The 1153433-nt window shown below is 46.4% G+C and overlaps 1 protein-coding gene across 2 annotated transcripts; it reads left to right on the top strand.

Moving 5' to 3' along the window:
* Positions 1 to 285408: 285408 nt before the first annotated feature.
* Positions 285409 to 1082373, top strand: LOC138246243 (uncharacterized). Of its 2 annotated transcripts, XM_069200654.1 has the most exons (9): positions 285409 to 285468; positions 484512 to 484538; positions 500002 to 500028; positions 591288 to 591602; positions 626220 to 626534; positions 844147 to 844440; positions 971087 to 971392; positions 1048954 to 1049088; positions 1077147 to 1082373. In XM_069200654.1, exons 1-9 carry the CDS (start codon positions 285438 to 285440, stop codon positions 1077461 to 1077463), a joined length of 1767 nt encoding a protein of 588 aa, XP_069056755.1. In that variant the 5' UTR covers positions 285409 to 285437; the 3' UTR covers positions 1077464 to 1082373. The 2 variants fall into 2 exon arrangements, with proteins under 2 accessions (XP_069056755.1, XP_069056756.1); XM_069200655.1 differs by lacking the exon at positions 591288 to 591602 and having other exon boundaries at positions 285431 to 285468; positions 1077147 to 1082295.
* The last annotated feature ends 71060 nt before the right edge of the window (positions 1082374 to 1153433 follow it).

The following is a 1153433-nucleotide window of genomic DNA, read 5'->3' as shown; positions in this document are numbered from 1 at the left end:
CCCCCTGTGAGATCGGTGTTAATGTGGGGAGTATTAAATGTTTCTTCCGTGTTTACAGGGTATAACTCTGTCTAGTGGTTCTGCAGGGGTTACTAAGAAGCCGGTAGCCATTGGTTTGGTTCTATTGTGGGTTCTTCCCATTTTTTTAGCAGGTTAACATGGTAAATCTGTGTTCTTTTAGGGTGTTGGGACAGTTCTATCAGGTAAGTAACTGGTGATACGATTTTTAAGATGGTGTACGGCCCCTGCCATCTAGCTAAGAGTTTATTATCGGAGCAGGGTCTTAATATCAGGACCTTGTCATTCGGTTGGAAAGACCGGGTTTTTGTTCCTTGATCATAATACCTCTTTTGGTTACTTTGGGACTTTTCTAGGTGTTTACTTACATCTTCCCATATGGACTGCAGGTGAGTTTGTATGTATTCTAACAGGGGTTTCTCCTCCTCCCCCTCCTCTTCCCATAAGTCCGCTGCCATGTCTAATAGACTACAGGGTTGTCTCCCGAAGATCAGCTCAAAGGGGCTGTGTCCTGTTGAAGCCTGTTCGTGTGTTCTTATGGCATATACGACTAAAGGGAGCTTTTGATCCCAATCCCGTCCAGTTTCAGAGACTGTTTTTCGTAGCAGTGTTTTTATAGTGTGGTTATAGCGTTACACCAACCCATCCGTCTGGGGGTGATAAACCGAGGTCTTTAGTTGCTTGATCCCAAGGATCTTACAGATGTTATTCATCAGTGAGGACATAAAGGGTGTTCCCTGATCAGTCAGGATTTCCTGGGGAAATCTGACTCTAGAAAAGAAAGTAATCATAGCTTGTGCCACTGTTTTAGATGTCATACTAGAAAGGGGTATAGCCTCTGGGTACCTCGTAGCATAGTCTACTAGCACTAAAATATATGTGTGTCCCTTTGTGGAGGGTAAAAGGGGACCTACCAAGTCCATACCAATCCGGGAGAAGGGTACCTCAATGATAGGAAGGGGTTGTAGTGGCGCTTTTCTTTGGGGTCCCGGATCTATTAGTTGACACCGTGGACACCGGGCACAATATTGTCTGAGTTGGGCATACACTCCGGGCCAATAAAATCTCCTCAATAGATATTCTTCGGTCTTTTCCCTACCATAGTGTCCTCCTCCTGGTTGGTTGTGTGCCAAAAAGAGTACCTGTAAGCGATAAGGTTCTGGTACTACTAGCTGTCTCTTTTCTATGTTGTTATGTTTTACAACCCTATAAAGGAGATTTTTTTGGACAATAAAGTAGGGACCCACCTCATTAGTAGACTCAGATTTCGCTGTTCTCCAGGCATGACATAAGGTCAGGTCTTCTCGATGACTGACTCAGAACGACGGAGGAGGGACTGTAATGTTGGCCACTACTTTCTCTACGTTTCTTTCCCTCCCCGGGTTTGATGGTTTTGTTTTATTTGTCTCTTTTCCCGTCTAGTGAGTCTTATACGACATGGTTTGTTCTCGATATGACTATCATGAAATGGCGCTTCTGCCCACCATGCTTCGGATATAGTCTGTGATTTTACCCTATTTAATAGCTCAGGGAACCTTATATAGTCCGTTCCCAGTATACATTCCTCCACTACGCGATCCATAACCCCTACTGGCAGTAAGTCCTGGTTCTCTTCCCATTCTATGTGTACAAGCGATAGGGGGTAGTTGTTTTTGTCCCCGTGTATACAACAGATTGATACCCATTGGTTGGTATTTTGTTCTGAAGGGTTCAGCACATCTGCTCGTACCACAGATTGGCTAAATCCCGAATCTATAAGAGCCAGGAGGACCTTTCCGTTTACTTTAATGGCTTGTGTGTATTTGGGACTTCCCCCACCGGTACACAAGACCCTCCCTCTGGTAACCCCGATTTCCATGGGTTCCGGTCTTTCCCCTTTCCTAGGGCACAATCTCGCTATATGGCCCCATTCACCACAGCTGTAACACTGTGGTTGCTGCTTAGGTGGGTTTTCCCCGACTGTGGAAGGTCCGGCTTCTTCTGGGGTTTTCCGAGAGAAGTTCCTGAAAGGTATAACGTTTGGCCTCGGGGATATCTTAGGAGTTAGGTTCTTGAAGTCTACCGAACAATGGTAGGCACAAGCTAAGTCCACGCCCATATTGGTGTTGACGTTCGGGTGCTGCCTTATCCAACTCCGAGTGGCTAAGGGGAGAGATTCCAAATACTGTTCCAAGATTACTGCCTTTATAATATCCTCCCTCTCTGTCCCTAGGGGTACCGGCCATTTCAACCCCAGGTCTTTGACTTTAAAATAAAAGGTCTGAGGATCCTCTGCCTGCTCCCATTTGATCTTCTGGAATGGTAGACGGTAATATTCAGAATCATGGCCTACTCACTCCAATATGCTTCTTTTAATGTCTTTGTAGGATGTGGTACCACCCGGGTTAGCGACCTGGTAGGCCGTTTGGAGGATACTGGTTAATAGGGACGCGATATAATGTCCCCAACGGTCTTCCAGCCATTGGGCAGAGGAGGCCACTCTTTCGAAGTTAATAAAGAAGGCGTCGGGGTCCTCACCATCCTGGTACTTCTGAAGCACGGAGCTAGGTATATTGGGGTGGACCTTACTAGCTGCTATGGTATCTGTGAGCTTTTGGAGGGTCCTCTCATGCACTAATTGATTATTGGCCATGATGGTGGCTTGGCTCTTTAGTGCACTCTGTAGTGCCTCACGGTCCTCCTTCGCCTCCCTTTGATGTGCCTCCCGTACCAGTTGAAGGTGTTGTTGTCATTCAGCCAGTTGCTGTATCATCTCCTATAGTGTAGGTTTGTCCCCCATATTCTCCAGTTTAAGGGTATCCTTTTATCACCTTTCAATATCTCACTTCTGACACCATTGAAGCAGTGGGCCAGGTGATAATAAGGACACGGATACTAGAGTGTGTGAGCAATAGTGAATTTATTTACAATTCTTTAAAGTCCTTTGCTTTTGTCAACAATATAGGGGTGGTGTACTCTTCTCCTAGACTGTCTCTTCTCTCTCTTTTCCCAGGTTTCCTCTTGACCGACGAAGATGTCCTTGTCGTACTCCCAGCCGAACCGGAAAGAGGAAACAAAAATGAAGGTAAGTCGGGGTGTATAGAGGTAGCAGTTCTTATTAGGGGGTAGAGAAGAGGGGGAGAGAGAGAGAGAGAGAGAGGGAGGAAGAGAGAGAGAGAGATAGCTCCTGGGTGTGTGTAGAGTTATATAATAAGCGGGTGTGTGAACAGTCACCCCATGGTGTCTTCCCCAGAAATAGGGATTTATCTCCAGTGCTCTTAGGTTTTCAAAGTGGAAGGAGTCTTTAGTTTTACTTCCCTTTTCTACTCCTGCTCGTCTTCTCTCTGCCCCTTAACAGTCCTCCCTCCCCTCTCCCTGTACTGTCCCTCCCCTCTCCCCTCCTGCCGTCACTCGCCCCTTTTGACAATAGCCTGTCCTTTAAAAAGGACCATACCTTCATTAGCCACGTCCCTCCTGGGTCGTGGCGGAGTGCGCATGTGTCACCGTTCTTCCTCTCCCACTGTTCGCCGGTTCTGTTCGGGGAAGCCTCATTGTTCCGCTTCTTTCTGCTGTCTTCCGACTCCTGCCTCTCTTCGTTGTCGGCGTTCTGTTCTCCTTCTACCCCCGCGACGCCGAGTCGGTCCTCTTTTTTAATCTTTTCGGGGACCCGGATATCCGGGTTCCCGAGGGTGTTTCCGGAGTCTCCGTTACCCTGGGAACAGGGCGAGTCGTCGTTCCTGCTGCGGCCGCAGTGCGTCATACGCCACTCTGGGGCGTCAGAAGCCATGTTATCCGATAACCGGCTACACCTGCACTATCTGACATTTGGATGCCTTGATAGAGAGGCCTGCTGCTTGTAGGGCATGCAAAACCTTCTTCAGGTGGACCAGGTGATCCTGCCAGCTGGAGCTAAAGACAGCAATATCATCAAGATAAGCTGCACTAAAGGACTCCAAGCCAGCAAGGACTTGATTCATAAGCCTTTGGAAGGTGGCAGGGGCATTCTTTAAGACAAAGGGCATCACAGTAAAGTGATAGTGCCCATCAGGTGTGGAGAATGCTGTCTTTTCTTTTTCTCCTGGTGCCATTTTTATTTGCCAGTACCCTGCTGTCAAGTCAAAGGTACTCAAGTATTTGGCAGCACTTAATTTATCAATTAACTCATCTGCCCTTGGAATGGGATGGGCATCTGTCTTGGTGACAGAATTAAGTCCTCTGTAGTCCACACAAAACCTCATCTCTCTCTTGCCATCCTTGGTGTGAGGTTTGGGGACTAGGACCACTGGGCTGGCCCAGGGGCTGTCAGAGTGCTCAATGACTCCAATTCCAGCATCTTGTGGACTTCCACTTTGATGCTTTCCTTAACTTGGTCAGACTGTCTAAAATTTTTGTTTTTGACAGGCATGCTGTCTCGTGTGTCCACATCATGGGTACACAGGTGTGTCTGACCAGGGGTTAGGGAAAAGAGCTCAGCAAACTGTTGTAAGACTTTCCTACAGTCAGCTTGCTGTTGGCCAGAGAGGGTGTCTGAATAGATCACTCCATCTACTGAGCCATCTTTAGGGTCAGTGGAGAGGAGATCAGGGAGAGGTTCACTCTCAGCTTCCTGGTCCTCATCTGTAACCATTAACATGTTTACATCTGCCCTGTCATGAAAGAGTTTGAGGCGGTTCACATGGATCACCCTTTTGGGGGTCCTGCTTTCTCTCTAGCACTGGGTAAGGGCCACTCCATCTGTCCTCAAGTGCCCTGGGAGCCACAGGCTCCAGAACCCAGACTTTCTGCCCTGGCTGAACCTCAACCGTGTCAGCCTTTTGGTCATACCACATCCTCTGGAGTTGTTGGCTGGCCTCAAGGTTTTTACTTGCCTTTTTCATGTACTCTGCCATCCTGGAACGTAGGCCTAGTACATAGTCCACTTTATCTTGCTTAGGCTCATGGAGAGGTCTCTCCCAGCCTTCTTTAACAAGAGCCAGTGGTCCCCTTACAGGATGGCCAAACAGAAGTTCAAAGGGGGAAAACCCTACTCCCTTCTGAGGCACCTCTCTGTAGGCACAAAGCAGACATGGCAAGAGGCCATCCCATCTTCTTTTGCGCATTTCAGGGAGCCCTATGATCATGCCCTTCAATGTCTTGTTGAATCTTTCCACAAGACCATTGGTTTGTGGATGGTATGGTGTGGTGAATTTGTAAGTCACCCCACACTCATTCCACATGTGTTTCAGGTATGCTGACATGAAGTTGGTACCTCTGTCAGACACCACCTCCTTAGGAAATCCAACTCTGGTAAAGATACCAATGAGTGCTTTGGCTACTGCAGGGGCAATAGTGGACCTAAGGGGAATTGCTTCAGGGTACCTAGTAGCATGTTCCACTACTACTAGGATATACTGATTCCCTGAGGCTGTGGGAGGTTCAAGTGGACCCACTATGTCCACTCCCACTCTTTCAAAGGGGGCCCCCACCACTGGAAGTTGAATGAGGGGAGCCTTTGGATGGCCACCTGTCTTACCACTGGCTTGAAAGCTGGCACAGGTGGCACAAAACTCCTTGACTTTCTGGGACATGTTGGGCCAAAAGAAATGGTTGACTAACCTCTCCCATGTATTGGTTTGTCCCAAATGCCCAGCAAGTGGAATATCATGGGATAAGGTCAGGATGAACTCTCTAAACTTCTGAGGCACTACCACTCTCCGAGTGGCACCAGTTTTGGGATCTCTTGCCTCAGTGTAAAGGAGCCCATCTTCCCAATGGGCCCTATGTGTTCCACTGATTTTTCCTTTGGTCTCTTCAGCAGCTTGCTGCCTAAGGCCTTCAAGAGAGGGACAGGTTTCTTTCCCCTTACACAGCTGTTCCCTTGTGGGTCCCCCTGGGCCTAAGAATTCAACCTGAGAAGGTTCCAACTCCATGGCCTCAGTTCCCTCAGAGGGCAGAACTTCTTCCTGGGAAGAGAGGTTCTTTTTCTTTTGCTGTATTGAAGCTGGTTCCCCAGTCTTCTTTCCTTTTCTCTTGGAGGGTTGGGCCATTATTCCAGGTACCAACACCTCTTTTTCACCCTGAGCCTTGCACTGTGTGCTTGTCTTGACACACACCAGTTCAGGGATACCCAGCATGGCTGCATGGGTCTTGAGTTCTACCTCAGCCCATGCTGAGGACTCCAGGTCGTTTCCAAGCAAACAGTCTACTGGGATAGCTGAGGAGATTACCACCTGTTTCAGGCCAGTGACCCCTCCCCATTCTAAAGTTACCATCGCCATGAGATGTACTTTAGTCTGATTGTCAGCGTTGGTGACTGAATAAGTTTGTCCAGTCAGGTATTGTCCTGGGGAAACCAGTTTGTCTGTCACCATTGTGACACTGGCACCTGTATCCCTCAGGGATTCTACACTAGTCCCATTAATTAAGAGTTGCTGCCTGTATTTTTGCGTATTAGGGGGCCAGGCAGCCAGTGTGACTAAGTCCACCCCACCCTCAGAAACTAATGTAGCTTCAGTGTGAACCCTGATTTGCTCTGGGCACACTGTTGATCCCACCTGGAGACTGGCTATTCCAGTGCTAACTGGACTAGTAGTAGAAGTGGAACCTTTCTTGGGACAGGCCTTGTCTCCAGTTTGGTGTTCCTGCTGATTACAGCTACGACACCAGGCCTTTTTGGGATCAAAGTTTTTACCCTTGTACCCAAACTTGGATTGTGAAGAGGCTTTGGACCCTCCCTCCTGAGCAAGTTTTTGGGGCCCTGTAGAAAACTCTTTACTTTTACCTTTGGATGTCTCAACACTCTTCCCCTGGAGAGTCTTTGTGACCCCTTTCTTTTGGTCACCCCCTGTGGAAGTCTTGATCACCCTAGTCTTGACTCAATGGTCTGCCTTCTTTCCCAATTCTTGGGGAGAAATTGGACCTAGGTCTACCAGATGCTGATGCAGTTTATCATCGAAACAATTACTTAACCCCTTCGCTGCCAGGCCTTTTCCCCCTCCTGTGCCGAGCCTTTTTTTGGCTATTTGGGGCAGTTCGCGCTTAGGCCCTCATAACTTTTTGTCCACATAAACTAGCCAAGCCAAATTTGAGTCCTTTTTTTTCAACATCCTAGGGATTGTAGAGGTACCCAGACTTTGTGGGTTCCCTTGAAGGAGGCCAAGAAATTAGCCAAAATACAGTGAAATCTTCGTTTTCTAAAAAAGAAATGGGAAAAAGTGGCTGCAGAAGAAGGCTTGTGTTTTTTTCCCTGAAAATTGCATCAACAAAGAGTTTGCTGTGCGAAAATCACCAGCTTTCAGGAACAGGCAGACTTGAATCAGAAAACCCAATTTTTCAACACAAATTTGGCATTTTACTGGGACATACCCCATTTTTACAATTTTTTGTGCATTCAGCCTCCTTCCAGTCAGTGACAGAAATGGGCGTGAAACCAATGCTGGATCCCATAAACCTAAACATTTCTGAAACGTAGACAAAATTCTGAATGCAGCAAGGGGTCATTTGTGTAGATCCTACAAGGGTTTCCTACAGAAAATAACAACTGAAAAAGAAAAATATTGAAATTGAGGTGAAAAAAACATAAATTTTTCTCTACGCTTTACTCTGTAACTTTTTCCTGCAATGTCAGATTTTCGGAAGCAATATACTGTTACGTCTACTGGACTCCTCTGGTTGCGGGGATATATAGGGCTTGTAGGTTCATCAAGAACCCTAGGTACCCAGAGCCAATAAATGAGCTGCACCCTGCAGTGCGTTTTCACTCTATACCGGGTATACAGCAATTCATTTGCTGAAATATAAAGAGTGAAAAATAGCTATCAAGAAAACCTTTGTATTTCCAAAAAGGGCACCAGATAAGGTGTTGAGGAGCAGTGGTTATTTGCACATCTCTGAATTCCGGGGTGACCATACTAGCATGTGAATTACAGGGCATTTCTCAAATGGGTGTCTTTTTTTACACACTCTCTTATATTTGGAAGGAAAACATGTAGAGAAAGACAAGGGGCAATAACACTTGTTTTGCTAATCTATGTTCCCCCAAGTCTCCCGATAAAAATGATACCTCACTTGTGTGGGTAGGCCTAGCGCCCCAACAGGAAACTCCCAAAACGCAACGTGGACACATCACATCTTTTTAAAGAAAACAGAGGTGTTTTTTGCAAAGTGCCTACCTGTAGATTTTGGCCTCTAGCTCAGCCGGCACCTTGGGAAACATACCAAACCTGTGCATTTTTGAAAACTAGAGACCTAGGGGAATCCAAGATTTGGTGACTTGTGGGGCTCTGACCAGGTTCCGTTACCCAGAATCCTTTGCAAACCTCAACATTTGACTAAAAACACACGTTTTCCTCACATTTTGGTGACAGAAAGTTCTGGAATCAGACAGGAGCCACAAATTTCCTTCCACCCAGCGTTCCCCCAAGTCTCCCGATAAAAATGATACCTCACTTATGTTGGTAAGTAGCGCCCGCGACAGGAAATGCCTCAAAACGCAACGTGGACAAATCACATTTTTTTAAAGAAAACAGAGGTGTTTTTTGCAAAGTGCCTACCTGTAGATTTTGGCCTCTAGCTCAGCCGGCACCTAGGGAAATCTACCAAACCTGTGCATTTTTTAAACCTAGAGACCTAGGGGAATCCAAGATGGGGTGACTTGTGGGGCTCTGACCAGGTTCTGTTACCCAGAATCCTTTACAAACCTCAAAATTTGGCAAAAAAAAACACGTTTTCCTCACCTTTTGGTGACAGAAAGTTTTGGAATCAGAGAGGAGCCACAAATTTCTTTCCACCCAGCGTTCCCCCAAGTCTCCCGATGAAAATGATACCTCACTTGTGTGGGTAGGACTAGCGCCCGCGACAAGAAATGCCCCAAAACGCAACGTGGACACATCACATTTTTTTAAAGAAAACAGAGGTGTTTTTTGCAAAGTGCCTACCTGTAGATTTTGGCCTCTAGCTCAGCCGGCACCTAGGGAAACCTACCAAACCTGTGCATTTTTGAAAACTAGAGAACTAGGGGAATCCAAGATGGGGTGACTTGTGGGGCTCTGACCAGGTTCTGTTACCCAGAATCCTTTGCAAACCTCAAAATTTGGCTAAAAAAACACGTTTTCCTCACATTTTGGTGACAGAAAGTTCTGGAATCAGAGAGGAGCCACAAATTTCCTTCCACCCAGCGTTCCCACAGGTCTCCCGATAAAAATGATACCTCACTGTTGTGGGTAGGCCTAGCGCCCGCGACAGGAAATGCCCCAAAACGCAACGTGGACACATCACATTTTTATAAAGAAAACGGAGGTGTTTTTTGCAAAGTGCCTACCTGTAGATTTTGGCCTCTAGCTCAGCCCGCACCTAGGGAAACCAACCAAACCTGTGCATTTTTTAAAACTAGATAACTAGGGGAATCCAAGATGGGGTGACTTGTGGGGCTCTGACCAGGTTCTGTTACCCAAAATCCTTTGCAAACCTCAAAATTTGGCTAAACAAACACGTTTTCCTCACATTTTGGTGACAGAAAGTTCTGGAATCAGAGAGGAGCCACAAATTTCCTTCCACTCAGCGTTCCCACAGGTCTCCCGATAAAAATGATACCTCACTTGTGTGGGTAGGCCTAGCGCCCGCGACAGGAAATGCCCCAAAACGCAACGTGGACACATCACATTTTTTTAAAGAAAACTGAGGTGTTTTTTGCAAAGTGCCTACCTGTAGATTTTGGCCTCTAGCTCAGCCCGCACCTAGGGAAACCAACCAAACCTGTGCATTTTTGAAAACTAGAGAACTAGGGGAATCCAAGATGGGGTGACTTGTGGGGCTCTGACCAGGTTCTGTTACCCAGAATCCTTTGCAAACCTCAAAATTTGGCTAAACAAACACGTTTTCCTCACATTTTGGGGCCCTGTAGAAAACTCTTTACTTTTACCTTTGGATGTCTCAACACTCTTCCCCTGGAGAGTCTTTGTGACCCCTTTCTTTTGGTCACCCCCTGTGGAAGTCTTGATCACCCTAGTCTTGACTCAATGGTCTGCCTTCTTTCCCAATTCTTGGGGAGAAATTGGACCTAGGTCTACCAGATGCTGATGCAGTTTATCATCGAAACAATTACTTAACCCCTTCGCTGCCAGGCCTTTTCCCCCTCCTGTGCCGAGCCTTTTTTTGGCTATTTGGGGCAGTTCGCGCTTAGGCCCTCATAACTTTTTGTCCACATAAACTAGCCAAGCCAAATTTGAGTCCTTTTTTTTCAACATCCTAGGGATTGTAGAGGTACCCAGACTTTGTGGGTTCCCTTGAAGGAGGCCAAGAAATTAGCCAAAATACAGTGAAATCTTCGTTTTCTAAAAAAGAAATGGGAAAAAGTGGCTGCAGAAGAAGGCTTGTGTTTTTTTCCCTGAAAATTGCATCAACAAAGAGTTTGCTGTGCGAAAATCACCAGCTTTCAGGAACAGGCAGACTTGAATCAGAAAACCCAATTTTTCAACACAAATTTGGCATTTTACTGGGACATACCCCATTTTTACAATTTTTTGTGCATTCAGCCTCCTTCCAGTCAGTGACAGAAATGGGCGTGAAACCAATGCTGGATCCCATAAACCTAAACATTTCTGAAACGTAGACAAAATTCTGAATGCAGCAAGGGGTCATTTGTGTAGATCCTACAAGGGTTTCCTACAGAAAATAACAACTGAAAAAGAAAAATATTGAAATTGAGGTGAAAAAAACATAAATTTTTCTCTACGCTTTACTCTGTAACTTTTTCCTGCAATGTCAGATTTTCGGAAGCAATATACTGTTACGTCTACTGGACTCCTCTGGTTGCGGGGATATATAGGGCTTGTAGGTTCATCAAGAACCCTAGGTACCCAGAGCCAATAAATGAGCTGCACCCTGCAGTGCGTTTTCACTCTATACCGGGTATACAGCAATTCATTTGCTGAAATATAAAGAGTGAAAAATAGCTATCAAGAAAACCTTTGTATTTCCAAAAAGGGCACTAGATAAGGTGTTGAGGAGCAGTGGTTATTTGCACATCTCTGAATTCCGGGGTGACCATACTAGCATGTGAATTACAGGGCATTTCTCAAATGGGTGTCTTTTTTTACACACTCTCTTATATTTGGAAGGAAAAAATGTTGAGAAAGACAAGGGGCAATAACACTTGTTTTGCTAATCTATGTTCCCCCAAGTCTCCCGATAAAAATGATACCTCACTTGTGTGGGTAGGCCTAGCGCCCCAACAGGAAACTCCCCAAAACGCAACGTGGACACATCACATCTTTTTAAAGAAAACAGAGGTGTTTTTTGCAAAGTGCCTACCTGTAGATTTTGGCCTCTAGCTCAGCCGGCACCTTGGGAAACATACCAAACCTGTGCATTTTTGAAAACTAGAGACCTAGGGGAATCCAAGATTTGGTGACTTGTGGGGCTCTGACCAGGTTCCGTTACCCAGAATCCTTTGCAAACCTCAACATTTGACTAAAAACACACGTTTTCCTCACATTTTGGTGACAGAAAGTTCTGGAATCAGACAGGAGCCACAAATTTCCTTCCACCCAGCGTTCCCCCAAGTCTCCCGATAAAAATGATACCTCACTTATGTTGGTAAGTAGCGCCCGCGACAGGAAATGCCTCAAAACGCAACGTGGACAAATCACATTTTTTTAAAGAAAACAGAGGTGTTTTTTGCAAAGTGCCTACCTGTAGATTTTGGCCTCTAGCTCAGCCGGCACCTAGGGAAACCTACCAAACCTGTGCATTTTTTAAACCTAGAGACCTAGGGGAATCCAAGATGGGGTGACTTGTGGGGCTCTGACCAGGTTCTGTTACCCAGAATCCTTTACAAACCTCAAAATTTGGCAAAAAAAAACACGTTTTCCTCACCTTTTGGTGACAGAAAGTTTTGGAATCAGAGAGGAGCCACAAATTTCTTTCCACCCAGCGTTCCCCCAAGTCTCCCGATGAAAATGATACCTCACTTGTGTGGGTAGGACTAGCGCCCGCGACAAGAAATGCCCCAAAACGCAACGTGGACACATCACATTTTTTTAAAGAAAACAGAGGTGTTTTTTGCAAAGTGCCTACCTGTAGATTTTGGCCTCTAGCTCAGCCGGCACCTAGGGAAACCTACCAAACCTGTGCATTTTTGAAAACTAGAGAACTAGGGGAATCCAAGATGGGGTGACTTGTGGGGCTCTGACCAGGTTCTGTTACCCAGAATCCTTTGCAAACCTCAAAATTTGGCTAAAAAAACACGTTTTCCTCACATTTTGGTGACAGAAAGTTCTGGAATCAGAGAGGAGCCACAAATTTCCTTCCACCCAGCGTTCCCACAGGTCTCCCGATAAAAATGATACCTCACTGTTGTGGGTAGGCCTAGCGCCCGCGACAGGAAATGCCCCAAAACGCAACGTGGACACATCACATTTTTATAAAGAAAACGGAGGTGTTTTTTGCAAAGTGCCTACCTGTAGATTTTGGCCTCTAGCTCAGCCCGCACCTAGGGAAACCAACCAAACCTGTGCATTTTTTAAAACTAGATAACTAGGGGAATCCAAGATGGGGTGACTTGTGGGGCTCTGACCAGGTTCTGTTACCCAAAATCCTTTGCAAACCTCAAAATTTGGCTAAACAAACACGTTTTCCTCACATTTTGGTGACAGAAAGTTCTGGAATCAGAGAGGAGCCACAAATTTCCTTCCACTCAGCGTTCCCACAGGTCTCCCGATAAAAATGATACCTCACTTGTGTGGGTAGGCCTAGCGCCCGCGACAGGAAATGCCCCAAAACGCAACGTGGACACATCACATTTTTTTAAAGAAAACTGAGGTGTTTTTTGCAAAGTGCCTACCTGTAGATTTTGGCCTCTAGCTCAGCCCGCACCTAGGGAAACCAACCAAACCTGTGCATTTTTGAAAACTAGAGAACTAGGGGAATCCAAGATGGGGTGACTTGTGGGGCTCTGACCAGGTTCTGTTACCCAGAATCCTTTGCAAACCTCAAAATTTGGCTAAACAAACACGTTTTCCTCACATTTTGGTGACAGAAAGTTCTGGAATCAGAGAGGAGCCACAAATTTCCTTCCACTCAGCGTTCCCACAGGTCTCCCGATAAAAATGATACCTCACTTGTGTGGGTAGGCCTAGCGCCCGCGACAGGAAATGCCCCAAAACGCAACGTGGACACATCACATTTTTTTAAAGAAAACTGAGGTGTTTTTTGCAAAGTGCCTACCTGTAGATTTTGGCCTCTAGCTCAGCCCGCACCTAGGGAAACCAACCAAACCTGTGCATTTTTGAAAACTAGAGAACTAGGGGAATCCAAGATGGGGTGACTTGTGGGGCTCTGACCAGGTTCTGTTACCCAGAATCCTTTGCAAACCTCACAATTTGGCTAAAAAAACAAGTTTTCCTCACATTTCGGTGACAGAAAGTTCTGGAAGCTGAGAGGAGCCACAAATTTCCTTCCACCCAGCGTTCCCCCAAGTCTCCTGATAAAAATGATACCTCACTTGTGTGGGTAGGCCTAGCGCCTGCGACAGGAAATGCCCCAAAACGCAACGTGGACACATCACATTTTTTTAAAGAAAAAAGAGGTGTTTTTTGCAAGGTGCCTACCTGTAGATTTTGGCCTCTAGCTCAGCCGGCACCTAGGGAAACCTACCAAACCTGTGCATTTTTTTAAACAAGAGACCCAGGGGAATCCAAGATGGGGCGACTTGTGGGGCTCTGACCAGGTTCTGTTACCCAGAATCCTTTGCAAACCTCAAACTTTGGCTAAAAAAACACGTTTTCCTCACATTTTGGTGACAGAAAGTTCTGGAATCAGAGAGGAGCCACGAATTTCCTTCCACCCAGCGTTCCCCCAAGTCTCCCGATAAAAATGATACCTCACTTGTGTGGGTAGGACTAGCGCCCGCGACAAGAAATGCCCCAAAACGCAACGTGGACACATCACATTTTTTGAAAGAAAACAGAGGTGTTTTTTGCAAAGTGCCTACCTGTAGATTTTGGCCTTTAGCTCAGCCGGCACCTAGGGAAACCTTCCAAACCTGTGCATTTTTGAAAACTAGAGACCTAGGGGAATCCAAGATGGGGTGACTTATGGGGTTCTGACCAGGTTGTTTTACCTAGAATCCTTTGCAAACCTCACACTTTGGCTAAAAAAACACATTTTCCTCAAATTTTGGTGACAGAAAGTTCTGGAATCAGAGAGGAGCCACAAAATTCCTTCTACCCAGCGTTCCCCCAAGTCTCCTGATAAAAATGATACCTCACTTATGTGGGTAGGCCTAGCGCCCGCGACAGGAGATGCCCCAAAACGCAACATGGACACATCACATTTTTTCATAGAAAACAGTGCCTACCTGTGGATTTTGTCCTCTAGCTCAGCCGGCACCTGGGGAAACCTAGCAAACCAGCGCATTTTTGTAAACTAAAACACAGGGGAATCCAAGATGGGGTGACTTGTGGAGCTCTGACCAGGTTCTGTTACCCAGAATCCTTTGCAAACCTCACAATTTGGCTAAAAAAACACGTTTTCCTCACATTTCGGTGACAGAAAGTTCTGGAAGCTGAGAGGAGCCACAAATTTCCTTCCACCCAGCGTTCCCCCAAGTCTCCTGATAAAAATGATACCTCACTTGTGTGGGTAGGCCTAGCGCCTGCGACAGGAAATGCCCCAAAACGCAACGTGGACACATCACATTTTTTTAAAGAAAAAAGAGGTGTTTTTTGCAAGGTGCCTACCTGTAGATTTTGGCCTCTAGCTCAGCCGGCACCTAGGGAAACCTACCAAACCTGTGCATTTTTTTAAACTAGAGACCCAGGGGAATCCAAGATGGGGCGACTTGTGGGGCTCTGGCCAGGTTCTGTTACCCAGAATCCTTTGCAAACCTCAAACTTTGGCTAAAAAAACACGTTTTCCTCACATTTTGGTGACAGAAAGTTCTGGAATCAGAGAGGAGCCACAAATTTCCTTCCACCCAGCGTTCCCCCAAGTCTCCCGATAAAAATGATACCTCACTTGTGTGGGTAGGACTAGCGCCCGCGACAAGAAATGCCCCAAAACGCAACGTGGACACATCACATTTTTTTAAAGAAAACAGAGGTGTTTTTTGCAAAGTGCCTACCTGTAGATTTTGGCCTCTAGCTCAGCCGGCACCTGGGGAAACCTAGCAAACCAGCGCATTTTTGTAAACTAAAACCCAGGGGAATCCAAGATGGGGTGACTTGTGGAGCTCTGACCAGGTTCTGTTACCCAGAATCCTTTGCAAACCTCACAATTTGGCTAAAAAAACACATTTTCCTCAAATTTTGGTGACAGAAAGTTCTGGAATCAGAGAGGAGCCACAAAATTCCTTCTACCCAGCGTTCCCCCAAGTCTCCTGATAAAAATGATACCTCACTTATGTGGGTAGGCCTAGCGCCCGCGACAGGAGATGCCCCAAAACGCAACATGGACACATCACATTTTTTCATAGAAAACAGTGCCTACCTGTGGATTTTGTCCTCTAGCTCAGCCGGCACCTGGGGAAACCTAGCAAACCAGCGCATTTTTGTAAACTAAAACCCAGGGGAATCCAAGATGGGGTGACTTGTGGAGCTCTGACCAGGTTCTGTTACCCAGAATCCTTTGCAAACCTCACAATTTGGCTAAAAAAACACGTTTTCCTCACATTTCGGTGACAGAAAGTTCTGGAAGCTGAGAGGAGCCACAAATTTCCTTCCACCCAGCGTTCCCCCAAGTCTCCTGATAAAAATGATACCTCACTTGTGTGGGTAGGCCTAGCGCCTGCGACAGGAAATGCCCCAAAACGCAACGTGGACACATCACATTTTTTTAAAGAAAAAAGAGGTGTTTTTTGCAAGGTGCCTACCTGTAGATTTTGGCCTCTAGCTCAGCCGGCACCTAGGGAAACCTACCAAACCTGTGCATTTTTTTAAACTAGAGACCCAGGGGAATCCAAGATGGGGCGACTTGTGGGGCTCTGGCCAGGTTCTGTTACCCAGAATCCTTTGCAAACCTCAAACTTTGGCTAAAAAAACACGTTTTCCTCACATTTTGGTGACAGAAAGTTCTGGAATCAGAGAGGAGCCACAAATTTCCTTCCACCCAGCGTTCCCCCAAGTCTCCCGATAAAAATGATACCTCACTTGTGTGGGTAGGACTAGCGCCCGTGACAAGAAATGCCCCAAAACGCAACGTGGACACATCACATTTTTTTAAAGAAAACAGAGGTGTTTTTTGCAAAGTGCCTACCTGTAGATTTTGGCCTCTAGCTCAGCCGGCACCTAGGGAAACCTACCAAACCTGTGCATTTTTGAAAACTAGAGACCTAGGGGAATCCAAGATGGGGTGACTTGTGGGGCTCTGACCAGGTTGTGTTACCTAGAATCCTTTGCAAACCTCACACTTTGGCTAAAAAAACACATTTTCCTCAAATTTTGGTGACAGAAAGTTCTGGAATCAGAGAGGAGCCACAAATTTCCTTCCACCCAGCGTTCCCCCAAGTCTCCTGATAAAAATGATACCTCACTTGTGTGGGTAGACCTAGCGCCCGCGACAGGAGATGCCCCAAAACGCAACATGGACACATCACATTTTTTCATAGAAAACAGTGCCTACCTGTGGATTTTGTCCTCTAGCTCAGCCGGCACCTGGGGAAACCTAGCAAACCAGCGCATTTTTGTAAACTAAAACCCAGGGGAATCCAAGATGGGGTGACTTGTGGAGCTCTGACCAGGTTCTGTTACCCAGAATTCTTTGCAAACCTCACAATTTGGCTAAAAAAACACGTTTTCCTCACATTTCGGTGACAGAAAGTTCTGGAAGCTGAGAGGAGCCACAAATTTCCTTCCACCCAGCGTTCCCCCAAGTCTCCTGATGAAAATGATACCTCACTTGTGTGGGTAGGCCTAGCGCCTGCGACAGGAAATGCCCCAAAACGCAACGTGGACACATCACATTTTTTTAAAGAAAAAAGAGGTGTTTTTTGCAAGGTGCCTACCTGTAGATTTTGGCCTCTAGCTCAGCCGGCACCTAGGGAAACCTACCAAACCTGTGCATTTTTGAAAACTAGAGACCTAGGGGAATCCAAGATTTGGTGACTTGTGGGCCTCTGACCAGGTTCCGTTACCCAGAATCCTTTGCAAACCTCAACATTTGACTAAAAACACACGTTTTCCTCACATTTTGGTGACAGAAAGTTCTGGAATCAGACAGGAGCCACAAATTTCCTTCCACCCAGCGTTCCCCCAAGTCTCCCGATAAAAATGATACCTCACTTATGTTGGTAAGTAGCGCCCGCGACAGGAAATGCCTCAAAACGCAACGTGGACAAATCACATTTTTTTAAAGAAAACAGAGGTGTTTTTTGCAAAGTGCCTACCTGTAGATTTTGGCCTCTAGCTCAGCCGGAACCTAGGGAAACCTACCAAACCTGCGCATTTTTTAAACCTAGAGACCTAGGGGAATCCAAGATGGGGTGACTTGTGGGGCTCTGACCAGGTTCTGTTACCCAGAATCCTTTACAAACCTCAAAATTTGGCAAAAAAAACCACGTTTTCCTCACCTTTTGGTGACAGAAAGTTTTGGAATCAGAGAGGAGCCACAAATTTCTTTCCACCCAGCGTTCCCCCAAGTCTCCCGATGAAAATGATACCTCACTTGTGTGGGTAGGACTAGCGCCCGCGACAAGAAATGCCCCAAAACACAACGTGGACACATCACATTTTTTTAAAGAAAACTGAGGTGTTTTTTGCAAAGTGCCTACCTGTAGATTTTGGCCTCTAGCTCAGCCGGCACCTAGGGAAACCTACCAAACCTGTGCATTTTTGAAAACTAGAGTACTAGGGGAATCCAAGATGGGGTGACTTGTGGGGCTCTGACCAGGTTCTGTTACCCAGAATCCTTTCCAAACCTCAAAATTTGGCTAAAAAAACACGTTTTCCTCACATTTTGGTGACAGAAAGTTCTGGAATCAGAGAGGAGCCACCAATTTCCTTCCACCCAGCGTTCCCACAGGTCTCCCGATAAAAATGATACCTCACTTGTGTGGGTAGGCCTAGCGCCCGCGACAGGAAATGCCCCAAAACGCAACGTGGACACATCACATTTTTTCATAGAAAACAGTGCCTACCTGTGGATTTTGTCCTCTAGCTCAGCCGGCACCTGGGGAAACCTAGCAAACCAGCGCATTTTTGTAAACTAAAACCTAGGGGAATCCAAGATGGGGTGACTTGTGGAGCTCTGACCAGGTTCTGTTACCCAGAATCCTTTGCAAACCTCACAATTTGGCTAAAAAAACACGTTTTCCTCACATTTCGGTGACAGAAAGTTCTGGAAGCTGAGAGGAGCCACAAATTTCCTTCCACCCAGCGTTCCCCCAAGTCTCCTGATAAAAATGATACCTCACTTGTGTGGGTAGGCCTAGCGCCTGCGACAGGAAATGCCCCAAAACGCAACGTGGACACATCACATTTTTTTAAAGAAAAAAGAGGTGTTTTTTGCAAGGTGCCTACCTGTAGATTTTGGCCTCTAGCTCAGCCGGCACCTAGGGAAACCTATCAAACCTGTGCATTTTTTAAAACTAGAGACCTAGGGGAATCCAAGATTTGGTGACTTGTGGGGCTCTGACCAGGTTCCATTACCTAGAATCCTTTGCAAACCTCAACATTTGACTAAAAACACACGTTTTCCTCACATTTTGGTGACAGAAAGTTCTGGAATCAGACAGGAGCCACAAATTTCCTTCCACCCAGCGTTCCCCCAAGTCTCCCGATAAAAATGATACCTCACTTATGTTGGTAAGTAGCGCCCGCGACAGGAAATGCCTCAAAACGCAACGTGGACAAATCACATTTTTTTAAAGAAAACAGAGGTGTTTTTTGCAAAGTGCCTACCTGTAGATTTTGGCCTCTAGCTCAGCCGGCACCTAGGGAAACCTACCAAACCTGTGCATTTTTTAAACCTAGAGACCTAGGGGAATCCAAGATGGGGTGACTTGTGGGGCTCTGACCAGGTTCTGTTACCCAGAATCCTTTACAAACCTCAAAATTTGGCAAAAAAAACACATTTTCCTCAAATTTTGGTGACAGAAAGTTCTGGAATCAGAGAGGAGCCACAAATTTCCTTCCACCCAGCGTTCCCCCAAGTCTCCCGATAAAAATGATACCTCACTTGTGTGGGTAGGACTAGCGCCCGCGACAAGAAATGCCCCAAAACGCAACGTGGACACATCACATTTTTTGAAAGAAAACAGAGGTGTTTTTTGCAAAGTGCCTACCTGTAGATTTTGGCCTCTAGCTCAGCCGGCACCTAGGGAAACCTACCAAACCTGTGCATTTTTTAAAACTAGAGACCTAGGGGAATCCAAGATGGGGTGACTTGTGGGGCTCTGACCAGGTTGTGTTACCTAGAATCCTTTGCAAACCTCACACTTTGGCTAAAAAAACACATTTTCCTCAAATTTTGGTGACAGAAAGTTCTGGAATCAGAGAGGAGCCACACATTTCCTTCCACCCAGCGTTCCCCCAAGTCTCCTGATAAAAATGATACCTCACTTGTGTGGGTAGGCCTAGCGCCCGCGACAGGAGATGCCCCAAAACGCAACATGGACACATCACATTTTTTCATAGAAAACAGTGCCTACCTGTGGATTTTGTCCTCTAGCTCAGCCGGCACCTGGGGAAACCTAGCAAACCAGCGCATTTTTGTAAACTAAAACCCAGGGGAATCCAAGATGGGGTGACTTGTGGAGCTCTGACCAGGTTCTGTTACCCAGAATCCTTTACAAACCTCAAAATTTGGCAAAAAAAACCACGTTTTCCTCACCTTTTGGTGACAGAAAGTTTTGGAATCAGAGAGGAGCCACAAATTTCTTTCCACCCAGCGTTCCCCCAAGTCTCCCGATGAAAATGATACCTCACTTGTGTGGGTAGGACTAGCGCCCGCGACAAGAAATGCCCCAAAACGCAACGTGGACACATCACATTTTTTTAAAGAAAACTGAGGTGTTTTTTGCAAAGTGCCTACCTGTAGATTTTGGCCTCTAGCTCAGCCGGCACCTAGGGAAACCTACCAAACCTGTGCATTTTTGAAAACTAGAGTACTAGGGGAATCCAAGATGGGGTGACTTGTGGGGCTCTGACCAGGTTCTGTTACCCAGAATCCTTTCCAAACCTCAAAATTTGGCTAAAAAAACACGTTTTCCTCACATTTTGGTGACAGAAAGTTCTGGAATCAGAGAGGAGCCACCAATTTCCTTCCACCCAGCGTTCCCACAGGTCTCCCGATAAAAATGATACCTCACTTCTGTGGGTAGGCCTAGCGCCCGCGACAGGAAATGCCCCAAAACGCAACGTGGACACATCACATTTTTTCATAGAAAACAGTGCCTACCTGTGGATTTTGTCCTCTAGCTCAGCCGGCACCTGGGGAAACCTAGCAAACCAGCGCATTTTTGTAAACTAAAACCCAGGGGAATCCAAGATGGGGTGACTTGTGGAGCTCTGACCAGGTTCTGTTACCCAGAATCCTTTGCAAACCTCACAATTTGGCTAAAAAAACACGTTTTCCTCACATTTCGGTGACAGAAAGTTCTGGAAGCTGAGAGGAGCCACAAATTTCCTTCCACCCAGCGTTCCCCCAAGTCTCCTGATAAAAATGATACCTCACTTGTGTGGGTAGGCCTAGCGCCTGCGACAGGAAATGCCCCAAAACGCAACGTGGACACATCACATTTTTTTAAAGAAAAAAGAGGTGTTTTTTGCAAGGTGCCTACCTGTAGATTTTGGCCTCTAGCTCAGCCGGCACCTAGGGAAACCTATCAAACCTGTGCATTTTTGAAAACTAGAGACCTAGGGGAATCCAAGATTTGGTGACTTGTGGGGCTCTGACCAGGTTCCGTTACCTAGAATCCTTTGCAAACCTCAACATTTGACTAAAAACACACGTTTTCCTCACATTTTGGTGACAGAAAGTTCTGGAATCAGACAGGAGCCACAAATTTCCTTCCACCCAGCGTTCCCCCAAGTCTCCCGATAAAAATGATACCTCACTTATGTTGGTAAGTAGCGCCCGCGACAGGAAATGCCTCAAAACGCAACGTGGACAAATCACATTTTTTTAAAGAAAACAGAGGTGTTTTTTGCAAAGTGCCTACCTGTAGATTTTGGCCTCTAGCTCAGCCGGCACCTAGGGAAACCTACCAAACCTGTGCATTTTTTAAACCTAGAGACCTAGGGGAATCCAAGATGGGGTGACTTGTGGGGCTCTGACCAGGTTCTGTTACCCAGAATCCTTTACAAACCTCAAAATTTGGCAAAAAAAAAACATTTTCCTCAAATTTTGGTGACAGAAAGTTCTGGAATCAGAGAGGAGCCACAAATTTCCTTCCACCCAGCGTTCCCCCAAGTCTCCCGATAAAAATGATACCTCACTTGTGTGGGTAGGACTAGCGCCCGCGACAAGAAATGCCCCAAAACGCAACGTGGACACATCACATTTTTTGAAAGAAAACAGAGGTGTTTTTTGCAAAGTGCCTACCTGTAGATTTTGGCCTCTAGCTCAGCCGGCACCTAGGGAAACCTACCAAACCTGTGCATTTTTTAAAACTAGAGACCTAGGGGAATCCAAGATGGGGTGACTTGTGGGGCTCTGACCAGGTTGTGTTACCTAGAATCCTTTGCAAACCTCACACTTTGGCTAAAAAAACACATTTTCCTCAAATTTTGGTGACAGAAAGTTCTGGAATCAGAGAGGAGCCACACATTTCCTTCCACCCAGCGTTCTCCCAAGTCTCCTGATAAAAATGATACCTCACTTGAGTGGGTAGGCCTAGCGCCCGCGACAGGAGATGCCCCAAAACGCAACATGGACACATCACATTTTTTCATAGAAAATAGTGCCTACCTGTGGATTTTGTCCTCTAGCTCAGCCGGCACCTGGGGAAACCTAGCAAACCAGCGCATTTTTGTAAACTAAAACCCAGGGGAATCCAAGATGGGGTGACTTGTGGAGCTCTGACCAGGTTCTGTTACCCAGAATCCTTTGCAAACCTCACAATTTGGCTAAAAAAACACGTTTTCCTCACATTTCGGTGACAGAAAGTTCTGGAAGCTGAGAGGAGCCACAAATTTCCTTCCACCCAGCGTTCCCCCAAGTCTCCTGATAAAAATGATACCTCACTTGTGTGGGTAGGCCTAGCGCCTGCGACAGGAAATGCCCCAAAACGCAACGTGGACACATCACATTTTTTTAAAGAAAAAAGAGGTGTTTTTTGCAAGGTGCCTACCTGTAGATTTTGGCCTCTAACTCAGCCGGCACCTAGGGAAACCTACCAAACCTGTGCATTTTTGAAAACTAGAGACCTAGGGGAATCCAAGATTTGGTGACTTGTGGGGCTCTGACCAGGTTCCGTTACCCAGAATCCTTTGCAAACCTCAACATTTGACTAAAAACACACGTTTTCCTCACATTTTGGTGACAGAAAGTTCTGGAATCAGACAGGAGCCACAAATTTCCTTCCACCCAGCGTTCCCCCAAGTCTCCCGATAAAAATGATACCTCACTTATGTTGGTAAGTAGCGCCCGCGACAGGAAATGCCTCAAAACGCAACGTGGACAAATCACATTTTTTTAAAGAAAACAGAGGTGTTTTTTGCAAAGTGCCTACCTGTAGATTTTGGCCTCTAGCTCAGCCGGCACCTAGGGAAACCTACCAAACCTGTGCATTTTTTAAACCTAGAGACCTAGGGGAATCCAAGATGGGGTGACTTGTGGGGCTCTGACCAGGTTCTGTTACCCAGAATCCTTTACAAACCTCAAAATTTGGCAAAAAAAAACACGTTTTCCTCACCTTTTGGTGACAGAAAGTTCTGGAATCAGAGAGGAGCCACAAATTTCTTTCCACCCAGCGTTCCCCCAAGTCTCCCGATGAAAATGATACCTCACTTGTGTGGGTAGGCCTAGCGCCCGCGACAGGAAATGCCCCAAAACGCAACGTGGACACATCACATTTTTTTAAAGAAAACTGAGGTGTTTTTGCAAAGTGCCTACCTGTAGATTTTGGCCTCTAGCTCAGCCGGCACCTAGGGAAACCTACCAAACCTGTGCATTTTTGAAAACTAGAGAACTAGGGGAATCCAAGATGGGGTGACTTGTGGGGCTCTGACCAGGTTTTGTTACCCAGAATCCTTTGCAAACCTCAAAATTTGGCTAAAAAAACACGTTTTCCTCACATTTTGGTGACAGAAAGTTCTGGAATGAGAGAGGAGCCACAAATTTCCTTACACCCAGCGTTCCCACAGGTCTCCCGATAAAAATGATACCCCACTTGTGTGGGTAGGCCTAGCGCCCGCGACAGGAAATGCCCCAAAACGCAACGTGGACACATCAAATTTTTTTAAAGAAAACTGAGGTGTTTTTTGCAAAGTGCCTACCTGTAGATTTTGGCCTCTAGCTCAGCCCGCACCTAGGGAAACCAACCAAACCTGTGCATTTTTTAAAACTAGAGAACTAGGGGAATCCAAGATGGGGTGACTTGTGGGGCTCTGACCAGGTTCTGTTACCCAGAATCCTTTGCAAACCTCAAAATTTGGCTAAACAAACACGTTTTCCTCACATTTTGGTGACAGAAAGTTCTGGAATCAGAGAGGAGCCACAAATTTCCTTCCACTCAGCGTTCCCACAGGTCTCCCGATAAAAATGATACCTCACTTGTGTGGGTAGGCCTAGCGCCCGCGACAGGAAATGCCCCAAAACGCAACGTGGACACATCACATTTTTTTAAAGAAAACTGAGTTGTTTTTTGCAAAGTGCCTACCTGTAGATTTTGGCCTCTAGCTCAGCCCGCACCTAGGGAAACCAACCAAACCTGTGCATTTTTGAAAACTAGAGAACTAGGGGAATCCAAGATGGGGTGACTTGTGGAGCTATGACCAGGTTCTGTTACCCAGAATCCTTTGCAAACCTCACAATTTGGCTAAAAAAACACGTTTTCCTCACATTTCGGTGACAGAAAGTTCTGGAAGCTGAGAGGAGCCACAAATTTCCTTCCACCCAGCGTTCCCCCAAGTCTCCTGATAAAAATGATACCTCACTTGTGTGGGTAGGCCTAGCGCCTGCGACAGGAAATGCCCCAAAACGCAACGTGGACACATCACATTTTTTTAAAGAAAAAAGAGGTGTTTTTTGCAAGGTGCCTACCTGTAGATTTTGGCTTCTAGCTCAGCCGGCACCTAGGGAAACCTACCAAACCTGTGCATTTTTTTAAACTAGAGACCCAGGGGAATCCACGATGGGGCGACTTGTGGGGCTCTGACCAGGTTCTGTTACCCAGAATCCTTTGCAAACCTCAAACTTTGGCTAAAAAAACACGTTTTCCTCACATTTTTGTGACAGAAAGTTCTGGAATCAGAGAGGAGCCACGAATTTCCTTCCACCCAGCGTTCCCCCAAGTCTCCCGATAAAAATGATACCTCACTTGTGTGGGTAGGACTAGCGCCCGCGACAAGAAATGCCCCAAACCGCAACGTGGACACATCACATTTTTTGAAAGAAAACAGAGGTGTTTTTTGCAAAGTGCCTACCTGTAGATTTTGGCCTTTAGCTCAGCCGGCACTTAGGGAAACCTTCCAAACCTGTGCATTTTTGAAAACTAGAGACCTAGGGGAATCCAAGATGGGGTGACTTGTGGGGCTTTGACCAGGTTGTGTTACCTAGAATCCTTTGCAAACCTCACACTTTGGCTAAAAAAACACATTTTCCTCAAATTTTGGTGACAGAAAGTTCTGGAATCAGAGAGGAGCCACAAATTTCCTTCTACCCAGCGTTCCCCCAAGTCTCCTGATAAAAATGATACCTCACTTGTGTGGGTAGGCCTAGCGCCCGCGACAGGAGATGCCCCAAAACGCAACATGGACACATCACATTTTTTCATAGAAAACAGTGCCTACCTGTGGATTTTGTCCTCTAGCTCAGCCGGCACCTGGGGAAACCTAGCAAACCAGCGCATTTTTGTAAACTAAAACCCAGGGGAATCCAAGATGGGGTGACTTGTGGAGCTCTGACCAGGTTCTGTTACCCAGAATCCTTTGCAAACCTCACAATTTGGCTAAAAAAACACGTTTTCCTCACATTTCGGTGACAGAAAGTTCTGGAAGCTGAGAGGAGCCACAAATTTCCTTCCACCCAGCGTTCCCCCAAGTCTCCTGATAAAAATGATACCTAACTTGTGTGGGTAGGCCTAGCGCCTGCGACAGGAAATGCCCCAAAACGCAACGTGGACACATCACATTTTTTTAAAGAAAAAAGAGGTGTTTTTTGCAAGGTGCCTACCTGTAGATTTTGGCCTCTAGCTCAGCCGGCACCTAGGGAAACCTACCAAACCTTTGCATTTTTTTAAACTAGAGACCCAGGGGAATCCAAGATGGGGCGACTTGTGGGGCTCTGACCAGGTTCTGTTACCCAGAATCCTTTGCAAACCTCAAACTTTGGCTAAAAAAACACGTTTTCCTCACATTTTGGTGACAGAAAGTTCTGGAATCAGAGAGGAGCCACAAATTTCCTTCCACCCAGAGTTCCCCCAAGTCTCCCGATAAAAATTATACCTCACTTGTGTGGGTAGGACTAGCGCCCGCGACAAGAAATGCCCCAAAACGCAACGTGGACACATCACATTTTTTGAAAGAAAACAGAGGTGTTTTTTGCAAAGTGCCTACCTGTAGATTTTGGCCTCTAGCTCAGCCGGCACCTAGGGAAACCTACCAAACCTGTGCATTTTTGAAAACTAGAGACCTAAGGGAATCCAAGATGGGGTGACTTGTGGGGCTCTGACCAGGTTGTGTTACCTAGAATCCTTTGCAAACCTCACACTTTGGCTAAAAAAACACATTTTCCTCAAATTTTGGTGACAGAAAGTTCTGGAATCAGAGAGGAGCCACAAATTTCCTTCCACCCAGCGTTCCCCCAAGTCTCCTGATAAAAATGATACCTCACTTGTGTGGGTAGGCCTGGCGCCCGCGACAGGAGATGCCCCAAAACGCAACATGGACACATCACATTTTTTCATAGAAAACAGTGCCTACCTGTGGATTTTGTCCTCTAGCTCAGCCGGCACCTGGGGAAACCTAGCAAACCAGCGCATTTTTGTAAACTAAAACCCAGGGGAATCCAAGATGGGGTGACTTGTGGAGCTCTGACCAGGTTCTGTTACCCAGAATCCTTTGCAAACCTCACAATTTGGCTAAAAAAACACATTTTCCTCACATTTCGGTGACAGAAAGTTCTGGAAGCTGAGAGGAGCCACAAATTTCCTTCCACCCAGCGTTCCCCCAAGTCTCCTGATAAAAATGATACCTCACTTGTGTGGGTAGGCCTAGCGCCTGCGACAGGAAATGCCCCAAAACGCAACGTGGACACATCACATTTTTTTAAAGAAAAAAGAGGTGTTTTTTGCAAGGTGCCTACCTGTAGATTTTGGCCTCTAGCTCAGCCGGCACCTAGGGAAACCTACCAAACCTGTGCATTTTTTTAAACTAGAGACCCAGGGGAATCCAAGATGGGGCGACTTGTGGGGCTCTGACCAGGTTCTGTTACCCAGAATCCTTTGCAAACCTCAAACTTTGGCTAAAAAAACACGTTTTCCTCACATTTTGGTGACAGAAAGTTCTGGAATCAGAGAGGAGCCACAAATTTCCTTCCACCCAGCGTTCCCCCAAGTCTCCCGATAAAAATGATACCTCACTTGTGTGGGTAGGACTAGCGCCCGCGACAAGAAATGCCCCAAAACGCAACGTGGACACATCACATTTTTTGAAAGAAAACAGAGGTGTTTTTTGCAAAGTGCCTACCTGTAGATTTTGGCCTCTAGCTCAGCCGGCACCTAGGGAAACCTACTAAACCTGTGCATTTTTGAAAACTAGAGACCTAGGGGAATCCAAGATGGGGTGACTTGTGGGGCTCTGACCAGGTTGTGTTACCTAGAATCCTTTGCAAACCTCACACTTTGGCTAAAAAAACACATTTTCCTTAAATTTTGGTGACAGAAAGTTCTGGAATCAGAGAGGAGCCACAAATTTCCTTCCACCCAGCGTTCCCCCAAGTCTCCTGATAAAAATGATACCTCACTTGTGTAGGTAGGCCTAGCGCCCGCGACAGGAAATGCCCCAAAACGCAACATGGACACATCACATTTTTTCATAGAAAACAGTGCCTACCTGTGGATTTTGTCCTCTAGCTCAGCCGGCACCTGGGGAAACCTAGCAAACCAGCGCATTTTTGTAAACTAAAACCCAGGGGAATCCAAGATGGGGTGACTTGTGGAGCTCTGACCAGGTTCTGTTACCCAGAATCCTTTGCAAACCTCACAATTTGGCTAAAAAAACACGTTTTCCTCACATTTCGGTGACAGAAACTTCTGGAAGCTGAGAGGAGCCACAAATTTCCTTCCACCCAGCGTTCCCCCAAGTCTCCTGATAAAAATGATACCTCACTTGTGTGGGTAGGCCTAGCGCCCGCGACAGGAAATGCCGCAAAACGCAACGTGGACACATCACATTTTTTCATAGAAAACAGTGCCTACCTGTGGATTTCGTCCTCTAGCTCAGCCGGCACCTGGGGAAACCTAGCAAACCAGTGCATTTTTGTAAACTAGAAACACAGGGGAATCCAAGATGGGGTGACTTGTGGAGCTCTGACCAGGTTCTGTTACCCAGAATCCTTTGCAAACCTCAAAATTTGGCTAAAAAAACACGTTTTCCTCACATTTCGGTGACAGAAAGTTCTGGAATCTGAGAGGAGCCACAAATTTCCTTCCACCCAGCATTCCCCCAAGTCTCCCGATAAAAATGATACCTCACTTGTGTGGGTAGGCCTAGCGCCCGCGACAGGAAATGGCCCAAAACACAACGTGGACACATCACATTTTTTCATAGAAAACAGTGCCTACCTGTGGATTTTGGTCTCTAGCTCAGCCGGCCCCAGGGGGGGCAGAAATGGCCTAAAATAAATTCCCACCCCCCACCCGGGAGCAACCCTTGCCTACGGGGTCGCTCCCCCTGCGTGACATTGGCGCCAAAAATAAAATCCCCGGTGCTTAGTGGTTTCTGCCCCCTTGGGGGCTGATTGACCTAAAATCAGCCAATCTGCCCCCAATGGGGGCAGAAATGATCTAAATACAATTTGCCCCCCAGGGGAGCGACCCTTGCCTAATGGGTCGCTCCCCATCTCTAAAAAAAAACAAAAACAAAAAAAACACAAACAAAAAATTGCCCTGGCGCCTAGAGGTTTCTGTCTCCCCTGGGGGCAGATCAGCCTAATAACAATAGGCCGATCTGGGCAGAAATGGCCTAAAATAAATTTGCCCCCACCACCCTCCCAACCCCCCCGGGAGCGACCCTTGCCTACGGGGTCGCTTCCCCTGTGTGACATTGGCGCCCAAAAAAAAAAAACCCGGTGCCTAGTGGTTTCTGCCCCTTGGGAGCAGATTGACCTAAAATCGGCCAATCTGCCCCCAAGGGGGGCAGAAATGGTCTAAATACAATTTTCTCCCCAGGGGAGCGACCCTTGCCTAATAGGTCGCTCCCCATCTCTGAAAAAACAAACAAACAAAAAAAAGACACACAAAAAAATTTGTCCTGGCGCCTAGAGGTTTCTGCCCCCCCTGGGGCAAATCGGCCTAATAACAATAGGCCGATTTGCCCCTAGGGGGGACAGAAATGCCCTAAAATAAATTCCCCCACCATCCCCCCCCGGGAGCGACCCCTGCCTACGGGGTCGCTCCCCCTGCGTGACATTGGCACCAAAAAAAAATCCCCGGTGCCTAATTGGTCGCTCCCCATCTCTGAAAAAACAAACAAACAAAAAAAATACACAAAAAAAAATTTGTCCTGGCGCCTAGAGGTTTCTGCCCCCCCGGGGCAAATCGGCCTAATAACAATAAGCCGATTTGCCCCCAGGGGGGACAGAAATGGCCTAAAATAAATTCCCCCACCAACCCCCCCGCCGGGAGTGACCCTTGCCTACGGGGTCGCTCTCCCTGCGTGACATTGGCGCCAAAAAAAAAATCCCCGGTGTCTAGTGCTTTCTGCCCCTTGGGGGCAGATTGACCTAAAATCTGCCAATCTGCCCCCAAGGGGGGCAGGAATGGTCTAAATACAATTTTCCCCCCAGGTGAGCGACCCTTGCCTAATGGGTCACTCGCTATCTCTGAAAAAACAAACAAACAAAAAAAAACACATATAAAAAAATTGCCCTGGCGCCTAGAGGTTTCCGACCCCCCTGGGGGCAGATCGGCCTAATAACAATAGGGGGGGCAGAAATGGCCTAAAATAAATTCCCCCACCACCCCCCCCCCGGGAGCGACCCGTGCGTGACATTGGCGAAAAAAAAAAATCCCCGGTGCCTAATGGGTCGCTCCCCAGCTCTGAAAAAACAAACAAACAAAAAAAATACACAAAAAAAAATTTGTCCTGGCGCCTAGAGGTTTCTGCCCCCCCGGGGGCAAATCGGCCTAATAACAATAAGCCGATTTGCCCCCAGGGGGGACAGAAATGGCCTAAAATAAATTCCCCCACCAACCCCCCCGCCGGGAGTGACCCTTGCCTACGGGGTCGCTCTCCCTGCGTGACATTGGCGCCAAAAAAAAAATCCCCGGTGTCTAGTGCTTTCTGCCCCTTGGGGGCAGATTGACCTAAAATCTGCCAATCTGCCCCCAAGGGGGGCAGGAATGGTCTAAATACAATTTTCCCCCCAGGTGAGCGACCCTTGCCTAATGGGTCGCTCGCTATCTCTGAAAAAACAAACAAACAAAAAAAAAACACATATAAAAAAATTGCCCTGGCGCCTAGAGGTTTCAGACCCCCCTGGGGGCAGATCGGCCTAATAACAATAGGGGGGGCAGAAATGGCCTAAAATAAATTCCCCCACCACCCCCCCCCCCGGGAGCGACCCGTGCGTGACATTGGCGAAAAAAAAAAATCCCCGGTGCCTAATGGGTCGCTCCCCAGCTCTGAAAAAACAAACAAACAAAAAAAATACACAAAAAAAAATTTGTCCTGGCGCCTAGAGGTTTCTGCCCCCCCTGGGGGCAAATCGGCCTAATAACAATAGGCCGATTTGCCCCCAGGGGGGACAGAAATGCCCTAAAATAAATTCTCCCACCACCCCCCCCCGGGAGCGACCCCTGCCTACGGGGTCGCTCCCCCTGCGTGACATTGGCGCCAAAAAAAAAATCCCCGGTGCCTAATGGGTCGCTCCCCATCTCTGAAAAAACAAACAAACAAAAAAAATACACAAAAAATAATTTGTCCTGGCGCCTAGAGGTTTCTGCCCCCCCGGGGGCAAATCGGCCTAATAACAATAAGCCGATTTGCCCCCAGGGGGGACAGAAATGGCCTAAAATAAATTCCCCCACCAACCCCCCCCCTGGGAGCGACCCTTGCCTACGGGGTCGCTCCCCCTGCGTGACATTGGCGCCAAAAAAAAAATCCCCGGTGTCTAGTGGTTTCTGCCCCTTGGGGGCAGATTGACCTAAAATCTGCCAATCTGCACCCAAGGGGGGCAGATGGTCTAAATAAAATTTTCCCCCCAGGTGAGCGACCCTTGCCTAAGGGGTCGCTCCCTATCTCTGAAAAAACAAACAAACAAAAAAAAACACAAATAAAAAAATTGCCCTGGCGCCTAGAGGTTTCCGCCCCCCCCTGGGGGCAGATCGGCCTAATAACAATAGGGGGGGCAGAAATGGCCTAAAATAAATTTGCCCCCCAGCCCCCAAAACCCCCCCAGGAGCGACCCTTGCCTACGAGGTCGCTCCCCCTGCGTAACATTGGCGTAAAAAAAAAAATCTCCGGTGCCTAGTGGTTTCTGCCCCACTTGGGGGCACATTGGCGTAGCAAAAATCGGCCGATCTGCCCCCAAAGGGGGCAGAAATGGCCTAAATACAATTTTCCCCTCCAGGGGAACGACGCTTGTCCAAGGGGTCGCTCCCCATCTGTAAAACAAAAAAAACAAAAATTCCCTGGTGCCTAGTGGTTTCTGCCCCCCTTGGGGGCAGATCAGCCTAATCAAAATAGGCTGATCTACCTCCAGGGGGGCAGAAATGGCCTAAAATAATTCCCCCCCCAACCCCAGGGAGCGACCCTTGCCTAAGGGGTCGCTCCCCTTGCGTGAAATTCACATAAAAAAAACAACTCCCTGGTGTCTAGTGGTTTCTGTCCCCCTTGGGGGCAGATTGGCCTCATCAAAATAGGCAGAGCTTCCAGCGCGATGGAGGAGACCCTGTGACAAATCAGCGCGCGCTCGCGCGCTGACATTACAGGAGGGGTGGGGGGGTTGGGGGGTGGAAGGGGAAGGGCTTCCCCTTCCATCCCTGACTTGGGGGGTAACGACACAGAGGTCGCTCCCCCTGCGTGACATTGGCGCAAAACAAAATGCCCGGTGCCTAGTGGTTTCTGCCCCCTTGGGGGCAGATTGACCTAAAATTGGCCAATCTGCCCCCAAGGGGGGCAGAAATGGTCTAAATACAATTTTAGAGGGGCAGAAAAGGCCATCCCAAAAAAATGCCCCCCCTGGGAGCGACCCTTGCCCAAGGGGTCGCCCCCTTATGTCCATTTAAAAAAAAAAAAAATTCCTGGTGTCTAGTGGGGTTTCAAAAGCCGGATTGCAAGCAATCCGGCTTTTGAAACGCTGGGAGAGACTTCAAAGGGAAGGAAATACATTTCCTTCCCTTTGAAGCCTCTCCGGGCCTCCCCCACGTGATTGAAAGAGAAATGCTAAGCATTTCTCTTTCAATCGCGCTGGAAGCTCTGGGGAGACCCTGTGACAAATCAGCGCGCGCTGACGTCACAGGAGGGGTGGGGGGGGGTCGGGGTGGAAGGGGAAGGGCTTCCCCTTCCATCCCTGACTTGGGGGGTAGGGGGGAACCCCACAGAGGGAGCGCCCTCTGGGCTCTGTGACCAGGACGTAATGGTTACGTCCTGGGCACAGCAGCACTGTGCCTCAGGACGTAACCATTACGTCCTGGGCACAGAACCGGTTAAAAGGTGTTCTTTCATAAATAGACTGTACAGCCCATCATAATCATTTACACCACTGTCATTAATCCAACCATCCAGTGTTTTGACTGAGAAGTCAACAAAATCAAGCCAGGTCTGGCTTGACGATTTTTTAGCCCCCCTGAACCTAATCCTGTACTCCTCAATTGAGAATCTAAAGCCCTCAATCAGGGTTGCCTTCATGAGGTCATAGGATTCTGCATCTTTTCCAGAAAGTGTCAGGAGTCTATCCCTACACTTTCCAGTGAACATTTTCCAAAGGAGAGCACCCCAGTGAGATTTGTTTACTTTTCTGGTTGCATAAGCCCTCTCAAAAGCTGTAAACCAATTAATTATGTCATCACCATCTTCATATTGTGTTACAATCCCTTTGGGGATTTTTAGCATGTCAGGAGTATCTCTGACCCTATTTAAGTTGCTGCCACAATTGATGGGAGCTAGGCCCATCTCTTGTCTTTCCCTTTCTATGTCTAGGAGCTGTCTCTCCAAAGCCAATCTTTTGGCCATCCTGGCTAACAGGAGGTCATCTTCATTGAGGCTGCCCTCAATGCTTCCAGAGTTGCTGGACTCCCCTGTGGGAGAAGCAGAATCTCTGACTATCACTTCTGGAGTCAGGGTTGGAGGAACTCCTAACTAGGAGTGGAGGGGGGAAATTGTCCTCCACTTCACTAGCATCATCCTCTGTAAGGATATCTTCAGAGGGTTTGTCTCTAGAAAACTCTGACAATCCAGTTTTTAGTTTCTTGAATTCTGCAGAGAGTCCTTAACTCTGACATCCTAAGATGTAGGTAAGGTGTGAGGTTGAGCTCCTCCACTGTCTCTTCTGCAGCAGACATTATTTCTCTAAAAATTGGGATACTTTTTAAGAATCTAAAACAGTTTCTAGAACTTAATCCAAACTTTTACAAAACGTTTAAACTCTAAAAGAAATGCTAACAGGGACTAAAACAAGGCCCCAGCAGGACTTTTGAAAATTTAGAAAAATAGCTCACATTTCCAAAAATCAGTTTCTAATGACAATTTTGGGAATTTAGTCATGTGATCAGGTATTGGCTGAGTAGTCCAGAAAATGCAAAGTCTTGTACCCCACCGCAGATCCACCAATGTAGGAAGCTGGCTCTGTATATACTATTTCAAAGTAAGAAATAGTGTGCACAGAGTCCAAGGGTTCCCCTTAGAGATAAGATAGTGACAAAAAGAGATAATTCGCTATATTTTGTGGTAGTGTGGTCGAACAGTTGACTTATCAGAGGGTAGTGTGAAGCATTTGTTGTACACACACAGGCAATAAATGAGGAACACACACTCAAAGACAATTCCAGGCCAATATGTTTTTATATAGAAAAATATATTTTCTTAGTTTATTTTAAGAACCACAGGTTCAAGATTTACAAACAATACTTTAAATGAAAGGTATTTCACTCAGGTTTTCTAGGACCTTTGAATAATCACAATAGCATGTACAGTTTCGACAAAAATGGATATAAGCTATTTTAAAAGTGGACACAGTGCAAAAATTAACAGTTCCTGGGGGAGAGAGGTCAAAGTGGTGCCCTAAACACATAGGCTTCAATGGAAATAGGGGTGCCCCGGTTCCAGTCTGCCAGCAGGTAAGTACCCGCGTCTTCAGAGGGCAGACCAGGGTTTTTTTTAGGGCACCAGGGGGGACACAAGCAGGCACAGAAAGTACACCCTCTGCGGCACAGGGGCGGCCGGGTGCAGAGTGCAAACAGGCGTCGGGTTTCCTATAGGAATCAATGGGGAGACCCGGGGGTCTCTTCAACGATGCAGGCAGGCACAGGGGGGGGGGCTATACAGGGTAGCCACCACCTGGGCTAGGCAGAGGGTCGCCTGGGAGTCGCTCCTGCACTTGAATTCGGTTTCTTCAGGTCCTGGGGGATGCGGGTGCAGTGTGATTTCCAGGTGTGGGGTTCCTTGAAGCAGGCAGTCTCGGTCAGGGGTTGCCTCTGGATTCCCTCTGCAGGCGTCGCTGTGGGGCCCAGGGGGGTCAACTCTGGCTACTCATGGGCTCGCAGTCGCCGGGGAGTCCTCCCTGTAGTGTTAGTTTTCCGCAGGTCGAGCCGGGGGCGTCGGGTGCAGAGTGGAAAGTCTCACGCTTCCGGCGGGAAACGTGTGGTCTTTAAAAGTTGCTTCTTTGTTTCAAAAAGTTGCAGTTTCTTGAAAAGGGCCGCTGTTCTCGGGAGCTTCTTGGTCCTTTAGATGCAGGGTAGTCCTCTGAGGCTTCAGAGGTCGCTGGACCCTGTTGGATGTGTTGCTGTTGCAGTTTTCTTCGAAGCAGGGAGACAGGCCGGTGGGGCTGTGGCCAAATCAGTCGTCGTTTCCGTCTTCACTGCAGGGCTTCAGGTCAGCAGTCCTTCTTCTTCTTTAGGTTGCAGGAATCTGTCTTCCTTGGTTCTGGGAGCCCCTAAATACTAAATTTAGGGGTGTGTTTAGGTCTGGGAGGGCAGTAGTCAATGGCTACTGGCCCTGAATGTGGCTACATCCTCTTCGTGTCTCCTCCCTGTGGGGAGGGGGGCACATCCCGAATCCTATTGGGGGAATCCTCATTCGGCAAGATGGAGGACTTCTAAAAGTAAGAGTCACCTCAGCTCAAGACACCTTAGGGGCTGTCCTGACTGGGGGCTGTCCTGACTGGGGGTGACTCCTCCTTGTTTTCCTCATTATCTCCTCCAGCCTTGCCGCCAAAAGTGGGGGCAGTGGCCGGAGGGGTGGGCATCTCCACTAACTGGGATGCCCTGTGGCGCTGTAACAAAGGGGGTGAGCCTTTGAGGCTCACCTCTAGCTGGTACAGATCCTGCAGGGGGAGGTGAGGACCACCTCCACCCAATACAGGCTTTGTTGCTGGCCACAGAGTGACAAAGGCACTCTCCCCATGTGGCCAGCAACATGTCTGGTGTGTGGCAGGCTGACAAAAACTAGTCAGCCCACAATGGAGTCGGGTATGTTTTCAGGGGGCATCTCTAAGATGCCCTCTGGGTGTATTTTTACAATAAAGTGCACACTGGCATCAGTGTACATTTATTGTGCCGAGAAGTTTGATACCAAACTTCACAGTTTTCAGTGTAGCCATTATGGTGCTATGGAGTTCATGTTTGACAGACTCCCAGACCATATACTCCTATGGCTACCCTGCACTTACAATGTCTAAGGTTTTGCTTAGACACTGTAGGGGCATAGTGCCATTGCACCTATGCCCTCACCTGTGGTATAGTGCACTCTGCCTTAGGGCTGTAAGGTCTGCTAGAGGGGTGACTTATCTATGCCATAGGCAGTGTGAGGTTGGCATGGCACTCTGAGGGGAGTGCCATGTCGACTTAGTCATTTTCTCCCTACCAGCACACACAAGCTGGCAGGCAGTGTGTATGTGCTGAGTGAGGGGCCCCCAGGGTGGCATAAGACATGCTGCAGCCCTTGGAGACCTTCCCTGGCATCAGGGCCCTTGGTACCAGGGGTACCAGTTACAAGGGACTTACCTGGGTGCCAGGGTTGTGCCAATTGTGGAGACAAAGGTACAGTTTAGGGAAAGAACACTGGTGCTGGGGCCTGGTTAGCAGGGTCCCAGCACATTCAAATCATAACTTGGCATCAGCAAAGGCAAAAAGTCAGGGGGTAACCATGCCAAGGAGGCATTTCCTTACACACACACCCAAACGAAAGAGGATGAGACTAACCTTTCCCAAGAGAGTCTTCATTTTCTAAGTGGAAGAACCTAGAAAGGTCATCTACATTGGCATGGACAGTCCCAGGTCTGTTTTCCACTATAAAGTCCATTCCCTGTAGGGAGATGGACCACCTCAACAGTTTTGGATTTTCACCTTTCATTTGCATTAGCCATCTGAGAGGTCTGTGGTCAGTTTGAACTACAAAGTGAGTACAAAAGAGGTATGGTCTCAGCTTCTTCAGGGACCAAACCACAGCAAAGGTCTCCCTCTCAATGGCACTCCAACATTGCTCCCTGGGGAGTAACCTCCTGCTAATGAAAGCAACAGGCTGGTTAACGCCATCATCATTTGTTTGGGACAAAACTGCCCCTATCCCATGTTCAGAGGCATCAGTCTGCACAATGAACTGCTTGGAGTAATCTGGAGCTTTGAGAACTGGTGCTGTGCACATAGCTTGTTTCACGGTGTCAAAGGCCTGTTGCCATTCTATAGCCCAGTTTACCTTCTTGGGCATCTTCTTAGAAGTAAGTTCTGTGAGGGGTGTCACTATGGATCCATATCCCTTCACAAACCTCCTATAGTAACCAGTCAAGCCAAGGAATGTCCTGACTTGAGTCTGGGTTTTTGGAGCTACCAGTCCAGAATAGTCTGGATTTTGGGCTGGAGTGGCTGAACTTGGCCTCCACCTACAAGGTGTCCCAAGTAAACCACAGTACCCTGCCCTATCTGACACTTGGATGCCGTGATAGAGAGGCCTGCTGCTTGCAGGGCCTGCAAAACCTTCTTCAGGTGGACCAGGTGATCCTGCCAGCTGGAGCTAAAGACAGCAATATCATCAAGATAAGCTGCACTAAAGGACTCCAATCCAGCAAGGACTTGATTCACCAACCTTTGGAAGGTGGCAGGGGCATTCTTTAAGCCAAAGGGCATCACAGTAAAGTGATAGTGCCCATCAGGTGTGGAGAATGCTGTATTTTCTTTTGCTCCTAGTGCCATTTTTAATTGCCAGTACCCTGCTGTCAAGTCAAAGGTACTCAAGCATTTGGCAGCACCTACTTTATCAATTAACTCATCTGCCCTTGGAATGGGATGGGCATCTGTCTTGGTGACAGAATTAAGTCCTCTGTAGTCCACACAAAACCTCATCTCTCTCTTGCCATCCTTGGTGTGAGGTTTGGGGACTAAGACCACTGGGCTGGCCCAGGGGCTGTCAGAGTGCTCAATGACTCCCAGTTCCAGCATCTTGTGGACTTCCACTTTGATGCTTTCATTAACTTGGTCAAACTGTCAAAAAAAATTGTTTTTGACAGGCATGCTGTCTTGTGTGTCCACATCATAGGTACACAGGTGTGTCTGACCAGGGGTTAGGGAAAATAGCTCAGCAAACTGTTGTAAGCCTTTCCTACAGTCAGCTTGCTGTTGGCCAGAGAGGGTGTTTGAATAGATCACTCCAACTACTGAGCCATCTTTAGGGTCAGTGGAGAGGAGATCAGGGAGAGGTTCACTCTCAGCTTCCTGGTCCTCATCTGTAACCATTAACATGTTTACATCTGCCCTGTCATGAAAGAGTTTGAGGCGGTTCACATGGATCACCATTTTGGGGCTCCTGCTAGTGCCTAGGTCTACCAGGTAGGTGACCTGACTCTTTCTATCTAGCACTGGGTAAGGGCCACTCCATCTGTCCTGAAGTGCCCTGGGAGCCACAGGCTTCAGAACCCAGACTTTCTGCCCTGGCTGAAACTCATCCATAGCAGCCTTTTCGTCATACCACATCTTCTGGAGTTGTTGGCTGGCCTCAAGGTTTTTACTTGCCTTTTCCATGTACTCTGCCATCCTGAGGCACTACCACTCTCCTAGTGGCACCAGGTTTGGGATCTCTTGCCTCAGTGTAAAGGAGTCCATCTTCCCAATAGACCCCACCTGATCCACTGATTTTTCCTTTTGTCTCTTCAGCTGCTTGCTGCCTAAGGCCTTCAAGCGTGGGACAGGTTTTTTGCCCCTTACACAGCTGTTCCCTTGTGGGTCCCCCTGAGCCTAAGAGTTCAACGTGATAAGGTTCCGACTCCATGGCCTCAGTTCCCTCAGAGGGCAGAACTTCTTCCTGGGAAGAGAGGTTCTTTTTCTTTTGCTGTGTTGAAGCTAGTTCCCCAGTCTTCTTTCCTTTTCTCTTGGAGGTTTGGGCCATTATTCCAGGCTCCAACACCTCTTTTTCACCCTGAGCCTTGCACTGTGCCCTTGTCTTGACATACACCAGTTCAGGGATACCCAGCATGGCTGCATGGGTCTTGAGTTCTACCTCAGCCCATGCTGAGGACTCCAGGTCGTTTCCAAGCAAACAGTCTACTGGAATAACAGAGGAGACTACCACCTGTTTCAGGCCAGTGACCCCTCCCCATTCTAAAGTTACCATACCCATGGGATGTACTTTAGTCTGATTGTCAGAGATGGTGACTGGATAAGTTTGTCCAGTCAGGTATTGTCCTGGGGAAACCAGTTTGTCTGTCACCATTGTGACACTGGCACCTGTATCCCTCAGGGCTTCTACACTATTCCCATTAATTAAGAGTTGCTGCCTGTATTTTTGCATATTAGGGGGCCAGGCAGCCAGTGTGGCTAAGTCCACCCCTCCCTCAGAAACTAATGTAGCTTCAGTGTGAACCTTGATTTGCTCTGGGCACACTGTGGATCCCACCTGGAGACTGGCTATTCCACTGCTAACTTGAGTAATAGTAGAAGTGGAATCTTTCTTGGGACAGGCCTTGTCTCCAGTTTGGTGTCCCTGCTGATTACAGCTACGACACCAGGCCTTTTTTGGGATCAAAGTTTTTACCCCTGTACCCAAAATTGGATTGTGAAGAGGCTTTGGACCCTCCCTCCTGAGCAGGTTTTTGGGGCCCTGTAGAAGACTCTTTACTTTTACCTTTGAATGTCTCAACACTCTTCCCCTGGGGAGACTTTGTGACCCCTTTCTTTTGGTCACCCCCTGTGGAAGTCTTGTTCACCCTAGTCTTGACCCAATGGTCTGCCTTCTTTCCAAATTCTTGGGGAGAAATTGGACCTAGGTCTACCAGATGCTGATGCAGTTTATCATTAAAACAATTTTTTAAAAGGTGTTCTTTCATAAACAGATTGTACAGCCCATCATAATCATTTACACCAACCACTGCCATTAATCCAACCATCCAGTGTTTTGACTGAGAAGTCAACAAAATCAACCCAGTTCTGGCTCGAGGACTTTTTAGCCCCCTGAACCTAATTCTGTACTCCTCAGTTGAGAATCCAATGCCCTCAATCAGGGTAGCCTTCATGAGGACATAGGATTCTGCATATTTTCCAGTGAGTGTGAGGAGTCTATCCCTACACTTTCCAGTGAACATTTCCGAAAGGAGAGCACCCCGATGAGATTTGTTTAATTTTCTGGTTGCACAAGCCCTCTCAAAAGCTGTGAACCATTTGGTGATGTCATCACCATCTTCATATTTTGTTACAATCCCTTTGGGGATTTTTAGCATGTTAGGAGTATCTCTGACCCTATTTAAATTGCTGCCCCCATTGATGGGAGCTAAGCCCACCTCTTGTCTTTCCCTTTCTATAGCTAGGAACTGTCTCTCCAAAGCCAATCTTTTGGCCACCCTGGCTAACATGAGGTCATCTTCATTGAGGCTGCCCTCAATGCTTCCAGAGTTGCTGGACTCCCCTGTGGGAGAAGCAGCATCTCTGACTATCACTTGTGGAGTCAGGGTTGGAGGAACCCTGTTCTCCCTAACTAGGAGTGGAGGGGGGAAAATGTCCTCCACTTCACTAGCATCATCCTCTGTAAGGATATCTTCAGAGGGGTTGTCTCTAGGAAACTCTGCCAAGAGCTCCTGGAGCTGTACTTTGGTAGGGTTTGATCCAGTTTTTAGTTTCTTGATTCTGCAGAGAGTCCTTAACTCTGACATCGTAAGATATAGGTAAGGTGTGAGATTGAGCTCCACCACTGTCTCTTCTGCAGCAGACATTATTTCTCTAAAAGTTGGGATAATTTTTTTAGAATCTAAAACTATTTCTAGAACTTAATCCAAACTTTTACAAAACTTTCAAACTCTAAAAGAAATGCTAACAGGTATTAACACAAGGCCCTAGCAGGACTTTTAAAAATTTAGAAAAATAGCTCAAATTTAAAAAATCAGTTTCTAATGACAATTTTTGGAATTTAGTCGTGTGATCAGGTATTGGCTGAGTAGTCCAGCAAATGCAAAGTCTTGTACCCCACCGCTGATCCACCTATGTAGGAAGTTGGCTCTGTATATACTATTTCAAAGTAAGAAATAGTGTGCAGAGTCCAAGGGTTCCCCTTAGAGGTAAGATAGTGGCAAAAAGAGATAATTCGAATGCTCTATTTTGTTGTAGTGTTGTCGAGCAGTAGGCTTATCAGAGGGTAATGTTAAGCATTTATTGTACACACACAGGCAATAAATGAGGAACACACACTCAAAGACAATTCCAGGCCAATAGGTTTTTAGATAGAAAAATATATTTTCTTAGTTTATTTTAATAACCACAGGTTCAAGCTTTACAAACAATACTTTAAATGAAAGGTATTTCACTCAGGTATTCTAGGAACTTCGAATAATCACAATAGCATGTACAGTTTTGACAAAAATGGCAATAAGCTATTTTAAAAGTGGACACAGTGCAAAAATCAACAGTTCCTGGGGGAGGTAAGTAGATGTTAAGTTCACAGGTAAGTAAAACACTTACAGGGTTCAAAGTTGGGTCCAAAGTAGCCCACTGTTGGGGGTTCAAGGCAACCCCAAAGTTACCACGCCAGCAGCTCAGGGACGGTCAGGTGCAGAGGTCAAAGTGGGGCCCAAAACACATAAGCTTCAATGGAAATAGGGGTGCCCCGGTTCCAGTCTGCCAGCAGGTAAGTACCTGTGTCTTCGGATGGCATACCAGGGGGGTTTTGTAGGGCACCGGGGGGGACACAAGCAGGCACAGAAAGTACACCCTCAGCGGCACAGGGGCGGCCAGGTGCAGAGTGCAAACAGGCGTCGGGCTTCCTATAGGAATCAATGGGGAGACCCGGGGGTCTCTTCAATGATGCGGGCAGGCACAGGGGGGCTCCTCGGGGTAGCCACCACCTGGGCTAGGCAGAAGGACACCTGGGGGTCGCTCCTGCACTGGAGTTCGGTTCCTTCAGGACCTGGGGACTGCGGATGCAGTGTGGTTTCCAGGCGTCGGGTTCCTTGAAGCAGGTAGTGCCGGTCAGGGGGAGCCTCTGGATTCCCTCTGCAGGCGTCGCTGTGGGGGCTCAGGGGGGTCAACTCTGGCTACTCATGGGCTCGCAGTCGCCGGGGAGTCCTCCCTGTAGTGTTAGTTTTCCACAGGTCGAGCTGGGGGCGTCGGGTGCAGAGTGGAAAGTCTCACGCTTCCGGCGGGAAACGTGTGGTCTTTAAAAGTTGCTTCTTTGTTTCAAAAAGTTGCAGTTTCTTGAACAGGACCGCTGTTCTCGAGAGCTTCTTGGTCCTTTAGATGCAGGGTAGTCCTCTGAGGCTTCAGAGGTCGCTGGAGCCTGTTGGATGCGTCGCTGTTGCAGTTTTCTTCGAAGTAGGGAGACAGGCCGGTGGGGCTGGGGCCAAATCAGTTGTTGTCTCCGTCTTCACTGCAGGGCTTCAGGCAGCAGTCCTTCTTCTTCTTTAGGTTGCAGGAATCTGTCTTCCTCAGTTCTGGGAGCCCCTAAATACTCAATTTATGGGTGTGTTTAGGTCTGGAAGCGCAGTAGCCAATGACTACTGGCCCTGAATGTGGCTACACCCTCTTTGTGTCTCCTCCCTGTGGGGAGGGGGGCACATCCCTAATCCTATTGGGGGAATCCTCCATCGGTAAGATGGAGGATTTCTAAAAGTAAGAGTCACCTCAACTCAGGACACCTTAGGGGCTGTCCTGACTGGGGGCTGTCCTGACTGGGGGTGACTCCTCCTTGTTTTCCTCATTATCTCCTCCAGCCTTGCCGCCAAAAGTGGGGGCAGTGGCCGGAGGGGTGGGCATCTCCACTAACTGGGATGCCCTGTGGCGCTGTAACAAAGGGGGTGAGCCTTTGAGGCTCACCTCTAGCTGGTACAGATCCTGCAGGGGGAGGTGAGGACCACCTCCACCCAATACAGGCTTTGTTGCTGGCCACAGAGTGACAAAGGCACTCTCCCCATGTGGCCAGCAACATGTCTGGTGTGTGGCAGGCTGACAAAAACTAGTCAGCCCACAATGGAGTCGGGTATGTTTTCAGGGGGCATCTCTAAGATGCCCTCTGGGTGTATTTTTACAATAAAGTGCACACTGGCATCAGTGTACATTTATTGTGCCGAGAAGTTTGATACCAAACTTCACAGTTTTCAGTGTAGCCATTATGGTGCTATGGAGTTCATGTTTGACAGACTCCCAGACCATATACTCCTATGGCTACCCTGCACTTACAATGTCTAAGGTTTTGCTTAGACACTGTAGGGGCATAGTGCCATTGCACCTATGCCCTCACCTGTGGTATAGTGCACTCTGCCTTAGGGCTGTAAGGTCTGCTAGAGGGGTGACTTATCTATGCCATAGGCAGTGTGAGGTTGGCATGGCACTCTGAGGGGAGTGCCATGTCGACTTAGTCATTTTCTCCCTACCAGCACACACAAGCTGGCAGGCAGTGTGTATGTGCTGAGTGAGGGGCCCCCAGGGTGGCATAAGACATGCTGCAGCCCTTGGAGACCTTCCCTGGCATCAGGGCCCTTGGTACCAGGGGTACCAGTTACAAGGGACTTACCTGGGTGCCAGGGTTGTGCCAATTGTGGAGACAAAGGTACAGTTTAGGGAAAGAACACTGGTGCTGGGGCCTGGTTAGCAGGGTCCCAGCACATTCAAATCATAACTTGGCATCAGCAAAGGCAAAAAGTCAGGGGGTAACCATGCCAAGGAGGCATTTCCTTACACACACACCCAAACGAAAGAGGATGAGACTAACCTTTCCCAAGAGAGTCTTCATTTTCTAAGTGGAAGAACCTAGAAAGGTCATCTACATTGGCATGGACAGTCCCAGGTCTGTTTTCCACTATAAAGTCCATTCCCTGTAGGGAGATGGACCACCTCAACAGTTTTGGATTTTCACCTTTCATTTGCATTAGCCATCTGAGAGGTCTGTGGTCAGTTTGAACTACAAAGTGAGTACAAAAGAGGTATGGTCTCAGCTTCTTCAGGGACCAAACCACAGCAAAGGTCTCCCTCTCAATGGCACTCCAACATTGCTCCCTGGGGAGTAACCTCCTGCTAATGAAAGCAACAGGCTGGTTAACGCCATCATCATTTGTTTGGGACAAAACTGCCCCTATCCCATGTTCAGAGGCATCAGTCTGCACAATGAACTGCTTGGAGTAATCTGGAGCTTTGAGAACTGGTGCTGTGCACATAGCTTGTTTCACGGTGTCAAAGGCCTGTTGCCATTCTATAGCCCAGTTTACCTTCTTGGGCATCTTCTTAGAAGTAAGTTCTGTGAGGGGTGTCACTATGGATCCATATCCCTTCACAAACCTCCTATAGTAACCAGTCAAGCCAAGGAATGTCCTGACTTGAGTCTGGGTTTTTGGAGCTACCAGTCCAGAATAGTCTGGATTTTGGGCTGGAGTGGCTGAACTTGGCCTCCACCTACAAGGTGTCCCAAGTAAACCACAGTACCCTGCCCTATCTGACACTTGGATGCCGTGATAGAGAGGCCTGCTGCTTGCAGGGCCTGCAAAACCTTCTTCAGGTGGACCAGGTGATCCTGCCAGCTGGAGCTAAAGACAGCAATATCATCAAGATAAGCTGCACTAAAGGACTCCAATCCAGCAAGGACTTGATTCACCAACCTTTGGAAGGTGGCAGGGGCATTCTTTAAGCCAAAGGGCATCACAGTAAAGTGATAGTGCCCATCAGGTGTGGAGAATGCTGTATTTTCTTTTGCTCCTAGTGCCATTTTTAATTGCCAGTACCCTGCTGTCAAGTCAAAGGTACTCAAGCATTTGGCAGCACCTACTTTATCAATTAACTCATCTGCCCTTGGAATGGGATGGGCATCTGTCTTGGTGACAGAATTAAGTCCTCTGTAGTCCACACAAAACCTCATCTCTCTCTTGCCATCCTTGGTGTGAGGTTTGGGGACTAAGACCACTGGGCTGGCCCAGGGGCTGTCAGAGTGCTCAATGACTCCCAGTTCCAGCATCTTGTGGACTTCCACTTTGATGCTTTCATTAACTTGGTCAAACTGTCAAAAAAAATTGTTTTTGACAGGCATGCTGTCTTGTGTGTCCACATCATAGGTACACAGGTGTGTCTGACCAGGGGTTAGGGAAAATAGCTCAGCAAACTGTTGTAAGCCTTTCCTACAGTCAGCTTGCTGTTGGCCAGAGAGGGTGTTTGAATAGATCACTCCAACTACTGAGCCATCTTTAGGGTCAGTGGAGAGGAGATCAGGGAGAGGTTCACTCTCAGCTTCCTGGTCCTCATCTGTAACCATTAACATGTTTACATCTGCCCTGTCATGAAAGAGTTTGAGGCGGTTCACATGGATCACCATTTTGGGGCTCCTGCTAGTGCCTAGGTCTACCAGGTAGGTGACCTGACTCTTTCTATCTAGCACTGGGTAAGGGCCACTCCATCTGTCCTGAAGTGCCCTGGGAGCCACAGGCTTCAGAACCCAGACTTTCTGCCCTGGCTGAAACTCATCCATAGCAGCCTTTTCGTCATACCACATCTTCTGGAGTTGTTGGCTGGCCTCAAGGTTTTTACTTGCCTTTTCCATGTACTCTGCCATCCTGAGGCACTACCACTCTCCTAGTGGCACCAGGTTTGGGATCTCTTGCCTCAGTGTAAAGGAGTCCATCTTCCCAATAGACCCCACCTGATCCACTGATTTTTCCTTTTGTCTCTTCAGCTGCTTGCTGCCTAAGGCCTTCAAGCGTGGGACAGGTTTTTTGCCCCTTACACAGCTGTTCCCTTGTGGGTCCCCCTGAGCCTAAGAGTTCAACGTGATAAGGTTCCGACTCCATGGCCTCAGTTCCCTCAGAGGGCAGAACTTCTTCCTGGGAAGAGAGGTTCTTTTTCTTTTGCTGTGTTGAAGCTAGTTCCCCAGTCTTCTTTCCTTTTCTCTTGGAGGTTTGGGCCATTATTCCAGGCTCCAACACCTCTTTTTCACCCTGAGCCTTGCACTGTGCCCTTGTCTTGACATACACCAGTTCAGGGATACCCAGCATGGCTGCATGGGTCTTGAGTTCTACCTCAGCCCATGCTGAGGACTCCAGGTCGTTTCCAAGCAAACAGTCTACTGGAATAACAGAGGAGACTACCACCTGTTTCAGGCCAGTGACCCCTCCCCATTCTAAAGTTACCATACCCATGGGATGTACTTTAGTCTGATTGTCAGAGATGGTGACTGGATAAGTTTGTCCAGTCAGGTATTGTCCTGGGGAAACCAGTTTGTCTGTCACCATTGTGACACTGGCACCTGTATCCCTCAGGGCTTCTACACTATTCCCATTAATTAAGAGTTGCTGCCTGTATTTTTGCATATTAGGGGGCCAGGCAGCCAGTGTGGCTAAGTCCACCCCTCCCTCAGAAACTAATGTAGCTTCAGTGTGAACCTTGATTTGCTCTGGGCACACTGTGGATCCCACCTGGAGACTGGCTATTCCACTGCTAACTTGAGTAATAGTAGAAGTGGAATCTTTCTTGGGACAGGCCTTGTCTCCAGTTTGGTGTCCCTGCTGATTACAGCTACGACACCAGGCCTTTTTTGGGATCAAAGTTTTTACCCCTGTACCCAAAATTGGATTGTGAAGAGGCTTTGGACCCTCCCTCCTGAGCAGGTTTTTGGGGCCCTGTAGAAGACTCTTTACTTTTACCTTTGAATGTCTCAACACTCTTCCCCTGGGGAGACTTTGTGACCCCTTTCTTTTGGTCACCCCCTGTGGAAGTCTTGTTCACCCTAGTCTTGACCCAATGGTCTGCCTTCTTTCCAAATTCTTGGGGAGAAATTGGACCTAGGTCTACCAGATGCTGATGCAGTTTATCATTAAAACAATTTTTTAAAAGGTGTTCTTTCATAAACAGATTGTACAGCCCATCATAATCATTTACACCAACCACTGCCATTAATCCAACCATCCAGTGTTTTGACTGAGAAGTCAACAAAATCAACCCAGTTCTGGCTCGAGGACTTTTTAGCCCCCTGAACCTAATTCTGTACTCCTCAGTTGAGAATCCAATGCCCTCAATCAGGGTAGCCTTCATGAGGACATAGGATTCTGCATATTTTCCAGTGAGTGTGAGGAGTCTATCCCTACACTTTCCAGTGAACATTTCCGAAAGGAGAGCACCCCGATGAGATTTGTTTAATTTTCTGGTTGCACAAGCCCTCTCAAAAGCTGTGAACCATTTGGTGATGTCATCACCATCTTCATATTTTGTTACAATCCCTTTGGGGATTTTTAGCATGTTAGGAGTATCTCTGACCCTATTTAAATTGCTGCCCCCATTGATGGGAGCTAAGCCCACCTCTTGTCTTTCCCTTTCTATAGCTAGGAACTGTCTCTCCAAAGCCAATCTTTTGGCCACCCTGGCTAACATGAGGTCATCTTCATTGAGGCTGCCCTCAATGCTTCCAGAGTTGCTGGACTCCCCTGTGGGAGAAGCAGCATCTCTGACTATCACTTGTGGAGTCAGGGTTGGAGGAACCCTGTTCTCCCTAACTAGGAGTGGAGGGGGGAAAATGTCCTCCACTTCACTAGCATCATCCTCTGTAAGGATATCTTCAGAGGGGTTGTCTCTAGGAAACTCTGCCAAGAGCTCCTGGAGCTGTACTTTGGTAGGGTTTGATCCAGTTTTTAGTTTCTTGATTCTGCAGAGAGTCCTTAACTCTGACATCGTAAGATATAGGTAAGGTGTGAGATTGAGCTCCACCACTGTCTCTTCTGCAGCAGACATTATTTCTCTAAAAGTTGGGATAATTTTTTTAGAATCTAAAACTATTTCTAGAACTTAATCCAAACTTTTACAAAACTTTCAAACTCTAAAAGAAATGCTAACAGGTATTAACACAAGGCCCTAGCAGGACTTTTAAAAATTTAGAAAAATAGCTCAAATTTAAAAAATCAGTTTCTAATGACAATTTTTGGAATTTAGTCGTGTGATCAGGTATTGGCTGAGTAGTCCAGCAAATGCAAAGTCTTGTACCCCACCGCTGATCCACCTATGTAGGAAGTTGGCTCTGTATATACTATTTCAAAGTAAGAAATAGTGTGCAGAGTCCAAGGGTTCCCCTTAGAGGTAAGATAGTGGCAAAAAGAGATAATTCGAATGCTCTATTTTGTTGTAGTGTTGTCGAGCAGTAGGCTTATCAGAGGGTAATGTTAAGCATTTATTGTACACACACAGGCAATAAATGAGGAACACACACTCAAAGACAATTCCAGGCCAATAGGTTTTTAGATAGAAAAATATATTTTCTTAGTTTATTTTAATAACCACAGGTTCAAGCTTTACAAACAATACTTTAAATGAAAGGTATTTCACTCAGGTATTCTAGGAACTTCGAATAATCACAATAGCATGTACAGTTTTGACAAAAATGGCAATAAGCTATTTTAAAAGTGGACACAGTGCAAAAATCAACAGTTCCTGGGGGAGGTAAGTAGATGTTAAGTTCACAGGTAAGTAAAACACTTACAGGGTTCAAAGTTGGGTCCAAAGTAGCCCACTGTTGGGGGTTCAAGGCAACCCCAAAGTTACCACGCCAGCAGCTCAGGGACGGTCAGGTGCAGAGGTCAAAGTGGGGCCCAAAACACATAAGCTTCAATGGAAATAGGGGTGCCCCGGTTCCAGTCTGCCAGCAGGTAAGTACCTGTGTCTTCGGATGGCATACCAGGGGGGTTTTGTAGGGCACCGGGGGGGACACAAGCAGGCACAGAAAGTACACCCTCAGCGGCACAGGGGCGGCCAGGTGCAGAGTGCAAACAGGCGTCGGGCTTCCTATAGGAATCAATGGGGAGACCCGGGGGTCTCTTCAATGATGCGGGCAGGCACAGGGGGGCTCCTCGGGGTAGCCACCACCTGGGCTAGGCAGAAGGACACCTGGGGGTCGCTCCTGCACTGGAGTTCGGTTCCTTCAGGACCTGGGGACTGCGGATGCAGTGTGGTTTCCAGGCGTCGGGTTCCTTGAAGCAGGTAGTGCCGGTCAGGGGGAGCCTCTGGATTCCCTCTGCAGGCGTCGCTGTGGGGGCTCAGGGGGGTCAACTCTGGCTACTCATGGGCTCGCAGTCGCCGGGGAGTCCTCCCTGTAGTGTTAGTTTTCCACAGGTCGAGCTGGGGGCGTCGGGTGCAGAGTGGAAAGTCTCACGCTTCCGGCGGGAAACGTGTGGTCTTTAAAAGTTGCTTCTTTGTTTCAAAAAGTTGCAGTTTCTTGAACAGGACCGCTGTTCTCGAGAGCTTCTTGGTCCTTTAGATGCAGGGTAGTCCTCTGAGGCTTCAGAGGTCGCTGGAGCCTGTTGGATGCGTCGCTGTTGCAGTTTTCTTCGAAGTAGGGAGACAGGCCGGTGGGGCTGGGGCCAAATCAGTTGTTGTCTCCGTCTTCACTGCAGGGCTTCAGGCAGCAGTCCTTCTTCTTCTTTAGGTTGCAGGAATCTGTCTTCCTCAGTTCTGGGAGCCCCTAAATACTCAATTTATGGGTGTGTTTAGGTCTGGAAGCGCAGTAGCCAATGACTACTGGCCCTGAGGGTGGCTACACCCTCTTTGTGCCTCCTCCCTCTGGGGAGGGGGCACATCCCTAATCCTATTGGGGGAATCCTCCATCGGTAAGATGGAGGATTTCTAAAAGTAAGAGTCACCTCAACTCAGGACACCTTAGGGGCTGTCCTGACTGGGGGGGTGACTCCTCCTTGTTTTTCTCATTATCTCCTCCAGCCTTGCCACCAAAAGTGGGGGCAGTGGCCGGAGGGGCAGGCATCTCCACTAGCTGGGATGCTGTGTGGCGCTGTAACAAAAGGGGTGAGCCTTTGAGGCTCACCGCCAAGTATTACAGATCCTGCAGGGGGAGGTGAGAAGCACCTCCACCCAGTACAGGCTTTGTTCCTGGCCACAGAGTGACAAAGACACTCTCCCCATGTAGCCAGCAACATGTCTGGTGAGTGGCAGGCTGACAAAAACTAGTCAGCCCACACTGGAGTCAGGTATGTTTTCAGGGGCCATCTCTAAGATGCCCTCTGGGTGTATTTTTACAATAAAGTGCACACTGGCATCAGTGTGCATTTATTGTGCTGAGAGGTTTTATAACAAACTTCACAGTTTTCAGTGTAGCCATTATGGTGCTGTGGAGTTCGTGTTTGACAGACTCCCAGATCATATACTCTTATGGCTACCCTGCATTTACAATGTCTAAGGTTTTGCTTAGACACTGTAGGGGCATAGTGCTCATGCCCCTATGCCCTCACCTGTGGTATACTGCACCATGCCTTAGGGCTGTAAGGCCTGCTAGAGGGGTGACTTATCTATGCCATAGGCAGTGTGAGGTTGGCATGGCACTCTGAGGGGAGTGCCATGTCGACTTAGTCATTTTTCCCCTACCAGCACACACAAGCTGGCAAGCAGTGTGTATGTGCTGAGTGAGGGGTCCCCAGGGTGGCATAAGACATGCTGCAGCCCTTAGAGACCTTCCCTGTCATCAGGGCCCTTGGTACCAGGGGTACCAGTTATAAGGGGCTTACCTGGGTGCCAGGGTTGTGCCAATTGTGGAGACAAAGGTACAGTTTAGGGAAAGAACTGGTGCTGGAGCCTGGTTAGCAGGGTCCCAGCACACTTTCAAATCATAACTTGGCATCAGCAAAGGCAAAAAGTCAGGGGGTAACCATTCCAAGGAGACTTTTCCTTACAAATGTTCAATGTTTTCTATTTTTCTTCAATTTTCCCTGCATCTGTATATCATGTCTATGGCTGGATCTACAAGTGGAGCCATGGAGTTTGAGCTGGCTAAGCTGGAGGATTACACAGTTAACCAGTTGAAACATTTCTGCAAAGGGATGGTGGGATGTGGCTGAGCCACCAAGGAGGTGGAGGTTCGAATGGCACTGAGGGCCTGGGTAGAGGCCCACTCACAGGTGAATGATTAGTTAGAGGAGCATGTGAATGGCTCTCCCGAGGAGCTATCTGCAGCAGTTGAGGGGGAAGCCCCTGGTCTTGGGCAACCTGTGATGGCAGAAAGCAGTGTCTTTAGTCACAGCCTGATCGCAGAGGAAAGGACTGAGGAGTGAGAATTCCAGCTGCAGTTGCCAAAATAAAAAAATGAAGGATGATAGGGAAGCCAAGCAATCTGAGGCTGAAAGAGTTAAAAGGGAAGCTGAAACAGACTTAGAAAGAAAAAAACTGCTTCTGGCTCATGAACTGAGTCCAAAACAGCTAGGAGTCAAGGTCAGGCAGGCGGATTCCAGCAGTTTGTATATCCATAGATTTGGTGCCCAGTTATGCAATGAGAGATGACATTGATAAGTGGTTTCCTGCTTCTGAAGTTGCACTGATGGTACATGGGTTTCCTGAAGATCACTGGGGGCTGGTCTGTGTAAACACATGCCAACACTTGGGAGGGACACGCTTCTGACACTACAGAATGAGGACCAAGTACACCCCCATGAAAGCCATTTTGACTGCCAAATTTGGACTGACCCCTGAGAAGAATCTCCAGAGATTCAGGGACATCAATAAGCTCCCCTACTAATCCTTGGTAGATTTCACTGATTACTCCAGTAAGGTTCTACATGGCTGGGTGCGGGGCAACTAAGTCAATGATTTTGTTGGGTTGTACAATTTAATCTTGATCCCAGGAAGCTTGCTGAGGAGGCGGACTTCTAGCATAGCACCAGAGTGTCTGAAAGGGTATCCAGAGGGGACACCAACAAAGTTTGTCAGGGTTCCCACCAGAAGAAAGAGGGGGGAGAAAAACTTAAAAACAAGTAGTTCTCTAAAGGTCCCCAAAATGATTCTTAAGGAAGTAGTGGTGACCAGTCCCAGTCCAATCCTAAAAAGAAAGGGTTTCATGACCATATGATGGGAGGTTTGTACCCCAGTGTACAGCGTGCTCCAAGTATGGTCACTCTAAGGGTGACTCCAAATGACTCAAGAGGGCACAGCCACCCACTTTTGGGCAGACACCTGGGTTGGCCAGTGTAGCTCTCAGGGAAGGGATAGTCCTAGCTAGTTTTGGGGAACGGGCCGAGGTAACCCTTGAGTCCCTAGGGGGTAAAGATATGGTGCCAAAAGTCCACATGCCTGCCAATACTTCCAAGTATAGGCAGTGGGTCACTATTAATGGGCAACAGGTGGAGGCTATGTGTGACATATGAGCCAGCATGATAACTGTCAAGTATCAGCTGATGTCAGCAGAGCAGGTCCTACTGAACACATTCCACCAAGTTATAGTTGCCGATAATCGTGGGAGCCATCTACCGGTGTCTCTGGTTCCCTTTGAGTGGGGGGGTCTCTGGTACTCTGAAAGCTGCAGTGAGCCCTCTTATGCCTATAGATTGTCTGTTAGGCAATGACCTGGAGCACACTACCTGAAGGGAGGAAGAGCTCAGGTCTCCTTTGGAGATGATTGCCTGAATGGGTCTGTGTAACCACAAAGTCCATGGCTGCCGGGGAAAGGAGCCAAGGGAGTCTGGAACCTAGAACAATGGCTCAGACAGGTGCGAAGAAGAGGGGAAGGGACATAGGAAACCACTCCCTGAAGTTCCCACAGTGGAGGTTGATGGGGTTTCTTTGGTGGAGGCCCCTAAGCCAACCAGAGAGGACATTGCAGCCCTAGGTGACATACCTGAACTTGCTGGCTGACAAGTTGAGGGTGGAGGTGGGCCCACCCGGGAGGAATTCTGTAAGTGCAAAGAGAGTGTCCCACTCTGGAGGACTTGAGACAACAGGCCTCAGCCCATGCAGCAGTGAAGCCTCTGGGAATTACCTAATTTTCCTGGGAGAATGATCTCTTCTGCAGCGAGCCTAAGGCTCTGGGTGTTGGGGCAGCACATATGCTGGTGGTTCCCCAGTGTTATCGGGCCTTCCTAATGGTATGTGGCTCATGACATACCTGTGGCAGGACATTTAGGGAAAGGCAAGACTGTTATCAGACTTGCCATCCACTTTTATTAGCCCAGAATGAAGATAGCCTCAGATACATTCTGCAGGTCAAGTCCCACCTGCCAAGCCAGTGGGAAGTCAGGGTAAAAGCTGAAAGCTCCACTGATCCCACTTCCCGTCGTTGGCACCCCTTTGAAATGGTGGGCACTAATGTCATTAGTCCATTGAACCCCAATACAGCTGTAGGCAACAGGTGCATCCTGATCTTAGTGGACCATGCCACACGCTACCCAGAGACAATCCCTCTGAGGACAGTGACTGCACTTGTGGTAACCAGAACTCTGATGAGGATCTTTACCCGTGTGGTGTTCCCCAGAAAGATAGTGTCTGACCGAGTCACTAACTTCATGTCTGCGTACATGAAATCCTTGTGGGATGCACGTAGTGAAACTTATAAGTTCACCACACCTTATCACCCCAAAACCAATTGTCTAGTTGAGAGGTTCCATAAGATTTTGAAGGGCATGACTGCAGGCCTACCTGAGGCCATGAGGCGTAAGTGGGCTATCCTCTTGCCATGCCTTCTCTTAGCCTGTAGGGAGGTGCCACAGAAAGAAGTAGGGTTCAGTCCCTTCAAACTCTTCTGTGACCACCCTGTCAGAGGACTTCTGAGCGTTATCAAGGAGGGCTGGCAGAAAGCTCCCAGAACATCCCCATCAGGATATAGTCAGCTACATGCTGACCCTCTGGAACCAAATGAGCTGCTTCTGGAAAAGAGCAAAGCCAGCCATGAGTTAATGAATTGCTTGCATGACTAGAAGATCACGCTGGTGGAGGTTCAGCCTGGCCAAAAAGTATTTGTCATGGAGCCAGTAGTGCCCAGAGCTCTCCAGGCCTGCTGTACTGGCCTATACAAAATTAAGGAGCATAAGGGGGAGGGCCACTTACTTAGTGGACCTCCAGACCCCTAGAAATCCCCTTAGGTTGCTCAACATCAACAGACTCAAGCCTCAATTTGAGAGGTCCAAAGTGAGCATGCTCGTTGTGACAGATGAGGGTGTGGAGGAGGAAACTTAACCTGTCCCTGACCTCCTCTCTGCACAGTAACATGATGGGTGAGTGAAAGGTATCAACCTCTCTGCCATCCTGACCCCAGAATAGCAAGGCAACTGTTACTAGTTGCTGGCGCAGTTTGCCTCACGTTCTCAGTCACCCCTGGACTCACACATCTGTGCATTCATGACATTGGCAAGAGAGACAGTCCCCCTGTAAAGAACAAAATGTACAGGTTGTCAGACAGGGTGAGATCCAGCATCCAGGAGGAAGTCTCTAAGATGCTAACTGTAGGGGTGATTGAACCCTCTATCAGTCCCTGGTCCAGCCCTGTGGTGTTGGTACCAAAGGCGCCCAACCAGATCTTCTGTTCTGTGTGGACTACAGAGGTCTCAGTTCCATTACCAAGACTGAAGTGCACCCAATTCCCAGAGCTGATGAGCTCATTAACAGGCTAGGAGCTGCCAAATTCCTCAATATTTTTGATTTAACATCAGGGTACCGTCAGATCAACTTGACTGAGGGATCAAAAAAGTGATCAGCATTTTCAACCCTTGAGGGCCACTACCAATTCCAGGTGATGCCCTTTGGCTTCAAGAATGGCACTGCTACCTTCCAATGGTTGATTAACAGGGTTCTGGCTGGCAAGAAGGCTTTCTGTGCCACCTATCTAGACAATACTGCCGACTGCAGTGCCAGCTGGGAGGAACACCTGCATCACCTCCAAGAGGTGCTTCAGGCCCTGCAACAGGCAGGCCTGACATTCAAAGTGTTGGAAAGTAGATTAATGGTAAGGGCAGGTAATTACCTACACTTAGCAACAGGCCACTAACCTCCACTTAGGTCCAGTTAGGTCTCACTAAATTAAATCCAGCTCAACCCTTGGTAGCTTGGCAGCGAGCGACAAGGCTTAATTTAGGAGACAAATGTGTAAAGTATTTAACAATCACAAAACAGTAAATAAGTAAAACACAAAACACAATACAAATCCAACACCAATTCATAAAAATAGATAATGGCCCTCATCACAACATTGGTGGTAAAAACCACCTACCGCCGTGGCCACGGGTGACAAAAGACCGTCTCTGCGGCTACCATCCATCCGCCATAATATGACCACAGCCGGATTTCCGCCAGAAGGATTGCGGAAATCTGGATGTGGCAATGCCGGCTGATGGCAGTAAGGTGGCGCTGCTCCCAGCAGCCGCGTCACGACAGTAGACCGCCGCCAGCTGCCAGCCGTATTATGAGAAATAATATGGCCTGGTGGTATTCTGCTGGCGGAAGCTGCTGCTGGCAGCAGCGACCGTCCCGTCTCCTGCCACAGGACCACCTGCACACAGGTAAGTGGGTGCTCTGACAGGGGAGGAGGGTGGAGTGTATTGTGTGTGTGTGAGGGTGTGTGTATGTTTAGATGTGCGTGTATGTGGGTGTGTATTGCGTGTTGGATGCAAGTGTGCATGTATGAAGGTGTGAGTGCATGCATGTTATGTTTTGTGAATGTGTGTGTGTGTGTTTAAGCGTGTGCGGATGTGTGTGTGAATGTATGTACGCATACGTGGATGTTTGTGTGAATGTGTATGTGTGTGTGTGTGAAAGGGGGCATGAATGTAGGTGGGGTGTGGAGGTAACTGGAGAGGTGGGGGCAGAGGGGTAACTGGAGAGGGAGGAGGTGGGGGGAGACCCCATCAGTGACAGGGAATTCCTTCCCTGTTACTGATAGTGCCTACCGGAGATAAGGAAGCCATAAAAACCATGGTGGTAGGCGGGGTCATAATCCCGTGGGTGGAACAGTGATGGCTGCCAGGCTGGAGATAGATATCTTCAGCCCAGTGGCTGTCACCACCATGACGGTCGGAGTGGTGCTTTGCCAATGTCATAATATGGCGGTATGTGCCGCCAGCCAGTTGGCGGTACTCACCTCCATATTTCCACCGACCGACGGGGTCATAATGAGGGCCTATATGTTTATCTTTAAAATGATACCAAAATGATTAAAATCAGATAAGGGAAACCGGAGATGTACATTTTTAAAGAATTAGTGTTTTTTAGCACATAGAAATGAATAGCACCAATCTGGTCATCTGTTCACAGCTCGACTGGGGAAACAACAAAAGCTTACCTTCGGACTTAGTCATTTTCTTGAAGATTTTCTTCAGTGGACAAAGTCAGCAGTCCGATCTGACCTCCCTGGAGCCCTTCTTCAGATACACGTCGCGGGAGACCTCAGTGAAGATTTCTACGTTCGGACTTAGACGATTCACATGCTTCCATGAGAGTATCAACGGCTTTCTGACAAGCTTCTGTCCAGAGCACCAACCGAGGCTGCTTCTTTGAAGTCACCTCAGTTAAGGGCGCAACAATGGTGCCATAGCCCTTAACAAATCTGTAGTAGCCAGTAAGGCCTATGAAGGCTTTCACTTTGGTTTGAGTTTTAGGTGGTTGCCAGGCAATGATGGTTTCAATCTTGGCCTGGAGGTGCTGCACCTTGCCACCACCTACCAGTTGTCCCAAATGCACCACAGAACCCTGCCCAATTTGGCACTTGCTGGTCTTGTGTGAGAAAGCAGGGCTGATTGCAGAGGTCCCTAACTTTTTGCCCCCATTTTTCACTTTTTGCTGGTGTTTTCCTGACTCTAATGGTGCCCTGGGTACTGCTAACCAGTCCCAGGGCCTGTGCTCTGTGTAAATGGAATATTCAAATTAGGCTAATTATAATTGGCTATGTCAACCTACCTATAAGTCCCTAGTATATGGTTGGCATGTAGGTTTAGGGACCTCAGCATAGGTGGTACAACCATAGGTGCACTGCTGAGGTGCCTAGAGTCATTTTAAAGGCAGGCCTGCCTTGCTGACTGCTTTTAAATTAAAGTTATATATAAATTCGACTTTGGAAGTTAAAGTACTTTCAAAAATTCTAAACTACCCTATTTTTAAATATGTCACTCCTAAGGTGTGCCCTATGTTCCCCTAGGGTGGGTGCCAAGTAGCTATATGCAGGGACCTTAAAAAAATGTTTTATAAGCCCTTGTGAGGTAAAATAGCCAAATTTGTTTTTCCCTCACTGTAGTGAATAGGCTAAATGGGGAGGCTTTATTTTAATTAACAAAATCCCCTTAAGTGTCAGATACCTTGGGTTTGGTATCAAACTAATTGTTATAATAAATCCCACAACATACAATTGCTGGATTTAATATAAACTAGTTCAAGTAAAGAGTTTTAAACTCTACCTGAAAAGTTGCCAACTTCAACTTGGTAGTGCCCTTCTCTGAATGGCAAGCCTCTGGCAGCCTGGCCAAGCTGACTTAATGAGGTGTGTAGTGGCCTGGCTGAACACAAAGAATGTGCCTGGGGAAGGAGATCTGCCTCAGCACATGGGGAAGCAGGACGAGGGGGGCTGCCAAACCGGTCTTCAAAGGCAGGAAAGGACATTTGGAGCAACCCAGCGCCTCCCTCACATTCTGCACCCCAAACAATTAGGTGCCCTCTTGATTAGATTAGGAAAGGGCAGAAGAGGGGTGTGTTTAGGATTTGTAGCCACACCAGTGGGTGGGCTCAGCCAGATTTACCCCACAAAAATCATTTTCAGCCACAATAGATGTTTGAAGAATGTTGCTTGCTAGGATTGATTTTTGCCACATTCCCATAAGTGGTCATCACAGGGTGAAGGACTATGCATCTTATTGGAGAACCAGGACCCCCCCGTTTTTCACCCAGGAGCAAGGATAAATATGGCAGAGCTGCACCCACACCTCAGATCCTTACCAGATCTCTACAAGGAAGAACATCAGAAGAGGAAGGACTGCTCTGTTGGATCCCTGAGTTGCACCTGGACACTGCACTCTGAGGGACTGTACCAGCTGCACACTTGGGCTTCACCACAAGAAGGACTTTGTCTGGCTTTGACTGGTTCAAGGAGGGACTCCCTGCCTGCTACAGGTGAAAAATAGCTAACCAGAGTCCCCTGCATCAAATCCTGATAGAAACTGACCAGCTGACCACTGTCCAGTGGCCATTTTGGAGTTTATGCCAGGTGCCTTCTGGGAGTTGCAGTCCGCACCCTCAAGGAGCAACTTAGAGCTTCTGGAACCTTGGGTTGAGCTGTGGACTCCTAAATCCCCTTAAAAGACCTTCTGGAAAAAAATCCAGAAGTTTGGAAAATCTTGGAGAACGTTTTGGAAAAAGCTCCATAGAGGGACCGACCCGCCGCTGCAACTCTAGCCAGCTTGCCTCAACTGCGACCTGGCCTGGCTTGCAGGTTCACCCCACTGAAGAAAATATCTGAAAAAGTGACTACGTCCGAACATAGAAAGTTGACCGGGACCTCCCGCGCAGTGTATCCGAAGAGGGCTCCAAGGATGTCAGATCAAGATTCATGTTCGTCTTGGCCAGATTACTCCAAGGAACTCATCATGCAGATGGATGCTTCAGAGTATGGCATAGGTGTAGTCTTAGCACAGCTGAATGAGGAGGGCCTAAACCAACCAGCAGCCTTCATAAGCAGAAGGCTACTTCCACAGAAACAGAGGTGGAGTGCCACTGAAAGAGAAGCATTTGCTGTGGTCTGGGCACTGAAAAAACTTAGACCATACCTGTTTGGGACTAACTTCTGGGTTCAGACAGTCCACAGGCCCCTCAGATGGCTCGTGCAGATGAGGGGTAAAAATCCTGAAATCTTGATGTGGTCCATCTCCCTACAGGGAATTAACTTTACAGTGGAGCATCTCCTGACCATGCTAATAAGGACGGTCTCTCCAGATTCTTCAATTTTAGTGATGAGAGCTCCCAAGGGGTTGGGTAGCTCTCACCAGTTTCAGCTGGGGGCACATGTTAGACCTGACAGCCTTAGGGTAGTTTTCCCATCTTTTTACCTATCTCCCTCCATTTCTGATGGTTCTTGGACTCTGCACACTTTACCACTGCTGGCCAGTGCTAAAGTGCTTGTGCTCTCTCCCTTAAACATGGTAACATTGCTTCCTACCAGGTGGCATATTTAATTTAGCTACAAGTCCCTAGTAAAGTGCACTATATGTGCCCAGGGCCTGTAAATTAAATGCTACTAGTGGGCCTGCAGCACTGATTGTGCCACCCACATAAGTACCCTCTTAACCATTCCTCAGGCCTGCCATTGCAAGGCCTGTGTGTGCAGTTTCATTGCTAATTTGACTTGCCATTTAACGCTACTTGCCAAGCCTTAAACTCCCCTTTATTACATATATGTCACCGCTAAGGTAAGCCCTAGGTAGCCCATGAAGTTGGGTGCTATGTAAGTGAAAGGCAGGACATGTAATTGTAAGTTGTTTATGTCCTGGTGGAGAAAAACTCCCAAAGTCATTTTTTACTATTGTGAAGCCTGCTCTATCAATAGGCCAGCATTTTAAATTACCTTATATGATTTTAGGTGGTCATTTCTGATGTGAAAGGATTGGCATTCTTATGTTTGGTACGGTTGGAATGGCAGTGATAAATCCTGCTTATTGGCAAAGTTGGATTTAACATTACTATTTTAGAAATGCCACTTTTAGAAAGTAGGCATTTCTCTGCTCTTATTGCTCTCTGTACCCTACAGCCTGTGTCCAATCCATGTTTAGTCTATGCTGGTTGACGGCTCCCGTTGTGCATACCACCCAGACACCCAGACACCCATAAACACAGGACACTCAGCTGCATCTGCATTCATCTGCATACTGATGGGTCTTCCTGGGCAGGTAGGGTGGAGGGGCTCTCACACCTCAAAGGCTAGTGGCCTGACCCCACACAAAGGACTTATTACCTCCCACAGATCACTTGGCAGACATGACTGGATTGAAAGGGGAACTGGTGCACTTCAAAACCACTCTTTAAAGTCTCCTTAACTTCAAAGGCATATTTGGGTATATATACTGGGTCTATGACCCCCCCTAAAATCAGACACTTCTGGATCTACAACTGGACTTTGTCAGAAGGACATCCATGCAGCCCAAAGGACTCATCTGGGCTGCTTTTCTGGAGAGGCTACTGTCCGGCTTGTTGCCCTCCTTCCTGCTGCTCCCCGACTCTGCTGGAAGGGCTTTGCCTTCCTCCACAAGTGATCTCCAAGGGCTTGGACTGCGCATGCCTCCTGTTAATAAGTCTCAGGACACTCAAAGACTTCAACAGAGGGAGAAAGTCCACTGCGGTTTCATCATCACATCGCTTTTTTTGGATTTTCAATACATCACCTTGCCCGCAAGGAAAGAATCAATGCCTCACCTCTGTAGTGCCAGGAAAATTGACGCATTGCTTTTCCTTGAAACACATTACCTTTGTGGCCCTCTCCAGCACTATGTTTGGCCCATCTCAGGTACTTTGGGCTAAAAATATACAACCATTGAGTTCTATGGCTTAACACTTGCCTAAACATCTAAAAAGAGATATCTTGACTTGTGCATGTTGGATTCTTGTTGTTTTGGTTGTATTTTATTCAGATAAATATTATGTATTTCCCTAAACTGGTGTGGAGTACTTTTTGTGGTGTTTTCACTGAATTATTGTACAAATACTTTACACATTTTCTTCTGAGTTAAGCCTGCCTGGTCTGTGCCAAGCTATGGGAGGGTAAGCACAGGAAAATTTAGATTGCGTTGCAACTTACCCTTACTAGAATTGTGGTCCCTTCTTAGACAGGGTTCATACTTCTGCCAACTAGAGCCCCAATTTATATCAATACAGTTGACCAAATCTTCATTAAAAGAGAGATCTTACGTTTATCTAGGTAAGCCCTTTACCCTGAAGTACATGCACGTTCCCCAAAAAATGCCTCTTGGATCTCCGCTCTCTACTTTCTGTTCAACCTTTAAATTGCAATTTGCCATATCTGTGTTGACATGTGCTACAACAACTATTTGGCACTTCTGAGGAAATCATTAGACAATCTACAGCATATCCAAAATGAAGCTGATTTGGGTCCTTTCGATCTTAAGAAATTTTACTTGATTTCTAACACCTTACACCGATCCATTGGCTATCTAGAAGGGAGCATATAATTTTAATGGCCTCTGCATTATTACAGTATTTACTATACCTCAAGGCCTAGCTTTCCTATACCTTTGATGCACTTTTATAATTTAGTGTGTAGTTTCTGCCCTGTGTGTAGTTTCTGCCCTGCTGCTAATCATCTCTTTCTGGTGCTTATTAAGGTTAGTCAGTTCGAAGAAGGTGATCCTTCAGAGTGTTATGGTGCAAATTGAGGAACTCCTTACCTTTAATACTGAAAATGGAGTCCAAAACAGCCTTGTTTCAGGAAAACAGTACTAGTGTGTCTAAGAGCCACCGAACGTACTTGGTCCTGTTTCTCAACAAGTTTAACTTTACAGTCTCCAAGAAACATGCTGGGTGTGTGCCATGCCCAATAAGTAGCCAAAATAGAGAGTTAGATAGATCTATGAAAGACAGTTTTCTGCCTGTGTGTACTATGTGTAAGCTTTGGCATATGTGACCTATCACAATATAATAAGGGAATACAAATAAATAAATATGTACACCCTGAATTTGACTGCAGTATGCATCAAAGATAACCTTGTTAATATATATCCTTTCAGAGGACCAAATCTTCTATTTGATTCTTGTTGTGTGCGGTTGATCTCGCTATGAGTTGACTGTTTTGCAACCATCAAACAATATATAGTAATCTGCTTTTAAAATCTATACTCTGCTGCAATTCCTCACATGCAACAAGTAATAATTCTATTTGCGAGTATAACTTATTTTAGTGAATGTCTCAGCAGAGCACTAATAAGTCAGTACAGCTCCATCTCCTAGTTATCTGGCTATGCATCATAGCATGATCTATATTTGACGATCCCTTAGCACTAGTATCTAGAATCCTGCCTTCATGCCTGGATCCTGCAGTGGATGTTTTGTCCTAGTCCACACAATGTCCTCTGTCCACAGATTTGTTGTCTATGTTCCCTCTCTTCACCTTTTATTCAACCTTTACATTGCAATTTGCCATATCTGTCTTGACTTCTGCCACTCTAATTATTTGGAACTTCAGATGAAATCATTAGACAATACACAGCATATTAAAAAAGATACTGATAGGGCTCCTTTTGGCCTTAAGAAATTTGACTTGATTAATATTATCTTTGATGGTATTCAATCGTAGCCTCATCAGAGCCTTTTCTCACGAAGGCATCTTATCATGGTATACTTTTTGAGCCCACTGCTCACAAATACTGGTGTTTAGAGTGGGAACTTGGGGTCCTTCATCTACTGGTTACTCTACCAAGTAGACCTCAACAAGACAGTATCTTCCTATATGGGTGAACTCTGTGGCTCTGTCATTTTTACCACTGTTACCCTGTTTCTGTATCACACCCTGACATGATTACTGTGAAATACTATTACCCTATTTAACCTTCTCTATCTACTGTATGTTTGACTTTAGAGTGTGCCTTACTGTAGACCACTGATGTCTTGCATTGCTGTTAATGTAATCCTTCTGCTTTCCTTACTTACTTTATTCTTCAGTATGTGACATTCAATTATTTATTTATTATCAGTGCCATCTTTTCAACATACATCAGGTACAGTGCATATCACCTATTAGTGCTGTGTGTGCTCTTCACATACCCAAAAATTGTAACTAAAAGTGAACTAACTACTATGTTGCCTACATATGCAGTGATTTGTTTAGTGTATAATTTCTTTCTTAACACATATAGGCCCTAATTACGACCCTGGTGGTGAGTGATAAAGTGGCGGTAATACCGCCAACAGGCTGGCAGTAAGTAGCGCCAAATTATGACCATGGCTGTGATAACTCCCATAGACAGCCAAGGTACCACACCAACCGCCACGGTGGAAACAACAGACACCATAGCGGTAGCTGTCACCCGCCAGATGGGAGACAAAGTACCACCCACCATATTAAAACACTGCAAACCGCCACCTTTTCCAGGGCGGTACCAACGCCAACAAAAGCCTGGCGGAAACAGAGCTCAGAAGTGAAAGGACTTACCATTGGAGACACAGGGAGGAACCACGCCACAATGGAACCCGAACTGTAAGTCTTCCCAATGATATTCTATGTCGTGTTCCACCTAGAACACCAATGCCGACGAAGACGATGATGGTGAGTACAGTCACCTAGCACACAAGGGAGGGTGGGAGTAAAACAAGAATGACACACACACACACGTACAACACACACCCGACACACTATACACACATCCAGCTGCACACATAAACCAATGGCACACAACACACGGCATACTAAAACAGGGACCATAAAGCTGGATTAACCACAATGTATTAGCATAGCAAAATCCACCACACAAACCATATATATACAAATGTCCATAAAGGGGCAATGCCCAGTAATGAGGGCTCACAAGGCCACAGGGCACAGTTCACGGCCCAACCTGTTTCCTGACACAGTCAGAGAGAACATTGCAGTGGCATCATTTTGCAAGTGGGAAGGCACCTCAAGGGGTGGGGGGCACCTCAGCCGAACACGGGAACATCGCCACTGATTCTGGAGGGGGCAACAGGACCATTGCTTTGTCCTAGGGAGTGCAAGGCCACAGTCTCTGGAGTGGGTGACTTGCCCACTGGTTTTGGAGGGGGCTCCATGCCCAATTCTCTGTACTGGGGAGTGCAAGGCCACAGTCTCTGGAGTGGGTGACTTGCCCACTGGTTCTTGAGGGGGATCCATGCCCATTTCTCTGTGCTGGGGAGTGCAAGGCCACAGTCTCTGGAGTGGGTGACATGCCCACTGGTCCTGGAGGGGGCAGCCCACACAGCAGCCCCTGGAGGGTGGCCTACATGGCGTCCGCTGGTGTTGACGGCTGCACTGTGGTGGTGGTTGGAGGAGTCTGCTGGGCAGCCCCTGCACCGTCCAATATCTGCACTGTGGTGGTGGTTGGAGGAGCCTCCTAGGCAGCCCCTGCACTCCCTGTTGGCTGCACTGAAACTGTGGTTTTGTGTGTCTATCCCCCAAAACTATCTCGACCAATACTTGAGTAAGTTTCCACAATAATCTTTGGCAGCTCACATTCTTGATCCTGTGGAGGAATGTCCTGGAGTTGCAAGCACACTGCTAGTGCAACTTCTTTCCTTTAAGGTTACTCAATATTATTGAGGATACGTGGCAAAATTGCTCATGAGTTGCATCCCCAATTCCAGGGCCGGGGCAGCCCCATATTCATCTTGAACTTGTTTTAACACTTCCGGAAGATTGGCAAGTGTCAGTGTACCATGTGCGGTTGTATCGAGCGTGGCAAAAACCGTATCCCACTTATTGCAGTTATCTATTGTGGGAACCATCCCAAATGGCAATCACATAGTTAATATTCTATGTTTATCCTGAGGTCCCGTATGGGGAAATACTGCTTCCAGTGCATTTATTTTTTGGGCTAACCAAAACAGAATCTCTTCTAGTTTAGCGGGTACTTCACCCATGATCGAATGTACAGTCGCCGGATTAATACCTAGCGTTACTGCATGTGGTTGTGCCGGAGCAGCATGTGCTGGGTTTGTGTTTAATGTTTGCATTACAAACTGTACTAATCGTCTGTATATTGATGTAAGCTCAGCATATAAACGACGGACTTCAGCTACCGTTCGGTTTGCTGCAGCAGGGTGAGGTGTTATTATGTTCTTGATAAGATAGAGGTATTTCTAGATATGCATATGCTCTGTACTGTGCAGGTACGTTTGCAGGTGTATAGTGATGAAATGTATTTGTGTTCCCATCAGCTGCTGTAAATATGCCCCAACAATAAAATATTTCTGTTCCATAAGCTTGATTAGCCTCAACAACAAATGTAACAGGACCCCCCTAGGCCGTTGTGCCAACAAATGTGCAGTAATGGGTGGTCGCATATTGACTGTGATTGCTACCTGTCGCAGGTTTTCCATAATAAATGGTAAAGTGTGTTCAGAGATAAGCACACCAAATGGGGATTATCCTTTTAGAGTTCAAGCTTGAACAACCTACAGTGTTAGTTAGGTACTCCCTACTTAGCTGAGGAGGAAAATCCGCAATACCACACATGTCTCCGATTATAGTACTGAGGTGTTTTTGTATGTAGAGAGCCAGAGATATTCAGGAGGACCTGCAAAGTATAGCCTGACCAAACATTGGATGTGCCATGTCGCATAGCCTCTCATTATTCTAATGAGAATAATGGATTTGGGCGGCAGAATCTCTTGCACTGTGGGGGGACTGAGTCTGAACCCACTACAGGTGACACCTGTTGGCCTAATCCAGGTTTTTCTCCGGCTAACTAGTATTGCCTCATCTCCACCCAAGACCAGGGATGATTGGGCAACCGAGCACATGACACAATTTACTCCTCAGGGAAATCGTGGTCACTCAGATCTCATCCGTTTCTCCCAGTTACATTAGTCTCACATATACAAGGACAATCAGAGGCAGAATGAAATTCAATAAGGTTTTATTGAAGAAACTGCATTTTGGAAGATAAAGCATGTTCTGCAATAACTAGGACGATGAAGCATGACAGGATTAAAATTGTGACAAGGAGAGTGAAGCATAAAAATAACGCTACCATATTGTCACCACAGTTTTTTAAAATAATTCCTACCACGACTAAGTTAGAGCACAGCATGATAAGCTCTAGTTCTACCCTTCATGTTCCCTTGGAAAGACATCATCCCTCATACCTGAACAAAAGGCCTAAAGTCTACATAAGCAGCTGTAGCAAAGCGTTCAGCAATCAGCATTCAGTCATGGTCACCTGGCTGGAATCTTGCTCTAATGTACATGGGTCAATGTAGTGTTTTTATAATAAAACAACTGAGTTTCCAAGAAATAATCCCCACGTAACAGTGTACATATTTCTGTGAATCTTAGAGACCGTGCGTACCACTTTTGCCGGCAACCTATCTTACTGCAGCCTTGAGAAAAGCACATGGTGAAAGAAATGTCTTGTTTTAGAACGCAGTGCTGGCCTAGGCAAAGAATGGCTAGATAGTGAAGTTAAAACTAGACCGCAAATGTGGCTATTGTTAAAATAATAAAAACAAAGCCATATAAAAATGTATCTAGGTTAAAGTGTACAACTGTAGGCCTAGTTTGCTAAAGTAAAGTGTATGCAGCTATAACTAAAAATGGCTAAACAACAGTACAAGGGACCCAGAGCAATGGAACTGTGACAGGATGAGTAGGAGTGGGTTGGGTTTTAGACAGAGTTGTATCCTGTGGTACAGGTATCGCTGTGGAAAGATGTGACTACCTGACACTTGTAGTGACTGACAAACTGCCCACTTCCTCAAAGGGACCAGAAATCTCTGTTCAGCTTATTCTAAAACTCGAAAGGGTGAGTTATAGTCCTCGGCTGGGACAGTCGGGGGACTGGGCTTGTCTTGGGCTTGTGACCTGCAGGGGTCTTGGCTTCCAGGAAAGAAATTAAACTGATCACTGTTATTTGTATGGTTGGAATTAAGGGACAGGGAGGGTGTTTAGGGGGACCATTGGTTGTGCCGGGAGTGTTGAGTGAACACAGCCTGAGGGTGAGACTAGGGAGGGGAGAGTTATTGTTTTTGTTTTTACAGTTCACTATTATGTTGATACTGTTAGTTGTGTGGGGAGGGGAGCTTTCAGGCATCATAGAGGCCGTCAGTTGGATCTTAGCATCAATCCTCGAAAAGGAGAGTTGCTCACAAAAAGCGTTTTTGGTTGTAATGTCTAGGGGAACTACATATAAACTGTTGACCTGGCATGTGCAGGGTTTGAACAGTCCACATAAGTGAAATAGGGTGCATGCATTCCTCCAAATATATGGTATAGCACTAGCTTTCTTTCAGGAGACACACCTACAGGGATATTGTATTAAATGTTTGAAGAGAAGATGGAGGGGACAGATCTATGCTACGTCCTATTCTGGCTATACCGTGGGCCCTTGTAGGGATGGCACCAGCGGTAGTGTTTAAGTGCACGTACGTAACCGTGGATAGGAATGGTAGATATGTTATAATGGAGGGTAAACTTGCCTCTATTTTATTAATATTTATGCACCCAACACAGATGATGATGCCTTTCTTGGCAACGTGCTGGCAACTGCTCAGATCTCCCCGAATGCAGAGATTATCCTGGCAGGAGACTTCAATTGCGTATTAGACGACTAATTAGATATGCCCCCCTCAACATGACACTAAGCCCCGTATGACATCTGCTCTTAGACAGACTCTGACAAGCTTGACTCTTGTCAATATCTGATGCATGCAACACCCACATTTGCTTACATATTCCTGTTACACATCTGCAGCCGATGCGTACAGTCACCTAGATTACTTCTTTATACATGCAACAGCAGTGCTCATGGTTGTGGACACGCACTATTTTGCCCACTGCATATAGGACCATTCACTGGTGTTAATGATATACTTTCTAGAAAGGCAGACCTAGGGTACTCTTATGAAGACTTAATACTGACTCCCTGAGGCATCTGGCCTTCAGGAGTAGACTCTTGGAGGCCCTTTTCCAATACTTTGAACACAACTGGGATAGTGCGGGTAGTAGGGCGACAGAGGTGGATGCTATGACGGTGGTGCTTCAGGGGGGTGTTTGGCTCCCACGGTTGGAATACGTAGGACATTGGAAGATGACTTGAAGCAACAAGAGGCGACGGTGGAAGCACTTGAGATAACACTGATAGTTAATCCGGAGATCATGGGAGGCTAGGACAATCAAAGGCATAATGTGTGTGAACTGTGGGAACAACTAGAAAACTATATACGGCACTCAAACAAATGCCGCTGATATATAGAGGGGGACCAGGCAGGATGACTGCTGACGTGACTCATTAAATCAGAAACCTAAGCACATCCCATTTTGGCAGTAAGAAATCAGCAGAGATTAGCAGTATACACATAGCAGGCCATTAATGCCTTTACATCTCATTTGTGGAAGGTATTTAGGGAGATGTCACGCAAGACCACAGATTGCTCACAATACAGTGACCTCACTGAAGTCTGCCAAGGCTTAGGGGGGTGACGGGCTTTCTGCAGAATTTTCTAAACTCTTCCCTGACACACTGATCGATAAATTAATGCCAGTATATGTGGAGGCACTGGTGAGAGGCCTCCTCCCAGATCCCAGGAGGGAGGCCATAATATTAGGGTACCAAAACTGGGTAGGGATCCCACGGAGGTGAACTCTGACTATCCACTCTCCATGTTAAATGTGGACCAGAAAATTCTTAGCCACATCCTGGTGGCAAGACTGCTCCCATATCTCCCCTGCCTGGTCCATGTAGATCAGTCAGGATTCATCCTATAGAGAAACTCATTGCACAACCTACGTCGCCTTGCCATGTACCACATGCACCAGTACTGGAGGATGACACTTATGGAGTTACCTTTCTCGATACTGAACGGGTTTTTTGATTCATTACGCTGGGAGTATGTATGGCGGGTGCTGTACAGGCTAGGACTGGGGCTCAACTATATTACTTTGGTCCAACTGTTAAATAAAGTCCCTTGGGCACGGGTAGGAAAGTCTCCTCTCTGAGACTATGGTATTACAAAGAGGCACCCGACAGGGCTTGCCCTTATACAGATTTTCGCTATTGCAATAGAGCCTCTGACCTGCAGACTTAGGCAAGCCATACATGAATGGGGTATACAGATTGGCAATACGAAGCATATAGCGTCACTGTATGCAAATGATGTCATGATTTACCTCTAACTGCCAGATATCTCAGGCCTGATACTGCTTAATATTATGCAGGAGTTCTAGGAATACTTGGGGTTACAGGGGCTGAAGTACCTGGTGAGGAACCAGCTCCCTGAGTTGGATCTTCCCTGGAAAGTGGCTAGCGCTGAATATCTTGACATACAAACTGTGCATGGAATGCAACAGGCATATCACTTAAACCTAGTGCTTCGTAATCTGCACCACTCAATCATATTCTGTAACACCCTTAAACTGTCTCTGATGGGAAAAACCGCATTAATAACAAGCATTTGCAATGCAATAGGTTTTGCATTTGTGAGAGTTAGAGCTATTGGTTTTGTAAATGCATAACTAGACTTTTCTTGCCACATAAATCATGCAACGCTGCCACATAATTTGCTCCTCTCTGCCACATAATTCCAGTGGCCCTGCATATAACTAAAGCACTTTCATTTAACTTTCTGCAGCAAAAAATTAAAATATTGCCATTTGGCATCCTAATTTAAATCTGCCACGCTAATTAGAATAGAATACCACTTTCACCGCCCCACCATCAAAGTTGCTGGCTGACTAACAGAAATGCCGGGGGAAGGCTAGGAGTAGAAATATTAACAAGTGATCATGTAGATTAAATTTTCACTATTACAGGTCATGTGTGTTCTTAACTCTCACGGGTTTTTCAATGCCTATGTCAACCTCTTTTGTGGTTATTGTAAATAGAGAGATCTGTATGTTGTTTGTTCACAGCCTTGACTCATCATAAATACTTTAGAGGATTAATGTGCACATCACTTGTGCTGTCTTTTTTCCATCTCAGTTTTCTCCTTTTATCTCTGTTTCCTGTCTTCCTTTTCCTCGTTTCTGTCTCTTGAGCTGAGTCAAATTGTAATTAAGAAAATTAAGTTGGGACCTGAAAGATGAGTGCTGATTCCCTGCACTGGCACAAACTCACTGGTAGTACCCCGAGTGCGAGATCACCTCAATTCTAGCAGATCACAGTAAGGCAGGATTTGTTGATTTGGAATCAGGAATCCATTAGCTCAAAATGAAGGAAAGATGCACTAGCATGTGGGAGTTGGGGTGGGATAGACTGAAGACGTTCCTACGCAGGCATGTGCCTGCTAGTCAACACAGTTAGTGGTGCCAGCAATTGGCACTGCAGCGATAGGCAGACTCCAGGTTTTGGCGTCCCAGCTCTCACCTCCTGGAGGAGGAGTGAAGTGCACTTCTGAAAACATTTGTATTCATCGGTTCAACTGACAATGCTCGCATAGTTTCCGAAGCATTGAACATTTCCTGACGAAAATGCACGTGGTCTATGTTAGGAAAACAAAAATGCGATTGGTGAAATACTTGAATTAACTTCAGCCACTGGTAATTATTCTGGGCTGCATTCTAGTCCTTTTTTTCGCTGTTTGATGAAGTTCTGTGTTTCGGTGCTTGGTATTTGAAATACATGGGACCCAGGACTTTTCTGAACAGAATGCAAATTCTGAAAAAATGTCCCTAGTCATATAGAGAACCCACGCTGTGGCAAGCACACCCTGTGCTCATTAAATGCCTTCTCCCAAGCGAACTTCAGCCAGCCGGCGCCTCCCTGCATTGGGTAGCCCATGTTCTCCCATTTGCTGACTTTATCCCTGATAAAGAGGCGAACAGTAATCTTCTTGATATGGATAAACTCTCATCAAACAGCTGTGAAAAATATCACAACTCTAACCACTTTGAGCATCACAAAAGAGAAAAAGACACAAATACATTATGTGCTTATTTATTGAAGAGAAGTAAAACTGAGCGCGTACTTGGAGCACAGCCATGTTTCACTTCATGGCTCTGCTGCTTACTGTTGTGGCAAGCTGAGCATTTTTCAGTGCCTTTCTTGCACTTGATTATTTAAGAGGCTGCTCATGTTTCCCTTCTCTGGCGATGCGCCCACTAGGGGAGGAGACCAGAGCTTAAAATAGAAACCCAGTCACTCGAGGACGGTGTGCTAACACAAGCAAACACGCAGGTTGTCACCCGCCCAGGATGTAAAGAACACAGAAAAGCATAAACACAATTACTCAAAGGTTTATAAACTCACCACACATAAACACGGAGATGAAAACAGACAAACACGTATACAAACACCTGCAATACCTCTGCGCAAGTTTCCAGTGCATGAAGCTTGAGGGAAACATGGAGTGCGACGCGAAGGGGAGTTGGACGTTTGCGCTTGAGACTGCATGGCTGCGGAAGGGGAGAGACAAAAGGGAAAAATGGAAAAAAAGAACGCGATCGTGCTGCTACAGTTCACTCGTAGTGAAACCTATCAGCAAAAGTGTAATTATCTACGTAACCGTCAAAAGTGCAATTAGCTATGTAACAGGGTCGATGTCATGAAAAGCGCTCGACTTCTGCCAAGCGAGATCGCACTGCGAAAAAAGATAGAAAATAGTCCTCAAACCGGACGGAAAACCTGGAGCATCGCACGTTTTAAGTACTTGGTCGCTGCGCTCGAGGAGGGCTAACCACCGGAAAAGGCATGACGTATGCATGCCTTCCACTAATGAAAGCAAGCAGATTTCAAAAGGCAAGCCCACGAACCAATGAAAGACACTGACGTAACATGCACAGGGCTCCGAGCTCTTTTCTAACTACTAAAGTGTCTCACAAGCTAAATGCATGCACAAGCGCCTGCAACGCAGGCTCGACCCTAAAAATTGTGATTTTGCCCTAGTGCTTGGATGTCCTCCAGGGCGCTATGTATGAGATCCCACAGGAAGTGTTTCAAGAAGTTGTCTCCTTGTTGGTGGAATTCCTCTGGGGTGGTGGGAGATTTAAAGTAGGTTTCAATACTCTTAAAAGACAGTAGGACAAAGGAGGGATGGAAGTCCCAGATTTGGAGCTATACTACCCAGCAGCACATCTGCAACATGCCATACAATGCTAGATGGTGACCCCAACTGGGAGAGATCCTTATTTGAAGACACACATGATTAACACCACCTCGGTGAGCTGTTGTTGTGAGGGTGGGCCATTCCAGATAACTTCCTGCACCTGATCCGACTTATGGGCAGACTGTCGGGTGGATGGTACAGTGGGTAATCGGAAGTACACCATATACCCTGGATTTAGATATCTGGATAATGCACCCCTTTGCTCAAATAAACGATCCCATGGCGGTTGATAAATGGCGGGATGGTGGCTGTATAATGTTGTCAGACCTCTATCCAGCTTGACACTTTGTCACTATGGAGATGTTCAACCTTGGAGGGGGCAATTCTTACAATATGCCAAAATTGAAGCCACGGCACAGCAGCTATGGCCGACTTTCCTTGAGGCTCCTGAGTCATCACACACATTGGTGACTTTACTGCCTATGGTGGGTGGGCATAGGCTCACTACACACCTATACAGTGAACAGAGAACTGCCTACAGATAAGCGGCTCATGTCGCTATGCATAGAAGAGGCATGTCAAGGAGTTTGTGATGAGCCTCTTACTCCCAAAGACTTGCTTACAATTCACACTGGGTTTCAAAGAGTGTTCCTTTGTGCTCAATTCAAACAGATTCAGTATAATGTTATTAATATGGTGTATCTATCTTCTAGGAGATTGCATTCCTTTCACCCAACTAGGGATCAGCATTGTTCCCGATGTGGAGCAGTGACAGCTGATTTCCTACATATATTGTGGCACTGTACAGATATTATATCTTATTGGATGGAGGTACTGTCCCACATCAAACATACTACAGGCTGGGACATGCCCCAATGGATTGCCCATTGTGTGCTGGTACTGACTCCCGACAGCCAAAAAGGATAATGAGTAGGCGCTACACGATCTTGGTGCTTACTGTGGCAAAACGGCGTATAGTGATCTCCTGGTTGAGTCCTCATACCCCTACTGTTGAGACCTGGAAAACAGACTTACTTGAATGGGCCGGGGGGGAAAGGGAATATATGAGAAAAAATGTGCAGAGATGTGAAGGCAACTGATACCCTGTTAGCCTAGGGAGAAGTGACATAAGCATTACTAATGTCCCATGGGGAGAACTCTTCAGAAGAGTGGTATGGAGAGGATGGTGATAATAGAATGGTCCTGACAGAATAGGTATGTGGTCTTGAACATGAGTGGAACATCAACGTTTAAAATATTTTTTTAACGACAGAACTATGAAGAGCACTGGGAACAGCTTCTTGGTGTATGCTATGATACTGATTGAAAACTACGGATGGAAGAGAGGTAGTTCAATAGAGTGTTTATGTAGGAAGCTTGTTCTCTATATGCTGCACTGAAAAGAAGTACACCATGTAGAGAGTCCAGTGGATCCCCAATTGGTTTGCAGACACAAAAGTAGATACTAATAACGCTCTATTTTTGTGGTAGTGTGGGTGAGCAGTTAGGCTTATCAGAGGATAGTGCTAAGCATTTTTTGTACTCACAGAGGCAGTAAATGAGACACACATTCAAAGAATAAATCCGAGACCAATTTAGAAATTAACACTTCTTTTTATATATACTTTGAAACCAAAAACTTTGTTACAAGGTGAACATGTTTTTAAACATTAATACTTTTTACTTGCAAAAGCAGGCACTGCAGTTTTTGAGTTCTTCAATGTTATCCTATGGGAGGAAAATCAAGTTCTGACAACAGGTAGAGTATAGTGACTTACAACACCAATCTCCGGGCTTAAGGTGAGTAGTGAGCAAGGTCCAAGGCAGCACCCACAGTACACCCTCAGCAGCATGGGGGCAACCGGGTGCAAGGTGCAAAACACTACTGGGTGCCCAATTCGTTCCTATGGCAATTTGTCACCATTAAAAGAGGCTGCAGGCTAGAACTGGGTGTTCTGTTTGAGTGAGCCACCAAGTGAGTTCAGGTCCTGTGATGCTCAGGGATGTATGGACACTAGTGGTCCTCTTCTCCTCAGTCTGGGGCATCTGGGTGCAGAGGGTTCTTAGACCGTCGGGTGTCTGTCACAGGTGGCGGTCGTGTTGGAGTGGGGCCCAAAGATCAGGCAGCAGGCGTGGACTGGGGAACCAGTCCGGGTGTACCAACAAGTGGGCTCAAGTCTCACAAGCCTAGGGGATGCAGAGATACCAGGAGTCGTCTTCTCCTCGGGCCATGGTGTCCAAGGGTAGAGGTGCAGTGGACCGTCAGGATTGCCGTCACTGGAGACAGCAGCCGTCAGAATGAAGGTCACGGTGGGGAAACCCACAAAGGACTTTATACCAGGAGAGTCTGAGGACCAGATTAGCACCGTTGGCCCACTTCAACATGGGCTGGGAGGCTCGGGTGCAATGGTGATGTCTGGTGGCAGTTTTGGTGATCCAGAGTCCTATTCAGTGATTCTTGGGTGCCTGCAAGGATGCAGGGGAGCTGCTCTACTACTCCACATGAGTTCCTTGTGCTGGGGTGAAAGCTAGCAGTCTTCCTGGGCTTTTGGAAGTTTCACCAGCTAGAGGACGAGGCTTATTTCTCGCAAATGTCGAAGTCCACAGGCAGGCTGGCAGGGTTGGCACTGAGTCCATCGCGAATCTTCAGTTTTTGCCTTTTATGTCTCTAGAGAGTACTCCTTCTTCAAGTCAGCAGGGATCGGAGTTGTTGGGTGCAGGGGTTCAACCTAAATACTCAATTTAGGAGTATTACAGGGAGTGCCAGGTGTCCATCAATGGGTTGCCCACCTTTAGGGTGGCTACACCCTCTTTATGACCACTTCCGTTGGGGAGTAGGCATAACCCTGACCCTAAAGAGCTAATTCCACCCAAAACAAGATGGGGGATTTTAAAAAGGGGTGTCAACTTCAGCTCATTCATCTTAGAGGTGGGGCTGGCATGATGTTGGCACACCTCTTAATCTAAATAATTTTCCCGCCTGTCTTGCCACCCAAAAAGTGGATTCAGGACAGAGGGGTTGGTCATCTCCGCCATTTGGAGAGACATGGTGTACATTACAAAGGCAGCCAGGCCTTTGAAGCTCACCACCCTGGAATGTCCATCTTGCCAGGAGGTGGTATCAACACCCCTGCCCAGTGCAGACTTTTGTCTCTGGCCTCTGAGAGCGCTAGCTCTCCCCTTAGGGGGTCAGAAAGGTGGCTAAGGTGGCTGAACTGGTCAGGACCAGTCAGTCAACATACTAGTAGTTGGCAGGTTTTCAGGGGGCATCTCTAAGGTGCGCTCTGGGTGCATGTATTGGTAAATCCAACACTAGCATCAGTGTGGGTTCACCAATGCGAGATGTTTGCTACAAACACCCCATCTTCAGTGAAGCCGTCATGTAGCTGGGGAACTCGTAGTGACATGTGTCCAGCACATGTATTTAAAATAGCTTCCCAGGTCACTAACTAAGTCTGAGAATTGACAAAGACATAGCAGGGGGATATCTGCTCGGGCAGATATGCCCGCACATGTAATATAATGTGTCTGTATCAGTTATACCATGCTATATTTATGTGCTCTTTGTTGGGGATGTTTATGATATTCCTTGGTAGGTATGTGGCAGATATTATTGATTGTCTTTGTGACTACTAGTGTTTTACTCGTTATGTACAGCTTTACGTTATTTCTGGACAGGTATGGGATGCAGCTATATTTATATTCTTGATACCTTGAGAATTTATTTTTTTCGTAATGATACTGCAATGTACCATGTGATATGTTCCAAACTGCCAATTAAGAAATATATTTGAAAAAAAAAGAGAGAAGGCACTTCATTCTCATGCGGGACTCTTATGCTTACTGCAAAACACTGTAACAAACATGCTTTAACACTTCTGCTCCACAAATTTCGACACCTACAATTCCCTCCCCTAATATCATCTTATATTTTTCAAAGAGAGCCCTTTCATGCTAGGGAAAGTGAGGAATTTGTATGAGTGGTAGAGTCTCTGTACTTTTGTGTGGTGCAAGCGCCCCATATAAAATACATTTAAAAAAGACTGGCAAACAGTTTTTACCTAAATTGACTCTTCTTTTGTACTTTCTTGCTCTGACATTATTTATTTTTGTGCTGTTTTGAGTGCTGTATTGCCCTGCAAGGACAGCCGACTGTGGAGGCTGCTTTCAGGGCTTGGCCCATTCCAGCATTGACACCAGCTGACAGCCATGCACTAGGCCTCCGAATCCCTGCCAAAGTATTCTGAATTAATTTGCTTTTGCTGCCGCAACGGGGACTTCAGTAGAGCACTACGGCCATGGGCGTAGGAAGTGTGGGGGACGCGGGGGATATGTCCCCCCCAGATGTTGGAGTGGGGGGGACACGCGGGACAAGGGTGGTGGGACGAGGTGACAAAAGAATTTTCCCTTCTCTTCTGTAATTCACAGGGCCATTAGCGCATGAAAGCGCTACCTATACTGCCCTGCACTTGTCCTCCTCCCTTTTGTTGTGCTGCAGCACACAAGGGATTATTTCTCACGTTGCCGCCACAGCTGCCTGCAGTCTGCACTTCTGAGAACAAAGGGAGATGAGAGGCCCTTTGTTGATTGCTGTCTGCATCCCATCCCTCCTGAGCCATACCCTTCCCTTCCCTTGAAAATCGAACCCTGAAGACAGCAGCAAGATTTGAGAAGGTAAGGAGGTCTGGGTAATTAAATAAAGTGTTGCCAAGTAACTCCCTTTCTTTTTAAATACAGTGCTGTGTTGCAGAGTATCTCCCTTTCTAAAAACAGTATTATTGAGTTACTGTGAGATATGAGCAAGGCAGGCTTTAGCGCGCTAGTGGCACCCTGTGCGACAATGTTTGGTAGGGCCCTCCTTTCTGTCGCCTCTCTCTCACTCTCTTCTCTCCTCTGTCTCCAGCTTGCCTGCCCCAGTGCTAATTATTGTCCCCTAAGTTGACATCCTGCCCCCCCAACACTTCGGTCCCCTGTCTCTCCCTCAGCCTTCCTGGTATTTGTGAAAGCCCACTCTGAAGGCCAAGGGCTGTCGGCAAATCTCATTTCCTGCCAATGGCCTGTTGATACAAAGCCAGCACTGTGGCAGCTCACAGGCTTTACAGGACTTCACAGGCTGTGGTGGAACAGAGTCTGGCACTGCTGGATAGACGGCGGAGAGACTAGCACACAGCATGGGTCCCAGGAAGAACCAGATGGCCTGAGAGATGGACAGGGCTAGGTAAGGCAGCAGGGCTGGCTCCAGGGCGATGCAACCGGTGCCGCTGCACTGGGTGCTGACTTAGGATGGGGGTGCTGTGTTTGCAAGTATATTGTGTCTTTAAAAGCACCTGCTGGGTGTTCCTTGCCACCCACCTACAGTTTTCAGGTACCAATAAAAATCTCAATATAATTCCTGTGATTAGTGGTCTTCCAGGAGAGAGATTGAAGATTTGCCTAGTCAGAGTTTTGACTCAACATAACGTACAGGGTTTCTATGCCTGCTACAGGGAACATCTACATGCAGATCACAAAGTGTATATAACGTGAATAGGTCACTGGGTTACTGCTTTTGTCAGTATGTTTTGACTGTGTTCACTGGGATCCTGCTAACCAGGACCCCAGTGCTCTCTCCCATTAAATGTGGTTGCTTGGACCACACACACCCCACATTTGGCATACTGGTGCCCCTTATAAGTCCCTAGTATCTGTACCCAGGTATCCAGGGCATTGGGGGATCAGTGGTTCCCCGTGGGCTGCAGCATGTATTATGTATTATGCGACCCATAGGAGCCCATGTAAACTGTGTCTGCAGCCCTGCCATTGCAGCCTGCGTGAAAAGGTGCATGCACCCTTTCACTTCAGGTCACTGCACCAGGTCACTGTAAGTCACCCCTATGGCAGGCCCTACTAGCCCAAAGGACAAGGCCAGGTACCTGTGTGTGAGGGCACCCCTGCATGAGCAGAGGCGCTCCTACGAACTCCAGCTCCATTTTCCTGGACCTCGTGAGTGCGGGGACGCCATTTTACACGTGTACTGGACATAGGTCACCACCTATGTCCAGCTACATAATTGCAACTCCGAACCTGGGCATGTTTGGTAACAAACATGTCAGAATCATACCCAAATCCTATTGTCAGTATTGATTGTATGATTCCATGCACTTTGGGGGCTCCTAGAGGATCCCCAGCATTGCTCCTGTCAGCTTTATAGGGTTTTCCGGGTAGCCCACGCTGCTGCCACCCCTCAGACAGATTTCTGCCCTTCTTCTGCTGCTTGAGCAGCTCATGCCCAGGAAGGCAGAACAAAGGATTTCCTTTGGAAGAGGGAGACAACACCCTCTCCCTTTGGAAATAGGTGTTACAAGGATTGGGAGCGGTAGCCTCACCAAGCTACTGGTATGCTCTGAAAGGCACGTTTTGTGCCCTCCTTGCATAAACCAGTCTGGTGCCCCTACTCAGCCCCTACTCTGGTGCAAAACTGGACAATGGAAATGGGCGTAACCACTCCCCTGTCCATCACCACCCCAGGGGTGGTGCCTTGAGCTCCTCTAGGTGGCCACTTGATTCTGCACTCTTGAATCCAAGGTGGGCAGAGGCCTCTGTGAGCATCTGAGTGGCCAGGTCAGGCAGGTGACGTCACAGCCCCCTCCTAGGTGGTCACCCTGCTAGGTGACCAATCCCCCTTTCTTGGCTATTTAGCGTTTCCCTCTTGGGAAGGGCCTCAGATTCAATGTGCAAGATTCCAGCAGGACTCCTCTGCAATGTTTACTTTGACTTCTGGCCACTGGAACCACAACTGGACTTCACAGGAACCTACAATCTGCAGTTCCAGCAACGACTTCGCCCGCAACATTGCTTCTCCGGCTCCTTCCAGCAACTGCAACATTTGCCCGGCTATGCTTCCTCTGAAGGCAGCAAGTCTTCAGTCTGCATGAGAAGAAAGAAGGAAAATTCCTTGGAGTGAAGGAGTCACTTACCTGCATCCGCAGGCACCAACTGCAACAACGACCGGCTGCGTGGATCTCCTCTCCTCCTGAGCTGCGTGGATCCTGCATCAGGGGTGGTAGTCTGGAGTGGTCTCCTTGGTCCTCTTTACCAGCTGTCCAACTTTTGGAGTAGGTAGGTCCTTGCCTTCCCATGCAGGACAGTACCCCCATGCACTGCGTCTCTTGCAGCTACCAAGGCCTGTTGTTATCTCCTCCAAGGAATCTTCAGGCTCCATGTAGCCCCAGCCCCCAGCACTCTTCTCTGTGAAGCACAGCCCTCAAAGTGCTTCGCCAGCGACGTGGGACCTCTCTTCAGGTGTGCTGCGTGGGCCTCTCTGCAGCTCCTGGGCTCCTTGCCTGTAGGTCTTCTGTGGGGGCTGCCTCTCCTTCTCCAGACTCTCTGCCTTGCTGAGGGTCACCTGGGACTCCCCTCCATGGGTTGAGTCCTCCTAGACCATGCTGGTCCCCGGCAGCTCCACTTTTGTCCTACTGCGACATTTGCCTTTTCCACACCACAGACTGACTGCAATTCTTCATCCGGCGTGGGACGTCGACTGCATCACCTAGGAACTCTTCATCTGCTCCAGTGCTGCATTGCTGACCATCTTCGTCTCCCCGTCAGCCACAGATGGGTGGCTAGTGGTGATGACGCAGAAAAAGAGGGTCCTACATATATTCATATATCATGTAACCAAAGTCGTATAATGTAGTGTGATTTTAGTAAAGAAAATAATGTACGATGGAAATTGTGCCCTCGGAGTAGTTCGCCAATATTATAAACGTGCATAATCATGAAGAATTGGAAAATGTAGTAATCCGTCATAATTGCAAACGTGTGCCATGATTTCTTGTTAAAACTGTTTTATGCTTAGCTTAAATTTAGTAAAGGCTTTGGCCTAGTTGCCTGGTCTCAAATTCTAACTGCGTGGCTTTTCCTTGAACTAATGTACCATATAGTCTTGCTTGAAGTTGTATTTTTCCAGTAGAGATGACTAATACACTTATCTCCAAGGTCTCGTACTAGGCCAGTTTCATCCCCTTTGAAGCAAGGTCAGTCTCTGCAGGTGCGGACAATGAGGGTACAGATATCAAAATAATTGGCAAGCCATGTTGCAACTTGTGTTCCAAGGCTCCAAAGACAATGTATGCATAAATGAGTACTAGTAAAAAGACATTTTTCATTGGTCAATTTGAAGCCACCTTATGAACCCTCCAATGGAAGACCCTGAAGAATTTGGAATGTTTCTTACTTAAACCCACTGGACAAAGAGAAGTCAGCCATTTTCCTTGATGCCATCTTTGAAGCCAAACGCCAGACGCCATCTTAGACGACATCTTGATGCCCTTTTCTCTATCACAGAGAAAGAGACTTTGGGAATTCTCACCCTAGAGACTTTAACTTTAATTTGCCCCGTCTTGCCCATGCAGTAACTTTGACCCATTTTCCTTGCTGCTGCAAGGAAACTTGCCCTTAACTTTGCCCCTTTGAAATTCTGCCCCATGCTGATCGAACCAGTACCTGAAGGACAAAGACTTTCTTGAATGCTGAATGTAATTGGTAATTATGAAAGGATAATTGTATTATGCATTGTGTTTTCCTTTTAGGTACCAACTGCTATTTTGATAGGGCCCAAGTTAGAAGTTTTTCCAAATTTGTGTTGACTAAATTCGTTTTGCATGAAGCCCCACATGCCAATGCTAATTAGAGGTTAGTCGAGGTATGAACTTGATGCACCATGTTGAATTGAAATCTTGTTATGCTGACCAATGTACGAGATTAGTCAAATACAGTTACTCATATTAGTGATTTGCATTGCCATAACTGAATGTATCATAATTCAGATTTTGCGTATATTGCGTTTCTTCCGCCGCTATGGACAGCTAGTAATGTTCGTATACATATATAATTTGGTTTTGAGACTTATATACATTGTGCTAGCTTTGTTAATATAGGGAAATAAATTCACTAACTTTTAATAAACTGGTGTGGTTATTCATGACTGAAAGGTCACGGTGCATCGAAATACCAACTGTTATTGATTCCTAATATGTTATTTTGATCTATTAATTGAGTATTGGCTATCGCATACAACATTTATTGATTATTGATTTAAGTAACCCGACTATTCGAGGATGAGGAGAGCCCGACTCGGCTAAAAGGTTCACCGACCTCCAACGTGTCCAGGTACAGGTAATTTATAAGGGCTGGACGCGTTATCAGTAGATGGTAGCAGAGGATGGTTTCGCCCTTTGGGACCCCATCCGAGCAATAGACGGAGTTAAGTTAGAATTTTCTTTGATAAAACAAGTTGGAGAGATGATGATGCCCTAAGTCCCCATAGACTTTCCCTGGATCTCGGAGCTTGCGAATGGAGGACATGGAGGTGTGAGAATGTTATCGGCGTTTCTAGTGACGGTATGAGTGAAGTTAGGGTTTTGCGCTTGCACAGCTTATTGCCGCAGATGAATTGAGAAGTTTGTGAGGATTTTAGGGGGGTTACGAATTCCAGTTGAAGCTTTAGAGGAGCGTGACTCCAAAGTGTGAGAGTAGGGAAGTCGTCGAACTTCACATGTGTGTAGCGCTATTGTGCAGGAAAAATTGCCCACGTGGTTGTTGATGTTGAGACGGGCCCTGCGAGGTCAAGAGACTCCGGAGTATGTTGAAAAGTGTATGAGACACTTGATTGATGTTGTAATCTGTTCGGTTTAATAGGTTGACCGGGCGTGGTCAACAAGTCGGTATGAATATTGAGGCATGAAAGAAAAATTTCGACTTTGAGATTTGACAAATTCTAAGGCGCGCTAGAATAGTTCATTGATCAGTTGAGAGTAAAGTTTGCGGGTCAAATTTTACTTACGAAAGTGGGAGACCGAGAAAGATGGAATAACTGCTGAGGCTAGTAAAAAATCCCTAAGGTTTCTGAAGCGATTGTATTTACCTTTCCTGTAGTAAACCGACAGATTTGTTTTCTTCTTTTTGGTTAGTGCTCGTGATATATTGCAGAAATTAGTTTTGAGTGAAGCCGAATGAAGGAGGACAAGCCGCGTGACTTTGTCAGCCGCAGTGTGTGAGTGTGACGTCACTAGGAGCCGCGCTGAGATAGGTTGGTTGGCGAGAAGGGTCGCGCACGGATTAGATGCAGTCTGTGAAGCGCAATTGGTGGGGAAAGGCAAGCGAAGAGTATTCCGGGAATTAAAGTCACTTATTGATTACTTATTTTTTGAAAAATAAAAGACGGAAAGATGAAATGTTTCAAAGCATTTAAGAGTGCCATGAGGGGAGATGCTTACATTAAAGCAAATGTAGGAGAAGAAACACCACCTGAGGGTACACCAGCTTACATCGTGATTGAGGAAAAGGGTGTAGCACCATGTCTTTGGCTAAAGCAATGGTGCAAATTAACAGAAAAGCATGGAAGTGTAGCGTTCCCTATTCATGGGTCATTTATTTAAGAGTCTTGGAGAATTTAAGATTTGCGCTATATGACATGAAAGTACCTCCAAGGCCAGCACAGTTTGAGGCACTAGCAATTTGGGAGTTGATAGCTAGAAACCAACAACAAAAGAAATTTGAGACAAGAATAAGAAAAGTAGAAAAGACACTAGCGGATGCTAGATGGGATAGCACACAGAAGGTTTGGAGATCAGACGTACTACCGGGAATTAAATTGTTTCCAGCAATCACTGATGAAACAGAGACGGAAGGAAGGAAATCTACCTATAAAACAAACAGGAGTCAGTCCAGAGATAGAGAGAAAAACAGAAACTCGAAAAGGTCAGACGAGTCAGACGATGAGGAGTTTATTATACAATTGCTGAATGATCGCCCGCCACCATATGTGGAAAGCGAAAAAGGCTCAAGCATTAGTACTGCCCCTCCAGAACCAACCCAGGGTAATGTGACACCGAATCTGAGAATATCGCAAAGTCGGAGCGGTCCCGACATGCCATTTTCACCACAAATACCACAAGTTCAGAGAATATATCCTGATGTGCCTAGATTGAAACCTGTCGATACTTATCAGCTGCAGGTTCAAAGACACTGCTGTGATGAGCATAACTTGGGAACAATTTCTGGCTTAGGGGCTCAGGGAGGACAGAGTTACCAAAGACCGACATTGATTCAAGCCGAATCAACACAAAATTTGATGCCTCAAAAGCAGGTACAAGAAGTGCCGAGGCACACTCGAGTAACAGAGGGTCAGTTAGGTATGCCAGCAATGATGAATCATAATGTGGGGATTAACATGCCACAGAATTCAGGGAACAGACAGAATCCAGATGCAATATCTCTGCCTATCACTGTGGGTCCGCCAGTACCACTGTATATACAGGCAAACTCAAACGCAAGTGACCAAGGGGTAATGGCACAAAGTGAGACAGAGAGAAGATGCATAGGAAACACTCCAGAAACAACCCGATAGCAACACTGCCAAATGGATCTGGGTCCTTGTCAGGATTTAGTCCAATTCCAATTTGTGCTCAGTCGACAGTGGTAAGGTCAAATCCACCACTATTAATACCGTTAACCTCAAAGACTGAAACATTACAGCAACCTTCAGTAGCAGTTGATGTAAGTGCTACACTGATGGGACTGAACGTGCAACAGTTAACACAATGGTTCAACAGTCTGAACTCCTCACAGAGCACATCCAGTGGGAAGGGAGAGGAATACCTGAATAAAATAAGATTGGGCATGGAGGCAGATGAACTGGTGGAGGGAACAATGGGTCTGAACAGGTTAGAATTATACACAGAAGAAGAGCTGAGGTACATGTGCCCTAGGATTACAAGAGAAGTCAGCAGCATACATAAGAAGTTACAAGAAATTGCAGACAGAAACGAGATTGATATAGGTCAAACTAAACATTTGAGCAGGAGTTACAGGCTAGACTTTGAGACAAAAGATTTTGAACACATGAGGTCGGCAGGGATGAAAATGCACCTTAAGGAGATACTGCAGAGTGCGCAGGTCTGGAGATGCCTAGATAAGAGGGAAAGCAGGTGGGTTAAGAAAAAGGACAAAAAGTAGGAAAGTACCCCAGATCGGAACGAGAAGGCACAACCAAATGACGATCTGATAACCATGTTGCCAATGAGAGAGACGGCAGGGGGAAAACTTGTACATGTACCATGGCACAGGTGTGACATTCAATCTTTCACTGATGATTTCCCTAAATTAAGAGAGAAACCGATCGAATGGTATCAACAAACAGATAGATTTGTGAAACTCGCAAAATGTCTCTGGGAAGACCTGAACACCTTCTTTGAAATTGTGGTTCCGGCAGATTTATGGGAAGACTGTAAAAGGGCTGTAGGTTGGCCGACGAGTGGACCAGAAAGAGATAGGGACACAGGTGCACCATTGCCTACGGTAATGAGTTTATACCATAAGGTGATCGAACACTTGAAAACCAAGGTTGCGTCGAAAAATGTGGATTGGCAGAGGATTGACAGAACAGCACAAGAGGCTAAAGAATCGATACATGCGTACTATGAGAGATTGTTGAAAGCGTTTAAAAATTACAGTGGCACGGAAACGACTGAAGCAAAGGACATGCTCCATTTCGTGTTCAGATTTGTGGAAGGGCTGTGACCCGAGGTCAGTCAGATGATTAAAATGCATTTGATTTGTTGGCAGTCGAAATCGATTGATGAAGTGTTGAACTATGCAAAATACTGCAGTGATGAGATTGAGACAAAACAGAAGAGATTGAAAGAGAAGGTGATGGTGATGCAGCTTAGAGCAGCTCAGACAGGTTTGCAAGGTTTGCATGGTTTTCAACAACAGATGCCGCAGCAGCAACAGCAGGGAAATGCTGTGTTTCAGCCGCAGATGAGAGGCAGAGGTTGAGGAGGTTTTGTGAATAATGGTCCTGACATAAATACTGTTATGATTCCAAATGGTATACAGGCAATGAAGAAGGTGATGCCATGTCACACGTGCGGAATCGTCGGGCATTGGAAACAGGAGTGCCCAATGATGGTGCAGGAAGGTGTAGGTCAGCAAAACAATGATGTCAGTGCATTTCAGAATATGAGGGGACCGAAATTGAGGGGTCCAAATTCAAATTTTTAGAATAATATAAATCAGATGCAGGGTTTACAACCCATACAACCGCAACAGGTGCAAATGCCCCGTGCGCAAATGGCGCAGTTGCAGCCAATGCAACAGCAGTTTCCCATGGTACCTAATCAGCAAATGCAAATACCCTTAGCACCAATGAATCAGCAACAAGTAATGCTTCCTCAACAGGTCACGGGTCAAGTGATGAACCAAAATGACACAGTACACCAATTCCCTTTACACAGTGAGGATGGAATAAACGATGTATGGGAGAGTGAAAGTTCAGATGAGGAGGGAAATTGTATGCTTTGCAGCATCTTTGGAAGTCAATCAAAAGGGTCCGTATGTGGAAGGAAGAGTTATGGGTCATCGCGTTTCATTCTTGGTTGACACAGGAGCTACACGCTCTACTTTTAGGAGCATTGAAGTACCAAATTTGCCACTTTCAGGGAGAACAGTTCAAGTAGTGGGAGTAGCAAATAGGTACCTGACAAACCCAATCACAGATCCAGTGCAAGTCAGGATTGGTAACTATCAAGGGTCACATAAATTTGTGGTGTGTGACTCAAGCCCGATATCACTATTAGGGAGAGATTTATTGTGTAAATTGGGATGCTCAATTATGTGTTCAAATGATGGAATTAAAATCCAGACAAACAGTGATGGGGAAGAAGAGGACAGTGTAGGAGGGGACGGAGTGGAAACTGTCGATGAAGAGTATCCCCTGATTACTCTTCACCCAATGCTCACTGAAGCAGATATTCCTGCTGGGTTACAGGAAACAGTCGGAAAGGAAGTGTGGGATATGACAGGGAAAGAAGTAGGATTGGTCAAAGGAGTAGAACCAGTGAAAGTGACCGTAAAACCCAATGTAACTTTTCCTCAGACCCTACAATTCCATATGGCACAAGACACCCTCATGAAAGTCGCCCAACTCATTGATGAGTTCGTAAAACAGGGAGTACTAAAAGAAGTGTTAAGCAGTCCATGTAATTCACCAATTATGGGACTGATAAAACCGAGTGGAAAGGTCCGGATTGTTCAGGATTTGAGGAAGATAAATTACATAATAGTCAAATGTTGTCCCGTAGCACCGAATCCAGCTGTGATAATGTTTCAAGTTCCCTGTGATGCTGAGGGGTTCTCAGTCATCAACTTGTCACAAGCATTCTTTTCTGTGCCTCTTCATGAGGACAGCCAATTTCTCTTTTGTTTTAAATTCCTGGACAGGGTCTACAGTTGGTGTCGAATTCCTCAAGGGTTTTCAGAGTCACCATCAATTTTCAATCAGATTCTAAAGAAAGATTTGGAATCGTTGGAGTTACCATTCGAGTCTACCCTAGTACAGTACATTGACGATTTGCTGATCGCATCTAAGACAGAAAGCAACTGTACAGCTGACACCATTGCCCTATTGAACCATTTGGGAAGGAACGGACACAAGGTGTCCCCTTCAAAATTACAGTTCTGCCAGAAGAAAGTGAAATATTTGGGTCACCAAATAGAGAAAGGGCCACGAAGAATCATGAAAGAAAGAATAACAAGTGTACTCCAGATGAGTCCACCGAAGACGAGGAGAGAGGTGAGAAAGTTTTTGGGAACGGTGAGCTATTGTCGCCAATGGATTCCCAATTTCTCAACTCTAGCAAAACCTTTACTGAAACTGACCCAGAAAGATGCGCAGTATGAAATAGAGCTGAAAGGAGATGAGATGGATGCGTTTATTGAATTGAAGGAATGCATGTGCAGGGCTCCAGCTTTATGTATGCCTGATTACACAAAGCCTTTCACATTGTTTTGTCATGAACGTGATGCATGTTCCTTGTCTGTCTTGACTCAAGCCCATGGTGGCGTAAACAGACCAGTAGCATATTTTTCAGCTACTTTGGATCCGGTCGCAGCAGCACTGCCAGGGTGCTTGCGTGCCGTAGCAGCAGTTGCTATCAGTCTAAATCAGAGTGAAGGAATAGTGATGGGACATCCTTTAATAGTCATGGTCCCTCACTCAGTCGAGATACTTTTGACACGTTCCCGAACACAGCACATGACTGGTGCTAGGCTTACAAGGTACGAGACAATAATTCTGGGATCACCTAATGTGCAGCTGAAAAGGTGCACTACGTTGAATCCAGCAACCTTGTTTCCCAGTGAAAATGTCGAAATTGAGAACGCTGAAGACATTGAGCACGACTGTCTTCAGGTGACTGAATTTTGTACAAAACCAAGACCTGATATCAAAGACACCTGATTGGAAGAAAATGATCAAGTTATTTTCGTTGATGGTTCATGTTTAAGAGATGCACCAGGAATATTGAAAGTAGGATATGCTGTATGTACAATAACAGGTGTTCTGGAAGCATCTTGGCTTCAGGGAGTTTACTCTGCACAGGTAGCGGAACTGGTGGCACTTACTAGAGCTTGCCAACTTTCCGCATTGATGAAAGTCACCATTTACACTGACAGCCAGTACGGATTTGGAATAGTGCATGACTTTGGACAATTGTGGTCACAGAGAGGCTTCATTACCTCTTCAGGATCACCAGTGAAAAATTGTGAAAGAATAAGAGAATTGTTACATGCCATCCAGTTACCAGGAGAAGTAGCAGTGGTAAAATGCAGTGCACATTCAAAATCACAGGATTACATCTCCTTGGGAAATGGATATGCAGATCAAGTCGCGAGGTTTTGCGCATTGAACTGTATATTGCTCAGAGATTAATGGAACTTGATAAATGAGCCAGAACTTGAAGCAAGTGAAGCTTTTGCTCTAAAGGTTGTAGATACAATGGATGAATTGAAGTCCTTACAGAACGATGTTAGTGAAGATGAGAAACTCTCGTGGACGAAATTGCAATGTGTAAAGAAACTAGATGATTTGTGGGTTTCAAGTGAAGGGAAATTGGTTCTGCCAAACAGTCTGTTGACGCAATTGGCCAGATTCTACCATGGACAGGCTCATCTTGGAAGGGATGCCATGGTCAGACTATTTAAAACCGATTGGTTTAACCCCAAATTCCGTCAAGTTGCTGAAGCAGTTTGCCATTGTTGCGTCATTTGTCAACAAATGAACGCAGGAAAGGGGACAGTAGTAAATTTGAGCCACATTGGGAGGGCAGGAGGTCCATTCAGCAGGATGCAAATGGATTTTATTGAAATGCCTGTGCATGGAGGCTTGAAGTATGTGTTGGTGATTGTGTGTGTTTTTAGTCACTGGATTGAAGCATACCCTACACGCAGAAATGACAGTCTCACAGTTGCAAAGCTACTCCTAAGAGAACTAATACCACGTTTCGGATTCCCGATCTCCTTAGAATCAGATAGGGGAAGTCACTTCAATAACGAAGTAATAAAATTGCTTTGTGCAGCGCTGAACATTGAGCAAAAGTTGCATTGTAGCTACCGCCCTGAAGCCTCAAGATTAGTGGAGCAAATGAATGGCACACTGAAATCGATGATGGCGCAAATATGTGCTTCAACAAACTTAAAATGGCCTGATGCATTGCCCTTGGTGTTAATGTCAATGAGAAACACCCCTGATAGAAAGACTGGACTGTCCCCGCACGAGATCCTCATGGGCAGAGCCATGAGGCTTCCAGCAGTTCCTGCAAATGCTCTGTTGAATATTACAGATGATATGGTGTTGGACTACTGCAAAGGTCTAGCTGATGTGGTGCGCTCTTTTTCTCACCAGGTGGAGGCAACCACCTTGCCCCCGATCCAAGGTCCAGGACACGCCCTGAAAGCAGGTGACTGGGTCGTGATTAAGAAACACGTGAGGAAGTCGTGTCTGGAACCCCGTTGGAAAGGACCTTTCCAAGTGATTCTGACAACTACTACCACTGTGAAGTGTGCGGGAGTTCCCAACTGGATTCACGCCAGTCACACGAAAAGGGTAACATGCCCCACAGAAGAGGAAGTTGAGGCACTGAAATCGCCAGTGTCTGACAAGAGAGTAACAGGCACTGGGACAGAACAAAGAGGACCTGGAGGCGAACAGGTGGAAATAGAGGAAGGAGAAATATTTTCTGAAGAAGAAACAACCGATCCATTTGAAGAGATCCAAGGAGAAGCCTCAGAAAGTGACGAAGGTCCTGAAGACGACAAAGAGCCTGAGACCAGTAAAAGAGACAAAAGGCCTGAGACAGATGAAGGAGCAGGAGAGCCTGATCAGAGGAGGACTTTCTCAGAAACAGACGATACAGGAAAAGAAAAGGAAAACCTGATTGATCTCCTAGAGAGAGGAGACAAGACAGAACAGAGTGAAAGTGTCCAAACCCTTCCAGAAGTGGTTGCAGGTCCATCAGGCGAAAGTAGTGCAAAACGAAGACAAAGCATATCGCCAGTGAAGTTAAGGATCAGAGAAACATTAAGCAAGAGTGAAGGACCAAAGTTGAAAGAGAAAAGAAAAGAAGTGTCTATTGAAACAGCAACACCAAGTGAAGAGAAAGACTCAGCCAAGGAAGAAAGCACCAGCGAAAGACAATCAAAAGGATATGCAAAATTGAAAAGAAAAAGAATACCGAGCAGAAGGTATTCCGGTCCGGATTGGGCATACATAGCCACTAACGATTGGTCAGACGAATTCGTATCCCCCAGTCTCGAGAACGAAGAGGCAGAACTTCACTTTGGCACTTGAGGAGTAAAAGCTCCATGAACTTTACCGAATAAGACATTGATAACCTGATTGACTTTTAAACCGGCTAAGACATTGCTAAACTTGATTGACTTTGAAACCGATTTTGAGACAAAGCTGCTAACCGATTTTGAGACAAAGCTGCTAAACCGATAAAAAACGAAGCTGCTAAAGAAAACTGTGTGAACATTGAACTCGTTCAGCTTTGTATATATATCTGCAAATCCGATTTGATAAAGTGTCTTCAACTTTCTGATTCTATACAGATCATGACAGGCTACACTACACAGGGGCATAAAATGAAGTGTTGTAAATACATGTGTATAGGTCTAATAACTGAATGCGTACTAATCATTGTAGCAATAGTTCTTGGAATGCATGGAAAGGATGAGAAAGGGACGAATGATGCTTTTATTTCTAGACCTACTACTGCTACTGAACTAACAGCTTTAAAGAGACTCGCACAAGACGAAAGACATCTGCATGATAAAAAGGAACTTTCGTCTAATGTTTTCTATCGCTTGCTGAGTGAGTATGTTGAGACTATGGATGTGAAAGACTGTTATGTGTGCACACAAATACCTACCTCAGTAGAGGAAGGGGTGACATATCATAGCATGCCTCTTACGTACGGAATTACATGTAGTATAATAACATCCAGATTTTATGGCCAAGAGTATATTCACTACTTTTATTCTAATTATGATGTTACATTTGCATATGTCCCCATGATCGAGTACCTGAGTAAAGTAGCCAGAGATTATTAAATAAAATTGATGAGAGGCTTCTTTGAGCCATTGTCACCTTTTCACACAGCACATGCACATAGAGAGAACCTTACATGCTTGCTTTCACTGATGGAGATAACCTTTTTAGATAACACTGACAATAGGAGGAAAGAGATGAAGGAGGAATTAAAAAGGGAATTACACAAAAGGACATCTGTAGATAACTATGCTTTTGCCGCAATAAAGACACAAGGGAAAATAGCTTTAGATACATTACACGTAGGGAGATTCTGTATTCATAGACATAAATCATATTATGACACAGTTTTTGTGGGAACGAGTGAATGTAAACATACGTTTTTGTTTCAACCTAAATGGACGTTCATGCTGAATGGACAAGACCCAGTTATTCCAGGGGTATATTACATTTGTGGACTTAACACCTATTATCGTCTTCCTAAAGGATGGTATGGGAGATGTTATTTGGGAATAGTGTTCCCAAAGATTTATCAACTAGAAGACTTAAAGAAATTCCCAAAGCTGTCTAAATCACATCATGTTCAGAAAAGAGAGACAGCTTCTGGTGTGGTAGGAGATATATTTGGAGCTTTGATTCCTTCAGTGGGAGTCATATTGAATTCAATTAAGATACGAAAGTTGTCTACTATTGTGGATAACATGCTGACAAAATTCTCAGGAGCTATAATCCTGATGGATGCTGAACTTGCTGCAGAAAGAGCTATTACTCTTCAAAATCGGCTTGCCTTAGACATTCTTTTAGCAAAGGATGGCGGCGTTTGCAAAATGCTTGGTACACGTCACTGTTGTACATATATACCAGACAGCAGTGGACGAATTAGAAAATTGCTTACAAACTTAACTAACTATAGTACAGATTTAAAGGAATTGAAAGAACCAGGAGTATGGGAGAAGGTTGGAAAAGGATTTGCTTCGGTGGGAAATTGGCTTAGCAACGTTTGGAACGGATTATTACTGAAAATAATAAAGGGAATATTAATAATATGAATTTGTTTATTAGGCATTTGGGGAACATGGAAAGCTATCAAAATATTTAAAGCAAGGAACAAAAGGAAAAGAGAAGAGAAAATAGAAAACAAAATAGTAGAAATATATAGAGAAAAATCAAAGGGAACTAAAAGAAAGAGGGAATTGACTGAACTGCCAAATTACTAAAACTAAATTTTAATGGAATAAAATTTGTGGAAAGATTTGATGTGATGACATAATTAGTCATCAGAGGAGGGATTGATGACGCAGAAAAAGAGGGTCCTACATATATTCATATATCATGTAACCAAAGTCGTATAATGTACTGTGATTTTAGTAAAGAAAATAATGTACGAGGGAAATTGTGCCCTCGGAGTAGTTCGCCAATATTATAAACGTGCTTTATTAATCATGAAGAATTGGAAAATGGAGTAATCCGTCATAATTGCAAATGTGTGCCATGATTTCTTGTTAAAACTGTTTTATGCTTATCTTAAATTTAGTAAAGGCTTTGGCCTAGTTGCCTGGTCTCAAATTCTAACTGCGTGGCTTTTCCTCAAACTAATGTACCATACATTCTTACTTGAAGTTGTATTTTTACAGTAGAGATGACTAATACACTTATCTCCAAGGTCTCGCACTAGGCCAGTTTCATCCCCTTTGAAGCAAGGTCAGTCTCTGCAGGTGCGGACAATGAGGGTACAGATATCAAAATAATTGGCAAGCCATGTTGCAACTTGTGTTCCAAGGCTCCAAGGACAATGTATGCATAAATGAGTACTAGTAAAAAGACATTTTTCATTGGTCAATTTGAAGCCACCTTATGAACCCTCCAATGGAAGACCCTGAAGAATTTGGAATGTTTCTTACTTAAACCCACTGGACAAAGAGAAGTCAGCCATTTTCCTTGATGCCATCTTTGAAGCCAAACGCCAGACGCCATCTTAGACGACATCTTGATGCACTTTTCTCTATCACAGAGAAAGAGACTTTGGGAATTCTCACCCTAGAGACTTTGGGGCATATTTATACTCCGTTTGCGCCGAATTTGCGTCGTTTTTTTCGACGCAAATTCGACGCAAAACTAACTCCATATTTATACTTTGGCGTTAGACGCGTCTAGCGCCAAAGTTCCTGGAATTAGCGTCATTTTTTTGCGTGAACACCTTCCTTGCGTTAATGATATGCAAGGTAGGCGTTCCCGTCTTAAAAAATGACTCCGATGCTATTGCGTCGTATTTATACTCCCGGGCAAAAATGACACCCGGGAGTGGGCGGGTCTAAAAAACCCGCATTTGCGCCGGATTTTAGCGCCTGGGTCAGGGCAGGCGTTAAGGGACCTGTGGGCTCAGAATGAGCCCAGAGGTGCCCTCCCCTGCCCCCAGGGACACCCCCTGCCACCCTTGCCCACCCCAGGAGGACACCCAAGGATGGAGGGACCCACCCCAGGGACATTAAGGTAAGTCCAGGTAAGTATTTCTTTTAATTTTTTTTTTGTGGCATAGGGGGGGCCTGATTTGTGCCCCCCTACATGCCACTATGCCCAATGACCATGCCCAGGGGACAGAAGTCCCCTGGGCATGGCCATTGGGCAAGGGGGCATGACTCCTGTCTTTGCTAAGACAGGAGTCATTTCAATGGGGGATGGGCGTCGTAAAAAAATGGTGCAAATCGGGTTAAGACGTTTTTTTTGCCTCAGCCTGACTTGCCCCATTTTTAGACGCCCAAACGGCATTTTTCCCTACGCCGGCGCTGCCTGGTGTACGTGTTTTTTTTTCACGCACACCAGGCAGCGCCGGTCGGCTAATGCCGGCTAAAGCCATTCAATAAATACGGCGCCCGCATGGCGCTTCAGAATGGCGTTAGCCGGCGCTAATTTTTTTGGCGCAAAACTGCGTTAGCGCAGTTTTGCGTCAAAAAGTATAAATATGGGCCTTTAACTTTAATTTGCCCCGTCTTGCCCATGCAGTAACTTTACCCCATTTTCCTTGCTGCTGCAAGGAAACTTGCCCTTAACTTTGCCCCTTTGAAATTATGCCCCATGCTGATCGAACCGGTACCTGAAAGACAAAGACTTTCTTGAATGCTGAATGTATTTGGTAATTATGAAAGGATAATTGTATTATGCATTGTGTTTTCCTTTTAGGTACCAACTGCTATTTTGATAGGGCCCAAGTTAGAAGTTTTTCCAAATTTGTGTTGACTAAATTCGTTTTGCATGAAGCCCCACATGCCAATGCTAATTAGAGGTTAGTCGAGGTATGAACTTGATGCACCATGTTGAATTGAAATCTTGTAATGCTGACCAATGTACGAGATTAGTCAAATACAGTTACTCATATTAGTGATTTGCATTGCCACAACTGAATGTATCATAATTCCGATTTTGCGTAGATTGCGTTTCTTCCGCCTCTATGGACAACTAGTAATGTTCGTATACATATATCATTTGGTTTTGAGACTTATATACATTGTGCTAGCTTTGTTAATATAGGGAAATAAATTCACTAACTTTTAATAAACTGGTGTGGTTATTCATGACTGAAAGGTCACAGTGCGTCGAAATACCAACTGTTATTGATTCCTAATATGTTATTTTGATCTATTAATTGAGTATTGGCTATCGCGTACAACAGTTATTGATTATTGATTTAAATAACCCGACTATTCGAGGATGAGGAGAGCCCGACTCGGCTAAAAGGTTCACCGACCTCCAACGTGTCCAGGTACAGGTAATTTATAAGGGCTGGACGCGTTATCAGTGGCTCCTGCCACGACCGGACACTCCTACGTAAACTGGATTTGGTCCCCTTCTTTTACAGGTCTTTCTCTTCCAGGATCCACCTCTAGTTTCTTGCAGTCTTGCCTGCGTTTCGCAATATCCTTCTCTGAAGTCCTGTTGGTGGGTGGGGGAAAAACCTGTAACTTACTTCTTTTCTCCTGGTCGCTGGGGGGCATTCTGGTACTTACCTTTGGGATTTCCTAGTTCCTGCAGCTCCCCTCTACTGATTCCACTTCCTTGCGTGGGGACCCAGCTTTCGCATTCCACTTTTTAAGTATATGGTCTGGTCCCCTCTAGGCCTTCAGTATTGCCTATTGCTTTTCACTGTTTTCTATTGCTTTTTATGCCAATTTCTTATTGCTGCTGTACATATAATAGTGTGCTACTTACATCCTATTGGAGTATTGCCTATCTAGTGTTTTAGTGTTTGTGTTACTGCAATAAGGAACCTTTATTTTTGTAACACATGTTTCTTTCATGTGTGTAAGTGCTGTGTGACTACAGTGGTATTGCATGATCTTTGCATGTGTCCTAGATAAGTCTTGCCTGCTTATCGACAGCTACAGACACTGTCTACACTTCACTAATAAGGGGATACCTGGACCTGGTATAAGGTGATAATACCATAGGTACTCACCACACACCAGGCCAGCTTCCTACATAGAGAGCTCCTTTTTTGTCCCCTGCAATTTATAAATTAAAACTGAATATAGAACAGTGAGCAATAAACTCATCAAAGAGCTGCATGCAAACATCAAGGTATAGATTAGAGCGTTATGATTTCCCCCCACTTTTTCTTTAACTTAATGTTGCAAAACAAGTTATTTTGAGTGCAAATCAATTCTTATTATTAAAGAGAGCCCCCAAACATGGTGTTATGTTTTAAATTCTGAGTTTGCGCTTCTCCAGATAAAGCACTCTTAAACTATACCTACTACCAGTATGGATGACCTATGACACCTACACCTTGTAGTCCTCTGACTTATATAACATTTCATATACACTGATTTACACATATATGATGATTGTCTCTGCGTAATGTCTGTGTGATGTAAAGTGCTTTGACACCCTAGACTGGTATGAGGGCTGAATGATGGAACAACACATGCGTATATCATGCATGCCTTAACATCGGGTCTCAATAACGACCGTGTCTTTACTACTCATGCCTTTACAACGAATTGCACTGTAAAAGAATGTTTGGTAAAGGAACATGCTTGGTAAATTCTCCCCGCCCTGCCGCCTTACACCTGATACCATACTCCACCCTGCCCAATCACTTAAAACTGCCCCTGCCCTGAGCCCTAAACCCCACTGCCCTGAGCCCTAAAAGTAACCCTGCCCTGTCCTAAAAACTACCCCACCCCCACTCTGAACCCTAAAACCTACCTTGAACTGCCCTAAAAACGACCTTGACGCCCCTGCCCCGAACCCTAAAATCTACCCGCTCTGTCCTAAATACTACATGACCCCCACCCTATACCCTAAAACCTACCCTATTCTGTTCTAAAAACTACCCCGACCCTACCCTGTCCTAAAAATGACCCCAACTTTCCAACCTCCTACCCTAAACCCGGCCTTACCTCTCTCTCATCTGCTTCTTCCTGTTCCACCCGGACCGCTAGACCGCTCTCTATGCTGTAACCACGCATATGCGTGGTAAAGACATGTGTGGTAAAGGCATCCATGCTAGCCCCATATTTGTGGTAATGTCAGCGTGGTCAATGCATTGCATTGCATTGATTGCATTGTAAGGGATATTTCCCAGTATGAGTGGTACTATAAAACCAATGAAATGCATCTGAGACAGAGTGGAGATGGATAGTAGTGAGGGAATCCGTGGTGGAGGTGGTCACTGGGGGGGCCCCAACAAACAATGTTGCAGAGGGTGTCACCAGCACTAAGGCCGGCCCTGTCAGACAGTACAGCAGTTCACAGTAAGTCGGCAGCACAGAGACTGCCACTTGACATTCAGACAAGGACCTATCAGCAATCATAGGCCTTACTAGCCTCACAGGCAGGCTGGGGGCCAGAGACTGACACAGCCTGACTAGAAAGAAAGCTCCCAACAGGCAGCACAGTGCATGGCAGGCAGCACAGGAATCAACAGAAAACACTGCGCCCAGCAGGCAGTACAGGCCTCTTAGGACTTCACACAGGCGAACAGCAGCACAGAGCTTGTCGCTGCCTAATAGGCAGCCAATGGCCCAGCAGACAGGGAATTGCAGGCCGCACAGGACTCGACTGGAAGCGACCGCTTCCCCCATCGCTCCCCACGGCAACCCTTCTGGGTGCAAACTTTGTGCAGGGGGCCCACCTCAAGGTTGTCACTGTCCCTCCCAGAAATTTTGTGTCTCCTACGCCCTTACTACGGCAGTGCTTGCATTCCAGTGCGCAGCCCCACACTACACCCAAAGCAGCAGCAGCGATGCTGGACCATGAAGACTAAATAGATAACTACCTGAACTTCACTTTGATGGCTTTAGAGAGCTGCCTTGTTAATGGATATCCATAAGTACTCCCGCAGCTCTAGAGGTGATTGAAGCGGGCAGGTTTACAGTTAGTATGGGTTTTAAAACTGTTCGGGGGGATAACTGGTTAACGGAGGCCCCATCATTGACCTTTCAGTACTAATAGCATACATAACAGCGCACAAGAACAATGTTTACTGTACGAAAACAATCAGTAATTTTATCTAAAATCAATAAGCACCCGGTCATACAAAAAATATATCTTCACTTGTAATTTTTATGAACATCAATAAGCATGTGTCAGACTAAAGATATATCAATTGCACTCAATCCGATGTGGGTCTGTGTCACTAACTGCGCAGCATCCCACGCACTTCTCAATTCTTAAAACATTTTCTTTGAGTGCAATTGATACTTTATTATCAGCTGCAGCCTGAAGAGGCCCATTCTCGCCAGGGTACAAAAATGTCAGAAGACTAGTTACTCGTTTACAGTTAAGTTTATTTAAAGGTGAGCAGCTACACGGGTGACGTTTGCTGCTTTGTCCAAGTAAAAATAAACATGCACCATTTATGTTACGTCAGTTTCCAGTCATTCCACCAATCATTCCAAAGTAGCCTATCCATTCTCCTATAATTCTCTCCCTCAGCCCATCCATCCACGCCTTCATTGGGCTCTCACTTACATCCATTCCTTCTGTGTACCCAACTATAAAATGATGAATGATGATTTGGATTGTTGATAACACAAGTCGGCAATCTTTCCCCACTGAACAAGCAGCACTCCTGCACTAAACAGTAATATGCTAGCTGAGGGTTCTGCAGTATCTATGGTGACCACAGTATCTCCGCCTCCAGCAGAGCACTCAGTGTTAGGTGCTATGCGTAGCACCTACCAATCCACTCATGGAGAACAGTCATCAGTTCAGTCGGATGGTAGCCTGGCCACCTGGACCAGCTCTTGCTGGCGCAAGACCACACAGCCTTGCAATATTTTGACTTAACAAAATAATCCTTCAGTCCGAAACCACAGATTGCTCGCACCTCCTTGCGCCAGTGTTAACTTTGACTATGCTGCACAAACTGTAGGAGTGTAAGAATGAATGCTTTGCAAGAATGCAAATACCACTTCCTGCATTACTATGGTGGGTAAGTAGCCAGAGACTAATCTTCTGGTACAAGGATATGCTCTGTTTATTAGATAGTTGAATGATTTGGAAAAAATATGTTGCATGGACTTTTATAGTCTGCCGTATTGGGCTATACAGGCCATTAAAGGCCCGCTACAGCCTTCGGCTCAGGCCTTTACCAATGGAGCAAGCCTTTAATGGACAGTTTAGCCCAGCTATGAAGGGCTTCAAGGCTATTAAAAGATTCCACCACTAGAAGGAAGGATGTTCGAATAAATAGAATAAAGGCCTAACGGAGCCTAAGGGGATTGAAATATTCTTTGGCTTCCTGAGGCCTTTGTTCACAGCTCTTCCTGTGAACAATGGACATTTGAATGTAGAGGCTCTAGGCTTTTACCCGCCAATACACGCCCGGATCACTCCATTGTCTCTAATGGAGCTTTCAACATTCCATTGTTCTAATAAAATGTTGCCCTGTACTTGCTTTATTACAACTGAATGACAAACTAAAAAGTGGTTCAGGCAAAAGAGGCTGGCCACCTCAAGCACCTTTTCTGAACACACCCATCCTATGTGCTGGTGCAAATACCCACAGAGAGCAAATGGTGTCCTCAAAATCATACTTTTAGTTCAAGTGGTGCTGCATACACTACGAATGTGTGAAACTTTCCTTTCTTGGCAGTATTAGTGGATACAGGGACAACACAGATAAAGGCAAGGCTGTTGGTATTTACATGATGTGGCATTTTGAAAACGGGCCCGATTATGGTGTTTTACATACAGTTGTTGGGTGGATTTTCTTTCTGAGTTAGGTGTAGTTTGTGTAACTTTCAGTTTTTAGTGTTACCCTTTCGTTTTGTTCTTTCACATAATTTTGCATTTCTGGGGCAATAATTGCAGTTTCTTTTATAATCTCTATCATAGTCACCTGATGTTTCTTTCACTACACACTTCATATTGGGCTCTTGCACTGTCCCATCATGCTTTATTCTGTTGCACTCATCTTTGTCATTCTTCAACATCACCAACTGCATCATACGTGCAATTGTTCACTCATTCATGCATTCAGGCATCCACAGTGAGATTTACATACACTCGGTATTAATGAATGAAGAGAGAATTTCTGTTATAAAGCAGACTGATTGGCTTTGCTAATGCTTTTTGTAATGTACCCTCATTATTTACATAAAAATTGTATTTTTCATACAGCTTTTTTCAAGGAAATGTAAACTTTTTTAAAATTATTTGTATGCTTTTTCCTAGGAACACACTGTGCCTGCTCTATAAGCTTGTTTTATTGTAAGCAATTGATTTAAACTAGATTGGTTGCTATTTATTTGTTTCTAAAGGTATTCATTGGGAAAGGAGTGAGTGACTCACGCTGCTTGACAAGCTGGGGCTTGGGCAAAAGTGGGGGGTTACAACCCTTTCTGCATGGGTTGAATTGGGAGAAGGAATAGCAGGTGCAGTGAACGTGTCAGCCGTGCAGCCACTGCAATTGTGCCACTGCACTTTACCTAGGAAGGAGATATAATTTGCTTTACAAAAGAGGAGGACATGGACACGTCTAGCTGATAGTTGGGTTGCCATTGCTACACGGAGGGCAGCTAGCAGGTTACAGGGAACTGGTTTCCCAAAGCCAACACCTCGTGGTAGACCACGGTGGGCTGCTTCAGCTGGAGTGTCCTCTACATGGGGAGCCTGTGGGTCTCCTTCCTGTTATTGTAGGGATCACAGAGTGAAAGAGACAGGACAGGGCAGGGCCACGGGCATAAACAAGGGAGGAGGACGAGAAGATGAGGGGGCTCTAAGGGACAGGCAAATGAGGCACCAGTCCAAGAGCAGGGGCCCCCTCCTGAAGCAAGGCCAGTTAGCACAACTCCCTCAGGCATGGAGGTGAGGATGTGCAAGAAGAGACCTCCAGGAAATGCAGCGATGAAGACAACAGGAGGTTTGCCAGGAGACCGCAACCCTGAAGGTGAAAAGGCACTGTGTTCATAAATGCACAGTTTAGGGAGTGCAGAACACCGATCCCTGTGGTCAGTTGGGTCAGGCACAGGAAGAGCAGGAATAGAGGCTTTGTGAACAAGGATTACGTGGGGTGTGGCTCAGAGCAGCAACAGTTGACTGCCACTCTGGTGGTCCAAGATTCCCAGGTCAGGGGTTAAGCATTATAGGCCAGACACATCCTACGTGTTGAGACAAGATGGCTGCCACAGGGAGGCTGGTTGGTGCAAACAAAAACAGATGGAGAAGGACACAGAGCAGGTGGCTCCTCGGCAAACAATAACAGGGGCAAACGTGCAAGAATGCTTGTGACTTTTAGGAGGTGCTGAAGTTTCAACAAAAAGGGGTGTGGAGCAGTGCGGCAGGTGGATTATAAAAGTGGTGAGGCAAAAAATATGAGATGAGAGTTGGAAATGGCCCTTACTGCAGGGTCATCCCCAGATGTTTTGCCTTCCTCTTCCTCATTATCTTACCCCGTTATTTGTTGGTTTTAGGATTCTGGGCACTTTACCACTGCTGACCAGTGCTAAAGTGCAGGTGCTCTGTACTCTAAACATTGTAACGTTGGCTACTCTACAATTGCCCTATTTCATTAACTTGCAAGTCCCTGGTAAAGTGCACTGTATATTCCTAGGGCATGTAAATTAAATTCTACTACTGGCCCTACAGCACAGATTGTGCCATCCACTACAGTAGCACTTACAACATCTCTCAGGCCTGCCACTGCAGAGCCTGTGTGTGCAGTTTTAAACTGCCATTTCAACCCGGCATGCATACCCACCTCCAAAGCCCAAACCCTTCGTTTTATTACATGTACATCATCCCTGAGGTAGGTCCTAGTTAGCCCCACGGGGAGGATGCAGTGTATTTAAAAGATTGGACGTGTACGTTTACGTTTAAGATGTCCTGGTAGTGACAAACTATTACATTTGTTTTTCCCTATGGCAAGGCCTTGCTCTCCCATAGGTTAACAGATAGTTAGGTTGAAACAACCTTTAAGTGTAACTTCTAATTGGGAAGAGATAGACATTTGGAGTTTGGTGTATCTAGACTCACAATTTAAAATCACAACTTATGGTGAATTCGGATTTTGAATTGTAAGTCTGAAAAGGCTACTTTTAGACAGTTGGCATTTTCTTACTTTAACCATTGTGTGCTTGTCTCTGAGTACACGTCTGGGGTAGATGACAGCTGTGCTTTGTGCATTCCCTCTAGGCAGTATCATACAAAAGGAGCTTGGGTGTGACATTTGCATTATGATTGCCTATCACTAGGCTGATGGGTCTTCTTGGGCTAGATGGGGAGGTAGGAGCAGACACACCTGAATAGGACTGTGCCTCTCCTCACACTAAGGGCTGCATAACCCCCTGCAGGGTGTCTGTAGCCATAGAAGGGAGGGAAGGGACCTAGTGATCTTCAAATGTTTCTTTTAAGTCTCCCCAATGTCAAAGGCACATTTGGGTATAAGTACTGGACCTCAAACTCCACCAAATCAGTTCTCTTTGGGGTCCTGAGAATAAAATAAGAGGACGTACACTGCCAGGAGGGACTGCCATTTTGCCCCTTGTTTTGCTGTGTTGGCCTGCTGCATGCAGATTGTTGTGCTGCCAGGGGGGACTGCCACTTTGCAATGTGCTGTGCTGTGGTGGCCTGCTGACTGCAACCTCTGCAGTGAGGGAGTACTGAACCTGCCCTCTACAACTTCCGCTTCACCCAAGAACTCCAGGAGCTTGCTGACTTGCCCACTATTACGGACTCTCAGGACTTGAAAAGACTCCCATCCCCTTTAGACTGCAAAAGGGGCCTAAAAGAGTCAAACAAAATGCTGTGTGACCCTCAAATGTTGACTCAAGACCGACTGTGTTGAAACACTGATCAAAATCACTGTTTTTGTGCACCTAAAGACGCCACAGCCCTGAGAGAAGTCTAAGGGTGTGACCCCCTTGTCACCAGTGACATATCTTCAGCCCTCGTCGCATGATTCTGTCCCTCGGTGTCGGCGCCGGCATTGCTGAAGCCTTCTCCCATGTCTGAGCAAACCAAAGTGAAGGACCTCAACAGCTGGTGTCCCAAGTGTACCGCCGCAGTTGTCGACCAGGCGCTCAAACGGATCACGGCAAGTCCGCCCTGAGGACCAAGTATGGGGGACAGTGGGGCCTAAATCAACAACTGGGGCGGTTCCATGGACATCCCTGTCCTGTTTGCCCGCATAGAGATTCCCAGCCCACTGTTGCTGCACAACGATGCGTGCTAGCACTGCTAGCAGTCGGCTCCCTGTTATTGAAGGAAAAATATGCTTAATCTCCAAGGAAGTGCCAACTCTCTACCATTACATTCGTCGAATGCAAGCTAGTACAGCTAGCATTGGGCACACCATTTCATTGTTGACAACGTGCTATTCAGCAAAGAAAGCTTTCTGTTTCACATGTGTGACACACGATAGCGCTAATAGCCTTAGATATAGTTGAACTAACCGCAAGCATATCTCCTTGAAGGATGACTGAGCAGTGATCAATTTGTAGTGATTAATTCAGAGGTACTAATCGGATTGTTGTTGTTTAGGTCATATATCAGTAATATAAAAATGATCTATTTTGTTTAATCTGGAGTCATTTATGGTGTTTTCACAGTGTTACTGTAATGTTTTCACTGCACAAATACTTTACACATTGATTCATTTGATAAGCCTGCCTGCAGTGCACTAAGCTACCAGAGGGCAAGCACAAGTTATCTTAAGTGTGTACCTAACTGACCCTGACTAGAATGGTCTAGAGTACACCCCAGTTGTTTCATACCTGTAACTTTCACCTTGAGGTGCTTTTCTGCATAGCATGCTTCATCCAAGTTTGCTCCACGTGATAAGAAAATAAATAGAGGTATCATGGGCGCAAGCAACCTAAACTTCATAGCCCTAAATGGTAGCCATATTGTAAGACATCCTCTAATTGAGCACTGCCAATGGGAGTGTCTTTCCCTATGCTACAAAAACATCTCTAAAAATGGACAGCAGGGATATGCAATTGCAAATAAAAGTAGACACTAGCCCGCGCCTTACATGCCCGCGCACCATACGCTATCCAGTATGGCACATTTTACTTGAAATATTACATAACATAATATAAAATACCTATTGTCTGTTCTCAGAATCACAGAGTCTCAGCTAGACCATCTACTTATCGCAATGACGGGGTGGTGGCAGCAGATCATACACAAATGAACGCATACATATAACCACAGTGCATCACATTCAACTCTTTGAAATGTTTGTTTAACTTTAAATTAATTTCTCCTTGTAGAGACAAAAGATCGAAGGAAATGATCCAAATGTGTTAAGCACTTAAATTAATTTATGAAACCAAACACTAGACTTAATATTCCAGGAAATGCATGATGCAATTTAAATGATTTCCTAAAAATCAACAGTCCGGGTTAGTAAGTTCTAAAACTAATTTTAGCACAGGAAAAGAACGAAAAAATATCTCTCTGTTGTCTAATAAATCAAATCTCAATTAATAATTACTCTCTTGTGATTGGGTTGTTTTCAATTTTGAACTACGTCACGGTTTCTCTGCGAGGCGTATTATATTTCTCTTTTACCTAAATGAAGATTTAGAAACAAATCTCAAAAAGATTAAAAGTAGTTGAACAATAATATCCGCAAACATATTTTTCCATCCATTGAGGTACGGAAGAATTTTCCAAAGAAAATCCGAGTTGAGAATGTTTTTTCTGTCGCTGGAGGGGGGAGTGAGGGATGGTGGTGGATGGGTGATTTCCAGGAGGGCCAAGAGAGAGAGAGAGAGAGAGAGAAAGAGAGAGAGAGAGAAAGAGAGAGAGTACAAGTTCATCATCCTCTTCCGAATGCAAGTTCATCATCCTCTTCCATTTCTGCAAGAAAAAATAAACCAGCAAAAGAGATCAGTCGCCTCAGATCATACATTGCATTCGCAAGGGAATCACACTCCACTCCTCCTAGTGCTGCTCCACATCTGTAGCAGGATGGATGGAACTCAGATTCTTCACTAGAATCTAATGGTTTCTCTGCGTCTCAACATTTTATAGCTTCTGAAAGCAAGTAGGCAATGCTGAATAGTTAAAGGTGGATCTGCGTTTTTCCCTACTGTCCTGGAGACTCGATACCAAGAATGCTGAGGCTCAACCAGCATTGCTGGACCTGAGTGCAAACCGTCGGGTTCCAACAACTACTACCAGAAACGGTTTGCAGTCTGACACCAGTGAATTCGTCCAACAGTGTCCTGGTGCACGGTGGATGACACCGTACCTCCCACACTTGTATTGTGTACCTCTGAGAAGCAGTACAATTAAACTGTAGTGGATGTCCTAGTTTGCTGCACAATCCTTTGTTTTGTGGATGTTCTGTGCTCGTATTAAATTTCAATGCCTATGGATCTTGGAGTCACCGGCTTATGTGTCAACGCTTGTCAAAAATACGCTATTCCGCCTTCCCTCCTCCCAGGAGATAAACGTTTTCAGAAGCTGCCAGATTCCAGGTTCTTGAAGAGAGTTCACTCTCGGCCTTGATTAGGGGCACATCTAACTGACCTGCGATCGGGGGATGCTACTCCTCTTGAGCCTTAGTCCTCGGGCTGTGGTGAATTATGAACAAGAGCGTCCTGTAAACCCTCCCTGGGCCATTCCTAATGCCCAAAATTAAACCCCATACCTAACAATAAAGCCCAACACACCCATCGCTGTCACATTATTGCCCTAGCTGAAGATTCCAGGGTGATGGAGATCTCGCCCAGCCAGTGGCAGTGAATACACAAGAGGCCACCCCTCTAGTCTAAGCTATCATTCTTCTCACTCCTACAAGAGCACAAGTTCAGCTCAAGCAAACTGTTTACAGCTGGCAGCTGCTCATGTTCTTTTTCATCCTCTTGTGTGGAGAGGAAGGGAAGTGCGATCAGCTGTGGTCTGGTCATGGTAAATAAGGCAGGACAGGTTACACAGGCCAGTTGACACATAGGGGAGGTTGTGGTGCATGGCAATAGTCAGAGAGCTTTAAGATGGATATGGGAGGATAATGAACTTAGAACTTTAGGGGGAAGTGAAGCAGTGACAAGGACCGAGAGGGATATTACATGCCAGTCCAACAAAGAAGACCAGGACCGAAGGACATAAGACAAAGGGCTAGGGACCTGCACGAAGAAGAAGATAGCCCACAGTGACAAGAAAGGATAGCTCCAAATAAAAAGAGAGAGCATCCAGGAGGCAGTGTATAAAGACCACCATGGAGCAGACAAAAAAAGAACATAGAGAACAGAGCCAGTATGTGGAGGAGAGGAATGACCATAAGTTTGTGGATGAATGTGGGAGGGAGAAGCAAACCTGATCGGGGCACTGAAGAGTGGTAAGGGAAAGGATACGGAGATCAAGCGGGCCACAGGGCTTGCTGCTTTTTGAGAAAAAATTATTTGAGTCAAGGGAGAATTATCTGAAGGACAGAATGAAGGCCTATAGTGCCATAAAGAAAGACACGAGATTGGGAGGAGTTGGCAGGGTAAGGAAAAGCAGATGCACGGACAGGGAGGAGAAAGGCACGAGGACAGACAAAGGAGACAAAGGGAATGAAGGGGGCATGGGTAAGAAGGTTGGATGGGGAAAGAAGCTCCCATACATGGGAGCGGGGGATGTACTGGGCAGTCATTTGCTGATGAGCACAAAGGAGAAAATAAATGAGGATGAGTTTGTGGACATACTTAAGCTCTTAGGGAGACAAGTTGCAAGGTAGAGTCCAAAGCAGGGGAATGGGAATTGGTAAAATATCTGCAAGTTCAGACTAATACAGACAGGTGGACAGCAGCATTCTAAATTTACACAAGCGTACGATATGAGAAGAGGCTAGAAGCGATTGTAGGACTATGGAAATACGTGGACATGACTAAGATAGCCTGTGGCAACTTTGGGGATTTGGCATTGCTAAGATATGACAAGGAGTTACAGCATTTTCCAAGCAAGTGTGGTTGGCACCTGCTAGAACTATAACAAGGGAGTTTGCAACAGATAACCAAGTAAAATTCAAACATGAATGCCAAAAGTATAATGGCAGACACCCAATATTGCACTTTACTGGTGGAGAAGAAAGCCAGTAAAAGGGCAAGAGGGTGCCTGGAAAAGGCAATTATGCCAGTCAAGGTTGAGGTGCTGAAAAAACGGCAGAGGTTTTACCATGACTTCGAGGACGCCATATGCATGGCTTTTGAAAAATGCATCAAATTCATTTAACATCAGCAAATGGTAAGCTGCATGTGCTGCACTTCCTCAAGGATGTTTTAGTAGGGACGAGATTGGTGTAAGGCGAATGCAAGAAATTACTGACAACGTTCAAGGAGGTGGAAAGGCATGTAGGGATTTTGTTGGGTGAAGAGAAAACTGAAGGCCTGTTGACATGCTTACTGTTTTGGGGTAATGAGCTTGACTGAGGCAATTGAGTTAAGGCTGTCCCCAGACACACTGCGGACACTACAGGACCTGCTGTCACATGAACTGAGCAGGGAGAAGAGTAAGATGCATTTTATTTAGCACCTAGTAGGGCATCTTACCATTGCATGCAGAGTCGTGGCGCCTGGTAGAACATTCAACAGGAATTTGCAATGAGGGGGCGTTGAAGGCCCATCATCACATGTGGGTGAGACAGATCATTTGATTGGACTTACACATGTGGCAGAGGCTTCTGAGCACTTACAATGGAATGATGGTGCAGCAATGTGATGCCTTCCCAGCCTGGGGGGATGAAGATACTCTCAGGCACTTGATGGAAAGAAGGCTTTGGTCTGTTCTGGAAGATGATGTGTGGAGGAGTGGGCAGATCACTGACAGTTACAACAATACAGGATAGTCTTTTCAGAATTGTTCCAGGCACCAAGATTGTGGGAAAGAAAGCTTATGGACAAGCTTATGGATAGCCACAGAGGCAGAGGTGCATGTGATGACCGTTCACACCACGAAGTACAAGTTGTTGCTGAGACAGTCAAGAGAATTAGCAGTGATATGATGCAATGGAACATGAGATTCTGGGCCAGACACATTCTGGGGCTTTAGAATTAGGTGGGTGATGAATGAGATGGGTGACAAAGAAGAGAGGTTCCTGGGTTTAGCCTCAGATGTGGACCAGGTAGCAGTAAAGGTGTAGCCTAAGATGTGGGCCCTTAGTTGAAAGCTAGACGGTGGGTGGAGAAACCATTCATACAGGGCAGCTGGGACCCGGAGTGAAGAAGCTGAACAGGGAATTGGATGGTTGTGGTGCAGGCATGCTAACCCCGTACTATTTGTGATGGAGTTGATTGAGAAGCAGTGTTCACCGGTGATGAAAACTGGGAAAATTGCAAGCACAGTATTTTACAGAAAGTATTTCTGGTGTTACAAAGCAAGGAAAGGAGAATTGGTGAAGAGGATATTGGAAGGATGTGTTTTGCAGAATTGTCAACATCAGGGCAGTGTGTGCTCTACGGGCGACTAGAATGCAAAAACCCAGCACTCTCAAGATAACGTAATTCATGCATTGTGCTGATATGCTGTTGTTTAACCTTTTGCATTGCAGAGTTTAATCCTGAAAATTTATGTTCAAGGTGCATATAAATACTGTTGATTTGCAATGTACTGCTGCAGGCTTTCAGTGTGTCAGGGTGTGATCCCTTTCCAGGGCCTTCTAGAAGCTTTCCCTGCAGCATGTCTGGGTGTGGTTTGTGGGCTGGGCCAAGCCTCTATATAAGGGAGCCAGCCCAGCTCCACGTGCTCACTATTCAGAGTTCCCGGTGCAGAGCAGCAGCAACTTCCTGAGCTCCTGTTCCGGAGGCTTACTTTGATCTTCCAGGCCTTGCCCATTCACTTTGCTCGGTGATTCTTGATCAGAGCAGTAAGACGAAGGTCGGGCTGGGCCCCCGATTCCGTTCTCGAAGGATTTAGTTCTTGGGCCTAATTAGCATGATAAAACTATTTTGCTCTTGTGCGTGTGAATGTGCGCTTGATGTTTAATGGTATTTTACATGCTGGCATTCGAATCGGCAAGACGCGTGATTCTTTTCTCAGGTACAAATCTTGATAATCAATGTGCGCTATAATTTTATGGCATTTACAAGGTAGCATTCGAATCGGCAAGACGCATGATTAATTTCTCGTGCTTATTTCATGTTATTCAGTGTGCGCTACCATTTCTTGGCATTCACCTGGTGGACTTAGAATCGGCAAGACGCGCGATTCATTTCTTGTGCTTAGTTCATGATATTCGGTGTGCGCTACCATTTCTTGGCATTCACATGGTGGCCTTCGAATCGGCAAGACGCGCGTTTCATTTCTTGTGTTTAATTCATGATATTCATTGTGTGTTACCATTTTATGGCACTTCCGTGGTGACATTTGAATCGGCAGAACACGCCATTCATTTCTTGTGTTAAAATCACGAAGTTCAGTGTGCGCTACCACTTCATGGCATTTACTTGGTGGTCTTTGAATCGTCAAGATGTGCAATTCATTTCTCGTGTTTAGTTCATGTTGTGCACATTCATTTCATGGCAGTTACAAACCTTTGTGGAAATCTGTAATGTGTGCAATTCATGTTCCTGCATTTTAAGAAAACTAAAGTGTTTTCAAATTCTAGATGTTATATTGTATGTGCATAACAAGTCTCTCAAGTACAATTCATATGGTGTTATAGAAATAATTCAGATTATTTCTTTGTCCTCATGCCAAAATCTATGCTTGAATTATGAAAGTGTAATTCTAGAAAATTCTGATGTTTCTAATTTATGTGGAACATTTCATTGAGTGGTTCATTAGAAGGTTGTATTAATCTTTCTTGATTCCCTCACAGGTATTCAAACATTTGTGAGGCCTTGTTATTTAAGTCCATACTTAAGTTATTCATGTTTCCAGTGTGACAATGCTTAGAGTTATAGCCTAGTAATGATTCGTATGATATAATCTTGATATTGTGTGTTCTAACCTTTTTGCTTCCTACAGGTCTCCTTCCCAGCTGTTCCCTACCTAATCCTCTTTCCCCCACTTGTACTCTCTTAGACTCTGTGACATTCTAATTAGAGTATTGGAGCTGTCTTGTGGTGGATGTGTTGGGAACGTGCACAGACCCTGAGGATCTGGTCTCTCTGACAAGAATGGAAAAAATAAATGAGATAGGAGGCAACCAATAGCCAAGGGTGGAATTAAGGGAAACTGGGTGAACAAGTGAGATTTGCAGGCACAGCCACCTGGGAACTCCTCCTGTTTTAAGCAATATTGAAGCTGATGTCTTTTGGAGTATACAAGGTATCAGAAATGGTGTGATCAATATTTTGGAGGTCTTCCAGTGACAGATGTGGAGATACAGGGGAAAAAGGTATGGGTGCTCCTTTGCCAGAGCAAGATGGACCAAAAAGGGAAACACATTTGAGTGTCTATTGGGTGAGACAGGGATTGCCTACTTGCCCAGTGAATGATAAGAAAAGATGGTTGCGAGTGATTGGTGGAGGGCACAGGTGGCACTTATTTGTGCATGTGGAAGGGAGTGTGGTGAGGGCATCACAAGTACCAGGAGTGCTGAAGTTATGCTTGACGAGAGGTGGATTGAACAGGGGAGGGTTTGGCACCCACACTTTCCGCATAGGAGCAGCCACATAGGGTTTCCAGAAAGGTTAGGAGGGAGCAAAAAATTAAGAGATTGGGTTGAAGGATGAGTGATTGCATGTGGGGGCATGTGAGGCCATGAATGAGGGTGCAGACTGATTATACTGTTCATTTGATTAGCAGGGAGAACTAGAGGGATATGTGGACAAAAGAAGTGTGGATCTGCAGCTACTCACATCATTCACGGTGGCATGCAAGCGGAGCAATGGAGGGTTTGTTTCTAGTTAGGCTTGGACGGGGATGAGGTGACAGATGGTTCAGAAAAGGTGGCATGAGATAGAGAAAGCTGATGTCGGTGCTGTGGGAACTGCAGGGAACATTTTCATATTCGGATGCCTTATTAGTACATTTGGGTGAAAACAACTTAGTTCAAGCTAAAGGTTTGGAATTGATAAAAATTATGAAAAAGGATTTATGTTTGTCAGAGAGCTATGGCCTGAGACAGTGGTGATGTGGATGCAGTTGTTGCCCCAGAGACTACGACGGAGCACAGAAGCCGGCAGAGATCAACATGGTCTGGGGGGAAGTAAACAGGGCAGTGTGAACCTTCTGCAAGGCATAAGAGACAGATGTAGTTAAGCATGCAACCATAGTTTATGGATTTCCACAAGTGCCCCAACATGAAGGTGTTCATTTGTCTCCTTTAGGGAACAATCTTTATTTGGAACATGTGAAAAGTCCGTTTTGAGAGATGGTGGATGGGACAGCAAGCATCTTGAGGGGTTCTTATGGTGGCGGCTCATTGGTCTTGAAGGGCAGGATTAGGTGGAAAAGGAAAGGGAACAATGGAAAGTATAAAAAAGAATGAAGGACGGTGTTAGAAATAGGTTCTCTAGTTGCCAGAGTTATACATCCTTGTCCAAGCAGGGACTACAATCCTAGTCAGGGTAAGTCACACACAATCCAAATTCTCCTGTGCCCACCATCTGGTAGCTTGGCACTGAGCAGTCAGGCTTAACTTAGAAGGCAATGTGTAAAGTATTTGTGCAATAAATCATGCAATAACATAGTGAGGACACCACAAAAAGACACCACACAGGTTTAGAAAGTGTGCCTCGGATTCCTGGGCACACACAGACGATGTGTTGATTATTTTCCACATGGCAAGGGCTTTGTGTCAAATTCCGGCATGCAGGCTTGTATCCTCTTTTGCGATGTGGGGTCTTTTGATGCCCAGGGACAATGCATGGAAATCCTGGGCATGCAGGGCGAAGTCACAGGTGCAGCGTTGATCCGGTGGACGATGCATAGAAATTTCTGTTACACAGCAGGCGCTGCATCGATTTTTCTCCTAGTCAGGCTGTGTCGTTTCGGCTCAGCAATACGTCAATCCAATGGTCTGTGCATCAAAGTTCCTGTCGCAATGCTGGCCCTGCGCCGATCTCCACTCGGGGAGTCATGCTGCGTCGTTCTGGTTCAGCAATGCAGTGATTATTTCACCGCTAGGAAGGCTGTGCATCGAATCCGGCAGGCTGTGCATCAATTTTCTCTGTACAAGGAGTTTCTTTGCAGAGATGAAGTCTTTTTGGCCCTGAGCCTTCAGGAAACAGGAGGCAAGCTCAGTCCAAGCCCTTGGAGAGTACTTCTCAGCAGAGCCAGAGTCCAGCAAGGCAGCAGGGCAACTGCAAGGCAGCAGTGCTTCACAGGAAAGCAGTCCAGGTGAGTCCTTTGGTTGCAGGTTCTGGTGCAGAGTGTCTGTCCCAAGAGGTATCTAAGTTGGTAGTGTCAGGGACCCGGTTTATATATTCAAAAGTGCAGTTGAAGTGGGGGAGACTTCAAAGAGTGGTTTTGAAGTGCACAAAGTATGCTTTCAGTACAATCCTGTCTGCCAGGCCTCCAGTAGTGGGTTTGGCAATCCATTGTGTGAGGGCAGACCACTGTGCTTTGAAATGTGTCAGGCCCTCACTCCACCCTTCCATCCCAGGAAAACCCATTCAATATGCAGATGTGTGAAGGTGTGACTGAGCATCCTGTGTTTGTGGTTGTCTGGGTGAAATGCACAAGGAAACCGTCAACCAGCCCAGCCCAGACATAGATTGGAGATAGACTGTAAGGCACAGAAGGATTTAAAGTGCAGAGAAATGCTCACTTTCTAAAAGTTGAATTCTTAAAATAGTAATATAAAATTCAGTCTTACCAGCCAGCAGGATGTTGTATTACCATTCTGGTCATACTAAATATGACCTGTCTACTCCTTTGTGATCTACCACTCAAGCAGTATATGAGGGTAGCCCTAATGTTAGCCTATAAAAGGAGCAGGCCAAGCAGCAGTGAAAAACGAATTTAGGAGTTTTCCACTACCAGGACATATAAAATACCCAGGTATATGTCCTGCCTTTCACCTACACAGCACCCAGCCCTATGTGTTACGTAGGGCCTACCTTATGAGTGATGTATGTGTAGAAAAAGGGGAGTTTAAGGCTTGCCAATTACTTCTAAATGTCAAGTCGAAGTGGCAGTGAAACTGCACACACAGACCTTGCACTGGCAGCCCTAAGACATGGTTAAGGGGATACTTATGTGGGTGGCACAATCAGTGCTGCATGCCCACTAGTTGCATTTCAATTACATGCCCTGGGCACATGCAGTGCAATTTACAAGGGGCTTACAAGTAAATTAAATATGTCAATTGGGTAGGAGCCCATGTCACCATGTTTTAAGTGAGAGAGCATATGCACTTTAGCACTGGTTAGCAGTGGTGATGTGCACAGAGTCCTAAAACCAGCAAAAACAGTGTCAAAAAGTGGAGGCAGGCAGGCAAAAAGTTGGGGGTGACCATCCTAAGGCTGTCAGGTCTAACAGACGGGAAGGAGGACAGGCTGCTAAGAGGCGGCCAAGCTGATATGGGCAAGAGAAAGGCCAGAGAGGACTGAGCAAGTCAGAAACATGTAAGTTGCGATATGAAGTTAAAGATTGTGGGACAGATGTATCATTCATTCCAATAGTGATTACCAAATTGCTATTTTTTGTGAATCGCAATTAAGTAATCGTTATTGGAATGCATAAAACTCCAGAAGTTTCATATAATGATTCACAAGGGTTCGCAAATTGACCTACCTCCTTAATATTCATGAGGTAGGTCACAATTTGCAAGCCATTTCAATGGCTACGATCACAGAGATGGTGGCCTGCTGGGCTAAGCAGACTACCATGGCTGCGATTGCTTTTCGATAAAGCAATCTTTTTTGTTTTTTAAATGTAGCCCATTTTCCTTAAAGGAAAATGGGATGCGTTGAAAAATGAAAAATTAAGTTTTCTTTTCACTTTTTAAGAGTAGACAGTGGTCCTTTCCTTTGGGTGTTGGGGGCAACACCCTCTCCCTTTGGAAATAGGTGTTACATGGCTTGGGATGGGTAGCCTCCCCAAGCCACTGGTATGCTTTGAATAGCACATTTGGTGCCCTCCATGCATAAACCAGTCTACACCAGTTCAGGGACCTCCACAGTCCCTGCTCTGGCACGAAACTGGATAATGGAAAGAGGGTGATCACTCCCCTGTCCATCACCACCCTAGGGGTGGGGCCCAGAGCTCCTCCATAGGGTGCCTGGGTTCTGCCAACTTGAATCTAAGGTTGGCAGGGACCTTTGGGAGCATCTGAGTGGCCAGGCCAAGCAGGTGATGTCAGAGTCCCCTCCTGATAGGTGCTCACCTTGCTAGGTGACCAATCCCCCTTTCAGGGTTATTTAGGGTCTTTCTCTTCGGTAGGTCCTCAGATTTGGCTTGCAAGATTCCAGCAGGACTCTTCTGCAACCTTACTCTGATTTCTAGCCACTGGAACCGCGACTGGACCCTCCAGGAACCGACAATCTGCATCCACGAATAAGACTCTTTCTGCAACACTGTTTCCACAGCTCCTTCCAGCTTCTGCAACATTTCCCTCGGTGTGCCTCTTCTGAGGGTGGCAAATCTTCAGTCTGCTGAGAAGGAAGAAGGAATCTCCCTTTTAGTGAAGGATTCACTCCCCGGCATCTGCAGGCACCTACAGCAATGGCGATTGGCTGTGTGGATCTCCTCTCATCCTGAGCTGCGTGGATCCTGCATCATGGGTGGTGGTCCAGAGTAGTACTCTTGGTCATCTCTGCCAGCTGTCCAGCTTTAGTGGAGGTAAGCCCTTGCCTTCCCACGCAGGACAGTACCCCTGTGTACTGCATTTCTTGCAGCTGCAAAGACTTGTTTGCATCTCCTCCAAGGGATCTTCAGGCTGCTTGTTGCTCCAGCCCCCAGCACTTCTTCCTGCCAAGCACAGCCCTTTGCGTGGTTCTCCTGAGGTGTGGGACCCTTCTCCAGATGTGCAGCATGGGCTCTTCTGCGACTCATGTGTCCCCGTCCTGTGGGACTCCTGTGGGTACTGCCTTTGCTCCTGTGGGCTGTTTGTATTGCTTAGGGTCCCCTCTGACTAACCCTCCTGGGTTGAGTCCTCCTGGGCCTGGCTGGTCCCCGTCAGCACCACTTTCCACCAACTGCGATATTTGCCTTTGCCAAGGTGTATTGGTGGAATTCCTGCACCAACAACTGACTACAATTCTCCTTCCAGCAAGGGACATCATCTGCATCCCTCAGGAACTCTTCTCCGGCTCCAGGGCTGTAGTGCTGACCTTCTTCTCATCACCGTCGACAACTACAGCTGGGTGGGTAGTAGCTCCAACTCCTCCTGGACTCCACTGTGACTCTTGGACTTGGTCCCCTCTCTCCACAGATCTTCCTCTCCAGGAATCCACCGCTGGTTCTTTGCAGTCTTGTCTGGGTGTGTTCTTTTCTTCTTTTCCTTCCTTTTGGGTGGTTTGGGGAAATTCCAGTGATTTACTCCTGCTTTCCTGGTAGCTGGGGGGTACTGTGTTACTTACCTCTGGGGTTTTTCAGTACTCCCAGCTCCCCCTTATACAGTCCACTTACCTGGAAAACAGGTCCGCTGTTCACGGAAGGTCTTAAGTCTTTATTGAAGACAGCCAATCCTCCTGGGTTTCTGGAGCCACAGCTGCAGGACGAGTCGACTTTAGTGCAGATTTTGTTGAGGGATGCAGTCTGGAGGGATCGATATCAGGTCAGCTGCTTCTTTTCTCCTCTTCTGCTTTTGCGGATCTTCTTTGTCCTTGGCCTTCTTAAGTTGTCAGGATCTGCTTCTTGGTGTCAGGGGCTCCCTTAAATACTGAATGTAGAGGTGTTAGGGATGTGTAGGTAGTAGCCAAGGGCTACTGACCATTGGGGTCACTATGCCCCATATTTGACCACTTCCTCTGGGAAGTGGGCATAACCCTGTCCCAGAATTACTACGTATGCCATCTCAAAGATGGCTACCTCTGAAAAATTGTGTCCACCTCGCAGTAGCCAACATTAGGGGTCGTACTAGCCTGGAGGTAGCACACATGACTAGCCAATTTTCCTGCCTTTCTAGGTGCCAAATTGGCTCTGGGCATAGGGGGTGGCTTCCGCTCCTGTGAAGGGAGCCATATTCGCATTTCAAAAGCAGCAGCCCTTTGAGACTTGCCGCCTTAGGAAGGCTAATCAGGCTAATCAGCAGGTAATCCTGTGGAAGGGGATGTTACAGCCTCCTCCCAGACAGGCTTTCATTCTGAGCCTCCTGAGAGCAGAAGGCTCTCACCCTACAGTGCCAGAACACTGTCTAGGGTGGCAGGCTAGTAGAAACCAGCCCATGAGAACACTAGAGGTTGGTAGGGTTCCAGGGGGCACCTCTAAAGTGCCCTTTGGGTGCATGTATTGGTAAATCCAACATTGGTATCAGTGTGGGTTCACCAATACGAGCTGTTTGATACCAAACATCCCTATCTTGAGTGAAGCCATCATGTAGCTGGGGAACTCATATTGATCAGTGTCGAGCTCATGCATTTAAAATGGCTTCAGTGGTCACTTACTATGTCTGAGAATTGGCAGAGACATAGCAGGGGTGTTGGAAATAGCCCTTTTTGCAGGGTTATCCCCAAACCTTTCACCTTCTTCCTATCTTTTCTGATTTGTTTTGGCTGGTTTATTGTCTCCGCACATTTTACCTCTGCTGATCAGTGCTAAAGTGCAAAGTGCTCCCTATGTAAATTGTGTTGGGGATTGGTTTATCCATGATTGGCATATTTAATTTACTAATAAGGCCCTATTAAAAAAGTGCACCATGTGTGCCCAGGGCCTGTAAATCAAAAGCTACTAGTGGGCCTGCAGCACTGATTGTGCCACCCACATAAGTAGCCCTGTAACATGTCTCAGACCTGCCATTGCAGTGTCTGTGTGCAGTCTTGCACTGCCAATTCGACCAGCCAAGTGTACTCACTTGCCAGGCCCAATCCTTCCCTTTTACTACATGTAAGTCGCCCCTAAGTTAGGCCCTGAGCAGTCCCATGGGCAGGGTGCAGTTTATGTTGAAGGTAGGACATGTACTGATGTGTTTTACATGTCCTGACAGTGAAGTACTGCCAAATTCGTTTTTCATTGTTGCAACGCCTATCTCTCTCATAGGTCAACATGAGGACGGCCTTTAAACATTTTTTGAGTGAAGTTTCCCATTGGGAGTAAGATAAAGATTTGTGGTTTAGGGTCTCTGAACTCACAATTTAAAAATACATCTTTCGGTAAAGTTGTTTTTTAGACTGTCAGTTTTAAAATGCACTTCTAGAAAGTGGGCATTTTTTTGCTTAAATCGTTCTATGCCTTTGCCTGCTTGTGTATTCCACTTCTGGGTCAGACTGACAGTTGGGCTGTTGTGAATTCCCTCTAGACAGTGACACAAAGGGACCTGGGGTGTAGCCTGCATATTCTGATGAGTCTCCTAGGATAGAGTAGGGAGGGATGAGCTGACATTTACATCTGAAAGGGCTGTGCCTGTCCTCACACAGTGCGGTCTCCAGTCCCCTGGAGTATGTCTAGAGCCAGGCCTGGGCAAGGCAGGATCCTCTGGACAACAGAGACTTTACTTTGAAGGTTGTCTACTTCAAAGGCCAGAACTGGTATAAGTTGTGGACCAAAAACCCCAGACTTTTAGAACACTTCTAGATCAAGAGGAACCTCTGCCAAGGAGAAGAGCTGGAGGAGGAGTACTGCCCATTTGCTGGGTTTGCTTTGTTGGGTTGGCCTGCAGTTGCTGCTTCTGCCTTAGAGAGGGCAAAGACTAGACTTTGTTGTGTATCCTGATTGTGAGGTTTCTCCAAGGGCTCGGAGTAGAGCTTGCCTCCTGTTGGAAGTCTCAGGGATATCAAAGACTTCAGCTTCATCTGCCTACAGCACTGGGAACTGTGGGGGTCATTACAACCCTTGCGGACGGTGTTAAAGTGGCGGTAAGACCGCCAACAGGCTGGCGGTCTTTTTTTGAGTATTATGACCATGGCGGTTACCGCCATGGTCATCCGCCGCTTCTCCGTTCCGCCCACCAGGGTGGAGACGACCGCTGGGCTGGAGACCTGGGTCTCCAGCCCGGTGGCCGTCACGATACCGCTGCCGGTATTTTGACCTGGCTTACCGCCGTGGATTTCCAGCGGTAGGAACCGCCATGAAATCCATGGTGGTAAGCACTATCAGTGCCAGGGAATTCCTTCCCTGACACTGATATGGGTCTCCCCCACCCCCACCCTGACTCCCTCCCCTACACCCCCACCACCCCTGCCACCCCCCAAAGGTGGCAGGGCCCCCTCCCCACCCCGACCCCCGACATTACCTTACACATACACACCCGACACGCACGCAGGCACCACCAACACACATACACGCACACACACGACATACATGCCAACATCCACACACACAGACACGCACACCCACATTCAAACATACACGCACACATCCATACAGTCATACCTACAGACATACACGCACTCATTCCCAAAACACGCAACACCCCGCAAGCATACACACACTCACACCCCCTCTACATACACAGACGCACACACCCATGCACCCACACAGCCCCCCCACCCCCCTCCCCTAACGGACGATCGACTTACCTGTTCCGTCAATCCGCCGGGAGGGGACGGGAGCCATGGGGGCAGCTCCGCTGACACCACACCGCCAACAGAACACCGCCGCGCAGAATCACAGGACGTCATTAGCTGGGCGGTGTTCTGTTGGCGTGGTGGTGGAGGTGGAGCAACCTCCACTTCCCCGCCGCCCGCCAGTATGGCTGTTGGTGGCTCTCCGTCGGAAAAACGACGGAGGGCAGCCAACAGTCAAAATACGCCGAGAGGCAAACCGCCACTACTGGCGGTCTTCCGCACGTTGGTCCCTCAGCGGTCTTGTTAAAAGACCGCTGAGGTTGTAATGACCCCATGTGTGTTTTGTGCTGCAACAGAAGAACAACAACTGCGACGCCGTCAACGACACCCCTGATTGCACCTTGAACCCATGATGCCACACAGAGCCGTGCCCCACGTCGCACCGCTACCCTAGTCTCACCACCACCTGATGCCGTTACCGAGCCGCTGCTTGCACCGTGAACTGTGGGCCCTGCACTCTCCATCGCCTTGCTCACACCTCGGCGTTGGCAACCCCGATGATGACGGGCCACTGTCTGCACCGTGGCTTGAGTGCATTGCTTGTGATGTACACAGAGCATCGTCCACCACCGCAGTCCCAGTCCACCGACGCCGGTGCCATCAACTCCATGTCATCAGCAGACACCCCTGTTGGCACCGCGACCCATGGGCACTGCATGGAGCCCGCCCCATTTTGTGCTGCCACCTTGGGCCTACTGACGACAGCGCTTCAGCAATGACGAGTCCCTGTCTGCACCGTGACCTGGATACACCGCATGTCGCACCACCCCGCTTCACACCGCATCTCTGGTCTCACCTACACGTCAAGACGCCGTCAACGAGCCGCTGCCTGCAAATTGACTTATGGGCACTGCAAGTCACATCGTCCCGCTTCGCAACGCACCCCCGATGCAATCCACACCAGCGCTTCTGACTTCGTCATCAGCCCACACTGCAAGTGCCTGACGACCCCTGCACTGACCTCCGGAATTGACGCCTGCGACACTGCGGCCGGCCTGAACTGTTGGATGTGTTGTTCACAACGTGATAGCACCAGATGGAGTTATCAACTTCAAGGAACTGTATTTTTAGGTTAATTGTTCCAAAATTCATACCTTTATTATTGTATGTTGGATTTTTCTCATGTTGGTCTTGTTTTACACAGATAAATATTGGCTATTTGTCTAAAACTGGTGTGGTGTCCTTTTGGAGTGTTGTCACTGTATTACTGTGTGTTATGTGCAAATGCTCTACACATTGCTTTTGAGATTATCCTTACTGCTTGCACCAAGCTACCAAGGGGACGAGCAGGGATTATCTGAACTGAGTTTCTCCATTATCCTGACTAGAGTGAGGGTCCCTACTTGGACAGGGTGCAACCCGACTGCCAACTAGAAACTCCATTTCTAACACGGGGCATATCTGATTGTGCAGATATGCCCTAACAAATATTATAATGCACCCTGCTTAGGGCTGTAAGGTGTGCTAGAGGTGTGACTTACATATATTGTACGCAGATTTAGGGGACATAGCCCACAGTCAGCGAGCCATGTCGCGTTTTCACTTTTGTCTGCACCAAGCCACGCAGCCTGCCATGGCAGCATGAAATGTGCTTGTTGAGGGGTCCCTTAGGGTAGCACAATTCATAGTGCAGCCCTTTGGGGCTTTGGGGCTTTCTTTAGAACCCCAGGCCATAGGTACCAGGGATATCATTTAATAGGGAGTTACAGAGGGTGATAAAGGTTTTGACAATTGGAGTAACAACTGTGCAGTTTTGGGAAGGAGCTCTGTCACTGGGGACCTGGGTAACAGGAACCCAGGGCACATTCAGCCAAAATCACATCATGTACCCGCCAAAAAGTGGGGGGTAACCATGTTAAAAAGAGGCACTTTCCTACAGTGGCTAATAAAGATGAAGAGGATTTTTCCAACAGTACCCACCAAAAGATCCCTAAGTGCTTCCTTTCATAATGCTATCAGAAAGTTATTAACAAAAGATACCCTTTGCGAGGGTTTAATGAGGAATTTCCTTCTATAGTCAAAATGGACACATGGAAAATCCTGCACTATTAAACCTGTTAATAAAATGAATGAGATGTTAAAAGATCTTATGTAACCTTGAATTTTGCAACACATCAATACACTTCATATGTAGTACATTAACTTTTGAGATACTTTCAGAATTTCTTGGACTGCATGAAGCAGGGTGTTTGATGAGCTCCCTTTTTATCTCTGATGCAACAAGTAAGATTTCTAGAAGACATACTGTCTGAATCTTTGTGTGCAGTGGCTGCTGCAGCAGGATCAGCTACCATGGCTTAATGCCAGGTGTGAATGAAATCACGGGGAACGGATAACTCTCTAAAGGCATTGCTGCAATGGATCGCAAATTTATGGCTCATGCTCTACAACATTTGGGAGATAAGAGAAGGGCTTCTGGTCCATCAACTAGTACAATTCCTGTGATGCTGCACTTTTGATCCAGTTGTGGCTGAGGCAACCCAGGAGCAGAAAAATCCCGATCCGAAAAAAGCCAAGTCACCCTGCCAACTACAAAAAAGGCATGACTACTTGCCAAATTAGTTTTCCACTGAAGTTCAAGTATGGAGAAGGTTAAAGAAATTCATCAAGGTCTAAACAGACAATAACTTGACTTCTTGGGTGATTCAGACCGCACAATGTGCCTACACAATTCACTTTACACAATTGTCACTGGAAACCTTCTTAAGTACACCAACATTGCAATGTCTGATTTATCAGAAGGCTGTTCAAGACTAAGGCCCTCATTAGGAACATAGCGGTCCGGGCCGCCTGTCGGTGATGGTGGAAATTACTGCCACCAGCATGGAGGTCCGGACCGCCATATAATAGACATGGGGACACCGCCACAGGTGGAACTCCACCACTGCCAGGCTACCGCCACCAGATAATGAACCTGTTTTCCCCTAGGCTTCCCTGGCGGTTTAGGCCACCAGGGAAAGGCTGGTGAAATGGGTGCCCGGGCTCCCGTGCACAGCCCCGTTGCGCATGTCACTGCCCGATTTACGGGCAGTGACATGCACGACTGGTGCTGCTGCACCCTCCGCACTGCTACATTGCAATGTACAGGCCTAGCATTCTACCCGCCGGCCCAGCGGAATGTTGTTTATTGGTCCGGCGGGGTCTTCAACGTGTTGGAGTTATTTCGACCGCCAGCACCGAACACGGCAGGATTTCCCGCTGAGTTCGTAATGAGGACCTAATTCTCCAAAGCTGCAATATCACTGGTGCCAACAGTGGCACAAAAATTAAATGTATGAAATCTTATTTCTTGTACAAAATTAGACAGGTGAGTTTCTCCCAGTCCTGGACTTAAAAAATGACAATTGATTTGTACTACAATTTCTGCTCAAGTTGTTAACGTTGTAAAGGATATTTCCTCTGATAACTCATACAGTGTTTTTGGGCTCACTAGATGTAAAGGTCACTTACGAGCACATTCTGATTGATTCCAACTTATATAAATACTTGGGATTTTGTGTGTTGAGAAAACACTACCACTTCGTGGTCCTGCCCTTCGGACTTTCCTCCTCGCTAAGGGTTTTTAACAAAGTTTTATCTTGCATATTATAGTTGTTACATTCTGAAGGAAGGAAACAATTTCTAGAACTAGATGATTATTTCCAAGGAAATCTTAAATGTCAAGAGTATGTCAAGTGCCTCTGTAGTTTTGTTGGCAAGTCAGTGACATGAATTTTCCTTCCATCATCAAGAAAAGAGAAACAGCAAGAAATTGCCACAGAATAGTTAACAGTACAAGGAGATATGACTGCATCCCTATGTGTGATACCTCAAGTGTCCAGTTACCCACAGACCTGTAAAGAACATGTTCGACATCTTTGAAGGGCAGCGTCCTAGAGCTAAGAAGATTTAATTCCAGTGAGGTTCTCCATTCAACAATCACCCCAAAAGTGACTGAATTCTCAGAACTTGGATAAAGGGGTTCATGCATTTCCTTGACCCTCACTGATACGAACTACAGGTGACAACTGCAAATGCTGCGTGACAGTCCTAGGGAATCTCAAAGTCAAAGGATTAGGGAGTTAGGTAGAGAAAGTAAAGGAGTACGATTGGAGGGAGTTGGCAGAGAATTTCTGAGCCAAGTCCCATTTCCAGACTTACATAAAGTCCAACAGTCAGGTAGAATGTTCATACATAAACAGACATAGCAGTCCAAACAGGAGGTAAATATAGCCTCTCTAGCAATCTTTTGGTAGGTCAAGAACAATATCCTTAATCACTAAGCAGTTCATCTTATGAGTAAGTAGTATAATCATGTTGACCCTTTGAGCAGAATCCTTTCAACTTCTGCAACCATGTTGCTCTATCTGAGACTATTTCAGGAAATTATATCTCGACTCACTTGCCTTTAAAGAGATCTGTCCACACTTCTCCTGAGATTCTTTTTTCTAATTTCATTCAAGAAGGCTTGGGGCATGGATGTGTTATGGGTGCTTCCCCTTTTCCAAAAATACTGAGGGTCTTAAAATACAATTCAGGCGGGAAAGGCAAGAGTAGTTCTACTAGCTTTAGCACAGAAAGTTCACTGGGTATTTCAAACTGTTGACGTCTCTGTTATCAATACCAAGCCACTTCTACCACCCATCAGGTGTCTCTATAGAAAGTTTGGTGCCTCAGGCCAAGGAGTGCTCAATGCAAATGGTGAAATGTACACAGTAGTTTAGAAAACAAAAGTCCCTTAAACCTGATTCTACATGCTCGAAAAAGTTTAAAGTGTGGTGTCAGAAAAAGATACTAAGGCCTCTGTTTGTTATCCTACTAAAATATTAGATTTCCTGAGAGAAGAGTTTGTACTCAGATTGGCAGTATTAACACTGAATAGTCAGTATGCAACAATCAAGGACTTCGGAGGGGGGAAGGCCTTTCCAATAAGGATTTGCCTATCAGACGTTTGAAAAGCTTCTATCTGAAAGACCCGTGATCCATCCCTTGCTTCCATATTGGAATTTAGCTTTAGTACTGCTCCTTACATGAGAACCCTCTGAGCCCCTTGTTTTCATCAGTTTGAAATTAAGCGTAAAAGTATGATTTTTGGTACTGTGTTCAGGGGGACATAATCGTGAATTGGGAACACTATGATGTGAAAAACCATACCTAAGACCTTTTTTGGACAGCGTGGTACTTTCCCCAGCATTTCTACACAAGATACCATCTGTATCTCACTGTACGTGGGGCTTGGCTTTTTCATCGGTTTTTCCTTCACAGACTTCTGAGGTGGAGAAAAAGTTATATTGTAAAGGTAATTCCAGGACACTACCCATTTACTTACTAAGAACATCTACATGCATGAAAATGAATTTCTCACTTGTAACATTTGGTTTAGCAGGACAAGGAAAATGCCACTCATCTGCAACTTTAGGCAGATGTTTAAACGTTGCTCTTTCAACCACTTATTTATCTAGAGGGATTCCCTTACCAGAATGGGTTCATGATAGATGGACAACAGGAATTTCGGCATTGTTTTCAGAGGTCCCATGTTAAAGGGCAACTGTTACGTTGTCACACGTTCTTCTCCACCTTACACTATAACCCTGCCACGTGGTCTACTCCACATTACTCTATCACTCACTATCAGTAACTGGTGGTGTGGGAGGGAGCATTCTACCCAAATTGCAGCACGTTTTGAGTGTGGTGAACTCTTAATAATTAGTTTTGGATGGTGCTTTATGCTTTGTGGTTATCAATAAAGTATTGCAGTTGCTTTCTTATCCTCCTGCTCTTGTCAAATATTCACTCTATTACTTAATCAGCCCCTGTGATTATGAACACCTTGAATACTACCTCACCATATGAAGGAAGACAGTGAGGCGGTAATGACCCGTTTACTTACCAGTAATCTTCATTACTCCGAATCCTAGTGTTTCTTGTCCCAGTCCTAAATGACCCTCCCTTTACTCCAAGAGTAAATCACAGGGACTGTTACTTGCTTAGAAAAAGTAGAAAGGTCTGTATAGTTGACCTCTAATGCATTCCAGACTGGGGGGAATAAAATACATGAATTTGATTGGTTTATAGCTTTACTTGGTCAAGCAAAACTCTAGGGGCGGGGCAGATTCATATGATCATGAGGACTGGGACAAGAAAAACATAGCTGCCAAGTTTTCAGTATGGTTATGTGCAACATTTCATTGCACACGCGTGGCACTTTCAGAGGCACTTTATTGTAAGTGAAAAAACGGTAATAATCGTAACCATGCAGTGGTGACATATTACTCCCTTCTATGCAAACTAATAATCTGAAATGTTCATGATTAAAGTGCTAATGGGAGGTCACCACAAAAAGCTGACAAAAAGTAACAAACTTTCTACTGCTTGTTTGGAGAACACATGCCATTGCAGCATTTAGACAGTCTATGGCCTATACATGATAACTAACTGTGATCGTGAAGCAATGCTTTAACGGACTCCCACATAATAGACCACCCAGCAGACAGTCTGTCACATATATTACTTGTTGCTTATTGTGGCAGCGTGGTTGATCACAAATCGCACTCTGCAGCACTGTGATAAGTTCACTCAATTAAAGCATTGTTGAGACAGAATGTCCTCTGACCGGGGCCTCTCCAGAGTGCCCATAATCATGGCTGGCCTAATAGGGTGACTGCTTGGCGGATGCTGAGATTGAGATTCACACCATCGCCTCAGAGACTGTGCTGTAGAGATTCCCATTGTTGGCCTTCAGAAGCACCCTCAGGCCTCAGCAGCCTCTGATTGGCCCATATTGTTCCTGCCAGAGGTGTTGAAACTATTTTCAATGTGGGGTGCTGCCATAAAGGTTACATCACTGAAGTCATAGGGATTATAAAGAAATCCAACCAACAGACTAAGAAAAAGTGCAGCAAATGCATTCAGAAGGCAAGTGGTAAGGGTATAGTATGCATCTGCAAATATTTTACTAACGTATTGTAGCAGAGTATCTTTACCAAGAGCATATAAATTTGCTCAGACATACTTTTTTTTACTGATAAAACTCAAACGAAAATGTGTGGAATCGGGTTTCAGGATATAAGTATGTCTTGATTTATGTTGATGATATTAAAATCTTTGTTTCCATCACACTTCAAAATTACAAACAAATGGGCTTCATTTCTGCTGTCCGAACTGCTGATATAATTTGAAACATTTGTACAGGTAATTTACAAGTATTTAAATGTTATTATGTGTTCGAAAAAATGACATCTAATATACCTCTGCAAAGTTGCCACATAGTTTAATTTCGAAAATAACCTCGCTTTGAAGTTAGAGGAAGTAAACACGAATCTCCACGTGTAAGAATAAACAACCATTTTCTAGAAGTTATTGCCTTTCTTTGAATTACATAACATGTTACCACACAAAAACTAAATGTAAAGGCATCTTTATTGCTCCTTCACATTAGGAACTTCAGCATGGTTATTTTTGGGGTGCTGGAGCATCCCCAGAACCCCTAAGTCCCGCGCCTATGAATTCGGCTTCATTGGTTGGGCTCCAGCAGCCTGTAGGTACGCAAGTATGCTGTCATTGGCTGAAATTGTGGCCACTGAAATAGCAAGACCAAATGCTCAGTTAAAGCAGCACCTTTTTAAAAAGCCACAATCTGTAGCGGAGCGCTGAATGCAGCCTTTTTAGGGTCGAGCCTGCGTTGCATGCGCTTACACATGCGTATCACTAGCGAGACGCTTTAGGAATTAGAAAAAGGCTCGGAGCCCCATCCATGTCACGTCAGTGTCTTTCATTGGTTCGTGGGCTTGCCTGTTAGAATCTCCTTGCTTTCATTAGTGGAAGGCACGCATACGTCATGCCTTTTCCGGTGGTTAGCCCTCCTCGAGCGCAGCGACCAAGTACAGAAAACATGCGAGGCTTGCTGTTTCCCGTCAGATTTGTGGACTACTTTTTCTCTATTTTCGTAGCGCGATCTCGCTTGGCAGAAGTCGAGCGCTTTGCATAATATCGACCCTGTTACACAGTTGATTGCACTTTTGCCAGTTACATACATAATTGCACTTTTGCCGATAGGTTTAATTACGAGTTAACTGTAGCTGCGCAATCGCTGTTTTTTTCTGTCAACGTGGCAAGAAAAATCCGGTTGGGAGTTTACAACTGGTAATAGCTGTAACTCGGACAAATGCGAACCCTAGTGCATTGCAAATGCTTTTTGAGGTTGTCTCTTGCTTGGGTGGTGCCAGGGAGTATGGTTAATGTGGGAGTAATTCATTTTAATGCAGTGATGTAACCCATTAAGTATGGTACATGCCAAACATGGAAAGACTACGGCCTGGTGTAATGAAGATCACTGGTATGTAACCGCATACTTCAACGTCTCTTATTGCCCACTCTCCGTTTTCTCCCTACCTTCATCTAGATTTTTCCTGCCAATGGCATGTATTTCCATCATCTCATGTTGTCTCCCCTACCTCCACACATTTTACACACTTTACTCATCGCCATCCTTTCTACTGAAAGTTTTCGTCATTCTGATCTCTCTTTTTAGGCACTTGCTACTTCTTAATACTTCTGTTTCGCTAACTTCTTTCCTTCATTGTTTACAATTATGTAAACAATCGGCTGTGAATGGGCTGCATGATTATGTCAATATTATGAAACATTTGGAGCTTTATTGTGTCTTCACACTCCGAAAATCTCAGTAGAAGTAAAAGTTCATTCCTGGCTCTGAAAGACGAGGGCCACTTGAAAATAAATCGTATTCTGTACGTTTTTCCTAAAAGTGTTCACTGGAAAAATTATTTGAAATAGTGTACCATACCTCGAATACATTGTTGCCACCATTCACATCGTCAGGACGGAGTATTGCATTTCCTGCAGCTATATATTTAATCAGAGCCTTACGTGTTGGTTTCGTTTCATCATACACGGCACCGTGATCTCGAGTCAACGGAGAGTTAAAACAAGCATTTGCAATGTAATAGGTCTAGCATTTGTTTGAGTTAAAGCTAATGGCCTTGAAAATGCATAACTGGACTTTTCTTGCCACTTAAATTGGTCAATCTTGCAGCATAATTTGGTCCTCTCTGCCACATAATTCCAGTGGCCCTGCACATAAGTAAAGCACTTCCATAAACCTTTTCCTCTATCTCCTGAAAAAATTTGAACTTTGTCATTATATTTTTGTAAATATTATTATTTGGTCCAACTGTAACTGTATTGCAGGAAATTAAAATTTTCTAGCAGGTGCGCTAAATATTTTTTCCAGCCAGGCTGGCATTGGGGGGACAATTCCATGATCCCCTGGGTCTCTAGTACAGAACCCGGGTACTGCGAAACTGCCTTTCTGGGGTCTCCACTGCAGCTGCTGCCAACCCCTCAGACAGGTTTCTGCCCTCCTGGGGTCCAGGCAGCCCTGGCCCAGGAAGGCAGAACAAAGGATTTCCTCTGAGAGAGGGTGTAACACCCTCTCCCTTTAGAAATAGGTGTGAAGGCTGGGGAGGAGTAGCCTCCCCCAGCCTCTGGAAGTGCTTTGATAGGCACAGATGGTGCCCATCTCTGCATAAGCCAGTCTACTCCAGTTTAGGGATCCCCCAGCCCTGCTCTGGTGCTAAACTGGACAAAGGAAAGGGGAGTGACCACTCCCCTGACCTGCACCTCCCAGAGCTCCTCCAGTGTGTCCCAGACCTCTGCCATCTTGGAAACAGAGGTGTTTTGTGGCACACTGGACTGCTCTGAGCGGCCAGTGCCAGCAGGTGACGTCAGAGGCGCCTTCTGATAGGCTCTTATCTCTCTTGGTAGCCAATCCTCCTTCCTGGGTAGCCAAACCTCCTTTTCTGGCTATTTAGGGTCTCTGCTTTGGGGAATTCTTCAGATAACAAATGCAAGAGCTCACCAGAGTTCCTCTGCATCTCCCTCTTCACCTTCTGCCAAAGGATCGACCGCTGACTGCTCAGGACGCCTGCAAAACCACAACAAAGTAGCAAGACGACTACTAGTAACCTTGTATCGCTTCATCCTGCCGGCTTTCTCGACTGTTTCCAGGTGGTGCATGCTCTGGGGGTAGCCTGCCTCCTCTCTGCACCAGGAGCTCTGAAGAAATCTGATAATATAATATAATACACTGTTCCAAAATGAGCGAAAGGAAGAGGGGAAAGAGTCCTGATAATCAGGAGCACAAGTCCTCACACACCATATTTGGTGTCATGCTTCATCATCGGACAGCTCCTCGTCAGGCCGGCACTGCAATGCCTGACGGGCACCCCCCGAAGGGGGGCTCTTTGCCGGAGATCTTTTTGTTAATGATGAAGCCGTGGGGCCAAGTGTGGGTCCCAAAAAGAGGGAGGACAGAACAAGAAAAAAGGTTAAATTGGCTCAAAACCCTCACTAAATCATTTATTGCTTGCTGTTGGGAATTGGTCAAGATTAAAAAAAATAAACAAGGGAGTGAAACAAGAGATAATGCTCAAACACTCGTCCAAAAAAATTTGAGGGCAGAGGGAGACGGTGCTTATCCGCAATCCCTCAATATATGGTCATATGGTCGACATGTTTCGCGTCTCTTATGGTCCAACAGGATCCCCTGACGCTTCTTCAGGACCTAATTTATCATTGGACTTCTCCAATTGAAAACAGAGGAAAAAGGAAAAAATAATCAGCTCCTGCAATCTAACGCTCACAGTCAAGACGTCATCAGTCACTTACTGGAGGTAAACTGGACTGGCTTTCCTTTCCTATCAGTCACCCTAGGTACAGGGAGAAAACTGTGGTTAGTAAATGGCGTGACTACTTCATCTGCACTCGGAGAGTAGTACGTTTAAGTGAAAAGTAAAACATAGTGACAAACTGTGCAACTCATAGTGATAAGGTGGATGATAGCAACCCATGCTCATAATATATAGGAGGGCTTACCATCTCCATTAAAGAAAGGGTAACATGGGATCACGCAGGCCTGTTGACCGGTTCACAATGAATCTAGTTATGAGATAAACATAGATACATGACAATGGAACAAGATGTCTCTGTTACCAAATCATCCGTTAAACCTATAACATGGTCACTGGAAGTAAACAAAAATTATGTATAGTTGGAAGTACAGACTGGGTACAAATAAAGTGTAGTATGCATCAACACGCACACAATAGGACCCATAACACACCAGTATAACTTCATAGGTTACATGATGATAATATTCGACAACCTGGTATATAATATATGCACTTGAAGTCTGTAAAATGCCAGCCTTCAGGATGAAGAATACAACAAGGTAAGCATACACTTAAGTTAGTTAGAGTCAAATACTGAGTATATAAAAAATGATACTCAGCAATAAATGAAAGAAGTAATGAAGGGGGGGACTAGTGTGTTCTATACACATTAGTTCAACTCCATTTTAAGCAGAATCACATATACATGTGGGTAACATATAGCCCAAATAATGGGAAGATATTTGTGCCATCATTGCGTTTTCAGGTCGATTGCTAATGAGGGCCGCTAAACGCGCAGCGTATTCAGTCCAGGTAGCCAAGGAGAATATATAGGGAGACAAGCGATCTAAGTATCGCGTCCCAAACAGCGGTCTTAGCGGGCCGGGAGCACTTACTTTCGTGATTTCCGGCGTTCACTGGAGCACCTACCCCCGCGGCTACGTTCCCGGATACAAGACGAGCCGGGAACTACGAGTATAAATAGTCCGCATGTAGAGCGCGCGTGATGTAATTAATCACTTAGTTGCCAAGCAACTCCATTAGGCTTGGTCAACGTGGTCTGAAAGGGAGAAGGGACTTCACCCACAAGGTCGCGACTGTGCATATCACTACGGCGGCCATCTTGGGCTGGTTAATAGTTACCAGAACAATGGGTGAAAAAGTAAATAAAAACTCCAGTCGCAGTTTTGAAATGAGATGGTGGTTTTCCACCCACGTGATTTCTGAAAAAAACGGTCATCAACTACTTGTGTTAATAAAAGGAAATACGTTTTGTAGAAAGAGTGGTAAAATAAAAATGTGGTGTTGTCAGAGACCCTGTCAGTGGCATATTAAAGCAGTTGGAAATGGGTCCTGACTCAGGGTGAGTAATCACAACGCCACCAACCATCTATATTGAGAGATTGAACCAAGGTATGTCATCATTCAATCCTCGACAGTGGGTATTAAGTCTGTATACCCAACGTTGTTCAAGCTCAAAGAGAGGGCGAGTACCTGTCAGGGCACAGGTCTGTAATACTACCCACCACATGTCATCTGGTGTATGATTAGATTCAATAAAATGGATACTAAGTTTTGTCGTGGCACGTCCACAGCGAATGTTGCTGCGGTGTTCGTTTATCCTAACTTTTACAGGTCGTGTGGTCATCCCTACGTATCGCAGATTACATGGACATGTGATCAGATAAATGCAGTTGCGAGTATTGCAATTGGTATGTTTCATCAATCGCCATGTTAGTAAGGGTTCTAGTTCAAGGGTGTCTACCCGTTTAGTGAGCGAACAAACATTACAGTTTCCACAGGGGAAGTGGGCCTTAACTGGAGGGAGGTCCCAAAGTGACCTTTGATTGGTCGGGGTCATGGTGGGTCTTGGTCGAGTATGTACCAGCATATCTTTAATGTTGGAAGTTCTCTTAAAGGCAAAAACAGGCTTGGGAATACTCTCACCCCCACTACAGAGGACTGACCATCTTTTGTTAACTATTTTTTTGACTGCATTAGAGAGTGGTGTAAATGTAGATACACAGGTAAGTTTGGTTTCCGTGGATTTAGGAGTCAACTGAAGTAGTGATTCTCTGTCACTGTATTTAGCTCGCTTGTAGGCTGTATTAATAACCCTGTTCGGATAGTGACGGTCGTGTAGTCTGGTCTGTAAATCAGAGGCTTGGGTGTTAAATAGCTGCAGATTGCTGCAGTTCCGTCGGAGGCGTAAAAACTGCCCATACGGTAAATTGTCTCTTAGTGCCTTGGGATGGTAGCTGTCATATAATAACAAGCTGTTCCGATCCGTCACTTTATGGAAGGTTCGAGTTCTCAATTTGCCTTCCTCAATACTGATCAACAGGTCTAAGAAGGAGATCTCTGTAGTAGAGATAGACGATGTAAAGTTCAGAAAAGGATCCAGACCATTTATCCAAGTGGTGAACGAGTCTACTTCAAATATGGGGCCGTGCCATATGACAAGAATGTCATCTATATACCGACGCCATAATTTTATGTTGTTAAAAAAAGGGTTAGACTCAGGTAAGATAAAACGTTGCTCAAAATCGTACATATACATGCAGGCTAGGCTCGGGGCAAAGGTGCTCCCCATCGAAGTGCCGCGAATCTGGTGGAAGAGTTTGTCCTCAAACTGAAAAAAGTTCTTAGTCATGGCTAAGCTAGCACAATGCATGATGGAGTGAACAGGAGTCATTGAATGTAAACTAGCAGACAGAAGGGATGTCTCAACTACCTTCAGTGTAGCTGCCTGTGGAATATTGGTGTATAACGCCTCGACGTCAAGGGTGATGAGGGCATTGACATGGACTGTTGAGTTGATGGACTCAATGAGATTAAGGACATCTTTAGTGTCCCTGAGGTAAGTGGAAGATTGTTGTACAAGCGGTCGTAAAAAATGGTCACAGAATATGGATAATGGTTCGAGGATGGACCCAATCCCAGAGACTATCGGGCGTCCAGGAGGGGGAGATCCGCCCTTATGGATCTTCGGGAGACAGTAAAAGTACGGAATACGAGGATCCTCAGTGTCTAGAAATTCTGCTTCTTTCTGAGATATCCAAGTATTGCAATAGGCCTCCTCTATCATACCACGGATCTCTGTTTGCAGGCTAGCTGTAGGATCCTGATCAATCTGAGCATAGTAGGTGGGGTCACCTAAAAGGCGGAGACATTCCTGTCTGTAGTCCTCTGTGTTCATCACAACAATCGCACCTCCCTTGTCCGCTGGTTTGATGGTGATATTAGTATCAGCGGATAGATCTCGGAGTGCCTCATTCTCAGCTTTAGGTATATTGATGAATCTATGTTCTGGTCGTATTTTCATAACGTCAGAGGTAACCGCTTTTTCAAAAGCCAGAACCTCACAGGGCATGGAGGAAGTTGGAGGCATGAACTTTGAAGGTCGTCTAAGACCCGAGTCCAGAGGGGAGTCATCAGTAGGTCTATCTTTGAAAAAGAATTGGAGACGAATTTTTCTGAAGAACCGTGAAAGTTCACATTGTAACCGAAAGGGGTCAGTTTTAGGAGTAGGAACGTACCCCAATCCTTTATTCAATACCCTTGTTTCATAAAGGGAGAGGGGCCTAGAGGACAAATTTACCACTAGATCTTGGTTGGGGGGGTCTTGCCCTGGCTCCTTGTGACCATCTGTGGTTCCTCCTGAGACCAATGAACTCTCCTGCCTCTTCCTCGTCTTCTGAAGAAATCTCCTGTGGGTCGACAGAATCTTCCCCCTGCAACTGCAGGCAACAAAAGACTGCATCACTGGTCCTCTGGGTCCCCTCTCAGCACAACGAGCGTGGTCCATGGAACTCAGCAACTCTGTCAAAGTGACTCCCACAGTCCAGTGACTCTTCAGTCCAAGTTTGGTGGAGGTAAGTCCTTGCCTTCTCACGCTAGACTGCATTGCTGTGTACTGCGTGAATTGCAGCTGCTCCGGCTCCTGTGCACTCTTCCAGGATTTCCTTCATGCACAGCCAAGCCTGGGTCCCCGACACTCTAACCTGCAGTGCACAACCTTCTGAGTTGTCCTCCAGCGTCGTGGGACTCCCTCTTGTGACTTTGGGTGGACTCCAGTTCACTTTTCTTCTAAGTGCCTGTTCAGGTACTTCTGTGGGTGCTGCCTGCTTCTGTGAGGGGTCCGTGACTTGCTGTGCACCCCTTCTGTCTCCTCATCCAAGTGGCGACATCCTGGTCCCTCCTGGGCCACAGCAGCATCCAAAAACCCTAATTGCGACCCTTGCAGCTAGCAATGCTTGTTTGTGGTCTTTCTGTGTGGGAACACCTCTGCAAGCTTCTTCACAAAGTGGGACATTCATCCTCCAAAGGGGAAGTTCCTAGTCCTCTTTGTTCTTGCAAAACACCAAGCTTCTTCCAACAGGTGGCAGCTTCCTTGCAGACTCAGCTGGCATTTCTTGGGCTCCTGCCCACTCTCGACACTGTTGCGACTCTTGGACTTGGTCCCCTTGTCTTACATGTACTCAGGTATGGAAATCCACTGTTGTTGCATTGCTGGTGTTTGTTCTTCTTGCAGAATCCCCCTATCACGACTTCTGTGCTCTCTGGGGGTTGTAGGTGCACTTTACACCTACCTTTCATGGTCTTGGGGTGGGCTATTTTTCTAACCCTCACTGTTTTCTTACAGTCCCAGCGACCCTCTACAAGCTCACATAGGTTTGGGGTCCATTCGTGGTTCGCATTCCACTTTTGGAGTATATGGTTTGTGTTGCCCCTATACCTATTTGCTCCTATTGCAATCTACTGTAACTTTACATTGCTTGCATTACTTCCTTTTGCTATAACCTGCATAATTTTGGTTTGTGTACATATATCTTGTGTATATAACTTATCCTCATACTGAGGGTACTCACTGAGATACTTTTGGCATATTGTCATAAAAATAAAGTACCTTTATTTTTAGTATATCTGTGTATTGTGTTTTCTTATGATATTGTGCATATGACACCAGTGGTATAGTAGGAGCTTTACATGTCTCCTAGTTCAGCCTAAGCTGCTTTGCCATAGCTACCTTCTATCAGTCTAAGCTGCTAGAAACACCTCTTCTACACTAATAAGGGATAACTGGACCTGGCACAAGGTGTAAGTAACCTCTGGTACCCAATACAAGCCAGGCCAGCCTCCTACATTGGTTGTGCAGCGGTGGGATAAGTACTTGTAACTACTTACCACTTTGTCATTGTGTACTTTTCATAAGAGAATAATATACAAAACAAGTTCAGTGTATGTACACCTAACCAAAAAGTTTTGCTTTTCTCCTCTTAAACTTTTTACAAAGTTCTGAAAAGTTCACTAAAACTTCTAAAGTTTATAAAAAGTTAGAAAAAAGTTTGATCTCTGTTCTTTAAAAAGTTCCGAAACTTTTTCTTCCTTCTCACTATTTCTAAACCTTTACTATCATTTCTGTAGAAGACTCTACTCTTAAAATTGTCAATACTACTTATGACAATTTGAATTACAAGAGCCTAAGGAGTCTCTGCTTAGATAGAGGTTTAGTGATAGGAAAGAACCCTACAAAAGAGTTTCTATTTAACATGCTTATTGTGAATGATGAGTCCCAAGCAGGCACATCAGATGAGAGGTTAATAGAAGGTTCCCATTCTGACTCAGGGGATCTCCTTGAGGGAGGTGGGAAGGGTTCTGTACCAGATCTGCCCCCTAGCAGGACACCCAGTAATGTTAGTAGTAATGGAGGTTCCCATCATAGTAGGGGAGTCTTTATTTCTGGAGGCCAAGTTGCTAGGATTCAGTCAGTTAGGGACAGATCCCCCTCTTTTATTTCCAGTTTATCTTCTGTGTCCAAGCATTCCCAACCCACCCACCCTGAAGACAACATGTTAGAAAGGGAACTCAAAATGTTGAGGGTTGAAGAGACCAGACTGAAGCTTAAACAGCAACAGCTGGCCTTAGATAGGGAATCCCTAAACCTGGAGAAGGAGAGACAGAGATTGGGGTTAGGACCCCATGGTGGCAGCAGCAGTATTCCTGATAGTAATCCTGTTAGAGAGAATGATTCCAGGAATTTGCACAAGATAGTTCCCCCTTACAAGGAGGGGGATGACATCAACAAGTGGTTTGCTGCACTTGAGAGGGCCTGTATGGTACAGGGGGTCCCTCAAAGGCAGTGGGCTGCTATATTGTGGCTATTGTTCAATGGAAAGGGTAGGGATAGGCTCCTTACTGTTAGAGTAAGTGATGCTAACAATTTTGCAGTTTTGAAGGATGCACTCTTGGATGGATTTGGCTTAACCACTGAACAATACAGGATTAAGTTCAGAGACACCAGAAAATAGTCCTCACAAGACTGGATAGACTTTCTTGACTGTTCAGTGAAAGCCTTGGAGGGATGGTTACATGGCAGTAAAGTTTCTGACTATGAAAGCCTGTATAATCTTATTCTGAGAGAGCATATTCTGAATAACTGTGTGTCTGACTTGTTACACCAATATCTAGTGGATTCAGATCTGACCTCTCCCCAAGAATTGGGAAAGAAGGCAGACAAATGGGTCAGAACAAGAGTGAACAGAAAAGTTCATACAAGGGGTGACAAGGATGGCAAGAAAAAGGATGGTAAGTCTTCTGACAAGGGTGGGGACAAAAGTAAAAATTAGTCTTTATCAGGCCCACAAAAATCCTCTGGTGGGGGTGGTGGGTCCAAATCCTCTTCAAATCAAGTTAAACAGCCTTGGTGTTATTTGTGTAAAGTCAAAGGCCATTGGACAACTGATGCCAGTTGTCCAAAGAAAAACACCAAACCTCCCACTACCACAACCCCTACTGCAAACTCTAGTGCCCCTAGTAATAGCAGTGGTGGTGGGAGCAAACCTAATAATAGCCAATCCAAGTGAGTAGCTGGGCTCACTTTTGGAAATTATTTGGGGTTGGTCTTGTTAGGGAGACCACAGAGGCTGTGTTAGTCTCTGAAGGTGCCATTGATTTGGCCACCTTGGTTGCTTGTCCCCTTAATATGGATAAGTACAAGCAACTGACCCTAATAAATGGTGTTGAGGTTCAGGCCTACAGGGACACAGGTGCCAGTGTTACCATGGTGATAGAGAAACTGGTACACCCTGAACAACACCTACTTGGTCACCAGTACCAAGGGACAGACGCTCATAACAACACTCTTAGCCACCCCATGGCTGTTGTGAATCTCAACTGAGGGGGGTTGCTGGGTCAAAGAAAGCTGTGGTTGCCTCAGATTTACCTGTAGACTGTCTACTAGGGAACGATTTAGAGACATCAACTTGGGCAGAAGTGGAGTTGGAGGCTCATGCAGCAATGCTGGGCATTCCTGGGCATATTTTTGCTTTGACAAGGGCTCAGGCCAAAAAGCAAAAAGGACAGGGTAACTTGGATCCTGGAACAATGGACCAAGTGCTCCCTAAAGCTAGGGGTAGCAAGGGTAAACCCCTGCCCACTATCCCTCCCTCTACAGATGATTCTCCTTCTGAGGAAGAACATTTTTCTCCCTGTACAGAACCTTCACCAGATGAGCTGGCAGCAGACACTGCTGAGCTTTTGGGTGGAGGGGGGCCTGCCAGGGAAGAGCTGAGTGTGGCACAGCAATCCTGTCCCACATTAGAGGGTCTCAGTCAGCAAGCTGTCAAGCAGCAAAATGGGGATGTCAGTGACTCACATAGAGTTTACTGGGAGGACAACCTCTTGTACACAGAGGCAAGGGACCCAAAACCTGGAGCAGCCACGAGATTGGTCATTCCCCTGCAGTACAGAGAGTTCCTCCTAACTCTGGCACATGACATTCCTTTGGCTGGGCATTTGGGCCAGATCAAAACATGGGAAAGGCTTGTCCCCCTGTTTCACTAGCCTAGGATGTCAGAGGACACTAAAGATTTTTGCAAGTCTTGTGTGACCTGCCAAGCCAGTGGCAAGACTGGTGGCACACCAAAGGCTCTCCTTATTCCACTACCTGTGGTTGGGGTCCCCTTTGAAAGGGTAGGGGTTGACATAGTTGGCCCCCTTGACCCTCCTACTGCTTCAGGCAATAGGTTTATCTTGGTGGTTGTGGACCATGCCGCAAGATATCCTGAAGCAATTCCTCTAAGGACCACTACAGCACCTGCAGTGGCAAAAGCCCTCCTGGGAATCTTTTCCAGGGTGGGTTTCCCAAAAGAGGTTGTATCAGACAGGGGTAGCAACTTTATGTCTGCATACTTGAAAGCTATGTGGAAGGAATGTGGTGTAAAATACAAATTAACCATACCTTATCATCCACAGAGTAATGGACTGGTAGAGAGGTTTAATAAAACTCTCAAAGGAATGATAATGGGACTCCCTGAAAAACTCAGGAGGAGATGGGATGTCCTGTTACCTTGCCTCCTTTTTGCTTACAGTGCGGTACCCCAGAAAGGAGTGGGCTTCAGCCCCTTTGAACTCCTCTTTGGACACCCTGTAAGAGGTCCACTAACGCTTGTGAAGGAGGGTTGGGAACAACCTTTAAAAGCTCCCAAACAGGACATAGTGGACTATGTACTTGGCCTAAGATCCAGAATGGCTGAGTACATGAAAAAGGCCAGTAAAAACCTTCAGGCCAGCCAAGAGCTCCAGAAGCAATGGCATGACCAGAAGGCTGTCCTGATCCAGTACCAACCAGGACAGAAGGTGTGGGTATTGGAGCCTGTGGCCCCAAGAGCACTCCAGGACAAATGGAGTGGACCCCATCTAATTGTTGAAAAAAAAGGCGAGGTCACCTACTTGGTTGACCAGGGCACTGCCAGGAGTCCCCTTAGGGTGATTCATGTCAACTGCCTAAAACCCTACTATGACAGGGCTGATCTCAACCTGCTCATGGCAACAGATGAAGGACAGGAAGAAGAGAGTGACCCTCTCCCTGATCTCTTCTCCTCCACTGAAGAGTATGCTCTAGTGGAGGGAGTAGTTTTGGCAGATTGTCTGACTGCAGAACAGAAAGACAACTGCATAAATCTCTTTGGACAGTTTTCTGAACTCTTTTCAACTGTGCCTGGCACCACATCTTGGTGTGAACACACAATTGATACTGGAGAGAGCATGTCTGTCAAAAGTAAAATCTATAGGCAGCCTGACCATGTCAGGGACTGTATAAAACAAGAGGTTCAGAAAATGCTTGATCTAGAAGTGGTTGAACCTTCTGAAAGCCCATGGGCGACTCCTGTGGTGCTTGTACCAAAGCCTCACTCAAAAGATGAAAAAAGAAGGATGAGGTTTTTTGTAGACTACAGAGGTCTCAATCGGGTAACAAAAACTGATGCTCACCCTATACCCAGGGCAGATGAGCTCATAGACACACTGGCATCTGCCAAGTATCTAAGCACCTTTGATTTGACTGCAGGGTATTGGCAGATCAAATTGGCTGATGATGCTAAACCTAAAACTGCATTTTCAACTATAGGAGGGCACTACCAAGTTACAGTGATGCACTTTGGTTTGAAAAATGCACCTGCCACTTTTCAGAGGTTGGTGAACACAGTTCTGCAAGGTTTGGAGGCTTTTAGTGCAGCATATCTTGATGATATAGATGTCTTTAGCTCCACCTGGGATGAGCACCTGGTCCACCTTTGGAAAGTTTTGGAGGCCCTGCAAAAGGCAGGCCTCACTATCAAGGCCTCAAAGTGCCAGATAGGGCAGGGAAAGGTGGTTTATTTGGGACACCTGGTAGGTGGAGAACAGATTGCACCAATTCAGGGGGAAATCCAAACAATCATGGATTGGGTTCCCCCTACCCCACAGACCCAGGTGAGAGCCTTCCTAGGCCTCACTGGGTATTACAGGAGATTCATTAAAAACTATGGCTCCATAGCAGCCCCACTTAATGATCTCACCAGTAAAAAGATGCCTAAAAAGGTATGGTGGACAGCTAGCTGTCAGAAAGCTTTTCAGGAGCTCAAACAGGCCATGTGCTCTGCACCTGTCCTAAAAAGCCCATGTTACTCCAAGAAATTCATTGTTCAAACTGATGCATCTGAATTAGGGGTAGGGGCAGTCTTATCACAACTGAATTCTGAGGGCCAGGATCAACCAGTTGCTTTTATCAGCAGAAGGTTGACCCCTAGAGAAAAGCGTTGGTCTGCCATTGAGAGGGAGACCTTTGCTGTGGTCTGGGCACTGAAAAAGTTGAGGCCATACCTGTTTGGCACTCACTTTATTGTTCAGACAGACCACAAACCTCTACTTTGGCTAAAACAAATGAAAGGTGAAAATCCTAAATTGTTGAGGTGGTCCATATCTCTACAGGGAAAGCACTATACAGTGGAACATAGACCTGGGAGTACCCACGCCAATGCAGATGGACTCTCCAGATATTTGCACTTAGACAATGAAGAATCATCAGGTCATGGCTAGTCTTATTGTCCTTCGTTTGGGGGGGGTTGTGTAGGAAAGTACCATCTTGCCTGGCATGTTACCCCCATATTTCACTGTATATATGTTGTTTTAGTCCATGTGTCACTGGGACCCAGCCAGGCAGGGCCCCAGTGCTCATAAGTATATGCCCTGTATGTGTATCCTGTGTGATGCCTAACTGTCTCACTGAGGCTCTGCTAACCAGAACCTCAGTGGTTATGCTCTCTCTGCTTTTCAAATTTGTCACTTACAGGCTGGTGACTAAATTCACCAATTCACATTGGCATACTGGTACACCCATACAATTCCCTAGTATATGGTACTGAGGTACCCAGGGTATTGGGGTTCCAGGAGATCCCTATGGGCTGCAGCATTTCTTTTGCCACCCATAGGGAGCTCTGACAATTCTTACACAGGCCTGCCAGTGCAGCCTGAGTGAAATAACGTCCACGTTATTTCACAGCCCTTTATCACTGCACTTAAGTAACTTATAAGTCCCATATATGTCTAACCTTCACCTGGTGAAGGTTGGGTGCAAAGTTACTTAGTTTGAGGGCACCCTGGCACTAGCCAAGGTGCCCCCACATCGTTCAGGGCAAATTCCCCGGACTTTGTGAGTGCGGGGACACCATTACACGCGTGCACTGTACATAGGTCACTACCTATGTACAGCGTCACAATGGTAACTCCGAACATGGCCATGTAACATGTCTAAGATCATGGAATTGTCCCCCCCAATGCCATTCTGGTATTAGGGGGACAATTCCATGATCCCCCGGGTCTCTAGCACAGAACCCGGGTACTGCCAAACTGCCTTTCCGGGGTCTCCACTGCAGCTGCTGCTGCCAACCCCTCAGACAGGTTTCTGCCCTTCTGGGGTCCAGGCAGCCCTGGCCCAGAAAGGCAGAACAAAGGATTTCCTCTGAGAGAGGGTGTAACACCCTCTCCCTTTAGAAATAGGTGTGAAGGCTGGGGAGGAGTAGCCTCCCCCAGCCTCTGGAAATGCTTTGATGGGCACAGATGGTCCCCATCTCTGCATAAGCCAGTCTACACCGGTTTAGGGATCCCCGAGCCCTGCTCTGGCGCGAAACTGGACAAAGGAAAGGGGAGTGACCACTCCCCTGACCTGCACCTCCCAGGGGAGGTGCCCAGAGCTCCTCCAGTGTGTCCCAGACCTCTGCCATCTTGGAAACAGAAGTGTTTGTGGCACACTGGACTGCTCTGAGTGGCAGTGCCAGCAGGTGACGTCAGAGGCTCCTTCTGATAGGCTCTTACCTCTCTTGGTAGCCAATCCTCCTTCCTGGGTAGCCAAACCTCCTTTTCTGGCTATTTAGGGTCTCTGCTTTGGGGAATTCTTCAGATAACGAATGCAAGAGCTCACCAGAGTTCCTCTGCATCTCCCTCTTCACCTTCTGCCAAAGGATCGACCGCTGACTGCTCAGGACACCTGCAAAACCGCAACAAAGTAGCAAGACGACTACTAGCAACCTTGTATCGCTTTATCCTGCCAGCTTTCTCGATTGTTTCCAGGTGGTGCATGCTCTGGGGGTAGCCTGCCTCCTCTCTGCACCAGGAGCTCTGAAGAAATCTCCCATGGGTCGACGGCATCTTCCCCCTGCAACCGCAGGCAACAAAAGACTGCATCACCGGTCCTCTGGGTCCCCTCTCAGCACGACGAGCGTGGTCCCTGGAACTCAGCAACTCTGTCCAAATGACTCCCACAGTCCAGTGACTCTTCAGTCCAAGTTTGGTGGAGGTAAGTCCTTGCCTTCTCATGCTAGACTGCATTGCTGGGTACCGCGTGAATTGCAGCTGCTCTGGCTCCTGTGCACTCTTCCAGGATTTCCTTCGTGCACAGCCAAGCCTGGGTCCCGACACTCTAACCTGCAGTGCACAACCTTCTGAGTTGTCCTCCGGCGTCGTGGGACTCCCTTTTGTGACTTTGGGTGGACTCCAGTTCACTTTTCTTCTAAGTGCCTGTTCAGGTACTTCTGTGGGTGCTGCCTGCTTCTGTGAGGGGTCCGTGACTTGCTGTGCGCCCCTTCTGCCTCCTCATCCAGGTGGCAACATCCTGGTCCCTCCTGGGCCACAGCAGCATCCAAAAACCCTAATCGCGACCCTTGAAGCTAGCAAGGGTTGTTTGCCGTCTTTTTGTGTGGGAACACCTCTGCAAGCTTCTTCACGAAGTGGGACATCCATTCTCCAAAGGGGAAGTTCCTAGTCCTCTTCGTTCTTGCAAAACACCAAGCTTCTTCCAACAGGTGGCAGCTTCCTTGCACCCTCAGCTGGCATTTCTTGGGCTCATGCCCACTCTCGACACTGTTACGACTCTTGGACTTGGTCCCCTTGTCTTACATGTACTCAGGTCCGGAAATCCACTGTTGTTGCATTGCTGGTGTTTGTTCTTCCTGCAGAATCCCCCTATCACGACTTCTGTGCTTTCTGGGGGTTGTAGGTGCACTTTACACCTACCTTTCAGGGTCTTGGGGTGGGCTATTTTTCTAACCCTCACTGTTTTCTTACAGTCCCAGCGACCCTCTACAAGCTCACATAGGTTTGGGGTCCATTCGTGGTTCACATTCCACTTTTGGAGTATATGGTTTGTGTTGCCCCTATACCTATTTGCTCCTATTGCAATCTACTGTAACTTTACATTGCTTGCATTACTTCCTTTTGCTATAACCTGCATCATTTTGGTTTGTGTACACATATCTTGTGTATATAACTTATCCTCATACTGAGGGTACTCACTGAAATACTTTTGGCATATTGTCATAAAAATAAAGTACCTTTATTTTTAGTATATCTGTGTATTGTGTTTTCTTATGATATTGTGCATATGACACCAGTGGTATAGTAGGAGCTTTACATGTCTCCTAGTTCAGCCTAAGCTGCTTTGCCATAGCTACCTTCTATCAGTCTAAGCTGCTAGAAACACCTCTTCTACACTAATAAGGGATAACTGGACCTGGCACAAGTTGTAAGTACCTCTGGTACCCACTACAAGCCAGGCCAGCCTCCTACATCCAGGAGCCTGCGTGCGGGGGGAGGGGAGCGAAGAGCGATGCAATGTAAGTACTCCACTCACGCTTTTTGTTACGCAAATGTCATTGCTTCTGATGTAAAAAAGTATATCCCAGAGAAACATAGACATCTGAAGCAACAAACATCTGAGAAACAAAAAGCACGAGGCAAATTCCCAAAAGGCTGCTTCTGTTCTCGCTCTGTGCTCCGCCCTCCCCCTTCAGAAGCCATGAAGTTGTTTAATTGCAGTGCAACATTGCAAACATTCTAGCCTGATTTTAAAAAAGCCTTAGAGAAAAACTGAAAGTGCACCTTTGGACATGTTGGCAGCAGGGCTGGCTGCTTGGAAGCAGTGCTGTGCACGGTACCCCCTTGCCTCGCATGCCACCTGCTCTGAGGACCCTGGGCTTAGAAGCAAAGTAGGTCCAAAACACATGCTGTAAAAATCACAGCGTATTGATTGAGTACTTGGGGCCAGATGTAGGTAGGTTGAAAATTGCGACTTGCAATTTGCGAGTCATAGCGACTCGCAAATTGCAACTCGCAATCCGAGATGCAGAAAGGTGTCTCAGACACCTTCTGCGACTCGCTATGGGGTCGCAGTTTGCGACCCCATAGCGAGTCTAGGCACTCACGGGGATGGTGGCCTGCTGGAGACAGCAGACCACCATGTCCGTGACTGCTTTTAAATAAAGTAGTTTTTTTTTTTCTTTTTGCATCCCGTTTTCCTTAAAGGAAAACTAGCTGCAAAACGAAAAAATTCCGAAACCTTTTTGTTTCGTTTTTTTCAGAGTAGGCAGTGGTCCATAGGACCACTGCCTACTCTGAAAAAATATTTTTTTGGGCATTCACAAGGGGGAAAGGGGTCCCATGGGGACCCCTTCCCTTTTGCAAATGAGTTACTATCCACTTCAAGTGGATGGTAACTGCGAGCTTTCGCGGTCCCAAAGCAACTCTGCATCATGATGCGGTCGCAAATAGGAAGGGAACACCCCTTCCTATTTGCGAGTCGGAATCACATTTTGCGAGTCGGTACCGACTTGCAAAATTTGACTCTGCCTCGCGGAAGGCCTTTTGTGCCTTGCAAACTGCGTTTTTCGCCGTTTGCGAGGCGCAAAAGGCTTCCTACATCTGGCCCTTGGTCACTGCGCTCGGGGAGGGGTGAAAACAGCAAAAGGCATAACAAATGCATGCCATCATCAAATGGGAAGCAGAAATAAAAGAGTGACAATGGAGGCAGCCAATTGAAAAAGATGTGTGGTATGTAAGCCCACAACTCTATCAACAACAGGTCGCTTGGCAACAGCGCATGCGCTGTCTAGGCTCGACCTAAGAAGAGTTGAAAATTATTGTGACTGACTTTTCTTTTTCTTCAGACAGACAGCCGCCAAAGTGAGACCGTGTAATGCCGAAGAGAGGTTCTGGTGTAAAGGCCTTCGATCTTAGAACTCCGGAACAAGGTTTGAGTCTTGGCGTCGATTCGATATCATCTGTTCCTGAGCAAATCACTCACTTTCCCCCCAGCCTCCAAAAATAAATATGGCTCTGTGTGTAACGTAACTGGTGCTCGTGTAAAGCCCTCCAATAGTTTGGGGTAGAGTCCGCACTACATAAAACAATGAAAAAGATGAAAATACCTAAATCCAGCGACATATGTAACTCCTTATATTTGTTGTGGTGCTGCATAAATTTGTACGTTACGAAAGTAACTTGACAATCCAATCAGCAACATCTATGTTCTGCCTTAACATTACTAATGTAAAATTAAGCATCTAAATTGCAATATTGAAGATGCATTCACAGTAGAAGACAAGAGATTCATACATGTGTGTCTTCTGATATCTGATTCTACCACGCCACCATATATATCTATGTATTCCCATTTATGTTCCTTATTGAAACTGGATATCTTTATGTTTAATTCATAATTGTTATTTTCAGTTGACAATTTTTTTCTAAATTACGCAATAAGAATTTTCAATTCTATTAAGGACACAAAGGAGAGGATTATATTTCTCTCTTGATTGCGTAAATTAACAGCAGCGAATTAAAACAATACAAGTAAAAAAACTACATATCCCTTGAACCATTAGACCATAAGTAGTCACATGTTCTAATCACTGATGACCTAGGGGGTCAGAAGACCGTGGAGGCCATTCTGACTTTCCCGCTGGGCCCAGCGGGAAAGGCCCTGCAACACAGAAGCCGGCTCCGAATGGAGCCGGCGGTGTTGCAGGGGTGCGACGGGTGCAGTTGCACCCGTTGCGATTTTCACTGTCTGCTATGCAGACAGTGAAAATCATGCTGGGGCCCTGTTAGGGGTCAAAACCGCCAGAAACAGGCTGGCGGGAAGGGGGTCGGAATCCCAGCAGCGCCGCCATGGAGGTTCAGCCCAGCCAGGGGAAATCCGGCGGGAAACCGCCGGATCCCCTTTTCTGACCGCGGCTTTACCGCCGTGGTCAGAATGGGCACTGAAGCACCGCCAGCCTGTTGGCGGTGCTTCCGTTGCCCGCGGCCCTGGCGGTCTTGGACCGCCAGGGTCAGAATGAGGGCCCTAGTTTCTTAGGATCAAACACCTCTATTTTAGAATCCTCTTTATTTGCAAATCAAAACAAACATCCTGGAAGAAACGAAACATGTTCAAAACAGGATACTCCATCTCTCTCAACCAGACAGATAACAAAATTGCACCACCTACCGGTGGTTTTCCAAACTCATGATGAGGGACGAGGCAATTTTCACCATGACTGGTACTTCTGTTCAAGATATGTCTTGTGTGAAGCAGACAACCTCAAGCTTGTTTCTCTTGTTTCCATGGAGCCAGAAAATGAAGCCATAATATCCATACCAGAAGAGACATACAATTGTGGAAAAAAAGCAGCAGGAAGCTTATAAGAATAAATATCACATACAGGGCAGGAACCTAATAAATTACCAGCTAACAGTGTGGTAACAGAAAATATATACTTAGACCTTACATATATGCGTGATACACGAAACATCTGGGTAAGATAACCTTCGCCTCCGTGTCCTTAATAGAATTGAAAATTCTGATTGCATAAGCTAGAACATTTTTTATTCAGTGTCAGGACTGGAGGCTCCAATTATGCTTGTTCAAAGCTGTGCCGCCACCACTGAAGGAACATCCACAATTGGTTTCTAATAAAAAGACTTAAAAATTGACTCAGACGACCAGTCTGCTGCCTTCAAAATATCTTCCAACCATAAGCCCAACATGAAGACCTTAAAGGTCATAGCACCTGGCATGGGCAGTGCAGGGGCCCCCAGGCATAGCCCCATCGCGCATTTCACTGCCCGAATTTCAGGCAGTGAAATGCGCGACGGGTGCTACTGCACCCGCTGCACATCAGCATTGCCGCCGGCTCTATTACGAGCCGGCTGCAATGTTGATGTGACATTTCCGCTGGGCCAGCGGACGGTAACACTGTTACCGTCCGCTGGCCCAGCGGAAATGTCAAAATAGGGAGACAGGAATACCGCCGGCAATGGTGGTATTCTGTCTCCCGCGGCCTCGGCGGTCTTTTTGAAAGACTGCTGAGGTCGTAATGACCCCCTAAGTCATATAGAGAGATTGGGAGGTCCCTTTAACAGGATGCAGTTGGACTTTATTGAGATGCCTGTGTGTAACAGGCTGAGATATGTCCATGTGGTTGTATGCAGCTACTCACATTGGGTTGAGTCCTACCCGACCAGAAGAAATTAGAGTGCCACTGTAGCTAAATTGTTGTTGACAGAGCTCATTATTAGTTTTGGCTTTCCGACCTCTGTAGAGTCACACCAAGAGGCTCATTTTAATATGAGGTCCTGAAGCTGTTGTGTGCAGCATTGCAGGTGGAGCAGAAACTACATTTCAGCTATCAACCTGAGTCACGAGGTCTTGTTGAACAGGTTAGTGGGACACTGAAATCCAGATTGGTCAAAGTGTGCACTTCAGCATCTTTAAAACGGCCTGATGCTTCGTTGATGAGTCTTCGCAGTGTACCTGATTGGATGAAGGGACTGTCTCCTCATGAAATAACAATGGGCAGAGCTATGAGATTGCCAGCTATACCTGCAAAGAGTCTCATCCTGTGGTGCCCAATGAGTCAAATTCAGATTCAGAGCCTTATGAAGGTCCTAGTTTTGTGAGAGAGCGAGTGGAAGCTGGAGGGGGAAGCTGAATTTACCCATGGAACGTGTACCTCAAACAATCCCAGAGTACACTGAGACTTAAGTGAAAGTGAAGACGAAGAGTTTGCACCAAGGAGATCCAAAAGAACTAGAGTGCCCTGCGGAGGTACTCCTCACCCGAATGGACATATTTTCCTGCTAACAACACTGGAAGAATGTTTTGGGAATTTCAGGATAATGTTGCAGAGCCAACTGAACCCCCATGAACTGGTCATTGTGCTTGAATTTCACTTTGACTATCCTTTGTTGTTGGGCAGACTGAGCCCTTTCACTCTGGATGTTATTATTAGTGTGTCTGAACTGTGCATATTTTAGAGACTTGTATTGACTTTGTTAGGGAATTAAGAAGAGCATCAAGGCCCCAGTCTGCTGAAGAAGAGTAGGGTTGACATTTAGAAGAAAACGGAGTAGGGCTAAGGAAGACTCACAAAGAACTTGTAAATAAATCTGTTGCAACTTTTTGCATGGACATTGTTTTGCATTTTACACAGGTGGAAATTGATTGAGAGGACTCAGCTGTTGCTACATCCCACTTAAAGGTCTGATTTTATCAGAAGTGATGGAGGCCACATAGTAGTAGGCAATATTAAAGTTATAGTTGTCATGTTAGTTGTCCTTCTTGTAGGATTATCCCGATTATCCTCACCTACATCCAGTAGATAAACCCCTGCCTAGTGCAACTCCTTTAATATTGAATTCTGTAGGCAATAGATTACATACATTAGATGAGGAAGAATTGCATGTAGACATCTAGAGGAGATTTGTCTTCGAATTACTATTTTAATCTGCTTTATAAATATACTGATACCATGGTCGCAAGGGATTGCTAAGTATGTACACAGTTGCCAGCATGAGCTGCAGAGTGTATTACATACCACCAAAATCCTTTGATGTGTGTCTCTTGTAGTCTTTTGCTGGGTTTGTTTTATGGAAAAGGACCTTTCCAATATTATTTTTCGAATTATGATTTGGTATTTACTAAAGTTCCTTTGCTGAAAAATGTGAATAGTAATTTCCATGCTGCAAATATGGAAAGAGTTAATAGCTTCATTAAGAAACTAGATACAGCTTACCCCCATAGAGATAATTTGCCAGGCCTTTTAAATGAAATTGAAAAAAATATTTCTAAATTCCATGGAAGACAGAAAAAGAGAAATAGAGGTAAGGTGAAAACCGGACAAGATCAAAAGTTTGGGGAACAGTATAATGAAGTGAAACACAAAGATTAGAGTAAATATTTGAAGGTGTATATTTAAAATATTTAAAATATTTCTGGGTTACCAGAGGATTTGAAGGAATTGGGAGCAACAGGATTTCTGGAGGAATGTGGGCCAACCCACAAAAAGGAATTCTATTTCCATTAACAAACTTCATATCTAAAGTGACTACACAGCCAATAAGGACACAAAACAGTTGTACATGTACTACATCTCAGAGCTAAAGTGAGTTCACCACCACACATGGCCAACCACTAGTACTGCAACATGTTCCTTTGAAAAACAGTTGGCTTGGCATTGCTCGCCAGCCTTTGTCAATGCCGACTTTGTTTTGGTGTGATTTTTGCAAAACATCATTATTGGGTATGCGGCCTGGCCCTCACCAATGTAAAAAAATTGCTAAAATATTGTTTTGGTCTCAGAAAGCATACACTGTCCTAGTTGTTTATGTCACTTGAAAGAAACATGTTATGTGTGGATGTGCTCCTTTCGAATTGAAGGTAGCTACTGGTTGAAGTGGGCAGACCCATTGCCTAATTCTGTGTGCTATACTGGGTGTGAAAAAATATGACCAAGACAATAACACAATAACAATGCATCAGTGTTGCCAAAATCAATAGGTCTCACGACTGAAGATTTCTTGGGTTTGTGAATGTTTTTAGCAATCATGTTCAACAGTGTGGTTGGTGTGCCATGGATATTGTGCTATGGTATCTTATGGTCTTTAATTGAGTAGTATGATATGGCTTATCATTGTATTGCACGGTATGGTATGGTTTGGCCTGCAATTGTATAGTATGGTATGAAGTGGCTTGTCATAATACAGTATGCTATGGTTTGGCCCATCTATTTATAATATGGTATAGTAGGGTATGGTATGGAGCGGTGTGGGTGTGAAATTGTATGGTAGGTTATGACATAGTTTTGTTGTGGTGTGGTATGGTGTTAGACTTGACAGCCTTTGGTGTGGTTTTCCCCCAGACTTTTTAACACTATTATCCAGTGTGAACATGTTTGTACTCACTCCTGAAAACATGTTAAAATTGTTCTACACTTGGCACATATAATTTACTTAGAAGCGCCTCGTAAAGTAGCACAACATGTACCCAGGGCCTGTAAATAAAATGCTACTAGTGGGCCTGCAACACGTATTGTGCCACCCACTCAAGTAGTCCTTTAATACATGCCTCTGTGCAGTTTAAACCCGTCAATTAGTCCTGGCAAAATACATTTGTGCCAGGCCTAAACCTCCCTTTGTAATACATATAAGTAATTTCAATAGTAGGCCCTGAACAGCCCATAGGGCAGGGTGCAATGTATTTGAAAAGTTGCATATAAACCTTTAAGTTTTACATGTCCTGGTAGTGCAAAACTCCCAAATTTGTTTTACCCTACTGTGAAGCCTACCTCTGCCATAGGATAACATTGGGTTACTTTATTACATATAATAAGTGGTAACGCTTGATTGGGAGCAGGTAGAAATGTAATGTTTGGGCTCTAAAGAATTCTAATTTAAAATCGCCTTTAATGGTAGAGTTGTGTTTAAGCCTCATTTCTGAAAATGCCACTTTTAGAAGATTGACATTTTCTTGTCTTAAACATTTAGGCCCTCATTACAACATCGGCGGTAAAAGCCGCTTACCGCCGTGCAGAAGACTGCCAAAACACCGCCGCGGCCGCGGAATACCGCCACATCTATTATGACACACATCTCGGAATCCGCTTAAATTCAGACACCCACACAACTCCGCCACACCAAAGGTCAGTGTTAAACTGGCGAAAACAATTCCTCCACCGTCACGCCAACATAAACACGCCCATGCTATCACGACACACGAATCCACGCGGCAGTCTTCCAACCGCGGTATTCTATTGGCGGTACACACCGCCGCTCTCATAATACACACACATCTCCAAAACACCGCCACATTGGACAATTCAAAATACACACACCTGACACACATACAGACACCACTCCCACACACCCAATTCAATATAAAACACACACCCACATCACCCACAAACCCCTACGACCATAATTCACGAAGGAAGGCCAGAGAGACAGAGAGCACAGCAATTGAGAACCCCACCACACAGAGGCACACAACACCATCACCCATACAACATTCCATGCACAAAACACCACACACCACTACACATCACCACACACATCAACACTTACACCACCCCACACATCACCCACACCAACCCATGTCACACCAAAGACACCTCAGGTTTTCCGAGGAGGAGCTCAGGGTCATGATGGAGGAAATCCTATGGGTAGAGCCACAGCTATTTGGCTCACAGGTGCAGCACACCTCCATAGCCAGGAAGATGGAGCTATGGCGCAGAATCGTGGACAGGGTCAACCCTGTGGGACAGCATCCAAGAAATCGGGAGGACCTCAGGAAGAGGTGGAACGACCTACGGGGGAAGGTGCGTTCTGTGGTCTCCAGGCACAGCATCCCGGTACAGCGGACTGGCGGCGGACCCCCACCTCCTCCCCCACAACTAACAACATGGGAGGAGCAAGTCTTAACCATCATGCATCCAGAGGGCCTCAGAGGAGTCGGTAGAGGAATGGACACTTGTAAGTCAAATCTTAACTATCATATCCCCCACCCTACCTGCATGCTATCACACACCCCCACCCTCACACCCTCCCCTATCACCCCAAATCCTCACTAATGTACTAATAACACAAACCACTCATCCCAACACCAAGCCCTGCATGACACAACTAAGCATGGTCACCCCTCACCAAAGCATGCTCACTGCACATACCCAGAACAACCCCCTAACCATCATCACACAAACCCACACACAGGAATGCTTGCACTGGGGTACACGCACACCCACCCATTGCACACCATTACACACACACATGCAATAATCATGCTCTCATATCCCTGCAGGACCACTAAGGAACGTAACCACACCGGAGGGTCCAGACATCTCGACTCCACTCACAGAAGAGGCCCACAGTGACGACAGCAGCTCTGCCCTACTGGATCCTGATGACCAGCCCGGACCATCGTGGCCCTCGGGACAGTCGGTTCCCCTTGCACAGGCACAGCCCAACACTGACCTTCCACCCTCTGGTAACACCAGCACAGCACCCACCCAGCGGGCCCATACCTCCGTACCCAGGACACGTCAATCAGCGGTGTGTCCACCATTACAGGGAACCCAGGATAACCCACCACCCCAACAACAACAGGGACCTGGGGGCAGTGGTAGTGGGCACACGGTCCAGGGGCCGGAGGCACAGGAACACAGGGGAATTGGGAGAGCTGCTGTGCGACAGGGGGCGGACAGGCAAAGGGAACCCACTCTCCACGAGGCCCTCTCCTCCATCATGGGAGCATACCACCACTCCCAGGAGACGATGGCGACGGTCCTGGCCAAGTTTGAGGAGACCCAGCGCCTCCAGGAGGAACAGTATTGGGGGTTTAGGGAGGAACTCAGAACCATCAGCTCCGCCCTGGGCACCATCGTAGGGGTGCTGAAGGACTTAGAAAAGACCATGAGGGACACCGTGGCACTCCAAGGGGCCCCTGACACTAGCATGGACGATGAACTGCCCACCACCTCCGCCGGCGCTAGTGGACAGGATGCCCTGCCACAGGACCACCACACCAGCACCCCACCCCCTGCAGACGGACAACCACCACGCAAGCGGTCCCTGAGATCCAGGAACAGGACAGAACAAGATGGCAAGACCCCGCCAGGAAATGAGACCACCCTGATTGTCCTCCCACTGTCCCACTTTGTTACACTGTCCATACTTAAACTGCCCCAGCTCCACTTCCTATGCCCATATGGGCAGTGCACCTGTTTGACCAATAGACTGGACTCTGCCATGGACATTCCTCCACCGTCCCCCATCACCATTTTACAACCCCCCTCCATTTTTGAGCACTTAAATAAACACCCTTGAACCACAAAACAATCTGGAGTCAGTCTGTGATTTGGTAAATTTGTATTATCAATGACAGTGTCAAAATGTGTTTTCTATTGTAAAGCCAACATACCTATGTCACACATCACAAGTCCTTGAAGGATGCAAGCAGATGACACATGTTGGTAACCACACCTGTGAAACCGTAATGGAAAGGTACAACTAAGTGACCAAATAGTGCTATGGAATGACAGACATGATAGAGGTGGAAGTGTGAAAGTGAATGTAATGGTAAGAAAGAAATGTTCTCACCTGTGTGTCACTGGAAATATTGCTGTATGACTGACTCCCTGTTGCGTATGTCTTCTTCCTCAGCTTCCTCCGCATCACTGTCCACAGGCTCCACAGGCTCCACAGCTGCCACAACACCGCCATCTGGACCATCCTTCTGCAGAAAAGGCACCTGGCGTCGCAAAGCAAGATTGTGAAGCATTGAGCAGGCGATGATGATCTGGCACACCTTCCTTGGTGAGTAGAATAGGGAACCACCTGTCATATGGAGGCACCTGAACCTGGCCTTCAGGAGGCCGAAGGTGCGTTCGATCACCCTCCTAGCGGTCTCATTGTAGCGTTCCTCTGCCCTGGTCCTGGGATTCCTCACTGGGGTCAATAGCCAGCACAGGTTGGGGTAACCAGAGTCCCCTAATAGCCACACACGGTGCTTCTGGAGTTGACCCATCACATATGGGATACTGCTATTTCGCAGGATGTAGGCGTCATGCACAGAGCCAGGGAACATAGCATTTACCTGGGAGATGTACTGGTCTGCCAAACATACCATCTGTACATTCATCGAATGATAACTCTTCCGATTCCTGTACACCTGTTCACTCCTGTGGGGGGGGACCAGAGCTACATGGGTGCCATCAATAGCACCTATGACGTTGGGGATATGTCCAAGGGCATAGAAGTCACCTTTAACTGTAGCCAAATCCTCCACCTGAGGGAAAATGATGTAGCTCCTAACGTGTTTCAACAGGGCAGACAACACTCTGGACAACACGTTGGAAAACATAGGCTGGGACATCCCTGATGCCATGGCCACTGTTGTCTGAAAAGACCCACTTGCAAGGAAATGGAGCACTGACAGCACCTGCACGTCAGGGGGGATTCCAGTGGGATGGCGGATTGGTGACATCAGATCTGGCTCCAAATGGGTACATAATTCCTGGATAGTGGCACGGTCAAACCTGTAGGTAATGATTAAATGTCGCTCCTCCATTGTCAACAGGTCCACCAGCGGTCGGTACACCGGTGGATTCCGCCATCTTCTCACATGTCCAAGCTGACGGTGCCTAGGAAGGACAATAGCGACCACAGAGTCAACAAATTTCCAGGTATGTACCCACAGATACACAGAACACGACACCAAACACAAAACTCTTCCTGTATGTGTGTTGAGTGTAGGCCTAGGTATGTGTGACGCAGTAGTAAATGAAGCCATGTGGGCCCCTGAAATGGCGGCTGCCTGACCTCTAAACTGGGACAATGGGATGTGAGGTATCTGCGCTGGCGTTGTACACCGTCGCGGTAGGCGGTCGTAGACCGCGGCGCAATGCTGCATTGGTTAACATTGGACCCTATGGGTCCCAGGAGCCAATGATGAAGTGCGCCGGCGGTGATGATACGCACTGCTGTGTACGTCACCGCCATTTTCTATCTGTTCAATCACTCGATACCTGATCTTCGAGAGGAGAGGACCTACACTGCAAGTGCTGCTGTGACCTCGGTCTGGAAGAGACAATGGCTGCTGCGTCTGGGGAAAGGGCCCCTGCCTTCTCTGCTCAGGAGTTGGAGAAGCTTGTGGACGGGGTACTCCCCCAGTACACGCTACTCTACGGTCCTCCAGACCAACAGGTAAGTACATAGGGAGCACGTTGTATGGGCTATGCCTGGGTGGAGAGGGCTGGTTGTAAGAAGGAAGGGGGCAGAGTTCAGGGAACATGAATGACTGTGAATGCATGCCATCGCCAAGGACGTCCGGACCCTGGGGGTCCACCAGAGACGGGGCACCCACTGCCGGAAAAGATGGGAGGACATTCGCCGCTGGAGCAAGAAGACGGCGGAGGCTCAGCTGGGGATGGCCTCCCAACGTGGGAGGGGTGCCCGTTGAACCATGACCCCCCTGATGTTCCGAATCCTGGCGGTGGCCTACCCGGAGTTGGATGGGCGCTTGAGGGCATCACAGCAGACACAAGGGGGTGAGTACACTCTCATTCTCGGGACTTTGCGCGCAGTGGAGGGGTCTGGGTGGGGGAGGAGGGATGTGGGTTTCCCTAGGCCAGGGCGACTTACGTAGGCTAGGCCCCTCTGTAATGCAGGCCATGTGCCACTCCACCCCACCTCAGTAGAGGGCCAAGTACAGGTATACATGCCCCTGTGGCATCCATGTGTGCAGATGTCCACTATAGCCATGTAGGCCAGATCCCAGGAATTGCATCCATAGTGGCCAAGAGCACGGCATAGTGCAGGGGGCTGCTGTGTCTGTATTATCCGCCAATGGTAGCGGTAAGCCATGCACTCAACTTGTCTTTCTTCTGTCGTCCCCCCCCCCTTTTTCTGCTCTCCCTGTTCTTTTGTGCATCAGCATCACCAGGCGGACGTACAGTGGCACCGGAGCACACCACAGACTCTGAATACACCAGTGGGACGGAGGGCGAGGGGAGCTTCACGTCGGGCACAGGATCACCAACCAGCGACACGGACTCGTCCGTCGATGGGAGCTCCCTTGTGGTGGCGGCACCATCTGTGCCCCCCACTTCTACAGGTACAGCCGCCACCTCCCCTACCAACACTGCCCTCCCAGCAGCCCCTCAGCATTCGCCCGTGCCCGCTCACCCAGGAGGGTGGGCATCACCTTCACCCCAGGCACCTCAGCCCCTGCCCCTGTCCCCCCCGCTGCCCTCAGTGAGGAGGCCATTGACCTCCTCAGGTCACTCACTGTTGGGCAGTCTACCATTGTGAATGCCATCCAGGGTGTAGAAAGGGAGTTGCAACACACTAATGCATTCTTGGAGGGCATTCATTCTGGTCAGGAAGCCCATCATCGAACCCTGCAATCTCTGGCCTCAGCACTGATGGCAACCATTGTCCCTGTGTCTAGCCTTCCCACTCCAACTTCCTCCAACCAGACCCAGTCCCCTGTTCCCCAGCCTATCCCAAGCACACCATCAAACAAGCATGCATACACCTCAACACACACAAGTAGCTCAGGCAAACATAGGCACCACACAACCCACAGGGACTCACGCAAGCATCACCCACATACAGACACAGCAACATCCACTGCCTCCACTGTGTCCCCCTCCTCGTCGTCTCCCTCCTCCCTCCCAGTGTTGTCTACACTCTCACCTGCATCCACTACATCTACAGGCACTAGGACTCGCACCAGAACACCCAGCACCACACCCCGCTCACCTGCACTCACTACCCCCACTACCATTTACACGTCCCCTGTGTCCACTCCCAGTGTGTCTGTGACGCCCCCGCCCAAAGTACACAAACGCAGGCACCCACACACCTAACATCCATCCACCTCACGACAGTCTCCAGTACCTGCACCTGCACCCAAAACACCTAAAGTTACACCTCCTACAACCACCTCCTCTTCCTCCACTCCCAGACCCCCTCCAGCTACCCATCTCAGTCTTCGTCAGCAACTCTTCCTCAGCAACGTTGACCTCTTTGCCACCACCCCCACCCCTCCAATTCATAAGTCCCGTAGTAGCACCTCAGCCAAAAAAACACCAGGACCTGTGGTGCGTGTTCAAGGTGTGTGGAGTGCACCGGCCACCAAGGCAGCCAGTGTGACATGGAGCCAAAGCACTGCCAGTCCACCCCCTGTGAAGCACTTCAAGTTGGAAAGTGGCCGACAGAACAGGGTGAAGACTCCTGGCGGCAAAACTGCTCACAAGGGTCCCAGGGGGATTGCAGAGTCAGCTGTGACTCCTCCAAAGGTGGTGAGGGGCCAGAAGAAGTCTGGTAAGAGAAGCACGGCGGAGAAGGGCGCCATCCTCCCCGGCGGCTGGGACGCCACCAGGAGGGCAGCAGTATCGTCACTGGTCAGGAGACCACCGCCGGAGTCAGTGCCCAGGAGGGCAGCAGTATTGTCACTGGTCAGGAGACCACCGCCGGAGTCAGTGCCCAGGAGGTCCCTGGCAGCCACAGCCCCACTGGGCAATGAGGGAGCGTCATGCCACACACCAATGCACAGGTCAGAGACCGCCATGGCAAAGCACCGCTGCACAAGGAAAAGACCACCATGGCAAAGCACCGCTGAACAGGGCAAAGCACCGCTGAACAGGTTAGAGACCGCCATGGCAAAGCACCGCTGAACAGGGCAAAGCACTGCTGAACAGGTCAGAGACCGCCATGGCAAAGCACTGCTGAACAGGGCAAAGCACCGTTGAACAAGTCAGAGACCGCCATGGCAAAGCACCGCTGAAACAGGTCAGAGACCGCCATGGCAAAGCACCGCTGAACAGGGCAAAGCACCGCTGAACAGGTCAGAGACCGCCATGGCAAAGCACCGCTGCACAAGGAAAAGACCGCCATGGTGAAGACCGCTGAACAGGGCAAAGCACGGCTGAACAAGGAAAACACCGCCACATCAAGCATCGTTATCCCATGTGCAGCTGGGACAGTGACGGAACAGGAACCGTCACAGGGAGCCTGATGCAGTCTGGGCACCATTCCCCCTCCAGAACCAGTGGACACATGCATCTACTCCGTCTGTCCTTAACAGGATGAAGCACTCTGGGCACCAGTCCCCCTCCAGAACCAGTGGAAACTATTATCCACTTGAGAGACTGTGGCTTTGCACTCCCCAGGATTGAACAGTGGGCAAACCACCCACTGTAGAGACTTGAGAGACTGTGGCTTTGCACTCCCCAGGATTGAACAGTGGACAAACCACCCACTGTAGAGACTTGAGAGACTGTGGCTTTGTACTCCCCAGGATTGAACAGTGGGCAAACCACCCACTGTAGAGACTTGAGAGACTGTGGCTTTGCACTCCCCAGGATACATCAATGGGCATGGAGCCCCGTCGTGGATCTGGCGTGGTGCTGTAATCCGGTTGAGGTGCCACCCCTTTCCCTTCCCCCTGAGGTGCCTGTTGTATTTCTATCTGATGCCCCTGCAGTGTTCTCTCCGTTTGTGGACAGGTATCTAGTGTGGGCCTCGCCCATGCATTTTTGGACCAGAGGTGCACGGACATTGATATGTGCACACCTGCACTACTTCTCGTAATGTATATAATTTTAATGTGTATATATATCTGTATATATTTGGAACTATATTTTGATACATTACAATGTTTGGACTGATTTCCTTTTGTCTTTGCATTTTTCCGGGGGGGGTTGTGGGTTGTTACTGTGATGTTTGGAAATGCATTGGTTTGTGTGTTGTAATGTGCGAGGGTGGGGTTGGGGGTGTTGCGTGTGTGTCCCCCTGACTTTTGCCTCCCCTTCCCCTATGTCGTAGGTGCAGTACTCACTGTTGTCTTCGGCGCCGCCGTTGCTGATGTTCGTAGATGAGCAGGAAGACAAGGGCAGGGAGTATTTGTAATTCCAGCTCCATGGTGTCCTCCTTCCTTGTGGAGTGTGTTGAGGTGAGCGTTTTCTCCATTGCAAAAGCTGTTTCCGCCGTGTTTTTATCCACGGTGAATCCACCCCGGAAAAGGTGGCGGATTGGCGGGTTGTGATACTGTGGGCGGTACATTGTCTTCCGCCTGTCTGTTGGCGGTGACCGCCGTGCTGCTTGTCTGTACCGCCGTGGCGGGCGGTGTGTTAAAGTGGCTGTCTATGTTGGCGGTTTCCGCCACGGTCATAATTCCCTTTTTTTGTCCGCCGGCCTGTTTGCGGAACTACCGCACCTTTAACACCATCCGCCAGGGTTGTAATGACCCCCTTAGTGCCTGCAGCCTGTGTCTTGGGCCACATGTCTGTGAATGGAGTGGAAGTTGGCCTTTGGCTTTTCCTCCCATACAGTGAGACAAGGGGGACTTAGGGGGTTATTCCAACTTTGGAGGAGGTGGTAATCCGTCCCAAATGTGACGGATTTACCACCAGCCGTATTACGAGTTCCATAGGATATAATGGACTTGTAATGCGGCTGGTGGTATATCCGTCACTTTACCGTCACTTTTGGGACGGATTACCACTTCCTCCAAAGTTGGAATAACCCCCTTAGTGTTGGAAGGATGGGCCATCCTGCTGGGATGGGGATGGAGCTGTTCCCTACTCCACATAAATTTCAAAGGAGCTGCCTCCAGTACATTCACAACGAACTTGACACCAGCCTTTTGTCACCCTAGATCTTTTGGAGCCTGGGCAGAGGAGGAAGAATTTTCTAGAACCATATGTGGGGGGAAGTCTAGAGGGTTTCCCACTTCAAATGCTGGTACCAAGTATAAAATAAATAATGGGCCCTCAGACCAAGTCTTCAGTTTACACCAGGATCTGCGGAGGACACTAAGAAGATCTACCTTTTATTTCAGAGGGCTCTGCTGCTTCAGGCTTGCTTTACACTTCAGAGGACTGCCCTGTTGCTACCTGAGAATTGCCCTGCTGCCTGCTGCTTGAAGTCTGCTTTATACCCTAAGAGGACTTCCTTGCTGCTTGAGGCCTGCCATGCTTCGTGAACCCAGGACTATCAGAGTGACTCCATTGGCTAGTGGGCTGGCCCTCTGCTCTGAGCTACAGGGACACAACAAGAGCCAACAACCTTGAACCCACACATGTATCCTGCCTGTAGTGAGTCTTTCCCTCCAAGCAGTGCTCATCCAGTCCTGGACACTTCGATATTTGTGCAAAGTGTACCCAATCAGGCAATATCCAAAACTTGGGACACATAACATTTTCCATCAAAAAGTGACCTGAGAACCTGAGACCTGAGAAGACCGGAACCTACATGCTTGCCGATATGCATAAAGTGCAAAACCTGTTGGCCTGACTTCATGATAGCTCCTGCCACATTCCTTACTGCAGCAACAAAGTCTGTTCAGCTGCTCCTATTCAGAAGGGTGTCTGCTACGGCAGTTTTGTACCACTGGAGATTTTTTACTTCTAAAAAAAGTGGCAAATCTTCAAATGTGGAAATCTTCAGTTCAACTTTGTCCAGTAGCTCTTTCGCGATTCCTCCTCCTTGGACACCGCCGGCTTCCTTGCCACAGTATACTTTACCTTCTCAGACACTTTTCTTCAAAATGTCTTCTCTAAGTCTGAAGGTAAGCTGATTCCGGGCCCAAAATACTTCATGAATCCAAACCTCGCTCCATTGCCCCGGTCTCGAGCAACTAAATGCCAGTGGTTGGCGCTTTGATTTTTTAGGCACTACTTTTCACTAAAAACTTTAAAAAATCATAAATCCTGTTCTACTGATTGGATTTCACTAATTTTAGTGTGAAAATATTTATTAGTGTTTAGTGTATGTTCTCAGTTGGTGTGGGACATTTCTTCTGTTGTATTTTCACTTTATTGCTCTTTGCATACTGCATAAATACCTTACACATTTTCTCTAAGTTAAACCTGGCTGTTTTTGTGCCAAGCAACCAGAGGGTTAAGCACAGGTTAATTTGGTGACTTTTTTGTGGTTTACCTTGGCAGTGATTATGGTTGTTAGTTTAGAAGGGTTCACGCCCATCAACCAAACTCCCAATTCCCTACATATGTTATTTTATGTTACAGTATTGCGTGGCATAACCTGTCATTGTATAACATGGTATGGTATTCTATGGCCTGTCAATGTATGGTATGGTATGTCATTTTATGGTATGGTATGGGGTGGTGTAGCTTGTCTAGTATGGTATGTCATGTGTTGTACTTTGCCCTTTCTGCAGTGCTATCCTCAAACATTTTGTTTTCACCCTCCTGTTTTCTGACTCTGTTTTTGTTGGTTTTACAGACTCTGCACACTTTACTACTGCTAACCAGTACTGAAGTGCTTGTGCTCTATCCTTAAAACATGGTGAAATTAGTTTATACCCAATTTACTTATTTAATTTACTTGTATGACCATGGTAAAGCGGTACTACATGTACCCAGGTCCTGTAAATCAAACGCTACTAGTGGGACTGCAGCACTGATTGTGCCACCCCCTTAAGCAGCCCTTAGAACATGCCTGAAGTCTGCTGTGTGCAGTTTTTAACTGCCATTTTGACCTGGCAAAATAAACCTTTTGCTAGGCCCAAACCTTCCTTTTGAATACATCTTAGTCACCCCTTGTGTAGACCCTGAACAGCCCAGTGGGCAAGGTGCAGTGTATTTAAAAGGTAGGACATGTTTTACATGTCCTGGTAGTGAAAAAAACTCCAAAATATGTTTTTAACTGCAAGGCCTACCCCTCCCATAGGATATAATTTGAGTTATCTTATTGAATTTAATAAGCTGCAGCTTCCAATTGGGAACAGGTAGACAGTCCAAGTTTGGTGTCTAAAGAATTGGTAATTAGAAGCCCTCTTTAATGGTAAAGTCAGAGTTTTAGTCACAATTCTGAAAATGCCACTTTTAGAAAGTTAGCCTTTTCTTGTCCTGATCACTTGGTGCCTGTAACCAGTTTATGAGTCACATGACTAGGTATAGTCTCAGTCGTAGTGACTTGCTCACAGACATTGAGACAAAGGGAATATAGGTGTTGTTGGGATGAGCCACTCTGAGTTAAGACTTGCAGTTCACAAGGGTTCTGCCTGAACACTCTCATGGAGGGTTTATTATTACTTTTTTGTGAGACCAGACAAGCTGGGCCCAGGACAAGAAGGAAGAGGATGCCTGACACCCCAAGGGGTGGAAACCTTTAGAAGCTTCCTGCACTTCAAAGTGGACACCATGTATAAATATTGGACCTCGGACCCTAACTCTTCAGTATACTTTACCATGGACTATACCAGGAAGAATGACTGCTGTGCTGCTGAAAGGTCTGACACCCTTCTGGACTACTGCTCTGAGGGACTGCTGACCTGCTGTGCCAACCTACCTTCTGCCTGCTGTCCTCCTTGCTTTGGTGAAAAGGACTGGACCTCCATCTCTAAATCTAGGACCCCAGAGGGACTCCAAGTGTTAGTTGGGTGACCTCCTGATCAAAAGCCTCAAGGACATAACAGGCTTCCAACAACCTTGACCCCAGCATCTTGACTCTGCGATCTGAAAGTCCTGCCCTTCCAAGTGGTGTTACCTTAGTCCTGGACACTTGCAAGTGGGACTGGAGGTGCTTTGCCAGCTCATCTGTAAATCCAGCAGAATCGACTCATCTCCTCAGCAGCGTGGTGCATCTCCTGCCGAACTGGTGCATTGACTTTGCTGCTTCATGCATCACCTTCAGATCCAACACATTGCCCCTGTTCCATGGATCTTCCATGCACAAGGAATTTGCATTGCTGGTCGCAGCTCATCTGTACAGATGCATCTCAGCAAGGACTTTGCCTCTCCAAATGAAGCGCATCAGAACTGCCACTGTGTGTTGCATTGTGTAATGAATCTTCACACCGTCTCACACTCCACAGATGCCTGCTATCACTGCTGTGCGAAACATCTCCTCTCCCGGAATTCATTTTGCCTCGACGCAAGACTTCACATCTCGTCACAACCAGGATTCATGGTTGCCTAGTTCTATGGTCCTAACTGGGTCCTTTAGGGGGGAAGTGCTTTATCGCGGTCGGCCTGAACTTGTGACTTTGTCATGTCTAGTGAGGCCAGATAACTACAGTTGGCGCTTTGTGCTTCTTGATGTTATTTTAACTGAAATCTTAACAATGCCATATCTCCAGTTCTTTTGATTACATTGCTAGCATTTTGGTTTTGATTATGTAATACATCTGTGGGCCTGATAATGAGGCTGGCGGTCCAATGACTGCCAGCCTTACGGTGACCGTTGGACCGCTGCAACTGTGGAGGTCCGACTGCCACATCACAACCCTGGTGGGCGGACCCACCAGGGGAATGCTGTCCCCGCTAGGAACATGGTTCTGGATGTGATGACAGTGGCCTGAGTTGTACCCAACCATGGGGTGCTGAACTCAGCGCTGCCTGGCTGATTACAACCCCACTTTCCGCCAGCCAATTCATGGTGAGGACCATGCCATGAAAAGTCTGGTGGAATGCCAGTGCGGGGGGGCCACAAGGAGGCCCCTGCACTGCCCATGGCATGGGCAGTACAGGGACCCCCTTGTCCAGCACCCTCGGTATGTACACTGTCTGCTTCGCAGGCAGTAAGCTTTCTGGGGCTGCTGGAGTGCTACGGTATTGGCCTCAGCTCTCTTAAGGGAGCCGAGCACTGCTCCCGCCGGTGAGCCCAATGGGAACACGTAATACAATGTTCCTGCCGGTGAGCCCAGAGGGAACATTGTACTATGCTCCAGGGGGGGTGTCACCGCCATGGCGGTGGCTTCCTCCCCGCGGCTTTGGCGTTCCCGTGGTGGGATCTCCAAAGTCATAATCAGGCCCTTAAACTATTTCTCTACATTGTAGTGGGATTTTTCTTGTGTTGTATTTTCACTATTGTGCTGTTTGAAGTGCTGTAAAAATATTTTACATATTGCCTCTAAGTTAAGCCTGACTGCTCTGTGACAAGCTACTAAAGGGTTGAGTACAGGTTAATCTGGGGTTTGTTTGGGTCTCACAGTGACTAGGATTTGTGGTGGCTGCTTGTGAAGGATTTCACCACCCTCAACCAGTAACCCAACTTCCATGGTATGGTATGGCCTGCCATTGTATGGTCTGGCCTGTCATTGTATAGTATGGTCTGGCCTGTCACAGTATGGTACGATACGGTACAATACGGCATGTCATTGTGTGGTATGGTATGGCTGGTGAATTCTCTAGTATGGTATGGCTTGTCATTGTATGGTATGGCATGCTTGTCATTGTATGGTATGGTGTGGCTTGTCATTGTATGGTATGTTATGTATATATATAGATATATATATGTATATGCATATTTATATATATATATATATATATATATATATATATATATATATATACACAAACATATATATATATATAAATATTTTAAAAGAAAAATGAACAAATATTAATAGATATATTTGCACAATATGAGGAAAAGTCTAACAATAATTGATATACTATTCCATCTCCACCCTGTGCAACATTAGGGAAAGCTTATGTCTTTGGAGGTTTAAGATTTACTGTTCCCACTTCAGTCTGTGCAACAGTAGGGAAAATGTTGGACTTCGGAGGGGTAAAGTTTGCTATTCCCACTCCAGTTTGTGCAAAACTAGGAAAAGCGCTGGACTTCATGGGGGCAATAATTACTATTCCCACACCAGTTTGAGCAACAGTAGGGAAAGTGTTGGCTTTTAGAGGGGTTACATTTACTATTTCCACTCCAATCTGTACAACAGTAGGGAAATGGATGGACTTCAGAGAGGTAAGATTTACTATTCCCACTCTAGTTTGTGCAACAATAGAGAAAGCGTTGGACTTCAGGGGGTGTTACATTTACTATTCCCACTGTAGTCTGTGCAACAGTAGGGAAAGCATTGGATTTTGGAGGGGTTAAATTCACTACACTTGCTATTTCACCAGATTCAAGCTAGCCTGGCTCATGAGGGGTGATACGCTGAAATTGGTCCCAGGATGCTTGTTTCTGATCCAGTGAGGACTTGACTTGTCCATTCGGGCTGGACTGCTCTCATAGGGAGCAGGGTCAAGACTGATTTCCATACGGCTGGGTCCAAACTGGGGTGACGTGGTAAGCAAAATAATGATGTATTAAAACCAGATCTGTGATTGGAGGTGGTGTTTGAAAAGTTTCAACACTCCATTCATCTTTTTATTTTGTGGTGTTAAATTTACTATTCCCACTCCAATCTGTGCAACAGTAGGGAAAGTGATGGACTTCAAAGAGGTAAAAATTACTATTCCCACTCAAAGCTGTGCAAAAGTAGGGAAAGCAGTGGACTTCAGAGGGGAAAGACTTACTGTTCCCACTACAGTCTGTGCAACACTAGGGAAAGTATTGGACTTCCAAGGAGTAGAATGTACTGTTCCCACTCCAGGCTGTGCAACAGTAGGGAAGGCGTTGGACATTGGAGAGGTAACATCTACTATTTCCACTCCAGTGTGTGCAACCGTAAGTGAAGCGTTGGACTTCAAAGTGGTAAAATTTCCTATTTTCACTCCACTCTACGCAACATTAAGGAAAGCGTTGGACTTCGAAGGAGTATAATTTACTATTCCCACTCCAGTCTATGCAACAGTAGGGAAAGTGCTTCACTTTAAACGCACAATATTTCTAAATAATCCTATTAAGTTGCAACAAATAGAAAACTCTTAATAAGAAAAACAAATGATTAATCAAAAAATAAATATTATATGAAAATAAAAACAAACAATTTACATGATTAAACACTCTAAAACAATTTTTTTTTTAAATGTGTTTTGCTAATAAATTATCAATTAATACTTTAATAAGTGTCCACCCTATGCCCCTACAAACCCAGCAGCTCCCCCAAATATATGTTAACATTTTTTTAAAAATTACAAAATTCACATCATTACTAATTAAATATTTATTAATACAGTAATAACTAATTATTGAATATTACTTAACTTCCCATCCTATACCCCTACAAACCCAGCAACCCACAGCTAGTATATAACCTAAAAATCTAATGATTACACAATATACATAATTAATCAATTACATATTTAACACAAATATTTTGCAAGTATTAAGTAATTATTAATTATTACTCAACTACCTTCCCACCCTATACCCCTACAAACCCACCAACCTCCACCTAACATATAACTAAAATATATCATTATTACACAATTTAAATAATTAAAAACCAATTAAATAATTCAAAATACATTAATAATTAATTGGTAATTAATTACTTAATTAACTTCCCATCCGAAACACCCACAAGCCCAGCAACCCGCTATTACACTATAAATTAGTACTAGCAAATAAATACAAAATTATAAATCACTTAAAATCACAAACTATACTTGAAAATGTTAACAATTATACAAACAATAATAACACATAAAATTAAAACATGAACTAAATTACAAAGATAATTAAAAAAGGATATTTTGACAGCTATAACATTGAAAACAATGTTATCAACAAAGATATTCTTGAAAACAATATTACTTACCTAAACAAATCGATATTCTTAGCAACAATATTTCTGCACCACAATATTTGTACATTAAGATATATTTTTGCTGATATTTCTGCAACTCGGTATTTAAAACTTAATACTTTGTTCAAACGCAATATGGTATGTTATTGCATGGATTCACATGGCCTATAATTTTATAGTATAGTATGGTGTGGTATGGCCTATCATTGTATGGTATGGTATGTTGTGGCATAGTCTGTCAATATGTAGGGCCTCATTAGGAGTTCGGTGGATGGTTTGCACCGTCTGCCGAACTTCTGACGGAGAGGTTGCCGCCACACTGGCTACCTCCCCGCCGGACCTATTCAGAGTTTCCCGCTAAATCAACAGGCGTTTGCACCCGCCAGCCAAGCGGGAAACAGGGTACAGCAGTGTCTCTGGCTCGTAATCGAGCTGGCGGCAATGATGTAGCCAGCAGGGTGCACCAGCACCCTTGCAGTGTTCACTGTCTGAGAAGCAGACAATGAACATTGCAAGGGTGCTGTGCAGTGGGCCCCTGCACTGCCCATGCCAAGTGCATGGTCTGTGCACGGGCTCCCCTGTGGCCCCTTGCACCTGTTCTGTGCCAGCCTTTTCATGGAGGTTTTACCACCACAAAAAGGTTGGAGGAGAACAAGGTCGTAATCCTCAGGGCAGTGCTGCATGCTGAACTACCCTGGTGGATTAGGATCTCTGCCACTGCCATACGGGGGTTGGACAGCCAGGGTTGTTATGTGGCAGTCAGACTGCTGCATAGACGGCGGTCCAGACCGCCACCGCAAGTGCGACGGTCATAAAACCGCCACAATCATAATGAGGCCCATAGTATGTTATGAAATGAAGACAGAGATACAGAGCAAACTGTAAAACCCCACAAAGACAAAGGGTAGGAGGGATTGTGTCATAGTATGTTTGAAGCAGTAACAAAGATGAAGAGAGGGATCAAAGTCAAAGGGAAGGGAAATGGGAGTGAGGGGAAAAGGCAACATAGATGGAGGAAAGGAGGCCAAAGAGGGTCTGAGGGAGTGTGAAAACCCACATGATTGAGGGTGGGAGGCAGGGAGCAGGTAAGGGCATCACAGACGTACCAAGGGGGAGAGAGCAACACAAAGGAAAATCGTGTTAGCAGTACAACTAAAACAAGAGTCAGAACAATGTAAGTGAGACATGCACTCCTAACATAAACGTTCTCAAGTATGGTATAGCCTGTTTAAAGACAGAGATATGGAGAGAGTGGTCAAAAGCCACAGGGACGGAGGGCTTGAGGGAAGGGGGGCAATGGCAACAAGGGCAGAGGAAAGGAGGGTGTCAGGGAGGGAGCAAAAGGCACACGGATGGGGGATGGGAGGGGGCGAGCAGGTAAAAGCAATATGGACGGACAGAGAAGGGAAGGGCAACACAAAGGAATATCATGTCCGCAATACAACTCACATACCAAAAGTCATAAAAAATTTAAGTCACATGCACACTCTGAAAATTAACTTTTGCTGCTATGGTATAATATGTTTAAAGCAGTAACAAAGACGTAAATATGGGCAGAGAGGTCAAAAGCCACAAAGATGGAAGGAGGCTAGGACGGGGCAAAGACAACACGAACTAAGGGGAAGGTAGGTGTGAGAGTGCAAAGGCAAAACTGAAGGACATGTATGTCATGCAACAAAAACACCAAAAGTCAGAAAAATATGATGAATATATGCAGTCTGAAAATAAACTTTGTCTACCACAGTGAAAAGTGTTTGAAGCAAGAGAGGGAGCAGTATGAAAATAGACACCCTACAAATAGATATAGTATTAAGGGCTGCTTCTTCACAAATGTAGTATTATGGAGTGCTTCCTCCAAAAGAAAAATGTAGGACAGCCTTCAAAGTGTGAGCAACAGAAGGACAATGATTGGTAATGAAAGCAGTACCTTGGCCATGCGCCATATCATGGACAAACACACAAAGAGGAAATAAAACCAGCAAGGGCTACCTAAACAAAAGTAGTGAACTAGGAGTGACAGTGAAACCAACCACTGTCTCAGACGAGACCTAAAAAGGGATGGCATCCTGACTGGTCAGGCTTTAATGAAGTTCACCAGAGACTTCGGCTCTTATGATAAATAGTCCTGGACAATATTACTAAAACTTGATATTGCACATGGATGGCTAAACGAATGCAGTAAAGTACTCCCACAGTAAGGAGACATTACTAACACAGGACACTTCAACCTGACTCATTTGCAAGACAAAATCTCAAATTAAAATAAAAAAGATTCTCTTCTTTCCAGCAGTTACAGCAATGATGAAATACTACACTTTACCCAGGGTAAATAAATGCAACTTTCCTATGACATAATATTCTCCATGGAAAGCACCCAGACAAAAATCATTATAAATTGTTAAAAGCTTCACAGAACAGAACTGTAATTTGGAGCTGAGACATTTTATTCAGCTAAACGTCACTGATGCATCAGATAAACAGGCACAAAAAAATCAAAAATAGGTCTCATTATTTTCTGCAATGGTGGTATTACATTGTTGCACTTGTAGTACTAATAAGCTCTATGTGTGCCAGTGACATATCTGTGGTGCAAGCACTAGCTGCACCAACAAGGGTGAAAAACTTCAGACTATCACTGAAGTAAGTGTGAACTTGTACCGCATTTACCATAATGCACTGGGGTGGATTGAATACTGGGATCTGAGGCAGTGTGATCCCACTTCCCTTCTGTTTAAAAAGGCTCCCTTGAACGAATGAGCTGATGAGCTCTGGTTGATTCATCTGTGTGACAGTCAGTGGTACTGAGACCTGAGAAAACTTTAGCAACATTTCCAGCAACCCCAGAAAGAAACAGGCCTGCTGCTCTCTACTGATAAAGGATTAAATCCAGAAACACGTTTCTAGAGATATACAGCACTAGCTGCACCAACAAGGGTGAAAAACTACAGACTACCACTAAAGTAAGTACCACATTCATCATAATGCATTGGGGGTGAATTGAATGCTGGGATGTGAGGCAGTGTGCTCCAAATCTCCTAATGCACAACTTGGTTTAACAGTTCAAAGTCTTTCATACCACTAATCTCTTTTTTCTGCACAGTTACGCCACATGTTGCTTTTCTTACCACCTTAATAGTGTTTGTAATGCTTCCTTGTTCTTTTGTATGTGCTGATCCACGTGGCTTCTTCGGGGCAGAACTGTAGCACAAGGAGGCTGAAATAGACCTAGGCCCTGTGAGAGCTGAAGGAAAGTAGCAGAGATCTAACGTCCTCTCTTTTGTGCACGAATGGTGAAACCAAGCTAGTTTTCAGGGGCTTTGGTGTGGCATTTATAACACTGCGCTCAAGACGGCTGCCATTTTAGAACTCTCACAAGAGGTTAGGAAGGGCATGCCCTTCTATAGGGCCTGAAAATGAAGGCCTTTCATATTAGACTGGGGGAAACTGAACTGGGAGCCAAAAGGCCTGGGAGAATATTATGAGGGAAAAAGGAAATACCTGTGCTCTAGGTGTACCAAATGGGCCACAGGCTGTGGATAAATCTAATAGTGCTGGAGCGGCCTGAGCAGGGTGTTACCAGCAAATGATGTATGCAGAGAGTATGGAAAGTGTGGGGAACAGCTTGCAGTGATTGGGGGCGGCGGGTCATCAGCAAATCTATGCAAAGAGTGAGGAAAGTGGGGGAAAAAGACCATGGAAGCGGCGCATGGTATGATATATAACAGTGACCACCTCCTTTCAGCAGATCACTGCCACCCAGATGTATTACTAAAATGTCAGGTGTTGTGGAGTGTCCAAAGTGTAACTTGATACATCCCTCTAACATGTCCTACTGCTTGGCCTACTCATCCAAGCTATTTCTGTGCAGGTGAAACCATGTGTTCCACGGCTACTGAACCTATGGGTGTGCTGAAATGCTCTGGATACAAGCGAGTGCCCATCATGCACATCCCCTTGGAGACTGTAAGCAAAGGAAATAAAGTAATGTAAATAAAGTACAAACAAATTCCTGTTTTTTATTTACTTTTTCAATTAAACATACGTGAAGATCAGCGTTACGGTACATCTAAATACAATTGCGTATAAATATACCAAATTCAAATATCAGTTTAAATAACAAACAGACAGTAGAGTCAAGGATGTCCTGAGGATTTTAGGGGCCCTGGGCACATGTATTTTGGGGGCCCCTGTTCAATAAAGTTTTGAATTTATGAGCCAATTTCAGCTCTTTCATGCCCTCTTGGGTCAAGTCACTGACAGTTTACAGGCACACGTGTCCAAATTTTAAATGTGTCTACATCTAATATTTAGGGATAGTGGTGTGTGATTTCAATATTGTAACATAGCAGCTCCCTAATGTGACTGCAAATGTTCTCTGTGACATTTCTAATATGTGAGGTCCTATTTTGAACTAAAAGAAACTTTTTTCTTTGAAGGGTGAAACAAACACAATGTTTCTCTGCAAAATGTCCGTAATAGACTCTCAAACATCACCCACATTAAAAATAAATTAAAGGAAAATTGTATTTAATACAGTCTATTTAAGAATTATTCAAGGTCATCAGGGCAAGACTCTGTAGAACAGAGCTGGCTCTGTCAGGGGGCTACTTGGTGGGGGATACTTGGTGGCTAGTACTCTCTTGAACTGCTATATCGTCAACAAGTTCATGACTTTGTGGAGAAGCAGAGAGCAATCTCTCTTGCTCCACACCTTCAGGTAAGAAGCTAATACTGTTACAGGCATGGAACGGTCATCAGACACTCGTTTAGCATTATAACTGTTCTCTTGCCTTGTTACTTATGTACAAGTAAATTGAGGCATGCATTATTTATTCTGTCACTGAAACTACTGTCCTTCCATTGCAAAGTAAATGTCGCCATGAAAAGGATGGTCTCACATTACGAGTTGCACAACTCCAATGTATGATACCAAATGCATTGTATTGAGAAGCGGCTTCTCTGGCTTAGTTGTCTCCAAACTTGGGCTTTGTTCTAGTCCAGTCTTATAATAGTTTGATGCTTTAGAAACCATTTGGTGGGATTTGGCATTTCCTGGAGTTTGTGGTAGAACGTTATGGCTGTCAGGTGTTCAGCAACTCATAAACTGGATTTCCCCATGTTCTGTGCCCAAAGGATGCACAACTGTACCCTGCCCTCCCAGGTACCAGTGGTAAGAACTTTTTGCAACACTGATAGTTTCAACGGTGAGTACTTAGGGCAAGAGCCATCTCTGCAATGCCCTTGAGTCTTTCCTCCATTGAACCATTTTCCACATCTTGAGTTGAAGGAGCCATGTATCTGCCTCAGGCTTTTCTGTTCTGAATCTGTCCATTTGGGAACGAGAGAGAGCATCAGCACCCTCGATTTAAGCCCCTTCACATATCTAGCCTTGATGGTAGTGTTCAACTGAGAGCTAGGCACAGTTCAATTCCTCAGTAGACCCAGGATAACGAGAATTGATTCATATTGTGAAATTATCACTAGTATTGCTGCCATATTGTCAGATCAAAAAAATGTAGGGGTCAACTAAGATAGGGAAGAGTTCCAGGACAGTTATGTTGTTGGTCTTGTTTTGTGTATTTCAGACAGCGAGCCATTTATTTTAGCACACCAAGCACTTCCTAGCAGAGCTCCAAAGGATGTCCATTGGGACTGTCATAAATAGGATTCCTTGAACAGTTCCAAGAATATCATCCACATTTACAAATTCTGCTTCAGGCCTACACCTAGTCTGAGGAAATTGTGTTTCAGAGCTATGCATGCAATTGCTTGTAAGAAGTGCCTTGCGAACACTCTATCCACTGGGATGATATGGGCTGCAAAATTGAGCTTCCCTAACAGATCTTGTAATGCCTTTAGTGTGACCTTTTTCCTTGACAGTACCATACAAATTGGCTCGGAGAAGGACTCTAACTTGTCCTGTGGCAACCGGACAGGCCTTCGTCAGTATCAAGCTCAATTCCTAGGAATGTTAAATGGGTTGTGGGACCTTTGTCTTTCCAGGGTCCAAAGGAACCCCTATGGTCACTATCAAGGCCTAAACTGTGGCAAGTTTGGCACTACAGTCAGTGGTAATACTTTTGCCCACAAAAAGTAAATCATCTAAGTAGTAGACTTTTCCTCCAGAGGACTCTGCCTTATCCATCACCCACTCCGAGAAAGAGCTGGACTTTTCAAATATGGTGCATGATATCACACAGCCCAGTAGCCTGATAGCTCATTCAATATCCAAATTTTCCAGAAGAGCACCTTTCCAAGCTGTGCTTTTTAGCTCCAATGGCTCATCAAAGGAGGCATACGAAACTCAGCAAGAGCTGGAATCAACTCAGCCAGTGACTAAATTCCCATGGAGGTAAGACAGATGGTGTATGAGGCAGAACATTCCTTTTTCCTTTTGTGGTATGACTTTAAAGGGACATACAATAAAGCTTTGTAGATGGGGAGTGGAAAAGGGGCTTGCCTAAGTCAAGGTCTTTCTTTCCTCTTTCCGGCACTACTGAAGGCACTTCCTCTGGGAATGTAGGTTAGTTACTAACTTGCTTGCCTTTGGTATGTGGTAAGGGATTAGGAAACCTTCTTTGAAGCCCTTAAGTAAAGCTTAACTGTCTTAGAGTAATTGTTGTGGAGGGTATTAAGTATGTCAGTCCTAATTTGAGATGAGCCTTTAGTCAGGGGAGTTTGTCTAATGCAGTTTCAAACTTCCAGTTTGCCCTGGAAAAATAAACTTTTGGCTGGCCTAACACTCTCTTTTTAATACATATATGCCTCCCCTAATCAAGGCCATAAACACCCCATAGGGCAGGGTGCAATGTATTTAAAAAGCTGGACATGTGCTTTTACCTTTTACATGTCCTGTTAGTGAAAAACTCCCAAATAAGCTTTTCACTATTTTGAGATCTATCTCTCCCATTTGATAACATTGAGTTATCTTTTTCCATAAAATAAGTGATATCTTTAGATTGGGAAGAGGTAGAAATGTCATGTTTGGTCTCTAAAGAATTGTAATTTAAAATATTCTTGAATGCTAAAGTCGAATTTTAAACCACAATTCAGAAAATGCACTATTAGAATGTTGGTATTTTCTTGTCCTAACCATGTGGTGCTTGCAGCTGTCTCCTGGGTCATATGAACGTGAATAGAGTGGCATTTTGCCTTTGTGTATTTCTCCCAGATAGTGAGGAAAAGGGGGACCAGTTGTTGGCAGGATGGGCCATCCTGCCAGTAAAGGAGGGGTAGAACTGTTCCCTGTCCAATTTACATTTCAAAGGAGCTGACTCAGCATGCACAAAGAACTTCACATCTGTTTTGTTTTTGTCACGCCTGACCTCTTTGAGCCTGGGCAGGGAGGAAGAAAATCCATAACCAACTGCAAGGGAGAGCTCTAGACAGTTCTCCCACTTCAAAGCTGCCACCAGATATAAAAATAGGACCTTCAGACCCACTCTTCAGTACACTCCTGGATCTGCTGAGGACACTCAGAAGGCCTGCCTTGTACTTCATAGGACTACCCTTCTGCTTGAAGCATGCTTGATACCTCAGATGATTGCCCTGTTTTGCTTCAGGAGTAGTGCCCTGCAGCTTGAAACCTGCCTTGCACCCTCAGAAAGCTTACCTGCTGCTTGAAGACTGCCTTGCTGCTTGAACTTAGGACTACCATAGAGAGTCCAGGGGCTAGTTGGCTGACTTCATGTTCTGAGCTACAGGGAGACAAAAACCCCAACAACTTGAACCCTGGTCCTGGATCCTGCCTGAAGTGGGTCCTACGCTTTGATGCGCATCCAGTCCTGACCCACTGGAAGTGGTGCTAAAGGTGCCCAAATAGCCAAAAACTGAACCTTGATACTTAAAAAATTATCAGTCAAAATGTGCCCTGAGAATGAACAGGAAACTGGGACCTACCTGCCTGCCGATCCACCCTAAGTGCATTGCCGGTTGACCTGACTTTTGGGTTTTTCCGGCTATGTTTTCACTGCAGCAACTAATCCTGTTCATCGGCTTCTCGCAGAAGGGGTATCTGGCCTTGCTGAACCCTCGTCGGCTACAGCCTCATTCCTCTGGGGATTTTCAACTTTCTAAAAGGTGACAAAGTTAGAATGTAGAAATCTTCACCACAACTTTGTCCAGCAGCTCCCCGACAACATTGCCTCCTCATCGGAAATTGCTGGCTGCTTTGCCCTGCTGAACTTTACCTTCTTGGTCACTTTTCTTCAAAATTTATTCTAAGTTCCAAGGTAGGCCAAGACCGAGTCCAAGCCACTCCATATATCCAAACTTTTTCTCTTTTGCTAGGCCATAACTCTTTTACTTTGCTGCAGTTTGGTGCTACTAGAAGCCCACGTTTGGCGCTTGGATCTTTTAGATGCTATTATTCACGTAACATTTTAAAAATTCCTTATTCAGGTTCTACTGATTGAATATAATTTGTTTTGGTATCAAATATTTCTTACCTTTGTCTCTAGTCTTATAAATTGGTGTGGGATCTCTATTGTGCTGTGTTTTCACTTCATTACTGTTTGTGGGCTGCATAAATACTTTTAAACATTGCCTCTAACTTGGACCTGACTGCCCCTGTGCCAAGCTACAAGTGGGTAAAAACAGGGTAATTTGGTGTATTTTGTGGTCCTCCCTGACAGAAGTGTAGTTGTTGCTTAGGAAGGGTTCACACCCCTTCAGCCAAAAACTCAAATTCTTACTAGCATATTGGTGCAGCCTGAAAGGAGGCATTTTAAAAGAGAACATTGGCATGTTGTCGCATTTGTTAAATCCATAACACCAGAATTTCGCTTTAATGGACGGAAACAAGTTAATATATCCCTCCCATTTAAGTTTTACAAAAACATTTAAAATAAAATATTGGTGCTTTTTACCTACAAATGTTGTGTACTTAATAATGGTCCTCTATGGTAACATCAAGGCGTAAGGCGGTCAACTCTCCTCTTTATTTCTTTATTCAGTACATACTTTGAACAATAAATATAAGAAAGAAGCACAGAGCTGCTATTGAGATCCCCGACTTACAATTAAGGTAAACCAACATTAAACTGAATAGAGGTAACATTTCAGAACGAACTATTAAGTGTCATGCAACTCATTGCTGCCTGTTAAAACGGGACCCGTTTTGAATAGCCTGGTGTCTTTAGAACGATCCACGCAACCCAAACTGCAAGCACTTTCTGAACAAAAAACTATAAATAAGCAATTACATATTTCACACGGTGACTCGAAATGACTTCTTGATCACTACTTAACAAAACGTAATGCGAACAGAAATGGGACAACACAGCCATCCAGACATGCCAAGGTTTCATTCACCGTCCATTCAAATAATGACAAACCATGGTAAATGCATGAACACTAGTTTCTGAAAGGGGCTGACTACGAGAAATGATGATATGAGGTCCTGCAAATCTTTGTGGGTTGGTAGTGGGCTACTGGCTCTGACTAAAACGGGGGATGTTGTATTAAAAAGATGAATACTTCCTTTTCCCAAATGTGAAATGACAGTCTTACGAGAATGATCCCTATGACTAGAAGCTATTTGTTTTCACTATGTGCTCAGTCAATACTGAAAAACCTGAAAGGGAGCCATTGCTTGGTGCCAAATGGGTGTTAGCAGAAAATGCACCACCCGAGTTAAAGCAGGAGACGTGTGACCATGGGTATTTCTATAGAATTTCTTTTTAGGTCTTGCGTGAAACAGCACATGCACTGCATGTGCTCTTGGTTGCGAGGGATACTGTATACAACAAAAGGCTTGAAGCCTGCCCATTGCTCATCATTCATTGCTTCATTGTCACTCTTGTTGTCTGCCTCCTAGTTGGGCAGCGAGTGTTGGCGTAACTTCCTCTTCTTCCCTTGAGAGAATGGACCACCTGCAGATTGTTTCATCTTGATTAGGGGCCTTCGCCTGCTGGATCTATGAGTGAGGTACATTTTATTTTTTCCTTCTTTCCATCGAGTTGCTTTTTCTTTTTCCCTTTTTTTTCTGCTCATCATGTTGCTTTGTGTTGCTTCTTCTCTCCCTCCCCTTGTCTATTTTGTGCCTTCCCTCCCAACCCAAACCCCTTTGTCCATATTGGTTCTTCCTTCCCACCCACCACCTCCCATTGTCCATGCTGCTTCTTCCCACTCGGTCCCACTTTTGTATTTTCTTCCCTACAACAACTGTCCGTTGTTGTCCGTGTTGCCACTTAATTCCCAAAGCCCATTGAACCGTATTGCATCTTCCTTCCCATCCCCCACACTCCTGTTGTTCATGTTGTCTTTTCTCTCCCTCCACCCATCTGCCATAAGCAAATAAAAAAAAGGCCTAACTGTTATAACGTTCCTTTTTTAAAATAACTTTTAGCCAAATTGTACATGGTTAAAAGACATTGGAAAAGCCAGTAAGTCTCACTTATGAAATATCTGTTGGGGTTACCAATGCTTGTTTTGATGTGTAGCAGTAGCATATTGCCTCAGGCAACGCTTGAATTACTTTTCAGTACATACTACTGTTGTGCTACACTGCCCACCATAGCCCACAGAGGGCAGGTCCCCGCAGTGTATATGGAATGACAGGGCTGCCGGGACTCCCTGGTTTATCAGTTGGAGGGCCTACTGCAAGCATGGCCTTCAGCAGTCTGAAAAGTGGAGAGCAGCGAAAGCCACTCAAAAATTGGAGTCAAAGGTCACTTCCAGGTACTTGTACGATGAGCAGAAAGGACCACGTGCAACAGTCTTTTATATCAGTTTTGACTATTTATACAGTTTCCACATGAGTAACTCACACAAAAGATTGAAATAATTCCTGACTAGTGTCACTATTGTTCAACTTAACGGTATACATTTTATTGACATCGGTAGAGTGAAATAGTGAGTTGGCTTCAGAACTGTAAGTTACATGCAGATCACTGAAGAAGGTACTTTATGGGCAGGGATATCTTATAGTGACAGAAGGCCTCACAAACACCTTGGGGTAGATTTACAATGATTTTGCTTCGAGGTTGTGTCACTTTTGGAGCACAGCCCCAAGGCAAAATAATTTTTGCTATTTACTAGGCCTTGCAAAGCCACTTTGCATGGCATGAGTGGTTCAGTAAACAAAGTAATGCAGCACATAGCGATACAGTGCTTTGAGAAGTTGTTTCATGGGTGCAGCATTGGCGTGCCCATGCAGCAACCCATGGACTTTGGCGTATTCCCAGTTTACTAACGTGAGTAAACCAGGAAATGTGTCAAAATGCTACACCTTCCCCAGTGAAGTGTAACAAGGTGAAATATGTTTATTTCTCCTTGTTACTTCTCTTTCTATGTGTGCTGCACAGCACACAAAGAAAGAGGAATACACGTATGCGGATTGTTTTTGTGCAGGAAGGTATTACTTGCTGCATAACATTAATCCCTCCTGTAATGTAGGCACCCTTCCATCATGGTGAAAGGGTGCCTGGGCTGCCTGAAGTGCATCATCGTAGGGAGAGTTAATATTGGAAACTCTCCATCAACCCTGGCACAACGGTATGTGGTCAGGCAGGCTCTGAGTCCTAAGCCTGAGGTTACTGACTGACAAGTCACAGGCGGAGTGGTGCGTAGCTGGCAGACAAGCGTGCAAAGAGAATCCGACTGATAGGCACAGCAAAAACACAATTGTCCCAGGAGATTGGCACCAATAAAACACACATGTCCAGAGGTGTGCGTGCATTCTCAAAAACACCATTAAGTTAGATGCCACGTGTAGCTAGGAACACTTAGCGAATCAGAACACAGCAACAGGCAGTGACCACATGTCCCTAAGGCCGGACATTTTGGACATGTACTCGATGGCCCACATTGTGTCCATGCAAGGTCGAGGGCCCCCTGCATTCGTTATCAGGATCATATTTATGACTCCAAGATAACTGTTCACATTCTTCACCTCAACAGGAATGTTATAAGTGTTTTATTGTACCCAAAGAAATGTATAAAACACCATGCAGAAGCCATGTACTTTAAGACAGTCTTCAGACCCCGCAACAGTCCGCAGACCCCGGTTCTGTAACTGTTCTCCGGGCTGTAATGCGTCTTTAAACAAACTGTTCCTGTTTTGCCAGATGCCTTTTGTCTGTTGTTTTTTAAGGTGAATTCACATTTGAGCAACAGGGGACAGCTGAAGAGTGTGACATGTTGGTAGATACTAGAATTTGCCTTGCTGTAGTGTTGCATTAATTCTAAATTAATCAACCCCTTCTCAAACTGGTGTGCCATTGCAGGATATTAATTTTTCACCACTAGAGCTTTCTCAAATCTCCCTGCCTTCCAGTCAAGACCATCTTATAATACACCTTGTGACGTCAAACAGCTTATTATTTGACTTCCGAAAGTGTGACAAAACACAGAGTCTCACTACTGTCAGTTGATACCTCCACAGAGCAGTTCCTCTTTCTGCATACTGAATTAAAAAACACTCTCCTACTGTGCACTCTTCTGGAAAAAGGGTTTTTCTGCTGCCTTATTTCTCTTCCTATTCAGTACAAAGGAACTGTTGGGAATACTGTATGAGCATCTTTTTCCCTTTTTATTTGTGGTTTTATGTAGCACTAACTAGGACCGTTGGCATGCAGTGTAAATATGTGGATAGTATTTATGTGGTATTGAGTGTACTTGAATTATGTGGTGTGGTATTATGTGTTATGGAGTATAATTGTGTGGAGTGATATTGTGTGTTGGGGAATGGCATGTAGTGGAGTGGAAATATGTGGTGTGGCACTGAATTCTGTGGTTTGATGTGGAATTCTGTGGTGTGGATTAGATGTATGCGTGTGTAGTGAAATTGTGTTGTGGAGTGGAATTATGTGGTTTGTTTTGGAATTATGTGGTATGGAATGGAAATGTGTTAGAGGTGAATTGTGTGCATTTAGTGAAATTATGTTGAGGGGAGTTACGTGTATTTTGTGTGTTACACAGCGCACATTAAGCAGCCTGTATGGGTTCATATCACACTGAAGAGAGCACGCCTGAGCTTCATAATTCATGCACATTTGAATTAAGCATTCCTTGTTTAGTCAATATTTACCGGACTATGAACAGAAAGGAGGCCAATCTTTGGCTCTAGCAGTCAGCAAGGCAGTGCTCCGCTAATGCCAACATTCAGGAATATATTTAGATGTGTCTGCATATGTCTATATATATGAATATATTATATATACGTGACATTAAACCAAATAATTACAAAACAAGTTTACCTTTTCCATTCCCTTCACTGTAGGACTCTCATCCACGCTTTCCGGGCAACTCTCTTTTCTAACGTGTTTATCCCTCTAGTAACATGTCCCAATTCCTGATAACATCCCACATCTTCACTTTTATTAATCTTAATCACCTTCAATTAACCCAACCCTGTTCAAAACAGTAGAGTAGATGCACAAGATACCCAAGAGCAGAAATCTATCAACCCTAATGCAACTGTTCCTACTAAGTAAGGGAACCTGGGAATCTGGAATAATATGCTACTTGCTGCAGTTATCTTCAGCGCCTCATTAGGGCTAGTAAGCACTATATAAAAACTATTTACAAACGAAGCAATATAAATATTTGTGGCATTACATGTTAAAAACAATTTAGATTTTAATGTGATACAGCAAGCAGTTTCCTGTGTACTCCGACATGTCAAACCGCCTGTCTGTAATAGGAGTGGCAGATCAATATTTCTCCGAGTAGCTTTCTACAATATGCAATTTTCACAAGAAAATATGAGGAAATCAATGCCTTTTCCATAGGGTGAGGGGCGTCAGCTGTTGAGGATACAAAAAGCTTAGTGCCCCTTCCTAGTGACAGGCCTTGGTATTCACTTAAAGGAGCTACGATGTGCTGTCAAAATAGAGTTGAGCTTTCTTGGTCACAGGGATCACATCATGAGATAACCTTAGTCGCGAAATCAATTCAGAAAATGTGTTTTAAGATTGGCTAATGCCGGACTAATAAGGGAGATAGCGACTTAAATAGGTAAGAATTTAAATATTAATGTTAAATTAAATCAAAATATGTAATTAAAAATATAAATACATTTATTTTAATGTTAAAAATGTATCTCATCTTTTGTTTAAATTTAACATAGTTTAATAGGCTTTTTTTTAAATAAAAAAGATAATGTAACATTAGTTTTTAATAAAACATAATTCTATCACTTTAGCTTTAATACAAAATGTACATATTTTATTTTAGGCAGGATTTGTTTTTATCATTTAAACCTCAGAAAAATAGACAGTGATCATCCCAACGGGGCTGGCCAGAGGTGCCCCTGCTCTGCCCATGCCAAGTGCCCCCCTCGGCCCCCTGCACCCATCTCTGACAGCCCACCATGAAACCACTGGGCAGCGCTCCTCTGGCCAATTAGGACTGCCAGCACCACCAGACCAAAAAAAACTCGTAATCTGGCAGTGCTGGCAGTCCGAACTTGGCGCTACCCGACCGCCCGCCAGGTTCGTAATGCCTCCCTAAGCATGGTGCAATACTTTGCAATATTCCTGTTTAGTGTAGGCATGCGACCGAGCTCGCTCTATGTTGCTGCACCTGTTCATAATCTCGGAACGAACTGTCTGTAGCCAAACATAATATTACATCATTGAGCAGTATTTACTTTCTCTCCCTCAGTCTAGTTTCCATTCAGGTTATTCAATGGAAATAAATTTGTTTGATGCATCTAACTTCATCTTTTTCTCCTGTTACCAAAAACTATCCTGTATACAGGTTCACATTCAAAAATATGTTTATTCATAGTCTATCAAACAAATAAAAAATATGAGGTATAAATATAAAACCTAAAAATATTTTCCTGAAAACCCATTCAAATATCAATGTGTAGAAACATAGCATTTTAACATTACTTGTTAAAAATTACAGATGTTATTTATCCCTGTTGGAAATAAATCCAAAGCACATGCAACGTCTGCAAAATGCATGTCAAATAAAAAATATTTTGCAGATCCATGGCATATAATATATTTTAAAAAGATAGTTTTTAAAAAACATCTTACATTCAATACGTTTTTTAAAACACATTTTAAATACATTTTACTCCAATACATTAATTTGGTTTACAACTTTTGTTATATCTAGACAGCTGGGCACAAATATGCTACAGGTGTTAAAGACAATTGTTGTTATGACATTCTTTCATGCATTTATTACACATGTTGATCATTATATCAGTTTTGCATTGTCAATGATTTGAATGTGAGGAAGCAAATTTGAACATAATAAAACATAATAACCTAGTGTAACATGAGGGGTGTTAAAGATAAATTATAATGTATTGATCTTTGTTAGGCATGGAAGAAAAGTGGGCAACTGTGCCATATAAGCTGTGCCATATAAGGTTGGATGTGGGTATGCTGTGGTTATAGGTATGTTGTATGTTAAGGGGTAAACAATGTAGCCAATCACTGGCCTGGAAACTTGGTGACTTCCTTCCTTCTAGGGTTGCAGCCAAATTAACCTGTTTTAAAGATGGGGCACTATTCCTTTTAAAATTTGAAGTCTTCCTAAAATCCTGCAGGAATTATGAGCTATATAGGCCTTTTTTTTACCTCTTCCCTGATCTTCATACATCAAAATACAAAATAAGCAGGATCTCCCTCAAGAGACATTTAAGAATGGTCTGTTAAATGTGTTTTATTTGTGTTGGTACCCACAACATTCCAATTTCCACATCTCTGTCGCCACCACCTCCCTGACATGGTCCCCTTTTGGTATTTTTTACACAGACGTTTGGGGGAGAGTGTTAGGGGGTAAGGAATATTTTGTTCATATGTTAGTATTGCTTACTTTTTCTTTCTTCTTCAACTTCATTTTTCTTTTGACTTTATCAAGGTGGGCTTGTTTTCCTTTTAATTATTTAGCCTCAAGTACCGCCAGTCAGCAGCAGCACTTGGCGCGGCTCCTCATGGAGTGGTTTCCAATGGCGTCTCACAGTGGGCCTCCTTAGTACCCTCACAGAGCGCACTATCTGCTGTGCTGTCATTCAGATGGTGCTGGGGAGGAAGACCACCACATTGCCCAGGGCGTGGGCAGTGCCGGGCCCCCCTGTGGCTCCCTGCACTTGTTCTCCAAAGTCTTTTCATGGCAGTTGAACCACTGTGAAAAGGCTGGCAGAGAACATGGTTGTAATCAGTTTGGTGGTGCTGACTTCAGCGCTGCCGTGGCTGATTAGAACCATGACCGCCGTCATCCCGTCATGATCAAAATCCTGCTTGAGATGCAGCCTTCTGGCAGTCCGACCACCAGGGTCGTAATGTGGCAGTGGGTCACCAAAGCTGTGGTGCTTACATGGATTACCTTTTTAAGTTATTAGTGTGACCAAGAGTCTGGCGGTCTTGTGATGGCCAGACTCACAATAGGACCCTAAGTATATACATATGTTGAAGTCTATGTATATTTGAAGTACTTAAGTATTTCAGGATTTGAAGCATGTTGTATATCCATGATGATGTTAGCCTGCAATAATCATCACAAGAAAAAAAGCAAATATTCACATGTGATGATAAAAGTAGTGGTGGTTCCAGGCAAAGTGCCATTACATCTACTGATGTGCAAGGGATTATGTCCCCTTTTTAAAATCTTCTTGAGACTTATATGAATCAGAGTTTTCCAGAGGAATAATCCTAGTATACTTTCTGTCCTTACAATTTATAATGCATATTCTTATGGTGAGTGGGTTCTAAAATTGATTCAGACACCATTTAGGGGCCTTTATTGCTCCCAGTAGCCCCCATGACCAACAAACTCTTGGTTTGATTCATGTGGGAGCTCCTTGGGCATCAGAAAGCCCTATTAGACAAATAATTACATTTTGTAAAAGACCCACAATGCATTATCAGTGTAAATCCTGGCACCGAGCAGTTCCTTTTGAGTCTTCCACTAACATGGTCCACCATTATTCTTCACAGAGTCACCATAAGTGTAACCTCACCTTGGATACAGAGCAGAAACAACCCAGGTTGTGGTTGAAAAGGGGTTCTCAACACAGTGGTTGGCTTCTGTTTTAATCCAAAAATCATGGACTACTGTTAGATGTGCTATCTCTTTTTCAGCAGTGCGCAGTAGGAAGGTACTGGTTATTTCATATACGCAAGGTACTGTTTTCAACTTAACAGAACTTGAGGACTAAAGCGTGTGTGGCTGCCGGACCCCTCTCTTGTTTGGATGTATGCATGTGTGTGTCAGCTGCCAAGTCAGGGGCAATGGCGAGCTGTACATCGCAACATGCAGAGAGTACAATCAGGGGTCGTTTACGTAGTGCATGGAAGCGGTCCGCTGGGTTCAGGGAGGGGAAGGATACAGTTTGAAGTCTTGAGCTGTACTTTTCTTTAAATAAGGTTTTCTCTGTATTTGTGGAGGGTCAGGCTGGTCCTGATGGTTACAGAGTTGCTATCCCAAATCCTTGGGAGGGTGCAGGTTAAAGTGAAGACCGGGATCTGTTGCTTGTAGCCACTGTCTGGAGAATACTCTCTTGGGAATCTTCCTTCACAGTCACCCAAACAAAATGAAGAACCACCTTGATGGTTGCAGTCGTGATCCAAATGAAGACCAAAGCCACTGCAGAAAAGGGTAAGCACTGTGGATCTGGCACCAAGCCTTTTCAAACCCTTTATGTAATTCTCATGAGAACACCAGTTGCAATTGGATCTTCCTAAGCACCAAGCTGTCAAGCCATGTGTCTTTTTTTATTTCTTTGCTTGAGATGCCTTTATGCTAGGAAAAGTGCATGAGAGTTACATTTTCTAGTATGTTTATTAATGATTCAGCACTAAAACCTGTGATGCATTAACGTGGAAAAACAAGTAATGTTTAAACAAAAAGGGCCTGATTACAACTTTGGAGGACGGTGTTAATCCGTCCCAAATGTGACGGATATACCACCTACCGTATTACGAGTTCCATAGGATATAATGGACTCGTAATACGGTAGGTGGTATATCCGTCACATTTGGGACGGATTAACACCGTCCTCCAAAGTTGTAATCAGACCCATAGTTATTAATGCTGATTTTTCTGTCCTTAACGGAGCAAAACTTCAACTAAATGCTGTGGTTATTTTCCACAATTCAGAGCAAATATAAAAGTGTTTTCGAGGTTTCTGTAGATTTGTCCACAGCTACCCCTAGTGGGTTGCTGCACTATGTCTTACAAGGTCATGTTTTAACCAAGCATTGCATAAGTTGAAATGTCTTATTGTTTGAGGATGAGAACAAAACAAGATACTGTAAAAGTTTCTTCCTGAGAATTAGTAGCTGAACGAAGATGGGACAATGGAGACACAGACGAGTTGGAAAAGGAAGAGATAGTGACGAGGAAAATGTTTCAGTCAATGTAGAGTTTTCGTACTCTAGGTTATCAATTTAGTTGTTGATTGGCTAGAGAATAAACACCCCAAGGACTGACCAATCATAAGCTTCCTAGAGTTTAGTATAACAAGTCAAGGAGAAGGGAAGAGAGCAGAACAGAGAGATTGATGACGAGAGTCAGACGAAGCAGGAGGCTAACAAGTGTTTCTGTATCAGAGGACAATTTAGCTATCTTTAGGCCTGAATTCCGAAGAAATAACTGATGGTACCCACTGGCTAAAGCAGACTGCTTGTTGATGTTTCTAATAATTGGGTAAAGTATAATATTGTGATGTTATGTGTTTCATTTTGTTTTTCAGGTACCAGCTGCAATATTTGATATTGACTGCTTCATGATAATAACAATAATGTTTTTTATTACACTAATATAAGATAAGAGTTTTCTAAATTTGTGTTACTAAATTCTTTTCACTTGAACCCCAACATGTTAATGCTAATTTGTGGTTAGCAAGGGTACTAATTTGAAATGCTCATGAATTATCTTGAAATCATTTTTATGCTGAACTAATTTATACATTGCCATTATTACCAGTTTTTAGATTATTAACAAGTGTGATCCTTCTGGAAATAATGTGTTTGATTGTCCTAATTAGATTGAGATTTGTGAGATGTTTTAACCATTCACTATTGATCTTATATGTTTATCATCTGTGTTTGAGAGTTATATTTGTGACATTAGCATTGTTAATATAGGGAAATAAGTTCATGATACTTCTTAATAAACTGGTGTGGTTATTGAGTGCAGTTTATAATAATTGTTTATTGTTGTTGTTCACCTCACTCATTGATGACATCCCCTCTAACCTATGTCACGTCAATCCATCGTTCTTTAGCACAGAATACACTATTCAGTGTAAATAATAGCTAGGATTCCAAGGTGCTGCAGCAGTTTTTGGTAGCAGAGTACGGTTATGTCATTGTTTTGATGATGTCATAATGAGGTCGTGAGGGTTTGGGTGCGCTAAAATATTGGTCCGTTCTTTTTTTCTTTCTTTCCTTTTGAAAGGGTATACGAATCTAACATGATGTGCTGCTAGTTACCTTAAGTGACTTTCCTCGGTTCCTGGAGATCCCCAGGCTGAAGGGTATGTTTTTAGCAGTGTTTGAATGTGTTGAATATAAATGAATTTGCGCTCGCGCAGCTTTAGCTAATTTGCAAATGATTTAAGTGAAAGTGAGTCTAGGAGAATATAAGGTAGTTTTAGATGGAGTGAGCGCACTCCTACAGATAGGTATGAGAGTAGAGAAGCGGCATTCTTCATTTGAGTGTGGCGCTTGATGCAGTGAAAATTATCCACGTGGTTGTTGATGACGGACCTAAGGAGAGAGGTCTGGGACTCCGGAGTATATTGACAAGTGTAGAGAGACACTTGGTATATGTTGTAATTCCTTCATTTAGTAGACCGATCTGATGTGATTGGTATCGAGTTAGTGAGAAATTAGCGTTAATGAAATTATACTGGAGACTTGGTGAGTGTTAAGTGCACTAGACAATAATCACAGGAACAGTGGAGAAGTAAGTTTTGTGGGTCGAATTTTACTCACGATTGTGGGAACTGTGAAAAAGGAGTAGGTGAAAGTTGATGGTTACTTTGGAAGGTTCTGAAGTGTGTCTGTTACCCTACCTGTAGTAAAGTAGCAAATTTGTTTTCTTATTTTAAGTCAGCTTACAAATTAATATTGCATTAGTTTTGTGTGCGGGTTGTGAAAGATTTGGTACGACAGACTTTGTCAGCGTCTCAACGAGTGTGCTGAGGAGGGCTGAAAGTTTTGGTGTGATGTAATTGATGCCTCCCTGGGATCGGTCGAGAGTAGGAAAGAGTCACGCACGGATTAGTTAATCAGTCCGATAATAGAGTAACGCGATTAGAAGGAGAGGGGATTGAAGAGAATTGTGGGATCGTAGTCACATTTCATGATTGATTATTCTTTCTTTACTTTGATTATTAATTCGTATTGTTTGGTTTAGTTGAGTTTGATATTAGTTTTTTTTTTTGTGGACTACAGGTGTGAATACATTTTTTTTCAAAATGAAGTTTTTCAAAGCTTTGAGAAGTGCGTTGAGGGGTGATGAATGTTTGCCAGAAAATACTCCAGCATTCATTGTGTTTGAGGAGAAAGGTGCAGCGGCATACCTATGGTTGAAACATTGGGTTAAGATGACAAAGAAAGAATGTTGTCTATCTGTTCCAGAGCATGGTACATTTAATTTGAGAATTCTGTATAATTTAAAGTCAATGATGTACAGTTTAAAACCTCCACCAAAGCCAGCACAATACGAAGCATTAGCAATATGGGAGCTGGTAGCGAAACAGCAACAGGCTTTAACATTTGAAATGTAAATGAGAAGAGTAGAAAAGACACTAGCTGAAGCAGTATGGGACGATCACCAGAAAAAGTGGAGAGTAGAAACACTACAGGGGGTCAGATTGTTTCCTGCAAGAACAAAAGAAGATGAGATCGAAACAAAAGATGGAAAGAAAAAGAAAAAGGGTTCATTAGGCACAAAAGAACAAAACATGAAAGACCCAAAACAGGTTATGTTTTATGATGACGAAATGGAGGAAGATGAGATAGTTACACATGTTTTAGAGACCTATCCTCCACCAAATGAGAGTCAGCAAAATGATAACAGATTAAATAGGAGTGTAATTAGTAATACAATTCCTACTGCACCATTGATTTCAGGATCAGCAAAAAGCATTCTAGGCAATGAGAGACTCCAGATGCGGAGTAGGTTTAATGATTCATCGAGCAACAGACAACAATTGGAAATTAGCCTTCCTGGGATACAGCCAGAGGCTCAGGTTGTGAAAACAACTACTAATTTAGTGTTGTCACAAGGTCAGCAAGGAATTAATTTAGGAGAACCTGTTCATATACAGATTCCACTAATGCAGAGCCTGGGAGCAGGACAAACGCAGAGAGTTGGAACAGATGTGATTACTGTACCTATTACAATGGGTCCGGTAGTTCCATTATATGCCCACGTAGACAATAATGGAGAGGATTCACTAATAAATGTGCAGAATAGACGGGGACCAAGATCGAATGAGACAAATTCTTTGATTTACTTGTCTCCTATTGAGAATTCTGGGACCATGTTTTATAGTAATCAGGGACTGAGAACAATGGCTCCACAACGATGTGTGAGCTCGGGACATGAACAAGGAACAGGTACATAGGCAAATAGAGTTTCATTAAATGGTTTGTCAGAACAGGAGGTAACAAGATGGTTAGAGGACCTGAGTGTTTCGAAATCACAGGGTAATAAGCCTACTAAGGAGGACAAGAGAATAAATAAAATAAGATTGAACATGGAAGGGAGTGAACTTCTGGATGGAAAAATGGGGGTGAGCAGACTTACCTCCTACACTGAAGAGCAGTTGAGATACTTATGTAAGGTCATTACAAAGGCAGCAGATATAATTTATCAACAGTTACAAGATGTAGCAGATGAATATGACATTGATTTGTCAAAAATGAAGACATTAAGGAGAACTTACAGATTAAGGCGGTCATTATAAACATGGCGGGAAAGACCGCTATTGTGGCGGTGAACAGAATCCCGCCGGCGGCGGCGAATTGAAATCTGCCATATAATGATGGAAAAATCCAACACCGCCAAAAATTCCCAGACCACCACTCCCCGCCAGGACCCTGTCGGCAGGAATCCCGGCCCTCCCCACCCCGCCACCACCAAGCACACCCACATCCCGCCCTCCAAATGATGATGCACAAATCATCTTGGCAGACAGTGGAGGCCGGACGACCATTGGCGGCTGCGACTGCCACGGGTGGCAAGTGGGCCTAACCACAACCAGTGCACACATTGGCTAGGCCTAGCACCCGCACATCTGACACACATCCAGAACACCATAAAACACCCCCAGTCACACCCCACAATCCCTTGCAATGAAACCAGGACCAGAAGACACAGAGCACCAGAGCCAGAGAGAGAGAATGCCAGCAGACAGGACACGCATAGCGACCCACACAGGATCACCCAAACCCTGTCCCCAGTCCTGACGCCATCCACCACACTCACCATGTCCCCCCCAAAAATCCACTCTTCACCGAAAGGGAGCTAAGGATCATGGTGGACGAGATCCTAAAGGTGGAGCCACAAATTTTTGGGTCCGAGGTGCAGCACACACCCATTGCGGGAAATTGAGCTGTGGCAGACCATTGTTAACAGGGTGAATGCAGTGGGACACCATCCATGCACCAGGGACAACATCCGGAAGAGATGGAACGACCTGCGGGGGAAGGTCAGGGCCATGGATGCTCACCATGCAGCAGCCCCACCCAGAAAAACACTGTCACCCCTAACACCCAGTCAAGACCAGCAGGCCAAGGGAGGCGTACCCACATCAGTGGACCCAGGGCACAGACAGGTGGAACACAGCTACAGAGGCCACAGTCTCCCCCTCCCAACATGCAGGAAGGCGAGGGCCCCAGTACAAGTGGCACGTCAAGACCTGTGCAGGGGACACAGGCACAGGGGGCCAGGCCAAGGTCAAGTGCCCCAGTGGGTCAGGGGGTAGGGCACCGGATGGATGCAGCAGCCCAGGACGTTATTGCAGAGGCTTTGGGGGCCTATCAACATACCCAAGACAGGTTGGCACAGATTGTATCCACCTTGGAGAAAAGTCAGAGGATGCAGCTGGAACAACACCAACAGGCCATGGAGCAGTGGAAAGAACTTAATGCCACAATGGCCACCATTGCTGGAGCACTGCTGCAGTTGGTCAACAAACAGCCAGACACCCACACCGGACAAGAGGCCCCCACAACAGCCCTGGACAACCAGCAACAGATGACCCAAGCAGCAGACACAGCACAAGAAATACCCCCCCAGGAATCACAAGGGCCAACCATGCCACCTCAAGAAGCTCCACAGCAGGCGCCCAAACATAGTCTTAGGCCAAGATATGGCACTGGAAACCCAGCTAAGAACAAGCCCCACTCCAAAAATTGACACTGCTACTACTGCAAAGCAACCATCCCACCCATTCACCAACTACACTTAGCTGAGGGCTAAATAAAGTACTATACTACAAATAGGACCCACCTATGACATCCAACAGTGTTGCCACCAAGTCGGTTTTGAGGACAGCCAACCCTTATGACTTCAATGATTGTACATAGCACATTTCACTGTATTCGACCAATAAACAACATTTCTCACCTGTAACACTGTCCCCTGTCTTCAATGTTGAACAAAGTGGAGTATGGATGCAACCGGCAGGGAACAACTTTATTGTCAATTTGTGCTTGGTGGTGGTAATGTGTGTTTCAAATTATGCAAAGAGGGAATGCATATATTGTCTGTCAGTACCATGCTGAATAAGTCCATGTCTCGCCTATCATGACCAATTACCCCTATATGACATGGCACACTTACAGTATCAGTCACTAACCCCAATGACAGGCTTTAGTCCCACACAGTTATTTGAAGTAGAGTTGTATCAGTTGGTTTCTGGAATTGACATCTTGCCCTTCCTCATCCTCACCATCACTCTCCCCCAAAAGGGAGATTGAATGTCTCAAAGCCACGTTGTGCAGCATGCAGCAGGCCACCACAATTCTACACACCTTATCAGGCGCATAGGCCAGCGAACCCCCAGAGATATGTAGGCACCAGAATATAGCCTTCAGGAGACCTATAGTATGCGCTATCACCCTCCTAGTATGTCTTTGTGTCTCATTGTATTTCCTCTCTGCATCCGTCCTGGGATTCCTCACTGGTGTCAGGAGCCAACGCAAGTTTGGATAGCCAGAATCACCTAGGGAAATGGTCAATACAGAGCCGTCATTGTAATGTCCTTAGTCAGAGAGGCTGGTGTTCTGCAATGTGTCAGTTAGTGACATGCAAACTTGCCTATGATCCACCCTCTGTCCTCTTGTAGTTGTTCCATCTTCTGTGGCACACTACTGTTCCTCAAAACAAATGAATCATGGACAGAACCCGGAAACATGGTATTCACATGGGAAATGTACTGATCTGCAGTACATACCAATTGGATGTTCATGGAGTGAAAGTTCTTCCTGTTTCTGTACACCTGTTCACTCACTCTTGGGGGGATGATGGGTATGTGGGTGCCATCAATGGCACCTATGACTTGGGGAATGTTTGCAAAGGCATAGAAGTCAGACTTGATGCCAGGGAGGTAAGCACTTTGGGGGAATCGCACATAGGATTGCAGATGTTGTATAAATGCATTCAGAAATCTTGTCAGTACCTGGCTGTACATTGGCTGTGAGAAACCAGCACCCATACCCACTGCCGCTTGAAATGAGCCTGTGGCCAGGAAATGGAGTGCGGAGAGCACCTGCACCTCAGTTGGAATGGCATGCTGATTACGATTTCTGGGAGTCAGTGCACGATCCAGTAATTCACATAGGTCCTGACTAGTTCCACGTGTGAGTCTGTAGATGATTATGATCTGACGCTCCACCATGGTCCCCATATCCACAAAGGGTCTGTACACAGAGGGTGCCCTTCCTCGCCACAGGGTCGGTACCTATGAGGGGTAAAAAAAAGGAGTGATGGGCACACATACATTGGCAGATGTGCTAAATACATGCAGTGCATTGTTCATAGCAGTGTCTGTACAATAACTGCAACCTGACAGATGTACATGTACATCACTAGGAAGGAACAGAGTAAATCATGTGTGATTATATACTCAATGGATAGAGGCCTAGGTGCTTCATATGGCTAATAGGCCCAGCATTGTGAGTATCATGAATTTCAAGATGCGTAGGTGATGGCAAAATGTCTGCCCACTGTAGTTCTGCCCCTTCATTGTGGAAGTGACCTAATACCGCTAGCGGTTGACGTCACAGTGTACGGCGGTGTTGACCGCTGTTCGCACCCTCATTGGCTAACATGGATGCCAATGGGAAATCCTGGCGTATCATGATCGCCACCGGCGGTGACGGTGCATACCGCTGTGGAACGTACGCACGTTCGTCATTGTTTGATCACTTGACACCCTGATCTTGTACGGACAGGTTCTCCACTCTGTGTACTGCCTCTGGGTATGGATTTTCCACGTGGTGCAGGGGAAAGGGCCCCGGCCTTCACCCAGGAAGAACTGGAGAAACTGGTGGAAGGGGTCCTGCCCCTGTACGGCAGACTCTACGGCCGGCCAGAGGTACAGGTGAGTCCGGGTTTGGGGGGCACTGGGTGAGTAATGGATGGAGTGGATCACACAGATGTGTGCTCCTGTGAGCCAGGATGGGCCTTGGTGCATGGAATGCTGCGTGCCACTGTCCTGCATGTCTGGGAGTACTGTCTGTCCCATGTCTGACAATCTGCCAGCTGTTGCCATTGTGCAGGTGCCTGACCTCTGTGTTCCATTTCTGTGTCACCCTAATAGGTCAGCGCCCACCAGAAGAGGGCACATTGGCATGCCATTGCCAAGGAGGTACGGACCCTGGGGGTCTACAACCGGCGGAGCACCCACTGTCGAAAGAGGTGGGAGAACCGGCGGCGCTGGGTGCGGAAGATCACTGAGGCCCAGCTGGGGAAGTCCTTCCAACATGGAAGGAGTGCCTGTCGGGCACAGACCCCCCTCATGCGAAGGATCCTGGCGGTGGCGTAGCCAGACCTGGATGGGCGGTTGAAGGCTGCACAGCAGTCACAAGGGGGTGAGTACTCAGAGCCCATACTTCAGCCTGGAAGGATGAGTGTGTGCGCAATAGGGCTAATGGTGCTTAGAGCAGGGAATTTAACTGATGTCCAGTTACTGTCTACTCCCCAAAGGTTGCAAGGGTGTCCCTGTCAGGTTTCACCTACCTCAGCTCAAATACAATTTCAGGAGATGGGTGTAGGTCAGTATACGTCTCAGTAGTCAGGGCCAAGGCCATGGGCAAGGTGCACGGTGCTGCCTGTTGGGTGTGTCTGCTGGGTAGGTGTGTGTCTGGCCATTGTGTATCAGCATTCAGCTACTTACAAGTGTCTCTCCTGTTTTGTCTCCCCATCCCTGTTCTCTCGTGTTTGTCTGGTACAGCATCTACATCAGGTGAGGGAGCTGAGGCACCGGCAAGTGGGGAGGCAGCATCCCACTGATCCTCCGAGGCAGAGACAACGGATGCCCAGGTGACCAGTGGGTGGGAGGGCGAGGGGACTTCCACGGGGCAGGCTACTACCACAGGAGGTAGTGACTCTGAGACCTCCTCCGATGGGGGTCCTCCGGCTGTGGCTGACCCTATTACACACCACTACCGTAACATCTTCCGCCACCCCCATACCATCAGTGCCCTCCCTTCTGCTCCCCACCAAGTTGCCCGTGCCCGCCCACCCAGGAAGGTGGGCATCTCCTTTGTCCCAGGCACCTCCTCCCTGGCCCCAGTCAGCCCTGCTGCTCTCACAGAGGAGGCTATTGACCTCCTGAGAATCATCTCTGTAGGGCAGACAACCATTGTCAATGCCATCCAGGGTCTGGCTTCTGAGGTGCAGCAGACCAATGCCTATCTGGATGGCATTCACGGTGCCGTGTCTGCCTTACAGAGATCTTTTCAGGCTCTGGCCTCCTCTTGGATGGCAGCCAGTTTCCCTGGCCATTCCTTCCCCCTCCAAGCTCCTCTACCCCTTCCAGCACCCCACTCCCTTCACCCGTCCAAAGCACACAATCAGACCCGCTTACAGGCACATCACCACACAAGAAGCACACTTCCAAACACAAGCACCACACCTCCCACCACAAGCATTCACACAGCCAACAGACACTTGCACACACAACAACATCCACTTCCCCCAGTGTTCCCATCTCTTCCGCCTCCCTGTCTGTCCCCTCAACATCCACACCCTCATGCACAGCACCTTCACTCACTGTTACTGCACCTCTTCCTGCACTCACCACAATAGCAGACAGCCATACATGCACCCCATACACCACACCTGCACTCACCACCTCCACTGTAGTTGACACATGCAGCACACTCACCAGACTTGCAGACACCCACCCAACATACATCCACACTAGCTGTCTGTCTTCTCCCACTGTGTCCACCCCCAAAACACTCAAACGCAGCAAGACACCCACCCATCAGACATCCACCACACCACACCATACTGAGCAGTCACCTGCACCCACTACACGCACACCTACACCCCATACATCAACTCCCTCTGTCTCCACTCCAACGCCCTCATCCATGCCCACCCTAATTGCTCCTGTTGGACTTTTGCTTATGCAGGGTCATCCCCAGACTTTTTTGCCTCCTGCCTCCTATATTTTTCTGACATGTTGCTGTTGGCTTTTCAACTCTGAGCACTTTACCACTGCTAACCAGTGCTAAAGTGCATATGCTCTCCTGTTTAAATTGTATGTAAGTGGTTTATCCATGATTGGCATATTTGATTTACTAGTAAGTCCCTAGTAAGGTGCACTAGAGGTGCCAGGGCCTGTAAATCAAATGCTACTAGTGGGCCTGCAGCACTGGTTGTGCCACCCACATAAGTAGCTCTGTAATCATGTCTCAGACCTGCCACTGCAGTGTCTGTATGTGTATTCTTACACTGTAAATTCGACTTGGCAAGTGTACCCACTTGCCAGGCCTAAACCTTCCCTTTCCTTACATGTAAGGCACCCCTAAGGTAGGCCCTAGGTAGCCCCAAGGGCAGGGTGCAGTGTATGGATAAGGTAGGACATATAGTAATGTGGTTTATATGTCCTGACAGTGAAATACTGCCAATTTCGTTTTCACTGTTGCAAGGTCTGTCTCTCTCTCATAGGATAATATGGGGGCTACCTTTAAATATGATTAAAGCGTAGATTCCCCTAGAGAGTAGATGGACATGTGGAGTTTGGGATCCCTGAACTCACAATTTAAAAATACATCTTTTAGTAAAGTTGATTTTAAGATTGTGCGTTTGGAAATGCCACTTTTAGAAAGTGAGCATTTTCTTGCTTAAACCATTCTGTGACTCTGCCTTGTTTGTGGATTCCCTGTCTGGGTCAGTTTGACAGTTGGGTTGTTTTTCACCTCACACCAGACAGTGACACAAAGGGAGCTGGGGTGTAATCTGCATTTCCTGATTAGCCATCTCTGCTAGGAGGGAGGGGTGGAGTGGTCACTCTCATCTGAAAGGACTGTGCCTGCCTCTGACAATGCTGTCTCCAACCCCCTGGTGTGTGTCTGAGGCCTTGCCTGGGCAAGGCAGGATTTCACAAGAGGGTGTGAGTCCCCTTTGAAGAAAGGTGACTTCAAAGACTAAAATGGGTATAAGAAGGGCACCCAAACTTACAAACTTTAGAAACACTTCTGGAATCAAGGGGAACCTCTGCCTGGAGAAGAGCTGATCGCTGAGGAACAAGTGCTGCCCTGCCTGTGACTGTGCTTTGTGGAGCTTTCCTGCAGTGCTGCTTCTGCCAGAGTAAGAGGGCAAAGACTGGACTTTGTGTGCCTTCCATCTTGAAGAAGAAATCTCCAAGGGCTTGATGTAGAGCTTGCCTCCTGTTGTTGAAGTCTCAGGGATAGCAAAGACTTCTTCCTGCCAGCACCTGGAGTCTCTGGAGAGACCCCTACTCTGCTCTGTGGTGCCCTGCCAGTTCCTGGGACCCTGAAAGGAGAGGCTGGCAGCCTAAGGACAAAAATACACGCACCGAGCGCCGTGCGGAGAAAAGATCGACGCGAATCCGATCGCGGCTGAGAAAACGACGCGACGCCGGCTCCGCAGCTGAGAAACGACGCCGCAGGAAACGCGACCGAAGAATCGACGCCCGGAGCAGGAGAAACGACGCGCAGCATCGCTGACGAAGGCTGAGAGATCGCAACCTGCGCCGCGGGACTTTCGGACCGTCGCGGGGCTGGCTTTTTCGACCCGCATCGCCGTGCCGAGCTGTTTTCGACGCATATAACCGTGCAGGGTTATTTTCGACGCACACCGCCCGTGCGGGGTTATTTTTGACGCAAACCAGGTACATTTACACGCTAGCAGCGCTAGTGTGTTGTTACAACTACCTAAAGACTCTTTTTATTTTAAACCTTTTAAAAATCATAACTTGACTTGTGTATGTTGGATTTTTGTCGTTTTGGTCTTGTTTTGTCTAGATAAATATTTCCTATTTTTCTAAACTGGTGTTGTGTCATTTTGTAGTGTTTTCATTAAGTTACTGTGTGTGTTGGTACAAATACTTTACGCCCAGCACTCTGAGGTTAAGCCTACTGCTCTGCCAAGCTACCAAGGGGGTAAGCAGGGGTTAGCTGAGGGTGATTCTCTTTTATCCTAACTAGAGTGAGGGTCCTTGCTTGAACAGGGGGTAACCTGACTGTCAACCAAAGACCCCATTTCTAACATTGGTGACCAGCAGTCGGGATTGGACTTGTATTTGTACTTGACATACAGTAATTGAGTGTACACTACTGTTTTGATCTCAGACCACTACGTGACCACATACTACTTGTTTGGTGATCTTTTGATTTTTCTCTTAAGGACTCTTTTTATTCTACTTCCATGATTTTGCTGATCCCTTGACTGATTCTTTTTACTTCATTGGGAAATTATTTTTTTTCTGCCTTTGGAACTTTGCACTTGTGACCATCATGTCTCAATCTGGAGATGCAACAGCTGGAGCTGTGTTTGAAATGGAGAAACTGAAGGAGTACTCAGTTGCTCAATTGAAACAGTTCCTTAAAGATCTTGACTGTCCCACTGAGAGCTCCACCAGGGAGGGGGAGCTGCAACAGGCACAGAGGGCCGAGGTGACAATCAAGAAGGCTGGAGGGCACACAGAGGAGAAGAATGTGGGTGGGGAAGTGCAGAGGATACACAGTGGTGTAGTGGAGGTACCTGTTACGCCTGGGGGGAGGGTCCCCAGGAGGGGTAGCAGGGTGTCATCCAAGGGTCTGACTCCTAAAGAGTTACAGGACAGACAGGCAGAAAGGGTTCGCCGGTTGGAGGCAGAAAAGTTGAGGATGCAAAGGGAGTATGACAGGTGGGAAAAGTTGGAAGAAAGGAACTTAGAGATTAAAAAAATGATTTATGCTTACGAGCTTAAATTGAAAGAGCTGGAAGTCATGAGGGCTGAGTCCAGCTGGAATGGTGGCAGCAACAATTGTATATCCAGTGATGCTGCAGAAGTGCACATGCCCAGAGAGGTGGTGCCCTACTTGAAGGAGGGAGTTAACACACGCCAGGAGGTTCAGGGGTATGAGGTAGCTCCAGTGATGCACAGGGTCCCTGAGGTGGATTGGGGAACTGGCATGGGGAGTCATATTCCTACTGGTGGGAGGGACACTCTACTGACTCTAGGTGAGAGTGACAGGGAGAGGGGTTCCCCCCAGGTAGAAGTCCTGGTTATGGAGTGTGAAAACATCCCAGAAGAGTGTGGGTTGAGTGTCAGGGACAGTCAGGTACTGTCTCACCAGTCTCAGGAGGGTGATGTGGGGTGCTTTTTCAAAGCAGAGTCACTGGATGGTTGGGTGAAGGGTACTTTGGTTAATTCATGTGAGGGGCTGAGTGATGTAATTGCTGGAGAGCATATGTCTAGTCCTTATTTTCCAGAGCTATGCCAACACCAGGTGGAGTGTGAGTTCTCTGACCCCAGGGAGCTTACAATGGAGGCAGACTTCTGGGTGAGTACCAGAGAGTCTGGAGAGGCATTTGGGGGTGCTCCTGAGAGGAGTGGTCTAGGTAGTTCCCAACCAGATGAGGTAGGGAAGGATTGTAGTGTCCCAGGTAGGTCCCAGGGTAGTGGGATGGGTGAGGGACCCCATGTCCAGTCTCAGAGGAGAGGGAATGGGGATGGGTTGAGGCCCAAGGTGCCCGAGATCTGGTCCCAGGTCCTTGAGGGTTCCCTGCGGGAACACCAGGAGGGGAGCCTAGCCTGTACCATAGGGCCATCTGTTGAGGGAGACCCCACAGTGTCAGGAGAACTTGGGGGGGCCGCTGTAGCCAGCGTCCCACCAGTTCTGGTGTCTGGCAGTACCACTCCTAGTGAGGGGGTGCAGAAGTCCAGACAGAGGGTTGAGAGGGGGTTGCGGACCCCAGTGGAGAACCTGGAGGGTCAGGGGTCAGCTCTGAGAGCAGAGCCCCCCATGAATGACCTTGGTGAGACCATTTCTGGGTTGGGGGGAATCCAGACTCTGTCAGATGGGCAGAGGTCAGGAGACCTGCGCCAGCCAGACTCTTGTGTGGCCCTTCGGGACAGTGTGTCCCTTGAGGGGGGTAAGTGTGCCCCCCTGGAAGTCCTGGTGTGCCAGGCAATGGTTCAACCGCAGGGTGGTGACTCTGGGTTGAATGATCAGGTTCAGGGGGTAAACTCTGACCTGATGGGGGGTAAGTGTGCTCCCAAGGAAGTCCTGGTGTGCCAGGCAGTGGTTCAACCGCAGGGTGGTGACCCTGGGTTGGATGACCAGGTTCAGAGGGTAAACTCTAACCTGGTAGGGGGTAGGTATGCCCCCCAGGAAGTCCTGGTTTGCCAGGCAGTGATCCAGTCTGTGGGTACAGACCCTGGATTGGGAGGCCAGGTTAAGGGTGTCCCCCCTGACCTGGAGGAAGGGGCTACTGCTAACAGTGCCCCTACCATGTTGTCTTCTGGGGGGGCCACTCCTAGTTGGGTGGTTCAGGACCCCAGAAGAGAGGGCAGGGGGAGGGAAGCCTCACCCCTGGCCCTGGTCCAACCTGAAGGTACAGACCCCAGGTTGGAGGATCAGTTGCAGGTTAACATCCCTGCACTGATGGAAGAATTGTGCAGGACTGCTTCTACAAGCACCCTGACAGTTTTTGACTCTGGGGGTGCCGCTTCTGCAGGGAGGGTACAGAGCCCCAGAGGGGTGGACCAGGGTCAGGTTGTCATCCCTGACCTGGTGGAAGAGAGAGTGGTCAAAGGGTGCCAGGCACCTGGGGCTACCACCCCCCACTCTCCACAGTCACAGTGGTTAGAGAGGCCTGAGGTCGGGCTCTCATCCCTGACAGTTGTCTGGGGCCACTGTGGCTTGCTGTCCTGGTGGACAGAGTTGCCCCTGGGGGGGGGAGGACGAGAGTCACACCCCGGGGGTGGAGTGGGCAACACCACTGTGTTGGCCCTGGTGGTACTATCTGCCCATTGCAATACATCTGTGAGCAAAGTAAAGTTAGGTGTTGCACAGATGGTGTCTGTAGATGTGGAGAAGGGTTCCCCATGGGTTAGCTTAGTGGGCCCTGAGAGTATGGACAGAGGGATCCAACTGGAGTCAGGAAGGCGTAGAACTGGAACATGCCCCTGCTGTTGTGGGCCTGGGTCCCTGTTCTATCGCCCCAATCAGGGAAGTACATCAAGGTATTGATTGTTCTCCCCTGGCTTTAGGCTGGTAGGGGGTCGTGTTGGACTTTTGCTTATGCAGGGTCATCCCCAGACTTTTTTGCCTCCTGCCTCCTATATTTTTCTGACATGTTGCTGTTGGCTTTTCAACTCTGAGCACTTTACCACTGCTAACCAGTGCTAAAGTGCATATGCTCTCCTGTTTAAATTGTATGTAAGTGGTTTATCCATGATTGGCATATTTGATTTACTAGTAAGTCCCTAGTAAGGTGCACTAGAGGTGCCAGGGCCTGTAAATCAAATGCTACTAGTGGGCCTGCAGCACTGGTTGTGCCACCCACATAAGTAGCTCTGTAATCATGTCTCAGACCTGCCACTGCAGTGTCTGTATGTGTATTCTTACACTGTAAATTCGACTTGGCAAGTGTACCCACTTGCCAGGCCTAAACCTTCCCTTTCCTTACATGTAAGGCACCCCTAAGGTAGGCCCTAGGTAGCCCCAAGGGCAGGGTGCAGTGTATGGATAAGGTAGGACATATAGTAATGTGGTTTATATGTCCTGACAGTGAAATACTGCCAATTTCGTTTTCACTGTTGCAAGGTCTGTCTCTCTCTCATAGGATAATATGGGGGCTACCTTTAAATATGATTAAAGCGTAGATTCCCCTAGAGAGTAGATGGACATGTGGAGTTTGGGATCCCTGAACTCACAATTTAAAAATACATCTTTTAGTAAAGTTGATTTTAAGATTGTGCGTTTGGAAATGCCACTTTTAGAAAGTGAGCATTTTCTTGCTTAAACCATTCTGTGACTCTGCCTTGTTTGTGGATTCCCTGTCTGGGTCAGTTTGACAGTTGGGTTGTTTTTCACCTCACACCAGACAGTGACACAAAGGGAGCTGGGGTGTAATCTGCATTTCCTGATTAGCCATCTCTGCTAGGAGGGAGGGGTGGAGTGGTCACTCTCATCTGAAAGGACTGTGCCTGCCTCTGACAATGCTGTCTCCAACCCCCTGGTGTGTGTCTGAGGCCTTGCCTGGGCAAGGCAGGATTTCACAAGAGGGTGTGAGTCCCCTTTGAAGAAAGGTGACTTCAAAGACTAAAATGGGTATAAGAAGGGCACCCAAACTTACAAACTTTAGAAACACTTCTGGAATCAAGGGGAACCTCTGCCTGGAGAAGAGCTGATCGCTGAGGAACAAGTGCTGCCCTGCCTGTGACTGTGCTTTGTGGAGCTTTCCTGCAGTGCTGCTTCTGCCAGAGTAAGAGGGCAAAGACTGGACTTTGTGTGCCTTCCATCTTGAAGAAGAAATCTCCAAGGGCTTGATGTAGAGCTTGCCTCCTGTTGTTGAAGTCTCAGGGATAGCAAAGACTTCTTCCTGCCAGCACCTGGAGTCTCTGGAGAGACCCCTACTCTGCTCTGTGGTGCCCTGCCAGTTCCTGGGACCCTGAAAGGAGAGGCTGGCAGCCTAAGGACAAAAATACACGCACCGAGCGCCGTGCGGAGAAAAGATCGACGCGAATCCGATCGCGGCTGAGAAAACGACGCGACGCCGGCTCCGCAGCTGAGAAACGACGCCGCAGGAAACGCGACCGAAGAATCGACGCCCGGAGCAGGAGAAACGACGCGCAGCATCGCTGACGAAGGCTGAGAGATCGCAACCTGCGCCGCGGGACTTTCGGACCGTCGCGGGGCTGGCTTTTTCGCCGCGCATCGCCGTGCCGAGCTGTTTTCGACGCATATAACCGTGCAGGGTTATTTTCGACGCACACCGCCCGTGCGGGGTTATTTTTGACGCAAACCAGGTACATTTACACGCTAGCAGCGCTAGTGTGTTGTTACAACTACCTAAAGACTCTTTTTATTTTAAACCTTTTAAAAATCATAACTTGACTTGTGTATGTTGGATTTTTGTCGTTTTGGTCTTGTTTTGTCTAGATAAATATTTCCTATTTTTCTAAACTGGTGTTGTGTCATTTTGTAGTGTTTTCATTAAGTTACTGTGTGTGTTGGTACAAATACTTTACGCCCAGCACTCTGAGGTTAAGCCTACTGCTCTGCCAAGCTACCAAGGGGGTAAGCAGGGGTTAGCTGAGGGTGATTCTCTTTTATCCTAACTAGAGTGAGGGTCCTTGCTTGAACAGGGGGTAACCTGACTGTCAACCAAAGACCCCATTTCTAACAGCTCCCAAGAAACTTTTCCTCTCTTGTGCAGACCTGTTCGAACACACTGGCCCACCCCGTCTTGTCCTGAAATGTGCCCGCCTCATTACCCTCTCCGCTCCTTCCACATCACAGCCCACCCCGGTCCAGCCTTCCCATTCCTGTGCCCCTTCTTTGGTGAAGAAGGCCCGCTTGGAGCCTAAGCCATCCAGCTCCACCCGAGCCAAACAGCTGCCACCCCCTTCAAAGGAGAAGCCCACCCCCCCTCCAACCTCCTCACGCAAGTCAAAGTCCCACCCCTGTCGTAAATCCCTACCCCCACCCTCCCTACCCCTTCCGTGAGGTGCCTGGATCCCCATATGGTGCCCTGTTCAGTGGAGTACCCAGCACTTGTGGGAGTCAGGTGTGGCCAGTTATGGCCAAGGACTAAGGACTTTTTATGGACTGGTCATTTATGGATTGGCACTTTTTTGCTCAGTGAGCTACATCTTAAAGTTTCTGTGTGGCCTGTGTTTGGGCTGCACTCAGTTCCACCCTGGTATTTGTTTTAATTATTTATGGGTATTGTATGTTGTTAGAAATGGGGTCTTTGGTTGACAGTCAGGTTACCCCCTGTTCAAGCAAGGACCCTCACTCTAGTTAGGATAAAAGAGAATCACCCCCAGCTAACCCCTGCTTACCCCCTTGGTAGCTTGGCAGAGCAGTAGGCTTAACCTCAGAGTGCTGGGCGTAAAGTATTTGTACTAACACACACAGTAACTTAATGAAAACACTACAAAATGACACAACACCAGTTTAGAAAAATAGGAAATATTTATCTAGACAAAACAAGACCAAAACGACAAAAATCCAACATACACAAGTCAAGTTATGATTTTTTAAAGGTTTAAAATAAAAAGAGTCTTTAGGTAGTTGTAACAACACACTAGCGCTGCTAGCGTGAAAATGTACCTGGTTTGCGGCAAAAATAACCCCGCACGGGCGGTGTGCGTCGAAAATAACCCTGCACGGGTATATGCGTCGAAAACAGCTCAGCACGGCGAGGCGCGTCGAAAAAGCCAGCCACGCGACGGTCCGAAAGTCCCGCGGCGCTGGTTGCGATCTCTCAGCCTTCGTCAGCGATGCTGCGCGTCGTTTCTCCTGCTCCGGGCGTCGATTCTCCGGTCGCGTTTCCTGCGGCGTCGTTTCTCAGCTGCGGAGCCGGCGTCGCGTCGTTTTCTCAGCCGCGATCGGATTCGCGTCGATCTTTTCTCCGCACGGTGCTCGGTGCGTGTATTTTTGTCCTTAGGCTGCCAGCCTCTCCTTTCAGGGTCCCAGGAACTGGAAGGGCACCACAGAGCAGAGTAGGGGTCTCTCCAGAGACTCCAGGTGCTGGCAGGAAGAAGTCTTTGCTATCCCTGAGACTTCAACAACAGGAGGCAAGCTCTACATCAAGCCCTTGGAGATTTCTTCTTCAAGATGGAAGGCACACAAAGTCCAGTCTTTGCCCTCTTACTCAGGCAGAAGCAGCACTGCAGGAAAGCTCCACAAAGCACAGTCACAGGCAGGGCAGCACTTGTTCCTCAGCGATCAGCTCTTCTCCAGGCAGAGGTTCCTCTTGATTCCAGAAGTGTTTCTAAAGTTTGTAAGTTTGGGTGCCCTTCTTATACCCATTTTAGTCTTTGAAGTCACCTTCCTTCAAAGGGGACTCACACCTTCTTGTGAAATCCTGCCTTGCCCAGGCAAGGCCTCAGACACACACCAGGGGGCTGGAGACAGCATTGTCAGAGGCAGGCACAGTCCTTTCAGATGAGAGTGACCACTCCACCCCTCCCTCCTAGCAGAGATGGCTAATCAGGAAATGCAGATCACACCCCAGCTCCCTTTGTGTCACTGTCTGGTGTGAGGTGAAAAACAACCCAACTGTCAAACTGACCCAGACAGGGAATCCACAAACAAGGCAGAGTCACAGAATGGTTTAAGCAAGAAAATGCTCACTTTCTAAAAGTGGCATTTCCAAACTCACAATCTTAAAATCAACTTTACTAAAAGATGTATTTCTAAATTGTGAGTTCAGGGGTCCCAAACTCCACCTGTCCATCTACTCTCTAGGGGAATCTACACTTTAATCATATTTAAAGGTAGCCCCCATATTATCCTATGAGAGAGAGACAGACCTTGCAACAGTGAAAACGAAATTGGCAGTATTTCACTGTCAGGACATATAAACCACACTACTATATGTCCTACCTTATCCATACACTGCACCCTGCCCTTGGGGCTACCTAGGGCCTACCTTAGGGGTGCCTTACATGTAAGTAAAGGGAAGGTTTAGGCCTGGCAAGTGGGTACACTTGCCAAGTCGAATTTACAGTGTAAAAATACACATACAGACACTGCAGGGGCAGGTCTGAGACATGATTACAGAGCTACTTATGTGGGTGGCACAACCAGTGCTGCAGGCCCACTAGTAGCATTTGATTTACAGGCCCTGGCACCTCTAGTGCACATTACTAGGGACTTACTAGTAATTCAAATATGCCAATCATGGATGAACCACTTACATACAATTTAAACAGGAGAGCATATGCACTTTAGCACTGGGTAGCAGTGGTAAAGTGCTCAGAGTTGAAAAGCCAACAGCAACAGGTCAGAAAAACATAGGAGGCAGGAGGCGAAAAAGACTGGGGATGACCCTGCATAAGCAAAAGTCCAACACGACCCCCTACCAGCCTAAAGCCAGGGGAGAACAATCAATACCTTGATGTACTTCCCTGATTGGGGCGATAGAACAGGGACCCAGGCCCACAACAGCAGGGGCATGTTCCAGTTCTACGCCTTCCTGACTCCAGTTGTATCCCTCTGTCCATACTCTCAGGGCCCACTAAGCTAACCCATGGGGAACCCTTCTCCACATCTACAGACACCATCTGTGCAACACTTAACTTTACTTTGCTCACAGATGTATTGCAATGGGCAGATAGTACCACCAGGGCCCACACAGTGGTGTTGCCCACTCCACCCCCGGGGTGTGACTCTCGTCCTCCCCCCCCCAGGGGCAACTCTGTCCCCCAGGACAGCAAGCCACAGTGGCCCCAGACAACTGTCAGGGATGAGAGCCCGACCTCAGGCCTCTCTAACCACTGTGACTGTGGAGAGTGGGGGGTGGTAGCCCCAGGTGCCTGGCACCCTTTGACCACTCTCTCTTCCACCAGGTCAGGGATGACAACCTGACCCTGGTCCTCCCCTCTGGGGCTCTGTACCCTCCCTGCAGAAGCGGCACCCCCAGAGTCCAAAACTGTCAGGGTGCTTGTAGAAGCAGTCCTGCACAATTCTTCCATCAGTGCAGGGATGTTAACCTGCAACTGATCCTCCAACCTGGGGTCTGTACCTTCAGGTTGGACCAGGGCCAGGGGTGAGGCTTCCCTCCCCCTGCCCTCTCTTCTGGGGTCCTGAACCACCCAACTAGGAGCGGCCCCCCCAGAAGACAACATGGTAGGGGTACTGTTAGCAGTAGCCCCTTCCTCCAGGTCAGGGGGGACACCCTTAACCTGGCCTCCCAATCCAGGGTCTGTACCCACAGACTGGATCACTGCCTGGCAACCCAGGACTTCCTGGGGGGCATACCTACCCCCTACCAGGTCAGAGTTTACCCTCCGAACCTGGTCATCCAACCCAGGGTCACCACCCTGCGGTTGAACCACTGCCTGGCACACCAGGACTTCCTTGGGAGCACATTTACCCCCCATCAGGTCAGAGTTTACCCCCTGAACCTGATCATTCAACCCAGAGTCACCACCCTGCGGTTGAACCATTGCCTGGCACACCAGGACTTCCAGGGGGGCACACTTACCCCCCTCAAGGGACACACTGTCCCGAAGGGCCACACAAGAGTCTGGCTGGCGCAGGTCTCCTGACCTCTGCCCATCTGACAGAGTCTGGATTCCCCCCAACCCAGAAATGGTCTCACCAAGGTCATTCATGGGGGGCTCTGCTCTCAGAGCTGACCCCTGACCCTCCAGGTTCTCCACTGGGGTCCGCAACCCCCTCTCAACCCTCTGTCTGGACTTCTGCAACCCCTCACTAGGAGTGGTACTGCCAGACACCAGAACTGGTGGGACGCTGGCTACAGCCGCCCCCCCAAGTTCTCCTGACACTGTGGGGTCTCCCTCAACAGATGGCCCTATGGTACAGGCTAGGCTCCCCTCCTGGGGTTCCCGCAGGGAACCCCCCAGGACCTGGGACCGGATCTCGGGCACCTTGGGCCTCAACCCATCCCCATTCCCTCTCCTCTGAGACTGGACATGGGGTCCCTCACCCATCCCACTACACTGGGACCTACCTGGGACACTACAATCCTTCCCTACCTCACCTGGTTGGGAACTACCTAGACCACTCCTCTCAGGAGCACCCCCAAATGCCTCTTCAGACTCTCTGGTACTCACCCAGAAGTCTGCCTCCATTGTAAGCTCCCTGGGGTCAGAGAACTCACACTCCACCTGGTGTTGGCATAGCTCTGGAAAATAAGGACTAGACATATGCTCTCCAGCAATTACATCACTCAGCCCCTCACATGAATTAACCAAAGTACCCTTCACCCAACCATCCAGTGACTCTGCTTTGAAAAAGCACCCCACATCACCCTCCTGAGACTGGTGAGACAGTACCTGACTGTCCCTGACACTCAACCCACACTCTTCTGGGATGTTTTCACACTCCATAACCAGGACTTCTACCTGGGGGGAACCCCTCTCCCTGTCACTCTCACTTAGAGTCAGTAGAGTGTCCCTCCCACCAGTAGGAATATGACTCCCCATGCCAGTTCCCCAATCCACCTTAGGGACCCTGTGCATCACTGGAGCTACCTCATACCCCTGAACCTCCTGGCGTGTGTTAACTCCCTCCTTCAAGTAGGGCACCACATCTCTGGGCATGTGCAATTCTTCAGCAGTACTGGATACAAGATTTTTGCTGCCACCATCTGAACTGGACTCAGCCCTCATGGCCTCCAGCTTCAGCTCTTCACAGCTCAGCTCTTGAGCTGCAATCCTTTCTTTTTCCAGGACTAAGGCTCTCTCCTCCTCAGCCCTCTCAAGCTCTGCATCTAGCTCTTCCAGACTCCGGATTCGAGCTAGGAGCCACTCATCTCTTTCTGTTTCCTCCTCTTCGGAGTAGTCATCCTCCTCAGACTCATTTGGTGGTGTTGCCTGACAACGTTTCAATTCATACTGAAACAGGGCTGACTCAAGATCCTCCCTTCTGGATTTCTTGTTCACAGCCAGTCCCCTTTCCATGCAAAATGCTTTAAGCTGCCACTTTTTATACATAAATAGGTGCCAGAAATTGACTTCCATTCTGCAAAGGCTTCACAACCAAAAAACAAAGTCCAAAAATATTATCAATACTTCCAGGAGGACATCAGAGAACAAAAAGCAGAATCACAAGACAAGTAGTATGTGGTCACGTAGTGGTCTGAGATCAAAACAGTAGTGTACACTCAATTACTGTATGTCAAGTACAAATACAAGTCCAAATCCCGACCGCTGGTCACCAATGTTAGAAATGGGGTCTTTGGTTGACAGTCAGGTTACCCCCTGTTCAAGCAAGGACCCTCACTCTAGTTAGGATAAAAGAGAATCACCCTCAGCTAACCCCTGCTTACCCCCTTGGTAGCTTGGCAGAGCAGTAGGCTTAACCTCAGAGTGCTGGGCGTAAAGTATTTGTACTAACACACACAGTAACTTAATGAAAACACTACAAAATGACACAACACCAGTTTAGAAAAATAGGAAATATTTATCTAGACAAAACAAGACCAAAACGACAAAAATCCAACATACACAAGTCAAGTTATGATTTTTTAAAGGTTTAAAATAAAAAGAGTCTTTAGGTAGTTGTAACAACACACTAGCGCTGCTAGCGTGAAAATGTACCTGGTTTGCGGCAAAAATAACCCCGCACGGGCGGTGTGCGTCGAAAATAACCCTGCACGGGTATATGCGTCGAAAACAGCTCGGCACGGCGAGGCGCGTCGAAAAAGCCAGCCACGCGACGGTCCGAAAGTCCCGCGGCGCTGGTTGCGATCTCTCAGCCTTCGTCAGCGATGCTGCGCGTCGTTTCTCCTGCTCCGGGCGTCGATTCTCTGGTCGCGTTTCCTGCGGCGTCGTTTCTCAGCTGCGGAGCCGGCGTCGCGTCGTTTTCTCAGCCGCGATCGGATTCGCGTCGATCTTTTCTCCGCACGGTGCTCGGTGCGTGTATTTTTGTCCTTAGGCTGCCAGCCTCTCCTTTCAGGGTCCCAGGAACTGGAAGGGCACCACAGAGCAGAGTAGGGGTCTCTCCAGAGACTCCAGGTGCTGGCAGGAAGAAGTCTTTGCTATCCCTGAGACTTCAACAACAGGAGGCAAGCTCTACATCAAGCCCTTGGAGATTTCTTCTTCAAGATGGAAGGCACACAAAGTCCAGTCTTTGCCCTCTTACTCAGGCAGAAGCAGCACTGCAGGAAAGCTCCACAAAGCACAGTCACAGGCAGGGCAGCACTTGTTCCTCAGCGATCAGCTCTTCTCCAGGCAGAGGTTCCTCTTGATTCCAGAAGTGTTTCTAAAGTTTGTAAGTTTGGGTGCCCTTCTAATACCCATTTTAGTCTTTGAAGTCACCTTCCTTCAAAGGGGACTCACACCTTCTTGTGAAATCCTGCCTTGCCCAGGCAAGGCCTCAGACACACACCAGGGGGCTGGAGACAGCATTGTCAGAGGCAGGCACAGTCCTTTCAGATGAGAGTGACCACTCCACCCCTCCCTCCTAGCAGAGATGGCTAATCAGGAAATGCAGATCACACCCCAGCTCCCTTTGTGTCACTGTCTGGTGTGAGGTGAAAAACAACCCAACTGTCAAACTGACCCAGACAGGGAATCCACAAACAAGGCAGAGTCACAGAATGGTTTAAGCAAGAAAATGCTCACTTTCTAAAAGTGGCATTTCCAAACTCACAATCTTAAAATCAACTTTACTAAAAGATGTATTTCTAAATTGTGAGTTCAGGGGTCCCAAACTCCACCTGTCCATCTACTCTCTAGGGGAATCTACACTTTAATCATATTTAAAGGTAGCCCCCATATTATCCTATGAGAGAGAGACAGACCTTGCAACAGTGAAAACGAAATTGGCAGTATTTCACTGTCAGGACATATAAACCACACTACTATATGTCCTACCTTATCCATACACTGCACCCTGCCCTTGGGGCTACCTAGGGCCTACCTTAGGGGTGCCTTACATGTAAGTAAAGGGAAGGTTTAGGCCTGGCAAGTGGGTACACTTGCCAAGTCGAATTTACAGTGTAAAAATACACATACAGACACTGCAGGGGCAGGTCTGAGACATGATTACAGAGCTACTTATGTGGGTGGCACAACCAGTGCTGCAGGCCCACTAGTAGCATTTGATTTACAGGCCCTGGCACCTCTAGTGCACATTACTAGGGACTTACTAGTAATTCAAATATGCCAATCATGGATGAACCACTTACATACAATTTAAACAGGAGAGCATATGCACTTTAGCACTGGGTAGCAGTGGTAAAGTGCTCAGAGTTGAAAAGCCAACAGCAACAGGTCAGAAAAACATAGGAGGCAGGAGGCGAAAAAGACTGGGGATGACCCTGCATAAGCAAAAGTCCAACACGTACTATGGTCAAGTTGCAGTGGCCTTCGGTCGGGTACGTCCCTCTTGGTGTGGGGTATCTGACTTGTGCTGCTGGGAAGTATTGGGGGGGGCATTGCAGAGTGGGTGGAGTGGGTGGGTATGTAACTCTGCCCTTTCCTTCCTTGTGTCGTAGGATGCGGTACTTACCGTCTTCGTCGGCAGTCTCAGTTGTGTAGAAACATGGCAAGGAGCAATGCTGGCATGATCTGCAGCTCTCTGTCCAGGGCGGCCGCTGCACATTTTGTAGAACTCCGCTGAGTGTTTCCTTCTATGTGTTTCTTTTCCGCCTGGATATGTGTGGAGGTGGTTCCCACCCCGGAACTGGCGGCAGAATGGTGGTTCATAATTTGATGGGTGGGTTGGGCCTTTCCGATGGCCTGTGGTCGGACTCTGCCATCATCAGCGGGACTCCTTTCCTGGCGGTGGGTGGTGCACCGGATGCGTGTGTCTCGTTTGCTTCATTATTTGGCAGTCCGGCCTGCTCCTCTGTTGGCGGTTTCTACCGCCGGCGGAGCGGTACGGACTGCCATGTTCATAATGTGGGCCTAAATTTGGAGGAGGAAGATTTTGCTCACATGAGATCTGCAGAGATGGGAACACATATTAAAGAATTACTTGTGAAAATGCAGGTTTGGAGGGTATTAGATAAGTGGGAGAGCAGATGGGACAGAAAAAGAGAACGACCAAAGAAAGATGATGTAACACAGACAGGAGATGCAGTAAAAATGTTGCTGATGAGGGAAACACCAGGAGGTAATTTTATACATGTACCTTGGAATAGGAGTGATATCATCAGTTTTACAAATGATTATCCAAGATTGAGAGAGAAACCAATGGAGTGGTACCAGCAGACGGATAGATTTGTAAAACTTTCAAAGTGTCTGTGGGAAGACTTGAATACTCTTTTTGACATGGTGGTTCCAGCAGATTTATAGGTTAAATGTAAGAGAAGTGTTGATTGGCCAACAAGTGAACCGCAAAGAGATTTAACAACTGGTGCAGACTTCCCTACTGATCTCTCTGACACCTATGCCAGTTGTACAAACAAACCTCTCCAAACCACGTTGTTAAGTTTAGCGCGGTCTCGCACTTTTAGTTCAGCCAGTCAGCAACCCAGCCCCCTTTCCTTTAGGGACCACCTGTTGTCTGTTCACGTGTTCATGCTCACACTGCATTATGTATATTTTTACACTATGGACTATAAGTTTGTGTATGCAGCATTTCTTTTGTATGTGCGTGCCTATGTTTGGACTGTGTCCCCTTTTGGGGTTGTGCTGTGACAGCACTTATTAACATATATAAGTGCCTGACTTATATGCTTCAAGGCAGAAGATGCTAGCTTATAAGACATAACACTGGGCTGTGCGTCTGCCTTCTGCCTTGGCATGCCAATAAACCTTGGTACCTCAAGACGCATTTCATCTGTTCCGGAGCCTTGCCTGGTGTTTGTGTTTTCTTTGCGCCACTCTGGGGAGGGTTGAAAATAGTTTCCTAACAAATGGCGTCAGAAGTGGGATGCGTCAAACGCCACCACCGGTAAGTTAATTAAATGCCTGTTGTTGTGCCCTTTCAACGCTTACCTAAGAGTTAAACTGAGGATTGATGTAAATAAAAATATAGCTGGCTATTTAATAGGTGACTGAGGAGTAACTAAGTTACCCATATCATTATGTTAAATGATAGTGGCAAATTCGTACGGCGAATTGTAATTCCACGCAGGAGAACCTGGCCAGACGGAAGACAATTGTTTTTCTTAAATAGGTGACTGAGGATTAACAAAGTTATCCGTATCATTGCGTTAAATGATAGTGGCAAATTCGTACGGCGAATTGTAATTCCACGCAGGAGATCCTGAACAGAAAGAAGATAATGTTGTTTTTGTTTTACGGAATCCCAGAGAGAAAATAAAAAAATATATATATTAATTAAAACCCTCCTGGAGTGTAGCTTGGGAAGCATTTGAGCAGCTGGCACCGGAACACAGGAAACTATTTTGAAATGTACACAAACAAATAGGCTGTCATTGATCAATGGCTGTATTTGAATTATGTGTTGTTTAAGTGTAAATGTGCCACTATGTTTCATTGCAATGTTTTTGAATTACATGTAAAGTAGTGCAGCACTGCATTAGACAAGAAAAACGTTTTATGTTGTGCCTCTAAATTGTCAACAGCTCCTGTTTTCTCTATCTCTCTGTCTATCCACCACTGCATACATTTTTTTTTCCCTGTTTAACATTTTTTTTGCAGGATACAACCATTGTGTTTATTTTTTTCCAGATTGTAAAACTGAGAGGGAAGGGCACAATGCGCAGCGGCAAGTCTAAAGGAAACGTAATGGTGGTAAGCCCTAGAATGCTGAAAAAGACTAAAAAGTTGTTTAAACAGATGAGAGGAGAGAAATGTTTTGACCAGATAGCCCCATAGAGCAAGGTAAGAAGGACACAGACTGTGTAACAAATGTGAAGTAGTTTGCGCGCTAATGTGGACAGAGAGAGGGAAAGCAGAGTGCAGCTGTAACAAAGCCTGGGTATTAAAGACAGGCTGCATGCACACAAAACCGTAACAGTAGACAAGTATCTACATTTTAGGACTGACATTTATAACATAGTGATTATAAAACTAACTTTAATGGTAAAAGTGCACTCAATTTAAGAGGAGTAAACCTGAAAGTAGTGAAAGAAAGAAAAAAAAAACAACAACAAAAAAAAAACGAATTTGTGCGTGACACCACCAGGACATGTAAACTTAAAAGTACATGCCCCACCTACCTAGCGCCTACCTTAGGGGAGACTTATATGTAGCAAAAAGGGATTTTTGCGGATTGGCAACCAGTTTTGAATTCTAGGTCAAAGTAGCAGTAAAACTGCGCCCACATGCTGCAGTGGCAGGCCTGAGACAAGTTTTGAAAGGCTACATCTGTGGGTGGCACAACCAGTACTACCGCCCACTAGTAGCATTTAATTTACTGGCCCCAGAGCACTTGGTAAACTACTTAAAAAAAAGAAGACCTTTCAAATATATTTGTGGTTGGATGGGAAATAATTACTTATTTCTAAAGGATAAAATAAACATTTCTAGGATTCAGTAAGGGATCATGTTCGCAGCAATAAAGAGATCAACCTAAAATGTAAATTCTGAATAAACACTTATTACAATGTGAAGATACAGCTTGAACACCTTAAAACATTATTCAGTAATGAACAAGGATGAATATGGCCAACTACCACAATGTTTGCTCAACATACAAACATGTAACTTATTCTTAAATTAAATTTTACTAAAATCGTTTTTGCATTTTCATGATGTTTATTATGTCTAATATCACTACTGTAAATATTAGCTATGCAACTAATTCCCATACATTTTTGCACCCCTTTCTTCTCATGATGTACTACAATGTAAGGCAACAGAAAGGCAAAGGCACATCATTAGAATTGCATAATTCTGTCCCCATAATGATATTAAATAGTCTTTTTCATGAGTATTCTGTTATAACATCTTATTAAGAAGCAGTTAATGTTTTGCATTTCTACGGCTTCAAGCACACTTTTAAGGTGCTGCTACTTTTCTGTGTCATTTTTCTCACATTATACACTCAGATTTCTGGGTCTAAATAGGAAAATATCTTGAGTACAAAATAGGATAATTGTGAGCTCTAACAATGCCAATATTTCTGTATCTTAGAGACAAAATTAAAATGTGAGCTTTAGTTTCAATGTGGCCTCATGGCTGCACTGTTTCTCAAGTACCCCAGCTCCTGGCCTGCCTTTTGCATAGGATTTCTATGCGCATACTGGCATTCAAAATTTTCTTGAGCCAGTTCTTTGGAAGGTTACCTTTCCCTACCGATGTTAATTGGTGGTAGAGAGTGCATGGCACAGAAATACAAAAACAGAATAGTTTAAATCCTACCTTTCCAAAGACTGAAAATGTGGATGTTAAGCAGTCATGCTTCTGGCCCTGCAGATCTCTGATGGGACTCTCACATAGGACAAACACTAAAACAGTAAACAGCAGTTGTTAACTGTGCTGGGACAGGGGATGTGAATTTACGACAGCAGGTTTAAGTGTCAGATGCTCAGCTTTTGCGATTAGCCCTGACTTGCACTGCTGTTACCAAAAAAAACAACAACAAAAAAACTCATGGGTAGCTTTGATTATTTCCTTAAAAGTTATGCAAATAAGTAATGACAACTGTGGCAGTCCTATTTCACACCAGTTTTTTAGCAGTACACTGATTAAACTGGTTTTATCTAAATGATTTGAAAGGGACACATGCACACGCGTAGCTTGGCAAACTGCTGAAGGGTCTACATTAGACTGTGAAAGCATGACTGCAGGTCATCACCATATTTTAAATATGAGATACATATGTATATATACATGTACACTTTTAATTGTACTAATGCAATTTGTACATTTAGTATATACCATTTGTAATAATATTAAAGAAAATGAAAAGGGTGAGCTAGTTTGGAGGACTGGCTACTTCTTTTCAGTAGTTTTGATTCTATTTCTTGTGGTTTGCAACAGATGCTTTGTGTAGGGAGGCTTGCAGATTTGTCCTCATTTGAGACAGCTCTCTTCCACACACGTGCAAACAGTGCAGTGTCATGTTAGCCCTCACCACACTGAATGAGCACAATTTCCTAAAAGTAAAAAAAAAAAAAAAAAAGGCACACTGGAGTGCAACTTGTTCTAAATAGGTACTACAGACCAAAGGGAACATATATAATGTATGCTTGTAATTTTGAAGAGTAGATTAAGAATAACTTAATTTCCTACATTTTCTAACTATTCCATGGTAGGAGAACCCACTTTGAGTAATATACAAACCAGAACATCCTAGGTAAAAAGAGCTAATATATGAAAGAAAGTCCTTCTGCTTAGTAAAAAGAGGGTCAAATTGATGCTGAATACATGTAAACTGTTTTTGAATATCGTCATTAGTAATTTAAATACATTTAATAAATGGAAGAATTTTGCAGAGTGGTAGCAATACATTTCTGGCTTTGATTCAGCTCTCTTGAAACTAAATTGAACACCATAGGTCCATTCTAGGTCCTAGAATGAAACTGATTGACCCCCTTATGATGCATTTTTCAGTGTCAATAAAACTAAAAGAAGGAGCCGGTGTCTCACTGCATTGTAACTTCCTTGAGGGACCGTCACTATACAACTAACAAGACTGGATAAAGGAAGAATTGCAGATTCTATTAAGGACAGGACAGAGTTTTTGCTGTTTTCTTGAGGAATAGTACCTTTGTAGGAGATATGCAAGGTAGGACTTACATTATTGAATAACAATATCAAGGGGCACAGTATAGATAAGATGGAGGGCAAGGATACCAGCAAGGAGACAAGAGTAGGGATCAGTGTTATTCTTGCCCTTGCCAAGAGGCTTACAGAAGAAACTACATGAGGAACGCTTTCCAGAGAAAACTAGTAGGAACATAGGATGACGCAGAGAGAGACATGACCCATGCAGTGGAAAACCGATGAACCCGGGGCTTTATGATGGAGGTATCTGACACATCTGAAGAGAATACAAGGTTTCCAACTAAGGAAGGAGATAAAATGATTGATTTCTTAATTTCAATATGGATGTGCCCCACCAATTAGCTGGGGGTATACCTCATCTGCCACAATTTCTGCAACAGTATATTCGTTCAAGAAATGGGATTTACTTACAAGCACCTGAGCGCAGGTTAGAATTGATTAACACAGCGCAAACTGCAGCAGTGAGCATTGACCTAGGACCACAGGAAGAGAAATTCTTATAGGGCCAGCTTCAGAACAACACGTCTATAGCTGTAGCACCATGATTCTACCCTACAAATTTGGGCCCCATGGTAACTAAGAATTTTACATTTCCTTTGGGAGTTGTGACTGTGTTGGGAGATGGAGAAGGATGGTGTTGAATGTTGTGTATGCTCAGAAACGACAGGGCTTTAGTTTTTTACAAGCTTGAAGGGAATATGACTTTACAGCTGACTGAAAACAAGGTCCTAGAACAGCTGAACTCAGAGGTTTGGGCAAACACAAAAATGAGGCAGGATAATTAAAAACACACCCTCCCCATAAAGTAACGCTTAAGGAAAATGCAGAACTACCTTATGTGCGTCAGTATAGATTGTCACCTCAGGCAGAGGAGGGAATAAAACCTGTGATTGAGTCTATCTTACAAGAGGGTATCATTAAAAAGACCAATAACCCCTGTAATAGTCCAATAATTCCATTGCCCAAGGGCAACACTGGGCAATATAGATTCACACAGGATTTACGCCAGATAAACTACATCGTGGTTCCCTTAGCACCTGTTGTGCCTGACACCAATACTATATTATCTTCTATACTTGCAGAAGCAGAGTACGTTTCCGTTAAGTCTTGCAAGTGTGTTTTTCAGTATTACGGTCCATCCAGAGAGTGAGTACCTCTTTTCATTCACAGTAAATGATGCCCAGTGCACTTTCACAAGACTGGATCAAGGCTTCACAGAGAGTCTATGCACAGGCAGTAAAGAGAGACCTGGACAGCCTACACCCGGAAGGCAGCAGTGTAATATTGCAGTACCCTGGTGATCTCCTTGTAGCATCTCCATCACTTGAGGCTTGTGAAACAGACACTGTAGCTCTGCTGAACCACCTCCAGGAGAGAGGACACAAAGCCTCATTGTCAAAATTTCAGTGCTGCCAAAAAGAAGTGACTTACCTTGGTTATGTGGTATCCAAAGGTGCACATTGCATATCACCTGACAGGATAAAAATGATTCAAAGCATGAATGGCAGAATGATGTCCTTCCTGGGGATGATGAACTACTGCGCCAGTGCATCCCTGAGTACAGATCCTGTGATGCATTCTTGAGGAAATGCACGCTGCAAGATGCACCCAACAACATTGTATGGACTAATAAACTTGCAGAATGTTTCAAGAGACTAAAAGGGACATTGTGTACTGCGCCAGCATTGGGGCTGCCTGATTACAAACTGCCCTTCCATCGCTATGTGTCAGAGAAAAATGGCATTACAAATGGTGTACTGACACAGCAGCATGGCTCTGAAAAAAGACCTGTGGCGTATTGCTCTGTGACTTTGCCTTCTGCAGTGACTGGGCATTCAGCCTGTTTGAGAGCAGTGGTGGCAGCCGCTGTGGGGGTAAAGAGGGTGGCTCCCATTGTGATGGACTACCCTTGTTTTGTTTATGTGCCACATTCGGTACAGTTGTTGTTGTCATCAGCAGCAACACAGCATTTTTCGGCAGCTGGGCACACAGGTTATGAGTTCATGTTGTTGTCTACCACTAATATTACCATTAAAAAATGCCCCCTGTTAATTTGGCAACATTATTACCTGCCATAGGTGATTCTGATGAGACCCCTGACCATGATTGTATTGAGGTTGTAGAAACATGAACCACCCCCAGACCAGATTTACAACAGACACCTTTAGAAAAGGCAGACTATGAGTGGTACACTGATGGTTCCTCCAGTAGACTAACAGACACCGATTACAGAGCAGGGTATGCAATAACAACAGTAGACACCATAATTGAAAGTGCAGCTCTGCCCCCTGCACATCTGCCCAGCAAGCTGAGCTGTATGCTATAACAAGGACATGCATCCTAGCCGAGGGGAAAACTGTTAACATTTATACTGACTCACGTTATGCCTTTGGAGTTCTCCACGATTCTGGCCAGATGTGGCAGTATTGTGGTTTCATAACAGCAGCAGGGCGCTCCTTCCAAAATGCCCTTTTAGTAAAGAAGTTGTTAAAAGCAATACTACTACCCAACAGCATAGCAGTCATAAAATGCGAGGCCCATACAGGGTCTAACACCAAGATAGCCAGAGGAAACGCCATGGCTGACACAGCAGCAAGAGGGAGCATGTTACAGCCAGTACAAATGGTGCCCCAATGGCAAAAAGCATTCCAAAAATTCAGCTTATTCAGAGACAATTGTTGCTAGCGGATGTGAAGGAAGCACAATAGTCTGCAACACTAGCTGAGGAAAGAGTGTGGACTGATGCTGGGTGTTTGCAAAATGATGAGGGATTATGGGTCCACCAGGATGGGAGACCTGTGGCTCCACGTAGTATGTTCCTTCCCCTTAGAAGGCTTGCTCATGGATCCACTCACATGGACCAAGGGTGATGAATGAGCTAATTAGACAGGAATGGTTTGCACCAGGGATAACAGCCTTCACTGCACAATTCTGCTCCCAATGTCTTGTCTGTGCCCAACATACTAAAGGCCGGTCCCCTGCTACACATGATCACTTACCAGTACCACAGGGGCTGTTTACCAATGTCCAAATAGACTTTGCCTATATGCCCCCAGTGAATGGATTCAAATATTTGCTGGTGTGTGTGGATCAATTTTCAAAATGGGTGGAGGCGTTTCCCACAAGGAAGAATGATGCGGCAACTGTGGTGCGATGCTTGATGAAAGATATCATACCCTGATTTGGGGACCCCCAGGGCATTAATAGCGACAGAGGGGGTGAATTTGTGGCTGCAGCGGTGCAAAAGATGTGTGAATGTTTGGGAATAGAGTGGAACCTGCATGCCCCTTACCACCCCCAAAGTTCAGGACAGGTGGAGAGGATGAACTCCACTATAAAAAATGGATTAGCAAAAACAACTGATGCAACAGGCCTGAAATGGCCTGAAGCGCTGCCTTTAGTGCTGCATGCCATAAGGGCAACTCCATCTAGGACAACCCTTTTGTCCCCCATGAGGTACTGATGGGGCGGCCAATGTCTGTGGGGTTGAGGTTGCCTCTCCCAGCATCTCAAGCAGCACTGCTGTGTGCAGATGAAAACATTTCTGACTATGCTATAAAATTGTCATCAGTCTTGAGGCATCACCATCTCCAGGTGAAGGAAGCTTTGTCCCATCCGTCCTCAGAGCCTACAAATCCTTTTAAAGTTGGAGACATAGTCATGGTGAGAAAAATAAAAGATGTTTCTCTTAGTTCTAGGTGGACTGGACCACACCTCGTACTCCTGGTGACGTGGATGGCAGTGAAGATACCGGGACTTCCTGAGTGGATTCACGGCACTAGGTGCTGATCCGCACCAACAACAACCAAGACCGACGTGCCTGCAACAGATGAGCACCTGCAACCTGTGCAGCAGCGCAACATACCAGGAAAGGGGGAGACAGACCAAACCATTCCTAAGAACCACACTGAGAGCTCCTCATCAAGTGTCAGGTAACACCAACTGAGGCAGTTGAGGGAAGCACCCAACGTAGTCTCGAAGAAAGGTGATAGTCACACTTGCAGAAAAATAGACTGAAGAGGACACCGCAGGGAAGTCCATGAAGCGGCCCCTGAACAAAACGACTGAAGACCAGTAGGAGAAGCAGAGGACAGCACACTGCGTGCCATTGCTTCACTGACAATTAGAGAAAGTAGCTTAGAACTGAGTAACAGAAAGACTTCATATCTATATCTAGAACTTTTGCCATGCTCCAGCAATTCTGTAGTAAAAGCAGCTATTCGATTTCTGCAGTTAAAGTTCTTCCTCCTACAGAGCAGGAGCTGGCCCACAGATATCTTAGAATACAACAAGATGGAGAGGAAGCACATAAAGAAATGTTTGATTTAATGGCTATAAATCCATAACACATAAATGCATTGGATACTAGCATATAATTTTGTCTATGTTTAAATAATGAGTACCTCATAGGTGTATACCTAGATGACAATATATGTGTTTCATCTAAACAAAATGTGTAATGCCATCCGAAGATATGTATTTTATTGATACGTTATTACTATGCTTCTGCAATGTATATATATATTTTTGCAATCAAGTATGATATTACTATCAAAAAGGAGAGATTGTCGGGAAAAATATATATTCACATGTATGTACCCATAGATATGATACTTTAGTTCCAATTCGCCTCCATTATCTGAATCCCAGTAAGACTTCCCCACTGACCTCTCTGACACTTATGCCAGTTGTACAAACAAACCTCTCCAAACCACGTTTAGCTCGGTCTCGCACTTTTAGTTCCGCCAGACAGCAACCCAGCCCCCTCTCCTTTAGGGACCACCTGTTGTCTGTTCATGTGTTCATGCTCACACTGCATTATGTATATTTTTACACTATGTACTTTAAGTTTTGTGTTTGCAGCATTTCTTTTGTATGTGCGTGCCCATGTTTGGACTGTGTCCCCTTTTGGGGTTGTGCTGTGACAGCACTTATTAACATATATAAGTGCCTGACTTATATGCTTCAGGGCAGAAGATGCTAGCTTGTAAGACGTAACACTGGGATGTGCGTCTGCCTTCTGCCTTGGCATGCCAATAAACCTTGGTACCTCAAGACGCATGTCATCTGTTCCTGAGCCCTGTCTGGTGTTTGTGTTTTCTTTGTGCCACTCTGGGGAGGGTGAAAATAGTTTCCTAACAAGGTCAAAATCAGAATTTTCAGAGCAATGTGAATAACATGCAAGGTTTTCAGCCCTTACAGCTGATGCAACAGTTACAAAATGTACAACCTCAGGTACAGCAGGTACAAATGCCTCAAATACTGCAAATGCAGCCACAGGTGCAGACGATGCCTGTACAACAAATGCACATACCGAGGCAGGTTTAAATGAGACAGATCCCAATAGAACAACAACAGGTAATGCTTTCGCAAGTGGTCACAAATCAGAGTAAAGACAAAAGTGCAAAAACTGTTGAACAATTTCCTGTACACAGTGAGAATGAAATAAACGCTGAATGGCTGTTGGATAGCTCAGATGAGGAGGAGTATATGATGGCTGCATCATTAGAAGTGGATCAGAGCGGTCCTTATGTACAGGACGAAGTACATGATCATGAGGCTAATTTTATGGTTGATACAGGAGTGACGCGCTCAACAATAAGAACTCTGGAAGTTCCAGATATACCTGTTTCAGAGAGGACAGTGCAGATAGTAGGAGTTGCGAATAAACACCTGGTTAACACCCTTACAGAACCAGTTCTTGTGAAAATTGGAAACTTTAGAGACTATCATAGGTTTGTTATTTGTGATTCCAGTCCAGTGTCATTATTGGGAATGGACTTGCTGTGCAAGATAAATTGCTCGATTATGTGTTCAGTTAAAGGAATTAGAATAGAGACCAACAGTGATGATGAGAAAGATTTGTCAGTCAATGGAGATAGCTTTGCTGGACGTTGAGGAAGATCAAATAGATGACAATGAGCAGGTGAATGAAGAACACAATTTGGAAGATTTAATTAATTTCTTCCCAGTCTTTGAAAGAAAGGATTTGCCAATCGATTTGCAGGAAAGAGTTAGACCAAAGGTTTGGGATTTTTCAGGGAAAGACATTGGTTTGATCAAAGGAGTTGAAGGAGTCAAAGTGAGACAGTGAAAGAAAATGTGGTGTTTCCACAGACAACACAATACTCAATGACAAATGAAATAATTGAAGGGATAAGACCATAGATAGAACAATTTTTGGAGTAGGGAGTTCTGAAAGAAGTGTTGAGTAGTCCGTGTAACTCACCAATAATGGGTTTGAAAAAGCTGAATGGAAAGATTTGTTTGGTCCAGGATTTGAGAAAAAATAAATTACATAGTGGTGAAGTGTTGTCCAGTTGTGCCAAATCCAGTGGTTATAATGTTTCAGATTCCATGTGATGCAGACTGTTTTGCAATCATTGATTTGTGCCAGGCCAGTACCTCTACATGAGGACAGTAGATATATCTTTTGTTTCAAATTCCTGACCAGAGTTTACTGCTGGTGTAGAATCCCTCAAGGGTTTTCAGCATCACCATAAACTTTCAATCAGGTCTTGAAAAAGAACTTGGAGTCATTGGTAGTGCCTTATCTATTGACTCTAGTACAGTACATTGATGACTTGTTGATTGCGTCAAAAACAAAGAAAGGCTGTAAGGAGGACACAATTGCGTTGTTGAACTTTCTGGGAGACAATGGTCATAAAGTTTCTCCAGCTAAATTACAATACTGTCAGCAAGAAGTGAAATATTTGGAACATTTGATTGAGAAAGGGTCAAGGAGAATTTCAAGAGAGAGAGTAGCAACAATAATGAAAATGAATATACCAAGTTCACAGAACGAGTTGAGAATGTTTCTGGAAATGGTAGGAAATTGTCACCAATGGATTCCAAATTTTTCAGCTATCTCAAAGCCACTGCAGAGAATGACACATGAGGATGTTTCAGATCCAATAATGATGGATAAAGAATGTATGAGAGCATTTATTGAGCTGAGAGACAGTTTGTGTCAAGCACCAGTTTTAGGTATGTCTTATTACACAAAACCTTTCTTATTCTTTTGTCATGAGAGAGATGGATGTTCTTTGTCTGTTTTGACAAAAACACATGGTGGTGTCAATCGGCCAGTAGCATATTTTTCTGCTACTTTGGACAATGTTGCAGCAGCTTTACCAGGTTGCTTACGAGCAGTTGCAGCTGTGGAGCAGAGTATAACTCAAAGTGAAAACATTGTAATGGATTATCCTCTGACAGTGAGAGTACCTCATTCAATAGAGATTCTGTTGACCAGGTCAAAGACACAATACCTGACAAATGCGAGTCTAACAAGTTATGAAACAGTGATTTTGGGAGCACCAAATGTGACAGTTAAAAGGTGTACAGTGCTTAACCCTTCAACATTATTACCAAATGAAGAGGAAAATTTAAATAGAATTGATGATGTTGAACATGATTGTTTGGAGGTGACATATTTATGTACCAAACCAAGAGATGACATTAAAGATACCTGTTTGGAAAACAATGATCAAGTTATTTTTCTCAATGGCTCCTGTTTAAGAGATAACAGAGGTGCCTTAAGATCAGGATATGCAGTGTGTACAGTCACTGGAATCCTGAAAGCTTCATGGCTCAAAGGAGTGATTTCCGCACAAGTTGCAGAATTGGTGGCTCTTACTAGAGCATGTTTGTTATCAGACCAAACGAAAGTGACAATTTATACTGATAGTATGGATTTGGCATTGTACATGATTTTGGGCAAATTTGGTCACAAAGAGGTTTCCTGACCTCTTCAGGATCATCTGTGAGAAATGGAGAGAGAATACATGACTTGCAAAAAGCTGTACAAAAGCCTGAGAAAATTGCTGTAGTTAAATGCAGTGCACACCAGAGAGGACAAGATTATGTAACATTGGGAAATGCATATGCGGACAGGTTGCAAAATGTTGTGCTCTGAATGGGATTTCATTCAAAGGAAATTGGGAATTGATGTCTGAAAATGATGAAGTCAATTTTATCATGCAATAGTTGAGACATTAGAAAAACTGAAAGCTAGTCAGAATAATGTACCAGAAGAGGAATGTAGGGATTGGTTGAAACATCATTGCATACAAAGAGAAGATGAGATTTTAGTGACAGTAGAGGGGAAAGTGGTTTTGCCAAACAGTTTACTGACACAAATGGCCAGATTCTATCACAAAATGAAACATACATAGGGAGAGATGCAATGATCAGACGTTTTAAACAGTTTTGGTACAACCCAAAATTCAGACAAGTGGTGGAGATGGTTTGCCATAGGAGCATGGTTTGTCAACAGATGAATATTGGCAAAGGAACAGTTGTCAACATGGGAGACATAGGTATGGCAGGAGGTCAATTCAGCAGAATGCAGATGGATTTTATTGAGGTGCCTGCATGTGCCGGTTTGAAATACGTGTTGGTGATTGTGTGCATTTTTTGGTCATTGGATTGAGGCATATCCAACAAGGAGAAATGATAGACTTACAGTGGCTAAATTGCTTTTGCGAGAATGGATTCCATGTTTTGGTTTCTCGGTTTTGATTGAATCAGATAGGGGAACTAATTTAAATAATGAAGTGATAAAAATGCTTTTTTCAGCATTAAACATTCAACAGAGACTACATTGTAGCTATCGCCTTGAAGCTTCAGGTCTTGTGGAGCAAATGAATGGGACGTTAAAATCACGATTGGCAAAGGTATGTGCGTCAACAAATCTAAAATGGCAGGGTGCTTTATCACTAGTGTTAATGTCAATGAGAAGCACACCAGATAAGAAAACTGGGTTGTCTCCAAATTAAATTTTGATGGGAAGAGCGATGAGGTTGTCAGCAATTCCTGCAGATGCATTTGTTAATATTACAGATGATATGGTGCTCAATAACTGCATGGGCCTGGCTGATCTAGTTTGGTCTTTTTCCCATCAGGTGGAAGCTGTAACAGTGCAACAAACACAAGGTCAAGGCCACTATCTGAGAGCTGGTGACTGGGTGCTTATAACGAAGCATGTGCGAAAGTCTTGCCTATAGCCGCGCTGAAAGGGACCATATCAGATTGTGCTCACTACGACGACTGCTGGGAAGTGTGCTGGTTTGCCTAATTGGGTACACGCGAGCCATACGAAAAAAGTGTATGATCCAACAGAAAGAGAAGAAGAACTGTTGAGATTACCAACAGTTGGAAACATTGGAAATAAAGAGAAAGAGAAAGAGTAAAATGCTGAAAATGACAGAGATGTACCTGCTTCTATAATAGATGAAAATGAGCAAAACACTGAAGAAACTGAGAAGTCCGTAAAAGGGGTTGAGAAGTCAGTCCAAGAAAAGGAGAAGACTGATTCTGATCTGAGGAGGGTGTCCTCGACTGAGAGTGAATCACAAGAATCATCGGAAGAAAAATCTGCACAGAGGAGAGTATCCTCAGAGGCAAGTGGTTTGACATACCAAACTGAAGAAAAGACAGACTCCATTGGGAAAGGAATTGAGAATAGTTCTGCCCAAGTGGATTATACTCTTCCTAAACCAGTAGCGGGAATGTCAGAAGAAAAAGGGCCAAAAGCAAGTGAAGAATCAATCTTCAGAAATTTGCCGGCGAAAAATGACACTGAAAGGAGACAACTGGCCAGAAAGCAATGTGATTCCACCAACACAGGAGGAAAGAGAATTGTATGAAGGAGAACATACTAGTGGAGAAGAAAGTGAAAGTTGTAGAAAAGCGAAAAGGAAAGAGTTGCAAACAGAAGATATTCAGGACCAGAATGGGCATACCTGACTACAAATGAATATCAAGAAGAATTTTTGAATTACTGTTTTGACAGAGACATTGTTGATTTTTATTTTGGTATGTGAAGATCACAAACAGAGAATTGGGAAAAAGAAAAGTTGTACTGCTGAAATTAAAGAGAATTCTATGAAAATTACTGAAATGAACACATAAATGACTGGACTTGACAAAGCTGCTATACTGAACTGACAAAGACACTGTCAAGAGTGAATTAATTCTTTAAAAAAACAAAATCAGGAGAAATTGTTTGTTTTTATTTTGTTTTGAATTTTGTGTTTTTGCTTTGTTTTGAATTTTTGAAAATGTAAGATTTTTTTTCCCTTAATATAGAAAATATGAGTAACTCATATAAATAAAACAATGGAATTTGTTGTTGCAAAGTGATTAGTATTGGTTTGGCGGTAGCGAGTGTGTTAATTTGTTTATTATTGTTCATTGGAGTGTCTGTTTATGAGATGGATGGAGCCAACCAGCCTACGAAAATTGATAGTACTTTAGATTTGACTGATATGCCACTAACAAAAGATACATTTCGGATAGATGTCAAATACTTATATGAAGAGAAAGAGCTTTCTTCTAATGTCTTCTATCGCTTATTTCATGAGTATGTTGAGGTGATGGACGCAAATGATTGTCACATGCACACGCAGATCCCGCCTTCAGTGGAAGGATGAACTACTTATCGCAGTCTTCCTGTAACTTATGCTATAAGTTGTAGTCTTTTGCTAATGCGTTTCTATAATCAAGTGTGTATTCAATATTTTTATTCAAATTATGACGTGGTATTGTCATTCATACCTGTCATAGGATATTTGAATAAAATAGCCAAAGAAAATAACATAGTAATTATGAGAGATTTCTTGGAGCCAACTTTAACCTTTGGTACAACTTTTACTCAAAGAAACAATCTAATTTGTTTACTAACACCAGTAGACAAAAAGTTCTTAGATAACACAGAAGACAGAAGGAGAGAAATAAAGGCAAAGATAGATAAGGGAATTATAAGTAGAAAGCCTGGAATAGATTATGCTTATACTGACGTTACTAAACAAGGTAAACTAATGATAGATGCTGAGCATGTAGGGAAACGCTGTATATGCAGACCTTGGAGTAAAAATTATAGAGTGTTTGTTGGGAAGAGAGAATGTAGACTTGTTTTCTGTTTAGGAGTAAGTGGGATTTTATGATGAATGGGCAGGACCCTCCAGTACCTGGGATTTATTACATTTGTGGAAGAAATGCATACTATTGTCTTCCGAGAGTATGGTATGGGACATGTCATTTGGGAATAGTCTTTCCGAAAATCTATAATTTGTTAGGCTTGAGTGAGATTCCTGAATCAATGAAATTTCAACTGTGACAGAAGCGAGAATCAATTTCTAGCATTGTGGGTGACATTTTTGGGACTCTAATTCCTTCAGTGGGAGTTGTTCTAAATTCGATTAAGATTCAGAAGTTGTCTACAATAGTGGACAACATGTTGACAAGGTATTCCAGAGCTATCATTCTTCTGGATACAAAATTGGCTGCTACAAGAGCTATGGCACCTCAGAATCGCCTTGTGTTAGACATTCTTTTGGCGAAGGAGGGCGGAGTTTGTAAATTATTGGGTTCTAATCACTGTTGTTCTTATAAACCTGATAATTTAGGTAAAGTTAAAGAGTTAATTAAAGATGTAACTATCGCTAATAGAGAGGATTTAAAAGAACTATCAGAAACTACAGTTTGGGAAAAAGCTGTGAAAGGGATCAAAGCTGTGGGAAATTGGTTTAGCAATGTGGGAAGGAATATTATTCTGACAATAGCGAAATGGGTAACAATGATTGTATTTTGTATAATTGGCATCTGGGTAACACGTAAGGTGATAAAATGTTTTAAGAGAAGAAAATCAGGAAAGAACAGAAGAAACTTTGAAATACAAATGAATTAATTCTATAGAGGAAATAAAAGAAGGAAATGAAATAAAGTGAAAATTAAAGAGACTAACATTTGACAAAAATGACAATAAATGAATTTATTGTGGGATAATCTTATGACATAAATAGTCATCAGAGGAGGGATTGTGAGAGTGTAAATTTTCTAATATGTTTATTAATGATTCAATACTAAAACATGTGATGCATTAACGTGGAAAAACAAGTAATGTTTTAACAAATAGTTATTAATGCTGATTTTTCTGACCTGAACGGAGCAAAACTTCAACTAAATGCTGTAGATATTTCCCACAATTCAGAGCTTATATAAAAGTGTTTTTGAGGTTTCTGTAGATGTGTCCACAGCTACCCCTAGTGGGTTGCTGCACTATGTCTTACAAGGTCATGTTTTAACCAAGAATTACATAAGTTGAAATGTCTTATTGTTTGAGAATGTTACTAATATTTTGTCTTTCCTCAAGGATGAGAACAAAACAAGATACTGTAAAAGTTTCTTCCTGAGAAGTAGTGTCTGAACGGAGATGGGACAATGGAGACACAGACGAGTCGAAAAAGGAAGAGATAGTGATAGTGATGAGAAAAATGTTTCAGTCAATGTAGAATTGTCGTATTTTAGGTTATCAATATAGTTGTTGATTGGCTAGAGAATAAACACCCCAAGGACTGACAAATCATAAGCTTCTTTTAGTATAGTATAACAAGTCAGGGAGAAGGGAAAAGAGCAGAACAGAGAGATTGATGACGAGAGTCAGACAAAGCAGGAGACTAACAAGTGTTCCTGTATCAGAGGAGAGTTTAGCTATCATTAGGCCTAAATTCTGAAGATATAACTGATGGTGTTCACTGGCAGAAGTAGACTGCTTGTTGATGTCTCTAATAATTGGGTAAAGTATAATGTTGTGATTTTATGTGTTTCATTTTGTTTTTCAGGCACTAACTGCAATATGTGATATTGATTGCTGCATGATAATAACAATAATGTTTTTTATTGCACTAATCTAGGATAAGAGTTTTTCTAAATGTGTGTTACTAAATTCTTTTCACATGAAGCCCAACATGCTAATGCTAATTTGTGGTTAGTGAGGGTACTAATTTGAAATGCTCATGAATTATCTTGAAATCATTTTTATGCTGAACTAATGCATACATTGCCATTATTTCCAGTTTGTATATTATAAACAAGTGTGATCCTTTTGGAAATAATTTTTTTGATTGTCCTAATTAGATTGAGATTCGTGAGACGTTTTAACCATCTACTATTGATCTTATCTGTTTATCATCTGTGTTTGAGAGTTACATTTGTGACATTAGCATTGTTTATATAGGGAAATAAATTCATGATACTTCTTAATAAACTGGTGTGGTTATTGAGTGTAGTTGATAATAATTGTTTATTGTTGTTGTTCACCTCACTCATTGATAACATCCGTTCAAACCTATGTCTCTTCGATCCTTCATCCTCTAGCGCATAATCCACTATTCAGTGGAGTGGATAATCCACTATTCAGCTAGGATTCCGAGGCGCTGCAGCAAGTGGAACCAGTCAGTGGTGGATAAATGTTTTCTGGGGTGAAACAAGACTCAAAATGCTCATTATCTAATCATGAGACCCCATGCTTTTCATCACTCTAGATGTTCTTCTAGAAATTTATTAAGACCACAGGTTGTGAAATGAGGAAGAACTTTACCATACAGACAAAAAAATATGATTTAGCCAGTTGGCTGATCATTAAGTGTGCCAGGGATCGCACATTGTAATGCAGTTGTTACCGGCTTGTATAGTTATTAGTGAAAATTTAAGCTAAGTTAGTGATTAAGGAAAATTGTCTTGGTGGTTTATGCTGGAAGGGAGCCATGCCTATTTCTTCACCTTCTGCTGTCAGTGAATTTATGTGATTTAGAAATCTCTATTTGTCTGAGACTTACAGTAAAGGGAAATCCCCATTACTCCTAAGTGCAGTAAACCTTACATTTTGGATGCTTTGAATGCTTCTGAAAGTCCCAGAAAATGTGCCAAATCCTGCACAAATTAAAAAAAAAAGAAATTGCTAGAAAAGCGTTTGTGCATTTAAATATGAGTTCTGACAAGAGATATTGATATTATTGCCTTTGTAGGGTGCTTATGAAAATTGAATATTATGCAAGTAACCAGCCAAGCAATATTATCTAAAGTCTGACTCGCTAAGTATTCTTCCATTATATAATCATTTTCTGGAAGTTCTGGGAATGTTATTCTGCCAGATAAAATGATCAATTTCTGAATCTGGTTTTGTGAAAAATGTATATGGAACATAAATCGGTACTGCTTAAACAAAAAGAGCAATTTGGGAAATATAATCATAGTAATGTAATTATTTTTCAGGAGATGAATAGGAAATTCCTTACCTTGATCAAGCATTTTATTTAAATCTCTACCCTTTTTTGACATAACTAACTTGATAAATCCTCTTTTTTAAAATTTACATATCCATCTTGTTTGGTGAACCTTTATGTTATTGACTACTGCCCTAGAGAAAGGGTCCCAGCCTTCTGTGAGGACTGAGAAACATCTGTATGCCAGTATAAATCAGAGCAGCATCTGAACTATGAACTAGTATGGTCATAAATCCTTTATGCATGAAAAATGCACCTGCATTTGCAGTACCCAACAGTATAGTGCATAATTCCCAGTGATCATTAGCACATTTTTTTGTATCTAAAGGCTAATTTATCAAAGTTGTGAGTTCGTCTGAAAAAATAGTTGAACAATAATTACATGTTTTAATGAACATTGTGATGGAAAACCTAGTCAATGCTGAAATGATTTAATGACTATGCTGCAGTACAGCTGCCATTCTATCCTATACATTTGTGGGATATTGGTGACAAATGGTGCATTTTGCAGTACACTTGTAAAATTATATTGGCACCAAAATGTGGGATGTAGTACAGTTTAAAAGGAACTCTTGGAAACTTTACAACTACAAATGTCAGGCATTTAGGCCTTCATTTTGAGTGGACTGGTAATTCTGTCCCTTGTGCAAACACCTGCATGCTTAGGGATTGGATCTGTAATTTATATGAATATATCATCACCATCAATACTTGGTCTGATGAAGTTTCATACCCTATTAAGCGTTGGCTGGTCATTTCAGCCAGAATATAACAAGAGAAAAACCAACAATAATTCAGTGTGTAGTTTGGTATAAGTACCAAAATCAACATTTTATTCACAAAGCTGTTTAATAAATGCTGCTGTTTATTGCACCTAATGAATCTCAACCCCTGCACTGGTGGATTTTATTGATAGCAATATATATTGCAACATTTTCTATACTACTAATAAAGAGGGACTTTGTTGTAAATTATACATTTTAAGCATAATATGACAACAACTTTGGTCAACCCTTGGAACGGTGAAGGGTTCCTCCCGGACCTTCTAATAAATCTACATGAAAACGTTTTTATTTTCATATGTCAAAACATAGTACTATTGAAAGACTTGTTTCTTGGAGCATGAAATGGAGAATTATGTTAAACCCAACAATGCTTTGAAAGGTACCATGATGTATTATTGCCCAGTAGTCTGGTAAAATTGGACAAAAATGATAGAATGCAAAACCTATTGACACCTGGCAGATTTTAAAAGTCAACAGAGTACATGGAATGTACATAACACTGCCCAGTGAGGAACCTCTTGAAAGGAGTTAGTTGCTTCCAGCAGCAAGAATAACACCAACCACCTACCCTTTTGACACAAAATGAACAAAAGAAACACAATAGTAAATTGAGTATAAATTCTAGAAGACTTGGGGAGATTTGTTGCTTTGCACTTCATAGTACCAGACAGTGAAAATTGAGATACATTTTGGGAAGTCTTATGCTATACCTATTGAGATATCTAAAGCTCCTTCACTCATTGACAGTGTAGGTTTCAGCTGCTCCTTTATTAGTGTACAGCCTTTCAAAGTAACCTGACTAATTTAAAAAAGTCAGCATAGACTGTGAAACATACAAAAGACAGCCCACTGATGGCACCTTTTACAGGATTCCTCTGCTTGCAGTAGCAAGCAGGATTACACAAAATCCATTTGCTGGGTGCCACTGTTTCCTAATTCCAAATTAAGAAGTAAATATGTTTATCCTCGTTGGTCCTTTTTGCAGTGTCATTCACAAACGTTTTGCCCTCTTCCTCCTATCTTTTCTGACTTGTTCTGTTAGCTTTAGGACTCTGGGCATTTTACCACTGCTGACCAGTGGTAAAGTGCAAGTAGTCTCTGTCTAAATTGGATTGGCAATTGGTTCATTCGTAATTGCCATATTAGATTTACTAGTAAGCCCTTAGGAAAGCGCACCAGAGGTAGTGGGCCTGCTGCACTGACTGATCCATCCACATGAGTAGCCCTGTAAACATGTTTTAGACCTGCCACTGCAGTGTTTGTGTGGGCAGTTTGAAACTACCAGCTCGGCCTTGGCACCCACTTGGCAGGCCCAAACCTTCCCTTTTACTACATGTATGTCACCCCTAAGGAACAGCCCAAGGCAGCCCCATGGGCAGGATGCCATGTATTTAAAGGTAGGGCATGTTCTGCTGTGTTTTACATGCCCTGATAGTGAAATACTGCTAAATTCGTTTTTCACTATTGCAAGGCCTAGTTCTCCCATAGGCTAATATGGGGATTGCCTTGAAATATCTTTTTAAGTGTAATTTCCCATTGGGAGCAGATGGAGATGTGGAGTTTGGGGTCTCTGAACACCCAATGTAAAAATACATCTTTTGGTGAAGTTGGGTTTTAAATTGTAAGTTGGAAAATGCATCTTTTAGAAGGTGGGCATTTTTTTGCTCAACCATTTTGTGCCTCTGCCTGATAGCGGAATAGACATCTGGGTCAGGGTGACACTTGCACATGAATAGGGCTGTGCCTGCCTTTACACAAAGCAGTCTCCAACCCCCTGGAGTATGTCTGGGGCCAGGGCAGGAAAGGTAGGCTTGTGCACTACTTTCCTTTGTAGTTTGCCTACTTCAAAGGCAGAAATGAGTATAAATATTGGACATCTGAGACCACAACTTCAGAACACTTCTGGACTCAAGACATTCTGCCAGTAAGAAGAGCTGGATGCTGTGGGAAGAACTGCCACTCTGCATGTTGCTTTGTTGTACTGTCCTGCTGCTTGCTGCTTCTGTCCTGGGAGTGAAAGGGCTGGACTTTGCTTCCTACATCCTGCTTTCCAGGGTTCTCCAAGAGCTGGAACTGAGCTAGCTTCCTCCTAAGACATCTCAGGAACATCAAAGACTTCATCTGCCAGTGCCTGGACTCTTCTGCTGAGAGTCCTGACTTGCCAAGTGGTGCCAAATCCAGTCCCAGGCCCTTAGAAGTGGAATCTGATGTCTATGGAAAGAAAATCAAATCCACGCATTGCACTGCCGTGGCTGAAAATCAAAGCATCGCTTGGCTTGCGGCAGCAGCATTGATGCACCACCTGCCTTGCAGCTGAAGAATGAATGCAGCACCTGCCTTTTTGGTGAAAGGATCGACGCAGCGCCTGTATGACCAGTGCAGCGCCTGTTCCAATGTAGCTCTATTATCACTGTGTGTCTCGATTTTCCCACAGATTGTCCCTGGGTGTCATTTTTGCATCAACCCCACACCACAGCAAAGAACCGAGGCTATGTGACTGGAAACAAATGCTTCATCTCTCCTGCGGGGAGAGAACCGATGCATCACCTCCCCTTCCAGTAAGGAACCAACATCTCACATCCCCTGCCAGTAAGAAACCGGTGCATTGTCTCTCTTTTGAGGAGAGACTCAACGCATCACTTCCCCTGTCAGTATGGAACCGTCGCATCACCTCCCCTGCGTGGTAAGGAGCTGACACATCACTTTGTTTTCTGGCACCTCACCTCCTCTGCAGCCCGCATTGTCTTGGTTTTTGACATCCCATGTACTGCGTGTTAAAAAGAAACAGCCCTTGATTCCTCTGGATTTAGACTCTTTGCAACTTTTTTAAAGTGATACCTTTGCCTGTGGATGTTGGATATTATTTGTTTTGGTCTTGTCTAAATCAGATAAATATTGACTATTTTGTAACAGTTGTTGAGTGCTTCTGTGGTGTTTTCACTGTGTTACTGTGTGTATGTACAAATACTTTACACATTGCCACCGAGATAAGCCTGACTGCTTGAGCAAAGCTACCAAAGAGGTGAGCAGGGGTTATCTTAGGTGTGTGACTCCCTTACCCTGAGTAAGGGTCCCTACTTGGACAGGGTGTAAACTGACTGCCAACTAGCGACTCCATTTCTTACAATCCTTATAAGCAATGGGTAGTAATGTCAGGGACATTGTAGCTTTGTATGCTACATGACATTTCCCTTGAGTTATAGAGAAAATATTGTGCGGCACACTGCCATAACTAATCAAAATACAACAGGAAGGGTGGACAGCAATTTTCTGTTGCCTTAAAATGGGCTATATATTAATATCAAATTATCCCCTGGTTTCCCCCTGAGGCCCTGACAGGCAACCAGGCCACGCCCACACTAGCATGAAGTGCACTAAGGAACCAAGCACACAGTTACAGAAGAGCAGCCACATTTAACAGAGCTCTGTTTAGCATGTCTCAGCCCACAGCAGAGGTCAGAATTGAAAAATGAAAAAAATAAATGGGAAACAATAGACCCAGAGTTTCCCACTGTTTCAATTAACATCAAGACTGCATAATGATCCAGTTGACACACATTGTAGTATTCTGTAATTCTCCATCTAGTACAATGTGCCATTTTTTAAAATGCTCAGGTAGCACACTTTGGGGGTCATTGTGTGGCAGTCTGCAGTAATATGGACGAAAGTACTGCCTACAGGCTGGCGGTACTTTCGTCCATATTATGACATTGGCGGTTTGGCTGAAGACAAACCTCCAATGTACCACACCAACCACCATGGCGTTAAAGGCTGCCGGGCTGGAGACATCAATCTCCAGCCCGGCGGCAGTCACTTGCCCGCCTGCGGTATTAGGACCCCGCCTACCGCCATAGTTTTTGTGGCCTCCTTACTGCCACGAAAACCATGGTGGTAGTCACTATCAGTGACAGGGAATCCCTTCCCTGTCACTGATAGGGGTCTTCCCCACACCCCTCCCCATCCATAGGTTTCCCCCACTCCCCCATTCCTCTCCAGACCCCCCTTCATACATGGCCCTCCCTTCACACACACATAGACACACCCATTCCCACATTCATCCAGACATGCATACATCCATTCACACACAAATCCACACACGCTAATAATAGATTACAATAATATTTTTAAAAGATTTCATGCTATAAATTTGATTTTTCCATAATTCTTATGTTAGGTTGCTTGTAACATTTCATAGTTTCATAAGTAGGCACACACTTCAATTCAATAATATTCCAGTTATCACAGTTTTCTATAGTGCAGTAGCCACAAAGGTGTTAATGTATTGCCTTTTTTCTTTGAATGACCCTCTTCTTAACTTCCATCCTCTGCATGCTTCCTATCCTTGAATACGGCCTATTCTAACTATTAATCTAGATTTCTGCATTTTAGCAAATTGTCCACACTTTCTCTCAAAGTCTTAAACTGTCCCTCTTTAAAAGTCATGCCCTGCAATGTAGTGATATCTAATCTTCTCTAGCTAAACTAATAATCCCCCTAACACCTGCGTGAACTCACATACCATTGGCTGCAACCGAAGTGCAGGGGCTATGTCCACAGATCTCTTGGAGCTTTCACTATGGTCCCCTTGGAATTGATCGCCTCAAAGTAACAGAGGGTTGTGAACTATTTTCCAGATTTATGCTGATCTTGAGCTGCCCAACGCCACATTAGCGGGATATTGTTGATGCTAATGTGGCATTGGAAGGGAAAAAATGCTGTACCATATTTACAAACTGGCACAATGCTTGCATTGCACCACTTTGTAAACCCTTGTGCCACTTTATGCCTGCGCCAGGGATAATGTATGCAAGGTGGGCATTCTGGCAGTAGTGGGGGCGTAAAAATGGTGCAAAAGAATTCATGGGATTATTTTGCGTCATGTTTATCGGTATTTTTTAAAGCCTGCTAAGTGCAGGCATTAAACAGAGGCTCTCATTGATAACAATGGGCCTCTGGGTGCTTTGCAGGATTAGCGTCATCATTTTTTAGGCTAATCCTGCAAAGCGCCGGACTAGCATCTGATGCTAGTCACCCTAACTACTGCCATGGTGCACCATATTTTAAATACAGCGCTCGCTACCATGATGGCATTAGGGGGGCACTAAGGGGCACCAGAAAAGTGGTGCAGCACTATGTGCCACACCACTTTTTATAAATCTGCTCCTATGTGTGTGCATGGATACTTTGGGTGATCAGAAAGAGACCAGATCCAGGCCATGACTCAGACAAGCATGCATGCCTTCTGTAGTTACGTATATTGTCTTGTCAGAGCTAGACACCCTGGAGTAGCACTAGAACCTATTGGAGGATTGTAGAACTTGGTACAAGTGGTCATCTTTCATGACTGGAGTCATTATCCAGAGGCTGCACCAGAGATATGCCAAAAGACCTTCTTGTGGTCTAACTTGGGTCTCGTCAGAGTTTCAATGGAGTAGTAACATCAGCCAGGCTGTTGCAAGTAGCTGTAGAGCTGCTATGTGTTTTGCTAGAGCCAGCGGCACATATACCCCACATTGGAAATGAAGACATTTTCAAAGAGAGTGGAATTTATGTCATGGCCTGCATTATATTAATTCTATAACAAAATAAGGGTTTGCCCATACCACCCCTCAGTAACTGGACTTCAAATGTAAGGTCTGTACCTAGGGGAAATTCTCAGTACATAATAGTACACAGGCCAGTGAATCCTTCAAGTACACCTGAGATGCAATTAATCCCTATGTATTACACAGTGCCCCAAATCCTGTTTTGATCCCACTCCAACACGGTCTTCTATAATTGTTAGACTTGGCATGGTCTCCCCTAACTTTTGCCTCTGTTTCCCAGGTTGTTGATGTGTGCCGGACTCTGTTTTTGCTATTTTTGATACTCTGGGTACTTTACCATTGCTGTCCAGTGCTAAAGTGCAAGGGCTCCTATGTAAAATATATATATAATTGGCTTACCATGATTGGCATATTTGATTCACTAGTAAGCCCCCACTACAGTGCACTAGAGGTGCCCAGGGCCTGTACATCAAATGCTACCAGTAGGCCTGCAGCACTGGTTGTGCCACCCACATTAGTAGCCCTATAAACATGGCTCAGACCTACCACTGCAGTGTCTGTGTGTGTAGATTTGAAACTGCCAATTCGACTTGGCAAGTGTACCCACTTGCCAGGCCCTAACCTTCCATTTTCTTATATGTAAGGCACCCCTAAGGTAGGCCCTAGGAAGCCCCATGGGCAGGGTGCAGTGTATGTTTAAGGTAGGACGTACACTAATGTGTTTTACATGTCTTGATAGTGCAATACTGCCAAATTCGTTTTTCCCTGTGCAAGGCCTATCTCTCTCAAAGGTTAACATTAAATATTATTGAAGTGCAGATTCCCTTTGGGAGCAGACGGAAATTTGTAATTTAGGGTCTCTGAACTCACAATTTAAAAATACATCTTTTAGTAAAGTTTGTTTTTAGATTGTGTTTGAAAATGCCACTTTTAGAAAGTAGGCATTTTCTTGCTTAAACCATATCCTGGTGAGCCATCTGTGCTGCGAGGGAGGGGAGGGGTGGTCACTCACACCTGAAAGGGCTGTGAATGCCCTCACACAATGCAGTCTCCAACCCCCTTGGTGTGTGTCTGGCGCGTGGCCTGGGCAAGGCAGGATCTTACAAACAAGTGAGACTTTCCTTTGAAGTTTGCCTACTTCAAAGGCAGAAAGAACTATAAGTAGTGGACCCAAAACCCTGAAAATGTGATCACTTCTGGATTCAAGAGGAACCTCTGCCAAGAAGAAGATCTGAAGAGCTGAGGAGAAGTGCTTCCCCTGTCTGTGGCTGTACTTTGTTGGGCTATCCTGCAGTTGCTGCTTTTGCCTCTGAAAGGCAAAGGACAAAGACTGGACTTTGTTGTGCATTCTTGCTTGAGAAGAATCTCCAAGGGTTTGAACTGAGTTTGCCTCCTGTTGTTGAAGTCTCAGGGCCATCAAAGACTTCCCCTGCCAGCACCTGGACTCTCTGCTGAGAGTCCTACCCAGCCAAGTGGCGCCCTATTTACTCCCTTGAGAGGTGAAGCTGGCAGCCAAGAAATGAAAATCCACGCACAGAATGCCATGCAGGGGAATTTACGAGGCACCTTCCACAACGCGGGCTGATAAACGATGTGCCGCCGGCTTCACGGCTTCAATTGACACTCCACCTGCATCGCAGCTGGGAGATCGACGCAACGCGGCTGGAGAAACAAAGCACAACACCCACTTACGGATGCTGAGAATGACCCAACCCGCACGCAGCATGGTTTTCTGATAGTGTGCAACCGGATTTTCCACGCATCGTCCCCGAGCATCAAAGTCAACCCGACTCTGCACGGATCCAAGGTGCCCCGCCCAGAAATCAACACATCGCTCTCTTGCAAGAGAGAAAAACGATGCATCACTGACGTGTGAGTAAGGAATCAACGCATCGCTACCCTTTTCTGACGCACCCTCACCCGTCCAGCTTTATTTTTGGAGCTAAACAGGTACTTTCTGTAATAACAGCATTCTCACTGTTTTCTAAGGATTAAGGTGGTCATTACGACCCTGGCGGTCAGAGACCACCAGGGGTAATGTGGCATCCGTACCGCCAACAGGCTGGAGGTACGGAGGCCCTTATTACGACCGCGGCGGTAGCGCCGCGGTCGCACCGCCGGGGCTGGCGGTTTCCCGACGTTTTAGCCCCGGCGGTGATAATGCAAGCAGCGCTGCCCTGGAGATTATGACCCCCCTACCGCCAGCCTGTTTCTGGCGGTTTGCACCGCCAGGAAGAGGCTAGCGGTAAGGGGTGTCTTGGGGCCCCTGGGGGCCCCTGCACTGCCCATGCCACTGGCTTTGGCAGTGCAGGGGCCCCCTAAAAGGGCCTCGGCCAGCTTTTCACTGTCTGCATAGCAGACAGTGAAAAGCGCGACGGGTGCAACTGCACCCGTCGCACGGCCGCAACTGCACCTGTCGCACGGCCGCAACACCGCCGGCTCCATTAGGAGCCGGCTCCTATGTTGCGGCCTCATTCCCGCCGGCCCAGCGGGAATGTCATTATGGGGGCCGCGTGAGTGCGGCCGCATTGGCGGCCGCCGGCAGTTACCGCCTGGCGGGCGGCGGTAGCCGCCCGCCAAGGTCGTAGTGACCCCCCAAGACTCTTGTTCTTTTGAAAATTCATATCTTGACCTGTGTATGTTGGATTTGTGTCATTTTGGTCTTGTTTTGTTTAGATAAATATTACGTATTTTTCTAATCCTGTGTTGTGTCATTTTGTACTGGTTCACTGTATTACTGTTTGTGTTAATACAAATACTTTACACATTACTTCTGAAGTTAAGCCTACCTGCTCTTGCCAAGCTACCAATGGGGTGAGTGATTCTCCTTTACCCTGACTAGAGTGAGGGTCCTTGTTTGGACAGGGGGTAACCTGACTGCCAACCAAAGACCACATTTCTAACATGGACCAACAAATCATAGATTAAAGTAAAACCCTCAGCTGTGCCAGTGCCAGAACCCCATACATGCTGTTGGCCAGAGCACCTCAGTTCTTGCAGTCAGTACTGTCACGACTCACGTGCTGCTTGCGCCTGGAGTTTGCAGATCTTGAGGCGTGGATCTTGAGGGTTCGACTTTGGCCCAAAAAGGGGCGACTCTTTCTGGTAGCCACGGTGCTGTAGGTGAGGAAACGCCAAGGACAGACCGTGACCGTGAGAAAGTAGCGCCAGAGGGAAAAAACCCCTTCAGAAGAAGAGGAAAAAACCTCCCAGAAGATTCGCAGGGGATTCCTGGAACAAGAACAGAGGAACAGGAATCAAAGGAACTGACGTAACACAGAAATGGCGAAATCCAGAGCCAAGGGCTAGGAAATCAGGAGCGAGGACACTAACTGAAACAGAGAGTGTTGCAGCGCAAAGAGGAAAAGAAAAACCACCCTTAAATACCATAAAACAGGAAGTGACCCACAGGAAGAAAAAGGACACCATCTTGAATAGGGAAAAGTAGATAGAATAGACTGGAGCAGAAACCATAGAGAATAGGGAAGGAGGAATGCTGGGAAGACAGAGGTAACCTGGGAAGGGGAAAAGACATAAAGGACAGAGGAGAAAACAGACCCAAAAAGGAAGAAGGACAGAAAAGAAGAAAAAGGAGCCCCAAACAGGTAAGAGGGGTCAGGAGACCCCAACAAGACGGAGGGAGAGCGCAGCGCGAGGCCCCTAGTAAGTCCTGGGGCCTCGCAGGGTGCAAGAAAGGCTCGGGGCGCGCCGCGTCTTAGAGACGCGAAGCGCGGCCCGAGCCGAACGCGCGGCTTGTGCCGAACGCTCGGCTCGCGCCGCGCGGTGCGGCGCGACAGTAGGCCCCCCTCCCGAAGGCCCTGGTTTGAAAGGAAATAAACGGTGAAAGCGCTGAGTCAGAAGAGGAGCATGAACAGAAGATGCATCTTCCCAAGAACACTCACTGAGAGGATAACCCTTCCAATGAATCAGATACTGCAGACGGGTGTGAAAAAGACGAGAGTCACAAATCTCCTGAACCTCATATTCAGGAACATCATCCACTAAGACAGGAGGAGGACAGGAAAACTGACGGGAATACGGATCTGGTACATAAGGTTTGAGTTGGGAGACATGGAAGACTGGATGAATCTTCCATGTGTGAGGCAAGTGAAGACGGACAGTGACAGGATTAAGCAACTGGAGAATACGGAAAGGCCCGTAATAGCGAGGTGTGAATTTGTTCTGAGAAAGACGTGAGGGTAAGAATTTAGAAGAAAGCCAAACTTTATCCTGTGGATGGTAGTCCGGAGTGGCCCTACGTTTCTTGTCTGCTACTTTCTTCATATATCTCTTGGTGTGTAAGAGATTAGAACGAATCAGTCTATGGATTTGTAGAAGACGTTTGGAAAAATGAGTAATAGCGGGTAAGGGAGTGGGAGACAGAGAAGAAGTAGGAAAAGAGGTAGGATGAAAACCATAAGAACAGAAAAAAGGAGTGGTCTTGGAGGCACTATGGACTGAGTTATTATAAGAGAATTCAGCGATAGGGAGATAAGTGTTCCAGTTGCTTTGAGTTGAGTTGCAAAAACAACGAAGGTATTGTTCTAAGCCTTGGTTCAGACGCTCGGTCTGTCCATTGGTCTGAGAATGGAAGCCCGATGACAGAGCTCTATCGATGTTTAGTGTCTTACAAAAATACCTCCAAAACCGGGAAATGTACTGAGGTTCTCTATCAGATATAAGAGTATGAGGAAGTCCATGAAGACGGAAGATATGTTCAATGAATATCTGGCTTAATTCTTAGGATGTAGGTAGCTTTTTCAAGGCAGTGAAGTGAGCCATCTTAGTAAAAGAGTCCACAGTGACCATGATTACCCGGTTTCCTGCTGAGAGTGGTAACGAACACATGAAATCGGTGGAGATGGTGTGCCATGGAGTTGGCGGAACCGGCAAGGGCTGGAGTAAACCCGCAGGTCTGGTTCGGGGAATCTTGACTTGAGCGCATGTGGGACAAGCCTGAACGTATGTTTCAATATCCTTTTTCCAAGTAGGCCACCAGAAAAATCGTGATAACAGTTCTTGTGTGGCCTTGATGCCTCTATGACCAGCAACCGGTGAATCATGACACATTTGTAATGCCTTTTCTCTCACTCTGTTAGTGGGGATGAATAACAGATCGTGATAATAATAGTATCCTTGTCTCTTATGTAAAAGAGGCCTTAAGTTCTCTATTTCATCATCAGATAGATTGGGGTACTCCAGTTGTACCTCCTCCAGAAAAGACTGGGCTACCCCAATGATCTTACTAGGTTCCAGTAGGGGTTGAGCTGGGACAGGAGTACAATCTGGATAACGACGCGATAGAGCATCAGCCAGAATGTTTTGGGAGCCAGGAATATATGTAATGTAGAAATCGTACTGGCTGAAGAAGAAGGCCCAACGAGCTTGACGACTATTTTGGCATACGAAATTTCGTAAACATTGTAAGTTTCGATGGTCTGTTCTCACTTCAAAAGGTTCCTTGGAACCCATCAGAAACTGCCTCCATTCAATACAAGCTGTTTTCAGAGCCAACAATTCTCTTTCCAATACTGAGTAATGTTGTTCTGCAATAGAGAGTATATGAGACAAATAGAAAACAGGATGTTCAAGACCATCGTCCTCTTGTTGTTGGAGTAGAACGGCACCAATGGCTCTTTCAGAAGCATCGGTGACGACAATAAATCATTTGTTGGTATCTGGATGTCTTAAGATGGGAGCTTGTGTAAATGCCTTCTTTAATTCCTGAAAAGCTGTTTCAGCAGTTTTAGTCCAGACAAACCCTTTAATAAGATTTTCCTTCTTTAAAGTGTGAGTTATATGGCTAGTTTGTTTAGCAAAGTCTGCGATGAATTGTCGATAGAAGTTCGCCAATCCTAGAAAGCATTGTGTTTCTTTAATGGAAGATGGAGAAGGCCAATCTAGGATAGCTTGTACCTTTTCTTGATCCATGGCTACTCCGGTGGTACTTAAATGATATCCTAGATATTTGACTTCCGTCTGGTCAAACTCACACTTTTCGGGTTTGCAAAATAGTTGATGTGCCCGGAGTCGTTGAAGGACTTGTTTAACATGGGAAGAATGGAGTTCGGGATTTCTGGAATAAATAAGAATATCATCAAGGTAGATTACAACTGTCTGATTCAGGAGATCCGAGAATACTGAGTCCATAAATCTCTGAAAAATTGCCGGGGCATTAGTAAGACCGAAAGGCATTACCCTGTATTCAAAGTGACCAAATGAAGTCCTAAAGGCCGTTTACCACTCATCTCCTTCTTTAATGCGTAAGAGGTGATAGGCTCCCCGTAGATCTAGTTTGGTAAACCGTTGGGCCCCTCTGACTGACTCTAAAATGTCCCTTATGAGAGGCACAGGATAACGATCTTTAATAGTTATTTTATTCAGGCCTCGAAAATCCAGGCAAGGGCGAAGGTCCTTTGTCTTCTTGGGTACGAAAAAGAGAGGAGCCCCGGCCGGAGAAGACGATGGAACAATAAGACCACTTTGAATATTTTCATCCAAATACTCCTTTAGTACTTCCTTTTCAGTTTCCGTGAGGGAATACATCCTGCCAAAAGGAACGATAGTGCCAGGTTCCAAGGGAATAGCACAATCGTAATCTCGATGTGGAGGTAACACAGGTTTGGAAGGTTTTTGGAAGACATCTTGAAAATCCAAATAGTGTTCAGGAACTCCTTGGACTGTATTTATGGTCGAACCGGTGGTACCCTCCGTGATTATTGACCTCTTAGGCGACCAATACTTGTCTGAAGCAAAACAGTGCTCGTGACAGAACTGTGAAGACAAGGAAACCGTCCGGGTAGCCCAGTTCACATATGGATTATGTCTGATGAACCACGGGATTCCAAGAATGATGGTATGGTTGGGGGAAGTTATAAGATCAAAGGAAATGTGTTCCTGATGGTTACTGATCTGTAGATTCAGAATCAGGGTAGTTGTATCTACTGGACCCGATGATATCAAAGATCCATCCACCGTGTGAACTTGTTCTGGAACCTCCTTAGGTTGTATAGGAACTTGTTGAGTGGTGGCCCACTTCTTATCCATATAAATGCCACTAGCTCCACAATCTAGTAGTGCCATAGTCTTCTCTTGACGGCCATCAGGTAATTGTAACATTACTGGTAAAATGAACAAGGATGTGGTATTGTCGTTGAAAGAACTGATGGAAGGTATAGCTGCTAATCCCGTCCCCTCCCTTCTTACAGAGGACGGGAAGCGGCGTTTCCCGATGGCCTTGATGGACGTACTGGACAGGTACGCAGTATGTGGCCGGCAGATCCGCAGTATAAACACAAACCCTTCTTTCGTCTATCTTCTCGTTCGCTAGGGGAGAGAGGGCCTCGAGTTGTATCCACCTGCATGGGTTCTCCTTCGGTGTCTCTGACAGGAGGGCGAGGTTCCTCAGAACGATGCGGAAAAACTCGTGAGGTGCTTGGTTGAAAAGACCCTCTGCTCTTTCTCTTCTCTGCTCTCCGTTCCTGAAGGCGATACTCGATGGAGAGGGCTTGATCCATCAGGCCACGAAGATCTTCCACTCTGGTGGAATGTACTAGTTCATCTTTGATTTCTTCTTTGAGTCCTCTACGAAACAAAGTCACCAAAGTACGTTCCACCCAGGTGGTCTCTGCCGCTAGTTGACGAAAGCGTGTAATGTATTGAAGGACATCTTGTGAACCTTGATGAATATCGCATAAGGCCTCTTCTGCTGAAGCCTCCAATCCCGGACGACTAAACATCAGCTTGAAGCGGTTCACAAAGGCGGAATAATCCGACAATACCGGATCGTTAGATGATACCATCGGGGTTGCCCAGGCCAAGGCAGGACCAGATAAGGCACTGATGAGATAACCCACCTTTTTTCTGTCATGGGAGAATTGGGTGGGTCGGAAGGCAAAGTACACTGTCAAGGAGTCAAGGAACTCTCGCAGCTTGGTTGGTTCACCCGAAAAACGATGGGTAGAGGCGGAGAGCGTCGGGACATCACCACTGCGGAAAGCCAAGGCCTGTCGCAGCGCAGCATTCTCACTGCGTAGTTGCTGTAATTCTTGAGCTTGTTGCTGAATTGTAGTTAGCAGAGCTTGATCCGGATCCGCAGCAGCTACCACAGTGTCTTCCATGGTGTTAGAAGACGTCGGGATGGTTTGGCGCTGCAATCTGTCACGACTCACGTGCTGCTTGCGCCTGGAGTTTGCAGATCTTGAGGCGTGGATCTTGAGGGTTCGACTTTGGCCCAAAAAGGGGCGACTCTTTCTGGTAGCCACGGTGCTGTAGGCGAGGAAACGCCAAGGACAGACCGTGACCGTGAGAAAGTAGCGCCAGAGGGAAAAAACCCCTTCAGAAGAAGAGGAAAAAACCTCCCAGAAGATTCGCAGGGGATTCCTGGAACAAGAACAGAGGAACAGGAATCAAAGGAACTGACGTAACACAGAAATGGCGAAATCCAGAGCCAAGGGCTAGGAAATCAGGAGCGAGGACACTAACTGAAACAGAGAGTGTTGCAGCGCAAAGAGGAAAAGAAAAACCACCCTTAAATACCATAAAACAGGAAGTGACCCACAGGAAGAAAAAGGACACCATCTTGAATAGGGAAAAGTAGATAGAATAGACTGGAGCAGAAACCATAGAGAATAGGGAAGGAGGAATGCTGGGAAGACAGAGGTAACCTGGGAAGGGGAAAAGACATAAAGGACAGAGGAGAAAACAGACCCAAAAAGGAAGAAGGACAGAAAAGAAGAAAAAGGAGCCCCAAACAGGTAAGAGGGGTCAGGAGACCCCAACAAGACGGAGGGAGAGCGCAGCGCGAGGCCCCTAGTAAGTCCTGGGGCCTCGCAGGGTGCAAGAAAGGCTCGGGGCGCGCCGCGTCTTAGAGACGCGAAGCGCGGCCCGAGCCGAACGCGCGGCTTGTGCCGAACGCTCGGCTCGCACCGCGCGGTGCGGCGCGACAAGTACACTCTGCTGCTCCAGTACTGGGACTTTGGATGCAGCACCACCAGTGCACCTCAGTTCACACACTCCAATCCCTCAGCCGTGCCAGTGCTAGAACCCCACACATGCTGTTTGCCCGAGCACCTCAGTTCGTACCCACTGCTGTTCCAGTACTTCGCCCTTTTGGCACAGCTCCATCAGTGCACCTCAGTTCACAGACTCCATGTGCCAGAACCCCACACACACTATGTGCCAGAGCACCTCACTTTTTACAGTCAGTTCACACTGCTGTTCCAGTACAGGGACCTCGTGTGCAGCTCCATCAGCGCACCTCAGTTCACACACTCCAAGCCCTCAGCTGTGCCAGTGCCAGAGCCTGACACACGCTGTCTGCCAGAACACCTCAGTTCTTACAGTCAGTACACACTGCTATTCCAGTCCTGGGAACTCAATCACAGCTCTGTCAGTGAACCTTAGTTCACACACTCCAAGCCTCTCAGCCATGCCAGTGCCAGAACTCCCCACACACTGTCTGCCAGAGCACCTTAGTTCTTTTAGTCAGTACAAACTGCTGTTCCAGTACTGGGACCTCAGGCGCAGCTCAGTCAGTGCACCTCAATTCACACACTCCAAGCCCCTCAGCTGTGCCAGTGCCAGAACACCACACACTCTGTCTGCCAGAACACCTCGGTTCCTATAGTCAGTACACACTGGTGTTCCAGTACTGGGACCTCGTGCACAGCTCTGTCACTGCACCTCAATTCACACACTCCAAGCCCATTAGCCTTGCCAGAAGCCCACACATCTTGTCTGCCAGAGCACCTCAGTTCTTACAGTCAGTACACACTGCTGTTCCAGTACTAGGACCTTGGGCACAGTTCCATCAGTGCACCTCAGTTCACACACTCCAACCCCCTCAGCCGTGCCCATGCTAAAACCCCGCACATGCTGTCTGCCAGAGTACGTCAGTTCTTACATTCAGTACACATTTCTGTTTCACTACTGGGTCCTCAGGCCCAGCTCCATCAGTGCCCCTCAGTTCTATCCTAGAGAGGTCACTTCCTTTCCTATACTGGGACCCAACTCACATACAGTTCCTTTACAGCAGCTCAATTCTAATATTCAGTCCCACTGCCAAGCTAATACTGTACCCAAAAGAGCGAACAACAGCTCAGCCAGTGCACCTCAAGTGTAACATTCAATGCCACTGTTGATGGGAACCAGAATAGCTCCACCCGAATCCATCAATTCTAAAATTCAGTGCACATTTCTTCTCAGTACTAAGGCTCACATACATGCCCTTCAGGACTCCTCGCTTCTGTAGTTCAGAGGCAATGCCACTCCCATGTTGAGCCCCACTCACAGCTTCACCAGGGCACTGCTAGGCTAACACTGGCATGCCAATACTAGGTTCCACACATATCTCTATTAACATACCTCATTTCTGACCTTGTGTGGCCGTTACTATTCCAGTACTGCAGCCCACATACAAGTCTGTCAATACACCTCAACCCTAACCTGCAGCTCCCCATAATTCCAATATCAGGAATTACACATCGCTCCGTTTCTGATTCCTGACCCGCTGCCTTTCTATTGTTCCAGCACTGGTATGAGACACAACTCTCTCTATAACCCCAATCCTGATCTGAAGCGCCCCAATATTGCTCTATTGGGTTTCACATATGACTCTGCTAATGCACCTCCTGCTCTTCTGCAGTGCCCCCTGTGTTCCACACACTGACTTCTGTTTGAGGACGTGGGGGAGCCAATTTAATCTATTTTAGCTGCCATTTTTATTTGGGAAGGTCAGTTTCATCTATCTCACACTGTTCTTTCCTTTACTCTTTACTCTCATTGTTTTCTTTCTCCCCCACTTTTCTCTTTCCAGCTCTTAAAATCCACACGTTAGCAGGTTCGCTCTTTCTTTCAACTGTTTATTTCTACTCCTCTCCCTTTTTAGGTTGACCGCGCAAGTGCTTTGACCTATTGTGAGTATTGTGGGATTTTAACCCTGTGCACCACACACCATCACTTTCACTAGCTCCTGTGCTTTCCTTTCAAAAATCCTTTGTTATCATTGGTAAATGCTTTACGTTTGTCTCCCCTTGAGGCAGCTTTGTTACCGCCTTGCAGACTGACCCTTCTACTTGGATAATTGCACGGCTGCAGATACGTTTGACTGCGAGCAAATGTATTTTTCTTTTTGTGTCTCTCCTTCGCGCTCATGCTCATGGCGGTCATGGCGCTTCAAAACGGCTCGCTTATGTCAACTGTTTTACTTTTCATTTTCAATTTAAGTGGAAAGAAAAGTCCAGTCAGGAATTTACAATGCTAATAGCTCTAATTCGAGCCAACGTGAGACCCACTGAATTGCAAATGCTTGTTTTTATTTCCCTTTTCCTCTTGCTATCTCCTTTTTCAAAGTCACAAAAACTTGGTTATTTCTTTTTTTGTCTCATTCCTCTCTTTTTTATTCATCGGGCGTTCATTCTTTCATCATATTTTTCACTCCCTTTCATTCTTTCTTTGTCTTTTTTTTTTGCTTTTTTCTTTGACTCTGTATGTGTCCTTTCACTTTTTTTTAGATCATTCTTCCTTCCTTTATCTGGTGTTTTTCTTATCTTTATCTGTCAATTCACGTTTTACAAAAAAAAAACAAAAAAAAACTATTTTTCTCGTCTTCATGTGGAAGCCACAAGTTACTTGTTGTGACCCAAAGTGTCAAAGTGTTTTTCCCATTCTATGTCTGAGGGAAATGTGGCAGTATATACATGCCCTGGTTCTTTCGCTACTTGTTTCTCTCACCATCCCTCTTTTTTTCTCCAAAGTTCTTTTTTCTCTTTCCTTTCACACTTCTTTCATTATTTTTTCATCTTTATCTTTCGTTCGCTAGCTTCCTTCTCTTTTTTCCTTTGTCTCACACGTTTGCTTAATTGCTTCTCTTAGTTTCGTTTTAATTTTCTTGTTCTTTCTTTGTTTCCCTTCTTTCTTTTATTTCTTAGTGACCCCTTCTCTTTCTTACTTTTGTCTTTTGTATTCCTTTCGCTTTTCTTTTTCTGCAACATCTGCTTTCTCTCCTGAGGCTTATTTATCAATGGAGAAAGAGGTGCAGTGGCACTAGGGCCCAGAGACCTACAGACCTCACTCAAATCTAATTACTACTGTATATTCCTACCGAAATTTCAGTCAACCATTTTCTTTTCTTACTCCAGGGCCCATGATACTGTTGCTACACCACTTGCCCTCTTCATTTTTACTCCTGACTGCCCCTTTCCTTTCACTCTCCAATCCGTCCCAAATGATATTTGTGTTATGGTGTTTTGAGCATTACACTCTACTGCCAAAAGTTTATTTCTGATAAAGGTTTATATGACAATTGTATATGTTTTAAGATGGAGAAAGAAGGTAAATGGAAGTGCTTTAGTAAAATGCTGGGCCACTGGAATTATATGTCAGGAAAAAATGAAATTATGAGGTAGGGTTGACCAATTTATATGGCAAGAAAAGTCCAGTTACAAATTTACAATGCCAATAGCTCTAACTCAAGAAAATGTGAGACCTGTTGCATTGCAAATGTTTGTTAGGGTTTGCCTTCTCAATAATTGTTCTGTGCTTGTGAAATCTATTGTACTTAATTTAATTTAAAAGGGGCTTACATCCTGCACCCTTGCTTTCTTTGATTTTCATTGGTTTCTGTGCTCGCCACTTACTTTTCCTCCATTTCTATTGGCAGCAGCACTATTTCCTGCATTTATCAATGCTTGTTCCTTGTGTGTTTGCTCTTATCAGTGTCCCGAGGCTCAAGTACTGTTTTAATCCTCTTTGGTTTCGGAATTTCTTTTCTTAATTGATTTGCTACTTTACACATAGTGCAAATTCCAATGAAGGTATCGCATGGAGAGATTAAATGATTTGCACAGAAACACTAGATGTACTGCCTCAAACCCTGATCGCAACGGCACTCACCAGTCCCCTGGGGCAACGTGCACTCATCAGTCCCCTCGGGACGAAGCAGGCGCCCACTCTAGTGCTCCCTTTGCTGCAGAGGCCAGCGCTTGTTTTTCCATGTGATGTATTGATTGGGATTCTTGTGTGTCTTACACTCAGAATGTTTAAAAGTGTTTTGTAATGCTAGAAAGGCAGCAGATGGTGCTGCATATAAAAACAATAAATACACATTTTCAACCAATTATCACCTTTCATAACCTCTGCCCCCCCCCCACACACACACTGCCGCAGTTTACAACATTCTCTTCTTCCTGACCTCACTGCAATACTTGCTTCTTTTACCACTTGGTACTTCTCCCTTCCTACTCACAGCATGGGGTCATACACCTCTGAAGACAGAACAAGGTGATTTACACAAAACCTAAAATAAATAAATACATAGTCAGTAATTTATGCCAAGACTTGGGGAGGTACTTGAGAATATTAAGAATTGCCTTATTTAGCTGATAAGGAAGCACACCGGATTGATTTTCGTATTGGTAGAACACAAAAGAGGCAGCATGGCTGGTTATGTTTATGATTAATTCATTTTGCCTGCAAAGCACAGCGCTTGCAAATTGCTTCTTGGTGTGACAATGATTTTAGAAACATACACTCATTAAAAATACACTATATACAACTTATCTGGCTAGAACAACAACACCAATATGAGGACCGAGGTCAGTAGGGTTGTACAACTGATCAGGCCATGAGTCGACTCTTCTGATTGAAAATGGGGGGAAAGCCTGCTTCAACACAATGAGTAAAACAATAAAGTAAATAAAAGACACAGTATTAAAAAATAAAACATATTTACGTTGTATTAAGGTGAAAACTTCTCTGAACTGTTAATCCAAGAACCAATTATGCACAGAATTGGACCTTGGCAAAGCCTATAGGTTTCAAGCCTACAAAATCTTTTCGCAATATTTGTTTAGGCATGTAACACAGCAGCGATAGCTGCTGCACATGATGTCTAAAAGTAATTTAAGAAAAACACTGTGACACAATGACTTCTAAACTTTAATGCGGTCAATGCTGGCCACATTATAGCGTTTAAAAAAAATAAACTTTGAGACATGCTGCACAGCAGCCAGCACTCCTGTGTGACATCTACAAATAATTGACAAAAACAATAGATTTCGTAAAGGCGAAACCTATTGGCTTTGCCAATGCTTGTTTACCCTACACCCCTGTGCTGATGGGACTACTTTCAGGTGAATTTCAGGATGGATGAGCATGGATAAGCACCGTACGAATTAAAGAAACATGAGGAAGTATTAAGGATTGGACTGTGGACTTATTCTCCTGCATGGTATAAAGATTCTGGTGTGTTTTAAAATGGATCATATGCTCATATGGGTTTCGATTTGTTATAATTTCCAATATATAAACAACATTTTTAATAATGTATGAGTTGTTGTTCTGAGTTCATTATAGAGGGCTGTGTTGGAGTGTGATCAATGCGGGATTGAAGCACTGTGCAATGCATTGAACTGTAGGGACTAATTGCATCTCAGTGATAATTGAAGGTTTCACTGTTCTGTGAACTATGTGTTGATCTTCCCCTCTCTTATCCACTGGATCTGCATTAGGTCAAGGATTTTAGTCTTAGTTCTCAGTTGAATTCTGATACATGCAGTGACGCTTGTTAGCACAAATTTTGGAATCCTGAATATTGGACAAAGTATTGGTCAAATCTATTGATACTTATTAGGGAAAGAGGCTTTATAGCGGAATCACTTTATCAATCAATCAATCAGTACATTTGTAGAGCGTGCTACTCACCGGCGAAGGTCTCAAGGCACTTTGAGGAAGGAGCGTGGGGGAGCTCTTACTGCTCGAACAGCCAGGTCTTGAGGTGTCTCCTGAAGGTCAGCAGGTCCTTGGTCTGCTGTTGGTGGATGGGGAGGGTGTTCCAGGTCTTGGCGGCACGGTAGGTGAATGATATGCCACTGGTTGTTGTCTTATGGATGCGTGGAACGGTGGCAAGGGCGATGTCGGTGGAGCGGAGCCGTCGGTTTGGGGTGTAGAAGGTGAGTCGTTCATTGAGGTATGCTGGTCCAGCGTTGTGGACTGCTTTGTGGGCATGGGTGAGGCGCTTGAAGGTGATCCTCTTGTTCACGGGGAGCCAGTGTAGGTCTCTCAGGTGGGCTGTGATGTGGCTGCTGTGGGGGATGTAGAGGATGAGGCGTGCGGAGGTGTTCTGTATGCGTTGCAGTTTTTTCTGGAGATTGGCCGTGGTTCCCGCTTTGAGAGCATTGCCGTAGTCCAGTCTGCTGCTGACGAGGGCCTAGGTGACCATCCTTCTGGTTTCAGTGGTGATCCAACTGTAGATCTTGTGGAGCATGCAGATGGTGTTGAAGCAGGAGGATGAGACAGCGTTGACTTGTTGGGTCATGGAGAGCAATGAGTCTAGGATGAAACCCAGGTTGCATGTGTGGTTGGTGGGCGTCGGTGTGGCTCCCAGTGTGGTCAGCCACCAGGAGTCCTCCCAGGCGGAGTGGGTGGAGCCAAGGATGAGGATCTCCGTCTTGTCCGAGTTCAGTTTTAGGCGACTGTTCTCTGTCCAGTTGGCGATGGCCTTCATTCCTTCGTGAAGGTTGGTTTTGGAGGTGGTGGGGTCCTTGGTGAGGGAGAGGATCAGCTGGGTGTCATCGGCATATGAGAAGATTTTGAGGTTGTGAGATTGGACGATGTTGGCGAGCAGTGCCATGCAGATGTTGAAGAGGGTCGGGCTGAGGGAAGATCCTTGGGGTACGCCGCAGATGGTCTTGGTGGCATCAGATCAAAATGGAGGGAGGCGGACTCTCTGGGTTCTGCCAGTGAGTAAGGAGGTGATCCTGTCCAGGGCTTTGTCTGCGATCCCTGCGTTGTGGAGGCATGTGCGTTGAGTGTGGTGGCAGACGGTGTCAAAGGCATCCGAGAGGTCCAGAAGGGTGAGGGCCGCGGTTTCGCCTTTGTCCAGCAGGGTCCTGATGTCGTCGGTGGCTGTGATGAGGGCGGTCTTGGTGTGTCGGTGTTGGCTGGTGGGGCTCAGGTTAGGGCGGAGATCAGCTGATCGATGGTGACCTTGTTCCAGCTGCGGCGGGGGATCCGTTGCGGGTGATGGTGCGTGGTGGGTTTCTCAAAGGTGAAGTGGATGCGGCAGTGATCGGTCCAGTGGAGTTCGGTGGTGTGGCTGAAGGTGACGTGGCTGCTGGCGGAGAAGAAGGGGGAAGGGGTCCAGCATGTGTCCGGTGGAGTGGATGGGTGACGTGACGAGCTGTTTGAGTCCGAGGTTGTTGAGGTTGTCGAGCAAGGGGGTGGAGTTGCTATAATTGGTATTCTCGAGGTCTAAGTTCAGGTCTCCAAGGAGGATGTAGTCTGTAAAAGCAAGGGTCTGTGTGCTGATGGCGTCGGCGATGGAGTCACTAAACTGCGGCCGAGGTCCGGGGGGTCTGTAGATGAGGGTTCCTCAGAGGGTGGTCTTGGGATCGATGTGGATTTGGAAGTGCATGTGTTCGGCGGGGCTGGTGGTGCTGACGGTGTCGGTCGAGATTCTGATGGTGTTCCTGTGGACGATGGCGATCCCTCCTCCCGGTCTGTTGGTGTGGTCTCTGTGGGTGAGAGCAAAAAGCAGACACAAAGGCAGACACACAATACATACGGCTCACTACTGGCCACCAAGCATGAGGCACAGGGAGGAGGAAGGCCTCGAACTCGCAGCAGGCAGCGAGGGTGGGGAAGCGGACATGGGCGCAGTCAAGTGGAGCTGCGTGGCATGGGGGGCTCTCCTGAGCTCAAAATAGGTCAAAGGTCGCTTTCTCAAAGATGACCACCATGTGAAGGAGATGACACAGCGGCTATGGCTATCTTAGATGAATGGATTATTCCTCACAAACCAGTTGGATTTTCCCGTAGGTGGCAAGAGCTAAAGGTACTCATTTCCAACTGGTTGTGGAGGCTCCAGTGCATGGCAGCAGCAACTCTTGCTCTGTCTCCTGTTGTCATGGCGGTGTGAGACTTAAAGCTTGGTCTCTGCAGAGAGCACTGCCAGTGTTCTTCTTTCAAGGCATGCTCACCTCTATAATTGCAGTGCTCCTGCATGAGCTGAGTGCAGCACGGTCCTAGACTCAGACAATAGCTCACAAACTAAATGGAAGCATGCACACATGGCAGTTCCTATTTGTACCTACTAGCAGCCAGCCAGTGCTTTCAGATCCCTTCCCAGAGCTTTCTGCAGTGTCAAATCACGTGCCTGCCCCTTCTCTACTCAGCTTTACATGTTAAATAAGTATCCTCAGACTTCAAGCGTTGCACAGACGCAAAATGGATCTACGCATTTGTTTTTTCTGAGAATTTGCTGTGCAGATGTCAACCCAGAAAACACATGCATCGATAGCACAGCTTGGAAACACAGAGAGGCAGCTGTGGCTCTGTCTCCATGAGCTTTGCTTGTTGCATGCAACTCATTCTTTAACTCGGAGATTTTCGAGTTAATGTATGTGCTATGAACAGCACACTTTCACACAAAAAAATGCTTTGTTCGTCACCTGCACAGCCCTAAAGTCAGTGTCATGATCCAGTTAAACGTCTCCCCGGATCACTGATTGGAATGTACGATTTGCAGACCCTGGGCCGCTCAGTAACCAACGTTGCTGTGTGGTGTTGCGTGAAAGGGTGAGAGAGCAGAACGTTCCCATTTCTGGTAAGATATGGTGGCGTTTCTCTCTTCACCTGTGCTGGTGCACTTTAAGCTGTCTTGAGGCACCCCTCTTCCCCCCCCCCCACACTCTGTTATGGTGCAGCGTTTTATATGTAATCTTAAACATAGGTTTTGTAGAGGTAGGATACTTTTCCAGTACAAAACACCATGCTTTCTTTGACTTAGTTTAACACTTTTTCCTGATTTGTGTGAGTGCTGCATGCAATCCAGCACACATGCAATGCTGGAAAAGGTTTGAGAAAATAAATGTTTTTCTCAAACATTACGTCTGCCTGCAGAAGAAGCACATTTCTTGCTTTGAACAGTAACTCACACTACAACACTTTGGTCTGAGTTTTTATTACTTTTGTGTCACCAACATGGCGCAAACCGTTGGCAAATTTCCCCCCTTTGTGTGTACTGCTGAAAAGCAGTCCTGCGGTATATGAAAGATTTTAAAGTAACAGTTAAAGTACAACATTGTATTATGACAATTGGAAGATAAAGTTGCCAATATAGAAATGTGCACAGTAGGCCATGTAATGTCAGGTTTCTTTTAATGCTGAGCACAGCCGAAAGTACAGATTTGAAATGTTTTTTCTCTATTAAATGTTTTTGCATTACAGCTGCATCAAGTAAAAAAGTGAATGTGCTAATTTTGTATTATTAATGTATTACTCTCCACCTGTGGGGTTTTAAAATGCAACCACATTCAGCCTTTCATGTAAAGCCTAATGTGCTTCATATTATTTTAAATGATTTGTCGATCAGACTCGGTTGCAAGGTTTGAGCTGTCAGATAGGGCTTTATGGGCCTAAATTTGCACAAAGCAAAGTTGTGAGACTTTTCATCCTTGGCGTGGTCTCCCTTAACTTTTTGCCTCTGTTTCCCAGGTTGTTGATGTGTGCTGGACTCTGTTTTTGTAACTCTGGGCACTTTACCACTGCTAACCAGTGCTAAAGTGCAAGTGCTCCTTTACAAAATGTGTATGTAATTTGCTTATCCATGATTGGCATATTTGATTTACTAGTAAGTCCCTAGTAAAGTGCATTAGAGAGCGCAGGGCCTGTAAATCAAATGCTACTAGTAGGCCTGCAGCGTTGGATGCGCCACCCACATAAGTAGCTCTGTAATCATGTCTCAGACCTGCCACTGCAGTGTCTGTGAGTGCAGTTTTAACTCTAAATTCGACTTGCCAAGAGCACCTACTTGCCAGGCCTAAACCTTCCCTTTTCTTACATGTCAGACACCCCTAAGGTAGGCCCTAGGTAGCCCCAAGGGTAGGGTGCAGTCTATGGTTAAGGTAGAACAATATAGGGCCTCATTACGGCCCTGGCAGCCCGTAGTACACTGGCAGTAACACCTCCAACAGGCTGGCGGTGTACCAGCAGTGAAATATGACCGTGGCGCATTAGCCATGGCCATACCTCCGGCCCCATCAACTGAACGCCAGGCTTCCCCCAGGTGATCATACTCCCCAGGGCAGCGGTGCAAGCACAGCTGCCCTGGGGATTATGAGTCCTCAACCGCCAGCCTGTCCATGGCAATAAACACTGCCATGGAGAGGCTGGCGGTAAGGGGGGCTCGGGTGCCCCTGGGGCCCCCTTCACTGCCCATGCGCCCGGCATGGGCAGTGCAGGCGCCCCCAGGCACAGCCCCATCGTGCATTTCACTGCCCGCGCTGCACATCCACATTGCCACAGGCTCTATTATGAGCCGGCTGCAATGTTGATGTGACTTTTCCACTGGCGGCATAGTGGCGCCCGTGGCTTCGGCAGTCTTTTAGTAAGACCGCCGAAGTCGTAATGAGGGTCATAATAATGTGCTCTATATATATTCTTACAGTGAAATATTGCTAAATTCATTTTTCACTGTTGCAAGACCTGTCCCTCTCATAGGTTAACATGGGGGCTACCTAAGTGTAGATTCCCTTTGGGAGCGGATAGACATGTGGAGTTTGGGGTCTCTGAGCTCACAATTTAAAAATACATCTTTTAGTAAAGCAGATTTTAAGATTGTGTGTTTAAAAATGTCACTTTTAGTAAGTGAGCATTTTCTTGATTATACCATTTCTGTGACTCTGCCTGTTTGTGGATTCCCTGTCTGGGTCAGTTTGACAGTTGGGCTGGTTGCACCTCACACAGTGACACAAAGGGACCTGGGGTGTAGTCTGCATTTCCTGATGAGCCATCTGTGCTAGGAGGGAGGGGAAGAGGTGTCACTCACACCTGAAAGGGCTGTGCCTGCCCTCACACACTGCAATCTCCAACCCCCTGGTGTGTGTCTGGGCCTGGCCTGGGCAGGGCAGGATTTCACATTCAAAAGAGACTTTGCTTTGAAGTAGGCCTACTTCAAAGGAGAAAATGGGTACAAGAAGGGCACCCAAAACCAAAGACTTTAGAACACTTCTGGTCACCATGAGGAACCTCTGCCTGGAGAAGAACTGAAGAGCTGAGGAAGAAGCGCTGTCCTGCCTGTGACTGTGCTTTATGGAGCTATCCTGCAGTTGCTGCTTCTGCCAGAGTAAGAGGGCAAAGATTGGACTTTGTGTGCCTTCCATCTTGTGAAGATCTGCAAAGGGCTTGATTTAGAGCCTGCCTCCTGTTGTTTGAAGTCTCAGGGACAGCAAAGACTTCTCTCTGCCAGCACATGGAGTCTCTGGAGAGACTCCTACTCTGCCCTGTGGTGCCCATCCAGTTCCTGGGACCCTGAAAGAAGAAGCAGGCAGCCTAAGAGGAAGAAATCCACGAACAGAACGCTGTGCGGGAAAAAGATCGTTGCAACTCCGATCTGTGGCTGAAAAATCGATGTGCCGCTGGCTTCGTGGCTCAAAATTGATGCTCGCCTGCAACCCAACCGGAAGATCGACGCACGGAGCTGGAGAAACGACATGCAGCATCTCTGACAGAGGCTGGTGAGATCGCAACTCGCGCTGTGTAGTTTTCAGATCATCGTGTGGCTGGATTTCCGACGCAAACACTGTTGGGCATGTAAAAACAATGCAAGGACTGCCCGGATCCAAGAGTGCTGACCAGATCAATGCATTGCTCTCCTGCGGAGAGAAGAAATGACGCTCCCCGACCCGACGAAAGGAGAAACGACACAAGGTCTCGCTCGTGAGTGAAATAGACGCATCGCAAGCCCTTTTTGATGCACACTCGCCCATGCAGGGTTATTTTTGAGTGTGTGTTTAAAGCTACATGAAGACTCTTTTTAGTTTTTGATTGATAACTTGACTTGTGTATTGTAGACCTTTTTCTTTTTTGTCTTGTTTTGTTTAAATAAATATTTCCTATTTTTCTAAACCTGTGTTGTGTCATTTTGTAGTGTTTTCATTAAGTTACTGAGTGTGTTGGTACAAATACTTTTCACCTAGCACTCTGAAGTTAAGCCTACTGCTTGTGCCATGCTACCAAGGGGGTAAGCAGGGGTTAGCTGAGAGTGATACTCTTCTACCCTGACTAGAGTGAGAGTCCTTGCTTAGACGGGGGTAACCTGACTGCCAACTAAAGACCCCATTTCTAACAAAAGTCATAACAGATTTAAACCGTATGTCACTTTCAATAGCACATACCACTGTCCAGGGCTTTTTTTATTTCAGTTCGCCTCTGCTCCACAGCCTACAGAAAGACAGTGTACTATTGCATAAATGTCACTGCTCAGTGCAGACGAGTTTACAGTCCTGGGCATGATCTACAGAGGCATGCAGTAGATAATTGTGTATATCATTTAATTCACTGTTTAGTAAAGAAGCATTTGCAATGGAACAGGTCTTGCACTTGCTTAAGTTAGAACTATTGGCATTGTATATTTATAACCAGACTTTTCTTGCCACATAAATTGGTCTGCCTCATAATACTGCATTTTCCTGCCATATATTTCCAGTGGCCTACACATAACTGAAGCACTTCCATTTACCTTCTTCCTCTATCTACAGCAAAAATGAAAATGACCATCTTAATTTAAAACGGCCATGCTAATTCCAATAGAATGGTACTTTCCCACCACCATCGGAGTTGCTTGCTGTCTAACACAATTCCCCCCAAAAAGCACAAGACAGCCACAGAGGAGAAATAAACTAGAAGGTTCACCCAAACATATCAAGAGTCTTAAAACACTCATAGTGTAATAAGGATGTTATGTTGGCCTCAATTATGGTCATAATTGTAATAAGGAAAGATTATTAGAACATATACAATTATCATTTAACCCCTCGGGTGCTGTGGATGAGGTAGTTACGACCGTTTCTGTGGTGCTCAGGTGCCAGGGAAGTAACCACATCGTCCATCAATGGGCCCTCTAGGGAAGCGCTAGCGTTCCCCCCAAGGCCTTGCACCCCCTCCCATGGGCAGGGATGGAAGGGGAAACCCCTCTCCTTCCACCCCAGCCCCAACATCCCCAGTGACGTCTGATGACCGCTGACCTCATCAGAGGCCACCTCCCATTGCGCTGGAAGCACAGCTTCCAGCGCAACCGAGGGGAAACAAATTGGTTTGTGCTAGGTACAGGGGTGGGGGAGGTCAGAGAGGCGTGAAAAGGGAAGGAAAGGCTTTTTCTTCCCTTTTCATGTCTCTCTGAGCATTCCTGCAGCACGATCGTGCATAGCGATCGTGCTGCAGGAATGCCACTAGACAGCAGGGATTTTTTTGTTTTCTTATTTATTAATGTAAGGGAAGCAACCCCTTAGGCAAGAGTCACTCCCGGGGGGGCAATTTATTTTAGGTCATTTCTGCCCCCTTGGACAAAGTTGTTCTGCCCACCGGTGGGCAGATGGAGCAATTACCCATGAGTCACTCCTAGGGGGGTGCATAAAACCAGGGAATTCAAAGAAAATATAAAATAGTGGGGTGGTGGCTACCAACCAGTATGGGCATGGTTATGCCCCCACTTTCAGCTCTCCCCCGCACACTAAAACATCTTATCCCATGGCAAGGAAGAGGACATTTGATTATTTGGGGTTTTGGTTTTACATTTGGGCCATGAGAGCTTTTCTAACTCTCAAGATCGTCCCATTTGGAATGGTGAGGGCTACACATTTTGGACTTTGGGACGCTGCCATGTAGAAAAATCGACGAGACCAAGACACATCTGAAAACTAAACATCTGGGTGAGTCCAGGGTGGTGTGCTTCACATGCATCCCGCACCATTTTCTTACCCACAATTCCCTGCAAACCTCCAACTTTGCTGGAAATCAGACATTTTTCCCACATTTTTGTGATGGAATCTTCCGGAATATGCATGAATCCACAAAATTCCTACCACCCAACATTGTTGCATCTATACTGCTAAATATTCTGCCCCACTTGTCAGCCTAAAAATGTTTTTTTCTCAAACTGCCCTTTTGGACCTTCTTTGGTTCCCCCTCATTTTCAACATCTTTTTGGCTCTTCCCTGTCAAAGGCACTTGGCCCAGCTACACAAGTGAGGTATCATTTTTACCGGGAGACTCAGAGGAACGTTGGGTGGTAGGAAATTCGCGCTGGTGCGGTGATCCCACATAGAAATGTGGGAAAAATGTGATTTTTGTAGCTAAATTTGAGGTTTGCTGAGGATTGTGGGTAAGAAAACACTGGGGGATCCACGCAAGTCACATGTCCCTGGACTCCCTCGGGTGTCTAGTTTTTAGAAATGTTTGGTTTTAGTAGGTTTCCCTATATGGCTGCTGAGCCCAGGACTAAAAACGCAGGTGCCCCCGCAAAAACAGGTAGTTTTGTATTTGATAGTTTTAATGTCTCCACATAGGCCCTCATTACAACCATGGCGGTCGGTGATCAAGCGGCAGGAATTCCGCCAACAAGGCGGTGGTAAAAAAAATTGAATTATGACCACAGTAGAAACCGCCAACACAGACAGCCACTTTAACACACCGACTGCCACGGCAGTAGCAACAAACACCGTGGCGGTAACCGCCAACAGCCAGGCGGAAGACAAGGTTCCGCCCACTGTATTATAACAGGCCTATATGCCACCTTTTCCAGGGTGGTACCAACAACAACAAAAGCACAGCAGAAACAGATCTCAGAAGTTAAAGGATTCACCTCTGGACACTCAGGGAACAACCATGACGCCATGGAGTTCGAACTGCAGATCTTCCCTATGCTGGTCTACCTCCTCCTACACCAGTAATACCAACGCTGGCACGACGACCATGGTGAGTACTGCCGCCTAGCACACAGGGGAGAGGGAGCAAAAAGAGTGACACACACGCAACACCCCCACCCCCAACTCCATACACAAACAGATGCAGTAACATTACATATCTGCCCCGTACCCTTCAGGAATAATGCAACGACAAAAGGAAGTGATTAAAGTGAGTGTAATAAGATCAAAATCCAGAAAAACTTCCTCAAAATTCATAACAGTATTTATAGATATACAAATGGAGGGACACTGCCCAGTCCATAATGTCCGTGGGCCACAGGGCCACATCACATACGCCAAGGCCTCATCTTTCTCCTGCATCAACACAGAGAGAACACTGCTGGGGCATCAGGGCGAAAATATACAGGCACTTCAGGGGGCCTGGGAATGGGGGCACTTTAGCCGGAAGATGGAACAACACCACTGGTCCTGGTCCTGGAGGGGGCTTCATGCCCTGTGTGATGTCCTGGGGAGTGCAAAGCCACAGTCTCTCTAGTGAGTGGTTTGCCCACTGCTTGGTCCTGGGGAGTGCAAAGTCACAGTCTCTCAAGTGAGTGGTTTGCCCCCTGCTTGGTCCTGGGCAGTGGACGGCCACAGTCTCTCAAGTGGGTGGTTTGCCCACTGCTTGGTCCTGGGGAGTGCAAGGCCACAGTCTCTCAAGTGGGTGGGTTGCCCACTGCTTGGTCCTGGGGAGTGCAAAGCCACAGTCTCTCAAGTGGGTGCTTTGCCTACTGCTTGGTCCTGGGAAGGGCAAACCCACAGTCTCTCAGGTAGATGCCTTCTTCCACTGGTTCTGGAGGGGGCCTTGTGCCCTGTGTGCTTCATCCTGGCAAGGAGGGGGTGAGTGGATGCCTTCTTCCACTGGTTCTGGAGGGGGCCATGTGCCCTATGTGCTTCATCCTGGCAAAGAGGGGTTGAGTGGATGCCTTCTTCCAGTGATTCTGGAGGGAGCCATGTGCCCTGTGTGCGTCATCCTGGCAAGGAGGGGGTAAGTGGATGCCTTCTTCCACTGGTTCCGGAGGGAGCCTTGTGCCCGGTGTGCTTCATCCTGACAAGGACGGGGTGAGTGGATGCCTTCTTCCACTGGTCCTGGAGGGGGCTTTGTGCCCAGTGTGCTTCATCCTGGCAAGGAGGGGATGAGTGGATGCCTTCTTCCACTGATTCTGGAGGGGGCCTTGTGCCCTGTGATGCAGATCTTTGGGAGTGCAAGGTCACAGTCTCTCACCTGGGTGCCAGACCCACAAGATTTGCAGTGGGCAGGATGCATAACACTCCATGGAGGCAGGACTACAGTCCATCCGCCGGCAACGACGGCTGCACAGTGGTGGCAGTGCCGGTGCTGGTGTCCATGCTGACAGTGGTGGCGGGAGGCTCCAGCCTTTCCCCTGTAGCATCGGACGGCTACCCACTGGGACTGCTGCTGCCAGTGGTGCTGGTGGCGGTGCTTGTGGCGGTGCAGATGGCAGTGCAGGTGGCGGTGCCCCCAGTGGTGGGGGGAGGCTCCAGCCCTTCCCCTGCAGCCTCCGATGGCTGCCCACTTGGGCTGCTGCTGCTGCCAGTGGTGCTGGTGGCGGTGCTTGTGGCAGTGCTGATGGCGGTGCAGGTGCCGGTGCCACCAGTGGTGGGGGGGAGGCTCCAGCCCTTCCCCTGCAGCCTTGGATGGCTGCCCATTGGGGCTGCTGTCAGTGGTGCTGGTGGCGGTGCTTGTGGCGGTGCTGATGGCAGTGCAGGTGGCATTGCTGCCAGTGGTGGGAGGAGGCTCCAGCCCTTCCAGTGCAGCCTTGGACGGCTGAAGCGCCATGGTTGGTGTTGGGTGCTCTGATTCTGTCACAGCACCAGGCCTCCTGTCCCTCCTGCCTGCAGGGGCAGGCCCTTTGCCCTTGCCGGGTGGTGGTGCCTCCTTGGCCTTGCCGTGTGGTTGTGCCTCCTTGCCCTTGGCAGCTGGTAGTACATCCTTGCCCTTCCCCTTGGCAGCTGGTGCAGGCACAGTGCTTATGGGTGTCTCCTTGGAGCCTCTCACACCTGCAGTAGCTGCAGAAACTACTGTGGCCGTGGACTGGGTGGCTGAGGTGCCAGCCCGGGTTCTGCCCACCCTGGCCCGACGTGAAGGACAGAGGGGTAGGGAAGAGGTCAAGGGTGGAGAGGAAAAGCTTCTTAGGGACACTGGGGTGGGAAGAGGGTGAAGGTTTGGGAGTGGAGGAAGAGGGAGTGGTTGTAGGAGGTGTCTGTCTGCTGTGTTTGGGTGCAGGTGCATGGGCTTTATGTTGTGAGGTGGATGGCTGTTGGTTGTCTGAGTGCTTGCGTTTATGTACTTTGGGAGGAGGGGACACAGACACAGTGGGAGAGGACACAGGGGACGTGTGCATGAATGTAGGGGTGGTGACTGCCAGTGAGGGGCGTGTAGTGATAGGCGTGATGGTGATGGAGGCAGTGGGTGTGAATGTAGTGCATGCAGGTGTGAGTGTAGAAGCTACTTGGAGGGAAGAGGAGGACGAGGAGGAGGGGAACACAGTGGAGGCAGTGGATGTTGGTATGTCTGCATCTGGATGGTGTTTGTGTGAGTGCCTGTGGGGTGATGTGTGGTGCTTAAGTTTGCCTGAGCCACTCCTGTGTGTTGTGTGCATGCTGGTCTGTATGTATGCTTGGGATACATGGTTCTGGGCAGAGGAAGTTGAAGGCAGGCTAGAGACAGGACAATGGCTGCCATCAGGTAGGAGACCAGAGCCTGGAATGATCTCTGTTGGGCCGCCACGCCAGAGTGAATGCCCTCCAAGAAAGCATTTGTATGTTGCAAATGCCCTGCCTGGCCCTGGATGGCATTCACTATGGTTGACTGCCCAACAGAGATGGATGTCAGGAGGTCAATAGCCTCCTCACTCAGGGCAGCAGGGCTAGCTGGGGCAGGGCCTGAGGTGCCTGGGTCGAAGGAGATGCCCACCCTCCTGGGTGAGCGGGCACATGAAACACACAGAGGGGCTGCTGGGAGGGCAGTAATGGTACGGGGTGGCAGCTGTACCTGTAGCTGGGGTGGCCACAGGGCTGTCCGCCACCGTTAGGGAGCTTTCATCAGAGGAGGTATCACTTTCAGAACTGTCCCGTCCTGTCTCTGCCGTGGTGCTCCCCTCGCCCTCCGTCCCACTGGTGCCCTCACCGTTGGTGGATTCAGCCTCCTCGGCCCTGTGGGATGCAGCTCCCTCTGTCTCCAGTGCCTCTGCTCCTCTGCCAGATAATGCTAATGCACAGAATGACAGGGTGAGAAAACAAAAAGAGGGGGAAGAGACAGAGGATACACTTGGTCAATGCCAGCAACAATACCACCTTTGGCGTACACAACACACAGAGGACAGCCCTACGCACTGGGCGATGCACTACCAGTCACAATGCTAGTCACCAGGCCATGGACAGTAATACCTAACGCCAGTTGCAGCATACCTGAGACCCACAGAGCCCTGCCCCATTGTGGATGCCCATTAGCTTGTTTGGAGGTGGAGTTCATCAGCCCCTACCCAACATGGTACCTACCCTGCAATGTCCGGCCTGGCCTAGGGGCACCAACAGGTGCACATCCCCCACCCAGAGACCACCCAACCACACACAAGTACTATATTGGTAACTGTTTTCACCCCCTTGTGGCTTCTGTGATGCCCTCAAGCGCCCATCCAGCTCCGGATAGGCCACCGCCAGTATGCTGAACATCAGGGGGGTCAGGGTTCGACGGGCACCCCTTCCTCATTGGGAGGCCATCCCCAGCTGGGCCTCCACCGTCTTCTTTGCCCAGCGTCTCAGGTCCTCCCACTGTTTGAAACAGTGGGTGCTCTGCCTGCAGTAGACCCCAAGGGTCCGCACGTCCTTGGCGATGGCACGGCATATACCCTTTTTCTGATGAGCGCTGACCTGCAGAAAAAGAAACATAGAAAAAGGTATCAGTCATACCATTCGGCCTGTTACACTAATGGCCCACCATATCCCTCCCATCCCTTCATGCATAGACATTGCCCACCATGCATGCAGCATGCTGCCCAGGACCCCTCAACCACCCCCCTTACACGAGGCCCACACATACAGCACTCCATGCATTCATGCCCCATGTCTCGTGCTCACAGTGTACTCACCTGTTGGTCTGGAGGCCCATACAGCATTCGGTACTGGGGTAGGACCCCATCCACTAGTCTCTCCAACTCTGCAGTTGTGAAGGCAGGGGCCCTTTCCACAGTGACTCGAGCCATGGTCGCTTCCAGACACAGGTCACAGCAGCATTTGCAGTGTAGGTCCTCTCCTGCTGAAGGTCAGGTAGCAAGTGAGTGAATGGATAGAAATGGTGGTCATGTCCACGGTGGTGCGTACAATCACCGCTGGTGTACATCACCATTGGCTACTGTAACCCATAGGGCCCAATGTTAACCAATGAGGAGTTGCACAGCGGTACTCAACACCCTACCGCAACAACGCACGTCTGCAGCATTACCTCATTTCCACCTGTCCATCCAGACAGGACAGGCATCCGCCATTTCGGGGGGGGGGGCAGGCCATGGCACCTAACTGTGTCACAGAGGACATTGGCACATTTTGGGCCTAAACATTAACATACTGTTTCTGTCACAGCATGCAATGCATTGTACATTTAGGAAATGTGGGAAACTGACCAGCTGCACATCGTTTTGCCCCCTAGATTACAACCGCTGCGGATGAATAGAATATGGAGACATCCCCTCATCTACAGGCCCCTGGTGGACTTGGCAACAATGGAGGACAGGCACATTATCCTCACCTACAGACTTGATAGGGCCACAATCCAAGAGCTGTGTGCCCAATTGGAGCCAGACCTGATCTCAGCTATCCATCAGCCCACTGGGATCCCCCCTCTTGTGCAAGTCCTATCTGTGCTCCATTTCTTGACAAGTGGCTCTTTCCAAGTGACAGTGGCCTTGGCAGCAGGAATGTCACAGCCAATGTTCTCAAACGTGCTAACCAGAGTGTTGTGTGCCCTGATGAAACAGATGCGCAGGTACATCATTTGCCCCCAGGTGGAGGATTTGGTCACAGTGAAAGCTGATTTCTATGCAATGGAACATATCCCCAATATTATTGGGGCAATAGATGGTACACATATTTCATTTGTCCACTCCCCCCGGAGAAAAGAACAGGTGTCCAGAAATCGAAAGAGCTTTCACTCTATGAATGTGCAGAGAGTGTGCCTGGCTGACCAGTACATCTCCCATGTGAATGCAAAGTATCCTGGGTCTGTGCATGATACATTTATCCTGAGGAATAGCAGCATCTCATATGTGATGGCTCAAATCCAGAGGTACCGGTGTGGCTAATAGGTCAGCCCATAGTCCCCACCCATTGTATATTGGTATATGGATGTGGGGTTGGCCCTAAGGGTTAGTGTCTGGCTAACAGGTATCCCTCGATATTTGCAGGTGATTGTGGTTACCCCAACCTCTCTTGGCTAATGACCCCAGTGAGGAATCCCAGGACAAGGGCAGAGGAATGTTATAATGAGGCACATGGGCGAACAAGAAGAATTATAGAATGAACCTTTAGCCTCCTGAAGACCAGGTTTCAGTGCCTCCATCTAACTGGTGGTTCCCTGTGCTACTCAACCAAGAAGGTGTGCCAGATCATCGTGGCATGTTGCATGTCGCACAACCTTGCCTCATATTGCCAGATGCCTTTTCTGCAGGAGGATGGGCGTGTGGCAGCATTGGAGCCTGTGGACAGTGATGAAGAGGAGGCAGAGGATAAGGATGTGGACAACAGAATATCAATCATTCGACAGTACGTCCAGTGACACACAGGTAAGAAACTGTAACTTCACCTTCCATTGCAGTTTTGTGTTGTATATTTTCACTGGCAGGCTGCTGTTCCCACTACTATGGCCACTTACTGCACCCTTTGACATGTCTGTTCACAGATATCTGTGCCCCACTCTGACTCCTGGTGTATTGACTGCAGCCAACTACATGTCATACCTATGTATACATAACTGTACAGTCTAATTGCAATGTCTACAGATTGTTATACGAATACATACTTAAATCATTTGATATACTCCATACATGTATTTTTTCAAAGGGTGTTTATTTAAGTGCTGAGAAGTGAAAGGGGATGTGCAATGGGCTTGGGTGATGGTGGAGGAAAGTCCAGGATAGATTCCAGTCTATTTCTATCACAGGTGCATTGTCCAATGGGACATAGGAAGAGGAGCAATGGCAGTTCAAGGTGGACAAGGCAACAGAGTGGGACACAAGGGTCACAATCAGGAGAGTCTTATTTCCTGGCGGGGTCTTGTCCCTTCTGCAGGCGGAGGGGTGCTGGTGGCCTGTTGTTCCTGTGGTGGGGCCTCCTGTCCACTAGCGCCAGCAGAGGTGGAGGGCTGTTTATCAGTGTGGCTAGTGTCAGGGGCCTGTTGGTGTGCCCCTGCCTCCCTCATGGTGTTGGCCATGTCTGCCAGCACCCCTGCAATGGTGACCAGGGTGGTGTGGATGTCCCTCAGGTCCTCACTGATCCCCAGGTTCTGTCCCTCCTGCAGCCGCTGGGTCTCCTGCAACTTTGCCAGTATCTGGCCCATCGTCTCCTGGGGATGGTGGTATGCTCCCAGGATGTTGGTGATTGCCTCATGGAGAGTCGGTTCTCTGGGCCTGTCCTCCCCCTGTCGCACAGCAGTCCTCCCAGCTTCCCTGTTGTCCTGTGCCTCTGTCCCCTGAACTGTGTCTACTGGCACTGACCCCAGGACCCAGTTCATCCTATGTTTGTGGGATGTCCTGGGGTTCCTGTAGTGGTGGACACACTGCTGATTGATGTGTCCTGGGGACAGAAGTATGGGCTCGCTGGGGGGGGTGCTGCGCTGGTGTTTCCTGAGGGGGGAGGCTCTGTGGTGGTATGGGACTGTGCCTGGGTAACTGAAGGTCTGGAGGACCATGATGGCCACGTTGGTCATCCAGATCCAGGTGAGCAGAGCTGCTGTCATCACTGTGGGCCTCTTCTGCGGGGGGACTGGTTGTTGCTGGCACCTCCTCTCCGGTGACGTTGGGTGTGGAACCTGTGGGGATGTAAATGCAGTGTTATTGTTTCTGCATGTGAAATCTTGGGCATGAGTGGGTTGCCCTCTATGGTTGTGAGTGCCCTGACAGCTTTGCCTTGTGTGAGTAGTTATTTTGTGGGCTAGGTGATTCTCTCTAGTGTGCATGCTGTGGTGATGGGTGTCCATGCAGGGCTGTGAGTGGTGTCCAAGAATTGTTGTTGCATGCAATACTGGGTATTGGGATTGGTGGGTTGTTATGGTGGGGTGTGTGGGAGGTGATGGAGTGAGGGAAGTGAGGGTAGGGGTGCGGGTATGTTATGGCATGCAGGTAGGGGGGTGATAGTAATAGATATTTGACTTACCAGAGTCCAGTCCTCCTGCTACTCCTGCCAGGCCCTCAGGATGCAGTATTTCCAAGACTTGATCCTCCCACGTTGTTAGTTGTGGGGGAGTAGGTGGGGGTCCACCGCCAGTCCTCTGTACGGCTATCAGGTGTCTTGCACCACAGAACGCACCGTCCCCCGTAGGTCATTCCACCTCTTCCTGATGTCATCCCTTTTTCTGCGGTGCTGTCCCACAGTGTTGACCCTGTCCACGACCCTCCACCATAGCACCATCTTCCTAGCAATGGATGTCTGCTGCACTTGTGCTCCAAAAAACTGTGGCTCTACGCTGATGATTTCCTCCACCATGACCCTTAGCTCCTCCTCAGAGAATCTGGGGTGTCTTTGTGGTGTCATGGGTGTAGTGTGAGTGGTGTGTGGAGTTATGTGTTGTTGTGTGTGCTCTGAGGAGCGTGGATGGTGTATGGGTGATGGTGTTTTGTGGCTCTGGTTGTGTGGGTGATCTTGCTGTGTCTCTCTCTAGTGGCAATTTTTGTTAGTCGGAAAGGGTTGTGGGTAATGTGGGTATGTGCTTTACAGTGTTGTGGGTGTGTGGGTGTGGTGTGTATGTGTGTGTCAGGTGTGTATAGTTTGCATTGTCCAATCTAGTGTTGTTTTGTATGTGTGTATGTATTTTGAGCGCGGCGGTATGTACCACCAATGGTTTACCACGGTTGAATGTCTGCCGCGGTGATACGTGGGTCATAATGTTGGGGGCGTAGTTCTGTTGGCGTAACGGTGTGGGTTTGGATACTCCCAGTTTATCACTGACTTTTGGGCCGGCGGACTTGTGTGTGTGTCTGTATAGTGACGGATTGCTATGTGTGTGTCATAATATGGGTAGCAGTATGTTGGCGGCAGTCAGCATGGGGTAAGCGGGACTGACTGCGAATGTCATAATGAGGGCCATAGTGTTTTGGGTTATTTCCTTTCGCGGGCACTAGGCCTACCCACACAAGTGAGGTACCATTTTTATCGGGAGACTTGAGGGAACGCTGGTTGGAAGGAAATGTGTGGCTCCTCTTAGATTTCACAACTGTCTATCACTAAAATTTGAGGAAAAAGTGTTTTTTTGGAGGTATGCAAAGAATTCTGAGTAACAGAACCTGGTGAGAGCCCCACAAGTCACCCCATCCTGGATTCCCTAGGTGTCTAGTTTTCAAAAATGCACAGGTTTGGTAGGTTTCCCTAGGTGCCAGCTGAGCTAGAGGCCAAAATCCACAGCTAGGCACTTTGCAAAAACAGCTCTGTTTTCTTTGGGAATATGTGATGGGTCCACATTGTGTTTTGGGATATTGCCTGTTGCAGGCACTAGACCTACCCACACAAGTGAGGTACCATTTTTATCGGGATACTTGAGGGAACGCTGGGTGGAAGGAAATTCGTGGCCCCTCTCAGATTCCAGAACTTTCTGTCATCGAAATGCGAGGAAAAAGTGTTTTTTTTGGCCAAAGATTTGGGTTTGCAAAGGATTCTGGGTAACAGAACACGGTGAAATCCCACAAGTCACCCCATCTTGGATTCCCCTAGGTGTCTAGTTTTCAAAAATGCACAGGTTTGGTAGGTTTCCTTAGGTGCCGGCTGAGCTAGAGGCCAAAATCCACAGCTAGTCGCTTTGCAAAAAGCAGCTCTATTTTCTTTGGGAAAATGTGATGTGTCTACGGTGTGTTTTGGGGCATTTCCTGTCGCTGGCACTAGGCCTACCCACACAAGTGAGGTACCATTTTCATAAGGACATTTGGGGGAACGCTGGGTGGCAGGAAATTTGTGCCTCCTCTCAGATTCCAGAACTTTCATTCAACGAAATGTGAGGAAAAAGTGTGTTTTTTTTGCCAAATGTTAAAGTTTGCAAAGGACTCTGGGTAACATCTTAGATTCCCCTAGGTGTCTAATTTTCAACAATGCACAGGTTTGGTAGGTTTCTCTAGGTGCCGGCTGAACTAGAGATCAAAATCCACAGCTAGACACTTTCCAAAAAATACGTCAGTTTTCAATGTAAAAATGTGATGTATCTATGTTGTGTTTCTTGTCATGGGCATTAAGCCTACCCACGCAAGTGAGGTACCATTTTTATCGGGAGACTTGGAGGAACACAGAATATTAGAACAAGTGTTATTGTCCCTTGTCTTTCTCTAAATGTTCTCCATCCAAATGTAAGACAGTGTATAAAAAAACGTCTATTTGAGAAATGCCCTGTCATTCACATGCTAGTATGGGCATCAGAGATGTGCAAATAACCACTGCTTCTCAACACCTTATCTTCTGCCCATTTTGGAAATACTAAGGTTTCCTTGTTACCTATTTTTCACTCTTTATATTGCACCAAAGGAATTGCTGTGTACCAGGTATAGAATGACACCCCATTGCAAGGTGCAGCTCCTTTATTGGCCTGGGTACCTAGGGTTCTTGATGAACCTACAAGTCTAATATATTCCTGCAACCAGAAGAGTCAATGCAGATGTAATGGTATATTACTTTTGAAAATCTGACAAAAATTACAGAGTAAAAAATTGAGAAAATTGCTTTTTTTCACCTCAATTTCAATATTTTTTAATTTCAGCTGTTATTTTTTGTAGGAAAGCCTTGTAGGATCAACACAAATGACCCCTTGGTGAATTCAAAATGTTGTCTACTTTTCAGAAATGTTTATCTGTCCGGGATCCAGCATTTTACACCCATTTCTGTCACTAACTGAAAGGAGGATAAAAGCACAAAAAATAGTAAAAATGGGGTATGTCCCGGTAAAATGCCAAAATTATGTTAAAAAATGTAGTTTTCTGATTCAAGTCTGACTGTCCCTGAAAGCTGGGAAGATGGTGATTGTAGCACAGCAAAGACTTTGCTGATGCCATTTTCAGGGGAAAAACCACAAGCCTTCAGCAGCCCTTTTTCCCATTTGTTTTTTAAAAAACTCAATTTTTGCTGTATTTTGGCAAATTTTTGGTCTCCTCCAAGGGAACCCACAAACTCTGGGTACCTCTAGAATCCCTAGAATGTTGGAAAAAAGGATGCAAATTTGGTGTGGGTAGCTTATGTGGACAAAACGTTATGAGGGCCTAAGTGCTAACTGCCCCAAATAGCCAAAAAAAGGCCTGGCACCTGAGGGGGTCACGGCCTGGCAGCAAAGGGCTTAAACCTCTATCAGAAATAAACATTTGGCATTATACTATAATGCTGAAAGCAGCCTGTAGAGGGCACCATAACAAAAATGTCATTCATAAGAAACATGGTCATGTAACCATATTGGTAGCCTTTGGAGTACATCATCTCATGAAAAAAACAGGAGAAGTAATGCAGTGTAACCATGTACTTAACCCCTAAAGAAAGTTTTAGGGCTAGAAGGCCTACTGCAATGATATTACAAACAACGATTTGAAACCAAAATATCACCTACCTACAAAACAAAAATGTGTAGTCATGAGAAAGCTTAAAAGAAATTGAATAGTGGGAGGGGTTATTATTTTGGAGTCGCCACTAACATAATGTGGGGACCCAGACATGGTGTAGACAGAGCAAATTGTGGTCAATGTTTTGAAGATGGCCCCATTGTCCTAGGGCCACCACAAGCTGAGTTATGAGCAAACATTTTTTGTACAAATAATGCCCTGGAAAGCATTATGGGTTAATTTTCTGTGCCATGAATATATTAATATGTTGATATGACTGCAATGCTTAGAACAACCCCTAGAGGACACCACAATGAAAATAGCATTTGTAAGAGGCATGGCCATGTAACTATATAGTTAGCCCCTAGAGGGCATAACCACATAAAAAGAAAATGGCAATAAACAATGCAGAGTAACCACAGGTGCGGCTCACGAGGCTCTGTTGTGGTGGGCGGCACAGTGGGTGCGGGGGGACAAATTAGTTTTTAAAAATCACTTACCTGCTTCTCTGCTGCCGTGCCGCTCCTCTCCCAGGCAGGCAGGCAGGCACAGACTCCCAGCCTGCCCTGCGACCAATCCTGATGCTGCTCAAAGCAGCGTTAGGATTGGCTGGGAGTGTCCTGGCAGACTGGAAGCCTGTGCCTGCCTGCAGCGATTGGAGAGGAGCAGCCTGGCAGACTGGGAGCCTGTGCATGCTGTCTCCAGCCTGGCAACGTTGAGACAAAAAACATAGTTTGCCAGTGCTGAAGTATATCTGCAATCATGCAAAAATCCATGTAACAGGGGCCGTCTGCAAGGCGTGACAAAAACAGCCTTAAGGTGGGACAAATGTAAAGCAATTCCCAATTACATCAATTGATTTTTGAAAGGCAAGCCCACCAATGAGAAAAAGTGACAGGCGTGACATGGCCATGGTTCAAAGCCCACAATACTTACAACAGGTGAAAGCGCTTGTGCGTGCAACCTTAAAATAGGGGTGTGTATAATTACGTGCCAGTGTACATAACAATTAAAAGTGTTGCGTTTAGACCCCTGAGGAACCACAGAATGTGCTGAAACAAATAGGCGCCTTGGAAGAGGCAGAAAAGGCAAAACTAATTTTCGGCGAAAGGGATGCAACATAGGGCCAGATGTACCAAGGAGGCCTTTTGTGAGTCGGAAATTGCGATTTTTAAGAAATCGCTATTTCTGATTCGCAAAATGCAATGTATCAGATTTGTGAATCGGTAATAGCGATTTCTTAAAAATCGCAAATGTTATTACCGAATTGCAAATTGCGATACCGGACCCATTAGCACCTATGGGCCTGTAGGCCCATATCTGCGAATTTTTTGCATTTCCAAAATTGCGATTTCTTAACCAGAAATCACAATTTTGGAATTGCAAAACCCCAGGGTGCTGGGGGCCTAAGGCCCCCTCTGCTGCACCCCAAAATAATTTTTTGCTTCATGTAAGGTGCGCACGTGCCAAAAGGGCATGTGTGCTTTACATGTACATTTTAAAATTGCATTTTAAATGCATTTTTAAAATTTGCACATGGTGACCACCTGGTGATAAATAGCGGTTCCTAAATGCCCAAATCGCATTTAGGAATTGCTTCTTACATGTGCTAAGAATTCGCAAATGAGGATTCCTTATTTGCGATTTATTATTTAGAGAGTCGCAATTTGCGACTCTCTAAACAGGGTCGCAATTTTAAGGAATCGCTATTTTTGCGATTCCTTAAAATTGCATTCAGAATGTCTTTTATACATTCTGAAATGGCTTTTTGCATTCGCAAACGGGCATTCGCACCGTTTGCGAATGCAAAAAGCTTTCATACATCTGGCCCATAATGTCTTATTATTATCGCTAAAATACAGCCTGAGTTCTATCTTCAACTTTTACTAGAAAATATGAGTTAGGCGGGTACATCTATCAGGAATGAGAGTGTTGGCTGTAACCCCAGCTGTCGGTCTGCTTGAAACCTAAGGAGCTGAATACAACGGCTATTTCGGTGGAAGTATTGATGACGTGGGTGTATGGAAATGAAAGTGTTCGCAGAGCAGCGGATCAACCGCAGAGCTAAAAAATAAGGAAGATTGGAGTTAGATTGCTGAGACTTTAAAATATGTGCTCCCAGAAGGGGAAGCAGGAAGCAACAAACAGTGCTTCGAAGGTCATCCGCCAAGACAAAAGAAATGGCGAGGAAGAAGAACGAAAGTTTGGTCTCAATGAAACTTTAAAAGTGGCAGAGCGGGGGACTTTCTCTATAAATTGAATTGTCTCTGCTTGCAAGAAGCCTGGGCTATTTAGAACGTCGAATTACAAGTGTGTTCCTGCCGTGAGCTAGCGTTGAAGACATCTAAACAGGGTAGTGTAACGGGAGCGCGCCTGGTTTTAGTAACCTTTAACCACTACTTTAAAAGCAGATCATGTAGTAGTGCGGGGCCATCTGTAGTGGCCATAACAACAGAGAGTTGATTTCCCTATAAAAAGCAAGGGATTCACTCTCATAGTAATCAGTGTTTTTGTTAATCTCCATTGACACAAAAAGGTCATTAGTGGTATTTCAGAGTGCTAAAAAGCCTACAAAGCGGAAATATCATGACGCTAGGATTCTAATGACTGGTGATTTCAATGTGAATCTCTTGTATAACGGAATAGATGAGAGATGGGCACAGAAGCACAATATTCATTGGGACATTCTGAATCGCTGCATAAGAGAAGAAGGAATGGGAGAACACATTTTGCATGTCATCAACACCCCGGTGCCTGGGGTTCCAAATGATAGACTCGGTACTGATATTTCTAAGCAATACACGTTTCAATGTTTCGTTTCATTGTGTTCGATTATGTGTATCATTAAATCTCGTCCCATAGCTGATTTCACAATCGACCAACTTTCGGGCAGATGCTACTTCCTTTAAAAGTTTTAAACTTGCAACCACTTTTCGCAAAGAATTCTCCCTTCTGCAGGGGAGTAATCTCCATCAACTCAGAATATAAGGATAAGGGAGTATCAGAAAAGCAGTTAGTGATATATACAGAGGAAAATTCTCTGGTATGAAACAGGTGTAAAAGCTTTTGTGTATTTCAAATTTTTGTGCATTATTAACAATGTGCAGAATGTGGATTTACTAACAATTTTGCATGTAGGGACTGAGATAGTGCTCATTCATTTGAGACGATTTACTAAGACTTGTATAAGTGTGTTTTTTAGGCCTAGGCACGATATTTTCCAAACATGATATCTCCTCTTGCACTTTCACTAGTGGTTATTTCTGCATCACACAGTCAAGCAGAGTCACGATTCTTTATTTTCATTGATGATGGTAGTGCTGGACTTGATGAAAACTTTCAGAATAGTCACAAAAATGTTTCTTTTTTTCAAGGACCTTCCCTTTCACCTTCCCTTTCACCATTCATAAAAGTTTGTTATTTGTAAGAAATTGGGTTTTTGATTTAGGAGGGAAAATCCTTCTCAAGCACCACCCACTATCCTTGCCAGGGTGAACCGCAAGTCATTAAATTAACCCTTGCTTAATCTTCTGGTAGCGTGGCAGAAAAGCAGACAGGCTTAACTTAGAGGCACTGTGTTTAGTATTTATGCAGAACACAGAGTGCTAAAGTGAAATTACAACACAAGATATATTCCACACCAATTTAGAAAACGAGAGTAGAATGTAATGCATAATACATACAAAAAAGGAGACAAAAACAAGAAAAATCCAATCAGTAGAAGCAAAGATATGCAATTTTAGAGGTTTAAGTAAAAATAGCACCTAAAAGCAGAAAGAGTTAGGGATGGGTATCTACTTACACTAGATTGGGACAAAGTCAGAAGTTCAGGCTGATAAAGATGGAGTGCAGGCCAGATACAGGGACCAGTTTAGCCCTGCTAAAAAAGTTCCCATCTCAAAGTCTCGGGGAAAGAGTTAAAAACCTCAGAATTTCACAGGAGGAGCTCAACTGATGCCAGCCAGGTGTATGGGATCTAGGGAGGTACCTCTTGGAGATCAGGAACTTACTCCAGCAGCGGCCAACAGGGCTCATGCAGGTCCAGTTGCAGGTCCAGTTGCAGGCCCAGGCAGGGCCAGTTGCAGCAGGTCAGCTGGGCAGTTGCAGTGAGGGGTCTGGAGCTTGTTGTGTCACTGTAGCTCAGAACAGTAGGTCAGCTAACTGATTCTTGGAGTCACGGAGGTTAGCATGGGATAAAGGGAGCAGGTCCAATCTTCCTTCTCAATCAATCAGGAATTTTTAAAGCGCACTGCTCACCCGTGCGGGTCCCAAGGCGCTGAGGAAGGGAGAGGGGTGAGGGTGGGGGGAGGTGCTGAAACTGCTCGAACAGCCAGGTCTTGAGAAGTTTCCTGAAGGTAAGGAGGTCTTTGGTCTTGCGCAGGTGGGTGGGAAGAGTGTTCCACGTTTTGGCGGCGAGGTGCGAGAATGATCTACCGCCGTTTGTAGTTCTGTGGACATGTGAGACGGTTGCGAGGACGAGGTCGGCGGAGTGGAGATGCCGGGTCAGAGTGTAGAAGGAGAGTCGTCTGTTGAGGTATTCTGGTCCGGTGTTGTGCAGTGCTTTGTGAGCGTGGGTGAGGAGTTTGAAGGTGATTCTCTTGTTGACTGGGAGCCAGTGCAGGTTTTTCAGGTGGTCTGAGATGTGGCGGTGGCTGAGGATGTCCAGGATGAGGCGTACGGAGGCGTTCTGGATACGTTGCAGCCTCTTCTGGAGTTTAGCCGAGGTGCAAACAGGGCATTTTCGTAGCCCAGCTTGCTGCTTATGAGAGCTTGGGTGACTGTTCTGGTTTTGGTGGGTATCCATTTGTAGATCTTTTGGAGCATGTGGAGGGTGTTGAAGCAGGAGAAGGAGATGGCGTTGACTTGCTGGGTCATGGATAGTGACGAGTCCAAGATGAATCCAAGGTTGCGTGCGTGGTCGGTGGGAGTCGAAGTGGCTCAGACAGTGGCAGGCCACCAGGACTCATCCCATGCGGAGGGGGTGGAGCCAAAGATGAGGACTTCCGTCTTGTCGGAATTGAGTTTGAGGCAGCTGCTCTTCATCCATTCAGCGATGGTCTTCATTCCTTCATGGAGGTAGGTCTTGGCGGAGTCCTTGGTGAGGGAGAGGATCAACTGGGTGTCATCTGCGTAATAGATGATGTTGAGGTTGTGGGATCAGGCGATGTCAGCGAGCGGGGCCAAGCAGACGTTGAGGAGGGTCAGGCTGAGGGACGAACCCTGGGGTACGCTGCAGATGATTTTGGTGGCCTCCAAGTGCAATGGGGGAGGCAAACTCTCTGGGTTCTGCCAGTGAGAAAGGAGGTGACCCAGTCCAGGGTTCTGTCGCAGATTCCAGCATTGCTGAGGTGTGAGCGTAGGGCGTGGTGGCAGACGGTGTTGAACACTGCCGAGAGGTCCAGGAGGATGAGCGCTGTGGTTTCGCCGCTGTCCAGTATGGTTCTGATGTCATCAGTGGCGGAGATGAGGGTGGTTTCAGTGCTGTGGTTGCTGTGGAATCCGTATAGGGAAGGGTCCAGGGTGCGGTTCTCCTCACGGAAGTGGGTTAGTTGTCTGTTGACAGCCTTCTCAATAACTTTTGCCGGGAAGGGGAGCAGGGAGATAGGCCGGATGTTCTTGAGGTCCTTGGTTTTTTTGAGGAGGGCGTTGATCTTGCCGTGTTTCCAGCTCTCCGGGAAGGTGGGGGACTCGAAGGAGCTGTTGCTGATCTTCCGTAGTTGGGGTGCGATTACAGAGCTTGCTTTGTTAAGGATGTGGTGAGGGCAGGGGTCAGATGGAGAGCCAGAGTGGATGGTGTTCATGAATTCAATGGTGTCGTTGATGGGGGTCCAGGAGAGCAGGAGGTTCTGTGGTGTTGGTGGTTGCCAGGGGGGTCTGAGTGCTGAAGCGGTCATGGATGTCTGCAATCTTGCGGTGGAAGTAGGAGGCTAGGGAGTCGCAGAGGTCTTGGGATGGAAGGATGTCATAGGTGTTGAAGCTGGGGTTGGAGAGTTCCTTCACGACGTAGAAGAGCTCCCTGTGGCTGTGTGCGTTGTTGTTGTTTCGGTCTTTGAAGGCGGTTCTCTTGGTGGCTCAGTGAGTTGGTGGTGTTAGGGGATGGTGTTTTTGAAGGCTGTGAGGTTGTCCAGAGTCTGATCTTTGTGCCACTTTCTTCAGCAGCTTTGCTTAGATTCATGGAGGTAGGCGGTAAACCAGAAGGCCTTTCTGTCGGTGCGTCTGTTGGAGGGATTCTTGATTGGAGAGAGAGTATTGGCATAGGTGTTGACCCATTGCATGAAGTTGCTGGCAGCTTCATATGTGTTGGTGGTGTTGATGGGTGGGTTCTGGGAGAGGGATGCGATAAGTTGGTCTTTGGTGACCTTGTTCCCACTGCGGTGGGGGATCCCTTGTGGGTGGTGGTGTGTTACGGGTTTCTTGAAGGAGAAGTATGCAGCGGTGGTCTGTCCAGTCAAGTTCGGTGATGTGGCTGAAAGAGACTTGATTGCTGGCGGAGAAAATAGGGTCGAGTGTGTCCTGCAGAGTGGGTTGGTGTTGTGACGAGCTGTTTGAGGCTGAGGTTAGAGAGGTTGTTGAGCAGGGTCGCAGTGTTGTTGTCGTTGGTGTTCTCGCGGTTGAAGTTTAAGTCTCCAAGGTGTATGTAGTCAGTGGATGCCAGAGCGTGCGTGCTGATGATGTTGGTAATGGAGTCGCTGAACTGCTGTCGTGGGCCGGGGGGCCTGTAGATGAGGGTCCCTGGGAGGGTGGTGTTGGGTCAGTGTGGATTTGGAAGTGCAGATGTTCGACGGTGCTGAGGGTGTCTTCGGTGTTGTCCATGATCCTGAGGGTGTTCTTGTGGATGATGGCGATGCCTCCTCCTGGTTTGTTGGAGCGGTCCCTGCGGGTGATTTTGTAGCCGTCTGGAATGGCTATGGCGATGTCAGGCGCTAAGGAGGGGTTCATCCAGGTCTCGGTCAGGAAGGTGACATCTGGGGAGTCGAGTAGATTCCTTAGCTCTACTGCGTGCTTGTGGATGGAGCGGGTGTTGAGGATCATATATCTGAGATGGTTGTGTCCTGCCATGGTGGGTGGGTCATTGGCGTGGAGGCTTGTAAAGGTGCAGTTCCAGCAGAGAAGGGTCCGCAGGTGGTCTGCGGGGAGGCTTGAAGGCAGACGGGGGAGCAGCCGGTGTTTAGGGCGTGAAAGGTCGTAGTGAAGACGTGTGTGGTGGCGGTGGGGGGGGGGAGCAAGGGGTTCTGGCGCTGGGCATAGTCCAGGTGCAGACAGGAGCAGGCGGGCTTGCCTTTGGAGCGCCAGCGGCACACCCGCTGTGCGGCCACGCAGCAGAAGCTATTAAGTAGGGGGGAGGAGAGGACAGCTGAAAGGCAGGAGGGGGACGAAAAATGGTGTGGAAAAAGGGGGTGGGGACAAAAACGGGGGTGGGGCCGCAGGGGCAGCAGCGGTGGTGGAGTGAGAGGGGGAGAGCAAAAGTGAGAGAGAGAGAGGAGAGAAAGAGAAACGAGGAAAAGGAGCACTAAGGGACAGTAGTGAAGCAGAGCAGAGAGCAAAGCAAAAGGAGGAGAGAGGCAGAAGGTAGCCTAGTAGGAGAGCAGAGCTCTCCTACTAGACACCAGGGATGAGGCACAGGCAGAATCCTGTGGGTGGAGGAGGGCCTCAAACTCCGGGCTCTACTTACAGGGTGGAGCCACGGGAGGCAGAGCAATGCACTGACCAGGTCAGTGGTATTTCTCAGCCTACCACACAGCAGCCGCCATTAAGTAGGGAGGTGGGGGGAGGACACGACAGCTGGGATGGCGGAGGGGGATGAAAAACGGTGTGAAAAAGTGGGCAGAGCTGACAAAAGGGGGCAGAGCCATGGGGGCAGCAGTGGCAGGGGAGAGAGAGGTGGGAGAGCGAAAGGGAGAGAGAGAGAGAGAGAGAGAGAGAGAGAGGAGTGAAAGAAAAACAAGGAAAAGGAACACTAAGGGACAGTAGGGAAGCAGAGCAGAGAGAAAAGCAACGCAAAAGGAGGAGAGAGGCAGAAGGTAGCCTAGTAGGAGAGCAGAGCTCTCCAACTAGACAACAGGGATGAGGCACAGGCAGAAGCCTGTGGGTGGAGGAGGGCCTTGAACTCTCAGAGCACTGGGCAGACATTGAGCAGCAGGGCAACCATTTCAAGAACAAGGCAGGCCTTAACTAGTAGCGCACATTGAAAAAAGAGGTCTGCCCTTCTAACCCTACTAGACCTGGGAAGCGAGAAAGTGACAAATGAACTTGGCCAACTAGTAGGAAAGAATCTACAAATTAAGTTCATACACTATGGGGTTATTAATACTCCCTTGGTAATGAAAATACATTTCAAAGTTCATTCATTTGAAAAAAGGACGAAAAATATTTCAGAACAAGCATCCTAAATACAAATAACTACACACAAATGCAAACCTGTATCATCAAAAATTCTAAATGTCACAAGAGTATTATACATCATTGCTCTCCTACATTTACAAACAATGTGGTTATATCGTCCCATAAAGCAATAATCCACTGTAGGAAGTTTGCTCTGTATATACTATCTCCAAGTGAGAGATAGTGTGCACAGAGCCCAAGGGTTCCCCTTAGAAGTGATAGTGGCAAAATCAGATCATTATAATGCTCTATTTTGTGGTAGTGTGGTCGAGCAGTAGGCTTATTAGAGGGTAGTGTTAAGCATTTGTTGTACACACACAGGCAATAAAGTAGCACTGTCCTCTGGGGAGAATGCAGGCCACAGACAGCAGTGCAGTTCTCTGGTAGTTTCAGGGCAGTCTTCTGAAGAACAAGGCAGGCCTCAAGCAGCAGGACATTCCTCTGAGGAAAAAGGAAGTCCTTCTTCTATAATGTCCACTAGTATAGGCATTCAATAAAGAATAGCTCAAGAAGTCCAATATTTATACCTGGTGCCACCCTTTGAAATGGGGAAATTTCTAGCCCACCCACACATATGATTCTGGAAAAATCTTTTCTTCCCCTGCCAGGCTTCAAGATGTCTAATGTGACAATAAGGCTAATATGACAAAAGGCTGGTGGCAAGTTCCTTTGTGAGTGTGCTGGAGGCAGCCTTTAAAATGTAGGTGGGGCAAGGAACGGAGCCCCACCTTCCACCCTGGCAGGATGGCCATATCAGAGCTTCAACCAGGTCATATTGTTCACTGTCTGGGCCCAATACACATCCCTTATGGTGGTGCAAACAACAGGCCCAGGAAGCTGGAAACTCCTATATGGCCTCAGAAAGTTAAGGGCAGGAAAATGCCAATTTTCTAAGAGTGGCATTTTCAAAATTGTAATCTAAAATTCGACTTTTCCATGAAAAAGGATTTTAAATTACAATTAATTTGAGTCCAAACATGACATTTCTACTTTTTTCCAATCAAAGGTATCACTTATTTAATGTAATAAGGTTACCCAATGTAATCCTATATGAGAGGTAGGCATCATAGTAGTCAAAAACGAATTTGGAAGTTTTCACTACCAGGACATGTAAAACCGCATGCCCTATTTTTTAAATACAATGCACCCTGCCCTATAGACTGTTCTGGACCTACAATAGGGGTGACTTACACTTGTTCAAAGGGGAGGTTTATGACTGGAAAAAGGTTTATTTTGCCAGTTTGAATAGGCAGTTTAAAACTGCACACATGCACTAATGGCAGGCATGAGACATGTTCTGAAGGCTGTTTAAGAGGGTGGAACAATAAGTGCTGCAGGCATACTAGTGGCGATTAATTTGCAGGTCCTGGGTACATGTAGTACCACTTTACTAGGGACTTAGAAGTAAATTAAATATGTGAATTAGGTCTAAGCCAATTTTACTATGTGTAAGGGAGACAGCACAAGCATTTTGGCATTGTTTAACAGTGGTAACATACAGAGTCCTAATACCAACACAAACAAACTTCAGACAACAGGAGGGGAGAAGGCAACATGTTTTGGGGTAGCCCTGCAGAAAAGGCCAATGCCATTACTGTTGTTCATGTAAGTAGTTTGTCCTCCTATCTCTGGATGACATTAGCACAGAGTGGGAAAAATCAATATTCATATAGCAGGTCAGTGCTTAGGTGCTAAGGCAAAATCACATTATTGAAGTGGTGCTTTGATTTGTTGAGAATATAATACTTTTGCTCACAATATGATGAATTTACAGTTTTAATGATTCAATATGTGGAAAATGAATACAGAAGGCAATTAGTTTCTTTTTAGCATGGTTACCCCCACTTTTTGCCTGTTTGCCAGTGGGTTTGACTGTGTTCACTGGGAGTCAGCTAACCAGGACCCCAGTGACTATAATCTCTCCCTTTAAACTTGTTTACTTGAACAACGTACACCCCACATTTGATCTACTGGTGCCCCCATGTAAGTCCCTAGTATATGGTACCCAGGTACACAGGTCATTAGGGTACCAAGGGATCACCATAGGCTGTGGCATGTATTATGCCACCAATAGGGAGCCCATGCAAAGTGTATCTGCAGGCCTGCCATTTCAGCTTGCATGAAAGAGTGCAGGCAGCCTTTTAACTACAGGTCAGTGCACCAGGCCACTGTAAGTCACCCCTATGGTAGGCCCTCCTAGCCCAGAGGGCAGGGTGCAAGTACCTGTGTGTGAGGGCACCCTTGCACTAGCAGCAGTGCCTCAACAAACTCCAGTTCCATTTTCCTGAACTTTGTGATTGCGGTGATGCCATTTTAGGTTAATTCTGGACATAGGTGACTACCTATGTCCAGCTACATAATGGTAACTTTGAACCTAGTCATGTTTGGTATCAAACGTTTTGGAGTCATACCCCAATACTGTTGCCAGTATTGGAAGTATGATTCCGTGCACTCTGAGGGCTACTTAGAGAATCCCCAGAATTGCTCCTACCAGCCTTCTGGGGTTTTCAGGATGGCAGAACAAAGGATTTCTTTTGGGAGAGGGGAATAACACCCTCTCCCCTTGGAAATAGGTGTAACATTGCTTGGCAGGGATAGCCTCCCCAAGCCACTAGTATGCTTAGAGGGGTACATTTGGTGCCCTCCGTGCATGAACCAGTCTACAACAGTTCCGGGACCCCAGTCCCTGCTCTGCAGTGAAACTGGACAATGGAAAGGGGAGCGACCACTTGTAGGAGGCTGTCCTGGCTTGTAGTGGGTACCAGAGGTACTTACACTTTGTGCCAGGTCCAGTTATCCCTTATTAGTGTAGAAGAGGTGTTTGTAGCAGTTTAGGCTGATAGAAGGATGGTACATGTAAAGAGACATGTAAAGCTCCTAATATACCACTGGTGTCATATGCACAATATCATAAGAAAACACAATACACAGAAGTACTAAAAATAAAGGTACTTTATTTTTATGACAGTATGCCAAAAGTATCTCAGTGAGTACCCTCAGTATGAGGATAAGATACATACACAAGATATATGTACACAAACCAAAATTATGCAGGTAATAGCAAGAAAAGTAATGCAAGCAGTGTAAAGGTACAATAGATTGCAATAGGAGCACATAGGTATAGGGGCAACACAAACCATATACTCCAAAAGTGGAATGCAAACCACAAATGGACCCCAAACCTATGTGAGCTTTAGAGGGTCACTGGGACTGTAAGAAAACAGTGAGGGTTAGAAAAATAGCCCACCCCAAGACCCTGAAAGGTAGGTGTAAGGTGCACCTACTACCCCCAGAGAGCACAGAAGTCGTGATAGGGGGATTCTGCAGGAAGAACAAACACCAGCAATGCAACAACAGTGGATTTCCGGACCTGAGTACCTGTAAGACAAGGGGACCGAGTCCAATAGTCGCGACAGTGTCGAGAGTGGGCAGGAGCCCAGAAAATGCCAGCTGAGGGTACAAGGAAGCTGCCACCTGTTGGAAGAAGCTTTAAGTTCTGCAAGAAAGAAGAGACCTAGGAACTTCTCTTTTGGAGGATGGATGTCCCACGTCGCAATGAAGCTTGCAGAGGTGTTCCCACGCAGAAAGATCGCAAACAAGCCTTGCTAGCTGCAAGGGTTGCAGTTAGGGCTTTTGGATGCTGTTGTGGCCCAGGAGGGATCAGGATGTCGCCACTTGGAGGAGGAGACAGAGGGGGTGCCCAGCAATGTAGGGAGCCCTCACAGAAGCAGGCAGAACCTGCAGAAGTACCTGAACAGGCACTTAGAAGAAAAGTGAACCGGAGTCCACCCAAAGTCACAAAAGGGAGCCCACAACGCCGGAGGAAAACTCAGAAGGTTGTGCACAGCAGGAAGGAGTGTCAGGGACCCAGGCTTAGCTGTGCATGAAGGTAATCCTCGAAGAGTGCACAGGAGCAGGAGCAGCTGCAAATCATGCAGTACCCAGCAATGCAGTCTAGAGTGGGGAGGCAAGGACTTACCTCCACCAAACTTGGACTGAAGAGTCACTGGACTGTGGGAGTCACTTGGACAGAGTTGCTGAGTTCCAGGGACCATGCTCGTCATCCTGAGATGGGACCCAGAGGACCGGTGATGCAGTCTTTTGTTGCCTGCGGTTGCAGGGGGAAGATTCATCGACCCATGGGAGATTTCTTCAGAGCTCCTGGTGCAGAGAGGAGGCAGGTTACCACCAGAGCATGCACCACTTGGAAACAGTCAAGAAAGCAGGCAGGGTGAAGCGATACAAGGTTGCTAGTAGTCGTCTTGCTACTTTGTTGCAGTTTTGCAGGCGTCCTGAGCAGTCAGCGGTCGATCATTTGGCAGAAGATGAAGAGGGAGATGCAGAGGAACTCTGGTGAGCTCTTGCATTCGTTATCTGAAGAATTCCCCAAAGCAGAGACCTTAAATAGCCAGAAAAGGAGGTTTGGCTACCTAGGAAGGAGGATTGGCTACCAAGAGAGGTAAGAGCCTATCAGAAGGAGCCTCTGACATCACCTGCTGGCACTGGCCACTCAGAGAAGTCCAGTGTGCCACAAACACCTCTGTTTCCAAGATGGCAGAGGTATGGGACACACTGGAGGAGCTCTGGGCACCTCCCCTGGGAGGTGCAGGTCAGGGGAGTGGTCACTCCCCTTTCCTTTGTCCAGTTTTGCGCCAGAGCAGGGTTGGGGGATCACTGAAACTGTATAGACTGCCTTATGCAGAGATGGGCACCATCTGTGCCCATCAAAGCATTTCCAGAGGCTGGGGGAGGCTACTCTTCCCCAGCCTTTACACCTATTTCCAAAGGGAGACGGTGTTACACCCTCTCTCAGAGGAAGTCCTTTGTTCTGCCTTCCTGGGCCAGGGCTGCCTGGACCCCAGGAGGGCAGAAACCTGTCTGAGGGGTTGGCAGCAGCAGCAGCTGCAGTGGAGACCACGGAAAGGCAGTTTGGCAGTACCCGGGTTCAGTTCTAGAGACCCGGGGGATCATGGTATTGTCCCCCCAATGCCAGAATGCCATTGGGGTGACAATTCAATGATCTTAAACATGTTACATGGCCATGTTCGGAGTTACCATTGTGACGCTGTACATAGGTAGTGAACTATGTACAATGCACGCGTGTAATGGTGTCCCCGCACTCACAAAGTCCTGGGAATTTGCCCTGAACGATGTGGGGGCACCTTGGCTAGTGCCAGGGTGCCCACAAACTAAGTAACTTTGCACCCAACCTTCACCAGGTGAAGGTTAGACATATAGGTGACTTATAAGTTACTTAAGTGAGGGGTAAATGGCTGTGAAATAACATGGACGTTATTTCACTCAGGCTGCACTGGCAGGCTGTGTAAGAATTGTCAGAGCTCCCTATGGGTGGCAAAAGAAATGCTGCAGCCCATAGGGATCTCCTGGAACCCCAATACCCTGGGTACCTCAGTACCATATACTAGGGAATTATATGGGTGTACCAGTATGCCAATGTGAATTGGTAAATTTAGTCACTAGCCTGTTAGTGACAAATTTGGAAAGCAGAGAGAGCATAACCACTGAGGTTCTGGTTAGCAGAGCCTCAGTGAGACAGTTAGGCATCACACAGGGAACACATACAGGGCACATACTTATGAGCACTGGGGCCCTGCCTGGCAGGGTCCCAGTGACACATAGACTAAAACAACATATATACACTGAAATATCGGGGTAACATGCCAGGCAAGATGGTACTTTCCTACACCACTACCCTGTCCATCACCCCCCAGGGGTGGTGCCCAGAGCCACTCCACGGGTTCCTTGGATTCTGCCATCTTGAATTCAAGGTGAGCAGGGGCCTCTGGGAGCATCTGAGTCTCCAGGTCAGGCAGGTGACATCAGAGCCTCCTCCTGATAGGTGGTCAGCTGGCTAGGTGACCAGTCCCCCTTTCAGGGCTATTTAGGGTCTCCCTCTTGGGTAGGTCCTCAGATTCAGCTTGCAAGATTCCAGCAGAACAACTCTGCAACCTCTACTTTGACTTCTAGCCACTGGAACTGTGACTGGACCCTGAAAGAACCGATAATCTGCATCCATGACTAAGACTCTTCTTGCAACATTATTTCCACAGCTCCTTCCAGCTTTTGCAACATTTCCCAGGTTGTGCATCCTCTGAGGATGGCAAGTTTTCAGTCTGCATGAGAAGGAAGAAAGAACCTCCCTTGGAATGAAGGAGTCACTCCCCTGCATCCACAGGCACCAACAGCAATGAAGACCTGCTGCGTGGATCTCCTCTCATCCTGAACTGCGTGGAGGTAAGCCATTTCCTCCCCACACAGGACAGAACCTCCATACCTCACATCTCTTGAAGCTACCAAGGCTTGTTGGCATCTCCTCCAAGGGATCTTCAGACTCGGCAAGCAAAGCCCTCTGTATGCTTCTCCTGCGGTGTGGGACCCTTCTCCAGTTGTGCTGTGTGGGATCCTCTGCGACTCCTGGATCCTCTTCCAGTGGGTCTCCTGCAAGGACTACCTTTTCTTCTGTGGACTCTCTGTCTTGCTGAGAGTCCCCGTATGACTACCCCCCTGGGTGGAGTCCTCCTGGACCTTGCTGGTCCCTGGGAGCTCCACTTTTGTTTCACCACAACTTCTGCCTTTGCCAAGGCTTGTTGGTGGCTTTTCCACAACAGTGACCGACTGCAATCATCCATCCGGTGTGGGACGTCAACTGCATCATCCAGAAACCCCTCACCAACTACAGGACTGCATTGCTGACCCTCTTCGCCCTGCTGTCGACCAATTCCTACAACCACAGATGGGTGGGTAGTGGAGCTTGCCACCACTGGACACTTCTGTGACTTCTGGACTTGGTCCCCCTCTTCCACAGGTCTTCCTCTTCAGGAGCCCATCACTGGTTTCTTGCAGTCTTGTCTGATTGTTGCATTATCTTCTTTTTTTACCTTTTTGGTGGTTTGGAGAAAATCCAGTTACTTACTCCTTTCTTCCTGGTCGCTGGGGGGCACTGTGGAACTTACCTTTGGGGTTTCCTAGTTCCTCCAGGTCCCCTTTACACATCCCACTTACCTAGGTAGGGGTCCTGCATTTGCATTCCATTTTTTTAGTATATGGTTTCGGCTCCCCTTAGGGTCACTACTGCCTATTTGCTATTGCACTGTTTTCTATCACTTTTTATGTCTACTTGTGATTACTAGTGTACATATCTTGTGTGTTACTTACCTTCAATTGGAGTGTTGCCTCACTAGTACTTTTTGGTAATTGTGTCACTAAAATAAAGTACCTTTATTTTTGTAACACTGAGTGTTTTCTTTCATGTGTGTAAGTACTAAGTGTGACTAAAGTGAAACTGCATGAGCTTTGCATGTCTCATAGATAAAACCTTGGCTGCTCATCCACAGTTACATCTAGAGAACATGGCTTCTAGACACTGCCTACACTATACTATACCCTATACCTTGACCTGGTATAAGGGATAAGTACCTTAGGTACCCACCACACACCAGGCCAGCTTCCTAAAGAATATATAAACCCCTGATTTTGTGGATGAGAGAGAACTTTCTTGGACACTTTCTGATGCATGCTTGCTGTTTTTCTATTGATTTTGCTGTTCACTTGGGACCTTGACTCTTCGCATTATTCTGTAATGTTCAATTCGCTAAAAGCCTTGATGACATTGAGTTTTGCATTTCTGATCTCTGTACCACACCTTTTACGTTTTTATAATACCTCTTTTAAATCTTATTCCACATATAGAATGAAATCATTTAGCATACACTTTAATTGACTGTATTTTTGATGTGCTAGAAAGTGCCTTAAATCTTGCAACATTGCCTAATGAATTGTGGTTTAACACCGTCTTGGATTCATCAAACAGTGGACTATTAAGGTCATATTTTAGGGGTCTCTGCACCCACACAGGCTTTAAAGCCAATGGTGGTGCAATAGATTACATGCTAGCCTTGAGGGTGTTACTGCATCACACTGTGTATCAACACAGGTGCAAATGGAGTTAGACAATAATAAAACTGCTTCCACAAAAAATTACACAAATATAGATCTAAATCAGGGGTGCGCTTTAGCACTCCAGTTATTTAATCTGTAGGTGGCCGCTGTGAAACAGCATTCGCAAATATGAGATTGTATCTTCAAAGTTGGTATTCCAAAGGGTACGTATTTTATAGTACACGAATGATACAATTCTGGTCAGCTCTTCCACTGTGTCTACAGCATTCATAAATCTGTTTAAAGCGTTGCAGACAGTAAATTGAAGGTTGTTAGAAATTGATTGGAAGAGCTATGCACCCTGTCCAAGCAGGTACCACAATCCTAGTCAGGGTAAGTCACAAACACACCATAGGTTAACCTGTGCTCACCCTCTGGTAGCTTGGCAGATAGTAGTTAGGCTTAACTTAAAATGTAATGTGTTAAGTATTTATGCAACACTTCAAACATTAAAACATTAAACACCACACACACACAGATACCACACCTGGTTTGAAAAATTTAACTTAATTTTACAAATAAAACAAGACAAAAATGGTAAAAATAATAATTAGAAGTTGAGTTATGAATTTTAAAAAATGAACAGCAGACAGCGCTTAGACGCAATAAGCACTCAGTTTGGAGATCGGGTTGGGCTGGACTGGTACAAAGTCAGAGATAATGCCGACGGGGATGGAACGTGGCCTGGCTACAGGGACCCAGTGACAAAAATACCTTATTCCTGGTAGTGTCGATGGAGATGTGGAGGACAGAGGAGGCAATGCACCGGTGTTGATTCTGCCACAGTGTAGATGCATAGATTTTCCCCACATAGGCAAGGAGATGAGTTCATTTTCCTGAGGCACCAGAAGAAATGTATCGATGCCAAGGTGCAGTGGTTCTGAAGGTGATCCTCCAAAGTCGATCACTACAGCATAGACAATGCTTTCATTTTCTCCACTCAGCAGCAGCAATGTAGCAGTCTGAGATTCAGCAGTTCTGAAGGTGATGCACCGGCTCAGGCCTTACAGCAATTCATTGGAGTTTATCCCCGCAGTAGAAATAATGCACCAGTTCCAATCCACACTACGGTGATATGCGCTAGTCCTGTCCATGACAACTGCGACGATCAGTTGATTCCAGCTGAAGCAGTACTTTATACCCACTTACAAGGGCCCATGGCTGGACTGGCACCACTTGGCAGGGCAAGACTCACAGTTGGCAGAGTCCAGGTGCTTTAGCAGGTGAATTGAAAGTCTTTTGTCTCCCTAACACTTCAGAAGAAAAGGAGGCAAGCCAGCAAACCCTTGGGATGGAGAGATGCAGGTCCAGTTCTTCTCGCTCACAGTGAGGAGGACAGCAAACGGCAGGTCAGTACAGCAGAGCAGGAGTCCAGCAGAGTAGCAGCTCAGTAGAGTGGCAGTCCCCATAGCAGCACACCAGTCCTTCTTCCTGCCAGGGTATCCACAGGTCCAGAAGTGTACTGAGTTGGTGGTGTCAGGGGTTCAATACTCATGCCCAGGTGTGCCTTTGAAGTGGGGAGAGACTTAAAAGAAAGGTCTTTGAAGTGCACAGAGAACCTCCGTTCCTGACCTGGCACCCAACTCACTACAGGGGGGATCTGCAGCCCTTTTTGTGGTAAAAGGACACTGTCTATTCAGATATGTCAGCTCCTCCCTCCAATCCTGCCCAGGATCGCCCATCAGGCTCTGGATGACCCATCAGTCACACCTAAGCTCCCTTTGTGTGTGGCTGTCTAGAGGGAATTGACAAGACCAACTGTCACCTCACACTAGATATGTATTGGAGACAGGCACCAAATGGCTAAAGTATGAAAATGCCAACTTTCTAAAAATTGCATTTTCAGAACTGCAATTTAAAGTCTGACTTCACCATAAGTTGTGATTTATGTCCAGAGACACCAAACTCGACAAACGTATCTCTTCCAGTTTGGAAATTGCACTTATAAGATGTAACAAAGTAATCTCAATGTTATCCTATGGAAGAGATAGGCCTTTCTGTAGTGAAAAAATGACTGTAGGAGTTATCACTACCAGGACATGTAAAAATTAAAAGCACATGTCCTGTTTTTTTAATACATTTCACTCTGCTCTCGGAGTTGTCCAGGGCTCACCTTAGGTGTGTCTTATATTTGTGAAAAGGGAAGGTTGGGCCTGGCAAAGGGGTTATTTTACTAGGTCAACATGGCAATGCAAAACTGAACACACAGACTCCGCAGTGGCAGGCCCGAGACATGGTTAGAGGGCTGCTCAAGTGGGTTGCACAATCAGTGCTGCAGGCCCAAAAGTAGTACTTAATATACAGGCATTGGGCAAATGTAGTGCACTTTACTAGGAACTTATAAGTAAATGTAATATGCCAATTGGGGTTAAGCCAAAGTTACCATGAGTTAGGGGAGAGAGCACAAGCACTTTAGCACTGGTTAGCAGTGGTAAAGTGCAGAGAGACCTAAAGCAAACAAAACCGAGGTCAGTAAAGTGGATGAGATATGCAAAATGTTGGGGGGAAAGACCTCCCTAAGGCTGCCAAGTCTTACAAGGATTAAAACAAGACATTTAAGGTGAATACATTTAGTAAAAAATAAGAAAATGGGGAAATGGTGAGTATCTGGACAAGGGATAGAAATAGTTAACTCCTTCCAATGTATAGAGGAAAGAATGCAAATTTTAATGATGCCTTGTTTTATTTGTAAGAAAAATGTCTATTAGATTTCATTAACTGGAGCTCGTAGTATACTTCAAACAAAGAAGTAATATAAATAATTATTTATTTTATCTTTGAGCATATCCAGGTAAGTACTGTTATTTTAGTTTACACATTGAAGGCCAAGAGTGCAACGCTTTTTATTTTTAATTATTTGGGTAACATTTATATGCAGATATTTTCAATTTGGTAATGACAGAATATATTTTTGTATGATATGCTATGTAACTGTAGGAATAATTCAAAAGTATTGCTAAACCCGACCAATGTGGAGTGAAATTGTGTTTACTACGATTTGTCCTTATTGATCAGCCTTATAAAATTGTATTTGCTTTAAATAACTGTATAAAAATATAATGCTACATACAAACTGTGTGCGAACATCAGGTTTCAACGCCATGCTTTGGTCACCAGTATTGTATTCCACAAGTGAAACTCCTCACTTGTCACAGCCACTTGACTTTATCCTATAAGGCACAGTAAGAAACTCTGAACTGAGTGACATCACTCCACATGTACACATGACCAACAACACAGTACAGTATCACACGTATTTCACTGCTCATGGAGGGGTGGTGTGGCTAGTTACAAGGGACAGTGGAGATCCACCCCAAACACAGACACAGCAGTGACAGCAGTGGCGGCTTGTGGGAGGGAAAAGGTGAGGGGCAGCGCAGGGTGGGGGAGAAATAAAATATTTTTTAAACATTTAAAAACGTACCTTAACGCCGCACCAAGCCAGGGTGCTCCCAGGAGGACTGGGAGACTGTGCATGCTCTCTCCAGCCCGGCAACACAGTGCTGGAGAGAGCACACTGTGCACGTGTGTTTGGCTGGCCTGAGACAGCCTGACAAACACCTTCGCGCTCTGAAGAGAGTGCACAGTGCACTCCTCTCATCCTCGTCACAGTCCGTGGCCCACCCCTTTTAATACAAAACGATAAGAAACATAATTTATTATCGTTTTATATTAAAAGGTTTCCAGCAGCTGCTGCTGGTGGGGGAGGGTGGGTGCTCCTCCGCCTTAGCGGATGAGCCGCCCTTGAGTGACAGGTTATGTGCTACATCCCCTTCTGACATATACGCTTTGGCCTTCGCATCTGCAGCCCAAAATACATACAGAATGCATATTTCTATGTTTCCTTCTGTCTTTTGCAAACTATTCTGTCGATCTTGTAAATGCAACTGTCACATGATGTGTCCGTGTTGCCACTAACCACACCGTGAACAGTGGCCCGAGGTTGAAAATTTCACTCTAAAGCTATCTGAGGAAGTGAATAAGTTCCTCTTGCGCGAAGACTATTTTTTAGACTCGATCACGAGCCCCACAGTAATGTTGTGCAGTAAACAGAGAACATGCAAAGGGCTGAGTGGAGGCGTTTTTTCGGTAAGTAGTACCTATTTTCACCCTTTTAATGAAAACATGCAGCACGAAAGTAACTAGAAATTTATATGCATTTGGCAGTGAGAAGAAGAAAACAGTCTTTATTATAAAGGACAACAATCCTTAGTAGTGGACATGGTGCAACTATGGGATGGTCCCTTTACTCCTAACTACATCCGTTTACTCGACTATTACATGTGTTTGGTGGGCATGTTATATTGAATCATTGGTGTTAATTGTTGCTCTTATAGAGAATTTAGAAGGTTGTCAAAACGCAATATAGATGGGAGATGGAATGGGTCTGTAGCAAGGAGGTCCGAGTTAGGACAGGTATTTGACGATATAATTGAGAAAGGTTAAATGAATCAGTATTTGTCTAGGGGTTCTCAACAGAAGGTGAGAAAAGAGAGAAAAATAAATAAAAAACTAAGGAAACTCAGAAGAGCCCTGTTCCACACTCCTGTCAGCATGTGCACAGCTGAAACTGGTGCATCTTAGAGAGGTGGTCCCACAGATATTTCTTATAGAACCCTGTGCACAAGTCCTCATAATGCTGGACTATAGAGGCAGCACGGGTCTGGAATAACTGTAGGAGAAGCGGTAGATTAGTCAACGGTGCTCACAGCACCACTAAAGGCGATGCTGCATGCCCCTTGCCCTGCAGGAAAAAATTAAAAGAGGGATTCAGAGGGAGAAGGCTTCAGTCATGCGCTCATTGATGAGACAGAGAGAAGCTGGAATTAAAGTTGCCATCTGGCACTAAGTCCACAGTACCTGCTACAGAGGTTATGACCTGGCACTAAGTCCACAGTACCTGCTAGGGAGTCAGTCTGCAACATAGGAGCCAGCGGGACGGTCACAAGGTGACTGCATATTATCAGAACACCTTGTTTATGGTGCTGGGCTTTCCTTCTAAAAAACATTATTTTCAGATATATTAGTCAAAATACTTTATTTGAAGTAAATCAAGATGGAAAACTCCAGAATGTGTTAATTGATGAGTGAACGCTCAATCCAGGAAGCAGGATGTCTCTTTGGAAATAAACTAACCATGGAGAAAATCTAGAATAATGTGGCCAATATGTAGTAACCACATGGCTGAACAAGTATAAATAGTCCAAGTTACGATATGGGCTGATGGAGGGCTGAAGGGGGATAGCAGATGGTGTGGCTCGAGTTAGCCCTACAGCAACCACCAGGGAAAAGGCTAATAGTGAAGCAATGCAAACTTAGAAACAGTTGTGTAAAACAAAAAAAATACGGTAAAGCCATGCACAGTCCATAGTTAATATGGAAAAACGGTTTTACGAGGTTCTACCCTTATTAGCCACCCAGTGCCATAGGCCATGTCTATGGTACATTTATCCTCTGAAATGAGAAACAGGACAGGATAACTCCCGTGAGAGTAATGACAGCTACCCACCGCCATCAAGCCTTATCTATACGTAGGTGATTTATTCTTCCCAGCTACCAACCGCATGCTTGTACCCAACATTCCGACATTCATTGGTTAGCACTACAAACGTTGTAAGCAAGAGGGCACCAACCGAGACATAGCATAGATGTGAGACATCTTATGCAGTTAAGGATAAGAAGAAGACCACAGTAATAGATAAAGAAGGCATGCAGCTATTGGAACCTTCTCCCAGGTTTATCAACCCCACGAATAAAATATTTAGAGGGCATAGTTACAAGTGGCTCCAAGCATTGCAGCAAAGTTGCTGCGCTGTTTTGCAGCAGCTGGAGAGAGCAGAACTTCAAAGAAATGGTGCTGTTCTGCTCTCTTTCTCTCTGTGCATGTGCACTTAGGACTGTCTATCATCATTGCAAGCAACCGTGCGGCATGGTGCGCTGTGGTCAGATAGCACGAAAACTATCTTTTGAAGCTATCTCCTTTTGTGTGGGTGCTGTAGATTCAAGTGTGTGTCCAAGCCAATTTGCCTTAGCTGTTGCTATAAATTGAATCAGCAAAATCAAAAGCGCTGGTTAAATCCACGAAGGCAATGTACAATGGACAGCCTTTAGCAATAGTATATTTGCTAATATTGAGACTGCTAAACACATGCAAAGAGGTAATAACAAGGAAAAATAAAGATACTCCACCTCCACACGCCAGCCTGAGGCAGGCACACAATGTGGCACGAACCCATGTCTATTTCTCTTTGTAAGTATGGATCAAAATCCACAGGTGGATGCACAGGGATGTCCACACACCACCCATGGAATGCTTACCTAAAACAAATAAATGCGCTGCATTTGTCAATTTGTCTTAGAGAGCCTCACAAATTGATGTTTACGTGGTTTTGTAAATACCAAAAGGGATTTTGCATAGAGGCTGCATCTAAAAAAAGTGATGCAACCCAATGCAAAATCTATATAAATCTGGGCTTTGGTATTAAACATCTGTGAAAGCTTTGAGACGTAGTAACTCAATGCCCATCAATATGCTGATATGTAGCATGTTAAATGGTCCAATGCAGCCATAACAGGCAGACCTGTGACACTACAATTTTCCTTTGCCTCCCAAATACCTACAAATGTAGCAGTTATGCTAGCCCTCTGTAAAACAGCTGAAAACAATTGACAGCCTTGAGCAACCATATATGTGCTAATATTAGGAATTCAGCACACATGCAAAGAGGAAATAATGACGAGGAATACAGATACTTTTTTTCATTACGCACAGCACCTTCTCCAAGCGATGTCACTAAATTTTTTGGCTAGGCCCCCCAAATATCTACAAAATAAGGCTTACGGTAGCACTCTCTAAAACAGCTGAAAAACATTTTTTCTTGAAGATATTGTAGAAATTAAAAGGTGGCATTTGGGAGCTGGAAGCTAAGGGAAGGCTAAAAATGAATCATTTTAGTAGTGGATAGGTAATATGTGTAAAGAGCATCTTTTGAGGAGTTGTATATGAGAGCAGTATAAAGACATGGTTTCACTACTTTTTGTAACACAAATCTCTGATTTAAGTGAACAACACATCCACTTGATTCCGGGGAAAAGCCACAAGTAAATATGTGAATGAAGAGTCTTGAAAGGTGATATTCCAAATTCCAAATTCCAAAAAGCGTTGTTAGCACTTTCAAAAAGGACGAACCGGCAATAAAGACTATCAGGAGGAGTTGAAGGCTGAGAGACATCAAAGTCAAACCATTTACAAATGCAAAGGTTAACATTTGTCCCATGGGTGGTGTTTGTCGAAACCCAACACAAAGAAATAAGGAAGCCATAAATCAACAGACATAGCTCTTTAGAAATGGCAGGTACTTCAAATGAACACTTTCATCACTGTGAGCAGTGAGTCCTACCACCCAGGAAATCCTCATTCAATTACTGTGTTACACACCAGGATTGCCTTACGCCTCTTAACATGCGTTATTATCATCCCTGCAAAAAATACACTACAAACGAGGAACTGAAAAGGGCATCAGATAGTATCTTTATCATATAGTACTCAAGCCTAAAGTTCCATCATTCAAACTATTACTCTGTGCACACTTTGAACTTTGTCAGAGAGGGAGAACAAGTAACAAGCCTAACCAAATTATGTAATAGATTGAGATAAAGAAAATTGGAGGTCTAATTGGCCCGTAGAACATTAAAAAGATCCCGATGCTGAGGCACAGGTAACCTGGTAGGACTTAATAAACCAGCAGCACCTCACAGGGAGAGTAGCTACAATATTGTGGCCGAAATCACAACCAGTATTGTATCCACAAAATAAGCCAACAATATATTGTGAAGGTAACAAGAGGTGGATTTAAGAAGCTTCCCATGTTACTTATCTAGTCAATACAATGGTAGCTGATATTACAGAAGCAGTATTTATGCAGGTCGTTATTCATGATCCTGATCATGTGACATACAAACCCTGTAAAGGAAATGACAGAACTGGATCTTGTATGGATCATGACATGAGGACATAGAAAAGGTAAAATTCATGGGTGGGCAAAACTCGCACAACGGTTTGAAAAAATAAATAGCCATGTGGGGAATGTCTAAGACAGTCTTTGACGCCTTTTGCAATAAGCCAATCGAACCCCAATCTCAAGACACTTCCTCACCTCCTCCATCAAAATAGGAATAACCCTAGAAATATTTTTTTGTACACTCATATAATACCGGTTGATATATTATGTAATCCTATCAATTCAATTCAGAATATTTTATTTGATTATAAACACAATCTAAAAAGTAAAAATACAATACATAAAACCTGTTCAAAACATTATAGAAATGCAGTTACAAACAATTGATTTTCTTTTTTTATAGAACCAACAGTAAAGCATACATCATAATTTGATAACATTTGTAAAAAAATATAATGCTGACCTACCTAGGTTCGCTGTATTCTTCTTAAGCACTGGGATTTAAAACAGTTTTAAATAAAAGGAATATCTACAAAAAACGTAAAGTATAATAATGACTATTCAGAGAATGTATCACAAGGACAAATACAAAGTGAATCCTTCTTATATTGGCCCAGAGGAAGAGAGATGAAACTTCAAATTGCAGCTACCCTAAAGCTCATCAAAAGGCCTTTCTCCCATGCTCCAAAATTCTTTAGGAGTTAAGGTTAAATATTTACGGATGTCTGGATTATAGCACAGGATTTTATGGTAGGTTATTGAGTTCATTATTCTTTTTAACAGTGCACGTCTTATCCATAAAGGAGTTCTTGATTCAGGCTTTATCTAACTTGCATAGAGTAGAAAGTTAGAAATATAAGGAATGCCTGGCCAAATCCATAACGGCAGCTTTAACATATGATAGACATGGTATTTTATATCTGTTGTCACATTTCAAACAATTAACAATAATACCATTTTGTTTTAACTCGGCATGTGGAGTATTCCATATCGAGGTGCATAGTAACAACTGTGCAAGATAAATAAGATTTGAGACATCAGACTGCCCTAGCTCCTCATGACAAATATAGTGCAGGGAGCTAAGAGGGAGGGAGACAAGACAATGGCAAATGTACATTTTTCTCTACTTGCAAACACCTAGTGTTAATATAGCCCTACATACCATCACCGTTAAAAATAATAGGCACACATTCCATCTTATAGATCGCCAAGAAAGGGGCTATAAAGGTTTACACCAAACAGTGGCAGAAAAGTTAAACACTGCACTGTTAGAAATGGGGTTTTTGGTTGGCAGTCAGGTTACCCTCTGTCCAAGCAAGAACCCTCACTCTAGTCAGGGTAAGTCACACACAATCCAAATGATCCTGTGCCCACCCTCTGGTAGCTTGGCACGAGCAGTCAGGCTTAACTTAGAAGGCAATGTGTAAAGTATTTGTGCAATAAATCATACAATAACACAATATAGCCCCACAAAAATACACCACACATTGTTTAGAAAAATATAGAATATTTATCTGGATATTTGTAGATCAACACAATCAAAGATGCAATAAGAATTTGTAGAAACATCACTGAAGGGTGATATAAAGTGTCTTAAGTATTTAAAAAGCAAACAAAGTCTCTTTCAAGCACAAAGTACCTGGTTTTGAGTGGAAAATCTCCGCAGAGGGCCGCAGAGGAGGAGATGCGTAGAAAAATGGTGTGGGCGTCGGTTTCGCCCCTTCACACACAAACTTGCGTGGTTATTTTTCACGTGGGGAAACATGCGTCGTTCTGCGGGAAGAAAAATGGTGTGTGCGTCGGTTTCGCCCCTTCACACACGGACTTGCATCGGTATTTTTCATTCGGAGAAGACGTGCGTAGTTTTCCGGCACGCGGGCCGACTCCTTCTGTCGGTCGCATGATTACCAGATGTCCCAGGGTCTGTGCGTGGAATCCTAGACTTGTTAACCGGCTGCGCGTTGTTCCGTGGAGCTGTGCGTGGAATTTTCTTCATCACGGCAGGCGTCTTGTCAATTTCCTCTCTGGAAGTCGGGCGGCGTTGTCCAGGAGAGCCGTGCGTCGAAGTTCCAGTCGCACCGTAGGTGTCGCGTCGAGCGGTGTCTTTCGGGATCAGCGTGCGGTGAATTTCTCACCGCAGAACAAGCTGTGCGTCAAAGTTTTTGTCGCACATGCCGTCCTGTTGAAAGAAAGAAGTCTTTTTGGTCCTGAGACTTCAGAAAACAGGACGCAAGCTCTATCCAAGCCCTTGGAGAGCACTTTTACAGCCAGACAAGAGTTCAGCAAGGCAGCAGGCCAACAGCAAGGCAGCAGTCCTTTGTAGAAAGCAGCCAGGTAAGTCATTTGAGCAGCCAGGCAGTTCTTCTTGGCAGGATGTAGGTTCTGGTTCAGGATTCTTCTCCAGCAAGTGTCTGAGGTGGTAGGGCAGAAGGCCCTATTTTATACCCAAATGTGCCTTTGAAGTGGGGGAGACTTCAAAGAGTGGCTTAGAAGTGCACCAGGTCCCCTTTCAGTTCAATCCTGCCTGACAGGGTCCCAGTAGGGGGTGTGGGAGTCCTTTGTGTCAAAGGAGGCTCTCCACCCTCCCAGCCCAGGAAGACCCATTCAAAATGCAGATGTATGCAAGTGAGGCTGAATACCCTGTGTTTGGGGTGTGTCTGAGTAAATGCACAAGGAGCTGTCAACTAAACCTAGCCAGACGTGGATTGTAAGGCACAGAAAGATTTAAGTGCAGAGAAATGCTCACTTTCTAAAAGTGGCATTTCTAAAATAGTAATATTAAATCCAACTTCACCAGTCAGCAGGATTTTGTATTACCATTCTGGCCATACTAAATATGACCTTCCTACTCCCTTCAGATCAGTAGCTGCCACCTCAACAATGTAGGAGGGCAGCCCCAATGTTAGCCTATGAAGGGAGCAGGCCTCACAGTAGTGTAAAAACGAATTTAGGAGTTTTACACTACCAGGACATGTAAACTACACAGGTACATGTCCTGCCTTTTACCTACACAGCACCCTGCTCTAGGGGTTACCTAGGGCACACATTAGAGGTGACTTATATGTGGAGAAAGGGGAGGTTTCGGCATGGCAAGTACTTTTAAATGCCAAGTCGAACTGGTAGTGAAACTGCACACACAGGCCTTGCAATGGCAGACCTGGAACAAGGTAAAGGGGCTACTTGAGGGGGTGGCACAACCAGTGCTGCAGGGCCACTAGTAGCATTTAATCTACAGGCCCTAGACACATACAGTGCACATTACTAGGGACTTATAAGTATATTAAATAGTACAATTGGGTATGTTCCAAAGTTACCATGTTTAAAGGGAGAGAGCATATGCACTTTAGCACTGGTTAGCAGTGGTAAAGTGCGCAGAGTCTAAAAGCCAGCAAAAACAGAGTCCAAAAAGTGGAGGGAGGCAGGCAAAAAGTTAGGGGTGACCACCCTAAGGCATGTCAAGTCTAACATGCACCTGTACACTGAATAAACCTTCGGTACCTGGCAATCAGGCAAGGGGGCTTGAGGTCCATAAGCTGACAGAATTGGACATTTACACTAAATACAGAACTGTACTTTTTCTCAAAATGTTACCTTCAAAATATAAAGTGTGAGACCTTGAGCACTGTTAAAAACCGCACTGCTAAACTGAACAGACTTTTGGCACCAAGCAGTGAGGCAAAGGGAGGCTATGAGTTGACAGAATTGAACATAAACACTAAATAGGGAAACTGCACTACTTTTTCCAAAATGTTACTGTTGGAAATAGTCCACTCTCCAGGGTCATGTCCAAACATTTTGCCTTTCTCTTTCTGCTTTTTGTTGGATTCGTTTTTGTTGGCCTTAGCACTTTGTGCACTTTACCACTGCTGTGTGACGGGAGCCTGCCTCCAATACACGTCTCAGGTGGGTGACAGCTGAGCTTTGTGCATACCCTTTAGACATCCACACACAAGGGGAGTTTGGGTGTGATTGATGGACCATGCACATCATGATGGGCCATCCTGGGCAGGATAGAAGAGAGAAGCTGGGCACAGCCTCACATTTACATCTGAATAGGCTGTGTCCTGTCCCTACATAAAGGACTGCTTAACACCCTGTAGTGAGTCTGGAGCCAGGACAGGAAGGGAGGACCTCAGTGCTCTTCATATCCCTTCTTTAAAGTCTCTTCCACATCAAAGGTACCCAACTCGAAGAGGGACTCTAAGGGCCAGATGACTGGTCTCCTGTTTCTGAAGTCTCAGGGACACAAAGGGACTCCCAACTCACCTCCAACAGCACCTGGACTCTGCCAACTGTGAGTTTTGCCCTGCCAAGTGGTACCAATCCAGTCCCGGCCCTTGGAATTGGGTATAAAGTGCAATCCACACATGGAAGCCGTTGCACCAGTCGGAACCGGTGCATCTCCATCACTGCCAAAGCATCGCTGCTGCTGCTGCAAGAATCAAATACATTGTATCGCAGATGATATGGCACATCGCCTCCATTTCTAAAGCATCTCTGACTTTGTGTGGGTCAAAGCCAAACCATCACCTCCTCTTCTTCTCGCATCTCCCTCAATGTCAATGGAAACAAGGTACTTTGCAGAGAGCTAAGGCTTGTCCCTTTATCTGACCCGTGCTCTATTGAGGTCAGCCTGAACTTTCAGATTTGAACTGGTGTAACATGACTAGATAGCCCCGGTTGGCGCTTTGTGCTTTTAATGTCTACATTTGAGTTTATTCTATAAAAAATCATAATTCCGTTCTACTGATTGGATGTTTGCCATTTGTTTTTGTTTTTTTATGAATTATGCTTTACTTGTCTAATCAGGTGTAATATCTTTTTGTTTGGTGATTTCACTGCTTTACTGTATGAAGTGTTGCACAAATACTTTACCCATTGCCTCATAGGTTAAGCCTAACTGCTTTGTGCCAAGCTACCACAGGTTAATTTAGGGTGTGTTTGTGACTTACCCAGACTAGCATAGGTTAGGGTGCATACCTCTACCAACAAGACTCCCAGTTTCCAACATTGTTGACTAGCGGTGAGGATAGGGCTTGTGTTTGTGCAGTGACTTGGTGTACACTACTATTCCACATCTAAAGACTAATATGCATTTTTAAATTCTTCCTTAATTTTCAATGGGCTTTTTTCCCCTTTTCTAAGTTGAATTGCCTTAACTTCCTTTTTGTGCCATGGATATGAATGTCTGTAACGTTGACCCCCTCAGCCGGCCTGAGCTGCTGAAACTCTGCAAACAAAAATGATTCAAAGACTACCATACTGGATCTCCAGTTCGCTTTAAGGGCTTTTGATGAAGTGCAGACAACCTCAGAGGGAGATGAGGTGAATAACAATGAGGAGGAGGGAGCACTATCAGACGAGGAGGAGAGGGAGGACCCAGATCAGGGTCCTGAGTTCCCAGGGGAGTCCAAATCTACCCCAACACATGATATGGAGACCCCTGATGCCCAGGAAGGAGCAGGAAGCAATGATCTGCAGGAGGCCTGTCATCACAGGAGCTGGAGGACAGAAAGTAGGAAAGCAAATTTAAACTGGAGATAACCAAACTAAGGATGGAGGAGAAAAAGTTGGCACATGAACTCAAACTTCAGGAGCTGGACACCAAGGCCAGACAGAAAGAGTAAAGCAGTAATGGTAGCAGCATGCCTGCAGTGTTCACTGGAGAAGGAAAGGTCCGCATACCTAAAGATTTGGTACCCAGCTATGTGATGGGGATGACATTGATAAGTGGTTTGGAAATGGCAAGTACATTAAATGAACACCTTCATCAGCGTGAGGGGTGAGTCCCACCACTCAGGAAATCTCTATTCAATTACTGTGTTATATACCAGGATTACCTTGTGTCTCCTAACATGCATTATTATCATCCCGAGGTTCCTGAGGAGTAGTGAGGGAGTAGCTTGTGGAGGTACATGCCCACAGTGGGGAGGGACACACGCCTAACACTAGAAGTAGAGGACCTGCAACAGAACACTCCCATGAAGGCCATATTTGTCTTTAAAGTTAGGTTGACCCATGAGAAATACAGGCAGAAAATCAGGGGCAGTCACAAACTTCCCACTCAGACCTGGGTGGGCTTCCTAGATTATGCCACTGGAGGGCTAGCTGAGGGGCGGCAAAGTAGAAGATTATACTGGGCTGTAAAACCTCATTTTGAGGGAGCACATGCTTGATATCTCCTTTGCCAAGCTGCTCCATAACCTGGTTCCTAGCAAGCTGACAGACCCCAGGAAGCTTGCCGAGGAGGTGGACATCCAGGTCAGCATCAGTGTGTCCAAAAAGGTACCTGGGAGTAACTCCGAGAAGAGTGGTTCAGGTTCCCCCCAAAAGAGTGAGGGGGAGGTCAAGGGAGACCCAATCAAGCCTCAGGTTAAGATGGAAGGAAAAAGTTCCCATATTCCTTCTTAGAAGAAGGAGGGAAATTCTGGTTGGCGGTGGCTCCAGGTGCACTATTTCCAACCTCATTCCTTTGATTGTTCCCAGCTAACACACAATCATGGGGACTTTGTCTGTCCAAAGAAACCACCTACTTATGGGACCTCTACAGGTGTAGTCAGTGTGGCTTTAGGGGCAAGTAGCCCCCTGGGGCAGGTCATACACCATACCATGATATCCCTTATTTGGGGGAGACTTAGAGGGTGAACTGGTGATCCCTGGGGTGGAAGTGAATGGTGTCCCAGTCACTGCAGTAAGGGACACCCAGGGCTAGCTGCATCATGACCGTGGAGAAGCTAGTTTCCCCAGAGCAGTACACTGACTTGGTGTGTAGGGTGACCTTGGCTCATGGGCAGGACTTTTTCTGCCCTATGACCCTAGCCCCTGCGTGGGGTGGTGGGGGTGACCCAGAGGGAGGTCACAGTTAGTCTCCAGATGTCCATAGACTGCATTCTGGGGATTGAGTTGCCCCCGATGGCAAAAGAACTGAGAGGGGTAGCCCTCACAGTTCAGTTTTCTGGGGGTACCACTCCTGAATGGAGGGTACATGAGCCCAGATGGAGGAGCAGGATGAGGGAAGACTCACCCATCCCCCAATCATCCTAGGGTACAGATCCTGGGTTGATTTGTCAGTATCAGGATACCATCCTAGAACTGGTGGGAGATAGAGTGGATAAAGGGTAAAAGACACCTGGGGCTACTGCTGCCCATTCCGAGAAACCACAGAGTTCTGAGACCCATGGATGGCCTGTGGCATGGCTCTTGACACTGACAGCTGCCAGTGGCCTCTGTTGGTTGTTGTCCTTAACTACATAGTTTTACTTGGGTTGGGGACAGAAGTCTGACCCAAGGGGGGAATATGCCACATCACTCTGCTGGCCATGGTGGTACTGTCTGTCTACTGGAAAGAATCAGTGAGCAAATTAAGGTTAGGTGCTGCACAGATGGAGTCCACAGGTGAGGAGAAGGATTCCCCAGGGTTCAGTCCGGTGGCTCAGTAAAGCATGGCTAGAGGGATCCAACTGAGTTCAGAGATGCATTGAACTAACAAATGCCCCTACAGTAGTAGACCATTGTCCAAGTTCTATTGTCTAAGCAGGGATGTCCATCAAGGTATTTATTAGTCTACCCTGGCTTTATGCTGGAAGGGGGTCATGTTGGAAATGGCCCTCTCTGCAGAGTCACCCCCATTTTTTTCCCTTTTTTCCTCCACTTCTTGCTGGATTTGTTTTTGTACTTTACCACTTCTAACCAGTGATAAAATGCTTCTGCTCTTTCCGTAAAAAAATGGTTTGATTTGCATATACTCAGTCGGCATTTTTGATTTAATTTTATGTCCTCAGTAAACTGAACACATTTTCCCACGGTCTGTAAATTACATTTTCAAAGCATCTTTAATTTTGCGCAGCTCTAAGCAGAACCACTGCCTCCTTTTCTTCTTGCATTTACCTCGATGTCAATGGAAACAAGGTACTTTGGAGCAGGCTAAGGCTTCTCCCTTTATCTGTCCCGTGCCCTATTGCGGTCAGCCAGAACTTTTCAGACATGACCTGGTTTAGCGCAGCCAGATAGCCCTGGTTGGCGCTTTATGCTTTTAAGCACTACATTTCAGTTTGGTCTTTAAAAATTCATTATTTCGGTTCTACTTATTAGATTTCTGCTGTTTTGGTCATGTTTTGTTCATAAAATTAAGCTATATTTTCTCTAATTAGGTGTGGTGTCTTTTTGTATGGCGTTTTCACCATTTTACTGTATGACGTATTGCATAAATACTTTACACATTGCTTCTTAAGCTAAACCTGACTGCTATGTGCCAAGCTAACATAGGGTGAGCACAGATTAATTTAGGGTGTATTTGTGACTTACCCTGAGTAGGACTGTGGTTCCTGCTCGGACAGGGTCATAACTCTACTAACCAGAAACCTAGTATGAGACCTTGAGCAACTGGAGCCATAGGACATTATATGTGATTTTGAAAGATGTGCCTCAAGATAGAGGTTTCCCACAGAAAGACACAAAAGGATCAACTGGGGTTTTCAATCTATTGGGCATGCGAAATAATAAAACTGTATCTTCTGCATATAAAAGTGCAAGTATTGGTCTAGAACCAACTATGAGCATGTCTTAACTAGTCTTAACCAGAAAATAATTCATATTAGTAATGTATAAAATAAAATTAGCACCAGGACACAACCCTACTTAAAACCCATGTTCCATGTTTAAAGAATGTGAGCACTTTACTCCTGAACTTGTCTCGGGCAGATAGGTCAGAGGAAAGGACAGATAAAAAATGAACTAAGGGTGTGTTTAATCCAATTTACTTCAGCGGTTGTCATAATGTGGAGTTAAAAAAATCAAAAGCTCTGGAAAAATCCATGAAGGCCAGCTACAAGGGAAAGCCTTTAGTAATGGTATAGATGCTAATAAGAAGATGCAAATGCAGGCATTGCTCCATTGTGCAAAGCTCCTCACTGAAAATATATAATGTTTCACAGAGTATATTGCCGCATGTGGCCCAAAAAAAAAAAAAATCTTCTGTGAATGACTCTACCAATTACTTTGCCCACAGAGCCCAGTAAAGATATAGGCCTGGACAGCGATGGACCAGCCAAATGCCGTTTTTCAAACACAGGAACTATAATACATGTAAACCCCAAACTGGTGATTGTAGATTATTAAGCGCTATTTATAGTCACAGTAAGGAAGCCTGAAGGTTTATATTTGCACTATAAAGATCCATACCGTCTTGTCCTGGAGCTGTACCTGATGTGCTATTCCTTAGTGCTAAAGTAACCTCATCGAGGCAAAAGAGGAAATAGAGTTAAGACTTGTCCGAGCACCAGACATCACAAGTTCCATTTTGGAGCAAGAATTAGTTTCTGCATGATAACATTTATAAAAGTGTCACAGTCGTGATGTGGTTCTTTTGACAGGCCATAAACCCGTTTTGCTCGTTTACTAAGTTAACCCTGTGTCAAAATGCTTTACAATCTTTTAACTTACTTGCCACCATTATTCCTTTTAAGTTCAGATTTTGTTTTAGCCCATCTTAAGAGCGAATTTTAAGACGGGCCACTTCCTCCTAATTCCTTGGTTTACTGGTCAGTGAGGTTCGGAGGCGTCTGTTGACAACTGAACAAGCATTATCAAACCATCTTGGAGACTTAGGATCTAGGCAACATATTCGTTTTATAAGTAAACTGCTTATTGCAGTACCCAGTTTGGAAAAAAGCATTTAAAACCTCGTGACCTTAGGTGAGAAACAAACTGAAAAAATAATTTGAGTGGACTATTAATACGTTTGCAAGAAAAAACCTTGTATCAGAGAGTTTCCAGGCTAAACTTAAACCCATTACCCTTATCATGATAATGGTGATTCTCTTTCGGAGAGAGACACACATGGGCAATTGGTAATGCCAAAACAGCTCTTAAAGGATTGTGTAATCATCCTCTCAGAGTAAATAATAATTGTCAGAAAGTAAAGTGCTAGTGTAAAACCTGCCACTGAAATAGCCACACAAATCAAGGCACTGGTCTTAGGGCAAAACTCAATTAAGCTGCATAACTCGTCAAGCAAACCAAACAAATATTTAAAGTTGTAATTATCTGATTGGGCAAAACATCACTATAAAAATGAATTAAATAATCAAAAATCTGAAGTAAACTTAACAACTATTGCAATGCAATAGGGTCTCGCATTTCATCGGATTAGAGCTATTAGCAGTTGTAAACTCCCAAACGGATTTTCCTAGCCACATTAAATGGAAAAAAACTGTGCGATCGCGCTGCTACAGTTCATTCGTAGTGAAACCTATTGGCAAAAGTGCAATTAACTATGTAACAGGGTCGATGTCATGGAAAGCGCTCGACTTCTGACAAGCGAGATCGCGCTGTGAAAAAAAGGTAAAAAGTAGTCCACAAACCTGACGGGAAACAGCGAGCCTCGATGTTTTCAGAACTTGGTCACTGTGCTCGAGGAGGGCTAACCACCGGAAAAGGCATGACGTATGCGTGCCTTCCACTAATGAAAACAAGCAGATTTTGAAAGGCAAGCCCACGAACCAATGAAGGACAGTGACGTAACATGGACGGGGCTCCTAAAGCGTCTCGCAAGCGAAACACATGCGACGCAGGCTCAAACCTTAAAATCGCTTGAATGCCATTATGATTGACATCAATAGGGGTAATGAGTAAATTTTATGCTAGTTCAAACCATATAGAAGATTCCTCTTAGACCTTCCAGAGTTAGAAGGTATCATAGGCTTCTCGTAGCAGGGGTATCCATTGCTCGTTATCTCAATAGTACACAATGTAGCTTGAAAAAGGAATACATCAAAACAATTAACAAACTCAAGCCAGTTACTCAAATTAATTTTTGATTTGATACCTGCAATATTCCGATTAGCCAATTTTAGGTTAGTGAAAACACTAGTCAAAGAAAAATGTGCCAACCGAGTACAAGAGTTGGCTAAACAGTCATTGGTAAGGTCATTACTACTGCTCTCCCTTGTCACTGCCAGCTCATAATAGTTGAAGGCAATATCACAGCTGCTCCCATATGGTATCAGTAAGGACACAAGGTGTCTATCTATTTGTTCCAGATCTGCTAATGGCTGGAATCTGTTGCCCAAAGTTACATTATAACCAGTAATTAGGGGCATATAGGCATGGCCAGAAGCATTAATAGATGGATTAAGCAAAGCTGAGGATGATAAAAATAGTCTAAGGGTATGATCTGTATTGAGCTTTGCCCAATGAATCACTTCACATTGTAACACCATAAATTCCTGGCAAATATTGCATTTTTGAAGTTGATCACTACCCAATCACCAGATATGGATTTAAGGGAGTAAAAAATCCACTCAACTCTTCTAACAAAAACTGATCAAAAGTCAAAACACTACAATTGCAATGTCTTGATAACCAGTGCATCAATTTGCTTTTAAGTTGCCATGCCGCAGTTGTCACGCTAAGGCTCGTACACAAGTTGGGCACTGGCTTATGATGTGCCAGAGTATTAATAACTAACAACGGAGATTGCAAACACCTTTGATACATCACACGCTGTTGCAAAAGGGTGCTAGAATGGGTGTTGTTGGAGTTCTTTTCAGAACCAGTGAGATCTGAAAGAATCCCCACGCAAAAGATAAATTTGATGGTGGTTATTTGTGAGTGCTGGACAGAGCACAGTACAATGGGCAGGTTAATGGCAACAAATTCTTGGGCAGAAGAGATTCGGGCTAAATTGGGCTCCAAGTTTGCTCTAGCCATGATTCTTACACATTTTCAATTATAGTTCCCAGTTAACATAGAAATTAGTAGCAATAGTCTGCAGTGAGGGAAATTCAGAAACCATTTCCAAAGATGTATTAACAGCTTACCATAGTTTTCTCATTGTATGTGCAGCTTCCGCTTTATACTTAGCCACTGGTTCACTTTGAATGGGGGAGCTATTATCAGTGGTGTTAATGTGCAAAGGGATGTCCAAATCAGAAAAGTCTTGAACTTGCCTACCAACATGCTGACTATCCCGAGGTAGCCTGTCAGTGCTTTCCACATTGGCAATGCCATCAATAGAAAGTCGATGTTGCACAGGCTCAAACTCCTCTGATGGAGCACCCATAGCACACTCCAGATAACAATCATTAGTAGTCCCTTTAGGTAAGGATAAAGTAGTAAAGATGTTGCATGTAATTTTACATTCGCCCATCCTGAAAAAGTTCTTTAAAGAGGGCTGTCCCAGTCCAGCCGCTGAAGGATGCAGACAGGTCCAGTCTGGACCGGTTTCTGCCATGTCTGTCTTCTCCTAGGCACGGCCCAGGTGTGTCCCGTACAGTAGGTCTGATTAGCCTGCAATAAGCGCTGAAACCCCTTCTCTTCCACTGGAAAAGCATGATGGAATCGAGGCTCTGTGGCGCTTGCCTCAACAAGTCACTGGTGTTCACCACGACAGGCGTGCTTAAGAGGTTATAGGCGCTGAAACCCCTTCTCCACCCAAGGGGCAAGAATGGTTCTGGGCTCTGAGGTCCTCTCCCCAGTAACAGTCTCTCTGGTGGCGCACGCAGCAGGTCTGTTTAGAGCACTATAACCTCTAATACTCCTATTCCTCCACCTGAGGGGCAAGATGGATTCTGGGCTCTGTGGTTCTGGCCCTAGAGCAGAGGTCTTCAAACTTTTTGATGCCGGGACCCCCCTCAAAAGTTTTTTAGGCATAAGGACCCATTCCTTACAAAAATTTCTAGAACTTGGTACTCCTCATCATCGACAATCATAAACATCCCCAATTCCCACTGCAAATCATTTTTACGGTGAGGAAATAATATGAAACAGTGTTTAGCAAACCAAAGGTCAGTGAGTGTGGGGGCGTTGTCAAGGGTGTCGCTAAAAACAAAGGTCCTCATTTATGAGGAATTGGAGTGGGGCAGCGCCGCAAGTCTTCTGGCTACAATGCCCTACGCCAATATAAAAGGGCAGGAATGCACAGTATTTATGAAATACAGTGCATTCATGCACTTTCCCCCTGCGCTGGCGCACAAATTGCTGCCTAGCGCCAATGTAGGCAGGATTGTTTTTGTGGAGGAAGGGGCACCTTCCTGAACAAAAACAATCCTGAAAGGTATTTTCCTTGTTCCATGTGTGCAGCAGAGTGCGACACACATGGAAAGCCTGCGTAAGGTTTGCTCCAGTTTGTGATTTTGTAAATCTGGGCAGCGTCAAAATCCAAGGGTGTTGTGTGGGAACACCCATTGCAACACCCATGGAACGCCTCCTTGACACAGAGTAAGGCAACGCAGTGGCTTGCGCTGCTTTGACGTACTGCATATGTATGAGGCCTTGCAAAGCCACGTAGGGTGGCTGTGCGTCACCTCATAGGTATGAATGAGAGGCTTGTGCTGCCGGAGAATTAATAAAAGTGATGCTCTGGTGGTGCAAGCCCATCAGATATGCCCCAAAATATTCTGTACATTTCTTTCAAGTCTTTCACTGTCAGGTAGCTACATATAAAATATCAGGCAGCTTAAAGGAAAAATAAATACAAGAAAGTGGTTACTCATTGGGAAATGCACTGTAGTGCATTATGAAACCTCTATTAGTTAATGCACTGCAGAGGTCTGTGTGTAACCAGACAGTCACAGAATTCAATCTTGGTTGGTGCAGTGGAGAATAGTGACTTGTGTATTTTCAATGCCACAAGGTCACAGCTGTGACAGAAAGCACTGTGAAGATGTAAGTCATTATTTCATATTTGTATTACACAAGTGCACAAAAAGGTTAAAGATAAAATTTCCAAAATGTAGATTTAAGTAATACCATACCATATGCAATAATTTTTTTATAGCTGTCCCTTCAACACCTCCTCAGGGGTAGTAAGCACTACAGGGCAGATTTATGATAAGTGGTGCTCCACTTAGTGCAACTCCACTTTTCTTGTGCCCCCCCAAACTCCACAGCGTAGCGGCATATTTAAAATACGGATCACCATGGTGGTAGTTAGGGTGACTAGCGTCATCATTTTTTATGCTAGTCTGGCGCTTTGCAGGATTAACGTAAAAAATTATGCCGCTAATCCTGCAAAGCACCCAGAGGCCATTGTAATCAATGGAAGCCGCTTTTTAACGCCTGTACTTAGCAGGCGTTAAATGCCGATAAAAGTGGCGCAAAGGAATCTCATAGATTCTTTTACGCCATTTTTACGGCCCCTCCTAGCGCCGGAATGCCCCCCTTGCATACATTATGCCAGGCGCAGGCATAATTAGGCACAAGGGGTTACAAAGTGGCGCAATACAAGCATTGTGCCATTTTGTAAATATGACGCAGCTTTTTTTCCCTTTCAATGCCACATTAGCATAAAAAAATGACGCTAATGTGGCATTGGAACGGTGCAAGGCCAGCATAAATCTGGCTCTATGTATATACAATCACAATTGAAGGCACACACTTCACTGCCCAGTTGTTAACTCTTCGCACTACCACTCAAAGAGAACAAATATTTCTCATTGCATAGCTTTGACTGATTCGATCAATTAAAGCCAGAACCCGCTCCAAAGCATCTTTTACATTTGTTTATTTTACCATTTACATTTGCAGATCAACTCCTAACTCACATTTACATTTCATTCAGGAAGCAGGCTCAATGGCTTCTTTAGCTGTCTGTGCAGCTTCCTTTCACAGCACAGGAGACTCAATCAATGAAAGTTAACGATAGGCTGGGGAGGGCTCTTTGGCCCCCCTGGGGTCGCGACCCACAGATTGAAGCCCTCTGAGAGACAGTCTCTCTGGAGTCCCACACAGCAGATCTATTCGCGCTATAAGCGCTGAAACTCTTCCTCTTCAACATGAGAGGCAAGATGGATTCTAGGCTCTGTGGTTCCGGCCCCAGCAACAGCTTACTCTACTGTAATCATATCAATTTCCATTCTTCACAATTTGTAAATAAGCTGCTATTTCTTTCAACTTCATGTACTTCGGTGTTCGCCTGGGCGCAGGACGGTAGTGCCCCACGCAATGGGTCTGGTTAGAATGATATAAGCACTGAAACTCTTCCTCCCCTCACGTGAGAAGCAAGAAGGATTCTGGTCTCAGTGGTCTTCTCTCAGCGACAGCCAGTTTGGCGTCCCACAAAGCGTATCTGCTTAGTACTATAAGCACTGAAACCCCTCCTCCTCCACTGGACGGGCAAGATGAATTCTTAGCTTTAGTTCTGGAGTCTGCGACAGTCACTCTGGCGTTATCCTCTCAATTTCCATTCTTCACAATTTACAAATAAGCTGCTATGTCTTTCTACTTCATGCATTCTTATTTTGAAGTTTGTCAATTATTTTATATTTCTGTGCATCAATGGTTTGATAGTTAAGGTGTGTTTGAAATAGATCTAAAAACTTGAACTAAGATGTTTCTACATCTTGTGTGCTGGTTGCATGAAAGACTGTTCATGCTGATGGCACAAACAACATCAGAATTTACAGTAGAAATGTATTTGCACAGGAAGGTATTTGTGTTGGGAAGGGAGAATAATGCAAAAGATTATGGAGTATTGTTATATTATTGGGCATGCAAAGCTTAGAACCTTCTTTTTAGGTTTCTCCTGAACAACGATTGTAAACACTATTTTGTTCAACATAGCTTAAAAGGGATTTCAATTCTTATTTGTCCGTGTGCTTGTCACTTTACTTTTCCTTTGTTTTGATTGGTTGCTGCGTTTTTTTGAGGTATGCTTTTCTTATCCAAATCCCGAGGCCAAATACTCATTCTCATCTGCTTTTGGCTGGAACTTCTTTCACTGGGTTAAGGCTGGGATTCCATTCTTTCCCTGGCTGAACGCATTGAAATTGTGCTTTCGATTACGTGTTGAAAGGAAGAAATCTTTTCATGGGAGCACGCACGGATACTTCATTCTGGTTGCAAACATTGAAACTGTGCTTTCGACCATCTGTCGGAAGGAAGAATTATTTTCCTGGTAGCACGTATGGATATTTCGCTATTCAGTGAATCACCTATTTTGGGTTTATTTACTTTCCTTGGCTGCGCGCACTGAAACCGTGCTTTACAGTGCTTTGGCTGATGTATTGGAACGAAGAATTCTTTACATGGAAGCATTTGATACGTTTGGTCAAGGCGCTGCACTTTGAAGCCTCCAGCGCAACGAGCAAACAGTAACAAAATATATATATACTAAACATAAACACTTGCTGAGTGCTGCAACCGAGGACAGGTGAAAATTGGGGTTCTCTCTCCAAGCTACTTTGGCAATGAAGCAGCTGTCTTCTAATGCGCATTACACAGTGGGCGTGGGCACATTCCTTAAGGAAGATTCACTTCCTCTGAGTTATTTGGAAAAGCGTGAACTCGTGTTAGAAATGGGGTCCTTGGTTGGTAGTCAGGTTACCCCCTGCCCAAGCAATGACCCTCACTCTAATCAGGGTAAGTCACACACAATCCAAATTATCCTGGGCCCACCCTCTGGTAGATTGGCATTGAGCAGTCAGGCTTAACTTAGAAGGCAATGTGTAAAGTATTTGTGCAATAAATCATACAATAACACAATATAGCACCACAAAAATACACCACACAGTGTTTAGAAAAATATATAATATCTATCTGGATATGTGCAGGTCAAAAGGATCAAAGATGCAATAAGTAAATGTAGAGATATCACTGAAAAGTGATATAAAGGGTCTTAAGTCTTTTAAAAGCAAACAAAGTCTCTTTTTAGCTCAAAGTACCTGGTTCGCCTGAACAACCTACGCAATGGGCCGCAGAGGAGGAGAAGCGTGGAAACAAAGGGGGTGTGCGTCTATTTCTCGGGCTGCACACGGTGATGCATCGTTTAGTTTCCACGCAGGGACGGCTGTGTGTTGATTTCCAGCACTCGGTCGTGGATCCTCTTTGGGTTGCAGGTTTTCAGACGCCCGGGGTCTGTGCGTGGAATCTTGGGCTTGTGGAATGGAGTCACAAGCGCTACGTCGTTCCAGTGGGCGTTGCGTGGAAATTTCTTCCGCACGTCAGGCACTGCATCGATTTCCCCTCTGGAAGTTGGGCCGCACCGTCCCAGGTCGGCTGTGCGGCGATCCGTTGGGCTGTGCGTCGAAGTTCCGGTTGCAACGCAGGCGCCGCATCGATCTTCTCGTTGCAAAGTCGGGCTGTGTCGTTCCGGTTCGGCATGCGGTGAATTTCTCACCGCGGGGCAGGCTGTGCGTTGTTTTTAGCAAGCTGTGCATCGATTTTTTGCCGCACAAGGAGTCCAGTTGCAAGAGAGAAGTCTTTTTGGTCCTGAGACTTCAGGGACAGGAGGCAAGCTCTATCCAAGCCATTGGAGGGCACTTCTTCACCACAGCCAGGGAGCAGCAAGGCAGCAAGCAGCAGGGCAACAGCAAGGCAGCAGTCCTTCACAGAAAGCAGTCAGGAGTCCTTTGGGCAGCCAGGCAGTTCTTCTTGGCAGGATGCAGGTTCTGGTTACAAGTTTCTTCTCCAGGAAGTGTCTGAGTTGGAAGGGGCAGAGGCCCTGTTTATATACCCAAATGTGCCTTTGAAGTGGGGTGTGGCAGTCCTTTGTGAGAGAGCAGGCCCTCCACCCTCCCAGTCCAGGAAGACCCATTCAAAATGCAGATGTATGCAAGAGAGGCTGAGTATCCTGTGTTTGGGGTGTGTCTGAGTGAATGCACAAGGAGCTGTCAACTAAACCCAGCCAGACGTGGATTGTAAGGCGCAGAAAGATTTAAGTGCAGAGAAATGCTCACTTTCTAAAAGTGACACTTCTAAAATAGTAATATTAAATCCAACTTCACCAGTCAGCAGGATTTTATATCACCATTCTGGCCATACTAAATATGACCTTCCTACTCCTTTCAGATCAGCAGCTACCACTCAAACAATATATGAGGACAGCCCCAATGTTAGCCTATGAAGGGAGCAGGCCTCACAGCAGTGTAAAAACGGATTTGGGAGTTTGTACTCTACCAGGACATGTAAACTAAATAGGTACATGTCCTGTCTTTTGCCTACATAGCACCCTGCCCTATGGGTTACCTAGGGCATACCTTAGGGGTGTCTTATATATAGAAAAAGGGGAGTTTTAGGCTTGGTAAGTACTTTTAAATGCCAAGTCAAATTGGCAGTGAAACTGCACACACAGGCAATGGCAGGCCTGAGACAAGGTTAAGGGGCTACTTAAGTGGGTGGCACAACCAGTGCTGCAGGCCCACTAGTAGCATTTAAACTACAGGCCCTGGGCACATATAGTTCACAGTACTAGGGACTTATAAGTAAATTAAATAGTCCAATTGGGTATGATCCAATGTTACCATGTTTAAAGTGAGAGAGCATATGCACTTTAGCACTGGTTAGCAGTGGTAAAGTGTGTCTAAAAACCAGCAAAAACAGTGTCCAAAAAGTGGAGGGAGGTAGGCAAAAAGTTAGGGGTGACCACCCTAAGGATGTCAGGTCTTACAACTTGCATGTCCTGTTTCTAAATAAGGATGGAGGAGACTATGCATAAACTAGGTCAAAGCACTATGGCCACTAGCTGGTCCATTTCCCTTTGTTATTTATATTATTCACATATTCATCCATGCACCTACACACTCGCCTGACATTTACCTAGTTAAACAGGATGACTTTAGAAGCCATCCCAGAGTCATTGGATGATCATCCAACTACTGTAGAAGTCATTTTCACATCATGAGAGATCATCAAGCTGTTAAAGTCATCACCAGCGTTTAGAAAGCTGTGCCTGATGATTCAAGGATGATTTGAAAATGATTATCCAATTACTTCCCAAGCTGACATTGTTTGTGATGATTTTGGGATGAGTTGAAGATGATTGTCCAGAGACCTCACAGGGTAAAATTATCCCTGATGACTTGAGGATGAGCTGAAAATGAATCTTTGAAGACTTCAACTGGTGAGGTTGTTTCTGATGACTTGAGGATGCTTTGGAACAAATAATTGATTACTTGACAGGCCTCACCATTTTGTATACACTGAACTGGCTCCTGACGATTTGAGAAGGATTATTTCCCGAGCATGTCCTCAATTTTGGTTTAATTTTTGATAGCTAAAATGCATGCACCTGTTGAAGGTGTCATGGCTGCTATAAAAAATATTCTAACATTTAGAAACAGGAAAAAAAGAAACATCTGGGGTATTTATGTCTCTTACTGCTCCACAGAAGCAGAGGCACATTTAGGTGGAAGGTAGCTAAAATAAAATGATTTTTGGCTTTAAAAAAAATCAGGAGACTCCCACTGGAATTAGTCTTTTTGCCATGTGTTCTGTTGTATTACGATATTTTGGGTACTAATAGCAGTAAGGTTAACCAATACCAAGCAGGACACCCCATTCCAAATCAGGTGAGAAATGTAAGTGTGCTGAAGATGCTTTTAAAAAGCACTCATTAGGTTGAACCACCCGCTGCAGAGATCAGAGTGAACCCTGCAGGTCACATGTACAATGGGAATGTCATATCACGCCACACAGGGACGCTTGTGGCTCCCGGTGCAGCAATCTTTTGAGGTGCCCCCACACCATGACCACCTCCTCGGATTCCCTCACTACCACTCTGCAAAAGTGCCCCTCAACTCTCCGTAGCTCCTCTCAAATACATTTAATTTGCTTTAGAGCGCTGTTAAAGGCTGGCTTTACTAATCCACTCATCTCCACATAAAATGTAGTTATGCTCTTTGCTTTATGGTGAGCCAAAACTGCCACTGGACAAAATGATGATCTGTCTCTCTAGCAAGAACATTAATCACAAGAGTTATCTTGACATTTTAATTGCTTCCTGAAGGCTGGACACACGGTTTTTCAGCAGGTGCGTTTAAATCCCAAGTTTCATAAGTTATTAATAAACACAACGCCCCCTAAGATCAGCACCCCTCCATCCAGGTCAGAACCCAGTGCGGCTGCACTGGTCGCACTGCCCTAAAGCTGGTCCCGACTCCATATTAGGAAGGTTCTTTGATTTCCTTTCAAAACCAGTGTAACTTTAATTGCTTGAAGCAACTATTAACAGTCCCAAAACACTATAATTGCACAGAACTTGTTTTATGGTTTGTTTCTAATATCCAGAGATAATAGTTGTTTTGCTTAAATGCATTCTAATTTGCTTCTATTGCAGCACACGCCATAATTTATCATTCTTTTTTTGTTTATAATGTACTTTGGTCCTGTAACTTTTGAATACATAAACATAGCTTCCAAGCATTCCAATTCCAGGCGTGACATATTAGGCCAGGTTTTTTCTTAGAATTCTGGGACTTGTAGTCGTTTTTAACCCAGTATTAAACCAGGACTACAAGTCCCAGAATGCTAAGAAAAAAAAGCAGGACTGCGCTAAATAAAGATACATGGACCTGGGAAACTTTTTTTGTTTTTGTAGTATTTATACAGCTGAAACTCGACCCCAAGGGATTTAAGCGTTTAATGTACGAGCACCGATTGCATTACACAATGACACATTTTTTTTTTAGCTATGGGGAAATTAACTTGGCAGATGTGTATAGAACATGTGCATTTGTTTCCCCGTAAACGTGAGTTACCAGTGAGTTAAAAGACACACATTAAAGCACTTCTTCCTGCAGAGCTTTCCGTTCTCAAATTTCACCCACCCACACAAGCACATATGGACAAAGGGATTGATGCCCTGAGCTTTTCGCCCCTGGGCGAAATCAGCTGAAAAAAGGGTTTCCCTTGTATGCTGTGTTCTTTCAAGTACAAACTGCAATTAGGAATGTGTTACTGTTGGACCTGGCTTTTTGACAGGGACATCCCCAAACTTTTTGCCTCCTTCCTCCTATTTTTTCTGACCTGTTGTTGTTGGCTTTTGACCTCTGGGCACTTTACCACTGCTAACCAGTGCTAAAGTGCATATGCTCTCTGTGTAAATTGTATTACTGATTGATTTATCCATGATTTACTATTTAATTTACTTGTAAGTCCCTGGTAGAGTGCACTACATGTGCCTAGGGCAGGTAGATTAAATGCTACTAGTGGGCCTGCAGCACTGGTTGTGCCACCCACCTCAGTAGCCCCTTAACCTTGTCTCAGGCCTGCCATTGCAAGGCCTGTGTGTGCATTTTCACTGCCACTTCGACTTGGCATTTAAAGGTACTTGCCAAGCCTAGAACTCCCCTTTTTCTATACATAAGTCACCCCTAATGTGTGCCCTAGGTAACCCCTAGAGCAGGCTGCTGTGTGGGTAAAAGACAGGACATGTACTTGTGTGGTTATATGTCCTGGTAGAGTAAAACTCCTAAATTCGTTTTTACACTACTGTGAGGCCTGCTCCCTTCATAGGCTAACATTGGGGCTGCTCTCATACATTGTTGAAGTGGCAGCTGCTGATCTGAAAGGAGCAGGAAGGTCATATTTAGTATGGCCAGAATGGTAATATAAAATCCTGCTGACTGGTGAAGTCGGATTTAATATTACTATTCTAGAAATGCCACTTTTAGAAAGTGAGCATTTCTTTGCACTAAAATCTTGTTGTGCCCTTCAATCCACGTCTGGCTAGGTTTAGTTGACAGCTCCTTGTGCATTCACTCAGACACACCCCAAACACAGGGTACTCAGCCTCACTTGCATACATCTGCATTTTTAATGGGTCTTCCTGGGCTGGGAGGGTGGAGGGCCTGCCCTCACACAAAGGACTGCCACACCCCCTACTGGGACTCTGGCAGACAGGATTGAACTGAAAGGGGGCTTGGTGCATTTCTTAGACACTCTTTGAAGTCACCCCCACTTCAAAGGCACAACTTAGTATAAAACAGGGCCTCTGCCCTACCTCATCAGACACTTGCTGGAGAAGAAACCTGAACCAGAAACTACATCCTGCCAAGAAGAACTGCCTGGCTGCTCAAAGGACTCACCTGTCTGCTTTTCTACAGAGGACTGCTGCCTTGCTGTTGGCCTGCTGCCTTGCTGAACTCTTGTCTGGCTGTAAAAGTGCTCTCCAAGGGCTTGGATAGAGCTTGCCTCCTGTTCCCTGAAGTCTCAGGACCAAAAAGACTTCTCTCTTCCTCTTGGACGCTCCGTGCGCTGAACTTTTCGACGCACAGCTTGTTCCGCGGCAAGAAAAACGCCGCACACCGACGCTGATCAACGCGACGTCTTTGGGACAACCGAAACTTTGACGCAAGGCCTCGCAAGGACAACGCCGCCCGACTTCCCGGGAGAAATCGACGCAACGCCTGCCGTGAGATCAAAACTTTGACGCACGGCCTCGCAAGGACAATGCCACCCGACTCCGCAGGAGAAATCAACGCGACGCCTGCTGTGAGATTGAAACTTTGACGCACGTCCTCGCAAGGACAACGCCGCCTGACTTTCCAGGAGAAATCGACGCGACGCCTGCCGTGAGATCAAAACTTTGACGCACGGCCTCGCAAGGACAACGCCGCCCGACTTCGCCGGAGAAATCGACGTGACGCCTGCCGTGAGATCGAAACTTCGACGCGCAGCCCCGCAGAACGACGCGCAGCCGGAAAACAAGCAGGAAAATCCACGCACAGACCCGGGACATCTGGTACTCCCCGCAAACCACAGTAAGAGACTGTCCGCACGCCGGAAGATGACGCTCGACTCCCCGCGTGGAAAATAACGACGCAAGTCCGTGTGTGCTGAGGAGAAATCAACTCACACACCAGTTTTCCACTCACCTCTTCTCCTGTGGCCCTCTGAGGAGATTTTCCACCAGAAACCAGGTACTTTGTGTTTGAAAGAGACTTTGGTGGTCATTCTGACCCTGGCGGTCTTTGACCGCCAGGGCGGAGGACCGCGGGAGCACCGCCGACAGGCCGGCGGTGCTCCAATGGGGATTCCGACCGCGGCGGTAAAGCCGCGTCGGACCGGCACCACTGGCGGGGTCCCGCCAGTGTACCGCCGCCCCATTGAATCCTCCGCGGCGGCGCAGCTTGCTGCACCGCCGCGGGGATTCCGACCCCCCCTACCGCCATCCAGATCCCGGCGGTCGGACCGCCGGGATCCGGATGGCGGTAGGGGGGGTCGCGGGGCCCCTGGGGGCCCCTGCAGTGCCCATGCCACTGGCATGGGCATTGCAGGGGCCCCCGTAAGAGGGCCCCTACATGTATTTCACTGTCTGCTGTGCAGACAGTGAAATACGCGACGGGTGCAACTGCACCCGTCGCACAGCTTCCACTCCGCCGGCTCGATTCCGAGCCGGCTTCATCGTGGAAGCCTCTTTCCCGCTGGGCTGGCGGGCGGTCTGAAGGCGACCGCCCGCCAGCCCAGCGGGAAAGTCAGAATTACCGCCGCGGTCTTTCGACCGCGGAACGGTAATCTGACGGCGGGACTTTGGCGGGCGGCCTCCGCCGCCCGCCAAGGTCAGAATGAGGGCCTTTGTTTACTTTCTAAAGACTTAAGACACTCTCTATCACTTTTCAGTGATATCTTTACAAATTCATATTGCAACTTTGATCGTTTTGACCTGAAGATACCCAGATAAATATTATATATTTTTCTAAACACTGTGTGGTGTATTTTTGTGGTGTTATGCTATGGTGTTGTATGATTTATTGCACAAATGCTTTACACATTGCCTTCTAATTTAAGCCTGACTGCTCGTGCCAAGCTACCGGAGGGTGAGCACAGGCTGATTTTGGATTGTGTGTGACTTACCCTGACTAGAGTGAGGGTTCTTGCTTGGACAGAGGGCAACCTGACTGCCAACCAAAACCCCATTTCTAACATTGGTGATCAGCGGTGAGGATAGGACTTGTGTTTGTGCAGTGACATACAATAGCTAAGTATTTCACTACCTACCCACAGTTGAAGGTCAACTTGATTTTTCATCTTTTTTTGGCTGTTGGTTCTCTGATGTCCTCCTGGATATACTATTGATATTTTGGACTTTGAATTTTGGTTTTTGCTGATAAGATCTTATCAGAATGGGATTGTGTACCTACTCATTCTTTGTTCGTACTGACCACCTCACTAAGGCTGACCTAAGGAAGCTTTGCAGAAAATGGGGCCTTCCTGTAGCAAGGAGATCTACTAAGGCAGAGATGCTCCATCACTACATAGTCTGGGGGGAGGAAAGATGGGCAGAGAGAGAGGCAGCAAGAAACCAAATGACTAAGTACCCCTCAGATGAGGAGGAGGACTACGCACCTGAGGAGGAAGACTACTCAGATTTGGACAGTGACCCAGAAATAGATGAATGGCTCCGAGGTCAAAGGCGACAGGAGCAACAATTAGAGGAGTATCTTGCAGATGTTGAGGCAAAAAGACTCTTAGCCTCGGAAGAAGAAAAGATTGCAGCTCAAGAGCTGAGCTGTAAAGAGCTGAAACTGGAGGCCGGAAGGGCTGAGTCCAGTTCAGATGGTGGCAGCAAAAATCTTGCATCTAGTACTGCTGAAGAAGGGCACAAGCCCAGAGATGTGGTGCCCAACTTGAAGAAGGGAGTTGACACACCCCAGGCGGTTCAAGGGTATGAGGTAGTTCCCGTTATGCACAGGGTCCCTGAGAAGGATTGGGGAACTGGCACAGGGAGTCATATTCCTACTGGGGGGAGGGACACTTTACTGACTCTAGCAGAGAGTGACAGAGAAAAGGGTTCCCCCCTGGTGGACGTCCTGGATATAGAGTGTAGAGACATCCCAGAAGAGTATGGGTTGAGTGTCAGGGACAGACAGATACTGTCTCACCAGTCTCAGGAGGGTGAAGTAGAGTGCTTTTCCAAGGTTGAGTTACTGGGTGGTTGGGTGAAGGGTACTGTGGTTAATACATGTGAAGGGCAGAGTGATTTAATTGCTGGAGAGCATATGTCTGGTCCTTATTTTCCAGAGCTACGCCAACACCAGGTGGAGTGTGAGTTCTCTGACCCCAGGGAACTTACAATGGAGGCAGACTTCTGGGTGAGTACCAGAGAGTCTGAAGAGGCATTTGGGGGTGCTCCTGAAGGGAGTGGTCTAGGTGGTTCCCAACCGAGTGAGGTGGGAAAGGATTGTAGTGTCCCAGGTAGGTCCCAGGTCCTAGAGGGTTCCATGAGGGAACACCAGGAGGGAAGCCTAGCCTGTACCGTAGGGCCAACTTTTGAGGGAAGCCCCGCAGTGTCAGAAGAACTTGGGGGGGTGACTGTAGCCAGCATCCCAACAGTTCTGGTGTCTGGCAGTACCCCTCCTAGTGAGGGGGTGCAGAAGTCCAGACATAGGGTTGAGAGGGGGTTGCAGACCCCAGTGAAGGACCTTGAGAGTCAGGGGACAGCTCTGAGAGCAGAGCCCCCCAGGAATGACCCAGGTGAAAACGTTTCTGGTTTGGGGGAAACCCAGACTCTGCCGGATGGGCAGAGGTCGGGAGACCTGCGCCAACCAGACTCTTGTGTGGCCCTTGGGGACGGTGTGTCCCTTGTGAGGGGTGAGAGTGCCCCCCAGGAAGTCCTGGCATGCCAGGCAAAGATTCAACCTCAGGGTGGTGACTCTGGGTTGGATACCCAGGTTCAGAGGTTAAACTCTGACCTGGTGGGAGGTAGATGTGCCTCCCAAGAAGTCCTGCTGTGCCAGGCAATTGTCCAACCTCAGGGTGTTGACTCTGGGTTGGATGACCAGGTTCAGAGGTTAAACTCTGACCTGGTGGGGGGTAGGTGTGCCCCCCAGAAAGTCCTGGCGTGCCAGGCAATTGCCCAACCTCAGGGTGGTGACCCTGGGTTGGGGCACCAGGCTCAGAGGTTAAACTCTGACCTGGTGGGGGGTAGGTGTGCCCCCCAGAAAGTCCTTGCGTGCCAGGCAATTGCCCAACCTCAGGGTGGTGACCCTGGTTTGGGGCACCAGGCTCAGGAGTTAAACTCTGACCTGGTGGGAGGTAGGTGTGCCTCCCTGGAAGCCCTGGTGTACCCGGCAGTTGTCCAACCTCAGGGTGCTGACTCTGGGTTGGATAACCGGGTTCAGAGGTTAAACTCTGACCTGGAGGGGGGTAGGTGTGCCCCCCAGAAAGTCCTGGCGTGCCAGGCAATTGTTCAACCTCAGGGTGGTGACCCTGGGTTGGAGAACCAGGTTCAGAGGTTAACCTCTGACCTGGTGGGAGGTAGGTGTGCCTCCCAGGAAGTCCTGGAGTGCCAGGCAATTGTTCTACTTCAGGGTGGTGACTCTGAGTTGAATGGCCAAGTTCAGAGGTTAAACTCTGACCTGGTGGAGGGTCAGTGTGCCCTCCAGGAAGTCCTGGCGTGCCAGGCAATTGTTCAACTTCAGGGTGGTGACTCTGAGTTGAATGGTCAGGTGCAGAGGTTAAACTCTGACCTGGTGGGGGGTAGGTGTGCCTCCCAGAAAGTCCTGGTTTGCCAGGCAGTGATCCAGTCTGAGGGTACAGACCCTGGGCTGGAAGACCAGGTTCAGGGTGTCCCCCCGGACCTGGAGGGAGGGGCTACTGATAACAGTGCCCCTACCATGTTGTCTTCTGAGGAGGCCACTCCTAGTTGGAGGGTGCTGGACCCCAGAAGGGAGGGCATGGGGAGGGAAGCCTCACCCCGGGCCCTAGTCCAACCTGAAGGTACAGACCCCAGGTTGGAGGGCCAGTTGCAGGTTAACAGCCCTGCACTGGTGGAGGAATGGTACAGGGCGACTTCTGTAAGCACCCTGACCATGTTGGACTCTGGGGGTACCGCTCCAGGAGGGAGGGTACAGAGCCCCAGAGGGGAGGAGCAGGTTCAGGCTGTCATCCCTGACCTGGTGGAAGGGAGAGTGGTTAAAAGGTGCCCAGCACCTGGGGCTACCGCCCCCCACTCTCCACAGCCACAGTGGTTGGAGAGCTTTGAGAGGCCTGGGGCCTGACTCTCATCCCTGGCAGCTGTCAGTAATCACTGTGGCTTGCTGTCCGGGTGGACAGAGTTATCCCTGGGGAGGGGACAAGTGTCACACCCCGGGGGTAGAGTGGGCAACACCACTGTGTTGGTCATGGTGGTACTATCCTGCTCCTGGGATACATCTGTGAGTAAAGTAAGGTTAGGTGCTGCACAGATGGGATCCGCAGGTAAGGAGAAAGGTTCCCCATGGGTTGGCTTAGTGGGCCCTGAGAGTATGGACAGAGTGATCCAATTGGAGTCAGGAAGGCGAAGAACTGGAGCATGCCCCTGCTGTTGTGGGCCTGGGTCCTTGTTCTGTCGCCTCAAACAGGGAAGTACATCAGGATAGTGATTGTTCTCTCCTGGCTTTAGGCTGGTAGGGGGTCATGTTGGACCTGGCTTTTTGACAGGGACATCCCCAAACTTTTTGCCTCCTTCCTCCTATTTTTTCTGACCTGTTGTTGTTGGCTTTTGACCTCTGGGCACTTTACCACTGCTAACCAGTGCTAAAGTGCATATGCTCTCTGTGTAAATTGTACTACTGATTGGTTTATCCATGATTGACTGTTTAATTTACTTGTAAGTCCCTGGTAGAGTGCACTACATGTGCCTAGGGCAGGTAGATTAAATGCTACTAGTGGGCCTGCAGCACTGGTTGTGCCACCCACCTCAGTAGCCCCTTAACCTTGTCTCAGGCCTGCCATTGCAAGGCCTGTGTGTGCAGTTTCACTGCCACTTCGACTTGGCATTTAAAGGTACTTGCCAAGCCTAGAACTCCCCTTTTTCTATACATAAGTCACCCCTAATGTGTGCCCTAGGTAACCCCTAGAGCAGGGTGCTGTGTGGGTAAAAGGCAGGACATGTACTTGTGTGGTTATATGTCCTGGTAGTGTAAAACTCCTAAATTCGTTTTTACACTACTGTGAGGCCTGCTCCCTTCATAGGCTAACATTGGGGCTGCTCTCATACATTGTTGAAGTGGCAGCTGCTGATCTGAAAGGAGCAGGAAGGTCATATTTAGTATGGCCAGAATGGTAATATAAAATCCTGCTGACTGGTGAAGTCGGATTTAATATTACTATTCTAGAAATGCCACTTTTAGAAAGTGAGCATTTCTTTGCACTAAAATCTTGTGCCCTTCAATCCACGTCTGGCTAGGTTTAGTTGACAGCTCCTTGTGCATTCACTCAGACACACCCCAAACACAGGGTACTCAGCCTCACTTGCATACATCTGCATTTTTAATGAGTCTTCCTGGGCTGGGAGGGTGGAGGGCCTGCCCTCACACAAAGGACTGCCACACCCCCTACTGGGACTCTGGCAGACAGGATTGAACTGAAAGGGGGCTTGGTGCATTTCTTAGACACTCTTTGAAGTCACCCCCACTTCAAAGGCACAACTTAGTATAAAACAGGGCCTCTGCCCTACCTCATCAGACACTTGCTGGAGAAGAAACCTGAACAAGAAACTACATCCTGCCAAAAAGAACTGCCTGGCTGCTCAAAGGACTCACCTGTCTGCTTTTCTACAGAGGACTGCTGCCTTGCTGTTGGCCTGCTGCCTTGCTGAACTCTTGTCTGGCTGTAAAAGTGCTCTCCAAGGGCTTGGATAGAGCTTGCCTCCTGTTCTCTGAAGTCTCAGGACCAAAAAGACTTCTCTCTTCCTCTTGGACGCTCCGTGCGCCGAACTTTTCGACGCACAGCTTGTTCCGCGGCAAGAAAAACGCCGCACACCGACGCTGATCAACGCGACGTCTTCGGGACGACCGAAACTTTGACGCACGGCCTCGCAAGGACAACGCCGCCCAACTTCCCGGGAGAAATCGACGCGACGCCTGCCGTGAGATCAAAACTTTGACGCACGGCCTCGCAAGGACAACACCGCCCGACTCCGCAGGAGAAATCGACGCGACGCCTGCCGTGAGATCGAAACTTTGACGCACGGCCTCGCAAGGACAACGCCGCCCGACTTTCCAGGAGAAATCGACACGACGCCTGCCGTGAGATCAAAACTTTGACGCACGGCCTCGCAAGGACAACGCCGCCCGACTCCGCCGGAGAAATCGACGCGACGCCTGCCGTGAGATCGAAACTTCGACGCGCAGCCCCGCAGAACGACGCGCAGCCGGAAAACAAGCAGGAAAATCCACGCACAGACCCGGGACATCTGGTACTCCCCGCAAACCACAGTAAGAGACTGTCCACGTGCCGGAAGACGACGCCCGACTCCTCGCGTGGAAAATAACGACACAAGTCCGTGTGTGCTGAGGAGAAATCAACGCACACACCAGTTTTCCACGCACCTCTTCTCCTGTGGCCCTCTGAGGAGATTTTCCACCAGAAACCAGGTACTTTGTGTTTGAAAGAGACTTTATTTACTTTCTAAAGACTTAATACACTCTCTATCACTTTTCAGTGAAATGTTTACAAATTAGTATTGCAACTTTGATCGTTTTGACCTGAAGATACCCAGATAAATATTATATATTTTTCTAAACACTGTGTGGTGTATTTTTGTGGTGTTATGCTATGGTGTTGTATGATTTATTGCACAAATGCTTTACACATTGCCTTCTAAGTTAAGCCTGACTGCTCGTGCCAAGCTACCGGAGGGTGAGCACAGGCTGATTTTGGATTGTGTGTGATTTACCCTGACTAGAGTGAGGGTTCTTGCTTGGACAGAGGGCAACCTGACTGCCAACCAAAAACCCCATTTCTAACAGTTACATTATAGTATTTATATTTTATTTAAACCAACAAAATGGCTAGAAGTTTGCAGTTCTGCTTTTTAAGAGTTAAACGGGGGCGCAAGATATTTATAGATCACCCCTCCCACTGTCTCTCATTTGACGATTCATCAGAGTCGTGGTTGTAGGAAAGTTGTTCGGTGCAGGGCAGCAGGGACAGAAAGACAGAGGACGGCTTGGAGATCCACTGCAGGGAAAGTAAGGAGAATAATGGGAGCCAAGCCTTGCTGGAGCTGGGAACGAAAACGTAAAGGGAATCCTCAAAACAAACTTCCCACGACCACAGCATGTTGCCATTTTAAGCTCTGTACCGGAAGAAAGAGAATTCTCCAGCCCTGCTCACCACCCCCAGTCATTCACTTACCAAACTTTTCTTAGTGTCCAGATTACTGCATGCTTCTGTCCGAGTGTAGCCTCCCAGACACCTGGAGGCTTGAACTGTTTAATATTGATGTAAAGTTCCCTAAAAGAGTGGCGATGCATCACGCAATCCTAAACATGGAAAAAGCGTCTAAAGGATGCAGATTGTAATCTTGTATTTCACACTTGGGTTGCAGTGGACGAGTAGTGCTCCAAGTGCGTACTTGCAGTGCACATTTTTCTCTTGCATGGTGGGATTGGTAGTCCATTAAAAAGTATTATAAAATTAGGCCGAGTAACAGAAAGCAAATGAAACCCTGAATTGAATGAAATACTAGCACACTGACCTGGAAACCAACATATCAGATTTAAAGGCTTAAGACATGTATGTTTGCAGTTTGAATCTAGGAGCCAGCACCATGCACATCCCTCTCCCTTTGATGATGGTGGTGGTGGGTTGGGGGGACGGCTGTGGAGATGGTTGGACAAAGCCTTTAGCACTGGGATTTGGGCGGGAAAGGTAATTTATTTAATGCAGAAAGTTTTGCCTCAAGTAGCTTCGCTTTTATGTTACTTAAAAAATATCAAGATGAATAATAAACCGTCTGCACCATGTGCGTGTTTGACCCCTTAGGCAGTCATGTACTTTGCATATTGGGATTCGTAAGCAGGTACCACACATCCCAGAATGCAAAGTGATACCGGCTAAACAGGATGACTGGTTTACATTAAATGGGTCTGTTCATATTTCGTACACTGGACCGACACTTATATTTTGCCCGGCACCCACAGGACAGTGGTATTATACTGCCCAGATCGCCCCCGTCTCCACCCAGCCAAGGTCCCAACATCACCAGCACATCCAGTCACCCATATCAGACTCACAGATCAGGTTCTATCCCCACCCAAGATAGCAATGCCCTGACCTCCAAGTAAGACCCCCCCATCCACAGACATAAAGGCAATCTACACTTGCATAATCCAATACTCTTTTCTACCAACTTGGACAAATAGCTCAGAGCACCCTAGGGCCCATATCAGACAACCAGCATACGTCCCCTATTGAATTTGCAATGACGTGGAAATCTTTGGTACCGCACATATTTGTACATGAAATTCTTAAATGTTGGACCTTTTTTTTAAACACAAATTCCTCTAGGTTGGGGTTGGTTGTTTTACCCCTGGTACTACCTGCACTGTTTTGAATTCAGCAAAGCCACATGTGAAATTACCACATTATTTCAAGTAGCAATTTTGAGGGTTGTGGGGGGACAAACCTATGTTTCCACCCAAATCGGTACTAGAAGGCTTGCAACATGATCTAAAGAGAGAGACATTCTTGGTTCTGTTCACCCGACTAACGCACCTCGTTTTTAAAAGGAAAGCCGGGAACTGGACCAATTGTGTCCTACAGACATGAAGGTATCTGGTAACCCTAAACAAAACCCAGATTCCCATCCCATTTCTAAACAGTCACCCTCAGAATTAAAGCGTATGTCCACATAACACATCCAAACATGCAGGACAAGGGCTCCTCCAGTTTAGCTATTCAAAGCCAAACATCCAGCCAAGTTCCAGATATGGAGCTCTGATCCCTAGGATCAGACTAGACCCAGGCACACAGGCCCAGTCACAGTTCATAATGCCTTGTTTGCAAACTGGGTCAGAAAATGCCGCAGAAAGAGCTGACTGAATAAAACATACTACTGGAAGTCCTTTTTGCCAAATGTATGCCTGGGCCTGATAATTTGGAGACTAACAGGCCGATGTCTCTGATGGTAAATGATCAATCTTTCTCTGCTGGCATATGATGACAAATTGGAGAACAAGCAGAATATGCACAGTATAACTGGATAGCTAAAAGTATTACAGCTGCATCTCCCGCTAGTACCAGAGATGGGGGCTGCTTTATGCCACAAATTATATGCAATGTGCTAGTAATACACTATTGGTGTCATCCATGTGCCATGGGTTATCCTTATGTCAAAAACTGCTTCTAGAATGTCAGTCAGCATTTTCTTATGGTTGTCCTCTCATGGCAAAGATTACCTCTGTTGTGACAGCACCAGCCTTTTGCTATGTGTGCCCATTATGGCAAGAATTTCTTCCATTTTACCAGCACCAGCATTTTTCCACAGGGGCCTGTTATGTCACAAATTACCCCAGTATGTCACACTATCATTTTGCAATGGGTGTCCCAAATTCCACATATTTCCTCTAATATGCAAGTGCCCGCATGAGGTCACTTACTTGCAATCATCAAATTCCGTACTTATGCTCAGATACATTCACTCAGTCACACTCTTGCTCATTGATTATCATACACTCACCTTATTCTCACTCCCTCATCACAATCCTGATGATTCCCACTAATTCACTCTTTCACACATACTTTATCATTCTCACTTACACTCATTCACTCACACTGATTCTTACTCATTCATTATGTTTCACTTACGTAATCACTCTCATTCCCTCATTTCCACAGGCTCTGATTTACCCATATTCATGCTCTTTCTCACTGACTCTGTCTGTCACTTTCACTTATACACATGCCTATAGACACACATACTTACACATACATATGCTTTCCCACACACACCTCACAAGAGGGTGATGCCCAAGTTTGGGTCACCACCCTTGCCACAAACAAAAGGGCATATTCCTTAACCCAGAGCTTATCTAGACTCCAGGTTCAACTGATGACCTAATATCCAGATCGGACCCCAGGACTGAACATAGTTCCAGGCTAAGCCGCCACAGTCACCCAGGCAAATTACTCAGCTGATACAGCTAATACAGACATTGAGACACCCGTAGTTTTCCCTCTTCTCTGAAGCAAAGCTCTCAGATAGCTCACATTAGGTGTAAGTTGTCCGTTTAGACCGTTTTTCTTTTGCATTGTTCTTGCAACCATGTATTGTATAGTGGGCAAAACGATAGTAACTAGAATACAAAAAGAAAATATCGTCTGGTTGTGTTTTTAGCATCTAACCATAGGAATCTTCTCTTAACCCCTTCGCTGCCAGGCCTTTTCCCCCTCCTGTGCCGGGCCTTTTTTTGCCTATTTGGGGCAGTTCGCGCTTAGGCCCTCATAACTTTTTGTCCACATAAGCTAACCAAGCCAAATTTGCGTCCTTTTTTTCCAACATCCTAGGGATTCTAGAGGTACCCAGACTTTGTGGGTTCCCTTGAAGGAGGCCAAGAAATTGGCCAAAATACAGTGAAAAATTCGTTTTTTTCAAAAAAATTGGAAAAAGTGGCTGCAGAAGAAGGCTTGTGGTTTTTCCCCTGAAAATGGCATCAACAAAGGGTTTGCGGTGCTAAACTCAGCAGCTTCCTAGCTTTCAGGAACAGGCAGACTTGAATCAGAAAACCCAATTTTTCAACACAATTTTGGCATTTTACTGGGGCATACCCCATTTGTGCAATTTTTTGTGCTTTCAGCCTCCTTCCAGTCAGTGACAGGAATGGTCATGAAACCAATGCTGGATCCCAGAAACCTAAACATTTCTGAAAAGTAGACAAAATTCTGAATTCAGCAAGGGGTCATTTGTGTAGATCCTACAAGGGTTTCCTACAGAAAATAACAGCTGAAAAAGAAAAATATTGAAATTGAGGTGAAAAAACCATCAATTTTTCAATACGTTTTACTCTGTAACTTTTCCCTGCAATGTCAGATTATCGAAAGCAATATACCGTTACGTCTGCTGGACTCCTCTGGTTGCGGGGATATATAGGGTTTGTAGGTTCATCAAGAACCCGAGGAACCCAGAGCCAATAAATGAGCTGCACCCGGCAGTGCGTTTTCATTCTATACCGGGTATACAGCAATTCATTTGCTGAAATATAAGGAGTAAAAAATTGCTATCAAGAAAACCTTTGCATTTCCAAAAAGGGCACAAGATAAGGTGTTGAGGAGCAGTGGTTATTTGCACATCTCTGAATTCCGGGGTGACCATAGTAGCACGTGAATTACAGGGAATTTCTCAAATAGATGTCTTTTTTACACACACTCCTATATTTGGAAGGAAAAAATGTAGAGAAAGACAAGGGGCAATAGTACTTGTTTTGCTAATCTATGTTCCCCCAAGTCTCCCGATAAAAATGGTACCTCACTTGTGTGGGTAGGCCTAGCACCCGCGACAGGATATGCCCCAAAACACAACGTGGACACATCACAGAAAACAGAGCTGTTTTTAGCAAAGTGACTACCTGTAGATTTTGGCCTCTAGCTCAGCCGCCACCTAGGGAAACCTACCAAACCTGTGCATTTCTGAAAACTAGTGACCTAGGGGAATCCAAGGAGGGGTGACTTGTGTGGCTCGGACCAGGTTCTGTTACCCAGAATCCTTTGCAAACCTCAAAATTTGGCTAAAAAAACACATGTTCCTCACATTTCTGTGGCAGAAAGTTCTGGAATCTGAGAGGAGCCACAAATTTCCTTCCACCCAGCGTTCCCCTACGTTTTCCGATAAAAATGATACCTCACTTGTGTGGGTAGGCCTAGCGCCCGCGACAGGATATGCCCCAAAACACAACGTGGACACATCACAGAAAACAGAGCTGTTTTTAGCAAAGTGACTACCTGTAGATTTTGGCCTCTAGCTCAGCCGCCACCTAGGGAAACCTACCAAACCTGTGCATTTCTGAAAACTAGAGACCTAGGGGAATCCAAGGAGGGGTGACTTGTGTGGCTCGGACCAGGTTCTGTTACCCAGAATCCTTTGCAAACCTCAAAATTTGGCTAAAAAAACACATGTTCCTCACATTTTTGTGGCAGAAAGTTCTGGAATCTGAGAGGAGCCACAAATTTCCTTCCACCCAGCGTTCCCCCACGTCTCCCGATAAAAATGATACCTCACTTGTGTGGGTAGGCCTAGCGCCCGCGACAGGATATGCCCCAAAACACAACGTGGACATATCACAGAAAACAGAGCTGTTTTTAGCAAAGTGACTACCTGTAGATTTTGGCCTCTAGCTCAGCCGCCACCTAGGGAAACCTACCAAACCTGTGCATTTCTGAAAACTAGAGACCTAGGGGAATCCAAGGAGGGGTGACTTGCGGGGCTCGGACCAGGTTCTGTTACCCAGAATCCTTTGCAAACCTCAAAATTTGGCTAAAAAAACACATGTTCCTCACATTTCTGTGGCAGAAAGTTCTGGAATCTGAGAGGAGCCACAAATTTCCTTCCACCCAGCGTTCCCCCACGTCTCCCGATAAAAATGATACCTCACTTGTGTGGGTAGGCCTAGCGCCCGCGACAGGATATGCCCCAAAACACAACGTGGACATATCACAGAAAACAGAGCTGTTTTTAGCAAAGTGACTACCTGTAGATTTTGGCCTCTAGCTCAGCCGCCACCTAGGGAAACCTACCAAACCTGTGCATTTCTTAAAACTAGAGACCTAGGGGAATCCAAGGAGGGGTGACTTGCGGGGCTCGGACCAGGTTCTGTTACCCAGAATCCTTTGCAAACCTCAAAATTTGGCTAAAAAAACACATGTTCCTCACATTTCTGTGGCAGAAAGTTCTGGAATCTGAGAGGAGCCACAAATTTCCTTCCACCCAGCGTTCCCCCACGCCTCCCGATAAAAATGATACCTCACTTGTGTGGGTAGGCCTAGCGCCCGCGACAGGATATGCCCCAAAACACAACGTGGACATATCACAGAAAACAGAGCTGTTTTTAGCAAAGTGACTACCTGTAGATTTTGGCCTCTAGCTCAGCCGCCACTTAGGGAAACCTACCAAACCTGTGCATTTCTGAAAACTAGAGACCTAGGGGAATCCAAGGAGGGGTGACTTGCGGGGCTCGGACCAGGTTCTGTTACCCAGAATCCTTTGCAAACCTCAAAATTTGGCTAAAAAAACACATGTTCCTCACATTTCTGTGGCAGAAAGTTCTGGAATCTGAGAGGAGCCACAAATTTCCTTCCACCCAGCGTTCCCCCACGTTTCCCAATAAAAATGATACCTCACTTGTGTGGGTAGGCCTAGCGCCCGCAACAGGATATGCCCCAAAACACAACGTGGACATATCACAGAAAACAGAGCTGTTTTTAGCAAAGTGACTACCTGTAGATTTTGGCCTCTAGCTCAGCCGCCACCTAGGGAAACCTACCAAACCTGTGCATTTCTGAAAACTAGAGACCTAGGGGAATCCAAGGAGGGGTGACTTGCGGGGCTCGGACCAGGTTCTGTTACCCAGAATCCTTTGCAAACCTCAAAATTTGGCTAAAAAAACACATGTCCCTCACATTTCTGTGGCAGAAAGTTCTGGAATCTGAGAGGAGCTACAAATTTCCTTCCACCCAGCGTTCCCCCAAGTCTCCCGATAAAAATGATACCTCACTTGCGTGGGTAGGCCTAGCGCCGGCGACAGGAAACACCCCAAAGCGCAACGTGGACACATCCTAAATTTTGGAAAAAAACAGAGGTGTTTTTTGCGAAGTGCCTACCTGTAGGTTTTGGCCTCTAGCTCAGCCGGCACCTCGGGAAACCTACCAAACCTGTGCATTTCTGAAAACTAGAGACCTAGGGGAATCCAAGGAGGGGTGACTTGCGGGGCTCGGACCAGGTTCTGTTACCGAGAATCCTTTGCAAATTTCAAAATTTGGCTAAAAAAACACATGTTCCTCACATTTCTGTGGCAGAAAGTTCTGGAATCTGAGAGGAGCCACAAATTTCCTTCTACCCAGCGTTCCCCCAAGTCTCCCGATAAAAATGATACCTCACTTGTGTGGGTAGGACTAGCGCCCACGAAAGGAAAGGGCCCAAAACACAACGTGGACACATCACATTTTTTTATAAAAAGCAGTGCCTACCTGTGGATTTTGGCCTGTAGCTCAGCCGACACCTGAGGAAACCTAGCAAACCAGTGCATTTTTGAAAACTAGAAACCCAGGGGAATCCAAGATGGGGTGACTTGCGGGGCTCTGACCAGGTTATGTTACCCAGAATCCTTTGCAAACATCAAAATTTGGCCCAAAAAACACTTTTTCCTCTCATTTCGGTGACAGAAAGTTCTGGAATCTGAGAGGAGCCACAAATTTTCTTCCACCCAGCGTTCCCCTAAGTCTCTCGATAAAAATGGTACATCACTTCTGTGGGTAGGCCTAGCGCCCACAAAAGGAAATGGCCCAAAACACAACATATTTTTTCACAGAAAACAGAGGTGTTTTTTGCAAGGTGCCTACCTGTGGTGTTTGGCCTGTAGCTCAGCCGGCCCCAGGGGGCGGGGGGGGCAGAAATGCCCTAAAATAAATTTGCCCCCCCAACCCCCACCCTCCCCCGCCGGGAGCGACCCTTGCCTACGGGGTCGCTCCCCCTGCGTGACATTGGCACCAAAAAACAAATCCCCGGTGCCTAGTGGTTTCTGCCCCCTTGGGGGCGGGTTGACCTAAACTCAGCCAATCTGCCCCCAAGGGGGGCAGAAATGGCCTAAATACAATTTGTCCCCCAGGGGAGCGACTTTTGCCTGATGGGTCGCTCCCCATCTCTAAAAAAAAAAAACAAAGAAAAAAACAAAGAAAAAAAAAAAAAATTCCCCTGGCGCCTAGAGGTTTCTGCCCCCCCCCCCCCGGGGGCAGATCTGCCTAATAATAGGCCGATCTGCCCCCCGGGGGGGCAGAAATGGCCTAAAATAAATTTGCCCCCCCAACCCCCCCCCCCCCCCCCCCGGGAGCGACCCTTGCCTACGGGGTCGCTCTCCCTGCGTGACATTGGCGCCAAAAAACAAATCCCCGGTGCCTAGTGGTTTCTGCCCCCATGGGGGCAGATTGACCTAAAATTGGCCAATCTGCCCCCAGGGGGGCAGAAATGGTCTAAATACAATTTGCCCCCCCAGGGGAGCGACCCTTGCCTGATGGGTCGCTCCCCATCTCTAAAAAAAGAAACAACAAAAAAAAAAAAACACAAAAAAAAAATTGCCCTGGCGCCTAGAGTGTTCTGCCCCCCCCCCCGGGGGCAGTTTGGCCTAATAATAGGCCGATCTGTCCCCCGGGGGGGGCAGAAATGGCCTAAAATAAATTTGCCCCCCCAACCCCCACCCCCCCCCCGGGAGCGACCCTTGCCTACGGGGTCGCTCCCCCTGCGTGACATTGGCGCCAAAAAACAAATCCCCGGTGCCTAGTGGTTTCTGCCCCCTTGGGGGCAGATTGACCTAAAATTGGCCAATCTGCCCCCAAGGGGGCAGAAATGGTCTAAATACAATTTGCCCCCCCAGGGGAGCGACCCTTGCCTGATGGGTCGCTCCCCATCTCTAAAAAAAGAAACAACAAAAAAAAAAAACACCAAAAAAAAATTGCCCTGGCGCCTAGAGTGTTCTGCCCCCCCCCGGGGGCAGTTCGGCCTAATAATAGGCCGATCTGTCCCCCGGGGGGGCAGAAATGGCCTAAAATAAATTTGCCCCCCAACCCCCACCCACCCCCCCGGGAGCGACCCTTGCCTACGGGGTCGCTCCCCCTGCATAACATTGGCGCCAAAAAACAAATCCCCGGTGCCTAGTGGTTTCTGCCCCCTTGGGGGCAGATTGACCTAAAATCGGCCAATCTGCCCCCAGGGGGGCAGAAATGGTCTAAATACAATTTGCCCCCCAGGGGAGCGACCCTTGCCTGATGGGTCGCTCCCCATCTCTAAAAAAAAAAAAAAGAACAAAAAAAAAAAACACAAACATTTTTTTTGCCCTGGCGCCTAGAGGTTTCTTCCCCCCCTGGGGGCAGATCGGCCTAATAATAGGCCGATCTGCCCCCAGGGGGGGCAGAAAAGGCCTTCCCAAAAAATTGCCCCCCCTGGGAGCGACCCTTGCCAAAGGGGTCGCTTTGTTGCGTGACATTCGCGCGCAAAAACAAACTCCCTGGTGTCTAATGGTTTCTGCCCCCCTTGGGGGCAGATTGGCCTTATCAAAATAGGCCAATCTGCCCCCAAGGGGGGCAGAAATGGCCTAAATATATATTGCCCCGTAGGGGAGCGACCCTTGCCTAAGGGATCGCTCCCCACCTAAAAAAAAAGAATTCATCACAAAAAAAAAAAAAAAAAAAAATGGTCCCTGGTGCCTAGAGGTTTCTGCCCCCCCTGGGGGCAGATCGGCCTAATAATAGGCCAATCTGCCCCCAGGGGGGGCAGAAAAGGCCTTCCTAAAAAAATGCCCCCCTGGGAGCGACCCTTGCCCAAGGGGTCGCTCCCTTTTGCCAATTTCAAGAAAAAAAAAAATCCCTGGTGTCTAGTGGGGTTTCAAAAGCCGGATTGCAAGCAATCCGGCTTTTGAAACCTGTGAGAGACTTCAAAGGGAAGGAAATACATTTCCTTCCCTTTGAAGCCTCTCGGGGCCTCCCCCATGGGATTGAAAAAGAAATGCAAAATCATTTCTTTTTCAATCGCGCTGGAAGCTCTGCTTCCAGCGCGATGGGGGAGACCCTGTGACTAATCAGCGCGCGCTCGCGCGCTGACGTCACAGGGGGGGTTGGGGGGGTCGGGGGTGGGAGGGGAAGGGCTTCCCCTTCCATCCCTGACTTGGGGGGGTGGGGGGGAACCCCACAGAGGGAGCGAGAGCGCTCCCTCTGGGCTCTGTGCACAGGACGTAATGGTTACGTCCTGGGCACAGCAGCACTGTGCCTCAGGACGTAACCATTACGTCCTGGGCACAGAAGGGGTTAACTTGCCCCTCACATTGGAGTGCTTGGTAGTTGACTAATACTTTCTTTAACCTTCTGTCACACACACGTAGCCACAAACTCATCTTTTCTTACCCTTAGTCACACACCTAGACCCTGTCACCTAAATTGTTTCTTATCCATATATGTTACCATGTAGGTATCCTCTCATTTATGGCTTTACGGCCTCAGTTACCCAGCCACTTTTAGTGTCCTCGACATGTAGAGACAGTTGCTCAAAACATTCTTTTATCATGCCTGCTTACTTAAACGCTAATCATTCAATTTACCTTACCTTTTTGCCAACAGATGATAAGTCTCATGTTCGCAAGCCCTCTCTCACTGTCTTGTTGACACCAAACCATAAACTCAGATTTTTTTAAATCTCAATTACTCACCTATCAAAAGTATCCTTTATCTCCAAATGTGTTCAGCTTGAAAGTTTGGATTACTGTCACTTAAACACCCACTGCTTCTCTCTCCTAGTCACTAGGACACAAAATCTCAGCCACTCACAGCCTCCTGTGTGTTCAGGCACTCACCCACAGACACTCAGCCACTCATGGTATCCTTAAGTCGCTCATCTACAGACACCCAGCACCTCAAAGTACTTCTTGACCTCAATCATTTATCTATAGCCATTTGCTTACAGTGTTCCTCAATCTGAGTCACTCATCTTTTAATGCTTAGGCCTACTTATTCCTTTATCTCACAAAAACACACCCACCAAAGCTCACCTACAGGGTGTCTTCTCATCCATGTCACTTATCATCATTTAACTCAATCACCACTTGCTCGTCACCACTGATTAATATTCACACTATTCTTCTGCATGGAGAAGGGATACTTGGTAGGACACAAATCAGAGGTTTGACATCAGAGAGATAACTTGGAGGATGGAAGCCCATCATAGTGATTCACCTTGAAGCCTTAGCATGGGGGAGATGCATTGACAGTCAGTCATGGAGTAGTTCAGCACAATTCTGAAGTTGTATTTAGCAGGATCATCTTAGTGAGAAATGTGGTTGTTAGTCGATGTGGGTGTGATCCCTTCTCAGGCAACAGCCTTAATCCTTGTCAGAGTGAACCACAAGTATCCCTCTGTGCTTAACACTCTGGTAGCTTGGCACAAAAGCAGTTAGGCTTAACTTGGAGGCAATGTTTAAAGCATTTATGCAACACGCAAACAATAAATAGAAACCGCAACACAAGAAAATTCCCAGACTAATTTAGAAACAAATGGAGTAAATTGTATTAAATTAGTTGACACCAAAATGACAAATAATCCAATCGGTAGAACTGAAGTTTTGCAATTGTAAGTATTTACATAAAAGTAGCACCTAAAGGCACAAAGCGGCAAGTGTGGCTTTCTGTTTGCACCAGCCAAGGCTCCAGGATCTGCGTGACACCTCTTGGGGGATCATGACCCACTCCACCATAGGCCAGCAGCAGGGGACAGGCTACTCGAGTTGAGTCTGGGCAGTCCTTCTTCTGAGTCTTTCACAGATTCAGTGATATGAACAGTGGGTCTCAGGGTCCTATTCTTTTTTTTTTTTTAATACCTGGTGCCCACTTTGAGGTAGAAAAAACTTCTGGAGTTTTCTCCTAACAGAAGTGTTTGGAATTTTCTGCCTCCTTACCCTGGTCCCAGGATGTCTTAAGTCACAATTTCTTAGCATGAAGTCCATTTTGAATTTTCACAGAATCAGCCCGATGTAATTTGTGCTTCTTTGGAATTTGTTACTGAATCATCCTAGAGTAATCCACAATCATACTGAAGTTGTCAGAGAATCATTTTAAAGTAATCCACACCTGAAGTTGTTAGAAAAGAATTTTAGAAGTAATCCCCACTCATCCCAAAGTTGTCAGAGAATCATCCTAGCGTAATCCACACTCATCCCAAAGTTGTCAGAAACTAATCCTTAAGTAATCTACATTCATCCTGAAGTTTTCAGAGTCATCCCCGCGTAATCCACACTAATCCAGAAGTTGTCAGAGAATCATAGTAAAGTGTTAGAAATTGGGTTTTTGGTTGGCAGTCAGGTTACCCCCTGTCCAAGCAAAAGCCCTCACTCTAGTCAGGGTAAATCACACACAATCCAAGATTATCCTGTGCCCACCCTCTGGTAGCTTGGCACGAGCAGTCAGGCTTAATTTAGAATGCAATGTGTAAAGCATTTGTGCAATAAATCATACAATACCACCACATAGCACCACAAAAATACACCACACAGTGTTTAGAAAAATATATAATATTTATCAGGATAATTGTAGGTCAAAACGAATAAAGTTGCAATGTGAATTTGTAGAGATATCACTGAAAAGTGATATAAAGTGTCTTAAGTCTTTAAAAAACAAACAAAGTCTCTTTCAAGCACAAAGATCCTGGTTTGGAGTGGAAAACCTCCTCAGAGGGCCACAGAAGAAGAGATATGTGGAAAAAGGGTGTGTGCGTCGATTTCTCCCCAGCACACACGGACTTGCGTTGTTATTTTTCACGCGGGGAAGTCGTGCATCGTTTTCTGGCGCGCGGACAGTCTCTTTCCGTGGATCGCGGGGATTACCAGATGTCCCGGGTTTGTGCGTGGATTCTCCTGCTTGTTTACCAGCTGCGCGTCGTTCTGCGGGGCTGTGCGTCTAAGTTTCGCTCTCACGGCAGGCGTCGCGTCGATCTCTACTCTGGAGGTCGGGCGGCGTTGTCCTTGCGAGGCCATGCGTCGAAGTTCCAGTCGTCCCGAAGGTGTCGCGTCGATCAGCGTCGGTGTGCGGCGTTTTTCTTGCCGCAGAACAAGCTGTGCGTCGAAAATTTCGGCGCACGAAGCATGCAAGTGAAAAAGAGAAGTCTTTTTGGTCCTGAGACTTCAGGGAACAGGAGGCAAGCTCTATCCAAGCCCTTGGAGAGCACTTTTACAGCCAGACAAGAGTTCAGCAAGGCAGCAGGGCAACAGCAAGGCAGCAGTCCTTTGAAGAAAGCAGTCAGGTGAGTCCTTTAGGCAGCCAGGCAGTTCTTCTTGGCAGGATGCAGGTTCTGGTTCAGGTTTCTTCTCCAGCAAGTGTCTGATGAGGTAGGGCAGAGGCCCTGTTTTATACCCAAATGTGCCTTTGAAGTGGGGGAGACTTCAAAGAGTGACTAAGAAGTGCACCAGGTCCCCTTTCAGTTCAATCCTGTCTGCCAGGGTCCCAGTAGGGGGTGTGGCAGTCCTTTGTGTGAGAGCAGACCCTCCACCCTCCCAGCCCAGGAAGACCCATTAAAAATGCAGATGTATGCAAGTGAGGCTGAGTACCCTGTGTTTGGGGTGTGTCTGAGTGAATGTACAAGGAGCTGTCAACTAAGCCCAGCCAGACGTGGATTGTAAGGCACAGAAAGATTTAAGTGCAAGGAAATGCTCACTTTCTAAAAGTGGCATTTCTAGAATAGTAATATTAAATCCGACTTCACCAGTCAGCAGGATTTTATATTACCATTCTGGCCATACTAAATATGACCTTCCTACTCCTTTCAGATCAGCAGCTACCACTTCAATACTGTATGAGGGCAGCCCCAATGTTAGCCTATGAAGGGAGCAGGCCTCACAGTAGTGCAAAAACGAATTTAGGGTTTTTACACTACCAGGACATGTAAACTACACAGGTACATTTCCTTCCTTTCACCCACACAGCACCCTGCTCTAGGAGTTACCTAGGGCACACATTAGAGGTGACTTATATGTGGAGAAAGGGGAGGTTTCGGCTTGGCAAGTAATTTTTTTTAATGCCAAGTCGAGGTGACAGTGAAACTGCACACACAGGCCTTGCAGAGGCAGGCCTGAGACAAGGAAAAGGGGCTACTTAAGTGGTTGGCACAACCAGTGCTGCAGGCCCACTAGTAGCATTTAATCTACAGGCCCTAGGCACATAGAGTGCACATTACTAGGGACTTATAAGTAAATTAAATAGTCCAATCAGGTATGATTCAAGGTCACCATGTTTTAAGGGAGAGAGCATATGCACTTTAGCACTGGTTAGCAGTGGTAAAGTGCGCAGAGTCTAAAAGCCAGCAAAAACTGTACAAAAAGTGGAGGGAGGCAGGCAAAAAGTTAGGGGTGACCACCCTAAGGCTGTCAGGTCTAACATAAAGTAATTCACACTCATCCTGAAGTTCTTAATTAGGATTCTTTGAGTAGTAAAAGGTCATCACGCATTTCAATTGAAGGCACCAGAATCTAATCCTGGAGCAGTTTCTCTGAAGACTCTAGAATCTTCTCATTTGAATATTTCATGCTATACATGTACTCCAGGATGGTTTGGGATGACTTCCCCACATAATTGCAGGAACAGGCCAGCTGAAGTCATCGGATGACTCCAGAATGACTCCGGGATGATCTTGTTTTTTGACCTGGGTTACTTCAACATTCACTCAATCACATTTATTTGCGCAATCACTTTCTATAAAAAACATCCATACATTGAAATGCCCATTACACAGTGGGCCTGGGCACATTCTTTAAGGAGGACTTGCTTTCTCTGTTTTTTTTTGGAAAAACACATCTTTGAAAATGTTTGTATATACACTCCTGTGCATACGCAGTTTATATGTCCAAACATAACCCAAATTAGTCTGTGCGGTATTTTACTGAGCTCCAGTGACTACATCTAATTTTACCATTATGGAGATTTGTGCCTTCATTGATCTTTTACCACTGCTGGACCCTTCTTTACTGGTAGAAAGCTTCAACTCCTCTTCACAGATTATGCTACTGTTCATTACATTATATTATTTATAAGTCACTTGACATTTACTTAAATATTTACTCCAACACATTTATTTGCCCAATCACTCTCTAAATATCATCCATAAGATCATACAATATTTCACCCCACTCACGTGGCATATGCTGAAGGCAGTATGCTTTTACTTTTTGTCATGCTGTAAAACGCACAAATAAGGCACATTCTTTAAAGCATATATCTCCTTCCTTTGCAAGTCTCAGACAGTAATTTACTGTTAGAGTGACTTTAACATATGATAATTCACAGTACTTTACACTGTTTACAAGGCCATTTGATGTCAAGCCGGTATTCACTTTTAGGTAACATGATAACATCTTGTCCCAGGAAACAGCCCGACACAGTGTAACACTTGTTATCAGTATCCAGAGGCCAAGTTCCTCATTTTCAATCGCTTTCCTACCGCTGTTATGTTTAGAACTTCCTTTATTTGGTCAAGGCTGATATCTTACTTCATTTAACTAATGTCTGTATGTCTTCCTTAAGAATTCTTTTGATAGCATGGATACTTCAGTTTAATTGCTTAATCGCACTATTACCTCTGTAGCTAACAAAACTTAGAGGGCACCTGCAAAGTACCTGTAGGGGTCTCCCTTCCCACTGGACTCAGTCAGTGGCCTACCAGCCCCTCTCCCCCCCCCCCCACCGCAGGGGCTGCGAGGCCTTTGTTACACCCCTGTATTACCTAAATTCTTACACTTTCATTAGTTACACATGTATTTTCTACAATTTCATTGCTTGCATATATATAGCACATGCCTAATTCTTCTGGGGGGCACCATGTATGGTTAAATTATTATTATTTCATTGCACATTTGTTTTTTTACTTTCCCCGGCTCCACATTGAAAACATTTTTTTTGCTGATGTGTTGGAAGGAACAATTCTTTTCATGGGAGTACATTAAAATTTAACACTGACCACATCATAATGCTTATTTGTTTGGAAACTTTGAGATACACTGCCCAGCAGCTGTTGCTGCTGTGTCACCTGTCTAAACAAATATTAACAAAACCAACAGATATCATAGAGTGCTGTAACCTTTTGGCTCTGCCAATGCTTGTTTTATGGTCTCATAGCTCTATCCATAGCCTGGGGGCTTTATGAAGTCATTTTAAAGCTTAAAATGTTCCAATTTAGACCATAGTCTGATTATTTTATAAAGATATCTTTTGGCACTATTATCAACTAGGTGGGTAAATCAGTTTTTAGGTATATAATTTGTAGTGGAAACACTGGGTAAAATGTTCATGATATGCTGTGGCTAGCGCGTTCCATTGACATTTGGGTATGTCTTGGCAGCAAAGCACAGTACTAAGTGCTACATGCCTTGCTTAAAATGTCTATCAATTAAGAAACAATTAACACTAATTGAAGCAAATTAAATGTGTTAACAGCAATATACAGAGGCCGAGGGCTCACACTGACCTGTTAAATTTGTTTTTTCTTCCTTCTGTACAAAGTTAATCCATAACTCAGCACAGTTAATCGTGTGACAAATATTACAATTTGATATTATATTGGGTTTCAAATGTATTCGGTTGATTTATTGTGTTAAAAGTAAGATCGCCTTGCATTTCGACAATTTATCTTGCTGATTAAGAGTGGGTTAAAGTATCAATATTTATTTTTTCTTACTAACCGGACCATCATAGCATGGAGCTTAAACTTGAGGCTTGGAAGTGTATGAATGATAGGAGAAATGGTCAGTGGAAAGTTATGAGCATCACAGTGATTATGTGGTAAGATCTGTGCCCCAACAGGTTTCCAGCCATTGAGGAGTGTATGCAATTGTTCCTGTAACAAGAGCACTGTGCTATTCGTGTGTTCTTTCACTTTCAAAATAAAATGAATTTAAAGCAGGGTCTCCAACCTTTTCTGTAATGAGAGCTACTTATGGTGAATATCATCCCCTGCTACTAATAATATGAATGCTGACCACATTACACAGGCAAGATTATATTACTGGCCATCACGCGTAAGATTACTAGTAATGAACACCTCCGTGCACCAGGCACGGTTGACAGCAGTAATGTAAAAAAAAATATTTATTGATTTTAGAAAACCTTTACATGAGTAATATATTGTCGGTATAGCTTAAATGCTCCTCGCAGCAAGGTAAAAATACAAGTAAGAAGCGCCCCCAGCTACACTATTTATCACTCAAATATCAACTTTAAATATAATTTGCAAATGCAAAAATGTTTCTCCACATGTTGGTGTACATATCGGCTTTCAGCCAAGCAAAGGTTTAAAATTAGGGGCTGGGATCCACACAGGAGAGCTCCTTACAGGCAGCTAGAGGGCTACTCATTAGAGAAGCCTTATGCAGAGGCTAGCCAGATTACAAGAAAAGTAATTTTTAAGGTTGACAAAATCGGGGTTTACAGGGAACATACACTTAGTTCCTAAGGAAGTATCTGTCTGTAGATTTCACTTTCTAAGGAGAAAATCCTTTTTTCATTAGCCCATTTGATTTGCCTTCCTACACTGTTTAATTTTATAATAAGTTCTACCAGAAAACCTACGTGGACTGTTTGAAATTATACATCTCCAACATCTCAGAAGCTGTTGAGACAGCTCAGTTGGTTCTCTCATTAAATATAGGGTTCCTACAGACCACTGAGATATATAGTAGGTTCAAATGTAGTGGAGGTCGTCCTAGCCAATAGTTGGCTCAAATGCAGTGGAGGTATTCTTTGCCTTTTATTTTAAATATGTCAAAAAAACAGTACCAAGTTAATTTGTTTTGTTAAGAATGGAAAATAAAATAAAGCTTTTGATAAAAACCTTTCTCTAAGTAGGAAAATATTGCATCTGCTGTTTGTATTGTGTGTAATCTGGAAATGTTTGCTTTCAGACTGCATTGTCGAAACTATAAAGATTGGGTACAGATTTACAAAGATTTTTGCATTGGTGTTGCATAAATGTTTTGATGCAGTCCCAACGCAAAATGCTTTTTGGTATTTAAAGTCATACAAATGTCTATTTGCGCGGCTTTGTAGGAAACTGTAACTCAGCACATTGCCCTGCCATGAGTTACTTTGCATCAGATAGTCATTCCATGAGTGGTGCATGGGCATTCCCGTGCATCCACCCATGGATTATGATGCATACTCATATTTACCAAGTGATGTAGACATGAGTTTGCACCAAAATGGTGAGCCTGGTGTAGTGAGGAGGAATATCTTTATTTCTCCTTGATATTTTCTTCTTTGCATGTGTGTTGCATTCTACCACACACATTGAAAGAGGGAATGCCTTCAGAGGATAGTTTTTGTGCAGGAAGGTGATCCTTGTTGCACAAAAACTATGCTGACTGCAACACATGACTTTGTACTTTGGCACAAGGGTGTCTGCGTTGGCGCTAGGCAGCTCAAAGTACACCAGCGCTAGGAGAGAACAGACGTGTGCCATTTCTTCAAAGATATGGCACAGTTCTGCTCTTTCCAGGTGGCACAATGCAGAGCAGCAACTTTGCTTACTGAGCCACATCTTTATAAATGTGCCCCCTGATTTATAAAGGGACCATGATCACGGGAAACATTTTTTATTATGCTAATGTCAGAACTGCAGCTGTCCGTTATGCTCACCAGATTAGCAATTGCCAATATTTGCTCTTTTAAGGAATGCAGATATAGGAAACATCTATTTTTAAATTTATTGTGAGGACACAGGTCAATTTAGTCATGTTTTGACTAATACTGCTCGTCAAATATATTTTTAAATGCACTATTTGTAAATAATTGTAACATATTACCGGAAAGTAGCGTTCCCCATCCCCCTAAAAAATTATTTCTCAGCACAGTGGTATTTAATTTCAATCAGTTTTGATCCGTTTATGAAAATAATCAGATATTTTTCAACTCACTATTTTAATATTTCAGTGCACGAGAATACCAAATCGCCAGTAGACTGGCCTTTATATACTTCTGGCTTTTGAGTTGTGTTATAAGCGTACTGTGCTTTTTTAGGTCTGACTTGACAGCACAGCTGTCACCAGACCTTATGTGCGCAACCTAAAACAGAGCTTCTAGGAGTGCTACAGAGAGGGCCTACGACTCCACTAACATGGTGGTGGACAGGAGTACATGTTTTGATTGGGCAGCAGTTGTATGTTTGCACATGAAAGTTCTTCCACTACATGCACGTGTGACTAATTTGGTCATTTAGCCTGCTTCCTAAGCCAAGAGCTGTATGGAGAAGGCTCACCAACAAGAAAAATTATTCACCCTTATACACAGCACTGTAATGCTGTTGAAGTATCTTAGATAAGTAGGTTATTTCTGGTGTTTGTTCTCTGGCAGCAGCACAGATGATAGGAGGGCAGTCATGAAAAATGTGTTCCAGTCGCAGCACCCTCCCGTTCCCTTGCAATCATTAACTTTAGACATCATAGTGCAGCTGTGTGTTTGAGAGCAGCATTGAATACGCAGGGTTACAGTATTCTGCAATCATTTTTACGTCTGCTTAGTGTAGCTGTCACTAGAATTTGTGATCAGCAAAGAAGTTGTGCTGCTCCACTCACATGTGAGTTCCCTGAGTACCCAAATTGCTAGGGATCAGGCTTTGTACTACAGCTGAAAGGTGTGCTTGTATTGCACTTTTTGGCCAGTGGCAAAGCTTGCTCAATACAGCAGAACTGAGTTGGATATGGTAGCAAGTAAATCATCATGGCTAAAGGCCTCATCTGTTCATTATGAATGTTATAATAAAGTCAGTACACCTTCCATATTTATTGTAAAAAGCATATGTTAACATCAATCCATTTGAAGTGATTGATGTTACTCTGTATGAAAGCATACAGACACGCATTTTGTTATGTGCATTCTCATAGATTTCTGTGGTAGGCAAGGGTTTTGGTGTTGGCAGCCCTGTTAAAATTGTGGCTGTAGAAGATTTTCTCAGTGAGAATCCTTGTTGGACCATTTCAAAAGAAATAGTAATTTGCTCTGCCAACTTTAATATGGCATACCTGTGTAAACATATTGAATGACTATGTGCCTTATGGTTGCTTCATGGGAAAGCTTACACCAAAAAAGTAGGCTTGAGATGATTATAGTGACAAGCTATATGGTACACTTAAAAAGATATGTCTAATGCAATCAGTCTGTTCTGCTAATTATGAAACAGTTATGGCAAATGCAGTAGGCCTCGCTTAGTTATTGTGTAAAACATTTTTTTAAGCCAGTAGGTTTTTAGCAGTGTGTTGTCATGCTACAGGCTATTGGCAGGTATTTTGTGACATTTAATGTTACAGATTACCGTAGTAGAGTTTTGGTGTTGGCCACCTCCTTTGACAAACCCTGGTGGTTTTATTCGTGATGTTTCTTGTCATGCACTATTGAGAGGGTTTGTGTATCCCTCCAGCGATTGGTACTGATGTGGGTAGGCCTTACAATGTGGATGGGTATTCATTGTGTAGGTCTGTAATGCTTACTGAAGATCTGTGTTTCTTAAACAGTGTTACTCATTATAGGCAAATTTACCCTAGAGTCCAGTTTTGCCCACTTTAGGCCTACAGGGCCCATTGAAGAATCAATCTAGGAGTAAACATGTACCCTACTGTAGATTTGTACTCCCTATCTTCATGGCTACGCTCCTTATGGTACTTTCACAATTTTTATATTTCCTTGGCTCAGCTGATTAAGATTCCAGGCCTTTGTTCCCCCCCATGGGTCAATTTAATTACTCTGCTCCCAAGTGTTTTGCTTTCATTAAGGACCGAGCTGGAAACAATCTCTGGAATGCACGTCTTAGTTTAAAGAAGACATTTATTATTACTTCCCTACAAGGTTCCTGAGAGAAGAGATTAGTAGGTTGGAGACACACGTTTAAGAGTAGTCACAGCAATGAAAGGAAAATATATCAAAGTGATTCTCAATTGCAATGTACACAGCAAATATATGTGATTATTTAATAGCATAACTTCAAAGCAAAAAATAAGTCAAAATTCATCACCGTAGGGCCTATCACTGCTCTTCATCTTTCTCATGCCTGCAAGCTGATGACTCCTGTTAAACTGCGAGAAAGAGATTTTCCACCCAAATAGGAGGTTAAGCAGCTGACGTCCGCTCCTGACTGAAGTCTCAGAAAAATTCCCCCTGCTGCTGCCCAGGGACACAGTTTGTAATGAAAATGCCTGCTAAAAAGCCCTTTCCTCTAATAGTCAAAACATGCTGGCTACCGTACATCAGAGTTGGAAAAGAACAAGCTGGAGGTTGGCAAGATCTCCTAAAGCCCGTTCCTTCCCAAGGCTGGGTAGAGAGGAAAAAAACAAAATATACACTCCCTTATCACGCTAGGGTTCGGTGAGAACAAAATACGAAAAACACAGCTTGCTCTACCATGTGGAAAAACACAGCTCATCTGCAATGTCTCAACTGCAATGTCTAACGCCATGATAAAGCCCATAGGCAGCTAAACTGAATACAGAATGTAATGTCTAATGCCATGTTAAAGCCAATAGGCAGCTAACCTAAATACAACATGTAATGTGCTACTGGTGAATATTGAACAACTAATATGCGCAGTGGTGAAACACAAAGTCAGTGGTCAAACACAATTAATGGCATAACACCAAGCAGATTAAAGGCCTACCTACACAATAGAGCAATTAACAGTGCTGGGCCTAGTTCATGGGAAAGGAAACAGCGGGGCAGGAATTCTGCATTTGTTAAGAAGCTCGTCACATTTCACCAGGGCTGGGACAGCCAAGGCCCACAGAGATGAAGGATGAGGTCCAGGCCTCTGGTGCCAACACTGGAGGTGGCTGCCTTTGAAGTTTTGGTGGGGAAGGATCATACAGCTGTGTCATCTCAGGGAAAAACTGAGGTTCTCTGAGTATTTCTTTCCACAGACACCTTGAAGTTGCTATATTGGATTGTGCCAAATTTCTGTGAAGCATGTTTGGGACAGGGATGTAGTGATGATGTGCCTCCTGAGGACTGCAGTGGTGCTGGGTTTCTAGAACTTTCTCCACCTTTTCAAAAACCGCTGCTCAAGGGAGAGATGGATAAGAAGATACTGGATACGGGAGTCACAATGTTGAAAGAATGCCCAGCTGGATAGAGAAGCCACCTGATGCCCTGGAAGGATGGACTCTTGGACTTTGACTCCAGCTGACCCCCAGGATTAAGATGGGTCTGTGCTGGGCCTCTTATGGCCTCTGAGAAACACTTAGGGGAATGCACATAATGAGGGACCCTGGAAGTTTGTCCTGGGACTTGTGTGTGTTGCATAAAATAAGACACTATCTCCACTCTTCAATGTTTTCTTTCATACCCATGGATGCCACAAGTAAACTTAGTTCAATGCACCAATGATTGAATGTGAAAAAACAGGTTATTGTAGCCCCACACAACCTCACTCAATGGATAGTTGATATGGTGTCCACGCTTTCTAGGTTACTAACAGTTCCTAAACAGGGCTTCAGGGATGTAGTGGTAATTTGAAAGCCCAACTACATTATTTATTATACAACACACAAATACTGCACTAACAGAAGACACTTTAAGCTTGAAAGTGTTTATTTCAACAGGCTCATTCTGTTGCTTAGCACATTTAAAATAACCACACAGAATACTATTAAAAACAGCCTATTAACAGAATATTTTTAAAACCGCACTAAAGCAGGTTGCACACAAGAAAAACAATATGAACATTTCTACCATAGGGGGAATATCATCTAGTACCCCAACATCCCCAAAACGTACTTCTGTGCTGTTAGACCTGACAGTCTTAGAGTGGTCACCCCTAACTTTTTGCCTGCCTCCCTCCACTTTTTGGATACTGTTTTTGCTGGCTTTAAGACTCTGCTATCCAGTGCAAAAGTGCATATGCTCTCTCCCTTTAAACATGATGACATTGGATCATACCCAATTGGATTTTTTAATTTAATTATAAGCCCCTAGTAAAGTGCACTACATGTGCCCAGGGCCTGTAGATTAAATGCTAATAGTGGGCCTGCAACACTGATTTTGCCACCCACTTAAGTAGCTCCTTAACCATGTCTCAGACGTGCCATTGCAAGACCTGTGTGTGCAGTTTCATTGCCAATTAGACTTGGCATTTAAAAGTATTTACCAATACTAAAAATCCCCTTTTTATACTATAAGTCACCCCTAAGGTCTGCCCTAGGTAACCCATAGGGCAGGGTGCTTTGTAGGCAAAAGGCAGGACATGTACCTGTGAAGTTTACATGTCCTGGTAGTGTAAAACTCCCAAATTCGTTTTTTACACTGATGCAATGCCTGCTTCTTTCATAGGCTAACATTGGGGCTACCCTCATATACGATTTGCATGGTAGCTGCTGATCTAAATGTAGTAGGAAGGTCATATTTAGTATGGCCAGAACTGTGATACAAAATCCTGCTGACTGGTGAAGTTGGATTTAATATTACTAATTTAGAAATGCCACTGTTAGAAAGTGAGCATGTCACCTCACTTAAATCCTTCTGTGCCTTACAATCCATGTCTGGCTGGGTTCAGTGGCAGCTCCCCTGTGCATTCCTTCAGACACACCCCAAACACAGGCTACTCAGCCTCACTTGCATACATCTGCATTTTGAATGGGTCTTCCTGGGCTGGGAGGGTGGAGGGCCTGATACTTACATGTCAAAGGACAGTAGCCTGCCCTCACACAAAGGACTGCCACACCCACTACTGGGACCCTGGCAGACAGAATTGAACTTGTGCACTTCTAAGCCACTCTTTGAAGTCCCCCCCACTTCAAAGGCACTTTTGGGTATTTAAGCAGGGCCTCTGCCCCTACCAACTCAGACACTTCCTTCAGAAGAGAACCTGAACCAGAATCTGCAAACTGCCAAGAAGAACTACCTGGCTGCCTAAAGGACTCACCTGACTGCGTTCTGTGAAGGACTGCTGCTTTGCTGTTGCCCTGCTGCCATGCTGCTCTGTGGTGAAGAAGTGCTCTCCAAGGGCTTGAATAGAGCTTGCCTCCTTTTCCCTGAAGTCTCAGGACCAAAAATACTTCATTCCTGCAAGAAGAACTCCCTGTGCGGAGAAAATCGATGCACAGCCTGGCAGAAATGACGCACAGCCTGCATAGCGGTGAAAAATTCACTGCATGCAGAACCGGAACGACGCAGCTTGACTTCGCAATGAGGAATTCGATGCAGCGGAAGCATAGCTGCTGGAAATTCGACGCATGGCCCACTGGATCGATGCGCAGCCAAGCCAGAACATTGCAGCCCAACTTCCAGAGAGGAATCGAAGCAGTCCTGCCGCACGGTAGAAATTTTCACACAACACCCACCGGATCGACGCAGCCCCTGTGACTTTGTCCTGCCAGCGCCAGAAATCCACGCATCGTCCCCGGGGTGAAGAGGATCCATGACCGAGCACCGGAAATCGACGCAAAGCCATCCCTGCGTGAAAACTAAACGACGCATCGCCGTGTGCGGCCCGAGAAATCTTCGCACACCTCCCTGTTTTACATGCAACTCCTCCTCTGTGGTTCTTTACAGAGATTTTGCACGTGATGTGCTCTATACTATGAGAGCATGGATTAGCATAACTTACATCTAGAGCTTTTTAGGGAGAATCAAGGCATTGCATCCATGTTAACAGTAGCTGGTAGAGAGTGTTCTCTCGAAAGGGAAACACGCATCTGCTCCTCTCCTCTCGGACTTGGCTCGGTATCAGCTTTCAGCACAGAATGGAATGCTGCGTCATCAAGGCAGTCTGGCAGTCTACCGTCAAGATCTTCTGTGACAATTTAGGGCAAAGGACCTCTCTTGCCAAGTGGTCACTTGATGAGCCTTTTTTTACTGTGGCTTATCTAACATGGGAATTTATGACCTAACCTATGAGCATCAAGATGGTAATCTTAGACACATTGACACTCAAGACCGCCAGGGCCACGGTGGCGGTTTCACCGCCAACAGGCTGGCGGTGAAGACCGCCATATTATCGGTGTGGTGGGTTGGCCTCTGCCAACCTGCCACATTCCCCCTCATACTGCCAGGGCGGTTGGACCTGCTGGGCCGAAGATGAGCATCTCTTACCTGCTGGTCCACAGAAGACCGCCGGTGGTATTTTGAGCCAGCTTTCCACCACGGTTTCAATGGAGATAGCAACGCCACAAAAACCCTGGCAGCAAGGCTACCGGTGACAGGGAATTTCTTCAATTTCTGGCAGGTGACACCCCTACCACCCCAGCAAGCACAATACCACTCCCATCACCCTCTCCAGGGACAGTGCCCCCCACCTCCCCTCCCTGCATACATGCACCTTGCATACACTCATTCACCAACACTGACATACATGCATTCACTCACATGCATCCATACACGCATTCACTTCAGCACTCATACACGCATTCACTTCAGCACTCATACACGCATTCACTTCAGCACTCATACACACATTCACTTCAGCGCTCATACACACATTCACTTCAGCACTCATACACACATTCACTTCTGCACTCATACACGCATTCCCTTCAACATTCATTCATACATACATACACACATGCAGACAAAGACCCACTCACACACAGCACCCCTAAACCTCCCAACCCCCTCACCTGTCGGTCGATCGACTTACATTGTCTGGCGAGGAGGTCATCCAGCAGGGAACAGGCGCTTCCACCGCCGACAGCACCCCACCATCAGGACACCGTCAGGTCATATTACTGCTCATAATACAGCTGGTGGAGTCCTTTTGACGGGGTGGAGCCGGTGGTGGAACAGCCCAAGTGCCTCCGTCTGCCAGCACAACTACTGCTGGATTTTTGCCCAAAATGTGGTGCAAATTGAGCAGCACTTGTAATATGGTGTGCAGAAGACCACCAGCATTGCTGTCTTCTGGTGCCAACGGCTTTGGCGGTCTTTGAAAAAGTCAAGATGAAGGCCATTGTTATGAACAAATAAGGTAAAACATTCCCATTCAAACTACATTCTTTATTTAATTATTATTATCTGACTATAAAATCAGGATAACAAGGCACTTGTCCCAGACTGATGCCCCATCAGGTGTCTTATTGAGGTCAGTGGCTGCGCATCAGGTGTCCTTTCAAGGTCATTGTTTGAATGAGTTGACACTTCCACAGGTTCATAGAAAGATAAGGACAGACAACATCTGCATCAAAGGCATACATGTGGATGATTAGCTAAAAATAGAGAGAATGATACACACACGCCCTTCAAGAAGCCAGGAAGCTTATCGACCTGGGGAGTATGACAGGTAGGATTTTCTGCTGACTGTGGAATACGTTCCCAAAGCAGGGGAGAGGATCAGGAGCAGAGGCAGACAGGGCTGGCACAGGAAGCAATAAAAATCCAGCTCCCCATGAAAAGCACACCGTAGTAGGTAGGCTAGCAGGCCTGAGCAATTCGCTCCAGGTAACTAGGGATGGCCCCCAGGAGCAGAATAAACCCAATATCATGAACATTTGAGGAAATACAGGTCCGTGAAGTCTGTCCCGCTGGAGAATAATGGAACATGAATCATGTGGTGTTACACTGCTACTTCCTCAAAATACTACCACAGTAGGTCATTGCCGGGATAACCACAATTAGCGAGAGGGAATGAACACTGTATTGCTTCCTTGGCAGGGCTTGCAATTGTTAGTGGTTCTAGTGGTGCAGCTGGTGAGCAAGTATGTGAGCCAGGCCTACAGAAGGTAATGCAGCACATTCAGAAGCTTACCAGAGAGGAAGCAGAAGCACCAATATCGGCAAACAAAATCTTAATTGCAAAGGAAACTCTGATCTAGCCTGATAACTGCTGCAAAAAGTGAGCAACGATCTTGGGTAATTCCTGCTTCAGCAGGTACATTATGGGCCTTTTGAGCTCCTGCCTTTGCTAATGGTATGATACTTTTCGTACGGGTCTGCAATCAAAGCTACAGACTGTCACTAATTGAGAGTGAGAGAAAATCACCTAGTCAGCCACCTCGCCATACCCAATTGAAAACATCTGTACCTAACTATTTAGTAGAGAATACATTTATTAGGGGGGATGCAGCATCCCATATACCCCCCAAGAAGCTATACCCCTGCATGGGCAATGTTATTAAATGTCAGCCTGCTATCTTGAATCCACTTCAGGCCTCTTTAATCCACCACTGGCCACTTCCTGCCCCTTTGTCACTCTTGTAGGTCCTTCCTGCCCCTTTGTCACTCTTGTAGGTCCTTGTTTTCTCCCTTTGTGAGGTTTCTTCTATCTTTCTATTCTTCCACCTTTTCCCTTTGTGTGTTTTTTCCCTGTATTCTCTAATTAAAGATGTGATGAGAAAAAACAGACGCTGGTTCCCTAAAATGAGTTCTTGTGGCCCCACCTGCAACCAACAGCTCAAATTAAGCACTAGTTTAGCAGTCTGAACTGTATTTCTTATTTCCACGCTTACTGTAGCAGCACATTCTACCATTTGTTTTGTTTCTTCTTGCATTATCGGAAGTCACGTAGTTTTATTTATACGGAGTCCACGTAGTTCACAGAAGAATTCTGAGTTTTATGTGTATTTGATGAAAATGCTTCCCACAAAGATCTGTAGATTGCAACATTTGTGGTCAATATGGTAGGTTTTTAACCCTCTATCTCCGACAGAAAAGAATATAAATAATCATAGAGATATATCACCCGGCAGACAGAATTTTGGGATGTAAGTATGTCAACTTCACTCTGTGGTAGATATTCATGCTAGAACAGGCCAGGCACAAAAAATTATGCAACGGAGTACGTTTAATTAATGGAATAATGCAAACTACTGTCAAACCTTGCAAGGAGTTCTACAAATGTTTATACTCATGTAATAATAAGCACCTTCTCCCTAGTTTCTATTACGCTTTATCGATGGCTCTGTATTCAGTGAATTTAGAAATCAAGTTTGCCTTACAGGCAGTGGGAGCTGGTGACATTTGCTGGTGGGGCTTAAAAGTTGGGTATTACTTTTATGTAGGGAGTAAAGCAAGCAAGCTCAATGAACAAACGTGAGGTCCAAGGTGAGTCTTCCTCCCAAGAAAAAATAGAAAAAATATTGACAAACAGTGCATTTGAAAGCACATGAATTTAGTGAGAAAGCAAGGTTTATAAAGCAGTGGGATCATATAGTTTTGAAATACTAAACATATTAAAAATTGCCCTATATCTTACTGCAGTAATACATTAAACAGTTGCTTTAATGTGCAAATTGTTCAGCACACAACTTTAATCCCTTGAAAGTGTGTGCTTGCACTGCATGCAGCATCAACTTTGGAAGAAAATGCTCTTAACAGGAATCAGGAAGCACCCACAGCTGCTGGCTGCAATCAATTTTACAGAAATAAGTGTGCAGACAGATCTTTACGTTGGATAAAAAAAGTGATGGATCTAAAAAAAAGGGAACATGTAAAATACATTTCTGTGATTTCCATAGTGTTCCACGGGGCCTGTATTTTGGTTTCTCTCTGAGATGTTATTGCAGCCAGAAATATAACACAACAAGTGACATATATCTAAAATATGTCAGTACTATTGGCTTTGTCAGTGGTTGTTAGCTGTTTAAGATAAATGAGTAACAACAATTGTTAGAAATGGGTTTTTTGGTTGGCAGTCAGGTTACCCCCTGTCCAAGCAAAAGCCCTCACTCTAGTCAGGGTAAGTCACACACAATCCAAGATTATCCTGTGCCCACCCTCTGGTAGCTTGGCACGAGCAGTCAGGCTTAACTTAGAAGGCAATGTGTAAAGTATTTGTGCAATAAATCATACAATACCACCATAGATCATTGCCTAACAGACAATCTACAGGCATGGCAGGACTCACAGCTACTTTTAGAGTACCAGAGACCCCCCCCCCCACTCAAAGGGAACCAGAGCCACCGGTAGGTGACTCTCGCGATTGTCAGCGACTATGACCTGGTGGAATGTATTAGGTACTATCTGCTCTGTTGACACCAGCTGACTCTTGATAGTAGTCATACTGGCTCCTGTGTCACGCAGAGCCTCCACCTTCTGCCCATCAATGGTGACCCACTGCCGGTACTTGGAAGTACTTTTGGGTATGTGGACCTTGGGCACCATTTCTACTTCTCCCAGGGACACTAGGGAAATCTCTACCTGTTCCCCAAAGCTATCTGGGGCCATCTCCCCCGATCTCCCCCATCTCCCCCGAGCGCTACACTAGTCAACCCAGGTGCCTGTCCGGTAGTGGACGGTGCCCTCTTGGGGCACTGGGGATCGCCTTTATAGTGACCATACTGGTAACACTCCATGCATTTGGGGTTAGGTTTCCCTGACCTGTCATATGTCCCTGGCTTTTTCCCAAATTTGGAAAAGGAAGGGTTGCCACCCCCTCCCTGGGGATTCTTTTGGGGGCCTTTGGAGAGTTCCTTATCTGCAAGTTTATCTCCCCCCTCTTTCTTCTGTTGGGAACCCTGACCACCTTTGTGGGAGTCCCCCCCAGGTACCTTCTTGGACACTCTGGTGCTAACCCAGAGGTCCGCCTCCTCAGCAAGCTTCCTGAGATCAGTCAGCTTGCTGTCCACTAAGTGCTGGCGCAACTCTGTATAAGTAGTATTAAGCATATGCTCTCTTAGAATCAAGTCATATAAACCTTTATAATCAGCTACTTTGTTGCCCCGCACCCATCCATTCAGTGCCTTACTGGAGAAGTCAAAGAAATCTACCCATGTTTGTGTGGTTTGTTTGGTGCTGTCCCTGAACCTCTGACGGTATCCCTCAGGGGTCAGCCCAAACTTGGCAAGTAAAATGGCTTTCTGAAGTGGGTATGTGTTTTGATCAGGTTGATCCAATGTGAGGAGTGTATCCCTCCCCAATGGCGGTACATAACCCCACATAGCTACCCCCCATTGCCCTTCAGGAACCTCATGAGCCCTTAGTGCAACTTCATAAGCAGCTAACCATTTATCTATGTCATCTCCCACCACAAAACTGGGCACCACATTTTTGGGTATACGAACCTTCTTTTCTCCAGCAGGTCCTGTCAGTATGCTGCCACCATTATTGCTGGATTCAGACTGTCTTGCCTTGATCTCCAGCTCCTTGAGACTCAGTTCATGAGCCAACAATAGTTTCTTTTCAGCCAAAGCTCTCTCAGCCTCCACCTGTTTGGTTTCTCTTTCGGCTTCAATTTGTTTGGCTGCTCTTTCAGCCTCAGCTTGCTTGGCTTCTCTTTCTGCCCTTCTCTCCTCCTGTTGAGCCTCAATTTTCAGTTTTGCCATTTGCAATTGGAACTCCCTTTCCTCTCTCCTTTCCTCTGCGGTCAGGCTTTGCACAAAGACACTGCTCCCTGGTCTGGAAGGGGGCACAATTGCAGCGGTAACACTATCCACAGATAGTGAAAATTCCTCTGAGGGGCCATTTTCTGGCTCCTCTTCCTCATCATCCTCCAAATGGGCTTCTGCCCAGGCCCTCAGCGCCACTTGAAAGTCCACCTTTCTGGAGGCCCCTTGGGTGGGTACCCTCAATGCCCTGCAGAATCCTCTGAGTTGTTTGACCGTATATGTATCCAACTGGACTAGGTCAAAGTCCCCTGTCTGAGACCCAGTCAGAGACATGTTGAGTGAGGATTTAGTTTTTGAAAATTGTCAGGAAAAAAAATGGATTTGCAAAAAGAGATAAAAACCAAGTTGACCTTCAACTGTGGGTAGGTAGTGAAATACTTAGCTACTGTATGTCACTGCACAAATACAAGTCCTATCCTCACCGCTGATCACCAATGTTTGAAATGGGGTTTTTGGTTGGCAGTCAGGTTACCCCCTGTCCAAGCAAAAGCCCTCACTCTAGTCAGGGTAAGTCACACACAATCCAAGATTATCCTGTGCCCACCCTCTGGTAGCTTGGCACGAGCAGTCAGGCTTAACTTAGAAGGCAATGTGTAAAGTATTTGTGCAATAAATCATACAATACCACCATATAACACCACAAAAATACACCACACAGTGTTTAGAAAAATATATAATATTTATCTGGATAATTGTAGGTCAAAAAGAACAAAGTTGCAATGGGAAATTGTAGAGATATCACTGAAAAGTGATATAAAGTGTCTTAAGTCTTGAGAATATAAACAAAGTCTCTTTCAAGCACAAGTACCTGGCTTAGCGTGGAAAAATCTCCTCAGAAGGCCACAAAAGAAGAGGTGCGTGGAAAAAGGGTGTGTGCGTCGATTTCTCCTCAGCACACATGGACTTGCGTCGTTATTTTCCACGCGGGGAAGTCGTGTGTCGTTTTCCGGCGCGCGGACAGTCTCTTTTCGTGGATCGCGGGGATTACCGGATGTCCCAGGTCTGTGCGTGGATTTTCCTGCTTGTTTTCCGGCTGCGCGTCGTTCTGTGGGGCTGCGCGTCGAAATTACGATCTCACGGCAGGCGTCGCGTCGATTTCTCCTCTAGAGGTCGGGCGGCGTTGTCCTTGCGAAGCCGTGCGTCGGATTTTCGGTCATCCCAAGAGCGTCGCGTCGATCAGCGTCGGTGTGCGGCGTTTTTCTCGCCGCGGAACAAGCTGTGCGTCGAAATTTTCACCGCACGGAGCGTCCAAGTGAAAGAGGGAAGTCTTTTTGGTCCTGAGACTTCAGGGAACAGGAGGCAAGCTCTATCCAAGCCCTTGGAGAGCACTTTCACAGCCAGACAAGAGTTCAGCAAGGCAGCAGGCCAACAGCAAGGCAGCAGTCCTTTGTAGAAAGCAGACAGGTGAGTCCTTTGAGCAGCCAGGCAGTTCTTCTTGGCAGGATGTAGTTTCTGGTTCAGGTTTCTTCTCCAGCAAGTGTCTGATGAGGTAGGGCAGAGACCCTGTTTTATACCCAAATGTGCCTTTGAAGTGGGGGAGACTTCAAAGAGTGGCTAAGAAGTGCACCAGGTCCCCTTTCAGTTCAATCCTGTCTGCCAGGGTCCCAGTAGGGGGTGTGGCAGTCCTTTGTGTGAGGGCAGGCCCTCCACCCTCCCAGCCCAGGAAGACCCATTCAAAATGCAGATGTATGCAAGTGAGGCTGAGTACCCTGTGTTTGGGGTGTGTCTGAGTGTATGCACAAGGAGCTGTCAACGAAGCCCAGCCAGACGTGGATTGTAAGGCACAGAAAGATTTAAGTGCAAAGAAATGCTCACTTTCTAAAAGTGGCATTTCTAGAATAGTAATATTAAATCCGACTTCACCAGTCAGCAGGATTTTGTATTACCATTCTGGCCACACTAAATATGACCTTCCTGCTCCTTTCAGATCAGCAGCTGCCACTTCAACAGTGTATGAGGGCAGTCCCAATGTTAGTCTATGAAGGGAGCAGGCCTCACAGTAGTGTAAAAACGAATTTAGGAGTTTTACACTACCAGGACATATAACTACACAGGTACATGTCCTGCCTTTTACCTACACAGCACCCTGCTCTAGGGGTTACCTAGGGCACACATTAAGGGTGACTTATGTGTAGAAAAAGGGGAGTTCTGGGCTTGGCAAGTACTTTTAAATGCCAAGTCGAGGTGGCAGTGAAACTGCACACACAGGCCTTGGAATGGCAGGCCTGAGACAGGAAAAAGGGGCTACTTAAGTGGGTGGCACAACCAGTGCTGCAGGCCCACTAGTAGCATGTAATTTACCATCCCTATGCACATGAAGTGCACCTTACTAGGGACTTATAAGTAAATTAATAGTCCAATCAGGTATGATTCAAGGTTACCATGTTTTAAGGGAGAGAGCATATGCACTTTAGCACTGGTTAGCAGTGCTAAAGTGCACAGAGTCTAAAAACCAGCAAAAACAGTGTCCAAAAAGTGGAGGGAGGCAGGCAAAAAGTTAGGGGTGACTACCCTAAGGCTGTCAGGTCTAACAACAATGATTAGTTATAAATAACTAATCCTGGAAATGTTTAAATTCTGAAATTGTGAGAATGCATTAAATATTATTGAGGCTTCTAGAAGGAGTATGGCCTTCAGTTATGTATGCTTTACATTAGATATGCATGCCTTTTTTCTCCTCACATCTCATCCATCTGCATATTTCCAACCTCCTCTCTTTCCTCTTTAGCACCCTCTTTTACCCCTCTCCTGAATGCACTCCCCCGCATCTCCCTCATTTTATCACCACAAACACACTCTGCAGTCATTCACATTTAAGCACTTTATTTCATTTTACTTTTGCCTTCTAAATATTTTGACCTCTACACACCCCTTCACACAGATTTATACTGAATTTAATTTGCAGCTGGAATATGTAACCATTGTTTTGTGTGCTCTGCAATCAGACCAACCCACTGACAGGCACTTTGCTTTTGCTTCAGCCTCAACACCAGCGCTCTCATTCAAAGCCCCTCATAAACAACTGGCACAAGTCAAAGTATGCACTACGCAAGAGTTATAGGACGCATAGAAACACAGCATGATTAAACAGCTAACTCTCTGCAACGTTATGAAAACATGTGAAATAAGTGGAACTAACTGACACACATTACACATATTGTAACATTCATTGTTCGCATATCAATCCATGTTTGTGGCATTAATGTTAAGGGCATGAAGATAGAGTCAATTTAAACACCATAAACACCATACAGCAGATAACTGCCTTTTCTGTAGACACATATTTCTCCCCTTGTGCTTGACCTGGATATTTGGATCCATTTTGCAAGAGAACAAGAACTCTGCTTGGGCGGGGAACATGGCGGCCAGTTGAAAGCTGGGACCGCGAGCTCTCCCGGACGGGGCACATGATGGATTGTATAATGTGATGCCGGTAGCGCAGGGGCACTGACCTTGGGCAGCTGAGGATCCGAGGCGTTGTGGCTGGTCCTTTCTTTTGCCTTGCTTGAAGCAGGGACGTGGTGGAGACGGCAGTGGCAGGGATGGCTTGTGCTCCGGCAGAGACAGGAGAGGAGCGGTGCCGGATACATGCGTTGTGTCCCGGCATGCGAGGCTGCGAAGGGTGTGCGTCGTGGAAGACAATGCGTTTTTCCTTGTAGGCTCTGCGGAACAGTTGCTACAGATCATGGACATCCCCTAGAGGGAAAGCCCTATTGGAGCCCGGGAAAAGGGGTTGGCAGGTGCACGGAAGGCATACTATGCGTGTCACCGATCAAACGTCGCCCCAGAGGCCCCCAGGTAAGGTAAGCCTAGCTCCTTAGGGTCGGACTCTGCTACTTTCTCACCTATAAATTTTAACAACAAGAAAGGGGGTGAAAGCAGGGTGAAGATTCGCGGTAGGGGGTAGAGAAGCTGTGGGTTGGGACTAAAAGTTTTCTTTTGGAGGTGGATAATCCGATGGAGGAACACCAATTTGCTACAAAGGTTAAAAAAGAGTTACCCCATAAAGGAGGATTCCCACATACCCTGATAAAGGGTGATACTATGGGCTCCATTGCAAAATACTTTCAGGTAGGGGAAAGTGTGGCCTTGCCACCACAAGATGCAGTTAATACTCCCTTAATTTTAGGGGGTCTTGGGCTGATGACCCAGGAGTCCGCGAGAGGTGATAATAATAATTTGCCTCAAATAACGCAAGAATTTTCATGACTAATGGAGCCTTCACCCACCCTACCAACTTTGGTTGTCCCTGAGCCTAGTCTCTCAGTTTTCCCCAGGCCTCATGGCCCGACAATTCAGGATTTGTTAGTCTCCTTGACAAAGAAGATTAGAGAGAAGTTTGAGATCTCTGAACATAATACTACTAAAATTAGAGAAGCCTGCGAGTTCCTGGAGAGCACCATTAACCTGTTAATGGACAGACTGGGTAGACTGGAAGCGGCGGTGGAAGATCAGGATAAACGGCTGCTGGCTAATAGCCAGGATATTTCACAGCTGAAACTCGGAGAGAAGTTACTGCAAGATAAGTTGGAGATCTTGGAAAATAATATGAGGAGGAATAACATTAGGTTGTTGGGTGTCCCCGAGGGCATGGAGGGTGAAGATGTTAAGGGATACGTGAATTTGCTGATTAGGGATGCCATTCCAAGTTTAGCTCAGTTAAATCTAGAGGAGGACATTCAAAGAATTCACCGAGATCCCTTCAAGAGGAACCCCGGAAGAAAGGCCCCCAGGAAGATTCTAATAAATTTTGCTATGTGTTCAATCAAGGAGAAAATTTAGTTTGAAGTTCTTAAAGCTGGGAGCTTCTCTAAGGGGGACTGGTCTTTTCGTATACGATCAGATATGTCTAAAGAGACTTTGGATAGGCAGTGGGAACTGGGGAATTTTATGCAAGAGCTTCGGTCCTTAGGTGCCACAGTTCAGCTAAGGTTCCCTGCTGCCTTACGGGTTATGTGGAGAAATAAAATGCATAATATCAGGGACCCTGTGGAGGTTCAGACCTTTATAGAGCAGATTAAGGCTTCACAATAGTAAATGTAATACTCAGTCCAGTGGAGTGCTCAATGGGGATAACTGTATGGTTATCCCTGAGGAAGATGGGAGGGTTCCCCTGGGGATGGGGGACGGTTTGGAGGGGTTTATTTTGGTGATGATTGGGGGTTGGTTTTGCACTAGGTGTGGGAGCAACAAGGCAAAATAAAGATATTTCTCCTTGTTATGCCTCATCTGGAAAGGCGTAGCATTTTGATGCATTCTCAGGTCTACCACTTTTGGTGAACCAGTGAATGCATCATAATCCATAGATATTGTGAGGGAGCACCCATGTAACACCTCCCAGGTGTAATACACCACAGCAATTTGCGCTGCATTACATGAATCCAGATTTATAAAGCCACTCATGCCTTATGTGTCCTCATGATTTGCATTTGGGAGTTTTGTCATGCATGTGCCATGTTGCGTTGTGCAAGTGCAATGCAACTGCCATTTTTATTTTACGTACATTTAAAATGTTTATTTTTGTTACAATTTTCCAAAGGAATACAAATACATCAATACCTTTTTAGTATAGTATTGCATGTACTGTATTTTGTAATACACTTTTTAGACATATATATTTTTTTTAATGTATACACAAATGGAATATTTTTTATACACGTATTTGATTTTACATAGTTCTTGATATTTAATAATACATTTTTTGAAGATATAGGCCCTCATTACAAGTCTGGCAGTCTACGGGCAAGACCGACAGGCGAAAAGCCACCACCATGCCGGCAGTGGTGACGGTAAAGCGACCGCCGTATTACGAGTCACACCACACAAACCACCTAAATACAGAAACAAAACCAACACCGCCAGGTCAACCCACGGCAAAAGAGTGACTGATCAACTGCCGGCCCCACCACACTGACACCATTCCGACCGCCTGATTATGAATCAACCTCCAACACAGCAGAACATGCACGGCGGAAAACGTTGGTGGTACGCACCGTGGTGGAACATCACATTGGCCAGTTTAAATAGCCCACATCTGATAACCATACATACACCACAGACACCTGACCACGCCACCATATGACACCCACCCCCCACCTACAATCCCTTGCATCAGATCCGAGGAGCAACAGCCAAAGACAAGAAGAAGCATACCCCAAACACAGCTAACAAACATCACACAGCACACATTGCACAAATCAACACTGCAGCCCACCATCATACACACAACCAAACACCCCCACATCACCACACACCCCATACTGCAACCAACACGCACTACACATACCCACCCCACAAGATATCATGCCAGAAGCATCTACACTTCACCGACAATGAGTTGCATGTCATGGTGTACAAGATAATCAGAGTAGAGCCACAGCTCATGGGAGTCGAGGTTCAACAGACATCAGTAACCAAGAAGACGGAGTTATGGCAGAGGATTGTCGACAGGGTCAACGTAGTAGGCACATACCCACGCTCAAGGGAGGACATCAGAAAGAGGTGGAACGACCTCAGTGGGAAGGTCCGGTCCATGGCATCCAGGCAGAGGATAGCCAGTAACAAGACCAGCGGTGGGCCCCCACCTCTTCCTCCCCAGCTGACAACCTAGAAAGAGAAGGTCCTGGACATCATGTATCCTGAGGGCCTGACTGGCATCAGCAGAGGGCTTGACACTGGTAAGTCAGCAATACCCTCAAAGCACCAACCAGGCAAGCCCAGCATGCCTCCCTACCACTCACCAAACCACTGCAACCCCCCCATTGACCCTGTGCGAAACACCCCACACCCCTCTTCTGCATGATACACCACCACACTCCCACCATCCATACTCACCCCCCCCGAATGCATGGATGTCAAGCACAATGTGGAAGAACCACAGCTCCCACAATCCAATCCTTACCAATGTCTGCCGGGCAGCAGCTGTCATTGCAATCACTGGGTAACAGGTCAAGACACTGCATGCATCACAACAGGGACACACAACAACAGCCACACAATTAACATCTACCGTATCCATCCACAGGTACCCCTGCCAGTGACACCCTGCAGAGGTTGCCAGGCTTAGACAGCCCCCCCCAGGATGAAGGCCCCACTGGATGGCTGGATGAGGACAACTTGACTGGGCCATCTGGGGCCAAAGGGCAGTCAACCAACGGCACACCCACCCTGGACACACTGGAAGACCCTACCCTTGTGGCAACAACAACACAGCCAGACCCTGAACTCCAAACATGTGCCCCAGGGACCCAACAATCAGAGGTGTGCCCCGTAGTACAGCGGCCAGGGTCAAGGGCACCCACCTCAGAGAATCATGGCCCTGCTGCTACTGGGAGTGGGCACACTGTGCCAGGGGCACAGACACAGGGGGGCAGGGGTAGTGGAAGGGGAACCGTGACCCAAGGTATTGGCACAGCCACACCACCTGACTGCCCAGGAGGGCCTAAACCAAGTCCTGGGTGTATACCAGCACACCCAGGACACAGTGGCCCAGATCCTCGCCACAGTGCGGGAGACCCAGCGGCTGCAGGGGCAATACCTTCAGGAGGCCATGCAACAGTGGCATACCCACAATATCACCATGGCCTCCGTTGTAGGTTTGCTCAAGGACCTGACCACTGTCATGCGTCAGTCCACCACCCACCAGCAGGCCCCTAGCGCCGGTCACATCCCAATACAGCCCTCCACATCAGCGGCAGCCAGCGGTATGGAGACCCTGCCACAGGTCTCACAGGCCACCAGCACCCTTACCCCTGTAGCTGAGGAACACCCATGCAAGCAAGTATGTCCAAGCAGACACCCAGCCGAACATGATGCCCAGACCAAGACCACCACCAGGAAGTGATCCTCTCCTGAACATTCCCCTTGTGTGTGACACCCTGTCGACTGTCCACTCCCATACCTCCATCTACCCATGGCCACCAGGCTGGACCTGGACTACCTACAGCTGGCCCTAACATTATGATGAACTCTGTTGCTATGACCCCACTCATCACCCCTTGCACCTGTACATCACAAATAAATGACTACTGATCACAGACCATGTCTACGTGTTTATTTCCCAGGAATATGTCTGGAGCAGAATATACATGTACAAGTGGCAACCCACGCTCAGCACATTTATGGGAGGGTGACAGCGTGGGGAGCAAAATGCCGGGATGTGGATCGTGGAACAGCCAGTGGCTGGAGATATGTGTCAATGGAGGCAACAGCCCAGACACGGAGCACAGAACGCCACTACATTGTCCTGAAAGGAGAGCAACACGGAGCACAGAACGCCACTACATTGTCCTGAAAGGAGAGCAAGACTGGGAAAACAATCACTGTAGGAGTCACACAAATGCACTATAGGAACAGGAATCCAGGGCAGACATGCCAGGCAGGTCCAAAACCATATGGCCAGTACCAACACACATAAACAACACATACCAACTCACTGTCCCACCCTCACATTGCCCAGTGTCAGACCTGGCCCCACTCCCACTGCCACCAACAACAATGTTGCACTGCCACCCAATTTAAACTCCCAGGATGGATGCTGTACATATGCAACAACCCTGTGTGGCAAACACATAGCACTTGAACTGGCAAATCAGGGAATATTCCACATACACATGGATGGCACCAATGCACCAGCACAACACCTGCCTGACTATAGGCCTGACATGTACACTGTGACTACTTCAGTCATGGCCACATGTGACCCCACCCCCCCAACCCACCATGAGTCAGAGCTGCAACTAATACCGTCAGTGGCAATACACAACAGGTGGCATCTGGGATGTGGCAGACAGTTGTAGAGGACACATACCACACAGTTTGCACACATCAGCCGAAGTAATGTCAATCAGCTCTGCCCTGGAGTCACCTACATCATCATCCTCCTCTTCATCACTCCCCATGTCCCCTTCATCAGCCACTGGCACCGCTACCTCCTCCTTTGCATCCAGCAATGGGATCTGATGCCTCATGACCAGATTGTGCAGCAGGCCACAATGATCTGGCACACCTTCTGTGGCTTGTAGAGTAGGGCACCCCCAGAGACATGCAAACACCAGAACCTGGCCTTCATCAGACCAAAGCATCTCTTAGTGACTCATCTGGTATGACTGTGGGCCTCATTGTAATGGTCCTCTGCAGCTGAGGATGGACGCCTTATGGGTGTCAGGAGCCAGGGCAGGTTAGGATAGCCAGAGTCACCTGTATGCATAGAGGGAAGATGCATGTCAAGACCAGGAGGGCAATGGGGCAGGGACACAAGGGAGCAGTGAGCTGAGGGGCACACATATATGCAGCGGTACATACCAATGAGCCAGGCCAGGTCCCTCTGGAGTGGTGCCATCATGTGTGGGACATTGCTGTTCCACGGATGTGGGAATCATGCACACAGCCTGGGAGATGTACTGGTCTGTGAAACAAACCACCTGCACATTGACTGAATGAAAGTTCCTGCGGTTTCTGTACACCTGTGGCACCAGGGCAATGTGTGTACCGTCAACGGCCCCAATGATGTGGGACGTGTGCCACAGCATAGAATACAGCCTTGACAGTGGGCAAATCTGCACATTGGGGGTATCGGATGTAGCTGGCCATATGTTCTATGAAGGTACACAGTATATCCCTCAAGACGTTGTTGAACATGTGCTGCAACATCCCACTTGTGAGGCCCACTGTGACCTGGAAGGGGCCAGAGGCAAGGTAGTGGAGGACTGACAACGCCTGCATTGTGGGAGGGGTTGCGTCTGGAGGGAAAGAGATCTGGTTCCAACTGGGCCACTAGTTCCATTATGGTCACACTGTTCAGGCAAAAGGTTTGGATAATGTGACGCTCCTCCAGGGTAGCAAGGTTGACTAAGGGCCTGTACACCACTGCATTACTCATCCTCAACCGTGCATAGTACCTGGGAACAGGAGAGAGGTGGTGACATGTTGTGCAGCATAGACGTATGACGCACTAAACTTCACACACATTGTAATTGTAAAATGGTTGCCACCTGTCTGCATGCATGGGACATGTGGAAGTGGGATCATCCTGCCGGGGTAACACGTCATGGCGGTAGGCTGTGCAACTCACCATTTGCTCACACTGCTGCCAATGAGAGTCAGGAGCCCTTGGTGATGTCTGCCAGTAGTAAAGATGTCCACGGTGGCTGTGACTGCCATTTCATGTGCTCATGCTCACTTGACTCCTGAACCTCGTGCACTGAAGACCTCCACTGCGTGTGCTGCTGTATACTGATTGTAGCCAAGATGCCACGTCCTGCAGGTGACAGGGACCAGCCTTCACTCAGGAAGAATTGGTGCAGCTTGTGGACAGGGTCCTGTCCCTATATGAACAATTGTATGGGGCACCAGAGCAGCAGGTGAGCCCCTTGTCATTGTCCTGTGTGTGAGTTGCACACATAGGGATGGGGTCCTTGGTAGGTGGCAGTGTGACGACGTGTGGGTGTAGATGTGTGATGTGTGCTGTCCTCTATCGCAGGTATGCTATCCTATATGACTATGTTCTTTTGTCTGTGTCACTCATGCAGGTCAGTGCCCATCAAAAGGGGATTTGGCATGCCATCACCGAGCAAGTGCTGACCCTGAGGGTCCATGCCGGGCAGAGCACCCATTGCAAAAAGCGGTGGGAGGGCCTGAGATACTGGGCCCAGAAGACCGTGGCGGCCCAGCTGGGGACGTTCTCCCAACGAGGGAGAGGTGCCCGTCGGACCATGACCCCCCTAAAGGCCCACATATTGGTGGTGGCCTACCCTGTGGATGGGTGCTTGAGAGCAGCACAGCAGCCACCTGGGTGTGAGTACTCACTCTCACTTGTGACGTGTTGACATGGTGACTCTGGGTGGGCATCATTGGGTAGCTGTAGCGTGGATGCTTGGTACACTGATCTCCACTATGGGTTGTGCCCATCTGGCAGGATTGACATCACAGGTGTGAGTAGTGCCATGCAGTCAGTGGTAGTGGGGCAGAATCCTCAATGAAGTACTACGTGGCCACCTACTTGCTAGATCTGCCTGCCAGCACATGGCAACTGGATCTTCAGAGCTGGGGTGTCAGGGCATTGTGATTGGTCCTGGCCAACCACTGTGCCAGGGGTTTATCCATGACCTCAATCAGCTGGCAGGCACTGCATGTATGGTGGGGTGGGTGCACCAAGTGGTGACAGTGCTTCTTGACATTAGCCAAGGAGGCCATCCAACTAGTCGTGCAGGATCCCCTTGGGTGTCCAGTCCTTTGCATGCATGTAACAAAGGCCCTGGGTGGTGGGCAGGCACCGGACAGGTTTGGTGGGTATGACACTCCTTATGTCGAGTTATGCCTCAGTTAGTCCATCAGCGGTTGACATGTGCATTGTTGCTCTGTCCCCCATGGTGTCACCAAGTAGTAGGATATTCAGGGTAGGCAAAATACATCATGGCATGGCATCAAATACAGATGTACTACCCTGTGTGACTGTTGTGCTAGCACTGACCGATTGCACCCTGTCTCTCTCTCCTTTCCTGTCCTCCTCTATCTCTGTGTGCATCTGGTGAAGGATAAGGGGCACCGGCGAGTGGGGAAGCTGCAGCCCACGGGTCTCAGGAGGCTGACACCAGCAGAGCGGAGGAGACTAGTGGGACGGAGGGCGAGGGGAGTGCCACAGGGGAGACCAGATCAACCACTACACCTTCAGATTCCTCCTCCGATGGCGGCCCCTGGCAATGGCAGACCCATCCGGGAGCACCCCAGCATCATCCTTGTCCACCATGCCCCCATGCCAGCACTGCCCTCCCTGTAGCTCCCCACCCAGTTGCCCGTCCCCGCTTACTCAGGAGGGTGGACATCCCCTTTGCCAAAGGCAACTCTGCCCCTATCCCAGTCAGCCCTGCTGCCCCCAATGAGGAGGCTATTGACCTTCAGAGGTCCATCTCTGTGGTACCCACATGTGTACCCAAAAACAATTTCCTGCATGAGTACCCCCTGATCATCCTACCACTGACCCAGACCCTGTACCCCCCCCCAGCACCCTGCTACCCTTCCTCTGGCCCAGCCTTCCGCATCCCAGTCTGCCACTGCCCATGCCCCTCTGCCACCTGCCTCTTCTGTCCCTGTGACATGCACTGCTCCTGCTGCCAAACCCAAGCCCACTCCCTCTTCTTCCCAGGCAAAGCCCACTTCTTCCACCTTCAAGACCAAGGCCATGCCCCCCCTTGCTAAGCCCCCACCATCCAAGAGCAAGCCCAAACCGCAGCCCCTTGCTAAACCCTCGCCATCCAGGGGCAGGTCCAGGGACCTCCCATCTAATGGCACCCCTAAGGGCCTCCCCCAGGACCAGACGGAAGAACCCCCCTCCAACCCAATGACCCCTCCACCCCACCTCCCTCTCACCCCTCAGGTGCCTGCATTCCCCATTGATACTCCTGCCCTATGAAGGTCTGCACTTTGCAGTCAGGTTGGGGTGTCATCTTGTGCCCAGTGTGCTTGGGCCACTATAGTTTCTGGACTTGCCCTTGGGCCTGTATGTACATTTGTTTTACCCCATATGTGTTTAATATATGGTTATCATGTGGCACTACACCATTGGTGTTGTTGTTACCTACATAGTCCTGGCTTTCATTCTCCATGTATGTGTGGTGGATGTGGGTATTGGTGTGTGTGTTGGTATGGGTGTTTGTTTGCATGTGTGTGGGCATGGCTTCCCGTGCCATGTGTGTGTTGTGTGTGTGAGTGTTCCCCCCCAGTATGTGCTAGGCTGGTGTACTTACCGTTGGTGTCATTGGTCCGGGAGTTGCAGGACCAGGTAGCGGATTGGAAGGAGTTGCATTTCGCGTGTCATGACACCTACAGACGTACCTGTGTTCCTGAAGGTGAGTGTTCCCTTTTATATTGTTCATTTTTGCTAGGGTTTTGGTGTTGATGCGGCCGCCAACTCCACCGTCGCTGTACACTGACTGCCAGACTTGTAATGCCTTAATTACTGCTATTTAATATAGAATGATCTCTTTACAATACTACCAATTTGTATTTTACATACATGTTTGCATTTGGTCAATACGTTGTTTAACAATTTTACAATTTTTCAACATTTTAAACATTTTAACCATTTTTTACATAGGTTTTGTAAGAGTTTTTTAACAGTTTGGAATAATTCCTTGTAATCTTTTTATTGAGTTCTATAGAAAAACTGTGATTTTTAAATCCATTAAAACCATTTTTTTGTACTGCTGCCTGTATTTTTTTCTCTTTTAGTGTCATTTTAAGATAGTTTTGATGTCAGTCGGTCACGGTTCTCTGTTGTTCGGCAGACAGGGTAAGACCTTTATTGAGTTTTTATTTATGTTTTTTGGTGTTTGAGGGATGTGGGTAAGTGTAGTTAGTGAGAGGTATTGTGTGTTTAATTTGGTAATGTGGTTTAGTGGTAGGTTTTGTTTTGTTGTTGTAGTGGTGTACAAGAGGTCTAAATAGACTTTGGGCCTAATTACGAGTTTGGCAGTCCATGGACCGTCAAACTCACGGTGGCGGTCGGAATGCCGCACTGCTGTCGGTTCGACCACCAGATTATGATCCTGGTGGTTGGACCACCATGAGACCGCCGCCACCGCCGGGATCATGGATACTGACGGGTTGCTTGCGGTCGAAGTCATGGTCAGACACAGGGGTGCCAATTTCGGCACAACCATGCTGATCACAACTTCACTTTTTGCCAGCCTTTCCATGGCGGGGTCCCTGCCATGAAAAGGCTGGAAGAAAGCCAGTGCTGGGAGCCACAGGGTGGCCCGAGCAAAGACCACAACAATGTTGTGGGCAGTGCAGGGGCTCCCTGCCAGCACCCTTGGAATGCGCACTGTCTACGATGGCAGACAGTGCGCATTCCGAGGGCACTTCTGTGTTGCGGCATTGGCCTCAGATCCCTAAGGGAGCAGAGACCAATGCTGCTGCACTGTTTCCAAGGGGCTGACCAGCGGAAACATCATAATACGACATTTCCACAAGTCATCTCAGCAGAAACATGGTAATATGAAGGTGAGGCCGCTGGATTGAAGGCAGCCTCACCCCCACTGTATTGGCAGTTTCGGCGACAATGGTCGTGACATTGTAATGAGGCCCTCTGCTAGTTCTGGTATGTTATTATTGATATAGTCATTCTTTATAGTATGTTTGTAGAGTTGTAATGTTATGTTTGTATTGCATTTGGGGTGTATATACTCTGAGGGAGGTTATGTGATTTATTCACAGGTAAGAAAGTCACAGTGAATGTTTGCAGCCATTTTAAATTATTTTTTGAAGAAAATTATTCTGTTTGATTTGAACTAATATTAGTTTTTTAATTTCCTTAGATTTTTGGGGGGTTTCCTGTAGTGGTTTTACTTAGAATTTTCCAATTTTGTATGGTTTCCAAGGACTATGGTGGTATGTCTTGAGGGCAGACTTGCAGGAGTCAAGGTTTGTGGGCATTTTGTGTCTTTCTAATTTCCTGCAATGTCGTTTGAGGGTCCGTAGTTCTGGGGTGAACCAGGTGGTCTATTTGGAGGGTCAGTTGATGGTGTTTATCAGGGGGATGACTGTATCTACTGCGAATGAGAGCCAGTTGCAGAGGTTTTGGACTTTGTGTTTGAAGGTATTTGATGGGTTGGGTCTGGTCTCTTTGAGGGCGGTGACCCAGGCACCAGTTATGGCATGGGAGGTTTGGGGGTCTGGTTGAGGTGTTGTGGTATTTCTTGATGGTGAAATGTATGCTGTGATGGTCGGTCCATGTTACTTCTGTAGTGTGGGAGCATTTAGTGAAGTTGCTTGTGGAGAAAATGGTGTGTCCTGCATTGTAAATGGGGTGGTGACCAGCTGGGAGAGTCTGATGTTCCTCATTTTTTTGAGGAGCGAGGTGGAGTTGACACCGTTAGGATCCTCTAGTTGGCAATGCAGGTCTCCTAGGAAGATGAAGTGGTTGGAGTCGATGGGTGCAGAAGTTAGGGCAGGGTCCGGGAGGTCTGTAGGCGAGAGTTCCTTTGATGGTGATGTTGGGGCCGAAGCCAAACCGCCAATACTCCACTTGTCCCGCCACTTTTCTGCAGGTGAGCACCTCCAGCACGGCAGATGCTAATGGTATTACGACACAGGAGACTGCCAGCATTTTTCTGGCGGTCACATCGTCAGAAAAAGCTGGCGGTCTTGTATCCTGGCACACACTTTCAGATACCTGCACGCATGCACTCACACACTCCTACACACAAACACACTCCACTCACCCATGCAAATGTGACATACACACCCATTCACACTGACATACATACACAAACTGACACGCATGCATTCACTCTCCCATTCCCCCCTCCAGCCCATACCCACATTCATGCCCCCTTTACCCCCTCTGCACCACATAGACACACATGCACTCACCCCATCCTTCCCCATTCACCAACATAACTGCACCCATCTCCCCCTGCACTCATGACACTCACATGCGCACTCACACGCACACTCACACTCTCACATGCACACACCCACTCACCCCCTCTCCTGTTGAACGATCACTTACCTCATCCATCGATGAGGTCGTCCAGGAGGAGACGGGTCCCGGCACTTCCACTGCCGGCAGCGCTCCACCATCAGGACACCGTCACACCGTATTATGAGTCGTAACATGGTGTGCGGCGTCTGTTTGGCGTGGTGGTGCCGGCGGTAGAACCGCCTATTCCCTGCCGGCCCCCAGCACAACTGCTGAATCTGACGACAGTCATAATGCAGTGGTCTGAATCTTTCGCATCCTTGGCTTTCGTAATGTGGGCCTATGTCTGGTGATAGGGCGGTAATGGTGTCCCAGAATTCAATGGCATGTTTGCAGAGGGAGCGGGAGTTGAGTAGTGCAGTTAAGTTGTGGTTTGTTGCCAGGCATTTGATTAGTGCTGGTGTTGGAGGCTCCTATGTCACAGGAGAAGCGGGAGTTGTGCAGGAGAAAGGGCCTTTAGTGGTTCAAGGGGAGGTGATGCAGCAGTCCAAGTTGTGGATCTTTGGCATGAGATGGCAGAGCTTGTCCGGAAAGTACTGACGTCGGGCAGCAGAGCCAGGGGTCCTGGCTCTGGGTCCAGGCGTGGACGGGTGGAGACGGGCTTTCCTTTGGTGCGCCTTTGACATGCTGATGGTATGCTGGCTGTACATGCCCACTGTATGGTCGTGCAGCAACCACCATTAAGTAGGTGCTGGGGGGCAGGGCACAGAGGGAGGAGGGAGGCGAGGGATCAGGGAGGCAGGAAAGTGCATCGAGGCAGGGGCACAAGGCAAGTACAGTGGCAGCAGACAGTAAATCAGTGAGAAGTCAGAGACAGAAAACGAGTGAAAAGGCAGAACAAGAGCAGTGGCACACAAATGAGGGAGAGGCAAAACAGATCAGGGAGGTGGGAAACGGCAGGAAAGTGCATCAGGCCGGAGCACAAGGCAGGAACGGCAGCAACAAGACAAGAAGCAAGTGAAAAGGCAGGCCAGAAAAGACAGAAAGACGAATGAAAAGGCAAACCTAGTAAGTGGCAAAGAGACAGAAAACAAGTGAAAAGGCAGATCAAGTACAGTGGCAAGGAGACAGAAAACAAGTGAAAAGGCAGAACAAGTACAGTGGCAGAGAGACAGAAAATGAGTGAAAAGGCGGAACATGAACAGTGGCAGAGAGACAGAAAATGAGTGAAAAGGCGGAACAAGAACAGTGGCAGAGAAACAGAAGGAGAGGCAGAACAAGGCACAGGAGGGCAGCAGAGGGGCTCAGATGGGTGAGAGGCAGCAAGGAGAGCGCGGCATGGAATCTGCTCAGTGGGGTCGCACAGCGACTGGCATTAAGTAGGTCCTGGGGGGGCAGGGTGCAGAGCTGGGAGGGCAGGTGAGCGATAGGGCAGGGTGGAAATGGCGGGAAAGTGCATTGGGGCAGGGGCACAAGGCAAGTACAGTGGCAACAAGACAAGAAACAAGTGAAAAGGCAGGCCAAAAATGACAGAAGGACGAGTGAAAAAGCAAACCTAGTAAGTGGCAAAGAGACAGAAAACTAGTGAAAAGGCAGATCAAGTATAGTGGCAAATAGACAGAAAACGAGTGAAAAGGTGGAACAAGAACCGTGGCAGAGAGACAGAAAACGAGTGAATCAGCAGAACAAGAGCAGTGGCACACAAATGAGGGAGAGGCAGAACAAGGCACAAGAAGCCAGCGATGGGCTGCAAAGAGGCTCAGACAGGCGAGAGGCAGCAAGGAGAGCTAGGTATAGAACCTGTTCAGTGGAGTCGCGAGATGACAGCTATTAAGTAGTCCTGAGGGGGGAGAGTGCAAAGGGAGGAGGGCAAGTGAGGGATCGGGGAAGTGGGAAATGGCAGGAAAGTGCGTTGGGCTGGTGCACAAGGCAAGAACAGTAGCAACAAGACAAGAAGCGAGTGCTTGGGTACAGGACCTGCTCAATAATGTTGCACAGCGACTGCCATTAAGTAAGTCCTGGGGGGCAGGGCGCGGAAGGGGAAGGGCAGTTGAGGGATCAGGGAGAGGGAACTAGCGCGAAAGTGTATCAGGGTAGGGGCACAAGTCAAGAACAGCATCAACTTTACTTTTTTCATGAGTTGTAATATTTATTTTCTGGAAGTAATGTTTGATTACAAGATATGTATAGATATTTAAATATAACATTTCCCACCCGAAAATAACCATATTGTACTTACAGTAGGCATTTGATGTGCTTGATCCAGCTCAACTTCCCAAAAATCCAATCCACAAAAAAATAAAAAATAAAAACTAGATAATACCAAAAAAATGAAAAAATGAAATTGCTTAATTAAATCAAACAAAGTAATCCACAGTCATTTGAAATCATAAAACCCCCTAGAATTTGAAGTAAAAGCTGCTCCAGGAAATTTGAAAAATCAAAGTTAAAAACGTTGGTTTAAGTTAAACCAAATTGATTTCCTTAAACTAACACATTAAAAATAGCTGCACTCTGACTTCTTAACCTGTACAAAACACTTAACATACCCATCATAATACATACATCCCAACTCCAATGCAAACATATCATTATAAACATGATTCTGCAAGAGTCTGTCTACAACTACTACAGCTACTACTGAGAAAGTATAAGTAGGTCTACTGCACTACACTACATAACGGCAAAACACAATTGAACACTGAACAAGCTTGCCAAATAAAACTAACACCATAGCCAACACTAACAACACCAGCCCATATTCCCCATCCCAAAAACCCTAAATAAAACCTTTAAAATGCTCTTGCCTAGTCCATTAAACAGAAACAGGGAAGCTCAAATGACACAAAGGAAATTCACTTCAAAATAATGTTATTAGAGTACAAAAAATAGGTAGTGGTAAAAAAAAAAGGCCACTAAATGAAAAACAACTATTTTGATATAGAAATCAATAGAGTTAAAGGGCTTGATCACAGGTTTGGAGGTCTTGGTACCGCCATGGTGTAAACATCTGAATGACCGCCACAGCTTTGCAGTATTACAAAGCATGCAGTTACATTGATAAAAGTGGTCCAGCTGCCACTGCCAGTCTCTATCTGACTGCATCAACAGTAGTTACAGACTACAAAGGCTGACGGCTGGGGTCCAGCTCCTATTCCTGCCGGCGGGTATGTGGCTCACTGCCAAGCCAACTGTGGCAGGAAGACCTCCATACTTGACCTGGCAGAATCAAGTTCTCACCTTTTGTCCAGTTTCCACTCCTCTTTCTGCCACAGAGCCCCTCGTTAAGGTCCTCCCTTTGCTGCAGACACTTGCCCACAAAGAAAATCCACACTGTTGGAGTCCACTCCTAAGGTAAGTCACTCATATAGCGGGGGACGCTGGCTCTGTGCTCGTCTTGGGACCGTGGTGGTGGCAGTATGGTGGCGAGGCAGTAAAACTCGTAAATAGGCCCAAAATTAAAAAAATAAATAAAAAATATTAGATTCTTTAAAAAATGGTTAAAATGTTCAAAAAGTGTTAAGCAATATACTGAAGAACTACAAATGTATATGTAAATTATAACTCAAATCATAATGTAAAATATAATTCTACATTAAATAGTACTAAGTAATATATGCAAAAGAATACATTATAAAAATGTAAACATACAATGTAATATGTTAAAAATACATGTATAGAAAAATATGACGTACTGTTTGTCTATAAGTGTTTACAAATACACTTCTTAAAAGTGTGTTAAAAATTGAATACATATGATATTTCAAAAAAGTATTTAAAAATCGTACAATTGTAACATGTCAAAATTATGTACTTTTACTTCTTTGAGAAAAATGTATGCATCAGAAATACAATTTAAAGATGTGGTGCGACCACTAAACTCGTAATCAGTACATATGTTTAAAAACTGACATGTATTAGCTATTAATTCTAAAAAACACAAACACTGTATGCAAGTACAGACTCTAAGCCAGTTTACATCGAATGGAAATCTGTGAGATTTACTATTCTCAGTCTAATCCATGTTGCGGAAGGTGTTGGAAACTAATGGGGTCAAATTTGCTATTCCAACTCCAATGTAAAGTATGTCATAGAAGATACTGGTTACTAAAGAGGTGTGATTTACTATTCACACAACAACAAAAACCATTTTGAGGAAGGTGTTGGACTCTAAATGGGTAAGATGTACTATGCCCACTCCAATGTAAACTATTTTGGGAACGGTGTTGGACACTTAAGGGTTACGGTTTATTCTTTATTATTCCCACTACAAAGTAAACCTGTTTGAGGAAGGTGTTTGAACTAAAAGGGTCAAACTTTATTAATTCTACTCCAATGTAAAGTATGTTGAGAATATATTGGTTACTAAATACTACAATGTAAACCATTTTGGGCAAGGTGTTGAACACTAAAGGGATAGGATTTACTATTTTCATTTCATTCAAAACTATTTTAGGGAAGATGTTCAACACTAAAGGAGTAAGATTTACAGTTCCAACTCGAACCTAATCCATTTTAAGGAAGGAATTGGACACAAAAGGGTTATGATTTACTATTCCCTCTCCTGGGTGAACCTTTTTAGGGAAAGTTTAGACACTTAGGGGCTCATTACGAATTTAGCGGTCAGACAAGTTGACCGTCAAACCTGTGGAGAGGAGACTGCTGCAGAGCTGGCTGTCTCTCCCAGGGCCCACTACGAGGTTTCTAGTAGGCTGACCGGCAGAAACCTCTGAAATCAAAGGTTTCCACCGGTCAGCCCAGGGGAAGTTGTGCGGTGGCATTGGCCTTGGCCTTGGTTTTATCATGGAGCTGAGGCCAATGCCGTCGCAATGAGGGGGCCTCTGGCACCTTTGGAATGCGCACTGTCTGCAAGGCAGACAGTGCACATTCTGAGGCTGCTGGGCATGGGGACTCTTGCACTGCTCACGACATGGTCATCATGGACAGTACAGGGACCCCCTGTGGCCTCCTGCACTGTTTCAACCAGTCTTTCCAAGGCGGGATCTCTGCCATGGAAAGCCTGGCAGAAAAGGGACATTTGATCAGCACGGCAGCACTGAACTCATTGTTGCCGTGGCTGACCATGACTCTGACTGCTGTCATGCCGCCAGGAACCATGTTCCTGGTGAGGACGGTGGTCCCCTGGCAGTCCGACTGCCAGGGTCATAATGTGGGAGTTGGACCACCTGGAGTGAGGCGGTCCGACAATGAGGCCCTAAATTAGTCAAATTTACTATTGCCACTCCAATGTAATCCATTCTGGGGAAGGTGTCAGGCACTAAAGTTACTAGTAAAAGTTACTGTTCCCACTCCAGTCTAATCAGTTTTTGTGAAGGTATTAGACACAAAAGGAGTTAGAATTACTATTCCCATTCAAATCTAATCCATTTTGGGATGTGTTGGATGCTAAAGGGGTCAAATTTACTATTCCCACTCCAATTGTAACCATTTTGGGAAGGTGTTGGGACACTGATGGGTTCAAGCTATTCTATGCATTTTTACAACATAATAAACAGCAATAAAAAACAATAAATATTATTTACAATAAATAATAATTTAGGAAAACGCCCAGAAGACTGAAAATAAAACGTTTTTTATTTATTTGACAAATTTATAGAGAACAATTGTCACCTAAAAGGTATCCTGGCTCTACGTCCAACAACCAAACAGCTGATTACAATGCTGAGGACACATAAAAGAGTCAGTGGGAAAAGAGCAAGGTTTTCAAAGTCCTGAAACATAAGAGATCAGCTCAATGTCTGATAAAAGCATGGAGCTGATTCCAAAGTTGGGCTGCCTTAATCAGGAAGGCATGTCAACTCTGTCTGGCCTTTTTAAAGCTGGCAAAACAAAAGAGATTGGCTGAAGACTAACAGACCTCCCCGTACAGATTTCTGGAAACCGTTGTCGAAGCATATAGGACCATAATCCTGAAGAGCCTTAAACACAACACAAAAAGCTTTGAAAACTGTCCCTTGCCTTATCGGAAGTCAGTGGAGCTACTTTAGTGCTTCTGAAAATAAAGCATTGCAGACAATAGTTACATCATTCAAAAAGAAAAAAATGAACATTAATAATTCATTTATGATTAAATATGAAATAATAACATACAGAATGGAATATTTATAAATCACAACATTTTAATTTTCCTAACAACTTTACTAATAAAATAAATATTACAAAAAAAATACCAACTATTAACCTAAAATCAAGATTTACATTTTGTAAAATGTAAAATTCAATATTATTCTTGAAAACAGATAAGTTTATAAAGTAAGAACATTTAATGGGAATTAACACAAGAAATACATACAACTACACTAATATATATAAAATTGAAATAAAATTTAAATAGATTAAAAAAATATATACTTAATTCAATTTTGTAAAAATGTATTTAAAATGTTGTTTAAACATTTACCCATTATGAAACAAAAACAGATCATTTTTTTAAATGTAAAGTTTTAAAACAGACATTTACAAATATATTTACAATCCAAATAGTAAATAAAATGTAAATTAAATATGAAATATACATTTACAAAGAATGCATGTAAAAAATGTCCACGTCCTATTACACAAGAAAACCATCATCTGCGTAACACAAATAATATTATGCATTTATTCAAAATTAAAAATCGAAAAAATCTAATCACATTTAACTTAAATATTTAATAGGCAGAAATTCTCAAATAAAAACACAAATGTAATAAAATGTAGAAGGTAAAACAAAATAACATGGAAGTATTTATAATTAAAACAAATTAGATACAAAATTGCAAATGTGCATAGATATATATTCATAATGTTTATACTTTAAAAATTGTATTACATGTTATCTGAAAATATAGTGAAAAGAATTTACCATGAACATAAAATTGTATAAATAAAAACTACATTAGAACTAAGAAAAACTGAATTTAAAACACACATTTATAATTTAAAATAAATACATTTTAAAAAGTGAAATATAAATACAGCTTGAATCTTTACATATAAATTTGTAAAATTTAAAATTTCTAAAATATAAAAATACTAACAAAAATTTAAATAAAAGAATATAAATGTATTATTTGCACAAACATTTACACAAAAATACTTTTAAAATGTTCCCGCCCTTTTCTCCTATAAACACGAGATCCTGCTACTAATCATTTTATTTCACATATATTTTTATTTACACATTTTTCAGTGAATGCTTTTTAAAATGAAATACAATAAACATTACAATTATTTAGAAATATATATATACTTAACATCAACCTATTTTAAATTAATTGCATTAAATAAATTTAAAGCTAGCATAAAGATGCAACAATATCATAGAAATTACATCATATTTAACAATGTTATTAGATGATGTGTTTTACAACAATATTAAAAAGAAGAGTACAAATGATATACTAACCCTTGATATATATGTTTATCATATGTTTGACATCTTGAAATTCCAGTAACAACATTTTTGTCTCACAATGTTTTAGGTATTCTGTCCAAATGCCTTTGGTAGCTTAGATCTTGCACTAATAGAGAATCTGTTTTAGCCCTCCAATCTACAGCAAAATGTATGTAAATATACATAGCACTAAAAATAATTTCAAAATGAAACGTTTGATAGCTTGTCTTCAGAGAAGAAGAAAATCATTAGTTCTCTCATGCAACAAATAAAAATGAATTATGCCATATTTATCTAGAAAATGTCTCACAAATTAATTCACACAACTAGAATTATGTCAATGAACTCTCTAAACCACTTTAAAAAGCCTCAAAGTTGTATGCAGATGCGATCTAAAATAAGATACTTTTACATTCTAAATGCCATGTAATTGAGTATCTGAGAAATTATAGTTCTTTCTGCTCAACTCTGGCTATAATCAGTGTCCCTTGAAACAGAATGCCCAGAGGAGATACTGCAGTTTTCTATGTAACTTACTAATATATCAGTAAGGATGCCTTACATCACTCTTTAATTGACTGTCTCTTAACCCACAAAACTATAACAAGGAAGATGCTCTTCGTTTGCAGGTCATGGAACATTAAGGGGATGATTATGAGTTTGGCGGCTGGTCAGCCCAGTGGAAAAGGTGTTACAGCATTGTTGCTGGCTCATAATAAAGCTGATGGCAATGCTGCTGCACGGAAGGGGCACTAGCACCCTCATAATGCTCACTGTTTGTGCAGCAGACAGTGCGCATTTCAACGGTGCTGGGGATGGGGACCCCTGCACTGTCCATGCTGCAGACATGGGCAGTGCAGGGGCCCCCCATGGCCCTCGCACTTGTTCTCCGCCAGCCTTTTCACGGCCGTCAGAGTGCCATGAAAAGACTGGTGGAGAACAAGGTTGTAATCAGCATGGCGGTAATGAGTTCACAGCTGCCGCCGTCAGCCCATTGGGGTCACTGATCCTGGTGGGGATGACTGTAAGTTGACGAGTCTGCCGCCAACCTCACAATGTGGCAGTGTGACTGCCACTGCCGACGATGTCCGACCACCACTGTGAGGCTGGCAGTCTTCAGACCTCCAGCCTTGTAATAAGGCCTTTAATCCTTTGAAACCTCTGAAATTGTTACATTTATTTTTATGTTTACCTAATCTGGACGTGTATACAGCACAAACCTAGATATACAAGCAACAGAGGACCTTACAGAGAATGTGTTGGAGATATAGTTAACATAAAGGAGTTAAAAAGAGATTAGGGAAGGTAAGGGGGGATAGATTTAAAACAGCCCATTGGGGGAGGAAGAGGGTTAATTCAGCCAAAGAGATAGAATATTAGACCATTAAAAACCTGTTTGAAGAGATGGATCTTAAGGTCTTTCATGGATGAAAGGTAGATTACATTGATTCTGAAGGCATCGGAATGGAGTTCCAAAGTCTATCAGGCAAGAAAAGGCTTGTTTGACAGTTTACTTTTTCTTCATTTAGGGTTTAGAAAAGGAGGCTGGTGCTTCCTCTTGTGCATTTTCAGCACCCAGTTGTGTGAAGTTTTTCTTTCAGGTAAGATGGAAGGACATCATGGATGATCTTGTGGGCACAGCAGTCAATTTTGAAATTGATGTGAGCTTCTAGAGGCAGCCAGTGTAGATGCTTAAAGAGAAGGATGATAAAATGATCCAATATGTTTTCATTAGAAGTAAATCAGGTTGCTGTCTGTAGAGTTGCTTTGTGAGGTGCAGTTGACAAACGAGCACTGCCTCCAACAATGTGTGAAAGGACAAAGAGCTGCTGAACAATAGTCCTGAAATCTGTTGTGAGAATGCAGAATTTGTTTTTTGTTATATATTGTAGTTGTGTTAGAAATGGGGTATTTGGTTGGCTGTCAGGTTACCCCCTGTCCAAGCCATGACCCTCATTCTAGTCAGGGTAAAAGAGAATCACCCTCAGCTAATCCCTGCTTCCCCCCTTGGTAGCTTGGCATGAGCAGTAGGCTTCAACACACACAGTAACTTAATGAAAACACTACAAAATGACACAACCCAGGTTTAGAAAAATAGGAAATATTTATCAAACAAAACAAGCTCAAAACGACAAAAATCTACAATACACAAGTCAAGTTATCAATTAAAAACCAAAAAGAGTATTATGTAGTTCTGAACACAACGCTAACTCTGTTAGCGTGAAAATGTACCTTGGGTGTGTCAAAAATAACCTCGCACGGGCGAGTGTGTGTCAAAAAGGGCTTGCGATGTGTCGATTTCACACACGAGTAAGACCTTGTGTTGTTTCTCCTTTAGTCGGGTCGCGTGTGTGGTTTCTTCTCTCCACAGGAGAGCGATGCATCGATCCGGTCTGCACTCTCGGGTCCGGGCAGGCCTTGCATCGTATTTACACGCCCAGCGGTGTTTGTGCCAGAAATCCAGCCGCACAATGGTCTGAAAACCACACAGCGCGGGGTGCGACCTCACCAGCCTCTGTCAGCGATAATGCGCGTCGTTTATCCAGCCATGGGCGTCATTCTTCTGGTCGCATGGCAGTCGGTGCGTGGATTTCTCACTCTTGGGCTGCCAGCTTCTCTTTTCAGGGCCCCAGGAACTGGATGGGTACCACTTAGCAGAGTAGGAGTCTCTCCAGAGGCTCCAGGTGCTGGCAGAGAGAAGTCTTTGCTGTCCCTGAGACTTCAAACAACAGGAGGCAAGCTCTAAATCAAGCCCTTGGAGAGTTCTTTACAAGAAGGAAGGCAACACAAAGTCCAGTCTTTGTCCTCTAGAACAGGCAGAAGCAGCAACTGCAGGATAGCTCCACAAAGCACAGTCAAAAGCAGGGCAGCTCTTCAGCTCTTCTCCAGGCAGAGGTTCCTCTTGGTTTCCAGACGTGTTCTAAAATCTGTGGTTTTTGGTGCCCCTCTTATACCCATTTTGCCCTTTGAAATAGGAAAGTCTCTCTTGTTTGTGAAATTCTGCCTTACCCAGGCCAGGCCCCAGACACACACCAGGGGGCTGGAGCCTGCATTGTGTGAGGGCAGGCACAGCCCTTTCAGGTGTGAGTGACCACTCCTTCCCTCTCTCCTAGCACAAATGACCCATCAGGAAATGTAGACTACACCCCAGCTCCCTTTGTGTCACTGTCCAGTGAGAAGTGCAACCAGCCCACCTGTCAAACTGACCCAGACAGGGAATCAACAAGCAGTCAAAGTCACAGAAATGGTTTAAGCAAGAAAATGCTCACTTTTTAAAAGTGGCATTTTCAAACACACAATCTTAAAATCAACTTTACTAAAAGATGTATTTTTAAATTGTGAGCTCAGAGACCCCAAACTCCACATGTCTATCCGCTTCAAAAGGGAATCTACACTTTAATCAGATTTAAAGGTAGCCCCCATGTTAACCTATGAGGGGGGCAGGCCTTGCAATAGTGAAAACCAAATTTAGCAGTATTTCACTGTCAGGACTTATAAACCACATTACTATATGTCCTACCTTAATCATACACTGCACCCTGCCCTTGGGGCTACCTAGGGCCTACCTTAGAGGTGTCTTACATGTAAGAAAAGGGAAGGTTTAGGCCTGGCAAGTGGGTACACTTGCCAAGTCGAATTTGCAGTTAAAACTGCACACACAGACACTGCAGTGACAGGTCTGGGACATGATTACAGAGCTACTTATGTGGGTGGCACAACCAGTGCTGCAGGCCCACTAGTAGCATTTCATTTACAGGCCCTGGGCACCCCTAGTGCACCTTACTAGGGACTTAGTAGTAAATCAAATATGCCAAACATGGATAAACCATTAACATACACATTTTGTATAGGACCACTTGCACTTCAGCACTGGTTAGCAGTGGTAAAGTGCCCAGAGTAACAAAAACAGCAGAAACAGAGTCCAACACACATCAACAATCTGGGAAATGGATGCAAAAAGTTAAGGGAGACCACGCCAAGGATGAAAAGACTAACAGTTTGTATGTTGATTTGGTTGGTTTATTGATGCATCTGGTTAAGCTGAGGTGGGAATCTATGACTAAGCCAAGGAATTTTGATGATGGTACTAGATACTTTGTGGTGCCCAATGGGAGAAGGGATTTTTAAACTGGCAGAGGGTAGATGTTTTATGGAGTAGAAGGTACTCAGGTTTGGGTTCAGTTTAGGAGAGAATGCAGGTACCCATTAATTAGCTATTTGAAAAAGGGCTTAACAGAAATGATATCTGAGGGACAAAAAATCTGACATATATCTGAATATCATAGGCATACTGATGAAGGTGAGCTAGTAGAATAACACTGCTTGATGTACCTGCCAGATTCGCCTGAACTACCTTTTCCTGCTATCAATAATTAGGAACCTGTAGTGAATCCTAGTTCATTTTAATGGGATAACAGGAGTTAGCTTAGCCTCTGGCTTGCAGACTTGTGCCCCCGTCACCTAGTGACTTTTAACCTATTTAGCTTGCTCTGTCTTAGCCCATTTAATTATTTATTTCTTCTAAGATGGTTGCCTTGTTTATAGATAGGCCACTTGTTATGGGTACCGCACCAAGGCGTCAAGATTAAGCACCAAAGACAAACAAACAGTAGGTGTTCACACTTGGGGATTTTCCCTCTCTATAATTTAGAGGGAATTGTTTATATTAATTGCCGTCCCAAGCATGTCTGTTATCTATTGTTTAAGAACACACCTACGTCAGTGGTCCTTGTAGATCTGTATAAATACATCACACTTTAGACAGATAATCAGAGGGATTCCGACCAGAGGGCATCGCCACCATCGCTGATACCGATGCTGCAGTCGTCTTGACACTGACCCAGTCTTCGTGTCCCTGCGGAGTCTGAGATAAAGACCTCATTCCAAGGTAACAAGGGTTAGGGGCTCCTCTCATGGGCATGACATTGGAAGATTAGGTTTAACAATCCCAGCTCTCCTTTAGGTAGGAGGTTAGGCCTTTCACATTAGGGTATTAGGGCATATTACATCTCAGAAATCTTTTCTACGTATTGCAAGATGGTAGGAGTCTTTGTAACAAAGATTCTCGTCTTCACAATTCTGTTTCTTGCTTCATTCATTATCCTAATCATTGCAGCCCATGCAACGTATCGCAAATTACAGTTATGTTAAATAAAAACTATTGAAACTCTAATGCATCTTTGTCATTGCCTGTGTTTGTATGAGACATGATATATCTGTGAGAAAGGGGTAATCTCCGTTTAACCACGACACTCCCTGAGATATCTTATTTTCGAGTCCATGCGTAACGGCAGCCATAAATCACATTTTACTATTGTGTTTCTGGTGAGGTGTGCAAGTGAGCTGGTAAGGTTGGGACAACAGTTGCGAATTGTTGTAGGAAAGGCGTAGTCGCCTACAAACAAAAGTACTGTCATCCTTAAACCAATAGTCTTGCTCAGAGCAAGAGTCCAAACTTCGACAAACCTAGTAGGGATGTGCCATGACTCTATGTTGCTTAAAGTATCTTTTCAATAACAGGGTAACAAAATTAAATTTCTCAATAATAAGAGCCCAGTTATGACATTGTTTAGCCAACCACATGTGATTTCTCTATCTCTATTATTAAATGTGCATGTTCAAACACTCTACCAACTTCTCGTCAGTACAGGTATTAGTTTTCACAACTGGGAGATTGTCACACAAGGACAAGGGTTTTTTAGTCTGTGAAATAATCTGGTGTCTGATCACATGCCTATTTAGGCCCTGATTACGGGTTTGGCAATGGGAACACCCATCCGCAAAACTGCCAACAGGGTGGCTGCCACTGTAGTGGCTACCTCCCCGCCGGACCCATAATGACTTTCCTGCTGGGCTGACGGGCAGAAACCAAGGTTTTCACCCATCAGCCCAGGGTGAAAGTGCCGGCAGCATTGTTGCTGACTCAAAATCGAGCCAGTGGCAATGCTGCCGCTCGCAGGGGGCACCAGAACGCGCGTAATGCACACTGTCTGTACTCCCCACTTATGAGGGTGCTGGGCAGTGTGACCACTGCACTGCCCATGCTGTCCCTTCCTGCACATAAACAATTATCCCTGCATTGCATCCACCCTTGCACAATTGTGCCTGCATTGGCGCTAGGCTGCCAATTGTGTGCCAGCACTGAGGAAAGTACTGGGATGCATTGTATTGCTGTACATATGACGGATACCTTCACTTTCTTACTCGTGCAGCTCGGCACTGCAAGATGGCTTGCGGTGCCAGTGTGCATCATTATTTTGTAAATATGCACCCTACTGTTTCAGTGGGATAAGGATCATCCCATGGATGCCACAAGCTGTAATGAAATGCTACGATCATGCAAGTGCAATTAACATGTGACTGTTGAAGAAATTGACCATTTGGTTGCCTGGGCTGTCCCAGTGAGGGTGACATCAAGCAGTCATGAGAGCTAAATGAAGGGGAAGGGGCTTGCATACTTCGTATCAGTGAAAGAAGCTCTAGTGTGGTTCCCCTTGCAGTGGATGGAAGGCTTTGTTGTTAGTCTTTGCTCTTTCTGGAAAGACCAGCAGAAAGAATACCTTTCCATGTAGTAATGCAAGTGGAATATGACTGGCAATCCCACCAGAGTGGCAGAAGATGTAAAATCTGCCACTTTCCTAGATGTCTGCCCACCAAATTCAAAGATTTCTGCATGGCAGACATCTCTGTGCCTTCAGAGGAGCCATCCTATGGTGCTCCTTGGAAGACATTGTAGCTTTTCTGAGAGGCTCACTTGTTTCGTGTGGTCACTCAACAAACTTTCTTGTTCTTCAAAAACAAACTCCCAAAATATGAATTTGCGTTTTAAAAGCAAAAACTAACAGCCCTGATGACATGGAGGTTTTCCACCCGGGATTTGTTTTTTATTATTTTTGTGTCTGTTTAGGAATGTCAGACTTTTCCTGGCAGCCCTAACAGGAAAAAGTATAACAGAATATCCACTCCGAGTAGGGCAGAAGTTCCCAGGTACTATCTGCTGTCTTGATTTCCTTGGAGCCGCCTGTTAGGTGTTTCTGATGGCTCCGTCAGCCATCACATGGTGGTTTGCTCAACTCTTAATAGACCGGGTAGACTATCAGTTTGGTGGAGAGTTTATTGTACTCTGTTATGGAATACCCTTTCCCCCAAACCCTGACTCGCGTAATGTTCCCTAGACAACTGTCAAGACCTCCTTTTATGAAATAACGACAACAGTTTCACCTCAGGGCCACTAGCAAAACGTAATTGTGCAGCTCTGGTGTTCTATGCATTAATAATAGTTTGTCGCACTTAAACAGAACAAACTTGGGGTCCAGTGCCACACTAGGGGCCATATTTATACTTTTTGACGCAAAACTGCGCTAACGCAGTTTAGCGTCAAAAAATTTAGCGCCGTCTAACGCCATTCTGAAGCGCCATGCGGGCGCCGTATTTATGGAATGGCGTTAGCCGGCGCAAGCAGACCGGCGCTGCCTGGTGTACGTGGAAAAAAACCACGTAGACCAGGCAGCGCCGGCGTTGGGCAAAAATGACGTTAGGGCGTCTTAAAATGGGGCAAGTCAGGTTGAGGCAAAAAAATCGTCTTAACCCGACTTGCGCCATTTTTTAACGACGCCCATCCCCCATCAACATGACTCCTATCATTGTAAAGATAGGAGTCATGCCCCCTTGCCCAATGGCCATGCCCAGGGGACTTATGTCCCCTGGGCATGGTCATTGGGCATAGTGGCATGTAGGGGGGCACAAATCAGGCCCCCCTATGCCAAAAAAAATTATTAAAAAAAACAAACAAAATACTTACCTGAACTTACCTGAATGTCCCTGGGGTGGGTCCCTCCGTCCTTGGGTGTCCTCCTGGGGTGGGCAAGGGTGGCAGGGGGGGGTCCCTGGGGGCAGGGGAGGGCACTCTGGGCTCATTTTGAGCCCACTTGTCCCTTAACGCCATGCCTGACCCAGGCGTTAAAAAGTGGCGCAAATGCGCCGTTTTTGGCCACGCCCACTCCCGGGCGTCATTTTTGCCCGGGAGTATAAATACCACGTAAAGGCCTGGGAGTCATTTTTTAAGACGGGAACGCCTCCCTTGCATATCATTAACGCAAGGAAGGGGTTCACGCTAAAAAATGACGCCCACTCCGGGCACTTTGGCGCCCGAAGCGTCTAACGCCATAGTATAAATATGGCGTTAGTTGGCGTTAGTTTAGCGTCGAATTTGCGTCGAAAAAAACGACGCAAATTCGGCGCAACCAGAGTATAAATACGGCCCTAGATATCTTGTGGAAAATAAACAGATCTTTAGCTATTTATTGCTACAATCAGGCGCTTAAAGGAGTGACAATGTTTCACAAACACTGTAAACCATTGTTTCCCAAAATGCTGGATGCGAGAGTCAGTCTTCTAAAATTTGTGTCGTTCTAAAAAGTTTAGGAACCTCTGCTGTAAACACCTACATTGTCATGGCCTGGGGAATAGCTTTGGTCTGCACCAGGATACAAAAACCTTAATCAACGAAATGTAGTTCAAACATGCAGGAAATAAGAACTCCTTTTTGTCGTGTATTCTGTTACTCAGGGTGCACAGAATGTGCCTTTCTTTGTCACATAATATAAACACTTGGTTGCTCCACTGCCTCTCCGTGGCATTTAGCCGAGGTATAGTTAAGAGGCTGAAGGAGGGAGACATTTTTTATCTCATGCGGTAACGTTCTGGAGTGACCCGCAAAAGCCTCCAAGAAAAGTAGTCACGTCACCAAAGTCACAATAAATAAAGTAGGCTGCATCCATGGCAGAGATATCGGAAAAATGGTTGTCTGTGATGTCCAGAAAAATAAACGTTTTCTTTCCTGAGATGTGTCATCCAATCTTGGTGAAGGTTGGACGTGTCTGAAAACTTCTGAAGCCCTTTTTATCCTAGATTCCTAACGCTCATGCCTCTTATTCTTGCTCTCTGTCTATCCTTGTTTTGTCATTTTTGTGGGAAGCACACATCTCCCCTATTTTATTTCCACCCTTCTGCCTCCCTCGTCCCATGCTCGTCATGTTTCGCTGGTTCCCAATCAAATATGTTGGTTTCCCTAAATTTCTACTCCAGCATATCCAGCAGACCTCTACTCTTACCTATACCCTAGTGATTGTAAAACTGTGTATGCCGTAGCAACACCACCACACCACCACTAATCGACATCTAGCACCCCGTCTATTGTCTAGTACCTCCACTCCTGCCAATACCATATTACCTCCAACACTGCCTATATCTTTGTACATCTACGCTACCTATAGACTTTTAGTTCTACTGCCTATCTATACCCTCGTAGCTATACCACTGCCGATATCCAAGCCCTCTATACTCTGGTATATATTTTCCTACTTTTATCTGTAGCTCGGCGTCTATCTAGGGCCTATTAGTTCAATCCGAAGCCACACCCTAATACCTAGTAAGTACCTAGTAAGTAATTCCACTGTGACCTGGCAGCCATGTTGTGAAACAACTGAAATGACTAGAGTTTCCGACAGTAGAGCTAGTTAAGGTTATGCAATTCTCCCAGCTTTAAATGAAGAGATCGAACCTCACGTTTGGCAGTATTGAAGCAATGCCAGTGTATGGAGGTGTTCCTGTCCTGCTAAACTATAAATGATGCCCTATGTCTTCATTTCGGTAAATTCAATCTGCGCCTGAGGTAAAATCTCAATGCTGACATTTTGCTAATTCTGTCCAACCTTGTAAGATCCCAACCATTAGCCTCGGAATCGTTACATTTTCTGCACTGTTTTCTGAAGACTGGTGCGTTCTCACTTCTGGTTTACAGCATACATAATTTCAACCATAAATTGGAAGTTCAGCTTGAGAGAAGTTCAACTTTAGAAACAAACTAAGAAACTATTTACCACTTCTTCAAACTGGTGAGCGCATGGTTTACGAGAAACAGCTCAATGTATAAAATAATTACAAGTGGAAGACCAACAAATAAAAAAGAAGATTCATAGAAAGTGTTCATTTCATTCAGGAGATTATGCATGGGATCAAAACTTGTGTCATTTGGTGCCTATCTATGTTCAGCTCAAACTATGAGGCACCTCCATCCACTTTGGATTAAGCTCGGTGGAGTTTTTGCAAACAAAATTGATTAGCTCAGTAAAAGGTTGACAGATATCATATACAATACATTTAACAGCATTGGGGGTAGGTTATTAGAAATCACCCCACTGTAGGGTATTTCCAAAAATTGGTCTGAGGTCTTTCAGTTGGAGATAAAGGCCGTTTCACACATCCACCCCATGCCATCTACTCATAATCTTAAAATTGTTAGAATAATGATACTGGGCTATATTATGGGCTTCGTGTATAATTTCACTCCTAGGAGTCTGTTATGTTTAGTTCTTACAGAGTATATTGTACGCCATAATATAACGGGATTTCGTGGTTCACACAAGCAAGAATCTACGTAGTGGTCGGTGTGCACATGGTGAAGTCCACCTAGTCGAGCTAGTTTAGGTTTCACTTGCTTTCATAATGGTACATTTTTAGATAGCCCTTATCCTTCAGTTCTGCCATTTTTCTTCACTGTAAATAAAAGGTCCTGCTGTTACCAATTTGATAGTATGAAGTTTACCATCCTCGGAAGGATGAAATGCTACATTGATTTTGTCTGGATTTTGGTCTGCAACACTGAGATCACAAAATGTCAGCAGGCCACTGGCCTTTTAACAACATAGTTTCAGAACCACATTTTCTACAAATGTCTCACACAGACGTCTCAAGACAATAGTCTAGAATGAAGGTTAACAATAATTCAGCAGTGGGAATTAAATCCCCATTCTGTGCTTAGAAAATACCCAAGTGGGGATTTAGTTATCTCATGTCTCGATTGCACTATTGCCTGTATCAGACATGTTTCTCTGTGAATGATGGTCGCAGATGTGTTTGAGCAGTTAATTTTCCATATGCACGACATTTGCACATGACCATTTTATGAAATAGCAAGTGATGAGTGTTGATGTTTTTCGTCTGTGCAGCACACCTGAAGCTGTGTCACAAAGTTATTCACAAGTGCTCACAGGTGAACATATCAGGTTGGCATCTACTTTTATATAGGAAATGGTTCTGTCTACTTCTTAGATTTCTCTTGAAAAGAGGAACACACAGTGCCTTTCTACACTGCAATATGTAGTTCTCATTCAGATATTATAGTGCTGCTGTCAGGCACTACATTTTTAGGGCACTCTGTAACAGTGAACATGCCAAACTCTGGCCGTGGTTACCACAAAGTCAGTGATACGTATGAGAAGCATTTTCAGGAGGGTACATGGTTGCGAGTGTGATTCGGTTCTTGGAGGCAGTCGTGTGGTCCAGTGGTTCAGCAACGGTAATTTATGTGAACTCATTATAGACCTATGAAGTCTGCTATCACCAAACAGGTATCTTCGTGCTAAGGATTAGGCAGACAGAAGAGTAAACAAAAGCCCTGTTAGAAAGACCCAGAGCGAACGTAGGTCGTAAGCAAGATGTGAGAAGTTTCTGGAAAGCTTATAAGTAAGGGAGCACCAGAGAGATGTAGCGAGAATGGAGAAAGCAGCTGCGCTTGGACTCAGGGAAACAAGGAACACAGAGCAATTCAAGTTTAGATGACCAGTGTGGGTGGACTGGAGAGTAACAGATGAGGCATTTGGAGAAGAGAGATGCAACTGGGCAATTGAAATCTGCAAAGAATTCTGACAGAAATCACGGCACGGACCAGTAGCCAGTGACGCTTACATGGAAGATGAGTGGCTCAGGAGAACATAGGAACAATGTTATTAATTAACCTGTATGGTTCTGACGAGGTTGAAGCTGGTTATTATTGAGGCTTTAATGCGTGCAGTAACTGTTGTTGTAATTGTCAAGATGTGACCATGTGGCGGCGCCTACGGCAACACGTACGCCTTCCAGGATGAGACTGGAGAAGATTTTGCAAAGCTTGTTTGTTTGAAATGTATGGGAAAACTCAGCCAGAAAACTGGAGCTGATCGTGACCTTTAGGCTTTTAACCATGGTGGAAAGAATAGGGCAAGGCCAAAGTTAGATTGGCAGAGACAGGGATACTAGAGGTGAGAGTTACCAGCAGTAGAAGTTCTGTTTTGAGATTAAGCCTATGTTTGTTCATTCATTTCTTGACTTCAAGCAGTCGGTTCTATAGAGAATGTGTGTTAGAGTGACTAGAGAGTTTACACGGGATATGACTGTTATTCATTTAAGAAAAGAAAAACAGGGCAAATGGATGGATACATTTAGTTAAAGGAAGCACATAGGGATTGTAAAACTAAGGAGAGAAGGCAGCGCCTTGCGGAACACACTCAGGAGTTGGAAAGGTACAAAGAACCATGGTAGCACTTTGACCCCCATTCAAGGTAGAGAAGAGAAATCAAGACAGGAGTATGTCATCAGATTTAAGTTCTCAAGTTCAAGTAAGTGGACAGTGTGGTTCACGGTGTCAAATGCTGTTGTGGGATCCGACAGAATCAGAGTATTGACATTGCTGACATAGGAAGCCAAACAAATGTAATCAAGGAGGGAGTTAATAATCAATCCATTGCTATAGATTGGAAGAAATTTGGCTCTGGTGTCACTTATTACTGTTTATACTTCTCAGAAGGAAAATAGTTGACATGGCAGGCATTGTTAGAGGTAAAGTTTTAAAACAGGAGGCTAACAGTGCCAGCTTTGAAGGAATTTGGCATTCTACCAGAATGAAGACTGTCCCAGAGAAAGGGCTGAGGATGTTTTTCAGCAGAGGAAGAAAACACACTAGGATAGAGGAAGAACCTGATTCACAGCTATTGAGGAGCATTTATATGACATTTGGAGTTAGGAGATATGAAGATTCAAAGGATTAGAATAAGACACAGTTTGGGGTCAGGAACAAGGACATTTCTTAGAGATGGAATCTTTGATATTAACTATTTTGCATACAAAAAATGGAGCAATTTAATTGATGTAAGAAAGGAAAGAGGTGCGACAGGGCTGTAATGAGACATATCAGAAAGTTTGTATAGAAACTTGAAGATTTCCCTTTGTTTATTTTTAGAGTTTAAAACGCTAGTCAGGCTTTTGCTGGGTTTAGGAGAAGTAGTATCTCCTCGAAATAGAGCTCTACCTTAACTTATGGAAAGATTGAACTAATTCAAATGAAGATGTGGAGTTTGTATTTGGTATCCCTTTTTGGCAGATTTAGAAAAGCATGGCTGACTGCCATGAGAAGCTCTTGTCCTGGCGTGCCACTTGGGAACTTCATATAACTTTGTATTGCTCACCAGAGACATTTTTCTTTACCAATTTCAGATGTAACAATCAGCTGATTTAAAAAGATTTTTATGGCCAGGTTTCAATCAAAAATAACTCAGCAGAAGAGTTTCCCGGGAAAGACTGCGGTACAACATGATTGTAAAACACTTCATATGACTCAGCATTGTTATCTTATGTCCAGCATTTCAGTGATTTTAATGCAGCACCTACCCACACCATCCGTCTCTGAAGGATTTACTACAAGCACCTCAGATCTGCTCTAGCACCCAATTAAACATTTTCAAAATGAATTCCACATCCTGCCAAGGAAATCTGGCCTTGAAGATTACCCCGAGGTGTTCTCTGTTGTCTCTACTTGGAGCAACAAACTGAATTACATTGTTCTGCAGCCAACACTACTCTCTTGCCGCATACGTTTCTAAACCCTCCTTAATGATTTGTGGCGCAGGATAAGCCACGAATTAGCTATGGCAATAGATGCCACCCACCTCCCCACTGCTCTCCATGCTTGCAAAAGAGCTGTGGTGCTTCATTCAGAGGTTTTTTATTCCCATTCTATGATCCCTTTGATATGTACTATTTCTTCCCGAGCCACCATCTTTTCATTTTGTGGCCCCCTGCCCACCATTTGTAGTATTTGAGGCCCTGATTATGAGTTTGGCAGACAGGAACATCCATCTGCCAAACTCCCGACAGGCTGCCTGCCGGCCCCATTATGACTTTTCTGCTGAGCTGACAGGTGGAAACCAAGGTTTCCGCTGGTCAGCCCAAGGGGAAAGTGACAACAACATTGTCGCTGGCTCATAATCGAGCAGAAGGAAATGCTGCAACCCCCAGGGGGCACTAGTACCCTTGTAATGCACACTGTCTGCACAAACGACTGTGTGCATTAGAAGGGTGCTGGGAAGGGAACCCCTGCACCTGTTCTCCGCCAGCCATTTCATGGTGGTAAAACTGCCATAAAACGGCTGGCAGGTTGTTATCAGCAGGGCGGTGCTGCATGCAGCGCTGCCCTAGCTAATTGCAACCTGCTGTTAGACCGTCATGATCACCGATACCAGTGGAGACGGTGGTACCTTGGTGGTCAGACAGCCAGGGTCATAATGTGGCAGTCAGACCGCCACAGGAGGGGCAGTACAGACTCATAATTAGGCCATTAGAGTCTTCTGGGCTGAGATTATTGGAAGATGCTTCTACATCTCACACTGTTATCTTTTTCTAAGGTAAGCTTTTCTTCTCTAATAATGTCTTGCCCCTCATCAATGCTCTATTTATAATATGGATTACGTTTTTAAACAGCCCACAGGCCACGGAAAACACTCACTGTACAAACAACAGCAACTTTGAGGAGCAGAATCTATGCAAAGAACATCACATCAATATAAATGAAAGGAAAAGAAGAAATAAAATAAGGGAAAAGGAGAAATTATATCCGTGAATGAGAAAGTAAACAAGCAGAAACAGCAATCATTACTGCTTTGTGGAACAGATTAATTGAGATATTGGTTTAACAAGTTAAGTTGTGACATTTTTACAGAAGCTAATCAGATATTCACAATGTTACTTTGGGAGCCCACATCTACAGGGTTGTCCTTCAGGTGATTTAAGGACTTCCTACCTACCTTTTGCACAACTGTCGGAGCGGAGTTTTAGGTAGGTCAGACTTTCCATAAGAAGAGCATATTTATTTCCTAATAACTTTGCTGCTGTTTGACAAATCTACACAAACTTTCCAAAAAAAGTTCATCCACCTCAAATACTACCTTGAAGGGTTTGCAATGATCTGACAAAAATGGGTGTCCCAAAATGCAATTTCTCCACACAATTCCCAATAGAAAATTTGGATACCACTGCACTGCAAACAGCTGAATGAACTACACCAAATTTGGCAGAAAGCTAGATCATTACCTAGAAAGAATATGATTTGTGATTGAGAGTAAATCCGTTCAGTAGTTTTTACGAAATTCAGGTTAAAAATGTATAGATATCTGGACAATTGGGTAGGCAGGTCTTGTGGGCACACAACTTCAATGAAGCAATCTGATTAGTCCAGAGAGTATGTTTTCCTGTCTGCTAACAGGCTTTTGTGGGAGCGAGAGCTCCAATGAGTCCTGTGGAAACTTGTGCTCTGACTGGCTGGCTGCAACATGAAGAGAAATGCTGCTGCTGCCATTACAGAACATCAGGACTGAACTGATGAAAAGTATAAAGGGACATGGTAGGGGTACCATTTCACTGGGATCTTGGGGTGGGAACCCCATGGAGACACCTCAGGGGGGCAAATTTTAAAAATAAAGTGTTTGGCGGGGCTCCCGGGGAAGCACAGGGGCTCATGCTGTCTCCCAAGAGTGTCTTGCAGAATCGGAAAACCTTTTTAAAAAAGGGGTGTTGGTGTCTGTGTCGAGCTCGCCACATAGGGACTGTTGGGTCTGCAACTAACTTACGATGTACACGGTCAAGGGGCTTGAGCATTGGGAGGCCACCTGCGGAGGGTTGGGAACAGGGCCTGGCCTCAGGCCAAGCCTGTGGCCAACCCCACCTTGAGCACAGCAGTCAGATGTGTGCACCAGGGAGCTAGCTGCCTGTGGAGGAATTTGCCACAGGTCTGACCCTGCGACCAAACTATGCTGTGCATGCCTTTGGCAGTTCACAGCAGAGAATGGATTAATGTGGCAGATTTGGTGCCAGGCCGGCTGTGGCTAACCTCAAACTGCATACAGTTTTGGTCATGTGTAGTGGGGTTTGGTTGCCCACAGGGGATAGGTGTACTTACCTATGGTAATTAGATATTAATGTACTTTTTTAAAAAAAAGGAACATTATAGTTAGGTATGGTAATACTATCTTACTTTATGTTTTAAAAACCTTCAAAATTCAATGAAAAAAAATAAAACTTAAAATGACATTATAGTTGGGTGAAAATGTCAGATTTAACTTAACATTTTATGTAAAAAAATACAGAACATCACCAGTTATATTTACCACAAGTAACAATAACTCAAGCCCCTCCCATGCACTGCAATGACCTCCCATATAACTTCACTCATGACATATTCTATAACGTTATTGATAACTTTAATGTGACAACTGACATGACATAGCATGACAACACTGTGCATGGCGAGGGAACAAATCATAGTTATTTCGGTTATAACCTCACTTACAACTTTGTTTTTTCAGATTTATGGCTTGGGTGGGAATGAAGGGGTTTTAAAGTGAGGTATATCAGTGCATGTGCTCCGATCCCTCAAATATGTTAAAATTTGCTATACTCCTGCTTGTCATATATACATTAATTATAACTCCCTAGCTTATGGGTCAAAAGTGTACCAAGAGCATAGAAACTAAATATCACTTGTGGACTAAGCACTGTGCCACAGCTAAAGTGGCAATGCAAAAACATGTCTCCAGGCCTGCCCTTGCAGACTGGGTGTGTAGTTTTATAACTGCAAATAAGACATCTCAAAATAAACCTACCAGGTGTAAACCTTTTAATACATATGTCACCCCTAAGATAGGCCTTAAATGACTGCAGGAAGGGTTCATGGTATTTAAAAAATAGTATGTGGTTTCCTATTTTGTTTACTTGGCCTGGCAGTGCGAAACCTCCAAAGTCATTATTCACTGTGGAAATGCTGGCTCTCTCACAGGAAAGTACTGAGTTAAATTATACAACCATATATTGTTTAACTTCTTTTTGCCAGTAGCAGGAAAAATGATTCATGGAATAGTAACTTAAAATTAGCTTAATGGTCATGGTGGATTTTATATTACTGTTTTGTGGTAGATTTTGAGTATTGGTGGCGTGGTGATGTTGCTAGGCTATGTACAGTTTTAGAAAGTTGTAATTTTCCTCCCTGAACTAAATATGCCTTTCTTCATGTGTACGGTGCCACCCAAGAGCTGAATGGCTTCTTAATTGGGTGTGAAATGGGTCTCAATGCTGAGACAAAGGGAGGGGGTTGACTGTCCCCTGAAAGGATGTCAATCTGTGCTGTGCCCAAGAAGTTACTTTATTTCAAAGGATGCTGACCTGTCACTGGCTGCTGTAGCTCACACCTGAATCTGCCCCCTTGTTAGAAATGGGGTCTTTGGTTGGCAGTCAAGTTACCCCTTGTCCAAGCAAGGACCCTCACTCTAAACAGGGTAAAAGAGAATCACCCTCAGCTAACCCCTGCTTATCCCCTTGGTAGCTTGGCACGAGCAGGAAGGCTTAACTTCAGAGTGCTAGGTGTAAAGTATTTGTACCAACACAAACAATAACTCAATTAAAACACTACAAAATGACAAAACATAAGTTTAGAACAATAGAAAATATTTATCTAAACAAAACAAGACCAAAATGACAAAATTCCACAATACACAAGTCAAGCTATCAATAAAAATGCAAAAAGAGTCTTCATGTAATTTTAAACACAACGCTAACGTTGCTAGCATGGAAATGTATGTGGGCGTGTCAAAAAGAACCCCACACAGGTGAGGGTACGTCAAAAAGGGCTTGCGATGGACCGATATCACTCACGAGCGAGACCTTGCATCATTTCTCCTTCAGTCGGGTCGGCGTGCGTTGTTTCTTCTCTCCACAGGAGAGCGATGCTGCACTGCTGGTGGTGGTGGTGGGGGGAAGCTCCAGCCCATCCCCTGCAGCCTTGGATAGCTGCACCACCATGGTTGGTGGTGTGGGCTCCGACTGAGTCCCAGCACCAGGCCTTTTGCCCTTCCTGGCAGCAGCTGGGGCTGGCTCCTTGCCCTTCCTGGCAGCAGCAGGGGCTGGCACCTTGCAAATTCTGGCAACAGCTGGGGCTGGCTCCTTGCCCTTCCTGGCAGCAGCTGGTGGTGGCACCTTGACCTTCATGGAAGCAGCTGGGGAGGGCTCCTTGCCCTTCCTGGCAGCACTTGGGGCAGGAACTCTTTCCGTGTGGCTGCCTGGTGCCCAGAGTTCTTTCCCACAACGAGTTGCTCTGGACACTACTGGGCCTGTCGACTGGGTGGCTGAGGTGCTTGCCTGGGTTTTACGCACCCTGGCCAGACGTGAAGGACGGGGGAAGGGGTAGGGAAGAGGTCAAAGGTGGAGAGGAAAAGCTTCTTAGGGACATTGGGGAGGGAAGAGGGAGAAGGTCTGGGAGTGGAGGAAGAGGGAGTAGTTGTAGAAGGTGTCTGTCTGCTGTGTTTGGGTGCAGGTACATGGGCTGGATGCTGTTGTGAGGTGGATGGTTGTTGGGTGTCTGAGTGCTTGCGTTTGTGTAACTTGGGAGAGGGGGTGACAGACACAGTGGGAGAGGACAAGGGGAACGTGCGCATGCCTGTTGGGCATGTAGTGCATGCAGGTGTGAGTGTAGATGCAACTGGGAGGGAGGTGGATGATGAGGAGGAGGGGGCCACAGTGGAGGCAGTGGATGTTGGTATGTCTGCATCGGGATGGTGTTTGTGTGAGTGCCTGTGGGATGAAGTGTGGTGGCTATGTTTGCCTGTGCCTCTCTTGTATGTTGTCCTGTGTGCATGCTCGTCTCCCTGTGTGCTTGGGATAGGTTGGGGTTGAGGGGAATGGGATTGGGTAGAGGAATTTGGAGGTGGGAGGGTGGAAACAGGGAGAATCGCTGCCATCAGAGAGGAGGCAAGAGCCTGGATTGAGCTCTGTTGGGCCGCCAAGCCAGTGTGAATGCCCTACAGAAATGCATTGGTCTGTTGCATTTGGACTGCCAGCCCCTGGATGGCATTCACAATGGTTGACTGCCCAATAGAGATGGATTGCAGGAGGTCAATAGCCTCCTCACCCAGGGCAGCAGGGCTAACTGGGGCAGGGCCTGAGGTGCCTGGGGAGAAGGAGATGCCCACTCTCCTGGGTGAGTGGGTACGGGCAACTTGCTGAGGGGCTGCTGGGAGGGTGGTGCTGGTACGGGTGTGGCAGCTGCACCTGTTGCTGGGGTGGGCACAGAGGTATCCGCCACCACCAGGGAGCTTCCATCGGAGGAGGTATCCGTGTCCGAACTGTCCCCTGCAGTCTCCGCCGTGGTGCTCACCTTACCCTCCATCCCACTGGTGCCTTCACCGTCAGTGGACTCTGCCTCCTGGGTCGTGTGGGATGCAGCTCCCTCCGTCGCTGGTGCCTCTGCTCCAGATGATGCTAATGCACATAAGGACAGGATGACAAAACAAAAGGGTGGGGAGAGACAAAGGATACACTTTGCCAATGGCTGCACCTACACCACCGTTGGGGTACACAGCACCCTCACACACAGGGAACAACCCTACTCACTTTGCAATGCACTACCAGTAACAATGCTAGTCACAGGGCATGGAGAGGGACACATACTGCCAACTGCTGCATACCTGGGACCCACACACCCCTGCCCAGTAGTGGATGCCTACTAGCTAGGTTGGAGCAATTTCACATCAGATCCCTGCCCAACATGGGACCTACTCTGCAATGTTAGGCCTGGCCTAGGGGCACCAACAGACACATGTCCTCCACCTGGATACCACCCCACCAGGCGTAAGTAGTAATGATGGGCACTGTACTCACCCCCTTGTGGCTGCTGTGATGCCCCTAAGCGCCCATCCAGCTCCGGTATGCGGGCCACCAGGAGGGTCAGCGTTTGACGGGCACTCCTTCCTCATTGGGAGGCCATCCCCAGCTGGGCCTCCACCGTCTTCCGTGCCCAGCGTCCCAGGTCCTCCCACCGTTTCTGACAGTGGGTGCTCCGCCTGCTGTAGACCCCCATGGTACGCACGTCCTTGCCAATGGCACACCATATACCCTTCTTTTGATGGGCGCTGACCTCCAGAGGAAAAATACACAGGGAAAGATATTAGTTAGACCATCCTGTCTGTTACACTCATGGCCCACCATAGCCCTTAACATCCCTTCCCCCCACCACCAGCAGCAGCAGCACCAGTGGGCACCCGTCCAAGGCTGCAGGGGATGGGCTGCAGCTTCCCCCCACCCCCAGCGGCAGCATCAGCATCACCACCACTGAGCATCTATCTCCGCTGGCAGACAGTCTGTAGTCCTGCGTCCATGGGCTGTTGTGAGGCCTGCCCCCTACAAATCCTGTGGGTATGACACCCACCTGCGAGACCGTGACCTTGCACTCCCCAAGGTCTGCATCACAGGGCACGATGCCCCATCCAGAACCAGCGGGTATGGCACCTCCTCACCCCATCCTTTCCAGGATGAAAATCACAGGGCACAATGCCCCCTCCAGAACCAGTGGTAAAGACACCCACATGAGACACTGTGGCCTTGCACTCCCCAGGACAAAGCAGTGTGCAAATCACCCACTTGAGAGACTGTGGCCGTGCACTTCCCAGGACCAAGCAGTGGGCAAGTCACCCACTTGAGAGACTGTGGCCTTGCACTCCCCAGGACAAAGCAGTGGGCAAATCACCCACTTGAGAGACTGTGGCCTTGCACTCCCCAGGACAAAGCAGTGGGCAAATCACCCACTTGAGAGACTCTGGCCTTGCACTCCCCATGACCAAGCAATGGGAAAGTCACCCACTTGAGAGACTCTGGCCTTGCACTCCCCAAGACAGCGCACAGGGCATGTTGCCCCCTCCAGGACCAGTGGTGTTGTTCCATCTGCCGGCTGAGGTGCCCCCCAGTTCCCCATCCCCCTGAGGTGCCTGCCTATTTTCGAACTGATGCCCCTGCAGTGTTCTCTCCGTGTTGTTGCAGGAGTGAAGTGGGGCCTTGGACTTTGTAATGTGGCCCTGTGGCCCACGAACATTGAGGACTGGGCAGTGTCCCTTGATTTGTAAATATGTATATACATTTAGATTGGATGTACGTATTTCTACTGTATTTATCTTATTACACTCACTTTCATATATTCGTGTAGTCCTTTTATTATTCCTGAGGAGTGCGGTGTAAATATGTTATGTTACTGCATCTGCTTGTGTGTAGGGTGTTGGGGGTGTTGCGTGTGTGTGTCACTCTCTCCCCCTTCTTCCCTATGTGCTAGGCAGCTGTACTCACTGTGGTCATCTTCGCCGTCGTTGGTGTTCGTGGTGGAGCAGTACGTAGAAAATCACGGGGAAGATCTACAGTTCAGGCTCCATGGTGGCGTGGTTCTTCCCTGAGTCTCCAATGGTGATCTTAATACAGTGGGCGGAACATTGGCTTCTGCCTGGCTGTAGGTGTCTACCGCCGTGGTGCCTGTTGATTCCGCCCTAGCAGTCGGTGTGGTAAATTGGTAACTGTTTGCCTTTCCTCCAAGGTCATAATTCGGCGGTATGTACCGCCAGCCGGTTGGCTGTATTACCCTCACTTTATCACCGACGTCAGGGTTGTAATGAGTGCCTGTATGTCCTACCTTAACCATACACTGCACCCTGCCCTTGGGGCTACCTAGGGCCTACCTTATGGATGCCTTATATGTAAGAAAAGGGAAGGTTTAGGACTGGCAAGTGGGTACACTTGCCAAGTCGAATTTACAGTTAAAAACTGCAACGACAGACACTGCAGTGGCTGTTCTGAGACATGATTATAGAGCTACTTATGTGGGTGGTACAACCAGTGCTGCAGGCCCACTAGTAGCATTTGATTTACAGGCCCTGGGCACCTCTAGTGCACTTTACTAGGGACTTACTAATGAATCAAATATGCCAATCATGGATAAACCAATTACATACACATTTTGTATAGGAGCACTTGCACATTAGTACTGGTTAGCAGTGGTAAAGTGCCCAGAGTAACAAAAACAGCAAAAACAGAGTCCAGCACACATCAACAACCTGGTAAACAGATGTAAAAAGTAAGTGAGACCACGCCAAGGATGAAAAGTCTAACACTCCTCAATTGCCCTGCTAGCTGGCCAGGCACCAGGCCTAGTGGGAGAGGAGCTGCTCCAAGAACTGGTTTTGACTCATAACAGGGGCGGGTTTGTTAATTTCCCTGGCCACACCTCTGGGTGGACACTGGAGCTTTGCACCGTAGAGGAAAGGTTCTGCCATCTTGGTTTTAGTTAGAGAGGGACAATGTGGTATAATCTACTGTAAAACACACAAGAAGTGCTACAAATGTGGTTAGGATCATCCCTGAAAACTTCTACCCCATTGGTTAGGGAGTAGCCAGGAGATTTCCCCATCAACATGCTGGACCTGGGGATAAATGGGGCACAATCAGAACCTTCCTCATAGCACTGCTGGAACTGTGGTAGACAGAAGAAAGACTGCACCTGCTGTGTGGAGAACCCTAAGTGCTGGACATGTTCCCACTTGCACACAGGACAAGGAAGTGGACTCCAAGGGCCAGTTGGCTCAACTCTAGCTAAGCTACAGGAACATGAAAGCTGTCAGAAGCTCACTTTTCTGAAGAGCAAGGCTAGACCTGTCCTAAACCCTGCTGATGGCTTCTGTTAGAGTGAGTCCTGAGCCCCAAATACTGTTCATGATGCCCTGGAATCCTTGTCTTGTGCTGAAGTTCGATATGTACTTCTAACTTTTTGTCTGAAGATCCAACAGGAGACCTGGGCCACTGATGAATTGAAGCTAGTTGGATCCAACTTGTTGGTTTGTCTTGCTGTAGTACATCAGACTTCCAGAAAGGTTTCAAATTCTTAACCTAGAGTGCTTCAGTGAGAGTGATGTAGAGCTGATCAATGTCGAGACCTTCCTGGGCATGATCATGGACTTTGCCCACTTGAAGCTTTTACACCTTTGTTGATGATGCCCTTGGGACCCTTCTCTATAGCAGCTCTATGTCAGCATGCCCTGACTCAGACCCAGCTTTTAGCTCACCCCTCAAAGGATCATCATGGCAAATGTTTCTCTTGAAAAAATTCTAAGTCCGAAGGTAACTCTTTGACCTGGATGTACCTTGACATTGTATCTGACCAGCACTCATAGTCATCCACAAATCCTATGTCCACTTTTGTCATGAATATAAAATGCGAGTGCTCTAGTAATTCATCACAACTCTGTGATTTTTTTTAAAAATATATTTTTATTGGTTTTGCAGGTAACAAATACGTACATGATCAATAATAGGTTTGAACTACCCTTCCCTTGGTTCCCTCCCCCATGTCAGCTCCCAGTCTGCTAATAGACGCTACCTGCTTAGCATAGGCCATCCTGTCAGCAAATTTGAACAGAGTCTAGGACTTGTGCAGGATTATTGGTTGTGGTCCTCATCAACACATGTTCCAGCAGCTGATTGTGATTGATCTAATATTTCGTCATTCGGGTTTTTAAGGCAATCAAGCAAGGAGTCCCATTGCCTCGCCATGTCCCTAGGTCTGCAACCCCTTGCCGCCTCCATGTGTAATATTCTCCCCTCCGCGTCAGCCCACTTTATTAATGCGTCCTGCCATTTGTGTAGGCGGGGACCCCCAGGGTCTTTCCAGTGTATTGTGATCTCCCTTTTAGCCAGTATCAATGCCAGTTCTATATATTTGTTAGTGGTTTTCTTAGCGTTTGGTCAGGGAAAGTCCCCCAATAATGCTACTAGGGGAGATAGCGAGCGTTTTTTTTATCTGTGACAGCAGTTATACTTCTACATATCCCTTCCCGGTAGGGCCCAAGCTTTCTGCAGCTCCACAGCATATGATCTAGGCGTGCCTCCATCTCTGAGCAACGGGACATTTATTGCACCCAGACGCAAATATTTTCGCTATTTTATAGGGGGTAAGGCATGCCCTGTGATAGATATAGAGGTTAATTAATTTGAAATGAGCGTTCCTAGACACTGTGTGTATGTGTGTTGTAATTCTAGCCCATTGCTGCTCGTCTATGGGGGTCCCTGTATCCGTCTGCCATGCTAGTTGTAATTTCTCTAGTGGGAAAATTGTATCTTTATGTAATGCTCTGTAGAGAGCGGGCACCACTTTTCCCTTCCCCCCCTGAGTACAAACAGCCCGGCATCCATCATGTATAGGTGGTTCGTGTAGTCCCAATTTCCAGTGCCATTGTATGACTTTTGTTATTGAGCTATATAAGAGGAACATCCCTAGGGGGACATCAAACGGCTCTCTCAGAGCAGTAAAGGTCAGTAGTTCTCCGTTACTGAACAGGTCTCCCAGTATTGTAATGTTGTGTGTAGCTAGTCTTGAGATACCCGTCAGGGCCTGCCCGCCAGGCAACTTGGCCAGACCACTTATTGGCATTTCCGATGCGTATGGTAGCACAGTGTGCATGCGCTGCGGACTAAACTTCCAACAGGCGCGTAAGGTATGTAATGCAGGCGGGTGTAGCACGTGCCATCCTCTGGGATTCAACAGTATGTCTAGGAGGGCTGGGATTGAGTGCCTTGCATAGCATCTTGCACCCGTCCCCTCACGCTCGGCGTGCAGTGTTCTCGATAACCATTGCAGCTGACAGGCCAGATAGTAGATTTCCACATCCGGTTCTGCCAGTCCTCCCTCCACTGTGGGTCTGTGGAGCGTGCTTATTGCTAATCTATGTCTGCCCGTTCCCCAAATAAAGCCAGTTATAGTGGAGTTAATATCCCGGAATAATGAATGAGGAATGAGAAATGGCAGGGTTGAAAAATAGTATATCAGTCTGGGTAGTGCTACCATTTTTATCAGTGTCACTCTCCCTGCAACCGACAGCGGAAGGGTTTTCCAAAATAGAATATCGGAGCGCAGCTTCTGAACCGCCGGTGCACATTTCCTTCCAATAGATCTTCGGGTTTGTGATAAATGTGTACATCTAGGTAGCGAAAGGTGGAGGGGGTCCATTCAAGCCCCTGTGTGTTTCCCACCTTTGGAGCTCCCTCCCTTAAGGGGAAGATATGAGATGTCCGCCAATTAATGCGTAGTCCTGCTAAATCTCCAAATTGTTCCAGCAGGGCCATTGCTCCTGGCAGTTCAGTTTCTACGTCCCCCAGAAAGAGCAGCATATCATGTGCGTAGAGCGCAATGTGGTGATCTTGCACCTCAACACTGAGCCCTGTGAAGTAGTTGCCTGATCTTGCAGCTTGTGCGAGTGGCTCCATCGCGGTCACAAACAGCAGAGGCGACTGGGGGCAGCCGTGTCTAGTGCCCCTGCCAACTAGATATGGCTCTGACATTGTCCGACCTGTGCATACACGTGCCGTAGGGTTTGTGTAGAGCAGTTTTGTCCACCGGATAGAGCCCTGTCCCAATCCCACACGCAACATCACATGTTCCAAAAAGTCCCACCGGAGACTATCAAAGGCTTTCTCAATATCCAGTGCTATAATTGCCGCGTTTTGCAGGTTTGGGGAGTTAGAGTGCAGGATCGAGATCAGTCATCTGATATTCATGGCCATGTTACGTTGGGGGATAAGCCCAGATTGGTCTGAGTTAATCAGTGTTGACAGCTGAGGTAAAAGCCTGGCAGCCAGTATCCGGCTAAGTATTTTATAGCCTATATTGAGCATGGACAGAGGACGGTAAGAGCTCACATCTATTGCCAGCCTGCCTGATTTCAAGAATGGTGTCACTATGGCCTCATTCATGGTTTTTAGGCAGTGTGCCTATTTCCCATGCCTCTGAGTAGAGTGCGCAGAAATGCGGGGTTAACAGGTCAAGGTATGCTTCGTAAAACTCCACAGGGAGCCCATCTGGCCCCGGAGCCCTCCCCCTAGCCATTGTTTTCACTGCCACTTTGATGCCCGCAGGGGACACTGATTCTGCCAGGAGCTGTCGATCCTCCTCCCCCAGTTGTGGGAGTAGAAGATCGTCTAAGTCCTGCAGTTGCACCAGGTGTAAAGCCTCCGAAGGTGGGGAATAGGGAGTAGTAGCTAGTGAACCTATCATTAATGTCTCTCTGCCCGTAAAGTCTTCTCCCTGTGGGGTCCTCAATCTCCAGTACCAGGGACTGAAGCCGCAGTGGAGCTGCAAGCCAGGCCAGCAATGACCCTGCTTTGTTCCCCTCCACCTGCTGTCTGATCATGTGGTGTTTATAATAAAAAAAAAATTCTACTGCTGTGGCGAACCTTTCGCTGGTTTCCCTTGAGAAGGGGTGACAATTCTGGGGTACTCGGACTCTTATGTTCAATGTCTCTAAGGTCTCTCTCATATTTCTGGATGTCCTGCTCTAGGGTCTTCCTAACCACCACCACCTCTGCTATGCATTTACCCCTAATAACCGTTTTAAAAGTCTCCCATTCAAGTGCTCTGGATGATGCGGTTCCAGTGTTATGGCCGAAGAAATCGTCTATTGCAGTCGTAATGGAGTGTCTAAAGGCACCATCTTCAAGCGACTCGACGCTAAATCCCCAGTTTGGTATTCGCGGTCGGTCTCTTTTCCAAGCTAGCATAAGTAGTAGGGGGTTGTGATCAGAGACCGTGTGGCATAGATATTCCGCCGCCACCGCTACACTGTTTACCTCTGGGGACGCTAGAAACACATCTAAATGGACATGAAGGTCGTGTAGGGAAGAATAAAAGGAGTAATCTTGTTCTGTGGGGTGGAGGTATCGCCAACAGTCCGTGAAGCCCCAGTGTTGTTGCCACTTGGAAAATGTTTTGGCCATTCTATTAGTCTGAGAGCGCTGCAGGGGAGGGTGGGACCTGTCCAGTTCTGGGCCAGCAACACAATTAAAGTCGCCACCTATGATAGCTGCCTGGGTGAGATGGGGCCCCAGGGTCTGAGAGAGGGCTGTGAGGAAGGTACCTTGTTCCTGATTTGGTGCATAGATTTCCCCGATCATTATATCTCTGCCCTCTAGTCTCCCAGTTACCAGGACATAGTGTTCCTCCTTATGTATGATTTTGTGTGTTTTAAGAAACGGCACCCCAGGTTGGATCCATACCAGTACTCCTCTAGCAAATGCTGAATAGGTCGTAGCGTATATTTGGCCTCACCATCTCTCAGTGACGGCCCTAACTTTCTGCTCCATCAGGTGTGTCTCCTGAATTATGGCTACATGTAACCCTCTTCCTTTGAGTTGACTATAGACTTTATGGGGGTCATTACAACCCTGGCGGACGGTGTTAAAGATGCGGTAATACCGCAAACAGTCAGACGGACAAAAAAAGGGAATTATGACCCTGGCGGAAACCGCCAACAGAGACAGCCACTTTAACACTTCGCCCGCCACGGCGGTACAGACAAGCAGCGTGGCGGTCACCGCCAACAGACAGGCGGGAGACAATGTACCGCCCACAGTATCACAACAGGCCAATCCGCCACCTTTTCCGAGGCGGATTCACCGTGGATAAAAACACGGCGGAAACAGCTTTTGCAATGGGTAAACGCTCACCTTCTACACATCCCATGAGGAACGACGACTCCATGGACCCGGAACTCCAAATACTACCTGCCCTTGTCTTTCTGCTCCTTCACGACCAACAGCGACGTAGGCGCAGAAGATACCGGTGAGTACAGCACCTACGACACGGGGGAGGGTGGAGGCAAAAGTTAGGGGGACACCCACCAAACACCCCCACCCCCACCCTCACATATTACAACATACACACCAATGCAGTCACAAAAATCACAGTAACAACCCACAATTCCCCCGGAAGAATGCAAAGACAATGCAAATTTCGGTCAAACTTTGTAATGTGCCAATATACATGTCATACAAAAATATACAAATATATGTATTCTAAAATCACTCTTATTTACATATATACAATCCGAGAAGTAGTGCAGATATGTACACAACAATGTCCGTGCACAAACAGTCCAAAAATGCATGGGCGAGGCCCACAATAGATACCTGACCAAAATCGGAGAGAACACTGCCGGGGCATCAGATAGAAACACTACAGGCACCTCAGGGGGAAGGGAAGGAGGGGCACCTCAGCCACATGAATGCAAAGCCAGATCCACGACGGGGCTCCATGCCCATTGATGTGTCCTGGGGAGTGCAAAGCCACAGTCTCTCAAGCCTCACAAGTGGGTGGCTTGCCCACTGTTCAATCCTGGGGAGTGCAAAGCCACAGTCTCTCAAGTCTCACAAGTGGTTGGGTTTCCCACTGTCACATCCTGGGGAGTGCAAAGCCACAGTCTCTCAAGTCTCACAAGTGGGCGGGTTGCCCACTCTTCAATCCTGGGGAGTGCAAAGGCACAGTCTCTCAAGTTGATGCAGGTCCATACTGGTACTGGGGGGTGACTGGTGCCCAGACTGGATGAGTCTCCCCGTGAAAGGTAGTGTCCTGTCACTGTCCCAGCTGCACATGGGATAAGGATGCCTGATGTGGTGGGCCATTCATTCCTACCCGGTGCATTGCCCTGTTCAGTGGTGCTGTGACATGGCGGTCTTTGCCCTCTTCAGCGGTGCTTTGACATGGCGGTCTTTGCCCTCTTCAGCGGTGCTTTGACATGGCGGTCTTTGCCCTGTTCAGCGGTGCTATGACATGGCAGTCTTTGCCCTCTTCACCGGTGCTTTGACATGGCGGTCTTTGCCCTCTTCAGCGGTGCTATGACATGGCGGCCTTTGCCCTCTTCAGCGGTGCTTTGACATGGCGGTCTTTGCCCTCTTCAGCGGTGCTTTGACATGGCGGTCTTTGCCCTGTTCAGCGGTGCTTTGACATGGCGGTCTTTGCCCTGTTCAGCGGTGCTATGACATGGCGGTCTTTGCCCTCTTCAGCGGTGCTTTGACATGGCGGTCTTTGCCCTGTTCAGCGGTGCTATGACATGGCGGTCTTTGCCCTCTTCAGCGGTGCTTTGACATGGCGGTCTTTGCCCTCTTCAGCGGTGCTTTGACATGGCGGTTCAGGACTGTTCAGCGGTGCATTGACATGGCGGTCTTTGCCCTCTTCAGCGGTGCTTTGACATGGCGGTCTTTGCCCTGTTCAGCGGTGCTATGACATGGCGGTTCAGGACTGTTCAGCGGTGCTATGACATGGCGGTCTTTGCCCTCCTCACCGGTGCTTTGACATGGCGGTTCTGATACGGACATTGGTTTGTGGCATGACGATTTCCACACTGGACATTGGTATGTGGCATGACGATCTCCATACTGGACATTGGTGTGTGGCATGACGATTTCCACACTGGACATTGGTGTGTGGCATGACGATTTCCACACTGGACATTGGTGTGTGGCATGACGTTCCATCATTGCCCAGCGGGGCTGTGGCATCCTGGCCCGCCTGGGCTGTGACTCCAGCAGTGGTCTCTGGACCAGTGACGATACTTGAGCCCTCGGCTGTGCCTCTGGCGGTGGTCTCTGGACCAGTGACGATACTTGAGCCCTCCTGGGCTGTGACTCTGGCGGTGGTCTCTGGACCAGTGACGATATTTGAGCCCTCCTGGGCTGTGACTCTTGTGGTGGTCTCTGGACCAGTGACGATACTTGAGCCCTCCTGGGCTGTGACTCTGGCGGTGGTCTCTGGACCAGTGACGACGGTGCTGGTGGTTGTGTCTGGACCGCCAGAAATGATGGCGCACTTCTCCGCCGTGACACTCACAACAGGCTGGGCAGACTTCCTCTGGACCTTCCCCACCTTTTTTGGAGTTACAGCTGACTCACCAATCGCCTTTGATCCCATTTCACTTGTTGTCCCACCAGGAGTCTTGACACGGTCCCGTCGTCCACTCTCCAATTTCGGAGCCTTTACAGGGGGTGGGATGCCAGGGCCTTGGCTCAGGGTCCTACTGCCTGCCCTGGTGGCCGGTGCACTCCGAAAACCTTGAACAGGCACCACTGGTACTGGAGGCTTTTTGGCTGAGGCGCTACGACGGGACTGATGAATTGGAGGGGGGGGTGTGGGGGCAAAAAGGTCAATTTTACAGAGGGACAGTTTCTGACGAACACTGGGATGGGTAGCTGGAGGGGGTCTGGGAGTGGGGGAAGAGGAGGTGGTTGTAGGAGGTGTCACTTTAGCTGTTTTGGGTGCAGGTGCAGGAACTGGAGGCTGTCGTGAGGTGGATGGATGTTGGGTGAGTGATTGCCGGCGTTTGGGTACTTTGGGAGGGGGCGTCACAGACACACTGGGAGAGGACACAGGGGACGTGTAAATGGCAGTGGAGGTGGTGAGTGCAGGTGAGCGGCTTGTGGTGCTGGGTCTCCTTGTGCGATTCATGGTGCCTGTAGATGTGGTGCATGCAGGTGTTTGTGTAGACGAGACTGGGAGGGGGGAGGGAGGAGGGAGCAGAGGAGGAGGGGGACACAGTGGAGACAGTGGATGTTGCTGTGTCTGTATGGGTGTGATGCTTGTGTGAGTGCCTGTGGTGTGTGTGGTGCCTATGTTTGCTTGAGCTACTTGGGTGTGTTGACTTCTCTGCATGCTGGTCTGTAGGTGTGCTTGGGATGGGCTGGGATACAGGGGATTGGGTCTGGGTGGAGGAAGTTGGAGGGGGGAGGCTGGACACAGGGACAATTGCTGCCATCAGTGCTGAGGCCAGAGATTGCAGGGTTCACTGAAGGGCAGCCTGGCCAGAATGAATGCCCTCCAGGAATGCATTACCAAGTTGCAACACCCTTTCTACACCCTGGATGGCATTCAAAATGGTAGACTGCCCAACAGTGAGTGACCTGAGGAGGTCAATGGCCTCCTCACTGAGGGCAGCAGGGGTGACTGGGGCAGGGCCTAAGGTGCCTGGGGCGAAGGTGATGCCCACCCTCCTGGGTGAGCGGGCACGGGGCGAACGCTGAGGGGCTGCTGGGAGGGCGGTGCTGGTAGGGGGGGTGGCGGCTGTACCTGTAGAAGTGGGGTGCACAGATGGTGCCGCCACCACAGGGAGCTCGCATCGGCGGACGAGTCTGTGTCGCTGGTTGGTGATCCGGTGGCCGACGTGAAGCTCCCCTCACCCTCCGTCCCACTGGTGTATTCAGAGTCTGTGGTGTGGCCCTCCATGGCCATGTGGGATGCAGCTCACTCGTGCTCCGGTGCCACTGTACCTCCGCCTGTTGATGCTGATGTACAAAAGGACAGGGAGAGCAGGAAAAGCGGGGGAGACAGAAGAAAGAGAGTTTTAGTGCATGGCATACTGCTACCATTGGCGGACAAGACAGATGCAGTAGCCCCATGCACAACGCCGCGCTCCTGCCCTCTGCACATGCAATTTCATGGATATGGCCTACATGGCAATGGTGGAAATCTGCGCACATGGATGCCACAGGGGCAACTATACCTCAACTTGCTAATTTTCTGAGGTGGGGTAGAGTGCCACATGGCCTACATTACGGAGGGGCCTTGCCTAACTAACTCGCCCTGGCCTACGGACACCCACAGCCCACCTCCCCCACCCAGACACCTCCACTGCACGCAAAGTCCACTGGATGAGGTTGGACTCACCCCCTTGTGTCTGCTGTCCTTAAGCGCACATCCAACTCCAATCAGGGGGGTCATGGTACAACGGGCACCCCTCCCACGTTGGGAGGCCATCCCCAGCTGAGCCTCCGCCATCTTCTTGCTGCAGCGGCGAATGTCCTCCCATCTCTTCCGGCAGTGGGTGCCCCGTCTCTGGTGGGCCCCCAGGGTCCGGACCTCCTTGGCGATGGCACGCCAAATGTCCCTCTTCTGGTGGGCGCTGACCTACATTACATGCACAAGGGAAGAGGAACAGTCATTACCAATTGCACCATCAATGTGTGTGGCCCCCTCCATACTCTGACCATGTGGCCCATTTATTCCCATGCTTTACTGTAGTAGGACTTCTGCCCCCTCCCCTCTTCCACCCAGCCCTCTCCACCCAGGCCTAGCCCATACAACGTGCTTCCTGTGTACTAACCTGTTGGTCTGGAGGACCGTAGAGTAGCGTGTACTGGGGGAGGACCCCATCCACAAGTTTCTCCAACTCCTGTGCAGTGAAGGCAGGGGCCCTTTCCCCAGACGCAGCAGCCATCGTCTCTTCCAGACCGAGGTCACAGCAGCACTAGCAGTGTAGGTCCTCTCCTGTCGAAGGTCAGGTATCTAGTGATTGAAGAGATAGAAAATGGCGGTGACGTCCGTGGCGGTGACGTTTGCGGCGGGGAGCATCATCACCGCCGGCGCACCTGTTCATTGGCTCCTGGGACCCATAGGGTCCAATGTTAACCAATGCAGCATTGCGCCGTGCTCTACGACCGCCTACCGCGACGGTGTGCAACACCAGCGCTGTTACCCCACAATCCCATTGTCCCACTTTAGAGGTCAGGCAGCCGCCATTTCAGGTGCCCACATGGATTCATTTTCAAATGCGTCACACATACTGAGGCCTACACTCAGCACACATACATGAAGGGTTTATTGTCTGGTGTAGTCTTGTGTGTGACTGTGGGTACATACCTGGAGGAATAGTGACTGTTTCTTCGCTGTTAACCTTCCTAGGCACCGTCATTTGGGACAATTGAGAAGATGGCGGAATCCGCCGGTGTACCGACCGCTGGTGGACCTGTTGACAATGGAGGAGCGACATTTAATAGTGACCTACAGGTTTGACCGTGCCACTATCCAGGAACTGTGTACCCAGTTGGAGCCAGAGCTGATGTCACCAATCCGCCATCCGACTGGAATCCCCCCTCAAGTGCAGGTGCTGTCAGTGCTCCATTTCGTTGCTAGTGGGTCATTTCAGACAACAGTGGCCATGGCATCAGGGATGTCCCAGCCTATGTTTTCCAACGTGTTGTCCAGAGTGTTGGCTGCCCTGCTGAAACACGTAAGGAGATATATAATTTTCCCTGAGGTGGAGGATTTGCCTACAGTGAAAGGTGACTTCTATGCCCTTGGACATATCCCCAACGTCATAGGTGCCATTGATGGGACCCATGTAGCTCTGGTCCCCCCCGCAGGAGTGAACAGGTGTACAGGAACCGGAAGAGTTATAATTCGATGAATGTCCATATGGTCTGTTTGGCAGACCAGTACATCTCCCAGGTAAATGCTATGTTCCCTGGCTCAGTGCATGACGCCTACATCCTGCGCAATAGCAGCATCCCTGATATGATGGGTGAACTCCAGAGGCACTGTGTATGGCTATTGGGGGACTCTGGTTACCCCAACCTTTCCTGGCTATTGACCCCAGTGAGGAATCCCAGGACCAGGGCAGAGGAACGGTACAATGAGGCCCATGGGCGAACTAGGAGGGTTATTGAGCACACCTTCAGCCTTCTTAAGGCCAGGTTCAGGTGCCTCCATATGACAGGTGGATCCCTATTCTACTCACCGAAGAAGGTGTGCGACATCATCATCGCCTGCTTCATGCTTTCACTTTTTCTTTTTTACCATTAGATTAACTTTCACACATCTACCTCTATCCTGTACCTCCATTTCACTCACTATTTGTTAACTGAGTTGTCCTCTTCTATTTCAGTTTCACAAATGTGGTAACCTACTTGTCAACTGTTTGCATCCTTGAAGGGCTTGTGATGTGTGACATAGGTATGTTAGCCTTCCAATGGGTAACCCATTATGAAACTGTAATTGATAATACAGATTTACAAATCATAGACTGACTCCATTTTTTTTGGTGTTTCAAGGGTGTTTATTTAAGTGCCACAAAATGAAGGGGGGTTGTAAAATGGTGATGGGTGATGGTGGAGGAATGTCCATGGCAGAGTCCAGTCTATTAGTCTCACAGGTACATTGCACATCTGGGCATTGGAAGTGGAGCTGGGGCAGTTCCGAGTTGGGCAGGGTAACAAGGTGGGACAGTTGGAGGACAATCAGGGTGGTCTTATTTCCTGGCGGGGGTCTTGCCATCTTGCTCTGTCCTGTTCCTGGATCTCAGGGCAGGCTTGCGTGGTGGTTGTCCATCTGCAGGGGGTGGGGTGCTGGTGTGGTGGTCCTGTGGCGGGGCGTCCTGTCCACTAGCGCCGGCGGAGGTGGTGGGCAGTTCGTCGTCCTGGCTAGTGTCAGGGGCCCCTTGGAGTGCCACGGTGTCCCTCAAGGTCTTTTGAATGTCCATCAGCACCCCTACGATGGTGCCCAGGGCAGAGCCGATGGTCCTGAGCTCTTCCCTGAACCCCAAATATTGTTCCTCCTGCAGACGCAGGGTCTCCTGCAACTTGTCCAGGACCGTGGCCATTGTCCACTGGGAGTGGTGGTATGCTCCCATGATGGAGGAGAGGGCCTCGTTGAGAGTGGGTTCCCTTGGCCTGTCCTCCCTCTGTCACACAGCAGCCCTCCCAGTTCCCCTATGTTCCTGTGCCTCCGTCCCCTGGACCGTGTGCCCACTACCACTGCCCCCAGGTCCCTGTTGTTGTTGGGGTGGTGGGTTAGCCTGGGTGCCCTGTAGTGGTGGACACACCGCTGATTGACCTGTCCTGGGTAGGGAGGTTTGGGCCCGCTGGGTGGGTGCTGTGCTGGTGTTACCAGAGGGTGGAAGCTCGGTGTTGGGCTGTGGCTGGGCAAGGGGAACCGACTGTCCCGAGGCCCACGATGGTCCGGGCTGGTCATCAAGATCCAGTGGGGCAGAGCTGCTGTCGTCACTGTGGGCCTCTTCTGGGGGTGGAGTGGTGTTGTCTGGACCCTTTGGTGTGGTGACGTTCCTTCGGGTTCCTGCGGGGGTATAAGTACTTGATTATTGCATGTGTGTGTTTCATGGTGTGCAATGGTTGGGTGTGCGTGAACCCCAGTGCAGGCATTCCTGTGTGGGGGCTTGTGTGCTGATGGTTGCGGGGTGTTCTGGGTCTGTGCAGTGGGCATGCTTTGGTGATGGGTGTCGATGCTTAGTTATGTCATGCAGGGCTTGGGGTTGGGATGGGTGGTTGGTGTAATGGGTAGATAGGTGGAGATTTGGGGTGATAGGGGAGGGTGTGATGGTGTGATATCATGCAGGTAGGGTGGGGGTTATGATAGTTAAGATTTAACTTACCAGTGTCCGTTCCTCCAACGACTCCTCCGAGGCCCTCAGGATGCAAGATGGACAAGACTTGCTCCTCCCATGTTGTTAGTTGAGGGGGAGGAGGTGGTGGTCCGCCGCCAGTCCGCTGTACCGCGATGAGGTGCCTGGGTACCGTTGAACGCACCTTCCCCTGTAGGTCGTTCCACCTCTTCCTGATGTCCTCCCTATTTCTTGGATGCTCTCCCACAGCGTTGACCCTGTCCACTATTCTTTGCCATAGCTCCATCTTCCTGGCTATTGATGTGTGCTGTACCTGTGAGCCAAATAGCTGTGGCTCTACCCGGATGATTTCCTCCACCATGACCCTGAGCTCCTCCTCGGAGAAGCGGGGTGTCTTTGGCGTGACATGGGGTGGTGTGTGTGATGTGTGTGGTGGTGTATGTGTTGATGAGTGTGGTGAGTGTAGTGGTATGTGGTGTTTTGTGCTTGGATGTTGCGTGGGTGATGGTGTTGTGTGCTTCTGTGTGATGGGGCTGTCTGTTCTGTGCTATCTCTCTGGCCTTCGTTCGTGAATTGTGGTCGTAGGAGTTTGTGGGTGATGTGGGGTGTGTGTTTTATATTGTGTTGGGTGTGTGGGAGTGGTGTGTGTATGTGTATCAGGTGTGTGTATATGTAATTGTCCAATGTGGCTGTGTTTTGGAGATGTGTGTGTATTTTGAGTGCGGCGGTGTGTACCGCCAATGGAATACCGCGGTTGAAAGACCGCCGCGTGGATTAGTGGGTCGTAATAGCATGGGCGTGTTTCTGTTGGCGTGGAGGTGGAGGATTTGTTTCCGCATGTTTATCGCTGACCTTTGGTGTGGCGGTATTGTGTGGGTGTCTGAATTTCGGCAGATTCCGTGATGTGTGTCATAATAGCTGTGGCGGTCTACCGCGGCCGCGGCGGTGTATTGGCGGTCTTCTGCACGGCGGTAAGCACCTTATACCGCCAATGTTGTAATGACCCCCTATATCTTTTATTCTTGCTGTTCAGTCCCCTGACATTCCAGGTAAGTAATTTGTAGGCTGGGGGGTTCCATAGGGTGTATTTGTGTGAAGTGTGGCTTTCGCTAACCTCTGGTATCCATTGGTGGTGGGTTGCCGGGGATGCGCTCTCGACAGTGACTGGTGTGACGGAGCCGATACTGCTGGGAGTGACAAAAGTATAAAAAATTAAACCGTAATCCCAGAACCCCAACTCCCTCTTCCCAGGACCGGCATCTAAAACTATCCCCGTCCAAACTGTAAATGGTTTAACTAACATTAAGTGTTCAGGTGCGAGGTACAAAGGACCAAGAGCCAGCTTCTCCGGCATGCCCCCCGGAGCCCATTCGTCCAGAGTCAAGCTTCATCGCCCAGCCGCACTGCCGAAGATGCTGATGCGCCGCAGTAGAAGGTCCGGCAGGGGGCCCTGCGGAGTGCGGGGGGAGGCATCAGGACATTATACAGCTTGTTGTGTGCACTCTCTGGGTCCCGATGTATGTTTGCCGGCTCCACCATCTCCACCCAGTGTGAATAAAGTATCTCCTTTCTCCTGTGTGGGTGATATGAAAGCTTGTCATCCTATAGTTTGGCAGATCTAACAGTATTTTGTCTGAAGTCCCCGGTGTTATCCTCGGCAGTATGTCGGAAGTTTCAAGGTATGAGAAGGACGCGCTGCCAAAAATGTAGTCATGGTCAGATAAGACCTCCGAGGGATGGAACGAGTCACGGCCCCCCTGCTCAGGGCCTCCGCCACGTCCACCGCATCTCTCATTTCCTGTAGCGGAGGTGCCGCAGCCGTTTGTCACCTGCCAGGTCTTCCACGCCGCCCGTTGCCTGTCCGAGTTGTCCCCGCCGGTGGGTCCACAGAGTCATATGACTCTAACCAGTCCCACACCAGTTGGGGTGTGATGAAGAAGTTGACCTTGTTGTTAGTGGTGACCCTTAGTTTAGCCGGGAATAGAAAGGCATACTAGATTCCCTGCTCTCTGAGTTTTCTTTTAGCTTCGTTAAAGGATGCCCTTTGTCTTTGCGTTTCTCCGGTGAAGTCCAGGAAGATCATTATCTGTGGCCACCCATCCTGATCTCCCCTTTCAATCTCGCCTGGTTCAGGATATGGTCTCTATCTTTGAAGTGGAGCAGTTTGGCAACAATTGGACGTGGTCTCGCCCCAGGGGGGTGGGGGCCTCGCCGGCAATCTGTGGGCCCTTTCAATTGCAAAAAAGGGTGATAGTCCCTAAAGGGGCCACCGCCAAACATATCCATCGCTCCAGGAATACGTCTATGCTCGTTGCCCCCTGCTCTGCTTTCTCTGGGAGACCCACCAGTCCTAGATTGCTTCTGTGAGCTCTATTTTATGCATCCTCTGCCCGTGACTCCAGGGTCTTGACTCGGGAGGGGAGTTCGGATAGGTTCTTTGTCAGTACTTGATAATTCAGGGCTAGTTGTTCCAGAGATCTTTCGTTGGAGACCTCCCTATCTGTCAGTCGATGATGGTCGTCTCTGAGCGGGTCGGTTCAACCGTTAAGGTGTCAATCTTTAGTTCTAGGGCCTCTCGAGATGCCTGAATCGCCCGAAGTATGGTGTCCAGGGTGGTCTCAGGGGATAGGTTGCGGCTACTGGCCACTGGTTCAGCAAGTCGCCCCTCCAGGAGGTTCTCCCCGGTCGTCTTCTGTCTGGGCCCTCTCTTTTTGGGCTTGCCCATTGTTTTGATTGCTGCCCTCACTTCCTCCACGTGGACAGGCTGCCCCAGCCCAAGAAAAAGAAGAGGTCCCGGGCTGTCTCAAATATAGGCCCCCCAGTTCAGCTCTCGGTCCAGGGGTGCGTCGGTTAGGTCCGTCGTTTGCAGATTTTAATTCAGCCTCTCACAGCACAGTCCCAGGATCTCCCGCGGGGGCATGGACGAGTTCCACAGGAATTGGGTTCTCACCATTGCGAAGGGGCGTGCCAATCGGCTCTGCGCTTCCAATCTCCGCTCACACTGCAGCGCTCCCAGGTCTCGGCAGGCCATCGGCGCCAGTGGCAGCGACAGTCCCCCTGTCTCGGTGAGCTAGTGCTGCAGAGATTCTCCAGCGCGGTGGGGGCTGATCTTCATCTCTCACGATCTCCGCAAACTCCGCGGGGGAGGTGAGGTCTCAACAACTTTCCCACGGTGTCCAGGGTGCCGGCAATGGGCCGCACTTCCCTATCAGCTATAAACAAACACAGCCGTCACTCACCCTGGTATGATTTTCCTTCAAGCGCCAGCCCGGAAGGAGGGGGCAGCTCTCACTTGATGAAATGCTGAGGTGGCTCCCTTCACCAGCACTCCCACCTCGCAATCGCGTTCCAGGGCAGCGTTCTGATATTTAGTTTCATTACTGTGGCTCCGCTCGTTCTCACTGCGCGGCCGCCATTTTGTCCCATGGCTCAGTTCCTTTGAGCCGCTCTTTTCAGGCTCTTGGCATAGCTGGGCACCCCCCCGGCCCCACCTCCGGGCTGGCTGACGATGCAGGATATTGAAGGCCACCGGACAGCCGCCGGGAGCTCCGCTTCAAGCGTGTTGCTCCATCGGTCCTAGGCCACGCCCCCCCATCTCAACTCTGTGACGATGTTAAAGTTGATTACTAAGAGCCAACTGACGGATTGCTCCTGGTACTGGAAGTACATGGTTCAGTCTGCATGGCAGAATGTTTTAATGAATGTTTTGTGGATGCAAACAATAAGACAATAACACCTATCATACTAACGCAAGTTTTAAAATATCCATTTAATTTTGCATCAGTTCAAAGCTTACAGGTAAACTGATAAGAGTACAACCATTGATTAGTTGTTTCAAAATAATTTAGTTGATCTCCATAATTTCAACAATGTAGTTATTTGAATATAACCAGTGACATCATCAATGATGTCATTGAGTATGTCATCAAAGTTGTAATATGGTATTTTGTTTTACTGACAGTTTCACCTAATCATAACCTTGCTTTAATTTTTGTTTTTTCAGTTAATTTCTATGGTTTTTATATTTACTTGATATCAAAGTTAGACTTACACAGAATGTTTACTGTTGTGCCTGACTGAATTTTAAACTTCTAACTTTAAACTTGATTTAAAATTTAATTTTAACTACGAATTTTCAAATGAATTGGCAGCGCTAATAATTTGAATTCATTTGTAGTCTTTAAGTAGGGCACTGTGATATTGAGTTGGGGGAAGGAAGTCACCAGATCGAAGTTGCAGTTTTTGCACTTTTAGCATACAAGAGACAATGCGCTTACACTTACTCCCAGGTGCTTCTAATTTTGGATTGGCTGTTTGCACGGTTAGCATTTAAGATAGCCAACAAAGAGAGGAACAGGAGAGCTATTTAATGGAATGGGCTGCGCATCCATGCACTTATAGATGGACTGTTCACTGTTGTGCCTGACTGAACTTGCATAATATACATTTTAAACTTGCTGTTAACTTTGAACTTTCATTTGTATTGGAAACTATATTATTTTGAATTGAGTTGTAGGGTTTCAATAGGGCACGCTGCTATTGAGTAGAGAAAAAGAGTCAAAGCAAATCTGCTGGTAGGAAAATGTTCTGCACTTTTTCTATACAAGAGGCACCACGCTTAAATCCAGATCGGGTGCTGCCATATTTGGTTCCATGGTTAGCACTCTAGATGTTTTGAGAGTCAATGGGAGACAAGCACGAGGGCTGAAAGGGGCAGCATACTTGTGCAGTGTTTATGCTGCAGGCACTCTGAAAGTGTGCCAAAGGCAAGGCCATTTGTGCAAGTCTGTGCCTGGCTAGTATCAGGGGACAGCCATAATGCCCAGCCAGTAATTTATTAAAGAAGAGAACTCCTTCACTTACTCAAGGAAGGACAAAACATTCCAATAGACCTCACCACAAAATTAAGGGGCATATTTACAATGCTTTGGAGCAAGTGACCCTTCTGCACTGCCCTGCACCTCAGTGAAAGGGCAGGAATGAGCTGTATTTACAAGATAGATTGCATTCCTGTCCTCTTCCCCTGCTCTGGTGCACAATGGGCTGCCTAGTGCTGATGTAGGCACCCTTGCACCATGGTGCAATGATGCTTGTGTTGCACACAGAATTGTTTCTGTGCAGGAAGGGACAACTTCCTGCACAAAAACAATCCATGGAGGCTTTTTCCACTTTCTGTGTGTACTGCAGAAGGCAGCACACTTGGAAAGTGGACAAAACAAGGAGAAATAAAGATATTTCTACTTGTTGACCCTCCCCTGGGTAGGTGTAAAATATTGCCACATTCCATGGTTTACAATACATTGTAAACCTGTAAATGCGCCAAAACCCATAGGTGTTGCATGGGAAAACCCACTGCAGTGCCCATGGAACGCCTCCCTGATGTGGTGTGAGGCAGCGCAGTGACTTATGCTGCATTGTCTTACACAATATCTACAAGGCCATGAAAAGCCATGCAACATTTGATGCACCGATGGCCCACAGGGCTTGTAAATAAGCCCCTAAATTTTCAAGTGATCCTAGTAAAACCCCACATAAAGCACTGGTCTGAGTGTTGCTACTGGGTCAATTAATCTGAAAAGGATTACACCAGCAAAGCACTAAGGGCCAGATGTACCATCACGGCCCATTGCGATTCGGTAATAGCGATTTTTAAGAAATCACTATTACCGACTCGCAATGGGCCATGTATCACATTTGCGAATCGGTAATAGCGATTTCTTGAAAATCCCAAACGCTATTACCGAATCGCAAATTCCGATACCGGCCCTATTCGCAGCTATGGGCCTGTTGACCCATAGCTGCGAATATTTTGCGACTATTTTGCATTTCCAAAATTGCGATTTCTGAACCAGAAATCGCAATTTTGGAAATGCAAAATGCCAGGGTGCTGGGGGCCTAAGGCCCCCTCTCCTGCACCCCAAAAACTGTTTTTTCAACATGTAAGGTACACACATGCCGAAAGGGCATGTGTGCTTTACATGTTGAAGTTAGAAATGCAGTTTAACTCCATTTAAAAATTTTGCACCAGGTTACTACCTGGTTGCAAAGCATGGTATTTTGCAAGTGCAAAATGGCATTTTAGGAAAAATCGCAATTTTCGATTTTTTTCAGAATAGCCTTGCGACCTGGAAATTGCGAATCGCAAATTCCGACTCACAATTTCCAGGTCGCAACGCAAGAAATCCCTCCTCCCCTGAGTCCTCCCTCAACACCCATGACCCCCCTCCACTCCCCAAAAGTGGCAGGACCTCCCCCACCACCCACAGAAACATCCACACGGATACACGCATACACGCACTCACACAACCCCTCTACACATTCACACCCCCACACCCACATGCACGCACCCAACACATAACACACTCCACCCCCCTCCCCTAACGGACGATCACCTTACCTGGTCCGGTGATCCTCCGGGAGGGAACGGGATCCATGGGGCGGGTCCGCCACCAGCACCCTGTCACCGGAACACTGCCACGCCGAATCCTGGGACGTGATTCAGTGGGTGGTGTTCTGATGACGTGGCTAGCGAGGTGGAGCAGCCTCCACTTCACCGCTAACCGCCAGTATGGCTGCTGGCGGCTCTCCGTCTGAAAAAGGGCAGCGGGCTGCCAGCAGTCATGATACAGTGGGTGGGAGACCGGCACCACTGGCAGTCTTCAGCCCCGAGTAACCTCGACGGCCTTTTAAAAAGACTGCTGAGGTTAAAATGAGGGCCTTAATGCTAATTAGCAAGTCCTGGCTGGTAGAAGAATTCTTACCTGAACCAATTGCGGAAGATTACTGGATTTTTCATTAAAATTGGATTGAGACAAAAAAGGAGGAGGCAAGGTAACTACTATTGTACATATGTTTTCAGAGTTCCCAACTGTAGTGCATTACAATTGAAAGCAATGGATTCTCCACTATTTGAAATTGTATTGAAAACCTGTACGATAGCATGTCTACTGGTGTATAGCCTACCCCAACATATGGCAAATTTTAGTCAACAATTATTTGAAGTAATTTGTCCCCTTTTGGTCCTGTTCTCAAAATTAATGCTTATTGGTGTTTTTACTTTCTGGCCAGATAACCCTCATATCAAATTTAAGGATTTCATAGACTTTATGACATCTTTGTGTCCCCACCAACACATAAACATGCCTACCCACATCAAGAGTCATGCATTAGACATAGGGGTGCATATATGAAAGTGGTGCAGTGCAGCCCAGGAAGTCATCTTCCTGCTCTACCTGCATTGCTGGGAAAGGGCAAGAATGCACCATCTTTAAGGCAATACAGCGCATTCCTTTTCTTTCCCCTTCGCTGGCTGGAACACTGGGCTCACTAGAGCTGATGCAGGCAACCTTGCACTATGGTACAGAATGCAGCACACATGAAAGGAGGGAAAAAACTAGGAGAAATAAATATATTTCTCCTCGTTACACCTCTCCTGGGGAGGTGTATCTTTTTGTGGCATTACCAGGTTTACTTGTTCAAAATCCATGGATGTTGCCTGGGAACACCCACGTCTCATCTATGGAAATGCCTCTCTGGTGTAGAGTAATACATGGAAGTGATTTGCTCTGCTTTACATCACTTGAGATTTATGAAGCCACACAGGGCCATGTAAGATGGCCTTGTATAGCTTCATAAATCTCAATTTTCGTTTGGGTCACTCTTGCACAACATTGTGTGGTACAAGAGCAAAGCAAAGGGGCTCCTAAATATGCACCTTTGTGTGCACTAAACTTAGCATCAACCATACTTATCATGCAGCCTTGAATTTGGTCTGCTCATTACTTGGTTGCATTTTCCACCCGTAGCTTGAATTACTAAAGGAATCAGCTTAATATTCAGAAGAAAATCAAGTTAGTATCCAAGATATGAAGGCTATGCTTGCCCAAACAACCCCATTATTAGGGGACTCTGTGTTGGAGGCAGAAAGAGAGCATTCACAATGGCTACAAGCTGCAGCTGTCCATTTTGCACCAGTGCCAAAACACTGCATAATTAAATGTGCAATTCCGTCTCCATGGTTCAATAAAAAACTGCAGTAAGATAAATTCAAACTGTTTCAGATTGAGCTTCAGTTGTACAAAGGCTATCAGGTCAAGCACAAAAACAAATATAAAGAATGTCAAAAATAGTAGAAAAATGGAACTACAATTAGTGAAATCCAAATAGTATATAGTGATTGGATTTTGAAAGCAGCTAATAAACGGAAGGAAACATTTCTAAGTTTAGAGGAGTTTATTTAATCTCAGATGCTAACTGCTAATTTTATGCATCCCAAGATTTATGTGACTAGCTACATTTTTCCTTTATAGAAAAAATTAAGGGGATCATTACAACCCTGGCGGACAGTGTTAAAGGTGCGGTAATACCGCAAACAGGCCGGCGGACAAAAAAAGGGAATCATGACCCTGGCGGAAACCGCCAACAAAGACAACCACTTTAACACACCGCCCGCCACGGTGGTACAGACAAGCAGCGCGGCGGTCTCCACTAACAGACAGGCGGAAGACAATGTACCGCCCATAGTATCACAACCTGCCAATCCGCCACCTTTTCCGGGGTGGATTCACTGTGGATAAAAACACGGCGGAAACAGTTTCTGCAATGGGAAAACGATCACCTGAACACATCCCACGAGGAAGGAGGACCCCATGGAGCCGGAATTACAAATTCTACCGGCCATTGTATTCCTACTCATCTACGAAGACCAACGCTGGCGCCGGCGAAGACAACGGTGACTACTGCACCTACGACATAGGGGAGGCAAAAGTCAGGGGGACACACATGCAACCACCCCACCCCCACCCTCGCATATTACAACACACACACCAATGCATTTAGAAACATCACAGTAACAACCCACAACCCCCCCCGGAAGAATGCAAAGACAAAACGAAATCAGTTCAAACATGGTAATGTATCAATATACATGTTTCAAATATATACAGATATATATAAAATCATTCAAAAGTATATACATTACGAGAAGTAGTGCAGATATGCACATATCAATGTCCGTGCACCACTAGTCCAAAAATACATGGGCGAGGCCCACACAAGATACCTGTCCAGAAACGGAGAGAACACTGCCGGGGCATCAGAGAGAAATACAACAGGCACCTCAGGGCGAAGGGAAGGGGGGGGCACCTCAGCCGGATTACAGCAACATGCCACATCCACGACGGGGCTCCATGCCCATTGATGTATCCTGGGGAGTGCAAAGCCACAGTCTCACAAGTCTCTACAGTGGGTGGGTTGCCCACTGTACCATCCTGGGGAGTGCAAAGCCACAGTCTCACAAGTCTCTACAGTGGGTGGGTTGCCCGATGGACCATCCTGGGGAGCGCAAAGCCACAGTCTTACAAGTCTCTACAGTGGGTGGGTTGCCCACTGGACCATCCTGGGGAGTGCAAAGCCTCAGTCTCACAAGTCTCTACAGTGGGTGGGTTACCCACTGTACCATCCTGGGGAGTGCAAAGCCACAGTCTCACAAGTCTCTACAGTGGGTGGGTTGCCCACTGTACCATCCTGAGGAGTGCAAAGCCACAGTCTCACAAGTCTCTACAGTGGGTGGGTTGCCCACTGTACCATCCTGGGGAGTGCAAAGCCATAGTCTCTCAAGTCTCACAAGTGGGTGGGTTTCCCACTGTTCCATCCTGGGGAGTGCAAAGCCACAGTCTCACAAGTGGATGCATGTCTCCACTGGTTCTGGAGGGGGACTGGTGCCCAGAGTGCTTCATCCTGTGCAGGACAAACGGAGTGGATGCATGTCTCCACTGGTTCTGGAGGGGGACTGGTGCCCAGAGTGTTTCATCCTGTGAAGGACTGACAGAGTGGATGGATCTCTCCACTGGTTCTGGAGGGGGACTGGTGCCCAGACTGGATTAGTCTCCCCGTGACAGTTCCTGTCCCGTCACTGTCCCAGCTGCACATGGGATAACGATGCTTGATGTGGCGGTCTTTTCCTTCTTCAGCGGTGCTTGCCCTGTTCAGCGGTGCATGCCCTGTTCAGTGGTGCTTTGCCATGGCGGTGTCTGGACTGTTCAGCGGTGATTTGCCATGGCGGTGCATGCCCTGTTCAGCAGTGCTTTGCCATGGCGGTGTCTGGACTGTTCAGCTGTGCTTTGCCACGGCGGTGTCTGGACTGTTCAGCGGTGCTTTGCCATGGCGGTGTCTGGACTGTTCAGCGGTGCTTTGCCATGGCGGTGTCTGGAATGTTCAGCGGTGCTTTGCCATGGCGGTGTCTGGACTGTTCAGCGGTGCTTTGCCATGGCGGTGTCTGGACTGTTCAGCGGTGCTTTGCCATGGCGGTGTCTGGAATGTTCAGCGTTGCTTTGCCATGGCGGTGTCTGGACTGTTCTGTGGTGCTTTGCCATGGCGGTCTCTGGACTGGGCATTGGTGTGTGGCATGATGTTCTCTGGACTGGGCATTGGTGTGTGGTATGACGTTCTCTGGACTGGGCATTGGTGTGTGGTATGACGGTCCCTCATTGGCCAGCGGGGCTATGGCTGCCGGGGCCCTCCTGGGCAATGACTCCGGCGGTGGTCTCCTGACCAGTGACGATACTTGGGCCCTCCTGGGCAATGACTCAGGCGGTGGCGGTGGTCTCCTGACCAGTGACGATACCTGGGCCCTCCTGGGCAATGACTCCGGCGGTGGCAGTGGTCTCCTGACCAGTGACGATACTTGGGCCCTCCTGGGCAATGACTCCGGCGGTGGTCTCCTGACCAGTGACAATACTTGGGCCCTCCTGGGCACTGACTCTGGCGGTGGTCTCCTGACCAGTGACAATACTTGGGCCCTCCTGGGCAATGACTCCGGCGGTGGCCTCCTGACCAGTGACGATACTTGGGCCCTCCTGGGCACTGACTCTGGCGGTGGCCTTCTGACCAGTGACAATACTTGGGCTCTCCTGGGCAATGACTCTGGCGGTGGTCTCCTGACCAGTGACGATACTTGGGCCCTCCTGGGCAATGAATCCGGCGGTGGCCTCCTGACCAGTGACGATACTTGGGCCCTTCTGGGCACTGACTCCGGCGGTGGCCTCCTGACCAGTGACGATACTTGGGCCCTCCTGGGCACTGACTCTGGCGGTGGTCTCCTGACCAGAGACGATACTTGGGCCCTCCTGGGCAATGACTCTGGCGGTGGTCTCCTGACCAGTGACGATACTTGGGCCCTCCTGGGCAATGACTCTGGCGGTGGTCTCCTGACCAGTGACGACGGTGCTGGCGTCCCGGCCGCCGGGAAGGATGCCGCCCTTCTCCGCCGTGATGCTCACACCAGGCTGTGCAGACTTCTTCTGGCCCTTCCCCACTTTTGGAGGAGTCACAGCTGACTCTGCAATCCCCCTGGGACCCCTGTGAGTTGTTTTGCCTCCAGGAGTCTTCACACGGTCCCGTCGGCCACTTTCCAACTTCAGAGCCTTTACAGGGGGTGGACTGGCAGTGCCTTGGCTCCGTGTCACACTGCCTGCCCTGGTGGCCAGTGCACTCCACACACCTTGAACACGCACCATTGGTACTGGAGGCTTTTTGGCTGAGGCGCTACGACGGGACTGATGAATTGGAGGGGTGGGGCAAAAAGGTCAACTTTGCAGAGGGACAGTTTCTGATGAACACTGGGATGGGTAGCTGGAGGGGGCCTGGGAGTGGAGGAAGAGGAGGTGGTTGTAGGAGGTGTCACTTTAGGTGCAGGTGCAGGTACTGGAGGCTGTCGTGAGGTGGATGGATGTTGGGTGTGTGGGTGCCCGCGTTTGTGTACTTTGGGAGGGGGCGTCAGACACACTGGGAGAGGACACAGGGGACATGTAAATTGGAGTGGGGGTGGTTTGTGCAGGTGAGCGGGGTGTGGTACTGGGTGTTCTGGAGCGAGTCATAGTGCCTGTAGATGTAGTGCATGCAGGTGAGAGTGTAGATGACACTGGGAGGGAGGAGGGAGACGATGAGGAGGGGGACACAGTGGAGGCAGTGGATGTTGCTGTGTCTGTATGTGTGCGATGCTTGTGTGAGTGCCTGTGGGATGTGTGGTGTCTATGTTTGCCTGAGCTACATTTGTGTGTTGAGGTGTGTGCATGCTGGTCTGATGATGTGCTTGGGATGGGCTGGGGTACAGGGGATTGGGTCTGGGTGGAGGACGTTGGAGGGGGGAGGCTAGACACAGGGACAATGGCTGACATCAGTGCTGAGGCCAGAGATTGCAGGGTTCGCTGAAGGGCAGCCTGACCAGAATGAATGCCCTCCAGGAATGCATTACCGTGTTGCAACTCCCTTTCTACACCCTGGATGCCATTCACAATGGTAGACTGCCCAACAGTGAGTGACCTGAGGAGGTCAATGGCCTCCTCACTGAGGGCATCAGGGGTGACTGGGGCAGGGCCTGAGGTGCCTGGGGCGAAGGTGATGCCCACCCTCCTGGGTGAGCGGGCACAGGGCGAACGCTGAGGGGCTGCTGGGAGGGCGGTGCTGGTAGGGGAGGTGGCGGCTGTACCTGTAGAAGTGGGGGGCACAGATGGTGCCGCCACTACAAGGGAGTTCCCATCGGCGGACTAGTCTGTGTCTCTGGTTGGTGATCCAGTGGCCGACGTGAAGCTCCCCTCGCCCTCCGTCCCACTGGTGCATTCTGAGCCCGTGGTGTGGCCCTCCATGGCCATGTGGGATGCAGCTCCCTCGTGCTCCGGTGCCACTGTACCTCCGCCTGATGATGCTGATGCACAAAAGAACAGGGAGAGCACAAAAAGGGGGGAGGGGGACGACAGAAGAAAGACAGGTTGAGTGCATGGCATACCGCTACCGTTGGCGGACAATACAGACACAGCCGCCCCCTGCACTACGCCGTGCTCCTGGCCTCTACAGATGCAATTTCTGGGATCTGGCCTACATGGCTATGGTGGACATCTGCACACATGGATGCAACAGGGGCATGTATACCTGTACTTGGCACTCTACTGCAGTGGGGTGGAGTGCCACATGGCCTGCATTACGGAGGGGCCTAGCCTACGTATTTCTGCCTGGCCTAGGTACACCCACAGCCCTCCTCCCTCAGCCAGCCCCTCAACTGCGCGCCAAGTATCCAGAATGAGGTTGTACTCACCCCCTTGTGTCTGCTGTGATGCCCTCAAGCGCCCATCCAACTCAGGGTAGGCCACCGCCAGGATCCGGAACGTCAGGGGGGTCATGGTGCGACGGGTACCCCTCCCACGTTGGGAGGCCATCCCCAGCTGACCCTCCGCCGTCTTCTTGCTCCAGCGGCGAATGTCCTCCCATCTTTTATGGCAGTGGGTGCCCCGTCTCTGGTGGACCCCCAGGGTCCGGACGTCCTTCGCGATGGCACGCCAAATGTCCTTCTTCTGGTGGGCGCTGACCTACATGACATGCACAAGGGAAGAAGAGAAGTCATTACCAACTGCACCATCGATGTGAGTGTCCCCCCTGCCTACCCTAGCCATGTGGCACATTCATTCACATGCATTAATGTTCCCTGAACTCTGCCACCTTCCCTCTTACAGCCAGCCCTCTCCACCCAGGCCTTGCCCATACAATGTGCTACCTGTGTACTAACCTGTTGGTCTGGAGGACCGTAGAGTAGCGTGTACTGGGGGAGGACCCCGTCTACTAGTTTCTCCAACGCCTGAGCAGTGAAGGCAGGGGCCCTTTCCCCAGACGCAGCAGCCATCGTCGCTTCCAGACCGAGGTCACAGCAGCACTTGCAGTGTAGGTCCTCTCCTGTCGAAGATCAGGTATCTAGTGATTGAACAGATAGAAAATGTCGGTGACGTCCGTGGCGGTGACGTCCGCAGCGGTGCGTATCATCACCGGCGGCGCACTTGTTCATTGGCTCCTGGGACCCATAGGGTCCAATGTTAACCAATGCAGCATTGCGCCGTGGTCTACGACCGCCTACCGCGACGGTGTGCAACGGCAGCGCAGTTACCTCACAATCCCATTGTCCCAGTTTAGAGGTCAGGCAGCCGCCATTTCAGGGGCCCACATGGCTTCATTTACTTCTGCGTCACACATAGCTAGGCCTACACCCAACACACATACAGGAAGGGTTTTGTGTTTGGTGTCGTGTTCTGTGTAACTGTGGGTAAATACCTGGAAAAAAGTTGACTCAGTGGTCACTGTTGTCCTTCCTAGGCACCGTCATTTGGGCCAATTGAGAAGATGGCGGAATCCTCCGGTGTACAGACCGCTGGTGGACCTGTTGACAATGGAGGAGCGACATTTAATCGTCATCTACAGGTTTGACTGTGCCACTATCCAGGAACTATGTACCCAGTTGGAGCCAGAACTGATGTCACCAATCCGCCATCCCACTGGAATCGCCCCTGACGTGCAGGTGCTGTCAGTGCTCCATTTCCTTGCAAGTGGGTCTTTTCAGACAACAGTGACCATGGCATCAGGGATGTCCCAGCCTATGTTTTCCAACGTGTTGTCCAGAGTGTTGTCTGCCCTGCTGAAACACGTAAGGAGATACATCATTTTCTCTGAGGTGGAAGATTTGGCTACAGTGAAAGGTGACTTCTATGCCCTTGGACATATCCCCAACATCATAGGTGCTATTGATGGGACCCATGTAGCTCTGGTTCCCCCCCCACAGGAGTGAACAGGTGTACAGGAACCGGAAGAGTTATCATTCCATGAATGTACAGATGGTATGTTTGGCAGACCAGTACATCTCTCAGGTAAATACTATGGCCCTCATTCTGACCTTGGCGGTCTTTTCGCGAGACCGCCGAGTTACCGCCGCGGTGAAGACCGCCGACCGCGGCGGTATGCCGCTGTGCGCATTCCGACCGCTGGGAGCGTTCCGCCGGGAAACCGCCAGCAGCCACACTGGCGGTCGGCGGAAAAGTGGAGACTGGTCAACCTCCACCGCCACGCCAGCAGAACACCGCCCACAGAATTACGACCCACATATCTGTGTGGCGGTCTTCTGTTGGCGGTGTTCTGTTGGCGGTCACCTCCCCATGGCTCCCGTCGCCTCCCGGAGGACCAACGCACAAGGTAAGTTGACCGTCCGTGAGGGGAGGGGGAGGGGGGGTGTTGTGTGATGTGGGCGTGCATGGGGGTGTGCGTGTGAGTGTGTAGAGGGGGTGTGTGAGTGCGTGTATGCGGGCGGGGGTGCTGCTGTGTCTATGGGTAATGTGTGCTGTTCGGCAGGTGCGCATGTCTGCATGTATGTGTGCGGGTATGTGTCCCCGTTGTGTATGTGTGTGTAGGGGGTGTGTATATGTGCATGTTGGGGGTGTGTGCATGTCGGGTGCATGTATGTGCATGTCAGGGTGGGGGTGGGGAGGGGGTTCGTACCACCTCTGGGGGGTGGCAGGGGGGTGGAGGGTGTGGGGGGAGGACTTGGGTGGGTAGTGGGGGGTGGGGGAGACCCCTATCAGTGCCAGGGAAGGAATTCCCTGGCCCCGATAGTGCTTACCGCCATGGTTCGCATGGCGGTTCCCGACCGCAAGAAACCGCAGCGGTAGGCAGGGTCATGATACCGTTGGCGGTCTTGGGACGACCGCCGGGCCGGAGTGCGCAAACTCCAGCCCGGCGGTCATGACCGCCGTGGCGGTCGGAGTGGGGAAGTGGCGGGCGATCGCGGCGGTGATCGCCGCGGTCAGAATGCCATTTTTCGGACCGCCGGTCTGTTCGCGGTCCGACCGCCGCCTCTCCGCCGACCGCCAGGGTCAGAATGAGGGCCTATGTTTCCTGGCTCAGTGCATGACGCCTACATCCTGCGGAATAACAGCATCCCTGATATGATGGGTCAACTTCAGAGGCACCGTGTGTGGCTATTAGGAGACTCTGGTTACCCCAACCTGTCCTGGCTATTGACCCCAGTGAGGAATCCCAGGACCAGGGCAGAGGAACGCTACAATGAGGCCCATGGGCGGACTAGGAGGGTGATCGAACGCACCCTCGGCCTCCTGAAGGCCAGGTTCAGGTGCCTCCATATGACAGGTGGTTCCCTATTCTACTCACCGAAGAAGGTGTGCTAGATCATCATCGCCTGCTCGATGCTTCACAATCTTGCATTGCGACGCCAGGTGCCTTTTCTGCAGGAGGATGGTCCAGATGACGGTGTTGTGGCAGCTGTGGAGCCTGTGGACAGTGATGAGGAGGAAGCTGAGGAAGAAGACAACGACAACAGGGAGTCAGTCATACAGCAATATTTCCAGTGACACACAGGTGAGAAGATTTTTATTTTTACCATTACATTTACTGTCACACGTCTTCCTCTATCCTGTGTGTAATTTCATAGCATTATTTGGTAACTGAGTTGTACCTCTCCATTACGGTTTCACAGGTGTGGTTACCAACGTGTGTCATCTGCATGCATCCTTCAAGGACTTGTGATGTGTGACATAGTTATGTTGCCTTTACAACTAGAAACACATTTTGACACTGTCATTGATAATACATTTTACCAAATCATAGACTGACTCAACATTGTTTTGTGGTTCAAGGGTGTTTATTTAAGTGCTCAAAAATGGAGGGGGGTTGTAAAATGGTGAGGGGTGATGGTGGAGGAATGTCCATGGCAGAGTCCAGTCTATTAGTCTCACAGGTGCACTGCCCATATGGGCATAGGAAGTGGAGCTGGGGCAGTTTAAGTATGGACAGGGTAACAAAGTGGGACAGTGGGAGGACAATCAGGGTGGTCTCATTTCCTGGCGGGGGTCTTGCCATCTTGCTCTGTCCTGTTCCTGGATCTCAGGGACCGCTTGCGTGGTGGTTCTCCATCTGCAGGGGGTGGGGTGCTGGTGTGGTGGTCCTGTGGCGGGGCGTCCTGTCCACTAGCGCTGGCGGAGGTGGTGGGCAGTTCATCATCCATGCTAGTGTTAGGGACCCCTTGGAGTGCCACGGTGTCCCTCAAGGTCTGCTGTATGTCCCTCAGCACCCCTACGATGGTGCCCAAGGTGGAGCTGATGGTCCTGAGCTCCTCCCTGAACCCCAAATAGTAGTCCTCCTACAGGCGCTGGGTCTCCTGAAACTTGACCAGGCCGTCGCCATCGTCTCCTGGGAGTGGTGGTATGCTCCCATGATGGAGGAGAGAGCCTCGTGGAGAGTGGGTTCCCTTGGCCTGTCTGCCCCCTGTCGCACAGCAGCCCTCCCAGTTCCCCTGTGTTCCTGTGCCTCCGTCCCCTGGACCGTGTGCCCACTACCACTGCCCCCAGGTCCCTGTTGTTGTTGGGGTGGCGGGTTATCCTGAGTTCCCTGTAGTGGTGGACACACCGCTGATTGACCTGTCCTGGGTACGGAGGTTTGGGCCCACTGTGTGGGTGCTGTGCTGGTGTTACCAGAGGGTGGAAGGTCAGTGTTGGGCTGTGCCTGTGCAAGGGGAACCGACTGTCCCGAGGCCCACGATGGTCCGGGCTGGTCATCAGGATCCAGTAGGGCAGAGCTGCTATCGTCACTGTGGGCCTCTTCTGTGGGTGGAGTGGAGTTGTCTGGACCCTCCGGTGTGGTGACAGTCCTTCGTGATCCTGCAGGGGCATAAGAGCATGATTATTGCATGTATGTGTGTGTCATGGTGTGCAATGGGTGGGTGTGCGTGTACCCCAGTGCAAGCATTCCTGTGTGGGGGCTTGTGTGATGATGGTTGGGGGGGTGTTCTAGGTATGTGCAGTGAGCATGCTTTAGTGATGGGTGTCCATGCTTAGTTGTGTCATGCAGTGCTTGGTGTTGGGATGTGTGGTTTGTGTTCTTAGTACATTAGTGAGGAGTTTGAGTGATAGGGGAGGGGGTGAGGGTGGGGGTGTGTGATAGCATGCAGGTAGGGTGGGGGATATGATAGTTAAGATTTGACTTACCAGTGTCCATTCCTCCACCGACTCCTCCGAGGCCCTCTGGATGCATGATGGTCAAGACTTGCTCCTCCCATGTTGTTAGTTGTGGGGGCGGAGGTGGGGGTCCGCCGCCAGTCCGCTGAACCGCAATGTTGTGCCTGGAGACCGCTGAACGCACCTTCCCCTGTAGGTCGTTCCACCTCTTCCTGATGTCCTCCCGATTTCTTGGATGCTGTCCCACAGCGTTGACCCTGCCGACTATTCTGCGCCATAGCTCCATCTTCCTGGATATGGATGTGTGCTGCACCTGTGAGCCAAATAGCTGTGGCTCTACCCGTAGGATTTCCTCCACCATGACCCGGAGCTCCTCCTCGGAAAACCGGGGGTGTCTTTGGCGTGACATGGGGTGGTGTGTGTGATGTGTGGGGCGGTGTCAGTGTTGATGTGTGTGGTGATGTGTAGTGGTGTGTGGATGTTGTGTGGATGATGGTGTTGTGTGCCTCTGTGTGGTGGGATTGTCTATTCTGTGCTGTCTCTCTGGCCTTCGTGACTAATTTTTGGTCGTAGGTGTTTGTGGGTGATGTGGGTGTGTGTTTTATTTTAGTGTTGGGTGTGTGGGAGTGGTGTTTGTATGTGTATCAGGTGTGTGTATTTGGAATTGTCCAATGTGGCGGTGTTTTGGAGATGTGTGTGTATTTTGAGCGCAGCGGTGTGTACCGCCAATGGAATACTGCGGTTGAAAGACCGCCGCGTGAATTCGTGGGTTGTAATAGCATGGGCGTGTTTCTGTTGGCGTGGAGGTGGAGGTTTTGTTTTCGCCAGTTTAACACTGACCTTTGGTGTGGCGGACTTGTGTGGGTGTCTGAATTTCGGCGGATTCCGAGATGTGTGTCATAATAGCTGCGGTGGAATTCCGCGGCCGCGCCGGTGTATTGGCGGTCTTCTGTACGGCAGTAAGCGACTTTTACCACCAATGTTGTAATGACCCCCTAAGTCTATTAGGAACAGTATTTTGCCTCCTAGTACTACTCCTTGTCTGGAATACAATATGAAAACTAATGACACTGTTCTCACTTGTGTTTTGGATATCGATCAATCAATCAATTTGTATAGCGCGCTACTCACCCGGAGGGTCTCAAGGCGCTGGGGGGGGGGGGACCGCTACTGCTCGAACAGCCAGGTCTTGAGTTGCTTCCTGAAGGAGAGGTGGTCTTGGGTTAGACGGAGGTGGATGGGGAGGGAGTTCCAAGTCTTGGCTGCCAGGTAGGAGAAGGATCTTCCTCCCATGGTGGCTTTTCTAATGCGTGGCACGGCGGCGAGGGCGTGGCTGGTCGATCGTAGCTGGCGGGTGGGAGTGTAGAAGGTCAGGCGGTTGTTGAGGTACCTGGGGCCCAGGTCGTGGAGGGCCTTGTGTGCGTGGGTGAGGAGGCGGAACGTGATTCTCTTGCTGACGGGGAGCCAGTACAAGTCTCTCAGGTGTCCGGAGATGTGGCTGTGTCGGGGATGTCAAGGATGAGGCGTGCGGAGGCATTCTGGATGCGTTGGAGTCTTTTCTGTAGTTTGGCCGTGGTTCCGGTGTAGAGGGTGTTACCGTAGTCCAGTCGGCTGGTGACGAGTGCCTGGGTGACCGTCTTCCTGGTTTCGGTGGGGATCCATCGGAAGATCTTTCGGAGCATGCGTAGGATGTTGAAGCATGATGATGAGACGGCGTTGACTTGTCTGGTAATCGAGAGGGAGGAGTCCAGGATGAAGCCCAGGTTGCGTGCGTGGTCCGTTGGTTTGGGTGCGCTGCCCAGGGCAGGGGGCCACCAGGAGTCGTCCCAGGCAGAGGGTGAGGATCCAAGGATGAGGACTTCCGTCTTGTCTGAGTTCAGTTTCAGGCGGCTGTTCATCATCCACTCGGCTACGTCTTTCATCCCTTCGTGCAGGTTGGTTCTGGCGGTGGCTGGGTCGTTGGTGAGGGAGAGGATCAGCTGGGTGTCGTCGGCGTAGGAGATGATGTTGAGGTTGTGATGGCATGCGATGGCTGCGAGGGGGCTCATGTAGACGTTGAAGAGGGTGGGGCTGAGTGATGATCCTTGTGGTACGCCGCAGATGACTTCGGTGGCCTCGGATCTGAACGGGGGGAGGCGGACTCTCTGGGTTCTTCCGGCGAGGAACGAGATGATCCAATCTAGTGCCTTCTCTTGGATTCCGATGTTGCTGAGGCGCTGCACTAGGGTGCGGTGGCAGACAGTGTCGAACGCTGCGGAGAGGTCCAGGAGGATGAGGGCCGCTGTTTCCCCGTTGTCGAGCAGGGCTCAGATGTCGTCAGTGGCTGCGATGAGGGCGGTCTCGGTGCTGTGGTTGGCTCGGAAGCCGGACTGCGAGTGGTCGAGGGATCCATTAGTCTCGAGGAAGGCGGCTAGCTGTCTGTTGACGGTCTTCTCAATGACTTTGGCAGGAAACGGGAGGAGCGAGATGGGGCGGTAGTTCTTGAGGTCGGTGGGGTCTGCTGATGGTTTCTTCAGGAGGGCGCTGAATTCGGCATGCTTCCAGCTCTCCGGGAAGGTGGCGGTGTTGAAGGAGCAATTAATGATGTCCCGGAGATGGGGTGCGATGACGGAGTCGGCCTTGTTGAAGACGTGGTGGGGGCATGGGTCGGTTGGTGATCCGGAATGGATGGTGTTCATCGTATGGATGGTGTCTTCGGTGCTGACCGAGGTCCAGGCGCGGAGGGTGGTGTTGGGGGGCGTCGGTGTGGTGGTTGGGTGCGTGGTCTGTGCGCCAAAGCTGTTGTGTATGTCGGCGATCTTGTGGTGAAAGAACGAGGTGAGTGAGTCGCAGAGGTCTTGTGAGGGGGTGATGTCGTTGTTTCCGGCGCTGGGGTTGGAGAGCTCTTTGATGATACTGAAGAGTTCCTTGCTGTTGTGTGCGTTGTTGTCTAGTCGTTCTTTGAATGCTGTCTTCTTGGTGGTGTGGATCAGCTGGTGGTGTTTGTGGGAGGCGTGCTTGAGGGCGGTCATGTTGTCTGTAGTCGGGTTTTTTCGCCAGGCTTTTTTGAGGGTGCAGCAGTTCTTCTTGGAGTTCTTGAGGTCGTTGTTGAACCAGGAGGCTTTCTTGCTGTTGGGCCTGATGGGATGGGTTTTCAGAGGTGCGAGGTTGTCAGCGCAGTTGGTGATCCACTGTGTGAGGTTGTTGGCTGCTTGGTTGGGATCCGCTGAGCTGGCGGGAGGGTTCTGGCTCAGTGATGTGGAGAGCTGGTCGGTGGTGATCTTGTTCCAGCTCCTGCGGGGAGCCTGTTGTGGGTGGTGGTGAGTCGTGGTTCTTCTGAAGCTGAAGTGGACGCAGCTGTGGTCTGTCCAGTGGAGTCCGGTGGAGTGGCTGAAGGAGATGTACTTGCTGGAGGAGAAGACTGGGTCAAGCGTGTGTCCGGCGTAGTGGGTGGGGGTGTTCACCAGTTGCTTGAGTCCGAGGTTGGCGAGGTTGTCCAGCAGGGTGGTGGTGTTGTTGTCGTTGTTGTTCTCCAGGTGGAAGTTGAGGTCCCCTAGGAGGATGTAGTCAGCGGAGGGGAGGGCGTGTGGGCTGATGAAGTCTGCGATGTCTTCGCTGAATTGTGTGCGGGGTCCTGGGGGTCTGTAGATGAGGGTGCCTCTGAGTGTGGTCTTGGGGTCGGTGTGAATCTGGAAGTGGAGATGTTCGGCAGCTGTGAGGGTGTCGTCGGAGTTGGTCGTGATGCGGATGGTGTTCTTGTGGACGATGGCGATGCCTCCTCCTGTCTGGTTGACGCGGTCCCTCCGGGTGATCTTGTATCCGTCCGACCCGTCGATGAGCCTAGATTAACAGCACCACTAAATAAAAAAAAACATGGCTCACCACTTATTTTGAAAGGCATGCCTACGGCCATAATTTTTCAGCAACAAATACTACTGAACAAATCTCTTCAGCAGGGCCTGGGGCTCAGGCTTTCAAACATGAAGTGATTCCCCTACTGAAGAAACAGGGGCATGATATGACAGTCTTAAAAAATTATAATCGAATTTCACTACTCCCTTTTCCAGCCAAATTAATGGAGGCATATGTAACTCAGGAATTGAGCAGACATTTAAAATTGACTGATTACCCCTGCCCAGCTCAAACAGGCTTTTGGCCATTCCCACAGTAACAGCAATCTTAAATGAAGAGGATCAAAGCAGGAATGCAGCTCTGGTCATTTTAGATCTATCCGCTGCTTCCGATACATTTGACCATAGGATCCTGGCCAACAGTACATCTGAGCCAGGGGTGCAGGACGTTGACCTAGAATGGCTCAGTTCCTACTTAGATCAACAATTACAATCAGTGAAGCTTGGAAATTTTAACTCCAAAGCAATTCGTCTTGAATGTGGAGTTCCTCAGGCCTCTTCCTTGTCTCCTCTTCTGTCTAACTTGTACATGAAACCCTTGATGGAGGTGCTGTATATCCTTGGCTGCAGGGTATACAACTACGCAGATGATTCACAACTACTCTTTCACGTTGATAATACCTTTGCTTCTCATTTAAAATTCGAAATACTTTGAGATTTGTTGCAAACTGGATGGCAACCAATCAGTTAAAGTTGAACACTGATGTAACAGACACTGTACTGTTGAGAAATTTAGACAATTTGTGGAGCAACAACCTTTGGCCTAGTGATCTCGACCCTGCATGTACTCTCTGCGAAGAGTCTTGGATTAGTAACAGATGACAATCTTATGCTTAATTCATAGATTGGAGCAGTAGCAGTATACAAATGCTCCCTTTTACTAAAAATCCTGAGGAAAATTGCTCCCCTGCTGTCTTTCAACATCAGGAAATTTATAGTCATGTCAGTCGTTCATTTGAGACATGACTATGCTAATTTAGTATATGCACTATGTAGGGTTACCCCGCACTACTGTACATAAACCACAATTTATTTTAAAAAAAGCAGCTCAGCAAATTTTTCTCCTGCCTTGGCATTCACACTTTACACTGCTTTAACGTATGCTGAATGGTGTTTAAGTGCCTGAATAAAACGTGCCCTAGTTTCTTAGCAAAGAGAATTAATAAATACACACCCCCTAGAAATTTGAGATCCAGCCAGGCTAACAGGCTTGTCATTTAAAGAGTTTGTAAACAATGATCAGGAGGTCGTAGTTTCTCAGTATTGGCCCCGTCCACTTGGAATGCCTTACCTGGTACAATCTGTTTGGAACATGCCCTAGGGTCCTTTCGCCGATTGCCAGTTATTCAAGCTGGCTTATGTCATTACATAATCCTAGCTGGCTCTGATCAGTCTAGTTATTGCAGCACCAAAAAACCTTTCGTAAGTGTGTACTTTTTAAGTTTTAATAACGTAACCTAATGTAACGACACATAACATAACATCCAACTGTAATGAAAAATGTTTGCAAAAGTTCAGTTGTTCAATGACTGGGCTGTGGTGGGAAAGTAGAACTCTTGATGCTTCTTCAAATGCTGGTATTGTGAATCTACACTGGTACAGTATACTGAATGTTATTGTTTGGAAGTCATAGGTTGTTCCTGGTTCAACACATGTTGGACATTTCTGGTTAACTTAGTTGTAACTTACTTTGCTCCAAATGTGTGTGCACTTGGACTTTAGTTTCTCTGTGACTGTGTTTCCCTTTAACCACTGAAGCAACTTTATGCATAATGAAATAGTTCCCAATGCGCCCAATCACTGCTTTCTATAACTGCAATAAATGTATTAGGATATTAAGCAGTCTTATGATGAGCTCCATGGGAATATCCTCTGCCCAAGGATAAACTGTTATATCAATTCCCTATTCACTACCTAGAAAATAGCCGCACAGATGCGCTGCTTGATGATGATGATGATGATACACAGCTAAAAATAATCCATGACATTACTTGTTCTTTAAAAACAAGTCCTTTTTATTGTTGTTGAACTGCAAAATGCACATACCTCTGTTAACAGTGTTTGACAAAATCACTTGGGTCGAGAATCAATTTTGCAGAATAAGGATTTACTTCATTAATAGTAATTTACCTCACTGAATCTCAATACATCCCAAAGATTTTTGGACCATTGATTCCTTCATCAGGGGGATATATGTTCTATCATAAACCAGTTACAGTAAATGAAAGAAAATGTGTATAAATCAATTGACAAGCAAGAAGAACATGATTCACAGCAAAAGCAAAAAGTACTGTTTAGAGTTCATCCCCCACTCACTGTGGTACTGATGACAACATGGACAGTGAATGTCATGCCAAAGAAACTATAATGCTATATGCTGTAGCTTGCCATGATTAAGTTTAGAAATTGATGCTAATTGTACTCAAAAACATTACACAAACACTTGGTTAGACTTGGCTTTTAAGGCCAAGTAAAGTGCTTGCCACCACACGTTAATAAAAGAGCAAGTCAGTTAACAGATATATAGTTGCAGAGTGGTACATCTGGTAAGTCTGGTCTCAACATTACATAAATGAGCAGAATCTTTTTGTGTGTTCTTACCACTGAAATGGTTTAAAAAACTCCTCCCTCCCAAACAGACTGGTAACCTATGTGGAAAGGTTTAATGTACTACCTTACCTCCAACTGAAAGACACTGGTTTGATCTGCCAAATAACCAAACCTGCATAGGATACCAGTGTTTCTTCATGGCCTGGTTCAGACTTGTAATGAAAAGCAGAACACCAGATCTGCTGAACAACACATCAAAGACCAAGCAGTCATTAGTTGTTTTCTACAAAATGATTGATTCTAAGGTGTGAATAACCAATCATATTACTATACATAAGAGTGGTCATATTAGAGTGGATAAGTCATATGTAAAAGAATGTAATTTCACAAGCAAGATTTCCAATCATAGTACAAGCAGATTCATTCGTAAGTGACCACTACCATGAAAGTTATTGCAAGGGCCATGTGGGTAAATATAGCTATACTAATTCAATATATTGAATGACTACATGGGAACCTAGATCTGATGTAATATGTTAAATACTATGGGCCTCATTACGAATTTGGCACTCCTGAGACCGCCATGTTGGTCCGACTGCCAACAGACTGGTGGAGAAGACCGCCAAATTTGGCGGTGGTTCATACAGAACACCTCCAAAGCACGGCCAAGCAGGAGATACTGCCGCAGATAAATGGAGCCACAAACAGTCCGACGGAGATCATGTTTCCTCCAGACCAATGTGACTGCTGCGGTCCAACCGCCACAGAGCACCAGGCGGAAAAGAACAGTATAAAAGGAGACGCTCACCTCCAAAATGTCATATATGTCTGGAGCTGCCTTGCAACCACAACTGGACGTCATCCCGATGCTCCTGCTTTGCCAAAAGACAATGTAGACCTCGTCGATGAGGACGACAGCTGTAAGTACACACACTCACCTGTTACATATGAGAAATGTTCAAATTTGTAGTTACACTACATACCATTAGGAGGGGGTGTGGAGGGCTGCACTCACACATAATAGCATAGTGACACATGCGCTCACATGCTGCATCAAGGACATAAACATGAAGCACAGTGCAGCGCATGCACATCCCACACATGAATACCACACATTTACTCACGCCAACACAGCACAGGCCCAACCTCACAGATCCCCATTCAACATACAAACTCATAACAACAACACAACAACTGCACAAATACAAACACATGTCACAGCCTCACAACCAACACTGGCCAGGGACTCGACACACATTCAACACAAGGTACAATCATATGTGACAGACACACACAACACCATCATACAACCTAGCAATCGACACACACATCACACACACAGTACATCAAACCTATCATGGCATGCACAATACAGCAGACTCAAACAGTCAAAACACCAAAGTGACACAGCACAACAGCAAACACATATCACGACAAACACAATATAGTACCATGACAACAACATTTCAGCTAGTTACACATACCTAGCACACAACACACACCCTACCTCTGGGGACAATAGCACTGTGCACAACCTTACATACTCCTCAAATGATACATGGAGCAGCAAGAAGCACACACAACAAAATACTGGAACACAACCAATTTCAGCCAGGAGCAACTCAAACCAAGGAAAGGAAATGCAGGGCAACGATGTAACCAGAAAACCAACAACTGGTTGGATATAATATATTATTTTCTTTAAAAAAAGATAGAAGTCCAAGGCCATTGGCCAGTCCATATTTACATTATGTGCATCAATGGCACAAAATGGTGTCCCAACTTGACTCCTGGCTGTCATGTAACCTCAACAGGTAGGGGCATCAAGGGGGCAGGCAGGGACCTCAGAAATTCTGTGGGGTGGCGGGGAGGGGGAGGGTTTGGGCTTTGTGGGATGGTTTGCTTTGGTTTAGGAGTGGTGAACCTTCTTGGCAGGGGTGGATCTCCTCTTGGCCAGGGAAGGGGCATGGGTACTGGCAAGGGAGTAGGGGAGGCCTTGGAGATGGACGGGATGCCCTTGGGGAGGGAACAAGTTATTTTGGGGTGTCACAGGGAAGCATAGTGAAAAGGTTAAGGCAGAAAAGGAACACTTTTTTGACACACAGGGATGGTCATCAGAAGGGGGTTTGAGTTTGGTGGGTGAGGGAGTGGTTGTAAGACATTTAGGAGTGGATGTCTTGGCTGTATGTTTGTGGGAGGTGTGCTTATGTGTGGTGGGTGTCTGGTGGGTGAGTAAGGGCATTTGTGTTGTGGGAGGAGGGGGACAGAGGTTCTGTGGGACGCCATGGTGAGTGGGTGGATGGCGGTCTGGGGTGGTGACTGCAGGTATGGTGGATGTGCTGCATGTAGGCGTGTTAGTGGCTGTGGTATCTGCGGGTGTGGTGACTGGGGTGGATGTCAGAGGGTCTGCTGGGGTGCAGGTAGGATAGGTGTGGTGGTTGGATAAGTGAATGTTGGTGTGGTGTCTTCCGGTGTGCTAGGTGTTGTGTCTATGTTGCTGGGGGTGGTGGGGCTGTCAGGGCAAGTTGTGACTTTTGCTGTGTCTGGAGGTGGATGTTGTTAGTGTGTGTGCCAGTGGTGTCTTGTGGTGCTTATGTTTGTCTGCGCTACCCTTGGATGTTGAGGTGGATGCATGCCTGTCTGTTTGTTTGCTTTGACTGGGTCGGGAAAGGGGGGATTTGGTCTGGCAAGAGGAAAGTGGAGGGGGAACGGTAGACAAGGGCTGACTGGCTGCCATCAGTGTGGAGGCCAGAGCCAGAAATGATGTCTGTAGCCCAGAGATTGCACTGTGAATGCCCTCCAGGGACACGTTGCTCTGCTGGATCTGGCTTGCCAGTCCCTGGATGGCATTTGCAGTGGCCGTTTGACCCACAGAAATAGACCTCAGGAGGTCAATAGCCTCCTCACTGAGAGCAGCAGGGAGAACAGAGGCTAGGGCAGTGGTGCCTGCGGCAAAGGAGACGCTCACCCTCTTGGATGAGTGGGGAGCTACTGGGAGGGAGGTGGTAGAACTGGGGGTGAAGGACAGAGATGGTACAGGAGTGGTTCCCAAGGGTCCACCACTACTAGAGAGTGGCCACTGGAGGAGGACTCAGATGAAGATGTTGCACATCTGGTCTCAGCCATGGCGCTTCCCTTGCCATCCAGGCCACTGGGTCCCTCGGTGTCTGCAGTGTTGTGACTGGAGGTCCTGTGGCCAGAAGCTTCCCCTCTCGGCTGTGCCCCGTCTCCTTCACCTTCCGTTGCTGATGCTGAAAATAGATGGTGAAGTAGGGTCATCACATACACATGATAACACTTCCTATACAAATCAGACAGAAATCACATACCATCATATCCATTGAACCCCTGCAGGACGTTCCAGTAAAGTGCTAACATCATGTAACAACACAATACTATGCATGTAACTGAAACCTACAATACCATGAACGAAGTAAACAAATCACACTGACCAAACCATGACTAGGTGACTATTCCGCTTCACATAGGTGCCCTAATCACAACAACATAGTCAACCAGTAGACAAGCAAAGGTAGCTTAATAATTGGACAGACTCAATACTTACTACAGAAATACATCACCCAGATGTCATGTACCAGGTAATAAAATATGTTGCCAAGTAAAGGCAGGCAGGCCTGGTTCAAACAAACCATACCTACATCAAGTGACATATATTCAACCAAATCACAATGGACACATACCATTATATGACATATCAACATGTCACACCTGCCAAATGTTGGTCAAGGAGGTAGTACACATATAACACACACATACACCAATTGTGATGTAGCAAGGAGCTACAATGGGACCAGGTCCAAGCAATGCATGAAAAAGGTTTCCAGAAGACAAACATATTGGTCAAGTAATTACAGAGTAAGCTCACACCAATGTCAGACACGCAATTAGCAGTTTACTATATTGTACTGTATTGTATATGTATCAAATAGACCACTGTGCTGTGCAGGAAGGAGGGAAACAGACCTTGCTAAAACCAACATGAGTAAACCATTTTGTCATAGAATGAGAAGCAACATCAATACCCACGTATCAGACATGACAAGCCTGGAATCTGTCTGTGGTAGATTCCCAGAGGAAAAGCATAAGTGCTGCTAATATAACTGGCACAACAACCATGATGCAAGCCAACAGTCAGGTCACACTTAGCAACCTACACATAGCTGTTTTGGAACTACCACAAATGCACCAAATATGATTGATGTCAAACAAGAAGTTCCCAAACACCTTGGTCTCATTTGTCATATATTAATTGCTACAGCAAGTACCCATGATAATATCCAACAATGAGGCATGAAATTTGTCCTCAAAATGACACACAATGTTGACACAGTACTGTCTGGGCAATTTCTGTGAGGGGTCAACCATTGCCAATGTATCATATCTACACAAGTATACCATGGACAAGCTATGTGTTAAGTGTCTGCCATTAGTACATCAGCACAGCAATCACATTCTTACATCTGATACCAACATATGTGTGTAAGGAAATGCCTCCTTGGCATGGTTACCCCCTGATTTTTTGCCTTTGCTGATGCTCTGTTTTGAATTGAAAGTGTGCTGAGGCCTGCTAACCAGGCCCCAGCACCAGTGTTCTTTCCCTAACCTGTACTTTTGATTCCACAATTGGCACACCCTGGCACCCAGATAAGTCCCTTGTAACTGGTACCTCTGGTACCAAGGGCCCTGATGCCAGGGAAGGTCTCTAAGGGCTGCAGCATGTATTATGCCACCCTAGAGACCCCTCACCCAGCACAGACACAGTGCTTACCAGCTTGTGTGTGCTAGTGAGAACAAAATGAGTAAGTCGACATGGCACTCCCCTCAGGGTGCCATGCCAGCCTCTCACTGCCTATGCAGTATAGGTAAGACACCCCTCTAGCAGGCCTTACAGCCCTAAGGCAGGGTGCACTATACCATAGGTGAGGTTACCAGTGCATGAGCACTGTGCCCCTACAGTGTCTAAGCAAAACCTTAGACATTGTAAGTGCAGGGTAGCCATAAGAGTATATGGTCTGGGAGTCTGTTTTACACGAACTCCACAGCACCATAATGGCTACACTGAAAACTGGGAAGTTTGGTATCCAACTTCTCAGCACAATAAATGCACACTGATGCCAGTGTACATTTTATTGTAAAATACACCACAGAGGGCACCTTAGAGGTACCCCCTGAAACTTAACCGACTATCTGTGTAGGCTGACTGGTTCCAGCAGCCTGCCACACTAGAGACATGTTGCTGGCCCCATGGGGATAGTGCCTTTGTCACTCTGAGGCCAGTAACAAAGCCTGCACTGGGTGGGGATGCTAACACCTCCCCCAGGCAGGAGCTGTAACCCTGGCGGTGAGCCTCAAAGGCTCACCCCTTTGTCACAGCACCGCAGGACACTCCAGCTAGTGGAGTTGCCCACCCCCTCCGGCCCCGGCCCCCACTTTTGGCGGCAAGGCCGGAGAAAATAATGAGAATAACAAGGAGGAGTCACTGGCCAGTCAGGACAGCCCCTAAGGTGTCCTGAGCTGAGGTGACTCTAACTTTTAGAAATCCTCCATCTTGCAGATGGAGGATTCCCCCAATAGGATTAGGGATGTGACCCCCTCCCCTTGGGAGGAGGCACAAAGAGGGTGTACCCACCCTCAGGGCTAGTAGCCATTGGCTACTAACCCCCCAGACCTAAACACGCCCTTAAATTTAGTATTTAAGGGCTCTCCCTGAACCTAGAAATTAGATTCCTGCAACAACAAGAAGAAGGACTGCCTAGCTGAAAACCCCTGCAGAGGAAGACCAGAAGACAACAACTGCCTTGGCTCCAGAAACTCACCGGCCTGTCTCCTGCCTTCCAAAGAACTCTGCTCCAGCGACGCCTTCCAAAGGGACCAGCGACCTCTGAATCCTCTGAGGACTGCCCTGCTTCGACGACGACAAGAAACTCCCGAGGACAGCGGACCTGCTCCAAAAAGACTGCAACTTTATCCAAAGGAGCAGCTTTAAAGAACCCTGCAATCTCCCCGCAAGAAGCGTGAGACTTGCAACACTGCACCCGGCGACCCCGACTCTGCTGGTGGAGGACCAACACCTCAGGGAGGACCCCCGGACTACTCTACGACTGTGAGTACCAAAACCTGTCCCCCCTGAGCCCCCACAGCACCGCCTGCAGAGGGAATCCCGAGGCTTCCCCTGACCGCGACTCTCTGAAACCTAAGTCCCAACGCCTGGAAAAGACCCTGCACCCGCAGCCCCCAGGACCTGAAGGACCGAACTTTCACTGCAGAAGTGACCCCCAGGAGGCCCTCTCCCTTGCCCCAGTGGAGGTTTCCCCGAGGAAGCCCCCCCTTGCCTGCCTGCAGCGCTGAAGAGATCCCTTGATCTCTCATTGACTTCCATTGCGAACCCGACGCTTGTTCTAACACTGCACCCGGCCGCCCCCGCGCCGCTGAGGGTGAAATTTCTGTGTGGGCTTGTGTCCCCCCCGGTGCCCTACAAAACCCCCCTGGTCTGCCCTCCGAAGACGCGGGTACTTACCTGCTGGCAGACTGGAACCGGGGCACCCCCTTCTCTCCATTGAAGCCTATGCGTTTTGGGCACCACTTTGAACTCTGCACCTGACCGGCCCTGAGCTGCTGGTGTGGTAACTTTGGGGTTGCTCTGAACCCCCAACGGTGGGCTACCTTGGACCAAGAACTGAACCCTGTAAGTGTCGTACTTACCTGGTAAAACTAACAAAAACTTACCTCCCCCAGGAACTGTGAAAATTGCACTGTGTCCACTTTTAAAATAGCTATTTGTGTATAACTTGAAAAGTATACATGCAATTGAAATGATTCAAAGTTCCTAATGTACTTACCTGCAATACCTTTCAAACAAAATATTACATGTTAAATTTGAACCTGTGGTTCTTAAAATAAACTAAGAAAAGATATTTTTCTATACAAAACCTATTGGCTGGATTTGTCTCTGAGTGTGTGTACCTCATTTATTGTCTATGTGTATGTACAACAAATGCTTAACACTACTCCTTGGATAAGCCTACTGCTCGACCATACTACCACAAAATAGAGCATTAGTATTATCTCTTTTTACCACTATTTTACCTCTAAGGGGAACCCTTGGACTCTGTGCATGCTATTCCTTATTTTGAAATAGCACATACAGAGCCAACTTCCTACATTGGTGGCAGCGGTGGGATACAAGACTTTGCATTTGCTGGACTACTCAGCCAATACCTGATCACACGACAAATTCCAAAATTGTCATTAGAAATTAATTTTTGCAATTTGAAAAGTTTTCTAAATTCTTAAAAGTCCTGCTAGGGCCTTGTGTTAGTCCCTGTTAGCATTTTCTTTTAGAGTTTAAAAGTTTGGTAAAAGTTTGAATTAGATTCTAGAACTAGTTTTAGTTTCTTAGAAAGTATTCCAACTTTTAGAAGCATAATGTCTAATACAGATGTGAATGTGGTGGAACTCGACACCACACCTTACCTCCATCTACAGATGAGAGAGCTAAGGTCACTCTGTAAACTAAAGAAAATAGCAATGGGCTCCAGACCTTCCAAACTACAGCTCCAGAAGCTGTTGGCAGAGTTTGAAAGAGCCAACCCCTCTGAGGATGGCAACACAGAGGATGATGATAGTGACTTGGAGGGTGATTCCCCCCCACCAGTCCTATCTAGGGAGAACAGGGCTTCTCAAGCCCTGACTCCACAAATAATAGTCAGAGATGCTGGTTCCCTCACAGGAGGGACCAACAACTCTGAAATCACTGAGGATAACTCCAGTGAAGAGGACATCCAGTTAGCCAGGATGGCCAAAAGATTGGCTTTGGAAAGACAGATCCTAGCCATAGAAAGGGAAAGACAAGAGATGGGCCTAGGACCTATCAATGGTGGCAGCAACATAACTAGGGTCAGAGATTCTCCTGACATGTTGAAAATCCCCAAAGGGATTGTAACTAAATATGAAGAAGGTGATGACATCACCAAATGGTTCACAGCTTTTGAGAGGGCTTGTGAAACCAGAAAAGTGAACAAATCTCACTGGGGTGCTCTCCTTTGGGAAATGTTCACAGGAAAGTGTAGGGATAGACTCCTCACACTCTCTAAAAAAGATGCAGAATCTTATGACCTCATGAAGGGTACCCTGATTGAGGGCTTTGGATTCTCCACTGAGGAGTATAGGATTAGATTCAGGGGGGCTCAAAAATCCTCGAGCCAGACCTGGGTTGACTTTGTAGACTACTCAGTAAAAACACTAGATGGTTGGATTCAAGGAAATGGTTTAAATGATTATGATGGGCTGTACAATTTATTTGTGAAAGAACATCTATTAAGTAATTGTTTCAATGATAAACTGCATCAGCATCTGGTGGACCTAGGACCAATTTCTCCCCAAGAATTGGGAAAGAAGGCGGACCATTGGGTCAAGACTAGGGTGTCCAAAACTTCCACAAGGGGTGACCAAAAGAAAGGGGTCACAAAACCTCCCCAGGGGAAAGGTGGTGAGACAGCCAAAAATAAAAATAGTAAAGAGTCTTCTACAGGCCCCCAAAAACCTGCACAGGAGGGTGGGCCCAGAGCCTCTTCACAAAACAATCCTGGGTACAAGGGTAAAAACTTTGATCCCAAAAAGGCCTGGTGTCGAAACTGTAGTCAGTCTGGACACCAAACTGGAGACAAGGCCTGTCCCAAGAAAGATACCACTTCTAACTCCCATCCAGCTAAAACTGGAATGGCCAGTCTCCAAGTGGGATCAACAGTGTGCCCAGAGCAAATCAGGTGTCACACTGAAGCTACATTAGTCTCTGAGGGTGGGGTGGATTTAGCCACACTGGCTGCCTGGCCCCCTAACATGAAAAAATACAGGCAGCAGCTCTTAATTAATGGGACAAGTGTAGAGGGCCTGAGGGATACAGGTGCCAGTGTCACCATGGTGACAGAGAAACTGGTTTCCCCTGGCCAATACCTGGCTGGACAAACTTATCCAGTCACCAACGCTGACAATCAGACTAAAGTACATCCCATGGCTATGGTAACTTTAGAGTGGGGAGGGGTCAATGGCCTGAAACAGGTGGTGGTCTCCTCAAATATCCCAGTAGACTGTTTGCTTGGAAATGACCTGGAGTCCTCAGCATGGGCTGAGGTAGAACTGAAAACCCATGCAGCCATGCTGGGTATCCCTGAACTGGTGTGTGTCAAGACTAGGGCACAGTGCAAGGCACAGGGTGAAAAAGTAGAGCTGGAGTCTGGAAAAATGGCCCAGCCTACCAAGAGAAAAGGAAAGTCAGCTGGGAAACCAACTGCAACACAACACCAAAAAGAGAACCTCTCTTCTCAGGAAGAAGTTCTGCCCTCTGAGGGAACTGAGCCTATGGAGCTGGAACCTTATCAGGTTGAGCTCTTGGGCCCAGGGGGACCCTCAAGGGAAGAGTTGTGTAAGGGACAAGAAACCTGTCCCTCTCTTGAAGGCCTTAGGCAGCAAGCTGCTGAAGAGTCCAAAGGCAAGAAAAATGGAACACATAGGGTCTATTGGGAAGATGGACTCCTGTACACTGAGGCAAGAGATCCCAAACCTGGTGCCACTAGGAGAGTGGTAGTGCCTCAGGGTTTCAGAGAGTTTATTCTGACCTTAGCCCATGATATTCCCCTTGCTGGGCATTTGGGACAAACCAAGACGTGGGAGAGGTTAGTCAACCACTTCTACTGGCCCAATATGTCCCAGAAGGTTAAGGAGTTTTGCCTCTCCTGCCCCACCTGCCAATCCAGTGGTAAGACAGGTGGGCATCCAAAGGCCCCCCTCATTCCACTTCCAGTGGTGGGGGTCCCCTTTGAAAGAGTGGGTGTGGACATAGTTGGTCCACTAGAACCTCCCACAGCCTCAGGAAATATGTACATCCTAGTAGTAGTGGATCATGCTACTAGGTATCCTGAAGCTATTCCCCTTAGGTCGACTACTGCCCCTGCAGTAGCCAAGGCCCTCATTGGTATCTTTACCAGAGTGGGTTTCCCTAAGGAGGTGGTTTCTGACAGAGGTACCAACTTCATGTCAGCTTACCTAAAACACATGTGGAATGAGTGTGGAGTGACTTATAAATTCACTACACCATATCATCCACAAACTAATGGCCTTGTTGAGAGATTCAACAAGACATTAAAGGGCATGATCATGGGGCTCCCAGAAAAACTCAAAAGGAGATGGGATGTCCTCCTGCCATGTCTGCTTTTCGCTTACAGAGAGGTGCCTCAGAAGGGAGTAGGATTCTCACCCTTTGAACTTCTGTTTGGCCACCCTGTAAGGGGACCACTTGCTCTTGTTAAAGAAGGCTGGGAGAGACCTCTTCATGAGCCTAAACAAGACATAGTGGACTATGTACTTGGCCTTCGCTCAAGGATGGCAGAGTACATGGAAAAGGCAAGTAAAAACCTTGAGGCCAGCCAACAACTCCAGAAGTTGTGGTATGACCAAAAGGCTGCACTGGTTGAATTTCAACCAGGGCAGAAAGTCTGGGTTCTGGAGCCTGTGGCTCCCAGGGCACTCCAGGACAAATGGAGTGGCCCTTACCCAGTACTAGAGAGGAAGAGTCAGGTCACCTACCTGGTGGACCTGGGCACAAGCAGGAGCCCCAAGAGGGTGATCCATGTGAACCGCCTTAAGCTCTTCCATGACAGGGCTGATGTAAATCTGTTGATGGTGACAGATGAGGACCAGGAAGCTGAGAGTGAACCTCTCCCTGATCTCCTCTCATCAGACCCTAAAGATGGCTCAGTAGATGGAGTGATCTACTCAGACACCCTCTCTAGCCAACAGCAGTCTGACTGCAGGAAGGTCCTGCAGCAGTTTGCTGAACTCTTTTCAGTAACCCCTGGTCAGACACACCTGTGTACCCATGATGTGGACACAGGAGACAGCATGCCTGTCAAAAACAAAATATTTAGACAGTCTGACCAAGTTAAGGAAAGCATCAAGGTGGAAGTCCACAAGATGCTGGAATTGGGAGTAATTGAGTACTCTGACAGCCCCTGGGCTAGCCCAGTGGTCTTAGTCCCCAAACCTCACACCAAAGAAGGAAAGAGAGAGATGAGGTTTTGTGTGGACTACAGAGGTCTCAACTCTGTCACCAAGACAGATGCTCATCCCATTCCTAGAGCTGATGAGCTAATAGACAAATTAGGGGCTGCCAAATTCTTAAGTACCTTTGACTTAACAGCAGGGTACTGGCAAATCAAAATGGCCCCTGGAGCAAAAGAAAAGACAGCATTCTCCACACCTGATGGGCATTATCAGTTCACTGTTATGACCTTTGGTTTAAAGAATGCCCCTGCCACCTTCCAAAGGTTGGTGAATCAAGTCCTTGCTGGGCTGGAATCCTTTAGTGCAGCTTATCTTGATGATATTGCTGTCTTCAGCTCCACCTGGCAGGATCACCTGGTCCACCTGAAGAAGGTTTTGAAGGCTCTGCAATCTGCAGGCCTCTCTATCAAGGCATCCAAATGCCAGATAGGGCAGGGAACTGTGGTTTACTTGGGACACCTTGTAGGTGGAGGCCAAGTTCAGCCCCTCCAGCCTAAGATCCAGACTATTCTGGACTGGACAGCTCCAAAAACCCAGACTCAAGTCAGGGCATTCCTTGGCTTGACTGGGTACTACAGGAGGTTGGTGAAGGGATATGGATCCATTGTGACAGCCCTCACAGAACTCACCTCCAAGAAAATGCCCAAGAAAGTAAACTGGACTGTAGAATGCCAACAGGCCTTTGACACCCTGAAACAAGCTATGTGCACAGCACCAGTCTAAAAGCTCCAGATTACTCAAAGCAGTTCATTGTGCAAACAGATGCCTCTGAACATGGGATAGGGGCAGTTTTGTCCCAAACAAATGATGATGGCCTTGACCAGCCTGTTGCTTTCATTAGCAGGAGGTTACTCCCCAGGGAGCAGCGTTGGAGTGCCATTGAGAGGGAGGCCTTTGCTGTGGTTTGGTCCCTGAAGAAGCTGAGACCATACCTCTTTGGTACTCACTTCCTAGTTCAGACTGACCACAGACCTCTCAGATGGCTGATGCAAATGAAAGGTGAAAATCCAAAACTGTTGAGGTGGTCCATCTCCCTACAGGGAATGGACTTTGTAGTGGAACACAGACCTGGGACTGCCCATGCCAATGCAGATGACCTTTCCAGGTTCTTCCACTTAGAAAATGAAGACTCTCTTGGGAAAGGTTAGTCTCATCCTCTTTCGTTTGGGGGGGGGGTTGTGTAAGGAAATGCCTCCTTGGCATGGTTACCCCCTGACTTTTTGCCTTTGCTGATGCTATGTTTTGAATTGAAAGTGTGCTGAGGCCTGCTAACCAGGCCCCAGCACCAGTGTTCTTTCCCTAACCTGTACTTTTGATTCCACAATTGGCACACCCTGGCACCCAGATAAGTCCCTTGTAACTGGTACCTCTGGTACCAAGGGCCCTGATGCCAGGGAAGGTCTCTAAGGGCTGCAGCATGTATTATGCCACCCTAGAGACCCCTCACCCAGCACAGACACACTGCTTACCAGCTTGTGTGTGCTAGTGAGAACAAAATGAGTAAGTCGACATGGCACTCCCCTCAGGGTCCCATGCCAGCCTCTCACTGCATATGCAGTATAGGTAAGACACCCCTCTAGCAGGCCTTACAGCCCTAAGGCAGGGTGCACTATACCATAGGTGAGGGTACCAGTGCATGAGCACTGTGCCCCTACAGTGTCTAAGCAAAACCTTAGACATTGTCAGTGCAGGGTAGCCATAAGAGTATATGGTCTGGGAGTCTGTTTTACACGAACTCCACAGCACCATAATGGCTACACTGAAAACTGGGAAGTTTGGTATCCAACTTCTCAGCACAATAAATGCACACTGATGCCAGTGTACATGTTATTGTAAAATACACCACAGAGGGCACCTTAGAGGTACCCCCTGAAACTTAACCGACTATCTGTGTAGGCTGACTGGTTCCAGCAGCCTGCCACACTAGAGACATGTTGCTGGCCCCATGGGGAGAGTGCCTTTGTCACTCTGAGGCCAGTAACAAAGCCTGCACTGGGTGGGGATGCTAACACCTCCCCCAGGCAGGAGCTGTAACACCTGGCGGTGAGCCTCAAAGCCTCAAAGGCTCACCCCTTTGTCACAGCACCGCAGGACACTCCAGCTAGTGGAGTTGCCCGCCCCCTCCGGCCCCGGCCCCCACTTTTGGCGGCAAGGCCGGAGAAAATAATGAGAATAACAAGGAGGAGTCACTGGCCAGTCAGGACAGCCCCTAAGGTGTCCTGAGCTGAGGTGACTCTAACTTTTAGAAATCCTCCATCTTGCAGATGGAGGATTCCCCCAATAGGATTAGGGATGTGACCCCCTCCCCTTGGGAGGAGGCACAAAGAGGGTGTACCCACCCTCAGGGCTAGTAGCCATTGGCTACTAACACCCCAGACCTAAACACGCCCTTAAATTTAGTATTTAAGGGCTCTCCCTGAACCTAGAAATTAGATTCCTGCAACAACAAGAAGAAGGACTGCCTAGCTGAAAACCCCTGCAGAGGAAGACCAGAAGACAACAACTGCCTTGGCTCCAGAAACTCACCGGCCTGTCTCCTGCCTTCCAAAGAACTCTGCTCCAGCGACGCCTTCCAAAGGGACCAGCGACCTCTGAATCCTCTGAGGACTGCCCTGCTTCGACGACGACAAGAAACTCCCGAGGACAGCGGACCTGCTCCAAAAAGACTGCAACTTTATCCAAAGGAGCAGCTTTAAAGAACCCTGCAATCTCCCCGCAAGAAGCGTGAGACTTGCAACACTGCACCCGGCGACCCCGACTCGGCTGGTGGAGGACCAACACCTCAGGGAGGACCCCCGGACTACTCTACGACTGTGAGTACCAAAACCTGTCCCCCCTGAGCCCCCACAGCGCCGCCTGCAGAGGGAATCCCGAGGCTTCCCCTGACCGCGACTCTCTGAAACCTAAGTCCCAACGCCTGGAAAAGACCCTGCACCCGCAGCCCCCAGGACCTGAAGGACCAAACTTTCACTGCAGAAGTGACCCCCAGGAGTCCCTCTCCCTTGCCCCAGTGGAGGTTTCCCTGAGGAAGCCCCCCCTTGCCTGCCTGCAGCGCTGAAGAGACCCCTTGATCTCTCATTGACTTCCATTGCGAACCCGACGCTTGTTCTAACACTGCACCCGGCCGCCCCCGCGCCGCTGAGGGTGAAATTTCTGTGTGGGCTTGTGTCCCCCCCGGTGCCCTACAAAACCCCCCTGGTCTGCCCTCCGAAGACGCGGGTACTTACCTGCTGGCAGACTGGAACCGGGGCACCCCCTTCTCTCCATTGAAGCCTATGCGTTTTGGGCACCACTTTGAACTCTGCACCTGACCGGCCCTGAGCTGCTGGTGTGGTAACTTTGGGGTTGCTCTGAACCCCCAACGGTGGGCTACCTTGGACCAAGAACTGAACCCTGTAAGTGTCGTACTTACCTGGTAAAACTAACAAAAACTTACCTCCCCCAGGAACTGTGAAAATTGCACTGTGTCCACTTTTAAAATAGCTATTTGTGAATAACTTGAAAAGTATACATGCAATTGAAATGATTCAAAGTTCCTAATGTACTTACCTGCAATACCTTTCAAACAAGATATTACATGTTAAATTTGAACCTGTGGTTCTTAAAATAAACTAAGAAAAGATATTTTTCTATACAAAACCTATTGGCTGGATTTGTCTCTGAGTGTGTGTACCTCATTTATTGTCTATGTGTATGTACAACAAATGCTTAACACTACTCCTTGGATAAGCCTACTGCTCGACCACACTACCACAAAATAGAGCATTAGTATTATCTCTTTTTACCACTATTTTACCTCTAAGGGGAACCCTTGGACTCTGTGCATGCTATTCCTTACTTTGAAATAGCACATACAGAGCCAACTTCCTACAATGTGTCCCTGAGGAAATGTAGCATATGCACACTGTTAACCAACATGCACATTGTCAACTCTGATGGGACATCACACAAGTCAGAGTACATTCCTAACTTACCAAGGGGAAGTACCTTGCAACAGGTGTGAAGATGTTAGCTATATATGTCATGTGACATGTCTGATGGACACCACTGCATCACATAAGGCTGTGACACATCAGAGACCATTAAACACTGGAGATGACTAGCCCCTACCTGACTTAAAATCACACATACACATACCCCCTGATACATAGCAGAGGACAGAGAGCAAGAATCGACCCACCTTTCTACCATGGCATTAGGGAGGAGTGATCTGTTGGTGGGAACTAACAACCACCAGGGTAGTAAAATCAGATCACTGGAACTCGAAAAACACTGTAATAAGTGCTCCAGTCTGTGTATAGGACTGAGGGCCCCCCATAGTTGAGTACCAAGTCTCGAACCAAAATGAAAGTGCACACCTGTTGCCAATACATGAATCATGTACATCAATGTGATCACAGAAGATCTGTGACACATTGCACTTACCACATTGTCGGAGCGAACATACTGTCCCTTACTCAGTCACCTATTAAAGGGTCAAACATGTATTGTGTATAGTGCTGCCCTCAAATGTCCATTTAACGCAGGGTAGGCCACCACCAAAACGTGGTCCATTAGGAGGGGTCATGGTCCGATGGGCACACCGTCCTCATTGGGAGGACAGCCCCAGCTGGGCATCTGCGATCTTCCAGGCTCAGCATCTCAGGTCCCCCCACCTCTTCCAACAGTGGGCACTCTGCCAGCTGTGGACCCCCCAGGCCCGCACCTTCTTGGCGATGGCACGCCACATCCCCTTCTGTTGGGCGTTGACCTGCATGGATGCAAAAGACAAGATTGTATATCATGCACACAAGTGCTACACAAGAACAGGCAGAGTTAACAATCCAACAAGCCAATGATAAGCTGTCTTGCCCATCCTGTCTACATATGGCACGTTGCAGACATTAAATAGTGGGACATTATTGCTAACACTCCCCACAAGGATACCCATCACATCCACTAGCTCAGCTCCGGCACTGACACGGTACAAGAACAGTGTGCTTTGTGTGACATGAGCAATTCACATGACATTGACGAGGAACACGATATATGATATGATAGAAACTGGCAGGTGACAGCTACACAAAATAGCAAAGATTGCACACAAACATCCATAGACCCTGATAATCTCAAGCTGCATATGGTTCCCACAGGACATATTGCCAGGGCAAAATACAAGGTAGTCACATGCTGTGCACACAAACATGTAAACCTCTACATGTGTGCACCTGTGTACATACACATGCACCCACATGCTATTTCATGAAGTGGGGGTCTTTGTGTTTCATACAATTTGCACTATACCTCCACAGCATGTGAGCACATAAAAAAATGTGTCTAAGAAAGATACACCTAGCACTGCATTTGACATGTCCCACATAATGTCCAAAACAAAATGTCATGAAACATCCATTCACAACACACTATTTGCAGGAGTTCAATGCCCAATAAACCAGAAGCATGCACAGTATGCATCAGAGCTGGATTAAGGAGCCAACAGGGCAGTCTGATCATGGGACCTGTCAAGGATATGTAACACAAATGGTCAGAGTTGTTATGACCACATCTGTCACATCTCTCCACCATGCACCCAATGCCATAACAATGGTAAACACTGGGCATTGGCTGGGCATAGGCTGAAGTCAAGAAACCTCAGTAGTGAAGCAGGATTTCTAACAATCAAAGGCTGTAGATGGATGCACAGTGTGGCTACATGCTCACACTGGGAATGCTGAAGCTATACAATATTTTGAAAAAGTGAGAATTGAAAGCCAAGTTTCTCTGCATGCCAAGAACACAAATCAACACAAACTACCATGTCCCAAGACTATAGATGCATCAGAATACTTCATGTATCCCATTGGCAAGGGCTGTCATTGTGCAGACCTTAGGACCATAGTGTGTCATCAATTGGCTTCAGTACAACACTACAACAATGCCAGATGTGGTCACAGATGTATGTGCAGATACAGTGAAGGCACCTCATCTACCTCAGCTACCCATGTGCAACAGTCACAAGGTGGGTCAGGGGTGGGTCAGGGAATATTCATAGCACACTCCTCACAATGTCTCAGAATTCTAAGCTGTTACTTAACATAGGGACATGCCCAGGAACTCAGTAATTTAGGCACAATGATAGTACCTACAGGGCTTTAAGGACACATTCTTACATATTGCCTATAAGCCTAGGCTAAACAAATCCAAGCTTAGTCGAGCTACAGAAATATATGTGTATATGGTACATGCTACTCTTACTTGCTCCTCTGGTGCACCATTTGATACACCAATGAGCTTTTCAAACAGGGGTAGAACCTGCTCCACAAGCTTCTCCAGCTCTTCCGGTGAGAAGGCAGGAGCCCTAACACCTGTAGGACATGGTATGATTGCTCCCAGAGGCAGTACGCAGCAGCTCACATTGAGGAGGTCTTGCTGGCAGCAGTGTCAGGAGTCAAGTGAGAGATTCATCAGGACCTTCCAAGACCACCTTCTCCCATGATGTTAATGTTGGGGTTGGAGGTGGGGGGCCATGCCAGACTTGGTGACTGCCAGCTGGTGCCTGACGGCCATGGAACGCACCTTCCCCCTGAGTTCGCTCCACCTCTTCCTAATATCTTCTGTTGTGCGTGGACAGCTGCCTATAGAATTTACTTTGCCACATTTCCATTTTCTGAGCAATAGAAGTTTGCTGGACTTGGGCTCCAAATAAGTGCGGCTCTAGTCTGATCATTTCGTCCACATGGCCCTTAACTCGTCATCAGTGAAACAGGGATGTTTCTGTGGTGATATGGTGATGGTCAACAACATGAAAAAGTTAAAAAAACAGATTATGAAATGTGGGTGTTGTGAGGGGGGGACTGTTGGTGTGTGATATGTAGTGATACTATTTTGTGTGGTGGGTGTATTATGCAGGTGTGGGATGAGTGCTGTGTGAAGTGTGGAGGGGGGCCTAATCTATTGCACTGTCTGTCTCTGCTTTTCGGCTCGGGCTACTTGTGGTGTGTGATGGGGCCTGTTTTATAGTGGAGTTTGTAGGTGTGTGGATGTGTGTCAGCTGTGTGGATTTTGAATCCATCCAATGTGGTGGTGTTTTAATCTGAGGTGACTGCCGTAGTTCGCACCACCATTAGTTGTCCACCACAGAAGAACCGCTATTGTGATTTGTGAGTCGTACCAGGTTTGGTGGTTGTCTGATGGGCTGGAGGTGCTGGCTCTTTTCTTCAATCCAGAGTCCTAGTCTCGATTTTTTGGCTGGGTTTTGGCAGTCCTGCCTATGTAACTTGTAATACCACGGTCTGCATGACCACCAACATGGCAGTCTTTTGGTGGCCACCACCATGGTGGTCTGATGGTCAGATGGCCAAACTCGTAACGAAGCCCATATTCTGCTTGTAGTACAAAACAATCACTAACCTTGGTTTTAAAAAACAAAATACTTCGACATAGAGAACATTTTCATAGTCAAGCAAGTTCATGACAAGAAGGTAGCCTAAAACCTGCATCCATGTTAAACTAGTTACATCTGCTGATCCTGTGCTGTACATGGCAAACAGAGTTATATTTATATACTTCAGATAGTTTATAAATCCCATATCACCTATACAATTAAATCCTCACTACATGTAAGTCGGTAGTACAAAAACAGTGTTTATTATATTCAGATCCTGACTTACAGCTGCTGAAATTTGGCTGCTTTGAGAACTATCCTTAACTACCTCAGCAGGTATAATTTCTTCTTGTTGGATCTCATCATCTAACATTTGTACATCATTTTTAAATATGTGACACTGAATACTATCTTTGACAGTATTAAAAGAATATTTGTAGCAGTCATAGGTGGTCATTCCGACCTAGGCGGGCGGCGGTTGCTGCCCGCCCGTCGGAATCCGCCTGAATACCGCCCCGCGGTCAATAGACCGCGAGGGGTATTCTGACTTTCCCGCTGGGCCTGCGGGCGATCTGATACAGATCGCCCGCCGGCCCAGCGGGAAAGCGCCATCCACAAGGAAGCCGGCTCGGAATCGAGCCGGCGGAGTGGAAGGCGTGCGACGGGTGCAGCAGCACCCGTCGCGCTTTTCAGTGTCTGCATCGCAGACACTGAAAAGCCTAGTTGGGCCCTGTTAGGGGGCCCCGCGACCCCCCCTACCGCCATCCTGTTCATGGCGGCTTTCCCGCCATGAACAGGATGGCGGTAGGGGGGGTCAGAATCCCCTCGGCGGCGCAGCGAGCTGCGCCGCCTTGGAGGATTCTAAGGGTCAGTGGAAAACCGGCGGGAGACCGCCGGTTTTCCCGTTCTGACCGCGGCCAAAGCGCCGCGGTCAGAATGACCAAGGGAGCACCGCCGGCCTGTCGGCGGTGCTCCCGCCACCGTTGGCCCTGGCGGTAGAGAACCGCCAGGGTCAGAATGAGGGCCATAGTCTCTAAGTAATTTCAATTCAGTACGCCAGGGTTTGAATAGTTGAAGAAGAGCTAAATAGTAAAATTCTCTTTTCTCAGGAGTTGAGCAGCTAAGTTTTCAATGGTTAATTAATTTTTCTTTTCCATTTCACTAAACATCAGACACATCCACGTACTGCATATTTCCATTGTGTAGTTTTGAAGAATTTCCTAAAGGCACTTGTCTTCTATATGTTGACTTCTTTTTTAATAGTATGTATCTAACATATTTGATTTTACATTGTCTGTACTTTCTGGGCCAAACTCTGCCAGGTACTTAATTTCAGGGAAAGGCTTCAATACTTCAATGTGTTTCTTGTACTAGATAGATCCAGATTTACCCATACAGTTCTTTTGATTTTGACAGCAAACTTGCCAAACTCTACGTGTCACAGGCTTCTTAGGACCCCATCCCCTTGTGGGAAAGCATTTCTAGGCTGAAGGAATACAATTTCTTGCTAAGTAGCTTCTTTTCAGCAATCTCCTCCCACATCATTTTCATCTCTCTTTTTTCTGATTTGAAATATACGATTTGACAAACTGGGCCACAGCAATGGAGTTGACTACAACAAATTGTATGTCCATATTAGCATTCCACATTTTTAAAACCACTGTGTTGTAGTCATTAATATATTTGTTATATGTTTTCTTTGGTGATTTCTGTGTCACTGTATGTCTGACTGAACACAGCAGGCTGTTTACTCTTCCTTTTGAAATGACAGGTCTTGGAAATCCAAATCGACATCTTGTGTAAACATTTTCTTTGGACCTGTTCCTACTGATGACAGTACATCCCACATCTATGTGTTTGGAAATGCAAAACTTGTTCTCTGAGACCTTTTTCACAAGCGTGTTTTGGTTTGGTACATGACATACTGTTCTATAAAAGAAAACACTGACTCATCACTGTCTGCTCCAAATTTGGGTGCGTCTTTTATCCATAATAGCATGTGAATATGAGGAGCACCTCTTGCCTAGTACTCTTTCCGCCAAAATAAATCAATTACTTCTCCAATGGGAAGATTGCTTTTATTGCAGATAAATGCAAGTATAGCTTGGAACCTGTGGTTGAAATATCTGCAAACATTAGCAGGATCTAATGAGCAAAGTTCTCCAGCTATCTTTACATTGATGTATTTTATGTTAGAGTTTGCTTCTCTCAAAAATTAAGTTAGGTCATTTTACGCAAATTCAGTGCAACTGAGTGACAAAAACCATGTTGCTTGTCCTAAGTTCCTCAGCATACACTTCAGCTCTGCATGATGACAGAACCAATATTCGTTGGTACCACGTTGGCACGCCATTAGAATAATCAAGTTGTACTCTAAGTTCTCATCCTTTACATGAAGTTTGTTAACAAAATCTCTTGCAGACATATTTTGAAGATTAACTCCTGTTTTTAGAATGTGATTTACTGCATACGAACGTCCAGGCTCTCAGATAGGATGTGAAATATGTATGGGATACTCTGTCTGAATCTTGGATCTTCTGAATATATTTGTAATGATTGGTATTCAAACTACGGTTATTTGTATGGGCTGGTCATCATACTGACCTCCTACTTAAGTGGGAAACAAGTGGGAAAGCAGCGAGCCTCTTAACCTTTTTCCCACACAATCATAGGAGCTCTTTTAGCTTGCTTCTTTTGGAAAAGATCAATAGGATCACCAATGACTTCTTTTTAATGTAACAGATGGATGCTGTAGCACTCATACGTTTGTTCTGATCGGGATGGATCTACTTTTTCTTTTTCTCCACTTGCTGGAAAACTGTCATCATCAATATTTGGTACATCAGGTTCTACATTAACATTTTAGTAATAAAAAATGTTTTGTACCAGGTATAACATTGCTTGTTTAACTTTATGAACAATCAACCAAATCGTTTTATTCTTAGTCAATACATCATTTACCAGGATAATAAGTGGCTCTTGAATGTCTTTGTCTATTCCTGCAGTTTCAGCATTTTTTAAAAGTCTAATTGCAAATACACTACTCTTTCTTTAAGGTCTTTAAGGTCTTTCAATAACTCTGTTGGATGCAATTTACCTGTTTTTGGTTCAAACATCACTCTCACACCAAGGAGACCTTAATGGCAACCTTTTCAACTTTGCTATGAGAGATATAGTGGTGGTTAACAAATCAAAATCTGGCTTTCATAGTTATTTTCTATTGCCCAATATCTGAATGGTTAGTGGCTGTTAACCCCTTGTTTCCCTTATCTAGAGAAGCCCCATTTGGTAGTGTATACTACAGGATCGTGACTCTGTTGCAGTGCGCATCACAGCCCCCATGTAACTTCACTATGGAATCTCCCCTTCCGATGGGGGTTCAAAAATGTACTTACAAATGTTGTTCAATCAATTGTTATACATATATAATATATAGTTATAATACTGGGTTGGAAAACATCCTTTTTCCAACTCATACCCTACCAAAAACACTTTTTTTTGCATTTTAAATCTGCTTTAATGGAACCACCCTGCCCCCAAATAGTCTTTCACTTCAGCTCACATAACAACCTCCTTTGGAACACTCGACTGTACCATTAGTTCAAAGGTTTCCAGCACTGTCTGTGTAACAGCAGCGTACTATCTTTCAATTTCTTCTGTAGCAAGTATGGTTGACTGTTACAGAATGTAAGTATATCTAAGATAACATTACTTGTTTGTGAATTAATCTGACTCAATCAGAGATCTAACTTTGTGTTCTAAATAACTACATAACTTTGTCAACCAATGTATTTACAATGTTCAATGAAATTTGTACTTTTTTATAGTTGGTGTTTTCCTCCATTTTAACCACCTCACATTTTGAAAGCTGCCTCATTCACCTGCACCCTTCTTCTGAGTGTTACTGCTTGCTCTCTTCAAAGGGACATAGCTATGTTTTTGGGCAAGTTTTAACTTTTATTAACAGGGACCTAGGCTTGTCTAATGTGGATATAACTTGGTTTGGTCAGGGAGGGTTAAAGTGGCAGCAGCAGTTGTTTCTATTGGCAGAAAGCATTAGGGATTGCCATCCACCTAACCTCATGATTGTGTACCGTGGTGGTAATGACCTGGGCATTCCTACTGGGGTAGGATTGGAAATTCTAATAAAGGATACCTTTAGTCAGTTAATGACACTTTTCCCTCACACAGCGATTGGGTTCAACTAAATTCTGTCCACAGATAGAGAAAGCCAGGAAACATGCTAACACAACTGTTTCAGCATACCCCAGAGACAATAATAACCTGCACTTTGACATACCAGGAATATATAGAAGAGATAGGGTTCACTTTACAGATGAAGGCAACAGGGGATTTCTGAGTAACTTCAAACTCAGCATCTGCTCTCATGTGTAGTAATAATATACAAAAACAAAGAGGGAGAAGGAGGCTGTGGGTCTGGGTCTGTCCCCCTTATAGCCTATATAACATTACAAAAGAGGACCAGATAAAAGAACTACCACAGGATGGACAGGAAAAACGATTTTCCTGTTAGAAAAACACTCAACCTCCAGGGTTACCCCTTGGTGGCATTCTTCATCATTGGGTTTCTTCCCATTCCGCTACAGAGCAGGGCGTGCTACGACCTACGGGATGCGTGGGAGCAATGATGTAGTCTTGTCAATGGGAATCACAGGAGGGATAGGAGTGGTGGGGTCTTGGGTGACTTAGAAAATACCTGTCTCCTATTAATTGCAATGATTTAATAGATCTCTTGGAGGCAGTATGATTAAAAGGGGGATGTGTAAGTGGGGAATGTAATGTACCTGACTTCCTAGTCCACATGTTTCGGAGCCTTACCCCTAGGCTCCTCTTCAGGACCAAGGTGGACTCCTTGGTGCTACTCCTTGTTGACTACCTCTAATGAAAGCAAAAATAATGCATGATCTGTGATATGGTGCAATTCACCTTGCTAATGTGGTGTCATAAGATGATGTCTATCATTTATGGTGTTCGTCATTGATACTCTGTAGTATTTGGATTCTCATATTATAGCTCCTCCGGGAGGGGGCTTTGCTTGTAGTCACACTTTCTTCAAAGTGACACTCCCACTCTGTACCTAATGATCACCTCCCAGGGGTCTGAAACTGACTACAAGGTATCATCTTATGACACCACATTAGTAAGGTGAATTGCACCATATCACAGAGCATGTATTATTTCCTTAAAGGAAAATGGGATGCATTACAAAAAAAAATGAAAAGTTCCCTTTCCATTTTTTCAGAGTGGCCAGTGATGCTAGAGGACCCCTTCATGTTTGCGAATGGGTTACCACCAACTTGAAGTTGGTGGTAACAGCAATTGTTTTGCGCCTGCAATCAAGGTCGCAAAACAATCTTACATACCACATTATTGAATCACAAAATAGCTTTGGTACATGCCAAAATGCTATTTTCCTGTCTTAAACGGCCAGATTCTGCAAATTGGGCTGTTTGCAACATGAAAACAGCTACGTACATCTGGCCCTAGGTCCTGACTATAACTACCTAGTGGCAACTGCCACTATTTATATCTTTCACTGAAAAAAACAAAGGTTGCAGGTACATTATAGTTAGGAAATAGAAATGAAAAAAACATAGAACATCACTGAAAAAACAAAGGTTAAAGAGACGTTATCGTTAAGCTCACATTTTAAACCTACAAAACCATAGAAATTCACCTGTTATAGCTATAGCTATCTCAAGTAAATATAACTCGTGCCCTCACCATGCACTGATAATTACCCTACAAATTAAAGCACTCATATCTTTGATATCATCAGTGATTATATCAATGTAACATTTGCAGTAAAAAAAAATATTTAAAAACTGTGCATGGCGGGGCGTGAGCTATAGTTACCTGAAGGTACAAGTTATAGTTACTTAGATGGAAGTTAAAGCAGAAGGATGTAATCTTGTAAAGTAAGCTGACTCAAAGCTTTATGCGACTCTCAGCTCAGAGCCCTCCCTGAACTATTATGTTGGTGGGTGTACAACCTCCACACTCAAAATTTAAATTTGTTTGCTGGAGGATGACCTACCTTGGGAATCCTGCATCAGGAAATCATCAGAACTGGAATGCCTGAAAGTATAAACTTCACCTCAAGTAATATTAGAAAACTTCATCTGTTTCCTAATTCTGACCAACTTCATCAGTGAAGTCATAATTGAACTTGACACTCATTTAAAAATAACTTTACAAAGAGTTTGCAGTAAATCATCAAGAACATTTTGGGAAATTAGTGGTGAACAGTGTGTTTTAATATTTTTAGGGATGCAGCAATGGGAAAATTTACATATAATTTAAATGTAATTTTACAGGGGAAGTTGGGAAGGTACCACAATGAATTTCACTGTAAGGTTGTTACAAAAGATGGATAGTTCAATTGCATTTCATCAAAAGCACCAATCAAAACTCCATGGACAGGCTCTGACATTGGCATACAACCATTATAGTTACAGGCAGGTTGTGCAAAAGGTGATGTCCAAAAAGAGATCTTCGTTAGACATCGACCAGCAATACAGGTAGGCATGGTAAAGTATAGGTGATTGTGTGAGCCCAGGATGGGTGTATTTGAGGTCTGTGGCCTGGCTGAGATCACTAGCAGCTGCACTGCCGCTATTGCTCTGCTCTGTGATAACCTCTCTCTTTGATGGTGCTTGTATGCTAGGTCCTATTTGGATACTACAGAGTTCTCCACTTCCTGAATTATGGGAATTCTCTACTATTTCACATTCAGTATGCTCCTAGCATAGGACCCTCAAAGTGTCACTCTATGGCCCACATGTGTGTAGGTTTACCGATTCGCTATCAGGTAATCGCAAACTGGGATGTATAACACTGCGATTCCCTATGGGGTCGCAAATGACTTACCTCATCAATATTCATGAGGTAGGTTGCATTTTGCGACCCCATTGGGAATGGCCGCACTCCGCACTCACAGGGATGATGGCCTACTGGGGACAGCAGACCCCCATGTCTGTTACTGATTTTTAAATAATCGTGTTATATTTGAAATGCAGCCCATTTTCCATAAAGGAAAATGGGATGCAATTCAAACAAAAAAAATGAAAAGTGTTTTTTTCCTTTTTTCAGAGTGGGCAGTGGTCCATGGGACAGCACCACAGTGATGTTGGAGAGTCTAGGAGGGTTGAAACCACGATGGACTTGAGCTCAGGAAGGCTGGGGAACCTTGTTGGAACTAGTGGCCTACTTCAACTCGGGCCAGAGGTGACGGGTTCAGTGGTGTTTTTGGGTGTCAGGTTTTGGTGCTTCCAGAGGCCTCAGAGTCTACTCTTTTGGAGACACTTTAGAACAGGCCTGTGTTTAGAGGAGGTCTTGAGTCTTTTTCAAAGGCAGGCAGTCCTCCCAGGTTTCTGGAGTTTTACAGCCACAGGATAACTCGTCTTTGGCTCAGTTTTCGAAGAGGGATACAGGCAGGCCGAATGGGCTGGTATCAGGTCAGCTGCTTCTTCTCTCCTCTTCTGCTTTTTGCGGCTCTTTGATGTCATTTCTCTTCTTAGGCATCAGGATCTCCTTCTCAGGTGCCAGGGGCTCCCCCAAAACTGAATTTAGGTGTGTTAGGAGTGATAAGGTAGTAGCCAATGGGCTACTGACACTTGGGGTCACTTCTCCCCTTATATGACCACTTCCGGTGGGATCTGGACATAACCCTGTCTAAGAATTCCTAGGTATGCCATCTTAAAGATATCTACCTCTGAAAAATATTGTCCACCTCGCAGGAGCCCACTTTAGGGGTGGTACTAGCCTGGAGATGGCACGCGTACCTGATGAGCTAACTTTCCAGCCTGTCTATGTATCAAATGTGCTTTGGCAGGGAAGGTGGCTTCCACTGTGAGGGAAGTCAGATTTGCATTTCAAAGACAGCAGTCCTTTGAGGCTTGCCACCTTAGGAAGGCTAATCAGCAGGTCATCCTGTCTGAGGGGTGTTACACCCTCTTCCTCGACAAGCTTTTGTTCTAGGCTTCCTGAGAGCAGAAGGCTCTCACCCTAGGGGACCAGAACTGTGTCTCGGGTGGCAGGCTGGCAGAAACCAGTCAGGGAGCACACAAGAGGCTGGTAGGTTTTCAGAGAGTTGGCTATATATACTTGCAAATCTGACACTGGCATCAGTGTGAGTTCACTAATATGAGATGTTTGATACCAAATATCCCTATCTTCAGTGAAACCATAATGTAGCTGGGGAACTCGTATTGCGCAGTGTCCAGCACATGCATTTAAAATGGCTTCCCTGGTCACTTACTATGTCTTAAAATTGACAAAGACATAGCATTGATATAATTCACCCTGCCTTAGGGCTGCTAGAGTGGTGACTTACATATATTGCATGCAGTGTTAGGGGACAGGCTGTGCGCCATATCTTGTTTTCACTTTTGTCTGCAACAAAGCATGCAGTGTACAATGGCAGCCTGTCATGTGTTTGGTGATGGGTCCCTTAGGATGACACAATTCATGCCACGGCCCTTAGGGGCCCTCTTTAGTACCCCAGGCATCAGGAGTACCATTTACTGAGGACTTACAGAGGGTGTTAAAGGATTTGCCAATTGGGGAAACAACTCTTCAGTTTTGGGAAAGATCTCTGGCACTCGGGATCTGGTTAGCAGGACCCCAGTGCACTTTGAGTCGAAATCAAATCACGTACCAGGGAAGAAGTGGGGGTAACCATGTCAAAAAGAGGCACTTTCCTACAAAGAGCATATAGAAACACATAACAAGGGGATACCTCTATTAAGGAGTTTGCAAAAACTAATGTGTATGAAGTAAAACTGGTGAGACCTTATAAGCATTTTAAAGACCAATATGAAAGGTGATCATTGGATCTTACACTAAGATCCATTTTAGATAATAAAATGCTTTGAAATCACATTGGGCCACAGGCATTGGCCAAAACATGATAGGCCATAAATTAATTTAAAGTATCTGGTAATTATTTCTTTCTCAGTTTAACACTTTAGGCTCTCTCGTACATTCTCTTTTCACTCCACCCTCCAATCTATGCCCCTGCTGCCTTGCTCATCGTTTTTTCCTACTATGCCTTTCAGTTTGCTGCTGCATCTATCTTCTCATTTCTGTTTCCCCTGGTCTTTTTTACTTTTCTTATTTACTCTCCTTTTATTCTCCTACTCTTGTCACCTTTCCTAGACTCTTTTCTCTCTATCTTCTCTTCTATCTTCTGTGTACTGTATAGTGCAAGAGTGCCAGGGTTGGCGCTAGGCAGCAATTTGTGCCCCAGCGTAGAGGGAGAGGACAGAAATGTGCCTTATCTTGTGCATTTCTGCCCTTTCCCTGTGGCGTCGGGTGGTACAGCAAGACACTTGCTGCTACCCCCCTCGCCATGGCCAAGTAAATGAGGCCTTCAGTGTATTGACCCTGGCAGGGTTATCTAGACATGAAATCATTTTTTAAATATAGTCTGTTATAGCAGCCCTTTGTGACATGGCAGGCTATATCGGGTTATTTCAGATTCACAACACTGTTAGCTAGGGAATTTACACCCCTCTGTAGCAGGCACATCAACCAAATCAAGTATCTGGCTCCTACAAACAAAGTAATGATCTGTAGGGCAGACACATTATATCACCAGGCTACATTTCACAACAGGCAATTGTAGGCTAGAGCAATGTCAGTCAAATATAAGCTGTACCTGTCTTGTGATTACTCTGCCCGGGGACAAAAGGCTAATCAAAGCATCATTTCATATTGGAATCTGGAGTTTCCTGAATGGACACTGTGTCTGAATGACTAGTAGATTTGGGTAATGACAACCACTTATGTACTGGGAACAGGAAATGTCATAAAAGTTTGTGTCCTTAGAAAACACAACTAAATGTCCTGTACAGTTGTGCAATCTCTTCACACAGAATATTTTTGTTTGACATAACATATGTGAAAGGTGAGAAGGGGGTCCAGCTAATGCCCACTAAATTCTTGGCCTCTCAGCTGTGATGCAAACTAGTATTGATATTACCTTTCATATCAGCTCCTCACACAAACCACTATGGCATCTCACAGGGGTCCATCACATCCCCTCTACTCCTTAACATCTACCTAAGCTCTTTACCAAACCTGATTAAAACACCATGGCCACTTATGTTCATCTCACAATGGCCTCAGAAATGAGATGATAGTATAACTGCACATTCCAGCAGTTTTCTCCACTTCTCTCTCCCTCAAACAATGCCAGCTGTGGCCAGATCCATACACTGTGGGCAGATTTACTAAGAATTTGCATCAGAGTTGCATCACTTGTGTGGTGCAGCGCAGATGCAAAATCATTTTTGGTATTTACTAAGCCATGCAAAGTCATCTTGCTTGGCTTTGCATTTTTTAGTTAATACAAACTAATGCGAGGCAGCGGATATCATTGCCTTGCATTGGGAAGGGGTTCTCTGGTCGGAGCATGGGCATTTTCATGCGTCCACCCATGGATTTTGGTACAAGTTATTAAATCTGCGAAAATGCTACACCTTCCCTAGTGAGGCAGGCCTTTGTCAAATGGAGGGGATGCCCCGAGAATTTAACAGTTGGGTCGCAGCCAGTTCCCTACAGCGGGTTTGAGTACGGGGAGGTCTCACTGTAGGCATCAAGATGGAGACAATGCCATTTTATATTAATCTGCATCCAACGCCTCAAAGGATATGTTCCCTGACAATCAAATTTCTAATTATACTGTGAAACTGACAACACACAGAACTGGCTCTGTGATATAGAGACATTACCTTTTAGGGTGTTTAGGGCGTTTTCAGAAATGGCAGCCACTAAGTTGCTGGGGGCTAGCTGTGACTAGCTTTTTTAGGAGGGCTAAATTACAGCATAGACGGGCCGACATGGTCAACACCATATATTATAATGTTTAGAGTGTAAATATTACAAAAGTCTTTTTTACAATTCTTTTTATAGGATCTGGGTCTGGTTTTGGGTGTGTAAGCAACGGGGAGATTGGGTGGGAAAATACCAGTACGTAGTCTGTAGTCCTCTAGAGTATTGGGTTTTAAATCTGCCAGTAAGTAGCTGTGGGGTGTCTTGGTGGAGTCGTTGAAGGCTTCCAAGAAAAACTGTGTGTTTCCGGGATACATCTGTTTAGTTATGATAGATATTTTCTGTTTGTCACTGGGGATTTTAATAAAACAAGGTATGTGACGTTGAGAGCTACGGCTGCTCTTACCCTTGTAAAACAACTTCTGCATGATGTAGCAATTGCTTGGATAACGATGGTGTGAATATTAGCTAAAAGCTTTTCTATCGCAGGGTGATCCCCACCTTTGCACATAAGATTGTCTACAATCACGATGTTTACAAGTCCTGTAGGTAACACTGCATCGTTGTTGAGATTACTAGGTGCGCCTTCTATAAATTTGATGTGGGGGAACCTTAGGAGTAGTCCTGTGTAAAGACCTTGCCAGAATTAATAAAACCATACAATATTGTTAGGGGTTTGGGATAAAACCCCAGGAGCATTTTCTAATAGCTTCTTTATAAAATAACTTTTACTGCAATCTGTGGGACCTGCTATAATTCAGGGGAACGGATGGTGCAATCTGGTGTCCATAGTCAGGGGAACTCGAATGACCCTTTAATAACCATACAATAGGGTTTTGTAGTCTTCAGTGAGGACCCTTTTATCAAACACTACACGTAAGGTTTTATGCAACGGTTGGGTTGTAATGTCCCACCTTTTTTTGAACCAGACTATGCTAGACTGTTTTCACTGCCGCTTTATATAGCATATTTGTTCACCAGATCCTTTAGACTGTCAAAATTGATTTTGATTGGATTGCTAACATTTAAGTGATGCCTTTGACTTTCATACACACTGCATTGTTAGATGTTTTGTAAGAATAGGTTTTGTGTCCCGATGAGGTGAACTCAACTATGTACTCATCCTTTTCTGGCTCGCAAGTCAAATCTCCTAGATAATCACTGAGTGGAGGGTCTCCCTCCCCTACTTGGCTCACAAAAATAACAGAGTCTTTATTCTGATACAAACACCTGTCCTGAAGTTTATCCAATAACCTGTAAGGGTCGAAACGAGCATGTGCGGTTGTAAAACAAGATATGATGATGTTTATATTGTTACACATTGTGGGGTACTCTTGTGTATTTCCAACACAGAGCTGCGGTCTCACCATCGATAAACTCACAGCTGGACACCTGGTAACACGGCGCAAAAAGACACTTAAACAGTTTGTCAGGATCTGTTATTGTGGTTGTGTTTGACAAGGTTGTACACTATGTGAATTTTCCCCATAAGGAGTTGAGGCAGAGCTTGGCTAAGCGACGCCTGGCTGGGTTGACCTCGTTGAACTGGGGTCTCAAGCTTATACCCTTATGAGTGTAGTAATCATCAATGTACTTTTGCTTAGAGTTCTTGTTAGAAATGGGGTTTTTGGTTGGCAGTCAGGTTACCCTCTGTCCAAGCAAGAACCCTCACTCTAGTCAGGGTAAGTCACACACAATCCAAAATCAGCCTGTGCCCACCCTCTGGTAGCTTGGAACGAGCAGTCACGCTTAACTTAGAAGGCAATGTGTAAAGCATTTGTGCAATAAATCATACTATACCATAATATAACACCACGCAAATACACCACACAGTGTTTAGAAAAATATATAATATTTATCTGGGTATTTGCAGGTCAAAACGATCCAAGATGCAATATGAATTTGCAAAGATATCACTGAAAAGTGATATAAAGGGGGTGATTCCGACCCTGGCGGTAAAAAACGCCAGGGCCGGGGTCCGCGGGAGCACCGCCAACAGGCTGGCGGTGCTCCTTTGGGCATTCTGACCGCGGCGGTACAGCCGCGGCCAGAAATGGAAAGTCGGCGGTGTACCGCCGACTTTCCGCTGCCCATGGGAATCCTCCATGGCGGCGCAGCTTGCTGCGCCGCCATGGGGATTCCGACCCCCATACCGCCATCCTGTTCCTGGCGGTTTTGGCCGCCAGGAACAGGATGGCGGTATGGGGTGTCGTGGGGCCCCTGGGGGCTCCTGCAGTGCCCATGCCAATGGCATGGGCACTGCAGGGGCCCCCGTAAGAGGGCCCCACTTTGAATTTCAGTGTCTGCTTAGCAGACACTGAAATTCGCGACGGGTGCTACTGCACCCGTCGCACCCCTTCCTCTCCGGCGGCTCCATTCGGAGCCGGCTCCATCGTGGAAGGGTGTTTCCCACTGGGCTGGCGGGCGGCCTTTTGGCGGTCGCCCGCCAGCCCAGTGGGAAACCCAGAATGACCGCCGCGGTCTTTTGACCGCGGTACGGTCCTCTGGCGGTTCCCGCTTGGCGGGCTGCTCCCGCCGCCGGCCAAGCTTGGAATGACCCCCAAAGTGTCTTAAGTCTTTAAAAAGCAAACAAAGTGTCTTTCAAGCACAAAGTACCTGGTTTGGAGTGGAAAATCTCCGCAAAGGGCCGCAGAAGAAGAGATACGTGGAAAAATAGTGTGTGCGTCGATTTCGCCCCAGCACACACGGACTTGCGTTGTTATCTTTCACGCAGGGAAGTCGTGCGTCGTTTTCTGGTGCGCGGACAGTCTCTTTCTAGGGGTTGCGGGGATTACCAGATGTCCCGGGTCTGTGCGTGGATTCTCCTGCTTGTTTTCCGGCTGTGCGTCGTTCCGTGGGGCTGTGCGTCGAAGTTTTGATTTCACGGCAGGCGTCACGTCGATTTCTCCTCCGGAAGTCGGCGGCGTTGTCCTTGCGAGGCCGTGCATCGAAGTTCCGGTCGTCCCGAAGGTGTTGCGTCGATCAGCGTCGGTGTGCGGTGTTTTTCTCGCCGCGGAACAAGCTGTGCATCGAAAATTTCGGCGCACGAAGCGTCCAAGTGAAAAAGAGAAGTCTTTTTGGTCCTGAGACTTCAGGGAACAGGAGGCAGGCTCTATCCAAGCCCTGGGAGAGCACTTTTACAGCCAGACAAGAGTTCAGCAAGGCAGCAGGCCAACAGCAAGGCAGCAGTCCTTTGTAGAAAAGCAGACAGGTGAGTCCTTTGAGCAGCCAGGCAGTTCTTCTTGGCAGGATGTAGTTTCTGGTTCAGGTTTCTTCTCCAGCAAGTGTCTGATGAGGTAGGGCAGAGGCCCTGTTTTATACTAAATTGTTCCTTTGAAGTGGGGGTGACTTCAAAGAGTGTCTAAGAAATGCACCAGGTTCCCTTTCAGTTCAATCCTGTCTGCAAGGGTCCCAGTAGGGGGTGTGGCAGTCCTTTGTGTGAGGGAAGGCCCTCCACCCTCCCAGCCCAGGAAGACCCATTCAAAATGCAGATGTATGCAAGTGAGGCTGAGTACCCTGTGTTTGGGGTGTGTCTGAGTGAATGCACAAGGAGCTGTCAACTAAACCTAGCCAGGCTTGGATTGAAAGGCACAGAAAGATTTAAGTGCAAAGAAATGCTCACTTTCTAAAAGTGGCATTTCTAGAATAGTAATATTAAATCCGACTTCACCAGTCAGCAGGATTTTGTATTACCATTCTGGCCATACTAAATATGACCTTCCTGCTCCTTTCAGATCAGCAGCTGCCACTTCAGCAGTGTATGAGGGCAGCCCCAATGTTAGACTATGAAGGGAGCAGGCCTCACAGTAGTGTGAAAACTAATTTAGGAGTTTTATACTACCAGGACATATAACTACACAGGTACATGTCCTGCCTTTTACCCACACAGCACCCTGCCCTAGGGGTTACCTAGGGCACACATTAGGGGTGACTAATATGTAGAAAAAGGGGAGTTCTAGGCTTGGCACGTACTTTTCAATGCCAAGTCAAAGTGGCAGTGAGACGGCACACACAGGCCTTCCAATGGCAGGCCTGAGACAAGGTTAAGGGGCTACTGAAGTGGATTGCACAACCAATGCTGCAGGCCCACTAGTAGCATTTAATCTACAGGCCCTAGACACATATAGTGCACTCTACTAGGGACTTATCAGTAAATTAAATAGCCAATCATGGATAAACCAATCAATACTACAATTTACACAGAGAGCATATGCACTTTAGCACTAGTTAGCAGTGGTAAAGTGCCCAGAGGTCAAAAGCCAACAACAACAGGTCAGAAAAAATAGGAGGAAGGAGGCAAAAAGTTTGGGGATGACCCTGTCAAAAAGCCAGGTCCAACAGTTCTCATTAATGCACCATTCTGGAAACCACGATGACGCCTGCTTGTCTCTGAGAAATAAGTTGATATAGTCAGAGAAGAGCTGGGTTGTAGTCCTTTCAAAGTGCATATTTCCAGTATTTCACCAAGTCTGTATCCTTTCTCTAGGGCCGCTTGTACATCAATGCTACGGCAGGTCCCCGCCAGCATCCTTTTGCTCGTAATTGTGTCTGCACTCTTTAGTCTCTTTACTTTCAGAGCATGTTCGACATAGTGGGATCATTAGCTTACCATTACCTCTGTACGGTAGCACTGGGAAGTAAAACCTCCAGGTGGATAGATTTTGCATTTAACTAGCCCAAAGTACTCCCTATATGTGATAGTCTAAGGGGTATAACGTCAGTTTGTTCACAAACGGATACATACTTGTGAAATCATAATAATGTATTTTCTCACCCTCATCCACGGCCCTGTACAGCTGTGTAGCATTTTCACGACCACCAAATAATGGGTCGCGGGCTATATATGTTCTGTAACTCGTAACTCTCAATGAGAGAGCAGAGTTCTGCATCTGATGTTGACATATCTATCCACTCATGCTTCCAAAGGGATCTCATAACAAAGCCACAGTTTTCAACATATTGCACCTTCGCCACACAGCGTTATAAGTGTTCAAACTTTGTACCCAACAGCTTGTTAAACTTGTGGTATTCAATCTTGGTTCCTAATAGCCTGTTAAACTTGTGGGGTTTGTAATAATGAGGCCAACCGTGGTAAAAGCGCCCCTTGTATTCAGAGGCTGTTGGTAAACCGTTAATTAAGAGCTCACCCATCTAGGTAATAAGGCCCCATACTGTATTCACCACCCTGTAAGGCTTACTGAAAAGATGTTTTCTTTATCAGAAACTTACATGAGCCATTGGATAGAGAGGGTTGAAGAACGCTTCTGTTTACCATTATAGAGGTCAGGTAGTACTAGAGACATGCTTTCAGGTTTTAAAAACACACACAGTAACTTAATGAAAACACTACAAAATGATACAACACCAGTTTAGAAAAATAGGAAATATTTATCTAAACAAAACAAGACCAAAACGACAAAAATCCGACATACACAAGTCACGGTATGAATTTTTAACGATTAAACTCAAAAATAGCACTTAGAAACACAAAATGCTTCGATAAGGTGTTAACATGGCATCGTGATGGAGTGGTTCCCAACAAGCCGACACCAGCAGCGCCGGACACGGAGTCGCGTAGACCCCCAAGTACAGTACCTTTGGTGAAGAGTGAAAACAAGTTGATACGTGAAGTCAGGTATCGTGGCGTCTGTGCGAAACATTGAATCCGCGCACTTCGAGCGGCATCGGTCACGACGTGATGCGGCAACTTCCAGAGAGTCGCAGACTTCAGCGGGGCTGCAGCAGCATCGGGCCTGCGACAGTCGTCGCATTCCAGCGAAGATCACGGAGTCGGTTGCAGATGATTTTCACCGGATTCAGCAGCGGCGTCAGTCCGCAGTCGTCCGAAGTCAATTTCCTTGGATTTCCACCAGCTTTCCTTTCAATGGCCCAGGGACTGGATAGGGCACCACTTGTCAGAGAAGGAGTCTCTCCAGAGACTCCAGGTGCTGGCATAGAGAAGTCTTTGCTGTCCCTGAGAATTCAAACAACAGGAGGCAAGCTTTAAATCAAGCCCTTGGGAATTTCTTCACAAGATGGAAGGCACACAAAGTCCAGTCTTTGCCCTCTTACTCTGGCAGAAGCAGCAACTGCAGGATAGCTCCACAAAGCACAGGCAGGGCAGCACTTCTCCTCAGCTCTTCTCCAGGCAGAGGTTCCTCTTGATGTCCAGAAGTGATCTAAAGTCTGTGGTTTTGGGTGCCCTTCTTATACCCACTTTTTCCTTTGAAGTATGCCTACTTCAAAGTAAAGTCTCTTTTGAATGTGAAATCCTGCCTTTCCCAGGCCAAATCCCAGACACTCACCAGGGGGTCAGAGACAGCATTGTGTGAGGAGAGGCACAGCCGTTTCAGGTGTAAGTGACCACTCCTCCCCACCCTCCTAGCACAGATGGCTCATCAGGAAATGCACACTACACCCCAGCTCCTTTGTGTCACTGTCTAGTGTGAGGTGCAGCCAGCCCAACTGTCAAACTGACACAGACAGGGAATCCACAAACAGGCAGAGTCACAGAAATGGTATAAGTAAGAAAATGCTCACTTTCTAAAAGTGGCATTTTCAAACATACAATCTTAAGATCAACTTTACTAAAAGATGTATTTTTGAATTGTGAGCTCAGAGACCCCAAACTCCACATGCCCATCTGCTCCCAAAGGGAATCTACACTTTAATCAGATTTAAAGGTAGCCCCCATATTAACCTATGAGAGGGACAGGCCTTGCAACAGTGAAAACCAAATTTAGCAATATTTCACTGTCAGGACATATAAAACACATTACTATACGTCCCACCTTAACCACACACTGCACCCTGCCCTTGGGGCTACCTAGGGCCTACCTTAGGGGTGCCTTACATATAAGAGAAGGGAAGGTTTAGGCCTGGCAAGTGGGTACACTTGCTAAGTCGAATTTACAGTTAAAAGTGCACACACAGACACTGCAATGGCAGGTCTAAGACATGATTACAGAGCTACTTATGTGGGTGGCACAACCAGTGCTGCAGGCCCACTTGATTTGATTTACAGGCCCTGGCACCTCTAGTGCACTTTACTAGGGACTTACTAGTAAATCAAATATACCAATCATGGATAAACCAATCAATCATACAATTTACACAGAGAGCATATGCACTTTAGCACTGGTTAGCAGTGGTAAAGTGCTCAGAATTTAAAAAGCCAACAGCAACAGGTCAGAAAAAATTGGAGGCAGGAGGCAAAGGATGGGGATGACCCTGCATAGTCAAAAAAGTCCAACAGACATACACATGGAAGCCAGGGTAATGTGTTGAAAAGGGTCTATGTATTCTATGGATTTTGTCATTTTGGGTGTGGGATTCAAAACCATTTCCTGTTTAGTCATCTCCACCACAATGTCACTGAAGAGATTGCATGCTTCTCGCAAGATTATTACATCCGCCTGACAGTAAGGGTTCAACTCTGTTTGAAAATTAAACTTATTTTCAAGGTTTTCACCTTACCATTGTAGAAAGCTTTCTTTCTCTGCAGGCATCATACACTCAACACTGTATCAGTCAGGCGGAGGCATGGGACCCTCATAATTCTGAATCACCCAGGTGCTAAAAAAGTGGGGGAAATACCTCTACACTATGGAAAATCAAAGGCTTTTTGCAACTTGCTTAATTTCAGGGACAGAAAATTCAGGCTATCCTTATTAGTATAGACACAGCCATTAACAGCATCAGTTTGGAGCTCTGGGTGATAGGTTCTACTGGCATCTTTTTACAAATCAAGTTTTGCAAAATAAAGAATGAGTCATATGCTTTTGAGTTATGCGCCATCAGGCTATACCCTTTGAATTTTGGCTGAATGAAAGTGATGAGGAAATCGTTCATGCATGAACAGCCATCAAACTCCCAGTTGTCATCGGAATTTAGATGATGAGTATAAATATAGTTAGGTTGGTGTAAACCTGTCTCTTGTGTACACACTATATCGAACACTATGGGGGTCATTACGAGTTTTGGCAGGTGGAGAAGGCCGCCCGCCAAACTCCTGCGATCAGGTTGCCACCAGTGCGGCTGCATTCCAGCAGGCTCCATTATTAGTTCCCCGCTGGGTCAGTGGGCAGAACATCCCACAACATTGACGCCGGCTCATAATATTGCAGTGCATAGGGTGCAACAGCACCCGTCACGCTTTTCACTATCTGGAATGCAGGCAGTGAAAAGCACGACGGGGCTGTCCATGGGGCTTCCTGCACTGCCCTTGCCAAGTGCACCCCATTTTTGCCAGCTTTTACATGGCGGTGCAGAGGGTGGTTGTAATCCCCAGGGTGGCGCTGCATGTAGTGCTGCCCTGGCAGATTAGGACTGCCAGCACCGCCAGTCCCACCAGTGGAGGGAAACTGGGGGTGCTGGCGGCCCAAACATGGCACAACCACCACGGTCATAATGTGGCAGTCAGACCGCAACCAAAGCGGTGGGCCCACCTATTTGGCAGCGGTCAAACGGCCACCGTGTTGTAATGAGCGATAAATCAGATTACATGTGCAACATCTCACCTTCTGATTGGCTAATACTATGCAGCCGTCCCTTTGACACATATTGCAGTGCATTTCACAATGGTGCATTGACTGAGGGTTGTAGATGTGGTTGCAATGGGTGCACACATATTTGGCTCCTAGAAAACACTTCAGGATCAAGATCCCATAAAAGCGATTTTCATGATGGAGAACATAAACAGTCTTGTTTTTCACATGCTCTCTGGTTGTGAAGTATTTCCAAGATCCTTTGTGGTAAGGCTCTTTCACCGTAATGGCAAAATAGTTCTCAAAAAGCCCTAGATTCCCATGGCCGACCAGTCTGTTGTGTGGTACTTGAAGCGCTACATGGATTCAGCTGCTCTAGACATAGGCGGTCATTATGAACACGGTGGGAAACACCGCCGACGCCATGGCGGCGGTGAACATAATCCCGCCGTCGGCGGTGAATGGAAACCCGCCATATAATGAACGAAAATCCCATCCCTGCCAAAAATCACCAGACCACCACTCCCGCCATGACCCAGTCAGCCGGAATCACGGACCTCCGACCCCCGCCACCGCCAAGCACACCCACATCCCGCCCTCCAAATAATGATGCACAAATCACCTTGGCAGACAGTGGAGGCCGGACGACCATTGGCAGATGCGACCGCCACGGGTGGCAGGTGGACTCAACAGCAAGAGGGGCACACATTGGATAGGTGTATGACCTACACACCTGACACACATCCACAACACCATAAAACACTCCCAGACACACCCCACAATCCTTTGCAACGAAATCAGGTCAAAAAGACGGAGAGCACTAGAGGCAGACAGCGAACGCCAGCATACAGGAGACGCACACCGACCCACAGCAGAGCACCCTCACCTCGTTCCCAGACCCGACACCAATCACCACACTCACCATGTCACCCCCCAAACATCCACGCTTCACCAAAAGGGAGTTAAGGACTATGGTGGACGAGATCTTGAAGGTGGAGCCACAAATATTCGGGGCCGAGGTGCAGCACGCACCCATCGCAAGGAAGATGGAGCTATGGCAGACAATTGTGAACAGGTTCAATGCAGTGGGACACCATCCACGCACCCCACCCAGGCATCAGCCATTAAATCCACCCCCCACATGATCACAAACCCACTAACAGGGCCACATCCCTCCCCCTGTGCACAGTCACCTACCCCTGCACGTACCCACAATGGAACGACAAACCCCACCACAATGCAACCCCACACTGGTGCCAAATGCAATGTCAACCTCACAAAGGCACCCTGGGAGGCCACTGAAAGTAACACCAGCATAAAATATCCCAGTCCTGTTCACCCCAAACGTTCATGCAGCTGTTACAGACATGTTTATGTCCCCCAACAGGCACTACCACCCATGTACCCATAACGGAAGGGACAAGGACTGCCAGTGCCCCCCAGGGAGACAGAGGCACCTCACAGGACACTGGTGAAGGATCCCTGGACACCGATGAGCAGGCAGGCCCCTCACACAGTCCTGGACTCTCATCATGCAGCAGCCCCACCCAGGAAACCACTGTCACCCCTACCACCCAGTCCAGACCAGCAGCAGGCATCCCCACACCAGTGTATCCAGGCCACAGACTGGTGGAACACAGGTACAGAGGCCACAGTCTCCTACTCCCAACATGCAAGAAGGCGAGGGCCCCAGTACAAGTGGTACTGCCAGACCTTTGCAGGGGGCACAGGGGGCTAGGGCAAGTGCAAGGGTGGCAGTGGGCCAGGGGGAGGCCACAGGCTGGATGCCGCAGACCAGGGCATGATATCAGAGGTATTGGGGGCCTACCAGCATACCCATGACAGCTTGGCACAGATTGTGTCCACCCTGGAGCACAGTCAGAGGATGCAGCAGGAACACCACCAACAGGCCATGGAGCGATGGAAAGAGTACAATGCCACAATGGCCACCATAGCAGGAGCACTGCTGCAGCTGGTCCAAAACCAGTCTGACATCCACACAGGACAAGAGGCCCCCAGAACAGCACCGGACAACCAGCATCAGATCACCCCATCAGCAGAAACGTCCCAGGAACTACCCTCACAGGAAACCCAAGGGCCTACCATGTCATCCCCTGAAGATCAACAGCAGGCACCCGAACGTTCCCTCAGGCCAAGATATGGCATTGTAACCCCAGCTAAGAACAAGGCCCGCTTCAAAAAGTAACTCTGCAACAATATGCACTGTAACCATCCCACCCAATCACCAACCACACATTGCTAAGAGGCAATGTGAACTACTGTAAGACAAGATGGACCCATCAATACTACCAACAAGGCTGCCACCATGTTGGTCTTGAGGATGCCCCCCCATGACTTGCCATCACTGTAAATAGTACTATTCACTCACTGCAACCAATAAAATACATATCACGTCTGTAACACTGTCCCCTGTGTTAAATTGTGAACAAAGTGAAGTATGGATGCAACTGGCTGAGAACTACTTTATTGTCAAATCTGTGCATGAAGGGAGACATGTGTGCCTAAATGGTGGCAATGAGGAAAAGCATATCTTTCAATTTGTCCCATGCAGAAGTGGGCCGTGTATTGCATATCATTAGCAACCCCCCCACATATGACTGACCAGACTGACGGTCTGTGTCACAAACCCCAATGTCATACCCAAGTCCTACACAGTTACTGGAAGTACAGTTGTATCAGTTGGTTCCTGGAATTGACATCTTCCCCTTCCTCATCATCACCATCACTCTCCTCACCTCTCTGAGGTGGCTTATCAGGACCTACATCACCCTCCACCTCCAAGAGGGGTATAGAATGTCTCACTGCCATGTTGTGCAGCATGCAACAGGCCACCACTATTCTACACACCTTATCAGGCCCATACACCAGGGAACCACCAGACATATGTAGACAATAAAATCTAGCCTTCAGGAGACCTATAGTTCGCTCTATCGCCCTCCTAGTACGTCCATGGTCCTCATTGTAATTTCTCTCGGCATCCCTCCTGGGATTCCTCACTGGTGTCAGGAGCCAACGCAAGTTTGGATAGCCAGAATCACCTAGAAAATGGTGCAATACAGAGTCGTCATTGTTATGCCCCTTAGTCAGACAGGCTGCTTCTCTGCAATGTGTCAGTTAGTGACAGGCACACTTACCTATGATCCACCCTCTGTCCTCTTGGAGCTGGTCCATCTTCTGTCGCATATTACTGTTCCTCAACACAAAGGAATTGTGGACTGATCCTGGGAACATGGCATTCATATGTGAGATGTACTGGTCTGCAGAACATACCAATTGAATGTTCATGGAGTGACGGTTCTTTCTATTTCTGTACACCTATTCACTCACTCTTGGGGGTATGATCAGTATGTGGGTGCCATCGATGGCACCTATAACATGGGGTATGTTGGCAAAGGCATAGAATTCTGACTTGATGGCAGGGAAGTCAGTACTTTGGGGAAACCTCACATAGGACTGCAGATTTCGTACAAATGCATTCAGAATTCTTGTCAGCACCATGCTGAACATTGGCTGTGAAAATCCAGCACCCATGCCCACTGTCACTTGAAATGAGCCCGTTGCCATGAAATGGAGTGCGGAGAGCACCTGCACTTCAGTTGGGATTGCATGCTGATTATGATTTCCCAGAGTTAGTGCAGGATCCAGTAAAGCACAAAGTTCCTGAATTGTTGCACGTGTGAGTCTGTAAGTGATGATGATATGACACTCCACCATGGTCCTCATATCCACTAGTGGTCTGTACAGCAATGGTGCCCTTCCTCGCCACAAGGGTCGGTACCTACGAGGGGATTAAAAAAGGTGTGATGAAGAAACATACATAGGCACACATTTCATATTGTGTGCACTGAATTGTTCCTTGTAGTGTCTCTACATTAACTGCTACCTGACAGATATATATGTACATCACAAGGAGGAAACAGAGTATTTCATTTGTGCTACAATAGTGAATTGACAGAGGCCTAGGTGCTTCATGTGGCTAGTAGGGCCTGCATTGTGAGAAGTGTTTAATTTTAGATGCGTAGGTCATGGCAAAATGTCTGCCCACTGTAAATCTACCCTTTCGTTGTGGAAGTGACCTCATTACCTCTAACAGTTGACGTCACAGCGTAAGGCGGTGTTTACCGCCGTTCGCACTGTCATTGGTTAACATGGATGCCAATGGGGAATCCTGGCGTATCATGATCGCCGCCGGCGGTGACGGTGCACAGCGCCGCGGAACGTACGCGCGTTCGTCATTGTTTATTCACTTGACTCCCTTATCTCGTGCGAACAGGTACTCCACTGTGTGTACTGCTGTGGCCTGCCTCTGGCTGTGGATGTGCCTCGTGTCACAGGGGAAAGGGCCCCAGCCTTCACCCAGGAGAAACTGGAGAAGCTAGTGGACGGGGTTCTGCCCCTGTACGTAAAACTGTACGGACGGCCAGAGGTACAGGTGAGTCTGGGTTTGGGGGGCAGTGTGTGTATGTATTGGATGGTGTTGATTGGACATATGTGTGCGCCTCTGTGCCTCCATGGGCCATGGCATGCTGCGTGCGTATGTCATGTATGTCTGACAGTACTGTCCATCCCATAGTGGACAATCAGCCAGCAGTTCCTATTGTGCAAGTGCCTGACCTCTGTTTTCCATTTCTGTGTCGCCCTTTTAGGTCAGCGCCCACCAGAAGAGGGCACTTTGGCATGCCATCGCCAAGGAGGTGCAGACATTCGGGGTCTACAACCGGCGGAGCACCCACAGTAGAAAGAGGTGGGAGGACCTGCGGCGCTGGCCGTGTAAGATCAGTGAAGACCAGCTGGGGAAGTCCTCCCAACGTGGAAGGGATGCCCGTCGGGCACTGACCCCCCTCATGCGACGGATCCTGAAGGTGGCGTACCCAGTCCTGGATGGGCGCTTGAGGGCTGCACAGCAGTCACAAGGGGGTGAGTACTCATTTCACATACTTCAGTCTGGAAGGATGTCTGGGTGTGCATTAGGGTTCATGCTGCTTAGAGGCAGGGACTTTGACTGGTGTCCATCAACTTTATGGTCCCCAAAGGGTGTAGGGGTGTCTTTGTAAGGTCTCCAATACGTCGCATCCTTAGGTATTCCAGGAGATGGGTGTAGAGCAGTACTCTGGTCAGTAGTCAGGGGCACGGCTGTGGGCATAGTGTACGGTGCTGCCTGTTGGGTGTGTATTCTGGGTGGGTGTATGTCTGGCCATTATGTACCTCCATTCAGGTATTTACAAGTGTCTCTCCTGTTTTGTCTCCCCATCCTTGTTGTCTTGTGTTGTTTTGGTACAGCATCAACATGCGGCAAGTGGGGAGGCAGCGGCCCACGGATCCTCGGAGACAGAGACAACCGACGCCCAGGGGACCAGAGGGTGGGAGGGCGAGGGGACTTCCACGGGGGAGGCAACTACCACAGGAGGTAGTAACTCCAAGACCTCCTCCGATGGGGGCTCCCCGGCGGTGGCAGACCCTAGTGGCCACACCACTACAGTGATATCTTCCGGCACCCCCCATTCCATCACCACCTTCCCTTCTGCTCCCCACTGAGTTGCCCGTAGCTGCCCACCCAGAAAGGTGGGCGTCTCCTTCGCCCCAGGCACCTCCTCCCCTGCCCCAGTCAGCCCTGCTGCCCTCACAGAGGAGGCTATTAACCTCTTGAGAACCATCTCTTTAGGGCAGACAACCATCGTCAATGCCATCCAGGGGCTAGCATCAGAGGTGCAGCAGACAAATGCCTATCTGGATGGCATTCACGGTGCCGTGTCTGCCCTACAAAGATCTTTTCAGGTTCTGTCCTCCTCTAGGACGGCAGCCAGTTTCCCTGGCCATTCCATTCCCCTCCAACCTCCTCAACCCCTTCCAGCACCCCACTCCCTTCACCTGTCGAAGGCACACATTCAGACATGCAGTTAAGCACATCAACAAGAATCACACTTCTAAACACAAGCACCACACCTCCGACCACAAGCATTCACACAGCCAACAGACACATGCACACATAACAACATCCATTTCCCCCAGTGTGACCACCTCTTCTGCCTCCCTGTCTGTCCCCTCTACATCCACACCCTCATGCACTGCACCTTCAGTCACTGTTGCTGCTCCTCTTCCTTCACTCACTACAATAGCTGACATCCATACATGCACCACATACACCACACCTACACTCACTACCACTACTGTAGTTAACACAAGCAGCACACTCACAAGATTTGCAGACACCCACACTACATACATCCACACTAGCTGTCTGTCTTCTCCCACTGTGTCCACCCCTTCTCCCAAAACACACCAAGACACCCACCCATCAGACATCCACCACACCACAGCATACTGTCCAGTCACCTGCACCCACTACATGCACCCCTACACCACATACATCCACACCCTCTGCCTCCACTCCCACGCCCTCATTCACGACCACCCCAATTGCTCCCCAAAAACCTTTCCTCTCCCGTGCTGACCTCTTCCAACCCACTGGCCCACCCCATCTTGTCCCCAAACGGGCCCACCTCCTTGCCCTTTTCACTCCTTCCACATCACTGCCCACCCCTGTCCTCCCTTCACATTCCCGTGCCCCTACCCCAGATAAAAAAAAGTCCCGGACTGAGCCGTGTCCATCTGGTTCCACCCGATCGAAACAGCCCCCACACCCTTCAAAGGACAAACCCACCCCCCATCCATCTTCCAAGTGAAAGTCCAAGGCTCACCCCGTCACAAACACAGAACCACCAGAAAGCAGCCACAAATCTGACACCACCTAACTACAGCGTGAGAGAGGTGGTCCCACCAACCTCACCGCCATGCCAACAAGATACCGCCCTTCATATTACAACACACAAATCAGCAGAGTGGTCATTCAATGGTAGTGTGGAAATTACCCCAGATTGGCCATTTCGAATACACCCCACCTAATACAAACCCACATACACAAGTAAACACACACACACACATCCCACAATCCTCTGCAACGGAAAACAATTTCCACACAGCTTGCGGCCACTCACAACAAGGAACTGGAAATCCTCAACACAGCCTCCTGTATACCCCAAACACACATCACACACCACACAACAGCATTGCTCACAAACATGCACCGCACTGTTGCACTATAGACCACTAGCACTTATTCCCACATAATCACACACTCTCCACCTCCCACAAAACACATCACCATCTGCATAGCCCATTCACCACACACCCATCAATATCACCATGTCCTCGCAAAAGCAGCCCTGTTTCATAGATGAGGAGTTGCGTGCCATGATGGACGAAATTGTTAGGGAAGAGCCACAGCTGTTGGGTGCACAGGTGCAGCATCATCAACAAAATAAGTAGACTGTTCCAAAATTACTAAGAAAGTGAAAAAGATGCACGGTCGAGATCAGTTAGGGATACCCATAGTATCAGGAGAGCCCTCAAGACTGGCGCTGCAATGTCTGGCGGACCATCCCGAGAACCGGGATGGTGCTAAAACGAAGGCAATTTGCCAGGTTAGGGTCTGAAACAAATACTGACTAAGAAAAGGAAAATTATTATTGTGAATGAGTGTAGGAGAGAATGAGAAGGGCAAAATTAGCTCTGAACCTTAAACATCACTTTAATGAGTCAGAGGAAAGGTGCAGGCTAAGGTTAAAAACAAAACAGAATGTCTATGGGAATGATGTTCCACTACACTCTAAGGAGGGAAAAAGGTAGTGTACCTAATCCTGTCAAAATATGGTCTACATGTTTAGTGTCTTAATGGTCAACGAGTGATCCCACGACGCTTCGTCAGGACCCAGAATACTACTTCTCCTATCAAACATTTACAAAAAAGTGTTAAGATGTCACTTACGGAACGAAGACAAGTTGTCAATGTCAGTTGGTCACACAGTCGCCCATCCCATAATCGAGAATGAGCTTCCTAGGAACGCGCTAGCCATAACCAAAGGAGAATTATTTTTCACTTCCTTGGTCCGTCAAGAGACCTACCCTCTGCCGCGCGCCTGCAAAAAATTGGTGCAGCAGACATCCATAGCCAGGAAAATTGAGTTATGGCGGAGGATCGTCCACAAGGTGAACTCCGTGGGAAACTATCCACGCACAAGGGACGACATAAGGAAAAGGTGGAACGACCTATGGGGGAAGGTGAGTTCCATGGCATCACAACACCAGATTGCCATTCACAAGACTGGCGGTGGACCCGTACCTCCTCGCCCAGAGTTTATATCATGGGAGGAGAAGATCTTGGCTATCCTGCATCCTGACTAGAATCACCGGAGGAATTGAAACTGGTAAGTCACCTACACTCCCCTACCACTTTGTACACCTGTATCGCATGTGTTCCTGTCACCCTATCACTCCCCAACCCACCTAACCCCACACTGAAACCCACCCCCCTAACCACCCATACCCATTTCCCCTGCATGTCCACACCACTCAACTAACACCTTCCCTATGTCTGCACTCTCAAATATAAGTAAAGCATGTTCAGCATGATGCACTGCCAATCCCACAATGCATCACCCTTCACTGACCTAAAAATGCACAACACCCATCCCATAGGTACACCTTCATAGGATGACAAATACCAATGAATAAGCAGGTCTCAAGAGCTAACCAAGAAACGGCAATGTCAGTAATGCAAAAATACTGATATGTCATCACATATCACGTGTAATCAAATAAATTAAACTATATTCACTACAGAGCCATAAATAAACTGGATACTGCCAATGCCATACCTGGGGAGCAACCATCCAGCACCATGTCCCTGGCTAGGCAATGTGAAAATGTGAGGTAGATATGAATGGTTCTTGTTGCTGTCAACAGGTACGAATGCTAATGTCAGCCAGCAGCAAGTGCCACAAACACCCAGTCCTCCACCAGAAGAAAGCCCCAATGATGACAGCAACTTTGGATGTCTGGATCTGGAAGATCTTCCTGGCCCATATGGCACCTCTGGTCAGCTACACTTCACAAGCTACCCCCACCCCATGCCAGACCCCCTCACTACTGAGACAGATACTACACCAGTCACCCAACGTCCCCAGACCCGTGTCCCCAAGACACGTCAATCAACAGTGTGCCCACCTGTACAGGGACCGGAGTCAACACCTACCAGGCAAGAGGATGGAGGACCTGGTGTGAGTGGGAGTGGGTACACTGTTCCAGGGACACATGCACAGGGGGCGAGGGCCAGTGGGAGGTCATCTGTGGCTCAAGGAGTGGGGCAACGCAGGGAACCGACTGGCCAGGAGGCACAATCACAAGTCCTAGGAGCATACCAAAATTCACAGGACAGTATGGGCCAGATCCTCACCACTGTGCAGGAGAACCAGAGGCTGCAGCAGGAACAACACCAGGAGGCCATGCAGAAGTGGCAGGCCCACAATGTCACCATGGCCCCCATTGCAGAGGGGCTTAGGGAAATAGCCACAATGCTGCATGTGTCGTCCACCCATCAACAGGCCCCTTCGCCCAGCCAGAGTCATGCCCAGCCCTCTACATCTTCTGCAGCTAGTGGACTGGAGGCCCTACCAAAGGACTCACAGGCAACCAGCACCCCTCCCTCTGTAGCTGAGGAACCCCACCCCCCCAAACATTCCCTGAAAGCCAGACATCTTTCAGAGACTGTAGCCAAGACCAAAACCACTGCCAGGAAGTGATCTTCTCCTAACATGTCTCCCTGTTGACTTTTGAATGCCATTGCTTCATTTTCCTATGGCCCAATAGATACTGGACCTGTGTTACCAACTGATTGGGCCACTACACTGAAGACTTTGTCCACCATCACCCCAATCCTTTACACTATCCCTTCCTTTTTGTAATAAGAATAAACACATTTAAACACAAAGCTAATGTATTTGTGCTTATATTCAATCACTATGCAATGTCTGTACTACTATGTGACAGTGTAAATGTTACTGAACATCAGTTTTCATCCAAAATACTGTCAGCTTGTTGTAATCTTTCTCAGAGTGAGTGTTTGCTACCATTCACCATCCACCAATGTTAGTGATATTCCATGGGTACTCAGTAGTGACCACTGCAATATCTTGGAAAAAAGGGTAAAACATATACATTGGAAGAAGTTTATTGTCCAACAACATGATCCTGTGTCATATACCATACTAGATTCACAGGCCTCATGTCCTACAAACACAGCACTGAAATAAACCTTCACCATTACTACACACATCACACAACCTCAGTAATGACCTTAGAACACACACCAAGAATAGATCCATGTCATGTTGTCTGAATGCCACACTCTTCTATATGGCATCCAGTGCTGGGGAAACTGTCAGGGAGACCCTAATAACAGAGGTGAAGTATGAGGCCATCAGTACAGCCATAACAGTACCAACAGCACTTCCTAACAACAGAGGAACTCTGAGTCAAGTATGTGATTTGGCCAAACTAATCTGAGCAAACATACATTTGAAACATAGCAAAGGCAGGAGTACAGTAACCCCGAATCTCCCTCCTTTATCACTAACCACACTGAGATGACTGAGGCGGAGCACACCACATACTACTGAATTGAATATAAGAGCTGCCACACTCCACTTTACGAGGTGATTGTAATAAACTCAACCACAAACCTACCTGACTGTCATTGGCGTAGTGACACGAAGAGTCAAAATGCAGTATTTAGTTCAGCCCCTGGAACAAGAGAGGGGGATCCTGATGACCTAAGAATACAGAGCACACCAAAGAGCCATAAAAGCAGACGAGGAGAGAAGAAGCAGCTGACCTGATACCAGTCTCAACGGCCTGTCTGCATCCCTCTTCAAAAACTGTGTCAAAGTTGATTTGTCTTGCAGCTGTTGACTCCTTAAACCTGGCAGGGCTGCTTGCCTTTGAAAAGACCTCCAGTGAACAGCAGACCTGTTTTAAAGAATCTTTAAAAGAGAAGACTTTGAGGCCTCTGGAACTGCCAAAACCTGACACCCAAAGCCATCACTGCACCCGCCACCTCTGGCCTGAGTCAAAGTGGGCCACCGGTTTGACCCCTCCTGGACTAACCAACACTACCTGTAGCCCATACATGCATGGTAAGGAATAACCCAACACCAAAGGACACCCCTGAATCCGTGGCTACAAGACCTAGGAGAAGAGGAACAAAGGTGTCCCTCCAACACTGAGAATCACAAGGCATGAGCCCACTTGCTTGTTCAGCCCGACTGGCTTCCTAGCCAGAGCCTGAAGCCTCTTTTCATGGTGACTGATATCCATAGAAATGCATTGGGCACCCAATGCTGAAAATCACCTCTGCACCTGGACTCCCCAGTGCCTCCTGAAGTGACCTGTTGGAGTTGCCTAGGACCGTGCCTATACTTACGTCAAGACCAGGAGATTGGTCCTGTAAGTCGTTGTGAAATGCCTGAATGCAGTACGTGTTTTTCATCCATAGGATAACATTTCAGAACTCCGAAATTGCACCATGTCCACTTTTTAAAGTGTAAAGAATTCCTATTTAAAAACATACTTACCTGAATGATTTTTCTCTAATGCCTAAAGATATATGAAGATACTTGCTATTTTTATAAATTGGTGTGGATGTCCTTTTTGAATCGTGTCATTTACTGACTTTTGTGTCTATTTGTAGATGTCTTGCACTCCTCTGTGTTAAGCTTAAAGCTGCTCGACCACACTACCCCTAAATAGAGCACCTTTAGGGGTAGTGTGGTTCCCACAGAGAGAAAATGGAGCAAGTCCTGACTTCTGGGAGAAATTATCCTGCACCTTTATTGCGATGAAAGTGCTGCTCTGGATAACGTAGCCGAACATTTCAGTTGCTCAGCTCAACTGATTAAAAACACTAAAGGACAGGATGACCTCTGTAATTATATAATTAAATGAAGAAGGACCATTTTCATTTTAAGAAAACAAGAGCAAGGAGGGCTCCAGGTGCCAATGTAATACCAGGTGGCCTGTTTAAATCAAACACAGAATATTGGGACTGGCTGGCACCTTTGTCCAAGGCTTCATTCCTTACATGCACTGTCTTTGATTCTTGGTATGCTCTATTGTGTATCCCATCTATAAACACAAGGGCAGTAGATCGGATCACTTTAGTTACCACTTAATTGCGCTGCTGGATATGGAGAGCAAAGCGTATGCAAGGATTTTCCTAAAGGAGCTTGACAAGTAGTCAAATGATAACACAATTCCCTTCTTCCAAATAGATTTCAGACCTAATTGTAGTCCCACTGATAATATAGGTGCGGATTATGACTGTGACGGTCTTGAGAACGCCAGGGTCATGGTGGCAGTCTGACTGCCACCAAAGCGGTGGTCTGACGGATTAGGCGGTGGTGTGACCACCACATTATGACCGTGGTGGTTGGGCCACGGTGAGACCACCAGCCCCGCGAGTTTCCCTCCACAGGAGGGACTGGCAGGGACGACCCCCCTATCACCTAGATTTTACATGGCAGTAGCACCTCCAAGTAAAGGCTGGTGGAGATGGATTGCAGGGGGCCCCCATGCTCAGCCCTGTCGCTCTTTTCACTATCTGCTTTGAAGACAGTGAAAAGCGCGACGGGTGCTAGTGCACCCTACGCACCGCAGCATTGCTGCTGGTTCAAATATGAGACGGTGTCAATGTTGTGTGTTGTTTCCCGCTGGGACCCTAAACCCTAAAGGGGCCCACGGGAAGGCGGCCGCACTGGCGGCATCCTGCCCGCGGGACTTTGGCGGGCGGTGAATAACGTCCGCCAAAGTCTAAATGAACCCCCTAGTGACAATATCATTTCTGATCCATTGTCCAATGAATCGAAAAAGATCCTCACTATCAGCATGCTCTGTTGATTATGCAGCCGTTTTTGAGGAGGTTGATTGTCGCACTATGGTGCGAGTGAAAGTTGCTAGTGTCCTCACAGTCTCAAAGAAAATAAATCTGTACGGACAAGTGCTTTAAGCAAGGCTGCATACTTACCACTCCTCTTCAGTTTCTACACAGCAGACTTCAGCACATCATTAGGCAAAGCTGTAATTTCCTATAAAGATAAAAAATGTTCACCTGTAAATTTTTAGAGTACCCAGATAATATTGTCATATTGGATCACACCTACATCTGCCCTCAAATGATGTTTAACAAATTACATCTTTGATCTTGAAAACAAACTAGAACTGAGACAGTCAAAATCTAAAGTTAGAATATATGGCAAATATAAAAAAAAAATGTATGCATTCTTATTCCCACATTTTATATGCTGCATGCTACAAATATATGTTTATCTAGCTTATAGGAAAAAGGTACCCCAAGATTCCAATTAGCAAAAATGAAACACAGAGGAGCCACAGTAGCATATGGCCACTGCAGACTTAACGCAAAAGTATAAAGTCCTTCAACCGGTGTCTTTATGATAATTGGCTTGAAATCAATTTTGAATATGTTCTTTTTAGACTGTTGTACAGAATCACTAATGTTATCAGAGTGTTTCATTTATATTGAGTGAAATCAATACGTTTTTTGCCTCTCTGGGCAGTGTTACATTTTTACGTCATTTTATGTACGATTGTAATTAATGAAATATAATTAATTTCTTCCTTACACTACTGGACCTGAGAAAGATCACAAGACAACTAGGCCTGCGTCTGTTATGTTAGAGAAGCCCTGAAGGACTTGACTTGCTCCCTCCTGCACCCAGGACAAAGTGGACTCCAAGGGTCATACGACTGACCTCATGTTCAAGTTCCAGAAACACAGAAAGCTTCAAGAGGCATTATCTTGCAATATGCCAGTTGACCAGTTCCATCTGGACCAGCCCTGGACTTGCTTTTGGCCTCTTATGGAGTTAGTGCTGAGCTATAAGTGCTGCCCCTAAGGTTCTGAACCCTGTGTATTGCGCCTGAGGTCCTGGCAGTGTTGACTGTGCCTGGTTTGACCTCCCCTACCACCCTCAAAACCTGGGACTTAGAAACATTTTCAACTGGGAAAAAGCTACCAAACGGATCTACACAAGGTGCAATGCCACTGGGCTGAAGATTCAAGTTTCTCCCACTCAGTGCTTCTCCAAAATAGCAAATATGATTTACCAGGACCTTGCGGAGAAGATATCTGGCTTCATGGAACCCTGATCTGCTTCAACCCACAGCCTTGCCCAGATGAAGGATTGTGAGCTCTGAAAAAGTGACCAATTTCAAATGTAGAAACTAGACCGGGTGAAACTGCTAAAAGTATCCAGCCACTGAGAAGATTTTCTTGGGAGTGAAATTCTGATTTCTACCACCCAGAGGTTTTCCTGCCAAAACCATCAGCTTCACCGGAACTGTGTCCAACAGGTATCCTACCTCGTGGAGCCATCTTTAATGAAATGACATGCCTGCTGCCTTGCCCCGCTGATATATTTTTGCATTAATTTTCAAAACTAAGGGCCTGATTTAGTTATTGGTGGATGGGTTACTCCTTCACAACAGTGACTGTTATCCGGTCTACCGAAAGCTAAATCCCAATATTTCCTACGGAATCTAGATTTCAGTAGACAGGATAGCCGTTACCGCTGTGACAGAGTAAGCCATCCGCCAATACCTAAATCGGGCCCTGAGAGCCAAGGTAAAATGTCTGGTGGGTTAAACCTGGTTTCTGTATCTGACCTGTGTTCCATCGTGGTCTGTCTCAAATTGTGCCTTGGGCTAGGCCTACTGCAACCTATTGACTGTGATTTGCTCTCAAAACTTACTGCCGCTCTTTTTATTTTAAACTTTAAAAATCCATATTTTTGGTTACCCTTATTGTATTTTTATTGTTTTTATGTAAAAAATGTATTTGAATTTACTGTATTTTTCTAATTTACTTTGGGATTCTTCTTTATTGTGTTGTGTTTTACCTTCATTACTACATTAGCTCTGCATATTTTTTTTTTACATATTGCCCTAAGTTAGGCATGTCTGCTTTTTGGCGTGGCTAGAAGGGGGGCAGGGAGTTTGAGAGGAAGTGGGAAGGGGGCTAGTACAGGATACAGGGGCTCTAGTGAGAGGCACTGGTCCAGATTTCTATAATGCTAGCTAGTAAAATACCTTAACAGGTTAATATGCCAGATGCAGGAATCTGTCTATCAACTACAAGCCACAAAACTCAATAAAGTAAGTGTTATCTTTCTTTCAGGTGCAACAAAGAATAAGCCTGTGCCTTTAAATTTTATTTGTCTATTACGATTCTGATAGTGTCTCAAAGCACTTTGAAGTAGTTGCAAGAAACCAACACCATTGATTAAGTATAGACTTATTTACCTTAATATATATGGCAGAGGCAAGGTCAGATCTGCCGTAATTGTTAGGGTGGATTGCAGGGTATTTTTATTCTGCTACCCCTCTGTGTCTTCTTGCCACCCCTCTGGTCAACCACTTCAGGTATAGTTCTGAAATCTCCTGCCGCATGTTGGTTGGGTTAAAACATGACTGCAAAAACTACTCAAGGTACCTTGTGGCGCGCCAGTAGTGGCAGAACAATAGCCTCGACAGCCCCCCTGGTACATGGTCACCATTCTCCAAAGGCACCCTCAGCAGCATGCTGTCACGCACTGCGTACTGGCTGGCACTGTGCACGGGCCGCGGGCCCGAGAGCTCCTGACTCGGTGAGGAGCTTCCGCCATATACTTGCAGGGGGACCCCCTCAAGTTTTGTGACACCACTAGGTATCGATGGGTGCTACCATGCCCTAGCTACCTTAACTTCACTCCCACTGTCCCTTTAAACTCCGTAAGCATTGCCAGAGCAAAAGGTCTGACTTTAATCAGTTAACTCATTCATATATATGTACCTATAGATACTGTTCCTATGTGTGAGCACATTAAAGGAATGTTTACTGGCCTTGCTTTGCCAAAGCTTATTTGTTACTTATTTTAGAGGTTTAAAAGAAATAGTGCATAAACGAATTGATTAGAAGCTTTGAAACATTTAAAAGAATCTAATTTTGTTCATTATAGTTCCATTTAGCTGGTTAAGAAATACTCAGTATTTTGTGAGTAAACAATGTATGTTTTCCTCTGTTACAGATCTGGCCATTGGACTCCTTCTTTCAGGTATGTAGACACCAGAATGTCTTCTCCTAAAACATACATACATTTAATCCACGAAATGTAATCGCCCATGTTCCCCAAGGCACTTTTATTCTTAGTTTGCAGTAAAGTTTACTTGTTTAATATTTAATACTGATCTGAAAAGACTTCCGATGCAGAGGAGTACTCCTTAAAATGGAAACAGTAGGATCACCGCGCACTATTTTCGAAATATTTCAGCCTTTGATTCAATAGAAGAACTAGTCAAAACAGCGTATTCAATCGTGAAAAAATGTTTTCATAATTACTCTTTTTGACAAAAAGAAAGCATTTTCAAGCAGTTAAAACGGTACTAATATGAAATCTCCGCATTAAAATATTGTGTCAGTTGCTTATTTGAATATCTTTTATAGTTGTAAAGGTCGAGTAGTGTAAGTTTGGAATTCTGAACTTTCAAAGTGGGCCTTACATCAAGAAACATTCCACTATCCAACAAAACTTTTGTAAGCACCTCTTAACAACAAACAAATGATCGCAAAATACAAAATGAGCAACGAGCCCAATGAACAGCTTTTCCACTTTCTCCCACGGTAAGTAATTTCGAAAGGAGAATTGTTAACTTATTATAAACAACCGCCGCTCAAGGCCTCGACCCGAGGCCACAATATAGGAAAATACATAGAGTGATGCTGCCATAGTAAATAATAGTGTGAAAGAGTCCAAATCAAAATGTAGAATGTTCAATATCTTCTTTATTGTGCTTGTACAGCGGACATAGATCGCAGTGTTACAGTAAAATGATACAGCCAATGCAATTCGCACTGCATGAATGCAAAAATGAAAGAAGGATTTTGCACTCGTGCAGTGTGAGTTGCGGTTTGTCTACTGTCCTGGACATGAGCTAAGGTGTCAAGTACGGGGGTGGCCTGGCCTTGCATTAAAAGGATCCAGGGTGCGTAGCCTAGCGGGACCCCATGCATATGTGTATGGTGAACTACAGTTACACGAAACGCGTATCATGGTATACTGGCTGTAAAAAATAAGAATTCGCTGAAGAGGTTCGCAGTGGTGAATGAAACACATTGGCTGTGATGGATTCAGTATAGTAACACAGGCTGTCTGCACAGTTCACAGCATTTTGGCCTGTACTCCTTGCACTGGAGCTGAATGCGGCACAGTTCAAGCTTCTGATGCTTCAAAAAGCCAGTGGAGAGCGACTGCCTGCTGGGATATGGGCGGGCAGCTGACAGTTCAACAGGATTTTTTAAATGGATCAGCAGTGGTGAAAGGGATCTTAAAGGCATAGCTGAAAAGAGCTTTGGTGAGTGACTTGATGGGTTGGGAGTGGCGTGACAAATGCAGAGAGAAGGTGAAAAGTTTTGAGATGGAGTGGTGGAATACCAGGGACTGTAACTGAGAGCAGTCAACAAACCATTATTCAGTCTGTCAGTTGGTGAAAGAAATGGGTATGGAGGAGGCTGTGGAAGCACTCCGTTGACGTGCCCATTTTCACCATCTATGACATACTGCATCACAGCTGTTTGACTTGCGTGCCGCCAGGATTGCACTCCAATCAGCACAAAAACAACAAGGAGGAGCTGAGATTCAAGATCAGTCACTTTTTCTCCATTTCAGCTGAGCAAAGAAAAATAGGTGTCATCAAATATTGACAACTCAAACTCGCTAGTCTTGTACTCTACAATACAGATAACAACAACTGGATGATACTCTCTATAATAATCAAGTTCCAACTGTTGATTCTGCAGTCTCCCCATCAAACATAATTCCTAAAGTTTACAGTTCCATCAACAGCAATAAAAACATTAAACTGGCAACTACAGAAATTAGAACGCCAAGTAGAACGTCTTAGTCTCTTGCGACATGTGTCACCAATCTGGATAATAAATTGAATACTTGAAACATAATGTGGATCTTATACCCATAATTCTTTCCACTATAAAATTGCTAGTAGTTGTTCTTCAATAATTGATAAACTCTCCACTCTGCCAGAAATGCTTAAACAGCTACTAGATGACAAGAAGGCGTATAACAGGTTATTCATCATCAAAGCCTACTGATGCTTTCACTGGGGCAAAGAACTTACTTCTCGCCTTAACACCAAACACCACTCTCAGCCCAATTCTGAAAAAGATCACATAGTATCTATCCACTTGAAAGGAAAAGATGAGCACAACCCAATTCAGGGTAATCAACTGACTATCAGCTCACAAAACTAATCAGTTAAAATTTTTGAGTAAACTAAATGCCCCATATTGAATCAAGTGTAAAGGAACCCTCAGTGGAATTCCCATCATACAGTATCTCATTGCAGTCTTCTTCCTTCTGAGACCTCTCCCTCGGATATGTCAGTGAGATGGCATTAATGTAATGTTATGTTATGTTACACTAATTTGTCAAGCACACTATCACCTGGGAGGATTTCCTGGTGATGAGCAGGTATGTGTGCCTACCCATACCTATGGTAGGTTGGCTAATTAAAAAGCCAGGTTTGCAGCTTCTAGGGGAATTTAAGAAGAGAGGAGGAGGCTCTGACGTGGAAAAGGAGGCCGTTTCTCACTGTAGGAGCAATGTAAGAGAATGTCCGTCCTCCTGACCTGGGTCTGTGTGTGCATGGGATGTGTACAAGTAGGAGTCCTGTGGAGTTTAGGTGTCCAGGAGGTTCGTGGAAGGAGGTCTGACTGTTCAGGTAGGTGATGCCTGAGTTGTGTAGTGCCTTGAATTTGCATGTGAGGAGTTTGAATTGGACATGTTTGTGTATGGGGCACCAGTGCAGTTCTGGGAGGTGTGATGTGAGTTCTGTGTGGGAGGTTGAGGATGAGTTTGACTGGCAAGTTCTGGATAAGGCCTTCTAGTGAGTTGCGTGGTGATCCCAGCATAGAGAGAGTTCCCATAGTCCAACTTGCTGGTGACTAGAGCGTGAGTGACAGTCAATCCCTAATTCCAATAGGCCTAATTCAGTCACAGCATCAAATCTAACATCTCATCCCATTATATCAACAAAAGAACTGCAAATGCAAGCAAGTGGAGATACAAATAAATCACAAATCTCAAAAGAATAAACCAGGGTCACAGTAGCAGTGTCCTCCATAAGAACATTTAGAATAAACAACATAGGTCGTATAGTCGCAGACACTAAAGACTAGTTAGGGAACCAATTACCGATAAAATCTAATACCTCTAAGGTGGATGAAGAAACTGTTACTAGCCTGACTCTGTCAACTGTTGTAGATAGCAAACATTCAACAAACTGAATAAAAGATGTCTCAACTACAGAAAGTACCCAGGCTTCTGCCACACCTCATAACTACAATGCAAAGGAACAGATCAAAAGTTTGCGTCAGGAATTAATCGCAATCAAAGGGGAAACAATTAGCTATGCTGCAGAAAGAGAACCTACCAATAGAATACTAATTTTTACACCAGGATATCTGGCTAGAGGAAACAAGGACATTCTAATAAGCGGTAATATATTTCGCCTCTTACACTCAGGACATTCTAGGCATCCATTTTGCTCAACACTCATGTTGGAAAATGGATTATTGGTAAGGGCAGGTAAGTACCTACACTTAGCAATAGGTCACTGACCTCCACTTAGGTCCAGTAAGGCCTCAGTAAATGAAACCCAGCTCAACCCTTGGTAGCTTGGCAACGAGCAACAAGGCTTAACTTAGGAGACAGAGTGTAAAGCATTCAAATACCACAAATTAAATAAAACACAGGAAACAGTTTAAAAATCCAAAATCAATTCATAAAAATAGGAAATATTTTTAGCTTTAAAATGACACACAAATGAATAAAATCGGTTAAGGGGAACAGGAGATATGAATTTTTAAAGAATTATTGCTTTCTAGCGCATAGAAACAAAAAGCGCCAATCTGGTCGCACCTCGACCGGGGCAAAGTCAAAGTTTAAGGCTGACCGCGATGGAGCCCGGCTCGGCTACAGCCCGCGGGAGGCCTCAGTCAAAAGTTTACCTTAGGACTTAGTCGTTTTTCTGAAGATTTTCTTCAGTGCGACGAACCTGCCAGTCCAATCCGACCTCCTGGAACTTTTCCTTGGATATACGTTGCGGGAGCCCGTGGTGGAGATTTTTACCTTCGGACTTAGTCGTTTTTTTGAGGTGAAAATCCTTCGACCAGGGCAAACCTGGATCTTGATCCGACGTCCTTGGAGCCCTCCTCGGATACGTTGGCTGGGAGGTCCCGGTCAACTTCCTACGTTCGGACTTAGTTTATTTTTTGGAGATTTTCTTCACCGGGACGAACCTGCAAGTCAGGCCGGGTCGCGGTTGAGGAAAGCCAGCTAGAGTTGCCATGGCAGGTCGGTCCCTCTCTGAAGCTTTTTTTCCAAAAGTTCTCCAAACTTCTGGATCTTCTTCCAGATGTTCTTTTAAGGTTCTTTTGGGGTCCACAGCTCACCCCAAGGTTCCAGAAGCTCTGAGATGCTCCTTGGGGGTGTGAACTACAACTCCCAGAATGCACCTGGTGCAAACTCCTTTTTGGCCACTGGACAGTGGACAGCTGGTTGGTTTCTTCAGGAGTTGGTGCAGGGGACTCTGGTTAGCAAGTTTTCACCTGTAGCTAACAGGGAGTCCCTCCTTGAACCAATTGAAGCCAGGCAAAGTCCTTCTTGTGGTGAAGCCCAAGTGTTCAGCTGGTGCAGTCCTTCAGAGTGCGGGGTCCAGGTGCAGGCCAGGGGTCCAGCAGGGCAGTCCTTCTTCTCCTGTGGTTCGTCCTTGTTGGAATCTGATGGGGATCTGAGGTGTGGGTGCAGGTCTGACATTTTTATCCTTGCTCCTGGGTGAAAAACAGGAGGGTCCTGGTTCTCCAATCAGGGGCAGGGTCCTTCCCCCTGTGATGACCACTTCCTGAGAAGTGTGGCAAAAATCAATCCCAGGGAGCAACATTCCTCAAAAATCCATCATGGCAGAAAGTGATTTTTGGAGGTTACATCTAGCTGAGCCCACCCACTGGTGTGGCGAAAAATCCTAAATATACGCCTCTCCTGCCCTCTCTTGATCTAATCAAGGGGGCACCCAATTGTCTGGGATTGCAGGATGTGGGGGTGTTGCAGTGTTGCTCCAAATGTCCTTCTCTGCCTTTGAAGACCAGTTTGGCAGCTCTCCCTCTTCCTGCTTCACCATCTGCTGAGGGGAGATCTCCTCCCACAGGCACATCTCTTTTTGTGGAGCCAGGCCACTTCACACCCCATCAAGGCAGCCTGGCCAGGCTGTCAGAGGCTGGTCAATCAGAGGACAGCAGCAAAAACACTGCAGGGCTGAAGTTGGCAACTTTTCAGGTAAAGTTTAAAACTCTTTACCTGAACAAGTCATATTAAATCCCACAACTGGAAGTTGTGGGATTTATTATAACAATTAATTTGATACCAAACGTCTGGTATCTGTTACTTAAGGGGATGGCAACACAGGTAACTTGGAAAACCTCCATAAAACTGATCATATAGACAGTCAAACAAAAGTAATTGCCAACTGGGAGATCAATCTACGCAAGGAGACCACAAAGTATCCAGCTGTATTAGTCCTTGTTAGACCTGACAGCCTTAGGGTGGTCACCTCTTACTTTTTGCCTGCCTCCTTCCATTGTTGAGATACTTTTTTTGCTGGTTCTTAGACTCTGCGGACTTTACCACTGCTAACCAGTGCTAAAGTGCATAGGCTCTCTCCCTTTAAACATGGTAACATTGGATCATACCCAATTGGGCTATTTAATTTACTTATAAATCCCTAGTGGAGGGCACTGTATGTGCACAGGGCCTGTAGATTAAAAGCTACTAGTGGGCCTGCAGCACTGATTGTGCCACCCACTTAAATAGCCCCTTAACCTTATCTCAGGCCTGCCATTGCAAGGCATGTGTGTCAAGTTTCACTGCCAATTCGACTTGGCATTTAAAAGTACTTGCCAACCCTAAAACTCCACTTTTTCTACATATAAGTCACCCCTAAGGTGTGCCCTGGGTAACCCCTAGAGCAGGGTGCTGTGTAGGTAGAAGGCAGGACATGTACCTATGTAGTTTACATGTTCTGGTAGTGTAAAGCTCCTAAATCTGTTTTTACACTGCTGTGAGGCCTGCTCCCTTCATGGGCTAACATTGGGGCTGCCCTCATACATTGTTTGAGTTGTAGCTGTTGATCTGAAAGGAGTAGGAAGGTCTTATTTAGTATGGCCAGACTGGTGCTACAAAATCCTGCTGACTGGTGAAGCTGGATTTAATATTACTATTTTAGAAATGCCACTTTTAGAAAGTGAGCATTTCTCTGCACTTAAATCTTTCTGTGCCTTACAAACCATGTCTGGCTAGGTTTAGTTGACATCTCCTTGTGTATTCACTCAGACACACCCCAAACACAGGATACTCAGCCTCACTTGCATACATCTGCTTTCTGAAAAGGTCTTCCTGGGATGGGAGGGTGGAGGGCCTGCTCTCACACAAAGGACTGCCACCCTCCCACTGGGACCCTGGCAGACAGGATTGAACTGAAAGGGGACATGGTGCACTTCTAAGCCACTCTTTAAAGTCTCCCCCACTTCAAAGGCACATTTGGGTATAACAACAGGGCCTCTGCCCCTGCCCCTGCTTTTCAGTGAGCCGTGTACTATAATAATATGTGTTGAATTTATTTTTTATATATATACAAATTCACCATGCAACTTTAGGGACAATTGTACACGTGTTCAACGGGTGCCTCAGTATTTTCATAAGAATAATTGACTGTTCATTTAGTCAACATTTGGGGTTTTAGGGTGTATTCCCCATTGTAGTGCACCGTTGCAGATATAGGAGTCAGACTAATATAATATAAGCTAGTTTTCCTTGGTGCGCCATTTCTCCCAGTAAAATACACTCCTTCTAGTAGAGATTATAGGCCAAAAAAGACTTCATCTTTACAAGAAGGACTCCTTGTGTGGCAAAATTTGATGCACAGCCTGCCAGAAATGATGCACAGCCTTCATCACGTTGAAAATGTAACCGCACAACGAACCGGAAACGACGTAGCCTGACTTCGCAACGAGAAGATCGATGCAGCACCAGCGTAGCGACCGGAACTTCGATGAACGGCCTCACTGGATTGATGCATAGCCAAGCCGGAACAATGCAGCCCGATTTCCAGAGAGGAATAGGCCCATAAGAGGCATGTCAATATCTAATTCCGCTGCTGTAGACGTTATTGTAAAACCATACAATCGTCCCTGTCCATTCTTTCAAGCTGATATATTTGAAAATGGTGTACTTAATAAAGTACTGCATAACATCATGCTGATTAATGTTAATCTGCAGGTTTAATATACGCAGATCCCACTGATCTTTTAGAAAGTCACCTTCTGACATAAGACTTATAAGGAAAACTAATCAATAAGTGCTTTATCAGTTTGTCGCTGGTCCCTCTGACACTATGTAACAAATTTGACTTGGCTGGTAACATTACACACCGTTTACATGGCTGAGCTTTAATCCTAGACTACACCTATGTCTCTCGCCTTCATTTTAGTCAGCACCATGATTTCTGAGTTTCATTGAGGCCCAAAAGTGACCATTTGCCAATTCTATCAACTGTGGATTTTGATATAGGCAGATAGGATATCCTTCAGGTTTCTGAAAGAGTATTCCCCTCCACCAAGATCTAAATCAGGCCCTCAGTCTCTTAAAAATTAATTCTTAAAGATGGAAGGATCACAGAGTGCGTTAACATTCTGCCCTGAAATGATTTCATCACTGTAAGATGCGCTACTAAGGTATGTCAAACAGTGGCATAATGATAGGACACCAAAGGCTGAGATTAACAAGTGGTTTACTACGTAATTAAAGAACCTAAAAGCACAACTCTTATCCACCCACAGTGGTGTTTTTACAAAACCTAAAAGCAGACATAAGAGAAAACTATGGGAGGAAAAAACAAATATATTGAAGTCAATGGCTGTTTATCCTTAAGCTTTCAAAACTCAAACATCAATCCAATTTTCAAAAATCTGTCAGCAGACTTAAGGGGAATGAGCTCCTACGGAGAGAAAACGGAGCAAGTCCTGACTTTTAGGAGAAAATATTCTGCAACTTTACTGCGATGAAAGCGCTGCTCTGGAAAAATTAGCCAAACATTTCACTTGCTCATCTCAGCTGATTAACAACACTAAAGTACAGGAGGAACTCTGTAATTATATAATCAATTGAAGAAGCACCATCCTAGTATCAATAAAACAATAGCAAGCGGGGCTCCAAGTGCCAATGTAATACCAGATGGCCTGTTTAAATCAGAAACAGAATATTGGGAATCCTGACTGATCCCTTCATTCCTTACATGCACTAACGTAGATTGCTGGTGCGGCTCTAATTTAAGGGCAGTAGATCAGATCCCTTTCGTTACCACTTAATTGCACTGCCCGATACCGATAGCAAAGCATATGCAACGATTTTACTAAAGGAGCTTGACAAGTAGACAAATTATAATATAATTCCCTTCTTCCAAATAGGTTTTAGACCTAACTGTAGTACCAAAGATAATATTGTGACACTATCATTTCTAATCCATTGTGCAATTAATTAGAAAAGAGCCTCAATATTTGCTTGTTTTATTGATTATGCTGCAGCTTTTGACAAGGTTGATTGTTGGAGTATGTGGAAAAAGCTGGCAGCTTGGGGCATTACAACCCTTTTACTTCAAGCCATTATCTCTTTATACTCATAAACTATGGTGCAAGTGAAACTGATAGTGGCCTCACAGTCTCAAAGAAAATGTGTTGGGACAAGTGCTTTAAGCAAGGGTGTGTATTTGCCCCTCTCCTCTTCAGTGTCTACACAGTAGCCTTCAGCACATTGTTAGGAAAAGCCAGATCATTTCCTGTAAAGATACAAAATCCTCACCTGCAAATCTTTACAGTACCCGGATGATATGGTCATACTAGATCACACCTACATCAGCCCTCAAAGGGTGTTGATCAAATTATGTCTTTGATCTTTGTTAGAAATGGGGTCTTTGGTTGACAGTCAGGTTACCCCTGTTCAAGCAAGGACCCTCACTCTAGTCAGGGTAAAAGAGATTCACTCTCAGCTAACCCCTGCTGACCCCCTTGGTAGCTTGGCAGAGCAGTAGGCTTAACTTCAGAGTGCTAGATGTAAAGTATTTGTACCAACACACACAGTAACTTAATGAAAACACTACAAAATTACACAACACCAGTTTAGAAAAATAGGAAATATTTATCTAAACAAAACAAGACCAAAACAACAAAAATCCACAATACACAAGTCAAGTTATCAATAAAAATGCAAAAAGAGTCTTTAAGTAGTTTTAAACACACACTAGTGCTGCTAGCGTGTAAATGTACCTGGTGTGTGTCAAAAATAACCCCGCACGGGCAGGTATGCATCAAAAATAACTCCGCACAGCGGTACATGAGTTGGAAATCCAGCCACACGATGATCCGAAAACCCTGCAGCGCAGGTTGTGATCTCCCAGCCTCCGTCAGCAATGCTGCGCGTCATTCCTCCTGCTCCGTGTGTCGATTCTTCAGTCGCGTTTCCTGCGAGCGTCGTTTCTCAGCTGCAGAGCCGGAGGCGCGTCGTTTTTTCAGCCCCAGATCGTATTTGCGTCAATCTTTTCCCCGCACAGTGCTCTGTGCGTGGATTTCCTTGTCTTTAGGCTACCAGCTCTCCTTTCAGGGTCCCAGGAACTGGATGGGCACCACAGGGCAGAGTAGGAGTCTCTCCAGAGACACCAGGTGCTGGCAGAGAGAAGTCTTTGCTGTCCCCGAGACTTCAAATAACAGGAGGCAAGCTCTAGATCAAGCCCTTGGAGATTTCTTCTCAAGATGGAAGGCACACAAAGTCCAGTCTTTGCCCTCTTACTCTGGCAGAAGCAGCAACTGCAAGATAGCTCCACAAAGCACAGTCACAGGCAGGGCAGCTCTTCTTCCTCAGCTATTCAGCTCTTCTCCAGACAGAGGTTCCTCTTGGTTCCAGAAGAGTTTCCAAAGTCTGTGGTTTTGGGTGCCCTTTTTATACCCAATTTCTCCTTTAAAGTAGGCTTCTTCAAAGTAAAGTCTCTTTTGAATGTGAAATCCTGCCTTGCCCAGGCCAGGCCCCAGACACTCAGCAGGGGGTTGGAGACTGCATTGTGTGAGGGCAGGCACAGCCCTTTCAGGTGTGAGTGACCACTCCTCCCCTCCCTCCTAGCACAGATGGCTCATCAGGAAATGCAGACTACACCCCAGCTCCTTTTGTGTCACTGTCTAGTGTGAGGTGCTACCATCCCAACTGTCAAACTGACCCAGACAGTGAATCCACAAACAGGCAGAGTCACAGAAATGGTATAAGCAAGAAAATGCTCACTTTATAAAAGTGGCATTTTCAAACACACAATCGTAAAATCAACTTCACTAAAAGATGTATTTTTAAATTGTGAGCTCAGAGACCCCAAACTCCACATGTCCATCCGCTCCCAAAGGGAATCTACACTTTAATCAGATTTAAAGGTAGCCCCCATGTTAACCTATGAGAGGGACAGGCCTTGCAACAACCCAACAGTGAAAAACGATTTTAGCAATATGTCACTGTCAGGACACATAAAACACATTACTATATGTCCTACCTTAACCATACACTGCACCCTGCCCTGCCCTTGGGGCTACCTAGGGCCTACCTTAGGGGTGTCTGACATGTAAGAAAAGGGAAGGTTTAGTCCTGGAAAGTGGGTACACTTGCCAAGTCGAATTTACAGTTAAAACTGCACACACAGACACTGCAGTAGCAGGTCTGAGACATAATTACTGAGGTACTTATGTGGGTGGCACAACCAGTGCTGCAGGCCCACTAGTAGCATTTGATTTACAGGCCCTGGGCACCTCTAGTGCACTGTACTACGGACTTACTAATAAATCAAATATGCCAATCATGGATAAGCCAATTGCATACACATTTTGTAAAGGAGCACTTGCACTTTAGCACTGGTAAGCAGTGGTAAAGTGCCCAGAGTAACAAAAACAGTAAAATCAGAGTCCAGAACACATCAACAACCTCGGGAACAGAGGAAAAAAGTTAAGGGAGACCACGTGAAGGATGAAAGTCTAACAATCTTGAAAACAAATTAGAACTGACAGTCCAAAATAAAAAAGTTAGAATCTTTGGCAAATATCCCCCCCAAAAAAACACCAAAAAGTATGGCATTCTTGTCCCCACATTTTGAGATATGCTGCATTCTACAAATATCTGGGTATCTAGTTTTTAGAAAAAGGTACGCCAAGATTCCTATTAGCAAAAATGAAAAAAAAGAGGAGCCATAGTGGCATATCACCGCTGCAGACAACGCAAAGGTGGACCGTCCTTCAGCCAGTGTAATTCTATTCTATTCTGTGGCCATCAAAGCTTCCCAGGTAGCTTTTCATCTACATTAGAGTTAATACAGTGTAACACTTTTTGAAAGCTCTTCCTCTTACCTTGGAGCTTCCTGAGATTACAAATACGAAAATAATTTGGTATAATCTGTCAAGATCTTGCATGTAAAGTGAAGTTCCTGGTATACTGCTCATTGGTCAACAAAGCCAAGAAGGAAACACTAGAAGATGTTATCATGCCAATTCCCACAAATTACAGTCTCGGTGGGAATCCATGTGCCACGTACCTAACGAATTCTATGAGTTACCTGGAAGAAATTCAATCTGGGAAAGTAATATTTCATACGCAGCATTTCAATCAGCATGTCATGCTGATTAATCACTCTGCAAGCATCCTACAAATGGCAACAAATAAATACTTGCATTATACCTCGGAGTTGTACAAAACTATGACTGCTCAGCGTTAAGTAACAGAAACAGTACAGAAACCAGTAAGAATATTATTGTTTGTATGCACTTTCTGTTGTTCCGAATAAAAGACATGAGACAGTGAGTACCCAGTCATCAATGTTTACATATCTGGTGCAGATTGTGTGACTTGGAGAGAGAATCTATATTGCACCTCATCTGCTGCTGTCCCGGAGCAAAGTTTGAGAGGCAAACACTTGTCAAGCAGACATTCCTGATAAATAACAGAAGAGAATGCAAGGAAGCCTTGAAACACTGTCTTAATTTGCAGAATACCCCAGATCTCTGCCGAGCCGCATTTTTGCAGTCTTAGGGCCATATGTACAAACACTTTTTCCCATAGACACAAAATGGGGAAAAACCTTTGCTACATCTGGCCCTTAGTCCCTAATTATTATTGCAAATACGATCATTATATAATAGTAATGACTGTGTTATATTTGTGATGATTGGTTTGAAATCAATATTTTTTAATATGCTCTTTTTAGACTGTTGTACAGAATCACAAATGTTATCTGAGTGTTTAATTTATCTTGAGAGAAATCAATATATGTTTGCCCTGCTGGGGTAGTAATACATTTTTACCTCATTTTATGTAAGATTTTAATGAATGAAATTTGATACATTTCTTGCTTACATTACTGGACCTGAGAAAGATCAGAAGAAGACTGGGCCTGCTGTCTGTGGCCTTAGAGAAGCCCTGAAGGACTGGATTTGCTCCATTCTGCACCCAGGACAAAGAAGTGGACTTCAAGTATCAATGGATTGCAATTTTCAACTGATCAGTTCCAACTGGACCAGCCCTTGACTTGCTTTTGGCCTCTGCTGGAGTTAGTGCTTACCTCTAAGTGTGGTACATGAGGTTTTGAACCCTAATCTTGTTCCTGAGTTCCTGGAACCGTAGGCTTGACCTCTCCTATAACCCTCAAAACTTTGGACTTAGAACATTTTTCAACTGAGACAAAGCTACTAAACTGATGTAGCCAAGGTGTAATGCCACTAGGCTGAAGAGTCAAGCTTATCCCACTCGGAGCTTCTCCACATCAGCAAATATGATTAAGTGGGAACTTGCAGAGAAGGTATCTGGCATCATGGAACTGTTTTCGGTTACAACCCAAAGCCATGCCCGGATGAATGATTTTGAGCTCCGAAAAACTGACCAAGTGCGAACATAGAAAGCTTGACTTGGTGAAAGGGGTAAAGTATCCAGCCATCAAGAAGATTTCCCTAGGAGTGAAATTCTAATTTCTATCACCCTGAGCTTTTACTGCCAAAACCATCAGCTTCACTGGGACTCTGTCCAACAGCTATCCAAACTTGTGGAGCCCTATTTGGCTACAGCATGCTGCCTTGCATCACTGAATATTTGTGCCTTCCATTTTCAAGACTAAGCCCCTCATTATAAGTTTGATGGTCTCCACCATGGGACTGCTAAATTAGCAGGGAGAACGCCACCACCATGCCGGTGGCAACCCCGTGAACGTGTTACAATGCTCCCGCCGGACTGACTGGCTGGAACATTGCAATACACATTCCCACCGGTCAGTCCGGTGGGAACAGTGCTACGATATAACACTCAGCTCCCTGAAGGGAGCTGAGTGCTATATGGAAGCACAGAGAGGGCCGTCCAGCACCCTTGGAATGTGCACTATCTGCAATGCAGACAGTGCGCATTCCGACTTTGCTGGGCAGTGGGGACCCTGCACTGTCCATGCCCTGTGCATGGGCAGTGCAGTGGCCCCCTTGCACTTGTTCTCTGCCAGCCTTTTCATGATGGGGAAATCGCTATGAAAAGGCTGGCAGAGAAGAAGATTGTAATAACCCAGACAGCGCTGAGTTCAGTGCCGCCCTGGCTGACGTCAACCAAGACCGCCGCCAGCCCTTCGGGAACAATGTTCCTGGTGGGGATGGCGGTCCCCTGGCAGGTCCACCCACCCATGTCATGTTTGGGTGGTTAGACTGCCCAGAGTGCAGAAGTCTGACCATCAACATGAGTGTGGTGGTCCGAGGACCCGCCACACTCGTAATGAGGTCCTAAGTCCCAAGGTAAAATTTCTGACGGGGTTCAACCTGGCTTCTGTATCCGACACCTGCTCCATCATGGCCAGTCTCAAATTGTGCCTCGGGCTAGGTCTACTGCGACTTATTGAGCGAGATTAACTCTCAACACTTGGTGCCACTTTTTTTATTCTAAACTTTAAAAAATCCAGATTTTTGCATCCCCTTATTATATTTTTATTGTTTTTGTGTCATTTTTTAAATTAGAATGTACTGTATTTTTTGTAATTCAATTTGGATTTTTTAATTGTTTTGTTTTAACTTTATTACTGTTTTGGTACTGCATAAATGCTTTACAAAGTGCCCTAAGTTAAGCATGACTGCTCTTTAGCATAGCTAGTGGGGGGAAGGGGAGCAGGGAGAGAGGAAGGGAGAAGGGGGCCATTACGGGATGCAGGTACTCTAGGGAGAGTAACTGCTCCAGATTTCCATTATGCTATCCAGTAAAATAGATTAACAGGTCCATATGCCAGGTGCTGGAAGCAGTTTATCAGCTACAATCTACAAAATTCAATAAACTGTGTTATTGGTTCTTTCACGTGCAATAAAGAATGAGTGTGTGCCTTTAAATGTTTTTGGGCTATAGCAGTTTTGATAGGGTCTCAAATCATTCTGAAATAGTTGGAGGACGTCACTTCAGCTCTTTGCAAGAAACAAACACCATTGAATGAGTATAGACTTCTTTACCTTGATATACATGGTAAAGGAAAGGCCAGCTCTGCCATAATTATTAACAGTGCTTAATTTGTAGAATAATAAGCGCCGGTGCTCATAGCGCTGCTTAGAACCCGGCGGTAAATATCATGCTGTGTGGTCTTAAATCCACCTCAGGCCACTTTAATCCACCACCAGACAAAGGGGGACACCGCAAACTGAAAGTGTTATGATCGCACCATGAAATACAGACAGTGCCTGGGGGTTGCAGAACAGCTATATGAACTGAAAGAGGAGAACAGGACAGCTAGGTACATTTATTTTTAATAATTACTGGGCACATCATACAGGGGAGAAATATTCAATAGCCCTGTTAAATAAGTGCCGGTGCTAAGCACCGGAAACCATCAGCACAAATTAAGCACTAATTATTAGGCTGGATTGTAGGGCATCTTTTATTCTGCTACACCTCGGCGTCTTCTTGCCACCCTTCATATCAACCACTTCAGGTATAGTTAAAAAAAAAACCCTGCTGCATGTTGGTCGGTTTAAAACATAAGAGCAAAAACAACTCGCGGAACCTGTTAGGGCGTCGGTGGCTGCTACCATGCCCTAGCTACCTCAACTTCGCTCCCACCGTCTCCTCAAACTCAGTAAGCACTGCCGGAGCAAAAGTCTGGCTTTAATGAGCTAACTCATTCAAATACTTGCAAGAACAGATGCTGTTCATATACGTGAGTACACTAAAGCAATGTTTACTGGATTTGCAAATGCTTATTTGTTGTATTTATTTTACATGTTTGAAACAAATAGTACATAAACGAATTGATTAAAAGCTTTACAGCCTTTAAAATAATCAAATTTTGTTCTTTAAAGTTCCATTTAGCTGGATTAAAAATACTCAGTCTTTTGTGAGTAAATTATATCTTTTGTCTTTGACACAGGTCTGTTCGTCGGACTTCCTGTTTCAGGTAAATATCTTGGCGACTTTTAGTGATAACAGAGTGTCTTCTCCCAAAACATACATGCATTTAATCCAAGAAATGCATTTCTCCGTGTCCCCCAATACAGATGTATCCTTAGTTTGCCGTAAAGTTTACTAATGTTTAATAATTAATACTGACCAAAAAAGACTTGGAGTGTAGACGAGTACCATTTACAACAGAAACAGTAAGATAAGCGCACACTATTGTTGAAATATTTCTGTCTTTCATTCAATAGAACAAAAAGTCAAAGCTGCTCATTCAATCGTGAACATTTGTTTTGATAATTTACACTTTTCAAATAAATGAAGGTTACATTTTCAAGCATTTAAAACAGTACTAATATGAAATCTTTGCATTGAAATATCGTGTCAATCTGCTTAGTTGAATATATTTTATAGTTGTAAAGGTCGAATAGTGTAAATTTGGAATAATGAACTTGGAAAGAGGCCCCAACATACAGAAACATTCCACCATCCATCAAAACCATTGTTGTCACCTCTTAACAACAAAAAATGGCACAAAAATACAAAATGAGTAGCAAGCCCAATTTGTTCCAACAGTAAGTAAATTCCAAAGGAGCATTGTGCAATCACTATAAGCACCCACTGCTCAAGGGTATGACCTGAGGCCACAATGTAGATAAATACACATAGTGGTGCACCAACACTAACTAATCATGTGAAAGAGTACAAATCTGAATGTAGAATGTTCCATATCTTCTGTACTGTGCTTGTTCAGTAGACATAGATTCAAGTGTTACAGCAATGTGACACAGCTAACGCAAGTGTTACAGCAATGTGACACAGCTAACGCAACTCGCGCTGCGTGAGTGCAAAAACGAGAGTGTTTTTACATCATGCAGTGCGAGCTACGGTTTCTCGACTATCCTGGACACGGACTAAGGTGTCAAGTACGATGGTGGGGCATCCGGGCCTTATATTGAAAGGATCCAGGGCGTGTAATCAATCGGGCCCCCGCGCATATATGCCATGTTTCCATAATATGGAGTTTCACGAAACGCATTTCATGGTATATTGGCTGTACAAAATAAGAAGGCCCTGAAGAAGTTCACAGTGGCGAATCAAACGTGTTAGCTGTGATGGATTTAGTATAGTAAAACAGGCTGTCTGCACAGTTCACAGCATTTTGGCCTTTACCTGCGCTGGAGCTGAAAGCATCACAGCCAGTGGAGAGCGACTGCCAGCTCTGATGTGGGCGGGCAGCAGACAGTCCAACAGGATTTTTAAATCGATCAGCAGTGGTGAAAGGGATCCCATAGGCATAGCTGGAAAAAGCTTTGTTGAGTGACTTGATAGGGTGGGAGAGGCTGGACAAATGCAGAGAGAAGGTGAAAGTCTTGAGATGGAGTGGTGGAATACTATGGACGGTGATTGAGAAGCAGTCAAGAAACCATTATTCAGTCTGTCAGTTGGTTTAAGCAATGCATATGGAGTCAGGCTATGGAAGCACTCTGTTCACGTGCCTGTTTGTACCATCCCTGACATATCGCACCACAGCTGTTTACTGTATGTGACTTCAGGACTGCATTCCAATCAGCACCAATACAACAACGCAGAGCAAGCCACAGGAAGGCACTGCAACCTTGACATAATGGTGGAGCCCTTCTTACATAGACCTGCCACGCCAAGCCCCCAAGAGCTGTCTGTGACATTTCAAAGCAGGAGGTTCTTGTAACACACATTTCAACAATCACTGAGTGAAATTTCCAGGGGAGCATTTACTTGAAAAATGGTCTAGATAAGTATGTAAAAGCAGTATAAACCTTGTCAGGTTTCAATTGTGAATAACTCTTAGCTTTGTATTTTTCATATAGCATTACATTATATTGTCTTTAAAATCAAGAACTAAACAATATTATGTTTCATTCAACTACATATCTAGATCATGTTGCAAACAATCCCTAGGTTGGCATGCACTCTGTGTTCTAATAGGAAAGGCTTTCATTCGCAAATAGCTTCTGCATTCACAACCTAGTCCCTGCCATTTGCCGATTCTCCTGAAAACAAGGCACCTCATGCATGCATTGCAATATACGCCTTTCCTAATTAGAGTAATGATACACAAACCAAGTGCATCATAAAGTGACAGACATTTGCTCCTCTGGAGCTCTCTATAACTAAAGAAGCGTAAAGGCAAAATGTATAGTGGTAAGCTGGTCTTTCACAAATATCTGACATTGGATTCTAGAAAAAAGCAAACGAGATTACACAATTTGAAAGTGAAAAGACCCTTGGTCAGCGTTCTGTTGCTCCCCACCGCGCAGCTCCACCTGGTTGCTGCTACTCCTTGCACTGCTCCAGGTCCTGCATTCGAGGTCCTCCTCCACCAAAAGCCTACCCCTCATTCCTGGTGGTCCAGTGGTGAGTTTCTGTCCCTGCTCTTACTCGTTTTCCCTTGTCTTTTTGCTTTTTTCTTGTCTTCTTGCTTTTTCCTTTCCCATTCTTATTCCTCGCTCATCTCCTCTCCACTTCCCACCCCTGCCCCGTCCCTGCGGCCCTGCTCTCTTCTCTGTGCCACATCCTGCCTCCCAGCTGACCAGCTCCTCCCACCTCCCTACCCTTTTTAATGGCAGCTGCTGCACGGTGACAGAGTGATCTCACTGACCCTTGGTCAGCATTCAGTTGCTCCCCACCACACAGCTCAATCTGTTTGCTGCTGTCCCTTGCACTGCGCCAGGTCATGCGTTCGAGGCCCTCCTCCAACTGCAGGCTTCTGCCTGCGCCTCATCCCTGGTTGTCCAGTGGTGAGTTTCTGTCTCTGCTTTTACTCTTTCTCTCTTGTCTTTTTGATTTTTCTCTTGCCTTTTTACTTTTACCTTTTTTATCTTTCTAATTCCTATTCCTTGCTCCTCTCCCCTTACTTCCCCTGCTCCATCCCTGCTGCCCGCCCCCCCTCTTAGCGCTCCTTCCCTCCTCCCACCTCCCAGCTGACCAGCCCTTCACACTTCCCTACCCTTCTTAATTACGGCTGCTGCGGGGTGACCGAGCAACCTCACTGACCCTTGGTCAGCGTTCAGTTGCTCCCCACCTCGCAGCTCCACCCATTTGCTGCTGTCCCTTTCGCTGCTCCACAGTGCACGTTCGAGGCCCTCCTCCACCCACACACTCCAGTCTGTGCCTCATCCCTGGTCGGTCTAGTGGTGAGTTTCTGTCTCTGCTTTTACTCTGTTTCTATAGTCTTTTTGATTTTTCTCTTGTCTTTTTCCTTTTTTCCCTTTCCCATTCATATTCTTCGCTCCTCTCCCATTCCCATCCCTGCCACTGCTCAGCCCCGGTGGCCCCACCCCTCTCTCCACACCATTTCCCCCCTCCCACATCCCAGCTGACCAGCCCCTCCCACCTTCCTACCATTCATAATGGTGGCTGCTGCACAGTGACATAGCAACCTCACTGACCCTTGGTCAGCAATCAGTTGCTCCCCACCAAGCAGCTACATCCGCTTGCTGCTGCCTCCTGCACTGCTCCAGGTCGTGCGTTCGAGGCCCTCCTCCAACTGTAGGCTCCAGTCTGCACCTCATCCTTGGTGGTCGAATGGGGAGTTTCTGTCTCTGTTCTTACTCTGTTTCTCTTGTCCTTTTGCTTTTTCTCTTGTCTTTTAGCTTTTTCCTTTTTTTCCTTTTCCATTTTTAGTCCTTGCTTCTCTACCCTTCCAGCCCCTGCCCCATGCAAGCAGCCCGCCCACTCTCAGCGTCACTTCCTGCCTCCCAGCTGATCAGCCCCTCTCACCTCCTTATGCTTCTTAAAGGCGGCTGCTGTATGGTGACAGAGCGACCTCATTGACCCTTGGCCAGAGTTTAGTTGATATCAACCATGCAGCTCCACCCATTTGCTGCTGCCCCTTGCACCTGCGTCAGGTCAGGCATTCGAGGCTCTTCTCCTCCCACAGGCACCCGTCTGTGTCTCATCCCTGGTGGTCCAGTGGTGAGTTTCTGTCTCTGCTCTTACTCTGTTTCTCTTGTCCTTTTGCTTTTTCCTCTTGTCTTTTTGCTTTTTGCTTATTTTCCTTTCCCATTCCTATTATCCTCACCCCTTCCTATCCCCGCCGCTGCTCCGTCCCTGCGGCCCACCCCATCTCAGCACAGCTTCCCGCCTCCTCTCTCCCAGCTGACCAGCCCTTCCAACCTCCCTACCCTTCTTAATGGCGGCCGCTGTGCGGTGACATAGCAACCTCACTGACCCTTGGTCAGTGTTCAGTTGATCCCCACCGAGCAGCTCCACCCATTTACTGCTGATGCTTGCGCAGCTCCAGGTGGTGTGTTCAAGGCCCTACCCTGCCCACAGGCTCCCACCTGCACCTCATCCCTTGTGGTCCAGTGATGAGTTTCTTTCTCTGCTCTTACTCTGTTTCTCATGTCTTTGTTTTTTCTCTTGTCTTTGCTTTCTCCTTTTTTCTTTCCCATTTGTATTCCTTGCTTCTCTCCCCTTCCTGCCCCTGCTCTATCCCCATGGCCTCACCCCCCTTTCAGGCCACTTCCCACCTCCTGCCTCCCAGCTGACCAGCCCCTCCCACCTCCTTAGACTTCTTAATGGTGCAAGCTACACAGCCATGTCCAGCGTGCAGGCTGCATGCGTGCAAAAGGCAAGCCTGTCTGCGCCCGTCCGCGCCTGGACCATGCCCAACGCCATGGACTCTGGTGCCCAAGCCTTTCATCACTACAACTCCAGCACCCTCGACCCCCTCAACTCCAGACGATCTACCACCTGCCACCTTGCATCACCAAAGGATGCATAAGGCCCATTCACCTGCCACAACTGCGCCTTCTCCTGTCTTCACACACCCGACCTACCAACCACACATCCACCTAGCACCAGACCCGACCATTTCAGCTGCATCCTACTCAACACCCACTCCCTCATCACAAACGTAGTGGAGATCTGGGACCTGCTCGACTTTATCGCTCCAGACATCACCTTCTTCATGAAAACTTGGATAACCCCCACCTGAGCCCCAGACATCGCCACTGCCATTCCCGACAAAAATCATTCACAAGGACCGCATCAGCCAACTTGAAGGAGGCATCGCCATCATTCCCAGAAATACCCTCTGCTTCACTACTAGCTCCGACGACCTCTCTCCAGAAATGGAGCACCTCCATTTCCAGATCCAGACCAACCTGAACACCACCCTGCGGGGCACCCTTATCTACAGACCCCCCCAAACCCTATCCATCCTACAGCAAATCCATAGCCGATTTTATCCCACAATGCGCCCTGACCTCAATGGACTTCAATTTCCACCTGGAAAACTTCAACAACCACAACACATCATCCCTCATGGAGGACCTTGCCACCCTGGGAGTCAAGCAACTGGCCACTTCCCAAACCCACTCAGAAGGACACATGCTTTACCCGTCTTCTCCACTAGCCATAACATCTCTGTCACCCACACCTCCGAACTGCACTTGACCGACAGACACTGCATCCATTTCTCCTTTACCAAACACCACCTCACCCGCTGCCACCCATGCAGAAGCTGGAACAAGAACTCTGAAGACCAACTTGCCACCACCCTGCGCCAAACACCACCGCCAGCCACCACCACGCCAACACATCAGCACACAACCTCCAAAAATGGATCTCTGACTGCGCCAACACACTGGCCCCCTCATGAAATCCTCAGACAAACTACCCCCCAAGAAGGCTAGCTGGTTCTTCCCGCCCAACCACGCAGCTTTCAAAACCGCTGTCACCACACACCCCCACCTAATCAGAACCACAAAGAAATGACCATTCAGGAATGCATCAATGCCAATGCACACACCAGCAAAGAACTTTTCGCCATGATCGAAGAATTCACCAAAACCAGCGCAAACTCCACAAACAAACCCCCTTCCAAGACCTCTGCAACAACCTTGACACCTTCTTCCATTGCAAGATTTCAGACATTTATGACAGCTTTGCAACCCAAGACCCACCCAACACACTCACAAACACTGCACTCAAAAGCTCCAGCTCCCAGCCGACCTTCTCAACTGGACCGCCCTCACCACTTACAACATCCTAAAAATCATGAAAACCATCCACTCTGGAGCCCCCTTGGATCCATACCCCCACCACATCTTCAACTGAGCTGGCGCCACCATCACTCCTGAACTATGACACACCATCAACTGCTCCATTGAGTCCTCCTTCTTACCGGAGAACTGGAAACTCGCAGAAATCAATCCCCTACTGAAAAACCACTCCGCTGACCTGATAGACCTTAAAAACTACAGACCGATCTCACTACTCCGCTTCCCAGCAAAAGTCATCAAGAAGTCCAACAAAGCCCAACTCCTCAAATTCATCGAAACTAACCACACCCTGGACCCCTCAAAATCAGGCTTCAAAAGCAACCACAGCACCGAGACTGCATACCTTGCAGCAATGGACGACATCCTCACTCTCCTCGACCAAGGCGAAACTGTAGCCTTCATCCTCCTCGCCCTTGCCGCAGCCTTCGACACCATCTCCCACCACACCCTCTGCACCAGACTCCATGATGCCGGCATCCATGACAAAGCCTTAGAGTGGATCCACTCTTTCCTCACCGGCCGAACCCAGAGAGTTGGGCTCCCACCGTTCTCATCAAAACCGACAGAGATCTGCTGTGGAGTTCCTCATGGTTCCTCTCTTAGCCCCACTCTCATCAACATCTACATGGCCCAGCTTGTGAACATTGTCAGAAATCACGGACTTAACATTGTCTTCTATGCCAATGACAGTCAGCTGATCCCCTCTCTCACCGACCTACCTATAACCACAACGGAATGAAGGCAGTCGTCCCCTGGATGAAGGACAGCTGTCTGAAACTCAACTCCGACTAAACGAGATTCTCATCCTAGGCTCCACCCTGTCTGCTTGGAATGACTCCTGGTGACCCTCAGTGCTCGGAACCACCCCCCCAACAACCACGCACACAACTTAGGCATCATCCTCAACTCCTCACTCTCAATGAACCACCAAATCAACCCCGTCTCATCCTCCTGTTTCCACATGCTCTGTCTGCTCCAAAAGATTTTCAAATGGATCCCCATCTAGTCCAGGAGAACAGTCACCCAGGTGCTCGTCAGTAGCAAGTTAGACTACGGCAATGCACTCTACGCCAGCACCATGCAAAAACTCCAAAAGAAACTGCAGAGAATCCAGAACACCTCGGCCAGACTCATCCTGGACATCCCTTGCCACAGATACATCACCGCTCACCTGAGAGACCTTCACTGGCTCACGATCAACAAAAAAATCACCTTCAAACTTCTCACGCATGCCTACAAGGCCCTCCACAACATCGGACCATCATACCACAACCACCACCTGTCCTTCTACACACCCACCAGACACCTCCGCTCCGCCCTTGCCACAACTGCAAGGATCCACAAGAACTCAGCTGCAGGAAGATGCTTCTCTTACCTTGCTGCTTAGACTTTAAACACTCTTCCGCTACACCTCAGACAATCACCCTCACTACCTCAATTCAAGAGTAACATCAAGACTCAGCTCTTCGACTGAACTTCTACTACCTTCCCTTAGTGCCTCAAGATCCTTACGGATGATCAGCTGCGCTTTAAAAGAACCTTGATTGATTGAACAGTTGTAAAACACTGAGGGGGTCATTCCAATATTGGCGGGCGGCGGGCGCCGCCCGCCAAGCGGAAACCGCCAATTGGCCGCCCCGCGGTCAGAAGACCGCGGAGGCCATTCAGACTTTCCTGCCGGGCCGGCGGGCGCCCGCCAAGGGAGCGCCCGCCGGCCCAGCGGGAAAGGCCCTGCAACACAGAAGCCGGCTCCGAATGGAGCCGGCGGTGTTGCAGCGGTGCGACGGGTGCAGTTGCACCCGTTGCAATTTTCACTGTTTGCTATGCAGACAGTGAAAATCATGCAGGGGCCCTGTTAGTGGGCCCCTGCACTGCCCATGCCAGTGGCATGGGCAGTGCAGGGGCCCCCAGGGGCCCCACAACACCCGTTCCCGCCATCCTGTTCCTGGCGGTAAAAACCGCCAGGAACAGGCTGGCGGGAAGGGGATCGGAAACTCCATGGCGGCGCTGCTTGCAGCGCCGCCATGGAGGTTCAGCCCAGCCAGGGGAAATCTCTGACCACGGCTTTACCGCCGCGGTCAGAATGGGCAGGAAAGCACCGCCAGCCTGTTGGCGGTGCTTTCCGTCGGTCACGGCAGTGGCGTTTTTTACCGCCAGGGTCGGAATGCCCCCATGAATGTGATAAAGGCAAGCTTTTGAAACAGTGCAAATGCCAACTTCAACTATTTAAGTCAGAAAAGCCCATATAATAGTCAAATATTGGTACTGTAAAGTGTAAAAATGTATGTGCATTTCACTACCATAAACATCACAGCAGAATCATCTTCATATGATTGTGCACGTCTATTATTTAGCTTTTTTAATACTTTTTTTAATTGATTTTTTTGCAATTCAAACTGTAACAATACAGTGCAAGACATATGATATGCCCCACACATTTCCTTCTGTGAAAAAATGCTTAAGCAGTTACAGGTGTGCGATACAACAGGTGTGTTAGAAATGGGGTCTTTGGTTGGCAGTCAGGTTACCCCCCTGTCCAAGCAAGGACCCTCACTTTAGTCAGGGTAAGTCACACAGAATCGAAATTATCCTGTGCCCACCCTGTAAATCATACAATACCACAATATAACACCACACAAATACACCACACAGTGTTTGGAAAAATATATAATATTTATCTGGATAAATGCAGGTCAAAACGATTAAAGATGAACTAAGCAAATGTGGGGATATCACTGAAAGTGATATCAAATGTCTTAGAGTTGAAATATTACTGTAAAAGCAATAAAAAGTGTCTTAAGTCCTCCTAGAAACAACATGTGTATCTTGCAGGGCAAAGTACCTGGTTTGCGTTGAAAAGTCCTCGCAAGGGACCGCAGAGGAGGAGTGTGCGTCTGTTTTGCCCCTTCGCACACGGACTTGCGTCATTATTTTCCACGTGGGGATGATGCTGCATCGATTTCCGGTGTGCAGACTTGGATCCTCTTCGGGTTGCCGGGCTTTCAGATGCCCGGGGGACGATGCGTGGAACCCTGGGCTTGCGGAGCGAAGTCACAGTGGGCTGCATGGATTCCGGTAGGCAAGGTGTGGAATTTTCTTCTGCACGGCAGGCGCTGCATCGATTCCTTTCAGCAAGTCAGGCGTCGTCGTTCTGAGTCGGCTTGCGTCGATCCAGTAGGGCTGTGCGTCGCTGCCGCTGCATCGATCTTCTGTCACGAAGTCAGGGCTGCGTCAATCCAGTCTCGGCATGCAGTGAATCTTTCATGGCAAGCAGGTTGTGCCTCGTTCTTGGCAGACGGTGCATCAAATTTTCACTGCATGGTGATTTCAGCTGCAGGAGAGAAGTCTTTTTGGTCCTGAGACTTCAGAGAACAGGAGGCCAGCTCTATCCAAGCCCTTGAAGAGCACTTCTGCAGCACAGCAAGAGAGCAGCAAGACAGCAGGGCAACAGCAAGGCAGCAGTTCTCTTCAGAAAGCAGTCAGGTGAGTCCATTGGGCAGCCAGGCAGTTCTTCTTGTCAGGGTGCCGGTTCTGGTTCAGGTATCTTCTCCTGGAAGTGTCTGATGTGGTAGGGCAGATGCCCTGTTTTTATACCCAAATGTGCCTTTGAAGTGGGGGAGACTTCAAAGAGTGGTTTAAAGTTCGCCAGGCCCCTTTCAGTTCAATCCTGTCTGCCAGGGTCCCAGTAGGGGGTGTCGCAGTCCTTTGAATGAGAGCAGGCCCTCCACACTCCCAGCCCAGGAATACCCATTCAAAATGCAGATGTATGCAAGTGAGGCTGATTATCCTGTGTTTGGGATGTGTCTGAGTGAATGCACAAGGAGCTGTCAATTAAACCCAGCCAGACGTGGATTGTAAGGCACAGAAAGATTTAAGTGCTGAGAAATGCTCACTTTCTCAAAGTGGCATTTACAAAATAGTAATATAAAATCCAACTTCACCAGTCAGCAGGATTTTGTATTACCATTCTGGCCATACTAAATATGACCTTCCTACTCCTTTCAGATCAGCAGCTACAACTCAAACAATGTATGAGGGCAGAGATTTACACTACCAGGACACGTAAACTTCACAGGTACATGTCCTGCCTTTTACCTACACAGCACCCTGCCATAAGGGTTACCTAGGGCACACCTTTGGGGTGACTTATATGTAGAAAAAAGGGGAGTTTTTAGGCTGGGCAAGTACTTTTAAATACCAAGTCGAATTGGCAGTCAAACTGCACACACAGGCCTTGCAATGCAGCCTGAGACAAGGTTAAGGGGCTAATTAAGTGGGTGGCACAATCAGTGTTGCAGGCCCGCTAGTAGCTTTTAATCTACAGGCCCTGGGCACATATAGTGCACTCTACTAGGGACTTATAAGTAAATTAAATAGCCCAATTGGGTGTGATCCAATTTTACCATGTTTAAAGGGAGAGAGCATATGCACTTTAGCACTGGTTAGCAGTGGTAAAGTGTGCAGAGTCTAAAAACCAGCAAAAACAGTATCTCAAAAGTGGATGGAGGCAGGCTAAAAGTTAGGGGTGACCACCCTAAGGCTGTCAGGTCTAACATGGTGCTTCATGTTTGACAACATATTATGTTGTACAATGTGATAACAATCAATTTACAAAGGTTCTGAGATAAGCTCAGCTGGTTGTCTCGACAGTCTCAGAACGCAGGACTACCACACATGTCACTCCTCTGCATCAGTGCCAACCTTAGAGTCTGGGTCATCATCATTTGTAAAGCGCTCCAGCAGTTGATTCCATGCCATCAAGTCTGCCGCTGCCCCGTCATCTGTACGGGACAAACGCATATGCTGTTCCTCCGCCACTCCCCACTCCAGAAGATTCCAAAGCCAATGATCAACCAAAAGCCTCCTGGAGCTCATCCGTCCTATGGCCACTCTACTTTTAGCCAGTGTGAGGGCCAGTTGCGCATGTTTGTGTTGAATCTTCCACCCTGTGAGCTTAGTGACCACTCTCAGTAGGCAGGCCAGTGGGGTCAGGGCAATCTCTAGTCCAGTAGCCTCCACAATTCTGGGAACCACTGCTCTCAAATACTGCTGCACTCCCTCACATGACCATGCCAGGTGAAGGAAGGAAGCATCTTCCTTGCCACAGTGTTTGCACCCAGCCTTTCTAGTAGGTTCTATCTTGGACAGGTTGCGTGCTGTCACATATGTACGATGCACACAATTATAATGTAAGAGCTTGAATCTGTTATTGCATGAGACAGTATGTTTTAATGATAATGCCTTAGCCCAGTCAGGGTCCGATATTGAGTCCCACAGGTCCCGCACCCAGGCTTGACATGCCGCTCAGGGTTTTTTATTCATGTCCCCCCAAAACACCTTATAAAATAGGGTAATCAAATGCCTCCCCTCTTCCCAGCAAATCAGTCCTCCCAGTACCTTTGACACTTGCGGGATGCTTGGAAATCACACCAAACCTCCTGCTCCACACTCTCTAGTTTAGCATAGTGCAGAAAATTACCTAGACAGAGTTCAAACATTTCCTGTGCCTCCTGGAATGAAAGAAAGAGCTCCCCATGGTACAAGTCCCCTGCCACCATCCACCCCCGCTCTCCATTGCTCCACAGACTTGTGATCCTCTAGTGCTTTGAACGGGCTAGGTTCTATAATTTCAGCTGCCTGTCAAATGGAGAGCGATGGAGCACCCTCTTGACTACCTGCTCCCATACTGCTGCGGTGATACAAACCAGAGGACCGGCTTGTCCGAACGACCACCCCTCTTCAGGATCCCGGCTAGTGTGTCAGCTCCAAGTATCCCCTTGAAAAGTTGCTTCTCCCACATGTCCATTTCAACCAGCCACTTTGCAGTATGCTGAAGATGTGCAGTGTTATAATACAGCCTAATATCTGGGACAGCCAACCCGCCATCCTCTATGTCCCACTGAAGTGTGGACAGAGCCATCCCACTGTGACACCCAGTCTAAACCTGGGAAATCAACAAGCTATCCACTCGCCGAATAACTAAGAAGTCAGTGGAAACAACAAGTTGTGGACCAGATATAGACAGCGCGGGAGGAGCACTATATTGGCGACTATCGCTGTACCCATTACCGACAGTGGAAATCTTTTCCAAAACAGGACTGAGTGTTCCAGACCCGCCATCCCCCTCTCTACATTAAGGCACCTATGTGCTGCTTCAGTGTGAGTAACCCAAATACCTGAATATTGAAAGCCCCCCAGCTCCCAACGGAGGCCCACCACTGGCAACTCATCCAGGTATCTGCCAAATAATGTACCAAGAGGAAATATAAGTGATTTATGTTCATTTACCCTAAGGCCAGAAAAATTCCTGAACTCCGCCAGGAATCGTAACAATATAGGAATCGACTCGCCTGGTGTTTTGAGGTATACCAACTCATCATCCACATACAGCGAGATTACATGGGAGGAGTCTCCCACCCAAGTTCCCCAGTCATCCATTTCCCCATGAAGCAGCAGAGCTAAGGGCTGTATCGCCAGGATGAAAAGGAGTGGTACAGAGGGCGCCCCTGTCTGGTTTCCCTACCCACCACCCAAGATTCTGACAACTCTCCACCCACTCGGACACGAATGGTGGACTCAAGGTAGAGTAATCGCACTCACGTGCAAAACTTGGGCCCAAACCCCATCCCCCACAGCACAGCCATCAGATATCTCCACTCGACTGTATCAAAGGCCTTTTCCAGGTCTAACTATACTAATTCCAACTCCTGTTCTCTGTCTATTGTATCATGTAAAATATGCGTTGAATGTCACAAGCTGAGAATCGTGCTTTGGGCCGGCACAAAACCGCATTGGTCCTCATGGGGCCAGACTTGGAACAGCCCCGCACACTCTAGTGGCTTGTATTTTACATAGAATTTTAACATCACTATTTAGCATCATGAGTGGCCTATAGGAGGAGGGATCCCTTGGGTCACCCCCAGCTTAGGAATGAAACAGATAATACCCTGTCACATGATTCCTGTAAGATGCCCCTCTCTCATGCCTCCATGAGGACCTCTCATAATTTCTCCCTGAGGAGAGCGGAATACGTCTGGTAGAACTCAACCGGGTAACCGGCCCTTCTCCCCGAGGCTCTAGATTTATGTAGAGGGGTTATAGCTGCTCCCACCTCCTCCAGCGTTACGTCTTCCTCCAGGTCCCTCATGCTTTCAGAACCCAATTGAGGAAGCTCCAGCCTCCATAGATAGCCCTGTATATCCTCATCTGAACCCAAGGGGCCAGCTCAAGAGACTGTGCATAAATGATCGACCAATACAGCCAATACGGCTCATGACCAATACTCCCACCGCATTTCTAATATGTAATATGGGGGGAGATTCCATTTCACGTTTGAGTAACCAGGCCAACAGTCTGCCTGACTTGTCCCCCTCCCTGTGCAGGCATTGTGATAAGTCCTGAGTGTTAGTTTGTTGAGTGTCTCCCAACTCCTGCTCACTGCCCTGCTCAGTTGAATGTGTCCCCTGAACGCCTCAGCAGTTAGTGATTCACGCAGCTGCATGTCTGCCAATTGCCCCTTCAACTTCTTAAGGTCATGCTCCAGCTGTTTACATACCCCACATATAGTTCCCAGACATGTTCCCTGTGCCACCGCCTTCAGTGCCTCACATTCAATTGTCCTAGTGTCCATAGTTCCCCAGTTCATCTCCAGGTAATTTGTCATTGAGGTAGCCAGCGCCTCCTGGCAAGTAGCATCCGTCAAAAGATCAGGTGGCACACGCCAACACCTTATCATATCTCCTCTCTTCCCCCAACGCAATCTCAGAAGCACTAGGGCCTGATCAGAGAGGAACCTCCCCAAATGTGTTACCTCTACCACTTGCGAGAAGTCCAGGTCCCCTAGTTGAAAGTGATCTAAGCAACAATGTGTTGTGTGTTTTTGAGCGGCAAGTGTACTCCCTGCCCTCCGGATGCAGTCCCCTCCAACCATTCCATAGCCCTGGATTATTCATAACTGAGGCGAGAGAACTCACCATCAGTGGCTCGGTGCCCTGTCTCGGGAGGTGACTGTCCCTTTCCCTATCCATAATGCAGTTGAAGTCTCCCACCCAAATGATGGGAGAACCCATGCCAATTTCAAGCACATCCAGGATATTATCATAGAGAGAATGGTCATCACTGTTTGGTGCATAAGTATTGTAATGGGTTCCCCATCCAATGTACCCTAGAGGAGCAAATAGTGTCCCTCTACATTCGCCTCACTATAAGTGTGCTTAAATGGGATGCCTGGCACCACCCCCACACCCCATGCATAGAAGGAGTATGGCAGGGAGGACAATTGACCTCGCCACTTCTTAGCGAGTTTCTGGGATTCATCATCCATTAAGTGTGTTTCTTGTAAACAGGCGATCTGTATCTTATGTCTTCGAATGAATTAATGTACTCTGTAATGTGTGGAGTAATTTTTTAGCCCCCTGACAATCCATGGTAACACATTTATGTGCTTAGCCATGTAATTGTTGCACAGACCCCTCAATCTGCAAACATCTCCTCACATCTATCTGTACATATGGGTAAAGTTCTAGCATACCCATCCCTAAATTCCATGCATGTCCTCGCACTGTAATAGAAACTGAATAATCCTCCCCCAGGAAATGAACAGCTGGGATAATCACCCTACACCTCCCCCCATGGAGGAAGAGAAAAACAAGTGAAACATTTTACATGTCAAAATTACACAGTAGAAATTGACCCTAACCGCCTTTCCGACCCCGGATAAACAGTTTAACAGGAAAAACAACATATTCTGCAAATTCACATACATACATGTTGCCAGGACCTGCAGTCTAGCCCCAAACCCCTAGAACAAGGCCTACCACCACAGTGGAGGTAGCAACCCCGCCCCATAGATTATAGGCACTGTGTCTGTATTACAGTCATAACTTTCTATATAATAATAGAAGAGAACTCCATCCACTAGTTCAATGCAAAGAACCTTCACATGCATGTCTCACTGCAGGGCCTTATCTATAGCCCACATCAGCCTCCTCAAAGGTATACATTTCCACCTGCACCACCCCATTCAAATTATCAGAATGTACACACAGTTACCATAATGATTCATCCTGGGAGAGAATCGTGTGATTGTTAGCTGGCATCCTTTCTTGCATCCATCCAAAATTCTCGCTCCTGCATTTGTTCGTCTAAAGCCGACGTTGGATTGAAAGGGACTGCCGCCATTGTGCCATCCATCTGTATCTCAATTCTGGACGGACATTCCCCCTCTGGGCTCAACAAAGCATTCACCCCTGCAGAGTTGTGCAATCTCCAGTTGGGATTACTGGATCCTCTCGTGATCTCTTGCCCGAACTGGTCCCAACCTTGCCTGCTGATTGGTACTTTGTGCCATATCTTGAGTCAGCCCCCAAACATCCTCTGGGTGTTCAAAGAAATGGGACTTACCCCTAGAAATAACCCTCAGGCGCCCTGGGTAAAACAGCATATATTATTTAGCTTTTTAATGCATTTTTGTGAAAATGTTACACTACATGTTTGACAATTGGCAGAATAGCATTGTTAGCACTAATGACTTCATATTGTGTGCTTTGCTTTCCATTCAGCTTCAAATACAGTTCACAAAATATGTGTTCAATTAAAGCTTCTGCCACTCATTTAATAACTGTGAACTCTTAGGCCCTCATTACTGATTTGGCGGTTTCTGGGAAAGACAGTCGTGCAGATTACCTTCACCATACTGCCAGTGCTGGAGGTGCAGTGACTGCTGTATTACAAGTCCCAAAGTGGAAACCGCCCACATACAGCCACAAATGAAACACCACAAGGCCGACTGATGGCAAAAGAATGACTGTCTGACCACCAGCTTCGCCATGCTGTCACTATTCTGTCCACCCCATTACGTGTCAGTTTCCTGCCCAGCGGTCCATGCGCAGCGGAACACGATAGGCAGTGCGCACTGCTGCGGTTCTAAAAGGTACCGCCAATAGTAGGCAACACCACATTGGACAGTTTGAATACCTCACAACTGAGACATATACACAAACCACACACACCTGCTCATGACACTATAAAACACCACCCCACACACAAGCACAATCCTTGAGAATCCTACAAGCAGCACACATAGCGATGACCTATTCTGACAGATCCATTACACCACAGGCATCTTCACACTGCACACTCAGCACACACCACACAACTGCACGTTTTGCATTAGGCACACATCACACACAAACACCAACACCATAACTCACCTGCACCCACATCCAAACACCTCCACCCCACCAACCACCCTACATGCACTAGACTCCCCCCCTACCATGCCACATCAAAATCACCCACGTTTCACTGACAATGAGTTGAGGGGCATGGTAGATGAAATTGTCAGGGTTGAGCCACAACTTTTCAGAGCCCAGGTCCAGCAAACATTGTTGGCAAGGAAAACAGAGATATGGCAGAGGATCGTTGACAGGGTCAACTCAGTGGGCACACACTCAGGCACAAGGGAGGACATCAGAAAGAAGTGGAGCAACCTCAGGGGGGAAGGTGCGTTCCATGGTATCCAGGCACCAGATCGCCCTGAACAAGACTGACGGTGGTCCCCCACCTCCACCCTTCATCCTGGGAGGAGAAGGTCTTGAACATCATGCATCCTGAGGGCCTGACTGGAATCACCAGAGGGCTCGACTCTGGTAAGTCAACATCACCCAGCCACCAACCACTCCTGTCCAGCATTCGTCCCCATCGCTCCCCAATCCACCACATCCCACACTTTGGCACCCGGCTCAAGACACCCCACACCCATCCCTTGCATGCTATACCACCCCACTGCCACCATCCCTACACAGTCACCCCCTAATGCACAGATACCAAGCACAATGCCAAGCACCACAACTCTGACAATGCAACACTCCCTACACATCAGAGGTTCATAGTCCCACAACACAGTGGAACACCTGAATGGAACACCATACCACATGCCACACCAACTGGCAGCCTCGACTGCATTCCAATACATGGCAATGACAGCAATGCCACCCATTTCCTCAACCCTCAAAGGCACATTGAAAAATGATACAATCCACATCCCCCAAACAATGTCTGCATCACTGCAGCTGTCATTGCCATCACTGGGAAGTAAATTAGGCTACACCAGGCATCACTCGATTTGGCCAACAAGTACAACTCCAAAATGGTACTCACTCCCTTTCCATCCACAGGTCCTGCTGCCACTGCCAACTGCCAGTGGAGGCCAGGGTCAGGCAGCCCTCCCCAGGATGAAGGCCCCAGTGGATGTCTGGACAGTGACGACTTGCCTGGCCCATCAGGGATGACTGGTCAGTCCATTCACAGCAGCCCCACCCTGGACACCCACTCCCATGTGGCAACTACACCACAGCCAGCCTTACGCCCCCACACCAGTGCCCCAGATATGGGCCACTCAGAAGTGTGCCCCACAGTACATGGGCCAGAGTCAAGGGCACACACTCAAGAAAATGAAGGTCCAGGTGCTATTGGGAGTGGGCATCCTGTGCCAGGGGCACATGCACAGGGGGCCTGTAGCTCTGTGGAAGTACTGTTGAATCAACTGTGCTCTAGAGTCAGCTGCATCCTCATCATCTTCATTCTCTTCACTCCCCGTGTCTCCTTCATCAGCCACTGGTCCAGCTGCCACCTCCTCTGCATTCAGCACTTGAATGTGAAGTTTCAAGGCCAGATTGTGTAGCATGCAGCAGGCACCTACGATCTGGCACACTTTCAATGGTTTGTAGAGTATCCGGGGATGTGTAGACAACTGAATCTGGCATTCAGTAACCCAAAGGTTCTCTTCATAATATGCCTTGTCCTACCGTGGGTCTCATTGAAAAGGTTTTCAGCATCTGTAATTGGATGTCTCACAGGTGTCAGTAGCCAGGAAAGGTTGGGATAGCAAGAGTCACCTGTGTGCACAGAGAAAGGACCTATGTCAAGAATAGGAGGGAGATAGGATAGGGTGTGAAGAGAGCTGAGTGTACAGGTGCACACATACAAAAGAATACATACCGATGAGTCAGGCCCACTCCCTCTGTGGTGGTGCCATCATGTGTGGGACTTTGCTGTTCCGCAGAATGAAGGAGTCATGTACAGATCCAGAGAACTTGGCTGTAACATGGGAGATGCTATGTTCAGCAAGACACACCACCTGCACATTGATCGAATAAAAGGTTTTACGGTTCCTGAACACTTGTTCATTTTTTCTGGGTGGTACCAAGGCAATGTGTGTGCCATCTATGGCCCCTATCACATGTGGGACATGTCCCAAATTGTAGAAGGCAGCTTTGACAGTGGCGAAATCATCACGTTGGGGGAAACTGATGTAGTAGGGAAGATCTCTTAGCAGGGCACACAGTACATCCCTCAAAACGTTACTAAACATCGGCTGTGAGATCCCATTGCCACACCCATTGTGATTTGGAACGACCCTGGGCAAGAAAGTGGAGGATTGACAACACCTGTACTGTGAGAGGGATGGCAGTGGGATGACGGATAGCAGGCAACAGATCAGGCTCCAACTGCTCCATGATGCTCCATGCTTCATGATGGTCTGACTGTTCAAGCGATATGTCTGTATGTCATGTCGCTCTTCAAGGGTGGCAAGGTCGACTGGGGGCCGGAACACAGGAGCATGTCTCATCCTCAACATTGTGCCATATCTGGGAATAAGAGAGGGAGAAGTCAGTATAAGCTGCATTGACTGTGTGGACACAGTAAAGCTGTGCAATAGTCACACATTTATACACATGATGCACCTAACATTCAGTCACTATTCACTAAATACACGTAAAATGGCAGCCACCTGTCCTGTATGCACAGGACAGATGGAAGAGACCTCATACCACTGGCGTAAGACGTCATGGCAGTAGGCAGACAAACCACTGTGCATCTCCTCATTGGATAAAATGGTTGTCTATGGAAGACTGGAGCCAATGGTGAGCGCCGCCAGCAGCGATGGTGGTGTTCGCGGCGGCCGTGACCTCCATTTCATGTGGCAATGCTCACTTGACTCCTGACATGTCCTGCAGGAGATAGGGTCCCAGCCTCTTCCTAGGAGGAACTCTTGAATAGTGGACGGTGTCCTATGGACTGTTGTATAGAACACCAGAGAAACAGGTGAGCCTCATGTCACCGTCCTGTCTGAAAGTGATGTGTATGTGGATGTAAGGCTTTGGGACAAGGCAGATAGAGTGGATGCATGGAGATGGGTGAGGAGTTTGAGCATTAGTGGCATGAAGACATGTGAGTGTGGGCATGAGATGTGTGAGATGTAGGCTGTCCACTGCTGTTCCTGTGATGCCACTCTACATGACTTTGTTCTTCTGTCTGTATCACCCATGCAGGTCAGCGCCCATCAGAAGAAGGGGATTTGGCGGGCCATTGGCAAGCAAGTGCAGACCATGCAGGTCCATGCCCGGCGGAGCACCTACTGCAAAAAGAGTTGGGAGGACCTGAGTCGCTGGGCCCGGAAGACCATGGAGGCCTAGCTAAGAATGTCCTCCCAACGAGGTAGGGGTGCGCCTCGGACACTGACCCCCCTAATGGCCTGCATTAGGCGGTGGCCTACCCTAAGCTGGATGTGCGCTTGAGGGCAGCACAGTAAGTACACTCTCTCCCCTTGTTAATGTGTTGCTTAGGTGGGTGTGGGTTGAGGACTAGTGGGTAGCTGTAGCGTTGGTACTAGGTAGATGCCTGTCCACTATGGGTATCAGTCACCCAGGGAGGATTGGTATAACAGATGTGTGCCCATACCATGCAGACAGTGACTTATGGGGCAAGTACTTCCAATTTGTATCTTGTGTGGACACCCTCACTCAAGTTTTGGTACCCAGCTCCTGGCAACATCATCAGTACACCGAGGTGTCAGGGCATTGTCATCTGTATTTGTCTTCCACTGTGCCAGGGGAGATTAGTGAGTCCAAATTCTGCTGCCATGTACTGTATGTGTAGTGAGGCAGAGTGGAGCAAGATGTCATTGTTCTAATTGTAAATAGCTTAGTAGGCATGCCACATACACATGCAGGAATCAGTTGTTACAGGGTACAGGAATTGATTCCCTAAACGGCCATGTGGAGTTGGGAAGTACTGGGCAAGTGTGACTAGTGTGTCTCACATCAAGTACATGGGTACCATTGTACCACCATCAGCAGTACACATCAGCATAGATGTAGTTTCCCCCATGGTGTCCCTCTGTTGTAGCATGTATAGGTGAGGGCATGGCGTGGCATGGCATGGCAGCAGATAATGATGTTAATCTATATGACTGTTGTGCTGGCATTGACCCATTGCACCCTGTCTCTCTCTCCCTTCCTTCCTCTTTCTCCTCCTCTGTCTTTGTGTGCATCAGCATCATCTGCCAAAGGAGAAGTGTCACTGGCGAGTGGGGAAGCTGCAGTCCACAGGACCTAGGAGGCTGAATCCAAGGGAGCCGAGGGGACCAGTGGGCCAGAGGGCGAGGGGAGTGCCACAGGGGAGACAGGATCAAGCACACCATCTTCAGGTTCCTCCTCCGATGGTGGCTCCCTGGTGGTGGCAGATCCATCTAGGACAACTCCAGTTACATCCTTGTCTGACACCCCCCTTTCCAGTACTGCCCTCCCTGTAGCTTCCCGCCCAGTTGCCCAACCCCGCTCACCCAGGAGGGTGAGCATCCCCTTTGCCGCAGGCACCTCTGTCCCCCCCCGCCAGTCAGCCCTGCTGCCCTCAATGAGGAGGCTATTGACCTCATGAGGGGCAGTCAACTATTGCAAATGCCATCCAGGGAATGGCATTGCAGATGCAGCAGAACAATTCTTTCCTGGAAGGCATTCGTCATGCCCTGGCTGGCCTGCAGATATCGTTTCAGGCTCTGGAATCCTCATTGACAGCAGCCAGTGTTCCTTCTTCTTCCAGCTACCTGTCCCCAATCCCACATCCCTCTCCCCTCACCCATCCAAGACACACCTCCTGACCCATATGCATCCACATCAACAGAGACGATACGCAAGGACAAACATAAGCACCAAAAATACCACCATGCACACACACACACAACATTCAGATGCAGACATGACAACATATACTCCCTCCACTGACTCCCCACCACCCCCCTCACAGCCACTACATCATTTACACCTGTAGTCACCACCTCATCAGTCCCAGATCCTGCCATAATTGCCCTCACTGCCACCGTCACCACATCAGACCTGCATTCATGCACCCCATACAGCACATGTGCACTCAGCACGACAGTCAACACCCCCACATGCAGCACACCCAACCTACCTGTAGACACCACCACAACATTCACTCACACATCTTTCCTGCCATCTCCTTGCATCTCCTCCCCCCTCCTCTGAACTTCCTGTGCCTAGTGCTGAGGCTCCCGGCAACCAAGGATCTGCCTTTGAGGGAGGACCCCCCAGCTGCTGCCTTGACTCTGTGACTCCCAGAGAGGCAGCTGCCCCATCCTTCACTGCCTACAACTACTTCTACCTGTGAGAGCCACTGCCTGCTGCTCCCTCCAACCCTGGCAACATTGGAGGGCCACTGGAGCAGCATCGGCAAACCTGGAGTTTTCACCCACCAGGTCTCAGACCAACAATCAGCCTGGATCCCCTCACGATTCTGATCCCAGCACCCACACTGAGACCTTGCAACATTGCTCACCCGGGTAAGGACACCCCCTCACATTACAAAGTGCAACACGGATGCAAACACCCCCCAGGACAGCTCACCTCACGAGGCACTGTACTCTTTCCAGCCGATGTCTTTGGAGATCTACACCCCGAACACACTTCAGAGGAGGGCCGGGGGGGTAGGTGCTGGAAAATAGACTGGAATCTGCCCCCTCCTACAGACTCCTTGCACCCACCACTAGCGGGCAGCCTTCACAACCACGACTCGGACTTTGAGGAGGGGGCCCAACCTGGCTGCGGCAACCACCTGCCCCCTTGCTTCAGACCCCAGTTAGACGCTTACCAACCTCCAGGTGGCACCAAGGGTCTTTCAGGGTATCAAAGCCCCTGGGTTACTTAAGATGCAGACCGGGGAACTCTGCTGCTCCCATCCTGACAGGGCCATCCCACGCATCAACTGCACTGCCTTAGACTATGATGTGCGGCTGGAGCTACCTAAATGACCTAAGGGTGACAATGTGAAAGTCGACTCAACTGTAACAGTGCCACTAGCAGTGCCCATCTGGAGCTTCCTATGAACTCCCTGCTATATACACTCTCTACACCACTATCCCCTCGGCATTGGCACATTTAAGCTTTGTCTGATCTTGTCAACAAGGAATGATCGGAAACCTCACAAACGTCTGCTACCAATCAAAGGTGAAATATCTCAACTCATCCATAGAGCCATGGGACTCCCAAATACCTCTGCCATCCTCCCACAGCCACCACAGGACCACCTAGATCAAATACTTGCAGTCATTGAAAACTCACATAAATCCAAGGAGCCTGCTCTTAGGACAGTAATCACTGAAATCACCTTCCTTAGAGATGATCACCTGAAACTCAAGGAGCGCATGGCGTAGGAGGAGCAGAATTTAGCATCTCTGCAACCACAGACCTCAAATAACTCAAGATATCAGAGACTTGCAGGAAAGGATCTGTATTTTTGAAAAACATGCAGACGATGCTGAGGGCTGTTCACGTAGAAGCAATGTGTGCATTATAGGCCTGCCAGAAAGAGTGGAGTGGACAGATCCACTCTAATTCCTCAACACTTGCTTCAGCTCCTTTGTCCCATCCTCAGACCTCACTGCCTTCTACTCCATGGAGAGAGCCTACTGAGTGCCACTTACTCTATGCCAGGGGAGCTGTGGTCTGGATTCGCCCAAGAACTCCTTTCCACGCATTTGACGTAATCACAGACAAGGGGGGCAGGTTTGGCTTCATTGATGGGCGTCTAAATGGTATCCCAGAACTAATTGGAAGTATCAAATATAGACCAGGGTGCCTGGATACTGGGAGGAGACTATAATTTTGTCCTGGATGTCATCCTCAAACGTTCTCATCCACCTCTCCTTCGCTCCCCTCCCATCTCACTGGCATATAAGTTCACAGAATGGACACAAAGTTGGTCACTTGTAGACACTTGGAGGTCCCTCAATCTTACAGCCCAAGTCTATTCCTTTTATTCCCCATCCCATGACTTGTATATGTGTCTAAACTGCATTTTCTCCTCACACTCCTTCACTCTTACACTCAAACAAGCCGACTACTTAGGTAGGTTGATCTCTGACCACAATGCCCATGTCCCACACATTAGCTGAGGTACCCCTCACTCTCCAAACCCCACACGGGGTCTCCTGTGTGAGTGTTTGGAAGACCCTGTATTCTGGGAAAATCAGGCCAACCATATCCATGATCACTTTGAAACGAACACCTTTAGGGCCTCCAACAGGCGCTTTGAGTGGGATGCATTTAAGGTGGTCACCCATAGCAACTGTCTTCAGGAGATTGTTGGAGCACACTGGGTATTAGACAGGGAAATTGTGGAGGTAGAATGCCACATATCCCCATTGGAGCGCAGGGCCTAGCAGGATCTCCCCTGTCTCCCTGCACTGGTAGACGCCAAGCACCAGCATGTCTCCTTAATGGAATGCCTCCTCTGCTATAACCTTTCTGCCTACGTGATCAGAGCACATAAGGAAGGTGACAAGTTTGGGCACCTGGTCTGGCTCATTCATCAGTAACAGAGAGAAACCCCCATCCTTGAACTGCAATCCCCTACTGGGACCCCATTACGCACACAATCTGATATTTTGTCCTGGCCCCACAAATATTACTCCTCTATAGACCGCTCGCAAGGGTTGAGCCATGAGACAGCGATTGTGGCATTCCTAGACCCTCCTCCCCCTGCTGCAGATAGACTCCACCACTCGGATGGCACTGGGTATCCTCATTACCCCAGATGTTGTAAAACAGGCAGTTTGGGACCTAGCCAAGAATAAAACCACTGGCTTAGATGGTCTCCCGATAGAGCACTACAACATGTTTACTGACATCCTTGCCCCCATCCTAACAGACATGTAGAATGAGGCCCTGCAGCACAGCCACTTACTATTTTCACTCTCGGAACTGCTCCTGGTCTCAACCTAACATGTCTCTTCCTACTGCCCCATTGCCATACTAGGGGCAGATTACAAAATTCTGGGAAAGATCCCAGCTGCCAGATATGCATAGATCTTACTGGACTTTATACACCTGTACCAAAACAGATTTGTGCCGGGAAGAAGTACATCGCATAATCTGTGTTGGTTGTTTCACATAGAAGACCGAGCCCAGGAAAGATATCCCCATTCGGTCTGCCTGATTCTGAACCTGACAACCTAGAGTGTCCCTACCTATTCCAAGTCCTTAACCGGGTTGGAGTGGATCCCTGTCTGATGGCTTAAATGAGACCCTTATATTCTGAGCAGATATCCAGGGTGTGGATTGGCTGACGTATTTCTGATGTACTTGAGATTAATCATGGAACCGCTACTTTTTGCGGTAGCTATGGAACCCCTAGCAGCCCTACTTCAATTGAGTGGAGAGCATTGGTGTATACCCCTCTCGGACAGGACACATGCAGGATCACTCTACACATATTACCTTCCCCTATATCTACGGGACATCCAAATGGCCCCCACCTTGATTCTAAGGGCCCTGAGGTCCTTCGCAGGAGTGCCAGGACTCCAAGCAAACTTGAGTAAATCATCGCTATATTCGCCCTGCCCCACCCTCCCTCCAACAGATCTGACCATAGATTATGGTGCCCCCTTTCTTTGGATATATGTCTATATATATATATATATGTAAATATATATATATATATATATATATATATATATATATCCACTCCAAAAGATATATATAAATCAAAGTCTGGCACTCCTTGCAAAAACAATGGTCTTCATTTATTGCAAAAATCCATAAAGCAGAAACATAGGGCAACGCGTTTCAACCTTCATGGTCTTCTTCCTTGGCCCCTCTTGCAATACATATATAACAGAAGGAATGTGGCCCCGCCCATTTACTATCTATATATACCCTCATCCATAGACATAGAAGATATACATTTCCTATTTTTTTGTTTTTTTGTTTTATAGTTTTTTTTTTTGAATATATGTTTATATATATACATAGAAATTTGTTCTCTTACATTTTCTTTTCAAATGTCCATTTTATCTATTCTTCCCATTTTCAATAGCAAGTGTCATCAGAAATAATATCGTTAGTTGGGTGATCTTTTATCAAATGAAGAGTTGAACTGGTTTATAATGAGTCCTGTTTTCCATAAATGTGCAATATTTGGATGTTTTGTGTTTATAGTTTTAGAAGCATATGCATCTCATATGGATACTTTACCCTGATTTTTAAAAATATTTTAATATCATGAGCACCTTATATAAAGCACTTTAAAGTGATGATCTAATGATATATGCAATAATTGTCAAGAAGTCAGTGCAACAGTGAGAAACATGAACTAGCACTTTACATGAAGTAGCAGAATGTTACCAGCAATGATATGAGAATGTGGGAAAATTGTACAGTAGTTGATGTCCCATGTCTTTATTGCTTTAAGTGTAGGCACTTTAACCAATTGTTTTTAAAAACATGCGTAACTCAAACACCTTTTTAAAGATTTTTTTCTCATAAATTCCGTTATTAACGTAGCACAAACCCTCTGGTTATAGGAGTGTGACTGTGGGAACTGTGTATTTTGATGCACAAAAGATAGTAATCAGCTGGATTAAGCAACTATTCACTGTGGGAAAACTGGGCTGATTGCTGAAGCCCCCTCACTTTTTGCCTCCATTTTTAGCTGATACTGGTGTTTTCTGACTCTGTGCCCTGGGCACTGCTAACCAGTCCCAGGCCTAGTGCTCTCTTTAAAATGGCATATGCAACTTAGGCCTAATTATAATCGGCTCGGACAACTGACCTAAATGTCCCTAGTATATGGTAGGGCATGTAGGTTTATGGACCCCAAGGTAGATAGGGCACCCATGGGTGCACTGCTGTGGTCCCTAGTGTCATTGTAAAGGCAGGCCTGCCTTGCTGTCTGCTTTTAAGTTAAAATTAACCCCAAAATCGATTTTGGAAATAAAAGTCTCAAACTACCCTATTTGTGCATATAAGTCACCCTGCTCTAGGTATTCCCAGGGTTAGGTGCAGTGTAAATACAAGCAGGGACCTCATAAAGATGTTTTATAAGATAAGCCCTGGTGAGGGAAAAACAACAGTGGGATACTTTATTTTGAAATAATAAAGTCTTATTTCCAATAGAGATGAGCTAAATGTAGCAAGTTTGGTACCAAATTAAATGTTATAATACTTCCAACAACTTGCCAATGTTGTATTTCATATAACTAGCCCAGGAAAGAGTGTTAGAACTCTTTCTGAACGTTACCAGATTCAGCCTTGTAGTGCCCTTTCCTGTTTGGTCAGCCTCTGGCAGCCTGAGACAGGTGTGAAGTGCCCTGGGCTGGGACAACGGAAGCACCTGGTAGATGAAGAACTGCTGCATAAGATCGCATAGGAGGATAGGGGAAGAGTAGCTGGTTTTCAAAGGAGGGAAAGCCACTTGGGACAGAAACTGGATCTCCCCCATTTTCTGCTCCCCCTGGCAGATGGGAGCCTCACTGATTAGATTAGGAGAGGGGCTGACAAGGGTGTGTTAAGGGAGACGTAGCCACACCAGTGGGTGGACTCAGCCAGATCTAACCTCCAAGAATGAATTTTCACCGTCTTAAACTTTGAGAGAATGTTGCTTTCTGGGATTGATTTTTGCCACACTTCACAGGAAGTGGTCATCCTGGAGGAAGGTGGCCTGAACCCCATTCAACAGGAGCACCCCTCTGCTTCCCACCCCAGGAACAAGGTTAAATTTGGCAGAGCTGCCATGCAATTCAGATCCCGGCTGGAAGAAGATACTGCAGAAGAAAGACTGCCCTTCTGGACCCCTGGTCTGCACCTGGACACTGCACTCACAAGGACTGTACCAGCTGCACACTTTGGGCTTCACCAAGAAAATGACTTTGCCTTGCTTTTGCAACTCCAGGAGTGGACTCCCTGTAAGTTTCAGGTACAAAGGAGCTGTCTAGAGTCCCCTGCATCAAGTCCTGCAAGAAGAGCGGGAGCCAGCATTGCTCCAGCATGCAGGGAGCTGCTGTATAGGCAGCTCCCTGCATGCGAGAGCAATACTTTCATCTTTTTCCCTGCCCGCAGATATGCAAGCAGGGAAAGAATGAAAACTATGCTTCCAGCAAGTGGGAGCATTTTGACAGCTGTGTTTGCTTTTGCTTGGCAGTAGCTGGTGGTCCTCGGGGTCGTTTATGGCCTTGGATGGGGCCCGTGCGGCCCCTCCTCCCTTTTGTAACATTTAAAAGGCTCTGGGGAGGTGGTAGTCCCCGGAGCTTTGAGGGGGGGGGGGGGGTCAATGCATGCCTCCCCAAAAAATAATGTTGTATGTGATCCGGGGAAGTGATGATTCCCAGGGGGGCATCCGTGTGGCCCCCTCTTGTTAATTTTTGTGGGTAACCCTGGAGAGGTGGTGTTTCCTGGGGTATGGGGGTCCATATGGCACCCCGCAATAAGCTGCATTTGCCCTGGGGAGGTGTTGGTCCCCGAGGCCCAGGGGGTAAGTGCAGCCCCCTATGTAAATTTATGGGGATTTCATAACACCCCAGGAGGGGGGATCATGCGGCCCCACTCAATTTTATAAAAAAAGCCCTAGGATGGTGGTGGTCCCTGTGCCCGGGGGGTCTGCGCTCGCCCCACCCACCTTAATCTAGCAACCCGGGGAGGTGGTGGTCCACACTGCTTAAGAAAGCCCTTGGTGGTGGATGCACCCCCTCTATTTTTAAATAAATATGAATGTCCCCGGAAACTGTCCCACTCGGGTGCTATATGAGAAACATGCAGGAGACCGAGCTTGTTTTTTTTTTTTTTTATTCACTGGAAAATTCATGAATATTCGTGAAATTCACAGTGAATTAAAAAATGCTTTTTTGCCCTGGTGTGTCCCGGGGGCACCCCAGGACCAAAGTTAGGGAGTTAGGGTATTCATACCCGGCACACTTTTCTTTTTGTTGTTCATTTTTGGGACTCGCTAAAGCTGAGCCCCAAAATGGCTGCCAACACTTCCTGTTGAATTGTTGGCAGCCAATCAAATCACTTCAAAAGATCCGAAGTGTTTGGAAGTCATAGCAACCCTAAATATACATTTGACTTTTCTTTAAAATCTCAAAAATTACTGAACGGATTTACACCAAATAACATACGGCGTGCTTTCTGGACCAAAATCTACCTTTCTGCCAAAGTTGGTTTAATTCTGTCTTGCGGTTTGGGCTTTTTCATTTTCTAGCCCAGCATGGATGGCACTGTGTCAATTCTATGCTTAAATACTTTGCTAGAAAAACAGACATTTGAGATGAGCAAATCCAGAGTGTCGCTGGTGTTAAAGGGTGCTCTTTACTGGAGCTGCTCTCCAATTAAACTTGGGAACTACCCAGAGTTCTCTGTTTTGTTTTGGATAATTTATGCATCACTCTAACCCAGAAAGGGTTTTGTTTTGACATATATGTATTATTATTTTTTTTCACTACAAAAAAAGGTTGCAAGGACTTCATAGTTAAGTTTAGATTTTACACACGCAAAGCTATAGAAATTAATCTGTTATAGAGTTACTTCAAGTAATTATAACACGTGCCCTAAGGTAACTATAACTCACGCCCATAGGAGCGCAGTTGCATACTGTCTCCCCGATATCTCACAGATACACTGCAGTCACATAGATTCATTAAGGCTGAGACAGGAGCTAGTGAAGCAGAGAAAGTTATCTTCTTTATTTACATGTCAGACCCTTATGCATAGATTAAGGTGTAAGCACTAGTCAGGTCTTCAGCCTCCCTCAATGGCAACTATCTACAAATCCTTTTCAAAACGCAGATATCAATATTTTATTACATATCATTCACTTTCAGCACTCCAGACACTAGCTCAGACATACAGGGAATGGGGATACACAAGATACTACAGCATCTCTCCAACTTCTCTTAATGTTTCACCCAAGGTGGAAGTCCCCACAACTAAACCTTCCCTTACTGATACAGAATGCTACACAAACAGTGTTCCAGAATTTGACAACAACACAAAAAGAGGCAACTAAAGGTACAGCTTGCTCAGAAAACCTCTAAAGTGAAAAACAACTGTCATTTTCAGATTCAATTTAAGAAAAGGGCATCTGTTGCTTAGAGTATGTCCGAAGGTTTCCAATAATAAGCCTCGGGTAGTTTACCAAGATGCGTAACATACCTTGCGTGATCAGTTTGTAGTCCTTGTTACTTGGTATAACTGTGGCATAAAACAGAAAACTCAGGGCATGTTTCATAAGCTTCATTTTTAGTGAGTTTACACTTATAAGTAAGTTTACTGCTTTTTGCTATTTACAAACTGCACTTTTTTAGTAACTTACACTTGTGTAGTAACTTAAATGTTTTTGGTAAGTCCAACACTACACCTGGCTAACCACTAGTACCTCAAAACCCTTCCTCAGAAAATAGTAGAGACAGGGTCTTAAAATAACACCCAATATTAAACAAATATAGATTACAGTTAAAAATGTGTAAAAACTGGGCATATTTATTATTTATTTATTAAATATGTATTATCCAATATTTTGTCATTAGAAATTAAGTATGTACTATTTTTATACACTTTTACATTGTTATATTTATTTGTATTTTAGATTTTTAACTATCTTAAATAATCTGATGTATTTTAACACTATTTCACATGGGGTTTTATTTTAAATCCCTACCTCAATAATTTTCGATGAGTGTTTGTTGCAGTACCAGTGGTTGGCCATGAGTAATGTTAGACTTACTGCAAAAGTGTAAATTACTACCAAAGTGTAAGTTATTACAGAAGTGCAGTTTGTGAATATCAAAACGTATTAAACTTACTCAAAAGGGTTTAAGAAGCCCTAGCATTATGAGATAGAGCATATTTGTCTCAACAGTGATCCACCCATCAGAGGCTGGTTTCACTCTGGCAGAAAGACGTCCTGTGCATGAAGAGAAAATCTTGGTGTACAGTGAAAACCAAAAACATAGACAGTGGTGAAACTAAAAAGGTATTGGCAAAGCCAAACAACAGTAACCACATTTTTTTAAACACAAACTAAATTAAAATGTTGGGTTGGAAAAGTCTACTGCACGATGACAGGAGTGCACCCCTACCCTGAGTGCCCCAGCTGCATGAATATCTTGATCCGTGGTACTGCTTTTTGTTCATGGGTGAACAGGAATCATGTGTGTGAACCATGGCCAAGGCCCATGACCAGTAATGTGGTCTGCTTACACCAAGACGGGGGCACCAAGCGCTACCCTTGAGAAGGTAGAGGGCTACTGCCCTTACCTGGAGTTTAGTGACACAAGCACAGTGGTGAAAACATATGTGTCTTGTGTTCAGTAGAATTAGTAATGTAGACAGATGGGTCCACTAGTGTAAAGTTCTGTAGCTACATACTTAACTCACCCTTGGCCTGCATGATGTCCGTGTAGCACCGGACAGTGTGTGGTACTTGCGAGTCCTTGCTTGGTTGCATTTGTGTGGCTGTGTATGGTACATAACAGGGAGGTCTGTGGGTTCCATTTTGGGTTGGCTGGAGAGGTGAGGGCTGAAACCTCCATGACATGAGATGTGTATTTCTGAGATTCTTGATAGCTAGGGTGGTACACACATTGAAGGGAGATGACAGAGAACCCTCTGTGTGCATCAAAGGGTGCTTTGATTTCAGGAAGAGTTACTGGTTATTGGGACCTTGGCTCACTGTCAAAGAGATGGTGGGATATATGAGGTTGGCACTACCAGGGAATCTGATAGAGAGAAAGACTTAGGTCTTTTTGTAGCTTTATGACATTATTCAGTGGAAGCTGACAGCCATGTGTGATCTCTGGTTAATCCCTTGGCTTGTGTTGTGGGTCACTCAGAACTGGAGCCAGTCCTGCTGTGGCAGGCTCTTGCTTTGGCAAAGGGCAGTCCAGAGGAGAGAGCACTTCAGAGGAGCGGACACCCTCAATACAAATTTCACAGGCCAGACATGAAATCACATGGGTTTGGACTATAAAAGTGGGAGCATGAGCCCTATGCATTGTTGAACAGCACTGTCTCATCAGGAAAGGGAAGATCGCCAAGATTTCCTGCTGCTGGAACCAAGACTGAGGACCAAGTTCACCCAGTCTCCCTGCTGGATGAGGGACCATTACCCAGGACGTTACAACCACTTGTCCTGAGCCTGTAGCACCAGCCTTCTGCCTGCCTGCCTGCCAAAACCTGAGCCTCATGCAAGGAGAAGAAGGGCCTAGAGCCTGCTTGCCTTCCAAGAGGAGAGTAATTTGTGAGAAAGATATCGCTTAGAGTCTGCCTGCCTGCAAACAGAAGAGATCTCTGAAAGGAGAAGGAAAATGCTGCTTAGGAGCGAGGCCCAGTGGCCATACTGTTGAGAGGATTCCAGTGAGCAAATTGTGAGCCAACCGGTCAGAACCATTGCAAGAGTGAGGGCCATCCACCCAACCCTGCAGAAGTGAGGCCCATTGCGGCACTGTAGCTGGTGACTATATGCCAGCAGGGGGTGCATGTGAAGGGCAGGCTTTTGCCTGAGGGAGCACTGTAGTTGGGGACCCAAAATGCCTGGAGCAGAGCTCAGTGAAATGCAAGTCATGACCTGTGGAAGCACTGTGGCTAGTGACCCCATGTGTTAGGAAGGGAGCCACCATGAAGATATGAAACATCTTGCTCTGGAGTGCTGTGGTCAGTGAGTCAGTGTACCAGGAGTGGGCCACTGTGAAGACTAGGCTGTCCCCTGTGAGGGAGCCTGAGTTGGTTGCCCCTTGGAGACAGTGCCATTGTCATGGTTCATTGTGCCAAGGATGCTGTAGGCAACACTTACTGATTACTGATGGAGCTGTGACAGGATGTTCAACACCAATGCGGGCAATCCTGGGACTGAGTGAGGCCCGACATGACATTAGGGAAAGACCACAAGAGGTTTGACCCCCCTCAGAGAGGGGAGACAGGAGCTCGTGAGGGACAGCACTAGTTCCCCTCAGACTGTTTCTAGCCACTGGGTCAGGTAAGACAGTTCTGGGCCACTGGGACCCCTGAGGACTTGCACAAACGTATTGCCAAGGCACTGTTGAAATCTTTAGGCAAAACATAGACTTGGCGGTGTATGGGACTACCATGGGCCACCATTATTCGAATGTGGAATAAACACCTCTCCTAGAAGGGACAGAGTGACAGAGGGACTTGGTGATCTCATCTCAGATAGTGCTAGCATGTTAACCTTTGTCAGAAGGTAAAATATCTGACCAGGATTACCCTCTTGGCGTATAAGACCTGCCCCGTATTGCGGCTTGTATGAAATCATGCCTAGGTCCCAGTCCATCTCGAACAAGGACATTTGATTCACACTACTTTTTTTAGTGCATTTTGCCTTAAGTACTTAGTCAGTAGAGTCTTATATAGCGCTCACCTACCCACATGGGATTTCTCGGCGCTGTGGTGACAGGTGGGGTTTAATCATGCCCTGCTGACTCAAAACAACCAGGGTTTCAACTGTTTTCGAGACATAGTCAAGAAGGTGCAGCTTTTCAAAGGCTCAGGTAAGACGTTCCAAAACTTGGGACCCTGATGTGCGAAGGACCGGCCTCCCATACGTGACTGTTTAACACTGGCGACTGTTAAAAAGCCATATTTCTGGTTCCTCTTGTTGGATTGTTGTTCTTCTAGTATCAAATTTCTCTTTATAGTTTTTCTATTTTTAGAAATTGTTGTGGGATTTTTTTTTTGTGTGACTTTTTAACTGCTTTGTTCTGCTAAGTACTTTCCAGATTTTTCTTAGTTATGCCAGTCTGTTCTGTGCCATAGCTATCGGAGTTGAGCCCAGGTTTAAATCACTAAAATAGTATTTAATCCCGACAAGTGCGTGGCCTTATTCCTACTAGTGAGCTCCCATCCACCCTAATTAATAACTCCTTTTCCTACAATAATCAATGTACTAATATTAGCCTGAGTGGCTTCCTTCCACCAAAAAAATGGAAACAAGCATTGTCAATGCTAATCGGTCTCACTTATGTGTAAAGTTAAGGAGTGTTTTGCTAATATAATACTGATGAAAGCCACATATTAAGCCACCGGCCCTCTCCAGAACAGATGCATTTGAGATTAACAGGCACCCTTCGCTTGACCTGTGGCTTGGCCCCATACTGAACACTATGGAAAAGTAGTAGTGCGTTCTTCCCATCTACGAACATCAGTCCAGAACGTTCGCCACACTTACAGCAAGTAACATCCTTACCAACAAAAGCAAGATAATTAAACAAGCAAAATAAATAAGTCGCTATGTTCTCTCCGCAGCCAATAAGACACATGTATGAGCTATCCGGGGTTGTTTCCTCTGCGATAACCAAAGCCAGATGGCCTACAAATCTCTTGCATGTCTTACACAAGACCTGTAGAGATTGTAGCGATAGGTTTCTAGCTCCCAAATCTACTGCACTGCCACCATAATGCCCACACGTGTCCACATTACCTCCTCACAGGCAGTACTACCTCGTCTGGTGCTGCATAGATTTACATTTTACATACTTACAGCTAAAGGAGCAGAGGGTGATGAGACGAATTGGCATGATCATTTTCCCATCGTCAATGCCGGGATTAGAGCTCAGCTCCTGTTTTATAGGGTAAGACATTGCACTACACAGAGGCAAATGAAGTAACAGGACACATCCTAACATCACATAAATCAAAGTCAGGCTCCTTTATGCAAAGCAAAACACCACAGTGAATAAGAAGCAAAAAATAGCAAGATATAACACAACTCGTGGGAATGTAATATAACGTTGAATACTGTGGCTCATTGAAGGACCGATCTTGTTCAGTAGTATGAGTGTCCTCAACTTTCAGTCCTGATGCGTTTAGAAACTCAGGCCCATATATATGAGTTTGCTGGTGCAGGACAGTGCAACAAGTCAGCTTGCTGCTCTGCCCTGTGTCACAGGGAAAGGGTAAGAATGCCCCATATCTATCCAACATGGCACATTTCTGTCCTTTCCTCCTGCGCTGGCACCCTTTTAGCCTGGTACCAACTCAGGCACTCTTGCATCATAGTACAAGGATGCCTGCATTGCACAAAGGATTATTTTTGTGCAGGAAGGAACACCTTTCTGCACAAAAACAATCCTGAGCAGCTTTTTCCTCTTTCTATCACATAGAAATATGAAAAAAACGAGGAGAAATAAAGATATTTCTCCTCATTACGCCCCTCCTTGGAGGAATATCTTTTTGGCGCATTCCCAGGTTTGGTAAATCTGGAAATGAGTCAAAAACCATGGGAGTTGCATAGGAACACCCACACAACGGCCATGGAACTCCTTCCTTGCGCAATTTGCGTTGCCTGCCTTACTCCATATTTTTGAAACCATTCAAAGTCATGCAAAGTGGCTTTAACAAATAACTTAGTGGTTACATGTACAACATTGCATGGTGCAAGCATGACACAAACCACTCTAAATTATACCCCTCAGAGACCTACTAAAATGGCAGACACTGGGGCTGGTCTGAGTGCAGATGAGTCTTAGATGTGTGGTAGGTAGGTGATGAACGCGGGCATCAGGTCGACATGTTCAGGAGGTAGAATTAGAGGTGGGATGGATTTTGCAATTGTACAAGCACACTGCGGACTTGAGGGCAATCGCTCTAGGGTTTGCACAGGTTATGCACCAGTCTTCTTTCCCACAGTAATTTGGCTTATTTGCAGTTCTTACCCAATATGTTACAGTTGAGAAATACAGCCTTAGAGTTTATTCAAGTGACATAAAAATAATATTGCCCTTATTTACCTCTACTCCTCCTCTGCCAAATTGACCATGTCGCACCTGCTAGGATTGTTCCTAGACGAGGGTCATAGCTATCAATTGTATGTCAGGTTCAATGGAACAGGGTCTCTGGGCCATATGCCTAAATTATAGCTGTTTTTACCATCCAACCGGAGGACATGGGGACATTTTCCATGAGTAGCTTAGGGCCAATGACACCCTGACTACATACGTCCTTGTCCTACACACAAGAGGGAGTTGAGCATCCCTCTTAGCTCACTGTCGCTACGCAGCCACTCTAACTACTTTTTTATTTGATCAAAACCAGGACTTTATTGAAGTATCCCAAAAGGGCACACTTCCAGGTTCATGGACCTACCTGGCATACGCTGGCCAAATATACATGGCGCACTGTAACCAGTACTTTAATACATAAGAAATTATTATTCTATTAAAAACCCGAAAAATTATTAAAACTACAGCACAACATGCCCTTAACATATGTAAGCACACAATTATGTACACAATGTGTACCCCCACAAAAAATTCAATGTTAAATCTGCAGAAAGCACTTTATGAGATGTGAAGGACAGAGAATAAGAACACGATGGAACATTAAGCAAAGGAACCTGAATAAATGTTCAAATGTGTTGTTAATGTGAGCGATGTGATCTTATAACATATAGTTGTGATAAAAGCAAATAACCTCTATTCGATATTTGTCAATAGCAGCACTTTTACCTAATATAAAATTCTTCATCATAGCAGGCAGCAGAAAAAGCGAAGAGGAGCAATGTAACAATGAATGCTCCAGTGACTTGTGTGAACGTGACGCAATAGCATAGTCACAAAGCCAAGTTCCTAACATATATAAATATATATTGGGCAGTCAATTCCATCCAATGCATGTTATTATGGTCTGGCTTGACAGCATAGCTGTCGCCAAACGATTATGTGATAAAACCAGGAGAGGGGGTTTGGCTCCGTCGACATGTTGGGAGCCAGAAGTACATGGTTTGATTGGGCAGACGTGTGACTCCACAAAAAAGGGATTGCTCTCTACATAGCTGTGATCGTTTTGCTCATTCATCCATCTGCCTGAGGTTGAACCTTCAGGGGCACACACACATTTTACCGGAATTAAATTGTCATAGATAACTAGATAAGTTGTGGTGTTTTCTTTGGCCACAGCCCAAATGGAAGGATTGCAGTCTTCACCCTACATGGATTTTTTTTAGGTCTGGCTTGACTGTGCATCTGTCACCTGACCTTTTAACATATTCCCACAGTTCTTTGCTTCCATAAAATACATATTCATTCCCATGCCATCTACTTGTTGTACTTCTAATTATGATGCAACATACTTTAAAGTCAGACCTATTGATATTGCTAAAGCTTTACTAATTAGTATCTTTACCATGCCTACTGTGAACATTTCTTACCAGCCTCGTGCTATTTACACATTCTGTGAATCTGGGCAAATTACTTAGAGCCTCATTACAAGTGTGGTGGTCCGAGGACTGCCACACTCACGTTGACGGTCGGACCGCTGCACTCCGTGCGGTCCGACTACTCAATTACAACCCTAGTGGGTGGACTCACCAGGGGACCACCGTCCCCGCCGAGAACATGGTACCCGATGTGCTGATGGGGGTCTGAGTTGTACTCAGCCAGGGCAGCGCTGAACTCCTTGGACAGCTAACCTCGTAATGACGCCCTAATTAATTTGCCCAGACTCACAGAATGCTAAAGGGAAGCCGGGATTCACATGGGTACCTCAGAACCAAAGTCAGCTGCTCCAGCCATTAGGCATTGTTAGAAATGGGGTTTCTGGTTGGCAGTCAGTTTTCATTCTGTACAAGCAGGGACCCTCACTCTAGTCAGGGTAAGGGAGATACACAGATAGATAACCTCTGCTCACCCCCTTGGTAGCGTGGCACAAGGAGCCAGGCTTATCTCAGAGGCAATGTGTAAAGTATTTGTACAAAACACACACAGTAACACAGTGGAGACACCACAAAAGGAATCTACAGCAGTTCAAAAAAATAGCCAATGTTTATCTAAATTAAACAAGACCAAAACAACAAAAATCTAACATACACAAGCAAAGATATGAATTTTTAAAATAAAAAATGATTGTACATCCATCATTGTATGTCAAGTACAAATACAAGTCCTATCCTCACCGCTGATCACCAATGTTAGACAAGACCAAAATGACAAAAATCCAACATACACAAGCGAAAATATGATTTTTTAAAAGAAAAAGCGTCTTAATCCATAGAAATTAATGGATGCATTGCTTTAGCACAAAGTACCTGGTATGCATGAAAATAAAGCTGTAAGGGCGATGGTGCATCAGTAAAGCAAGCACTGCATCAATATCTTACTCGCACGTGAGGCCATGCATTGATTCTTTACTCACACTGGAGGCTGTGCATCGATTCTTTTCTCACCAGGGAGGTCATGCGTGTATTCCGTGTGCGCAGCCTTGGGTCCGTGCAAGGATGTTGAAGATTTTAACACTCACGATCTGTGCGTGAACATTTCTGACATGCAGTGCGAAGAGTCTGCATGAGAACAGGCATTGCATTGTTTCTCCAGCCGCGAGGCAGGTGCTGCATTGAATTTTCAGCCGCAGGATGGGCCGTGCGTCAATTTGTCTGATTTGCACACAGCTGTGCATGGATTTTCCCCTGCAGGTTACTACTTCCACTTCTAAGGGACCAGGGATTTGATTTGGTACCACTTAGCAAGTCCGGATTCCCACCAGAAGACCCCAGCACTGGCAGATGAAGTCTGTGATGTCCCTGAGACTTGAGAACAGGGGACAAACTCAGTCCAAGCCCTTGGAGAAACTTCACAAGCAGGATTTCAGAAAGCAAAGTCCAGTTCTTTCCCTCTCCAGGCAGAACCAGCAGAAGGAGACCAGCACATCAAAGCAACAGGCAGAGTAGAAGGTCCTCCTCAAGCATCAAGCTCTTCTCCTTGGCAGAGGTTCTTCTTGATCCAGAAATAATCTGAAAATCTGGGGTTTTGGGTCCACTACTTAAACTCATTTCTGCCTTTGAAGTAGGCAAACTTCAAAGAGAAGTCTCTGTTGTTTACAAGATCCTGCCTTGCGCAGGCTAGTTCCCAGACACACTCCAGGAGGTTGGAGTCTGCATTGTGTGAGGACAGGCACAGCCCTTTCAGGTGTAAGTGTCAGCTCCTCACTCCCCACTCCAGTTTCAGTAGGAAGATTCTGAAACACTGGGCTGCCCCAGGCTCAGCAGCCTTAGGCTCACTATACAGGAGATCATTCTCCCAGTAAGTGGGTGACTTCCAGAAGTATCATTAGCTCCCTGGGCCTTGGCCTGTTTCCAAAGACCCTCAAGGATGGGGCATGTTTTCTGCGCTATGCAGAACTCTTCCCTGGTGGGGCCTCCTTCCTGCTGCCAATGGGTCAGCTCAGACAGGTCCCTCAGTTCAGCCACCTCTTACCCTGTAGGTTCCGGGGTGTCCCCCTCAGGTTCAGCCTCCTCCTGGACCGTGGTAATTTCAGGAGCGGTTTTCCCACACCCCTTGCCACTTCCTTTCTTGGCAGGCACCTGGGCCACTATTTCAGGCTTCAGGGCCTCTTGACTACCCTCTCTGGCCGCCATGGACCGTGTGGTCATGCACGCCCACACTGGGAATCCCCACATCTCCAAGTGGGACTTGGGCTCCACCTCCTTCCAGGCAGAATGCTCTAGAACATTCCCAAACAGACAGTCAACAGTCATGGATGGACTCACAGCTACGCTCAAGGAACCGGACTCCCCCCCCCCCACTCAAAGGGAACCTGAGCTACCAAGCATTGGCGCTCACTGTTGTCTACTGCTACAGTTGGTGGACCACATTAGGGACTACCTGTTTTTGAGACACCAGATGACAGCGGAATCTTGTCATACTGGCTCCTGTGTCTTCAAGAGCCTCCACACGCCTCCCACTGATGGTCACCCACTACCTGTACTTCTTTGTATTATCAGGCATGAGGGTTCTCTGGACCACTTCACCCTCACTCAGGGAGACGAGGGTTAACTCAGCTGGCTCCCCAGCACTAACTGCAGCCAACTCCTTCCCAAGCGCTACACTGGCCACCCCATGTGTCTGCCCACCTGTGGGGGGCTGTGCCAGCCTAGGACACTTGGGACTCCCTCTAATGTGCCCTTCCTGACCACAGGCAAGGTACTTGATGAGTCCCTTCCCTGCAGGCTTACTTGAAGGGAACAAACTCTTCTTCTCAACGGGACGCTGGGAATCCTTACCCTGGGAACTAGTTTGGGGCACTTTAGAGAACTCCTTACTTTAATTCTAGTCCCCCCTCCTTCTTTTGTTGGGTACCCTGCCCACCCTTGACAGAGTCTCTCCCATACAACTTCATATGAACTCTGGTACTCACCCAACAGTTCTCCTCCTGAGCAAGTTTCCTGGGTTCAGTAAGCATATTGTCAATCAAGTGCTGGTGCAGCTCTGAAAAACACAGACTAAACAAGTGCTTCCATACAACCAAATTTTAAAGCACCTGGTAATCTGTTACCTCACTGCCCTTTCCCTGAACTTCTTTCTGTACATCTCTGCTGTCAGGCCATAACTTGTGATGAGGACATCCTTCATGTTAGAATAGGTGAGCTCCCTAACTGCCCCTAGTGCTAACAAGGTGTCCCTCTCCTCTGCTGTGAAGTAGTTCCATAGTTCCTCCCTCCAATCTTTCTCAGGGACCCTGTGCATGTGGAGAGCTGCCTCGTAGCCCTGAAACCACCTGTGGATGTCATCATCCTTAGTGTACTCCTTCCCTACAGTCTTGGGAAGGTTTCACTCTCCTCTCGGCTTGCACTGAAGAAACACTGCCACCATCTGTGCTTGACCTACACTCCAGCTCCTTCAAGCCCAGCTCCTGAGCTAAAAGCAATTTCTCCTTTTCCATGGCAATTCTCTCTTTTTCCATAGCGACTCTTTCTTTCTCCTCCTCCCTCCTCATCCAAGCCAGCTCCAGTTCCTTTTCATGCTTAAGCCTTTCCATTTCCAGTTGATACCTCCTGGTTTCCAATCTGTCTTCCAGTTCGTCCTGGGTCAGTCCTTTGGAAAACACAGAGCTGCCTGCCCTGGAGACCCTCCCTCCAGGCAGGCCTCGGTTGTCCAACAAAACATCATGGATACTTTGCACCTCCACCTCCCCAGTACCATTATCCTCCTCTGTGGGCACATCAGCCTCCTTTGCTGCCAGCCAGTCCCTCAAGGCCTTTTGTAGCTCCTCCTTTTTAGTGAGTCTTTTAATAGGAAACTCCCTGCAGAACATTGTGAGCTGAGGCACCATTTTCAGCCTCTCCTGCTAAAACACTACTTCTACAGCTCCAACTGATTGCTCACCAGACTGAGACATGATTGTGAGAAGGTTCAACAAAGGTGCAAAGCTTAGAAGGCAGGAAAATAAAAATTAAAACAAAAAGTAAAAAAACAGTATGTGGTTGTGTAATGGTCTGCAATAAAACAGTAGTGTACATCAATCACTGTATGTCAAGTACAAATACAAGTCCTATCCTCACCACTGATCACCAATGTTAAGCAAGACCAAAATGACAAAAATCCAACATACACAAGCAAAAGTATGGATTTTTTTATTAAAAAGAGTCTTAATCCATAGAAATCAATGGATGCGTTGTTCTAGCACAAAGTACTTGGTATGCGTCAAAAATAAAGCCGCAAGCATGACGGTGTGTCAGAAAAGCAAGCAATACGTCGGCTTCTTACTCACAAGTGAGGCAGTGTGTTGATTCTTTACTCGCACTGGAGGCCGTGCATTGATTCTTTTCTCGCAAGGGAGGTCGTGTGTCGATTCCGGGTGCGCAGACTCAGGTCCGAGCAGGGATGTTGAAGACTTTGACGCCCAGGATCCATGCATGGCAATTTTCTGATGAGCTGTGCGAAGAGTCCACGATGAGAACAGGCGCTGTGTCGTTTCCCCAGCTGCGAGGCAGGTGTCGCATTGTGTTGGAAAATGGGTTATTGGTAAGGGCAGGTATGTACCTGCACTTAGCAATAGGCCACTAACCTCCACTAAGGTTCAGTTAGTTCTCAGTAAATTAAACCCAGCTCAAACCTTGGTAGCTTGGCAACGAGCGTCAAGGCTTAACTTAGGAGACAGAGTGTAAAGCACTCAAATATCACAAAACAGTAATTAAATAAAACACAGGAAACAGTTTAAAAATCCAAAACCAATTTATATAAACAGTTTATATTTTTATCTTTAAAATGACACAAAAACGAATACAATCGGATAAGGGGAACCTCAGATATGATTTTTTAAAGAATAATTTTTTTTTTAGCGCCTAGAAACAAAAAGCGCCAATCGGGTCATCTGGTTGCACCTCGACCGGGACAAAGTCAAAGTTTAAGGTCGACCGCGATGGAGCCCTGCTCGGCTGCAGGCCGCAGGAGTCCTCGGTTAAAAGTTCACCTTCACACTTAGGTGGTCATTACAACCCTGGCGGACGGTGTTAAAGCGGCGGTAAGACCGCTAACAGGCCGGCGGTAAAAAAATTGGAATCATGACCGTGGCGGAAGCTGCCAACAAAGACAGCCACTTTAACACTCCGACCACCACGGCGGTACAAACAAACAGCGCAGCGGTCACCGCCAACAGACAGGAGGAAGACAATGTACCGCCCACAGTATCACAACCTACCAATCCACCACCTTTTCCGGGGCAGATTCACCGCGGATAAAAACACGGCAGAAACAGCCATTTCAAAGGGAAAACGCTGACCTCTACACACTCCAGGAGGAAGGAGGGCACCATGGAGCCGGAACTCCATATTCTGCCAGCGCTAGTCTTCCTGCTCCTCTACGAGGATCATCAACGCCGGAGGCGAAGACCACGGTGAGTACTGCACCTACGACATAGGGGAGGGGGAGGCAAAAACACAGGGACACACACAACCAACATTCCAGCCCCCACCCCGACCCTCACCCACTACAACACACACACCAATGCATGTCTATACATTACAGTAACACCCCCCAGCCCACCCGGAAGAATGCAAAGACAAAAGGAAATGAGTGGAATCATTGTAATATCTCAAAATACAGTAAGCAAATATATACATATATATATACACACAATAAACAAAATATACACCACGATTAGTAGTGCAGGTATTGCACCATTCATAGTCCGTGGACCACTGGGCCCAAAATGCATGGGCGAGGCCCACACAAGATACCCAATCCAAACGGAGAGAACACTGCAGGGGCATCAGATCGAAATAGCACCTCAGGGGGAAGGGAAGGGGGGCACCTCAGCCGGATGAGTGCACCACGCCAGATCCACGAGGGGGCTCCATGCCCATTGATGTATCCTGGGGAGTGCAAAGCTACAGTCTCTCAAGTCTCACAAGTGGGTGGGTTGCCCACTGTACAATCCTGGGGAGTGCAAAGCCACAGTCTCTCAAGTCTCTACAGTGGGTGGGTTGCCCACTGTTCAATCCTGGGGAGTGCAAAGCCACAGTCTCTCAAGTCTCTACAGTGGGTGGCTTGCCCACTGTTCAATCCTGGGGAGTGCAAAGCCACAGTCTCTCAAGTCTATACAGTAGGTGGTTTGCCCACTGTAACATCCTGGGGAGTGCAAAGCCACGGTCTCTCAAGTGGATGCTGTTCTCCACTGGTTCTGGAGGGGGACTGGTACCCAGAGTGCTTCATCCTGCCAAGGACAGACGGAGTGGTTGCTGTTCTCCACTGGTTCTGGAGGGGGACTGGTGCCCAGAGTGCTTCATCCTGCCAAGGACAGACAGAGTGGATGCTGTTCTCCACTGGTTCTGGAGGGGGACTGGTGCCCAGAGTGCTACATCCTGCCAAGGACAGACACAGTGGATGCTGTTCTCCACTGGTTCTGGGGGGGGGGACTGGTGCCCAGAGTGCAGCACACACCCCGTGACGGTCCCAATTGCATCACTGCCCCTGCCACTAATGGGCTAGCGGTGCTTTCCATGGCGGTCTTTGCCCTGTTCAGCGGTCCTTGGCCTGTTCAGCGGTGCTTGAGTTGCCAGTGTCCGATCTGTTCAGCGGTGCTTTCCATGGCGGCCTTTGCCCTGTTCAGCGGTGCTTGAGTTGCCAGTGTCAGACCTGTTCAGCGGTGCTTTCCATGGCAGTCTTTGCCCTGTTCAGCGGTCCTTGCCAAGGCGGTCCTTCATTGCCCAGCAGGGCTGTAGGGCTGTGGCTGTCGGTCCTTCATGGGTCAGCTGGGCTGTGGCTTGTGGGGCCCTCCTGGCCAGCTGGGCTGTGGCTGGCGGTGGCCTCCTGGGCAGTGACTCTGGCGGTGGCCTCCTGGCCAGTGACGATGAGGCTGGCGGTGGCCTCCTGGGCAGAGGGGATGATGGCGGTCTTCTCCGCCGTGCGGCTCCTCCCAGACTTTGGAGATTTCTTCTGCCCCTTCCCCACCTTGGGAGGAGTCACAGCTGAGTCGACACTCCCCCCGGGACCCCTGTGAGCGGCTTTGCTGGCTGGAGTCTTCCCCCTCTCCCGCCGGGCACTGTCCAACTTCTGGTGCTTCACAGGGGGGGGACTGGCTGTGCTGTGGCTCTGTGCCACACTGGCTGGCCTGGTGGCCGGTGCACTCCACATACCTGTAACAACAGACACCACAGGTCCTGGAGATTTTTTGGCTGAGGTGCTAGTACGGGACCTATGAGTTGGACGGGGGGGGGGAATAGGTTAAGGGTGGACAGGAAAAGTTTTTTGGAGACACTGGGACGGGTAGCTGGAGGGGGTTTGGGAGTGGAGGAAGAGGTGGTGGTTGTAGGAGGTGTAACTTTTGTGGATTTGGGTGCAGTTGCATGGGCTGGAGGCTGTCGTGAGGTGGATGGCTGTTGGGTGGGTGTGTGCCTGCGTTTGTGTATCTTCAGAGGGGGCGTCACAGACACACTGGGAGAGGACACAGGGGACGTGGAAATGGTAGTGGGAGTGGTGAGTGCACGTGAGCGGGGTGTGGTGGTGGGTGTGTTGGAGAGGGACGTAGTGGCTGTAGTGGTAGTGCATGCAGGTGTGAGTGTAGACGAGACTGGGAGGGAGGAGGGAGACGAGGAGGAGGGGGACACAGTGGAGGCAGTGGATGTTGGTGTGTCTGTATGTGTGTGATGCTTGTGTGAGTGCCTGTGGGATGTGTGGTGCTTATGTTTGCTTGAGCTTCCCTTGTGTGGTGAGGTGTGTGCAGGCTTGTCTGATGGTGTGCTTGGGATTGGCTGGGGTACAGCGGATTGGGTCTGGGTGGGGGAAGTTGGAGGGGGAGGCTAGACACAGGGACAATGGCTGCCATCAGCGCTGAGGCCAGAGTTTGTAGGGTTCGTTGAAGGGCAGCCTGACCAGAATGAATGCCCTCCAGGAATGCATTTGTGTGTTGCAACTCCCTTTCTACACCCTGGATGGCATTCAAAATGGTAGACTGCCCAACAGTGAGGGACCTGAGGAGGTCAATGGCCTCCTCACTTAGGGTAGCAGAGGTGACAGGGGCTGAGGTGCCTGGGGCGAAGGTGATGCCCACCCTCCTGGGTGAGCGGGCACGGGGCGAAGGCTGAGGGGCTGCTGGGAGGGCGGTGCTGGTAGGGGGGCGTGGCGGCTGTACATGTAGAAGTGGGGGGCACAGATGTTGCCGCCACCACAAGGGAGCTCCCATCGGAGGACGAGTCTGTGTCGTTGGTTGCAGATCCTGTGACCACCGTGGTGCTCCCTTCGCCCTCCGTCCCACTGGTGTATTCTGAGTCCGTGGTGTGGCCCTCCATGGCCATGTGGGATGCAGCTCCCTCGTGCTCCGGTGCCACTGTACCTCCGCCTGATGATGCTAATGCACACAAGAACAGGGAGACCACAAAAAGGGGGGGGACGACAAAAGAAAGACAGGTTGAGTGCATAGCTTACCGCTACCGTTGGCGGACAATGCAGACACAGCAGCCCCCTGCACTACGTCGTGCTGTTGGGCTCTACAGATGCAATTCCTGGGAAATGGCCTACATGGCTATGGCCGACATCTGCCCACATAGATGACACAGGGGCATGAATACCTGTACTTGGCACTCTACAGAGTTGGGGTGGGGTGCCACATGGCCTGCATTATGGAGGTGCCTAGCCTACGGAACTCGCCCTGGCCTAGGGAAACCCACAGCCCTCCTCCCCCACCCAGACACCTTCACTGCGCGCAAAGTCCGCTGAATGATAGTGTACTCCCCCCCTTGTGTCTGCTGTGATGCCCATCCAACTCAGGGTAGGCCACCGCCAGGATCCGGAACATCAGGGGGGGTCATGGTTCGACGGGCACCCCTCCCACGTTGGGAGGCCATCCCCAGCTGAGCCTCCGCCGTCTACTTGCTCCAGCGCCGAATGTCCTGTCATCTTTTCCGGCAGTGGGTGCTCCGTCTGTGGTGGACCCCCATGGCCCAGACGTCCTTGGCGATGGCACACCAAATATCCTTCTTCTGGTGGGCGCTGACCTACATGACATGTACATGGGAAGAAGAGAAGTCATTACCAACTGCACCGTCAAAGTGAGTGGCCCACATCCCTACCCTTGCCATGTGGCACATGTATTCAGTCCTTCATGCACGCAGAACTGTGCCCCCTTCCTTCTTACAACCAGCCCTCTCCACACAGGCATAGCCCATACAACATGCTCACTGTGTACTTACCTGTTGGTCTGTAGGACCGTAGAGTAGCGTGTACTGGGGGAGGACCCCGTCGACGAGCTTCTCCAACTTCTCTGCAGTGAAGGCAGGGGCCCTTTTCCCAGACGCACGAGCCATTGTCTCTTCCAGACTGAGGTCACAGCAGCACTTGCAGTGTAGGTCCTCTCCTGTCGAAGAACAGGTATCGAGTGATTCAACAGATAGAAAATGGCAGTCACGTCCGCGGCGGTGACGTCCGCGGCGGTGCGTACCATTACCGCCGGCGTACATCGTCATTGGCTCCTGGGACCCATAGGGTCCAATGTTAAGCAATGCAGCATTGCGCCGCGGTCTTCGACCGCCTACCGCGACTGTGTACAACGCCAGCGCAGTTACCTCACATCCCATTGTCCCAGTTTAGAGGTCAGGCAGCCGCCATTTCAGGGGCCCACATGGCCTAATTACCAACTGCGTCACACATACCTAGGCCTTGTCTCACAACACAAATACAGGCCACATTTTGTGTATGAATGGTGTTCTGTGTAGACTGTGGGTACATACCTCTGAGTTGTTCGACTCTGTGGTCGCTGTTGTCCTTCATAGGCACCGTCCGCTGGGACATGTGAGGAGATGGTGGAATCCTCCGGTGTACCGACCGCTGGTGGACCTGTCGACAATGGAGGAAAGAAGTTTGATCATCACCTACAGGTTTGACCGTGCCACAATCCAGGAACTCTGTACCCAGTTGGAGACTGATCTGATGTCAGCAATCCGCCATCCCACAGGAATCCCCCCTCAAGTGCAGGTGCTATCAGTGCTTCATTTCCTGAAAAGTGGGTCATTTCAAACAACAGTGGCCATGGCATCAGGGATGTCCCAGCCTATGTTTTCCAACGTGTTGTCCAGAATGTTGTCTGCCCTTCTGAAACACATGCAGAGCTATATCGTTTTCCCTCAGGTGGAGGACTTGCCCACAGTGAAAGGTGACTTCTATGCCCTTGGACATATCCCCAACATCATAGGTGCCATTGATGGGACCCATGTAGCTCTGGTCCCCCCCCACCGGAGTGAACAGGTGTACAGGAACTGGAAGAGTTATCATTCGATGAATGTACAGATGGTATGTTTGGCAGACCAGTACATCTCCCAGGCAAATGCTATGTTCCCTGGCTCTGTGCATGATGCATACATCCTGCGGAATAGCAGCATCCCTTATGTGATGGGTCAACTCCAGAGTCACCGGGTGTGGCTATTAGGGGACTCTGGTTACCCTAACCTGTCATGGCTACTGACCCCAGTGAGTAATCCCAGGACCAGGGTAGAGGAATGCTACAATGAGGCCCATGTGCGGACTAGGAGGGTGATCGAACGCACCTTCAGCCTCCTGAAGGCCAGGTTCAGGTGCCTCCATATGACAGGTGGTTCCCTATTCTACTCACCAAAGAAGGTGTGCCAGATCATCGTGGCCTGCTGTATGCTTCACAACTTGGCTTTGCAACGACAGGTGCCTTTTCTGCAGGAGGATGGTCCAGATGGCGGTGTTGTGGCAGCTGTGGAGCCTGTGGACAGTGATGAGGAGGAAGCAGAGGAAGAAGACATTGACAACAGGGACTCAGTCATCCAGCAATATTTCCAGTGACACACAGGTGAGAAAACATTCCTGCCTACTACAAGTACTTTAACACTTCTACCTCTATCCTGTCTGTCGATTTCACCCATTATATGGTCACTGAGTTGTACATTTCCCTTACGGTTTCACAGGTGTGGTTTCCAACGTGTGTCATCTGCTTTGATTCCTCAAGGACCTGAGATGTGTGACATAGGTATGTTGACATTAAATTAGAAAAAGCATTTTGTCACTGTCATTGCTAATACACAATTTCGAAATTACAGACTGACTCCAGATTGTTTTGTGCTTCAAGGGTGTTTATTGAAGTGCTCAATATTGGAGGGGGTTGTAAAATGGTGAGGGGTGATGGTAGAGGAATGTCCATGGCAGAGTCCAGTCTATTAGTCTCACAGGTGCATTGCCCATATGGGCATAGGAAGTGGAGCTGGGATAGTTCCAATATGGACAGGGTTACAAAGTGGGACAGTGGTTTGACAATCAGGGTGGTCTAATTTCTTGGCGGGGGTCTTGCTCTGTCTTGTTCCTGGATCTCAGGGACCGCTTCCGTCTGCAAGGGGGGGTGCTGGTGTGGTGGTCCTGTGGCGGTGCCTCCTGTCCACTAGCGCCGGCAGAGGTGGTGGGCAGTTCATCGTCCATGCTAGTGTCAGGGGCCCCTTGTAGTGCCACAGTGTCCCTCCTGGTGTTAAGTATTTCCTTCAGCACCCCTACGATGGTGCCCAGGGCAGAGCTGATGGTTCTGAGTTCCTCCCTAAACCCCAAATACTGTTCCTCCTGCAGGCACTGGGTCTCCTGAAACTTGGCCAGGACCATTGCCATCGTCTCCTGGGAGTGGTGGTATGCTCCCATGATGGAGAAGAGGGCCTCATGGAGAGTGGGTTCCCTTGGCCTGTCCGCCCTCTGTCGCACGGCAGCCCTCCCAGTTCCCCTGTGTTCCTGTGCCTCCGTCCCCTGGACCGTGTGCTCACTGCCACTGCCCCCAGGTCCCTGTTGTTGTTGGGGTGGTGGGTTATCCTGGGTTCCCTGTAGTGGTGGGCACACAGCTGATTGACGTGTCCTGGGGACGGAGGTATGGGCCCGCTGGGTGGGTGCTGTTCTGGTGTTACCAGAGGGTGGAAGGTCTGTGGTGGGCTGTGCCTGTGCGAGGGGAACCGACTGTCCCGAGGCCCACGATGGTCCGGGCTGGTCATCTGGATCCAGTTGGACAGAGCTGCTGTCATCACTGTGGGCCTCATCTGTGTGTGGGGTGGAGATGTCTGGACCCTCCTGTCTGGTGACGTTGGGTAGTGGTCCTGCAGGGGTGTAAAAGCATGATTATTGCATCTGTGTGTGTCATGGTGTGCAATGGGTGGGTGACCGTGTACCCCAGTGCTAGCTTTCCTGTGTGGGGGCTTGTGTGATGATGTTTGAGGGGGTGTTATGGGTATGTGCAGTGGGCATGCTTTAGTGATGGGTGTCCATGCTTTGTTGTGTCATGCAGGGCTTGGTGTTGGGATGTGTGGTTTGTGTTATTAGTACATTTGTGAGGAGTTGGAGTGATAGGGGAGGGGGCGAGGGTGGGGGTCTGTGATAGCATGCAGGTCGGGTGGGGGATATGATAGTTAAAGGTTTGACTTACCAGAGTCCATTCCTCCACCGACTCTTGCAAGGCCCTCAGGATCCAGAATCGCCAGGACCTGTTCCTCCCATGTTGTTAGTTGTAGGTGAGGAGGTGGGGGTCCACCGCCAGTCCGCTGTACCGCCAGGTGGTGTCTTTTGAGCACGGAACGCACCTTCCCCCGTAGGTCGTTCCACCTCTTCCTGATGTCGTCCCGATTTCTTGGGTGCTGTTCCACTGCGTTGACCCTGTCGACTATTCTTCGCCATAGCTCCATCTTCCTAGCTATGGAGGTGTGCTGCACCTGTGATCCGAATAGCTGTGGCTCTACCCGGACTATTTCCTCCACCATGACCCTGAGCTCCTCCTCCGAGAACCTGGGGTGTCTTTGCCGTGCCATGGGGTGGTGTGGGTGATGTGTGGGGTGGTGTGTGGGGTGATAAGTGTGCTGATATGTAGTGGTGTGTGGTGTTTTGTGTGTGGAAGTTGTGTGGGTGATGGTGTTGAGTGCCTGTGGCTGCTAGTTAGTGGATGGTGGTGTCTCTCTCTTGCCTTCTTTCGGAAATGTTTGATAGTAGGGGTTTGTGGGTGATGTGGGTGTGTGTTTTATATTGGATTGAGTGTGTGGGTGTGGTGTGTGTATGTGTATTTGGAATTGTCCAATGTGGCGGTGTTTTGTATGTGTGTGTGTATTTTGAGCGCGGCGGTGTGTACCGCCAATGGAATACCGCGGTTGAGAGACCGCTGCGTGGATTAGTGGGTTGTGATAGCATGGGCGTATTTCTGTTGGCGTGACGGTGGAGGTTTTGTTTTCGCCAATTTATCACCGACCTTTGGTGTGGCGGACTTGTGTGGGTGTCTGAATTTTGTCGGATTTCGAGATGTGGGTCGTAATTGCTGTGGCGGAATTCCGCGGCCGCGGCAGTGTGTTGGCGGTCTTCTGCGCGGCGGTAAGTGGCTTTTATCGCCATTGTTGTAATGACCCCCTTAGCCTCTTTTTCGAAGATTTTCTTCAGCGGGATGAACCTGCCAGTCCAATCCGACCTCCTGGAGCCCTTCTCCGGATACGCGCCGCGGGAATCCTCTGTGGAGATTTTTACCTTCGGACTTAGTCGTTTTTTCAAGGTGAAAATCCTTCGACCGGGGTAAACCTGGATCTTGATCTGACGTCCCTGGAGCCCTCCTCGATACGCAGGCTAGGAGGTCCCGGTCAACTTTTTACCTTCGGACTTAGGGGGTTATTCTAACTTTGGAGGAGGTGTTAATCCGTCCCAAAAGTGACGGAAAAGTTACGGATTTACCACCAGCTGTATTACGAGTCCATTATATCCTATGGAACTCGTAATACGGCTGGTGGTATATCCGTCACTTTACCGTCACTTTTGGGACGGATTAACACTCCTCCAAAGTTAGAATAACCCCCTTAGTCTCTTTGTCGGAGATTTTCTTTACCGGGACAAACCAGCAAATCAGGCCGGGTTGTGGTTGAGGCAGGCCGGCTAGAGTTGCCGCGGCAGGTCGGTCCCTCTATGGAGCGTTTTTTCAAAACTTCTCCAAACTTCTGGGGCTTCTCCCAGATGTCCTTTTAAGGTTCTTTTGAGGTCCACAGCTCACCCCAAGGGTCCAGAAGTTCTGAGATGGTCTTTGGGGGGTGCGGACTACAACTCCCAGAATGCACCTGGCGCAAACTCCTTTTTGGCCACTGGACAGTGGTCAGCTGGTCGCTTTCTTCAGGAGTTGGTGCAGGGGACTCTGGTTTGCAATTTTTCACCTGTAGCAAACAGGGAGTCCCTCCTTGAACCAGTTGAAGCCAGGCAAAGTCCTCCTTGTGGTGAAGCCCAGGTGTGCAGCTGTTGCAGTCCTTCTGAGTGCAGGTTACAGGTGCAGGCCAGGCGTCCAGCAGGGCAGTCCTTCTTCTTCTGTAGTTCTTCCTTGTTGGATGTGGTAGGGAACTGAGGTGTGGGTGCAGGTCTGACAGTTTTATCCTTGCTCCTGGGTGAAAAGCAGGGGGACTTGGTTCTCCAATCAGGTGCAGGGTCCTTCCCCCTGTGATGACCACTTCCTCACTTCCTGAGAAGTGTGGCAAAAATCAATCCCAGGAGGCAACATTCTTCAAAAATCCATCATGGCTGAAGCAGATTTTTGGAGGTTACATCTGGCTGAGCCCACCCACTGGTGTGGCTAAAAATCATAAACACACCCCTCTCCTGCCCTCTCCTAATCTAATCAAGGGGGCACCTAGTTGTCTGGGGTTGCAGGATGTGGGGGTGTTGCTGGGTTGTTCCAAATGTCCTTCTCTGCCTTTGAAGACCAGTTTGGCAGCCCTCCCCCTTCCTGCCTCACCATCTGCTGAGGGGAGATTCCCTCCCACAGGCACATTCCTTTGTGGAAGCCAGGCCACTTCACACCTCATCAAGGCAGCCTGGCCAGGCTGCTAGAGGCTGGCCAATCAGAGTACAGCAGCAAAAACAATGCAGGGCTGAAATTGGCAACTTTTCAGGTAAAGTTTAAAACTCTTTACCTGTACGAGTTATATCAAATCCAGCAATTGGAAGTTGTGGGATTCATCAGAACAATTAATTTGATACCAAAATCTTTGTATCTGTCATTTAAGGGGACTTTTAAAAATTAAAATAAAGTATCCCCATTCTAGCCTATGAAGGCCATTCACTACAATGAGGGAAAAACAAATTTGGCTGTTTTTACCTCACCAGGGAAATAAAACTATTTTTATAAGGTCCCTGCTTATGGCACCCAGCCCTAGGGGCACATAGGGCACACTTTAGGGGTGACTTATATGTAAAAATAAGGTAGTTTAAGACTTTGGAACTACTTTTAATTCCAAAGTCGAATTTGCATATAGCTTTAATTTAAAAGCAGCCAGCAAGGCAGGCCTGCCTTTAAAATGACACTGGGCACCTCAGCAGTGCACCTATGGGTGCACTACCTATGCTGTGGTCCCTAAACCTACATGCCCTACCATATACTAGGGACTTATAGGTAGGTTAACTTAGCCAATTATAATTAGCCTAATTTGCATATCCACTTTACACAGAGCACTGGCCCTGGGACTGGTAAGCAGTACCCAGGGCACAGCCAAGAGTCAGTAACCACCAGTACCTGTCCAAAAAGTGTGGGGGTGACCAGGGCAAAAAGGAAGACTTTCCCACACATAGGGGGTGATTCTAACCCTGGCGGTCGGTGATAAAGCGGCGGCCAACCCGCCAACAGGCCGGCGGTCCAAAAAATGGAATTCTGACCCTGGCGGGAACCGCCAACACAGCCCGCCACATTAACACTCCGACCGCCACCGCGGTACAGACAAACAGCGCGGCGGTCACCGCCAACAGGCAGGCGGCAGACAATGTACCGCCCACAGTATCACAACTCACCAATCCGCCACCTTTTCCGGGGAGGGAGCCCCGCCGATAAAAACACGGCGGAAACAGACTACGGATGGGAAAACGCTCACCAAAACACACTCCACGAGTACGGAGGACAGCATGGAACCCGAATTAAACATCCTACCTGCACTCGTCTACCTGCTCATCTACCACGAGTACGAACTCCGGCGCAGACGACAACGGTGAGTACTGCACCTACGACACACGGGAGGGGGGAGGAGGAAAGGTTACGGGCACACACATATGCGACCCCCACCCCCCCAAACTATGTACACACCAATGCAGAGCAACAATGCACAGTGACACCACCCAAACCCCCCTGAAAAATGCAAAGACATAATTAAATTGTGAACCAAATTTTTATATAAAAAATAGACTCTGAGACGTATCGGCAACTATGCAAAATATCCATAACAAAATAATACTATACACACTGCCATGGCGAACCGAGGCAATTAGTCCGCTACATCCAAGTCAAATGGAACAGTCCGTGAGCTACAGTGTAGCGACACAAGGGCAAAGCCCACACAGGAGACCTGAGTTCTTTGGAGAGAACACTGCAGGGGCATCTGATGAAAATACTACAGGCACCTCAGGGGGAAGGGAAGGGGGGGGCACCACAGCCACATGAGTCCACGACGCAAGATCCACGAAGGGGCCACCATGCCCACTGTGCCATCCTGGGGAGTGCAAAGCCACAGTCTCTCAAGTCTCTGCAGTGGGTGGCTTGCCCACTGTGCCATCCTGGGGAGTGCAAAGCCACAGTCTCTCAAGTCTCTACAGTGGGTGGCTTGCCCACTGTACCATCCTGGGGAGTGCAAAGCCACAGTCTCTCAAGTCTCTACAGTGGGTGGCTTGCCCACTGTACCATCCTGGGGAGTGCAAAGCCACAGTCTCTCAAGTGGATAACAGTCTCCACTGGTCAAGGAGGAGACATGGTGGGCACAGTGAGCCATAAACAGTGCTTGAGATGAAGGGGCCCAGCGGAGCGGTGCTTGAGATGAAGGGGCCCAGCGGAGCGGTGCTTGAGACGGCGGGGCCCAGCGGAGCGGTGCTTGAGACGGCGGGGCCCAGCAGAGCGGTGCTTGAGATGAAGGGGCCCAGCGGAGCGGTGCTTGAGAAGAAGGGGCCCAGCGGAGCGGTGCTTGAGATGAAGGGGCCCAGCGGAGCGGTGCTTGAGACGGCGGGGCCCAGCGGAGCGGTGCTTGAGACGGCGGGGCCCAGCGGAGCGGTGCTTGAGATGAAGGGGCCCAGCGGAGCGGTGCTTGAGACGGCGGGGCCCAGCGGAGCGGTGCTTGAGAAAAGGGGCCCAGCGGAGCGGTGCTTGAGATGAAGGGGCCCAGCGGAGCGGTGCTTGAGACGGCGGGGCCCAGCGGAGCGGTGCTTGAGAAGAAGGGGCCCAGCGGAGCGGTGCTTGAGATGAAGGGGCCCAGCGGAGCGGTGCTTGAGACGGCGGGGCCCAGCGGAGCGGTGCTTGAGATGAAGGGGCCCAGCGGAGCGGTGCTTGAGATGGCGGGGCCCAGCGGAGCGGTGCTTGAGATGAAGGGGCCCAGCGGAGCGGTGCTTGAGATGAAGGGGCCCAGCGGAGCGGTGCTCTTCTGCACGGCGGGCCCTGTTCAGCGGTGCTCTTCTGCACGGCGGGCCCCTGTTCAGCGGTGCCTATCTTCACGGCGGGCCCTGTTCAGCGGTGCTCTTCTCGACGGCGGGCCCTGTTCAGCGGTGCTCTTCTGCACGGCGGGCCCCTGTTCAGCGGTGCCTATCTTCACGGCGGGCCCTGTTCAGCGGTGCTCTTCTCCACGGCGGGCCCTGTTCAGCGGTGCTCTTCTGCACAGCGGGCCCCTGTTCAGCGGTGCCTATCTTCACGGCGGGCCCTGTTCAGCGGTGCTCTTCTCCACGGCGGGCCCTGTTCAGCGGTGCTCTTCTCCACGGCGGGTCCTGTTCAGCGGTGCTCTTCTCTACGGCGGGCCCTGTTCAGCGGTGCTCTTCTGCACGGCGGGCCCCTGTTCAGCGGTGCCTATCTTCACGGCGGGCTCTGTTCAGCGGTGCTCTTCTCCACGGCGGGCCCTGTTCAGCGGTGCTCTTCTGCACGGCGGGCCCCTGTTCAGCGGTGCCTATCTTCACGGCGGGCCCTGTTCAGCGGTGCTCTTCTCCACGGCGGGCCCTGTTCAGCGGTGCTCTTCTGCACGGCGGGCCCTGTTCAGCGGTGCTTTTCTCCACGGCGGGCCCTGTTCAGCGGTGCTCTTCTGCACGGCGGGCCCCTGTTCAGCGGTGCCTATCTTCACGGCGGGCCCTGTTCAGCGGTGCACATCCAGTAGGTTCAAGGGAGCCAGACCTGGCCTGGACTCCGTGCTCAGACGCCCTCCGGCCGTGATGTTCCTGGGCCCTTCGGTGACGGGGTCCTGGGCCCTTTGGTGTCCTCCTTTCCAGCTGGGATGTGGCATGTGGGGCCCACCTGCTCCGCGCTCCTGCTGGCTGACGTCTCCGCCCTGCTGCCCTTACGCTCCTTAGATGGGGCTCTCGGGCCCTTGCCTCCCCTAGACGTTGTGGCTGGTGAAGTGGGCGAACTCTGCTCCTTGGGGGCAGCCGTGTCAGTCTTCGCACGGCGGCCCTTGTGTTTCCTGGTCCTCTTGCCGGGGGGGGGCTGGATGTGTCCTTGCTGCTGATGGAGGTGTCACTGCTGGCAAAGGGTGGGCTCCAGAACCCATGCACAACAGTGACACCCGAAGTTGGGCTGGTGGTGGCTGTGGTGCTCTTGGGACTCTTTGCAGATGGAGGGGGTAGGTCATCGGAGGGGAAGAGGTCAAGATTAGCCAGGAAAAGTTTTTTAGGGCCAAGGTAAAAGGTAGGAGAAGTGGAGATGGAAGTGGAGGAAGAGGATGTGGTTGTAGGAGAGTCAGGTGTGCTGTCATTGGGTGAAGGTACAGGTGCTGTAGGCTGTTGTGAGGTGGATGTCTGTTGGGTGGGTGTCTGCCTGCGTTTGTGTGTCTTGGAAGGGGTGGTGACAGACACAGTGGGAGAGGACACAGGGGACGTGTAAATGGCAGTGGGGGTGGTGACTGCACGCGTGCGGACTGTACAGGAGGGTGTGGTGGTGATGGAAGCACTGGCTGATGTTGGTGTGCATGCAGGTGTGAGTGGAGACGTCACAGGGAGGGAGGAGGGAGACGAGGAGGAGGGGGACACAGGGGTGGTAGTGACTGTTGGGATGTCTGCATCTGTGTGTTGCTTGGGTGAGTGTTTGTGGGATCTGTGGTGCTTGTGTCTGGATGAGCTGCCCTTGGGTGTTGAGGTGTGTGCAGGCTGGTCAGATGGTGTGGATGGGATAGGCTGAGGAACAGGAGACAGAGACAGGGTGGAGGCAGTCAGAAGAGGGAGGCTGGAAACAGGGACAATGGCTGCCGTCAGTGCTGAGGCCAGAGCATTGAACGATTGTTGATGGGCAGCCTGACCCGAATGAATGCCCTCCAGATAGGCATTGCTCCGATGCACCTCCCTTTCTACCCCCTGGATGGCATTCAAAAGGGTAGTCTGCCCAACAATGAGTGTCATGAGAAGATCAATGACCTCCTCACTGAGGGCAACAGGGGTAACAGGGGCAGGGGCTGAGGTGCCTGGGGCGAAGGAGACGCCCGCCTTCCTGGGTGAGCGGGCACGGAGCGTAGGCTGAGGGGCTGCTGGGAGGGCGGGCTGGTGCGCTGGGTGGCGGCTGTACCTGTAGAGGCGGGGGGCCCGGATGTTGCCGCCACCGCTAGGGAGCTCCCATCCGAGGACGTGTCGCTGTCGCTGCTCTCACCAGCGGTCCCCGTCGTGGTGCTCCCCTCGCCCTCCGGCTCACTTGGGCCCTCGGTGTCTGTTCCTGTGCCCACCGGGGCCTTGTGGCTTGCAGCTCCCTCGTGCTCCGATGCCAAATCTCCTCCGCCTGATGATGCTAATGCACACATGCACAAGAAGATGAAGAAGAAGGGTGGGGGGAGAAAGAGAAGACCTGGTTGAGTGCATGCAATGTCAACACCATTGGCGGAGAGGACAGACACAGGAGCCGCATGCACTGAGCCGCGCATTCGGGGCACACTACTCAGTACTTCTGACTCGGACAACAGGTCAGGAGACGACAAGCGCGCACATGTGTGAGGCTGGACCATCAATAGCTGGACTTGTCACCCTACGGAGGTGGGGTCCGGGAGCACAGGGCCATGCCTAAGGGAGAGGACTACACTACAGAAAGCGCCCTGGCCTAATGTCACCCCCAACCCTCCTCCCCCACCCAGACGCCTCCACTGCGCAGAAAGATAGCTGAATGTGCTGATACTCACCCCCTTGTGTCTGCTGTGATGCTCTCAAGCGCCCATCCAACTCCGGGTAGGCCACCGCCAGGATCCGGGACATCAGGGGGGTCAGGGTACGACTGGCACCCCTCCTAGGTTGGGAGGCCATCCCCAGCAGTGACTCGGCGGTCTTCCTGGTTCCGCGGCGGATGTCCTCCCACCTCTTGCGGCAGTGGGTGCCCCGTCTGACGTGGACCCCCAGGGCCCGGACTTCCTTGGCGATGGCACGCCAAATCCCGACTTTCTGATGGGCGCTGACCTATGTGACATGTACAGGGTGGGAAGGAAACAATCATCAACTTACTGCATGTTAGATGTGATTGGCCACCCCTCCCCAACCTTGTAATATAGCACATGCTCTCATCTGTCGTGCGTTGCACTCCTCATTCGCCCCCCACCAACTTACATCCACCCCACTCCACACAGGCATCGCCCATTCCATGTGCACCCGGTGTACTCACCTGTTGGTCTGGAGGACCGTAGAGTAACGCATACTGGGGGAGGACCCCATCCACGAGCTTCTCCAACTCTTCAGACGTGAAGGCAGGGGCCCTTTCCCCAGTCGCAGCAGCCATTGTCACTTCCAGACCGAGGTCACAGCAACACTTGCAGTATAGGTCCTCTCCTGTGGATGATCAGGTCTCGAGTGATTAAGCAGATAGAAAATGGCGGTCACGCCCGCGGCGGTGCGTACCGCGGCGGTGCGTGCCGCGACCGCCGGCGCACCTCGTCATTGGCTCCTGAAACCCATAGGCTTCAATGTTATCCAATGCGGCTCCGTATAGCGGTCTTCGACCGCCTACCGCCACGGTGTGCTCCGCCAGCGCAGTGACCTCACATCCCATTGTCCCACTTCACAGGTCAGGCAGCCGCCATTTCAAGGGCCCACATGGCATAATTTCTACTGCGACACACAGGCCTAGGCCTGGCATTGCCACACATACACGCCTTTCAATACCTAGATAACCGTGTGCCATGCAAGCAGTGGTGAACGTACCAGTGATTATCTTGACTCTGTGCTCCATGTTGTCCTTCCTAGGCACCGTCCGCTGGGATTTGCGAGGAGAAGGATGAATCCTCGCGTGTACCGACCGCTGGTGGACCTGTCGACAATGGAAGAACGCCACATCATACTACGATACCGACTTGACCGTGCCACCATCCATGAACTGTGTGCCCAGCTGGAGCCAGCCCTGATGTCCCCCATCCGCCAACCCACAGGAATTCCCCCTCTGGTGCAGGTGCTGTCAGTCCTCCATTTTCTTGCAAGTGGCTCATTCCAGACAACAGTGGCCATGTCATCTGGAATGTCTCAGCCAATGTTTTCTAAGGTGTTGTCTAGAGTGTTGTCTGCCCTGACGAAACACATGCGGAGTTACATTATATTCCCAGAGGAGGTTGATTTGCCCACTGTGAAGGGTGATTTTTATGCCCTTGGACATATTCCCAACATAATTGGTGCCATTGATGGGACCCATGTAGCCTTAGTCCCCCCAAAAGACGATGAGCAGGTGTACAGAAACAGGAAGAGTTACCATTCGATGAACGTCCAGGTGGTCTGTTTGGCTGACCAGTACATCTCCCATGTGAATGCCATGTTCCCTGGGTCAGTGCATGACGCGTATGTGATGCGTAATAGCAGCATCCCTTTTGTGATGGAACAGCTACAGAGACAACGTGTGTAATAGGTGACTCTGGTTACCCCAACCTGCCTTGGCTATTGACCCCAGTGAGGAATCCCCGGACCAGGGCTGAGGAACGGTACAATGAGGCCCATGGGCGAACTAGGAGCGTCATTGAAAGAACCTTTGGCCTCCTGAAGGCCAGGTTTAGGTGTCTGCATATGACAGGGGGATCCCTGATGTACTCACCAAAGAAGGTGTGCCAGATCATCGTGGCCTGCTGTATGCTTCACAATCTGGCATTGCGACGTCAGGTGCCTTTCCTGCAGGAGGATGGTCCAGATGGTGGTGTTGAAGCAGCTGTAGAGCCTGTGGAGAGTGAAGAGGAGGAAGACTCAGAGGACGACCCAGACAACAGGGACAGAGTTATCCAACAGTATTTTCAGTAGCACACAGGTAAGAATCACACACGCCATTTTAATTTTCCTGACTGCCTCGTTTTTCTCAACTTTGTCTATGACCCCCCAGTTATTTGAAACTGATGTTTGATTCTCCCTTCCCTTTTCAGTGCTGTATGACCCACTGCGTGACTTCTGCTTGGTTAGCCCATGGACTAATGCTTATTGATCTCGGTATGTGTTCAGCACAAAGTTTACAGAACATAATTGATCGGTAATGTTTTTTACATTTGTAAATAATACAGCCTGACTCCAGCATGATTTCAGTGCATTGAGTGATTTATTTTTGGTGCTAGATTATGGTACATGATATAAACACGGTGATGGGTGGGGGTGGAGTAATGGCCATGGCAGAGTCCAGTTCTCAGTCTCACAGGTGCATTGTCCATATGCCTGTGGAAGGATGGAGCAGGGGCAGTTAAAGGTTGGACAGGGTGGCAATGTGGGACAGTGGGATGACTTCAGGGGGTATCTCATGCTGGCGGGGGTCTAGACATCCTACTCTGTCGATTTTTTTGATCTCAGGCTCCTCTTGCGGGGTGGTTGTTCTTCAGCAGGAGGTGGGGTTCTGGTGGCCTGTCCTTGTGGTGGGGCCTCCTGTCCACTAGCGCCGGCGGAGGTGGTAGGCTGTTCCTGGTCCGGGCTAGTGACAGGGGCCCTGTGTGGTGCCACATGGTCCCGCAACGTGTCTTCTATCCGGGGGAGGGCCTGGACTAGGCTCCCCATGGCGGTAGAGATGGTGGTGAGATGATTGTTGAACCCCATGTAGCGTTCCTCCTGCTGTGCCTGGATCTCCTGGAACCTGGCCAGTACCGTCGCCATCGTCTCTTGTGAGCGGTGGTAGGCTGCCATGATGGTGGTGAGGGCCTCTTGGAGAGTCGGTTCCCTGGGCCTCTCCTCCAACCCCTGTCGCACAGCAGCCCTCCGAGTTGCCCTGTTTCCCCCGGACTCTGTCCCCTGGACGGTGTGCCCACTACCACTGCCCCCAGGTCCCTGTTGTTGGGGTGGTGGGTTAGCCTGGGGGCCCTGTAGTGGCAGACACACCGCTGATTGACCTGTCCTAGAGACAGAGCCATGGGCCCGCTGGGTGGGAGCTGTGCTGTTGTTCCCAGAGGGGGTTGGGTCTGCTGTGGCCTGTGTGTGGGGAACCGACTGTCCAGAGGTCCCCGATGGTCCGGGCTGGTCGTCAGGTTCCAGGTCGACAGAGCTGCTGTCATCACTGGGTGCCTCTTCCGGGAGGGGGATGGACATTTCTGGACCCTCCTGGCCGGTGTGTTGGCGTTCGGGTCCTGCATGGGGTAAGAGAGTATGGTTATTGTTTCTGTGTGTGCTATTGTGTGCGATTTATGGGTGCCCTTGTCCCCCAGTGCTGTCATTCCCTTGGGGGAGGTGTTGTGGGGGTATTGGGGGGGGTATGTGCAGTGGTCATGCTTAGGTGATGGGTGTCCATAGTTTGTGGTGGCATGCAGGGGTTGGTGTTGGGTGGGTTGTGCTGGGGAGACATTCTCAGGGAGGATGTGTGATGGGGGGTTGGGGGTGAGGGTGGTGGTGGGGGTTGGCATGCTGGGGGGGGTGAAGTAGTTGAGATTGTACTTACCAGAGTCCATTCCTCCGTGTACTCCAGCAAGGCCATCAGGATGCAGGATGTTTAGTACCTCTTGCTCCCATGCTTTGAATTCGGGTGGTGTGGGTGGGGGTCCCCCGCCAGTCTTCTGCACTGCGATGTTGTGTCGCGAGACCATCGAGCGCACCTTTCCCCGTAAGTCGTTCCAACGTTTGCGGATGTCCTCTCGATTTCTGGGATGCTGTCCCACCGCGTTGACCCTGTCCACGATCCGCTGCCATAGCTCCGCCTTCCTGGCTATAGTGGTGTGCTGCACCTGTGAGCCGAAGAGCTGGGGTTCGACTCTTATGATCTCCTCCACCATGACCCGGAGTTCTTGGTCCGAAAAGCGTGGGTGCCTTTGGGGTGCCATGGGGTGGTGTGGATGAGGTGTGGGGTGGTGTATATGGTGAAGAGTGTGTTGGTGTGTGGTGCTTTGTGCTTTTATGTGGTGTGTGTGATGGTGTAGTGTGCCTCTGTGTGATGTAGCTCTCTATTCTGTGATGTGTCTCTCTCTCCTTCGTCTATGATCTTCGGTCGTAGGGGTTTGTGGGTGATGTGGGTGTGTGTTTTATAGTTGGTTGGATGTGTGGGAGTGTTGTTTGTATGTGTGTCAGGTGTGTGTATTTCAAATTGTCCAATGTGGCAGTGTTTTGGAGCTGTGTGTGTATTTTGACCGCGGCGGTGTGTCCCGCCAATGGAATACCGCGGTTGAAAGACCGCCGCATGGATTCGTGGGTCAGAATGGCATGGGCGTGTTTGTGTTGGCGTGGCGGTGGAGGTTTGGTCATCTCCAGTTTTCCGCGGCCCGCTGATGTGGCGGCCTTCCTTGGATGTCGGGATTTTGGCGGTTCCGCTGTTGTGGGTCAGAATGACCGTGGCGGTTTACCGCGGCCGTGGCGGTAGAATGGCGGACTTCTGACCGGCGGTAAGGGCCTTTTACCGCCGAGGTCAGAATGACCCCCATAGTCAGTATCAAATTAGATTTTAGTTTAATTTGCAGCAGCAGTCACTCAAAATATTACAGTTCTTGGTTTGCTACTATTTACTGCATCAGATTGGTAACAGTACTTTAAGATGTATAATGTGGTAAGAAATGTTAAGGTACAACAACACACTGTTGCCAAGGTTAATTTATAAGAAAAGAGCTCCTGACACATTTACATACTGTATCCCAATTGGAATCGTCAGCATCCCTGATTAATTTTAAATTGGAACCTAAAAAATATGTCAAGGCTGTGTCCCTTTATCAGCCACAAAGGGCCAGACATACTAACATTTTGCATCATGCTTGCACCACTTTTGTGGTGCAACCATGATGCAAACTGCAAGCAGTTATTTCCCAAGATTTTTATCAAACCATACAAGGGGCGATTTGAACAGCCTTAAATAGCTTTGTAAAGAAAAGTAACACAATTCAGGAGCTTGCACTACAATACGTTACATTTCGTTCTGGGAGGCCTTCCATGGGGGAAGCACAAGCCTTCCCGTACATCCACCCATGGATCTTCACAAAATCCCTTATTTACAATAGTTTGTAAACCTGTGATTGCGTGAAATCACTACATCCCAAGAGAATGGTGTAACAAGGAGAAAAATCTTTTTTAATCCTCATTATTTCCATTCTGCAGCACATAGAGAAAGAAGAAAATACCTTGAGGGATTTTTTTTTGTGGAGGAAGGTATTTCTTTCTGTTAAAAAACAATTCTTCATATAAATTCTCCTTGAAACAAGGGCACCCTTGCACTATTGTGCAAGGGTGCCTGCATTGGTGTTTGGGCTGTTTGAAGTGTGCCAGCACTATGAGAGAGAAGAAGTGTGCTGTATTCTACTAGATATGGCACATTTCTGCTCTCTTGCTTTCATCAACACATCACAACAAATTGCCTTGCTGCTCTGCGTTGAGTGGAAGGTTAGAAAATTGGGCCCAAAGGCTCTTGGTAAAAAAAAATATCTTACTACATTCTGGCACCTATTTGAAAAAAAGTGTTAGAAATGGGGTCTCTGGTTGGCATTCAGTTTGTACTCTGTCCAAGCAGGGACCCTCACTCTAGTCGGGGTAAGGGAGATACACACCTAGGATAACCCCTGCTCACTCCCTTGGTAGCTTGGCACAAGCAGTCAGGCTTATCTCAGAGACAATGTCTAAAGTATTTGTACAATCACACATAGTATTGCAGTGAAAAAAACACAAAAGGACTCAACACCAGTTTGGAATACAGCCAATATTCATCTGGTTAAAACACAGGCCAGGTCTTCCCTATGGTGAGATATCCATAAGCGGGTAGGTGTCCGGTATTTGAATTCAGTGGAGCACTCGGCCTTGACAGCCTTCAGTCACTTGTTGAATCTCACACTTACCACACATTTTATTTGCAGAGTGGATGTTGATATTCTTTTAAGAAGCTAGAAGTACTGATTTGTTACGCATTATAATCAATTGAGGTACGACTTAATGTGCTTGGGTGGTCACCATTCAAAAACGCTGTGTGATTTTTGGTATCTAATAGTTTCACTTTGGTTCTATACCGTTTTAGGTTAAGGGTCACTGGTTATTTGTGGATTTGGTGTATTTCTATGGGTAATTCACTGAGTTTGATTACACTTATCATGATTTGAATTGAGCTTACACCATTAATAAAATTATCTAGACATGTGTTGGGTGGTGCCTTGGTCTTTTCCCGTTCTCGTTTGTTAGGCTGGATTGTGACGGTTATGATTTATATGGTAAACCTTTATGTTATGATACATTCAATAAGCAGTCTCTGATTAGACTTTGATTGTTTAATAGTGAAGAGTTGGCAACTGCCCTTTTTTCTGTTATTTTTTCTGCTATGTTTTTTTGCTATGTTAATTAATTTTAGTAACAGATTATATGTAATGAATGCATTGTAAACTTTAATGGGATATACATATATATATTGTATTTTTGATGTTTCTTGCAGCCTTGAGAAAGTCACGGGGAGTACCTACTCCTATGACGAAACACGTGTTGGCTGTTTCAGTATCAAATTAAAGGATGGATTCGTCAATCAACATGATGTTTATTGGATTATGTTATTTTTAGATTTTTAGGGAATGTTTAATTAATGATATAATTAATCTGCGTAGTCCACCAGTGTTTCTTCTACACATAACTGATGTACTAATGAGTGCCTAGGTCTCCATTATTCACTTCCCTGGACCAGAAACAAGCATCCTGGGACTGTTTTCGGGGTATTACCCCTCTTCAGCCAGGCTAGCTTGAACCTGGTGGCATAGTGAGCATGGGACCCACGTCTAGGAAAATCCTTCCCACTTGGGACGACATTTGCAAAAAGAACATTTGATGGACGGAATGTAGACCAAATCAAACATTCACTCCCAGTCACAGATCTGGGTTTAATCCATCAGTTTTTTTGCTTACCATGCCATTCCAGTTTGGACCCAGCCATAGGCAAATCAGTCTTGACCCTGTTCCCCACGGGAACAGTGAAGCCCGAACTGCCAGGCCAGGTCCTCCCTGGACCAGAAATAAGCATCCTGAGACCAGTTTTGTTCTATCACTCCTCTTCAGCCGAGCTTGAACCTGGTGGCATAGTGAGCAAAGGACCCACATCTGGGCATGCCCTTCCCACTTGGGGCGACAACTGCAAAAAGAACAGTTGATGGACCAAATTTGGCAGTATTCCACTGTCAGGACATTTAAAAATCATCAATACGTGTCCTAATTTTAACATACACTGCACCCTGCCAATGGGGCTACCTAGGATCTACCTTAGGGGTTGCTCACATGTATGAAAAGGGAAGGTTTGCGCCTGGCAAGTGGGTACACTTGCCAAGAAGAATTGGCTATTTAAAAATGCACACACAGACACTGCAGTGGCAGGTCTGAGACATGTTTACAGGGCTACTCATGTGGGTGGCACAATCAGGGCTGCAGGGCCACTAGTAGCATTTGATTTACAGGCCCATGGCACCTCTAGTGCACTTGACTAGGAACTTACTAGTAAATCAAATATGCCAATCATGTAAAAGCCAATTATACATGCAGTTTACACAGAGAGCACTTGTACTTCAGCACTGGTCAGCAGTGGTAAAGTGCCCAGTGTACCAAAAACAGAAAAAACAGAGTCCAGCAAACAGTCCAAAACATAGAAAGCAGAGGCAAAAAGACAGGGTACCCTACGTCAAGGAGGCCAGGTCTAACAAAAAGACTATTAAATGATCAACTCCTTTATCAGTGCAATAGCACATCAGTTTATATGTGCCTGCTTTCTATCCTTTTGACTAATGGAATTTAAATCTTCATGGTCAGCCGTCAATCAGCTGGATTTGAAATTAAATCTGGTGTTTATGTGGATTACACTGCAAGTATATTTTTTTACATCTGTGTGTCTGTTCATCATTATTAGATGGATGTAGTGGCCTCTGATGATTTTTAGGTTTCACCTGCACAGCGCTTTTGCCATGATTGTGAAATCTGTTGTATTCAATATAAATCTTAAAAGGGGCTTACATCCCACCCTTGCTTTTAAATTGGTTCCTGTGCTTGACACTTATTTTTCCTCCGTTTCTATTGGCTGTAGCATATTTTATGCATTTACCTATGCTTATTCCTTGTGTACTTGGTCTTATCAGTGTCCCGAGGCCCAAGTACTGTTTAGCATGTCAGCACTCCTGCTGTCACTACAAGATCTACATCCTTCCTTTGAATCAACAGTGCTGCTCAAGTGCTGAGTGCTCAGCTTGCTGTGCTGGTCTCAGTAGAGACGTTGTGATCGTAGTTCTGGCTGCTTTGTAGAAAGCCAACGCTCTCACGACAGTGGCACTCACCAGTTCCACCGGGGCAATGCACACTCACCAGTTCCACCGGGAAAATGCACACTCACCAATTCCCCGGGGGCTGAAGCAGGTATCCACTCCAGTGCTAAAGCCTCATCAGAGGCCGGCGCTTGCTCTTCAATACAGCCTTCGTATCAGTGCACGTCAGTCATGGCCCTTCCTAGTGATAATGGGTGGAGCACTGTGCCTGACTCCCCAAAATGGCCATGTCTTACTCCACACAGTGGCAACACTGCAGATTTTCAGCTGGTGATGAAACTAGTTTTGTGATAAGTGCAAGAAAACCAGGTGTGCATTATAATAGCGTGGCGCTACGAAGGCCTAACAAAAACAAGACCATCAGACATAACAGACGTATTGCTCAAGACAGAGGTACAGTGAAGAGTGCAAAAAAGAGATATGCACCCGTGATAAGCGCCAGCGCGACTGAACACACCGACCCTTCCATAACTAAAACCTACACAATCTATTGCCATTACATGCACAGAACACACAGACATTTGTCACACGCATACATTCCACACTCCAGGAACCACGCAACCACAATGTACATTCCTAATCCTAGTCTGGGCTGTTAAGAGGTCAGAGCTGTACTCACTTTTCACAACTCTTTCTGAACCATCAGAGCCGACCCTTGTAAATTGTGCCCCCTTTGGGTCTGTATGGGTATCAAGCTGCATTTGTACCTCTGTTAATCAGTGGCTATTCAGCCACTTTTATAAATTTGGTGTTTTCCTCCAGGCACTTTCAGCTCACTCCGTCAACTTTATACCTTGTGGAATTATTTTGTGCCACCCGGGTGGGACTGCTTCATTGACAAACTGTGTGCCTTCTCAACAGGCTACAGCATGGGCTCTGAAAGGCCGCAAGGGCTAGGACAGAAGCAATTGCATGCATCGTTCCAACCCTGCCAGCCTTCAGAGGCTCTAACCATCTGGAAACCTCACAATTTTCCTATGGACCAACTGGCATTTGCCTGTGACATTTTGTGGCACTTTACAAGTATTTTTTTTTTTCCTTTGCCCGACCCCATTTACCTAATATACTGCACAATATATTGGCTTTCTCAATAAACGTCATAAAACTTTCACAGAGGAGTTTCAGTAACTTATATAGCACACCTGCTCACCAAGTTAAATCTTACAACAACAGAAAATGAATATCAATCACATAAGTGAAACCTAATGCATTCAACAATGCTTGTTTAAATTGGTGGGCCATAACAGTTGGAGGTGAATTGGCCTTTCCAAATTAGCAAAGCGAGCTAGCCCAGATGGCAAAAGGGGGGTTGGGACAGGTTTTACCTCAGAGAACATTTAGAGAAAAGAGGGGCAAATGCCGCATTGTAGAGCTAATTTTGCTAAGGAATGATGTGAAAAAGCAAAAATGGTTTAAGTCAATATTATGGGGTCAGTATGCGACAGCACAGTTTGCTACCCTATTGCTTTAAGAGTTCACATTGTACTTAAATAGCACCAAGAATCTAGGACAATGAAGTCACAAATGTGTTTCGATAGCACTATCATATCATTAAATAGGATACAAATTCCCAAAATAAAAGTAAAGCTATAGAAAAAATCAAGACCTCAGCAGTTAATGACGAGTATTGATTCACTCTGGTACAGCCTACTATATGTCATCACCTGACTCCTCCAAGAGAACAGCAGATCATTTTTAGGTCGAGCATAGCAGCACACAAGCACTGCTCTTCTCAACATTTTGTAATTTATTCTGTGGGCTTTAACCATGCCCATCAATTTAATTCGTTCCTGGGTCGGCCTTTCAAAAATTCCTTGATGTAATTGGTAAATGCTTTACATTTGTCCCACCTTGAGGCTGTTTTGTTACCGCCTTGGAGATTTACCCCTTTACATGGATTATTGCACGATTGGGCATGTATCTTAGTGTGGCGTACTATTTTTTATTTTGCCTCGCCCCTTTGTGCTCATGGCGATATGTTGTTTCTTCCTCTTTCTTGTTTTTGGGCATCTTGCTGTTTCTTTGCGATGTCTGCGGGTCTTTTTTTATTTATTTATTTTTTGTGCAGTTTTATATAGCATAAACTTGATACAAAGGTATTGCAGTGCTTTACATGTACACCAGTTACATTCCACAAAAACACATTCATTTTTGGTAGCAAGGGGAGATTAAGGGCTACATGTACTAAAGTTTGGTTTTGCAGCTTGCAAATTGCGAGTCAGAGCGACCCGCAATTTGGGAGTCACAAAACCTTATGTTGAACAGTGTCAATGACACTATTTGCAATTCGCAAGGGGGTCGCAAATGCCCTACCTCATGAATATTCATGAGGTGGGTTGCAATTTGCAACCCTCTTGGGAATGGCCGCCCTCACAGGGATGGTGGCCTGCTGGAGACAGCAGACCACCATGTCTGTGACTGGTTTTAAACAAAGCATTTTTTTTTTTTTAATCCAGCCCGTTTTCCTTAAAGGAAAATGAGATGGATTTCAAAAACAAAAAATTAAATGTTTTTTGTTTCATTTTTTCAGAGCAGGCTGTGGTCCGTAGGACCACAGCCTGCTCTGAAAAAATGTTTTTACTGCCATTCACAAAGGGGAAGGGGTCCCATGTGGACCCCTTCCCCTTTGCGAATGGGTTAGCACCAGTGGTGCTAACTGCGATTGTTTTACGACCGCATTCACGGTCACAAAGCAATCATACATGGGACCGCAAGTCGCAATTAGGAAGGGAACACCCCTTCCTAATTGCGACTCTCATTCCCTTTTTGCGATTTGGTAAATAGTTTATTGAATCGCAAAAATGGGATGGAACATGCCAAAGTGTATTTTGCACATCGCAAACAGCCCAATTTGCTGTTTGCTATGTGCAAAATGCTACGTACATATAGCCCTGTGTGATTTGCCCCGCACCACAGGATAGTGAACCAGCACCGAGACTCGAACCAAGTTCCTCACTGCCAAAGTCAGCAGCTCTGGCCCTTATGCCACACCCTCTACCCTACTATTCTTTGTCTGGTGTGTGTTGGGGCAGGCTGTGAATAACTCATTTTATTATACAGCGCTTGGTAATACTGGCTCTATCATTTTATACTGTAAAGCAGGTGCCATTCTTAACAAAATCACTGTAATTCATTTGCATTGTCCTTACAGAGATGAAGAGGTGAAAAGGTAAATCAGGATTGTAATCTGTGACATTCTCATTCTGTCAAGACTTCTGCATTACCCACATTACTTGAGTAGAGTTTAGAACTAGACAATAGCACATGCTCTCGATAACCTCTGGAAGGTCACCAACAAGTCACATAGGTAAGTTCTAGGCAAGAAGATGGCGAAAGGTGTTGTCTCCAAAATGTTGGAAAAGGAGTGGTGACTCCAGACCCAAGCACATCACGGCCTCAAGCTTGATAGCAAACTCTATCACTTCTTCCATTCAGAATTCACTACTGTCATGGCTTTGACAGTCCCCTCACAGCTACTGCGACCTTGCAGATGCCACTTTTGGAAGCGCTGTCTAAAACAGAATTGGAACAGCACTGCTTCCTGTTTGAAGAGTCCCCACCTCGATTACGCCCCCACAGTCACTGTCAAAGGCTCAGAGCACTTCCTCATCACCCTCTGGACTTCTGTGTATAATGTCACAGTCCAGTAATGTTTAACCTGCTCTACCCTCTTCCAACCCCAGGCTTCATGTAACCACTCCACTAAGTTCCTATGCATCATTTGATGTAAACTTTATGCATTTTTTCTGATTGTTGTGGTTGCCAAGTACATGGAAAATCAATGTCAAAAAAATATCTTTCTGACCCTATCAAGTGGCCCTTTTCTCACTCCTGCTTCTATTGGTGTTCCTTGCAGTGCTTCACCATGCCTCCCCGTGTCTATAGGAATATAGGTGTATTTGTTTATATGGGTGCACACCCCAAGGACTACATCTCAAAGTCAATCCTGGACATTAAAATTGAAAGACTCCATGGGCAGGAGATGTCTTAAACAGGAGACGGTTGTTTCACAAACTGTGGCCACCAGGACCAGCCACAGCTTGTACTTATGTAACCCAAATATGTCAGTGTGACTTAGGTCTTTTTTGTATAAGACAACGAAGAAAGACTACAAACAGACGCTATGAGGAATCCAGATTTGTCGCTGGTACAACATTGATATGCTAATTATATTATGTCTCGCACAGGGCCATGGTGGAAAGACCCTAAACAATTGAATAGTGTACATCAAGTGGGCTTTTTTACATAATTGAGTCATACATTTTGTTCACATTACAAGTATTTGAATTTTGAGGTCCGGCATTTAAGTGAAGGTAGTCTGAATATGGACTAAGGTAGCCCACAGGCCTAATGTGTCCTGTACTCAGCAAAGATCTGTGTGGCAGCAAGGATTAAATGTTTGATTCCCAGAGGAGCTAGCTTGGCCTTTCATCATCCAGGATGGTACCACCTGATCCTTTGAATGATATATCACACCATCACTGCATGGAAGAGACTGGCCGTCAGGAAACTAACACAATGAGACCAGACCACCACTATCCCAGTTAGTGAGAACTTTTAGACCCAAGCAGAAGGAGTGCCACTGCTTCAGATGACACCATACAGAAGGCAAAAGTGTGCAAAACAAACAGTGGGAAGATAATATATATGTTTTATCTTGTGTCTGTCTCTTTGTCCTTTCCTTGGCCTGGATTCATGTCTTGTCATGGTTTTATGCGTAATGCCATGTGGTTCCTCAGGATTTTGTATGTCTGCTGAAAACAGGAAAAGCTATTCACGGAATGGGGTGATAAAATCACGCTGCTGGGGGTACAATGCCACATACATGACTGATCACCTACCTTCTGTACGGATTTACACGGTGATAAATGCTTTAACACATGTATTTGCCTGCCTCATGTGCTGTGCATGTGTCTTCTCTTCAGATCACCTATTATCAGGGCCACTGGAACTATGCAACAAATGGTGGGAAAAAGTATGTGGCAGAGGTGCCTGAATTATGTGGCTAGAAAGTACAAATTATTCTGCTTAAGGCTGCACATTCAGTGGCAACATTATTTTGCTGTTTTGTCATGTAACACACATAATATGGTCTGAGAAAAGATTTCTCCTTATTAGTACCAGTTTAATGCATGGCCACATGTCAGCAGCTAAAAAGTGACCAGATGACCTCTGCAAAGGATCTGCCTCTCTGCAGAATATGCCAGTCAGAGAACTGCATCATTCCAGTGACCCTTCCTCTTACTAAAATGCACCAAGAGGAGACCATGCATGCTTAATGTGGGCTACATAAATGATCGTTATTATGTTTTTATTATTGTTATTGCATGATGGGGTTATGAAGAGGAATGCATCTTTGCGACTGCACATGATTCCTATTTATGACTTGTGAGGCACTGGGAATTTGTGGCTGGCGCAACATCTATTTATGCTTCACAGATTTGGATACATTTACTCTCAGCATCACCACGACATTGATCTGTTTCAGAGCAGCAGTTCACTGCATAGTCAATACGCACACATATTCCTGTCACGTGACCATACTATTTCTGGACATCTTCTTTGACTTTAAGAGAGGTCAGAGCTGAGTTACTGCCTGAGAGGGAAATGAATGTCTTAGCTTATTCTCATTGTGTGTTCTATGACCACACACCAGAAATACACTAATGCTGTATGCTTTACATTTGTTCCATTTGGGGATGCACAAGTTCCCCTTAAGAGGGTATATGGTCTAAGCAAGCCCTATGGCATAGAGAAGATTCCTTATGGAGCCACCATTACAATTATTACCAATTTATCTTAAAAACCTAAAAGGGGACTGCACCATTGACACAGTTCTATTTTCCCAGAGGAGCTGAAAATTGCACAGTTCCCTGGCCGAACTGTTCCAACAGATGGTCCATTGAATGGCTGGACCAAATTAATTCTCAAATGGTTGGTCCCATCCTGTAATGGCACAGACAAGCTAAAAATGATGGAGCTGAATGTGCCTCACTATGTCTCAGAATATTGTATTCAATATTACAAATTCACACAAAGCTGCTTGCCAGCTGGAAAAGGTCTATGTGGTTTCTCATTTATGGCTGTGCCTCTCAACCAAACTGTGTCAAAACCAGAAAGGGGACCAAGCATCAGCGTGAAATAGCACAATGCACCACCACTGCGGTATCCAGTGCCACAACAGTGACATGGACCATGGCCACCCTTGGCTGGATCAATGTCCACATCCTGGTCTGCAAGTATATTTTGAATGCAAACCTTTTCCCAGCACTAATTGGGCACCATGAGATTTACTTGTCAAATGATTTCCCCGGAAGCAGGAAGTTGGGCCTATGTGCCCCATAGCCCTCATTGACTGATTCACCGTTGTTTGTATGTAGAGGGTTCAACTTAATTGTATAAATGGCATGATTTACAAAACTGGAATATGAATTTGAGTTTTACACACATATAATATAGCACCTGTATTATGTAACATTAGGTTGGAGTATATCTACTCTCATGGGTGTGGAGTGTGTCTTTCATGGTTGGGATGCCATAGATAGTATGTGCACACTGAAAAATGTATGAATTGGTAACTACTCACATACATTCTCTGTCTGGAAAAGTTTAGAGACTTAGGGCCTCATCACGAGTTTGGCAGTCTCAGGACCACCATGTTTGCGGTCATATCACCAACAGGCTGGTGAAGAAGACCGCCAAATTATGACCATGGCGGTATTTCCAACAAAATACAGCCAAACCACTGCCAGTGTGATCAGGCCGCCTTGGGCGATGGTAGCCACCTGCAGGCCGGCAAAGACCATGTTTCTGCCTGACAGATTACGAGGCTGCACACTGCCAAGGTTTCCACTGCGCTCGCACCACCGCAGCAACCAACTGTATAAAAGGAGACACTCACCTTCAGGAAGTCATACTCACCCGGAGCCGCCATGGAACTTGAACTACACATCTTTCTGTGCTCACCCAGTGACTTCAGAACCAGCGACGATGACAGCAAGTATGAGTACACACACTTAACTATCACTGTTGTAAAACGGCAGAGTACCTATGTACACACAACATACCAATCGGGAACGGGTGATGAGGGCGACACACACACATAACCTCACACTGACACACACCCTCACAAACATCCACATACACACCCGCACATACATAGTACACACAATATGGCCATCACAAACACACACACTTAAAAAACAGACACCAACCCCCAGATACACAGCACTGGCACAGTCACACACAGCAGCACACAATACCACCAAACAACACTACTACACCCCAATCGCAACACCAGCAAAGCATTGGCAAGAACCCACAATAGACACTACACTTTGACAAATGTAAGCTCCACAGGTAGAGGCATCAAGGGGGCAGGCAGGCACCTCAGGGATTGGGGCAAAGAGAGGGGTTTGGTTTTAGGATTGGGAGGGGGGACCTTTGGATTTTGGCTTGTGGGGGCTTAGATCAAGGCTTAGGGAGGCGTTTACTTCTTGGTGGGAAAAGGGGTGTGGGCACTTGCAGGGGGGCAGGGGAGGTCTTTTAGGTAGAAGGGCTGGACTTGGGGAGGGACACAGAACATTTAGGGGTATCACGGGGTGGGAGAGGAGTAGGGAAAAGGGAAACTCTGAGAGGAAAGCTTTCTTTGACACACGAGGATGGTTATGGCAAAAGGGTTTGGGTATTGTGGATGTCTTGGGTGCATTTTTGTGCTAGATATGCTTGTGGGTGGTGGGTGTCTGTTGGGTGGGTGAGTGTCATCGTTTATGTGTTTTGGGAGGAGGAGGGGTGGAGGTGCTGGGAGATGCCGTGGTAGATGGGTGACTGTCTGTTGGGGTGATGACTGCAGGTATTGTGGATGTGCTGCATGTAGGTGTGTCTGTAGTTGTGGTGTCTGCGGATGTGGTGACCGGGCTGGATACCTGAGGGTCTGCTGTCGTGATGTCTGTGGGTAAGATAGGTGTAGTGGCTCGATCTGTGATTGTTGGTGTGGTGTCTGCAGGTGTGTCTGTGATGTTGGGGGTAGTGGGGGTGTCAGGGCAGGTTGTGACTGTTGATGTGTCTGTAGGTGTACGTTGCTTGTGTGCCTGCCGTTGGTGTCTCTTGTGGTGCTTAATTTTGTCTGAGCTACCCTTGGATGTTGAGGTGGATGCATGCTTGTCTGTCTGTGTGCTTTGGCTGATTCAGGGAAGAGGAGTTTGGCATTGGGAAGAGGAATGTGGAGGGGGGACGGAAGACAAAGGGTGACTGGCTGACATCAGTGTGGAGGCCAGAGCCTGAAAGGATCTCTGTAGGCATGCCAGAGCACAGTGAATGCCCTCTAGGAAAGCATTACTCTGTTGGACTTGAGTTGCAAGTCCTTGGATAACATTCGCAATGGTTGACTGACCCACAGAGATCAACCTCTGGAGGTCAATAACCTCCTCACTGAGGGCAGCAGGGCTCACAGGGGCCAGGGCAGAGGTGCCTGCAGCACAGGAGATGCCCACCCTCTTGGGTGAGCTGACACAGCCAACTGGGTGGGGAGCTTCAGGGAGGGCAGTGGTAGAAAGGGGGGGTGGAGAATGATGGTGCTGGAGTGGTCCTAGATGCGTCCACCACCACCAAGGAGTGTCCACTGGAGGAGGATTCTGAGGATGATGATGTAGATTCTGTCTCTCCCGTGCACTCCCCTCACCCTCCAGGCCACTGGATCCCTCGCTGTCAGTGGTCTCAGCACTCCCTGTCCCATGGCTGGCAGCTTCCCCACTTATCTGTGTCCTGTGTTCTTTGACTGCTTATGCTGATGCACACAAACAGAGAGAGAGAGAGGGAGGGAGCGAGAGGGTCATCACATTCTTCACACACACACACACACACACACAAATAACAGTAAGCACAACTGTAGGTATACATCTTCTGCTAGGGAAGTCCCAGTTAAAAACCCTTTAGAGCCTATATCATGTCAAAATATGATACTTTTGACTACCCCATTTGTCATCTGTCTCACCAAAATCATAAGCCAAGTATTTGAGAACTACTTGACCATCCCATCAAATCACCTATAACTCTATGGCATCATGGTCATCATGGCCTGGTTAAAGCAAATATTTCATCCCAACACAGCTCATCACTGTCCATCATCTTATCAGGAAATGCAGGTGACAGATAACAATATATCATGCCTACTCTGACTCAGCACCTGCCCAGTCCATCACAAAAGTCATGTTCCATGAAAGGAAAGTCATCCCACTTCACATATGACACAGCACCTTGCCTTCCAATCACATGCCTAGCTGTTCCTTCTGTACATAACTCACACAATGGCAACATTCTCTGATGAATACACAATATGTGGCAGTCCCATTCAGTCGCCATCACATTTTGACATTACATGTCTGGAAAACAACAATATAAATACTTGTGAAAGATTTTACAGGATTTTCTGCAGTCACTATTGAGAGACATTGTCAAATACACAACTCAATGTACTGCAATTGGGGGCTACCGAGCACACACGATACATCCATGGACAATCACAGAATGCACAGTTACAGCAACACAATTATTGACAACATACAATTTGCCAGGAGGGCTCATAACATTCCACCTGACATGCTGATTCAGTGCCACTACATGACAACTTGAGTACACCTACATCACGTACTGATGTCCTGACATGTGATTCCTACTAGCTAAGTCCTGGCTGAACACTTATACAACCGAAAACCAATGTACCCATGAATTACACATGCACCTATACAACTGCTATTTTACTGACAACATATCCCACAGCACCAACAGGTGTATGTGAAATGGAGCTACTGCTAAACCATTAAATCAGCCAATATGAGCAGAGCCAAAAACAAATCTGTCCAACAGATCAGCTGAGGTAAGTGTAGGAAAAAATGGCCTACTATACATGATCAGCCATGAAATATCCATTGAGACATGACGTTGGCAGTTAATACCATATGTAGCACTCTTATAGGTATGGTATTGGCATATCTAGCATGGGCAAATGGTCAAACTGCCTAGCCACTTACCTTCTCTACAACAAAGGCATTGGGATACAAGTTATTTATCCACATGTCAATGTAATGTCAACAAATGTTAAGGGCTAATAGACAACATGCGTTCCCCATTGTGGGATGTCCATCTTTTACAAACTTCACAAAACCCCATTGTATAGTTGTAACATGACAATGGGGGGACACCTCCTCAAACTTCATAGGGACAGTACTATATTGGCCATACCAATTGCCTGAATTGGATGCCAGCCTCACATGAAGTCTACAACTGTTTCAGGACAATGGATAGCTAGGCCCTGTAACTAATATCTCATGCCCAATATTGCACATAGTGGAGATCCATTTAAATAGGAGTGGCATGACACCTTAGAGCTACATAACACTATTTGGATGATTGGACCTGGGGACACTAGTTGGGAAGGATGATACAGCAGCTTACAAACATATATGGCTGGGTAGAGTCACACATGTGGCTCAGTCACATGTGCATCTCCACATGTAGTCATACATTTTGATGGACACTGGTGATCAACATGTTTCCATGCACAATCCAAAGGCCATATCTCTGTTTGTACATTGGCAACTGGAGTACCCTGTATTTCCAGTAGTCAACATACCTGTAGCACCTACAACACTGTCAAAGCTGCAATACTGAGATAGCATACACCAAACTAGCAGAGGGCAGTATTGGGTTCTATCAGTACTTACCACCTTGAGGTTGCTGTGCTTCCCTTAAACGCCCATCTACCTCAGGGTAGGCAATCACCAAAATGCAGGCCATTAAGGTGGTCAGTGTCCGACAGGCACCCCTCCCTCGTTGGGAGGACATCCCTAGCTTCCAGGCCCAGGGTCTCAGGTATTTCACCGATCAGCACATTATTGAAGCCACCTGTTCCGTTAAGCTGTTCTGATTATACAGTAAATTTTTTCAAAAGCTAAGCTGGTATTGCCAAAGTAGCGGAATCATTTGTTTAAAAGCATAACACAGAAATACAGGGCTGCCCCCTTTTCTTTGCTCCTAGCTCTTTTGACACCCTTATTCTCCATGTTAAATGCCACAACAGTATCTCTTAGTGGCTTGTTTGGTGCTACAAAGGTTTAGATAAATACACTAGAAAGAGTTGCATATCTAGGGAATCACAGCCAGTCTGTAGGAATGAGGCAAAAACACTTCTAAGATGGTGGCCTTGTGTCCTCTCTCCTGCAGAAAAAGGCCTGGGAGGTTTGCTGTGGCATCTGGCATACATCCACTACCATCCAAACCAAAACACATAGGAAAAAGACATTGGCCCTCATTAGGACATTGGCAATAAATCCTGCTTACTGCTGCGGTGATGGCCGCCAACATACTGCCGCAGTGGCGAATATCTGTTCGCCATATTGTGACACACACACACCAATCTGACAGAATACAGCCACATACACAAATCTGCCAGCCCAAGGGTCAGTGGAAAGGTGCTGTCCCAACACCCAGACCGTTACACCAAAAAAACAACGTCCATCACATTATGACCAACGAATCACCATGGCGGACATTCAATGGCGGTAAACCATTGGAGGTACATGACACCACGCTCAGAATGGACACCCACATACAAAACAACACTACATTGACCAATACTAAAAACACACACCTGATACTCATACACACACCACACACCCACAGCACTATAAAACACACACCCACATTACACACAACCCTTTACGAATACAAATTATGGCCGCCAGACTGTCATCAAGACCACTGCAACAACTAGACACACACACCAATTAAACCCATACATCCCTCACGCACCCCACATAACACACCCCACCACATTACTCAACACACTCTCACCAACACACACCACACACACCCATGTCTCCACAAAGGCATCCCCGTTTCACTGATGAGGAGTTAAGGGTGATGGTGGAGGAAATTGTCAGGGCAGAGCCACAGCTCTTTGGAACACAGGTCCAGCAAATATCCATTGCAAGGAAGATGGAGCTATGGCGGAGAATCGTGGACAGGATGAACACTGTGGGACAACATCCAAGAACAAGGGATGACATCAGGAAGAGGTGGAATGACCTACGGGGGAAGGTACATTCCATAGCAGCAAGGCACCAGCTCGCCATACAGAGGACTGGCCGTAGACCCCCAATTCCTCACAGCATGGGAGGAGCAAGTCTTGTCAATATTGCATCCTGAGGGACTCGCTGGAGTAGCTGGAGGACTGGACACTGGTAAGTCAATATTTACTACTAATCACCCCCCATACCTGCATGCCATCTCACACCCTCACCTTAATTCCCATCGCTCCACCGCATCCCACTTACTGCACCTGCACATATGACTAACCCCAATGCAAGCCCTGCATGTTATACCAATGCATGGACAGCCCTCCCAGCCCTGCATGGACACCTATCACCAAAGCATGCACAGCATAGAGAAACTAACAATCACAGAATACCTCACCATACACAAGCAAAAGGTGGCAGGGCAACACCAAAGCTAGAGGGGAAGATAGGGATGTACAATATGTCACAGACATGAAGGATAATACATCACTTACATCCCCACAGGTGCCCCAGCCAATATCAGTGGAGAGGAGGTACCAAAACTATCCAGTCCCCCAACAAAAGAGGCCCCCAGTGATGACAGTAACTCTGGACTTAAGGATCTGGATCAACAACCTGGCCTCTCAGGGACCACTGGACAGCCGGTCACCCCAGCCCACTCACAGTCCACTACAGAGCCTACCCCATCAGTATCCAACACTACAGCACCCACCCAGCGTACCCACACCTCTGTCCCCAGGACACATCAATCACCAGTGTGCCCACCTGTACAGAGATCCCAGTCCATACTTCATACCCAAGACAATCAGGGACCTGGGATCAGTGGAAGTGGGCACACCATACAGGGGACAAAGGCACAGGCCATAAGGGACACTGGGAGGACTTCTGTGCACCAGGGGGAAGACAGGACCAGGGAACCGACTCTCCAGGAGGCACTCTCCGAGATCCTGGGAACCTACCAACATTCCCAGGACATGATGGGCCAGATCCTTGACAACGTGCAGGAGAACAGGCGGCTGCAGGAGGGACAGTATCAGGGGATCAGGGAGAACTTGCAGGCCATTAACAACTACCTGATCTCCATAGCAGGGGTGCTGGCAGACATGGCCAACATCATGAGGGAGGCAACAGCACAGCAGCGGGCCCCTACCACTAGCCCTCCACCTCAGCTGAAGCTAGTGGCCAGGAGGCCCCACCACAGGACCCATAGGCCACCAGCACCCCTCCCCCTGCAGAAGGTGAACCACCCCACAAACATTCCATGCAACCTAGACAGAAGACAGACACACTTGCCAAGACCACCGCCAGGAAATGAGACTCTCCTGATTGTCCCCCTTGTGTCCCACACAGTCACCTTCTCCACTTTCAACTGCCTTTGCTCCCCTTCCTATGGCCACTTGGACAATGGACATGTGCTACAAACAGACTGGAACAATACCCTGGACTCTCCTCCATCATCACACCATTCCATTGCACTTTCCCCTCAATTTCTTAGCACTACAATAAACAACCTTGAACATAACTTGAATACTAGTGTTTTATGTTTTGAGAATGAGCATTTATGGAAACAGTCACATCTAGTGCAAATGATCTGAACACTGTGAGAGCATAGAAATAACGACCTGAAGCTGTCTGTAGTCATCACATCAGTACACAGTTGTTATATCACCAACATCTGTGAAATGACAAACCATAGGTGGCAGTAAGTTGACATGCACAGGAAGTTAATGCCATCATGCTACAGCCACACAGAATACACCAATAGTCATCGGAATGGTCAGTTGCTCTGTCTCACCTGTGTGTCATTGGAAGTATTAATGAATTACTGATGCTCTGTTGTCCTCATCGTCAGCCTCTTCATCCTCACTTTCCTCAAGGTCTACTGCTGCCACAGGGGCATCTCCAGTCTCCTCCTCCTGAAGGAAAGGTACATGGCGTCTTAGGGCCAGGTTGTGCAACATGCAGCATGCCACTACTATCTGTCAGACCTTCTCGGGTGAGTAGCACAGGGATCCACCTGTCAGATAGAGGCACCTGAACATGGCCTTCAGGAGCCCAAAGGTCCTCTCGATGATCCGTCTGGTTCGCCCATGTGCCTCATTATGACGTTCCTCAGCCCCTGTCCTGGCATTCCTCATAGGGGTCAGCAGCCACAATAGGTTTGGGTAGCCGGAGTCACTTGTAAGTATTGAGGGACCACATTTAGCCTCACACAATCCAATGGGGTACACACCTGAAGGCATACACTAACATACAGTGGGTATGGACCAAGGCTCACCTATTAGCCACACCTCGGGCCATCACATTTGGGGATGCTGCTATTCCTCAGAACAAAGGCATCATGTGACGTGGGAGATGTACTGGTCCACCAGGCACACCATCTGTACATTCAGTGAGTGTGCACTCTTACAATTCCTGAACACCTGTTCATTCTGGCGGGGGGAGGCAAATGCAATATGTGTCCTGTCAGTCACCCCAATAATACTGGGGATATGTTCCATTATATAGAATCTGGCCTTCACAGTGGCCAAATTGTCCACTTGGGGGAAAGAAATGTAGCTGCACATGTGTTTTACCAGGGCAGACAACACTCTTGTCAGCACGATTGAGAACATTGGCTGTGACATTCCTGCTGCCAAGCCCACTGTCACTTTGAAAGAAACAGTTGCCGAGAAATGGAGCACTGATAGCACTAGCACAAGAGGGGGATCCCAGTCAGATGACAGATAGATGAGATCAGGTCTGGCTCCAATTGGGCATACAGCTCTGTGATTATGGCCCTGTACAGTCTATAGGCGAGTATACTGTGTCTGTCCTCCAGTGTAGCCAAGTCCACAAGGGGCCTGTACACAGGGGTATGTCTCCACCTCCTAGTCATCCACAGCGGTAGGTATCTAAAGGACACAAGAGTGAGTAGGCTATCACAATTAAAACAATGGAACCACAACTTCAGTTTCCATGGTGCATTTCTGTAATGGGACAGTCTTATTGGTGAGGTATGTGCCAGTCTAATCTGTGACGCAGTTAATGTCGATATGACTGTTGCCCATCCCCCCCCAAAATGGCAACTGCCTGTCCTGTATGTAGGGACAGGTTGAAGTGAGGTAACTCCACTGACGTTGGGCGTTGTGGCGGAAAGCCGTCTTGCACCCCCGTGCAATTGCTCATTGGATAATATGGGGCTCTATGGAGTACAGTGGCCAATGGGGATCTGCACCGGCGGTGACGGTGTACACCGTAGCGGACGTGACCGACATTTTCTATCTGATTCCTCACTTGTTTCCTGACCTTCAACAGGGGAACACCTACACTGCCTGTGCTGCTGTGACCTGTGTCTGGAACCCACCATGGCCTGTGGGATGGGATAAAGGGCCCCTCCCTTCACTTTGGAGGAGATGGAGCGACTGGTGGATGGGGTCCTACCCCATTACGCACTGCTGTATGGTCCTCCAGACCAACAGGTGAGTACACATTGGGCACGATGCATGTGGGAAGGATGCATGGAGATGTGTGTGCAAGCATCGTGTCTTCAGGAGGGATGGGGGAATGTCTTGTGGTGGTGTACATGGTGTGCACCGGGCGATGTGTGTGCCAGTGGTGATGGAAAAGGGAATGGTGGGCCATTTGTGTGACAGGCTGTACTGTTTGTTTAATTGTGTTCTCCTGTCTGTATTGCCTCTGCAGGTCAGCGCCCATCAAAAGAAAGGATTATGGTGTGCTATCACCAAGGACATGTGGACCCTGGGTGTCTATAGCAGGCAGACCACCCACTGTCGGAAACAGTGGGACGACCTGAGATGCTAGGCACGGAAGACCGCGGAGGCCCAGCTGGGGATTGCCTCCCAACGAGAAAGGTGCCGTTCGGAACCTGACCCTCCTGATGGCCCGCATACTGGCAGTGGCCTACCCAGAGCTGGATGGGCGCTTGAGGGAATCACAGCAGCCACAAGGGGGTGAATACAGTGGGTATTATCCCAAAAATTGGCAGGTGGGGTGGGATCAGGGGGTTGGATGTGAGTTAGTGGGTGCCCCTAAGGCCAGGCCAGACATTGCACCGTGGGTCATCTCTAGGGTAATGGGTGAATGGCAAATGCAGGTAACCTAGCTTGTTAGCATTCCATTTCAGGCAGGGCTTTGTGGGTACCAGGAGGGGTGCAGTTGGTGGTGTGTGGCCCTCATCTTGCCTTAGCATCTAGCCATATCACTGGCAGTGTAATGCATAGAGCATAAGCCTGATCCCATGTTTGTGATGGTGCTGTGTATGCCAACTGTGGTGCTGGTGCAGTCATTGACCCAGTGTTTTTTTTTTTCTCTCTTACCCCTTTTTGTTCTGTCATCCTGTCCTTGTGTGCATTAGCATCATCTGGTGGAGGAGCAGGGGCACCAGCAACAGAGGGAGCTGCATCCCACAGGACCCAGGAGGTAGAGTCCACCGACGCAGAGGGAACCAGTTGGACGGAGGGCAAGGGGAGCACCATGGCGGGGACAGGAGGTGACAACACAGACTCAGATGCCTCCTTCGATGGGAGCTCCCTGGTGGTGGCAGACACCTGTGTGACCACCCTCGCTGCAGGTACAGCCGCCACCCCCTTACCAGCACCACCCTTCCGGTAGCCCCTCAGTGAGTTGCCCGTGCCCGCTCACCCAGGCGGGTGGACATCTCCTTCGCCCCAGGCACCTCAGGCCCTGCCCCAGTGAACCCTGCTGCCCTGAGTGAGGAGGCTATTGACCTCCTGAGATCTATCTCTGTAGGGCAGTCAACCATTGTCAATGTCATCCAGGGGCTGGCATCCCAGATGCAGCAATGTAGTGCATTCCTGGAGGGCATCCACGGTGGATTGGCGGCCCAACAGAGATCGATTCAGGCTCTGGCCTCTTCTCTGATGGCAGTGATTGTCCCTGTTTCTAACGTCCCCCCTCCAACTACCACTTCTCAGTCCTAGTCTCCTCAACTCCAACCCATCCCATGAACACATACTGATGAGCATGCACACAAGACAACACCCAAGAGTGGCACAGGCAAACATAGGCACCACACTTTATCCCACAAGCACTCACGCAGACACCAGACAGTTGCAAACACAACAACATCCACTGCCTCCACTGTCTCCCCCTCCCCCTCCTCCTCCACCTCCCTCCCAGTCACGTCCACACTCACACCTGCATGCACTGCACCAACATCCACCACCAGCATCACCACACCAAGCAGCACACACACCTCACTTGCAGACACCTCCACAACATCCATGCACCCAGCCCCTGTGTCCTCTTCCACCTTGTCTATCCCCCCAAAGGACACAAATGCAAGCACTCACATATCCAACAGCCATCCACCTCACATCAGCATACTGCCCATGCACCTTCACCCAAATCCAGCAGACATCAACCTCCTACAACCACTCCCTCCACCTCCAATCCCATCCCTCCTCCCCACTGTCCCTAAGAAGCTTTTCCTTGCCCAACTTGACCTCTTCCCTCCCCCATCCAGCCAGTAAGAGCAGGGTCCCAATGACCCAGCCCAGCACCTCAGCCAAACAGTGTACGCGGACAGTGGTGGCACCACCTAGTCTGGTGGGAAGGATACCACACCTCCAGCCGAGACGGTGAAGGAGCCTGCACCTCCAGCCAAGAAGGGAAGGAGCCTGCACCTCCTGCTTTGAAAGGGAAGAAGGCCTCAACTCCTGCCTGGAAGGCTAAGGAACACGTACAACTTGCCATGAAGGGGAAGAAGCCATCGACCCCTGTCAGGAAGGGTAAGGATTCCACACCCCATGTCATGGAGATGATGAAGCCCTCTATTCCAGCGGAGGCTGTCAGGTTGACACCACCACCAGTGGTCATGGGGCCCCCACCGCCAGCTAAGGAAGTGCAGCCATCACAACCTGCAGAGGCTGCCGAGGAGGCACCTCCATCTTCACAAGAGTGCAGAAATCACCAACTGCAGAGGCTACCCAGGAGGCACCTCCATCTGCCACCACAGTTCAGCCATCACTACTTGCAGAGGCTGCCCAGGAGGCACCGCAATCTGCCACCACAGTGCAGCCATCACCACCAGCGGAAGCCATGTAGGCCACTCTCCAGGGGCTGCTGTATGAGGGGCCCCCTCCAGACCCATTGGAAAAGTCACCCACCTGAGAGACTGTGGCCTTGCACTCCCCAGGACAGAGAACTGGGCATGGAGCCCCCTCCAGAACCAGTGGGAAAGTTACCCACTCCAGAGACTATGGTCTTGCACTCCCCAGGACAGAGAACTGGGCATTGAGCCCCCTCGAGAACTAGTGGGAAAGTCATCCACTCCACAGACTGTGGCCTTGCACTCCCCAGGACAGAGAACTGGGCATGGAGCTCCCTGCAGAACCAGTGGGAAAGTCACCCACCTGAGAGACTGTGGCCTTGCGCTACCCAGGGCAGAGAACTGGGCATGTAGCCCCCTCCAGAACCAGTGGGAAGGTCACCTAATCCATCCTGCAGATCTGGATTTCCTGCACAACTCAATGAAAGGCACGACTGATTTAAAGATGTGCAGGACATGTTTAGATTACAGCTTTCCATGCACACGGAAGGGCATTAATTTGGAAGAACAACCTTAGTTTTGAAATGCTAATGTCATTCCTAGCCTTCTTGGGAAAATGCTGCAGGCACCGTTTTTAGGAGTAACAGTATGTGGATCACAGGCTGTCATGGTCAGCACATCACCAGATCTTCATGAGGTGAAGCATGCCTCTTTCTCCCATCCTGAGCCACACCAGATTCACACCACAGAAGGTGAAAGTAACTCTGCTTGTGCACACTGTGCAGCCAGTCCTGAACTGCTCTTGGAGTTGGGGTTCATAGCCAGGGTGGGCACATTTTGCCATTTCAACACCAATACTACGTTCAGAAAATTAGTGAGTGCAACGAGTTGGCACAACAACCTCTAGGAGAGTTTGGAAAAGCTCTATCCTGTAAATGAATAATAAATAATACATTTTTGAAATCTTGTGGTCTATTTGCAGTCTTCTTTTTCCCTCATTTGTTTTTTGCATTCCCACCCCAACTTCCTTCTCATCCCTCCTCGTTAAGGATTCTTCCTTCTTCACCCTTCATTCTTACTGCACCTTCTTCCTTCCACCTCTCTTTTCCCTCACCCATCTTGAATTCATTGCTCCTCTCAATTTCTTTCTTCATCTTCCTCTCCATCTCCCATCTTTTCTCCTTCTTCATACATAAAAAATTGATAGGACCCACAGTTTTTCTTTGAGACATGATAATAAACCAAGGAACACTTTACCAGTGGAAGAGTGGGCCACTCATTTTCTACAGAATCAGGCTCAAGGGCATTTCTGACAATATCAGTGAGTCTGTTCATCCTTTGTGTCACTTCTGTGCCTTTGCCACCCCACACCATAGTCCATAGTCCATATACAAAAAGATGCACTGTTTAGAAGTATGGCATTGAAAAGAAAGCATAAAAAGAAAAAGGGTGCATAGAAATGCCTCTCATGTGGCAACTGCCTGCAGTAGTTACATAGTTTGCGGGTGGGGGGCGGGGTGTGAGGAGACTTTACTGAACATCAAAAAAGCACCATGAGGAGGAGGAGGAAAGGTAGTGGGGGATAACTGATATTTTGTGTCATCTCTAAATAAGCACAATTCCCACCAGTAGAATAAAGAGAGTGGTACTGGCAGCGCACAGAAAAGGAGACAGCACAGCGGGGAATGCACCGTGGCATCGAGACCAGTGTTTTATGATAGTCACATGTTATTCATACCACTCATAAACAAAAACAAGCTGCAGCTTCAGCTGAACCATGTTGAGGAGCAACTTCAAGGTACATTGTATTTCAGCATCTCATTCTAGAATGTTTGTATTTTTTCCAGGAACCATTGTATGGTCAGTAGGAGGCAGCAAGCTGAGCACAAAATATATAACAACTGCAAACAACGTGTAGTGCCCTTCTGGACATGTTCTAGTGTTTCACCAGACACTCTGCTGAGGGCTGGCCTCACACTCACCCCCCACAACCATCCAACACAGGCGTCACCAGTCAGGTGACACTACCAATAAAAAGGGCCGGGCACACGTACCCATGGCCAGTTCCTACAACCATGCTACAGTTTCTGTGTCACCTTTATTTCGTAGCATGAAAGCCTAGGGCCCCCAACACTACATTGGCGACGAGTGGGTTCGCCCCATGCATGAACCGGCTGCAGCCCGTCGCTCCTCGTGGGACAGTGCCTAGAGTCAGAACGTCGCGCCTGCAGCCCCACCCCCACAGAGACATCCCGTGAGGCCTGCAATGGTGAGGAAGCTGCTGCAGCCCGTGAAATGAGAGAAAGCCGCTTTGAAGCCCCAGCCCCGCCGGCACATGACCTGGTAAGGGCTTTCCTGCTGCCCCTCTTCGCAAAAGCGGCCACGCCCAGCCGACCGTACCCCCCTGAGAGCGGCGTGCCAACAAGTAGTAGTGAGCCTCATAGCGGCCCGCAGCACCTGCCAATACGGCTGCGGTCGCCGCAAAGAAGAATGGACAACGGTGCTGCCTCGCACTGAACGAGGTGCGAAGTGACCAGGGCTGCCTTCCCCCCTTGTCAGCAAAAAGAAAACCATGGCCCGCAGCACTGCGAAGACATCTGTGAAAGCAGAAGCGCTATGGTACAGACATGCACCACGAGGAACAGTGAGGAGCATGGCGGCCCGCAGCGTTAAGAAAGGACTGCTGCAGCCGTGAAGGAGAGAAACGCCGGTGGTGCAAAAATCCCCCCTCCCCACCAAGCACCCACCATGTGGTTTAGCGGCCCGCAGCACTGCCAGAATGGCTGCGGTCGCCGTGAAGAGGAAGGTGATGGTGATATCACGCACCCAGATAAGGCGTGAGGTGCCCAATGCTGCCACCGTGCCCCAAAGCAATATTCCTGGAATGGCCTTGGAAGGCTGCACACGGCCCGTAGCGGAAGGCTGCTGAGGCCATTGTGTTAGGTGCAGAGGTGCTGCCTCGCACCAAAATAGAATCCGGGGAGGTGCCCAGGGCTGCCCCCCCTGCAAAAATGCTAGGAAGGCCGAGACACGGGCCGCAGCATGAGGGAAGACTGCTGCGGCCACGTGGATGGAAGGCGAGAGGTGCTGACACGCACCAAAGAAGAACCAAAGTGCCCGGAACCACCCCTCCCACAGACCATCGTGCAGTTTGCCTTCCTCTTCACCAAGAGGCTGTACAAGAAAATAAAATAATAAAATAGCACTTACCTGCAGTTCCTGCAGCCCCCTCCAGCCTGATATACTCCTCCTGGGCAGCATGGCTCATCTCCAGCATCTGATTTCCACAAACGAGGCCCCTAGGAGGAAAGACTGTCTTCCAGCTGAGAAGAAGTGCCACAGTGGCATCTAGTGGCCAAAGAAAGGTACTGCATCCTTGTGTCTATTTTACCAGGGAAACAAGCTTGGTTGAAAGCAAGGTGCCAGCAACACCCCAGAAAGTGACTGATCCAGACCAATAGCACGCCCTCGTACGGAAACAGCGCAGGAGACGGAAACGACGTGCATGACGCTGCACAGCGAAGGAGAAGACTGCAGCTGTCTCAGCCAAGCTGCAACAGTGAGAAATGGACTTATGTGCCACGCATAGCCTGCATAGCCCCTGGCGGCCGTGCACAGCTCCTGGCAGCCGCCCGCCACCACCGCCGGAATAACGCCGCATGCCCCAGCAGTGATGGATATCACCGCAAGTGTGGAGAGGGACATGCCAGGCTTCAACAAAAGATGCCCAGAAGGAAAAGGGACAATGTCAGAGGTGCACAGAGAGCTGCGCCACCGAAGCTGACCACACAGGAGCCTGTGAGGATGGACAGAGCACCCAAGAGCATGATGTAACGCATGGGACAAGAGGCCATGCCAGACGGCCACATAGTAACAGAAGATAGCCACCGTTGGCCCATCATTGAGCAGATCAGCAGAACTGACCAACCCTGCCAGCAGTTGGAGGCAGGAATGAGCGCCGCAGCAGCACAGTCTTGAGGCGCAAGAGTGGCACCCTCGAGTGAAGAGATGGAGGAGAACAGTGACCCTCCTGCTTAGGAGCGGTCCACCAAGAGGATCCAGGAACGGACCAGACCTGCAAAAGTTCAGATGGGTGAGTGGATCAAGTCCTACTCGAGAGGCTGCGACCGAGCAAGATGCACCGGCCGAGGAGCAGTGATAGGTCCATGTGATGCATCATGCGACCTGTGGCCCGACGCCACATTGAGGAGAAAGAGCAAGATGCAATGGCAGAGGTGCAGCGGAAGGTCCATGTGACGCAACATGTGACCTGTGGCACAACGCCACACCAAGTAGGAAAGAGGAGAAGATAGTGTGGCACAATACCACAACGAGAAAGGACGAGAAGAAGAGAGGAGTGTGACAGACCGGTCACACCACTGATCAGCTCCATCACAGGTGTGCAAGTGGAAGGAAGAAGAGCGACACAACTGAGGACTCATGCGAGCAGATAAGAAGTTATCCATCAGCACAAGACAGCCACAGGGGTGAGCGGACATCACTGAAGACAGCTATGCGGGTGGACCCCCACGCTTCTCAGTGCGACCGTCCTGCCACTTGTCACCAGCTGATTGGCTGCAATGGCATCCCTGCCACCAACTGCACAGGCCACATAAGACCCGCCAGTGGCCATGAAGTCCATCAAGTGATCTTTCCGCCGATGAAGACGCTGCCACCTGTTTGATCTGTGGAAGGATGAAAAACAGATCATCATCATGATGAGGTGCATCACCCAACTACCGAAGGAGCACAGCATCACCTGAGTGAAGCCAGAGTCAGCAACAATAACCGAAGCTGACCGGCATATCTGGCAACATGGAAACTTGCCACCTGAACACCTGCCATGAGCCCCGTGACCCAGACACCTGCCAATGAGAGCAGACCAGACCATTTGGGCCATCCACCCTTGGGGTTGCACAAGACTCGGACATGGCCCTGTTGGGAGTTCAGAGTGACTCCTTTCGTGCGGCCTACGTTGGTCCGCACAGCCCACGCAGTCCCGTGGCAATCCAGGGGCAAGGGCCTTCAAGGAATTCCAGTGAGAGAGGAATCCTGCTGCAAGAGTTACAACAGAGACAGCTCCACGTCAGGCATCGGGAAGCACGGAGGTCTCATACAAAGATTGGTCACCCAAAGACTGTACTATGGCCAGAGCACCTGAATCCTAATGGCTCGAGCAAGCTGACCCTGCATCAACCACGATTGTGGCTCCACACGAGATTAGGATGTGGTCCTATAGGTGGTTCCTCTGCGACACCTTTGCTGGGCCTGGGATAGGTCGGCACAGTCCACACATTCCCGTGGCAGCCCACCAAAGGACCTCGAGAAGACTCCTGTTCGATGGAGTTTTGGCACAAGAGGGAAGCCTGCTGCAGCTCTGCCTCTGGACACTCAGGTGCACCAGACCGTCATGTCATCTGCAGTCTTAGGAGGTGTATAATCTCCAGAGCCGGAATGCTGTCCAGAACTGTGTACAGTGGACTCCCCACTGCTCCAGATGCACCCGCATCAGAAGTTGTACATAGACTTTGACAACATGAACCCAGGCCGGACCGGACTGACAATCCCTAGCAAACTGTGAGGTCGTGGACAAGCAACTGAAGTATCCGGATGTCATCTGCACTGCTGTTTGTATCTAGCGCAGTCTGGTTGAACAACGGAGGTGCGCTGTGATGCCGAGTGCTCAGCTACACCTGTTCTATGCCGCAGGTCAGGCAGACCGCCTGAAGAGACTCTGTATATATATTTTGGGTCTTTGCTTCTCTCCCACAGGTTAGACTTTGTTGTTTCTTTCCTCAATAAAGTTTGGGAGGGTTGTAGTGTCCTGCTGGACACGTTCTATGTTTCACCAGTCACTCAGCTGAGGGCTGGGCTTACACTCACACCCCACACGTATCCAACACAGGCGTCACCAGTCAGGTGACCCTGCCAATAACACGGGCTGGGCGCATATGCCCATGGCCAGTTCCTACAACCATGCTACAGTATCTGCGTTACCTTTATTTTGTAGCATGAGGGCCATGGGCCCCCAACACTACACAACGCACGCTTTTTAGTCGGAAGCTCACACTGGAAAAACATTGTTTTCAATACTATTAACTCCGCTCTAAACTAGGCCCTAAATACCAACAGGGCAGGGTGCATGATATTTAAAAAGTAGGACATACATATTTAAGTTTTACATGTTCTGATAATGTCAAATCAGCAGAAGTCGTTTTTCATAGTGGCAAGGCTGGCTCTACCATAGATAAGTTACATTACACAACATTGTTATGCATAATGCCAGCTTGGGAATAGCTATTGCTATGTCCATGATTCAACAAATAAAATTAATAGTAATTTAAATCCCATTCTGATGATAAAGTCAAACTTAGAAGGTAAGGTTTCCACCTGGTTGAACTTGGTCCCTGAATGCGGCCTCAACTTTTGACTTTGACCCAGTCTAATATGACTAGATATCTGCAGTTGATGTTTTGTGCTTATTGGTGCTACAAACATTTAAAACTCTGGAAAAAATCACATCTCAGGTTCCCTATATCCGACTTTTGTTGTTTGGGTGTCTATTTGCTTATTACATATTTTCTATTTTTATAAATTGGAATGGATTTTTTTTTGTGTGTTGTACTGTCTACTTTTTAACTGTTTTGGCACTGATAAATGCTTTACACATTTTTTCTAAGTTAAGCTTTTCTGCTCTGTGCTACAGCTACCAAGGGTGGGCTGTGGTTTAAATTATTAAGACCTAACAGGACCTTAATAGGAATAGTGCTATTACTCGAAAAGGATTACCATCCACTTGAACTACAGGCCTTAGAAGCTGCACGATTTCCCCGTAGTGCTGATAAGCAGAAAATGCAAGGGTTGCTAAATTAATGCAAACAGCTTAATAAACTAAGGGCCCAATTTAGAGATTGTTGGATGGCCACTCCAGAGTAAACATGACAGATATCCTGTCGACCTATCATTACAAGTGTATTTCGTCCTAATGCACTTGTAATAAGGCTGATGGAATATCACAAATTTGTTATGGTGTACCCATCCATTAAACTCTAAATCAGGTCCCAAGTTAGCGAAATACTTCTACCTATGTCTATTTGACAAAGTTTGCTATAGTCTTGTGCTATTGTGGGTCTTTTTTATACTGATTTAATGTTACTCGCACTCTCGGGAAGAAAATAACGATTCCTAAAGTCTTGGCAGAAAGGGGTGCAGTGAAAGAAGTACATAGGTAGTCACTCATCCATTGATTGCTTCAATTCAGAAGAAACTGAAGTCGTGGCTTGTGAGGAATAAGAGTGCATTGCTCACTGAAGAAATAGTGTCGAAATTCCTTATATTGAACATATGGAAGGGGAAAGAGGTTCATGGGGTTCCAGACTTAATAGAGAGAGAAAGACAAAGATGTAAAAAGACTAAAGTCTGAAAGAGTTTGGTTATTGGAAATTATGGCGAAATCATCCCGTCTGAGGGTGGGAAAAGGTTAAAAGTTGATTGCAGCTTCTCGGTCTTGCTTGAAAAAACCGGACAGAGAATTTGCGACTTTGCAGGAAGGGAAGGCTGAGCAGATGTCAACCATGCAGCATATTTTCATAACCAATCCTGGATTTCGGAAAGAGTTGTGAGCTCTTTAAGAATGCACAGTTAATTGATTTGGCAGAAGCTGAGCAGAAAGCCTTCAAAGCCCATTCACGAAGCTTATAGCTACGAATACTCATCTGTGCATCATGGAGTACAAGGAATGGCTCTGCGAGGCTGGGACTTTTAACAGCAGAATTTAGAAGTCTCAACCCAAAAAAGGCTTGACTCAAAAAGCGCCAGAGACAAGACATACATTAAGAGCAACAGGAAAAGAGAGGGAACAGGAAAGAGCTATTGAGAGAAAGACAAAGAAGGAGAGAAATAAAAATAGGTAACGAGGCAGAGAAAGCAAGTGTGGCAGGAGAGAGGCGAAAGGGACTCTGGAGGGCTAGGAAGAAAGGGAGCGCGAGAGGATTGGACATTATGGATTGCTTTACTGCCGGTTTAATTGTTTCCCAATTATACGTAGTTAAACTAGAAACTGAGTATATTTGGAAACAGAATATTAGAAACGTGATATTATGCATTCAGATATATCTCGAAGTCCTCTCACTTGTGCTGCTTGTGTTCTTCTTTCCTACAGAGTCCGCTTCGATGAGACTGGTGGGCGGACTTAAGTCTTGCTCTGGGAGAGTGGAAATATTCCATAGCGGCCAGTGGGGGACCATATGTGATGATTCTTGGGATTTAGAGGATGCAACCGTGGTGTGCAGACAGATGGGTTGTGGCTCCGCGGTAGCCGCAAAAAGTTCTGCTTCCTTTGGCGAGGGGTCGGGAAGGATTTGGATGGATGACGTCAGCTGCACAGGAGCGGAACCCTTTATCGAGGCCTGCCAATGCCGTACTTGGGGAGAGCACAACTGTGTGCATGGTGAAGATGCCGGTGTGGAATGTTTAGGTAATACATTGCTTTATTTATCCAGCATTTTAACTGGCTCAGGTTGTGTGAGAACGTCTAACCTTATTTGGTCTTTTATCAGTTATTTGATAAGTGGACGCATTAGAGGTATGACGGACCTTTTGACTATGCCTAGAGTTGTTCCACCACAAATCATACCTTCACCATTTGATACAACATCCTAATCAATAATAAACATTGTTGGACCTGGCCCTTTTTTGCAGGGTCATTCCCACACTTTTTGCCTCCTTCCTCCTATTTTTCATGACCTGTTTTTCTTGGCTTTTGAATTCTGAGCACTTTACCACTGCTAACCAGTGCTAAAATGTATATGCTCTCTGTGTAAATTGTACTGTTAATTGGTTTTTCCATGATTGGCATATTTGATTTACTGGTAAGACCCTATTAAAGTGCACTAGAGGTGCCCAGGGCCTGTAAATCACTAGTTGTGCCACTCACATAAGTAGTCCTGTAATCATGTCTCAGACCTGCCAATGCAGTGTCTGTGTATGCAGTTTTAAACTGTAAATTCGACTTGGCAACTGTACCCACTTGCCAGGCCTAACCCTTCCCTTTTCCTACATATAGGACACCCCTAAGGTAGGCCTTAGATGGCCCCATGGGCAGGGTGCATTGTATGGTTAAGGTAGGACATATACTAATGTGGTTTTATGTCCTAACAGTGAAATACTGCCAAATTAGTTTTTCACTGTTGCAGGGCCTATCTCTCCCATAGGTTAACCTGGGGGCTGCCTTAAACATGATTAAAGCATAGCTTCCCTTTGGGAGCAGATAGACAAGTGGAGTTTGGGACCTCTGAACATACAATTTAAAAATACATCTTTTAGTAAAGTTGGTTTTAAGATTGAGTGTTTGAAAATGTCACTTTTAGAAAGTGGGCATTTTCTTGCTTTAACCATTTTTGTGACTCTGCCTGTTTGTGGATTCTCTGTCTAGGTTAGTTTGACAGTTGGGCTGTTTGCACCTCTCTCCAGACAGTGACACAAAGGGGGCTGGGTTGTAGCCTACATATACCAATGAGCCATCTGTGCTAGGAGGGAGGGGAGAAGTGGTCACTCGCACCTGAAAGGGCTGTGCCTGCCCTCACACAATGCAGACTCCAACCCCCTGGTGTGTGTCTGAGGCTTGGCTGGGCAAGGCAGGATTTCACAAACAAGTGAGACTTTCGTTTGAAGTAAGCCTATTTCAAAGGCCAAAATGGGGATAAGAAGAGCACCCAGACCCACAGACTTTAAACACTTCTTTGGGTAGACACTTTACCTCACAGACACTTCTGGACAAGAAACCTGCTGGTGAAGAATCCCTGAACCAGACCTGCTAAGAGGAACTTCCTGGCGGCCCAAAGGACTCACTGGGACTGCTTTTCTGACAAGGACTGCTGCCTTGCTGTTGCTCTGCTGCCTTGCTGCTCCCTGGCTGTGCTGAGAAGTGCTCTCCAAGGGCTTGGATAGAGCTTGCCTCCTGTTCCCTGAAGTCTCAGGACCTAAAAGACTTCACTCCTGCAACTGGATTCCTTGTGTGGTGAAAATTCGATGCACAGCCTGCTAAAAATGACGCACTGCTTGCCCTGTGGTGGGAAATTCACTGCACACCGAACTGGAATGACACAGCACGACTTCGCAAGGAGAAGATCGATGCAGCACCTGCATTGCAACCTGAACTTCGACGCACACCCCAACGGATCGACACACAGCCAACCTAGGACGACGCAGCCTGACTTCCAGAGAGGAATCGACGCAGTGTCTGCCGTGCAGGAGAAATTTCCACGCAACGCCCACTGAATGGATAGAGCGTGTGACTTCGCTCCGCAAGCCCAGGATTCCATGCACAGTCCTCGGGGCGCCAGAAACCCCTGCATCCCGAAGAGGAACCAAGTCTGCATGCCGGAAATCAATGCAAAGCCTTCCCCTGCGTGGAAAATAATGACGCAAGTCAGTGTGCGAAGGGGCGAAACCGACGCACACCTCTGCGTTTTCCACGCGTCGTCTCCTCTGCGGTCCCTTGCGGAGATTTTGAACACGAACCAGGTACTTTGTGTTTGCAAGAGACCTTTATTGTTATTAAGAGACATTTATTTGTTTTGCAAAGACTTCAGACACTTTATATCACTTTTAGAGTGATATCTCAACATCTACTTATTGCATTTTAATCATTTTGACCTGCATCTTATCAGATAAATATTATATATTTTTCTAAACACTGTGTGGTGTATTTTTGTGGTGTTACATTGTGTTATTGTGTGATTTATTGCACAAATACTTTACACATTGCCTTCTAAGTTAAGCCTGACTGCTCAGTGCCAAGCTACCGGAGGGTGGGCACAGGATAATTTAGATTGTGTGTGACTTACCCTGACTAGAGTGAGGGTCCTTGCTTGGACAGGGGGTAACCTGACTGCCAACCAAAGACCCCATTTCTAACAAACATCAATACTTTGGAGTCAATAATCTGTACAAACCATGACCCATTTGGCCATGAATAACCACACTTTTTAGTAAAGTATAGATGTTTATTTCCCTAAATTAACAGTGCTAATGTAACGTATATTAGTCTCAGAACCAAATGGTAAACATATACAAACAACACAGGTTGACCAAAATCTCAATTTAGCTAGAGCATTGATAACCACAATCTCAAGAGTTATATTACAAATCAATAACAGTAATAACTGAACGACAGAGATAATGTACATCTAGGCACAAAAGAAGAACAGAATCAATTCTTTGTTAATGATAACTATCCACATTTGGGCAATAGTAACTAACCTTCAAATTAGAATAGCATCTTTGGACTTCATGCAAAATAATTTTAGTTGAAGTTAATTTGGGAAAACATCTAACTACGACTCTATCAAAATAGCGGTTGGTACCTTAAAGGAAAACACCAATACAGCATAAAAAGAATAACATTTCATTATACCTCTCCTCAATGTGTCAGCAAGAGGCGATTTTTTCGTCAGGTGGACATCTGTCTGGTCAGAATCAGCAATGGGACAATGAAAGGGAAAAGCTCAGCCATGGTTGGGTTCTAAGTTAATCTGAACCATTTAGGGACAATAAGCTAAAGAATAACTTACCAAGGAATTGCTTTAAAGGATTTAGGAAAAGGACGGAAAGACATCAGGAAAGGGACTGACTCGAAAGGGTCAGGAAAGGAACTGCAACTGCCCTGACCCAAGCGCAGACAGGCCAAGTTAAAGTCACATAAAGTAAAATTGTACGTTCACAGTAGGACCAATAGTCATTACTTTATAAATCTAAAATATAACTAAACAGTCTTTCACATGTTGAGGATTGGCTCCTCTTCTCCTGTTCCCATCGTCATGTTCATCAGGTAAAGTTTTTTGGAGCAATCCCAGCTGTAGTAATTGTAGCCATTGTTCAGTCGTGGGAACATCTTCTCACGCTTCATACCTACAATGTTTCAATTTCTAGTGCAGCACATTTCAACAGACTGTTCTCATGAGGAAGTCTAATACACTTACAAATCGCTTGGTCAACTCTGTGTGAACAAAAGACAATATTTATTTTTGACTTTCCCAAAACATGTACATTTAATTAAGTATTATTTCACTGTGCAGCTTAACATGAGCTCTCTTCAACTAGGCCCAAACTTCATAATTTATCAATAACTAATATAAATTGTAAGTAAATACATGGCACAAATATGATAATGCATCTTATTAAGACGATTTTCTACATGTACACATCATTTAACTATAAATGCATATTATAAGAATTTTTCATTATTTTCATGATGGCCACATCCGTGGGCAAATTTCCATGACACACAATTTTACTCTATGTTATTCCAATTCAGGTAACTTCTTAACAGTTAATAAATCTACATTTATTAGTAATTAATTCAGCTTTCACACTTGTGTGCCAGATTGTATGAATACACAGTTCTTTTAAAAGTAGGTAATATGCAGTGCTTTAAATGGAAAATAATAAGTGCAGTTACCCACCATATTGAACCACGGATTATGGGTGGAGTTTGAGAACCAAGGGCAGGGCTAGGAGGCTCACATTCATTAATCTGGCTGAGATCTTCTTAAGGTATTACTTGCATGATAGAAAGATATTTCAGCCATGTGTATTATTTTTATCCATGCACATTAAAAAGATACATTTGACATTATTTTTTAAATTTCACTTGTGTAGATTGCTTCTTCACACATGTGGCACATAAACGAAATTTAAATTGTCACATTATGCACAATAACAGATAGTGTGTGCAATATGAGAACATCACCTAGACAAGTATTTATCAGGATCCCATTGTAGTTAACAGGCTGGCACATTTCAGTAGGCCCCAAGTACCTGACATCTGCGTTTTTCCTCCTTATTCAGCAGTGGCAGTTCGGTTAACTATGTATGTTCTCTTGAATTCCAGAGCAATGCTTATTTCCCTATGGTGGCACAAGTTAGTTTTAGAGTTACCCAATAATTGAATCATTATCAATTGCCCATGTGCGGGTCTCTCCAAATAATAATCACCATTATCTTGTTAAGGATAATGGGTCTAAGTTTAGCCTGGAAACTCAGATTCAAGCCTTTTTCTTGCAAACTCATTGAGTCTACTTAAATTATGTTTTTAATTTGTCTCTCAACTAAGGTCACGAGGATTTAAATGCTTTCTCCTAATTGGGTAGTGCAATATTCAGTTTATTAATGAAACCAATACGTTGCCTAGATCACCAAGATGGTTTAATAATGCTTGTTCAGTAGTTAACAGACGCCTTCGAACCGCACTGACCAGCAAACCAAAGAATAGGGAGGACGTAAACCGTCTTAGAATTCGTCTTAAAGTTTAGCTACAAAAAAAAAAATCTGAACTCAAAAGGAATACATGGGAATGTTTAGAGATGGCACGTATGTTCAAAGATTTTAAAGCATTTTAACACACGGTTAACTTAGTAAAAGGAAAAAACAGCCTTATGGCCAGTCAAAAGAATCATATCAAAGCTGAAGAGTGACTATGTCACTTTAATAAATGTTATTGACTCTATTTCCTCTTTGCCGTGATGAGGTTACTTTATCCCTAAGGAATAGCCCATCAGGTACAGCCCCAGAACCAGGTGGTATGGATATCTGTACTGCAAATATACACCTTCAGGTCCCCTTACCTACTATGATGTTAAATAGCACAGCCAGAGAAAATGTATATATTTCTTTTACTAGATTGAGGAACGAAAGTAAAACTCTCCCAACTAACTTAAAGCTGTGATAAGAGAACAGGCCTGGCTTACCTCTCAGGCAGGGGCTGCAAACACTTGCTCTGCTGCTGAGAGTATGAAGTGACAAGGTGATCCTGTCATAGTTGGACTCTTGCTCTGGGCAAGACTGCTGGTTTAGGGATGACAGCACTTTTGTTTGTAGGCGACTAAGCCAATCCTACAACAAGTCGCAACTGTCGGCCCAACCCTCCTGGCTGACAAGCAGTACCTCACCAAAAACCTAAATAGTAAAAGGTGATTTCTGGCAGCCTTTACACATGGACTCAAGAGTGTGACATCTCAGGGGAGTTATGGTTAAACGGAGATTACCCTTTTCTCACATAAGCAACACGTCTCATTCACACAGACAAAGAAAGAGATGCAGTAGTTTTCAATAGGTTTTATTAACAAGACTGCAATCTACTGTAAACTGAATGGGCTGCAATGATTAGGATAATGAACAATGCAAGAAACAGAATTGTAAATCTGAGAGTCATGAATATGAAGACCCCCACCATCTTGCAATAACATGAGATGTGAAATAGGCCCTAATACCCTAGCATGATGAACCTAATCTCTAACCTACAGAGAGCTACGTGTGTTAAACCTAATCTGCCCGTACCATATCCATGAGAAGAGTCCCCCAACCCTTGTTACTTTGGAATGAGGTCTCTAGATCAGACTCATTAGGGACACGAAGGCTGGGTCTGCATGAAGGCGACGTGTAGCATAGATAACGTTGATGGCATCTGGTAGGAATCCCTCTTATAAACCTGTCTGCGTGAGATGTATTGTACAGATATTGTAGGACCCCTGACGCAGGTATGTTCCCAAACAATAGATAAGGCATGCTTGGGGCGGCAATTACATAAACAATTCCCTCCAAAAATACATTATGTTCCTGTCACACGTAAGTGGGAAAGGGACATGATGTGAATACCTACGTCTATCAATTGTCTTTGACACTGATAGTGACACCTTCACAGAGTGGCACTGATAACATGAAATCAAAACATCTTCCTAACTATAAACATAGCAGCCATCTTGGGAGAAATAATGAAATAAATGCGCTAAAACAGAGCAGGCTAAGTAGGGTAAAAGTCACTAGGTGACAGGGGCACAGGCCTGCCAGCCAGAAGGCTAAGCTAAACTCCCAATTCCCATTAACACTAAATAGGATCCACTACACCCTCCCTGTTGCCGGAACAAGTATGACACCATAATGATGATGCCAGAGAAGGTTCATGAACTCAAGTTAAAAGGATCTGTACTAATACAAGCTAAAATTAGTTAAAAAACTAATAAAATCCAATTCAAACTAGTTCAATAATAGCTAAAACATACAAAGAGACAAAATGTAGATCACGACAAGCACAGCAGGCCATAGTTAAATGAAATGTTGGCAAGCTTTGAAACTTTAGAATAAGCCAATGGTCAAATTAATTTAACAGTAGTCATGATCTTGAAGAATGTCGTCGAAGCCATCAAAAAAAGGGTATCCAGGAAAGAAATCACATTGTCAGATGCCAGATCGTTGACAGGATTGGCAGACAGATCCACAGAGCAGTAGTACGCAGCAGCCTCAGGCGCAGGATCACCTGCGAGGACAGCACCATCCAAAGTGCCTAAAGGAGCCAGATAGCCCACCAAGGTCGGCTCGTAAGTGGCCTCACAAATCAGCCTCAATCTCATGGGGCACAACCAGGAATGAACCCTCATTGGAAACATCAGCAGTTCTCAGTCCACAGGAGGCACTGGCAGAACAGCAAGACGCACCGAAGGTAGATGTTCGAAGAGGCACTATGTGCAATGAAAGATGGATTGCACACACCATAGGAGTGGTTGGAATGGCAGTGACCAATCATGCTCCAATTCTTCCAGCAACGGAGCACCAAAGAACTGCATCATGAGGTTACGACACAGCTGCGCTGGTGGTAGTAGCTCCATCACTCTGTTTAGCTGGGAAGGCACAACCATTGCGTATCAGGAACAACAGCAGCAGTATCCCGATGATCAATACCAAAGCCACAGGAAAGCCGCCAAACACACTTGAAAAGAATGAATGGATGGCTAAAGGAACGACTCCGCAGACAGTCTGGAAAATAGACACGAATCCAGACATGACAGCCTTAAAAAAGTGCAAAATCCCTGTAGTGCCTGAAGCGTTGTATATTCTGGATACCAGCTTTCCAAAGTACCTGGGGAAGTTGGCATTTAATAGGGATTGTATCTCAGCTGATGATCTTGCTATCTGGAGAGTATATGTCTCTCTAGACAACGTCTACGCAACTTGTTTCTGGAACGGTAGCGCCTTTAGTCTGCTCAGCTTGTCATAATTTACATTAGTAGTATCAATGTGAGGCCACATTTCTGCTACTTTTATCTTGTGTAGGGGGAATAAAACATGTCCGTAACAAGTTACAATCTTAGAGACTGAAATTGCATAGGTAATTCCTGTTTTTAAATCGAAACAGCTCTGTTCATCAGGACCACCTAACTTCCATTCAAAAGTATGTGGAATGCTGGATGAATCAAAGGGACTGGAGTACTCTACAGAAAACAGGCAAAGTTTGCGTCCGCCGCATTGCAAAGGACATGAAGGGACACCTGTTTGCAGATCATATAATGACTGTAGTAGTCTCACATTCTCTTCCACTGAGAAAGACCTCTGTTTTGCCGTTCAGACATTTATATTCAAAGGGCAGCTCCCACTCTTCTTTAATATAGCTATCGCCTAGCATCTTACATCTGCCTGCGGCAAGATATTTCAAGCATTTTGAAAAACAGAAGCTGGAAATTCAAAGATTTATAATGTCATGTGTGAGCCATACTGTCGATGGACTTTCTGCAACCATGAAAGGCAACTTTTCTAACTTTTCTATATGAAGCATGGTGAAGCTCGCTTCCCTTTTATTCATTGTCTGTTGTTCCCTGGATAAATTAAAAGTAGCAAACAGGTCACTACTCTTAATGTATTTTCATGGAACGTGGCTGAATCTGTAGTGTCCAACCTTACGGTATGATGGAACACAGTTGATTTGATCCATGGTGTAAAAAGGACATGTCATTCTGAATAATATCTATTGCAGATGACACTATGTTATTAAGGGAGTATATTCTGTTGGACAGGGTGTTCATGCCATTATCGACAACAGCTAAAGCCTTTTCCAAATTCTCCTTATCAATCTGTCTTAAATGCACAGCTGCTTCCATTTGAGAAAGCTTCCAGATCTCATTGCATATTGCATAGATGAACCTTTTAAAGCGAGGCTTCCTGGGACCTAACAAGAAATCATGTTGATCTATGTCTTCAAATAGTGTATTAAGATGTTCTTTAACTACTGCTAAGGTGTTAGTCTGCAACCATTGTTGGCAGTTTACCCACACTGTATGGAATAACTCTACCCGAGTATTGACCTGAGACAAAGCAAGGGTCCAGCTGGCTAATCTTGAAACCCCCTGAGAAATTAACAAAACACGCCTGACACCCAGGTGTGTCTATTGGCCACAGTAACCACCCGCCGGGACTAGAAAAGTGAAGAATCATAAGTACCAGCCTGAACCTTTGCATCTAATTCTTACTCTGTGACATTTAGGAAGGAATGCTAGCTGTTGAATTTTGACAGTGTGGGGATTCTGGGTGCATTAATTTCTTTATTTTTGCTAACCCTGGACAAGATATCTATTGAGTTGTGTCATTCAAAAATATAATTTAAACAGGAATATGGCACACTCTAAATAAAGCTTCCCTACCCTGAATTTGCCACTCTTGTGTTCCCCATACACTCTTTACATCGATACTATTCATCCAGTATTCATATCCTTCAACTGCAATTCGGGAAACAAAGGAATCAGAGTAGATCAATTTAGTGTTTGTTTGCAAAATCTTCCTAATTTTAGAAGGTAGCAACTGGAAATTCTTCTGCATTCTTAATGTCATGCCAAGAAAAATATGTGATTTATCTGAAGAATGCTTTGGGCTCCCCACAGGCGGAGTTGAACAGTGTTCCCACTGTGTTTCATAAAATACTAATCTGTGTCTAGTTGCTCGATGCAGGTAGTAATGTCACCAATTAGTATAACAGAATATCTCTCCATAATTCTTTGTGTTAGTGTACAAATCATCACTTAAAAATACAGTATAATCCTGCAATTCAGCTAGCATGGACTCAACTGTTTGTACATCCCAGTCATCAGAAACAGCACCATATGTAATTACATCAGTCATTGAAATTTTGAAAACATATGGAATTTGAATGACCTCAATAGGCCTATATATATCAAATGGAACATTATCCTAAACAATCCCATATGGAATTGGTACTGCTGAAATGTTCACAAGGGCCAAGTCTCTCTGGTCCTTACGTGAGGAAAGATATGGAGTTAGCACTTCATTCATAGGCACAACAGACGAGCGTTCAGGAAGATAATGACCATTTATAAGGAGAAAAAAAAAGTCACAAAACCAATCCACAATAGAAAGGCAAGCAATGTCAGAAATATCCATAGTACGTGTCTTTGAAACAGTTTCACTTCCAGGTGCGGATGAAGTTGAAGAAAAGTCATCAAGGTTGATGAAATGACCAGAAGCAGTCTCTGTAAATACAGAAGCTGGTGCATTACTAGTGGATGGATCTACTTCATGTGGTGGCTCACAGAAGACAATGTTGTGTTGAGTTTGAGTAGAAGACAGCCAGATCTTGTGCAGTTGTTGTTGGTTAAGTGGTAACAGGTTTCAGCAAAACTCATATTCTGCCCTGCCCATGCTTGAGGAGGCATTTGTAGCATCATCGTGTGTGCTGTTGTATTCAGAAGAGTTGTTGTTTCTTCTTTGAAGAGGTATGTCCTGTTGGGTAGTGAGAGGGAACTGTGAACTACCCAAGGGACCTCTGGGTCTACTGTGCAGGATCGGCCACATGGTGAAGTTTGAAGTTGTCAATGGAGACAAATCTGTTTGCTTTGGAACCAGGCAGCGTGGTAGGCTGACAGTTCTGGCACATTGCATTCCCAGGACATGGACCGGTGCTCTGTAGGATGGGCTGACTTCCTTCTTCACAGCAACCTTCTCACGAACTTTAGGAATCCAGCCTGTAAAAGTTGTTGGCAAATCCCTTATTCCTAAAGTGGCAGCACTGGCGGATGAATTATCATCTTGTAATTGCTGAAGCTCCTGTAAGACAGTGAGAAGTTCATTTATGTCAACAGGTGTATCTGCTACCACCAAACTAGGGCCATCTAGATCTGAGACATACGTATATATCCCAAAGAGAATCTCTTAAGGAGTGCATCCTCCCAAGGACCATCCTGACAGATTATTCAGTGCTCTCTGGACCACAAATAGGTGATGAAGCCAACTGTGGCCTGAACCTAATAACCTTGCTGTTAAGGAATGCTTTAGATTTCGATTCCTCCTCTCCACAACCAAATTTCTCTCTGGATGTTAGGGTGAGGAGTAATGGAGTTCAACACCCATCATCCTCATGGTGTCCCTGAATGCCTTAGAGGCAAAGGCAGGGCCCTGGTACAAATGGAATGCTGCAACCTCATATGTACTGATAAAGATCAGCAAGTCTTTTATAACAGTTTGAGCATCAGCCGACCGCTGAGACCATACGCACAGGAATCTCGAACAAGAATCTACAACGACTAAAATGTATTTGTATGCACCATCAGGTTGAAGGGGACCACAATGGTCCAGGTACACACATTGTAGTGGCCTATTGGACACTAATAGGGATATCTGCAGTGGATGTTTGATGTTTGAGTTCTTTATTTCCTGGCAAATGTCACAACAAAGAACATATTGCTTTTATGTTGACATGGACCCTGCCACCAGAAGCATTTCTGTAAGAGTGTGTTGGAAAATGGATTATTGGTAAGGGCAGGTAAGTACCTACACTTAGCAATAGGCCACTAACCTCCACTTAGGTCCAGTTAGGTCTCAATAAATTAAACCCAGCTCAACCCTTGGCAGCTTGGCAACGAGCGACAAGGCTTAACATTGGAGACAAGTGTGTAAAGCATTTAAAAATCACAAAACAGTAAATAAGTATAACACAATAAAAATCCAACACCAATTTATAAAAATAGATTATATTATATCCTTAAAATGACATCAAAATGATTACAATCGGATAAGGGGACCCAGAGATATGAATTTAAAAATAAATAATGTTTTCTGGCGCATAGAAGCAGCTAGCGCTCAAAGGGTTAAAAAAGGCCACACTGGAAAGGGACAAAGTCCAGAATTCAGGCCACCGACAAGGTAACACTGTTAAACTTACTTTCAGAAGAGTTTCTTGATCTAGGAAAGTGGTCCACAGTACTAGCCAAGGGTTCAGAGGCTCTGGTTTGCCTCTTGGGGTCGGGGACTACAACTCCCACAATTCACCTCTTCAACTTATAAAGGTTCTCCAAACGTCTCCAAACTTCTGGATCTTCTTCCAGAGATCCTTTTTGGGTCCATGAAGTGTCCACAACTTGATCCAAGGTTCCATAAGCTCTGAGTTGCTCGTTGGGAGTTTGGACTACAATTCCCAGAATGCACCTGGTCAGAAAACCCTCAAATTGCGACTGGACGCTGGTCAGCTGGGATCTGCTTGCAGGACTTGATGCAGGGGACTCTGGGCAGCTCCATTGAACCTGTAGTAAACAGGGAGTCCCTTCTTGAATCAGTAGAAGACAGACAAAGTCCTTTTAGTGGTGAAGCCCAAGTTTGCAGCTTGTGCAGTCCTTCAGAGTGCAGTGTCCAGGTGCAGGTCAGGAGTCTAGCAGGGCCGTCCTTTTTCTTCTTTGTCTTGTTCCTGGTAGGGAGATGAGTTGTGGGTGCAGCTCTGCCATATTTATTCTTGCTCTAGGGTGAAAAACAGGGGGGTCCTTGGTATCCAATCGCAGACAGGCTCCTTCCCCCTTTGATGACCACTTCCTGGGAAGTGTCGCATAAATTAGCCCCAGGGAGCAACATTCCACAAAAAACAACATGTCTGAAAGTGATTTTTGGAGGTTAGATCTTGCTGAACACACCCACTGGTGTGGCTAAAAATCCTAAACACACACCTCTCCTGTCCTCTCCTAATCTGATCAAGAGGGCACCTAATTGTCTGTGGTTGCAGGATGTGAGGGAGGTGCTGGGCTGCTCCAAATGTCCTTCCCTGCCTTTGAAGACTAGTTTGGCCGCCCTCCCACTTCCTGGATCCCCATCTGCTGAGGCAGATCTCCTCCCCCAGGCACATCCTTTGTGTTCATTCCAAGCCACTTCACACCTCATCAAGGCAGCCTGGCTAGGTTGCCAGAGGTTGGACAATCAGAGAAGGGCACTACAGAGCTGAAGTTGGCAACTTTCAGGTAGAGTTTTAAAACTCTTTACCTGAACTAGTTATATTAACTCCAACAATTGTAAGCTATGGGATTTATTATTACAATTAATTTGATATCAAACTCAAGGTATCTGACACTTAAGGGGGCTTTATTAATTAAAATAAAGTCTCCTCATTTTAGCCTATGGAGGCCATTCACTGTAGTGAGGGAAAACAAATTTGGTTATTTTACCTCACCAGGGCTTATAGAACTATTTTTATAAGGTCCCTGCTTATAGTTACTGGGCACACAACCCTAGGGGCACATAGGGCACACCTTAGGGGTGAGGTATATGTAAATATAAGGTAGTTTAAGACTTGTACTTTTGATTCCAAAATCAAATTTTCATTTAACTTTGGTGTAAAAGTAGCCAGCAAGGCAGGCCAGCCTTTAAAATGGCACTTGGCACCTCAGCAGTGCCCATATGGATGCACTACCTATGCTGGGGTCCTTACACCTACATTCTCTACCATATACTGGGGACTTATAGGTAGGTTGACATAGTCAATTATAATTAGCCTAATTTGCATACTCATTTTACACAGAGCAGAGGCCCTGGGACTGGTTAGCAGTAGCTAGGGCACCACTAGAGTCAGGAAAACACCAGCAAAAAGAGAAAATGGGGGGAAAAAGTTAGGAGGCCTCTGCAATCAACCCTGTTTTCTCACAGAGTGTTACTGTGGCCGCAACACCAGCATGTGCAGAGTTTACACCTGCTTTGATTAAATCTAATCTCTGGTATTGGTGAATATAATCATTCGATCTCCAACCCCAGGAACTTCTACAAAGGCAGCATTCTGTGCACTGATATGGTATGAATATTTTGTAGGGTATGCTTTTGGGACAGGGTTGCCTTCAGCTGAAGCTTTCACATCAGCCAAAACTTCATTATTTAATCTCGTCTGGGAACGAGTCACTGCAGCAATAGAAGCTGTAGCTACTGCAGATTTGGCTGCTTCATCAGCCAAAGTGTTCCAATAATGTGTACTCCTACTTGTTGGTGTCCCAATGTATGGACTACACGAGCATTAGGTAGCTTATCCTGAACATCAGCTTCCCTCCTCCACAGAGTTCTGTATTTTATGGTGTTCCCCTTTAAGTCTCTGAACCCTTTCAATCACCAATTATTAAGAAAATCATTCGTAGGACTGGATACAGTAGTACAAATAACAGACAATCAACGTGAGTTGTCCTGGATCCATATGTTCTAGCGCTAAGATCAAGGCTTTAAGTTCAGCCAGCTGAGCTGTGCAGTTATCCAGTGTCTGCGTGTAGGTATTGTGAGGGTGGAATATACCATCCTTCATCACTCTGCTCATGGCTGCGCAAGCGGCTGAGTACTGACGTTTAGTACCTACAGCTGGTTGTGCTGAACTATCAGTGTAAATACAGCATGGTATCTGTCAAGCGGCAAGATGCTTAGAGGTGCAGGGTACACCTGTTCATATTGGAGGAACTCTTGTGTTTGAAGTTTTGGATCAAAAATGTAATCAACACCGGTGGCAGTCAAGGACATTGCCCATTGAACCCAACATGGATTTAAGAATTTAGCATTAGGAATAATTATTTTCCCCTGGCAAATGGCCTCTCCTTTATGACAGCCATCTGTACTGCAGTTAGAATGTTTTCTGTGGATACAAAGTGTTGTTCTGCATTGGAATAGTAATGTGGTTTATATGCTATGGGCACTGTGTCACCTTCATTAAAGGTGACATAAGTGAACTCAATGGCACCAGCAATTATTCTGATGACTACATTTGTTTTGTTATAATGGGTGTGTAAGTGTTTTGCTTCTAGCATGTCCTGTTGCAAACCTCTAAGGATGAGTGTGTGTTCTACTGTCCAGTGTCTGCTAAAAATACCAGGGCGTATTAAGTCATAGAGTGGCTTGATACATTGTGCATAATCAGGAATGTATGTCCTACTGAAGTAGTAAAAACTGACGCTTCTTGATAGTATTTGTTGGCTAGAGTTGAGTACAATTCTCTAAAAAGTGTGTGGCCAGGCTCTTGCCCTCGTTTGATAGCTCATATCCCAGGAACAAAACACTGAGAAAGGCTATTTTAGTTTTCCTAATATAAAATTTGTAACCAAGGGCTGCGAATTACAGAACGATCCGATCGACCCTGGCAAGATGAATGTTGAGGTCGTCATCTGTGAGGTAGATGTCATCCACATAGGACAATGCCTCAGGATCAGTATCATGCAATATTGATGTTACACGGGCGGAGAACAGCCCTGGGCTGTTCTTGTAGCCCTAGGGCAAACAACAGAAGTGTTTTTTGTGAGCCAAATGAAAATGAACTCAGGTCCTGACTTTCGTGTGCTATGTTTTGGCAGTTAAAACCGTTGGAGATATCCAAGGTTGTTTTGCATTTTGTACGCACTATGTTGTTAATTAGTGCTGTGTGAATTTCGTATTGCATATGTGCATGTATGTCTATTTGAGTGTCTGTAATCTAAGACTATTCTGTATGAATGGCTGGTTTTTGCAACGGGGAATAACGGGTTATTCATTGCAGAGACACAGGGCTAAATACTTCCTGGTACTCGAGCTGAGTGAGGATCTTCCTCACTATAGCTTTAGCTTCTTGTTTAACAGCATATTGTGGCTGAAGCTGGGGTGTAGACCTAATTGGTATTACATGGTAAGGAGAATCCTTATCTCAACCTACATGGTTGCGGTATAGAGCAGTTCACAGCATAGGCTTGTTATACCACCCCTGGAACAAGATCAGAGAAAGAAGGCAAAATTACATCTTCCCCATGTAGGAGCTTACGGATGTGTTCAGGAGGCCAGTCTCTTTTGGCCAGTAGTATATCACAACTAAGTGCATCCCAGAATATTACACTAATAGTGCACCCTATGTCTCCCTCAATTTGCATATTTACATCAGAAATCCTGTCGGGTGGGAGAACGCGCCCCTGCGCAGTCTTGACTGCAATAAAGTTGCCAGTTTCTGTCGCATCCAGATGATCTTTCAGACTCTGGCGACATATAGTGACTTTGCACACTGTCCAGCAGAATCTCAGCCCATGTCTTGTTCTTCAGCAATGTTCTAAAGTTTACTGGAATTTTTATTGAAAGTGCTGCCACCTTTTTCTTTTTTGTCTGAAGACTGTGGTGAGCCATTCTCCTGTTTCACGTAGTCAGGACGATCCTATGACCGACCCACTCTCTTGCTATGTCTATCCGGTGTGTCCTGAAAGGAACGAGAGGGACTTGAATCAATATTTCTAAGATTATATCTCCTTTACGAGTTCTCCGGGTGTGGAGAGTCTGCTCTCTGACTTAGGCACTCATTACAACCCTGGCAGTAAATCCTGCTTACCGCTGCGCTGAAGGCCGCCAACATACCATGGCGGTGGCAGAAATCTGCTACAGGTATTACGAACCACATCTCGGAATCCGCCACAATACAGACACCCACACAAGTCCGCCACACCAAAGGTCAGTGATAAACTGGCGATACCAAAACCTACACCGTCACGCCAACAAGAATACGCCCACACTATCACGACCCACGAATCAACGCTGCGGTCTTTCAACCGCGGTAATCCATTGGCAGTACACACCGCCGCACTCAAAAAATACACACACATTTACAAAACACAACCACATTGGACAATTCAAAATACACACACCTGATACACATATACACACACCACACCCACACACTCACACCACTATAAAACACACACCCACGTCACCCACAAACCCTTACAATGACATTTTTCTGAAAAAGCTGAGAGAGAGAGAATAGCAAACACAACACCAGCATCCACAGGCACACAACACCATCACTCGTACAACATCCATGCACCTCAAACAACACACCCCAACACATCACACAGCACAACAAACAACACCTCACACATCATCCACACCACATTATGGCACCTCAAAGACACCCCAGGTTTTCTGAGGAGGAGCTCAGGGTCATGGTGGAGGAAATCATCCGTGTAGAGCCACAGCTATTCGGATCACAGGTGCAGCAGATCTCCATTGCTAGGAAGATGGAGCTATGGCGGAGAATAGTTGACAGGGTCAACGCAGTGGGACAGCATCCAAGAACACGGGATGACATGAGGAAGAGGTGGACTGACCTACGGGGGAAGGTGCGTTCAGTGATATCCAGACACCAGATTGCTGTACAGAGGACTGGTGTTGGACCCCCACTTCCTCCCCCACTACTCACAACATGGGAGGAGCAAGTCTTGGCAATACTGCATCCTGAGGACCTCGCAGGAGTAGCAGGAGGACTGGACTCTGGTAAGTCATACCTTATTTACCATATCCCACCACCCCACCTGCATGCCATCACATACCCCCACCCTCACCCCCATCACTCCAACACCTCACATATGTCCCACTATCACAACCCTGCCATCCCAATACCAAGGCCCTGCATGCAACACCTATGCATGGACCCCCATCACCAAAGCATGTCCAGTACAGATACCCACCCAGACCCCAAACAACAATCACACACGGGCAAACACAATAATGCAAGCTCAGGAGTAGATGGTAACTCATCCAATGCACAAGATGTCACACACAGATGGTAAAACTATGCATTTATACCCCAACAGGATCCATACCCAACGTCACCGGACAGGAGGTGCCAGACATATCCATTCCCCCCACAGAAGAGGCCCACAGTGATGACAGCAGCTCTGCACGCCTGGATCAAGATGACCAGCCCGGCCCATCAGGGACCTCTGGACAGTCGGTTCTCCTGCCATTGTCACAAGCCACCACAGACCCTCCCCCTCAGGAAACACCACCACAGCACCCACCCAGCGGGCCCATGCCACTGTCCTCAGGACATGTCGATCAGCAGTGTGTCCACCAATACTGGGACCCCAGGCAAACCCACCAACCCAAGACAATCAGGGACCTGGGGTCAGTGGCAGTGGGCACACGGTTCCGGGGACAGAAGCACAGGACAACAGGGAAGCTGTAAGGACTGCTGTGCGACGGGGGGAACAGGCCCAGGGAACCCACTCTCCACGAGGCACTCTCCAACATCATGGGAGCATACCACAATTCCCAGGAGACCATGGGCATGGTACTGGCCAAGTTGCAGGAGACCCAGCGGCTGCAGGAGGAACACTACCTTGGGATCAGGGAGGACTTGAAGTCCATTACACCACCCTGGTCACCATTGCAGGGGTGCTGGCAGACCTTTTCAACACCATAAGGGACACAGTGGCCCCTGACGCTAGCCTGGACGATGAACAGCCCTCCACCTCCGCCGGCACTAGTGGACAGGAGGCACCGCCACAGGAACAACAGGCCACCAGCACCCCCTGCAGAAGGAGAACCTCCCCGCAACGGTCCTTGAGATCCAGGAACAAGACAGAGAACATTGCCAAGACCCCCGCCAGGAAATAAGACCCTCCTGAATGTCCCCGTTGTGTCCCACTTTGTCACCCTGTCCACCTTAAACTGCCATTGCTCCCCTTCCTATGCTCCTATGGACAATGCACATGTGAGACCAAGAGACTGAACTCTACCATGGACATTCCTCCACCATCACCCTCCTCCACTTATTAGCATAGAAATCAACACCCTTGAATCACAAATCAATCTGGAGTCAGTCTGTACTTTCACAAATGTGTAATAGCAACCTCTCAGAAATATAGCAATGTCAATGTACATGTTCTCATACCAATGTTACACAGTTGTTGGGCAGCAGTAAACATAGCAGAGGGCACAAAGTGAGACCCAGATCTGTGAAATAGAAAGGCAAAGTGACATGTCAGGGTCCATTCACAGAGGTAAAAAGGCAGATTCATGCTATGTCCTACAGTAGTATGAGATGTGGGAAACAGTGCCATCCTCTTACCTGTGTCTCACTGGAAGTATTGCATGATGATGTTGTTTTGGTTGTCTATATCTTCTTCTTCTGCCTCCTCTTCTTCACTGTCCACAGACTCCACAGCTGCCACAAGACCAGCATCAGGCCCATCCTCCTGCAGAAAAGGTACCTGGCGTCGCAAAGCCAGGTTGTGCAACATACAGCATGCCACGATTATCTGGCACACCTTCTTCAGTGAGTAGCATAGGGATCCACCTGTCAGATGGAGACAACGGAATCTGGCCTTCAGGAGGCCGAAGGTGCGCTCTATTATCCTCCTAGTTCACCCATGTGCCTAATTGTAGTGTTCCTCCGCCCTTGTCCTGGGATTCCTCACTGGGGTCAGTAGCCATGACAGGTTGGGGTAACCTGAGTCACCTGCAGATATCGAGGGACAACTGTTAGACATCCTCCAAACATTAGGGAATCTCCCATACCCAGACACGTATTTTGAAAATGTGTGGGGACCTTGGGCTCACCTATTAGCCACTAGCAGTGCCTCTGGAATTGCCCCATCACATAAGGGATGCTGCTATTCCTCAAAATGTAAGCGTCATGCACAGAGCCTGGATACTTGTCATTCACATTGGAGATGTACTGGTCTGCCAAACACACCATCTGCACATTCATTGAATTGTAGCTTTTCCGGTTTCTGTACACCTGCTCATTCCTGCGGGGTGGACAAATGCCACATGTGTACCATCAATGGCACCAATGATATTGGGGATATGTCCCAGGGCATAAAAGTCACCTTTCACTGTGGGCAGATCCTCCACCTGAGGGAAAAAAACGTGGTAGCTGTGCATGTGTTTCAGCAGGGCAGATAACACTCTGGACAACATGTTAGAGATCATTGGCTGTGACATCCCTGATGCCATGGCCACTGTTGTTTGAAAGGACCCACTTGCCAGGAAATGGAGCACTGACAGGACCTGCACTAGAGGGGGGATTCCTGTGGGATGGCAGATAGTTGACATCAGGTCTGGCTCCAACTGGGCACAGAGTTCCTGGATTGTTGCACGATCAAGTCTGTAAGTGATAATGATGTGTCTGTCTTCAATTGTCGACAGGTCCACCAGGGGTCTGTACACCGGAGGATGGCGCCATCTCATCACCTGCCCCAGCGGACGTGCCCTATGGAGGAGAAAGGTGAGCAGAGGGTCATACACCACATAGGTTTCACAAGGCTGTTTAGCACAATCGTGAAATTATCTCTATGTGCCTTTGTCTGTCCGTATTCCTCACCATAAATAGGTGTGATGCAGTTAGTTGGCCTGCCATGTGGCCCACTGAAATGGCGGCTGCCTGACCTGTAAGGAGGGACAAGGGGAAATGAGGTAACCGCGCTGGCATTGTGCAGCGTTGCGGTAGGCGGTCGAAGACCGCTGCACAATTCAGCATTGATTATCATTGGGTCCTATGGGTTCCAGGAGCCAATGTCATTGGCTCCTGGAACCCATAGGACCCAATGACAATGTACACCGGCGGTGACGGTACGCACCACCGCGGACGTGACCACCATTTTCTATCTGTTCCCTCACTTGCTACCTGACCTTCAACAGGAGAGGATCTACAGTGCAAGTGCTGCTGTGACCTGTATCTGGAAGCGACAATGGCTACAGTGTCTGGGGAAAGGGCCCCCGCCTTCACTGCGGAGGAGTTGGAGACACTGGTGGATGGGGTCCTCCCCCAGTACACGCTACTCTACGGTCCTACAGACAAACAGGTGAGTGAACTGTGTACATGGTGGATGGGACATGATTGTATGGAGTGTCGTGAATGGAAGAGACAGGGGTGGGGGGGACAGGCCAGCATGTGAGGATGGTGAGTGTATGTTTTTCTGGGACAGGGTGGGAGGTTTGTGTCCAATGTGTGAGAAGAACTGTACGGGACAGTAACATCCTTTTTTACTTCACTATTCCTCTAGGTCAGTGCCCACCAGAAGAGGGGTATTTGGCGTGCCATCGCCAAGGGACTGTAGACCCTGGGGGTCTACTATAGACCCCACTGCCGGAAAAGATGGGAGGACCTGCGCCGCTGGAGCAAGAAGACAGCAGAGGCCCAGCTGGGGATGGCCTCCCAACGTGGAAGGGGTGCCCGTCACACCATGACCCCCCTGATGTACCGGATCCTGGCGGTGGCATATCCTGAGTTGGATGGGTGCTTGAGGGCAACACAGTAGCCACAAGGGGGTGAGTATACTCTTATTCAGCTGACTCTGCGCGTTTGATGAGGTGTCTGGGTGGGGGAGGTGGGCTGTGGGTTTCCCTAGGCCAGGGCAGACGCGCAAAGGTAGATCTATTGATTTGCAGGCTCATTCCCACTCCAACCCCAAAGGTGGTATTTGCCCTCTACACCTAGTCATTCTCCCATGGGTTCCAGCTGTGCATGAAATGGGTCTAGGCAGAGTCTCCCTTGGGCACTTGCTTTTCCCCTGCACTGTTAGTGCATGGCTTAGTGCATTGGGCTGCTCCCTGTGTGTTGTTTCCGCCAACGGTAGTGGTGTTGCAGGCATTGACCATGTGTCTCCTCTGTCTTTCCCCCCCTTTTTGTTTTGTCACCCTGTCCTTATGTGCATTAGCATCATCTGGCGGAAGAGCATTGGCACCGGAGCAGGAGGAAGCTGCAACCCACATGGCCCTGGAGGGTGAAGTAACGGAGTCTGAAGTCACCAGTGGGACGAAGGGCGAGGGGATCTCCACGACTGGGACAGGAGCAGACACCAGCGACTCCTCCTCTGTTGTGAGCTCCCTTATGGTGGCGGGCACCTCTGTGCCCACCGCAACAACAGGTACAGCCGCCACCCCCCTACCAGCACCACCCTCCCAGCAGCCCCTCATTGAGTTTCCCATGCCCGCTCACCCAGGAGGGTGGGCATCTCCTTCCCCCTAGGCACCTCAGGCCCTGTCCCAGTCAGCCCTGCTGCCCTCAGTGAGGAGGCTATTGACCTCCTGAGATGCCTCACTGTTGGGCAATCAACCATTTTGAATGCCATCCAGGGTGTTGAGAGGCATTTGCAGCAAACAAATGCATACCTGGAGGGCATTCATGTTGGCGTGGCGGCACGACAGAGAACATTTCAGGCTCTGGCCTCAGCACTGATGGCAGCCATTGTCCCTGTGTCCAGCCTCCCCCCTCCAACTTCCTCTACCCAGACCCAATCCCCTGTACCTCAGCCTATCCCAAGCACACCATCAGACCAGCATGCACACTCATCAACACACAAGAGTGGACTTGGCAAGCATTAGCACCACTCTTCCCACAGGCACTCACACAAGCACCATCCCCATGCAGACACACCAACATCCACTGCCTCCACTGTGTCCCCCTCCTCCACGTCCTCCTCCTCCCTCCCTGTCTTGTCTCCACTCACACCTGCATACACTACATCTTCATCCACTACCTCCATCACCAGCACGCCCATCACCACACACCGCCCACGTGCAATCACCACCCCCACTGCCATTCACACATCCCCTTCGTCCTCTCCCAGTGTGTCTGTGAGCCCTCCTCCCAAAGTACACAAACGCAGGCACACACCCACCAAACAGCCATCCACCTCAGAACAGCCTCCGGCCCATGCACCTTCACCCAGATTCAGCAGACGTACACTTCCTACAACCCCTACCTCTTCCTTCACTCCCAAACCCCCACCATCTTCCCATCCCAGTGTGTCTAAGAAACTCTTCCTGGCTAACATTGACCTCTTCCCTACACCTCCCCCGTCCTTCCCCTAGGGCCAGGCTGTCCAGGTCCCAGCCCAGCACCTCAGCTACCAAATCATCCAGCACTGTGGTCTCAGCAAGTCCGGTCACATCGCAGGTGGCACCCATCAGGGCTGCCAGTGTGCCACCTAGCGAGGCCAAGGATAAGCCCATTCCGCCACATGCCAAGGTGAAGAAGGTGCCCAAATGCCGGAGAGAGAAGCTGCGCCAACCACCCAGTAAGGGCTCCTCCAAGCCAAAACAGGACAGTGCCAAGGGACCAGCAGTGACATCAAAGGTGGGGAAGGGACACAAGGCGAAGGGGAAGTCAGGACAGGGCACGGAGGCTCCGGCTGAGGAACCAGAGTCACCCTTTCTGGCAACCAGAACAGCAACCTGTACGGCGGTGGACACCGCCACCTGCACGTCTGCTGCCTCATCAACAGTCCCCAGCATTATCCCAAGTGGGCAGCCATCTGAGGCTGCAGGAGACGTCCTGCTGTGTCCCTCCACAGGCGCTGACACATTCACCACCGCCAGCTTCTCTGCCACAGACACTGCCGCAACCACCGCCACCAGCCCCGTGACGTGCTCAGACAGTGCCACCACAGCTGACATGGCTATCATCCCCAGTGGCCAGCAGTCCGAGGCTGCAGGAGGCGTCCTGGACCCTGCACAGCGTACATGAGGCAGGACACCCAGCACTGTTTGTACCTGCAGGTGGCAGGCAAAGTCGCAGCAGGGTGGATTGTGTCTCTGCCTCCATGGAGTATCATGCTACCTGTTCCCAGGCAATCTCGTGGCACACACACCAAGGTGAGGGAATAGGCCCTGCCACACTGCATGTGAAGCACTCTGGGCACAATGCCCCTTCCAGAACCAGTGGAGAAAAGCATCCACTCCCCCAGTCCTTGGCAGGATGAAGCACTCTGGGCACAATGCCCCCTCCAGAACCAGTGGAGAATGACATACACTTGAGAGACTGTAGCTTTGCACTCCCCTGGATAAGGCAGTGGTCAAACCACCCACTGGAGAGACTTGAGAGACTGTGGCTTTGCGCACCCCAGGATAAAGCAGTGGGAAAACCACCCACTGGAGAGACTTGAGAGACTGTGGCTTTGCATTCCCCAGGACCAATCAGTGGGCATGAAGCCCCCTTGTGGAGCTGTGGCGTCGTCCGTTCATCCGGCTGAGGTGCCCCCGCTTCCCCTCCCCCTGAGGTGCCTGTTTATTTTCGATCTGATGCCCCTGCAGTGTTCTCTCCGTTTCGAGCCAGGTATCATGTGTGGGCTTTGCCCATGCATTTTGGGACCACTGGTCCACGGACAATGATTTCATTACTATCTGGACTTGTGTAGTTGGTATACATATTTGTTTATACTGATATTTTAATTTTGGCCTATCTGATTTTTCAATGATTACACTTGTTACAATCATTTAATTGTGTCCTTGCGTTCTTCCACGGGGTGGTGGGGTGTATATGTAATGTTGCTGCATGTATTTGTGTGTATGGTGTTGTGGGTGGGGGTGGGGGTGTTGCGTGTGTGTGTCTCTCTCTTTTCCCTCTTCCCCTACCCTGTGTGCTAGGTGCAGTACTCACCGTGGTCATCGCCGGCGTCTTTGCTGCTCCTGATACAAGGGGAGGTAAACCAACATGGGCAGGACTTGTAACTCGGGCTCCATGGCGTCCTCGTTCCTCGTTGGGTGTTGAAAGGTGAGTGGTTTCCGTTCCACAGACTGTTTCCGTCGTGCTTTTGATGGCGTTGGTATCACTCTGGAAAAGGTGGCGGATAGGCCTCTTGTAATACAGTGGGCGTAACCTTGTCTTCCGTCTGGCTGTTGGCGGTTACCGTCGCGGTGTTTGTTTCTACCGCCGTGGCGGTCGGAGTGTTAATGTGGCTGTCTATGTTGGCGGTTTCCGCCATGGTCGTGATCTAATTTTTTTTACCACTGGTCCGTTGGCGGTATTACCGCCGCTTTAACACCGACTGCCAGGGTTGTAATGAGGGCCTTACTCTATTTTAATTTGCTTTTGTTCATCCCAGTGGTTTTTAGAACCCTCCTGTGCTTGTTTGGTACCTTCCTTAGGGGTGGTACTCTATATTTCAGGCTTTCTTGGCTTAGCTCCCAAACTATTCCGTCCTATATGGTATTGGTATTGGAAATGATTTTCAATAGCTACTTCTCCTGTTCCAAGTGTGGAATCTCTCGGAGCCGCTGGCGTATAGCCAATTCTACCACTTCCCCTTTAATGTTACTAAGTAATATTGAGGAGACTGCGTCGAAGTTACGCATCAGTTTCATCCACAAATCCAGTGCTGGAGCAGCCCCGTGTTTGTTCTGAAATTGTTTTAGCACTTCAGGTAAATTGGCAAGTGTTGAGGTACCATGTGTGGCGGTATGAATCGCAGTGAAGGCTGTACCCCATATGGCACAGTTATCCATTGAAAGAACCATTCCAAATGGCAAACCCATTGTGAGAATTCTATGTTTTTCCTGTGGCCCCGTATGGGGAAACACAGCTTACAGCTGATTAGTGTTCTGTGCTATCCAGTTTGGGATTTTCTCTCTCATTCTGTGGGCACTTTGCCCATGATAAAAAGTACTGTTCGATATCCAGCGGGTGCTGGACGCGCTGGTTTTGCATCTATATAGTGCTACTAGCTCATTGTAAAGGTTGTGCAGATCAGCTGCCTGCATGTTTTGTACACAGGGATGCGGTGTATATGTGGCAAACATTGGCCACGTCGGTCCATCATTACCTAAGGGACCTAATATTATGTGTAATAGGGCTCCATTAAACCAGTTCTGATCTTAATATGTAATCCGCATTTCAAGATACTAGTATGCTCGGTAGCACTGTGGTACGTTTGCAATTCTATATGTGTGGAATGTGAATGTACTGTTATCTTCCTCTGGAAAGGTAACCCAGGAATAGAATGTTTCTGTTTGGTAAACTTCATTAATTGTAGAAGGCAATGTAACATCCCCGCCCTCATCTAACAAGCCATGGCTATTAAGTGCAGTGTAAATGCATGCCTGACATGATCAGGAATATTTATGGCATTAGCCATATAATGAAATGGGCAAAGAGATGGAACACCAATTGGGGAGAAAGTCCTTATAAGAGTTCAAGCTTGAGGAACCTACAGCCTATTTAGGTGCTCACTGTTCAGCTGAGGAAGATCTTCTCAAAGGCCATGGACATCTCCGTATAATGGTACTAAGGGTACCTGTTGTGTGTGAGACAGTGATACTCAGGGAATCCATAAATTAGTGCCAAACCACCATTGTTGCTGGCGTCATGTCGCAGTTAGACTCTTGCTCTAGGCAAGACTGCTGGTTTAGGAATAACAGCACCTTTGTTTGTAGGCGACTAAGCCAATCATACAACAAGTTGCAACTTTTGGCCCAACCGTCCCTCACAAGCAGTACCTCACCAAAAACCCAAATAATAAAAGGTGATTTCTGACAGCCTTTACACATTGATTCAAGAGTGCGGAATCTCAAAGGAGTTGTGGTTAAACAGAGATTACCCTTTTCTCACATGAGCAACAAGTCTCATTCACACACAGGCAATGAAGGAGATGCAGTAAGGTTTTCAATAGGTATATGAACAAAACTGCAATCTACTGTAAAATTCATGGGCTGCAATAATTAGGTTAATGAACAATGCAAGAAACAGAATTGTAAAAATGAGAATCATGAATATAAAGACCCCCACCATCTTGCAGGGTCTGCATCATGGCAAATTGTAGCATAGATAGCGTTGGTTGCATCTGGTAGGAATCCCTCTGATAACCTTGTCTGCGTGAGATGTATTTATACAGATCTTTTAGGACCCCTGACACAGGAATGTTCACAAACAATAGATAAGAAGACATGCTTGGAGCGGCAATTACATAAGCAATTCCCTCCAAAAGTACATTATGTACCTGTCACATGTAAGTGCGAAAGGTACATGATGCGAATACCTACGTCTATTACTTGTCTTTGATGCTGATAGTGACGCCTTCACAGAGTGGCACTGATAACATGAAATCAAAACATCTTCCTAAGTATAAACATAGCAGCCATATTGGAAGAAATAATTAAATAAATGTGCTAAAACAGAGCATGCTGCGTAGGGTGAAAGTCACTAGATGACGGGGGCAAAGGCTAAGTTGAACATCTGATTCCCATTAAAACGAAATAGGATCTGCTACCACCCCTCTCTTCACCCCACCTAATGCATTCGGCCATCACTGGTGCTGTGAGCCAGGGGAAAAGCATCACTTCACCTGCAAAAGACAGACACCTGACTAATGCCTGTATGGCTTCAAAATAAATGTACCACTCAAAGTAATTGACACTTGTCCACTTCTGCTAATGCAGTTTTGTATTGTTGTTAATTGTTTGTAAAGCACTCCACTAACTACAAAGTTAGGTCCCATTTATCAAAAGTATCTAATGTCTTCTCTAGCTAGGAAAGGAGAACGACTTTGAATCTCTTTATATCTCATGTGAGTATATGAACAGTGATTGGAATCAAATCGTGTGACATTGTCAGGTAATTATAAGAACAGAGTCCAACAACAGTTCGTTTGCTACAAATATGAGGGACAGTTCAATGATAGTCAGCAATGACGATATGAATCCATTGTATTCACCCCCAGTGAGCGAACATATACGGAGGTTTAAAAACAATAAGCTATTTTGCTCTCTTTGAAGTACCTTCAAAAATAATTAAATAGGTCTCATCGAGGATCTGATAACTAGAATGAGTAACATTTGCTGAGGTGAACTACATCTAGTTGTAATCGTGACAAGGGATTTAACTTTCTTGATTTGTAATTATCAGTACTGCATTTAGAACCTAACTCTGTAAAATGATTGTACAGATATTGGCCTCAGAACATATCCCATGCAGGGGTAATTTTAAACAAAAATATTTGAATGATTATATGACCTTCAAATGTTTTTCTTATACCTGAGAAAAACGCCTGTGTGGCATAAATGCTACAGAGATGGAACAGGGAAATTTGCTGGTTTGACTGTGACTCGCTATTTCATGACAATTAACCTAATAATATAAGAATTTGCTTTAAGACCGAAAAAGAAATCTATACATCACAGTAGTATCTCCTACATCGTTTTAAAACTAGGTAATAATGTTCGACTCAATGTATACCTAAAATACATGGAATTGTAATATTTACAAATGTATACTCTATTGATTTGTTTCTGCCATGCACAATTGATTTGCATAAGGTTGGTCCGTGTCCCTAGTGGAAAAGTGAGCAAAAATAAATAAATTAAAATTGGATGGAATGGAATGTTGTGCAGATTAGGTACCAGCGACTAAGCGTACTTCAGACAATCCAGATGTTAGAAATGGGGTCTTTGGTTGACAGTCAGGTTACCCCCTGTTCAAGCAAGGACCCTCACTCTAATCAGGGTAAAAGAAAATCACCCTCAGCTAACCCATGCTTACCCCCTTGGTAGCTTGGCAGAGCAGTAGGCTTAACTTCAGAGTGCTAGGTGTGAAGTATTTGTACCAACATGCACAGTAATGACACAACACAAGTTTAGAAGAATAGGAAATATTTATCCAAACAAAACAAGACCAAAATGACAAAAATACGACATACACAAGTTAAGTTATGAATTTTTAAAGATTAAACTCAAAAATAGCGCTTAGAAACACAAAATGCTTTGATGAGGTGTTAACACGGTGTCGTAACGGAGTAGTTCCCAACAATCCGACACCAGCGGTGCCGGACACGGAGTTGCGTAGACCCCCAGGTACAGTACCTTGGTGAAGAAATGAAAATGAGCTGATGCGCAAAGTCGGGGATCGCGGCGTCTGTGCGAAATGTTGAATCCACGCACTTCGAGCGGCGTTGGTCATGATGTGGTGCGGCGACTTCCACGGAGTTGCGGACTTTGGCAGGGCTGCAGCGATGTCGGGCATGTGTAGGTCGTCGCGTTCCAGCGAAGATCACGGAGTCAGGTGCAGGTGGCATCACCGGATTAAGCAGCGGCATCGGTCCGAAGTCATCCGAAGTCATTTCCTTTGATTTTCACCAGATTTCCTTTCAAGGGCCCAGGGACCTGATGGGGCACCACATGTCAGAGCAGGAGTCTCTCCAGAGACTCCAGGTACTGGCAGAGAGAAGTCTTAGCTGTCCCTGAGACTTCAAACAACAGAAGGCAAGCTCTAAATCAAGCCCTTGGAGATTTCTTCACAAGATGGAAGGCACACAAAGTCCAGTTTTTTTCCTCTTACTCTGGCAGAAGCAGCAACTGCAGGACAGCTCCACCAAGCACAGTCACAGGCAGGGCAGCTATTCTTCCTCAGCTCTTCAGCTCTTCTCCAGGCAGAGGTTCCTCTTGTTTCCAGAAGTGTTCTAAAGTCTGTGGTTTTGGGTGCCCTTCTTATACCCAATCTCTCCTTTGAAGTAGGCCTACTTAAAAGCAAAATCTCTTGTGAATGTGAAATCCTGCCTTGCCCAAGCCAGGCCCCAGACACTCACCAGGGGGGTGGAGACTGCACTGTGTGAGGGCAGGCACAGCCCTTTCAGGTGTGACTGACCACTCCTCCCCTCCCTCTTAGCACAGATGGCTCATCAGGATATGCAGGCTAAACCCCAGCCCCCTTTGTGTCACTGTCTAGTGTGAGGTGCAACCAGCCCAACTGCCAATCTGACCCAGACAGGGAATCCTCAAACAGGCAGAGTCACAGAAATGGTATAAGCAAGAAAATGCTCACTTTCTAAAAGTGGCATTTTCAAACAAACAATCTTAAAATCAACTTTACTAAAAGATGTATTCTGAAATTGTGAGCTCAGAGATCCCAAACTCCATATGTCCATCCGCTCCCAAAGGGAATCTACACTTTAATCAGATTTAAAGGTAGCCCCCATATTAACCTATGAGAGGGACAGGCGTTGCAACAGTGAAAAATGAATTTAGCAACATTTCACTGTCAGGACATATAAAACACATCACTAGGGGGGTCATTACAACCTCGGCGGTCTTTTGACAAGAACGAGGGACCGCCGTGCGGAAGACCGCCAGTAGTGGTGGTTTGCCGCTCAGCGTATTATGACCGTTGGCTGCCCTCTGTCGTTTTTCCGACAGAGAGCCGCCAACAGCCATACTGTTGCTCCACCTCCACCGCCACACCAACAGAACACCGCCCAGCTAATCACGTCCTGTGATTCTGCGCGGCGGTGTTCTGTTGGCGGTGTGGTGTCGGCAGAGCTGCCCGCATGGCTCCCGTCCCCTCCCAGCGGATCGACGGAACAGGTAAGTCGATCGTCCATTAGGGGAGGGGGGCGGGGGTTTTGTGTGTTGTGTGCATGCATGGGGGTGTGCGTCTGTGTATGTAGGGGGGTGTGTGAGTGCATGTATGCTTGTAGGGTTGTTGCGTGTTTTAGGAATGAGTGCGTGTATGTCTGTAGGTATGACTGTATGGATGTGTGCGTGTATGTTTGAATGTGGGTGTTCGTGTCTGACTGTGTGTGTGGATGTTGGCATGTATGTCTGTGTGTGTGCATGTATGTGTGTTGGTGGTGCCTGCGTGCGTGTCGGGTGTGTATGTGTAAGGTAATGTCGGGGTGGGGAGGGGGGCCCTGCCATCTGTGGGGGGTGGCAGGGGTGGTGGGGGGCGTAAGGAGGGAGTCAGGGTGGGGGTGGGGGTTGGGGGAGACCCCTATCAGTGCCAGGGAAGGTATTCCCTGGCACTGATAGTGCTTACCGCCATGGATTTCATGGCGGTTCCTACCGCTGGAATTCCACGGCGGTAAGCCGGGTCAAAATACCGGTGGCGGTATTGTGGCGGCTGCCGGGCTGGAGACCCAGGTCACCATCCCAGCGGTTGTCTCCGCCCTGGCGGGCGGAACAGAGAAGCGGCGGATGACCATGGCGGTAACCGCCATGGTCATAATACTAAAAAAAAAGACCGCCAGCCTGTTGGCGGTCTTACCACTGCTTTAACAACGTCCGCCAGGGTTGTATTGACCCCCTATATGTCCTACTGTTGGACTTTTGCTTATGCAGGGTCATCCCCAGACTTTTTGCCTCCTGCCTCCTATTTTTTCCTGACCTGTTGCTGTTGGCTTTTCAACTCTGAGTACTTTATCACTGCTAACCAGTGCTAAAGTGCATATGCTCTCCGTGTAAATTGTATATAATTGGTTTATCCATGATTGGCATATTTGATTTACTAGTACGTCCCTAGTAAGGTGCACAAGAGGTGCCAGGGCCTGTAAATCAAATGCTACTAGTGGGCCTGCAGCACTGGTTGTGCCACCCACATAAGTAGCTCTGTAATCATGTCTCAGACCTGCCACTGCACTGTCTGTGTGTGTATTTTTACACTGTAAATTCGACTTGGCAAGTGTACCCACTTGCCAGGCCTAAACCTTCCCTTTTCTTACATGTAAGGCACCCCTAAGGTAGGCCCTAGGTAGCCCCAAGGCCAGGGTGCAGTGTATGGATAAGATAGGACATATAGTAATGTGGTTTATATGTCCTGACAGTGAAATACTGCCAATTTCGTTTGTCACTGTTGCAAGGCCTGTCTCTCTCATAGGATAATATGGGGGCTACCTTTAAATATGATTAAAGTGTAGATTCCCCTAGAGAGTAGATGGACATGTGGAGTTTGGGGTCCCTGAACTCACAATTAAAAAATACATCTTTTAGTAAAGTTGATTTTAAGATTGTGCGTTTGAAAATACCACTTTTAGAAAGTGAGCATTTTCTTGCTTAAACCATTCTGTGACTCTGCCTTGTTTGTGGATTCCCTGTCTGGGTCAGTTTGACAGTTGGGTTGTTTTTCACCTCGCACTAGACAGTGACACAAAGGGGGCTGGGGTGTAACCTGCATTTCCTGATTAGCCATCTCTGCTAGGAGGGAGGGGTGGAGTGGCCACTCTCATCTGAAAGGACTGTGCCTGCCTCTGACAATGCCGGCTCCAACCCCCTGCTGTGTGTTTGATGTCTTGCCTGGGCAAGGCAGGATTTCACAAGTAGGTGCGAGTCCCCTTTGAAGAAAGGTGACTTCAAAGACTAAAATGGGTATAAGAAGGGCACCCAAATCTACAGACTTTAGAAACACTTCTGGAACCAAGAGGAACCTCTGCCTGGAGAAGAGCTGATAGCTGAGGAAGAAGTGCTGCCCTGCCTGTGACTGTGCTTTGTGGAGCTTTCCTGCAGTGCTGCTTCTGCCAGAGTAAGAGGGCAAGGACTGGACTTTGTGTGCCTTCCATCTTGTGAAGAAATCTCCAAGGGCTTGAGTTAGAGCTTGCCTCCTGTTGTTTGAAGTCTCCGGGACAGCAAAGACTTCTCTCTGCCAGCACATGGAGTCTCTGGAGAGACTCCTGCTCTGACAAGTGGTGCCCTATCCAGTTCCTGGGCCCTTGAAAGGAAAGCTGGTGGAATCCAAGGAAATCGACTTCGGACCGACGCCGCTGCTGAATCCGGTAACGCCGCCTGCACCTGACGCCGTGACCTTCGCTGGAACACGACGCTCTTTGCTGGCCCGACGCTGCAGCAGCTCCGCTGAAGTCCGCGACTCCGTGGAAGTCGCCGCACCACATCGTGACCGACGCCGCTCGAAGCGCGCGGATTCAACATTTCGGACAGACGCCGCGATCCCCGACTTCGCGCATTGGCTTGTTTTCACTCTTCACCAAAGGTACTGTACTTGGGGGTCTTGTCCGGCGCCGCTGGTGTCGGCTTGTTGGGAACGACTCCGTCACGACGCCGTGTTAACATCTCATTGAAGCATTTTTGTTTCTAAGTGCTATTTTTGAGTTTAATCTTTAAAAATTCATAACTTGACTTGTGTATTTCGGATTTTTGTCGTTTTGGTCTTGTTTTGTTTAGATAAATATTTCCTATTTTTCTAAACAGGTGTTGTGTCTTTTTGTAGTGTTTTCATTAAATTACTGTGTGTGTTGGTACAAATACTTTACACCTAGCACTCTGAGGTTAAGCCTACTGCTCTGCCAAGCTACCAAGGGGGTAAGCAGGGGTTAACTGAGGGTGATTCTCTTTTACCCTGACTAGAGTGAGGGTCCTTGCTTCAACAGGGGGTAACCTTACTGTCAACCAAAGACCCCATTTCTAACACCTACCTTAACCATCCACTGCACCCTGCCCTTGGGGCTACCTAGGGCCTACCTTAGGGGTGTCTGGTATGTAAGAAAAGGGAAAGTTTAGGCCTGGCGAGTGGGTACACTCGCCAAGTCAAATTTACAGTTAAAACTGCACACACAGACACTGCAATGGCAGGTCTGAGACATGATTACAGAGCTACTTATGTGGGTGGCACAACCAGTGCTGCAGGCCCACTAGTAGCATTTGATTTACAGGCCCTGGCACCTCTAGTGCACTTTACTAGGGACTTACTAGTAAATCAAATATGCAAATCATGGATAAACCAATTACATACAATTTACACAGAGAGCATATGCACTTTAGCACTGGTTAGCAGTGGTAAAGTGCCCAGAGTAACAAAAACAGCAAAATTAGAGTCCAGCACACATCAACAACCTGAGGAACAGAGGCAAAAAGTTAAGGGAGACCACGCCAAGGATGAAAAGTCTAACACCAGGTATCACTTTTTAAGTTTTTTTTTCATGATTTCACAATGGGGAGAGAAAAGTGGGCATATACGTTACACTGGTTGTTTTCAGGGTGAGGATAACTAGCCACTCAACCCCAGACAGGTATGTATACGGAAAAGGCCAGGTTTTGAGTTTTAATTTTTTTTTTGTTGAGAAAAACGAATGAATAGTAATAAAGTTAATAATTTTCATGGAATACAGAAGAATGCCTGACCATTCTTTCATTCCTGATCCTAACAATCTGCAGGAAGGTTGCTAGAGGTGGCCGCAATGGTCTGGAGGGCACATAGAGGGTAAACATACACGGACGATGGATCACGACTGTACAAAGTACAAACACTTCTTTTTGAAAACAGAGCGTTAGTAGTTAGTAGGAAGATGCTGTAAAATTGAAGAATGTGGAGTACGACTAAAAATCAAGGGCTCAGCAGAATTTTCAGCAGTTTGCAACCACTGATTTTAGTAAGCCTGACGACCTAAGGCATATGTAAGAAGCAAAGATCTTAAAAGAAATGCAAGAGGGCTAATGTACATATTGAATAGCATGGGGCTAAGCGCGGAACCTTACAGGAAAAACAACCTAAATAAGGGGCGGCAGAGCAGGAATGAAGGGTTTGGTTTCCATCACATAAGGTTCTGCTATAGATGTCAGCTTGAAACAAGCAGTGGAGGAGCCATCATTGAATACAGTGTCCAGAACAGAATTAAGGTCATCCGGTACTGCAAGCAAAACAGTTTTCATCCAGTGAAGTGGGAGGAAACCGAGAACTTTGTCTAACCAGATGTTCTTCTAGAAATAAGCAGAAAGCTGACAAATCACCTATTTTCTTAAATGAAGGAAAGGAGTGCTGTGAAGTAAGTCGATAGCTACTCACTAGTCCACTAAGAGATTCTTAGGAAGTGGATGCACAGATGCCTTTCCATTCAGGAGGGACTGAAGAGGTGGTTAGTGAGGAATACTAGAGTGCTTTGCTCACTGTGGAAATAGTGTCAAATTTCCGATATGTAGGGAGAAGCATGTTCTGGGGGCAGACTTAATAAAGAGAGAAAGATGAACAGTATCTTTGGATGCAATAAGAATAGTCTGAAAGAGTCTGGATATTAGGAATTATGAAGCCATTATCTCGGTTGTGGGTGGCAACATGTTAAAAGCTGATTGCAACTTCCCCGACTTGAAAAAAAAAATCAGTGAGAGAATCAGCGAGCTCGCTTAAAGGCAGAAAAGAAGTCAATCATGCAGATGATTTTTTTTTTTTACCATACCTTAGATTTTGAAAGAGTTGAAAAGACAGTAAATTGTTTTTGCAGAATCTCATCAGCAAATCCCGCAAACCCTTTCAAGAACCTTACAACAACGTGTATTTATCTGGCAATCACGTAGCACAAAGAGTGCTGTGCGAGGCTGCGACTTTTAATAGGAGCAATTCCATTAGGGGAAGTCTCAAGCGAAGAAAGGCTTCACTCAAAGAGCGCGAGAGACAAGAGAGACAGCACGAGTAAGAATGTCAGGGAAAGGGGATGCTAAAGGGCTATGGAGGGAGAGGCAGAGGGAGATAGAGCGAAAAAGAAAGAGGGAATGAGGCAGAGAAAGTAAGTGGCAGGAGGGGGAATGGCATTGGGGAGAATTAGGGAGAAAGAGAGAGCTGACAGAGGAGAGGAAGATACGTAACAACATAGATTGCCTTAATGTCAAATTAATTATTTACCAATGTTATCTACTGTTAGACTAGACACGCAGTATGTTTAGAAACAGAATATTGGAAATGTGGTTGTATACATTCAGATAGATCCTGAGGGCCTCTGACTTGTGCTGCTTCTGTTCTTCTTTCCTACAGACTCCGCTTCGATAAGGCTGGTGAATAGTCTTAAGTCTTGCTCTGGGAGAGTGGAAATATTCTATAGCGGTCAGTGGGGGACAATATGTGATGATTCCTGGGATTTAAATGATGCGACCGTGGTGTGCCGACAGATGGGTTGTGGCTTCGCTGTAGCCGCAAAAGATTCTGCTTCCTTTGGAGAGGGGTCGGGAAGCATTTGGCTGGATGAAGTCAGCTGCTCAGGAACGGAACTTGCCCTCGAGGCCTGCCAACACCCTACTTGGGAAGAGCACGACTGTAAGCATCGTGAAGATGCTGGTGTGGAATGTTCAGGTAATGCGTTGCTCTTTTTTTAACCAGCATTTTACCTGGATCAACTTGTATGCTAGATTATTTGAAAACCTGGTCTGTTCTCAACTAGGCAGTGCTTTTAATGGGAACAAATTGTGCTCTTACTCGCCAAATTTGGCCATGGACTATCATTGAAGTTTGAGACATGGCAGGGCTAGGAGTGTAGCATTTATTTAATGAGTGGGACTTTCTTACAGTACAAGTGTACATGACGATACAGAGATATTTCAGCCATGTATATTTTTTGTACTTGCACATAAAAATAATACATTTAACATTATTTTCACATTTGGTATGTATGCAGATTGTTGCTCCACACGTCACTTAAACAACATTTGAATTTTCATACTATGCACATTAACAGATAGTGTGTGCAATCCGAAAACAACACCTGGACAAGGATATATCATTATCCTATTCTAGTTAACAGACTGGCAAATATCAGTAGGCCTCATGTACCTGACATTTACTTGTTTCTTTCTTATTCAGCAGTGGCAATTCGTTGAACAATGTATAGTTCCCTTGAGATCCAGAGCAATGTTTATTCGCCTGATTTGTCGAAGGTTAGCTTACAAGTTACCCAATAATGCAGCACATTAATGTGAAATACTCAAAGAACTAAATAAGAGTAGTGGAACTTCATATGGCCTTTAAGAAATTAGGCATTGGTGATGAGATTTCTGCTTTATGCGATTTGCCTCGATTGCTGCAAATTTACCAGGTTTAAAGGCAGAGGTGAGTTTGAATCTAGCTCATTTCGTTCAATTTTATTTATATTTAAACTGATCCTTAACTTTTTAAAATATTTATCTTGAAAATAGACTAGTCATTTTTCATCATTTCTTCATTTCAATTTTCAGCTTTATATGCTGGTGAACATAGTATTTCAGTTAACTTGGGAGCCACTCTTATTTTGAAGGAAAATTATGTATTTGTAATACATTATAACCATACACTGCTAATTTCCCCCATCTCATTTCTCCCATTCTTCCTGTTAGTGTCTATAATCTTCCTTTCTCTGTGACTTATTCTCAGAATCCTCCTTTCTTCTGATTCCTTCTTACTACTGTTCTTCTCTGCTTCTTCCTTGTCCTTCCCAGCCCTGATAAATGGTGGTGACCCATTTGGACAATGTGGACTTCTGAAACATTTTGGCAATACACAGGGGATGTATGAAATATTGATTTCTAAGACATCCTGTATGATTCCTGTTTAACAGTACCCAGGGAGATCACCTGTTAAAGGGATATTTTTTGGGCTTTACTGTGAGGTATTTGTAGTTAAGATCCATACAATTAGCCAGTTCATTCTTATACTGAATTCCCTCAAAAGGATGACGAAGTTCAGTATAAGAATGAACTGACTAATTGCAGAGATCCTCACAAACTAAAAATACTTAAGGGTAAACTCAAAAATTTGAGTCTGACCTAGTAGTAACCACCGACCAAGATGAGAGAAGAATACCAATGATGAAGCCTGCTACAAAAGTTGGACTGAGGTGTCCTTATCCATGAACTTTTTAAACCCCTGGTACAACTAGGGGTTTGATAATATATCTGTCATATATTTTCTGATGTTTATCATTAGTCTAGTCACAGGGACCAAAAACATTGTGCTTGCATTTCAAGGTATTGGTTTTCAACCCTTATTGATCAAAATCTTTCAACAAAATACTGGTGCGGTCATGGCCAAACCAGTGATGCAGATTGAAATGCGCTACGCTGTAGAATAATCGTTTATTTTCAAGCATGAGCATGACTCACCGTGGGTGTAAAGGAGTCCCATGTAGAAAGTTGAAAATAGATACAAACATTTGAAAAGAGATACTAGAAGAGGACTGATGGAGGTCATGGATTGTTATCATCATTTTTAGGTCAGATTTGAGAGTGAAGCTAACTAGTTGTCTCTTGATACCAATTCTTTAAAATACTCAGAGCAAGCTTTGGCTCTACCCAGAGTAAAATAAACCTCTCCCCTCATACTGTTGGTTGTTTGGTGTATTGTTCCGCGTTCTGTGAAGTGCTTCATATAAATGCCCGAGGGACTAATTTACATCTGAAAATGATACTCATCATACTGTGTGTTACTTTAAGTTCATTAACTCCTTTATTCATTTGATAAAGAAAACGATATTTTTGCTACTTTTTCCCGGTCTTTGCAAAGCCAACAGGTATAGCTGTGAAATGCAAAACTTTATTCATGACTTCTGAAAAGGTAAACAGTATTTGTGTATTTCGGTTTTTGGATATGTTATCACTTCCACGTCAGATCATCTGGATTTGCTGATGCATGATTTGAATAGTGCTTAGGTGTTCTCAAATTCCATCTCTTTGCAATTTGTTCATAACCCCATAACTCAAACCTCAGCCGAACTGGCTTATTCTCTGTCTTGCACTGGTGAGTAAACGTTAATGATGGTTTATACTTTTTAATATCAATATCTAACCCATCATGAAAACAAGTCAGCAATGTTTTACACCTGGCACATAAGGTGCTCAGGAATCTGGTTTGCACTAAAGCAACAAAAATAGATAATTACATCTATCTAAGTTCCCTTCGCTGGATTGTCTGCCAGTTATGATACAACAGAGGCTCAGTGAAACACATGCCATTTCCTCCCCAAAGCACTGCGATTTTTAATTGAGAATCTGTAGTAAAAACAAGCATTGGCATGGCCAATAGGTCTCGCCCATGGCTTTGCCAATATGTTTTAGCCATAGTGTACATTGTGTGGCTGTTTTTCAATATGGCTTTAATCTAGTGGTGTAAAAGGGCGTGCAGTGAAGTATTGTACAGTTAAGTAGAGTGTAATGTTATGAAGTGGCGTGATGTAGAGTGGTGTAGAGTTGAGTGGTATGGTGTGTTATGAAGTTGCATCTAGTGTTGTGGAGTGTAATGTATGGAATAAAGTGTTGTATAGTGAAAGGGATTTGAGTTGAGTGGAGAAGAGTGTTAGAGTGTATTATCATGTTTTGTTTAGTGCTACAGAGTGCTGTGGAGTGGTGTAGGGTTGAGTGGCATAAACGGTGTTTTTTGTATTGGAATAGAATGTTGTAGAGTAGAGTGGTGTAGCATGAAGTAGATTGTGAGAGTGGAGTGGACGAGAGTGGAGTGGTATAGAGTGGCATATTTTAGGAGAGTGGAATGGTATATAGTGGAGTAAAGTGTTGTGAATTTGAGTATTGTGGCGTAGAATAGAGTGTTAGAGTGGCAGATGTTGGAGATGTATAGTGGATTAGTGTGTTGCAGAATCTAGTCTCACTTTTGGGAGGTTTTAGCTTTGACAATGGTTTTTAGTGATGCTGTTCAGCATTCCCGGTGCTGTGCAGTATTGCTTAGGAAGAATTAAAAAAATGTATATGACAGCCGCTCATGTCATTTTGTAGCCATAGGCACCACACATATGTGCTCCTACAACATGACACAGGCTCTTAATTTTCTTTCTTTTTTTTAAATAAAAAGAAATGTGGAAAGGTATATTTTTTTAAGCAGGGTGGAAGTAACATGAGTAGCTGAATCAACAATGTGCGGGAAGCAACCTGTGGACAGAGGGAGGAAGCCACACTGGGCATGGGGAGAAAGAACATCAAGGGCATGGGTGGGCAGTGATGGGGCCAGGAAAAAAAAATGGATGAGAGAGAAAGCAACATGAAGCTGTGGGCGAAGCACACAGGGCAGAAAACAACATGGGAAAAAGCACACCAGAACAAGCCAATCGTGGAGGAGGGCAGGGAGAAGCACACGGGCAAGAGAGAGCATCACAGAGCACTATTATTGTTGTTGTTAGCACGATCTACAATAAAACAGCAAAAACATCAACGATAATAACAATAGTAACACCCATAATATCACTGATGCTGATAATACTATAGAATAGTATAAAATAATAATAATGTAATTAGTAGTACTTAACTGTGAAAGTGCAATTTAATAAATTATTGTCGTTTTAAAGGAAACTGATTTTTTTCTATTTGAAATATTAGGTATTCCAAAACATTCATTAACTGTAGAAAATTGTTAAAAAGTCAAACGTGTTGGTTTTCTTATTCATTATTAACAAACTACTCTGCTGACTGGAAGAGAACATTGTTCACACAAAACTGAGTGACCTGCCGTGTACTTCCCAACAGAGACCATGGCTCTAAAGAGGTATTCATTTGTTATGTTTCGTAGATGGCAGGTGGTCGGCTATGTTCATGGCCAATGAAATTACGCAGCAGAGGAGAGCCAAATTTTGCAGCAAAGTTGAGTAAATTATGCAGCAAGAAAATACAAATTATGTGGCGTAATGCAGCACATTTTGATATAGTAGTACTACATTATTTGGTCATTTTAAAACTTGGTAACACAGTCTGGACCTTGGTTGCACCTCATTAGTACCATTGAATCAGCCAAATATAACAATAAGCAACAGAAATGTGACCAGCCCAGCTTTGCAAAGGGCCTTCCACTGTGCAACAACATATGTCACTGAAGTTTTATTAACTTTTGAACCATTTGAGCTAGAAACAATTTGTTTGTTAAAAACTGCAGAGTATGCGTCAGATGATGGATTATGTGGCAAAAGAGGCAAATCTCTAATTATGCCAAAATCGCTAAAGCTGCACAATAGCATAATTCCAGTGGCCCTGCATTTTGGATCGTACTGACACGTATATTTGTCCTTCTAGCCCTGACAGGGTGCTGAAGCGAACATAGAGACATTTGTAATGCATGTTGTGTTTTTGAGGAGGCCTAGTGAGCAAAAACACTAGTGTCTGGAGCATAATTATACACTATAACAGAGCTTCAATTTTTAAAAAATAGAATGTGTAAAATAAACAAAAATAAATCAGATCTGGTATCTGAATCAAAGTTCGAGGTTGCTGGTAGCTGAGGCCTGTAAAGGCTGACAGAAGTTAGAGCATGGCATTTACTTTAGCTGCCTGCAGGAGTACAATGGCTTCAGTGAGATATAACTGGAACCAGTCTGGAGAGCAGCGTGTCCCTCCAGCGCCTGGACCTCCGAAACAGTGTCCCTCTGCCCTAGAGACAGCTACGCCCATGCTCTAGAAATTAGATTTCTGACAGAAATGACACCAGGCATGCTTCTGCTGAGCAATCTTGCCATGCTGCGCTGTAAGGCGCAGTCACTATTAATCCATCTCCACATTAAATGCTCAGGGTTGGGTCAGCAATGCTCTGGTGTGTTGTCGCACTGGGGATTCCAAGAAAATGGCCCCAGTACAGCTTACAGCAGTCAGTAGCACCACAGTAAGCAGCATGGCACATTACACAGGAATAAAATAACATGAAAGTTCATTATACTGTGATCACTACTCTGAAGCGTGAAACAGAAAGCACAAAATGAGTCAATGTATTAAAATATAAACACAATCTAGTGGGAGACAAATAATCACCATTAGATTTTCTAAAACGAAATAGGCCCTCATTACAACATTGGCGGTAACTGGTGCCTACCGCCACGGCGATGGCCGCCAACATACCATCGCCGTGGCTACCAGCCGTCCACGCATATTATGACCATCAACGGAATTCCGCCAGAAGGGTGGCGGAATATCACCGACGGTCATGACAGCAGACAGCGGTAAGGTGGTGCTGCTGTCAGCAGCACTTCCACGCCAGCAAAACACCGCCGACCGTATCATGAGCAATGATACAGCCTGGCAGTGTTTTGCTGGCAGACGCTGCTGCTGACAGCAGCACTGCGTCCTGTCTCCAGCCGGAGGACCCCCTGCAAGCAGGTAAGTTGGGTTCTCCGACAGGAGAGGGGGTGGGGGAGTTGTGTGTGGGGGTGTTGCGGGGTGTATGTGTATGTTTTGGTATGCGTGCATGCGGGTGTGATTTGCGTTGTGTGATGAGAGAATGACTGAATGTAAGTGTACGTGCATGTTGTGGGTAGTGAATGTCTGTGTGTGCCAAAGTATGTTGGTGTGTGTTGCGGTGTGTGGCAATGCATGTGTGCATGCGTGGGTGAATGTAGGTATGCATGTGTGTATGCATGTGTATGTCTGTGCGTGTAGGTGTGTGTATGTTGGGGAGGTCGGAAGGGTGAGGAGGAGGGTGGGGAAGGACTCTGGGGAGGGGAGCGGGGGAGACCCCTATCAGTGCCAGGGAAGGGATTTCCTGGCACTGATAGTTGCTACCGCCATTGTTTTTGTGGCTGTAAGATTACCACGAAAACTATGGCGGTAGGCGGGGTCATAATCCAGAGGGTGGGAATGTAATGGCCATCTGGCTGGAGACCGAAGTCTCCAGCCCAGTGGCCGTTACCACCCTGGTGGTCGGTGTGTTAAAGTGGCTGTCTGTGTTGGCGGTTACCGCCGTGGTCATAATCCCTTTTTTTTTACCGCCGGCCTGTTGGCGGTATTACCGCTGCCTTATTACCGACCACCAGGGTCATAATAAGGGCCATAGTCTATTATGATTAATTGCATTATGTTATTATTATTATTATTATAAAAAAATTGCAGTGTTCAACAGAAAAAAGGCTCCCTGGTAAGAATGTCAAATATATCTGAACTCAAAATGTGTATCCGTGCATAATGTGGTAAGGTGCCGGTTCAAAAAGTGTCAAGTGACATCCATGGCATTTAAGGCTTTGAATGCCTGATTATGGAGCAGTATTTGCACGCTATTCCTCAGCAATAGTCTTAGGCCATGTGCAGTCCAGAGAAATTGACTTCAAGTGTCTTCGTAGTTCAAGGTTCATGTCATGTGTGCTCATAACCTACACACAGAAGGCATACATAAACTCCTCCTGCTAATTAACGGTGTCCAAACAGCAGCAGCTAAAGAGAGAGTGAGGGAGGATTAAAAAGAGAGAGGGATAGACAGACAGAGAGAGGAGGGAGATAGAAAAGGGGTCATTGAGAGAGATGATGAAAAGGAGGGAGAGAGTGAAGGAGCGGTGTGAGCAAGCGTGCAAGGTAAGGGCTGGAAAAATAGTACAAATTAGAGATAGAAGCGATTGCAACAGAAGGAGAGAGAGGGGGGCTGAAGGAGTAAAAGAAGGAGAAAGATAAAGAGGGAGCATAGTACAGAGAGCGAAAGGCAAGAGAAAAATGAAAGTGATAAGGTGAGACAGTAAGAGAGGAGAAGGAAAAAACGAGCAAGAGAGGGACAGCACGGCACAGAAAGAGAACGAGAGAGAGCGCGAGACAAAGAGGGCAAAGCAGGGGTAGCATGGTGCCTTGCCCCAGATTAACGGCATCAACCGTGCACAGCTGTGTTTAAAACATGCCACATCCCCCAAAAATGCAAATCCCCTTTCCTTGTGTAATCTGTTTAATGGTGCCCTAATGGTATTAGGCAGTCGTTCTGTCATCTCCATTTGGTCACCGACTATCGGACGTGCCCTGGACTCCGTCCTTCACTTATATGAATATGTACACATTCAGCACACCCATCCTGAGGCGTGACGTACATGCACAATCTGCTCCTGAGACGCAGCCTGCCCGCTCTTACAACTGCTATTTTTTATTTCCCCGACTGTGGGGTATAGAGCCAGCAGACAATAACAACATGCAATCCTGGTCAAGTCCACCTTCAAGGGTTTTCGGCGTGCATGGGGCAAATGCAAAGTTGGAGCCATAGTGAATAGTAGAAAATACATAACAAACAACTGCAAAGGAAAAGAGAGACAGCCTCGTCATTATGTCAATGACCTCATGACGCATGACGTGCGGCAGCCATTTTAAATTGGGGGAATATACATGAAATTTTGTAACAGTAGCGATTTTCTCTACGCCTCAGCAGCGCATAAGAATATTTATATCAACATAGTTGTGGTCATGATTGGCGTTGCACCGCGGCAGCAGGGGGTGGAAACAGGCCCCCTCATAAAACAGCCGCTAACATTTGTACTCGGCCTTTGAATGCACAGCACATGTAACCAGAGAAGAACATGATTTAGAGCCCTGTTAACAGAAACAGACTGGAGCCACAGAAAACATCCAACACGCTGGTCAAATGCTATTAGCCTTTGAAATAAATATTCCCTAAGCACATGTTACATTGGCACAAGTGGAAGGGTACAAGTACTGTGGCCATTCTCCAGGGGAGTATAAACTGTGGAAAAGGTGGGACAAAGAGCAAGAATTGACCACTCACAAGCAAAAGACTTTTTAAGGACACTGAAACAAGCCAGTATAAAAGCAGAGAGCCCACAAAGAAGTATAGAAGTATATAATAAACTATACACAAAAGGTCTTGAATGCTCAACTTAAGACAGCATCAACCATGCACAGCTGTGTTTAAAACATGCCACATGCCCCACAAATGCAAATCCCCTTTCCTCGTGTAATCTGTTTAATGCCGCCCTAATGGTATTTGGCGGTCGTTCTGTCATCTCCGTTTGCTCACCGACTGACGGACGTGCCCTGGACCCCGTCCTTCACGTATGTGAATATGTACACATTCAGCACACCCATACTGCGGCGTGATGTACATGCACAATCTGCTCCTGAGACACAGCCTGCCCGCTCTTACAACTGCTGTTTTTTCTTTCCCCGACTGTGGGGTATAGAGCTAGCAGACAATAACAACATGTGATCCCGGTCAAGTCCACCTTCAAGGGCTTTAGGCGTGCATGGGGCAAATGCAAAGTTGGAGCCACAGTGAATAGTAGAAAATACATAACAAACAACTGCAAAGGAAAAGAGAGACCGCCTCATCATTACGTCAATGACCTCATCACGCATGACGTGCGGTGGGCATTTTAAATTGGGGGAATATACATGAAATATTTTAACGGTAGCGATTTTCTCTATGCTGTGGCAGCGCATTAAAAAATGTATATCAACATACTTGTGGTCATGATTGGCTTTGCACAGCAGCAGAAAGGGGCGGAAATAGGCACCCTCATAAAACAGACTCTAACATTTGTACTCGGTCTTTGAATGCACAGCACATGTAACAAGAGAAAAACATGATTTAGAGCACTGTAAACAGAAACAGACTGGAGCCACTGAAAACATCCAGCGCTCTAGTCAAATGCTATTAGCCCTTGAAATAAGTAGTCCCAAAACACGTTACACTGGCACAAGTGGAAGGGTACAAGTACTGGGGCCATTCTCCAGGGGAGTATACAACTGTGGAAAAGGTGGGACAAAGAGCAAGGATTGACCATTAGCAAGCAAGATTTTTTAAAGACACTGAAACAAACCAGTAAAAAAGAAGAGAGCAAACAAAGAAGTATAGAAGTATATACTAAAGTATATACAAGAGGTCTCGAATGCTCGACCTAATGAAATCTTGCAAAGATTTTCACAGTGTTAAGATTGGTTACTAGGGCTGGAATTGTAACCGGCTCTTTGCAGCACCCGTTTAATTATTAGGTACTCTCAAATCTAACATGACTAGATGCTTTCTCTTTTCATGCTTCTTTCACTAAGCACTTTACTTTTTATCTCTTATGCTTTTTTCTTTCTGTCTTCCTTGCTCTAAAGTAGTCTTCTTGCCATATTTTCTTTAAATGACGATTCCCCTCTCTGATTCCCTTTTTCTCTGCCGTCCCCTTTTAGTTATCATTTGGCCTCTGTTGCTCCCCTTCTTCCTCTCATTTCTCTCTCTTGCTGTATCTTTCCCTCTCTTTCCCTGATCTCTCTCTCTCTCATGAAACTCTCCTCTCACTTTATCTCCCTATCTTCCTTGGCACCCTAACTGGGTAACTATCTAGTCCTGCCTTCACCCTTCGAATGTAGTGCTGAGTATAGGAGCTTTGTAAAAAACAAGTATTTGCAATGCAATAGGTCTTCCTCTAGCTTGTGTTAGAGCTATTAGTGTTGTAAATTCATAACTGGACTTTTCTTGCCACATAAATTGGTCAACCTGCCTCATAATTTGGCATTTTCCTGCCACATAATTCTAGTGGCCCTGCACATAAATAAAGCATTTCCATTTACCCTTTTCCTCTATCTGCAGTAACAAATGAAAATGTTTCCATTTAGCATCCTATTTTATATCTGCCATGCAATACCACTTTCACCACCCCACCATCAGAGTTGCTGGCTGGCTAACACAATTCCCCCCCAAAAAGACACAAGACAGCCAGGGAGGAGTAATGAGAGAAATAAACTAGAAGGGTCACCCAAACATATCAAGAGAGTTCAAACATTCATATTGTAATAAGGATGTTAAGTTTGTCTGAATCATGGTCATAATTGGAGTGAGGAGAGGTTAATAAAACATATACAATTATCATGTAAACCCAATGAAAACCTTTATCAGAAATAAATCGTTTGGCATTAGACTGCAGTGCTCAGAACAGCCCTTAGAGGACACAACAATGAAAATAGCATTTGTAAGAAACATGGTGATGTAACCTACAGTCAGCCCCTAGAGAGCATAACCACATGAAAAGAAAATGTCAGAAAGTAATGCACTATAACCATATCTATAGCCCCTAGAGGGCATAACACCCCTCAGACTTTTAGGGCTAACAGGCCTACTGCAATGAAATTACAAACAAGGCATTTAAAAGGCAAACTACACCCAGCTATAAAACAAAAGTTACAACCATAAGAGCTCTTAAAAAGACACTGAATGGTGGGGGTTTATTATTTTGGGGTCCCTGCTAACCTAGTGTACGGACCTAGAAATGATGTAGACAGAAGGAACATATTGTGCTGAACACTTTGGTGATGCTTCCATTGTCCTAGGACCACCACAGGCTGAGTTATGGGTGAAACTGTTTTGTCAAATTAATGCCCTGTGAGTTTCCCAAGTGCAGTGAATATTGTAGTATTGGCTCTCCCGCTGTGCCAGGAGAGCCGCTGTCGTTCTGAGGATTTCTGATTTATGTAAAGCATTTACCAATTTCAAGTGTTTTATGGGGAGAGCCACAAGAAATGATTCTGATTAGGTAATTGTCAAAAATATGACCATCGCTTAAATCCCGCTGATTGAGTTCACTGTTGTGCCTCTTTGCTCTGTGAGCGCCAGGCCGCCATTCAGAAGGAAGGGGAGAGACAAATGAAAAACTGTTCACACTCGCTGAAATATATGGGGGATCGTGCAATAATCCATGTAACAGGGGCAGTCTGCAAGCCGGTACAAAACCGCCCCAAGGTGTGACATTGTAAAGCATTTAACAATGCCATCAAATGAAGTGAACGTGATGGGCGTGAGGTGGGCGTGGTTATAAGCCCACAACCCTCACAACAGGTCAAAGCGCTACTTAAAAATGTCAAAATAACTCTTGTGAATAATGTTTTTTCTGGAGGGGGAAGTACTTTTGCATAGTGAAAGCTTGGAATTAATATAAGGTAGCACAGAGGGTTAATGTGCTCACTGCAAAAACTGTGTACTGGGCAGGTAACAGAGAGCAGATAATTTATAACTATCAAAATACCTCTGGTGATTAATGTTGTTTGTGGAGAGAAAACATACTTCTGTGTAGTAGAAGCTTGGACTCATGGTAAGGAAGCAGCGAGGGTTAATGTGCCTGCTGCAAAGAACCTGTAGAAAGCAGATCATAGAGTGCATCTAATTTAAAAATGCTAAAATAGCTGTGTTGAGAATGCTATTTCTGGTGAGAGAACATATTTTTGTGCAGAGGAAGCTTGGATTTATTAGAAGTTAGAGTATAGGCTTAATGTGCCTATTGCATAGAACGTGTACTTGGCCGATCACATAGTTAGTTTATCTAATGATAAAATGTCAAAATAACTCCTGTGATTAATGTTTTTTGTTGAGGGGAAAAGTACTTTTATCTAGTGGAAGCTCAGACTCCTCATAAGGTAGCCTAGAGGGTTAGTGTGCCTGCTGCGAGGAACAGATACTAGGAAGATCTGAAAGTGCATATAGCGTAAACATGTCAAAATAACTCTGGTGATTAATGCTTTTTTTGGAGAGAGAACGTACTTTTGTCTAGTGGAAGCTTAGAGTTAGTTAAAGTTAGCACAAAGTGTTAATCTGCCTGCTGTAAAGAACATGTACTAGCCAGATGATAGAATGAATCTAATGTTAAAATGTCAAAATAACTCTGGTGATTAATGTGTTTTCTGGAGGGGAAAAGTACATTTGTATAGTGGAAGCTCAGACTTAATATAAGATAGCACATAGGGTTAACGTGCTTGCTGCGAATAACGTGTACTAGGCAGATAACAGAGTGCATGTAATTTATAAGTATCAAAATACTCTAGTGATTAATGTTCTTTGTGGAGAGAAAATTTACTTTTGTGCTGTGGGAGCTTGGAATCATGATAAGGAAGCGCAGCAGGTTAAAGTGTTTGCTGCAAAGAACGTGAACTCAACAGATCATAATGTATCTACTGTAAAAATGTTAAAATAACTGTGTTGAGTAATGCCATTTCTGTTGAGATAACTATTTTTGTGTGGAAGAAGCTTGTATTTATTAGAAGTTAGCATAGAGGGTTAATGTGCCTGCTGCAAAGAACGTGTACTAGGCAAATCACAGAGTTGATCTCAAGTTAACATACCAAAATAACCCTGTGATTAATGTTTGGGTCTGGAGAGGGAAAGTACTTTCATCTAGAGGAAGCTTAGACTCCTTATAAGGTAGGGTAGAGAGTTAATGTGCCTGCTGCGAGGAACAAATACCAGGAAGATCGTGTATGTAATGTAAAAATGTCAAAATAACTCTAGTGATTAATGTTCTTCTTGGAGAACGAATGTACTTTTTTCTAATGAAAGCTTGGACTCATTATAAGTTAGCTCAGGGGGTTAATGTGCTTGCTGAAAAGAACATGGATTTGACAGATTATAATGTACATATAATGTAAAAATGTGAAAGTAACTATGAATTAATGTGGTTTCTGAAGAGAGAACTGACTTTGAAGCGTTTAATTGGGCAAAGCTTAATTGAAGCATGCTAACATTGTGTTTACTGAAGCCAAATACGCGCTGACAAAATACACGATTTCCACTATAGTCAAAGCACATTGGCCACACAGTAAATAAACATTTTTTAAAAGCTAATGCCTTCTTATTAATACAATTGTGTCTTTTAATATTTATGTTTATGTGTTGTTTTACTGGTGTGTACCATATGGTGTTTGGCTGCAATTTACACTGTTTAGGGACTATTCACTCCACAAAATTTTATAGCATCTGATATCATCGCTGCTGTCTACAGAGCAAGCCAGCCAGCCATCCAGTCTCTTACACTCTTTCATCTGGCTGATGCTGCCCTTTCACAAACAAATGCTAATGTTTCTGCTCTGTGTTGTTGTTATTCATGTTAAACTTTTCTCTCCCCAACAGTCTTTTTCATGTTAATTTGCTGTATTTCACAGTGTTTATGAATAAAGAGTGATTCACGTCCTTATCTTAAAAAAATGTTTTCCACAACATGATAACATCTTGCTGTTTAAAATTCCAGCTTGGCAGCTTGTTTCTAGTTTGGAGCTGAAGCACATTTCCACATGTTGAAGTTTGCATCCCTAATAACTGATTCTTCATTTTGCCCACAGTAAATGCGTGAGACAGAAAAATAACTGCTGGCCCTTTAACAAAAATCGTTTGTGCCCTGCATCCGAGCACATCAGCTCAAATTAAGCACTGCAAATGTAAAAAGTGTGCCTTCTTTAGATCCATTTGTTACTCTACAGTACAAAGAAGGCTGATTAATTTATCCTTGATAGTGAAGCCATAAGCTTTATGTTGTTAGCTTACAGGACCCACAATTCCCTTGTTAGAAAAACAATTAAAAATGCTGTTTTGCTTGTAGAAATACAGTGCTTAAAATTCATCAGTAATCCGCCTTTCACTGTGTGGGGTGATAAAGTCCTTAACTATCCTGGCACATTATGCTCACAAAAATGCAATTGATTAAATACACAGCTGTATGCCTCTAAAAATAAACATTTAATGACAGTTAAAAAAAAAAAACTGTGAATAAAATACGTAGCTGGACACCAAACAAAAGAAATAGAAGAATAAAAAAATGCGGAGGATAAAATTTGTAGCTACACACCAAACAAAATATAAAAAAAAAAAAAATCTATTATGGTAGAGAAAATGTATTTGAAGAAGTTTGTAAATAGCCTACCTGCAATGGTACAAACAGATTATCATACTACAAGTACAGCGAAGTCCTTAATTATCCTCCTCCAACACCAGTTAAGAAAACATCTTTAAGCAAGCATTTGTAATGCAATAGGTCTCACATTTGTGAGAGTTAGAGCAATTGGCGTTGTAAATGACTGTGGCCCTCATTCTGATGCAGTCTTCTGGTGAGACCACCAAAGTCGCGGCCGCCAGAGGACCACTAATGCTGGCGGTCCTCCGACTGCCATATTCCGAGTACTGAAGGACTTCAGCCTCAATTGGGCAGAAATCCTCCAGTTTTCATGCTGGCGGCCACCGGTGCAGAGGCGGGCCCACGGCCAGCCCCACCCCACCAAAAGGACTCCTCCAGCTGTATTACGACCTGTAATACGGCCTGGCTGTTTTGTAATTGCGGGGCTGGCGGTGGAAGAGCCGGGTCCCATCCCCTCAGGGAGGAGCACCTCGTTGGATGAGGTAAGTGTCCTTCACAAAGGGAGAGGGGTGGGGTGTGTGAATGGGTGTGTGTGTGTGTGTGTGTGTCTATGCATGTAATGCATGGGGGGGTGGGAGGTGAGTGTTTGTGTGTGCATGTGTGTGTGTGTGGTGTAATTGTGGTGATGCATGTGTGTGTAAGGGTGTGATGCGTGTGTTTGTGTGTGTAAGGGTGTAATGTGTGTGTGTGTGTCAGGGTGTGCATGTGTGTATTTGGGGTGGTGCAGTATCGGGATTGAGAGGATGGGGGTATCTACTAGGGGGCTGGGGGTTGGAGGGTCACTACGTGGTGTAGGGGGGGGCGTCCACCAGCAACAGGAATGCAAATTACCTGTGTGTTTTGGTTTGGAGTCTAGTGAATTTATGTAGTGTGAACTGGAATTATGTGGGTTGAATTGGAATTGTGTGGTTTGGGATTGTGTGGTGTGTAGTATATTTGTGTAGTGGAATTATGGGACATGGTAAATGTATAGAAACAAAAATAGAGAGGTATATGTAATCTGTGCTGTGTAAAGTGTTGAATGAACTCCAGACAGGGGAGCAGAAAGAGCGTGTGAGAGACAGAATAAAGGGGAGAGCAGGCCATAGATGCATAAAGAGGGAGCTTCTGCATCCTAGATGTTAAGAGTTGGTCATTTATAAATCTAGGAATAGTATCAAATGTGTGGAAATTTGGTAAACAGTTTATTCTAAACTTTTCAAAAGCAGCTTCAATAAACAAGCTTCTGTCACAGAGAAGGTGAAATGCAAGCTTCCCTCACAGAGGAGGCACAATGCACGTTTCCCTCACAGAGAAGGCACAATGCAAGCTTCTCTCAAACAAAAGGTATATTAGAAGTACTTCCCTCACACAGAAGGTACAATGCAAGCTTCCCTTACAGTGAATGTACCATGAAAGCTTCCCTCACACACAGTAGATGCAGTACAGGCAGCAGCAGTGCATGCTTCCCTCACACAGAGCAGATACAGCACAGGCAGCAGTGAATGCTCCCTGATAGAGAAGGTACAATTGAAAGCTTCCCTCACACACAGCAGATACAGTACAGGCAGCAGTGAAAGGTTCCCTCACACACAGCGCAGATACAGCAAAGGCAAGAGCAGTGCAAGCTTCCCTCATACACAGCAGATACAGCACAGCAGCAGTGCAAGCATCTCTCGTACACAGCAGATACAGCACAGCAGCAGTGCAAGCTTCTCTCACACACTATAGATACAGCACAGGAAATGAGTGGTGTAATGTGGAGTCGTGTAGTGGAAAAATGTGGCGTGGTAAACTGTGGAATTATGTGGATAGTAATCACATGGTAATAACAGTTGTGGAATTATGTATAGTGAGATTGTGTGTTATGAATTTAATTATGTGTAATAGTATTGTGTATTGTGGTGTGGCATGTTGTCGAGTTGAATTATGTGGTGTGCTGGTAAAGTTTGTGGTATGATGTTGAACTCTGTGGTGTGTATGTGAAATTTTGTTGAGCAGCTGAAATGTGTAGTTTGGTTTGGTAGAATTATGTGCTGTTTTGGAAATGTGTGGAGTTGAATTGTGTCATGGAACTGGGTGGTGTTGAGTGAAATTATGTTTATTTAAATTAGGTGTATAGTGCATTTATGTGGATTGCTCTTATGTTGCACAGAATGTATTTATGTGGGTGTTTTTTGTTGTGTTGAGTACAGTGTAATTATATGAAGTGTAATTATGTGATACTGAGTGGTATTATTTGGAGTGTAATTATGTTGTGTGGTGCAGAATTGTGTGCCATTGAACTGTGAGGAATTAGGTGGGATGGACTGGAGTGGTATTATGTGGCATGGTGTAGAGTAGTCTTATAAGGTGTGGAATTATGTGGCATGTTGCGAATTTGCATTTTTTTGTGGAGTGTAATTATGTGTTTTGGAATTTAATGGACTGAGGGATGCAAAGACTGCCCTGGACCATAAGCCTGAAGTCTCCAGGCCCGATAACTCTGCTGCAGCATCATGGGAGGAGCACACAATGCTCCTCCAGCCTGAACCTACCATGCCTTTGATTGGCCTCACCCACGATCAGTGGTTGAGTAAAAAGCAGTTCAGTGTGGAACATTTTTTTCTGTAAACAACCCTCCTAACTGTAGTGTGTAATGTGACATATTTTGTGCTTGCGTAGGTAAATACAATTATACAACAAGGGAGTAAGTGATTATAGATTACAGCAGTATTCATCTCTTAATAGTAGCTACATTTCTAGATCATAAACACAGTTTCGAACAACCTAGAAACCATTTAATGTCCAAATGTGTTTGTTATAAAGAAATCTGCCCCTAAATAAAGTAACTGGTTACCAAATAACGAGCTGCAAAGCCCTCAGGATGGGCTCACCCTTTCAAAAAGTAAATATAATATTGGGATACATTTTCACAAACATATTAAAGGAGGATTTAACATTATTAAAAAAAAAGTATGCCTTCCAGTTGTTGGCTCCGGAAACATTTTTCAAATGAAGGGTATGTCCTCCAGAGTCCTTGCGATTTATTATGAAGTCGAACCTAAACCCTAAGTAGTTTCCTTCTAAAAATTGATGACTGTATGTTCTAACAATTAGTGATTTGAGATTTTCATCCACTGTTGAGTGATTTATTGAGGCAAAATACTTTGAACTACTGCACAAGTTCCATGCTGGAAATCTTGAGATGACCACGTCGGCTTGTAAAACAAAATATATGTGTAAGTTCAGGTGACATATATGCACCTCACCATCCACTCTTACTTGCATAAGAACAGCTTCCAATATTTATGAGAAAATTAACTCCACTGTTATCTGCAGTTCAACGTCTTTCAATGCACAATAATGACATTTACGAGTGCTTTGAATTCTTTTAGTATTTTTTTTTTTAAGTATGAAGATAGGCAGTGCAAGTAAGTGGTCAAGATGTTGCTTTATTGATAGTTGTCAGGAAATCCTTGGTTTCTCTGGCTCCTCCTGTCCAGGTTTTGGGGGTTCCTTGAAGTTGGCGACACCTGCACAATCTGCAGACTCTGATGTGGAGAGTTTCCTGGAAGTGGAGGGCTCTCAAAATTGAGGCTTCTGAGAGTCAAGGTTGACACTCAAGTGTTACGGCTGGAGGAACTCTTGTGGTCAGTTGAGTGATGTGAAGTGTGCGCACAGCCTCTGAAGTGGCGCACTTCACTGAGGAGATTTTTAGAGACAAATGCCTTTCTGGAGAAGTCGTGCATTTGTTTTCCTGTGTCAATTTTTGCAGTCATGCAAGTATTCTGAGAGAGAGAATGAATTGAGAAGAGTTACGTTTTCAAGCCATAGAAACCTTTACTTCCTAGAAAATGCATTTTAGTCATGAGAAAATAGTAAAGAGCAGGAAGAATAGTACTTTCAAGAAAATTTGTTTTCTGTCACATTCAAAATAGTGAAGAACAGTTATTCCTAGAGCATTCGTTTAGTCCTGAGAAAACAGTACAAAGCAGGATGAACAGTCATTTCAAGAACACTCGTTTTCTGTAATATGCAAAAGGTGTGAAGAGCAGTAATTCCTAGAGCATTCGTTTAGTCATGAGAAAACTGTAAAGAACAGGAAGAGCAGTATTTTCAAGAACATTCATTTTAGTCATGAGAAAAAACTGTGAAAAGCAGAAAGAGCAGTTATTTCGAGAACATTCATTTTCTGTCATGTGAAAATTGAGAAGAACAGGTTTTCTCCTGAAATACTCGTTTTCAATCAAACTCAGTGTGCTGAAGAAGAGCAAAAGAATATAAGAACAGAAGTTGTATTCTCTCATACCAAAAAACTCCACAAGTAAAATTTAATTGTAATGTTTACCATTCATTTCAAACACAGAAGAGAAGCTAACGCCTCTCTACACAGGGGTTGGTCACACTAAAAGTTACCTTTTATAAAGAAAAGATTAATCGTAGATAAATGGAATAGAGAAGGTAGTGAGAGAGAGTATTAATGTTTTGCTTTATCTTACAGCTCGAGAAACATAACCACTGAGTCCTTAAAAACAACAGGCGAAGTGATAGACGAGCGCAGATGAGGCAGTCTCTTCTTTCATTCCCAACCCCTTTTCTCTATAAGAGTTTTTTAGTCTCCAGATAAGGGTATATTTGGGGACAGAGAACTTTAGAGAGGCAATGGGTCCAAGGCGTCATTCTGCTCCTGTGAAAATTTGCAATAGATACCGCTTGTGAGAAAAGTATAAGAATATAAAATACAAGAATGCAGATGAAAAATAATAACCTAGTATAAAATCACGGTCTGAGGTGAGGAACACTAAATAAATATGAATAAGTAGATAACGGAACTTCATACAATTGATGCCAAATAAACTTAATTTACTTTAATGTAAATTAAAAAGTGAAATGTAAAATGATATAGGCTGCATCCTTCCTTGCAGTTATTCTGAACCTGAAACTGCCTCTCGTTTCATTAATTTAGAAGGTTAATTTTTCAGTACCATTTAAAGTTCTACAGAACAATATGGCAGTGCACTTACGTCAGCAGAGTAGATATGTGGCCCATCAGGCGTGAAGGTTATGACGGTCTCAATAGCCGCACGTGTTTGACAGATTGCAACACAAGTTTCATATGGAAAATTCACCCGCTAATGGAACAGCAAGATACAGATCATCAAAAGTGCTTCTGATAGCTTCATAAACCATGTGCAGGCAACTAAATGTGTGATAATGTCAGTACATCTCCCGTAAATGCAGCATTTTACAGTGGGTCTCTACTTAATGTGTAATCCTACATGACGAGAGGCCCAAAGCCACAATATCCAATACCTTTATGTGATCATTGTGCAATTACCTCTTTGAAACTGCTGTTTTATATATCCACTGTTAACATAATATTCCGATGTGAAGCAGCACTGCAAAAGCCTCGGAAGTAGCGGCCACCTTTTTTCATGAAAACCAGTACTAATTAAAGTATAAACATGTAGATAAAGCACGGTGCTAGTGAAAGGGCCGAAGCGTTGAGTAAACTGGAGGTGGGTGAGTCCCATCTTGCAGAACAAAATGAAGGTGCAGCCGTCAAACTTAAAGAGAAAGCGCAGCGTCGCGCAAAGTCACTAATAAACTTTAACAGGAGGACACGTGGCAATGCACACGTGGAGCAGCAGCCGCCGCAATTTCTCAAGGAGAAGCCGGTGTTATGGATGGGGACAGGGGAAATTTAAAAAAATCCCAGCAAGATCAATGTGCAGGAAAATAAAATTAAAAAGTAGTCCAGAAACCATGCTGAAAACATGGAGCCTTGTATATTTTCAGTAGTTGGCTGATGTGCTAGAGGAGGACTAAACACCGGAAAAGGCATGATGTATGCATGTCTTTCACAAATTAAATCAAGCAAGTTTTAAAAGGCAAGCCCATGAACCAATGAAAGTGACAGGCATGACATGGGCATGGTTAAAAGTCCACAGTGAGATTTCAACAGAGGCCAGAACGCTTGCATGCTCGACCCTAAAAAAGTAGTGCTGAGAAACTGTAAATGAAACCAACAGAGGAACATCACATGTGAAAGGGCCAGTCCTTATGGAAGGTCACAACAGTAAAGAAGGGAGGGACTAAGAAGGGACTACTAAAGAAATTCACCATACAAAAAAGAACATTCCCAAAAAAAACAGCACAAAGAGCCAATTAAAAACATGGGCGAGGATATGGGCGGAGCTTAATTACATATTCTGAATACAATACGTCTCGAAGAGATAGCGCAAGCGCTGCCTAGGTGAGACTTAAATATGTACACAATGTACACCAGATATCTTTAGCCACTGCTGAGCTAGAGATCTGTGTAAGAATGTCTCTCAGTGTTAAACAATGTCAAACTTGTTACTGTGGTGTTTATCATGGATTCAAAATGTAAAACCCATCTGTAGTGCATGTGCCATGGATTCAACATGTAGAACCCCTGTATATTTTATTTGTCAAAGAGTTCACAATGTAATACAACTTTGTTTTGTATGTGTCACATAGGTATACCATGCAAAATCTCTTTCTACTGTAATGGAACTACTTCTAACATAAGTACTGCCTGATCAAATTGTATAATGAAAAAGAACAATAAAAGGGCAGAGACATAGCCTCTCTCTATGCTGCTTTCTAGGTGTGGCTTGACAGTGCAATGGTCGTCCAGACCTTCTGTGATTAACATAAAAACAGGCTTTAAGAAGCACTATGAGGAGAGAGTTTTAGCTCCACACACATTGATATTTGGGCACAAATGTACTGTTGATTTGTGCTTAATTTCACACTGAGTTTTGGTTAGTTTCAGTAGGCCTAATCACGTTTTGAAAAGTTGCACTTTCAAAAGCATGCAAAGTGCAGGGCACAATATCAATCTTTCCCTTTTCTCTGCCTTTGCAGAGTGCATGCACTAGGTACTAACCAGTGTATATGTTCTTGTTTTGCTTCAGAAGAAGGACTATAAAATTTTCACCACAGTATAAAGGGTGCAGGTAGTGTACTCTTTAGCACCTTTAGCTCTTGGTACTGCACTACTTATGACCTCACATATGGCATCGCTCAAGACATATTCTATGACATAATTATTGACATCACTGATGACATCTCAAGTGACATCACTGATGCCATCTCAAGTGACATCATTGATGATGTCACTGATGACTTTACTGATGTTATGATCTAAGCTTTGTTTTCCTTCATATTGATGTATAAATTGTTATGGCTGTTGTGGGTTCATCCTAGTAGTTTGCTTGAACAAGTTTATTTTTGCTTAGGTCTGCAGCCTGTGCCTTTTACCTACATATTCATTTAATCAGTTTTTTTACATTTTAGCATGTCTTTGTTTTAGCTTGCATGTTTTTATATTCATAATCAGCTGTTTCTGAGAAGGCACTGCTGTTCGTGTTTTACATTTATCAGTCCTTTGCATGCATTTCACCCTGTGCTTTGCTCAAGGCTTTACATATTAATTTACTGAGATCCCATCCCACTGTGCTGACAGTCTGAGCATAGAACTCACACACCACAAATCGCATGTCAGATAGTGCCTGGTTTAATCCAAGTTCACTTCACGTCAGTCTGCAAATCCCATCTGCCTGTGACACTGTCTGATATTGCCAAATGAGGATGATCCAAACATTCAATCTGAACTCTGTAATTGACAAACATAAGGTTTAGACCACATTGATATACATAAACATTGCACAGCCAAATCATATGTACAAATGTGACTTTGTGCATTGTGAAAACATTAGACAATGCGCATACATATCTGTACACAATTCCAAGTAACAATCTGCATGCATATCTGAGCCAGGGGCTTTGGGGCCACTTACCACCTACCAGATGGTCATTATAAGTACCTTTTGTGGGATCCCTAACATCATCAATCCCCCACTAAATCACTTTAATTACATTACATCACATACCTTAAATCAGGTGAAGTACTGATTGATGAGATCAACCCTGATATCTCCAGCTTCATCCTCATCATGCTCAACCTCACTTGGCAAATATGCATTTCTACTCACAGGATCTGCTGACTCCCCCTCATCTGGTATGAATGCTATCTGACGTCTCAGGGCCATTCTGTGGAGCATGCAGCAGGCAACAATAATTTGACAAACTTTGTTGGGTGAGTAGAGGAGGGATCGTCCAGATGTATCAATGCTGCAAGATGCCTGTTAGAAATAGGGTCTTTGGTTGGCAGTCAGGTTACCCCCTGTCCAAGCAAGGACCCTCACTCTACTCAGGGTAAAGGAGAATCACCCTCAGTTAACCCCCGCTCACCCCCTTGGTAGCTTGACACGAGCAGGCAGGCTTAACTCCAGAGTTTAGGTGTAAAGTATTTGTACCAACACACACAGTAACTCAGTGAAAACACTACAAAATGACACAACACAGGTTTAGAAAAATAGGAAATATTTATCTAAACAAAACAAGACCAAAGTGACAAAAATCCAACATACACAAGTCAAGATATTAATTTTAAAAGCAAAAGAGTCTTAAATCCTTTTGTAAACAGATAAAACACTGTTAGTGTTGAAAAGCACCTGAGTAGCATCAAAATAACATGCACACACAAGTGTGTGTCAAAAAAAGTAAGCCGTGAGTCGATTTTTCACCCTCAAGCGAGACTGTAAGTCGTTTCTCCTTCTCTGGTCCGGTCGGTTGTGATTAGTTTTTCCTCTCCGCAGGAGAGCGATATGTCGATCCGGGCAGCACTCGGGTCCGGGCAGGCGTTGCGTCATTGTTCCACGCCGAGCAAGGTTTGCATAAAAAATCCTTCTGCATGGCATTAGCAAAACCGTGCTGTGTGGGTTGCGATGTTACCAGCCTCCGTTAGCAATACGGCAAGTCGTTTCTCCAGCCGCGTGCATTGATCTTCCAGCCGAGCTACAAGCGCTGCATCGATTTTAGCTGCGCAGCCGGCGGCGCGTCGTTTCTTCAGCCGCGTCTCAGAGGTTGCGTCGGAAATTTCCCCCTACGACGGTCTGTGTGTGGGTTTTCAGTCCTGGTCTGCCAGCTTCACCTGTCAAGGCCCCAGGAACTGGATAGGGCACCACTTTGCAGGGTCAGAGTCTTAGCAGTGAGTTCAGGTGCTGGCAGGGGAAGTCTTTGATGGCCCTGAGACTTCAACAACAGGAGGCAAGCTCAGGACAAGCCCTTGGAGATTTCTTCACAGGCAGGAATGTACAACAAAGTCCAGTCTTTGTCTCCTTTCACCAGGCAGAAGCAGCAACTGCAGGATAGCTCCACAAAGCACAGTCAATGGCAGGGCAGCACTTCTCCTCAGCTCTTCAGCTCTTCTCCAGGCAGAGGCTCCTCCTGATTTCCAGAAGTGATCTAAAGTCTGTGGTTTTTGGTGCCCTTCTTATACCCATTTTGCCCTTTGAAGTAGGTTTACTTCAAAGGAAAGTCTCTCTTGTTTGTGAAATCCTGCCTTGCCCAGGCCAGGCCCCAGACACACACCGGGGGGTTGGAGACTGCATTGTGTGACAGAGGCACAGCCCTTTCAGGTGTAAGTGACCACTCCTCCCCTCCCTCCTATTACAGATGGCTCATCAGGATATGCAGGCTACACCCCATCCCCCTTTGTGTCACTGTCTAGAGAGAGGTGCAAACAGCCCAACTGTCAAACTGACCCAGGCAGGGAATCCACAAACAGGCAGAGTCACAGAATGGTTTAAGCAAGAAAATGCTCACTTTCTAAAAGGGGCATTTTCAAACACATAATCTGAAAATCAACTTTACTAAAAGATGAATTTTTAAATTGTGAGCTCAGAGACCACAAACTCCACATGTCCATCCGCTCCCAAAGGGAATCTACACTTTAATCAGATTTAAAGGTAGCCCCCATGTTAACCTATCAGAGGGACAGGCCTTGCAACAGTGAAAAACAAATTTAGCACTATTTCACTGTTAGGACATATACATAAAAAACATTAGGATATGTCCTACATTAAACATACACTGTAACCTGCCCATGGGGCTACCTACGGCTTACCTTAGGGGTGTCTTACATGTAAGAAAAGGGAAGGTTTAGGCCTGGCAAGTGGGTACACAGTACTAGGGACTTACCAGTAAATCAAATATGCCAATCATGGATAAACCAATTACATACACATTATTTATAGGAGCACTTGCACATTAGCACTGGATAGCAGTGGGAAAGTGCCCAGAGTACAAAAACTGCAAAAACAGAGTCCAGCACACATCAACAACCTGGGAAACAGAGGAAAAAGTTAGGGGAGACCACACCAAGGATGCAAAGTCTAACATGTGCCCCTCCCCAAGCTGAAAGTGGGGAGCAACTATCCAACCTCATGGAAGTTCTCATCACTAAGCCGGAAGAATCTGGACAGACCATCAGCATTGGCGTGTTATGTAGCAGGGCGGTGTTCCACCATAAAGTCCATCCCCTGTAGGTAAATGGACCACCTCAACAGTTATGGATTCGCACCCCTCACCAGCATTAACCATCTGAGGGGCCTGTGGTTGGTCTGAACCCGGAAGTGAGTCCCAAACAAGTACGGTCTTAGCTTCTTCAGTGCCCAGACCACAGAAAAAAATTCACGTTCTATGGCACTCAACCTACGTTCCCTGGAAAGTAACTTCCTGCTAATGAAGGCTTCGGGTTGTACTAGGCCCTCTTCATTAAGCTGTGAGAGTACTGCTACAATACCATGCTCTGAGGCATCTATTTGCACTACAAACTCCTTGTAGTACTCAGGTTCCTTCAGCACAGGTGCAGTGCACATGGCAGCCTTCAGGGCATCAAAAGCTGTCTGGCAAGCCTCTGTCCAGATCACCTTCTTTGGTTGCTTCGTAGAAGTCAACTCAGTCAAGGGGGTAACAATGGTACCGTACACCTTGACAAACCTCCTGTAGTAGCCAGTGAGGCCTAAAGAGGCTCTCACCTCAGCCTGGGTTTTGGGAGGCTCCCAAGCCAGAATGGTGTCAACTTTTGGCTGTCGGGGTGTCACCTAGCCACTCCCTACCTGGTGTCCCAAGTACACCACAGAACCCTGCCCTATTTAGCACTTGCTTGCCTTAATAGTGAGGCCTGCCTTCTGCAGGGCCTCCAACACTCTGCAGAGGTGTTGCAGATGTTCCTTCCATGTGGAACTAAAAACAGCAATATCATCCAGGTAGGAGGCACTGAACTCAACCAGCCCAGCCAACACCTGGTTGCCCAACCTCTAAAAGTTGGCTGGGGCATTCTTCATCCCAAATGGCATCACTTTAAATTGAAAGTGCCCATCTGGGGTAGAAAATGCAGACCTCTGTATGGCCCCCTCAGTCAAGGCAATCTGCCAGTACCCATACGTTAAGTCAAACGTGCTGAGGGAGGTGGCAGCTTCCAACCGATCAATGAGCTCATCAGCTCGGGGGAAGGGTGTGCATCAGTCTTGCTGACCTCATTGAGTCCCCGGTAGTCCTGGAGTGGCACCAGGTACAGCAGCCTTTGGGACCAATACCACAGGGCTGTCCCAAGGACTGCTGGAATGCTCAATGACCCTAGGGTTAACATTTTGGATGCCTCATCCTTAATGCTAGCCCTGACCCTGTCGGTCACCCTGTAAACTCTCTGTTTAATGGGTGTACTGTCCTCAGGGTCCACATCATGTGTGCATAAGTGTGTGACCCCTGGGATCAGGGAAAACAGTGAGGCGAACTGTCTCAACATGTGGCGACAGTCCCTCTGCTGCTCTGCAGTCAGGGAGGGTGAGAGGATCACTCCCTCCACAGACCCATCTATTCCTCCTGCAGACAGGAGGTCAGGAAGAGGCTCACTCTCCTCCTCCACCCCATCATCTGTTGCAAGGAGCATGGACAGTTTAGTCCGCTCAAAGTGTGGTTTGAGGCAGTTAACATGCAGGACCCTTAAAGGGTTCATGGGAGTCTGCAAGTCCACCAGGTAGGTGACTTTACTCTTGTACTCCAGCACCTCAAATGCCCCAGTCAACTTGTCCTGGAGAGCCCTAGGCTCTACTGGTGCTATCACCCACACTTTTTGTCAGGGTTGAAACTCGACCAGAGTGGCATTCTAGTCATACCACCATTTCATATCCTCCCGGCTTGCTTTCAGGTTATCCTGTGTGAACCTCCTGAAGCAGGCAGTCTGGTTTCTCAGAGCCAGCATGTAGCTAAATACATCCTGGGAGCACAGGGGTTTACTAGCTGCTTTTTCCAAATCCTCCTTGACCAGACTTAAAAGTCCCCTCACAGAGTGGCCATAAATCAGCTCAAAAGGACTAAAGCCAAGTCCCTTTTGAGGCACCTCCCTGTAAGTGTACAGAGGGCATGGCAAGAGGACGTCCCACTTGCGCTTCAAGGGCTCTGACAGGCCCATAATCATGCCTTTCAAGGTGCAGTTGAATCTCTCAACCAGAACATTACTTTGGGGGTGGTAAGGTGTGGTGAACTTATACGTTACCCTACACACCTTCTGCAGAGACTTCATATAAGTAGATATGAAGTTGGTACCCCTATCAAATACCACTTCCTTGGGGAACCCCATGTGGGTAAAAACTCCCATCAAGGCACAGCCCACCACAGGGGCAGTGATTGATCTTAAAGGTAAGGCTACTGGGTACCGGGTGGCATGGTCCGCCAAGACCAGGATAAACCTGTTGCCCATGGCTGTCTTGGGATCCAGAGGCCCCACAATGTCAATGCCAACCTTTTCAAAGGGGGTACTGACAACAGGAAAAGGTTGGAGGGGAGCCTTCCATTTCCTCCCACTCTTGCCACTTGCCTGACATGTTGGGCAAGACGTGCAATGAGCATAAGAGTGCCTGCGCATTTGGGGGCCAATAGAAGTGGGTGACAAGCCGCTCAAAGGTCTTGTCCTGCCCCAAATGACCAGCTAAAGGCACATCATGAGCCAGACCCAGTAGGAAGGCTCTGAAGCACTGGGGTACCACTAGCACATGGGCTAACCCAGGCTCAAGAACCTTAGGCCTGCTATGTAGGAGACCATCCTCCCAATAACTCAAACATGATCCAGGCTCCTTGCCAGACGCCTTGTCTGCCGCCTGCTGCTGCAAACCCTCCAGAGTAGGGCATGACTTATTCGCCTCACAGAATGCTTCCCTGGTGAGCCCCCTTCCCTTCCAATTTGACAACTCAGGGACCTCACACAGTTCAGCAACCTGTTCCCCTGTAGGCTCCAGGGCCTCCCTCTCAGGTTCAGCCTCCTTCTGGACCGTGGGAACTTCTGGGGCCGGTTTCCTGCACCTCTTGCCCTTCTTCCTTCTGGCAGACACCTGGGCCACTCTTTCAGGCTCCAGAGTCTCCTGATCACCCTGACAGGCTGCCATAGACCTGGTGGATACGCATACCCACCCAGTCAGACCATACATCTCCAAGTGTGACCTGTGCTCCACCTCCTTCCAAGGGGAATCCTCCAGGCGATTGCCAAGCAAACAAGCTACAGGCATGGTTGAACTCACAGCTACCTTCAAGGAACCTGAGACCCTCCCCCATTCACAGGGAACCTGCGCCACTCTGCACAGGCGCTCTGAGTTGTCTACCGCAACTACTTAGTGAAGTACCAGGGTATCTATCTGCTCTTCAGACACCAGGTGACTCCTCACTGTAGTCACACTAGCTCCTGTGTCTCTCAGAGCCTCAACCCTCTGTCCATTGATGTTCACCCACTGCCTGTACTTCTTAGTGTTCTCATGCACTAGGGTTCTCTGGACCCCCTCACTGTCCCCTAGTGAGACAAGGGTCACATCAGCTGGCTCCCACCCACCTGGAACCAACTCCACCCCAAGTGCTCCACTAACCAAACCCTGGGACTGCACACCAGTGGGTGCTGGTGTACTCTTGGGGCATTTGGGGTCCCCCTCACATGACCCACTTGGTCACATGCATAACACTGACGTGGGGGACCCCCTGCCACTGGCTTCCCATTGGAGAACCATGGCTTCTTCTCACTGGGGGGCTGTGAATTTTTACCTTGGAAATCAGATTGGAGCCCTTTAGAGAACTCCCCCTATTTACACTTACCCCCCTTTCTTCTGAGAGGGACCCTGCCCACCCTTGGCATGCTCTCCCCCATACCTCTTTTGGACCCTGGTGCTCTCCCAGCGGTCCACTTCCTGCGCAAGCTTCCTGGGGTCAGTCAACTTGCTGTCAATCAGGTGCTGGCGCAGCTCTGGAAAACATAAACTGTACAAGTGCTCCCAAGCAATCAAATTGTAAAGCCCTTCATACGTTGTTACCTTACTGCCCTTCACCCAACTATCAAGTTACCTGCAGAATGAATCCACACACTCCAACCATGTTTTGGATTCCTTCCTTTAATAGGACCTGAACATTTCATTATACTGCTCAAGAGTGAGACCATAACTTGTGAATAGGACATCCTTCATTATAGAGTAAGTGAGCCCCTGAGAATCCCCTAATTATATCAGAGTATCCCTCACCTCTAACTCCAAGTGCTTCCACAGACCCTCCCCCCAATAAGCTTCAGGGACCAGATTCATGTGGAGGGCAGACTCACACCCCTTGAACCACAAGTATATGTCATCCTCCTTCTTATAATCCTTCACTAGGTCTTTTGGAATGTGTACCCTTCTCTCAGGCTGCACTGTGCTGTTGCTGCCACCATCTCTACTGGACTGGCTTCTCTGATCTAGCTCCCTCAAGCTCAGCTTATGAGCCAGCAGTATCTTCTTCTCCTCAATCCTTCTGCCCTCCCTTTCCCTCTCTATCTTTAGCTTCTCCAGCTCCAATTGGTACTCTCTCTATGCCTGTCTGTCCTGTAACTCTTCAGGAGTCAGACTGTTGGATGACACACTGCTACCTGCCCTGGAGACTCTCTCCCTGGACATAACAGGCCCACCCACTATACCATTATGAATGGATTGCACCTCCTCCTCCTCATCTTCCTCCTCCTCCTCTGTGTGCCATTCAGCCTCTTTTGCTGTCACCCGGCCCTCAGCGTCTTTTGCAGCTCCTCCTTCTTTGTGGAGCCGTTAATGGGACAGGAAAAAGCTTTACATTACTGCTTCAACTGAGCCACTGTATAGCTGTTTAGTTTCCCTAGGTCAAAAGCAGCTCCAGCTGATACATCTCCAGATTGGGACATGATGAAAAGTCAACAAAGTGCAAAGTGCCAAAGGCAGAAAAACAAGTTCCCAATGAAAAAGCAAAAATCACAAGACAAGTAGTATGTGGTCACGTAGTAGTCTGCACTGAAAATGGTAGTATACACTTAATCACTGTATGTCAAGTACAAATACAAGTCCAATCCCAACTGCTGATCACCAATATTAGAAATGGGGTCTTTGGTTGGCAGTCAGGTTAGCCCTTGTCAAAGCAAGGACCCTCACTCTAGTCAGGGTAAAGGAGAATCACCCTCAGTTATTCCCCGCTCACCCCCTTGGTATCTTGGCACAAGCAGGCTGTCTTAACTCCAGAGTTTAGATGTAAAGTGTTTGTACCAACACACACAGTAACTCAGTGAAAACATTACAAAATGACACAACACAGGTTTAGTACAATAGGAAATATTTATCTAAACAAAACAAGACCAAAATGACAAAAATCAAACATACACAAGTCAAGATATTAATTTTAAAAGCAAAAGAGTCTTAAATCCTTTTGTAAATAGAAAAAACACTGTTATTATTGAAAAGTACCTGGGTAGTATTAAAATTACACGCAGGGGCGAGTGTGCAACAAAAAAGTAAGCGGTGCAAGCAAGATCGTGTGTCGTTTCTCCTTCTGCAGTCGGGTCGGCGTGCGCCGTTTTTCATCTCCGCAGGAAAGTGATGCGTCAATCTGAGCAGCACTCGGGTTTGGGCAGGCGTTGCATCATTTTTGCGCACCAAGCAAGGTTTGCTTACAAAATCCTGCCGCACAGCCTTAGCAAAACCGCGCTATGTGGGTTGCAATGTTACCAGCCTCCATTAGCGATGCAGTGCGTCTTTTCTCCAGCCACGTGTGTTGATCTTCCAGCTGTGCTGCAAGCTCTGTGTCGATTTCAGCCACGGAGCCAGTGGCGCATCGTTTCCTCAGCCGCGTCTCAGAGGTTGGGTCAGAAATTTCCCCACATGGTGGTCTGTGCGTGGATTTTCAATCTTGGTCTGCCAGCTTCACCTGTCAAGGCCCCAGGAACTGGGTAGGGCACCACTTGGCAGGGCAGTAGTCTCAACAGAGAGTCCAGGTGTTGGCAGGGGACGTCTTTGATGGCCCTGAGACTTCAACGACAGGAGACAAGCTCAGGACAAGCCCTTGCGGATTTCTTCACAAGCAGGAATGCACAACAAAGTCCAGTCTTTGTCCCCTTTCACCAGGCAGAAGCAGCAACTGCAGGATAGCTCCACAGAGCACAGTCACAGGCAGGGTAGCACTTCTCCTCAGCTCTTCAGCTCTTCTCCAGGCAGAGGTTCTTCTTGATTTCCAGAAGTGATCTAAAGTCTGTTGTTTTGGGTGCCCATCTTATACCCATTTTGTCCTTTGAAGTAGGCTTATTTCAAAGGAAAGTCTCTCTTATTTGCGAAATCCTGCCTTGCCCAGGCCAGGCCCCAAACACGCACCAGGAGGTTGGGTACTGCATTGTGTGAGGGCGGGCACAGCCCTTTCAGGTGTGAGTGACCATTCCTCCCCTCCCTTATAGCACAGATTGCTCATCAGGGTATGCAGGCTACACCCCATCTCCCTTTGTGTCACTGTCTAGAGAGGGGTGCAAACAGCCCAACTGACAAATTGATCCAGACAGGGAATCCACAAACATGCAGAGTGACAGAATGGTTTAAGCAAGAAAATGCTCACTTTCTAAAAGGGGCATTTTCAAACACACAATCTGAAAATCAACTTTACTAAAAGATGTATTTTTAAATTGTGAGCTCAGAGACCCCAAACTCCACATGTCTATCAGCTCCCAAAGGGAATCTACGCTTTAATTATTTTTAAAGGTAGCCCCCATGTTAACCTATGAGAGGGATAGGCCTTGCACCAGTGAAAAACGAATTTAGCAGTATTTCACTGTTAGGACATATAAAACACATTAGGATATATCCTACCTTAAATATGCACTGCACCCTGCCCATGGGGCTAACTAGGGCCTACCTTAGGGGTGTCTTACATGTGGGTACCCTTGCCAAATCGAATTGGCAGTGTAAAACTGCACACACAGACACTGCAGTAGCAGGTCCGAGCCATGTTTAGAGAGCTACTATTGTGAGTGGCACAACCAGTGCTGCAGGCCCACAAGTAGCATTTGATTTACAGGCCCTGGGCACCTCTAATGCTCTGTACTAGGGACTTAACAGTAAATCAAATATGCCAATCATGGATAAATCAATTACATACACATTTTGTATAGGAGCACTCGCACTTTAGCACTGGATAGCATTGGTAAAGTGCCCAGAGGACAAAAACAGAGTCCAGCACACATCAACAACCTGGGGAACAGAGGCAAAAAGTTAGGGGAGACCATGCCAAGGATGCCAAGTCTAACAATACCTTGTTGAAACAGACTTCCCCTCGAGTGGTTGGGTGCCTCACTGGTGTCAACAAACAAGGACGATTTGGGTAGCCTGCGTCCCCTGCAAGAAATAGTTACAACAAGCCAAACATTAATCTTGGACATCCTCATATCTGGTAGCAGATAAAAGGTACAGACACACATTCCATATATGACTTACAAAAATACACAGAGAGGGCCTGGCTGGTTGGTGCCATTAGCAGTGGGATATTGCTACATTTTGTCACATGCAACAGTAAAAACATTGTACTCAGCACATTCCTAGGCAACATTTTGCTAATAACTGCTTTCAGATCCACTAACCCCTAGCATGTTCTTTAAATGGAGAAACGTGTCACTGACAGTAAATGTGACATCAGCAAACTTAACATGTTAAACATAGTTATTAATGCTATACTGTTTTCGGATTATCATTAATCTGCTGACAATATTATTTCATGTACATAACTCAGGATACAGCAGTTTAACATCCTCTACATAATAAATGCACATTTGTACATGTTTGCATAATGCCAGCAGTTAACACAGTGTCATAAATGTGTTTCATAGTCAAAGACACACCTTTCATAACCTTAACATACATATATGATCCTCAAAATGGCAGCAGCCTTACCTACTGTACTGGACATCAGGAAGTGACCTAACTTCGCCGGCAAATGTCGTCATGGTGGTAGACGGACACAAGGGCAGTGGAGATTGCCATTGGAACACATTGCTGCCTTTGGGAGACTTAGGCCAATGGCGACGTCCGCTGGCAGTGACAGTCCTGTATGTGGCGGATGTGACCGCCATCTCATACTTTATCCCTCACTTGACTCCTGGTACTGCCGCCAGCAAGACCTCAACAACCTGAGCTGAGGTGTACTACATCTGGGAGCAATCATGCCATATCCTACAGGTGACAGGGCCCCTGCCTTCTCAGCTGACAAGCTGGAAAAACATGTGCAGGAGGTCCTACCCCTGTATGAACAACTCTATTGTGCACCAGAGGAGCAGGTAAGTGCAATTCAATACCAATGTTTGAACTGTTGAGTGTATGATGATGTTTAGGAAATGTGGTTGAATGAAGGTTTGGGATAATATGTGTGGGTAGATGGAAATGTGCGCATGTGCTGAGATATATTTTGAGCCCTGATACATAGTATAGCATGTGTGATGAATGTTCCCTGACCCACCAACAAACTATAATTAGAACATCGAAAGGTGGTGTTATAAATACTTCAACATTTATACTATGTTTTAAGACATGCTTGTGGTCTGGTCATATGCCCCTAGCCAACACCTGGTGCTGGATATGCAGGTTGTTTGCCTAAGTCAGCTTCACACATGGCCTGACTGCAGATTGCCATTCTACATAGAAGGGGATATTGGAGGAAGTGTGTGTATGGCCACTTGCACTAACTTTTCTTTTACCCTTCTTGTTTTGGTATGGTGCATGTGGACATGACTTTCTCCTCTTGTCTTTTGTCTGTGTCATCCATGCATGGCAATGCCCATTAGAAAAAGGGAATATGCCATGCCATCACCAAGAAAGTGCGGACCCTGAGGGTCCACAGCCGGCGGAGCACCCACTGTAGGAAGCGGTAGGAGGATCAGAGTTGCTGGGCCCAGAAGACCTCAGAGGCCCAGCTGGGGATGTCCTCCCAAGGAGAAAAAGGTGCCCGTTGGACCCACATATTGATGGTGGCCTAACCTGAGTTGGATGGGCATTTGAGAGCAGCACAGTAGTGACAAGGGGATACGTGCTGGTATGAAGTGGTAGAATCTAAGCTGTGACAATGTGGTAAGTGCTAAGGGTCAAAGGTCTCCAAGGAACACTTAGCTGTATAGTCCTCAGCATTGGTACACATGTGTGCACATTCAATTGTGTACAGGGACATATTACTCTCCTATGTCATCCCCTCTGGACAGAAGCATATGATGATGCACATGTTACTGTGTCATAGGTGTACCACTATGCATATTTTCTTACCCTGATGGTTGTTCCTTCCCACCTACAGATCCATCCTCCCAATATTATGATGGTAAGTTGTCCAGGTCTTTGCGAACTGTCATTTCCAATGTCCCTTGATCCATGTCTATGTGCAACATACTTGCTAAACTCAGAGCTGTTAGGAGGTGAACCCCTTTGGTAAGTGAGGGTCATAATTGGGTCCTGTTATGTGTCATATGACTGGACTTCCTACATGTAGGTAACCATGGAGGTATTGCCTGACATCTATTGGATCACATACATTGATGTCAGAGCTATGAAAGTTAGTGCCATGTTCATGTTCTGTAGATGGTAAGTGGCTACACAGCTACTTCCTTGGCCATTGTGTGGTATTCATGATAAATAGTTAAAGACATCTTCTTAACAGTTACAGTGTTAATGGGGTTTTGCCAAAATCATGTGTACATTGTAAGGTGCTGTCATAAATCTACATTGTAATGTCTCTTAAGCATACTTTCTATTGCTATCCTATATATGTTTTGAATGTTTTTTGTATGGAAACCTATTGTTTGCACTGACTACATTGCGGTGCAGGTGTGGTAGTTCACATGCACATGTGGGTGGAATGGTAGGTGAAGTCAGTCAAATGGCTTGCATCAAGGTGTATGTCTCTATCATGGTAGGCTCAGGTGTGCTTTGTGTCATTGAAATCTTTCTAAACAGACGTAAGACTTCTCATGTCTGATTTGTGAATAGAGATGTTGCCACTCATCATGATTCGTTGAATTGTATGTGGCCTTCATGCACATGACAGTTGTCCATTGTATTTAAAGGGTAGTCATGCTACCTGTGGTTGTCTGTGGGTAAATGCTCTGGGCTAAGCAGCCCTTAAAAGTGTGCAAGGTTTTGTTTACAGGTGGACAAGGACTAAGATGAGTAGGTCCAAATAGTATGTGTCATCCTTTCATACATCACTGTTGGTACATGTGTTAGTGACGTGTTTAGACTCCAAATTTGGATATGCCAAATAGACTAGATGCATGTTTGCAAATTTCAGTTGTGAACTCTGACAAGAAATGGTTTTGGGTTGCATGCAACATGCAGTCTCATGGGTTTTACATTTGATACGGTTCCTTTCCTGGTACATTACATCAGGTCAATTTGTAAGTCTGTGTAGATTTTGTGTTTGTGATAGGTGGAAATCAATGTTATAACTATTTCCCATAGCTTGGTTGTTGGTTGACTATTGTGCTGTGGATAGGGACCCAGAATCATTGTGCCAAGTCAGTTTGACATGGAATGGTTAGTGTCATTGCTCTACTGATGTCAAGGATAACATGCTTAAAGATTTTGCTGTACAAATGGTAGAAGACTTTGACCCTATCTAGCTTGGTGTGGATAACACTTGCTGATCCTATGCTTAAAAAAAATATTAGATAAACAGACATTTGAGGTGAGAAAATCTAGAGTATCGCTGGTGTTGCAAGGTGCTTCTTACTGCAGCTGCTCTCCACCTAAACTTGGGAACTACTCAGAGTTTTCTCTCCTTTTTTGCATAAATCATACGTCAATCTAAACCAGAAAGGGTTTTGTTTTGACATATACTGGATGGTTCCTTGTGTCTGGACAAAGTTAAACCCCTCTGAAGGGCTATAATGACAGCGAAACGAGTGTCAGGGGTTGTTTTTACTCATTCCAGGTTGGCTTGGATGGGATTTTACCAGTTCAAAGCTGTTATACTGTGCCTGGAGTGGTGAATGGCTTTTATCACTTTACAGCTCGGCAAGGATGGCACTGTGGCAATCCTATGCTTAAAGATTTTACTGTAAAAAGGAGGAGGAGATGCATGCAAATGGGGAGGTGTGTGTCAGTTTCTCTGGGCACACAAAGATAATGCGTCAATAATTTTCCACACAGGGAAGGCTTTGCGTCAATTTCCAACGCTCTGACTGCGATCCTCTTTGGGTTGCAGGGGTATTCGGGCGCCCCGGGGACGATGCAGAGAAATCCTGGGTGTGCAGGATGAAGTCACAGGAGCTGCGTCAATACGGTGGGTGATGCGGGGAAATCTTTGTCGCACAGCAGGCGCTGCGTCGATTCTTCTTGCAGGAAGTCAGGCTGCGTCATTCCAGGTCAGCTATAAGTCGATCCAGTGGGCCGTGCGTCGAAGTTCCGGTCGCAACGCTGGTGCTGTGTCGATCTTCTCTCGGGGAGCCGGGCTGCGACATTCCGGTTCGGCATGCAGTGATTTTCTCACCGCAATGCAGGCTGTGCATCATTTCTGTCAGGCTGTGCATCGAATTTTCACCACACAAGTAGTTCTTTGCAGGAGAAAGTCTTTTTGGTCCTGAGACTTCAAGGAACAGGAGGCAAGCTCTATCCAATCCCTTGGAGAGCACTTCTCAGCAGAGCCAGAGGGCAGCAAGGCAGGGTAGCAGTACTTTTCTGAAAAGCAGTCAGGTGAGTCCTTTGGGCAGCCAGGCAGTTCCTCTTGCAGGTTCTGGTTCAGAGTTAATTCACCAGTGGTATTTGTCCAGAAGTGTCTGAGTTGGTGGGGTCAGAGGCCCTGTTTAAATACCAAAATGTGCCTTTAAAGTGGGGGAGACTTCAAACAGTAGCTTAGAAGTGCACAAGGTCCCCTTTCAGTTACATCCTGTCTGCCAGGGTCCCAGTAGGGGGTGTGGCAGTCCATTGTGTGAGGGAGGCCACTATCCTTTAACATGTAAGTACCCTCCCATCCCAGGAATACCAATTCAGTATGCAGATGTGTGCAGGTGTGACTGAGAATCCTGTGTTTGGGGTTGTCTGAGTGAAATGCACAAGGGAGCTGTCAACTAACCCAGCCAGATGTGGAATGTAAGGCACAGAAGGATTTAAGTGCAGAGAAATGCTCACTTTCTAAATGTGGCATTTCTAGAATAGCAATATTAAATCCAACTTCACCAGTCAGCAGGAGTTTGTATTACCATTCTGGCATACTAAATATGACCTTGTTACTCCTTTCAGATCAGAATCTACCACTCAAACAGTATATGAGGGTAGCCCTAATGTTAGCCTATGAAAGGAGCAGGCCTCACAACAGTGTAAAACAAATTTAAGAGTTTTACACTTCGAGGACATATAAACCACACAGATACATGCCCTGCCTTTTATCTACACAGCACCCTGCCCAATGGGTTACCTAGGGCCTACCCCAGGGGTGACTTATGTGTAGAAAAAGGGGTGCTCTAGGCTTGGCTAGTAATTTAAAATGCCAAGTCGAATTAGCAGTAAAACTGCACACACAGGGCCAGATGTATCAAGATTCCAGGTAGCGATTTCCAAATTGCGATTTTTAAGAAATTGCAATTTTAGAAATGCAAAACGTGATGTATCAAATTTGAAAATCGCAAATAGTGATTTCTTAAAATTCGCAAACGTTATTTGCGAGATGCAAATACCAAATCGCAAAAACAATTGCGATTCTGTAACTGAAAATCACAGATTGCGAAAACGGCAAACTGGAACAGCCTGATGACATCACAACCAGGAAGTGAGTCAGCTCATGCTGTTTCCAGATGCCACACCCATAGGAACAGTGAGAGAGACACAGCCTAGCACCAGGGAGTCAGCGTTGTGAGGAAACCAGGATCAAACTGCAACATGGCCAATGCTGGCAATGGGAAAGAGAAGGGAGACAGGAAGAGGAAGCTGGAATTCAGTGAGAAAGAATTGGAGGTGCTCATTGAGGAGGTTGGTGGGAACCATGATAGACTCTTTGGCAAGACCTCACTCCAAGTACTTGAAAGTGAGAAGCAGAAACTCTGATCTGACATACAGACAAAAATATGCGCAGTGGGTGTTGCGCAGCGCTCTGTGGAGGAGATACGCAAGCGATGGTACGACTAGCAGTCCCGTGGCAAGGAGAGGGTGGCCAGCAGGCTTAGGGAGGCAAGGAGCACCGGAGGCGGACCATCCACCCAGACACCGTCCACCCCTATGGAAGACCTGGTGGAGTCCACATTGCTGTCAGAAGCTGTCAGTGGTGTAACTGACATTGACACCTCAGGGACACCCAGCATCACCAAAGGTAAGGCCAGTGATTATGTGTATCCCCACATGTGCATGTACACATGTCTCTTGGGAAATAGAACATAGCTTGATGCACAATGAAAAGTAGTCCATATCACATCTTACATACAACACAACAGTGCCTTGTGGGATTGGTAGTACACAACCCTAAGGTGAATACACAACATAAATAGCAAGATAGTGGTCAGCCACATAGAGAAACACCACAAATGACTCAGGGTGACACAATTTAATTGTACATTTAAAGCAACACTGTGGAAATCTGTGACAAATGCTAGAACTGACATAATGCACATTATCCTTGCAGATGACTCGGTCCCTGCTGCTGCAGGATCTGAAAAAGTGGGGGGAAGCAGAAACACAGCCACAGTCAGACTCAAATACAAGTGAGCCCTACAGTATTGTTCCGACTAGACGCAGGGCAAGGGTGTTACCACTGCCAGAGTACAACCTGGACTCAGATGAGATGCCAGAACATGAACCCACACCACCACCAGAGCTGAGTCCCACAGGAAGACAGCAGTCCCTGCATCAGCGCCAGCGTCAGTCAACTCCCCTCAGGAGGCGCCATGATGCAGGCAGACAGGGCACAGAAGAAGGAGTGGCCTGGAAGCTTCCATGCTGAAGGTGCAGCGCCTGCAATGCAAACATTTGAAGTCACTTCACAAACAGTTTGTGTCTCACAATAGCAATGTGGGGTTACAAAACAAGCACTTGGAGACCCTGATTGAGGGACAGCAAAGAGTTGCTGAAAACACTAAGGAGTTGACACAGGCCATTGGGGAACTATGCACTGAGATACGGCGGGAGCGCGTCAGCCAGCGCAGGCGCCATCACCAATATTTGACTAAGTTTGACAGCTTATGTAGATCAGTCAATCGGCTTGCAAGTTCAACAGCCCAGATATCACGGCGTGCTGTTGCCACACAGGTGGAGATGGCACATTGGAGTTGGGGCATTGCACAGGGACTGGTTCAAATTACCAAAGTAGTGGATGCCATGCAAACAGCACGCAGTGCCACAACCAGTGAACTGGGTGCTTGTGACAGTGAGGAGTCCTCTAGCCTCAGCAGTCTGACAGTCCCTGTGATTGATCCAAGGCATCGCAGTGCTAGACACAGTACTGAAGGTGAACCTTCTACTAGTGGTGCCAGCGAGGGCACTGAGCACTGAAGTGGAGTGCGTGGACATAAGAAGTGACGTGGAGGGCTACAGGAGACCACCTCAACATGTATAATAAAGTCATGCTATGATGCTAATAGTGTGACACTGTTAATAGATCATGTCTGCCCATTGTGAATAGCTATGTCCTACTGACACATTGTTTACCTGAAGTCAAGGTAATAAAGATGCTAACTACTGAAATACATATTATTGAAGTGGATTTGTCGTAACTTAGATCAAAAATGGTTGCGTGTGATGTCAGCACATCTTTGCCTGCCTTTTGCTGCACTGGTCCTGTCTGCTGGTAGAAGGGGTGGTAAGGGATCATCATCCTCATCTGAGTCTGGCTCCATGAGTTCCACTGGTATGCCCCTGGTGGTTGCTATGTTGTGCAGGATAGCACATGTGGCCACAATTTTGCAAGTTGTCTTAGGGCTGTACTGTAGTGCACCTCTACTCCTATGGATGCACCTGAAACGGCTCTTCAGCAGCCCAAAAGTGCGCTTCACCACATTGCGGGTAGCCCTATGTGCAGCATTGTACCTCCTCTCTGCTGGGGTGGCAGGGCTCAGGTAGGGCGTTAGCATATAGGTGCGCACTGCATAGGCACTGTCTTCTGAATGCACAGAGATTAAAATGAGTACATTTGCTGTCTGACGTCATGCTTACATCAATGCATTATTGTGAACTAACGAATTACCTAGTAGATATCCTTCCCCAATCTCCCCAGCTAGCAGTCTTGTGTATATCCCGCTGTGGCAAAAGATGTAGAAGTCATGTGTGCTCCCTGGGTATCTGGCCACAAGATTGGTAATGATGTAGGAAGCCTTGCATATCACCTGTATGTTCATGGAATTATGTTTTTTACGGTTGCGATACACATACTCGGTGGCCGATGGTGGACAGATTGCTACATGTGTGCAATCAATGGCACCTAGAACATGTGGGGAATGTGCTATCTGGTAAAAACTAACTTTGGTTTGTTGTACTGCCTGTAGGGTGTTGGGGAATCTGATGTACAGTTGTATTCTGCCCAGCATGGCATTGAGAAATGTTTTGAAAAATCTAGAAAGGGCACTCTGTGATACCCCTCCAGCTGCTGCTATGACCCCTTGAGAGCTCCCTGAAGCTAGTAGGTGCAGGGAGCATAATACCTGCACATGTGTGGGTATGCTATTGGTCCTGTGTGTTGTGCGCTGCATCATTAGTTGTAGCTCAGCTATCAGGTCAAGTATCATGGCTGAGCTTAACCTGTACTTCTCATAAATTTCATCCTCTGTCTGGTCAAAAAGGGTTATGCACACTCTGAAAATGCGCTCCTGTCTCCTGCTCTTTCTCCTCAAACCTGACAAGATCCTAATTCTCCTCGCCATGACGTAGAGTGCAGCCATTGTGGAAGAGGAGCGGAGGCATTCTGGTCCTCTTTATATAGGTTGCTGCTGGTTACCACCTGGTTTCAGTTCGTGGTAAATTGCATGTGCAAACGGGCATTCTGCGAATAATCGCAAATTACGATTTTTTGCTACATTACATTGCAAATCTGTTTTTGCATGTCGCAATCTGCATCTCGCAAATAGCGGCACAATTTAGGAAATCGCTATCTGCAAATCGCTATTCTGTATCGGAATTAGCGTTTCACAAAAATCGATTCGCTAAATCATATCGCTATTTGTGATACGCTGCTTGCGACAAGCTAATTTGACTCTCATTCGCAAAAATTAGCAATTTTTGCGATTTCTTATTTTCCCACTGCGAATGCATTTCATACATCGTAAAATGCATTTTTGCATTCGCAAACGGGCATTCGCACCGTTTGCGAATGCAAAAACATTTGATACATCTGGCCCACAGTCCTTTCAATGGCAGGCCTGAGACATGGTTAAGGAACTACTTATGTGGGTGGCACAATCAGTGCTGCAGTCCCACTAGTAGAATTTCATCTACAGGCCCTGGGCATATATAGTGTACTTTACTAGGGACTTGCAAGTAAATTAAATAGGTCAATAAGGTATGATCCAATGTCACCATGTTTTAAGGGAAAGAGCATATGTACTTTAGCACTGGTTAGCAGTGGTAAAGTGCGCAGAGTCCTACAACCAGCAAAAACAGTGTCCAAAAAGTGGAGGGAGGCAGGCAAAAAGTTAGGGGTGACCACCCTAAGGCTGTCAGGTCTAACATATATATATATCTACATTCATAATTACAATATTGCCTCCTTTGTAAGAGGGCTTGATGACAATCGTACCATTGGACTTTAGATCATTCAAATCTTTCCAATCCTTGGCTGAAAAATTGATTCTCTTAGATCTTAACAATTTATTACCATTCCAATCATTGCGAAAATGATCAATATCATCAACCACCAGTTCATAAAAGGTGTCAATTAAATTGCCAGTGGTTAACTGTGGATTAAATTTACTGGAAGGTTTTAATGCACTGGAAATAGTGTGATCTACTATGAATCCCATAGTTTTCAAAGTGTCATTATCAGAGCCTCTGCTATCACTCATGGTCTCTCCTGTGTTGATCAAATCACCAATTTCTACTAAATCGGAGACATCATTGATGTGAAACCCAGAAAAATTACCCACATTGTTGTTTGACCCTGATACATTGGCCCATGCTTTGTTGGAGAAATGCTTCATTAAACGCAGTTTGCGTGTGAATTTATATAGTTCTATTCTAGTGTTGACATAATCCCAATTCACATCCGGACAAAAACTCAACCCTAGGTTGAGAATGCGTTTTTGATTCTGGGTCAAATCAACCTTAGAAATATTCACAATGATATTGGAATTTTCAATTTGGGAATCCCCCTCTAATCTTTGATGTTTGTAATTTCTTCCTCTTCCCCCTCCACGTCTTGCGCCTCCTCGACCTCGTCCTCTGTTCCTGTTTGATTGTGGCGTGACTAATTGTAATAGTCGCATTTCCCCGTGAAAATCCATTTTGTTGGAAGAAGCCTCATCAGCCGATGAACTCAAATCGGAACTTTCATCTAAAGAATTTACAGGCACATTGGAGCTATCCGTTGTTGAGATTTTATCTTGTGCTCTAAGAGTATTGTATTTTCGAGCAAACTTATAAATTCTTCCCAATTCATAATCTTTTTTGTCTCTATTGAATTTGGAGGCCTTACGAGTTTTAATTTCATCTTCTTTTTTTGTGATGCGTTCTTCCATTTTCACCAACAGTTGTTGTATTTCTTGAGAACTGCCCCTTTTTTCCAATTCTTTTGTTAACTGTAATCTTATGTGTTTTTTCCTCCATACGTCGTTTAGATTGAATAATTAAAGTTTCCATCAATTTGACAGAGCAATCAGATGTATGTGATCTCCATTGTTCAAGTAAATCGGGATCTATATCACCAAGAGTTGGTAAAATTAGAATCCTTAACCCTCAGGGTACTCGACCATTTTTTATATACATATATATATATATCTCGAACACACACTTGCAGGTAGTACAAGACTCCAAGCGCTGCGGTCTGAGTGGACTCTGACAGCCCCTAAATCGCAAGCTCGAACACCCAAATCAGAGTGACTACTCAGACGCTCCTGGCACGTGTACAACATCATTTATTAGAATGGCTGCTCCTGATGCGTTTCGGCAAAACTGCCTTTCTCACGGGTTACAGGAGTCTGGCCTCTCACAGTCAAATATAGTGCAGTAAACATCATGCAAGGACTATTTTAACATGGTTACAAACAGCACACAATTGCAGGTGCCATATTGATCTATCAGTTGCATGTAGTATTGCATGCCAAATATTATCAATAATAATCAATGTAACATTATACATCCCCCATTTTATCATCTAATTTCTCATAATTACAAATTATATTCCACAGTGCATCCCAATACCAATAAAGGAAATAAAACAGCAAATACAATGATGTCATAAAGTAATAATGCTACTCAAAAACACCTTTCCTCCAACCATACATATTCAATACAGCCCTAGTGGGCTAACTTATGCAAAAATACAAATAAGCACAGTAGTGGACACTGCAAATAATAGGTTCTTATTGCATCCTGAAGTTGTTCCAAAATAAGGGAGTAATATCATTATCAAATTTCATCATCGAATTCAGCAAAACAAGCCTGCCCACTGTACACCATAAAAAGTTACAGCCAAAGTGGAAATATAGAAAAGGATACATTGTATTTCCACAAGTGCTATAGTTCATCCACAACACCACATAGTGACCTAAATGGTAAAAAAACTGAAATAAAATGCAATTTTAAAACCAGTACATACTAAACTGTTTTGGAAAAAAAGGAAGGATTATCAACAATAAAACATCATCAGTACTGTAGATGTACTGCCATCTCCTCACATAATTTAAATGACCAGATATGAGAGTTTCTAAATATAGGATATACCTGGATTCCAACCTATGCAGTTCTTTCTCATACCCCGTCCTGTCAACCACCAACACCACAGACTCACCACCCACCAGCCTCCTACTCTCCTGCACCCACGTCAACGACAACAACACCATTGAAATCATGAACACCATCCACTCCAGCTCACCATCCGACCCCTGCCCTCACACATCATCAACAAAGCAAGCTCCGTCATCGCACCCCAATTCCGGAAGATCATCAACAGTTCCTTTGAGACCGCCACCTTCCCGGAGATCAACGCCCTCCTGAAGAAACCCAAGGCGGACCTAAAGGACCTCAAGAACTTCTGGGCCATCTCCCTGCTCCCCTTCCCGGCAAAAGCCATAGAGAAAATTGTCAACAAACCACTGACACGTTTCCTCAAGGAGAACAACACTCTGCACCCATCCCAATCCGGATGCTGCAGCAACCACAGTACCAAAACCACCTCAATGCCACCACCAATGACATCAGGACCATACTTGACAACGGCAAAGCTGCGACCCTCATTCTCCAGGACCTCTCAGCTGTGTTCGACACCGTCTGCCACCACACCCTATGCACACGCCTCAATGATGCAGGAATCCGTGACAGAGCCCTGAGCTGGATCTCCTCCTTCCTCACCAGCAGAACTCAGAGTCCACCTCCCTCCATTCCGCTCTGAAGCCACCAAAATCATCAGCGGCGTATCCGAGAGACCGTCCCTCAGCCCAACCCGCTTAAATGTCTACATGGCTCCGCTCATTAACATCGCCCGATCTCATTATCTCAACATCGTCTCATACGCCGATGACACCCAGCTGATCCTCCCCTCACCAAAGACCCCGCCATCGCCAACACCAACCTCCATGAAGGAATGAAAGCTATCCCCAAATGGATGAAGAACAGCTACCTGAAACTGCATTCTGACAAGACTGAGGTCCTCATCTTTGGCTCCACCCCCTCCACATGGGATGACTCCTGGTGCCCTGCCACAGTGGGAACCACACAGACACCCACCAACCACACACGCAACCTGGGATTCATCCTGGACTCATCCCTATCAATGACCCAGCAAGTCCACGCCGTCTCCTCCTCCTGCTTCAACCCCCTCCGCATGCTTTGGAAGATCTACAAATGGATCCCCACTGAAACCAGAAGGACGTAAGCAGCAAATTGGACTATGGCAATACACTCTACGCAGGAACCCTGGCTCCACAAAAGACTGCAATGCATACAGAATGCCTCTGCACGCCTCATCCTGGACATCCCCCGCCACTGCCATATCACAGCCCACCTGAGAGACCTACACTGTCTCCCCGTCAACAAGAGAGACAATGCTCACAAAGCACTGCACAACACCGGACCAGAATAACTCAACAGATGGGTCTGCTTCTACTCCCCGATCCGACAGCTTCGCTCTGCTGACCTTGCCCTCGCCACTGTCCCATGCATCCACAGAACGACCACTGGTGGCAGATCGTTCTCCCACCAAGACGTGGAAGACTCTTCCCACCCACCTGCATCAGACACAGGACCTACTTACCTTCAGGGGACATCTCAAGACATGGCTGTTTGAGCAGTAGCAGCCCCCCCTAGCTCCCCTCAGGGCCTTGAGACCCTCACAGGTGAGTAGTGTGCTTTACAAATACTCTGATTGATTGATTGATTCTCTCTATCACCACCCCCTATAATTGGGTAAGACACTATCAATCACTACAAAGTGGAGAAAATTGTGATTAATGAAGTGGGACTATGCAAAGTGTCTAGTTGCAGGATATTGTGTGTCATGATTGTTAATCACTCACATGTGTTTCAAGACTCTTTTTTTTTTTTCTTTATGGATAGTGCTTCCCAAATAAAGGCGATTGCATGGACAAATCAAGCAGTAGATGCAGTATTCAGTATTGTGAGAAGTATATTTCCTGATACTAAACTCCCTCATTGTGTTGGGTACCACAAGTTTTAATGTGTTCTGTCTATAATTGCTGCTTTTCATTTCATAAAACACACAAAGTCCGGATTTTACTAGTGTTGGAATGAACTAGTCTCCATGGATACAATCTTACTTAGATTATCTTTCAATGAACGACACCTCCTAAATGTTATACGAGTTGTATGGTCAATATATCTTAGAATTTCATCTGTACAAAGTGTGTGCCAGTGTTTTGTAAGAATTGTCTTGATCATATGAGCTTGATTAGAAAATGTATTAATGAACCTGATTACCTTGAGCTAATCCTTGCTTGGATTATCTCCCGGATACCACACGTTCAATCTAGTGACTTCCTCAACCTTCTTAGCAGCTTGTTTGATGATCTTCCCTGTCTAACCCCTCTCTCCAAGTCTGGTCTCCATCACGCCTTCTCTTCTTCTCAAAGGGAGCTGTAGAACTGCAATTTCTCTGTGCTCTAAGAAGTTCCACATACGGAAAACTGAACACTAGATTTTTTGGATGAGCACTAGTAGCAAAGAGAAGACTGTACCCTGCTGCGATCTTCCAAAATAACCTAGTTTTCATTTTATCTTTAACTACCATAACTTCCACATCCAAGAATTGAACACTGTGTATTGATCTAACCTATAAAATGTAGATTATAGTTATTCTGAAGATTTCAAAGAAACAGCTAGCAGTATCTTCGGCACCTTTCCAGATCACAAAAACATTAATAAATCTCAGCCACAGCATTATATGCTCAGTAAACTCAGCAAGACCACTCAACACCAGCTCCTCCCATCAGCCAACAACCAAATTGGAATAGCTGGGGCGAAGTTGCTTATACACCTTGTTATCCAAAATGAAAAAAAATGATTGGTGAGACAAAATTGAATCATCTCCAGTATCATCTTTGAATGCGTTGGATACAAAAGAGATCTTGCTCTCACAAAATTCCTACAAGCAGTAAGACCAACATTGTGCTGAATGCTAGTATAGAGGCTTGTGATGTCTAAAGTTAACAAATAAACTCTTGTTCCCAATGAATACCTTCTATAATGCTTAAGAAACGTGTTGTATCCTTCAATAAGGCAGGTAGTCTGGAAACAAATGACCTTAAATTGTGATCTACATATCTAGAAGTGTTCTCAAGAGGGGACCTAATTGAAGACAATAGGCCTCCCCGAAGGATTCACAGCATCTTTATGAAGTTTGGGAAGCAGATGGCGAATGGGAATTTTAGATTTCTCACATTTTATGAAAAGGTATTCCTCCCATTCTAACAAAACCCTTTCATGCCAATCAGTAAGCATTTCTATGTAGGTGCGTTCTGAATCCCTGAACTCTGCTTACTAGACACCTGATAACATATTGCATCAGGCAGTTGTCTTCTGCCTTCCTTCAAATGCATTTCTTTTGTTAATAAAACCACTTTATCACCCTTATCAGACTGGAGTATGACCACTTCACAGTTCCATTTCAGACTCAATTGTTCTAAGCTGGTCAGGGGTCAAATTTCCCTTGTGAAACTGTTTAGTTATACCTGATATTCTTAAAATCTTTAATGACACCTTTCTCAAAAACATTGATGCTTCTCAAGAATTCCTATATTTTGAACGTGGTTTGAAGTTTCTTGGACAACTGCTATCAACAATATCAAAATTAAGGGAATTTAAATAAGTATCCATCTCCATGTTCTCAAGAGAAGATTAAGTATGTAAAATATCAATGTCACCAATTTTTAAATTGCTTACAGGGAGTGGCGCTAGAACATCTTTAGGATAATTTGGTTGGTATCAAACATTTCCTAAAGCTTTGACTTTCTAGTAAGGTGGAATAAATCCACCCTACTCTGTACATAATTGAAATCCATGGAGGGACAGAAAGATAATCCTAAGGATAGCAGATCAGTCTCTGCTTTAGTTAGTACATGATTAGAAAGATTTGCCACATTCATGGTGCTTTCGCTTGTCCCCTTGTTGTTATTCCCACAAGGGCCTTGTTGCACCCACCGTGATCGTTTCTGGGTCTTCCTCTGTCTCTTTTTCCTCCAGCGCCTCTGCCTCTTTGATAGTTTTGAATTGTGGTGTGTTCCATCCTGTTCTGGTTTAATAGCTGGGATTGCTTTTAATAATTTGTCCTCAAATTTCTCTGTTCCAGACATGCAAGGTTTTTTTCTGAAGCATCTGAAACATTACTGTCTGAAACTTTACTTTCAGAAGTAATCCAGTGGCCCATTCCTGAATCTGCTGGACATTCTAGTTCCTCATCATTGTAAAGATGGTCATATTTTCTGTGAAAGGTTAAAATATGCCCAAATTGAAATTCTTTCTAATTCCTAATTATTATTTTTTAATTGTAGTTTGTCTTTCAAGTTCATTGAATTTAGTTTGTAAATTTGTCATAAATACTTCAAATCGTTCTTTAGACACCATGCTCATCATTTCTTGCTTCAGTTGTTCAATTTCTTCCAAAAATGTAGTTCTATCCTTAATTGAGTATTTCACCATACTGCGCATCATCTCCATTGAGCAATTCTTTGAATTGTTCGCCCACTCCACAAGCATTTCAGGGGCTGGATTGCCGTATGTAGATATAGTAAAGCGCCTCAGACCTCTTGGCACTCTTTCTCCCTCTATCTAGAGATTCTACCTCCCACCATTTAGCCATTTGCTTTTTGCATAATTTTTCCAATTTATCTAACTTTAATCTAGTTCGAATCCTACCACCATTGCTGCCCTTTGTTGTAGTAGCTTTTGAACTAGGGGGGGTGAAAAATAATTTACTTGATTTATTTTTGCTTCCACATTAGAAGCCATGATATATTAATGTCAACTGCCCAAGGTAGTATTATCCATAGCCAATGTCTCTAATGTTACAGTTACCAATGATGGTGGTAATGCACTACAGGCATTGTCATACCAATGCCCTCAGTGTGCAAAAATGTCACAGTCCCGCTGCCGCAAATGTTAACTATCCCACAACCAACAACCAGCATATATATTTATGTATATAGTACCAGGCAATAGTAGCATTAAAATGGCTGAATGGATTTTAATTACATTTGGCAGGAATATAGAATGTGGTATGTAAATGACTCTTTTTCGTATTTGAAGTGAATTGGTTGAATACTTGTTTTATTAGAAGGCAATAAAAAATAGTGCTATACTGGGCCACAGTATACTGTGGTAATTTCACAGTATACAGCAGTATACAGTATGCAGCAGTACATGCCAATCACAAGGTAATATCTGACTGGGCAATCCAAGCTCATAACACATTTAACTGCAGCTATGTTGTTTAGCCAAACCTTAGTATGTGGTGTGGGTTTTAGGTAGAAATATAATCTACCACTACTAGTTTACAAGTGTATAGGAAAGATAGAACCCCTTAAGTATGAAGAGCTACGGAAAGGTACTTTTATAACTTATTACTATATATATCACTTTGGTGGTCATTACAACAGTGGCGGTAAAAGCAGCTTACCGCCGTGCAGAAGACCGCCAATACACTGCCGCGGAATTCCTCCACAGCTATTATGACACACATCTCGGAATCCACCGAAATTCGGACACCCACACAAGTCCGCCACACCAAAGGTCAGTGTTAAACTGGCGAGAACAAAACCTCCACCTCCATGCCAACAGAAACATGCCCATGCTATTACGACCCACTAATCCATGCAGCGGTCTTTCAACCGCGGTATTCCATTGGCGGTACACACCGCTGCGCTCAAAATACACACACATCTCCAAAACACCGCCACATTGGACAATTACAAATACACACACCTGATACACATACAAACACCACTCCCACACACCCAACGCAATATAAAACACACACCCACATCACCCACAAACCCCTATGACCAAAAATTAGTCACGAAGGCCAGAGAGACAGCACAGATTAGACAATCTCACCAAACAGAGGCACACAACACCATCACCCACACAACATCCACGCACAAAACACCACACACCACTACCCATCACCACACTCATCAACACATACACCACCCCAAACATCACCCACACCACCCCATGTCACGCCAAAGACACCCCCGCTTTTCCGAGGAGGAGCTCAGGGTCATGGTGGAGGAAATCCTACGGGTAGAGCCACATCTATTTGGCTCACAGGTGCAGCACACATCCATAGCCAGAAAGATGAAGCTATGGTGCAGAATCGTGGACATGGGCCAACGCTGTGGGACAGCACCCAAGAAATCGGGAGGACATCAGGAAGAGGTGGAACGACCTACGGGGGAAGGTGCGTTCAATGGTCTCCAGGCACAACATCGCGGTTCAGCGGACTGGTGGCGGACCCCCACCTCCTCCCCCACAACTAACAACATGGGAGGAGCAAGTCTTGACCATCATGCATCCTGAGGTCCTCGAAGGAGTCGGTGAAGGAATGAACACTGGTAAGTCAAATCTTAACTATCATATCCCCCACCCTACCTGCATGCTATCACACACCCCCAACCTCACCCCCTCCCCTATCACTCCAACTCCTCACTAATGTACTAATAACACAAACCACTCATCCCAACACCAAGCCCTGCATCACACAGCTAAGCATGGATACCTATCACGAAAGCATGCCCACTGCACATACCCAGAACAACCCCTTAACCATCATCACACAAGCCCCCACACAGGACTGCTTGCACTGGAGTACACGCACACCCACCCATTGCACACCATCACACACACATGCAATAATCATGCTCTTATGCCCCTGCAGGATCACAAAGGACCGCCACCACACCGGAGGGTCCAGACATTTCCACTCCACCCACAGAAGAGGCCCACAGTGACGATAGCAGCTCTGCCCTACTGGAGCCTGATGACCAGCCTGGACCATCATGGGCCTCGGGATAGTCGGTTCCCCTTGCACAGGCACCGGCCAACAATGACCTTCCACCCTCTGGTAACACCAGTACAGCACCCACCCAGCGGGCCCAAACCTCCGTACCCAGGACAGGTCAATCAGCTGTGTGTCCACCACTACAGGGAACCCAGGATAACCCACCACACCAACAACAACAGGGACCTGGGGGCAGTGGTAGTGGGCACACGGTCCAGGGGACGGAGGCCCAGGAACACAGGGGAACTGGGAGGGCTGCTGTGCGACAGGGGGCGGACAGGCCAAGGGAACCCACTCTCCACGAGGCCCTCTCCTCCATCATGGGAGCATACCACCACTCCCAGGAGACGATGGCGACGGTCCTGGTCAAGTTTAAGGAGACCCAGCGCCTGCAGGAGGAACAGTATTTGGGGTTCAGGGAGGAGCTCAGGACCATCAGCTCCACCTTGGGTACCATCGTAGTGGTGCTGAAGGACATACAGCAGACCATGAGGGACACCGTGGCACTCCAAGGGGCCCCTGACACTAGCATGGACGATGAACTGCCCACCACCTCCGCCGGCGCTAGTGGACAGGACGCCCCGCCACAGGACCAGCACACCAGCACCCCACTCCCTGCAGACAGACAACCACCATGCAAGCGGTCCCTGAGATCCAGGAACAGGACAGAGCAAGATGGCAAGACCCCCGCCAGGAAATGAGACCACCCTGATTGTCGCCCCACTGTCCCACTTTGTTACCCTGTCCATACTTAAACTGTCCCAGCTCCACTTCCTATGCCCATACGGGCAGTGCACCTGTGAGACTAATAGACTGGACTCTGCCATGGACATTCTTCCACCATCACCCATCCTCATTTTACAACCCCCCTCCATTTTTGAGCACTTCAATAAACACCCTTGAACCACAAAACAATCTGGAGTCAGTCTATGATTTGGTAATATGTATTATCAATGACAGTGTCAACATGTGTTTCTAGTTGTAAAGGCAACATACCTATGTCACACATCACAAGCCCTTGAAGGATGCATGCAGATGACACACGTTGGTAACCACACCTGTGAAACCGTAATGGAAAGGAACAACTCAGTTACCAAATAATCCCATTAAATTACACACAGGATAGAGGAAGACGTGTGACAGTGAATGTAATGGTAAAAATAAAAATGTTTTCATCTGTGTGTCACTGGAAATATTGCTGTATGACTGACTCCCTTTTGTCGTTGTCTTCTTCCTCAGCTTCCTCCTCATCACTGTCCACAGGCTCCACAGGCTCCACAGCTGCCACAACACTGTCATCTGGACCATCCTCCTGCAGAAAAGGCACCTGGCGTCGCAATGCAAGATTGTGAAGCATGGAGCAAGCGATGATGATCTGGCACACCTTCTTCGGTGAGTAGAATAGGGAACCACCTGTCATGTGGAGGCACCTGAACCTGGCCTTAAGGAGGACGAAGGCGCGTTCGATCACCCTCCTAGTCCGCCCATGGGCCTCATTGTACCGTTCCTCTGCCCTGGTCCTGGGATTCCTCACTGGGGTCAATAGCCAGGACAGGGTGGGGTAACCAGAGTCTCCTCTGCAGTTGACCCATCATATCAGTGATGCTGCCATTCCGCAGGATGTAGGCGTCATGCACTGAGCCAGGGAACATAGCATTAACCTGGGAGATGTACTGGTCTGCCAAACATACCATCTGTACATTCATGGAATTATAACTCTTCCTGTTCCTGTACACCTGTTCACTGCTGTGGGGGGGGACCAGAGCTACATGGGTCCCATCAATAGCACCTATGATGTTGGGAATATGTCCAAGGGCATAGAAGTCACCTTTCACTGTAGCCAAATCTTCCACCTCAGGGAAAATTATGTATCTCCTTATGTGTTTCAGCAGGGCAGACAACACTCTGGACAGCACGTTGGAAAACATAGGCTGGGACATCCCTGATGCCATGGCAACTGTTGTCTGAAAAGAGCCACTTGCAAGGAAATGGAGCACTGACAGCACCTGCACGTCAGGGGGGATTCCAGTGGGATGGCAGATTGGTGACATCAGTTCTGGCTCCAACTGGGTACATAGTTCCTGGATTGTGGCACGGTCAAACCTGTAGGTGACGATTAAATGTCGCTTCTCCATTGTCAACAGGTCCACCAGCGGTCGGTACACCGGAGAATTACGCCATCTTCTCAAATGTTCCAGCTGATGGCGCCTAGGAAGGGCAACAGCGACGACCAAGTCAATTTTTATCAAGGTATGTACCCACAGCTACACAGAAGACGACACCAAACACAAAACCCTTCCTGTATGTGTGTTGAGTGTAGGCCTAGCTATGTGTGACGCAGAGGTAAATGAGGCCATGTGGGCCCCTGAAATGGCGGCTGCCTGACCTCTAAACTGGGACAATGGGATTGTGGGGTAACTGCGTTGCCGTTGCACACCGTCGCGGTAGGCGGTCGTAGACCGCGGCGCAATACTGCATTGGTTAACATCGGACCCTATGGGTCCCAGGAGCCAATGAACAAGTGCGCCGGCGGTGATGATACGCACTGCCGCGGACGTCACCACCACGGACGTCACCGCCATTTTCTATCTGTTCAATCACTAGATACCTGATCTTCGACAGGAGAGGACCTACACTGCAAGTGCTGCTGTGACCTCGGTCTGGAAGCGACGATGGCTGCTGCGTCTGGGGAAAGGGCCCCTGCCTTCACTGCTCAGGAGTTGGAGAAACTGGTAGACGGGGTCCTCCCCCAGTACACGCTAATCTATGGTCCTCCAGACCAACAGGTTAGTACACAGGGAGCAAGTTGTATGGGCTAGGCCTGGGTGGAGAGGGCTGGTTGTAAGAGGGAAGGGGGCAGAGTTCAGGGAACATTAATGCAAGTGAATGAATGTGCCACATGGCTAGTACACAGGTAGCACGTTGTATGGGCTAGGCCTGGGTGGAGAGGGCTAGTTGTAAGAGGGAAGGGGGCAGAGTTCAGGTAACATTAATGCATGTGAATGAATGTGCCACATGGCTAGGGTAGGGAGGGGGCCATTCACATCGCCAGTGCAGTTGGTAATGACTTTGCTTCTTCCCTTGTGCATGTCATGTAGGTCAGCGCCCACCAGAAGAAAGACATTTGGCGTGCCATTGCCAAGGATGTCCGGACCCTGGGGGTCCAACAGAGATGGGACACCCACTGCCGGAAAAGATGGGAGGCCATTCGCCGCTGGAGCAAGAAGATGGCGGAGGCTCAGCTGGGGATGGCCTCCCAACGTGGGAGGGGTGCCCGTCGCCCCATGACCCCCCTGATGTTCCGGATCCTGGCGGTGGCCTACCCTGAGTTGGATGGGCGCTTGAGGGCATCACAGCAGACACAAGGGGGTGAGTACTCTCTCATTCTGCAGACTTTGTGCGCAGTGGAGGGGTCTGGGTGGGGGAGGAGGCCTGTGGGTGTACCTAGGCCAGGCAGAAATACGTAGACTAGGCCCCTCAGTAATGCAGGCCATGTGGCACTCTACCCCACCGCAGTAGAGTGCCAAGTACAGGTATAAATGCCCCTTGTGGCATCCTTGTGTGCAGATGTCCACCATAGCCATGTAGGCCAGATCCCAGAAATTGCATCTGCAGAGGCCAGGAGCACGGCGTAGTTCGGGGGGCTGCTGTGTCTGTATTGTCCGCCAACGGTAGCGGTATGCCATGCACTCAACCTGTCTTTCTTCTGTCTTTCCCCCCCCCCTTTTTGTGCTTTCCCTGTTCTTTTGTGCATCAGCATCATCAGGCGGAGGTACAGTGGCACGAGGGAGCTACATCCCACATGGCCATGGAGGGCCACACCATGGACTCAGAATGCACCAGTGGGACGGAGGGCGAGGGGAGCTTCACGTCGGCCACGGGATCGCCAACCAGTGACACGGACTCGTCCTCCGATGGGAGCTCCCTTGTGGTGGCGGCACCATCTGTGCGCCCCACTTCTACAGGTACAGCTGCCACCTCCCCTACCAACGCCGCCCTCCCAGCAGCCCCTCAGCGTTCGCCCCATGCCCGATCACCCAGGAGGGTGGGCATCACCTTCGCCTCAGGCACCTCAGCCCCTGCCCCAGTCACCCCTGCTGCCCTCAGTGAGGAGGCCATTGACCTCCTCAGGTCCCTCACTGTTGGGCAGTCTACCATTGTGAATGCCATCCAGGGTGTAGAAAGGGAGTTGCAACACGGTAATGCATTCCTGGGGGGCATTCATTCTGGTCAGGCTGCCCTTCAGCGAACCCTGCAATCTCTGGCCTTAGCACTGATGGCAGCCATTGTCCCTGTGTCTAGCCTCCCCCTCCAACCTCCTCCACCCAGACCCAATCCCCTGTACCCCAGCCCATCCCAAGCACACCTACAGACCAGCATGCACACACGTCAACACACAAGGGAAGCTCAGGCAAACATAGGCACCACACAACCCACAGGCACACACACAAGCATCACCCACATGCAGACACACCAACACTCACTGCCTCCACTGTGTCCCCCTCCTCTTCGTCTGCCTCCTCCCTCCCAGTGTCATCTACACTCTCACCTGCATGCACTACATCTACAGGCACCAGGAGTCGCACCAGTACACCCAGCACCATAACCCGCTCACCTGCACTCACCACCTCCACTCCCATTTACACGTCTCCTGTGTCCTCTCCCAGTGTGTCTGTGACGCCCCCACCCAAAGTACACAAATGCGGGCAACCACACACCCAACATCCATCCACCTCACGACAGCATCCAGTACCTGCGCCTGCACCCAAAACACCTAAAGTGACACCTCCTACAACCACCTCCTCTTCCTCCACTCCCAGACCCCCTCCAACTACCCATCCCAGTGTTCGCCAGAAACTTTCCCTCTGCAAAGTTTACCTTTTTGCCCCCACCCCTCCCTCCAATTCATCAGTCCCGTCGTAGCGCCTCAGCCAAAAAGCCTCCAGTACCAGTGGTGCGTGTTCAATGTGTGTGGAGTGCACCGGCCACCATGGCAGGCAGTGTGACCCGGAGCCAAGGCACTGGCAACCCACCCCCTGTAAAGCCTCTGAAATTGGAAAGTGGCCGACGGGACCCTCTGAAGACCCCTGGAGGCAAAACATCTCACAGGGGATCCAGGGGGATTGCAGAGTCAGCTGTGACTCCTCCAAAGGTGGGGAAGGGCCAGAGGAAGTCTGCACAGCCTGGTGTGAGCATCACGGCGGAGAAGGGCGGCATCCTTCCTGGCGGTCGGGACGCCACCGTCAGCACCATCATGACTGGTCCGGAGACCACCGCCAGAGTCATTGCCCAGGAGGGCACAAGTATCGTCACTGGTCAAGAGACCACCGCCACCGCCGGAGTCAGTGCCCAGGAGGGCCTAAGTATCGTCACTGGTCAGGAGACAACCGCCAGCGCCAGAGTCATTGCCCAGGAGGGCCCAAGTATTGTCACTGGTCAGGAGACAACCGCCAGCGCCAGAGTCCTTGCCCAGGAGGGCACAAGTATCGTCACTGGTCAGGAGACCACCGCCACTGCCGGAGTCAGTACCCAGGAGGGCCCAAGTATCGTCACTGGTCAGGAGGCCACTGCCACCGCCGGAGTCAGTGCCAAGGAGGGCCCAAGTATCGTCACTGGTCAGTAGACCACCGCCAGAGTCAGTGCCCAGGAGGGCTCAAGTATCGTCACTGGTCAGGAGACCACCGCCACAACCAGAGTCATTGCCCAGGAGGGCCCAAGTATCGTCACTGGTCAGGAGACCACCACGAGAGTCAGTGCCCAGGAGGGCCCCGGCTGCCACAGCCCTGCTGGGCAATGAGGGAACGTCATGCCACACACCAATGCCCAGTCCAGAGAAGGTCATGCCACACACCAATGCCCAGTCCAGAACAGCCATGGCAAAGCACAGCTGAACAGTCGAGAACCGCCATGGCAAAGCACCGCTGAACAGTCCAGAGACCGCCATGGCAAAGCCTTGCTGAACAGTTCAGAGACCGCCATGGCAAAGCACCGCTGAACAGTCGAGAACCGCCATGGCAAAGCACAGCTGAACAGTCCAGAGACCCACATGGCAAAGCACCGCTGAACAGTCCAGAACCGCCATGGCAAAGCACCGCTGAACAGTCTGAGACCGCCATGGCAAAGCACCGCTGAACAGTCGAGAACCGCCATGGCAAAGCACCGCTGAACAGTCCAGAGACCGCCATGGCAAAGCACCGTTGAACAGTCCAGAGACCGCCATGGCAACGCACAGCTGAACAGTCCAGAGACCGCCATGGCAAAGCACCGCTGAACAGTCCAGAACCGCCATGGCAAAGCACCACTGAACAGGGTATGCCCCGGGGAAGAATGAAAAGGCCGCCACCTCAAGCATCGCTATCCCATGTGCAGCTGGGACAGTGACGGGACAGGAACTGTCACGGGGAGACTAATCCAGTCTGTGCACCAGTCCCCCTCCAGAACTAGTGGAGACTGTTATCCACGTTAGAGACTGTGGCTGTGCACTCCCCAGGATTGAACAGTGGGCAACCCACCCACTGTAGAGACTTGAGAGACTGTGGCTTTGCACTCCCCAGGATGGTCCAGTGGGCAACCCACCCACTGTAGAGACTTGAGAGACTGTGGCTTTGCACTCCCCAGGATGGTCCAGTGGGCAAACCACCCACTGTAGAGACTTGAGAGACTGTGGCTTTGCACTCCCCAGGATGGTCCAGTGGGCAAACCACCCACTGTAGAGACTTGAGAGACTGTGGCTTTGCACTCCCCAGGATGGTCCAGTGGGCAACCCACCCACTGTAGAGACTTGAGAGACTGTGGCTTTGCACTCCCCAGGATGGTCCAGTGGGCAACGCACCCACTGTAGAGACTTGAGAGACTGCGGCTTTGCACTCCTCAGGATGGTCCAGTGGGCAACCCACCCACTGTAGAGACTTGAGAGACTGCGGCTTTGCACTCCCCAGGATGGTCCAGTGGGCATACCACCCACTGTAGAGACTTGAGAGACTGTGGCTTTGCACTCCCCAGGATACATCAATGGGCATGGAGCCCCGTCGTGGATCTGGCTTTGCACTCATCCGGCTGAGGTGCCCCCCCTTCCCTTCCCCCTGAGGTGCCTGTAGTATTTCTATCTGATGCCCCGGCACCGTTCTCTCCGTTTGTGGAGAGGTATCTTTTGTGGGCCTCGCCCATGCATTTTTGGAGTAGTGGTGCACGGACATTGATATGTGCATATCTGCACTACTTCTCGTAATGTATATACTTTTGAATGATTTTACAATATATCTGTATATTTTTTAGACATGTATATTGATACATTACAATGTTTGAACTGATTTGGTTTTGCCTTTGCATTCTTCCGGGGGGCTTGTGGGTTGTTACTGTGATTTTTGTGAATGCATTGGTGTTTGTGTTGTAATATGCGAGGGTGGGGGTGGGGGTGGGGGTGTTGCGTGTGTGTCCCCCTAAGTTTTGCCTTCCCCCTCCCCTATGTCGTAGGTGCAGTACTCACCGTTGTCTTCGCCGGCGTTGCTCTTCGTAGATGAGTAGGTATACAAGGGCCGGTAGGATTTGTAATTCCGGCTCCATGGAGTCCTCCTTCCTCGTGGGATGTGTTCAGGTGAGCGTTTTCCCATTGCAGTAACTGTTTCCGCCGTGTTTTTATCCACAGTGAATCCGTCCCGGAAAAGGTTGCGGATTGTCGGGTTGTGATACTATGGGCGGTACATTGTCTTCTGCCTGTCTGTTGGCGGTGACCACCGCGCTGCTTGTCTGTACCACCGTGGCGGGCAGTGTGTTAAAGTGGCTGTCTTTGTTGGTTTCCGCCAGGGTCATAATTCCCTTTTTTTGTCCGCCGGCCTGTTTGCGGTATTACCGCACCTTTAACAAAGTCCGCCAGGGTTGTAATGACCCCCTATATATTTTTTAAACTGTACAGAGTGCCACAGTACTTCCTAGAAAGTACTGTAGTACTTACAGTTTAACAAAAATGAAACATGAAAAAATTCAAAATACAACACTCTATTATATGCTGGGGAAATTATAGTACATTGTACTTAAAAATGTAAAAAAAAATAATGTCCTTTTTTTAAACAAAAACACAGTACTATACTATATTTCCCCTTAAAACCCAGAATGCACATTGAGTGTTGTCTAAACTATATTTTGCATTTCAATTTGTAAGGGCGAAAGCTGAGGCGACAGACCCACGAACTCTGTCAAGTTGACTGTGTTCTAACTGCTGTATTTATATATATTGCAGCTGAGCCGCCGACCACCATGATGAAGTGCTCTTCCTAAGTGTCATTCTGGCTGGTTCCTGTCCACCATATTTAGGTGTTACAGTTCTATAGGCTGAGTACTGTAGGTGGATTTCTGATGTAGGGAGGCCGTCGCAGGACCCAATGGACATCATACAATGGCAGTGGCTAAGGAATAGAGGTAAGTTGCTCACAAACACCTTGGCCATATCTGTCCACCTGCACACCACACTGCACAAAATACTACATAATACTATTATCTAATGCCATTACACCACAACACAATACGTACATGCCAAAAACACACATTGCCAAACATCCTTGACACAACATACATACACTATTAACACTACACCCACAGAGGACACAACCACAAAAGCCACACACATCACAATAATGACCACCACTCAACAACACTCACCTGTATGTTGCACACAGCAACACAATACACAACCAAACATACACAGAACACATCAGAACCATATGCAAGTGGCACTCATACTGACACAACCACATTACGCACTCCAGCTCCCTCCACCTTAACCAGCCAATCCAATCTCACACACACATATATGTACTGACTCACATATACAACTGGCAGCACAACATTATGGATAATATGCACACATGGGCATAGTTGACAAGTGTAATTGTAATGTTATTGTGGTGCCAGCTTTCATTTGTGACATTTGTGTATGTGTGCAGTATGTATCTTGTACCAGTATGCCCCCATCTATGTCTGGCACGATTGTTTTCCCAACATATGCATGCCACAGTAATTTAAAAAAATTATTGTGACATGTACATGATGGCAGTGGTCAGAGCTCCTGTGCAGTGACCTCACAACGTACCCAGGCAATACGGATTCCCTACCATTCAGGTCGGTGGCATGGGGAGGGGTCAGGTTTTCTCTGTGGTCCAGTGGCAGCAGCGTTGGAACGTTGTGTCCAGTCAAAAATAGAAGTGTAATCAGGAAAAAGATATGTTTTTAGCTCATTTTCCCTCTAATCCACCGACTCAGGTATGGAGGTCAGAATGCCACAGTAGGCTAGGCGGTAAGGCACATCAAAATCTACTCGTCGGTGAGGGTGGCTGGAGTCCCAATGGCAGCCACTTTTTCCAATGGTGCAGTCGACGTCAGTAGAGATTACTGGCAGAGTTGTTGGGACTCGGGCAGTTTATCACCTATGGGACCGCCAACATCTAAATCGGGTGGTCGGACCGCCAAGCCAGCTGATGGGTTATCTAACAAATAACTGACAGCGTGACCATTACCGCCAAGATTTAAATAAGGCCCTTATTCTTCATTTTGAGTTTTAAAGGGAAATATAGTGTAGTACAGTGTACTTAAAGAATAAATGTTTTTTTTTTTTTAAAACACTGAATTACACGACAGACAGTAGGGAGAAACAGGAGTTGAAAACTCAGTGTTTCTCCCTTTCTCCTTCTGTTTCTGGCTAATAACGACTGGACAGGACCCTCCATCTCTGCTGTTATAGGACCCTGGTGAAAACACAACTTCCCCATTGCTGGAAACAAGGGTAGGAAACACACACTGGCTGTGTAAAGGGAGGGTCACTGCACATGGGCTTGGGACCACTGCAGACATATACATGTCACAGTATTTTTTTAAAAATTACTCTGACATGCATGTTGGGGACACGGTGGGCTGGACACAGTGGGGACACACTAGTACACGACACATATCGAACACATAGACAACTGTTATTATAGCTTCAGTATTCATTGCCAAATGAATGATGGCACCATAATGATGTTACAGTCACACTTGTCAACTGTGCCGATGTGTGCACATTGCAAGGGGACATGTACCTGTCATGTTGTGCTTGGGTTGTGTGTGAGAGTCAGAATGTGAATATGTGTGTGCAATGCGATTGGCTGGGTGAGGTGAAAGGAGGTGTGAATGATGTGGTTGTGTCAGTATGTGTTCCACTTGCATATGGCCTGGAAGGTTGTGTGTGTATGTTGTGTCATGTGTTGTGTAGCTTTCTGATCCATTGCCAAGCTGGGAGAGCACCAGTAAACTCCAAGCTGGGTGAGCACTAATAAACTCCAGTCTGTAGCGACGGCTGACATTTTTGTCAAATTCTGCACTCCAAGTGGAGCACAGAGTAGCAAAGCTGTGCAAACTCCACCAGCAGAGAAGTGTTTTACACCCACCATAAGAACAGGTTAATGTAGTGACTTTTTGTATTTCACCATTCAAGGAATTGTGTCTGTTGCTTGACCAGGGTGTTGTGCCCTGACCTCTAATAATCATACCAGTGTGACTGTCGTCAGGTAAATCTCTTTATTCATTACAGAAGAAAAGCCATGTCTTCATGGAAGAAAAGCCTGGGCCAACTGTTGCATCTGGAATCTCAGTGTGTGCATTCCTGTAGGAGGCTGGCCTGGTTTGTACTGAGTACCAAGGGGTACTTACACTCTGCACCAGGTCCAGGTATCCCTTATTAGTGTAGAAGAGGTGTCTAGCAGCTTTGGCTGATAGAAAAGGGTAGCTTAGCAGAGCAGCTTAGGCTGAACTAGGAGACATGCAAAGCTCCCACTATACCACTAGTGCCATATGCACAATATCACAAGAAAACACAATACACAGATATACTAAAAATAAAGGTACTTTATTTTTATGACAATATACCAAAAGTATCTCAGTGAGTACCCTCAGTATGAGGATAGCAAATATAACAAGATATATGTACACAATACCAAAAATATGCAGTAATAGCAATAGAAAGCAATGCAAGCAATGAACAGTCACAATAGATTGCAATGAGAGCACATAGGTATAGGGGCAACACAAACCATATACTCTAGAAGTGGAATGCGAACCACGAATGGACCCCAAACCTATGTGAGCTTGTAGAGGGTCGCTGGGACTGTAAAAATGGGTGCAAAGTGCACCTAAGTTCCCCAGAGAGCACAGAAGTCGTGATAGGGGATTTCTGCAAGGAAGATCAACACCAGCAATGCAACAATGATGGATTTCCAGACGAGAGTACCTGTGGAACAAGGGTACCAAGTCCAAGAGTCACACTCAAGTCGTGAGTGGGCAGATGCCCAAGAAATGCCAGCTGAGGGTGCAAAGAAGCTGCCACTGGATGGTAGAAGCTATGGATTCTGCAAGAACGAAAAGGACTAGGAACTTCCCCTTTGGAGGATGGATGTCCCACGTCGTGAAGAAGCTTGCAGAGGTGTTCCCGTGCAGAAAGACCGCAAACAAGCCTTGCTAGCTGCAAGGGTCGCGGTTAAGGTTTTTGGATGCTGCTGTGGCCCATGAGGGACATGGATGTCGCCAATTGCGTGAGGAGACAGAGGGGGCATCCAGCAAGACAAAGAGCCCACTCAGAAGCAAGCAGCACCCACAGAAGTGCCGGAACAGGCACTACGAAGAAGAGTGAACCGGAGCTCACCCAAAGTCACAAAAGAAGGTCCCTTGATGCCAGAGGACAACTCAGGAGGTCATGCTCTGCAGGTTAGAGTGTCGGGGACCCAGGCTTGGCTGTGCACAAAGGAAATTCTGGAAGAGTGCACAGGAGCCTGAGCAGCTGCAAATCACACGGTACCCAGCAATGCAGTCTAGCGTGGGGAAGCAAGGACTTACCTCCACCAAACTTGGACTGAAGAGTCACTGGACTGTGGGAGTCACTTGGACAGAGTTGCTGAGTTCCAGGGACCACGCTCGTTGTGCTGAGAGGGGACCCAGAGGACTGGTGATGCAGTCTTTTGGTGCCTGCGGTTGCAGGGGGAAGATTCTGTCGTCCCACAGGAGATTTCTTCAGAGCTCCTGGTGCAAGAAGGAGGCAGGCTACCCACAGAGAATGCACCACCAGGAAACAGGCGAGAAAGCAGCAGGATCAGCGATACAAGGTTGCAGTAGTCGTCGTTGCTACTTTGTTGCGGTTTTGCAGGCATCCTGAGCAGTCAGCGGTCGATCCTTTGGCAGAAGGTGAAGAGAGAGATGAAGAGGAACTCTGATGAGCTCTTGCATTCGTTATCTAAAGAATTCCCCAAAGCAGAGACCCTAAATAGCCAGAAAAGGAGGTTTGGCTACCTAGGAAGGAGGATAGGCTAGCAACACAGGTAAGAGCCTATCAGAAGGAGTCTCTGATGTCACCTGCTGGCACTGGCCACTCAGAGCAGTCCAGTGTCCCAGCAGCACCTCTGTTTCCAAGATGGCAGAGGTCTGGAGCACACTGGAAGAGCTCTGGGCACCTCCCCTGGGAGGTGCAGGTCAGGGGAGTGGTCACTCCCCTTTCCTTTGTCCAGTTTCGCACCAGAGCAGGGCTGGGGGATCCCTGAACCAGTGTAGACTGGCTTATGCAGAGATGGGCACCATCTGTGCCCATCAAAGCATTTCCAGAGTCTGGGGGAGGCTGCTCCTCCCCAGCCCTGACACCTTTTTCCAAAGGGAGAGGGTGTAACACCCTCTCTCTGAGGAAGTCCTTTGTTCTGCCTTCCTGGGCCAAGCCTGGCTGGACCCCAGGAGGGCAGAAACCTGTCTGAGGGGTTGGCAGCAGTAGCAGTGAAACCCCGGGAAAGGTAGTTTGGCAGTACCCGGGTCTGTGCTAGAGACTGGGGGGATCATGGAATTGTCTCCCCAATGCCAGGATGGCATTGGGGTGACAATTCCATGATCTTAGACATGTTACATGGCCATGTTCGGAGCTACCATTGTGACGCTATACATATGTGGGGACCTATGTATAGTGCACACGTGTAATGGTGTCCCGCACTCACAAAGTCCGGGGAATTTGCCCTGAACAATGTGGGGGCACCTTGGCTAGTGCCAGGGTGCCCACACATTAAGTAACTTAGCAACCAACCGTTACCAGGTAAAGGTTAGACATATAGGTGACTTATAAGTTACTTAAGTGCAGTGGTAAATGGCTGTGAAATAACGTGAACGTTATTTCACTCAGGCTGCAATGGCAGGCCTGTGTAAGAATTGTCAGAGCTCCCTATGGGTGGCAAAAGAAATGCTGCAGCCCATAGGGATCTCCTGGAACCCCAATACCCTGGGTACCTCAGTACCATATACTAGGGAATTATAAGGGTGTTCCAGTATGCCAATGTAAATTGGTGAAATTGGTCACTAGCCTGTTAATGACAATTTGTAAAGAGAGAGCATAACCACTGAGGTTCTGGTTAGCAGAGCCTCAGTGAGACAGTTAGGCATCACACAGGGAACACATACATATAGGTCACAAACGTATGAGCACTGGGGTCCTGGCTAGCAGGGTCCCAGTGACACATAACAAACATACTGAAAACATAGGGTTTCACTATGAGCACTGGGTGCTGGCTAGCAGGATCCCAGTGAGACAGTGAAAACACCTGACATATTCTCACAAACAGGCCAAAAGTGGGGGTAACAAGGCTAGATAGAGGCTACTTTCTCACAATTCCACATTTACATTCCACACTGATATTCCAGGTGGGATACCACACATTACCCTCAGTTAATTATAATAAATGAATGACTACAACAAATGTATGTATACACCTATAAAAATGCACATTCATATCAACTTCTTATACTGGTGGAAAACAAACCGAATGTATCTCAAATCCTATAGAGATGTACACATAAGATATTTACACAACCACTCTGACTCCTCAGGGAAGTTGTGGAAACAGATATTATGCTTTTGTTGTATTACTCATGCATGCCCAAATGAAAATACAAAAGAGATACAAGATACATTTTCAATACATTTATTGAAACAATCTTAATCTTGGAGAGAGAGAATAAGCTGCAAGATTTAGGCAGAGGAAACAGAGCGAAGTTACCAGCATTTTTAACATGGTAAAGAAAATGAACAACCCAACCATGAAAAATGAATTCTAGAAGTTCTAGAAGTTCCTACCTAATCCTAAGACTATACTAAGAGAATAGTGGGTATACCCTTCTGCCTTCCATGATCTGAGATATTAGCCATAGTCCCATAACTGGAAATAATGCTAGGAATCAGCCTGTAGTGTGGCTGGAAATCCTCTCAGGAAGCTGGTAGACAAGTACCATCAGAGCTTCATGTCGAACACAGCATTCATCCCAAGATTGTCTATGCTGAAACGCACTTTGCCCCTTCTGGGTCAGTGCACAATTTGTATAATTAAATCTATAATACGTTGGAAGCACAGCTCTGATGCAGTGCTATGTGTATATGTTAGAAGCTCTCTACTCAGTGGCCATTGCAAGCACTAGCATATTGTGTACTCTGTCCCCAAGCTTCAGCAGAATTTACTGATTACATGTTGAGAAAAAAGCTAACTAAACAAGCAAATCCTACAACATATTCCTAGAAGAATATAATGGAAGAAAGGTGTGTAAAATGTCATTGCTAAAAGTTATGCAGCTAAAACATGCACAATATGAAACATAAAATGAATCTAAAAACAGGGGAATCAATTCAGATCCATGAGATCCTCACGACAGGGACTTTTCTTCAATTAATGTAGGTGAGGTGCAAAAATTCCACATAATTTCTTTGATAGTCATTCAAGAATCATCACCATTTATGATAGCAAACTGTACACTTTCATGCAAAACGGTAATCCATCTCTCCATGATCCCATTACATCATGGATAATACACTAAAGTTCGAATGTGATCAATCCCATGGTTTCATAAAAATGATTTAATCTCCCTTGATGTCAGGTTTACACCACTGGCAGTAACTACACTTTTCAGAAATCACTCTCTTTCAAAAACTTCTTTAATGAATTCAATAACATTGTTAAAAAAAATGTAATCCCCAATTTTTACCTCAGGCCGTTAGGACATTTGGCCAATAACTATTATGAAATACACTTGGCATTTTGATAAACACATGGGCCCTGAAATATCAAAGGATACTCTCCCCCACACTCTATTGGTTTAGTCAAATTAAGTTTTTTATAATATACACATTTCTGCAATTTGCCACTAGTTTCACACTCCACACATGATCGTACTCTTTACTCTACACACCTTTGTGGGTAATGCCTTATACTGCTTGTCTCAATTTTAAGGTACAATCATCTGTTTACCAAGAAACAATAATCCATATGGTTCACACATGAAAGTATGACAATAAATTCTCTTCCAACAGTTTCTTGCTGCATCACTTTGATTTGATAAACTCTAAACGTTTTGCATTTCTTAATACTTCACACAGGCATCTCTCCATTGTACTTTAGATATACATGCACTAGACAACTTGCAAATCAATATTACTTTATCAACGTCAAAGTAATTTATTTTAGACTCATCAGGATAACTAATAGGAAGACAAAATAAACAATCTACCAAAACATTTCTGGCAAATGGCACATGCTCCATGTTATAATGAAACTCTTGCAATTTATACTGCAACCTAGCAACTCTCACTATTGGCCTCCTACTACCCTTGGTAGTATATAAATCCACCAAAGGTCGATCTGTTCTAACTTTAAGCTTGTCCCCTTAAACTACTGTCTAAATTGTACAATGCCCCATCAGCACAACGTTTTTTGTTTTTCCAGCTTAGAATATTTTAATTCTGCTTCTCTTAATGGTCTTGATACAAATGCAGTGGTTGCCAATTTACCTTTAAAGTCTTAGTAGCAAATACCCACATTGCTTGCATCACTCATAATAGTAGCATTACAATTGATATCAAACAATGCTAAAGATGGGGCCAACACAACTCTACTGCACATTATTTGTTCGATACAAATTGCCATTTTTTTCATTAATTTTCTCATACACTGAAGGCCTGATTTAAAGTTTGGTGGATTGGGTTACTCATTACAAACGTGACGGATATCCTGTCTGCCCTATTATGATTTCATTATATCCTATGGGCTTGTAATACAGCAGACAGGATATCTCTCATGTTTGTGAGGGATAAACTTTGGGTAATATTCTGCTAAACCTAAAAAATGACCTGAGTTGTTCTCTATCTCTAGGTTCAGGGACATCTTCAATAGCCTTAATAAGGCTACACTTTGGTATAATTCCCTCTACATTAATTTTGTGGCCAAGCTAATCCAAAAAATACATCTAAAATCTGCACTTATCTTTAGTCAAAGTTAAACCATTTTCTTTCAAAATTGACAACACTTCTAACAATACTCCAGAATGTTCCTCCTTTGTTTTACCAAAAAACAGAATATCGTCTTGAATATTTAGTACGCTACTCTCAATCTTACATAAATTATGCATAATCCTTTGGAATACTACGGATGCAGATATCAATAAATTTGGTATCCTTTTGTATCTAGATGCTCCCTCAGGTGTTACGAAAGACGTTAAATGTTTATGTTCCTTGTGCAATGCACTGTGGCACCTGTAACCATCACAAACACTTATTTCAAAAGAATTGCATAAATTGTTTTTTTAACAAACCTAAATCAGAAGAAAATAATTTTGGAAATAAATTTTCCCTTTCCATAGCTTTCTGATCACTAACCTGTAAAATTAAATCCTCGTAACCCAAAACCCGATTCGGATGATCATGCACTCTTTTTGTTGTGGCCAGCCTAGGCGGCAAGAACTCTTCTTATCGGCATAATCTTTACTTTCAATGCTTTCTCCTTTATAACTCAATGTTGAAACAAAATACTCTAATACATCAATTGATTTATTTCCAAAACCCACCAACTTTATATCTGGTGGTAACAGTTCCATATTGGGAAATAAAGATAATAGGTCATAATATGTACCGCGCGCCAGAATCTGCCATAACTATGGCTTCCTTTTCACCAATGTGCTGTACAACAGGGCACATCTTTTTCTGTTTGTCTAATGTTTTATGTACCTAAAATGTAGTCTTCTTTCACATCATGATTCTTTTGTACGACTTCCCTGCTCTGACCAGAAAAATTCTTATCAGTACCCTCTCCTTCATCTTTGTTTACACTGTTTTTTCTATACATTCTATCATAATATCCCATAGTTATACAAAATTTACAAACTTGTTCAATTGCAGGAAAGTCCCTATAATTGGATAGATGTCCTGACAATCCAAATTCAAAACAGACATAACTTTTATTGTCCAAATCTGCTTTATCAGACACATCGGTTTGAGATTTAGTTCTAAATCACCCTTGCGTTTACCCACTTCTGTTTTTCTTTTACTACATGCACTGCCTCAACCACTTTATGAGAAAGTTGGTTCATGCCCAACTTCATCTCCTCAAACTAATGTGCAATGTCTATAAAATCCACTTATAACAATTTCTCTTGTAATTGAGGTCAGAAGACTTGTTTACCATTTGTTCACAAATCTTTTGATCACAAAATGGGCAGTAATTATATTTTGCAGTCAACACATTTACTTCACTACCAAATGCATCCCTTGATTCATTGGGTAACTGACTCCCCCAACTCAAGAATTTATGCTTGCTGCAACTTGATCGGTTCTTTTTTGAAACAGAAAATAACTAACTATTTTATTGCTGTCTCATACAAGTAAAGTTCTTCACCTCATTTTTCATCATCTACCTAATGGCAGCAGATGATTCAACACTTGTCTTCCTTCAGGACCTAGACACTGCTTCAATATAACAAATGTACGTTTATTTGTATACACCTCCCCAACAATATCATCAAAATATACCTCAAAGCCCTCCTTCCATTGAGCCCAGTTCAAGTTAGTTTTCCATTATCTGCAAAAGTTGCTGGTGATGCTGCAATGCCATCCATTAATATGCCTGTTATTACCTAATGGTACAACTAGTCAGACGTAGATTTGCCCCCAAACTAACAAATATGATTCCAAAGCAAACAGAACAAATGTACCAAATACACACAATAAAGTGTGTTGTCCATTTGCCTACATACCCTGCATGTAAACAATTGGGGTGTACACATCACCACTTCAGAGTTAATGTACTACAGGTTTGCAGATCACCATTTTGTGTCTGCACAGTACCTTCAATTTATCCAACTAAATTAAAGTCTATTGGGCAGCATACGTGTGACACTAGAACACATTCATTCAAATATGTAGACACAGCCCTACATCCACATTGAAATTCACTTCTTCCAAAATGACCACCAGCCTGTACCACGAGTGTACCTGTAGGCACTCTAGCATTTAACTCTGACATGAGCACACTGTCTTACAGCCCCTCCTCACAAATGCAATTGTGTACTCCTTTGCACCGAACAGGCATCAACTTCACAGCTTATACTGACCACCGTAGTGCTCCCTCGCATGTAATCACCATAGCTCATCCCTCGTGCATCATCTTTTGTCTCCCACATAACTCATTGGCTGTTCCCTTACATGGATTTTAGGATTGCACATTTCCAGACTGTTGTGTGTTCCACATCCTGCAAGTAATTTCCACTTGTACTGCAGCAACTGCAATCATGGGAGCAGGCAAATTTAATTCACATAAGGATCCAGATTCTCTTTCCAGAATCCCATCCTTGTCACTAGTGTTGTGCTCCTACCTCCAATAATTGGACCAGCAAAACTGTAGTCAGGTAAGCCTCTTTATCCATTACCAAAGAAAAGCTGTATTTTCATGGGAGAAATACCTGGGCCAACTGTTGCATTGTCGTAGTTTGGACTCTTGCTCTGAGCAAGACTGCTGGTCTCAGGATGACAGTACCTTCATTTATAGGTGACTAAGGGGGTCATTCTGAACTCGGCGGTAAAAGGCTCTTACCGCCGGTCAGAAGACCGCCATCATACCGCCGCGGCCGCGGTAAACCGCCACGGTCATTCTGACCCAAACTGCCAAATCGCCAAAAACCCGACATCCACTGAAGGCCGCCTCATCAGCGGTCAGCGATAAACTGGAGATGACCAAACCTCCACCGTCACGCCAACACAAACACGCCCATGCCATTACGACCCACGAATCCACACGGCGGTCTTTCAACCGCGGTATTCCATTGGCGGTACACACCGCCGCGGTCAAAATACACACACATTTACAAAACACAACCACATTGGACAATTCGAAATACACACACCTGATACACATACAAACAACACACCCACACACCCATCACTATAAAACACACACCCACAACACCCACAAACCCCCACAACTGGAAATTCAAAGACAAGGCACAATACACAGAGAGAGAGCACAGGGAACGCAAAGCATAACACACACAGGAACCCAATATCATCACCCACACCACATCTATGCACAAAACACCACACACCACCACTTTCATCACCTCAAACACCACCCCACACCTCATCCACACCACCCCATGGCACCCCAAAGACACCCCAGGTTCTCGGACCAAGAACTCAGGGTCATGGTGGAGGAAATAATGAGGGTAGAGCCCCAGCTCTTCGGCACACAGGTGCAGCACACCACAATAGCCAGGAAGGCGGAGCTATGGCAAAGGATCGTCGACAGGGTCAATGCTGTGGGACAGCATCCCAGAAATGGGGAAGACATCCGAAAGCGCTGGAACGACCTACGGGGGAAGGTGCGGTCGATGGTGTCAAGACACAACATCGCTGTGCAGAAGACTGGCGGCGGACCCCCACCCACTCCACCCGAATTGACAGCATGGGAGCAAGAGGTCTTGAACATCCTGCATCCTGAGGGCCTCGCTGGAGTAGGCGGAGGAATGGACTCTGGTAAGTCTAATCTCAACTACTTCACCCCCCCCAACAACCAGCATGCCAACCCACACCCCCACCCTCACCCCCAACTCCCCAGCACACATCCTCCCTGTTAATGTCTCACCAGCACAACCCACCCAACCCAACACCAACCCCTGAATGCCGACACAAACCATGGACACCCATCACCTAAGCATGACCACTGCACATACCCATCCCCCCCCAAACCACCCTCACAACTCCTCCCACAAGGGACTGCCAGCACTGGGGGACAAGGGCACCCACAAATCGCATGCCATGGCGCACACAAAAGCAATACCCATACTCTTTTACCCCTGCAGGGCCCGAACGCCAACACACCGGCCAGGAGGGTCCAGATTTGTCCATCCCACCCCCAGAACAGGCCCCCAGTGATGACAGCAGCTCTGTCGACCTAGAACCTGATGACCAGCCCGGACCATCGGGGACCTCTGGACAGTCGGTTACCCTCAGTCAGCCACAGGCCACAGCAGACCTACCCCCCTCTGGAAACACCAGCACAGCACCCACCCAGCGGGCCCATGCTTCTGTCTCCAGGACAGGTCAAGCAGCGGTGTGTCTACCAGTACAGGGCACCCAGGGTAACCCACAACCCCAACAACAACAGGGACCTGGGGGCAGTGGTAGTGGGCACACCGTCCAGGGGACAGAGGCCCAGGAACAAAGGGGAACTGGGAGGGCTGCTGTGCGACAGAGGGAGGACAGGCCTAGGGAACCCACTGTCCAAGAGGCCCTCACCACCATCATGGGAGCCTACCACCACTCCCAAGAGACGATGGCGACGGTTCTGGCCAGGTTGCAGGAGATCCTGCTTCTGCATGAGTAACAGAATATGGGGTTCCGGGAAGAACTGCGCAGCATCAGTTCCGCAATGGGTACAATGGTGGTGGCACTCAACCAGATTGTCACCACTTTGCGGGACCATGTGGCCTCCCAAAGGGCCCCTGCCACTAGCATGGAGGAAGAACAGCCCACCACCTCCGCCGGCGCTAGTGGTCAGGATGCCCCGACACAACAGCAACGGCCCACCCGGACCCCACCCCCTGCAGAACAAGAACCACCCCGCAAGAAAGGCCTGAGATCTAGGAAGAAGACAGAGTAGGATGTCAAGACCCCCGCCATGCACGGAATCCCCCGGATGTCATCCCACTGTCCCACTTGTTCACCCTGTCCAACCTTGAACTGCCCCTGCTCCACCTTCCACAGGCATATGGACAATGGACCTGTAGGAACGACAGTCTGGACACTGCCATGGACATGCCTCCACCATCACCCATCACCCTTTTTGAACTATACACCTATTTTAAAACTACAATAAACACAATTTTTGCACAAAAACCAACTGGATTCTGCTATCTATTTATTTAAACCAAATGTATTCGAGATAACCAACGAAACATTTCTATTAACATTGTGATGACAACATACCAGTGTCACGCAGCGGTAGTCCATGGGGAAAAAAACCAGAGGGCACTCCGTGGGGATCAGATCACTGAAATAGGAAGTGAAATACACAACTAAGTTACCATACATTGGGGTGAAAGGTCAGACAGTAGAGAGCCTCTACAGTTACAAATATAATACAATGCAGGAGTAGATTCTTACCTGTGTGTCACTGGAAATACTGCAGTATCACTCTGTCCCTGTTGTCTGTGTCGTCCTCTTCGTCTTCCTCCTCTTCACTCTCCGCAGGCTCCACAGCGGCCACAACACCACCATCTGGACCATCCTCCTGCAGGAAAGGCACCTGGCGTTGCAAAGCCAGGTTGTGAAGCATGCAGCAGGCCACGATGATATGACACACCTTCTTTGGTGAGTACATTAGGGATCCACCAGTCATATGCAGGCACCTAAACCTGGCCTTCAGGAGGCCGAAGGTCCGCTCAATCACCCTCCTAGTACGCCCATGGGCCTCATTGTACCGTTCCTCTGCCCTGGTCCTGGGATTCCTCACTGGGGTCAATAGCAAGGCGGGTTGGGGTAACCAGAGTCACCAATTAGCCACACACGGTGTCTCTGTAGCTGTTCCATCACATAAGGGATGCTGCTATTACGCATGATGTACGCGTCATGCACTGACCCTGGGAACTTGGCATTTAAATGGGAGATGTACTGGTCAGCCAAACAGACTACCTGGACATTCATCGAATGATAATTTTTTCGGTTCCTGTACACCTGTTCATTGTCTTTTGGGGGAACCAAAGCCACATGGGTACCATCAATGGCACCAATGATATTGGGAATGTGTCCAAGGGCATAGAAATCACCCTTCATTGTAGGCAAGTCACCCACCTCAGGGAAAATGATGTAGCTCCGCATGTATTTCATCAGGGCAGACAACACTCTAGACAACACCTTTGAAAACATAGGCTGAGACATCCCAGATGAAATGGCCACTGTAGTTTGAAATGATCCACTGGCAAAAAAATGCAGTACTGACAGCACCTGCACTAGAGGCGGAATCCCTGTGGGTTGGCGGATGGGTGACATCAGGTCTGGCTCCAGCTGGGCACACAGTTCCTGTATAGTGGCACGGTTGAGTCTGTAGGTGAGTATGACGTGTCTTTCTTCCATTGTCGACAGGTCCACCAGCGGTCTGTACACAGAAGGATTCCTCCATCTCCTCGCAAGTCCCAGCAGACGGTGCCTAGGAAGGACAACATGGAGCACAGAGTCAAGCAACCCACAGGTAAGTGCCCACAGCATGCACAGTACACGAATCTCTCGGGATTGAATGGCTAGTATGAATGTCGGTGCAAGGCCTAGCCATGTGTGACGCAGTAGGAATTAAGCCATTTGGGCCCTGGAAATGGCGGCTGCCTGACCTGTGAAGTGTGACAATGTGAAGTGAGGTCATTGCGCAAGCGTGGCACACCGTGGCGGTAGGCGGTCGCAGTCCGCGGCGCAAAGCCGCATTGGACAACATTGAAACCTACGGGTTTCAGGAGCCAATGGCGGTGAGTGCCGGCGGTCGCGGTACGCACTGCCGCGGTACGCACCGCCGCGGCCGTAACCGCCATTTTCTCTATGCTTATTCACACGAGACCTGATCATCCACAGGAGAGGACCTATACTGCAAGTGCTGCTGTGACCTCGGTCTGGAAGTGACAATGGCTGCTGCGACTGGGGAAAGGGCCCCCGCCTTCAGTTCCGAGGAGTTGGAGAAGCTCGTGGACGGGGTCCTCCCCCAGTATGCGCTACTCTACGGGCCTCCAGACCAACAGGTGAGTACACGGGGGGCAATGCATAGTGCCCAATGCCTGGGTTGAGTGGGGAGGATGTACGATGGAGGCGAGGGCAGCGAATGACGAATGCATGGCACGACAGATGAGAGCATGTGCCACATGGCACGGTTGGGGAGGGGGGGCCACTCACATCGAGCATGCAGAAAAGTGATGATGTTTCTCTTCCCCCCCTGTACATGTCACATAGGTCAGCGCCCATCAGAAGATCGACATTTGGCGTGCCATCGCCAAGGACGTCCGGGCCCTGGGGGTCCACAACAGAAGGGGCACCCACTGCCGCAAGAGGTGGGAGGACATCCGCCGCGGGAGCAGGAAGACCGCGGAGGCTCTGCTGGGGATGGCCTCCCAACCTAGGAGGGGTGCCAGTCGTACCTTGGCCCCCCTGATGTACCGGATCCTGGCGGTGGCCTACCCCGATTTAGATGGGCGCTTGAGGACATCACAGCAGACACAAGGGGGTGAGTACCAGCACATTCAGCTATTTAGCGCGCAGTGGAGGTGCCTGGGGGGGGAGGAGGGCTGTGGGTATCCCTAGGCCAGGGCGATTTCTGTAGGATAGGCCCGTCCGTGAGGTATGGTCCTGTGCCACCGCCCCCCACCTCTGTAGAGTGCATAGTAACGCGATTCATGGACCAGTGTATACTGTGTGGGCAGTTGTCGCCCATAGGCTTGTAGGGCATGTCCCAGTGAATGAGTAGTGTACCCCAAGTGCGCAGCGTAGTGCAGGGGGCTTCTGTGTCTATCCTCTCCGCCAACGGTGTCCCCAATGCATGCACTCAACTTGTCATTATGTTTTCCACCACCCCCCCATTTCCTTTGTTTTTCTGTGAATGTGTGCATTAGCATCATCAGGCGGAGGAGAAGTGGCATCGGCGCAAGAGGGAGCTGCATTTCACATGGCCCCGGAGGGCCATGCAACAGACTCCAACATGACCAGTGAGACGGAGGGCGAGGGGGGCTCCACCACGGGGACCCGTGGAGACGTCAGCGACACCGACACGTCCTCGGAAGGGAGCTCCCTTGCGGTGGCGGCAACATCCGTGCCCACCGATCCTACAGGTACAGCTGCCACCCAGCGCACCAGCTCCGCCCTCCCAGCAGCCCCTCGGCCTTCGGCCCGTGCCCGCAAGGCCAGGAAGCCGGCCATCAACTTCGCCCCAGGCAGCTCAGGCCCTGCCCCAGTCACCCCTGCTGCTCTCAGTGAGGAGGTCATTGACCTCCTGAGGACCATCATTGTTGGGCAGTCTACCCTTTTGAATGCCATCCAGGGTGTGGAGAGGGAGGTGCATCAAAGCAATGCATACCTGGAGGGCCTTCATTCGGGTCAGGCTGCCCATCAACGATCGTTCAACGCTCTGGCATCAGCACTGACGGCAGCGATTGTCCCTGTCTCCAGCCTCCCTCTTCTGACTCCCTCCACCCAGACCCACTCCCCTGTTCCTCTGCCTATCCCATCCACACCTACAGACCAGCCTGTACACACCTCAACACCCAAGGGCAGCTCATCCAAACATAAGCACCACAGAACACACAAGCATTCACCCAAGCAACATCCAGATGCAGACATGCCAACAGTCACTACCTCCTCTGTGTCCCCCACCTCCTCGTCTCCCTCCTCCCTCCCTGTGACATCTCCACACACACCTGCAAGCACAACACCATCAGCCATTGCACCCATCACCAACACACCCTTCAGTACAGTCCGCACACGTGCAGTCACCACCCCCACTGCCATGTACACGTCCCCTGTGTCCTCTCCCAGTGTGTCTGTCACCCCCGCTTCCCAACCACACAAACGCAGGCAGGCACCCAAACAACAGCCATCCACCTCACGTCAGCCTCCAGCCCAAGCACCTGCACCCAAAGACAGCACACTTGACTCTCCTACAACCACATCCTCTTCATCCACTCCCATGCCCACTCCAGTTACCCTTCCCATGGCTCCAAAGAAAATTTTCCTCTCTAAACATGACCTCTTTTCCTCACCTGACCCACCCCCTCCATCCCGTAAGAGTTCCACAAACACCTCAGCCACCACCAGCCCAGCAACTCCCAAGAACGTTGTGCCTGGTTTTTGGAGTCTGCCTTTTCCTTGGTCTGGGACATCGTCCAGCAGCAAAGGCACAGCCAGCCCCCCCCCTGGGAAGAGGAGCAAAAAACTCAAGGGCAGGCGCGACAGGCCTGATACGCCTGCCCCCAAGAAGGGTAGCCTTACACCGTCACCTGCCACATCGGGTAAGGGAGCCAAGGGCCACAGACAGTCTGCCAAGGAGGGCAAGGGCAGCAAGGAGCAAAAGGCAGGGAGCAGCCGACCTGGCCATGAGGGCCCCACCAGCCCCATTCCGGGGGTATCGGAGGAGACACAAGGCCCGAGGGCTCCATCACAGGAGGGCCCCGCAACGGAGAGGTCCGATGCAGACTGAGCGGCAAGTATTGGCCAGGTGTGGTTCACTGGAAACACAAGCCAGGCACCGCTGAACAGGGCCCCGCCGTGAGAAGCACCGCTGAACAGGGCCCCGCCGTCTCAAGCACCGCTGAACAGGGCCCCGCCGTGAGATGCACCACTGAACAGGGCCCCGCCGTCTCAAGCACCGCTGAACAGGGCACCGCCGTCTCAAGCACCGCTGAACAGGGCCCCACCGTGAGAAGCACTGCTGAACAGGGCACCGCCGTCTCAAGCACCGCTGAACAGGGCACCGCCGTGAGAAGCACCGCTGAACAGGGCACCGCCGTCTCAAGCACCGCTGAACGGGGCACCGCCGTCTCAAGCACCGCTGAACAGGGCACCGCCGTCTCAAGCACCGCTGAACAGGGCACCGCCGTCTCAAGCACCGCTGAAATGGGCCCTTTCACTCAAGCACAGCTCCGCTGGGCCCTTCCTGTCAAGCACCGCTCCGCTGGGCCCTTCCTGTCAAGCACCGCTCCGCTGGGCCCTTCATCTCAAGCACCGCTGAACTGGGCCCTTCCTGTCAAGCACCGCTCCGCTGGGCCCTTCCTGTCAAGCACCGCTGGCCCATTGGCAGTCCCGGTTCTGTGTCGGGCAGGCCTTCACGACGCACTCTGCCCACCATGCCTCCTCCATGACCAGTGGTCTCTGTAATCCACCTGATGGACTGTGGCTTTGCACTCCCCAGGATGTAACAGTGGGCAAGCCACCCACTTTAGAGACTTGAGAGACTGTGGCTTTGCACTCCCCAGGATGGCACAGTGGGCAATCCACCCACTGTAGAGACTTGAGAGACTGTGGCTTTGCACTCCCCAGGATGGCACAGTGGGCAATCCACCCACTGTAGAGACTTGAGAGACTGTGGCTTTGCACTCCCCAGGATGGCACAGTGGACAATCCACCCACTGTAGAGACTTGAGAGACTGTGGCTTTGCACTCCCCAGGATGGCACAGTGGGCATGGAGGCCCTTCGTGGATCTGGCGTCGTGGACTCATGTGGCTGAGGTGCCCCTCCTTCCCTTCCCCCTGAGGTGCCTGTTTTATCTTTTTGTGATACCCCAGCAGTGTTCTCTCCAATGGACTCGTTCTCGTGTGTGGGCTTTGCCCATGTGTTGCTGCACATTGGCCCACGGACATTTGGACTTTGAAAGACTGGGCCGGACTTTTGCTACTTGTATGTATATAGTTCTAGATGTGTATTTATTCTTCATATATTGCTAAGATCGCTATACTTTATTGTTGCAATAATATAGTTCTACTTTTACATTCATTGCCTTTTGTCTTAGCTTTTGGGGGGGGGTTTGGGGGTGTCACTCTGACTTTTTATATGCATAGGTGTGTAGGTATTTCGGTCGGGGTGAGGGTGGGGGTGGGTGTGTCGCGTATGTGTGTGCCCGTAACCTTTCCTCCTCCCCACTCCCCTGTGTCGTAGGTGCAGTACTCACCATTGTCGTCTGCGGCGAGGTTCGTGATCCTGGAAGAAGAGCAGGAAGGCAATGGCTGGGAGGATGTGGAGTTCGGGTTCCATGCTGTTCCGATTCCTCGTGGAGTGTGTCGAGGTAAGCGTTTTCCTTTTGAAATGTCTGTTTCCGCCGTGTTTTTATCGGCGGCGCTCCCGCCCCGGAAAAGGTGGCGGATTGGTGAGTCGTGATAGGGTGGGCGGTACATTGTCTGCCGCCTTCCTGTTGGCGGTGACCGCTGCGCTGTTTGTTTGTACCGCCGTGCCGGTCGGAGTGTTAATGCGGCGGCCTGTGTTGGCGGTTCCCGCCAGGGTCAGAATTCAATATTTTTGGCCGCCAGCCTGTTGGCGGGTTGGCTGCCGCTTTAACACTGACCGCCAGGGTCAGAATGACCCCCTAAGTCTTTTCCTACAACTAATTGTAACTGTTGTCCAAACCTTACCGGCTTACTAGCAGTACCTCACCAGAAACACAATAGTAAAAGGTGATTTGTAGCAGTCGCTTACGCATGGACTCAAAGTAAGATTTCTCAGGGTTGTCGTGGTTAAACGGAAATTACCCTTTTCTCACAGATTTATTATGTCTCATGCAAACAAAGGCAATAACACAGATGCAGTGAAGTTCTAATAGTTTTTGTTCAACATAACTGCAATTTGCGATAAGTTGCATGAACTGCAATGATTAGGATAATGAATATACCAAGCAACAGTATTGTGAAGAAGAGAGTCATTGTTATAAAGACCCCCACCATTGTGCAATATATGAAAGAAATATATATATATATGTATAAGATGGAATAAGCCCTAATACCCTAAGGAGAATAGGTCTAACCTCCTACCTAAAAGGAGAGCTGGGTTCGTTAAACCTAATCTGCCAAAGTCGTGTCCATGAGAGGAGCCCCTAACCCTCGTTACCTTGGTATGAGGTCTCTATCTCAGACTCCGCAGGGACACGAAGACTGGGTCAGCGTCAAGATGACTGCAGCATCGGCATCAGCGATGGTGGCGATGCCCTCTGGTCGGAATCCCTCTGATTATCTGTCTAAAGTGTGATGTATTTATACAGATCTACAAGGTCCCCTGACGTAGGTGTAATTCAAAACAATAGATAACAGGCATGCTTGGGACGGCAATTGATATCAACAATCCCTCGAAAGTATAGAGAGGGAAAAACCCTAAGTGTGAACACCTACTGTTTGTTTGTCTTTCGTGCTTGATCTTGACACCTTGGCGCAGTGACACTGATAATAAAACTCATAACAAGTGACCTAACTATAAACAAGGCCGCCATCTTAAAGGAAATAAATAATTAAATGGACTAAGACAGAGGAAGCTCACTAGGTGACGGGGGCACGAGTTTACAAGCCTACGGCTAAGCTAACTCCTGTTATCCCGTTAAAAACAAACTAGGATTCACTACACCCTCCCCATTGCCGTAACAGGTATGATGAAGGTACAGGAACCCAAACGCTAAAAAAGCTGCTTCTGAACTAAAAGCCAAAGGTAAAACAGAAAAACAAGCTAATAAATGTAGCTAATAATAAAATATTTGCTGTGTGTTAAAATTCGTTTAAAAATATATACAGAGATGTCAATATCAACTATGACAAGTACAGCAAACGTTTAGTATAATTGCATATTTTGGAACCGGGAAATGGTAAGCAAATTCATCGAATTATGTGTTATACGCAGGATCTTGAAGAATGTCATCGAAGTCATCAGTCAAGGACCTCAAAAACGAGTCAACATCGTCTGAAGTGAAATCTTTTGCTGGACGGACAAACGGATCCACAGAGCAGAAGTGAGCCACATTCACCGGTGTATCGATACTCGCTGCAGTGTCCTCATCCATGTTAGATCTTATAACAGAAGGCTCATAGGTGGCCTCGCGGAGCAACCTCAGTCTCAAGGGGCATGACCGCGTATAAACCCTCATCGGGACATCAGCAGTTCGCGGTCCACAGGAGATGTCGGTGCAACAGCAAGACAGACCATAGGCAGATGTTCAAAGAGACACCATATGCAGCGGAAGACCGGTTGTACACACCAGAGTAGAGGCCGGAATGACAACGACCAGTCAAACTCCAGTTCCACCAGCAAAGGTGTACCGAAGATCCGAACCATGCGTTCACGGCACAGCGAGGTTGACGGGAGCGGCTCCATTGCTCTGTGTTGCTGGAAAGAAACAACCACCGCGAATCAGAAGAAATAGCAGTAGTAGTCAGCCAATTAAAGCAAAAATAAGTGGAAAGCCACCAAACACACTGGAAAAGAGAGAATGGATGGCTGATGGGATGACTCCGAAGACAGTCTGGAAGATGGACACGAAACCAGACCCGACAGCCTTAAAGAAATGAACAATCCCAGTTGTGCTTGAAGCATTGAATATTCTGGATACCAGCTCTCCAAAGTGTTTGGGGAAATCGGGATTTAAAAGGGATTGTATCTCGGCTGATGATCTCGCAATCTGGAGAGCATACGTCTCTTTTGCGGATGTCAAGGCGACCTGTTTCTGAAACAATAGCGCCTTTAGTCTACTCAACTTGTCATAGTTCACATTAATAGTATCTATGTGGGGCCATATTTCAGATACTTTTATCTCTCGTGTGGGGGGAAACAAAACATGTCCACAACACGTAACGACCTTCGTGACTGAGATTGCGTAGGCAATTCCAGGTCGCAAGCCGCAACAGCTTTCATCGTTCAGTAGAACATAACTTCCATTGCAAAGTACATGAAACACTGGACGAATCAAGGGGACGGGAGTACCCTTCAGAAAACAGGCCAAATTCGCGACCCCTGCATTGCAAAGACCGTGAAGAGACACCTGTTTGCATATCATAGAATGGCGAACAGCAGTCTCACATTCACTTTGAGGTACTGGGTTTTTCAGAACCGGTACTGATCCGGTAACCCAGTGGTGCCAGGGTACACCCAAAGACCTCGGGTACTTTCCTGATTCAGACCACAGAAACTCAGAGTCTTCTAGGTGAAGTCAAAGATCGAATTTATTGGCTGCAACCAAGTAACAAGCGTCCTAGAAGTACAACAGCACGGTTTGGATGTTCTCAGGAGACTGCGTTTCAATGCAAAGTCAGGTTTCCTTATATACAGTTTTTTAAGCTTCAGGCAAACATTCTTGACATTTTGGTTGGTCATTCACATGTTTTCATTACAAAGGAAAAAACAGTGTCATGATGAAACCTCATATTTCATGTCATCCAACCCATAATAAATTACCCGGCAAGGCCTAGTATTTTACATCAGATAAGTGTGGACCCCCAATAAAAACGGGCACCTCCCCCTCGTAAAGTAAGAAGAAGAAAAGAGCAGGTGCAGGTGTGAGCAAGATTAAGCAGGGTGTGTGAGCGATAATAAGGGTTTTATGGCATGGTGTGCCTTGATGCTATCTGATTCGGCCACTGGGAGAGGGACTGACCAAACAGGTTTGGCCTGAGGCAATGGTTCCAGCTTGCCCAGGTCAGAGAAAAGTCAATCAAGGTGTACGCGTCCTTGGAATCAAATCTGACTGTATTATAAGCCTATGTGAGGGCAACTTTTAAAAATGGCTGACGTGTATAAAATGGGAGCCACGAGTGCAGGACGAAAATGGCGATTTTGAGGTGAAAACGCTGCTGGAATTGAGCGAAAATGCTCATGCTTAGTGTACTAGTCATTATCGGTCTTTTGATACTAAAATCGTACTGCTGTGGCAAAGTAAATTACATGGGTCCAGAATTTTTAGAACCACAAACCCTCCTTTTGCCCTTACATAGGCAATAAACCTATTCTCATGCTAATCTGAGTCCAGGTCTATGTTTCTAAAGTCGTTGAGATGTTGCTGTAACATCATCCTAGTATTTAGCTCGTCTCTTGGTGCAGGTTTCCTTATGCATGATGTAACACAGAGGCCACATATCGCAGGAGCATACTGCACGCATAGACAGAACAGGAAAAGAATGGCCAAGATCATCCCAATGACCATCAGTATCTTCCATCCCCATGCTGATATCAGTTCCCAGAACCATCCCATTAATTACCAATCTCCTCTATCTAAATGAATAGATTCGGAAATTCTATGCAGTTTGGAGATGGCCTGGTATACTGTTGGAGCGTTATCTGGGACAAAAACACAGCAACTCGATTGGATCAATGTACATACTCCACCCCGGTCTGCAAGTATGACATCTAATGCGACCCTGTTCTGAAGGGTCATAAGACGATCCGACTGGAGCTCAGCAGTCAAGTTACCAAGGGCACCAGCGGTTTCAGCCACGGTGGATTCAACCACTCTTATCAATTGCCTTATGCTCCTGCTGTTACCTATTTGTCCCCAGAACGGCAGAAAACCCTTTACGAAGTCCCCAAATTCTTTTCCTGCAGTGGCTTCTTCACTGAAGACGCCTCTAACTATCCTTGTCTTGTGGTAATCTGCCGCTGCTGTGTAGGTAGGGGGCAACAGGAACGAAACGAAGCATGTGCCCGAAAAGTCAGGGGGCAACCATGTAAAGGCTCTATCATGGCAAATGAAATAGGTACCCTTAGCTGCCAAGAGCGGAGTGGAGGTCTGAGATGCGAAGATATATGTCTCAGTGCAGACGCTTTCCCCTAGCTGAGCTCTGGGATTCTTGCCAGTACCTTGCAGACACAGGTGACCCTGATGGGGTACAACCCAAATCAGGGAAGATATCTTAGCTTGCTGTTTCTCACTCATTGTGGCTTCATATCCGGTCATGTTCCATCCTATTTATGCCATTGTCTCATCTCTGGGGATAGTCTCGTAGAAGATATTGGGCCTGATTCTAACTCTGGCGGGCGGCGGAGGCCGCCCGCCAGAGTTCCCCCCTCCAGAATACCGCACCGCGGTCGTAAGACCGCTGCGGTGATTCTGGGTTTTCCACTGGGCTCGCGGGCGACCGCCAAAAGGCCGCCCGCCAGCCCAGTGGAAAACAACCTTCCCACGAGGACGCCGGCTCAGAATTGAGCCGGCGGAGTGGGAAGGTGCGACGGGTGCAGTTGCACCCGTCGCGAATTTCAGTGTCTGCAAAGCAGACACTGAAATTCTTTTTGGGGCCCTCTTACGGGGGCCCCTGCAGTGCCCATGCCATTGGCCCCCCAGGGGCCCCGCGACACCCCATACCGCCATCCTGTTCCTGGCGGGAGAACCGCCAGGACCAGGATGGCGGTATGGGGTGTCAGAATCCCCATGGCGGCGCAGCGAGCTGCGCCGCCATGGAGGATTCTTTTGGGCAGCGGAAAACCGGCGGGAGACCGCCGGTTTTCCACTTCTGACCGCGGCAAAACCGCCGCGATCAGAATGCCCTGCAGGGCACCGCCAGCCTGTTGGCGGTGCTCCCGCCGACCCTGGCCCCGGCGGTCCATGACCGCCGGGGTCAGAATGACCCCCATTGTCCTTCATCATGTCTATGATACTTTTAACTAAAGCATTTTTCTTAGGGTTGTCTTCCGCAAAACGTAGGGGGTAGTGTGCATAGATGAATATCGTTCTGAATGCCCACACGGAACCATTGTGGCTGAAAGGCAGGATCAGATAAGGGATACCTTTATCTGCTGTGTGAGGCATAAGGCCACACACCCAACAGTTAGTTGTATTTATCACTAGTTGGTGTTGGTGCAAAAGCTGGATGAAGGAGTTATTAATGAACTCTAGACTCCTAGCAGATTCATGTTTAGGGAGGAGTTGAAAAGAATGTGGGGAAACAGTGGAAGGAGGAGGTGTAGACGAGGTAGTGGGTGCCAATATCACGTTAAAACAGAATAAAACATATCCTATAAAAAACATAAGTATACTAAATAACATAAAAATGCACAGCAGCAAAAACCGTTTCCTGGTTATCGTTTCACATATTCTCTTCTTGAAACTCAGTCTTTCAACATGTTCTCCATTTTGGAAAGATTCCATCCTCTAACCGTTGCCATTCGTGGCAGTTGGTTTACTTCACTTAGGAGTGTTCTGAATGGTCCAGGCCGCCCTAGAACAAACCAGACCTGTAGACCTTGTGTCCACAGGCTACCCCCCTAAGTCTTTTCAGCCACGATCCTACAGCTGTACCCGGATGGAGGTTAAAAAAACACAAAAAAGCAAAAAGTCATTCAAAAATAATTTTCCTTATTGGAGAACTTTGCTAAAGGGAAGAAAAGTAAACTGCTTTATTTGTCCTTTATTCTTGGTCGTAGATTATAACGGTTAGTCCCAGGTATCGTGTGGTCCTGAAAAAGTTGTTCAGGTTCTGTAGCGTCCAATCGAACTGACGGTGATACTGCTGATTGTAAAATGTCATCACTTTCTTTCTCAGTGAGTGTTCCTTTTATTCATGCATCGCTGAAAGGCAGAAAACGTGGCACGGTTTCAGTCTCTGAGTCGGCGACACATTCCTGGACCCACCGGTCATATGGCAGAGGTAGGGGTACCCTTTTGCAATGGGTCCCATGGATCCAGTGTTTCTTCCCTTCTACTCGAACAGCTGATCTTGTGGAGAGAAGAACGAGGTGAGGTCCGGTCCACCTGGGCTGCTCGTTTTTGGTTCGCTGAAAGTTCTTTATTAAAACCCAGGATCCAGGCTCAATGGGATGACCTGGAGATTCAGAGACCGGAGGCAGGGTGTCGTGGACCTGTTGATGTAAAACACGCAATTTAGCCGTCAATTCATACAGATAGTCAAGCAAAACAGGATGCTCTATCTCGCTAAACTTCTTGGGCCTGGGCACTCCCCATATATTGGCCGGGCGGCCAAAGACTATTTCATAAGGACTAAGTTTCACTCGTGAATGCACAGTCATTCTGGTTGATAGGAGTGCTAAGGGTAGAGCGTGAGGCCATTTAAGACCAGAGCTTGCTTGAATCTTGGCCAATTTTAGCTTTAGAGTGCCATTATAGCACTCCACTAATCCAGCTGATTGGGGGTGATTTGCAGCGTGAAACTTTTGGTTTATGCCTAGCCCTTCGCATACTTTCTTCATCACTTGACCCACAAATTCACTTCCATTGTCACTCCAGATCATTCTCGGCATTCCGAATCTAGGGAAGAACTCTTTCACAAGGGCTTTGGCTGTGGATAGCGCAGTATTGTCTTTTAGGGGATAGGCTTCCACCCATCTTGAAAAGGCACAAACAGCAACGAGTACGTATTTTAAGTTGTTGCACCTCTCCATGTGGATGAAATCTAGCTGCAAAACCTCAAACGGATACGTAGGTGGTGCAAAATGACCAGCTGGAGTTGGGGTTCCTCTACCAGGGTTGTGTTTCAGGCATACCATGCAATTTTTAACCACATTTTCTGCGCACTTGGGAATTCCTGCATTTTGCCATACTGGGGCCAACAACTTACAAATCCCTTTCACACTGATGTGAGCCATTCCATGAGCCATTGTAACTACTGTAAGCACATACGCATCGGGTAGCAGCCATCTTTGATGTTCTGACAACTCGACCCAACAACCATTCGCATCCAATTTACCCGTACTTTCTCTCCACACACTCAATTCTCTCTCTGTGGCTTCAGCTTGAATCGATTTCACGCTTTCTATCGTGTCTTCACACATTCGAACATCACCAATCCATCTTGCAGGGCCCGCGACATACATTCGGCTCATCACATTCCTTGCCGTTTCTTTTGCGACCTCGTCAGCAAATGCATTCCCACGACCAACATCATCAGTCACCTTTTTATGTGCGCTACACTTCACAATCGCAACTTTCAGCGGTAAAGTAAGTGAATCAAGGAGCTCATTTACCAACTGACCATGCTGTATTTTAGTTCCATGCGAGGTCAGGAACCCACGTTCCTTCCACAAACGCCCAAAACTATGGGCCACACCAAACGCATATTGGCTATCGGTATAGATAGTCACTTTCATTCCTTTTGATACTGTACATGCTCTTGTTAGGGCTATTAACTCAGCTGCTTGGGCTGAATTGTGTGGGATACGTGCAGCTTCAACAATCGTACACAAAGTTGTCACAGCATACGCCGCAGTCGTGTCACCATTCGTGAGCTTAAAGCATGAACCATCCACCCACAAAGTACCATCACTCTTTGCAAGGGGAGTGTCCAGAAGGTCTATTCTCCCTTTCGTTTCTTCTTCTGTTCTATGGAGACAATCATGTTGTTCAGAAGTATCTAACTCCGTCACAATTGGCAATAACGTAGCTGGGTTAAGTGTAGTGCATCTTTTTATATGTACATGGCTTGCTAACAATGTCAACTCGTAACCTGACAATCGAGCACTAGTTAAATGCTGTGTCTTGGTTCTGTTTAACAACGTGTCCACTGCATGTGGAACCATTACGATTAATGTGTTATTCATCACTAAACCAGCAGACTGTCGGATAGAAACAGCAGTTGCCGCTGCCGCTCTTAAGCAGCTTGGTAGTGCCTTAGCTACTGGGTCTAAGGTTGAAGAGAAATAGGCGCATGGACGCTCCCTGTCTCCAAACTGTTGTGTCAAAACTGCTAACGCACAACCTTCTTTCTCATGGACATACAATGTAAAAGGCTTGCTGTAGTTGGGGGTACCCAACACAGGAGCTGAAGATAATGCATCACGTAATTCGACAAAACTTTTCTGACAATCTTCAGACCATGGGACGGGATTTGGTGTATCTTTACAAGTTAATGCCACCAAGGGTTTGGCTATTAACAAAAAATTAGGTATCCATTGTCTGCAATATGATGTAATACCCAAGAAAGCACGCACTTCTCTCTGTGTTCTTGGCACACTCATTGCTGCAACAGCCCTGATTCTCTCTGGGGTCAGTTGCCTTCCCTCCTTCGAAAAGAGATGACCTAAATAGGTCACTTCTTTTTGACAATACTGTAACTTTGAAAGGGACACTTTGTGGTGTAAATCAGACAAATGACGCAATAATGACAATGTTGCTTCTTTGCAGATCTCCTTAGTATCTGCAGCAACTAGCAAATCATCGACATATTGAATGAGAGTGGCGCCATCAGGTAACATAAGAGTGTCAAGTTGTGCTTTCAAAGCCTGACTATAGATAGATGGACTTTCAAAATAGCCTTGAGGAGCTCTCTTAAATCTGAAGCTTCGTCCTCCCAAATTGAAGCCAAAAATGTCCCTGCTCTCTTCTGCAATAGGGATGCTGAAGAAAGCATTTTTCAGGCCTATCACTGAAACCAAGTGGCTGAAGCTGGAATCATTGTCAACAATGCAGTGATATCGGGACGACTGTAAACTGTGGCACAACTATTTTGTTCACCTCTCTAAGATCAATTACAAACCTATAAACATGTGGCTGAGTAGGGACAGTATGCTTCAAGACAGGCAAAACAGGACTATTGCAAACGTTGCCTCTTGTCTCTTCAATTACATCCTTCTCAATCAGATCACAAATAATTGCTAACAACGCTTTTTCCCCTTCACTAGAGATCTTGTATTGGGGAATACCTGGCATTTTAACATTGGCTTTTAATGTTATCACATATGGCTGAATTTCCAAAAGACCTACATCATTAGGTCCAGTAGCCCAAAGAGTATTAGGAAGAGACGAAAATTCTGGTGGAAATCTGTCCTTTGACAAATACATTGGTGAAACCACTTTCTTACCCAATGTGAGTTGCACTCCAGAAGGAGAGCAATACAATGTCGCATACAATCTCTTTAACAGATCTAATCCTAACAAGTTCTCGACACAACCTGTCGTCAAAATAAGGGGTGTTTCAAATTTACAAGGTCCAACAGAAAAAGATATAGGGTTAGAAATCGGATTTCTAACTGGGGCGCCGGAAAACCCTACTGATACATTTGTTTCGCCAGACAAAGGTGTGCCAGGGAGTTTTGAGTGCATAATAGAACTCTTGGTAGCACCAGTATCCAACAGAAAAGGTTCTGACACACCTGATGCAATCACCTTAACATAAGGCCCACTCTGATCTACTGGAACTGAAACAACTCCCTCTCTTTGTCTATGGCTATCCTAGCAATCATTACTGTCCAAATGCTCATCCTCTGTATAGTAATCATCAGTATAGTACTGAGCCGTCCTACCAGATGGATTAACCTGTTGATCAAATCTGTTCATTGAGTTTTGAGGGAGGAATGGGCGTGCGCTCTGGGGAACATATCCACGTCCTCTTCCTCTAGGTGCTTGTGGAACACCTCGACCTCTTAAACCAGAAGTACCATTTGCGCGCTGTAGCAAAGCAGGGCAACTATACTTGAAATGACCCTCTTCCTTGCAATATGAACACTGATTGGGACCTACTGGGATACGTGGTTGAGCATACTCGGCTCTTTGCGAGTTTCTCTGAAACGGTTGGGGCTGATAGTTATTCTGATAGTTGTTCTGATAGTTACTCTGTGCACCACTATTTTGACCACCACGTGGCGGGTACGCTTGTTGTAACAGAACCTTCGTTTTCAATTCTTTAGTTTTCTTCTCTACTCTATTTCTCTCATCTTTATCTCTATTTTCGTAGTACTGTGCAGTAGCCAATATCTGCGCTGAAGAGGAAACTGCCCAAGAACTTTCTGAATCTTTTAACTTTTTACACAACTCAGGAAGCAGATTATGCACAAATGTATCGACGAACAAACGTTGACCACCTTCCGTGCTCATATCTTGACCACTGTGGTCCACAAACGTTTCTTCAAACCTGGTGAAGAAATCTGATACCGTTTCTTCTTTCTTTTGCTTACATGCAGACAATTTATCCCAGTTTACACGCATCGCAGGCATTATAGTTTTCATGTAATCAATAATCCTACCAGGAAGCTCTGTCACTAAAGGCTCAGGTTTAGCACCACCAATTTGTCGGGCATCTGCAGCAGCAATATTAGCCCATGTGTCACCTAACTCTTGAGCATGGTCTGTATGGCGAATCTTTCCCCATAAAGGCTGTGGAACAACATTCCCAAACAACATGTCTATGTCAGCTAAATTCATAATGCAAGACCCCGCAGTCTGTGACAATTCCTTGTAATACCCTGTAGGATTCTTACGGAGATCAGGCAATGTCTGCTTAAGGGCTAAAACTTCAGCTCGCTTCCATGGAACGTGTACCCATACACGCTGGAAATGAGGCAGGACAGGTGGATTAGCATTTGGGTCCCCTTCCCTCCATTGTGGGGGAACTTCTCTCATGGGGTACTGTTTCCCTTTCTTTTTAGCAGAAGAATCATATTTAAACAATAACCTAGAAACACCTTCAGTCCTAAACGACAATAACATCGCAACTGCTTTCTCGACATCTGAACCCACAATCAAACCTGTCGCAAAATCGAACCGTACACGACACAACTTAGGCGGATTGGGCTCCAAACCATTTTCCTCTAAATCCTCAGAAAGAAAAGTACACATTTTCTCAAAAACGTATCTCTGTTTCGGTTCTTCCCACTGATGGAAGACATCCATAACAGACTCTAGTTCATATCTTGCTGTTTCAGTAACCCATTTATGCGCCAAATAATTCAGTGTCTCTTTCTCCCTACCATCAAGCAGTTGGCTACGCAATTGTTTACGCTCTGAAACTGGGGTCGTAGCTAATGACCCAAAGAGAGGGGATAAAAGACTAGTCACAGTGTTTGTCATTCTCTGACGGATAGAGGGAGAGGTTGACAAATGAACAGGAGGAAAAACAGAATGAGACAAGGCAGAGACAGAAGCAGTGTCAGAAACAATACCAGGAGTGGTAGTCGCTATAGTAGTCAAAGTTGTAGGAAGTAAAGGCAGAGCAGATGTCAAAGCCGGTGGCCCTTGAGGAGGCTGCACCGGAGGAATAGGAACCAACTGAAGAATAGCTGGTGGGTGCTGTGGAGGAGCAGGAGGCAATGCAACCACTGGTTGTGCAACTAGAGGTTGCGGAGGTGCCATGGCATTCTGCGCATAGGGTGGTGGCGAACTTAGCAAATGCGACATTAGGGGATCTTCTTGCTGAAGAGGCGGCAAAACTGGATAGCATTTATCTACTGTCATTTTATGTCGCCTATGCAACTGCTCATGCAACTGTTCTACTTCGTTATCTTTAAACTGTATAGCAGCTTGCATAATCGAAATACCTTTTTCTCTCTTATTTTTCTTAGCTAATGTAATTTCCTTTTGCTTGGCTTCCTTACACCATAAGCGGAAAGAATCAAACATTGCCGGCTGGGCTTTCTTCTTAAAAAGTCTAACTTCGAGGTTATCTGAGATTTCTGTGTCAAAGCTATCATTTTGGGGCCATTTTAAAACACCATCTTTTCTGGTGTAACGGATCCATACTTCATTATATGTGATGGGGCCTACTCCGTGCTTCACATATAGTTCATAGGTTGGAGTTCCAATCGGAGGAACCGGACATGAGTCCTCCAACCAGGAGTCCCTTTTACAACCAAGACAAAACAAATTTCCAAGTCTGCTAAGACCAGGCATCTTCGCTCACTAGTCTAGCTTCAAACTTCAAAGGATTATCGTTTACGATAGTCTCGTGAATACACATGTCCTTCGGCTTTGGTACTTGCAAGTTCCAAATCAAAGTGATCCCGAAGGGATACCAAACCAAATGTCCAACTAAGGACCAAACCAAGTGTCCAACTAAGGACTGGGAGACGCTCCACTTATACTTAACTGAAAATATTGATGACGTCACCAGAAGACTCGTCTTATCGTTTCGCTCTACCAAACATCAAGGGTCTAAATCAGGGCGATAGCCAGGCAGCAGTCCTTCGTAGCCGTCGGGAAGCGGGGAACCTCGCAGCAAAGACTTTCGGACCACGTCGACATGCAGGGGTCGATGAAGTGGCGGCCTTCCTCCAGAATTTTCACACGAAGCTCCTCACGGACCTCAGGCTTGGACCGGTACCGCTGGTATCGCCCCACGTTGGGCGCCAACTGAGGTACTGGGTTTTTCAGAACCGGTACTGATCTGGTAACCCAGTGGTGCCAGGGTACACCCAAAGACCTTGGGTACTTTCCTGATTCAGACCACAGAAACTCAGAGTCTTCTAGGTGAAGTCAAAGATCGAACTTATTGGCTGCAACTAAGTAACAAGCGTCCTAGAAGTACAACAGCACGGTTTGGATGTTCTAAGGAGACTGCGTTTCAATGCAAAGTCAGGTTTCCTTATATACAGTTTTTTAAGCTTCAGGAAAACATTCTTGACATTTTGGTTGGTCATTCACATGTTTTCATTACAAAGGAAAAAACAGTGTCATGATGAAACCTCATATTTCATGTCATCCAACCCATAATAAATTACCCGGCAAGGCCTAGTAAAATACATCAGATAAGTGTGGACCCCCAATAAAAACGGGCACCTCCCCCTCGTAAAGTAAGAAGAAGAAAAGAGCAGGTGCAGGTGTGAGCAAGATTAAGCAGGGTGTGTGAGCGATAATAAGGGTTTTATGGCATGGTGTGCCTTGATGCTATCTGATTCGGCCACTGGGAGAGGGACTGACCCAACAGGTTTGGCCTGAGGCAATGGTTCCAGCTTGCCCAGGTCAGAGAAAAGTCAATCAAGGTGTACGTGTCCTTGGAATCAAATCTGACTGTATTATAAGCCTATGTGAGGGCAACTTTTAAAAATGGCTGCCGTGTATAAAATGGGAGCCACGAGTGCAGGACGAAAATGGCGATTTCGAGGTGAAAACGCTGCTGGAATTGAGCGAAAATGCTCATGCTTAGTGTACTAGTCATTATCGGTCTTTTGATACTAAAATCGTACTGCTGTGGCAAAGTAAATTACATGGGTCCAGAATTTTTAGAACCACAACTTCCGCTAAGAAAGACCTCCTGTTCACCGTTCAGACATTTATAGTCAAAGGGCAACTCCCACTCTTCCTTAATAAAATTATCTCCTAGCTGCTCATATCGTCCCACCGCAAGATGTTTCAGGCAGCTCGAGAAACGAAAGGTCGAAATCGGTAAATTAATAATGCCGTGTAAGAGCCAGATAGTTGAAGGACTCTCTGCTACCGTGAAGGGCAACTTATCTAACTTCTCTACTTGAAGCAGTGTGAAACGAGCCTCCCTTTTAGCCATTGTCTCTTGTTCCCTGGAAAAATTAAAAGCAGTGAATAGTTCACTCCCGTTAATGTACTTCCATGGAATTTGGCCACTTTTCAGTGTCTGTAATGTCCAACCCAGCTGCATGATGGAACATAGCTGTGTTTGCCCATGATATAACCGGGACAAGTCAGTCTGAGTGATATCAATAGCAGACATAACTATATTTGATAGTGAATAAATCCTGTTGGACAGCGTGTTCATGCCATTGTCGACAACAGCTAATGTTTTTTCCAAATTTTCCTTATCTAGTTGCCTTAAACGTGCAGCAGCTTCAATCTGGGAAAGTTTCCAAATTTCATTGTAAATAGCAAATAAAAACCGTTTCAAGCGTTGTTTCCTAGGACCTAATAGGAAATCCTGGAAGTCTACACTGTCAGAAAGAGTATTCAGGTGTTGCTTAACCGCTGTTAAAGTGTTTGTCTGCACCCATTTCTGGCTCAGCTTACCCACACTGTATGTTGTAATTATACCTGTATGTTGACTTGATAGAAAGCGAGGGTCAGGCCTGTGAATGGAAAAAACCCCTGAAGAGTTCAAAAAACGCTTTTGACACTCATCAGTGTCGGTGGGCCGTACCAACCATCCGCCGGGACGGGAAAGTGAAGAATTATGGGCACCAGCCTTAACCATTGCATCTAGCCTGTCTTCTGAGACATTAAGAAAGTGTTGCCAATCTCTAAATTTTGTCCGAGTAGAGATACTGGGCGTGTTCAGATCTTTAATTTTTGCTAACCCTAGACATGATGTCTGCTCAATAGTGTCATTTAAGAAAATCATTTGCACAGGAATCAGGCATGCTCGAAACAAAGCCTCCCTACCCTGTATCTGCCAATCTTGTGTCCCCCATACACTTTTCAAATCAATAGTGTTTTTCCAATATTCGTAACCCTCAATCGAGAGCCGGGAAACGAAGGGATCTGAATAAATTAGTTTTGTATCTGTTAGCAAAAGTTTTCTAATTTGTGCCGGAGGTATTTTAAAATTATACGATTCTGCTTTCTTTGTATCATGCCCAGAAAAGTATGTAAATTTGTCGCTGTAATACTTTGGACTCCCCACCTGTGGTGTTGAACAGTGTTCCCATTGTGTGTAGTTCAAGAGAGGCCTATATCTAGTTGCACGGTGTAGGTAGTGATGTCCCCAGTTGTTATAGCAGAACATTTCCCCATAATTCATTGTATAATGATATACATCATCACTTCCAAAAGAGGAATAGTCCTTAATTTCAGTTAGCATGGAATAAACTGTTTGGACATCCCAATCATCAGAGACAACATTAGGTGTAATAACATCAGACATTGAAATTTTTAACACGTATGGTATCTGAATAATCTCAGTAGGCCCATATATATCGAATGCAACCTTGTCCCACACAATCCCATCAGAAATTGGTATAGCTGTAATATTTACATGGGATAAATCTCGCCGGACCTTGTGGGGAGAATGATGTGGTGTTAAAATTTCATCAACAGGCTCCACAGAGGAGCGATCAGCAATATAGTGACCATTAATCAGCAAAAAGAAAACAGCCACAAAACCAATCCATAAAAATAATGCAATAAATGTCAAACAGAACCATAGATAGTTCCATGGGTAGATCAAATAGTTATTTTTAAGCCATCAATACATTTTGCTACTTCTCGAAAGTTTGTCAGTCTCAGTTGAGGATGAATCCGAAGAAAAATCATCAATGTCTATGAAATAGCCAGAGGAAGTCTCTGCAAACACAGGACCTTCTGCATTCTGATCCACCGCTCGTGGAGGGTCTTGATAGACATCATTAGTCGTGGAAGTGTTTCTGTAAAGTACTGCCAAATCTTGAAGCGGGTGGTCACTGAAGTTGTGACTGGAACTAACAAAAGTTCATGTTCCGCCCTCCCCATGTTCGAGGAAGTGTCTGGAATAGCAGTGGACACAGTTGCACAGTCGGTAGCAGAGATGTTCATCCTATTAAGTAGAGGGATGTCCTGTTGGGTAGTGAGAGGGGATCGGGAACCACCCAAGGGACCTCCTGGTCTACTGTGAAGAATCGGCCACATGGTGTTGTTTGATGTCATCAATGGAGATGAATCTATTCGATTTAGAACCAGACAATGGTGGAAGGATGACAGTCCTGGTGCCTTTTATTCCCAAGACCGGTACAGGTGGTCTGTATGATGGACCGAACTCTTTTTTCACAGCGATCTTCTCACAAACCAGATCCCCAACGTTAGGAATCCAGCAAGTTGAGGTTTCCACCAATTCCCTTATTCCTAAGGTGGCAGCACTTGCAGATGATTTATCATCACAAAATTGTTGAAGCTCCTGTAAAACAGTGAGACGTTATTTTATGTCAAATGGTGTTTCTGCTGCCACCATACCAGGGACATCAAGATCGGGGACATACATAGGTATCCCAAAGAGAACCTCATATGGAGACTTTCCCCCCAAGGACCGTCTTGGCAGATTATTCAGTGCTCTCTGGACCCCATATAGGTGATGTAACCAACTGCGGCCTGAACCTAATACTCGAGCTGTTAAGGACTGCTTTAGATCACGATTCCACCTCTCCACGACCGAATTTCCCTCGGGATGGTATGGTGAGGAGTAATGGAGTTCTCATGGTGTCCCTGAAAGCTTTAGAGGCAAATGCAGGGCCCTGGTCCGAATGGAATGCTGCAACCGCACATGTACCGATAAAGATCAGCAAATCTTTTATAACAGTCCGGGCGTCAGCCGACCGCTGTGGCCATACCCACAGGAATCTAGAACAGGAATCCACAGCCACTAAAATGTATTTGTATGCACCATCAGGCTGTAAGGGACCACAATGATCCAGGTACACACATTGGAGTGGCTTGTCTGACACTAAAAGGGATGTCTGCGGAGGGCGTTTGATATTCGAGCCCTTAATCTGCTGACAAATGTCACAGCAAAGGACATACTGTTTAGTCAATCTGCATAGACCAGGCCACCAGTATCGTTGTTGTAGAATTGTTATAGTGGCCTGTATACCAGCATGTGCAGAAGCGACACCCTCGTGTGCGGCTGTAATCAGCTCTAATATCTGGTCTTCATTGGGGATTACTCAATCACCTACCCCTGGAATCGTTGCATAAGCAACATTCTGTGCACTGATATGGTAAGTATAGTTCGTAGGGTATCCTTTCGGAAGGGGCTTGCCTGCAGCCAAAGCTTTAACGGCAATCAGTATTTCATTATCCAACCTCGTCCGAGAACGAGTCCCTGCAGCCACAGAAGCAGTAGCTACTGATGCTTTGGCTGCTTCATCAGCCAATGTATTGCCGGCAATGTGTATTCCTACACGTTGGTGTCCTAATGTATGAACTACATAGACACATGGTAGCTTATCCTTAAGATCAGCCACCCTTCCCCACAACATTTTGTGTTTAATGGTGTTCCCTTTAGAATCTCTAAACCCGTTCAGTTTCCAATGATTGAGATAATCATTGTATGACTGGGCGCAGTAATATGAATCACAGACTATCAAAGTCTGGCTTCCTGTCTCAGTATGTTCGAGTGCTAGAAGAAGAGCCCTAAGCTCGGCCAACTGTGCTGTGCAGTCCCCTAAGGTCTGCGTGTAGGTATTGTGAGGATGGAAAACTCCGTCTTCCATTATCCCGCACACGGCTGCGCAAGCTGCCGAGTATTGATGTTTAGTACCCACAGCCGGTTGTGCCGACCCGTCAGTATAAATGATGGTATTATAACTGTCTATTGGCAAGATATGTAGAGGAGCGGGGTACTCCTGTTCATACTGGAGAAATTCTTGTGTCTGAAGTCTTGGGTCAAACACATAATCAACATCAGTGGCGGACAGAGATGTTGCCCATTGAATCCAGCGTGGACGTAATGCCTTAGCGTTTGGAACGCTCGCTTTAGTGACAGCCTCTAAGGCCGGCACCGGGGAGACAACAATAATGCGTTTCCCCTGGGCAAGTGGCCTCTCCTTTATGACGGCCATCTGAACTGCTGTCAGAAGGGAAACATCCTGACCAACTAGGTCTAAACCACTACTTGCCTGAACCACTACTGCTAAACAACTAAAAAGTCTCTACAACTAAGTACTGAACAACTACTGTCTGAACAACTACTGTGTCTGAATAACAATTGCCTGAACAACTAATTTTAAGGTAAGGTTTTCCTTTTGTTTTTTATGGTTTATTAGTTGTTTAGAATATATATATATATTAGTTGTTCAGGCAATTGTTATTCAGACATAGTAGTTGTTCAGACAGTAGTTGTTCAGTACTTAGTTGTAGAGACTTTTTAGTTGTTTAGCAGTAGTGGTTTAGGCTATAGTTGTTTAGGACCTAGTTGTTCTGTCACATATTCCTGTCAGAATCTTTTCTGTGGGTGCAAAACGTTTTTCAGCATTTGAGTATAAGTGTGATTTATATGCAAACGGCACTGTGTCACCCTCATTAAAGGTGACATAAGTAAATCCAAGGGCGCCAGCAATTATTCTGATGACCAAATTTGCTTTATTGTCACGTGTGTATAAGTGTCTAGCTTCTAGCATGTCCCGTTGTATGTCCCTAAGGATGTGTGTGTGTTCAATCGTCCATCCTCTGCTAGAAAAATTGGGCTGAATTAAGTCATAAAGTGGTTTGATGCGTTCTGCATAATCTGGAATGTATGTTCTACCAAAATTAAAGAAACCCAATAATGACTGTAGTTTCTTAAGTGTGTTTGGAGGCTGTAGTTGAGCACACTTTTCTAGGAAGTGCGGGGCCAGGCTCTTCCACTTGTTTGATAGCTCATATCCCAGGAACAATACACTAAGAAAGGCTATTTTGCTTTTCTTAAAATTAAATTTATAACAGAAGGCTGCAAATCCTAAAATAATCTGATTGACCCTCGCAAGATGAATGTCGAGGGCCTCATCAGTGAGATAGATATCATCCACATAGGACAGTGCATCGGAATCAAGCTCGTGCAAAATTGATGTCACACGGGCTGAAAACAGTCCTGGGCTATTTTTATAGCCTTGAGGTAAACAACAAAAGCGTTCCTGAGAGCCAAATGAAAACGCACTTAGGTCCCTACTTTCATGTGCTAAATTCTGGCAGAAAAACCCATTAGATATATCCAATGTAGTTTTATATTTTTTACGCACTATATTGTTTATCAGTGCTGTGCTGTGTGAATTTTGTATAGCATATGTGCGAGTATGACTATTTAAGTGTCTATAATCAACCACTATTCGATATGAATGATCTGGTTTTGCAACGGGAAATAATGGATTATTCATTGCCAATGTACAGGGCTCAATCACTCCCTGGTATTCAAGTTGTGACAGTATCTCCATCACCGGAGCTTTTGCTTCATGCTTAACAGGGTATTGTGGTTGCGGGTGGGGTGTAGACCTAACGGGAATAACATGACAACGAGAGTCCTTGTCCCAACCAACATGAATACAGTATAATGCAGGTGCCTGCGCTAAAGCCCATTCGACAGCATAGGCTTTTTTATCTGCCTCTGGAACAAGATCGGAGAAGAAAGGCAAAATGACATCTTCCCCATGAGGGAGATTGCGGACGTGTTCAGGGGGCCAGCCTCTCTCGGCCAATAGGATATCACTAGTGAGTTCATCCCAAAAAATTACATTAATAATTCTTTCCACGTCTCCCTCTATCTGAATCGTTAAATCATAAACCCTATTGGGTGGGAGGACGTGGCCATCCGCCGTCTCAACTGCGATGTAATCGCTAGTTGCTGTCGCATCCAGATGATCTTTCAGACTCTGGTGACATATCGTGACCTCTGCCGCGCTGTCCAACAGAGTCACGGCCCACTTCTTGTTCCTCAACAGTGTTCTCAATACTACTGGCATTTTTAACTGTCAGTGCTGCCACTTTCTTCTTTTTAAACTGTGGCTTTTGCTGAGGAGTCTTTTCTTCTTTCTTAATGGTAGACTTTGGTGATTCTTTCTTTTCTTTCACGTATTCCGGACGTCGATCTTGACGGCCCCCTCTCTCGCTATGTTTATCCGGTGCGTCCTGAAAGGAACGAGAAGGACGTGAATCAGTATATCTGTCTGAAGTTCTAACGTTTTCCCTATTTCTGAGATTATACCTCCTTTCGGAGCACTCCGGATGTGGAGAATCAGCTCTTCTATTTCTCCTCTGTTTGAAATCTTTTTGTTTATCCCAGAGCTTTTTAGAGCCCTCTTGTGCCTGCTATGTACCTTCCTTATGGGTGGTACTTGGCAATTCCAATTTTTTAGGTTTGGCTCCCAAACTATCCCATCCTATACTAGTATAGGTATCGGAAATTATTTTCGGTAGCTGTCTCTCTTGTTCCACATTTGGAGTTTCCCAGAGACACTGGCGTATTGCCAGTGCCACCGCTTCCCCTTTAATATTACTCAGTATGATTGAGGAGACGGCGTCAACGTTACGCATCAATTTCATCCCCAGATCCAGGGCCGGTGCAGACCCATGTTCATTTTGTATTTGTTTTAGGTACCATGTGTGGTAGTATAAATGGCAGCGAAGACTGTACCCCATGTGGCACAGTCCTCCACCGAGGGAAGCATTCCAAACGGCAAGCACATAGTGAGCAGTCTATATTTTTCTTGTGACCCCGTATGGGGGAACACAGCTTCCAGCTGATTTGTTTTCTGCGCAATCCAGAACGGTATTTTTTCCCTTTCCGTGGGCACTTTCCCCATAATAGTATGCACTGTCTGTGGATTGATCCCAGTAGCCAATTGATATCCACCAGTTACTGGTGGTGCTGGACGCGCTGGTGTAGTGTTCAACGTTTGCATTACGAACTGAACCAATCGTCTATATAATGCCACTAATTCATTATATAATACCCGTAAATCTGCGATCGGCATTGTTTGTATGCCTGGGTGAGGTGTATATGTGGCAAACATAGGCCATGTAGGTCCCTCATTACTCAAAGGACCTAGCCTCAACCCGTCTTAGTACATGTGGAAGGGCGCCTTCAAACCAATTCTGATGCTCTTGATATGTGAGCGATATTTCATGATACTGGTATGCTTCGTATCTTACAGGTACGTTCGCAATTTCATATGTGTGAAATGTATGTGTTCTTTGGTCGGCCTCAGGAAACGTGACCTAACTGTAAAAAGTCTCTGTTTGGTATGCTTCAGTTGCTTCTATAATCAAAGTAACACCCCGCCCTTTTCTCTAAGGCCATGCGCTAATAAATGTTGTGTAAGTGCCTGTCTAGCGTTCGCAGGAATATCTATGGTATCAGCCATAGTTGTTTAGAGAAACAGAACACCAAATAGGGGAAGTTTGTTCCTTTTTATGAGTTCGAGCTCGAACAACCTACAGCTTAATTAGGTGTTACTTGTTCAGCTGAGGAGGATTCTCCCAAAGACCATGGACGTCTCCGTATAATGGTACTTAGGGTACCTGTTGTCTGTGAGACAGTGATAGTCAGGGTAACCGTAAATTAGTGCCTAAACACCATCGTTGGTGGCGCCATGTCGTAGTTTGGACTCTTGCTCTGAGCAAGACTGCTGGTCTCAGGATGACAGTACTTTCGTTTGTAGGTGACTAAGGGGGTGATTCTGACCCCAGCGGTTCCTTACCGCCGGGGCCAGGGTCGGCGGGAGCACCGCCAACAGGCTGGCGGTGCCCCACAGGGCATTCTGACCGCGGCGGTTTTGCCGCGGTCAGAAGTGGAAAACCGGCGGTCTCCCGCCGGTTTTCCGCTGCCCTGGGAATCCCCCATGCCATGGGGGATTCTGACAGCCCATACCGCCATCCTGTTCCTGGCGGTTCTCCCGCCAGGAACAGGATGGCGGTATGGGTTGTCGTGGGGCCCCCGTAAGAGGGCCCCACTTTGCATTTCAGTGTCTGCATTGCAGACACTGAAATATGCGACGGGTGCCACTGCACCCGTTGCACCTTCCCACTCCGCCAGCTCAATTCTGAGCCGGTGTCCTCGTGGGAAGGCTCTTTTGCACTGGGCTGGCGGGCGGCCTTTTGGCGGCCGCCCGCCAGCCCAGTGCAAAAGCCAGAATCACCGCAGCGGTCTTATGACCGCGGAGTGGTGTTCTGGAGGGGGGAACTCTGGCAGGCGGCCTCCGCCGCCCGTCAGGGTTAGAATGACCCCCTAAGTGTTTTCCTACAACTAATTGTAACTGTTGTCCAAACCTTACCGGCTTACTAGCAGTACCTCACCAGAAACACAATAGTAAAAGGTGATTTGTAGCAGTCGCTTATGCATGGACTCAAAGTAAGATTTCTCAGGGTTGTCGTGGTTAAACGGAAATTACCCTTTTCTCACAGATTTATTATGTCTCATGCAAACTAAGGCAATAACACAGATGCAATGAAGTTATAATAGTTTTTATTCAACATAACTGCAATTTGCGATAAGTTGCATGAACTGCAATGATTAGGATAATGAATATACCAAGCAACAGTATTGTGAAGAAGAGAGTCATTGTTTTTAAGACCCCCACCATTGTGCAATATATGAAAGAAATATATATGTATAAGATGGAATAAGCCCTAATACCTTAAGGAGAATAGGTCTAACCTCCTACCTAAAAGGAGAGCTGAGTTCGTTAAACCTAATCTGCCAAAGTTGTGCCCATGAGAGGAGCCCCCAACCCTCGTTACCTTGGAATGAGGTCTCTATCTCAGACTCCGCAGGGACACGAAGACTGGGTCAGCGTCAATATGACTGCAGCATTGGTATCAGCGATGGTGGCGATGCCCTCTGGTCGGAATCCCTCTGATTATCTGTCTAAAGTGTGATGTATTTATACAGATCTACAAGGTCCCCTGACATAGGTGTAATTCAAAGCAATAGATAACAGGCATGCTTGGGACGGCAATTGATATCAACAATCCCTCGAAAGTATAGAGAGGGAAAATCCCTAAGTGTGAACACCTACTGTTTGTTTGACTTTCGTGCTTGATCTTGACACCTTGGCGCAGTGACACTGATAATAAAACTCATAACAAGTGGCCTAACTATAAACAAGGCAACCATCTTAAAGGAAATAAATAATTAAATGGACTAAGACAGAGCAAGCTAAGTAGGTTAAAAGTCACTAGGTGACGGGGGCATGAGTTTACAAGCCTACGGCTAAGATAACTCCTGTTATCCTGGTAAAAACAAACTAGGATTCACTACAGCATCTGGAATCTCAGAGTGTGCATTCCACATTCTCAATCCACAGTGAGATTCCAGGTGGAATACCACACCCCCTTCATTTAACAGCCCTGTCTCTCACAAATGATAGCAGTGATGTAATATGAAAGGGCATAAGAAGATATGAGTTATAGTTATTGTAGTGTGGCTGCCAAGTTCGATACAGTTTATATGGAGGTGTGTGAGTTATAAGAATGTGAATGTGTTGCATGAATTATAAATTTAAGGTATAAGTAGTATAAGTTTGACTTTACAGTTTCCAATGCTTGTGTAGTTTATTTTATATTTTGTTTTATAAAGATATACACACACACACACATATCTAAATATATATATATATATATATATATATACATATGTGTATATATGTGTAGATAGACATATATATATAAATATATTTATATATATATATATATTCACTTGAAAAACAAAAGTTAAAGGGACATTATAGTTAGGCTCACATTTTAAATGTATGAAACCATAGAAATTTACCAGTTATAGCTAGTTCCCTCAAGTAACTGTAACTTGTGCCCTAAGGTAACTATAACTTGTGCTTCTAACTATAACTGGTGAATTTCTATGGTTTTGTATGTTTAAAATGTGAGCCTAACTGTAATGTCCCTGTAGCCTTTGGTTTTCTAAGTGAATTTCCATTTTTTTTATTCTGTTTCCTAACGATAACGTCCCTGTAACCTTCCTTTTTTTCAATGAATTTCTATGTTTTGTTTAACGTATAGTAATTTTAGTAACTATACATTAATCCAACCAAGCAGACAGTGTGCATTTTGACGATGCTGGGCAGGGGGCCCCAGGCACTGGCCTTCTGCAAGCCTTTTCATGTTGGTGTGCCCGCTATAAAAAGGCTGGGAAAAGCGAGGGGGTGTACTCAGCCTGGCGGCACTGAGTTCAACACCGCTATGGCTATGTACAAGCCCGACTGCTGTCACCCCGTTCTCCTGGCGGGGATGGCAGACTTTAGGCAGGTCTTGTGATGTGGAGGTCGGACCGCCGCTGCAGTCTGACTGCTACTGCGGGGCTAGGAGTCCTAGGACCGCCAGCCTCGTTATGAGGATATTAGTCTGGGTTGTGGGTTTTAAGTAGAAATTTAGGGCCAGATGTACAACCCCGAGTTTTGCGACTCGCAATTTGTGACTTGTTTGCACATCGCAAATTGCAAGCCACAAAACATTATGTACAACAGAGTACTTTACACTGTTTGCGATTCGCAATGGGGTTGCAAATGACCTACCTCATGAATATTCATGAGGTAGGTCACAATTTGAGACCCCATTGGGAATGGCTGCCCTTACAGGGATGGTGGCCTGCTGGAGACAGCACACCACCATGGCTGTGACTGCTTTCAAATAAAGGAAAACAAGATGCATTTCAAAAACAAAAATGCTAATTTTTCAGACCACTGCCTGCTCTGAAAAAATATTTTCGCTGCCATTCATAAAGGGGAGGGGGAACCATGCGGACTCCTTCCTGTTTGCTGTTTGCGAATGGAATAGCACCAGTTTGAAACCGGTGCTAACTGGGGTTGTTTTGTGACCGCATTCACGGTAACAAAACTATGCTACATCGCACTGTGACTCGCAATTAGGAAGGGGATACCCCTTCCTAATTTGACTCGCAAACCTAATTTGTGATTCGGTAAATATATTACTGAATCGCAAAATAGGCTCTGTACATTCTAAAATGTTTTTTTCCTGTCGCAAATGGTCCGATTCTGCTAATCGGGCCATTTGCGACAGGAAACATGGTACATACATGTGCCCTATAGTGTACTACTAGTTTATAAGTGCATAGGAAGGATAGAGGCACTTTTTGATAAGTATGAAAAGGTAGGGAAAAGTAGTTCTATTAATATTTTTTAAGAAAGGTGAAGGATTACTGAGGTACTACCTAGAAAATACTTTAACACACTTTAACACTCGAAAAAAAGAAAAACAATGTGGTCTAGTATAGTGTTTCTTTCATTTTTTACGTATTTAGTTTTTTACATTTTCTTCTAAGTACACTGTACTACACTATATTGCCCCTCAGAACCCATAATGCATTCTAAGCGGGGTGTAAATTATATTTCACACTTTCAATTTTGCAAGGGTGAAATATTGTGTTAGGCCACACTTGGGACCTGATTTAGATCTCAGCAGACGGGTTACTCCATCCCGTCTGCCGAAATCTAAATCCCAATGTTTTGTATAGGATTTAGATTTCGGCAGATGGGTTATCCTTCACATTTGTGAGGGAGTAACCCCTTCACCAAGATCTAAATCTGGGTCTATGACGGCAGATGGGATACTGTGTAACAAACGTGACGTATAGCCTGTCGACCATATTACAAATTCCATTATATCCTATGGAACTTGTAAAATGGCAGGTGGGATATCCGTCATGTTTGTGATGGAGTATCTCATCCACCAAGGTCCTAATCAGGCCCTTAGGCTGTGTTCTGGGCTTTACATGGAAATATAATCCAGAACATAGGCTAAGGGCCTGATTTAGAATTTGGCAGATGGGTCTTTGATTCTATGGGTTTTAAATTTCTGCAGATGGCATATCTGTCACCATTGTGACAAAGTAACTGCCAAGTTCTAAATCAGACCCTAAGTGTGTTCCAAACAATATGGTACTACTGCTTATATATACACATTTATATAAACGGACTCATCCCTTCATATACACTTACAAATCAGTACAACACTATATTTACAATTAAAAGCCAGAACACAGACAAAGGGCCTGATTACAACTTTGGAGGACGGTGTTAAACCGTCCCAAAAGTGGCGGATATACCACCTACCGTATTACGAGTTCCATAGGATATAATGGACTCGTAATACGGTAGGTGGTATATCCGCCACTTTTGGGACGGTTTAACACCGTCCTCCAAAGTTGTAATCAGGCCCAAAGTGTGGTCTAATCAATATGGATGCCTTTCAGTTTTGTAAGAGCAGTCATTAACCAATTGCAACTATTTTGCATTGTAATGCGGTATAGCACAACATTTCCTATGGGCCAGATTCAGAAGGGTAAACTTACACTTTAGTGGAAGTTTATTGTTATTTGCTAGTCCCAAAAGCAGTTTGCTAGTAGTATCTTTACGAGTCTGCACACACAAAAAGGCAGGACTGTCCTATCTTTTTATGTGCAATAACTCTGGAGTCATAAAGAAACTACTCTTATAATACCTTTGTGAATAGCAAACAATCATAAACTTACACAAGAGTGTAAGTTTACCTTGTGAATCAGGCCCTATAACTTTAAAACTACTGAAACAATTTACACCTACTACCAGAAAGGACCCTTTACACCCTATTTTCATTATTTTTGCTGCGTTTAAGTCATTTAAGTCCATTCAGCCATTTTTACATTACTTCTCTTTAAACAATACTCTATGACACAATGGACCGCTCCACTGTACGACATGCCAATGCACTCTGACATGTCACTCCATTCCAAGACAACCCACTTCACTGTACAACAGTCCATTTCAATCTATAACACTCCATGGCATGCTACTCAACTCTACGATATGCTACTCCACTCTATCACACATCACTCACATCTACCACAGGGCCCCCAACACTTTACAACATCTCACTGCATTGTATGCTACTCCAAACAACATACCTCTAGTATAAGCCACTGTACAACAGACCACTCTATGACACACTACTCCACTCTACTGTACGAAATGCCACTACACTCTATGCCACTTAACAACACTTCACTCTAGTAGCTCTTAACCTGTGGTCTGGGGAGCCCTGGAGGTCCACGGCAGCTACTCAGGTGGTCTGAAAAAAAAGCTTTGAAAAAATATATAACATTATTAGATAACTAAAGTGTATGTAGATGAATAAGTAATATGTGTATTTGCTTCGTTCCTTAATGTTGTGTATTATTTTGCTGCTCAAAACATGACAATTGCTTTGTCTGGGTCTCTTCCATCCAATAATGACTCACTGGGGGACTACTGATTCCAAAAATTGATCGGGGGCAGATTCCAGTAATAATTAAGTGGGTGTCCAGAGAAGTCAAAAGGTTAATGACCACTGCTCTACCTCACTGTATGCCCCTCCACTGTACACCATTCAGCTCCACTCAACGACCCTCTGACACTTCACTTCACTTTACAACACCCAACACTACTCTACAACACTCTACTTAACTCTACAACACTCTACGCAACTTACTAAATGCCACTCCATGCCTCTTTACTCTCCTCTACTCTATAACATGCTACTGCATTATACTCTACTGTACTCCACTACTCCACTCTACTTCATGACACTCTAAACGAATGTATGCCACTCCCCTTTATAACTGTCTATGCCACTCCACTATAACACTGTACAGCATGCAACTTCATTGTATGCCTCTCCATTCTACAACACTGTACTCCACTCTATGCCCCTCCACCGTACGCTATACTACTCCACTTTATGATACTGACACCCCATTCCACTTTACGACACACCACTCAACTGTATGCCACTCCACTCTATTCCACTTCACTCTACACCACTCCACTCTACACATCTACACTGCAACACTGTGCCACAGCACAGTACACCATAACTCTCTGTGCCATGACACTTGACGACACAACACTGTATGACATTCCACCCCATGCCACTCAGCCGTATGCCGCTCTACTGTATTCCATTTAACCACACATGATTCCACCCTATCTTGTACCATTCCACTATACCATATGCCACTGCCCTGCATGACACTCCACAACGCTCCACACCACTGCATTTGGCGACATTCCTCTCTTATGTATGACATGCCACTCCACTCTACGACATACCACTCCACTGTACGCCACTCTATTATATGCCTCTCCGCTCTATGACACTGAATGACATGCCACTCTGATAGACCACTCCACTCTATGATAAGCCACTACATTCTACCCCACTTCACTGTATGACAACCTACTCCCCTTCAGAATACTGTACAACACACAAGTCTATGACACTCCACATCACTCTTTTCTACAGTATGCCACTCCACTCTACAACACTGTAGTCCATTTCATGCTCTAAATTCTATGTCACTGTACTCTGACACACATCTCCAGTGTATGACACTCCACGCCACTCCACTGTACGATCTACCACTCCACTCGATAACATGCAACTGCACTGTATGCCACTCCACTATGACCCCTGCCACTCCACCCTACACTAGGCCATTTCACTCTACAACACTTCACTCTACTCTATGCCTCACCACTGTACCCCAATTTACTACCCTCTGTGACACTGTATGACACAGCACTCTATAACACGCCGCTCCACTATACGCCACTGAACTCTATAACACTTCACTCCACTCTATGCCCCTACATTCTACACCATTCTGCTCAACTCAAGGGCACTGTACAAGACGCCACTTCACTTCACTCTATGAAATCCCTGTCCAGTATATGGCATGCCATTTCACTCTACAACACAACACTCCATTCTGTTGCACTCTATTCCCCTCTACAACACTGCACGCTACTCCACTCTACAACACACCATTTCAGAGTACGACATGCCACTACACTGCATGTCACTGCACTCTGTGCCACTCCACTCTACTGTACAATACGCCACTCCACTCGATGAGATGCCACTCCACCCTATAACACTTGATTCCACTTTGACACTTTACTACATACAATCCTACGGCACTCCACTCTACTCCATGACACTACATTCTAAGACACTGCACTTCACAGCACTGATGACACTCACCTCTATGATTTAACTCACAATTTAACTAAAAAAAAATCATTGAAATTCATTGAAAAAAATAAAGGTTAAAGCTTAGTTATAGTCAGGGAAACATTATTTACTCTTTCTATACAAACTATACCAACTTAAAGTACGCAAATATTAGAAATTCTAAAGTTATATTAATACATTTCTCCTAACAGATGAAGCACCTGTATTGACACTTCTTGTCGGTCTCAGGAACCAAACCAAGCTGATGACAAAGAGAGCACTAGCGCCATGCATCAGCACTGACACATCATTACTACCAGTAATTTGCAATGGAGCAGAATCATTCAAATCTTTCTCCGGGGCTGTTCATTATGCCATCTCACTAACCAGGTGTTTTGACATGTTCCCAGCACACTGGTCATCACAGTATTTCCAGCATGCCTTCTCTCTGTGATGTCCTGTGCTTAACTTTTGAGTGCCCAAAACACGGCTGGTGCTATTACGTTAGTGTGTCAAATACCAAGGCTGTGTAGACATTCATCAACCTCATTCCTCTGTAGTCCACTACTAGACACTCCCTGACACTGTATCTCAGTTGTGCTTTCTCCTTCTATGACAGGTTTTCCATCTTTCTTTTACTCCTTCTTTCCCTTTTATGTTATTTCTCCTCTCTTGCTCTCAGGAAATATCTCATCAGGAATAATAAGTGCTGTTCCCCAAACATAGGTGCCTGTGGCCCTCACCAGCAAACACTGGCTCAAATTAAGCACTTTAGCCCACAGATTTGTGTCCTGCACTAGGCACACCTACTATCCTTCATTAAAATACATTGTTTAGTGCTCTCTCTTGGAGATATGGCCCAATTTAGATATGGGCTGGTGGCCTTTCTCCATCAGGGAGAAAGAGTAAATTACTTAGTTGACCTGACAGAAGTACAGCTCGCTTAATTTAGAAATGTACGTCAAGCTGGTGGTCATTTGGAATGCATTGGCATGAACAGTCATCATGCTAGTTCCTATCAGTTTTGTTTCCTGTTTGGTGCAGGGCTTTGTCAATATGAAGGAGCCATGCACCAAACTGCTTTCTTTTTTTATTTTCAAAAATGTTTTTGGGAGAAAGTAAAAAGGAAAATGTTTTGCTCACCATCAGAGTCGTCTCCCTCTATGAGGGGAGCATGTAGCAGTTTTCTCTGCTCCTTACCATGAGTGTTTTCCTGGGAGTGATGGGCAATGAAAACTGTCCTCTAACTCCACCCATCTAAATTATGTAGATGGATATACAGGTCTGCTTCCAACAGTCTTTACTCCACCGGGCAGCAGAAACAGAGTAGTCTCCATTGTGATTAAGCCAAGATCTGCCCGAATCTAAGTTCCGTGGGTGGACCGTATTCTTGGGGATAAGGATAGTCCATCGCCATTGCAACAGAGTATCCTTACTGTACAAAACCCCAAAAAAATGGAAATAGGGAGAGCTGCCAAAATAATCACTGGGGAATTGTGATAATATCCAGATTTAGAAAAGAAAGACAGTTCAATTATGGCAAAATCCATGCACATGGATCAAGAGATTCTTCCATTAATCCATACACACACAAAAAAAAGGTAGAGGTGAGTCTTCAAAAAAGTTTATTCTTCACAAAATAGATACATCCAGCCCAGCTGACGTGTTTTGCCCTTCAACAAGAACTTCATCAGGAAAAGCATATATCTGTAATACTGGTATCACCATGTTTGATTTTCTGTGTGCACAAAGTTTTAGGCAATTACAATATTGCAGACCGTAAAGGGTCATAAACTAGGAATTCCGTATCAAAATCTTAGTCCTTCATTCACAACCAATACCGGTCTTGGGATCCATGAAGATAATGCAACAGAACCTCATATCACACCAATAGCAGTCATGAGTAAAGGAGTGATTTATGATCTCCAATATTGTAACCACCTAAAACGTATAAAGTATTCTTCTGTGCCTCTTCTGGACATGCTGCAAATCTCTAATGGACATGCACGTCTCACCACAACATTACCAATTGTGGCATTAGCCACAACAGCTCACTCATTTGTATCAATAGTCTCCTGGACAACATGTGTCATTAAGCACAATAGTTTGAAGTCACTAGGCTCCCTTGTTCAGAGCACACAGTCATTGTCCTTCTGTACACACCTTTAGAGTGCACTCTCTAAAATTCAGGCAAACTTTATATCTGGTACCCTATGTGGCCCATATAATTTCCTCTACACCTGTTTACTGAATGCAATTTCCTCAGTTCATTTTTGATTCTTGATCCAACTTTTGTACTGTTCTTCCATTCTTCAATCCATTTCTTACACTCTTCCCTTCCTAGCACATAGAGGACCAATCAGAGGCTTCAGTGCTCCTCTAAATCTATAAATAATTCTGTAACCTATGAGTCACATGTTTCAATGCCAGTAGATGAAATTATGAGGTTGTGTACCTGAAATAGAGATGTGTTCCTGTGTGTGGGCAGTGGAGAAAATAGTTTGTGCATACCTTTGTTTTGAGTGATTTTTCTCTGGCAGTGAATCCTGCTGACCTTATATTCTGTTGGGGGACTGTCTGGGATCATTTGTGTTGGCACTATTTTCCACTACCCTGCAGTGTTAGTTGCGAAGAAAGGTGAGCAGCCATCTTTGGGACTAAAATCTCAGAACCTCCAATGTAGGCTCTAGTTTTTATGCCTTTTAGCTCTGTGGAGGGTTCACAGACTATAAAAACGTCATCATAACGTGGATGCGCAGCACAGAGAATAGTTTGTGCCTGTATTAGGCTTTTTAGTTGCTCATATCTTTGTTTTACTGTCTTTTCTGTGGCATTGAGTCCTGCTATTATATTCTATTGGGGGACTGTTTAAGGGCTTTTGTATTGCCATTATTTTTTTCCTATCCTTCAGTGTTAGGAAGAAGCGTGAGCAGCCATCTTGGGGGTAAAATCTCAGAGCCTCCAAGGTTTGCTCTAGTTTAATGGCCGCATAAGTCTGTAGGGGATTCAGATGCTATAAAAATGCTATCATAGTACGGGGACTGTTTGGGAGCTTTTGTGTTTGCACTATTTACCTCTCTCCCGCAGCCTGGAAAAAGGGCGAGTGGGAATCTTGGGGGTAAAATCTCAAAACCGCCAATTTGCACTCCAGTTTTTATGACCTTAAAGCCCTGTGGAGGGTTTGAATCCGATGAAAACGCCATCATAGAGTGGACATGACCCTGCCGTGCCGAAGGAATGCCTAAGACAAGCCTGTCTGCACCTGTCCGCACCCAGACAGGTTCAGGGACTATGGGCAGCTTCCCTCAGGTTTACTTGGCAGCTGAGTTGTGGAAATGGATGTGTCCGATTTCCAGTAAGTGCAGGCATAAAATGTGCCTGCTCGAACAAGAACCATGCTGTGCTCATTGTAATTTAATTTTTAAGTCGGGCCTAACCATTCAACCTTGTGTTTACTTTTAAGTATACTTATACTATGGGCTTAAAGGGATTTCATTTGTTGGTTGCATTGTCCTTTAGAAATCCTTGCTCACTAGTGGTCAGTTCTGCCTTTTTGTCCCTCCCTTTTCTCTTTCAGAGCAGGGACCAACTACTGTATAATTACATTTCGTCCTGTTTATCTCTTTTGCAAGGGACTTTTTTCCGTTTTTGCCTGCTTGTCTAGCTCTGTGGATGTGTGTTTTAGAGCAGCCAGGCTTCGTTGTGCAAGTCCTCCAGTAGGTCTTTCTTCCCACTAGCTCCCTCTGCAAACATAAAACAGCAGCAGAAGTTGGCGTTTCCAGGGCCAACTCTCCATAGCTCTCTTTGTCTTGTTTAAGTGGCTTCTACAGGGAGTGGCTTGACTGAGGAGTGCGCGGTGAGTAAAGATCGTGTTGCAGCTTGTTTATTTAATTACTTGTTCTCTCTGTCTGTTCCTTCCCATACCCGGATCGGCAGTACTGTTGTCTGAGACAAACTTTAATAGCTCAAACCCTGACCAGATTGTGCATAGGAGTCTGGCATCCCCGGCAGTGGGAGAGGTGCTCCTGATGACACAGAAAAAGAGGGTCTAACATATATTCATATATCATGTAACCAAAATCGTATAATGTAGTGTGATTTTAGTAAAGAAAATAATGTACGAGGGAAATTGTGCCCTCGGGGTAATTCACCATCATTATAAACGAGCTTTATTAATCATGAAGAATTGAAAAATGTAGTAATCCGTCATAATTGCAAATGTATGCCATGATTTCTTATTGAAACTGTTTTATGCTTAGCTTAAATTTAGTAGAGGCTTTGGCCTAGTTGCCTGGTTTCAAATTCTAACTGCGTGGCTTTTCCTTGAACTAATGGAAAATATATTCTTGCTTAAAGTTGTATTTTTCCAATAGAGATGACTAATACACTTATCTCCAAGGTTTCGTACTAGGCCGGTTTCATCCCCTTTGAAGCAAGATCAGTCTTTGCAGGTGCGGACAATGAGGGTACAGATACCAAAATAATTGTCAACCCATGTTGCAACTTGTGTTCCAAGGCTCCAAGGACAATGTATGCATAAATGAGCGCTAGTAGAAAGACAATTTTCATTGGACAATTTGAAGCCAACCTATGAACCCTCCAATGGAAGGCCCTTCAGAATTTGGAATATTTCTTACTTAAACTCACTGGACAAAGAGAAGTCAGCCATTTTCCTTGATGCCAATTTGAAGTCAGATGCCAGACTCCATTTTGGACGACACCCTGATGCCCTTTTCTCTATTCCAGAGAAAGAGACTTTAAGAATTCTCACCCTAGAGACTTTAACTTTGATTTGCCCTGTTTGCCCATGCAGTAACTTTGCCCCATTCTCCTTGCCGCTGCAAGGAAGCTTGCCCTTAACTTTGCCCCTTTGAAACCTGCCCATGCTGATCGATCCGGTAGCTGAGGGACGAAGACTTTTCTTCAATGCTGATTGTATTTGGTAAATATGAAAGGATAATTGTATTATGCATTGTGTTTTTCCTTTTAGGTACCAACTGCTATTTTGATAGCGCCCAAGCTAGAAGTTTTCCAAATTTGTGTTGACAAAATTCCTTTTGCATGAAGCCCCACATGCCAATGCTAATTAGAGGTTAGTCGAGGTATTCATTCGATGCACCATGCTAATTTGAAATCTTGTCATGCTGACCAATTTACGAAATTAGTCAAATACAGTTACTCATATTAGTGATTTGCATTGCCATAACTGAATGTATCATAATTCAGATTTTGCGTAGATTGCGTTTCTTCCGCCGTTATGGACAGCTAGTAATGTTCGTATACAAATATCATTTGGTTTTGAGACTCATATACATCGTGCTAGCTTTGTTAATATAGGGAAATAAATTCACTAACTTTTAATAAACTGGTGTGGTTATTCATGACTGAAAGGTCATGGTGCGCCGAAATACCAACTGTTATTGATTTCCGATGTGTTATTTTGATCTATTAATTGAGTATTGAGTACTGATTACAACATTTATTGATTATTGATCTAAGTGACCCGACTATTCTAGGATGAGGACAGCCCGACTCCGCTAAAAGGTTCACCGACCTCCAACGTGTCCAGGTACAGGTAATTTATAAGGGCTGGACGCATTATCACTCCTGGAGATGTAATACAGAATAGCTACTTAGGTTTGTAACTGGCGAGGCGTGTGCGGCAGGGGGCCGCTCACAAATGTCTGCCCCTGTGTGTCCTATCCTAGCCTTCATAGTGTCTCAGCTCCCCCGTAGTGTTTCTGTGATCACTGTTTATCTGTGGCACTGCATTTTTGTAGGGATCGGTTTTGCCAGGGAGTCGATTATGATGATACAGGGCTTTCCAAATGATTGAATAAGTGTATGTCTGCATTAGTGTGTGCGGGGATGCATTTAATTTATGTTCACAAATGCCTGCAGTAAATCTATTTCAACCTGAAGCTTCCTAGAAATGTCTGTGTACAGATAATTTTCTCTATGATTTTCTCAAGCACACCTGTGCCATGTGGTGTATGTCCATTGTTAGCTACGAATGATGCTGGGTTTTTCGGTTCAAAGGTGAAATTCAAATTTGTATCCTAAGGAGCCTGCCTACCTTACACATCCAAACAACCATTTTCTGCTTTTTTTCCAGTAACACCGCAGCGCCACTAGGTGGTGTTCTGTCTCCTGACAGGAGGGCAAGGTTAATGGTTGGGCACTAATGCGCGCATTTATTCAGTCGCGTGCGCGGTATAAATAACATACGGCACGCATGAGTTGTGCACTCGGGTGCCCGGCGTCCGAACTGCTTCCGTCCGCCCAAAACCAGCCACTTTATTTCCCCGCCTCATGTCACGGGGTACAATCCATTTCGAGCCCCATTAGCAGGGGAGGTCAACATTTAACATATCCTGACACGGGGTCTTGATCCGAAACACCCCTGTCAGCAAAACACACTTGGGGAAGTCCCCCAAACATAACATTCCTCATCAACTATGAAATAACTGACAACTAGACCGAAACCTTACATACTCTCACAATGCTCAGTTCAACTGGTGACCACCATTACCTTTCCACTGACCCTTGGCTCACCATGATCCACATACATAAAAAAAATGTCCCCTTTACTCACACACATAGTCCTTCAGCCTCTCCGGGGGTGATAGGCGGGATCGCAAATAGTATCTTCCCCTCCCTCTGCCTTGAATCACCTCCCGGCTGTCTTCCTCCACCTGCACCTCTGCAGGCTGATCCTCCTCGATCTGGGTCGGGGCCCTCATAGGTGGCACTTCTCTCTCTCTACGATCATCCCGGGTAGGTGTGGGACTATTCTTCAGCCCACTCTCATTGAAAATGTCTGATCTCTCGAAATCTTCATCTTCTCTCTCTCTGCTCCTGTCTTTTCCGTTCCTTTGACAAACCGGGTGCTCTCCGTGATAGGCCTTGAAACAGGAGATGTTCCTTGTCACCACCTCAGGTCCTCTTGTAACGGTCACGAGCGTTCCTTTTACTCGAGTGACAGTCCACAGGCCAGACTCAAAAGTCGTTTTGAACTTTCCCGCGTGACATTGATTCTTCATGAGTACTACCTCACCTATTCTCAGCTGTCGGGTACACGCTCTCCTCTTTCTTGACATTCGAGCATTTTGGACATGTCTTCGTTTCAGTCTCGCTTCCGCTTGGCTTTTCCTGCTTTTTAACTGTCCTGGTGTCTCTGCCATGGTTTCCACTTGGGGAATAGTGTCCCTTACTTGTCGGTGGATGCAAAGGTGGCTCGGGGACACACCAGTTGTACTGTGAGGGGTTAGGCGATATTCTCTCAAAAACTCAAAGATCGCACAGTCTACATTTCTCTCCCTCACTACTGCAATCCTCAGCACTTTGTTCAGGGTCCTCATAAATCTTTCGGCCTCTCCATTGGCTTGAGGCCATCGTGGAGTGATCTTTTGGTGTTGGATGCCCTGGGATGCCAGATATGCTGCAAAATCGTGGCTCGAAAAAGGAGGACCATTGTCGGTTCGTAGTTCTTGTATTATCCCATGCGTGGCCATTACTTTCTCTATGCATGGTATCACTTTCGCCGTGACCGTGGATTCTAAAATTTCGACCTCTGGATATTTTGAGAAATCATCAATCACCACTAGCATATGCCTTCCATCCGGTAAACTTCCCAGGTCCGCACTTGCTCTTTGCCATGGCATTGCTGGAATGGATTCAGTGATGATAGGGGGTGGAGGATCCATCGGCCCCACCAGTTGACATGCGTGACATCTCTGTATGGTCCTCTCCACCCAGGTGTCTAGGTCTGGGAACCACACCTTGCTTCTCAGCCGGGCTTTTGTTTTTACCATGCCCTGGTGAGCTGTGTGGGCCAAGTCTACTGTTCTTTGCCTCAGGCTGTCCGGGATAACCAGCCGATTTCCTCTTAGCAGGCAGTTTTCAGGTGACACCGCCAGCTCGTGTCTGACTCGAAATAGTGCTTGTATACTGTGGTTGGCTTCCTAGGTTCTGAGGTGCAGATTCTGCTTCAACACATGCCATCTACCATCCCTGACGCAGGACATTGCCAATTGCAATACCTCATCTGCTTGTGTTGCCTCTTGTATTTCTTTCAGGGACATGGGCAGTGGTCGCGACCACTTCACTACCAGCCTCACATACTCCTCCGTGCTCTCAATCTCCTCTTTTTCAAATACGGTAATCGGTCTTGCATGTCGAGACAGATAGTCTGCTGGGTTTTGTGCCCCAAGGCGGTACACCACAGCGAATTGATACCCTTGTAATTGTAGAATCCATTTTTCAATTCTTGGGGGGGGCTGTGATGCTGTTCTGTTAAATAATGGTATCAACGGTTTGTGATCGGTGTAGACAACGAATGGGTGACCATAGATATACAGATGATAGTGGCGACAGGCCCAGTTGACTCCCAGCGCCTCCTTCTCTATGTGTGAATATCTTTGTTCCGTTTCTGTCAATGCTCGACTGGCGTATGCCACAGGGGCCCAGTCGCCTTCTTTTTTTCTTTGGGACAATACCGCTCCTAGGCCTGTTGGGCTCGCATCCACTGATAGCTCTGTTTCTTTGGCTGGGTCGAAGAAGACCAGGGTTGTTTCTGCCGATAGTGCTTTCCTGGTGTCCTGAAAAGCCTTTTCCTGCGTAGTATTCCATTCCCACGGAGTGTGGGCCTTGGTTAACTCCCTTAGGGGCGCAGTGAGGGAAGTTAGATTGGGAATGAACCTCCCACAATAAGTTACCATTCCCAGGAAACTTCGCACACCAGTGACTGAGGTGGGTGGGGGTGCTGACTTTATGTCCGCCACTTTCTCTGGGTCAGGTCTAACTCCTTTTTCTGAGAAATGATATCCGAAGAATGCAATGTCTTTTCTCAGAAACTCACACTTCTCCCGATGTAATGTTAGTCCACTTGTGTGTAATCGTTGGAATACTGCTCGTAACCTTTTTATGTGGGCTTCAATTGTGGGCGCATGTACTAGGATATCATCACTCACATTAATGTCTCCCTCCAGGCCAGCCAGGATTCCTCTTATGGTGTCTTGGAAAACTTCGGCTGCGCTGGCAATCCCGAAGCTCAGGCGTCGGTATCGTCTTAATCCCACGTGGGTGGAAAACGTGGTGATAGCTCGAGACTCTGGAGCCAACATTATTTGGTGATATCCAGCTCTTAGATCCATTTTTGAGAACCACTTGGACCCACTGACCTCGGTCACTATGTCGTCGACTGTCGGGGTGAGTTGACGCTCCCTCCTGATGGCTACATTTGGGAGGCGCATATCTACGCATATGCGTACCTCCCCTGGTTGCTTGGGTTTTCTGGTGACCACAATGGGTGACACCCATGGGGTTGGTCCGTCTACCTTCTCAATTATGTCCGCTTCTTCCAGTTTCCTCAGTTCAGCCTCCACTTGTGGACGAAGATGGAATGCAATTCGTCGATGTTTCAATGCAACTGGCTCTATGGACTTGTCAATGTGTAACTTTACTTGACGGTCTTTTAGACAACCAATCCCTTGAAATATGTCTGCATACTCTTCCTGTAAGCTTTCTAGCTCCCCCACATGGATGCTGAACGCGAATGTTACCAGTTTCAACTCTTCGGCAGTCCGACAACTGAGCAGCATCCCTGTTCCTATCTTGGTGACATACACCTTTGATCGTACTGTTACTTCATCGTGATTGATGTCCGTCACGAAAACTCCTGCCATTGGGAGTGGTCTTTTCGATCCAAATGCAAATACCTGTACGGTAGTGCGCCATAGAGAAGGGTGATGCGGCATTTGGTCAAAGTCAGATTGTGCCAGAATATTAATGGAAGCTCCCGTATCAATTAGGGCCGTTACTTGGTGCCCCGCCACTTTGACTTGGCACTTTGGAATCTTCTTCCGGCTTGGACACCCTGGTTCCGTTGCATGGATTATGTACACAGTTCCTTCTGGCTCATCATCATCATCCATGTCAGGGATTAGATCTGGTGGTTGTATCGCTTTAGCTCCTTGACTCATCCTTGGTCTCTCTCCTCTTGTTCTACTGTTTGACCGGCAAACTTTTGCGAAGTGATTAAGTTTCTGGCAGTTTGTGCATTGTTTTCCCAGTGCCGGGCACTTCCCTTGGTGTGGAAATGTTCCTCCGCACATGTAGCATGAGCGGTGTGCACCTGTTGGTCTTGCTTTATCCTTCTTTCTTGTCATACTGCCTGAAGCTATGGCATTTATCGGTTCTGTCTTGACGGCTTGTGTGAGCGCCGATTCCATGTGGGCGGCTCTTACCCTGGACAACTCTTTTGACCTGCCCATCGTCAGCATGTTGGCCATCGTCATGCCCGGGACCTGAAGAATGTGCTCTCTTAATTTTGTTGAGTGGCATCCTTGGATAAATTGTGCTCTTATCTCATCATCTGGGTCAGGCAATGTGCATGTGCTTGCCAGTTACTTTAACCTAGCATAATACGTGTCTACTGATTCATCTGAACTTTGACTGGCTTGTCGTAAGAGGAATCGTTCGTAGTCGGGATTTGCCATGGGTTCAAAGTATGCAGTTATCGCCCTTTTTAGCGTTCGGTATGTGAAAGGGGGCCCTTCTTCAGCCACTGTTTTGCTGATCCTGTGCAACATCGCTCCTCCCATGTGTAGTAGCATCGGTCTTTGTCTGTCCGGGTCTAGTGCGACGGCTGCAAAATAATTTTCTAGACGTTCCACCCATGACTTCCATGTTGCAGCCTGTGCTGATGGCGGTCCTTCCATAATAAAAGGCTCAATGACCGGGAAAGTGGCCATTTTTTCGTTGGCCTCTGTCAAATTTTCCTATGTTTTATTACTGTCCCTCTTTGTTTCTCCTGTGTGTTTTTTTTTTTTTTTTTTTGAGCCCAAGTTTCTGTGTCCCTTCGTGTATGGGCCTCACTCTCCCCCTCACCTCCTTTTCGTGTTCATCTGTTAGCTGGTCTCCTGGGGTCGTTCTGGGGCACCGTAAAGTGTTCTCCTCGGAGCTCACGTCCTTTCAGGGATTATTCCGGTATGCCCTGAATGGAAAACATTTTCCTTCGCGTCTCCTTGCCTCGGGCGGTTTCTTTTTTTTTTTCTGTGCTTGCCGAAATCCACAATTGCCGTGTTTACAACCACCGCTCTTGCCCCCACGTGGGTTCGCCTCCGGCCTCGTCGCCAATTTGTTCTGTCTCCTGACAGGAGGGCAAGGTTAATGGTTGGGCACTAATGCGCGCATTTATTCAGTCGCGTGCGCGGTATAAATAACACACGGCACGCATGAGTTGTGCACTCGGCTGCCCGGCGTCCGAACTGCTTCCGTCTGCCCAAAACCAGCCACTTTATTTCCCCGCCTCACGTCACGGGGTACAAACCATTTTGAGCCCCATTAGCAGGGGAGGTCAACATTTAACATATCCTGACACGGGGTCTTGATCCGAAACACCCCTGTCAGTAAAACACACTTGGGGAAGTCCCCCAAACATAACAGGTGGCACCTTAAAACTGCTGGTTTAATTTGCTCATATTTATTGACCTTGCTGCTGGTCTATGAGGACGGAAACCATAACAAATTCCTGAAGATACATTTACGTGCAAATACCATATTTACCTGAAAAATGTTTTCATAGTCTATATATTACTCTGGAAATATTACATGAATCCGGTCCACACGGTTCAGCGTTGAACACCCATGAATTGGCAGCTGTTCCGTGCACCTGATTGTGGTTAGACGCCATCTTTGTATATCTGGTCAATAGTGTGTAGCAATTGTATCATTAGTATACTGGCCGTGGTAAGCAGTGCGTCTTCCATTTGACAATGGCAGACTTTTTTGTGTGTGTGCCATGGCACCTTTGCCGAGATCCCCAGCCTGCTGTTGATTTTGGAGATTGTGTATGATTGGCTTAAGTCTTTTGGTGGGGAAGATGAAACCTCCGGTTTTGTTTGTGGAATGGTGCAAAGTGCACCCAGCGTAATTTGTTTCGATATCCTGAAACTGAATCATTACACTATTGTACTACAAAACAGTTATATTGTCATAGACTGACTGTAAGATTCTTTGCACTAATGTGAAGGAAACGGGTCCCTTGAGCCATACACCAGCATTGTAAACCATTGTATAAGTGCACCCTGCATAGTTCCTAGCACTAGTATGACTGTAGTGTTAAAATATTGAATACAGAATATTGTTCTAATTGCTTTGACTGCCCCTCTGCTATGTACTTTGAAAAAAAGTTGTCTAGCCTTTTGACAAATAATACTCAGCCTTTTTGTTTGTTTCATTCTGGAATCTAAAAGTAATATACAGATACCTCAATTCTTGCTCATTGTGTGAGTGTCATACTTTGGTGCAGAGGATCACACATGGAAGTAATTTTTGAAACAGTAGCACCTACACTAGCACACTCAAATATCACTCACACAGATACAAATCAGTCAAGCTCCCCTATTTGCACTTTACCTTTTTCAACATAATGATTGTATATGTTTTATGAATCTCTCCTAATTGTAATTACGACCATGATTCAGGCCAACTTAACATCCTTATAACTCTATGATTGTTTGAACACTCTTGATGTGTTTGGGTGACCCTTCTAGTTTACCTCTCTTGTTACTCCTCTGTGGCTGTCCTGTCTTTTTTTGGGGGGGATTGTGATAGTGGGCTGGTGAAAGTAGCATTCTATTGGAATTGGCATGGCAGATTTAAATTAGGTTGCTAAGTGCCAACATTTTCATTTTTTGCTGCAGCTAGAGGAAGAAGGTATAGGGAAGTGGTTTAGTTATATGCAGGGCCACTGGAATTATGTGTCAGGAAAAGACCACATTAGGAGGCAGGGTTGACCAATTTATGTGACAAGCAAAGTCCAGTTCTCAATTTACAATGCTAATAGCTCTAACTTAAGCAAATGCAAGACCTATTGCATTGAAAATGCTTGTTACTCTTGCAAATAGGGAGAATGATGTGGGCTAGGCTGGTTCATTTTATGAGTTTGAACTGTAGCTCCTTGGCTGAACATAACCTGAAGTGCCTTAATATTATTCTTCATCTAGACAACATGTTCCTAACAGAGACCTGGCTGGTTGAGTTTTCTTTGCCGGACATTGTTAAAGCATTACCTGTCGGTCATGGCATGATCCAGTGTAACCATCAGGGCAGAGCAGAGGGAGGGCAAGCTATTATATTTAAGAACAAATGTACTTCTTTAGCTGAAAAGGTGGATATTCCTGATTCTGAGGCTTTGCTTTTTTTTTAATGCAAATTTCTAATAATTTTACTCTTTCACGCCTCCTGGTCTACCGACCCTGTGGTCCGGCTGCCAAGTGGATTTCTTAATTTTCACATGATCTCCTCATATAGTTTTAGATTCTCCAGTTTTAATATACTTGGTGTTAGAAATGGGGTCTTTGGTTGGCAGTCATGTTACCCCATGTCCAAGCAAGGACCCTCACTCTATTCAGGGTAAAAGAGAATCACCCTCAGCTAAGCCTCACGCACCCCCTTGGTAGGTTGGCACGAGCAGCAGGCTTAACCTCAGAGTGCTAGGTGTAAAGTATTTGTACCAACACACACAGTAACTTAATGAAAACACTACAAAATGACTCAACACGGGTTTAGAAAAATAGAAAATATTTATCTAAACAAAACCAGACCAAAATGACAAAATTCCACAATACACAAATCAAGTTATCAATTAAAAACCAAAAAGAGTCTTCATGTAGTTTTAAACAGAACGCTAACGCTGGTAACGTTCAAATGTACCTTGGGTGCATCAAAAATAACCCCGCACGGGCGAGTGTGCGTTAAAAAGGGCTTGCAATGCATTGATTTCACTCACGAGCGAGACCTTGGGTCATTTCTCCTTTAGTCGGGTCGGCGTGCGTCGTTTCTTCTCTCCGCAGGAGAGCGATGTGTCGATCCGGTCAGTACTCTCAGGTCCAGGCAGGCCTTGCATCATTTGTGTATGCCCAGTGGTGTTTGCGTCAGAAATTCAGCCACACGATGGTTCGAAAACCAGGCCATGGGCATCGATCTTCCGGTCACGTTGCAGGCGAACATCGATTTTCAGCCGGGAAGCCGGCAGCGCATTGATTTTTCAGCCGCAGATCTGAGTCGCATTGATTTTTTTTCCCCGCACGGCAGTCTGTGCGTGGACTTCTCACTCTTGGGCTGCCAGCTTCTCTTTTCATGGCCCCAGGAACTGGATGGGCACCACTTGGCAGAGTAGAAGTCTCTCCAGAGGCTCCAGGTGCTGGCAGAGAGAAGTCTTTGCTGTTCCTGAGACTTCAAACAACAGAAGGCAAGCTCTAAATCAAGCCCTTGGAGATCTTCACTAGAAGGAAGGCAACACAAGGTCCAGTCTTTGTACTCTAGCACAGGCAGAAGCAGCAACTGCAGGATAGCTCCACAAAGCAGAGTCACAGGCAGGGCAGCTCTTCTTCCTCAGCTCTTCTCCAGGCAGAGGTTCCTCATGGTTACCAGAAGTGTTCTAAAGTCTGGTTTTGGGTGCCCTTCTTTTACCCATTTTTCTCTTTGAAGTAGGCCTACTTCAAAGAAAAGTCTCTCTTGTTTGTGAAATCCTGCCTTGCCCAGGCCAGATCCGAGACACACACCAGGGGGTTGGAGACTGCATTGTGTGAGGGCAAGCACAGCCCTTTCAGGTGTGAGTGACCACTCCTACCCTCCCTCCAAGCGCAGATGGCTCATCAGGAAATGCAGACTACACCCCTTTGTGTCACTGTCTAGTGGGAGGTGCAACCAGCCGAACTGTCAAACTGACCCAGACAGGGAATCCACAAACAAGCAGAGTCACAGAAATGGTGTAAGCAAGAAAATGTTGTATTTTTAAATTGTGAGCCCAGAGACCCCAAACTCCACATATCTATCCGCTCCCAAAGGGAATCTACACTTTAATCATATTTAAAGGTATCCCCCATGTTAACCTATAAGGGGAACATGCCTTGCAAAACAGTGAAAAATGAACTTAGCAATATTTCACTGCCAGGACATATAGAACACATTACTATATGTCCTACCTTAACCATACACTGCACACTGCCCTTGGGGCTACCTAGGGCCTACCATAGGAGTGCCTTACATGTAAGAAAAGGGAGGTTTAGGCTTGGCAAGTGGGTACACTTGCCAAGTCGAATTTACAGTTTAAAACTGCACACACAGACACTGCAGTGGCAGGTGTGAGGTTCGATAACAGAGCTACTTAGGTGGGTGGCCCAACCAGTGCTGCAGCCCCACTAGTAGCATTTGGTTTACAGGCCCTGGACACCTCTAATGCACTTTACAGGAGACTTACTAGTAAATCAAATATTGCAATCATCGATCAACCAATTACATACACATTTTGTAAAGGAGCACTTGCACTTTAGCACGGGTTAGCAGTGGTAAAGTGCCCAGAGTAACAAAAACAGCAAAAAGAGTCCAGCACACATCAACAACCTGGGAAAAAGAGGCAAAAAGTTAAGGGAGAGCACACCAAGGATGAAAAGTTTAATACTTGCTAATTATAATATTAATTTGATTGATGAACACACCAGTTTGGCATCTCATCTTGTGGACTGATTTAAAAGTGTTTTGGCTAGATCGCTTAGTAAAGGGCCCTACTCACATAGTGAGCCACACTTTACAACTTATTTTTTTCTTTTTTTATCCCTGTTTGAGGTTGATCCTCTTCTCACACTGCTGTGGATGGATCATTTTGCTATCCAGGCCAAGTTAGTGGTCAGGAGTGCAGCAACTACACAGAAGAACATGGTCACCCCTAAGCATTGATGGGTGTTGCTTTAATCACTACCTTGTTAATAGCACCCAAAGGCTGGAGGGTCCCTTTCACAGCAGGATAATTATTAGGCAGAATCAATGTTTGATACTTTCCCCCCGAAAACTATGGCTACCAAAAATAGGTCCCAGACACGAGCAGCCCGCTTTACTCTGAGCTGCTTGTGCTCCAGAAATTCCGCAAGTGCTCAGAAATGCATTTAGCACAGAAATTATAATACAGAACACAAATTGAAGTATTTGAATTTTTTTAAATCCTATTATAAGTGTTGGAAGGTAGTTTATTAGTAGGGACTGGTAGGGACCCACCACTAGGAATAAGGCCACAATCACAATATAGGGGGTCATTACAAGCTTGGCGGGCAGCGGTAACCCCCGTGCGGCCGCCAATGCGGCTGCACTCCCGCAGACCCCATTACGACATCCCCGCTGGGCCGGCGGGCGAAAACCTAGTTTGCGCCCGCCAGCCGAGCGGGGATGAGGCCGCAACATAGGAGCCGGCTCCTGATGGAGCCGGCGGTGTTGCTGCCGTCGCGCTTTTCACTGTCTGCTCCAGGACCGCCCTTACCGCCAGCCTCTTCCTGGCGGTGCAAACCGCCAGAAACAGGCTGGTGGTAGGGGACTCATATTCCCCAGGGCAGCGCTGCTTGCAGCGCTGCCCTGGAGGATTATCACCGCCGGGGCTAAAACAGCGGGAAACCGCCGGCCACGGCGGTGCGACCGCGGCGCCGCCGCCGCGGTCGTAAAAAGGGTCTTCGTACTGCCAGCCTGTTGGCAGTACGGACGCCACATTACACCTGGCGGTCTCCGACCGCCAGGGTCGTAATGACCCCCATAATGTCCAGTCAAGGTTTCAGTAAATTATTCCCTTGCTTACCCCTTGGTAGCTGGCAACAAGCAGGCAGACTTAACTTAAGAGACAGTGTATAAAGCATTTAAAAACACCAACACATTAAATAAGTATAACACAACACATAACATAAATTAAACACCAATTCATAAATATAGGAAATATTTTTATGAGCACAATGACAAAAAATGACAAAAATCCAATGTAGAGAACCAGAGATATCAATTTCCAAACATTAAAAGTAAAATTAGTACTTAGAAGCAAATAACGCTCAAAGGGATAAACAAGGTTACACTGGACTGGGACAAAGTCAAGAGTTTTGGCTGCCTATGATGTACAACTTTTAAACTCACTTCCAGTACTACTTGTTGATGCAAGAAAGCGGTCTACAACACCAATCCGAGGTTCCTGAATCTTTAAGTTGCTCCTTGGGACTACAATTCCCACAATGATGCCTTTGGCTCATTGAATGCTGTCCCGCTGGACTCTTCTGGCCGGAGTTGATAAAGGTGACTCTTGGTAGCTGCTTTATACCTGTTGCTTACAGAGAGCCCACTCCTGAATCCTTTGTAAGCCAAGCAAAGAAGCTCTGAGATGGTCCTTGGGATTTTGGGACCACGTTTCCAAGAAAGCACCTGGCCAATTCTTTCAAAGGCTACTCGAGGCTTTCAAGCTGGGGTCTTCTTAATGGAGATGGTGCAGGTCAGGCTCTGTTAACCTGTTGCTGTCAGGGAGTCCCCTCCTTTTCTTCTTGAAGCCAGGCAAAGTTTTTAGAGCTGTGGTTCCTCGGTGAGCAGCAGGTGTAGTCATCCAAAGTGCAGTCCTTTTGGGTGCAGACAAGGGTTCCAGCAGGGCAGTTCTTTTTTTGTAGTTTCAGGGAGGGATCTGAGTTTCTAGGCAACTCTGCTATATGTATTCAGTGTTCCTGGGTGACAAGCAAGGGAGCACCCCTGACCAATGGGAAGCAGGATGACAGCCAGAAGTATGACAACTTTCTCCAAAGTGTGGATCTTCTTCTCCCATAGTTTGCACTATTCTTGCAAACTCCGAAATTGAGACACTTTCTCTTGGAAGCTAAGATCTGGCTAATCCGTCCCACTGGAATGGCTAATTTTCCTTAACACTCCTCTTCCAGCCCATTTGCTAATCTAATTACTGGTGCTCCCATTTGGCTGTGGTGGCAGGAAGTGAGGGTGAGGCTGTATCCTGTCTTAACGGTCATCCTATCTTTGAAGATCAGTTTGGCTACCCAATGCCTTTCCTGCCTTTTCTTCTGCAGCTTGCAGATCTTCACCCACCAGTTGTTCCATTGTCTCAATGCAATCCACTTCACACCTCGTTAAGACCGCTTGGCTCAGCCTGGCAGAGGCTGGCCAATCAGAGAAGAGCTGCTGGAAGGCTGGAATTTTGCTCATCAGAAAAGCAATTTCTATAACATCTGTTCTATGATAGTTGTAATACATCTAACAATGCAAAGTTACTGAATTTATTTTAACTACCATTTTAAGTCCTAAAATGACATTTGTAACTCTTTCCTAGCAATAGGTATACTTTAATTAAGTATTAGCATGTTAGCCTATGGACCTAATTGACTACAATGGGAAAAATGAAATCAGCATTTTTTCCCTCACTAGGGCATATAAAATATATTTTATAATGTCCCTGCTTATAGTTACAAGGCACCCTATCCCTTGGGCACCTAAGGGGGCCTTAGAATGACATATGTAAAAATAAGGTAGTTTAAAACTTTGGAAGTACCTTTAATTACAAAGTCGAATTTGCATATACATTTAATTAAAAGTATCCTGCAAGGCAGGGCTGGCTTTTAAATTGACAGCAGGCCACACAGCAGTACACATCTAAATGCAATGAATCAGCTGGGCCTCTGAACCAACATGCCCTACCATATACTAGAGACTTATAGAGACAGGAAGGTTGTCATGCCAATTGTAACCATGCCTAATTTCCTTGTACTTTTAATCAGAGCATAGGCCTTAAGGTCTGCTTAGTAGAGCCCAGAGCACCCTGGAGATAGAAAACCAGCATCTAGTTGTCAAAAATGGGTGCAAAAAGTGGGGAGACACTGAAAAAAGTCCTTTTCTCTCACAATAAGGCATGCAGAGAAGCACATGCTGTCTATTTCACTAGTAAAACCAGTCACTCTTTGATTCCTTCCAAGTAGATATTTTAGATAATCAAAGGTCTGTCAGATCCAGCTTGTAAGACTCCTCTGGTGCCTCTATCTTCAGATAGAAGTAACCTTTCATTTTTGAGAAAGTTGCCAACATTCAATCCTCTCACAGCCATGAAACAAATTGATGCAGTAGTAGAAACAGGTGTTAGTACTAACTTGGAGTCTTTTGCATTAATTGACTCTCAAGTTTTTGAGTCACTGTTGAACTCTATCAAATCGGAGTCACCATCCGACTCTGCTTGTTTGTGGATACTCATACTGGGCCATAGCTCATGATCTCCTCTTTTGGATAGACTTGCTTAACAATTCTATGACTGAAGCCTTGGTCCCAGTCTCTTAGAAACATGCCATGATGGTTCCGTTATCAAAAGAAAAACACTCTCAAGGCATCCAAGCCTGGAAACCACTGCCCTCTAGATGAAAGACAATTGCATTAAGTTGAATGGCAATAAAATCGAGGTCCTGGTGGGGAAAATCAACCTCAGCTTTGGGGTCCATCGGATTGGCCTGGCTAAGATAGATGAAAAATATGTCCAAACTCAACTGTCTCTTTTTTTGAAAGTCAATAACATTCTACATGCCATCCAGATGGGCTTCAGACCATTACATGTTACAGAGACTGCACTGATCGCTGTTACTGAAGAATCTAAAAAGCGACTAGATAAGGGCATGGAAATAGCCATTATCCTTCTTGACCTCAGTGCCGCTTTTAATATGGTTGATCTGTATGTATTAATGAATAGGACACAAGATATTGGATTGTCTGGGTTAGCTTTAGACTGGATCAACTCATTTATTGAAGATAAGTCTTTTCAGGTATTAGATAGATCATGTTTCTCAGATCGAATTAATAGTAGATGCGGAGTACCACAGGGGTCTTCCCTCAGCCCCACTTTATTTAATATCTACATGCTGCCACTGGTAGAAATAGTCCAGCTCTTTGGGCTGACTTTGGTGTCTTATGCAGATGACACACCACTAATTATATCTCTCTCACAGGATTACCGTTCCATAGAGTTAGAATTTGGTCCCTGTCTCCAAGCTGTGGCAGCATGGATGACCGGAAGCAAACTTAAACTTAATGACAATAAAACAGAGGTGATGATTTTGGGGTAACAAGTAAGGCCCATCATGAATCCTTCAATGATTGATGGAATGGGTTTTCCACCCCCACCTAAAGAATCTATTAAAAGCTTGGGGGTTTGGCTTGATCCACAACTGTCAATGGCCCATCAAGCTAACAAAATAGCTGCCACTCCTTCGGCATTCTTAGGCTGTTGAGGAGGGTTTTCACCATCTTACCCTTTACTGCCAAAAGAATAATTGCACAGGCTTTAATCGTTTCTCAAACTGATTATGGACATGCACTGTTCATGGACTCACCTAGCTATCTGATCAAAAGATTGCAGAGAGTCCAGAATGCTTCTGCACGTTTGGTGCTGAATATTTCTAAGCAGGAATCTATCAAAACTGGAATTTCATTGTTGCATTGCCTCCCAGTGGCTACGAGGATACAATTTAAAACACTATGCCATGTGCATAGAGCATGGCATGATCGAGGACCAGAAATGCTGAGGTCATTAGCGTCTTTTTATACCCCCAATCGATCACTTAGATCCTCCTCAGCATATCTGGCATTGATCCCTAAAGTGAAGAAAGCTAGATGGGAGGGGGAGATCCCTGGCATATAAGGGGGCGAAGCTATGGAACTCCTTACCGATCAGCATATGAGCTATGAATCATGAACTATCTTTCCGTAAGGCCCTGAAGACGTGGCTATTTGGGGCTTAACTTCCAATTAATCTTCACTGGATGCTTTTGTTTCAATTTTGATCGCTGCGAGGCCTCTGGGCAGATACGCGCTATATAAATTCACATAGCATAACATAAGATAACATTGGCCTGAGGCTTCAGGTCCTAACCCCAACCCCTAGCTGGTTGTGAAGGATGTGGGTTATTGCTTGGACAGTGATTGGTCTGAGACTTTAGGTCCTATCCCCGCCTCCAAGCTGGTTGTGAAGGGTGTGGGTTATTACATGGACAGCAGACTTGGGATGAGCTCACAGATCAGCAAAGAGCCTGGGCCTTCTCTGCTCAGAGAACTGTTGTGCAAGCTTTAATAACTTCACATATGAATTACATTTAAATGTTGTAGTCCCTTTTGACCAGACTGGAAATACTGCAGAATGTTGCTATTAGACTGCTCTGTCATCTTCCTCTGTATGTTTCAGTCTCTGCCCACTTATGTAAGCACATATGGCGGCCAAATGAGAAGTGGGTTGAATTCAAGGTACTGTGTTTTAATTAGAAGGCGATTTCCAAGAAGGTCTCTGATTATATTAAGATTCTGATTACTTGTAGGAGGCTGGCCTGGTTTGTAGTGGGTACCTTGGGTACTTACACCTTATACCAGGTCCAGTTATCCCTTATTAGTGAAATGTAGTAGTGTTCTAGCAGCCTATAGCAGAACAGCCTAGGCTGAACTAGGAGACATGCAAAGCTCCTGCAAAACCACTTATAGTTACACAGTATTTATACACAAGTAAAGACAATACTCAGTGTTACCAAAAATAAAGGTATTCATTTGGGTGACACAGTACCAAAAATATCTTAGAGACAATACTCCTTCTGTAGGTAAGTATTATACACAATATATACACTAGACACCAAAATTAGACAAGTAAATAATCATAGAACAATGCAAATAGTAGTAAATCCTATAGAATGCAATGGGAGAAAATAGGTCTAAGGGCAACATAAACCATATACTAAAAAAGTGGAATGTGAATCACAAATTGCCCCCTAGACAAGTGTACTGTGTGTAGAATCACTGGAAGAGTAAGAATACAGTAACGGTAAGTAAATTACCCTACCCCAGAGCCCAGAAAAGCGGGAGTAAAGTACTGCAAGTTTCCTTAGGACACACTACACTTCGTTTTGGGGATTTTGCAGCAGCCAACCAAGTCTGCAAAGAACAGCTGCTGGATTATTGGACCTGAAGACCTGCAAAGGAAGGGGACCAAGTCCAGAAGACGAAAGAAGTTCCAGGAAGGACAGGAGCCCCTGCCAACCAAGAAGAGGGTGCAAGAGAAGAGTCCCCTGTTAGTCGAAGACTGCAGAAATGCACCCTAGGAAGATGCCAGCGGGTTTTCTGCATGATGAAAAGATGTCCTATGGCGTGAAGATCGTTCCAGATGAGATTTCGCGTTGGAAGGCACCAATAAGCCTTGGCTACAGCAAAAATGCATTTTTCATCAAAATGGTGCTGGATGGACCCAGGAGGGACCTGGGGACCTCAACTCTATGTGAGGAGGAAGAGGAGGCTATCAGCACTTTAGAGAGCCCTCAGGATGCCAGCCAGCACCCCCAGAAGCCACAGCATCTGGGTTCAGAAGAGGTGCAAAACACAGTTGATGCAGCACAACAAAAGAAGGTCCCACGCCACCGGAAGGCAAGGTCTTACCTCCTCCAAATTGCGTCAGCAGGACCTCAGGACAGTCTATGTCCATGATGTTCACCCTCTGTGTCCTTAGGAGTACGCTTGTCGCCATGAGAGGAGTCCCAGGGTACCTGTCGTCACCTTGGATGGTGCCATCTTGGAGCAGAGGAGTGATTCCGTCACTCCACAGGAGATTTCTTCGGATCTTCTGGTGCAGGATGAACACAGGGAGTCCTCTGAGCGTGCACACCTCTGTTGCAGTTGCTGACTAGGAGCTGAGTTTGCTGAAGAAAAGTGTCTCTTGTAGACACTTAGTTGCAGTTACAGCATTTCTTTCTTGGAGCAGGGTGCAGTTGATCCGAGGTCAGAGGAGTCTGAAGTTGTTGCAGAGGATTCATGAAGGAAACTTGTAAGCAGAATCTGAAGAGAACCCACAGGAGAGACCCTAAATAGCCCTGAGAGGGGGATTGGCTACCTTATCTGGTAAGGGCCTATCAGGAGGGGTCTCTGACGTCACCTTCTGGCACTGGCTACTCGGAGCCCTCCAGAGTGCCCCCACACCCTGCAAAGCAAGATGGCTGAAGTCTGGGGCACACTGGAGGAGCTCTGGGCACCACCACTGGGGGGGGGGGGTGGTGATGGACAGGGGAGTGGTCACTCCACTTTCCTTTGTCCAGTTTCCCACCAGAGCAGGGGACAAGGGGTCCCTGAACGAGTGTAGACTGGTTTATGCAAGGAGGGCACCATCTGTGCCATTCAAAGCATTGCCAGAGGCTGGGGGAGGCTACCCCTCCCCAGCCTGAAACACCTATTTCCAAAGAAAGAGGGTGTAACACCCTGCTCTCAGAGGAAATGCTTTGTTCTGCCTTCCTGGGACTGGGCTGCCCAGCCACCAGGAGGGCATAACCCTGTCTGCGAGGTGGCAGCAGCTGTAGCTGCAGTGCAAGCCTCAGAGAGCTGGTTTGGCAGTACTGGGGGGTCCATGGTGGAGCCCCCAAGATGCATGGAATTGGCTCCCCAATACCAGATTCGGAATGGGGGGACAATTCCATGATCTTAGACATTTTACATGGCCATATTCGGATTTACCATTGTGAAGCTACATATAGGTATTGACCTATATGTAGTGCACCCGTGTAATGGCATCCCCACACTCACAAAGTCCGGGGAAATGTCCCTGAACTATGTGGGGGCACCTTTGCTAGTGCTAGGGTGCCCTCACACTTAGTAACTTTGCACCTAACCTTCAGCAAGTGAAGGTTAGACATATAGGTGACTTATAAGTTACTTAAGTGCAGTTAAAATGGCTGTGAAATAGTGTGTGCACTATTTCACGCAGGCTGCAGTGGCAGTCCTGTCTAAGGGTTTGTCTGAGCTCCCTATGGGTGGCAGAAGAAATGCTGCAGCCCATATGGATCTCCTAGAACCCCAATGCCCTGGGTACCTAGGTACCATGTACTAGGGACTTATAAGGGGGGTCCAGTATGCCAATTGAAATTGGTAAATGTAGTCACTGGCCTACAGTGACAAATTTAAAAGCAGAGAGAGAATAAGCACTGAGGTTCTGATTAGCAGAGCCTCAGTGACACAGTTAGGCACTACACAGGCATACACATTAGGCCAAAAACTATGAGCACTGGGGTCCTGGCTACCAGGATCCCAGTGAGACCGGCAAAACACACTGACATATAGGTTTTTTTCTATGAGCACCGGGGTCCTGGCTAGCAGGATCCCAGTGACACAGTAAGAACACACTGCCCTGACATACACTCACAAAAAGGCCAAAAGTGGGGGTAACCATGCTAGAAAGAGGCTACTTTCCTACATTACTAGATATGCCCCTAAGCATGTGCTACATTCACACAGTCTGGACCTTGTAGCTGTCCCTCGAGTGAAATTGGCAAGGCAAGGAGGCCAATCTTTTAAACACCCTGGCCCTGTTAAAAAAGAATTCTCAGCTATATTTTAGTCACAACAGACGAAATAGCAGACTTCATACTATAGTTCAATGAATCGAACAAAATCTGCTTTAAAAAAAATGCCAGAAGCCTCAAGTTAAATATCAAACAATATACTATACATTATTATAAAAACCAATGAAAACACAATATGATCAATGTGATCATTATTAACCACACCAGTTTAGATCAAATATTTATTTCCCTATATTAACAATGCTAAAGTCATGAATATTATTCTCAAGTTCAATTGATACATGTAAAGAAACAATAAAGACAGATTGAGTCGACTAATGAACCTAAGCTTAATTAAAGCAGTTAGAATTATTGTTAAAATAGAGAATACACAAAACCATAGCAATAGAATTTGAGCAAGAAAAATTGAATACATTGAATCAACAAACAAAATGAATCAATGACCATTCATGAGTATGAGAGTAAAACCTAATTAACCACTACTTATCATTAACATGTTGGGTTTCATGTAAAAGAATTAGTAACACAAGTTTAGAAAACATCTAGCTATGGCGCTATCAAAATAAGCAGCAGTATTAAAATAACAGCAGTTGGTACCTGAAAAACAAAAGACAAACACAATATACAGATCTATACAATTGCCTATCTTTAAGGTAGTCAGCACATTATAACTTCATCAGGGGGCCAGCAGCATCAGAATCGCAACAGGAACAAGGTAGGGGGTGGTTTACAATTTGGACTATAAGATTACTGAACCATCAAAGCATTAGTTCGGTATTGAACAGACATTATAAACTCAGTAAAATAATAATAACCAGAATGTCAGTAGACTGACTGGCAAAGCATGAAACGTCAAAGTGACAGATCACACCAAATGCATAAAGTGAAGTCTCTGGAACCCAGGAAAATAGGAAGAACAAGAGCCCAAACAGAATGAATGAATGACCCCCAAAGACTAATTCTCAAACATTAAATTAATTTTACTGAACTCCTGTGATTGGTTAGAACATAAGGTGAGAAAAATATATCCAATGAGACAGTTATTAGATATCATAATTATATAAAATGTTAGCTCTAAAAACATTAATTGGCTTCTGCTCTATTGACGAAACTCTAACTAATACAAAATGCATCTTGCACACTTCCTTCTCCGGCTGCATCTGTAGATCCATTGTTTGGCACCTTCTGAATACGCTGTTGCTGAACAGTGATTAAAAAAATATGAAAACATTTCTTCTGCACAATTCCCACAAGAGAAATACATAAGTTACAAAAAATAACTACAGACAAATATGCAAGTTCAATGAATGAAGTCTGTTAGGCAACGGATATGAAGTCATAAGAACAGAGTACACTAGAAACATTTAATACAGATTACATTGCACGAAGGCCTTGCTCTGCTTTAGACCCAGCAGAGGCCAAGAAATACTCGTATGTTTTCAGCATTTATTTTAGCAGACAACATGCTCTCAAAGAGACAGAATATTTTCTCATCATATTAATATAACATTAGAAGACATATGCAGGCCTTTCACTCGATGGCGGCCACTGAGTAAAGCACAATTTTCGTTAACAGTAATTTATAGTCAAATTGCTTCACAGATAAGTACATAAGTATGATATTGTAAAGAGAAATTATTAATGTCAAAATATCTGCTCTCACAATCCCTCCTCTGATGAATATATATATGTCATCACACAAAAAAAACTAATAAATGTATTTATTTCAATGCACAATTTAAAACCTAGCTTCATTCACATTTTTGAAATTTTTCTTTCTTCTTGAATTTTTCCCATAACGTTTTTACATTTGAACATCTACCGTCCTCTGATTCCTTTCAAATGTTTTCCTTTTGATAATTTGAAATAATTTCTAATTTCCCCAAATCCCAATTAGACAAAACACAATAATTGAAATCCATTTTATTAATTTTAGTCTAATACCTTCTCCTAGGTTGCCAATCCAATTTCCAATTGACACAATTCCCTTGCCTGCCTTTTCCCAAATATTAGTTTCAGTTTATTCTTTTAGTTTTGATTCTTGTTTCATTATATTATTAATCAAACTTCTAACTAATTTACTATTGTCCAGTATGTATGAACAACAGTGACGCGGACCAAGCAATTTACAATCTCTCCCTTCCTTTGCTAAGAGAATGTCTAACGCAAGGCAGTTCTAAAGAGTCATAGCTCTTGTCGCAGCCTTTTCAGTATCTAAGAGGAGAATAGCTCCTGAAAAATCTGTTAACATGTTATCCACTATTGTAGACAACCTTTGTATTTTCATTTAATTCAGAAAAACTCCCACTGAAGGAATTATTGCTCCAAATATGTCACGCACAGTGCTACAAACGGATTCTTGCTTGTGTCTAGGTTAGGAAATGTACTCAAGCCATCCAGTTGGTACATCTTCAGAAAGACTATTTCCAAATAACATGGGCCATGCCATCCTCTAGGAAGACAGTAATAGGCATTTTTCCCACAGATGTAATAAACTCCAGGCACTGGTGGGTCTTGAACATTTAACATAAATGCCCACTCACTCTGAAACAAAAACACATGTATACATTTAGGCCCGTATTTATACTTTTTTTGCGCCGCATTTGCGTCGTTTTTTGACGCAAAAACGGCTCAAACTTGCAAAATACCATTGTATTTTGTAGGTTTGCGCCGTTTTGCGTAAAAAAACTGCGCAAATGCGGCGCTAAAAAAAGTATAAATACGGGCCTTAATCTTTCCCACATATATTCTATCATAATAAGATTGCGGCCTATATATACACAAAGCTTACCTACATGTTGTACATCTAAAGCTAACCTCCCTTGTTTAGTGATGTCAGTGTAAGCATGATCAGCTCCAGGGCTTTGCTGAACCATTCCCTTATCTATCGTAGCTCTCATCACCCTTCTTCTTTCCTCAGTGGTCTCTAAAAAGCTCTTTTCAACAGATGTTAGTAAGCAGGTTAGGTTATTCCGGTGTACATACACCGTGCCAAAGATAAATGAAGGTTCAAAAAGTCCTCTTACTAAAACTATCTCATTATCCTTAGCTACTCTACTCAAATATCTAATTATAGGTACAAAAGAAAATACAAGATCATAATTTGAATAGAAATACTGAATACTTTCTTGATTATAGAACCTTGTTAGTAAAAGACTGCAAGTTATGCACAGGTTAATGGCAAGCTTTGATAAGAAATTCCCCCCTCAACAGAGGTTGGAATCTGGGGACAGACATAGCAATCTCTTGTGTCCATAGTGTCCACATACTCATGCAAAAAGCTATAGAAGACATTAGAAGAAAGCTTTTTCTCTTCGTGTAAGTATTTTCTATCTATTGTAAAGCTATCTATTGCTGAAGGAGTAGGAATCAATTCTGAAGATGTAAAAGCTGTATGTATAGCTATGGTATGGTTGGCTCCATTCGAATCAAAGACAATCACACTCACAATCAGTAACAAGCATACTATTGCACAAATGATCGCCAAACCAATACCCACTAATTTACAGCATCTATTGCTAGAGTGTTTCCTACTAGAGTTTCCCATTGTCTGTAAAGAATCAAAAAAGTAAAAGCAAAAACGAAGTATAGCTATGCAGCAAAAATCAATACAAAACAAAAAAACAAAAGTTTCCAAAGATGTTTAATCTTCTACCTTCAATCCCTCCTAATTTTTATTTATTTTTTTCTTCGAAAGTTCATTCACACTATCAAGACCCTTTGTCAAAGTTATATAGAAGTTGTAAAAACCAGTTTAGCAGCTTGTCAAGTTAAGTTATTAAAAAAAAAATTTCAGGTACTATTCAACAAAGCCCTTTCACCTTCCTTTTCAAATTTTCAATTTTTCTCAACAAATCTTCACCAGCTTTCTTCATCTGCCAAAATATAGACCTGGAATGTCTCTATCAAAACAACAACAAAATCTTCTTGCCATTCATTAGTAGTTGCATATACCCATTGAGGACCACAGTTTGCTTCTCCTTCACTCAGATCTTCTTCTCTATGTAACTCATTTTCTTCTTGAATTGAAGTTTGTCTCCCACCAGTTGTTACTTTTCAGAGGTTTTCTCGTTAATGCTCTTTTCAGAATTTAACTCAAATTCTTCTCCTTCAACGTTCCCGCAACTGGTTCAGAAGGAGTCAAAACCTCTTGGCTTGGATCTGTCTCAACTCCCTTTCCATTGGGTCCAGTCGCTTGTACAGTCTGGTTTGTCAGACCATCTGCTTCTGAGGACACCCTCCTCTGAGCAGTTTTTTTCTGGACTGGTACTCCCTCTTGTTCTCTTTTGACTGGATCTCTTAATGTTTAATTTGAGGATGATTCACCCTCATCTTCCAGGATACCCTCCACTTCTTCTGACTCAGGAGTGGGTAGGTTGACTGGAGTGTTTCCAGGTGTAGCTCCAGCTCTTCTCTTCCTCTTTCTTGACCTGGAATACACTTAGGAGCAGGTAATCTCAACAGCTCTTCCTCTTGCCCTGTTGGATTATTAACTTTCCAAGTGTGACTTGCGTGGATCCAGTTGGAAGTCCTGCACACTTGACAGCTGTATTCATTATTAATATCACATGGTAGAGTCCCTTCCAGTGAGGCTCCAAACACAATTTTCTCACATGTTTCCGGATCACCACCCAATCACCAGCCTTCAGGTTCTGTCTTTGGCCTTGAGATGCTTGAAGTGTGGTATTTCTACCTGATGAGAAAAAGATCGTACCAAATCAGCTAGACCCTTGCAGTAGTCTAACACTATGGCCCTCATTACAACCCTGGCAGTAAATCCCACTTACTGCCGTGCCGACGGCCGCCAAGATACCGTGGCCGCAGTGGTAATCTGCCACAGGTATTATGACCCACACAGAGAATACCGTCAGTATACAGACACCCACACAAGTCCGCCACACCAAAGGTCAGTGATAAACTGGCGATAGCAAAACCCACATAGTCACGCCAACAGTAATACGCCCACAGTATCACGACCCACGAATCAACACTATGGTCTTTCAGCCGCAGTAAACCATTGGTGGTGCACACCTCCGCGCTCAAAATACACACACACTTACAACACTACACCACATTGGACAATTCAAAATACACACACCTGACACACATACACACACCACACCCACACACTCACAACACTATAAAACACACTCCCACATTACCCGCAACCCTTTCAATGAAAAAAAAGAGACCAAGCACAGAGAGACAAGCAAAGAGCACATACCCAACAGAGGCACAGAACATCATCACTCATACACCATCCATGCACATTACAGTATACATCCCAACACATCACCACACACATCACCTCACACATATCACTCACAGCACATCCATGGCACCTCAAAGACACCCCAGGTTTTCTGAGGAGAAGCTAAGGGTCATGGTGGAGGAAATCATCCGGGTAGAGCCACAGTTATTCGGATCACAGGTGCAACAGACGTCCATTGCAAGGAAGATGGAGCTATGGCGGAGAATCGTGGACAGGGTCAACGCCATGAGACAGCGTCCAAGAACAAGGGATGACATCAGGAAGAGGTGGAACAACCTACGGGGGAAGGTGTGTTCCGTGGTTTCAAGACACCAGATTGCTGTACAGAGGACTGGTGGTGGACCCCTACCTCCTCCCCCACATTTAACAACATGGGAGGAGCAAGTCTTGGAGATCATGCATCCTGAGGGTCTCGCAGGAGAAGCAGGAGGACTGGACTCTGGTAAGGCAAATCTTTACTACCGTACCCTCACTCCCATCTCTCCATCACCTCACATCTACCCCACCATCACAAACCACACATCACAATACCAAGCCCTGCATGCAACAACAATGCATGGACACCCATCACCACAGCATGCCCATTAGAGAGACTCACCCAGCCCACACAATCAGCAATCACACAAGGCCAAAGCGACAGGGAAACCACTACTATATAAGGGAAACACACCCATTGCACAAGATGGCACACACAGATACAATAACAATGCATATGCATCCCAACAAGACCCCTACCCAACGTCACCGGAGAGGAGGTGACAGCTACATCCAGTCCCCCACAGAAGAGGCCCACAGTGATGACAGCAGCTCTGCATGCCTGGATCACGATGACCAACCTGGCCCATCAGAGACCTCTGGACAGTCGATTACCCTGACACAGTCCCATACCACCACAGAGCCTCCCCCTCAGGAAACACCACCACAGCACCCACTCAACGGGCCCATGCCACTGTCCCCAGGACATGTCAATCAGCAGTGTGTCCACCACTACAGGGACCCCAGGCAACCCCACAAACACAGGACGATCAGGGACCTGGGGTGAGTGGCAGTGGGCACACGCTTCAGGGGACAGAGGCACAGGACAACAGGGAACCTGGGAGGACTGCTGTGCGACAGGGGGAGGACAGGCCAAGGGAACCAACCCTCCATGAGGCACTTTCAAACATCATGAGAGCATACCACCGTTCCCAGGAGACCATGGGCACAGTACTGGCCAAGTTGCAGGAGACCCAGTGGCTGCAGGAGGGACAGTACCTGGGGATCAGGGAGGATCTCACAAAAAATCTACACCATCCTGGTCACCATAGCAGGGGTGCTGGCAGACATTGGCAAGAACATGAGGGAAGCATTGGCACAACAAATGGCCCCTGACACTAGCCAAACCGATGAACAGCCTTCCACCTCCACCGGCACTAGTGGACAGGAGGCCCCCGCCACAGGACCAACAGCCCACCAGCACCCCACCCCCTGCAGAAGGAGAACCACCCTGTAAATGGTCCCTGCGCTGCGATCCAGGCAGAAGACAGAGAACATTGCCAAGACCTCCGCCAGGAAATAGGACTCTCCTGATTGTCACCCTTCTGTCCCACTATGTCACCCTGTCCACCTTCACTGCCATTACTCCCCTTCCTATGCCCCTTTGGACAATGCACCTGTGATACCAAGAGACTGGGCTCTACCATGGACCTTCCTCCATCATCACCCCTGCACCTTGTATGTACCCCCATACTATTTAGCATAACAAATAAACACCATTGAAATATAAACCATACTGGAGTCAGTTTATTGATTCGAAAGATGTATTCTTACAACATTCTCAAAGCATTGCAACGTCCATGTTCATTTAATAATAGCAATGTATGACAGTTGGTGGGCAGCAGTACACATAGCAGAAGCCAGAATGGGGTACACAGATCTGAAAAAAGGAAACCCAAAGGGAACAGTCAGTGGCCATGCACAGAGGGTAAGAGGCTGCCATGTACAGTGTCCTAAAGTATACTGAAATGTGAAGAGGAGTTACAGTCTCTTACCTGTGTGTCACTGGAAGTACTGCTGGATAATGTTTGTTCTGTTGTCCACATCTTCTTCATCTGCCTCCGCTTCCTCACTGTCCACATGCTCCACCGCTGCCACAAGACCACCACCAGGCTCATCCTCCAGCAGGAAAGGCACCTGGCGTCTCAATGCCAGGTTGTGCAACATACAGCATGCAGCGATGATCTGGTACACCTTTTTGGGTGAGTAGTACAGAGATCCCCCTGTCAGATGGAGGCACCGGAACCTGGCCTTCAGGAGAGCGAAGGTCCGTTCAATAATACTCCTTGTTCGCCCATGTGCCTCATTGTAATGTTCCTCTGCCCTTGTCCTGGGATTCCTCACTGAGGTCAGTAGCCATGACAGGTTGGGGTAACCAGAGTCACCTGTAAATATCGAGGGACAATTGTGAGGCACACACTAACCCTTGGGGACAACCCCATACCCAGACACCTACATATACTGTGTGGGGACCTTGGGCTCACCTATTAGCCACACCCGGTGCCTCTGGAGTTGGCCCATCACATAAGGGATGCTGCTATTCCTCAAGGTGGTCGAAGACTGCTGCGCAACTCCGCATTGGTTATTATTGGGCCATATGGGTTCCAGGAGCCAATGGCGATGTACGCCGGCGGTGACGGTACGCACCACCGCGGATGTCACCGCCATTTTCTACCTATTCACTCACTTGCTACCTGACCATCAGCACGAGAGGACCTACACTGCAAGTGCTACTGTGAACTGAGTCTGGAAGCGACAATGGCTAGAGTGTCTGGGGAAAGGGCCCCTGCCTTCACTGTGGAAGATTTGGAGAAACTGTTGGATGGGGTCTTCCCCAGTACACATTACTCTATGGTCCTCCAGACAAACAGGTGAGTACCATGTGTGCATGATGTGTGAGCAATGCCTGTTTGGAGTGTTGTGGATGTAAGCCACGTGTTGGGGGGTGCGAAGGCATCCTGGCCTGAATGCTACATGAGAGGTGGTCAGTTTATGTGCGTCAGGGTATGGGAGGGAACTGGTGGGCAATGAGTATGACGGTCTGGACAGGTGAGTAAGTACATTTTCCGCTGTCTTATCCCTCTAGGTCAGCGCCCACCAGAAGAAGGATATTTGGCGTGCCATTGCAAAGGAGGTGCGCACCCTGGGGGTCTATCACAGGCGGACCACCCATTGCCGCAAGAGATGGGAGGACCTGCGCTGCCAAGAAGACAGCAGAGACCCAGCTGGGGATGGCCTCCCAACATGGAAGGGGTGCCTGTCGCACCATGCCCCCACTGATGTTCCGCATCCTGGAGGTGGCCTATCCGGAGTTGGATGGGCGCTTGAGGGCATCATAGCAGCCACAAGCGGGTGAGTACAGATTCTGAATACTGACTTTGCACACTTTAGGATGTAGCTGGTTGGGGGATGTGGGCTGTGGGTGGCCCTAGGCCAGGGCGATCATGCCTGGATAGGTCCCTTGTTTGCAGGCTCTGAAATGCCCCTACCCCAATGGTGCAAGTGGCCAACTACTACTGGGCAGGGTCCTGTAGGAGTCAGGTGTGCAGGTGCTGGTGTTAGGCATTGTACCCCATGGGCTAGTGACTACCTTAGTGAGTGGGTGGGCATGGCCTAGTCCATACAGCAGCTCAGTATGTGTTGTGTACGCCAATGGTAGTGGTGTTGCTGGCATTGACCATGTGTATCCTCTGTCTCTCCCCACCCTTCTTGTTTTGTCACCCTGTCCTTGTGTGCATTAGCATCATCTGGCAGAGGAGCGGAGGCACCAGCGATGGAGGAAGCTGCATCCCACATGGCCCATGAGGGTGAATTCACTGAGGGTAAAGGCACCAGTGGGACGGAGGGCGAGAGGTGCTCCACGACAGGGACAGGAGGGGATACCAGTGACTCCTCCTCTGATGGAAGCTCCCTGGTGGTGGCGGGCACCTCTGTGCCCATCCCAACAACAGGTACAGCCACCATCCCCCCTACCAGCAACGCCCTCCCAGCAGCCCCTCAGCGTGTTTCCCATGCCCGCTCACCCAGGAGAGTGGACATCTCCTTCACCCCAGGCACCTCAGGCCCTGCCCCAGTCAGCCCTGCTGCCATCAGTGAGGAGGCTATTGACCTCCTGAGATCCCTCACGGTTAGGCAGTCAACCATTCTGAATGCCATCCAGGGTGTTGAGAGGCATTTGCAACAAACAAAAGCATACCTGGAGGGCATTCATTCTGGTGTGGCGGCCCAACAGAGAGCATTTCAGGCTCTGGCCTCAGCACTGATGGCAGCCATTGTCCCTGTGTCCAGCCACCCCCCCTCCAACTTCCACTACCCAGACCCAATCCCCTCTACCTCAGCCTATCCCAAGCACACCTTCAGACAAGCATGCACACACATCAACACACAAAAGTGGCTCAGGAAAACATAAGCACCACACATCATCACACAGGTACTGACACAAGCACTATACCCATGCACACATACCAACATCCGCTTCCTCCTCTGTGTCCCCCCCTCCTCTTCTTCGTCCACCTCCCTCCCAGTAGTGTCTCCACTCACACCTGCATGCACTACATCCTCAGCCACTGCCTCCATCACCAGCATGCCCATCACAACACACCACTCACGAGCAATCACCACCCCCACAACCATTCACACGTCCCCTGTGTCCTCTCCCAGTGTGACTGTGAGCCCTCCTTCCAAAGTACACAAACGCAAGCACACACCCACTCAACAGCCATCCACCTCACAACAGCCTCCAGCCCATGCACCTTCACCCAAACTCAGCAGACGTACTCCTCCTTCAACCACTACCTCTTCCTCTACTCCCACACCCCCTGCATCTTCCCGTCCCAGTGTGTCAAAAAACTTTTCCTGGCTAACGTTGACCTCTTCCCTACACCACCCCCGTCCTTCCCTATGGCCAGGATGCCTAGATCCCAGGCCATCACCTCAGCCACAAAATTGGCATCCACTGTGGTCCCTGCGAGTCCGAGAGGATCGAAGGGAGCACCCGTCAGGGCTGCCAGTGTGCCATCTACCGATGCAAAGGACCACCCGATTCCGCCACCTGCCAAGGTTAAGAAGGGCCCGGCATGCAGCAGGGAAAAGATGCACTACCCACCCAGCAAGGCCTCATCCAAAACCAAAGAGGACAGTGCCAAGGTCCCAGCAGCGACTACCAAGGTGGGTAAGGGAAACAAAAGCAAGGGAACGGAGCCTCCTGGTGAAGGACTGGTGACCACCATTTCTCCTGACAGGCCAACGACCTGTACCACAGTAAGCACCACCGCAACAACCGCCATCTGCCCCACCATCTGCACAGCCACCTGCACCACCCCCTGCACCGCCGCTGCCACAATGACAGTCACCAGCATCCTCCCCAGTGGTCAGCCATCTGAGGTGCTGGAGACAGCCTGGTGTCTCCCTCCACTACTACAGACACCTGCACCACAGGCAGCACCAGCAGCATGTCCGCAGCAGCCACCGCCACCTGCACCGCCATATGCACCGCCACTTGCCCAGCCGGTGCCACTACATCGGACATCAGCATCATTCCCAGTGGGCAGCCGTCCGAGGCTGCAGGAGACGTCCTGGACCTTGCACACACCACATGAGGCACCACCACCAGCACTGACACTACCAGCAGTTTGCAGCCCAGGTCACCGCAGGATGGAGTGTGTCTCTGCCTCCATGGAGTATCTAGCTACCTGTTCCCTGCACATCTCGTGCCTCATACACCCAGGTGAGGGAATGGGAACTGCCCCAACCTAGGTGCAGCATCATTGGACACAAGGCCCCCTCCAGAACCATTGGAGAGATGCATCCACAAACCCAATCCTTGGCAAGAAGAAGTACACTGGGCACAAGGCCCCCTCCAGAACCAGTGGAGAGATGCTTCCACTCACCCATTCCTTGGCAGGATGAAGCTCACTGGGCACAAGGCCCCCTCCAGAACCACCCACTTGTGAGACTGTGGCTTTGCACTCCCCAGGACCAAGGAGTGGGCAAACCACCCACCTGAGAGACTTGTGAGACTGTGGCTTTGCACTCCCCAGGACATCGCTGTGGGCATGTTACCCCCTCGAGGAGCAGTCGCGTAGTACCATCTTCCGGCTGAGGTCCCCCCCTTCCCTCTGAGGTGCCTGTGTTTTTCGACCTGATGCCCCTGCAGTGCTCTCTCCGTTTTGAGGCAGGAGTCAAGTGTGGGCTTGCCCCATGATGTTTTGGCCCACTGGTCCACAGACATTTACAAGGGACAGTGTGCGGACTTCTGTGCATAATGTAAATATTTGTATATGCTGATTTTTGGGAATTCATTTGCTATATCTGCATGTTCCAAAATATCACTGATTGAAATCAATTCCTTTTGTCCTTGTGATCTTCCAGCGGGTAACTGGGTGTATCTGTAAAGTTGTTGGATGTGTTGGTGTGTATGGTGTTGTGGGTGAGGGTGGGGGGTGGGGATGTTGCGGGCGTGTGTCACTCTCTTTTTCCTCCTTTTTGGCGGATTGGCCTGTCATTATGTAGTGGGCGGTACATTGTCTTCCGCCTGCCTGTTGGCGGTGACCGCTGTGGTGTTTTTTGCTACCGCCCTGATGGTCGGAGTGTTAAAGTAGCTGTCTATGTTGGCAGTTTCCGCCGTGGTCGTGATCCCATTTTCTTTACTGCCGGCCTGTTGGCGGTGTTACCGCCGCTTTAACAACGACCACCAGCGTTGTAATGAGGGCCTTTATCATCTGTAATGTTCACAAGAACATTTGCAGGTACAGCTGGCAATTTCATGGCTTTCTCCATGAGGATTTTGTGAGGCAACAAACCTGTTTTCTTGTCAGGGGTGCTTCTCATTGACATTAGAACCAACGGCAAAGCATCTAGCCATTTCAAATTAGGGGATGCACACATTTTTGCCAGTCTCGATTTAAGAGTGCCATTCATCTGCTCTATGAGTCCTGATGGTTCTGGGCGGTAACTACAATGGAGTTTCTGCTCATTGTTTAAGGCTTAACATAGCAATTTAATCACTTCATTGTTGAAGTGGCTTCCCCATCTGATTCCAAATAGACTGGAAAAACAAAACATGGAATTAACTGTCTAAGTAGTAACTTTGCTACTGTAAAACTGTCATTTCTTCTTGTAGGATAAGCCTCAATCCAATGACTGAAAATACACACAATCACCAACACATATTTCAAACCAGAACATGCAGGCATTTCAATAAAATCCATCTGCATTCTGCTAAATGGTCCTCCAGCCATGCGAATATGTCCCAAATTGACCACTGTCCCTTTGCCAACATTCTTCATATTGCTTCAGCAACCTGTCTAGTCTTTGGATTGAACCAATGCTGTTTGAAACAGCGAACCATAGCATCTCTCCATATGTGGGCTTGTCCATGATAGTATCTGGCCATTTAAGTCAGTAGACTATTTGGCAGAACGACCTACCCTTCTCCTGTAATCCAGATGTTATCATCCCTTTGGACATAATTTGCTTTCAACCAATCCTTGTGCTCTTCTTTGGGAACGTTATCTTGTAGAGCCTTTAACTCTTCCAAAGTATCAATAATTTGCATGGTAAAACGCACATGGACTTCATCATTTTCAGGCAACAATTTCCAATTTCGTTTAAAGGATATGCCGTTCAATGCCCAAAACGTTGCGACTTGATCCGTATATGTATTACCCAATGACACATAATCGTTTGATCTCTAATGTGTACTGCATTTCACCACAGCATTTTCTCTGGTTTTTGAATGGCTTGTAACAACTCATGAATTCTCTCACCATTCCTTATTGGTGAACCAAAAGAAGTCCGGAAACCTCTCTGTGACCAGATTTGGCCAAAGTCATGCACAATGCCAAATCCATATTGACTGTCTGAGTAAATTGTCACTTTAATTTGATTTGAAATGTGGCAGGTTCCTATTCCGCCACTTGTGCAGAAAACACTCCCCGATGCCATGATGCTTCCAGTATGCCAGTAATAGTGCACACTGCATATCCTGCTCTTAATGTACCCACGTAATCTCTCAAACAGGAACCATCAACAAAAATAATTTGGTAATTTTCTTCCAAACAGGTATCTCTAATGTCAGCTCTGGATTTTGTGCATAACTCTGTAATTTCCAGACAATCATGTTCTGTATCATACAATTTGTCAAAGGAAGTATTCTCAATCGGGAGTAAGGTTGCTGGGTTAAGCACTTTACATCTCTTAATAGTGACGTTGGGTGACCCCAAGATTGTGGTCTCATATCTGGTCATCCTAGAGCTGGTAAGATATTGTGCCTTGGACCGAGTAAGTAATATGTCAATAGAATGTGGTAACATAATAGTAAGGGGATAACCCATCACTATGCTTTTGCTCTCAGCGAGGCTCTGCTCAACTGCTGCAACGGACAGCAAACAACCTGGTAAGGCTACTCGACTGGATCCAAAGTGGCAGAAAAATATGCCACTGGATGACACCACCATTAGTCTGAGTCAAACCATACAAAGAACATGCATCGTGTTCATGAGAAAACAATAGAAAAGTTTTAGTGTAGTCAGGCTTACCTAAAGCTGGAGCTTGACACAAACTTTCTTTCCGATCATGAAATGCTTTCATACAAACTGCATCCATCGATACAGGATCAGAAACAACCCTATGAGTCAGCTTCTGTAGAGGATTCGAAAGAACCGAAAAATTCAGAATCCACTGGTGACAGTAGCCAACCATTCGAAGAAACATCCTCACATCCTATTGTGTAGTACTTTCATTTTCAAAATTGTAGCTACTCTCTTTCTGGATTTTTCCTAGTTCTTTTTTCAATTAGATGACACAAGTATTTCACCTCTTTCTGACAGTACTGCAATTTAGCACTTTATGTCCATTTTCTCCCAGGAAATTTAACAAAGCACTTGGATCATATTTACACCCTTCTTTTGTCTTCGATGCATTCAACACATCATCAATGTTGTGCACTAACGTTCACTGAGAAGGCATCACTAATGACTCAAATTCTTTTTCAAGATCTGATTGAAAATGGATGGTGACTCTAAAAACCCTTGTGGGATTATACACCAGCAGTAAACTTTGTTCAGAAATGTAAAACTAAAGAGATCTCTGCTGTCCTCGTGAAAAAAACCGCTTGACAGAGGTCTATCACTATAAACCATTCATCATTGCATGGGATCTAAAACATAATCACAGCTGCATTTGGCACCACTGGACAACACTTAGGGGATGATTCTCACCCTGGCGGGCGGCGGAGGCCGCCCGCCAGAGTTCCCCCCTCCAAAATACCGCTCCGCGGTCGAAAGACCGCTGAGGGTATTTTGGGTTTTGCACTGGGCTGGCGGGCGACCGCCAAAAGGCCGCCCGCCAGCCCAGTGCAAAACAGCCTTCCCACGAGGACGCCGGCTCAGAATTGAGCCGGCGGAGTGGGAAGGTGCGATGGGTGCAGTGGCACCTGTCGCGTATTTCAGTGTCTGCAAAGCAGACACTGAAATACAAAGTGGGGCCCCCAGGGGCCCCACGACACCCCATACCGCCATCCTGTTCCTGGCGGCAGAGCCGCCAGGAACAGGATGGCGGTATGGGGTGTCAGAATCCCCATGGCGGCGCAGCGAGCTGCGCCACCATGGAGGATTCTTTAGGGCAGTGGAAAACCGGTGGGAGACCGCCGGTTTTCCACTTCTGACCGCGGCAAAACCGCCGCGGTCAGAATGCCCTGCGGGGCACCGCCAGCTTGTTGGCGGTGCTACCGCCAACCCTGGCCCATCAGAATGACCCCCTTAATCACTATGGCCCTCATTATGACAGTGGCGGTAAATCCCACTTACCACCACGCTGACTGCCGCCAACACAATGACATGCAACCCGACAGTGGAATGTAGGAGAGTTTTCCGTCCCCTGCAAGACAAATAAGGTGGAATCGGAAGCTGCAAAAGTATATAACCACTAAGGGCAGGCTTAGAGAAATATGAACATCAATTTTCCAGTATATAACTAGTTTTTTTATTAAAAACCCGACAAGGTATCCATGTTTCCTATGTCCTGAAGAGGCTTGAAAACAATTGAAGCCAAAACGTGTCGACAGAAATCCTTGAGGAGGAGTCAAACAAATGTTTTGAATTAGACAGAAGAAAAAATTAGTCCATGTGAAAGAGTCAGAATGGCATAATTGCCAATTGTGGCGGACATTTGTTTTGACTGCCTCAAAGGAGATGACTGCTTTGTGAAATTACGTATAGCAGCTTGCTTGGAATAATTGGAAAGCACTTTACCTTGATACCTTTTAAATATTGGGACATTAGTGTGTTGTTTTTGTCTTGTTATGTGATGTGTTGATACTGAACAAGTTACGAGAAATTAGGTGCATACATAAATTAGTATATGAATAACGGGGAAACAGGTACGAAAATAAGAGAATTCTATAATAAATATGGTACAAAGAAATTTAGTACATTCAGGTGGACAATTTATGTGACACTTTGGAAATAATGAGTCGAAATTGATCCCAACCACAAATGTATTATATTGTAAATTCCTCAGGATAAAGGCATCATGCACTGATCCTGGATACTTAGCATTGACATGGGAGATGTACTGGTCCGCCAAGCACACCATCTGGACATTCATTGAGTGAAAACTCTTTTGATTTCTGAACACCTGTTCATTTTGCTGGGGGGGAAAATGCAATATGTGTACCATCAATTGCCCCAATGATGTTGCGGATATGTCTCATTGCAAAGAAGTCAGCCTTCGCTGTGGGCAAATTCTCTACCGGGAAATACAATGTAGCTGCACATGTGTTTAATCAGGGCAGACAACACTCTTGTGAGCACTACTGAGAACATTGGCTGTGACATTCCTGCTGCCAAACCCAGTGTCACTTGGAAAGAACCAGTTGCCAAGAAATGGAGCACAGATAGGACTTGAACAAGCGGGGGGATCCCACTGGGGTGACGGATAGCAGATATTAGGTCAGACTCCAATTGTGCACACAGCTCTGTGATTGTTGCCCTATCATGTCTATATGTGAAGATGATGTGCCTGTCCTCCATTGTTGCCAAGTCCACCAGGGGTCCGTACATGGGGGTATGTCTCCATCTCCTATTCATCTGGAGCGGTAGCAATCTATGGGGCAAGAGTGAGGAGCCAGTCACAAACTGTACATCGTAGTCACAACAGTACAATGCATGATGTTAAATTTTAATGCATAAGTGGCATTTGACCTGTATGTCCAATTTTGAACTGTGACGCAGTTATTATCCAGGGCCTGCCCCCCCACCCCACCCCCCCCCCCGAAATGGCGTCCGCCTGTCCTGTGTGGATGGACAGGTGGAAGTGAGGTAATTCTGATGACATTGTGCGCTGTTGCAGTAGGCAGTCGGGAACCGCTGTGCAACTCCTTATTGGTTATTATTGGGCTCTATGGGGTGCAGTGGCCAATGGTGATGTACGCCAGCGGTGACGGTATGTACCGCCGCGGACATGACCGGCATTTTCTGTCTGATGACTCACTTGCTACTTGACCTTCAACAGAAGAGGACCTACACTGCATGTGCTGCTGTGACCTGTGCCTGGAACCTACCATGGCTCGTGTGACCGGGGAAAGGGCCCCTGCCTTCACCTCGGCGAATTTAGAGCGACTGGTGGATGGGGTCCCACCCCAGTATGGACTGCTGTATGGGCCTCCAGACCAACAGGTGAGTACACTGTGAGCATGATGCATGGGGCATGAATGCATGGAGTGGTGTGTGTGAAGGCCTCGTGTAAGGGGGGTTGGTGAATGTCTCCTGTGTGGCGTGCAGCTTGTGTGCTGGGTCCTGTGTGTGCAAGTGGCGATGTGAAGGGGTATGGTGGGCCAAAAGTGTAACAGGCAGGACGGTCTGACTGATACCTTTTCCTGTGTGTATTTCTCTGCAGATTAGCGCCCATCAAAAGAAGGGTATATGGTGTGCCATCGCCAAGGAGGTGCGGACCCTGGGGTCTACGGCAGGTGGAGCACCCACTGTTGGAAACAATGGAAGGACCTGAGACGCTGGGCACTGAAGACCACGGAGGCCCAGCTGGGGATGGCCTCCCAACGAGGAAGGGGTGCCAACCCTGACACTCCTGATGGCCTGCATACTGGCAGTGGCCTATCCGGAGCTGGATGGGCGCTTGAGAGCATCACAGCAGCCACAAGGGAGTGAGTACAGTTCCCATCATTACAACTTATGCATGGTAGGGGGGTACCCAGGTGGGGGATGTGTGTCAGTGGGTGCCCCTAGGCCAGGCCTGACTTTGCAGAGTAGGTCCCATGTTGGGCTGGGTTCTGAAGTGGTAATCCTGCTACCTAGCTTGTAGGCATCCACTACTGGCCAGGGCTGTGTGGATCCCAGGTGTGCTGCAGTTGGCGGTATGTGCCCCTCCCCATGCCCTGGTGACTAGCATTATTACTGATACTGCCTTGCTTCATGCGTAGGGCTGTTCCCTGTGTGTGGCAGTCATGTGTACCCCAACGGTGGTGTTGGAGCAGCCATTGACCAAGTGCACCCTTTGTCTCTTCTCCCCCTTTTTTGTTTTGTCACCCTGCCCTTATGTGCATTAGCATCATCTGGCAGAGAAGCAGAGGCACCGGCGACGGAGGGAGCTGCATCCCATAGGACCCAGGAGGCAGAGTCCACCGACGGTGAGGGCACCAGTGGGACGGAGGGTGAGGGTAGCACCATGGCAGAGACAGGAGGGGACAGTTCGGACACAGATACCTCCTCCGATGGAAGCTCCCGGGTGATGGTGGACACTTCTGTGAACACCCCAGCTACAAGTACAGCCGCCACCCCCCATACCAGCACCACCCTCCCAGCAGCCCCGCAGCAAGTTGCCCATGCCTGCTCACCCAGGAGGGTGGGCATCTCCTTCGCCCCATGCACCTCAGGCCCTACACCAGTTAGCCCTGCTCCCCTGAGTGAGGAGGCTATTGACCTTTTGCGATCCATCTCTGTAGGGCATTCAACCATTGTGAATGCCATCCAGGGGCTAGCAGCCCAAATGCAAAACACTAATGCATTCCTGGAGGTCATTCACACAGGCTTGGTGGCCCAACAGAGATCAATCCAGGCTCTGGCCTCCTCTCTGATGGCAGCCATTGTCCCTGTTTCCCCCCTCCACAATCCTCTTCCCAATCCCATTCCCCTCAGCCCCAACATATGCCAAGCACATAGGCAGACGTGCATGCACACAAGACAACACACAAGAGTGGCACAGGCAAATACAAGCACCACACATCAACCCACAGGCACTCACACAAACACCATCCAGATGCAGACATGCCAACATCCACTGCCTCCATTGAGTCCCTCTCCTCCTCCACCTCCCTCCCAGTTCCGTCTACACTCACACCTGCATGCACTACACCATCATCCACTACTAGCATCACCACCACACCTAGCAGAACACACACCTCACTTGCAGACACCACTACAAAAGCCATGCACACATCCCCTGTGTCCTCTCCCACTGTGTCTGCCCTCCCTCCAAAGGTACACAAACGCAAGTACTCAGATACCCAACAGCCATCCACCCCACAACAGCATCCAGCCCATGCACCTGCACCCAAACACAGCAGACAGATATGTCCTACAACCACTCCCTTTTCCTTCACTCCCAAACCTTCTCACTCTTCCCGCCCCAGTGTCCCTAAGAAGCCTTTCCTCTCCACCATTGACCTCTTCCCTACCCCTCCCACCGTCCTTCACGTCAGGCCAGGGTGCTAAAAACCCGGGCAAGCATCTCAGCCACCCAGTCCATGGGGCAGTAGTCTCCACACCCACTTGTGGTGGGGAGGAACCAGGGTACCAGCTAGCCTCAAAGAAATTTTGCCTGCCTCAGCTGCTGCCCTGAAGGGCAAGGAGCCTGCCCCAGCTGCTGCCCGGAAGGGCAAGGAGCCTGCCCCAGCTGCTGCCTGGTAGGGTAAGGAACCTGCCCCAAGTGCTGCCAGGAAGGGCAAGGAGCCTGCCCCAACTGCTGCCAGGAAGGGCAAGGGGCCTGCACCAGCAGGCAGGAAGGACAAGGGGCCTGGTCTAGGGACAACCATGGTTGTGCAGCCGTCTGAGGCTGCAGGGGATGGACTGGAGACTCCCCCCACCACCACCAGTGGCAGCAGCACCAGCTGCACCCCCACCACCAGTGGGCAGCCATCCGAGGGGTTGGGCTGGGGTTGGGCTGGAGCTTCTCCCCACCACCACCAGCAGCAGCACCGCCACCACCAGCAGTGGGCAGCCGTCTGAGGCTGCAGGAAATTAGCAGAAGCTTCCCCCCACCACAACCAGCAGCAGCAGCACCGCTGCCACCAGCAGTGGGCAGCTGTCCGAGGCTGCAGGGAATGGGCTGGATCTTCCGCCCACCAGCAGCAGCAGCACCACCACCACCAGTGAGCAGCCATCAGAGATGCAGGGGCTGGGCTGGAGCCTCTCCCCACCAGCGGCTGTAGCAGCACCACTACCACCACTGAGCAGCCATCACCACTAGTGGACGGTCTGTAGTCCTGCCTCCATGGGCTGCTGTGCGGCCTGTCCCCTGCAAATCCTGTGGGAATGACACCCAGCTGAGAGACTGTGACCTTGCACTCCCCAGGATAAGAAGCACAGGGCACGATGCCCCCTCCAGAATCAGTGGGTATGACACCCACTCACCCCATCCTCCCCAGGATCAGAAGCAGAGAGCATGATGCCCCCTCCAGAACCAGTGGGCAGCCACCCACTCACTCCATCCTCCCCACCATCAGAAGCACTGGGCACAATGCTCCCTCCAGAACCAGTGGGTATGACACCCACTCACCCCATCCTCCCCAGGATCAGAAGCACAGGGCATGATGCCCCCTCCAGAACCAGTGGATAAGCAACCACTCACCTCATCCTCCTCAGGATCGGAAGCACAGGGCACAATGCCCCCTCCAGAACCAGTGAGGAAGTCACCCATTGAGAGACTGGCTTTGCACTCCCCAGGACCAAGCACAGGGCATGTTGCCCCCTCCAGGACTAGTGGTTTTGTTCCATCTGCCGGCAGAGGTGCCCCCCGGTTACCCGTCCTCCTGAGGTGCCTGCCTATTTTCCAACTGATGCCCCTGCAGTGTTCACTCCGTGTGGGGCCTTGGACTTAGGCCTGTGGACCACGCACATTGAGGACTGGGCAGTGTCCCTTGAACTGTACATATGTATATACCATTCGATTAAAATTTAGTTTTTCCACTGTATTTTTATTATTACACTCACTTTCATCCATTCCTGTTGTCCTTACATTATTCCTGAGGGGTACAGGGTAAATATGTTTTATTACTGCAGTTTTAGGTGTGTATGGTGTTGGGGGTGGGGGTGTGTGTTGTGTGTGTCTGTGTTTCACTCTTGTTTTCCTCCCTCCCTCCCCTGTGTGCTAGGCGGTTGTACTCACTGTGGTCGTCTTCACCATCGTTGGTGTTCGTGTTGGAGCAGGACATAGAAATTCATTGGAAAGATCTGAAGTTCAGGCTCCATGGCAGCGTGGTTGTTCCCTGTGTCTCCCAAGGTGAGTCCTTTCCCTTCTGTGTTCTGTTTCTGCCAGGCTTTTGTTGTCGTTGATATCGCCCCAGAAAAGGTGGTGGATTCGTGTCTCTAAATATGGTGGGCGGTACATTGACTTCCGCCTGGCTGTAGGCGGCTACCGCTGTGGTGGCTGTTGTTTCTGCCCTGGAGGTCGGTGTGATAAAGTGGCTTTCTATCTGGGTTCGCACCTCCATGGTCATAATTTGGCAATAGTTACCGCCAGCCTGTTGGCTGTATTACCGGCACTTTATTGCCAACCGCCAGGGTTGTTATGAGGGCCTATGTCATTTATTTTTCTCAAATCCTGCACAAGATGATTCTCCCACATGGTTTTCACAACCCCAATATTGGTAAATTACATGGGCTACTCAACACTTCTTTCAAAATTCCTTTCTCCACAAACTGCTCTGTTAAGGGTTTCACACCCTCGATTGCCTCAATTGTCATTGGATATTGTGGAGTCTGAGGGAAAACTGCATTGGGCTTGACTGCAACTCTAACTGGCTCTACTCCTTTAATCGACCCAAAGTCCTTTCCTGAAAGATCCCAAACTTTAGACTTAACAGTCTTTTGCAAATCAACAGGAAGATCTTTCACTTCAAAAACTAGAAAGTAACTAATCCAAGGAGCTTTCTCAATCACTGGCTCATCAAAACTAATCAAAGGAAATTCTCCAGACACTAACTCATTGCTGAAAGTAAGTGTTGGGTCTTCTTCATCATCCCTGTTTGTCTGAATTTCAATGCCCTCATCTGAACAGGTAATGCAACATCTTGTTTTGCACAATAAATCCCTTCCCAGTAAGGACACAGGACTTGAATCACAAACCTCAAACTGGTTCTGTAATTGGGTAAGTCAGATACTGATTTGCAACTCCCACAATCTGAATTATCTTCCCTGATAAGGGCAAATCTGGAACCTCTTCAGGTCTTAATGTCGAGCATGTAGCTCAGTATCAACTAGAAAAGAAACTTTGTGGCCATGCACCTTTCCCTCAACATAAGAACATTTCTGATCCACTTCTAAAGAAGCAGCCAACACACGCTCTTCCTCATCTGAACTATCCGACAGCCAAACATCATTTATTCCATACTCACTGTGTACAGGAAATTGGTATACTGCATTATTACTCTGATTAATTTTCTGACTCGTGACAACCTGAGAAAGCATCACCTGTTGCTGACTCATAGGAGATTGTGGTACATGCAACTGTCTAGACATTTGAATTTGTTGTGCATGCACCATCTACACTTGTGGTTGCATCTGTTGTAACCGGGGTAATTGTACTTGCTGTCCCTGCGCTTGCACCTTTTGCACATGCTGCATGGGCTGTAAGGGTTAAAAACCCTGCATTGGATTTATAGTATTCTGGATATTTGGAATTTGACCTCTCATTCTTGGTCCTGTCATATTCTAAAAAAGCAATAACACCATTAACTCGTTGGACAACACCTCCTTCATTTAACATTGGACACTGCCTTTTCCAATACCCTATTCCCCTGCAACATGACAAGGTAACATTCTTTTCCCTTGTGGCTCTCCTTGCATCATCACAGAATTCAAATCAGGACCACAATTAAAACCTCCCATACCACCACAACCTCTACCTCTGCCTCCATTATGAAACGTACCTTGATTCTGAAACATGCCATTTCCCAGCTGCTGCTGAGGCTGAAAATTTCCCTGAATCCCTGTCTCTGCAGCCTTAATCTGCATCACCATTGCTTTCTCCTTCAACCTTTTCTGTTTCAATTCAGTCTCATCACTACAGTATTTCGCATACTCCAACTCCTCATCAATCTGCTTGGCTTGCCAGCAAATCAAACGACTCTTAATCATCTGGCTAATTTCTGGTCTGAGTCCTTCAACAAACAGGAACACAAAATGAAAAAAAAATAATCATGTCTTTCAGCTCAATTGTTTCTGTACCACTGTAATGTTTAGATGCTTCTAACAACCTTGCATAGTATGCATGAATCGATTCATTCACTTCCTGAACTGTTCTATCTATGCGCTGCCAATCAATGTTTTTTGGCTAAATTCTCATTTTCAGGAATTCAATGACCTTTTGGTAATACTTCATTCCTTCAGGAGATGGTGACTTGTTGATGGATCTCTAGGTGGCTCACTTGTTAGCCAATCTACACTCCTCTTACATTCGATCCACAAGTCTGCTGGAACAACTATCTCCAAAAGAGTGTCTAAATCCTCCCTGAGGCATTTCGCAAGTTTCACAAAGCAATCTGTTTGCTGTTACTATTCCACTGGTTTCTCCCTCAACCTCAGATAATCATTTGTAAATGACAAAATGTCACTCCTGCTCCAGGGGACATGTACAAAATTCCCTCCGGGATTTTTTCTCATTGGTAAAACTTTTACTGGCTCTTTAATTTGTGATACATTTACAGGAGGAGTTTCTGAACCTTTTCTTGGCTTTTCTCTTTTCTTGACCCATCTGTCTTCCCATTTTTCTAATGCTCTCCAAATTTGTACTTTCTCAAGTAACTCTTTAGGATGTGTTTTCATCCCTGCAGACCTCATGTGTTCAAAATCTACAGCTTTAAAATGTAATCTGTAACTTCTTTTCAAGCTTTTTTTTTAAAGACCTATTTCACATTTGTTTGCTAACTCTTGTAGTTGGTGATGCACTTCAACTGCTCCCTTTATAATTAATGGACACAAATATCTCAACTCAGCTTCAGTATAGTATTCAAGTCTATTTACTCCCATTGTCCCTTCAAGAAGCTCACCTACTTCCATTGAAAACCTCGTTTTGTTTATAATCTCCTTTTCTTTAAACGGACTCCCTGGAACACTTGAAGCACTTAGGGCCAGATGTAGCAAGATATGCTTTTGCGATTCTGAAATTGCGAGTCGGTGCGACTCGCAATTTCCGAGTCACAAAAGCATATGCAGAATGGTGTCTCAGAGACCTTCCGCGAATCGCTATGGGGTCGCAAAGACCCACCTCATTAATAATATTGAGGTGGATCGCATTTTGCGACCCCATAGCGATTCCCTGCACTCACAGGGATGGTGGCCTGCTGAAGACATTAAAGGAAAACGAGTTGCAAAATAAAAAAAATACCGAAACCATTTGGTTTCTTTTTTTCAGTGTAGGCAGTGGACCACTGCCTGCTCTGAAAAAACATTCTGGGCAACATTCACAAAGGGGAAGGGGTCCCATAAGGACCCCTTCCCTTTTGCGAATGGGTTACCACCAGTGTGACACTGGTGGTAACTGCGAATTGCTTTGCGACCGCATTCGCGGTCACAAAGCAATTTAGCATAGCGATGCGAGTCGCAAATAGGAAGCGAACACCCCTTCCTATTTGCGAGTCGCATTCACAATTTGCGAGTCGGTACCGACTCGCAAATTGTGAATGTGCATCGCAAAAGGCATTTTGCATGGCACAAACTGCGTTCTTCACAGTTTGCACCATGCAAAATGCTTTCTACATTTGGCCCTTAATTCTTCCAACCACCTTGTTAATTGTTGTGCTGTCAAACCCTGTAATGAAATATTCCCAGGTTACACACTCGGTAACTGTTGCTGTACTGAGCTCAAATATTGAGAAGTTAACATTTTTAACTCGGGACCATTATTCGATTGTTGTAATTTATCATAAGTAATGTTTTGTATAAAATTTACATTCTCTATTTCCCCCTTCCTTTCATTGTGTACCCACCTGCCCATAGGGATCCAAGTGTAAGATTCCATTCCTCCCCATTTTCCCCTTGTCTTCCCAGTTGGTTCCTACCAGCATTCTATAACCGTTGCTGTGACAGTTGACAGCTATGAGGAGAAATGCTCGGTACCGGTTGTGGCTGGAGGCTGTTGTTAATTCATCTTGCCAATAAATTATTTCTTACAGAACATCATCAGGGTTAAGGAATATTTATAATACTGGCGACGACGATGGGATAGTTATCCCACGTGTGACGTAGTGTTGGATGGAGTATTGTTAGAAATGTATGGTGACTCATGCTCTCCCTACACATTGATCGATTACAACAATTTTCAAGAAAAATGTAAGGACAAAATGTATGTTATCCTACTACCTGATTTAGAACCTGGGGGGTACAACAAGGATCCCATACCATTAGTAGGAATGGTGAATATGAATATAACCTTTAAGGACCGTTCCACTGCAGGAAAAATCTATCTAACAAAAAAATGATCTAATTTATTAGGTTGGGTTCCACAAAAAGCTTTAGGAATCAAACTTGATCCTAACAGCCAAGAACCTGTGTTATCAATTTTGGAAGGGAGAGAGAACTTAGGACGGTATGAGAAACTCTGTGAAGAGTTCTCTGAAGTATTTAATGATGATTTAGGCCATCTCAAAAATTTCCAACATAAAATCAAACTAAAAATCAACGCAGTACCAGTAATACATAAGGTAAGACCAATTCCCCATTTAATGAGTGACCCTTTACAAGAGGAATTGGATAAACTGGTCAAGCAGAAAATAATAGAACCTATAGAAAGTTCTTTATGGCTCGCTCTAATTGTAGTCACTCAAAAGTCTGGAGGGAGGGGTCTTCGTCTCTGTGTTGACTTAAGAGATCTCAATGCAAATATTTGGGTGGATGGATTTCCTCTGCCCAGAATAAATGAAATGATCAGCGTAATTGGAGAGGCAAACCATTTTAGCGTAATTGATCAGCATACCACCAAATAGAACTACATGAAGATTCCAAATCCTTAACCTCATTTATAACTCCATTCAGAGCGTACAGGTACTGCAGAATGCCATTTGGTCTTGCTTCAGCAGCTGCAGTGTCCCAGAGAGTTATGCAAAATGTTTTTGGAGGGGATAAAGAATGTTTTATGCTTCCAAGATGACATACTAATATATGGCAATTCTACAACTAATCACGACAACTCATTAAGGGAAGTTCTGTCAGCACTCAAAAAAGCAGGTCTAACCATAAGAAAAGACAAATGCCAGTTGGGAGTCCAATCAGTAGATTACCTAGGACATACGATTTCCAAACATGGAATTAAACCTAAAATTTATTTAGTCAACGCTGTAAAAGATGCTCCTCCTCCAACAAATAAGGAGGAATTAAAATCCTTTTTAGGGTTAGTTGAATACATGACTAAATTCATCAAGAATTTTGCAGATATTGCTGCACCATTAAGAGCCCTCTTAAAAGTAAAAAAAAGGTACTCATTTCAAATGGGACGCGGAATGCCATGAAGCCTTTGAGTCTATCAAAAAAGCCATTGTTAGTGCCCCTTCCTTGGGAAATTTTGACACCAGACGTAAAACCATCCTAACTACTGACGCCAGTGGGAAAGGAATTGGAGCATCCCTAACTCAAATGGTGGAAGGCGAGGAAAAAATCATAGCGTTTGCTTCCAGAGCTTTAAAAGATCCGGAATGTAATTACTCCACAGTAGAGCGTGAAGCACTTGCATGTACTTGGGCTATTTCACACTTTAAATACTTCCTTTGGGGATTACCATTTACTTTACGCACTGACCATAAGCCTCTGATTTATATATTGTCAACGAAGGGGAGGGAGACCACCACTCCTCGAATAGCTAAATGGCTCATAGGTATGGAAGGTTACAATTTCAAAATCGAATATGTTCCTGGTATAAAAAACTATGTAGCGGATTGTCTATCCAGGCTACCATGTGTACAGGAGGAGGAAAATGCAAATAAATCTGAAGAGACTGTATTAATGATTGATATCCCTAGTATTACAAAGGAGGAATGGAACACTTGCATGGAAAACGACGCTACTCTATTAAATGTGAAGGTAAGGATGGTCCAAGGATGACCCCCAAAGTCTAATGGCCTAGATCAGGATCTAAAACATTTTTGGGCTGTGAGACAAGAATTAAGTATTGTTGACGACAAAGTCATGAGAGGGGAAAGGATAGTACCACCTAAGTGCTTGTGGGATAGGATTACAGATTTGGCCCATGAAGGTCACTTAGGTAGAAGCTTAACCAAGGCTAAAGTCAGGGCCTCATACTGGTTCCCGAGCATGGATCGCATTGTGGAAAATAAAGTCAGGGATTATTTGACTTGTGCCATGAGCGACAAAAGCAAGAATACCAGATGCGCACCACTATCCCCCGTGAGTGTGCCATCCAAACCTTGGGATAAACTGGGTCTCGACATTTTTGGTCCATTAAAACTTTCCATGTGGGCTGGTAAATTTATGTTAGTACTGGTGGACTATCACTCTCATTGGATCACCGTCAGAGTAGTTAGCAGCATCACAACCCAATCTCTGGTGAATTTCTTAACCGATACATTCATGACCGAAGGTGTGCCTAGCACTATAGTAACAGACAACGGTGTCCAATTCACTTCTGAGGAAATGCGTGAGTTCTTACAAAGGTTGTCTATTATACATCACAAAACAGCATTGTATTGCCCTAGAGCAAACGGTTTGGTGGAACGCGTTAACTGTATGATCAAAGAGTGTATACAAATCGCACACATATTAAGGAAAGCGCTTCAAAAAATGATTTGGTCCTATCACACAACCCCTAATTCAGTTACCAAGGTATCACCCTTCTTAGCGCTCTAAGGGAGGTTACCAGGCACAAAATTTACCCCCAACTGGTTGGGTGGAGGAGAGCCTAAATGGGTTTATAGAGATAAAATGAAGAATCAAGTCAAAACACATCAGGAAGGGTACAAGAAAAGATATGACCGAAAGCATGGTTCCAAGTCAGGAAGATGGAATGTTGGCGATCGGGTAATGGTTAAACTACCAGACAATCACCAAGGGTGTGAATCTAAATTCTCCAAACCTATAAAAATAACAGAGGTGAAGAAAAATGTAGTAACATTAGAGGATGGCAGAACGTGGAGCATGGATAGATTAACACCCCATTGTCCATCTCAGAAGTATTCAGGTATGGATGGAAAGCCAAAGTATGTACTGAAGTATGATGGGAATAATCGCAGAGCTAGGGCTCGTGCAGTTCCTGTCTGGCACAAAGATTACATGCTCACTTGATTTCCCAACAGGGTATTACTTTCAAACATTCTATGAAAGTCTTTTATGGGAAGGAGAAGTGTTGTAATTTATCATAAGTAATGTTTTGTATAAAATGTACATTCTCTATTTCCCTCTTCCTTTCACTGTGTACCCACCTGCCCATAGGGATCCAAGTGTAACATTCCTTTCCTCCCCATTTTCCCCTTGTCTTCCCAGTTGGTTCCTACCAGCATTCTATAACCGTTGCTGTGACAGTTGACAGCTGTGAGGAGTAATGCTCACTACCGGTTGTGGCTGGAGGCTGTTGTTAATTCATCTTGCCAATAAATTATTTCTTAAAGAACATCATCGGAGTTAAGGAATATTTATAATAGTGATCTAGCCATTTCAGAATTTCTAATAGGGGTTAAATCTAAATACAACCTTGAGCTATTCAGAGTTTGTCTTATAGGCGAGATTAACTTCATGTTTTCATTCTGATTTTGAACTCTTTGAGCATATAAAGGCACAATTGGGCCAAATGTAATAGATACCATGACTGCATCTGGGCTTAATCTGGTATCTATGTTCTGAGATTGCATTACTCCTGCATTTCAGGCAGTTTGAACCAACATCCGTTTCTGTATTCACAATCAGTACATCTGGGTAAAGCTGCTCTGCATCAGTATTTGCACAAGAGAACTAGTCTGTACTAAGCTCTGGTTCACGTTAGGATTAACCTGCACTGAACTCTCAGTCATATTATGGTTACTCTGTACTGAACTTTGTTTCACTGCAGTTGGTATTAGTGCAGTCGGGTTTGTACCACTTATACACAAACCTTCTTGAGCCACATAAGGTGGAGGGCGATTTCTCAAAATCTGTAAAATAAACTCATTGTCCGACTCCTCATTAATAATCAAAGACTTTTCAAGTTCTTTTGATACCTGTTCTTCCTTTAATAAAGGAAAACTCTTTTTAGAATTCTTTGAAGCTTTCTTTGCATCTTTCTCACTGTCTTTAGACATTGCAGGAAATAACCTAATACCTTGTATCTAATCTCCACTGTTTTTGTCCATTTTCCCACCTAGCATCTGCTAGTGACTTCTCTGCTTTTCTCATTTTCTGCTCAAATTTCAATGCTTGTTGTTGTCTAGCTACTAGCTCCCAGACCGCTAACGCTTCGAACTGAGCTGGTCTCGGTGGAGATCATTGACCATACATCACCTGTCTCAGATTCTCCAAAATTCTCACATTAAATGTACAATTTTCAGGAAACACCAAGCACCCTTCCTTCTTTGTAATTTGAATTCAATGTTTTAGCCAACGACATGCTCCGGGGGAAGGGGAGTGCCCAACCCAGGAGAGCATATGGAGATGCTGAGAGTTTGTTAGAGCTTTGAGGGTAGAGCGCAATGCTGAAAATTTAACTAGCACAGGTGTGCAGGCCTGGGGGGTCAGAGTCACTCCCAGTTATGGCAGCCCAAGGACCTCTGAAATGGGGTCTCAAGCTGTAGTCTTTGGAGGAAGGTCTCTCTTCCTGAGACAACCAACCCCAACAACTTTCTGAGGACTGCAAGAGTGCTGTACTCCTCCAGCAGGGGCAGGAAATACCATATGGAATGCATCGGGTCTGTCATATTGAGCAGTACATCATCCACAAAGGCTGGTACCTTGAAGCTATCTTGGTGGAAGGGGACCCCCCCAGGATTCCCCTATGCTTTCACATTATCCGAAGGAGGGGTTTCAAATAAAGGGAAAAGAGCATAGGAAAAAGAGGGCAGCCTTTTCTGCTGCGCCTCATTCCCTGGAGCCTGACCTGGGTAGGACATATAGCACCTCAATCCATCCCTGAAAATGCACTTCAAATTCCAGCTGATATCAGCGTACACCATTATATAGACCAATCGACCCGGTCAGTTGCCTTCTCTGCATCAAGTGACAGCAATAATTCCTCCTTGTGCTTTCTTGCACATAGGTCCAGCTGCACCTCCACATTCAGATTGGGCCTCTTGGCAAGCCTGCACAGGATTCTCTCCTTTTCCTTTTCCTAGTGGCCTCTTGCAGTTCAGTGCTCCTCGGGCCCTCCACACAATTCCTGCACTGCTGACAGGAAAGCCCGGGCCCCTGAAGCTTGAGGACCTGCCAGACTGCTGCCAAGGTTGTCTCATTGTCACCCAGCTTTCTACTTCCTCCCCTCAAGAGGGCCACTGTTACTGTCCCAGGCTCTCATTGCTGGCTCAGGTGAACATCCTCACTGCTGATGCTGGGAATTCCGCTACAATGCACAAGCAGATTCTCTGTGTGTGGCTTGGCTCCATTCTCCCTGCCTCCCAGAGTTAAGGTCTTGCCACCAACACGCAGCCAGGATTGACCTCGAGCGTTGGCTAAATGAAGTTCCCCCCGCAGCCTGGCATTTGTTTCAACCCTCTGGTTGTGTTCACTCAGACTTGGCACCGCATCCAGGCATGACAGGACCAACAATAGCTCATGAGCCACTGATGTGCTCTCCTGCGTGCTCCTCCATCCCTTGGCTCTCCTCAGATGGCACCGCAGCTCCACGTGGTTAGCTCTTCTCAGCAGACCCTGGCCTCAATGTCAGTGGGATTTTACAAGGCTGCTATTCTATGTCACCCAGGATGGCAGTCTGTTTATCCCCTGTGCCCAGACGCCATCTGCTATGTCCATAGGGTCCGATCTCATCCCTCAGGAAGCTCCCTTGTGGCAGGAAAGTGGGGGATAGAATTCTCCAGTTGGAGCTGTGCAATCAGGCGTCGCCATATTCAGCGTCTGGTCACGCCCCCAGGTAAATTCTTTTTAATCACTATGGCCCTCCTTATGACCCTGGCGGTGAGTGATAAAGTGGCAGTAACACCGCCAACAGGCTGGCTGTAATTACTGCCAAATTATGACCATGGCAGTGATAACTCCCATACTCTTCTACGTCATGCTCTACCTGGAACACCAACGTCGGTGAAGACGACAATGGTGAGTACTGCCACCTAGCACACAAAGGAGGGAGGGAGGAAGGAAAACAAGAGTGACACACACGCACGACACACACCCGACACACACACCATACACATGTCCAGCTGCACACGAAAAACAATGGCACAAGATACACAGCAGAATAATTCAAGGGCAACAAGAATGCAATAAGGAGAATATATTCATATCAACAGCCAATAATTAATCCAATTGTTTGTGAAACAGATATGTTCAAATGAACACAAAGAGCCCCTGCCCTGTCCAATGTACTAAGGGCCCACATGGTCACAGTCCAAGGCCGAATTCAAATCGTGACTTCATCCGGATAGAACTCTGTAGGGGCATCAGTTTGCAAGTGGGCAGGCACCTCAGTGGGGTGGGGGGTTCACCTCAGCCGAAGTTGGGAATAAGCCCACTGGTTCTGGAGGGGGCTCCATGCCCATTTCTCAGTGCTGGGGAGTGCAAGGCCACAGTCTCTGCAGTGGGTGACTTTCCCACTGTTTCTGGCGGGCACCCCATGCCCAGTTGTCAGTTCTGGGGACTGCAAGGCCACAGTCTCTTAGGTGGTTGTCTTTCCCACTGGTTCTGGAGGGGACTCTGTTAGACTTTTCATCCTTGGCATAGGCTCCCTTAACTTTTTGCCTCTGTTTCCCAGGTTGTTGATGTGTGCTGGACTCCGATTTTGCTGTTTTTGTTACTCAGGGCACTTTACCACTGCTAACCAGTGCTAAAGTGCAAGTGCTAATTACAGAATGTGTATGTAATTGGCTTATCCATGATTGGCATATTTGATTTATTAGTAAGTCCCTAGTACAGTGCACTAGAGGTGCCCAGTGCCTGTAAATCAAATGCTACTAGTGGGCCAGAAGCACTGGTTGAGCCACCCACATAAGTAGCTCTGTAATCATGTCTCAGACCTGCCACTGCAGTGCCTGTGTGTGTGATTTTAACTGTAAATTTGACCTGGCAAGTGTACCCACTTGCCAGGCATAAACCTTCCCTTTTCTTACATGTAAGGCACCCCTAAGGTAGGCCCTAGGTAGCCCCAATGGCAGGGGGCAGTTTATTGTTAAGGTAGAACATATAGTAATGTGTTTTATATGTCCTGACAGTGAAATATTGCTAAATTCATTTGTCACTGTTGCAAGGCCTGTCCCTCTCATAGGTTAACATGGGGGCTACCTTTGAATCTGATTAAAGTGTAGGTTCCCTTTGGGAGCAGATGGATATTTGGAGTTTGGGGTCTCTGAGCTCACAATTTAAAAATACATCTTTTAGTAAAGTTGATTTTAAGATTGTGTGTTTGGAAATGCCACTTTCAGAAAGTAAGCATGTTCTTGCTTATACCATTTCTGTGACTCTACCTGTTTGTGGATTCCCTGTCTGGGTAGATTTGACAGTTGGGCTGGTTGCACCTCACACTAGACAGTGAAACAAAGGGAGCTGGGGTGTAGTCTGCATTTCCTGATGAGCCATCTGAGGGGAGGAGTGATCACTCACACCTGAAAGGGCTGTACCTGCCCTCACACAATGCAGTCTCCAACCCCTTGGTGAATGCCTGGGGCCTGGCCTGGGCAAGGCAGTGTTTCACATTCAAAAGATACTTTACTTTGAAGTAGGTCTACTTCAAAGGAGTATTTGGGTGTAAGAAGGGCACCCAAAACAACAGTCTTGAGAACACTTCTGGAAACTAAGAGGAACCGCTGCCTGCAGAAGAGCTGAAGAGCTGAAGAAGAAGAGCTGTCCTGCATGTGACTGTGCCTTGTGGAGCTATCCTGCAGTTTCTGCTTCTGCCAGAGTAAGAGGTCCTCCCACCGTTTCCGAGAGGGGGTGCTTCACCTGCCATAGACTCCCAGGGTCTACAGATCCTTGGCTATGGAATGCCATAATCCCTTCTTTTGTTGGGTGCTGACCTGCATAGGTAATACAGACAGGAGAACACCATTAACTAAACAATCCAGCCTGTTACACATATGGCCCACCAATCCCGTTTCCATCACCATTGGCACACACACCGGCGGCCGCACACCATGTACACCACCACAAGACATTACCACCCCCGATGACACAATGCTTGCACACACATTTCCATGCATCCTTCCCACATGCATCGTCCTCAAAGTGTACTCACCTGATGGTCTGGAGGCCCATACAGCAGTCCATACTGGGGTAGGAACCCATCCACTAGTCGCTCCCACTCCTCCGAAGTGAAGGCAGGGGCCCTTTCCCCGGTCACATGGGCCATGATAGGCTCTAGAAAGGGGTAGGTGTTCTCCTGTTGAAGGTCAGGAAACAAGTGAGGAATCAGATAGTAAATGGCAGTCACATCTGCGGTGGTGTACACCGTCACCATTGGCGCAGATCCCCATTTGCCACTGACCATATTATCCAATGAAGAATTGCACGGCGGTGCAAGACCGCCTTCCGCCATGATGCCCAACTTTGGTGGAATTACCTCACTTCCACCTATCCCTACATACAGGACAGACAGTTGCCATTTCATTGGGGAGGACAACAGTCATATCAACATTAACTGCGTCACAGGCTAGATTAGCACATACTTTGCCATTCCCACTGTCCCATACCATAAATGCACAATGTACACTGAAGTTGTGGTTCCATTGTTCAAATTGTGACAGACTACTCACTCTTGTGTCTCTTAGATATCTATTGCTGTGGATGAATAGAATGTGGAGACATATCTCCATTTCCACACTCCTTGTGGACTTGGCTACACTGGAGGACAGGCACACTATCCTCACCTATAAACTGGACAGGGCCACAGTAACTGAGCTGTGTGCCCAAATGGAGTCAGACCTCGTATCTGCCATCCATCATCGGATTGGGCTCCCCCCTCTTGTATAACTGCTATCAGTGCTCCATTTCCTGGCAACTACTTCTTTCCAAGTGACAGTGGGCTTGGCAGCAGAAATGTCACAGCCAATGTTCTCAATCGTGCTGGCAAGAGTCTTGTCTGCCCTAGTGAAACACATGTGCAGCTACATAGCTTTCCCCCAGGTGGAAGATTTGGCCACCATAGCATTCCATGCATTGGGAAATATACCCAATATATTGGGGCGATTGACGGAACACATATTGCGTTTGCCCCCCCACCAGAATGAACAGGTGTTCAGGAATCATAAGAGTTTCCACTCACTGAATGTGCAAATGGTGTGCCTGGTGGACCGGTACATCTCCCATGTCAATGCTAAGTATCCTGAGACGGTGCATGATGCCTTTGTTCTGAGGAATAGCAGCATCCCAAATGAGATGGCCCAACTACAGAGGCACAGGGTGTGGCTAATAGGTGAGCCTTGGTCCCCAACCAATGTATGTTAGTGTATGCCTTCAGGTGTCATTCATATAGCATTGTGAGAGGCTAAATGTTATCCCTCAATACTTGCAGGTGAATCTGGCTACCCAAACCCATCGTGGCTGTTGACCCCTGTGAGGAATGCTAGGACAGAGGCAGAGGAACGTTATAATGAGGCACATGGGCAAACCAGAAGGATCATCTGGAGTACCTTCAGCCTCCTGAAGGCCAGGTTCATGTGCCTCCATCTTACAGGTGGATCCCGGTGCTACTCACCCAGAAAGGTCTGCCAGATAGTAGTGGCATGCTGCATGTTGCACAACCTGGACCTCAGATGGCATGTACACTTTCTGCAGGAGGAAGAGACTGGATATGCCCCTGTGGCAGCAGTAGACCCTTAGGAAAGTGAGGATGAAGAGGCTGAGGATGAGGACAACAGAACAACAGTTATCCATCAATAATTCCAATGACACACAGGTGAGACAGCGCAACTGACCATTCCTATGACTATTGCGTTATTCTGTGTGGCTGTACCATGATGTCATTAACTTCCTTTGCATCCCAACTTACTATCACCTATGGCTTGTCATTTTGCAGATGTTGGTGATAGACCAACTGTGTATTGATGTACTGACTACAGACATCTACAGGTCCTTATTTCTATCATTTGCACAAGATGTGACTTGTTCCATAAATGCACATTTTCAAAACATAAAATAATAGTAGTCAAGTTGTGTTCATTGGTGTTTATTGTAGTGCTATGAAATTGATAGAAAAGTGCAATGGAATGGGGTGATGATGGAGGAAGGTCCGGGGTATTGTTCCAGTCTGTTTGTAGCACAGGTCCAGTGTCCAAGAGGGCCATAGGAAGGGGAGCAAAGGTAGCTCAAAGTGGACAAGATGACTGTGTGGGACACAAGTGTCTCTGGCTTCTGGACTGTTTTCTGGGTTGTTCACCTTCTGCAGGGAGAAGGGTGCTGGTGGCCTGTGGGTCCTGTGACTGGGCCTCCTGCCCACTAGCTGCAGCGGAGGAGGAGGGCTGGTCAATGGACTAGCTAGTGGTAGGGGCCCACTGCTGTGCTGTTGCCTCCCTCATGATGTTGGCCATGTCTGCCAGCACACCTGCTATGGAGATCAGGGTAGTGTTAATGTCCTGCAAGTCCTCCCTGATCCCCTGATACTGTCCCTCCTGCAGCCGCCTGTTCTCCTGCACTTTGTCAAGTATCTAGCCCATTGTGTCCTGGGAATGTTGGTAGGCTCCCAGGATCTCAGAGAGTGCTTCCTGGAGAGTCAGTTCCCTGATCCTGTCTTCCCCCTGGTGCACTGCAGTCCTCCCAGTGTCCCTGTTGCCCTGTGCCACTGACCTCAGGTCCCTGATTGTCTTAGGTATGAGGTGTGGCTTGGGGTCCCTGTACAGGTGGGCACACTGCTGAATGACGTGTCCTGGGGACAGAGGTATGGGTACGCTGGGTGGGTGCTGTGGTGTTGGATACCCATGGGGGAGGCTTTGTGGTGGACTGTGAGTGGGCTTGGGTGAACGGCTGTCCAGTGGTCCATGATGGGCCAGGTTGTTGATTCAGATCCTCGAGTCCAGAGTTACTGTCATCACTGGGGGTATCTTCTGTTGGGGGACTGGTTTGTCGTGGCACCTCCTCTCCACTGACTTGGCTGAGGCACCTGTGTGGGTGTAAGTGATGTATTATTCTTCATGTCTGACATATTGTGCATGCTTGGGTCCCCTCTATCGTTGCTGTTGCCCTGCCACCTTTTGCTTGTGTATGGTGATGTAATATGTGATTGTTATTTCCCATTTGCTATGCATGCTTTGGTGATTGGTGTCCATGCAGGGCTGGGAGGGATGTCCGTGCATTGGTGTGGCATGCAGGATTAGGCATTGGGGTTTGTCATCTGCGTTGGTGCAGTGTGTGGGGTGAAGTGATGGGAGTGAGGGGGTGTAATGGCATGCATGTATGGGGGTGATAAGTGTTAAATGATGACTTACCAGTGTCCAGTCTTCCCGCTACTCCAGCGAGTCCCTCAGGATGCAGTAATGCCAAGACTTGCTCCTTCGATTCTGTGCGCTGTGGGGGTCCACAGTCAGTCCTCTGTATGGCGAGCTGGTGCCTTGCTGCTATGGAACGTCCCTCCCCCGTAGGTCGTTCCACCTCTTCCTGATGTCATCTCTTGTTCTTGGGTGCTGTCCTACTCCATTCACCCTGTCCACGATTCTCCACCATAGCTCCTTCTTCCTAGCAATGGATATTTGCTGTACCTGTGCTCCAAACAGCTGGGGCTCTACCCTCACAATTTTCCCCACCATGACTCTTAAATCTTCATGAGTGAAACAGGGGTGCCTTTGTGGGGAGATGGTTGCTGTGTGGTGTGTGTTGGTGAAAGGGTGTAGAGTAATGTGATGAGGTGTGTGATGTGGGGTGTGTGAGGGATGTATGGGTGTAAGTGGTGTGTGTGTCTAGTTTTCTCTGTGCTGTTCGTGTCAATTTCCTGGCAGTAATTGTTGTTTGTAAAGGGCTGTGGGTACTGTGGGTGTGTGTTTTATAGTGCTGTGGGTGTGGTGTGTGTATGGGTGTCAGGTGTGTGTTTTTGGTATTGGCCAATGTAGTGTTGTTTTGTATTTGGGTGTCCATTCTGAGCACAGTGGTATGTACTGCCAATGGTTTACCGCCGTTGAATGTCCGGCGTGGTGATTCGTGGGTCACCACAAGGTGGCTGTTGTTTTGTTGGCGTAATGGTATGGGTGTTGGTACTGCCACTTTATCACTGACCTATGGGCTGGCGGATTTGTGTATGTGGCTGTATTCTGTCAGATTGGTGTGTGTGTGTCATAATATGGCAAATGGATATTTGCCACCGCAGCTGTATGTTGGTGCCGTCATCGCAGCGGTAAGAGGGATTTACCGCCAATGTCATAATGAGGGCCTATATCCTTTCTTCATAGTGTTAAGAGACCTTTCATTAAAACCATGCAATAAGGAGGGAATGTAATTGTTTTTAGTTATCAGTGTTTACCTCATTAGACAAGAAAAAGGATTTCCCAGAGGTAAATGGAGAACCTCATAATGAAGTCTGTCATATTAGGTATGTGAGACACATTCACCCTGGGACGTCACATGCAACATTGAGCATCCATTGAATACCTATTCCCATGTAAAGGAGAAATCTGCAATTGGAAAGAAAAATAGTAAAGAATATGACTAGATGACTTTCCTGATTAAAAAAACATTGATCTGATACACTCATTATGGAGCTTTTATATCTAGGTTCATACAAGAGATATTGCCAAACCATATATTGGACTAGAGGGGTCGGAATGTTTAATCCCAAGCATTTCAATCAATATGTAGTTAAAAGAGAAGAGACTCTGGCATCATACAGTTCACTGCAATTGAGCAAAGGTTCAACAAATCATTAAAACAGCCAAAATAATGTGTTTCCTGAAAGTTACTGTAGGAAAGTGGAGTAATATGTGTTGTGAGGGTTAGGCCTCACCATGTAATACTCACACAATACCTCAGAGACGGTCCTTGGATTCACACTAGTAAACCCTCAACTTAATCTGGGTAGAGTGGCTAGAGCAGTCAGGCTTTACTTAGAGGAACATTTGTTAAGCATTTCACAGCACAAACATTGACAATAAGTAATTGACACAACTCAAAAGAAATTCAACACCAATTTATAAAAATAGAGCTAACTTTTATATATGCCAAAACAAACAGGTTCAGGGGAACCAGAGTTATCAATTTTAGAAGTAGTATATCGCTGCAGAAATGGCATTTAAATAATGTTGCATTGCAGTCAATGGGGAAAGGTCATGTATTGTAAAAATGCACTTAGAACATGAGTTGCGAACCACTCAGTGGTTAAGCTAATACAGTCCCTGGGACCAGATTAAGACTGCCAGAGCAGTATTACCTGGCTCTTGGCTTCTGGGTGCAGAGTTGTCCTACTTGTATGTGGTGCTGATTGGGTCTTGTGCAGAAGTCAATGGCAGGGATTCCACTGGTGGAATTCAACCACTTGGGGGTTGAGCTGCAGTGAATCCTTACAGTGGTAAGTTAGTGCGGGCCCTGGGACCAGGCCACAATGGTCAGTTCCCTCCTATCAGGTCCATGGGGTCCAGGGGCAGAGTTGTCCTGGCTGTCTGTGGTGCTGAACAAGGTTCAAGCTGGTGCTGTTTTTACCGGTAGCACGACAATGTTGACAAACGGATGCAGAATCTCAACTGGGCTGCAGATGTCAGATGCAGGTTGTACGCTGTTCCCTGCAGCATCAAGTAAAGGGGTCAGTTACAGGAGGGGCAACCAACATGCCTTGGCAGCGGTAAGGGGACAGGAATCCTTTAGGAAGTAGCCAGGGTCCAAGGGAATGAGGTAGCAGCCTAAAATGTAGATGACGGCTGGATTATGACTTCCAGAAGACACTGGACTACCTGTTTTTCATTAGTCCTATGGCGGTCCCGATGGCCGGCAAAACTTTGGATCCTGCTGTTGCTTTCCCGTGCACTTTGGAGGGGGGGTGTGCCCCTAGTCCAGGGGAGACTGAAGGTGCTTCAGCCTTCCACTGGTGTCCCTCTGGTTGGGAGTGATGAGTTTTGGCCAAAGACTAAGGTCAGTCATGCAGTTCCCAATCTGTTGCCTCAGGGCTAGTGTGTCCCTCTTTTGCTGTGTAGCAGGGGACACAGTCTGGTTGCAGAGCTTCTGTATATTCTTCTTTGAGGTTACTCCATCAAATCCGAGGTCCTGGTGCCAGTGGTGTCCCATAAATCCTGGATTTAGGGGAATTAAGGGGGTGAAGACTAGTGGCCAATGGGCAGCTAGCTTCTACAACTAATCCACCACTGATGTTACCACATTCGGTGGGACAGGTCATCTAAAGCTACCCAGAACCCTCTATTCTGCCACACCTAAGATGGCAGAAATCAAAATCTAGTGCACAGACCAGGCTGCTCACTCTAGAGGTGTGGGAAGCCTGCTGAGGATGCGCACAGTCCTGCATACCTAATTTCCTGTCTAACCACAAGCAAATGTGCCTGGGGGCAGCAGGAGGGTTGTTTCCTCACTGGAGGACAGCACTGATGGCTATCAGGGGTGCTGAAGCCTTTGAAGCTCAATATCCTGATCACTCTATTCACTAATTGTGACCTCTGGGAGTATCCAGGCTGTCTGGCAGGAGGTCAGAACTCTGTCTGAGAGGCAGCAAGCAGAAGAAGAAGTGCGGGCTGCACAAAAAAGGGTGGCAAACAGGGGGCCCAGCACGAGTATGCCACCTGGGTACATGCCAGCTGTCCCTTGACATGAAAATCATGATGGGGTAAAGAAGGCATGTTGTTTGACACCCAACTCAACATATCTAGGTGGTATCATAACAGAGTTAGCAGCCCTGGCAAACCGGGGCTTAAGTCCTGTGTTATTCTATGGACCGGCGTGTATTATAGCGTAGCTTAATGGAAAGCACGCTATAGAGACATGGCAGCTAATGCTTACATGCCTGCACCTTAAATATAATGCATCCTGCCTCCTGGAATGTACAGGCCTACTTTATGGGTGTCTGACATACATATAAGGCGGTGAATAGGACTGTTCCACTCTTGGTGAGGGCACAGGCGAACACAAGCAGTTTGCACTGCTCTGGCAGTCTGCAGTGACAGGCCTGCTATCGGTACTTTGGGAGGATCACCTAGGGTGACACAAATTTGTGCTGCAGCCCAGTGAACCCCTTTACCACCTATCCCGTGGGAACCCTTTACTAGGGCCTTGTTAGAGGGTAAAGCCTTGCCAATCAGGTAATTGCCAAGTCGACATACTAATTTAGGGAAAGAATACATACGCTGAGGTCTGGCCAGCAGGTTTTAGTGCACTATCAGAGTCAGAAAACCAGCATTTAGGGGTCCAAATGGGGGCAAAAAGTGGGGGGGATTTGCAAAGAGCCCAGTTTTCTTACAGTTACCAGCATGTAATCAAACAGTATCTATCAACAACCAAGCCAGCTACCTTCAGTAAGCAACTGTATACATGTATACCCTTTCTAATGATTTGTATCTATATATTTATTACTTTACTCCTTCTGCAGAAATCTTTGACTCTCTCCACTGCAGTACTCTATGTCACATCCTGTACCTCTTTCAACATATCTTCTACCTCCTCTCTCTGACTCATCCCTAACCTCATTCTACTGCTATGGTCTCCCAAATAACCCTTTCTAGACTTTACCCTCTTCTATCCCTCCTTGGCTCACCTGGACCTTATTTTACTACTATGATCTTCCAAATATCCCTTTCTAGTATGATTTACCTACTCCCTTTCTATACTGTTCCCTCCTCTATCCCTCTTTTGATTCATCCTCATCTTACTACTGTGGTCTCCCAAATGACACTTTCTAGACTCCTCCCTCCTCTATCCTTCCATTATCCTATTCAATCAAACAATGTCCACTGCTCAAATTAACAACTTATATTTCCTCATACAAAATCATCACTAATACTTTTTGAGTTCCAAAGTAGAGGGCTACTCACAGAAAAGTGCTTCATCTGCTTGTCGGGGGTAATCTGTGTATATATATATATATATATATATATTTATTTATATATATATATACAACTGAAAGAGGAGCAACATATTTACTTTAGCTCAGCAGCTGTGAAAATGAGAAACAATAAAGCCTCATACTCTCTTTAGACTTAAGTTAAAAGACAGGGTCTTGACCAGTGGAAGAGGTGGAATATATACATTTCACCTAGTTGCCTAAAAGGATACTGTTAGACCTGGCCCTTTTTGCAGGGTCATCCCCAAACTGTTTACCTCCTTCCTCCTATTTTTCCTGACCTGTTTTTGTTGGCTTTTGAACTCTGAACACTTTACCAATGCTAACCAGTGCATATGCTCTCTGTGTAAATTGTACTGTTAATTGGTTTATCCATGATTGGCATATTTGATTTACTAGCAAGTCCCTAGTAAAGTGCACTAAAGGTGCCCAGGGCCTGTAAATCAAATGCTACTAGTGGGCCTGCAGCACTGGTTGTGTCACCCACATAAGTAGCCCTGTAATCATGTCTTAGACCTGTCACTGCAGAGTCTGTGTGTGCAGTTTTAGACTGTAAATGCGACTTGGCAAGTGTCCCCACTTGCCAGGCCTAACCCTTCCCTTTTCCTACATATAAGACACCCCTAAGGTAGGCCCTAGGTAGCCCCATGGGGAGGGTGCAGTGTATGGTTAGGGTAGGACATATACTAATATGTTTTAAATGTCCTGACAGTGAAATACTGCCAAATTTGGTTCTCACTGTTGCAAGGCCTATCTCTCTGATAGGTTAACATGGGAGCTGCCTTTAAACATGATTAAAGCGTAGATTCCCTTTGGGAGCAGATAGACATGTGGAGTTTGGGACCTCTGAACTCACAATTTAAAAATACATAATTTAGTAAAGTTGGTTTTAAGATTGTGTGTTTGAAAATGCCACTTTTAGAAAGTGGGCATTTTCTTGCTTGAACCATTTTTGTGACTCTGCCTTTTTGTGGATTCCCTGTCTGGGTTAGTCTGACAGTTGGGCTGTTGGCACCTCTCTCCAGACAGTGGCAGAAAGGGGGCTGGGGTGTAGCCTGTATATTCTGATGAGCATCTGTGCTAGGAGGGAGGGGAGGAGTGGTCACGCACACCTGAAAGGGCTGTGCCTGCCCTCACACAATACAGACTCCAACCCCCTGGTGTGTGTCTGATGCCTTGCCTGGGCAAAGCAGAATTTCACAAACAAGTGAGACTTTTCCTTTGAAGAAAGCCTACTTCAAAGGCCAAAATGGATATAAGAAGAGGGCCCAAAACCACAGACTTGAGACACTTCTTGGGGTAGACACTCTACCTCACAGATACTTCCCGGAGAAGAAACGTGTAACCAGAACCTGCATCCTTCCAAGAAGAACTGCCTGGCTGCCCAAAGACTCACCTGACTGTTTTCTGACAAGGACTGATGCCTTGCTGTTGCCCTGCTGCCTTGCAGTGTAGTGGATCCTAGTTCGTTTTAATGGGATAACAGGAGTTAGCTTAGCCTCTGGCTTGAAGACTCGTGCCCCCGTCACCTAGTGACTTTTAGCCTACTTAGCTTGCTCTGTCTTAGCCCATTTAATTATTTATTTATTCTAAGATGGCTGCCTTGTTTATAGTTAGGCCACTTGTTATGGGTAACATTATCAGTGTCACCGCGCCAAGGCGTCAAGATCAAGCACCAAAGACAAACAAACAGTAGGTGTTCACACTTAGGGATTTTCCCTCTACGTTCGAGGGATTGTTTATATTAATTGCCGTCCCAAGTATGTCTCTTATCTATTGTTTAGGAACACACCTACGTCAGGGGTCTTTGTAGATCTGTATAAATCACACTTTAGACAGATGATCAGAGGTATTCCGACCAGAGGCCATCGCCACCATCGCTGATACTGGTGCTGCAGTCGTCTTGACGCTGACCCAGTCTACCTGTCCCTGTGGAGTCTGAAATAGAGACCTCATTCCAAGGTAACGAGGGTTGGGGGCTCTTCTCATGGACATGGCATTGGCAGATTGGGGTTAACAAACCCAGCTCTCCTTTAGGTAGGAGGTTAGACCTTTCACATTAGGGTATTAGAGCATATTACTTCTTGTATGTCTTTTCTACGTATTGCAAGATGATGGGGTTCTTTGTAATAATGACTCTCGTCTTCACAATTCTGTTTCTTGCATTATTCATTATCCTAATCATTGCAGCCCATGCAACTTATCGCAAATTGCAATTATGTTAAATAAAAACTATTGAAACTCTACTGCATCTTTGTCATTGCCTGTGTTTGTATGAGACATGATATATCTGTGAGAAAGGGGTAATCTCCGCTTAAACACAACACTCCCTGAGATGTCTTATTCTTGAGTCCATGCGTAACGGCTGCCATAAATCACCTTTTACTATTGTGTTTCTGGCGAGGTGCTGCTAGTGAGCCGGTAAGGTTGGGACAACAGTTGCGACTTGTTGTAGGAAAGGCGTAGTCGCCTACAAACAAAAGTACTGTCATCCTTAAACCAGCAGTCTTGCTCAGAGCAAGAGTCCAAACCACGACAGCTGCTCTCTGGCTGTGCTGAGAAGTGCTCTCCAGTGACTTGGATAGAGCTTGCCTCCTGTTCCCTGAAGTCTCAGGACCAAAAAGACTTCACTCATGCAACTGGACTCCTTGTGCGGTAAATATTCGATGCACAGCCTGCCCTGCGGTGAGAAATTCACCGCACGCCGAACGGGACGGCGCAGTGCGACTTCGCAAGGAGAAGATCGACGCACGGCCCACCAGATCATCACACAACCGACCAGGAACGACGCAGCCCAACTTCCAGAGAGAAATCGACGCAGCGCCTGCCGTGCTGGAGAAATTTCCACGCAGCGCCCACTGGATCCACACAGCGCCTGACTTCACTCTGCAAGCCCAGGGTTCCACACACAGACCCCGGGGCGCCAGAAACCCCCCGCAACCCAAAAAGGAACCAAGTCTGCGCACCAGAAATCTAAGCAAAGCCTTCCTCTGTGTGGAAAATAACAACGCAAGTCAGTGTGTGAAGGGGTGAAACCGACACACACCTCCCCGTTTTCCACACATCGCCTCCTCTGCGGTCCCTTGCGGAGATTTTGAACACGAACCAGGTACTTTGTGCTTGCAAGAGACCTTTATTGTTTTTAAGAGACCTTTACTTGTTTTGCAAAGACTTAAGACACTTTATATCACTTGTATAGTGATATTTCAACATCTACTTATTGCATTTTAATCGTTTTGACCTGCATCTTATCAGATAAATATTATATATTTTTCTAAAAAGTGTGGTGTATTTTTGCGGTGCTTCATGGTATTATTTTATGACTTACTGCACAAATACTTTACACATTCCCTTCTAAGTTAAGCCTGACTGTTCAGTGCCAAGCTACCAGAGGATGGGTACAGGATAATTTGGAATGTGTGTGACTTTCCCTGACTAGAGTGAGGGTCCTTGCTTGGACATGGGGTAGGTAACCTGACTGCTTACCAAAGACTCCACTTCTAACAGATAGGATCCTGCTAATACTAGTGCATCAATACAACATTTTAAAAAAAGTGTCTCTTTTTTAATTGTCACCACATTTTATGTCAACTCTTCACACTGTAGCACTGCTCTTCAGTCACCAGTGTTTGTACTCTGCTCCTAAAACATGGTAACATTGGCCAACTCCTAACTGACATATTTAACTTCCTAGTAAGGCCATACTATATGTTGCAGGAAATACACCAATGCTTGAAAACGTTAAATTACACCTGTGGACTGCAGCACATGGTGTGTCATCTACTAGGCGAACTTGTTAAAATAACTAATTTTTGTAGCAAAAAGATTTCTACTTTCACCCCAGAGTAGGCCCTGTAGTCCACAAGATAGGGTGTCTAGTATTTAAAAGTGGTACATGCAAGGATTTAGTGTTGGAATTAACCTACAGTGACTACCCCCCAAAGGCTATTTTCACTCTAATAGAGCACTAGCTATCCAATGATAAAACTTAATCAATTATGAATCAGTTTGTTGAGCGCACAATTAGAGGAAGATGTCCTGACACTGAAGAAAGTAAGATAGGAGTCTGACTAAGTTATTTAAATGGGTATGTTTTTAGAGCCTTCCAAAATGTTAAATGGTTTGGGTCCATCCATAACATGCTAGGCAGTTTGTTCCAAGCCTGTGAAGCAGTCACCGAGAAGGTGCGACCTCCCAATCTAGCTTTCAAAATGTAGGCACAACAAGAAGCCTGAACATAGGCCCTCATTACAACCCTGATGGTCGGTGTTAAAGTGGCGGAAATACCACCAACAGGCCGGAGTTAAAAAAAAAATGGGATCACGACCACAACGGAAACCGCCATCTTAGACAGCCACTTTAACACTCTGACCGCCACAGCGGTAGCAACAAACAACGCAGCAGTCACTGCCAACAGACAGGCAGAAGACAATGTACCGCCCACCCCATTACAACCCGCCCAGCCGCCAGCTTTTCCGGGGCGGTACCAACACCATCAAAAGCACTGCAGTAACAGAACACAGAAGGGGAACCACTCACCTCTCGACACTTAACGAAGAACCAGGACGCCATGGAGCCCGAACTACAGGTCCTGCCCATGCTTGTGTATCTTCTCATACACGAGGAATATCAAAGGCGGCGGTGACGACCATGGTTAGTACTGCACCTAGCACACAGGGGAGGGGTAAGGAAAAAAAGAGAGTGACACATACACGCAACACGCAACACGCAACACCCCCATCCCCACCCTCACCCACAACACCATACACACAAACACATGCAACAACATTTACATTTACACCCCATAACCCCCTGGAAGAACGTAAGGACAAAAAGAATAGAGTTAAACAGTGATATATTAGAAATAAGCAGATATACGCATCGAATATAAAAACAATATTTACAAATATTTACAATATGTACAGAAGGCAGTACATTGTCCTCTGCAAATTGGGGGGGCTTTGTGCCCAGTCTGCTTCATTCTGCCAAGGATAGGATGAGTGGATAAATATTCTGGAGGGGCTTTGTGTCCAGTGATGCAGCACCTGGGGTGTGGCAGTTCACAGTACCTGACCTAGGTGTCTGAAGCATGAGATTTGCAGGGTCCAGGTAGCATGATAGTCAATGGAGGCAGGGCTAGACTCCATCCTGTGGCGGCTACGGCTGCAAACTGGTGGAAGTGCCTGTGCCGGCGGGGGTGCAGCCAGTGGTGGAGGGAGGCTCCAGCCCTTCTCCTGCAGCCTCGGACGGCTGCCAAGTGGGGCTGATGCTGCTGGTAGTGGTGCTACTGTCAGCGGTGCAGGTGGCGGTTCTAGCGGCGGTGCAGATGGCGGTGCTGGACGTGGTGCAGCTGCTGGTGCTGCCAATGCTAGATGGAGGCTCCAGCCCTTCTCCTGCAGCCTCGGACGGCTTCCCACTGGGGCTGATGCTGCTGGTAGTGGTGCTACTGTCAGCAGTGCAGTTGGCGGTGCTTGTGGCGGTGCTTGCGGCGGGGATGCTGGTGGTTGCTGGCCGCGGCGCAGGTCCTCCCATTTCTTGCAGCAGTGGGTGCTCCGCCTGTCAAAGACCCCAGGGTCCGCACCTTCTTGGTGATGGCACGCCAAATACCATTTTTCTGGTGGGCACTGACCTGGAGGGAAAAGACAGCAGAAAAGGGAATTGTTCACCCGTCCGGGCCATCAGACTTATTGCTCACCAGATCCCACCCATGCTCTGACGCACATACATTGACCACCTTACATGCTGCACTCAAGCCAGGATGATTCTGCACCCCACCCATTTGTGGCATACACACACAGCAATCAATACATTCATGTCCCACACATCATGTTCACAGTGTACTCACCTGTTTGTCTGGAGGACCCTAGAGTAACGTGTACTGAGGTAGGACCCCATCCACTGGTTTCTCCAACTCCTCTGCGGTGAAGGCAGGGGCCCTGTCCCCAGACGCTCGAGCCATTGTCGCTTCCAGACACAGGTCACAGCAGCACTTGCAGTGTAGGTCCTCTCCTGTCGAAATTCAGGTAGCATGTGAGTGAATGGATAGAAAATGGTGGTCACGTCCATGGCGATGCGTACCATCACCGCCGGCGTACATGGCCATTGGCTCCTGGAACCGATAGGGCCCAATGAAAACCAATGCCAAGTTTTGCGGCGGTCATCGACCGCCTACCGCCATGGCCCACAATACCAGTGCAATTACCTCATTTCCACTTGTCCCTCCTCACAAGTCAGGCAGCCGCCATTTCAGGGGGGCACAGGGCATGGCACATAACTGCGTCGCAGCAGACATTGGCGCATCCACTGACTCTTGAGTTCACATACTGTTTCTGTAAAGTAAACAAATCATCATTAGTGCAATAGATGTGTAAATATGACCCTTTGCTCACTGTTCTCTTCCATAGGCGTCAACTATTGAGGCACATCATGAGATGGCGGCATCCTCCGGTGTACAGACCCCTGGTGGACCTTACGACTATGGAGGACTGACACATTATCCTGACCTACAGACTTGATCGTGCCACAATCCAAGAACTGTGTGCCCGATTGGAGCCAGACCTGATGTCAGCTATTCGCCAGCCCACAGCAATCCCCCCTCTAGTGCAGGTCCTATCCTGGCAAGTGGTTCTTTCCAGGCGACAGTGGCCATGGCATCAGGCCAGTGTTCTCTAACGTATTGACCAGGGTGTTGTCTGCCCTTCTGAAACACATGCGCAGCTACATCGTGTCCCCCAGGTGGAGGATTTGGCCACAGTGAAAGCTGACTTTTATCTCCAACTACATTGGTGCCATTGATGGTACACATGTGGCATTTGCCCCCCCCCTGGAGAAATGAACAGGGGTACAGGAATAGAAAAGGCTATCACTCCATGAATGTGTAGATGGTGTGTTTGGCGGACCAGTACATCTCCCATGTGAATGCCAAATATCCTGGCTCTGGGCATGACGCCTTTATCTTGAGGAATAACAGCATCTCATATGTGATGGGCCAACTCCAGAGGCATCGGGTGTGGCTAATAGATGAGCCAAAAGTCTCCACCCAGTATGCATTGGTGTATGGGATTGTCCCTAAGGGTGAGTGTGTGGTTTTCAGGTATCCATCGATATTTGCAGGTGACTCTGGTTACCCCAACCTCTCATGGCTACTGACCCCAGTGAGGAATGCCAAGGGCAGAGGAACGTTACAATGAGGCACATGGGCGTACAAGGAGGATTATAGAATGGACCTTCAGCCTCCTGAAGGCCAGGTTCCGCGGCCTCCATCTGACAGGTGGACAGGTGACATCTGTACTACTCATCCAAGAAGGTGTGCCGGATCATCGTTGCATGTTGCACAACCTGGCCTTGAGACGCCAGATGCCTTTTCTGCAGGAGGCTGTGCCTGGAGATGGTCTTGTGGTAGTGGTGGAGCCTGTGGACAGTGAGGAAGAGGAGGCAGAGAAAGAAGATGTGGACAACAGAACCAATATATTTCTGCAGTACTCCCAGTGACACACAGTGACACACAGGTAAGACACTGTAACTTCACTTTACATTTCAGTTATCTGTTGGACATTGTACAAGGCAGCCTCTTTCCCTATATCTGAGGCCTCTGACTGTTCCCTTTGGAATCTCTATTTTCAGATCTCTGTGCCCCACTCTGGCTCCTGCTATGTGTACTGCTGACCACCAAAGGTCATCCTAAAGTATATTTCACTGTGCATTTGAGTTGCAATGCTCTGATAATGTTGCACTAACACATTTGTGAATCATTTGACAGACTCCAGATTGGTATTTGTTCAAAGGGTGTTTATTTAGGTGTTCATAAGTAGAGGGGGATGTGCAAGGGGCTAGGGTGATGGTGGAGGAAAGTCCAGGGTAGAGTCCAGTCTCTTGGTGCATTGTCCAATGGGGCATAGGAAGGGGAGTAATGGCAGTTGAAGGTGGACAGAGTGACAGAGTGGGACAGAAAGCTGATAATCAGGAGAGTCTTATTTCCTGGCGGGTGTCTTGGCAATGTTCTCTGGTTTGCCCCTGGATCGCAGTGACCGTTTGTGGGGTGGTTCTCCTTCTGCAGGGGGTGGGGTGCTGGTGGCCTGTTGGTCCTGTGACAGGGCTTCTTGTCCACTAGCGCCAGTGGAGGTGGAAGGCTGTTCCTAGGTGTGGCTAGTGTTTGGGGCCCGTTGTTGTGCCACTGCCTCTCTCATGGTGTTGGCCATGTCAGCCAGCACCCCTGCAATGGTGACCAGTGTGGTATTAATGGACTTCAAGTCCTACCTGATCCCCAGGTACTGTCCCTCCTGCAGCCGCTGGGTCTCTTGCAACTTGGCCAGTATCTGCCCCATGGTCTCCTGGGAATGGTGGTATGCTCCGAGGATGTTGGAGAGTGCCTCGTGGAGAGTGGATTCCCTGGACCTGTCCTCCCCCTGTCGCACAGCAGTCCTCCCAGCTTCCCTGTTGTCGTGTGCCTCTGTCCCATGAACTGTGTGCCCACTGCCACTGACCCCAGGTCCCTGATCGTCCTGTGTTTGTGGGGTTGCCTGGGGGCCCCTGTAGAGGTGGACACACTGCTGATTGACGTTTCTTGGGGACAGTGGCATGGGCCCGCTAGATGGGTGCTGTGCTGGTGTTTCCTGAGGGGAGAGGCTCTGTGGTGGGTTGGGTCTGTGGCAGGGGAACCAACAGTCCAGAGGTCCCTGATGGGCCAGGTTGGTCATCCTAATCCAGGCGTGCGGAGCTGCTGTCATCACTGTGGGCCTCTTCAGGTGGGGGACTGGATGTGGCTGGCACCTCCTCTCCAGTGACGTGGAGTATTGGCCCTGTGGGAATGCAAATGCATTGTTAATGTGTCTGTGCATGCCATCTTGTGAATTGGTGTGTTTCCCTGTATGATTGTGATTTCCCTGTCAGCTTGGCCTTGTGTGGGTGGTGATTTTGTGGACTGGGTAAATCTCTCTACTGGGCATGCTGTGGTGATGGGTGTCCATGCAAGTCTGTGATGGGTGTCCATGCATTGTTGTTGCATGCAGGGCTTGGTATTGGGATGGGTGGATTGTGTTAGTGGGGTATATGTGAGGTGATGGAGTGATGGGGTGAGGGTAGGGGTTGTTGATTGTAATGGCATGCAGGTAGGGTGAGGGGATAAAGTAGTTAAGATTTGACTTATCAGAATCCAGTCCTCTTGCTACTCCTGCAAGGCCCTCAGGATGCATGATTGCCAAGACTTGCTCCTCCCATGTTGTTAGTTGTGGAGGAGGATGTGGGGGTCCACCGCCAGTCCTCTGTACTGCTATCTGGTGTCTGGATACAATGGAACGCACCTACCCCCGTAGTTCGTTCCACCTCTTCCTGATGTCAACCCTGGTTCTTGGGTGCTGTCCCACGGCTTTGATCCTGTCCAATATTCTCCACCATAGCTCCATCTTCCTTACAGTGGACGTCTGCTGCATCTGTGACCCGAATAGCTGTGGCTCTACCCGGATGATCTCCTCCACCATGATCCTTAGTTCCTCCTCTGAAAACCTGGGGTGTCTTTGGGGTGCCATGGATGTGGTGTGAGTGATATTTGTGAGGATGTGTGGGGTGATGTGTTGGGGTGTATACTGTGATGTGCGTGAATAGTGTATAGGTAAGGGTGTTCTGTGGCTCTGATTTGAGTGGGTGCTCCTGGCTTGTCTCTCTCTTCGCATTTGTTTTTCATTGAAAGGGTTGTGGGTAATGTGGGTGGGTGTTTTATATTGGATTGGGTGTGTGGGTGTGGTGTGTGTATGTGTGTCAGGTGTGTGTATTTTAATTTGTCCAATGTGGTGTAGTTTTGTATGTGTGTGTATTTTGAGCGCAGCGGTGTGTACCGCCAATGGTTTACCGCGGTTGAAAGACCGTGGCGGTGATTCCTAGTTTGTGATACTGATGGGCGTATTCCTGTTGGCTTAACGGTATGGGTTTTGCTATCGCCAGTTTATCACTGACCTTTGGTCTGGCGGACTTATGTGGGTGTCTGTATAGTGGCGGTATTCTCAGTGTGGGTCATAATACCCGTGGCGCAATACTGCCGTGGCCACAGTATGTTGGCAGCCATCAGCACGGCAGTAGGCGGCATTTACCGCCAGGGTTGTAATGAGGGCAGTAGTGTTTTAGTAGGAGTTATTTTTCAAAGATACTGGAGATGTAGTTAGCACGATGCATTTGAAATCGGCTATGACAGAACACAGATCGTTCAATTCACATCTTTCCTAAACAGGAAGCCAATTACATTTCCTAGGGTGAATAGAAATGTAACACATTTTCCAAACATAAAGATCTATCTAGCAGAGGCATTCTGAATTAATTGAAGTTTTTAAAACAAGTGCTTTGGAAGACCAACATTCAAAGCATAAGAGTAGCAGAGTGTGCTCAGGATTAGGGCTTAAATCAGAAGTTGCCTAGCCCGCTGTGGAATAGAATGAATAATCTTTTTTAGTTGCTTCATAATTAAAAAGTAGATAGTGGCGATTGTATTCACCTGAGATTCAAAAGATTGTTTGAAATCAAAAACAACCCCTATTTTGTGAGCAGCCCTTGGAAGAATCCTAAAGAAAGAGTCCACCAATCTGGAGACCAACAGGAAGCATTACAAAGCTTTCAAATCTGAAATTCTTAATTCCTAATTCAGTCAGAAAGAAATGTTGTTTGTCCAGGTAGCTAGTTGTATGGGACAATTTTTTAATTGGTTTGTGGGTGATTCAGGTTTCCATTCATTTTGATTATTATTTGGCTATCATCCATGTACCCATAGAATTGAAATCAAAAGAGGCTATCACATTAGCTAGGGGAGCAACATATATAATAAAAAGAGATGGACTGAGTGCAGATTGTTACTGAACAACGCGAAATGAAGATTTTCAAAATTGGAACAGAAAGACATCAATTGCACCACAAGGATTCAAAGCACTTCAAAACATTACCCTAAATGCCAATGGCACTGAGCTTTTTCAACAGGTTTTCATGCGTGATCATGCCGAACGTAGCCGACAAATGATGAGTGGCACTGAGTCTCCTTCATCCAGATTCATACTTATATCATTTGAGATTGCTGTAAGCGCAAACTCAGGTCTGAAACCAGACTGATAATGATTAAGTATATTGTTTTCCTTGCAAAAACATTATAAGTGGGTATTTACATTACTTTCCAAGATCTTGGTAAAAAAAATGTAATAGTTAGATGAGGTGATAAATAACAGGAGTGTCAGGGTCAAGCCCATCCTTCTTTAAAAGCAGGGTGACAAGTGCAGTTTTACAAAAAAATAGGAACCTCACATTTAGCTAATGATTTATTGCAACTCATGATTATTACTGGAGCAAATGGGGGTGCCAATGCTTTAAAAACATTGGGAGGACAAGGTGTGTTGCTTCACACTTCGGAATAACAGAACTATGCACTTCAGGATAGTTTAGAGCACAAGGTGAAACAATCACTCTTACACACCTTAGTAAGTAGAATAATCAGGTTTATTTATGGGGCAAGTTCTCATATAGCAATACTGACCACACTAATATATCATGAAAAATAACATGATAATAACTGTGAGAATATAAACACTCTGTGATATCATGAAGAATAACACAAAAATGACTGCAAGAATAAGTGCATATTACACACGCACACACAATATGCTTCAGTACTTATAAATTGAAAAGCTTCACTGAAAAGAGAGTCTGCATCCCTCCGCCATACACAAAGCTGGGGAACCCAAATCGGCTGGCACAGGGAACCTCCTTCGGGACAATCAGTCCTCCTGGGTTTGCGTCCAACGCAGAAGAGAGTTCCTAAACCAGTCCATCCAGGCTCCTGACCTTTATAGTATTTACTAACGTCCAGGAGTCTTTTTTAGAAAAAGACCCCCTCCTTTACAAATTGTGCAATCAGCGGTACCTTGTTCACCCTTTGAGACGTCTCCTCGGAACGGGCCAAGTTCCCAGAAGAGGGCTCCAAGGTGAAGCTTGCATTCCTCCTTCAGTACAGGCGCATCCCCCTGTTGTCCTAACTGAGAGCTCGTGGAATGTAAATAGCGCCCTTCATATCAGGGAGATAGAGCGAAGTTGAGCAAAAAAACACCCCACCCTGCAGCTTGCCGAAGCTTGTGGAAAAACACAGAACAGTGCCTTACGCACAGAACCAGACTCAACAAAATGGAGTCGTGAACCAATGTGAAATGGAAGCAGAGGCCAATGGTCCATACCCTGCACCACTGTTCACCTTGCACGTAGTGCACGTAGCAATACATTCCACCCTTGGACCATTTGGCTAACTTACAACTAAGTATATCCTATAAGCTGAAATGGCAATGCTCTTTGGCGACACTGAGATAGAAGGTTGGGCACACACTGAATACGACAACATAACAAAATTAAAATAACTGTTATGATAATGATTACACCAAGGATATAACGCAGTTGGCCTAAATTAGGCAGCCATCCAAAAACCCAATCCCACCACCCCTTGTCAACATACTGCTGCACCCCCTTCACTAACTTATGTAGGGCCTCTATGTGGGAGTTGATTGATATGGAGTGGTCAGATAAATTAAAACAGCACAACCCTTCAAAATCGCTGCAGCCATGGTTGTGTTTGAGCAGTAAATAATCAATAGCAGCGCAGTTCTGCAAAGCAGCTTTTCAAGTTCCCTGTACATCTAATAACAGCTCATCTAAAGCAGCTGATGTATAATTAATATTCTAAACATGCAAGTTTATTAAAAACTCTGGTATTATACACTGCAAGTCCTGGCACCCCTACGATAGAACCAGCTAAACTGACATATTCTGTTTTGGAAAGCAATGAAATTTCTGAATCACAGTCTGTAGGCAATTAAATAGTGTCTCTGGTACAACGAGGGTGTAGAGCAGTATCCATAGAAAACATGAGAAAGCCTAAGCATGACCAGGCACAAGGCCCTCCGGTTAGATTGGCTGGGATATAGGTAAAAGAGATGTTACCACATGAAAAGAGCCAACCTTTAGGCAACTTAACGTTTTGAATGTGGCTGGCAGCAGGCACCACATTCTGGCAGAACATTGAATTATTTACATTCAAACAGGTCAGGTCATTTCGCGAGTGGCACAATGTCTGTTGTGCAGCAGTTAAGTGTTTGTCTCTTTTCTCCAATTTGAGCTGAGCACATTTACCTATTTTCATAGGATCACAGGTCAATGAATAGCACACATCCCCATTTGAGATGTTAAACGTGAGTATGGATGTCATGTTCCTCCACAACCGCCTGCCCACCTCCGGGCAATGACGGCAGTACTCACAGAGTGACAGATGGGAGCAAACGTCACTCACATCCACCATTCCATCCTGGTTTGTATTGTTAAAGATGTGCAATAAGACCGCAGCAGGAGTGGGCACTGCCACTAGACAAGTGGTAATCAGATCTTGAACGCTTCGCATGTTACTCATACAGAAGTGAGATACATTCAGCACTTCCTGTGCCAGATGAATCCAAACATTGTTCGGTTGATGTAGTAGCGTCGGCATCTGCTGTTGACGATTGAATTTTTGGGCTATGAGCCCCTCCCGCTCCCTGGTGGAGTCTTCAGAAAGGACTCCATACACCACACTCATCGCACAGGCACCCCAGAGGATGATCTGAAAAGAACAAAAGACAAAACACGTATTATTATTCTTGCAAATAGCATTTGTCAGCGGGAACATGTTCCCATTTGTCTTGACGAGGTCGCATAACTACCAGGACATTGTCTGGTCCAGTGGCGATGACATCAGCGGGTTAAGGAGGGTTATTTGGGGATTCAATCCACACTTTGGCCCCTGGGTTCTTGTCAGTAGATCCGAACCCTCCTTTGCCTCTTACATTGAGAAGGGCTTCCCTTCTTGACAACACCTCCATAAACCGGCATGATGACAATTTGGGCAACGCGATCACCGGGTTGCACCACTAGGTCTGTGTCACCACTGTTCTATAGAATGACTTTCAACTCGCCTTGGTAGTCTGCATCTATCATGCCTCCTAAAACTTGGATGCCTCTCAGGACAAGCCCAGATCGAGGGGCGATCAGACCATAATGCTCAGGGGGAATCTGAATTCCCACCCCTGTTTCAATCAGAGTGATGTCTCTAGGCTTCAATCGATGCATGTGTAAAGCATGCAGGTCAAGTCCTGCAGATTCTGGTGTAGCTGGATATGGGGCCAAAGCTCCTGGAGCTGTTTCCCAATACACAATGGTATTGCTTGCTGTAACAGGATTAATCTGTAAAGCAGGTGTGAGCATTCTCATGAGAGGTGTCTTGGCATTCATAAGGGGTCGATTGTTCAAAATTTGCAAAGCATCGTACAAATTATCCCTCCACCCCTTCAGTGTCCCATCAGACAGTTTGCGCAATTGTTCTTTCAACAACCCATTCATTCTCTCAATCAGTCCCGCTGCTTGTGGGTAGTAAGGTATGTGAAAAATCCACTCAATGTTGTGTTGTGCACAATAGTCTTGCACTAGTCTGCCCTTGAAGTGACTGGCGTTATCACTTTGAATTTGGAGCGGCACCCCATAGTACAGAATCAACAGATCTAATGTTTTCAGGGTGCTCTGCTGAGTTGTGCGCTTGCAGGGAAAGGCTATGAGATAACCAGAATAAGTGTCTACCACTGTGCAGGCATACTGACACCCTCTGCTCACTGGCATTGGTCCAATGTAATCAATCTGCCATATCTGTCGTGGCAATTTACCTCTGCCTAGCTGGCCTCTCACCACCTGTGGGACCGGTCTGTGCTGTGTATGCTGACAAATGGGACATTCAATGATTGCTGTTTTAATTAAATGTAGGGGAAGATGCATCCCTCTAATCTCTGCCCACCTGTGAGTATCCTTTTCTCTAAGATGTCCGCATTTCTGGTGTGCCCATTTAGCCATTCCCACCAAATCAGAATTCTGCGCCTCCACTTCAGCCTCTTGAATCTTTGCTCGATCGTCTGCAAGACAATTGAACCATCGGCATGAATCAGTTGGACAGTGAGCGTCCACATGATAGACAGTCACGGTGCTTTGAGGTAACATTTTCCAGATCTCCTGCCATAACTCCTTCCCCCATACCTCTTTGTTATGGATTTTGTACTGATGTGCATGCCACGTGGAAAGCCAAGTAGCTAACCCATTGGCGGTAGACCAGGAATCTGTATAAATGTGACACTTTCCGGGTAGCTCTTGTTTCAAAGCTTGATACACGGCATAAAGCTCTGCAAACTGGCTACTTCTTCCCTGTCCTGTAGTTGTTAAAAGCTTCTTGGTAACAGGATTATAGGACACTGCTTTCCAGTGCCTTTTCGCTCCAACATATTTTGCTGAGCCATCTGTGAACCACACATGTTTTTCATCATCTGCAGACAAGTCTGTGAACGGCTGGCCCCACCCTACCGGGAATTCACACACCGGAGGTACATCGTGCAACATTTCTGAATTCTCCACTGGAGCCTGCGCTACCTGCTCATGCAAAACGGCGGTTCCTTTTGGACCCGCTCGTGCCCTGTCTTGGACATACCATTTCCATTTTATAATGCTGGCTTCCTGCGCATGCCCAGTTCTATGAGTCTTAGGAGAAATCATCACCCATTGCATGATGGGGATTTCAGGCCTTAAAATCACATTATGTCCCAATGTAATTTGCTCGGTATCAACCAGAGCCAAATAGCAAGCCAACAGCTGCTTTTCAAAGGGAGTGTACCGCTCTCCTGCCTCAGGTAACTTCTTTGTCCAAAATCCCAGGGGCACCCTCTTTCTTCCTTGTTTTTGCCATAAACTCCAATTAGCATGCTGCACCTGGACTGTCACATTCAGCTCAATTTCTCCCTCCCGAATCGGCCACAAATCCAAAGCATGCTGAATGGCGTCTTTTGCCAATTCAAACCCACGCTGCTCCTGCTCTCCCCATTCAAACGCATTCTTCTTTTGTGTAACTTTGTACAATGGGGCCAAAATCTGAGACAAATGGGGTATGTGCTGTCTCCAATACCTGAATAGTCCAATAAAACTCTGGGCTTCCATCCGATTTCGCAGCACTGCAAATTCTTTAATCTTTTGTTTCACTTTTGGCAACACTTCTCTGTATCCCTGATTCCACTGAATGCCCAAAAATGTCACGCTCTGAGACGGTTCCTGCACTTTCTCGGGGTTAATCTCCCACCCTTTATTCTGCAAATGTTCCACCACCCTGTCTAGCTGAATCTGAACCTGTTCTTGTGTCTCTCCCTGCATCATCACGTCATCTATGTAGTGGGAAATTTGCACTCCTCGAACCACTGGTACTTCATCCATATGCTCTGCCACCAGCCGGTGACAGATAGTGGGGCTATGTAAATACCCCATGGGCAATCTACAGAAGGTGTACTGGCGCCCCGCCCACTGGAATGCATAGCTGAGGCTGGCTCTCAGTAGCTATTGGTATCGTGAAGAACGCATTGGCAATGTCAATTGTGGCATACCAAGTCCCACTGTGTTTCTGTATGTTTTCAATCAAGGTAATGGTGTCTGGGACCGCCGCAGTCAAAGGAGGGGTATATTTATTCAACTGGCGATAATCAATGCAAATCCTCCAACTGTTATCACTTTTGCGGACAGGCCAGAGGGCATTATTCCACGCAGTGGTGATGGGAATTATTACCCCGTCCTCCAGTAAGTCATGTATAGTCTGGCTAATCTCTTCATGTCCTCCCGGTATCCTGTACTGTTTCATTTGAATCACCTTAGTGGCTTGGGTAAGTGTTACTGGAGGAATCTTCAACAGCCCCACTCTCGTGGCGGCTATTAATATAAATCTTTTGGAACCAAATTGATAACATCCATCTTCCAAATGTAGGGTCATCCCTTTCAAAATGTCAATCCCAATCATGTACTCGGGAATGGGCACAATCAAGACAGTGTATTTTCTCTTTGGGAGTGCCCCTATTTTCATGGGAACCACTATCTGCACTGCCGGGGTTTCTTTTCCGCCCAATCCTGTAATGGTGAAGCACTGTCCCTTGAATTTTCTTAGGTTTCCATGAATTAAAGAGGCCTCCGCTCCGGTGTCAACAAGGGCTCGAACTTTTTGAACATTTCCACGTTTCCAATAAATTTCTACTTTGACATGTGGTCTGTTATCTTTGCAAGCCCATCCCTGCTCCGGAGTTTGACCTGTTTCCTAATATATGTTTACTCTGCGCACATCGGAGTCTGCCCAAGTCAGATCTGGATACAGTCTGCGGTAATTCTCAGGAAACTCCTCCTTCCTGTCTCTGCTTTGCAACCTCTCTGAGCTTACCAGCTCCCTCTCCCACTCCCTGCCTCGAGTTTTCTCGGGACCTGTCTGTTCCCGGTCTCTCTCTCTGCTCCGGGTTCCCTCTGAGCCTCGGTGCTCTTGCTCCCAATCTCCATCATCTGGGGATCTCTCTCTACTGCTGGGCTCTCTCTCTCTCTCTCTCTCCCTGTTCATCCTCGCGTTCCTCCCATCCTGCCTTTCTCTGGTTCACCAGTTTGTTATCCTTCTTGTTCCCTTTCCTGCTCCCCTTCTTTTGATCCAAACCGCGTTTGCGGTACATCTCCCACATGTCCTTGGTGGTTATCCCATCAATGTCATCCCTGGCCACCCCATCTCTCAGCAAGGCCAGAAACATGTCCCGCCTTGTCACCCTGTTGTTATCAGTACAACTCTCAGACCGTGAATTCCTCTCTGGCTTAGCCCACTCCCCTAAATCACTTAACTCCGCACCGCTTCTACCACCTGAGACAGTGGCTTACCAGTCTGATTAATTAACAAAGTCATGATGACATGCTTGTATGCAGGAGGAGCGGACCTAATCAGCCGGTTTCGCACATACACATTTAAAATTCCATTCATCAAATTATGAGCATTACCTAAAAAGATAGCTGTTTTCATCCCTTCCTCCTTCAATCTCTGTACTGCATCTCTCAAAGTATACCAAGGTTTATCATTAGGCGGCTAGTCTGACTCTGTCGGATACTTCTGAGCACACCCTTGCGCCAACAGATTGGTCATGGGACCATTCCCTGGATAAGTCCTAAACTCATTTTGGATAACCGGGTCCGTACTTAACATACAAAGCCTCGGGGTGTCGCCGTGATCTAATTGGACCCCCTGGCCCCCCATATCATGCACTTGCACCATCCACGTAAGCAATGTTTCCCCAGACTTCTGTCAAAATCTATCACATCACTTAGTTCTTGCTGTGTGTAATCCTCCAAAGCATCCAGCATCACCCCTCCAGGGTTAGCTGGGCTATGCTGTAACTTTTGCCGATATATTGGCTGCGCACGGATAACATTCCTGCGCTCTGTCTTTCCCTGACTAACATCTTGACAGTTATCACCCCCGGACTCAAATGAAAAATCAGATGTATCCCAGATGTTTCCATCCCAAAATTCAGGGTCAAAGGCTAATCCTGCCTGAGAGATATCTAAATGTACCTTCTTTTTATTAACTTTCCCTCTTTGTTTCTTGTGTTTATATTGAGCGACGCTAACTGTCGTTCTATCTGCAACCAGCTGGTACATTTCAAGCTTATCACTTAACAATTTATTTTGACAAGCTAACGTGGTAGAGGAATTTCAGGCTTCTACTAACTCCTTCTCCAGCTGCTCGTGGTCTTTCTGTAACTGTAAACATTTTTCATGCAACTTTCTGTACGCAGAGAGCAAGATCCAGCCTCGCCTCCCTAACGTACAAATCTCCTTTCCTTTGTCAATTGACACTTTTTGTAAACATGTAAAAACATCTCCAGGTTCTGCATTTAACATACACACATTCCAATTTTCACACAAACCAGCACAACCTGACCATCCCTGAGCTAAAAGTTTATACGGGGCAGTTTCCCACCCCAGTATTTCTATGTCCGGATTTGATACATGAGAATTTGCTTTTGAACTCGCTTTGATCTTATTAAACATTTTCCTTTTTTTTTTTTCGAATCCTGCCGAATACGCCAAATTGTGTTGCTTCACCCTTCAGAATAACAGAACTATGCACTTCAGGATAGTTTAGAGCACAAGGTGAAACAATCACTCTTACACACCTTAGTAAGTAGAATAATCAGGTTTATTTATGGGGCAAGTTCTCATATAGCAAAACTGACCACACTCGTATATCATGAAAAATAACATGAGAATAACTGTGAGAATATAAACACTCTGTGATATCATGAAGAATAACACAAAAATTACTGCAAGAATAAGTGCATATTACACGCGCACACACAATATGCTTCAGTGCTTATAAATTGAAAAGCTTCACTGAAAAGAGAGTCTGCATCCCTCCGCCGTACACAAAGCCGGGGTACCCAAATTGGCTGGCACAGGGAGCCTCCTTCGGGACAATCAGTCCTCCTGGCTTTGCGTCCAACCCAGAAGAGAGTTCCTAAACCAGTCCATCCAGGCTCCTGACCTTTATAGTATTTACTAATGCCCAGGAGTCTTTTCTAGAAAAAGATCCCCTCCTTTACAAATTGTGCAATCGGCGGTACCTTGTTCACCCTTCGAGACGTCTCCTTGGAACGGGCCAAGTTCCCAGAAGAGGGGTCCAAGGTGACGCTTGCATTCCTCCTTGAGTACAGGCGCATCCCCCTGTTGTCCTAACTGATAGCTTGTGGAATGTAAATAGCGCCCTTCGTATCAGGCAGATGGAGCGAAGTTGAGCAAAAAAACACCCCACCCTGCAGCTTGCCGAAGCTTGTGGAAAAACACAGAACAGTGCCTTATGCACAGAACCAGACTCGACAAAATGGATTCGTGAACCAATGTAAAATGGAAGCAGAGGCCAATGGTCCATACCCTGCACCACTGTTCACCTTGCACGTAGTGCATGTAGACATACACAAGGGTCAAGTTGTGATCAAAAATTATTTCCTCAGTTAAAGGTATAAAATTGGACCAAAGATTTAGTGGGGGAGTTACATTTCTTTTCTATAGAAGTCACTGGAGTACAGAATGATTAAAGTACTGGTACTTTATCATTGAAAAAGTCAGGGAGCTCTGAGCAACATTTTTGGTTGCGGATGGTTTTTAGCAATGAGAATTTTATCATTAATCAGGGATTTATAGATTCAAAAGACCTCTTTCAAAGAATTGCTAGAGAGAGCACTTTTAGCTCGGTAACAATTGCATCTGGTGTTACATATCAACAATTTAGAAGCTTTAAGCTCAGCCTATAGGCTTTTTTCTCAGCACCAGCATATGGTCGCCTCCAAGATCATTTTAATTTTGTAGATTTCATTTTGGCTAGAATCATGTCATGGAAATACCAGGGCGCTGAAAGTAGTTTCTTATATGTAGCACCTATTTCAGAAGTTAAAACCTTATCAAATGAATAAGATATCCAACTGTTAACATTTTTAAGATATTGCTCATTATCACAATTGTCTAATTGGATGGCAGATATGGCTTCCAACTGAGATTCCCATTTCTCAATGTTAACCTGTGACTTTTCGACTTTTCCCACAAGCAACTGAAACAATGAAATCTAATATCAGGACAAACTCATAACTCTGCTATTATCTTCAGTTTGAGACAAACAATTGGAGTAATTCAAACACTATTTTTATTGTTTATTAAAAATCCAATTCAGCAGTGAAGTCGGACATTTATGAATAATTATGAAATATTACTTTCAAAAAGTTACAATTTGTCTCCCTGAACCTCCAGTAGTGTTAGTGTTCCCTCTACATGAGGTGCATAAGCTCCTCTCAGAGCATAAGCAGTTGTACAGAGCTTTTGACAGGAAGATTTGGGTGTGTAGTATGTGACTCCAATCAGATGATCAAGGGCAGCTGGGGAAAAAATGAGTAATTTCATTGTCTTGAAATGGACCAGGGTGAATACCATCTATTCATAGTTAAGTATAAAGGTAGACATAGGAAAATAATCCGTATGTTTCCTGGACACTCTGTAGCCAGCTTAGTACCAGCCCCGTGGGTGGGAGAGCTAGTTTGGTAGTTTGGGAGAAGGGGACTGTTCGTTTCCCTCACCCCACCCATACATCCATGGTTAGCATAGCAGGGGCCTCAAAGGAGAGAAAGGTGCTGCCATCTTAGAATAATGCTCTATGGGACTGTTTGCAATAAGGCAAACAGGATTGCAGACCCTGTTTCTCATTGGTTAGGGAGTGCCCGGGAGTCACCCCACCCACTGGCTAGTGAAGCCTACAAAATCAATACCTCGACTGCAGCTCATTGGAATACTCCCTGGGCCTGTGGATGAACAAACTAAGACGGAACCTGCTGTTTGAAATGTGTGGCGATGTAAAGGTCTGGACCTTCACCCTCATGTATCCAAGACTAAGAACTTGACTCCAGAGATCAGTTGGGTGACCTCCAGTGTGGTTACAGAGCGTACCTTTTTCCTGAACTGCCCAAGTTGCAACTGGACCTGAACTGGACCCTGCTAGTGGCCTCTGCTGGAGTGATTCCTGGTCCCTGAATGCTGTCTCTGAGACCGTGGGAGCCTTGGACGGAACCAAGAAGAGCTGCTCCAGAAACTCTGAAAAGTTGGGGCTTCTAAGACTTTGTTAGATACAGCTTCAGACTTTCCATGCTGGAGGATTTTTAGCTCCATAAATAAGAATAAATGCAGAGGTAGAAACCCTGACTGTGGAAGCTGTAAAAGTATCCACCCAGTGTCAGAACCGTGGCTGCTCTGATATTTAAATATCTCCCACTATGACTTGTTACACCTGACGGCCTTTGGCGTGGTCTTCCACCAAAAGTATTACCTTCTCCCATCACGATCTCTGAAATTCCTTTTGTTTGTATTAAGAGTCTGTGCTCTGTACCATTGCTAATCAGTGCCAAAGTGCTTGTGCCCTCTCCTTTAAACATGGTAAAATTGTCTTGCACCCAGTTGACACGCTGAATTTACCTATACGTCTTTAGTAAAGTAGTTCTACATGTACCCAGGGCCTGTGAGTTAAATGATACTGGTGGGCCTGCAGCAATTATTGTGCCACCCATTTGAATAGCCCTATTTAGCATGCATCAGGCCTGCCACTTCAGACTGTGTGTGCATTTTTAAATTGCCATTTCGGTATGGCAAAATACTTCTTTTGCCAGGCCCTTTTTTTTTAATACATAGGTCACCCCTAGGGTAAGCCTTGGGCACCCCAAAGAGCAGGGTTCAATGCATTTTAAAACGTACGTTTAAATCGTAGATGTCCCAGTAGTGAAAAACTCTAAAATTTGTGTTTCACCATTGCAAGGCCTACCTCTCCTATAGAACAACTTTGGAGTTATCTTATTACATTTGATAAACTGTAATTTTCAAATGTGAGCAGGTAGCTACTTCAAGTTTGGGGTATTTTGAATTATAATGAAAAAAAACTATCTTATGGTAATGTTGGATTTTTAGTTAAATTCTGAAAATGCCAACTTTTCAAAAGTTGGCATTTTCCTGATTTTCCTGCTTAGCCATTTAGTGCCTGCACCCTGTCCCTGGGTCACATGACTGGATGTAGTTGGCAGTTGGGTCTTGTGTATTTCTCCTAGACAGCCACACACAATAGATAGCTCAGGTGTGCTTAGTTGTGATATCACTGGCAGGCCTGGAGAGCATAGCTGGGTACAGTCCTTCTTAAACTTGAGTAGGCTATGTCTTGCCTCCCTAACTCTTACCTTTGGCTTTCCCCAGCCACTTTTATCTTGTGTTTCCTGTGTGAATGGCAATGAAACCCCTGTGTGTTGTGATGCAATCCCCCTCCACCACTGTTGGTGCGTCCTAGGGTGTGGATCGCAGGCGGGAGAGCCTGAAAGCAGGGACGGAAGGCAGGGAGCCGTGGAGATACCAGGGAGAGCCAAAGGTAGGAGTGAGGGTGGCTGCATCATCTAATCCATCTCCTGCTTCCATAGCTAGTTACAGTGATTAAGAAGGCTATAAACAAGCAACTAACAACCCTCCTTGCACTTCACCATCTCTTAGACAACACTCAACCAGAATTCAGAAAGAACCACAGCACATTAAATATCTCTCATTGTGGCCACTGATGACATTCAAATCATCCTGGACGAAGGAGATACAGCAGCCCTCATCCTATTCCATCTCTCTGCAGCCTTTGACACTGTCTCTCATAACGCCCTCATCGGACGACTCAACGATAGTGGCATACAAGGATTCGCTACCAAATGGATCTGTTTGTCAAGGCTGTCAGGAAAGGACCTGACACTTCTGAGAAATGGCAAAATGCTTAGAATGTACCCACATCCAGGCACCACTGGGGTGCAAAATTAAACTAACACAGAACCCCTGAGATGCCAGTTGAGTGGAAGAAGGAGGGAAAGGGACTTCTGGGAAGGGTCTCCTCAATAAATATCTTTAAAATCTTTCCTTTCAAAGGAAAACATTTTTTCCTGAATATGATCTTTATTATCTTTCAGGAAACATAGAGAGAGGAAAGTCTTGACATGATTCTTCTTTTCCCATAATGTTTCTCTCATTAAGAGAAAACAAAATTCACAAAGCTTGAGCCTTCTAGGCATGAATATCTTCTCCCAATCATTATGCTTTCCTCAGTGTTACCAAACAGTTATGCCTTAAACTCTCATCATGACCGTACTTATATCAACACTTTAATTCATTGTGCCCTTCAAAATCACTTTTCCACAGCGCTTGATGCTTCTGTAATACTGATATAGTTCATTTGGGATGTGCTTTTCCGCAACCCTAATTATGTTGTAAAGCCCTGTCAATCTTTTGAATATAATTGGGGTTGAGGAAAAGCAACCCTAATCGTTCCACTTTCATTGAGATTCTGAACAAGCAACCCTTACAAAGAGCATGATTTAGATTTCAGCGGACGGGTTACTCCTTCACAATGGTGACGGATATCCCGTCCGCTGAAGTATAAATCCCATTATTTCCTGTGGGATTTATATTCCAGCAGACAGGATATCCGTCACCATTGTGACAGAGTAGCCATCCGCTGAAATCTAAATCAGGCCCAAAGTCTTTTAAACAATTTTAAATTAAATGCGGTTAAGATGTTTTAACGTCAAACTTAACCAATACACATTTCTCTAGCATCTTGATAACCACAGTAAGCTTTTGTTTTCTCAGTAGAGTTAATTGTTGGTACAGTCTTTAAACTTTTGGAAGTGGATGCAGTTAACAGCAATCACTGCCACGAAAGACAAATGCCAGAACCAACTTCACCAACTGCATGGCCATGGTAGCAGACTGGGTCTTTGGCAACAAGCATTTCTTTAGGACTCCATCTGGTGGCCATAAGAGCTAGGACCAATACCCACACCCACAGACCACACAAGAAATATAGGAATCATCCTAAATGACGAGTTCAATACGAATGCTCAAGTAAACGCAGTGTGCACCTCCTGCTTCCAAATCCTATGCATAGTGTGAAAAATCACTATGTGGTTCCCTCAGAACAGACTGGACTTTGGCAACACTCTCTATGCTGTAATCTCCAAACAAATTCTACACAGACTCCAGACCATACAGAACACTACTGCAAGGCTCATACACAACCCCCCACACCACATTCACCTCACACCACACCTCAGGAAGCTTCACTGGCTCCCAATTCACAAGTGCAGCTAGTTCAAACTTCTCACGCACACATGTAAAGCACTATACAACCCTGGACCAGAATACCTGAACAGCTGCATACACTTTCACCAAGCTCACCACTCACCTATGCTCTGCCTTGCTTTTACTCGCACACATTCCCCTCATCCACAAAAGCAAAGCTGGAGGTCATTCACTCTCCTACATCACACCCAAGGCATGGAAAGACCTCCCTCTACTCAACAGAGCCTCCTCCTCCTCAGTTCTTGAGTGCAGCAAGAAGCTGAAGACTTGGCTCTTAGTATAAGCACCTTATGGAGCCACAAGCCTATACACCTGCCAAAGCATCTGAATAACGACTCAGGTGATTAGTGTGCTGTACAGATCAACATAACCTAGCATAGCATAACATAACATAACACAACACAGCACAACACAAAGGGCTGCATACCCCCTCTAGTTAGCCTGGAGCCAGTACAGGGAAAGCAGGATGCCTGGGGATTTCAAAGGGGAACCTCTAGGAGCTTAAGTCAAAATCAAAGGCACAGCTGGTTATAAATATTGGACCTCAGACACCAACTGTTCAGTACACTGGGGACCACTTCCCATTTGCAAATAAATTACCACCAACTTTGAGTTGGTGGTAAATTGTGAATGTTTTGCGAGTGCATTTCGAATGCAAAAAACATTTCTACATAACACTGCAGATCGGTATTAAGAAGGGTCATCCTCAACATCCCCCGTCCAAATAACCAAATCGTAAAACTAGAATTGCAAGTCGGTAACTGAATCGCAATGTGGGCTTTGTACATCAGAATCCAGGCTATTTGCAAATGTAAAAGTGCTTCATACATCTATCCCACGATCTTGGGCACATGTAGGACCCATGTAGTTAAGGGAGTCTTATGGTAATGGTTTAGAGAATAACAGATGACCTACCTAAAAGCTCTATTTAAGTTCATAGAAAGTGCTTAAGGATTTTCTTGGGTATAGCAAGAGCTACTGTTCAACTAAATGATTAAGGGCCTGATTTAGATACTGGGGGACGAGTAACCCCTCCACCAATTTCTAAGTCAAGCCCTAAGTCAAAGAACAATACACTCGGGCCCAGACTACATCTTCATTTTAAAATGTCAAACACTTGAAAAAACATAGTGAGAAGAATAGGAACACAGGCTGACAGGTGATATTAGGATTTGTAATGGAGCATATGTATAACTAGCCAAAAGGCAAAAAGTTGCATAAGCATTTTCAACTGCGATTGCGCTGGACGAATCACCAATTTATTCCTGAAAAAAATCGCCCTTCCCAAAGCACACTTTGACCCCTTGGAACCAATGCTACGTCTTGTATGACACATTTTTTCTGGTACTAAGACATAACTAAATTATACAGGTGCTACTAATTCTCCTTTGCGTCACCTATTTAACGCCAATGTTTTGCATAAAACCGCCTTAGTCACTTGTGAGTCCCTTACACACCTCCACTCAACGATATGTGGTATGAATGCTGAAACTAACTGGCAGGCTCAGATCTTCACATAGTGCTGCTTTACTGCTTTAGAACACTCCCACCCCCGACATTTACAGAGTAACACAGAATGGCACATACCTTTTCAGTTCTACCAGAATTTGAAACACACCCCTCACAGGCCTGTGAACCACTACCCAATATTACATAAGCAATGTTTATATGTAAATGACTTTGGTCCTCATTGCGAGATGCCTGGAAATGATGCGCGTTGATTCCCGGGCCAGCATTGCACCTTTCCAGTTACTGGGCATTAAACGTTTTCACCCTGGAATCTAGGAAAAATGAGGACTCAGATTTACTAGATCCAATTCTGCATTCTTTCCCTGATTCTGAGGCCGCTCCCATCCACTCTTTTCTTGTGTTTCAACTGAGGAGAAATGTGTGCAGAGACACACACTAATTTTTTCATAAACACAAGCTTTATTCCGTCACAAACCATCAAAGCAAACAACCACAGTACCCCATATAAATACAAAGTTAGATTAAAAGATAAATAGAAACAGTTACAAAATCATCATACAATACTGACAATAAAAAAATTAATTAGGTCTCCAAGTCCTTGCCCTATAACATACATATTTACATATTACTGAAGTTTAAAAGGGGAGTGCGTATATAGCATGCAGCCAGAAGGAACTTGCTAACTGTATGGACCAGTACAGTGGAAGTGTCACTCTTTAAATCCTGAGGGCAATAACATATTGCCTGATGCCCAGATTCTGGCAAATTGGACAGATTCATTTGCGTCGTGGAGAAGCGTAAGCTATGCAAAAAAGTGTTCAACTGATTCAAGGGTATCGTTACAGCCTGGGCATAGGTTGGATACTGACGGTGCCCCCCAACTACTAGTAAAAGACATTAGCGGCAAACACCCTTAGCGAAAACGGGCATACAGGCTCTTTCCTAAGGAATAGGGGAGGAGATCTAAAAAAAGATTTGTACTGGGGTACCATGTGAAGTAAAGAAATTGATTAGTCAACCGCCCATGGGATGTGTCAAGGAGATCATTATTCCTAACGTAAGACCAATAGACTAATTTTAAAGATTGTTTCTGGGCCTTCCCTAGATCCTGTGGATTCTCCCAATATCTCCCGAGACCCAAAATACGAAACCAGTTGGACACATGCCTAAACCATGGGATGGAGGCTGCATTAGGTCTTTTTTATAAGATCAAGAAGTGAGTCCCTGTAAATTGTGAGCTCTGGGGTGATCCAAATCCTTACCCAAAAAAGTAACGGTCTTAAAGCTAACGTATCAGAGACACGATTAATCCCAAGATACAGAAAGATGGAAATCAGAGGGGTACTGCCTGGACACGCAAGTAGTGCTCTGGCAAAGCTATTTTCACTCACAGACAGTTTGAGGGTTTTTCAAAATCCCCACACCTCAGCACCATAGGTTGCAACAGTTTGTGCTTTTGCCAAACAGATCTTAACAGCCGGAGAGACGGCTTTCATGGCAGTTCTTTTGTGTAAGCGCAAAATGGCAGCTGATCTATGTTGGAGGAGAGAGACACTTTTACTGATCTGATCTTCCCAGTGTAATTTATTGGAAATCCTCACGCCCAAATAGTCTATCAAGCTGACATTTTCCCAAGAAACCCCAGCTATAGTGATAGTGCATCTCATAGCTGGTCCTGGGCTAAACACCATTAATTTGGTTTTGCTGACATTCAGTTCCAAACCACGATCTGCACAAAATGCTGTCAACTTATTAACGAGGGTCTGGAGTCCCAATGGAGTCTTAGAGATGAGGAGGGAGTCATCCGCAAAGAGCAGTGTAGGGTTTTGTTGAGCATTTACTTTTACTAAGTGCACCTCCCTGCCCAGAAAATGTGGTAATCAGGTGGGGCTGCATCAGCCCCTGGGATGTTGCTTTGTCACACTCATAATCGGCTTCATATTTGTAATGCTGAAGTCACTGCGCCCTTCCAAACATTTACTCTCCAGTGATTGCTTTGTTTGCTTCTTCCTCCTTGTAATGCTGGCTGTAAAAATGTGCATTACCTCAGGACAATGTTAGAGGTCCCTTTGAAGATAAAAGAAAGGGTAGTTACTAGATGTCCCTTCAAACTCTGATAGGGAGCAGCACCATCATGATTAAACTTTATTCTTGCCACTCATTTGTAAACAATGAGGACATTCTTCAGGTTTTATCCTTAGTTTCAACTTTGACCTTCCCCTCAGATGACCTGTATTACAACATTTAACAGCACTAAAAATATTTTACAGCCAGGGGAGCTCTGCTTGGTGTAGTAACGCTTTTATGCAATATTAACTTTCTGTGTGTTTTGTGGCGTTTGTAATGCCCAACATGTCTAAGTAAAAAAAAAAATCAGCTCAACTGTCTTAGTACACATTGCTTTGTGATGCCTTAAAGTATTGTAGTGCCTTCTGCGCAGCATTCAGCGGTCTCGTAAAAGGTGTGCTGTACAAGATGTAATTTGTCCTATCTACTCTGAAATGAACCTATTTACCACTTTGCCCTTGTTGTTTTTCCATTGCTGCTGTGCTCATCACATTAGATAAGCCATGAGTTAGCCTCTGTTTATTTCTCAGCCCCGTCTACTGCTGGCATTATACATAAAAGTACATAAGTCATTGCTTGTGATCTTTAGTGCTTCTGTTAGATCACTTAAATGAAGAAAAAAAGTGGGTTGCTGTGCCCCCGTCAGCAGTGGAAGAACCGCTGATGCGGCCAGGCACATTCTACAGCATTTTACGTGTAAAGTCGCCTTGCTTCTATCACTGGATCAAGCAGCCCTTCACTTTGACCGAAGAAAGCAACAGAAGACGAAATGTACTCCTCAATGACCACTAACTAATTCAAAATCACCATTGCAAGATGTGTAACTGCACAATATTCCCGTGTGCTGACACCAAATTGCTAAAGGCAAGTGAGACAAGCAATGGAAAAAAAGAGCTAAGCCAAACAAGGATATGGATAAAGAGGCTGTCCTAAAGCCCACTATCTTCGAATGTTTGTGCATTTGTTACATGAGCTCTGGCAGACATCTGAAGCCCTGCAAAAGTAGACCTAAAAATGGGGAAAGAGAATAGGCCCTTCTTGGCCAATAGGTCCACTTGATTTCAACTGAGGGAGTTTCAATTAGATCCAGACAGCACCCCTCTCATTTCTGTGGTGTAAACACACACACGTTAATGTTCCAGCAAGGAAAATGGGCGCGTTTTGTATTTTTTTAGCTGACTCGTTGATAAAGTGTAGACAGAAGTTTATCTGTTCCCAAGTTAGTAGTCCAAATGTTTTTTGCATTTTTCTTAGCCTCCGAAAAAAACTCAGAAGGGTGCCTCTCGCTGAGGAACAGGCACACCCACACATCTGATTCCTGATCCAAACACGGCTCGTCACCACACTGGACTGCAGACTCACACATCTGCATCTCCTCGAGGTTCCTGGATCTTATTTGGAAATCTTCTTGGTCTCACAAATATTCCAAAAAGTATGCATCTCCTTGTTTGGGTACAGGCACACACAAACATACTCGCTCACATATTTGTGCCCCAGGGAAGAGCCAAGACCCTATTAAGGTTTTTTCTAACGTTTAGACGAATTCCAAACAATACTCATCCCCTTGCGGGAATGCAGGCACAAAAACCTATATCTCTACCCAAACAAGGAACTGGGACACAGTTTGGATGTTTTCTAATTTTCAGACAAAATCTAAAGGAGCTGGGACACAAGTTGGATTTTTTCTAATTTTCAGACAACATCTAAAAAGCACATCCTCTAGCTATAGAAGAAAAAAAAGATATCTCCCTCTCACCTCCCCACCCCCCACCCCTTCCCTGTTTCTCTCCCTGAAAGGGACCTGGTCACTATTTAAACTTTGTCTTTTCCTCAGTAAAAATCGAAAAAGCTTGGCTCCTTGCTGCAAGGAGCTCAGATGAGGTTTGCATTTTTTCCAATCCTCGGTAAAAAATAAAAGCAGAGCTTGACTTCTCGCTCAGATGCAGATATAAAAATACACAGATCTATCCCATAGCAAAGAGCCTGGACACTGGGAGAATTTTTTCTTAACTGGGCAGCAATATAGGTGCCATTGATAGGGTGTGAGCCAGGAGCTGCAAGATAAATTGCATACTGCACATACCAGATGGCCGTGCACTGCAGGAGGTTGGGAGCAGGGCTTGGCTGCAGGCCAGGACAAGCAGTGCATCCAACCCCACAGTGTGCACAGTCAAAGGTTGTGCACAGTGGGGGGGGGCACTCACAGAGGGTTAGGCACAGGGGCCCTAAAGTAATTATAACTTGCACCCTCACCATGCACTGTTTACGACCGCACATATTGCAACACTGATGACCTGTTCTATGACATGATTGAGAACATCACTGCAACCTCTGAAATAACATCATTAATGACAACGCTGTGCATGGCTTGGCTTGGTTACTTTAGGGCACAAGTTATATTTACATGAGATAACTATATCTGTTGCATTTCAGTGTTTTTGTGTGTTTAAAACATTACTTTGTCACTGAAACTTTCCCCTAACTATAATTTTATTTTAACCCTTATTTTTTCACTGAATTTCTTGTTTTTTTTTTTTAATGTAAAGTGAGAGATTCAAAATTTCTAACTGTAACATCAGTTTAACCTTTGTTTTTTTTGTTTCCCTGACTTAAACATCGATCTCAAAGCACAAGTAAGATACAGCACACAATGATCCGATTGAACCATTAGTCAATTATTTACTCTTTCCATCCTCTAAGAAGTGAAGTGTGCAAGAAGCCTGCCTAACACATTTTGGTGATTTAGTCTTCCACTAAACCATCATACCTTTGGACACTGTTTGCATTTTTTCTTATACTCAGGAAAAATCCAAACAACACACGGATCCTTGTTGGGGTGCAGACCCACACGTCTGCTCTCCAGCAGGGATTCTAGATGCTGTTAGGATTTTTTCTTATCCTCAGAAAACATCCAAGCAGGCCATGGTTCCTTGCTTGGTGCAGATACACACACTCCTGCTCACCAACAAGGAGTCTGGATGCTGTTTGGATTTTTTCCTACGGTCCTAAAACTTCCAATCAGCAACACACACACACGTCTACCCCCAGCAAGAAGTGCGCACACACACACATGCACACACACACATGTTTATTTTCCATCAAGAAGCACTGTTGTTGTCGGATTTTGTCCTATAATTATAAAACAAGCAACTCCTTGTTGGAGTTCAGGGACAGCAGTTCCCCAGCAAGGAGCCCATCCACTCTTTGTGTTTTTTCTTAGCCTCTGAAAAAATCCAACCAGTGCATTGCTCCTCGCTGGGGCACAGATACACATGTGTGCTCCACAGCAAGGAGTTCAGATGCTGTTTTGATTTTTTCTTGCCCTCAGGAAAGAATTACTACTTGCTTGGGTGCGGACTGGCAGACTCACATAATCTGGACTTCAGAAAAGGAGCCTGGGCGCTGTATGGAATGTTCTTATCCTCAGTAAAAATTCAAACAGAATGTGTCTATTCCTAGCTCACAATGAGCAGGCTGAGCCAAATGCCATCTCTTGCTGATGTTCACACAAATGCCTGATGGCAGCTGCGCTGTTGAGCCAGAACATAAACAAGCATTTACAATGCATCGGGTCTCGCATTTGCTCATGTTAGAGCTGATCGCGTTGTAAACTCCTAACCTGACTTTTCACCTATCGGGCAAAAGTGCATTTATGTGCATAACCCGAAAAAGTGAAATCAAGTACTTAAAGCGCTCGACTTCTGCCAAGCGAGATCGGGCTCGTAAATTAGAGAAAAAAAAGTCCACGAGCCCGATGGAAAACAGCGAGCCTCGCATGTTTTCTGTACTTGGTCGCTGCGCTGGAGGAGGGCTAGCCACCGGAAAAGGCATGCCATATGCGTGCCTTTGACTAATGAAAGCAAGCAGATTTTATTAGGGAAGCCCACCAACCAATAAAAAACACTGATGTGAAGTTGACAGGGCTCCAAGCCCTTTTATAAATACAAAAGAGTCTCCCTGCGAAATGCATGGGCGAGCGCATGCAACGCAGGCTCGACCCTAAAAAGGCTTTACAGTCGTCTTATGGCAGAACAGGAATGCGTAGCAACATTGTATCAACATGACAGTAAGAGAAAGACTATTTTTAAAAGTGCCACAAAAAGAGGACTGAAGGGATTCAAATCTTAGGCAATTAGTTGCACAAGGCTGTCAAAAATGAAAAGAAAGTAAAGTAAAAAAGAAATGCTCTAAAGATGCCTTAGGGAAATAACTGAAGAGGTTCAAGTCCCAAGGCAATTCAATATCTATGGCTGCCAAGTAAAAAGGAGGGAAAGAGGAAAAGGAGAGGAGGGAGAACAAAAAAAGATTCAAGACACAAAAGGGACAAAGGAAAAAATGGGGTCAGGAGTAACATAAATGAGGAAAGAAGAGGAAGCACCATTAATATGCAATGGTGAATAGGAAGAGAACATTAAGAACACGTGTTCTAAAGTAACCAAGGAGAAAGTAAATAGCATATCAAAATAGTAACATTAGGAGGCGAGCAAAACGTTAATATTTAATTTAAAAAATAATAATAAGCAATGATCCATGTTCTCTCACTTACATTCAAGCGAAACAGATAACCTAAACAAATGGTTTAAAGGGGCATTATGAAGATTATTCAAATTCTTCATTGTATTTCTGAATTGATCTCATTGATAGAAAATCTGTATTATTACCACTACTTGCCACCTCACGTTGTGTGCAGTGTGACTGTGTTCAATAAAATGGATAACTAGAGGGACAAACCGAATCTTACACCTAATCTGGCTCACATGTTGACCTGAACTTAATTTGATTTTCTGAATGCTTTGTCCAAGGTAAATGAGCCCATAAGGACACCAAATGGCTGAGACCAAATTTGTTGTAATACAATTGGAAAAGTGGCGTAAGTCATGTTGGATGTAGGCATGTGTAAATCCTTAGTGGTAAGTACCACATCAGAGATGGCCCCTCGGGAATCAAATCCCCCACATTGGTAATGGAATTAATTATAGGGGAAAAATCTGTTGCTTGATGATGTGGTCCCAAAGGTTTCTTCCTCTCTGGAGTTAAAGCATTGGGGTAGTAAGTGCAAGATGTGTGGTTTTAATTACTGATCTGTGTCTTTTAATCTAATTGACAATCTTCTGGCTTGATGGTAGAAACATAGTTACACAATCAGTTTATTATGCTCCTCCCTTCTTCTGGGTTGGAGAACCTCATCCCTAGGATAGTACCATGGGCTTTTAACATTTCTTTACCAATTTCAGAGAGCCTATTCTTAAGTTCTTCTGCTTCATTAAAGTAGTCACAGTGTCATCATCCAATTTCTTTAGACGTAGGGAAATTGGTCAAGTGGGAGGTTAATTTTAAGTGCTCTTGGATGAAAACTCTTATACTGAAGTACCATGTTACATTCAGTGAGTTTTCTGTAGAGCTTTGGGCTTAAAAGACTCTTACTGTTCATAAATGTAAGGTAAAGAAAGTCTATGGACATACAGTTACAATAGGTATTAGAATATTGGAATGTTGGGAGCTCCATTGAAGACAATGGAGTTGCTCTGTGCTTATAATGGCTTGTATGAGCCTTCTGCTCTATATACCAATATTCGTCTTTGTTAGACATGGCATCCTTGACGTGGTCTCCCCTAACCTTTTGCTGCTGCTTCCCAGGATGTTGATGTGTGCCGGACTCTTTTTTTTTGTTTTTGATACTCTGGGCACTTGTCCTCCTATGTAAAATGTATGTGTAAATTAGCGTATCCATGACTGGCACATTTGATTTACTATTAAGTCCCTAGTAAAGTGCACTAGAGGTGCCCAGGGCCTGTAAATCAAATGCTACAAGTGGGTCTGCAGCACTGGTTGTGCCACCCACAATAGTAGGCCTGAAAGCATGCCTCAGACCTGCCACTGCAGTGTCTGTGTGTGCAGTTTTAAACTGCCAATTCTACTTGGCAAGTGTACCCACTTGCCAGACATAAACCATCCCTTTTTCTATATGTAAGGCACCCCTAGGGTAGGCCCCTGGTAGCCCCACGGGCAGGGTACAGTGTATGTTAATGGTGGGACATGTACTGTTGTTTGTTACATGTCCTGACAGTGTAATACTGGTAAATTCCCTCTTCACTGTTACAAGGTCTATCTCTCATATAGGTTAACATGGGGGCTGCCTTTAAATATTATTACAATTCAGATTCCCTTTAAGAGCAGATAGAAATGTGGAGTTTGGGGTCTCTGAACTCACAAAAAAAGAAAGTAGCCATTTTCTTACTTAAACCATTCTGTGACTCTGCCTGGTTGTGGATTGGCTGTCTGTGTCAGTTTGACAGTTTGTGAATCCCATCTAGACATTGAGACAAAGGGAGCTGGGGTGTAGCCTGCATATCCTGATGAGCCAACTGTGCAAGAGTGGAGGGAGGAGTGGTCACTTACACCTGAATGGGCTGTGCCTGCTCTCTCACAATGCAGTATCCAACCCCCTGGTATGTGTCTGGGGCCTGGCCTGGGCAAGGGAGGATCTTGTGAACAACAGAGACTTTTCTTTGAAGTAGGCCTACTTCAAAGGCAGAAAGGGGTATATGTATTGGACCCAAAACCCCTGAAAATTAGATCACTTCTGGACCCGAAGGGGAACCTCTGCCAAGGAGAAGAGCTGAAGACTTGAGGAGGAGTGCTGCCCCTGCCTGTGACTGTGCTTTGTTGGGCTATCCTACAGTTGCTGCTTCTGCCTGTGAAAGGGGACAAAGACTGGACTTTGAGGTATATTCCTGCTTGTGAAGAATCTCCAAGGGCTTGAACTGAGTTTGCCTCCTGTTTTGAAGTCTCAAGGTCACCAAAGACTTCCTCTTCTAACATCTGGACTCCCTGCTGAGACTCCTGCCTTGCTAAATGGTGTCCTATTCAGTCCCTGGGCCCCTTGAGGTGAAGTTGGCAGACAAGCTCTGAAAATCCACACACACAACGCGTGTGGGGAAATTTTCAATGCACCATCTGCAACACAGGTGATAAACGATGCACCACCGGCTTTTTGGCTAAAATTCGCGGCTGGGAGATTGACACATCACTGCTGGAGAAACGATGCTCAACACCCTCTTGCGGCTGCTGATAACGACGCAAACCCCACGCATTATGGTTTTCTAACACCCTGCAACATGATTTCCCCTCTATCGTCCCTGGGCGTCAAAGTCAGCCCAACTCTAAGCGGATCCGAGGTGCCCATCCGGAAATCGACACATCCCTCTCTTGCAAGGGAGAAAAATTACGCATCGCCGACCCGACCAGAGAAGAAATGACACACGGCCTCACTTGCAACGAAGGAATCGACACATCGCAGAATTTTCTGATGCACACTCACCCGTGCAGTTTTATTTGTGATCCTAACCAGGTAATTAGTGCAAAATCGCTTCCATTGTTTTCTATGGAGGAAGACTCTTATTCTTTTGGAAATTCATATTTTAAACTGTGTATGTTGGATTTTTGTCGTTTTGGTCTTGTTTGATTTAAATAAATATTACCTATTTTTCTAAACTGGTGTGGTGTCCATTTTGTAGTGTTTTCACTATATTACTGTGTGTGTTGGTACACATTCTTCACACATTGCTTCTGAGTTATGCCTGCGTGCTTGTGCCAAGCTATGAAGGGGGTGAGTAGGGGTTACCCAGGTCTGTTTCTCCTTTACCCTAACTAGTGTGTGGGTCCTTGCTTGGGCATGGGTTAACCTGACTGCCAACCAAAGACCCAATTTCTAGCAGTCTTTCTGTCTCTCCCTTTTTAATTTGGAACATTCTACCCTCAGTTGGTGGACTATTCTAATAGCCTTATAGTGTTTTTGCCCCATTTGGTAGAGGCCATCTCCCTTTTTATAGACCCCAGCAGATCAGACCTATAACTTGGGTTCAGGGCCCTTACTGACGGGTATAGCCTATAGAAGTGGGCTAGAAGACCATATGAATCTCAGATTTAAATGTGCCTAGGTCAGCCATTGAAAAACAATTTTAAGTGAGTCACGGTCAGCTTTTAAAATCAAGATAATGTTATCTAATTAGTGCTTCCAAAATTGAGTGTGTTGTAGAAACAGATTGGTGTGATGGAATACAATGTTTTGTTTAAAGATGTGAACAAAGAAAATAGCATATTTAAAAGCAAAATATCCCCCATGGAAGTGTTTTTGATTGAAGATTGTAATAACCAACAAATTTGAGATGATTCTCGTGTAGTGCCAGTTTGAGTAATGGTATAATAAAGTGAATGGGTGCTTTCATCAAGGAGCCTTCCTTCTCCACAGCAAGATTAAGAACATTTATGCCATCTTCTTGTGGGATATTAGGATACAGAGATTCAATAGTTATGCACGAAAAACACTCAGGCAAGTCTTTAAATAAGCATTCTTCAATTTCTTTAATCCACTATTCCTCATAAAGGAACAGCGGGATGTTGGAAGGTTCTTAATGCCAAAATCAGTGTATTTAGAGAAAAGTTTTAAAATCAAACCACAGCTGTCAAGAACCCTCAAACTTGTATGTAATAACAACAAAATGAGTGCTGGTAAAGAAGTATCCACAGTGGAAAAGTCGATGTCCTTCTTGGAAGAAAGTTTGTTGAGTCGGGCTACACATGTTGCAAAGAAAATGCTGAAGAAAGGAATCCAAGATGGCCGACGAGGAGTTCAAACGTTAAGTTGTCATTCTGGTGTTGCACTCAGTTTTGTTGCTATGTAAAAGAGTTTTTATCTGGAAATGTTTCTGGTGAACATTCAAAGAATATAAAGATATTATCAACCAGAGTTGAAAAAGTTTACTGGAGAATATTAACAAGACGAATGTCAAGAAGCACACAGATTACTATTAACAGAAAAGATAAATATAAAACAGACAACAGGAAATACAATTTTCACACATTATACTATCAAACTTGACTTTTATCTATAAATATATATATATATTTATATATATATATATATGTATATATATATATAGAGAGAGAGAGAGAGAGAGAGCAACTATTTAAAATTATTTAAGAATGTGCAGTCAAACGAACTCAAAATATATATCAGCACAAAGGTTGAGAAGTAAGCTAATCTTCACATAGAAAAAGGGAGACCAACTTGTAAGGAAATCATTTACTATTAATTGTTAATATTCAACATCCAATCATAACAGAGAAAGAGAGGCAAAATCCTCAGGGAACTCAGGGTAAGAGAGTGTGAAATAATTCTTAGTGAAATTAATCATTAGTAAATGTAAATGAATGATGTAGTTACAATAGTGTATCCCAAGTAATTGTAATTGTAATTTTGCAGGTGCTGTTATCCAGTTAAAATAAGAAGTGAAGCAGACTGAGTATTAGAAGTAACACCATTCTTGAGGCAGTCTCTCTAAAACCCCATTCCCCTTTACCCCTCCAGGGTGCTCAAAACTGAGATTCTATTTCGTTGCGAATAGTCTGGGTTGGGACTGAGGATTTATTTTGTGCTCCTGAGGAAATCGAATCAAGGTACTTTGACAACAGCTTAGACAATAGGTCTGCATGAAGGATTCTGCAAGACCTTGTAGGTTTTAGGCAAGGTGTATTGTACTTGTGTGCGAGAGTGTTTACAATGAAGAAAGAGAATATAACTTTCGTTAATGATACCTTGATTTTTAGCTAACAGGGAAACTTAAATAATCCAAACTAAATCAAGATTTGCATTGGACTGTAACCCAAAGTAACACAACACAGCACAGTGTGCTGCCTTGCATTACTTTGTATCAAGGGGCATTCCATAGGTGCTGAATGGGCATTCACATGAAACCACACACAATTTTGACACAAATCCTATCTACAGAGATTTGAATACAGGGGTTTGTGTCAAACTTTTACACCTCTTCGAGGAAAGCATATTGAGGAGAAATGTTTCATTTCTCCTTGTTGTTTCCTCTTTGCATATGTGCTATATTCTACAGCACACACACAAAGAGGAGAATGACTTATGGTGTAGCTTGTGTACACAAAGGGACCCCTTCCTGCACAGAATCTATGCTGCCACAACCCAGACATCCTTGTATGACACAAGGGTACCTGCTTTGGCACATGGCTGCCGATAGCGAGCCAGCACAGGTAGAGATCAGAACTGTGCCACTTCTTAGTAGATATAGTGCATTTCTGTTTTCTCCCACTCAAGCAACTCAACAACTTTACTTGCTATCCTGCATTGTGTGAACTCCTTGCAAATATAGCACTTAGTGTACACTAAATCAGAAGCAGTCCAATAAATTAACCTGTGGCTGTTAATAATACAATAAAATAAAATCAATGCTACAAGTGGTATGAATTATGTACAATTGAAAAAATACATCAAGAAGAAATAAATAACTAAGCCCAAATTATCAAATGTATAGATGGAAATGCACAAAACATAGTTTCACAAAAATTGGGAATAGACCCAAAATATAATGTGGAAGGCAATATAAAGGTGCTTGGGGTTCCAGTGTTCACATAGTGCAGTGATAATAGTGAAAGTATAAAACTTTAGCAGGCACATGTTCCTGCACAAGGGAGACTGGAGGGCAATACCATGTTTTGGAAAAAAGCTAAAAAGCAGACAAACATCATGTTCAGATTGTTTTACTTGTCTGACTTCCATCAATAGTTTTTTTAATTTGTACAGAATCATATAATATATATTTATTATACTTGCCATATGTTCTGATCGATATATCTATAATGAAATGAACAGTGCACCATAAATAGTGATTCTGTCACAATTTAGTGATCTACATTAATAATACATTATTGATTGTGCAGCTTAAATTCCCTAAGAAAACCCACACATATTATATATTGCTAGACTCCAGACATTCATGTCAACATTTCCTTTGTTAGCATTGTCTTTATTCATTTGAAAATTACAACATCATGGAGAAAATGTGTTCAACAAATAAAATATCTTCACATTGTTCATCATAAGTTCAGGCTGAAATGAGATATTACTGTGGATTTGCTCTAACAGATAGCCCTTGCACACAATAAAAACATATAGGCCCTCATTATGACTTTGGCGGTCTTTCAGCAAGACCGCCAAAGCCACGGGCGTCAGAAGACCACCAGTGCTGATGGTTTTCTACCCATCATTATACGAGTACTGCTGGATTTCTGCCACATTTTGGGTGGAAATCCAGCAGTAGTCATGCTTGTGGGTGGAGACGCTGGGGCAGTTCCTCAACCGGCCCACCCCGCCAAAAGGACTCCGCCCACCGTATTACAACTGGTAATACGGCCTGGCGGTTTCCTGATGACAGGGAGAAGCCAGAGGTGGAAGTGCCCCTTCCCGTTCCCTGCTGGATGACGTCTTCCCCAGACTAGGTAAGTCGGGCGTCCAACAGGGGAGTGGGGTGGAGAGGTAGGGTGTGTTGTGAGTCTGTATGCATGTGTGTGTGCATGGATGTGTATATGCATGGTTAAATGCATGTATGAATGAATAAGTGAGTGCGTGCATGAATGTAAGTGTGTATGCATGTATGAATGTTGGAATGAATGCGTGTATGAATGTTGGAGTGAATGCAAGTATGAGTGTTGTGGTGAATGCGTTTATGTCAGTCTTGGTGAATGAGTGTATGCGGGGTGCCTGTGGGTGTCTGTGTGCATGGGCATGTATGCGGGGAGGGGGATGCTGTACCTGGAGGGGGTGGGAGGATGGGGGCGCTGTACCTGGGGGTGGGGGTGCGCTGTACCTGGAGGTGGGGTGGAGGTGCTGTACCTGGAGGGGGTGGTGGGTGGGTGGTGGGGGATGCTTGGAGGGTGCGGGGAGTCATCTGCTGATGACAGGGAAGAAATTGCCTGTCACCTGTAGCCTTTCTGCCAGGGTTTTTGTGGTGGTGCTACAGCTGCAGAAACCCGGGTGGTAAGCCTAATACCGCCAGCGTTCTTCTGTCGACCGCCAGGTTGGAGGTGCTCATCTCCAACCCGGCGGGTCACACCACCCTGGTGGTATGAGTGGGGATATGGCGCTATTCACTGCCAGCCTGTTGGCGGTGAGACCGCCACCGTGGCCCTGGGTCATAAGGAGGGTTATCATTTTTTATGGATCCACAAAGGTACCAAAGAAGTATATGAAGGGAGGCCTCTTAGTTGGACAGCCTACATCACAGCACACTCCGATTTATTGGGTGCACTTCATACATTTAGGGACAGACAGCTTTGCTAGCTTTTATCCCTTAATGGTTGATCCTTCTATTATCATATGTTTGACTCCAAAACTAAGACATGCAAGTGTTCATACACATAGTTATTACAGTGAAAATGGAAATGGCTCATTAAATCAATTATGGTTGTCCTGATTGTTCCGTGAGTTACTTGATTAAGACTGTGGTAATGCAATACATACAGATGAGAGTGGACCACATAGAATGTGTACACTCATCAGCTCTAGACTAATCTAGGCTTGCCCAAAATCTGTAGATAAACTTGGGCCAATTCTACATCCCCTTGACAGAGACAATATATTAGAATGTCTGCCCTATCAACTTTTGATTGTACTTTCTATGCCTACTGTGGTCATCATTGGTAACTGGAAATTGGGTTTTGATGCCACATAAATGGCTACTACATCCAAGAAAGGCAGTAGGCATGCTAATTACCCACTTCTGACTTGGAGGTAGTGATGAAAAATAATACTGGATTATTTTGAGGCCTTGGAATTGGAATGAGTAGACTTGAAGTGTGGTGCCATCAGGCATGGCAATTCCACCATCTATAGCATTTACTAAAGTTGCTGTAGGTAAAAATCTGACAGCTGGATCTTGGAATCAAGCTGCCAGTCAGACGTGAGTCAAACTACTACCCTTAGCAGACCTTGCCTCTTTTTGCATCCTTGATTCTCTTGACCTAGTGAATTGTGGGTCTGAAGAATTTACATTGAAAAACATATTAAGTTCAAAGCAGGCTGGTTGCCTGCCTATTTTAGCTAGGAATAAAGGTATAGCACCCCCGTTCTATTTTGTTGTTTTTCAGAACTTGGGCCATGATTAATAGGGATGGCCAGCGACATTCCTATTGCCATTAGATGTAAAATTCTTGGACCGGTGCAAGATAAATCAGAGTAAACGTTTTTGCCATAAATGTTTTAATTCTTCTTAAATGCATTTGCACCTCTACTGCTCCAGGGAGGGTCTCTTTTGTCTTGACTGATGGAAAAAGCTCGGCATGGGTGTGAGGCACCCACCATTGATGTCTCAAGCTGCCCAGCAAATACATTCAACTGCCCTGGGTGGCTTTCCCTCCTTTGGTGGGGTAGGGAGCTTTGACCTGGTGCCCAGTCAGAGCTGTAGTAGCGGGGGTGCAAGCCCCATGCCTGGGTGCTAGAACGAATAGATGGTACCCAGTAAACACATCCTCAGGCAGAGACAGGTGGCATTTCCCCCTCAGGTGGGTTGGGAAACTCTGGTGCTCTGACAGGGTCTCCTGTCTCACCTGCACTAGGCATTGGGCACAGACTCTTGGCCTGAGTGCCAGGCCCATAACATTGGTGTCTGTAGCTGCCAAACACACACTTCCACAGGCCTGAGGAGACCTCCCTGTCTGAAGTTGGCTTAGAAGCCCTGACTGAGTCCTTGAAATGTGCCAAAATATTTCAATCTTCAGTGCCTATAAGAATACTTTTTTGAAGTTATTGATCTTACATCTTAACACAGTTCTGGCCTGTGGCCAGAAACCTGTTATTCCTGCTAAATACAAACAATTCATAATCTGATATATTGGCAGTAATTGGCATTGATACTGCCAAAGTTGCATTTAAGGTCAGCTGGACCTACTTGTCGAATAAGATGGCACACTTTGGTATCTGTGAAGTGTAGGAAGCTGGCCTGGTTGTGGTGAGCACCTTATATCAGGCCCAAATATCCCATATTAATGAGGAGTACACAGTGTCTAGGAAGCGAGGGCTCTCTAGAGGTAGCTGTGGATGAGCAGACAAGGCTTATCTAGGAGACATGCAAAGCTTATGCAAACCACCCTGGTGGTATGAGTGGGGATATGGCGCTATTCACTGCCAGCCAGTTGGTGGTGAGACCGCCACCGTGGCCCTGGGTCATAATGAGAGTTAACATTTTTTATGGATCCACAAATGTACCAAAGAAGTATATGAAGGGAGGCCTCTTAGTTGGACAGTCTGCATCACAGCACACTCCGATTTATTGGGTGCACTTCATCCATTTAGGGACAGACAGCTTTGCTAGCTTTTATCCCTTAATGGTTGATCCTTCTATTAGCATATGTTTGACTCCAAAACTAAGACATGCAAGTGTACATACACATAGTTATTACAGTGAAAATGGAAATGGCTCATTAAATCAATTATGGTTGTCCTGATTGTTCTGTCAGTTACTTGATTAACACTGTGGTAATGCAATACATACAGATGAGAGTGGACCACATAGAACGTGTACACTCATCAGCTCTAGACTAATCTAGGCTTGCCCAAAATCTGTAGATAAACTTGGGCCAATTCTACATCCCCTTGACAGAGACAATATATTAGAATGTCTGCCCTATCAAGTTTTGATTGTACTTTCTATGCCTACTGTGGTCATCATTGGTAACTGGAAATTGGGTTTTGATGCCACATAAATGGCTACTACATCCAAGAAAGGCAGTAGGCATGCTAATTACCCACTTCTGACTTGGAGGTAGTGATGAAAAATAATACTGGATTATTTTGAGGCCTTGGAATTGGAATGAGTAGACTTGAAGTGTGGTGCCATCATTCATGGCAATTCCACCTTCTATAGCATTTACTAAAGTTGCTGTAGGTAAAAATCTGACAGCTGGATCTTGGAATCAAGCTGCCAGTCAGACGTGAGTCAAACTACTACCCTTAGCAGACCTTGCCTCTTTTTGCATCCTTGATTCTCTTGACCTAGTGAATTGTGGGTCTGAAGAATTTACATTGAAAAACATATTAAGTTCAAAGCAGGCTGGTTGCCTGCCTATTTTAGCTAGGAATAAAGGTATAGCACCCCCGTTCTATTTTGATGTTTTTCAGAACTTGGGCCATGATTAATAGGGATGGCCAGCGACATTCCTGTTGCCATTAGATGTAAATTTCTTGGACCGGTGCAAGATAAATCAGAGTAAACGTTTTTGCCATAAATGTTTTAATTCTTCTTAAATGCATTTGCACCTCTACTGCTCCATGGAGGGTCTCTTTTGTCTTGACTGATGGAAAAAACTCGGCATGGGTGTGAGGCACCCACCATTGATGTCTCAAGCTGCCCAGCAAATACATTCAACTGCCCTGGGTGGCTTTCCCTCCTTTGGTGGGGTAGGGAGCTTTGACCTGGTGCCCAGTAAGAGCTGTAGTAGCCAGGGGTGCAAGCCCCATGCCTGGGTGCTAGAACGAATAGATGGTACCCAGTAAACACATCCTCAGGCAGAGACAGGTGGCATCTCCCCCTCAGGTGGGTTGGGAGACTCTGGTGCTCTGACAGGGTCTCCTGTCTCACCTGCAGTAAGCATTGCGCACAGACTCTTGTCCTGAGTGCCAGGCCCATAACATTGGTGTCTGTAGCTGCCAAACACACACTTCCACAGGCCTGAGGAGACCTCCCTGTCTGAAGTTGGCTTAGAAGCTCTGACTGAGTCCTTGAAATGTGCCAAAATATTTCAATCTTCAGTGCCTATAAGAATACTTTTTTGAAGTTATTGATCTTACATCTTAACACAGTTCTGGCCTGTGGCCAGAAACCTGTTGTTCCTGCTAAATACAAATAATTCATAATCTGATATATTGGCAGTAATTGGCATTGATACTGCCAAGGTTGCATTTAAGGTCAGCTAGACCTACTTGTCAAATAGGATGGCACACTTTGGTATCTGTGAAGTGTAGGAAGCTGGCCTGGTTTGTGGTGAGCACCTTATATCAGGCCCAGATATCCCATATTAATGAGGAGTACACAGTGTCTAGTAATCGAGGGCTCTCTAGAGGTAGCTGTGGATGAGCAGCCAAGGCTTATCTAGGAGACATGCAAAGCTTATGCAAACCACAGTGTTACAAAAATAAAGGTACTTTATTATGATAACACAAATACTAAAATACTAAATAGGCAATATTCCAATAGGAGGTACGTAAACACACTATTATGTAGGATATTAGTATAGAAAACAATAGCAAATAGTGAAGGCCCTAGGGGGAGACCAAACCATATACAAAGTAAGTGGAATGTTAAAGATAGTCCCCCAGCGACCAGGAGAGAAGAGGTAAGTATCAGGTTTCTCCCCAAACCCATAGGAGAACTTTGGAAAAGGACTGTGCAAGACATAGACAAGACTGAAAGAAACCAAAGGTGGATCCTGACAGAAAGGGACCTTTAAAAGAAGGGGATCAAGTCCAGTTTGTGTGTCCGGCTGGTGCAGGATCCACTACCTACCCTTCTGTGGATGCAGGACCAGGTGAATGGTGGATGAAGAAAGTCAGTGCAGCACAGGAGCAGAATAGGAGTCCTAGAAGTGATGCAAGTGAGGTCCCACGCAGTGATGCAGTCAGTCAGTGATGTTGGAAAACACCTACAGGCCTTAGCAAATGGAAGAGTTGGAGACGAGGGTTTTGTAAGGCTGAAAAGGACCAACAAGGCCCAGGGGATCCAACCCAAGGAGGGAAGTCCAAGGTGACCCTCAGCAGCTGGGAGAGTCACAAGAAGAGGAGGCAGCCCCCACAGACGACCCACAGACAGCAGGCACAGGAGTCGAAGTGAGGCCCACACAGCACACCTGAAGAGGAGTCCCATGTCGCTGGAACAGCAGGCAGGAGACTGTGCTTTTCAGGATGGAGTGCTCGGTGCTACACAACGCATGAAGATTCCTTGGAGGAGGAACAAACAAGCCTTGGTAGCTGCAAGAATTGCGGATTCACAGGGGTGCAGTCCTGCAAGGAGAGGCAAGGGCTTACGGTCTCCCAAGTTGGCAGCTGGTAGAAAAGACCAAGGGGACTACTCCAGACCACTACTAGTGATGCAGGATCCAAGCAGCTCTGAAGGAGAGAAGATCCATGCAGCCAGTCATCGCTGCAGTTGGTGAATGTGGATACAGGGGAGTGACTCCTTCACTCCAAGGAAGATTCCTTATTGCCTCTTGTGCAGGCTGAAGACTCATTACACTCAGAGGATGCACAGCAAGGGAAATGTTGCATTTGCTGGAAGGAGCCAGAGAAACAATGTTGTAGAGTGAAGTCGTCGTTGGAGTTGCAGATTGTCAGTTCCTGGAGGGTCCAGTTGCATTCCCGGTTGCCAGTAAATGATGCAGAGGAGTCCTACTGGAATCTTGCATTTCAAACTTGAGGACCCATCCGAGAGGGCGACCCTAAATAGCGCAGAAAGAGAGATTGGTCACCTAGCAGGGTAACCACCTTTCGGGGGGGGCTGTGATGTCACCTGCCTGACCTGGCCACTCAGATGCTCCCAGAGGTCTCTGCCCACCTTGGATCCAAGATGGCAGAACCAAGTGGCCAACTGTAGGAGCTCTGGGGACCACCCCTCGGTTGGTGATGGACAGGGGAGTGGTCACTCCCCTTTCCATTGTCCAGTTTCACACCAGAGCAGGGATCGGGGGTCCTTGGACTTGTGCAAACTTGGTTATGCAAGGAAGGCACCAAATGTGGCCTTCAAAGCATACTGGTGGCTTGGGGTGACTACCCCTCCTAAACCATGTAACACCTATTTCCGAGGGAGAGGGTGTTACCTCCCTCTCTCACAGGACATTTTTTGTTCTGCCTCCCTCTGCCTGAGCTGATCAAGCAGCAGGAGGGCAGAATCCTGTGGGGGTGGCAGCAGTGCAGGCTGTCCGGAAGACCCCCAAAAGAATGGCAGGAGCAATGCTGGGGGTCCTCTGAGGAGCCCCCAGATCGCATGGAATCATACAACCAATACTGGAAACAGTATTGGGGTATGATTCTGACATGCACTTACAAAGTCCAGAGTAATGGAGCTAGAGTTCATAGGGGCACCTCTGTTCACACACAGGTACCAGCACCCTGCCCTCGGGGCTAGGAGAGCCTACCATAGGGGTGACTTACTGTGACCTGGTGCAGTGACCAGTAGTGAAAGGGTGCATGCACCTTTTCACGCACGCTGCATTGGCAGGCCTGCAGACACATTTTGTATGGGTTCCTATGGGTGACACAATACATGCTGCAGCCCATGGGGAACCCTTGGTGCTCTAATGCCATGGGTACCTAAGTACCATGTACTTATATGGGGGCACCAGTATGCCAATTGTGGAGAGTGCTAAGTCCCAAGCAACCAAATTTAGAGGGAGAGAGCACAGTCACTGAGGTCCTGGTTAGCAGGATCCCAGTGAACACAGTCAAAACACACTGACAGCAGGCACCCATGTCAAAAAGAGGGTACTTTACTACATGAAGGGTTTATTATAACTTTAACATCACTTCACATGGCCATTTGCTAGAGAACTGGTAAACGGATTCAGTCTCCTAGCTTTATTCTTTTTTATAAGTAATTACATGTGTCTTTATATATATTTAGCTGTTGCCTCAATGGATAAAGTCAAAGAGTGTGTTAACCCTGTCAGTGTATAAAACAAGGGAGATCATATTTGCATTATATTTAGATGACACATTAGTCCTTCCTTTGCTCTTAGGGCATTTGTTCAATTCTTAAAACAGTGTGTAATATGCAATTTGCCTCCTCTTAAGTAAAATGTAGCCTCTGATACTCTGGAATTTATTATAACTTCAGAATTGTATGGAATTGTAGTTTTGTCTCATATTAAGGAATAGCTAATGATTTGAAATAGGTTTACTTTCATATTTTAGTCTATTTGTTCTGTTTCACGATGCATGCTTGCACCATTTCAAAAGTAGTTGTGTTTTAGCACACACTATCCATTCAGAAGTGACCAGAATATATAGTGAATAGTAAGTACACTAAAATCTCATTGCATTTTCCCTGGAACCCAGCCGGGTTTAGAAAATAATTGTCAGATTTATTTCAACACTGTGAAACACAGTTCTCTTTCTTGCAGGTGGTCTACAAAAGCCAAGCATCTCCCTCAACAGCACATATACCTTGTTTATGGCAGGAGAGAGTGTAACTTTATCATGCCACGTTCCAGTATTAGGCATGGACAGAAAAGTACATTTTAATTTCGCCGACACTTCCAACCCAATTGCTGTGAAGATTCTGCCAGCCGGAGTGGGCATCACATCCCATGTGCTGAATGGACTGTTAATCTCTGATGAAGGAAGGTACACATGTCTGTATGAAGCTAAACCGGAAATCAAGTCACCGCTAAGTGACCCTGTGCAGATGTATGTCGGTAAGTTATTTCTTTTACTTAGCATAGGGAAAGTTTCATATTTATGTCCCCGTAACTAATATAGGAAAAAGAGCCATAAATGGTATTGGTGACGAGGGAATAAGTGTTGTTGCCAATATTATCCTTTCCTCTCTTAAAGGTGGGGCAAGAGGGTGTCATTATTGTTCTTTGTCTCAATAACTGTTTAGGTTCTGTTATTGTAAGGAACCTTTCCTCCAGCGCAGTGACCGCTATTTCATTTCAGGTTGAAGATGTATTATTGAATATGTAACCAGCTACGAATTGCTATTTCATACAATACATCATGTGCTTTTATAATGAATATGTCTGCATGATCAATCAAAAACATTTTCAGTGATAATTTAGTAACTATTTAATTTAAAAATTGTTCCAAATAACGTCTTAAGTATTATGACTGCTTCTCTCAATAATTCTTTTATTTTATCTGCTCTAATCACTTGCTTTTGGGCTTCTTACTTATATTTGTAGGTTCTTTAACACATATAGGTCAAGTTCCGTTTAGCGAGAGTCTCCATTTAACAGGTCCAGCTTGCTTAACTTTGGCCCAGATAATTCTTGTCATTATGATGCAAAGTCCAATGGTCTGACTCTATTTTTAAGTAGGCCCCAAACTCATCTAAGACATTGTAAGTCACCATCTTCTCAATTTTAGGTAATGGGAGACACCATTTTCCTCCATTTCTGCAAAATCACCAGTATGTCTGCCTTTGACGCAGATGTCGTCTGTGACTATCTTTCCAAGAATTGTGAAAGTGTCCTCATTCAGATACCGGCATCAACAAAACCCCTAGTGAAACATCAATCTGGGACAGGTGTCTTTTTCAAGATAAAATAACAACCATAACCCAAATAATGTAGTCTATATTGACATATTTTTACCATCTTAGAACATCCATTGATGTATATGATTATGTCAAAACATTCCTAAGGTGACATTGCAATTTCCATCTTAGATATGATACAATATGTAAAGAATACCACTTGACCACTTAGGAGAGAAAATGTCCCCCCTGTCACAGATGCAGACCGCAGATCCAGATGAGCACAACACCATATTCCACCTAGAAGGAAAAAGTCTCCAGCGAGACTCCCCGAGACTCTGCAAAGCATTTAATTTTGCCTTCACAAATTGGGGCCAGGATTGTGTTCTTGTACAGCCACAATCTCCTAGATTTTGGCCCTGTGCTGGAAATGGCTGACAAGATATTCCAAACAGTTAAAAAAAACTCTGTTGGCTAGATATGAGCACCCCTTCTGAAACCAGGCTTACTTAGCATAATGCTTACATAAAGCACAGTGAGGGTGTAAGGCCTGTAAGTTATGATGTTATTTTTCCTTGTTTTCACTGCTATTGAAAAGCTAAGCTGCTTTTTATTACCTTGTATAATGTTACCAATATTATGTGGGTGTATCATTGTTGAAGTGAGTGTGTGGTGGAATGTTTGTGAGAATGTAAGTGTGTATGCGTAAATTTATGCGTGAGAGTGAATGCATGTATGTATGCATGTTAGTGAATGCGTGTATGCATGAGTGAATGTGTGTATGTATGCGTGTGAGTGAATGTGTGTATGTACGTGTGCCAGTTAATGTGTGTATATAAGTGTTGGTGAGTGAGTGTATGTGGGGTGCGTGTGGGTGTGTGTGCGGGGAGGGGAGTGCTGTTCTGGAAATGGGGTTGGGGAGGGGGTGCTGTTATGAAGGGGGATAGTAGACATTGAAATTGTAGGGGGGTTGAGGGGAGTCATCTGCCGGTGACAGGAAACACATTTCCTGTCACCGGTAGCCTTTCCACCAGGGTTTTCATTGCGGTACTACCGCTGTGGAAACTGTGGACGAAAGGAGACTCGTGATACCGCCGGAGGTCTTCAGTGGACCGCCGGGTTGGATATGCTGTTGTCCGGCTCAGTTGTCCAACTGCCCTGGCGGTACCAGCGGGGATGTGGCCATTTGTCAGAGGCCAAACTGCCACACACACTGCCACACTCATAATGTGAGGCTGCCACCGCCGGCCCTGGCGGTCTTTGGACCGCTAGTGTCGTAATGAGGGCCTCAGTTTATGCAACACTGTAGGCACTCAAGTGTTGCAGATTTAATTTCCAAGAGTCTTGTTTTGCTCACCCCACCTGCCATTGTGCTTCCTTTTTCTTAGATCAAGTTGGACAACCTAATACTAGAGCTAATCCAGTTTTTGCAATACTTACAGACTTTGAAAATTATTCTCATTTATATTAGTTGGTTGCAAATTTATCTCATGGGGATATACTCAAAATTGGACATTGCTCCTGTACACCTGAGCCTGCTCAGAACAGATGTGATTTTGCCTCTAAAAGCTCAATATGGTGTCTGTGTTTAATAGTGACATAGGGGGTGATTCTGATTCTGGCGGGCGGCGGGCCCTCTTACGGGGGCCCCTGTCGTGCCCCGCGACCCCCCCTACCGCCATCCTGTTCATGACGGCTTTCCCGCCATGAACAGGATGGCGGTAGGGGGGGTCAGAATCCCCTCGGCGGCGCAGCGAGCTGCGCCGCCTTGGAGGATTCTTAGGGGCAGCGGAAAACCGGCGGGAGACCGCCGGTTTTCCTGCACTGACCGCGGCCAAAGCGCCGCGGTCAGAATGCCCTGCGGGGCACCGCCGGCCTGTCGGCGGTGCTCCCGCCGACCCTGGCCCCGGCGGTCTAAGACCGCCGGGGTCAGAATCACCCCCATAATGTGCTAGTGATGTAATTTCAAGGATATCCTTGTTCCTCCCCTTAAATGGTTGCCTGTGTGCAGTTAATGAAGTGCACTGTTAATTATATCAAGCACTCAAAGGGTGAAGGGAGGAATGCTTCCAAATTACTGTCACTTTGGGTAGCATTCTAACCCATTGTTTATCACCCACTGTGCCATGCTAGTCAAATGTCTGCTTTCTGAAAATCAGTACTGATCCTGTTTCCCACAGGAACAGTCCATCCCAAACTGCCAGGTGAGGTCCTCTCTCAGAAGGGAACACATGGACCCCAGAACGGCTTCAGCCTTGATATGCTTCATTACTGAGGATGGTCTGTTCCAATGAGGAACAAGGTCAGGGCTGATCTGCATAAGCCAAGGACCTGTCTAGAGTTGCATAGTGGGTGATAAATGATGGGTTGGAATGTGGTCCTAGCAACTGCCAGTGGCTGTGATTAATTAAAGCATTCCATTCCTCACATTTTTGTTTTTTATAATTGATAACCTAAGTGTGACAGATTTACCCAATCCTGGGTCCTGTGCTTGGTGTGCCATAGGACTCAAGCTGCACCCTACTGATGAAGCCAAAGGGGCCAAAACTGGTCTGACATTGCTTGGGTTCCTGTCTGGAAGGGCTTTGCCTAATAGTTCAGGATGGGTTGTTCCCATGGAAAGCAGGGTCGGAACTAATTTCCATGAGGCTTGTCTTTGCCTAGTATGTCATGATGGGTAAACAACAATTAACTGGAATGTGGCCCAAAAGGTTGCGCGTGGCAGAGACTAATTCAAGCATTCCATATATTACCTTAGTGCAAGAAGGACGGGCATGCCCAGCCGTGGGTCGGTGCGCATTGTGCCAGAGTCTCAAGCTGCATTCTACCATATGAGTCACAAATAATTCAAAACTAGCCTGCAGTCGCTTTTGTTCCCTTGTGAAGGGGGTCACATCTGAAAATGTATGTTCTAAATTCCAAATGATCATGGCTGGAAATGGAGCATTTTAATGGTATTTCATGAGTGAGAACATATTTATGGGAGTAAATTATATCCATACGTCATGGTGCTTTTAGTGGGCTGCTTACACTCATAATTATGTAATTGCTGCATTTTCATCCTGAACTTTGATCCTTTATATTTTTTCACCTTGCTTCATCTTGATTGTCAGTAAAGAAAATGCAAGTTAAGAGTTTTCAGTTCCAAAAATGTTTGTGCATCATTAACACAATCCATTAATTCAAAGCCAAATATTTGAACCACATTTGAGAGGAGCCATATGCTCACAATACAAAGAATGGTCTTTGCTAGTTATGGTACCAGAATTTAATATTTTTAATATTGTGCTATGTAGATTTTGTAGCACAAATACTGAGAGCCAAAATATCACTGGGTAAGTATATGCAGGTAAGTACATTTTTGGGTTAGAAAATGCATATTTTTGCATGATTAGCCCCATCTCCTTTGAGCCCTAGAAGCATGTTCAATTGGTAAACTCCTTATTGACATATTTACCTTACCCATAAGTCCATAATATGTGGTACAAAGTTCACTCCAAGGCCTGTAAGTTAAGTGTAAGTAGTGGACTGCAGCTCTTGTTGTGCCACCACATCTGCGACAAGATAAAACATGGTTCCAGGCCTACCACTGTAGCCTGACTGTAGCAGTCTTAAAATTGGAATGCAACCTGTTAACCTTCCTATTATCAAGTCACCCCTATGTAGGTTGTATAAGCCCCAAGGCTGGGTGAATGGAATTTATAAGTAGGAACATTTAGAAATGTAATATTATGCACATGCTCATCATGTGAAAGGGCTCCCAAAGATATTATTTACTGTAATAAGGCTGGCTGTTCCATGGGAAAGCACTGAGTTTAATAATACTAGTTTGTGTTAAGAAACAGCTAGAAATCTCATTCAACGACTCATTTTAATAGTTATTAAAATCAAATTTAGGGCCTGATTTAGATTATGCGGAGGGATACCTCCATCACAATGGTGATGGATGTCCTGTCTGCTGAAATCTAAATATCATTGTTTTCTATGGTATTTAGCTTTCAGTGAACAGGACATCCATTACTGTTGTGACGGAGTAACCCCTACGCCAAGATGTAAATCAGGCCCTTAGTGTTAAAATTGAATATTGTATACATATTAAGGAAAATATTATTTTAGAAATTTACCTTTTCCATGCCTAAAACGTCTGGAGAAGGTCAATTTGCATGAGCAACAACTGTCACCCAGGTACTGAATAGGCCACTTTGATGAAGTATGAACTACTTCCAGAGTTTAGACAAAGGCCTTGCGTGTGGTTGTCCCCTTCATAGGATAGCCTGTGGACTGGTCCAAGGAACTTGATTAACTTGAAGAGGACTACCTTGTCACAAGCAGATATAGCTAACACCTGGGCCTGCTACTTCTTTTGTCCCTCTAATCAGGCCCGCACCAGTCCCAGTGGGAGCGGAGCTGCCCTTAGAACAGATGTAGGCTGACCAAGAAAGAGGGGACTGCTCATTATTATGGACAAGCTCTCAGCAGAGGAAGAAGCTATTTTGGACATAGGCGGAGAAGTATGATATTAGATTATTTTCTGGAAAGCAAACAGGAACTGCTGCATTGGTCAGGAAGGGGTGATAACGCATCCCTTCTAGATAATTTAATTAGTCTGAGACTCGTTTTAGGCCAATTAATCTTTTGACCCCGATTGAAGACACCTTAGAACGAGGCAATTAATCAACATGTCAATCAATAGATCAATAAAGTCAATAACCTTTATAATAAGATATCGATTCAACTCAAACAGTGACATTAGTAAAAATCGGAACTAACATGACTCTTCAGTCATGAATAACCACACAAGATTTAGTTAAATTCATGATATTTATTCCCTATTGGTTACAATTCTACTAGCAATTTTATTAGTCTCAATACCAGGAAACACATCAGCAATGTCACAATATGGCAACTTGAATAAGATTTCATCAAAGCAAAGATCATAAACATTAGAGCAAAGCACGACGTCAACATGGATTAATCTTTAGCAGAGTATCATTAGCGCATTATTCAACAAAGCATAGTTTCAGTCATTTTTCTATTTGCGTCCATTTAGTGAACTCCTTAACTAACCTCGAATTCGCATTAGCATGTTGGGCTTCATGCAAAACAATTTAGCCACACAAATTTAGAAAACATCTAACTATGGTATCTATCAAAGAAGCAGTTGGCACTTAGAAGAAAAGGCAAACAGACAATTATAATTTCATCATTACATAGTTACCCTCCATAATGGGTCAGCATACATAGTCAGTTTCGTCCTCAGGATATCAGTTGATTCGCCATCAGCCAGGAAACAAAGCAAAGTTCAGCAAGACGGGGCAATAAGGGACACTTCCCTTATAAGGAGGAAAAGTATGAAACGGGCAAGGAAAAGTAAAGTGAAGATGGTTTGTGAAGTCAATCAGCAAAGTCAGAGTGACAAAGTGGATAGGGTATTAGCAAAGGCACGTAATGGCTATGCCAAAAGCAGCATGGAATGGCAAGGATAATGGCTGATTTATCCTTATGTCTAAGAATTATATCGATCTTGTTGTACAGTCCCCTAATTTCCAATTGGGCAAAATTTGGTGCATCCGTATCTCCAACCAATTATTAGCTAATCACCTCATTACAATTGTCACCTTAGAACAGTTCTCATGTAGTTTATTGACTCCTGTAATTGATGTCTCCAACCAGTAGAATGTCAGGTACAATTTCATGTTCGCGCGGTCCTCTCACAGTCCCAGTCAGAAGTTCCATTGTCTATACCAGTTCAGGCGACCTTGTACCTGTTGCAAGTTTACACTGTTCTATTCGGCAAGAATGTCTCCTTGAGCAAGTCAAATCTCATGAGAAAGAATTTACAATGGTTACACACATCTTCTCGTCTTCTGGAAAAGTTCAGCTACATGTCCTTTAGCAAGTCTGCACATTGCACGTTAGAAAAACACATTAGTGTGAAACCCGGGCAGCTAGGCCCCGACTCAGACTAACTAAGGCCTAATGACTAATTTAGCAAAATCTTAACATATAACTCTTAATGCCAATACAGAATCATTCATTAGTACATTAATAATTCAGTATTAATCACTTTCATTTATCATCTATACATTGGTGACCACTCCCCGTTTGCACATTTCAAACACACGTTTAGTAAAAGCACATTAATACGTTCTCTATGCGGCATCCTTATACATTAATTCGCAAACATTTCATGTTAATTTTGATTATAAAACTACACTCCAACAATCCCTCCTCTAATGACACTTGCCATCACACAAATCCAGTCTTCAACATTCCTCTTACTTGTTCAATTCCTTCATTTCAATCTGGTCCCTTTGTTTCGCCTTTTCATATCTTGCTCTGAACATTCTCTTCCTTTTGTTGTCTTCCCTCTTCTCTTTATATTTTGCACATTTTATTTTACTTCTTTCGCAAATTTTGTTCAATAACCATAGTCCAAATAAACAAGCCAATAATATTACTATTCCCTGTATTAATTTTCCCAAGAATCCATGCCAAAGACCACTAAACCAACTTCCCACACACGCAAATCCCTCTCCAACCTTTTCCCAGACTCCTGGTTCTTTCAGTTCTTTCAAATCTGCACTATCTCTTGTTAGGTTAGTAAGCATACTTCTAATCTCATTACTATTATCTGGAATATAAGCCACAACAGTGGCGCTCATTAAGCATCTTACAGACTCTGCCACTTTTCGCTAAAAGTATGTCTAAAGCAAGCCTGTTTTGAAGAGTCATAGCCCTCTCCGCAGCAAGTTCAGTATCCATCAGGAGAGCAGCCCCTGTGAAGCTTGTCAGCATGTTGTCCACAATAGTAGACAACTTTCAAATCTTTTTGGAGTTCAAAACAACTCCCACTGAAGGAATTTTGCTCCAAATATGTCTCCCACTACACCAGCAGCAGTTTCTCTCTTTTGTCTAGCACAAAGTAATTCTGTCACTTTCAGAAATTTCTTTAAATCATCTAGTTGATAGATCTTGGGAAGATCTATTCCCAAATAACATGTCCCATACCATCCCTTTGGAAGACGGTAATAAGCATTAAGTCCACAAATATAATAGACCCCTGGGATCGCTTGATCCATTCCACTTAGCATGAACGTCCATTTATTCTGAAACAAAATCACATGCTTACACTTACTCGTTCCCACAAACACATTATAATAGTATGACTTTGCAAAGCTTTCCTACATGTTTCACATCTAAAGCCAATTTCCCTTGTTCCCTAACCCCATTATTGCTATTACTAAGGAATGTTCATTGCTGCAAGCCCTTTTCTAATTTCCCCTTTAAAACCTTTCTTCTGTATTCAGTGTGATCTAGAAAGCTCTTTCCTACAGGTGTAAGCAAGCATGTCAAATTATTGCGGTGTGCATTTGATGTACCAGTTGTCATTCTAAGCTTGAAGAAACCCTTAATCAACTTTATGGCATAATATTTAGCTACACTATTCAAATCTTCTATGATAGGCACATAAGAGAACACTAAATCATAATTTAAATAAAAATATTGCACTTCCTTTTGATTGTAAAAACGTGTTAATAGCAGACTACAACTAATCCCGTAGGTTAATGGCAAGCTGTGATATGTAACTCCCTCGAAAGAGGAATTTGTGTACACACATAACAAGCCTTATCATTCATTTCGTCAACATACTCACTCAGCAAGTTATAGAAAACATTAGAAGACAGCTCCCCCTTTGCATTACTTTCGCCATGCAAATACTTTTCATCCTGCTCGAACCTATCCCAAAGTGTTAGTGTAGAAGTCTCATAAACTGTAGCACTGTTAGCTTCACTCTCATCCACCAAACGCATTTCCACAAATATAGCTATAATGAATATCACACATACAACAGCCAACTCAACACCCAAATATTTACAATGGTCATTTCCCTCAACATCATCTCCTGACCTAGGCATGATCTGTAAAGAATCAAAAAGTAGAGTACTATAAATGTAATCGACTAATATGAGGATGGTTAGTAAGTCTCCTTTCTCCGCAGAGCTGAGCAAAAGTCTTTCTTCAGCAAGTATTTACAACGTTCTCATTCACTCCAGGGTCTTTGTCGAATTAGATTGGCAGCTTGTCACAATCGTTTTTCAAAAGTCAATTCAGGTTAACAGCGTCACATCCGGTAATTTTCATTAGTCTCTTTTCTCAGGGTTTTCCCTTTATTCAATTTCCACTTAACATAGTCTTTTTATTTGCGGGCAACTTCAAGTACCATAATATTGACCTGGAACTTCATGATCAAAACAGAATGCCAAGAATGCCAAGAACTCTTGTTGCCACTCTGCTGTCGTTGCGTAAGCCCATTCCGGACCCACGTACCTTCTGTTAGCTATTGTCTTTCTTTTCAACTTGCGGTCACCTTGCAATTCTCCTTCGCTCAGGTCTTCCTTCCTTGTTGTATCGACCTCCTCCTCTATTGTTTTGTTGATGACCACTTTCCCCTTTTCAGTTTGTGATTCTGGCCATTTATCTCCCTTCTGTATCTTTTTACTGTTTGGTTTTTCAGATTTCTGTTCACCGCCCTCCTCTTGTGCTATGGTGTTTTCTCTTGATGAATCTGCAAGTGGCTCAGGAGGAGTCCGAGTACTTTGACTACCTTCTGCCTCAACTCCTTCGCCTTCTGGGTCTGTCAGGGGTTCAACTTCGAACCCGTATCCGTCTGCTTCTTGGAGGACTTCTCTTTGGGTCGCTCCTCCTGGTGCCTCGGTTGAGATAGGCTCACCATCACCCTTCTGGATCTCGTTTGCTGTTTGAGTGACCAAGCCGTCCTCAACGGGCTCTCCTTTAGTCTCAGTTCCCCTTTGATTACTCTCCGGCCCTGAGACTTCCTTTTCTGTAGCTGTTGTTTTCGACAACTCAAGTTCCTCATCAGTTGGACACGTCACCTTCTTTGTGTGACTGGCATAGATCCAGTTTGGAATTCCCGCACATTTCACAGCAGTAGTAGTTGTCAGTATCACTTGATACGGCCCCTTCCAAAGTGGCTCCAAACACGACTTCCTCAAGTGTTTCATGACAACAACCCAGTCACCAGCTTTTAGATTGTGACCTGGATCATTAATCGGTGGCAGTGTGGTTGTTTCCACCTGGTGAGAGAAAGAGCGGACCACATCAGCCAGACCCTTGCAGTAGTCCAACACCATATCATCCATGATATTCACAAGAGCATTCGCAGGCACTGCGGACAGTCTCATTGCTCGACCGAATTTTATGAGGAGACAGTCCTGTTTTCTTGTTGGGTGTATTCCTCATTGACATCATCTGGTCATTTCAAATTTGTAGCTGCGCACATTTTTGCCATTCTCAACTTCAAGTTACCATTCATCTGTTCCACTAGTCCTGAGGCTTCAGGATGGTAGCTACAATGCAATTTCTGTTCAATGTTCAGTGCGGCACACAAGAGCTTAACCACCTCGTTGTTGAAGTGACTTCCTCTATCTGATTCTAAAGAGATCGGGAACCCGAAATGTGGTATCAACTCCCTAAGCAGCAACTTCGCTACTGTGAGACTGTCATTCCTACGTGTAGGGTAAGCTTCAATCCAATGACTAAAGATGCACACAATCACCAGCACGTATCTCAGACCTCCACACACAGGCATCTCAATGAAATCCATCTGCATCCTGCTAAATGGACCTCCTGCTCTCCCAATGTGGCTCAAATTCACCACGGTCCCTTTCCCCGCATTCATCTGTTGACAGATGATGCACCTGTGACAGATTACTTCTACAGCTTGTCTGAATTTCAGATTGAACCAATCAATTTTGAATAACCTGATCATGGCATCTCTCCCAATATGTGCTTGCCCATGGTAAAACCTTGCAAACTGTGACAAGAGACTGTTTGGCAAAACCATTATCCCCTCATCTGACACCCACAAATCATCAGGTCTTTATACACATTGCATTTTAAGCCAAGAACGTTTCCCTTCTCTGCTAACACGTCCCCACAACAATTTTAGTTCTTCCATTGGGTCCACCACCCTCAATGCGTAACCGGTACATGTCTCATTTTCAGTTTCAGGTAACAATTCCCACTGATCCTTGAACGATATACAGTTCAATGCACAAAACCCTGTGACTTGATATGCATATCCATTCCTCATTGACACAAAGGGGGTGATTCTAACCCTGGCGGTCGGTGTTAAAGCGGCGGCCAACCCGCCAACAGGCTGGCGGTAAAAAAAATGGGATTCTGAGCCTGGCGGGAACCGCCAACACAGACAGCCACCTTAACACTCCGACCGCCACGGCGGTACAAACAAACAGCGCGGCGGTCTCCGCCAACAGACAGGCGGCAGACAATGTACCGCCCACTCTATTACAACTCACCAATACGCCACCTTTTCTGGGGCGGGATCACCGCCGATAAAAACACGGCGGAAACAGACTACGGACGGGAAAACGCTCACCACTACGCACTTCAGGAGGAAGGAGGACAGCATGGAACCCGAATTAAACATCCTACCTGCTCTCGTCTACCTTCTCATCTACCACGAGTACGAAGTCCGGCGCAGACGACAACGGTGAGTACTGCACCTACGACACACGGGAGGGGGAGGACGAAAGGTTACGGGCACACACATATGCGACCCCCCCCAACTATGTACTCACCAATGCAGAGCACCAAGTCACAGTGACACGACCCAAACACCCCTGAAAAATGCTAGGACATAATCATATTTGGAATAAATATTTATGTACCAAAAAGCTCCAGAAAATTATCGTACAACCATGAAAGATATTCACAACAAAACTAATGACATACACATCAGTGTATAACTGAAGTACCAAGTCCTGCACATCCTACGAATTCAGCATGTCCGTGGGCCAAAGTCTTGAGAAATAAGGGCAAAGCCCACACAGGAGACCTGAGTCCTTTGGAGAGAACACTGCAGGGGCATCAGATGTAAAAACTACAGGCACCTCAGGGGGAAGGGAAGGGGGGGGCACCACAGCCACATGAGTCCACGACGCCAGATCCACGAGGAGCCACCATGCCCACTGGACCATCCTGGGGAGTGCAAAGCCACAGTCTCTCAATGTCTCTACAGTGGGTGGGCTGCCCACTGGACCATCCTGGGGAGTGCAAAGCCACAGTCTCTCAATGTCTCTACAGTGGGTGGGCTGCCCACTGGACCATCCTGGGGAGTGCAAAGCCACAGTCCATCAGGTGGATGACAGTCTCCACTGGTCAAGGAGGAGGCATGGTGGGCACAGTGAACCATAAACGGTGCTTGAGACGGCGGTGCCCAGCGGAGCGGTGCTTGAGACGGCGGTGCCCAGGGGAGCGGTGCTTGAGAGGAAGGGCCCAGCGGAGCGGTGCTTCAGAGGAAGGGCCCAGCGGAGCGGTGCTTGAGACGGCGGTGTCCAGCGGAGCAGTGCTTGAGAGGAAGGGCCCAGCGGAGCGGTGCTTGAGACGCCGGTGCCCAGCGGAGCGGTGCTTGAGACGGCGGTGCCCAGCGGAGCGGTGCTTGAGAGGAAGGGCCCAGCGGAGCGGTGCTTGAGAGGAAGGGCCCAGCGGAGCGGTGCTTGAGACGGCGGTGCCCAGTGGAGCGGTGCTTGAGAGGAAGGGCCCAGCGGAGCGGTGCTTCAGAGGAAGGGCCCAGCGGAGCGGTGCTTGAGACGGCGGTGCCCAGCGGAGCGGTGCTTGAGAGGAAGGGCCCAGCGGAGCGGTGCTTCAGAGGAAGGGCCCAGCGGAGCGGTGCTTGAGACGCGGTGCCCAGCGGAGCGGTGCTACAGAGGAAGGGCCCAGCGGAGCGGTGCTTGAGACGCCGGTGCCCAGCGGAGCGGTGCTTGAGACAGCGGGGCCCTGTTCAGCGGTGCTCTTCTGCACCGCGGGCCCTGTTCAGCGGTGCTCTTCTCCACGGCGGGGCCCCGTTTCAGCGGTGCCTATCTCCACGGCGGGGCCCTGTTCAGCGGTGCTCTTCTGCACCGCGGGCCCTGTTCAGCGGTGCTCTTCTCCACGGCGGGACCCTGTTCAGCGGTGCTCTTCTGCACCGCGGGCCCTGTTCAGCGGTGCTCTTCTCCACGGCGGGGCCCTGTTCAGCGGTGCCTATCTCCACGGCGGGCCCTGTTCAGCGGTGCTCTTCTGCACCACGGGCCCTGTTCAGCGGTGCTCTTCTGCACCGCGGGCCCTGTTCAGCGGTGCTCTTCTCCACGGCGGGGCCCTGTTCAGCGGTGCTCTTCTGCACCGCGGGCCCTGTTCAGCGGTGCTCTTCTCCACGGCGGGGCCCTGTTCAGCGGTGCCTATCTCCACGGCGGGCCCTGTTCAGCGGTGCTCTTCTGCACCGCGGGCCCTGTTCAGCGGTGCTCTTCTGCACCGCGGGCCCTGTTCAGCGGTGCTCTTCTCCACGGCGGGGCCCTGTTCAGCGGTGCTCTTCTGCACCGCGGGCCCTGTTCAGCGGTGCTCATCCAGCAGGTCAAGGGAGCCAGACCTGGCCTGGACTCCCTGCTCAGTCGCCCTCGGACCGTGACGTTTCTGGACCCTTCGGGGACGGACTCCTGGCCTCCTTAGTGTCCTCCTTCCCAGCTGGGATGTGGCATGTGGGGTCCACCTTCTCCGCGCTCCTGCTGCCCTTCCGCTCCTTTGATGGGGCACTCGGGCCCTTGCCTCCCCTAGATGGTGTGGGTGGTGAAGTGGCCGCACATTGCTCCTTGGGGGCAGCCCTGTCGGTCCTCGCACGGCGGCCCTTGTTTTTGCGGGTCCTCTTGCCGGGGGGGGGGCTGGACGTGTCCTTGCTGCTGATCGATGTGTCACTGCTGGCAAAGGGTGGGCTCCAGAACCCAGGCACAACAGTGACACCCGAAGCTGGGCTGGTGGTGGCTGCGGTGCTCTTGGGACTCTTTGAAGATGGATGGGGGAGCTCATCGGGGGGAAAGAGGTTAAGGTTAGCCAGGAAAAGTTTTTTAGGGCCAAGGTAAAGGGTAGGAGAAGTGGAGATGGAAGTGGAGGTAGAGGAGGTGGTTGTAGGAGAGTCAGGTGTGCTGTCATTGGGTGAAGGTGCTGGTGCTGTAGGCTGTCGTGAGGTGGATGGCTGTTGGGTGGGTGTCTGCCTGCGTTTGTGTGTCTTGGAAGAGGGGGTGACAGACACAGTGGGAGAGGACACAGGGGACGTGTAAATGGCAGTGGGGGTGGTGACTGCACGAGTGTGGACTGTCCTGGAGGGTGAGGTGGTGATGGAAGCACTGGCTGATGTTGGGGTGCATGCAGGTGTGAGTGTAGACGTCACAGGGAGGGAGGAGGGAGACGAGGAGGAGGGGGACACAGGGGTGGCAGTGGCTGTTGGCATGTCTGCATCTGGGTGTTGCTTGGGTGAGTGTTTGTGGGATCTGTGGTGCTTGTGTTTGGATGAGCTGCTCTTGGGTGTTGAGGTGTGTGCAGGCTGGTCTGATGGTGTGGATGGGATAGGCTGAGGAACAGGCGACAGAGAAAGGCTGGAGGCAGTAAGAAGAGGGAGGCTGGAAACAGGGACAATGGCTGCCGTCAGTGCTGAGGCCAGAGCAGTGAACGCTCGTTGATGGGCAGCCTGACCCGAATGAATGCCCTCCAGGTACGCATTGCTCTGTTGCACCTCCCTTTGCACACCCTGGATGGCATTCAAAAGGGTCGTCTGCCCAACAATGAGCATCCTTACCAGGTCAATGAGCTCCGCACTGAGGGCAGCAGGGGCAACAGGGGCAGGGGCTGAGGTGCCTGGGGCGAAGGAGACGCGCGCCTTCCTGGGCGAACCGGCACGGAGCGAAGACTGAGGGGCTGCTGGGAGGGCGGGGCTGGTGCGCTGGGTGGCAGCTGTACCTGTAGAGGCGGGGGGCACGGATGTTGCCGCCACCCCTAGGGAGCTCCCATCCGAGGACGTGTCGCTTTCGCTGCTCTCACCAGCGGTCCCCGTCGTGGTGCTCCCCTCGCCCTCCGGATCACTGGTGCCCTCGGTGTCTGTTCCTGGGCCCACCGGGGCCTTGTGTCCTGCAGCTCCCTCGTGCTCCGATGCCAAATCTCCTCCGCCTGATGATGCTAATGCACACATGCACAAGAAGATGAAGAGAAAGGGTGGGGGGAGAAAAAAGAAGACCAGGTTGAGTGCATGCAATGTCAACACCGTTGGCGGAGAGGATAGACACAGGTGCCTAATGCACTAAGCCGCGCATTCGGGGTACACTACTCAGTACTACTGACTAAGACAACAGACGTCAAACGCGCACATGGGAGATGCTGGACCTTCAATGGCTGTACTTGTCACCCTACTGAGGTGGGGGCCGGGGGCACAGGGCCATGCCTAAGGGAGAGGACTACACTACAGAAAGCGCCCTGGCCTAATGTCACCCACAGCCCTCCTCCCCCACCCAGACGCCTCCACTGCGTAGAAAGATAGGAGAATGTGCTGATACTCACCCCCTTGTGTCTGCTGTGATGTCTTAAAGCGCCCATCCAATTCAGGGTAGGCCACCGCCAGGATCCGGGACATCAGGGGGGTCATGGTGCGACTGGCACCCCTCCTAGGTTGGGAGGCCATCCCCAGCAGTGTTTCTGCGGTCTTCCTTGTTCCGCGGCGGATGTCCTCCCACCTCTTGCGGCAGTGGGTGCCCCGTCTGTTGTGGACCCCCAAGTTCCGGACTTCCTTGGCGATGGCACGCCAAATCTCGATCTTCTGATGGGCGCTGACCTATTTGACATGTACAGGGTGGAAAGGAGGAAATCATCAATGACCTGCATGTTAGATGTAATTGGCCCCCCCCACCCACTTTGCCATATGGCACATGCTCTCATCTGTCGGGCGTTGCACTCCTCATTCGCCCCCCACCCCACAAACTTACATCCACCCCAATCCACACAGGCATAGCCCATTCCATGTGCACCCGGTGTACTCACTTGTTGGTCTGGAGGACCGTAGAGTAGCGCATACTGGGGGAGGACCCCATCCACAAGCTTCTCCAACTCTTCAGACGTGAAGGCAGGGGCCCTTTCCCCAGTCGCAGCAGCCATTGTATCTTCCAGACCGAGGTCACAGCAGCACTTGCAGTATAGGTCCTCTCCTGTGGATGATCAGGTCTCGAGTGATTAAGCAGATAGAAAATGGCGGTCACGCCCGCGGCGGTGCGTACCGCGGCGGTGCGTACCGCGGCGGTGCGTACCGCGACCGCCGGCGCACTTCGTAATTGGCTCCTGAAACCCATAGGCTTCAATGTTAACCAATGCGGCTTTGCGCCGCGGTCTTCGACCGCCTACCGCCACGGTGTGCCCCGCCAGCGCATTGACCTCACATCCCATTGTCCCACTTCACAGGTCAGGCAGCCGCCATTTCAAGGGCCTACATGGCTTAATTTTGACTGCGACACACAGGCCTAGGCCTTGCATTGCCACACATACACGCCTTTCAACCCATTGCCATTCTTTAACTGTGCAAGCTGTCTGTACGTACCTGTGGTTTGGCTGACTCTGTGCTCCATGTTGTCCTTCCTAGGCACCGTCCGCTGGGACTTGCGATGAGAAGGAGGAATCCTCGCGTGTACCGACCGCTGGTGGACCTGTGGACAATGGAAGAACGCCATATAATACTTCGATACAGACTTGACCGTGCCACTATCCATGAACTGTGTGCCCAGCTGGAGCCAGCCCTGATGTCCCCCATCCGCCAACCCACAGGGATTCCCCCTCTGGTGCAGGTTTTGTCAGTCCTCCATTTTTTGGCCAGTGGTTCATTCCAGACCACAGTGGCCATGTCATCTGGAATGTCTCAGCCTATGTTTTCTAAGATTTTGAGCAGAGTGTTGTCTGCCCTGATGAAACTCATGCGAAGCTACATCATTTTCCCCGAGGAGGGTGACTTGCCTACAGTGAAGGTTGATTTCTATGCCCTTGGACATATCCCCAACATCATTGGTGCCATTGATGGGACCCATGTGGCTTTGGTACCCCCAAAAGACGATGAGCAGGTGTACCGAAACAGAAAAAATTATCATTCGATGAATGTCCAGGTGGTCTGTTTGGCTGACCAGTACATCTCCCATGTAAATGCCAAGTTCCCAGGGTCAGTGCATAACGCGTATGTGATGCGAAATAGCAGCATCCCCTATGTGATGGAGCAGCTACAGAGACAACGTGTGTGGCTAATAGGTGACTCTGGTTACCCCAACCTGCCGTGGCTACTGACCCCAGTGAGGAATCCCCAGACAAGGGCAGAGGAACGCTACAATGAGGCCCATGGGAGTACTAGGAGGGTGATTGAGCGAACCTTTGGCCTCCTGAAGGCCAGGTTTAGGTGCCTGCATATGACAGGTGGATCCCTAATGTACTCACCAAAGAAGGTGTGCCATATCATCGTGGCGTGCTGTATGCTTCACAACCTGGCTTTGCGACGCCAGGTGCCTTTCCTGCAGGAGGATGGTCCAGATGGTGGTGTTGTAGAAGCCGTGGAGCCTGTGGAGAGTGAAGAGGAGGAAGACTCAGAGGACGACACAGACAATAGGGACAGAGTGATACAACAGTATTTCCAGTAACACCCAGGTAAGAATCACCCACGCCATTTCCCAATTGCTTCTAGCCTCCTGCATCTGTACTTTCTGTAGTTCCCACCAGATATTTTTGGGTAATTTTTGATTTTCCCTTCCCTTCTCAGTGCTGTATGACGCAGTGCCTGACTTCTGCTTGGTTTGCCCATGAACTACAGCGTATTGACATTGGTATGTTGTCATCACTAATTGACAGAACAGATATTGAACAGTAATATGTAATACATTTGCTAATAATACAGCATGACTCCAAACTGATTTGTGTGCAATATGTGATTTATTTACAGGGCTAGATATTGGTACATGTGATTATAAGGGTGATGGGTGGGGGTGGAGTAATGTCCATGGCAGAGTCCAGTTCTCAGTCTCACAGGTGCATTGTCCTTTTGCCTGTGGAAGGATGGAGCAGAGGCAGTTCATGGTTGGACAGGGTGTCAATGTGGGACAGTAGGAAGAGTTCAGGGGGTATGTCCTGCTGGCGGGGGTCTTGACATCCTACTCTTTTTTTTGGATCTTAGGCTCCTCTTACGGGGTGGTTGTTCTTCAGCAGGAGGTGGGGTTCTGGTGGCCTGCCGTGGTGTTGGGGCCTCCTGTCCACTAGCGCCGGCGGAGGTGGTAGGCTGTTCCTGGTCCGGGCTAGTGACAGGGGCCCTGTGTGGTGCCACATGGTCCCGCAACGCGTCTTCTATCCTGTTGAGGGCCAGGACGATGGTCCCCATTGCGGTCCCGATGATTCTCAGCTCCTCCCTGAACCCCATGTAGCGTTCCTCCTGCTGTGCCTGGATCTCCGTGAACCTGGCCAGTACCGTCGCCATCGTCTCTTGGGAGTGGTGGTAGGCCCCCATGATGGTGGTGAGGGCCTCTTGGAGAGTGGGTTCCCTGGGCCTCTTCTCCTCCCCCTGTCGCACAGCAGCCCTCCGAGCTGCCCGGTTTCCCCCGGCCTCTGTCCCCTGGACGGTGTGCCGGCTACCACTGCCCCCAGGTCCCTGTTGTTGTTGGGGTGTTGGGTCAGCCTGGGTGCCCTGTAGTGGCAGACACACCGCTGATTGAGCTGTCCTAGAGACAGAGGCATGGGCCCGCTGGGTGGGAGCTGTGCTGGTGTTGGCAGAGGGGGTCGAGTCTGGTGTGGCCTGTGGCTGCCTGAGGGGAACCGACTGCCCAGAGGTCCCCGATGGTCCGGGCTGGTCATCAGGTTCACTGTCGACAGAGCTGCTATCCTCAGTGTGGGCCTGTTCCGGTGGTGGGATGGACACTTCTGGACCCTCCTGGCTGGTGTGTTGTCGTTCGGGTCCTGCATGGGGTAAGAGAGTTTGGTTATTGTTTCTGTGTGTGCAATGGCGTGCGTGTTATGGGTGCCCTTGTCCCCCAGTGCAGGCATTCCCTTGAGGGAGGTGTTGTGAGTGTAGTTAGTGGGGGGGGGGGTTAGTGCAGTGGTCATGCTTAGGTGATGGGTGCCCATGATTTGTCTTGGCATGCAGGAGTTGGTGTTGGGATGGGTGGGTTGTGCTGGTGAGACATTGTCAGGGAGGATGTGTGCTGGGGGGTTGGGGGTGAGGGTGGGGGTGTGGGTTGGCATGCTGGTGGGGTGGGGGGGATATAGTAGTTGAAATGGGACTTACCAGAGTCCATTCCTCCGGCTACTCCAGCGAGGCCCTGAGGATGCAGGATGGTCAAGACCTCTTGCTCCCACGATGTAAATTCAGGAGGGGTGGATGGGGGTCCGCAGCCAGTCTTCTGGACCGCGATGTTGTGCCTGGAGACCATCGATCGGACCTTCCCCCGTAGGTCGTTCCATCTTTTGCGGATGTCCTCCCTATTCCTGGGATGCTGTCCCACCGCGTTGACCCTGTCCACGATCCGCTGCCATAGCTCCGCCTTCCTGGCTATACTGGTGTGCTGCACCTGCGAGCCGAAGAGCTGGGGTTCCACTCTTAGGATTTCCTCCACCATGACCCGGAGTTCTTGGTCCGAAAAGCGTGGGTGCCTTTGGGGTGCCATGGGGTGGTGTGGGTGAGGTGTGGGGTGGTGTATGTGATGAGGAGTATGTTGGTGAGTGGTGCTTTGTGCTACTATGTGGTGTGTGTGATGGTGTAGTGTGCCTCAGTGTGTCTTGCTATGGATTGTCTGCTGTGTCTCTCTCTCCTTCTCTCAGTAATTATGGTCGCAGGGGTTTGTGGGTGATGTGGGTGTGTGTTTTATAGTTGGTTGATTGTGTGGGAGTGGTGTGTGTATGTGTATCAGGTGAGTGTATTTCAAATTGTCCAATGTGGCTGTGTTTTGGTGATGTGTGTGTATTCTGACCGCGGCGGTGTGTAGCGCCAATGGAATACCGCGTTTGAATGACCGCCGTGTGGATTCGTGGGTCGTAATGGCATGGGCGTATTTCTGTTGGCGTGACGGTGGAGGTTTGGTCATCTCCAGTTTATCGCTGCCCGCAGATGTGGCGGGCTGCAGTGGAGGACGGATTTTTGGAGGTTTGGCCGTTGTGGGTCAGAATGACCGTGGCGGTTGACCGCGGCCGCGGCGGTGTTATGGCGGTCTTATGACCGGCGGTAAGGGCATTTTACCGCCGAGGTCAGAATGACCCCCAAAGTCTTGCGATTTCACATGAGCATTGCATTTCACCACGGCAATTTCAAGAGTTAACTGAATCGCTTGCAACAACTCCTTAATTTTGTCACCATTTTTCACTGGAGAACCAGAAGAGGTTATGAAACCCCTCTGTGACCATAGCTGGCCAAAATCATGGACCATTCCAAATCCGAATCTGCTGTCAGTATAGAGAGTGACTTTCAATTTATCAGCGGCAAGGCATGTCCTAGTAAGAGCATCCAATTCAGCCACTTGAGCAGAGTACACCCTTTCAAGCCAAGATGCTTCTAGGATACCTGTTATTGTTCATAAAGCAGATCTGGCTCTCAGTACTCCCACTGAGTCTCTCCGGCATGAACCATCAACAAAAATAATGTAGTCATTTTCTTCCAATTGGGTATCTTTAATGTCACGTCTCGGTTTGGTGCACAGTTCTGTTACCTCAAGACAATCATGTTATACCTCCTCAGCATCATCAACATCTGTATTCTCATTAGGAAGTAAAGTTGCCGGATTCAACACAGTACATTGTTTTAAAGACACATTAGGTGACCCCAATATAATCGTCTCATACTTGGTCAACCTAGCATTTGTCATGTGCTGCGTCTTTGTTCGGGTGAGCAGTATTTCGACTGAGTGTGGGACCATTACTGTTAAAGGATGTCCCATCATTATGCCTTCACACTGAGTAAGGCTTTGACCAACTGCTGCAACTGCATGCAGACAACCCAGTAAGGCTGCTGCAACTGGGTCAAAAGTAGCTGAAAAATATGCTACTGGGCGGTTTGCACCTCCATGGACCTGTGTCAGGACAGGCAAAGAACAAGCATCACGTTCATGACAAAACAGGACAAAAAGCTTTGTGTAGTCAGGCATTCCTAAAGGTGGAGCACTGCACATACACTCCCTCAGCTCAATGAATGCCCTTATCTCCTCGGACATAGTTAGGGTAATTGGGCCATCCTTAACCTCCTTGACGGTTAACCTCACCAAAGGCTTAGAGATAATTGAGAAGTTCAGAATCCACTGGCGAGAGTAGCCCACCATTCCCAAAAACATCCTAACGTCTATCTTGGATGTCAGGGGATTCCTCTGCAATATGGTTGTCACTCTTTCTTTAGAAATTCTCCTTGCCCCTTTCTCAGTTAGATGGCCTAAGTACTTCATCTCTTTCTGACAGTACTGCAGCTTCTTTGGGGACGCTTTGGCCCTCATTACAACATTGGCAGTAAATCCCACTTACCGCCTTGCAGAAGACTGCCAACACACTGCCGCGACCGCAGAATTGCGCCACAGCTATTATGACCCACAGTTTGGAATCCGCCAAAATCTAGACACCCACACAAGGCCGCCACACCAAAGGTCAGTGATAAACTGGCGAAAACAAAACCTCCACCGTCATGCCAACAGAAATACGCCCACACTATCACGACCCACGAATCCATGCAGCGGTCTTTCAACCGTGGTATTCCATTGGCGGTACACACTGTTGCGCTCAAAATACACACACACTTACAAAACACTACCACATTGGACAATTCCAAATACACACACCTGATACACATACACATACCACTCCCACACACCCAATACAATATAAAACACACACCCATATCACCCACAAACCCTTACGACAACAATTCACGAACGAAAGCCAGAGAGAGACAGCACCAGAAAGAACACGAGCATCCACAGGCACACAACACCATCACCCACAAAACTTCCACGCACCTCACACAACACCCCACTACATATCAGCACACTTATCACCACACACATCACTCCACACATCACCTACACCACCCAATGGCATGGCAAAGACACCCCAGGTTCTCGGAGGAGGAGCTCAGGGTCATAGTGGAGGAAATCGTCCGGGTAGAGCCACAGCTATTCGGAGCACAGGTGCAGCACACCTCAATTGCAAGGAAGATGGAGCAATGGCGAAGAATAGTGGAGAGGGTCAATGCAGTGGGACAGCACCCAAGAAATCGGGAGGACATCAGGAAGAGGAGGAACGATCTACGGGGGAAGGTGCGTTCCGTGGTCTCAAGACACCACCTGGCGGTAAAGCGGACTGGCGGTGGACCCCCTCCCCCACAACTAACAACATGGGAGGAGCAGGTCTTGGCGATTCTGCATCCTGAAGGCCTCGTAGGAGTAGGTGGAGGAATGGACTCTGGTAAGACAAATCTTAACTATTACATCCCCCACCCTACCTGCATGCCAGCACATACCCCCACCCTCACCCCCAGCACTCCAACTCCTCACAAATGTCCCAACATCACAAACCACACATTCCAATACCAAGCCCTGCATGCAACAACAAAGCATGGACACCCATCACTAAAGCATGGCCACTGCACATACCCATACACCCCCCTAAACCATCATCACACAAGGTCCCACACAGGAATGCAACCACTGGGGTACACGGTCACCCACCCATTGCACACCATGACAGACACAGATGTAATGACCATCCTTTTACACCCCTGCAGGAACCCTACCCAACGTCACCAGAAAGGAGGGTCCACACATGTCCACACCACCAACAGAAGAGGCCCACAGTGATGACAGCAGCTCTGTTCAACTGGATCTAGATGACCAGCCCGGCCCATCGGGGACCTCTGGACAGTCGGTTCCCCTGACACAGTCACAGGCCACTACAGAGCTTCGACCCTCTGGAAACTACAGCACAGCACCCTCCCAGCGGGCCCATACCTCCGTCCCCAGGACACGTCAATCAGCTGTGTGTCCACCACAACAGGGAACCCAGGCTAACCCACCACCCCAACAACAACAGGGACCTGGGGGCAGTGGTAGTGGGCACACGGTCCAGGGGACGGAGGCCCAGGAACACAGGGGAACTGGGAGGGCTGCTGTGCGACAGGGAGCTGACAGGCCAAGGGAACCCACTCTCCACGAGGCCCTCTCCTCCATCATGGGAGCCTACCACCACTCTCAGGAGACAATGGCAATGGTACTGGCCAAGTTTCAGGAGACCTAGCGCCTGCAGGAGGAACAGTATAAGGGCTTCAGGGAGGAACTCAGAACCATCAACTCCACCCTGGGCACCATTGTAGGGGTGCTGAAGGAACTGGTGAACACCAGGAGGGACACTGTGGCACTACAAGGGGCCCCTGATACTAGCCTGGACGATGAACTGGCCACCACCTCTGCCGGCGCTAGTGGACAGGACAGCCCGCCACAGGACCATCACACCAGCACCCCACCCCCTGCAGAGGGAGAACCACCTCGCAAACGGTCCCTGAGATCCAGGAACAAGACAGAGAACGATGCCAAGACCCCCGCCAAGAAATGAGACCACCCTGATTGTCATCCTACTGTCCCACTTTGTCACCCTGTCCATACTTAAACTGCCCCAGCTCCACTTCCTATGCCCATATGGGCAATGCACCTGTGAGACTAAGAGACTGGACTCTGCCATAGACATTTCTCCAACATCACCCCTCACCATTTTACTACCCCCTCCAATATTGAGCACTTAAATAAACACCCTGAAAGCACAATACAATCTGGAGTCTGTCTGTGATTTCGGAATACTGTATTAACAATAACTGTGTCAAAAAGCCTTTTTCATTGGTAATGTCAACATACCTATATCACACAGCTCTAGTCCATGAGGAATCAAAGCAGATGTCACACAGTGGGACCCACATCTGTGAAATCGTAAGGGAAAGTGACAACTCAGTGATCATACACTGGGTGAAAACGACAGACAGAAGAGAGGCAGTAGTGTTTTAAGTACATGTAATAGGCAGGTCTGTACTCTTACCTGTGTCTCACTGGAAATATTGCTGGATCACTGAGTCCCTGTTGTTCATGTCTTCTTCCTCAGCTTCCTCGTCTTCACAGTCCACAGGCTCCACATCTGCCACAACACCTCCATCTGGACCATCCTCCTGCAGAAAAGGCACCTGTCGTCGCAAAGCCAAGTTGTGAAGCATACATCAGGCCACGATGATCTGGCACACCTTCTTTGGTGAGTAGAATAGGGATCCACCTGTCATATGGAGGCACCAGAACCTGGCCTTCAGGAGGCCGAAGGTCCACTCGATCACCCTCCTAGTTCGCCCATGGGCCTCATTGTAGAGTTCCTCTGCCCTTGTCCTGGGATTCCTCACTGGGGTCAGTAGCCATGACAGGTTGGGGTAACCAGAGTCACCTGCAAATGGCGAGGGACAACTGTTAGACACACACTAACCTGGAGGGACATCCCCAGACCCAGACTACCATTCCCACTGACTAGCTTATAGGTGCTCACCTAATAGCCACACACGGTGCCTCTGGAGTTGACCCATCACATAAGGGATGCTGCTATTCCGCGGGATGTAGGAGTCATGCACTGAGCCAGGGAACATGGCATTCACATGGGAGATGTACTGGTCTGCCAAACATACCATCTGTACATTCATCGAATGATAACTCTTCCGGTTTCTGTACACCCGTTCACTCCTGTGGGGGGGGACCAAAGCCACATGGGTCCCATCAATGGCACCTATGATGTTGGGGATATGTCCCAGGGCATAGAAATCACCTTTCACTATAGGCAAATCCTCCACCTGAGGGAAAACGATGAAGCTCTGCATGTGTTTCAGCAGGGCAAACAACACTCTGGATAACACGTTAGAAAACATAAGCTGGGACATCCCTGATGCTATTGCCACTGTTGTTTGAAATGACCCACTTGCAAGGAAATGGAGCACTGACAGCACCTGCACTTGAGGGGGGATTCCTGTGGAATGGCGGATAGCTGACATCAGGTCTGGCTCCAACTGGGTCCACAGTTGCTGGATTGTGGCACGGTCAAACCTGTATGTGATTATCACATGTCTTTTATCTATTGTCGACAGGTCCACCAACGATCAGTACACCGGAGAATGCCGCCATCTCCTCACATGTCCCAGCGGACGGTGCCTATGAAGGACAACAGCGAGCACAGAGTCAAACAACTCAGAGTTACGTACCCACAGCTTACACAGAACACCATTCATACTCAAAAAGTGGCCTGTATGTGTGTTGAGTCTAGGCCTAGGTATGTGTGACGCAGTTGAAAATGGAGCCATGTGGGCCCCTGAAATGGCGGCTGCCTGACCTGTAAAGTGGGCAATGGGATGTGAAGTAACTGCGCTGGCGTTGTACCCCGTCGCGGTAGGAGGTCGAAGACCGCGGCGCAATGCTCCATTAGTTAACATTGGACCCTGTGGGTCCCAGGAGCCAATGACGATGTACGCCAGCGGTGATGGTACGCACTGCCGCGAACGTGACCGCCATTTTCTATCACTTCAATCTCTCGATACCTGATCTTCGACGGGAGAGGACCTACACTGCAAGTGCTGCTGTGACCTCGGTCTGGAAGAGACAATGGCTCGAGTGTCTGGGAAAAGGGCCCCTGCTTTCACATCGGAGAAGTTGGAGAAACTCGTGGATGGGGTCCTCCCCCAGTACACGATACTCTACGGTCCTCCAGACAAATAGATAAGTACACAGGGAGCATGATGTATGGGCTATGCCTGTGTGGAGAGGGCTGGATGTAAGAAGGAAGGGGGGAGAGTGTGGCGTGCATGAAACGATGGTGAATGCATGTGCCACATGGCAAGGGTAGGGATGGGGGCCAATCACTTTGACGGTGCAGTTGGTAAAAATGTTCTCTTCCCCTGTACAATTCATGTAGGTCAGCACCCACCAGAAAAAACATATTTGGCGTGTCATCGCCAAGGACCTCCAGACCCTGGGGTTCTACCACAGACGGAGCACCTACTGCTGGAAAAGATGGGAGGACATTCGCCGCTGGAGCAAGAAGACGGCGGAGGCTCAGCTGGGGATGGCCACCCAATGTGGGAGGGATGTCCGTCGCAGCATGACCCCCCTGATGTTCAGGATCCTGGCGGTGGCATACCCCGAGTTGGATGGGCGCTTGAGGGCATCACAGCAGCCACAAGGGGGTGAGTACACTCGCATTCTGCTGACTTTGCATGCAGTAAAGGGGTGGGGGAGGTGGGCTGTGGGTTTCCGTAGGCCAGGGTAAGTTCTGTAGGCAAGGTCCCTCCGTAAGGCAGGCCATGTGGCACCCCACCCCACCTCTATAGAGTGCCAAGTACACCTACTCATGCCCCTGTGTCATCTATGTGCGCAGATGTCGTCCATAGCCTTGTAGGCCATTTCCCAGGAATTTAACAGTGGAGCCCAAGAGCGCAGTGTAGTGCAGGGGGCTTCTGTGTCTGTCGTGTCCGCCAACGGTAGCGGTAATGCATGCACTCAACATGTCTTTCTTCTGTCATTCCCCCCCCTTTTTGTGGTCTCCCTGTTCTTGTGTGCATTAGCATCATCAGGCGGAGGAGCAGTGGCACCGGAGCACCAGGGGGCTGCATCCCACATGGCCATGGAAGGCCACACTACGGAATCGGATTTCACCAGTTGGACGGAGGGCAAGGGGAGCTCCACAGCGGGGACAGGAGCTGACACCAGTGACACAGACTCGTCCTCTGATGGGAGCTCCCTTGTGGTGGCGGCAACATCTGTGCCATCCCCATCTACAGGTACAGCCTCCACCCCCCCTGCCAGCACCCCCCTCCCAGCAGCCCCTCAGCCTTTGCCCCGTGCCCGCTCACCCGGGAGGGTGGGCATCACCTTCGCCCCAGGCACCTCAGGCCCTGCCCCAGTCACCCCTGCTGCCCTCAGTGAGAAGGCCATTGACCTCCTGAGGTCCCTCACTGTTGGGCAGTTTACCATTTTGAATGCCATCCAGGGTGTAGAAAGGCAGTTACAACAAACAAATGCATTCCTGGAGGGCATTCATTATGGTCAGACGGCCCTTCAGTGAGCTTTGCAGACTCTGGCCTCAGCACTGATGGCAGCCATTGTCCCTGTGTCTAGCCTCCCCCCTCTAACTTCCTCCACCTTGAACCAAACCCTTGTACCTCAGCCTACCCCAAGCACACCATCAGACCAGCATGCACACACCCCAACACACAAAGGAAGCACAGGCAAACATAAGCACCACAAATCCCACAGGCACTCACGCAAGCATCACACACGCAGACATACCAACATCCACTGCCTCCACTGTGTCCCCCTCCTCCTCGTCTCACTCCTCCCTCCCTGTCTCGTCTACACTCACACATGCATGCACTACTTCAACAGCCACTACCTCCCTCTCCAGCACACCCACCACCACACCCCGCTCAAGTGCAGTCACCACCCCCACTACCAATCACATGTCCCCTGTGCCCTCTCCCAGTGTGTCACACCCACCCAACAGCCATCCACCTCACGACAGCCTCCAGCCCATGCACCTTCACCCAAAGTCAGCAAACGAACACCTCCTACAACCACCACCTCTTCTTCCACTCCCAAACCCCCTCCAGCTACCCGTCCCAGTGTCTCCCAAAAACTTTTCCTGTCCAACCTTGACCTCTTTCCCACACCTCCCCCACCCCGTCCGTCTCCTAGGTCCCGAACTAGCAGCTCAGCCACAACATCTCCGGGACCAGTGGTGCCTGTAGTCACCGGAATCTGGAGAGCACCGGCCACCAGGGCAGCTAGTGTGGCACGGAGCCACAGAACAGACAGTTCCCCATCTGTGAAGCATCAGAAGTTGGCCAGTGCCCGGCGGGAGAGGGGGAAGACTCCAGCCACCAAAGCCGCTCCCAGTGGTCCTGGTTGGAGTGTGTAGTCAGCTGTGACACATTCCAGGGTGGGGAAGGGCCACAAGAAAACCAGCAAGTCTGGGAAGAGCAGCACGGCGCAGAAGACTGTCATCATCCCCGCTGCCCAGGAGGCCACCGCCAGCACAAGCCCAGCTGCCCAGGATGCTACTGCCAGCACAAGCCCAGCTGCGCAGGAGGCCACCGCCAGCAAAAGCCCCGCTGGGCCATGAAGGACCGCTAGCAAAAGCCCCGCTGGGCCATGAAGGACCGCCAGCAAAAGCCCCGCTGGGCCATGAAGGACCGCCAGCAAAAGGCCCGCTGGGTCATGAAGGACCCCCAGCAAAGCCCCCCAGGGCCATGAAGGACCGCCAGCAAAAGCCCCACTGGGCCATGAAGGACGGACCACCAGCAAAAGCCCCGCTGGGCCATGAAGGACCGCCAGTAGAAGCCCCACTGGGCCATGAAGGACCGCCAGCAGCTGAGTCCCTGCAATGGAGACCACCATCTCAAGCACTGCTGAACAGGCACCGCCGTCTCAAGCACCGCTGAACAGGCCACCGCCATCTCAAGCACCGCTGAACAGGGCAACGCCGTCTCAAGCACCGCTTAACAGGGCACCTCCGTCTCAAGCACCACTGAACAGGGCACTGCCATCTCAAGCAACACTGAACAGGGCACAGCTGTCTCAAGTACCGCTGAACAGGGCACAGCCATCTCAAGCACCATTGAACAGGGCACCGCCGTCTCAAGCACCGCTGAACAGGGCACCGCCGTCTCAAGCACCGCTGGCCCATGAGCGCCAAGGGCACTGACGCTACTGAGTCCGTCACGGGGTGAATGAAGCACTCTGGGCACCATGCCCCCTCCAGAACCAGTGGAGAGATCCATCCACTACCTCTGTCCTTGGCAGGATGAAGCACTCTGGGTACAAGGCCCCCTCCAGAACCAGTGGAGACTGTTATCCACTACCTCTGTCCTTAGCAGGATGAAGCACTCTGGGCACCATGCCCCCTCCAGAACCAGTGGAGAGATACATCCACTACTTCTGTCCTTGGCAGGATGAAGCACTCTGGGCACAAGCCCCCCTCCAGAATCAGTGGAGACTGTTATCCACTACCTCTGTCCTTAGCAGGATGAAGCACTCTGGGCACCATGCCCCCTCCAGAATCAGTGGAGAGATACATCCACTACCTCTGTCCTTAGCAGGATGAAGCACTCTGGGCACAAGGCCCCCTCAAGAATCAGTCGAGAGGTACATCCACTACCTCTGTCCTTAGCAGGATGAAGCACTCTGGGCATCATGCCCCCTCCAGAACCAGTGGAGAGATACATCCACTACCTCAGTCCTTAGCAGGATGAAGCACTCTGGGCACAAGGCCCCCTCCAGAACCAGTGGAGAGATATATCCACTACCTCTGACCTTAGCAGGATGAGGCACTCTTGGCACAAGGCACCCACCAGAACCAGTGGAGAGATCCATCCACCACCTCTGTCCTTAGCAGGATGAAGCACTCTGGGCACCATGCCCCCTCCAGAACCAGTGGAGAGATACATCCACTACCTCTGTCCTTAGCAGGATGAAGCACTCTGGGCACCATGCCCCCTCCAGAACCAGTGGAGAGATACACCCACCACCTCTGTCCTTGGCAGGATGAAGCACTCTGGGCACAAGGCCCCCTCCAGAACCAGTGGAGACTGTTATCCAGTTGAGAGACTTTGGCTTTGCACTCCCCAGGATGAAGCAGTGGGCAACACACCCACTGTAGAGACTTGAAAGACTGTGGCTTTGCACTCCCCAGGATGAAGCAGTGGGCAACCCACCCACTGTAGAGACTTGAGAGACTGTGGCTTTGCACTCCCCAGGATGGAACAGTGGGCATGTGGCCCCCTCGTGGATTTGCCCCCCCTTCCCCTCCCCCTGAGGTGCCTGTTTTCTTGCTCTCTGATGCCCCTGCAGTGTTCTCTCCGTCATGGTCGGGGATCGTGTGTGGGCCTCGCCCATACCGTGTGGTCCCAGTGTTCCACAAACTTAATTGGAGCACGACCTGGACTACTATGCTTGGTATATATTTTGTCAATGGTTTACATATATATTTCTGCCTACTTGCTTTTAATATATTACAATGGTTACACTCATTTTCTATTGTCTTTGCATTCTTCCAGGGTGTTTGGGGGGTGTAACTGTGATGTATTAATATGCATTAGTGAGTGTGTTGTAGTGGGTGAGGGTAGGATGTTGCGTGTGTGTGTGTCTGTTTTTTCCCTCCCCGCTCCCCTGTGTTGTAGGTGCAGTACTCACCGTGGTCTTCGCCACCGGCGTTCGTGGTCCTGGTAGAGTAGCAGGAAGACTATCGCAGGTAGAATTTGGAGTTCCGGATCCATGCTGTCCTCGTTCCTCGTGGGGTGTATAGAGGTGAGCGTTTTTCCTTCGGAATTCCGGTTTCTGACGTGTTTTTATCCGCAGTGAATCCGCCCCGGAAAAGGTGGCGGATTGGCCTGTCATAATAGTGTGGGCGGTACTTTGTCCTCCGCCTGTCTGTTGGCGGTGACCGCCAAGCTGTTTGTACAGCCATGGCGGTCGGAGTGTTAAAGTGGCTGTCTTTGTTGGCGGTTTCCGCCACAGTCGTAATTCTATTTTTTTTACCGCTGGCCAGTTGGCGGTCTTACCGCCGCTTTAACACCATCCGCCAGGGTTGTAATGACCACCTTTACGTCTGTTCTTTCCCAAGTGATTCAGTAAGGCAATTGTATCATACCTGCAGTCATCTTTCGAATTGGACGCAATCAACAAATCATCAATATACTGCACTAGAGTCGAATTAAAAGGTAGTTCCAATGATTTCAATAGTTCAATATTTGATTGAAGATGGAAGGTGATTCTGAAAACCCTTGAGTAATTCAACACCAACTGTAAACTTTATCCATGAATTTAAAACTGAAGAGAAGTTGGCTATCCTCATGAAGAGGCACCGAAAAGAATGTTTGAGACAAGTCTACGACTGTGAACCACTCTGCATCACTTGGAACCTGGAACATGATCACAGCTGGATTTGGCACTATGGGGCAACATTTTACCACTATTTCATTAATTTTCCTCAAGTCCTGGACAATTCAAACTTTCCCACAAGGCTATCTCAATCCCATTATTGGTGAATTACATGGATTACTCATCACTTCTTTTAGGACCCCTTGCTTCACGAAATCTGCAGTTATCTGTGTCACCTGTATGAGGACATCTTGTGCCATGTGGTACTGCGGTACCTGGGGAAACACTGCATTTGGCTTCACATCTACTTTGACTGGTTCTACTCCTTTTCTCAGTCCCACTTCCTTTCCTGTCAAGTCCCACACTTTCTCTGTCACTGTTCCCTGTAATTCTGTTGGCAAATCAGTCACTGTGAACATTGGGAAGAAACTTATCAAAGGGTACTCCTCATCTGTAGTCTCCGTCTCAAGCTCTGAGATCTGACCATCATCCTCTTCATCATCACTGTTTGTCTGCACCTCTATTCCCTCATTGGAACAAGTGATTGAACACCTCGTCTTACACAACAAGTCTCTCCCAGTAGGGATACGGGGCTCGAATCACAGACTACAAACCTATGCAATCCCTGAAAGGTACCAATCTCAACTTGGACTGGATCAGTAATTGGATTAGTCAGGAGCTGATTTGCTACTTCTACCACCTTTATTGTACGCCCTGAAAGTGGAAACTTCGGAACCTCTGCACTTCTGACTGTTGAGCGTGTAGCTCCTGTATCAACCAGGAATGACACCTTGTGACCCATCACCTTCCCCTGCACATATGGTCCCCTATGGTCTACTTCTAGGGACTCTGCAAGCCTGCACTCCTCACTATCTGAACAATCATCCGACCATTCATCATTTATTCCATTCTTACCACGCAATGGGAACTGTTGTACTGTATTATTTTGACTCATAGGTTGACCTGTAACCTGTTGAGGAAGCATCACCTGTTGCAGTCCCATCGGAGCTAAAGGCAACTGCATACCAAGGGAACCAAGGGAATCTGCTGTTGCACTTGCTGCATCTGTGCTGGTTGTACACGTGGCATCTGCATTTGTTGCATGGGCTGGAGACCCTGCATCTGAACCATATTATTCTGGAAGTTCAGATTTGAACCCCTTATTCTTGGACCCCTCACATTCTGAAATGTACCAACATCATTGCTTTGTTGAACAACACCATCCTGCACCATCATCGGACATTCCAGCTTCCAGTGTCCCACGCCCCCGCACGCATGGCATGGTGATATCTTTTTCATCCCTTGTACATCATTTTTTACCACAACCGTATTCAAATCTGGACCACGGTTCATAAAACCTCCTCGACCTCAGCCTCTCGGTTGTGCCTGGAACATCCCGTTCCCTTGTGGTTGCTGTACCATCTGCTGCACTCCATTTCCCTGCATCCCTGCTTGAGCTGCCTTAATTTGCATCACCATCACCTTCTCTTTCAGCTTTCTCTGCATAAACTCAATCTCATCACTACTATATTTTGCATACTGCAATACCTCATCAATCGGCTTTGCTTGCAAACAGATCAAATGTTTCTTAATCATCTGGCTAATCTCTGGCCTCAATCCTTCAACAAACCTGAACACAAGATGATTCATGTCTTTCGGTTCTATGACTTCTGTGCCACTGTAGTGTTTAAACGCCTTTAATAACCTCTCATAGTAAGCATGTATCGACTCTTTGCCTTCTTGTGCCGTTCAATCAATTTTCTGCCAATCAGTAACTTTCGGCAACACTTTCTGCTTCAAGAATTCAATCACCTTATAGTAGTATCTCATTACTTCGGGAGACGGTGCTCCAGTAATCTTGTCCCTTGCTGGTTCTTCTGTCTGCCAATCCACACTCCTCTTACATTCAAGCCACAAATTGGCTGGAACTATAATCTCAAACAAAGTATTCAGGTCTTCCCAAAGACATTTTGCAAGCTTCACAAACCTATCTGTCTGTTGGTACCATTCTATCGGCTTTTCCCTCAACCTGGGATAGTCATTGATGAAGGATAGGATGTCACCTCTCAACCATGGTAAATGAACTAGAACCCCTTCAGCTGTCTCCCTCATCAATAACATTTTTATTGTTCCCGTGTCTGGTACAGCTTTCGCCTGCTGCGGCTCCAAGCAATCACTTTTCCTCTTATCTCTCTTCTTTGCCCATCTGCCTTCCCACTTCTCTAATGCTCCCCAAACTTGAGCACTCTGCAGTATTTCTTTAAGGTGTGCCTTCATCCCAGTAGACCTCATATGATCAAAATCTTTAGGTTCGAAGTCTAATCTGTAACTCCTCTTCAGATGCTTAGTATTGTCTAAGTCTATGCTGTATTTGTCTGCCAGGTTTGCTAATCTCTGGTGCTCCTTACTCACTTCTTTGGTTATTTTAGGACACAGATACCTCAATTCTGTCTTAGTATATGATTCCAATCTGTTCACTCCCATAGTCCCTTCGACTAACTCAGCTGCTTCCACACCCAACCTCACAAAATTCAGGTATTCCTCTCTCTCCGACCGTTCTGCTGTCACAGGGGTACCCTGTGGAGTATTAAGCTTGTCTAACCATTCATTCAGTTGTTGCGCTGTCAAGCCTTGCAATGAGATATTCCCAGCCTGTACCATTGGTGGCTGTGATGCATTCGCACTCAATAACTGTGGAGTCAGTAGACCCAAACCTGCTTGTCTCATGGTCTCAAAAGGAACCCCAATCGGACTAAAGTCCCATAAGGATCTAGATCTCTCTGCTGTCTGTTCTCCCAGTGTCATCCCTTGGGAGCTTCCTGTGAACCCTCCTCTTATCACCTCTTGAGTCATTACTCCTTGGTCACACACAGTAGGTTTTGCCTGTGCATACAGCGTACTGGTGGATCAACAGTAATTGGCAATGATATACCAGCTGGTGCTTGTCCATTTCCCAATCCCGATGGAGCATTAACTCCCATAGCTTGATTCATTACAGGTGCTGTAACTGACTGTGGTCCTGTGACCGAAGTATAATTCGGAACCGTCTGTTGCTGCGGCTGGGGCAGCAAACATGGAGTTGGCTCAATCTGCACTTACTTTGTTCTCGCATATACTGGATCAGATGGCACCATCAAATTCGTAGTCGTCTCAAATATTGGGACATTACGGTAGAGCCTCTGAATTGGTGGTGGCTGCAACTGTATCTGTGCCTCTGGTGCAGTGGATACATTAGCACCATTCTGCACTGAACTGTTGTGATAACATTATTTGCCTGTACTGCATTCGTGGTCCCCTGATTTTGTGTCAAATTTACAGGACCTGCACTAGTACTCCGTCGGTTGTCATTTATGGCATATGGTGGCGGTCGATCATGTAACAACTGATTAAGAAACTCATCATCATCTGAATCATCTGCATCTGCCCATGACTTCTGAGTCTCCTTTTGTTTACTAGAGCCCATGTCTATTTTGCAAGTAGCCTTCTTTCCCTGTGTTTCTGCTTCTTGAGTTATTGCCGGAAACATCCTAACTCCGTCTATTATTTCCCTTCTCTACATCTTTGTCTCACTATCCCATCTAGCCTCTGCTACAGTCTTTTCTGCTTTCCTAATTCTCCTCTCATATTTCTGTTGCTTTTTCTGAATTGCCACTAGCTCACAAATTGCTAGCACCTCAAACTGTGCTGGCCTCGGGGTGGCTTTTGCTCATTTAATACCCTCCGCAAATTCTCCAAGATACTTATATTGAACTTTCCGGGCTCCGGAAACGCCAAGCATCCTTACTTTTCTGTCATTTTGCACCATTGCTTTAGCCAAATACATGGCGCGACTCCCTTCTCCTCCATTACGGCATAAGCCGGAGTATCCTCTGGCGGTGTAGGCTCCCCAGCACTCGCTGTAATATATGTATCTCCCCTCAAAGCACTGTTTAAGGCCTTGAAAAACTTCATTTTTTTGCTTCTTTTATTTTGTTTAGAATCTAATCAGGAAGTGACTTTAATTCCCAGAACCTTCTCAACCAATTGCCTCTCACGGACGGCTGCCAATCCGTGCGCGACCCTTCTCAGCAACTGACCTATCCCAGCACGGCTCCAATGACGTCACACTCACACACACTGCGGCTGACAAAGTCCTGCGGCTGGTCCCTCTCACTCTGGATCCACTCAAACTAATGCAATATATTGCGAGCACCTTGACGATAAAACCCGAATTTGCCAGTTTACTACAGGAAGGGTAACACAATCACTTCAGAACTTTACAGAGATTTCACTCGAAGACTTGGTCGCTACTCTCTCCTTCTCAGGTCCCGCACTCGCAAGCAAAATTTGACCCGCAAATTTCACTCTCGACTTGTCAATGGTTCATCCTAGAGCACTTTAGAACTTACCAAATCTCCATCGAAGGTTTCACTCACACACTTTGACTCAAACTCGACTCGTCAACCACGCCAGATTGACCTATTAAACCGTGCAAATTACAACATAAACCAAGTGTCTCATACACTTATCAATATACTCCGGAGTCTTAGATCACGCCGGGTCCATACATCACCAACCAACCACGTGGACAATTTTTTGAGAACAAAGCGCCACACTCACATGAAGTTTGCCGACATCCCTACTCTCATACTGCGGAGTACACCCACTCCTACTAAAACACTTCCTGGCCTAAATTCTCACAGACCTCACAATTCACCTGCGATATGCATAAGCTGAGCAAGCTCAAATTCTACGTCATGCATACTATCACTAGAACGCTGAGAGCATACCCAACTCACTGAGGCAAGCTCCGAGATCCTGGGAAAGTCATTTGGGACTTGGGGCACATCATACCTCCAATATGCATTATTTCAAAAACAATTCTAAAACAATGGTCCCTCATCCTAGGGCCCCAAAGAGCCTAAACCATCCTCTGCTACCAGAACTGATAACGTGTTCCTTCTAGATAATTTAATTAGTCTGAGACTCGTTTTAGGCCAATTAATCTTTTGACCCTGATTGAAGACACCTTAGAACGACGCAATTAATCAACATGTCAATCAATAGATCGATAGAGTCAATAACCTTTACAATAATATATCGATTGAACTCAAACAGTGACATTAGTAAGAATCGGAACTACCATGACTCTTCAGTCATGAATACCCACACAAGATTTAGTAAGATTTATGATATTTATTCCCTAGTGGTTATAATTCTGCTAGCAATTTTATTAGTCTCAATACCAGGAAACACATTAGCAATGTCATAATATGGCAACTTGAATAAGATTTCATCAAAGCAAAAATCATAAACATTAGAACAAAGCACAACGTCAACATGGATTAATCTTTAGCAGCGTATCATTAGCGCATTATTCAACAAAGCATAGTTTCAGTCATTTTTCTATTTGCGTCCGTTTAGTGAACTCCTTAACTAACCTCGAATTAGCATTAGCATATTGGGCTTCATGCAAAACAATTTAGCCACACAAATTTAGAAAACATCTAACTATGGTCTCTATCAAAGAAGAAGTTGGAACCTAGAAGAAAAGGCAAACAGACAATTATTCTTTCATCATTATATAGTTACCCTCCGTAATGGGTCAGCATACATAGTCAATCTTCGTCCTCAGAACATCAGTTGATTCGCCATCAGCCAGGAAACACATCAAAGTTCAGCAAGATGGGGCAATAAGGGACACTTCCCTCATAAGGAGGAAAAGTATGAAACGGGCAAGGCAAAGTAAAGAGAAGATGGTTTGCGAAGTCAATTAGCAAAGTCAGAGTGACAAAGTGGCTAGGGTAATAGCAGAGGCACGTAATGGCTACGCCAAAAGCAGCATGGAATGGCAAGGATAATGGCTGATTTCTCCTTATGTCTAAGAATTATATCGATCTTGTTGTACAGTCCCCTAATTTCCAATTGGGCAAAATTTGGTGCATCCGCATCTCCAACCAATTATTAGCTAATTACCTCATTAAAATTGTCACCTTAGAACAGTTCTCACTGGGTTTATTGGCTCCTGTAATTGACGTCTCCAAAGGGTAGAATGTCAGGTACAATTTCATGTTCGCGCGGTCCTCTCACAGTCCCAGTCAGTAGTTCCATTGTCTATACCAGTTCATGCGACCTTGTACCTGTTGCAAGTTTACACTGTTGCATTCGGCAAGAATGTCTCCTTGAGCAAGTCGAATCTCATGAGAAAGAATTTACTACGGTTACACACATCTTCTCGTCTTCTGGAAAAGTACAGCTACATGTCCTTCAGCAAGTCTGCACATTGCACGTTAGAAAAACACATTAGTATGAAACCCGGGCAGCTAGGCCCCAACTCAGGCTAACTAAGGCCTAATGATTAATTTAGCAAAATCTTAACATATAACTCTTAATTTTAATAAAGAATCATACATTAGTACATTAATAATTCATTATTAATCACTTTCATTTATCATCGTATACATTGGTGGTCACTCTCCGTGGGCACATTTCAAACACACGTTTAGTAAAAGCAGATTAATACATTCTCTATGCGGCATCATTATACATTAATTCGCAACCATTTCATGTTAATTTTGATTATAAACCTACACTCCAACAGGGGCCAGGAGTCTCCCCCACCTACCAGCTAGTGCCATATATAAATCTGATACTGCTGGGAACCTTCTTCAGATCTCTACCTATGGAGCACAGCATGAAGACTGCACCTGTTGTTGAAACCTATGAGGAAAAACTAAAAGACTGAACCTGCTCTCATTTGCACCCAGGACAATGAAATGGATTACAAGGCATTTGGCTACAGGGCTACAAAAGGCTGCAGGAAGCCTTCTTTCCTGAACATCCCAGCTGACCAGTTCTGACTGAATCTGTTGTGGAGCCTGCTTTTAACTACTGCTGGAGTGAGTCTTAGTCCCTAAGTGCGGTTCCTGAGGTCTGGAACCCATGGCTGTGCTAAAATGTACTCCTTCTAAAATCATGAAGAATCTGAGATATAGAAACCTTTTGACTCAAAAGATCTATATAGGGCTGAGACAAACCTGACAAGTCAATGCAACTGGGCCAAAGATTCAGGGTGCTCTCACTCAGAGTTTTTCTGCAACAGAAAATCTGTTTCAGCTGAAAGGTATCCGGCCTCAGGGAGCCCTGTTCCAGTATGACTTGCAGCCTTGCTCTGCTTGAGGAATCTGAGCTCCAAAATAGTGATTAAGTCTGAAGGAATAAATCTTCAGTGGACATAGGCAATAAAATGATCTGGCCAGTAAGAGATCCTTCTCGACTGCACATTTTGAATTTCTGCTGGTTTGAGGTTTGCTGCCAAAAGTCAACAGTTTCACCAATATCTTGATCAACAGCCATTCCAACCTCATGGAGTCCTTCTAAGAAACAGCCTACAGCCTTGTCCCCTGAGGACTTTAGGCTTCCATTTCATAGAGTAAGCCCAAAGTTCAATATTATTACTTGTGGTGGACTACCCTCAACCCCAATCAATCAACCACTTTCTCAGAGGTTACTAAAATGAGCCCAACATACTTGAATTATAATGATATACATGTTTTCAACATACACAGATACTTTTACCTTGTTGATATTTTATTTAAAACTCAATATTCTGACATACAACCACAATGTTGGACATGTTAGATAAATGATGGAAGTGATATTCAAATGACTTTATTAGAAAGGAAATCCTGTATCCATATTAATTGCCAGGAATCCCCAAGGTGCCTCCTGCGTTATCTGTCAGCATCCCCAGGGATTAGGGTTAAATCATATCTCTGTTCTTGGTTAAACCTCCATGTTTCAAAGTAAACATAATGTGCTGTGTTACACAATTGGTTTTATCAATGCTTGTTTTACCAATGCTTGTTTGCTAATGTGAGCAGGTGTAGACATGTGCTTCTAATAGGGTGTGGTGTAGACATGTGCTTCTAATTGGGTGTGGTGACTCACCCACATGTGGAAACTCAACTGCTTCCCTGATTGGCTATACATAGCAGAGTGAAGCATGCCTCCCTGCTTGGCTTTGCTTTGCTTCTTGATCTCAGCATCTGATTTAGCTGTCCAGCCCCTGCTCCCATCCACCAGGACTTTTGAGCCAATTATTTTCTTCGTTCCCGTACCAGATGACACCAGGCATTCCTCCAGCACTCCGGAAAAGACTGCAGATAAGTGACTAGTATTCTCAAGGGAATTTGTTCTTTGAGCGCCGAGCTTTCCTAGAACAGCTGGTGTATTTCAGACCTCATATTTTGGCAGAGTGCTTATCTTGAAGAGACAAATGCATTTCTGAACATTCTACATTATTATTGTAGTAACATGCTTAAATGTGCTTCAGGAAATCTACTTCAGCTCAAGTACTAAAAGTGACAGTACAATTTAAGCTTTTACGTGACTTTTCTTTCTCTAATAGCATAACTCTTGGATTTAAATTGTGTCATTCATGCCTGTGTTTCAGGTTTGAGGAATTTGCTTTTGAAGAGTTTTTCACACACACAGTGAAACCAAATCAAACTGTGCCACCCTAACTGTTTAAACCCAGAGTGGACATTTGTATTTCTTGGATTGTTTTTGTTCCTGTTAGTTTAACCCTATGCTTGCAGGAAAGTTATAAGTGATATAATTAATGGCCTTGTCTGTCTTTCTTGTGCATGATAAGTGCAACCACATTTCTAATTGTAGTGTACAACAGTGAATCTCTGTGAAGCCAGCCCTAGTGTTGAGGTACATATTGTTAAGTTTTTCAGTTTGGGTTTTTGGTAACGCAGTATTAGTAAATGTGCCAACTTTTATTATTATCCAAGAAAAGTGCTGGAGCATCTTGGTGTTCTTCTACCACTCCCATGCCCATATCAGAAAGAGAGATTCAGTTTCAAGGAAGTTGAGTGCACTAACTCTACTATCACTCTGTCAACAAGGACCTGCCCCCCCCGAATATACAGGGTGCCTGGCTGGACCGGCATGAAGTGGCAGTGTTTTGTCTCTTTCTTTTCCACTCCCCCTTTCCTTTTAGGACACCTGCCGGGGTTTCTGTGTCCACCAGGAAGTGCCGAGAGGTGTTCCAGGAGGTCAGGGGCATAGCCAAGCCACAACATACAGGGCTGCCTGTGTGATGGATTCCTCAATGGGTACTTTCAAAGGTTTAGCACAGGCTTTACCAGCTGATCAGGATGCTCCATCGTTATTAGATTTAACTAGGGCCCTAGCGGGATTACAGAAGGAAGTTCTTTCCTTAAACAAGAGAACCTGGAGTTGCACACTGAACTATAGTGGTATAAACCACAAGACACCCCCTGGGGAGGAGTCAAAGTAAAACAAAGATGTCCAGTACTACAGGCCCCTCGGTTTGACCCGTCTAATCATGTTCCTAGACCCGATTCAGGCCCAATGACTTCCACCACACAACCCATGCAGGTAATGGTCACAACACCAACCCCTGTGCCCTTAGCTCCCCCAAGTTCAACATTTTTCTTAACCAGTGCCAGCTACAGTTTTTGTGTCGGGCAGCTGCATTCCCCAACGATGCTGCAAAGGTAGCTTTTCTTACCTCTTATTTGGGAGGCAATGCAGCTAATTGGTCTATTCTGCTGGTGGAGCGCAATGACCCTATACTGTATGATTTCAACTGGTTCAAGGAAGCCTTGTGGAAACTGTTCGCCAAACACCTCTTCGTGCAAGCCAGTGACAATGAGATGCTGAATTTGCACCACGGAAACAAGGATCTACTATCCTATATCACCTCTTTCAATTGGTTGGTGGCAGAGACTGAGTGGCCCGAGGAGAAGAGGACCTCCATCTTCTATTGTGGCCTTTGGGACGATCTCAAGGATATTCTAGCCCAAATTGTGGAACCTCCTACGGACTCTTCCGAGTTAATTGACCTGGTGGTACGATTGGATCACCGCATTGAGTGAACGTAAGGGAGAAAAATTCCAGGGTGACACACGCTTAGTGGTGCTCAAAACTGAGGAAAAGAAGTCCACCATTCCCACTCATGATACACCTGAGCCCATGCAAATTGGCAGTGTGCAGGGCCCACTATCTAGGAAGAGAAAGAAAGTAGGAAGAAAATTGAAACTGTGTTTATACTGTGGTAAGGTAGGGAATTTTGCTCAGGAATGTCGTAAGAAGCCTACTGCTCCAAAGAAAGCCATCGAAACGGTAACAGGGCCTGAATTCTCTCTTTCTGACCAGGCGGAAAACTAACTGGCTCGATAACTTCAGAGACTATTTTATCGAGCGCTTCTTTCAATATGGTCTCACATCTTCTGGCTAATACCACCACTCCAGTACCTCGACATCTAACTCTTATTGTGACGTTAGTGTTGTCCCCTCAGGTTCGTAAGGTCATTTATCAAACAACACCATTGTCCATGCTTTGTGCAAACAACCATACCGAACAAATTCAGTTTGACCTCATAGATACCCCAGTATTTGGAGCCATTTTGGGGATACCCTGGTTTCAGTTACACAATCCCAAAATTGACTGGGCAGCAAGGACAGTGACTAAGCATTGCTGGCACTCCTGTTACCAAGACAAATCATTACTAGTGACACCCTTGCATTGTGGGTCCACACATAGTACGGCTATCAAGCCGGATGACACCCTGGCCATTCCTGCACCGTATGAAGACTTCCATGTTGTCTTTAGTGAACAGAAGGCCACCCAGCTGCCACCACATAGGTCATACGATTGTTGTATAGACTTGATTCTAGGGGCAACGCTACCATGTAGTAGGGTGTATGCTCTTTCTGAGCCTGAGAATCGATACCTGCAAGACTACCTGGATGATCTATTGGCTAAGGGTTTAATTTGTCATTCAAAGTCACCAGTATCGTCGTCTTTGTTCTTTGTGCCCAAGAAGAATCACGAGCTGCGCGCCTGTATAGATTATTGTGCAATGAACAAAGTGACCATAAAAAATCGGTATCCACTTCCGTTGATCCCAGTACTTTTAGATCAGGTACGTCAGTTGACCATTTATACTAAACTCGACCTCTGGGGTACCTACCGCTTGATCCGAGTGATGAAGGGGGATGAGTGGAAGACGGCGTTCCAAACTAAATTCTGACTCTTCGAGTACACAGTGATGCCCTTTGGGTTGTGTAATGCTCCTGCAGTGTCTCAATTTTTCATCAATGAAGTGCTGCAGGAGTTTCTGGATATCTGTGTAGTGTTATACATAGACAACATTTTGATCTATTCGTCTTCCACTGAGGAACATATAGGGTATGTAAGAGCGGTTTTGCAATGGCTTTGTGAGCATCATCTCTTTGCCAAGCTGGAAAAATGTGTTTTTCACGCTACAACTGTAGAATTCCTGGGATTCTTTGTTCTCCCGATTGAATTTCCATTGATAGGTCCAAGGTACAGGCCATCCTGAATTGGGTAGCCCCAAGATCCATCAAGGAAGTGCAACAGTTTTTGGGCTTCGCAAATTTTTATCAGAGATTTATACCCCATTTTTCTACTGTGGTAACCCCATAACTAGTCTCCTACGAAAGGGGGTTAAGCTCCTCTGGGATGCAGAAGCTGAGAAAGCCTTCAAACATCTTAAAAACACATTCACTGAAGCACCCATTCTCCATCATCCCAACCCGGCTCAGCCATTTTTCATGAAAGCAGACGCTTCCCAAATGGCAGTGGCTGGTGTCTTGTCCCAACGAGATCTTGAGTCTGGGCATTTCCATCCAGTAGCTTACTTCTCAAAGAAATTGCTACCCGCAGAGCAAAATTACACGGTGGCGGAGCAGGAACTTCTGGCCATAATGCTTGCCTTCCAGGAAAGGCGTCACCACCTACTAGGAGCTAGACACACCATAACTATTTACACAGATGACCGTAATTTACATTTTTTTCAAGCGACCAAGACCCTGACACCTCGTCAATTACACTGGCTTCTATTCTTTAATGAGGTTGACTTCGTAATCACCTATAGGCCCAGTACTACACAACAAAAGGCAGCCACATTGTTTAGGATGGGTTTCTCCTCTGATGTTGCGCTAGAACAGGTCTGAATCATTATACCCCCAGAAAACATCATGGCTGTGTGCACTTCCCAAGAGTTCCTTGAGAAAATACAGGTAGCCCAACACAAGGTTCCCTGTTCAACTGATGTGTATGAAAAAGAGGGTTTACTATACCATGCTGATCAGTTGTACGTCCCTACCAAAGAATTACGGGATACAGTGTTACATTGGGGACATGATTCTGTCCTCGCAGGTCACCCGGAGAGAAAAAGATTTTAAATCTCTTTCAAATATGGTTTTGGTGGCCCACGCTTGTGCAGGATGTCAGAAGCTATGTCCAAACTTGTTCCACCTGTATTCGGGCTAAAACTCCACATACTCCAGCCACAGGATTTTTACTTCCCATGCCAATTCCGGTGGCTCCATGGCATACCATATGTATGGATTTTATTTCCGATCTCCCAGCTTCCAATAGACACACTGTCATATGGGTGGTTGTAGATTACCTAACTAAAATGGCTCATTTTTTTCCATTAAAATGCCTCCCTACGGCTTCCAAGCTCTCTGATTTGTTTGTCCAACACATTGCACGGCTTCATGGGTTGCCAACCACAATTGGTTACGATCGTGACCCCCAATTTATATCACGGTTTTGGCATAGCTTCTGTTCCTCTGTCGGTATGGACATCCGCTTGTCCTCTGCATATCATCCACAAACGGATGGGCAGACGGAACGTGCCAACCAATCGCTGGAGCAAATCCTGAGATTACATTGACACATGGTCTACTGAGTGGGATAAGGCTTTACCTCTTGTTGAATTTGTATATAACAACAGTGTCCACATGGCTTCAGGAGTATCCCCATTTTACTGTTTGCTTGGTCTGCACCCAAGAATGCTACCTACAACTGGGTCCCAAACATCCACAAGAGTTCCATCAGTACAGAAACACCATAAAGAGTTACAGGAGATTCAAAAACAAGTACAACACCATTTAAAACTCTACCAAGCTCAAGTAAAAAAACAAGCAGACAAAAGAAGGAGAACTGCTCCCTCTTATCAGATAGGAGATCTGGTGTGGGTCTCATTAAAAAATCTCCTTCTTGCAGGATCCAGAAAATTAAACCCCTGATTCATAAGCCCCTTTCCTATTGCCAAAATCATCAATCCTGCGGTAGTGGAACTGACATTGCCAGATGATTTCAAGGTACGACCAGTGTTTCATGTGTTGTTACTCTGTCCTATTCCCCTGATACCCTCGAAGAAACACCACCTCCCCCAGTAAAAGTACACTGGCAATGGGAATTTGAAGTGGCCAAAATTCTTGACTCCAGGTGCGTCCTTGGCGTTCTACACTATTTATTGGCTTGGAAAGGCTATGGGCCTGAGGACAAGTTCTGGGAACCCGCGTCCACAGTTCATGCTCCACGTCTTACAAATAAATTTCATCTCCTGCACCCTTGCAAGCCCCCGCCTTTTGAGAGGGTCCTAAGTGGGGAGGACTGTCAGGAATCCACATGGTGCCTCCTGCGTTATCTGTCAGCATCCCCAGGGATTAGGGTTAAATCATATCTCTGTTCTTGGTTAAACCTTCATGTTTCTAAATAAACATATGTGCTGTGTTACACAATTGTTTTTATCAATGCTTGTTTTACCACTGCTTGTTTGCTAATGTGAGCAGGTGTAGACATGTGCGTCTAATTGGGTGTGGTGTAGACATGTGCTTCTAATTGGGTTTGGTGACTCATCCACATGTGGAAACTCACCTGCTTCCTGATTGGCTACACATAGCAGAGTGAAGCAGGCCTCCCTGCTTGACTTTGTTTTGCTTCCTGATCTCAGCATCTGATTTGGCAGTCCAGCTCCTGTTGTCATCCTCGTATTCAGGACTTTTGAGGCAATTCTTTTATTTGTTCCTGTACCAGCTGACACAAGGCATTCCTCCAGCACTCCAGAAAAGACTGCAGCTAAATGACTAGTATTCTCCAGGAAGTTTGTTCTTTGAGCGCTGCACTTTCTTAGAACAGCTGGTGTATTTCAGACCTCATATTTTGGCAGAGTTCTTATGTTGAAGAGACAGATGCATTTCTGAACATTCTACATTAGTCACTTGCCTAAATGTGCTTCAGGAAATCTGCTTGAGCTCAGGTACTACAAAAAGTGACAGTGCAATTTTAAAAGAGCATTTATGTGACTTGTCTTCCTCTAGTAGTATAACTTTTGGATTTAAATTGTCATTCATGCCTGTGTTTCAGGTTTGAGGAATTTGCTTTTGAAGGGTTTTTCAGACACACAGTGAAACCAAACAAAACCAAACTGAGCCACCCTAACTGTTTAAACCCAGAGTGGACATTTGTATTTCTTGGATTGTTTTTTCCCTTTTAATTTAACCCTATGCATGCAGGAAAGTTATACTTGAAATAATTAGTGTCCTTGTTTGTCTTTCTTGTGCATGATAAGTGCAACCACAGTTCTAATTGTATTGTGCAATAGTGTAGACATGTGCGTCTAATTGGGTGTGGTGTAGACATGTGCTTCTAATTGGGTTTGGTGACTCATCCACATGTGGAAACTCACCTGCTTCCTGATTGGCTATACATAGCAGAGTGAAGCAGGCCTCCCTGCTTGACTTTGTTTTGCTTCCTGATCTCAGCATCTGATTTACCAGTCCAGCTCCTGTTGTCATCCTCGTATTCAGGACTTTTGAGGCAATTCTTTTATTTGTTCCTGTACCAGCTGACACAAGGCATTCCTCCAGCACTCCAGAAAAGACTGCAGCTAAATGACTAGTATTCTCCAGGAAGTTTGTTCTTTGAGCGCTGCACTTTCTTAGAACAGCTGGTGTATTTCAGACCTCATATTTTGGCAGAGTTCTTATGTTGAAGAGACAGATGCATTTCTGAACATTCTACATTAGTCACTTGCCTAAATGTGCTTCAGGAAATCTGCTTGAGCTCAGGTACTACAAAAAGTGACAGTGCAATTTTAAAAGAGCATTTATGTGACTTGTCTTCCTCTAGTAGTATAACTTTTGGATTTAAATTGTCATTCATGCCTGTGTTTCAGGTTTGAGGAATTTGCTTTTGAAGGGTTTTTCAGACACTCAGTGAAACCAAACCAAACCAAACTGAGCCACCCTAACTGTTTAAACCCAGAGTGGACATTTGTATTTCTTGGATTGTTTTTTCCCTTTTAATTTAACCCTATCCATGCAGGAAAGTTATACTTGAAATAATTAGTGTCCTTGTTTGTCTTTCTTGTGCATGATAAGTGCAACCACAGTTCTAATTGTATTGTGCAATAGTGAATCTCTGTGAAGCCAACCCTAGTGTCGCAGTACTTATTGTTATGGTACTCAGTTTGGGGATTTTGCAATGCAGTGTTAGTAATTGTGCCAAGGAAAGTGCTGGAGCATCCCGGTGTTCTTCTACCGCTCCTGTGTCCATATCAGAAAGAGAGATTCAGTTTCAAGGAAGTTGAGTGCACTAACTCTACTATCACTCTGTCAACAACGACCTGCACCCCCAAAGATACAGGGTGTCTGGCTAGACCGGCAAGACATGGCAGTGTTTTGTCTCTTTCTCTTCCACTCCCCCTTTCCCTTTGGGACACCTGCCGGGGTTTCTGTGTCCACCAGGAAGTGCGGAGAGGTGTTCCAGGAGGTCGGGGGCATACCATCTCCGCTGCAGACATCCTGCTTGTCAGGTGAGTGGCCCCGTCTTGACATTAATACTGTTCAATCCTGTTCCTAACTTTTTTGTTGTTGGTAGTATGACTACCTTTGAGTATCTGATGTTATTGATCATCGAGGAGTACAATGTTGTCCTATTCTGTATGTTGGAAGCACACTTTCTAAATGTATGTTATGGTTAGAATCAAATGTAGGCCTTAATGCATGTAAACATTGTCCATGTCTGTGCATCACATGCAGGGCCAGCTTTAGTGCTGGTGGCGCCCAGTGCAAAAATCTTTTTTGGCACAACCCCTCACCCCTAAACCAAACCTGCCCTATGACCTTCTCCTCGGATTCCCTCACTACCACCTGGGAAAATGGCCCCTCATCTCTCAATAGCTCCTCTATCATATACATTTCAGTTGTTTTAAAGTGTATGTAAATGCTGGCTTGACTAATCTATTCTGCTATCCACAGATCTGTCCACTGCAGCAGGCATATTAACACTCTGAGATGAAAAGAGTATGTAACAAGGTCCTCTACGTATACTAATTTGAAGTTGGTGGATACATTGTAAATTAAAGTTATATCTATAAAGTTAGACAATTTGTGCACTTTAAACTTGATTTGTATAGGGACAATAGGTTTTCCTAACTATAACTAAACTTTACCTTTTGGTTTATTCATCAAATTTCAATGGCTTTTACATTTGTCATAAAAATATGTTTGAATCATAGAGTCCAGTGTTGCTAGTGTAAAGTTGTTATGCGGCCTGTCATACATTACAGTGGAGATGAGTGTTGTAAAGTCTATTGTCATAGTCTGGAGTATTATAGATTGGAATTGAGTGGAAAGCAGTAGTGTATTGTACAGTGTAGTAAAGTGTTATATAGTGTAGTGACCTGGTGTCTCATATAGTGGAGTCAAGTATTGTATACTGGAGCAGAAAGTTATACAGTGGAATGGCATGTTGAACAGTAGAGTAGGGTGTTGTAGACTGTCAGAGTGGAGTAGAGTGTTTTAGAGTAAGGTAGGGTGAAGAACAATGTCAGAGTGAGTATCGTCAATTGGAGCATTTTAGAGTTCAGTGGAGGAGAGTAAAGTGCCATTTCATAGAGTGAAGTTGCATATCATAGAGAGAAGTTAGGTGGCATGTTGTTCAGTGTCATACAGTGTATATCAGTGGCATTGAGTGGATGGGCTTAGAGTAGAGTGGCATAGAGTGCCATAGAGTGCAGTGCAGTGTAGTAGAGTGGAATTGTGTACACTGGAGTAGCGTGTTGGACAGTGGAGCGGTGTATAGTACAGTTGCATAGAGTGGGATAAGGTGTAGTAGAGTGGAATGGAGGACACTCCAGTGGGGTACCGTAGAGTGGAGTAAAGTGTCATACAGTAGAGTGGCATGTTTTAGAATAAAGGGGCATGGAGTGTAGTGGACTTGAGTGGTACAGCATACAGTTGAATAAAGTGTCATAAATTGGACTACCATGTTAGCGTACAGTAGTGTGTAGTGGGGTGTTGTACAGTAGTGGAAAGTGATGTAGACTACAGTAGAATGGCATACAGTTCAGTTATTTTTGTAAAGTAGGGTGGTTTACGGTGCAGTGTTGTAGAGTTTGATACAGTGGATTGGCATACAGTGCTATAGAGTATAATGACACTGACTAGAGTCCTGTACAGTGGTTTAGAGTGGAATTCTGTGTTACAGTAGAGTGAAGTAAACTGGGGTGCAGTGGCCTACGTATTGTGTTGTTTATTGAACTAAAGTATCATAGAGTAGAGTGCGGTAGAGTGTTGTACAGTGGCATACAGTACAGTACAGGGTTGTACATTAGAGTGAATATACAGGCAGGAGTAAAGTATCAGAGAGTGGCATACAGGGTAGTAGAGGGTTGTAGAATGCAGTTGCATAGAGTACAGTAGTGTGTGAAACAGTGGAGCTGTGGATTGTGGTATAGTAGAATGGAGTTAGGTAAAGTATCATACACTGGAGTAGAGTCAAGTGGAGTGGTGTAACGCGGTGTGGAGTAAAAATAATAGATTGTATTAGAGTGCCATGGAGTATACTGGTGTAGTGTAGGTTGAAAAATGTTTTAAATTGGAGTTGGGTCTCGCACAGAAGAGTGCAATGCTGTGTCATATAGAACATTTTTGGTTAGTGGAATAGAGTGTTGTACTTTGGAATGTGCAAGCATAGAACATAGTATATAGTTGAATAAAGAAAATACACTGTTCCAATGAAAGAAGGACAGGATACTCAAGGGGGATCCTAATCTTTAGGAGCAGAAGCCTCACACACCCGTGAGGGTGTCATGCTTCATCATCGGCATTGCTCCTCTTCAGACTGGCGCTGCGATATCTGACGAGCACCACCCCAAATGGGGGGGCTCTTTGCCGGAGATCTTAATTGATGAAGATGCCACAGCCCTACATAAGAGTGTGGGGAAAGGAGATCAAACGAAAAAAGTTAAGATTGACTCTCTAAAACCGAAAAGAATAATCCATTTATTAGTCGGTACGGGAATCAGAGGCCAAGATTAAAAAAAAAAGGGGGTAAAGTCAAAAGAGTGCAACAGAGGCAATGCTCAATCACTCTATCATGGAAAAGAAGTAGAACAGAGGGTGGGAAATTACTAAACCTACCCTCAGCAGGGTCAACATGTTTCGCGTCGCGAATGGCCCAAAAGGGGTCCGGTGACGCTTCTTCAGGACCAGTTAACTATATGTATCTCCTATTCGAAAAAATCACATGGATAAATATACACAAAAAAAGTCAGTACAAGTGTATCCAGTCACTTACACTAATGTTTGGAGGAACATTTAGTCCTATCTGTCGCCCATCCCCATTTTAGGAACGAGCTGCATAGGATAACACGGACCGTTCATCAGGAGTAAGACTACTTGTCACACGGTGCTCCTAACTGCGAGCGACCTACCCGCGTCCGCATTTCCAGAAAGTGGAATACTATACAGTGAGGTGTAGAAAAGTGTAGTAGCATAGAGTGGAGAGGCTTAGAGTGGAGTAGCCTAGAGTGGAGTGGTGTATAGTGGAGTGGAGTGTAGAGTGAGTGGCATACTCTAAAGTGGTGTAGCGTTGAGTCAAGGAAACGTATGAATTGGAGTGTTGTCCCATGCAGTAGAGTAGAGTGCTGTGTACTGTTGTACAATAGTGTTTACGGGCATAGAGTTGAGTCCAAATTCAGACAATAGAGTGTATGGGGATATAGTGAAGCAGAGCCCAGTAGAGTGGCCCAGACCATAGTGGTGTTGTATAGTGTAAAGGAGAGTACACTGGAGTGGTGTAGAGTGGAGTAGCGTACAGTAGTGGCATAAAGTGAAATAGCATAGAGTAGCACAGACAAGAGTAGTGTGGAGTGACATAGGGTGCAATAGCATATAGTTTAGTAGCATACAGTGGAGTGGTGTAAAGTGTAATAACTGTGTAGTAGTGTACAGTGGAGGGGCATACAGTGAAATGGTTTACAATGGAGTGGGGCACTGTGGAGTGGGCTAGGGTTAAATAGCATACATTGGAGTGGGGTACAGTGGCATGGGATAGAGTGGAATACCATACAGTAAAGGGGCAAAGATTGAAGTTGCATACAGTGTAAGCAAGGAATGGAGTGACGTCCAGCAGAATAGTGTAGAGTGGAGCACAGAGAAGTGGTGTGAAGTAGCATAGTGTAGAGTGGAATAGCATAGAGTAGAATAGCGCAGAGTGGAATGACATACAGTGGAGTGGAGTGTTGTAGACTGGTGTAGACTGGTGTAGTGTGGAGTGGGGTAGAGTGAAGTAGTGGAGTGGCATAGGATGGAGTGGTATAGACACAAAGGGCCTGATTTATACTTTTTTTTAGCGCAGCATGTGCGTCATTTTTTGACGCAAAAGCGGCGCAAACTTACAAATTCCATTATATTTTGTAAGTTTGCGTCGCTTTCGTGTCAACAAATGAAGCAAATGCGGCCCTAAAAAAGTATAAATCAGACCCCAAGCATCCACTGGACTAGTGTAGAATGGAGTTACACAGAGTGGGGTGGAGTACACTGAAGTGATGCAGAGTGGAGTAGCATGCAGTGGAGTGGCATACAGTAGAATAGCATGCAGCTGAGTGTCACACAGTGGAACTGGGTAGAATGGAGTAGCCTATAGTGCAGTGATAAACAGTGGAGTGGGATACACTGAAGAGGCATAGAGTGACTTGCATACAGTGTAATAGCATAGAGCTGACTAATTTGGCATGGAGTTGTGTACAGTGCAATAGCATAGAGTGGAGTGGCATAGGGTGGAGTGTTGTAGAGTGGAGTAATGCAATGTGTAATAGTGTATGGTAGAGTAGCATACAATGGAGTGGCGTATAATGGTTTAGTGCAGACTGGAGTGGCATTCAGTGCATGAAGTAGAGTGTAATAGCATACAGTGGAGTGGCATACATTAGAGTGGGGTCCAATCGAATAGCATACAATGGAGTGAAGTAGAGTGCCATACACTAGACTGGCAGAAAGTGGAACAGCATACAATGGAGTGGCATGCAGTGCAATAGCATAGAGTGGAGTGTCATATAGTGAAATGGCTTAGAGTGGAATACCATGGATTGCAAAGTTATGTGAAATTTAGCAGCAGCGTAGATTAGGGTGTGTAGATGAATGCAAACCAGCAAATTACGTTGCCTTGCATCCCTCAAGAATTACCAATCAATGCAGGGAAAACTTGCATTCCTTTGTAAATCTGATTTAAGTAGTGCATTGCCTATGCAACGCTATGAGTGACACAAGGGTACCATAATCCAATAATACAGATAGACTTAGTTATATTTTGGACATGGTCTACCATGACAGCTTTTCAGTATACCTAAGTACATGGTGATGACAAGCCAGTATATATCTGGGTAATGGCTGCTTGTAGAGAATGAAAAGGTGGCCATATTGTTTTTACTACACATTGGATGTGTTCAGTGTTAGGGTCTTAGATATAAATAAGTAGTAGGTTCCTACCTATTACCAATTTATTTCAGTGGTAATAGGTAGGGTAATGTTTTTATATTTTATATATTCATTTTGTTTAAAAATATTTAAATATGTTTATGGCCATGTACTGTGGTAGTTTTACAAAATTTTGTGAAATTATCTGAAAGTACAGTGGTGACAAATATCAGTAAGTTTAAATGTGTAATAACTTTTTAAAAAGTTCTTAACCTACTTAACTGCAGTACCAGAAGTGCATCATATCTGTACTATAATATATAATCCTACCAAATTTCATGTAAATCCATTGAGCTGTTTTTGCTCTGTGTCAAACACAATAGTCTATGCAAAATCCATTGGTGGAAAAACGCATTTTGGGATCCCTTTTTTATCTTTGCACTCCCTTAAGGATTCACCACAAAAATTTACATCATCTCAAAATGTAGAAAATGCTACAGGTCTGGAACGTTTTGTGGTGATTCGTCAAATGGGTTATTAGGGTTATCAATTATTCAGGAGTTACTATCACAGGACTTCCTATCTTTGGGAATACTAACTATAACTACAGAGGGGCAATTGGATTTATTGTGATTGCTTTATTTTTATCTATTATATTTCTTATTTATTTGCTTATTGGGTAACAATCGCGACCATAAATATGTCTTTTAGTTGTTCATGTAGTAGTTCTGAAACTTTACAAATGCAGTCTAGTTTATTGTTCAAACTTCCTTGATACCTTTAGTAGGATTGTGCTACAAATGAAACCCAACGTAAATGTAAGCCAATCATTGTTGTTATTATAAAATATGATTATAATTTTTCTACTAATGGCCAATTATCATGTCCTTCAAATAATAGATTGTGTAGCTCAGTACCAGGTAACTTTTCCATTTTGTTGCACAGAAGTATATGAGGAAGATGGTGTTTGATTGGCGTGTTTCATTTTATGAGGCAAAGAGCATGCAAAGAAAACGTATTTAGAGTAAGATGTCTTCTACTCATCATGTAGTGGGTTAAAGATTTCCATTAGCATGTGACCATAAATGGGTAATTCAGCTATTTACCTAGTAAATCTGAACCTTTAGAAAAGCAGTTTGATTTACTTTTTGGGCTTCTTTGCTACCTTTAGTCGGATTGTGCTATTTATGAATGCCAAAATGAATGACAGGTAAGCATTGTTATTGTTTTAAAATTAGAAATTATTAAACTTTTCCTAGTTGCCAGTTATCATGTCCTCCAAATAGTAGTTTGTGTAGCTCGCTGCTAGGGCACTTTTTCATTTTGTTGCACAGGAGTGCATCAAAAAGATGGTTTTTGTATGTCTTGTCGGGCCACTTTTATTTTGTGGTCAAGAGAGCATACAAAGAACACTTTTGTAGATTAAGATATATTATGGGGGTTATTACGACCTCGGTGGTCTTTTCGCAAGACCTCCGAGGTACTGCCGTGCTGAAGACCGCCAGTGCTGTTGCCCAACCGCCACGTCAAAAGAACAACGCCCACTGAATCACGTCCCATGATTCGGTGTGGCAGTGTTCTGGTGACAGTGTTCTGGTGGCGGAGCTGCCCCCATGGATCCCTTCCCCTCCTGGAGGATCAACGGACAAGGTAAGTTGATCGTCCGTTAGGGAAGGGGGAGGGGGGCGTTGTGTGTTGTGTGCGTGCATGGGGGTGTGCGTGTGAGTGTGTAGAGGGGGTGAGTGAGTGAGTGTATGCGTGCGGGGGGTGCTGTGTGTATGGGAAATGTTTGTGGGCCGGATGATGTGTATGTCTGTTTGTATGTGTGAGGGTATGTGTTGTCGGGGTGTATGTGTGCGTGTAGGGGTGTGTATATGTGCATGTTCGGGGTCGGGGTGGGGAGGGGGGTTGTGCCACCTTTGGGGGTGGTGGAGGGTGTGGGGGGAGGATTCGTAGGGGGTAGCAGGGGTGGGGGAGACCCCTATCAGTGCCAGGGAAGGAATTCCCTAGCACTGATAGTGCCTACCGCCATGCATCTCATGGCGGTTCCCAACCACCCGAGATCCATGGCGGTATGCAGGATCCTGATACCGTCAGTGGTCTAGTGATGACCTCCGGGCTGGAGACCGCAATCTCCAGCCCAGCTGTCTTCACCGCCATGGCGGTCGGAATGGTGAAGTGGCGAATGACTGCGGCAGCAACCGCCGCGGTCATAATTCAATTTCTTTTCCGCCGGCCTGTTTGCGGTCTTACCGCCGCTTTACCACCGACCGCCATGGCGGTGAAGACCGCTGGGCTGAAGATTGCGGTATATATGTATATAGTCACCACTAATTGGTCAGAACGTAGCAAACCTTTATTTGCTGGTACTGACGTCAGAGATTGACCATTCTCCACTGATAATGTTTATCCAAGAAAGGACGGCACATTCCATGAATCTCTGGAAGTCTCAATAGTATTCAAATATTTTATTCAACACCACACACCAAAGCGTTTCAACATCAAAGCTTGCTCACAGTATGTGAGTTCATGTAAACTTTCCATTTATATACAAACACCCATTATAGACAATTATGTGGCATTATGGGACTTGTAGTGATTGTACTTTAATAACTTTCTAAAGTCCATAAGTAGGCGCAGCATTATATCTTATTATCAGTTGCAACCTCATCCTTTTCATAGACATAGGCTAGATCATTATAGTATTCTAAGGATATGTTGTGAAGTTTGACATCTTGAGGCATATATGTAGTTCTTAATTGCTCAGTTCCCTATTGTTGCCAATATCCCTAGTGTCCTGTGGTGACTTTTACACACACTCTCAATAATGCAGCTGATTTTCAGTACATGTTTATAATTGCATGAACACATTTTAAACCTAAAATGCTCAATGCTAAATTTTAGATTCTCATGTGCCAATGTTGTCCCTGCTTGTCACTACAATGACTTCAAGCTAACATCACTCACTCTGTCAATAGTTCACTACTATTCAAGCATCAGTAGTACATGACTGATCCACTGAGGTCATAATAAATGTAATCTGTATTGAACCTACTTCTCTCAATTATAAGTGCACTTGTAATTCTTCTTCACTGTTCAAACCACGCAGGTTTTCTGCCCGTAGTCTGATAATGAAGCGTAATTCCAATCTGCACAATTTTAATTCTCTGGTCCCTTCTCTTTCATCCTTTGGAACATTGCTATACCATAGTATTGTAAAGACTTCCAATCACTTGTAGGATGCTGGAGAAGATGTTCCACAACCGCATAGCTCAAGTCTTTATTCTGTATAGGACGGGTTAGTTCTAATATTCTCTTTCTCAAATGACAGATGGTACTTCCAAAGTACTAAGGGCCACACTGACATTCACTAATGTACACTATGTAGCTGGTATTGCATGTAATTCTTTGATTTATAGCAATGTCATGGCCTTCGAAGTCCTTTCTTGCCCTCACATTTTGGGGTTTTGGCATGCCTTACATCACAAAGCCCATTTTCCCTTTTTCCAACCATCTCTGCCGTTTTGACAGTGCGAAGTAGCTCATTACCAACTTGTCCTTTATTGATGAAACTTTGTGAAATCTCATCTTAGGGCTTGCAAGTACTTTGTGACCAATATCCAGATCTTTACTAATCAAGTTCCAATATTTCTTGAACGTTATAAATTTAATGATTTTCCTTGCTATACATCAGGATGATTCTGATCACATCTTATTTGTCTCACAGTTCCTCATTTGATCTGCTGCTAGTTAATATTTGGTTCCAATCTGTGTTTTTTACTCATTGTATTCTTTGATTTATATTGTTTCTTGCATATCATCTCCTCTGAAATCTTCACTCAGTTATTATGAAGTGGTGTGCCAAGTCCTCATTGTTTTAACAGTTTTGTCTGAGTCTAAGCAATTATCCGTATGGAATGCTCCTGACTAGTGGTCGAGGAAGAAAACTTGTTCCATGGGCGATGCTATTAGTGGCTGTAGGTTTTCTATATAAAGTTGTTTCTAATGTGTTATCTTTTACATACACTCTCAATTCCAAAAATTCTACCTGAAAAGTATTTGTACTACAGGTGAATTTTAGGCCACAATGGAGCCTGAATGGAGCCGGCGGAGTGGGAAGGTGCGACGGGTGCAGTGGCACCCGTCACGTATTTCAGTGTCTGCAAAGCAGACACTGAAATACAAAGTGGGGCCCTCTTACGGGGGTCCCTGCAGTGCCCATGCCATCGGCACTGCCAGGGGCCCCACGACACCCCATACCGCCATCCTGTTCCTGGCGGGTGAACCACCAGGAACAGGATGGTGGTATGGGGTGTCAGAATCCTCCATGGCGGCGCAGCGAGCTGCGCCGCCATGGAGGATTCATTTGGGCAGCGGAAAGATGGGAGACCGCCGGTTTTCCACATCTGACCGCGGCCAAACCGCCGCGGTCAGAATGCCCTGCGGGGGACCTCCAGCCTGTTGGCAGTGCTCCCGCCAACCCTGGCCCCGGCGGTTCATGACCGCCGGGGTCAGAATGACCCCCTATGTACCCAGTTGGAACCAGACCTGATGTCACCAATCCGCCATCCCACTGGAATCACCCCTGACGTGCAGGTGCTGTCAGTGCTCCATTTCCTTGCAAGTGGATCTTTTCAGACAACAGTAGCCATGGCATCAGGGATGTCCCAGCCCATGTTTTCCAACGTGCTGTCCAGAGTGTTGTCTGCCCTGCTGAAACACGTAAGGAGATACATAATTGTCCCTGAGGTGGAAGATTTGGCTACAGTGAAAGGTGACTTCTATGCCCTTGGACATATCCCCAACATCATAGGTGCTATTGATGGCACCCATGTAGCTCTGGTCCTCCCCACAGGAGTGAACAGGTGTACAGGAACCAGAAATGTTTGTGGGCCGGATGATGTGTATGTCTGTTTGTATGTGTGAGGGTATGTGTTGTCGGGGTGTATGTGTGCGTGTAGGGGTGTGTATATGTGCATGTTCGGGGTCGGGGTGGGGAGGGGGGTTGTGCCACCTTTGGGGGTGGTGGAGGGTGTGGGGGGAGGATTCGTAGGGGGTAGCAGGGGTGGGGGAGACCCCTATCAGTGCCAGGGAAGGAATTCCCTGGCACTGATAGTGCCTACCGCCATGCATCTCATGGCGGTTCCCAACCACCCGAGATCCATGGCGGTATGCAGGATCCTGATACCGTCAGTGGTCTAGTGATGACCTCCGGGCTGGAGACCGCAATCTCCAGCCCAGCTGTCTTCACCGCCATGGCGGTCGGAATGGTGAAGTGGCGAATGACTGCGGCAGCAACCGCCGCGGTCATAATTCAATTTCTTTTCCGCCGGCCTGTTTGCGGTCTTACCGCCGCTTTACCACCGACCGCCATGGCGGTGAAGACCGCTGGGCTGAAGATTGCGGTATATATGTATATAGTCACAACTAATTGGTCAGAACGTAGCAAACCTTTATTTGCTGGTACTGACGTCAGAGATTGACCATTCTCCACTGATAATGTTTATCCAAGAAAGGACGGCACATTCCATGAATCTCTGGAAGTCTCAATAGTATTCAAATATTTTATTCAACACCACACACCAAAGCGTTTCAACATCAAAGCTTGCTCACAGTATGTGAGTTCATGTAAACTTTCCATTTATATACAAACACCCATTATAGACAATTATGTGGCATTATGGGACTTGTAGTGATTGTACTTTAATAACTTTCTAAAGTCCATAAGTAGGCGCAGCATTATATCTTATTATCAGTTGCAACCTCATCCTTTTCATAGACATAGGCTAGATCATTATAGTATTCTAAGGATATGTTGTGAAGTTTGACATCTTGAGGCATATATGTAGTTCTTAATTGCTCAGTTCCCTATTGTTGCCAATATCCCTCGTGTCCTGTGGTGACTTTTACACACACTCTCAATAATGCAGCTGATTTTCAGTACATGTTTATAATTGCATGAACACATTTTAAACCTAAAATGCTCAATGCTAAATTTTAGATTCTCATGTGCCAATGTTGTCCCTGCTTGTCACTACAATGACTTCAAGCTAACATCACTCACTCTGTCAATAGTTCACTACTATTCAAGCATCAGTAGTACATGACTGATCCACTGAGGTCATAATAAATGTAATCTGTATTGAACCTACTTCTCTCCATTATAAGTGCACTTGTAATTCTTCTTCACTGTTCAAACCACGCAGGTTTTCTGCCCGTAGTCTGATAATGGAGCGTAATTCCAATCTGCACAATTTTAATTCTCTGGTCCCTTCTCTTTCATCCTTTGGAACATTGCTATACCATAGTATTGTAAAGACTTCCAATCACTTGTAGGATGCTGGAGAAGATGTTCCACAACCGCATAGCTCAAGTCTTTATTCTGTATAGGACGGGTTAGTTCTAATATTCTCTTTCTCAAATGACAGATGGTACTTCCAAAGTACTAAGGGCCACACTGACATTCACTAATGTACACTATGTAGCTGGTATTGCATGTAATTCTTTGATTTATAGCAATGTCATGGCCTTCGAAGTCCTTTCTTGCCCTCACATTTTGGGGTTTTGGCATGCCTTACATCACAAAGCCCATTTTCCCTTTTTCCAACCATCTCTGCCGTTTTGACAGTGCGAAGTAGCTCATTACCAACTTGTCCTTTATTGATGAAACTTTGTGAAATCTCATTTTAGGGCTTGCAAGTACTTTGTGACCAATATCCAGATCTTTACTAATCAAGTTCCAATATTTCTTGAACGTTATAAATTTAATGATTTTCCTTGCTATACATCAGGATGATTCTGATCACATCTTATTTGTCTCACAGTTCCTCATTTGATCTGCTGCTAGTTAATATTTGGTTCCAATCTGTGTTTTTTACTCATTGTATTCTTTGATTTATATTGTTTCTTGCATATCATCTCCTCTGAAATCTTCACTCAGTTATTATGAAGTGGTGTGCCAAGTCCTCATTGTTTTAACAGTTTTGTCTGAGTCTAAGCAATTATCCGTATGGAATGCTCCTGACTAGTGGTCGAGGAAGAAAACTTGTTCCATGGGCGATGCTATTAGTGGCTGTAGGTTTTCTATATAAAGTTGTTTCTAATGTGTTATCTTTTACATACACTCTCAATTCCAAAAATTCTACCTGAAAAGTATTTGTACTACAGGTGAATTTTAGGCCACAATGGAGCCTGAATGGAGCCGGCGGAGTGGGAAGGTGCGACGGGTGCAGTGGCACCCGTCACGTATTTCAGTGTCTGCAAAGCAGACACTGAAATACAAAGTGGGGCCCTCTTACGGGGGACCCTGCAGTGCCCATGCCATCGGCACTGCCAGGGGCCCCACGACACCCCATACCGCCATCCTGTTCCTGGCGGGTGAACCACCAGGAACAGGATGGTGGTATGGGGTGTCAGAATCCTCCATGGCGGCGCAGCGAGCTGCGCCGCCATGGAGGATTCATTTGGGCAGCGGAAAACCGATGGGAGACCGCCAGTTTTCCACATCTGACCGCGGCCAAACCGCCGCGGTCAGAATGCCCTGCGGGGGACCTCCAGCCTGTTGGCAGTGCTCCCGCCAACCCTGGCCCCGGCGGTTCATGACCGCCGGGGTCAGAATGACCCCCTATGTACCCAGTTGGAACCAGACCTGATGTCACCAATCCGCCATCCCACTGGAATCACCCCTGACGTGCAGGTGCTGTCAGTGCTCCATTTCCTTGCAAGTGGATCTTTTCAGACAACAGTAGCCATGGCATCAGGGATGTCCCAGCCCATGTTTTCCAACGTGCTGTCCAGAGTGTTGTCTGCCCTGCTGAAACACGTAAGGAGATACATAATTGTCCCTGAGGTGGAAGATTTGGCTACAGTGAAAGGTGACTTCTATGCCCTTGGACATATCCCCAACATCATAGGTGCTATTGATGGCACCCATGTAGCTCTGGTCCTCCCCACAGGAGTGAACAGGTGTACAGGAACCAGAAGAGTTATCATTCCATGAATGTACAGATGGTATGTTTGGCAGACCAGTACATCTCCCAGGTTAATGCTATGTTCCTTGGCTCAGTGCATGACGCCTACATCCTGCGGAATAGCAGCATCCCTGATATGATGGGTCAACTCCAGAGGCACAGTGTGTGGCTATTAGGAGACTCTGGTTACATTAACCTGTACTGGCTATTGACCCCAGTGAGGAATCCAAGGACCAGGGCAGAGGAATGCTACAATGAGGCCCATGGGCGGACTAGGAGGGTGATCGAACACACCTTCGGCCTCCTGAAGGCCAGGTTCAGGTGCCTCCATATGACAGGTGGTTCCCTATTCTACTCACCGAAGAAGGTGTGCCAGATCGTCATCGCCTGCTCGATGCTTCACAATCTTCCTTTGCGACGCCAGGTGCCTTTTCTGCAGGAGGATGGTCCAGATGACGGTGTTATGGCACCTGTGGAGCCTGTGGACAGCGATGAGGAGGAAGCTGAGGAAGAAGACAACGACAATGGAGTCAGTCATACAGCAATATTTCCAGTGACACACAGGTGAGAACATTTTCATTTTTACCATTACATTTACTGTCACATGTCTTCCTCTATCCTGTGTGTAATTTCATAGCATTATTTGGTAATTGAGTTGTTCCTTTACATTACGGTTTCACAGGTGTGGTTACCAACGTGTGTCATCTGCATGCATCCTTCAAGGACTTGTGATGTGTGACATAGGTATGTTGCCTTTACAACTAGAAACGCATTTTGACACTGTCATTGATAATACATTTTACAAAATCATAGATTGACTCAACATAGTTTTGTGGTTCAAGGGTGTTTATTTAAGTGCTCAAAATGGAGGGGGGTTGCAAAATGGTGATGGGTGATGGTGGAGGAATGTCCATGGCAGAGTCCAGTCTATTAGTCTCACAGGTGCACTGCCCATATGGGCATAGGAAGTGGAGCTGGGGCAGTTCCAATCTGGACAGGGTAACAAAGTGGGACAGTGGGAGGACAATCAGGGTGGTCTCATTTCCTGGAGGGGGTCTTGCCATCTTGCTCTGTCCTGTTCCTGGATCTCAGGGACCGCTTGGGTGGTGGTTGTCCATCTGCAGGGGGTGGGGTGCTGGTGTAATGGTCCTGTGGCGGGGCGTCCTGTCCACTAGCGCCGGCGGAGGTGGTGGGCAATTCATCGTCCTGGCTAGTGTCAGGGGCCCCTTGGAGTGCCACGGTGTCCCTCATGGTCTGCTGTATGTCCTTCAGCACCCCTACGATGGTGCCCAGGGTGGAGCTGATGGTCCTGAGCTCCTCCCTGAACCCCAAATACTGGTCCTCCTGCAGGCGCTGGGTCTCCTGAAACTTGGACAGGTCCGTAGCCATCGTCTCCTGGGAGTGGTGGTATGCTCCCATGATGGAGGAGAGGGCCTCGTGGAGAGTGGGTTCCCTTGGCCTGTCCGCACCCTGTCGCACAGCAGCCCTCCCAGTTCCCCTGTGTTCCTGTGCCTCCATCCCCTGGACCGTGTGCCCACTACCACTGCCCCCAGGTCCCTGTTGTTGTTAGGGTGGTGGGTTTGCCTGGGTTCCCTGTAGTGGTGGACACACAGCTGATTGACCTGTCCTGGGTACGGAGGTTTGGGCCCGCTGGGCGGGTGCTGTGCTGATGTTACCAGAGGGTGGAAGGTCAGTGTTGGGCTGTGCCTGTGCAAGGGGAACCGACTGTCCCAAGGCCCACGATGGTCCGGGCTGGTCATCTGGATCAAGTAGGGCAGAGCTAATATCGTCACTGTGGGACTCTTCTGTGGGTGGAGTGGAGTTGTCTGGACCCTCCGGTGTGGTGACGGTCCTTTGTGATCCTGCAGGGGCATAAGAGAATGATTATTGCATGTGTGTGTGTCATGGTGTGCAATGGGTGGGTATGCGTGTACCCCAGTGCAAGCATTCCTGTGTGGGGGCTTGTGTGATGATGGTTAGGGGTTGTTCTGGGTATGTGCAGTGAGCATGCTTTCGTGATGGGTCTCCATGCTTAGTTGTGTCATGCAGGGCTTGTTGTTGGGATGTGTGGTTTGTGTTCTTAGTACATTAGTGAGGAGTTTGGGTGATAGGGGAGGGGGTGAGGGTGAGGGTGGGGGTGTGTGATAGCATGCAGGTAGGGTGGGGAATATGATAGTTAAGATTAGACTTACTAGTGTCCATTCCTCCACCGACTCCTCCGAGGCCCTCAGGATGCATGATGGTCAAGACTTGCTCCTCCTCCTATGTTGTTAGTTGTGGGGGAGGAGGTGGGGGTCCGCCGCCAGTCCGCTGAACTGCGATGTTTTGCCTAGAGACCGCTGAACGCACCTTCCCCCGTACGTCGTTCCACCTCTTCCTGATGTCCTCCTGGTTTCTTGGATGCTGTCCCACAGCGTTGACCCTGTCGAGTATTCTGCACCATAGCTCCATCTTCCTGGCTATGGATGTGTGCTGCACCTGTGAGCCAAATAGCTGTGGCTCTACCCGTAGGATTTTCTCCACCATGACCCGGAGCTCCTCCTCGGAAAAGCGGGGCTGTTTTTGCCGTGACATGGTGTGGTGTGTGTGATGTGTGGGGCGGTGTGAATGTTGATGTGTGTGGTGATGTGTAGTGGTGTGTGGTGTTTTGTGCGTGGATGTTGTGTGGGTGATGGTGTTGTGTGCCTCTGTGTGGTGGGATTGTCTATTCTGTGCTCTCTCTCTGGCCTTCGTCTCTATTTTTTGGTTGTAGGGGTTTGTGGGTGATGTGGGTGTGTGTTTTATATTGTGTTGGGTGTGTGGGAGTGTTGTTTGTATGTGTATCAGGTGTGTGTATTTGGAATTGTCCAATGTGGTGGTGTTTTGGAGATGTGTGTGTATTTTGAGCGCGGCGGTGTGTACCTCCAATGGAATACCGTAGTTCAAAGACCGCTGCGTGGATTCGTGGGTCGTAATAGCATGGGCATGTTTCTGTTGGCGTGGAGGTGGAGGTTTTGTTTTCGCCAGTTTAACACTGACCTTTAGTGTGGCGGACTTGTGTGGGTGACTGAATTTCGGTGGATTCCGAGATGTGGGTCATAATAGCTGTGGCGGAATACCGCGGCGGTGTATTGGCGGTCTTCTGCATGGCGGTAAGCGGCTTTTACCGCCAATGTTGTAATGACCCCCATAGTAATGTGGTTTATATGTCCTGACAGTGAAATACTGCTAACTTCGTTTTTCACTGTTGCAAGGCCTGTCTCTCTCATAGGATAACATGGATGCTACCCCTAGAGAGTAGATGGACATGTGGAGTTCGGGGTCCCTGAACTCACAATTTAAAAATACATCTTTTAGTAAAGTTGATTTTGAGATTGTGCGTTTGAAAATGCCACTTTTAGAAAGTGAGCATTTTCTTGCTTAAACCATTCTGTGACTCTGCCTTGTTTGTGGATTCCCTGTCTGGGTCGGTTTGACAGTTGGGTTGTTTTTCACCTACCACTAGACAGTGACACAAAGGGACCTGGGGTGTAACCTTCATTTCCTGATTAGCCATCTCTGCTAGGAGGGAGGGGTGGAGTGGTCACTCTCATCTGAAAGGACTGTGCCTGCCTCTGACAATGCAGACTCCGACCCCCTGTTGTGTGTCTGAGGCTTTGCCTGGGCAAGGCAGGATTTCACAAGTAGGTGTGAGTCCCCTTTGAAGAAAGGTGACTTCAAGGACTAAAATGGGTATAACAAGGGCACCCAAATCTAAAGACTTGAGAAACACTTCTAGAACCAAGAGGAACCTCTGCCTGGAGAAGAGCTGATAGCTGAGGAAGAAGTGCTGCCCTGCCTGTGACTGTGCTTTGTGGAGCTTTCCTGCAGTGCTGCTTCTGCCAGAGTAAGAGGGCAAAGACTGGACTTTGTGTGCCTTCCATCTTGTGAAGGAATCTCCAAGGGCTTGATTTAGAACTTGCCTCCTGTTGTTTGAAGTCTCAGGGACAGCAAAGACTTCTCTCTGCCAGCACCTGGAGTCTCTGGAGAGACTTCTGCTCTGACAAGTGGTGCCCTATCCAATCCCTGGGCCCTTGAAATGAAAGCTGGTAGAAATCCAAGAAAATCGACTTCGGACGACTCCGGACCGACGCCCCTGCTGAATCCGGTCACGCCGCATGCACCTGACGCCGTGACCTTCGCTGGAACGTGACGCTCTTCGCAGGCCCGACGCCGCTGCAGTCCCGCTGAAGTCCACGCCTCCGTGGAAGTCGCCGCACCCCGTCGTGACCGACGCCGCTCGAAGTGCGTGGATTCAACGTTTCGCACAGACGCCACGATCCCCGACTTCGCGCCTCAGCTTGTTTTCACTCTTCACCAAAGGTACTGTACTTGGGGGTCTACACGACTCCGTGTCCAGCGCCGCTGGTGTCGGCTGGTTGGGAACGACTCCGTCACGACGCCGTGTTAACATCTCATCGAAGCATTTTCGTTTCTAAGCGCTATTTTTGAGTTCAATCTTAAAAAATTCATAACTTGACTTGTGTATGTCGGATTTTTGTCGTTTTGGTCTTGTTTTGTTTAGATAAATATTTTCTATTTTACTAAACTGGTGTTGTGTCATTTTGTAGTGTTTTTCATTAAGTTACTGTGTGTGTTGGTACAAATACTTTACACCTAGCGTTCTGAAGTTAAGCCTACTGCTCTGCCAAGCTATCAAGGCGGTAAGCAGGGGTTAGCTGAGGGTGATTCTCTTTTACCCTGACTAGAGTGAGGGTCCTTGCTTAAACAGGGGGTAACCTGACTGTCAACCAAAGACCCCATTTCTAACAGTCAGGTAATTTAACAAATCCATAGCAGCCTTGTGGATCGTACTTCATACTTAATAAACAATAGTTTTAAAAATCTTCGTTGTAAAATCCTTAAAACTGGGCAAACAAAAATAACTTGCCCTTGTCTATATCTAAATATCTAAATAACACAAGTTACAAATTCTTTCTCTCCTAGGAACACCCCTCCAAGCATCAGTTATGAACTTTAGCGGCACACAATTCACCCTGAAGAGCAAAATCATAGATCAGAAATGGCAAGCGGTGGCTCCATTTCCAATTTGTGCTGTCTTCAGCTTATCTACTATTATTTACAGAAACATCTGCACGGCACATGACACTGGGTGTTTTAGTTCAATGGTAGCTGGGGTTCACGAGCGACTCGCAGTGCTTTCTTGGGGTGGGGAGGCAACTGTGGGTGGGAGGGGGGAGAGGGAATTTCTTTTTTTTAAAATCCCACCTGGATCATCATCACTGCTGCGATTGCTGCCACCACTGCGCCTTTCCTCTGGCTCCTCTGCTACAGGGATCGGCTCCCAGCCTGCCCTGCAGCCAATCCTGATGCTACGTAGAGCAGCGTTAGGATTGGCTGGGAGTGTCCAGCTATGGCACTCCCAGGCAGACTGAGAGCCCATGCATGCTCTCTCCAGGTGGAGCCAAGCATGGTGGAAGATGGCGGCTCATTTCTAGAGCCCGAACAAACGGAGATGAGGAAACAGGCCAAAAGACACGTTCTCAATCTCCATGTATCAGACAAATGGAAAATACTTTGTCGGAAAGTGGCAGGAAAATGTAGGACTCAAGATTTATGGACAATTCGGTCTGCACCCGAAATAAATGCTTAAAGATTAGATGATCGGTGGGACCAAAATGGGGGCGTGAACTCTGTCTCGAACTCCGACTGGTAAAGTACATTTTCATATGTGTTCTGGAACTTAAAGCGCGAACGCTTCTTACCTTACTGCATCGTGCAACATCAGAATTGTCATGTGCTGCTTCTGGATGCTGTCCGGTCTGACTGATTCTATCGCAGTGTAGTGCAATGTGGAATACGGCAGGATAAGATGCACATGGCCTAGCGGTAATGGTTAAACATGAGCACTTCTTACCTTACTGAATCACGCAACATCAGAATTGTCATGTGCTGCTTCTGGATGCTGTCCTGTCTGACTGATTCTATAGCCGTGTAGCTCGATGTGGATTACATCAAGATAACATGCATGTGGACTAGCAGTAACAGTTAAACGCGAACACCTTTTACCTCACTGAATCGTGCAGCATCGAAATTGCCCTGTGCTGCTTTTTTTTTACGCAATTCCGACGCAAAACTAACTCCATATTTATACTTTGGCGTTAGACGCGTCTAGCGCCAAAGTTCATGGAGTTAGCGTCATTTTTTAGCGTGGACACCTACTTTGCGTTAATTATATGCAAGGTAGGCGTTCCCGTCTAAAAAATTGACTCCGAGGAATGTGCGTCGGATTTATACTCCCGGGCAAAATTCACGCCCGGGAGTGGGCGGGTCAAAAAAAATGACGTACGGCCGCTTTTGCGCCGTTTTTTAGCGCCTGCAAAAGGCAGGCGTTAAGGGACCTGTGGGCTCTGATGGAGCCCAGAGATGCCCTCCCATGCCCCCAGGGACACCCCCTGTCACCCTTGCCCACCCCAGGAGGACACCCAAGGCTGGAGGGACCCATCCCAGGGACATTAAGGTAAGTTCAGGTAAGTGTTTTTTATTATTTTTTTTTGTGGCATAGGGGGGCCTGATTTGTGCCCCCCTACATGCCACTATGCCCAATGACCATGCCCAGGGGTCCCCTGGGCATGGCCATTGGGAAAGGCGGCATGACTCCTGTCTTTGCTAAGACAGGAGTAATTTCTATGGGGGTTGGGAGTGAAAAAAAATGGCGCAAATCGGTTTGAGGCAAAAAAATTGCCTCAACCTGACTTGCCCCATTTCTTGACGCCCAAGCCCCATATCCCCCTACGCCGGCGCTGCCTGGTGTACGTTGTTTTTTTTAACGCACACCAGACGGCGCCGGCGGCTAACGCCGGCTAATGCCGGCTAACGTCATTCGATAAATACGCCGCCCGCATGGCGCTTCAGAATGGCGTTAGCCGGCGCTAATTTTTTTGACGCAAAACTGCGTTAGCGCAGTTTTGCGTCAAAAAGTATAAATATGGGCCCGAATCCCTTATCGATAAGACTTCTGACACAAGTCAGGATATTTGGTACCTGCAGCAAAAAATGACTGATTTAGAAGACCAAAGTAGAAGGAATAATCTTAGAATTATAGGTCTTCCAGAACAAATAGAGAAAGATAATACATGAGACTTTTTGACCAATCTAATTCCAACTATGACGAACATCACTTTTACTGTACCTTTAGGATTTCAGAGAGCCCATCATGTTCGGTCACTTGTAATGGACCGTTCTACAAGACATTTCGACATATTCTAGCCTGCTGCTTACGACATCAACAAACCAGTCAAATCATTATGGCAGCAAAACAGCACGGACCATATGATTACGAAAAATCACAAGTAATTATCACTGCAGATTTTTCAGAAACCTACCAATCTCAAAAGGAAACAATTTTTACATCTACGTGTTAGACTAAAGAAAAGAGACATAAAATATGGTATTTTAGAACCAGCCACTATAATTGCAACTTTTCAAAGGAAAACTAAGGAATATTTGGATCCTCATGACTTGGAATCTTTTTTGAATGGCATAGACGACAAGGACTCAGAGATGGAACATAAGACTTCTTCTGCTTCACCTACAGAAGAATCTTCCCCATTTAACAATCCAGATGATGCTGATCAAGGAGGATGGGAGACTGTTCAACGTCATTGGTCTGATGGTGATAAACTTAAAGCCTGGAAAAAATATCAGCCCAGAGATAAATCTAGATTACCCTTGCAACCTTAATTATGTTTGAAATATAAACCATTTGCGATAATATTTTGCTCTTTTCCTTAATTCATATTTCTTTGTTATCCAGATCTCTTTCTACATGATTATGGGGGTTATTATAACTTTGGAGGAGGTGTTAATCCATCCCAAAAGTGACGTTAAAGTGACGGATATACCACCAGCCCTATTACGAGTCCATTTTATCCTATGGAACTCGTAATACGGCTGGTGGTATATCCATCACTTTACTGTCACTTTTGGGACGGATTAACACCTCCTTCAAAGTTGTAATAACCCCCTATATCTGTTCATGTTATCGGATATTCTATTATATATTTGAAATGGCACTAACATCATCTTCTCTGCTCTCCACTCCGCGACACATTTATTTACCCCCTCAGTCTAAAGTTTCAGTTGCTGAGTGTACATAATTGTCTTATCACTAGTGTTGGACAATTTATTTGTATCTAAAGTTCATACAAATAATCATTTCTTATTCTAATATATTCTAAAATTTAATTTGATTTTAGATTTAATTCTTAACATTTACATGTACTGACACATTTAGAATTGTATAATCTCTCATTTTTTTCCTATATTTATCTTCTATTCTTTCATATCTTTATAATTCTTACCGATATTATTGTTTTATTCTAAATATGTCAGTTTATAAATTGAAACCTCTGAATGTTGTTTCCTTAAATGTTAATGGTTTAACACATTTTATTAAGAGAAAGAAAATAATAAATGTTCTTGGACAACAAAACCAGATATTGCCTTCAAACTCATCTTACTGAATCAGAAAGTAAAACAGAAGAGAGATCGGATTGGTCAAATTATACACGCTAGCATAATCCAGAGTAATTCTAATAATGAAGATACTCCTATTCGGAAGTGTGGGGTAGCTATTCTTTTTCATAAAAACCTACCATATAAAATTATTCAAACATGGTTAGATGATAATGGTAGATATGCATTTGATAAAATCCGTGTTAGGAACTCCTTTATGATTGTAGTTACCATCTATGCACCCAATGAATCCAAAACAATCTTTATTTCTAAGATTAGTAGAATATTGTCTTCTTTCGGATTTACATGATTAATAATCGGGGTGATTGGAATGTTACCTTAGACCCATTTATTGATAGATCGTGCAAACCTGACATTCATCATACAAGTGACAAACATATCTTAAAAGATCTTATGGAAGATTTTGCACTGCAGGAACCTTGGCGTCTGTTACATCCAGATGACAGAGATTATACGTTTACATCTTGTTCGCATTTAGTTCGCTCTAGAATAGATTATTTTCTAACCTCATTTACAATGTTACTATCAATAACACATGCAGGAATTATTCCATGTATCCTCCCAGATCATGATTTAATAGACATACACATTAATATTGGATTAACACAGACTCCTAAATCTAATTGGAGATTGAACATCTCTTCATATAAAACACCTCAGGCCAAATTAAATTTATGTCAGCATGTTGAACTATTTCTTAAAGAAAACAAAAATTCAGTTACAGATGCCGGTATACTTTGGGGTGCTGGCAAAGCGGTAATTAGCTGAATGATTATGAGAGATTCATATATTTTTAAAAAGCAACTAAATAGTGAAAGGATATTATTGGAAAAGGAGGTCATATTGCTCATAAATAATTATAGCAAAACCAAACCCCCTGAGATATTAAAAAAATTACTTTCAGGTAAATTCAAACTTAATAATTTGTATACTTCTCATGCCGAAAAAAATGCCTATTTTTAATTTGTCAACATAGTTATGAAAGGGGGGACAAACCTGGAAGACTTCTAGCATATAAATTACGCCAACAAGAATCTTCCAGAACGATACCTGCTATAAAAAACTCTTATAATGATCTATTTACGCTACCATCTGATACACTGACACAATTTCAGACTTATTATGAAACACTTTATACATCACTGAATTGTAAAGATACTAAAGAGGAAGATGATTTTTTCTCTAATTTAAATATCCCAAAACTATCTCAAGAACTGAAAAAAGGACTGGAAGAAATCACAAAAGCTATTGATTTTCTAGCTACAAATAAAGCTCCCGAGGTAGATGGCTTTCCTACTGAATTTTATAAAATTACAAAAGCTCATATAATTCCATTATTACAAACTTTGTTTAACAAAGCTCTAAAAACAGGACATTTTTCTTCAGAATTTTTGGGAGCACGTATCACTATAATTCTTAAACCTGGCAAAGATCCTTTAGAATGCTCTAGCTACAGACCCATCTCACTAACAAACTCTGATATTAAAATTCTGCCAAAAATACTTGCGACTCATTTAAATTTAGTTATTATGGTGGTCATTACAACCCTGGCGGACGGTGTTAAAGCGGCGGTAAGACCGGCAACAGGCCGGAGGAATTTATTTTGCAATTATGACCGTGGTGGAAACCGCCAACAAAGACAGCCACTTTAACACTCTGACCGTCACGGCGGTACAAACAAACAGCGCGGCGGTCACCACCAACAGACAGACGGGAGACAATATACCGCCCACAGTATCACAACCTACCAATCCGCCACCTTTTCCGGGGCGGATTCACCGTGGATAAAAACACGGCGGATACAGCCATTTCAAAGGGAAAACGCTCACCTCTACACACTCCACGAGGAACGACGACACCATGGAGCCGGAACTCCATATTATTCCTGCACTAGTCTTCCTGCTCTTCTACGAGGAGCATCAACGCTGGCGGCGAAGACCATGGTAAGTACTGCACCTACGACATAGGGGAAGGGGAGGCAAAAACACAGACACACACACACTCAACACCCCAACCCCCACTGGTTTGCCCACTGTACCCTCCTGGGGAGTGCAAAGCCACAGTCTCTCAAGTGGATAACAGTCTCCACTGGTTCTGGAGGGGGACTGGTGCCCAGAGTGCTTCATCCTGTGCAGGACAGACGGAGTGGATGCAGGTCTCCACTGGTTCTGGAGGGGGACTGGTGCCCAGAGTGCTTCATCCTGTGCAGGACAGACGGACTGGATGCAAGTCTCCACTGGTTCTGGAGGGGGACTGGTGCCCAGAGTACCTGTTGCGTCACTGCCCTTGCCGCAAATGGGATAGCGGTGCTTTCCATGGCGGTCTTTGCCCTGTTCAGCGGTGCTTGAGTTGCCAGTGTCTGACCTGTTCAGCGGTGCTTTCCATGGCGGTCTTTGCCCTGTTCAGCGGTGCTTGAGTTGCCAGTGTCTGACCTGTTCAGCGGTGCTTTCCATGGCGGTCTTTGCCCTGTTCAGCGGTCTTTGCCCTGTTCAGCGGTCCTTGCCAAGGCGGTCCGTCATTGCCCAGCAGGGCTGTGGCTGGCGGTCCCTCATGGGTCAGCTGGGCTGTGGCTTGCGGGGCCCTCCTGGCCAGCTGGGCTGTGGCTGGCAGTGGCCTCCTGGGCAGTGACTCTGGCGGTGGCCTCCTGGGCAGTGACTCTGGGGCTGGCGGTGGCCACCTGGGCAGTGACGATGGGGCTGGCGGTGGCCTCCTGGGCAGTGACGATGGGGCTGGCGGTGGCCTCCTGGGCAGTGACGATGGGGCTGGCAGTGGCCTCCTGGGCAGTGACAATGGGGCTGGCGGTGGCCTCCTGGGCAGTGACGATGGGGCTGGCGGTGGCCTCCTGGGCAGTGACGATGGGGCTGGCGGTGGCCTCCTGGGCAGTAACTCTGGCAGTGGCCTCCTGGGCAGTGACTCTGGGGCTGGCGTGGCCTCCTGGGCAGTGACTCTGGGGCTGGCAGTGGCCTCCTGGGCAGTGACTCTGGGGCTGGCGGTGGCCTCCTGGGCAGTGACTCTGGCGGTGGCCTCCTGGGCAGTGACTCTGGGGCTGGCGGTGGCCTCCTGGGCAGTGACGATGGGGCTGGCGGAGGCCTCCTGTGCAGCAGGGATGATGGCGTTCTTCTCCACCGTGCTGCTCCTCCCAGACTTTGGAGATTTCTTCTGCCCCTTCCCCACCTTGGGAGGAGTCACAGCTGAGTCGACACTCCCCCCGGGACCCCTGTGAGCGGCTTGGCTGGCTGGAGTCTTCCCCTTCTCCCGCCGGGCACTGTCCAACTTCTGGTGCTTCACGGGGGGGGCTAGCTGTGCTGTGGCTCCGTGCCACACTGGCTGGCCTGGTGGCCGGTGCACTCCACATACCTGTAACAACAGGCACCACTTGTCCCGGAGATTTTTTGGCTGAGGTGCTAGTATGGGACCTATGAGTTGGACGGGGGTGGTGGTGGAAATAGGTTAAGGGGGACAGGAAAAGTTGTTTAGAGACACTGGGACGGGGAGCTGGAGGGGGTTTGGGAGTGGAGGAAGAGGTGGTGGTTGTAAGAGGTGTACGTTTGGTGACTTTGGGTGAAGGTGCATGCGCTAGAGGCTGTCGTGAGGTGCATGGCTGTTGGGTGGGTGTGTGCCTGCGTTTGTGTATCTTCGGAGGGGGCGTCACAGACACACTGGGAGAGGACACAGGGGACGTGTAAATGGTAGTGGGGGTGGTGAGTGCACATGAGCGGGGTGTGGTGTTGGGTGTGCTGGTGATGGACGTAGTGGAAGAAGATGTAGTGCATGAAGGTGTGAGTGGAGACGAGACAGGGAGGGAGGAGGGAGATGTGGAGGAGGGAGACACAGTGGAGGCAGTGGATGTTGGTATGTGTGCATCAGTATGATGCTTGTGTGAGTGCCTGTGGGATGTGTGGTGGTTATGTTTGCCAGAGCTTCCCTTGTGTGTTGAGGTGTGTGCATGCTGGTCTGATGGTGTGCTTGGGATAGGCTGAGGTACAGGGTTTTGGGTCTGGGTAGAGAAAGTTGGAGGGGGGAGGTTGGACACAGGGACAATGGCTGTCATCAGTGCTGAAGCCAGAGTCTGAAAAGCTCGCTGTTGGGCTGCCTGACCAGAATGAATGCCCTCCAGGTATGCATTGGTCTGTTGCAACTGCCTCTCTACACCCTGGATGACATTCAAAATGGTAGACTGCCCAACAGTGAGGGACCTGAGGAGGTCAATGGCCTCCTCACTGAGGGCAGCAGGGCTGACTGGGGCAGGGACTGAGGTGCCTGGGACGAAGGAGATGCCCACCCTCCTGGGTCAGCGGCCACGGGGCACAAGCTGAGGGGCTGCTGGGAGGGTGGTGCTGGTAGGGGGGGTGGCAGCTTTACCTGTAGATGCACTGGGCACAAAGGGTCCACCACCGCAAGGGAGCTCCCATCAGAGGAGGAGTCGCTGTCGCTGGTCTCAGCTCCTGTCCCAGCCGTGGAGCTCCTCTCGCCCTCCGTCCCACTGGTGGCTTCAGACTCCGTTGTCTCGCCCTCTAGGGCCATGTGGGATGCCCAATTGCTGCACACATGGAAGTCACAGGAGCCTGACTAGGTGTAGTTGGCTCTGAACACAGGTGGGGTGGTGTGTCACATGGCCTGCCTTATGATGGGACCTTGCCTACTAAACTTCTCACAGCCCACCTCCCTCGCCCAGACACCTTAACTGCACGCAGAATCAGTTGAATGTGAATATACTCACCCCATTGTGGCTGCTGTGATGCCCTCATGTGCCCATCCAACTCCGGATACACCACCGCCAGGATCCGGAACATCAAGGGGGTCATGGTGCGACGGGCACCCCTCCCACGTTGGGAGGCCATCCCCAGCTGGGTCTCCGCCATCTTCTTCCTCCAGTGGCGAATGTCCTCCCATCTTTTCCAGCAGTGGGTGCTCCGTCTGTTGTGGACCACCAAGGCCCGGACTTCCTTGGCGATGGCACGACAAATATCCTTCTTCTGATGGGTGCTGACCTAAAGGAATAGTACAGGGGAGAAGGAGAAGATATAACCATCCGCACCGTCAGAGTCATTGGCCCACATCCCTAAGCTTGCCATGATGCACATGCACTCACCGTCGTTTCATGCACACCTCATTCTCCCCCCCCTATCTTACATCCACACCACTCCACACAGGCATTGCCCATTCGGCATGCTAACAGTGTACTTATGTAATGCCGCGCTCTGACGCGGCATCTCTTTCTGTCCTCGCGGGTGGAACGCGCTGCCGATATTCGGAGCGCCGTTCCCCGCGTTTTTTGACTATGCTTTCTGGGAAGCATATATTTCGCTTCCGGACGCGCTACACTTACTTGTAGCCTTTTTTCTTCTTTTGTTGTTGGTGGTGGTTTTTTTGTTGGTCCTTTGTCTGTCTCTATCCATGTTGTGTCCATCTTGTCTTCTTCGTGTTTTTGTCCCAGCATGCTCTGTTTTTCTTTTATACTACTTCCTTTTTCCTATACTGGTCTATAGGCTTTTCCCAATCCAAGATGGTGTTACTTCCCTTTCCTGTGATGTCCCTTCCCTTTTCTCAGTATATAAGTCAGTCAGTCTTGTTTCTCCTTGCGTTGCAAACACTTCCTTCTGGTTGTGCTGTTCGCTCCTGTTCTTTGTTCCTGCTTTTTTGCCTTGGAAGATTTTTGCCTGTTCCTTGTTCCTGCTTTTGCCTTGGGAGATTTTTGCCTGTTCCTTTTTTCCTAGTTTTGCCTTGGGAGATTTTTACCTGTTCCTTTTTTCCTGCTGTTTACCCTGGATACTGCATATTTTTGTTTCCTGTTGTCAAGTCCTGTTTTTTCTTGTTTTCCTTCAGGAGTTCCTGTTAAAGGTTTTTTCCCCAGTGTTGGGGTTTTTTCCCTCTGGGACTCCTTCTGGAGGGTACGGTCTGCTTTGGCGTAGCCTGTTAAGCGGCACCGTGGCTACTAGAAGGGGTCGCCCTTATCTGGGAGTATCCAGGACCTGTAGAAGACTTGGGGGGTCATTCCAACCCTGGCGGTCGGTGTTAAAGCGGCGGCCAACCCACCAACAGGCAGGCGGTAAAAAAAATGGAATTCTGACCCTGGCGGGAACCGCCAACACAGCCCGCCACTTTAACACTCCGACCGCCACGGCAGGACAAACAAACACCGCGGCAGTCACAGCCAACAGACAGGCGGCAGACAATGTACCGCCCACACTATCACGACCCACCAATCCGCCACCTTTTCCGGGGCGGGAGCCCCGCCGATAAAAACACGGCGGAAACAGACTACGAACGGGAAAACGCTCACCTATACACACTCCACGAGGAATCTGGACAGCATGGAACCCGAATTAAACATCCTTCCAGCCATTGTCTTCCTGCTCCTCTACCAGGAGCACTAACGCCGGCGCAGAAGACACCGGTGAGTACTGCACCTACGACACAGGGGAGGGGGGAGGAGAAAAGGTTACGGGCACACACATACGTGACAAACCCCCACCCCCAATCCCTACACACCAATGCAGAGCAACAAGTCAAAGTGACACCCCCTAAACCCCCCTGAATAATGCAAAGACAAAATAAAATGTTCATTAAAATTGAAGTATATTAAAGCATATCCGAACTGAAGTGAAAAATTAGATTTAGCAAATAAATATATTACCACATTAACAATATATCCATAGTCCAAAAGTCCGGCACATATTGCCAACATTCCATTGTCCGTGGGCCAATGTGCATAATCACATGGGCAAAGCCCACACACGAGACCCGTTTCCATTGGAGAGAACACTGCTGGGGCATCAGATGATAAAACCACAGGCACCTCAGGGGGAAGGGAAGGGGGGCACCTCAGCCACATGAGTCCACGACGCCAGGTCCACGAGGGGCCTCCATGCCCACTGTTCAATCCTGGGGAGTGCAAAGCCACAGTCTCACAAGTCCAGACAGTGGGTGGCTTGCCCACTGTGCCATCCTGGGGAGTGCAAAGCCACAGTCTCACAAGTCCCTACAGTGGGTGGATTGCTCACTGTGCCATCCTGGGGAGTGCAAAGCCACAGTCTCTCAAGTCTCTACAGTGGGTGGATTGCCAACTGTGCCATCCTGGGGAGTGCAAAGCCACAGTCTCACAAGTACATAACAGCCTCCACTGGTTATGGAGGAGGCATGTTGGCCAGAGTGCTTCGTGAAGCCCTGCCCGACACAGATCCAGCCCTGCCAATGGTCCAGCGGTGCAGAGACGGCGGTGCCCAGCGGAGCGGTGCTTGAGATGAAGGGCCCAGCGGAGCGGTGCTTGAGATGAAGGGCCCAGCGGAGCGGTGCTTGACAGGAAGGGCCCAGCGGAGCGGTGCAGAGACAGCGTGGCCCAGCGGAGCGGTGCTTGAGATGAAGGGCCTAGCGGAGCGGTGCTTGACAGGAAGGGCCCTGCAGAGCGGTGCTTGACAGGAAGGGCCCAGCGGAGCGGTGCTTGACAGGAAGGGCCCAGCGGAGCGGTGCTTGAGATGAAGGGCCCAGCGGAGCGGTGCTTGACAGGAAGGGCCCAGCGGAGCGGTGCAGAGACGGAGGGGCCCAGCGGAGCAGTGCTTGAGATGAAGGGCCTAGCGGAGCGGTGCTTGAGATGAAGGGCCCAGCGGAGCGGTGCTTGACAGGAAAGGCCCAGCGGAGCGGTGCTTGACAGGAAGGGCCCAGCGGAGCGGTGCTTGAGATGAAGGGCCCAGCGGAGCGGTGCTTGACAGGAAGGGCCCAGCGGAGCGGTGCAGAGACGGCGGTGCCCAGCGGAGCGGTGCAGAGATGGCGGTGCCCAGCGGAACGGTGCTTGAGATGAAGGGCCCAGCGGAGCGGTGCTTGAGATGAAGGGCCCAGCGGAGCGGTGCTTGACAGGAAGGGCCCAGCGGAGCGGTGCAGAGACGGCGGGGCCCAGCGGAGCGGTGCTTGAGATGAAGGGCCCAGCGGAGCGGTGCTTGAGATGAAGGGCCCAGCGGAGCGGTGCTTGACAGGAAGGGCCCAGCGGAGCGGTGCTTGACAGGAAGGGCCCAGCGGAGCGGTGCTTGACAGGAAGGGCCCAGCGGAGTGGTGCAGAGACGGCGGTGCCCAGCGGAGCAGTGCAGAGACGGCGGTGCCCAGCGGAGCGGTGCAGAGACGGCTGTGCCCAGCGGAGCGGTGCTGGAAATGAAGGGCCCAGCGGAGCGGTGCTTGAGTTGAAGGGCCCAGCGGAGCGTTGCTTGACAGGAAGGGCCCAGCGGAGCAGTGCAGAGACGGCGGGGCCCAGCGGAGCAGTGCTTGAGATGAAGGGCCCAGCGGAGCGGTGCTTGACAGGAAGGGCCCAGCGGAGCGGTGCTTGAGATGAAGGGCCCAGCGGAGCGGTGCTTGAGATGAAGGGCCCAGCGGAGCGGTGCTTGACAGGAAGGGCCCAGCGGAGCGGTGCTTGACAGGAAGGGCCCAGCGGAGCGGTGCTTGACAGGAAAGGCCCAGCGGAGCGGTGCTTGACAGGAAGGGCCCAGCGGAGCGGTGCTTGAGATGAAGGGCCCAGCGGAGCGGTGCTTGACAGGAAGGGCCCAGCGGAGCGGTGCAGAGACGGCGGTGCCCAGCGGAGCGGTGCAGAGATGGCGGTGCCCAGCGGAACGGTGCTTGAGATGAAGGGCCCAGCGGAGCGGTGCTTGAGATGAAGGGCCCAGCGGAGCGGTGCTTAACAGGAAGGGCCCAGCGGAGCGGTGCTTGACAGGAAGGGCCCAGCGGAGCGGTGCAGAGACGGCGGGGCCCAGCGGAGCGGTGCTTGAGATGAAGGGCCCAGCGGAGCGGTGCTTGACAGGAAGGGCCCAGCGGAGCGGTGCTTGACAGGAAGGGCCCAGCGGAGCGGTGCAGAGACGGCGGTGCCCAGAGGAGCAGTGCAGAGACGGCGGTGCCCAGCGGAGCGGTGCAGAGACGGCTGTGCCCAGCGGAGCGGTGCTGGAAATGAAGGGCCCAGCGGAGCGGTGCTTGAGATGAAGGGCCCAGCGGAGCGTTGCTTGACAGGAAGGGCCCAGCGGAGCGGTGCAGAGACGGCGGGGCCCAGCGGAGCAGTGCTTGAGATGAAGGACCCAGCGGAGCGGTGCTTGAGATGAAGGACCCAGCGGAGCGGTGCTTGACAGGAAAGGCCCAGTGGAGCGGTGCTTGAGATGAAGGGCCCAGCGGAACAGTGCTTGACAGGAAGGGCCCAGCGGAGCGGTGCTTGAGATGAAGGGCCCAGCGGAGCGGTGCTTGACAGGAAGGGCCCAGCGGAGCGGTGCAGAGACGGTGGGGCCCAGCGGAGCGGTGCTTGAGATGAAGGGCCCTGTTCAGCGGTGCTTGTCACGGCGGGGCCCTGTTCAGCGGTGCTCCTCACGGCGGGGCCCTGTTCAGCGGTGCTCCTCACGGCGGGGCCCTGTTCAGCGCTGCTTGTATTGTGTTCCCAGGGAACCACTTCTGGCCAATGAATGCCGCTCAGTCGCCATCCGACCTTTCGCTTGCGGGGCCCTCCTGTGCTGGAGTCCTGGGCCCGTGGGTGTCCTCCGTCACACCCCAAATGGGGCTGGTGGGGCCCTCCTGGGCAGCTCGACCGCTGCCGGACATATCCGCCCTCCTGCCCTTGCCCTCCTTGGCAGAAACTCTGGGGCCCTTGCCTCCCTTACTGGATGGGCCAGGTGACGTTGCAGGTGTGGTGTCCTTGGGGGCAGCCGTCTCAGGCCTGTCGCGCCGGCCCTTCCCTTTTTTTGTTCTTTTCCCAGGGGGTGGGCTGGCTGTCCCCTTGCTGCTGGCCGATGTTCCTGCCCTAGGAGCTGGTGGACTCCAATAGCCCTGAACGATGGTCCTAGTAGGTGCAGGGCTTGTGGTGGCTGAGGTGCTGATTGGAGTCTTATTAGATGGAGGGGGTGGGTCAGGTGATGCAAAGAGGTTAATTTTGGAGAGGAAAAGCTTTTTTGGAGCAGTGGGAAGGGTAGGTGCAGTGGGTATGGGAGTGGAGGGAGAGGATGTGGTTGTAGGAGAGTCAAGTGTGCTGTCTTTGGGTGTAGGTGCTTGTGCTCGAGGCTGTAGTGAGGCGGAGGGCTGTTGGGTGGGTGACTGCCTGCGTTTGTGTGGTTTGGAAGAGGGGGTGACAGACACACTGGGAGAGGACACAGGGGACGTGTAAATGGCAGTGGGGGTGGTGACTGCACGTGTGCGGACTGTTCTTGAGGGTGTGGTGGTGATGGACGTACTGGCTGATAGTGGTGTGCATTCAGGTGTGAGTGGAGACGTCACAGGGAGGGAGGAGGGAGACGAGGAGGAGGGGGACACAGGGGAGGCAGTGGCTGTTGGCATGTCTGCATCTGGATGCTGCTTGGGTGAATGCTTGTGTGATCTGTGGTGCTTATGTCTGGATGAGCTGCCCTTGGGTGTTGAGGTGTGTGCAGGCTGGTCTGTAGGTATGTCTGGGATAGGCAGAGGAACAGGGGAGTAGGACTGGGTTGAGGAAGTTGGAGGGGGGAGGCTAGACCCAGGGACAATTTCTGCCATCAGTGTTGAGGCCAGAGCGCTGAACGATCGCTGATGGGCAGCCTGACCCGAATGAATGCCCTCCAGGTATGTATTGCTCCGATGCACCTCCCTTTCTACCCCCTGGATGGCATTCAAAAGGGTAGACTGCCCAACAATGAGCGTCCTCAGGAGGTCAATGATCTCCGCACTGAGGGCAGCAGGGGTAACTGGATCAGGACCTGAGGTGCCAGGGGCGAAGGAGATGCCCGGCTTCCGGGCCGAGCGGGCACGGAGCGAACGCTGAGGGGCTGCTGGGAGGGCGGGGCTGGTGCGCTGGGTGGCGGATGTACCTGTTGTTGCGGTGGGCACGGATGTTGCCGCAACCACTAGGGAGCTCCCTTCCGAGGACGTGTCTGTGTCGCTGATGTCTCCACGGGTCCCCGTTGTGGAGCTCCCCTCGCCCTCCATCTCACTGGTGTAATCGGAGTCGGTTGCATGGTCCTCCGGGGCCATGTGAGATGCAGCTCCCTCGTGCGCCGATGCCACTTCTCCTCCGCCTGATGATGATAGGTGAGGCCGGACCATGGATATCTGTACTTAGCACCCTACAGAGGTGGGGGGCGGGAGCACAGGGCCATGCCTAATGGAGGGGCCTAGCCTACGGAAACCACCCTGGCCTAGAGATAGCCACAGCCCTCCTCCCCCACCCAGACACCTCCACTGTGCGCTAATATAGCAGAATGTGCTGATACTCACCCCCTTGTGTCTGCTGTGATGTCCTCAGGCGCCCATCCAAATCGGGGTAGGCCACCGCCAGGATCCGGGACATCAGGGGGGTCAATTGCCGTGTGGCACCCCTCCTAGGTTGGGAGGCCATCCCCAGCAGAGCCTCGGCGGTCTTTCTGCTCCCGCGGCGGATGTCCTCCCACCTCTTGCGGCAGTGGGTGCCCCGTCTGTTGTGGACCCCCAGGGCCCGGACATTCTTGGCGATGGCACGCCAAATGTCGATCTTCTGATGGGCGCTGACCTATGTGACATGGACAGGGTGGAACAAGAAATATCATCACTTTCCTGCATGGTCGATGTGAGTGGCCCCCCTCCCCAACCTTGCCATGTGGCACATGCTCTCATCTGTCGTGCGTTGCACTCCTCATTCGCTCCCCTCCCCACCATCTTACATCCACCCCACTCAACACAGGCATAGCCCATACTACGTGCTCCCTGTGTACTTACCTGTTGGTCTAGAGGACCGTAGAGTAACGCATACTGGGGGAGGACCCCATCCACAAGTTTCTCCAATTCCTCAGATGTGAAGGCAGGGGCCCTTTCCCCAGTTGCAGCAGCCATTGTATCTCCCAGACCGAGGTCACAGCAGCACTTGCAGTATAGGTCCTCTCCTGTGGATGATCAGGTCTCGAGTGATTAAGCAGTTAGAAAATGGCGGTCACGCCCGCGGCGGTGCGTACCGCGGCGGTGCGTCCGCGACCGCCGCCGCACTTCTTCATTGGCTCCTGAAACCCATAAGGTTCAATGTTAACCAATGCTGCTTTGCGCCGCGGTCTTCGACCGCCTACCGCCACGGTGTGCCACGCCAGGACAGTTACCTCACATCCCATTGTCACACTTTACAGGTCAGACAGCCGCCATTTCAAGGGCCCACATGGCTTAATTTCTACTGCGTCACACAGGCCTAGGCCTTGCATTGCCAATCATACAAGCCATTCAATGCATAGCAAATCATGTTTTGTGCAAGCTGTGGTTACGTACCTGTGGGTTGCTTGACTCTGTGCTCCATGTTGTCCTTCCTAGGCACCATCCGCTGGGACTTGCGAGGAGATGGAGGAATCCTCCCGTGTACAGACCGCTGGTGGACCTGTCGACAATGGAAGACAACAAGTCATACTGACATACAGACTTGACCGAGCCACTATACATGAACTGAGTGCCCAGCTGGAACCAGACCTGATGTCCCCCATTCGCCAACCCACAGGGATTCCCCCTCTGGTGCAGGTTCTGTCAGTACTCCATTTTTTGGCAAGTGGATCATTCCAAACAACAGTGGCCATATCATCAGGGATGTCTCAGCCTATGTTTTCTAAGGTTTTGTCCAGAGTGTTGTCTGCCCTGTTGAAATACATGCGGAGCTACATTGTTTTCCCTGAGGTGGACGATTTGGCTACAGTGAAGGGTGATTTCTATGCCCTTGGACATATCCCCAACATCATTGGTGCCATTGATGGGACCCATGTGGCTTTGGTTCCCCCCAGTGGAAGTGAGCAGGTGTACAGGAACAGAAAAAGTTATCATTCGATGAATGTCCAGGTGGTCTGTTTGGCTGTCCATTACATCTCCCATGTAAATGCCAAGTTCCCTGGGTCTGTGCATGACGTGTACATCATGCGAAATAGCAGTATCCCTTATGTGATGGAACAGCTACAGAGACACCGTGTGTGGCTAATAGGTGACTCTGGTTACCCCGACCTGTCGTGGCTACTTACCCCAGTGAAGAATCCCAGGACAAGGGCAGAGGAACGCTACAATGAGGCCCATGGGCGAACTAGGAGGGTTATAGAAAGAACCTTCGGCCTCCTGAAGGCCAGGTTTAGGTGTCTGCATATGACAGGTGGATCCCTAATGTACTCACCAAAGAAGGTGTGCCAGATCATCGTGGCCTGCTGTATGCTTCACAACCTGGCTTTGCGATGCCAGGTGCCTTTCCTGCAGGAGGATGGTCCAGATGGTGGTGTTGTAGCAGCTGTGGAGCCTGTGGAGAGTGAAGAGGAGGAAGACGACGGGGACGACACAGACAACAGGGACACAGTGATACAACAGTATTTTCAGTAGCACACAGGTACGAATCACCCACGCCATTTTACATTTACTTAAAGTCTCCTGCCTCTCTACTGTCTGAGTTCCCCCCCAGTACCTGTTAACTGAGTTGTGACTTTCCCTTCCGTTTTCAGAGCTGTGGGCCCCACTGCGTGACCTCTGCTTTGTTTGCCCATGGACTACAGCTGTGTGACAGTGGTATGTTGTCATCACAATGTAACTGAACATTTTGTCAACGTTATGTTGAATACATTTGTTGAAAATACAAGCAGAGTCCAGATGTATTAAGTGCAATAAGTGAATTTATTAAGGTGCTAAAATTAGGTACATGATTGTAAAACGGTGATGGGTGATGGTGAAGTAATGTCCATGGCAGAGTCCAGTTCTCAGTCTCACAGGTGCATTGTCCATATGCCTGTGGAAGGATGGAGCAGGGGCAGTTCAAAGTTGGACAGGGTGACAATGTGGGACAGTGGGATGACATCAGGGGGTTTTGTTTGCTGGCGGGGGTCTTGGCATCCTACTCTGTCTTCTTGTGAGATCTCAGGTTCCGCTTGCGGGGTGGTTCTTCTTCTGCAGATGGTGGGGTTCTGGTGGCCTGTCGTTGTGTGGGGGCCTCCTGTCCACTAGCGCCGGCGGAGGTGGTAGGCTGTTCCTGGTCCAGGCTAGTGACAGGGGCCCTTTGTGGTGCCACATGGTCCCGCAATGTGGTGACTATCTGGTTTAGGGCCAGGACGATGGTCCCCATTGCTGAACTAATGGTCCTCAGTTCCTCTCTGAACCCCATGTACTGTTGCTCCTGCATGACCTGGATCTCCTGGAACCTGGCCAGTACCGTAGCCATCGTCTCCTGGGAGTGGTGGTATGCTCCCATGATGGAGGAGAGGGCCTCTTGGAGAGTCGGTTCCTTGGGCCTGTCCCCCTCCTGTCGCACTACGCACACAAAATATTAGCAGGAAAGGGATACATTCAAATAATTACACCGAACCAATAATAACTCTTGGTTCAAAGGGGAGAAATTATTTCCTGTATTTATTTAGTTTAATCATACACAGCCGCAACAGAATCAAAGGACCAATGCTTATCTATCAACTAATAATCCTAAGGTGAGCCTATATACAATTATATCTGCACATATACATAAATAACAGGCTTATGAAACAGACAATGCATACAATATCTAAAAACAAATACCCTACTCCAACATATGATAAATTGGTCACCACAAAACAATACACGTAGTGATCACAAATAACATGGTACCCAAGGGTCTTGCACCCAGCTGTATACTACCTCAAGACTTATTTGAGAAAGGTAGTAAGTAGTGCTTTACAACTTATTGGAAATCAATTAATTTTTTCAGACTCCTTGGACCCATTCAAGATATGTCGACGCATTTCGGCCTAACAACTTAAGGCCTCATCAGGACTGTCGGAGAACGCTGGCATCACTCTAAAAATTGAAACAATACATTAAAAACAATTGCATCACACCGACCTTATCACCAAATCACACCGAAAGTGCCAAATATCAAATCGAAGCTACCTTTTTTAAAAAAAACATATAAATCTTTCATTTACCACTCCAAATTGTTCTTTAACCACCAGTATTCATGCCTTAGTTATTGCTCTACACACTGTGGCATTACCAAATTGCCAACAAAACAAAGGTGCACAGTCAGGGGGTTCAAATTACAGAGCATGCAAGCATGCACCCTCGGTGTAAAACACAGGTAAAGATTCATACCTTTCCTTCTGTGGAGCGAGTGCCGAAATTACGGTACTCAGTTCCCGAGTGCTATAAATCGTATCAAAGAGGAATGCACAAACCAGAACTCATTAGCCCATAGCTCCATGAGCATTTTATCATCAAACAATGATTTTGTCAACAATTGATTCTCATCTTACCTATTTACTTGTGCCACTCGTTTTACATGCCAGCAGTTGAAATGTTATTAGCGACAAATTCTATAAACAACAAAATGAATGAAAGTACAAAGTGTTTTATAGTCGGTCTACGCATATAATAGCCAACCTCTAAATATAGGTCATCATGGGCTATATACACTTACGTCTCAAGTTATGCCGGTCTGCAGTAGTGAGTGATCTCCGTGTAACGCTGTTCAAGCTCTCCCGTGAGTCACGAAAGCTGCGATTCACCGGAGAGAGTTTGAAGAGCCACATCGGTCTGCCACTAGACCGTGTTTAGCTGTATGGCTGGAATAGTGACGGCGCCATCTTGTGAGTACTACGCTCGTTCTTACCGGTCAGCAGACTCGGCACAAGTGTAGATTTTAACCTTATTACTTCCCGTGAGCCACGTGCAACAAAGACTGAGCCTTACTGTTGTTCGCACGGGTCATGCATAGTAAAACGATCTTTAAAAATACACCCTAAGCCCCTGGTCTAAATGTAAATCACAGCGGCGGCCATCTTAAAGCTGTTCGAACCTCAATCAAAAAGCGTATATCTAGCTCGTACCAGTTATTAAATTATTTCTTGGCATCTACTTAAGGTAAATTTTATCTGATACATCTGGAAAAAAAAAAACTCATCAGTATGTACTTATAAACCATCAAGCACCAATCAAAAAATACATTCCATTATATAGTGTATCATCAGATTAAATATCTGCAATAGTACAGCCGATCAAATTGTAAACTCTGAATCAAAATCTTGCTGCCATGATCTTCGGCTCATGGCTAATTTAATGTCCTTAAACGTTGGATCACCTAATCAGGGACCACGCTTCATCACAGTCATTAAGTCCCATTTTGGCTGTTTGAAATTTCTCGATCATTCTTGCTTCCAACTTCAATAACCTTATCAAAGTTGAAGGACCATCCATCTTTGGTTGAATCACCGCCAGCACTGTCCATTGGATGTCATCTGCTTCGTGTTTCAATTCCAAAAAATGTTCAGCTAGCGGTGCCCCTTTTATGGCACATTTAATCCTTGATCGATGCTGGAGGATACGACTTTTAACTATTTGTGAGGTCTGGCCAATATACGTTCTCATACATGGACATGAAATACAGTAAATGACATTTTTTGTATTGCAATTTGAAAAATCAGACTGTGTGTGCTTTCTTCCATTTATTATTACTTCTTTTGAATCTCGTGTAAATTGACATGCAGTGCATTTACCACATCTGAAATGCCCCTGAAGAGTTGGAAGCTGAAGCATTGTCCTAAGATCTTTCTTAACTGTTTTCTTTTCTGACGCGTGAACCAACTGGTCTCTCAAACTCATTGCTCTCTTAAAGGAGAACAATGGTTTCTCTATATTAAAGTCTTTAATGATCCGCCAATTTCTTTCTATAATTGTGCGTACCTTATTAGCGTTTGGACTAAAAGTCAGCACAGATGTAAGTGGAATCTCAGACGTTTGCTTCTTAGGTATCAAGAGTGTTTCCCTAGGGGTACAACTGGCTCTTTTGGCAGCGTTTTTAACCAGCTTCTTTGGGTACCCTCTCGCTGTTAATTTAGTGGTCAATTCTTCAGCATGATTATAAAAGTCACTTCTATCTGTGCAGTTTCTTCTTATACTGAGAAACTGCCCATATGGAAGATTTTCTTTAAGGGTTCTTGGATGACCGCTAGAAAAGTGTAGGAGTGTGTTCCGGTCTGTAGGTTTCTTATACAGACTTACTTCCAATCTACCATTCCTAGATAAGATCAACAAGTCTAAAAAATTGATTTTGCTTCTGTCCTTACTCATGGTGAACCTGAAATCGACAGATCGCTGGTTAAGCCATTAAAAAAAAAGCATCCAGCATATCTTCTGTCCCCTGCCAGATCATTAGGATGTCGTCTATATATCTAAACCATTGGGAGATATAGGTTTTAAAGGGGTTGGATTGCTCATATATCCATTTATGCTCAAAGAAATCCATAACCAAATTTGCAATTTCCGGGGCAAAGCTACACCCCATTGCTACTCCTTTTACTTGTCTATAAAGTTTATCATTACATTTTTTTTAAAATTACTTTTTAAACACAATGAAGCCAAATCCACAAGGAAGTCAGCAGGAAAGGTGACTGGTTCTGTATTATCATTTAGCAGCTGCCTGACGATTTCTAATGCCTCATCTTGCGGAATATTGGTATAGAGAGACTCTATATCAAAAGTAACTAGAATTTGGTTATCCTCACTGTATGCTAGATTTTCAAGCTTATTTATGATGTCCATGGAATCCCGAACATAAGCTGGCGTTTTCAATACAAACCGTTTCAAAAATACATCCACAAATTGGGCTAGAGGTTCCAACACAGAGCCGCATGCAGAAACTATTGGTCTTCCTGGTGGATTTTTAATATTTTTATTGATCTTCGGGAGGATATAAAAGCATGGAATCCTCCCCTCACTTTGATTCAGGAATTCGAATTCCTTTTTATTAATCCACCCTTGATCTCTGGCTGTCTGTATCAGTTCAGTAACCTGATGCTGAACTTGTTTAGGTGTATTATCAGGCAAAATCCGGTAATGTGTATTATTACTCAACTGCCTCATCACTTCTTCATTGTACTGTTCTGATCCCCAGATTACAATTCAATTAAGTAGAGTATTTTACATTTGAACAGCTCTAAGCACCAGTATGTCAGAATCGCAATCAGTCTGTTATACAGAAGAACAGATTTCCAAATTGTTGGAATTACCTTCACTTCTAAGTGGTGAATCACCACTGAGTGACACCCCTAAACTAGATAAAATTGAAAAACTTAAACAACTAAAAAAAAAGAACACTAGAACTCAATTGCATGCCCAGGTTTTATTGGAACACCTTAAGAATAACACCATTCCACAGGGTTTACAAGTTAAAAATAACACCTGTAATTTTTACAAGTGACCCTAAGTATTTGACCCAATTTAGTGGGGTAGGGACGAAATGCTCAAGAGATTGGCTAGCACTCTCGGTTGAGACAGCACTGAGGATTAGCGAAATTGAGTTAAAGGAAATTGATGAATTAGAAAATGAAATTATCTCAGACAAAACGATACAGAACGCTCAGCAATTGCTGGAATCCGTTAATAAAACAATTCTAGAGTTCAAAACAAACACGATTAATCAAAAAATCACAAAATTGTCACGAGATATAAAAAAAATTGACATCACCTGGGTTTACCCCTATCTGAAAGCAGATTTTTATAAGAATAACAACCCTAGTAATCTGAATTTACAGTACCAAACAAGATCACGCAAAAGATTTATTACTTTTTTAGACACCTCTTCTGATTCAGAGGTAGAATCACAAGCAATACCCCATCCGTCATATCCTTTTTTAGGCAGAGGGAATCGGAGAGGTACAAGAGGTGGAGGGATCCCCAGGGGCCAATTCCAAGAGCAGAATTTTTTAAGAACTGTGGTTCTAAAAATTCTGGACCCATGTAATTTACTTTGCCACAGCAGTACGATTTTAGTATCAAAAGACCGATAATGACTAGTACACTAAGCATGAGCATTTTCGCTCAATTCCAGCAGCGTTTTCACCTCGAAATCGCCATTTTCGTCCTGCACTCGTGGCTCCCATTTTATACACGGCAGCCATTTTAAAAGTTGCCCTCACATAGGCTTATAATACAGTCAGATTTGATTACAAGGACACGTACACCTTGATTGACTTTTCTCTGACCTGGGCAAGCTGGAACCATTGCCTCAGGCCAAACCTGTTTGGTCAGTCCCTCTCCCAGTGGCCGAATCAGATAGCATCAAGGCACACCATGCCATAAAACCCTTATTATCGCTCACACACCCTGCCTAATCTTGCTCACACCTGTACCTGCTCTTTTCTTCTTCTTACTTTACGAGGGGGAGGTGCCCGTTTTTATTGGGGGTCCACACTTATCTGATGTAAAATACTAGGCCTTGCCGGGTAATTTATTATGGGTTGGATGACATGAAATATGAGGTTTCATCATGACACAGTTTTTTCCTTTGTAGTGAAAACATGTGAATGACCAACCAAAATGTCAAGAATGTTTGCCTGAAGCTTAAAAAACTGTATATAAGGAAACCTGACTTTGCATTGAAACACAGTCTCCTGAGAACATACAAACCGTGCTGTTGTACTTCTAGGACGCTTGTCACTTGGTTGCAGCCAATAAATTCGATCTTTGACTTCACCTAGAAGACTCTGAGTTTCTGTGGTCTGAATCAGGAAAGTACCCGAGGTCTTTGGGTGTACCCTGGCACTGCTGGGTTACCGGATCAGTACCGGTTCTGAAAAACCCAGTACCTCAGAACAAGGAGACGGGCTTACAGGAGTCAATAATGCAACTAGAAGACTCCATCCCTATTTACAACTTATCAACGTATCCTCTATCACAGGTAGAAGAACAGGTTTTGAGCAAGGGTTTGTCCTTTGTGCCAATGAGAAATCAGGACCCCATAGATAGCAAAATAGAAGTACTAAACTTTTTGCGTAAAGTCAGATTGCGGTCATTTTTTAGTTCAACTATTCCACTAGAAGTCAGCTCGAATAGTGGGCTTAAACCTAAATCGACCTTCCTGCCTGACAGAAATGAGATGCCTAGAGAAATCAAGGTGTTTGAGGACTTAGGGGGTTATTCTAACTTTGGAGGAGTGTTAATCCGTCCCAAAAGTGACGGTAAAGTGACGGATATACCACCAGCCGTATTACGAGTTCCAGCCGTATAATGGACTCGTAATACGGCTGGTGGTAAATCCGTCACTTTTCCGTCACTTTTGGGACGGATTAACACCTCCTCCAAAGTTAGAATAACCCCCTTAGTGCTTAAGGAATTAGATCTCCTGAACTCTAAAAAAACTTACTTCAAAGATAACTGTTCTAAAACGGAAAAAGTAGCCATTGCCCATCTTGCTGATAACAAGGATATTGTTATTAAACCAGCAGATAAATGTGGTGGAATTGTAATCTGGGGATCAGAACAGTACAATGAAGAAGTGATGAGGCAGTTGAGTAATAATACACATTACCGGATTTTGCCTGATAATACACCTAAACAAGTTCAGCATCAGGTTACTGAACTGACACAGACAGCCAGAGATCAAGGGTGGATTAATAAAAAGGAATTCGAATTCCTGAATCAAAGTGAGGGGAGGATTCCATGCTTTTATATCCTCCCGAAGATCCATAAAAATATTAAAAATCCACCAGGAAGACCAATAGTTTCTGCATGCGGCTCTGTGTTGGAACCTCTAGCCCAATTTGTGGATGTATTTCTGAAACCGTTTGTATTGAAAACGCCAGCTTATGTTCGGGATTCCATGGACATCATAAATAAGCTTGAAAATCTAGCATACAGTGAGGATAACCAAATTCTAGTTACTTTTGATATAGAGTCTCTCTATACCAATATTCCGCAAGATGAGGCATTAGAAATCGTCAGGCAGCTGCTAAATGATAATACAGAACCAGTCACCTTTCCTGCTGACTTCCTTGTGGATTTGGCTTCATTGTGTTTAAAAAGTAATTTTTTTAAATTTAATGATAAACTTTATAGACAAGTAAAAGGAGTAGCAATGGGGTGTAGCTTTGCCCCGGAAATTGCAAATTTGGTTATGGATTTCTTTGAGCATAAATGGATCTATGAGCAATCCAACCCCTTTAAAACCTATATCTCCCAATGGTTTAGATATATAGACAACATCCTAATGATCTGGCAGGGGACAGAAGATATGCTGGATGCTTTTTTTTTAATGGCTTAACCAGCGATCTGTCGATTTCAGGTTCACCATGAGTAAGGACAGAAGCAAAATCAATTTTTTAGACTTGTTGATCTTATCTAGGAATGGTAGATTGGAAGTAAGTCTGTATAAGAAACCTACAGACCGGAACACACTCCTACACTTTTCTAGCGGTCATCCAAGAACCCTTAAAGAAAATCTTCCATATGGGCAGTTTCTCAGAATAAGAAGAAACTGCACAGATAGAAGTGACTTTTATAATCATGCTGAAGAATTGACCACTAAATTAACAGCGAGAGGGTACCCAAAGAAGCTGGTTAAAAACGCTGCCAAAAGATCCGGTTGTACCCCTAGGGAAACACTCTTGATACCTAAGAAGCAAATGTCTGAGATTCCACTTACATGTGTGCTGACTTTTAGTCCAAAGGCTAATAAGGTACGCACAATTATAGAAAGAAATTGGCGGATCATTAAAGATCTTAATATAGAGAAACCATTGTTCTCCTTTAAGAGAGCAATGAGTTTGAGAGACCAGTTGGTTCACGCGTCAGAAAAGAAAACAGTTAAGAAAGATCTTAGGACAATGCTTCAGCTTCCAACTCTTCAGGGGCATTTCAGATGTGGTAAATGCACTGCATGTCAATTTACACGAGATTCAAAAGAAGTAATAATAAATGGAAGAAAGCACACACAGTCTGATTTTTCAAATTGCAATACAAAAAATGTCATTTACTGTATTTCATGTCCATGTATGAGAACGTATATTGGCCAGACCTCACAAATAGTTAAAAGTTGTATCCTCCAGCATCGATCAAGGATTAAATGTGCCATAAAAGGGGCACCGCTAGTTGAACATTTTTTGGAATTGAAACACGAAGCAGATGACATCCAATGGACAGTGCTGGCGGTGATTCAACCAAAGATGGATGGTCCTTCAACTTTGATAAGGTTATTGAAGTTGGAAGCAAGAATGATTGAGAAATTTCAAACAGCCAAAATGGGACTTAATGACTGTGATGAAGCGTGGTCCCTGATTAGGTGATCCAACGTTTAAGGACATTAAATTAGCCATGAGCCGAAGATCATGGCCGCAAGATTTTGATTCAGAGCTTACAATTTGATCGGCTGTACTATGGCAGATATTTAATCTGATGATACACTATATAATGGAATGTATTTTTTGATTGGTGCTTGATGGTTTATAAGTACATACTGATGATTTTTTTTTTTTCTCCAGATGTATCAGATAAAATTGACCTTAAGTAGATGCCAAGAAATAATTTAATAAGTGGTACGAGCTAGATATACGCTTTTTGATTGAGGTTCGAACAGCTTTAAGATGGCCGCCGCTGTGATTTACATTTAGACCAGGGGCTTAGGGTGTATTTTTAAAGATCGTTTTACTATGCATGACCCGTGCGAACAACAGTAAGGCTCAGTCTTTGTTGCACGTTGCTCACGGGAAGTAATAAGGTTAAAATCTACACTTGTGCCGAGTCTGCTGACCGGTAAGAACGAGCGTAGTACTCACAAGATGGCGCCGTCACTATTCCAGCCATACAGCTAAACACGGTCTAGCGGCAGACCGATGTGGCTCTTCAAACTCTCTCCGGTGAGTCGCAGCTTTCGTGACTCACAGGAGAGCTTGAACAGCGTTACACGGAGATCACTCACTACTGCAGACCGGCATAACTTGAGACGTAAGTGTATATAGCCCATGATGACCTAGATTTAGAGGTTGGCTATTATATGCGTAGACCGACTATAAAACACTTTGTACTTTCATTCATTTTGTTGTTTATAGAATTTGTCGCTAATAACATTTCAACTCCTGGCATGTAAAACGAGTGGTACAAGTAAATAGGTAAGATGAGAATCAATTGTTGACAAAATCATTGTTTGATGATAAAATGCTCATGGAGCTATGGGCTAATGAGTTCTGGTTTGTGCATTCCTCTTTGATACGATTTATAGCACTCGGGAACTGAGTACGGTAATTTCGGCACTCGCTCCACAGAATGAAAGGTATGAATCTTTACCTTTGTTTTACACTGAGGGTGCATGCTTGCATGCTCTGTAATTTGAACCCCCTGACTGTGCACCTTTGTTTTGTGGGCAATTTGGTAATGCCACAGTGTGTAGAGCAATAACTAAGGCATGAATACTGGTGGTTAAAGAACAATTTGGAGTGGTAAATTAAAGATTTATATGTTTTTTAAAAAAAAGGTAGCTTCGATTTGATATTTGGCACTTTCGGTGTGATTTGGTGATAAGGTCGGTGTGATGCAATTGTTTTTAATGTATTGTTTCAATTTTTAGAGTGATGCCAGCGTTCTCCGACAGTCCTGATGAGGCCTTAAGTTGTTAGGCCGAAACGCGTCGACATATCTTGAATGGGTCCAAGGAGTCTGAAAAAATTAATTGATTTCCAATAAGTTGTAAAGCACTACTTACTACCTTTCTCAAATAAGTCTTGAGGTAGTATACAGCTGGGTGCAAGACCCTTGGGTACCATGTTATTTGTGATCACTACGTGTATTGTTTTGTGGTGACCAATTTATCATATGTTGGAGTAGGGTATTTGTTTTTAGATATTGTATGCATTGTCTGTTTCATAAGCCTGTTATTTATGTATATGTGCAGATATAATTGTATATAGGCTCACCTTAGGATTATTAGTTGATAGATAGGCATTGGTCCTTTGATTCTGTTGCGGCTGTGTATGATTAAACTAAATAAATACGGGAAATAATTTCTCCCCTTTGAACCAAGAGTTATTATTGGTTCGGTGTAATTATTTGAATTTATCCCTTTCCTGCTAATATTTTGTGGGCGTAGTGTTAAGTTGGTATCCTAAGCAGGCGAGGGTTATAGGATACTCCCCCTTCTTCTCCCCCCCTGTCGCACAGCAGCCCTCCCAGTTCCCCTGTTTCCCTGGGCCTCTGTCCCCTGGACGGTGTGCCCACTACCACTGCCCCCAGGTCCCTGTTGTTGTTGGGGTTGTGGGTCAACCTGGGTGCCCTGTAGTGGTGGACACACCGCTGATTGACGTGTCCAGGAGACAGAGGCATGGGCCCGCTGGGTGGGAGCTGTGCTGGTGTTCCCAGAGGGGGTCAGGTCTGGTGTAGCCTGTGGCTGTCTGTGGGGAACCGACTGTCCAGAGGTCCCCGATGGGCCGGGCTGGTCATCTGGGTCCAGGGAGACAGAGCTGCTGTCATCACTGGGGGCCTCTTCTGGGGGTAGGATGGACATCTCTGGACCCTCCGTGGCGGTGTGGTGGCGTTCGGGTCCTGCAGGGGTATGAGAGTATGGTTATTGCTTCGGTGTGTGGCATTTCGTGTAATGGGTGGGTGGCCGTGGACCTCAGTGCTGGCATTCCCTTGTGGGGGCTTTTGTGACGGTGGCTTGTGAGGGAGATGGGTATGTGCAGTGGGCATGCTTTGGTGATGGGTGTCCATGCTTTGGGGAGGCATGCAGGGGTAGGTTTTGGGATGGGTGGGTTGTGATGGTGAGCCATTTGCAGGGAGTTGGTGTGATGGGGGTGGGGGTGAGGGTGGGGGTATGATTTGGCATGCAGGTGGGGGGGGAATAAAGTAGTGGAGATTTGCCTTACCAGAATCCATTCCTCCGCCTACTCCTGCGAGGCCCTCAGAATGCAGGATGTGCAAGACTTCCTCCTCCCATGCTGTGAATTCGGGGGGAGTAGGTGGGGGTCCGCCGCCAGTCTTCTGCACCGCAATGTTGTGCCTTGATACCATGGAACGCACCTTCCCCCGTAGGTCGTTCCACCGCTTCCTGATGTCGTCCCGATAGCGTTGACCCTGTCCACTATTCTTTGCCATAGCTCCATCTTCCTGGCAATGCTGGTGTGCTGCACCTGTGTCCCGAAGAGCTGGGGCTCTACACAAACTATTTCCTCCACCATGACCCTGAGTTCTGCGTCAGTGAACTTGGGGTGTCTTTGGGGTGCCATGGGGTGGTGTGGATGAGGTGAGGGGTGGTGTATGTGTTGTAGAGGGTGGTGAGTGTGGTGGTGTATGGTGTTTTGTGCGTGGAAATTGTGTTGGTGATGTTGTGAATTGCCTCTGTGTGATGGTCTACTCTATGCTGTGCTGTCTCTCTCTGTCCTTCAGTCGCAATGGTGGTCGTAAGGGTTTGTGGGTGATGTGTGTGTGTGTTTTATACTTAATTGGGTGTGTGGGAGTGGTGTGTGTATGTGTACCAGGTGTGTGTATTCTGATTTGTCCAATGTGGCTGTGTTTTTTAAAGGTGTGCGTATTTTGAGCGCGGCGGTGTGTACCGCCAATGGAATACCGCGGTTGAAAGACCGCTGCGGGGATTTGTGGGTCGGAATGGCATGGGCATATTTCTGTTGGCGTGACGGTGGAGGTTTGGTCATCGCCAGTTTCCCGCTGACCTTTGGTGTGGCAGACTTTTGTTGTTGTCGGGTTTTTGCAGGTTTGCCAGTTGCGGGTCAGAATGACCGTGGCGGTTTACCGCGACCGCAGCGGTGTTATGGCGGTCTTCTTACCGGCGGTAAGCGAGTTTTACCGCCGAGGTCAGAATGACCCCCTTGGTGTATTCGCCAATCTGAAATCCAGAGGTGAGAAGTCCAGTGCAGTACGTGACAACTTACCTGTTTGTCTGGAGGACCGTAGAGTAGCGTGTACTGGGGGAGGACCCCATCCACTAGTTTCTCCAACTCCTCCATGCTGAAGGCAGGGGCCCTTTCCCCAGACACATGAGACATTGGCCCTCATTCTGACCTTGGCGGGCGGCGGAGGCCGCCCGCCAAAGTCCCGCCGTCAGGTTACCGTTCCGCGGTCGAAAGACCGCGGCGGTAATTCTGACTTTCCCGCTGGGCTGGCGGGCGGTCGCCTTCAGACCGCCAGCCAGCCCAGCGGGAAAGAGGCTTCCACGATGAAGCCGGCTCGGAATCGAGCCGGCGGAGTGGAAGCTGTGCGACGGGTGCAGTTGCACCCGTCGCGTATTTCACTGTCTGCGCAGCAGACAGTGAAATACATGTAGGGGCCCTCTTACGGGGGCCCCCGCAATGCCCATGCCAGTGGCATGGGCACTGCAGGGGCCCCCAGGGGCCCCGCGACCCCCCCTACCGCCATCCGGATCTCGGCGGTCCGACCGCCGGGATCTGGATAGCGGTAGGGGGGGTCGGAATCCCCGCGGCGGTGCAGCAAGCTGCGCCGCCGCGGAGGATTCAATGGGGCCGCGGTACACTGGCGGGACCCCGCCAGTGGTGCCGGTCCGACCGCGGCTTTACCGGCGCGGTCGGAATCCCCATTGGAGCACCGCCGGTCTGTCGGCGGTGCTCCCGCGGTCCTCCGCCCTGGCGGTCAAAGACCGCCAGGGTCAGAATGACCACCATTGTCTCTTCCAGACTGAGGTCACAACAGCACTTGCAGTGTAGGTCCTCGTGTGTCGAAGATCAGGTATCAAGTGATTGAACAGAGAGAAAATGGCGGTCACGTCCGCGGCGGTGCCTACCGTCACCACCGGCGTACATCGTCATTGGCTCCTCGGACCCATAGGGTCCAATGTTAACCAATGCAGGATTGCGCCATGGTCTACGATCCCCTACTGCGACGGTGTACAACGCCAGCGCAGTTACATCATATTCCCTTGTCCCACATTACAGGTCAGACAGCCGCCATTTCAGGGGGCCACATGGCATTAATTTGAAATGTGTCACCCATATCTAGGCCTTGCATACACACTATTACAGACACATAGCAGTTTAAAAAAATTGAGGAATAAAGTTGTGTTAATGTACCTCAGTGTTGGTTGACTCTCTGCTCGCTGTTCTCCTCCATAGAGCACATCCACTGGGGAAGATGAGGAGGTGGCGGCATCCTCCGGTGTACAGACCGCTGGTGGACCTGACGACAATGGAGGAGCAACATGTAATTGTCACCTACAGACTTGATCGTGCCACAATCCTGGAACTGTGTGCCCAGTTGGAGCAAGACCTAATGTCACCTATCCGTCATTCCACAGGAATTCCCCCTCTAGTGCAGGTGCTGTCAGTACTCCATTTCCTGGCAAGTGGGTCTTTTCAAACGACAGTGGCCATTGCATCAGGGATGTTGCAGCCTATGTTCTCAAATGTGTTGTCCAGAGTGTTGTCCCCCCTGCTGAAACACATGCGCAACTACATCGTTTTCCCTCAGGTGGAGGATTTGCCTACAGTGAAAGGTGACTTTTATGCCCTGGGACATATCCCCAACATCATAGGTGCCATTGATGGGACACATGTGGCCTTGGTCTCCCCGCAGGAGTGAACAGGTGTACAGAAACTGGAAGAGTTACCATTCAATGAATGTGCAGATGGTGTGTTTGGCTGACCATTACATCTCCCATGTGAATGCCAAGTTCACAGGATCAGTGCATGATGCTTACATTTTGAGGAATAGCAGCATCCCTTATATGATGGGGCAACTCCAGAGGCACCGTGTGTGGCTATTAGGTGAGGACATGGAGCCTCTACAGTGTGACTAGGTGTCTGGGTATGTCCCTGAGAGTTAGTGTGTGTCTAACAGATTTCCCTCGACATTTGCAGGTGACTCTGGCTACCACAACCTGTCATGGCTACTGACCCCAGTGAGGAATCCCAGGACAAGGGCAGAGGAACGCTACAATGAGGCCCATGAGCGAACTAGGAGGGTTATACAGAGGACCTTCGGCTTCCAGAAGGCCAGGTTCAGGTGCCTCCATATGACAGGTGGTTCCCTATTCTACTCACCGAACAAGGTGTGCCAGATCATCGTGGCCTGCTGTATGCTTCACAACTTGGCTTTGCGACGACGGGTGCCTTTTCTGCAGGAGGAGGGTCCAGATGGAGGTGTTGTGGCAGCTGTGGAGCCTGTGGACAGTGAAGGAGAGGAAGCAGAAGAAGAGGACATCGACAACAGAAACACAGTGATTCATCAGTATTTCCAGTGAGACACAGGTAAGAAGACATCTCTGCCTGCTACATCTGATATAATTGTTCAACCTCTCATCTGTCTGTCACCTTCACCCAGTGTATGGACCCTGAGTTGTCACTTTTCCTTTCAGTTTCACAGATGTGGGTCCCACTGTGTGACATCTGCTTTGTTTCCTCATGGACTAGAGCTGTGTGACATATGTATGTTGACAAAACAATGGATATATAATTTGTACACAGTTATTGCAAATACACATTTTCGAAAGCACAGACTGACTCCAGATTGTTTTGTGCTTTAAGGGTGTTTATTTAAGTGCTAAATATTGGAGGGGGTTGTAAAATGGTCAGGGGTGATGGTAGAGGAATGTCCATGGTAGAGTCCAGTCTATTAGTCTCACAGATGCATTGTCCAAAGGGGCATAGGAAGTGGAGTAAGGCAGTTTAAGGATGGACAGGGTGACAAAGTGGGACAGAAGGATGACAATCAGGGTGGTCTCATTTCTTGGCGGAGGTCTTGGCATTGTTCTCTGTCTTTGTCCTGGATCTCAGGGACCACTTGCGGGGTGGTTCTCCATCTGCATGGGGTGGGGTGCTGGTGTCGTGGTCCTGTGGCGGTGCCTTCTGTGCACTAGCACCGGCGGAGGTGGTGGGCAGTTCATCGTCCAGGTTAGTGTCAGGGGCCCCTTGTTCTGCCACAGTGTCCCTCCTGGTGTTGACAAGTTCCTTCAGCACCCCTACAATGGTGCCCAGGGTGGTGTTGATAGATTTGAGTTCCTCCCTGAACCCCAAATACTGTTCCTCCTGCAGCCGCTGGGTCTCCTGAAACTTGTCCAGTACTGTTGCCATCGTCTCCTGGGAATGGTGGTAGGCTCCCATAATGTTGGAGAGGGCCTCGTGGAGAGTCGGTTCCCTGGGCCTGTCCTCCTCCTGTTGCACAGCAGCCCTCCCAGTTCCCCTGTGTTCCTGGGCCTCTCTCCCCTGAACCGTGTGCCCACTACCACTGCCCCCAGGTCCCTGTTGTTGTTGGGGTGGTGGGTTAGCCTGGGTTCCCTGTAGTGGTGGACACACTGCTGCTTGACGTGTCCTGGGGACAGAGGTATGGGCCCACTGGGTGGGTGCTGTGCTGGTGTTTCCAGAGGAGGAGGCTCTGTTGTGGCCTGTGCCAGTGTGAAGGGAACCGACTGTCCCGAGGGTGGAGTGGACATGTCTGGACCCTACTGTCCAGTGACGTTGGGTAGGGGTCCTGCAGGGGTGTAAAGGCATGATTATTGCATCTGTGTGTGGCATGGTGTGTAATGGGTGGGTGACCCTGTACCCCAATGCTTGCATTCTAGTGTGGGACCTTGTATGATAATTGTTTAGGGGTGTGTGTGGGTATGTGCAGTGGCCATGCATTGGTGATGGGTGTCCATGCTTTGGTGTTGCATGCAGGGCTTGGTGTTGGGATGTGTAGTTTGTGATAGTGGGACATATGTGAGGAGTTGGAGTGATGGGGTGAGGGCGAGGGTGGGGGTATGTGATGGCATGCTGGTAGGGTGTGGGATGTAATAGTTAATATTTGACTTACCAGAGTCCATTCCTCCAGCTACTCCTGCGAGGACCTCAGGATGCAGTATAGCCAAGACCTGCTCCTCCCATGTTGTTAGTTGTGGGGAGGAGGTGAGGGTCCGCCGCCAGTCCTCTGAACCGCAATGTGATGTCTGGATACCACGGAACGTACCTTCCCCCGTAGGTCGTTCGACTTCTTCCTGATGTCATCCCGTGTTCTTGGGTGCTGTCCCACTGTGTTGACCCTTTCCACAATTCTGCGCCATAGCTCCATCTTCCTAGCTATGGTGGTGTGCTGCACCCGTGATCCGAATAGCTGTGGCGCTACCCGGACAATTTCCTCCACCATGACCCTGAGCTCCTCCTCAGAGCACCTGGGGTGTCTTTGCGGTGCCATGGGGTGGTGTGGGTGATGTGTGGGGTGGTGTGTGTTATGATGTGTGGGGTGATGTTTAGGGGTGTGTGGTGTTTTGTGTGTGGATGTTTTGTGAGTGATGGTGTTGAGTGCCTGTGGATGCTAGTTTGTAGATGGTGCTGTCTCTCTCTGGCCTTCAGTCTCAGTCGTGGTCGTAAGGGATTGTGGGTGATGTGGGTGTGTGTTTTATATTGTATTGGATGTGTGGGAGTGGTGTGCGTATGTGTATCAGGTGTGTGTATTTGGAATTGTCCAATGTGGGGTTGTTTTGTAAATGTGTGTGTATTTTGAGCGCGGCGGTGTGTACCACCAATGGAATACCGCGGTTGAAAGACCACTGCGTGTATTCATGGGTCGTGATAGTGTGGGTGTATTCCTGTTGCCGTGACGGTGGAGGTTTTGTTATCGCCAGTTTATCACTGATCTTTGGTGTGGCGGACTTGTGTGGGTGTCTAAATTTTGGCGGATTCCGAGCTATGGGTCATAATAGCTGTGGCAGATTTCCGCGGCCGCGGCGGTGTGTTGGCGGTCTTCTGCACGGCGGTAAGCAGCATTTACCGCCAATGTTGTAATGACCCCCATAGTCTCCCGAATTTGCAGTTTAATATTTTTATTCTGATATTGTCCATTTTAAATTCCAAAATAGACTCATGCATGGATTTTATAACACAATTATCTATTGCTCAGTATATTCGCGTATGGAAGAATTTAAAAGGTACTGTATCCGGTTTATATTTCATACTAATTGATAGTTCTGTCTCAAATAATACATCTGAAAACTTAAAAACATGGTGGTCCACATGGCTTAACATTACCTTTTCAGACAAGACTGGGCTAGAATTTTGGAAAATTATAATCAGGGTCTTTGTGATGTGAGACTAAAATGTTAGTATTTTAAAATACTTCATCGTTGGCACTGGTCACCTTCTAAACTTTACTCCGCTAAACTTAGCTCAAACTCTGACTGTGGGAGATATCAACAACCCAATTGTGATATTGTACATGTCCTATGGGATTGTCCCGAGATTCAATGATTTTGGACACAAATAGTAAAATACTAAGGAACATTATTACCTAATATTACGTCTCTATCACCCGGATTGTTCTTATTACATGATACTTCTGGAATAGGAAGAATTGTCCCACAGATGTTCAGGTGGTTATCTACAGCAATTAATCTGGCTAAAGTTAATATTTTCCATTTTTGGAAATCAACAGCCGAAGCGAAAACCTAACTGCTGGGTACAGGTTAACTTATGGGAGATCCAAGGGCAGGCAACGATAATTAACCTAAGCTGCCCAACCACCTGATGAGCCAAAAAATAGAATCATAGGCCAACCCATTCAGTGCTACAATTTTCTTGATGGGGAGTTTTCTCCCTTAAAGACCATGGACCTCCAGTCCAGGAGTAGAACTCATGTCTTTTGAGGGCGAAGCGTCACCAAGACAAGCCCCCAGTTTCTCAGGCTTGCAACCACCTGAGCGACTAACGGGCACTGCTGCTTTCTCCCATTGTCCTTCCATAGATACTCCCGGGGTTTGGCATAGAGCACCCCTGCTGTGCTCCTTGAGCTGGTAACCTTATGTACCAACTGCTTCCCAATCGCCCTGTAACTCTGCCAATGCCTCAGATGTGACCACTGTCGCATACAGGGCTTTCCCCACCAGGGCAGGCATCTCAATCACCTATACCCAGCTGTTTCCAAATCCTCCTGCAGGTCCAAGAGAAACAAGGTCCTACCAACCTCTGACAAGTGTACCCTGTCGTTCACAAAATACCCTGCGCAGCTTGTGTTAATTAGGCCAGGCCTTATGAAACCAAAATACCTCTGGTCAGTGAACTTGCGCATGGCAGTATTTACCTTTCTGTGGGAGTGCTCGATGGCAGCACCTGACCTGGCTCCGTGCCACACCCTGCGCTGGATTATCTCTGACTTCCATAACTCACAGTGCCCCATGAATTTGCTAGTTTCACTCATCGTAGACTTCATTGATGTGATGAACGCACAGTACACCAGAGAGGTGAGGTAATTGCCATCAAGGTGAATTATTAAAATATGGGGAGGGGACCCCGAGGGGACCCACCCCATGCCAGTCACTGCTGAAGCTTGGGGACCAAACTGCGCCAGTGCATGCCAGGAAATCTCAGCCATGCTATCCATGTGTGGGAGAAACAATGCTTCCAGGTCCTTGCCTTTAGCCGTTGCACCACCCTAGCGATGAATGAGTGACCGACCACCCACACCTTGCTCCATGGCAAAATACAAAACTGCACATTTTTAATTGGTAGTGCCACATCATAACCATGCAGGATACACAAACTACTGCTGATTTTGCTGAGAAAATAGCCCCGTAGGGAAAAACAGTCAAAACAATGTCACACTTTTGTACAATTAATTACATGATGGGTGCCTGTGCCACTTGACTAGTCAAGGCCAGATATAGCATCTGTAGCAATCAGAATCTTCCCAAATTGGTATATGGTGAGGGGAGAATAGTTGATCTACAGTAACAGGTAACCACCCACCCGAAGGCGTACCACCAGGTAAGCAGTGGGTTTGGATGCCCACTGGGTGCAATACTATTGACTTCCTGAACTCCTTCTGGTCAATTTTTGACCTTAGCAGCATTACTTTTAGGGTGCCCCCTTCCACACTAAGAACCTGCACACATAGTGCATCCATTGTCTCATTTTATTTTAATTGGCTATGAGCTCACTCACTCGGAAAGCCCCAAAAAATGGCAAGCTAAATACTGCTGGAGCGGTAACATTTCCATGTTGTCCTAGTGGTTGCAAATGCTCCTTCTGTGTGTTCTCCTTAAGTGGTGGTGTGAGGGTCAGACCAGCCGTTAAAATTTGACGCTAATCCGCCTTTCCATCATTTTTTGTGTCAGCTTCCTTAGTGTGTGTCATTTTTGAGTCTGAAGGTAAATATGGAGCTGGAGGGCTAGCGTCATTTTCTGGAAGTAAACACCTACCTTGTATATCATTGTTGCAATATGACGCAATGTGGGTTGGCGCTCCCTAAATAAATGATGCTAACTCAGATATTTTGACACTAGACAGGTCTAGCATGAAACTATAAATATGGAGTTAGGTTAGCACCGATTTTGCGTAAAAAAAGTTATGCAAAGTCGGCACAAACTGTTCATAAATATGGGCCTTAGTTTGCCAAATAAGCCCTGAGTGGTGCTCAGGGTTGCCTTGTCTCTGGCCAGTACTGCTCGGATGTCCTGAAGCATGACCTTCTCCTTCTCGATCGGGGCACTGCAATGTGTCCAACTCTATGCCAAGGAATGTCAGGACCTGCAAAGGGCCCTCAGTCTTACTTGGCGCTAAGGGGACCCCTAGCATATAAGTCAGGGCCTGAAACTACTGAAGCATGGTTGTGCTTTCCTGAGTCCCTTTCTTCCCAATGAAGATAAAGTCATACAGGTAGTGGGTAAAACTGCTAGCCCCAATAACCCACAAAAGAACCTCAAAGTAAGTGGAAGACACTGAGCCATTGGCATGCACATATCATAATAAAATTGGCCAGACCACTTAAAACCCAAAAGATGGTTGCTGTCTGGTTGCACAGGCAAGAGTCTTTGCCTTTGTTGGCCATGGGTCCATTTCGACAGGCTGATGCCTGCTGGGTCTATCTTGTTCTACACCAGAGTCCTCTGATTCTTGAGCATTCATTTCCCAATCTAGACCTTTTCCTCAGGCCATGTCCATGAATGCCGCCCAGGCAGCTTTCTGTGACTTGCCAGGCTGGGACTCATTCACCGTCGTCATCTGGGAAAAAAGGGTGTGTGTGCCATGACTATGCATGACTGTGATCCTGTGACTCAGACCTTAGGCTGTTTCAGTATCTGGAGGGGGAAAAGAAAGGAGTGTGAAATCAAACTCGCCACCCCCCAACCTTCCGGTGCCCACTCGTTACAAAGTGTTATTCCAGTGGTCCCTTTGCAATGGCCCGAGTTTAAGGTAACCTGATTCCCCTTCACGTGTTGTTGCCAAAGATCATCCAGAGGTATCTTGCTTACTGGTATGTTTTATGCTTACTTTTCCACAGGGGGACCTCAACACTCGCTCCCGATGTGATACCACACAAGGGGTTTATTGGCCAACTGTCGAACAAAAGATTCACCATAGAGTATGTCTGCACAACATTGGGAATGGGGAGAAACATGCTCAGTTAACAACCAAATGCGTATGAACATTCGTCGCACTTACACACCTAAAGGCCCATATTTATACTTCTTTAGCGCCGCATTTGCGTAATTTTTTTATGCAAAAGCGCCGCAAACTTACAAAATACAGGGGCATTTTTATACTCCATCTGCGTCGAATGTGCGGCAAAAATTTTGACGCACATTTGGCGCAAACCGTGCACCATATTTAAACTTTGACGCCCGAACCCGCGGATGTCAAAATCCCGCCATGTGCGTCATTTTCTGGATGCGGGAAACCACCTTGCTTTAATGACAAGGTAGGCGTTCCCGTCCAAAAAATAACACAAACACCTGTGCGCATTATTTATGCTACTGCGCAAAATTCCTGCATGGCCGGGAGGCGGAGTCGGAAAAATTACGCACATCCCGATTTGCGTTCAAAATTAACGCCTGGGTCAGGGCAGGCGTTAAAATGGAACAAAACAGGGGTCAATAATGGATTCCCACACGTCCTTGGTGCCATTGACTGCACACATCGAGGCCTTGTGCCACCTGCTGCAACTGAACATCTATACCGCAACAGGAAGCACACACACTCCATCAATGTGCAGGCCATTGTCGATCACGAGGGATTGATCACCAGCATCGTGGCAAAGTATCTTGGGAGTGTACATGATTCACTCATCTTCCGTCACTGCACCAACACTCAACACTTCCAGGATGAACAATATGGAAATGGACTACTTGTTGGTGAGTACAGAAACCTACTTATATACACACTGCACAGCAACCCTCTGGGACAAACAACACATACACCACAACATCGACATGTGGACAGGAACACACTGAGGTTGTGACACCGCTAGGCATGTTTGATATCCTCACCCAATGGGAGACACCTAGGGACAAAGTAGCGTTCAAAATAAAAACTGATGCCACTCCACAGACAGAAGGGGAGAATGTAAAACAACACAATGACAAACACATGGCCCCAACTAGCAGTACATCTGCGAAGATTAAACTTCAATAACACATCAATAACACCCAATCAAACACCCTTCAAATCAAAAGTACTGTGTAAGGGGTGTGGAATGTTATTTGCTGCATTCAAACACCATGACACACATAGCATTATGATGACTACAATAAGGGTCACATGCAATTATTGAGGCCGTTCCAATATCTCACATCACTCCTGCTCTCACATTGCCCACTACCAAGAGGCAAGTGGACTGTGCGAAGAACACATATTAATGGGACAGTATGGAAGGTGCACATTCCTACACATACGCATTGTGACAAATTAACACACACACAACAGATGTACTGCCATATGAACCTTCTGAAACTCAAAACAACAACCTCACAACCAATTTAGCCAGCTGAACTAGACCATGTGCAGTAGTCTATGTAGACGTTACAACCTGAGTCAACTTGCCAAGGGCAGAGAAATAGGTCTGCAGTGAGCTTGTCACACATGTGGAATTAGTGTACAGTCAAATGTTAAGACGTCAGTGATCACAACGTACGGAGAAGTTTGGCTATTTGTCACCTTGCAAAATGTAAGTGTCTCACTCATGGTTAAATTAATCTATTGCACATGTCAAAATATATGTGATGTCCAGGGTACATAGATGCAAACGTGTTACCACCATGGTTGATTCTGTGTATGGAACTATCATCTCACCCCCAGTGAAGACACAGGGACACCTGTATCACAAGTCACAATGCAAGGGAGTACACACTGTACTGCAACTCTCAAAATATATTGCTGACATTCGGTCAGCAGCCAAACACTCGTTCAGCCAAGGAAATAACCCAATGCTGACGGTACATCCTAGAAGCCTAGGAATCAACACAATAACACAAACACAAATGAGTCACAGACAACACAATATAACAACTGCCATGCAAGGTGATATTAATGCGACAAGCTACATCAACATGATCTCAATCATTTTCTCTTTCAGCTGATCAGGGGTATGGGATCCAGCCATGGATTATGACCCCATTTGCCAACCAAAGCACTGCAGCAGAGCGTGCCTATAAAGAGGCACATAGGAGGACACGCACCATAGTCGAGAGGACCTTTGGCATCCTGAAGTCAAGATTCAGGTGCCTCAACATCACTGGAGGCAGCCTCCTATACTCACCAGAAATGGTTTGCAAGATCATTTCAACCTGTGCCATCCTGCACAACATTTGTGTACGAAGGAACATTCCCCTATTAGAACCAGAGCCACAAATGCCTGAAGAGGAGGAAGAGGAGGATGCTGGCCATCAACATGAGGGGGACCAACCAAACACAGCTGCAGGATTTCGTAAGCGCCAACATATTGTCAACAATTTCTTTTGACTAAACTCACCATCACTACTGTTTTAACATATGTAAATAAACACCTATAATAATCACCATATCATGGCCTGGGTAATCATTTTTTCTTACCTTTATCTCTAACTAACAGAATAAGAGTGTAGCCTCATGGAGCATTGCTGATATACCGATCAGGACACAGAAATTTCCAAAGCAATTGTGATGCGTATGAATCAACAGTCACATTCATACACACTGTAAATGACATATATCCTGTACATTTCACCTTTGAAAGACAATAGCAGAAGACCACACCTATTTCACACATACATGTTGGTGACATGGTTCATTGCAGCATATGGCACACAACTAAGACACCAGCAGTCAATAATGGAACAAAAAGCATCATTCATGAGGCAGTGGATGTACAATTGCATTAGTAACAGTAATGTATGACCAGACCCTTGACAGCAGTAACTGTTACATCAACTATCTTTGCATGGACTATGTGTGACTAGAATTCCATATAAGCAGAAAATAGATAGCACAAGTGTCACAGCTATGACAAGCATTGCGCGCATGACATTCCATGTACATGTCAGCCCATGTCCTAAGTCCTGACACACCCATAGTCCCGGTCACACCCCACCCGTCGTAAGAGGTCCCTGGAATGGTAATATGTGTACCCAGATAGTCCCTCCTCAACACACACCCAGACTCACAATGTTAATCCAGTGTGCTTCACCCTTTAGTATGGTATGCCATAGTCATTGTACTTCTGCCTGCATGGATGTCAGGTTAAATAATGCACTGGCTTGTAGTCTCTAAGACCTGTTATCACCTGTACATTGCTTCCCATCTGAAAGGTACTGTTGGCCATATGAACTTGAATCTCACCTACAGGACTTGTGAGAGACTGATGCAGCACACACCTGTGAGCACCTCCATGCAGACCAGCCATTTTAACATGCACTGTCCTTGCAGATGCTTGGAACAGCATAAAAGGTGCCATTTGAACAATTACACTGTTATGCTTTGGCATAAAAATCTGATGTGTAACACAGCCCTTGGGTTAATGTGTCACCTTCCAAAACACAGGACAGACACAGTTTTCCATTTCAACTGTCTTGTTCCTCCTCTGACCAGTCTCAGTCAAACCACTGAGTACGTACCTTGTGAAATGTCTGGATCCTGAGTGACCTTGCATCCTGTTAGCCTGACTGGCTCCTGTCTGTGCGTTACCCTAAAGGTTCCTTGTGGCTACATTTGTATCATAGTTGCTTTTCCAACCCTCACATTCCTCCTGGGGTATTAAGTCAGGTGGGTCTACAATGCATACTCAAATACATTGTATAGCATAATCTGTTTATTTATCGTTCCATTGTTGGGAACTTGTCTCCAAATACCCAAATCGCGGCCTATCCCTTGTCTGGGTCTCATGTATGAATGAGTGACAAATTGTGACAGTGTACCATGGCCATATACAGGGATTGGGTATGTTGCCTCCAGCAGAACCAGCAATGTCAGATAATGTGCAAGAAAAGTCCACACATTTTAGGACCCTGACAGTCCACACGCTGATTCACATTGCTCACAACATATTGATGGGCCGTGCGTGGTGAATAGCTGTGAGAATAATCAGCACAGAGGCTATGATGTTCCCAGATGCAGTGGGAATTTTAGAGGCCAACCTGTGTACAAATGTTGTGATGACACCTGCCGGTACAAGAATCCTGAGATATTATCTTACTCAGCACACCAAGGTTGCCCTGTTGACATTCTCATAACACATCTGCAGTGACAGGATAGGACCATCCCCATGTGGGTTCTCAAATCTGCATTGGCTTTACTTCCATTGATCTCTGAAGGATACTTAGTAGATACAGGAATAGCCGCCACAGACTCATGACTAGACCTGAATGTAACTGTGACAACATAGACCCCTGAAAATATACAGGCTAAACATTGGCCCACACACATGAACCAGACACATCTGTGCATTTTATCACTGGAAATATGTGGCCATGAGCTTCTTGGTCTGCTGGTCCTCCACTGCCACAGGAGAGTTGTGGCTCAGTTATATGATCTCAACTGTGGCGTGACATTACAATTGTGGTTTATCTTTGGCTCTCCGTGTCCCAAACACGGTACCCACTTAGTATGTACATGTGCCTGACTCATGGTGGGTTCACCAACAAGTGCCTAGGAAGCTGTATCCAAAATTCCTGGACATGTGATGGCCAAGTTTTGGACCATTGACATGAACAACCGTCTGCTATCTATCCAGTGCATGCTTAGTCATTTGTGGTGTTAACGTTACCCAAAAAATAGAAAGTGCACACAGCAGTTGTTGCTACATGTATGACTAACACATGTCCTCTCTCATTTCCACACTGACTTGCATCTGAGGGTTGGACACATTGACTCCACGTGCATACAAGCATATTTGCTATGATGCACCTTGTGATTTCCACACATTGGGTCAACAACAATATTAGTAGCCAAAGCACACACATTGGCCCATAGGAATTGAGTTATTGTATGCCCAATTTGTGTAATACATACTTGTAGGCCATATGTTTGGCCATCTATTGCGTCAGTCAAGAGTGAAAATCCTGTACATGAAGTAGCGGATCATGGTCCGCAGTAGTATGATGAGCCACATGTGCCCATACACCGTCATGCCCAAAGTGGGCGCAATCAGCCTATCTCAGTATTGTCACACCTGTAATGTATCATTAAAATGGTAAAATGACCCAAACCCAGTTAATGCTTGAAATTTTGCCTCATACGCGTCAAAAAATGATGCACATATGTCTAAAGATTACGCTTATGCCCAAAAAATGACGCATAATACCCTGAAAGAACCATTGGCCCTGAACAGTATCTTCCACACTGTACCACCGGAAATTGGTTAAGTTAGAAACAATTTTGAACCATATGGATGCAGGGTGAAATCTACTCCTGTGCGTCAATAAAAATGACGCGAAGACTGTATGTCTCATAATATTTTGACGCATGACAATAAAAACACACAGCATTTTAGGCAGGAAGTGATGTGATAGGATATCCTGTTTACAGAATAGGTACAGTAGGTGTACTTTCACTTTCACTTTGCAGTCTGTGATATTTCTTGACTGTGTGGCTGTGTCTCGATTTGTCTCTGTGGATTTAGTCAATTTGTCTCCAGTGTGGTCTTTTATTTGTCTTTTTGTGATTAAAAACTGTCTGTTGTATCCTGTCTGAGTGTTTTTGTGGTCATTTGTGTTGTAAACAATTGTCTTTGTTTTGTTGGGAGTCTCTTGTGGGTAATGTTAGTTTGGGTATAGTTGGGCTGTGTTAGTAGTTTTTTTTTAAATGTTTCCTGTCCTACTTTCCCCCTATTCTCATTTGTTCCCCTTTATCCCCTATTTCTGTTTTTGTACCATTATGTTGGGTAGGCCTCGTCTTGGCAGGATGAGAGAGGAGGAGCTGGGTGGGTTAATTTGGCTGGTGTGCCATTTCCTACCCCTGATGATTGAGGCAGGTGGGCGTGTGATCCGGGGGTATCACACTGAGGCACGGAGGCTCCGGTGGGCAAAGGTGTTGCATCATCTGCAAAGGATTTACAACACACCAAGAAACGACCACCAGCTGAAGCACTGCTGGGCTGACCTTGTCTCCAGGGAGCAGGATCTGCTGGACCACCTGGGGATTGTGATTGGTGGCACTGTTGGTGAGTACAAATCATGTTAATGTGCATGTTTAAATGCTCTGTAGTGACATTAGCTGATTTTTACAATATCTGCTGGCAATGTTGTTTAGTGTATGGAATGCTACTGAAACATACAGGGTCATATTTCTACTTTGTTAAGGACCACAATTTCGAGCTGTTTGGAAGCAAGAGCTCCCCAAATTTACTGAATACATTTGTATAATGTAAGTTAGTGCCGCCTTTGTGTCAAACAGCAACACAAATCAGGTGCCAAATATGTATAGATATAGGCCACAGTTGCCTGTGAGGTATAGAATTTTCCGACACATTACCGTCATTTGTTGACGCAACAGCTAGACTAACTTTATAAACACAACAGGAGCCTGAAAATTAGTGCAGGCTTCACGTCAATTGATGATAGCAATGTGGCGCAAACATATGTCTCATGTGTGTTTGGTGAGTGTGTAAGGAAACCGATCATGGAAATACCGAAAATATTTGATATTATTGTGCCCCTCCTTCATTTCGGATACATGTCTGATCTGGATTTGGGCACATAGGTAACAAATTCTAGCTGCGCTCAGCTTACATCTTAGACTGATATTTGGAGTTTGTAGTGCCACATTTAAATTAGGTATGGCTGGCAAAAGGTATGCACATAGGTTCATATCTCTATGGTTGGTGCAACTCATCATAGCTGTGCCACATCAAATGAAGAAACTGTAACAAATTGAGGGCTAACAACTGTCTCTTGCCTTCTGTACATTGTACCTGTGTGTCATAAAGTTGTCATAGTCACAATGGCTGGTTGACTGGTAATGCAGTCCTCACGGAAAGTGGCTTTGGATGTCTCTCATGGATACATATGATGAGACAAATTCACTCCATGATTTTGTCTGCTCACTAATGAAGGAGCATGTTTGCCACCACTTGATAGTTAGGGCCACTGCATGTGTGCAGATATGTGTGTATCACTCACTAGACTCCCTGGGTCTGTACATGTTTGCAGTGTTATGTAGAATGCAGTATCATCAAGTCGGAGAGGCTTTACTTTCTGATGTAATCTTACACATAGTATTTGTCTTTGGAATTGTTGTACAGTGCACAGATATTGAACACATTTTTCCCTTCCATGCCTTACAGGTGGACCGGCACCCTACACTGTTGGTGAGGTGGCTTGATTTGAGGACCCAGACATCTCCAGTAAGTGTTGATATTTCTGTTATGTGTTGTGTTTACTGGTGATGTGTGATGGACTCCTGTGTGTTGGACACATAGCAAGGTGTGATGCGCTGGCCTATCATTTGTTTTGTTCCCTGAGTGGAATATCATTTTAGCAACATCTTTGAGTTGGCCAATCCTTATCGTATTGTCATATTTTGGTATTCTAGGTCAGTCCTGTAGGCACGGCAATGTGGATAGGGATGAGTCATGTGGATAAAACTTGATTCAGAAAAAGTCACAGTGGACCATATTAGTGAATTACTCAGCCAGTCAGACCCGAATTCTCCCAGAATAGGGATCCCAAAGTCTTACCCACAGACTTCTGCTTCTCTATTCACTAATGAACATGTTGAACTGTATGTTAAACTTCCTAGCAGCATGTAGCTCCACATGTAGTGCTACGAGTATGTGGCACTTGAGTACAATGGCCTAAGTGTGCATGCAACTCATGTCCAGAGGTGTTCTTGCATCTCTCTGTTTGTTGTAAGTCATGGCTTACTGGTAGTAAATGATGTGGACAAAGGTCTGCATTTCCTAGCATGAGTGTTGATGGGATTGTCCAAGGGTTAGCTGTCTCCTATTTGGAGATCCTCCTTACCTGTGGTGTGTGTGCTGGGCCAAACACATGTCCAGCTTTCCTAAGCTTCCTGGGTGTCCTTGTTTTTAGAAATTAATAGTTGATTGTCCACCCCCCCCCAGACACCCATGACCAGCTTTCCTAAGCTTCCTGTGTGTCCTTGTTTTTAGAAATTAATAGTTAATTGTCCACCCCCCCCTCAGACACAGGCATAGGGTTGTGAATAGTGTACCTAGGACTGATGATACAAGTTTGGTACACAGACATGTAAATCAGTGAATCACTTGTCTGAACCTAGTATACCCACTCATGATTAGCACATGCTTTCTATACTGGCAAGTCCATTTACAACTCGCAGATCATGTGGCCCTAGATTGCCATCACGTGTTGCCCTTGCAGTGGTGGAGGATGTGCAGCATGATTTTTAGCTGACAACTGGCAGAACTATGATGCCAAAATCATGCCAGTTGTTTCCCATCTTGTAGGGTTTGGATGTGCTATGTGTGATAGGACCTTTGTAGGCTGCCTTGCCATGTACTTCCTCAGGGACAATCAATGATCTCTTTGATGATATGTGCTGTTACAAGTACATTAGATGTATTGTCTGATTTAGTTCTTGTGTCACTTCACACAATGCAGTACCTAATGTTTGGTTTTCTATTTGTCTTAACAGCTGCAAATATGACTCCTATCCAGGTCAGGGAGTTTCAACGGCGGGCAATGAGATACAGCCACATACTTGATGTCGAGTCTGGGTACCGCAACATGGCCCGAAGATATCGCCATGAACGAGCCTCTGGATCTTGGAGGGCATTTGCACAAGGCGGCCCTTCTGCGTGTACCACAGCCACCACCAGCAGCACCACCACTACCACCCAGGTGGCACCAACAGCAGCTGGGACCTTTGCGGGACCATCAACGGCAACTGCTCCAGGACCAAGCACAGGGCCACCTACAGGGCAGCCTACAGCACCAAGCACGGGCCCATACTTCCTCGACTGGCACCCAGACCACCCCTGCTGCAGCCATTCACCCTGCTGCTTTTGCTCATATGCAAAGGAAATTGGACTGTGTCCTTAGAAAGATGACCAGACTGCAGCAGGAGGTGGCACAGGTCAACCGGCAGGTGTGTTCCACCAAGAAGACCCTGAGGAGGGCCAACCTGTAGACATGTACACGGACATGATTCCCTCCCCTCCCTCCTCTTTCCTGGTTCTTATACTTTGTGGGTTTAGCGGGCTTAGGGACAGATGTAGGAACGAAGCAAATTGCGACTTGCAATTTGCGAGTCCGTGTGACTCGCAAATTGCAAGTCGCAATTTGCTATGCAGAAAGGTGTCTCAGACACCTTCTGCGAGTCACTATGGGGTCGCAAAGACCCACCTCATTAATATTAATGAGGCGGGTCGCAATTTGCGCCCCCATAGTGACTCAGGGCACTCAGGGGGATGGAGGCCTGCTGGGAACAGCAACCTCCATGTCCGTGACTGCTTTTAAATAAAGCAGTTTTTTTTTTTCCAAGTGTAGCCCGTTTTCCTTAAGGCTGCACTTAGAAAAAAAAAAAAAAAACCTTTTGTTTCGGATTTTTTCAGGGCAGGTAGTGGTCCCTTGGACCACTGCCTGCTCTGAAAAAATAAATTTGGGTCCAGTCACAAAGGGGAAGGGGTCCCATGGGGACCCCTTCCCGTTTGCGAGTGGGTTACCATCCACTCCAAGTGGATGGTAACTGCAACTACGCGGTCGCAAATGGAGTTGCATGCCACTGCGACTCGCAAGTAGGAAGGGAACACCCCTTCCTATTTGCGACTCGGAAATGCATTTTGCGAGTCGGTTCTGACTCGCAAAATGCATTTCTGCATAGCAAACAAGCATTTGCGAGTCGCAAACGGCAATTTTCACTGTTTGCGAGTCGCAAACAGTTTGCTACATCTGGCCCTTAGTGTTAGGTTAGTATAGGCTGTTAGATTAGTTAGTGTTAGTGTGTGGGGGTGGGGGTTTCTGAATATTTCTACTCTTTATTATTATGTGTGTGGGTGGGTGGGGGCAATGTTGAGGTTCTTGTGTAAAAAAAAAAAAAAAAAAATATCTATATTTGTTTAGTATAGGATAGTATGTGTATAGGTTAGTATCTGTTGTCCTCCATGTGTCCCGTCTCATAAGGGTGGTGGGGGGTTGATGTTTAGATCGTTTCATTAAATGTGATAAGTAAGTTTAGCTTATGTTAGTTAGAGATAGTTGTGGGCAATGAGCAGTTAGAGTAGATCTGGTTAGGTAAGGTCTTTCCCCGGGTTTTCACTTCTGTTTTTACTGTTTAATAAATAATTAGGTAAGCATTTACAGTATGTGTCACATGCTTGTAACAGTGTCTCTTTTTTATTAGATTTTGTGTCCTATGCTGCAAACAAATCCCAACTGAACTGTAACATAATCAGCTACCCCAGAGCTACTTAGCTAAGATTCATCCATTCATTGCAACTACCAATCACGGTTACTATGGATCCCAAAGTGTGGTTTTTTCATGATGTATGTTTTGAATGTCACATACTGTGCTTCCAGATTTAGGATTGGGGACAATGTGTTAAGTCTGACTGCAGTCTCATGTCCAAGTAAATCCTTATAAGGTGAGTGGTAGTAAGCTCTCTTGTAGTATAGTGTACATAACTCACATAGATCTTTTGTTACACTGTTCAGCATGGGTACTTATTTGGATGTAAACTCATACACCTCCATTCATGCATTTTGGTGTGTGTTAGCTTAAATTTGTGGGAAATGTCACACACGTTAGTTTTGCATCGAAGCAACAATTTGAAGGCACTATTTTCTGGATTTGACATCCCTTCAGGAAGCGTTATTCTGTCAAACACAGCATTATGGTGTATAGTTTCTATTTTCCTCAGAAATAACCCTCAGGAAGGGCAGAGTATGGTACAATCCAGGCCACTGTGCATAGTGATCAGCCCACATTATTTCAGGACAATCTATAATAATTGACAGGAGGCAAAATTCACTGATCTACTGCACGGTTGATGTGTCACATTACACAGAGACAAAGTGGTTGTGTAAGTGCTATTTATTGAAAAGTGCTGTAGTGCTATATGTACATTTTCCATGATTGTGAGTCCATTATAGTGACATCTTCCATTCTGATGCTACACAAGTGCAAAAGGACATGTCATTGGACATGCTGGGGTGAAGTGCCAGACAGTGCAGAGGGACAGGACTTGCCCATGAGTTAGTGAGAGACTATCACAGGGCAGGCTGACAAGATAAACAGTGGGTTGCAGAACAGTGCTTGGGTACAGTTGTTGCAAGAGCGGCATGTTACAAAACGTAGGACTTTGGTAATAAGTGGTCATGTGGCAGGGACTAGTGCTGCTGGGTACTCTTACGTGTGAAGGTGATCGGTTCCTGGTCTTCATCTTCTGATGTGTGTCTTGCCTCCTCTGCCCTTGGTGGTGGTGGTTGTGAAGGGGAAACACACACCTCAGTGTGTGTAGACGTGGAGTCAGACATCCCGGTAGCTGCTACCTGTGGGGGTCTTAAGGGTAGTACTGCTGCAAGGAGGATCTGCTGGTTCTTAATACTAGCAGCCACATCATGGTGGTAGGCAGCCAGGTCGGCCCTGAGGGGTTCAATGTTGCATTTGTGCACGCGTTGACAGGATTGCTGTTGTAGGTCAACTGTATTACAGCTGTGCTAATTTCCTTCAGCCTTTTTTCTACTTCCTGCAAGATAGTTGTTCGCCCTTGCATAGCTGCTGCCTGTTCTTCAGTTGACATCATGCACGAAAGCCCCCCCTCTAGGCTGGCTGCCATAGTTTGCATCCGCACCTCCTTGGCCAGCTCCGGCTGTACTCCGACTACAGCTCTCTTAAAGCTGGTGCCAGTGTCGTCAGAGTCCTCAGCTGTATTGGAGCTGGCAAGTCGTACAATTGAGGTGGTGGGTGGGTCCTCTGTGATGGCTGCTGTATCTGTGCTCCTCCTTTTGACTGAAGGTGGGTTCTGGAGGATTCCAAGGCCCTTTTGGAGGGTCTGCTGACTGATATTTGTCAGCTCGTCATCCACGTCATCAGTGTAGTCCTGGACAGGCATATCCACAGGAGATCCATAGTCCTCTGCAATGAAATACGGTACAATTAGTGTGTCAGTGTTGTGGCCTTTGTAAGGTGACACGCCTGCCTTGTAATTATTTTCACATTGTGATCTTGGTTCCTGTTCATTGCTCCTGTCTTTCAGATAGGCATTCTCCCAGGCCTATGCCCAACCTGCATGTCACATGTATTGTGGTCAGTTTGTGGACTTGTCAGCATCATCTCCTCTAGGTGTCGGTTCTGGGCAAATAGTGATTTGCCACCTTCTTGTCCTACTCAACCCTCCTTCTACTTTCATTCTCATGGTGAGGCCTTTCACTGGCTGTGGGTGCTATGATGGCACTAGCACCACACTTAACAATCTGGACCTGCCCAGTCTCTGATCTTTCACATCCACCTATATGTAGTTGAAATGTAGTGTATAATATGTATAGCATTGTTATGGCACAATATAGATGTCAGCATTGGTAATGTGTACTGCTGATGTTGGGGAATGTGTGGTACATAGGATTGCCCTGATAGTCGTAGCAGAGTTCTATTTCCTCCTCTGACTGTGCAGCTGTATTTCTGTGACCAGTTACATGTGTCCTCCTCCTCAATGCTGTTGTCTGAGCAGTATGACATTTGGGATGTTGCATTGTGACCCAGGCACAAGATGGACCCTGACATATGCAGCATGGGTATGACATTAGTGCTGTGTACCTCCTAATGTGGATGACATTGGCTGATTTTTGCGGCAACTATGGCCATCACATTTGACAGGACTGGAACATTTGTCTTGTTTCAGGGGATTGTTAACATTGTCATCCTAAACCCTCTAATATAGGTGTTTTAGATCCATGAGGACGTTACTGCCATTAGCTACTTGCCCAGCACACACAGCGGAGGTGGTAGTGGCAACTGTTGTCAATGTTACATTCCAGTTGTCGGTATGGCTAGAGATTGTTAATTGGGCCCTAGTTAATTTAGGGAGTATAGTGGAAAACAAGTGACGGGATGCCAGTTTGATGTTGTGCCCTTCCCTCCTGGCCTGGCTTTACCTTTGCAACATTGTTGGCATGGCAGCATACACACATGGAAAGGTTGTTGGTGTTGTGTAGTGGTGTGCCCCAGGTTTCCTCTGAACGGGCCATGGCCCGGTGCCGTGCCCCTTTACCCATGCCACTCCCTGAATATAATGACTTATATGCATTGTGTAGTAGGTATTCCCCCCGCTGGCAGCTAACATTTGTGCATTTTAATTCCCCATGCGACTTACCCTGCATGTGCATTGTCTCCTGGTAGTCTGCGCTGTCCTGTCCCGCATCCAAAAAATGATGCACACGGCGGGATATTGACGTCCAAGGGCTCGGACGTCAAAGTTTAAATATGGGGCAAGGTTTGCGCTGAATGTGTTTCAAATTTTTTGACGCACATTCGGCGCAGGCAGAGTATACATATGCCCCTCAGTTCATAGAGAAGCAATGGACTTCAGCTTCCGCTCTTGGAGTACATCTTTTAATATTAGAATTCCTGCAGGTTCCCAGTTCCTCCTTAGAATCGGGTTACCGCAGACCAAGATGTCCGCATTATTCTAGAGAGAGGCTGTAAGATTCAGTCGGGCTGAACTACATAATAATTTGTGAGAATGGTTCCAGGTTCTCACCATTTTATGCACTATAGGATTGGAGGTCAATGATGCAGTTGGTTGATTTTGATAAAGGATATCTAGGCTGGGGCTGCTATGGGTCATTGCACATTCCAGTCTGGTCCAGAACCGGGATCAAGGGACCTCGAGTACTTGTACGCCAATTGTGCCAAATGCAAAGCCTGGTAATAATGTTCTATATCAGGCACCCCCAGGCTGCTGTATTTCATTTGTGTTATTATTTCAGAGAAGGACAACGGGGTCTCCTGTTCCCCCATATAAAGGATTTGATGCCTTTGTCTATCGCTTTGAGGGTGGAGGTACAGACAAGATGTGGCAGCATGCCAAGAACATAAGTGAAGCAGGGGGCTAGGACCATCTTAATTGCTTGAGTTATCCCCCAAAGGAAGAGGATAAGATGTTTCTGTTTCTGGTCTACAGCATACGTTTAGGTTATAAGGGGGTCTGAATTTTCGGAGACCATGCCTTCCCAGCTGTTTTTCATAAGGATACCAACATATTTAAGTCAGTGTTGCTTCCATTAAAATAGGAATCCAGCTATAGCCACTTTCATGGTGGTCTGAGACATGAGCAGTGGCTAACTCTTGTCCTAATTCATCCTATATCCTGATACCACAGAAAAGGAGGCAATGAGATACATTAGGGCTGGTAGGGATCTGTCCAGGCTCATGAGTGTAAGCAGATTATCGTCCATGTACAAGAGTACCTTTGCAGGACCTGCAATGGTGGGGATGCCCATTATTTGTGGAGATTATTGGATGGTAGTAGCCAGAAGTTCCATGCCAGTTGGAACAGTAGGTGGGAGAGAAGGCAACCCAGCCTGGTCCCCCATCGAAGTGCGATAGCATCCGATAGGAAGCCCTCACCGTTGACTTGAGCCATCTGGCATATTTGTGTGATGAAGCTGTCCCTCGGGCCCAGGTGGCATAACAGTTTAAATAAGTATTACCACTATACCCAATCAAATGCCTTCTCAGAATCAAGCAAGAGGGCACTTGTGGCTTTCGAAAGAGTCATTTGAGAGCCAGAGTAAGTGGGCCTTTGTACAAAGATGATTGTGTGAATCTCACTTGGGTATCATGGATCAAGCCTGGGATGACTCATTTCAGACAGGTTACCAGGAAAATCACCACGATTTTTGTGTCAGAATTTAAGAAAGAGATGGGGCAGTAACTACCGCATAGGAGTGGGCCCTTGCCCGAGCTTAGGTAGATCTATGATCACTGCTGTGTTGGCCCTGAGGGGGAAAGAGCCGGGCAGCTCCCTTTCCCGGAAGGCACCATGGAGCAAGTCTCCCACATCATCTTTGATCCATTGGTAGAACTCACCTGAAAAGCCATCCTCTGCAGGGGGGTTTTATTATAAGGCAGATTGGAAATGGCCTGGGCCACTTCCTCTTTGGTGATCTCCCTGTTGAGAAGGCTCCTGTCATCGTCAGAGAGACTAGGAGATTTCGACTGGCTAAGAAAGTTTCCATCTGATTTGCACAGTTATCGAGTTTGGAACTATGTAAGTTGTGTAGAAGGCTCAGAAAGTATTCACTATGCCCTGTAGATCACAAATTGTATGATCAGCACTGCCCTTAATCGCTGGTATATTAGTCACAGCTTCACTTTGCTCCAGTTGCACCACTAGTATTCTCGCTGCCATTTCTTTGTGCTCATAAGGACATGCCTTAAGCTTTTAAAGAGTGTATTTTGCTTTGAATATATAGAGAGAATTAAGCTCCATTTTGGTCTTCCCCAGAGCACATCTGTTCACTATCGATGGATTCAGTGTGTGTGACCTGTGTGAGTTTTAATATCTTGTTCTAAGGAGAATTGGCATTGAGCTTGCTATTTGTTGATTAACGCTGCATCCTTCATCAGTTCACCACGCCAAGTGTCAAAACCTCTCCCTCCAATCTACCCAGTGAGGCCCTCAAATGGCAGAGGTCTCTTGTTCCAGTTTCCCAAGTTTTATAGCTGTCACTGGGGAATGCACAGATGTGTTTTCCCCCAGCCTCCAGAGGAATGAAGCTGAACTAAAAAAGGCACACAAAAGAGTTTTAGAACATAGAAATGCCCACTTTCTAGCAGTGGAATTTCCAAGGTATTACTTACAAAGCCACCTTTACCATTAGAAAGGGTTTGTCATTGTGAATTCAATGATAGTAAACATTATGAGGCTGCTTCACTGCAATCCACTAATGCAGCTAGAATTAATTGTAAACTTCTCCCCATATTAACCTTTAAGCAAACACTCTCAATGTTAGTGAAAACACACATGGTATTCTTCACTCCCTGGGCACCTGTGCCCTGGCAAACGCACAAGCCGGACACAAGTTTTAAGACCACCACAAAGTTGCAAGTGCACCCATACAGGCCTGGTGTGACAGGCTCAGTATATATATGAAAATATCACTGTGCAAGTGTGCGCATACTGGCAAGCTTTGCCAGGCTCAATATATATATGAAAACACCATGGTGCAAATGTGCGCATACTAGTACGCTATGCCAGACTCAGTATATACATCAAAACACCAATTTGCAAGTGTGCTTATCCTGGCAAGTGCTGCTTCCCAGCAGATGTAGGAAGGGCTTGTGCACTTTCACACTGTACTTTCAGTGGGAAATTGCCCCTCTCCCAAGGGCCACTCAAAGAGAATCAGCAAGGCCTCTAAGAAAAAAACAAAAACGTTTGGGGAACCACTTCCTCAACATGTCAGGTCTAACAGATCCAAACAAAATATAGGGAGTGGTGAGCTCAGGTAATATCCTATGGAGATGGAACAGAAATAAGAGTTTAGCGTCTGTGGGGGCAGAAACTGAACTGATCCCAAAGTTCCTAGAACGAAGTGTAAGCTTCACATAGCAGCCATCATCTTTCCAAGACTGAAGTGCAGTACAGGGTAAAGCCTTATGTTTGACAATGGTCGCAGCACTTTTCCTGGAAACCTGGTGGGGGGGGTGTATGGGATGATGACGTGGAATGGGCATTGGACATTTTGCAGTTAAAAATGATCTTCCCTACCCAATACCTCTTAAGTTTGTTGGTCTCTTTAGAACAGATGTAGGATCGCAATGTCACCTTGAGGCTAGATAGGGCACATGCTTCACAAAGTTGGTCAAACCATTCACATTGATGGACGAAATAGTGAGGGGCCGAGACAGCATGACTGGAAGTATAGGGATGTGGGTTGTGCTATGTTATGCCCAGGAGCTTTAGCTGCTGTTAGGGGTGGTTAATCACTGTCTGAAGGGTGGCAGGCAGAGGTACGAGAGTCTGGTGGAAAGGTGAAGTAGTCAAAAGGAGAAGAAGTTGAGAGTGGGGAAGAAATTGAGGGAAAAAGAAAGAGGGGACGAAGTGGTTGCGGATAATGGGTGATGGGTCCGGTGGGGTTTGGGAGCTCCGGGTAAGGACAAAGTCCTGGTGGGGAGTAGGGCTTATGATTATCTAGTGAAGACATCTGATGCATTTACTGTGGCAAAAGTGAGTGCTGCTTTCTTTTCTAACTATCTTCAGCGTGTGTAGGCTCTCTGATGAGCTCACAGCCACGAGGACGGAGAGACAAGTGTTAGCGAGAAATGATAGCAGCACTAAAATGTGGACCGCTTGGCCAAAAAGGAGGGCGTTGGGGGGATATTAAGGGGGAGAAACACAACACATGAATATGAATGTAAATCTGAACAGTTAAAGGTGGAGCTATGGCACACAAAGTTGGCATGATACAATTGACACAGGAGATCATAGCCAGGCAGGAAAGCCACAGGAGGCACCTGTATCAACATACAAGGATGGCAGTTCTAGTGGACGGATTGCGGGGGTCGATATGGGAACTGGGGAAAGGGATGTAAGGCTCACAGGGGACAGCCTTTGTAAGGAAGAAGGTGGAGCTGAGTCGCAGCCAAGCAGGATGAAAAAGGGGAGGATTGTGTACAGGAATAATAATAAAACAACAAAGGGAGAATGACACAATTACAGAGGGAGGAGCTATGCTGTGCCAGTGGAAGCTGGAGCTTGGGGGATACTCGGAAGGGGGGAGCCAGCTAGCAAATTGGAGGGCATCAATGGGCCGTATGAGGGTCAGGACATGGTGAGGAGGCCGAAATGGGAATAGAGGAGGCATTCCAGTCAGTCTCCTGCATTACTGAGCGTAGCCGGATGGTGTACAAAAACAATAAGCATTCCAAACAATGTAAAAAGTTCTGAGAATTTTATACATTAGAAACATAGTAAACAGTTGAGGTCATGAAGGGCACCCCTTATAACATAACAGTAGTAAGATCACTCATGGGGGTAGGAGGGAGGGGGACTGGGAGAACTAAAATAAAACGTGCCCCTGGGTAGAATGATAGAGGGTGGAGAGTGGTTTGGGGATGGGGTTAGTTGGTGGGTATGGAGGGGAAGAGAATAGGGAAGGGCTACCAGGGATGGGATGAGGTGGAGGAGTGGAAGAGGGCAGGGTGTGAGTGAGGTAGGAAGGATTGAGACAAACATTCCCATGAAGCATTACCCATCTCTATGGAAGTTCAACAAATCAATTGTTGAGGAATGTATTCCAAGTGCAGGTCCTGGGGGCAGGGGCATTGCTCTAAGAGGATGCTGGCTTCAAGGGGGGCCTGGTTTTGTCTCTGTCCTCTGATTAGGTCAATTCCTCTACTGTTTCTATCATTTTATTTCATTCTTGAGCCTTCTGAAAAGGTCAGTCAGGTTAGCATCCTCAACGGTGTGGATCAGGTCAAGAAACTGCAGAGGTATATGCGTCCATGGGTTGAGAGCATTAGGTATCCATGTTGTATTTATTCAGGGAGTCCAGAAATTGTTCCAGATGCTGCGGGTCATGAAAGTCTCTTGAGCGTTCACATGAGACACATGACAGCCAGCTCAAAGCCATACTTAATGTCCCATTTTCTTACTTGGGACAAAAAAAAAAGCAATAAAGGCCCACTGTTTTGCATTGGTATCTGGGGAACAATCTGCTGCAATATGGATCTGACAGCTATCTGTCTGGTATGTGAATGCTGTAGAAGGCTGGCAATGATCGGGTGGGGCTTGGTGGTTCTGGACACAGAGGAGCAACAAGCCTGTATCCTGAGTGCTCTCTGGATTTCAAGAGGGCGCACAAAGAACTGTCCGGTCAGTTTTGGAACGAGGTCGAGCAAGAATGCTCATGTGTCAGAGAGTTTCAGTTTCTTGGATGTTGCATAAAAATTTATATTATCCCGGCAAGAGCGGTTCTTCAAATCATTGAGTTTTTGTTTAATGGGCTAGGCATCTTGGTGGACAGTCTCCAGGTCCATCAGCTTTCCCTCTGCAACAGTGAGACATTGGTCCATTGAGTTCACTTGTGCATGGAAAAGCCCCATATCAGTTTTAATGCTCTTCATATCCTAGGTGAGGTCCATAATTGTCATGCCTATGGCAGAGAGGCAGGTACTAATAGAGGTGATTTCTTTCAGGATAGCATCAAGGGGTGCTTCAGGCATGGTAGCTGTCACAGGTGATGCACGGGCAGAAGATTGCTTGCTACCACCCACCATGTCGGTGAAGAGGAACTGTCTGGAGTGTTTACCTGTTGCCACCATTGGTCAAAGGGGAGGGCATGGAGGGACAGCTGGGAGATGCCCAAATACAGTTATAAAGTCTAAAACAGCATCTGTGAAGAGCGAGTTAAGGAGGATGAGCCATCTAGGACTGTGAGCAAAGGGGCTGGGGACGCTCTGATTTTGTGAAGGAGAGCCACTGGCAGAAGCAATAAGTGAGAGAGCAGTTACCCACGGTCTTAGAGGTGCAGTCTGAGTCCCTCGGTTGCATTCAGAGGCCAATCAGTAGATGGGAAGATGGAGATTCGCTGATGGTCTGGTCGCTGGTGGGCCTGTGAGGAAGTCTGAGAGAGGCAGGCTGGGAGTCTCCAATATGTGTGATAACCCTGGGGTGTGGTAGGAAGTTGAGAGGAAAAGGGGGAAGTCAAGCATGCTCAACAGCGGCAGAAGTGAGTAATGTCGCATGGACTACTGGAGAAAATATGCCATTCAGCAAAGAGGATAGTTCCATGGCAGGTCCCATAGGCCAGAAAGTCAAAAATAGGTGTAACAGAAGTTTACTGGAGGGGTCAGAAAAGAGAGGGCTGTACGACTACAGTTGCACTCACCTCAGGAGCTTCTTCACCATTGTCCCCGCTCTCTTGCTGCCAAGCAGGAGCCACCGTTAACGGTTGGTGGGATTGGGGCTATGTGCACAGGGGGCCAGGCTGGTTTTCAGGGAGGGGGATTATCTGTTACCAGAGACAGGAGCCCCCGGCATAATCCGAGGCTTCAGATGGGGATCAAGTAAGGGGTACGACTTATGCAGGTTCCATCATGGAGGGCAGTGCAAGCACCACGGTTATGAGAGGGCAGCTTGCACCTTGAGAATAGGCCCCAGTAGGAAACAGGAGGGGCTGCTTCAGCAGACGGTGCCAGCCTCAGGGCTTGGAAGTCAGCTCCGAACATATCGCAGGCAGTGGCGGTACTACACCTCCAGCTATAACAGGAGCTTTATAGCTGGAGGTGTAGCTCCTATAGCTTTAACAGGAGGTCAGCCTAATGACCTTTGAAGTTTACTTTTTTGTTCTGGGTACAAGAGAGAGCAGGTCTAATCCTTTCAGAGATCTTCTCAGGATATAGGCAGCAGGTTCAGTCCTCCTATGATCTTCCTCAGGTGCAGAAGTTTTCTGAAGTGTGTGCTAAAATGACATATTTAGGCCTGGCGCAAACGAGTAGGTGGGAATGACTGCAGGGAAAGCCCTAACCAAAGAGACAAAAGTTCCCACTACACGTCTACCCACTTTGAACATTTTCAAGATAGCAGAAGTCTTTGGCCAACTAAACTTGGGCTCTGAGGTCTTGGTGTGTGTGTGAGGAGTTTAGTAAGGTAATCCTGCTGTTTTCCCACATTGATTACAAAAATTGAGTTTGGGACAGTCACTGTACCCACAGTAGACCCGGAGACAAAAGTCTGGTCCAGCAACCAGATAGCGGCTACACAAAAGTGTTTTGCACATGTGAAGTGCACACATGCCTTTAGGGCATGTGTGAGCAACATAGCACTTTTAAAAATTCATTTTTAATGCAACTTGGAGTTGGTGGTAATTGCATTTCCTAAATGCCTGAGAAATGCTTGATACGTGTGCATAGGGAATCGCAAATAGGAATTCCCTATTTGAGATTTCCTATTGAGGGAATTACAAATTGCAATTCCCTAGTCGGAGTCACAATTTTAGGGAATAGCAAAAAATTGTGATTCCCTAAAATGGGACTGCGATGCCTTTCATAGATTGCGAAAGGCTTTTTTGCATTCGCAAACGGTGGAACATTGTGATTCACACCGTTTGCGAATGCAAAATAGTTTGATACATCTGGCCCTAAATTCCTATATGTCCTACTTTTAAATACCATGCACCCTGCCTTACAAGGAATAAACCCTACGTAGGAGTAACTTTTAAATATTTAAATGACAGGTTTTGACCTGTCAAAATTTATTATTTTCAGAGGTTGAATGTGTAGTTCAAAACTGAAGCATCCTTACTCCAAATGGTAGGTCTGCAATCATGTTTACACTGTCAATGTACTGGGTGACACAGTGGGTGCTGCTGTCCGCTGTTGACATTTAACTTACAGGCGCTGAATACACTTTGCATTACAGGCTAGGTACTTATAGGTAAGTTATGTCAATTAGGGGTATGTCAATTTCTCCATATGGAAAAAGGGGTCATGGGCACTTTATCACTGGTAAACAACAGTAAAGAGCACAGAGTTCTATAGCCTGCAACAATATACAGTCCAACAAAAAGAGAAACAATTAGGGTGACCCTGCAGGAAGAGTAAATTTCCTACTGGGATCCAATTTGGAACTGCAAAACCAAGTAAAGGAGAATGTTGTCTCATATCAGACATCTATTGTGCTGTGGAAAGAAAGGGAAAACTCACATTATCAAATAAACTCATTTTGAGAGGTGTACATGTGCGAGAGTATGTCCATTCTCTTCCTGAAAATGCTTCAGTGACACTGGAAGATCAATTTATCAGTGTTTGTCTATAGAATATGTAGCCCAATGCAAGGTAAAATAGACACATACACACAAAAAGGAGCATTCTGCTGGAGACAATCAGAATGCAAGATAGTGAAAGATAGATCCCAAAAGAGAGAAAGAGGGGTCGGCTATAAAGAGACAAAATGAGCAAATGGGAGACAGTGAGAGAAAACAATAGAAAAAAGTGAGAGAGTGAGAGGTAGAGAGAGAAATAACTATTTTCTATATATTAGTGACAGGTCCTCTCAAAGCAGCCATTGGATCAAGAGAATCTGTGAATTCAAAGATCAGAGCAACTGAGAAAACGCTAGAGAGAGTTAGAGACAATGAGATACATATCCACTGCGGAAGACTCCATAGCACCAAGGAAAATGCAACTCACACTCGCATACAGAAAATAAAGCTTTTGGACAACAAGGCAGAACATGCAGAGAGACATGCAAGATGAAACAATATCTGAGTTGTAGGGGTCATGGCATGGGATGCAGGAGTGAATATAGAATATTCTTGGAATCCAAGAGTTAACTGGACCCCAGCAAATTTTCATGCAACTTCATTGTGGAACAAGGACACAGTGACATGCTCAGAAGAAATTCCTCTTACCTTTGAGCATATAGGAAGGCTTTGATAAGTTGGTGAAAAACACCATTGTGGCATAATACTAGCAAAAATAAGATAGAATCTCAACTGTTGATATATTTGAACAAAACAATGCTCATGCCTTTAGACTAAATCTCATAGGCAGAAAGAACACCATGATGAAAGAGCTACTAATGGCTTACAATGCTTCTTCATTAGTCTTGGCTGATTGCTCTAAGGGCCAGATGTGTCACCAAGGCCATTTGTGATTCGGAAATAGCGAGTTTTAAGAAATCGCTATTTCCGACTCGCAAAGTGCCATGTATCACATTTGCGAATCGGTAATAGCGATTTCTTAAAAATAGCAAATGCTATTATCGATTCGCAAATTGCGATACCGGCCCCATTCGCACCTATGGGCCTGTTGGCCCATATCTGCAAATATTTTGCATTTCCAAAATTGCGATTTCTGAACCAGAAATCGCAATTTTGGAAATGCAAATCCCCAGGGTGCTGGGGGCCTAAGGCCCACTCTGCTGCGCCTCAAAACGTTTTTTAGGGACATGTAAGGTGCACACATGCCAAAAGGGCATGTGTGTTTTACATGTACAATTTAAAAATGCATTTAAAATGCATTTTTAAATTTTGCACATGGTTACCACCAAGTTCAACTTGGTGGTAATTAGTGATTCCTAAATGCCAAAATCGCATTTAGGAATTGCTTCATACATGTGCTAAGGAATCGCAAATAAGGAATCCTTATTTGCTATTTCTAATTTAGAGAGTCGCAACTTGCGACTCTCTAAACAGGGTCGCAATTTTAAGGAATCGCTATTTTAGCGATTCCTTAAAATTGCGTTCAGAATGTATTTCATACATTCTGTAATGGCATTTTGCATTTGCAAACGGGCATTCACACTGTTTGCGAATGCAAAATGCTTTCATACATCTGGTACTAGGTCTTTTGCTTGGCAAAAAGCACAGTGCTGAGGAGACCCTTGATAAATTCACACCACTGTTCAAACTCATCCAATCAGCAGTGAAGACAACTGAACAATTGTAAAAAATGTAAAAAATACCCAAATTTGACTTGACATGAGAAAACATTAATACACCAGAACTGGTTATTACTGATTGAACTAAAGCCAAACACTTGAACTTTATATTAGTTGAGGAAGAAGGCAAGCATTGCCCCTCTGGAAATTATTCTAGCATGGAGACCTCTCCTAATCAGCAGCCAGATCCTGGGGTTTAAATATGGTTTCTCCGCTGATTTAATCTCATTTTTTCACAATAAAACAGAGTTTGGAGCACTATCGGCCTGATTTAGATATTGCCAGATGAGTTGCTCTGCCACAATGGTGACGGATATCATGTCCACCGAAATCCAAGTCCTATTATATCCTATGGGATTTAGATTTAGACTGGATATCCGCCACTGTTGTGTAACTTGTTCACCAATATCTAAATCAGGTCGTATATCTTTTACAGGCCAAATTAACATGGCAAAAAATACATATGATATATTGACATATTTACCTTTAAGTAAGGTGCGATGTTGTTAATGATGAAAGTGACAAAAAATGTCAGATTCCACAGTAGGCAGCTGTGATGAACTCAGCATTTTTCATTTGCTGTTAGGAATTTCATACTTTCTATTACAGGTCAAAAATGGCTATCAATTAGAAAATAGGCTAGCTAAAGAGAAGACCATGAGTGTTCACAACAGTCTTAATCATAATTCCCTTGTAATTTTTTTACATTTCCTATCTGAAATCTATTTTTGCCCAGGGCAATGTTAATACTCCATCCTATTTTTATGTCATCCAGCATCAATCCATTCATCTCCCACTCTTTTTGTTTTAGCACCCATCAGACCCTAGCCTTACTACCCTAGGTTTTTTTTCCCCATGCAGTCTTCTGATCATCTTTTTTTTTGCTGCTGTTGCTAGATTCCAAGTAACAACCCCCCAATAACTCCCCTTAATCCATGTCCTCTGTCCTATATCCTTACTCTTTTCTTTCCCCTCTAAACCTCCTTCCCTTATTGCTCCACCGTTCTCACTTTCTCTCGTTTTATTGTTCGGAATTACATTAAATTTCTTTACCCAACTTTTATCTCCACATTCCTTCTACTCCTTCTTCCTTACCTCATTTCAGCTACACTACACTTTCCATTTTCTGCTATCATTTGTCAGATATTTTCCCCTTTTTTCCACTCGTCCATATTTGGGACAAACACGTTTGCTCATTCTTTCTAGTACTATAACACTTTGGTGCTGTTTCATTTACATATTCTATTTAACGCCATGTCTGCATGGCTTTGCCAAATTTCTAAACAAAAGAGTAAAATTGGTCTAAGGTAACGTTTTCTGTTTTTCACCCAAATCATGTTCATATTGTAATGTTTTTCTAATAAATATTTCCCTGTTAAATGGGTACTCTTTAACCATAATGGCATAATTAATTATTTTGTGAAGTACCATGAAGTACCATGCACTTATGAATGTCAAGTGAATTTCTTTCTCAAGTGTGACATGTCCGTTTTGCTTTTTTAAAATAAAATATTCTGCCCTGATTTTATGCGAATTAAAATTGTGAAGGCTGGTATTGTTCATTACCAAACCAAACGATCAACAGTTAAGAATAATAAACAAAAGGGCAGCGTTTGGTTTTGAGTTTGGATATTTCACATCCCCATATTCCAAGCTATATCTCAAGATCACAAACAGGAACAGATCATGTGTTATAAGCTCATACCCCGTCTTAAGATCAACTAAGTTGCAAAAAATTCATGTAAATATGAAAATGAATTCAGAGAATGTGTTGAATGCCACTTTTTTTGTGTGATCAGTGATTTGAACGTTTTCTTTCTTTTCCTAGTCAATTTACTCCAGCCTAATATTTCAATGGAGCCTACATCCGGTGAAGTGACGCCAGGGCAGTCTCTTGTGGTTCACTGTACTGCTGAATGTTCCTATCAAATTTTGATGTTTTTCCTCAACCAAAATGGGTCCACGGAAAGCATTTACATGTCCTCATCAGTAATCAATAACTCCGCCATATTCAACATCCCTGCTGAAAACATCACAGCGGGTGGACATTTCTTCTGCAACTATGAGATCCAGATCAAGAGTCGTGACCTCCTTTCCCCTCCAAGCAACACTTTGCAAGCATATGTGCGATCAGGTGACAAGTATTCGTCTATAATCTACTTTACTTTCCCTTTTTCTGAAATGTGTTTTGAATTGTGCTTTCTCCTGCAGTAGCTGCTTCAGAACAGGTAAGTGCAAACAGTGCAAAGACCAATCTTCTAGGAAATTGGATTGATAACTAAGGGATAAGAAAAACTCAGTATTGAAAAGCTGTGTCTGAGCTTCCCAAATTTAAAACAATTAAGTAAATGGAGGTTTCTGTGGCGAATACAAGACACAAATGGACAGCATTCCCTCAGAAAAGGTGCATGTAGTATTCATCACCACAAAAATATTACAGCAAAGAAACAAATAGGATAACATTCCCCCAAAGTTTTACTTCCGGGTTTAGAATTTTTTCCAGACCTCAGAACACTTCACAGGACAGTGCTCCAAATGTCTAAATATCTTCTTTCCATAGTCTAGTGGTAGCCTGGGACTTTGATCTCAAAATCTCTATTCAGAACAGACGTGGAAAAAATAATCAAGAATGCCTTGTCTTTTTGGATAGGCTTGGCACATGGTCCCAGTCCTCTGGAAGATGAAAAGTTTCTAAACTCAACTTTTATGAAAATTTGGATGACTTCTTCCCAGGTACTCAAATTGTCTTTAAACTTTCAGGATCTGCTCTTGTTGACCATAGGCAAAAGCACAGTTCCAAAATGACCTGCCAGCAATCTCCGATGCAGCCCAGTGCGTTTTAACTTGGGTCCCTTCCTTCCTTCAGCTGTAGCCCTCCTGGGTTGTTCCTGAACTTGGGGGCATATTTATCAAATTTTCACGCAATGCACCAAGCCACCTTGCTGCGCTGGGTGAAAGGGAGAGGGCAGGAATGCTCTGTATTTAACATTATACAGTGCCTTCCTACTCTCTGCCTGTGCAGACGCACAGTGTGCTGCCTAGCGCCATCGCAGGCACCCATGCACCATGGGGCAAGAGTGCCTTCATTGAAGGCAAGATTGTTTTTGTGCAGGAAGGGACACCGTCACTCCTCCCATGTAATGCCTCCCTGGGCCAGAGTTGCCTTGTGTTACCCCAAGTTTACCAATCCATGCATGACGTGGTTTGAGAAATATATTTCTAGGTTTTGCATCACCTTTGCGCCTTCTTGGGTGGCACAAGGGCAATGTAAACCCATGTTAAATTTGGGCATTCTTATTTAAAATGAAGTGGGGGCTTAGCATTCATGCAGGTAGACAAGGCACTCTGACAGCAGCTTTTAGTCTTCATGTCCGACAACTGCCAGTTGCCCTCCAGCTTTTATTTGGTGGTGGTAGACTTTCTTTATAATTGTAACTCGCAAGTGAGAGGGGACTTGCCTGACCCTATTAAAGTAAAGCTCTTCCGAACTTCTGCAGCACTTGCCACATTTTGTGGCAATACCTTCCCACAAAGCACTGTTTCTTGGTTTTCTAAAACGACTGCTATAAGCCCTAGGCAGTATTCTATCCTGCCCTTAAACCTATCTGCAAGTCTACTCTTATTAATCTTGTGAAACCCCTGAAAAAGAGACGTGCTGTTACTACTTCGCTATTACCCCTCAGATGAAGGGGCCATGCTGCCTCTGGGATACTTGGAGTCAAAGAAATTCAATGCAATTTTCATCATTTGGATTGTGTTTTCTTATGACAAACAATGGGCATGTCTTAGTGCACCCACGTTCCCAAACGTATCTACCTTATTTTCGTAATGTCATGACAAACACTGGACTAGGATGACCTGACAGTGTCCGGGCTTGAAATCAAGACCACTTTTCTTTCAAATATTTTCCACACTGTAGCGGGTCAATGAGTAAAAAGGCCATCTTGTCTCTGGTATATTACCAACCATGGTGGGCATTCACTTCTCTTTTAATGCTCTGAATTTGAAGAGAGACCTAAATGAAAGTCCGTGTGCGAGCTTTCAAGGTCAGCTACGTTGGCTACAATGACTTTAAAAACAGTTTTGAGAAGGGCAACGTTTATGAACATTTCACATAATAATTATTGTGATATTTGTACTAGCAATCCACTTTGCCAAAAGTTTGATTTTTTTTTTTCATTGTAACAACGTTAGGAAGATGAGACATTTTGGACATTTTAAAAAACATTGTGCTACCAAATCTGCACCCCAAAAAAGGACGAGTAAGCAAACGTAGTGTAAACAATTTCACAAGTAGCATAGATTACAAAAGCAAGAGTAGAGAAATATATTGTAGAAAGAATACTACCTTTAACCTAGAACATCATTTTGAAGTTAGGCAGGTTTATGCACAGCTATATTCTCAATCACAGACTCACACCAAATTAAGGGCCAGATGTAGGAAGCATTTTGCATGGTGCAAACTGCGAAAATCACAGTTTGCGCCATGCAAAATGCCGATCGCAATGCTCATTCACAATTTGCGAGTCGGTACCAACTCGCAAATTGTGAATGCGACTCGCAAATAGGAAGGGGTGCCCCTTCCTATTTGCGACTCGCATCGCTATGAAAAATTGCTTTGTGACCGCGAATGCGGTAGCAAAGCAATTCGCAGTTACCACCAGTGTCACACTGGTGGTAACCCATTCGCAAAAGGGAAGGGGCCCCAATGGGACCCCTTCACCTTTGTGAATGTTGCCAAAAAAGGTTTTTCAGAGTAGGCAGTGGTCCAGTGGACCACTGCCTGCTCTGAAAAACCGAAACCAAATGGTGACTTTTTATTTTTATTTTGCAACTCATTTTCCTTTAAGGGAAAAAAAAACTGCTTTATTTAAAAAGAAGTCACAGACATGGAGGTCTGCTGTCTTCAGCAGGCCGCCATCCCTGTCAGTGCAGGGACTTGCTATGGGGTCGCAAAATGCGACCCACCTCATTAATATTAATGAGGTGGGTCTTTGCGACCCCATAGCGACTCGCAGACTGTGTCTGAGACACCGTTCTGCATCCAATTTTGCGAATCAGAAATTGCGAGTCGCACCGACTCGCAATTTTCGATTCGCAAAATCGGAAAATGCTAACTTTGGCCCACAGTGCCTGTAGATATTGCACCCATGTCTCGTCTCAAAATGGAAACTTCTTTCCCTTATACAACACTCCCTTGTTTTACAAATATCCTGTGAACCACTTTAAGTTCAAATTCTGTCCATTGTGACCTATCACTCATTTATTTAAACAATGTTACTACTTTTCATGGATTTCAGGAACTCTCACCTTCACCCGGTCATTCAGCTTCACCTTTGTAACAGCCCCAACATTCCTAGTATCAAACATTTATTTCATATGCCTCAATTTAACCGTCTCTCGTTTTCTAAATTCTCCATCCTCACCTGTGATAATAAAACCCTTTTTCCACCACATTCATCAAGGACACATACTCAAGCGTAGTTCTTCTAGTTGTCCCCCAATTTCTCACAAGTGTATAACGCAGTCCTAATAAAAGTTTATACCATACTATTGTTTCAGGATTATACAATGCACTTTTTCACCAGTTGAACACCACTGTCCATCAACAATTATGCCTGAGAAACGAACTCCCCCTTTGAAAACATCATTCACATTTTGATGAGACTCTTCGTACTTTTGTCCACAACACGTTACATGTCAATCATAGATGCATATCAGTCACTAAAATAATGTAAGATATTGAAAAGTATCTGTTTAAAGGGCCAACTATTGTTACTTCCAAGGGTAACATACAACAAACTGTGGGTATTACACACACTGCCACTGCATTATACACATTTTCTTAATACTGTGTTTAATTCTCCATTTAAGCATAGCCACTAAATGCATGGTTTAATCATTTCTTAAGTCTTCTCTATTGTCAAATGCCCCTCACAGTGCTAAATTTAAAACGTCTCAAGCGAACACTACTTTGTTGCACTAACTTTGCACCTCGACAACCTGTCATTGGAAGACAACTCATCCTTAATACATTAATCCATGTTGCTCTCTCTGCTTATCAACAGCTTATCCTTCCACCTCCCCGCCAATGTTTTGCAACTTCTGTAGAATACCACACATCCTGTATGCTTTTTTTAGTATTTCCTCCTGGGATCTTTTTTAGCAGCCCTAGGGATGACAGGAGTTATTAAGCTCAGACAGTTACCTTTCTCCGCTCGTGTCCTGGGGCTTTAACTTACAATTGAACCCAAACCTAAACACTGTGCACCCCTTTAGTTAACCCTCAGAGTAGTGAAATGGAGTAGTGCTAGGCTTGCTCAGGGAGGCTTGTGGGGAAGAAACGTAGAGCACAATGAACACTGTAATAACAATCGATAATTTAGGGCCGGATTCACAAATTACAAATTACACTTTGTAGTACAGCTACAAAACATACTAAAAATTTTACGATTTGCCTATACTTATTTGTGCAGAGTTCTCCACCCCGACTGTGAGTCTTCACACAAGTAAGTATGGATTTCGAGAGTAATTGTGGAAGGAACACAAGACAGTGATTGATGAAAGGGGTAGGTTTACCACTAAAGGAGATAGGATTAGGGAGGAGAAGGAGGGCTTCCAGGAGTGAGCCAATTGCATTACTCTGGAGGTGGAGACATGTAACTTAAACTTTTGCAGTACTCCTACACTCGGAGTTTGTGAATACCAAAAGTAGTGATTTTACTACAAAGTATTAATTAACCAAAAAGTGCAACATACCTTTGTGAATCAGACCCTCAATGTTCCTCCAATACTTTTGCTTATAAAAACGGGACTTCTTGCACACAAAGAAATACTGTACATATACATTCAGAGGGTGGATTACTAATATACTCAGGTTTGAGTATTACTTATTGTGTAGAGGAAAAGTTGTCATTGTGTGCTTGGCTACTTCCCTGTTAGGGCTTTGTATTATTCTAAATACAGTTGCTGCCAAAAGTGAGCCCACAGCTATTGGAAAATAATAACTTGTATCCGGTTTTTAGTATGCTGTTTAAGTCCCATCAGCCATATTCAAAATACTTGCTATTTTGGGTGCAACTGGTACAGGGTCTTACACCTGATAGTACCTTTTGTAATTAGGAGAGGGACATTTTACTCTGGTGAAAGTGGTGAAATTCCCAAAATTATACATTACACAATTTCATCTAATTGTTTATCCAAGTGCACATTTCATGTTAAAAGGTCTCATGAAATACCTGGGAAAATTGGTTGGACAAGAAAATTTCTGATGAAGAAACGTTGTCTACTTGAAGCAGTCTCCTACTGCAAGATGAGCATTTAGGTTAAAAAAGCGACTCAAAATATTGGCAAGGCAGATTTTATTGCAAAAGCATAATTTCCCAATGTCTTCATGGAAAATTCATGACATTGTCTGAGGAAAACAAATGACACAATTTCTCCTAGCAATATTTGTATTGTCCCTCCTTATGACACTTATAGAAAGTATCACCTTGGGATTGGAAGAACTTTCCTGTCCTCCTTTCGCCTTGCATTCCTGACTTTAAACCCAATTCCCCTTTCTGCTTTGTGCCCCCTTAGGCCCTTGAGACTATCCCTGGCCTTTGTCATTCCCATTTGGAAGCAGTTGCACTCTCCCTGTGCTGGTCCAGCCCAATGTTAACCCTGCTACCTAAACACGGATTAGCCAACACTACACATTTCTTTGGATCCTTATCTCTCAAGACTGACAGCTATTGCCTAAGTGGGGTCGAGTACTCCTCCCTGAACTCTGCCACTATCAACTAGTCTTGGGTATGAAAATCCTTAGCCTCCATTCCTCTTACCCATTCATTCCAATCACATACATGCATCCATGTCTTAAATGGAACACTATGCATTCTCTTACTTTCTATGAAACTTTCAAGGTACTGAGGGTCAAATTTAAAAAACAGTTGCATCACTCTTCTGCCACACAACAAGGTGCAAGAGTGATATAACTCTTAAGTTAGATGTCTCAAGTCAGGTGGCCTTGCCTGGCTTGATAAATCTGGAGTAATGCAATGCAGCACAAATCACTGCATTGCATTACTCTGCCCTGGGAAAGTGTTCCATGGGTGGAGTGTGGGTGTTCCCATGTTGCCACTCATGGATTTTGGTGCACTCCCAGGTTCACCATTAGTGGTAGACCTAGGAATGCATCAACGTCCTATGCCTCCCCAGGTGTGGTGTAATGAGAAGAAATATCTTTATTTCTCCTTGTTACTTCCTTTTTCTATGTGTGTTGCATTATGCAGCAAACATAGAAAGAGGAAAATGCCTCTCATGATTGTTTTTGTTCAGGAACGTGCCCCTTCCTCACAAAAACAGTCCTGTCTGCAACACATGAGCCCTTATACTATGGTGCAAGGGTGTCTGATTCAGGGGTAGTCATCACATTGCACATCAATGCAGGGAAAAGACAGGAGTGTGCCATACAATGTTAAGTACAGCACATTCCTGCCCTTTCCGTATAATGCAGCACAGCTCAGGAACGTGACTTGCTGTGCTACATGATTTTTTGTTAAATGTGCCCCTGAGTGTCAGATTCTAGCCACCATTAACCTTTAGATCTGATTGTTTCCGCAGGGATGACAGTAGTCTCACCAGTCTCCTCCTCCTCAACAGTTCCAAACATATCTAGGACTGTGCTTGAATATTGATATAAGAGAAGGCCCACAAGAGACATTGTTGGTTTGTAGTCACACAGGTTTTTTGTCAAATGAAGACACTTTCTGTTTTTTAGCAGTTCTTTACAAGTGACAGACAGTTTGCCCTAAACTAATAAAAAATTACTCCATACGTTTTTTTTTTCTTTTACATGGATTTTGCATAAATAGTAACATTCTACCTGAATGAGACATACTCAATGCTTACTCTAGTAACTGACGCACACTGGCAAATATTCAATATAGTGATGGCTCAGTGACTTTATCTTGCTAGAGCTAAAAGATTGGTCATGAGACTGGTCTTGTTCAGATGTCCTACAGAAGTTGATAATGCTCCATGACTGCCAGGGTCAGCATATAACACTGCAGAGGCCAATAGACAGTTCTTACAGCACGAATATGAGGGAGTGGCAGATTCCCAGTATTTGCAGGTGACAGTATAGGGTTCCCACAATCCAAACAAGTAATAACTAGCTCTTCCTAGCTTAACTGATGTTTCTGAAGACAACACTTTGGGGGGGCGGGGTCCAATAATTTCACATATGCAAGGAAAGCCATCGACATGAAGGGGCAGAAGAAATTTCAAGAAGCTCTGCAAATAGGAAGCTTCTAAGAAGATGTTCTTGATGTCTGGTTAAAGATCGTCTCAACTGGAAAGTCAGGAACACAGCTGAAAGGCTGACCCAAACAGCAGAAACACAGGGGAAGAGCAGAGCCTAGGGGGAGACAAAGAGGAAAGCCAAGCACCCGCCCCCTCCCTGGGTTTGACTTTTATACACTGTGGGATCCACACATCTTACAGTAGATTCTCAAATCCCAAGATCTACAAATCCTTTAGTTGATCATTGAACCTTGCTGTCCCTGAACCCTGCATTCCTTTGTTACCTTCCACTTGTATGGGGTATATGGCCACAGCTTTTGGGGTGCTTGCATGAGGGAAGGATTGATTGTGCTGATAAATTGAGGTCACAACTGGGCAGCACACATCTCACAGCCACAAACATGGATAGCATGGCTTCTTTCATGCCAGGACAGAGGTCATACTTAGTAGCAATGGTGGAAAATCTAGAACCAGAGGTGGATTGGATTAGTGGTGATCGCTCTGACAAGCCAAGAAATTGAATTGTTACCATTGGCATGAGCTGTGGCATTATAGTGATACTGGTGTTGAACCAAAAATAAAGCAATTTTGTTGAGGCCATGCAAGCTATGACAGTACCCCACCACTCAAAGGGCGGCCAACAGGCTCTGGTTTGTGTGGATGGTGAAAGTGGAATAGGTGAACCAAACATGGAGAATCAACATGGCATGCAGAATTCTGTGACCTGTCTTTAGGGCCATATCCTTCTTACTCTAAAAGGTAAGACAATCATGCTCTCATGTGCATGGAGTCGAAAATTATTTTCACCTCATATTCCACATGGTACCATCCAAATGTACTGGAGATGGAAGTTGAGCTAGTCTACTCTATTCATAATATAACTTGAGCAATACAATATGAAAAAGGGATATACAGACAAAAGTAACTAAACTGCCACAAAGTTAATCATACTTTCTATGTCAAAGGAATCTTTAAAACATGAATTTATTTTTCTTGGTCATTGTAATCATAAGTGCTGGTAGCAAACCAAACATGATCTTCAGGTTGGTATTAAAGTGCTGGCGGTTGATGTTTATTATTTGACTTCTTTTGATAAGTGATCATGGCTTGTTGAACATTTTTTTAACCTTTTCCCTACGTGTCCTGGAGATGCAGATGGCAGCTGATTCTCCCCATGTACTTGCAATAAAAAGGATTTTATGTGGTCCCAAGAACGGCAATAGAAATGTGAACTCTCCATAGCAGAATTAATTGAGTCATTGTAAGTTACCTCAGCCAGACAGAGGGCTTCTATCCAGTCAGATTTAGTAGTTTCAGCAAACATTGTAGGCAATGATTCACCATTTGGTTTACAATTTGGTCTGTCCATCACTCTCCGGATGGTGTACTGAGGACAAATGGACATTAGTGTCTAAAGATTGTCATAATAGGCACTACAAATTTGGCACATAATAAGCCCCACAATCAGATATGATGGCAGCAAGAACCCTATTTAATCATACTGAATGAAAATATCCAATTACTTGTCACTGGAGTTTTTTATGAAAGGACACATAGGGGGTCATGGGTAATGTGGCGTCAGTACCGCCAACAGGCTGGCGGTACGGAGACCCAAATTTCGACCACGGCGGTAGCTCCGCGGTCGCACAGCCGGGGCCGGTGGTTTCCCGCCGTTTTAGCCCCGGCAGTGATAATCCGCCAGGGCAGCGCTGCAAGCAGCGCTGCCCTGGGGATTATGACCCCCCTACCGGCAGCCTGTTTCTGGCGGTTTGCACCGCCAGGAAGAGGCTGGCAGTAAGAGGTGTCCTGGGGCAGTGCAGGGGCCCCCTAACAGGGCCCCGGGCAGCTTTTCACTATCTGCATAGCATGTTCCATGTTGATAGCATGCCAAGGGGAAGGCAGTATATGTAAAGGCTGTGGTAGTCCAGTGGGATGAGAATTCATGCTTTAGTTATGGGCCCAGAGCCTTCAGTTCTTGGCAACTGCCTGTTTAACCTAATTCTTGATTTGTCACTGAGTGTTGACTAGATAAAGTCTTATGCTCTTCTGGATGTCCTGCCAAAGGCGTGGAAGTAAACTAATAGAGTCTGGGGTAGGTGCATGCACTGTCCCTTTTTGAGGTATAGGCCATCTTGAATGGTTTTTTTGGGATCTTGCAGCCAGAGATCATCAAAAAATGTGCCAAAGGCTATTGCACCTATCATGGTTCCTTTCTGGACAATGGTCAAGGAATTCATCTTCTGAGGCGTCACCCCCAGGCAAGGTATTCACGTTGGAGTTTTTGTTCCTGGTTAATATGTTTTGAAAAAGTCAAAGTCTGAAAAACAGCATCAATAAAATTGACTGGGGACACAGTGCTCTAGTTCAGTGTAGAAACTAGACTTTTGTGGTCTCAATGAGTGGTTATACTATGGACGTTGATTTAATGGCCAGAAGCTGCTTCTGCATTACAGGAAAATTGTGTTCAGCAGTGAGCAGCTATTTGGAGAAAATGCCACAGGATGAAGTTGTTTAGTCATGTTCACTCCTGTGCTCCTATTCGAACAGTACTCAACCACTCACAATTGAGAAGCACTAGCCTTCACCACATGTGGAATGCAGTGTTGGGGGTTTGAGGATGAGAGCTGAGGTGAAACCCTCTTTCAACATTTGAAAGATGGCATCTGCTTCTTGAGTTCAAGAAACAAGTACTTCTTTACACAAGAGAAGACAACAATAAAAGGGAATTTAGCAATAAACTGCATTTAGAAGTTAGCAAATCCAAGAAAACATTTAACTTTCTTAACAGAAGATGATGAAGGCCAGTTTAAAATGGTTCATACCTTTCTGTGGTCCATTTTTATTCTGGATGAAAGCTTGAGGGATATACAACATTATCACACATGTAATACAACATTGTCACCTTTAAATTGCAGCCCTTTAATACAGAGTGGCAGTAACCACTTTGTATTTATGGTTAGGGTTACCAAAGATAAGGATTTATTGGATTTTTGTCCCTTAATAACTACTCTGCAAAACTTTGTCAGCCTGTTGCACCTGTTGCAGAGTATTAAAGGTTTTGCGGCTTTTGGTCAAGGGGTGCAAAGAAACAAGGGAGGGGGGTTAAATGTGCTTGAAATCCAATGCATTTCACATAGACTTCTGTATTTCACATAGTGGCAAATGGCTGAATGGATTGTATAGAAATTTCACACAAATGTACATTAGACTATGTAGATGTTTCTTTTTGCTATTGCAGGTGATGTTATAACGTGTTTATAAAGCTATAAGGGCCAACATCTTAATGATATTTTGTAGCACAATATTACTGAAGTAGTAGGGAAGCCCAAAAAGTCAACTAGACTGCATATGTAAAGTTTAAGATTTACTACATGAACAACCGAAAGACCGACATATGGTCTCATGCTAATGGAAATCTAGAAACAAAAGCATGTTAAATAGAATACATGTTAATCTACATACTTTTTTTTTGCATGCTCTCTAAGTCACAAAATAAAACTGGCCCAAACAAGCCAAACAAAACCAATTTCTTATGCACCCCTGTGCAATAAAATAAAAATTGCCCTAGCAGTGAGCCACACAAAGTACTATTTGGAGAACATGATAATTGGCCTCTAGGAAAAATTAATTATCTTAAACTATTTGTCTAACAACAATATTTGGCTTTTATTTACCCTGGGCATCATATGTAGCAAGGAAGCCTAAAATAGAAACTAGACTGCATATGTAAAGTTTTAGAATTACTTAATGAACAACTAAAAGACACATTTATGGCCACAAGATTAAGTAAACCAATAAACACATAAATAACAAATAATATTGATAAAAAGAAAGAAATCACCTTAAATATGATTGCCACTCTGTAGTTATACTATTCCCATAAATAGGAATTCCTTGGATGTTAGCTCCCTAATAACTTTGTACGCGTTTGCGAAATCACCACAAAACTTTCCACACCTATAGCATTTTCCATATTTTGAGATGACATACATTTTTGTGGTGAATCATAAATGGGATGCAAAGATAAAAATGGATCCCTAAATGCGTTTTTCCACCAATGGATATTCTATAGACTATTGTATTTGACATAGGTCGAAAACGGCTGAATGGATTTACATTAAAGTTGGCAGGATTATACATAATGGTGCAGAGACGGTTCTTTTTGGGAACTGCATTTATGTAGGATAAGTATTTTTTAAGTTAGAAAGCATTTAAACCTAGTTATATACGTCACCAATGTACTTTTGTGGGAATTTCACACAATTTTGTGAAACGTCTGCTGTACAGGGCCTTAAACTTATTTAAAAATATAAATACATTTCCCTACCTATTACCACTTCATTAAAGTGGAGACAGGGAAGGACCTACTACTTACCTATTTCTAACACTGAACACAACCAAAGAGCAGTAAAAACAATATGCCTGCCTTTTTATTCTCTAAAAACACTCATTACCCAATTATATACTGGCTTGTCTTCACCATGTATCACAGTATACCATGGCTCAAAATATCACTAAGGCCTAGCTGTATTATTGGATTGCAGTACCCTTGCATCAAGCATGGTGTCGCATGGGCAACCCAAGACGTAAATCATGTTTACCACCATGCTTGGCCCTGCACTGATTGATAAATCTGAGAAACACAAACTAGTGCAATTCACTGTTTTCTGTACTTGTACTTTACACCACTTCACGGTATGCCACTCTTCTACACATTTCTACACTATAAATTATTACACTTTACACCACTCCACTGTATGCTACTACACTGTTAGACCTGACAGCCTTAGGATGATCACCCCTAACTTTTTGCCTGCCTGCCTCCCTCCACTTTTTGGACACTGTTTTTGCTGGTTTTAGGACTCTGTGCACTTTACCACTGATAACCAGTCCTAAAGTGCATATGCTCTCTCCCTTAAAACATGGTGACACTGGATCATACCCAATTGGATTATTTAATTTACTTATAAGTCCCTGGTAAAGTGCACTATATGTGCCTAGGGCCTGTAGATTAAATGCTACCAGTGGGCCTGCAGCACTGATTGTGCCACCCACTTAAGTAGCCCCTTAACCATGTCTCAGGTCTGCCATTGCAGGGCCTAGGTGCGCAGAGTCACTGCCAATTCGACTTGGGATTTAAAAGTACTTGCCAAGCCTAAAATTCCCCTTTTTCTACACATAAGTCACCCCTGAGGTGAGCCCTAGGCAACCCCTAGGGCAGGGTATTGTGTAGACAAGAGGCAGGACATGTACCTGTGTAGTTTACATGTCCTGGTAGTGTAAAACTCCTAAAATCATTTTACACTGCTGTGAGGCCTGCTCCTTTCATAGGCTAACATTAGAACTACCCTCATATACTGTTTGAGTGGTAGCTTCTGATCTGAAAGGAGTAACCAGGTCATATTTAGTATGGCCAGAATGGTAATACAAAATCCAGTTGACTGGTGAAGTTGGATTTAATATTACGATTTTAGAACTGCCACTTTTAGAGAGTGGGCATTTCTCTGCATTTAAATCCTTCTTTGCCTTACAATCCATGTCTGGCTAGGTTTAGTTGACAACTCCCTTGTGCATTCACTCATACAAACCCCAAACACAGGATGCTCAGTCACACTTGCACACATCTGCATATTGATTATGTCTTCCTGGGCTGAGAGGGTGGAGGGCCTGACACTTACATGTCAAAGGACAGTAGCCTGCCTTCACACAAAGGACTGTCACACCCCCTACTGGGACCCTGGCAGTCAGGATCGAACTGAAAGGGGACCTTGTGCACTTCTAAGCTACTCTTTGAAGTCTCCTCCACTTCAAAGGTACATTTGGGTATTTAAACAGGGCCTCTGCCCCTACCAACTCAAACACTTCCTGGAGACGAAACCCTGAACCAGAACCTGCAGCCTGCCAAGAAGAGCTGCCTGGCTGCCCAAATGACTCACCTAGACTGCTTTTCTGAGAAGGACTGCTGCCTTGCTGTTGCCCTGCTGCCTTGCTGCTCTCTGGCTGTGCTGAGAAGTGCTTTCCAACGGCTTGGATAGAGCTTGCCTCCTGATCTCTGAAGTCTCAAGATCAAAAAGACTCTCTGAAAAAAACTTGCTTGTGTGGCAAAAAATCGACGCACAGCCTGCAAGAAACAACGCACAGCCTGCATCGTGGTGAGAAAATCATCGCATGCTGAACCGGAATGACACAGCCCGACTTGGCAAGGAGAAGATCGACGCCTCGCCAGCGTTGCGACCCGAAATTAGATGCACAGCCCACTGGATCGACGCAAAGCTGAGTCAGAACAACACAGACCGACTTCCTGAGAGGAATTGATACAGCGCCTGCTGTGCATTCGAAATTTCCAGGCATCGCCCACCAGATCGGCGCACCCCCTGTGACTTCATCCTGCAAGCACCGGATTTCAACGCATCATCCCCGGAGCGTCTGAAAACCCCGCAACCGGAAGAGGATACAAGTCCGTGCACCGAAAATTGACACACCGCCTTCCCTGCGTGAAAAATAAATGATGCATTGCCAGTGTGCGCCGGGAAATTTGACGCACACCTCCCCGTTTTCCACGCATCTCCACCTCTACTGTCCCTTGTGGAGGATTTGCACGCAAACCAGGTCCTTTGTGCTTGCAAGAGACACTTGTTGCTTTTTAAGAGACTAAAGACACTTTATATCATTTTTACAGTGATATTTCAACATATACTTATTGCATCTTGATTGTTTTGTCCTGCATCTTATCAGATAAAAATTATATATTTTTCTAAACACTGTGTGGTGTATTTTTGTGGTGTTGTACTGTGTTATTGCATGATTTATTGCACAAATACTTTACACATTGCCTTCTAAGTTAAGCCTGACTGTTCAGTCCCAAGCTACCCGAGAGTGGGCACAGGATAATTTGGACTGTGTGTGACTTACCCTGACTAGAGTGAGGGTCCTTTCTTGGACAGGGTGTAACCTGACTACCAACTAAAGACCCCATTTCAAACATACACTATATGCTCCTCCACTCTATGCAACTCTACTGTAAACTACTCCACTCTATACTATTCTACTCTGTTACCCTACTGTTCTACACTTCACTATACAGTATTCCCCTGTACGTTATTCCACTTTACGGTAATTTATTCTATGCCACTACAATGTACACCACTCCACTCTACAACCCTCCATTGAATGACACTCTTCTTCACTCTTATACCTCCACTCTGTCTACTCCACTCTATCCCTGTACACGCTACTGTCCAACACTATACTCTACTCTATGCCTGTAAACTCCAACGTACCACACTCTATTCCACTATATTACACTTTTATATATGGCACAGCACTCTATTCCACTGTACGAGATCCCACTCCAAGTTATAACAGTTTACTACATACTCTATATCAGTACACTTGATGCCATGCCACTATACTCTGACACACCAATGCACTTTATTGTACTTCATTCCATACTACATTACTCCACTCAACTCTACTCAACTCTATGCTACTATACAACAATCCACTCTATGCAGCTCCCCAGTTTTACACACTACTCTATGCAAATCCACTCTTCAACACTTCACTACATTCCACCCTCCAACACTTTACTCCTGTCTATACAACATTCACTCCACAGCACAAAACGGTACTATACTCTCTGCCCCTCTATGATACTATATTCGACTCAAAGCCCATCCACTGTATACCACTGTACTACGCTATATGACACTCGATGACACGCCAGTCACTTCTCTCTACGACACACCACTCTACTCTATGACAAGACACACCACTCTACAACACTCTCTTCCACTCTACTCTATGACACTCCACTTGTTGATACTCTGACACTCTACTTTACCCTACTCCACTCTAAAACACTCCATTGCACTCTAGGACAGTTTGCGACACCCTACTCTAGTGTTCCACATGCCATTCCACAGTACGACTTGCTGCTCCAGTCTGTGATACTTGACTCTACTATATGAGACACCATGCCACTACACTACATAACACTTTACTACTCTGTATGATATGCTACTACACTCCACTCTACCCTATACCACCCTCTATTCCATTCTACAAAACTCATGTTTATGACGTGAGACTTTACAACAGTCTCCTCCACTGTACTGTATGACACTCCACATAACAACTCTCCATTTGTTACACTGGACTCTATAATTAGAAACACATTTTAATTAAACATTTAAAAAAATATATTACAATTCAAAGCTTAGTTATGGTATGGTTATGCATTGTAGAGTGGGCACTTATACTTAGTGTTGTTTGGTAAGCGAGTTGAATAGAGCGTGTAATGAGGTTAGCTACTTCTAATAATTTGTAACTAAAAGATATTACTATAACTTTGGAATGTTTTAAGTTTATGTAGTTTAGACTCGTTTGTATAGGGAAAATAATTTTGCCTAACTATAATCAAGCTTTAAACTTTGTTTTTTCATTATATATCTGACCTGGCATCCTTGGTGTGGTGTCGCCCTAACTTTTTACCTTCAGACTTCCTGTTTTGCTGACTTTGCTTTTTGCTGGCCTTAGGACTCTGCACACATTACCACTGCTAACCATTGCTAAAGTGCTTGTGCTCTCCTTAAAACATGGTAGCATTGGCTTATGCCCCATTGCCATATTTCATGTTCTTATAGGTCCCTAAAGTGACCCTACATGTGCCCAGGGCCTATACATTAAATGCTATTAGTGGAACTGCAGTACTAGTTGTGTAATCCACCTAAGGAGCCCTCAAGTACAGTAGTCTCAAGCCTGCCTTTGTACTCTGTGTGTAGAGCCTTTAAAGTGCAATTTTGACCGGGCAAAGTAAACCTTTTGCCAGGCCCAAACCATTCTTTTTAAATCATATATCATCCCTGTGGCAGGCCCTGGGTTATCTAAATGGTAGGGTGCAGGGTGGACATGTACCTTTAATTTTTACATGTTCTGGTAGCTAAAAACTCTGAAATTCACTACTACAAGGGCTACTTATCCTAAAGGATAACTTTGGAATTCTCTTATTACATTTATAAGTTTAATTTCTAAATGGGAATAGGTAATCAGTTCATGATTGGTGTCTCTGGAATCACAATTTAAAAACATAACTTATGTTGAAGTTTTGATTTTAAAATTCAATTCTGAAAATGTTAAGAATGTTGACATTTTTTGCCTTGGCCATTTGGTGTCTGACACCTGCCTCTGGGACATGACTGGGTGTAACTGACAGTTGGGCTTTGTGTATTCCTCCTAGACAGCCACACACAATGTGGATCTTAGTTGTGACTAGATTGGCCATCACTGACCGGATGAGTGGGAGGAGCTGGGCCCAACCCCACTTACAATTGAATAGGCTGTGTCCTGTCTCTACACATAGTGCTGCTTACCTTCTATAGTTAGCCTGGAGCCAGGTTCAGGAAGGCAGGGCATGTGTGCACTTCAAAGGCATACCTTTAAGAGCTTCTCCAGACTTCAAAGGCATAGCTGTGTATAAATACTGGACCACAGACACCACCTCATCAATTACACTTCTGGACCTGTGGATACTCTGCCAGGAAGAAGGACTGCTGTGCTTCTGAATGGACTGCCACTCTGCTGGACTGCTGTTTTGAAGGAACTGCTGCTCTGCTGTGCTGACCTGATGCCCTGAACAGGGCCTACAACTAGGGATGGGTGGTAAACTCTGCTCCACCTGTAGAGCTTGCAGAAATTTGCCACTCCGTGCTCTTCTTGTTGGAGTGCAGAGTTTGGCAAAAACTCTGCCAAACACCGCATATGGCGGAGTTTACTGGTGCCCACTTCTACTTCTAAGGAAGTAGGGATAGCCAAGCTTAATTAACTCAGTCAGTGTTGCTGAGACTCAAGTCTCTGTGTGCCATGCTATTCTAGTAAGGAAATTATTGCCGAAATCTGCTGACTTTGCAGGTGTTGTGCAATGTTTGGTATCCCCCTGGGATTGTGTATCCCCTGCTGTTCGACAGTCTTTGGAGTCTGCCCTATTGGATAGCTCGGATGACTGCACTATAGCTCCGCCTCCTCAAGGAGAGTCTAACTTCAGTCTTTCTTCGGCATCAGCAAGTAGTAAGTGAACGCACTGCCAGTTGTGCTGCTCCTGCAGCACTTTGGAATCCACCCCTGCCTTCATAAGAGAGATAAGCGAGCCCAAGGAAGTACTGCCCCGGCCTCTCTAACCCAAGCCCTGCATGTGCTTCTCTCTGCTTTCTCCCTTTCCCAAGTCCTCAGTAGCTAAAAGCCACCCCCTTTGGAAAGAGACACTACCTGTGGTTCTTCTGACATGTTGCAGCAAGCTCCAAGTTCATTGTGTTGTCATGGACCCGCTGTTATCATGGTCCATACTAACTACACACTTATACCTTGCCCGCTGCGTGTGACGCTTGTCCCTCCTTGCGGCCAGTAACAGTATCCACTATGGCTGAACCCTCACAGTCCTCTCTACTCCCCTTTCTGTGTGTGCGGCCATCATAGTGATTCTGCAGTTCGTGCAGAGCCTGCTCCTGTCCCAGGTGCAGGTGAAGGGAATCACAAGGCCTGGTACACTGAGCTCTTCAAGAAGCTGGACCTCAACCTGGATGGAAAGGTGGACATCGCTGAGCTGCAGGCCAGGCTCCGGGCCATCTGCACAGCCATGGAGGCAGATTCAAAGCAGTTATGGGCTGGAAGGAGGGCGGCCGTCTAAGGTACAGGACGCTTAGAACATATCTTTCAAGCAAACAGACTGTTTTTTGGCCTCCAAGACTCATCCTAGCTTTTTTATCCAACTTCAACCCTTTAGATACTGGGACTTGTAGTTTCACATCTAGGGGTGGGTGGAACCCCACAGTGTCTTGTGAGGTTTTTATGTAACTCCATGGAATTCTTACCCACTCCTACCTGCAACTTCATCTTGAACCCAGGATCACAGAGTAACTCCGAGGGCTAGCCTGCTGGCCTCCTGATCTGAGCCTGAGGAACAGAAAAGGTTCCCCAACCAGCTCCTGGACCCAGCTGCAGTGAGCTACTGACCCCCCCCCCCCAAGTGGTGCCCCTCAAATCTTGAACACTTGGGCTCTCATTATGACCCTGGTGGTCTTCTGACCTCCAGGGCCACAGTGGCGGGTTCACCGCCGACGGGCTGGCAGTGAAGACCCTACTTTAGGAGTGTGGCGAATTGAGCTCTGCCAACCCACCACATCCCCGCCTGTACCGTCCGGGCGGTTAGACCCTCTAAGCTAGAGATTAGCATCTCTGACTCAGCGGTCCAATGAAGACCGCCAGCGGTATTAGGAGTCGGCTTTCCACCAGAGTTTTCACAATGGTAGCACCGCCACAAAAACCCTGTCAGAAAGGCTACTGGTGACAGGATATTTCTTTCCTCTCACCGGCAGGCAACTCCCCCAACCCCACGCAAGCCCAATACCCCCACCTTCCCTCCATACTAAAACCCCCCATCTAGTGCAGCGCCCCTCCCCCCACCAGAACAGTACCCCCCTCTAGTACAGTGCCCTCTCCACCCACCCCCTACCAGAACAGCACCCCCCTCTCCCAACCCTCTCCTTGTACAGCACCCTCCCCACCCTGGCATAACGCACACTGACACCCACATGCACCCCATATACACTCATTCACGCACCCCGCATACACTCATACTCCAACACTGACAAACGCACATTCACTCACAAGCATCCATACACACATTCACTAACATGCATTCATACACACACTCACTTCAACATTCATACATGCATTCACTCACATGCATCCATACACGCACTCACTTCAACATTCATACACGCATTCAACCAGGTAAACACACATACACACACCCATGCACACTTACATTCACACATGCAGATAACACCTACTAACACACATACACACACACACACACACACAAAACACCCTGCTGTTGGACGATCGACTTACCTTGTCCGGCGAGGAAGTAGTCCGTCAGGGAACAGGCGATTCCACCTCCGGCAGGGCCCTGCCATCAGGACACCGCCACACCATATTACTTCTCGTAATATGGATGGTGGAGTCCATTTGTGGGGCAGGTGGCAGATCTGCCCCAGCGCTTCCGACTGCCAGTACGACTACTAGAGGATTTCCACACAAAATGTGGTGGAAATCCTTCAGTACTCGTGATATGGTGGGTGGATTTCCACAAACACTGGTGGTCATCTGGCGCCCACGGCTCTGGTGGTCTTGTGAAAAGACCGCCAAAGTCATAATGAGGGCCTAGGTGTGGCTCAGTAAGCTTAAATCAAGCTGTTGGGCTCTTTGCAACTGCAAACAGGCCATTTTGCACCAAGACCACTCTGCTTGTAGCGAAACTCAGTGTCAGCCACCACCAGTAAGTCTCTTTGCACTGCAGAATCAACCACTTATGGGGGACTTCCAATGCAAAGATCCATCCTGCTCATCCATTGCACCCTGCCAGCTCTTAACTTTACACTGACTGCTTCCCGCAACACTCCCATTGTTCTTGTGCCCCCCTCCAATGCAGACAGGACTCTTGGCATACAACTTGTGCATGTGCATGTAAAACTTCAGCCTGACTAATCTGGGACTATATCAAATGTGCTCCATCACAGCTCCATTACAGCCAGCAGGACCAGATAGCCGCAGTTGCCGATTTCTGCTTTTAGAAGCTGTTTTAAACTTTATGCTTTAAAAATTCAAACTTCCGGTTCCACTGACTGGATTTTTGTCGTTTTCATTTTGTTTTTTATTACATTTTTGCTGTATGTTTCTAAGTTTGTGTGGGACCATGGGATCTTTTGTGTGGTGTTTTTACTGTTTTACTCTTTGAAGTATTGCACAACACACAAGTTAACCCTGACTGCTCAGTGCCAAGCTACCAGGGGGTTGAGCACAGATTAATTTAGAGTTTGCTTGTGCCTCACCCTGACAAGGATTGTGGTCATTGCTTGACCAGGGCTCACACGAACTCCACTCAACTAACAACCCAATGTCTTAATAAATAAAGGAAACAAATATATATATATATATATATATATATATTATAGCTAGATTAATATTTAAGTGACAGTGTTTTGAACTCAAAAAGCAGAGAAACTCACCAGTTATACTTAGTAGAGCTCATTTACTGCTCATATCCTAACATATTACATCACTCATGACATATTCTATGACATTATTTATGATATCACTGAAGACGTCATCCAAGCCTCTTTTTTACACATTACTCTATAAACGAATATGGCATTAGTATGTACAAAATAGCTCGGAATCGTATGAAGCATATGCCATCACAGCTAATACTCCCTTGGGTGTAGCAATCATGTGTCCTGTGTTATGCGCAACATTTACCCTATACCATACACTTCACGGGTATCCTAATTCCCATTAACAATAAACCACAGATATATGGGAAACTGGTGTTCAATATGTATACAACTGTTTAAAGAAAGCCAAGTTTCTGAAGATACTCAACGTTTGTTCCAAAATTAATCTGTACTACGCACAGCTTTTAACTGTATAAAATTCCTCACAGTCACTGAACCTACATTAAGAAATTAAGTTGATATGAGTACAAAAGTTGGTACTGTGAACAGTGTTTACTCTATGGAGAGAGTTTACTCTGTACCGTGCTGTTTGCAGACTGATGACAAATACACCTCAAAGTATTAAAAAGTATCTAGTAACAACTGTGTGCACTCTATGAAACACTTGTCAAAAAGAGACCGTTTGCTTAAATAACCAAGGACTGAAAGAGCTAAAGATTATACTACCTGCAGCCTTCATATGGTAGTGAAAACTTTACAGATAGCCCATCTTCTGAAGAAAAAGAAGCACATGGACATAGTTTAGTACCTGGTGCACACAGTCTTCTATGTTATACAGAAACTGTCATGCTGAGACAATTCTGTAAAATAGCTCAAGTCCGCTTATGACCAGATTATCATAGTGTTCTGTCACCCTTATGCCATGCAACGTAACGCAAAGGGCAACACAACACTAAGTCGTGTTTTTTAAGCCACTCAAGGCTACCTTGTGTGGCCCTGCTTGACTTGCTAAATCTGAGCAAAACAAGGCAATGCAGTTCACTGCCTCGAGTTAGGCTGCCCCAGTGAGGCGTTCCATGGGTGGAACATGGGTCTTCCCGTTAATGGTAGAACTGAGACTATGTCAAAATGGTATGACTCCCCCGTGGATGTGTAACAAGGAGAAACATTCTTATTTTTCCAAAGTATTTCCTCTTTCTACTTGTGATACATTCAGCAGCACATATAGAAAGAAAACAATGCCTCTAAGGATTGTTTTTGTAATTGAAGGTGCCCCCTCCTGCACAAAATAAATTCTGCCTGGAGTGCAGGCACACTTCCACCATGACACTAGGGTGCCACCTTTGGGGCTAGGCAGCCAAAAGTGTGTAGGTGCAAAGGAAGGACATGTATGCACCGGGTGCATTCCTGCCCTTTCCCTTTCACGCAGCATAGCAAGGTGGCGTGCTGTATTGTGCTGCATGAAAGTATGATAAATCTGGGCATCAGTATCAACTACCTAAAATCTTTACCATATTAAAAAAAAAATCTGCAGAACCAAAAAAGTTGTGTGGAGCATACTGGCCACAGGTCATCAACTGTCATCTGTGGAACAAAGGTACTCTTCAATTCAAAGGCACCTATGATGCCTTAGAAGAGCGTGAGTTTTGTAAACAATTACACCCATTAACTAGACACAGGCTGTACAAAGTAAGAAAGAAAAGCAATATGGTAATTATTCACCACTACTGTATATAAACTATAAAACAAACTAACACATGCATTAGATAATGTCATCAGTGACGTTATTTCTGTGTTTTTTTTTAGTTCAAAACGTTATTGTTGTCGCTGACATATTCCCCTAGCTATAACATCACTTTAACCTTTACTTTTTTCAGTGTAAGTTTTTTTAAACAGAAACAGAACTTTTTATCACACCTAACTATAACTCTATGTTAATCTTTATTTTTTCAGTGAATTCCTAAGGATTTTTTAGACAAAATTAGATCATCTTATACACCTAACTACAGTTACTTTAACCTTTGCTTTTCTCTAGTGCCTACTTTACACTACAGCTGTGTAAAGAACCATGAGGTAGTATCTCCAGTGAGGTTGTGTATATGTAATCTTGGCAGCATGATTGTTCTTTGAGAATCTTCATAGAGAAATACCTGACAAAATGAATCCTTGTATACAGATGACAGCAAGACTACAGACAAAGGAGATGCATCTCCACTAAACAAAAGTACTTCCGTTTAAAATACATAAAGCGAATGCTTTTTTGTTTGGTGGAGATATCTTCAAATTCCGCTGCATAAAGAACACGCGATCAAAATTGGACAGAAACACACCCGGGTCACTTTGGTAAGATGAACCTTCCATCAGCCTGGAAAATGGTGGAAACATCATTGTATACTACTAACATAGAAGGGAATGGCCAAACAGTGGGAGCTTGTGGGTGATTTTGGCACCTTTTCATACTCAGCAGCAATTAAAACTGTGAACCGTGGATGCTGCCCTCACACCAGAAGGACACAAGAAAGAGCCCACTATTCTTAGTCAGTCACTACAGGAGAGATTGTGTTCCAAGCAATCAATGATGCAGTCTCTTCCATCAAGGATTCTGTTTTTGAATGTGTAATTGCAAAGAAACCACACAGTCCATTAGCCAGGAAAATGGCAGGAACACCATTGCATACTACAAACTTGGAAAAGGTGAGGCCAAATTGGTGGAGCTTGTAGGCGATTTAGTGCCTTTGCATACTCAGCAGCAATTAAAAGGGAGAACCGTGGACTCTGCCCTCAGACCAGGTGATGACAAGAAAGAAACCACTCATCTTGGACAGTCACTACAGAAGAGATTTGCTTCAATAAATCAGCAATACATTCACTGCCATCAAGGATTTCAGTTCATTTTTCAAAGTGCAATTGCAGAGAAAATGCACTGTTCATCACCCTGAAAAATGATAGGAACGTTGTTGCATAGTACTTATGTAGAAAGGGGCTTTTGCATACTTGCCACCAATTAACAGGAAGAACCATGGACTCTGCCCTCAGGCCATATTTTAAATGTGACACAGGTGCACAGTACTCCTCCATGAGCCTATTATGGCCTTGGGTGCCCCATCCCCCGTGTCCTGCCTTGAAAGTAAGTGAGTGCCCCCCAAAGCCCCAGCGGCCCATCCGGGCCCATGCATGCTAAAGGGGTCCGCTTTGCTACCTCCTGTGGGAGCAGCTTTTTATCCTGCTTCCTCCAAGCGGGAGAAATCTGTTGATCTGTTTCCCTGCCCGCATTAGTGTGAAATAATGTGTTGAGCATAACACTGCATTTAGAGCTATGGTCTAGTGCAAAATGCAGCCTTGCATCCAAAATAGACTAGAGAATGCAATTAGCGCTAAGAAATTGAGATAAATGGAACAGGAATAGCACCAGCTAGCAGCCAATTGCACTCCGTTATTGCATTCTTGTATTGCCATGTTTGCCCCAAACTACTCTAAATTATGCAATCAGGAGTAATCACAGAATTCTCAGTAATTTAACTTCACAAGAATAATGCAGAATTACCAAAATTACTCCAATTACTGCAGCAGAATTAATAGTTTTGATGTAGAGCATCACTAACATTTTGTAGACCTGAGCCATGAGGGTAGACAAAGTTGGTACTCTCATCAGTTAGGATTTCCCAGGTTAACCCAATTCAAGCAAAATGTTGAATCAATACATCACAATTACGGACAGTGGACCTTCCTCTTAATGGGAAGGTATTTTTGAATGTCAGACCATAATCCTCTAGGGGTAATTTATATTCAGGCCTTCCTCTTGAATCAAAGGACAAATTAGATTGATGCCTACCGTTTGAAAATGGTCTGACAAAATTGAGATTGGTTGCAATGGACCTTTTGGGGTGTACCTAGGTTTGGGAAATTAATAATCAGGAAGATTTGTTAGGGGGCAGAGGTTAGCTATATGATCCTATTCTACACAATCAAAGCACTAAGGCGCGGTCAGTGAGAAGAGACTTTGTCCAATGTTCTTTTTTTCTGAGTCATCTCTTTTAAGCAAAACTTTGGTTTGGGTTTCTTCTCATCCTTGAAGAAACTTCATTCAATATTCACCAAATACGTGTCCCATGTCAGATATAATGAATTGGTAATTCCTGATATATCAGCTTTCTAATAAGTGGTTCCCATGTTTACTGCCTCTTCCAGAGTCAGATTCAGATGTTGTCACTCACATCCCTGCAGATTTGGTGGTAAAGCCTCCAAAATGTGTTCCCTGACCACATTGTTTCATATTCTCTTCATATTGGCCATAGATATTTTCAGTCATTTGACATCCAGATCTTTGATTTGATAATAAAAGTGGTGAGAAGTCTCAGTTGTCTTGAAGCATAGGCCTTTGCATAACAGTGCTATAATGTGGTCTTAACTTTTACTGAGTGTGGAGCGTGGCTACACCTGCGACCAAGATGGCTGCACAGTAGTGAAGCTCTGGAGCCGTCTGCCTGAAACGGTCGGTGTAAGCATTGTATCTGGCACAGTCCTCATGCTTTGGATGTGTTGCTGAGCAAACAGCAGCTTCAGCACCTGGTGGCTCTGACATCCTGCCCATGGATGCCTGACTGCCAGGAATGAGATGGGGTGGCAGGCCCTTGAGGATGAGGGTACCAAGCCCCACTGGATGCCTGACGGGTTTGTCTGCCCTGCTCTCATCTCTGCCCTTCCCACTATGTGAGTTAGGATGCAGATGAATCGACCAGCTGAGGGGCCCCATCTGCTGCAAGGCGCTGGGGCTACAAACGCACATCTGCAGGCTCACGCTGCTCTGTGACGCAGCTACGTAGAGTTCCTCACCTTCGCCTATACCTTCCTGCACAGCAATTGAGATGAGCTGTCCCTGCGATTGGATTTCTGGCTATGGGAGGGGCCCCCTTGGTTTGTCAGACTTGGCCCTTCCATGGTGCTGGCACTGGTACACACCCACACATCCTCTGCCCCAGGAGGCATGATGATGCTGCAGTGAGGCACCAGAATAAATTACCATAGTGCCCCTTGCCCTCTTGACAAGTTATAAAACCCAGAGCAACCCGACCAACACACAGTGAGTTTGGGGATTCCTCCTCCCAATGTATCGCCCATCTGCAGTGCTGCATGGCTTCTATCATTGTTTTGGGAGCAATGAGACGTCATTCAACCTGATATCTACATTACTCTCCTGTTGACATTCTTTCTTCCTTTGTGCGTGAGGCTCCCCCTCGTGCATTTGCCGCTCCCCCACATATGGCCCTGAGAACTCTGTTCTGATGTCTGACCTGCGGTCTCCCCGATGGCCTGACCTCTCCTGTCCTCACCAGGTGTCACTGTGACCCTAGACAAAAAAAACTTTGCTTCGAGTGGCCAAGGGGTCCCTCTCAGACACAGAGGGGGCCCCACCCAATGACACCATAGTGACTTCCTAGAATGATACTACTGCTATAATGGCTGAATTGCACTCAGGATTTAAATCTATTTACACCTACTTTTATACCCTTACCATCAGGCTAGACCTCATGGGTGAACAGATAGACTGCCATACTATCAAACTGGATGGTGTGGAGTGCCAAAGGAGAACAACACCACAAATGCAATGAAATGACTAGAAAAGGTAGAGCAGATGCTTAAGTTGACAGTAGCTAAGAATGAGGTCCTTGAAGCTTGATTCTGCTCCAATAACATACAGATCATGGGCGTAGTTCAGTCCACAAATATGGGCCACCCCAACATTTTCATCAAGTGCCTGCTTATTGAGGTCTTCAACAGGCAAGAATTCACCAACACATTTGTTTTGGAGCGGGCCCTGGATCCCTTAGCCTGCAACCTCTGCCTAGCGCACTGCCTCACCTGATCATAACACTTATTAGACTACAGAGATAGAGATACAGTATTGTGTCTGGCCTGGTAATGGGGTCCAATTCAAAATCAGGGTTTGACCTTGTCTCTGTTTCCAGTCTTCACTCTTGCAGTGTAGGAGGAGAGGAGCAAATTTACAGATGTTAAAAACACAATGCGGAAATAAGGTCTCAAGTATAGTGTGCTCTACCTGGCTTGTTTATGAGTGGAAGTCAAGGGCCAACATCAGATTTTTGCTACACCTGCAGATGTCGAACAGTTCTATAAGCACTGAAGCGAGGAGGGTGGCTCCCAACACTTCTGATCGCTCTCTTACCACTGCTACTGAGAATGCCGTTCGCGACCCTCCCAATTATCAATGTCTCCCTGGGATTCACTGTCCCTCACCTGTGAGACTGTGCTGTTTATGCTGTTTTTCCCAGCACACTGTCTTTACAATGCTTTGCTTTGAACACTATCATTTTTAGCTTCACCCAACATTCTTCTTCTGTTCAGTACTGTGTTACAGAAGGGCACCAGTTATCGAGGTATACACTGAAATGTCGGAAAATATGTTGCATCTTTGCTTGCTTAGGGTTAGCCTGATGTGCCACAATCTGATGTAGGGGGATAGGTTAATTTTGTGTAGTTTGTTTTCTAATTGTTTACACAGTGTTGAGTCCCAATCTGTCACCTTTGCTGCACTTTCTGTGACCACCAACCATTATCACCTTGTTTTATTGGGACCCAATTTAGGAGACAGCTAGGAATGGAGCTAAAATGTCTCACTTGGAACATCCGGGGTCTTAATAACCCCCAAAGGGTATGCTCTCCTATCTGTTTTGTCATGTGTCAGGCTGGTGTTCCTTCAAAAAACACATATCTCACCAAGGGACAATTGCACATTCACTTTCAGTGACAACCACTATTTGGCATACTATAGTCCCTACTGACGTGGGGTCTGCACACTGATACAGAAAAGTGTCCCCTTTACATGCCACAGCTGATTCCTAGATTGAGAAGGGAGACATGTAATTGTCTCTGGCTTATTAACAGGCAAGATTATAGTCCTAGTGAATGTCTATGCTCCAAACATATATACTCTTCCACCTTTTATCATGACCTCTTTGAGGCAATGGGATGCTCGGAGGCAAACCTGGTACTGATAGTGGGGGGGCACCTCAGCATGGCATTCAACCCGGCTTTAGGCTCTACTGGTTTGAGTGTTAGTTGAAACCTCATGCTCTGCATGTCTTTCAGGATATTTTGGACACCTTTCAGCTTGCAGATGTATGGCGATCTCACTATGCTCACACAATGGACTATACACTCCACTCTGCACCCCATGGTGTCTGGACCTAAATAGATTATCGGCTCACGTCCTGGGGATCGTTCCTGAGGCTAATTGGAAATACCTCACACCCTATCTGATCATGCCTTGGTTAAGATACTCTTAAAAATGCCAAGCGAGGACGGGTTGGCGAGACAATGTAGCTTTCCAGGAAATGTGCTGTCCAGTATTGTTTTTCAATAGGAATTGTAGGACGCCATAACTGAATACTTTGAACTCAATTCAGGGTCTTTCTCCACACATGCCACTCTCTGGGAGGCCTTCAAAGCTTACACTCATGACTTATGAATTGCCAAACATGCAAGCATCCTCAAGAACATCCGTAACTATTGGGCCTGTTTGGAACATGAGTTACTGGACATAGATCAAGAGTCTGTGAGACAGGGGCATGATACTCACCTTCTCTGAAGGTCAGTTCTCCTAAACAACTTTAGGGTCCTAGCTGAGCCCAAGGTGATCTACCTAGGAAAATATACACAGGTGCATAAATATGGCAAAGAGGAGAGACCGGTTCATATGGCTAGATTACTGTGCCCTAATCCCCACTGTAACTATGTGAAGAATCTTCATACTGCGAAAGGGACAACTGTAACTGACAGGGATGGCATGGCCTAGATATTCCTGCAATATTACCAATGGCTATACCGCACGTACTGTGGATGACCCCGATGCAATTGTAACGTACGTGGTGACAATGGTTTGGTTGACAGATGCTCAACAGCAGTACCTAGCGGCCCTCATTGTATGCAAGAAGATCATTCAGGTGATAGATGCATTAGAAGGTTGTGAGGTCCCCGGGCTCGACAGCCTCAAAGGTTAATTTTACAAGGCTTATAATCACATCTTGGCCCTACACCTTCTGGAGGTGTATGCAGAATCTCCTGAGACTGGAAAGAGAAGCCATAATCACTCTACTGCTTAAGCCCGGCAAGGCACCACATTTATGCATGTAATACAGACCCCTTTTCCTTCTTAACCACAAGACTAAAATGTTGGTCAAAGTTGTTGTCAAGTGGCTTTCATTTTTGATGGAACAAATCATATTGATCATCCAAATTGGCTTTGTTCTACATCGTTCTACCACGGTCAATCTCTGCACCATTTTCACAGTACTGAACCATATATCCCCAACTCTCCTGATGGTGTTCGTCCTTCTTAACTCTGAGAAGACATTTGAGTCACTAAAATGGCTGTTCTCAAGGTGACCCTAACCAAATTGGGACTCCCCCTTGGCTTTCTCAGCCTCATTATGCTACTGTACACAGACCCTGCAACTAGGTTAAGTGTAAATGGCTCACTCCCAGACCCATTCTTGGTGACCAGGGTTGCCCCTTGTCTCCTCTGCTTTCATCATTGCCTTGGATCCTCTGGTCAGACAGCTTTAGGCACATCATTTACACGGTGTCTGTGGTTCGCACATGGCCCACTTCTCGTCACCCTGTATACGGACAATATTTTATTATTTGTGAGAGACCCTGACATTCATCCACCTCCTATTATCAGTTAAATCATCAGATTTGGGTTTCTTTCTGTGGCTCTTTATCAACTGGAACAAATCAGAACTGTTTCCACTCACTGATACCACAGTGCCCTGTGCAATAGAATACCACCTCACTAGGTGCAATGACTACCTCAAATACATAGGCATTGTTCTACACAGGCAGAAAGACATGGTTATTTACCTGAACTATGGCCCTGTGGTCAACATGCACCCCACCCAGGTTGAGTGCTGGATTAAACTACAGTTGTCCATGGCTGGGAGCATAGCCATCATTAAAATAGTTGTTCCCCCTCATTTTCTATATTTGTTTTTGAACTTCCTAATCCATTTGACTAGCAGCAGTTTTGCTACTCTAGAAAGTCTTCCACTTCACTAGATTTGGGCAGGTAGACGGCCCAGGAACCGCTGGGAGATTCTGACCCTTCCCTACTAGAGAGGAGGTCTTGGAATGCTTGATTTCCAGTTATATTATCTAGTGGCCCAATGTCACTTCTCCTATTACTGGTACCATCCTGATGCCAGACTCCATTATTTAAGGCCGGAACGCGATCAGGCAGGACCCATCTCTCTTTCCTCATTTCTGCCGCTGTGTCTCACAAGAGACCTCGCAAAAATATTCAAATGCTCTCCTACACCCGCTGGGGGTGAACAAAACTATGCAAGTATTTAGGGAGTGGGTTACTTTACTCTTGGTTGCCTTTGACCCAAGAACAGCTGGTACAACGCACCTTCAGGGCACACCACCTACAAACAATGGGAGATCCTTTCCCAGATAGACAGGTCATAACACACAATGCACTTAGCTACTGGAATCTCCACCCATACGGATCACTTTGTCCTCAGATGCCTACATGGTACGCTGCACGACAGATTACCGTCTTATCTGGTAGAACCTGAAGACTTCCCCCTGACACTGGTGATTATGTTCACCGATGGTTCCTGACTAGTTTCCCGACCTCACCAGTCTTACTTGGCTTTAAAATCGGTGGGCGCTGAGAGGGCTTGGGTGGCTTGGGAGTGCGATTTAGGGCATTCCATACTGGAGAAAGTGTGGCATTTCTGCTGTATGCAAACAAAACATGTGTCTCCAAACCATATGCACAAACTGCTACATTATATGTTTTTCACTGTACATACAATACACTACAAGGTCTAGCACGAATTGATCCACTGCGCTCTCATCATTGCCCGAAGTGTCCAACTACTCATGTAGATTTTATATGCATCACATGTAACTGTCCTGTTATTCGAGCAAATGGAACATAGAAACTTTGATTTCAGAAATGACAAAGCATACTGTTGAATCTGATCCCTTGCTGGCCCTACTAGGATATGTCAAGCATCTACCACTTAGTATTAGATGCTTCACTTTCATTGTTTTGCTGCTAGCCAAACGTCGAATAGCCATATGTTGGAGTGTTAGTAGATCCCCTGCCAAGGATTATTGGTTAAAGGACATGATTTACTGTGACTCCACCAGTACAATCTACACCATACTGCAGCTTCTTACATCCAGACCCAAAGACATTTGGCAGCCTTTACGTGATTATTTACTAATGCTAGCTGATGCTGTCTCTGATGGTGGCACAGGTTAGGTCCCACTCCCATTGCTCCACTGTACCACACAAGTGATTGTTCCATAGCATTTGAGCATGAGTGCCTCACCCCCTTCGCCTCTTTTGCTTGTTCATATCTTTATTAAAATGTCTCACCTGACCATTCACATCTACATCATGTACCTTTTCTTTTACTGCTTTGATACATATATTTGTATGTATTTCATGATTGCATGTGCGTAATGTGTGTTTTAAACATCACTGCTTTTTGTTTGTCTTTTGTAAATATGAAAAATAAAGTCTTAAAAAAACTTGAACTGGGAGGGTGTGGCCAACCATCATGGCCGCCGGGGCGTGATCCACAGCAGCTCCACATTACACAGCTAAAACGGAGACACTGGCTCCTTCCAGAAAACAAATACGCCCCCCCCCCCCCGGCAGACCAGGAACAGGGAGTTGGAAAGTGGGGGAGGGGAGACTACAACAACCTGAAATGCTTCCAGAGGGGGTGCTGAGAGATGGAGACCCAAACAGGCCGGAATCGAGGAATGACGGGCATAGAGGTGCGTCAACCACAGGAGAAAGGAAATCGGCTGTAAACTGGCAGTAACTCGACAGGCAAAAGTGCAGGACGGCTGATCCAGATCAGAGCAGGGATGAACACCCAAAGAAGTGAAAAGGGGTCGTGCAAACAGGAAGAAACAAAGCGTTACAAGCATGCCTGATCTTAACATGTCAGACTCCTTCAAGGCCCAGACCTGCAGTAGCCCATCTTCTGAGCAGTCGTGAAGCACCGTATTGCCGCAAAAAGAGGTAAGCGGGCATAGGCAACACCTCCAAGGCCCAGCTTGACACATGGCCCTATTGAGCGTCAAGGGGGCACATGACCTGGTTGGGGATGGGAATAAAGGAGTTGTTGGAGACAACAGAGTGACCTGTTACAAACACCCTGCACCATGGCCAGAGATTTAGATGAGGCTAAAAGAGCCCCCGAAAGCCTGGAGAAACCTGCTCTCCCCGAATGACCCCAAGATATGGGTCATGGGCAACTAATCTGAACAAATGAACCACCCAAGCGCCCTCTATCAAGTGGAAAAGCAACACAGTGTAGTGGCCCTAGTGAGCATGTCTCGAGCTGACGAACTGTCATTGAAATGGCTACCCCTATGCCACCGAAGAAAAGCCAGTCTAATAAAGTCACTGGTTATTTTACCCAGCTATCAGAGCAGAACCGAGAGACTGGGCAAGTAACGTCGCTGACAAAAGAGGACCTTCTTGCCTTCCTCAGAGATTTTAAAACAGAACTTAGGGAGGCGCTACATAAGCATCTGAATGTATCTCTAGATACCCTGAAGGCAGATATCAACGCTTGACAATCCGTGATACAGACAGACATTGATGCAATTGGATCACGTATCCTAGATTTGGAAGCTAACTACATAGAACTTGAAGAGCGCATGGCCCCACTGGAAAAGGACACTGAACAGATCCGCAACCAACTACAGACAGCCATCCTCAAGTGTGAAGATTTGGAGAACCGTTCTCAGCAAGATAACATTCAAATTAGAGGCCCAGTGGAAAGAGCTGAAGGGAAGGACTTAGAGGCATTCGTGGCAGGGCTATTCTCAAACCTGCTAAGAGTAGACCAGCCAGAGGTAAAAGTGGAGAGGGTCCACAGGGTAGGCCCACAGAGAATAGAAGATGGTAGCCGAGTCAGGGACGTCTTAGGCAAACAACACTCCTTTAAGGTCAAAGAGAAGATCCTCATAGAAGCCCGCAAATTCGATTTGGTCTTCTTCCAGGGAGCTCCTGGGTCATTATTTCAAGATGTGATGCCCGCCACTTTCATGAGGAGAATGCGATTGAAGCCTGTCATGGATTATCTGAGAAAGGAACGGGTAAGGTACAGATGGACAATACCCATTTGGCATAGCCTCTGAACTCCACAATAAATCTTACCACTTTACGGACCTGGAGGAAGCAGTGACTTGTCTAGGGATCACTGCCCCAAAAACCATTGAAGAAACTGAAACATATCACTAATGACCACCCTTATGAGACAGAAGGCAAAGAGCAATTAACAATGGAGGCAGAACCCCTAAAAGTGGAAAAGGCCCATAAAGAATCTCTTACCCTTGCCCTCCAGCGGAAAGTGACAGCAATTAGGGGTAAAGTCACAGTTATTTACGCCAATAGAGCTGAACTTACTTTACTACACCTCAGACAAACCACATACGAAAAGGGGAAGAAAGTCGGTGCACACTTAGCCCGTCAACTATGTAAAAAAACAGGGAAAATATTACATAGGGCCAATGCAAGCCACACCAGTGACACTGATTCATACAGAAGAGGGTGAAGTGGAGTCTTTTAGAGCTTTTTACAAGTGCTGTATTCTAAAGACCCTGGATCCAGACAAACACAACACGAGTACCTGGCTAACACTACAATTCATAAACTTTCCTCAGCACAACAGGAATAGCTTGATGAGCCCATTAAATCAGAAGAGGTTCAAAAGGCCATTGACTCTCGTAAGCTTAACAAATCCCCTGGCCCCGACAGCCTGATGACCCATTTTTATAAAATCTTTGGCACCAACTTGGACCCTTATTTGACAACTCTCTTCAATTCCTTCGCAGACACAAGAGCAGTCACCCCTTCAATGGGCGAAGCTTTAATAACAGTGATACCTAAAGCCAATAAGGACTTGACAGCATGCTCCTTTTACAGGCCAATAGCTCTACTTAATTTAGATGCTAAAATACACACTAAAATACTGGCCAATAGACGTGAGGACCTCATGCTAGACTTGATCCACCCAGACCAGTCAGACTTCATTAAAGGCCATCAGACCCACGACAACCTTGGGCGTGTGATCCACCTAATAGAAAAATTGACTAATAAAATTATACAAGCAGTATTCTTGGACCTGGATGCTGAAAAAGCTTTTGACCGCGTTGATTGGTCGTTCCTGTTCCAGACATTGAGACAGTTTGGGTTCGGTGAAAGAATTAGGACACAAACACAAGCCATTTATGCTCACCTTCATTCGAGAGTCCTTGTCAATGGCCTAGCCTCTGAGTTCTTCTCACTGGAACGAGGTACGAGACAAGGCTGCCCTCTTTCCCCTCTGAACCCCTTGCGGCTAGAATTTGAGAGTGGCAAGCTATTCAGGGCATACCTTTTGGGTCATTGACTCATAAAATCGCACTCTTTGAGGATGATGTGCTCCGTACTTTATTTTCCCCACATACATCACTGCCAACAGTGCAAGCTGAACTGTTGGAATTTGAGCATGTGGTAGGATTTAAAGTTAATCTCACTAAGTCCTTCCGCACCAAAGGAAATGGCAAACTTGATCATTAGTACACCCTTTTGCATAGCTGAAAAGGAGATTACATACCTAGGGCTCAACTTTACACCGAGAGTAGAAGATCTATATAATACAAACTACCCCCCACTCCTACACAGGCTAAAACAAGTCTTGACGACCTGGACCTCCCTATACATAACCTCCCAGGATGCATAAATGTTATCAAAATGACGGTCCAGCCACATCTTCTATACCTCTTTCAAGGGCTTCCAGTGGAAATCAATAGGCAGTTTTTTTATAGCGCTGCAAACAATGATTACAATTTTCGCTGGCAGAAGAAGAGGGCCAGGTTATCAAACAAACTAATGACTCTACCCACATTGGAAGGAGGGTTATCACTTCCGAACTTCTGTCTTTACTATAAAGCAGCACAACTCAGAGTGATCACTGAATGGTCATTACTGGAGTCAGACAAACACTGGCTCCATATGGAAAGAGCGATAGTGGAGAAAACGATCTAGGACTTACTTTGTTGAACCTAGGGCTATTTGCCCCCTGACGTATACCTGAGTATCCCGACTAGAATGACATTGAAAGCGTGGGGTGAAGTGGCCATTAAACACAAATTGATGACCTTCCCCTCCCCCTCCCCACATACCCCGATACACTTTAATTAAGAGTTCACCCCCGCCATTACCCCAGGAACCTTTGACGTCTGGCGAGAGGGGGGTTGTCTTACCATTTCAGACGTGCTTCACAGCAATTAAACTCTTGCGTTTGAGAATTTTCGCTGAAACTTCGACCTATCAGCAACTTATCTATAACATTACAACCAAGGTATACACTGTGTATCTGACCCCCACAATCAGACAAGCGGCCACAAGGGAACTACTCCCACTCTAAAAGTTTGTACGGAGCCAGGGAGGGACCAAGAGGACCATTTCTTTCCTATATTTGCTTTTGACCTTCTCGGGCGCAGCCCCTGCACTAAGACATGGGAAGCTCTGGGATCAGCTCCTGGGGAGGGAGCTGTCCACAGAGCAATGGCAGACCCTAGCAAGAGATCTTAAGAAATGTAATCGATAATTGGGTATACGGGAAGCCCACTACAAGGTCCTCTATGACTAGTACCTCCACCCAGCTAAGCTACATAAGATTTTCCCGGACTCTTTTGATAGATGCTGGAGAGACTGCGGCCTATTGGGAGACTTCCGTCATATATGGTGGGATTGCCCCACAATTAGGCCGTACTGGTCGGAAATACTTGCTCAGATGAAAGACATCTTGGGGTACCCTCTGCCACACTCACTAGAATTTACACTACTGGGCCTGCGGGACCACACCCTCAAACACCAGACGGCAGGGGACAGATCAAATATGTGGCTCTGTTTGGGAGCTGCTAAGATGGCTCTGGCTGCTGCTTGGAAGCAAATGACTGCCCTTTTATTATCACAATGGCATACTCGCCTTTGGCAAGGCATCACCAGGGAGCGTTTGACAGACAAAATTACAGACACACGTAAAGATTTTGAACTTATATGGGCCCACTGGTAAGATATATATCCGTGGGCCTACCTCTATTCTCCTGCCCCACACGCACAAGAGCTCTCCATATGTTCCAGATATGAGACCCCCACACCCACTGCACAGGCACAGCCTAGATCGACCACTACAGGGTATGAAATAAAACATGACCACAACACTACCCAATAGAAACGACTAGTATATGCACATCCTCGACATGCCAAATTTGTGAATTATTTAAGTTTTTCCCCTTCCCCGTTTGTAGTTTGTCTTCCTCTTAGTTTTGAGATCTGTACTGGTGGAACTATCATAGGCTGGTCTCAAATATACCTCTTCCCCCCTTCTTTCTCAAATTTTTACTTTTCTGACTGATTAACAGTGAAGAAGGGGAGGTAGATTACAGTACAGATCCTGTTTGCTAGTAGAATGTTGAGGCACTGCAAATGATTAGCTTAATGTATAAGGTCATTTTTCCCATTTGGAATCTCTATGCAATACTGAGTTGTACAATAGCCCAATGTTGACTGAAAGGGTCTTGAAATGGCGCATTGCAAGCTGCTTCTTTGTAATTGTTTAATGAATCAATCAGCTTTTCAGACTACTCACTCAAAAAAAGTAGGAATGGTCATATTTTGCAGAACTACTGCAGAAACATTTGATAAGCCCTCGTAGGAGGCATTGTGTCCGTAAGTAAGCTACAGCAGTCTGACATTTCTCTTAGATAGTTACCTGTCCATTGTAGGAAAGTAACCTCTTTTTGGCATTTTACCCCCAATTTCTGCCTGATGTCAGTGTGTTTGACAGTGTCACTGGGATCCTGCTAATCAGGACCCCAGTGCTTATGCTCTCTCTCCTCTCAGATTTGTCACTTTCATCCCAAATTGGCATACTGGTCACCCCTTATAAGTCTAGAGTATATGGTACCTGGGTATCCAGGGCATTGGGGTTCTAGGAGATCCCTATGGGCTGCAGCATTACTTTTGCCATCCATAGGAGTCCATGCAAAGGCTTCTGCAGGACTGCATTGTAGCCTGTGTGAAATGGTGCATGAACCCTTCCACAGCCATTTTCACTGCACCAGGTCACTTGTAAGTCACCTATATGTCAGGTCTTCCTACCCTGAAGTCTAGGTACAAAGTACCTGTGTGTGTGAGGGCACCCCTGCACTACCAGAGGTGCCCCCACGTCTAGGACCGTTTTCCTAGACTTCGTGAGTATGGGGACACCATCTTACACGTGCACTGCACATAGATCAATACCTATGTCCAGCTTCACAATGGTAACTCCGAACATGGCCATGCAAGGTGTCTAACACCTGGGAATTGTACAGCAATACTGAATCTAGTATTGGTTGTATTATTCCATGCACCTTGGGGGCTCCCAAGTGGTCCCCCAGTACTGCCATAGTGCCACCTCACAGACAGGTTTCTGCCCTCCTGTTGCTCAAGCAGCTTGAGCCCAGGAAGGTGGAACAAAGCATTTGCTTTGGGAGAGGGGTGGTACGCCCTCTCCCTTTAGAAATAGGTGTTACAGGCATGGGAGGGGTAGCCTCCCAGAGCCTCTGGAAATGCTTTAAAGGGCACAGATGGTGCCCTCCTTGCATAATCCAGTCTACACCAGTTCAGGGACCACCAGTCCCTGCTCTGGCATGAAACTGGACAAAGGAAAGGAGAGTGACCACTCCTCTGTCCATCACCACCCCATGGGCGGTGCCCAGAAATCCTCCAGAGTGTCCCTGGGGTTTGCCATCTTGGATTCCAAGGTGGTGGGACACTATGGGAGCATCTGAGTGTCCAGTGCCAGCAGGTGACGTCAGAGCCCTCCCCTGATAGGTGCATACCTGTCTAGCTGACCAATCCATGGTTCAGGGCTATTTAGGGTCTCTCTGCTAGGTTTTTCCTCAGATTTGGATTGCAAGACTCCAGCAGAAATCCTCTGCATTGTTTACTTCATCTTCTACCGAAGAAACTGCATCTAAACCCTCCAGGACCTCTACAAACTGCAACAAGGAAGCAAAGACAACTTCTGCAACATTGTATCTTCAGCTCCTGCCATCAACTGCAACTGTTTCCAGATCGTGTATCCTCCGAGGGCTGCCTGTCTTCAGCCTGCACCATAAGAAGCGAAGGAATCTCCCTTGAAGTGAAGGAGTTAATTCCCTGCTTCAGCAGGCACCCCTCCGCAGCAACGACTGGTGGTGTGAGTCCCCTCTCCTGATGACGATCATGGATCCAGCAACACAGGTGGTAGACTGAAGTGACCCGACTGTCCTAAGGTCCAGCTGTCCAACTTTGGTGGAGGTAAGAGCTTGCCTCCCCACACAAGACAGTATCCCGTGCACTGCAAGTTTTGCAGGAGCCAAGGCTTGTGTGCAACCTTCCAAGTTCTTTGTGCACAGCACAACTCAGGCCCCCCGCACTCCTTCCCTTGATGCACATCTTCCGGAGTGATTCTCCGGCGGCGTGGGATCCCTTTGTGTCGTGCTGCATGGGTCTCCATTTGCAACTTCTTTGTCCCTGTGCTGTGGGACTCCTGTGTGAGCTGCCTGGTCTTCTGAGGGCTCTCTGAGTTGCTGAGAACCCCTTTTCTCCCCCACTCCTGGGTAGAGGCCACCAGGTCCCTCCTGGTCCCGGGCAGTGCTATTTTCCGCTAACCGTGCGCTTTGTGGGTGCCAGGGCTTGTTGGCAGAATCAAGTGACGCACACCAAACTGCAATCATCCATCTGGTGTGGGATATCATCTGCACCAACCAGGAACCCGCAGCCATCTTCTTGGGTGCAGTACTGACTGTTCTTCTTCACCTGTGGTTCTTTTTTTGCACTTTCATCCGGGTTATCAGGGACTCCTGTTCTCCCTGGACTCTTCAGTGCTTCTTGGACTTGGGCCCCTTCTTCCACAGGTCTTCAGTTCCAGGAATCCATCATTGGTGTCTCGCAATCTCTTCAGGTTCTTGCATTATCTTCTATCACATGTTCTTGTGTGGTCTAGGAAACTTACTGTGATTTACTACTGCTTTCCTGGGCTCTGGGGTGGGTTCTATTACTTACCTTTAGTGTATTCTTACACTCCCAGTGCCCCTCTACACACTACACTTGCCTAGGTGGGAAACAGACTTTTGCATTCCACTATTTTAGTATATGGCTTATGTTCCCTCTTGGCCCATGGCTATCTATTGTAATTTTCACTATTTGCACTGTTTTCTAACTGTTTTTACACCTATTTCTGCATTCTAATGTATATACTGTGTTTATTACTTATCTCCTAAGGGAGTATAGAGTATAGGGGGTCATTACGACCCTGGCGGAACAAGTCCGCCAGGGCCGTGGGACGCGGTGGCACCGCCGACAGGCCGGCGGTGCCCCGCGGGGCATTCTGACCGCGGCGGCTCAGCCGCGGTCAGAGAAGGGAAACCGGCGGTCTCCCGCCGGTTTCCCGCTGCCCCAAAGGAATCCTCCAAGCCGGCGCAGCATGCTGCGCCGGCATGGGGATTCCGACTCCCCCTCCCGCCATCCAGTTCCTGGCGGTTCTCCCGCCGGGAACCGGATGGCGGGAGGGGGAGTCGCGGGGCCCCTGGGGGCCCCTGCCGTGCCCATGCCTATGGCATGGGCACGGCAGGGGCCCCCGTAAGAGGGCCCCTAAAAGTATTTCAGTGTCTGCAAAGCAGACACTGAAATACGCGACGGGTGCAACTGCACCCGTCGCACCTTCCCACTCCGCCGGCTCTATTACGAGCCGGCGTCATCGTGGGAAGGGAGTTTTCCCCTGGGCTGGCGGGCGGTCTTGTGAAGACCGCCCGCCAGCCCAGGGGAAAACTCGGAATACCCTCCGCGGTCTTACGACCGCGGAGCGGTATTTCGGAGGGGGGAAGCCTGGCGGGCGGCCTCCGCCGCCCGCCAGGCTCGGAATGAGGGCCATAGTCTTTAAGGTGTTTTTGGCATTTGTGTCACCAAAATAAAGTACCTTTATTTTTGTAACACTGAGTATTTTCTTTCATATGTGTGAGTACTGTGTAACTACAGTGGTATTGCATGAGCTTTGCATTTCTCCTAGATAAGCCTTGGCTGCTCAGCTACAGCTACCCCTAGACAGCCTGGCTTCTAGACACTGACTACATTTCACTAATAAGGGATAACTGGACCTGGTATAAGGTGTAAGTACCTTTGGTTCTCACTACAAACCAGGCGAGCCTCATACATTGGTAGTGCAGCGGTGGGATAAGTACTTGCAATTGCCTTATCACTCTGTCACCGGTGCTTTCCACAGGAAAGTGTACTCTATACCTGGACCTGGAGCTATACATGCTTATACCTAGTACAGGATCTAGGGCCTGATTCTAACTTTGGAGGACGGTGTTAAACCGTCCCAAAAGTGGCGGATATACCACCTACCGTATTACGAGTTCCATAGGATATAATGGACTCGTAATACGGTCGGTGGTATATCCGCCACTTTTGGGACGGTTTAACACCGTCCTCCAAAGTTAGAATCAGGCCCCTAGTCTCTTACTTTCTTTTATAAGAGGCTCTTATAAGAGTCTACTCTAACACTCACAACACTATGGTGGTCATTCCGACCTAGGCGGGCGGCGGTTGCTGCCCGCCCGTCGGAAGCCGCCTGAATACTGCCCCGCGGTCAATAGACCGCGAGGGGTATTCTGACTTTCCCGCTGGGCCGGCGGGCGATCTGATTCAGATCACCCGCCGGCCCAGCGGGAAAGCGCCTTCCACAAGGAAGCCGGCTCGGAATCGAGCCGGCGGAGTGGAAGGCGTGCGACGGGTGCAGCAGCACCCGTCGCGCTTTTCAGTGTCTGCATCGCAGACACTGAAAAGCCTAGTTGGGCCCTGTTAGGGGGCCCCTGCCGTGCCCATGCCATGGGCATGGGCACGGCAGGGGCCCCCAGGGGCCCCGCGACCCCCCTACCGCCATCCTGTTCATGGCGGCTTTCCCGCCATGAACAGGATGGCGGTAGGGGGGGTCAGAATCCCCTCGGCGGCGCAGCGAGCTGCGCCGCCTTGGAGGATTCTAAGGGTCAGTGGAAAACCGGCGGGAGACCGCCGGTTTTCCCGTTCTGACCGCGGCCAAAGCGCCGCGGTCAGAATGACCAAGGGAGCACCGCCGGCCTGTCGGCGGTGCTCCCGCCCCCGTTGGCCCTGGCGGTGGAGAACCGCCAGGGTCAGAATGAGGGCCTATGTCTACTGCTGGGCCTAGCTCTGAGGTCATGGGTACAACCTATGAGGGCATGACCTTCAAAGAACTCAAGGGGCTTTGCTCAGAAAGGAGCTTAGATGTAGGGAAGAAGCCTAACAAGAATTTTCTTTTAAGTCTCCTTCACCAGGATGACCAGGAGCGTCTGGTAATCAGGAGGAGGAAGGGAGGGAGATTCTAACCCTTTAGCCTCAAGGGATCAGCCTGAAGATTCAGGGGAGGGCTCTTCAAAAGATCTTCCCCCTAGCAAACCATCTGGTGTAGCTGGCAATGGGAGGGGTAGTCACTCTGGGAGGGCTCCCTTCACACCTAGAGGTCAGGTCACTAAGGTTACCAAGGTTAGGGAAAGATCTACCTCTGCCCATTCTCATGTAACCTCAGTTTCTGAGGGGTCCCACACTTCCTCTCCAGGTGATGACTCCATAGACAGGGAGCTCAGAAATCTGAGATTAGAGGAGGCCAGGCTGAGGCTGCAGCAGCAACAGCTAGCCCTATATAGGGAGGCCTTAGCTGTGGAGTGAGAAAGGCAGGGGTTGGGGTTCGTTCCCCATTGTGGCAACAGCAGCAGTTTCAGGAATTATGGTGTTAGGGAGAGTACTTTTGATTCCAGAAACTTGCACAACATTGTTCCCCCTTACAAGGAGGGGGGTGACAGTGGTTTGCTGCACTAAAGGGCCTGTAAGGTACAGAGGGTCCCTCAAGGGCAGAGGGCTGCTAGTTCCTGGTTGTCCTTTTATGGCAAGGGGAGGGATAGACTTCTCACTCTCAGGGAGGAAGATTCAGATAATTACAATGTTTTGAAGACAGCACTCTTAGATGGATTTGGCCGATCCACTGAACAATACAGGATAAAGTTCTGAGAGACCAGAAATGAGAATCTTCACAAGACTGGATAGATTTTTAGACTGTGGGTAACATGGCAGCAAAGTGTCTGACTATGAGGGTATTTATAATCTTATTCTGAGAGAGCATATGTTAAACAATTGTATGTCTGATTTGTTGCACCAGTACTTGGTAGACTCAGATCTGACCTCACCCCAAGAATTGGGAAAGAAGGCAGACAAGTGGGTAAGAACAAGGGTGAGCAGAAAAGCTCACACAGGGAGTAACAAAGACAAGAAGAAGGATGGTAAGTCCCATGACAAAGGTGGGGACAAAGATACAAAACAAGAGACTTCATAAGGCCCACAAGAATCCTCTTGGGGTGGGTCTGAACCCTCTTCAGACCAGCAGAATAAAAGTCCTTGGTGTTACCTATGTAAGAACAAAGGCCATTGGGCAAGTAACCCCACTTGTCCCAAGAGGAACACCAAACCTCTCACCACCACAACCCCCACTGCTTCCACTAGTGCCCCTAGTAACAACAGTGGTGGTAGGAATAATACTACAAATATCAAGTCCAAGGGTGTAGCAGGGCTCTCTCTGGGTAATGTAATGGGGTTGGTTTAGTTAGGGAATCCACTGAGGTTGTTTTAGTCTCAGAACGGACATTGACCTTGCCACAATTGTTGCTTGTCCCCTTAACATGGATAAGTACAAGCACCAACCCCTAATCAATGGTGTTCAGGTTGAGGCCTACAGGGACGCAGGTGCCAGTTTCACTATGGTGATGGAAAAACTGGTAGCCCCTGAGCAACTCCTACTTGGTCATCAGTACCAAGTGACTGACGCCCATAATGACATTGTTAGCCACCCCATGGCTGTTGTGAATCTCAACATGGGGAGGGTTACTGGTCCAAAGAAAGTTGTGGTATCCCCTGACCTACCTGTAGAATGTCTTCTGGGCAATGATTTGGAGACTTCAGTTTGGGCTGAAGTGAAATTGAAGGCTCATGCAGCAATGCTGGACATTCCTGGGCACATCTTTGCTCTCACAAGGGCTCAGGCCAAGAAGCAAAGAGAGAGACTTAGGTCTTGGAACAATGGACCAAGTGTTCCCAAAAACTAGGGGTAGAAAGGGTACACCTTTATCCATTATCCCTCCCTCCACTAAAGATTCCCCTTTTGATGAGGAGGATTATACTCTCTGTGCAGAATCTACACCAGAGGAGCTCCAAGCTGACACAGCTGAGCTTTTGGGTGCAGGGGAGCCTGCCAGGAAGGAGTTCAGTGTATTACAGCAGACCTGTCCCACACTAGAGGGTTTAAGACAGCAAACTGTCAAACATGAAGCAGGGGATGTCAGTGACTCTCACAAAAGGTGTATTGGGAAAATAATCTCCTTTATACAGAGGCAAGGGGCCCAAGACCTGGTGCTACCAGGAGACTGGTCATTCCCTTGCAGTATAGGGAGTTTCCTCTCACACTAGCACATGACATTCCCCTTGCTGGACAGTTGGGGCAAAGCAAGACCTGGGACAGACTAGTCCCTCACTATCACTGGCCTCATAAGTCTGAATACACAAAAGAGTTCTGTTGCTCTTGTGTCACTTGCCAAGCCAGTGGTAAGACTGGTGGCACCCCAAAGGCCCCCTTGATTGCACTGAGTGGTTGGAGTGCCTTTTGAAAGGGTAGGGGTTGACATAGTTGGCCCCCTTGAACCTCCTACTGCTTCTGGCAATAGGTTTATCTTGGTGGTAGTGGACCATGCCACTAGATATCCAGAAACCTTCCTCTGAGGACCACTACAGCTCCTGCAGTGGCAAAAGCCCTCATGGGACTATTTTCCAGGGCGGGCTTCCCATAAGAGGTAGCATCAGACAGAGGTAGTAACTTCTTGTCTGCATACTTCAAAGCAATGTGGACAGAGTGTAGTATAACTTATAAATTCATTACACCTTACCATCCCCAGACAAATGGGTTGGTTGAGAGTTTTAACAAAACTCTCAAAGATATGATCATGGGACTATCTGAAAAGGTCAGAAAGAGATGGGATGCCCTATTGCCATGCCTCCTTTTAGTCTACAGGGAGGTACCCAAGAAGGGAGTGGGCTACAACCCATTTGAACTCCTTTTTGGTCACCCTGATAGGGGTACACTAGCATTTGTGAAGGAAGGTGGGGGTAACCCTTAAAGCCCCCCAAACAGGATATAGTGGACTATGTACTTGGCCTAAGATCTAGAATGGCTGAGACCATACATATTTGGGACTCACTTCATAGTTCAGACAGACCACAAACCTCTCTTATGGGTAAAACAAATGAAAGGTGAAAATCCTAAATTGTTGAGGTGGTCCATTTCACTACAGGGTACGGACTTTACAGTGGAACACAGACCTGGGAGTAACCTCTCCAATGCAGATGGACTCTCCAGATAGTTCCACTTAGACCATGAAGACTCATCTGGGCAAGCTTAGCCTTAGTGTCCCTCGTTTGGGGGAGTGGGGGTGGGTTGGTGTTGTTGTGTACGAAAGCACACTCTCATTGGCATGTTACACCCAATTTCTGCCTGATGTCAGTGTGATTGACTGTGTCTCTGGGATCCTGCTAATCAGGACCTTATGTGCTTATGCTCTCTCTCATCTCAAATTTCTCACTGCATACTGGCAACCCAGTATTTCATCCCAAATTGGCATACTGGTCACCCCTTATAAGTCCCTAATATATTGTACTTAGGTACCCAGGACATTGGGGTTATAGAGGATCCCTATGGGCTGCAGCATTACTTTTGCCACCCCTAGGAGCTCATGCAAAGGCTTCTGTAGGACTGCTATTGCAGCCTGTGTGAAATGGTGCATGCTTTGACAGTCATTTTCACTGCACCAGGTCACTTGTAAGTCACCTATATGTCAGGTCTTCCAACCCTGAAGACTATGTGCAAAGTAACTGTGTGTGAGGGCACCCCTGCACTAGCAGAGGTGCCCCCAGGTTGTTCAGGACCATTTTCCCGGACTTCGTGAGTGTGGGGATGCCATTTTACACATGCACGGGACATAGGTCAATACCTATTTCCAGCTTCACAATGGTAACTCCGAATATGGCCATGTAAGGTATCTAACACCTGGGAATTGTACCTCAATACTGAATCTAGTATTGGTTGTACAAATTCCATGCATCCTGGAGGCTCCACACTGGACCCCCAGGACTGCCATACCAGCCTTCTGAGGTTTTCCAGACAGCCCCAGCTGCTGCCACCTCACAGATAGGTTTCTGCCCTCCTGTTGGTCAAGCAGCTCAAGCCCAGGAAGACAGAACAAAGCATTTCCTTTGGGAGAGGGGTGTTACACCATCTGCGTTTGGAAAAAGGTGTTACAGGTATGGGAGGGGTAGCCTCCCAGAGCCTCTAGAAATGCTTTGAAGGACACAGATGGTGCCAGCCTTGCATAATCCAGTCTACACCACTTTAGGGACCCCCAGTCCCTGCTCTGTTGTGAAACTGGACAAAGGAAAGGAGAGTGACCACTCCTCTGTCCATCACCATCCCAGGGGTGGTGCCCAGAGCTCCTCCAAAGTGTCCCTGGGTTTTGCCATCTTGGATTCCAAGGTGGTGGGGCACTCTGGGAGCATCTGAGTGTCAAGTGCCAGAAGGTGATGTCAAAGCCCTCCCCTGATAGGTGCTTACTTGTGTAGCTGACCAATCCCCCTTTCTCTGTCTGGGTCTCTCTCCTGGGTGTTTCCTCAGATTCGGATTGCAAGACTCCAGCAGGAATCCTCTGCATCCTTTACTTCATCTTCTACTGACAAAACTGCATCTGAACCCTCCAGGAACTCTACAGACTGCAACAAGGAAGCAAAGACAACGTCTGCAATATGGTATCTTCAGCTACTGCCAAAAACTGCAACTGTTTCTAAGTCATGCATCCTCTGAGGACTGCCTGTCTTCAGCCTTCACCAGAAGAAGCAATGGAATCTCCCTTGAAGTGAAGGAGTCACTTCCCTGCTTCAGCAGGCACCCCTTTTCAGCAACGAGCAGTGGTGTGGGCCCTCCTAACGATGAGCGTAGATCCAGCAACATGGGTGGTGGACTGAAGTGACCCCAACTGTCCTAAGGTCCAGCTGTCCAACATTGGTGGAGGTAAGAGCTGGTCTCCCCACGCATGACAATACCCCGTGCACTGCGTGTTTTTCAGTAGCCGAGGCTTGTGTGCGACCTTCCAAGAAGTTCTTCATGCACAGCACAGTTCAGGCCCCCAACACTCCTTCTTGTGACGCACAGTTTTCTGAGTGGTTCTCTGTCTGCGTGGGATCCCTTTGTCTAGTGCTGCATGGGTCTCCATTTGCACCTTCTGTAACGCCGCGCTCTGACGCAGCGTTTCTTTCTGTCCTCGCGGGTGGAACGCGCTACCGATATTTGGAGCGCTTTTCCCCCCGTTTTTTTACTATAGTTTCTGGGAAGCATATATTTCGCTCCAGGTCGCGCTACACTTACTTGTAGCCTTTTTTCTTCTTTTGTTGTTGGTGGTGGGTTTTTTGTTGGTCCTTTTGCCTGTCTCTATCCATGTTGTGACCATCTTGTCTTCTTCGTGTTTTTGTCCCACCATGCTCTGTTTTTCTTTTCTACTACTTCCTTTTTCCTATACTGGTCTATGGGCTTTTCCCAATCCAAGATGGTGTTACTTCCCTTTCCTGTGATGTCACTTCCCTTTTCTCAGTATATAAGTCAGTCAGTCTTGTTCCTCCTTGCGTTGCAAACACTTCCTTCTGGTTGTGCTGTTCGCTCCTGTTCTTTGTTCCTGCTTTTTGCCTTGGGAGATTTTTGCCTGTTCTTTGTTCCTGCTTTTGCCTTGGGAGATTTTTGCCTGTTCTTTGTTCCTGCTTTTGCTTTGGGATATTTTTGCCTGTTCCTTTTTTCCTGCCTTTTACCCTGGATATTGCCTATTTTTGTTTCCTGTTGTCAAGTCCTGTTTTTTCTTGTTTTCTTCAGGAGTTCCTATTAGAGTTTTTTTCCCTCTGGGACTCCTTCTGGAGGGTACAGTCTGCTTTGGCGTAGCCTGTCAAGCGGCACCGTGGCTACTAGAAGGGGTCACCCTTATCTGGGAGTATTCAGGACCTGTAGAAGACTTGGTGTATTCGCCAATCCGAAATCCAGAGGTGAGAAGTCCAGTGCAGTACGTGACACCTTCTTTGTCCCCATGCTGTCGGAGTCCTGTGCACGCTGCCTGGTTTTCTGAGGGCTCTCTGAGTTGCTGAGAGCCCCCTCTGTCTCTCCCTCCTGGGTAGAGGCTACCATGTCTTTCCTGGTCCCAGGCAGCACCATTTTCCACTAACAGTGTGCTTTGCGTGTGCAAAGCCTTGTTGGCGGAATCCAGCGATGCAAACCAGACTGCAATCATCCATCTGGCATGGGACATCATCTGCACCAACCAGGAACCCACATCCGTCTTCTTGGGTGCAGTACTGACTGTTCTTCTTCACCAGTGGTTCTTCCTTTTTACCTCCATCCTGGTTAGCAGGGGCTCCTGTTCTCCCTGGCCTCTTCAGTGCTTCTTGGACTTGGTCCCCTTTTGCCACAAGTCTTCTGGTTCAGGAATCCATTGTTGGTGTCTTGCAGTCTCTTTTGGTTCTTGCAAAATCTTCTATCACATGTTCTTGTGTGTTCTAGGAAACTTACTGTGATTTACTCCTGCTTTCCTGGGCTCTGGGGTGAGTTCTATATCTTACCTTTGGTGTTTTCTTCACTCCTAGCACCCCTCTACACACTACACTTGCCTAGGTGGGAAACTGACTTTCGCATTCCACTATTTCAGTTTAAGGTTTGTGTTCCCCCTAGGTCCATTGCTATCTATTGTGATTGGCACTATTTGCACTGTTTTCTAACTGTTTTTACATCTATTTCTGCATTCTAGTGTATATACTGTGTATAATACTTATCTCCTAAAGGAGTATAGTCTCTAAGGTATTTTTGGCATTTGTGTCACCAAAATAAAGTACCTTTATTTTTGTAACACTGAGTATTTTCTTTCATGTGTGCAAGTACTGTGTGACTACAGTGGTATTGCATGAGTTTTGCATGTCTGCTAGATTAGCCTTGACTGCTCAGCTACAGTTACCCTTAGACAGCCTGGCTTCTATACACTGACTACATTTCACTAATAAGGGATAACTGGACCTGATATAAGGTGTACGTACCTTTGGTACCCACTGCAAACCAGGCCAGCCTCACAAATCCATCTCTGTGAAACTAGATGGCATATAGCATGGCATGACGATCTTGCTGTACTTGCTGTTGGTATCACTGCAGTCCCTGGTCCAACTGATGAAAGCCTTTGCCACTTTTTAGAATAGAAACTCCATGGCACAAGCTTCTTCCAATCCCACTTCTGACACCACTTGTTCGAAATTGGTTTACTGGTTGAGAGGTGTTTAACCATACTCAAGTAGCAAACACAATCTCTGTCAGAGTGAAACACAAGTACACCCATGGGCATCAATTCACCAAAATGCCAGGGGTAGAGACAGTGACATGACACGACATACCATTTGACCTTTACTTTGACTCACATTCACACATGCTTACCCATACACACACATTCACACACTCTCTTTCACATAAACACACTCTCACCTGCAAGCATGCATACAACATGCATTTATATACTTTTGTTGCTAAACTTAGCTGTCAGATAGGGTCACATTCCAACTAATTATACTCCACTTCTTTTTACACAAATACTGAATAATATTATTCACTATCTGGGTAATAAAACATTGACAGAAAACCAGGAAATTGGGTCCCCTGCTGATGTCCATGAGGAGGAGTTGCATGTGTTCTCCAGGCACTCATTTTGCCACCTTTGAGACAAGGAGTCACAAAGGCAGTGCCAGTGGTCACAAGGGCATGCCAGGGTTCAAAATTGAGACCCCTGAATGATGTCCACAAGTATGGTCCAAGTTAACCTGGCTTAAGCCTATGGTATCTTGGAACAAAGGAAATCAGGCTTACTTAGAGGCAAGGGGTAAAGTGCAGAACTTCAAACAGTAAAAAAGTGAACACAACACAAGTCATTCATTGAAGATGTGTTGGGCACCAGTGGTTCCGAAGACGCAAAAGTTAATTTAAGTATTTGTTTTAATGGGAATGTTCCTTTCATGGCTTGCCCCCCTACCATCAGTGCCCAATTGCATTTGAATCTCACATTCTGACTTTTATTTTGGCCCTGGCATATTGCTGATTTAGCATGTGTGCAGAGGCCTAGGACTGTCCCTGGTAAAACAAGGTCCAGGACTTGATTTGTGAACTGTAAGAGCCCACCAATAGTGCCCTTATATTAGGCAGTGCCCCCCTGCCCAGTCCCTAGGAATATTACATTAAGTAGTAGTATCAGTATACCTTGTTTTGAATCATTAGTGTGAGCAGAATTTTTTCTTACATCAGAGTGAGTGCAAGCTACAGACCAAGCACTGCTGTGATTTGAAATCCAGAACCTTGCATCCAGTGTGCATTTTGATTGTGAGTGACTGAGTGGCGATAAGTAACATGCAACACCTATTTAAAAAAAAAGTGCCTCAGCGCTTTGAAGGTGCATTGATCTACATGTCAGGAAAAGAAAAGGCTGATGGACAAGAAAACCCACCATAATTAAAAGGTTTTGGGAAACAAGCAGGTTTTAGGTTGTTTCCTAAAGATGGTAATGTTTGGTTGGACTTCAAGGAGAAGCCACAGAGTATTCCAAGTCGTTGTGGTAACAGCAGCTACAGAACAACCATCTATTCTATATTTTATTTATTTTTTGGGGGGTCTGTACCACAAAAGCATGTTTCAGTCTTAACACACACAATAGTTGATAGCAAGCAAACAAGCAAGTGAAACATGTATTGTACATTGTCTAATGTCAACCACATAGGTCCTTAAAGTAATATCCCCTAGCAGCCAGAAAACAGAGGAGCTTATGCAGATGGTTTCAAATGGCTGAACCTCTTCTTAAACCCAGTATGATGTGAGATGCTACAATTTGGAGTATTTTCGTACAATATATTTTGGTAGACCTTCCAGTAATTAATTGCAGTCATCAGCTCTGGATAACATTAGAGGTTAAATCAGATCTTTCCTCAATGAAGGTGGCAGAAATTGAGCATTTTTCTAATGATGTTCAATAGATGAAAGCAGGTAGTGCAGATTGATTTAATGTGCTCCACAAAGGACAGGCTGGTGATGACTCTGAAATGTTTTACCAGATTGAATGGGTGAGGCAAAGCTCCCAGCGTTTCTGCCCAGCAGTCATTTGTCCAAACTGCATCAGTATCAAACACAATGACATCAGTTTTCTTACGACTAAGGGACAAGGAATTAAATTGCATCCTGCTGAAAGCCTCATTAAGACAATATCTGAGGTTCCAAGTCATCAGGTTTGCATTTCCATTTAGCCTTACAATCAGCTGGATAATATCAGCATATTTATAAAAAGAAATGTCAAAGGAATCAGTGATGTGGGCAAGGCAGCCACATAGTAATTACAGAGTTTACGATGCAATAGAGAACCTTGGGGTATCCCAGTAGAAATCGACTTACCTATGAAATCAATAGTTAGCTAGAGCCACAGTTTGAGTCCAATCGTGAAAAAAGGAGAAGAACCATTTGTGAACTTTCCCCAAAATCCCAATTGAGGTTAACCGAGTTTAGCCTTTGCAATAGGATGGAATGTGAGATAGTATCAAAGGTTGTGTTTGTGCATGTATGTATGTGAGTGTGTGTGTGTGTGTGTAGCTGTGGTTAGCCATTTCAAAAATATGGACTGTGAGATAGTTTCAAAGGATGTGTGTGAGTGTGTGTGTGGGTAGTGCATGTGCAGCACATGTATGAAAGCAGGACTCTGTGTGTTGTGTGAGTCAGAGTACTGAGTCCAGTGGGATACATTTTGGATGTCCTGATTTACCATGGAACATGGAGGTCGAGGATAGCTTTCCCAGACAGAGGCAGTGAATTTCCTACATTCTTGTGGCTGTATAGTTTAAACTCAAACAGTGAAGTGAAGAAGATGGAGACAATTTAGAAATCCCATGAGGGGTTGGTTAGCAAACGACTGCTAGTTAGTTCTTCCTGAGCACTGCCATTTGAAATTTCTGTTGTTAAAGGTGAAGATGATTCTAGGCCCTTCAGTCTCCAATCACTGTTTAATAAATGTTGATGACAGCCAGGTGCAGAGAATTCACACGTCATAGCATGTTTTGGATACTCCTACTTGGAATCAGCCTCATTACTACTGGTGGTGGAGACACCACATTGCATAAAGGATATGGCTGAGCGCAGCCTAAAAACGACATTTGAAAGAGAACCACCAAAGGCCGTTCTGAAGCCTCAGGCAGTGAATTAACATCCACAGTTTGGAAAATGTGCACAAAAGTGGGATCCAAACCACTCCAGTTTGTTCTAGTTCTATGTTCTTTGTGGTGAAAGAACTGAGTTCGTACTTGGAGGTTAGCGATGTGAGCAGGACTAGGTTGCGTCATCAGAAGCCTCAGTTTCTGCGGAAGGGGATGGGATCTGACTAGAAGCCTAGAAGGATGTTTGCTTGCTGAGAGAGGGGAAGAGCATACCTGTTCCTTCAGGAATAGAGACTGTCCAGAGGGGGAGGCAATGCATGTTTACGGTGTGAGAATAGCCAGAGAGAATGAGCAACTGCCAGTGAATGAGCTGGGAGCAACCTGTGTGTGAAGGAGTTCTTCTCATCTTCTCATTGTGAACGGCATCAAGCCTTCTACAAAAGTTACCACTAAGTGAAACTGGGAGTCTACCGTGTCTGAAAGACTGTTGTAACTGCTAATGGAGTCTGAATGCGATTGTACGCTAAAGTGTACACCCTGATCTGCATAGATTCTGCAACTGCCAAGACCATCTGCAAAGTCAAAATTAGCCTGGAGGCCACACCTTCCACACCAGAGTCTCTTCAGTCCCTGACCTAGGAAGGTTGCAACTGCTGAAGATGAGAAGCTGCAGAGGACGCCGCCACTCCAATATTTCCAAAGTCTCCATGATTTCAATGACATTGCTGCCACACCACCAACATCTCCAAAGTAGCTGCATGAACTGGACCACTGTATGCGTCTTGTGTCTTGTACCCACCAGGCAACCGCATAGACTGCAGAACATGTGTGACCAAGAGACAGACAAATGGGCAAAAGCCTGGTACATTCAAACATTTCCCATGCTAATGTTGCACTGAAAAAACAACTAATCTGTACTATTGGTGCACATATGCCTTGGGGATGATTGAGTGGCTGCACCTGTGCCAGTCTAGCATCATGTCCCATATTAGACCTGAGGGATCACAGACTTAGGTGAACTCTATTAGCAGAGAAAATGTACACCTAAAATCGAACAGGAGTATTGATTAACGCTGAGGGATTAAAGTACTTACGTTTACTAAAAGAATTGCACTGGACTGGACCATATGTTTTTTGTGCCTGGTGGATGATTGTTGAGTTCTGAGTTCTTGCAAATCCTGACTCTACCCCCCTGTTAAGTATGCAAGTGTTCACTCTTACTACCCTGCGAGTGAAGTGCAGAAAGATTTTTTCTTGGCTCAGTTTACCAAGCCACATTAGGACGGACTCCAGAGCACCAGTGGCATACATCAACCACCACAGTTGAGGCTCACTGTGCCTTGACTGGCCTGTGCCCCCACACCACAAACAAGGTCTGACAGTATTTCTTCTCAGTAGTTTAAGATAGAGCTGCTGCTGCAATCCTGATGGTCTCACCTTTTCACATCAGCAGGCAAAATCTTACCCGGTGGGTGGAAAGTAGGAGGTTTAAAAAAAAAATCCCAGCTTCCCACGTCTTCCCCTTTAATCTTCTTTGCCTTCCGTAATCCACCCCCTTTCAGTTTCCTGTTTGTCTGAGAGAAGGAGGAGGCGTCAATAGATATCCAAGTTGCCAGCATCTCCCTTGAAAATCTAGGGTGGGATTGTTTGTATAGGTAGGAGTTTTCAACTTGCATCCCTTATTCTTTCCCTATTTCTCTCTTTTACAACCTGATTGGAGGGATTTAAGTTTTTTCCCTGTCTCCATTCAAACTTTCAAAAGGGCCATCCACCAAACCATCTCCTTGTGTCAGCTTTCAAGATGGCGGAAACAGAACCTGTTAAATGGCATTCTATGATAGTCTTTGTCTCCCTCTCCTCTTCCTGCTGGGTACTTTTTCTAGGTTGTATAGCTTGCCCTCGTCCTCTGTGGTTTGAGCCTTTACCAACTCTTTCTTCCACAGCAGTAATTTAAGGTATAGGGAGGGATGTCGACTTGACAGATTCTCTATGCAGAAAGAAGGGTGGTTTCCTTCCTTACCAGTATGGACCCCCCTACCATCTACGGAAACCAATCTATCTGCTGTGGCATAACACTAAATGATAGGCCCTCCTTCAGAATTTGATGACAGCCCCTAGAGTCTCCCATATCACACACTTTGTCATAAGTACTCTTGTATCTCTACAAGACCTGTTAGATTAGAGGCAGCAGCACTTGATTGCAGGTGACTGAGCCACTCCTACACCATTTGGGAGCTTTTGTCCCAATCTTTCAAGCACCAAAGTATTAGCAGGGGCACAAGTGTGCAGGAACCTCATAAGCAGAATAACCTGCAGAGACAACATCGTCCATCGTGCCGGATGTCGTTGAAGCCAGAAAATCCATAAGCAGTGGCTCATAAGATGCCTTGTGAATCAACCTCAGTCTCAAGGGGCATGACCGTAAATGAACCCTTATCGCGAACATTAACAGATCCTTGTCCACAGGAGGTACAGGCTGTAAGGCAAGAAACACCATTCGTGCACATTCGAATAGGCAGCAAATTCAGTGAAAAACCGACTGCACACACGTTAGGACTGGTCGGAATGTTAACAACCAATCATGCTCCAGCTCTTCCAGCAAGAAAGCTCTGAAGTACTGCATCATGACATCACGATACAGCTGGGCTGGTGGTAGCTCCATCACTCTGCTTTGCTGAGGTAGGACACTGACTAACAAAACTAGGAACAGCAGTATTCTGCCAATTAATGCCAAAGTAATCAAGAATCCACCAAAGACACTCAAAAAGAGTGAATGTATGGCTGAAGGTATGACCACAGACTGGAAAGTGCTGATACATCGATAACTGACAGCCTCGTAAAAGTGCACAATCCCTGCAGTATGAGAAGCTTTGAAAATTCTGCTCACCAATTCTCCAAAGTGTCTTGGAAAATTGGTATTTAATAGGGACTATATCTCAGCCAATGACATTGCTATCTGGAGATCGTATGTCTTTCTTTCTGATGTCAGGGTCACTTGTTTCTGAAACAATTGCACCTTTAGTCTGCTCAGCTTGTCAAAATTTATGTTAGAAGTAGCAATGTGAGGCCATATGTCTGCTACTCTTATCTTTTTGTGGTGGGGGAACAAAACGTGGCTGCAACAAGTTACTGTTTGAGAAACCGAAATGACATAAGAAATCCCAGGCTTCATACTGCAGCAGCTTTCATCGTTCAGAACCACAAAACTTCCATTCGAAAGTGTCTGAAGTACTGGATGAGTCAAAGGGACGGGAGGACCCCTCAGATGGCATGCCAAGTTCATGACCTTAGCATTGCAAAGGCTGTGCAAGGACACCTGCTTGCAAATCATACAATGACTAACAGTAGCCTCATATTCGTTTCCGCTTAGAAAGACCTCTGTTTCGCTGTCTAGACATTTGAAATTAAAAGGCAACTCCCACAGTTTTTGTATGTAACTGTCTCCTAGCCACTCATATCTGCCTACATCAAAATGTTTTAAACAGTTTGTGAAACAAAAGGTGGAAATGGGAAGAATTATAACTCCATGTATTAGCCATAGTGCTAAGAGAATTTCTGCCATGGTAAAAGACAACTTTTCTAACTTTTCAGTGTTAATCATTATGTAACTAAGTTCTTTTTTAGCCATTATCTCTTACTGCCTGGACAAATTAAATGCAGCAAATAATTTGCTACTATCTATGTGCTTCCAAGACATGCAGCCATTTTTCAGAACCTGCAATGTACAACCTAACTGCATGATGGAACACAGCTGACTTTGCCCATGTTGTAAAAAGGATGTCATTCTGAATTGTCAATCGCAGATGCCACAATATTATTTAAGCTATGAATTCTGTTGAACAAAGTGTTCATACCATTATCAACAACAGCTAAAGCCTTTTCCATGTTTTCCTTATCTATCTGCCTTACACGTGCAGCAGCTTGCATCGGAGAAAGCTTCCAGATCTCATTATATATGGCATATAGGAAATGTTTTGAGCGTGGCTTCCTAAGTCCTAACAAGAAATCTTGTAAGTCTGTTTCCTCAGAAGGGAGACTAAGATGTTGTTTTACAGCTGCTAAGGTACAAGCATGTAACCATTGTTGCCACAGTTTACCCACACTGCGTGTAGTAACAATACCTGAGTGTTCAGCCAAGACATGGGGAGGGTCTGGCTGGCTTGTTTTGAACCCCCACGAGAAATTAACAAAATGTGCCTGACAACCAAATTGTGTCCTTCGGCCACAATAACCACCTATCAGGACATGAAAATGAGGTATTCAAGGTACTTGCTCTGAACCCAAGCTGTCAGTTGATCTTCAGTGACATCTAAAAACGTTTGCCAATTGTGAAATTTAGCTGGCTTGGGGATGCTGGACGCAGTCATTTCTTTTATGTCTGCAAACCCAAAGCAAGATGTTTGCTGGACAGTTTCATTTAAAAATAACATTTGTAAAGGAATAAGGCATGTTCTAATCAAAGTTTCCCTATCCCGTATCTGCCAATCTTTCGTTCCCCACACACTCTTCAGATCAATAATATTTTTCCAGTACTCATTGCCCTCCACAGCAAGTCAGGAAACAAAGGACTCTGAATAAATCAGTATTGTGTCTGTTAGCAATATTAATAATTGTTTCATTTTTGGAAGGTGGTAATTTGAAATAATATGACTCAGCATTTCTAGTGTCAGGCATAGTGAAATTTGAAAACTTTTCTACATATGTTTTTCGAGATGTCCACGGGCGGAGTCAGACAACTTTCCCATTGTGTGTCATTGAAAACTGTTCTAGGTTTACTAGCTCTGTGCAGAAAGTAATGTCTCCATTGGTTGTAACAGAACATTTTCCCATAATGCGCTGTGTTCATATAAACATCTTCACTTTCAAATACAGTGTAGGATTCAAGCTCATAAAGCATAGAATCAACTGTTTTAACATCCCATTCATTGGAAACAACACCAGGTGCAATAACATCAGACATTGACATTTTAAATACATATGGAATTTGAATGACCTCAGTAGGATTGTATGTATCAAATAGCACTTTATCCCAAACAATCCCATCTGGAATCGGAACTGCTGAAATGTTCACAAAGGGCAAGTCTCTTCGAATTTTATGGGAAGATAAGTCGGGTGTTAAATTCTTATAAACCAGCTCAACGGCAGAGCTTTCAGGAAGATAATGGCCTTTTATCAAGCGAAAGAAAACAATGACAAAGCCAATGTCAGCAGTATCCACAGGTAATACCATGGCTAAACCAAATAGCCATCTTGCATGTCTTACAGTTTCTGTTGCAGAAGCAGAAGAGTCAGAAGAAAAGTCATCAAGATCGATTAAATAACCACAAATAGTCTGCAAACACAGGAGCTGGTGCAGAGCTGGTGAATGGATCCACTTATTGCATAGGTTCATAGTAGACAATGCCATCTGTCTTTGTTGAATTGGAGAATTATAGTTCCACATCTTGGACATGTCTTGTCAGTGAAGTGGTGACTGGAATCAGCATAAGTTCATTCTCTGCCCTCCCCATGCTCTAGGAGGCAGTTGTAGCATTGTTGTACATATTGGTGCTTGCAGAAATGTTGCTTGCTGCTTGTAGAAGTATGCCCTGTCGGGTAGTGAGGGGGTAGCGGGTACTATGTAGGGAACCTTGTAATTTACTGTGCAGGATTGTACACATTGTGCAATTTGATGTTGTCAATGGAGACAAATCTGTTTCCTTTGGAACCAGGCAGAGGTGGTAGTGTAACAATTCTGGTACAGTGTATTCTCAGGACTGGAACAGGTGCTCTGTTAGATGGGCCAAACTCTTTCTTCACAGCAATCTTTTCACAAACCAGATCCCCAACTTTAGGAATCCAGCTTGTAGATGTTGGTGGCAAATCCCTTATTGCCAAAGTGGGGGTATAGGCAGATGAACTGTCATCACGAAGTTGCTGTATCTCCTGTAAAACTGCAACACGTTAATTCATGTCAAACGGTGTGCCAGCCGCCACCACACCAGGACCATAAAGATCTGGGACATGCATAGGTATCCCAAATCACACCTCATAATGGATGCAACTTCCCAAGGACCTTCTGGGCAGATTATTTAATGCTCTCAGGACCCCATATAAGTGATGAAGCCAACTACAGCCTAAGCCTAATACTCTTGTTGTTAAGGATTGCTTTAAGTCTCAATTCCTCCTCTCCATGACCAAATGACCCTCAGGGTGGTTAAAGGGAGGAGTAATGGAGCTCAACACTCATCATCCTCATGGTGTCCCTGAATGCCCTAGAGGCAAAAGCAGGGTCTGATTGGAATGTTGCAACCGCATATATACCAATAAAGACCTGCAAATCCTTAATAACAGTTTAAACTTCTGCTGACCATTGTAGCCATACCCACAGGAATCTAGAACAGGAATCCAGAGCCACTAAAGATGTATTTGTTTGCACCATCAGGTTGTAAGGCTCCGCAATGGACCACTACACACATTTGTAGTGGTCTATTTGACACTAAGAGTGATGTCTGCGGTAGACTTTAATGGTGGATCCTTTTATTTGTTGACAAATGTCACAACAAAGGACATATTGCTTGGTATGTTTGTATAGACCTGGCCCCCAAATGTGTTTTTGTGACAGAGAAATTGTGGCCGGCACACCTGCATGAGCAGAAGCAACACCCTCATGCACTGCTTTGATGAGATCTAATCTCTGGTCTTGGTTAGGGATCACCCGATCTCCCACCCCTGGAATGGTTGCAAATGCAACATTTTGAGCATTAACATGGCAGGAATACCTTGCAGGGTATGCTTTTGGTAAAGGCCGGCCTTCGGCCAAAGCTTTCATGGCAACCAGTGTCTTATTATCCAATCTCGTGTGAGAATGAGTTATTGCAGCAACAGAAGCTATAGCTACTAAGTATTTGGCAGCTTCGTCAGCCAAAGTATTTCCTACAACGTGTACTCCTACACATTGATGGCCTGATGTATGTACTACATGAGCATCTGGTAGTCTGTCCTTAGGATTAGCTACCCTCCCCACAAAGTTCTGTGCTTAATGCTGTTTTCCTTGTAATCACTGAACCCTTTAAATGCAAGTGATTGAGATAATCATTGTAGGAATGGACACAGTAATATAAATCACACACTATTAGTGTGGGTTGTCCCAGATCCGTATGTTCCAGTGCCAAGATTAGAGCCCTAAACTCTGCCAGCTGTACGGTTCAGTCCCCTAAGGTCTGCCTGTAGGTATTATGAAGTTAGAATGCACCATCGCTCACTACTCCACTTACGGCTGCACAAGCGGCTGAATATTGATGTTTAATGCCTACAGCTGGTTGTGCTGAACCATCACTATAAATTATAATTTGATATTGATCATGTGGCAGTATGTTAGTAGGTGCGGGATACTCCTACTCATGTTTGAGAAACTCTTGTATTTGTAATTTCAGGTCAAAAATGTAATCAACATCAGTGGCAGTCAGGGAGGTCGTCCATTAAATCTAGCGTGGATGTAATGCTTTAGCATTAGGAATGCTTGCTTTGGTAACAGCCTCTAAGGCTGGTACTGGAGTAATGGCAATAATGCGTTTCCCTTGGGCTAGTGGCTTCTCCCTAATGACAGCCATCTGTACAGCAGTAAGTATCTTTTCTGTGGGTGCAAAACATTGTTCTGACTTTGAATAAAAATGAGATTTGTATGCTATGGCTCTTATGTCACCATCATTGAAAGTGCCATAGGGAACCCAATGGTACCTGCAATGTTTCTGGTGACCAAGTTTGTTTTGATGTTGTGTGTGTGTGTGTAAGTGTTTTGCTTCTAGCATGTCCAGTGGAAGTTCCCTGAGAATGTGTGTATGTTCTAGTGTCCAATGTTTGTTTGATAAATTTGGATGAATTAATTCATAAATTTGTTTTATGCGTTGTGCATAATCAGGTATGTATGTACTGCCAAAATTGAAGAAACCCAGTAATGACTGTAAATTCTTGATGGTATTTGGTGGTTGCAGGTTTTGCACATTTCTCAAGACAGTACGGGGCCAGGCTCATGCCTTCATCTGATAACTCATATCCCAGGAATAGGACACTGAGAAAAGCAATTTTTGTTTTCTTGAAATTGAATTTTAAGTCCTGGTCAGCGAATCCAAGCATGATTTGATCTACCCTGCCAAGATGAGCATTGAGTCATCGTCTGTGAGATAAATATCATCCACATAGAACAGCGCCTTGAAGTCAATATCATGTAATATTGATGTTACACGGGCTGAAAACAACCCTGGGCTGTACTTATACCCCAGAGGCAAATGACAAAAGTGCTGGGGCCGGTCCAAAGGGCTGAAAGTGCTAAGATCCCGACTTTCAGGCACTAGACTTTGGTAGGAAAAAGCACATTGGAAATATCCTTGATAGTTTTGTATTTTTTGTACACTATAATGTTATTTAGTGCTGTGCTGTGTGCATATTGTATTGCATACATGTCCTGAAAGGAATGAGAGGGATGTGTATCAGTATATTGGTATCTATCAGCAGATTTTGAAATTTCTCTATTTCAGAGATTATGGTGGTCATTTTGAACCTGGCAGTAAAGACAGCACCACCGGAGGTCGCGGTAACTAGCGCCAGCAGGCTGGCATTCCAGACCACCACATAATGAAGCACATGAGAAACAGCCAGCGCCCTATCCTCTCACCGCCATTTTGGGAGCACCACCGACGACGGCGGAGGCCATCTTTAGGCCGGCGGAAAGGCCCTACATGGCCACCATATTATGAACCACCACACCTCCATCAGTTCTGGAGTGGGAACTGCCGCCACACAAAGCCTGGCGGAAACGACCCCTATAAAGGGAAACACTCATCGGAGGCCCACAGAACACGCTCACTCCGACATGGAGCGAGAGTTGGAAATGATGTCAATGCTTCTCCTTGCCATATTTCTCCAGGACCTTGACTGCTGACGAAGATGACGACAGTAAGTACCGCAGCCTAACACACATGGGAGGAAAGGTCACAATTACACACCCAACTAACCACACACCCCCACCCCCTCCCACTGCCCCAAGCCATACATACCCTACCAAAATGTACTTGCCAGACACATGCAACATATCTCAGAACAGGGCACACACCTGTGTACACCACTCCCCCACAGTGCAACGTTGCACAAAGGGACAATTTTGCACCAACAGGTCTGCTGGGCACTAAAATTTATTATGTCCTAACAAGGCCATTGGCCAGTCCAAATTCAAGTCCCAGAAGGGCAAACATAGGCCACACTTGACTCATACAATGGAAAAATCCTCCACTTAGAAAGGGGCATCAATGGGCCAGCCAGGCACCTCAGGCATCAGGGGGTGGTGGGTTTGGGTTTGCCCTTGGAAGGAGGAGGAGTGGGCTTTGACCGGGGGATGGCAGAGGGACCTGTGTCAACACAGGGCTTCTTCCTCCCTGGGGAAGGGGCACGGGAATGGAGACTGGGGAGGACTTTGAAGAGGAATGTGGACTTAGTGAGGCCAAGGGAACATTTACAGATAAGATGGGGTGGGCCGGTGGGTTCTAACATGTCAACACGGAAGAGGAAAAGCTTTCTAGGTGCAGCAGGAGAGGTTTCGGAGACAGGTTTGGGAGTTGTGGCAGAGGGAGTGGTGGAATGAGGTGTAGGCGTGCTGGACGTGGATGCAGGTGCCTGTTTAGTATGCTTATGTGTGGTGGATGTATGGGGAGTGGATGAGTGTGAGCATTTGTGTGTTTTGGAAGGAGGGAGGGTGGACACAGTTGGGGAGGTGGTATGTTGGGTGTGTGCCTGCATTTGGTGGGACATGTGGTGCTTGTGTTTCTCTGTGTGCTTCATGTGTGTTTATTTGGGTACATGGCTGTCTGTATGTATGCTTGGTATGAGTGAAGGGAGTGGGGTGCTAGAAGGGGTAGAGGTGGTGGGAGGGTGGACGGAAAGACCAGGGATACTGGCTGCCGTCAAAGAGGAGGGCAGAGACTGAAAAGATCTCTGTAGGCCAGCCATGGCACTGTGAATGCCTTCCAGGAATGCATTGCATTGCTGCATCTGGGATGCCAGCCCCTGGATGGCATTCACAATGGTTGTCTGCCCTACAGAGATGGTTCTCAGGAGGGTCAATAGCCTCTTCAGTGAGGGCAGTAGAGCTGAGTGGGGCAGGAGAAGAGGTGCCTGGGGCGAAGGAGACCCCCACCCTCCTGGGTGAGCAGGCATGGGCAACTCGGTGGGCAGCTACTAGGAGGGCGGTGATCATATGGGGTGGTGGGAGATGGCAAAGAATGGGTGGGCCCAGTAGGGTTTGCCACCACCAGGGAGGTGCCATCAGAGGAGGTGTCGGAGTCACTACCTTCAGTGGTAGTCACGTCCCCCATGGTACTCCCCTCTCCTTCCAACACACTGGTCCCCTTGGCGTCGGTGGATTCTGCCTCCTGGGTCCCATGGGCTGCAATATTCCCACTCACCGGTGCCTCAGCTCCCTCGCCAGATGATATTAAAGCACACAAGGACACAAGAGAACGGGGGAACAAAAGAAGAAAGAAGTATGTCAATTCAAGGAAAAATGTTCATGTTGGAGCACATACACTCCCACCCATCTCAGGCACCAACCCTCAGCAGACACAATATATGATATGAATGTGCCCCTGACTGGTAGGCATGATCCCACAGTACACTACATTACCATCCTGGCCCTCTTTTCTGCTACACTTTGCAATGGGAAACAATGAGAGATGATGCCAAGACAACAAATCTGCAAATCCATAAGGCCACATTAAACCAATAGCCCCTACAGGGGATTCCTTGCAGGCCTATATTCTCAGCCATATCTACCTAAAGACACTATCCCACGGACGTAGAGGGGCAGGACTGCAGGGACACACCTGTCTATGGGCCTGGCACTCTAATGCATGCACCCCATATCACCTAACTACACTCATCATAGTAGCATCACAACAGTGTTGGTACCCACCTCTTTGTGGCTGCTGTGCTGCCTTCAAGCGCCTATCCAAATCCGGATAGGCCACCAACAGTATGTGGGCCATTTAGGGGTCAGGGTCTGACGAGCACCTCTCCCACATTAGGATGCCGGGCCCAGCACCGCAGGTCCTCCCACCACTTCCTGCAGTGGGTGCTCTGCCGGTTGTAGACCCCCAGAGTCCGCACTTCCTTGGCGATTACTTGCCACAATCCTTTCTTCTGATGGGCGCTGACCTGCATGGGACACACAGAGTAAAGAAACAGATGTCAGTGTGGGTGCCCCATACACAAATGCCATGCCAGTCCAACCTGACATAGCCCATGGAAACATACATATAGACAATAGCCAAGCCCAAAACTGCTAGACGCACAACGGGTAAGCATTCACACTGCACCAAAAATGGCTACAAGCATCCGTCACATTCACACACACTCAAGAAGGGCAAATAGTAACACATCTGCTCCTCTGTTCGCCCATACAGCTGTGCATACAGGGGCAGGACCCCATCCACCAGCTTCTCCAGCTCCTCCGTGATGAAGGCCGGGCCCATTATCCTGTAGCACGTGCCATCTCAAGGACCAGAGTCAGGACACAGCAGCACATGCAGTGGAGTTCTTCCCTACTCGAGGTGCAGGAGTCAAGTGGCAAGGGCATGGAAAAATGGCAGTATATACAGCGGCGGTGTGCACCGTCACCGCCGGCGGTGATCATGATTGGCCCTGCTTCCCCATCGACAACAATGTTATCCAATGATCAGGTGCACGGCGGTGAACACTGCCTACCACCATGATGACCAACGCCAGCGGAATGAGGTCACTTCCTACACTGCACTACGTGTAGGGCAGGAAGCTGCCATTTTGCATCCACCACGCCTTCATTGTCTGGCCGGGGTCCTAGTCCATGGCTCCATTCCATCTCCCCTTCTTCGAGTAGTGTTATGATGACTGGTCCTCCTCATTGAATCATGATGGGAATTGTGCCTACACTATAATGCAATAAAACATACACACCTCACTACACATTGCCCTGACAATGTTCTTTGTGTCTGGGTGGAGGACAATTGTGTTGCATGTACAACATGAATAGTAGGACCTTGTTATGGAAGTGTATGTCCCAACTCAATGGGTCTCTCTTCCTCCTCTATAGGTACAGACCCATGTGGCGAGGGAGGACCCCATCTGTTTACAGACCCCTGGTAGATCTGTCCACCATGGAGGAATGTCACATCATCATCACTTACTGCCTGAGCCGAGCCACAATCCTGGAACTCTGTGCACAAATGGAGCCTGTTCTGATGCCAGCAAATTGGAATACCCATGCCATACCTACACCTGTGCAGGTACTATCTGTGCTACATTTTTTAGCCACAGGCTCATTCCAAATGACAATGGGCAATGGCAGCAAGTGTTTCTCAGCCAATGTTCAGCCACATCCTCTCCAAATTTTTTAATGCATTCGTGCAACACCTGCAAAGTTATGTCCAGTTCCCCCAAAGGGCTGATCTCACCACTATGAAATCAGGATTCTATGCATTTGCAAATGTCCCCCATGTGGTAGGTGTCATTGATGGTACCCACATAGCCCTCATACCCCCAAGAGTAAACGAACAGGTGTTCAGAAATCGTAAAAACTTTCACTCCATGAAGGTCCAATTGGTGCGTTCTGCTGATCAGTACATTTCTCATGTCAATTCAAGGTTCCTAGGATCAGTCCATGATTCCTATGTCCTGAGAAACAGCAGTGCGCCACACATGATGGGACAACTACAGGGGGACAGAACTTGGCTCATAGGTAAGTGTGTTTGACACTGTATTAGCAACATACCTGACAGGCTACATGCAAGTAGTAAGTGTGTGTATTGACCCACTTTCACCCACTTTTCCAGGGGATTCTGGCTACCCAAACATGCAAATGGCTCCTGACATCTGTGAGAAATCCCAGGACAGATGCTGAACTCCATTATAATGAATCACATGGTCGCACTAGTAGGGTGATAGAGCGGACCATAGGACTCCTGAATGCAAGATTTTGTTGCCTGCATCTCTCTGGAGGATCCCTGTGCCATGGCACTGGCAAGGTATGTCAGATAGTGGTGGCCTGCTGCATGCTACACAACTTGGCTGAGAGGAAAGCTATCCCACTTCTGGAAATGAGGATGCTGTCCAACCACCCCTGCCACCTCAGAGGATGGATGAGAGTGATGAAAAAGAAGAGGGGGAAGACATCAACTCCAGAACCCAGCCAATCCAGCTATATTTCCAGTGACTCTGAGGTACATTTCCTATTCTGCAAACAGGTTTCCTGCATTGTTTCAGGGAGACATATGTACTAAGTGCTGTGTCGTCCCTTACCAGTGATGTTGCAAGTTTAAGAATGAAGACACAGATGTGTGTTACAGCAATGGAATGTACAGTGTGACATACTTCAAACATGACAGTCTGTCAGACCCCCTCCTGCAATTAAAGCAGCAATATAATGGAAACTGGCTAATACATACACATTAACATTTGCTTGCTGAAATTAAATGAGGCCAGACAGTTTGTGTGTACAAGTGTATATATTTGAAGATAACATATGCATGAGTGATGGGACAGTAAAAGGGAGTGGGCACATAGTGAACAATATCCTCAGGTACATTTCCACAGCTGTTGGCAGCACAGGGGCAAGGTCCATGGGGGCATTGGAAGATGGTGAAATGGCAGTGGCATGTCAACAAGGTAGCTCAGTGGCACACAAGAGATACAGTTCAGGGCAGAGACAATTCCTGGTGGTGGGCTTGGTCTTGGCTGGTGTTTGACTGGGATATCTGGGTTGCAGAGGAAGGGGTGCTGGTGTCCTGTGAGTCCTCTGGCAGTGCCACCACTCCAATAGCTGGCAGGGCAGGGCAGTGTCCTGGCTAGTGAAAGGGGCCTGCAGGTGGGTGGAGGACTCAGGCTGAAGCACCGCTGCAATGGAGGCCATGTTGGCATTAAGCTGTTTCCATTGCTTCATGGCCTCCTGGTGGTGTGCTACCTGCAGCCCCTGATTCTGCTCCAATATGGCCGGGATCTGGCCCATCCTGTCCTGGGAATGGTGGTATGCAGCCAGGACCTTAGCAATGACCTCCTGGAAAGCAGCATCCCTCCTGGGGCTCCCCCTGGGGAACTCATACCCTCCCACTAGCCCTATCCCCCTGTGCCTGTGTCCCCTGCAGACATCTGGTAGTCCCACTTGCACTGGGCCCTTCATCATCCTGCCTGGTGGTGGGTGGAGACTCGGGCCTCTGTACATGTGGGCAGCCAGTCCGTGGCCTGGAGACACTGGTGTGAGGGCTTTGGCTAGAGCTGATGGTAGTGGCTGAGTGGTAGGGATATCAGTGGTGTCTTCAGAGGGGCTTCTGGAAGGTGACTGCTGAGGACTGTGGGATGGGCCAGGGATTTCCTCTGTGTCCAGACATCCCTCTGCACTTTCCTGAGTAGGGCCTTCGTCTTCAGGTGGAGGACTGGCACTCCTTGACATCTCCGTCTGGGGGCATGGGTGTTGGTACCTGTGTGTGAGAGAACAGAGATGTGGGTGTCCTGCACTTTCTTGTCCCTTGCAGCACTGTTCAGCAGTAATTGGTGGTTACATTTCCATGTAGTAGCATGCAGTGTCCCTTTGTGTTCTTTTTAATGCATTTAGTAAGGGGTGTTGGTGCATTCTGGGTGTTGTAGTGCTCCTGACATTACATGCTTGGGTTGAAGACAGTGCACAGCGGGCTGGATAGTGATTTGTATGGGGGGTGTCTGGGTGTTGTGGGTTGGGTAGGAGACGGGGGCATGGTGGTAGTGAGAGGGATAGGGTAATGCATGTATTACAGGTGTGGTGACTGTCAGGGTATTGTCGTTCACTTACCCGAGTCCAGACCTCCAGAGAGTCCAGTGAGGCCCTCCGGCTGCAGGATAGCAAAGACCTTCTCCTCCCAGTCGGTGTATTGAGGGGGAGGAGTTAGGGGACCACCACCAGTCTTCTGTACCGCGATATTGTGTCATGATGCCATGGAGCTCACCTTCCCACACAGGTTGTTCCATCTCTTCCTGGTGTCATCCCTTGTGCATGGATGGGTTCCCACTGCATTGACCTTGATGACGATCCTCTGCCATAGCTCCATCTTCCTGGCCAAGGGCGTCTGCTGCACCTCTGCCCCGAATAGCTGTGGCTCGACCCTGAGTATCTCGTCCACCATGGCGCTTACCTCCCTGTCGGTGAAGCGAGGGTGCTTAGGGGGTGCCCTGGTGTTTGTTGTGGGTGGTGTGTTGTAGGTGAGTTGGTGACGGTGCTGTTGTGTGGTTGGGAGTGTGGTTTGTGATTGTGGGTGTGCAGTGTTTGTGTTTTAGTGGTGATTTTGTGTGTGTGACTTGTGTGATGGTTTGTTCAGTGTATGCGTGTTGGGGTGTCAATATGTGTTGTGCTATTGGCGTTAAAGACAATTGTGGGCACTGTATGTGTGTGTTTTATAGTAGTGTGGATGTGTGTCAGGTGTGTGCGTTTCAAATTGGCCAATGTGTGCATTTGTTGTTGGCGGTTCCCATTGCTGACCTTAGTGGTCAGTACCGCCAATGGTCATTCTGCTTTCACTATCCGCCGAGCTGATTTGTGCATCATCATGGTTGGCATGGGGTTTTTATGCATGGTGGTGGTGGGGTGGGGTGTCCTGCGTTTCCGCTGTCGTTGTTCCTGGCAGTGGGTGGAGAGTGAAACTTTTTTGGCGTTTTTAATTTTTGGCATCTATATACGGCTGTATGCCATCCACCACCACTGGCGGTCTTTTGTTGGCCATCAGCAGGGCGGTCGGCGGTGTTTACCCCCAAGTTCGCAATGAGAGCCTTTATCTTCTTTCATAGGTCTTCGGTTGTGGAGATTCACTCCCCTGATTTCTTTTGTCTTTGTTTACTTTTTGTTTATTCCACCATTTTTTAGAACCCTCTTGTGCTTGTTTAGTACCTTTCTTAGGGATGGTACTTTGAATTTGTGGTGTAGTTGGTCTGGTCCCCACACTGTCCCAACCTACACTAGTATACGTTTTAGAGATCATCTTTGACAGCTCAAGCTCTTGGTTCTGTTGAGGAATCTCACTGAGCCTTTGGTGAATGGCCAGTGCTGCTGCTTCCCCTCTAAAATTACTTAAGAAGATTGAGGAGACTATGTCAAAATTATGCATCAGTTTCATCCCCAAATCCAGGGTGGGGGCTGCCCTTTTCTCGTTTTGAATTTGTTTTAACATTTCTGGTAAATTGGCAAGTGTTAGGGTACCATGTGTGGTTGTGTAAATTGCAGTGAAGACTGTACCACAAGTGGCGTAGTCCTCTGAGCGAAGCATTTCGAATGGCAAGCACATTGTGAGAATTCTATGTTTATCCTGGGGTACTGTATGAGGAAAGACTGCTTCCAGCTGATTTGTTTTATGTACTATCCAGAACAGAATTTTTTCCCATTCTGTTGGTGCTTTGCCCATTATTGAGTGTACTGTTTGAGGAATAATTCCTGTGAGGGCCAATTGATGAACAGCTGGCGCACCCTTCATTGGAGTGGCATTCAAGGTCTGCATTACGAACTGTGTTAGTCATCTATTTATTGCTACTAGCTCATTGTATACTGTGCATACGTCAGCTTCTTGTATAACCTGCAAATTGGGATGCGGTGTATACGTCGCAAATGTGGACCACGTTGGTCCGTCATTACTCAAGGAACCTATTCCCATGGGATGTAATACATGTAAAAGTGTGCCATTGAACCAGTTTTGGTGGTCTTGATAAGAAAGTGGTATTTCTAAGTGTTGGTAAGCTCGGTACCGCTGTGGTACGTTCACTATTCTGTAGGTGTGAAATGTATGTGTATTGTCATTTACTTCAGCAAAAGTGACCCAAGAATAAAACTTTTTTGTTTGGTATGCTTTATGAGCTTCCCCAACAGATGTAACTCACCCAACCTCATCTGTTAAGCTATTGGCTAGAAGCAACTGAGTAAGTGCCTGTCTGTAGTTCTTTGGGATGTTTATGGCATTTGCCATGTTAAGAAGAGGGTATGAGAGTCAGGAACACCAACAGCGGAATACATCCTTTATAAGGTTCAAGTTTGAAAAGCATACAGTTTAGATCAGTGGTTCCCAACCTGTGGTCCAGTGACCCCTGTGGGTCTTTGAAGCCTCCTCAGGGGGTCCTCGACTGCTCAGAAAATTAAATAATATTAACATATTAGGTCCCCACCTTTCAGTAATGACTCAGTGGGGGGTCCCGTGATTCTAACAATGATTCAGTGGGGGGCCCCAGGTTACAGCAATGATAAAGTGGGGGTCCACAGAAGTAAAAAGGTTGGGATCCACTGGTTTAGATAGGTTCTCCCTATTCAGCTGTGGAGGATTATTCCTAAGACCACAGATGTCTCCGTATAATGGTACTTAGGGTACCTTAGTGTGGGTGAGTCAGATACACTCAGGAAACTCATAACTAAGTGCCTTCACCGTCATTGGTGGCACCATGTCATGAGGACTCTCTTTTCTCAATGAGACTGCTGGATTAGGGGCGGTAGTACCTCTGCTCACAGGCAACTGAGTCACTCCTACACCAGTGGCAGCTGTCAGCCCAATCCTTCCTGCTCTCTAGCAGCACCTCACCAAAACCCAAATAGTAAAGGTGATTTCTGACAGCCTAACGCATGGGCTCTGAAAATCTCTCAGGGAAATCGTAGTGGAGCAAGTCTTAGCCTTTTCTATCGTTAGCAATAAGTCTCTTAAACATACAGGCAAGAAAGAAGACGCAGGATAGTTTTCAATACATTTATTAAAAAGACTGCAATATGAAATAAAATGCATGAGCTGCAATGGTTAGGATAATGACAAGTAACACAATCAGGATTGTAACAATAAGCAATGAAAATATGAACAGCCCCAACTTATTGCAATAAACATGATTAGCCAGACTTCTCCCTACAGCGTATTTTCTACCCTAAAAAAAGCAAGGCATTATACACCTAATCTGCCCACGCTATATCCATGAGAAGTGCCCCAAGCCCCATTACTTTAGAACAAGGTCGTCCTCCAGTCTCCAAATAAGGCTTTGCAGAGACACAAAAGCTGATGTTTTCTGCAAAGTGACATGCAGTATAGATGGAACATCCTGGGTGGAACCCTCTCTAATGGCCTTGGTCTCACAAGGTGTGTTATAAGGCACATGTTATTGTCCGTGCAGACATCCTGACGTGGGTATGTCCCTAAATGCTAAATTGTGTGTGCAAACGTATTGGCAATTTCATAAAATGTTCACATTCTGATCTTGTCAAACATAAAACAAAGAACATGATGACATTCTAATACGTACCTTAATGATAATGATGATTTCGTGGAATGGCAACTGATTTATGAAAATAAAAAAATTACTTCTAAAATGCAGGCAATGCTAAAATGAATAAAAACGAGAGCATGTCATCTACGTAAAAAGGCACAGGCCTGCAAGCTGGGACTAAGCTAACCTCCCATACCCGGGCAAACTAAAATTAACCCACAACAACGTATTCATAAACCCTGTGCTGAATACGGGTCCTCTCAGGTTTTTGGCTCTCCACCGCACTGCAGGATGGCATGGGCCTGCATACGGGCCTGTCTATGAGTAACATAGTGTGCTCTATAAGTAACAGATGGACCATTATCACTTACAAGTCCCTCTCCCAGTAAATTTTATTTATCAACCAGAGCTACTGGTTCACATTTGCTCACAGCCAAATAATGCAGGTCGGAATAACACAAATGTCTTATTAATTTATTGGTCAATGATTGGGTTGTGGTTGACTGTGGTGTGAGTCCTGGTCAAGCAACAACCACAATCCTTGTTAGGGTGCGGGACAAGCCAACCCTAACGTAACCTGTGCTCAACCCTCTGTTAGCTTGAAACAGAGCAGTCAGGCTTAACCTACGGGCAATGTGTAAGGTATTTTTGCAACACTTCAAACATTAATAAAGTGAAAACATCACACAAAAAGGATCCGCCGCCGTTAGAAAAATATAACTTACTTTAATACTCAGGAAGTGCCACTTTTCTAGGGATTACAGGTAAATTAAATGTGCCAGTTGAGTATAAGCCAGTCTTACCATGTTTAAAGCAAGCAGAGAGCACAAGCACTTTAGCACTGGTTAGCAGTAGTAAAGACTGCAGAAACCTAAAGCCAAAAAAAGCGAAGTCAACAAAACAAGAGGTCTGAAGGCAAACATTTAGGGGGAAAACATCACCAAGGATGCCAGGTCTAACACAGGCCAGCATAACACAAATATTTTATGTACTTAATGGTCAACACACTCATGCATTATGTTTTCTCGGTCTTTCTCTTTTTACCCTATTTTCACATTCTGTTTCTCTATTTTTCGAAACCCTCCACCTGTTGTCCCCACTTTCTTTAAAGAAGCCATCCAGTGTGCCTAAACAAGTTTTCTTTAGATTGAAACATTTGTGAAATTCACCTACAACAGATATTATTGTGACATTGTTTCTTGGATGGCCTCTTTAAAAGAATGTTTAACTGCTTTTTGTAGACCTCGTCTGAATACCTGAAATTCCACTAGAAGATCAAAAGTGCAAGTGCAAGAGGTGGAGTATCATTAACTCATAATCTGGCTCCCTATAGTCTATTGGCAAAGCTAATTGGACTGGCCTTTGTAGTCAGAGTCTTGCCTTTGTCATTGCCTTTTTAATACTGCTAAGGTTTGCATAGAGAAAGATATATAACTAAACGGAAAGAAAGAACTGCAAAGATAGAGGGTTGCAGAGACAGATAAGATTGCCTGGGCATGAAGTTTGCGAAGACAGAGACAGTTGCAATGATAGATAGATATAGATAGATAGATAGATAGATAGATAGATAGATAGATAGATAGATAGATAGACAGATAGATAGATAGATAGACAGACAGAGAGTTCCAATGATAGACAGTTATACAGACAGGAAGATAGAGGTGCAAGATGGGTAGATAGGGCAACAAAGATAGGTCCGCATGTTTGCAAATGTAAATAGAAAGGGTTGTAAACCCTAGCTGCATGAATAGAGTTGCAAAAATTGATAGGTAATGGACTTGGACCTTCCCGCAGGGCCATCCTCTGTTATTTTGCCGTTCCTCCTTTATTTTTTGCTGAATGTGTTTTTGTTGGCCTTATGACTCTGAGTACTTTACCACTACCAACTAATGCTAAAGTGTTTGTGCTTTCTTCTCTAATCTTGCCAACATTGGTTTACACACAAATGGCATATTTAATTTAGTTATAAGTCCCTAGTAAAGTGACACTACATGTGCCCTGGGCCTGTAAATTAATTACTACTAATGGGACAGCACACTGATTGTGCCACCTACTTAAGTAGCCCTTTAAACATGTCTCAGGACTGTCATTACAGAGCCTGTGTGTGCAGTTTTAAATTGTAATTTTGACCTGGTACAATAAACCTTTTGCCAGGTTCAAACCATCTTATTTAAACCAATTTAATACATACAGGTCACCCCTAGGATAGGTTTGGACAACCTAGAGAGCAGGGTGCAACTTATTTAAAAAGTAGGACATATATCATTATGTTTTTTTCCTGATAGTGAAACACTCTTAAATTCATTTTTCACTACTGCAAGGCCTATCTCTCCCATATGATACCACTGGAGTTCCCTTATTATATTGTTTACATGTAATTTTCAAATGGGAAGAGATACGAGTTCATGTTTGGTGTCTCTGGAATCATGATCTAAAATCCTAACTAATCGTGAAGTTGATTTTAACTTGCAATTCTTAAAATGCCACTTTTAGGAAGTTGGCATTTTCTTGCCTTAGCCATTTAGTGCCTTTGGTCTGTCTCTGATCACATGAATGGGTGTAGCTGACAGTTGAACTTTGTGTATTCCTCCTAGACAGCCACACACAACAGGGATCTTAGGTGTGCCTGGGTGGCTATCACTGGCAGGAGGGGAGTTAGGAGCTTGGCACAATCCCAATAAGACCTGAGTAGGCTGTGTCCTGCCTCCACACAAAGTGCTGCATACCCCCTTTAGTTAGTCTGGAGCCAGGGCAAAGAGTGCAGGATGCCTAGGGACTTAAATTGGAAGCTTATCCCCCTATTCAAAGGCACAGCAGGGAATATATACTGGATCTCAGACACCAACACTTCTGGACCTCTTGATACTCTGCCAGGAAGAAGGATGCTATGCTGCTGAATGAACTGCCACTCTGCTGGACTGCTGTTCTAAAAGACTGCTGCCCTACTGTATTGACCTACTGCCCTCTTGCAGGGGTGAGAAGTACTGGGCATTCATCTCTTGAACCAAGGACCCAAAGTGACTTTAAGGGCTAGTTGGCTGGTCTTCTGATCAGAAGCCTCAGGGACATAACAAGCTTCCAACATCCTTGAACCCAGCACCTGGACAATGCCTTTTCTTGAGTCCTGCCCTCCCAAATGGTGCTACCCAGACCCTTGAAAGTGGGCCTGAAGGTGATTCTGCAAAGCTCAGTTGTGCTCCTTATCGGAAACATCACAAAAAGATGCAGAGCCCTGTAAATCCTCACCGTACAGCTGTTAGCCTCATCAAAATCTATGCCGAGCAACACCAAGCCCCTCAAAGCCTCACCGCACAGCTCCTCAGATCTGACGCCAAATGACACAAAGTCTTGCAAACCAATGCTGTGCAGACCACACACCAGGATTTAAGGTATTGTGGTCCCAAGTGGTTCCCTATAGCCAGCCCATGCTCCATCGTTATCAGCCTGAACTTGTGACTTGGTTCCATTTGGCACTTTGTGATTTTATGCACTATTTTCACCCACATCTTTAAAATTGCAGGTCTCTGGTTCTACTGATTGGATTTTTGTCACTTTGGTCTGGCATCTTTTTGTGTGGTGTTTACACTGTCATACTGTTTGAAGTGTTGCACAAATACTTTAGACATTGCCTCTAAATTAAGCCTTATTTCTTTATGCCAAGCTACCACGGAGTTAAGCACAGATTAACTAGTAGTTTGCTTGTGCCTTACTCTGACAAGGACTGTGGTTGCTGCTTGTCCAGGGCTCACACTACAGTCAACCAACAACCCAATTTCTTACACTGGTGTTCAGCGGTGGGGACTAGACTTGTGGTTGTGCAGTGTCATACAGTAAATTGGTGTACACTACCATCCCATATAAAAGACCAACCTGAGCTTAAATTATCCATGATTGGCTTTTTTGATTATTCAAAATTCTCTCTTTGTACCCGGATTCACTACTACAAACATGAAGTTTTAGCTGGCAAACATGGAGTCCTGCACTGTGGACCAGCTTAAGGAGTTCTTTAAAGAGAGGGACTTCCAGCAAAGAGCACCCGCAGGAAGGTGGAATTGTGAAAAGGCACTGAGGGCCTCGGTAGAAGTCAGCCAGTCACTTGCCACAGCAACTGGAGGAGATGAGGAGATGGACAGGCAAGGAGAGCATTTGTATCTCAGTCCTGAGGGCCAGCAGCCTGCTGAAGGGGATGACTTTACCCCTGATTTGGGGACGTAATCAGGAACCAGGGAAGGAAGCAGTGTATCTTCCAGCAAGGGAATGATCAACCTAGAGTTAGCGAAGCTCAGAATGGCAGAGAAGAAGGCTGAGAGGGCCATGGATGAAAGGAAATTCACCATGGAAGAAAAGAAACTCTTGTTGGCTCTTGATCTGAGACTTAGGAGTTAGACATCAAGGCCAGACAGAGTCCAGCAGTAATGGTAGCAGCATATCTGCCGTGTCAGAAGTAGATAAAATGGTCCACATCCCCAAGGATTTGGTGTGCAGTTATGTGGTGGGAGAGGACATCAACAAATGGTTTTCTGCCTACTAGGTAGACCTGAGGGTTAACAAGATACCAGAAGGGCACTGGGCGGTTGTTTGTGGAAACACATGGCTACAGTGGGGCAGGACACCCATCTTACTTTAGAGGTTGGGGACCAAACCAGGTACACTCCCATGAAAGCCATCTTGATTGCTAAGTTTGGGCTGATGCCCCCCAACCAGTCCTGGGTAGATTTTGTGGATTAGTCTAGCAAGGCACTGAATGGCTGGGTGAGGGGCAGGGATGTGTGATGGAACAACGCATACGTATATCATCCATGCCTTAATGCTGATTCAACAACAATCAGCGTCTTTACCACACATGCCTTTACAATTAATTTCATTGTGAAAGCATGTTTAGTAAGGGAACATGCATGGTAAATCTCCCCTGCCCAGCCTCCTTACACCTAATACCATACTCCACCTCACCCAAGCCCTTAAAACTGCCTTTTCCACCCCTGCCCTGAGCCCTAACCCCCCCTGCCCTTGGCCCAAAAAGTAACCCTGCCCTGTCCTAAAAACTACTTAGACCAGCCTACCCCACCCTGAACCCTAAAACCTACCCCACCCTGTCCTAAAAACTACCCAACCCCCACCGTGTACACTAAAACCTACAACACCCTGTCCTTATACTACCTTAACGCCCCCAACCTCTGCCCTGTAACCTAAAACCTACCCCACCCTGTTGTAAAAACTACCCCAACCACCTGCCCTATATGCTAAAAACTACCCTGCCCCACCCCATCCTGTACCCTAAAACCTACCCCGCACTGTCCTAAAAACTACCCTGACACCCTGCCCTATACCCTAAATCATACCCTGCCCTGTCCTAAAAACTCCACACAACTTTACCCTATACCCTAAAGTCTACCCCGCACTGTCCTAAATACAACCCCAACCCTTGACCCCCACCCTGAACCCTAAAATCTACCCCGCCCTGTTCTCAAAACTACCCCAACCCCCCTGCCCTCACCCTATACTGTAAAACCTACCCTGCCATTTCCTAAAACCTACCCCAACCCTTGCTGCCCCCACATTGAACCCTAAAACCTACCTCACCCTGTCCTGAAAACTACCTCGACCCCCCCACCCCTGCCCTGTACCCTAAAACCTACCCCAGATTGTCCTAAAAACTACCCTGACCCCCTGCCCTACCCTATACCTTAAAACCTACCCCACCTTGAGCTAAAAGGTACCCCTGCCCCATTCTAAAACCTACTCCACCCGGGCCTAAAAACTTCCCGAACCCCCCACCCGGTCCTGTACCCTAAAACCTACCTCGCACTGTTCTAAAAAGAACCCCACTCCCTGCCCTGTCCCCTAAAACCTACATTGCACTGTTCTGAATACTACCCTGAAGCCCCGACCCTGTACCCTAAAACCTGCCCGCCCTGTTCTAAAAACTACCCCGACCCCACCCTGAACCCTAAAATCTACCCCGCCCTGTCCTAAAAACTACCTGACCCCCTGCCCTGTACCCTAAAACCTACCCCACACTGTCCTAAAACTATGTTGAACCCCACCTCCCCTATTCCCTAAAAGCTAACCTGCCCTATCCTAAAATCTACCGTAACCCCCTGCCCTGAAAGCTAAATTCTACCCTACCCTGTGCTAAAAACTACCCAGCCCCCCTCCATGTATGCTAAAACCTACCCCACCCTGTCTTAAAAACTACCACAACTCCCTGCCCTTGCTCTGTACTACCACCTCAACCTCCCCTCCCAAACCTGGCCCTAGCCCAACTTACCTCTCTCTCTACTGCTCTCTGCTCCTTCCTCTTTCGCCTGGACAACTATACCATTCTCTCTGTCATCATCATGCGTATGCATGGTAAAGGCATGCATTCTTAACACGTATGCGTGGTAATGGCAGCATGGTCAGTGCATAGCGTTGCATTGACCACGTTGTAAGTGAAGTTAATGATTACAAAAGGGTGTACAATCTAATTTTGAGAGGACACATGCTCAATATTTGTTTTCTAGAGCTGCGTCAACACCTAGTTGACAGCAAGCTGACTGACCCCAGGAAGTTCATGAGGATGTGGACCTCTGGGTCAGTACTAGAGTGTCCAAGAAGGTACATGGGGGTGGTTCATGTTCACCCCAGTGGAGTGAGGGAGATGCTAAAATGACCCAGACAAGCTCCAGAGTAAGGGGGAAGAAAAGGGTTCCCACTCCCCATCTGAGAAACAGGGAGGGGGGTTCTGGTGGGCGGTGGCCCAGGGCTACCCATTCCTTACCAAACTGCTTTGAGTGCTTACACTTAGGACACAAGCAGAGGACCTTGTCCAAAGAAACACTCACTGGTGGGATCTCTACAGGGGTGGCCAATATGGCCTTAGGGTTAAGTAGTCCACAGGGTCAGGTCATAAACCATATCATGATCTTCTTTAGTTGGAGATAGACTCAGAGGGTGAGCTTATGATCCCTGAGTGTGGGAGTCATCCATTCCACCAGGTGAAAGTGAATGGGATTCCTGTCACTTCTCTGAGGGACACTGGGGCTAGCCAAACTATGATAGTGAAAGGACTATCTTCACCAGAGCAGTACACCGGCCAGGTGAGTAGGGTGACTCAGGCCTGTGGACAGGCCTTTTTCCACCCTATGGCCGTGGTATCCCTGGAGAGGGTGGGGAGGTGACCCAGAGGAGCGTCATAGTTAGACCCCAGACATCCATATACTGCATTCTGGATAGTGAGTTGCCTCCGGTGAACTGGGAGGTTGCAGCCTCCCTGGGCACCCTAACAGTTCAGTTTTCCAGGGTAGCACTGCCAAGCAGAGGGCATGGGATGGAAGATCAGGCTGAGGGAGGAATCACCCTCATCTCTTGTTCAGCCTGAGGGTACAGCCCCTGGGATGAATGACCAGCCTCAGGATACCACTTGTGGACTGGAGGAAGGTAGAGTGGAAATAGGGTTCCTAACACCTCTGGCTTTTGCCCACCACTCTGAGAAACCTCAAAGGTCAGAGAACCCTCAGGAGCCCATAGGGAACTCCTTGCCAGCCCCAAGGCTGGAAGAGAATCCTATCCAATGTCCCCACTTAGAACCTTCACCTGGCACTGAATGGCCTTGGGCCTTGCCTCTGACACTGACAGCTGTCAGTGGCCTCTGCTGGTTGCTGTCCTTATGGACAGAGTGCTCCTTGAGTTGGGGGGGCAGAAGTCGGATCCAAGGGGCAGATTGGGCCACATCACTTTATTGGCCATGGTGGTATTGTCTGCCTTCTGGGATACATCTGTGAGCAAATTAAGTTTAGGTGTTTCACAGATGAGGTCTTAGAGGAAGAGAAGGGTTCCCCAAGAGTCAGTTCAGTTGCTCAGGAAAGTATAGACAGAGGGATACAACCAAGTTCAGAGAGGTCTAGAACTGACAAGTGCCTCTGCTTTGTTCAGAGGTCCCAAGTGTGTCCCAGTAGCCAGTCTGTTCTCCATCGCAATCCACCTGAATCTGTGACTGGGTCCCGGTCTGCTATGACCACATATTTTCACCCAAATCTTTAAAATTGAATGTCTCTGGTTCTACTGATTGCATTTTTGTTGCTTTGGTCTCATTTTATTTATTAACTTCTACTTCATCTCTCTAACCTGGTATGGCGACTTTTTATGTAGTGTTTTCACTGTCTTACTGTTTGAAGTGTTGCACAAACACTTTATACTGTGCTGCTAAGTTAAGCTTGAGTACTCTCTGCCAATCTACCAAGGGGTTGCGCACAGGTTGACATGGGCTTTGCTTGTGCTTTATCCTGACAAGAATTGACCAAGGCTCACATCCCAGTGAATCAACAACCCAATTTCATACAATAGGGTTGCATATATAGATGGTAGCTAGATATTTAAATAGATAGTGTTGCAATGATAGATGGGAGGCAGCAAGATGTGCATAGATAGAAATGGTTGCAAACATGTATAGAAAGCACCTTTGTTTAAACATGTCAATCCATTCTCTGTGTGAAATTAATCACTAATCAAGCGATAACATATAAAAAAAAACTCTGTAAATTTAGAAATGAAAATGATGAAACTGTGGCAAGTCTGGGATTTAATGTTGTCTACGTCAGCCCTGTAAGTTCTTCAAAGTGACTGAAATCTCTGAATTAGTCAATGCTGATCAGATAATGACAAATGACAAACTGTTAATCAGTTTTGATATAGACTTTGCCAATATTATAAACTTATCAATATTATATTTTTTAGATGTCAAGATCATTTATATTGGAGCCTCTGCTGGTGCTCTGTTCCTGGTAGTAATTGTTATTCTGGTGCTGGTCGTTTGTTGGTGGAGAAGAACATCTGAACGGCCAAACGGTGCAGTTGTTTCACATTCTGGAGGTAAGCATAAGGTAACTTTGGACCTGCATTAGTCTGTATTTAGCTGAGTTTTTGGTAGCACACTCTCTGTATTTAATCAATGGCATTTTGAGAATAGAGCGGAACAATCTTTCATTCTGATATGATGTGTGGAAATTAAAAGAAATCTACTAGCCATAATAGAAGGAAGTATAACAGGAGGCAGAAACCCAGTACACCACTACAGCCCCTGAGTTTCTGACTTGCTTTTCTCGTGGTCTAGGGCTTAATTTGTGCTTGTTGATTCCAGTGCTGAGCACCGGCACTTATTTGTGAGGGCCGTGGCTTGTTCTTATGCCTCAAGCATTTGCTGCGAGCAAAAGACCCATATTTGAAAGACGGAAGGAGGAAATACTAAAAAGGGTCATAAAGGGAGAAAGTAGAAAGTTGCAGGATGAGCTGAAGGGGCAGGGGTGGCCGTAAATGGATTGAAGAGGCCCGAGACGGCTTCAGTATTAGACTGGCTGAGTATTCAGTGCTGGCAGATTTAATTACAGCAGCCTCGTGTTTAAGAGAAGGGCTTTGAGCCCCGGCACCTCTTAATTTACAAATTAAGCACTGGCTCCACCAAGTGCAATGCACTTCCCCACGGCCCTTGTATCTGTAGGTTGCCGGTGTTACATTTCTTGGTCTACTACACTAATATATCAATTAATTTAGCATCCTGTTCAATTTCATAATCAGTTTCATATCAAGAATATATATGTTTATTGATATTCAAAAAATTACTCTAATTGGCGAACATGTTTTGTGATGTAAAATTGCTTCTTCCGGACCAAATAGGTACTTAATTTAAATTCTAAAAAAATCATGTGTTCATAAATAAATTTAAAAAAAAGATATAATAAAGTAAACCTACTGTATGAAAGAAATGGAAAGAAATGCACATTTATACTTACTATAAAGTCAGAAATTGCTACTTCTTTCATTGATGTCTTATTTACCACATATTGATTGTTAACAGTAGAGAAAGTATATGAACACCTATATAAATCAAATACAGCTGAATAAGAATGGTGTTATGTAGTTTTCCTGGGGCGTCCCTCCCCCCTCCCCCGTAGAATGAGTGTAATTCTGCTCTGCGCATGTCCCTTTTGCAGAACAAGTGCTTGAGTGAGTCACTGCCTGAGGGACACCATAGAAGATAGCTTGGATGACAATTTAGAATCACTCTGACTTAGCAGAAGTGTCATACGCTGCTTATTTGAAACACATTGCAAAATGCCATGTTTGTATTGATATTGCTTTTGTGCACATGAGGATTAATGGAGTTCTTTACATAGCATACGGGCTGAAACACGACTTGCGTCAGAGAAAGGGACAGAAAAATATAGCAGACACCAGTGACTGCAGTAGGCAGCGTTAAGAAAACCTTTCGACCTAGCAACAGCACTCACGGCCTGATTCACAAAGGTAATTTTACACTTTAATCTAAGTTTACAATTGTTTGCTATTTACAAAAGTATTTACCATTAGTTTATTTAGGAGTGCGGAATCTCTGCACAAGGAGCCTGATTCCCAAAGGGCATCTACAGTTGTGGCGGAGGCCCTGCAGTCGTGGCAGGAGGGACTTCCACACCGCAATTACTCATCACATAGGCCCTTTCACGAGTGCAGGCCCCCTGGCACGATTGCGGGCCTCTGAAACATGGTGAATCAGGCCAAAGGTCTTTTATGCTAGGAGACTCCAAACTTATAAAGATACTATTTGTAAATCCATTTGTGAATAGCAAACAATTGTCAACTGATACAAAAGTCAGGCCCTCAAGCGTAAGGGTACAACCTCTTTTATACTTTAGTATAGTTCTTGTGGGTATAGTGTCATTTCATTTGTTTGTTTCAGTGTCTTTTAAAAATCCTTGCTTGCTGGTGGTCCTTCTTTCTCTCAGGGAGCACCGACCAAGTACTGTATGATTGCGCTTTGGTTTATCTGTCGTTTAGCGGACAATTTTTTTGCTTCTCTTCCTGCTGCTGTTACTGTGCCTGTGTTCAGTGTAGGCATCCATGGCTGCTTGCATTTTTATATAGCATTCCTTTCTCCCACCTCCTCCCCTGTCTCTGCATGCCCTGCACACTCCCCTTTGTGTGTGGTTCTCTCGTCCTGTCCCTCACACCTGCCACCACGTTATTTGTTTTATTTTACAGTCCAGAGCATGATGAGCAGAGGCAGCATCGGGTTCTTGTAATAGCCATTGTTTTTAACTACTTCTGTCCTCATCATTGTGTGGGTGGAGCTTTCTTTCGTACTGACTTTGTGGTTGTTGGAGTGCATCCAGATTGCAACAGTACACATTTTATTTCACTTTGTTGCTTGCCACTTTATTTTTTTACAGTTGCTTTTAGCTTCGGGACTAGAAAGTATTGGAGTGATAAATGGAGTGATTCGCCCACAATGGGATGTTTGGTCGATTCCACAACTCGAATCCTGTTTCTCAGATCTGCAGCCAGCAGCCCTGGCTGTTAAGTCACATGCTGTTTCCTGTTGCTGCTTTTCGCAGATGTAGGCAGTATCAAACAGTGCTTATCCTACACAAAACTGAAAATTGCACACATTTCCTATTTACATCCCTTTTCAAGCACATGCTGGATGGTGAGTCCCAACAAACATGGCAGAAAAATACAAAGATTGCACATTCTCCTCACGCCTTCACAGAAGGAGTGGTAGGTGCATTGCAATCTGAGTCCCTTCTTATAATTCCTGAACCAGCGTTCTTAAAACATTTTCCAGCCCCTTGGTGAATCAGCTCCACCACTATGGACCCTGGCCCCCCCATAAAATTGGGTGAAAAAAACTAAAATGTTGTACCACATGACTTTTTCACCCTGTGTATTGTTTTAGATAGTTATATCAATCAATCAAAAAATTTATAGAGCGCGCTACTCACCCGTGAGGGTCTCAAGGCGCTTGTGGGGAGGGGTGAGGGAGGGTTTACTGTTTGAACAACCATGTCTTGAGGTTTTTTCTGAAGAGTGGGAGGTCTTTGGTTTTGCGGAGGTGGGTGGGGAGGGAGTTCCAGGTTGTGGGGCCTCCTGTGGTGGTTCGCTGGATGCGGAGGACTGTAGCCAGTGCGAGGTCGGCTGATCGGAGGTTGCGGGTGGGAGTGTGGAAGTTCACTCTTTCGTTGAGGTAGGTCAGGCCGGTGTTGTGGAGTGATTTGTGTGCGTGGAAAGTGATTCTCTTATCTATGGGGGAGCCAGTGAAGGGATTTGAGGTGTGGTGAGATTCATTCGTGGCGGGGGAGGCCGAGGACGAGGCGTGCGGCTGTGTTCTGGATTCTCTGGAGTTTGCGTTTGAGTGTAGTGCCGGCTTAGAGGGCGTTACCGTAGTCTAGTCTGCTACTGATGAGTGCATGGTGACTGTCTTCCTGGTCTCTGGGGGAATCCATTTGAAGGATTTTTTTTAGAATGCGGAGTGTGTGGAAGCAGGAGGATGTTAGTGCATTGATTTGCTGTGTCATGGAGAGGGAGGGGTCCAGTATGATGCTGAGGTTGCGTGCATGATTTGCGGGGGTGGGTGCGGGGCCTAGGGCGGTGGGCAACCAGGAGTTGTCCCATATGGTTTTGTTGGGGCCAAACATGATGATCTCGGTTTTGTTGGAGTTAAGCTTCAGGTGGTTAGTTGTCATCCAGTTGGCGGTGTCGAGAAGAGCAGCGTTTAGGTTGGTTTTGGCGGTGGTGGGGTTGCGGGTTAGGGAAAGGATGAGTTAGGTGTCGTCTGCGTAGGAGAGGCTAGTGATTCCGTGTGGTCTGAGGATGTTGGCTAGGGGGATCATGTAAATGTTGAAGAGTGTGGGGCTGAGGGAGGACCCTTGGGGGACTCCACAGATGATCTTGGTAGCGGTGGAGTGGGAAAGTCGAAGGTGGACTCTTTGGGTCTGGTCGGTGAGGAAGGAGGTGAGCCAGTCTAAGACTTTGTGGCGAATCCCTGTGTTGTGGAGGCGTGTGCGGAGTGTGTGGTGGCAGACAGTGACAAAGGCTGCGGAGAGGTCTAGGGGGATGAGTGCAACGGTCTCGCCTTTGTCGACTTTGGTCCTGATGTTGTTAGTGCATGCAATGAGGGCAGTTTCTGTGCTGTGGTTCTTGCGGAAACCGGATTGTGAGGGGTCAAGAGTGTTGTTCTCTTCGAGAAAGTGGGATAGGCGGGCATTGACTAGTTTCTCGGCAACCTTGGTGGGGAAAGGGAGATGGGGCGATAGTTGGAGAGGGCCTCAGGGTCGGCTTTTTTTTTCTTTTTAGGAGAGCAGTGATTTCTGCATGCTTCCAGGGGTCTGGGTAGGTGGTGGAGTCGAAAGAGGAGCTGATTATGATGCAGAGTATGGGGGTGATGGTTGGGCTGCCTTTGTTGTAGATGCGATGAGGGCAGGGGTCGGAGGGGGATTCGGAGTGGATGGAGTTCATGGGTTTTTCGGTTTCTTCGTGTGTGGTGGGGGCCCAGGTGGTGAGTATGGAGGGGGGTCATGAGTGGGGGTTGAGTTGGGTGAGTGCGGGGTGTGTATGGGGGTGTGTGGTATGAAGTGGTGTGGATGTCCAGGATTTTGTGGTGGAAGTGGTTGGAGAGGGTGTCACATAGGGGCTGTGTGTGTGTGGGGGGTCTATGTTTCTGGCTTTGGGTTTGGCTAGCTCTTTAATGATGGTGAAGAGTTCTTTGCTGTTTTGGGAGTTGTTGTCAAGGCGTGTCTTGTAGTGATCTCTTTTGGTGGTGCGTATGAGTTGGTGATGGGTGCGAATGGTGGTTTTGAGGGTGGAGAAGTTGGTTGTAGTGTATTCTTGTTGCCATATTTTCTCAGCTTGGCGGCATTTGTGCTTGGAGTTCGGGGGTGAACCATGGGGCGTTCTTGATGTTGCAGGTGGCAATGTGTTTTCTGAGGGGGGCTAGTGTGTCTGCGCAGGTAGTGATCCATTTAGAGAGGCTGTGTGCTCCTGTGTTGGGGTTGTTGGTGTGAGGGGGAGGGTTGTGAGCCAGTTGGGAGTTCAGGTGTTCTGTGGGGATCTTGTCCCACATGCGGAAGGGTGTGGTGTGTTGATGGTGGTGTGTGGGGGGTTTGGTGAAGGAGAAGTGGACGCAGTGGTGGTCAGTCCAGTGGAGCTTGGTGGTGTGGGAGTAGGCTATGTGTTGGCTTGAGGTGAAAATTGCGTTGAGCGTGTGTCCTGCTGAGTGGGTGGGTGCGGTGACCAGTTGTTTGAGTCCAAATCAAATCAAATCAAATCATTAACATTTATAAAGCGCGCTACTCACCCGTGCGGGTCTCAAGGCGCTAGGGGAAAAAGGGGGGGGTTATCGCTGTTCGAACAGCCAGGTCTTTAGGAGTCTCCGGAAAGCGGAGTGGTCCTGGGTGGTCCTGAGGCTAGTGGGGAGGGAGTTCCAGGTCTTGGCCGCCAGGAAGGAGAAAGATCTCCCACCCGCCGTGGAGCGGCGGATGCGAGGGACAGCAGCGAGTGCGAGGCCGGAGGAGCGGAGGAGGCGGGTGGGGACGTAGAAGCTGAGGCATCTGTTGAGGTATTCCGGTCCCTTGTCGTGGAGGGCTTTGTGTGCGTGGGTGAGAAGTCGGAAGGTGATCCTTTTGCTGACTGGGAGCCAATGCAGGTGTCTCAGGTGTGCGGAGATGTGGCTGCTGCGGGGTATGTCGAGGATGAGGCGGGCCGAGGCGTTTTGAATGCGTTGCAGGCGATTTTGGAGTTTGGCTGTGGTCTCGGCGTAGAGGGTGTTGCCGTAGTCCAGGCGGCTCATGACGAGGGCGTGGGTCACGGTTTTTCTGGTGTCGGCGGGGATCCAGCGGAAGATCTTGTGGAGCATGCGGAGGGTGAGGAAGCAGGCGGAGGACACGGCGTTGACTTGCTTGGTCATGGTGAGAAGAGGGTCCAAGATGAAGCCGAGGTTGCGGGCGTGGTCTGTGGGGGTCGGTGCGGTGCCGAGGGCCGTGGGCCACCAGGAGTCGTCCCAGGCGGACGGGGTGTTGCCGAGGATGAGGACTTCCGTTTTTTCAGAGTTCAGCTTTAGGCGGCTGAGCCTCATCCAATCTGCGACGTCCTTCATACCCTCTTGTAGGTTGGTCTTGGCGCTGGCGGGGTCCTTGGTGAGGAGAGTATAAGTTGGGTGTCGTCGGCGTAGGAGGTGATAATGATGTCGTGCTTGCGTACGATGTTGGCGAGGGGGCTCATGTAGACATTGAAGAGTGTCGGGCTGAGTGATGAGCCTTGGGGTACGCCGCAGATGATCTCGGTGGGTTCTGAGCGAAACGGAGGGAGGTAAACTCTTTGGGAACGGTTTGAGAGGAAGGAGGCGATCCAGTCCAGGGCCTGGCCTTGGATCCCGGTGGAGCGGAGGCGGGTGATTAGGGTGCGGTGACAGACGGTGTCAAAGGCAGCCGAGAGGTTGAGCAGAATGAGGGCGACTGTTTCACCGTTGTCCATCAGGGTTCTGATGTCGTCAGTGACTGAGATGAGGGCGGTTTCAGTGCTGTGGTTGGTTCGGAATCCGGTTTGTGAGGGGTCGAGCAGGTTGTTGTCTTCCAGGAAGGTGGTCAGCTGTTTGTTGACAGTCTTCTCTATTACTTTGGCTGGGAAAGGCAGAAGAGAGATGGGGCGGAAGTTTTTTAGGTCGCTCGGGTCAGCCGTAGGTTTCTTTAGTAGGGCATTGACTTCGGCGTGTTTCCAGCATTCGGGGAAAGGTAGCAGAAGAAAAAGAAGAGTTGATGACGGTCTGGAGGTGCGGGGCGATGATGTCGTCGGCTTTGTTAAAGATGAAGTGCGGGCAGGGGTCCGAAGGGGCGCCGGAGTGGATAGAGTTCATGATGGATTTGGTTTCTTCCGTGTTGATGTGGGACCAGTTGTTGAGGGTGATGGCCGTGGATGCCGGTTCGGTGGTGTATGGTTGGGTCTGGTGTCCGAAGCTGTGGTGGAGGTCGCTAATCTTGCGATGGAAGAAAGTGGCGAGGGATTCGCACAGATCTTGTGAGGGCGTGACGGCGTTGGCGTTGGCGCTGGGGTTGGAGAACTCCTTGACGATGCTGAAGAGTTCTCTGCTGTTGTGTCTGTTTTTGTCCAGTCTGTCGGTGAAAAGTTCCTTTTGGCAGCGCGGATCAGGTGGTGGTGTTCGCGGGTAGCGTTCTTGAGGGCGGTCATGTTGTCAGCGGTGCGGTCCTTGCGCCAGGCTTTCTCAAGGGCGCGACAAGTTTTCTTTGATTCTTTGAGGGTGTCAGAGAACCAGAGAGGTTTTTTGGTGTTGGTCTGTCGATGCGTGCGTTTGAGGGGAGCAAGGATGTCTGCGCAGTTGGAGATCCAGTTTGTGAGGTTGAGGGCTGCGTCGTTGGGGTCGGTGGTGAGGGTGGGTTGGTTGGCGGCGAGTGCGGAGAAGAGTTGCTCTTCGGGGATCTTGTTCCACTGTCGACGAGGGATGGGTTGGGTGCGGAGGTGGCGGGTCTCGCATCGGAATGTGAAGTGGACGCAGCTGTGGTCGGTCCAGTGTAGGGCGGAGCCGTGGCTGAAGAAGACGTGTTTGCTGGCGGAGAAGATGGGGTCAAGCGTGTGTCCGGCGACGTGGGTGGCGGTGTTCACCAGTTGTTTGAGGCCAAGGTTGGCGAGGTTGTCGAGCAGGGTGGTGGTGTTGGGGTCGTTGTTTTGTTCCAGATGGAAGTTGAGGTCACCTAGGAGGATGTAGTCCGGCGAGGCGAGGGCGTGCGGGGAGATGAAGTCGGCGATGGCGTCGCTGAAAGGGGCGCGTGGGCCGGGAGGACGGTAGACGAGGGATCCTCTGAGGGTGGTCCTCGGATCGGTGCGAATCTGAAAATGCAGGTGTTCAGCGGCGAGAGGGGTGTCTTCAGGGGAGGTGGTGACGCTGATGGAGTCTTTGAAGACGATGGCGATACCTCCTCCTACCTGGTTGGTGCAGTCTTTTCTGGAGATCTTGTAGCCTTCGGGGATGGCAGTGGCGATGTCAGGGGCCGAGGAGGCGTTCATCCAGGTCTCCGTGATGAAGGGGACGTCCGGTGCTATGGAGTCCAGGAGGTCCCAGAGTTCAATGGCGTGTTTGTGGACGGAGCGAGCGTTGACTAGGATGCACTTGAGGTGGTTGATGGCGCGTGGGCTTGTGGTCATGGTTGTTGCGTGGTGGAAGGTGCGTTTGCAGGAGTTGCAGGCGAAGGGTCCATGGGTGCGTTTGGGGTGAGCTTGGAAGCAGGTGTTGGAGTGTCCTGGGTTGAGGGCGTGGAGGGTGGTGGGGTTGTAGCGGGTCAGCGGGGCTTGGGAGAGCTGGGGACCAGGGGTCGTGGCGCTGGGCCCGGGCCAGGCGCAGACGGGCTTGCCTCTGCGCAGATGCGCAGCGGCCGCCATATGAGGTGGGGGGGGAGGGGTCAGGTGGGGGCGAATGGGAGCTGGGGGGCGGGGGCGTGCAGGAGGTCGCGGCGGGAAAGCGCGAGGGAGGGGGGGACAGGTAGAGTGAGAAGAGCTGGGGGAGGGGGGTTTAAGGGTGGAGGGGGGTGAGTGTTAGAGGTTTAGGAGATAAGGGAGAAAGATAGGAGTAGGGTTGAGAAGATAGGGGAGGGGGGGTTGTAGAGGTGGGTGAGGGTGAGAGGTAGAGTGAGAGGATAGGAAGATAGGTAATAGAGGGGGTGAGGGGGGGAGAGATAGAGAAATAGATAGAGAAAATAGATAGGGAAATCGATAGATAGGGAAATAGATAGAGAGATAGGAAGATAGGAGGAGGTGGAGAGTGAGGGAGTTAGATAGTGGGATAGAGAGATAGGTAGATAGGAGGAGTGAGGGAGGTAGATAGTGAACGGGTTAGATAGGAGAGATAGAGAGGGGGATGCGAGTGGGGGAGGGGGATGAGGCAGGAGCAGGAGGGCAGGCGCGGGGAGAAGAGGACGGAGGAGGCAGAAGAGCCGAAGACAAGAAGAACAGAAGAACAGAAGAACAGAAGAACAGAAGAACAGAAGACCGGAAGGAGAGAAGAAAGGAAGATCAGAAGACCGGAAGGAGAGAAGAAAGGAAGACCGGAAGAACACAGAAGAACATAGAAGAACACAGAAGAACACAGAAGAACACAGAAGAAGATACAGAAAAACGAAGAACAGAGGGCAGAAGACCACAGAAGAAGATGAGGAAGAAGAGAAGAAGAGTGAAGACGGGGGAAAGAAGAGTACAGAAGAAGATTACAGACGAGGAGCGAGGAGGAAGAACAGAAGAACAGAGAAGAAGAAAAGAAGAAAAGAAGCAGGAGAGAGGGTGAGTAGCGCGGGGCAGAGCGAGGGGCTGGGAGGGGGGGGGTACTTACTGTGAGGTGGGTCTCAGGAACTCAGGAACCTGGAGGAGCTGCAGCGGCAGGGGGCGCGACCTACCCTTGGGTCAAGGGTCGCTACCACTGTCGCGCAGCGGCCGCCATATGAGGTAGGAGGGGGGGGAGGGGTCAGGTGGGGGCGAATGGGAGCTGGGGGTCAGGGGAGTGCAGGAGGTCGTGGCGGGAAAGCGCGAGGGAGGGGGGGACAGGTAGAGTGAGAAGAGCTGGGGGAGGGGGGTTTAAGGGTGGAGGGGGGTGAGTGTTAGAGGTTTAGGAGATAAGGGAGAAAGATAGGAGTAGGGTTGAGAAGATAGGGAAGGGGGGGTTGTAGAGGTGGGTGAGGGTGAGAGGTAGAGTGAGAGGATAGGAAGATAGGTAATAGAGGGGGTGAGGGAGGGGGGGGAGAGATAGAGAAATAGATAGAGAAAATAGATAGGGAAATCGATAGATAGGGAAATAGATAGAGAGATAGGAAGATAGGAGGAGGTGGAGAGTGAGGGAGTTAGATAGTGGGATAGAGAGATAGGTAGATAGGAGGAGTGAGGGAGGTAGATAGTGAACGGGTTAGATAAGAGAGATAGAGAGGGGGATGCGAGTGGGGGAGGGGGATGAGGCAGGAGCAGGAGGGCAGGCGCGGGGAGAAGAGGACGGAGGAGGCAGAAGAGCCGAAGACAAGAAGAACAGAAGAACAGAAGAACAGAAGACCGGAAGGAGAGAAGAAAGGAAGACCGGAAGAACACAGAAGAACACAGAAGAACACAGAAGAACACAGAAGAACACAGAAGAACACAGAAGAAGATACAGAAAAACGAAGAACAGAGGGCAGAAGACCACAGAAGAAGATGAGGAAGAAGAGAAGAAGAGTGAAGACGGGGGAAAGAAGAGTACAGAAGAAGATTACAGACGAGGAGCGAGGAGGAAGAACAGAAGAACAGAGAAGAAGAAAAGAAGAAAAGAAGCAGGAGCAGGAGAGAGGGTGAGTAGCGCGGGGCAGAGCGAGGGGCTGGGAGGGGGGGGGTACTTACTGTGAGGTGGGTCTCAGGAACTCAGGAACCTGAAGGAGCTGCAGCGGCAGGGGGAGCGACCTACCCTTGGGTCAAGGGTCGCTACCACTGTCGCGCAGCGGCCGCCATATGAGGTAGGAGGGGGGAGGGGTCAGGTGGGGACGAATGGGAGCTGGGGGGCGGGGCGTGCAGGAGGTCGCGGCGGGAAAGTGCGAGGGAGGGGGGGACAGGTAGAGTGAGAAGAGCTGGGGGAGGGGGGTTTAAGGGTGGAGGGGGGTGAGTGTTAGAGGTTTAGGAGATAAGGGAGAAAGATAGGAGTAGGGTTGAGAAGATAGGGGAGGGGGGTTGTAGAGGTGGGTGAGGGTGAGAGGTAGAGTGAGAGGATAGGAAGATAGGTAATAGAGGGGGTGAGGGAGGGGGGGAGAGATAGAGAAATAGATAGAGAAAATAGATAGGGAAATCGATAGATAGGGAAATAGATAGAGAGATAGGAAGATAGGAGGAGGTGGAGAGTGAGGGAGTTAGATAGTGGGATAGAGAGATAGGTAGATACGAGGAGTGAGGGAGGTAGATAGTGAACGGGTTAGATAAGAGAGATAGAGAGGGGGATGCGAGAGGGGGATGAGGCAGGAGCAGGAGGGCAGGCGCGGGTAGAAGAGGACGGAGGAGGCAGAAGAGCCGAAGACAAGAAGAACAGAAGACAAGAAGAACAGAAGAACAGAAGAACAGAAGACCGGAAGGAGAGAAGAAAGGAAGACCGGAAGAACACAGAAGAACATAGAAGAACACAGAAGAACACAGAAGAACATAGAAGAACACAGAAGAAGATACAGAAAAACGAAGAACAGAGGGCAGAAGACCACAGAAGAAGATGAGGAAGAAGAGAAGAAGAGTGAAGACGGGGGAAAGAAGAGTACAGAAGAAGATTACAGACGAGGAGCGAGGAGGAAGAACAGAAGAACAGAGAAGAAGAAAAGAAGAAAAGAAGCAGGAGCAGGAGAGAGGGTGAGTAGCGCGGGGCAGAGCGAGGGGCTGGGAGGGGGGGGTACTTACTGTGAGGTGGGTCTCAGGAACTCAGGAACTCAGGAACCTGGAGGAGCTGCAGCGGCAGGGGGAGCGACCTACCCTTGGGTCAAGGGTCGCTACCACTGTCGCGCAGCGGCCGCCATATGAGGTAGGAGGGGGGTCAGGGTCAGGTGGGGGCGAATGGGAGCTGGGGGGCGGGGGCGTGCAGGAGGTCGCGGCGGGAAAGTGCGAGGGAGGGGGGGACAGGTAGAGTGAGAAGAGCTGGGGGAGGGGGGTTTAAGGGTGGAGGGGGGTGAGTGTTAGAGGTTTAGGAGATAAGGGAGAAAGATAGGAGTAGGGTTGAGAAGATAGGGGAGGGGGGTTGTAGAGGTGGGTGAGGGTGAGAGGTAGAGTGAGAGGATAGGAAGATAGGTAATAGAGGGGGTGAGGGGGGGGAGAGATAGAGAAATAGATAGAGAAAATAGATAGGGAAATCGATAGATAGGGAAATAGATAGAGAGATAGGAAGATAGGAGGAGGTGGAGAGTGAGGGAGTTAGATAGTGGGATAGAGAGATAGGTAGATAGGAGGAGTGAGGGAGGTAGATAGTGAACGGGTTAGATAAGAGAGATAGAGAGGGGGATGCGAGTGGGGGAGGGGGATGAGGCAGGAGCAGGAGGGCAGGCGCGGGTAGAAGAGGACGGAGGAGGCAGAAGAGCCGAAGACAAGAAGAACAGAAGAACAGAAGAACAGAAGACCGGAAGGAGAGAAGAAAGGAAGACCGGAAGAACACAGAAGAACATAGAAGAACACAGAAGAACACAGAAGAACACAGAAGAAGATACAGAAAAACGAAGAACAGAGGGCAGAAGACCACAGAAGAAGATGAGGAAGAAGAGAAGAAGAGTGAAGACGGGGGAAAGAAGAGTACAGAAGAAGATTACAGACGAGGAGCGAGGAGGAAGAACAGAAGAACAGAGAAGAAGAAAAGAAGAAAAGAAGCAGGAGCAGGAGAGAGGGTGAGTAGCGCGGGGCAGAGCGAGGGGCTGGGAGGGGGGGGGGTACTTACTATGAGGTGGGTCTCAGGAACTCAGGAACCTGAAGGAGCTGCAGCGGCAGGGGGAGCGACCTACCCTTGGGTCAAGGGACGCTACCACTGTCGCGCAGCGGCCGCCATATGAGGTAGGAGGGGGGAGGGGTCAGGTGGGGACGAATGGGAGCTGGGGGGCGGGGGCGTGCAGGAGGTCGCGGCGGGAAAGTGCGAGGGAGGGGGGGACAGGTAGAGTGAGAAGAGCTGGGGGAGGGGGGTTTAAGGGTGGAGGGGGGTGAGTGTTAGAGGTTTAGGAGATAAGGGAGAAAGATAGGAGTAGGGTTGAGAAGATAGGGGAGGGGGGTTGTAGAGGTGGGTGAGGGTGAGAGGTAGAGTGAGAGGATAGGAAGATAGGTAATAGAGGGGGTGAGGGAGGGGGGAGAGATAGAGAAATAGATAGAGAAAATAGATAGGGAAATCGATAGATAGGGAAATAGATAGAGAGATAGGAAGATAGGAGGAGGTGGAGAGTGAGGGAGTTAGATAGTGGGATAGAGAGATAGGTAGATAGGAGGAGTGAGGGAGGTAGATAGTGAACGGGTTAGATAAGAGAGATAGAGAGGGGGATGCGAGAGGGGGATGAGGCAGGAGCAGGAGGGCAGGCGCGGGGAGAAGAGGACGGAGGAGGCAGAAGAGCCGAAGACAAGAAGAACAGAAGACAAGAAGAACAGAAGAACAGAAGAACAGAAGACCGGAAGGAGAGAAGAAAGGAAGACCGGAAGAACACAGAAGAACATAGAAGAACACAGAAGAACACAGAAGAACACAGAAGAAGATACAGAAAAACGAAGAACAGAGGGCAGAAGACCACAGAAGAAGATGAGGAAGAAGAGAAGAAGAGTGAAGACGGGGGAAAGAAGAGTACAGAAGAAGATTACAGACGAGGAGCGAGGAGGAAGAACAGAAGAACAGAGAAGAAGAAAAGAAGAAAAGAAGCAGGAGCAGGAGAGAGGGTGAGTAGCGCGGGGCAGAGCGAGGGGCTGGGAGGGGGGGGGTACTTACTGTGAGGTGGGTCTCAGGAACTCAGGAACTCAGGAACCTGGAGGAGCTGCAGCGGCAGGGGGAGCGACCTACCCTTGGGTCAAGGGTCGCTACCACTGTCGCGCAGCGGCCGCCATATGAGGTAGGAGGGGGGTCAGGGTCAGGTGGGGGCGAATGGGAGCTGGGGGGCGGGGGCGTGCAGGAGGTCGCGGCGGGAAAGTGCGAGGGAGGGGGGGACAGGTAGAGTGAGAAGAGCTGGGGGAGGGGGGTTTAAGGGTGGAGGGGGGTGAGTGTTAGAGGTTTAGGAGATAAGGGAGAAAGATAGGAGTAGGGTTGAGAAGATAGGGGAGGGGGGTTGTAGAGGTGGGTGAGGGTGAGAGGTAGAGTGAGAGGATAGGAAGATAGGTAATAGAGGGGGTGAGGGGGGGAGAGATAGAGAAATAGATAGAGAAAATAGATAGGGAAATCGATAGATAGGGAAATAGATAGAGAGATAGGAAGATAGGAGGAGGTGGAGAGTGAGGGAGTTAGATAGTGGGATAGAGAGATAGGTAGATAGGAGGAGTGAGGGAGGTAGATAGTGAACGGGTTAGATAAGAGAGATAGAGAGGGGGATGCGAGTGGGGGAGGGGGATGAGGCAGGAGCAGGAGGGCAGGCGCGGGTAGAAGAGGACGGAGGAGGCAGAAGAGCCGAAGACAAGAAGAACAGAAGAACAGAAGAACAGAAGAACAGAAGACCGGAAGGAGAGAAGAAAGGAAGACCGGAAGAACACAGAAGAACATAGAAGAACACAGAAGAACACAGAAGAAGATACAGAAAAACGAAGAACAGAGGGCAGAAGACCACAGAAGAAGATGAGGAAGAAGAGAAGAAGAGTGAAGACGGGGGAAAGAAGAGTACAGAAGAAGATTACAGACGAGGAGCGAGGAGGAAGAACAGAAGAACAGAGAAGAAGAAAAGAAGAAAAGAAGCAGGAGCAGGAGAGAGGGTGAGTAGCGCGGGGCAGAGCGAGGGGCTGGGAGGGGGGGGTGCTTACTGTGAGGTGGGTCTCAGGAACTCAGGAACTCAGGAACCTGGAGGAGCTGCAGCGGCAGGGGGAGCGACCTACCCTTGGGTCAAGGGTCGCTACCACTGTCGCGCAGCGGCCGCCATATGAGGTAGGAGGGGGGGAGGGGTCAGGTGGGGGCGAATGGGAGCTGGGGGTCGGGGGCGTGCAGGAGGTCGCGGCAGGAAAGTGCGAGGGAGGGGGGGACAGGTAGAGTGAGAAGAGCTGGGGGAGGGGGGTTTAAGGGTGGAGGGGGGTGAGTGTTAGAGGTTTAGGAGATAAGGGAGAAAGATAGGAGTAGGGTTGAGAAGATAGGGGAGGGGGGTTGTAGAGGTGGGTGAGGGTGAGAGGTAGAGTGAGAGGATAGGAAGATAGGTAATAGAGGGGGTGAGGGAGGGGGGAGAGATAGAGAAATAGATAGAGAAAATAGATAGGGAAATCGATAGATAGGGAAATAGATAGAGAGATAGGAAGATAGGAGGAGGTGGAGAGTGAGGGAGTTAGATAGTGGGATAGAGAGATAGAGAGATAGGTAGATAGGAGGAGTGAGGGAGGTAGATAGTGAACGGGTTAGATAGGAGAGATAGAGAGGGGGATGCGAGTGGGGGAGGGGGATGAGGCAGGAGCAGGAGGGCAGGCGCGGGGAGAAGAGGACGGGGGAGGCAGAAGAGCCGAAGACAAGAAGAACAGAAGACAAGAAGAACAGAAGAACAGAAGAACAGAAGAACAGAAGAACAGAAGGAGAGAAGAAAGGAAGATCAGAAGACCGGAAGGAGAGAAGAAAGGAAGACCGGAAGAACACAGAAGAACATAGAAGAACACACAAGAACACAGAAGAACACAGAAGAAGATACAGAAAAACGAAGAACAGAGGGCAGAAGACCACAGAAGAAGATGAGGAAGAAGAGAAGAAGAGTGAAGACGGGGGAAAGAAGAGTACAGAAGAAGATTACAGACGAGGAGCGAGGAGGAAGAACAGAAGAACAGAGAAGAAGAAAAGAAGAAAAGAAGCAGGAGCAGGAGAGAGGGTGAGTAGCGCGGGGCAGAGCGAGGGGCTGGGAGGGGGGTACTTACTGTGAGGTGGGTCTCAGGAACTCAGGAACCTGGAGGAGCTGCAGCGGCAGGGGGAGCGACCTACCCTTGGGTCAAGGGTCGCTACCACTGTCGCGCAGCGGCCGCCATATGAGGTAGGAGGGGGGGGAGGGGTCAGGTGGGGGCGAATGGGAGCTGGGGGGCGGGGCGTGCAGGAGGTCGCGGCGGGAAAGCGCGAGGGAGGGGGGACAGGTAGAGTGAGAAGAGCTGGGGGAGGGGGGTTTAACGGTGGAGGGGGGTGAGTGTTAGAGGTTTAGGAGATAAGGGAGAAAGATAGGAGTAGGGTTGAGAAGATAGGGGAGGGGGGGTTGTAGAGGTGGGTGAGGGTGAGAGGTAGAGTGAGAGGATAGGAAGATAGGTAATAGAGGGGGTGAGGGAGGGGGGGAGAGATAGAGAAATAGATAGAGAAAATAGATAGGGAAATCGATAGATAGGGAAATAGATAGAGAGATAGGAAGATAGGAGGAGGTGGAGAGTGAGGGTGTTAGATAGTGGGATAGAGAGATAGAGAGATAGGTAGATAGGAGGAGTGATTGAGGTAGATAGTGAACGGGTTAGATAGGAGAGATAGAGAGGGGGATGCGAGTGGGGGAGGGGGATGAGGCAGGAGCAGGAGGGCAGGCGCGGGGAGAAGAGGACGGAGGAGGCAGAAGAGCCGAAGACAAGAAGAACAGAAGACAAGAAGAACAGAAGAACAGAAGAACAGAAGACTGGAAGGAGAGAAGAAAGGAAGATCAGAAGACCGGAAGGAGAGAAGAAAGGAAGACCGGAAGAACACAGAAGAACACAGAAGAACACAGAAGAAGATACAGAAAAACGAAGAACAGAGGGCAGAAGACCACAGAAGAAGATGAGGAAGAAGAGAAGAAGAGTGAAGACGAGGGAAAGAAGAGTACAGAAGAAGATTACAGACGAGGAGCGAGGAGGAAGAACAGAAGAACAGAGAAGAAGAAAAGAAGCAGGAGCAGGAGAGAGGGTGAGTAGCGCGGGGCAGAGCGAGGGGCTGGGAGGGGGGGTACTTACTGTGAGGTGGGTCTCAGGAACTCAGGAGCTCAGGAACCTGGAGGAGCTGCAGCGGCAGGGGGAGCGACCTACCCTTGGGTTGGTGAGGTCGTCTATGAGGGAGGTTGAGTTGTGGTCTTGAAGGTTCTCCAAGTGAAAGTTGAAATCACCGAGGAGGATGTAGTCTGTGGAGGTGAGGGCGTGCGAGCTGATGTTGTCGGCGATGGTGTCGCAGAAGGCGGGGCATGGTCTTGGTGGTCTGTAGATTAGTGTACCTCTGAGGGTGGAGTTGTTAATGTGCATTAGAAAGTGCATGTGTTCTGTGTTGTCGATAGTGTCTTGGGAGCTGGTGGTGACTTTGATGGTGTCCCTGTGTAGGATAGCGATGCCACCACCTGGCCTGTTGAGGTGGTCTTTGCGTTGGAGTTTGTATCCCTTAGGGGTGGTGATGGCTATGTCGGGTTCCGAGGAGGGGTTGGTCCAGGTTTCCGTGAGGAAGGCGATGTCTGGTGAGTGTGATGTGATGAGGTCCCAGAGTTCTATGGCATGTTTGTGAAGGGAGCGGGTGTTGAGGAGCAGGCAGTTGAAGTGGTTGTGGTGGGTGGTGTTGGTGTGGTGCATGAGGGTGTTGTTGCAGGGTGTGTTCTGGTTGTGGGGTGGTGTGCGGCGGGGCTGGTTGGTGGGGGTGGGGGCAGAGCAGGTGAGTATTGCATTGGGGGTGTTGTGTTTGTTGTTGGGGGGTCACTATGGTTGGTGTGTGGTGTGAGGGATGAGTAGCAGGAGAAATGACAGGTGTAGCAGGTGAAGGGGCCATGGGTGTGTAGGGGGCTGAGAAGGGTGCAGGTGGGGCAAGGGCCTGGGTTGAGTGAGTGGAGGGTGAGGGGGGAGTAGATTTGTCTGAGGGGGCCAGGGGTACTAGCGCTGGGCGCGGTCTTGGCGCGGACAGGCGCAGGCGGGCTTGCCTTTGGCGGGAATAGCAGCTGGGAGGAGGGAGGGCTGGGCGAATGGGAAGACTGGGGTGGTGGAGCCGCAGGGGATGGCAGCAGCAGGAAAAGCACATAGGAAAACGGACGGTGAGGAGGTGGGGGGAGGCGGGAGGGGCCGGGGGACGCAGCGGCTATGGATGGAAAGCAAAAACAGATGGTGAGGAGGTGGGGGGAGACGGGAGGGGCCACGGGGACGCAACGGCTATGGATGGAAAGGAAAAACGGATGGTGAGGAGGTGGGGAAGGCGGGAGGGGCCGCGAGGACGCAGTGGCTATGGATGTAAAGGTAAAACGGACAGTGAGGAGGTGGGGGGAGGCGGGAGGGGCTGCAGGGAAGCAGCAGCTATGGATGGAAAGGAAAAACGGATGGTGAGGAGGTGGAGGGAGGCAGGAGGGGCCGCGGGGATGCGGGACGCAGCATCTATGGATGGAAAGGCTAAACGCATTTTATCGCATTAATTTACCTCACACAATTAATTAACGCTTCCCAGTGTCAGTATTAAAAATAAAAATTGAGAACAAGTTAATGCCCCGTGAGACCAGGGAAAACGGCAAGAAGAGGTAGCGGAGACCCAAAGACGCTGAGGATCGAGCATTCGGTGAAAACTGAGGACACGAAGCACGGGAGGCCGGCGGAAGGAGTTAAGAGGAACCATGAGCCAGAGGGATACCTTGCTGCATCTGTTCGCTGGAGGATAAGGACCCCTTGTCGCCACAAACTCTGCTGCCCGGTTCACTCACAGCTCACCGCCCGCAAAACGGGAACATGCCCTTCAGACTATCATCCAAACACTGCCCATGCCTCGGAGACTGCCATCCCACTAATAATAGTGCCTTCTCCTCGGAGTCTGTCTCCCCAGGCTCTCCCTACCCGAGCCTGTCGACCATCCCGCAAAGCAGGTGTTCTTTCATGTAGCTGGGGTACTGGAGCACCTCTTTCCGTGCACCTGAGACGCCAAGGGGCCCGCTAAATATACACCGGGAGTCTGCCGAGCTGCGGACGGGGCTGCATTGAATGCTGCAGGTTGAGGTCCCTGTGCCGGGGCTACACGTTGCTCTCTGTAATCACTGACGGGCGAAGAGGGGACGAAATGGAATATTCATTATGAAAATCGCCGAAGAACTAATTTTTTGACAAACAGAAGAAACGATGTCCTTCATGACGGTCAGTTTCTGCGATTTGTAAGTGCCAGCAACAGCATACTAAGAAAGCACAAAGGCCCTCCTGGATTTAACTTCTCTACAGCAAGCCCCGAATCAGTGAAAAGCGGTTCTATGGAAGGGCGCAAGATGGCGGCCGCCATTTTGCATGCAAACTTGTTGCAAGCATAGAGCGAAGTGAAAGGGCTGCCTGCACCGTGCTCGGTGCTGGATCCCTGGCGCATCTCCAGCCTCCTGCGCTGGAGCCGTCACCCGGGGACTACGGAGCCCGTAAAATAGACGAGTCCCCAGGGAGGACCCGAAGCGGCTGGCCCCACTCCGCTGAGCTGAGCCGTGCTTGCCTCTGACACCCTGCGGAGAGAAGGAAAGCGGAACACCGGTGACCTGATCGGGGTCAAGGAACAAAACTGGCGAGGCCCCTTGACTTGGGGCCCCTGGAAAACTAACTCTAGAGACCCCTACTCGGAGGTCCGACAGAGCACCACTGGAGGCACCTGAAGACAAGATTGTACAAACGCAGCATTAAGGTGAGAGCCTCTGGGAATATAATGGAAACACCCCTGGTCCTGGGAATCACCTGGGGAGTTGAATTGAACCAGATCCCAGCAGGGACTATTTCCAAGACTCTGCACTAAGAGGGGGGTATCAAGACCAAAGCAAGAGTAAAAGCGATCCACCCAGTCTCTTTCTGACCCCAACTATGGATTGTGGGCTCTGAGAGTAACTCCACACCTTGCCCCATCACTCGAGCAAACTACAACGATCTGTAGGGAAACCACCTACATTTGGCACATGCACATCACCGCAAAATGGGTAAAATGGGCCAACGCCGTGCAGTACAGTCCTCTAGACTCTTAGGGCTTTTGGAGGTAGTTCTGTCTGAGGTAGGAGTGAGATGCACTCCTTGCACCATTTCTTCACAGCTGTGCAGCACTTAGTGCCAGTTGCAACGTTTAGGTTTGCGCAAGTACGCACGCTGGTCTTTCGCTGTATTGGCAGCAGCCCCAACATTCTGGACACAGGGCATTTGAGCCCCTTTGGGTTGGCCAGCTGACTAGGGGTTCCTGGTGGTTTGTAGGGCGCCAAGCCCCATTGTGTATTTGTGGTGCTAGGAAATGTATTTCTGGTAGTTTGATTTTCAGACCCTGTTCTGGCTACCTCTAAATTGTGTTTTATGATTTTGAGGTTCTGGCATACTTTGGGTTATGCTAGTGAAATTATGTTCCACCCTGTGCTTTTTGCCCATAATGCTGCCGATACTTAGGAGATAAGTATCTAATATTAGACTGTTAAGATTTTGGGCGTACAATGTCTTTGATACCTATTGTGATGCTGTGCTTTATGTGGTTTATATCTCAGGATGATAAGTACAGTGATTTTCCTCTTACACCACTCCATCTTCAGTCCTACCTTGTTGAATCAGCCCTGTTCTGAATTAACAACCTATCCCTAATCGCCTCACTTTCCTGTCTCCACAATAACTCTGGTTCCTTCACCCGATGTCTGGATTACGTGCCCCCTTCTTGCCCTCATACTTCTCCTCACCACCACCGTCCTAGTAACACCCTTCCCTTTTCCCCACCACCCTCCTCCTCCACAATTTCCCAACATGGCCACCGCTCGAATTAAGCCTGGAATTAATTGCTACAAAATCATCTACCCTTCTAACCTGTCTAAAGCTGCAACAAAACGTTTCAAGCATAACACCATTGAATATTTCCCCGATTCCCTTTTTGTCGATCAGTTTTACAATGGTCGATATGGGGGGCTCAAAAACGATCTAATTTTTTTCACGCATGACATACCCTCTTGGTCTACCAGCTTTTACAATTCCTTTAACGTCACCTCCTCCTCCTCTATCCCTCATGGGAAACAGCTAAAAATGTCCCCCTCTGCGTGTTTTAACGGCTCCCTCACTATCTCACTCTATAACAACGGTACTGTTATGATCCAAGCCAAAGACACCTGTCTCTCTCTCTTTGACCGCCTCTTCCCTTCCCTACTCCCCTCCTCTGCTACGGGCTATCCCTTGACTCTCCATCTAGCTCCACCAATTACTCCCTTTCTCCTCCCCGACCCCCCCACTCTCCAACAGGCTGCACCCTGGGGAGGCACAGGTCGACCCTCTTCTCTCCCCTCGGACCTCCCCTCGCATTCTTCCCCCCTCACAGTTTGCCCCTCCCCTCTTCACTTCAGCCTTACCTCTAGCTAACACGCTCCTCGTCCATTCCGCACCGTCCCGGCACTCCATTCTCATCTCCTCCCCCCTATCCCTTCTGGCCACCCCCCTCCTTAGACTACCTCTCCTCCAGCCCTCTCCCCCTGTCTATGTTCCCTACGCTCCCCTTGTTCCCTCCTCCGCTCTGCTTTTCCTCCCACTCCTCCCCTCACTATGTACCCCGATTTCCCCGCAAATACATTCCATCTCTCTCCCTCCCCACTCTCCTCCAGCACTGCTGTGCTACCCCCTTTCTTCCCCTGGTAACCCCTTCCCTCCCTCGGACCGAGCAGAATCACTTCCTTTCTTCAACTTCCCTTTCTCCCAATCCCCCCCATTCTGCCCGATACCCGCTCCATCACAGCCACCTCACTTAGCTGCCAGGACCTATCCAACCCCCTCCCCCCCCTTCCTTTCATACCTCCCTAATCCCTATGACTCCTCACACTCCTCCCCGCTCCTATCGCCCCACCGCCCCACTCCTCTACTATCGCCCCCTAGTTCTGCCCTTAATTCCTATCCTTCTTGCAACGCCAACAACGACAACTCTCCTCTCACCCCTGGTGCACCAACTCCTGCTCTCACCCTAAACCTTTCCCCACCTCTGAACCCTATACCCCTACTCCCCTCCCGTTCCCCCACCTCTTCCTGCCGTACACTGCCTAGTGCACCCCCTCCTGTTTCCATCGAGCCACCCATTACGCCGTGCTCTTCCTTACTCTCTCTGGAAAAAAAGCTAGGCTCTCTAATCACCGCCATCTCCCAACTTGAAGCTACCATTTTAGTTTTAAGCTCCAAGATCTCGACTTTTCCACACACCTCAATTCCTTTGGCTAACACTCACCCTTCCACGAGATGCACCTCACCACCACACCCCACTATAGCTAAACATAGCCAGTCGTCTGCAAATCCACACAAGCGCTCGAACGCCACCCTTCCTTCACTTCCACTTCCCAGTAACCCTGTAATCTACACTATTCCGACCATCTCCTCTGTCAGAACCACTCGCCCACCTAAATGCTCCCGAGCGCCCTCATATAAGCACAATATCCCTATCACCTCTCATAGCCCAAGTGCCCCCGTCACCAAAACAGTTGCGTCAGAGCTGCGCTGTCTGCTCCACAACTGCAGATCTGCAATAAAACACAAACTTGAAATCTCCGATACCATCAACCTGCACAATATTGACATGCTCTTCCTCACAGAGACCTGGTTCAACGATACCTCTCACTCTATGTTTGATCTCCTTGTACCCACAGGCTATTCTATACTTAGAAATGACAGAATTGACAAAGTGGGGGGAGGTGTTGCGGTCATCTTTAGAAACTCCCTTCAACTTAAGGCTCTTCCTAACAGCTCCTGCCACACTTTTCAATGCCTATCACTTGAGCTTCAATTGCACCACCGCTCACCTCTCAGACTCCATGCTATTTACCACCCGCCTGGTAGCAGCCCTTCGTTTATGGAGGAACTCACGGACTGCATCAGCGACCAATTCACGCAAAGTGACAATCAGATCTTCGTGGGTGACTTCAATGTCCACTGGGGCTTGCCTCAAGACACAAATGCGAATTTGCTGGCCACCTTCCTCTCTGCAAACGATCTTATCCAACACTGCACAGAAACAACACACTCTAAAGGCTCAATCCTAGACCTTGTCATTTCTAAAGCAGGCTTGCTGACTATCGCTACCCCTATTCATGTAGACTGGTCGGACCACCTCCTCATCCCATTCTCTCTTCACCTATCACACTCTATAACTCTGGGCCAGCCTAAGAGGGCTACTTCCTGGTTCCGTGACACTAAAAATATTGACCTCTGTACCCTCTGTAATTCTGCCTTGCTATCACTTCCAAGGCTAGACTCGGACCTAGATGTCAACGAACTCACCTCCCAATGCCTCACAGTCCTTGCAGCCGAAATCAATAATGTCGCTCCTCTCCAAAGCAAAAAGAAAAGGCCCACTCCCTCAGCACCTTGGTTCAACAAATCCCTCTATGAAGAAAGGAAGTTCATAAGAGCCCTTGAGAAACAATGGAGACAAGCACCCTCCACTGAAAATTTGGCCACGCTTCGTTCAGCAAGATCCAAGTACCACAATCTCATCTTCCTTGGAAAAGCGTCGCACTACAAATCCCTCCTTGACTCAGCCAAAAATAGACCCAAAAAACTATTCGACCTCATCAAGAACCCTAACAGCTCTCCCCCAACCTCCAAATTGGAAGATTCCACAAAGAAAGCAGCGGAATTCGCTATATTCTTTGACGAAAAGGTAAAATCACTTGTAGATCAGGTCATTCATCCTACCCCCACAGAGGAGTGCAAATCCTTAACCATTTGGCAAAACTTTGACCCCATCTCTGACGATGCTCTCCTTAAATGCATCCTCGATACAAAGCCCTCTAACCATTCTCTTGACCCCATCCCTAGTGCCATTGCCATTGACTTATATACTAATTCTCTTTCCTACTGGACCACTCTGGTCAACCTCTCCCTCAGTCAAGGCTCCCTTCCTGTGTCCTTCAAAACTGGGCAGGTCACCCCTCTGCTAAAAAAAACCACTGCTGATGCGAACGACCTCAACAACTACCGTCCCATCACTAACCTACCCTTTCTTGCGAAAATCACTGAAAAATGTGTAGCAAAACAACTCTCTCGCCATATCAAGGAAAATTATATTCTTGACAATTTCCAGTCTGGCTTCATTCAAAACTGCAGCACTGAAACAGCCCTGCTGCTAGTGATTGATGACGCGCTGCGGATACTCGATTCAGGGGAGTCTTGTCTTCTAATTCTTCTTGACCTTTCTGCAGCCTTTGACACTGTCAATCACAACACTCTCCTTAACACTCTTCAACAGAGAATGGGCATGGAGGGCACTGTGCTCAAATGGTTTGCCTCCTTCCTCTCTGATAGATCCCAAATGATCAAAATAGCGAACAGTCTTTCAGCTCCTGTAGCAGTCAGTCAAGGTGTTCCTCAAGGCTCCATACTTGCACCCACACTGTTCAATCTCTATTTAGAACCATTGGGAAATCTGCTGAGTAAATCCGGGATCCACTATCATCTATATGCGGATGATACTCAGATTTACCTTAAGGTGGCCTCCATTCACGATCTCTCCTTCCTTAGCTCTACTCTCGACTCCATTCAAAACTGGATGGTAACTCATCAACTGATCCTGAATCCCTCCAAAACAGAATTCCTCCTCCTTTCCTCCTCCCTTTCTCATCCCCCAGTGCAAACATGGATGGATCAGATCAATCTAATGAACAATAAGCCCATCATTGTCGAGAGCGCAAAATCCCTTGGTGTCATTCTCGACAAAAAACTCAATCTACTCTCCCACATTAACTCCATTGCAAAGTCTGCTCGACACCAACTGCGCCTTCTTTGGGGATTCGTCGCTTCTTCCCGGAGCACGACCTTAAAACCCTGGTCCAAGCGCTGGTTCTCTCCAGATTGGACTACTGCAACTCTCTTCTTACTCGCCTTCCCAAATCCCACCTTTCCCCCCTGAAGTCTATTCTCCATTCAGCAGCTCGTTTCATATATGGGGCCAAAAGAAGTGACCACATCACACCCATTTTATCCACCCTCCGTTGGCTTCCCATAGAGGCAAGATCTATCTACAAAACTGCATGTATCACCCACAAAGCCTTGCACTCCTCCTCCCCTCGCTACCTGGTGAATAAACTGAAACTCTCTGGGGGCTCCAGACCATCACGTAATGCAGAAAAGTTATTGCTTGAACCTCCCATTTTCAAGAAGGAAAGATTGATGGCCCAATCCTTTTCAGGCAACGCGGTGAGAATCTGGAACTCACTTCCGCCTCAGCTTCGGAACACCACCTCTTCCCGGGCCTTCAAAGCTGACCTCAAAGCTCTCCTCCTTCAAAGACACTTCCAAAGTTAATTCAAGCCCTCTGTTTTCAGAAGGAAGTCCTTCCATTATAGGATATTCTGTTCTCCATGCCTATAGAAGTGCCTTCCCAGGGTGTTTTTGTGTTTTGAGTGTCTGCCATGTAGTGCAGTATTTTACCTCTACCTGTATCTTGTACTCGTTTGTAACATGCACACGGCACCTTTCCTTTTCAACGTATCATTTGCTACCTCTTATATCTTGTTTGCTTTTGATACATGCACAACGGCCACCACTGCCTCATGTAACGTAACTATTGTTTTAGTGTTTTGAGTGTCTACCATTGATTGCAACTTTTTTACCTCTATTCGTACTCTATTTGCTCTTGTAACCTGCACACGTCACTTTTTCCTCTCATAACGTATCGTTTGCTACCTCGTTTATTTTTTGCTCTTGATACGTGCACAATTATCACGATTGCCTCTTGTAATGTAACGCTTGTTTTTGTAACAGGCTCACTTGTAATTCTTCTCCTCTTGTATCTTTACTTTGCCTATTGTGAAGCGCTCTGACACCTTCGGGTAAAGTCCGCGCTATATAAAAACGCATTAAATAAATAAATAAAATAAAATAAAAGGAAAAATGGACGGTGAGGAGGTGGGAGGAGGTGGGAGGGGCTGCGGGAATGCACAGGCTATGGATGGAAAGGAAAAATGGACGGTGAGGAGGTGGAGGAGGAGGGAGGGGCCGCAGCGACAGGGGCTATGGATGGAAAGGAGGACGGATGGAAAAGGATGCAGCGAGGGGCGGCGGCACGAGGAGCGACCTGCCTGCTGGAAGCAGGGTCAAGGGTTGCTCCTCGTTACCGTGCCGTGGCTGCCATAAATGGGGAGGAGGGAGGGAGTGGCAGTTGGGAGGAGGGAGGGCTGGGCGAATGGGAAGGCTGGGGGTGGGGCCGCAGGGGATGGCAGCGGCAGGAAAAGCAAATACGAAAACGGACGGTGAGGAGATGGGGGAGGCGGGAGGTGCCGCGCAGACGCAGCGGCTATTCATGGAAAGGAAAAACGGACGGTGAGGAGGTGGGGGGAGGCAGGAGGTGCCGCGGGGATGCAGCGGCTATGGATGGAAAGGAAAAATCGATGGTGAGGCTTGGGGGGAGGTGGGAGGGGCCGCGGGGACGCAGCGGCAGGGGCTATGGATGGAAAGGAGGACGGATGAAGAAGGAGGCGGCGCGGGGCGGCGGCGCAAGGAGGATTATATTATTTACAACAAAAATCTATGATGTTTACCCTCACCGATTACTCGAGGCACACATGAAATACTAAAACAACCCAGTACAATAATCAAATGTAACTGCGTCAGGATTAAAGCCAGTGGCCCATGAGCCCCTCCTTGTGGCACAGTTTGGATATGAGATTAAGGAAGCCCCAGTGGTTTAACAAGGGCGATCATGTGTATTCAGTCAAAAGGGAATACAACTGGCAGCTTCTGTCTGCATTGTCATGACGAGCTGGCATGTACCTTCTCATGGATGTTAACAGCTTCAGCGACCAATCATCAAGGATGTGGGTGGTGCTAGCCTCTCCTAGCTCTCGACTGTGTAAACAAAGCCTGTACTGAGAAGGAGAAGGCCATCTGCAGAATTTGAGGAGCCCTTTCCAGAGGGTCCAAGCCCGCAGAGCTGTGCATGTCAGCACCAAAGACTCCAACTTTGGTCCGACACAAATCTTGAAACGTACAAATAAAGCAGCTCTGAGATGTTTTTTGCAGATATGGGCATTTTAAATTCATGACAGTATGTTTTGTTTATAAATACAAAGAGCATCTGGGCTGCCAGGGTGATTTTCTGGATGAATTATGACCCTGGTTCAGGCCAAGGTAACACCTTTACTACACTATGGCCCTCATTATGACCTTGGCAGTTTTAAGACCTCCAGGGTCATGGAGGTGGTTGTACTGCCGCCAATGTGGTGGTCTGACCGCCACATTAGGACAGTGGCAGTAGTGCTGTGGTTGGACTGCCAGCACCGCCACTTTACCGCCACACGACGGACTGGTGGTGTTGGCACCCTCCACACAACAGCATTGCCACTGGCTCTATTACGAACCTGTGACAATGCTGTAGGCCGTATCCCACTGGGTCAGTGGGCGGAAACTAAGTTATCACCCGCTGACCTAGCGGGAAACTTGTAATGAGGCCGACAAGGAGGCAGCCACACTGGCAGCAACCTACTCATCGGGACTTCGGAGGTTGGGCTTTTCTTTCCGCCTAAGTCATAATTGACCCCTGTGACTGTTTGAACACTCTTGATATGTTTGGGTGACTCTTCTAGTTTATTTCTCTCCTTACTCCTCTATCTTGTGTCTTTTTTGGGGAAATTGTGTTAGCCAGCCAGCAACTTTGACAGTGGGGTGGTGAAAGTGATATTCTATTGTAATTCGCATGGCAGATTTAAATTAGGATGCTAAATGTCAACATTTTCATTTTTTGCTGCAGACAGAGGAAGAAGGTAAATGGAAGTGATTTAGTTATGTGCAGGGCCACTGGAATTATGTGGCACGAAAGGACCAACTTATGAGACAGGACTGAACAACTTATGTGGCAAAAAAAGTCCAATTAGGCATTTACAACTCCAATAGCTCCACCTCTTGCAAATGCTAGACCTATTGCATTGCAAATGCCTGTTTTTCATACTAAGCACAGCCCAACCGCATTTCCCAGTGAAACCAAACATAGATGCGATGTGTGTCTAGCTAGAACCATGCAGACAGGATTTGCAAGGTGTACCCTGCAAATGCTTTTGGAGGTGGGCGTTTAGCCCATGACACCCACTACCAATATACAGTCCTGAGTGGATTGCACTGCAGCACTATGATAGTGCACTAGTCCCTGAGCTATGCGGGCACAGGGCGTACCACACAAGAGCGCTGCTAACCGTACGTGACTACGTACATGGCTCCTGCCAACATATGATGTAGAAATTTGTAGTCACGAGTACACCACAGCCCTCTACAGCAAGGTTACTTGGGCATTTCAGACAAAAGTGTGCCTGAGCTCTGCGGATATTCTAATCATGCGTACATGGAAACGATCCTAAACTCACATTCGTCTCCAAATAGCTTACCCAATTAACGTACTGTTTACGCCTTCCCGATCGAAAATATAACAGAACAATCTGTCATGACTTGTAAGAGATTCACAGATTCTCTTTTCATTTCGTTTAACTTTTACTTGCGTGAAATAACACTCGTTTGTTCTTTCATTTAAAGCAGGCCAGAATGGAACACGGCTGTAATGTTTGTGAATCCATGTTTTCCAGGGCTTCATCTTAAAGATGCCGCGCTTTCTGGAGAAAAGCCGACAGCTGTTAACAGCGCATACCATGCAGGGTCAAGAAAATTGGAGGATTGCTCGGATTCCACATACTCAAATATGGGTTTGCAGAAACAAGACTCCAAAGACCTGGGTCAGGAAAAGTTCTCTGGTGACCCAGCATATGGTAATTGCTATGACAGTCTTTTCAGAAACCAACCAGACGGCCAGAAGGAACAGACGGGAGCGGAGGACTACGGGAAAATCTACACCAGTGAGCCAGAGGAGTGCGCCGATGCCATTTATGAGAATTTTAAGGGATAAAGACAGAGTCACTGGAATTATGCAGCTAGAAGAGGCAAACTATGTGGCAGAATGCAGCACATTTGGTGATAGTATTGCTTCAGTATTTTATCATTTTTACCCTTATTAACACCTTTTGGGCATTGGCTGCACTTTATTAGTACAAGTTTAACACCCAAATATAAGAATAAGCATTAGAAAGTTGAACAGCTAATCTTGGCAAAGGGCCTTCCACTGCACGCAAACATGTGCAGCTGCGTTTATTTGTTGTTTTTTTTTGCAGCTTTGCTCGAACTCGACCTGAAGGTATTGGAGTGCTTTACATGAGGACCAGTTACTTTACACATGAGCACATTCATTTGTGGTAGGTACAGGGAGATTAAGAGCCTGATTTAGAGTTTGCCCGATGGGGTTACTCTCACAAACGGGAAGGATATCCTGTCCGCCATATCGCGGTCCCATTATATCCTATGGACATCATACTGTGGCGACAGGATGTCCATCACATTTGTGACAAAGTAATCCATCTGCTAATCTCTAAACCAAGCCTTAAGTGATTTGCACAGAATCACAGAATGTTGATCGTTCTTGAATGCTTGCATTCATTTCCTGAATGCGTTTTTAGTAACGTTTGACCCATTTAGCTTGAATTTTTTTTTGTATAATTCAACAGATTGTGAAGCAGGTGATGGATAATGAGACAAACTTATAATTATGTGAAAAATGCTGCAGCCGCCCAATCGCATATTTCCAGTGGCACTGTATAAGGTGCCTGAAAAGTTATTTAGCCATCTGAAATGCGGGATTACAGGGGAAAACCAGGAAAAAACGAGGTCAAAAGATATGATATGTCAAAGAATTAGAGTTTCGTGCATGCCACAGCCATAGTCCAAAGAGGGTTTGAAGTTAAATAAAAACATCCATGCCAAGGCCAATAGGTCCGACTTGGATTTTCAATGATGTTCCGGACTGCTGGCTTTGACGGAGCTTGTAATGCTTTGTGTCTAATGCTGTTAGTAGGTTTCAGTGACACTTATATTTGAAAGCAGACTTGCCCTTTTGTCTTGTTGTCTTGCAATTAGATCCATCAAAATCAGTTTGTGAACAATTAACTGGAATGTTCACAAACTCTGCGATCATAGCTCATAGTAACATAACCTAAAATGTCAAAGAGAACGCTTTTCAAAGTCCTCCTTAACAACGCTTGAGAATAAACATGTTGTAAAATACACTTGAAGCTGCACCTACTTAAAGGCATGAGACTGTGATCCGGAAGCTACAATGAATGAGTCAGATTCGTTTCCATAGCTTTTCTCTTAAAATACCCTGTGCAGTTTCTTTCTCTTCGGATGCCTGAAAACCCAAGGTAGGCTATAGTAGGACTAAAGTAGGGGAATTGTGGAACATGTATGTGCAAGCAGAGGCAGCACATTTGAATTATTGTATTTCATTTATCAAAATAATGCAGCTCACTTAAACAAGAATACGTTTAAAAACACAATCAACATTTTTCATAATAGGGTGTCACCAAGGAAAAGAACAATTCTTGCCCAATATTTAACTTCAAACTCTCATGAGTGTAGGTTTTAACTAGAAACCCTGCTGTAAAACCACACATATATTTTGTTATTCAAACTGTTCACATTCCTTGTCCAACTCAAATGCCTAAGCTGTGATTAGACTGAAGGTTGGTTGCATAAAAAAGACAAGTAGTAATTAAAATGATGATTTTTGAAATGCTTGAAATAAATATTGCTAGTTGAACACATATCAACAATGCTGCTATCTTATTATCTATCTGATACAACTAAGACCACGAATCTTGAGTTAACAAAACGTACAATTTAAGACAATTTTTGAACAATCTGTACACAGGTAAATAATATATCTTGTGCTTTTCATAGCAGCACTGCCTGATAGTGCAGAACCATCCTTGTTCAGTTATACATGAGTCAGGAGCCGCTCATAATGAGTCACCCTGTTGTGTCTAGGTGCATTTTGCTGACACCAGCACATCTCGTGTGTAATGCACCATAAATATCCTTCACACTTTGTGCATTCCCACACTGAGAAGCTGTCTGCAAAAAAGCATTGGAATTCAAGGCTCCTCCCCGTCAGCGTGCCAAGCTCCACATACCTCACTTCAAGGAACAATTAATTTTCTTAAGGTACTCATTTTGGTAGCACGTATCATAAGTGAAAGGGAGCCAAGATGCACAATGCCTTTCCTTGCCATTAGCTGCTGAAGCCATTTAGGGGGAACTATCTATGTTTCTTCACAAGTTGGCCAAGATTTACGTCGAGATATGAAATTGTTCTCTGGTTCCAAGCTGTGTAAAAAGGAAAATGGATTTTCCAGGACAAATTTAAAATGTGCATGATGAAATCAACAGAAGAAATAGCTCCTGTCACAGTTCCTGCACGGTATGATGTGTCCACTCTTCAAGTGGGGCAATGAAAATTACATTTGTGTTGAATTCATATTGTATGTAATATATCCTATGAATTTAAATGTATGTGTGTAATGTGTATGAATAGCGATTGCTTATATAACACAATGCAAACCGAGTTATAATAACTGCCATTAATGACTTTCTATATTAGTTTTGTTGATTTTATAAAGCTCAGATCAATGAATGATTGAGTTCAGACATGTAAGGATTACATATATATCTTATAGGTGACACACAGGTGTTTGCTGCAGAAAAATAACCCACTGAAGTTTTTACCAGATTTGGCTTAGTGACCTTCAGATCACTGAAGGATTACTGCATCAAAAGCATTGAGCCTCTAAGCTATCTGATCAGGATATGTCTCCCTGAACTACAGGATAAAACAGTCCTCAAATTAACTCTCAAAGCTGTTTTAAAATGTTTCAAAACTGTGAATGTACATTGCACCTAAGTCACTGGGGCTATTCTGCCAATTCTGTGCCATGAGGCTTGATGCATAAACGTAGAACTTTTAGGGAAATGCTTTAACCCCCTAAACTGTTCTACAATGTGGTTGATTTCTGATCAATATAGTAAGCTGCAAAATGGATATCAGCAGATTTCCCATAATTGTTTTTTTTGTTGTTGTTGCTGTGAGCAGTTGACAATGGCTAAGACTTTTGTAAGCACTCCACCCATCACCTTTTTTTGAAGTTGTATTTGTGGAACACATCTGTAAATATAAGGCATATGAACTGGCAGTGTACAGGCTAGCACAGAAGCCATCCCTCTTAACTGGAAGTTTCTGCTGCTGCTTCTGCGTGCTCATTTTCCCCAACAATGTTTATTTCCATTTCCTCGCTTCATACCAAAACATTACACCATAATATAGTTATATGTTTGGCACTGAAAATCTGGTGAAGGCCAAATTTAAAAATTGTGTTAGTTCTCACGCTAGATAAGATCTTTTGATTTTACTAAAAGTATATGTTTTATATTAAAGGGCTTTCAGTCAGCTTTCTTTATCCATTGGCCTTGTGTTGTGTCTTTCACATTTTGCTTCTACCCACTATAGCATACACAATTGGGCAATAGCCACTGTCTAACTTCGCTTGAGTGACTGCATTTTGCTCCTTCCCAAAGAACACATCCACACACAAGGCAGTTCTTTTTTGTGTCAGTGATGTAGTTTTTACTTTATTATTCTAGCCTTATCAGTTCCTGTTTCTTGGTAATCCTGTTATAAATTCCTTTTGGAGTGGCCGTTGTTTATCTGAATGCTATTTCGCTGCATAACACATTGAGCGCACTTGGAATTATTCTTTATAAAGTTACTGCCATTTTAGTGTGCATGCATTGAAGTGCATAACTGCACTTAGGATGTCATGCTGGTATGTTTTTAATTGAGTAGTTCAGTTATACTTGTAAATCAATTTAGCCTGTATATTCTGCTAGTATGACCCTTCATTTTGCTTTCAGTTCTGTTGTGTGTTGTGCTTATATAAGAATTATATTACTAAATTAAGCTGTGCTATTTTATCTATCTATCTATCTATTTGCAACTCTATTTATCCATATAGGCAACATTCTCAATCTATGCGACCATTGTCTGTCTGGCTGTCCGTCCATCCATCCATTCAACTCACTATCTCTATATAGATGTTTCTATCTGTTCAACCCTATGTACTTGTCATAAATATTTGCAAAATAAATACCAAAAAGACATTAGCAAAGGCTAGAGGTTGGCAGTCAATGCCAGACCGATTCACTTTTGGTTTTACTAAGATTATGTGAGTAACACAGTCACTTGTAGGGGCTTTCAGCCAGACTTCATCCATTACTCTGGTGTTGTGTCATTCACATTGTTCTTCTGTCCGCTGCAGCATACATCATGGGGCAATGAGCCAGCTCTCTTCAGTCATTGGCTGACTTAAAACTTTCACAAGGAGTACGTTCACACACAAAGTGATTCCCTTCAATGCCAGGGACTATTATGGTATTCGGTGCATTTTTGAGAGCAAAACATTTTTTGCTTTTAGCCATTTTTGGATTGATGGGTCCCAGCAGTGTTCCCATCAATAATGTTTTGCAAAAACCACAACAGAACAATACAGGAATTGCCAAAATCAAAAGATGGATGGCCAATGTCAAACTAACTGGCTTTGCCAATGCATGTTGTTGACCTGGTCCACAAACTGTGAAACAATGCTCATGAATGTTTCTTCATAGAAGGCTTTGGTTTACACTCAATGAAAAAATTGTATATGGTGCATTAATAATGAATTTAATCTTTAAAATGTTGAAATTGAATAACCTAAAAATTGGTCATGAAGTAGTGTATTATCAATCACTATACTCTGATGTTACTGTGTTATAATAACTTTAAACAATAAAGCAAATATGTTTATGACAGACTGTGATAAGAAAACGTTCGTATTTGAGTAAATTCAGGTGATTGTTTAATTTACTATGTAATACAAGTAAAAATGTGCTATTACTAAGAATTTGGCATTGTTTGTCTGTGGGGTGGGCCTATGTGTATGAAGTATGGGCAAGCAATTGCTCCCCTTTTTGAATAAGGTTTAGGGGAGCAGGTCATGAAAGGTTACTGACCTCAAGTCTTGCGAGCAGTGCAGGTCAAATCATCGAAATAACCTTGCTCGTCTAACTGTATAAAACAAAAAAAGTAAATATTATGACATCTCCTTCCTTCTCTGAATGCTACCTCTCTTCAGTTCTGGGCAACTTCAAAGGCTCATCAAAAAGTAGGCTAGGTGTTCACATATCTGCCAAGCGGCTCAATGCCATGTGACATCTTCAGTCAAGACCTGCTTTTTATCCAGCTGCACTCTGCATGCTGAATCTCCTAAACCTGTACAGTATATATAATTCCAAGATTGCAAATCCCAGAAGGCAGAGCTGTTGGCTAAAACATTAGATGTGGCTAAATGTACTGGTTACTCGAAAAGTATTTATTTCTCCTGTGCACTCAGGGACATAATTCCCATTTTATAGTATTAAGATTTTACTATGTTTTTGAGGCCCTAATGAGCTGCTCTACGCATGTGAGCCACAGGCGGCAGTTTAACACCTGTGGACAAAAATATGAAAGCAGTTCCATACGCTATACCACACTACCTCCTGCTTGTGCCTACACAAGTGTAATTCACAGGGATGTGTGTGTGTTAAATCTAGTGTATGGGAGCACTGTTATCGCACCGCTCCCAATCTGCTCTATGTTGATCTTGACTCAAGTATTACACAGGGTTTACAGGGAAATGTGTTTTTTCAGGTAATGTCTGAACGGTGATCAACATGTGAAGTGAGCTTGGTGTACAATCCTTCCTATGAATTCCCATCTTGAGCCAGATGTACAAAGCTATTTTGCGGTCGCAAACCGCAAAATTAACCTTTTGCGACTATAAAATGGCCTTGTTACATGTACAATCCCTTTTTTGCCAGTTGGTATCCAGTTACCTACTTGCAAAATAGGGATTGCGATTCGCAATTAGGAAGGGGCGTTCCAAGGGTGCCCCTTCCTAATTGCATCTCATAGGCCCATGTATGAGTGTTTTGTGACCGTGAATGTAGTCACAAAACAATCACAGTTACCACCAATTTCAAATTGGTGATAACCCATTTGCAAACGGGAAGGGGTCCTTTGTGAATGGGGGCAACAACATTTTCCAGAGCAGGCAGTGGTTCCAGGGACCACTGCCAGCTCTGAATAAATGAAACTGAAACGTTTAATTTTAACTTTTGAAATGCATTCTGTATTCCTTTAAGGAAAATGGGCTGCATTAAAAAAAAAAAGCTTTATTTATAAAGCAGTCACAGACATGGTGGTCTGCTGACCCTAGCTGACCATCATCCCTGTGAGTACGGCCATTCACAAATGGGTCACAATTTGCGACCTGCTTCATGAATATTGATGAGGCAGGTTCCTTGCGACCCATTTGCAAATCACAAACAGTGGGGTTGACACTGTTGCACATTTTGTTTTGTGATTCGCAATTTGCGACTCACAAAAAGTCTCAAAACAGAATGGTCGTACATCTGGCCCTTGTGTCATCCTCACTTGGAAACTTCAGAACCTCAAATTCCCGTTAAACGCAATAAATTCATAGTTGTGACTCAAATCCTGCCTGGTGCCCCTTCGCCTCCAGCACCAGCAAGGTGGAAATACTGCTTGAACTATAATTTTCTTATCTGTGCTGAGTTTCTGGAGAAGCCTCATTCAGGCACGGCCCACAGTGTTCCAAGCCTATGGTACTTGTTAAATGTGCACAAAATCGCAGTCAGAACTGCTGCAGCTGACACAGATTACAAGTTTACACTTGTAAGTGGTGATTAACCTATATTAAACTCTATTAAACTTTTATAGACAGCACATGCACACTGAATTCTCTCGATACTTAAGTAATGAAGTTATTAAATGCACAATTGGTGTGATACACATTACACTCGGTAGCTCTTGTTAGGTAGACTAGAATTATCCATTCTTTTAATTCATGGTTTACATCAATTGATATTTCCAACCTGTAAAGATGCCCTGCACAGTTGGTCATAGCTGGCCTGCCTGAAGGCATGGTTAAAGAAAACCGAGGGCCAGAATTTCAAACTTTCTGTGCTTTGTTTGCATCACAAAAGTCACACAATCCAGATCAGAATGTTTGTTTTTGGTATATACTTTCCAACGCAATTTGTTTTTGCCCTGGAACATTGGCTAAAATAACACAAAGTAGCACAAAGCATTGCTTTCCATTACTTAGCATGGAGTGGGCCATTACACGGGTGGGACATGAGCATTCCCATGCAACCACTCATACTTTTTGACAAGCAACCCTTCTTACCAAAAATCTGAAGCAGGGTTTGTGTCAAAAATTAATGCCACTTGAAAGCATACATTAAAAAGAGAGTTTTTTTCATTTTTTTTTCTTTCCCGAATAAGCATGTATGCTGCAATGTACAGCACACATACAAGGTAGAAACAGTTTAAAACGTTTTCTAGGCATAGTATTTTGCTTTGGAAGGGAACCCTTCCAGTACACAAGCAATGCTAGGCTAACACATTGACTTGCACTAAGGCACAAAGGTGTGTGTGCACCGGCACTAGGAAAAGGGAGGAGAGAGCCATATCTCTGTAGATATGGTGCTCCACCTGCTTTGTCATTCTCACACAACAGAGCGCAGCATGTTTGGCTGCTGTGCAGTATTGCATGAACATTTTGTCAATCTGGCCCTGGATGCTAGAACCTGGTGGGGAAGAATACACAGGTCTGTGAGAACGTATTATAGAAAACCCAGAACCCTGTATGGCTTTCTTTCCTTTTTGGCGGAATATATCAGATGTACACACAACTTAGCATTTTCGGCATACTTTTGATATTTAGAGTTTAGTGCTCATCTATCAAAGAGGCAGTTAAAGGTTACAAAAAAAATTCATTTACATATGATTTTGGACTGTCTAATGAATCTGCATGAAATTTAGGGTATTTTAAAAAGATAAATGTAATGCAGGGATTTTACTTTACAAGGAAATCTGATAAGCGAGTATAGTAAATAATGAGTCACAAATCATTTCATAGATCTGCATGGCATTTGTAGGCACTTGCTGTATTTAACCTACTTCTTCTATGCTGAGGATGGCCAAAGGCTGCGGATAATGGTGATTAGCCACACGTTGGTTAGGTCAACTCCTGCTGCAAAAAGCTTTAGGCCATGCAGATCTAGGGTAGCCTGCAACATGCTACAAAGTGATTAGCATGCGCCACCCCAAATACCACACATCTGTCGCGTATATACACACCAGCCAGTAGAAAGCTGTAATATTGCCATCAAAAAATGAACAATTGACAAGAAGTTATGGTTAGCTTAGACCACACCACTTAATTTCTGTTAGAAAAAACAGTGACATTCATTTGAAAACCACACTTAAAGTGTGGAAAGGCTTACAAAAGAGAATTTGAAAACCCCTGAAATTCTCAAGTTATTGTTAGCTCCGCAAACCATAGCTCTACACCAGTGATGCAAACCATAGTTAGGGGTAAGCAAAATATTTGTAGTCATTTGTGATCATCATTAAGAAAAGGTTTGAGAGCATTATACAAAATTACAAAAATGCAAATCCATTATTTAGTGTCATATAAATAGAATATAAGTATAGAAATCCTAAGAAATATGTGGTAATCACCAAGGGCCAGATGTAGGAAGCATGGTGCAAACTGCGAAAATCGCAGTTTGCAACATGCAAAATGCTCATCGCGATGCTCATTCACATTTTGCGAGTCGGTTCCGACTCGCAAACTGTGAATGCGACTCGCAAATAGGAAGGGGTGTCCCCTTCCTAGTTGCGACTCGCACCGCAATGCCAAATTGCTTTGTGACCGCGAACGCGGTCGCAAAGCAATTTGCAGTTACCACCAGTGTCACACTGGTGGTAACCCATCCGCAAAAGGGAAGGGGTCCCCAGGGGACCCCTTCCCCTTTGTGAATGTTGCCAAAAAGGGTTATTCAGAGCAGGCAGTGGTCCACCAACCCTGTGAGTGCAGGGACTAGCTATGGGGTCGCAAAATGCAACCCACCTCATTAATAGTAATGAGGTGGGTCTTTGAGACCCCATAGCGAATCGCAGACAGTGTCTGAGACACCGTTCTGCATCCGCATTTGATATTCGGAAATTGCGAGTTGCACCGACTCACAATTTCTGAATCGCAAATGCAGAAATTGCTACATCTGGTCCCAAGTCACAAAAAGTGTTTCCTTCTTTCCATTATCAGCAAGGTCATCTTGTTCCTTTCGGATGAATTGCACGTTATGTTCTGCCTTGTTATCAATTAACAATCCTGAAACTAAATTCACCAATACACTGCCCAGCACTGCAAAATGATATGAACAGACAACTCACCCCAAACATCATTCTACTACTTTGATTTTCCACATAACCCTTTCTGGATCTCGCCTCCTCTATCACTTCTTGACTCACCCAAACCTCATTTTACTACTATGATCTCCATATACACTTTCAAGACTTTTTCTTCCTGTGTCTCTTCTTTGACTCATCTCAAACCTCATTAAACTACCATGATCCCCCTTATACCTCTTTCTAGACTCTTCCTTCCTCTATACCTCCTTGCAGTCATCCCAAACCTCACCTAACGAATATGAGCTCCCAAATAACAATACCTAGACTACCTACCTCTATCCCTATTTTATCCTTTTCAATCAAACTAACAGACTTGCATGTCCGTCGCTTAAATTACCAACTTATCTTTCCTTCTACTAATTTACCAGTAATCCTTTGGGTTATAGAGTAGCGTGCTATTAGCCAAAAAGTGCTTTAATGCCTCATCAGTGGTAGTAAGCCCTATATAACTACAATTACAATAAATAACAGCCCAACTGTTTAAGAGGATACAACCTGCTATTGAATCAGTGTTCAGAGAGGCTGGTGTTAGAATTTATGTATTATAATGGGTGCTAGACCTGCCATCCTTGGCTTGGGTTCTTCTGACATTTTGCCTTCTGGCTGCCTGTTTTTCAGACTTCACTTTTGTTGGCTTTAGGATTCTGTGCGCTTTCACACTGCTGACCAGTGCTAAACTCCAGGTGCTCTGTACTCTGAACATGGTAACAATGGCATATCCACAACTGCCATAATTAATGTACTTGCAGGTCCCTAGTAACATACGCCATATGTGCCCAGGGCCTGTAAATTAAATGCTGCTAGTGGGCCTACAGAACCAATTGTGCCCCTACTACAGTAGCCCTTTAAACATGTTGCAGGCCTGCCATTGCAGAGCCTGTGTGTCTACAGTTTTAAATTGCCTGTTCAACCTGGCAAGTGCACTCAGTTGCCAGGCCCAAACCTTCCTTTTTATTACATATAGGTCACCCCTAAGGTAGGCCCTGTTTAGCACCAAGGGCAGGGTGCAGTGTGTTTAATAAGTTGGACATGTACTTTTAAGCTTAACATGTCCAGGTAGTGAAAAACTCCTAAATTCATCTTTCAATACTGCAAGGCCTATCTCTCACATAGGTAAGGCAACCTTTGAGTGTAACTTCCAATTAGGACGACATCGAAGTTTGGAGTCTCTGGACTCACAATTTAAAATTACAACTGATGGTGAAGTCGGTCTTAAATCATAAGTCTGAAAATGCCACTTTCGTGCCTCTGCCTGCCTCTGAATACACATCTGGGGTGGATGACAACTGGGCTTTGTGCATTCCCTCTAGAGAGCCAAACAGAAAGGGAGCTTCCATGTGACATATGCATCCCAATAGCCCATCACCAGGCTGGTGGGTCTTCCTGGGCTAGATGGGAGGGAGAAGCTGACACACCTGAAAAGGGCTGTGTCACTCCTCACACAAATGGCTGCATACCCCCCTGTAGAGAGTCTGGAGCCAGGGAACAAAAGTGCAGGATCTTTGTTATCTTCAAAGGCCTCTTTGATGTCTCCCCCACTTCAAAGACACATCAGGGGATAAGTACTGGGCCCAAAACCCACCAAATAAGAACTCTACTGGAACCAAAGACATTGTTCCAGGAAGAAGGACTGCTGTGCTGCCAGGAGGGACTGCCACTCTGCAACTGCACTGCTGTGTTGGCCTACTGCTTGTTGTTTGCTGTAATGTAGGAGGGACTGCCACTTTGCTACTTGCTTTACTATGTTGGCTTGTTGCCTGATGATTCTGGTCTTGAGTGAGAGGGACTAGACCTGTTCTCTATTCTTAAACCCAAGATTCTACAAGGGCTTGTGGGCTTGCCCTCTGTTCTTCCGAAGTTCAGGGACATCAAAGACTGCCTGCAACTCTCCTGGTGCTGCCAGATTCTGCCATCTGTGAGCACCTCCAGTCCTGGGCCTCATATGTGGGTTTCTACAGCTTTTTTAATTTCAACCTTGACGCAGTGGGGACTTTTCCCCGACCGGAACCAGTGCATCCCTCTTTCGACACGGTGCTCAACAACATCAGTTTGAGACCTGGTGCAGCTCATTGCCGATGGACAGCGCAATTCAACATCGATGGCAGCAGATTTACAATCTACACGATTTGACAATGATGCCATGCATTCACTTCTGTGGAGCTCGACGACGATGCAGGACCCCCTTTGCATTGCTCAATGGCAATGCAGCAGACTCTTGATGTCAACAAAAATTCCTTTTGAGGTATTTCTTCAGCGGACCATGCGTCGATGCTGTAGCCAGCCTGCCCTCCATCGCAGTTGGGACCTGCTTTAGATTTGCACTGGTATCTTATGACCTCAAGTAACCTTTAGACTTCTAGTGACTTATAAACACTGTTTTCACATTTAGGGCCTAAATGAGAGTTTGGCCAATGCGTTACTCCATCACAAACGTGATGGATATCCCGTCTACCCTATTCCGATCTTCATAGGCTATAATGGGATCGTAAAATGATGGACAGGATATCCGTCATATGTGTGACAGAGTAACCCCATGCACCAAATTCTAAATCAAGCCATAAATCATTAAAAATTCGTATTTTGAGAACCACTTATTGGATGTTTGTTGGTTTGGTCTTGTTTTACTCACATAAATATTCTTTATTCTTCTAAACCGGTGTGGAGACTTTTTGAGGTGTTTTCACCATGTTACTGTAATTCAAGCATTGCACAAATACTTTTCACATTGCCTCTTAAGTTTAGCCTGACTGCTGTGTGCCAAGCTACCAGAGGGTGGACACAAATTAATTTAGGTGGGTTGTATCTAACTTACTCTCACTTGGATTGTGGTCCCTACTTGGACTGGGTGCATAACCCTAACAACTAGAGACCCAATTTCACTCCAGGAAGGTTAAACTACTGGAAAACATTGCTAATCACAAAGAAGAATGCAATGAAAGGGACAGCAGTCAATAATGGGCATAGCTTGCCTCAGCATTGGCTAGAGGTCAGGCCAGAGATGTGCAGGATTGAACATCTTATAAATAATGCCAGCCCAAAAATGATTTTGCAGATGCAGAAAACAGCAATAGTAAAGGGGACTATGTGAGGATCTCATTTTGGAATATTGTTGAGTTACAGGATAGAGAATGATTACGGTTTGTTAGTAATTGTACAATTTGATGTTTTCAAGAAACATGGACACTTTTGGAAGGTGGTATGGATGGTTTTGTTGAGTTGCACATATCTGCACAATATTAAAAAATAGAGCTGTGAGTGGCCTTTCAACATGGGTATCCAGTGAGCTAAACTGTGATCACAATTAAGCATGTGCCACCCTTCTAATAACATCTTACATGTAATACTCACACAATTGACAGCATTGACATTCTCAATGTATATGATCATTTTGTGTGTGTACCAGAGGTACCCAAAAAGCACTGCATAGCTTGAAAGAGATATCAGCCTCGTTAGAAAGGACAATGTTCATCTGTTTAGAGCAAGGGAGGGATGTGTGTAGGGGTGACCAAATATTGCTAATATGTGGGGACTGCAACACATATCCTTCAGGTGATGTTGTCAACAAAGGGTTGTGGTGAAAGGTCTAAGCCGTGGCATACCAAAACCTGCAATGAGCTGCAAGCAAGAAAGAGGAACCTTTTTCAATGTTCCTTATAATGCATGGGTTCCAATTTTTGAATGGTTTAACTACCTCAGAACACCCGGCACAAAATACACATATTGTTGATGCAATGGTGTCCCTTGCTGACCATTTTCTGATTAATTTGGAAAACTGGAAAAATATGATTGGCATAACAAGAGAGTAGAAAGTGATCACAACTCTCTAATAGCAGGTTTTTGCCTGAACACCAGGAGATAGTCAGGCTGTATGGAAAACAAATTTGCAGGATGTAATCTAGAAATAGCCCCCACTAATAACAAGCAAAACAGAATAAATATCTTGAAGATGTCCCCCTACTAAATGCCATACTAGAGAGCGTTAGTGATGGCATCCTAACACTACTAGTGGGTGTAAGAACAGAGTACTATAACTGTTGAAATCAGTGTTATATGAAATAGGGTTATTGTGGTCACAACCCATTAAAAACCGAGTCCACATCAGACATACCTAGTAGTTACATCTGGCATGATGCAGATGCTTTAGTATGAAGCAGAGTGTTTCATTGTCCTTAAAGATGTGCAACCTAAAGGAAGTAGCCTTTAAGAAGGAATTGGAAAGGTTCTGAGATATTGCCATGTATGCCGAGAAGAGAGTAGTAAACAAATAAGAATGCTGTATAGGTGAAAAAGAGTGGTCAGACTATTTGAGGATCCTGTATAGGGATGATGCCCTGGTCAGATTAGTAACCCACCGAAGTGTGAGAGGCCTACTAAGGAAACTCCACCACTGAATATCTTGATCCCAGAGTTGAAGGGACAATATTGTGTGGTGTATGAACAAAGCACCTGGCCCAGATCTGGTGCCCATTGATTTGTACCTGGTGAGTCCAAAATTCTGGTTAGGTGTAATTACAAAAGCATTTAATGCTGCTGCTATTAACAACAAAATGACTGCCTTCATGGCATTTTGATACCATTGTATAAAAAAAGCATTTGTGAGCAGAAGTCCATCTAACTACTGGCTAATTTCACCATTAGACTGAGCCAATAACATCATTTGGAAGGTTACATTTAACTGACTACAAGGTTGGTTGGACAACTCAAGTATCTTTTCTGAGGTTCAGGCTAGCTTTAGGTCAGACAAGGATTGGAATGTTCAATTAAGCTGTTTGTTTATAAATACACAAATATTCAGTAGTCAAGATAACTTCATTTTGTGTAACCTTCATTGCCCTGAAGCCAGCCTTTGACATTGTTAACTGTGCAAATTATAATCACTTTCCAGGAGCAGGGATTTGAAAGCTTGATTTTGGGGGCAATAAAGGAACTTCACACAGGTAAAGTTCACTATAGCCCTTCAGGTGAATGTGGTGAATAGGGAGTTTATACAGGGTTGCACACCCTTTAGCTTATTCTTAAATTATGCAATGGACTACTTATTGGAAAACCTCCTTGATGTTCCACTAATTGCATGTCATAAAGTTCTGATCCTCTTGATTGTGGAAGACACAGTTCTAATGGAAAATGCAATGCATAACCAATGAGAAAGTTTTTGCAGCTTAGTTTAACAGGAAGGAGCAAACTATTAACAGTAAAAAAGGTTATACCAATAAAGCCATCCCCTTCTCTTTAAAGGAAACCCAAGACCTTTGGAGAGTAAACTGAGCGTGTAACCAAGTTTGATTTCCTGGGTATATGCTTTGCCAAGAAACTTATTTGGAAGAATCAAATAACAGAGCCAAGCATCGCCCTACTGCAAACCTTGAGGGTGGTGCTCAAGATCAATCAAAAGGAGCGTTGCCAATCTATATGCACAATCCTCAAAATATGCAATCAGAAAATAGTGGCTGCTGCATTGTAGGAAGATGGGTTCTGCATTTTATTTGCTTTTTGATCACCGTGTTTTGGACCTTTTGCTGTTGGCAAGAGTCATAATCTGGGAATCTCCCACAGTAAACTCAGTAAATGGACTGCACATGTTTACCGTCAGTGACTGCCTTTTAAGATAAGGCTGCTGCGGTGGAGCAACGGTAAGAAGCATTTGCCTGGTTACACGTGAACAGGTGTAAATACAGATGCACATGTATGAGGGCTGTGCGTGGGAGACTCCTGTTGTGTGCAGCCTAGTAACTGCGCACATGTAGACTCTGCAAGATTGGGTATTGACCTGAGGTAGGCCTTATAATGTTGGTGTACACACATAGAGAAAGGTAGTATTGTTTACTGTCTTGGCTGCAGAAATACTCCATTATACAATTATAGGTGAGGCTGTCTTAGAATGCAGTTCCACTTCCCCTGGGTCTAGAGAAACCAGAGATCTACCAATTTAGATTGTAACCTATATGAAAAGATCAATTCTACAAAGTCCAAAGACGTATATACGTACAGTTTATGGGTAATCCAGGAATGTCATATTTCTCTGGCTCGGCTCAGAGCCCAGACCTCTGTTAACCGTGTTGGGATGGGTTAATAACTTTTCTCTTCAGCTGCAGCAGTAACAAAGGCCTCCTTACACAAAGGGAGGAATTAACAGTGCTTAACTCAGCTCCTGATAAGGAAAGGGGTAGAACAGAATGCTCTGCCTCAATCAGCCAACTCTTATACCGTGCCAGGAATAAGGCCTGCCCAAGCCCACTAAACAAAGAAAGGAGCTCAGACCTCTGTATCCAAACCAGTAGGGGGCTGCCTTTGAAAATCTGCTGGGAAAGGCCCTGGAAGTGATGTCAGCGATGGGTAAAGCTAATACCCCATAGCACATGTGGCAAGTGATTCCTGGGTGACACCATTTGGAAATGTCCCATCAGGCTGTGCAGAAAGGTTGGGATAGGGGCAGACAGGTGCTGTAGCACCTCAGGATAGACCAGAGGTGCATTCCTGCTGGAACCTCCAACCCCCACTTCAAATGTTCTGCCAGGGGAGAGAGCTCTCTCTTGGGTGAGCTTTTCTGCCGGACACTGGAACTGGATGCACCCACCATGGACAGCTGATGGCTATCTGGACTGAGAAATCTGACTCTAATTGACCCCAGGACCAGTGGGGCTCTCCCAGGAACAGGGAAGCTGGTCCCCTTACACTCCCTGAGGACTAGTTGGGGGGAAAATTGGGCTTTTTCGCTAAGGGAAAAAAGATAAGGAATGAAAATCAAAGAGAAAGGATGGCACAGGGAGCCAGTGAAACCAGCTCACTGCAGAGTTCAATGCCTTTGAAGCCAGAAGGCCTAAAGAAAGTGCTCCATGTGGCTAAGGCTCACCACCAGGAGCGTAACAAGAGTACAACCAAGCGAAACGGCTGAAGGGGGCCCATGATATTTGTGCAAGAGGATTTTGACCTTTGACACCCCAGCATGAATATGAGCATCTGGAGCTCCACTCCTGGTTACTTTCTAAGCTCTCTGGGTGGGCCAGACCCCAGGGGTTGCTGCCAGAAGGAATGTCGATTTACAGGCTTATGTGACTGGCCTGCCCGTCTCCCCATGCCGGTGACCGGGGGAACGAGAGGCTGCCATGAATGCTGCACCCTGACTAAAGAAGCTGGCAGGGCAGAAGAAAGCTGCTGGCTTCTGTGGCAGCATGCAGGAGTGATGTCCTCATGGAGATCTGGCAGGGACACCTAGGGATGGGCTCCTAAAATAGACAGTGTAGGGTATTCCGGTGGAACAGGCACCTCCCAAGACAAAGAAATTGGGTGCACAGCAAAAGGCTGTGTGGAGAGGATCAGAGGCAGTGGCCCTCCCCAAAGCAATGCAAGCCTTGCAGCCTCCCCCAAAAGGATTTCTAGAGTTCCCTCCCTAAGTTGGGTGGGACTCCAAAAGCAGAAATATCTGCAGTTTCATAGGTGTTTTTTCAAGCACTCCGCAGGCTGGAGCATGTGCTTTTCAGATGGGAGTGCAGGGCCCTCAGTCTATGGCTGCAGTCTCTTTGGCCTGAAGATGTTCAACTTGAGTTTACATGCTACACAGTGCTCTCTAGAGGCAAGAGGTTGTTACTGCAAGTGTTGTGATACCAATTGTGATACCCTTTAGGGGCTATGTGTTAATTGTGTTTTTCATGCTAAAAGTTCTTATGAGTAGACAAATCATCCAGACTTGCTGAAACATTTTTCTTGTAAATGCTTTATTGATATTATGATGCTGACAGCCACTCTTGTTCAAAGTATACATGCTTTATTGCATATAATAAGTGTGTTCATTCAAAGTTATATTTACTTATTGCAGTTAAGTACAAGTGAAAGTTTTGATGTGATTTGTTGAACTAGAACTCCTTTGGGAGGGGCACAAGTGCTTACGCAATTTCATCAGAAGTATTACCAACAGTCTATGCATATTTTAAAATTACTGCATAGTATTAAATAGTGTCTTTGTAATTATTGTTTTGTTTTCTTTTCCAAAATAAAAATCACAGACAAGATAATCATTCATTGAGTGTTGTTATTGTGCACCCGCAAATGGTGATTACTAGCTCACACCACCTCCCTTGAGTAGGTCTTGGACTGCTGTGCTTCGCTACCCTGAGAGAGTCAAGCACTACAATGAGGTGTTTGGTTTCCAGTGGAGGATAGATGTGAACCCATTATTTGTGCTGGCCCATTTTCATACATGCATTATATGGGATGGCATATGAAAAGTTAAACAAACTGCAAGAGACAGAAAACAGCTTCTTAAGAGTTCATTTAAGACTGGCCACAGATACCCCATTAGTGGCTTTATATTCAGAACTTGGTTTTAGTACAATGTCTGACATAGCTGCATTAAATCCAGTGTTGTATGAGATAAGGCTATCCAAACCCAGTCACATACCTAAAATTTGTGATAGAGATGGTAAATTGTGTACTGTGGATGGAAGAAATTGGCTTGCTGAACTTAAGAGACTTGTTACAGCTCATAACATAGGGAACCTTTGGATTGACTCAAATAAAGGTGGCCCTGATACACTGGTAAGTGTGAAAGAGTGTTATCAGACTTACAAATTTGGAGTCAAAGGCATCTACACACCTAGCAGTTTCATGGCAGAACACTTTGAGTATAAGATGAAATGTAGTCACAAGAAATACCCAAATCTGATATGTCCAGAACTGATACACTCTGTATATGTTAGATTTAGACTGGGGATTTGTCCCACATAGAGATAATCTAGTGAGATGTGATAGGCACACAAAGAGAAGGATAACATCATGCACCATTTGCAATTTTTCACAAAGTTTGTAAGAGCTCAAAAAGTCTTATAGCATAAGGGCAATTTTCAAATGTGTTAGTATTCTGTTATAGAACTAGTGATGAAGCAGTTTTTAGTTTTGAATCCCATTATCTATTTGCAAAATGGCCATTAATCAAACAAATGACCAGAGCACAAAATAGGTAGCATGGAATTGGTGCTGTAAATGCTGTTATACATTTTTATTAGGAGATTTGAAGTTGATGCAAACAATAGACCCAATGAATGTTGCATTATAGAGAAAAGTTATGGGGGATGGTCAAAAAACTATGCAGATTTGTTGTTTTGTTCTTAATTATCCATTTGCCTGAATTTATGTACTACACAGCAAATTTGGTTGGATTTTGCTCATAAAATTAAATGTGCTGTGCTTATTTGATATAGTATGCTTTACTATTAAAACACCAGCCCTCATGAATGATGTGTCATGGTGAAAATAGCCTGGGCATGGACAAAATATTACGCACTCCTGGTATTTTGCACATAATTGAGTTTTTTAGCTCTATGCCGCCAACGTTGGCCACTTAGAGCCATATTTAGCATTTATTTATGCAACGCAACAAGGCACATTTGCTACACTGTGTGCAAGGCAGAGGGCAGGAATGTGTCATATCTATCAAGATATGGAGCATTCCTGCTCTCTCTTTACTGTGTGTACGTTTGGCTGCCTAGTGCCAACAAAGACACCCTTGCTCCATGGAATACTTTCCTGCACAAAATCAATCCTCTGAGGTGTTTTCCTCTATCTATGTGTGCTGCAGAATGCAGCACATGTAGAAAGAAGAAAAGCATGCCCTGGTGCCTAGATACAGGTCAGGATAGAGACAGAGGTATCCTGACCCCCTGGGTCTGATGAAGGCCTTATCATGCCCTCACCTTGCACTGCTAATTAACCCACATATTAGTCATATCAGTCATGACATCTTCTATGACATCATTGATAAGATCACTGCAACATTTGCAATAAACGTATTGATGAGAAGTTACCTCAGAGCATGAGTTATAGTTTCTTGAGATAGCTATAACTGCTGAATATCTATGGTTTTGTGTGTGAAAAATCTGAACCTGAAAGTAACGTCCCTGTAACCTTTGTTTTTTTAGTGAATTTCTAAGGTTTTTTATTCTATTTCCTAACTTGCCCATGCCCTTTGTTTATAAGTATATATATATATATATATATATATATATATATATATATATATATATATATATGTGTGTCAAAACAATACAATGAATGACGCATAAACTCTGGATAGTTCCCAAGTTTAGGTGGAGAGCAGCTCCTGTATAGAGCACCCTACAACACTGGCATCCGAGGACACTTGAGGTGAGGAAATTTAGTATGTTGCGAGTGTTGTAGGGTGCTCTAGACTGAAGCTGCTCTCCACCTAAACTTGGGAACTACCCAGAGTACTCTCTTCCCTTTGCCTCAGCCATGCAGAATTTTTTCATCAACAATTTGACTGCAAATATTTCATTTATATTTTCACTGATGATTCCAAAGGGGTCATGAGTGCGGTAATTTGTGGGATGATTATCAGTGCATGGCGAGGAAGTTATAGTTACCTTAGGGCACGAGTTATAGTTACTTAAGATAACTATAACTAAAACAGATGAATTTCTATGGTTTTGCACGTTTAAAATGTGAGCCTAACTATAACGTCAATGTAACCTTTGTTTTTAAGTGAATTTCTCTTTTTAAAAAAATTCTATTTCCTAACTATACCATCCCTTCAACCTTTGTTTTTTTTTCAAAGAATTTCCATGTTTCTTAACATAAAATACATTTTCATTACTATAAGTTAATCCAACCACCAAACGCCGTGTACAGCAGCAGTTGGCACAGGGCCTGGTCTGTGGTTAGACCCTGCAGCCAACCCTTCTAACCACCCAACCCCACGCTGCCTACGGCCATTTGGCTGAGCGCTGAGGGAGTTAGCTGCACCCTGTCTCTCCGGGTATGAGAATAGGTGTGAATGGGTGTATCTGGGGGTGAGAGTGGCTGAGAGAGTGTCTGAGTGTGAGAGTGGGTGCAGCAGTGGCTTCGTGGGTGCATCAGTGTCTGTGTGGGTCTGTGGGTGGGTGCGTGAAGGTTTCATAGGGTCTGTGACTGGGTGTGTGTGAGTCTACGTGGGTCTGTCATTAAAGAAGGAAAATGACTACAGACACACATGGAGTAGAATGCCAACTTTCAGTGCGAGGGTCTCTGACTTTAACCTTTAGGCCATAGGTGACTCCTTACTATGATACTTTCAGACATACCTGTCACAGTCAACACACGCATGTGATTGGAAAGAAAGTGAAAAGTCCATCACTAGGAAGGTTTAACAGCCAAAACACTAGTGAATAAACAAACTCACTGCCAAGCAATACTAGGAAGCAATACTAGGATTTAAACCTTCATCCTAGTGAATGACAGAACAAGACCATGACCATTAGGCCAGAAGTGACTTTGTTCCGCTCTGCATCCCAACATAACTATAACATTCATACCAACCATCTTCCCAGTATAACAGTTTGAAGTCATTGCATGGAGAGACCATTGTAATGACAACCACTCTCTCTCTTCCATCCCTCTCTCTCTTCCATCCCAATGTGGGATGGAAGAGAGAGAGAGAAACAGGGCCGTGGGGGGGGGGGAGCCTCAAGGCCCCAATGGTCTCAGCTGGCTCCCCACCTCCTTTGGGAGCCACTTTAAATAGCAGCTCACTGCTTGTGGGAGCAATGTTTTTATCTGTCTTCCCTGCATGCATATTTGCTGAAGGGAGGACAAATGAAAACTCCACTTTCTGAAAGCGGACTTTGTTTGCTTGGTGGGAGCTTGCAGCTCCCACCAAGCAAAAGCAAAGAGCTTTGTCCTGTGGGTGGGCACCCTGGGACATAGCAACAGCCGGCTCTGGGGGGTGGCGGCCCTCAGGGCTATCTATGGCTTCAAAAGGGTGGCCATGCACCCCCCCTCCAGTGACCATTGTCCCAGGGAGGTGGTGGTCCAGGGTCTGTGGTGGGACCACGAGGAGCCCGGCATCATATTTATGTAAAGACCTAGGGAGGTGGAAGTCCCTGGGGCAGTGAAGGTGCTGCTGGGCTCCCGCATCAAAATTTGAAAGCCCCAGGGAGGTGGCGGTCCCTGGGCCTGCAGGGGGCCCCCCCACAAACATAATTCTTGTATCCCCGGGGAGGTAGTGTCCTCCAGGGCAGCAGGGGGGCAGATGGCCCTCCCACATTAAAAGGTAATGCCTCTGGGACTTGGCCCACACAGGGACTGTTTATAAAACAAGCACAGGAGCCCATGCTTGTTTTTTTTTCTTGTTTTTTTTTTTACAATTTCAATGGATTTGTGATCAATTTTCTTTTTCAAATTATTATTTAGCTCTAGGGGGGTCGTTTTGGGACCCCAGCACCAGAGCTAAGGGGTCAGAGTTTTTTAGATTTTTTTGATGGACTCGTCTTAAGCTGAGTCCCAAGTAGGCTATCAACATTTCCTGGCTGAAGCGTTGGCAGTCAATCAGAGCTGTGCATTTCTTTGCACAAGCTCATCATTATTCACAAAGCTGTCTCAGACACAGATATACACATGAATTTTCCCTTTAATTTCTTTAAAACTACTGAACAGACTTACACAAAATAAGCAAAAGTGTAATCTGTGTACCGCTGTACCGCTAGCTAGCTTTATGGCAAATTTAGTGTCATTCCGTCCAGTGGTTTGGGCTGTAGTCTTGTTCAAAGTTCCTATGGGAATTAACACGGGAAACATTACTTTTTAGACCCCCCCCACCCCTTTTCTTGGCCCCGCTTGACGGATCACCCCAAAACTTTACATGCATAACAAGAATCACCGGCATACTTTTTTGTTAAATTTCAACAAGGTTCGTCAAATGGTGCGAAAGATATAGGCAAGTCAAAAAACGCTTTTTCTATGGAAACATGGTCCTTACTATAACTACCTAGTGGTGATCTCCATTAGGTAATATATATATAGTCACTGAAAAAACTAAGATTTTACACACACACAAAACCGTAGAAATTCAGCTGTTATAGTTACCTGAGCTAACTATATCTTACACCCACACAACGCACTACTACTCATGTGGTCAGTTGTTTCATGGATGACATCATCCAGTGAGTGTGAGTATTTCATAAACATTTCTGACAGTGAAATATATATACTAAGCTACTGTATAAGTTAAATTACTATTCTTTTTGTACCACTGAGTGATACTATTTCTAATATATGTCATCTGATCTATAATCAGATTTTTAAATCAGGTGTACTATTTATCAGTAAATTAGCCTCTACACTGACACATGTACCCTGCCAATGTATGTGTATGGTTGTGCGTTGTGCGTTGTGATAGTCTAAGCTGTTCATTGAGACTTCACTCCACAGTGATGGCTGAGTATAGTTCTGTTTTATGTCATAGTTACCAGTTTCCTTAGACCTCTCTCCTTTGTGATAAATGACTGTATTAGTAGATTACAATAAATTAATCTGTTTACTAGGTCCCTTCTCTAGAGTGATGGCTCAGTGTAGTAGACATTTACAAAGGGCTCACCTCTCTGCTCAGACCTTTCTCCAGGATAAAGTATCATTTTACTAGTGGTTTGTCACACAGTGGCATGTCTGCTAACACCTCCCTAATGGTTGTATGTTGTAGTGGTTTGTGTAAAACAGACATTTGCACTAAGGCCTCTTTTCAGGTTGACAAATGCTGTTGTTGTGGTTTGCAATAGACTAGCCTAAACAGATAGACGTTTTACTTTGGTCATCAGTGTTACCTTATTAGTTTAGAAAACACAGGACTATCTGCTGAGAACTATCTCTTAGGTGATAAATGAATGTAGTAGTTGATAAGGTTACAGTGGGCTTTGTTCTGTACCTGTCTCTTACTTGTGTTGTTTTCTTATTAAAAAAAAAAAAGATGTAAACTGTTATTTTGGAAGTATATTGAAGTTTTCTTTGCCGGTCAATGTCATCAGTGATGTCATTTGAGATGTAATCAGTGATGTCACTGACCATGTCAGGAGTGATATAATATGTGAGGTGATAAGCAGTGTACTGGGGGAGTGTAAGTTATAGTTAGCTCAGGTAACTATAACTGCTGAATTTCCATGGCTTTGTGAGTGCAAAATCTGACCCTAACTATAAAGTTCCTGTAAACTTAGTTTTTTTAGTGAATGTCTAAGATTATTTGAATTCTATTTCCTAGCTATACCATCCTTGTAATCTTAGTTTTTTCAGTTACTTTCTATGGTTTTCTTGTTTTGCAATTCTTTATTGATTAACTGAAGCATCATAATACATAAGTAATGAGGACAGCACAACTCCCATAACATTTAGATAAACAAATATCAATGAATGCATACATTGCCATAAGATACAACAGAAGAACCCGGGGTCCTGAGTAGGGGTCAGACGGAAAAGTTCAAACTCCATTGCAGCGAAAGGGCGAATCAGAATTTGTACCTTACAAGATAGAAAATCCCCTAATTTGATGGCCCAGTGGTAAGCCTTTATGTATCCTAGGTCAGTGGAGGTGGGAGGGGGGACTTCGGGGAGGGAAGGAATGAGGCAATGGTGATGCTGAGGAGATGGATTTGGCATAAAACATGACCAAGCACGAGGTGCTCACTTCCAATGGCAAGAAGAGTGGAAAAGTGAGTTATGGAGGCAAAGAGAGAAAGGAATAAAGAAAGTGGGGTGAAATGAAGGAGGGAGAGAGGAAGGATAGAAGAAAAGGAGAAAGGAAAAGAGAGAAGAGAAGAGCGACGGGGGGGTGGGGAGGAAAGCTTGGGTATGAGGGAAAGAAGGTGGGGAAGGAAGTGCGGGGGGAGTTTGTGAGCACTGTGGTACACACAGGAGCAACTTCAGTGTTGATGGTGGTGGTGGGGGGGAGGGTACGGTTAATGGTGAGGGTGGTGCAGGTGGGGCCAAGGGGAGTACAATGAGCAGTGTCATGAAGAAAATGGGAAAAAGGTTTGGAGACAGACCTTTGTCGTGTCCTACAGGCCTTATATCACTAGTTCATGGGAGGCTGTTTGATACATTGGGGTGAGCCATTCATCATGGGAGGGGGGTTGTGTTCGAACGCCAGTGTCGGAGGATACACAGTTTAGCTGTAGCCAGTGCTGTGTGCAATAGCTGGATTTGCGCACAAGAGAGGCCCCGGATGTCATCTGTGTCATGCAGGACGATCAGGTGTCGGGAGAGACAGGTTGAAGTGGTAAGACCTCCTGCATCATATTCCCTAGCTCGTCAGGTCGGATATTTGGACAGTTGCACAGTATGTGGAGCAGATCGCAATGTGGGAGGGGGCAACACCAGCAGTTTGCATGGGGCAGGAGTCCTGCAGCTAATACCAGCCATGTAGAATCTTAAAAAAGCAGAATTTCATCCTAGCTTCCTGTGCACCCTGGTCATGTGCTTCTAATAGGTCATCCCAGTCTTCTATTTCATATTCTACCTGTAGTCTTGCTTGCCATTTAGTTTGAAGTTTGGTTAAAAGGGGTAGGGAGAATAAATGTTGGTTCAGCAGGTTATGTATGCTTGATATTTCTTGCCAGGTGGTCCTCCAGGACACGAGGTAGGAACGGATAGGAGAGTGTTGGAGTGTCCACAGGCGGGTCTCCATACGACGATTAAGGCAGTGTTGAAGCTGCAGGAAGTGCCAGGATTGATGTCCTGAATGGCCAAATTCATCCTGTAGGACCGTAAATGACTTAAGACTCCCATTTACCAAGATCTGGCCCATATGCATAATGCCCTTCGATCACCACCCCTCCCAGTCAGCTGTCTCTCCCCCAAATAACAAACCAGCATTACCCCAGATTGGCACATGGCTGTGATCTACTCCTAACAAGCGGTGAGCCGGACGCCAGGAAATCAACATGGCTTGTATTGTTGGCTTAGTAGGTTGTAACAAGGTATTACCCGTCCCGTAAAGCAAACTGCGTCATATAGGCGAGTTCGGAAAGGTGCAGAGCCAGTGCCTATTGCTCCATGGAGGGTGTTAGACCTGACATGCTTTAGGGTGGTCACCCCTAACTTTTTGCCTGCCTCCCTCCACTTTTTGGACTCTGTTTTGCTGGCTTTTAGACTCTGTGCACTTTACCACTGCTAACCAGTGCTAAAGTGCATATGCTTTCTCCCTTTAAACATGGTAACCTTGGATCATACCTGATTGGACTATTTAAACTACTTATAAGTCCCTAGTAAGGTGCACTATATGTGCCCAGGGCCTGTAGATTAAATGCTACTAGTGGGCCTGCAGCACTGGTTGTGCCACCCACTTGAGTAGCCCCTTTACCTTGTCTCAGGCCTGCCATTGCAAGGCCTGTGTGTGCAGTTTCACTGCCACCTCGACTTGGCATTTAAAAGTACTTGCCAAGCCTAAAACTCCCTTTTTTCTACACATAAGCCACCTCTAATGTGTGCCCTTGGTCACCTCTAGAGCAGGGTGCTGTGTGGGTAAAAGGCAGGACATATACCTGTGTAGTTTACATGTCCTGGTAGTGTAAAACTCCTAAATTCGTTTTTACACTACTGTGAGGCCTGCTCCCTTCATAGGCTAACATTGGGGCTGCCCTTATACATTATTGAAGTGGTATCTGCTGATCTGAAAGGAGTAGGAAGGTCATAGTTAGTATGGCAGAATGGTAATACCAAATCCTGCTAACTGGTGAAGTTGGATTTAATATTACTATTCTAGAAATGCCACTTTTAGAAATTGAGCATTTCTTTGCACTTAAATCTTTCTGTGCCTTACAATCCACGTATGGCTGGGCTTAGTTGACAGCTCCTTGTGCATTCACTCAGACACACCCCAAACTCAGCCTCACTTGCATACATCTGCATTGGGAATGGGTCTGCCTGGGCTGGGAGGGTGGAGGGCCTGCTCTCACACAAAGGACTGCCACACCCCCTACTGGGACCCTGGCAGACAGGATTGAACTGAAAGGGGACCTGGTGCACTTCTTAGCCACTCTTTGAAGTCTCCCCCACTTCAAAGGCACATTTGGGTATAAAACAGGGCCTCTGCCCTACCTCATCAGACACTTGCAAGAGAAGAAACCTGAACCAGAACCTGCATCCTGCCAAGAAGAACTGCCTGGCTGCCTAAAGGACTCACCTGACTGCTTTCTACAAAGGACTGCTGCCTTGCTGTTGCCCTGCTGCCTTGCTAAACTCTTGTCTGGCTGTAAAAGTGCTCTCCAAAGGCTTGGATAGAGCTTGCCTCCTGTTCCCTGAAGTCTCTGGACCAAAAAGACTTCTCTTTTTCATTTGGACTCTTCGTGTGCTGAAAATTTCGACGCACAGCTTGCTCTGCGGCGAGAAAATCGCCGCACGCTGATCGATGCGACAACTCCGGGGTGACCGGAACTTCGACGCACGGCCTCGCAAGGACAACGGCGCCCGACTTCCAGAGGGGAAATCGACACGACGCCTGCAGCGAGACCGAGAATTCCACGCACAGCCTCCCGGAACGACGCGCAGCCGGAAAACAAGCCGAAGAATCCACGCACAGACCCCGGGACATCTGGTAATCCTGCGACCCACAGAAAGAGGCTGTCTGCGCGCCGGAAAACGATGCACGACTTCCACGCGTGAAAAATAACGACGCAAGTCTGTGTGTGCAGAGGAGAAATCGAAGCACACACCATTTTTCCACGTAGCTCTTCTTCTGTGGCCCTTTGCAGAGATTTTCCACTTTAAACCAGGTACTTTGTGCTTGAAAGAGACTCTGTTTGGTGTTTAAAGACTTAAGACACTTTATATCACTTTTCAGTGATATCTCTACAATTTCACATTGCATCTTTATTCGTTTTGACCTACAATTATCCTGATAAATATTATATATTTTTCTAAACACTGTGTGGTGTATTTTTGTGGTGCTATATTGTGTTATTGTATGATTTATTGCACAATTACTTTACACATTGCCGTCTAAGTTAAGCCTGACTGCTCGTGCCAAGCTATCAGAGGATGGGCACAGAATAATTTTGGATTGTGTGTGACTTACCCTGACTAGAGTGAGGGTTCTTGCTTGGACAGAGGGTAACCTGACTGCCAACCAAAAACCCCATTTCTAACATTGGTGATCAGCGGTGAGGATAGGACTTGTATTTGTGCAGTGACATACAGTAGCTAAGTATTTCACTACCTACCCACAGTTGAAGGTCAACTTGATTTTTATCTCTTGTTTTGCAAATTCGTTTTTCCTGACAATTTCCAAAAACTAAATCCTCACTCAACATGTCTCTGACTGGGTCTCAAGCAGGAGACATTGACCTAGCCCTGTTGGATACATATAAGGTCAAACAGCTAAGAGGGTTCTGCAGGGTGATGAGAGTACCCACCCAAGGGGCCTCCAAAAAGGAGGACTTTCAAGTGGGGCTGAGGGCCTGGGCAGAAGCCCATTTAGAGGAGGATGATGAGGAAGAGGAGCCAGAAAATGGTCCCTCATAGGATTTGTTGCTATCAGTGGATGATGTTACCACTGCAATTGTGCCCCCTTCCAGACCAGGGAGCAGTGTCTCTGTGCAAAGCCTGACCGCAGAGGAAAGGAGAGAAGAAAGGGAGTTCCAATAGCAAATTTCAAAACTGAAAATTTAAGCCAAACAAGCTGAGGCTGAAAGAGCAGCCAAACAGGTGGAAGCTGAAAGAGCTGAAGCTGCAGCTGAGAGAGCTTTGGCTGAAAAGAAACTATTATTGGCTCATAAACTGAGTCTCAAGGAGCTGGAGATCAAAGCGAGACAGTATGAATCCAGCAATAATGGTGGCAGCATACAGACAGGACCTGCTGGAGAAAAGAAAGTTCGTATACCCAAAAATGTGGTGCCCAGTTTTGTGGTGGGAGATGACATAGATAAATGGTTAGCTGCTTATGAAGTTGCACTAAGGGCTCATGAAGTTCCTGAAGGGCAATGGGGGGTAGCTATGTGGGGTTATGTGCCGCCATTGGGGAGGGACACACTTCTCACATTGGATCAACCTGATCAAAACACATACCCACTTCAGAAAGCCGCTTTACTTGCCAAGTTTGGGCTGACCCCTGAGGGATACCGTCAGAGGTTCAGGGACAGCACCAAACAAACCACACAAACATGGGTAGATTTCTTTGACTTTTCCAGTAAGGCACTGAATGGATGGGTGCGGGGCAACAAAGTAGATAATTATAAAGGGTTATATGACTTAAAACGTGAGAGAGCATATGCTCAATACTACTTTTCCAGAGTTGCGCCAGCACTTGGTAGATAGTAAGCTGACTGATCCCAGGAAGCTTGCTGAGGAGGCGGACCTCTGGGTTAGCACCAGAGTGTCCAAAAGGTACCTGGGGGGGGGACCCACAAAGGTGGTCAGGGTTCCCAACAGAAGAAAGAGGGGGGAGATAAACTTACAGATCAGGAACTCTCAAAAGGCCCCCAAAAGAATTCCGGGGGGGGTGGCAACCATTCCTTTTCCAGATTTGGGAAAAAGCCAGAGACATATGATAAATCAGGGAAATCCAACCCCAAATGCATGGAGTGTTACCAGTATGGTCAATAGAAAGGCGACCCCCAGTGCTTAAAGAGGGCACCGTCCACTACCGAACGGACACCTGGGTTGAGTAGTGTAGCGCTCGGGGGGAGATGGACCGAGATAGCTTTGGGGAGCAGGTAGAGATTTCCCTAGTGTCCCTGGGAGAAAGAGAAATGGTGCCCAAAGCCCACATGCCCCAAAATACTTTCAAGTACAGGCAGTGGGTCACCATTGATGGGCAGAGGGTGGAGGCTCTGCGTGACACAGGAGCCAGTATGACTACTATCAAGAGTCAGCTGGTGTCAACAGAGCAGATAGTCCCTAATACATTCCACCAGGTCATAGTCGCTGACAATCGTGAGAGTCACCTACCGGTGGCTCTTTTTCCGTTTGAGTGGGGGGGGTCTCTGGTACTCTGAAAGTAGCTGTGAGTCCTGCCATGCCTGTAGATTGTCTGTTAGGCAATGATCTTGAGCATACTGCTTGGAAAGAAGTAGAGCTCAGATCTCACCTGGAGATGTTAGGGTTACCTGAGTGGGTCTGATGACGACACGGTCCATGGCTGCCCGGGAAGGGAGTCAAGGGCGTTTGGAGCCTGGAAAGATGGCCCAGACAGCTGCCAAGAGGAAGGGCAAGAGGCGTGGGAAACCCGCATCCAATGTTCTCACGGTGGTAGACGAGGCCCCTGAGGAGGAGGAGGCCCCTGAGCCAAATGGGGAGGACATAGCTGAGCTGGGTAACCTACCTTAACTTGCTGGCTGGCAAGTAGAGGGGGGGCCAACCAGGGCAGCATTCTGCAAGGCGCAGAAGGAATGCCCTACCCTTGAGGGTCTGAGGAAACAGGCCACAGCCCAAGCAGCGGGTGACGCCTCTGGCACTCACCATATTTACTGGGAGAATGATCTCCTTTACAGTGAGCGTACGGTTCCAGGTCCAGGGGCACCCCGTGTGCTGGTGGTCCCCCAGTGTTACCGGAACTTCCTACTGGGCCTGGCTCACGACATTCCCCTGGCAGGACACATGGGCCAAAACAAGACCTTTCATAGGCTTGACACCCACTTTTATTGGCCCAGAATGAGGACAGCCTCAGATAACATCTGCAGAGCTTGCCCCACCTGCCAGGCTAGTGGGAAGACAGGGAAACAGCTTAAAGCTCCCCTAATCCCACTCCCAGTTGTTGGCACCCCCTTTGAAAGGGTGGGCATCGACATTGTTGGTCCCTTGGACCCTAAAACTGCCTTGGGCAACAGGTTTATCCTGGTTTTGGTGGACCATGCCACCCTCTATCCAGAGGCAATCCCTCTGAGAACAGTGACTGCACCGGTGGTGACCAGAGCCCTGTTGGGAATATTTACCCGTGTGGGATTCCCTAAGGAGGTTGTGTCTGACAGGGGCACAAACTTCATGTCTGCATACATGAAGTCCATGTGGGATCAGTGTGGGGTGACCTACTGGTTTATCACCCCTTATCATCCTCAATCCAATGGGCTTGTTGAGAGATTCAACAAGACCCTGAAAGGCATGATTGGTGGCCTGACTGATGCCATGAGGCGTAAGTGGGACATCCTTGTACCCTGCCTGTTGTTTGCTTACAGAGAGGTGCCCCAGAAAGCGGTGGGGTTCAGCCCCTTTGAGCTTCTCTATGGTCACCCTGTCAGGGGACCCCTAAGCATTGTTAAGGAGGGCTGGGAGAAAGCTCCCAAGTCACCTCCCGAGGCTGTGGTCAGCTACATGCTTGCCCTCCGCAACCAAACCCAACGCTTCTGGAAGCAGGCCCAGAGTAACCTCGAGGCCATTCAAGAGGTGATGAAGGAGTGGTATGACCAGAAGGCCACTCTAGTTGAGTTCTCACCTGGAGACAAAGCTTGGGTGATGGAGCCAGTAGAGCCCAGGGCTCTCCAGGACCGCTGGACTGGCCCCTTTGAGATCAAGGAGCATAAAGGGGAGGCCACTTAACTAGTGGACCTCAAGACCCCTAGGCACCCCCTAAGGGTTCTCCACCACAACCGGCTCAAACCTCACTTTGAGAGGTCTGAGGTCAGCATGCTCCTGGTCACAGATGAGGGCATGGAAGAGGAGAGTGAACCTCAATGGGAGGTTAGTCCCCAATCCTATAGGGGGCCTTCGTGCCATAGGGAGTGTAGTAACTGCTACAGATACTATGGGGTGTGGAGTAGAAGCAGTGCCAACAGAGATCCTTATGGCGATGAGGGGGATGGGAAGGGAGAAGATGGTATTCCCATGGTCATGTAAGGGAAGAGTTAAACCAGTAACAGAGAAGGAAGGAGAAAAAGAAAGAGGGGAAGAAATGAGACAAAGATAGAGAGCGGGAAGAACAGGAAAGAAGAGTTGTTCTGAAGCCGGTTTGAATCTGAGGGGGAATACCTCGTAAGGGCCAGAGACTGTTGATCCGCTGGTCTAATCCCACGCAGCCTTCAAGCCAGGGGATCCCCGGGGTATGGGGAGCCAACAAAGAAAGCAACTGGGATGGATCAGAATCTGTACTGAGAGAGGGCCGGAAAGGGGGGGGGCACAGGATGGGGATAGAGAGTAGAGCCATGGGGAGGGTAAGATCAGTTATCCACATCCAGCAGGGTGGGGGGAGAGGGAGTTGCCTAGGAGGGATTCAAGTTTCCAAGCCCTTAGTAGGACCTCTGGGTCACTTGAGGTAAGTGACACAGACATGCAGTATAAATGTGATGGCCAAGCCTCCCTATCTGCCGGCTGTGGGGCCAGTGATAGTATAATGCTACAAAGGTGTTGTGGGGGCACCCCAGTGGCACCTGGTAGTGGCATATTGTGGACTAAACAAGACAGTGGCGTGTGTCAGGTGCATAGTGTATAGACCCCACTTACCCCCTGGCCGCTCACCTGGGCCTGAGTGTTTATGTGGTGCTATCACCAATCAGGAATGGAGAGGCTATGGAGCCCTTCACTAATGGATGAGCCTAATAGAGCATCCATCATCATTATGGGTCAGGCATCCCCAGATGGCCATTAATATTCATATATATATATGGGCATGGGAGCTAAGATGAGCACAGACTGGGGCACCAAGCTTGGATCAGGTTTGGGATACGTGCAAGAATGAAGGAGTTGAGAATGGGCAGTGGTGAGTAGAAAAGGAGAATGGGCAATGATGGATGGAAATGGGAAAGAAAGCGGGTAAAGTGGGATGTGCTGTGGCCAGAAAGTGATCTGTTGCGTCTCAGTGGTAGAGGAAGGTTCATTATAATCGGCTGTCGGGCTGGACATGGACACAGAAAGTCCAGCTTCTGACAAGGGACATCCGGTAATACAAAATTACAGAAACATTAACATATGGCACATGTGATATCTCAATGCTTTACCATTATTCATTATGCAGTAATCATTAGCAGGGCAACCATAAACAGGCCCTAAGCTAAACCACAAACAGAAGAGACCATGCAAACCGACATTTGCAACATTAGCTGTAAGGTACAGGTGAGATACTGTGCTGTCTGCCGTGTGAGCGCCCTGAGGGTTCTCAAGCAAGTCTGTGATGGCTCTCGTATTAGCATATAGTCAACTGGGGGTGGCGGCTTCAGAGGGGACCTTGTTTTTTCCCTGTACTGGTCCTGAGTAAAGGCCACCAAAGCCTGAAGGTTGGTGTCCCTACCATCATGAGACCTTGGTGGGCATTTGAAGGTCCTGCCCCTTTTCTGTGATGTAGGAGTGATGCAATGGTCACTGAAGGCAGTTAGTGATGGAGAGGTATCAGCAGTGGAAAAGCTCGCCATCAGTTCCATGCATGTGTGTTCCATGGGCTGGGCAGTAAGGCTATCCAGTTATGAACTCAGTTCATTCAGGTCAAAGAAATCCCTGGACTTAACGTTCTTTGTTATCCACATTTGGGATGGCTCAAGAGGCTAAATTTGGCATTCAAATTTCTCAATTGAGGTTGAAGGGCCAGGAATGCTTTCTGCTTCTCATTAGTTTCTCGCAAAAAATCTGCTGCTATGCAAATTTCATGTTCCTCATAGTCATACGGCCCATGAGCGTGTGCAGTTGTTCACAGTTATTGGTGCACTTGTTTGTGCCTAAGGAAGCACGCTATGATGGGGCACGGTTTCCCAGAAGTGTCTTTATGGGGGGGGGCATCCTGTGAGCCCATTGTAACTCTAATGTGGGGGAGAAGACAAGTCCTATGAGTTCAGGGAGGAAGTCCCAGAGGAAAGCTCTGACATCTGTGCTCTCTTTTCGTTCCGGTATCCCAAAAAAACTTACATTATCACTCCAGTTCCTATATGCTAGGTCCGTGAGCTTGTTTCGGAGAAACTGCAATTCTTGGTCTCTGCCTAGCACGGCATTGAGTCTGCCGTCAACATCTCTGAAGCAGTGATCGAGTTCTGTGACCCTGTCCTGGAAACTGGCTATGTCCATCTGGATTGATTTGGAGTCCATGGCCGAGTCTGTGATCTTAGTGTCCATGGCTTCCAAGCGACGGCCCACTGCAGCAATTTCCTGTGGTATGTGCTCTGTAGCCATGTCCGAACGTGACCCTGGTGAGGCGTCGGCGTCACCTGAGGCAGTAGGTGTTGCAGAGGAGGCCATGGGTCATGGCTGCGTGATAGCTTCTGAAAAAAGCAGCTGGTTAGTAAATTTGTCTGGGGCTTTACCAGCGGACATCTCCATGCAGGGAACGATGACGCTGTCAACGGCACCAGTGAGGATAAAGGGGTTGGGTGACCCAGTTCCAAAAGACTTCACAGCTGTACCAGTGCAGTAGGTGTCGAGGACCACGTTCCCCTCCTGCGCCGGTGTGAAAATGTTGTTTCACAGTTGTACTCATGTCACGGTGCAGATGGAGGGAGGTGAGATGGAACGATGAGTTGAGCCACTAGGTCATTAGAGGTATCATAACGATGGTGGTAATGGCAGGTCCCAAGAGCAAGACGTATGTGCTTGGAGGCTTGTAGTGCCTGGCACGAATTGCCCTTCCATAGGAAATATGCTGTCTTCCAGACGAGGTAGTGTATGTTGTTTTATTCCGGCAGGAGTCCTCGGACCCGGCGGGGTCCTATGGGTTCCCCAGTAGCCGGTATGAGGTCATTGTTCCTGCCACATCGGGGGTGGGCGGAGACCAAATTGCTCCAGGTCCCAGACAGAATCAGGGGCAGCTTAGTGCCAAGTCAGCTGGCCATGTGGAGGGTGGTGCACCCCTTTATGCTCCATGGCCCCAACGTCCAGCGTGCAGGGCCGCAGAGCCACTCCCCCTGGCCGTTTGTCTGGGGCCAAGGGTAGCAGGGCTAGTTCAGGCAGACAGGCAAGCAAACCGGTAGGCCTCTCTGGTGGCTCTTGTTCAGCCCTGTTCAGCAGAACACCAAAAATTGGGTCTGCGTCTAGTCACTGTGCCACAGGCCTAGATGTCAGCCTACGGGCCGTGGGGTCCATTAGGGTGCCTCCGTCCTCTTGGCGATCCTCCCTTGCTCGCAAGGGCTCATCCCAGTCCTCCAGGGAGGGTGGGGAAGAAGGAGGTGTACCCCAGCATCTTGGCGGCTCCACCAACCGTCAGTTCTCTCCGGTGGTTCTTCGCCGTCTGTCTTTGGCAGACCTCTGGAGATTGAGCCCACAGCTCCTCACTGCACTGCAGGCCAAGATGTCAACCCGGGGACCATAGAGTCCGCCAGAGCACCCTAGCCCCTCCAATGTTCCTCTCTGTGCCGTGGGTGCTCGCCCCATTCGTCTGTTTGAGATGGGGAGGAGGGTGTGCCCCCAGCAATTTACTGTCTCTGCCGCTTCCCTGAGGCACGCACAAGTGCAAGGAGCTCTTCTGTCATGCGGCCATCCTTCCTGTGGCCAGACCACGCCCGTTTATGGTTTTCTTAATGGTATTACCTAACTATAATGTCCATGTAACCTTTGGTTTTTGGAGTAAATTCTTTTTTTTGTTTTTTAAACATATTTATTAAAGACACCTAACTATAACATTACTTTAACCTTAGGTTTTAAAATCGATTTTAATCTTGAAATGATTTAGGTAAAAAACTATATAAAAATATTAAAATACATAACTTAAATTTGTTTAAAACACAAATTATGTTTTTAGGATTTACAGGATTGCCACGACCCTAACCCCATGCATACTTCCTGTTCAGGGTCCCACAGGGGTATCACAGAATACTTAATATAATATATTATATGAACTATATTGAATTGATTTTTGAGGTAGGTGGTTTAGTAGAATAATATAGAAACGTATATTTCTGTAAGTAATTCTAACTTACAAGGTTGTTTTAATACATATTTCCGGATTTGCAGTGATGTTGCAGCACTGCCATAACAAATCTGTGAATATCATATGACAGAGCAACAAATACATTTGAATGGTTGGAACGCCTGCCTCTCATACTGAAAGTTCCTTGCCATTTCTTCTTCTTTTGGTGTGTTTTCTTAGTCTAAATATCTCTGCAACTGAGAAGGAAAACTTTCTTTTTTTGTCGTGTTTTATTCTAAACCGTCGTAAAAAATAGCATTAGGAGGAGAAAGAGAGCAGGAGGAAGATCAGAAAGAACTAGAGGAAGAAAGACAGCCAAGAAAAAAATAATCTATTGCTTGGAACCTTTTCTTCTTACCACCTGGAGGAATAAAGGAGGTTTCAAAGGTTGATAAATGCAACTTTTGCAATAAAAGAATTTCAAGAGGGACAAGAAGAAATATTCCCACAGGACAAGCAGCATGTTGAAACATCTGCAGAGCATCCACTCAACAACTGGCCAAATGAAGACACAGAGGGATGCGCCAGATGAATCAACGTCAAGAGCTTCAGCTAAACTTTCTCTTGGAGACCTGGGGCCAGATGTAGCAAAGGGTTTTTCCCATTCTGTGTCAATGGGAAAATGTGTTCGTACATATGGCCCCTGGTTCCTGCTGTCATAACTGCAAACATTCCTGCAGTGGTACCACAAATGTTTCAAATCACATCTTATTGCACAGTGTGCAAGAAAATTGTTAGTATTGGAAAACAGTCATTGTCAGCATATGTGCAGGCTGTTACTAAACACAAGTGTTAATTGTTTAAAACACTGTTTTCACAAGTTCTGTTTTTTTTCCAATTTTTTAAATTGTTATTTTGCTTTAAAAAATGAAAACCAGTTCTAAAAACTCAGAGTGGTTCTTCCTAGAACCACCTATTTTGTTTTAAAGAAAGAAAAACTATGGGCCTCATTACGAACCTGGCGGACATTCGCAGATGGCAGTCTGAGTGCCATATTATGACTGTGGCGGTCCTGCTGTGGTCGGACCGCCAGCACTGCCAGGATTAGTCATCCTGGCGGTCTGGTGATCCTAATCTGCAAGCTGTGTTGACCTGGGGATTATGACTTTGTTCTTCATCAGCAAATTCATGGTGGTAGCACTGCCATGAAAAGGCTGGGGGAGAATGGGTGACAGAGCGCCCAGGGGGCCCCCTGCACTGCCCATGCACTAGGCATCCTGGCCAACACCATTGCAATGTTCACTGTATGCATGCACCCTGCACTTTACAGCATTGCTGCCAGCTTGATTGCAAGCCGGAAACAATGCTGTAGGGTGTTTCCTGCTAGGCTGTGGGCGGAAACTCAGGTTCTGCCTGCCAACCTAGCGGGAAACTCGTAATGGGTCCTGCGAGGAGGTAGCCACATTGGTGGCAATCTCCCTGTCAGAATTTTGGTAGATGGCTTAAACAGTCCACCAAAACTATAATGAGGCCCTTTATGTTATATGTTTGTTTCTCAATGTATTAATAACATTAATAACTGCTGCCTTATATCTACATATATGTCACTGTGAGTGGGTGTGTGAGTGCTTGTATGGGTGTGTGAGTGGCGGTGTGGGTCTGTCAGTGGGTGTAATAATACTTTGGGGAGTGAGTGGGTGTGTGAATGTGTCAACTGGTGTGTGAGAATGGGTGTGTGAGTGACTATGTCGGTTTGTGAGGAGGTGTAGTAGTTTTTTTAGTTGTGTGAGTGGATGTGTGTGTGAACTTTTACCAGTGGCAGCTTGACCACTGGCTCACAACAGTATTTGTTTAAATGTTGAGCATGCACTCTGCTTCTTGTCATGAAGCAATCAGTGCTTTCACCTCCTTATGTATTTGCTCATCATTTAGCTTTGCAACTAAATATTTCAAATCAATTAGTTCCTGTCTGGCTTGCTCCATTGCAGCCTGCACCTCATTCATTGAAATAGCAGCCTCATTTTCAATTATTGGCTGTCCAAGTCGCCAAGTTGGTGTTGACTTTGATGAGCTGAACTTTGGCTACTTTGAGAACTGTTCCTTGCCACCTCAGCAGCAATTTTATCATTAACATTTTCAAATAGTGTGCAAATACTGAGCACTCAATGCCATCTTTTGCAGTATTGAAAGAGTCTTCATAGAAGTCAAACTTTCCTAGTAATTCTGTTTTAGAATGCCCAGGTTTAAATAGTTGCAAAAGTGCCAAATCGAAGAAAAACTTTTTTTTCAGGGGTAGATTTACAAGAAAGTGGAGATGGTCCAGATGTGCCACTTTACTTTCTCCCCCCTACCGCCACCTAACAACTCCATGGATGTGCCATATTTATAATACGGTGTACCATGGCGGTCATTAGCACAACAGCGTCAACATTTTTATGCTATTATGTCGCTTTGCTGCACTAGCGTCAAACATTTTTATGCTAGTGCAGCAAAGCATAGGGAGGCCAATATGTTACTGTGGGTGTTTCAGGCAGGCATTAAAAATGATGGAAAAAACAGTGCAGTGAAATCTTGTAAATTTCACTATGCTAATTTTTGTGCACCTCCCTGACGCAGGCATAATGTGGCACAAGGGGTCACTAAGTGGGGCAATGCAAGCATTTTGCCACTTTGTAAAGCTGGCATGGGGAAAACACCACCTTAGCGCTCCCTTAGTGTAAAAACAAAATGACGCTATGGTGACGCAAGGTGGTGCAACAGGCTTGTAAATATGCCCCTCAGTTTTCTTTGGTTGATTAGACAGCCCTTGCTATGTCACACCAAACACCCTTTGCAACCAACTACTGCAAATTTACTTTCTTCTACGTTTACTTTCACATTGTTTCTGAATATATGTGGAGTACTTCATATAGACAGACATTTTCAAGCTGAACACTCTTTTTTTGTTAGTAAGTGTCCAACATGTTTGTTTTAACAACATCTGTTCTGTCTGTCTCAAATTCGGCAAGATATTGAATTTCTGGAAAATACTTCTGTTTTGAGTTGATACCAGGCCTAGACTCACCCAAATAATTCCTTTGGACTTAGAATATAAACTAGCAGACTCAACTGATGGCAGCATCCAGAGAATCCAATTTCCCTGTGTGAAAGAATCTTCAAACTAAAGCTGTACATTTTCTTTGTTAGAGACTTTTTCACTAAGATCTCTTCCCACACATCTTCCGTCTCCATCTCCTCAGATATTTTTGTATGTATTAATTAACATAATAAGCAACAGCTATAGAGTTGTCTGCCTTAAATTGAATAACCATAGTAGCATTCCACATTTTCATGAGGACAGGATTGTAGTCATTATATATTTCAAAGCCTCTGTTCCCCTGAGGTTGATTTATTGGTGATTTATGAGTAAGTCTATGTCTTACTACAGACATAAAACTGTTTCCTCTTTCTTTTGAAATAACAGGTCTTGAAAATTCAAAATGCCATTTTGTGTAGAATTTTCCACTTGCTCTGTATTTCTGCTGACAGTTCTTTCTACATCTGTGTGATTGGAAACACAGCACTTGCAACTTTAGGCCTTTTTCCTCAGTGACTTTTGGATTGCTGCATGTAAATACTTTTCTCTGAAAGAAAGTACCGATTCATCTGTGTCTGTTCCAAATGTAGGTGCATCTTTTACCCACAACAGCATATGAATATGAGGAGCATCTCTTGCATGGTACTCTTTTCACCAAAATAAATCAATAATTTCCCCAAGGGGTAGATTTTCTTGTTGCAGATGTAGAGCAGCATAGCTTGAAATCTGTGGTTAAATTAACTGCAAACGTTTGGAGGATCCAAAGAGCAGAGTTCTCCTGGTGTCTTCAATCTGATACCTTTCATGTTAGAGTGTGCTTCTCTCAAAAGCTCATAAAAATTATTCAATGCATGCTCTGCACAACTCAGTGTAACAAACCAAGTTGGTACACTTAAATTTTGCAACATGCACTTGAGCTCACCATGACGATACCAGTACACATTGGTCCCACATTAGCATGCCATCAAATTTATTGAATTGTACCTGAACATTTCATCCTTTCCCTGAATTCTTTCAACAATATTTTATATATTAACTCCTGTCTTAAGAATATGGTAACAACATATGACAGTCCAGGCAAATCACTTTCAAACAAGAGATGGAATACATATGGAATACTTTGTCAGAATCAAGGGTCTTTTGAATATAGTCTTGTTGACCTATACTCTGCTGTAGGTCTCTGCACAGAGCGGTCATCATAAAGTCTGCATACTCCATTTGGAAATAGTTGAGGAAAATATTGAGCCTCTAAACTTTGCTCCCAGATACTCATTGGAGCTCCTTTATCTTGTTTCGTCTGATAAAGTTCAGTGGCGTCCACCATAAACTCTTTAGTGGGTGGATTTTGCAGTGCTCATATATTTCTTCGGAATTACTTCTATCCCCTCCTTTACTGTTCTCCTTAAGGCAACATTTCTACGATACAATATAAGTTTCTTCACCTTATTTACATACACTAGGTCCTGTCAGATATTTTTGTTTTCTGTGGGCACACCATTCAGTAGAATAATGAGCTGTTCTTCCAAATCTCTGTCTACACCCACAGTTTCAAACTTTTGTTTAAAATCTAAAGGTGAATACACAACTCTACCTTTAGGCTGTTTCTGAAGCTCAGTGTGTGATAGTTTCCCAGTTTTGGTCTTTTACAAACTATTGCTTGAAAAGGGTGTATGAGATTGTATGAGCAGTGCTTCATAAACATTCAGATGTCAAAGTTCCTCTGGAATTTCAGCCACCTCTAACTTATTGTGTACTGTTCTGGAAGGCATTTTGGTGTCCGCTAATTTGTCATTGTAATACTGCACATGATCTGGAATATCAACAAATCAAGTGTTTCTTCCCAAATAAATACACTGCAAATTCTAGCCAATGTTTTCTTCTTCAATTTGTAAAAGAAGACATCAACATTTTAAATTTGGACTTTGTAGTGGGTACACCGACAGCAAATGCAAACATAGTTTGGTTTCACTGTAGAAACTTCACTAAACTTTGCTACTTCTCATCTAAAGTTATCAGTACTAATATCTGTGTTTTTGTTCCTCTAAACCTGAACATACCATTTCCTCATCATTTTGGCCAGACAGCACGTCAGGACCAGGAAACATAAATGAATATCTTCACAAACATTTTCAACCTGTGATACTGTACCATACAGAAGTGCTTTATTCAGTTCTCTTAACCCCTTCGCAGCCTGGCCTTTTCCCCCTCAGGTGCCAGGCCTTTTTTTTGCTCTTTGGGGCAGTTCGCGCTAAGGCCCTCACCTTTTTGTCCACATAAGCTACCCATGCCAAATTTGCATCCTTTTTTTCTAACATCCTAGGGATTCTAGAGGTACCCAGAGTTTGTGGGTTGCCCTGAAGGAGACCAAGAAATCAGCCAAAATACAGCTATGTTTTCGTTTTCTTTTTTTTTAAATTGAAAAAAATGGCGGCAGAAGAAAGCTTGTGGGTTTTCCCCTGAAAATGACATCAACAAAGGGTTTGCGGTGCTAAAATCACCATCTTCCCAGCATTCAGGAACAGGCAGACTTGATTCAGAAAAACACATTTTTCAACACAATTATGGCATTTTACTGGGACATTCCTCATTTTTACTATTTTCTGTGCTTTTAGCCTCCTCCCAGTTAGTGACAGAAATGGGTATGAAACCAATGCTGGGTCCTGGAAAGCCAAACATTTCTGAAAGGTGACAAAATTCTGAATTCATCAAGGGGTCATTTGTGTAGATCCTATAAGGTTGTCCTACAGAAAATATAAGTTGAAATGAAAAAATATTGAAATTGAGGTGAAACAAACAGCCATTTATCTTCACATTTTACTCTGTAACTTTTTCCTGCGATGTCAGATGTTTTAAAGCAATATACCGTTACGTCTGCTGGACTCTTATGGTTGTGGGGATATATAGAGCTTGCTGGTTCATGAAGAACCCTAGGTACCCAGAGCCAATAAATGAGCTGCACCTTGCAATGGGTTTTCATTCTACTGTATACCCAGTATATAGCAATCCATTTGCTGGAATATAAAGAGTGAAAAATAGGTGTCAAGAAAACCTATGTATTTCCAAAATGGGCACAATATAAGGTGTTGAGAAGCAGTAGTTATTTGCGCATCTCTGAATTCCGGGGTGCCCATAATAGCATGTGAGCAACAGGGCATTTCTCAATAGATGTCTTTTTTACATACTGTCTTACATTTGGAAGGAAAAAATGTAAAGAAAGATAAGGGACAATAGCACTTGCTCTGCTATTCTGTGTTTCCCCAAGTCTCCCAATACAAATGGTACCTCACTTGCGTGGGTAGGCCTAATGTCCGCAACAAGAAACGCAAACATGGACACATCACATTTTTACATTGAAAACTGACATGTTTTTTGGAAAGTCTCAGCTGTGGATTTTGATTGCATCGCGATCTGGCAGCAGAAATGCTGAGAGAGACCTGAAAGGAGAGGAAAGGCCTTTCCTCTCCTTTCATGCCTCGCTCACCCCCTCCACGTGATCAGAGGAGAAATGCTCTTGCATTTGTTGTCCGATCCGCGCTGGAAGCTGTGCTTCCGGCGCGTAGGAGTAGGCCTCTGATGAGGTCGGCGCGCGAGCTGAAAATCATCAGACGCCACAGGGGTGTCACGGGGGAAGGGGAAGTGATTCCCCTTCCATCCCTGCCCAGGGAAGGGGGGTGTGAGGCCCCCGGGGGGAGCGCTAGCGCATCCCCCGAGGGCCCCTATCATAACGGTTAGGTCCTGGCCACTCGAGCGGTGCTGCCCAGAATGTAACTGTTATATCCAGGGCACCCAAGGAGTTAAACACAATGTAGGGATTTTCACAAAGTAAAGTCTTCTGACTAAATTTGGCATTTTTGAATGATGAGCAGCCAACATTCAAAAATGATAAAAACTCTTTTGTACACTTTCCTGGATAGCCACGTCAATGAGTGTTCTTGTAAATTAGAGATCAGATGTTTGTAATATTGCAATTTTCCACTTCACACTTTAGCTGGAAATTGGCATGGAAAAGTTCTTAACATAGTAAAGAATATCCATGTGTTTTCTCGCTACTGATGAGGATTGCTGTCCCCATAGGCTAATGTGGGAGAATGATTGAAATCACTCCTAACTACAACAGGGAATTTTTCTGTGTGCCTTTCTACCGGATTCCAGTTGACAACTGAGGTTAGGGGAGCATATATGCGCGTTCCCCAGTGACAGCTATAAACAATGGGCATGCACTTGGAACAACAGACCTCTGCCATTTGAGGGCTCGGCTGAATAGATTGGAGGGAGAGGTTTTCATACTTGGCCTGTGGAACCCAGATCATGGCCCACTAAAGTTTAAGATCTGCATCCCATGGCTCTGTGGCTGACAGGACTGAATTTTAGGGGAAACATCTGTGGTTGAAAGAGAGAACCTTTGAACCACCCCCAACTTCAAAGTTATGTTACAGCATAACTACAGGTGCCATACTGTAGCAGGGTAGAGATATACTAGCAGGGACATGGTACTGGAGAACCGGAACTGCATGGTGCACAATGCTAGTGTAATCTGTGGTGCACAAGGAGCATTACTGCCCTTGGAAGGGACCACGCATCATTCCTGAGGTGTACTCTCTAAGGGTTTGTAATCTTGCCCTCATTCTCTTGTGGAGGTCTAAGGGACATCAAAGGCCTTCCGTAAAGGACCCCTGCCGTCTATTTGTGACACCCGGAGAGCAGTACTCTCGTAAATGTCCACATCATCTGCTGGATTCCAACTGACAGCTCAGCGCGAGTGTGACCCTAAAAATTGTGCCCGGAGACCGGATTGCCTGTAGCAGAGCTTCAAAAGCATTGTAAGCATCTAAGGAGTGTGGCCCCTGCATTTTGGAGCCTCAGCACAAATAAGCATCTTGTTGGTGTTGAGCGGATTCACTGGTTGCAGGACCTGGCATGGACTGCTTCATTGATCGTGCCACATCTCCCTTGTGCGTCATGCTGACTACATGCTCATTGCCTGCGGTGTCCGATCCACAGGTTGTGACCATTGGAGGTGGGGGCATAACTGAAATAGTGCCTCATTCTACCTCATGCAACGCTACTGAACTTGTGCCTTTGTGTAGGACCAAAACTGTCTGATGCAACCTAAATCAACGCACACTGGGTGTTGTGCCTCATTTCCAGTGTGTTACTAAATTTGCATCTCTTCAATTTTGTGTGATTGGAACTGTCTGAGTGTGAGTCATATCAACGTGCACCAGGCATTGTACCTCATTTATTCGGAGTCGCGGAATTAGTAACTCTTCATTGTAAGTGATCGGAACTGTCTGGTGCTACCCATATCAATGCACACAGGGCTTTGTGTCTCATTTCCAAGGAGACACAGAGGGGGTTATTCTAACTTTGGAGGAGGTGTTAATCCGTCCCAAAAGTGATGGAAAAGTGACGGATTTACCACCAGCCGTATTACGAGTCCATTATATCCTATGGAACTCGTAATACGGCTGGTGGTATATCCGTCACTTTACCGTCACTTTTGGGACGGATTAACACTCCTCCAAAGTTAGAATAACCCCCAGAGTTTGCACCTGTGTGAAACCAGAATTGACTGGCGTGACTGGGGTCATTGTGCACCAGACGCTGTGCCCAGTTTCCCTGGTTACACCTCTGCTCTACTTGAACATGACAGTGTGCCTCCTCCTTCTGAGAGGCTCCCCTGCTATATTCCCCTATTCATCGATTGTTACTTTTGGACCCTTTGAGCGGCAAACCACCTGCCCCCTCCTCTCCTGGCCCCCAACAACAGTGTTTGCCAGGTAGTATTGCCTGGACTGAGTCTGGGTGAAGAGGGTGACTGCCTGGGCTGAAGGAACGCTTCAGAGAACAATCAGAAGTGGGTAAAGAGACTGCACAACCCTTTCTTTCCCCACTGGTGCTTTGCAGAACTGGGCTGGTGACAATCTTTTGATTGAATCAACTATTGCTCTCAGCTGCTTCTGCTCCGCAACATGTGGGTGAACTTCCTGGGTGGTGGTCAACACCCTTTTGTTTGTCAACAGCCTTCTAATTAGATGTGCTAACTACATGAATCACTTTTTGGGTGTGTGTGTAGTTGCAGTAGTGGTTTTGTGGGTACATGAGTGTTTGCATGAGTGAGAGTGGGTGTGTGTCAATGGTGTTTGAATCGGTGAGTGAGTGGTAGTGTGGGTCTGTGAGTGGGTGTGGTAGTAGTTTTGTGGGTCTGTTAGTGTGTGTGAGTTGGTGTGTGAGTAGCTGTGTGGGTCTGTCAGTATGTGTGGTAGTGGGTTTGTGACTGTGTTAGTGTGTGTCTGTGTGAATGGTGTATGAGTGGCTGTTTGGGTTTGTCAATGGGTTTGCTAGTGGGATGTGGGTCTGTGATTGTGGGTGTGGCTGTGTGAATCATTCAGTGTCAGTGGCATTTGTTGTGTGGGTCTACGTTTGTGAGTGTGTATGTGTGAATTAGTGAGTGGGTGTGTAACTGGGTGTGTGAGAGTTTGTGGAGTAGTGTGTGAGTCGCAGTGTGGGTCTGTGAGTGTATGTCATAGTGTTTTTTTGGGATGCAAAGGTATGTATCTAACTAAGCAATTGTGTATGGGTGTGTTGTTTGAGAATACATGTGTGTGTGACTGGCATTCATGTAGGTGTGTGAGACATCAGTCCATATGTGGATTGTGGGTGATATTTATGCATTTTTTGCTTAGCCTCTGATTTATCAGACATGTGAAATGACCATTTAATAATGAGAACCAGAAAGTACCTATTATCATCTTCCTGTGAAATGTTAGGAGAAGCACTTCCTCCAGAAAGATTTTTCTGGAATTCTGTCCTGTGTTCAGACTCAGCTTTAGTTTTAGGATGGACAGCAAACCACAAAGAAGAGCTCAATTACTTAGACTTGAAGTGTCAGATATAGGATCTCCGAAGACAGTGTTCTTCAAGTATTCTTGCTATTTTCAGACTTTTAAGTTTCCAACTGTGAGAAAGTGCCTCTTTTGACATGGTTGGCCCTCCACTTTTTGCCTGGTAAATAATGTGGTTTTCAACTGTAAGTCCCCTGGCCCCCTGCTAAACAGTTTCCCAATGCCAGATCTCTTTCCCCAGAAACTGTACTGTGATTGGCACATCAGCCACCCTTGTAAGTCACTAGTAAATGGTACACATGGTACCTAGGGCATGTGTACTGAAGAGGGGCCCCCAAAGCGGCAGCACCAATTGTGCCACTCTGAGAGGCCCCACATCATCCTCATGCCTTTGCAAGTTGCATGACAAGGTTAAACTGCAAACTTGACATGGCACTCACCGTGGGGTAAAAGCAAAGCAAAAACAAATGACACAAATGATGGACGGAATGCGGAACCAATAAAACATTCACCCCCAGTCACAAATCTGGGTTTAATCCATTATTTATTTTGCTCACCATGCCACCCCAGTTTGAACCCAGCCATATGCAAATCAGTCTTGACCCTATTCCTCATGGGAACAGTCCAGCACGAACTGCCAGGCCAGGTCCTCCCAGGACCGGAAACAAGCATCCTGGGACCAGTTTCAGGGTTTCACCCTTCATCAGCCAGGCTATCTTGTGGCATAGTGAGCCCGGGACCCACGTCTGGGCATAACCGGCGCATTTATGGCGGCAAAAGCAAAGAAAACACAAATGATGGACGGAATGCGGAACCAATCAAACATTCACCCCCAGTCACAGATCTGGGTTTAATCCATCAATTCTTTTGCTCACCATGCCACCCCAGTTTGAACCCAGCCATATGCAAATCAGTCTTGACCCTGTTCCTCATGGGAACAGTCCAGCCCGAACTGCCAGGTCAGGTCCTCCCTGGACCGGAAACAAGCATCCTGGAACCGGTTTCAGGGTTTCACCCTTCATCACTCGTGGGGTGGCATGTCAACTAATACTGCATGCAATATAGGTAAGTCATCCCCCCAGCAGGCCTTACAGTCCTAAGTCAGGGTGTGCTATGATGCATGTGAGGGCATATGTGCATGAGCAGATTTAACCCCTACTGTGTCTGTGCTAAACATAGTACATGTACAAGGAAGTCATAGTAAATGCATGTGCTGGACACTGCTCACTACAAGTTCTCTAGCTACATGATGGCCTCTCAGAATCCTGGGTTGTTTGGTATCAAACAACTCAGAATAATAATTCTACACAGATGCCAGTGTGGCACCTTGGTGGTGCCCCGTACAAAACCAAACATCCCTGGCATGGTTGCTGACTGGTTTTAGCCAGCCTACCACCACCAGACATGATGGGGTGAGAGTCTTTGTTCTCAGGAGCCAGAAGGCAAAGCCTTTCCTGGCCAGAGGTGTCACACCTCCTCCCCCAGGCAGGCACCCTACTCCAGTGATCAGTTTCAAAGTCCTTGCCACCTTTAAATCTGATCCCCAGCCTCTGCTGCTTCCAGGAGTTGGTGGCCCACAGGTTCTACCCCCACTTTAGGCGTGAAAACCAGCGGGAAACTTAGAAAGAATAGGGGGAGTGGCCACCCTCAGCCTGCACCACTCCTCAGAAATGGCAGGTGAGGTGACCACTCCATTTCATTTTCCTCCATCTTGGATGGTAGGACAAATAGCCAATTAGGGTCAGGGTTGTGTCCCCATCCCACAGGAAGTGGTCACTTAGTGGGTGTAGTCAACCGGAGGAAGGCAGTCCATTCGCTACTACCAGGGGCACCCCCTAATGCCCCCTAAATGCAGTATTTGGGCGGCATCCCCTGACCAAGATTCAGATTCGACGGACACAAAAAGACCAGGCCAAAGAAGACCCAAGACATGAGAACTGAAGCCCTGCTTCACAAAGAAAAAGGTGCCAAACCGGCCTGCTGCTCCAAGGACTCAATAATTGTCACTGGGGTGTTGCCTGAAAACCTGACGGACTCTACAAAACCCCAGAGCACCTCAAGCCTTCTAAAAATCAACCAGAACCTCCCTCAGAGTGGAGGTATCACTCTCCTGCACCCTACAGGCAAGGAGACCGTGAAGTCTGGTTTACTGACCTGCTGCTGCCGAATGACTCTGAAGCAGTAGCCCAACCAAAAAAACATACAACAGGTCCACAGTACCCAACCTGCCATGTTTGGTGGTACTAGGACCTTTCAGAGCTGTGGTGCACCAGTACGGCAGACACCCAGAAGTGGAGCCCATTCCGGACTCCCAAAGGCACAGAAGCAAGCACCTGTTGAGGGACTTCACGACATCTGAGATCTACCCCGAATGGCCCAGCTTACCTGCAGTCCACCCTCCAAGCTGCCTGCTCCTGACGGACAGGACTCCAAGATGCACAACGCCTGGCTGACCTATCTACGCTGCACACAGACTCCCTGGCCCCTGCAGTGACCAACCAGCTGTGCTCCTGTGTCCCCAAACCCTTGCAACCTCCTGCCTCTTAGGAGACCCTTCGGACTTACCTTTAAGTCTCCCTGTGCGTTGTGTTTCCAAGGGGCCTCTTTCATCTTTGTGCATAAGCTCCAGGATCTTCAGCCGCTGCTCCAGCTCAAAGCGGGAACCACCTGAACTTCTCCGGCTGGACCATTGGACCTCTCCATGTCCTCGACATAAACACAAAACGTGACAGTTGTGAGAGCATTGCCTGATTTTATATGCATTCATTTCTAGGGCCCTGGTAAGGTCCCTGAAATAGATATTAAACGTTTTAAAACACTTTGATTTAGTTAGGCATTACAAAGGAGTTTTAACAGTTGTTAAAAAGGTCCCAGTTTTAGTAATCTAAAATGTCTGATACAGAGAACCAGGAGCAGGTGCTCGACCTGACTCCTTACATGGAGTATAAATATACCTAGCTAAGGGCTCTCTGTAAAGCATGCCAAATGTACACTGGTTCTCATGCTATCACTGAAAAACTTAGAACACTTGTGGCAGCATCTGAGAAAGAAAATCTATTGGAAGAAAGAAATTCTTCAGAGAATCCAGACTCAAATAAAGTTCTAGGGGCTCAACTTTTGAAAATAGAAATTAAGAGAAGAGAGTTGGGCTTAGGGCCCATCTCTAGTGGCAACATACAAATGACTAAGGAAAAAGAGAAATCTTTTAAACTCAAACCCACCAAAGGAGGTGTTACTCCTCACACAGGAGATTACATTATCAGATGGTTTACTGCCTATGAGAGAAACTGCATAGCCAGGGAAGTAGATAGGAAACTTTGGGGCTCTCTATTGTGGGAGCTCTTCTCAGGTAAATGCAGGCATAGACTTCAGACATTGAATGATGCAGAAACTAAGTCTTATGACCTGATGAAGGCTACCCTGATTGAGGGCCTTAGACTTACAGCTGAAAAATGAAAAATAAAATTCAGGGAGACTTGAAAAACCCAGAGTCAGCCCAGGGTAGAATTTGTGGATTTTCCAATAAAAATGCTGGGTGGCTGGTTAGAAGGTAACAAGGTGCAAGATTATGATGGGCTTTCCAAATTAATCTTGAAAGAACATCTATTGAGTAATTGTTACAATTGCTACATGTGTTCCTGGTAGACCTATGTTGGAAATGGCCTCTCTGAAGGGTCACCCCAAACCTTTTGCATTCCTCCTCTTCTTTTTCTGACATCATTTTTGCTGTCTTTGGGACTCTGGGCAGTTTACCACTGCTAGCCAGTGCTAAAGTGCATGTGCTCTCTCCTTAAAAACATGGTTACATTGGCTCATACTCAATTGGCATATTTAACTTACTTGTATGTCCCTAGTAAAGTGCATTACATGTGCCCAGGGCCTGTAAATTAAATGGTACTAGTGGGCCTACAACACTGGTTGTACCACTGCCATAAGTAGCCCCTTTACCATGTCTCAGGCCTGTCACTGCAAGGCCTGTGTGTGCACTTTGACTTGGCATTTAAATTACTTGCCAAGCCATAAACTCCCCTTTTTCTACATAAAGGTCACCCCTAGGTAACCCATAGGGCAGGTGAAGGTAAAAGGCAGGACATTTACATATGTGTTTTATATGTCCTGGTAGTGGAAAGTTCCTAAATTGGTTTTCCACTATTGTGAGGTCTGCTCCTTTCATAGAAGGCATTAGGGCTGCCCTCATATACTTTTTCTGATCTGAAAGGACTAACCATGTGATGTTTAGTATGGCCAGAATGGTAATAGAAAAGCCTGCTTATTGGTGAGGTTGGATTTAATATTACTATTTTAGAAATGCCAGTTTTAGAAAGTCAGCATTTATCTGCACTTAAAACCTTCTTTGCCTTACAGCCCAACTCCAATCAACGTCTGGTCTGGCGGACAGCTCCCTTGTGAATTACACCCAGACAACCACAAACACAGAACACTCAGACACACCTGCATTCATCTGCATACTGAAGGCGTCTTCCTGGGCTGGAAGGGTGGAGGGCCTGACACTTGCATTTCAAAGGCCAGTGGCCTGGCCTCACATAAAGGACTGATAACCCCCCACTGGGACCATCGCAGACAGGACTGGACTGAAAGGGGGAACTTGTGCACTTCAAAACCACTTTTTGAAGTCTCCCCCACTTCAAAGGCATTTTTAGGTATATAAACCGGGTCGCTGACCCCACCAACTCAGACACTTCTGGACCTACAGCTGCATCCTGTCAAGAGGGAGGAACTGCCTGGCTGCCCAAAGGACTCATCTGGACTGCTTTGCTGAGGAGGACTGATGCCCTGCTGTTGCTCTGCTAGCCTCTGACATTGCTGAGAAGGACTCTACCTTCCCCAAAAGTGCTCATCATGGGCTTGGATTGAGTTTGCCTCCTGTTTTCTGAAGTCTCAGGGTGAAAAATACTTTTTCTTTTCAGGAAATTCCTTGTGCATCGAAAATTATGGAAGAATAGACTAACCCTTCAAGAGAAAAGGCAAGAAGACTGGGGGATCAGCTTCTAACCATATTCCTGAATAACTGAGCCTGAAGTGCTTACCACCAGAGATCTTAGTTGGGGGCCCTCTAGGAAGGATCTGTGTCAAAGACAAAAAACCTGCCCCACTTTTGAAAGCTTGAGGCAGAAAGCTGTTCAGGAAGAACAGGGTAATGTCAGTGGTACCCACAAGGTCTATTGGGAGAATGGGCTCCTGCATACTGAGGCCAGAGACCTCAAGCCTGGTGCATCCAGGAGAGTGGTAGTGCCTCAGCAGTTGCTTCTCTCTCTAGTCTATGACATTCTCCTAGCTGTGCTCCTCGGCCAACACAAAACCTGGAGTATGTTAAAGATTCACTTTTACTGGGCTGGGATGTCCCAAAAGATGAAGGTCTTTTGCCAGTCCTGTGTCTCCTGTCAAGCCAGTGGTAAGGCAGGAGGCCACCTGAAAGCCCACTAATCTTACTACCTGTGGTTGGGATGCCGTTTGAAAGGGTAGGGGATTGATATTGTTGGCCCTCTTGATCCTCACACAGGCTCATGAAATAGATATATCCTAGTGGTAGTGGATCATACCACTAGATATCCTATTCTTCTTAGGACCATCACTGCCCCTACAGCGGCCACGACCCTCCTCAGTAGTTTTACTAAGGCTGGCTTTCCTAAAGAGGTAGTATCAGACAGTGGTTAAAACTTTTATTTCTGCAATCTTAAAACGCATGTGGCAGGAGTGCGGTGTAACTTATAAGTTCACTACCCCAAACCATCCACAGACCAATGGATTGGTTGAATGGTTTAACCAAACCTTGAAGGGCATGATTGGAAGACTCCCTAAAAACCTCTGAGGGAGATGGGATGTCTTACTTTCATGTCTGATTTTTGCCTACAGGGAAGTGCCACAAAAGGGAGTAGCGTTTTCTCCCTTTGAACTTTTGTTTGGGCATACTGTTAGCGGTCCATTAAGTCTTGTAGAGGAACCCTGGGAGAGGCCTCTCAAAGACCCTAAACAAGACATTGTGGATTAGGTGCTTGACCTTCTTTCCAGGATGACTGAGTATATAGAGAAAGCAGGCAAAAATCTTTAGCTCAGACACAAGCTCAAGAAGCACTGGTATGACCAGAAAACTGCTATGATATAATTGTAACCAGGGCAGAAGGTATGGGTGTCGGAGCCTGTGGCTCCTAGGGCTCACCAGGATCAGTGGCTTGGGCGCTATTCTATCCTTGTAAGAAAAGGGAATGGCACCTACTTAGTTGACCTTGGCAGTTGCAAGTACCCCAAGAGGATCAATCATGTCAACCGTTTGAAGCCCTATTTTGGCAGAGCTGAGGTGACCATGCTCATGTTTACAAATGAGGGACAGGAAGAAGAGAGTGAACCTCTCCTTGATCTCCTGTTCAGCAATCCCAAAGACGGTTCTGTTGGTGGAGTGGTCTTGTCAGACACCCTCACAGAGCAATAGGAGACTGATTGCGGCAAGTCCTCAACCAGCAACTCTTCTCTCTGACCCCTGATAGTACCAGATGGTGTACCCATGAGTTGGACACTGGAAACAGCTTGCCTGACAAAAGTAAAATGTATACACAGTCAGACCACTCTCAAAGAGCCTAAACAAGACATTGTGGATTAGGTGCTTGGCCTTTGTTCCAGGATGACTGAGTATATAGAGGAAGCAAGCAAAAACCTTTAGGTCAGACAGAAGCTCAAGGAGCACTGAAATGACCAGAAACCTTCTATGATGCAATTGCAACCAGGGCAGACGGTATGGGCGTTGGAGCCTGTAGCTCCTAGGGCTCACCAGGATCAGTGGTTTGGGCACTATTCTATCATTGAAAGAAAAGGGGAGGTCACCTACTTAGTTGACCTTGGCAGTCGCAAGAACCCCAAGAGGATCAATCATGTCAACCCCTTGAAGCCCTACTTTTGGCAGAGCTGAGGTGACCATGCTCATATTTACAAATGAGGGACAGGAAGAAGAGAGTGAACCTCTCCTTGGTTTCCTCTTCAGCAATCCCAAAGAAGGTTCTGTGGGTGGAGTGGTCTTGTCAGACACCCTCAAAGAGCAACAAGAGACTGATTTCAGGCAAGTCCTCAACCAGTAACTCTTCTCTCTGACCCCTGATAGGACCAGGTGGTGTACCCATGATTTAGACACTGGAAACAGCTTGCCTGTCAAAAGTAAAATGTATACACAGTCAGACCATGTCAGAGAAAGCATCTAAGCTGAAGCAAGCAAGATGCTGGATTTGGGTGTCATGGAATCCTCTGGGAGCCCATCGGCCAACCCAGTTGTTTTAGTTCCCAAACCCACTCTAAGTGTGAGAAAAGAGAAATTAGGTTCTATGTGGACTATAAGGGCCTCAATGCAGTAGCAAAGACTTATACACATCCAGTTCCGAGGGCAGACAAGCTTATTGACAGATTAGGGGCAGCCAAATATCTGAATATCTTTGATCGCACATCAGGGTACTGGCAGACAGGCCTGACCCCTGGAGCAAAAGAAAGATCTGCATTTTTCACTCCAAGTGGGCACTAACAGTTTACTCTGATGCCTTTTGAATTAAAGAATGTCCCTGCAACCTTCCAAAGGCTGGTAAACCAAGTCCTGGCTGGGTTGGAATCTTTCAGTGCAGCTTATCTTGATGGTATTGCTGTCTACAGCTCCATCTGGTAGGATCTTAATCTACCTTGGGAGGGTCCTCAAGTCTCTGTAAAAAGCATGACTTACTATCAAGGCAAGCAAGAGCCAAATAGGGCAGGGAAAGGTTGTATACTGGAGCTACCTGGTAGGTGGAGGCCAAGATCAATTCCTACAGCCCAAGCTCTAGAACATTCTGGCTAGGGGGGCTATAATGAATCAGACTCAAGTCAGGGTAATTCTTCAGCTTGACTGGGTACTTTAGGAGGTTTGTGAAGGATTATTACACCATAGTGCCCCCCTCACAGAGCTTACCTCCAAAAAGATGCCCAAAAAGATTACCTGGACAGTGAGTTGTCAAAAGGCTTTTGACACTCTGAATGATCAATGTGCTCTGCCCCAGTCCTGAAAGCTCCAGGATACTCCAGGCAGTTTCTTGTCCAAACAGATGCTTCTGTGCATGGAAGAGGAGCAGCACTAACCAAGACAAATGATGAGGGACACAACCAGCCTGTTGTGTTTATAAGCAGAAGACTACTCTCCAGAAAACAGAAATGGAGTACCATAGAGAAGGAGGCCTTTGGTGTGGTGTGGCGCCTGAAGAAGCTGATGCCATACTTGTTTGTCTCTCACTTCATGATTCAGAAAGACCATAGACCTCTCAGGTGGCTTCAACAATGAAAGGTGAAAACCCAAAGTACATAGGGGTTCCATATCTCTCCAGGGAATGGACTTCAAAGTGGAACACAGACATGGGACTGCCATGCCGATGCAGATGGCCTTTCCAGGTTCTTCCACTTAGAGAATGAAGACTCCCCAGAAGGGTAGTGTCATCCGCTTTCATTCGGTGGGGTGGGAGTGTGAGAAAGTCCCTCTTTTTACATGGTTATCCCCTCACTTTTTGCCTAGAACATGATATGGTTTGGAACTGTAAGTGTCCTGGGCCCCTGCTATACAGGTTCCCAGGGCCAGATCTCTTTCCCCAAAAGCTGCACTGTGATTGGCTCTTCAGCCACCCTTGTAAGTCCCTAGTAAATGGTACCGCTGGTACCTTGGGCATGGGTACTAAAGAGGGCCCCCCCAGAGTTGCAGCATATCAGTCTCATGAAAACTGCCATTGCAATTTGCATGACAAGGTCAAACTGCAAACTCCACAAGGCACTCACTGTGGGATGCCATGTCCCCTAACACTGCATTAAATATAGATAAATCACCCCTCTAGCAAGACTTACAGCCCTGAAGCAGGGTGCACTATATTACATGTGAGGTGTGTGCATGAGCAGATATGCCCCTACTGTGTCTTTGCTAATTCTCAGACATAGTACATGTGCAGGGAAGCCATAGTAAATGCATGTACTGGACACTGGTCACTTTGGGTTCCCCAGCTACATGATGGCCTCTCTGAACCCTGGGTTGTTTGGTATGAAATAATTCAGAATGTCATTGTAGGATTTATTAATAAATGTACCAAGAGGGCACAGACCTGGCATGGTGTCTGACTGGTTTCAGCCAGCCTGCCACCACCAGGCATGATTCTGGACTCCTCGGGTGAGAGTCTTTACTCGCAGGAAGCAGATGACAAAGCCTTTCCTGGACAGATGCGTCACACCTCCTGCCCCAAGCATGCACCCTGCTCCAGCAGCTAGCTTTAAAGGCCTTGCTGCCTTTGAAATCTGACCTCCAGCCTCTGCTGCTTCCAGCAGAAGGCATCCCACCGGTTCTATTCCCACTTTAGGTGGAAAAACCAGCAGAAAACTTAGAATAGAGGGAATGGACACCTCCAGTCTGCACCACCCCTCAGGTGTGGCAGGCAAGGTGACCACTCCATTTCATTTTCCTACATCTTGGATGGTAGGAAATATAGCCAGGAAGTGGTAACTTAGTGGGTGTAGCCACCATAACGTAGGTAGCCCATCGGTTACTAACAGGTACTCCCCATAATGGCCCGTGAATACAGTATTTAGGTGGCATTCCCTGGCCAAGACTTTAAGTTCTATGGATACAAGAAGACTAGGACAAAGAAGACCCAAGACATGAGAATTGAAACCCTGCTGCAAAAAGAAAAAGGCTCCAAACCTGGCCTGCTGCTCCAAGGAGTCGAACATCGTTGCTGCGCTGTTGCCTGGAAACCTGAAGGACTCTACAAAACCTCAGAGCACCTCCAGCCGTCTAAACTTCACCAAGAACCTCCATCAGAGTGAAGGTATCACTCTCCTGCACCCTGCAGGTAAAGAATCTGTGAAGTCTGGTTTACTGACCTGCTGCTGACCAATGGCTCCAACACATTAGCCCAGCCATAAACCGTATAACAGCTTCAGAGGACCTGACCTGCCTCCCTGCCACGTTTGATGGCACTTGGATCTTCTGGTGCTGTGTCGTACCAGTACCCAGAGCACCGGATCCCCAATGGTGGACACACAAAAGCAGAGTCCATTCTGGACTCTCAAAAGCACAGAAGCAAGCACCAGATAAGTGACTTCAGAACATCTGTGATCTGCTCCCTGAGTATCCCAGCTGACCTGCAATCCACCCTCAAAGCTGCCTGCTCCAGAGTGCAAGGACTCTAAGATGGACAATGGCCAGCTGACCAATCCACAATGCACACGGCCTCCCTGGCCCTGCACTGACCAACCAGCTGTGCTCCCATGTCCCCAAGCTCTTGCAACCTTCTTCCTCAAGGAGACTCTTCGGACTTACCTTTAAGTCCCTCTGTGCAGTGTGTTTCCAAGTGGCCCCCTTCTCCTTTGCTCACCAGCACCAGGATCTTCAGTCACTGCGCCCGCACGAACTGGGAGCCACCCAAACTTCTCCAGCTGGACCATTGGACCTCTCCACAACCTCAACCTAAAAATAGAAGGTGACACTTGTGAGAGCACTGCCTGATTTTATATGCATTTTTCTATTTTCCCCAATTGATTAATTTGGTGCATAATTACGCATAACAGCAGTGTTTTTTTCAAACTTTAAAAATTCATAACTAAAAAAGTTCTTACCTTGTAAAAAGGTTCTTGTTCTTAAAAATTTCATAAAAATCAGCACTATATTTGTAAATTGGTCTTGAGTTATTCTTCTGAGTTTGTGTCTTCATTTATCGATACTGTGTGTACAACAAATGATTAGCATGACTCCTGGATTAGTCTAACTGCTCGCCCAAACTACCAAAAAATCTAGAGCATAAGGTGATCTATTTTTACCTCTGGATACCAAGGTGGGATTGCTTGGACTCTCTGCACAGTGCACGTCTTAGTACACTATATAGAGAGACAGCCTCCTACACCAATTAGTTCAAACATATTTTAGTAACAAAAACACGGCACAACAGTCCCTTCTTAGCAAATATCTGTTAAGGTTGGAGAAGGAAGGAAGACATTAAACAACAAAAAGGCGTTTTAGCAAAATCATAAGGTAAGCATGCAGCTTTTCAGGGCACAAAGTGTCAAAATTAAAATTCAAAATACAATTTCCAAACATCTTATCTAAAACTTTTAGAATTTAGAAAGAGTTTCCAATATTATAAAGTGTATTAGCCACAACACTGGCTGCAAGGAGAAATTTTTTTTTGCACACCAGAAATTGTTCCTGTTATATTTTACCCAAGAAGAAAAACAGCCGTTATGAATCCTGTGCCAGGAAATTTCACATGACTTTTAAATCTTGTGACTTGACAATACATATAACAGGTACATGTGTCAGCAAATTTAGCCTCAGAAGCAAAATATCTGACAAACGTGAATGTTGTCGTTGTAAGCTGCTGGGCATAGTGGAGCGCTCTAACGAAAGAGAACCAACCAAATGGAAACTAGACTGATCCTGCTCCAAAGGAGCAGCTCAGTGCTCATTCTCTACTGAGAACATACTAACCAAAATGCTTTCTCTCTGTGATCGTCATCTATCTTTTTTTTTTAAGATAGTGGGTTCAGAGACCCAAAACTGAATACTCCATCTAACTGGTTGATCCTTAATTATTTTCCCCTGCCGCCTTCTTCCTTTTATTTATTAATAGGTTCACCTCCCTGATTAGACTGTGACCGCCAACTTTCCTGAGTAAGAGGACTAGTGAGAGGCAGGAGACAGAAGGACAGAGGAGTAAAAGCAGCAGACAGGAAAACAGTACAGAGATGTAGAAGTGGAGGGAGAAAGAGATGAGGTAGACAGGTGGGGAAGGGAGGTCTAAATATAAAAGAAGGAAATAAAGGTGGGGTACTCAAACAGAAAGATACAGACAGGTCGATAAAGGTAGGTAAAAAAGAGCTAGAGCGATAGGTAAGGTTTAAAAGAAAGAAGACTGAAGATGGAGTCAATAAAATGTAGGACAAGGGAAAAGGATGTGGTACACCAATGTCTGGGGCAAAGCGTGGGAGAGGCAAGGTCGGAAGAAAGGTGAATAGAAACAGGTGGGGTAAGCTAGTAAGAGAAGTATGGAGAGAGCAATGAGGTAGACATACCAGCAACATGGAAAAACATGTAGAGGGACAGGTCATGTTGAGAGATTGGTAAGGCAGATAGAAATGTAAAGAAGGGTAGAAAGACAGTTGAGGTAAAAGAGAAAAGGAGTGAAGTAGATACAAAGGGGGTGAGATAGAGAGTGAGATGTGAGGTTACTGCAGAAAAATAAATATAGTGGATGAAGGATAGAAATAGTTATGATAAAATGTCTGTAAACAAAGAAATAAGTCAACTCCTTTGTTTTAACTTTTCATAATATTTGGATTACACCTATGGCATCTGACACAACATTTCCCAAGTACGAATCAGGACTATAGTCGTTTTTTTTTTCTTTTGTCCTCATACACCTCACAAAAACTCCTATATCAGCCCCGTAGTTGATCCTGGCACCACTTCCCAAAAAGAGCTGTTCCTGCAGAGGAGCCCCCAATTTTTCTCATATAGGCTTCCAGTGGTAGATGATGTACCCACGCCAGCCTGACCACGAGAGATGGGGAGTCTTGATCATGAGCTTGTTACTATAAGCAAGTCAATTCTACTGCATTGAGCATAAGCTTTCCAGCAATATAAAATGTACAATAGCAGCACAGATTTGTTTGCAGAAGCCCCCACCTTCTGCTCAACAAAGGCCTGTAGAGACAGTTATCGTGAGCAGACCCTAGCACCTCTCTCGCCGCTCAATAGTGCTTCTTAACCCACCTTTCCTGGTCCTCTCAAAAGGACGTTCAACAGCTGCACTATTGCCATATCTGAAGAGGTAGAGAAAGAAAGAGGCAGCAGGATCGAAGTTAAGGGAGTGAGAGAGGTGAGGGACAGGGAATAAAGCATTGGTTCCCAACCTTTTGATTTCTGTGGACCCCCACTTTACCAGTACTGAAACTAAGGGACCCCCACTGAATCACTATTGGAATCCTGGGACCCCCAGTAAAGCTTGGGACCTAATCAGTTAATATTATTAAATTTTCCAAGCAGTCACGGACCCCCTGCGGAGGCTTCGCAGACCCCTAGTGGTCTCCGGACCACAGGATGGGAACCACTTGGAATAGAGGTAGGGAGGGGGAGTAGAGTCATAAGGTGGTTTGAGGTGGTGAATCAATGTTGAGGTTAAGTGAATGTTGGCAGTGGGAGAGACAAAGATGGGATAGAGAGAGAGGAGTAATGAGAAATAGGTAAGGTACAGGTGCTGAAAGAGAGCTAGAGTGATTTGTAGTGTAGAAAGATGGAGGCAAGGTAAATAGATATGAGGTTAAGAGTGAAGTGAAATATATGGGAGGACACACAGGCAGGTGAGTTGGAAAATGTTCTGTGAGGTGCACAGAGAGAGTTAAGGTAGAGAGAATTGAGGTTTATAGAGCATATAGAGAGGTAGCTATATAAAGGTATGACTAGAGAGTGGTAGAATGGTAAAGAGAGGTATGGTCATGAGAGAGGGTTGGAGAGAGGTGTATTGAGACATATGAGGTAGAAGTAGGTGAAGTAAAGAGTTGAGAAAGAAAGGGTGCAAACAGAGGTGTAGATGTTCGTAAAAAGAGAACTAGAAAGTTTTGAGTTAAAATTGAGGTGAATTAAGGAGAGGTGCTGGACCAGAACAAATGGGCAGCTGGACGAAGGATTCACTTGTAGTACCCTTTGGGTCAGCCATCAGAGTTACAGGCAGCATCTGCATCAGTAACTTCGGGAGGCAGAATTGCCAGAATGACTATATGCGGTGATAGGGTATGCGGAATGAGGCTTTAAATGGGCCAAACTATAAAAATACCCTTCACTCTCCACCTTTTGGTTAAACATACTCCCTTAGTTAAGCATCACTGACGGTCATATATAGTCAGCTCCTAAATTTCAGTTTTGGAAACAACAGTGATTGTTATTCTTATAAAACACAACATGATGCAGAGAGTTCTGATCTGACAGGGCTAGCTGGTTTCTCTTTGACACTAAAAAGGTCATAGAAAGTCCTGCTGATGCCATGTGGATGCAAAAGGCCAAGGTAAAGTACTTTAACAGTGTGTTTGGCGACTTAATGGTTAGGTTTTGCAAGCGGACCCATCAACATTTCTGGCAGGGGGGTCCACTAAGTCTTCGTTATGCCACTGCGGGAACCGTTTCTTGTAGTGACATATTTAGGATTTTATGACAAGACCGGAGGCTCCTATTATGCGTTTCTTTTCTCGTTTTTAATAAACAGCAGCAGTCAAGAAACGTAATACAATTCCCAGAAGGCAAGACAACAATAGCCAATGGGAATAAAAACGTAGTCAGAACAGTGTACACCAATCACAATGCATACAAGGGTATTATGACATCACTTGACTGCGAACAGCCCTCTTTTCTTGCTGCTCGCAGTCAAGTTAAGTACCCTGTATACTTGTGTACACACTTTTTATTGTAATTTACTCTGTTACTTCTTTTTTGTTATTTCTTCTTTATAATAACAGCCGCGCTGCTCTTGCGCGTTCCTTACAGGTTTTACTCGCCAGACGGCAGGTTGCCACATATCCTCGGCACGCGGCGCCTCACGTGCTTCGTTTTCCAACTGCCCAACGTTTCCTCATGTGGCAGTTGCTTTTGATGCGCCTGAGGAAACGCTGGGTTCGTTGGTCTTTCTAACGCATTTCCGCCTTGCCGTTTATCGCGCTTGCTATTTTCTGAAAGAAAAAACCCTCCTTTCACCTGCTGTGTTTCTCACGCTGCTCCATTGCTCCTTTCCTCCTCTGACTGTTTGCCATACAGCTTCCTGAATTTCAGGTGACGCCCGTAGGTGGGGCGTCAGCTGTTTTCTCATCTCCCTCTTCGTTTAACCCCATATTTACCAGTTCCTTTTGTTCTTTCTTCACTATGGACTCAGACAATTCCCTCTCACAGCATGATGTTCAGGATATTAGGCAGGAGCTCTCTGCCCTCATTAAATCCTCTGTTCACCAAGCACTATCTTCCTCTATACAAAAAAAATTCAAAAACCTAGAACTTTAGTTTTCGGACATGATTTCTAGGTCTATGTCGGGCCAGGCTGCGGGGGAATCCAGTCAGCGCCTCTCTCCCAATAAAAATCCCAATTTTTTTTTCAAATTGGTGCAAAAGAGAAGTGAGGTTTCCTCAAAAGGCTCCCACCAAGGAGTATAAAAATGTGGACATTGGGAAACCAAGTTTAAAACACAAAACTAAATCAAAAAATATTATTTCCCCCTTGATCATTTCGTCCATCCCTTGATACGGAGGACGATGAACCTGATTTGGACTCTGATTCCAATGTTTCGGACAATGGGGACAATAGTACTTCCTCCCCCTCCCAAAAGAAATCAAGGTTATCTTCCCTCCAACCTTCCAACCCTATTCCCCTTCTAGACCCTGAGGGTTTCCCGATGTTTTACCCTTCTAACATCCTTCACCCCAACTCTACTGAGTGGGTCCCTGCGGACCATGTTGCCCAATATGTCTCTGCCAAAATTAACTGCCCTTTGGACAAACAAACCAGGGCTAAATTAAAATCAGAATGTCCCCGCCCCTCCCTATCCCGTAATCTCTCTGTCACTCCCTCTATAGATCAACCTCTGCTAACATTTTTTATGAAAATGGGCAAGGATCCATGCAAAGGAGTGGATAAGGCGTGGGCCTCTTGTCAAGACAAATTGCTTGACGTTCTGGGTCCTCTAACCCTTATTTTTGACATCGCAGAGGCAGCCAGGATTGACGGCTCCTTCATCGACCCAGAAGAACTTACCCTATGGGTCCAGCGTACCTTTTGCCTTCTGGGAAATGCAAATTCTGCGCTTACTCATGAGAGACAAAAGGGTTTACTCTTGAAGCTTGATCCTAAGTTGGTCAACTTGGCGACTGTTCAACCTAACGCTCAGTCTGATGGTGTACTGTTTGGGGAGTCTTTTATCAAAGACTTAAGCAAATACGTGGCAACTTTGACATCGTTGGAAAAGGCTCAGCAATCGCTGAAAAATATGTTTTCCCAAAGTGTTTTTGCAAGGGCTGGCAGAGGAAGGAACCGCTTTGCCAGCCGTTCATACCAGAATCAAGGTTCCAGAGGATACCACAACGTGTCCTACCAGGAGTATAGGCCGCAATTTTATCCTCAGAGAAGCAGAGGTTTCCGCTGCCGAGGCTTCAGGAACTCAAGATCCTCTTCTCAACCAAGTAAGTCTTATACTTTCTTCCATACCCATAGGAGGGCGTCTCTGTTTTTTTCCTAGCGAAATGGTCGGAAATCATAGCAGACCCTTGGATTCTCAACACTGTTCAAGGTTACTCCATAGAACTCTATTCAATTCCTGTTCAAACACAGTTACCCCCTCTTCCACGTTTTTCCTCAGACATGGCACTCCTTATTTTCTCAGAAGGGCAATACCTCTTGCAAAATCAAGCCATTGCTCCTACCCTTCCCGATCCATCAGGTTTTACCAGCTCCATTTTCTTGGTTCAGAAGAAAAACAAAATGCCCTGTGATAAATCTCAAGAGTTTCAATCACTTTGTAGTCCATCATCATTTCAAGATGGAAACCATCCTCCACCTCAGAGATACACTACTTCAGCAAGATTGGATGGTGTGATTGGATCTTCAAGATGCGTATCTAGTCGTCCCAATCCACCCTCATTTCAGAAAGTTCCTCCAATTTCAGTGGTCAAACCAGTATTTTCATTTTACCTCTCGACCCTTCGGTCTATCATCGGCTCCATGTGTTTCACCAAACTCAAGAAACCGGTAGTAGCTTTTCTCAGGGCTCAAGGTGTCAGACTCATCCCTTACCTCGACGACATTCTAATAATCTCCACAATCTCTCTTGTCTCATCTATCCCTCACTTGTTCCCTTCTGTCAGATCTAGGTTTCATCATAAACAGGGAAAAATCCATTCTAATTCCTTCTCAAACCATAGAATTCTTAGGTTTCCAAAACAATTCTATTTCAACCACTCTTATGCTTCCTTCTGCAAAGATCAAGACTACAAAGTCGGAGATTCTACAAATCCTACGCAGTGCTCAGATTTCTCTCAGAACGTTAGCACGAATTGTGGGTCTCCTCTCCTCATCAATTCAAGCGATATTCCCAGGTCCCCTTCACTACAGAGTGCTTTTGAGGTTAAAAATTTGCCACTTAAGGAAAGTCCTCTCATACTCGGACATCATCCCCTTAGACGTCAATTCACGCACAGAACTTCAATGGTGGATAGACCATTTAGATGCTTGGAACGAAAGGACTATCTTTGCGTCAGCCCCAGATCTAGTATTAGAATCAGATGCAAGCCATTCCGGCTGGGTGGCCCGATGTGGACCAATCTCACCTGGAGGCACATGGTCGTCAGAGGAGTCCAAAATGCATATCAACTGTTTAGAGATGCTTGCCGGCTCCTTTACGATAAGAAGCCTTGCAAAAAACAGAGTTTGCTATGCCATCCTCCTCAGAATGGACAACATCTCTGTGGTTCGCTATATCAATCATCTCGGGGGCACAAAATCCAAACCCCTGGTGGAACTAGCCAAGGGCTTTTGGGAATTTTGCCTTTTAAACCACATTTAGGTTCATACAGAGTATCTTCCAGGGTCTCTAAATTCGGTGGCAGATTGGCATTCTCATCATCTTCGAGATTCAAGCGATTGGAAACTCCACACTTCAATCTTTCAAAACATACAGAGCAAATGGGGCCCTCTGGTGATCAACCTTTTTGCATCACGTCTCAATTCACAGCTTCCCCAATTCTACAGTTGGCATCCAGATCCATTGGCCTTAGCATCCGATGCCTTCTTACAGGACAGGTCTCTTTCCCTCAATTACGCATTTCCCCCTTTCCTCATGATCAGCAGAGTATTGGCCTATCTCAGACATCAACAAGCCTCTTTAATACTCAAAACCCCCTTTTGGCAATCACAAGCTTCGTTCCAACTCTATTAGAACTGTCAATAGATTTTCCTGTTCTGATCCCTTCCTTCCCGAATCTGCTGCTAGACCCTCTAGGCCGGCCTCATCCCCTCATTCTGGACAATTTACCAACTCTTTCTGCATGGAAAATCTCAGGCAATCCCAATCTTTCCCTAGCATTTCGGCAGAAGCTTCACAATACATCTCACAGTCCTGGGCCCCAGGCACAAAGAAGGCTTATAAATCAGCCTGGTCCATTTGGCACAGCTGGTGTTTGGGAAAACAAATTGATTCCTTTTCAGTGGATTTGACTTTATAGTTAATTTGTTAGTGGCAGAAGCAAGCAAAGGTAAGGCTTTCCGTACTATCAACTTATACAAATCAGCTATTTCTTCCAATCATTCTCTTGTTAATGGGAAACCAGTTGGAGAGCATCCTCTAATTTCCGCTTACTAAAGGGAGTAAAGTTTTCCAATCCTCCGTCGCCTAAATATAGTCAGCTGTGGGATGTTAACATTGTTTTGAAATTTCTATTGTCATGGCCTGATAATCTCATGCTTTCTCTAAAAATGTTATCTGCAAAATTAACCATGTGATTGTGCCTTGTTTCTATCAAACGTCTCTCAGATGTTAAAGCACTGGATATTTCTAACCATCAATTTACACCATCTGGAGTTTTGTTTACTGTGGTTCGTCGAACCAAAACCAAGTTATCCTCAGTTTTCTATCCATATTTTCCTGACCATCCGAAACTATGTGTTGCACAATGTTTAAAAGTGTATGAAATAAAGACTGCAGATTTAGGGACTCCTTCCCATTCCCAACTACTAATTTCATTTAGGAAACCCCACAATACTGTTTCTGCCACTACTCTGGCACGGTGGGTTAAATGGCTGATGTCTTTGGCGGATTTAGATACTTTTATGCTTGGAGCTCAGTCTTCCAGAGGGGCCATGGCTTCCAAAGCTTTCTGGGCAGGCTCCCATTTAGAGGATATTCTTAAATCTGCAGATTGGTCTAACGACAATGTATTTAATTTTTTTTACTGTAAACCTGTTGATAATGTCTCATTGAATGTAATTAATATGCTTTAAAGTCGCATAATAGGAGCCTCCGGTCTTGTCATAAAATGTAGATTTTCCTAGTCTCATGACGGAAAGTCTTTATTTTATTTTGTTGCTATCTCCGTTCAGAGACTGGAGGAATAGTATTTTATTGTACAGGTCAGGTACGATGAGGCTGGAATGTACAAGGTTAGAAAGGACAAAAATGCACCTCTTAGTCTAACTCTCTGAAAGATCTATTGTTAAATTTAATGAGTTCTTGATGATTGCTGCAAGTTCTCTATATGCCAACTTGTCAGTTTATTTAACAGCACCCCTGGGTGAGAGTCTCAGTTACAATAAGCCCACAGCAAACACAAGCATGCTAGGGCAAGACTAGGACACAACTCTAGCCTGGAACTCATCAGCCTGGCCTAGTCATTTGACTGGTGCCCACTACTAGGAACACAAAGCTTACTCCACAGCCAGGTAGGTGTTCACAACAATCTCAGCCACACAGCATGAACGCGGCCTCGAATTGATTTGCTCAAATAGAGAAGCAAGACAGGGCTGGAAAAGGCCACAAGGAGGGCAGGTGATTGATGACGCAGAAAAAGAAGGTCCGACATATATTCATGTATACCGTGTGATTAATACGTGTAATGTAGTGTGATTTTAGTAAAAGAAATAATGTACGAGGGAAATTGTGCCCTCAGGTTAGTTCGCCATCATTATAAACGAGCTTTATTAATCACGAAGTATTAAAATTGTAGTAATCCGTCATAATCGCTAATGTATGCCATGATTTCTTGTTTGAAAACTGTTTTGCTTAGCTTAAATTTAGTACAGGCTTTGGCCTAGTTGCCTGGCTTCAAATTCTAACTGCGTGATTTTTTTCTTTGAACTAATGAAACATATATTCTTGCTTGAAGTTGTATTTTTCCAGTAGAAACTGGCTGGTACACTTATCTCCAAGGTTTCGTGCTAGGCCGGTTACATCCCCTTTGATACAAGGTCAGTCTCTGCAGGTGCGGACAATGAAGGTACAGATACCAAAAATAATTGGCAAACCATGATACAACTTGTGTTCCAAGGCTCCAAGGCTAATGTATGCACAAATAAGTTCTAGTGAAGGACAATTTTTATTGGACAATTTGAAGCCAACCTATGAACCCTCCAATGGAGGACCCTGCAGAATTCGGAATGTTTCTTACTTAAACCCACCGGACAAAGAGAAGTCAGCCATTTTCCTCGATGCCAGTTTGAAGCCTGACGCCAGACTCCATTTTGGGACGACACCCTGACGCCCTTTTCTCTATCCGAGAGAAAGAGACTTTAAGAATTCTCCCCCTAGAGACTTTAACTTTGATTTGCCCCCGTCTTGCCCATGCAGTAACTTTGCCCTATTCTCCTTGCCGTTGCAAGGAAACTTGCCCTTAACTTTGCCCCTTTGAACTTGCCCCATGCTGATCGAACCGGTACCTGAAGGACGAAGACTTTTCTTGAATGCTGATTGTACTTGGTAAATATGAAAGGATAAATGTATTATGCATTGTGTTTTTCCTTTTAGGTACCAACTGCTATTTTGATAGGGTCTTAGCTAGAACCTTTTCAAATTTGTGTTGACTAAATTCGTTTTGCATGAAGTCCCACATGCCAATGCTAATTAGAGGTTAGTTGAGGTATTCATTCAATGTATCATGAAGAATTGAAATCTTGTTATGCTGACCGAATGTATGCAATTAGTCAAATACAGTTAGTCACATTGGTAATTTGCATTGCTATAACAGAGTGTATCATCATTCAGATTTTGCGTAGATTGCGTTTCTTCTGCCGTTATGGACAGCTAGTAATGTTCATATACATATATCAATTGGTTTTGAGACATATATATATCGTGCTAGCTTTGTTAATATAGGGAAATAAATTCACAAACTTTAATAAACTGGTGTGGTTATTCATGACTGAAAGGTCATGGTGCGCCGAAATACCAACTGTTATTGATTTCTGATGTGCTATATTGACCTATTAATTGAGTATTGATTACCGATTATAATAGCCATTGATTATTGATCTGAATGACTCGACTATTGAGGATGAGGAGAGCCCGACTCGGTTAAAAGATTCACCGACCTCCAACGTGTCCAGATACAGGTAATTTTATAAGGGCTGGACGCGTTATCAGTAGATGGTAGCAGAGATTGATGGTTTAGCCCTTTGGGACCCCATCCGAACAATAGACAGAATCAGGTTAGAATTTTCTTTGATAAAACAAGTCGGAGAGATGATGATGCCCTAAGTCCCCAATGACTTTCCCGGGATCTCGGAGCTTGCGAATGAGGAACATGAAGGTATGAGAATGGTCTCAGCATTTCTAGTGACGGTATGAGTGAAGTTAGGGTTTCGCGCTTGCACAGCTTATCGCCGCAGATTAATTGAGAAGTCTGTGAGGATTTAAGGAGTTAAAAGATATTAGAGGAGTGTTTCTCCAAAGGTGTGAGAGTAGGGAAGTCGTCGAACTTCATGTGTGTGTAGCGCTTTGAGCAGAAAAATTGTCCACGTGGTTGTTGATGTTGAGACGGGCCCTGCGAGGTCAAGAGACTCCGGAGTATGTTGAAAAGTGTATGTGAAACTTATTTGATGTTGTGATCTGGTCGGTTTAATAGGTTGATCGGGCGTGGTCAACAAGTCGGTATGAATGTTGCAGAGTGAAAGAAAATTTCGACTTTGAGATTTGACGAATTCTAAAGTGCACTAGAATAGTTCATTGATCAGTCGAGAGTAAAGTTTGCAGGTCAAATTTTGCTTGCGAAAGTGGGAAACCGAGAAAGATGGAATAACTGCAGAGGCTAGTGAAAAATCCCTAAGGTTTCTGAAGCGATTGTATTACCTTTCCTGTAGTAAACCGACAGATCTGTTTTATTCTTTTGGTTAAGTGCTTGCGTTATATTGCAGAAATTAGTTTATGAGTGAAGCCGAATGAAAAGAGGACAAGCCGCAGGACTTTGTCAGCCGCAGTGTGTGAGTGTGACGTCACTAGGAGCCGCGCTGGGATAGGTCGGTTGGTGAGAAGGGTCGCGCACGGATTGGACGCAGTCCGTGAAGCGCAATTGGGAGGGGAAAGGCAAGCGAAGAGTATTCCGGGAATTAAAGTCACTTATTGATTACATATTTTTAGAAAAACAAAAGACGGAAAGATTAAATTTTTCAAAGCATTTAAGAGTGCCATGAGGGGAGATGTTTATATTAAAGCAAATGTAGGAGAAGAAACACCGCCTGAGGGTACACCAGCTTATATCGTCATTGAAGAAAAGGGTGTAGCGCCGTGTCTTTGGCTAAAGCAATGGTGCAAATTAACAGAAAAACATGGAAGTGTAGCGTTCCCTATCCACGGGTCGTTTAACCTAAGGGTTTTAGAAAATCTGAGGTTTGCGCTATACGACATGAAAGTACCCCCAAGGCCAGCACAGTTTGAGGCATTGGCAATTTGGGAGCTAATAGCTAGAAATCAACAACAAAAGAAATTTGAGACAAGAATAAGGAAAGTAGAAAAGACCCTAGCGGATGCTAGATGGGACAGCACACAAAAGGTTTGGAGATCAGACGTATTGCAGGGAATTAAATTGTTTCCAGCGATTGCCGAGGAAGAGGAGACGGAAGGAAGGAAAGCCACCTGTAAGACAAACAGGAGTCAGTCCAGGGAGGGAGAGAGCAATAGAAACTCGAAAAGGGGAGACGAGTCAGATGATGAGGAGTTCATTATACAATTACTGAATGATCGCCCACCACCATATGTGGAAAGCGAAAAAGGCTCAAGCATTAGTACTGCCCCTCCAGAACCAATACAGGGTAATGTAACGCCAAATTTGAGAAGATCTCAGAGGCCGAGCGGTTCTGACATGCCTTTCTCACCACGAATACCACGGGTTCAGAGGATGTACCCAGACGTGCCAACATTGAAACCTGCTGATAACTATCAGCCACAGGTTCAAAGGCATTGTTGTGATGAGCATAATGTGGGAATGACTTCCGATTCAATGGCGCGGGGAAGACAAAACTATCAAAGACCGACATTGATTCAAGCTGAATCAACACAGTTCTCGATGCCCCCACAGCAGACACAAGAAGTGCGAGTAGTAGAAAGCCAGTTAGGTATGCCAGCAATGATGAACCACAATGTGGGATTAATATGCCACAGAATTCGGGGAACAGACAGAATCCAGACACGATATCTCTACCTATCACTGTAGGTCCACCAGTACCACTGTACATACAGGCAAATTCAAGCACCAGCGACCAAGGGTTAATGATACAGAATGGGACAGGGAGAAGATGCATAGAAACCACTCCAGAGACAACTCCGATAGCAGCACTGCCAAATGGATCTGGGTCCTTGTCGGAATTTAGTCCAATTCCAATTTGTGCTCCGTCAACCGTGGTAAGGTCACATCCACCACTATTAGTACCGTTAACATCACAGACTGAAACATTACAGAAACCGTCAATGGCAGTTGACGTAACTGCTACATTGATGGGACTGAATGCGCAACAGCTAACACAATGGTTCAACAGCCTGAACTCCCCACAGAGTGTATCTAGTGGGAAGGGAGAAGAATACCTGAATAAAATAAGGTTGGGTATGGAGGCAGATGAACTGGTTGAGGGAACAATGGGTTTGAACAGATTAGAATCATACACGGAGGAAGAACTAAGATACATGTGCCCTAGGATTACAAGAGAAGTGAGCAGCATACATAAGAAATTACAAGAAATTGCAGACAGACACGAGATTGATATAGGTAAGACTAAACACCTGAGTAGAAGTTACAGGTTAGATTTCGACACAAAAGACTTCGAACACATGAGATCCGCAGGGATGAAAACACACCTTAAAGAGATACTGCAGAGTGCACAGGTCTGGAGATGTTTAGACAAGTGGGAAAGCAGGTGGGTCAAGAAAAAGGATAAAAAGAAGGAAAATACTTCAGAACGAAGTGAGAAAAAACAACAGAATGACGATCTGATAACCATGTTACCAATGAGAGAGACAGCAGGGGGAAATCTTGTGCATGTACCATGGCACAGGTGCGATATTCAATCCTTTACGGACGACTTTCCCAAATTGAGAGAAAAACGGATCGAGTGGTATCAACAAACAGATAGATTTGTGAAACTCGCGAAGTGTCTCTGGGAAGACCTGAATACCTTATTTGAGATTGTGGTTCCGGCTGATTTGTGGGAAGATTGTTAAAGGGCTGTAGGTTGGCCGACGAGTGAACCAGAGAGAGATAGGGACACAGGTGCGCCATCACCTACGGTAATGAGTTTGTACCACAAGGTGATCGAGCACTTGAAAACCAAGGTTGCGTCGAAAAATGTGGATTGGCAGAGAATTGACAGAACAGCCCAAGAGGTTAAAGAGTCTATACATGCGTACTACGAGAGATTGTTGAAGGCGTTTAAAAATTACAGTGGCACGGAAACGATTGAGCCAAAGGACATGCTTCATTTTGTGTTCAGGTTTGTGGAAGGGCTGAGACCTGAAATTAGCCAGATGATTAAATCGCATTTGATTTGTTGGCAGTCAAAGTCGATCGATGAAGTGTTGAACTATGCAAAATACTGCAGTGATGAGATTGAGACAAAGCAGAAAAGATTGAAGGAAAAGGTGATGGTGATGCAGCTCAGAGCAGCTCAGACAGGTTTACAAGGTTTGCAAGGTTTTCAACAACAGATGCCGCAGCAGCAGCAACAGGGAAATGCTATGTTTCAGCCGCAGATGAGAGGCAGAGGCCGAGGAGGTTTTGTGAATAGTGGTCCTGATTTGAATACCGTTATGATTCCAAATGGTATACAGGCAATGAAGAAGGTGATGCCATGTCACACGTGCGGAATTGTCGGGCATTGGAAACGGGAGTGCCCAATGATGGTGCAGGAAGGTGTAGGTCAGCAAAACAATGATGTCAATGCATTTCAAACTATGAGAGGACCGAAACTGAGAGGTCCGAACCCAAATTTTCAAAACAATATGAACCAGATGCAGGGTCTACAACCCATGCAACCGCAGCAGGTGCAAATGCCCTGTGTGCAAATAACACAATTGCAGACAATGCAACAGCAGTTTCCCATGGTACCTAATGAGCAAATGCAAATACCCTTAGCACCAATGAATCAGCAGCAAGCAATGCTTCCTCAACAGGTCACGGGTCAGGGAATGAGTCAAAATGACACAGTACACCAATTCCCACTACACAGCGAGAACGGAATAAACGATGTATGGGAGAGTGGAAGTTCAGATGAGGAGGGAAATTGTATGCTTGCAGCATCCTTGGAAGTTGATCAAAAGGGTCCGTATGTGGAGGGAAGAGTTATGGGTCATCGTGTTTCATTCTTGGTTGACACATGAGCTACACGTTCAACTGTTAGGAGCATTGAAGTGCCAAATCTGCCACTTTCAGGGAGAACAGTTCAAGTAGTGGGAGTAGCAAACAGGTACCTGACAAACCCAATCACAAATCCAGTACAAGTCAGAATTGGTAACTATCAAGGGTCACATAATTTTGTGGTATGTGACTCAAGCCCGATATCACTGTTAGGGAGAGACCTATTGTGCAAATTGGGATGTTCGATCATGTGTTCGAACAATGGAATTAGAATTCAGACGAGCAGTGATGGGGAAGAAGAGGACAGTGTAGAAGGGGATGAGATGGAGACTGTCGATGAAGAGTATCCTCTGATTACCCTTTTTCCGATGATCACTGAAGCAGATATTCCAGCTGAATTACAGGAAACGGTCGGAAAAGAAGTGTGGGATATGACAGGAAAAGAGGTGGGACTGGTGAAAGGAGTGGAACCAGTGAAAGTGACTGTAAAACCCAATGTAACCTTTCCTCAGACCCCACAGTACCATATGGCACAAGACACCCTCATGAAAGTCGCCCAACTCATTGATGGGTTTGTAAAGCAGGGAGTACTGAAAGAAGTGTTAAGCAGTCCATGTAATTCACCAATTATGGGACTAATAAAGCCAAGTGGAAAGGTCCGAATTGTGCAGGACTTGAGGAAAATAAATGACATAATAATTAAATGCTGCCCTGTAGTACCAAATCCGGCTGTGATAATGTTTCAAGTCCCTTGCGATGCCGCGTGGTTCTCAGTCATCGACTTGTCACAAGCATTCTTTTCGGTGCCTCTTCATGAGGACAGCCAATTTCTCTTTTGTTTCAAATTCTTAGACAGAGTTTACAGTTGGTGTCGAATTCCTCAAGGGTTTTCGGAGTCACCGTCAATTTTCAATCAGATTCTAAAGAAAGACTTGGAAGCGTTGGAATTACCTTTCGAGTCAACCCTAGTACAGTACATTGACGATTTACTGATTGCATCCAAGACAGAAAGTGACTGCACAGCTGACACCATTGCTCTATTGAACCATTTAGGAAGAAATGGACACAAAGTGTCTCCTTCAAAATTACAATTCTGCCAGAAGAAAGTGAAATATTTGGGTCACCAAATAGAGAAAGGGTCACGGAGGATAATGAAGGAAAGAATAACAAGTGTACTTCAAATGAGTCCCCCAAAGACGAGGAGGGAAGTGAGGAAGTTTTTGGGAATGGTGAGCTACTGTCGCCAATGGATTCCCAACTTCTCAACTCTAGCAAAACCTTTGCTCAAATTAACCCAGAAAGATGCGTTGGATGAGATTGAGCTGAAAGGAGATTAGATGGATGCTTTTATTGAATTAAAGGAATGCATGTGCAGGGCTCCAGCTTTAGGTATGCCTGACTACACAAAACCTTTCACATTGTTTTGTCATGAACGTGATGCATGTTCCTTGTCTGTCTTGACCCAAGCCCATGGTGGCGTAAACAGACCAGTAGCATATTTTTCAGCTACTTTGGATCCGGTCGCAGCAGCACTGCCAGGGAGCTTGCGCGCCGTAGCCGCAGTTGGTATTAGCCTCACTCAGAGTGAAGGAATAGTGATGGGACACCCTTTAACAGTCATGGTCCCTCACTCAGTCGAGATACTTTTGACACGTTCCCGAACACAGCACATGACTGGTGCTAGACTCACAAGGTACGAAACAATAATTCTGGGATCACCTAATGTGCAGCTGAAAAGGTGCACTACGTTGAATCCAGCAACCTTGTTTCCCAGTGAAAATGCTGAAATTGAGAACGCTGAAGACATCGAGCACGACTGTCTTCAGGTGACTGAATTTTGCACCAAACCAAGGCCTGATATCAAAGATACCAAATTAGAAGAAAATGATCAAATCATTTTTGTTGATGGTTCATGTTTAAGAGATGCACTGGGTGTATTGAAAGCAGGGTACGCTGTATGTACTGTAACAGGTGTTCTGGAAGCCTCTTGGCTTCAAGGGGTTTACTCTGCACAAGTAGCAGAATTGGTAGCCCTTACTAGAGCATGCCAACTTTCTGCACTAATGAAAGTTACCATTTACACTGACAGCCAATACGGGTTTGGAATAGTGCATGATTTTGGACAATTGTGGTCACAGAGAGGCTTCATGACCTCTTCAGGATCACCAGTGAAAAATGGTGAAAGAATAAGAGAATTGTTACATGCCATTCAGTTACCAGGGGAAGTAGCAGTGGTGAAGTGCAGTGCACACTCGAAGGGACAAGACTATGTTTCCCTAGGAAATGGATATGCGGATCAAGTCGCAAGGTTTTGCGCATTGAACTGTATATTGCTCAGGGATGAATGGAATTTGATAAGTGAACCAGAACTTGAACAAAGCAAAATATTTGCTCTAAAAGTTATAGATACAATGGACGAATTGAAATCCCTACAGAATGGTGTCAGTGAGGATGAAAAACTCTCGTGGATTAAATCACAATGTGTAAAGAGACTAGATGAATTATGGGTTTCAAGTGAAGGGAAATTCGTTCTTCCAAATAGCCTTTTGACACAGATAGCCAGATTTTACCATGGACAAGCTCATCTTGGGAGGGATGCCATGATTAGGTTATTTAAAACTGATTGGTTTAACCCCAAATTCCGTCAAGTTGCTGAAGCAGTTTGCCACCGTTGCGTCATTTGCCAACAGATGAACGCAGGGAAGGGAACCGTAGTAAACTTGAGCCACATTGGAAGAGCAGGGGGTCCATTCAGCAGGATGCAAATGGATTTCATTGAGATGCCTGTGCATGGAGGCTTGAAGTATGTGTTGGTGATTGTGTGCATTTTTAGTCACTGGATTGAAGCATACCCTACACGCAGAAATGACAGTCTCACAGTTGCAAAATTACTCTTGAGAGAGTTAATACCACGTTTCGGATTCCCGATCTCTTTAGAATCAGATAGGGGAAGTCACTTCAATAATGAAGTAATAAAATTGCTTTGTGCAGCACTGAACATTGAGCAAAAGCTGCATTGTAGCTACCGCCCTGAAGCATCAGGTTTAGTGGAACAAATGAATGGCACATTGAAATCAAGAATGGCGAAAATATGCGCATCAACAAACTTGAAATGGCCCGACGCATTGCCTTTGGTGTTAATGTCAATGAGAAACACCCCTGACCGAAAGACTGGACTGTCTCCACACGAGATTCTCATGGGCAGAGCTATGAGACTTCCAGCAGTTCCTGCAAATGCACTTTTGAATATTACAGATGATATGGTGTTAGACTACTGCAAAGGTCTAGCTGATGTGGTTCGCTCTTTCTCTCACCAGGTGGAGGCAACCACCTTGCCACCGATCCAAGGTCCAGGACACACCCTGAAAGCAGGTGACTGGGTCGTGATAAAGAAGCACGTGAGGAAGTCGTGTTTGGAACCCCATTGGAAAGGACCTTTCCAAGTGATTCTGACGACTACCACTGCTGTGAAGTGTGCGGGAGTTCCCAACTGGATTCACGCCAGTCACACAAAGAGGGTGTTGTGTCCCACAGATGAGGAAGTTGAAGCGCTGAAATTACCAGTACCTGATAACAAAGTGCCAAGCGCTGAGACAGAGCGAAAAAGGACTAGAAGCGAACAGGCAGGGATAGAGGAGGGAGAAATATTCTCTGGGGACGAAGCAACTGATTCACTTGGGGAAGACCAAGGAGAAGCCTCAGACAGCGACGAAGCAGCTGAAGGTAACAAAGAGCCTGAAGCAGCTGAGAGTGACAAAGAGCCTGAAGAAAGTAACGGTGACAAAGGGCTCGAAACAGGTGAAGAAGCAGGAAAGTCTGATCAGAGGAGGGCTTTCCCAGAAGCAGACGATACAGGAAGGGAACAGGAGAACCTGATTGATTTCCCAGAGGGAGAAGACGAAACCAGACAGAGTGAAACTGTTCAAACTCCTTCGGAAGAGGTTGCAGGTCCGTCAAGTGGACCCAGTGCAAAACGTAGACAAAGCATATCACCAGTAAAACTGAGAACTAGAGAAATGTTGAATGACAGTGAAGGGCCAAAAGTGAAAGAGAAAAGAAAGGAAGTGTCTGTCGTAGTACCAACACCAAGTGAAGAAAAAGACTTGGCCAAAGAGGAAAGTACGAGTGAGAAAGAATCAAAGAGAGATGCAAAATTGAAAAGAAAAAGGATACCGAGCAGAAGGTATTCCGGTCCGGAGTGGGCATACATAGCCAATAACGACTGGTCAGACTAATTTGTATCCCTCAGTCTCGAGAACGAAGAAGCAGAGCTACACTTTGGAAATAAAAGTTCTATGGACTCTGTTGATTGAAAACATTGATAACCTGATTGACTTTTCAACCGGCTAAGACATTGCTAACTTGATTGACTTTGAAACCGATTTTGAGACAACGCTGCTAACCAATAAGAGACTAAGCTGCTAAAGAAAACTGTGTGAACATTGAACTCGTTCAGCTTTGTAAATATCTGCAAAACCGCTTTGATAGAGTGTCTTCAACTTTCTGATTCTATACAGATCATGACTAGTTTCACTACACAGGGGCGTAAAATGAAGTATTGTAAATACATGTGTATAGGCTTGATAACCGCATGCGTACTAATAATTGTAGCAATAATTCTTGGAATGCATGGTAAAAGTGAGAGTGAGACGAATGATGCTTCCACTTCTAAACCTATTATCGTTACTGAACTAACAGCTCTCAAGAGACTCGAGCAAGACGAGAGACACTTGCATGATAAGAAGGAACTTTCATCTAACGTTTTCTATTGCTTACTGAGTGAGTATGTTGAGGCCATGGATGCGAAAGATTGTTATGTGTGTACACAAATACCTACCTCAGTAGTGGAAGGGGTAACGTATCACAGCATGCCTCTTACGTATGGAATCACATGTAGTATAGTAGCTTCCAGATTTTATGCTCAAAAGGACATTCATTATTTCTATACTAATTACGATGTTACATTTGCATATGTCCCCATAATAGGGCATTTAAGTAAGATAGCTCGAGATTATTATGCCAAGCTAATGAGGGAATTCTTCGAACCAATGTCACCTTTTCACACAGCTCACGCACATAGGGAGAACCTTACATGCTTGCTTTCACCAGTAGAAACAGAATTTTTAGGTCTCACTGATGATAGGAAGAATGAAATAAAGGAGAAATTAGAGAGGGAATTACACGAAAGGACGTCTGTGGATAATTATGCTTTTGCTGCAATAAAGACACAAGGGAAAATAGCTTTAGATACATTACATGTAGGCAGATTTTGAATACATAGATTTCCATCATATTATGACACAGTTTTTGTGGGAACGAATGAATGTAAACATACGTATGCATTTCAATCTAAGTGGACGTTCATGCTGAATGGACAAGATCCAGTTATTCCTGGAGTATATTATATTTGTGGACTCAACGCCTATTATCGTCTTCCCAAAGGATGGTATGGGAGGTGTTATTTGGGAATAGTGTTCCCAAAAGTTTACCAACTAGATGACTTAAAGAAATTTCCAAAGCTGTCTGAATCACATCGTGTTCAGAAAAGGGAGACAGCTTCTGGTGTGGTAGGAGACATATTTGGAGCATTGATTCCTTCAGTAGGAGTCATATTGAATTCAATCAAAATACGAAAGTTGTCTACTATTGTGGATAACATGCTGACAAAGTTTTCAGGAGCTATAATCCTGATGGATGCTGAACTTGCTGCAGAAAGAGCTAGGACTCTTCAAAATAGGCTTGCCTTAGACATTCTTTTAGCAAAGGATGGCGGCGTTTGCAAAATGCTTGGTACACGTCACTGCTGTACCTATATACCAGATAATAGTGGAAAGGTTAGAACAATGCTTACG

Source organism: Pleurodeles waltl, chromosome 7 (assembly GCF_031143425.1).
Source record: "Pleurodeles waltl isolate 20211129_DDA chromosome 7, aPleWal1.hap1.20221129, whole genome shotgun sequence".
Classification (NCBI taxonomy): Eukaryota; Metazoa; Chordata; class Amphibia; order Caudata; family Salamandridae; genus Pleurodeles; species Pleurodeles waltl.
The sequence above is the reverse complement of the archived record's forward strand: the minus strand, read 5'-3'. Positions and strand labels throughout refer to the sequence as shown.

Bases quoted from the DNA above. Each gene is read 5' to 3' on its own strand.
- LOC138246243 (XM_069200654.1), top strand. From the start codon at position 285,438: ATGCAAAGGGCTGAGTGGAGGCGTTTTTTCG. The intron at 285,469-484,511 runs GTAAGTAGTACC...CCTCTGTTACAG, and splicing joins TGAGTGGAGGCGTTTTTTCG to ATCTGGCCATTGGACTCCTT. The intron at 591,603-626,219 runs GTAATACATTGC...TCTTTCCTACAG, and splicing joins TGCCGGTGTGGAATGTTTAG to ACTCCGCTTCGATAAGGCTG.